The sequence below is a fragment of the Anthonomus grandis genome, chromosome 2, assembly GCF_022605725.1.
Source record: "Anthonomus grandis grandis chromosome 2, icAntGran1.3, whole genome shotgun sequence".
In the NCBI taxonomy this organism is placed as follows: domain Eukaryota; kingdom Metazoa; phylum Arthropoda; class Insecta; order Coleoptera; family Curculionidae; genus Anthonomus; species Anthonomus grandis.
The window spans coordinates 1,080,678-2,112,308 of NC_065547.1; the positions used below are offsets into that span (position 1 = coordinate 1,080,678).

Here is a 1,031,631-nt window from a genome sequence, read left to right on the forward strand (position 1 = left end):
TTGTTCTTAGTACGATTGCTGGCAATAGCAGCACATTCCTTATATCATTTCGTTAAAATAAATGTTCGTTTATATCAAATCGTTGAAGAAGTTAGAAATTTGATTTATTCTTAAGAACTGGTAACACTCAAATAATTGAGTATATAAGGTCATTATACTTACCTTACCGAGGTTATTGGAAAAAGAACTGCAGCTAATAATAAATATAATTTAAATCATGACGACGTGTCATTATTGTTCTTAGTAAAGTTGCTGTTAATAAATAAAATTACATTCCAATTCGTTGAACTGGCAACACCGAAGCACGTTGTACGGTTCAGCTCATTGGGCGCGCCAAAATGACGTCAATCAAACCAACGCTGCCAATAACGTCGACTTTCATTTTAATTTCATGCAAGTTTCTTGTTATTTTCTGATTTTAATTATTTACGATTTATGAATTTCATTACCACGTTAACCTTTACTTAAACTAACTTAAGAAAACACAATATTTATGCCGAAATATTTGAAATTCGTAAAACCTTTCTGAACAATCTGGCATCGTTGCTCAATATTGTCAACTGCCAACAGTCTGACTATGACAGACATTTGCATTTCGCCAGCCATCACTGGTAGAAACACAGTTTGCTAAACCATTTTAACGCGTTCCAAGCATTCGTACGTAAATAATTTCAACAAATAAAAACGGGAAAATCAAAGGATCCCGCGCACGAAACAACCCCGCGAGGCGACTGTTCTTTTATTATTGTTTAAACAAAAGAAAATCGCCGTCGTTACGTCACGCTGGCTGACAACAAGGCCATTTTGATTTCGTGCACCCTTTTTACCCGACGTTCGGTTTCTGTTTTAAAATAAGCGGAACCGTCTCCGGGCAAAAAAAAAAAAAAACGTGAGAATTTTTGTGACCGGAACCGAAGAAAAAAGTGTCAAAATTCCGGTGCCGACGAGAAACAGGGATACCGTCCACGGTACCGGCGACATGAGCAAAAGGAAAAACAGGGGAGGATCTGTTAAGTGAGTCTCGCTTTTGTTTTTATTCAATTGTTTTCGTATTTACAAAACAAAACAAACATTTTTGGCAAGTGGCCTTTGAAAACAGCAGAACGCGCGTCTTATTTTTACCAGGGCCCACCTTGATTTTCAAGGTTCATTCTCAGTTCAGTCAGTGTTTTATAGGAAATGCAGTTGTTGCATCTGACTTTTCTTGTCTTTGTTTTTTAATTTTTAAATGTTTGCGCTTATTAGTTTATGATAATTACTTTTGGGTATCCCGGTGTTAAAGATACGCTGCCGTTTATTTGTTTTGATATAATTTAAACTAAATCAAGAGATACCTTCTAAAATAAATAGTTTTACAAGGGTGACTAACTATTTAGTGGGAGGAGTCACTCCTGTTGTCCACCCTGTCAGCTGATACTTCACAGACTGTTGTTCTTATGGGTGTAAACAAGTGACATGCCCTTGAGAAGTTCATTTGTTAACTTTATTATTTACTCTTTTTTATTTGGCTAGTGAGTATTTACAATAAAATTTCCTTACCTCTTAACTAGCATCAAACCACTTTATCAATTAAATTACTTTTTATTAGTGTAAAATGAAATATTTTAATTGTTAAAATTTGTAATTTAGGAAATTCATAATCTAATTTTCAAAAATTAACAATGCAAAAACTCTCCAATATGTCAGTTTTCAACAAGGGTTGTTTGCAATGTTGCCAAATCTGGCAAAAGTTTGTAACTGTAAGTAAATTTATTTCCACACTAAAAACCAGTTAAATTTAATGTTGTTTGTTGTATTAATTAAAAAATAAAAAGGGTAAAACTAAAAAACATTACCTTATGAAAATGTATAGTATTGCATTCATACACACTGAGCAAACATTTACGAATAAAAAAGGATAACAATACACCACCAAAACTTGAAGTAGTGATGTGGAAACACCAGCTGATTCCTTGATAACAATCCCTTTATGATTGTAAATAAGTGACATAACAACATTGAGAAGCTTATTTCCAAACTTCATTATTTTTGTTTTCAGCTTGTTTATTGGATATTTAGCATAGAGTTCTATTACTTATGTTTCTATTGATTTCCTGTTAATATAAAATGGAATATTTCAATTATTTATATTTACTTGGCTTAGGCAGGAGAGGCAGAAAACAATTTAGAAAGTAAGTCTTACTTTATCAATGTGATGTTTTTTCCTATACAAACCTTATTTTGACTTAATAAAATGAGGTTATGTACCTTTTCCAATTAATTTAAGGTTATGAGGGTTGCGAAGTGGATCTGAGGTTATGTTGCCACTCCAAACAGAACATAATTATAATTTTTTTTTTATTTTTTAGGGCCCAAAGGCAGAGGTCTCTTGTAGGAGATCTCTTAACAGAAGGGGTTTATGGCAATCCGGCCTTTATGCATGCGGCCACTTTACAAGTAGGCAATATTGCAAGGATTATCACTGCTTCTGGACAAGTATGGGAAGGTAAAACACACACACATTACTATAACATTCAAATCAAAACATTGGATAAGCCTAGATTGTTAGTAGCAAACCAATATGGTTTTATAGAAAACTGTAGCACTGAAGATGCATTAATAACAGTGGTGTAGCTACCGGGCAGCAGGGGCAGAAGCTGCTGCCCAGCGCCAGGAAGCACACGGCGCCAGCCGCGTCCTATTTCTTGAATATAACAACAAACAAATAATAATTTAATAATAATAACTTTACAATATCAATATCTATGAAAAAAACCATACCCAACATAAACTTAATACGCCAAAATAAGGGAATACGGAACGAAAACTTCCGCCGCCAGCCGTAGCCCAAAACAAAGACAGCATGAATAGTTTTCTAAGGCGCGCCTAATATTGGCGATCGCAAAAAAGGGGGTAGTGGAGCAGGGCCGTATCTGGACCAAAATTTTGGGGGGGGGTTAGGCCAGTGACATTTGAGATATTAGGGATAAAAAAAACTTTTATTTATAAATAGGTTTTACTAAAAGAAGATACCAGTTTAAACTAAAAAACACATATAACAATGTTAAAATTTTAAAAATAGTAATTATAATAACAACTGAATATTTCTTTGCTTTTCCCTCGCAAAACGATTTAAGACCTCTGCAGTATCAATTATTAAAACATTAAAACTGCTTTTCTGTTGCTTTGTGAGATCAAAACTGGAGTTTGGCTGCGTTATATGGAACCCGCTCTATCAGAATCATGTTGGTCTCCTTGAATCTGTTCAGCGTAGATTTGCTAAGTTTTTGGCCTTCAGGCAGGATGGCATATATCCGGTAAGAGGGTTTGATCATCGGCAACTATTGGAACGCTTCAATCTACATCCATTACAACTCAGAAGAATGATCTTCTCTGTAAAATTCCTGCATGGGTTACTGAATGGATTCATTGATAGTCCTGTACTTCTTTCCGGTGTACGTTTCATGGTGCCTAGGCTTAATGCTAGACATCCCCTAACGTTCTTTCTGCCAAGGCCTCATACTAACATCCTGTTGAAATCGCCACTATATACAATATGCGCTATATTTAATCGGATCTGTCACATGTGCGATATAAATTTCTCTCCGGTTCATGTGATTGTCGATATCTTGGTGGATCATTACTCTTGGGATTAAGACCCATGTGTTTAAGTTATAGTTAGTAGGTATATTGCAGTTAATTTAATTTAATTTAATTTTGTTGAATATGTGATTATCTTGTTAAACTTTTATAATTGGGTTTTTATATCATATTAATAGTTATTTGTTCTAATTCTTTGGATAACTTTTGAGAATGTGACTTTACTTTACTCTTTTTCTTTTCTTTTCATTCTTTTAGGTTTGTTTGTGTGTGTTTTTTTTTTTTACTATATTTTTCATTGTTTTGCAACTGTTTCCTGTTATTGGGCAAGTTGCCTGTTGGAAATAAAGGCTTATTATTATTATTATTATTATAATATTTCTATGCACGCTTAAAAGGGCAAGTCCTGTTAGCCGCTCCTGACCCAATTCACTCGGCTCCCAATTCACTCGCGTGTTATCCTGGCTGGAGATTTTAATATTAATTATTCGGAGGTTTCCTTACCGCAAAGAATTTCTCTTGATGGAATCTTCAAATCATTTGCACTCACCATGCATGTTAATGCACCCACTCGTATTTCGTCCTCTTCATCGACCACTATTGATTATTTCTGCAGTAATCTGGACGGTGTTACCTGTTCAGTGCACTCAGTGGGTATATCGGACCACGAGGGGGTGTATGTCCAATTCCCTGGTGACTTTAAAGACTTTAAAAACAAATCTGGCCGCCGCATTGGGAGAGTGTTTAGCGGGAACAATTTGAATTTATTTTCTCAATCCATTTCGTCTGTTAACTGGAATGCAATCCGGGCTGCTCCACAACCATTTTCTTCCTTTTATTATACATTACGTGATAAAATAAATATCTGCTTTCCCTTGGTTAGACTTAAATCCAAGAGACGAAAACCATGGATCACCGCGGGATTAAAAACATCTGCCCAAAATTTGCGATGCTTAGCAAAACTTCGCAAATCTATTGACAATCAATTCATCAGGTCTTATTTTCAGGATTATCGGAAAATTTATAGGCATCTGATAAAAGTCAGAAAGGAACTGTATTACAATGAGCGCTTAGATTCGTCCGGTAACAGACAGAAGGAAAGTTGGTTAATCATTAACGAATGTAGGCAGTCTTCTCGTCGGCGGTTGGTTGAATCGGACTTGGGGCCCGATAATTTCAATGACTATTTTTCTAATATTGCTGAGAAGTTACTGGAAGCAGTTCCCAGTGACGGCGATCCATTGCAGTATCTTAATCGGAATGCTATCAACCAATCATTTTTTTTCCACCCTGTAGATGCCACCGAGGTCCTTGAAACAATTCAGTGCTTGAAGAATCATAGGTCTTCGGGTTCCGATGGTATCTCTTCACGTCTGCTGTTACTTCTGCCTGCGAGCGCTTTGGGTGCTTTGGTTTGAGCAGTCAATCAGTCATTTCTTCAGGGCGAGTTCCCATCCTGTTTAAAGGAAGCTATGATTGTCCCTCTTCATAAGGGTGGTAGCTTGGACCGACCCTCTAACTTCCGTCCCATATCAATTTTGTCTACCCTCTCCAAGGTTCTTGAGCGGCTTGCAAAAAAGAGAATTGTCTCTTTTTTGACCAAATACAATGTGCTGTCCCCTAATCAGTATGGATTTCAGTCATCTAGGGGCTCGCAGGATGCCATTTTCAGATTCTTGGAGAATGTGTATCTATCTATGAACTCCAAGGAGGCTGCAGCAGCGGTGTTCTGTGATCTGTCCAAGGCCTTTGATTGTGTGGATCATGGAATACTGCTGTCAAAGCTTGATTTTTATGGATTTAGGGGAGTGGCTTTGGGGTGGTTGAAGTCATACCTGTCTGGCCGCACACAGAGGGTGGTTGCATCTGGATTTTCGTCAGGGATAGCACATCTTAAATGTGGTGTACCTCAAGGGTCAGTGTTGGGTCCTATTTTGTTTTTATTATACGTTAATGACTTAAGCTCTCTATCACTGCATGGACTAATGGTTCAGTTTGCCGATGATACTACAATTCTGTGGCATAACAAAGATCAAAAAGTAGTCAGATCTCTCATAGTAGAGGACCTTCACAAAATTAAAGAGTGGTGCATCTGCAATCAGCTTGTATTCAATGTTGATAAGACTTTTGTTCTGGGCTTTAAGTGTAATGTAGAGGGTTTTTTGTTTGATGAGCAGAGCCCACTACATGGTGGGAATTATTGTCGATTTCTCGGCCTCTTCATTGATGAGAGTTTAAGGTTTGACAACCACGTTTTGGGCCTCGCTGCTAAACTTTCTTCTGGTTGTTTTGCAGTCAGGGTTGCCAGGCATGAGCTGGGGGGGTTGTTTGCTCGTTCAGTTTATTTCGCCTTAATAGACTCTCATATCCGTTATGGGTTGCCATTTTGGGGATTGTGCTCCAAGGGACTCCTTAACATGATTTTTACTATTCAGAAAAAAGCATTAAGGTATCTGTGTGGTGTTGGTCTGAGAGTCTCTTGTAAACCTCTTTTTGTAGCTGAAAGAATTTTAACAGTTTTCTCACTCTTTATATTGGAAACTGCAACACTTATACATAAGTCCGTAAGTCCACCATCCTGTACCAGTCATAATACTCGTCAAGTGGGCAACTTATCTCTTCCAATCCCCACCTCCTCACTTACGAGAAATTCTCTTATATTTATTAGTCGTAAAATATTTAATCATGTTCCTTTTTCGATTAGGACTGTTACAGACCTTAAAAAGTTTAGGAGAGAACTAAAAAAATTAATCTTACCAAAAGCTTACTACAGCATTGAAGAGTATTTTAACGATTCATTTTAATATTTAAAATTATTTGGTTTTGTCTTGTTTATATAAAATATGCTTCTATGTACAATCAAAATCGATTCTGTATTCTGTTTTTGTCCTGTATAACCAAATAAATACTTGTATTATAAATTCTAGGATTAGGAAGCTTTTAGCATAAGTTTGTAAACTTGGCAAATAAAGTATATTTTGACATTTGACATTTGACATTTGATACAGGTAACGTAGCCAGAATTTGCAACAGAGTATGAATATTGGGAAACAAAGATGGATTACATGCTGATAATGCATCAAGAGCATTTTTTGGCCTTTCTGCTTGAGGCAGCTTAATCCATTTTTGTTTCCACAACTGTAGTTCTGCAGATAACGTATCTAGGTCCAAAAATTCCTCATATGGTAACAAGTCTTCCATTTTTACTATGTGTGCTTCGCACATATTTGGTACTAGACAATATAACAATGAAAGTGATTTTTTGTGATTTGCAAATCTTGCAGATTTTCATCAGTTCTTCTATAAATTGATCAAAAAAAGGAATTGCAACTGTGATTCGAAAATAGTCCTCTGCAGTAGCTATCATGGCATTAGAACGACTCTGCTGTCGTGAAACTATTCTAGGTATTTTTATGCATTCTTCATCATCTATAGACTTTATAATAGCTTCAGATTTTTTACAAATATTTTTGAATTCTTGATCTATACTCAGTCTCATATTCCTGACCTGACTAATAACAGTATTCACATGCTCAACAGCGCTAAATAGATCAAAATCCACAGTCTGGAGAATTCTGCATAACGGTAGAGTAAAAACAAATAAAGTGGACGCTGTTAACATACTGATAATAAACTCACTGGTCATAATAGCTTGAAGGAACTGCAAAGCTTTTGAAGAAGTTTCGATGTCTCTTACTTGTTTTAGTTCTTCTAATGTTTCAATAATGGGTTTAAAAACTTTAGTAAACCTAATTAGTCCATCATGATTTTCCACCCACCGAGTTTCACACATGGATGTTAACTTACTCCATTTACTATTTGGAACATGTTCTTTAATTCTATTTTTTAATATCTCAGTGCGCATAGCTGATATTTTTATAAAATTTGCAATAGATTTTATTGTTCCAATACAATTTCTGATACTCTGAACCTTACAGGAATGGGCAAGAGCTAAATTTAAAGAATGAGCACTACAGTGCACATATATTGCTGCTGGATATTTTTCTCTAATTATAGCCTGGACACCTTTAAAACTTTAAAAAGTAAATTTAAAAAAAAAAGAGTTATAGTTACCAGTCGTTTCAATTTTATTTTACGTTATAAGATTTTCGGGGGGGGTTTGAACCCCCAAATTTGAGATTCAAGTTTAAAGAGTTTGGTGGTGAACTTTTTGGCGGCATTTTTCCTTAAGGTAAGTAGTGTAATTTAGTGCTTTAAACTAAGAGGAGTGCTTAATCAGCTTTAATAAGCCTGTCATAATTTTTTTTTCTGTATTTTCGGCTTCCTTGCATGGGCATAATACAGAGCTTTTAGTAGTTTTGATTTAGTCAAAATTTATACAATTAAAATGTTCTGTAACTTGAACAGGCAGCGGCCGTGGCAGTCATCAAGTATCTATATTATACGGCCGCCTTGACTTTGGAAGTTAATAAGGTGCTATTTACAACAATGCATTAGAGTCAAATTGATGTTTTTTTTTTTTTATTACAACAGTACAAGACTGACTTTGATAGCATTCTAAATTCTAATATAGTCAGTTATTATTGTAGGATTATACTTTAGAAAATCAAAAAATTTAATATTAAGGTCAGGGGCTTACTAAGGGATATTTTTTATGCTTGTGCTGCCTTGGAGTGTCTTGGACCAACTTATTTATTTTTTTTTTCAGAAACTGATAATGAGTAAACAGAAGCCCAGTAGGGGCAGGGAGTATCACAAACGACGACTAGAACAAGAAGCGAAGAATTCGAAACTCCCCAAAATTAGTCATTATTTTAAACCTGCGCCAGTGCTTGTTGAAAAAATTTCTTCATTACTGGTATCAACGTCTGAACAACTTCAATCTTCCAGTAATTCCTCAATTGCTCCAGTTTCTGCAGAGTTCTTGGCGCCTAGCGTATCTGGCGTATACCATACATTATCAAATAACAAACAAAGTGGTGAATCTCAAACAAATTACCCATTCTTGTTTTGCCTTGCCTTCATTTGGCTTTACATCAACCTCTACCAATGTTCCACAAGAAAATAACAGAGCACAACTTTACTTAGAACTTCTAGAAACTATTTCCGAAGACAGTAGTGTAAATAATGTGTTAAAAACTGTTTTGGGAAAAAATATTCTACCGATATTGCATATTTATTTATTTATTTATTTATTCATAATACGGGAAAACCCCATTAACTGTAAATTTTACAAAGCAATAATATTTACATAAACAACTTTCATAATCTAAACCTACTTAAAAAATTAATACTAAAGTAAAAAACACCTATACTACATATACTAGAAACAACCTTAATAATTTATATGCAAGAATGTAAATACAAAACTTTATGCACAATTATGAAGTAAGTGACCTCTTTAGATGCATTAAGGAACTTATGTTAAACACATCAATATTCGAATTGTTTAACAAATTCATATACCTATCCATAGGATTGTTAATTCCATAGGATGTTCTGTGGATTGGAATGTTAAAGGTTACATTATGGCGCAACCCGTGATGAGGAACATTAAATCGTATGCGACCCAACAGATCAGGGCAATCAATAAGCCTATTAACGATCTTATATATAAAACTAGCACCAGAAATATTACGGCGTTGCGACAGTGTCGGAATAGATAATTGACTTTCAATATAAGAATAGTCATGGTTCTCAATGACAGTTAAAGTTCTATGAGCACAATATCTCAGGAATTTATGTTGAACTCTTTCTAAAGCATCAATATGAATCTGGTGGTATGGAGACCAAACTACAGAGCAGTACTCCAATATAGTTCTTACTAGGGAGCAATAAACCCTTCTTGTTGAAGAGACTGAGAAATATGAACAGTTTCTCATAACAAACCCTAGCAATTTTGATGCTTTTATAGAAATTGAATTAATATGATCAATAAATGTGAGTTTCTCATCAAAAATAATTCCTAAATCCCTAATAGATGCAACATAATTCAGTGGCTCATTATTAATGAAGTAGTTGGATTGAAACCGGTTGATCCTGCGAGTGAAACTAATAACACAACATTTCCTAGCATTTAAATGAAGATTGTTTTGTTCACACCAATTATTTAGGCGATCCATATCTGCTTGTAGTAAATCTTGATCCACAATACTACCAACCACCCTCCAAAATTTTAAGTCGTCTGCAAACATCAAACACTGACTATACAGGAAACAGTTAACTATATCATTAATAAATAAATTAAATAATAAGGGTGATGTATGCCCTCCCTGAGGGAGACCTGATGTTACGCTGATAGGATCAGAAAAATGTCCACCTACCCTGACCCTTTGAATACGGCCAGTTAAAGAATTCTTAATCCAACTCACAAAATCAACATGAAACCCTACGGAGATCAGTTTTGACAGAAGAATTTGATGATCAATACGATCAAACGCCTTACTAAAATCGGTGTATATAGAATCAATTTGTTTATGATCCTCTAATTTACTCATAAGATCAGATTGGTAACAGATCAAGTTAGTGGCAGTAGACTTATTCTTGCAAAACCCATGCTGTGAATCTGATATTAAGCCTTTGCATAACCAAGAAAGTTGATTAGCTATGAGGCTATCAAAAAGTTTAGGTATTGAAGATTGAATGCAAATACTTCTATAATTATCTATGACATCCCGACGGCCAGCTTTAAACAACGGCACAATAAAACTTTCCCTCCAGGCAATTGGAAATGTGGATGTTTGTAAGGAAGCATTAAATAACAAAGATAAAGGAATGGCAAGAGTACATACACACTTCCTCAAGAGAAAATTCGGAATCCCATCTGGGCCTGCAGTAATCTTGTTAGGGAGAGAGCTAATACCTTCAAATATATCATATGTTAAGATCTTAGTAATGTTTAAATTTAAACCATTAGCGGGAGCATTTTGCAGCTGATTATTATCAATACCAGGAGAATAAACAGTTTGGAAAAATTCTTTAAACATGTTTGCAATATCCAAACCACTGGACGCTTGCTTGTCACCATAAAAGAGCGTATTGGGAAGGGTATAATTGGACCTCTTATCATTGATATACTTCCAAAATGATTTAGGGTCATTCTGTAAGCCAGAATCTATCCCTTCAATATATTGTCGGAAGCACAAATCAGACATACGTTTGCATTCAGACCTAAGGCGAGAAAATTTTATATACTTTTCGTCTGTATTATCTCTCATATATAATGAATGAGCACTCCTTTTGTTCCTAGTTAACTTTCTAAGTTCAGGGGAGAACCACTTAGGAAATGAGGAAGTTCTATATTTCTTTAAAGGAATAAAATATGCAATCCCCATAGAGAGATATTCATAAAAAACGCTGATTGATAAGTTAAGATCACTATGAGATAAACACTCGTTCCAATTAATTGAGGAGAGAAAGATATTAAGCTCATTGTAGTTACCGCTTCGGAAATCATAAAAAAATTCTTCATAAGCTAGATTTGAAGAAATTGAGTTATTTGCTGTTGAAATATCCAAATGACACTCATATCCAATATGATGAAAATTAGCTTCGAAAAGAGGGTCAGAAGCTTTAAGAACATTTAAATCCTTAACATTAGAAAAAACCAAATCTAAAAATACATTTCTATCATTAGGAATCAAGTTACATTGATAAAATTTTAAATAACCAAATCTTTGTGCAACATCTAAAGCTGGGTCACCTCTTGGGCATTGAACCAGGAGACCATGCTCATCATTGCCCCATGCAGCCCTTGGTAGGTTGTAATCTCCAAACAGATATACATTTAGGTTGGCATATTGAGTAGTAACACACTCCATGGTTTGACAATGGCAGATATAAGTATCCCGAGGTGATTGTGGAGGTATATAAACACCACCAATAATGAACTTAGTCCCATTACACTGGCATAGAATCAGAATTTGCTCAATACGGTTCTCTTGAATAGAAATGCACTGTGATTGTATACTATCACTGACAAATATCAGAATACCACCTCCACTCAACTTACTGCTAGTTCGACAGCTTCTGTCACATCTGAAGACCCTGAAACCCTTGCACGTCAGTTCAGCATCTACAATACTGTCATTCAAATTGCTCTCCACCAATATAATTATATCATAAGAACAGGACATAATACTACTGAGTAATGGTTGAATCTTCGTACGAAGACCTCCAACATTTTGGTAAAACACAGTTAATGGGGTTCAAGCAAGTTTTTTTGTTTGGACTCTACAACCACTGGAACACCTCTACGATACTGAATAATCAGGTTTTCCTCACCAGCAGATTTTCTATCTAATAAAGACTTCTTAGATTCCTTATATGCATCCTGTTCCATCTTAGTCTGGTCATTAGACAGTTTGTATGGCATCCCACGAAGCTTACCCTTACATTTAAGGGCCGTCTTAACAGTAGTAGCAGTGCATATCAGTTTAACCGGTCTAGTGCGATTAGAAACTTTACCTACCCTAAGTACACGACTTATGGTTGCAACTTCTTGCTGCAGACCTAGCTTCTGGAATACCTCTTGAACCAGATTTTTGTCGTGTAATATACGATCGTTCAAATTAGTCGATGTAGATTCTGGAACATTGTAAATCATAAGATTATTTGCTCTTTCCAAACGCTGTTGGACCTCATAACAAACTGAATTGGGAATGTCCTGGGATTTACTATTCTCCAAAGTAACAATCTTATTTTTAAGATAGTTTATTTCTTCTTCCATCTGAGCAAATTTACGGACAAATATAGGAACACTTTTAAAAGCATCACGGCATGTGTCACAAAAATACATAAGCAGTCTTTTCTGCAACACAACAGCTCGAATTTCAGAAGAAGACAAACCAGAGCATTTTTCTACTAGGTGGATTCTAGTTCTACAGCTGTCGCATGCAATAAATAGTTTTTCATCATCACCCAAAGCCAAAGAGCAGGCTCCACACTTTTTATTTCCAGACATCTCTAAGTTCCTTTCCCAGCAGTTGGAGATTCGATATTACTTCCAATTTGACTGGACTATAGTCTGCTGCCTCCCGATTTCGCGTCCGATCGCCGAGGTCCGAGCCACAAATTCCAATGTATTGTTACTTTTTATCTATTGTTGTGTATACAATAGAGGCTATTGTTCAAAGTAAATCACTGTTTATTCAATAATTAAAGGTTCTACAAGGTGTCCTGATGAACTACTAGGTTGCTAACATCACTCATATATACTATAACAAAAATAGATTATATTGGTTAATTTAAACTTAGCAAAAAGTGGCATTAAATGTGGACACAAAAAGATGCTGTTAATACTTTCACATTCTCTCCAATGTTCATATTATTATTCAAAAATCTATGGCATAGGTCAGCCCCCAAGTTTCATTAAAAAATGTATTATTAAATACGGATCTTGTAAACCAACTGAATCTTTTCCTTGAAATGACGGGGGTAGGTGTTTTTCGGCAACTTATTATTTCTCGAAATCAAAAAGTGGGCTGGAAGTGCCTAGGCAGTGGTTGTGCTATTCCTTGGAACAAAACGTTTGTTACTGTGAACCTTGTCGGTTATTTGGTGATAGATCAAAACCATATTTCAAAATTAACTGGGTACAAGGAATATCCAATTGGGGCATGTTATCCAGAAAAATTAATAAGCATGAAAATGCCAATTTTCATATCGAATCATGTATTATTTATGATGCCTGGAAGGCAAATAAATGTATAGATTCTCAGATGGAAGACATTCTCCGAAAGAGAGCCAATTTTTGGAGGCAAGTTTTACGTCGAATTATAGATGTCACATTAACTCTGGCAATACGCAATCTCCCATTTAGAGAACACCGGGTTTCAAAACATGAAGTTGAAGGGACTCTAGTAGGTGGAAATTTTTTATCAATTATAAATTTACTAGCAAGATACGACCCAATTCTACAACAATTACTAGAGAAACCAAGTGGATCAATTAGATATTTAAGTCCTACGGTACAGAATGAGTTTATCAATCTAGTGGCGAGACAACTAGAAACTGAGTTATTTATTGAAAGAAAGAAAATGTGCTATATTACGTAAGACAACAAAATCTTCTGTACAAGCATCCTAAAAACTAAAAAATTCCAAATTCACTTTAAATTTCAAACAAACATAACATCTAAAACACTTTACCATAAAATTTACACACATTACCAAAATTAATCATAACAAAACAGATTGAGAAAAAAAAAGCATCTTTTTGATAAATTTCATTAAAAAATAAGTAAAGCTGTCAATAAAACAGAATTTAGAAGAAGTAAATTAAATTATTTAACAGGAAACAAAACTAAAACACTAAAATGATGTCAGAGCACAGGTTAAAAGGTATCATTAAAAAAATCGTCAAGGCTATAATATGCCCTGGATAATAAAAGTGATTTTAATTCCTTTTTGAATCTCTTCTAAAATTTGTCCGATACATAGAGGAACATGGTTGTAAATTTTTTTGCTAAGGTATGTAGGGTTTTCTATGTTGTCTAGGGTTTGTTGATGGTAATGAAAAGTCCGGTGCGGGATTTTCAAAGTATTTAATAAAATAATTAAGAAAACTATTGCACAAAAGAGTTTGGAGTAGACTTTAACTGTTAACTGATATGGTAAATCGCGTTCACATCCCTATGTCGAGCGGCTTTAAAACACTTATAATAACTCGTCTCACGTCTTATAATAGAAAAGGAAAAGGATGCAGCCACGTCTTACTGATCCTGACCTTAACCCGTCTTTTATACGTCTTTCCGTCTTAATGTTAGGGACTCGCCCTACGTCTTTTAAGATTTTCCCGAAAACGCGTCTATTTCGGAACCTTCAAGAAGACTGTCCACCGATGTCCCCTTTCGTCATCGCCGATGTCACCGTTAAAGTAAAAACTGCCACCTAATCATAACACATCGATAAGGAGCGTTCACGGAGCCTGAATGAGATCATTGTTTATTGAAATGGAATTCGAAAGAAAAATAATATTATACGTATAAATTAAATAACTACGAACCTAAAACTAATTCATCCTACAGGTATATAAGTGAGTTCTTGGTGAGGGAGGATGTAGGGATTGGTAAGGGAAAATCGTTAACCTGGCGAGTCATATGACCAGTGTTAGAGGAAGGTTTAGGACATTTATGAATAAGAGTAGCTGTTTCTAAGATAAAAAGAGTTAGGATTTTTTGAGATATAAAGAGAGGTTTACAAGAATCTCTTAACCCAGCGGAACATAGGTATCTAACTGCCTTTTTTTGAATCACAAAAATTATGTTTAATAATCCCTTGTTGCTTAAACCCCAAAAAGGCAAGCCATAACGAAGGTGGGACTCAATAAGAGAAAAGTACACTGAACGTGCAACTACCCCTCCCAGCTCATGCCCCGCCATTCTTACTGCAAAGCATCCAGAGGATAATTTTGTTGCAAGATTTAGGATATGATCTTCGAAGCGAAGGCGGTGTATGGTAGTGGACGGTGATGGTAATACCAAGGAACTTACAGCTTTCTTTGTTTTGCAAGGGGGAGTTTTCACTAAACATAAGGCCCTGAACGTCACACTTAAATCCCATAATAAAGGTTTTGCCCACATTAAATACAAGCCTGTTTGCAGCACACCACTCCGATAAAATCTTAAGATCCTTAAAAACCTGGGCTCTAACATTATCAGAATCTCTATGATTCCATAAAATGGTGGTATCATCAGCAAACTGAACCACTTTGCCCTGCAGTTTTAATGAACCCAAATCATTTACATAGAGCAAAAATAATAGTGGTCCTAACGCTGAACCCTGAGGGACTCCAGTTTTAAGGGATCTGAAATCGGATAAACATCCAGATACTGCAACTCTTTGGGTACGATTAGACAGATAGGATTCCAGCCATTGCAATGCCACACCTCTAAAGCCATAATTATTGAGCTTAGACAGCAGTATTCCATGATCTACACAATCAAATGCCTTGGATAAATCGCAAAACACTGCCGCCGCGGACTCTCCAGAATTTAAGGACACATAGACACTTTCCAAAAAGCCGAAAACAGCGTCATGAGTCCCTTTTCCCGTTTGAAATCCAAACTGATTTGCAGATAAAATGCAATTATGTTGCAAAAAAGATAAAATTCTGATTTTTGCAAGTTTTTCAACTATCTTGGAGAGGGTAGATAATATAGAAATTGGACGGAAATTACAAGGCTCACTCACATCTCCACCCTTATAAAGAGGGATAACCACTGCTTCCTTCAAACATGCTGGAAAGATGCCATTATGAAAGGAATTGTTTATGGCAGAAGCTAAGGCATTCAATGCTGAGTCAGGCAAAAGGAGTAGTAATTTTGATGATATTCCATCAGCTCCAGCTGATTTATGGTTTTTTAAGCTTTTAATTGCATCTCTAACATCAGTAAGGCTAACAGGATAAAAGAAAAAAGAATTTTGAACTGACACTTGTTGAATATAATGCAAAGGATCAATATTAGTATTCACATCCTTGAGCAATAAATGAGGAATATTACAGTAATAATCATTTAAACTATTTGGTCTTACTTCTGGTTCTGAAACTTTCTTGTGAGAATGCCTGAAGTCATTTATAATTGACCAACATTCTCTCTGCCTATTTGAGGACATATTCAAGCGGTCACTATAATATTTAACCTTAGCTGCTTTTATCGTCTTTCTATATCGACTATGATATTTCTGATGATAAAGAATAATGTTTGCATTAGTTGCAAACTTGCACAGCTTAGCCAAAAAACGGAGGTTTTTAGCTGAAGTTCTGAGGCCTGCTGTGACCCATGGTTTTCTATTTTTCATTTTAAGCCTCTTTTTAGGAAAACACTGATTGATCTTGTCACATAGCACATGAAATAACAAAGTAAACGGGTCAGGAGCCATTTCAACTGCATTCCAATTAACCAAAGCTGCAGTAGAAGAAAAAGCATTAAAATTTGCTCTGCTGAAAATTCTTCCTATATAATGAGATGAAGGAAATACAGTGTTGCATGGAATCCTAGCGAGAATGGCTTCATGGTCAGAAATACCAGATGAGAGTACGCTACATGACACATCATTTAAATTTGTACACAAATAATCAATAGTAGTTGCAGATGAGGATGTTATACGTGTGGGTGAAAGAACATGCATCTTCAAGTCATAAGATTCCAATATACTTAAAAGGGATGTATGATATGATGGCAAGCTTACATCAGTGAAGTTAATATTAAAGTCACCAGCCAATATAACTATGGAGTGTAGAGACAATTGGGATAATAGAGAATCAAGTTTGTCCAGGAACATACCAATATCTCCTGTGGGTGGTCTATAAACACAAAGAACATATAAATTTAATCGCTTACAAAAACAAAGGGAGAATTCAAAAACCTTCTCCAACAGAAAGCTATCATACTTATTAATTTTACAGAAAAAAGCTTCTGAAGCTATTGAAATCAGAGATGCTCCTTTTTTTCAATTATTCTGGACACAACACAAGACATTACCAAAATTGACCAACTTAGTCTAATATTTCGCATTCTTAAAATTATCAAGGACGAAAACAGACAAATGCCAAAAGATATTCAGATTAAGGAGATTTTTACAGAATTTTTTGCTGTTAATGATCATACTGCCACAGGATTATTACAGTTTGTGAACGATGTGTTTACGAAGAAAAATATCGAGATTTCCAAATGTCGTGGTCAGGGGATGATGGCGCTAGTGTCATGAGTGGATGCTACAATGGTTTGCAAGCGAAAATTATTGATATGGAAAAAAATGCTCACTATGTGCATTGCGCAGCTCATAATTTAAATTGGTTTAATGGTTATCAATGATGCTGTTAACGGAGTATCCGAAGTTTCTAATTTCTTCGATCATGTGGGTGCTTTGTATGTATTTTTTTTGAAGCAGTGTTAAAAGGTGGGACTTGTTAAAACTCCTGTTAGAAGCATCACCTTAAAAAAACTAGCTCTTCTCGTTGGGCTGCGAGGTACGATGCTTTGGTTGCCTTAAGGGCTAATTACAAATAAGTTTTACATGCTTTGACAGATATAATTTTAAGAGGTAAACCGAGTGAAAGAAGCGAAGCAGCAGGTCTAAAAAAATATATCGAAAAATTTGATTTTATTTTACTTATTGTGCTATTTTCGAAAATATTGCAAAGTCTAAATATTGCCTCACAATACTTACAATCCACAGATTGTGATATAATGGAGGCTACAGCTTATTTAAAAAGTGCCTATACAGAAATGATAAACTGTAGAGAAAATTTTGATGAACTTAAAAGTGAAGCAATAATTTTAGCAGATAGCTGGGGCGTAAACAGTGAGTTTTTAGAAAAACGAGCAAAACAAGTTAAAAAGTATTTTGATGAACTTCTGAGTGATATGGGTTTTCCGATGTCGAAAAGAAGTTTAAAAATTTCAGTATATAATGCTACTCTAGATATTGTAATCAACCAGTTAAAAAATCGATTATCAGGTTTTCACAATGTTTCTTCGAAATTTAACTTTCTATTCCCAAAATGTCTTATTGAGTTAAGTGATGATGAACTTAGGAAAATGGCGGTATTGTTATTTGAACAATATAATGATGATTTACAATATGAAATTGGGGTCGAAACACTAAACTTTAGGTCTACTTTTCGAACTGAAATTGTTAAATGTAGTAATGTGAAAGATGTCGCCAAACTTTTGATATGTGATCATCATACTGCCACGGCTAGTTTTAAAAATTTATATGCAGCGTTTTTATTATTTTTAACAATTCCAGTGACTACTGCTTCTGCAGAGAGATCTTTTTCGAAATTAAAAATAAAGTACTATGTCGCAATCGAGACTTAGTAAGTGGGCTCTTTTGAGCATCGAAAATGAAAGAGCTCAAGGTTTGAATCTTGAGTGTTTAATAGATCTCTTTGCAGAAAGCAAATGTCGAAAAAAAGAGTTTTCATAATGGGTAGACGGCAGAAAGGTTTATCTTAATATAATATTTTGTTAAAAAAATTATCGAGTTTTTATTTTTTTGCCCCCCTCTCCCTCTTCAGAAATGGCATGAGCGCGACTGGGCTCTGATGCCCGGCGCCACTAAACGAAGCTACGCCACTGATTAATAACTCTGTCTAGTAAAATAATTAATAGCTTTAATTCAAGGAAGAAATGCATAGTTATTTTTCTCAACTTTGCCAAGGACTTTGACACTGTGTCACAACTCACATCATGTATTGATAGAAAGTCTTGAAATCTTCTTAAAAGTCTTGTCTAGAGAATCCCTTTCAAAGAGTTAACATAAGAGGTGCACCAGAGATTTTCAGGAGATTGCTTCTATTAAGCTTCTTTACTATGCACTAGTTCGTCCTCACCTAGAGTATGGTTCATGTATTTGGTCACCTCATTAGGTATCAATCGCATTCAGATGATTGATCAACCTGTTCAATCACAAATTTTTAAGATACATTGCATTCAAAAGAAATTTTCCCCTTTCCACCGAACCATTTATGGAAATCATTGCTTTGTTACCAGGGCAGTCAAACTTGCTAACCAGTAATAACAGTTGGATTGTTTTATTAATAAAAGTAGTTTTTTTCCCTTGTAAACTGTTTTATATTTTTGTAAATTGGGCAATTGCTTGTTGAAATAAATAAAGAAATAAATAAATGAAGCCCTGAGTCAATCAGGTCCAGTGATGTATGGGGTGCCACAGTATCGGGTTCAGTGCTTTTTGTGTTGAATACTGATTGATTTGTTGTTTTCATTGCTTTTTGTGAGAACACATGGACTGAAACTTACAAAAGGGCAGAAATTATTATATAAGCCTTGGTTTGGTGTTAGCCTACTTTCCTTGAATACAGGAAAATCTCACTTTATTTGCTTTTCAATGACTGAAGCTACATCACCTGAAATTGTAACAATTAAAATACATAAATATATGTACATGTAATAAACATTATAATTGTTATTGTAATGATATTAAGGTTGCTAGTAGGAGTATTTTTTGATAAGCATATGAAGTGAGAAACTCATGTTGATTATATTGATTGCAAATTAAAAAAGCTGCTGTACAAATTTAACCTTTTAAGAAAAAAAATAGATGAACATAGGATCATTAATATATATAAAGTTCTGGTTGAATCAGTATTTAATTATGGAGTATGTGTTTGGAGATCAGGATATTCAACCATATAAGCTCCATTAGAAATAACTTAAAAAGAAACACACAGAAAATTGTTATTGCATTTATTTGCAAAAGTTCTTAAGGAAGTGAATCTATTAAAATTAGGACGATTGGCATTTGTTAGGGAGAAAGCTATGTATTTGGTTTTGTCAACACTTAATGTAAGTTTGAAAGAGTCTAGCCAATTATTGATTAATCTTAAACCTAAAGATGTTTTTTCATGCACCTCTTCCACTTACAGTTTCACCCACAAAACTGGCCACAGTATCGTCAGCTTAAGAAACCACCATACCTTTTTCAAGTAAGATATCTATTAAAGATATTTAATTATAGATGCCCTAAGAACGGTACCCTGTGGTATTCCTATCAGCATCTCTGAGGGATCACTATACTTAGATATCATTAATTTTAGTCATCTGTTTTCGGTCCGCCAGATAACTCTTAAAAACTTCTAACACAACCCCGCTAGAGCCTTCGCTAGATCAAGAAATGTTGCAAGGCACTTTTTACCTTTATCGAGAGGTGTTCTTTTAGGATTTTTCAAAAATATTGGCAAAATTTATAATCAATAGTCCTCATTAACATAAAACAACTTCTCAGGTGTGTTTAAAACCTACTCGCAAGGCTTCGATGTGGTCCTAGAAGTGGCGGCACGTATCGAAAACCCGGACGGGCCGGACTCACGACTGCTCACCGAAACCCACACCGATCGACTCATTTTTAAGGCCTGCGACATACTGAGTATGACTTTTAAGAATGTGGACCTCGATTATCCGGTTAAAGACACGTTCCAGACTGACACGGCGATTTCGGCACGGCATAACGGCAATAAAAGTATGGAGGAGAAGGAGCTGGAACCGTGGGACGGGGGCCAAATTAACGGGAACGATGTCAGTTTGGACTTGGAGGCGTCGAACGGTTGGGATGTCCAGGATATGTTTAGAAAGAACGAACAGGAATATGGGGTAAGTATTTTTATATTATGGGAGCTTACTTATATTTATTTATAAGAAAGGGTAAAATCATATTACACTTTAATACAATTTATATTCTGTTGTGATGGACTAAAGAGCTTGTTTTTAATTTAAATTACTAAAGGCTATTTCTTAGGTCACTTCTACCTTCGATCACTCTCTGAGGGGCTACACTGTTCCATTGCAAGCGAATGATTCGGCTGACTACAGAGAAGCTCAGGCTAAAGCGGAGCAGATTGCCAATGAAATCGGTTAGATTTTATTAACATTTAAAATTTACATAAAAACGTTATTGTTTATTGTAGAGAATCAACCGGCATACAAAGCTCGATTAGAATTAGAAAATGGAGACGAGGAGGCCGCATTTGCTGCCGTCTCTAGGCCCGCGCAAGATTCTGCTAACGGTAAGGAATTATTGTTGGGTGTAACTTGAAAACTGCTTGGGATATTTCCATAATGTTTTCATGTCATTAAAGGGGGGACCTCTGGGGATGGATTTAAGGGTAAAAACGTGGTGTTGGGTTGGAAATTTGGGCAATTATTTTTAGAGCTTTTTTTAATTTTCACGTTTTTCTATTACAAGAATATTTTGTCGATTTCAAGAGTACTTGGAAAACTGTGATTATTTTCATTTACAATCGCATGATTGGAAGACTTTGCTTTACTTTTTTCATTTGTTGCATCTGCTATAACGTTATAATTTTTTTTAATATTATTTTTATTGCTTTCTATTTGATCTTTATAAAAATTAAATTTCTGTTTCTTAATTAAATTGTTTAGTTTATTTCGATAAACTTTATAAATAGTGTTTTGTTCTTCAGTAAATTTTTTTTAAGTATATCTCTTATGTTTTATTGAAGTAATCAAACCGGTTGTAATCCATTCCTTAATTTTTTGGTGTTTTGAGTATTTCATAGGGCATCTTACGGTGACATTTTGCAAGGACTTTTTTAAAATATACAAAAAGGAGTTTGTGGCTTGTTCAGGATCCTCTGTACCTAAGACTTCTGACCAATCCTGAGCTAACAAACTCTGTTTTAAGAGATCATAATTTATATGATTGTAATAGTCTATTTGTATTAGTGCTTGCCTCGAGATTAACATTCAGCATAATTGGGTAGTGGTCTGTTATATGAGTATTCAAGATAAATGATTTAAATTTTAAATTATTTGTTTTAATTTTTTGTCCGACAAATAAATGGTCAATAGATGTGGCTGTTTCATGAGTTACTCTTGTTGGAGAATTTATGTGGGGTAAAAAGCAGTTTTGGGCCGACTCCCCTTTCTATTTAAGATTTTAGGGGTGTATGTCAACCTGTCCAAGGGGTTGCGGATAAGGGTGGGATAATATGCTTGTTTTGTTCCTCTTTCGTTTTATAGAAACTCTTTTGGGCGTTTTTTTATTCCAGTTTTTCGTTCCTAATATATGGCCATTTCAAGTTTTTAAATTGTCACCCTGTATGTGATACTTTATTATATTTTATTGAGAAAGGAAACTTGCTTTTTAGTTAAAATCACTATTTAATAGTTTGTGTCGATCTACTGTGTATCGCAATTAGGTGGTTCGCCCTTGTATATTTTTTATTTTTTTGTTTCCTGTTTTGTGACAATGGTTCGAAAATTGCTTTAAATGATACCACTAACAATACTTTTCTGTTTATTTTGGTAGAAAATAACATTTGAAGAACAACATTCTTGCGTGCTCTTGATATCTATATTCTTACAAAATTAATACCCACATCATGCTTTTTTTAAATATTTGACTTTTAATCTAGGTAAAAAAATAAAAACTATAAGTTGGTATACAATGTTATTTTTGACTGTTCACAATTTTTTTTTCATACCTACCTACCTACTTGCTTGACTCCATTGCTATACCTTCTTCTTATTTTAATATCCAATTCAAATAGATACTTTGAATAAGAGTTTTTGTGGTAAATTTTTTCATTTGGTATAATTGTAAAATGTGATGATAATAAAAATAAAGACCAATAACACATAAATCAAACAAAACAAGACATTTATTACAAAATATACAAAGTTGGCTACATATAAAAAAAAAATTATGCGATCGTATATTCTTTTAGGGAAATATTTCAACATGCATATTTCTATTTTTGCGAGGATCTACAAGCTCAGGTAAATAACATATCGAGTAGAATATAGTTAATTTCTTTTTCATGTTTTCGCAGAATACATCGTTTTTTAAAATAATTTCCTTCTTAATGCCCAAAGGTGTCCAAACTGCAAAGCAGCAGTAGGATCTCCCAGTTACCAACAATTGGCCTTGTATTTGGTAAAACCATTTGTGGTTTTTATTAATTTCTCCGTTTTTCTTCCAAAATGATATTTTTCTTTGCATTATCGCATCTTCAGGAGTGAGATTTTTAGCACTAAAGGGGCATTTGATTTCAACAATCTCCTTCTTCCCAATAAGGCCATCGGGAGTCGCTGCCAAGAATGAAATATTTTCGCTTACAAATAAGCCACATGGTAATACCTTATCATCAATTAATGTTTCTAAAACATTGATTGCCCGTTTTTCATTTTGTTTGCCCCACTCAATGCTAGCAGAATGAATTGTTTTTGGGTACAAAGTTGTTCCACGAGCTTTTTTGTATCGCTGTTGCTTCTGGCACTAAATTTAGAGCAAATTGCATAGTAATTTGATGCCGTAAGACGCTTTCTTCGCTCTAAGTGCCACAAATCAGATTGGCTCTGTTTCTTTGTGAGCTCTTCAAATAATTTGATTTCTTCTGCATTTTTTTTAATACTAGCTAGAAAATCTTCTTTTTCTTTTTGGAACTCCTCAGGTGTTAGATCAGGCTTTTGACATTGATCACCGTAACTGCTATCAAGTCCAGACTTCTCTTTGGTTTGGAATAATCTTTTCCGTTTAATATATTTTTTCTTTAATTCCCTGTTTTTAACTAAGCCAATCGGGCTTTTATGATTAAGGAATTTTTTAATCGTGTATATAGGCTTTTTAGTATTATGAGAAATTACAGAAGCTAAACAGCGAGCCTGATGTGATCCTCGTTGGCAATAACTAATGCGTTTTCCGTCAATAAATTTTGCAATGATTGAGTTAAATTGCTCCGATACATTATTGTCAACATCTTGTATTAAACTCACGCTATTTTTTGAAAGATAGCTGACAAAGCTATATAATTTGTCATATAGGTCTGAAGCAACAAAAAATTATAAATATTTATAAGGCAGTCATAAACCGTAATTCTTTACACTTTGGGCTTTTAGAACCTACCTGTCATTTTTAAGTCTGATAATATGCTACCACTGGGTTTATATTGCTCATGACAGAAATATCCCAATTCTGCACAAAGTTTGTGTTCTCCAAAAACGTGGCTAATAGAATTGTCTAAGTCTTGTTTTAACAAGTTTATTTTTTCTAACATCGGAACACCCTCATTTTTTCTATGTTCGATAGTTTTTGTAATTGCATATCGTAATCTTAGCTGTTCTTTCTATAAAAAAAACAACGTTATAAATCTACAAATATGTTTTTCTTTACCAGAAACATAAGTATTTTTCCTAAAATAATTTTTCTACGAATAGTAAGTACTTACGCTTATTTGCTTCCGAAGAACTAATGGCCCAGCATTGACGTCTTTACCTAAATCCCGAATTTTCCGGGAGTAATTTCGTAGAAGTTGATTTCTGCACTCAGCATGACATTTTTATATGGATGAGCATCTAACATTTTTTTCAGAGAATTGCAGTCTCCGTCAGCTATTAATTTATGGTAGATTAATCCATGTTGCTCTAAACTATGGAGAAATCCTTCTTTTAAAATATCGCCTTCCATGCTCGTTGAAGAACCTTCAAAGTTTTTAAAGCATTTATGCCTTTTAGGCATCTGATTGTGTCCTTGATTTTTTGAGAGTTGGCAAATTGTACAATATTGGTTTTTTATGCCAATAAAAAGGACCTGAAAATTACATTTTTGATTTCGCGAAAAACTATAAACCGCTAATTCAATTTTTAAAAAATACTAGTGCAAACACAGGAACACTTCAGTTTTTCAGTATGTAACCACCAAAATAAAATGCAAAAAATGATCGCAACGAAACCACACAGCTACATCCCGGAACTATCACGCACTAAAAAAAAAACCCAAAATGCATATATAATAGCAATATTAGGTAGTAATGCAGGTATATAAAATGAAATTACATCGGATCCCGGCGTAAGAGGATCACTGAAATTTTATTAACCGTTCTAAAATAGACATTTATTACTACCGCGTCTCTCACCGCTGCCCCTCAGCTGTGTGGCTAGAAGATAGGTAGCGGAGCCTTAAGAAATACATGTTTTGAGGAATATATTAAAGTGACTCGATTTTTTTTTTGTGCAATAGGCAAATACATTCCTCCCGCTAAACGAATGGGCCAAAACAATGGAAAACTGGTACGAAACACACCCCCGCCCTCTGGCAGCTCTAGCAGTCAAAACTCACCCTCCCCCAAAGATACACGGCCACCGGTACAATATCCACCGCCGATGAACAACAATCAACATCCGGTACACCAGAACAGTATTCACACAGTTCCAAGTGAGTTTAATTGCATTTTTTCTCTTATTAATATAATCACACATTTTAAGTTTTCATTATTAGAAAACGATTAGAAACCCTTTAAGCTCAAACTAAATGTATTTTTATGATCAGACGCGCATGCACCTCCTGTACAACCCCAACAGCCCTCGCCCCAACTGCAACAGCCTCAATTGGTGGGACCGCCTCTGCCCCACATGCACAACTCCCCGATGCCGCCCCAAGTGGCGCCGCCCCCGCAAATTCAAAACATGCCGCCGCCACAGCAGCCGCCCCACAATATGCCGCCGCATAATCAACCCATGGTAAGTGTTAAGTTTATCATTTTACAGGGTAACTTGACAACTACTGGAAATATTTTTTTTTTTATGTTATTAAAAGGGAATTACTGAGGATGGGTTTGAGATTTGGGTAGTTAGAGCTGATTGGGTTGGGTAATTCGTATGTTTTTGCTGTTATTTTATTAATTTTTTATTTATCTATTATATTTACTTTTTATAATATATATCAACTCACTATTAAGGGTACAGTAGATGGTCTACTAGAATCTTATGCAGATGATACTGCCCTTGTGATTTCCGGAGAGTCTTGGGACATTGTGAAAGATAAATCTGTAAATAATTTGACTATAAAAAAAATTGGCTTCAAACGTTTAAATTATTATTAAACTTAGCTAAAACAACATGCATAGCCTTTTCACCTACTAAGGCGAATAGACCACATTATAGTTCTATTTTAGTAGATAATCACTGTGTTAAAGAAACTTCATGTACAAAATACCTTGGAGTTGTAATTGATGAGTTTGTGAAATGACAACCGCATATTGACTGTCTTTCCAACAAAATTCGAAAACTAATTCATAACTTTTACTTATCGAGGGAATTTTTAAATACTAAGACTTTAATAATGTTGTATAAAGCATTTATGGAATCAATTATAAGATATGGTATATTCTGTGTGGAGAGGACTTTATAATAACTGCCTGTACAAATTAAATATAATACAGAAATATATTTTAAAAATTATTTTTAAAAAAAGGATAGATTGTACCCTACGCATTTACTATTTAATAAAGATATTTTTAACATTCGATCAATTTACACTCTCACAATCTGTTCTTATATACATATTCGACCTAATTTAAAGTCTTTTGTTAATCATGATTATGATACAAGAACTAGGTGCAATAGGCAAATTAAACTACCACTAAGTATTAATAATCTTAATCTAAGATACATAAATTACTTTGGACTTAAACTGTATAACTTGTTAAAAATTTAAGTTGTTGTGTGAGAGTGTAATCTTTGAAAGCGCTCACCAATTTGAAAAGTTTTTCGTGTGAGCATTTGAACACAGATAGTGTCATGGTTGGTTGTATTTTGAATTTTTTAATATATATGTATGTATGCATAATTTTTTAATTATGCTTCTCTCTAACTTGCTTAGTTTCTCAATCTTTCTTATCTTTGTGATAATATTTATAATAGAAAATATTATTAGTTTATATCTAAAAGTAAATAACATGATTTGATACCGCACATACAGATGTTTCATATCTAGCTGATGTATCAATTGTATCAATATTAAATAAAAACTATAATATGTGATATATGTTAACTAGTCTATAGTAACTTTATATGTAATTAGTGTTATATGATGTTTGTAAAGTATTCAATAAACAATATGATAGTCAAAACAGAAATTATACAAATGAACACATTTCAACAAAAAAAGAATGTAATATAATTTATTTGCACCTCAGTACACAGTACCTGTATGTGCTGAGAATGAATACAATAAAAGCAAACAATATCAAGTCAAATTAAATAAAAAATTGCTTTAGTTTATAAAGGGCTTATTATGTTCTAATTTACAAAACTGTTTATAAAAGAAAAATTCAAGAAAATAAAAAATTACCCTAATGATCAAATAAAACAGATTTATTTATTTATGACAAACATTTACGTTATTTCATATTATAAGGTTCATATTGCTCAAGAATTATAAATTTAACAAAATTAGTTAAAACATGCACCTAGATGGATAAACTAAGACTATGAAACATAGAATATATAAAAAAAAACAAAGTAATAATACTTATAATAATAATAACAATAATGCCGCCGGTGTAAACTAATAATTCGTAATAAATAGGATTACTAGCAGCATGTAACAAGTCCAATTAGCAAGTTAAATATGAACTTAATATTTAAATACATTTTTAAAAAGAAAGAAGTTGGTAACTGAAGCTGTAGCTAACCAATTCATTTAAAAGACCCAAATTTATTTAAATTTAAGAATATATACTTCGTACACCTCTTACTAAACTTTTCCACATTCTGAACTTGTCATATGAGGATAGTCCGGGGAATCTGTACTTTTTAACAAAAAAATTGCAACCCGCAAACGAACGACTGGATGTGGTAAAGGGGTTCATAAGAAACATAAAAAAAATAAATTCGTATCTGGGGTAGTTGCGGGGTGGTTTTGCGGGGGTGAAAACTGAAAAAAACAGCTGCAGCATTTTTCTATCGCTATTTCCGGCAAAAGTTGACGCTCAAATTAAGAGTGCTTAATGGCAAAGTTGTAGATAATATAAAAATCTATAATTTTTGTAGAGGGCACTTTTGAACATAACCTCAAAATGTTCAAGATAAATGCAAAAATTGCGAAAATTTTTTTTTTCGTTTTTTATTTTTCATTTATCCAAAAATTATGCAATTTTCATAAAACTTGGTATAAATATACTCTTTAGTATCCTAAATAATCTCTATTTTTTTCAGTACTATACAATAACAATTTTTCAAGAAATTCAAGTTTTTCAAAAAAATTACTTTTTTTTAAACGAAATTTGTCCTTCAGAGAATTGTCCTAGGAGGTTCATATGGGGCTTATTTTTTTTGTTTTTATTTCTACTGTTTAATAAAATAAAGAAAGGTTATACTTCCCATTTAAAAATAAGCCAAAAAATGCAAAAAAAACGCAATATGGTTTGGACTGGTTCTTTTAGTGGTTTTTAAATAAAATAAATACAAGCTGCAGTAATAGGTCCTAAATAAAAAATATGGAGAAAGATTTTTTGGGAGATTCAGTAGCTGTGGAAGAAGCCAATCAAGGGAGCAGAATAAGGGAAAAAGCCCCCTATAAGAGGAAAACATGAAAGGTAAGATATAAGGTTTAAAAGTTTTAAAATAAAAAAAAAATAGTTTTTTTTAACATTATTTATTTTATTTTGGATACGAAGGTCCAGATCCAGACCTAAAGAAATTTAAGCGTCCTTGCTCACATGATAATAAAACATATCGATGCCAAAATGTTAAAATATCAGATATTAAAAATGTAAGAAGCCAGCTGTATAGCGTATCAAACAAAAGTGTTCAAGATATAAAACTAAAGATGTAAACATGTCATATGATAAGGTACTGTCACAGATTACCTAAACCAGATGCGAAAGCTTGCGTCGGCACCTTTCAAGTTCGTAACCCAAGCGGCGTACAAAGGCGCGGCTCCAGCCAAAGCGAGGCCTTTACCGGTAGCGGATGATTTCCAGCATTGGTCATAGACTTTCTTTATTTTTTAACACGCATTTTTTTTTGCACCAGTTGTTCAGTTTCAAAAAAAAATATCTATTAATAAATATTTATTTTATTATAAATGGTTAAGAATTCGAATTTTTTTATTGGTTTTCTCCGATTTTTTTAAAGATTTCAAATCTCTGTTAGCGTACTTTAAAGCATAAAATATCCTAAGTCTTATAAATAACTTCACAATATATAATCGAGGGAAATTATTACAGGGATGATTAAATTTTATTAAACTCATAACGTTTAAATATTTATGAGAAATGCCAGGTTTAGTAGATATTTGATCAAACATAATTTTTTTTTCTAATTCATAAATAAAACATACAAATTTCTCGCTAGGTGTTTTCAAACTACCAAAAATATTAGTTTCGGTGTTGCAATATGCCTTTAGTTTAGTTAATAAATTTGAAGCATCAAGGTTTCCGGATTCTTCTGAAAAACTGACACAAATGGGACATTTATGAATATTTAAAGCTTTTTTAATCAAGTAACTACAGACATATTAAAAAGCATTTTGTGTGGTTAAACTGTGTTCTCTATAATCACAATCAGAAACAGTTATTGCCTTACATATTTGAGATGACTGCGTAGGCATCACTTCTCTTAAATTTTCATCTGAAACGTTTTTTAGCTCAGCTAGAAGCACGCCTAAATCGTCCTCACAGTTCGTATATTCAGAGTGTAAAAAATTCTGACAAAATATTTTTTTATGGGCTCTTTGAAATTGAATTGGGGTTGGATTTACGCAATTCCCTCCTTGTTGCCTTATATTTCCGAAATAATTTTCAAGACAGTCTTGATTTATTTTTCTGGTTTTTAGGTAGCTAAATCCGCAATTTGAAAGGCGCTGCCATAAAACTTTCAATCCATAGATAGATATCATCCAACACGAACGAAATTTACACTTTTTTGTCAAATTTTTTCCCTTATTATTGCATATTTCAAGGTTTTTCAAAAATAGCCACATGTGATTAAAAAATTTAACTTGATAATCAAGACCCTGATATGCATTTTTAAATTTATTCGGGTGGGACGTATCTGTAGAATTAAACAAATCAAACAAAGTATTAAATTTATCTATAATTTGAATTGTAGGTAAAGCATCTACAGGAAGTGCTCCTAATGTCATATATGTATTCATTCCACTCGCAACACTATGACTTAAAACTTGAGTGGACAGTTTTACCTTCATCTTTTTAAAGTTATTGGGATATATGTGGGATTTAGTAAGTTTCGGAGCACACCTATACACTTGCTGGCTATCTTTTTCATAAAATTATTCGACAAACTTCCAAGACGTTACTTTGTTGTCAAAATGAAAATTATTTTCGGCTAAATTATTTTTAGTCGCCTTTAATAAATGTGAAGGGTCAAAAATGTAAACTAATTTCAAATCGCCCAATTGAAATTCAGGATTTTCTTCGTTAACCTTTAGCATTCTAGAAAGCTGTATAAAATTAGAGCCCATATCAGTTACTAAGCCTTGGATAAATAATCCAGCATCTGATAATTTTTTAACGCATTCAGTTAATATTTTTAAAATATCTGAAGCTGTAAGTTGGGAGTTTACAAAAAAATAAGCCAGTGGTTGCTTCCAGTTATGAAAAAGTCCGCGAACCATAATAGCAGCAACATTTTGTGCTATAATATTATTATTGTCATTTTTTCCAATATTCTCCCAGCCTACAATTTTATCTTTTGCTAAATTAAAATAAAGATAGGACATTAAAGATGTTTCATCAATGCATATGGTACAATACTTATCAAGTTCAGACATAGTTTTAACTTTAATAGCAAGAGAATTGAATGTTTGTTCGTTTAGTCCTGGTTTTGAAACAATACTTTGTGTCATTTTTTCCAGAGTACGTTTAGTAGGTAAATTTAATATTTTTGCGAGAAATCTATATGCTTTTGGCCCCAAGAAATACAAAACTAAAGCAAACTGTTTATAACTATCTGGATATCGTTTAGCTTTACCTACTTTATGCTGTAATTTAGCTTGAACTTTTATTATTTCAGATAAAGTTTTATTTAAAAAGCTGTCACATAATTTAATAAAACTATCGAGTTTCGGTTTAATCGCTTTAGCCTGCTCAAATTGCTTTTTTTGTTTTAAAATATTTCTTTTTAAACCTCTGACTTGGTATCGCAACTTCAGCTTTCTTGGGCTATTGGCAGTCAATGCAGATGAAATTTGTGTTCCTATGCTTGGTGATTTTATGCTTGTAATGTAATTGATGGGCGTATCTTTAGTGCCTGTCACATCTAAAAAATTATTAACTCTAATACTATTTTTATAAATATTTAGATAATGCCTATGCTAATACCTGTGTTTACATATGCCTTTGAAAAATCACTTTGAACAAATTTATAATTGGTCGTTTGGTCAATCATATCTTTATTTGATTTAAGGTTATCCACATCTAGATAATAACAAAGAAAAAAATAAATATTATTAAAAAAGTTTTAAAAATATTTATTTTCTAAAGCACATTTTAAAAAAAATGTCCTTTTAAAAACAAATTTTTATTTGTGTGAAAGTGAAAAAATAAAATAAATATTACAAAACTTGATAAGGCAGGGTAAACCGAGGGGCAAACAGAATAAAAACAAATACTTGACATTTTGCTGAAGAGAAATGTGACTTATTGTTTGCTTTTATTATATACATATGTTAGCGACCTGTAACTCTAAAGAGTTTTTATTTTTTGCATTGTACTAACTATTTTTTTTTTTTTATTAATATTTCTCATATACTTTTAGTGTAATTGATAAACAACAAACCAAAAGCCCCTTTTAATTAGGAATATTTCTAATTAGGAATATTGCTGACAATGCGGTTCTTATATATTTTTGAACCATAGTGAAAAATATTTAAATTTAAGCTTCATATAACAGCACAAGAATTAAGTCTTAAACATAGCAAAATTGCAATTTTCTTCGGCCAATTTCCAATGAGACAGTAAAGAAAGAATTAGGTAACTAAATCGTGTTAAACTAAAAAATAAAAATATATGTTTGATTAAGATTAATAACACAATCAGCTCTTTTTTTAAATTAGCAAAAAAAAAACATAAATTAATAAAAACACATTAAAATGTTATATTTTATTGTTATTGTTAGTTAACCTACCTGATAAAATCAAAATCTTTCGTGGAGGTTCTTCGCTTTCGTATTCCAGATTAACATTAATTTCAGTTTCATTTATTTCCGTCGATGTAAGTACACAAATATGATTACAAACAAATGTAGGTATAGCGTTTGGAAATAACTTTTTCCCTCCAGTTGAGATATATTTTTCCGCAAAATGCTTTCTACATATTCTGTAATTTTTAAAGTTTTCTTTTTGCAGCAGGTCTTCTCTTTTAGCTGCACGAAGCCAAGCTTCACGTCTAAACAAACGGTGCGTATTATTTTAAAACTAAATAAATTAAATACGTTTACCTTAAAGGATCACTTGGAAGACCAAAAAAGGTTACTTCTGTGTTCACAGAAGAACAGCATCTACTTATGCACTTATAACTCATTATAGTTAAAAAAATATATTTGCGCTCGCACTATGCCACTTTTCAGCGTCACGGGTACCGAAGCAAGCGTGAAACTAAAATAATCGGCTCCCATACTATTCGATCCGACGTTGAGCGGACGAAAATAGGACGAAAATGGGGAACGCAGATCATGCCGCCAGGCTTACATTCGCATCTGGTTTAGGTAATCTGTGGTACTGTAAGGTAGGACGTCTGCTAAAGATAATCCTCGACAAAGAACAAGGGCTGCAAACTTCTTTTTAAAAATTAAAAGAACAGATCAGCAGAGGCAGTTAAAGTCTGCAGGACCTTTTTCATGGCAGCAACAGTTGTTAACAACTACAGATTGTTTACAGTATGTAAGATTATTGACTTAGGGGACTGTCCTAAAGAGCGAAAAGGAGGTGGCCATATTTAAACAAAAAGGTTGGACAAAAGGGCGCATTCATTGGTAAATTGCGTGGCACTGAAAGTCATTATAATCGAGAAAAAATCTCAAAGGGTTTATTTACCTGCCCATCTAAGCATTAAAAAGTTACAACGTATGTATAATGAACACGCTGAAAGTGAGTACCAAGTTGGCTACCACATGTTTAGAAAGGTTTTTCTAACAAAATTTAATATTGGATTTTCGTCCCCGGCTTATGATACCTGTTCCCAATGCACGCGTCTAAAGTATTTAATTGAGTCTGAAAAAGACCAAAGAGGGAAAACCAAGTATATGACTGAATATCAAGTTCATAAAAGATGAGCGAAAGCCTTTTACGAACTTGGTAAGCAAGAGCGAGAAAATTTTCTGACTTTCTGCTTTGACCTGCAGCAGGTTCAACTCTTACCACGCACGCAAATTTCCGATGCATTTTATTCGCACCAAATAAGCCTCTATTCTTTTTGCTGTGTTGGTAGTAAACTCTAAAAACCCAACGTTTTATATTTGGACTGAAGATCAGACTGGCAGGAGTGCTACAGAAGTGTCATCTGCTTTGTTTGATTACCTAAAATCTTTGGAACTGGATAATATAACCCAGATTAAATTGTTCTGCAATGGATATGGTTTGCTGTTAGTTAACGCAATGCCATAATGTTTCTGTTTGTATTAGTAGTAAAAATAACACTTGTGTTCATTTTTTCTAATAAAGTTGAGCAAAATCAAATAAATCCATTTTTGTTTTTATTTAATACTAATTTTTTTTTAAATTTATATTCTAGCAAATGCTTTATCATGATTTATCTAATAGTGCTTGCTAGTAAGAAATTTTTTTAAAATACTACTTTTCTCGTTACAGAAAAATACTATTTTTCCAAAAATCATTTTTGGTGGATTTATTTGGTTTTGCTCTAAGCCTCCTCATATGTCATTTGGAAGAATATTACAGAACTTTGGAGCTAATAATCTTATAAATCTATGCTCTAAATTCTTACGAATGTTTGGTATTTTTAAATGTCTGTTAATATTATTTCTTGTGTAATGTTGGTGATTTATATATGTTTTAAAGTGGTTTGATTTGTGTGCACAGATACACGTAGATAATATGTATATGGATCGGACATTAAAAATATCCAGAAGTTGAGTCGAGTATCTTTTTTGTTTATAACTCTCAGAATATAATTCTGTACAATGTTGAGTTGTTTCAAAGAATTATTATGTATATTGATGTGTGTAAAACTAAAATTAAACCACTTTTCCAATGTGACACATGCAGAAAAGGAATATGTAAGAATTGTGGGAATTTGTCAGCATCGGAAGTGAAGGTCCTAGAACTAAAAGGTGAGAGAATTTTAAGATTTGATTGCACTGAATGTCAAAGATTTAAACCTCACAAACTTCTTCAAGGAACAATAGAGGATAAAAATAAAATAATAGAAAGCAAAGAAGAAATAATTGCCCTACTACAACAAAAAATAGAAAATCTTGAATCCAGTAAAAGTGAAGCTCATGTATTAAATTCCTTACAATACAGTGATATCCTTAAAAAGCCATTAAATCATCAAAAACAAACAAATATTCCTAGCCTTATTATTAGGCCAAAAAAACACCAGAACATTGAAAAAATAAAGGAAGACTTGAGAAAGAAGATAAATCCTGCCGAATTAAAGATTAGTGTAAATAGTATAAAAAGTACAAAAAACGGCTATATTCTAATTAAATGCCAGGGAAAAAATGATATAGATATACTTAAAAAGGAAGCAGAAGAAAAATTGAATGGCTACAACATAGAGGTGACAAAACTAAGAAATCCCCGCTTCAAGATAATTGACTATAAAATAAATGATAAAGACGATTTAAATAGTGAATTTGTAGAGGCCAGAATCCGGGAACAAAATCATTTTATTGAAGCAATGGACCACCTAGAAATAACTTTCTTTAAACTCAATAAAAAAAAATATTCTTATACTATCTACGGAAATTGTTCAGCCAAATTATTTCATAAGTTAATTGCAGTAAAGAAACTATATATGGGATGGCAGCGTTACCCAGTATTTGAAGATATAAGTGTACCCAGATGTTTTAAATGCCAAGGATTTTTTCACAAAAATACGGAATGTCCGAATGAGGTCTTTTGTGAGTATTGTTCGGAGAAACACGCAGTTAAGGAGTGCCCAAAAAACCAAAAAAAATGCATCAATTGTATTCATGCAAACGCAAAGTTTAATTTGGAGCACAATATAAATCATGCTGCAAACGACAAAACTTGTCCGTCTTTTGAACATCAAATCACGCTTTTGAAAAACAAAATTGACTATGATGGAAGTTATGGCAAATAATAGGCAAGAGGTAGAAGTGCTACAAGAACTGGACGTTTTAGATAATGCGGATCAACAAAGTACGGACTGTGATTATGTAAGCAAAAAAATTAACATAGGGTCCAAACTCTTAAATATCATTCATTTTAACATAAGAAGTTTAAAAAAAAACTTTGATCAAATGATAGTTTTTCTACAAACATATAATTTAATATCCTGCGACATTATTGTTTTGGGTGAAACATGGCAATTGGTTGGTAATGAATTTAATATAGAGGGCTTTAAAATGTATTATAATGGGGGAGACTGTAACCAGAATAATGGGGTGGTTGTTTATATAAAAAATAATTTAAACATAAACAAAGTAGAAAATATAAAACTAATTAGGTCGGGAATTACTTTGATTAGGATAACTTTAGCTATAACTGATATACAATATGGCATAACGTGTATATATAGACCTCCCTCGACGGTAGTATCGTCTTTTCTCGATGACCTGGAAAATTATTTATTACGTGAATGTAATCAGCAAACAGAAATACTTCTGGGAGATATAAACATAAATACTCTATCTGAAAATTCAGCTGATACAAATAACTACCTAGCTCTCTTGATGTCTTACGGATTCTACTCCCTTATAACTGGTCCTACACGGGTCACATTAACATCAAGGACCTGTATTGACCACATTTTCCTTAAAAAAAAATTTTTGGAAAACAAAAATAAACATCTTTCTTTTATTTTGGAAACTGACGTTACCGATCACTATCCTGTGTTGCTTAATTTTGCTAGAGACGAGGTTCGGGCAGGTAATGTTTCCAATAATATAAAAATTAAAACTATAAAAATATTAAACAATGAGAAGGCAAAAGATTTACTTATAAAACAAAATTGGGAAAACACTATCTTAAATATTAATGATGTCGAAATTGCAACCAAAATTTTTTATAATGTTGTCGAACATATTATACAAAGCTGTGAAGAGACAAAAATATTAAAACAAAAAATAATTAAAAAAATAAAACCTTGGATAACTGCTGCTATTATATGTTCAATAAAAAATAGGGACAAAATGAAAAGAAAATTGAATAAAAATTATAGTTTGGAAAAAGAACAACAATATAAAACATACAGAAACTCATTGGGTAAAATAATAAATAAATGTAAAAATGACTATTACAAAACAAAAATTGAGGAATCTAAGAATAATATGAGCAAAATGTATAAGGCTATAAATGAGGTTACAAATCAAATTACTACTAAAGGAAATGACATAATAAAAATAAAAAATAATAACAAAGAATTTTCAAATAACAAAGACATGGCAAACTTTTGTAATCAGTATTTTATAAACGTAGGAGTAAATATGCAAAACCAAATAAAAAAACCAAAAAAACAATTCAAAATTAATCATAACAGTGTATCTTCAATGTTTCTAAAACCAACTAATAGGAATGAAATAATTAAACATATTTTTTCGTTAAAAAACAATTCAGCGCCTGGGATAGATACTATTAGCTCAAAATTTATAAAAAAATTTCATATTTACCTTATTGAACCATTGGTTCACATTATCAACCTAATATTTAAAACAGGAACAGTACCTACTCAATTTAAAGTATCAATAATCACTCCAATATATAAATCAGGTGATAAATGTGAAATAGGTAACTATCGTCCTATAAGTGTGATCAATAATTTTTCCAAGCTCTTCGAGAAATGTTTGAAAGATAGACTTATTGACTATTTACAAAAAAATAACATATTAACACAAAATCAGTTTGGTTTCATTGGGGGGCTCAGCGCATCCGATGCTGTCTGCGAATTAACAAAGCGAGTGAATCAGGCTTTTGATGGTGATAGAAAGTGTTTGGCAGTGTTTCTGGACCTAGCAAAGGTCTTTGACACTGTACCGCATGAGCTTTTGCTAGATACTTTAAGATCTTATGGTATTAGAGGTCCAGTGTCAAGGGTCTTTGAAAGTTACTTGGGGGACAGAAAACAGTCTTTAAAAATAAATAATGAGATTAGTGAACCATCTTATGTAAAAATTGGAATTCCACAAGGAACAGTTATTGGACCTATACTCTTTATAACTTATATTAACGCTCTTACCAATCTTAAAATTCATGACGGGTCACTGATATCATATGCAGATGACACGGTTGCGGTGTTTCACGGAATTTCTTGGGGAGACACAAAGAAAACTGCAGAACTTGGTCTAGCAACAGTCAAGAACTGGCTGGATTCTTTTAAATTAAGTCTCAATAGTCAAAAAACAAACTATATTGCATTTTCTATAACAGCTGCTAATCGCCCCAGCTTTCAACAAATTAAACTTGAATTAATTGATATCAAGGAAGTTTCATTTACTAAATATCTGGGTATCATTGTGGATAAACATTTAAAATGGGACCAACACATTCTAAAATTAACACAAAACATCCGTAAACTTATTTATCGATTTCATATTTTGAGAAATATCTTAAATGAAAAACTACTAATTTTAATTTATAAATCCTTGGTTGAGTCCTTGTTAAGGTATGGGGTGATTGTCTGGGGAGGTCTATACAAGAATTGTTTAAAACAACTTAATGTAGTACAAAACTTTATTTTAAAAGTTATATACAAAAAACAAAAAAGATTTCCTACACAACAATTATATTCTGAAGAAATTTTTAATATACGCTCAATTTACATATTGTCAACATGCATTTATACACATAAATCAGAAAAAATCAAGAATTATGTTAGTCATTCCTACACAACCCGAAATAATATAAACAGACACCTAAAAATACCAAACATAAAAAAAACTATAGGGCAACGATTTTTAGGATACTTGTCCCCGAAATTTTATAACATCTTACCAAACAGCTTAAAAAATATAAATAATATTAAAAACTTTAGTAAGGTCTGTAGAAAATTTATTTATTCAAATATAGATAAATTTAATTTTTTTAAATAGTTTTGGGAAGGGAAATTTTATTGGAGAATTTTTGTTTAGTTGTAGATTATGGTTAGTTATATTTTATATTATTACTAAAATTTTGTGATTTCTCAGCATACACAAACAGATGTTACAACATCTAGGTGTATGTTAAAAACAATGACTGTTAACTATTATTATTGAATATAATTAAGTTAAAAATTGTTATAATATAACCAAAATGATTAATAAATTTGAATTTGAATTTGAATTTGAATTATTATATATGCCTCCCCAGGTGATCACTCCGTATCTTAGAAGAGATTCAACCAACGATCGCTAAACCAACAAGAGTAATTTGCTGTTTAAGATATTCCTTAGAATATAAAAGCGGAAAATACGTTTGCGTATATTACTAGTCAGTTTTAGGATATGTTGATCCCATTTTAGGTGAGATAGAACTAAAATTTGAAAATAGAATCAAATATATGTACAGATATACATATAAACAAAAACATAAATATACTATATGATCAACAATACAGCTGGATTGAATTGACAAAAAGCATAAAAGTAAAATTGATATAAATAAAACAACAGATAAGTAACAAAAAACAGCTAATTCAACGCATAAATACAAGGTATAAATTTATCCCAAATTAGACGAAATTGACTTCACGAGTGATATGCCTTGTCCAAGGGTAGTTTTTTAACTTACGTATTGAAGTACATACCACTCTCTAAGTTTTTGACTTCCAGAGATAAATGGTGAAATAGTACATAATACTACATATTCAATAATATGTGTGCTTAAAAAAACGCTTATAAGTTATCTACTTCTAAAATTATTAATTAAGTACAATTTTATGTATTGGCCCGAGGTAGCTGACTAGTTTTTTGTACACAAGTAGACAAGGTATGCTTACATTTATATTGAAAAACTTCTAGAAATTGAACACATATTGTTTTGATTTCTTTTTGAATTTACCTCTAGGCTCTCTATGTTCCTAATATCCTAATATAAAACATTATAGAGTTTAGGTCTCAAATAATTAACAAAATATTGTTCAATAGTATTTTTACAAGAAGTGTTAGTTGGCTTTCTCTACCTCTTGTAGGATATTTATGTGATTTTATATTGCAATTATATTTACTATTAAAATGCACATAATTACAAACATGTAATATCTTTAATGTTCTAAAGTTGCATATTATATTTTTTTAAACAATTTTTTACTTTGCTTAAGATTGTTTATATTGATAATTCATTTATTGGAAGAAAGAGTGTTGCTTAAAGAATAATTCCATATACAATATATATATATATATTTCATATAAAATCTTTTTGTATCTCAAAAACTTACTGGGTTATCGATAATTATTATTTTATATTAAAAGTTTTATTGTTCAACAAATCCTAATAATAAGACAATTATTAAAATATCGACAGATGATACATTAAAAAATCGAGGAAAAACAGCGAACCAGGTCTCATTTAACGCAATAATACGGTATTGGGAGTAAGAAGCCTTAGAGAAAAAATAAAAATCTCAAGTCTAGGTCTCAAAATATATTTTGAGTCGCTTGGAGTTTTTACTTTTTCTCTACTTACGTAGGTCTCTTTCAGATAATGAACGAGTTCTTTCAATCAGTAAGAAGCCTTTATTAGCAGTGAGTGCAAGTTGGTTGAAAATCCTCTAACATTTTGGATATACATTTGCATATTGATCAGAAGGATTCTTCTAGTTTTCTAACACACTTTTAGGGAAAAAAGAAAAAGGGTCGTTAGTAAATGTTTAATTAATTATTAACAGCAACACGTGCCTTTACCGAACAATCCGGCGCCGCCGCGACCCAACTCGCACACGCCGCCCCACCAGTACCAACAGGGTCCGCCCCCGCCCCAAATTCGACCGCAGGGAGTGATGCCGCACACGGGGGTGCCGCCCCCCGCGCACGTCAAGCCGCCCCAAATGAACGGCGACCTTAAGTCGGGTCCGCAACAACGTCAACAGCGTCACCAACAGCAACAGCAGCAGCAGCAGTACCAGCAGCAGCAACAGATGCAAGAGCGGGTGGTGGTGGTACAGCAGCAAGGACCGCCTCCGGGACATCCCCAAGGGCCGCCGCCCCCACATCAACAGCAAATGCCGCAACAGTATCAAGACGTTAAACCGCAAGTGAGTGAAAAAACTTCATAACAATAAATTCAAATTTTTTGCTTTGAGGTTTATTTACCACACTTTTAACGTATTGTCTTGTTTTAGGAAGTTCCTCAGACACACCAAGCGCCGCCCCAGCAACAGCAGCAACAACAACAGCCGCCTCCACAGTCTCGACCGCCTCCGCCCCACCATCCCCATCAACCGCCCCAACAGCAGCAGCAGCAACAAGTTTCCCTCTCGCCCCAGAGCCAAGAGGCGCTCAAGGAGCTCCACGCGTTTTCGCACGAGTTTAAATTGGCGCCGCCTCCACCTCATCCGATGGGCGGCGGGACGGAGTCGCCTCAATTGGCGCCGCCCCATATGCCGCCTCCTTCGCAACAGGGCGGCCAGACACTTAGTTCCACCCTATCGCCGAATAGTAGTTGTAGCCTTAGTACGCTGAGTGGGTAAGTGAACCAAATTATAATTATTATTATTGCAAAACTGGTAAACAGAAGTTGATTTTCTTCGTCAATTTTTCAGAAGTGTAACGGACCAAAGTCAATCGTCCGGCTCCCAAAAGCAACCGAGCCCCGCGCAGAGTCCCCCGGGTAGCGATAGTGAAAAATTGCAAAGTACGATCGCCAAATCCAAGTTGAACCCCAACGCCAAGGAGTTCGTCTTGAATCCCACGGCTAAACCCTTCCAACCCAGGTAAGAAAATTCGAGTAACGAAAATTCACAAAACGTTTTTAAATCAAGACTTAACAATAAGGTTCAAAAATTAGTTTTTCCAGATCCCCGAGCACCCCATCGGCCAGCAGACCGCACACCCCCCAAACTCCTTCCCACAGTCCGTACATTACGACGGTGAGTGGCCCAGGGGGACCCCCGATGCCCGTGATGATGCCGATGCATTATATGACCATTAGTCCTCAGTATCAGCCGCCACCGCCGCAAACGAATAGAATAAGAAAAAGTAAGAAAAATTTCCTTTGTTTGACTTAAATTGTTCAGGAATTCAATTATTTTGTCATATTTTAGTACCGATGGGCCAAATAAGGACGGACATGGCGTCCCAGATGCAACACGCGGCCGCGGTGACAGGTCAGCCGCTCCTCGCGCCCGCCCCTTTACCGCAATTCATTTATAATCCGGGGGCGGCGGCTGCGGCCGCCCACTCGATGAATCAAGCGGCGGCCGCGGCCGCTTATCAGCCGTCGGTGGCGGCGATGCACGCCGCCACCCTCAGGATGTACGACGCGGCGGCGGCGCAAGCTGCTGCCGCCGCCCAGGCACCCACGCAGGTAAGAAAAATCTTTTACTTTCGATTCGTCACAGTCTAAACGTCTCAGAATGTCAAAACAATTTTCTTTTCAGTTTTTTATTTTCTTTTTTTTTTCTTCTTAAAACCATCATAAATTTATCGAAGAGAACTCTTACTGCCCCGGAAGAAAAAGTATTGAGGCGAGCACTAAACTTTGCAATATCCTCCAAACCCCAGCTTCTGGATGTAATTTCTTCAATCGAGTCTGTTCAGCTACCCCGCGCGGTCGCTGATAAACTAAGATATGAGATTAGAAGCACTCTGGACCAGCTGAACAGGCTAAAAATTATTAAAAATATTGGCAGAGAGGAAGAGAGAGCGCTGAAAGATCTGAGGAAGAATAAAACCATTAAAATTCTACCAGCGGATAAGGGAACTGCGACAGTTTTAATAGACGTGAATACCTACGAGCCCAAAATCGAAGAGGTTCTACAGTAAGGAAAATACAGGTCGTTATCAAAAGATCTAACGGCGACCATTGAAGGAAGAGTGTCCAGAACACTAAAGAACTATTCCTTTTTCTTAACGGACGCCGTACGTACAAGACTTACCCCAGATCACAGTAAGCCTTCACGTCTTTATGGACTACCGAAAGTTCACAAGGAATTGATGCCATTGCGACCCATTACTAGCCCAAGGGATTCAGCAACGCCAGAACTTTCTAGGTTCCTTTTAGAAATACTCAAACCACTCTAAGGGAATACTGATTCATACGTTAAGAACTCCAGTCATTTTGTTGATCTACTTCGACCTATCAACATCGGACCAGAGGATAGAATGGTTAGCTTTGATGTGTAAAGTCTTTACACCAATGTCCCGATTAAAGATTCCCTGAAGACTGAGGATAAACTGAGCAATGACACGTCACTTCCGTCTCGAACCAAGCTTCCGCTCGGAGGAGTTATGGAACTTTTGGGAGGTCTGCCTACGTAATTCCTATTTTCAAGTAAAAGATAGGTTTTACGCTCAGGATGAGGGTCTGCCTATGGGATCATCGCTGTCTCCGGTGGTAGCCAACATATATAGGGAATGGTTTGAGGAACAGGCAATCAGCACCTCACGACTAAAGCTACATACGTTGATGATACATTTATCATCTGGGATAAAGGTGAAGACATACTTCAGGGCTTCTTACACCACCTGAACAACATGGTGCCAAGTATCAAATTCACCATGGAGACGGAGAAAAATTCGACGCTGCCATTCTTAGATGTTCTTGTCAAGAATACAAATGGCATTATAAGAACGTCTGTGTATCGAAAACCCACACATACTGGACAATACCTACACTATGATTCCAATCACTCTGGTTCGACTAAAGTTGGAATCATCAGGTCTCTGTACAACCGAGCTGTAACCATCTGCAATAACGACGCAGACTTTAAGGCGGACGTAGCACTTCTTACTAAAGATCTGCAGCAGAATGGCTATCCCAAATAACTTATCCAGAGGTCGATGGCGAAGGAAACTAGAACCAAGCAAGAGGATGAATCAACTGGGCTTCTCGCAATCCCCTATATAAAAGGTACATCCGAGAAAATCCGACGAATTGCTAAGAAGTTTAATCTAAAAACCGCCTTTAGATCTGGCAATACAATAAGAAGTTCCGTTTCCAAAACAAAGCCAGAATCTACAGCAGACACCAAAAACTGCTTCTACCAGATCCCTTGCGAGTGTGGGGACTCATATGTTGGCAAGACCTTTGGCAGATAGGACCAAGGAACATCGCAAATAAACGACAACCGGAGAAGTAGCCAAATCAGGCATTGCTGAACATGCTTGGACAAACGGCCATAACATTCACTGGTCTGAAACAAAAATCTTAAGGAAGGAATCACACTGGCGAAGAAGGAAATTTCTGGAAGCTGCCTACATAACGCAAAACCAGTGTGGATGTGACCCAATATATGGAGACCTCTTCTAGCAGACGCTCTCTTCTATATAAGCCTGCAGAATAGAAAATTGCTTTAGTTTACACTTGATAACGGTCGGAGATACTTACCGACCGAAACGTTGTGTTGTACGAAAGCAAAGACAGTGTCAGTCTGTTGACGGTCGACTACCTGTTTCTACCAAAAACATTCATAAGGGTCTTTCTGGATACTTGCACAAAATTTTCTTCTTGATCTGCCAGTGTATAGGATATTGAAGTTTGCCTTTTGCTATCTGCGGCACTTTCATAATAGATGGCGACGTTTTTTTATTTGTACTAAATTTATTAGGCCCATGAGATACGTCCCTTGTGTTTTCTAGTTTTCAGCATAAAATGTCTCAAAAAGTTGAAGTTCTCATTCGTAAGTTATTTATTTGCACTCGAAATAACACTTGCACGACACCTGAAATAGATACGCAAATATTAGGTGCAGATCAACAATTTTTTTTATATTTAAGTTAAGAAGTACGAAGTATTGCCTCTTATTCTCGTAGAAAAGATAACTGCTATTTGATTTCTAATAATGTTAGCTGCTACGGCTTCAAAAAATTGCTGCTATTTTTGTAGCAACTAAAATTGCATACGGGAGCGGCTATTGACGCGAGTGTCACGTTAGCTGGGAAATGGAATAACAATAGCACGACACGACGGGGGATCGGAATTGGTCCTACTCGGAATTTCTCCTACGTTTACGAATCCGGCCGAACGGTTAAAAACAGTGTAGTCAGAACTCTAAAATATTCTTAGCAATGTGACCGAAATTCAGTATTCAGTTCAGGGAGGGGGATATTGTGTGAAATTGAATGTGATACCAACCATACAATAACTACAACGAATAAGGCCGTTCAACCTAGAACTTATTGTTGTTGTTGTGTGTGTGTGTGTGTTGCAAAGATGGAAGTATTTGGTAATCAAAGATTTATTGATCAAGAATTTATTAATGAAGCCAGAAGGTATGAAACTTCTAATAAAATTTAAATTTAAAATTAAATCAGTTTTATACTTATACAAATTATTATAAAATAGACAATATATGAGGAAAACCGATGTTTTATGACCAATATGCTCTATTTTTTTTTTAAATATACGAAACCTGATCCAACCTTGGGCCAACCTAACTCGCCCTAACTTTGTGTTATCAAATGATGGACATCAATTTAAGCATTATCAAAATTAATTGGCTACACAACGCCCTAGTGACTTGGGTTGGCCCAAGGTTGGGTCAGGTTTTAAATATTTTAAGGAAATAGAGAATATTGATCATAAAACTTCGATTTACCTCATATATTGCCTATTTTACTTGGATCGTTACGTTATTGCCCGACCATTATCGTTAATGTACGAATTTTCATCATTGACCGTAACATATACACTATACAGAATACTCCATATTTCCATATAACTTAATAATACAGTTGCCGCCCGCGTGCGCCATCTAGCTATTAACAGCTGCGACACAGACAATCCATCGCATCGGTCGCTATTTAGCCGCCGAAATACATAAATACGACGTTGTCAAATATAAATGCCTCCTATCCTTGCTTCTATATCGAAATACAAACCCAGGATTTTCGAGGAAAAGCCGAACTCAGATTTTATCCTACGTTCCGGTCGTCCGTAGGACAAAATCTGAGTAGGACTAATTCCGCCATCTCGACACGACTGCGGCTGGCGGGACTGGCCGACTGCGACGCGAAGTGCGATTCGATGAGTGTAACAGAAACGGGAAACGGAGTATTCGGGATTCGGACATTGAAAATGTATTATGATTATGAAAGAAGCGGATAGAGATGGGTTATGGCGTGACTGATAATACGGAAATATTTTTATATTTTGTTTCCGTGTAATATTTTTATTGTCATCCATTAAATTTAATATTAAATAAAACCACTAATTGGAAAAAAATATTTAATTTCAAAAAACAAAATTACATTCTTAATAAAAAGCTGTTTCGAAAAAATCATATATTCTATGGAATAGAAATGACTTGTTCATTATTAATTTATAAATATTTTTTAAAGAAAAACTTGCAACTTAGCTATTCAACAAGAGTATATAAAACTGTAACATATAGTAAGTATAACAGTCAGGGAAAAGCGTTAAAAGGAGTGAAAAATAGAAAAAAAATCTAAAAAAGTCTGAAATAATAAACGTAATAAAAACTCAAGTAACTTTTGGTTAACAATTAAAAACATAATTTTTTTTACTTTCTCTAATTTAATGCGACTTCTCCGCTCCGAAATAATAAGACCAGTCTTTGAAAACATGCGTTCACATGCAACTGAAGTTGAAACTGTTCCAAACTTGCATCGTACGACATGGCTTAAATTTGGAAAAACCGCACCATTGTTAGCCCACCACTCCTCCAAGTAGCGGTTTACCTCAACTATAGCGCGTGCCTGCGGCTTTGATTGACTTTAGGATGAGATGACACCGACTTATTAAACTGCTTCCAAAGGTCAAATAGTTGCTTTTCTGACGTCGCATTACCGGCACCAACCTCTAAACCTGCTTCTCCAGTCGTTTCGCACTTTGCTCTTATATTTTGAGCTACTAAACCAGTAACATATTCCTTCGCCTTATCTGAAACGACAGGATTACTAAAACCAATATTCTTAAACCTTGGATCCAGAAATGTTGACACAATTAGGGTCTTACTGGACTCTTAATCTCCAAGCCGCGATGTTATGTTTTGTATAAGATTTTTTATAAAATTTTGGCTCACTTCGGTAGTAAACTGATCGCTATTCAACATCTCAATACAAACATTTTTCAACCCATTTGTCATGTTTATAACTTAAGATAATATGACGTATTTTTCCCCAGACATTAACTCAGTTACATCAAAAAATGGTTTTAATATAGTTACTAATTCCTTCATCAATGTCCACTCTGTGGGAATGACTGGCAGAGAAACTGAATCCATTAATGCTAGAGTTGTTCTTATTGCTTCTTCTAACTCCACAAATCTTTCTAGCATTATATATGTGGAGTTCCATCTTGTTGCTACGTCCTTTTTGAGCTTTTTTGGTTCTTTGCCTTGTTGTCGTTGAACATTATCGAATTTATGTTTGGCGTTTGCACTTTGCTTAAAATGTGTCACAATTTTACTGATTTTGCTTAAGGTCCCTTCCTGAATTAACTTTAGAGCATCGGCTACTATTAAATTTAAGGTATGTGCATAGCAACCAAAATGTCTCCATTTTAAGTCCACAATAATCGCTTTCTTTATATTTGCAGCGTTATTTGAAATGCACAGCAAGATGGATTTTTCAGGTATATTCCAAGAAGAAACAACATTTAAAAGTTGTGCCCTCCCTCATACCCAACGCAATCCAAAAGAACAGATTTGACATTAAAGTCAGGATCTATAAAATGTCCTGTAACTGCCATTACACTATCTGTATTTCGAGATGTCCAGCAGTCTGTTGTAATTGTAATAGATGTGACTTCTCTTAAAACATCCGAAGCTTTGTTCTGCACTTTTTCAAATCGTCCTGGAAGAAGAGCATTACTTAAAGTTTTTCTAGTAGGCAATTTATACCTAGGGTTTAGAGCTGAAATAAAAGCTTTAAAACCGGAATCTTCAACCACGGAAAATGGCTGAAAATCTTTTATAACAAGATTCAATAGAAGCTCGTCCAATTTTTTTTGTTGGGACATTGTAATTCTCTTATGAGTATATTCAGGCATTAACTGTTGCTGCATCTTTTTAGGTTCAGATCGAGCAGAGGGAATTATATTTTATGAACTTCCTTTACAAGTCGATGGCGAGGTCGATGGCAATATACTTGTATTAGAACTACAGGGTTCACTAACAGTAGAAGTAGCACCGTTTTGGGTATGCTGTTCAGTATTTGCTTCTCTAGTGTTCTGAACATGTTCAAATTGATGCAGTCTTACAGAAGGATGTTTTCTGCTAAGATGTGCTTTAAGGTTTGTTACAGACGTTTTATATGAAAAAGCTGACTTACATATATTACACTTGGCTTTGCTTTTATCTTCATCTGAGACTGAGAAGAAGTTCCAAATATCTGATTTCTTATTCATGTTGTTAGTTGAATAAAAGAACCTAAATAAATAACAACTTCAAAAAATATTCAATGCAATTTACCTTTTTAAATTCTAAACTTCGAACAAGCAAACACAGCACACTAACTTTGAATTAATATTTTGAAATATTTCACACCTTTCTATTGTCTTTTATCTTACTATGATACTACGTTATATATGCTACTTTTTCCACAATAACTAACACATAGGACTGGATGTGGCCAATCGCCCACCAAAAAAGGCAAATAACCCGCATTCCCATTGGTTTATCGACGGTGAATCCCTGGTGCCCGCCAATCGTTTAATATAAAGACAGAAAAACAATAACAAATCGAGAATAAAGCCCTGTCTGTGAATCCCAGGCGTTCGCGCCTGCTACCAATCACAGTATTTTGTTTCATACCTCTCCTTAAAGAGTTTCAGGACTTCTAGGGATCACTACCACCTGCTGTTCTAACAATTTTGTTGTATTATTTGCGGTGAAATTTCTTATTTCGATAATTAACATTTGAGTGTTTGAGGTTTGAGTTGTAATTTATTAAAAAAAAGACAACGAGCACCTACACTAAAAGTTTCAACAAAATATTGCTTAAAACAAAAAAACACCGAATGACAAAAATTTTCAAATTGAAAATTCAAAATTTAGCTAATAAATTAAAAAAAAAGCAAATATTCTTTATAAAGTTATTTGTCATTGTCTTCAACGCTACTCGCTACTTATAAAGTAACACTGTAGCAACTGCTATTTAAATAGCAGCTTTAATTAACTGCTATTTTTGTGTAGCAGTAGCAAAAGCAACTGCTATTCAAAAATAGCTGGGTCGACACATCTCTATTCTATAAACCTTCCTTTAGTCTTTTCTTGCCCATCTTTCATGTTTAAACTGCAATTTATTGCCCGATAAACGTTTAAATGCAAACAAGCACACTTACACTTTCAACCTGACTCTGGCACCTTTCAAAATAATAACTTTCAGGACGTAGTGCTTTAGCTCTATCTAGTTTTACTGTGCCAAAGCTTACGAAACAAAATTACACTTATAACCTTTGTGGGTACATTAGCAATAGCAGTTGAAACCTTTTTAAGCAAATACCGACAAAACTTAGATTTTAGCACTTAGTGCCTTTAGTACTTCAACTCTTCAATTTATTATATCTCTTTGTTTTCTTGTGTTAAAATTGAGTAATATCTGGCAACATAGAATACTAAGCATGTTTATCGACAAAATATCTCCTTTGCCCCCCGTGAAGATGTTGTGCTCAATCCAACGCAGCCAATGTTTATTCTGGTGTACTTAATGTTCTAAGGTACGAATAAATACTAGGTTATCAATACTTTTCTACTAGGATACCTACCCATTCTTTAAATCAATTTATCTTACAAAAACCTATATTTAACTGTCCGTTTTATGAACAGAAATTTCCTTGTTATTTTATTGCTTAAAAGTGAATAAAAAAGTGTGCACTTTATTTTAATTCGAATGAATTTGTCAGATGTCGTTCCTGCCCCCGCAACCGAGCGGCACCCCATCCCCGGCGCAGGCCCAGTACAATCCGGCCGCCGTTCAGCAACAACAAGGCCCCCCGCAAGGATACCAAGTGCAGGTAATAATCTATTAACATTTATTTATTTATTTCTATTTTATTTCATTTAATTGTTTATAATAGGCGATGCCACCTCAGCAAGCCCCCTCCCAGATCCCGATGTTCTGTATCCCTACGCAGCCGCACATGTTGCCAAATGTACCTTATTTGCAGCAGGCGCCGCCCCCGGGCCCACCCCACCAACACGTACAGGTAAATTAACAATGAAGGAATTTTTTAATAGGAGTTTTTAGGTCTGAAGGCGTCCAAAGGGCGAAACTCTCCTTGATGAGACCATTACTTTGTGTTCTTACCTTTGTTTTGTTTTCGTTTGGTCTCTTAGAGAAAAATGGATGATACGTTTGTGTTTGAAAATGCTAGTCAAGCTAAATTCATCCGCTATTACCAGAAGAACCTTATCGCAAGAAGAAATTTGTTGCTTAAAATATGGTTTCTTCAACAGTGCTTATTTTATCGATTAACACCGAAACTTGCCAACATACGAAACAATTCCTTGGAGGTTTTAAACATTTCAGATTTTATTTTACACAGTGCATCCCAAGAGTTATGTGTAAATTCGTTTAAAATTCAGGGGTGTGTCCGAAAAAAAAACGCTCTGACCCGTCGATTTTATTTCAAGTTGCGCATCTTTGTACGTGATGTTTGTATATACAGGGTTGCTCAAAAATAAATTACGACCGTCAACTTAATTTTTTCAAATGAAAGCACCGTCTTTTTATTTCATTTTTGAATTTCGCGTGGAATTCTACGTATGTTTCATGCATCATGTCCTATACCTAAAGTCAACAGTTATCGAAAAAAAGACGATTCATGTAACAAATAAAAAAAGAACAAAAATTAAGTTAAATGTTCAAAATGGTTGCCATTCATCACTTGACAATATCCAAGGCGATCAATAAAGTCTCGTTGCACATTTTCAATCATTTCCGGAGCTATGGCGCGAGATTATTTGGCCTATTAACAAATACCTTCGACTTGAGCAAAGCAATCCCCACAAAAAAAAGTCCATTGGTGTTGGGTCAGACGACCTAGCAGGCCATTCGATGGGTCCTCTCCTTCCTATTCACCGTTTGGGAAAGGTTTCATCCAAAAATGTACGCACAGTGGCAGCATAGTGTGGATCTTGCTGGAAAATTCTTCTTCGGCAGGATAGTCTGGGTCCAATGGATTTGGAAATAAAGCTAGTAATGCTGGAACTAATTCAAATTGGAGAAAATCGAGATACACTTGCCCGTTAAAGTCTGTTCAAAGAAAAAGGGACCTATTACTCTTCCGCGCACTATTCCACACCACACATTTAGTTTTTGAGGGTACTGGGTGTAATAACTTACCTCCATCATCCAATGCGGTTTTTCTGTTGCCCAGTATCAACAATTTTGTCTGTTCACACTACCATTCAAACAGAACGTGGCTTCATCGGAAAAAATAATATTTGTTACTAAATTATTATTTAGATTTCACATGTTTTGAAGGCGTTCACAAAACTCATTTCGCCTATCGAAATCGCCATCAAATAACTCTTGCACAGGAATAACTTTGTAGGGGTGATGTTTGTGCTTTTTAATTATTCGATGAACTAGAGATTTCGCCATGTGTAAATTTGCCTCAACCTGCGACAGAGGAGTGCATGGATTTTATTCCAAACAAAGCAAAACGTCAAGTTGTTCATTTTCATCTCGAGCAGGACGACCTGATTTTGACATATCGGAGGACGATCAGGATGGATTTCATTGAATAATTGAGCAGCTCTTTGAGTACGTGTTCTACCACCAAACCCAACCATGCACAGAATTTCTATTTTTTGTAGTTCCGTTAACTTTACCATTGTGAAAACCGCAACTTTGCTCGTACACTTCACACTTGACAATATCTGTTTGGCGTACAACTGTCATGCAGTTTCTATGAAAATACACGGTCACCAGCAAACAATAAAAAAATACTAAAGAATGGAATTTTGCTCTGTATAAAAATTCTCAGAGATAAGGTGACTCGAAAGGTGAACTTCAATAATAATGTTTGGTCGTCTTTTTTTCGATAACTGTTGACTTTAGGTATAGGACATGATGCATGAAACATACGTGGAATTCCACGCGAAATGCAAAAAAAGGTACTTTCATTTGAAAAAATGAAGTTGATGGTCGTAATTTATTTTTGAGCAACCCTGTATATACAAACTTCACTTAGAAAAATGCGCAACTTGAAATCAAATCGACGGGTCCGAGCGTTTTTTTTTCGAACACACTTCTGAATTTTAAATAAATTTAGACATAACTTTTGGGATGCACTGTATATCACTCCAGTTTTGTTCCAAAAATCTGAGGCAGTTAGATATATTTATTCATGTTATAACTAATAAATCTATAAAAAGGGAATGTTAGTAACTTGTGTTGTGTTGACATAATAATATTTAATTTAAGTCAGTGTGGCAACATCCAAATTTATTACTTCTAAAACCCGCCACTACGTGGCGCTCGAATCATGAAATGCTAAAAAATTGATGTCACTTGTCATCCCCCTCTCTCGAGCGAGAAATGGTTTGTAAAGAAGTGCCTTGTTTATCGCTAAATATAAGTTTGGTTTTTAGCCTAAATAAGGTGTTTTAGTAGCAAAAAAGTGTTAACAACAAATAGCTGAAGCTTAGGAAACTCTCCTAACAGGGGAGATAGAACATTTCTTGTATTCGGCTGTACGTCAGATTTGACAAAGCCTTATAACAAATTGTTTGCTGGTGGCTGGTGTCTGGTTTCAGCTGAACCGAAAATTTGGTAATTTTGCATTTACATTTAATTGAATAATTCAAGATTCGCTTATTAAAATTTTTTGAAACTTTTTTTGAAACTGCGCGAGGATTTGCCAGATTGGTCTCTTCAAAAAGTTATCTTACATTTTTTCTATAAAATATACAGGGAAGCCAATAATTGACCTCCTTAAGATTTACATGGGATTTCCTATGTTCCGCTCGGCGACGCACCACGCACATACATAATGCATAGGAAGGTTGTTTGGTGAGAACTAGATTACTGCAACATAATTGTTTTACATCGTTTTTTACTTTTGAAATACACAACGTGATTCAAAATATACTTTTTGGGATTATAGTTTTTTCCGTTTATTTAACTTATTGTTTTTATTTTGAGCTAAGATTATATAAATAGCATAGGTTGTAGTTAGATCATCGTCCCTATGCATATTTGTAAACTTCTGAACAAACCATGAACAACGCATAATTATTACACGAACTACAACGAACTCGACGAATCTCGCATAACAAATCGTGAATTGCGCATCGTCTGTACCGAGTTTAAGACTTAGTATTCGATGCAAATTTCGTAGTTTAGACGAATTCTTTAGCTTATTTTTGCTATTTAGATTATAGATACGACTTTTAAAATCATAAAACAAAGAGATCCTTGTTCATATTTTGATCACTTACGACCTGTTGTAGTTAATAATTGGTTATATATTTGGTCTCAGTCTAGTAATTTTTGTTTACATGACCTGCCGCACAAAAGAGGCCATAATTCTGAGAATTGGCCAGGCATCGGCATGAGTGATATCTAAAAATAAAGGGCGTTTCAATGTCTCTATTTTTTCTATAAGTTTACACAGAAGCTTGGAATTGATCGTATTTTTATTATTACACATTAGACAAAACAAAATAAACTTTGAAACTCCGATACTAATTGTAACTTGCGCTCTATTACCGTTTAAATATGAAATGTTGGTATTTCTTGAGAAAAATGCAAAAATTGCCATAAAAAATTTATAAACAAATTTCGTCCTACACATACTTAGCTTAAAATGTTTGAAATTAAGTCAGCTATCACCCCCTTAAAGGATAGCATCTAGCTTCCGGACATCCTCTATATAATATTAATTTTGTCATTGATTTCCAAAAGGGAGTCAAAAACAATTAAAACAAAGATCAAGTCTGACTTCTAAAACAAAAAAAAAAAAAGAATTCAAAAACAAATATACAATTGGAAAATATTATATACTACCACTGTTGCCCGCAGAAAACTAAGCAAAACGTGCAAAAAGAAATACATACATACTTATTATAAACCTTAATCAAAGCATCACATAAGACGTAACCAAACACCATGCTACTAATGCAGTAATTTTACCTTTTTTTTTAAAAGAGCCCTCCGATAAAGCTTTTTGATCTGTAGGAATGTCATTATAAAGCTGATAAAAGTTATAAGAGAAAGATCGCTGAAAAAAAACTGGTCTTGTGAGGTGGTGGAAATTCTTTAAATCTTAAATTTAAGTTATGAACGTCTGTTCGGTATTTAATCTTCTCTAGCAAGTAAGAAGGACACTTATTAAGTATAATTTTTTGAAATAAAACCAAAGAATGTAATTTACGTCTCTTTGCCATACTTAACCAGTTACAGTCTTTTAGTTTAAGAGAGACCGGCTCATACTGTGTAATTCCATAGATGTACCTTAAACAAGATTTTTGTACCCGTTGAATCTTTTGTATTTCAGTGAAATCTAGACAAGATGAGTAAACCACAACACAAAAGTTAAAATGGCTAAAAACTAAAGTGTCAGTCAGCTTAATTTTTAAAGATTGCGATAGTGAATGCCTGTGAGGATAAAGTAACTTCAGCGCGGTATATGCCTTTTGTCTACAGGTTTTAATATGTAATTTAAAGCGCAACTCGACATCCAGATAAACCCTAAACTTTCTTACATGATAAAGAATCATCACCTATGCTTATGGTTATAAAAGATTCAACACTCTCCTTGTTTCTACCAAAAATCATAAGTCAATCACGACTTTTATGTGTTCTCTATGTTTGAATAATGATTCAGTCCACCATGGGCGTTTTTTTCGTTTATTTAACTTTTTTTTTATTTTGCGCTATGATTTTGCTGCTATTTATGTATAGCACAAGCTGGAGTCAGATCATCGTCCCTCTCCATATTTGCGAACCGCTGAACGAACCATCAACCAACAATGCACATTTTGTATGCTCTGTTCGTCAATTATTACACAAACTCGACGAATTAGCATCGCGCATAACGAGCCTCATACGATGCGCAAATTAACGAATCGCGAACTGCGCATCATCTGTAGCGAGCCTTAGACTTAGTATTCGATGCAAATTTGGTAGTTTCGACGAATTCTTAAGGGTATTTTTGCTATTTATGCTATAGATACAAATTTTAAAATCTCTAAATTCATATTTTAGACACTTATTAGTATTGACCGAATGCAAGGCGTATCTTTACCGATACGTTACTTTTGCTTTATCTTATTTTTTTATTACGGTTTGAAAATTTATTATAATTGTTCTTTTAAATTTCAGTTACTAGTTCACCAGCAACATCCCTCCCAGGGCGGAAACCCCCACGGAGGTCCCAACCCTTAACGCTGAGCAGGGGCCGGACTGTTGAATCAGCCGCCGTCGCTGTTGGATCGGGTTCCCTTTTTTAATAGAGAAATTTAATTTAATTTTTACATTTACGATTATGATTAATGTTATTGCGCGCGGTAACGCGGGAGGAACCTCCTCTTTCGTCCTCTCCTTTACCAACGACCATATTCTCCCCCTTCTCCTCATCGTAGTAGGCCCGATGTCGTTCTTTGTTTACCATGTACAGTCGCGGATAGAGTTAGACAAAGATTGAGCGTAAATATAGAAGACTGATGATCAAAGTAATTGTTGAACGATGTGAAATAGTGGGCGGGCGGCGGGCCCTTTACAGATCAGTGGAAATAACGGTGTGATTGTTATTATTGTTGCGTGTGCTACATTATGGTTTTTTTATTATAAGGATTCTCTTATAGGGTCTGAAGTGGTCACGTTATGTTGTGGGAGGAGCTAGAAGGACTATGCGCCATGTTAGAAGGCGTGGCATTGTTTTGTTTTTTTTTTACTAGGTGCAATAGATACATAATTCGTCAACCTAATATTACAAGGTTGTATGTAACAATTATGATAATTTAGGAAAAATCGATTTAAAAAAATGGTCTTACCTAAAACGCAAACGATTAAGTACTTTTCTTTTTTTATTAAACAAGAAAATTAAATGGACAGTAAAAATAATTTATTTTGATATAAAATTCCAAAAAAACAACATTTTCTTCAAAAAATAATTTATTGAAAAATAACAGGATTCCGTTATATTAAAAATAAATTTTCTTTTTTCTAAATGTAACATAGAATTTTGTAACACAAAACTAGTATTTAATTTAACATACACAGCAAAGCATATGACTTTTATTTTCGGCTAAAAATACTTTCATAGTATTGCCTGTCCATCTCGGGAATCCATTTATACATAGACTTTATTGCCTCCACTTTACTTGATGCAAGGGGAATAGCTTTATCGCATCTTTTTAATTCCAGTGGAATAACTAGTTGTTCTGTTTCAGCTGTAACATGCCCCTTTCTCAATTTTCTTTGATGTAAATTTAGAGATTTAAATTTTTCTGTGAGGTTAAAGGTATCTTTATACTTGAGTTCGAAAAACGATCTAGAAAACTGCAAAGAAACTACTTTTGAAAATGGCACAGCATTGTAGTTGAGTTGGCTTGAAAAAGACTGAAAGTCTATAAAATCTTCTTGTTTCATTTGGATAATTGTTTATGGATTATGGAGATTTACTTTTAAAAGGTATCGTAAAAGAGATAAAGGAGAATAGTATTCTACCTTATTTAATGACCTTTCGATTGAACTGTGGATTGCATCTACTTCTCGGATACAAGCATGACCAGGAATAGAAAATATCATTGTGATTTTTGATAGGTTGTTGTGTTTTTGAATTAGGTGACTAAGGTCATAACTCATGAGACTATTTCTATTTTGCGGAACGCAGCTGTCGCTCCACAAAATAATTTTTGTAAATTCTGGATTGTCCTGCATAACTTTATCAAGTATTTTGTAAACCGCACTTGCAATGTCATTTCCCTTTCTTCCATGTAAAGCTTCGCTCCACACAGCACAGTATACTTTATGGAGAGGTGTCCAGTCATATTGTAAACATTTAGTTTACTTTTATAAAAAAAGTTTTTATGTCAGCTTTTGGGCATGTTAAAACGTTTTCTAGATCAAAGCAGAGTTCTCTTTTTTCTTGAATTATCAGGCTTTTTTCCTTTCCTTCTCGGCCAAGGACTATCAACTTTAGTAGTGTTTAAAATATAGTTCTTTTTTTCAACAGCTGAAAGCAGATAATAATTTTTTAAAATCTCCTTTCGTTGTTCATCGCTTATTATTCGAGAGCATTTTTGTAAACAATCTTTTTTGTTTTTAATCTCCTTGGCGAGAACGACCTTTTTTCGCAGAAGAAATATATTCAAGGCCCCGATCAAATTTAGTTTTTCTTATATTGCATGCCCATTCGAATGTAATTTTTTGTCTTTTGCGTGTTAACTTTTTGTTTATCTCATTTATCAAATTATCTTCTTTAGAATCCGTAGTATCATGTGAGGTTGCTGCGTTATGAGAATTATAATATTCTGTTTCAGGGTCTTTTTGTTTTAAGGTGTTTAGCGTTAACGTAGTGGAACAACCGGGAACATTTCTAAAACAAGAATTTAAAACTGTTGGAAATAATTTAAAATTTGCTAATATCTTGTAAAAAAATCGTTTTAAAAAACCAAATAAAACAATAACAATTTTTTACCTATTAAAATTTATTTGCAGCTGAACAGAAGACGGATGAGAAGATTTTTCAATCTCAAATTTGCTGTTTACTTTAAATTGCATTGCAGAATTAGAAGCCTTATACGAGCTAGTAGAGCAGCCAGGATTCTTTCTAAAACAAAACATAAATCTACATTATTGCGTTTTCCTTGACTATACAGAAAATTTAAAATGGTTAAAGTAATATACATATAACATAACAATAAGTTAAGAACCAAAAAGTAATATGATAACTTATATACCTAGTTAAATGGCTTTCTAAGTCTGACTCTTCACATTCCCTTTCACTGCTACTGGATCGGGTTGGAATGTTAATATAACGACCACGAATTTTAATTCTAAAATCAATAAAAAGTGAAAAAGTAAAAAATTAAAAATTCAAAAACGTAAGCTTACATAGCTAAAATAAAAATTTCAAAAATCTTACCTGCATTCTTTTTTCTTTTTTGATTTTTCAGGAAATGTACATTCCTTGTCTTGGTCAGAATCATAACCGTAGCCATCACTAATATCAGTCTCATTTAATGCCATATTTTTAAATAAACTTCTCAACAAATACTTGCTCTGCTCCGATAAACGTTTTAAAATGAATTATAAAAGCAACATTTGCAGGGTTCTATGTTAGTACATAGAACCCTGTAATATTTATTATTTTATTAAACATTTATATTCTAAGGTTCTATGTTTAACTTACAACTATGATATATCCATTTGTCATAATTTTAGGTATACACCTTTGGTTTTTCTTATATTACCAGAGTTCTATGTGAGCTTTAAATTTATTTCCAAAATTATAGTGTAGGGCTCACCACATGGAACTTTGTGATATTACAAACCAAATTTCCCTGGAAATGTTACATACAACCTTGTAATATTAGGGTGACGAATTGTTGTTTTCATTTTAAATTTATCGGCAGTCAAGAAAGTTAATATTTGTCAATAAGTGGAAGTTTTTTTCGCTTTTCCCCGGTATGTGATTCTTAGCGGCTCCTAGTACTTTGTAGGAGGAGCCTAATAATTTGACAGAACGGTCACGTGATCTATGGTTTCGTTTTGATTGGTGCATTGCTTCAGTAAGAAAAAAGAATTTAGTGATTAAACTTTACCCTTGTATATCACTCTTATTATATGGGAGCAGCCAAGAGGTATCACGTGACATGTCAACCAAATGGAAGGCGTGGCTTTGTTTCTTCACAGTTTTGATATTTGCTCTCATTTTTTCTAGAAGTTTAATTTTAGCTTCATTAAGCAATCGGGTGATTCCGTGTTTCTCGTTATTAACTTCAACTGCCTGAAAGGAAAACACTATTTTTTAATATACAGGGTGGTCCAGTTTAAACGTCATTAATTTTAATTAAGTGATACAGAATTTAAAAAGAAATAGACTTTCATTATGAAAATTTTCATAGAAATGTTTAACAGTCGCACTGGGACCCTAACAGTGTATCCGGAGAATATGGAAGGAGGGGGGTTAGGTACTAACCCCAGGTTTCCTTGAAACCGGAACAGGGGGGTTAGCGACTGACCCCAGATTTTTGTGTGTGTAGGTGCTTTTTTTTAAATAATAAAATCAATGATCTTATTGAAAAAAAAAACATTTTATTTTTTTAAAGACTTTAATAAAAAATAAGTGCAAAAAAACTAATTATTATTACAGATTGTGCAATGTCTAGTTGTTTTAATTTGTTCGCTGGCCGTATGCCTAGGGCAAATATACTTTTCGCAATTAGAACATGCCTTCATATATTTTCTTGATCAGCCGATCTTGGACAAATAAAACATCTTCCTTTTTTGGGAATCTTCTGCACAGCGGACCGAGTAGCTGGTCCATTTGCCTATCGACGAACTAAACCTCTTGTTGTGTGCTGGTCCTGTTGACATTCCAAACCAAAAATTTTCAAAGAAGCTATATATTTATTTTGGAGTCCCTTATACTTTGAACGATTTCTCATGTTGATTTGACACAACTCCTTGCCTAAGCATTTTAGAGATATTTTTCTCCCAGATTTTTGTTTTGGATTCTGTCTTGCCCAGTTCTCGTTAGCTTTTATGAAAAGAATATAGGAGTTATAGGCAACTATATCGATCAGATTGAAAAAAACAGCCGTCGGCCATCTTCTTGTGCCACACACACACATGCTACAACTATATGCCCTTACATATTTATCAAGCGTATCGACGCCGGCTTTTGTGGAATTATAGTACAGAATAATTTTTGGCTTGTCATTTTTCACTTGCATATTATGATGTTGTGTAGAAAGAACAGTGACGACCTTCTTCTTTTTGGGTACATAACTTACAAGTGTTTCACGGTCCCGAAAAGCAAAGCGAATAGTGCCGGGAGTTGCATACTTCAACGATTGTGGTCTTAGTTCTGGTAGAACATCTTTTCTATTACTCATTATTGTTCCCACGACTGTAAGATTTTGTTTTAACAAAGCATTTGCTGTTGGCACTGACGTAAATTTTCTGTCCATTGTGATATTGCGACCACTATTCTGCAATTTTGCTAATTCTACAAGACGTTTTACGACTTCTGGACCACTATTGTATTCTTTGGGCTGATTGATTACTTTTCCAGCATATGGTTCTGCAGCAAAACATTAGTAGTTTTATGAGTCACAGAGCACATTAGCTTCGATCCCATATTTACCAGGTTTTGTCGGAATATATAAACGGAATTTGCATCTGCCATGGAATGTTATAAGCTCCTCGTCTATTACAACTGACTCTGAAGTCTGGAAATTTGCCTGTGACACGCTCCCATATATCGCTTGCTGCAGCAAAGTTGTCGTATTCTTTACGAACATCTCGAGTAGTTTTATCATTAAACCTTATACATTTTTGGAGTAGTTGGAAACGGTAGCGTGGTAGCCCTATAAATTGGCAAATTCTCTTCATTGAATAAGTCGATAAGCGGATCTTTGTTTTGCTTGTAAGCACCTGCTGTTATCAAGAAGCCGATGTAGCCTAATATTTCTTCTCTTTCAAAACTCCTAAATTTTTGTATGAAAGAAGATTGTGGAGTGCTTTCTTTTACAAGGGCGAGTTTCTGGTTCGTATATTGCGAAATAAATTCGATGGTGTCGTCATCGAAAAAAAGTCGAATCGCTTCAAGTGGCGTTTTACTCCATTTTTGAGACCTGGCGCTTCTTTCATAACATTAGCAGCAATTTGCCTTCGTCGGGCAATAGGATCAGATTTCCATGTAAGACCTGATGCAGAAATCATGTCAGAATTAATTTGATTTATTACAGATTTAGGCCGTGGACGACGTCTTGCTGTAGAATCTGGAAAAAAACAATCAAAACTACTAATAAACCATTTTGAAGATAGAAGTACCATTATTTTTTTCCGTACCACTACTTTCCTCATCTGATTCCTCATCCATAATTTCTTCAGAAGATTCATGCTGCTCTGATTGAATATTTAAAGCTAATATATGTTACTTACTAGATAATCAGTTATTTTCCGTTTCTTGACAAAAGCGATTGTGCTGTTCACCTTGATCGTCATCGGATTCTTCATCTGAACTTTGCAAATCTGGATCTATGTAATCCCTCACATCATCTTCATCCTCAGCATAAAGAGCTTCTTCCAATTCGCGATCGGTCAAATATCTTCATATCAAAATGAAACAGTTAGAAACTATAAAAAAACTGTATCAGCACTGAACTACACAACAACTGTAACGATACTACTGGTAAAAAGTCGCCAAACGCGGACACATCAGTATTTTTACAAAGGCGTAGGCATTTGGAAAAATACCGATAGGATATTTTCCAAATGCCTGGATTGAAATTAAAAACAGCTAAGGAATGCTACAAAAAAATAGGGGGAGTCAGGCACTGACCCTTTTTTTTACAAATCCAAGCCTAATTTTCTTTTTTTTTTCAAAATTTTTGTAGCTGGCGTTTCTGTACAATTAAACTAAGATATTTTAAAAAACAGTGCCTTAAATCGAAATTTTGCAAGAACAACTTTTTTTCCAAATTAAATGGAAAATCTAACAGTTGACTTCTTATAAAAAAATTATTTTATCGCCTCGCAGATTTTAGGCAAAAAAGGACCCATTACCCATTCCCTCCGTATGTTAAGCCACTGGCATTTTTTTTTTAATTGGCTTCATCAGTAATTGACAATTCACTACAATAACCTGCATGTTAAATTTAATTAAAATTGAGCTGGTAGTTTAAAACAAATAATTGAGGAGTTTGCTGCAAGATGGATGCAGCTTCATTTTTGGATATTATTGGGAAATTAAAAAAAAAACATTTATTTTTTTAATCTTTTGTTTATAACAAACAAACAAAATTTTAATAAAATAAAGAGATGTTTGGGCGATATTTAAGGCCATTTTTAATATTATATTATTTTAATAAATACATAAAAAACATTATAGAAAAATGGAGCTGCATCTTTCTTGCAACAAATGCGTAAAAAATACAGATTTTGTCAGGAAAAAAAACACGAATAATTAACAAAAATACTTTTTATTGTCTAAAAAACCAAAATAATGTATTTTAATATGTCATTCCATGGAGATAATACAAATTAAAAAGCTTATTATTGTCAAAGAACGGAGATTTTTATGAATAAATCCCGGAATAAATATAAAAAAATGAGAACCTTATTCATGTTCTTAAAAAGGACAAACAAACCAAACTAGTGTGATATATTATAAGTACAACATTATACTAAAAATAGTAAATGACATTAACGCAAAGGAAAATAAGCAGTAAAACCTACTTAGTTCGTACGCTGCTCATGTATGTTACTGATCTGCCTGGTCGTCATCCTCTGTTCCAGATACGTTATCAAGTTCTTGGGTCGCTGCCAGTGTTTCACTTGTGAGCTGGTTGTAAAATACCATTTGGTCTAATGAAACAAATCGTGTAGCCAACTGCAATACATCCGTATACTTCGCTTTTTTTAAAGGTATTGGTTGATCATAGACTGGTATACCTAGGTCCAGTTTAATATCGTTTTGAATATCCCTCAATATTTGAAATTTAATAAATATTGGGAGACCAGTAGAAACACTTACTCTTATACAGTGTGTCCCACTTAAGGATTAGCCACCCCTCTAAAATTTTTGTTTCTAGACCAATTTTCAAAAACTTTTTTTTGTTGTATAGATGGTCAAAAATGGCACTTATGAGCCAAGTTCGACATTTAGAGAAAGCAGGTCATGGCCTACTGTATTCAAGTTTGAAATGCGAAAAATCGAGAAGTAGTATTAGCGATATTTATTTTTGAAAAATGGTACTGGATTATTGTTCAGGACCACTTAGAACATAAGTGTACCAAATTTGGTTATGATAGTATACAGGGTGTTGAAATAAATTGGAGTCAAATTTTTAAAAGGCGCAATAACATTCTTAATCAAATACGAATATTTTTTAAATTTTTGGCTAATTGGCATGCGTCTTGAGAACACAAAGGTTGGAAATATCCTTCAATAAACAATCGATCATATTACCATACTATTTTGGGCTTCACAATAATACAACTTCATTTATAAATTTTTTAGTTTTATTTCATTGTTAGGTTGCAATTCACACTTCACTAGTTACTTAATAATGTAATGTAGGCTAAGCAGCAAAAACTGAAAATAATTACCTCAAGGAATTACCTAACACCAAAGATAATAATACTACTAGTATCTTATCTTTGCTAACACTCAAATTTAAAAATTAATGCCACAAAACTAAATATTAGTTTCTTCAATATGTCCTCCATTAATTCTTATACATTTTCCTATGCGTCTTCTGTCGTTTACTACCACCTCTTTTAAATGTACCCTGCTTATTTTATTACACTCTTGTCTAATGCGCTCACAAAGATCATGTAGAGTTTGCGGTCTTGATTTGTACACTTTGTTTTTAAGGGTTCCCCAAAGAAAAAAATCTAAGGGAAAAAGGTCGGGGGAACGTGCTGGCCACTGAATTAATGGACTGTTTCGTATTATCCATCGATTCGGATAATTCTGATTTAGCCAATTCCGCACTACCACTGCATTGTGGATAGGCGCACCGTCAAATTGTATGTGTAAGTTTTTTGTTTCGGCTAACGGCAAATCATCGATTACGTCACTAAAATCACCTTCCAGGAATCGAAGAACATTAAGTCCATTTAGATTTTCATTAAAGAAAAACGGCCCGATTATACGTTCGTTCAAGATACACCCCATACGTTAATTTTCTGTGAATACTGCCTTTTACATTGTATCACCCAATGGGGATTTACGTTACTCCACATTCTAATATTTTGAGATAACACAATGCCGTTTGTAGTAAATGTTGCCTCATCGGTGTATAAAATATTTTTCAACAATGTAGGGTTAGTCAAATACTCGCCTTGTAACCACAAACGATATTTCATCCTGCGTTCTTCATCCCCGTGTTCCAAAGTGTGAAGGAATATAGGCTTGAAAGGCTTCTTGTTATTTTTCTTTAAAAACCTCCATATGCAATTTTTGGAAATATTTAAGTTGGCACTAGCAACTCTAATGCTAGATTGCGGATTAGCATTAAAGTATTCAAGAATTATTTGGTTATTATTATTTGCTCGATTACGATGTAAATGAGGACGTACTCCGGCTACTGAACCAGACTGAACAAACCCGTAGTTTATTCTGGCTATTGTTAAATGGTGGATGTTTTTACCAGGATGTCTCCTGTTAAATTTCGCCGCAGCTTCACGAAATGTTCTAACTCCATCGCCAACTAGCCGCACTACTTCAACTCTTTCGTTTAAATTATAATCACCCATAATTGTTCGCAGTCAAAATGAACTAAATGCATGAAAACTTCGACAAACTGTCAGGAACATTTTCTTTCATAGCATACTTGGGTAAAATTCCCAAAAAATAATTTTTAACCAGACACAATCATACCTTTGGAATTTAACAAACAAACTCATAAAAAAACAAACAAATTGAGCCCAAGATAGTATGATAATATGATCGATTGTTGTTGAAGTATATTTCCAACCTTTGTGTTCTCAAGACACATGCCAATTAGCCAAAAATTTAAAAAATATTCGTATTTGATTAAGAATGTTATTGCGTCTTTTAAAAATTTGACTCCAATTTATTTCAACACCCTATATACTATCATAACCAAATTTGGTACACTTATGTTTTAAGTGGTCCTGAACAATAATCCAGTACCATTTTTCAAAAATAAATATCGCTAATACTACTTCTCGATTTTTCGCACTTCAAACTTGAATACAGTAGGCCATGACCTGCTTTCTCTAAATGTCGAACTTGGCCCATAAGTGCCATTTTTGACCATCTATACAACAAAAAAAAGTTTTTGAAAATTGGTCTAGAAACAAAAATTTTAGAGGGGTGGCTAACCCTTAAGTGGGACACACTGTATAGTTTAAATGTTCCTTACTATACTCAAATATTCGGTATTTCGAAATTTGGAATCTTTGCCGGTTAGCACTTAAGATTACTTTTTTGAAGTGGCCGTTAAAATGAGTGCTAAAGTTGAGAATCGTGTTTTGTCTCACTAAAACGGAAATAAACTGCTTCGATCCTTGCTGGATATAATCAACGTACTGTTGGGGATTAAAAACGTAGTCCTTCTTTCTTAAAAATTTTTCAATGACACCAAAGCACCGGTCACACGGTAGGAAGCTATGACCCGGCTCAGGAAAGCGATGAACAACTTTTTGAATAGACGATGTGCGTACAAGTAAATACAAAAACTGCACCATTATTGACTTTTTGTTTTGCGCTGCCGCATTATCCGAAAATAGGTACAAAACCTTGACGTTTTGAGGAATTATATAGGTAATGTAATGATATAAAAGTGACACTACTTCATTAGGCGATTTTCGAGCCGTAGTTTCATCTATATAGATAAAAGTGCGCTTTGTTAGTCTTACCAGAATGGATGCAAAAGTTATATGTCCACAACTGGCGTTTGTAGAAAGCCTCACCAACAGGAACTTTTGGGAGAGGAAGATTTTGCTGGTGGTCAAAAGTCAAAACTTCCACTTCATCGCTATTTTTACACAAGCCAGTCTTTTCTTTTAAATTCTTAAAAAAACATATCTGCCTTAATTTTGTGACTCTCCTTATCCATTTTCAACTCCTTTCTTTCATTTTCGTCAAGGGTTACATCTTTAAGTTTGCTATGCAACATATCATTTCTTACGTGTCCGAGCGAGGCGCACCAAAACTATAGTTAAAGTTTTCTTTAAAAAATCGATAATAAAAGTCATACGTGACTTGAGGTTTGTATTCAGAGTTGCTCGCACTTTCCGGCTCATAAAGTTCATGCATTTTTTTGACACTTAAGTCCGGAGACAAATAAAATCGTCGAGACTTATTCCTACTATAGTGGGACTCTTCGTGGAAAGCTTTTAATATGTGTGGTTAAATTTTGCAAGATATCCTCTGATTTTCGATTAGGTCTAGTTTTATGCTTTCCCTTGTCACAAAGCAATGATGCAATATTCCTGGCACGAAAAGTTTGCGCAATATGGTCTACTCGTTTCCTTGATATACCGTGAATCGAGCCAAAAGCATGTCTACAAACTCGTTTGTTTGGATTGTTGTCCCAACTTTATAAAATACTTATGAGAACAAGTACGATCTTGTCTTTGATTGTTCTTTTTACGAACTCTTTGAATAGATGTCGTTTGAATCAGACCACCTAAATAAGTATTTTACAAATTTCTGTCACCGATTTTGTTAAATTTTCTAAAATGGTCTTCCTTGTTTCTTCATCTAAACTCCTGGACAAAATTATCGCACCACTAATTCATATCACCACTAATCACATATCAGTTAAAACAGTTATAATATCTTTTCTCGTATAAAAAGCAGAACTGGACAAAAACTATGTTTATGCTTTATCATGGAACATGCTGCTCGTGAGGAGTGAGAATACATCCGCAGGAAAGTTTTCATAATTTGATACGAGGAATGCTGCGAAGACTTCAAGCGGTCATTGCAGCTAGAGGTGGCAATACACGTTATTAAGAATTCATTATGGGTCTATTGTTTTATTTTTGTATCAAAATTGAAGTTAGTGAAAATCGATGCTAATTAGTTACTTAAATCTCGTTTTGTTAAATAGAATATAATTGTTTTTGTTAATTAATAATGCATAGTTAACAATGCTTATAAGTTTGCTTATTTTTTTATCTTTATTAAAAAAAAATCTCTAAAAATCAAGTGGTGCGATAATTTTGTCCAGGAATTCATATTCTGAAAACACCTATACCTACAGTTGCAGTTAGTACCAGTTGATCTCGGCCCTTTCTCTACGCCTTTCCAATCAGTATATATTTTTCCTTCTGAAATCGCCTTTTTTTTAACGTTTCTTTTCCACGCAGCAGGGTTGGCACTTTTTCTGTTCATCACAGGTATTGTGGGCTCCTCTTCGGATACATCATGAGAACCACCTTGAAGTTCCGTAGTCTTAACGGTTTGTTTGTTCAAAGAAGTACGTTTTTTCTTTGGATATTTCTTGGCAAGTGAAGTCAGTGGGGCGATTCTGTAAGAAAAATAGGGAAGGCGTTAAATTTGTTATATCAAGTTTATATTTTTTTACTTTTTAAAATACACAAAACTGCAGCCGAATTTAATAGCAAAATTTACAGTATTTACACATAAGAAAGTACCAGGATTAGAAAAATCGTTCGTAATAACTATTTACCTTACAGAATTCCCCCCCAGGACCTCATCAAGGGCTTCATCAGAACTTGATGGCACAATAGGCCGTTTTTGTAAAACAACCAGTTTTTTTCTTCCACTTCGTTTTCTGGATGAAGGCCCAGCCACTTCAGGATCAGAAGTTTCGTCTAAACTTGTAGGCTCATATGCTGAGCCACTAGGAGCAAATGGATCTGACTCAGATTCACTCATTTTTAAAAAGCACGAATGAGCCACGAAACTGCAGGTCAAAACGAGTCAACAGAGCTAGAAGCAGATTAAACTACGCAGAGCCCAAAACACGTGTTTTTTTATCGCGCGAAAGCGTACCGTACTCACAAAATGCAAATGATACACTGGATGAGATTTTTCACATTGCGAGTCGCGACGCAGCGAAGCCGACGACTCGCGTCTATATCCCAACACTATTGCGGAGAATGCGCTTGTCAGGCAAAATATAATATCGCATTTAAATTTGGAAGATGGGAAAACCATGTATCGTTCTAAGAGCATTTTGTATTTTTTTTGAGTAGGACATATTTTTTCTGCTCGTAAAAATAGTACAAAAAATAGTACAAAATTTTATTTGTAACTCTTTTTTATTTTGTTTTAAATTATTGTATTTAGGAAATACACAAAAATAATGTTATTCTTTTCGTTTAATATAAAAAAATATCGTGTAATATCACTTCACTATCAATTAATTATCACAAACAAAGTTTACTAAAGTAACTCAACTTTTCTCTTTCTTTTCCTTTTTAGGGATTTCAAAGATGTAGTTACTGGTAATGGCTGTCTACGATTTTGTAATTCAGATTTCTTGTTATGAGGGTAGTACTCACTAGAAACTAGAGGGCTTATTGTAGTTGTTTTCATTGCACTAATAGCAGAAATTATAGTTTTGATGTTTTTCTTTGCATAAGTAATTTCTTCTAAATTATTGCTATTTGATATCAAGCTTGTCAGAATGCTTAGTTCTTCCAGAGTTGACTTTTTTTCTAACTGAACGGTATCTCTAGTGTTTTGATTAAGTTGGCAGGATATAAGCTGATGTTCATCATCAATATTATTTTCATCAATATATAATAAAGAATCTTCATCATTCATGGAGAAAATATTTGCTCGTGGAGTAGGAGGGTACCTTGTACAAACCATATGTATATGTTTACACATGTTATACTGTATAGCATAATCGTGGCAAGTACATGAATATGTATGAAGGCAGCATTTACATTCATTGCAATTAAAATTGCATTGGCATACTTCATGAGTATCTTTAATGCATTCAACAGTATAGTATTCTAAACCTGGAGTACTATTCGTGTTCTTAGATGAAGCAACAAGCCATTTCTGTTTAGGAATATCTTCAAAAATTTGAACAGTGTGCGTAAATTGCTCGGCAATTTTATGACGTTTTCTTAACTCACTAAGTTTATAGGGAACCCTGTTTCTTGATATTGTCACCAATCTTCTTAAAAATTTCATACGAAGGCATTCTAAAATGTTATTAATGCTGACATCCAGTCTTCTCTGACATTTTCCTGCCATTTGAGGATTATGTTTCAACTCCTGGTGCCATTTTTCCAGACACATGTTAGTGTTCTTTTTAAATCCTTTCCGGAAACAATGGGCCCATTGTTCAGGTCTTTTTGCATAGTAAGTGGCAAAGTACAGTCCATATTTTTTTGTATCCTCATCACTAGTTATACTTTTTATCAGATTAGTCATCATTTTCTGGAAAGTTAACTCATCAAGTTCATTAATTAATAATTTTATATTTTTCTTAACTTCTTTGCGTTTTTCAACCGAATTTATTTTAGAGAGATTATCATTAAGATTTCTTTTTACATGCCAGTCACATAAAACTTTGTTAGGTGAATGTTCATAAACTTTCACAAAGGCATTATAAAATATATTACAATCGTCCGACATAAAAATTCTGGGCTTAAGTTCTGGAAATTTTTCTTTTAGACAAGAAAAAAAAATCTTATTACTTCTGTCTGGGTAATTGACCATAAAAAAGCTACTAGAAACCCTTCGTAGTCTTCATCGACTACCATAAGTGTTGTAAGCTGTATTTTGTACGGGATTGGTCCCATGAGTTGAATCAATCATTAAAATGTTATGCCCATATTTTGCAAGCATTTCTGTTTGAGCTGCATTCATAAAAATTAAAAGAAAATTATTTTTTCCTATGGTACTATGTTCTACACCATAAGGTTTATACAATAATATAAAATTATCCAAGTTAGACATCTTTTTCAATTTTTCAATTAAAATAGTTACACTTTTAGTGTCGTCTTCATCAAAAATCATGTCTGAATTTATTTTAAAGGATTTACTTACATTATGTAAGTCATGTTTTGTTGTATAGCTAATTCTGGCTGAAGGGTTAAAATTTTTACTCAAATCATTCAAAATTTTGTAATGGGGAATTCCTTGAAACATTTTTCCTGCTAATTGTTCACGTTCAAACTGTGTCATTCGCAGCCTTCCTACTTCCAGCTTATGTCCTATGTGGGTGGATATATACTTGACCATAATGTTCCCTTAAAAAATAATGACAAAATTAGGAAACATGCCAATTTCAGTAGAAATGTTTCTACTATTCCTATAAAAGTAATCTTAAAAATATAGTACCTACCTTTGTAATTTATATTTGTTGTTATCCTTGCTGGACAAATAGACCCAATTTTATTTGAACCCTTAACTTTTGGTTGCCGCTCTCTTTTTGTATTTTTGACATTTTCTGTGTAGTTTCCAGATCGGTGACAAATATATTTTATTATTTTTGATTTGTCATTGAGACTTCTGGAATTTAAAAGAACATATGATGACTGATTATTTGTCTCTATATCAAGCTTCCACTCCTTAAACTCATCAAATGAATTAAATTCCAGGTTTTCTTGCTTCAATGGTAAGTCATGCACATTGGAAAAATGCTGATCCAGTTCAGTCATTAAAGAAAACAAAGTGCTGCATAAAGGGCATTTTAAGGTCTTTAAAGTGGATGGTTTCACGAAATCTTTGTGTTTCCTTTTCATGTGAACGTTAATATTTGATTTTGTACTACATTTCGTCCCACACTCCGTGCAAACATACACAATTTTTCTACAAAAAATGGGAATTAATATTCTTACAATCTCAATAATGATAATAACTTACTGGGCATTAACCTGCTCCTCCATTTTTTGAAATGAAACACAAGAACACAATTGTGATATAAAACAAATAACAAGTGATAATCACATAATAACTTTGCCAGATTTGCCTTTGCAAAATAACAAATAAACCACACTCCGCATCAGTCCACACAACAACAGCTGATGGGATGGAAAGAATGTGACATTTAACATTGAACGACCAGAGGCATGCGCAATGTCTCGCATTAGTGTTGGGATATAGACGCGAGTAAGCCGACGGACTATGCGCAATCCCAACGAGCATTTACGATCGCTTGGTGCAAAAAATTACACGCACCCATATTGCACCAAACGAATAAGGATGCAAATACAAAAATTCGTGTAACTTATTAGCCTATTTATTATCGGATCTGCATCATTTTTACACCATTGGATTCGCTATATTTTTTACATATAGCGTATGTTTTAACATTAATTGACCAAAAATTGGAGCTGTACCCATCTTACAGCAAGGTCCTCAATTATTCTTAATTTTAACACCCTGTATCTTTGTTACTAAACATTTCTGAGAAAAATTTTGTGATGAAAGTCTATTTCTTTTTAAATTCTCATTCACGTATTTAAATTAATGACGTTTTAACTGGACCACCCTGTAGATGAGAACTAATTGAAAATCCTATAGTTCTTAGTGCCCTCCCTCAGGTATTGGCGGCCATCTTTGATTGAATTGTAGTAGCAGAAACGTCACGTGACGTTTTTTTTTATACGAGGAATATTTAAAAAATTCTTTATACATGTTAGTTTAATTAAATCCCAAACTACTACTGCCCGGGAGAAACTATGTATATTTCCATATTTGGATGTTGTGGGAGGAGCCTATTTTTTTAAGGCATAAAGGGCGTGGCTCTTGTTTCTTTATTACCAGGGCCATTCGAAATATTTTTATTATTTCCACATCGGACCAGAAATGGGTCTGCTTATACTGACTTAACGTGATTTTATCCGCGACTGTATTACGGTTTCTTAAATATCATTCGTAATGGTATTACATTATATCATATATATTTATATATATATATATAGTTTTTTTAAATTGGATGGATAGGATAAAAAATCAAAATAACTACTCATTTTAGGTGACTATGTTAATATTTTTCCTGATCCAGCAAATTATCGAAGTAATCAATTTTTTATTGCTATTGTGGTAGTACCTGTCTCATTCTAACCCTCCCGTTTCCTTTCCCTCTCCCTCCACCCTTCTCCAGTAATGTTATAGTACATATTTATTTATCGCATAAATTTCATAATTTTATTTAAAACGATATTGTCTCAATTAATTGTATATTAGTCACATACATCGAGGTCCACAAGTTAGGTCTACTTTCTGTACATACTTAAATTCTTATGTTTTTTTTTTGTTTTAATTTATTATCGAAAACAAATGAATTTAAGTCATATTAACAGCATGAAAACGGTCGGTTACTAATGTTTATGTGTGTTTTTTGGGATACCGGTGACAATTGTAACAAAATAACCATTTGATTTTTTTGTACGTCATGTTTGTTCAAGTAAAGTAATAATATTTTAGAAGCATATATATACTTTGCACTAAAAAATCAATATGAACACACATGGGTGTTAAATGTAACAGTTATTAAAAGTACTAATTAACACGTTGAAGGACACTAACACATTTTAGAAGTTGTCAATTTTAGCAATTAGTTTAAATTTTGACGCTGATTGACGTTCTGTCACAATATTAAGAATTTACCAGAGGCGATAATGACACAACGCTGATCAGCGTTGTGTCACATCATAATTCCACATAATAATGTGACTGTGTCACAACGCTGATCAGCGTTATTTGTTTTTCTTTTTAAATGAAAGTCAACACTTAAGAGAAATTTCTTTATTTGAAAAGATACATGGGTATGGCTTAAGAAAGACTAATTTATACTAATTAGCATTTTTTTTTTCATGCCACTCCTCGAAACAGTCTGGACATAATGGTGGCTTGTCTCCTTACGTATTTTCTTGCGTGTGCATAACCTGCATTTCAAAAAAACAGATTTTTTGTTTGATTTTGCGGTAGGCTCACCGGGATTTTTTTCTGGCCAGTGGCCATTTGAACTTAGTCCAGGCTGTTGTGCATAGAAAAAACTTCAGAGAAATTTTTCTCTGAGCGTCGATTGTCATGTTTTTGACTACGTATTAAATCTTTTGCTTCAATATCCCTAGGCAATTGAATTAAACATTTTATTAATTTATCTCTATATTGAAGATATCGGAATGTTCTGGAGTTGCCTTTGCAGAATTTACGAGTAAGATAATGCGCATTCCACGCCGTTACATCAATTAAATGAAAAAGAGCCTTTTTGTACCATCGCATGGTTTTTCTGGGGGTGGAGTAGGTCGATGTCATTTGATCGCAGCGGTCAATGCCGGACATATGATCATTGTACGTGGCTATTTCTTTAGGTTTCATTTGCTCTTTTCCATATCGATTTTCTACGCAGACCATCTGAGGATGGTTTCGGGTAGTAATCACCAACATGTCACGCTTATCCCGCCATTTAGACACAGAAACTTGTTTCCTCCTAACCCAAAAATGTTGGCCCTTTTTTAGTTTTCTTTTAATTAAAGTTTTTGGGTTACTTTTCCTGTTTGAACGTAAAGTGCCATTGGTGTGCGTCTTGAAACTTAGCAATTTTTCGGACAACGCTATTGTAATAGTTATCCATAAACAGCTCATGACCTTTCATTAAATAAGGTTTCATAAGTCTTAGCACTAGAGCTTCAGTCTTAGTGTTGTCTGACTCGTCATCTTCGTTTACTGGACCACTGTATAATTCCATATTTAGGAGGTAGCCGTCCTAGATGTAGATGTTGTTAGTTCAAAAAATTTAGGGGAAACTGGCCTAAAATGACATACCCTAAACAAAAGCTTCCACAAAACTTAGGAATATTTATTGATGACCATTCATTTCAAGTTCAGTGAGTTCGTTAGTTTATGCCAGTTCCCATGGAAGACAACAAAGCTTTAATTTTTTTCACTTTAAAATATTGATGCCAAATTTTAAAAAAAATGTGCAGTATGTCATTTTAGGCTTATACTTGGGCAAAATGACATACACCTTTTTATAGATAATGTTGCAAATAAAAAAGGTAGAAATAACGAAAAAACAAATGTCTATTCAGTTACAAAGTTCGCAAGTAAAAAACTTAGTGCGACGGAAGACCCCTGCGCATTCTGCGTGACGCCACTTTTTACATTTTTGACACCGCAGCCAAAGCTCGCCTGATTTGGACTGGGAATAAAGGCTGTTGCAATAGATACACGCAGCATCTTCATCATCGTCTTCGACCTCAGCAAATGGATCTTGATTTTTTTCTTCATCATCGGTCCACAATTTGACTTTAACCTGGTTACGTTTTGCACGTCGCTCCAAGACTAAACGTTTCTCTTCTTCTTTCGCCTTGAGTTCTTCCATGTTAGGTGTAGATGTTAGCACAACCGTTCCCTGTCTTTTCCGATTTGTTCGTTTAAAAGATGCTGATACCTTGGGTATTGGAATGATGCTTTCCACGGAAACCCGGCTACTGTCTAATATATTATCTTCTTCTTCATTTGGAGTTATATGGGATGGTCCAGGTCTGCCTGTCGGCTTGTGATGGTGGAGGGGATGTGTTTGGATGAGGTCCTTGGTGGTCTCGTGTTTGTAATTCCGGATCATTTTGTTCAGGGATGGCGGTTGTTAATGATGCAGCGAACATCCAGTCGGGAAAAACATTGGCGTTAAACGGATGGATTCCGGTTTTTTTAAACCCACTAACGGCATTTTCCATAGTTGCACTGCGTTCATAGGCTTCAGAAAATAGCTTTCCTACTTGAAAAGGAGATACAGTGCGACCTGGATTATTCTTGAGCCACTTTGTAATCGCTTGGTTATAATAAGCAGATAGAGGACCAAAAAATGACACATCCAGGGGTTGTAATCGGTGTGTGCAATGCGGAGGAAAGCAAATCATTAGGACACCATTTTCTTTAGCCAACGTAATAACTTCCAATTGTTTGTGGCTAATGTGACCATCAAGCAGTAAAAGGGTTTTCTTATTTTGAGATGAATGTGTAAACTTTATAAAATGTTTCAGCCGCTTACAAAACAGGTCACCTGTCATCCAGCCCGATTCTTGAAACAAGCCCAATGTCCCAGCTGGTGCGTCATCAATTAACTCTGGCTTCCATTTTTTTCGAGAAAAAACCAGAGCCGGTGGCACAAAATTACATATTGGATTCATAGCACAAACTACAGAAGTGTGTGCCCCCCGCTCTGTACTTGTAATGGCACCAACCTGCTTTCTTCCCTTTGTGGCCATAATTTTTTGCGGACGTTGAACCGTAGAAAGCGCAGACTCGTCAACATTGTAGATACGGTCAAAGGTTATGTTATGTTCCGCTACTGTATGTTCCAATAAATTGAAAAAAATTTCAACTTGCGGCTTATTGAAACCCTGCGCACGAGCCGCTGAAGTGGCTTCCGGTGTTCTGAGTGAAATGTTAGGATTGCGCCCCCTAAAGCCCACAAGCCAATCCCAGGCAGCGTTTTTCTTAATCCTGTTAAATCTGTGGGGTAACTTCTTCCTTTCAGCTAATTCAAATGCCAATTGCCTGACCTCTGTTGTGTTCAGGCCAAACATGCATGTTTCCAATTTCTTAATATGTTGCACTATCTCGCGTTCAAGTTCTGCAGAAAATGTAGGTCCATAACGACCCAAACCTTTTTGAGAACCTTTTATTCTTTTATTTTTATCCTGTGCCCTTCGTCTAAGGGTTGCTTGCGGTACACCATATCTTTTAGACGCCGCCAACCAGCCTAGATCACCGTTTTGGACTGCTTTAATAGCTTCGCTCATGCTTGCCTCACCCCAATTTTGACGCGTCGATTTACGCGTATACTTTCCAACCGTATTATGTGAAATCATAAAGACATAGGTATAGGTTTCAGCCTAATGCCTATGTCGTTTTACACCAACACTGTGTATGTCATTTTACCCAAAGAATAAGTGTGTTAGAAATGACCCAAATACTTATTAAAAACACAAAAAAAACGGGGTTAAATCACATCAAAATAAAGAAAAAAGTCTATTTTTTACCTGGACTAACCGTACTTAGGCTTATTGTACCTATGCATTTATACCTATGCTTTTTGCAAGTGATATCGAGAAATTAGGAAACCACAGAACAATGTTTTCAGGTTCGGAAAAAGTTTTTTTCGGTATTTCTTAAAAACACGTGTATTCTGCTCCGCAGAGTAGACTCGACTGAGGTCACAGCTGCAAACCAATTACATTTTGTCATTTACGACAGCGTTGCCACTTCTCAAATTAGAGAAGTGGCCGATATGCCATTTTACCCTAGTATGTCATTTTAGGCCAGTTTCCCCTAAGTCCATATCGAGACTTCTTATTCTTTATTCAAACTCTGAATTTTAATCTTCCACGAAAACTCAATTACGATTCATCAATTGAAAGTTCCTTGGAAGGGCTATAAACACTCTGAAATTGCTGAATTAGCATGTCTATTAGGGGCTGGATTTTATCCTTGCCTTTAGAATTCACTCGAGAACAACATAAAACCCTTAAGATTAGCTCAAACCTTCTGGATGACATTATATATGAAAATATGGGATGAAAATACAATGTATCCGAATAAGAAAAATAGCGTCGCATGTTCTTGGTAGAAACTTGTCCTTGTAATAGGCATAGACCCAAAAACATCTTTATTTCTTGGTTGCTTACCGGGCGAAAACTTGCATGTCTGCTATAGCGTGTTTTAGGTCTATTAGTATTTGTTAATGATATACCGTAGTTGTTTGTACAGTCAACAAGGTAGTTTAATATACTTGAAGTAAACAGTCATTCAAACACTTCCATAACTGTTGAGTGTGGTCCAATATTTATTTTTAAAACGTTGCTGCCCTCATCAAAGTTAAAATCAGAAATTGGAGCGATCATAGGTTCCCAGGGATCTATATCCGAGACTAATGGTGAAGAAGGTCTTGGCGTGTGTGATGGAGAATCCTCTGATGAAACAACTTCGTCATCTAATACAGGTACTGTGTTTTTTTGCTTGTACGTGACTGTCTTTCTATATTTGGAGCACTCGAAGACAGTTCATCACTTTCATCAGATTCGGAAGATGGTTCATAATTTTTGTCAGTGGATACAACGTTTTTTAAGTTTTATTCATTTTCAGACATTGCTTTTAATTTAAGTGAAGCAATTTCAAAAATAGCTTTAACGGGTGCACAGTTACACTGAAAGATGTGTAAGCTGTTGTAAAACTGTAATGTTTTCCCAAAAAGTTCAAATTGGCTGATTTTCAAAAATGCTTGTAGTTTCAAAAGTTTTTGAGGTAAAAAAGCGGTTAATACCTTAAAAGGTGCACCGTGGAACGTTTTACCTTTGAGTGAAATTCTTATGACATAACCTCAAATATTTTCCAAGATATCTTAAAAAATGTAAAATTGGACAAAAAAAAATGATGATTACGAAAATCACCTTAGCAAAACGAAGTTTTCAGTTACAAAGATAACAACGTTTTGTAAGTTTCATTCACCTTCAGACATTGCTTTTAATTTAAGTGAAGGAATTTCAAAAATGGCTTTAACGGGTTCACAGTTACACTGAAAGATGTGTAAGTTGTTATAAAATTTTAATGTTTTCTCAAAAAGTACAAATTGGGTAATTTTCTAAAATGCTTGTAATTTCAAAAGTTTTTAAGGTACACAGACCGTTTATATCTCAAAATGTACATCGGAGAACGTTTTTCCTTTGAGTGAAATCTTATGCAATAACCTCAAATATTTTCCATCTTAAAAAATGTAAAATTTGACAAAAAACATTGGTGATTACGAAAATCACTTTAGCAAAGCGAATTTTTCAGTTACAAAATCACCCTAGATCACAACGTTTTGTAAGTTTCATTCATCCTCAGGCATTGCTTTTGACTTAAATGAAAGAATTTGAAGAATATCTTTAACGGGAGCAGAGATACACTGAAAAATGTGTAACCAATTGTCAAATTTTACTGTTTTCTCAAAAAGTTCAAATTGCCTGATTTTCAAAAATGCTTGTAATTTTAAAAGTTTTTGAGGTACAAAAGCGGTCAATACCTTAAAGTGTGCATCGTGGAACGTTTTACCTTTGAGTGAAATCCTTATGACATAACCTCAAATATTTTCCAAAATATCTTAAAAAATTTAAAATTGGACAAAAAATGGTGGTTACGAATATAACCGAAGCCGAGCAATTTTTCAGTTATAAAATTACGCCGTATGACAATGTTTGTTTTTTCACTGTTTTCTCAAAAAATTCAAATTGGCTGATTTTTAAAAATGCTTGTACATATACAACGTTTTGTATGTTTGTTTCATCTTCAGACATTGCTTTTAATTTAAGTTAAGGAATTTCAAAAATAGCTTTAACGGGTGTACAGTTACACTGAAAGATGTGTAAGTTGTTGTAAAATTTTAATGTTTTCTCAAAAAGTTCAAATTGGCTGATTTTCAAAAATGCTTGTAGTTTCCAAAGTTTTTGAGGTAGAAAAGCGGTTAATACCTTAAAATGTGAACCGTAAAACGTTTTACCTTTAAGTGAAATCTTATTCAATAACCTCAAGTATTTTCGAAGATATCTTAAAAAATGGAAAATTGGACAAAAAAAATTGATGATTACGAAAATCACCTTAGCAAAAAGAATTTTTCAGTTACAAAATCACCCTAGATAACAACGTTTTGTAAGTTTCATTCATCTTCAGACATTGCTTTTAATTTAAGTGAAGGAATTTCAAAAATAGCTTTAACGGGTGCACAGTTACACTGAAAAATGTGTAAGCAATTGTAAAATTTGACTGTTTTCTCAAAAAGTTCAAATTAGCTAATTTTCTAAAATGCCTGTAGTTTCAAAAGTTTTTGAGATACAAAAGCGGTTAATATCTCAAAATGTGCATCCTGGAACGTTTTACCTGTGAGTGAATTCTTATAACCTCAAATATTTTTGAAGATAATCTAATAAATGTAAAATTTTACAAAAAAAATTGATGGGTGCGAAAGTCACTTTAGCAAAGCGAATTAACATCTTAAACACTATGCATGTACGTGTATCCTTTATTGGATCCTTAATCTCTTTTTTTTGTTTAAAAAACCGCTACTTAGAGCATATTGACATATATTCATTGATAACCCTGTTAGCTGTTTCCTCGTAAACCGATTATGGCAGTATGCTCTACATTTGTTTTTCTCGGTCTAGATTTCATTTTGCCAAACCAAATTAGGAATATTTAATAAAATTTGTATAAACTGAACAGTTCATCTAGGCTCGCCTTATGTTACAATTGACGTGGGTCTCTCTCTACAATAGAAAATGGAAATCGAGCAGTTTATGTTTGACTTGTGGGCCGCCCTGTACGATCCCTTCGTTCCAAATTTATCTCGCTAATTGTTAAGTTATACCCTTTTTATTTTTAAATAGTTATATTTTTGTTATTGCATTTTTTTTTGTTGTATATTTGAATTGTCACGGTCATTTTCCGGGTTATTATAGAAATTTTTCATTTTTTCTTGATGTAGGTATGTTGTGTTTCTTTTTTTTTTTTGTTAATTTTCCCGCAATGATTATTTTATTCGAGAAAATTAAAGAAAAAAAGAAGAAAAAAGGTATTTTCAATTATTAAATTAGTACCACATATTGTGGTAACCATTTGTACGCTGTTTGTAATGAAAAGCGTAAAAATAGTGAAATTTTTGTGCAACAGCTTAATTAGCTGCCAAAAATCGGTGTTTTTTGAGTTGAATTGTTGCTTGCATTAAGTTATATCAAGAATGTTTTTCTCGAATCACCCCCATAGGTAAGCTTCTTGGGGGTGTTACTTTTCCCTGTTATGAATACCAAAGAGAAACTATTTCATTAAGAATTTGCACAAACAATTGAATTTAAATTAGTACTGCCTATTAGTTGGTACGTGGCTGATTATAAGAAAACTTGGCAACAAGGCACGATAAAAACTGAACGTAACGTTGCCAACAGTTTATTTATTTATTATTCATCTAACGCTAATGCAACCGACAATTCAATAAAAAGAAAAAAATTTAATGCGAAATTATTTAAATCGATATGCGCTCGCGCAAAATCCATCGTTGCGCCCGCGCGTTCACGTGAAAGGTGCCTTAGTTATACGGGGTGATTTCCAAAAGTTATAATCAGCGCAATAAAATCCGTATATGAGCACCCCGTATACCTTATGATAATTATGTAACTGATTATTATTGTTAAATATTGTCTTTTTTTTGTGTTTTTTCAAATTGTTGTTCTGGCACCAGTAAATTGTTAAAAAAAAAATGTTTATTCAAATTTTGTAATTTTTGAGTTTGAAGAGTAAAAAAAGAGAATCATTGGTTTTTTTTTGTTACAAATAAAGTGGTCATTGATATTTTATTTGTACGACTTGTAGTTTTATTTAAACGTTAATCAATATTATTCAATACACATACTTGGGATGAAGTGTAGATTACCAAGCAAAATGCAAGTCATTTATGCTGGTTGTTTCAGAACTATGGGATCAAACTTCTAGGGGTTGGTCAGTGCAACAGTAGAATCCATTTGAGTATAGGAACCCATGTCCGGAAATATGTCACTACGGCCCTAAGACACGTTTAAATTTAGAAAAAATATTAATTACCTAAATAGGATCTGATGCATTTATTTTTATCTTTTGTATATGGGTCATTCTCATTTAACTTTGATATTTGATGTCTTCAAGACTTTTTTCTTCAGGTTTTGTTTGTTAGTGTCGATTAGATGTTTTAAAATAAAAACTAAACACGGATTAATCACATGTTTAGGAAATAATATATCTTGATTTTATCAATGTAATTTTATTTCATTTTAAAGTCACAAAATGTCAAGGTTCGTCACGGTCTCTTTCTTAGTTGCTTTCATACTATCATGATTTTTCGTTAAGGAATTGTTTTTTACTTAGGCTTTACTTAGATAACTAAAAAATATTGATTTAATTTTTAACTTTTCGCCTATAGGAAACACGTCTTTGCTTTTCGTATTTATTAAATTCTTTCAAAGTATTGTCTCTAAAAAATATGTCAGGTTCGTCACTACTATTAAGAAAGCGTAAAATTCTTATATGGACCAATTTACTATTTCCAGTTAACCACCTGCTTGCTAAATGAAACCATAGTGTCGCTACGCAGTGTAAAGAAAGTGTTTTTTTAGTTAAATACTGTGTTTAAAAAAGTGTTTTCTTGTGACTTTAAGGTGAGTATGTTTATTGCTTGTCAGTTACGTCACGCAAATAACTTTAAATTTCTTTATATTTTCTTAAAACTAATTATTGTATTTTGTTAACCAAAGCAAACTAAAAGTTAGGTTATGTTTACAATGAAATACCGGTCGCCGGTCATAGTCAAATAGTCTTATTTTTAATAAAATGTCAGGTTCGTCACGGTCAGCTGCGTTACTATTCTTTCGTAACGCAGCTGACAAGTTCGTGACGAACCTGACGTTAAAAGTAGTAAAGTAGACATTATTTTCAGCAATGCCGTTAACACCGGCTGAACGTGCAAGGCGTTATAGAGAAAAACTGAAAGAAAACCCCGAAAAAAGACAAGAATATTTGGAAAAAAGCCGAAAGAGGGCAAAGAAGTCCAAAAAGTCTATAGAAGAACTTTCCGATAGGGAGCAGCGTTACCAAAGAAAAAAATGGAGATTGTACCAACAGAAAAGTCGGCAGATAAAAAAACATGAACGTGAACAGGACCAATTTCTTCAGCAAAATACTCCACCGGGAAGTCCGATACCCCTGCCCGATCATATTCCTATGGAAGATGTTGGAATAGTAAATGAACCTCCAAGAAATCAATCTTACTTAGAGGCTAACAGGTCTTCCGGAAGAAAGAGACTTCGCAAGGACAGAACTGCTGCATACAGGAAAATCAAGCGTTTGGAAAAGGACTTGGAAAAAACAAAGCAGTCTTTACGGAAGTATAAGAAACGTTGCCAGCGATACCAGAAAAAGAATGTTGTGGCAGGGAGTCAGAAAAGTGAAACTGCTAGTCCTTACAGTAAAGCCATCCAAGATACCAAAGGATATAATGTTCCTGAAACTGTAAAAAAAACTCTAGTTTTTCATAATGCACTAGTTGCACAAATAAAAGACAATTACTCAAAAACAAACAACGAAAAAGAAAAGCAAATTATTTCTAGAGCCACTAGTGGAACCATTGTCAAAAAATATAAATTTTTAACAAGAACTAAAAAGGTACTCCAATGTCATTCTTCAACTACAATGTCAAAAGGGAAAGGAAGATGTCGACTAACTTTACATCCACTTCATAAAAAAATACGAGACTTTTTTAATAGAGATGACATAACTACGTTAACACCGGGAAAAAAACAAACAGTAACACGAGGCAAGATCAAATATCAGAAAAGATTGCTAAAGGAAACCCTTAAAAATCTTTATGAAAAGTTTTGCAAAGAGTTTCCTTGTAGTAAAATTAGTTTTGCGACATTTTGCAGGCATAGACCTTGTTGGGTTGTGAAACCAAAACTTTCCGATAGAGATTCTTGCTTGTGCAAAAAACATTCCAATATACAGCATAAACTGGATACTTTAGTAAAAGAAAAAATATGCACAGAACGCAACATCGAAAACGTATGTAAGCTGGTTACGTGTGATGTAAAATCAAAAGATTGCATGAAAAATATCTGCCCAAAATGCCAAGATCAGGCCGCTATAATCCTCGCGGATATTAAAGATCCAAATAAATTAGTTAATTGGAACTTTTGGAAACTTGAAAAAGAGGAAAGGAGCAAATCAGGCAAAACATTTTTTGTTAATAAAACAAAGCTTATCCGTGAATCTGGAATGCTAAAGAACCTATGCACAAATTTTAATGCAGAACTAAAAACAATGTTCTGTTGGCATGTCTTTAAAAAAAATCATCAAGCCAGTCAAAGGCAAAAATGTATTTCTGAACTAACTTATGAAGAGGCTGCTGTACATATAGATTTTTCTGAAAATTACTCATGCAAAATGAGTTCAGAAATACAGGCAATGCATTTCGGTTCCTCACACAACCAGGCCAGTCTCCATACCGTTGTAGTTTACTATGACAATAAACCTCCTGAAAGTATATGTACCATTTCTTCCTGTACTCGGCATGACCCTCCTGCTATTTGGGCCCACTTACGTCCTGTTTTAGAAGAACTAAAACAAAATGGTGTGCAAACTGTTAACTTCTTTAGTGATGGCCCAACATCACAATACGGCAACAAGGACAATTTTTTTTATTTGAATACAGATTTTAGAGATTATGGATTTTCAAATACTTCATGGAACTTTTCAGAGGCTTCGCATGGTAAGGGTGCTCCAGATGGTGTTGGGGCTGCAGTCAAAAGAGTAGCTGATGGACTTGTCTGTAAAGGGAATGACATTCCAGATGCAGAAGCGTTATTTAGGATTCTTCAAGGAAAAGTAAATGTGAAACTTTATTGGATCGATTTAGAAGATGTCATTAACTTTGATTCCAAAAAAGAAATAAATAATCGTTACAAAATGACTAAAGGCATTATGAAAGTAGGTCAAATTATTTTGAAAGATTCTGAGTCCGATTTATATGGACGCGAATTATCGTGTTTTTGCAAGAAATTGCCTACAACATGTGATTGTCATTCATTGCAACGGATGTATTATCAAGACTGTGAAACTGTAGATTCAGACGATAACCCAGAAGATACCACTCCTCAACAACAGCTTCAACAACAACAATTTTTACCTGTGACCTTTGAAAATGTAAAAATTGATCAATGGCTGCTTGTTAAATATAACAATGTGATATATCCGGGCGTTGTTACTGATACAAATAACGATGAATCCTGTGAAGTTAAAGTTCTGCATTCTGTAGGAGTCAATAAATACATTTGGCCAATCAAGGAAGACAAGATCTGGTATAAATTTGAAGATATAGTGGGTTCTATTGAAGCACCTACTAATGCAACTAAACGAATTTTACAGTTTAAAACGCCGTTTTGGCTTGAAAATGGGGAAGGCATCAACTAATTTAACCTAAGTATTTTATTATTTGTTATGAGTTACTTAAAATTTAGAGTTTATTTTGTTATGTTTGGTTAAATTTAGAATTTACATTTTTGGTTAAACGTTTTTGTAATTGGAGCCATTTAATAAAAAAAAAACAATTATTATTTAAATGTGTTTGTTTTCTATCAATTTTTAGCATCATTGTCAGGTTTGTTACATCAGTGTCAGGTTCGTCACTATTTAGAAAAACACATAAAATATGGTATTGCAAACACATAAAATATGGCTTTACAAATTTCCGACTCAGTAAATTTAAAATTTAAAGAAATCATTGCCGACACCCAAAATTATTCCTTTAGAGAAAAACGTGGTTTTCGATTAAAAAAAATCATTACTGGTCACCTAGATGCCTCTGATGGTGAATACTTCAATAGTTGCATCGAAAAAATTGCCCGTGACGAAACGCAAATTGAATCCCTGATGAAAAATCAAATATCGGTTACTACTTCTGTAATTAAGAACTTCAATTCAACAATACAAAAGTTGCAGATCGACAATATAACAAAAATTCTAAAACCATCAAAGATTCTATCGCGAATCTTACTGATACTACGAGTTATTATGCTGCGAAAATAGGAGTTCTTGACACCTGTGAATCTCTTATGGAGAGCTATGCCTTTATTGAAGACTCCTTAAATGATACTCTAAATGCCATCACCTTTGCACGACTAAAAATTCTACATAGTTCTATTATCATACCAATTGATTTGATCAGCTCTCTTAAACAAATCTCTCAAGCAATAAATAAAAACAATCTACCCTTACCAGTCTATTCATCTAATATTGCTCAATATCTCACCATAATTGAATTAGAAGCATATCAATCTGACACGAAACCAGTTTTCATTCTTAAAATTCCTCTTGTAGAACCAGAAACTTATACCTTATATCATGTTTACCCTATACCTATATCAGATAATAGAACTGGATTTCATCACATCATTTCAACAACACAGAAATATATTGCGCGAGATGATGATTCGATGCTTTACGTATCTTTGCAAAATTTGAAACACTGTAAAAGCTTAGGACGAAGCCAGAAAATCTGCCTGGACACACTACCTCATCCAATCGATAGAGATGCAATTTGTGAAGCACAACTCTTAAAGCAGAACGCCCAACTACTACCACAAACCTGCCAAGTTAACGTTCTCCTAGCCAAAGGTTATAACGTCCAAAATATAGACCAAAACTTATGGTTGATTTCACTGTCTGATCCACTACCCATCACCATTAAATGTATAGGATCGCTAATCTAAATAGTAACCTGCAACTTCAACCCTCTTGTACAGCCCTCATTGGTAGCACCAGAGTTCAAGCAAAATATATTGTTGAAACCTATCAAAATATCAGCTATAAAAATCAGCCCGTACTTATTCCCTACAAATGTTGTGAGCATTTACCAACTAAAGAATATATCCCAGATCTTCAACCTTTAAAACTAAATAAGATCGATACAGACGATCTCAATATTGCTCAACACAAACTGGATCAATACTCTGAAAATTTGGAACAAATGATACAACAACCTTCAATAAATCAACACATCTCCTGGTTGTTATTTCAACATATAACATATATATACAGGGTGTCAATTTGAAAACTTCCCACCCCTATTATCTCGAAACGGGTTAGGTTTTTATAAAATCGCTAGGACACGTCGATTTTATTATCGAGGGGGAACAATTTTTATGCAGAAATCACTTTGCCTCTTTCAACCCCCTACCCCCCAGAACCTCCCTCTCAAAAATCTTAAATGGCAATAGGGGTTGAGTGATACCTCATTTGAAAGAACTTTTTATTCTCTACATTTTGGCACCTTATTTTTTAAATTTGAGTGCTGCGTTGCCAAGTTAGGGTTATTTAAACATTGTTAAATTACTTATTATTAAACATTATTCCTGTAAGTGTTTTAAATACGTTGAAGCTATGATTTCTATTGGAACGTGTTTGACCATAAAGCGAACCGGTGCATTTCTCACTGAAAGTGTTTATCAATCCGACAAATTCTTTTGGTCATGAAAGATAAACATTTAATTTTTTTTCTTTTTTGTTTATTTTCGTTTGCAATGGAATTCGTCTCAATACAGTTCGATGATATGATCCGAAATTTAAAATAGTATTTAGTGAACTTTCCTACCAGTCAATGTCACTAGGTATTTAAATCAGTTAAAATTTATTTCGATAATTTGTGTGTTATTGTTAGTTACTATGGTATACACGCTTAGGCAAAGAATTGAAATGATTTATTTATGGCGAGCAAGGAAGATGCGCAAGAAGAACGGCAGAAGTTTTTAATAATAGAAATCCTAATTGTAATGTAAGTCACAGATACATTTTGGACGTAGTAGCTAAATTTAATGAAACGGGTTCAGTTGGAAACAAAAAAAGGGCAAGTCGGCGTGTTTTAAACGAAGATGCTCAAGTAGAGATTTTGGGAACATTCGTTGCAGAACCCACCAATTCTCTCCGTACAGTAGCACGTCTAACTGGAATGTCACATGAAACTGTACGACGAGCATTACAGTTACATAAATATCATCCGTACAAGATGCAAATTTTACAGGAACTTCATGAGGACGATTTTGATAGGAGAATAGAGTTTTGCGAAATTATGTCCAACTTAATAAACACTCGTGCAATTGTGGTAAGCAACATTTGCTTCAGTGATGAATGTACCTTTTTCCTAAACGGCCATGTCAATAGACAGAATTGTCGATACTGGAGTGAGGACAATCCCCACATTTTCAGAGAGGGTGCTACACAGCGGCCACAAAAAATTAATGTTTGGGCCGGTATTCTTGGAAATGCTGTTATAGGACCGTTGTTTATTGAAGAAAACTTAACTGGAGAGCTCTACTTACACCTACTTGAAGATGTAATTGATCCTTTGATAACAACTGAACTGGAAAATCAAGTTGGTAACATTTTGCAAGAAAACGAACTACACTTTCAGCAAGATGGAGCTACGCCGCATTATTTTCGGCCAGTGCGGGAGTGGTTGAATAACAGATTTCCTAACCAATGGATTGGTAGAAGGGGACCGATAGAATGGTCTGCTAGGTCACCAGACTTAACGCCGTTAGATTTTTTTTTATGGGGGCACATAAAATCGGTTGTTTACAAAACTCATCCTGATGATATCGAAGATTTAAAAAGAAGAATTACAGAGGCAAGTAGGGCTATTCCAGAAGAGGTATTTCAGAATGTTCGGGAAGAATTTGATAATAGACTTTATTTTTGTTTAAAGAACAATGGAGAACACTTTGAACACCTCTTAAAGTAGATGTGTTAATAAAATAAATTTTAGGCGTGCTTTTGTAAAGACCATAATTGTAACGGCTATGCAAATGTTTAGTAAAAATAATATTAACCTAAATAACATGTTTCAATGCAAATCATAGCTTTAACGTAATTAAAACACAGGAATAATGTTTAATAATAAGTAATTTAACAATGTTTAAATAACCCTAACTTGGCAACGCAGCACTCAAATTTAAAAAATAAGGTGCCAAAATGTAGAGAATAAAAAGTTCTTTCAAATGAGGTATCACTCAACCCCTATTGCCATTTAAGATTTTTGAGAGGGAGGTTCTGGGGGGTAGGGGGTTGAAAGAGGCAAAGTGATTTCTGCATAAAAATTGTTCCCCCTCGATAATAAAATCGACGTGTCCTAGCGATTTTATAAAAACCTAACCCGTTTCGAGATAATAGGGGTGGGAAGTTTTCAAATTGACACCCTGTATATAAATTATTAGCAAACATAAAGTAACTATATTGATGGTTGTTGGCATGACTGAATCAAGGGGACCGAGGTGCCCCGGTGAGTAAACATAACCTTTATTAGATGGGTCAGTACAGTATATCGTAAATATTTTTGTTTCATGGTACTCTCAATCTCTTGCTGTATACATGGTGGAGCTCGCTGAATGAATTGCATTGTCAATACTCACGTAAGTTTAATTTTAAAATACCCAAATTTTACAATTATTTGTCCGCATTTAATTATAACTAAAAAATATAAACAACTGACTTGCAGCCAAAAAATATTTATTGTAAATTAGTAATCTACTTTGTAGTAGAAGAATAAGGGCTTGCTTAAAGTAAAAATCGAGTATACTAGTTTAAAAAACTATATATTCAAAGGAGCTGATTTGGTTTTGTAAGAGAGCAAAATTACTTTTTATTATCAGTACTTTACCGAATATGCTAATTGACCTGCTTTGCTATTTTTCTATTCTAGTTTAGTGAAGACACTTTATAATACCACAGTTGAGTGATATTAGTAAAGTGACCTCTTACTGTCATAGTAAACATCACTCTTAATTAGTGCCTATTTTTAGCACCCCACTGACTTATTAGTTATTTGGCCTTCTCGCTAATTTTGGTTTGAATATCCAAACATCTGTGGTTTGGATAATAGAGACGATCGGCACGTATGGGGCGCATGTCTTCGCGCCCATAAAGCGCTCTTTGTCTGCTCCTCTGCATTTTTCTGTAAAGTAAAAATCAAGGTAATTTTTTAAACGTTTAGGGTTATAATAGTCCTATGGTTGGCACTTTTGGTGTGACACTCAAATTACGAGACAGTTTTACCATTAATCAAAACTCTTATTTTTCTCTCGATACGTGCTTCGCTAACGAAGTTAGCATCTTCGGGAGAAAATTAAAACTGTTTTAATCTTCTCCGTTAATGGTCCGTTAAAACTGTCTCGTAATTTTTTTACGGTTATAGTTCACTCAAAGATATACCGTTGATCTTTTAACTGCAAGAAAACCGTAATTATCTTTAGGGCCGAGCCGTGCCGGGGTGCGTATTGGCATTCTATACTATTATTCAGATCGGCCTTACTTTGAATCATGGTAGACTATGTCTACGTGATATACCACAATTTTAAAGCCCATTCTATACTTCGATTCAGAGCGTAAGTAATATTTAGTATTCTGAAATGCAGTATATAATAGGTTTTATTTTAAAAGCAGTTTTGTAGTTCAATATATACTACGTCTCAGAAAAAAAAACAAGAACAGAGCGCGTATTCTGTATTCTCCTAGGAAGGAAATTTCTTTCTATGCAATACAAATTTATATGGCATAAAAAGATATTTATTTCTTTCCTATGACGATAGAGAATACGCTCTGTTTTCCTAAATAGTTTTAGGGGTCATGTTTTATTGTCCATAATATTGCCATCTTGAATAAAGTAAGAAAACAGTATTATTTATTTTAAAACTATTACATAAAACATGAATTAAAATTATTCTTCTTCTGTTAAAAAATGTTTATTAAATTTATTTGTAAATATGTTTATTCATATTTACAAATGACATTAAGTGAAATAACATAAATATTAATTTATGAAACTATTAAGTAACTAAAATGTAACTTTTTTCCATTCATTATTCTTCAGAGAAATCTGAAAAAAAAAATTATTCGATCAAATGTAAACAAAACAATTTTATACAAAAATTTTCAATTTTGAAACTTTTAATAAAATATACATTTTCGTACTTATAAGAAAACCTAAACTATGTTATCTATGTATTTACCTTAAAATGATATTTTTAGATATCAATAGTGTTTTCTGCCTTAAAAAAGAATAACAACACGGCAAAAAAATTAATAGCTATCAAAACTAGTTACAAAGGAAAATTAAAATGTAAGGCATTTTAATAGAAATATTAACATATACTGCTGTAACTTAGTTTTCTAAAGAAAATATATAAAAATAATGACAAAAAAATTAATGTAAATTTTATTTTCTTTCGTGACATTTTGCATTTGGTTGATTCTTAAAAATATTTTCTTCTAATTTATGTTTCCTTTTAATGGTCTTTTTTAGTTCCTTGTTGAAAGGTCTATTTCCGATAGTCCGATTGAATACGCTTTTTTCCAGATACGAATCCCTGTCTTATTCGTCTTCTACTAATGGAAGTAGGTTACACGCCTATATATTTTAAAGAACGTCACTTTCTTAAATTGCAGAAAAATGTCGCCAGTTGTGTCGGTGTGGTAATTGTATTTAACTCAGCATTTCCTTTGATAATGCAGTTTGTTAACTCCATTATTAAGACCTGAAGAGTGTTTTTTACCAGCTTTTGAATCATTTCATTCTTTGTCTAGAACATTAGATTCATATATTTTTTCAGTTGCTGCAATGCTCTGCTGCGTTGCACTGTGACATGGTACATTACTTAAATGGCTTTCAGAATGATCACCTAAATTCATATTTTCAAAAAAAACGTTTGAAACACTGTGTCCAAGAGCTAGCTTTGCTAACATTTTTTTGTCAGTTGCAGTAAGTAAAGGAGCATTTAAAAGAAAAAGTCCAAATTTTTGTTGCACAGCACAAAAATGCTTACAAAACTTTATCTACAGTGTAAATAAGTGTGTTATCATTACTGCTTACTCATTATTTTTTTTCACAGTAGAGCTTTTCAGTTTTATCGCAAAATTTACTATACAGAATTTCATTTTTCGATGATCGACTACTAGCAAATAACAGCAAACGTCTCTTATGATAAGATTCAAAGACGTTAACAAAAAAAAACAAACCACCGAGAAGGGACAAAGCCGTGACCGATTTTTCTTGCGCATGTGCGAGCTTATTTGGTATACCTGTCTTATTGCCGGTCCCCTGCCAGCCGTCGGTTAGTCCGGTAATATTCGACGCCTATAATTATAATATAATTATAATTATTATAGTTCAGTCTAGTCAAGTGTTGCCTGAATTATGCTCTTTATTTTATTAAAAACTTTTATAATATGCCTTATACTTGTGCTTTTCGCGGATGTCATTCAAAGACAGGGTGTGGTGTTTCTTTCTTTGCTTTTCCGCAGGAAGAAGATCGGTAAGTTCAACTTTTCTTTTAATTGTTTCCACTCAAAATAAGTTGTTTCTTTTTTTGTTTTTCGCAATTACAGTAATTCATTATTTATTTTTTATTAAATTCGTAATTACAACAATTAGAGGATTTATCTATGCAGTAATTAAAAAAAAAAAATTAGCTTTTGAATTAAACATGTAATTTTATGACTTTCAGTGCCAAGTTATGGCTGGCAGCTTGCTATAGAACAGACTTGTTTTCGATACCTAGAGAACAACTAACCAGGAACTATAAGCTCTGTGAGTACCATTTTGATGAGAAGTTTTATAGTGCAGGGCCCTCAAGAAAGCGTTTGTTACCTAACGCGTTACCAACATTATTTCCTAATCCCACAAAAAGGACTTGTGAAGGTGAACAGCTTGAGGATGGACGGCCAAAAAAAGTCTCAAAGGAAAAGGACGAAGAAGGATAAAAATTCTATCCTGTTAGCTTTTGATGGGTTAACTTAACTATAATTTTTACCTACTAACTAATATTAATTTTATGCTTGAAACCCTATTTTGCACGTAAAAATATATTCTGTATCTATTATATTTCTTCTTTTTAGATATTTTAATACAGCCTGCAATAATGAAACCAGCAACGTTGGCCCAGCAAAGTATTGCCGAAAAAAATTCTCCTTAAGACAGAACTAAGACACCTGAAAAACACCCATTATTGGATATTTTTTCTGGTAAGACTCTCTTCTTTCAGTTTAGTAGGTTGGAATAAGATTTCAGTAAGAATGGATTATTCTTCAGAAAACCCTAATTAGTTTTATACCATTTTATAACAAGGCCCAGACAAGGTCTTGTTATAAAATGGTTATACAAAACTTGTCTGGGACAGGTACCAGGATTAGGATTAGGTACCAAAATGTCTGGACCCCATATAATACCCTTTGGGGTATGGGTAAAATAATACCCTTTGTCTTTGTTTCCATTTCTATGAAAACCAACCTCAAAATCACTTATTTATAATTTATTTAAAGTTTGAAAACCAAATACATAGGTAGTTTTACCTGAGCAGAATTTCCAAATTTATTTTAGTTTACCATATAGTCTAGCAGTTTTACTTTCTAATTTTATTCATATTAAAGATGTAAAGTTTTAAAATGTTAAAGCATTTTTTTATTATTTGCAGGCCCAAGCACTTCACAATATTCAGTGTGCGAGCCCCTCGGCAGCTCCTATCTATCGAAATAGATAAACCGTCCGAGAATTCTCCACCAGGCCTTCTTTCTCCGTCAGCTTCTACTCAGACTTCTCCTCAGCTGAGTAGTAGCACTCCCCGAAAGCGAAAACTTCGACTGCAAATTAAAAAAATGAGAAAGTTTGGTTTAACTGTTAAAGCACGCCAAAAAGAAGATCCTGATGTAAGAGATTTTAACAGGTTATGTGACAAATTTCTAAGTAAACCTTTGGCATGTGTTATTAAAACTCATGTGGCACTAAAGGGCAAGAGACGCAAATCTCATAGATATTCTATGAAATTAAAACAATTTGCCTTAATATTGCATTTTTTAAGCCCCAAGGCATATAAATTCATAGGTAGTTTGCTTACTCTACCAACAAAAAGAAGTTTGCATAGAATTACAGAAAATATTTCTTGCCAGCCTGGTATTAATAATGCAGTTTTATATAAAGCTCTTCAAATCAAACTTAACACCCTGCTTGAGCAAGATAAGCATCGCATTTTGTGCATTGATGAAATATCTTTAAAGGCTAATATTGCTTTTAACGTTACACAAGATAAAATTGTGGGATTTGCAGATCTTGGTGAACATACCGAAGAACCATTTATTTGTAAAAATGCGTTAGTTATTATGGCTAGAGGATTATATTCTTCCTGGAAGTAGCCTTTAGCGTATTTTTTAGTAGGTTCACAATTAAAAGCCTCCAAATTAAAAACCATTATGGAGGAGCTTATTCCTAAATTACTGGAAATTGGACTTAAAATAGAAGGTATTGCTAGTGATATGGGGTCAAATTTTATTGAACTTTCTAAATTGTTAGGTGTGACACATGAAAACCCAGAATTTCAATTCGGGGACCAAAACTTGTTTTATATTTTTGATCCATGTCATCTAGTCAAAGTAACAAGAAATAATCTATTTAATCATTCATTTCACTTTGACGAAAAAAAAACATCATGGACTTTCATAAATGATTTCTATCGTGCAGATTTATCTGCACAACAGTTTTATAGATGTGCCCCAAAGTTGACAGATTCCCATATATGTCCCTCAGCATTTGAAAAAATGAAAGTAGGTCTCGCTAGCCAAGTTCTTAGCCATACTGTGGCAAGTGGGATGAATACTTATGTAACTGTAGGTGCACTCCCTGCCGATGCATTTGGAACCATAGAGGTAATTGAGAAATTCAATAACCTCTTTGATTTATTAAACTCAATATGCTTGGGAGATCCCTGTAAATTTAAAAATGTTTATGATGGATCACCATACCAAATAGAATTTTTCCATGAGATGTTATTTTTTTTAAACAAATTAAAAATTTTTAACTCTAGCAATAGAGATATTACAAATTCTGTGAAATTTCGTAATTGCTGGATGGTTACAATCAGAAGCACGATAAAAATATGGGAAAAATTATCAACATTGGGTTACAAGTATCTCAAGACTAGGAGGTTAAATACAGATTGTATCGAAAATTTCTTTGGTGCTGTAAGGCAGCAAAGTGGGAATAATCCAACACCACTGCAATTCCAAAGAGCGTTTAAAAAGCTGTTCTGTCAGAATTACTTACATTCGGAAAGAATGAATTGTAAAAATGATTTGGATAGTATATTGATGAACGTCAAATCCAACAATATACCCGAAATTTTCAATGAAAAAAAATCTGAAGTTGCAAAAGGTATTGCACTTCAAAACTATAGTTATAGGATAGACCACATTCCCACAGAAAATGCCTTTCGGTATGTTTGTGGCTATATTATGAAAAGAGCACTTGAAGTTCATATTAACTGTGATACCTGCACCAATTTCGGCAAAATGTGTGATGAAATGGATATAAATGGATTATTTCTTCATTTTAAGGCTTATAATTCCAGTATATGTAACTTTGGTGGCTTACAATCTCCTCCAGAAGAGTTTATTTCATATATATTTAAATTAGAGGAAATATTCAATTGTAATTTTGAGAAAATGTGCATAAACCAGGGAATATCTAACAATTTATTTAACATCTTTCAGCTTCAGCTTCTCGGTGGTTTGTTTTTCTCTGACGAAAGTCAATTAATGCACATATATGTTAAATGTCTTGCATCTTTGCAAAACGATATCTTTAAATATACGAATTGACGCTTCTACAAAGTTATTTGTATTATTTCCCCTAGTGATTAATGATGCCCGAAAACATAAACATCACTCTTCTCTTCGTTGCCGAAGAGCACTAATGTGATTTTTTAAATATGGGTACTTTAAAACAATATCATTTTTCATCAGATCGTTTAAAGATTCTTCTGCTTCTTCTAAAGTTGATGCATACATTATGGCACGAAATAAAATCATTACAGTCTTCCTATTTTCTTTGGGTATTTCATTGTGGCTATCCCACAACCAACGCCAAAAAGCTTGGCAAACATGAAAGATACAAAGAAGAAGCTTTGGCTTTACATTTTCCGATGAAAACACAGATGTCAGCGCATTTCTTTCTGATGCTCTATCATCGGTCATGAATATACTAGGACAGCCAGAATTACCAAAACCTTCATTACCTAATGTTTTTTTAAGCAAGTTAAAGGCTAATGTATAATTTGCTTCCGTCTGAGCTGTATGTAATACACAAGCTAATGGCAAGGCTCCAATTTTGGAAGCGCACTAGAGTCCACAAACACAATTTCTTTAGAAAAATCTTCCTTATGAGTACGCATCATGATTGGTGTGAGTATAATTACAATCAAAGGATTCTCTTTAACCGCTATTATGTTCTGTCCTTTTTTATGGTAAAATTCAGCCTCTTCTTTTAGGACCCTCACCACTGAAGATTCATCTTGGCCTCCAAAATTTAAATTTCTAAAACAAGGAGAAAGTTCTACGTAAAATCGGTAAAATTTAAAGATATTTTCAAGGCAAGGCGATGTAGATATACAAAAAATAACTTACCTCCACTTTTCATACAAATGTTTTACTTGCCGTTCCGTGGGATTTAATTTTGCATTGGCTAATACTAAGGGTAATTTAGTGTGAATGTACATAGGTAAAGTAAATTAACATAACACTTACCGTAACACATCCATTAGAGCCTCGTATCACATACCGATCGTTTTTTATAGTGTTTTTGTTGATAATTTTTATTAAAAAACGAACGGTGGCATTACATTTCTTGTCTCTAACTCTAGTGTCTTCCCTTTTTCTGGTTTTAGCTTTATTAAAACCGCTGTGCTGGCATTTGAAAATTTTTCGATATACGTATCTCTTTGCTGATGGGTATGTATAACGCACAATCCAGTTAGTACTTGTTTTATTACTAAATATAGCTAACCATTTGCCACAACAAATACTATTGTCTTCAACACAACATCTGCTTTTTTAAATCGAATTTTAGCTTTAAAACCATCATTTGTGAGCTCAAGATATTCGATTATAGAATCGTCCTCACTACACATTTCCACTAATATATTTTTATAATCCATTCTAAATTTAAAAAAAAACGAAAGATAAACTCCCGATAAATCTTGTTTGATCACGAAAAAAAACAAAACAATAACAAATAATATACCCCAACTTTTATCCCACATGCATCACCGAATCTGAGTCGCGGTATAAATCGGCTACGTGAGGCGCAGCAATTGACATCCATTGCGTACTGTATTTCAGTATTTCAGCGCGCTAACGTAATAGCGAAGCTCTGAATTGTAGTACAGGATGGCCTATGAAATTAGATAAAGCATATGGCCATAGTCTACCACGATCCAATGTAGTGCCGATCTGAATAATGGTATAGAATGCCAATACGCTGCCGGGGTGCAAGGGGTGCGTGGCACCCGGGCGGAGCTCGCTTGGGGCGGCAAAATTTACCCTTACCCGAAAATATAAATATCAAAAAAATCAAAACGCCAAGGAAGCAAGTGCAAAAAAAAAAACTAATCAAATAGTTGCTATTAAGAAGATAGCGCGGTCTTTCCCTGTGATGTATAATATATGTACATTAGTATAATAAAAACACTCGTACCAAAATTGTACGTGGCTGGCGCTGAGCGATGCTATTACATGCCCGATATTTTCGGGGATTTTCCGAAATTATTTGGGAATCTATACGTGTTTTCTGTGTTTTGTTTCATGTTCATGGCAAGTTGCCTCTTAGTGTGATATTTTTCAAAATTTACTTTCTATTATACATTATTCATCGCATTTACGTCCTTCCATGATAGCACTGGTAGATGTTCGCAGAAAAATAAAATTTAACTAAAGTGCGATTGTGCAGAACATAATGTTAAACAAAACAAATAAAACATAAAGAACAAATTAAAGTTTATTCTAATAGCAAAAATATGTAATACACTATTTCTAAAAAATACTGCAAGAACGAACTTATTAATACCTAACCTAAATGAGACAGAAACAGCTGGAAAAACAGATACAGCTTATGATCCTAACCAATATGTTTCCTACACCTTTTGTACCCTTTCAATTATTGATTTTGCAAAATTTTCCGGATTTTGGGTTAATGGTAAATTATAAAATTGATTAAATGTAGTAGACTTCTCCGTCCAACCCGCTGTTGTACGAATAAGGTCAATATTTAAACCCGAACAGAATGCGGCAGAGGTACTTGCATGACGAGTACTATGACTTTTAAATATATCTGTATTTATACCACCTTTGCCTAAAATTAACTTTACCCATCTACTAATAGTCTGTGTAGTGGCAGGATGATAAGGTTTCTTATAAGTTAAAATTAATGGCTTAAAATTACTGCGATAAGATGATGTCCGTTGTAAATAATGTAATAACGTAGCTGCTAAGAACAGGGTTTGGATCCCATGTCATGGAATACCTAGGAGATGCGGGATTCCTATTATATAGGCCTTTAAAAAATCTTTTTAAAAGTTTTTCATCCTCCGTAGGAAACGAGAAAATTAACGACAGACCCGACCGGTACGAATTTAAAGAAGAATATGAGAGTTTGGAATTAAAACTCTCTGATAAAAATTCTAATATCATATTAAAATTGTATAAATAGGGGTCTTGGCTTTTTTTTAGGCAAAATTGCCACCATTTCTTATAACAAAGTGAATATTGCTTCAAAGTGTTTTCTGTGATGGATGAAATCGTTATAGATATGGATTCCTGAGGTATTCCTTTTAAATTCATAAAACTGCTGGGAATTTCCCGGCCACCAGGGAAAGCGTTTCGTATAGAGGATGGTGTTCCCTGGAAGGAGAAAGAATAAGGTTTTTATCTGGATAAAAAAACTATTGGATCTTCTACTAATAAATTTAAGAATATTAGGTACCATGTTTGCGTTGGCCAATTAGGTACTACTAAAATGCCTGTGGCCTTATCTTCTTGAATTTTTTGTAAAACTTTATCAACTAGTAAAAAAGGAGGAAAGGCGTAAAATTTTAAGCCTCTCCAATTTACTGTGCTAACTACCTGGGTCTGGACCCCAAGAAATAAATTTTTTGCATTTTGTATTTAACGTGGATGCAAATAGATCAATATCTGGAGAGCCAAATTTATTGATAATTTTCAAAAATGCCTTAGTGCTTAATTCATATTCGGTATTTATTGTCTTTTTCCTCGATAAAAGGTCAGGGGGCTTCGTATTAAAATAGGATGCAAAGATAAAAATATTTTTTGCTTCACACCAGTCCCATATTTATCTAGTTATTTTATTAAGACTAGAGTATCTTACACTACCCATTTTGTTGATACACGTTATGGCTGTTACATTATCAATTTTGAGTAAAATATTACCGTTTGATTGATATTTGGCAAAACATTTTAGGGCATAAAAAGCTGCACAAAGTTCTCTCCAATTAATATGGTGAAAACGTTCATCGTCTCCCCAAAAACCACTAGCTTCCTGATTACCACAAAATGCCCCCCAACCTGTATTAGAAGCATCTGAAAAAATTTTGAAATGAAATTCTCTCTGTATTATTGATTTTCCTGTATGATTTATATTATTTAACCACCAATTTATTTCTTTATTTACTATTTTTGGAATTTTAATTATTTTATTAAAATTATTATTGTTTAGTTTTAGAGCTTTTAATTTGACTATTTCTAGTGGTTTTACATGAAGCCAGGCATATTTTAGGGTAGGTGATGAAGAAACTGTAATTATTCCTATAGTATTGTGTAATTTTCCAACTACAGAAGAAAAACTTCTTATTTTACAACATGACCTGTTCCTAAATCTGAGAAGCAAGTTACTAATAATAATACTTTTTCGCCTAGGTAGAGATAAAGTCATATTACAACTATGAAAAATAAAACCCAAATACTCTATTTTTTGGGATGGGATTAATACACTTTTTTCTTGGTTAATGATAAACCCTAACCTTGTTAATAGATTTTTAACTAAATCAACTGACTTACAGCATTCATTAAAACTGTTGCCAATTATTAGTACATCATCTAAATATATTATAATTTTACAACCCCTTTGTCTTAAATGTTTTGCTACAGGTTTAAGAAGTTTGGTGAAAATTCGTGGTGCGATGTTAAGACCAAACCGTAAACAATTAAATTCATAAATCTGATTTTGAAATACAAATCTTAAATATTTTTTGTATTCTTTATGGATAGGAATTAAAAAATATGCGTCCAATTGCCAAATAACATTTTGGTGATATTAATTTAATGGCCTTTCGGTAATCCTCCATTTTAAAGTGTTGGTTATCAATGAATAAATTTAACCTTTTTAAATTTAAAATAAATCTAAAATCGCCATTTAGCCTTTTTATTAAAAAAATAGGATGACAAAAACTGATTTTTGTTAAATTGGCACTTGGATATTGCTCCTTTTGCCTCCAGCTTTTGAATTTCTGCTAAACAGTTTTTTGAATTTAATTCAGTAATTGCAGTTACATTTTTACTTTGAATTTCGTGTTTGTGACCCAATATCTTCAATATTGCGGAGGGTTGTTGGGTGGGGTCAGAAATAAAACAGAAACCTGTTTACCTAAATGTCGACGTTTCGACTTATATTAAGTCATCCTCAGGACACTGAAATGGATTCAAGTAATTACAGAGATAAAACAAAGTAATTTCAAGTACATAAAAAACACTATTAAAATAAATGTTCTTTAAGTTACAAAAATTAAAACAACAAAAAACAAAAACCACGACACAGTTAAAATTACATTCAGGTACAATCCGTTAAAAAAAATTTTTTTATAAAAAAAAACAGTATAAAATTAATTTTTTTTTTCTTTTTTTTTTTTATATACATTACACCTCTTACCTAAGTCTAGGTTTCTTAAGTTATAATTAAAATAGGAGCGTAGAGTTATTTTTAACATGGGTTAAATTGTAGGTGTTACTGTGGGCAAACTAGAATCAACAATAAGCCAAGAAACAAATGTTTTTATTCTTCCGAGCGTTTATTTATTTAATTTTTATGATTCAATCTTATGTTGATAAGTTAAGAATTAGTAGATAAGGAAGATGTATGTATCTATACGTTCAAAACCAGAAACTTAATTTGTTAATACACTGTGTGATCTAAATTTGGGACATACACTCTTTGACAAAAATAAATTTTATGTTTTAGTTTTATCTTTTTGGTAGTAAATTAATTAAATTATAGTAACTTGCATTTAGATCATCGGTGTCTTGTTTTTTATTTATGCTTTCTTTATACTTTTTTATATTAATCATTTCTAGTAAAATTCTTTTTTTATAATTTGATTCTCTGCCAATGATCCGAGTGCTGTTAAAATCAAATTGGTGTTGTTGATTGAAGGAGTGTTCTGCTAGAGCAGTCTTCCCTGCTGATGCTGCGTAGTTCGTTGGTTTTACGCTTCTTTCGTGTTCGCTAATTCTGGTTTTTAAGTACCTGCCCGTTTGACCCACATACAGACCTTGACAATCAGAACAGGGTATTTTATAAACCACGCCACTTTGTAACTCATTTGGTGTTTTATCTTTTAGTTTTGAGAAGTATTTGTTGATGGTATTTTCATTTTTGAACGCTATTCTGACTTCATCATCAGAAACAACTCCTGATAGCCTTTCAGACAAACCTTTGACATAAGGAATTTTTGCAAATTTATGGTTTTGGTTTTCTTTGACTTTTATAGGTGTAGGGTTGTTGTTTAGGATTTTGTTTAATATTTTATGAGGAAAATTGTTTTTTAGTAAAATATCTTTAATTTTGTTAACATTTTTTAATGAAAACTGGAGTGAGATAAGGCTATTGCGCGGGATTTTAGGTTGCTAATTATGTTTAATTTTTGTTTAAATGAGTGATTTGATTGGTAGTTAAGAAATCTCTCAGAGAAAGTGGGTTTGTGATACCAATCAGTGATCATTGTATTATCTTCTGTTCTGATTAATAGAATGTCTAGAAATGGAAGTTTGTTATTTGTTTCACACTCTATAGTGAACTGTAATTTAGGGTGGAAACTGTTAGATGTACTTTTTATATTTTCTATTTCAGTTTTTGGAATACACGTGGCAATGTCGTCAACGAATCTTTTAAAAAATGGTAACCTAAATTTTATTTTCCCCATACAATATTTCTGTAATTCTGACATAATCAGATCAGAACATATAGGTGATAGACAGTTACCCATTCCAAGACCATAGATTTGTTTGTAATATATATTATTGAAAGTAAAATAACTATTTTCGAATACAAACTCTAAAAGACTTAAAAATTCATCTAAAGGGATGTTACAGTGGTCTCTGATAAGGTGCCATTTATTTTGGACTATATTTTTAATTAAATCAGTTGGTATGTTGGTAAATAAAGATATTACATCTAATGATATTAGAATAAAGTTATTTGGAATTTTAAAATTTTGCAATTGCGTGACTACTTCAAAGGAGTCTTTTGTGTAGAATTGATCTTTTTCAAATGCTAAGTTAAGTAAATTTGCTAAATATTTACTGAGATTATATATTGGAGAACCTACAAAACTTACAATTGGTCTTAGAGGAGTATTTTCTTAGAGTGTATTTTTTTATTTTATTATTTTAAAAACCAGAATTAGCGAACACGAAAGAAGCGTAAAACCAACGAACTACGCAGCATCTGGGAAGACTGCTCTAGCAGAACACTCCTTCAATCAACAACACCAATTTGATTTTAACAGCACTCGGATCATTGGCAGAGAATCAAATTATAAAAAAGAATTTTACTAGAAATGATTAATATAAAAAAGTATAAAGAAAGCATAAATAAAAAACAAGACACCGATGATCTAAATGCAAGTTACTATAATTTAATTAATTTACTACCAAAAAGATAAAACTAAAACATAAAATTTATTTTTGTCAAAGAGTGTATGTCCCAAATTTAGATCACACAGTGTATTAACAAATTAAGTTTCTGGTTTTGAACGTATAGATACATACATCTTCCTTATCTACTAATTCTTAACTTATCAACATAACATTGAATCATAAAAATTAAATAAATAAACGCTCGGAAGAATAAAAACATTTGTTTCTTGGCTTATTGTTGATTCTAGTTTGCCCACAGTAACACCTACAATTTAACCCATGTTAAAAATAACTCTACGCTCCTATTTTAATTATAACTTAAGAAACCTAGACTTAGGTAAGAGGTGTAATGTATATAAAAAAAAAAAAAAAAGAAAAAAAAAATTAATTTTATACTGTTTTTTTTTTATAAAAAAAATTTTTTTAACGGATTGTACCTGAATGTAATTTTAACTGTGTCGTGGTTTTTGTTTTTTGTTGTTTTAATTTTTGTAACTTAAAGAACATTTATTTTAATAGTGTTTTTTATGTACTTGAAATTACTTTGTTTTATCTCTGTAATTACTTGAATCCATTTCAGTGTCCTGAGGATGACTTAATATAAGTCGAAACGTCGACATTTAGGTGAACAGGTTTCTGTTTTATTTCTGATCCCACCCAACAACCCTCCGCAATTTTTACTTTGTTTTGGTAAGGATTTAAAAGAAAATTTTAAGCCCCTAATCCATTGTAAAATCCTTGAATTTTCGGGTATAATATTTCGCCAATTATCTTGAAAATGTTTTAATCTACCGACAATAGACAAATAATCATTATTCACCTCTACTTCATATTCGTTCTGTACTGCGTCTGATAGGGATTGTAGCGTTTCTCCCTGTATTTCTGCCTGTGGTGGGTTGTCTCCTTCCTCTTTGTCTGATTCTGCCTTAAATTGATCCTTTCCCCCCCCCTTTTTGTTCTGTGTTTCTGGAAAAAGCGCCTGGAGTTTAAATTATTTTGATCAGTTGAAGTTGATGGTCCTGGTTTTGGCTGAACAGTCCTCTTTAACTCCTGTCCGACTTTTTTTATTTCTTGGCAAGACTTAACTTGCTTAAGAAAATCGGCTCCAAATAGATATCCATCGATTGGAGTGTGAAGTGCCGCTGCTCTAGACTCTTCATTTAAATGAGGATTAATTTCGAATCTTCTTTTTAATGAAACTGCATGATGAGAACTAGTTATTAGTTGAGCAGTATCTACTAATTTTTCTAATAAGTCAATATCTAGAACAATATCTTTTGTGGGTTCTGCAAGCTTTTTTGATATTGTTGTCCCTAATGCTGTTAATGCTGCTCCTAGTTGGTTTTGTACGTTTGAGAAGAAATAATCATTTTTTAGGGCCTGTAAAGGAAGTATGGATTTGATTTCTTCATTGATAGTGGGTGATGCTGCGGTCTTACAATTTGATGGTATTGGATATTTTTGAATTAATTCTTTTCTACTATCTTGATTTATGCCCTGACTAAGGTAAGTGGACCCCTTACAGCTAATTCTTCATGGCCGTTTTTTAAATAGACGGGTGACCCCCTAATATTGAAAATATTTCTTGATTGTTAGAAGAATCTTGTGTACTTTCCGGGTGTGGATCAATTTTTGACGAGGTTTCTTCTAGATCGGAACTATAATGTGAACCCGATTCTATAAAAAACAAAAAGGGGACTAATATTGCTAAGAATAGTTTGACAATATATTACTGGTTACCAAACATATTTGCTAGTATAATCTGGGCAGTAATTTTGCAGGTGGCTAAATAAGTCTAATTGACTAGCACCAAAAAAAAATAAATATATAGAATTACTAATAGTATAATGCAGACAATAATCTGCGGGTGACGAAATAAGTCCAATTGACTAGCACCCAAAGATAAAAAATATTTTATCTTTCCCAGTTTATTATCCAAATAAAATAAGAACGTTCGAGATTCTAAATGCCCCTATTGTATGAAATTTTCTACCTGCTTCTAAGATAAGCCAAGAAAAGTAAACAAACATAGATCGCATTAAGGCTGATTGGTAGGTAAAAATAAAGTTTTAATTTTTAAATTTAACTTATAAGAAAATTATTATAAACAATTACATCAATTACGTATCTCTAGAATAATTTCGTGTACTTGCAATCAATAAATACCTAATTTATTACCTGAATAATCGTCTTCCGACGATGACGAGGAAGTTGAATCATATTTCTTCATTCGTTTTTCTAACCGATTAACTGTTGGCCCCAGATCGGCTATTGTTTGTTTTATGTGGTTCAACTCACGTAATAAAGATTTTTTGTTTGTTTTCGGCATCGTAGGTACCTTAAATAGTCTATAAGTGACACGGAACTCACAAAAACATGAACTAACAGAGAACCGACGAGGCATAGGAGTGCAGGAGGGTTGCGCGTTCTTTTAAACTCTGTGCGTGGTAGCCATAAAATGGAACCTACCAGTGCTAACATGGAAGGACTACAATGCTCGAATAATTAAGATTGATCATCCTTACACAGGTAAGTCGACCAATCTTATAATTATATTATTACAATTATCAGTGTATTGTGAATGGTAAGTTCATTCCAAATAGCTTATTATTACCTACATATATTATACAGTACCAGGTGTTTCAAATTCGAGCCACATCATTGGGATTTCGGAAACGGTAAGAGATACAGGGTCGGTTAAATTGGAACAAAGTTGCGTATTCTTATGCTTAACAAAATGCCGTTTTAAAATTTAAAAAATTCCGACTACGTACGAAGTTATTCGGAAAATACCGAAATTTTGGAAAATCGTTTTTATTTTTTTGTGAGGTTATTTGAAAACATATTTTAAAATAATTGACACTTTATTATTGTCACTTTTTCTCCTCTACCAGATAGCGTTGTCAAATTTAAAATCCGACGTTTCGTCTTTTGGCAACCATCATCAACTTTATTTTTTTAAATACGGCCCTGGAATTTTTTTTACTCATTTTAATTCCCCTTTTTATTCTTAGAGAAATGACATATCACATAGTTTAATTTTCCAATATTTTGATGTCAAAAATTTACTTTTATTAAAAAAAAGTTAATACTGTCCTGTTGTTTGAAATAAAAATTGTCTTGATGTTGTTTTTCAATCAATAACATGGTAAAAATATTGCTAATATGTTATATTATATTATATTTTCACAAATTTTTCTGCAGGCCTGATGTCTAAGTCTCCGGCTGAATAACTTGAAAATTCTTATTAGCAAAGATGGCTTTGAATCAGAAAAAAATGGACGACCATCTGTCATTAATTGTTTATATCTGTTTGACATTTGGCTTTTTCGATATTTTGTGAAATCAAAAATGGTATTCTCCAGTAGCGAACAACGTGATATGGTCCAAATTTACTATTCTTTGAATAGAAATTCGCAACGCTCCTGCCAACAATATCTGGAGCAATATCCAGAGCGCCCCCAACCTAATTATACGTATTTCGGAGCTTTGGACAGGAACCTTAGCCTCTATGGAAGTTTCACTAAACCTCGAAATATGTATGGGACTCGAGTGCATCCTGAAACCGAGCAGGCGATTATTAATGCTGTTTTACAACGATATACTTTCACAATAACTTTTTATCAGATAGCTTTCGTTAAAGGTTACCCAAAATCCGCAAGGTTCAACCAGACAATTTTCCCGTGAATTGAATATGCCAAGTACCCGTATCCACAGAGTATTGAGAAAAAATCGCTATCGCCCCTATAAACTTCATATCAGTCAAGAACTTAGGCATGGAGATACCGATAGAAGGCTTCAGTTTTGCAATTGGTTAAACGAAAAACTGCAAGATGATGAAGACTTTTTAAACAAAATAATTTGGACAGATGAATATAACTTTTCGACCAACGGGCTATTTAATCGGAATAATGAACATTTTTATTCAGTCGAAAATCCGAGACAAAACCGCGAAGGGGCAGGGGCATAATTCTTTCAATGTTTGGGTGGGTCTTTACAGGAATCGAATTTTGGGACCTATTATATACGACGGTAATTTAACTGCTGAGCGCTATTTAGATTTAATTCTGCCAAATATATTCGATGTTCTTGAAAATGAACCTCTTGATATTATCCGCGATTTGTGGTGGCAGCAGGATGGTGCACCACCCTATAATGGAAGGAATGTCACACGATTTTTAAATCATAATTTTCCTAATCAGTGGAAATCAAGGGGTGGTGCGCTGGCCAGCTAGAAGTCCCGATCTTTCCCCGTTGGATTATTTTCTTTGGGGCTATTTAAAGAACAGACTATTTAAGAACACCCCAAATGATATAAACATTTTACGTGCAAATTTATTGACAGAATTAAGGGGTATACGAGCCAGGACTATCCAGCGGGTAGTATCTGGAAATTTACGTAGAAGGATACAGAAATGTATTGAGGTGCAGGGTCAACTATTTGAATATTTACTTTAAACTTAAAATATTGCATTTTTTCGCATTAAGTTCTATTATTTTTAGTTTGTGTTGTTCAACATACAAATTAGTAATAAATTATAGTTGTTACTATTGTTATTGTTAAAATTTAGTATAATATATCAAATTGATACTATTTTTACCATGTTAATAATTAAAAAATTTCGTCAAAAACATTGATTTATTCAATAAATGATAGTGTTAAGATAAATTATTACTTTTTATTTCAAACAACAGGACAGTATTAACTTTTTTTTAATAAAAGTAAATTTTTGACATCAAAATATTGGAAAATTAAACTATGTGATATGTCATTTCTCTAAGAATAAAAAGGGGAATTAAAATGAGTAAAAAAAATTCCAGGGCCGTATTTAAAAAAATAAAGTTGATGATGGTTGCCAAAAGACGAAACGTCGGATTTTAAATTTGACGACGCCATCTGGTAATAATCAAATAACCTCACAAAAAAATAAAAACGATTTTCCAAAATTTCGGTATTTTCCGAATAACTTCGTACGTAGTCGGAATTTTTTAAATTTTAAAACGGCATTTTGTTAAGCATAAGAATACGCAACTTTGCCCCAATTTAACCGATCCTGTATCTCTTACCGTTTCCGAAATCCCAATGATGTGGCTCGAATTTAAAACACCCGGTACAGGGGGACGTTTAATTATGCATTTACTGAAGTTGTGTCAATCACCTCCTCACCTCCAGCTAACCTCACTTTAATATATCAAATGGGAACCCCCATCGTGTGATACATCATAGTAAGCAGCGTAAAATTCTCTATTCAACGGTACCAAAAAAAAATGAAATCGGTAAATGTGTAAGCAAATAGTTGGCGAAAATGTCTAGAAATAATGAATATTTTATTTACGCCAAACTTTGGTATGTCAAATGGCTACCCCATGGTGTGATACATTATTTTAAAGGGCATTCATTATGCTATCAATGGTTGTAAAAAAAAATAAAATTGATTGACCAAGAAGCAATTAAAGTCTAAATCGGTAGGGTAGAAAAACAAATTTAATTAGTTTAACATCACTTGACTATTAAAGATTTTGAGGGTGGTTCCAAGTTCCAACCCCCGCCCAGAAAGTGATGCTAAGGGATTAAAACCATTAAAAAAAATTGTGGGCCTAAAATCAAAAATCGACGGACGCGAGCGTCTGTGAGTCTTTGAGTGAACTATCGTTATAGTCGTTATACATTGATTTAAAATTTTCGTTTTTTTTAAATGATTTACTCACATAAACACGAAACGGTTTATATCCTCGGAACTGGCACACGATCTCGCATAAACCTTATGCCAGGACAGTTGCTTCGGGAAACATACGATACAGGCCCCAGTAGGTGGATTCGCGATTCGTCCGATCCTGTCCAGCCGCCAAATCTGAAGAGCGCGACGACGGGGTCTGCGTCTCATTCTGCTCAGTAGGACCAACCACTCTCTCGGTCTACGGGACACGCCCAGTGTAAACACTCGCACTCTCCTTCTCCTATGCCTATGCTAAAGTATTTCTCACTTTTTCTATTTTTCCACGATCACTATTTTATTCTTACATACACGAGCGAATGATTGATAATACGGCCTAATCATCCATGATTCGTAGATAAAGTACTGTTGGGGCCGGTAACTTTCACATCGATTCCAGAACAGCTCTTCCCATATCGTCAGACGCCTATCATGCTCCAGACATCTGAAATTTATCATATAAAAAATAATAATAGTAATGTGACCAAAATAGCATCATAGCGGCTTAGGCCCATCGAGAGGAAGAGGTGTTAATGCCTAAATGAGGATGGGTTCCAGGTTTATTAGACAGTTTTCAAAGATGCATATGTTTCAACGCTTAACGTAAACGTTATCTTAGCCGCTGTTTGACAGCTCTCCAAAAAGTGTTTTAGAAACAGGTGTTTCCCGCTGATCTAACGATAGCAAAAAGCTTTATTTCCAAGAAATTCGTTTCCTTTGTGATTATTAATCCTTAAATTTTCTAACCTCATTTTTATTTAATATTAAGCCAACTATAGATATCTTATCAATATTTGGTTTACAGTATCATATTTAATTAGGTAGCGTTATTTAAAAAGTGAAAAGTACCTAAATGATTAAGGATTTTGCAGCTCTAGAGTTAGACTATATTCTATTTTGTTGGATCAACATCAACATGGATCATCATCTTCCTCATTAAACCTGATCTTACTTCTCTTGAAATTTGTCAAGACACTGAAATTTAGATTTGGGTTAGTCATAGTCATTGTTATGCAAAATTAAAAAAAAAAAAAACAAAATTCTTTTTACTGTTTCAGACAAAAGGACACTAAATAAGCTTGAATTACTTAATGCGCATACACTTTGTTTCATTTAACTATTAGCTTGTCCAAGCGTTAGCCTGGCAAGGATCAAGCTATCGCTTAGATGGGATGTTTTAATATTGCGGTTATTTGTTTACATGTATATTCTGTGGCGCTCTATTGTGTACATGGATGTTGCTCTAAAAACTTCATTATTCTTTTGGATGAAGTTTGAACAAAACCCACTTGTAATTTTTGAATAGTAGTATTTGTTCGTTTATACAATCTGTTTTCAAATTTTTTTATTTGTCAGCTGTCAACCGAAAGAAGAAAAAAAAAGGAAGATGTTCATAAACAAAACACTTATCCCCACAAAAAATATAAATCTAGGGAGCTCTAGAGAAAAAATGTAGGTTGCTAGAATGGACTTAGTTAGGCCTAAGTCTCACTGTCACACTCTCTGCACTTTCAAATACAGATACGAAAAACTTACCTACCTCCGCACCCGGGACTTTTAATTTGAATAATATCACCCGGACAAATATTATTGTCGGACTCCATTGCCGTCGTGGTTCTTGTGGTCGTTGTCGATGTTGTCGTTGTTGTTGTTGTCGGTGTCGTTGTCGGCCAAGTCCAAGGTGGCTGAGTAGGCCACGGTGGGTAAGTTGTCCATGATGGCTGACTTGGCCATGTTGGGTAAGGACTCCATGATGGCTGACTTGGCCATGTTGGGTAAGGACTCCATGATGGCTGACTTGGCCATGTTGGGTAAGGACTCCAAGATGGCTGACTTGGCCATGTTGGGTAAGGACTCCAAGATGGCTGACTTGGCCACGGTGGGTAAGGTGTCCACGGTGGGTGAGTTGGCCATGTAAAGGGTGTGGTGGTGGTCCTCCTAGTGGTAGTCGTAGTAGGGCTGGGCGTAGTTGTGGTAGTCGTCGTAGTACTGGGCGTGGTTGTGGTAGTCGTTGTTGGACTGGGCGTGGTTGTGGTAGTCGTCGTAGTACTGGGCGTGGTTGTGGTAGTCGTCGGGCTGGGCGTGGTTGTGGTAGTCGTCGTAGTACTGGGCGTGGTTGTGGTAGTCGTAGTAGGGCTGGGCGTAGTTGTGGTAGTCGTCGTAGTACTGGGCGTGGTTGTGGTAGTCGTTGGGCTGGGCGTGGTTGTGGTAGTCGTCGTAGTACTGGGCGTGGTTGTGGTAGTCGTTGTTGGACTGGGCGTGGTTGTGGTAGTCGTCGTAGTACTGGGCGTGGTTGTGGTAGTTGTTGTCGGACTGGGCGTGGTTGTGGTAGTCGTCGTAGTACTGGGCGTGGTTGTGGTAGTCGTAGTAGGGCTGGTCGTAGTTGTGGTAGTCGTCGTAGTACTGGGCGTGGTTGTGGTAGTCGTTGTCGGGCTGGGCGTAGTTGTGGTAGTCGTCGTAGTACTGGGCGTGGTTGTGGTAGTCGTTGTCGGGCTGGGCGTGGTTGTGGTAGTCGTCGTAGGACTGGGCGTGGTCGTCGTGGTACTTGGTGTGGTAGAAGGCGTAGAAGACATACTAGAGGATGTAGAAGACATACCAGAAGGCGTACCAGAAGGCGTAGAAGACATACCAGAGGGTGTAGAAGACATACCAGAAGGCGTAGAAGGCGTACCAGAAGGTGTAGAAGACATACCAGAAGTCGTAGAAGACGTTGGTGTTGAAATAGATGTGTACGCCTTTGTTGTTGGCGTTACAGATTCTTTATCCGATGATGAACTTTGTTGTGAAGTAGATGTTTGTTGAGGTTTTGAGGATGTCGTTTGACCTGATTGAGATGACGAGGACGCTTTTTGAGTTGGTCGTGTTGATGATTGAGGAGGTAAAGAGGGTGTTGATTTAGTTCGCGTGGTTGATGGTCTTATTGTTGTGGTTTGTGAGGTCGATGGTTCTGCTAGTGTGGTTCCGCCTATGCCTGGACCTCCTCCGCCTAACGAATTATTAAGTTAATCCGAAATAAATCAAAAATTTTATAAATTACTGACCAGGTGGATCCCATGGATTTCCGGCCCCGTCGTCCTCAATATGTTCCATTGGCTGATACCTTCTTCTTGGGCTGCAGTCAAAAAACAAAAAAAAAGTTTCTTAAATACGTTTAAAATTCATGATTTCCTTATTACCCCCATGCGTTTATTCCTGCGGCCAAAATGGCGCCTCCCAGCATCGTAGCGCAGACCAGAGCCGTTTTTACGTAAATTGCCATCTGATTTTGGCCCGTGGAGCTCCTAAAATTAGGAATTTAAAGTATCCAATGCGTGTGGAAATAACCACCAGTTACCTCGCAGACATTTTCACTCAAGCGGGCTGTAAATTATTTAAAAAATAAAATCTTTGTATATATAATATATGGACATTTTCGATTATAAAATTGTATAAATTGTGACATACTTCAAAAGTGCCTTGACAATTACAGATATACTAATGCGATCATTAAAAAAGTTATGTTAATTGGTGTGTTTTATTTTTTAATAATAATGTATTTATTTAGCTTGAGCTACAAAAGGTAATACATATTTAAAAATTTAAATCAATAAAAATAAAAAAGTGCAATTAAATTGAGAAAAAAGTGTGTGCTTGTACAAAATTGCATACATATACAAAAAACACAAAACGTAAACTAAAGTAAAATAAAGTAAAGTAAAGTTTATTCATGCTTATGAAAAAAAATTTTTTTCTTACAATCGTTACAAGTAGATAAATACATATTAAAAAATTATTTCACTTACAAATTATTAAAGTTTTACATTGCAAATTAAATATTAAAAAAATAACATCCAAGATACAATTTCACAAATACTAAATAAAATAATCACAATTTACAAACAGTTAAAATTTTGGAGACCCCAATATCAACTTCAATTTCCTAAAACCTATTTTTGTTTCATTTTCACCAATTTTCACAGTTGAGCTTGTAGATACGCATCAAAGCTATAGAAGGCTCTATCAGCAAGTAATTTTTTTACTGAGGCAGCAAAAAGTTTTTCATTTAGAGTTTTAATATTATTAGGAAGTTTATTAAAAAAGCTTGGGGCATAATAAGTAGTTGAGATACGAGATTTATTGAGTCTTAGAAAGTGCATTTCGAGGAAATCTACTTGTCGAGTGCTGTGAGTATGAATTTGTGATCTCTGGGTATATTTATGTAAATTATTATTTGTATATATTAGACATTCAAAGATATACCGTGATGGAAGTGTAAGAATTTTAAGTTTTTTGAAAGAGTCTCTCACATCGTCCCTGAAACCCAGACCCTCGACAACCCTCAGAGCTCTTCTCTGCAGTTTAAAGATTCTCCTAGCTTGAGGTGCATGACCCCAAGCCAAGAGACCATAATTGCAGGTGGACTGTATTAGCGCATGGTAAACCATTAACAAAACATCCTTATTTACTGTGCCTTTTAAGCGTTTTAAAAGAAATATTTGTTTTGCCAATTTATTTGCAATGAACTCCACATGCTTATTAAATATCATAGTAGGATCTAAGTGAACACCCAAGAATCTCACCCTATCCGAACTCTCAAAATTGGTACCCTCTGTATTTCTCAAAGAGAATAGGACTTCCTCCGTTTTGTTGACATTTAGGCTAAGTCTATTTGCATTAAACCACTTGCTCAAATCTGACTTCACCTCCACCAGCATCAGCTCCAGTTCTTGCAAACTAGTACTCCTGCAAAGAGCAGTAGTGCCGCCAGCAAACAACAGCAGTCTAGACTCAATTGACCTGTCGATATCATTGACATAAATAATAAAGAGGAGTGGCCCCAAAATAGAACCCTGTGGCACACCATGAGTTATTTTGTATTCTTCTGATAAAACTCCACCCCAACAGGTTTTCTGTACACGTCCAACAAGATAAATTTCAAGAAGTGATAAACTGGGCGGGATCAGACCATAAAGTTTAAGCTTGCTCAGAAGGATCCTATGGGATATGCAGTCGAAGGCCTTTGAAAGGTCACAGAAAATTGCCCCAACATGGGACCCCATTTCAAAGCCCTCAACCACATACTCCAGAAGATCCAGTATAGCCTTAACAGTCGATTGTATTTTCCTAAACCCATACTGAAAGTTTTTGATGATTTCATTTTGTTCAAAATAGATATAGAGTTGATTTTTTAAAAGTAGCTCAAAAACCTTCGATATTATTGGAATCAAAGATACTGGACGGTAACTATTTAAATCATCTCTATTCCCTTTTTTAAAAATTGGTATGATCTTTTGAATTTTAAAGCCACTTGGGTAGATGCCTTCCCTTATACATAAATTTAAAAACTTTAAAAAAGGATAAGTTATATGTATAATTTTGACGACCTGTATATTTAAAGATGTTATTAATTAATTATTTATCTTATGCTTTATATTCAATTTATTATGCTTTGTAATCACTTTAAGTTTATATATTCTCATGTAACCTATTGTTTAGTAACTCTTTGCTCGTATGTCTTGTAAGTCGGTCACACCCTGTCATAATAAAAGTTTTTTTAAAACACCTTCGTGTTGGAAACTTATTTAACTGGCGCAGTCGGTAGGATCGGGGCAGTTTTGGCAATAAAAATTCACGTCATCGAGACGATTATTGCTTCAGAACGTGAGTTTCAACTCTTCAGCACCGAGACGAACTCCTGGCAGCTGTGGTTGGCAAGCAAGCAGCAGAGTGTTCACCCGATAGGAAGAAGACCCAAAAAGTACCAAACGGTAAGTGCCCAATTCCTATCAACCCTTTTCATTTTCTCCGTTTGAGCAGGTGAAAAGTTCTGTTAATTTCTCCGATTGAGCAATTAATAGTTTAGTATTAAGTTTTATTTTATTTTAATTGATGTTATAAATTGGAAAAGATATATTTCAAATCGATATTGAATTGCACATTTTATTTGGCATATTTTAATTTTGACAATTTTAATTTGAATTTTAGATTTAAGATATAATAGTTAAAGAAAACAATTCTAGTCAAAATAATATTTTATGAATACTAATATTTAAGATATTGATAGTTTAATCAATACATTTTCACAAACATTAAGATTAAATCAAGAAACTATAAGTGAAAGTATTGAAACATCAAATCAATTCACAATGCCTGAAACAAATGCTTCAAGTAATGTTAATTATACTTTATTAAAAATGTATGTAGACAATATTCTACCATACAACGGAAATCCAAATACCTTAAATAGCTTTATTTCCGCCGCTGATTTCTTATTTGCAACTTATGGAAATGAAAATGACGTAGTATTAAAAAATTATTTGATACGCACAATCCGCATGAAATTAATTGAAAGAGCTCAAATTCTAGTAGGTTGTAGGTTAGAACTAGTAACATGGCTTCAAATTAAAAACGCTTTATTTGACTGTTTTGGCGACAAAAGAAACTTAGAGTGTTTAGAACAGGATCTTTTTATGGCAACCCCTTATAAAAATTAACCCTCCTTACAATTTGGAAAACGTTTACAAGTTTTAAGAAGTTTACTAGCACAAAAAATCAATGGTTACCCATCTACTCAAATGGATGAAGGTACCAAATTAATTCATTTAAGACAATATGATAACGTATGCTTAAGAACCTTTATACGAGGACTACCAAATCCCTTACAAAGTATAATTCGACTCAAAAGTCCAGATTGTATAGAAAATGCTATGACAATGATTGTAGAAGAAGAAAATTTCCAATGTACCCAACATTTAATTAGACATACACTTATTCATAACAAACAGCAACCCCAACAAAAACCAAATTCATCAATCATACTAGACAACAGCACCGACCCAATAATAAGCTATAAGGCTTAAATCCTGCCAATGCCTCAAGTGGCGACACCCCAGTACTCTTAGTGACAGTACAATTAATCGCACACTGAATCGGCTTCACATGCTCGTCCCAACGATCTTTTGGATGTCCCGCTGCCGTTACAGCGAGGGCATTAAGTATGGTCCGATCGTACCGTTCACACTGACCGTTTCACCGCGGAGTGGCTACTGCGTTTAACCGTTGATTGAATATTTGGTATAAACGTTATCAAATATTCAATCAACGGTTTAACGTATGCTTCGCACCGTAATTGTCACAAAATAATTTAAATGTGCGCGAAATAAAAGCAGTAGCCCGATCCGGTTGTATCATGAACGTTATCAAGCAAATAAAAAAGGCAAATAAGCAAAATAAAACATAAGAATCGTTGGTCTGTCAACGTATGGGCAGGCATTGTTGATGATTATTTAATTGGGCAATACCTTCTACCGGAACGGTTAACAGGACCTATTTATCTGCGTTTCTTGGAGAAAGTTCTCCCAGAACTCCTTAAAAATGTTCCACTAAACGTTAGACAGCAAATGTGGTTTCAGCATGATGGAACGCCGGCTCACTTTGCTGTACAAGTACGCGAGTATTTGGCTCAGCGGTTTGGGCACCGTTGGATTGCCAGAGGTGGAGCAGTTTCTTGGCCTCCTAGGTCACCCGATTTAACGTCGCTCGATTTTGTCTTGTGGGGACATGTAAAGTCTTTAGTCTATGAAACTCCAGTAGAATCAGAGCTAGACTTAACTGGACGAATAACAGCAGCATTTCAAATCATTCAAAACGAGGATCAAATTTTTTGTGTAGTCCGCCGAAATCATGTGCGGCGTTTAAATCGGTGTATTGAGGTTGGAGGAAGACATTTTGAACAATTGTGATGGTATCATATACAAAAGGTAAACATAAATGCATCAGATCCTATTTAGGTAATTTATATTTTTCCAAAATTTAAACGCGTCTTAGGGCCGTAGTGGCGTAGTGACACATTTCCGAAAGTGGGTTCCTATACTCAAATGGATTCTTCTGTTGCACTGAACAACCCCTAGAAGTTTGATCCCACAGTTCTGAAACACCCTGTATATTATCTAAAGTTATCACTTTATGTAAATGTAAAATGTCTTTGAAGTGAACGCAGAGAATATTTAACAGATCAAACTTCACAGGTAAATTCGTTTGATCTATTAATTATACAATGCATCCGTTAACTTCCGACATGTATGTATATCCTACTAGCCCGATTTCGGTAGGGTGAAACGCATGGAATTCCAACTGCGTGATGCCTTACTTATTAAACGTAAACCACTTTTAATAATTTTTTAATTTTAATCGTCTTAGGCCTAATTTTCATGTTGCCATTTATTGTTATCGAAGATTTTATAAAAATCTATTTTTGGAACAGCAATGATTAATTGTTCTCGGTTAATTTATTTATTTATGTTTTACTCTGTAGTAATTTTAAATTTTAGTTTTTTTTTTTAAACTGGATAAGTTAAGAAATAAAGATTAGCTTTAGCTTATCTTCAGTTCTGTTCAGGCATATAGGTACTGTATTTTGCAGGGTTTGTTAAATAAAGACGATTTATTATTATTATTTTTTTTTTGAGTTGAATAGTTGAATTTTAGTTGCTTAGCTTTGTTAATAGTACTGATAAAAATAAGTTAATTGCATATAAGTTAACTGCATATATAATTATTGACACTTTCAGTCCTGAGGTAATATTTAGAATATTTAGAAAAAGAAAAATAGGTTCCTAAAAGGCATTTAGTGTTCTACAAAAAGGGCCTCTTAAGATTTTTACATAAACTCGCCCTTTTAAAAGTTATTAAAAATATAAGTAATGGTTAATATTTAACCGCTAAGTCCTAATAAATAAAGAAAAACCTAATCACTTTTCGATAAACTTTAAAAAATCCCAATATTTAGGTAATTTTTCTTTTGGAAGGACAATTGTTATGAAAATCGATAGGCGCGCGATTCCAACATGAAGATTCCGCAGGATTCCAGTGGAGGGGACAGCGATGGTCCATTCAAACATTTTAAATTTCTCAATGTACGAAGGTAAGCAGGGGACAATTTTTTTTTAATCTTGTAATACACGTTTTACTATATGCAGTCATTTATTTAGCATATAATTCTCTCGTCATTAGTGCGTGGTTTAATTTACTGTTTATTTAAAAGAAAAACAATCTTTTTTTTATCATAATAATTATTTTTGTTTATTTGAGTAAAGCAGCGCTTCAGTTGGTAAGATATAATAATAAATATTGCTCCTTGCTAAATAATCTACATAATAATTATATATATAATTTTGTATAATTATAAATAGTGATAACGTTAGCTTAAGCTTAATGATCTTACAGTGTTTTTTCGCTTAATTGTTCATTTTGTCACAAAAGCCATATGTACAAAAATGCCTTATAAATAATTTATTTTTATTTACAGTGGGTGCAATAAAAATGAAGGTAAGTTTGCACATATAAATTATTAATACACTATTTAAGTTTTTTTTTCGATTGTTCTTTCTAAAGTACTAATGCCAATCTTTGGAAAAACCTTTTGCCTAAATTGAGAGTAAGTATTATAAAAAAAATTATGGTAAATTAATCGAAGCATTTAAATATTCATAAAAAGTACATTTGCGTCTTTTTAAACACTTTAAAAGGCTTTTTGAAATGCCATCTTTATTTCAAACGAATGAAAAGGGACGGGGGTTTATTTCAACATTTTTGAATAATGTCTATTAATATTTCATCTTAAATAAACAAAATAAATTATTTATTCGCTTATTGTATTTATTATGACATTTTTAAATTTATTTATATCAGACCATTAAATTAATATTTTTAAAAGTAGGACGTAGAACTAACAAAAAATAAGTTTTTTTTTGTTAGTATATCCTAAACTAAAAAAAAATTATAAAGAATTCTCACTTAAGAGCAACACATCATATATTATTATCGTTAAATATATATTTAGTCAATGAGTTTTTAGTAAATTTTTGGTTTTCGTATATTTATCAACCGTATATCGTCAAGGTATATTTATTAAAATGTAGAATATAGGTCATTCTTGTCAAAACCAAAACATTTTACTTTTTTTTTCATAATACATACATGTATCTTTTTTACATATATTTTTATAGTATTAGATAGAGTAATATGTCGTTTAATAATTTTGATATGTTTACCAGCTTCCAAATAACAATTTCATACAAAAACAGAAAATTTTAATTTTTGGACTTAACGGAGTGGAGGTTCGATGTAACGGAGTAGGGAATTAAGGTAACGGAGGAAACTGTGAAAGAAAATACACCATTTCTTATGTATGTTATAAATATATTAAAACAAAACAAACTTTATTTTTCATGAACACAAGATTCAGTTCCTAAAGAAAATGTTAAGAACAAAAATTTTAAAAAATTAATGGAAATTAAGCCCTCTATAACTTATAAATAAAAATTATCAAAACCTTTTATAATATCAAAAGAGTAAGTATCTTTAAATTCATTAATATTCCACTTAGTTAAAACTTTCATAATGTCATTTTTATCGATTGTAGAAATGTCAGGTTTATCAGGAAATTCAAAAAGATTATTACCGACTTTTTTCATAAACGAGACTGTGTATTCGTTATCTTGATCCACTGAAATTATTTTACCTACATAATGCCCAATTATTTTTTTTCCACAAAGTTTCACCACAACAAAAGAGTCTTGCCTAATGAGTTCTACAAGCATTTTATTTGTGTAATACTGGTGTAGAGGAATATCTTCATCGCTTGAACCATCATAGTCTTCTTTTGCTGCAGGAACTTCCTCATCAGAAGATGGGTAGTTGTCTTCATATCTTAGCCGATCTCTGCCTGTTGCAGTAGTACCTAACAATAAATAATATGACTCAATTTTATCATGATTATCATGTCCTAACCATCGCTAAATGAAAGCAGAATTTGACCAAGATTGTAGTGTGAGCAGGTTTCGTCTGGGCTACATATCAAACAGGACAGGAATCTCACAGAGATGACGTTTGGAGATGATTGACACTAACATATTTCGTGACATTTCAATGTTCCTTTAAGTGTAGGAAGAGTTATAGGCAGAAGAGTTTAGATTTTCAATATAGCATTATTGTCCAGTCTCACAACTTTTACTTTTGAAGATCCATTAAAAACCTCTACCATTGCCGCGAAATTTGAAATATCTTGCCCTTGCAGGGTTGCCACCTTTTCTGTTTAGAAAATCGGGACAGAACTGACACAGTCAAAAATTCCAAATATTATAAAATTGATTTAAAAAAAACTACTCTTAAATTTGTTATCTACATTTTATTATATTTGCCTAAAAGTAAAAACTAAATAATATTATTTATTAGAAGTAGGATCCAAAAAGAAACTTAACCTGACTACATTCTAATACACTTGACTATTTATTTAACTACAACTACATCTAAAAAGAAAAATTAATATTTCTAGTTTACTTAAATTTAAGAAAGGTACTAGGTACACTATATACTAATTCTAACTAAATAGAAATGCTAAAAACTAAAGTTATAATTTTATTTATTTTTAAAAGAATACTTTTTATTTGATTTTGCTGCCAAAATAAGAGATTGATCATTTTTAATCTTCTCTACGAATTCCGCACCACTTAAATTGAAGTAATATGAAATTTGAAGTTCGCTTTTAATTAAATCCACTGAACATCTATTCCTTGTTTTTGTCCACTTTAACGACATAGGTTTTAGGTTCTTGATATTTTGCATAGCATAGGATCCAAAAAATTCTTCTTCTAAACGGTTCTCTAAACTTTTCTTGAAATTCAACATAATTTCAAATAAATGTGTAGATGTAGTAGATTCATTTTGTAAAATTAGCGAGACTTTCTCAAAAACGGGAAATAAATTGGCACAAAAATGTAAGTAAATTACTGTTTTGGAGTGTAAATAAGCGTCACTTCTTTCTTCATATTTCTCAATTTCGAGAAGTTTTTTAATAGGTAAGGGATATTCATTACCCAATGAAATAAAATAGGATAATATTGCCGGGTATTTTTTAAGAAGTCGCTGAATAGCAGGCCCTGAAGATAACCATTCTAAATCTAGAAACTCAACAAATTCCTTTAAATTTTCCCTTCTGGAAGCACTAGAACTAAAGTGGTTATAAATTTTTAACAAAGCCGTTTTTTCTCTTTGATTTGGTTGGTTTACCTTTAAAATCACGGTCATAGTCAACCAACAATCCACTAACCACCTAACCGGTTTTTGGTTTTGGTCAAAAGTTCAAAAACGTCGGTTAACAGAAATTTGATTATTCGGTATTTGATTTACTCGAAAACCGATTTGCTTTATATTCGGTTTTAATTAACCAAAACCGTGGTTAACCGAAAACCGATTAATCGAATATCCGATTTTCGGTTTTGACGAAAACCGCGGTTAACTGAAAACCGGTTAATCGGTTAACCGAAAAATCGATTTCGGTTGCCAGCACTAGTTATAAGTGTGTGTGTTTCATTAAAGCATTTTAACAGGTAAGATAAAACCATTTTATTCAGTAGTTATATTTTTGTAGTTTTTTTTTTGGTTCATAAAAGATTTCTAGCATTTTAAAAATATTCTATTCTGAAAATAGTATTAGATAGGATGTGGTTCTTTTATTCTAATTAGATTTAAAATGAAAGATATCTGTATTCATTATTTTTATTAATAATATCTATGTTTTTTTCATTTACAGATATTTGGCGTCGGAAGACAGTTACAAAAGTATAGCCTACAGCTACAGATTGGGCGATCGCACGGTTTCCAATATCGTTCTTGATCTATCAACAGCTATTTGGGAAAATATGCAACCCGTATATTTACCACAGCCCACTACTGAAATGTGGCAAAAAATATCTTTGGACTTTGAAGACAAATGGCACTACCCGCGTTGCGTAGGTGGCGTTGACGGTAAACATATAGTTATAAAGAAACCGTCAAAAACGGGATCCTCATATTATAACTATAAACATCATTTTTCCATTGTCTTAATGGCGAGTGTTGATGCTATAAGTTTACAACAATAGATATTGGAGCAATGGGAAGATTTAGCGATGGAAATATTTTTTCTTGTAGTCCATTAGGAAAAAAATAGCAAACAAAACTTTGAATCTACCAGAACCCAGTGAACTACCAACAGTTGAAGAACTTTTGCCTTACGTTTTCGTAGGGGATGAGGCATTTCCTTTAACACAAAATTTTATGAGACCCTATCCAAGAAGAAACGTGCTTGGTAATTACAACACTAAAGTATTTAATTACAGATTGTCACGAGCGCGCCAGTGTGCAGAATGTGCTTTTGGAATTCTAGCTTCGCGATTTCGTATTTTCAAAAAAGCATTTGAAATAAAAGTGGACAGTGTCGTCAGTATCGTGAAAGCAGCTTGTATATTACACAACTATTTGACAAAAGAAAAGGTAAATATTTTGGACGAACAACTAAAAGAAATGCCTACATCTCAGTTACTTCCCTTACGACTAACAAATAGTAGAAGTTCATTGAATGCTTTTGCGGTGAGAAAAAAGTTTCCAGCGTATTTCAACACGGATGGTAATGTACCCTGGCAAGAGCAAAGTGTTCGAAGTGAAAAATTTTAAATTCATAATAAAAAATATTGCATCATCCAACAAATTTTCGATAGCAATGTTTTCAGTTTGTATGTATACCGTAAAATGTTTTTAATTTAAAAATAAAACATCATAAACTATCCTAAATTGTTTTTATCTGTATATTTGTATTATGTACTTACCGGTTTTTAATTTAACATGTTTAGCAATCGTGTTCCAGATGTCATCTTTTAGTTTGGATTTCATATATGAGGGATCATTTGTATCATTTAGAACAGGAAATTTTCTGACAGCCTCAATAAGTTCTTCCTGCATTGTTTTGCAATTATTTTGCACACTCGCTCACGAAATCTGTGTCTCGAACACTGGGCGACACACGTTTTGTTTGGCACATTTGTGGCTTAAGCTGTGCTGCGTCCTAATATGCGGGCGTGCAATGCTAACTACATGATACAAAAACGTGGCGTGTGCTAGGTAAAAATTAAGTTGTAAGTAACTTGTAATGACTGTAATGTTATTGCTGCGAATGTGTACCTGTATCTCAATAAATAAATATCTATTCTTAGGTGGTCGGTACACACCATAGATCGTAAGGTTTTGTTGTGTTATTCACGACATAATTAATAAACTCATTAATTATGTAGATCCGTGTCCTCTTCTCTAGTATCGCCTGTCATGCACAGATATACAGTGTGGCCCAAATTGGGTGTACATGTATGAGTATCTTGGAAACTATAAGAGATAGAAAATTGGTTAAATGGGGAAAGTTATAGGGTTATCCCTAAATTATACTAAATTATAGACCTATCATTTAGTTACCAATTTAGTGCCGCTTTCAGAACGATTTTATCTTTTTCCGATTTTGAAAAACTTGGAAAAAATCAAAAAGTTGTATTTTTTGAAAAGGGCTGTATTTTTTATTTTAACGTATTTTTAAAATCTAAAAAAACATTATTATGATTTTTTAAACGAACCTTCTAAAAGGCAAAACATAACATAAAAAAATTAATTACTGTTGCAACGCCGCACAGAAATTTTAAAAACGTTATACCAAAGTAAAGTACACTTTTTGCCTTACATTTTAGTACCATAATATAGGGCGTACTATTTAAAAAAATCATATTTTATAGTAACTTTTTTGTGACACACCCAGTATACATAAAAATATTTTTAGTTCGTGGGTTTTATGTCAACCCTACAACTTTGCTGTAGAACTTTTTGCTCTATCTCCTATCGTTAAGGCGCTATCTTAGCCGTACACCTTGTTGGCACACCCTATATTAAATTACTATAATACCTGTATTTTTTTACTGTTTGTAAGAAGTGCCCTTCCTTGACAATCAAAAAACGTATTTATTTTACTCAATACAGTTATTTATAAATATTCAAGAATACCTATTTATCGTTACACAACCATATATATAGATATATTTGTCTAGTAAATAAAACTTCCCTTGACATTCTATTAAAAAATCAAACAATGAATATTTCGTATTTGATTCTCGATGGGTCAAATATAAAAACGATCATGACCCAGTTTTAAGACGATCCGCCCATATGAGAATTTTGGCATGTGCCGCATTATTTTACTTTAAAACACGCAACAGAGAGGTTAAAAACCATTATTTACGAATTTCAATATTTTTAAACCATAAATTAGCAGAGTTGAACTTTAATTATAAATACCAAAAGAGGCAAAGTTTAAGGTTGTACAATAACGATCGGATCAAGGTGGTTCAGCCCATATCAAACTCGTTTCTTTTTAATACAACACGCAATCTACTTAGTCAGGTTTAACTTAATGATTGCGTAATTAAAAGTGTAAACGCCTCCTAATTATAACATTTGACAGGCCCTTTGTCACCTTTTTTTAGGGGATCCACCTATGCCACATCTTAGCATACGTATCAGCAGCTTTAGGTAGCACTGTACTAATATCGGACAGTAGCATGTCAAGAATGATCGAGCTGACAACGCAGCAACCCTATTGCCACGTTCACACAGACAGGTGAATAATGCACAACAAGAATAATATAAAAAAGTGGAATAATTAATTAATTTTTAAAAGAGGAACTATTCGTACGATGTTGTTGGCATCGGATGCGGCCAGGGTGCGTCAAATGTCAGACGACGCCATAGAAAAGTTGGAGGAGGTGTGCGCTGACAAGGTGAAGCTGATTCAGCAACAAGGGGGGTTCATCTATCCCGGTACTAAATGGTGTGGACCAGGTAATAAGGGAACAATACGTCTATTTTTTGTCCCTTGTAGTTTTTTTGCATATTTAATATTAACGGAGATATTTGCGAAAAACTGTTTACGACATGGCTCTTTGAGCTGGATTTTTATCTTTAAATGCAAATACCTTTGCAATGAACGGAGATAGCTATATCGTGTTTCGGTTTTTTTTTAATCAGTTTAAAATTCCTTTTTCATATATTTGTGAATTTTTCAAATATGTTGGACTTTTGTTAAAAAAAGTGAAAAATAATAAAAACTCTGCATATAAATCATAAAAAATCAAATATTTTTTTTATATATTTAATGTTAATGAAGATATTTGCAAAAATTGTTTAGGACATGGTTCTTCAAGCCGGATTTCATGTCTAAATGCAAATATATTTGCAATGGAAAAAAATCGCTCCATCGTATTTGAGTTCATTATATCAATCTACAAATATTTTTCAACATTTTTACGGATTTTTAAAATATTTTTTGTCCTATGTAATTTTTTTGTAAATTTAATTTTAACCGAGATATTTGCGAAAAACTATATACATGGCCCCTTGAGCCGGACATTTTTTGCCTTTTTGCACTGTTTGCAACATAGTCCTTCCAGCCGGATTTCTTGTCTTTAAATGCAAATATCTTTGCAATAAAAAGAGCTAACCACATCGAGTTTGGGCGAACCATAGCGAATTTGTCATTTTTTTTTAATTTTTATAAGAAAAAGTGGAAAATAATAAAAAAATTCTTTATATTCGTATAAATTATAAAAAAATAAATATTTTTTTATCCTTTGTAATTTTTTTGTATATTTAATATTCACGGGGATTTTTGCGAAAAACTGTTTATGACAAGGTTCTTCGAGCCGGATTTTTTGTCTTTACATGCAAATATCTAATAGAATGAAAAGGCATGGCTATATACAGATCGTGTTTTCGTTCGTTACTAATAGCGTTGATTGAATATTTGGGAAGATACGCAACCTTATGGGCTAAAGCGTGACCGCAAATATGCGTGAAAAATAGATGGCGATTCTCTCCAGTATGCGCGAAAATAATTTCGTCCGTCGCTTCTCGTTAGTAATCGGCCGATCATCCCAGAGTCGTGTGGGAGAGTTTTTGCACAGGTTCGTGTTTGCCGTATTACAATTTGGTAGTTGTTAAAAATTTTTCTTGCATATCATAATCACAAATAGATAGATATATGTAAATGTGTTTAGTTTGTGAGACAATGGCTCCTTTAGGCAAAATTAATCAGTGTGCGTATCGTGGGTGCAATAATGTAAGAAAATGTAAAAACAATGTTCTCAGTTTTTTCAAATTTCCGATTTTAAAACCAGTGTTGCTTAACCAGTGGAGAGAAAATATAGGCAATGCGGAAACATATGTTATGGATGAAAATTTATTTAAAAACAATGTGGTTTGCGAGAAACATTTTGATAAAATATATATTGCAGTAAGTAATAAGCGAAAGAGACTTTTAAAATCAGCTGTACCAATTTCATGGAAAGGTATTATTTTTGGTATTTTACTGTTTCCTTCCACATTAGTGTTATAAATTTACTCTAAATTATAGAACCGGCCTCTAGAAACACAATTTCTTTGCCTGATACCTCATGTAACGCTCAAAGCCTTGAGAGTTTAGATGCAAAAGTTTCATCAATAAATTGGGAAAATGGTAAGTAAAGAATATTATAATATTACTTAAACTTGACACTTTACTTTTGATAGGCAGATTTTTTTAACTGTTGTATTAAAAGTACATGAGTGGGTATATTTTTAATGCTCATTCTCGAGCTCGCATTACTGAAAATATTCCTATTTGCCCTTTTGCATATTTTCAAACCCTTTTACAAGTTGGTGACAAACCTTACCTATTACGACAATAAGTATTATAATATTATTATAACTATAATTATTATTATATATTACTTACATATAGACAGGATAATTCTTTTAATGCACAAATGTAAATGAACGATAGATCTCATCATTTTAGGATAAAAAGTTTTTTTGTTTTTTAGCAAAATTTGGAAATGCCTATTTATTTTAAGAAAGCTTCGCTTTTCAAAAAAAGTTCTACAGCAAACAAATATTTTAAATTTAACAGGCCATTTAATTTGCTAACTAGAAGATGTTAAAGACGTATCACAAACATTTTTGGGCGGGATAAAGAAGCTTTTTATAGGATATTACTTTTTATTTATAGGGTCTATATTTATATCTATAGGTATATCTATAGGTATATATTTATTTATGTAAGATTTATGTTCATTAATTCTTATTGGTAATGGTCTACAGGTTTCACCTATGTAAAATTTACCACAAGTACAAAGAATTTTATATATTAGATTTTTATTAAGTTCATTTTAATTGAAAGGTTAAGTTTTTCTTAATAAATATCGTAATGTGTTTTGTGATTTAAAAATAATTCTTATGTTAAATTTTTTAGCAATGCTTTTTATCTTATAAGAAAAACCTGGAATAAATAGTAAAATAAGATTTGTCGTAAAAATTGGTTGATTCAATTTTATACGTGCATTATCAAACTCTAATTAAACTAACAAACTAAAATAATTATTTTGTATTAAGATATCTTTAATAAAATATTTTTCAGTTGTTAAATATTGATTATTACAAGTAATATATTTTTAATGGTATTTTATAAATTGATTTTTGCTATAAGTGACGTAATACCCAATAAAATAAGTAACTTATAACAGATCTAAGTAATAAAATACAGTGAAAACTACTTTTGGGTGATTACTTTTCAATTTTCTGTTAGATACTTTAGCCTTTGACGGTGTTTCGAAAATCGTAATATTATTATATATATTTATAATAATCCTAATATTTAATAAACAAAAAATTGAATGCACTGGTCAATTTTGAGCACTTGTACTTAAATGTCTCTAAATTTACCAGATAGTATAATACAAGTCTTTAGAAAGTTTTTCTTTGTAGATACAATTGATACAAATGTATTGCCTGGCACGCATATTCAAGTTGATATTTGGCAGCACAATCCAGTATTATTTTTAAATTATGTGTTAGTAATATGTCGATTAATGTGCCTATTTTATATCATAGAAGTACCATGTCAACAAGTAGGTACCGTTTATTTCAACGTATTTATGAATAAAGTATGTTTTGAATTTATTGAAATTCGAAATTGTATTTAAAAGAGAGAGATATATAATATTTAATAGGGATGATTCCAACTACTCACTAGAAATTACCTCGTTGAAAAAGTAATTAAAAGGGTTATTCAAAACTGCAAGTGCCCAACATGGCGTCGACAAGAAGAAACAAAGTTGATTATGACTCTCTAAAGAAGGAACGTCGGATTTAAAAGTTAAAGATGTTAACTTGTAAATGAGAGAAAGTGTTTACAACAATGTATAAATGATTTTATTTTATATTTTCAAATAACGCCAGAAAAAAATAACAAACCATTTTGCCAAATTTCACCTTTTTCCTGAATATTAGGAAGTATTTGGCATTTTTCCAATTTTTAGATTGCATTTATTCAATCATTGCGTTTATATTGCGCAACTTTCGCCTAATTAAACCATTTACTGCTCATCCCTATTTTGGACATCCTGTATAATCGCGATGAGACCCTTCATACTGTTAAACAAAATATTTGTTTTTTTTTCTTATTAACTTTTTCTAGTTTTAAGAATTAGTAATTAAGTGTTTGCCTGTATTGCAAATTAAAATGTGGTCTATTTTCTATATTTTATAGTGTTGTTACACCCTTATTCAAAACCTTTTAAATTTTGCGATTTTATTTTTATATTAATTTCAGTTAAAGGTATCTATTTTTCAATATTTTTATCCAAAAAAAGTGTACTTCACAGATCTCACTACCCTACACAGTTTTTGAGATATTGGCTGGTTTCACAAACCCGTATTGTCAAAAATCAAATTACGGGCTACTTTGTGCAAAAAATTATTGACTCTAAAAAACTATAGTACCGTATATAGATATTAAATCTTTAATTATTTAATTTACTCTTTCTTTATATTTACGTGGAACCTACCTATATCATCATCTTTATTTAATGTTTTTGTTAATTTTCTAATTAATAAATAAAAGCCTGTTGCATTTTTGTTTTGTTTTTATTTATTTATTTTTGTCTCAAAAAAGGATTTTGGTAAGTAATTTATTATTTGTTAATAAAATTTAAGTTGTAAGAGATAGCACCTTCCAATACATTACTTGACCACCACATTTATCTAGTTATTTATGCGAGATCACAGCGCATTTAAATATCGGCAATAACAAAATAAATAAAAGCGCTGTTATCATCATCGCCCTTGTCTTAAAAAAATAACAAAACGGCCGGGCGGCCAAAGATTCCCGCGTCGTTAAACTGCAAATGGTCAATATAGCGCCGACAAAGAAAAACAAAGTTGATGATGGCTCTTTAAAGACAGAACGTCGTATTTTAAATTTAAAGGTGTCATCGTATAGGCGAGAAAAAGTGGTCACAATAATTTATTCATTTAATAAATACTTTTGTCATATATTTTGAAATAACGCCAGAAAAAAAATAAAATGATTTTGCCAAATTTGAATTTTTTGCAAAATTTAGGAAGTATTTAGATTTTATTATAAAAGGACACTATATTGCTCAACTTTCCTCTAATTATACCACCTCTATTGACGTCCTGTATAACCGTGATGCGGGGTCTTTAAACGAAATGTTTTTTTTTTCTTACTAGGTATCTTTTTATTGTTTTAAGTATAGTTGTAACAACTGGTAATTGAGAATTTTCCTGTGTCGCTTAAAACTTAAAATGTGGTCTATTTTCTATTTCTATTAACATCCTCACTCACAACCCCTTACTTTACAGATCTCACTACGCTGCACAATTTTTCAGATATTGAATCACATGACAAAATGGGTTACATTTTACAAAAAATTATTGATCAAGAAGTTATATTACCATCGGTATTAAGTCTTATGAATTATTTCAATTATTCTTTATAATATTTACGTGAAACCTACTTATATCTTAAAATTTGTTCCACATATTTTTTGTATATTAGTTTTTAGTTAATTAAGTGCAACGGGCTTTTTATTTAAAAACTTGACCCTCTTGAACACAAAATGGAGGAAACATAATGCTTGTTGGAATTATAACTTGTATTAAACTTTGTTGGTAATTTTGTAAAAATAGCTTTTTATATATATTTTTGTATTAATTTTTGTCTCAAAAACATTTTGGTAAGTAATTATTTGTTTAAAAAATTTAACTTTTAAGAAATTTCAATATGCCTCCACCCTTAAGTATATCACTTATCACTTGACCACCACATAAATGACACCGTGTTGTATGTTCAAAAAAAAAAAATAAAAACATAGTTGGCAGCATCATCCCATATCTTAAAAAAATATCCAACAAGGCCGCGTAACCGGAGATTCCAGCGTCGTTGAAAACCTGACTCAAAGAAGCCAAAAGCCAATCCACGCAGCTAAAATAAATCGTTCCTAGATTTGACGCTTCGCGGCAGCACCACACGGTGCACGAAACTGAACGGCAATCCGATAGTCGACCGGGTACACTTTTTAACACAGGATTGCGTATCTTCCCAAATATTCAATCAACGCTAATAGGAAACCGCAAAAACGCGAAATTTTGCAACGTCGCGCGTGTACGAGTGCCTGCGACAGAGCACCAGTAGTCAGACAGAGCGGCAGAATATGAATATGCGGCCGGGGCGCATATTCATATTCTGCCAACGCTAAGCTCGTTCGGCTTGATTCGTTGCATTGGTTGTTCAAGCGTAGGCAAAATATGTACACGGAAATGAAACGTTGGCACATTATAAAATAACAAAATTCAGTAGATTTGTTCGCTTGCTTGTGTTAAATTGTATCCTCATCCATTCAGTTTATAGCTTGCATTCAGGTCATTCAGGGTATTATAAAATTAATATAATGTCTGACAAAAGGCCAGTTAATTATAATTATTTTGGCGTGAATCCCAACGAGTTCAGAATAGATATAAGTACAGTCGAAGAGGTTGAAGTAAGTGTGTTTATTATGTTTAATTTTTGTTCTAACCTATAAATTACTCATTTCGCGCGTTTTTGATTTTCAATTTAACCTATCAGTTAATCACTTGGCGCGCTTGAGCTGGGGTGTTACCTATAGTAGTTCCACTGTCTAAATATATTCTAATAATATAATAATAATTAGAATATCTTTAGACTATTAGACGGTGGTAGTTCTATAGTAAGTTTCTGCATATTATATCACAGTATTCACATTGAGACCGTCTAATTGGCGGATCCATTTATTCAGTATCATTTTACTAAATTCATCATTTTTTTTTGGTTACTTTCCGCTTGTTTCAGTTAATATATACCTATCAGTTTTTCTATATCTAGTTGTGCTATTTCCAAGCTATTTTCCTTTACAAATTGCCAATGCTTTAATAAATAATATTTATTAGTTTAGTTTTTATGATGCTTATTTTTTTTATAAATAAAATTATCTGATAATTATAAAAGAAACCCAGAAATTTTTGACTTAAATATTCATTACTATTTTATTAAATAAAAACTGCAAAGGTTATAGGAAAATATAAAAAATTACACTGTAGCTTACACAGGGTAATTTTTAGAATTATTAGATTATAGATTATCATTTTGTTACTAAAAATTCAACAAAATAATAAATATATTTTTGAATCATAAACGTCATACTGTTCTGATGTTAGGGGTTTAGATATAAATCTATTAGCATTTTGGAATGGAAGTTGACAACAATTTTTTGTTTTTTTTTATGCAAAGAAAATATACACTGCACCGCAAAATTAACCGGACACCCAAATTTTTTCCATAAGACATAATACAATCATGACCTAGTTTAAGTACCCATAACTCGTTTAAAAATCAAGCTATTGAATCGATCAATGACTGACTATAATTTCATGATCTCTGTGATCCTTTGACGACGACAGTATTTTCTACACGGCGATTAAATTTTTTGGAGCAAGCGAGTCCATAAGAATTCAACTACGAAAGATGTGACAAAACTTTTAAGCATTCTGTAGAAAATACTGTCATTAAAGTTATAGCCAGCAATTTTTTTTTCAATAATTTTCTTTTTCAAACGACTCAATAACTTAATTATTAAAGGAGTTATGAGTACTTAAACTAGGTCATGTTTGTATTGTATCTTCTGGAAAAATGTTGAGTGTCCTGTTATTTTTGCGGTGCAGTGTAGTAGGTGATATTTCTTTACAGGAATGGGTGACCAAATTTATTGAGGTAACTGTAAAAACACCAGTTGTAAAATCGAGAAAAAATATTTTAAGAAAATACTACCATTGTCACTTCAATGTAAAACAATCTCGCTCCACGAAGAAGTCTCGCGTAATATCAACTGTCCTGCGAAAATGAAAGTAGTTCTTGAAAAGCCTAGACCACAAAATTCAGAGGATATCAAATTTTGGCCATGTATCATTACTTAACTTTGATCACAACCACACTATAAGTAGCGGAAAAGCTCTTCTAAAAAGGCCAGTCGGACAAGCCACCAAAGAAGAGATTTTACAATTATTTGAAAAGGGGCATTCAGCAGCATCTGCGTACCACACATTCATCGCTATCAAAATGGAAGAACTAGGCGATGAATATGAACGTTATGTTTTAGATAGATACGTTTGTCCAACTAAATCAGATTTTTCAAATTTGTGGGCTATGCATTTCAAAGACAATTATGGTGAACGTACTGGGGAAGGAATGATAGATACATTAGAGCCCAATTTAGATAATAATAAGTCAACCATGTCTAAAATAGTAATATCTGGGAATCACTATGCCGTTTGTTTATGTACACCTATTATGCAAAGAGCTGCATATAATCTTATTCAGTCGTCCGAAATATTATTCGTGGATGCAACTGGCAACTGTGACGTGCAAAATCATATGGTTTATTTTTTTGCAACTGTATCTCCGGCAGGAGGTATTCCAGTAGGGTGTGTTATTTCTAGTTCGCAGAAAGAGGACTTATTTGATTTAGCAGTTTCCACCTTAATAGAAATTATGCCCATGAAAATTTTTCCAAATGTAATACTGACTGACAATGATCTAACTGAGAGACGTGCTAAAGAAGCATTGGCCTGAATTAAAAGCAGTTTGGAAATGGTTAGGAGCAGCAAATAATCATATTCAGAAGACAGATAGGCAGTTTATATATAAAATGTTCAAAAATATTTTGAAATCTAAAAGTGAAGAAGACGTTGAATTAAATAAAAAAATAATGTTTGAGCAATGTAAATATCCACAATTCTTAAATTTTATTAACAAATATTATTTGGCAGATAACAAAATCAAAAGCTGGTGTTTAAATTATAGGCAGAAATTTATAACTCGTGGATCAGATACCAACAATTATGTGGAAGTTATGTTCAGAATTTTTAAAGACATCCCACTGGACAGAACTAAGGCATTTACTTTAAACCAGTTAACTGATTTTGTTATTGTCAATTTTGAGTCTCATTACAAACAAAAACTATTGGATATTGTTTTAAATAGGGAAAGAAAAACTACCTTACGTCGTTATTATCCAGATGAGAAAAATGTTTCTTAGATAAAATAGAACAGCTTTCTAGTAGCGAATACCACGTCAAAAGTAGTTCAGATTCATCAGAAACCTACTTTGTTGATATGGTATCTGGTATTTGTTCTTGTCCGCAAGGATGCTCAGGAAAACTGTGTAAGCACCAATCGGCTATAATAAAACAATTTCATATAGTGGATGTTGCAAATACTTTGACACTTGCTACTAGAAAACAAATATATGAAATTGCAACTGGCACAAAACCGTTGGCAGAAACATTTGCCCCGTTAAAATTATCTGATATTGAACAAACTAGTACTCATAAACCCTAAACATTAGAAGAAATTGACAGTGAAAACATAGTAGAAAACTCCAGAATTCAAATAAATACACCATCAAATGAAGATCTCGAACATCTTAGACAAAAGTAAGAAATATTCAGCAATCGAATAATGCATCATTTAGAAGACGATCCGACTGGTTTTTATCCTGCTCTTAATGCATTTTTGAGTAATGCTGAAACGCATGCCCATAGTTCCACAGCTCTAATGTCTGGAGTCTACACTTCATTTAAATATAAAGGTGCCCTTCCGAAACGTAAAACACATATTTTACATAAGGGTAAAAAAATTTCAGTCCAACCAACATCCGTGTCCCGAAGGAAATCCGCAATGACCGGACGTAGAAACTTAACAGCAGGAAGAAAAGTAGAAACTTTGGGTAAAAAAAAATAAAGCCCCTCATGCTCTTCAGAAATGTGTTGCGAGCAATATCGGTTTAGGTGGAAATAAATTTAAAAAATAAAGCATTTTATGGTTCTGTTATTTTTTTTTAATTAAAATATGAGCTAAAATATCGCAGTACAAATTCCTATACTACAATGTCTTGCCTTGTCTACATAGTCTGTATTATTTAGTTCAACTTATGTAAGGCTTAAAATATGTTTATGTAGAAAACTAAAGATCTAAGTTTATATTTTTTATAGATATGTAACTCAATCTTTTTAGCGTATATTAGGTGTATTATAAAATATATTCCTGCGCAAAACTTGAAGTTTTATATAAAACACAGTTTATAAAAAACTTTAAAACGTACCTAGTATGCATAAAGTAAGTAACAAATTCGTTATTGAATAATCCAAAAATATTCCATATTTGCCTTATAAGTTACACTGTATTATATATTTTAATGCTAAAAGATGCGTAATTAAAAATTATTATATACGTATTCGTGGAAGTTTCCGAAATATTTTTGAATTACGAGATAATACATTTTTGTTCGTTATGTAAAATGCCAACGTGCTGGTTCCGCGTGTATTTATTGCCTACGCTAAAACGAATCAAGCCGAACGAGCTTAGCGTTGGCAAAATATGAATATGCGCCCCGGCCGGACCGAGGACGGGATTAGTAAGTAAACATCTGACTTTCGTGGGAGCTGCGTTGTTTGGCGACAAAATGTCCCAAAATATTACGCGAAAATCCAGGCATTTTTAAGACATGCAATATACCGCAGTTTGCGTCCTCTGCGAGGTATAGCAAATCCGTGAACGGATTTCAATTTCTCGTTCCAAAAAACCTCCTCACACCAAATTTTAATTTAATATCTTATGAAACACTCGACTTATTAAAAAAAAACGATTTTATGTTTCTCATTTTGACGCCCTGTATATTGAATACCGAGTGCCCAATCAGAAAATGGCATAACGAAAGTCGCATTATTTTGGTCTACCCTATATGTGGCCGGCGGATTGGCCTCTTTTTTCCGGACACCATTTAGAAGTCAAGAATCAGCAAAAATTAGACATTTACAATGTTATACAGAATTTGTTAAATCATTGAAGAAAATTACAAACAGCAATCGACCAAGGTTACTGCTCTGCGGTACTCCAGACATCGCTGTGTATTACGTGGAGAATTCTTTCTCTATTTTAACTTGTTATCTAGATAGGATCTTATAAATTTAATCCCTAATTTTTTTTTAAAATATTCAACACGCCAAAAAGCTTTTTACAACATGGTTCTTTAAGCCCGACTCTTTACCCTAAAACGCAAATATCTTTGGCATTAAAAAAGACAATCCTAACGTGTTTAAACTCATTTTAATCAGCATAAAATTCCCTATTAGTTCTTCTTGCGAAATCAAAAATTATTCTTATTTGAAGGCGATAGGGCAGCAAACTACTCCGACTTAGGTTACCACAAGAAGGAAGATATGTGCTGCAGGGACCACGACAACTGTCCCAAGTACCTTATGAAGGGAGAGTGCAGGGAAGGCATTTGCAATAATTCCCCATACACCAGGTAAATCTTGAACCATATGGAGGGAAAAGTATTTTTTTTTTCTAAATTTCCATCTAGATCACATTGCGACTGTGACGCGTCTTTCCGGAAATGTTTACAAACAGTGAACAGTGAAACCGCCAACACCATCGGTGCGATTTTCTTCAACATTATCCAAGTGATTTGCTTTAAGGAGCGGAGCCCCTGCTCCGAATGGCAAAAGTAAGATGATCCTCAAAGAAGGCGAAAATTAATTTTTTTTTTATTTCGCTTTTTTTTTTTTGGTTTTTAGTTCAACCGATCCGGTAGATTACGAAATTCGCGAGAACCTAAAATCGTTTTTTAACCAAGAGAGTGAAAATTGTAGCTTAGAATGGGCCAAGTCTGACCGGTACAAGCCGTCGGCTCTCACAAGCCAGTTCACATTCTCACCGATCAAGAAGATAAAAATGAATTTTTTAAAACAACTTTTAGCGAAATTCGGGGTTTTTGTTGAATACACTTAAGTTGCTTTTTTTGTTTGTTTTATTTTCCCGCAGTTATTAGAGACGTATTTCCTACCATTCTTGAGCAGTATATTTTTGTTGTTATTTAGAAATGGCTATAGCAAAGCAGAATCGGACGAAATATGCCATAGATGGAGTTTCCGGCCGTCAGAAAAGTATTTCCCATTGATGCCAGTTACAACTAACTAACGGTTACAGTTGCACTGTTTCATAGAGATGAAAACAGTCCAGAGGCACCTCAACGTCCATAAAACCAAGAAGAAGTTCACCAAGGGTAGCGCGGGCAGGCTGTAGTCGAGGTATGAGGAAACCGATTGCGATATATTTTTTTTCAGTTTAATTTAAAAGTGAAAAATGTGTATGACTGCAATCATCTATAGCTCTCCAAATAATGGACACTTAAACTGGAAAATATTTTGGAGCCACTATATTATGATTTTAAAACCGTTTGGTTGGTAAAGAATAATACCGAAGGCATTCACATTTCATGTTAAAAAGTCATATCAAACTCTATATGTTTCAATTATACATATTATTATTTTCAACTATACCATCTAATTTTCCTGCATTATTTGTTGAAATATACAGGTTGTCTCTAAAGGGTCTGTACAAAATCCTGGGACATATTCCTGAAGTTAAAATAATCCGATTTAAAGCAACTTACCTTAGTCCAAAGTTGCTTCGTTTTTTAGTTATAGAGTGTTAAATTGTTTTTGAGTAAATTAATATTGAGGTTTTCACTCAAAGTTTACCCAATGCCTAATGAACAATTTCATATATCAAGAATTCTTGTAGCCCAACAACTTTCTTAGTTAGACTCAAATTGACGAGGGATCGATCTAAAAGAGTCTAAAGTTGCAATATATAAGAAAAACTCGCAGTATCTAACACTTTTGAGTACTATTCAATTTTCACTTGTAAATTTCAATAATTTTTTTAGTATTAAGATATATCCATACACTCTATGACACATCATAAATATGGACTTAATGTATAAAACTTTATTTTAAGTAAAAAAATGAATAACATGTCCTGCCAAGTCTAAAATCAATTTCTTTAACAAAAATCTTACTTTAATGCAAGATAATTAAAAAACTATGAAGTTTTTACTCAAAGTATACGCAATTTACAACGAACAATTTCATAATGAAGAATTTTGCGACTAAAGAACTTCTAGAATTCAGCTCAGATTTATTAGGGATGTCCTAGGAGGACCAAAATAGGAATATAAGGATAATTGTGATTGTTACCCAAAAACCTCTTGATGAATTTGTATGTTTATTTTAAGGGAATGTAAAGCGATTTCTTGAAATACATTTTGTCTATAAAAAGTGCCTTTAAGTGAAAATTTTATTATACCAAAGCAGTTTTGATTAGGCCAAGTCTAACTTCAATCCATGATAATTAAAAAATTATCCTAGGCACTCTTATGGGGATGTAAAATGACGGTCATTCATTGGTCATTTTTGTAATTTTTGTCATTTATGGTCATTTATATTTTCTGATTTTCAATATCAAACTAAGTACTTATTATAGCAATAAAAACACACATTTCAAACAAAAAAATATAATACAACGTAAAATAAAACATTAAATTCTCATAATAAAAAATATTTATAAATAAAACAAAGTTGTATTATTAAAAAATAACATAAATATGAAAATTCAAACTAAATGCTTATAAAGGTAGGTAATAAAAGTAATAAAACTGGATTTAACTAAAATTCGTAATTTTCTTCATCTTCTTCAGTCTCATAATTATAGATATCACTGAAGCTAATATCAAGTTCATTTTGAGATTTGGAAAGTATACCTTCCAACTCTTCAATAAGACTAATGCTTTCGTCAGTGGTACTACCTTCTTGGTCACTGGTACAGCTTACATATTCATTTCCGTTATTAAGTAAGGTTTTAGAGGTGGAGGTAGAGGGTAATGGTGATTTTGACGGTCCAGACGGTTCCTCATCAAAATCGGAAATAGTTTCTAGAATAATACTGTTTTTTCTATATTTCTTAAAATAAAAATAATACCTAAACGACTTTGTTCTATCCTAGAATACACATGTCTGACATGTCTCTCCTTGTCAACTAATCCTAATCCGAAACTTATATCTTTGCTCGGTTTAACGCTTTTATGAGGAAATAGTTTTAGATTGTGATGTATATAAGTTAGCATACCAGCTCTTTTTGTTGTTAGATGATTCCTAGTTTTAGAATGTATAAATCCATAAGAACTGAAAGTTCTCTCAGTAGCTGCTGAAGTAGCTGGCATGCCAAGTACAGCTTCTGCCACATGTCGAAGTGGCATTTCAGTACAAATACCTTTCCAGTATATCAAAGGTAAAATGTTAACATTTTTTTCACAATTCTGCACAAATTTTAATCCCCAAAAACCTTCGCTGCTCCTATAGGCGGCTAAATTTTCAAGTACTTTGCTATCATCAACATAATCTAAGTACATGGCAGAATGGATGGAGTTAACCCACCTACAATTTCCTTTTGTGATAGTTGCTTTCCTAAAAAACAAAAAAAAATTATTAACTTATAATTTAATTATAAGTATAAAAGTATACTTAACTACATATTAAAGTTAAATTACGTTAAGTTTATTCAATTTTTAGGTATTGAGTTTTGTTTAAGTATCAAAAAAAATTACCTTTATATCGAGGATCCAAAATGTTTGCAGTAAAGTGTATTTCTCTAAGGCACATCTGTTGCCTTTCAAGTAGACTTTTTTTTCCTCCAGCTTCAATAAGGGCGAGGTAGACAATTGGTTTTTAAAAACAATAGCAATTTCATAAAATGCAACAGCTACTTCACTAATGTTGCACTTGTCTAACTCCAAACGTAAAATCCATTTCTTTATTGGTTGTAATAAAGTTAAAAAATGTTCGATTTTCGTCCAGAATATATCATCAAGAATATCATGTTTATTCCTTTTTTCAAGCAACGTCTGATACTCTTTTGTGATTGCCATTGCTTGAAGAGTGCTTTTGCTTTTTTGTAGGCTCTCAAAACTTGTAACTGTGGAAACCCATCTTGTTGCTACTGGAAGTTTAAGGGTGCAGGATTCACCTTTTTGCTTTTCCTTTGAAATTCTTTTAAATGCATAAGTTAAAACCGATTTATTTTTTATTGCCTTTATTATGGACTTCGAGGCATTAAGAAGAGTTTCTGTGGTCTTTAATTTCATTATATCAGTAACCAATAAATTAAGTGTATGTGCTGCGCAACCGTAAAATGAAATTGGTTTGTCTGGATATCTACTTTGTAGCAAATCCTGCAAATCCCAAGATTTCTTCATAATAGCGGCATTGTCTGAGCAAAAGCCGATTATTTTGTTAATTCCCACCTTATTGTATACCATTTCTATTTGATCTGCCATGTACTTACCTGTATGTCTACCTTCTTCAGTAGACAATAATTTGTAAAAAACAGGTTGGGATGTAGTTATAACGAAATTAATTATGCTCTCATTCCTTATGTTTGTCCATGCATCGCATTGAATGCCCAGGACTTTAGCATTTGTTAAATTATCTGTCACTTCGATTTCAACTTGATTAAATACAGCATTTAAAAGCGAATTTGATAAAACAAAAAGTGAAGGCAACGTCAAGAACGGTCTGATTTTTTTAAAAAGGTTATCCAATATATATTTTCTGTTATATTTAAGGGCAGACCTGTAGCATAAATTGCCTTTGCTAGCATCAACCAAATTTCATCTAGATCGTCGGGTTTATTGTTGTCAATAAAGCTGCTTAGAGTGCTTAGGGTACTAATTGAGCTACATTGACTACGACTACTCTTTCTCTGGACTTCCAGCCACCGACACATCCAGTTTTCTCTTGTTTGATTTTTCTGACTCATTCAGCTTTAGTTCACTTTTTAACATTGTCAGGGCACATTTCACATGTAACAAGATGTAAGCCCATTCTAGTTGCATGGTGTGCAACCTGTTTTTACAAAATTTACACTCGTAACATTTCAATTTCTGTCCTGGCTTATTTAGAGTAATAAAGTATTTATATACAATACGTTTAGTTCTACCCATTTTCTTGATGTTTAAAAAACAAAACACAACAAAAAATAAATAGGCACAGGAAAAAACTTTGAAAATATAAAATAGCTCTTATTGTAAAGGTACTAATGCCGCCGAACAACTGAATTGACGCGCCGATCGCGAGAAGAAGCAAGCAAGCCAGCCAAGCCAATGTAATAAGCAGGTTGCAGCTTGTCTTAAGCAGTAAACATTGAAAATCAGCTGATATTTTTGTGACAGTAATTTATTTTTTATGACTGTCATTTTTTTTAATGACGGTCGTTTATTTTTTATGACCGTCATTTATTTTTGCGACAGTAAGATTTTAATTGATAAAAAATAAATGACGATGGTGTCATAAAAATAAATGACGTGACCGTCATTTTCAATATGACCGTGACGTGACCGTGTCAGCAAAATTTGCTCACATCCCTAATAATATAGCCTAATCGAAAAATGCTACTTTACAAAATGATTTTAAAAAATCACAACAAATGTATCTAAAAACTGATGGCAAAATCGTGAGAATCTGATAAAAAATAAAAAATTTATAAAACATCAAACTTGGCCAATATTTCAGGGTGGCGGAATTTTGTGCCGGCGAGTATATAATATACACTTCTGATTGTTACTCAAAAATCTCTTGATCAGTTTTTGTATAATATTTTGAAATCATGTAGAGGGATTCGCTGGTATGAATTGTATCTATAAAATGTGCCTTTAAGTATAAAATTTCGTCATTAAATTGTGTCAAAACGATGGAGTTAGTATATGAAACATTATTTTAAATAAAATAATTATTATATCTAATATGAATTTCTTTGACAAAAAAATGTCACTTTAATGCAAGATAATTTAAAAACTTACTAAGGCTTTGATATGAGGTTTTTATTCAAAGTTAGGGCAATTATTAATGTAAAATTTCATATATGGAGAATATTTGTATTTACAGAACCTTTTACGTTAGGCTCATATTTACTTAAGATGGATGTGTAGAAGGATTTTATTATTATTCCTTTGGACTCTTAAGGACACTTCTTTTATTTCCAAATTTATTTTTGTAAACAATGTAAAAAAAAATCGTACCAGACTCCTAGAACTAGGATAAAATACAGTAAAACAAATAATTAATTTCCATATAATATATATACATTTTTTTTTTCATTTTAGGACCCACAAATCCAGTACAAGTCAACCTAGTTGTGATATATCTAGTGCAAAGACGCATAGAGGATAGACTAGAAAATACATACAGTAGCATATTTTTCCTTAAAATGTATAAACAAATACATCGATTAAATAAAATTAAATTTCATTATTTTTCTCGCCTCATTACGACCCTGTATGTCAACAAATCGGTTTTGACAGACGAAGCATGAGTTAAACATCAATTGACTGACAAGCGACATTACAATCAGGGTCGTACTACGAAAATTTTTTATTAAAAATTTGTGTTTGTTTCTTAAATAAAACATAAATTCAATCGATCGATCCTAATGTACGATGAAAACCATAACAGTTCATCTATAAAGCTACTTACAGCTTGTGAAAGCTAACAAAGACAATTAAAATTAAATTTCATATTTTCCTAATCTAATACTGTAAATTCTAACATCGGTGATTCCTCAACCTGGTTAGATGTAGTTCCACTTTCCTCAGGGATAAAGTCATTGTTTTCTAAAACTTTAATTTCCATTGGAATATAGGGATTTTCTTCTTCTTCTTCTTCTTCTGGGGGGTCATCTGGATCTGAAGGTAAAGGCTCCTCTGTTTGGTTGGTCAGTATAATATTCGGATGGTATCTGAAAGACATTTTTTAAATTATAACGAAAATCTTGCTAACAGTACTGAATAGAACCAAAACTTTACGATTTTCAAGGGTCAAACAACTTTTAGCCATCGTAATGAAAAAATTATTCCGGGCACTTTTTTGAGGTTTTCACTCAAAGTTTACACAATTCCTAATGAACAATTTCATATATGAAGAATTATTGTAGCTCAAAAGAGAGTTAGACACAGATTTACTAGCAATAGGCTTAAGGAAGTCCAAGATTAGAATTTAAGAAAAACTCACCATATTTAGCACTTATGAGTAGTATTCAAAAACCACTCGATGGATTTTGATAATTTTTTTAATAAAGTGTATGGACTTGATGCATAAAACATTATTTTAATTAATTCTTAAAGAACAATTAAATATATGACGAAATTTTGTGAATAAAGAACTTTAGAAAGTCTCAGATTTACTAGGACCAAAACAAGAATATGAGGATACCTGTGACTGTTATTCAAAAACCCTTTTAAGGGATTTTATAATTTTAAGAGATTGTAAAAACACTCCTCAGGATAAACTTGATACACGAAATATATTTTTAAACGCAAAATTCAATAAACCTTGAACCATTCCTCAACTTGCACTCACGATTCCTCTTAAAATCCGCATTTGCAAGAATTCTATTCTATTTACTGTACCTTCTCATGTGAGTGAACAAATGTGCCAACGTGACATAAGACTTTTGACATACGTGACACACGTGTGGGTTATGGCCTTGAGGCTTGTCATTTTCATGTTGTTTCATGTGTTGGGTTAAAGAGTAGGCCTGTCTACATGCGTACGTACATTGGGAACATTGAAACGGTTTGTCACCTGAAAAAGAAACGTCATTTGTTAGTACGAAATGTATGGCGTAGAGGATGGTTTAGTAATTAGTGGGACAAACTTGCAGGGGTTGTAGAGGGCCTCAAAAATAAGAAAGTTTGTGCAATAAACCCTTATCCGAAAATCATTAGATTTTGAGGTACAGGGTGATAAAATTTTAAGAAAAAATCTTATTTTTTAAATTAATAATGGTAAAAGTTCACTTTCTGGTACCGAATTCCACTTTAAAAGCAAATAATTTTTTTTCCTTGTAATAAATACCGTAAATATTATCAAACAGATAAAACCCCTCCAAGTTTGTCCCACTAATTATGAAACATTCCTGTACGTATGTCACTTATTATAACCAAAAAGTGTCTGACCTGTATGGATTTGCTCGTGTACTTTCATCGTGTATTGATTTTTGAAACTCTTCCCGCAAAAACTGCATTCGAATGGTCTGTCGTCCGAATGTCTCTTGGAATGTTCTACCAGGTGGCTTTTTTGCTTGAAGGTTTGACTGCAGGTTTCACATTTGTACGGTTTTTCACCTAAAAACGTAATTCCTGGTAATAGAAGCAAAAATTGCATTTCTGCGGTTATTTAGCGAAATAATCCAGGCATTTATATTAATGTTGCGGTTGAAAAAACATAATTATAGAATAACGTTTGTAATGTAACAAATGAAATTTCTAGGAATATTGACCAGTCAAAAGTGTCTTGTTTGGCCCTATTAGACTATAGGGATTTTAAGGGAAACGATTTTAGGATTATTAGACTATAGGGATTTTTTAAAGGAAATATTGGTGCTTGTTGTATAAACCAGTTGTTATTACACAAGGTGTGCCTCAGGGTAGTATTCTGGGGCCATCATTATTTTCATGACTACATCGGACCTTTTAATTCTATAATTTCTATATTATTCTCTATAATTTCTCCACTTTACATGTTAATTAATGGTGCACCTTGAAGGTTAATGTTTGATAAGAACTTTGAAGCTCATGACAAGTTGAAATTGTCAGTAGCTTATTTTTCAATTACAGAGTTTATATACTTTTAAATATATTTTTTACCGACAGGGTCTAAGCTTATGCTAATTAACTCACTTATTCTGCCACAATCGGACTATAGTAGTGTACTTTTATAAAAGGTAAAAAACACGAAATCTACGGCATCACAAATACATTTAATAAAATAACGAAGGTTACATGTTTCGCTCGACTAGAGCATCATCAGACCTAAACAATAATTAAAATTATGTAACGCGAAAAAAGGAGAATTCAACAAAAACTTACCATAACATACACAACATAAAAGACCAATTGAATCGTTTATTGTTGAAAGGGGTTAAGCGCCATTTTCTACTGTTTTGAGTTATTGTGAAAATCCTTCTCTCTTTCTATATTCGCGACATTTGGTGTTGAAAAGAGGCATGGATATACTTGATGCTTCGAAATTGTATTTAGTGTAGAAAGGAGGTAAGCGACGTCGCTTGCCCCCTTTCAACAACTTACAAAGTAAACGTCACGTGGCTTAAAGATCCTTGCTCCGTAATCGAGGCTCCCATTTGCATTGTTTACTTTGTCGTGATAGGACCTGTTGTTGTTTTTAAGACTTAAAAATGGCAGAGCATTCGAATAGTGAACAAACCGAAGTTAAAAAAAGAAAGAGAGGTGTGTGAGACATGACGACGAATATACCCGAAATGTTATAAAGCAGAGCAGAATAAAAGGTATTTCATGTGTTAGTTACAGAGGAAAAAGAGTCCCGGAAAAGGACATTGGATTGGGATGCAAGTAGGTTAATTTTGCTATATTAGATTAACTTCCTATCTGCATCGTTGTGTTTTTCTAGATGCCCCTTAAAATGTTTTACTAAATTAAATGAGGACGACAGAAGTGAAATATTCAACAAATTTTATAGATTAAAGACAAAAGATGAGCAGGATATATATCTATAAGGACTTATAGAAAAACGCAGTGTTAGTAGAAAACCAAAAAATATTACTGAAAATGAAGTAATGAAAAAATCATGTACCTATTTCAATTTTGTTCTTGTTGGTAACACTAGAATACGGGTTTATCAAAAAGCATTTCTCAACTTAAATGGTACGCATAAAAATGTTGTTGTCAAACAATCAAACACCACGTGACAAAAGGGGCCACAATGTGAAGGTTCATGCAATTCCCGAAGAAAGCAATATTTTAATAAGACAACATGTTGAGTCATTCCCTCTTAAACGGACACATTATTCTGGTAAACTTATTATGTATCAACTTTTTAAAGAAAAACACCCAGATTCCTCTATAAAGTATGATTATTACTTGAAATATTTTAAGGAATACTTTAACTACCGTTTTGGTCGACCTCAGGTAGATAGATACGTGTTGCCAGTGTGAGGAACTTGGAGTTAAGATTAAAAGTCCTTCACTTGGTGATGCGGCCAAACGGACTGCTACTGCTGAGCTAATTATCCACAAACGAAGAGCCAAAAAATTTTACACATATCTTAAGGAAGCCGAAACTCGTAGCAAAACTAATGAAAGTGTGTTAGCCTTATCGTTTCGTCGAAATTCCCGTACAAGATCTGTTTTACCTTACACAATTGACTGTAAACGTGTTTAATATTGACAAATTTAAAACCGGTGAAAGTTTCTTTTACATAAATATACCACGAAGGCAAAGGCAGTGGCGAAGCGTACGAGTAGACAAGGTAGACACTGTCTACCCAAAATTATCCAGTTATTTGTCATTAATTTATCACGTAATTATTTCATGTAATTGTTGAATTAAAATTTAAAAAAATAACACAGAACGTAGTCGCTATCCTTACTATTATTATATAGTATCTAAACATGATTAATCCGAAGGCGCGCCCCGCCTGCCGCACCGATTAAGATAAAAATACAGGGCTGACACCCAATAATTGTATACGAGCCCCAGGAAGACACATTGATATTTGTCTTCCGAAATTTGGAGCATATCGAACCAAATACGCATCAAGCAGGCTACAGAGGTCCGGCCGCATTCAGCCTATTACGTATGCAAAATTTACTCGCGGGGAAGACATTCGAGCTTTTGTCTATCGAAGTCGACCAGCTATTTTATTATGCTGTTGAGGGTTATTGTTTATGGACACGCTTGATCTGGTCGGCCGCAATACATCTTCAGTTTTGTCTGCATTTGGTGGGGGCGCGTGCTATAGTAATTTAATAATTAGTATTTTTATTTTTGGGTGTATAGAAAAGGTTTTTTTAGTGTTTATTTATGAACGACTGTTCGATATTGGCAATTGTATTTTAGTTGTGTTTTTTTGTAAGTAGTATTTATTTTTATCTATCTTTTTATGCTAGTAGTAATTATTTATTTCTTTTTTATATCACTACATAATTTTCCTCTTTGAGTTAATATTTCATACACTTTCATTTTGTATTTCATTAAAGTGAATAATATTGAATACACATTTTTTTCTAATTAACGATTTTTATTGTTTGTCTACCCGAAAAAAAAGTTCACGCTTCGCCACTGGGCAAAGGCAGTAAAGGTCCAAACGAGGTATGTTCTTTTTTGCTGCATTACATAAAAAACTATGTTCCAGATAGTGTGGAGGAACTGCTTTTATTTTGTGACAATTGCCCTGGGCAAAATAAAAACAATACAGTCATCAGAATGTATATGACATTGGTAGAAGCAAGATTTAAAAAAGTAGAACAGATCTATCCGATAGAGATTTTGGCACTTTAAAAAAACTTTTGAAGCGCTTCGACAGAACTTTTTTATTTATTTATTTATTTACGGAATCCATTTACAAAAGTGTTACATAACATACCCATACAAACATATATATTCAGATACAAAACTATCTATAAATCAATGAAAGGTGTAGATGAGTTAATTAATTAAAGTAATTAAAATCAGCCCCTATGAATAGTATATTGTATACCTAGTAGGAAAAGCTTAACATTCCCGGGCGATCGTAAAAATTGCCAGTCGAGGCGCAAGCCGAGACTGGCAATACGGAGTCCATGAAGCGGTTGTATGCATAGTTATACTTATTTCTAGATTTTATTGGTAACAATTCCAATGATGCAGCATTCACTGCCTCCGTGAGTTCTGGGAGGGTTTCAGAAATGGAACAGTCATTATCACTCATCATTTTACACGTTACTTTGGCTTTTTAAAACGTTAAAAAATCAACACTTTGGAAAGACGCCACAAATAAACTTTTCACTCGTCAAGTTTGACAATTTAAAATTATGTACTTCCTTTCCGTAGTTACAAAACAATGTTTCATGGCTTCTTTTATTTAAGGGAAAAATAATAATGTTGATTTAAAATTTTTAACATGATTAGTAATAATTTACCGTAATTTTAATGATTCCCGATTTTCGGAAAAATAGTATGTAGACCTCGTAGGAAAAGCCACATTCCCGGGCTCCGTATTGCCAGTCTCGGCTTGCGCCTCGACTGGCATTTTTACGATCGCCCGGGAATGTTAAGCTTTTCCTACGTACGAATAAAAATGTAACTTCTTTCTCGGAAAATGTTGTAATGGCATACTTCTTGGAACTTGGTTCCAAGATGAATTCTTCAACTTTATGGGCCAATTATTCAATGCTGAAGGCAACCCTTGCAATTAGAGATGATGTGGATATATCTGAATATTCAAAACTTCGGGCATTCCTGAAACAACAAGCACATGCCTATAAGCCAAAAAAATCCAAGATTTTAACTAAAGAAGAAATAAACAAATTTATTCAGGAAGCTCCAGACAAGGAATATTTAATGATTAAGGTAACTTACAAAACTTCAAATTATATTTGGATTCTTTACATGCTTATTTATTGTTGTAGGTAGCTGTAATATTTGGAATTTCCGGAGCTTGCAGAATGGACGAGCTGGTTAAAATGACTGTACAAGATATACAAGACCTACTATCTAAACTTTTAGTTACCATACCGGATTCAAAAACCAATACATCAAGATCATTTATAGTAATAGTTATTGTCATACAAATAAAATTATTAGTTTGGAAAATATTCAACAAAATAATGCTATTAGTTCCCAAGTTCTTCCAGTTTTCAATACTTGTACTAATTGTCAAATAACAGTAAATATAACAAATAATAAGTAATAATTTTAAAATATAATATTAACCTTGTTTGTGCTGAAAGTTTTAAAAATAAAATTGTTTAGGAAAAAGCCTGCCGCATTTATGTTCTAAAGTTTACTGTATGGAAATAACATTTCCTTACAGTACAGAAATGAATATTTCCTTACTGTTATTTTCGGTTGCCAGACAACAATCAAGTTGGAGGAAATATTGACTTTTTCTTTCAAATATGTTGTCAAAAATGTTATTATTTCTTATCGATTTTCGGAAAATAATATTCTTTAACTGCCTCTTAAAAGATGTAATCCTAGAGTCAAAAAAGCTTATCTGTCCTGACAGACCATTAGCACTTTGAGCCATTCGTGTATTTGGCTCATTAATACCATAATTGGTATGGTGGAATGGGACTGAAAATATTTCTGATTGTCTATTCAATCTGAAAGGCACCCTAAGTTTAAAAAGAGACAATAACTCGGGACAATCTATAGTAGCATTTGAAACCTTATGCATAAAACATAAGTCGAGTAATGTTCTTCGTGACTCTAATGTGGGTAAGTTCAGGTTATCCCTGACCCACTGATAGTAATACTCCTGTCTCCTGTAACCACATCTAAAAGTAGCCACCCTTAAAAATTTATTTTGAGTTTTTTCAATCTGCTCAATGTAGCAGTTATATGACGGGGACGACACAATTGAGCCATACTCCAAGATGGGCCTAACAAGAGAGCAATAAAGTAATCTAAAAGTAAACAAAGACAAATCAGTTGTAGTCTGTTGGATAAAACCCAGCATTTTCATTGCCCTACCAGTCACCTGATTAATGTGACTTTTAAAAGACAACCTGGAGTCAATAAATATTCCTCAAGTCAGAAACCTCTGTTTTGACACCAATTGCTTTTATTATGTTATGTTATGTGTAATTATGTCAAGTGCGAGTAGGAAATTCAGTGTAATGGAAATAGATAACAATGACATTTTGACAATGACCGGTGGATCAAATTTTATAAAAAGAACGTTGTTTCTTTAGAGACAAGCACAAGAGGCATACCACGAAACGAAAAACAAAATTTTTTAGTTTCACTCTTTCATCACTTTAAGCATGATGCCTCTAAACCTAGATATGTTAGTGCTTCCCCCTTTATTAACAGCCCTTTTAGTGTTAGTACTTTTCACCTGAAAATGCCAAATGCTGGGATCGTAACATGGCCGTCAAATAAGGCATATCCAAGCAAGATTCCAGTTAAAGAAACCAAGATAAACCATATCAAGCTGGTTTTAAAATATTTTCTAGAAAACCATAAACCATTTAATAACGAGATTGTTAACTGGCCAACTAAAAGATAAACATAATTAGGTTATACCTTTCCATTTGTCTTGAGTTTTTTCTCAATAAACATAATTTCTTAAAAAAAGTTTAATTTTTCTATAAGTTGTTGAAGGGGCTAAGTGACATGTACAACAATAAAAATTATTTAAAAACAAAAAGAAAAAATTACCTTGTTTTACACTAATATATCTACTTATCAATATTTGATTAGTTTTACTCAAAAAAAAAATCAAAAATAATCAGTATTGCTTAGAATAGTTTATTCCATTTTTCTCAAACTTTATAAAATGTAACTTGCCTCCTTTCAACAATAAACGATTCAATTAGTTTATTATCTGTGATTAGTAAAATTTTGGAAAGGGTAATTTACAATAAATTGTTTGAGTATGTAAATGAGAATGGGTTATTGTCTAGCAATCAGTCTGGATTTCGCCCAGGACATGGAACAGCCACAATATTACTTCACGTCACTGATCTTATAATCAAGGGTCTGGATAGCGGAATGGCTACTACTATTTTAATATTGCTTGATTTTTCTAGAGCATTTGACTGCGTAGCGTAGACCACGATTTACGAATTTCTAAACTTAAGTTTTTTTGGATTGGGAGATTGTTCTTCTCTTTCATTCTCTGAAAACTATCTAAGTAATAAAAAGCAATTTGTTAGAATTAATGCTGGTGTAAATTAGATTTGACGGTGAGAGAAGTTATGTCTGGGGTGCCACAGGGCTCCATTCTAGGGCCACTTTTATTTTTGCTGTTTACCTTTGATTTAAGCAAAGTTTGTCGAATTTTTCCAAAATCAAAGTTATGCCGATGATACACAGCTTATTTATACTTTTGATCTATTGGAAAATAATAAAATTGAAGCAAATGTAAACTCGGACCTTAGAAAAATCACCGTAAACAGCAAGAAACACAAATTATTTTTAAATGCAGGGAAGACTAAAGTTTTACTTTTCTCCTGTACGCGACATTCCGAGTTTTTAAAAGAATACCTTAACTTTGAAATGAATGGCGACGTGTTGAAGTTCACTGAGCCTTCCAGAGATAAAACTGCTGCAATAAAATTGATTTTGGGTGAATAAAATTGTTTGTACCTCCTATACACACAAGAAGGCCAGTTCAATTTTATCTTGAGAAAACCCGTACCAACTTGAGCATGGTTTAACACACTAAATAGAGAGAATAACATGGACCTTTTTAATGGCTCTACAATTGCTTTAAAAAAAAAAGTAATGCAAGCATTATCTTTTGCAGCATAAATTATTGGTTCTCAATTGATTACAGTTAAGTCATAGATTTGATCAGTAATAGGTGGGCTGGAGATGCTTTGGGTCAGTTTTTTTTCTATTGTACTACTCATAATTGCTTTTGGGTGGGTTTACTCATGTTATATGCATAGTTTGTTAGTTGAGTTGTATTTTTTGTTACCATATTACTCAATATTGTCTTTTGTATTGGGATTTTCCTGTTGGACAATAAAATTAAGATTAAATTAAAATTAAATTATGATAAAATCATAAGTTTAAAAAATACCACTCACCTGTATGCTCCCTCATATGCAACCGTAACTGAGCAGCCCTACAGAAAGTCTTTCGGCATATCGTACATTCAATTTTCTTTCCAGTATGAATAATTAAATGAGTTTTCAAGGTACTACTTTGAGCAAAACTCTGAAATAAACCACTCTAACACACTCCTCAATTTAACACTAAATAAAACTTAATTTACCTTATCACAAAATGTACATTTATGAGGCTTTTCCCCTGTATGTGTCCTCTCGTGCATTAAATAATGAGCTCTCACTTTAAATCTTTTATCACAGAAGCCACATTGGTACGGGGCCTCACCTGTATGGGACCGAATGTGTACCACAAGTTTATGGTTGGCACTACAAGAATTTCTTAGTAAAAATTGAATTTATCGTTAACAAGGTTATTACGTAAACTGTTTTCCACAATGAGGGCACAAATACTTTACTTTGACTGAGCACTTTTCAGGCTCGGTAACTGATTTTTTAACTGTTTTCTCTGGTGCCCTTTGAACCCTATGATGGAGAAGCTGATGCCTCTTTAGTTGCCTTAAAAAGTTGTAACTGCTTCCACAAATAGAGCATTGAAAAAAGCGACTTGCTAGAAGTTCACTTTTTGATTTAGGTACAGTTACTTTCAAATATTTGTACATACCTGTATGATAACTCATGTGCTCAACAAATTTGCCCATGTTCCTCCTGTTTTTACCACAAAGTGGGCATTTTAAATCGTCACTATGAACCTCTTCATGGTGCTGGTTCAGATCTGGGAAAGTCTCATTGCAAATTGAACACCACATGTGTTTTATTTCACTGCAAACATCAGGTCAACTTAGAACTACATTAAGCATCCACATTTACCTGTGAACCCGTCCAATATGGACTGATAAATTCCTATTTTCTGCCCCAGTAAACTTACATATCTTACAAGTCACATGTTTATAGTACTTTTTTTTAACTGCATCTACAATGTTTCTAATTTCCTCGGGGCTATACTGCTTTAACCGCAACCTCTGTTGGTACTTTACTCCCAAATCATCTGTCACAGAAAATATTATATATTGTATTTGTGTACTGTATCATCTTACCTTTAGAGTCTTGGCAATCAAGGTTTAAAGGGTCATCATCACACTCATTAGACATCTCAATTTGTCTAGAGTCTAAACCAGTTCCTAATGTTTGGAACTTACAAAGATGACAAAGGGAAGCACTGTGATTCAAATGGACATCTTTAAAGGTTTTAAATGTTGTGTTACAAGATGAACATTGTTGTTCTATTAAATCACTATAATAAGGACCTTAATAAGGAGTGTCTTAATAAATATACTATATACCATACCTTTTATCCACAATATGATCTTTAACCTCATCTTCAAACGGCAATAAATCTGAATCTTTCTACAAAAGACCCCTTGAGGGTGTAAGCTAATTATTTATCTAAATTTTTTTACTTACCAAGCTCACCCAATTCTGTATATAATCATTCGATTGGATACACTGTTCCTTAAAATTATAGCTAATGTTAATATATTCCTCACAAGTACTGCATAAGTACATTGGGGTCTTTTCCGCTAATGTTATCTATAAAGGAGATATGTTCAAATGACTTTATTGAATAATTTTCGGTTGCTTACTTCAACATTTAATAAGAACATTAGCCTTTGCAGTATTGAATTCATTTGCTCCAAGTTAAGAGGGAGGAACTTCATGTCGTCCTTTTTCCGAAGGCATGTCCTACAGAGAGGAGTTAAGTCCTCAGTGGTATCATTTAAGCCCTAAAAATATGTTCAAAGGTTTTCTTAAACTCAAAGAAAATAGATATTTATTTATATTTTTAAAACTATAATCGATTTACCTTAAAACTTCGTTCCGTAGTGGCAGTTTTACTCATTTTTTAAATACTTTATAGGTATTTTACAAATCAAGGGATATACAAATTAGAGGATTTAAGTAAATAAACAAACACAAATGTCAAGGAGCTAAGATGACAGTGACAGATGGCTTTGACAGTATTGACACTTGACAGGTATGGGACTGCCAGTTTTCAACTGTCAAGTTATATATGTCTCACAACTTCAACTTCAAACAAATTAAACATTATTGTTATTAATCGTCATTATGTACAATAATGATTCAGTTAATCAACGAAGTTAAGAAAGTTTGTCCCAAAATTTGAAAAATGGCTACAAATTATTGGAAAATTTATGCCAACGAAATCTGTCAACCATGGCAACGTCGCCAAAATTTGAATAAATATTGGTAAATAATAAGTATTTCGAGTAAAAAAAAAGTTCTAATTCATAATTATGGTTAATCATTAGCAGCCCCACCTGTTAACAAAACCCAATTATTTAATTTAAACAATAAAAAAACAACATTAATTATTGATTTTTCGATGTTGTGACGTTTACCGTCCGCATACGTCACAACCTTGCGTCATGGAGTGTGCGCTGTTGCCTTCCTCTCGCCAGTGTAACAGAGTGATTCACTGACAATTTAGTTCTCAATTAAATTTCATATGTTAAATAGTTAAAAATCTGTCTAAAACATGTTAATTAAAGAATAGTAAGTAGATTTTAGTAATAAATAGTTGTCATTGATTTACTCGGTCGCCGAAGTGGGATTTCAGTGAAGAAACTGGGGGTGGTCGATACAGGGCCGAGTTTAACCTGGAGGGTTGAGGTGTCAAAAAAATACCAATTTTCCTTTAAGAGGCTTATTGGGGCGTGATTTTGTTCAGTTACTGGTCCTTTTTCAGTATAATGCATAAGTTTTAAGCCAGAAAAGTCGAGTTTTTTACGGTCTTAAGTGGTTATTTCCATCAGTTTTGTGAGGACCTTGAAATTTTATGTTAACCACTTTTAATATGCACTTCATCAATTTTTGCTAATATACGTGTTTTTTTCTCAATTACAGCCGAGTTACTCTGCCACTCACTGTAGAAGAGGTAAGTTTGCTTAAAATTAGTACTACTTTTCTTATTCAGATACTAATTCTATTGATTTTTGTTCTTAAGTAATACAAGTACTTTTTGAGGGTTAGAGGTGCTTAATGCAAGTTCAAAAACTTTTAAAAAGAATTAATGAATGGAAAAGTTCAAATTTTGATCATTTATAAGTCTCTAAATTTATTTCTTTAATATCCATGGACTCACCATCTGAGTCTGAAAAATTGCAAATTATTCTTAGATCTTTGTTCTAGAAATCCCTCCCATTCATACAAATAATATAATAATAATAAAAATCCTCTTTATGTGTACATTTTGCTACACATACACCTACCAAAGCAATGGCAGGGTTTAACTTATATTTACTCTTCCACCGAACTATTGCTTGTACCCAATACTCAATAATTTATTCATGTTATCACATACAGTTTACATATGTCAAAAAAGATAAAATAATATTAATTAAAAAGAAACTACTTAAAAGGGTTCATTAAAACAATTACAAACAATATTTTTCACATAAGATACATACAAAAACAAAAGGACTAAAAATAAAAGAAACAAAAAGAATGCATAGAATACATGAAATAAATAGAATGCATTGTTTATTAGATAATGCTTCATCCTTTGCTTTAATTGGTGAAACCCTAGTCATATTTGGTAATACATTGAAGAACTTAATAGCCCAGTACCCTGGACCATCCTGACACCTCCCCAGATGCCAACAGGCAGGTACCAAATAGATGCTAACATAAATATTTCTGCAATCATCCCTGTAACCTAAACCAGATATCACTCTTACCGCCCTTCTCTGCAAGCCAAAAACCCTGCTTACCTCTGCTGCATGGCCCCAGGCAAGAATTACATATGAAAGATGGGAATGAAAAATGGCAAAGTATGCTGTTCTTAACATATCAGCAGAGATACAATTGCAGGCCCCTGTTGAGTTTCCTCGCAAGACCATCAATATTTATTTATTTATTTAGCAGTTTATTTCCAACAGGCAAAGCCCAGTTACAGGAAAATCTACAATTAATGTTTTGAAAGTGTAAACAAGTATTAAATTACTATAAATTAAATAACAAAAAGAAAGAAAAATAGGAAAACTTAAATTACTATAGTAACCTATGGTCGAATACAACCCCTAGATCTTTAATAGAAGTACTTCTACAGAGGATTTGATTGTCTATATTGTAATTAAACAAAACAGGATCTCAAGCTATTAAGACATAACTGATTTCGACTGCACCACCCCCTAATTAGGTCCAAGTTACTCTGTAAGAACAAGCAGTCCAAGATACTATTGATACACCAGAATATTTTCAGATCATCAGCATAAGCTAGTCTAAGGCAGGAAATCAATTCAATTCAATTCAATTCAATATATTCAACTTCAATATAAAATATTACAATTCTAAGAATATAAAGCACCTAGATACCAGAGTATCTGTATGTGCTATGGTAGAAACAATTTAAAAATTCTAATATATCAATGTTGTTACCCTTAGCAGGCTAGCCGTTATATAAATTAGTTCACAATATTTAACATTTTAAATAAGTTTACCCAAAACTACATAACAAAAATCAAAACCAGACAATAAAAATGAGAAAAAGAGAAAAAAAAAAAAGATTCATATACTATATACACATATACATTTTAACTACAAAGGTATTATGTAGTATTTTACAGAATTTTCTAGTCTTTGGTACCTAAAACCTATAATATTTGAAACAAAATAAATAATTGAATAAATGTCCATACTGAGATTTTTTTCTTTTTCCCTTATGTATTTATGTTGTGATTGCTATCGAGTAAGAAAATAAAAAGTTTGGTGAAAAGCAGAATATTGATACAAGCACTTATGATCAATCAACAAAATTTTCTTTTGTTTCGTAATATATAACTTAGGGCATGCTCATTAAACTTTTTGTAGTATTTCTGTTGTTTGACATTTTCTGGGAGAAGGTTATAAAATTTTGGAGCTAAAAATACTGCCGAATGTTGACCAAAATCTCGAATCATATAAGGTAGTACAATTTGTTGGTGTTTATTAGCTCGGCTTTGGTGTCTATGGTTTATTATACTTTGTTTACCATAGAATTTATGAACATAAGAGCAACAGGTTGTTATAAAAAGAGTTTTAAAATCTTGTATTTCAGAATTATATAATTGCTTTGTTGAAAATAACCTAGGTCTCTTTAACATTATCTTTACTATTGAGTTTTGTATTGTTTTAAGATTTTTTAGACTGTTTTCATATGCCCCACCCCAAATCAATATCCCATACCTTAATAGGGGTTCCACGAGAGCTTTATAGATCAACACAATCAGTTTTCTGCACAAAATTTCCCTTAGTAAATAAAATTTATGTAAGAGTGCCTTTATCTTTTTTGTTAAATAATCAATGTGTATATCCTATTTTAGATGTTTGTCTATATGGACTCCCAAATATTTTATAGAGTTTACCTGTGCAATTGGTTCATTAATATTGTTTACAATAATATTTTGAAAGTTTGGTCTATTTAAACTGTTTATGGAAAATGCTATATATTTAGATTTTTTTGGATTTAGTGACAATTTAAAGGTGTCGAAAAAATTTTTGATTAATGATAGACCTTCTTGAAACTTAACTTTTGCCTCTTGCCATGTGTCTCCAATAAATATAATTCCTGTATCATCTGCATAGGATATTACTTTGCCAGGAGTTTTTATATCATTCACTGCATTTATATAAACATTGAAAAGTAGGGGTCCTAGTACAGTGCCCTGCGGTATTCCAATTTTAATGATATCAGGATCGCTAAGGTTACTTTTTATCTTGATGTATTGCATTCTGTTTGATAGATAACTCTGTAAAAGTTGTAATACTTTGCCTCTGATACCATATTTTTCTAATGTTTGTAATAATATTTGGTGTGACACTGTATCGAATGCTTTTGTTAGGTCGAGAAACACCGCAAGGCACTTTTTATTTTTGTCCATACTTTTAGTTATATCACTAACAAGCTCATATATAGCATCTATTGTACTGACTCCTCGAGTAAAACCAAATTGATTTTTTGATAGTACATTATTTTGGTCAAAATAACATAACAGTCTATTCTAAAGCATTTTTCGAAGACTTTTCCCAGGTTAGAGATGACACTTATTGGTCTATAATTATCCATCAATTCCTTACTTCCGGACTTAAAAACTGGACTCACCACAGATACTTTAAAATGACTTGGCACTACACCAGTTTTAAAAATTTAGTTTATAATATGTACAAGTGGTGGTAAAATGTGGATATGGAGCAGTTTTAAGATTTTTGCAGAAATTCCATCTTACCAGGTGAGCCATTATTTTTTAAAGAATTTATATATTTAATTATCTCATTCTGAGTAACAGGTTTCAAATACATGGAGTTTGGGAATGTCCTGTTTATTGTGAAGGGGTGAGGGGGAGTATTAATGCTTTTTGATAGGTTTAAACCAACATTCATGAAATGCTTGTTAAAATGATTAGCGATCTCTATAGGATTTATTATTTGATCACCATTTTGCAACCTAATCATTTTTATTTCCCCCTTACCCTCATTTCCATTTTCATTTACAGCCTCATTTATAAAATTGTATATTTTTTTTATGCTATTACTATTTTCCTGAATTTTATTTTTGTAGTAATCATTTTTTGTATTTTTGATCAGATTATTCAGTTTATTTCTGCACTGTTTATATTCAAAGATTTTTTCTGGTGTAGGATTTTTCCTTAATTTTTGTTTTAATTTGTCTCTATTTTTTATTAAAGTAATTATACCTTGCGATATCCAAGGTTTAATTTTTTTAACTCTTGTGTTTAACACTCTTTCATAGTATGACTGATTTATTATTTCAGATATATTTTTTACCAAAAGATTCAAGGCTAAGTTAGGGTCGTTTTGTGTAGATATTTCATTCCAGTTTCTGTTTTTGGCCAATTCGATTAATTTTTGATAATTTATGTTTCTAATTGTTATGTCATTTATTTTAGAGTTTTCTGGTTTATTTTTATTTGAAACAATATTTATTAATATAGGCAAGTGATCTGTTATATCGTGATTTACTATATATGGATTAAATTTAAGTATATTTTCTTTAATTTTAGTTTTGAGAAATACATGATCTATACAAGTTTGTGAATCAGGTAACAAAGTATACAAGGTATACAAGTTTGTGAATCTAGTAACATCCTCATATAATGAAAAAAAGCCATGGCTATTTAAAAGTGATACATATTGATTGACCATATTGTCACCATCATTTAAAATATTCAAGTTTATGTCCCCTAAAAATAAGGCTACATCACATTTTTTTTTATTTTCAAGGTAATGGCTTAAATCAGTTAAAAAGTTGAGTGTATTAGAATTTGGGGAGCGATAGCAAACCTCCAAGCTAACACATAAATTTTCCAAGATAAAAGTTAAGTTAGTAATACTAATTCTATTTGTAATCTGCTTCCCTGTGCATATTATAGGGTTTAAGGATTTTTTGGTGTATATCAATAAACCATCAAAAACGTTAAAATCTGCATTATCATAATAACAATCAAATTCAGGTATTTGGCACATGGAAGCGGATGTAAGGTTATGACATTCAGTTAGCAACAATATATCACAATGTTTTGCATTATAGGATTCAAGAAACACAATAAGCTTAAGATTCTATAAGATCATTAATATAAAAGATAAAAAGAAGGGGGCCGAGATTGGATCCCTGTGGGACTCCAGAAGTTGAAACAAAGGTATTAGATCTGCAACCTTCCACCTCAACAAACTGTAGATGGTCAATAAGGTATGACGAAAGCAACGAAATTAGCCTTTCTGAGAAGTTGAATTGCTTGTTCAATTTTTCCAGCAGAATGCTATGATTTATCTGATCGAAAGCCTTACTGAAATCGGTATACACCACATCAACCTGACTTTTTCTATCGAGGGCTGAAGAAATAAAATGAGTCACATTACAGAGGTTAGTGATGCACGACCTTTTAGGAATAAAACCGTGCTGATCTATAGAAAGTAGTGACTGAACTTAGGGAAGAATTCTGTTATAAACAGTAGTTTCAAAAGTTTTGGAAAAATTGCAAAGTTGTCGATTCTGTTTATATCGTCTTTTTTGTGAATTGGTATTACTTTAGCACAGACGCCTGGAAATTTGCCAGTTTTCAAAATAAGTTTAAAAATATGACATAAAGGCTGACAAAGGACAAACATGCAGTCCTTAGCCACAAAACTTGGAACACCATCCGGACCGACTAGTCCATAGACTAGCAGCAATAATTTCCTCAGTGGTAATTGATGGAAGAATGTCAATGAGGTCTGAGGAATTAGAAGGAGGATAGGTTTCTGCAAGGTTGATTGGATCTTTATAGGCATTCTGAAAAAGTTTGGCAAAAGCTGGCACAATATTTTCTGTTCCTTGAAAAGAATTATCATTGGCATCGCACATGATAGACGGAAGTGAAGAGTGAACTTTCTTAGCTTTAACAAAAGACCAAAACGATGAGGGATCAGTGACAATGTTCTCCTCGGCTTGGGTCTCAAATGAGTTATAGGCCTCACGGGCTTGAGATTTTACTGTCTGACGAAGCCTGTTGTATCTGGAAAAATTAAATTCAGTTGGAGATGATCGATAATCACGATATGCTTTTTCCTTCTTAAAGATATTAGAAATAATTTGTTTTGAAAACCATACTGGAAATCGCCGTCGTCTTCGTTGTTTTAAAGGTGCTGAAGCAGCAAAAGCTGAATCAAGTCTTTTGTAAAGTTCCTTGCAAGCGCTGTCAACGTCAGAAGACTGCAAGACAGACAACCAGTCTGCATCAAGCAACAAATTATACATGAGTGAAAAGTTTGCTTTTCTGAAGTTGAACTGCTGTAGATTATTTGAACTTATAGAAGGATTATATTTATGAGGGGAAGCCGACTTAAAAGAAATTGTCAAAGCAGGATGATGCAAATCTTCGTCAATAAGCGGTGATATACTTTTGATGACACTGACGTCGAAATTTGAAAAAACCAAGTCAAAAAGCCTACTATTAATATTTGGAATATTGTTAAACTGCTTAAGACCAAGGATCTCGCATAGGTTGGTCAAAAGCTTGCACTTGGCACTGCTAGCTTCGGTTGTCTGATAAGACGGAACATTAAAATCTCCAACAATCATAACGCGTTTCGTGTGGACCAGATCCAGTGACATAATTGTTTCACACAAGGTCTCAAAGTCTCTCTCGGTTGTGCAAGGAGGGACATAGATTACAAATAAATAAAATACAAAATAACCATAAGTGAGCTTACAACCTAAAATATCTATAAATGGTGTGGAGTTAAAGATGTCTTCCAAGTTAACCCTCTCTAGGTGGATGTTGTGAGAAGCTGCGACCAAGCGGCCACTCTATCCAGCTGTCTGTCAGATCTGAGCACTCTAAATGTTTCTGGACACAATTCAGAGTCGAGAATATCTGGTTGAAGCCACGTTTCGGTGAAGGCAATGATGTCAAAGTCGCACACGGAGATCCCTGTATAAAGCTTATCAGTCTTGGTCCGGAGGCCACGTACATTTTGATAACAAAGACGTAGGTGGTGTGAAGTACTGGAAGGATTTAGTTTTTTGTGGCGATGACAGGCCTGTCATTGTCAAACTTGATGTACAGATTTGTTTCTCCATTGGATCGCCGATGCTCAAGTACGTCCTTGACCTTTTGCAGATCACTCCTCTGACCAGGAGTGAGGTCAGCCTCAACATAAACCGCCTTAGCAGAGTTAAACCTCCTTCGGTTCTTTAGTACATTGGTTACATCAGAATTATTTGATAGAACTATCTTGAGACATTTACGACCTTTACTATTTGGTCTGCCCAACTTAATCACTTCTGAGACATGCACTTGCTTGCCAGTAACTGAGTTTAGAAGATTAGATATTTGGGTAATTTCTGAAGTGTGTGGTAAGATTTCCATATTAAACAGCATGATATTATTCATTCTCCTCTGTCGATCCGCGACCTCTTGCATTAAATCATTGCTGTCTTTGACCTGGGATTGAGAAGTACTAGGTGGTATATTATTGACTTGCTGTTGGTTATTGTGCAGATCACTCACTTTAGCAATAACCTCACTAAATTGGGTGGTCATGTTGGCTTCTAATGAGCTAAGTTTTCCCTCCAAAGATACAATACCTCAATACGCCTCTGAAGAACCGGATGAGCTTTAAACCCTCAAGGCAGAGTGTACAAAAATATTTTAAACTACGTTTATTCTTCAATTCTATGACTCTGATCCCCGATCTAGTCAGATCTGAACATTCCTAATGAAATTGTTGCCTACAGCCATCACAGTCGACAAACATGCATTTATCTGTAAATGCTTTTTCACATTTGCAACACTTCGCCATATTTCTAGAAGCTCTATGGTGTGCAAACAGATTATGTTGGTTAGTTTGTTATCCTGTGTTAAAATATGCTTACCTCATTGGAGCTTTGGGTCCACATTGACTCCCAGAAAACTCACCTCTGATGCATTTTCTACATTTGACAGATCTCTCATAGAGAATGTAACCCGATGTGTCTTATCACTATCTAAAATCAGTCTGTTTGTACAAAACCAATCTTAGCCCTCGCCTGTACTGCCATAGATCCAAGTAGTGATTCCTTATTCAAATTCAAATTCAAATAGTTTATTGTCCAACAGGAAAATTCCCAATTACAAGACAATCGAAATAATTAAAATTAAAACAGTACAAGTTATAAGCACCTTAAAAAAGTAGTACAAAAAAAAATAATATAAGATCCAATATAGAGTGATAACAAAATTTAAAACAATAGTATAATTGTAAGAATATAAGACACACTAACCAAATGATAACAATCACAGAAAAATAATCAGGTATCATTCAAATTAAGAGAGGAACACATCCTTTTTTTAGAAACATATTCATCTGATTATACCATGTACAAGCACGGCACAGTGGAGCTTTGCTGGACAGATTTGTTAAGTTAAGAGAGGGATAAAATATATGGTGCCTCCTTGTATTGGCAGGAGGAACAAATAGAGGTAGCCTCTCTAAGTTTCAGAACAATCAATTTTACTATTTTATTTATTTTATTTTATTTTTATTTTAATTACACCACTCCACAGAAAAAATTTCAATTATTGAGTGGGGGAAAAAAATACAATATTATACAAATTACAATCCAAAACTAGAGAAAAAAAAAAGAATACATTATTAATAGCAATAGTTTCCTACAATATTATACAATACTTGAATAAAAAATAATTTTGTTTATGTTTACTATCTAGGAAAAGCGCACTCTTTTAATTTCGGACAAACTGCAGTTGAATATGTCACATTGATCCTGAACAGAATTAAAAGTGCCACATGCTCTACGCATTGGTGAATATTTACAAATATTCGTTCTAAGTCTAGATAGGTAAAATGTGTCAGAATTTCTAGATGATATGCGGGGCACATGAAGATTTACATGTGTAATAAGTCTGGCGAATCAATTATATTATTAAGAAGTTTAAATAAAAATTTCAGATCAGCAGATTTTTGCCTCTCCTCAAGACTACTAAAGGAGTACCTTTCTAGTAGGCGTTGATGTGAAAAACCAATTTCTGGGTACACTCTGTCACATTTATATGAAAGGAACTTTAAGAATTTACGCTGAACATTTTCTAGTTCATGTATATGATTCATATAAAATGGTGACCACACAGAAGAAGCATATTCCAGTATTGATCTCACATAAGAAAAATACAAAATTTTAAGACTAAAGATATTATTAAAGCTATGTGCGTTCCTAATGACAAAACCCAGCATTCTGTAGCTCCGATTAACAATGTCCTGAATGTGTGGCTGAAAGGAAAGAGTGCTGTCGAATCCTTGAACTCCGTTGATCTCGGGACAGTCTCACTGTCCATAGTATAGTAATACATAATCAGGTTTTTCTTCAAAGAGTAAGAAACAACTTTACACTTGGCAGCATTAAGAGGAAGATTGTTATTTTTGCACCATGCATTGAGGAGATTAATATTATTTTGCAATTCCATACAATCTATGATACTATTGATGCTATAATACAATTTTGTATCATCCACATATAACAAACTATTTACAGTGAGCTGTTCCGATATACTATTAATAAATGTGTTGAAGAAGAGCGGCCCCAATATGGAGCCCTGTGGAACTCCAGACGTTGCAACTATCTGAGCCGAACTACGGCCATAACATTCCACGTGCTGAAGACGACCCGTAAGATAAGAGCTAAAAAGTGTATTAGGTGAGAAGAAAAACCGTAGTTTTGGTCAAGATTATTTAGAAGAATACCATGATCCAGACGGTCAAAAGCCTTCGAAAAGTCTGTATAAATAACGTCAACCTGTGACCTGGCATTTATTGACTCAGATATATGTTCTGTAAGACAAACTAAGTTCGTGGTGGTAGATCTACCTTTCATAAATCCATGTTGACGATGATCTATAAGACCCCTTATTGAAGGAAATAAGGAATAACTGGAATACTGGAATTATCTTTGATGACTTCCAGAGGTTCGGGAAGCATTCTTGTTTTAGAGCCAGATTAAAGAGAACTGTTAACGGTTTAGCAAAAATACAAGCACAATCATATAAGAGAAAAGCTGGTATTTTATCAGGGCCAACTATTGATTTTGGCTTGATAGTCTTTAAGGCCAGTAAAACATCATTTTCAGTGAAATCAGACAAAATTATGGACTGTACATAAGGCTTTTGAGTTATATCAACATTATTTTGCGGCGATTCACCAATAGTGTAAGAACTCTGGAAGTAATCGGCAAATGCATTGGCAATACCCTGAGGGCTACTTAACAGCTCTCTTCTCTGATCAAACATAGATTGTGGTAACGAGCTATTTTCTTTTGAGTTCTGAATTAACATCCAAAAATTATGAGGTTTTAATTTTAACTCATCTTCAAGCCCTCTACAATATTGCTTATAAGACAGATCGATATCTCTTTTAATCTTAGAACGTAATTCTTTAAATCTGGCTAAATCTTGAAGATGACCAAAACGTTTAAATTTTTTCCACTTGTTATGTTTTTCTTTTAGGGATTTCATTATCTCTGCGGTAAACCATGGCGGATAGGTTCGTGTTCGTTTTACAGTTTTTGGAACAAGCTCATTAAGACAGGAATAAATTTTTTGATAAAATAGCTCCAGGGCATTATTGACATCCCCAGCGACTCCCAAATCACTCCAATCAATTCCGAGGAAGCTATCATATAAAACTCTAAGATCAGCTCTCTTAAAATTATAGAAAATATTTTGTACTTTACAAGTATTACATTTCTTGCTCTTGACGTCATTAATTCTTATGAGTAAAGATGGATAAACTGCTTTCTCCTCCACCAAAGAATCAGAGCAACCCTTTTTTTTTTGTATTATGCATTTGTTTATAGCAAGCTTAATTTTGGGTGTGTTGTTTGGAATCCGATTTACTCAATTTATAAAAATAGATTGGAATCTGTGCAGAACAAATTTTTAAAGTGTCTTTATTGTAGGGATAATTTAAATATTGTTACTAATGACTTAGGTGATATAAGAAAACATTTTGGTATACTTACTCTTGACAACAGAAGAAAAATTTCAGACCTTTTATTTTTGCATAAACTTTTGAATAATAGAGTGGATTGTCCATGTTTGATGCAGGGGTTGAGATTTAATATTCCATCACGGCAATTAAGACTTAGTGATCTTTTTAATTTACCTTTCAGAAATACTAACAGTTGTCATCTCCACTGTGCAGAATGATGAGATTATCAAATTTTTATAATAACATAGATCTCTTTTTTGAAACCCAAAAAAACCTGAGAGGTATATTGAAGAGAGAGCTACTATAATTCGTATCCCAGACTTTGTGTTTTTTGTGTAAGAATTAGTATTTAAAATTTAATAGTCCTTTTCCGGTTTCGCAATTGTTAAGGGTATTTAACTTTAGTGTCTGCAAGTTTATATTGTTTCTATATTTATAAGTGGATACTGTAGTGGGTTTACCTGTTTGTATCCTTAAGAAAATAAATAAATAAATAAATAAATAAATAAACCCTCCACTGTGCAAAGCTCAGAATCAGACGAGATGACAAGATCCAATATCCTACCTTGAGAATTCCTAATAGAATTAATTTGATGCCAGTCGAAAAATTCCAAGAGGTGAATAAACTGACTTAGTCTACTGGATGAGGCAGAATTAACTGAATAAGAAGTAAACTCGGGGATATTAAAGTCACCCAAAACAAGTACTCTTTGATTATATAAATAGGTTAAAGCAGATAAATATTCAAAAATATCTTCATATACCTGGGAGTTGGGTCCGGCGGTATATATAATAAAATAATAAACAAGACAGAAAACCCAAGAATCAACTTAGTTCCTACAATCTCGACCATATTAATAAGATTTTGAGGTAGCTTTAAATTTAAGTTAATGACCGAAAATGTTTGCTTTACCAGTGGCGGCTCCTTCTTAGGGTCAATTGGTCAATGACCCCCCTTAAATAATCTCATAAAAATCCCAATTTTATTATAAATATCTTTTATCTAAAACTTCATTGTGAATTATAAAATTCTCTAAGCAGTCTGCATTGGCAAAACAAATAAATATATTATTAACGTCGCGCCTCGCGCGCATCACAAGCCCGTGGCTGGGCCGTATTTTAAATTGTCCCTATACAGTTCTTATGGCTTATGGAGAAATGCATGTAAAATAGAACAAAGAAGGCAGATTAGCATTTCGTGGGCGGGAGTGAGAGTCACCTTTCAGTCCTATATCGCTAACGTAGTCGACGGCCCGACTGGATGAATGTTTTCAGTTTTGTTTTAAATAGTTACTGTTTGCCGCCCGCACGAAATAATTGCCTTAAAATCTGCTGGAACATTAAATTATGATGTTCCAGCAGATTTTAATTTAAATAATTATGACGGCTTGAGAAAAAGGAAAGTGGTCGACCAAAACCAAATATGAATTTAAAACAAACAACAAAGGATAGGGGTAAAGATATTCAAAAATATTTTAAAGAATCAATGTACAATTTGTGTGATTGGATTTGTGGCTGCAGTGTGAGAAATTTTTTTGCTACCCGTCTTTACTATTTTCGAATGACGCTGTATGGGCGAAAAATGGAGTAATTGACATTAAGCATTTAAAAGTGAAAATTACAAAGCTTGCTTCTTCCACTACTCATATAAATTCATCAATGAGTTACGCAAGTTTAGGACGTGTTAACACAGTCTAACAGTTGAAAACTATATACTTTGGTGTTAACATAAGACAGCAACTTGATAGTGTATATCGTAAATCTGTGCATGACTTTAATGAATCGGTTTCTAAAAATAGGTATATTTTAAACAAACTAATCGGCTGTGTAAAATTTTGTGGAGTTTTCGAAATTGCATTGCGCGGTCATGACGAAAGTATCAACTCCAATAATCCTGAAATTTTTCTGGGCCTTATCGATTTTGTTTCTGAACTGGATTTAATGTTTAAAGAACATATTGAAAGAAGTACAGTATTTAAAGGCACATCAAAAACAATTCAGAACGATATTTTCGAATCAATGTTAGCCATTGTACATACTCATATAATTAAGGAGATTGACCAGACAAATTTTGTGGCAATTCAAGTAGATGAGACCACAGACAGCTTCAATAAAACGCAGATGATTGTCATATTGCAATATGTATTAACTGATTGCACATGAAAGATTTTGGAAATTTGTTAACCCTCCAGATGCCACAGCACAACATTTAACTAATGTAATATTGGAAGAACTTCAATTATCAAAAATTAATCAAGCACCTGAAAAATTAATTAAACTGGTAGGAGTATAAACAAAAATTAAAGAAATATACCCAAATGCACACTTTATTGCTAGCACTGCTATGCCCATCAACTTATCCTGCAAAAAGCGGCGAGTCAACATAAGCCGATAAAAATATTTTTTGTAAATTTATACGCATTTTCGTCCTTTTTCGGCCGATCTCCAAAATGTACGATGGTTATGGGTAGAGTGGTTTCGATAACCTGTTTATACCCTTTTTCTTATATTTTTATTTAAAATATTTACTCTAATAAAAAGGCAAAGTTAATTTTCGGCAAACGATTTAAGCATTTAAAGTTATTTTTACCCTTAATAGGGTAAATATCTCGGTAAATATTATTGAGTTTTATCTAAGTCTGTATTTTTTATCCAAAATATAAATGACAAAAAGATCTTTCAAATACTTTAAAAAATCAATAGTTTGATTTGTTTTTTTCTATTAGAGTAAACTATAAGTTTTCAAACCAAAATGACCCCCCTGAAGATTGACCCACGAGCCGCCACTGTGCTTTACGACTAAAATAACACCGCCACCCCTCCTCTCTCTCATCTCTGCATAGTTACGATCACAGCGGTATGCCGAATATTCATTTGGAAATAGTTCTGACGAAAAAATGCCATCATTCAGCCAAGACTCCGATGTCGCAATAACAAATAATATATAAAAATATCTGACTAGAGAGAATAGTATTTTGCTTTAGTGACAAATAGTTGAATCTATTCAGCAGGTACTCCTGTTTCACACCTTTTACTGGATATACTCCATCCAACTTAAAAGAAAGTAACTTTAAGAATCTGCGCTGTACATACTCCAGTCTGTTAACATGAACATCATAGATGGGGAACCACAACATAGAGCCATACATTAATTTAGACTTTACTAATGAATTGTACAATACAGTCAAGCTGGATATATTCTTAAATTGAGAAGTGGACCTTACTATAAACCCGAGGTATTTTAAGGCTGAACTAGTGACCTGGGCTATATGCTGGTTGAATGTGAGCCTCTTATCTACTTCAATGCCCAAATCCTTCACTGAAGAACAGTCTAGCAACTGAGAACCACTCAATATATATGGGTATAAAATCTCTTCATGAAGAATGGAAATTGTCATTTTTTTACATTTGTCACAGTTTAGGGGTAGTTTATTTCTTTCACACCATTTAAAGACCCTATTCATCTCCTCTTGTAGCTTCAGGCAGTCCAGCATAGTACGAATGATACGAAACAACTTCAGATCATCAGCGAATAAAAGACAGAAACTCTCCATACAATCAACTAAATCATTAATAAATAGATCGAACAGCATTGGGGCGAGGTTACTGCCTTGGGGCGCACCACTCGAAGCCATGTAATACTCAGACCCGAAACCATTAAATTCAACATACTGAAGCTTGCCAGTCAAATATTAGATGAAGAACTCCACCAGACAAGGATGAAATCCAGCCAAAGCCAGCTTCCGTGCCAGCAAACCGTGATCTAGCCGATCAAAAGCCTTCGAGAAGTCTGTGTACAGCACATCCAACTGGCTTTTCTGATTTATAGCTAGATATGCTGTTTCCAAGAAACATGCCATATTAGTGACAGTAAATTTTTTTTGAAAGAAACCATGCTGCTTTTCTGTAATTATGTGCTTAATCTGAGGAGACAATTTATCATGCACACATATCTCAAAAGCCTTTGAAAATTAGAGAGAATTGACACCGGTCTGTACTTCTCTATTCTGCCATGGTCGCCACTCTTAAACATTGGACATATTTTAGCCTTTTTCCACTCTTCCGGAAATGTATTGGTCTTGAGTGATAAGTTGAATATTTGTAAAAGTGGTACAGCCAGGGCCGATGCACAGTCATGCAAAAGAAATGAAGGTATTTGGTCAGGACCCGCAGTTTCTTTGTTTTTTAACTTCTGTAAAGCTTTTCTTACATCTGCCTCAACAAAAGATTGGACCAAAATGTTGTCTGAACCATATGTATCAGATTCTTTGGGCTGAGCAATAGAGGACTCAACATAAACACTCCTGAAAAAATCAGAAAAAGCATTTACAATACTTTTAGGACTTACAACAGTGGTATCTTTATAGCTCATAGAACCTGGAATGCGAGAGTTGTTTCGTTTAAGGTGAATGAACCTCCAGAATTGCTTTGGATCACTCCGAATAGCTGACTCAGTCCTGGATATATACTCGTGATAAGCAAGATCCATTTTTGAATATCTTATATGAATTTGCAGCATAAGAATCAGTTGTATTATCAGCAAAGAGAGTGAATTTTGCAAGAGTTTTTCCTTCAGGAAGGTCTTTTATATATATATATTAAGAAAAGGATGGGCCCCAGAACTGTTTCTTGTGGTACTCCAATGCTCATTACCCTCCTTGCTGACGTCACACCCGCGCCACCTGAGATCTACATTGAAGATATGACTGGACGAGTTTCATACTATTATGATGGAATTTATAGTATTCAAGTTTTTGAAGAAGGATATCATGATCGACACAGTCAAAGGCCTTGCTCAGATCACACAGCGAGACTCAATTGTACTGAAAATTATGAAATGCCTCTAATATATCAAACACAAGATGTAGGATGCCCTGGACAGTAATCTATGCTCTCTAAACCCAAACTGGCACCGGGAGAAGACACTATTATTGGTCTCAAAAAACCCAACAATTTTAATGGCCATGCACTTCTACTATTTTAGATATTTTTAGGCAAGAGTGATATTGACCTGTAATTTTCTGGCAACCTTTTTAAAAATTGGTACCACAATTGCCACTTTGAGAACTTTAGGAAAAGTATTCTGTTTAAAACAAAGATTTATTAGCTTAGTCAAAGGAATTATTAAGCAGTTTTAATAGTCTTTAACATTTTAGTGTTTAACCCATATATATCACAGCTTGGTTTGTTTTTTAGGTTATTAATTACATCCCTTACTTCATTAAAAGTTACATCAGAAAATGGAGGTAATGCTCTCTCTGTTGTAAGATAATCAAGTGGATTATTTTTAAAATTTGGATATCTCGCACGATGCTCTGTGCTATGCTAGAGAAAAAATTATTAAAGTCATTTGGTGTAATTGATATATTTTTATGATTTAATGACTTTTCACTTTTACCTCGGTGCCTGTTTATTATTTGCCACATAGTTTTTGGTGGATTTTTACAGGAGCGGATAGGGTTATCATTGGATCTTATTTTAGCTTTTTTGATAGCTTCTTTATAGAGTTTGTTGTAATTATTACTAAGTTCTTGTTTAATTTCTACCTGTTTATATTGACGGATGAGTTCTTCCAAAAACTGCAAGTGGTCTCTTATCTCCTTAAGGTCTTCATTAAACCAGCTAATACCATATAAGAGTGGTTAGAATGAACAATGTAAGATTTTTCTGGAAATGCTGATTGATAAGCATTTTCAAGCAATGATATTAAATGTTGAAAGCTCCAATTGACATCAGTTTCTTCCCCAATAAAATCCCATGAAAATTTATCTACAATGTTATAAAATTTATTAAGCCCCTGTTTAAAATTTATTAGTCTAAATACCTTTTGAGACCTATCAAAACCACCAACAGTCATTGGGATCATACACTGTATTATTTGTGATCTATGATCAGATAAAATTATGCTAATAACACTCACACAATATACATCCACTCACTGTCTGTCATCTCGTGTTGGTTCAAAAATTGTTTGTTTAATACCAAAGCCTGTTAGCAAGTCACAGAGACGAATGGCTTCAGGTTGACTTGTATTAAAGCAAACATTAAAGTCGCCTGCAACGATTACTGGCTTACCTGTATCCAGAATACCTAAAAGCCCGTCAACAGACTCCAAGAAGATGTCATAACTTCCAGATGGGCGTCGATACAATGCTAAAATATTAATATTAAAATTCTTTAAAAAAATACCACAATATTCAAAACATTTTTCAGCAATAGGACTACTTAGACAATTTAAAATAGAAAACTCAAACACGGTTTTAACAAAAATACATGTATCACCAGCAATAGAGTGAGATCTAGTTGAATATGCTGCCAGTTTATATCCCTGGATATTTATCAAATCTATCTCATCTTTGGTTAACCAATGCTCTGTTAAGCATAGAACATCGATGTCTTTATCAGCGATGAATGACTCCAACTCATCCACTTTTTTCCTTAGGGACCTAACATTAACATGTAAAACCCTTAACTTGTTGGTTGTTGGGGATTTTTGAACACCCTCCCTCGACTCTGTAGGTTCAGAAAATAGTTTACAGATGCACCATCGGGCCAGGTTTCAGCACGCAGGTATTGATGTAGTTATGTCATCAGAAGGATGGGCCTCAGAACTGATCCTTGTGGCACTCCAATGCTCATAACCCTCCTTGCTGACATCACACCCGCGCCACCTGAGATCTACATTGAAGATATGACTGGACGAGTTTCATACTATTATGATGGAATTTATAGTATTCAAGTTTTTGAAGAAGGATGCCATCATGATCAACACAGTCAAAGGCCTTGCTCAGATCACAGCAAGACTTAATTGTACTGAAAATTATGAAATGCCTCTATTATATCAAACACAAGATGTAGGATGCCCTGGACAGTATTCCTATATGCTCTACTACTCCATTAGTTAGAATTTTACTATTAAACATCAATAAAACTGAGAAAAAATAATAATAATTGCAAAAACTATATGAATCAACAATAATTTAAAGACAATATATAGCCCACTCTATATTAGGATGAGAAGAGATAAAGGTCTTTTATTTTGGTGCATGGAATTATAACTTCTTTGAAAAAGGATGATCTATTATATATTGCAAAAAAAAATTCGTTTCTCTCTTAAATAAACTGCCATTGATATCCTAATAATCTTCATAATAAATATTAAAGTGTGTATTTGATAGTGCTACATTTACAATGCATGTACCAAATATTTAATACTTGGATCAAATGACTTCATGAGGACTATTTTTTCGGTGTAAATGACAGTGCACTAAAATTTGAAACCCGAATTTAATGCTTCTCAAACAGGGTAGATTAAATTAATTTTTGTTGGTGTAAACACCTATAGGACCTATTTTGAAGTTGAAAAAAAGACCTTAGTTAAAGTCTGACAATATCAAAGACTCACAGAGTTTTTTTGTCATTTTAAAGAAAAATCATATTCATGATGTTTCTAATCAGTCAGGTGAATAAGTTAACCTCAGTCAGGTAAGAAATTAGTTTAAAACTGAGGTCTTTATTAGTATGAGAAACACTTAACCTTTTAGACCTCAGAGATATTTTTGACCTCTTTATGCTAAATCTTACAGACAGGATGATACTTTATTGATGTCATAATTGCATCATAAAAATTTATAGACCTTGACAGTGTAATAAAATAAAATTAGCACTCATTGGCTGTATATATGTACCGTAGTTATATTATTAAAAATTGACATACAAGATCCATTTCCCTAAATACAGGTTTTTCGTCACGTCCAACCTTTGATATTTAATTGTACAACTGAAAGGTTGCATAGAAAAAAATATGTTGGCAAGCAATTTTCAGTAATTAAAAAGGTTCAATTATACTGATTATATAGAGTTTGCATTTCTGATAATGTACTTCCAATTTAATTTGGCAATTACTATTGATCACTTGTTTTTATAGTATGTACTTATTATGTAAAATTGTTATAGAAACTGAATGGTTTAGCGAAACTGGGAAATCTGTTTGCCTGCTTTACACATGAAAATCTGGGTCAAAGAGTCTATATGTGACCTCACTTCTTATAGGTGATATTGTTGTTGTCCCGTTTCTATTGGCACAAATACTCTTTAAATTTTAAGGAGTGAATTTGTTCCTGTAGCAATCAATAGGCATATTTCCTAAAATTGTAGCAGACAAAAGCGTTATTTTAAAACTAAACTAAAATACTCAGGTATTTATTGTTTCCGGGAACTATATGAAATCTATTTTAATCTCATGACAAATAATCTTAGATTAGTGAATAAAAGTAATAATTGCTTTTTGTATGTGTATGTTTTGATTATTTTATATTAGTTTCTATACCAAAATTCTTCAATTAATTACTTGTGAATTTTATGATTATTACTAATAAACACATACACCAAAGACTGTTATTTAAAATTCGTTAATATAAATAAATGTAAATTTAAATCTTGTGTGAACATACATTTTCTGTAAACAGTCATGAACTGACAGGGTATTTTTTTTTGTTTTGTTAACTTGAAACGTAGTGATACAATATTTGTTAAAAAATAGCACCTGATTGATCTTAGGTGTATCTTAAATGGGTTGATTGAGAATAGCAGCTTGCTAAACTTTGCCCCTTAAGATTACACACATTTTTCCTTAGTTGCCATTCTACTTGATATTTATAACTTAAAAGTTAATAAAAGTCGTTTTTTTATTTATTTGTATATGAAGCAAAACTAACAGATTATCTTTCAATCAATCAATAGTTTATTCATGTCAGTTACACATATCAAATAATAAGGACCAATAGTTAGTTCCTAAGAGTAAATTATAATAAAGATTACAATTTAAAATGTAAAATACACACGACTATCACATATCAAGTCTAATAGAAGAAAACAGATCCAAGACTATCGCAACAACTTAAAATTTTAATTAAAATATGCTTCATGGCAGTAGAAAGATTGACTACTATGAAACTTGTTTATTGAATTGAATTGACGAAACAGTGGGCTGCCAAGGCAGTTGCGCATATAGGTCTCCTGATGGATCCGTCATGCCCCACCGGGGGTTACCAGAGCCCAACGGTCTTAAGGGTGTCGCCCACTAGAGCGGAGCGTGCCGGAGCGCATTTTCTTGCCCATACGCATATAGAGCGCGCTAAACCGAAGCGACGCGGAGCGGCTAGCTGAGTTTCTTCAGTTTGTACAATGCTGTCCTCCGATGAAGAAGAGGTATTTATAATTTCTGCTTTGTGCGAAGAAGCAGAAAAAAAAACAAAAAAGGAAAAGAAAATGTTGGATACATAATATATGTAAAAAACGTAAGACTTAGGGTGAATTCTACACTTTATTTCCTGATCTAATAGAAGACGAAATTAAATTTCATCAGTATTTCTGAATGACGCATGGACAATTCATGAAACTATTAGGTTACCTAAAACCAGAAATAGAAAGACAAAATACGTCATTTCGTCAAGCTATAGGTCCAGAAGAAAGGTTAGCTGTATGCTTAAACTTTATTTAACAGATAGTTAAGGCAACCTTCTAAAATAACTTGTTGATTCTCATACAAAAAATATTACAAAAAAAGTACACCTCTAATATGCAAAAAAACTCAAAAAATACATTTTCTAAATTATAATAAAAAAATAAAATTAAAAGTTTTCCTAATTATTTTTATAAGTGTTCAGGCAACTAGTGTGAATCATCTAAATTATGTAAATTGGTAAGATCCTCGGAAAATTGTGGGGTCTGTGTCTGTTGACATGATTATGATGGTTGAGTGTAGGAATAGTATTGATGGTTTATGTCTGGTGATGTTTGAGGTATTGCCAATAGCACAGAATCTTGAAAGTTATTTGAATGCTGACGAGATGTTCGTGATAAAGATGAGAGTGGATATGGTGGATATTCAGCTCTATTTGATTGTACATGTTGTCTTTCAGATAAAGCTGCTAATTCAGCTTCATTGACAGCTTTAAAAACTTTCAATTTTTTTGTTAGCTTTCAACATTTCTGTATTTTTTTCTTAGGAGCTGATGAGGTCGATGTAGTCGATAGAGTGGGCGGTGGTGAACTAATATTGATTAAGAATCCTCTTCACTTGAATTTCCGGTTTCTTCCTCTGTTATTTGTATGTTTGAGGTTTAAGGTCTTTCAGTGATATGTGGAAGAAGGAAAGCCATCTGTTGTTCAAGCTTCCAGGGCCTAATTTTTTTTGCAGCATCCCCACTCTTTGTTTTACGAGCTTTAATGGCTTTGCGAAAATTGCCTCTTAGTTTTTTCCATTTATCTTTACATTTTGAAGCTGAAATATAAACATTTTCTTTTCAGATTCTTGGCTACAGGAGATTCATTTAGATCAATTGCATTTTCGTCTCGCTTAGGAGAAAGCACTGTTAGAGAAATTGTATATTCAACTTGTGGACTAAAGTCCAAATTATGTCGGCAAACATGTTATTATTGAAGCACCTGCCAATAGTGGTCCGTTATATTTTAACTACAAAAAGACGTTTAGTGTCGTTCTACTGGCATTAGTAGATGCCAATTATCGTTTTATATGTGTAGATGTAAGTGCCTATGAAAGAACAGTGATGGAGGAATATTTGCTTCTCCTAATATGGGAAAAGCACTGTTGCAGAACTCTTTTAATATACCTCCTGATAAAAGTCTTCCAGGAACCAATATTATTGTGCCTCACGTAATTGTAGGCGATTATTAAAAAATAGGCGAAATTAAAGACAATATATCAAAAAAAACTTTTAATTATCGCTTGAGCTGAGCCAGAAGGTTATCTGAAAATGTTTTTGGAATTTTGACACAAGTATTTAGGATTTATCAAAGGAGATTAAAAATGAGCCCCGAACATGTGGACAAAGTTATTTTAGCGACCTGTTGTTTACATAATTTTTTAAGGCCTTCTTTAATTTCATTGGAATCAGTTGACAATAACCTTAACAATGATAATCTTCAAAATTTACGACGAGTGGGAGGAAATGCAACGATGGAGGCCATGTCTGTTAAGGACATATTTGCAAATTATTTTTCTTTCCCCGAGGGTACAGTACCTTGGCAAAATGCAATGATAAACAGAGGAATAATGGATTAAGAACATACTGACAATAAAATGTGTATCTAGTTATAGTATAAGATCCGAAACTAAGATCGATCTTAATCAATATGTAGGATAGCCTTGACCTGATATCATTTGCCAACCCATCCTCGATTTATTTTTTCATAAAAAAATCTTTCATTACGTCGCTACGTATCGCACATTAGCCAGCGCGCGGCGTAGCACCGCAATCGGCAGCGTACGGCAGCGGAAAAATATACCCAACATAGAATTCCGGTCGCTTCGTTGCCCTGCCGATCGGTGCTCTTTCGGCAAGTGAGCGGACTCCCATTTAGAACAATGTATTATAAAAAGTACTTTCCGGCGCGCTGCCATACGCTCCGGCGCGCTCCGCTCTAGTGGGCGACACCCTTTAGAGAAACCGATAAGGCTCTCTGGTCTGAAGGACTTAAGTCGCTCGGTACACTGAAAGTGTTACCCAAGTATTTGAACCTGGCGCGCGTGAGTGCTGGACACTCCCCGACTACATAGTCAACCGTTTCATCCTCCTCACAGCACCATCGGCATTCCGAGTTGTCCGCAATACCGATACCACAATAGTATGGAGATGGCTTCTCAAGTGCCAGTGATCGGTTAAAAGACCTGTCACTACCCGAATTTCGCGTCTTTTTAGGCGTAGTAGATTTTTGGTGAGACAGGCAGAGGGCCCACCTATGTGCGCTTTGGCCTGTCTCATACCAGGGGACTCAGTCCATCTTCGATGGGTCCACTTGTCCAGCAGACCCTTCATTGATGCGACCGCAACGCATTTGGCGATACCAACTATGGGTTCCGGCCCCAACGGCACATTCGCGGATCCCAGTCTAGCAAGAGAGTCCGCTTCCTCATTACCTGCATGGCCTGCGTGGCCAGGTATCCAGACGAGCTGAACCCTGCATCCAACCTGTACCACTTTTTTCAGGACTTTTATGCACTCTAGTACATGCTTGGAGCTTACCTTTGCGGCCGTGATAGCCTTAATGGCAGCTCTGCTGTCCGAGCATATTGATACACAGATAAAAAGGATCTCTTAACATAAAGTAAAACGAATTTAAACCAAGGCCGCCATGTCTTTGGATATAGCCAAATGAATATTACCTTAGGAAAAACTTACCACATCCTTAGGTTTAGTCTACTACTATTTTAAACTGTTAAGTAAATATGTCCTAATTGTAAGAACAGCAAATTATTTAGTTATTTGGTCTAAGAGAAGAAAAAAAAATAATTTTCTCTCCCCAAGGTCATTATGTTTTTGGTACAAGAGTCTTAATCTTAACTTCAAAACGTGTGATCTTCTCATATGTACATAAATGTACTTGTCTGAAAGACATTTCTTTGACGGAAATAAATGAATGGCTTAAAATCTAAAAATTTAATGGATACAAGATCATTAAGTTCTTACGTCAAATATTAAATATCTTGTATTAAGAAATTATTTACTTGACCCAAAAATTATTATTTCGGTTTCGGAAGATAACTTTTCGAAATTTCGTAATATAACTCACCAAAAAATATAAAATTAAGTTAAGCCTGTCAGAAAACACTATAATATTAATTATAAAGGTACTTAGACAGCTTCACACAATTTTACATTTTTTTGTGGATTACGACTGTTCACAACCAAATACGTATATATGAGTATGTAATATCTTTATTGTATTTAAAGCCCCTTTATAATTATGTATTTTTTTATTAAAATGTATCTTATGTTTTCATTATTCATAAACTGTTTTTGATTTTACTTTTTATATTTTATTCACTTAAATAAGTTTTCGCATTCAATATTAAATATCGAAGCAAAATTTATAGCGCTTTTTACGAGATTTTTTCGAGGATATAAAAAAGAAAAGAAGATAAAATATTAATAACACACTTTTATTTTATATTATGGAAGTCATAAGTTTCACAAAATACATATACTAATATTATATCGTTAATATTTAACGTCAACGCAAAATTAAACTCTCTATTATGCTATGAGCATCAAAAAAAAATTTTTAAAAATCTGTAACACTTATTGCACTAGTCTTGTTTTTTTAAATTATTTTATGAAACCAGAAGGTAATAACTATTGTCTAGGCTTATGGTTTCTAAGTTATTTACATTTCCAAAACTCTAATACTTGTAGATAATATCTGCTAACCAGACTAACCACCTATGCATAAATTAATAGAATATCCTGAAAAAATTAACATGATGAATGACAATGAAACATTGAATTTATTCCTTACTATTACGATCACACTGTATATTATACATATATTTTTCGATATAAGAGAAAAAAAATTAAACGTATATTTTTATAAAAAAGGATTTTTTTTCACAGTTACATAAATGTTTGCACCAAGGATATTTATTTTGTCCTAAAATGGTATGATTCTTAGCTCGAAATAATTATCTTATTTAAAGTACATAACCTTTCCTTCAAGATTTTAATTTTAAAGTAAGAAAATTCTCTTCTGCTAAGATTATATTTTTTTCTTTTAGGAAAATTTATAGCGGTTTTCGCAGAGCGGTCCTGAACTTGTCCGGGATTCTTTTCCCGAGTCTTTTCCTGTTTTTTTATTGCTCTTAATATGTCCGCATTTTATCATCGGCCAATCGAAACTTAGGAAAACAATCCCGGACTAGTTCAGGACTGCCCTGTGAAAATAGCTATATAGCTATATTAGCTTCTAAAGAATATTTTAACGCAAACGTCCACCATTTTGTTTACGATACAATAATAATTTACACAAAAGCTTTTAAAAATCAATGCATGCTTATTTAGTTATTTATAAACTAATCTATAGGTATACCTATAAGAAAGTAAAAAATGCATTATAGCCCTACTGAGTATTTTAAACCTACACACGCATATATAGGTACCGGTATAATTTAAAAAAAGAAATAAAAACCACATATATTTATAATATAAATATACCTTCAAACACAGGCCACAAGTGTTCCAAAGCATTCCGCTTTAAAAAAAGAGAAAACTTCACTTACTTCAACTTCAAAATTCATGTTGTCCATGTTGAAAAAACCAAATTCACACACAAAACTGCGATTATACATCGTGTCGCGTTGACAATGCCGCGTCTAACTTGCTAATGATTGGAACGACCAAAGGACAAAGTTCGACAAATTCAACAAGTATCGATAAATTCACAATTTTATTCTTAAAGACAGTTGTCTAATAGCAAGGATTTAATTCGCTAAGATAATTAGAAAATAATGCGAAGAACGTGGATTCTCTTTTGACAAGATAACGTGAGTTTGAACTAAATGTATATCCTTAATTAAAGATAATTAACAGCCAAGTTAATATATTTTCTTGTAATAAGAAGTCATTTTTATCTGTGTACCGTTATTTTTTTGAACCTTCATCGCCCTGTATCTCAGAGACTAAGCAACTCCCGACATACGTTCATAGGAACTTTTTTTCATACAAGATCTAATCAAAAAAAAAATCTGCTCCATAACGTAAAGCTATAAATTACAAAGCAGTTAAAGTCAAGCGATCCGTTTTTTTAAAGGAGGTGGAGTCTCAACTTGATCCCGTTCCAGCCTTACCGAATACCGGTAAAATACCGCTTTAAGTATTATAGATTTATACTTAATACCATATTTTACCTATCTTTGATACTGTTTTTTTATAGTGTGTAACATTTAATTTTTTATTCCTTCAGTATTTTGTTAAACTGTTATTTTTTTAATTTCTCATTCAAATCTTACTATATGTCAATGCAGATATTAAGGCCCAAAAGAATATTTTTGATATTTATGTTTGGATATCATTATTTTAATATTTTCTTTTTATTTTTTTAGTGTTGTTTAATCGTTTGACTTGTTTTTTGTTCATTTAAATATATGGGCCTCATTATATGCACTTGCAGCCTTTAAGGTCCAGAAGACAAATTTTTTTAATTTTCGCGTCTCGACTTATAAGTATGATTATTTTGTGTTCAAACATTACCATTATGTTGTTTATGCCCTTTTCTATTTTTTATAATAATAAAAGTTTTGAAAAAGTAAATTTCTCTCGTAGATATTAATTATAATTTCTTAGGTGACCCTTATTACCCCCGGGTACCTTATATCCTCACCTAGGACAGAGAAAATATTATTAATATATACAGTAGTGGCCATAATTATAGCAACAAGTACATTTTTCCTTCAAATTATATGATGTGGTAGATTAGAAAAAAACTGGTATATATTATGATGTATTTTTTACAAAGCTTTTTATTTATGTTTATTTTTTTGTTACTTTATAAAAGAAATAAAAAATGGGAATTTTTTTTAGGAAACGGGTTGGACAAAATTATAGCAACACATTTTAGAAAAATCAATTTATTTATTCTCCAAAGTCAAAATAAGATTACAATACAATAATATTCTTCAGTATTTAGTATAGTACCCTTTAGCCCTTATAACAGCAATGCATCTTTTTGGCATGGATAAAATAAGTTTGTTTATAACATCATGATCGATTGACAACCAAGTATCCTGAAGAGCTTCGAAAAGTTCTCCAGCATTTTTGAAATTCCTGGTTCTACACCTGTTATTTCCCACACACATTCCCAAAGATTTTCTATTGGATTTAAATCCGGAGATTGGGAGGGCCACTTCATAACATTAATTGTTTCATCATGGAGAAACTCTTTTATTAGCCTTGAAGAATGTTTTGGATCAATGTCATGTTGAAATTGATATAACAGCGGCATATTTTTTTCAGAATAGGGTAACATAACATTCTTTAATATATCCTTGTACATAAATCGATCCATAATCCCTTCTATTCTGTGAAGAGTCCCATACCATACCCCGAAACAGCCCCACACTAAAACTGAACCACCACCATGCTTAACTGTAGAAGAAGTGTACCGAGGATTAAATCTTTTGCCTACAGGACGTCGAACGTATGCAGCACCATCACTTTTAAATAAATTGAATTTTGATTCATCGCTAAAAATAACTCTGCGCCACTGATCAATAGTCCAGCCCTGGTGTTCTCGAGCAAATTCAAGTCGGGCCTTCACGTTCTTCTTGGAAAGAAGAGGCTTTTTTGCTGGTCTGCGTCCAAACAACTTATTTTCAAATAGACGCCGCCTTATGGATCGTTCACTAAGATCGGAACACCCACTGCCATCCAAAAGCCCTTTAATTTTTGAAGAGGACAAAAATGGGTTTTGCCTGGAAATCCGAACAATCATTTTGTCACTTTTTTTTGAAGTTTTCCGGGGACGTCCCGAATTTTTTTTGGGTACTACCAGCCCTGTGTTATTGTATCTTAATGGATGACTGTTTGATGCCTGACTTATACTGATTAATTATAAGTTGCCTCACTTCAACAGACACGGTTTTACCACGACTCATAGTGTTATTTAAATAAGTTAATAACTACCAATAAATCACAATATAAATTGTTTCAATATTGCACTTCAACAGATTGAAAGAGCACTAAATTTCAAATGTTCCTATAATTATGACCAGGTGAAATATTTGCAATTACAAATATTTATTGTCAGCAAAAAAACAGGTAGGCTTTCTGTTATTTGAATGAGAAATTTTGTTTAAATATTAAGAGGCCATCCAAACCAGTGGCGTACTTTTACGATTAAAACATACATATAATAGTTATTATTAAATATTAGTAAAATTCAGATTTGTTGCTATAATTTTGGCCACTACTGTATGTTAAAAAGTAAAGTTGAAAGAACAGTACCCTATGGCATACCAAACTTGACCTTAAGCTTTTTACTTTCTTTATCAGAAATCTTGGTACTCTGAGTTCTTTCCAGATATGATTTAATAAAATTATTTGGTATTTCTCTCACTCCCATATGCTCCAAGCGCTCAGGTAGAATCTGGTGTGCCAGTGAGTCAAATGCCTACTTCCGTTACCTTGTAAAGTGAATTTTCTCTGAAAGTAAATTGATATTTATTTAATAGACAATATTTTTCTAAGTATTTTAAGAGATTACTTCTAAAACATTTTTTAATTATTTTACTTAAAGTGCTACTTAAGGCTATAAGTTTATAATTGTTTACATCTTTATTACCACCATGTTTGTGTAATGAGATTATTACTACATTCTTTAATGCTTTTGGAAAAACACCAGTATGGAAAGACGTGTTTACAATGTGTAAAAGAGGTTGCATTGAATGTTCATTAAACCTTTCGAATTGTTGAACTTATTTCATCTTCACCACCTTTAACTTCATTTTTTTAAAACTCAATATGTGATTTTTTAACTCTTTGTGCGTAACTGGAGTTAGCGTAAAGGAGTTTGTCGCTACTCTTTCCCCTCCCAACCAATTAGAGTTAGTATTAAGATTGTCTATTCTACTTGCCATCTTAGACCCAATAGTTATTTCATTATATTCGTTATTTCAGGAAGTAATGTGGTCATTGGTTATCTCCTTTGTTATATTCCATAACCTTTTTAGAGCTTTGTTGGGCCAAAGATTTATAAACGAATATTTAGCAGAATTTATAAGTTTTGAAAGTATTTTTCTATATACTCTTTATACTGATTGACGAAGAAAATGTTGTTATTATGTATAACAGATTCTTTTCTAAGTTTATCTCAGTTTCTTATTGATACCAACAAACCCCCAGTGATTCACGGCTTAATTCTCTTCCTTTTATTAGTTATATGTTTTGTCACTTTTGAGATCAACCCTTATAAAAAATTCAGTACACAAGTCACAATCATCAGCATTAAGGACATCATCCCATTTTGCTTATATGAAGTAAAACTACAACTAGAATAAGAATTTATTGTTTCAGTATCAAGTGGCACAGCTCTTCAGTGTAGCAGAGGCCTCAAAAGACAATACGGGAGGAGGAGAGGGTATTGAGGTGCTAAAAAATGAACCGTTCACCAACTACCCGCTGCTGGGGGGAAAGTACAACTCGGGCCAGTACACTTACAAAATTTACCATTTGGCCAGCAAGGTGCCAGCTTTTATTAGATTGCTGGCGCCCAAGGGCAGCTTGGAGATACACGAGGAGGCCTGGAATGCTTATCCTTACTGTAGAACTGTTATTACTGTAAGTCATTTTTGGATTTTCTCTTTTTTTTTAATTAAAATGGGTTTGGTAAAATGTTATTGATTTTTCAAAATTCTGGATCGAACAATTTTCGAAGGGGCAAAACGAAAATTGCTTAATTTGACTCATTTTTCAGAACCCAGGTTATATGAAAGAGAAATTTAGGTTAGTGATAGAGACGTTACACGCCCCAGACCGAGGAAATCGCGAAAACGTAAGTACGACTTAACACTCTTATTCATTTTGGGTTTTTTCTTTTGTTCTATGTGCGGTTGCATCGTCATCGGTGTCGGTTGGTTTTGTAAATAACAACGAATAGAATCCCGGGTATATGAAGGATAACTTCGTGATCTGCATCGAGAGTATGCATATTGCAGACACTGGGAAACAGGACAATGTAAGTCCAGTCGCAACAATTAGAAGCAAAACAGCACTTTTTATTGCTTGCCGGTCCATTTAGTAACACAGTAAAGCATGATAATTAATCATGTTTAGGTTGTATTTAAATGGTCCTGAAGTCCTTTAAACTGCTTCTTTGTCCTGTCTCGCACCCTCTCTCTCTTAATGCTTGTTTTGTTCATTTTTGTGCTTGCTGTTCTTAGGCTAAGAGTCTTTATAGTAGGAGAGCCAGCGACACATGACCCTACGTCATCGGGAATTGTGATATGAATAATAACAGTGCATAGTTTAAACACGGGCGAGTATGGAACACCCTTGTCGACTGGGCAAATCCTGTTCCAATTAATGTAATTAATTAATAAAAAATACGAAAATCTTGATTCGTAACGTATTTAGGAATGAAATAGATAAGTACATGACATTGAAGGGGACAGGTGGCACTTTAAAGAAATATGTGTGTGCCGAACCCCTGTTGACCGAACGGAAAGGGGTTGCTTGTAACTATTGTGATTACATCATCAAGAATTAATTGAAGTTTAGAATGTGCACATCACGACTAATTATGTGTGCCGTGGAAATTCGTATGCCAAATGCGATGTTGACCTATTTTTATCGGTCGACTTCAGCCCTATACCAAGATCATTGTAATTCAATCAACTCATTAAATTCACACTTTTGCGATTAATTGCAAAGTATTTCTGCCATTTAAATTGTATTTATATGGAAGCATGGAATGTTTGGATTTTTGTCAATTTGTTATATATTTATCTTTTCTTAAAACTCCGTTACGATCGCTTCTCATCTTCTCATTAAAAAACAATTATCCTCAATCCCCTATTATCATAAACTTGTTAAACTTTATTATCATAAAGTTGTTGTTGTGACATTTTTTACTATAACATTCTTAATATTCAAAATAGAAACATAAAACAAGTACTGTCATATAAAGTAAAACGCTGAGCACGTTTCCGATGCGTTCCACACTCACTAAAACGATTAATCTCCTAACAAAACCCCCCCAATTAAGACTATGTCGAATGAATAAAACGTCATGTCGGTTCCCAGGTCCACGAGCTTCCGGCAGACAAATTGAAAATGCGAGAAGTCGTCCAGATCGACATCGCGAACGATCCGGTCTCGCAAGCGGACTACAAACCGGACGAGGATCCCGCCAAGTTTAAGTCCGAAAAAACCGGAAGGGGACCGTTGGTCGGACCCGACTGGAAGGAAAAAGTCACTCCGGTCATGACCTGTTATAAGCTAGTCACTGTCGAGTTTAAGTGGTTCGGGTTACAGGTGAGAGTTCAGTTCGAATTAATTGTTTTTTTTCTAAAGACGTTTATTTTTTTTCTAGACTCGCGTAGAAAGTTTTATTCAAAAGTGTGAGAGGCGGCTATTTACAAATTTCCATAGGTGAGTGACCATTAATATTGTAGAAGAATCTTTTAGTTTTTTAGAGAGTTTATGTGATGACTGATATCTTTAAAATCAGGCAAATTGAAAGGGTTTTACACTATCATTATTACATATTATTCCGCAATCAGTCCCTCTGTTTAAAAGGAGTAATAGCAAATATGATTATCCTAGTTGGTATACCTCTCAAATTGTAAAAGACCTAAAGGAAAAATCTAGGCTACATAATAGATGAAAAAAAAACAAAATCTATTGTTGATCACAATGTCTTTAAAGCATTAAGGTCCACCATTAAATCAAATATTGATTTAGCTTAAAAAGCTTATATAGTCAATACTGAGAGAGACTGGAAAAAACTTTGGAAATTTATACAGGAAAGGCGAAGAACGTCTAGAATTCCTGGGTCAATGAGTTTTAACAATATCAGTTTAACTAACCCTGATGACACAGTCAATGCATTTGCCAACTTTTTTGGTAATGTTTTTAATCAATCTCTACCCTCCCCTAGTTTATTTAATGATGATGTCTTTTCTCAAAATATAACATTTTGAAAACTGAATCATGCAGATGTGCTAAATGCTCTTAAAAAACTTAAAAAAACAAAGAAACTTCTGGTTTTGATGGTGTGCCATCCTATCTGTTGCGTGATTGTGCCTCTGCAAGTATCTTTAACTTATCTCATTGTACAAGCACCTTCCCTAAAGATTGGGAAATTTGCCAAAATTTGTCCCATCTTTAAATCGGGAGAAAAAAATGTGGTGAAAAACTATCGTCCAATTTCCATACTATCAAACTTAAGGTCTTTGAAATTTGCCTGTATGATAGTTTCTTTCACCAAATAGAAGATTTAATATTACCAATCCAGCATGGTTTCTTTCAATCCAGATCTACAGTTACTAACCTAACATCATTTCTTCAGACTGCATATGAGGCTATAAATAATAAATGTCAACTAGACGTAATTTACATGGACTTCGCCAAAGCCCTTGATAAGATGGACCATGGACTTCTTACTCAGAAACTTATCAAGCTTGGTTTTCATTCTAATCTTGTACAATTTTTTGCTTCCTATCTGGCGGATAGACACCAGTTTGTAGAGTATAATGGGTTTAGGTTATATGTTTATAAACCATATAGTGGTGCTCCTCAGGGTAGCAATCTTGCTCCTTTTTTGTTTTCCATTTTTATCAATGACATATCTGTTAACATTTTAAGCAATAGTCATCTGTCTGCTGACGGCCTAAAGATATTTTGCATTGTAATTAATTGGGAGGACTGTTTGCTTCTCCAAAATGATATTAATTCAATCTACAACTGGTGCAAGATTAATATAGGCTTCCTCTCAATATTGAAAAGTGTAAAAAGATGTCCAATTCTTTGCTAAAAAATGAAATTAGCTTCGACTATACATTAAATGGTACAATTCTTTCTAACTGTGATTATGTTCGTGATTTGGGTGTCACTATTGACAAGAGGCTTTTGGCAACCATATCGATAACATCATAAAGTCATCTTTAAAATCTCTTGGTTTTATTATAAGAGCTACATCAGACTTGACTAGTATATCAAGCAAAATCATCTTATTTAATTCCCTAATAAAATCGCGATTACTTTATGCGGCTCCACTCTGGTTTCCAAACTATACTGTTCACATTGTTAGACTTGAATTTGTTCAACGTAAATTTCTGAAACATATCACTTTTAAAACTGATGGAATTTATCCGGAACAAGGATACGATCAGCACTTGTTACTCAGCAGATTCAATATGAGGGGGTCAGAAGCCAAGGGGTCCAAGTAACAAATAAAGAGTTTTGAGAATGTTTGATTTAAAGTTTTAGGTCATTAAAAAATATTCGGTGATATTTTATATTTCTGTTCTTATTAAATATTGTAATTTTAATGTTTCAAATTTTAGACATCATTTTTTGGTTTATGTTAGGCTTTTTTGCGAGTTAAAACTCATAGGCCAGTCACTTAAACCCCTTTGCCTTAAAAATAAAATACATAACAATTTACCAAAATAAAGAAATGTTTATTCTAATGGAGAAATTAACATGAACTCAATATAAAGAAAAAGATATTAATCATCATCGGATTCAAAATTTCTGTGCTAAAGTGTCTGTATCCTCTTCTTGGGTGACATTAATTTGTTGTTGTCTTAAGTCTGTAAGCCTTGAGGTTTTTCCTTCATATAACAGATTTGTAAAGACCTTGTAAAATGTATGATGGACAGGCGGAACAAAAGGTAGTAGCTGCAAGAGATTCTGATACTTGGCCAGTTTGATTTTTGGTGGTGTAACATGCAAATCTGGTAATGCTACAGTGGTTGGCTGATTTTTGATGGGGTAGTATTTTTTTGTTTTAGGTCCATCATATTAAATGCAATTTCTTGGTTGTAGACTTCTTTATAAAACATCTTGTAAGGTTCGGCTTTTTCAAAATGCAACCATTGCATCTTGCTAAGGCCTACAATGTTAGGTTTCATGTAGCTATCCATTGGAGATATTGACTTAAAGTCCTGAGACTGCATTTTAACCACAATAAATTTGCGACTAACGCCTCCCACAAAATGGATCCAATCATAAGGAGTAAATATGTTTGTAAGCTTCCTTTTTGATTTTTCTATAAGGGCAAAATCCTTGTGGCACTCCATGAACGAATGGCCCCAGACAAGAAATTGATGATCTACGCTTTTGATGTGGGTACAATATAGGTCGAGAATTTCACTATATTTTTATTTTGTCCGCCGCAGTTGTCACTGAAAGCGTCTATATGGGTAATAGTTGGTGGCAGACATTCGATATATTTGATTAGACATGATAAAACCTCCTGAGACCCTTTCGCTGCCATTCCCTCATGCCACATATACAGTAGTGGCAGAAAGTAGAGCAACTTCTTTATTTTAAACACATCTATTTTATTTAGTAAGAAAATACAATTATATTGGAAATATAATACTAATAAGATCTAAGCATTATAAATCTATCAACAACTTAACTTAATATTCTTTGTTTATATTTTTTATGTACAAAAATTAATTCTGGGGCGGAAAAAAGTAGAGCAACTTTTTGAGAATTGATGTTTTTCTTTTAGTAAAAACTGAAATACAATTACAATTTTAGTATTTTTAAAAATATCCATCATTTTTGATAACTTCCTCACAACGGTGGCGCATAGATTGCAGTAGATTGCCTAGAAATTATTACTGGGTCCATATTAATCCAAGATTCGTGTAATGCATTGAACAATTCGTCCTTATTTTTGTAAGTTTTCCCCCTTATTTTCCTATCCAAAATTTCCCATAGGTTCTCGATGGGGTTTAAATCTGGTGATTGACTTGGCCAGTCCATTACTTGAATATATTGCTGTCTAAACCAAGCCTTTACATATTTGGAAGAATGCTTTGGATCATTGTCCTGCTGAAAAATGTGCCTAAGGGGCATTTTCTCGTCTGCATATGGAACCATTTCATTTTCCAGAATATCTTTGTACATAAATCTATCCATTATCCCATCAACTTTATGAAGTGGCCCCATTCCGAAACCGGAAAAGCAGCCTCACACCATAACTGATCCACCACCATGTTTTACTGTTGGACAAGTGTATCTGGGATTTAACCTTTGGTTTGCAGGACGTCGAACATATGCTATTCCATCACTTTGAAACAAATTAAACTTTGATTCGTCGCTGAATATTATCTTTTTCCAGTCATTAATTGTCCAGTGCAAATGAGATCGAGCAAAAAGAAGACGGGATCGTCTGTTTTTTGCAGATAATAAGGGCTTTTTTGCTGGACGTCTTGCAAATAATTTGGTCTCGCATAATCTACTTCTTATTGTCCTTGAAGATACCTGAACGCCTAATTCTTCTGATAAACGCTGCTTTATTTTACTTGAACCCAAAAATGGATCACTCTGAGATATTTTCAAAATTTGTTTATCTTGATATTTATCGGTTTTTCTTGGTCTTCCTGTTTTTTTTCTAGGTAAAACATGTCCATGCTTCACATAACGTGAAATTATTCACGATACTATAGATTTATTCAAACTAAACCTTCTTGCAATATTGATTCGTTTTTCACCATTTTTGTGACAGTCTATAATTCGTGTTTTTAAATCAACGGATAAAGGCCGTCCTCCAGGCATTGTAAACTAACTTTGCTTTTAATGCAACCGGTAAACAGCTGCAATTAAACTAATATTATTCGATTTGTAAGTTCTAAGAAAAAATGTTGCTCTACTTTTTGCCAGGTACACAAATTCTTATCAGTTTAAAAATAAACAGAAATATTTAGAAGGTCAATTCTTATCTGATTTAAGACTACCTACTTGACCAAAAGTATTGTGGATAAATATCACTGTTATTCCTTTGTTAGTTGTCAAGAAATTTTATTTTTTTAAAAGTTGCTCTACTTTCTGCCACTACTGTACATGTTGCCAGTACCAGTAGCTAGATCGTGTATTCCAAGGTTGTATGTCCAAAGTTGACGTAAATAGTACACTTTGCTGCATGTAACAAATGGAGTGGGTAGAGTTTTTTGCAGGTCAAAACATATGGCACGACGAATTTGGGGGGATTCTTTAGCTAAGGTAGTGGCCCGATTCTTTAAGGATTTAACAGAAGACACACTAAATGAATCTCGTGGTCGTGGAGTAAGGCTTTCTTTTCTTCAAGACTTGGATCTAGGGCATCCATTTTGATTTTTAAAATATCGCAGGTTGAGCAAGTGTCGGTGTAAGGCCGGTGAAAACTAAGGTTGAACTGAGTGTTAAAAATATCACGGTATTTGATGATTTTTACAGGATCTGTTCGTCGTTGTGAACAAAAGTCTTTATATAAACTGTACATTTTTGAAATATTTAATTCTGGAGATAGATATTTACGGTTTGGGTTATCCTTTCTTGTATAATGGCTAATAAACTTAGGAAAGGAATTTATATGTTCTCTCAGTAAATTGATAGTGTCCTCGCTTAGTTTATTTCCAGGAGTATGACGATCTCTTTGATCTGTATGGACGATTCCTGTTTCTTTATGTTTAGTGACAGCGTTATAGAACCTCTTCTGAGAAATATCCAATGTACACAAAAAAAACTGCTTACAAACGCGATAATTTTTCAACGTTATGATTGTGCTGACGTTTTTTTGAGAAAATGTAAGTCGATTGGGTCGTTTAGGAATATGCTTAGAAACACATGAAATAATAAATGAAGTTTGGAAGTCCCAACCATTTTGTTTGTTTTTCCGTTTTTTGTTGTTTCTTTCCGAGATCCCAGAAATCTGAAAATATAGACATACGCACTTCTTCGGTAAAATGTTCATTACATTTGTAACTACAAATGTGATTGCACGGTTTAACTGATTTTGCTTTATGAACTTCACCCCGCCGTCCAACGTATCTTTGGCCAGAGTTACGCTTTAGTTTTGCTTCGGATCGCTTCCACTGTGCTATTTTTCGTGTTCATTTCTTGGATGTACTTGCTTGTGGTTTTCTTTCTGCTATGCTAAGCTCTGAATCTGAAGAAAACCAAACTATTTTGATTTGGGACGTAGTCCATATCAACATCGGATTATTACTAAACGGATCTAAAACTTAAAAAAAAATAACGTCAAGGAAAACATATTTCAACAAAAGCACTTTGAGAAGTTACCATTTTGGTCTTCATCAGAAGTAACCATTTTGATTAAAAAAAAACTTCAAAACAACTTAAAAACTGTAAAAACTTAACCTCTTTCACTTCGCGCGTAGCTACTAAATTACTGATGCTTGAGTGGCAAAGGGGTTCAAGCGCACTTAGTTCCCTATGCCAATTAACAATACGCGGACGACTGAATCTGCTGATTTTCTCAACAATTCATAGAGAGCAGCAGTAGTATTGAAACGCAATTACTTACTAGTAGTTCTCTTTGCCATTATATAAAATAATGTTTTACCATTCAGTTTTTACACTTAGATCGATTTCTGAAAAAATGTCACTTGGACCCCTTGGCTTCTTTCTGACCCCCCTCATATGCTTTCCCTTCATCAGGAAACCATTTGTGCAGGTTTGTTTTTTCTTTTCAAATTGTGTAATGGCCGTATTAACTGCCGGGAATTGCTAGCAGCTCTACACTTTGTTGTGCCTTACATTAATACTAGAAGACAACACATTTTTACTTACACATATATAGCAAAGAAAGAGCCTTTATACAGAGCAAGTTCTTGGTTTAACTTGGTCCATTTCAGTCAGGATGTCGATCTCTTTAATATGTCTTATTATGTCTTAGTTATAATTTTATATATGATTATTATAATTTTTTATGATATATGAATTGTTATTACTTATATTTTGATAGATTGTCTTAGTGATTAGGATTAGGTTCCTATTCGACAATAAATATATTTTAATTTGAATTACACTTGTAAAAATTCGGATATTTTAAAATTAAACTTACGTGAGTATTGACAATGCAATTCATTCAGCGAGCTCCACCAAGTATACAGCAAGAGATTGAGAGTAGGGGAGAGGTAGGAACACTGAGAAGCAAAACTTTTAATATTAATAACTTTTTTATTCAACGCTATTTTAAGCTCATATTTTATCTTTACATTTGGCATATAAATAGGAACTGAAAAACGATATTGTTTTTTGACGAAAACTAAAGGTAACATCTCAAAAAAATTAAAACTAAAAAATACCAGATGTCTCACTGTACCTATCCACCTATCAAGTTGGAACACTGAGACGCAACACTTATTATTATTTTAGGTTAAGACTGTCAAAGTTTATCTCAAATTTCAGACTTTTGGCGCTTGGTTAACTCATGCGTTAAAGGAGCTGGCAAAATCATAAGAACCTGTTTCCACATTTAATGCTTTTCCTTAAAAACGATATTTCAAAATCATTTTCTTTTATTTGAGATAGGACTTTGCCCACATAGGATGTTTTTTGCTTAGAGTTAAATTCAACAAGCACATATTCCCCGATATTAGGACAGCGATCAAGATATTCGAAAGTAATTAGGGGCTCGGGATCTTCACCAATATAATCTTCTCCTCCACTAGAATCCTGTAATTCCATTTCATTTTCATCTTGTTCGTCAGAATCACTATCTAATACGCGCTTTTTTACTTGGTGGCCATTTGAAAACGAAACAGAGCCTATTTTGGGTCCCTCAGAACATTTGCGAAAAAATCCTCGGACCCGTCAATTTTTGATTCAAGGTGGAACCATTTTTTTGCTAGTTTCGCCCCCCTGAGGGCAAAGCCCTAGCGGGGGTGACAAGGGCCCCCAAAATTTTAAATGGAACGGTGGGTCGAGTGATACCTTATTTTGATTATTGTTGAGACTGTTATTATAGCAACATTTTAAAGTATAATAGTGGTTGTCAATTACTGTTGTCAGATCATAGTGTGTCAAACAAATAGCTCTTTAAAGTTAGTTAGTTACAACATTGAGTGTGATAATAGTTTATTCACTTGCTGAAAGAGTTGAAATAATTTCTCTTTTCTTTGCGAACAATGAAAATGCTAATAGAACTGCCCAGCTCTTTAACACACTACAACACCCTAATCGACAAGTCCATCGCAAGTACATTTTGGAATTGGTTCAAAAATTTAGGGAAACTGGGTCTGTGGCTAATAAAAAGCGCGAAATGGATAATCCAGTGGTGAATGAAGCTTCAGAAGTAGCTATTTTAGGTCATATTGTGCAAGATCCTACACTGAGCACAAGGAAGTTATCAACCGTGTCTGGTATTAAGAGAAGCAGCAGTCAGAAGATATTAAAAAAAAAACAAGTTTCATCCGTACAAAATGCATCTCGTACAAGAACTAAACGAAGACGATTTTGATAGGCGAGTACAATTTTGTGAAACTATATCTGAACAAGCCGCCAATGATCCACACTTTCTATTTAATGTATGTTTTTCTGACGAATGCTCCATTTTCCTAAACGGTACTGTGAATCGTCACAACTGTCGCTATTGGGCTGATTCAAATCCCAGAATATTTTGTGAGGTGCATACACAACATCCTGAAAAATTAAATGTTTGGGCTGGCATTTTTGGTAAACGTATATCGTAGGCCCCTTTTTTTACCTGGCAATTTAACAGGAGAGATGTACCTGGAGTTATTAGAAAATACAATTCATCCAGCATTAGTGGAGATACTAGAAAATAACAACGAGTACTTGGAAAATCGTCTAGTATTCAGCAAGATGGGGCGCCACCCCACTATGCTGCAAAGGTTCGTCAATATTTGGACCAAACTTTTCCAGGGCAATAGATTGGAAGAAGACGAGCTATTTAATGGCCTTCTCGTTCCCCGAACTTAAGCCCATTAGATTTTTTTTATGGGGCCATTTAAAAACTAAAATTTATGCTAGTCAGCCAACATCGCTAGACCATTTGCGACAAAGAATAATAATTGATGAATGTCCTCAAATCACCCCAGAAATTTTGCAAAATGTACGGGAAAGGTTTGAACAAAACCTGTATTATTGTATGGAAGTCGAAGGCCAACATTTTGAACATTTACTTGATTGATTTTATCTTTAAGACCTTTATTTAAAATTATACTTTTTAACATTTTTTTGTAACTTTTATTAGCCCCTGTATCGACTAGGCAAATAGTAACGATTTAAAACTTAAGGGTTATAATCCACATAAAAATACCTTCAAAATAAGGTAACACTCGACCCCCCCCGTTTTATTTAAAATTTTGGGGGCCCTTGTTACCCCCGCTAGGGCTTTGCCCTCAGGGGGGCGAAACTAACAAAAAAAATGGTTCCCCCTTGAATCAAAAATTGACGGGTCCGAGGATTTTTTCGCAAATGTTCTGAGGGACCCAAAATAGGCTCTGTTTCGTTTTCAAATGGCCACCCTGTATATTGGGGAAGACAAATTGCCAAACTACCAATATGCCCTTATTTACCATGTTTAGCTTAGAGAATGGTAAATAAGTATTAATGTAAGGATTGACATTTCGTAATTTTGTTAAATAAAAATTGTTAATTATTATTATGATCAAGATACATTTAATTTAAACAAACTGTTTATTCCAGACAAGTATTTTGTTGGATGGACCGCTGGTACGGACTGACGATGGACGACATCCGACGAATCGAAGATAAAACGAAAGAAGAACTGGAGGCCCTAAGGAAGACGGGGGAGGCACGCGGCATGAAGGCAGAGTCCGATTAATTTAATTTAAAATAGCCAAAAACTAAATAAAATAAAAAATAATTATACGAAAACCGTGAAAAAAAGAACACCCGAGAGAGGATCTTATAATAGAAACGTTTAATCAGTTTAAACAAATTTACCAAGAAAAATTAGTTTTTAGGGGTGGGGGCGCGGCTCGCGCTTCATCTTATTATTTTTTAAGGATACACTTATTTTTTATATGTTTATTTGGAGACTTTTTATTCTTCGCGATATAAAACAAACAACAAAAAAAAAGGGTTTTATGCATTTATATTTAAGATTATTTACTGTTTGTCCGAAATTAATATTTTTTTTTTATTTATCGATATAATTGTTATACGGTGTGAAGATTTACTACTTTTAATTCTAAGTTACCAAGAATGTCGTTTTTCCAGGATATGAACGTCAAAGCGGAATTATTCGGTCCAGAACTTAAATAATGAGAGAAAAGGGCGGAAATCGTGTCGAAACGTTCAAATTTTCGTTGCCATCCCTGTTCTGTTAAGAAACCATTTTTCTTTCTTTTTTTTTATTGTAAAACTTATATTTTAAATAATAAATTGTTTGTTTTTTTAGTAGATTTTTTGGTTTTCTTTGGGTTCTGATCCTTACCCTTTTAGTTCTTTTTATAATTGTTTATTTATTTTTCTTTTTTTTTATCGCATGTTTGTATTTTTAACTCATTACATCGTTATTTCTCATAAGAAATATTACTCTGTAGTCGTCCGATTTTGCTCTAATTTTCTCTAGGCGCTAATAAAACCATATTCTAAACGGAAAAAATATTTTGTCCTAAGAAAGTTATTACAATCCGTCAAAGTTAACTAGGGCCTTTTTCCTTCAAAAAAAAATATTACTCTATACTTAGTTGTCTAATTTTGCTCGAATTTCCCCTAGACGTTAAAAAAAACCTAATCTACACAGGAAAAAATAGTTTGTCCCAATAGTTGTCCAGTTTTGCTCAAATTTCTCCTAGAAGTTAAAAAAAAACAATCTACATTAAAAAAATAGTATGTCCAAATGGTTTTAATAAAAAAGCCTTTACAGCTCGTCAAAGTTAACAAAGTCATTTTTTTCGTAAATGTACTAAAAAAATTACTCCTTTATACCTGTTTGTCCGATTTTACTCTAATTTTCACAAGAAGTAAATAGAACCTTATTCTACACGAAAAAACAGTTCTGTCCTAATAGTTCAAACAGGAGAATTCTTACAGGTCGGCCAAGTTCAGCTGGGTCTTTTTTCTTCAAAACTGTACTACTTTGTACCTAGTTGTCCGATTTTGCTCGAATTTTCTCCAGACGCTCAAAAAACCCTAATCTACACAGGAAAGAATAGTTTGTCCCAATAATTTTGATACAAAAGCCCTTACAACTCGTCAAAGTTAACAAAGCCACTTTTTACCTAAATTTAATTTAAAAAAATACTACTCTATACCTGGTTGTCCGATCTTGCTCCAATTTTCAACGAACATTAACAAACCATCATGTTACACGGATTTTTGTTTTCATCCCAATACAGTAATCCCTCGTCAACCGCGGTTAGCGAGGGATTTTCTAAAAACAGAAGAATATAAAATATAAGTGTGGAAATACGTAATTAAGACACCTCATGTACATATCTATATTAAAAGTAGATACATAATGATTTTGTTATAAACGTATACAACTTATTTTCGAAAATAATGTAAAATTGTTGGCTGCCTCATTGTTTTTGTGAGTTACGGATGCAGTAGCCCATTCAAACCATTTGAAAACTTTAGGCTTCTTTCTAGTGAAGGGTCTTCATCATAAACTAAATCTTGCAACTGTTGTGCGGTTGATAAAATTTTTTGTAAACTACTTAACGTTAGGGATATAAGGGATATAATTTCAAGCAGTTCTGATTGCGATAGTTCACTGTCGTTAGAAACTATAACCTTCTTGAACATGACTTGATTGCAACTCGTCCAAACCATCGCCATGAATTTGGTGCAAGATTCTTACAATCTCTTCAATTTCGGTTGCTTTGTCAGGAATTGTTGATGTGTCTGCCACAACCTCTAGCCACAGCTTTCTCCGACAGACATTCAATGTTGATGAACGTGACTCATCCACTGCTTCTTTGATAAATATTACGCAATGGGCGATATTAAAAGCTTTCCAACTTTCAGTGACTGTGAGACCAGGATTTTGTTCCATGCTATTTTATACATAACTGAAAGTTCGCTTAACATAATATCATTTAAACGCTGCTATTATTCCCTGATCCAATGGTTGTATCAATGATGTAGTGTTAGGAGGCAGCAAACGAACTTCTATGTTTCGATCAGCAAACTTTAAGGATTCAGGATGGCCGGGAGCATTATCAACAAGAAGCAAAGCTTTGAATGGCAACGATTTTGAGGTTAAATATTGCCTAACACTGGGTACGAAGCAGTTCAGAAACCAATCTGTAAATAATGTTGCAGTAACCCAACCTTTTTGATTCGCTCTCCAAAACACCGGCAGATCTTTTTTGTTTTTATTTTTTAGAGCACGTGGGATAAGAGATTGGTTACCTGAAGCATTAGAGCAAAACAGAAGAGTAAGCCTATCCTTAGCAACTTTAAATCCTGGTGCGGATCTTTCAGTTTGAGACACAAATGTTCGAGCAGGCATCCTCTTCCAAAATAAACCTGTCTCATCGGCATTAAATACCTGATCTGGATGATATCCCTTGCTTTCAATTAGTTTTTTGAATTCCATCGGATATCGATTAGCTGCCTCGTGATCTGCAGAAGCCGACTCTCATGTAATTTTTACGTTGTGCAGCGAAAATCGCTTTTTAAAATTTTCAAACCAACCCTTACTGGCTTGGAAGCTTACCGTTTCCTCATTAGACTTTAGGTTCTCGAAAAGACGCTTAGGTTTTTCTTGAATAATTTGGGTGCTAAGTGGTAAAGTCCAGTGCAACAATATATTAGAATGGTCACCCGTCAAAACACCAGCATTCCACCTGCCAAACAATGTCATCCACCTTCTATTTACATTGTTTGAGAAGTAAAATGCTGGTGTTGAATGGCTAGTGCAGTTGACGGGTGACTATTCTAATATATCGTTGCACTGGACTTTACTCTTCTTGTAGTTTGATCCTCGATCCAAATTCCGAGCGCCCTTTCCATCTTTTCCATCGTTAGAGGTCGCGAGAAACATTTTACTTTGTTGCTGGTATTAGTACCGCGCGAAACACTGGCCCGAATAGATTGCTAACTCTTTTTTATTGTTCTTACAGTTGATTCATTCACTTTAAATTTTTTTGCAGCACTCGCATACGTTTCACCTGCAGCAAGACAGTCTAACAATTGAATTTTTGTGTTAAGAGTCATTACATTTCGCTTTCTTTTAACAAAATCGTGGCCTGTGGACGCCATTATATTATAACTAAATAATTAACTCAACAAAAGGACAATCACACTAATCACCAACTTAATTTGCTAATGAATGTAACTTAAATGCGTAAAGCTTGGAGCGACTATAGCGATAATCGCAGAGCGATAGTAGCGCGACGATCATCGCGGAACACTGCTTAAGTATGTTTCGTGTAGTTCCGTTTTCCTTCGGGAGACAATCGCTGCAGCCGCTGGCGTTTATCGTGGGCGTCTGGTCCTAGAGCAGATATAATCGCCAGTCGCGAACGATTATTGAAAGTGTATACGTGCTCTCGCAATAATGTTGCAGCCAAAACTCAATTTTACTGCCGAAGAAGACGACAAATTAATTGAAGCAGTATCAGCACATCCAGCTGTTTATGATTTAAGCACGTCCTCTACAAAGATCAACGTGCCAAAGATAATATATGGATAGTGATCGCAGGAGAGGTGGGAAGATCAGGTATGATATAATATACAAAATGTTTTCTTGAAATATATTATTTTAAAATGTCATTGAACAAACCTAACCCAAAAAAATAGATTTTTTAAATCTGAACAACACAACAACTACATACTGTACATTAATTATATAGAATATTTCAAAAGGCCAGAAACGCTGAAATATCTCGCGTACGTTCAGATTAAACTAAATATATATAGATTTAGCGAAAAACCTTTTGACAAAAATAATTAATAACTACCTACTTGTAATTGCCGATATCACTATTGAATTCAGAAAGTTTCGTTCAAGTTATGTCTAGTTCGGACTGAATTATACGCGAGATATTTGGATACACTGTATTAAGTTAGTATTAATCTGTTCTGTAAACTGCGACATCTTGCCAACTGACGTTTCCCTCATTCAAGAAGTATGAGGCATATGTGTTTCTTATCGTAAATCCTTCTACATTAGCATAACCACCAGTTCTTGCCAAACGTATGAGATTGTTTGTAGGTAGGTCCTGTGTTAGGTCGAATTCGTAGTTGGCACGTCCTGTTTTCGACAGATAACCTTGCCTCAACATATTGTGCAGACAACAACATACGATAATCAGATCATCAATGCGTTCAGGGTTTAAATTGATGGGAGTATAAAATATACGAAAAACTTGAGCAAGAATAGCAATTGCGTTTTCTGACGTTCGGCGGGCTCGGCATATTTTATAATTAAACACAGATTTGCTATTATCACCAACTGCATCTTTCCGTCGACATGGTTTCATCATGTTTGGATGTATCCTGAACGCCTCATCTCCGACGAATACATGCGGTAACACAAGGTCAGAGTTTGGGAGCTGCCTTGGAGGTGGTAGTAAGGTACCAGCATAAAACTTACGGCCCAAATACCCAGATTTTTCAAAAATACCGCTATCTCCCTCTTTACCGAATGATCCAACATCAATGTATATAAATTGACAGTTTGCGTCTACGACAGCTAAAGTACGATAGAGAAGAATCCCTTGAAATTGTAATACAAAAATGCTGATTTATCAAGGCACCTGATTCGTATGTGTTTGCCATCAATAGCTCCAACACAGTTTGGGAAATTCCATCTCTCATAGTATTCCTTGGCTCTATTTTCCAAATCTTTTGTAGAAGGACGCGGTAGGAATATTGGTGCAAGCTCCTGCTTGAGTATAGATAGGGTTTCTTTCACTATACAACTGATTTCGCTCACTGATATCCGGAATTGAAATTGTAACGAGTGATAAGACTCACCAGTTGCCTGAAACCTGCAAAAGAAAAATATTAGGTTTTGTTTAAATAAAGTTTTGAAAATTTATGAAAATGGTTGTTTAAATCAAGGGTAAAGGATTGGTGGAGCCTCTAGTTAGTAGAGGCTGGAACACACTGTATTTAATCATTATTCGTTTACAGTGGGCGACTGCAAAAAGAGGTCAAAAAACATAAAGAACACATTCGAAAGAAAGAACCGATCACTGGTTCTAAAGCACTTCCGTTCAAGAAAGTGAAAACATGGGCCTTGCAAGAAAAGCTGTCATTCTTTCGCACATTAGAAGATGAGCGTGACTAAGTAAATAGCAATAAAATCAATCGCATCAAACGATTTTTATAATTTCAGTTTTTTCAAGTACATATTTAGTATTGAAATATCAATAAAATTGATACTCATTGATACATTTCTCCAACATAGTTGAACAAGTTGAATGGGCCGATGAAATAAACAGTGAACCTGAAAACGAAGTTGTCCCTGAGCAACAAACACTGGAAGTGTTTGTTGCTCTCCTCACGTCTCAGCCACAAGTCACTTCATGTGCTGGAAGTACACATTGCAAAAGAAGGCAACGTAAGTAGTCACCCGAAAAAAATAAAAAAATGAGAAAAAATTTGTCTCTACTATGGAGAAAAGGGCAAAGGAAAGAGATATCATCATGAAGGAGTTATTGAAGGAAGAACAAGATGACATTAGTCTCTTTTTTCAAAGCATCGCTAAAATGGTACAGAAATTTCCACCACATTTACAACAGCGTGCTAAGGTTGAGACTCTACAATTCCCATATAGAAACGGATATGTGGTCATCACGTCCAGAGAGAACACAACTTAACATGATTGCTTTTCCATCATCTTTGAGTAGTGCATACTCGGATATTACCAGACCTCCGTCTTCAAGCAACCAAAAGGAGTTACACCGTGTAGTAGCTTTATCTGAACCTTCACCAGAACTGCATTCTCAACACTGTACTGATATCCAGGGTATTTTTGGATCGGCTTCAACCAATGGTGATCCAATTATATATTCATATTTTACAAAATAGGGTTTTTTATGTAGTGTCTTATTTTTAATAAAAATATATAAAAAAAATCTATATTTATTTCCAATAACGAAAAGCTAAATTGAAATAATATGTTTGTTATTGCAAATACTTGATCCTTAAAACTACGCCTACGTAGGTATATACCTACCTTAAAGTTTAAGCGAGTTAAGAGCGAGTTTCTCTTCTGCTTTAATTGGGTAAAGATTGCAGTTCGTAGACAACTTCTTAATATCCTTTGAATTAAACTTAACACAAAATCAAGCTGAACTTTAGAAAGTCTGAAAAATTCTGCAAACTTTTTGTCGTCAGCACACAAATGATTTGTAATCAATACTTGAAGTATCCTTTATTCATTCTTGATTTGAAGATGAGATATTTAGGAAGTCTTGGTAAATTTAACATTTCTAACATGTCTTCATCGTCAATTTCTTCCAGCAAAAGATATTTCAACATCAATTTTTTATTTTTTTCTTTTTGTTACACGCATCGAGAGACTCACTATGTCTATAACAGCTTACTGACATGATTAGAAATTTTAGCCACAGGTTGTTCCTAGAACATGCCGACAGAATACTTGCTGTAAGCAAAACGCTCCGGCTGGCGATCATTGCTAGCAAATATCGTCGCGCTATTATCGCACTGCGAATATCGCAATAGTCGCTCCAAGCAAATCGTACCTTAACTAATCACACGCCACCTCGCGCCGTGGCTGTGCGTTCCGCGAAAAAGGCATCAAAACAAATAATCGAAAATTAGAATAGGAGGTTACGCGCGTAAGATCGCGACGAAAACGCACAGCGCTGTTAATTTGTTTGAAAATTTAGAGAAGCCGATTTCGCAAGACAAAACCGCGGTTGATGAGGGATTACTGTACTCTATACCTGGTTGTCTGAGTTTGCTCCAATTTTCAACAAATATTAAAAAACCATCATTTTATACGCTATTTTTTTATCCTAATAGTTTGAACAGAAAACTTATTACAGACCGTCAAAGCTAACAGATGCCTTTTTTCTTCAAAAAATTATTACTTAATACCTAGTTGTTCGATTTTGCTCCAATTTCCACTAGACATTAAGAAAATCCTAATCTACACAAAAAAAAAATATTTTGTCTCAATAGCTTTAATAGAGAACCCTTTATAACTCGTCAAAATTAACAAAGCCTTTTTTTTGGTACATTTACTAAAAAAAAAATTACTTCTCTATTTCTAGTTGTCCAATTTTACTCCAATTTCCGTAAAAAATTAAAGGAACGCTATTTTACCTGAAAAAATATTCTATCCGAACACTTCAAACAGAAGAATTATTACAGGCCCTCAAAGTTAAGAAAGGCATTTTTTTTTGAAAAATTTATTACGTCATACCTAGTTGTCCGATTTTACTGTAATTTCCCCTGGATATTAAAAAACACCTATTCTACATAGGAAAAAATAGTTTGTCCAAATAGTTTTACTAGGAAAAGCTTTACAGCTCGTCAAAGTTAACAAAGCCATTTTTTTCCTAAATTTTCAATAAACATTCCATCATTTTACCCGTAAAATATTTTTTTATGCGAATAGTTCAAACACAAAACTTATTACGGGCCGTAAAAGTTACCAGGGACATTTTTCCTTGAAATATTTACTACCCTATACCTAATCGTCCGATTTTGCTCTAATTTTGCTTATATGTTAAAAAACAAAAATTCTGTCCAAATAACTCAAGTAGAAAATATGTTATAATCAAAATAACCTTGACCGAAATCCTGGAATAAAACCACTTATTTTACACAATTTTCCTTGATGTAACAAGTTTTAAATAAATCTTATTTAAATAATGTGTAGATATTCCTGTTTCTCAATGTTAAATTAAATTTAGAGTGTCAAAGTATGTGGTGGAAGGCCTCAAAGCAATTACTTACTTCTAGTGTGTTAAAAAAAAATTGTGGTATTTCAGTAGCTACGATGTAAAAATGAACCTGATGTACACAAAATGTTAATAAACAGTAAATAGAATAGGACAATGTTAGATTTGTGTGTTTTTTTTTAAATTTATTTATTGAATAAACAGAAAAACGTAAACAAGGTAAAAGGAATTAAGTCTCTAAGTTGTTATATAAAGAATAAAATTTTAACACTATATAAAATATTAAACGTAAATATACAGGTTTTTTTTTAAATAAAAATATTGACCTGAAATCGGTGTAAGAATTGACCGGTTTAAGGCAACACCACCGAAATAAAGTGTATTTCGGTTTTATTTCGGTAGTGTTGTTTAAGGTCGGTTTTGAACTGTTACAAGATTTTTGACAAATATTTTCTTAAAGAACTATGGATGCAATCATCAAATGCATATTTCAAGCTTTTACGTTATTTTCTTCTTGTTATTTAAGATATAGGGATGAAGGAATGATTGTGATGGAAAGGACTGATATATTTTATGTGAGAATGAAAAAATGTCACAATATATCAAAAATTGAGTTAGCGTCGCCATCTACTAGAGAAACGTCTATATTTTATGATAAACACATATCCTGTAGAAGATCACAACATAGTCCGTTAGTAGCCGCGTTTAAAATACCAGATACAAGGGAAAAACAAGAAATGTCCACTGGCAAAATGATAACAACAAGGAATGTGCACAGATCGCTACGATGCAGATTACTGGTTCTAATTTTAGTTATGTTTTGCTTTCTAAGGGTAAACAAATGAATATTTTTCGTGCATACTTTTGCAGTTTACAGCGTTAAGGTTATGTTTTAATGTACGAAATATACAAGTAAAAAGTGCATCATGGAAGAAAATGAAAATAGTGAGCACCAGGAACAGCAGCAACACAGTGAAAAGTTTAAGAAAAGAAAGATACATGGACGGATTACGAATGTAAACAAGAAAATAAAGGTAAGCAGTCATGAACTAGGCAATGACTGTAAGTGTAAAAGACTGAGATATTTCGAGAAAACCAGTAGTGAAGAAAGGCAGACACTTTTGAAGAACTTTAATCTATTAGCAGCAAACAATGAACAAAATTTACATTTATGTGGTTTGATAAGAAGTAAATCTATTAAAAAAAGTCGTCCTCGAAAAGATGAAAATGTAGTTCTATTACATGATAATTCATATACATATGTTACATCATGCGAAATTCCAAGGAAATAATAAGCTCACCTCAGCAGGGTTGAATATACGTTGTTTTAATATTATTATTGTTTTGACTATCACGCCGCCCAACTTGGGTGACGCAATTTGTTACTTTGCTTTAGATGGCATTTTGTATTTTCAGTTAGATTCGCTCGTACCGCCAAACTGTACACTTACAAATAAAATTTGTTCCTTCGAAAAATCAAGTTGTTTAATTCTTGTAAATTAAAACAGTTAACAACAATTTTACTCATATAGTGTCAAAGTAGTAAGAGAAAATGCAATTTTAGAGAAGTCGACAAGGCATTTTTGGCAATAAATGGGATTACAAAAACCAAATTAGAATATTTGCAAAAATCCCTGAAAACATCGGGTAAGGCCCTTGTTGATTTGAGAGGTAAGCATTTAAGTCGACTTAGAAAAATTTCTGACCAGACGAATGAAAATGTGGTTACCCATATTAAATCATTTCAGGGAAACAAAAGCCATTATGGCCTCAAAAAATCAGATCGTCTTTATTTAAGTGAAGATCTTAGTATTGCAAAAATGTATAAACTATATCAAATCAAATTTCCTAATCATCCTGTTTCATACGAGTTCTATAGAAATGTTTTTAATACAAAATTCAACATATCGTTCGGGTATCCTCGTAAAGACACCTGTAGTGTTTGTGATCAATATACTGCAACAAAAAAAGATTTAACATTAAAACTTGAAAATAATAAGAATATGCCAACTTTTACATCAGTTCTTGCCGAGATACAGAAATCTTTGCTAACACTGGAGAATGAAAAGAAGCTCCACAAAATAAAGGCCAAAGTATTTTACGACCGAAAAAAATCTTCAAGAATCAGGTGCCAGAAAGATAAAGATCGTTAAGCTATCTGTCCCGATTTCCAAAAGAATGTACCTGTTTCATACATTACAACGAATTATGTTTACTACGAGAGACAGGTATCTGTGTTTTCTGAGTCTTTCAAAATAACTTTTCCAATTAGGGGGCACTCTTATTTAGAGTGCGACCGAAACATGGCCCTTCTGAACCAAAAACACCCTGCTGAGCTGCCGAGCCACTGGGTCGAAGAAATAGGAAGATCCAGAGTTAAGCCAGTACGATTTCATGTCGAAAACCTGGAAGAGGGCCACGATATAATAAGAAACTGGGATTTTTTTTTGTGAAGCTGAATTATAAGAAAAATTGTGCGTTCGCAATACGCCCTGTGAGGGAAATGGAAGTCACAATTAGGCACCCCCGACTTGTTTTACATAGATATTCCTATAATGGATGTTGAGAACAAAGCTCAGTACTACCACCTATACAGACAAGAATTTATCCTGTATTGCGAAATGATGAATTTTTATATCCTGACTGAAAGTATGAAGGTAAGTTTTTTTTTTTAATATAAAACTTTTACTCATAGAATACGATTTTCAGGTCTAACCCAATAAGCGAGGAAAGATTTGCAAGCTCTGAAAGTGTTCTGTTCTCAAGAAGCTCAAAACTATTATGATAAGTTACCTCATGCCGCTAAAAACAAAAAGAAAGAGCAGCAATAAAACTACGGAGGTAAGATATTTCCTTTGATTAGTTTATTGCTATTACTCATAGAATATTATCTACTTTTAGGTCTTAAATCAATATGGAACAAATCAATATGGAACAAATACTATAACTATGATAGATGAAGCCTCGAAATATTGAACATTACCCCTTTTTACTTTGGAAATTGATTTTTTTTTGGACATTCCTCATTTTTGCTATGGAGAATTGCAAGTTTTTTAGTTTTTTGTATTGAAATGTGTTTTGAAATACAATGCCTTTGAATACGTGTAGCAGACAGTTAAGTAGATAATATTTGACATATTTCAACCATTTCATTTTTAAGTCAAAGAATCTTAGAGGTTCCAAACTTTAAAATCGATATATCTCAGTATTTTTATTTTGTGACATTCCCTCTTTTTCCCCTGTGGTCTTTATTTATAAGGTTTGATAGAACCGCAAGAAATGGCGGAGTTGGTATATAAAATATAATAAAATTATAGATTCTTTACAAACGGGTTGTGTTGAACCCGTATGGGTAATGTTATACATAAATGGCCTCACTTTTTTTTTCAGTATATAGAGGGAGATATTTTAGACGAATTTCATAAAAATATTGTTTTTTATAGATAAAAAACAAAATCATGTACTTAGAAGTATCTCTTTGTTTTCGGACTCATCACAGCGTTGTGTGTATAACCCAATATGACACTCACACCTTACTGTGATAAATCCGAAGGTCATACGTGACATTTAAATTAAACCTAAAGGAGAATAATAAGTACGGAGAAGACATATTGTAAACCTCACTTAATCGAACCTTCTCTATACACTACCTATCAAATTTTATAAGAAAAATGAAAATTGAAAATTACTGGATTTAGAAAATAGAAGTGTTTGCCTAAAAACATTCAACTTGCAACAAATAATACCTGTCATACTTGAATAATTAAATAAAATATACAACCGATGTACCGGGTGTTTCAAATTCGAGCCACATCATTGGGATTTCGGAAACGGTAAGAGATATCTACAGGGTTGGTTAAATTGGGGCAAAGTTGGGAAATCAAGGGGTAGTGCGCTGGCCAGCTAGAAGTCCCGATCTTTCCCCGTTGGATTATTTTCTTTGGGGCTATTTAAAGAACAGACTATTTAAGAACACCCCAAATGATGTTTAACATTTTACGTGCAAATTTATTGACAGAATTAAGGGGTATACGAGCCAGGACTATCCAGCGGGCAGTGTCTGGAAATTTACGTAGAAGGATACAGAAATGTATTGAGGTGCAGGGTCAACTATTTGAATATTTACTTTAAACTTAAAATATTGCATTTTTTCGCATTAAGTTCTATTATTTTTAGTTTGTGTTGTTCAACATACAAATTAGTAATAAATTATAGTTGTTACTATTGTTATTGTTAAAATTTAGTATAATATATCAAATTTATACTATTTTTACCATGTTAATAATTAAAAAATTTCGTCAAAAACATTGATTTATTCAATAAATGATAGTGTTAAGATAAATTATTACTTTTTATTTCAAACAACAGGACAGTATTAAATTTTTTTTTTAATAAAAGTAAATTTTTGACATCAAAATATTGGAAAATTAAACTATGTGATATGTCATTTCTCTAAGAATAAAAAGGGGAATTAAAATGAGTAAAAAAAATTCCAGGGCCGTATTTAACACGTTCACTGCCAATGACTCAACATATAAGTCACGGCGGTACCCCTCCTATGGCCAGTGGCTCAACTGTTGAGTCATGTGCATGGCTTTAGTATATGAGTTTAGTATTGTTTCGGCTTCCGCAGGGGATACGTCTCGTTTCACCGGTCGCAAGTGTACTTATAAACACGTGTTTTTTCGAAATCGGTTTTTGTTGGTGATAAGTAGTTTTCCTGACATGGATGAAGAAAATCCAGGTCCTTCTCGGCCTAAACGGAGGCATACAGATTTCAAAATGATGAGACCCCTGACATTATCTGAACAAGAAGAACTTTTGTATTTATCAGAAAGTGAGGAGGACCCGTTCGTCGACAGTGGCAGTGAATACGAGCCTACTGATCATGAGAGTTCAAGCGACGAAGACGAATTGCCCGATGTTGCCGCTTTAGAGGATGCAAGCCTTACCGACATTGAGAATAATGAGACGATTAGTGTTCAAAACAGTAACAGTGATATTCCGACCTGGACTGATGTGCCTAATCAAAATGACTTTTTATTTTCGGGTGTGCCTGGACTTAGAGTAAATTTAACCTCGGACAACCCCATCGATTTTTTTCAATTGTTTATCACAGACGATTTTCTGGAACATATTGCTACCGAAACTAACAACTATGCCGAACAACTCTTTTTAAGTAAAGAAACAAAAGAGAAATCAAGAATCACTGAATGGAAGCCGTTGACAGTGCCAACACTGAAAACTTTTTTGGGTCTGTGGCTTCACATGGGCAATATTCAGCTAAACCGTTTGCAGGACTACTGGAAGACCGATGAATTGTATAATCTGTCTTGTTTCAGAAATAACATGAGTCGAAATCGATTTCTAGTCATTCTAAGATGTTTACATTTTTCTAAAAATCCCGAAAGAGGTGACCCAGATTATGGTGACCGTTTGTGCAGGATAAGATGGCTTCAAAATTTCTTCAATGACAGAATTGACAAGATCTATTACCCAAACAAGGAGCTATCACTAGATGAGTCCTTGGTGCTATGGAGAGGAAGACTGGTTTTTTGCCAGTATATTAAAAATAAAAAGCACAAGTTTGGGGTAAAACTGTATATTTTGTCAGAACCTGATGGGCCTGTGTTAAAAGCTAGGATATATACTGGAGACGAAAAAGATATGAAGGGAGAATTAGGGCATGCAGCAAACGTTGTTTTAAGTTTGACAAAGAATTATCTTGATAAGGGCCATTTCTTATACATGGATAATTACTATAACTCGATTGCACTATGTAAAGAGCTAATTTTAAAAAAAAACCTATGCTACTGGAACCTTAAGGCTGAACAGGAAAGGAAATCCTCCCGAAGTGAGTTCTAAAAAACTTAAAAAAGGTGAATCTATTACAAAGTACTCTAAAGGCATTGCAGTGGGTAAATGGCGTGACAAAAGGGAGGTTTTATTTATATCTACAGAGTTTAGTGGGGAACTGATCAAGCAACCAAATAGACGAAACGAGGAAAAAGAAAAGCCAAATGCTATCATTAATTATAATAAAAACATGTCAGGAATCGACAGGCAAGATCAGATGCTTGCTTATTATGCCAGCGAAAGAAAAACCATCAGATGGTATAAGAAGCTTGCTATTCATCTGATATCAATGATGCTGCTTAATAGTTATCACCTTTATAACAAATATTCTACTCAGCAAAAGTTAAGCTACTATGATTATAGGCATAATATTATAAAGAATTTGTTGTCTGAAGTCAAAGAAAAACCACCTAAGCCTCCTAAAGTCAAACAAAACCAGCCTAGTCATTTGCCTGAAAAATGTGAAATGGATAATAAAGGTCGTCAAATGAGAAAGAGATGCAGGGTTTGTTATACACAGAAAATGCGCAAGAACACGCCATTTTTCTGCCCGGTTTGTCCAGATAAGCCAGGTCTTTGCCTCGGAAATTGCTTTCGAATCTACCACGATGAAAAATAGGTCTTTTTTTCATTTGTTCTTTAAAAAATGTTAATTTTGTTATTATTTTTTGTGATTTACTCCTAAGAAAAATTAATTATTTATGTTTTTTTTCGCTACGTTATATGTTTGCAAAGTTTTAGTGATAAGAATTACACGTGCAATACATAATATAAAATATACCTGTTAAAAGTTCTTTGTTTTTTATTTTAATTCTGACTTGAAAATTTGACTCAAATGTTGAGTCACCGGCATATTCTAGGAGAAATATACCTCAGGGGCCGGTGACTCAGCTATTGAGTCAAAGTAGATTTAGGCCCAAAAAGCAAAAAAAACACAATATTAATCATACAAAGTATTAAAAATCCTATTTTCGAACTACTTTTTGCAAATAGTCCCGACGGCTTCTGAACAAGGGCACAAAATACTTATAGGCAGTCAACGTGTTAAAAAAATAAAGTTGATGATGGTTGCCAAAAGACGAAACGTCGGATTTTAAATTTGACGACGCCATCTGGTAGAGGAGAAAAAGTGACAATAATAAAGTGTCAATTATTTTAAAATATGTTTTCAAATAACCTCACAAAAAAATAAAAACGATTTTCCAAAATTTCGGTATTTTCCGAATAACTTCGTACGTAGTCGGAATTTTTTAAATTTTAAAACGGCATTTTGTTAAGCATAAGAATACGCAACTTTGCTCCAATTTAACCGACCCTTATCTCTTACCGTTTCCGAAATCCCAATGATGTGGCTCGAATTTGAAACACCCTGTACACAGTGAATGTTCACTATGTATATCACTGTTCCTGAACATATAAAAGATCTCTATTTCAGAGAAGTTTTTCTCATAATATTTGCAAACTATGTAACAATGTTTTAATTTAAAAAAATCATTAAAAGTACTAAAACTATTGGAATATATATACAAAAATCAATCCTTTATTCTTTGTTCTATTCATATAGCTGAACTTGCTTTATTTACTGTGAACTCGCCGGACACATAAATTACTTCTTAATGTGACATCAACCAAACTATAAAAAGGCTTACTAGGTCTTAGGGCATTTAAGTAAGTTTGTTTATTTTATCCGTTATTGAATATGAAATACTTTTATAGAGTTAGTCGGTTAAGATATATAGCGCGGGTACCTTCCGAGTGTTTCTCTCTTGATAAATTAAAAGTTCTTGAAAAACTAAATAAAACAGTATTTTTTATTTATCCCATATTACCAATAAAACCCTTAAGAAGGTAAATGTTTCGTGAATTTAACAAATAAAGATGCCAGTGGGTAGCTGATTTACAATTGGTAAGTATTTTCGTTTTTTTTTTCTAAATCAGATTTTTCTATGCATTATATTTAAAATATTAAATATAATTGTTTTACTATAGAATTACTTTTGTTTTTGTTTGTTTCCTTATATTTCAAATTTATTACTCATGTGGTTTAATATTATGAGTATAGATTTATGTTTAATTGTATAGGGGTTTAACACGTTGACTACAATACGTATCACCGGTGACTCGTACGAATGAGTTGCCCTTGTACCACACCAAAAAGTTACTATTAAAGACCAAGCCCAATAAGTTAATGGTACAGTCTTTGCCTAAAAGATGTCGCTGGATTTGCAGAGATTTATGCGTTCCGTATCGATTTTTGGGTGTTTTCTCGGTGGATCACCGGTGACTCGCGTGGTACATAAGTGAACCTTTATTTATTTTATGGAAATCAATTTTGTTTGTTTTTGCTTGTTATTTTATTTTTTTGGGTTGTAAGTGTAAAAAGTGATAAAACATGGATGCAAAGGAGGAAAAAAAACTTTTGCAATGGTACGAAGAGTTAGAATCTGAAGGTAAAGGGTTTAAATGATAGAAGCATAATTTAAGGTTATGTTTATGTAATTTTTAGAACAAAGTTGTGGAAATAAGGACAATAATAACGTTGAGGATTTAACTGATGATGATATTGAACGTGAGCAAGGTGAACAAGAACTTAAAGGTACCTAGGTACCTAGTAAATTTACAAAAAAAATAACAATATTTTTTATCATTCCAGATCAAATTCCTAGTACATCTCGAAATATTAGAGTTATACAACCTAATGAGAAGAATCAGTCTAAAAATAGCAGTTCGTACGTGTTCTCAGATAGTGAAGAGCATGAGCCCTTTCCGCCCTCTGAGTCGGAATATGAACCGACCTCTGAATCAGACACAGACTCTGAAATAGACGAACCTGAACTAGAGAGAAACGATAATAGATAATATTTAACCGACCAACCCGAGTACAATCTTATCCTGGAATCAAGTAGATGGAACGTCTTTAAAAAAATGTCTTTTACCAATGCAGAAAAAATAAATGTACCACCTAACTTACGACCCATTGATGTGTTTAGACTAATTGTAGATGCAGACATTATAGAGTTAATGTTATTGGAAACAAATAAATATACAAAAAATTTTAGACTATTGGTCGCGAAAATTTATTTATAGACATTGTTTTGTGCGTCATATTATGTCAAGAAACAGGTTTCAAGATATTTTACGATTTATTCATTTTTCCGATAATGAAACAGCAAATAAAGAAGATCGCCTCCACAAAATTAAACCTCTTATAGATCAATTATAGTACAATATTATAGTAATATATATAGTACAATAATTATTAGGGTTGAGCAAAATTTCACTACCTGTGAATCATTCACTGTGAATAAAAAATCACATTCACGACTTGATGACAACTTAAAAATAAACTGTGAAATGTCAAAATGTGAATGAGAAAGGCGCGTTCACATTGAGACAAACCAATACGCGTCAAAATTAACCGAAAGAAGTAAGAACCTATTCCACATTCAATCGTATTCGTCCGCGCCCGATCTCGCATCAGCGATTGGCCGTCGTTAAACAGACTATCCGATTCCCATCGTCTATCCGTCTCTCTCGTTTGTGGGGAGAAACGAGAGAGACGGATGGGCGATAGATTTATGTCAATTGGAGACATCGTTTTGATCGTAGCTTATAGCAGGAATTTTGGCGGGAATAGATGTTAACTTATGATTCGATTGATATTGATAGCCATTTAGTGCCTATGTATCTGTGTATATTTTAAATTCTTACATTAATATATTTTAATCGGTTTCATTATCTGTATCTTTCTTATTAACAGTTTGATAGTAAGTACAAAGTGAATAGCAAAATTGTGAACGAGGCGTTTTCACATAAATAATAAATTATTTGTGGTAACTAGCTACCCAAGTAGGTAAGCTTGATTCTTTGACCAAATGGATTTTTTCTTATTAATAATTCAGTTTTAGCTTGTGAGAGACTGAATATTAGTTTTATAATTGAAATATGCCGTTACCTGCGAAACGAAGAAAAATAAGTTATTTATGGAACTTTTTTACTCAATTGGACGAAAGTTATGCAAAATGTAATTTGTGTAGTGCAAAATTATCCTACAAGACTAGTACATCAAATTTGAAAAAACACATGGAAATCAAGCATCCCACAGTCTCCTTAGGTTTTACAAACGAAGAGTGTTCATCGGACTTAGAAAATAAGGTAGGAAAATTATGTCATATTTTTTGTGCAATTTTCCACTTTTATTCTAGGTTTTTGGAGGTGCTGATCCTACTTATATTAATTTAAATTTATTCTTTATAAGGTAGAGAATATTTCAGAAATGGACGCTCATAAATGTCTTTGATGCGTTTTATTTATTATCATTTTCGTTTATACGTGATGTTATTTATCACTGTTTAAATTTTTTTTAGAACTCCCAATTGTCGCAGTTGACTACTGGTGAAAGTGTTGCAGTATCAAGTACTTCCAAAGCTGCAAGAAATCCAAAAAGCACAGATGAAAGCAGTGATCAACCAGATGTTCCTAGTTCTTTAAAGCCATTGCATTCTAATTCGGGCCGTATTATAGGACCTCGTCAAACTGCTATCTCTGCATACATTCCTAAAAGAGTAACACCAAAATGCAAACAAAATATAGATGATAAGCTGTTGGCTCTTTTTACAGAGAGTTTTCAACCATTTAGAATTGTAGAGGAACCTGCCTTCCGTGAATTTGTAGCAGCTTTAAATCCGTCTTATGAATTACCATCAAGACACACAATATCAAGAACACTCATACCTGCAATGTACGAAAAATGTTTAAACGAAACTCGTCTTCTTTTGAGAAGTTCTAAGAAACTGTGTGTTACTACAGACTGTTGGACGTCGATAAATATGGAGAGTTTTATGGCTATCACAGTGCATTTTCTGAACGAGAATTTTGTACCAATCTCGCTTCTTTTAGAGTGCTCAAATTTATCAGTTCAACATACTTCCATAAATCTTGCTGCTGAATTAAAAAGGGTGCTTAAAGAATGGAACGTAGAAAATAAAATTCTGATGGTCGTTTCTGATAATGCAGCCAATATTAAAGGTGCAATTCAGAACGAATTAGGTTGGAAACATTTTGGTTGTTTTGCCCATACCCTAAACCTTGTCGTGAATGATGGCTTAAAAGAAGAAAAAATAACTGAAATAATTACCAAGGTAAAGGGTATCGTAGGGCATTTTAAAAGGAGTCATACGGCTACATCTAAATTACTAGCATATCAGAAATCGCAGGGAAGTGGAAATCCATTAAAATTATTACAGGACGTGTCCACGCGGTGGAATTCCACATTTTTTATGTTGGAAAGATTTTTATTACTAGAAGAGGCAGTAAAAACCACAATGGCTCTAACTAACATGGATGCGGCTAATCATTTAACAACACATGAATGGGATATTTTGCGGCAACTTTGTCAAATTTTAAAACCGTTTGAAAAAGTGACGCGAACAGTGTCTAGTGAAAAATATTTAACCGCATCACTTGTCATTCCACTTACCAATGGATTAATTTCAATTTATAATAATTTTGCAAAGCAACAGTTTCTAGAATGTATAAAAAATATTGTAAAAAAAAATTAGTAAATCACTTGATGAGAGGTTTGGAAAGTTAGAAAACAGCAATACTCTATCTATAGCGTTATTTCTTGATCCACGGTTTAAACAAATTGCCTTTAAGGATAAAAATAATGCAGAGATTGCAAGAAAAAATGTTATAAGCCTAGTTGCAGAAAAGTTTTCAGTTCAACAATGCATCGACAAAGATAAAGAAATAAACGGGATATCTAAAATACCTTCTGATCCTATGGATAGCGATGACGAAATATGGGCCGAATTTGACGAAATTGCTGCAAAAGACCAACCAATAATAGGTACATCCACTAGCAAAGCAATCGTTGAAATTCAGAGATTTTTAGACTATGAAAGACCACAGAGAAAAGAGGATCCATTAAAATGGTGGAGAGAAAATAAGCACATGTTTCCCCATGTTGCTTTAGTTGCCCAAGAACGCCTTAGTGCCATTGCGACTTCCGTGCCCTGTGAAAGGCTTTTTTCAAAAGCTGGACTATTTGTGTCGGAGAGACGAAGTCGACTTAGTACCAGAAAAACTCAAATTTTACTTTTTTTGAATAGTAATACCAAATTTTTAGGATAATTACTATATATTTTATAAAAAGTTTCTAATGCTATTAATATATTTTTATTATATAAAAGGAGAAGTTATTTTAGGTTTGTTATAATTTAAAGGTCTATATTTTGTTTTAGATTTATTAATTACTTTACGTAGCGATCTAGTGAATATAGTACAAAATATGGTCAAAAACTAAGAATGCAAAAAAAAACTAAGAGATGCAAAATAAATTATTTTTATTGTACATATATCATATTTTATATTGTTATGCTTATTTAGTTTTTTTTTACTGGATTTTAATTATTATAGAATATTTTAATTTATCCATTTCTGAGAAAGGTCGAATATTAAAATATGTTTGTTTTTATGATTATTTTAAACTTTTAAGACAATTATTTCTTATTAGGACATAGTGATATAAGTTTTAAAAATGTCTATGAAAATATATATTTTTTCAAATATGACAATGAATCATTGTCGTCATTGTCAATGATATTGTCTCCAATTTTTATTTACTTTTATCCCCCTTAATATTTGTATCTGGGTATAAACAATCACGATACAGTAAACACAGAATAGTAATGGTTTTCTTATTATTATGCGACTTCACTGTCATGATCACTACGCGATAAGCAATCTCGCTAACCGGCACTCAATCGTGAATTCACGTTCACAGGTTATATTCCCAGTGAATAGAAAATCGCGTTAACAGTTATACCTGTGAATTCAAATTCACGAATTAGCTCAAGCCTAATAATTATAGTAGCAATTAAAAGTACCCGGGGAAGTATCAAGTGATGAATCAATGGTGCCTTTCAGAGGCCGATTGTTGTTTAGGCAGTATATTCCAGGAAAGGCATCAAAATATGGAGTTAAAATATTTAAGTTGTGTGATAAGAGTGGATATACATATGAAGCAGAGATTTATAAAGGAAAAAGTGATACAGCGACAGCAGGACGCAGTAGCAATAGAATTGTATTAAATTTAATGAGAGATTACCTTGATACCGGCCGAACACTAGTAACTGATAACTAATACTATAATAACCTCGAGTTGACAAACATTTTACTGGACAGAAAAATTCACAATATTAGAACACTACGGAAATACGCCATAGGAGTACCTAAAGACATTTTAGATGAGAAAAAAATGAAAAAAGAACAAATTAAAGGAAAAGAAAATAATGGAAAAGCTGTTGGTAATTGGAAGGATAAAAGATCAGATAGATTTATAACTACAAGACATACACTCAATATAATAAACACAAATAAAAAAAATCGCAAGGGCGAAAATATTAACAAGCCAGAGGCCATTGTGTTTTATAACAAATTTAAAATGGGCATTGATTTATCTGATCAGATAGCCTCTTACTTCTCAGTACTTCGTCGGTCTATAAGATGGTACCACAAAGTGGCATTTGAATTCTTATTTGGAACATCGGTTGTTAATGCCCTTATTTTGTATCAAATTTCGAATAAAAATAAAATTGAAATTTCCGAATTTAGAGAGGTTTTAGTGACGGGATTAATCGGAGATAGGATTGATAATGAAAAAAGGCCAAAAAAACTAACCACTTTTTAAAAGAAGTAACAAACAAAACGAAGGATAATAGGAAAAAAAGAAAAAGATGCATAGGATGCTACGAGAAGGAATATAATCTTTCCAAACAGTCAAAATTAGCGTGTAAAAAAACGAAACTAGTGTCTACATTTTGTAATGAGTGTCCAAATACCCCTGACCTTTGCTTAAGTTGCTATCAGGAAAAACATTAAGCGATGCTTACTACTAGTGTTTTTACAACATATTTTGTCGTTTACAAAGTGTTGCTTGTAATAAAATATAAAAAAATGTTTCCTTTTTATTTGCATAACTTTGCTAATGTGGATCACCGTTGATAACCACTTAAAAATTGGTTAACTCGGTTCATTTATAGCCCGTTACTTAGGCAAAATGTCTTGCTTTTAAATCCCAATCATTTTAAAGCGCCCTGAAGCATCAACCTGCAGAATATTACCGGTGATACATACGGTACATAAGAGAAGACTTTCAAAATACCCCCTTGGTAGCCAACGTGTTAACTTTGAACAATTTGTAATTGATTCATTTATTTATTTAGATTATTTTATTGATTACGTTGTATAAGATAGGCGGTTTTATTATTATTACATATAAATGTTTCTTAGTAGAATTAAAAAAAAAAGAAACTGAGTTATATATTACTACTATACTAGTATATATATATAGGTGAAACAAATTGTAAAAAATGTAATATTTAAAAATTGTACTGAAAAGGCCTCATGCTTGTACGAAAATTTTCAATTATTCGAGATGCGATTTTGTACAATTTTATGATGGGATACTTGAAGTACAAACTAGTAAAAGAGATTTATCCCATTTGATAAATTGAAAACCTTATACCAAACAATTCCTGCCTTTATGGCATTTTTTATACGGAAATTAAAACTATTAAGAGAATTCGGAACAAAAATTAAGTTCTATATAACTTTTAGAGTAAAAAGCATCAAAAATGAATAAAATATCAACGAGTATGATAGCTAATTTTTGTATTTTACTTAAGACATTTTTGGTGATACCTGACCAGACCCTAAGGCTTTTGTTAGTAAAATTTAAAAATAAATTCTCGACCATTTAAGTAAGGTACATTTAGAGAACTTTGAATTTTTAAAATTGCACTAATACCATAATAAATCCATAGTTTTTTTTTCAAGAAAATCTTTGTCAAAAAGGCACACTACATGAATGCCACTTAACTATATACAATATTGTACCTATACGACCACATTATGCACATTTCCCATATGGATATTGAGCAATTGGATGCTGCTGAACGCTCTGGTACACAATTGGCAAGAGTTCAACTTGAGTCCGGTTTTGCCCTCGTGCATTTTCATGTGCTGCTGCAGTCGGTACTTCTTGTGGCATTCGTAGAAGCATATCGAACATTTGAAGTCTTTTTCTAATTGAGGAAAATTGTGAATGGAAAGTTGAACGGTTAAAAAACTGGGTGGGTCTTACCTCCGTGCAGTTTCATGTGGTGTTTTAGTAGTTCTTTCTTTTTGAAGGCCTTGTCGCATTTCATGCAGGCGTAAGGTCGTTCCTCGCTGTGCATGGTTAAGTGACAAGTTAGATGGCTTTTTTGGGCGAACGATTTGCCGCAGTCTGTACATAGGAAAGGTCGTTCGCCTGAAAAAAAATACAATTGGTACATCGGTTCTTTCATTGGTACAAAGGTTCTCCAATTAAATTAATTGGACACCTGTTTAAGCAATTTTCAAAAAAACAACCAAAAAATGAAAAAAAACAAATTCCTAAATTTTTGTCCTAAAAAATCTGAAAAAGCTCATAAAACATAAACTAGACAAGACAGACCTTTGAAAACCTGTACACAGATTCTTTATTTAATTTGGTTGGACAACTATTTCGGCGTTTTTCGAAAAAACAACCAAAAAATAAACTTTTTTAACAAATTTTTAAAAAGGTCTTTAGAAATCACATGAAATTTAAAAGCATGAAAAGTATAACATTTTAAACTAAAAGCAACAATTAGTGCAAACTCACCTCTGTGCTTCTGCATATGCAACTTCAACTCGGATTTCCTGCAAAATCTCTTTTGACATAGTTCGCACACCTCCGTCTTTCCCGTATGCTGTTTCATATGGATCCTCAAGGTGGCGCCGCTGACGAAACCCTATTAAAAACAACACCTTAACACAACTTACAATAATGATATTAATAATAATAATAATAATAATAAAATGCTTTATTCAGCAAATATTACAATAATGCATACTCTTCCTTTAAAAGCTGCTTGCGAACCTCAGGGGATACTTCAAATATTAGATTCGTGCTATTACCCTGCTTTACTTTAGTAACAAATTTTATATAAGAGACAAGATTTATGCTATCATTTAATGACGTGAGATCATGAGATGGTCTCCAATCCCTCCAATCGTACATCCCGTATTAACATCCTAGGATTATACCTTTAAGCCTCACTGTTAGAAATATGTACATTGTAATCCAGTTTTATACAAAGGATTCCATCTATGTCTAGGTTTGTTAAGCTTGAGTTCAGCAATGTTGTGGGTAGAGATTTAGAGCAGTATGACTAAAAGAGGGCACTAGTTGTGTTGAATTTTGTTTTATTTAATATACACATGTTTGCTGTTAGGTTATGTGTCTGTCTGTCAATCTGTCTGTCAGTCGTCCGGTTTTAAAATAATGAGCTGTAATTTGTCGTTTTCTTTGTCTTAATAAACTTTATTTTATCAAGCCGAGATATATGGTTTATTACTAGATTCCCACAGGTTATGGGCCCAGATTCCCAATGAGTTTAAGTGCGTGAAATCGGTGTAAAGGGATAAAAATAGTTTTTTTTTGAAAAGAAAAACGACGGTAAACGTTTAGACCGGTTAAGACTTCTAGTGCTGTGTTAAATTGAAAAACCTACAAAAATGGCAGAAAATTCATGTTTATCTATGGGTTTTGATAAACTAGCTGGTAGGGACAATGTTAATGACTGGAAGTTTGGGATGAAAATGGCACTTGTGCATTCCAAACTATGAGTCTGCATAAAGGGCTATCCAGAAGGTGATACAACGTCATCTGATGCCAAGGTAAGAGCAGATCAAAAGGCTCTAGCTAAAATATGCTTAATGGTACAACCTTGTGCTTATCCGCATGTTCGTAATGCAAGTACAGCCAATGAAGCTTGGCAGAATTTGTTAAGTGCTTATGAGAATAAAGGTTTGTCAAGGCGGCTTAGTTTAATCAGGCAATTAGTAAGAATTAAGCTTGAAGATTTCAAGACTATGGAGCAATATGTAAATGCAGCCATGTCATTAGCTCAAAAATTAACAGATATGCAGCATCCAGTGGATGATGAGTTTTTGGGTGTGATTTTGTTTAGCGGGCTTACTTTGGAATATGACCCCATGGTGATGGCCATAGAGAATTCAGTAGAAAAGATAACCAGTGATTTTATTAAAACCAAACTGCTTCAAGATGACAAATATAATAAAAATGATCATGAAGTAGCCTTATTGTCGAAGAGAAAGTCCTTCAAAAAGAGCAATAAGCAGGGTGTAAAGTGTTATGCATGTGGTTCATTTGGACACTATAAAAATCAATGTCCGAGGCCTTCAAACTTTGAAGAAAATAAAAAGTTTGATAAGGGCAAGTCTTATAAAGACAGAAAGGAGGTTGTCAAGCTGGATAAAGCACTGCAGGTTGCAGTTGAGGATGAAAGTATGCAGCATACTCAAAAGTGGTATATTGATTCAGGAGCGACTACTCATATGACTTTTCAAAGGGATTATCTGACGGATTTTCAAAGTCATGTGGAGGCAAAAATTGTTGTAGCCAACAATCAAAAAATATTTGGCAGTGGGATTGGCAAAACCCAGGTATGTACCAGATCTGGCTTAAAAACAATTTCTGAGGTGGTTTATGTTCCTGAGTTAAGTGCAAATTTACTCTCAGTTAGTAAAATGGTTGGAAAGGGTCACACTGTTGTTTTTCAAGATGAAAAATGTTCGATTTTTGACTGTGTCGATTTCTATGTGAAAGGAGAGGTTGTTGCCACCGCTACCATAAAGAATGGACTATATGAACTTGATGTGGAGGAACAAAGCCTTTTCACTACTGTAGCAGGACCAAATTCAGAGGAATTATGGCATATGAGGCTAGGACATCTTAATAGAGTTAGCATGCAGCTGTTGAAAAATGGATGGGCCGATGGCATTACATATATTAATGGAAAAGGCGAACAATGTCAGGAGTGTTTGTTGGGCAAGCAAACAAGACAACCATTTAGTAAGGCAGGAGGTAAGAGAGCTAATAGTATTTTAGAGTTGATACACACAGATTTGTGTGGACCTATGCCAGTTACTTCCTGGAGTGGTGCAAGATATATTTTTGTGCTAGTTGATGATTACACAAGAAAAATATTTGTATACTTCTTAAAGTCTAAAACTGATGTATTGCAATATTTTAAAGAATTTCAGGCTTATGTTGAAAATCAAACAGACATGAGCATTAAAAAGGTGCGCAGTGACAATGGCACAGAATATTTAAATGAAGGTTTTAAGAAACTATTTAAACAAAAAGGTATTGAACATCAGACAACGGTTAGATATACACCTCAACAAAATGGTGTTGCCGAGAGAACAAACAGGACAATTGTGGAGAAGGCTAGATGTCTACTACAAGGTGCAAATTTAGATCAAAGAATGTGGGCTGAAGCTGTCAATACTACTGTCTATTTGAAAAATAGATCACCTCACAAGGCAGTCAAGGATTGTGTACCAGAAGAAAAATGGTCAGGAAAAAGGATTGACATTAAACATCTTAGAGTTTTTGGCCGTATTGCACAGGCACACATTCCTGATCAGTTAAGAAAAAAAGTTTGATCCCAAGAGTAAAGAATATTTATTTGTGGGTTACGATGAACATACAAAAGCCTATAGATTGTATGATATGGAAAAACCAGGTCAAATAATCAAATCGAGGGATGTTGTTTTCTTGGAAAATAAATTTAAACTCAAGAAAAACAATAATACTCAGGCAGGTGTTCAAGTAGATGGGAACATAGATATTTTTGAACATGAGATAGAATATGATCAAGTTGAACAACCCATTGAGCCGAATCAAAATGAAGAAGAAGGCACACATATAAGTGACAGTGAGTCAGACGATACTATAGATGGTTTGATGCCATTGAGAAAATCATTAAGAACCAGGAAGGAAAAGACTTTTCCAGATCATGTGTTGTACTTAGTTTCCGAGGCCATATGTGAAGAACCGTCCACAGTGTCAGAAGCCTTGAGTGGTAACAATGCAGATAAATGGAGGAGGAATATAGTTCTTTGCAGGACAATAAAGTGTGGACATTAGTGAATAAACCTGATGATCAAAAAGTTGTCCAGTGTAAATGGGTTTTCCAGTTGAAGTGTGGGGCAAATGGTGAAAAGAGATACAAGGCTAGACTTGTAGCTCGGGGTTTCACACAACAATATGGGGTGGACTATACAGAAACTTTCTCACCTGTTGTTAGAAACTCTACTTTAAGAATGTTGTTTGCCATAGCTGTAAGTATGGATTTAAAAATTGATCATATAGATATAATAACAGCATTTCTCAATAGTGATTTAAAAGAGAGAATTTTTATGACCCAACCAGAAGGTTTTAATAATGATAATAGAGTCTGTTTATTAAACAAAGCCATATATGGACTTAAACAAGCTTCACGGATGTGGAACTTAGAAGTTGAAAAAGTTTAAACAAGTTTGGGTTATGAAAAGTCAAAATTTGAATCATGTGTCTATATTAAGAGATTTCAAAGTACAATTGTTATTGTAGCTCTGTGCGTTGACGATTTTTTACTGTTTTACAATGATGGTAATGAAATAATAAAACTAAAGGGTGTTTTATCAGATAACTTTAAACTTAAAGATTTAGGTCAAGTTAGAAAATGTTTAGGTTTGAACATTGAAAGAGATCAGAATAAGCAAGAGTTAAGATTGAATCAAAAGCATTATATTTTATATTTACTGGAAAAATTTGGTATGTTAGAGGCTAAACCAATTTCAACTCCTATAGAACCTAGATTAAAATTAGAAAAAGGTAATTGTTGTGATGAAAATATTCCTTATAGGTATTTGATAGGATCTTTAATGTTTTTGGCAGTCAACTCAAGACCGGATATAGCTTTCTCAGTAAGCTACTTGAGCCAGTTTAACACTTGTTATTCTGATACTCATTTTGATCTAGAGTTTAAAGGGTTCTGTGATGCTGATTGGGGAAATAATTTGATTGATGGAAAATCATATACTGGCTATCTATTTTTATTATCCGAGGGGGCAATTTCATGGGAATCTAAAAAGCAAGCATCAGTAAGTTTATCAAGTACTGAAGCAGAATATGTTTCTATTTGCCAAGCCACTAAAGAAGCCATATTTTTGAAAGGTTTTCTAAATGAAATTTTAAAAATTGACAAACAATTTTATTATTTAATGATAGTCAAAGTGCGCAGAAATTAGTTTTAAATCCTGTATTTCATAATAGGACAAAACACATAAATGTAAAGTATCATTTTATAAGAGAGGCAGTAGAAAGGCGAGAAATATTTTTAAGATATATTTCAACTCATGATATGCCTGCTGATATTTTTACGAAGGGTTTGTCAGGGTCCAAGCATAAATATTTTGTAAACTGTTTGGGATGTTTTTAATTTTGGTATAGGTATATAACCATGTACTTAGGTTAAGTGTTTATGTATGTATTTCTTAAGTTCTAGTATACACTGAATTAAGTGGGGCTGTTAGAAATATGTACATTGTAATCCAGTTTTATACAAAGGATGCCATCTATGTCTAGGTTTGTTAAGCTTGAGTTCAGCAATGTTGTGGGTAGAGATTTAGAGCAGTATGACTAAAAGAGGGCACTAGTTGTGTTGAATTTTGTTTTATTTAATATACACATGTTTGCTGTTAGGTTATGTGTCTGTCTGTCAATCTGTCTGTCAGTCGTCCGGTTTTAAAATAATGAGCTGTAATTTGTCGTTTTCTTTGCCTTAATAAACTTTATTTTATCAAACCGAGATATATGGTTTATTACTAGATTCCCACACTCACTCACATAGTGGCATTAAGTGCCACTAAATTAGTTTAGCTAATACAAATTCCTATTCTCCAATCAACTATGCAGTTAAAAAGCTAAACTGTACATTTTTAAAATCTATTAGTTCAACTCACCTTTCCGCAAGTACTACAAATAAACGGTTTCTCCTTGGTGTGGACCCTTTCGTGGTTCAACATGTCCGCTTTACTAGAAAATCCCTTGTCGCAATACTGACATTTCACCAAGAAAATCCCCATATGGGCCTCGATATGCTTCTGAAGCTTATAAGCTGTTCTAAAAGTTAAATTTCCTTATTAAATTGTTGCTGAAGGTATAGTGAGCGGGGCTTACTTATAAGTCCTTTGGCAGAAATGGCATGTTAAACTTTCAACCCTTATGTCCGAGTTGCTAATTGGTTTTATGTCGCCATCGGTACACTCTTTGCTGCTGTAAAAGAAACAGTAGTAGTACCTAATCGTTTGTTTGAAAAAATACCATTAATATATTTATAAAATTGATAACATTTTATAAAATTTGATAACAAAAAAATGTAATATTTTAAAGTCTTCAATTAAACAAAATTCTAACCTATTTTATAAACAGAAAAATATATAATATTTATGATATTAAAACCTAAAATTTACTAAAACACCGTCGAATAAATATATATTTAACGACAATGCGTTGCTTGAGCTGTGATGTAAAAAGCATTAACATTTTTTAATAACAAACATTCAGGACAAATAAAGAATCTAAAAATCTTCCAGTTTAAGCAAAAACTTTAACCAACATTTTGTATTTTTAAACAGTTTAACTGTACATTTTGACTATCACTATTTTACTAGAAACCTTTAAACATGCTAATTTAAACAACACACCCTTTGCAATAAAGAAGACTACAAAAAAGTAGTCCATTTTTCTCAAAGAGACCTCTTGATAATAAAAATTCAGAGATTAGAGGGACACAAAGTCAATGGTCTCAAAAGATGTTTATTTTTAAAAAATGATTACACATGTTTCGCCCTAAGGCATCGTCAGGTCTAAAAGAAAATAGAAAGCAACCCTAGTACAAAAACAACAATGCATAGACACAAATTACAATATAGAGATTTGACTTACCGGTAAAGCTATAGGATTAACACCACAAACATTCAAGTTAAAACAAAAATAAATACATACAAAATAAAAATAATGTTGACGTTCACATTAATTTCGGTGTCAAAACTAATTAAATAAAAGTAAACAAAACAAGCAGAGTGAGGTTAAGTTGAATGGGAGAACGGAAAAAAAGGCAAAAAATAAAAAGTGAAATATGACTTGGTCGAGAAATGAACCAGCGACCATCGGGTTCGTAGGCAAGCGCTTAACTTACTTGCTATCCAGGTCGTGATAAATATTGTTGAAAATTAAATGCGGTTCGAAGGTAAAAACATCATTCACACAAGACAGTACAGGACTCCTTTTTGCCCTTGTGATCTCCATCTTCTCTAATAGGTCAAGCTTCTTTCCCTTGGGGCACTCATGAAGGATTTTTACATTTTCTGGGATGGAAGGAAACTGAAGGGACTACTTTTTTGAATTTGAGAATGCCAGTCAGGCTAAACTAGTCCAGCTCTGCAGAAGCAACCTCTTCACACGGAAAAATCTGCTGCTGAAAGTATGGTTCCTTCAACAATGCCTTTCGTTCAAGTTGACACCAAGATTTATCAATATCCGTTGCAAAACTTACAACAGATCATCCCAAACCGCTCTTAAGAGTGCCAGGACAATTTGGCTTAAAGAAGAAGTTAAGTGTAATTATAATAAGTTAAACACCTGCAATTCTAAACTTAAATACTTGTATTTTACCCTTACTTTAATGTTTTCTTTTATAGAATTTGTTCATCTAGATTCTAAGTTTAATTTTTTTTTATTTTCTCAGGCTTGGCAGAAAACTCACTAATTTAAAGCGGGAAAAAACTAAATACATGACCTACGAAGAAAAGCAACGCATAACAGGTAAATGTCATTTTAACTTTCATAAACGCTTTCTAAACCTCTCCGACGTTGTTTTTTCTAAAGAAGAAGAGGATGTGTTAAAACGAAATTTAAAATTTAATTTTTCTCATAACGCTAACATTCAGTGTAGGGAGACGTTAGCAGTAGAGGCCGAAAGCATCATTCAAAACACAGATATTTCTCTGAAAAATATTTTAAGATCAAAGTTAATTACTTTCCTCAATTCGAGCGTTCGTGACAAAAAACGGCCGAACTGTAATCAGAAAATCCTAAAAACAATTAAAGACAAAATCAGGGTTCACGACTTAATTGTCACGAAGGCAGATAAAGGTAATTGCTTGGTACTCATGAAGCGATGTCATTATATCGAAAAAGTTCTGCATTTTTTGAATTCAAATGAGTTTGTACCTATTCCTAGAGACCCAACAGACTCATTTTTTAATAAACTCAAAAATACTTTAGATAACACCGCACTCACTCTCGATTTCTTCCACACTAATAAGTATAAGTTATACCCCATGAACCCGAAAACACCTTTATTTTACGGTTTACCCAAGGTCCATAAGACTGGCTATCCCATTCGTCCTGTAGTTTGTTTTTTAGATTCACCTTGCTATTTACTATCCTCGTGGCTTAATAAAGTCTTAAGAGATATTACAGCATTTAATAACATTTACTCCACCAAAAATTCTATAGATTTTGCTGACACCCTTAAAAATACACCAACATCTGAAAAAACGATATTAATATCTTTAGATGTTAAAAACCTGTTTCCAAGTATACCTCCCAAGGATTGCGTTGATCTTGTTTTGAATTTGTTAAATAAAACCTCCTTACCTAAACTAATTATAGACAACTTAATCACTTTGTTATCGATTGTTCTCGACCAAAACTTTTTTAAATTTAACAATTTTTTCTTCAAACAGACCAATGGGTTGGCGATGGGCTCTTGTCTGTTCCCGTTTTTAAGTGAGATTTTTATGCATAACCTGGAGAGTAGGATAATGTGCAGTACCTTTGCCAAGGACATTGTTTTTTACAAACGGTATGTGGATGATGTCTGTTTGGCCTGGAGTGGCCAGGAGAGCCAACTCGGACTGGATAATTTTTTGTATTTTTTAAACTCTCTACATCCTAACATAACTTTTACCTTAGAAAAAGAAAAAGTAAGTAAAGTAAGTGAGTAAGCTTCCTTTTTTAGACCTTTTGCTGACTAGAGATAACAACAAAATCACCTTTGATATTTATAGAAAACCTTCCTCGACGGACAACATTATCCAGTTTGATTCTAATTCCCCGCATTCTCATAAATTTGCTGCATTCAACTCCTTTTTCTACCGGTTATTCAAAATACCATTATCAGCAAGCGCCTTTCAAAAAGAGTTAGCTACAATTAAACAGATTGCAGTAAATAATGGGTTTCCATTAAGTATAATTAATAGAATCTATTTCAAATTTTATAATAAATACAAGCTCTCCTATAATTTAATCCATAACACCAGCATTAAAAATTCTAGATTTCATTGCCTCACTTACTTTGGTAGTATCTCCTCCCGATTTGCTAAATTTTTTAAAAACTATAATTTACTGTAATTTGTGTCTATGCATTGTTGTTTTTGTACTAGGGTTGCTTTCTATATTCTTTTAGATCTGACGATGCCTTAGGGCGAAACACGTGTAATCATTTTTTAAAAATAAACATCTTTTGAGACCATTGACTTTATGTCCCTCTAATCTCTGAATTTTTAAAGAAGACTACAATAAAAAATAATAGGGTAATAGTCTATATAAGTTCTGATTTGCAGTATAATTACAATATTGTTGGCATTTTAAAGGTTTTGGAAGTTCTTGTACTGTATAAAAACAAACAAATTCTTATAACAATAATATACAAATTTCCACAATAAGCAGTGCCTACATTTAAGGCAGGTGGGCCCTAGGCCTTAAAACATATCGGGCCCCCCCTTTCTCCAACCTTTTTAAAAAAATTATAACCATAATTTTTTAGATAATATGATATTAGCAATAGTTATATAATTTTTAATTTTTAATAAATTAATAAAAAAAAACTATTATTATTACATAAACGGTTATTTGCACAGATCAAACTTTAGTCTGTGCAAATTTATTAAATTACTGAGCTATGTAGTAATGTAGTATGTGTTGCATATATTATTATGTACGTTATAATTACTTAATTAATAAATAATTCAACATTTTTTCAATTCAAAAATATACAGCAAAGGGACTGAATTTTTGTTATATGAGGTGACTAATTAAACCAATAATTAACATATTAAAAAAAAAAGAAGTTGTATTTTAACAAATTTCTATAAAAAGCTTAAGGAAAAAGAACATTCCATGAAGACGTTGTCTATTAAAAACAATAATATTTGTTTATGTTACGATATCGTTTTTGTTGATGTTTCAGTTTTAAGATCGGGGCGTTTGTTGTTGTGTTTAAAAAGAGTAGATGTAAGGATAATAACGTTACAAAAACACAGTTACTTCTTCTACAACAAAAACAATACTTTTATTACAAGTTTCGTAAACCGGCTAAATATCAATACTCTGCTTTCGAACAGTAGCTTTGTTTTGGTTCCTGTTAGAATCGTCCTAGAATTGTTTTGCACATGCGCAGATTGTTTTATGCGTTTTGGTTAAATTAGAATTGATTCCGAATTGAAAGTTTGGTGTTTTGGTTTTTTTTTGGACCGGTTCAGAATTGTTCTAGAACCGCCAAAAAATCCCTGCTCGAGAGTAGGGATCAATTCAGAATCAGGCAGTTCGCACATGCGCAAAAAATATATCCTTACAATTTTACCCGACTTCACCAAATTTGAGAAGAAGAAGAAGTAAATAAGTTATTTTTTATGCTTTGTTTATTGTTTTTCTTGTAGATAGATTTCACTTAACCTAAGAATTATCTATTGATTTTTTTTAAGTTTTAGTTTTTTAAAATAAAACGTTGAAATATGTATTCTCAAATGGATCAAGATAGTAAGTAATTTTAATTTCACAAGATTATAAACAGTAACTCTTTAACGGATTGTTTTTTTTTTCAATTTTAGTGATCCATCAAGAAATAATTAAATATTCTTCAATGCAAGGAAGTGAGTGTACTGAAGCAGATCAATTTTTAAATTCACGGCCGAAAACACTGGCATTAATTGAAATATATAGAAAATATAAGGCAAGACTAGGTTCCTTTGAAGTAAAGTCTATGAAACGCCTTTGGGAAATTGTTGCAAGAGAACTTTCCAACACATTTAAAGTGACCATAAGTGCTTCAAAATGTGAGAACCGATGGAAGACACTTGAAAGAAATTATAAAAAATAGTTACTGATAACAATAACAAAACTGGCAGGTCACGCAAAATTTTTGAATATGAAGAAGAGTTTGACCAGATCTATGGAAAAAAGAAGAACATTACTCCTACTATTTTACTTTCTAGTAGTTCTGAAATTCACTCAGAAATTCATGTAAATAAAGAAAATCAAGGAGGTGATTCTTTCAGCAGTCAGAGAAAGCAGCTTAGTATTATAACTCCAAGTAATACACCTCGTAGTACACCTTCGAATACCCCTAGCATGGAACAACCTGTTGAAATACCAGTATTGCAGATCCCGGAAAATATTTCAGCGACTGTATCTACTCCATCTGTAAAACAAGTGCGAAAACAATCGGTAAGACGCAGTACCTCTAGCTACAAAAAAAGAAATGACATTTTATTAGAAATGAAGAATGACCTAAAAAAATTTTACAATGAGAAGTCGGCTAGAGATGAACGAAGGTTACAGTTGGAAGCAGCAAAACATGAAGACAGGGTTCGTAGAACAAATATTCTGCAGTTATTGGTACAATCAACTAATACCCTGGCCTGGGAAGCAAGGCAAGACACTGAAGATACCCAGTAATAGGTGCCATAAAATAGGGTTCCTTTGCATATAGGGTAAAAAGCATAATTTCCATCATAACACCCTTTTCAAACAATAACAATCTTAAAATACCTACAGTAACTGTTGTCATCAAGAATAATATCAATATAGTGTAAATGAAGCAGTCATAAAATGTATTCTCTGAACCCTAGGTGCTTAGTAACCCCATTATATGAGACCTGCATTTGTTTTGAACCTAATAATATACATTTATGTTATTACCTCTATAATCTTAAGGCGGAACGCTTTGTGATTTAATTTAAAAAACTGTGATCCTTATGTAAGGCAAAAAGGCTGTTTAAAATTCTTAAGATTATTTTCCAGAATGAGTTTAAGTTTTTTTTTTAATTGTAAGGTAGCTATAATTGCCTCAATCAATAATTTGGTCACCTGTCAAAAACCATCAGCATTCCACATGTCAAACAATGCCTTAGACAATACTATGCACATGGAATTTAAATTTTTATGCAGGTGGGAAGCTAGTTTTTATACAGTTGACCATATCAATGCGGCAGCTATACTTATAAGAATCTATATTTTTTGTGAGAAATTTATTAGTTTTAAGTACACATTTGTATTATCCATAGTCTTAAGATTAGCAAAGTGTGTTTCCTTTTTTGTTAAAAATATTACTTAGGAAATGTAAATTTTTGTTAATTATTTCTTTTGCTTATTTCATAATACTTATATGTATGTATATATAATAGTGTGACCCATTTGTTTGTGAGACAACTCAAAAATACACTTATTGACAAAAATAAAAGGCATAATAAAGTATAAACAGTTTTTTATTTATTTTACTGATTAAATAATAGGGCAGCTACGTAATTCCTATAAGCATTGCCAGCCATGTTTTCCTCAATATTTTCTCCAACATATGGAGGTGGAATATTATCAGCTCCTTGAGGCTCTTCAATCAACTCCTGCTCTAGATTTAAAGTTAAGTTGTGCAAAACACAACAGGCTCTTATAAAATGACATATCAATGTCTCATCTCTAAGTTTTAGATGGTATAGCTGCCTAAATTTTTGTTTTAGAATTCCAAAGACATGTTCGATGACAATGCGACAATGGCTTAATTTGATATTAAATTTTTTTTCAATTTCACTCAAATTACCATTGTCCTTATATGGTGTCAAAACATTGCGTAGACAAGGATAGGCACTATCTGCTAGGATAACTTTTTCTCCACATCTTTCGGGTAAACTATGAAATAGTGGAGAATTATTAAACACCCTTGCATCGTGCACCGACCCAGGAAAGCCAATGAACACATCTCTAATTTTACGGCTTGAATCACAGACTACTTGAAACTGAAAAAAGGAAACATTTAAGTTAATTGTCAAATAAAACCTTGTTGTCGCCAAAAAGGAATGGGACAGTCAAAATAATTTTGGGTTTACTCAATCATCATTTTAACCCAAAATGACATTCTCAAAGTCAAAAAATACATGCACAAATTTTTGACTGTCATTTTAGGTTGAAATGATGGTCGAGTGGATGAAAAATAATTTTAACTGTCTAATGCCTTGTATAAATTCAACCATAAAACTTACCTGAATGGAATAAAACTTCTTTCTATTCAAATAGCTCTCTGGATCATTTTTAGGTTGGTCAATCCTAACATGTGACCCATCCATAGCCCCAAGCACACCAGGAAAACCCATTTCCAAAAATTGTTGTTCAATTACAACTTTTTCGTTCTCTGTTGGCCAGCATATTACCTCTTTCGACTTATTACTTAAGAAGTAAGTTACATTGTGTATTAAAACATGTAACGTACTTATAGCAATATTAAATCTGTCACTAACATCTCTAAATGAGGCAGCTTCATGACTTGCGTACCAAATAAAAATACATATTGATTTTTCAGCACCAATTCTTAAAAATCCGGTGTCTTTTTTAGGATAATATTCAGACTCCTGGAAGTCTCTAGCTAGCTCTATGACCACAAGTCTTGGAACTTTAAAATGCTCTAAGAATTCTTGTTCCGTATACATGGGCATTATGCTCTCGGCATAGTTTTCATTTTTCTGCCTATGTTGCAACACTTCTGGTATAACAACTTCCAAAACACCCTCTAAATCGTCAGAAGAAGCTGATGTATCGCTAGATGTTAAAAGCTCCTCCTAATAAGCTAAAATACATTGTGTAAAAAAAATCTTTGAAAAATTAACTAGGTACCTACTATTAATGCAGTTACATTCATTTTTATTCCAGTCCTAATGTTTAAAATAAATATAAAGGTCCAAAACCAAAGCAATTAGCAATATTCAAAATTTTAAAAAGTTGTGTTTAGTAAATAAACAATCACAATCAGCTGTTTACTGTCAGTGCGTCAAGCGTTCGGGTTCCATACCATGCAGAATTGAAACGGGAGCGATTCCGGATTTTACTTTACGGCGCAACGAGTTCTGCGCAGTTCTAGAATAATCCCAAAATCGGAACCAAAACAAAGCTAGTCAAACCAAAACTCAAACTAATTCCCGTCCCGTGTTTGCATTCCTCAGCAAAAAAAACCTTATCCGTTCGAATCGTTCTTTTCGTATCAACACATTAATATTTATTACCTGCCGTAAACGTTTTCTTTGAATGGTATAAGAATAAAACAAACCGAACGGATTCGTAAAATTAATATAACACCAAGCCCACTGGTCTTTAATATTTCTTACATAGATTAGAGTCTTACGAATTTAGCCATACGAATAAGTACCTTATATAATTTGATAATTATTTTATGTCATTATATTAGTTTGTTTTGAGAAGTATCGCGTTTTATTTTGCTTACATTATGAAGAAAAAAAGGACTTAATAAAGTTGACACTTACTCCTCAGTGAAGTTTTCCTCTTTTTTCACATCCGATTCCTCGTTTAACACTTGAACCTCCTCGTCTTCACTCTCTGACAAAGTTTTGGTAACTTCATGGACTTTCTCCACTTTGCCCGAGCACAAGTGGGAGTTGAGGAGTTCGGGAATTTCGAATCTTTTCTCGCAAACGTCGCAGATGTAACGGCCGTGCGTTTGAACGTGATCCTCCAGGCTAAAGGGTGAATTATTATTGATTGGCAAAATAATTGATATTATCGAAGGTGTATTTTTTTTAATACCTCTTTAGCAGCTTAAAGTTCTTTTTGCACACAGGACATTGGTATGGGGCCTGGGGGTTTTGAAGGTGTTTCAGTTTGTGATCTTCCAAGGCCTTTTCTGATATGTACCGTTTTTGGCATTGGTCGCATTGGTATTCTAAGCCTAACATTAAAAAACGATTGTAATAAATAGATTAAGGAAGGCAGATTATTGAAATGTTGCTCAAAAGTTGCTTAATTTAAGTTATTAGACTAGATGTATTAGCGTGTTCTAAAAAAATAAACAGATGGTTGAGCCATCAATTTATTTTCAAAAAATCTCAACAACACACTCATAACTCAAAAACCAAAAAAGACAGAGGCTTGAAAATTTGCACAAATATTCCTCTATTAAAATGATTAGACACCTATTTCAGCGTTTTTTGAAAAATATACAGGGAGTTGGGAAAAAAAATATTTTTTGAAATCATCAATTTTTTTTCAAAAAATCTCAACAACACACTCATAACTCAAAAACCAAAAAAGACAGAGGCTTGAAAATTTGCACAAATATTCCTCTATTAAAATGATTAGACACCTATTTCAGCGTTTTTTGAAAAATATACAGGGAGTTGGGAAAAAAAATATTTTTTGAAATCATCAATTTTTTTTCAAAAAATCTCAACAACACACTCATAACTCAAAAACCAAAAAAGACAGAGGCTTGAAAATTTGCACAAATATTCCTCTATTAAAATGATTAGACACCTATTTCAGCGTTTTTTGAAAAATATACAGGGAGTTGAGAAAAAAAATATTGTTTTGAAATCATCAATTTTTTTCAAAAAATCTCAACAACACGCTCATAACTCAAAAACCAAAAAAGACAGAGGCGTGAAAATTTGCACAAATATTCCTCTATTAAAATGATTAGACACCTATTTCAGCGTTTTTTGAAAAATATACAGGGAGTTGAGAAAAAAAATATTGTTTTGAAATCATCAATTTTTTTCAAAAAATCTCAACAACACGCTCATAACTCAAAAACCAAAAAAGACAGAGGCTTGAAAATTTGCACAAATATTCCTCTATTAAAATGATTAGACACCTATTTCAGCGTTTTTTGAAAAATATACAGGGAGTTGAGAAAAAAAATATTGTTTTGAAATCATCAATTTTTTTTCAAAAAATCTCAACAACACACTCATAACTCAAAAACCAAAAAAGACAGAGGCTTGAAAATTTGCACAAATATTCCTCTATTAAAATAATTAGACACCTATTTCAGCGTTTTTTGAAAAATATACAGGGAGTTGAGAAAAAAAATATTGTTTTGAAATCATCAATTTTTTTTCAAAAAATCTCAACAACACGCTCATAACTCAAAAACCAAAAAAGACAGAGGCTTGAAAATTTGCACAAATATTCCTCTTTTAAAATGATTAGACACCTATTTCAGCGTTTTTTGAAAAATATACAGGGAGTTGAGAAAAAAAATATTGTTTTGAAATCATCAATTTTTTTTCAAAAAATCTCAACAACACACTCATAACTCAAAAACCAAAAAAGACAGAGGCTTGAAAATTTGCACAAATATTCCTCTATTAAAATAATTAGACACCTATTTCAGCGTTTTTTGAAAAATATACAGGGAGTTGAGAAAAAAAATATTTTTTGAAATCATCAATTTTTTTTCAAAAAATCTCAACAACACACTCATAACTCAAAAACCAAGAAAGACAGAGGCTTGAAAATTTGCACAAATATTCCTCTATTAAAATAATTAGACACCTATTTCAGCGTTTTTTGAAAAATATACAGGGAGTTGAGAAAAAAAATATTTTTTGAAATCATCAATTTTTTTTCAAAAAATCTCAACAACACACTCATAACTCAAAAACCAAGAAAGACAGAGGCTTGAAAATTTGCACAAATATTCCTCTATTAAAATGATTAGACACCTATTTCAGCGTTTTTTGAAAAATATACATGGAGTTGAGAAAAAAAATATTTTTTGAAATCATCAATTTTTTTTCAAAAAATTTCAACAACACACTCATAACTCAAAAACCGAAAAAGACAGAGGCTTGAAAATTTGCACAATTATTCCTCTACTAAAATGATTAGACACCTATTTCAGCGTTTTTTGAAAAATATACAGGGAGTTGAGAAAAAAAAATTTTTTGAAATCATCCATTTTTCTTCAAAAAATCTCAACAACACACTCATAACTCAAAAACCGAAAAAGACAGAGGCTTGAAAATTTGCACAAATATTCCTCTATTAAAATAATTAGACACCTATTTCAGCGTTTTTTGAAAAATATACAGGGAGGCGAGAAAACAAATATTTTTTGAAATCATCAATTTTTTTTCAAAAAATCTCAACAACACGCTCATAACTCAAAAACCAAAAAAGATAGAGGCTTGAAAATTTGCACAAATATTCCTCTATTAAAATAATTGGACACCTATTTCAACGTTTTTTGAAAAATATACAGGGAGTTGAGAAAAAAAATATTTTTTGAAATCATCAATTTTTTTTCAAAAAATCTCAACAACACACTCATAACTCAAAAACCAAAAAAGACAGAGGCTTGAAAATTTGCACAAATATTCCTCTATTAAAATAATTAGACACCTATTTCAGCGTTTTTTGAAAAATATACAGGGAGTTGAGAAAAAAAATAATTTTCCCTCAAAAATCCTCGAGTCTCAAAAATCAAGAAAATTAAATTCCTTTACCTGCGTGGGCTTTTAAATGTTCCATATAATGACACCTAGTAATGCCCTTCTTACAAAACCTACACCATATCCTATTTGTATGAGTTTTCTTATGATTGTCCAGATCCTCGACAATACTATTACACCTAGAGCACCATGTTGATTTTGTTTCCCTAAAACAACAACAAAATACTACTTACTTACTTCCCAATAATCAATCAATCAATCAATCACCTATGCTTAAAAATCATATGACAGCTCAAATTCCGCACATTTAACCCCTTAAAGTCGCATAAGACACAATTTGAATTCACCCTGCATTCCTCTCGGTATTCGTTTATGGTCTTTTCAATCACTTCCAAAGGGATTCTCTTTAATTTTGGATTGAAGGTGTTGGTTTCCCTCTTCTTTTTCCTCTTTTTTGGTACAAACTTGATAAGGGGCTCATCATCAGAGTCAATTTCATCTTCATCGAACGGTTCAAAGTTTTTATCATCTTCATTGTCATTAAACTCATTGTCTTCTTCGAAATATTGTTCTGGAGGTTCTTGAGATGCTGCATCTTCTTCTTTAAGATTAAGCTAAAACATACTTAACTTTAAGTATGTTATAATGATCTTCAGGGGTTATTTTGTGAGTAACTTAAAAACAATGCTTACTTACCAAGTCAACCTCTTTCTCCTCTTTGGCCCTGAGTTCCTCAATGTAATTTATAGAGTTTTGCACCTGTTCAATGAACTTGGAGGCCTCCAGCAGCTTGGCCTCGCACGTCGAACACAAATACTTCGGAAGAGATTCATTTATTTCCAACTGAAAGTTTATTTATTAGTAAGAAAATAAACCGTGTAGACGTGTCCACTTTCTAACCTTAAAATTGAACGTTTTCTCGAATTCCTCAAGGATCCCTCGGGCTTCCGAGAGGGTTATTGTTAAATTGTCGGTCCCTAGACAGGCGAGGCACGAGTTTTCGACGTTTTCCATCGGATTTGTTAATGCATTATCCATTATTTAGGTATTTTTAAATAAATATAATAAACAGAGACACACTTATAACATTACATGTTTGTTGACATTTTTTTCTTGAATGACAGCTTTGACATTTGACGTTTAATTTGACAGCGTTGCCATATTGAACATCTTATTTCAAAAATGTATTTTTTAACTTTGGTAATATAAGGTAGGTAGGCGAAGACCTCCATAAAAATTCGGCGCTTTTTAGTTTATTTTAAAAATGTTATATAATACCTTCATTACAACGATTTTTAGATTTTTTTATATATTTAAGAAGCTTACCTTAAATCCATTAAATTAAAACAAAAAAATTGTTGCATGAGCCATTTTTTAACATAAAAAAAAGAAAATTTATGTGTTATATGGACCACGACTTTCCTATGCTTCCATTTACTTATGGACATATGTAAAAAGTAGGTATACTAGAGTATTATCGCCGACCAATCACTTTTATATTGATCTAAAATATTTTTACTCTAACTTTATGAAAGTTGCTTACCAAATTGAAATTGCCGCCTTTAATTTAGGAACGTTGACGTTTATAAATACCTGTCAAATTAATGACATTTGACACACAACTTATTCAGGAGAATCAAACTAATTACTACAGCGTTGCCAGATTGTGAAGATATTCTCTTATATATTATTTTATTACATAAAGGTGTCAGGTCAGTTTGTTTATTCTATTTAAAGTTTTATTTCCATATCGGTTTTTTTGTATGTAAGGACTTTATAGTAACTTGTGTCACCATCTTATTGCAGGCGAATGTTGGGTTAAATAAATACCAGTCCTTACACTCTTAAATTTTATATATCAAATGAGAGATCCTTAGGAATTAATTTAAAAAAATAATATTAAAACTTTCTAATTTAAAAAAAAAAATAATATAAACAGATGATACATATTAAAATACAAACATTGAATAATAGGAAAATTACTTACAACTTGTGAGTTTTTCAAGAGATTACAAGAAAAAACCGTAATTTATTCCTTGCATTACCTTGGATGGACTTTTGTGCAGTATGGCAACGCTGCCGTATAACTTCGTGCAAAATTGACATATGGGAGAGTTTTCGCATAGTAATATTTTAAAAATGACGTCATTTAGTGCGAAATTTTTAGATTTTTTAGAAAAAAATATGGTTGATCCAAATTTTTTTTTAAATGTTCTATAGACCTCACCTTTTCTACTGAGCAAACATTTTTTTGCAAAATCGTTGGGTCTTAAATTGTTTATACACCCCTTCTTTATTTTCCTAAATTTTGATGTATGTCAACTGTCAAAGTGACAGCTATCAAATGCACGTACGTCAAAATGTAGATAAACAAAAAAGTCCTAATTTGAAATATTTCTAAAAGTGAATATATCCCAAATTTGTACGTAATTTAGATCTAATAGGCTTCCAACAAGGCCCTAAATATACTTATGCAGCCCGCGATAACTTTTAAGGTTATACGGGTTGCCTATTATAAGAAGAAAACAACAAAATAAAACCCGACACGAGAGAAACGTCAAAACGGCTCTTCGTTTTAAATAAAAATGGCAGTCGATGGTAGAGTGAGTGTGTGATGCATCTGTGCTGACTATTTACGCGTTTTTTCCAATTTTTTGACTCATAAATATGCCCGTGTTGTGTGAACGGTGTTAAGTGACGATCCCTTCCTGCCAGGTAGGTCTTTGCATGCCTTTAAACCTTTCGTATCTCACGGTTAAACAGCAAACAGAGCCCTACTGTTTATGTTCTTTTAAAAAAAATCTTTATATCTTTAAAGAAGCTAATTGATCGAATTGCGGCCAACGTACCGAGAGTAAACAGGTCAACCGTTTATATTAGAATGTTACGCTTTTGATTAGTTTGATGAACAATAAGGTTTCAACCCTTATAAGTATCTTCTTCCATCTCCATACCCCTATTCCTATTATATGTCATTTATTCAGTTTAGTGTAATGCATCAACTGGGTACTTTTAAGTGAGTTTTCATTCTTTCAGTTCTTCTTGGCATGCTTTTTTAATGATAACAATTAGATGAGAAGCATATTATTTATTTATATCATAGGTAGGTAAGGGGTGTGAGTACTTCGACTTATAAAAAATTAACAAGCAAAGATTTAGAAGTGCCTACAGCCCTACACCAACAATTTTTGTTTTAATAGTAGCTTATATTGTAATATAATAAGACCTAGGTAAGTTGGTATACAGTATGGATTTCTAAGCCATAAATCATAAAAAGTAATTAATACCAATAGCAAACTGTGTAATTACAGAACCTTGTCGAACTGACCAAAAGGGCTTGAAAACCCTTTTTAGTGTTTACATAAGAGTGGTTTATTTATTAATTATTATTATATGTGATTAATTCCATTACAAAAAAGAATAATACAATCATTTAAAACCTAACTACAGTAATAAACTATTAAATTCTAACAGAAACGATAACCATTTAATTGTCATTAACACTGATTTGGGTCTGATAACTTAACTATAACCCATAAATGAATATAAAAGAAAGAGCAACGATCAAAAGCTAATATCACAAATATTAAAAATTAAAATACCTGGTCAAGAGAACATGATATTTGTCATTAACATCATCTGCAAATATTGGTAAATACATCAAACAGTGGAGCGACTAATTTATTTATTTACGGAATCCATTTACAAAAGTGTTACATAGCATACCCATACAAACATATATATTCAGATACAAAACTATCTATAAATCAATGAAAGGTGTAGATGAGTTAATTAATTAAAGCCCCTATGAAATAATATTCTTTAACTGCCCCTTAAAAGATGTTATCCTAGAGTCAAAAAAGTTTATCTGTCCTGACAGACCATTAGCACTTCGAGCCATTCGTGTAATTGGCTCATTAATGCCATAATTGGTATGGTGGAATGGAACTAAAAATATTTCTGATTGTCTATTCAATCTGGAAGGCACCCTAAGTTTAAATAGAGACAATAACTCGGGACAATCTATAGTAGCATTTAAAACCTTATGCATAAAACATAAGTTGAGTAATGTTCTTAGCACATTACATTTATATTAGCACACGACAATTTTCAAGTTTCCAAACTAAATCAATCAAAAAGAGGCAAAACAAAACAGGGCCTGAGTGAGAGCCCTGTGGCACCCCAGATGGCACCAAAATTTCAGAGGAACATGTACCTCCAAGATTAACAATCTGGGTTCTACCTCTGATGCATCCCGAGATCCACTGAAGAAGAGGCCCTACAATATCTAAAGCCCTAAACTTCTGCAAGAGTATCCCATGGTTAACCCTATCAAAAGCCTTGGAAAAATCTGTACATATTGAGTCAACCTGAAGTCCCTTCTCCAAGCTGCGGTAGAGGTAGTTGACAAATACAGCACCAAATTAGCATCAGTAGATCTGCCTTTTATAAATCCAAATTGGTCAGGATTAAATAAAGATTTAAAACTCCAGGCAATCCTATGACTGACCAGGCAGTCAAGCAGCTTTGGCAACTCAGATTGGTTACACACAGCCCAATAATTGGAAATTTCATTTCTACTACCAGATTTAAAAATGGGTTTTAGAAAACTTCTCTTCCAGAGAGTGGGATAAGAACCAGTACCTAGAGATTTGTTAAAAATGAACAGTATTAGTTTCATAAGAACACAAACACATTTCTTTAGGAAGAATGCCAGAATTCCATCTGGTCCAGAGCAGAGCTTATTCTTAGAGGAAGTAATAACCTCATAAACATCCTGCATTGACAGAGTTAAAGTGGTCAGACAAATTGATTTATCAAAATCAAAAGATGGTATGTCATTGACTTGCTCATCCGAATAGACAGATGAAAAGTATTCTGCAAACATATCCGCAGTATCCAAGATATTCATACTAATTCTCTTATTGTATGTCATTCTGGAGGGAAGACTAAAACCAGTTCTTTTATTTTGAATATATGACCAGATGTACCTTGGATTGCCAGCGAGATTCATTTCCACCTTATTAATGTATTGTTGATAGCACAACTCTCTTAAGTACTCACATTGTTGTCTCAACAATACAAATTCATCATAATTCGGCGGATTTCCTCCTCTCAGGATCAGTTGGTGCTTCAGAGAGATATAAACAGAGTGTTTTCCTGGTGTAAGTCGAATGAAATGTCATTGAATGTTAAGAAATGTGGGTTTATGAGGTTTACTCGTTTAAGGGTCTCCCCTCCTTGTCAATATGTTATTGATGGTATCCCCTTGAAGGAGCTTGACTCAGTCAAGGATTTGGGTGTCTTTCTGGACCCAAGTCTTACTTTCTCCCACCACTTCGAAAATACTGTAAATAGAGCTAATAAACTGCTTGGTTTTATCAAAAGATCTTGCAAAGACTTTACTAATGTGTCAGCATTGAAGACACTATATATTTGCCTGGTGAGATCTCTTCTCGAATTCTCCAATATTGTTTGGTCACCTCATTTTCTGATTCACATTGAGAGGCTTGAAAATATCCAGCACAAGTTTATCAGGTTTGCCAGTTATACTCTTATGAAGTCAGGCCTGGATCTTACCTGTTCAGAGACCATGTCCTACCTGAGCATAAACTCCTTATCAAGTAGAAGGCAGTTCTTTGATGTTTGCTTTGCGTTTAAGGTTCTGAATGGTATTGTTAGAAGTCCGGAATGTCTGTGCCTTTTCTCTTTGCATGTATCTTCTTACACAACATGAGGTCAGGCGCTTCTCCACATTCCCTTTTGGAGAACATCCTATCTACTAAACAGTCCTATAAATAGAATAGCTTCTACAGTGAATAGATTTGCAAAAGATCTTGATTTTTTCAGTACATCTTTAAATAAATTTAAGTCGTCAGCTAGGGCAACTATCTTGGGATAGTGCCCTACTCCCACTCTTTGGATTATGTTTAGTACAGTATTGTTTATTAGTATTATAGTTTTTACTTAAGACTACTGTTAATTATTAATAAGTACTTGAAATGTTATATACGTTGATGAATAAATAAATAAATAAATAAATAAATAAATAAATCATAATATTGCTGTTGACCACTAATTTTAAACTTTTTGTGAATTTGTTTCTTTCTTATGATCAAACTGCGAAGCTCTGAAGAAAACCAACATGGAAAAGAAGAACTTTTGTACCTCTTTAGAGGAATAAACCTTTCCTTTGAGGAGTAGATCACATTATAGAAAATTGAAACTATGACATCAATAAATGTCTCTCCCAAAAATAATTGATTCCAGTCTATCCCAGCAAGACAATCGTTAATTGCTATGTAATCTCCCTTACCAAAATCATAAAAATATTCCTCATATATCATATCATCAGAATTTTCTGCACAACAAAGGTCAAAACTAATTGCTGTATGGTGTAAGCTATTCTTAAAAATCTTGTCTATTGCACGTTCAACACTAATTAAATCTGAGCTACTAAATACAAGATCCAAGGCAACCCTGTTGGTATTTAGAACCCCATTTACCTGGAAAAAGTTATAGAAGTTAAAGCAGTTGGCCAGAGAAAGCACAGACTCTCTGTCATTCTCCAGACAACCACCAACCATCAAACCAAGATCAGCATTCTCCCATCTAGCATGTGGTAAATTGTAATCACCTGCAGACAAAGAAACTACTTGAATATCTACCATATACATATTCAACGGATTCACAATGGCTTAAATAGGCTTGAAGTGGAGATGAAGATGGTATATAAATGCAACCAACAACAAAGCTTTGATTGTCTATTGTAAAAGTGAAATAGATCTGATAAATATCCACATCAACAAGTGGGATACCAATTCTATGTGTACATAAACTCTTTTTAGCTGCAATCAATACACCACCTTCACGAGCCTTGGTAGTATTTGTACCCATTTGATGATCATATCTATATAAATCATAGTTTGATACACCAATTTCAGCATCTGAATATTCAGATGTTAACCAAGTCTCTGCAATCATAACAATATCATAGCAGCAGCAACTAAGTGCCTGCTGAAAATCTTTTATTTTAGTTCTTATATCATACCTGTATTAGCATAATACACGCAAACACCAGAACCAGAAGGGCCATTCATTTGATTTCGATGAAAATTTATCTTGCGTTTATTATTTAACCAAAATTTTCGCAAGATAACCCCTCTAGGCCAGTTATCTGGCCTTAAAAAATCATCCCTACAATCGCCGTTGATGCTTATCTTAAAAGAAATAGTCTTACCCTTAACTGGCAACAATTCTACTTTAAGATCCCTAATCTGAGGGCACCACTTTTTAATGTGCTCTTCAATAAAACCAGGGGTCACTTCCATTTTAACACGTCCCAGATAAAAATATTCCCTATTTACTGAACCTGCGAAATTTTCATCGCCTCGAAAGTCCGCTTCTCCTAAAACCAGATTCCGATTACGATTTGTATTTGTATGTTTTCGATTTTGTCCTAAAGTAAATCCCTGTTGCAGATGATCGCCCCCAACATCCGTTGTTCCAGAGTTCCCAGTCCCAGCTGATTCATTGTTTAAGTTTACCTGCCTGAGTGAGGTTTCTCCGCCGTTGCTCTTTTAGGAAACAAAGAAGAAGAGGAAGTTTTAGCGGCATCTACCTGTTTCACTCTACTTTGAACAGGTGATTCAAAGATATTTCTGCTGGTGGATTGCTGCGGAAACGGTAGCGGCGGTGTCACGTTGTCAGGAACTGCCTGGGTATTTAGGTTCAGTGTTGCCAGGTCTCATGATTTATCATGAGATCTCATGATTTTGACTTACATCTCATGATATCATGATTTTGTCGAAAAATCTCATGATTTAAAAAAAAAACAAAGATTTAAAATCGTAACTCAGAATATTAGTCGTAAAAATAAAAATAAAATAAAAATAACCTAAAACTACAACTAAATGTACACATATAAATATCATAAAGCCTTAAATAATATCCGCACAGCCCGATATAAACGGGAAATACTGACGAGTATGGGGATTCCCCGAGATTCTCGGATATTTCTACGGGCTATATTTTTCACGAAGTTTTATGCATTTGCTCGTGTATTTGGTATTGTAAAGCATTATTTGTGAGTTGAAAATAATTAAAAAATATCAGTGACAGTGATTCTAGTAGTTCTAGTAGTAGTACATCCAAGAGTATATCTCTTTCAGGACCTAGCAAGAAAAGAAAGGTTTATAAGCAAAATTTTAAAAAGGAATGGAAAAATATACCGGGTTTGCAATGGATCGAGAACAGCAGAAAGGGGACAGGCTTTGCCTGGTAGGTATTTATGATATTTTAAGTTAAGGTACTTTCTGTAAAAATAAGTGCAATTTGGATTTATTGAGTACAAAATCTAAATTCACTTATAATAATGTTAAATCGAGAATTAAATGATAATATGAGTTACTGAATCGTAACTAATTAAAATTTGCTTTAATGCGGATATATATAATTTAAGGCGAACAAAACTTTTATTTTAATGGAGGTAAACGTTTTTTTTTTTAAATTTAAGGTGCGATTACTGTAAATGTGATGTTAAGGTATCTGCAGGGAAAACCCAACTAGTAAAACATTCTGAGACTGAAAAGCATGTTAAAGCTTTGCAGAGAGCATCAATGGGCAAGCAAAGTCAAGTAAAAATAAGTCAAATGTTTGCAGAAAGTTCTAAAAAAATAAGCATTGAAGAAAAAGCGAAAGAAGGAATTATAGGAACTGCGGGGTTTCTTGCCGAACATAATCTCCCTATGAATTTGATGGAGCATTTCATCGATTATCTCAATGCTGTAGGCACTGATTCAGATATTGTCAAACAAATGAAATGTAAACGAACAAAGATGTCAAGAGTTTTACAAAAACTTACAGGCTTGTCTCAAGAATCTTGGCTACTTGGCCTAATGAGGGATAATAAATTTAGCATTATCATAGATGAGTCTACTGATAACTCGTGCACCAAACATTTATGTTTAGTTGTAAGAATGTGCATTAATTTTGACATTGAAGACAACTTTTTGGCGTTAATCCCAGTAGTAGAGACCACAGGGGCTGTACTTTATGAAATTTTAATCAACTTCCTTACCGAAAATGGTGTTCCATATAAGTCAAACTTTATTGGCTTTGCTTCAGATGGAGCGAGCAACATGGTTGGCGTTAATAATTCTGTGGTCAGTCGATTGCGAGAAAATATTCCAGGTATATTCATAATGATATGCATATGCCATAGCTTTTATTTGTGTGAATCATATGCATGCCACAAGTTGCCTGAGGAAGTGGAACAATTTGCGAGAGAAGTAAGCTATACGCTAATAAAATAAATGTATACTTAATTAAAAAATATAATTTTTTACAGGTATATAACTATTTTTCAAATAGTCCGAAGAGAGTGGAAGAATATAAGGAATTCCAGGAATTTGCAAATGTCTCAATATCGAAGATTTTACATCCTAGCCAGACACGTTGGTTATCTCTGGAATGCGTGGTTAAAAGGCTTCTTAATCAATATGAAGCTTTGAGGTTGTATTTCGTAGATCAGGCGTCTCTTAAAATCAGTCAAGCAAATATTATTTTAGAAAAACTAAACACGCCCGAAAATAAATTATACTTATCATTTTTATCGCATGTACTACCTATTTTTAATAGCTTAAACAAATTAATGCAAAGCGAATCGCCCAAAATTCACGTTATTTATAAAGAGGTTGCTAGAACAGTTAAAACAATTTTAGATTATTATATTAAGGACGAATATCTAAATGCCAACATTGAAAATATAGATTTTAAAGACCCTAGACTTTTTTTAAATTTAAATGACATGTACTTTTCTGCCCACATAAACTCTGCCGATCTGGAGAAAAACCGACTCGACATGGTAAAATTAAGATGTCTAGACTTTTATATTGAGAGTGTGGAGCAAATATTGTCAAGATTTCCACTTAAAAACTCTGTGTTTCAGAAATTAGAATTTCTAGATCCTGAGGTAGTTAAATCAAGAAAAATCAGGTCTATAAGTAATTTTTCTATGTTGTTTCAAAATTTAATTCCTGCTGATATGCAAGTTATTGACAATGAATGGTTGTTACTTAGAAATTATGAAATTAATTTTACCTGGAAAGGTATTTGCGATTTTTGGGGTAAAATTGCTAAGATTAAATGTGTGGAAAATACAGAATCCCGGTTTCCCAATTTAAGTAATTTTGTGTTTAATTTATTAACTTTGCCGCATTCCAGTGCTAACGTAGAGAGGGTGTTTAGTCAGATAAATTTAAACAAAACAAAACAGAGAAATCGGTTGAAAACTCCTATGATAGCTGCTATACTGCACACCAAAAGTTTAGTGGGCAGAGAAAACCGTATTTGTTCAAATTTTCCAATAGGAAAAGATTTGCTTAAAAAATTAAATAAACAAATTTATGATTCCGATGAGTCAGAATAAAATAACGGATATTTCGGATTTTTGTTTTTCAGTTATTTACTTTAAGATTAAGTACGTTTGTTTACTTTAACATATAATTTTATGTTTTTATTTAAATTTGTTAATAAAAGAGTAGATATTTTGGTACTTGTATCTTTATTTCATCAAAAAAATATTTTAATAAAAATAATGTATGTTTTTTTTTTTAATAAGGCTTAAAACGCCATCTCATGATTTTTTTTCCAAAACTCATGATTTTTGGTTACATTTTTCATGATTTCATTTTATTTCACCTGGCAACACTGTTTAGGTTGTCATTTTTATTCTGCAGCAAGAATCTTACTAGGTCCTTGTTACTATTGATGACATTCTTGGCCCAGTTTTCCAGCTTGTTCTGAAGGCGTTCTTCTATACCTTCCAGAGATTCATTTATAAGGCATTTAGAAGTATTAATCAAACTATTTGTTAACTGGAAACACCAGAATTACTAGGTTCTCTAGAATTCTCCAAATTGCCTTCAGAAGTAAACTTAGTAAAGTTATCTATGCAATCCTTGCATCATATCAAGACGGTTCTAGTTTTAGCGATTGCGCATCTAATCTCTTGTGATGATATTTTACTACAATCCCTACAAGAAACCTTTCCGCAAAGTTAAAACAGTGCCAACTTCCTTAGTAATAGCCATGGTTAACTGTATCGAAAGCCTTGGAGAAGTCAGTCAAATTTACATTGGGAATGACTGTATTATTTACTCTAGTCTCATCGCAAGCACTAAAATTATTTGGGCGATTTTGTTCATATACAGTGGAAAAAAGTGGAGCAAAACCCTCTGCAATTTCCTTACATCCCAAGAATTAATTTTCCTTGCAATTACCCTAATAACCACTTTTTGTCTTTTAAAAGTAAACAGTTAAAGCATCGGTAGAGTTTCACCATAACTGCATCATTGATCAAGCCACTGACTAAAAAAAAATCTAAAAATGCAGTACTTATTACTTATTATATTTATTTTACTTATATTTATATAAGTACTTTCATAAAAATGGCCAATCCTCCAGTATGTTTACTGTTTGAATCTTGTACAGCTCGGAATCATATATTGCACTAGTTATATGGCTTTCAGTTAAGCATACCACATGTTTCAATAATACAAATAACATAATATAATATATAAATCAATAACAGACTAAACTGTGTAGGATTTTATGTATATGCGTGGTCTCAGTAGTTCTGAACAACTTCTCTCGAGTCTTTTTGGTAAGTTGGTTAGTTACTAAACATGTTTCAATCATGATTTAAAAAAAACCTGAAAATATTAAAAAACATCAACTAAAATGTTACCCAAACAAGCAAAATCGTATGACACATGTAACGAGTGAGTGACTATACTACCCCCTCTGAAAACATTAACTACCCCCTTATAAAATCGCAGACAAAAGGGTGCGTGACGCGGATGACGAAAACGTGAGATATAATGTTGACATTGATGATTTTTTTATGCTAATAAGAAAGATGACAGGAACGATGGGAATTCTGATTGAATTATAAAGGGATAGATTAGGGTTGTTTTAGAGGGGCTAATAATAAAGGGATACAGAATGATCCCAGAAAGTAATTTACAGGTACAATTTTTTGACAATCCTGATGGTAGAGCCCCAAAAGACTAGACAACAATCCATTGCATTCTTTTATTTACCGATAAATAAGAGTTTAATCCGAAAATAGATGACAATTTAATGTACCGAAGAGAGATTCCTTTAAAGATATCGCGGCTACTTCTGATGGGTGCGTCCTTGCCAAGTTATTTCTTTAATTAAAATCGAAATGTCAGCAATACGTTTCTGTTCTTATTTTTAGGCCTATTATTACCGGGAAGCCGTTGAAGGATATTCGGTTTAATTAATAATACGTTTTTAATAACCCTTGTAGCAAACGTAACCACGCCCCCATAAAGGTCACGTGATTTTTCTCGGTTCAGTAAGCTCCGCCCATAAATTTATCCAAGATGGCCGCTAAAGGGGACCATCTTGAAATTTGGAGGGGTAGGGAGGGAAATCAAGGAAATTCTTCCAGGCAGTTGAATATTAATTATTTGGTTTGATTGTCTTAATATGGTATTTTTGAAGCCTGTTAGAATTAAACAATTGAATGTCATGCCCTTACAAAAATCTTTATATCTTGGAAACTTATGTAAGGATTTTATTAATTTTAGTTTCATATGAAAGCTGTTGAGTTTCTTTACCAGAATGGTTTTTACAAGTTTTCTTATAACTATAATAGTTATAGAGTTATTGAGTAGTTTTTCCATGGAGTGAAAAAATGTTGATGCTATCAAAGCCTTTACAAAAATCTAAATATCTTGGAAACTTATGTAAAGATTTTATTGATTTCAGTTTCATATGAAAGCCGATGAGTTTCTTTATTAAATACGTCCTTACAAGATTCTTTGTAAATACGACAGTTTTCGAGTTATTGAGTAGTTTTTCCATGGAGTGAAAAAATGTTGATGCTATCAAAGGCTTTACAAAAATCTAAATATCTTGGAAACGTATGTAAGGATTTTATTGATTTCAGTTTCATATGAAAGTCGATGAGTTTCTTTATTAAAAACGTCCTTACGAGATTCTTTGTAAATACGACAGTTTTCGAGTTATTGAGTAGTTTTTCCATGGAGTGAAAAAATGTTGATGCTATTGAAGCCTTTACAAAAATCTTTATATCTTGGAAACTTATGTAAGGATTTTATTGATTTTAGTTTCATATGAAAGTCGATGAGTTTCTTTATTAAAAACATCCTTACAAGATTCTTTGTAAATACGACAGTTTTCGAGTTATTGAGTAGTTTTTCCATGGAGTGAAAAAATGTTGATGCTATCAAAGGCTTTACAAAAATCTAAATATCTTGGAAACGTATGTAAGGATTTTATTGATTTCAGTTTCATATGAAAGTCGATGAGTTTCTTTATTAAAAACGTCCTTACGAGATTCTTTGTAAATACGACAGTTTTCGAGTTATTGAGTAGTTTTTCCATGGAGTGAAAAAATGTTGATGCTATCGAAGCCTTTACAAAAATCTAAATATCTTGGAAACTCATGTGAGGATTTTATTGATTTCAGTTTCATATGAAAGCCGATGAGTTTCTTTATTAAAAACGTCCCTACAAGATTCTTTGTAAATGCGACAGTTTTCGAGTTATTGAGTAGTTTTTCCATGGAGTGAAAAAATGTTGATGCTATCAAAGGCTTTACAAAAATCTAAATATCTTGGAAATTTATGTAAGGATTTTATTGATTTCAGTTTCATATGAAAGCCGATGAGTTTCTTTATTAAAAACGTCCCTACAACATTCTTTGTAAATACGACAGTTTTCGAGTTATTGAGTAGTTTTTCCATGGAGTGAAAAAATGTTGATGCTATCAAAGGCTTTACAAAAATCTAAATATCTTGGAAATTTATGTAAGGATTTTATTGATTTCAGTTTCATATGAAAGCCGATGAGTTTCTTTATTAAAAACGTCCCTACAAGATTCTTTGTAAATGCGACAGTTTTCGAGTTATTGAGTAGTTTTTCCATGGAGTGAAAAAATGTTGATGCTATCAAAGGCTTTACAAAAATCTAAATATCTTGGAAATTTATGTAAGGATTTTATTGATTTCAGTTTCATATGAAAGCCGATGAGTTTCTTTATTAAAAACGTCCCTACAAGATTCTTTGTAAATGCGACAGTTTTCGAGTTATTGAGTAGTTTTTCCATGGAGTGAAAAAATGTTGATGCTATCAAAGGCTTTACAAAAATCTAAATATCTTGGAAATTTATGTAAGGATTTTATTGATTTCAGTTTCATATGAAAGCCGATGAGTTTCTTTATTAAAAACGTCCCTACAAGATTCTTTGTAAATGCGACAGTTTTCGAGTTATTGAGTAGTTTTTCCATGGAGTGAAAAAATGTTGATGCTATCAAAGGCTTTACAAAAATCTAAATATCTTGGAAATTTATGTAAGGATTTTATTGATTTCAGTTTCATATGAAAGCCGATGAGTTTCTTTATTAAAAACGTCCCTACAACATTCTTTGTAAATACGACAGTTTTCGAGTTATTGAGTAGTTTTTCCATGGAGTGAAAAAATGTTGATGCTATCAAAGGCTTTACAAAAATCTAAATATCTTGGAAATTTATGTAAGGATTTTATTGATTTCAGTTTCATATGAAAGCCGATGAGTTTCTTTATTAAAAACGTCCCTACAACATTCTTTGTAAATACGACAGTTTTCGAGTTATTGAGTAGTTTTTCCATGGAGTGAAAAAATGTTGATGCTATCAAAGGCTTTACAAAAATCTAAATATCTTGGAAATTTATGTAAGGATTTTATTGATTTCAGTTTCATATGAAAGCCGATGAGTTTCTTTATTAAAAACGTCCCTACAAGATTCTTTGTAAATACGACAGTTTTCGAGTTATTGAGTAGTTTTTCCATGGAGTGAAAAAATGTTGATGCTATCAAAGCCTTTACAAAAATCTAAATATCTTGGAAACTCATGTGAGGATTTTATTGATTTCAGTTTCATATGAAAGCCGATGAGTTTCTTTATTAAAAACGTCCCTACAAGATTCTTTGTAAATACGACAGTTTTCGAGTTATTGAGTAGTTTTTCCATGGAGTGAAAAAATGTTGATGCTATCAAAGCCTTTACAAAAATCTAAATATCTTGGAAACTCATGTGAGGATTTTATTGATTTCAGTTTCATATGAAAGCCGATGAGTTTCTTTATTAAAAACGTCCCTACAAGATTCTTTGTAAATGCGACAGTTTTCGAGTTATTGAGTAGTTTTTCCATGGAGTGAAAAAATGTTGATGCTATCAAAGGCTTTACAAAAATCTAAATATCTTGGAAACTTATGTAAGGATTTTATTGATTTCAGTTTCATATGAAAGCCGATGAGTTTCTTTATTAAAAAGGTCCTTACAAGATTCTTTGTAAATACGACAGTGTTCGAGTTATTGAGTAGTTTTTCCATTTAGTGAAAAAATGTTGATGCTATTGAAGCCTTTACAAAAATCTATATATCTTGGAAACTTATGTAAGGATTTTATTGATTTTAGTTTCATATGAAAGTCGATGAGTTTCTTTATTAAAAACATCCTTACGGGATTCTTTGTAAATACGACAGTTTTCGAGTTATTGAGTAGTTTTTCCATTTAGTGAAAAATGTTGATGCTATCGAAGCCTTTACAAAAATCTATATATCGTGGAAACTTATGTAAGGATTTTATTGATTTCAGTTTCATATGAAAGCCGATGAGTTTCTCTATAAAAAACGTCCCTACAAGATTCTTTGTAAATACGACAGTTTTTGAGTAGTTTTTCCATGGAGTGAAAAAATGTTGATGCTATCAAAGGCTTTACAAAAATCTAAATATCTTGGAAACTTATGTAAGGATTTTATTGATTTCAGTTTCATATGAAAGTCGATGAGTTTCTTTATTAAAAACGTCCTTACAAGATTCTTTGTAAATACGACAGTTTTTGAGTTATTGAGTAGTTTCTTCATGAATTGAAAAAATGTTGACACTGTCAAAGGCTTTACTAAAATCTAAATATCTTGGAAACCCTTGTAAGGATTTTATTGATTTCAGTTTCATATGAAAACTGAAGAGTTTCTTTACCAAAAAGGTCCTTATAGGTTTCTTTGTAAATTTGACGGTTTTCGAGTTATTGAGTAGTTTCTCCATCAAAGGCCTTACAAAAATCTTAATATCTTGGAAACTTATGTAAGGATTTTATTGATTTCAGTTTCATATGAAAGCCGATGAGTTTCTTTATTAAAAACGTCCCTACAACATTCTTTGTAAATACGACAGTTTTCGAGTTATTGAGTAGTTTTTCCATGGAGTGAAAAAATGTTGATGCTATCAAAGGCTTTACAAAAATCTAAATATCTTGGAAATTTATGTAAGGATTTTATTGATTTCAGTTTCATATGAAAGCCGATGAGTTTCTTTATTAAAAACGTCCCTACAAGATTCTTTGTAAATGCGACAGTTTTCGAGTTATTGAGTAGTTTTTCCATGGAGTGAAAAAATGTTGATGCTATCAAAGGCTTTACAAAAATCTAAATATCTTGGAAATTTATGTAAGGATTTTATTGATTTCAGTTTCATATGAAAGCCGATGAGTTTCTTTATTAAAAACGTCCCTACAAGATTCTTTGTAAATACGACAGTTTTCGAGTTATTGAGTAGTTTTTCCATGGAGTGAAAAAATGTTGATGCTATCAAAGGCTTTACAAAAATCTAAATATCTTGGAAACTTATGTAAGGATTTTATTGATTTCAGTTTCATATGAAAGCCGATGAGTTTCTTTATTAAAAAGGTCCTTACAAGATTCTTTGTAAATACGACAGTTTTCGAGTTATTGAGTAGTTTTTCCATGTAGTGAAAAAATGTTGATGCTATCGAAGCCTTTACAAAAATCTATATATCGTGGAAACTTATGTAAGGATTTTATTGATTTCAGTTTCATATGAAAGCCGATGAGTTTCTCTATAAAAAACGTCCCTACAAGATTCTTTGTAAATACGACAGTTTTTGAGTAGTTTTTCCATGGAGTGAAAAAATGTTGATGCTATCAAAGGCTTTACAAAAATCTAAATATCTTGGAAACTTATGTAAGGATTTTATTGATTTCAGTTTCATATGAAAGTCGATGAGTTTCTTTATTAAAAACGTCCTTACAAGATTCTTTGTAAATACGACAGTTTTTGAGTTATTGAGTAGTTTCTTCATGAATTGAAAAAATGTTGACACTGTCAAAGGCTTTACTAAAATCTAAATATCTTGGAAACCCTTGTAAGGATTTTATTGATTTCAGTTTCATATGAAAACTGAAGAGTTTCTTTACCAAAAAGGTCCTTATAGGTTTCTTTGTAAATTTGACGGTTTTCGAGTTATTGAGTAGTTTCTCCATCAAAGGCCTTACAAAAATCTTAATATCTTGGAAACTTATGTAAGGATTTTATTGATTTCAGTTTCATATGAAAGCCGATGAGTTTCTTTATTAAAAACGTCCCTACAACATTCTTTGTAAATACGACAGTTTTCGAGTTATTGAGTAGTTTTTCCATGGAGTGAAAAAATGTTGATGCTATCAAAGGCTTTACAAAAATCTAAATATCTTGGAAATTTATGTAAGGATTTTATTGATTTCAGTTTCATATGAAAGCCGATGAGTTTCTTTATTAAAAAGGTCCTTACAAGATTCTTTGTAAATACGACAGTTTTCGAGTTATTGAGTAGTTTTTCCATGGAGTGAAAAAATGTTGATGCTATTGAAGCCTTTACAAAAATCTAAATATCTTGGAAACTTATGTAAGGATTTTATTAATTTTAGTTTCATATGAAAGCTGTTGAGTTTCTTTACCAGAATGGTTTTTACAAGTTTTCTTATAACTATAATAGTTATAGAGTTATTGAGTAGTTTTTCCATGGAGTGAAAAAATGTTGATGCTATCAAAGCCTTTACAAAAATCTAAATATCTTGGAAACTTATGTAAAGATTTTATTGATTTCAGTTTCATATGAAAGCCGATGAGTTTCTTTATTAAATACGTCCTTACAAGATTCTTTGTAAATACGACAGTTTTCGAGTTATTGAGTAGTTTTTCCATGGAGTGAAAAAATGTTGATGCTATTGAAGCCTTTACAAAAATCTTTATATCTTGGAAACTTATGTAAGGATTTTATTGATTTTAGTTTCATATGAAAGTCGATGAGTTTCTTTATTAAAAACATCCTTACAAGATTCTTTGTAAATACGACAGTTTTCGAGTTATTGAGTAGTTTTTCCATGGAGTGAAAAAATGTTGATGCTATCGAAGCCTTTACAAAAATAAAATATCTTGGAAACTTATGTAAGGATTTTATTGATTTCAGTTTCATATGAAAGCCGATGAGTTTCTTTATTAAAAACGTCGTTACAAGATTCTTTGTAAATACGACAGTTTTCGAGTTATTGAGTAGTTTTTCCATGGAGTGAAAAAATGTTGATGCCTTTACAAAAATCTAAATATCTTGGAAACTTATGTAAAGATTTTATTGATTTTAATTTCATATGAAAGCCGATGAGTTTCTTTATTAAAAACGTCCTTACAAGATTCTTTGTAAATACGACAGTTTTCGAGTTATTGAGTAGTTTTTCCATGGAGTGAAAAAATGTTGATGCCTTTACAAAAATCTAAATATCTTGGAAACTTATGTAAAGATTTTATTGATTTTAATTTCATATGAAAGCCGATGAGTTTCTTTATTAAAAACGTCCTTACAAGATTCTTTGTAAATACGACAGTTTTCGAGTTATTGAGTAGTTTTTCCATGGAGTGAAAAAATGTTGATGCTATCGAAGCCTTTACAAAAAATCTAAATATCTTGGAAACTTATGTAAGGATTTTATTGATTTCAGTTTCATATGAAAGCCGATGAGTTTCTTTATTAAAAACCTCCTTACAAGATTCTTTGTAAATACGACAGTTTTCGAGGTATTGAGTAGTTTTTCCATGGAGTGAAAAAATGTTGATGCTATCAAAGGCTTTACAAAAATCTAAATATCTTGGAAATTTATGTAAGGATTTTATTGATTTTAGTTTCATATGAAAGCCGATGAGCTTCTTTATTAAAAACCTCCTTACAAGATTCTTTGTAAATTTGACGGTTTTCGAGTTATTGAGTAGTTTCTCCATGAATCTAAATATCTTCGAAACCCATGTAAGGATTCTATTGATTTTAGGTTCATACGAAAGCTGAAGAGTTTCAATACAATTTAACATGACGATCCAAGATGGCCGCCTTCGTACGAGGGAATAATGAAAAATTTAAAAACGATATTATTAAAAGTCTTATTGCAAGCAAGCTGCGTAATAAATGTTAATTAATTTATGTACGTTGTGGGTTCAGCATTCGTTTATTATATTAAGGTGATATTTAAAATGCACAATCTGTCCTCTCATTTATCGGTGCAATATCACATGACGTAAGTCAACTGTCAAGATGGTTTCAGGGACAAACTTATTTTGTTTGTTACCACGGTAATCTGTCAATGTCATTTTTATCGGGCTCAACTGTGTGTAAGAAATTCTTGAATTTAAAACAAGTTCTATTCATAACCTCAAAATGATAAACCGCCAGAAAAAAACACTTGTTCTCCCTAAATAAAAATCCTAACGGGAGCACATACATGTGTAAGTAAGAATTCCGACTTAACAAAAAAAAAACAAAAGAAGGTTTAGGAATGGCATTCAAGGATCGCATCTAATTTTAATTTAAGTGTGCATATATATACACAGGATTGAATTATAATGTGGCACGCTTTCCTCGAACCTACGCGTTTCAATTTTTGATATTAACAAACGATTAAAGTGTGTTTACTTATAGACGAATCGAATCACGTAATAATTCGAATAATGGAATGGGGACAAAAAATTATTCAACAACAATAATTGGTACGTTTTGGATTGCCCTGGTAATAAACATTAAGTAGGCGACGCATTATATAGGCTCCTTCCATAATTCAAGACGGCTGCCTAAAGTGACGTATACCGGGGGGAAGTGAAAAGTTGGTTTAGAGGAAATATTATTGTGCCAGAGGATGGTGGTATCATCGGCAAACAATGTAAATTTTCCAGTTACCAGTTAGTTGTGGAAGATCGTTCACATAATTGAGAAAAAGTAAAGAACCAAGTACTGATCCTTGCGGAACACCTACATTTACATTGAGTTCCTTAGAGATACCACCATTAAATTTGACAGCCTGGACACGATTTGATAAGTAGGAATGGAACCACTCAAGGGCAGTTCCTCTGAAACCATAGAGCTCCAGTTTCATCAGCAGCATCCTGTGACTCAGGCAGTCAAATGCCATGGACAAGTCACAGAATACCGCTGCTGCAACTTCACCAACATTCAGTCGGTTGTACAGGTGCTCTAGAAAGCTACTTGTTTTTAGAATTAATTTAAGGGTGTTATTGTATTGTCTTTGGTACCACTGTTAGTTTTTTCAAAATCAAAGTAAACCCTTTGACATGGTACTCATTTTCAGATATTTTTTTTCAAGCAATTCGATGGTGCAATCAGAATTTGGAGAGCGCTAATTCTTATTGAATTTGTTTATTTCAAAAATTTAAAAAAATAAATAAAAATTCCAAAAGTTGAAAAATTAAACATTTTAAAAATTCAAAATGAAAAATTACAAAATTATTGAGAAGTCTTAAATTAAGAAGTCGAAAAGTTTATGAATTGCAAAGTCATAAGTTGAGAAAAATGAAAATCAAAAATTATAAATTTTAAAAAATCGAAAATTCTTAAACATTAGAAATTTTAGAAAATTATAAATTATGAAAAATTAAAATTTAAAAAGTTTAAAAATACGAAAATCCAAAAATTGATTTTGTTAATGGATAATTTTTTAAATTTTGAATTTTTGTTTTTTTTTAATTTTGAAGTTAATGAATGTTTGAATATCTAACTTTTTTTTAGTTTTTTGGAATTTTTAATTTTTGATTTTTTTAAATTTGGATAATTTAATTTTTCTTAATTTATGGTTTTTAAATTTAAAAATTTTGAAATTTAGCAACTCTTTAATTGCTTGATTTTGTGAAATGGATAATTTTTTAAATTTTTTAGATTTTGATTTTTTTAAAATTTTGATAATTATTTTAGGTTTAGAATAAAATGTTTATTTTTATTAGTTTATGATTTTTTAATTTTCGATTTTTACATTTTCTTAAATTAATAATTTTTGATTTTGGAAATTTTGAATTTCTTAATTTTAAGTGTCTTATTTTTGTTCAACTAAAAATTTTTTGAAATTTTAATTTTTCGTAATTAATATTTTTTGAATTTTTTTTATTTTTAATGTTTATAAATTATGGATGTTTTAAAATTTATAATTTTTTATTTTTAATTTTTCTCAACAAAAATTGATATAAATTAAGGAAAATAAAAAAATCAAACTATCAGAATATCAAAAAAAAACAGAAATTTACATTTAACAAAAACAAGAAATTGATGATTAAAAAAGTGATAAATTCCAAAATTTTTAAACTCAAAAACTATAAAATAAGAAAAGTATCATAATGTAAAATTTCAAAAAATTAAAAGTATCAAAAATTAAAAATTATTAACTTAACCAAATGAAAAGATTTAAACTAATAAAAATTAAAAATTCAAAAATTATAAAAAAGAAAAAATCATAAATTAAGAAAAATAAATACATCAATAATGTAAAAATGATAAATTTAAGAAAATTAAAAATTTAAAAATCATAAATTAAAAAAATAAAAATTCAAATATTAAAAGAACCGAAATTTAAAAAAAAAGGCGAAAACTAAAAAAATTCAAAAAACAATTTTAATAAAACTAAAAATTCGTAAGCTTAATAAAATAAAAAATTGAAAAATTTAAATCTTCAAAAATTTCCTAATTTTAAGTTTTTTATTTTTGTTCAACTAATAATTTTGTGAAATTTTCTATTTTTAATATTTATGAATTATCAATGTTTTAAAATTCATAATTTTTGATTTTTTATTTTCTTTAACAAAAATTGATAAACTCAATAATTATAAATTAAGAAATTAAAAAAATTAAAATATCAGAATATCAAACAAAATAGAAATTTAAAAACTGATAAATTTACATTTAACAAAATCAAGGAATTAATGATTAAAAAAGTGATGAATTCCAAAATTTTTAAACTCAAAAACTAAAAAATAAGAAAAGTATCATAATGTAAAATTTCAAAAAATTATAAAGTATCAAAAATTAAAAATTATTAACCTAACCAAATCAAAAGATTTAAACTAATAAAAATTAAAAATTATAAAAAAGAAAAAATCATAAATTAAGAAATATAAATACATCAATAATGTAAAAATTATTAATTAAGAAAATGTAAAAATTGATAAATTTTTATTTTTCCGAGTTCATGATATTTGAATTTAAAAATTTTGGAATTTATCAATTTTTTGATTTTCGATTTTTGGATTTTTTTAATGGATAATTTTTTAAACTTTGAAACTTTAATTTACGTTTTTAATTTTTGTTCAACGAATAATTTGTTAACATTTTAATTTTTAATTTTTCATAATTTATATTTTCATTAAATGTCTTTATTTTTCTTAACAAAAATTGATAAATTCAAAAATCATAAATTAAGAAAAATAAAAGATCAAAATATCAAAATATATATAAAAAAAAAAGAAATTCAAAAACATAAATTTACATTTAACAAAATCAAGAACTTGATAATTAAAAAAGTGATAAAATCCAAAATTTTTAAATTTAAAAACTATAAATTTAGAAAAATTAAAATATCTAATTTTAAAAAAATCAAAAGATAAAAAAGATAAAGAAATTCAAAATTCCAAAAAATTAATGGTTTCAAAGCTTAAGAATTATTAAATTAACAAAATCAAAAAAAATGAATATTAAAAAACTAAAGAAAATAAGATTTTCAAAAAATTAATAAGTTTCAAATTTTAAAAAATTATCCATTAACAAAATCAAAAAATCGAAAATCAAAAAATTGATAAATTCCAAAATTTTTAAATGCAGAAATCATAAACTATGAAAAATAAAAATTTATCGAATTTTATATTTTCTTAATTAATAATTTTTGAGTTTTGAAATTTTAAATTTCACATTTTTATATGTAAAATTGAAAAAATTTAAAAGTTTCAAAGATTAAAAATTATTAATTTAATCAAATGAAAAGATTTAAACTAATAAAAATTAAAAATTCAATAATCATAAAAATTTAAAAATCAAAAATTAAAAAAATTAAAAATTCAAATATTTAAAAATATAAAAAAGAATGATAAATTTACTTCTTATTGCCCTGAGGCTGGCCTAATATAAGCCGAAACGTCGGCAATATTAAAGTCTAAAACCTGAATTTAATTTGACCCCACATCTAACACACAGAAGCAAAAAAATAAAAAATCAAATATTATAAAACAAAATCAAGAAATTGATAATTAAAAAAGTGATGAATTCCAAAATTTTTAAATTCAAAAACTATAAAGTAGAAAAAATCAAAGCATCGAAATTTTAAAAAATCGAAAGAGAAAAATTTCAAAAAATTTAAAGTTTCGTAGTTTAAAAATTATTCCCTAATTTTACCAAATCAAAAGATTTAAACTAATAAAAATTCAAAAATTATAAAAAAGAAAAAATCATGCATTAAGAAAAATAAAAAAATCAATAATGTAAAAAATGATAAATTTAAGAAAATCTTTAAAATTTAAAAATAAAAATTCAAATATTTACATATTTAAAAAAGAATGATAAATTTACTTCTTATTGTCCTGAGGATGGCCTAATATAAGCCGAAACGTCGGCAATATTAAAGTCTAGAACCTGGGTTTAATTTGACCCCACAGCCAACATACACTGGTGGCCAAAAGTAGATTGACAACTACTTATTTTTCAAATTTGTTTATATCACGGTTTAGGAAATGATAAATTAGGTGGGACAGTACCTGATTAAAAAACAACGGAGCCTATTTGTAATGTTTAATTATATTTAAACTATTTATTCGAAATACCCATTTAAAAAAAAAAAAAATTAAAAAACTAAACAATTTTCAAGTGGCCAAAATTAAATTGACAAATTCAAAGGTTACTAAAATAAAAATAAGTATAGAAAATTTAAATGTTTTGCATAAGTGCGTTGCATAACCTCTATTTCTTCTCACTTCCACCAACTTTTTGGACATTGACCTAATTAAATTGTCAATATAGGACGTGTCAATTATCCAGCATGCCTTCAAAACTTCAAAAAGTTCTTGTTTATTTTTCAAATTTTTACATCGGATGTGACGATCACTGTAATCCCAAATGTTCTCGATCGGATTTAGGTCCGGTGACTGTGACGGCCATTTGATAACATTAATTTTTTCATGGGTCAACCTTGGATGCGTGTTTCGGATCGTTATCATGTTGAAAGTAGTGGTTGAGTGGCATAACTTCATCAGCGTAAGGTACCATAACATCCTGCAGAATGTCTTTATACATGAAACAATCCATCGTGCCTTCTATCAAGTATAGAAAGACACCCCCACATCATCACGGAACCGCCTCCATGCTTGACTGTGGACACGGTATATTTGGGATCATACCTTTGGTTCACAGGACACCTAACATATATTTTGCCATCCGAATTAATCAAATTGAACTTTGATTCATCACTAAAAATAACCTTTTTCCATTCGGAGACTGTCCAGTGACTATGTTCTCGAGCAAAGCTCAATCGCGCCCGTACGTTTTTTAAACTTAGCAGTGGTTTCTTTGCAGGGCGTCTTGTTTTTAAATCACTATATTAAAATCTTCTAATGGTACGACAACTAACTGAACCCACACCTTCTTCTTCCAAATGCAGCTTGATTTCTTTTGAAGTTGCGAATGGGTCAAGTTTTGCTTTTTTCAAAATTAATTTGTCAACACGACTAGTGGTCTTCTTTGGTCGGCCAGTTTTTTTTAGAGGAACAACACTTCCACGGAGATTAAAATTTTTTATTATTTGACTTACTGTTGCCCTCAAAAGAGAAAATTTTCGAGCAATATCCGCCTGTTTAACCCCTTTCCGATAATCGTCGATTATTCGCATCTTAATATCGATCGATAAAGTTACGTGGCATTGTGAATATTTTTCAAAACTATAATAGTAAGGAAAGTCAAATCAACAGAAACCAACGCATAAAACTCAGAGACTGAATAAATATGTTGTTTGTCAATCCAATTTTGGCCACCTAGTAGTCAAACAAAATTATTGGAATTTGATGAAAAAAATATTGAGAAAAAGTGCAAGCAATAAAAATCTATGGAATTTGTTTCTTCAAACTATGTTGTTTACATTCCTGAACACTAATAAGCTCAACCGGTTTTTCCTTTGCTTCAGATAAAATAAAAGCAAAAAAATCAAAAATTAAAAGAATCAAAATTAAGAGAAAAAAATCGTAAACTAAGAAAATTCAAAAAAATTATTTTAATAAAACTCGAAATTCGAAAGCTTGATCAAATAAAAAATTGAAAAACAAATATTCAAAAATTATAACCTTTAATAATTCAAAACTTAAAAAAATATGACTAGAAAAAAAAAATTAAATATTCCTAATTAAAAAAAAATAAAAAATTCAACAATAAAAAAGTAAAAATTCAATAAATAGTAATTAAACAAAATAAAAATTAAAAAAAAAAATAGAACAAAAAAAACATTCTTGTGTAGCTAATTATTCTTTCTATACAATATATTTAGTCTTAGACTAAATCCGTCCCCAGTAAAGACCGAGAATAATTATTTACGTACGCAGGATCGGCACATAACCCATAACTTTTTAATAAGTTCCGGTACATTTGGAAACCGGTTAAAAATAACGCGGTTTCCTGGTGCGAAGGTACTTAGCCTCACATCTTCAACACTTCCTACGAGAGCAGCTTTTACACTTTTATCTAATTATTATTAGGATCTCTCGACTACTTTATAAGGGCCTCAGGGCTTAAATTTTTTAATAAATACTTTTCTAGCAAGTTAAAAAGGCAGGAGTATATATTTTACAATTGAAGAGATTTTGTCCTGGAGAATTTAGTCACTTTTGCATTAAATGTTTAAGACTCTTGAAAAACGTATGGATATTATACTGGGTCTACCAATAGAAGTGATAGAAGTTTAGTGGGCCATGTACGCAAAATGGTATGTGTCAAAACACGGATCAAGCGTCAGCTGTGTTAAGACTGTTAAGTATACTTTGACATTTCATCATGAATCGTTTAAGTCAAGAGCAACGTATAGCTATCGTGAAAAGGTATTACGAAAATGCGCAATCGGCGGTTAGAGCCTGTTATCGTGCTCTTAGAGAAGATTTTGGCCATCGTGGACGGCCTTCTGAGCTTGCAATAAGGTGCACAATTAATAAGTTTGAACGGAAGTACACTCTTCTAGATAATAAGCCACCAACGCGAAAAAAAGTGCAAGGGACCGCTGAAAATATCGCCGCTGCAAGAGAAAGTGTTGACGCAAATAACAATGTGTCTGTTTTGCGCCGTTTTCAGCAATTAGGCATTTCACCAATATCTCAGTGGCGCATTTTGAAGAAAGACTTAGGCCTACATCCATATAAGATGGTTCTAACTCAAGAATGGAAGCCTGCTGACCATAGTTTGCGAAGAACGTTTACCGACTGGGCCCTGTTGCAGTTGGAACAAAATTCCGTTTTTGGGAAACAAATCATCTTTTCAGATGAAGCCCATTTTTGTCTTAGTGGCGTTGTCAATACGCAAAATTGCCGCTTCTGGTACAATCAATCAAGAACAATCCCCAGAAATTAGTACAGGTGCCATTACACCCGTTAAAAGTGATTGTGATGCAGGGGGGTGTACTGTGACGGTCAACGAAGAGCGCTACCGCGACATGATAACAAACTTTCTTTGGCCTGCAATTGATCGTGGAGACTTCGAACAGAATTGGTTTCAACAGGACGGAGCACACACCGCCCGAGCCACAATTAATTTATTAAGAGAGCGTTTTGAAGATCGAATAATTTCGCGACATGGCAATATCAACTGGCCACCATCAAGGTCCTGTGATCTTACTCCCCTGGACTTTTTTCTTTGGGGATATGTGAAGTCGAAGGTGTATTCTAACAATCCTCAAACCATCAATGAGTTGAAAGTTAACATAACTAGGGTTATTCGCGAAATTCAGGCCAACTTGTTAGAAAAAGTGATTGAAAATTTGGTTCATCGTCTAAACGTCTGTCGCCGTAGCCGAGGTGGACATCTTAATGATATTTTGTTTAAAACATAATGTTACATAATAAACTATAACATGAAACATCAATCATAGAAATTAACCAATTCGTTTTTATTTTTTAGCAATTTAAACTTATATCATTCTTATTGGTAGACCCTATATATTTAGCTCCCTTATTAGAGAACTGTTTTTACTCACTGAGTTACATCTGGGACATCGAAAAGTTGTCAGCTAGTCTAGGGTACCATTAGCAGTGAGTGTAATTAATATTATTGATCCGTTAATAATGGCTCTATTTGTATTTCTTGATTATACACCTTTCCCCCAATCATAAAACATTTGTCATTGTGCGATCGAACGTCTCAATAAAACAAAAAAACCCTTTTTTAATAATGCAATAAATCTTCGTATCGTGGATGTTAAAAATGTCTAGACGGACGTTGTAGACGGCTCGGCGACCTCACTGGGTCTCACTTGACCCAGATTTGGACCGGTGGTACTTAAGGCCACTTTTCGACCGGTACCATACAGTGCGGAAGTGACTGCGGGATCGAACTTTATGGCCATTTTATAAGGTTTCTCGGTTTTGAATGTCGTACGAAAAGGATTTAAATGTCCCTTGAAATCGAATTATTATTATTGAACTTTTCCACTTGATTTTCATTTGTCTATTACTGTTTGGAAATTTTGTTTTTCTGGCGGAATTGTTACGGTGTAAAAACCTTATGATTGTGTCATATTATTTACAAGGGCTGTTTGAAACGTTCAGTACGTACTTTTACAAAAGTAACATTTATTAAAATTATATACGATATAATTTTGATTACAGAATCGAAAAGTAGATCAAACTCACTAGAAAAAACCTGTAAGTTGCAGTCGGCAGTAAATTCTTCTTAATTTTTTGAATTAATAGTATTAATATAAGGCTATCTTAGCTTTCTATATCCCCAAGACTAATCCAAGATTTAATATAAAAATATAAAATCTTCATTTAAATTAAATACACATATCAACATGGAAAAGATTAATTTTTATGTATCCAATTGAATCAAATTGTTACTATAAATATTTATAATAAAATATCAGTAGTTCAGTTTAAATCGAAAGCGTCTTTAGAAATAAATATAAGATTGGGTTAGATTAAAGATTTTATCGAATTTGAAAATTTGAAATTTTGGTATCAAAATTACGACTTATTTATAATAAAATAAACAGTATTTTAAATATAAGCCTACAATTTGTATTTATAAGAATAATATACTCAAATTAAGTATTGCAATTTTGGGTCAATAATTACAAAAGCATAAGTATAGGGTTTGTTTTATATTTAATTATCCCTTTGAGGCCGGATTTATTTTTTTTTAACTTTTGGTGAAAATGTTTGTTTTGCTCAATTAATTAAAGATTATTTAATATTAAATCTTTTTTTTTTGCATATGAGTTAGTTACAATGAGGTGTGCTCACTGTAAGGACACTAGGCAGATAAACAAAAAAAAATTGGGAAAAACTAATTTTTTATTGCTAGAAAAATACACTGATTATAAAAAAATTATTTGGTATGATATTGATGGAAACAGTTTTTCTTATCTGAAAGGCACAGGGCAACATCACACCTAAAAAAATAACAATAATTAACTATGTTTATTTATTTATCAATGTAATATCAACAGCTACCTTGTACAATGCCATCTTGATTTGTAAGGTTCCGCCTTGGTACTACAAAAAGCACATCTTCCAGGCTTGCCATATAGAGGCGTGTGGGAACAAGAGTCGTACCGAATTTCGTATAGTACAGTACGTTTGAAATGATTCACCGTTGCTGATGGCCGACCCCTTTTCGGTAAACCTTGTTCAGCTCCCTCAAGTCCTAGGCCCACTGAAAGTCGAAAAAGTTTTAGCGAAAGTTGCGCGTTGGAATCCGTTCTTTTTTGATACAATATGAATGCATTTACTAAGGATAAATCTATGAAATAGAAAAAAATTCTATGCCACCACTTTTTCGACTTTCGGTCAACCACATAAAGAGTTTTTAGCATGTCCGTCTTATCCACGTATCCCATATGCGTATTATATTTCTTTACTAGTTCAGGAAAAGTAACATCTTCGGCGGAATCATCTTTTTTTTGCGGGAAACCCATTGATTTTTGCATGGATCCAGATAATTAGTTAAAAAATGGACTGTCCTATTATCCATCCATTTCAAAAATGTCAACCCATCAGTGCTAACTCTCCAATCGAATTCACCCCTTGTTAACTGCTTGTCATCTAGTAGATCTGTTGGTAGATTCTTTCGATCTTTTCTGACGGTACCGCAAGCGTAAATCAACTCAGTTTGTAGTTGTTTTTGCAGCTCGACCGAATTAAAATAATTGTCAAAATATATTTCGTACCCTTTTCCAACTAAGTCTCTCTTAAGGTCTCTAACAACTCTACCACCAAGAGACTTTTCGGTCATTTGACCTATTTTACCAGTGTAAATCTGAAATTGACATACGTATCCTGAATTTTCGGAACGAATCCAAACTTTATAGCCACGTTTTACTGGTTTCTTTGGCATATACTGTTTTAGGGAGCTTCATCCTTTGAATCGGATCATCGACTCATCAATAGCTTGATGTTGACTTTGTTTCAAAGCATTTTCATATATATCAGATAATACATCTAACAAATCCGTAATTTGTAAAGCTTATCAAAGTTTTGGTGATCACGGCCAGGCTGTACAGTGAGTTGTCGTTTAGGTGCAGGTTGGCTAACATCCATGAAAACCTGTCTCTCGACATTATTGAACTTATATGAATGGATCTCTCATTTCCAATCGTGAGGACCAGTAATCCTTGTAGCTGGGTAGCTTTTTTATGCCCATTATCAAATTTATTGCAATAAAACCCTTTATTTCCTTTACATTAGTAGGCGTAAATGCATGACTATTACCTCCGTTTTTTTGCAAGGCATATAAGTTAATTTGAAAAGCTATGTGGTCTAACAGATGCTCAGGGAATATATGCAAAAACATGTCGGTAGGGGTTTCTAGATCGGTGGAAATGTTTGGTCCTATTTCTTCTCCAAATTCTTTAAAATTTCGAACACAGTGTGAGTTGGAGTTAGTCCATATAGTTTTTTTCCGAATTTCCTGGGCTCGTATTAGTGACAAAGGTAGCTCATCCTCACTGCTCCATTCGGCTAAGTCAGCATCAGCGTCTTGGGACAAAGTATCATTCCCAAATATAATAGGAATATTTTCTATGTCAAACAAATCAATTGCTGGCGACGCTGCTGCCGTTGGGCCTACTATTTATGCGTCCCCTTCAATCTCATCTTCACTAACATCTCCTAACTCGCTAATGTTGTCACAAGGAATTTCTTCCAAATAATCATACAGGTCATTGGAGTTGAGATTGTTATAAAATTTATCTGTAAATAAAAATAAAATCCTATAAAAAAATACTCATGAAATTTTGAGAAAATTATTTGCCTAAGAGACTGGTGTCACCGCCCTGAGCACACCATATATTTTCTATAAAACTTATACCTTTTTCTCAAAATTGCGTTCTAGCGATAACATAAATATCATCCTAGATATTTTATTTCTAATATAAAAGCAAATCTTACCACCCATGGTCCCAAAAACTGCTCTAACAACCAAAAAACAGGGAAACTTGTTACCACAACAATACCACGTGCGAACATTAATATGCAAACTGTCCAAATAATACTCGACTCTTATTGGCGCTTAAATTTAGAGGAGCGACACGCATTCGCATACGTCATCAATGATATCTTCGCTGTAAGCACACCAGGACCGTCAGTAAAAATTAATTTGTAAGTGTCCTCACCGCAGGCACACTCTAATTATATAATAATATTGAAAAGGGGTTATATAATAATATTGAAATGAAAATATAAAATATTGATATTAATGATTTTAAAATGTTTAGCTTAATACGCTGACGTTTTTTAGAACTAAAATTTAATACGTTTAAAGAGAAGCTGTTATACTAATAACTGAGTACGTACTTTTTTTTTGAAAACTTGACCTATGTTTTTTCGTATTTACCTAATTAAAAAAAAAACGTTTTGTATGATCTAAACAACCTAATTTTTATTAAAATTAGAAATACGAAAAAAATTCGTTTACATTTTCCCAAATATTAAAAAATGCAATATTATATTTAGCTAATATTAATAAAAACAATTTTTTTAAGCTGTATAAAAAATTAATATATTAGTATATGGGTAATTCTTCAAATTGATGTCAATATTCTGTAACCGCGTTATAAAAGTAAAAGAAAAAGAAAAGTAAGTTCTAAACCAATATCGATATATCCTTTATAATAAATAGAAATGGAATATTTAAAAAAAAAGCAAAATTTTTTTTCTATTTAACAAAAAGAATTTTAAATAATTATAAAATCACCTCCATGGACTGTAACTAACCAATGCATCGACATAAAACTCATCAAATATTACCATTAAAAATTTGAAATTATTTGTTATTTGTATTTTTCTGGACGTTAAAGGGGATAATAATATATAAAAAAACAAATATCGATAAATAAAAAAAATATCATTTTGTATATTACCTAAAACATTCCTGTAACCAGCTCATAAATCAACTCCGTGGCCAACCCTAAAATTAAAAAAAAATACTAATAGATTGTCACGACGACAAGCAGTGTACCGAACTTTGAATCATTTTGTAAGAAATTCTTTTAGTTGTAGTGGGTGATGTGGATGTGTCAAGTATTTGTTTGAATTGTTTAAATTTCTTCAAAGTTTAATACCTAAGTAAGTATTTTTATTAATAATCAACTCCATTGCGTTTATAATAAACCAATCATATATAATAATATGCTTTTTTTTTTGCTTTAGTTAGAAACAATGTCATGACCATTATCCGCATGCTACTAAATGTGAGATTAAGTCATAACCAGTAACTTTATATTTTTGAATTTATTTGAAAATATCACCTCCATGGACATCCACTCCGTGGATTTCGAAGTCCACGGAGTTGACCGATGTCCATGGAGCTGATTTACTTGTGTATATATTTATCGGAATTTAAAAATGTATTAGAAATGCGAATATTTATATAAATATTTTTTACTAGGCCTGTTACAATGACTAAAAAAAGGAAATTGGTGATGAAAAAAGAAGAAAACAAAAAAGAGAAGCAAGGAGAGCAAAGGCGTAGGGATAAAATTAGTTAAATTAATTAAGTTCAAACTGCTCAAGTTTCGATGCACACTATTGTCTGGTATCGAAAAGTGTGTGAGGATATTAAAGCTGAAAGTTTTTGCAGCTTCTCAGAATGCCTTCGTCACGACCCCTCTGCTATAGTTGCTCATTTAGCACCACTGATAAAAACAATAAGAGAAATCATGCCATTTTTAAACAGGGTACATTTTTGGAGTGATGGGCCAAGTACCCAATATAAAAATAAAACCATGTTTTAGTTTATTGGAACTGAGTTGGCTAATTAACTTGGTGTCGGTGAAATATTTTGGAATTACTTCGAAAGCAGACACGGAAAAGGAGCAGTGGATGGGGTTGGTGGCTGTCTAAAAGAACTGCCGACCGATTCGTAGCTTATGGATATGATATTTCAAATTTTGAGCAACTAATCTTTCATCTAAAAGATGCTCGTCCTGGAATCCAAATCGAAAGCATTACGGAAAAAGATATTATTAAATGAGATGAATTATTACCCGATAATTTAGAACCATTTAAGGGTACGATGAGTGTACATCAGTTATACTGGAATGAAAGGGAGCCATATAATTTCGTCGACTTAGTTGCCCAAAGCTGCATTTTAGGTACATACTGCGCTCATTATGGATTAGGACATTTTCTCATAAAAACGCAGTTTTCATCTTTACCTTCTAAAGCGGTTAGTTACAATGACATTTATTCAGATTCCGAAGACGATCAGCCTTTATCTTCCTTCATGGAGATAAATCAGATAAAAGCTCCAAGCTTACCAAGTAACAATTCCTTTGTCCTGGTTGAATGGCCAAAATGCTCTAAAATTTATTACGTTGGGCAAATCATTGACACAGTAACTGACAAAATCTTTGATATAAAATTTATGAGAAGACTTCCTTCACTCAAAAATAAGTTCGTGTTTATTTGGCCAACACAAGAGGATACAGCCCCAGTATCTTTGGCAAGCCCTCAAGCTTTACGAAGGAAAAGATTTGTTTTTAAGGAAGATACTTTTCCGAATTACATAACAGTGAAATAAGAAGTATCTTTAATGTAAAAGGTAACTATAGATTTTAGGATTCCATAGATTATATTTTAATGACCCATTTTCAGGCTGCAATATTTCCTTCTAATTAAATACAAAGCATGAAACTGCAAACCTCATGGACATTAATGACTGGCCTTTGTAAAAGATACAAGGTATTTTTATTTAAAAAATAGAATGTTTTGTAAAATAAAGTAATATGAATTTTCTTGCTTTTAGGCTATTCCATATTACCTTTAACTGAAAGGATTATTTGATTTACTAAGATAGCCAAATTGAACTACATATATGTATATATATATATATATCCGACATATATTTATATACATATATATATCCATACACTGACAACATAGATTTTGGGATAGATATTGCAAGCCAGTCATACAATACAAAATAAATTATTTGTTTAAATGCTTAGTTATCCATTTGGTATATTTCTTAGAATATAATTTTATTAATATGTTAAACAAATTGGGTTTTTAATTATGTGAACAACTCCATGGTAAGTGTTATCAGCTCCATGGACAGTGTTTTTTTAATTTTTTTTATAAAGCTGGATTAGTTTTGTTAATATACAAATGAAATTCCAAATTTTTATTTCTTTTTTTTAAGTTTACGAAATTGTCCCTCTTTTTAAGAAAGACCCATATAATAATTATTATAAACATAAACATAACAGGTACAAAACTTATTATAATTAGTACAGTGGTGGCCAAAAGTATGGAAACTTTTTTAATTTGAATTTTTTTTTAAGAAACCAGGAACTATAATAAAGTTACTCATATTGTGATAGAGTATATATAATATATTACCTAACTTAACATATTAATATTTTCTTGGCCAAAAATTTGGAAACTGAAGAAAGTTATTTATATAAATTAAATCTAAATCAAAATCCGCTAATATTTTGTGGCATATCCCTCCGAATTTATTACTTCTCTACATCTTCTTGCACAGTCTTCACTGGAAATGGCAACCCACTCAGTTTGCAGTATTTCCCACAGTTGAGCCTTGTTTGAAATCGAATGGTTTCGAATCTTCCTGTCCAAATGATCCCATAAATTCTCTATGGGATTCATATTCAGAAAAAACGGTCCATTATTCCATCAATTTTAACCAGGGAGCCAACACCTGATCGGCAGAAACAACCCCACACCATTACGCTTCCACCACCATGTTTTACCGTAGGCATTTGTTATTTGTGGCTGTACCTTGTATCTTTTGGTCGCCGGACATAACGTTTCCCGTCACTCCCAAATAATTGAAACTTACTTTCGTCACTAAACAATAATACAGTATTCCAATTTTGGTGAGACCAGATAAGATGATCTCGTGCAAATTTCAAGCGATCCTTTTTATTTTTCTTTAATATTAGTGGTTTCTTTACAACAACTCTTCCAAAAAGCCCCACTTCATTTAGCCTTCTTCTCACCGTGCGAGCAGACACAGAATTTCCCATTTCACTCATTTCTCCAGAAATATCTATAGAAGTTTGCTTAGGGTCGTTCATCGATATTCAGGTATAGTTCAACTATTTTACTTTTTAAATCACTATAGATAGGTATTTAATTTACTATAAAAAAACAACAGGTAGAAAAAACGAAGACATCACAGGTCAATAATTCTTTTTACGAAACAAAGAGAAAATCAGAAAGATTTAATACACCTTTAGAGAAAAAGTAAATAAATAAAAATTAAAAATAAATTTAAACTATTAGTACGGAACTTTAATTGGTTAGTTGTATTTCATATTAAAAATAACTCTGAAATAACTTCAACAACTTTTTTGGAAAAGATTTTACGAAATAAATAATTATAATAATCATGAAAATAGTGAATATAGTAATAATGTAAATAAAATATAAAAACAAGGATGGTAAGAATTGTAGTATTCCACTTGATGCATCCAGTTTTTCTAAGAGTGGTACATTAATGTACGTACATAACGTTTATTGAAAAATATCATGCTGAGCCGTTATATATAGAAATTGGTTATATAAAAAAAATATAATATTTTATTAAGAAACCCAGTCTTGCTCACATTACAAAATAAAGATGAATTTGCCTATGTATATAAATAAAAACTAGAAACTTGTAAAAAACATTTATTTAGCACACCCTAAGAAAGAAAATTAACAGTAGACGTTAGTAACTGAAACAAAACATGACAAACATGTTGCTCCAAGCTACTTTTATCAATTTACTGGCTTAATAAAATAAATGTGTTATTGTATTTAAATATAATAATACGAATACTGAAATATATCTACAGTATATTTTCACAGGCCTTTAATATTCAGGGTGTTCCTTAAAGACGTGCTAATATTTAAGAGGATGATTGCTGAACCCATTTAAAAAAAAAAGTTCCTATGAACATAATATGTCCTAAATGTCTTAACTTTTTAGAAACAGGGTGTTAAAGTTTTAAAAAAAAATCAGTTTTTTATACCTTAAACAATATTGTAGACATTTTTATGAAATTTAGTACATAATATATTCTATGCATCAAGACGCAATTATTGATGTGAAAAAAAATATTTTCTTTGCCAGTGGTGTCCCTATAGGTCTTCTATTGAATATCTTTATTGAAAAAAATACTTTTTCTTAAAATAAAAGTTATTTTTAACATCCTCAATCACTATTAAGGAAATTTCAGCTCTTGATTTTTTTTCGTCCGACGTATGGTTTTCGCTTAAAAAAATAACAACAATTTTACTTCCCTAAAAAGCCACTTTATTTGTATTAAATAAAGACGCGTTACGCCACTTCCTTATTCCGATTAACTTTTTAAACGCCTTAAAAACATGAGTATTTATTAAATTATTTACATTTTTTAACTTTTCGTACTTCTTGTAATAAATCTGATCCCTTAATTTGCTTGCAAGCGACGAACAAACATTTTCACACCGCATCAGATTTTTATTTTCTAATTAATATTTTCTTGTACCTGTCTGGAAATTGTGTTGTTCTAGCATAGTTTACGGAATTACATATAGCAAAAAAAACGTCATGATTACATATGCCCACAGATGTTTTCTCCGTGATTTAGTGCACTTTTCTATATATTGTGATTTCTATCGTTCAGAATCGATGCGATTTTCTTGGCTTCAAGTTCGCCTAGTGCTTTATCGCACCATAAAAAGCGGTGAAAGTGATTTCTTTACACGTGAAAAGCGACATTCGTTTCGCCCAATCGGTCGCCTCATTTTTATAACATCGGTCTCTTAATATGTTTATGCTAATTTATGATTATTCCTGATGATGTTAATGAGGTCGTTGCCGTTTTGCATTCGAAGGTGTGTTGACATCGGATCTCTTGGGCTTATTTGCATCGAAGAAAGTGAGAATTTTTGCGTGTATCTTAGTACTGTAGGAGTTTTAAAAATTAAAATCAACTCATTTGCATGCATTTTTCCGAGTTAATCCAATGGTACCACTAAAATGGTTGTCCTTAAATTAAGAATTTTGTTTAAAAATTAATGTAAATCCATCGACGCAGTACTCGTTGTCAGCTTCTTCAAAAACTTTGTCTTAGGTGTCAGTATTTGTAAAATGCTTCTACTATATACGGGACAAGAGACCCTGATATTAAAAAAAATTGTTAATATAACTTATCAAATTAAAAAGCAAAAGTTATTCCTGTATGATATTCAATTAAGAATTATACAAGTTTTTTCATCACTCATAATACTAGAGAAGTGAAAAAGTGAAATTTCGACCCATAAATCGGGATAAATGTGCCTGATATCCGGAAATCATGGACGATCGCTATAAAATTTGATCTCTCATCTGTATTGGATCCAAATACGTCAGGAAATTAACATTTCCAGATGATCCAGAATGTTCCTGGAACGTGAAACGAGGTAGAAAGTGGAAAAGTGGACTTTTGACCCATAAATTGAGGTAAATGTGCTTTTGACATCCAGAAATCATGGACGATCACTATGAAATTGCATCTCCCATTGGTATCATTTATATTGCCTTTAATTATTTCAAATGGGGTCAATATTGTAATCTTATGAATGGAATTGTTGTATCCTAATAAAATTCATTTTATTATTAATTGTTCTGTAGTGAATTTATTTGTATATTTAATGCAACGATAATGTTCTATTAGTGTTGAATAAAAAAGTTCTACAGGAGAGTTTGAAATACTGTTGTTTACTACCAGAAATCTTTAAGGTATTTTTTTTTTAAATTCAGTGCCTTTATCACAGAATGTCAGTAAAGCAACATTTTCAGATGATTCAGAAAATTACTGGAACATGAAATGCGGTAGAAAGTGGACTTTTGACCCATATATCGGGGTAAATGTGTGTTCCGTCAAAGCGGAATGGTTACTTATTTATATATATATTTTTTTCTTTATTGGGTCTTGTGTTTAAATATAATTAACATGTGCTTTATTGGTTTTAAATTCTAATCTTATTCTAATTACTTTCGCGGCCTTTTATCGCGTCATAGTGAGACAGCCTTATTCTTTGACCGAGAAGAGTCACACGCATCACCAGGTAGTACTGCACCGAATTTTGATGCAGTCGGAAGAAGCGCATAAACCTTGAACAAAATAGGTTGCTCTCAATATACACACATATTTTATCGCGAGTGAATTCCATGTGCCTTTAAGCAAAATAACCCTCCGGAGGTGAACCTGTGGGACAAGCAGTTTGAAGTTGATAGAAAAGGAAGCGACAGCAAGGTAGGCCACCACTTTAATAGGGTTGTCTTAACCGTCGTAATATTTCATTCCACCTATAAAAATACAGTCCACTATTCTAATTTTACCCCCCATGACTTTTGACATCCAAAAATCATGGATGATCGCTATAAAATTTCATCTCCCGTTTGTATTGGATTCAAATACGTCAGGAAAGTAACATTTCCAAATGATCCAGAATGTTCCTGGAACGTAAAATGAGGTAGAAATTGAAAAAGTGGACTTTTGACCCATAAATCGGGATAAATGTGCCTCTGACATCCGGAACTCATTGACGATCGCTATAAAATTGCATCTCCCGTTTGTATTTGATTCAACTACGTTGGAGAAGTAACATTTCTAAACCATCCAGAATGTTCCCGAAACGTAAAACGAGGTAGAAACTCAAAAAGTGGACTTTTGACACCTAAATTTGGATAAATGTGCCTCTGATATCCAGAAATCATGGACGATCGCTATAAAATTGTATCTCTCGTTTGTATTTGATCCAACTACGTCGGAAAAGTAACATTTCCAAATGATCCAGAATGTTCCTGAGAGGTAAAACGAGGTAGAAAGTGAAAAAAGTGGACCTTTGACACCCAAATTGGGATAAATGTTCGTCTGACATCCGGAAATCATGGACGATCTCTATAAAATTGCATTTCTCGTCTGTAGTGGATCTAAATACGTCAGGAAATTAACATTTCCAGATACTCCAGAATGTTCCTGGAACGTGAAACGAGGTAGAAAGTGAAAAAGTGGACTTTTGACCCATAAATTCAGGTAAATGTGCTTTTGACATCCAAAAATCATGGACGATGGCTATGAAATTGCATGTTTCATCTATATTGAATTCAAATACGTTAGGAAATTAACATTTCCATATGATCCAGAGTGTTACTGGAACGTGAAACGAGGTAGAAAGTGAAAAAGGGGACTTTTGACCCATAAATTGAGATAAATGTGCCTCTGACATCCGGAAATCATGGACGATCGCTATAAAATTGCAACTCCCGTTTGTATTTGATCCAACTACGTTGGCAAAGTAACATTTCCAAACGATCCAGAATGTTCCTGGAACGTAAATCGAGGTAAAAAGTGAAAAAGTGGACTTTTGACACCCAAATTGGGATAAATGTACCTCTGACATCCAGAATTCATTGACCATTGCTATAAAATTGCATCTTTCGTTTGTATTTGATCTAACTACGTTAGAAAAGTATCATTTCCAAACGGTGCAGAATGTTCCTGGAATGTAAAACGAGGTAGAAAGTGAAAAAGTGGACTTTTGACCCATAAATAGGGATAAATGTGCCTCTGACATTCAGGCATAATGAACGATCGCTATAAAAGTCCATTTCTCGTCTTTACCGGATCTAAATACGTCAGGCAATTAACATTTCCAGATGATCCAGAATGTTCCTGGAACGTGAAACGAGGTAGAAAGTGCAAAAGTGGACTTTTGACCAATAAATTGAGGAAATGTGCTTCTGACATCCGGAAATCATGCACGATCGCTATAAAATTGCATCTCCCGTTTGTATTTGATCAGACTACGTTGGAAAAGTAACATTTCCAGATGATCGAGAATGTTCCTGGATCGTGAAACGAGGTAGAAAGTGAAAAAGTGGACTTTTGACCCATAAATTGAGATAAATGTGCCTCTGATATCCAGAAATCATGGACGATCTCTATAAAATTGCATCTCTCGTTTGTATTTGATCCAACTGCGTTGGAAAAGTAACATTTCCAAACGATCCAGAATGTTCCTGGAACGTGAAACGAGGTAGAAAGTAAAAAAGTGGACTTTTGACCCATAAATTGAGATAAATGTGCCTCTGACATCCGGAAATCATGGACGATCGCTATAAAATTGCATCTCTCGTTTGTATTTGATCCAACTACGTTGGAAAAGTAGCATTTCCAAACGATCCAAAATGTTCCTGAAACGTAAAACGAAGTAGAAGGTGAAAAAGTGGACTTTTGACCCATAAATTGAGGTAAATGTGCCTCTGACATCCGGAAATCATGGACGATCGCTATAAAATTACATCTCTTGTTTGTATTTGATCCAACTACGTTGGAAAAGTAACATTTCCAAACGATCCAGAATGTTCCTGGAACGTAAATCGAGGTAGAAAGTGAAAAAGTGGACTTTTGACCCATAAATTGAGATAAATGTGCCTCTGACATCCGGAAATCATGGACGGTCGCTATAAAATTGCATCTCTCGTTTGTATTTGATCCAACTACGTTGGAAAAGTAACATTTCCAAACGATCCAGAATGTTCCTGGAACGTGAAACGAGGTAGAAAGTGAAAAAGTGGACTTTTGACCCATAAATTGAGATAAATGTGCCTCTGACATCCGGAAATCATGGACGATCGCTATAAAATTACATCTCCCGTTTGTATTTGATCCAACTACGTTGGAAAAGTAACATTTCCAAACGATCCAGAATGTTCCTGGAACGTGAAACGAGGTAGAAAGTGAAAAAGTGGACTTTTGACCCATAAATTGAGATAAATGTGCCTCTGACATCCGGAAATCATGGACGATCGCTATAAAATTACATCTCTCGTTTGTATTTGATCCAACTACGTTGGAAAAGTAACATTTCCAAATGATCCAGAATGTTCCTGAAACGTAAAACGAGGTAGAAAGTGAACAAGTGGATTTTTGACTCATATATCGAGGTAAATGTGCTTTTGACATCTGGAAATCATGGACGATTACTATAAAATTGCATCTCCCGTTTGTATTGGATCCAAATACGTCAGGAAATTAACATTTCCATATGATCCAGAGTGTTACTGGAACGTGAAACGAGGTAGAAAGTGGAAAAGTGGACTTTTGACCCATAAATTGAGGTAAATGTGCCTCTGACATCCGGAAATCATGCACGATCGCTATAAAATTGCATCTCCCGTTTGTATTTGATCCGACTACGTTGGAAAAGTAACATTTCCAAACGATCCAGAATGTTCCTGGAACGTAAATCGAGGTAGAAAGTGAAAAAGTGGACTTTTGACCCACAAATTGAGGTAAATGTGCCTCTGACATCCAGAAATCATGGACGATCGCTATAAAATTGCAACTCTCGTTTGTATTTGATCCAACTACGTTGGAAAAGTAACATTTCTAAATGATCCAGAATGTTCCTGAAACATAAATCGACTTAGAAAGTGAAAAAGTGGATTTTTGACCCATAAATTCAGGTAAATGTGCCTCTGACATCCGGAAATCATGGACGATCGCTATAAAATTGCATCTCCCGTTTGTATTTGATCCGACTACGTTGGAAAAGTAACATTTCCAAACGATCCAGAATGTTTCTGGAACGTGAAACGAGGTAGAAAGTGGAAAAGCGGACTTTTGACCCATAAATTGAGGTAAATGTGCCTCTGACATCAGGAAGTCATGCACGATCGCTATAAAATTGCATCTCCCGTTTGTATTTGATCCGACTACGTTGGAAAAGTAACATTTCCAAACGATCCAGAATGTTCCTGGAACGTAAATCGAGGTAGAAAGTGAAAAAGTGGACTTTTGACCCACAAATTGAGGTAAATGTGCCTCTGACATCCAGAAATCATGGACGATCGCTATAAAATTGCAACTCTCGTTTGTATTTGATCCAACTACGTTGGAAAAGTAACATTTCCAAACGATCCAGAATGTTCCTGGAACGTAAATCGAGGTAGAAAGTGAAAAAGTGGACTTTTGACCCACAAATTGAGGTAAATGTGCCTCTGACATCCAGAAATCATGGACGATCGCTATAAAATTGCAACTCTCGTTTGTATTTGATCCAACTACGTTGGAAAAGTAACATTTCTAAATGATCCAGAATGTTCCTGAAACATAAATCGACGTAGAAAGTGAAAAAGTGGATTTTTGACCCATAAATTCAGGTAAATGTGCCTCTGACATCCGGAAATCATGGACGATCGCTATAAAATTGCAACTCTCGTTTGTATTTGATCCAACTACGTTGGAAAAGTAACATTTCTAAATGATCCAGAATGTTCCTGAAACATAAATCGACGTAGAAAGTGAAAAAGTGGATTTTTGACCCATAAATTCAGGTAAATGTGCCTCTGACATCCGGAAATCATGGACGATCGCTATAAAATTGCATCTCCCGTTTGTATTTGATCCGACTACGTTGGAAAAGTAACATTTCCAAACGATCCAGAATGTTCCTGGAACGTGAAACGAGGTAGAAAGTGCAAAAGTGGACTTTTGACCCATAAATTGAGGTAAACGTGCCTCTGACATCCAGAAATCATGGACGATCGCTATAAAATTGCAACTCTCGTTTGTATTTGATCCAACTACGTTGGAAAAGTAACATTTCTAAATGATCCAGAATGTTTCTGAAACATAAATCGACGTAGAAAGTGAAAAAGTGGACTTTTGACCCATAAATTGAGATAAATGTGCCTCTGACATCCGGAAATCATGGACGATCGCTATAAAATTGCATCTCCTGTTTGTATTTCATCCAACTACGTTGGAAAAGTAACATTTCCAAACGATCCAGAATGTTCCTGGAACGTAAATCGAGGTAGAAAGTGAAAAAGTGGACTTTTGACCCATAAATTGAGATAAATGTGCCTCTGACATCCGGAAATCATGGACGATCGCTATAAAATTGCATCTCCCGTTTGTATTTGATCCAACTACGTTGAAAAAGTAACATTTCCAGACGATCCAGAATGTTCCTGGAACGTGAAATGCGGTAGAAATTGGGGCAATAGTATAGCACCACCTAAAATAGATTTTCCTACTTATTAAACCGTTTTGAGTAAATCGTGTATAATCATCATAACTGGCAACTTTTTGTAAGAAATTATGACAACTGTCAGTCATCAAATGTCATTTATTTAAAAAAAAAGAATTCCTTAAAAATCTTATATAATCTCTAAAGATGAGAGAGACTGGTCAAAAAAAGGCAAATTTCACAAAATATATTAGACATAACTTAATGAAACAAACGAGAGAACGTTCCTCTATAATCATTGTTTGAGATGTAAATAGATTGCAGAAATACATTTTCAGTTACAGGAGTTTTTCCAGTGCCATGTCTAGTAGAATCATAAACCTCAAAAATATTACGATATGTCAGAAACTGCTTCAATTCAATGGTAAAAGCAGATTTTTGGTACCACTGATGGATTTCTTAATATATTTTTTTTAAATTAAAATAAATATATCGACATCGATACTAATTTTCCTCTCATTCTTACCAACTTATCCAATATGGTATCATGAGATCTTGCGTTGATGTCATCTATGGGCAACTATCAAGCAATTGAGGTAAATAAGAGCCATTTTTTTCTACCTTTTCTTAAAAAATTACAATAAATCCATCGAGATGTTACTCATTTTAAGCTATTTTTACCCAACGAATTAACCAAATTTAAATTTTTAATATTTCATATAAAATTCTTCCAATATTGTCGTGATCCAGATCATCGTTTTTGCGCTTCCCGTTATCCAGAAAAGAGGAGGAGAATTTCCTCTCCGATTTTCGGGATATTCAGTGGGAGCCCGGGCGTCGCGACGGTCTCGCTGTATTTCGACGCTTACGGACGGCGTCGATCGCTTTTCGACCGACGACGTCTGGATAACCTAATTTCGTGGCGGGGTGTGTTCTGGAAAGCGGCTGAATCTGGCGAGATGTATCGGAGTTTTCCAGACTGTCCTTTAACCATAAATATATAATTTTAAAGGGCTTTGATCGATGAATTTGGTTGAGGCCACTGTTATTGCTTTTTTAGGTATACAGCTCAAGCAACACATCATATATTATTATTGTTAAGGTCAACGATTTTTTAGTAAATTTTTGGTTTTGGGATATTTTACAACCTTAAATGGTCAAGGTATATTTATTAAACTGTATAATGTACATATATCATATACGATTCTTTTTATACAAGGAAGAAAATTTCGGCATTTAAAAAAATTGACACGGGATTTACATAATTAACTAGTTTTAAACTCGATTGATACACCTCAAATATTTTATGAAGTTCTTTTGAAAAATCACCGTTTCGGTCGTAATATCCAATCTAATAGCAATGTTTTGGTATTAAACATTCATTAATATATAAATAACTATATAAAATTTAAATAAACAAACTGTGTTATTAGATTAGATATTAACGAGAAAACCAGGTGCTATTCATGCATATTATTTAAAAAAACAATGATTTTTGAAAAGAATTTCTTACTGGTAAGTTGTGTGGGGTGGGTGGGGGGGGCAAGGGTTGAGTTAATGAAAAACGGTTTTTTTGCAGAATATAATTGGCTGAGAAAAAATGCTTTTTAAGAAAGTTATAGGTGATAAAAAATCCATAGTTTTTGTATTTATACTTTTCTCACATAACCTTAAGGTTTTCGAGTAAAACGTGAAAAAACTGAAAATAGTATAATAGCATTAGTTGTGCCATTTTTTATCAAAAAATAAAAACATTGAGAAAAAGTCTGTGGCGCATAATTTTTTTGTTAAAAATATTGGTTAGGGTGTCTTCCGGGACGCCACTGGACATAATAATTTTAATCTAATTGAGGCTAAATTAACCTCTTACTGCCCTCAATATCACTGTTAAATTTGAACAAGATCGACTAAAAGCTTATTAAGATATTTAGGAAAAACCGATTTTTAAAAAAGGTTTGACATGACCCGGTCTTTTGAAAATGAAGCATTTCTGGACCTATGTTTATGTGAATCTTTCATCTTGTAATTACTCATAGAATCACCTCCTGGAGTTTGGCCACGTACTTAAATAACACCCGGTATATAATTATATCAAATTTAAATAAACAAACTGTGTTATTAGATTAGATATTAACGACAAAACCAGGTTCTATTCATGGGTATTATTTTGGAAAACAATGATTTTTGAAAAGAATTTCTTACTGGTAAGTTGTATGGGGCGGGTGAGGGGTTAGGGTAGAGTTAATGAATAACGGTTTTTTTGCAGAATATAATTGGCTGAGAAAAAAATGCGTTTTAAGAAAATTTTAGAAAAAAAAATCTATATTTTTGTATCTACACTGCCCAGTAAAATTAACGCACCACAACATTATTTCAAATTATTTATGGAAATTTCCAAAAAAATGGAAACATTTATTTTTAATTTAAACTGCCATATTACAGACATTCGAAATTTATACAGGTGTTTATTTTACTCGAAGTATATGTTTGTTTTATTTTCATTTTGTTGGAATTCCAGAAAAAATTTGAATTAACATACCTTTTTTTTGCTTGCAAGTTTTATTGGTAAAATTTATCATTTGTGCTGAAAATTTACATTTTGTGAGGCACAGTGAAGTATAGTGTTTATTATGGAACGTCAATCAAAAAATTTGACAGCCGAAGAATGTGCCCAAGCAGTCATTTTACTGGAAGAGGGATGGAGCTTTCGAAGAATTGGTGTATCGCATACATCCGTTTCCCGTATGATTAAGCATTATATTTTTTTATAGGCTGGTTTGAAGTTTTCAAAGGATTTATTGAGAATATTCTTTTGACTTAAATAGTAATGAAATAAACTCTAAGTCACAGGACAGGTCTCAAATTTATGAAATTTAGGTCAAAGAATTACACGTGTTTCGCCCATACTATAGGCATTACAGTCAGCACTTAAGAAGACCTGGTCAAGGCAGACATCGCATAACTATACAAGTTCAAGACCGTTTCATAAGGCTCTCTGCTTTAAGACAAAGGTTTGTGACAGGAAGATTGCTACAGTCACAGCTACAGGAAGCAGATGGACTCAGAATTTCAACTAATTAGCTGAATCTTAACTGCTCGTACTGACTTGGTGGCTATTAAAAATACCACTTTGACAGCTGATAGGTACATAAGGCAGATCCTGCAAAAATATGTGATACTATTTTGCCCTTACATTGGTGAGAATTTTTTGATTCAGCAGGAAAATGTAGACCGCATGTTGCTCAGATTGTTTAAAATTATTTTAATGATGTTGGAATTGAAACTGTTGGTTGGACAGCAAATAGTTCTGATCTTAATCCAATTGAGAATGTTTGAAACATATGTAATCTACCGCCGTTTTCAAGAACTTCCTAACCTTTATATGGACTCACCGGCGATATTGTCTAAATATGGAATAATTAACGTACGTTTTAAATTTCATGTCAGTATGTCAATTGGTTCAGGACCTATGAGAAAAAAACGATAAATCAAATAATACTTTGACACCCTGTATTTCAGTTACTATTAAAGTAAGGATAAGGCAAGTTGACCTCAATCACAGTATTTTGACGTAAGGAATCTACTGTTGTTCTATGTCCCATTACTTTTAGGACACCCTGTATATAAAATTATATCAAATTTTAATAAACAGTGTTATTAGATTAAATATTGAATATATATTTTCTGTAAAAACATTGTTTTTCATCAGCAAAATCCTTACCCCCCCGCCCACCCCAAACATTGACCCAGTAAGAAATTCATGTGAAAAATCAAAGTTTTTCGTTTATAATTTCTAATCTAATAGCACTGTTTTTGTATTAAATATTTATTAATATACTTTTATATAATTATATTAAATTTAAATAAACAAGCTGTGTTATTAAAATAGATATTAATGACAGGACCAGCTGTTATTCATACAAATTATTTTGGAAAACAATGATTTTTGAAAACAATTTTTTACTGGTAAGTTGTGTGGGGTGGGTGGGGGGGTAAGGGTCGTATTAATGAAAACGGAATTTTTGCAGAATATTTTTAGCTAAGAAAAAAATGCTTTTTAAGAAAATTATAGGCGGTAAAAAAATATATAGTTTCTGTATCTATATTTTTCTCACATAACCTAAGAGTTTTCGAGTGAAACGTGAAAAAAACTAAAAAATTGGTAGTAGTGCCGTTTTTCATCGCAAATAAGTGGAAATTCGGTTTTTTAAGATAAGTCATTGAGTTTTAAAAAAAAATCTGTTTTTTTTTTGTTTTAGACAAGTTTTCATTATCTAGACTGAAAAGTACAATTTCTAAATTAAAACTATTGCCATATTTATCAACCGTATATGGTCAAGATATATTTATTAAACTATAGAATATACGTACATCATATACAATTCTGTTTACACATGGGAGAAAATTACGGCATTTAAAAAGGGGAAATTTTTAAATGAGCATCAAATATGGATATAAAACAAAATGCGGTAACTATTTTAACTAACATGGCAACTTTTATATTTCTGTATATCAAATAAATTTATCGGTGAACAAACTTAAGGCATCATTATATTTTTAATCTGCCAATAAAAGCAGGCACCAAAAAATACACAAAGCTTACAAAAACTCTAAATGAGCATCTAATTTTCAAATTCATTTCAACTAAAATATTATATAATCATCAATTTTTTTTCTTAAAAGTTTTTATTTTGCATTCTGCAACAGCTTTCGTTAATGAATTACAAAAAAATCCGGCAACGTGCGTTTATACTGGGGCGACAGTTAACTGCGTTTGGGATTCCCATATACGTTTATTGGTTATGGTGTATATAATATTTCAGTAGTATAAACAGTTGTTTTATGCACCGTTTTATTCGCTTTAAACATTAAATAATCATGGAACTCGATACTGTTTTACCCGAGAATAGTTCTGATGACAATATTCAAATGGAGAATAAAATAGAAATTCCTTCATATCGTTCGGACAGGGATTCGGAGATTGAAAAATTAGAAACAAAAAAAAAAGCGTGGCGATAGTAAGCAGTGGCTCTTTGTAAGAAAATTTGCATGTGAAGAAGCGGAGGAAGTTGTTCGTTCAGAAAATACTTCGTCTATTTTAATAACACATATGACTGAAGAAGAAAAGAAAAGATTTTTATTGCTGTCACAAAGTAAAACGTCATGGCCCTCAGTGTGCAGCACAAATTTATTTACTGTTTGAAGCTACATCAAATGCCGTTTTGCTCTATCGTGTAGAGGCTGCCCATAACCACGAGTCGATTGGAATTCGTTCTGATTACGGAATAAGTCAGGAAGTTAAGACAGAAATAAACAAATTCAAATTCAAATTCAAATTTATTAATCATTTTGGTTATATTATAACAATTTTTAACTTAATTATATTCAATAATAATAGTTAACAGTCATTGTTTTTAACATACACCTAGATGTTGTAACATCTGTTTGTGTATGCTGAGAAATCACAAAATTTTAGTAATAATATAAAATATAACTAACCATAATCTACAACTAAACAAAAATTCTCCAATAAAATTTCCCTTCCCAAAACTATTTAAAAAAATTAAATTTATCTATATTTGAATAAATAAACTTTCTACAGACCTTACTAAAGTTTTTAATATTATTTATATTTTTTAAGCTGTTTGGTAAGATGTTATAAAATTTCGGGGACAAGTATCCTAAAAATCGTTGCCCTATAGTTTTTTTTATGTTTGGTATTTTTAGGTGTCTGTTTATATTATTTCGGGTTGTGTAGGAATGACTAACATAATTCTTGATTTTTTCTGATTTATGTGTATAAATGCATGTTGACAATATGTAAATTGAGCGTATATTAAAAATTTCTTCAGAATATAATTGTTGTGTAGGAAATCTTTTTTGTTTTTTGTATATAACTTTTAAAATAAAGTTTTGTACTACATTAAGTTGTTTTAAACAATTCTTGTATAGACCTCCCCAGACAATCACCCCATACCTTAACAAGGACTCAACCAAGGATTTATAAATTAAAATTAGTAGTTTTTCATTTAAGATATTTCTCAAAATATGAAATCGATAAATAAGTTTACGGATGTTTTGTGTTAATTTTAGAATGTGTTGGTCCCATTTTAAATGTTTATCCACAATGATACCCAGATATTTAGTAAATGAAACTTCCTTGATATCAATTAATTCAAGTTTAATTTGTTGAAAGCTGGGGCGATTAGCAGCTGTTATAGAAAATGCAATATAGTTTGTTTTTTGACTATTGAGACTTAATTTAAAAGAATCCAGCCAGTTCTTGACTGTTGCTAGACCAAGTTCTGCAGTTTTTTTTGTGTCTCCCCAAGAAATTCCGTGAAACACCGCAACCGTGTCATCTGCATATGATATCAGTGACCCGTCATGAATTTTAAGATTGGTAAGAGCGTTAATATAAGTTATAAAGAGTATAGGTCCAATAACTGTTCCTTGTGGAATTCCAATTTTTATATAAGATGGTTCACTAGTCTCATTATTTATTTTTAAAGACTGTTTTCTGTCCCCCAAGTAACTTTCAAAGACCCTTGACACTGGACCTCTAATACCATAAGATCTTAAAGTATCTAGCAAAAGCTCATGCGGTACAGTGTCAAAGGCCCTTGCTAGGTCCAGAAACACTGCCAAACACTTTCTATCACCATCAAAAGCCTGATTCACTCGCTTTGTTAATTCGCAGACAGCATCGGATGCGCTGAGCCCCCCAATGAAACCAAACTGATTTTGTGTTAATATGTTATTTTTTTGTAAATAGTCAATAAGTCTATCTTTCAAACATTTCTCGAAGAACTAACTTGGAAAAATTATTGATCACACTTATAGGACGATAGTTACCTATTTCACATTTATCACCTGATTTATATATTGGAGTGATTATTGATACTTTAAATTGAGTAGGTACTGTTCCTGTTTTGAATATTAGGTTGATAATGTGAACCAATGGTTCAATAAGGTAAATATGAAATTTTTTTATAAATTTTGAGCTAATAGTATCTATCCCAGGCGCTGAATTGTTTTTTAACGAAAAAATATGTTTAATTATTTCATTCCTATTAGTTGGTTTTAGAAACATTGAAGATACACTGTTATGATTAACTTTGAATTGTTTTTTTGGTTTTTTTATTTGGTTTTGCATATTTACTCCTACGTTTATAAAATACTGATTACAAAAGTTTGCCATGTCTTTGTTATTTGAAAATTCTTTGTTATTATTTTTTATTTTTATTATGTCATTTCCTTTAGTAGTAATTTGATTTGTAACCTCATTTATAACCTTATACATTTTGCTCATATTATTCTTAGATTCCTCAATTTTTGTTTTGTAATAGTCATTTTTACATTTATTTATTATTTTACCCAATGAGTTTCTGTATGTTTTATATTGTTGTTCTTTTTCCAAACTATAATTTTTATTCAATTTTCTTTTCATTTTGTCCCTATTTTTTATTGAACATATAATAGCAGCAGTTATCCAAGGTTTTATTTTTTTATTTATTTTTTGTTTTAATATTTTTGTCTCTTCACAGCTTTGTATAATATGTTCGACAACATTATAAAAAATTTTGGTTGCAATTTCGACATCATTAATATTTAAGATAGTGTTTTCCCAATTTTGTTTTATAAGTAAATCTTTTGCCTTCTCATTGTTTAATATTTTTATAGTTTTAATTTTTATATTATTGGAAACATTACCTGCCCGAACCTCGTCTCTAGCAAAATTAAGCAACACAGGATAGTGATCGGTAACGTCAGTTTCCAAAATAAAAGAAAGATGTTTATTTTTGTTTTCCAAAAATTTTTTTTTAAGGAAAATGTGGTCAATACAGGTCCTTGATGTTAATGTGACCCGTGTAGGACCAGTTATAAGGGAGTAGAATCCGTAAGACATCAAGAGAGCTAGGTAGTTATTTGTATCAGCTGAATTTTCAGATAGAGTATTTATGTTTATATCTCCCAGAAGTATTTCTGTTTGCTGATTACATTCACGTAATAAATAATTTTCCAGGTCATCGAGAAAAGACGATACTACCGTCGAGGGAGGTCTATATATACACGTTATGCCATATTGTATATCAGTTATAGCTAAAGTTATCCTAATCAAAGTAATTCCCGACCTAATTAGTTTTATATTTTCTACTTTGTTTATGTTTAAATTATTTTTTATATAAACAACCACCCCATCATTCTGGTTACAGTCTCCCCCATTATAATACATTTTAAAGCCCTCTATATTAAATTCATTACCAACCAATTGCCATGTTTCACCCAAAACAATAATGTCGCAGGATATTAAATTATATGTTTGTAGAAAAACTATCATTTGATCAAAGTTTTTTTTTAAACTTCTTATGTTAAAATGAATGATATTTAAGAGTTTAGAACCTATGTTAATTTTTTTGCTTACATAATCACAGTCCGTACTTTGTTGATCCGCATTATCTAAAACGTCCTGTTCTTGTAGCACTTCTACCTCTTGCCTATTATTTGCCATAACTTCCATCATAGTCAATTTTGTTTTTCAAAAGCGTGATTTGATGTTCAAAAGACGGACAAGTTTTGTCGTTTGCGGCATGATTTATATTGTGCTCCAAATTAAACTTTGCGTTTGCATGAATACAATTGATGCATTTTTTTTGGTTTTTTGGGCACTCCTTAACTGCGTGTTTCTCCCAACAATACTCACAAACTATTTGATTTACATTTGAAGCCTAAAGCTATTTTAAAAAGTCTTAGTAAGATGGAGGGAGTAAAATTACCATCAATGAAACAATTGAACAATTATCTATCAAGTCGTAGACGTGTTAAATACGGTTCCTTAACTATAAGTCTAGGAGAACTGGAGCGATGGATATTAAATCATACAGCAGTTCCCGAGAACATACACCAAGTGGTTGTAATTTCTTATTATATATTCGAGGATGAACCAAAGTCCTTTTGCTTTGCATTGTCTACAAAACATTTACTGGGGTTAGCAGAACGAACGTCATGCAAATATTATCCATGCTGATGCGACATACAAGTTGATTTGGCAAGGGTTCCCGGTATTAGTTATAGAAACTACAGATAAACATAGAAAATTTCATCCGATATGTCTAGGAGTTTCGAGAAACGAGCGTCAGGAAGATTTTACCATGTTATATAATAGTTTAAAAGAACAGGTTTTGTTTGTATACGGACATTCTCTACAACCGTCGGTATTAGTTTGTGATGCCGCAAAGAGCATCCAAAATGATTTTACAGAAGTCTTTGGTCCTGAACCCATTGGGCACATGCAAAAACAAAAATGCAAACCAGGGTTGAACAAATTTGCTCAGAAAAAAACGCCCGAAAAAATATATATTACAAGACACTGATGCTTTACAGTCCGTTACTTCTCCTGAACATTTTACTAGCGCATCACAGCTTGTTATGAGGAAATGAAAAACCCAAACTAATTTTATTAAATATACATCAAAGGAGAGTGGTTAACTCAAAATCGCAATTGGTACCTAGGTGCTGCCCCAGGATCACCAGCCACAAACAACGCACTGGAATCGTTTAATAGAACCATAAAAAATAGCAATACATTACGCGAAAGATTTCCTTTGTCTCATTTTCTGGTTATTGCATCGGAGATGGTTAACGAATGGTCCTGCAAAACTACAGAGGGGTCCTTTTCAATTACTCCGCTTATTAAACTTCCTGATTGGACAAAAGCATATCAATGGGCAAAATTAGACAAAAAAATAATGGTGTTAGATGCCGACACGAAGAACGATGTCTATACAGGGTGTCATTGAAATGGTGTAAAAAAATTCGGGGGGTGATAGTACTCCTTAAAATTTAAAAAAAAGTTCCTATAACTATAGGGTGGAAAATGCATATTAAGGGAGTTAGGGGCACTGAAAGGGTAAATTTAAAAAACGGTTTTTTGAAATTGTAGGCTTAAAAAACGAGATAAAATTTCGAAAAAAAATCCTCTGCCATAAATTTTGACCCAAAATCAAATGGTGATACTGAAAAATAATTTGGAAAATCGGAAAGGGTAGTTTTTGCAAGGGTAGGGGGTTAATTCGTGAATAACTTTTTTTAGGTTATTTTTTTCGCAACGTGGGTTCATTTTTTAAAAACTACATACTTTTTCCTACAAAAAAGGTACTCTTGTTGCACATCGCCCAGAACGATGGTTTTCGAGAAAATTGAAGGCAAAAAGTTTGCTCTGATGGGCTGCTAACTGGTTAAACAACATAAACTTATGAAAGTTATGGGGTTTCAAAAGTAAACAAGTAGTTATTAAATAATTAATTGAAAAATCTAAATTTCATGATTTTTAAAACATCGTATTGCTTTAAAAAAACGAAATAAACCAATTACCAAAATTCCTTATTACTCAGTGCCGATTAATACTGAAGAGCAACTACGTCAACGCATTATCGACTGTTCCAATAACCCCAGGGATATTCCACAGGGTACGCAGATCATGGAGAAGAAGAGCAGATGTCTGCATTGAAATGAATGGTGGTCACTTTGAACATTTACTATGAATGAATTAAGAAATGCATTATTTTAATAAGGAATTTTGGTAATTGGTTTATTTCGTTTTTTAAAGCAATAAGATGTTTTAAAAATCATAAAATTTAGATTTTTCAATTAATTATTTAATAACTACGTGTTTACTTTTGAAACCCCATAACTTTCATAGGTTTATGTTGTTTAACCAGTTAGCAACCCATCAGAGCAAACTTTTTGCCTTCAATTTTCTCGAAAACCATCGTTCTGGGCGATGTGCAACAAGAGTACCTTTTTTGTAGGAAAAAGTATGTAGTTTTTAAAAAATGAACCCACGTTGCGAAAAAAATAACCTAAAAAAAGTTATTCACGAATTAACCCCCTACCCTTGCAAAAACTACCCTTTCCGATTTTCCAAATTATTTTTCAGTATCACCATTTGATTTTGGGTCAAAATTTATGGCAGAGGATTTTTTTTCGAAATTTTATCTCGTTTTTTAAGCCTACAATTTCAAAAAACCGTTTTTTAAATTTACCCTTTCAGTGCCCCTAACTCCCTTAATATGCATTTTCCGCCCTATAGTTATAGGAACTTTTTTTAAAATTTTTAGGAGTACTATCACCCCCCGAATTTTTTTACACCATTTCAATGACACCCTGTATAGTACCAGGAGGTCAAGTATTGGATGTTCAGGCTGAAATACCTTGGAAAACTTTTGATGAATTCAAAGAATTTTTTTTCCACTTGGAGAGTAACAATTCCCAAAGAAAAAGATGATTGGATGAATGGTAGCTGCAATTGTCCACAGTTTTTTAAGATGTATATGTGAAACATCTTCTGGGCCTAGCAATTAGATTAAAATATACAGTTCCGCCTGTAAAGGCAAAAAATATCCATATTGGACAAAAAAGAAAGCGTGGACGTCCAACAAAATCCAAACCTGCTTTGGTAATTCAGTGATGTTTTTAATTTATTGAAGTCTTATTAATAATTTATTTTATGTTCACTCTTTTTTGTTTTGTGGTTCAAATACTGTTTTAAAAATGGCATTTTTTGTTCTTTTTGTTTTATAAATAGAAGACAATAAAGTATATTTGTGATGCCTATTTTTGTTTTGTTTTATGCTCACTAGCTTTTGTCATATTATAAAGTATGAAGTTCAAACAGTTTTTAGAAGCTTTATTATTTAAATAGCTATCCAGATTAGTATAAAACAGTTGACAATATTAACTTTATTAGATGCAAAAGATTAGATGCTCAATAAGTATTTTTGTTGCTCCACCCAGTTTTTAAACGTGCTAAAAAGTATAAAAACTGATGTTCGATTAAATACTACCCTTTAAAAAACTTGACACAGGATTTATATATTTAGTTTTTAAAGTCGATTATTACACCTCAAATATTTGATGAAATTCTTCTGAAAAATCACTGTTTTTCGTCCATATTATCCAAACTAATAACGCTGTTTTTATATTAAATCTTTATGTATACAATTATATCAGACTTAAATAAACAGTGTTAATTAATTAAATATTGAACATATATTTTATGCAAAAACATTGTTTTTTTATCAACACAACCCTTACCCCCCCACCCACCCCAAACATTGACCCAGTAAGAAATTCATTAGAAAAATCAGCTTTTCGTCCATAATTTTCAATCTAATAGTTAACGTGTATAAAACAATAATTATACCAAATAAGATATAGAAATAAAAAAAACTCAAGAATACAAACTTGCTTAAAACTGAACAAGGATATAAAAAAATTAAGTATATTTTAGAAAAATGCAGTGGTGCACTTTTATTTATTAACCAAAAATTTACATCTAATGTAAACCAAAAATAAACATTTATTTAACTATCGTGTGTTGCTTGGGAGGTGTCCTATAATAAAAAAACACTCTCCCAACCAATTTCTAGTAATCAAGTCCATATATATATAAGATTATGGGGGGTGGTACCACGTAATTCGTGTCAACCAATAAAGACTCCTTAAGAAACGAACCAAAATCCCTTTTTCCAATAACATCGAAAGGAGATTTCCCTCGGGATTGAGCTACTTGGAAAACTCCGACTTTCCCGCTTAATAACTTCGCGCCACAGGCTGTTCGGGATAAACTTTGAAAGAATGTCGGAAGAACTGTCGTGATTTAGTGGGTGCCGGACCGTAGGAAAATGACTCTCAGCTGTTATGACATGTTCTGCGTGAATTTTTCTAAAGTAATTTTGAGAAATTTCTTAATTTTTAGTGTGTGTTTTTAATTTTTTTTATAGGTAAACCCGTTTGATTTTTGCATGCTAATAGCTTTGACCGGATTCACGTCTTTGGCCAGTTTAATTGCCATTTTTTTGCTCTCGTTGAATGAGGTTGGACCATCAGAAGACTATATAAAGTTGGGAAAGAAATATAGGAACCAATGGTGAAATAAGAGTTTTGGTACCACTGATGGCTTTTCTAAAAGCAAAATAAAACCATTGTTATATGGTACTTTTTTCCAATTAATTCCATAGTACAATCATAGTTTTGGTACCACTGATCGTTTTCCTAAAATCGTAAAAGTTAAGAGAAACAAATAATTTTTTTCGTCACCGTTCTTGTTTTTAGGTAAATTTTAACTACAACAACTCTAATGGTTAAATGAAATTTTTGGTACCGCTGATGGATTTTCCAAAATCAAAAGAACTTTTAAAAATGTGAATAACTTTATCAAGATAATGCTCATTTTTGCCTACTAATTCAATGGTACAATCACATTTTGGGTACCACTGATTTTTTTTTTTTTAATCGTCCAAATTCCTTAAATCAAAAAATTTGTTGACTTTGTTAAACTTGTAATTTTAGTTAAAATTACAAGTTTAACTGTCAACAACTCTAATGGTAAAATAAAATTTTTGGTACCGCTGATGAGATTTCCAAAATTTAAAAAAAAAAAAAAGGAAAATAAACCCATCGAGATGGTACTCATTTTCAACTATTTTTTTTCAACTAACTCGATGGTATAATCAGGAAAATTATTGGTACCACCATAAACTTTCCTAATACAATTGACAAAGAATTTTTAGATATACTTCTTTTGACATTCTGTCAACGCTTGACTGTCAACTGTTTTAATGGTAAAATAACATTTTTGGTACCGCTGATAGATTTTCTGTCAGAAGTCAAAATAACTTTTAAAAATGAGAATAAACTTATTAAGATGGTACTCAGTTTTACCTAATTTTTCCCTACTAATTCAATGGTAGAGTCAGATTTTTAGTACTACTGATTGTTGTTCTAAAATCGTCAATTTTTTTTTAATCAAAATATTTTTTGACATTGTTTATTTTTTTAGGTAAATTTTAACTAAACTTCTATTTTTAACTGTAAACTACTCTAATGATAAAATAAAATTTTTGGTACCACTGATGGGTTTTTCATAGTCGAATAAACTTTTTTAAAAATGAGAATAAACTCATCAAGATGATACTCATTTTTAACTAATTTTTTCCCATTAAATCAATAATGCAATCAGATTTTTGGTACCACTGAAGGTCCTCCTAAAATCGGCATAAAATCTTAAGAATGTAAATATTGTTTCTCGACATTATTGTTATTTTTAGATATATTTCAACTACAACTACAATTTTAATTGTCAACTGCTCTAATGATAAAATAACATTTTTGGTACCACTGATGGATTTTCCAAAGGCAAAAAACTTTTTTAAAAATGAAAATAAACTCATTAAGATGGTATTCATTTTCAACTAATTTTTTTCCACTAATTCAATGGTCCAATTAGATTTTTAGTACCACTGATGGTTTCCCTAAAATCGTCAAACTTTTAGATTAAAATGTTTTTTCTTAGCATTGTCTATATTTTTAAGTAAATTTGAACTGAAATTTCAATTTAAACTGTAAACTACTCTAATGGTAAAATAAAATTTTTGGTACCGCTGATGGATTTTCCAAAGTCAAAAAACTTTTTTAAAAATGAAAATAAACTCATCAAGATGGTACTTATTTTCAGCTAATTTTTTCCCACTAATTCAATGGTGCAATCAGATTTTTAGTACCACTGATGGTTTTCCTAAAATCGTCAAATTTTTTTAATTAAAATATTTTTTCTTAGCATTGTCTATATTTTTAGGTAAATGTGACCTAAAATTTCAATTTTAACTGTAAACTTCTCTAATGGTAAAATAAAATTTTTGGTACCACTGATGGATTTTCCGAAGTAAACTTAAAAATGAGAATAAACCCATCAAGATGGTACTCATTTTCAGTTAATTTTTTCGTACTTATTCAATGGTGCAATCAGATTTTTAGTACCACTGATAATTACAACTTTTTGTACCACTGATGTTTTTTTCTAAAATCAAAAAAAAAAATTCTTTAACTCTTTTTTCTAACTAATTCAATAGTAATCAGATCATTAACCTATTTCCTAAAATCGCAATTATCAGTATTTTGAAAATAAAAATACTCTTTTAATAATGAAAATAAACCCATCGACATGGTGCTCATTTTCAGCTAATTTTTTTCAACTAACTCAATGGTATAAACAGATTTTTGGTACCGCTGACGGTTTTCCCAAAATAGTCAAAAAAATCAAAAAAACTTTTCACGATGGAAATGTATATTGACCAGGTACATTGTTTTTGTACAATTTTGCATGTATTTATTTTGTTTGTATATTTATTTTTTATTTTGTGTGTTTTGTTCTTATATGTTTTTTTTTTATTAGCTTTGTCTACAAAATTTTGTAATTTTTTGACAGTAAAGCATGTGATTGATTGATTGAATAATCTCATTAAGATGGTACTTCAGTTTAAGATGTTTGGTACCACTGATTTTTTTTTTAATAGAAATAAATCGTTCGACTTGGTATACTCCTTTTCAACTAATTTTGCCCTACTACTTTTGAGGGAAAATAAGATTTTTAATACCAATAACCTATTTCTTAAAATTGCAATTATCAAAATTCAAAAAAATCAAGAAACTTCTTTAAAAATGGCTAATTTTTCCCCACTAATTCAATGGTGTAATTAGATTTTTGGTACCACTGACTGCTTTTCCAAAATTAATTTATTTTTGAATTGAAAATTAACTTATCAAGATGATACTTATTTTCAGCTAGATTTTTCCCACTTAAATAATGGTCCCATCAGATTTTTGGTACCACTGAGATGGTTTTCCTAAAATCGACAAATAAATTTTAAATCAAATTATTATTTTCTAAATTGTTCTTCTTTTTAGGTAAATTTTAACCTCAAGTACAATTTTAACTGTCAACCACTCTAATGGTAAAATAAAATTTTTGGTACCACTGATGGATTTTCCAAAATCAAAAGAACTTTTAATAATGTTAATAACTTTATCAACATGATGCTCATTTTTGCCTACTAATTCAATGGTACAATCACATTTTGGGTACCGCTGATTGAATTTTTAAAATCGTCAAGTTTTTTTAAATTAAAATATATTTGTTGACGTTGTTTATTTTTTTAGATAAATTTTAACTAAAATTACAAGTTTAACTGTCAACTACTCTAATGGAAAATGAAATTTTTGTTACCGCTGATGAATTTTCGAAAATTAAAAAAAATAATAACTACAATAATACAACTAACTCGATGGTAAAATCAAGAAAATTATTGGTACCACTGGTAATATTGACAAAAGAATTTTTAGATATACTTCTTTTGACATTCCGTCAACTCTTGACTGTCAACTGTTCTAATGGTAAAATAACATTTTTGGTACCACTGATAGATTTTCTGTCAGAAGTCAAAAAAACTTTTAAAAATGAGAATAAACTTATTAAGATGGTACTCAGTTTTACCTAATTTTTCCCTACTAATTCAATGGTAGAGTCAGATTTTTAGTACCACTGATGATTTTCCTAAAATTTTCAAAATATTTTAATTAAACTACTTTTTCTTAGCTTTGTCTATATTTTTAGGTAAATTTGAACCGAAATTACAATTTTAACTGTAAATTACTCTAATAGTAAAATAAAGTTTTTGGTACCACTGATGGAATTTCCGAAGTCAAACTTTTTTGAAAATGAGAATAAACTCATCAAGATGGTACTCATTTTTAGCTAATTTTTTCCCACTAAATCAATAGTACAATCAGATTTTTGGTACCACTGAAGGTTTTCCTAAAATCAACACAACATCTTAAGAATCAAAATATTGTTTCTCGACTCTATTGCTATTTTTAGATATATTTCAACTACCACTACAATTTTAATAATTGTCAACTGTTCTAATGATAAAATGACATTTTTGGTGCCTCTGATGGATTTTCCGAAGTCAAAAAACCTTAAAAATTAGATGAAACCCATCAAGATGGTACTCATTTTCTGTTAATTTTTTCCCACTAATTCAATGGTGCAATCAGATTTTTAGTACCACTGGTGGTTTTCCTAAAATCGTCTAAATTTTTTAACTAACTTATTTTTTCTATATATTTAAAATTACAATTTTAATTGTAAACTACTCCAATGGTAAAATACAATTTTTGGTACCACTGATGGAGAAAAAAACTTCAAAATGAGAATAAACCCATCGAGATGGTACTCATTTTCAGTAAATTTTTTCATACTAATTCAATAGTGCAATCAGATTTTTAGTACCACTGGTTGTTTATCTGAAATCGTCAAATTTTTTCAATTAAAATATTTTTTCTTAACATTGTCTATATTTTTAGGTAAATTTGAACTGAAATTACAATTTTAATTGTAAACTACTCTAATGGTAAAATAAAATTTTTGGTACCACTGATAGATTTTCCAAAGTCAAAAAAAACCTAAAAATGAGAATAAACTCATTAAGATGGTACTCATTTTCAGTTAATTTTTTCGTACTTATTCAATGGTGCAATCAGGTTTTTAGTACCACTGATTGTTTTCCTAAAATCGTTAAGAAAATTTTAATCAAAATATTTTTTTTTGACATTGTTTATATTTTTAGATAAGTTTTAACTACAACTACAATTTTAACTGTCAACTACTCTCTTAGGGTAAAATAAACTTTTGGGTACCACTGATGGATTTTCCAAAGTCAAAAAACTTTTTTAAAAATGAGAATAAACCCATCAAGATGGTACTCATTTTCATTTAATTTTTTTCCACTAATTCAATGGTGCAATCAGATTTTTAGTACCACTGATGATTTCCCTAAAATCGTCAAACTTTTTAATTAAAATATTTTTTCTTAGCATTGTCTATATTTTGAGGTAAATTTGAACTGAAACTACAATTTTAATTGTAAACTAGTCTAATGGTAAAATAAAATTTTTGGTACCACTGATAGAGATTTTCCAAAGTCAAAAAAACTTAAAAATGAGAATAAACCCATCAAGATGATACTCATTTTCAGTTAATTTTTCCTTACTAATTCAATGGTGAAATTACATTTTTAGTACCACTGATTGTTTTTCTAAAATCGTTAGAAAAAATTTAATGAAAATATTTTTTTTGACGTTGTTTATATTTTTAGATAAGTTTTAACTACAATTACAATTTTAACTGTCAACTACTGTCTTAGGTAAAATGAACTTTTTGGTACCACTGATGGATTTTCCAAAAAACTTTTTTTAAAGATGAGATCAAACTCATCAAGATGGTACTCATTTTCAGCTAATTTTTTCCCACTAATTCAATGGTGTAGTCAGATTTTTGGTACCACTGATGGTTTTTTAAAAGCGTCAAAAAATGTTAAGAATTAAAATATTTTTTCTCGATACTTTTCTTATTTTTAGATAAGATTTAACTACAATTACAATTTTAACTGTTAACAGCTTAAAGGATAAAATAAAATTTTTGGTGCCACTGATAGATTTTCCATAGTAAAAAAACTTCTAAAAATAAGAATAAACCTATCAAGATGGTACTCATTTTCAGTTAATTTTTCCTTACTAATTCAATGGTGAAATTACATTTTTAGTACCACTGATTGTTTTTCTAAAATTGCTAAAAAAAATTTAATTAAAATATTTTTTTTTGACATTGTTTATATTTTTAGATAAGTTTTAACTACAACTACAAGTTAAACTGTCAACTACTCTCTTAGGGTAAAATAAAATGTTTGGTACCACTGATGAATTTTCTAATGTCAAATAAACTTTTTTAAAAGTGAGAATAAACCCATCAAGATGGTACTCATTTTTAGTTAATTTTTTCGTACTAATTGAATGGTGCAATCAGATTTTTGGTACCACTGATGGTATTCTTAAAATCGTAAAAAAATGTTAAGAATTAAAATATTTTTTCTCGACACTGTTCTTATTTTTAAATAAGTTTTAACTAGAATTACAATTTTAACTCTTAATGGCTCTAATGATAAAATAAAATTTTGGTACCACTGATAAATTTTCCGTAGTAAAAAAACTTTTAAAAATAAACATAAACCCATCAAGATGGTACTCTTTTTCAGTTAATTTTTCCTTACTAATTCAATGGTGAAATTACATTTTTAGTACCACTGATTTTTAGTACCATCTGACTGTTTTTCTAAAATCGTTAAAAAAAATTTAATCAAAATATTTTTTTTTGACATTGTTTATATTTTTAGATAAGTTTTAACTACAACTACAAGTTAAACTGTCAACTACTCTCTTAGGGTAAAATAACATTTTTAGTACCACTGATGGATTTTCTCAAAGTTAAATAAACTTTTTTAAAAATGAAAATAAACTCATTAAGATTGTACTCATTTTCAGCTAATTTTTTCCCACTAATTCAATGGTGCAATCAGATTTTTAGTACCACTGATGGTTTTCCTAAAATCGTCAAATTTTTTTAAATAAAATATTTTTTTTTAGCATTGTCTATATTTTTAGGTAAATTTGAACTAAAATTCCAATTTTAACTGTAAACTACTCTTAATAGTGAAATAAAATTTTTAGTACCACTGATGGAATTTCCGAAGTCAAAAAAACTTAAAAATGAGAATAAAGCCATCAAGATGGTACTCATTTTCAGTTAATTTTTCCTTACTAATTCAATGGTGAAATTACATTTTTAGTACCACTGATTGTTTTTCTAAAATCGTTAAAAAAATTTTAATCAAAATATTTTTTTTTGACGTTGTTTATATTTTTAGATAAGTTTTAATTTCAACTACAATTTTAATTGTCAACTGTTCTAATTATAAAATGACATTTTTGGTGCCACTGATGATTTTCCAAAGTCAAAAAACGTTAAAATGAGAATAAACCCATCAAGATGGTATTCATTTTTAGTTAATTTTTCCTTACTAATTCAATGGTGAAATTACATTTTTAGTACCACTGATTGTTTTTCTAAAATCGTTAAAAAAATTTTAATCAAAATATTTTTTTTGACATTGTTTATATTTTTAGATAAGTTTTAACTACAATTATAATTTTAACTGTCAACTACTGTCTTAGGGTAAAATGAACTTTTTGGTACCACTGATGGATTTTCCAAAAAACTTTTTTAAAGATGAGATCAAACTCATCAAGATGGTACTCATTTTCAGCTAATTTTTTCCCACTAATTCAATGGTGTAGTCAGATTTTTAGTACCACTGATGGTTTTCCTAAAATCGTCAAAATATTTTAATTAAAATATTTTTTCTTAGCATTGTTAATATTTTAAAGTAAATTTGAACTAAAATTATAATTTCAATTGTAAACTACTCCAATGGTAAAATAACATTTTTGGTACTACTGATGGATTTTCCAAAGTCAAAAAAACTTAAAAATTAGAATAAACCCATCAAGATGGTACTCATTTTCAGTTAATTTTTTCTTACTAATTCAATGGTGAAATTACATTTTTAGTACCACTGATTGTTTTTCTAAAATCGTTAAAAAAATTTTAATCAAAATATTTTTTTTGACATTGTTTATATTTTTAGATAAGTTTTAACTACAATTATAATTTTAACTGTCAACTACTGTCTTAGGGTAAAATGAACTTTTTGGTACCACTGATGGATTTTCCAAAAAACTTTTTTAAAGATGAGATCAAACTCATCAAGATGGTACTCATTTTCAGCTAATTTTTTCCCACTAATTCAATGGTGTAGTCAGATTTTTAGTACCACTGATGGTTTTCCTAAAATCGTCAAAATATTTTAATTAAAATATTTTTTCTTAGCATTGTTAATATTTTAAAGTAAATTTGAACTAAAATTATAATTTCAATTGTAAACTACTCCAATGGTAAAATAACATTTTTGGTACTACTGATGGATTTTCCAAAGTCAAAAAAACTTAAAAATTAGAATAAACCCATCAAGATGGTACTCATTTTCAGTTAATTTTTTCTTACTAATTCAATGGTGAAATTACATTTTTAGTACCACTGATTGTTTTTCTAAAATCGTTAGAAAAAATTTAATGAAAATATTTTTTTTGACATTGTTTATATTTTTAGATAAGTTTTAACTACAATTACAATTTTAACTGTCAACTACTGTCTTAGGGTAAAATGAACTTTTTGGTACCACTGATGGATTTTCCAAAAAACTTTTTTAAAGATGAGATCAAACTCATCAAGATGGTACTCATTTTCAGCTAATTTTTTCTCACTAATTCAATGGTGTAGTCAGATTTTTGGAACAACTGATTGTTTTTCTAAAATCTTAAAAAAAAAAAAATTTATATTTTTAGATAAGTATAACTACCATTTTAACTGTCAACTATTCTCTTAGGGTAAAATAAACAAATAAACTTTTTGGTACCACTGATAGATTTTCCAAAGTCAAAAAATTTTTTCCCATTAGTTCAATGGTACAATCAGATTTTTGGTGCCACTGCTGGTTTTCTTAAAATCGTCAAAATTGTTAAAATCAAAATTCTTTTCACATTGTTTATAGTCTTAGATAAATTTTAATTAAAATTACAATTTTAACGGTCAACTACTCTAATGGTAAAATAAAATTTTTGGTACCACTGATAAATTTTCCATAGTAAAAATATTTCTAAAAATAAGAATAAACTCATCAAGATGGTACTCATTTTCAGCTAATTTTTTCCTACCAATTCATTGGTGCAATCAACTGTTTGATATAACTAACCCATTTGCCTCAATAAAAAAATCACCCATCGACATTATACTGATTTTAAGCTAACTTTTCCTTACCAATTCAATGGTACAATCAGATTTTCAGTACCATTACTTGGTACAAGCGTACACGTTTTTAAAGTTAATATAACTACGACCTCTAAAAGAGATAAACAGGTAGTATTTCTTGTCATAGCGAGATAAAATTGTACCGTGCACCGTGCCAACTTTTATCCAAATCGTTCTAAACGTTTCATTATTGTGGCGCGATTTAGATAAACATACGCTTTACTATTACATTCCTTAAGTATTTTTAATGATACCTGTGGGTCGCGTTAAGTGATTACAATTCGTATTTGTCATTACTATTCTGCTGATGTTGATAAGGAAAATATACGGGGTGATCAAGTTTTATTTGTTATACAACAACAACATTCGTTTGTTTAATGACTCATTTTATTGATATTTCTCATATAAACGTTTCAAAGGAAAACCGCCAACTTGATCGTAACGTAACGCAACAGAAAAAAAAAAAAACCACAAACCAGAATCGAGTTGCCTTAAATTAAAATGCGTAGCACGGAACATTCGTGCCATTCCACCATATTTACATTATGTATGTGTTATTTCCATATTTGCGAAATCCGTGTTGGGTTGCCCTTATATATGTATATGTTCCGTGAGCGTTGTCAGGGTCCCAAAAAAAACAGATTTTTAACCGTAAAAAAGAGATAGAACCTCAACAAATAATGGTCTTTATAGAAAAAACCTCGACGACAGAACAACAACTTCCGTTTCCCGCAAACGACAGTAAAACACCGCAGGAAAACGTAAAACCGCAACGACAGGAGCGAATTACGAACAAATCGATAGGACAAAACTGTCGCCAGAAGCGAGGAGCCTTTTCGGTCTCGTTTTCCATTTCTAACTTAATTAACCGACCCGACTCTCTTTTGTCTTCCGTTTGTACGACTCAATTAATTACCGTCATGAGGATGTTCATAAATAACCTCTTTGGGAATTACATTTTATTATCGCATTATAGTCTTTTGAAAGCATTTTTAGAAACACCCTGGTAGTTAATAGAAGATAGAAGTATAATATTTTCCTAATATATTTGGCTGCTTGTAAAATACATTTTAATATTATAATAGATCACAACATAAAAAAGAGTAAAATACAGCGTCAGCAAGGCGTACGGCTAAAATAGCGCCCAAAGTATACTAAGTGGTTAAAACGTGACATGGTTAAAAGGTTGACAAAAATCTATTAAATTAAAAATAATTAATAATAAAAACTACTCTTTTTGAATTACCCCGGTAGTTAATAAAAGGAAGCCACGCCTCTAATTAGGTGGGAAAAGTGTAGTGCCGTCAAAAGCAAGCTCCGCCCACGGATGACCGCTAACAACGATATACCGGGGCAAGTCAAAAAGTATGAAAACAAAAATTAAATATAAAAGATTAGACGAATAGTAAGTAGTACATAAAATGGCTTCTTTCCTGCTACGAGTTAAAACGGCATTGGCAACAAGGCAAAACGAATTTGAAATTATAATCGAGTCGTTATTATAACGGGGCTTCGGCAGCAACATGTTCGATGTGTCTGGCACTAGAAAAGTAAAAGTGTTTTAGTTTCAATTTAGGTTTAGGCATATTCGCTCGCGATCGGTGCCTGTTAAACAATAAAATAATAAAACGTGGCCGGACGACGACAGGTGGATTAACATTGTGTTTGTGTGTTGCCGTGTTTGGTTGGAAAAAGAGTTTATTTTGGTTTTTTTACATAAATTTTAAAACAATAAAGTTATCATAACAGTTACGAATCTTTTACAATAGTTCTTACTTAATTATGAAAAGAATAGTGCATTTAATGCAGTTCTGTCAGCCCATTATGCATGTCTTTAGTAAAATATTTAATTTTTTCTTTTAATATTATTATTATAAAGGAGTTTACGAAGAGCAAATTCAGGGCAAAAACGTCCTTTGAGGTTCAGGATTTGGGTAGTTAGGACAGTTTCAGTTGGGCTAGTTTTCCCCTTGTCTTGATGTTTTTTTTGTATCAAATAACTAGAATATTCACGAAACACGTGTCGAGAGTAAAATTAAGAGTAAAATATCTCGTAATTTGAGTGTCACACCAAAAGATTATAACCATAAGATTTCTTAAAAGTAGTTGAGTCAAAGACAGTACATTTCTTTCTGAATAATTTCATATACGGACGTCTCTTGTACCTCGAAAATTTGTCGAGGTAAGACCATATTAGTCAACCAAGGTCCTACCAGATTTGAAGTTTTCCAGTGCATATTGCGAAACTGAGCGGACATTGGACGTAACTTAAGATCCTTTATACATATTTTCATGATTATTTTGCAATATTTAGGGCAAAAATGTGATTCTAGGTTAAAGATTTGGATACTTAGGGCAGTCTGAAAAAATTCCACCTTTCGATGAAGACTCCTTGATGTTTTTTATATTAAATATTGAAATCTCCTTAAAATAGTAAATCTGACAAGCCTCTTTTCGCTACTGAAGATTTAGATTAGTGAAGGATGAAGATGAGTGTAAAGTGGAGGGGTTTCTTTAAGGTAGTTTGTGTTGATTATAGAAGACCCGTTGTTGGCAATTAATTTCAGATTGTACCGTTGTCTTAGTTAGAAAAAGTTAACTGAAAACGAGTACCATGTCTATTATAAATGTATTATAATGTCTGATTTAAAAATTAAATGAATTGAAAAAAAAAGAAGTACCAGGTCAATGGGTGGATGGGGGGGAAGGGCTTTTTGAATTTTATAAAAACTCAACAGTTTGCCGACGACACCACCATAATATAATCACCAAAAATCAATATAAACGCTTTTTCCAGTGATCAACTAATTAACGGCATATACAGAACGTTTATCGACGAGCAGTTCGCGTGACTCCGATGATATTAGACGCGTGGTAATTAACTTTGTGTGTAACACCCGGTGGTGATGATGAACGTTTATTAGTAGAAAGCAACGCGTACGACCGATTTTAGGAATGTTGGAAATCGTACTTCCGGGTAAAAATGGACCGCTAGGGGTGTTTACCAGTGGTGTCAGATATAAGGTAATGGTCGTATTGAAGATTTGATATCGCTATTTCATTTGTTGAAAGGGGTTTAATGTTTCTTTTAATCCATCGACTCTATGACCCTAACAACAGTTGGCCTAACAGAAGTACATAGTTCTTGCTAATTCTTTTATTGATATTGTACTTCACGATATAGCACATTTTTACTGTGTTCATTCTATAAATCCTATTTTTGCCATTCTAGCAGGAATTAGCGAAGACATTTGCTATAATGTTTTGAAGATCTTCAATGTAGAGTTTTTAATAAATATTTTAGAGATTACTACTATTAACCGATCATTTAATTTAAAATAATTTAACAATCAATATTTTAATAAAAACTGACTACCACAGAAGTTAATTGGAATTTTTCGGTCGTCACAACTTCTTGCGGTCTAGACCTTCATAATTTTAGAGATTAAATTAATCTAATATTAACAAAATTCTTATCAATCTCATAAATATTATTAAAACCTATAATTACATTTTGATATATTTAAACCTGGAAAGTAAAAACTCTCATTAATAACGAATCAAACAACCGTCAAACATATAAAAGTGACCCACACACACACACACAGAATTCAATTTGTTTACACAAGAGTTGCATATCATTTCATTCCTTACAAGTAGCCATAAAGAAACATAAACGTATCTAATAAAAATATACATGTAAGTGACATCGAACATATGTCGCAATAATAATTTGAAGAATAAGAAAAAAATTAAAAGCCATCTGGGTTGATGTAAATTATCTGTTTGGGAAACTCGTTTTTTTTTATGTCCGATGATGATGTTTGCAGTGTGGAATTTTCTTGAATAAAATGTGATCTGTCCAAGGGTATTAGTGTGCAATGAATAATTTAACCATAATGAGGCTGATATACTTAATAAGTTTCATTGGTTTTATGAGAATCATTTATATGGTATAGAAACGTTGATAACTCTGTTGAGTTATGAGGGAAAACTAGTACCATATCAATGGCTTTAATTTGAGTCGGTTTTTGGGAGAATCATTTATAGTACCAAAAATCTAATTTCACCACTAAGTTCTCTATCTAATTTCACAATTGTACAAACTTTGTACTATGTTTTTAATTTTAATTCTTTTATTTATTGTTGTTTTTATTCCCAATTTTTGTATTATTTGGTGAACGTATATGTTTTTTGTAATGTTCTGTATCTGATGATGGCTGTTTGCATATATAGCCGAAATGCATAATACATTTACCTAAGTGACCTACATGCATTTTTCTTGGAGATAAGATTTCCCCATTTTGTAATCTTTATATATATTATATCTCTTTGATCAGTAAAGTATGAGGTTTGAAAATTTAAACACAGATTCTTCTAAGGAATTCATTGGACACCTACTTCAGCATTTTTTTCAACAATGTTTTTAAAATAGAGATATCAGCCTTGAAAGTTGATAAAAATACTATTTTTAAAAAAGTTAAATTTTTAGGTACAAAATGCTCATATCTCTTCCACCAGTGAAGTTAAAGGTTTGAAAATTTAAACGCAGATTCTTCTTAGAAATTCATTGGACACCTATTTCAGCATTTTTTCCAAAAATATTTTTAAAATGGAGAAACCAGCCTTGGAAATTGATAAAGAAATCATTTAAAAAAAAATTAAATTTTTAGGCATAAAACGCTCATATCTCCTCAACCAGTGAAGTTAGAGGTTTGAAAATTTAAACACACATTCTTCTAAGAAATTTATTGGACACCTGTTTCAGCATTTTTCCCAAAAATATTTTTAAAATGAAGAAACCAGTTTTGGAAATTGATAAAGAAATCATTTAAAAAAAATTAAATTTTTAGGCATAAAACGCTCATATCTCCTCAACCAGTGAAGTTAGAGGTTTGAAAATTTAAACACACATTCTTCTAAGAAATTTATTGGACACCTGTTTCAGCATTTTTCCCAAAAATATTTTTAAAATGAAGAAACCAGTTTTGGAAATTGATAAAGAAATCATTTAAAAAAATATTAAATTTTTAGGCATAAAACGCTCATATCTCCTCAACCAGTGAAGTTAGAGGTTTGAAAATTTAAACACACATTCTTCTAAGAAATTCATTGGACACCTGTTTCAGCATTTTTTCCAAAAATATTTTTTAAATGGAGAAACCAGCCTTGGAAATTGATATAGAAATCATTTAAAAAAAAATTAAATTTTTAGGCATAAAACGCTCATATCTCCTCAACCAGTGAAGTTAGAGGTTTGAAAATTTAAACACACATTCTTCTAAGAAATTCATTGGACACCTGTTTCAGCATTTTTTTCTAAAATATTTTTAAAATGGAGAAACCAGCCTTGGAAATTGATAAAGAAATCATTTAAAAAAAATTAAATTTTTAGGCATAAAACGCTCATATCTCCTCAACCAGTGAAGTTAGAGGTTTGAAAATTTAAACACACATTCTTCTAAGAAATTCATTGGACACCTATTTCAGCATTTTTTCCAAAAATATTTTTAAAATGGAGAAACCAGCCTTGGAAATTGATAAAGAAATCATTTAAAAAAAAATTAAATTTTTAGGCATAAAACGCTCATATCTCCTCAACCAGTGAAGTTAGAGGTTTGAAAATTTAAACACACATTCCTCTAAGAAATTCATTGGACACCTGTTTCAGCATTTTTTCCAAAAATATTTTTAAAATGGAGAAACCAGTTTTGGAAATTGATAAAGAAATCATTTAAAAAAAATTAAATTTTTAGGCATAAAACGCTCATATCTCCTCAACCAGTGAAGTTAGAGGTTTGAAAATTTAAACACACATTCTTCTAAGAAATTTATTGGACACCTGTTTCAGCATTTTTCCCAAAAATATTTTTAAAATGGAGAAACCAGCCTTGGAAATTGATAAAGAAATCATTTTAAAAAAAATTAAATTTTTAGGCATAAAACGCTCATATCTCCTCAACCAGTGAAGTTAGAGGTTTGAAGATTTAAACACACATTCTTCTAAGAAATTCATTGGATACCTGTTTCAGCATTTTTTCCAAAAATATTTTTAAAATGGAGAAACCAGCCTTGGAAATTGATAAAGAAATCATTTAAAAAAAAAATTAAATTTTTAGGCATAAAACGCTCATATCTCCTCAACCAGTGAAGTTAGAGGTTTGAAAATTTAAACACACATTCTTCTAAGAAATTCATTGGACACCTGTTTCAGCATTTTTTCCAAAAATATTTTTAAAATGGAGAAACCAGCCTTGGAAATTGATAAAGAAATCATTTTAAAAAAAATTAAATTTTTAGACATAAAACGCTCATATCTCCTCAACCAGTGAAGTTAGAGGTTTGAAGATTTAAACACACATTCTTCTAAGAAATTCATTGGACACCTGTTTCAGCATTTTTTCCAAAAATATTTTTAAAATGGAGAAACCAGCCTTGGAACTTGATAAAGAAATTATTTTAGAAAAAAATTAAATTTTTAGGCATAAAACGCTCATATCTCCTCAACCAGTGAAGTTAGAGGTTTGAAAATTTAAACACACATTCCTCTAAGAAATTCATTGGACACCTGTTTCAGCATTTTTTCCAAAAATATTTTTAAAATGGAGAAACCAGCCTTGGAACTTGATAAAGAAATTATTTTAAAAAAAAATTAAATTTTTAGGCATAAAACGCTCATATCTCCTCAACCAGTGAAGTTAGAGGTTTGAAAATTTAAACACACATTCTTCTAAGAAATTCATTGGACACCTGTTTCAGCATTTTTTCCAAAAATATTTTTTAAATGGAGAAACCAGCCTTGGAAATTGATATAGAAATCATTTAAAAAAAAATTAAATTTTTAGGCATAAAACGCTCATATCTCCTCAACCAGTGAAGTTAGAGGTTTGAAGATTTAAACACACATTCTTCTAAGAAATTCATTGGACACCTGTTTCAGCATTTTTTCCAAAAATATTTTTAAAATGGAGAAACCAGCCTTGGAAATTGATAAAGAAATCATTTAAAAAAAATTAAATTTTTAGGCATAAAACGCTCATATCTCCTCAACCAGTGAAGTTAGAGGTTTGAAAATTTAAACACACATTCTTCTAAGAAATTCATTGGACACCTGTTTCAGCATTTTTTCCAAAAATATTTTTAAAATGGAGAAACCAGCCTTGGAAATTGATATAGAAATCATTTAAAAAAAAATTAAATTTTTAGGCATAAAACGCTCATATCTCCTCAGCCAGTGAAGTTAGAGGTTTGAAGATTTAAACACACATTCTTCTAAGAAATTCATTGGACACCTGTTTCAGCATTTTTTCCAAAAATATTTTTAAAATGGAGAAACCAGCCTTGGAAATTGATAAAGAAATCATTTAAAAAAAATTAAATTTTTAGGCATAAAACGCTCATATCTCCTCAACCAGTGAAGTTAGAGGTTTGAAAATTTAAACACACATTCTTCTAAGAAATTCATTGCACACCTGTTTCGGCATTTTTTCCAAAAATATTTTTAAAATGGTGAAACCAGTTTTGGAAATTGATAAAGAAATCATTTAAAAAAAAATTAAATTTTTAGGCATAAAACGCTCATATCTCCTCAACCAGTGAAGTTAGAGGTTTGAAAATTTAAACACACATTCCTCTAAGAAATTCATTGGACACCTGTTTCAGCATTTTTTCCAAAAATATTTTTAAAATAGAAAAACCAGCCTTGGAAATTGATAAAAAATCATTTAAAAAAAAAATAAATTTTTAGGCATAAAACGCGCATATCTTCTCAACCAGTGAAGTTAGAGGTTTGAAAATTTAAACACACATTCTTCTAAGAAATTCATTGGACACCTGTTTCAGCATTTTTTCCAAAAATATTTTTAAAATGGAGAAACCAGCCTTGGAAATTGATATAGAAATCATTTAAAAAAAAATTAAATTTTTAGGCATAAAACGCTCATATCTCCTCAGCCAGTGAAGTTAGAGGTTTGAAGATTTAAACACACATTCTTCTAAGAAATTCATTGGACACCTGTTTCAGCATTTTTTCCAAAAATATTTTTAAAATGGAGAAACCAGCCTTGGAAATTGATAAAGAAATCATTTTAAAAAAATTTAAATTTTTAGGCATAAAACTTTCATATCTCCTCAACCAGTGAAGTTAAAAGTTTGAAAATTTAAACACACATTCCTCTAAGAAATTCATTGGACACCTGTTTCAGCATTTTTTCCAAAAATATTTTTAAAATGGAGAAACCAGCCTTGGAAATTGATATAGAAATCATTTAAAAAAAAATTAAATTTTTAGGCATAAAACGCTCATATCTCCTCAACCAGTGAAGTTAGAGGTTTGAAGATTTAAACACACATTCTTCTAAGAAATTCATTGGACACCTGTTTCAGCATTTTTTCCAAAAATATTTTTAAAATGGAGAAACCAGCCTTGGAAATTGATAAAGAAATCATTTAAAAAAAATTAAATTTTTAGGCATAAAACGCTCATATCTCCTCAACCAGTGAAGTTAGAGGTTTGAAGATTTAAACACACATTCTTCTAAGAAATTCATTGGACACCTGTTTCAGCATTTTTTCCAAAAATATTTTTAAAATGGAGAAACCAGCCTTGGAAATTGATAAAGAAATCATTTTAAAAAAATTTAAATTTTTAGGCATAAAACTTTCATATCTCCTCAACCAGTGAAGTTAGAGGTTTGAAAATTTAAACACACATTCTTCTAAGAAATTCATTGGACACCTGTTTCAGCATTTTTTCCAAAAATATTTTTAAAATGGAGAAACCAGCCTTGGAAATTGATAAAGAAATCATTTTAAAAAAATTTAAATTTTTAGGCATAAAACTCCCATATCTCCTCAACCAGTGAAGTTAAAAGTTTGAAAATTTAAACACACATTCCTCTAAGAAATTCATTGGACACCTGTTTCAGCATTTTTTCCAAAAATATTTTTAAAATGGAGAAACCAGCCTTGGAAATTGATAAAGAAATCATTTTAAAAAAATTTAAATTTTTAGGCATAAAACTTTCATATCTCCTCAACCAGTGAAGTTAAAAGTTTGAAAATTTAAACACACATTCCTCTAAGAAATTCATTGGACACCTGTTTCAGCATTTTTTCCAAAAATATTTTTAAAATGGAGAAACCAGCCTTGGAAATTGATATAGAAATCATTTAAAAAAAAATTAAATTTTTAGGCATAAAACGCTCATATCTCCTCAACCAGTGAAGTTAGAGGTTTGAAGATTTAAACACACATTCTTCTAAGAAATTCATTGGACACCTGTTTCAGCATTTTTCCAAAAATATTTTTAAAATGGAGAAACCAGCCTTGGAAATTTATAAAGAAATCATTTAAAAAAAAAATTAAATATTTAGGCATAAAACGCTCATATCTCCTCAACCAGTGAAGTTAGAGGTTTGAAAATTTAAACATAGATTCTTCTCAGAAATTCATTGGACACCTGTTTCAGCATTTTTTCCAAAAATATTTTTAAAATGGAGAAACCAGCCTTGGAAATTGATAAAGAAATCATTTTAAAAAAAATTAAATTTTTAGGCATAAAACGCTCATATCTCCTCAACCAGTGAAGTTAGAGGTTTGAAGATTTAAACACACATTCTTCTAAGAAATTCATTGGACACCTGTTTCAGCATTTTTTCCAAAAATATTTTTAAAATGGAGAAACCAGCCTTGGAAATTGATAAAGAAATCATTTAAAAAAAAAATTAAATTTTTAGGCATAAAACGCTCATATCTCCTCAACCAGTGAAGTTAGAGGTTTGAAAATTTAAACACACATTCTTCTAAGAAATTCATTGCACACCTGTTTCGGCATTTTTTCCAAAAATATTTTTAAAATGGTGAAACCAGTTTTGGAAATTGATAAAGAAATCATTTAAAAAAAAATTAAATTTTTAGGCATAAAACGCTCATATCTCCTCAACCAGTGAAGTTAGAGGTTTGAAAATTTAAACACACATTCTTCTAAGAAATTCATTGGACACCTGTTTCAGCATTTTTTCCAAAAATATTTTTAAAATAGAAAAACCAGCCTTGGAAATTGATAAAAAATCATTTAAAAAAAAAATAAATTTTTAGGCATAAAACGCGCATATCTTCTCAACCAGTGAAGTTAGAGGTTTGAAAATTTAAACACACATTCTTCTAAGAAATTCATTGCACACCTGTTTCAGCATTTTTTCCAAAAATATTTTTAAAATGGAGAAACCAGCCTTGGAAATTGATAAAGAAATCATTTAAAAAAATATTTAATTTTTAGGCACAAAACGCTCATATCTTTGCAACTAGTGAAGTTAGAGGTTTGAATATTTAAACACAGATTCTCCTTAGAAAATCATTGGACCCCCTTTTCAGCATATTTTTCAACAATATGTCTCAAATGGAGAAATCAGCCATGGAAATAGCAAAAACGAGTTCCATGTCGATGGGATTATTTGACCACATTTACTTAATATCAAATTTTTTTCCTCTAATGATAAGACTAGGTTTTAACGATAAATCTTGTATGATATTGCAGCAGCAACTTTAGGAATTAAATGCCTAAAAAACCATGATGGCACCTTAAAATCGATTAAACACGATCGAAAAATTAAAACATAGAAAAAGCAAACCGATGTAGTCAGCAATGTGCGTTCCACTTTTCTCGATTCCATCCGCCATCATCATTCCGCGATTCGCTTCAAGGTTCATTAACTTCGTTTATTTTAAAACAAACAATAGAGAGTAGTTTTCGAGCCCCGATTGTTCATGCATGATGTGTACGTACACATGCATAAATTATGCTTTTTTGGGACATCTGATACGTTGCAATGAACGTACAAAGAATTATTACCATAAAGTGGCGGTTTTCATTTATTTCTCAGTTTTGCAGCGGTAAAAAATGTTGTTCGCGCTCCTTCTAACCTGATTTAGGTAAATTAAGTCAAGGCTAACAAAACGATACGCAATCGGTAACAATATTAATTTCTCATTTAAAGCTGTATCATCTGCAAATAGTACCGACATGGTTTCAAGTGTTTTGCACCTGTTGTCTATTATTTCGGTAAATGAATTCTTTCCGAGTAACGATAAAGGCATCATTTTATGAACTATTCAGGTTAGCGGGTGAGATTACGGTTAATCCTGATCTAATGGTACCACCGTGGTGTCAATTACGTCAGGCAGCAGTGCGTTTATACCAGGAGCCATCGTTGTGTTTTTTTTCTGATGCGATTATGACACGCAAGCATTTTTTGGGTAAGGCTCAAGTTAAAAATAATAAAAGAGAATATTATATTATCGAAAACAGAAAACGTTTACTTATTAAAAGAATTAAACTCGTCACACAATTATATTTTTAATATCTATTCTGTCTTACATTCTCTTTTCCGTTGCCAGTTAACATAAAGAAATCCCGATTTGATATTTTCTGTCATTCTAGCTGACAAAGCACTGACAGAGGAGAACGTACATATTTCTTAGTTTAGTGTAATGGTACATTTATGAAGAAGATAAAAAATAGAAAATCATTTGGAATATTATTGTCTTTATTAAGTTTTATAATAGGAAAAGGGCATTAAATAAAACAACTGTTTTGATACAAGCAACGAGTAAACTTTTAATTATCGAATATCTCGATACGACAGTATTTAAAAGACTGTAAGCATCAAAAACTGTTCATTAACACTTTTGCTGAAGAAAGATTATAATACCCTAATCAGCAGTTTCTTAGAAGGGAAAATAACGAAATGGAATTCAATACTCTTATATGTTCCTTTTTGTACAATAATATACTTTATTTATGCTGCCAATGAAATTTGGATACGTAGTGACAAAACCCTTTAAAGCGAACACCGGTCGTAGAGGCCTGTTAATTTACATCGCAATGTTATAGTCGAGATCAATTAAGTGATAGTGACTGGCGGTTTTTTTTTTGTGCATCGTCGAAACTTCAATTTTAAAATGTCGTTGTAAAAGTAAAATAAAATAGTTATTTATTTAAAAAATGTGTAAAATGTTCCTTTTTTATAAATGGGAAACAATGCCCATGAAGGCTGATTTTTCAATTTTAAAAATATTTTTGAAAATGCTGTGCAATGAATTTCTTAGAAGAATCTGTGTTTAAATTTTCAAACCTCTAACTTCACTGGTTAAGGAGATATAAGCATTTTGTGCCTAAATATTTAATTTTTTCTTAAATTAATTTTTATCAACTTTCAAGGCTGATTTCTCCATTTTAAAAATATTTTTGGAAAAAATGCTGAAACAGGTGTCCAATGAATTTCTTAGAAGAATGTGTGTTTAAATTTTCAAACCTCTAACTTCACTGGTTGAGGAGATATGAGCGTTTTATTCCTAAATATTTAATATTTTTTTAAATGATTTCTTTATCAATTTCCAAGGCTGGTTTCTCCATTTTAAAAATATTTTTCGAAAAAATGCTGAAACAGGTGTCCCATGAATTTCTTAGAAGAATGTGTGTTTAAATTTTCAAACCTCTAACTTCACTGGTTGGAGAGATATGAGCGGTTTAGTGCCTAAATATTTAATTTTTTCTTAAATTAATTTTTATCAACTTTCAAGGCTGATTTCTCCATTTTAAAAATATTTTTGGAAAAAATGCTGAAACAGGTGTCCCAATGAATTTCTCACGAGAATCTATATTTAAATTTTCAAACCTCAAACTTCACTAGTTGAGGAGATACGAGCATTTTGTGCCTAAAATTTTATTTTTTTTTTAATAATCTCTTTATCAATTGCCAAGGCAGGTTTTTCCATTTTAAATATATTTTTGGAAAAAATGCTGAAATAGGTGTCCAATGAATTTCTTAGAAGAATTAATGTTTACATTTTCAAACCTCTAACATCACTGGTTGCAGAGATATGAGCATTTTGTGTCTAAAAATCTAATTTTTTCTTAAATAATTTCTGTATCAATTTCCAATACTGGTTTCTCCATTTTTACACTATTTTTAGAAAAAATGCTGAAATAGGTGTCCAATGCATGTAAAATACGCTTTAAACTGTGGTTTATTACCTGTCAGAGTTGTTCTTACCCAATGGGTCTCTACAATGCAAATTCACTCAACAGTCATCCTTCTCATATTGTTAGACATAAACTCGAACATCACATAAAAATAATAAAAAAAAAAACAATATTTACTGTTCAGTCAACTTTTGGCAATAATAAAATATACTCACCGGGGAACTTCCGTTCCCTTGCATCATCTCAGTCAACATCAATTTACACAATGCCACATTTCAATATATACATAATATGTCAAACATGTTATCTGCCTTTATTTGACGACTAGCTAGTGTCACCTAGAATAGTAAGGGCTTCCCCAGACGCTCCACTGCCGCTAAACAGTAAGCATCTCAACGAATTAGACAAAGGATATATTTCTACTATAACCTTCTGTTTATTCGTGTCAATCGAGCCCCAGGTAAGGCCCTCAGTCTTACCAGACAGCACTCGAGGAATTGCGCATTCATTCCTAATTGAACAGAGGCTTTCACACCTACTTCTGCATGCATCTTCAAGATGCGCAATATAAAAACAGATCTGTACAAACTTACTAATAATTGCCAAATATCTACTAATATCTATTAAATTTAGCAGCCTGGTTTAACCAGTAAACACAACTCTTTTTCCAACACACCAACTTACACACATTTCTCTCAAACGTTGCTTTCTGACTGCCTCGTCAATTAATATTTTTGGGTGCCCTCTTGACTCAATGAATATTAGAGATCTTTAGCAATATACGTTATTTTAAATATATCAAGTTATTAAGTGATTATGGAATTAATTAAATTGAGATAGAATTATTATAGATCATTATAGATCATTATGCAAAGACTTAATATCAGATTCACAGCATGGGTTTTGCAAGAATAAGTCTACTGCCACTAACTTGATCTGTTACCAATCTGATCTTATGAGTAAATTAGAGGATCATAAACAAATTGATTCTATATACAACGATTTTAGTAAGGCGTTTGATCGTATTGATCATCAAATTCTTCTGTCAAAACTGATCTCCGTAGGGTTTCATGTTAATTTTGTGAGTTGGATTAAAAATTCTTTAACTGGCCGTATTCAAAGGGTCAGGGTAGGTGGACATCTTTCTGATCCTATCAGCGTAACATCAGGTCTCCCTCAGGGAGGGCATACATCACCCTTATTATTTTATTTATTTATTGATGATATAGTTAACTGTTTCCTGTATAGTCAGTGTTTGATGTTTGCAGACGACTTAAAATTTTGGAGGGTGGTTGGTAGTATTGTGGATCAAGAATTACTACAAGCAGATATGGATCGCTTAAATAATTGGTGTGAACAAAACAATCTTCATTTAAATGTTAAGAAATGTTGTGTTATTAGTTTCACTCGCAGGATCAACCGGTTTCAATCCAATTACTTCATTAATAATGAGCCACTGAATTATGTTGCATCTATTAGGGATTTAGGAGTTATTTTTGATTAGAAACTCACATTTATTGATCATATTAATTCAATTTCTGTAAAAGCATCAAAATTGCTAGGGTTTGTTATAGGAAACTGTTCATATTTCTCAGTCTCTTCAACAAGAAGGGTTTATTGCTCCCTAGTAAGAACTACATTGGAGTACTGCTCTGTAGTTTGGTCTCCATACATACTCCCTAATTAATCACAAATTTTCGTATACTATCCATTACCCCTTACCGCCCGTCAGACGGGTGTGCCTAATATTATTGTACAAGTCGATTTATTTCTGATAATTTAATAGATGCGTTATTATTTAAAATGCATTTATACATAAGATACCCGCCAAAGGGGTGTGAAGTGGTTATAAGGTTAAAATACCGCCAATCCTTAAAAGATAAAAAGACATTGTATTTTACCTCATGCACTAGGTTTGTACATAAAATTTTGGGTGCCAAAAAATAGCTGCTAATTTCACACCGGTAGGAGAATCTATGTTTAAATTTTCAAACCTCTAACTTCACTGGTTGCAAAAATATGAGCATTTTGTGCCTAAAAATTTCATTTTTTCTTACATAATTCCTTATCAATTTCCAAGGCTGGTTTCTCCATTTTTAAACCAATTTTCGAAAAAATGCTGAAATAGGTGTCCAATAAATTTCTTAGAAGAATCTACGTTTAAATTTTCAAACCTCTAACTTCACTGGTTGGAGAGATATGAGCATTTTGTGCCTTAAAATTTCATTTTTTTTTAAATAATTTTTTTATCAATTTCCAAGGCTGGTTTCTCCATTTTATAAATATTTTTGGAAAAATTGCTGAAATTAGTGTTGAAAAATCATACAAAATTTTTTCTACCACCAAAGAAAACATACAAAATAATCAAATATACCATATACTAAATACCAATACTTTTTACGCACTAGGGCGTAAGACGGAATTTGCAATTGCAGACACCCATTCATTGACATAGAGCAACTTTGCCAGGTATTAAACCACATTTTAACTCTGATTTTACAAATGTAGGATTAGACCGTGCTTTTAATAAAAGTCTTTTGGGATTCAAACTGAAATCTATTTTGAAACAAATTCTTTAATTATGAATGGTTGTAATATCGACCAAATCCCTTCGACCCGAACGAACTAATTAACTCAAAAACAATAATCTCCTGTTCCAATCATTATCTGGTTATTTATTATTCGTTTCGTTGGATCCCGTATTTACCATACTCAGCAGTCTGGTAGCTTTGGTGGTACTTCAGGGTCTCTGCAGCCTCGCTAACTCATGTTAAAGCCGAACACGGGTCGAACACAAAATTGTGTTTTCTGGCCAAATAACCTGTAAAAAAAGTTCTGAGTACCTGCTATAGGGCATAAAACTATTCAATTACCAACACTCGCTGACAGTTAGCTCATCTTAAGTTTATTTAACCGACGTTAACACCCGGTTTAAGTGCCCCCCGCAACTAATTTTAACCGGTCGTAACCTCTCCAATCAAAACAACTTTTATTATAAACAATTCTTTAATAATAATACTTTATGGGCCTGCCCGCGGTCCAGATTTATGCCCCACCAAGTCGTTTCGTAATTCCGAAATCCGCCTATTAATAAATTCTGCTAATTTTGTATTTTTTGAAGGTTAAACGTGATGAAATTAGTATGGGAAAAAGAAAATGTCGATGAGGCACACTCATGTGACCCCCAATTGACCGGAAAGATTGAATTTCTTTTTCAACAGGGTGTGCAAAAAAAAATTCTTATATAAGTGTTTTTGTTTTAGGTAAATTTTTAAATCATTTGAATTTCATTAATAAAATTACGGTAATAATTTTTTAGTTTTTTTGGACCTTCAGTACAAGAACGTTCATAAATTCGTCAAAAATTATTAAAATTTAGGCAAAGTTTCACTAAACCGTTAAGAAAACTTCATTTTTCATTAAAAAATATATTTCAATTTGATGGTACAACTGGAGAACTATTTACAAGCCGTCAAAGATGATAGTAATAATTTTTCAGGTCTTTTCGGACCTTCAGTACAAGAACCTTCATAACTTCATCAAAAATTGTTAAAATTTAGGCAAATTTTCACCAAACCGTTAAGAAAACTTCACTTTTCATTAAAAAATATATTTCAAGTTGATGGTACAACTGGAGAACTTTTTACAAGCCGTCAAAGATGATGGTAATAATTTTCCGGTTTTTTTGGACCTTCAGTACAAGAACCTTCATAACTTCGTCAATAATTGTTAAAATTTACTTAAAATTTGACCAAACCGTTGAGGAAACTTCACTTTTCATTAAAAAATATATTTCAAGTTGATGGTACAACTGGAGAACTTTTCACAACTGGTCAAAGATGATGGTAATTATTTTTCATTTTTTTTGGATCTTCACTACAAGAACGTTCATAACTTTATCAAAAATTGTTCAAATTTAAGCAAAGTTTCACTAAACCGTTAAGAAAACTTCACTTTTCATTAAAAAATATATTTCAAGTTGATGGTACAACTAGAGAACTTCTTACAAGTCGTCAAAAATGATAGTAATAATTTTTCAGGTCTTTTCGGACCTTCAGTACAAGAACCTTCATAACTTCGTCAAAAATTGTAAAAATTTACTTAAAATTTCACCAAACCGTTGAGGAAACTTCACTTTTTATTAAAAAATGTATTTCAAGTTGATGGTACAACTGGAGAACTTTTTACAACCGGTCAAAGATGATAGTAATAATTTTTCAGTTTTTTTGGACCTTCACTACTAGAACGTTCATAACTTTATCAAAAATTGTTCAAATTTAGGCAAAGTTTCACCAAACCGTTTAAGAAAACTTTACTTTTTATTAAAAAATATTTTTCAAGTTGATGGTACAACTGGAGAACTTTTCACAACCGGTCAAAGATGATGGTAATTATTTTTCAGTTTTTTTGGACCTTCACTACAAGAACCTTCATAACTTCGTCAAAAATTGTTAAAATTTAGGCAAATTTTCACCAAACCGTTAAGAAAGCTTCACTTTTCGTTAAAAAATATATTTCAAGTTGATGGTACAACTAGAGAACTTCTTACAAGTCGTCAAAGATGATAGTAAGAATTTTTCAGGTCTTTTCGGACCTTCAGTACAAGAACCTTCATAACTTCGTCAAAAATTGTAAAAATTTACTTAAAATTTCACCAAACCGTTGAGGAAACTTCACTTTTTATTAAAAAATGTATTTCAAGTTGATGGTACAACTGGAGAACTTTTTACAACCGGTCAAAGATGATAGTAATAATTTTTCAGTTTTTTTGGATCTTCACTACAAGAACGTTCATAACTTTATCAAAAATTGTTAAAATTTAGGAAAACTTTCACCAAACCGTTAAGAAAGCTTCACTTTTCATTAAAAAATGTATTTCAAGTTGATGGTACAACTGGAGAACTTTTAACAAGCCGTCAAAGATGATGGTAATAATTTTTCAGGTCTTTTCGGACCTTCAGTACAAGAACCTTCATAACTTCGTCAAAAATTGTTAAAATTTAGGAAAATTTTCACCAAACCATTAAGAAAGCTTCACTTTTCATTAAAAAATATATCTCAAGTTAATGGTACAACTGGAGAACTTTTTACAAGCCGTCAAAGATGATGGTAATAATTTTTCAGTGTTTTTGGACCTTCAGTACAAGAACGTTCATAACTTTATCAAAAATTGTTCAAATTTAGGCAAAGTTTCACCAAACCGTTAAGAAAACTTCACTTTTCATTAAAAAATATATTTCAAGCTGATGGTTTAATTGAATGCATTTAATTCTCTAAGAGAAAGAGAGATAGAGAGTAAGAAATTCCAACTCAACTACCTGGAAGAATTTTAAATTTTTTCATGGGTTTTAGTGCATTTGATCACATAACAAAGAGAGAAAAAGAGAAAAAATTAAGTTAACGTTCCTGGAACATTCTTTTTGTTTATTCCAGGCAGTTAAGTGCATTTAATCATCCGAGAAAGAGCTAGGCAGAGAATAAGAGAGTGCAACTTAATTGCCTGGAAGAATCTATTACCTAATTCCAGGCACTTGAGTACATTAGACTACTGTATCTCGGCTTAACATAGCTATCTCACAGAAGAGTATAAAACTAAAATACAATAATTAGTTTAAAATGTGTGTAATAATTTTCTTGATTTATTTAAAAAAACTCTAATATTAAAAATTGAAATATATTTCATATTACCTTAGACATCCTAAAATACCTGCTCACCATCTATCGATAGGACGTAGTCTTTTTAAGTTGTGGTAGGAATTTTATTATAAAAAGTCTTAATTACCAGCATTACAAAACACTACATTTGCTAAGGAAAATACAAAACGTTAATTTCTGTCTAAACTACACAAAATTTGGATAGGTAGTTCTTATGAAAGTTACCTTTATTTATCCCAAGAAACATAAAAATATAATATTTAAAATTCTGGTGTTAACGTCGATGCACCACTTTTTGAACACCCTATAGATTCTGAGAAAAAGTATAGGCCCCTAATAAAATGGCTACCCTATAAATACTAACAGTTAAATTTGCTTATTGAGTAATAAATAAAGTCATAATAATTAACACGGTGTGCTAAACGGTACCGCTAATAAATAAACTTTTACGTAGATTTATATATGTATGCCTAAAAAGAAAAGTTTCGCAATTTATTGCAGTCCGGTAAGAAATTTCCTTTCTATACGGTTTGCTAGTTTTATGCAAACTTCGGTCGGATTTTATTGCATTAACTATTCCGCCCGGTGAAAAAATAATGCGGTACCGTTTTAATAATTATTAGAATGCGCATTTCGGTGTAATAATAATTACAACATTTCATTTTTAACTGGAATATTTTTAGGTTGGTGACAACTTTGTTATTTTAAATGGGAGACCTTTATTAAATTTTTGCATTCTACACACACACGCCATAATATTCTGGTGGAACGTTGACAGTTGAAGGTGCACACAGAAAACGATTTCATAAAATGATTCAATGGGGTACTCTATTAGTATATTTATATACTCTATGTCTCTATTTTTCTCAATATCTGAATGACATTTGTGTTTAAATAAATGAATATCTTACTTTTAGTTGTGCACAATCCTTAAAATTATTTCAATCATAATGTAAAATACTCTTTAAAATATGGTTTATTACCTGTCAGAGTTGTTCTTAGCCAATGGGTCTCTACAATGCAAATTCACTCAACAGTCATCCTTCTCATATTGTTAGACATAAACTCGAACATCACATAAAAATAATAAAAAAACAATATTTACTGTTCTGTCAACTTTTGGCAATAATAAAACATACTCACCGGGGAACTTCCGTTCCCTTGTATCATCTCAGTCAACATCAATTTACAGTGTCTTTTAGTGTCACCTAGAATAGTAAGGGCTTCCCCAGACCTTCCACTGCCGCTAAACAGTAAGCATTTCAACGAATTAGACAAAGGATATATTTCTACTAAGGTCCCCAGTCTTACCAGACAGCACTCGAGGAATTGCGCATTCGTTCCTAATTGAACAGAGGCTTTCACACCTACTTGTGCGGGCATCTTTAAGATGCCCAAAATAAAAACAGATCTGTACAAACTCACTCATAATTGCCACATATCTACTCAAGATCAACTATTTCCCACATATTCACCACTATTAAATTTAGCAGCCTGATTTAACCAGTAGGTAAACACAACTCTTTCCAACACACCAACTTACACACATTTCTCTCAAACGTTGCTTTCTGACTGCCTGGCCAATTAATATTTTTGGGTGTCCTCTTGACTCAATTGAATATGGAATTAATTAAATTGAGATAGAATTATTATAGATCATTAAAAGAGTTTTGTTTTAAATGAGAATACATATATTAAAATATAAAATAAAAAAAAATATAATATAATAAAATGATAAAAATAAATTATGTTTTACAATAAGAATCATTGAAGTAAATTGTGATCTTATTTAAATTATGAAGAATGATTGAATTACGTTGATTTTGATTAATGTTTGATTAATGTTAAATGCAATGATCAACCGATTCATTAAAAATATGTATAATCTTGACTAGGTGAACATTAGGGGTACTTAAACTACATTAATATAAACTTTTTTAAAAATATATACATTTTTTTTTGTGACAAAAATTATTATTATTTATCTTATACAAGAGTCGTATTTAAACAATCTTAATCCACATTTGATTTAATTTTTAATTGTTTAAATACAAGTGTTTTAGTGACTGAATATTAATTCGAAGTCTATGGTATTTGGGCCTGTGTCTTCGAATTCATTCAAACATCGTCGTATGGAAACCAAGTCAAAAATCGCATAAAAATTTGCGATCCATATATTTACTTTCTGAAATACGGATCGTTAATTTTATTCGATTTTGACTCAGTTCCATAAGAACGAAATTTGAAAGGAGTCGAAAGTCCAAGCCAGAGATGAACAGGATTTTTTTTTTGAATAAATAAAATTAAAATATATTAGTTTATCTTTTTTATTATAGGTTCTAAACATAAATAGCAACTAAAAAAAATATCTCTGTAGGTGGATCATACAATAAAATACAGTATTGTGCAAAAAGATAGCAACATTGAACTTTCCTGTTATATATCTTTTAGTATCTATTTTATAAGTAAGGTTTATATATTATTTACAAGAATAGTTAGAGCCTGTTTATATTTTCATATTATCATATTTTTTGTATCATAATAAATAAAACACCAAATTGTTTTATGCAAATTTATTGTTCAAAAATATAGCAACAAAAAATAGTTTTGATTCTAAAAAAAATATAACCTAACTAAACTAAAATCAATTCAATATTTCGTGTAGTACTTCTCCTTTATAACATCTGCACATCGTCTTGGCATGGACTTAATTAATTTCATAATATAGTCATTGTTCACTTCTTTCCAAGCCTTTTCCACTATTTCAAAGAGAATATTTGTATTAGAGCATGTTAGGTGCCTGATTTTGGTGTCAATGTAATGCCATAAATTCTCTATAGGGTTTAGGTCTGGCGATTGAGATGGCCAGACCATTACATTTATTTTTTCATCGGATAGCCACCTCTTAACAAATTGAGAAGCATGTTTTGGATCGTTGACATGCTGAAATATGGCTGTTACTGGCATGACTTCATCCATATATGGCACTAAATGTTTTTGCAGAATGTCTTTGTACATGAAACGATCCATTTTGCCCACTATTCTTACTATGATGGGTCCCATACCACGAGCCGAGAAACATCCCTATACAAGAATATTTCCCCCTTTATGTTTAACTGTGGGGCAAATGTACTTTTTGTTTAATCTTTGTTCACTGGGGCGTCTGACATACATCACTCCATCAGTCCTGAATAAATTATATTTAGATTCATCACTAAATACGACTTTCTTCCAATCAGCTACAGACCAGTGGACATGAGATTAGGCAAAGTGAATAGGAGCCTTGACGTTCTTCTTTGAGAGTAACGGTTTTTTGGCGGGGCGACGAGCAGGTAAGTTGGCATCAAGTAATCTTCTCCTTACGGTACTGGAACTAAGGTTTACTCCTCCACCCTCTTTTAATTTTGCCAAAATTTGGGAAGAAGACAAAAAAAGGATTTTCTTTGGAAATTCGTAGCAGCTGCCTATCCATCCTCAAATTTGTTTTTCTGGGTCTACCAGGAATGGGCGCCGGTGCAGCTGTTCCAGTAAGGCGCAATTTTTTGCAAACTCTGGATACGATTGACCTGTGAAGCCGTAAGCTTCTTGCAATGTCACTCTGCCTAACACCATTTTCGTAATGCTCCACAATAATTTTTCTTACATCACCAGAGACGGTTTTTGAGCGACCCATATTAAGTTAATTCTGAGATTCAAAAATAACAACTTTACAGCAGGTAAATCGATATTTAACTGATAAAATAAATGCGAAACAAGAATGTTGCTATATTTATGCACATTGTCTAAATAAACAAACATGAAGTTCCTTACTCTGCATTGGCATTCTTATGATATCTCGGTATATTTATAAATAATACAGAGGCGTGTACTTAAAAGTAAAGAAATAATATGGAATAAATAATATTTTTGAAAACATCGCTTGTTGCTATTTTTATGCACAATACTGTACATAATAACCTAGTAGTAACTATCAAACATAACAAAATAATTTTTCTGAAAATAAAAGGAACAAAATGAGTAAAAGTAAATACTTATAAATTCGAACTATCCATTTACTCTGTTATCTCATTGGCAGTAAACTCAAAGAACATTTTCATTTTAATTTATACTAAAAATTTTTAATTTTTCATGGAAATTGTCTTGGTAGGACCTTTTTTTGTTCCCCATTAAAAATCATTTAATTAAAAAAAAAACTATGCAAATCGGCTCAAAATTGGCATATTTTTTCAGGAAATTTGTGAATTGTTGAATGAATTTATTCGTTGAAACACTATTAACTTTATCAACATTTTCATAGAGAAGGTTTTTTTTTCAAATTGAAAACTGTTGAATTTAAAATAAATTTCATCGAAGTCGGACCAAAATTGGCTTAATTATGGCCATTCTTTTAGGAAATTTCGCGAACCTAGAATTGGAACAAACAAATGTTGTCCATTCAAAAACTACTAATTTAATCAACATTTTCATAAGGACCTTTTTTTTGTTCCCAATTAAAAACCTTTCAATTTAAATCAAACTTCATGAAAATCGAGTCAAAATTGGCATATTTATGGCCATTTTTTTCGTATATTGGCCAACCTTGACTTGGAACAAATTCATTCAACAACTATTCATTTATATTTTTATTAATGTTTTCATTCAAAAACTATTACTCTGTTCACAATTTTGATAGGGACCTTCTTTGTTCTCCATTAAAAACCCTTTACTTTACAAATTTTATCGAGGTCGGCCCAAAATTGGCTCATTTATGGCTATTGTTTTGGAAAATTGGTCAACCTCGAGTTAATATTTTTTTTCAAAAACCATTCGTTTTATCAAAATATTTATAGAGACCTTTTTTGTTCTTCATTAAAAACCCTTTAATTTAAACCAAATTTTATTGAATTCGACCTAAAAATGGCACATTGATGGCCATTGTTTAGAAAAATTGGTCAACCTCGAGTGGGAACAAATTTATTTAAAAACTATTAATTTCCATAAAATGTTCATAGTGTCAGAAATATAGAAAAATAAAACCCAACTTTTTAAAAAAATTACTATTTTAATTACAATTTAAGATTTAAAAATAAAATGAACAAAAGCAAACAGTCATCGGGATCGACTTAAACTTTCAATAGTCAAAGCCAATCTGTCTTTTCCTTCAATGCCCGCGTGTATTTCCTTTTCCCAAATTATGCTGAAATCGATGTTCCCTTTCATAATATACCGTTGACCTGGACCACGATGACGATGGTACCAAGCCAGGCTATATGCACGTGATCCTTATTCGGCATATTTCTTACAATAGGGTCTTTAATTTAAACCAAATTTTATTGAAATCGACCCAAAAATGGCACATTTATGGCCATTGTTTAGAAAAATTGGTCAACCTCGACTTGGCACAGTTTTTTTTAAAAACTATTGATTTTATTGGAAATTAAAAAGTGTAACACTATATATATAGTTTGTCATTTAAAATACCAAAGTGACAGTAAATGTTAAATTTTTTTCAAAAAAGATAATTTTAAAAAATCCGTCTTTAAAGTGAAAGGGTATTTTCTCTATGTCAAATGGTTTTTGTTTCACGACATCAAAGTTGAAAAAAGTCGATTTTAACAGTCTGTAACTCAAAAACCATGGATTTTCACGTAGAAATCTAAATATTTAACAATATACATTATTTGCCATTTGAAATATCGAAGTGACAGTTAATGTCAATTTTTTTCATTTATTTAAAATTTTAAGAATGTGGCAACAAATAGGCTTTAAAAAGTGAAACCTGATTTTCTCTATGTCAAATAGTTTTTGCTCCACGACATCTCAAAGTTCAAAAAAGTTTGGTCAAAAACCATTGGTTCAAAGTATCCTATGTGACTCATCAAAATTCATGGATTCATTCACGTAGAATCTACAGATGCGATAATATATCTGAACCCATTCAAATTAACGAAATGTCAACTTGATAGAACTTAAACAATCTTACGGATTTATTAAAAATCCGTTAAGCTATGAGAATTTTTTTGGAAAGTCTTAATTGGTACAAAACCGTGTTCTCTCGCTCTGCTGTATATAAATTACCCGCGGAGACATCTGTGTTCCATTATGCAACGAGGTTCAAACGTTAGAGCGTAGGATCATTTACCTACTGATCCTCATAGCATATGCGTATGATGTCCATACTTCGTTCCTCGTTGTTAGTGATTTTCATCTTGTCAGCTTTATTTATCCGACAATAAGGAAGCTATGTCAGCTATTTCAGTTAAAAATAAACGGCTAAACGAGACAACACGGGTGGAGAGAGAGTTGCAAAATACGATCCGGATAAAACTATTATCGGTTTTTAATCCTTAGCATTTTACAGAGTTTTAATTGAGGCAACGCAAATTTGAGGGTTTCTGAATGGGGTGGTTTCAAGATTAAATGTCATTTGTGGCGGTGTAAACCCCGGTGAGTTTTATTCTATTTTATGAAAGACTAAATTTGAATTACGCACCACTCTTTTGACATCTCACTTTGGAAAAGAGGTTAAGTTGACCAAACAATTTATTATTGTTTTTGTTTTGTAAATTGTTACATGTATGCTGCCATTAGCATACATAAGTATTTATAAATGTGTGTAAAGAATGTCCAAATCGAGAACGCAGCATATGTCGCGTTATTGATATATTCCGCGCTCCCTGTTATTTAATCAATATAGTGCCGGTATCTCCTGAAATTCCCAAGGGATTTTAATAATTTTTTGTCCAGATATTAACAATGAATACCCAAATCGAATTATGGTGGTCCCAAACCTCCACAAACGAAAGTTTTTTTGTAAAAAATTATTAATTTGAATAAAACTTTTTTATGTAATGAATAATTAAACCGATTTCAGGTGGTTGCAAAACTCTACAAACGATTTTTTTTTTCGTAAATAATTTTTTTTTGTATACTAAGCCCTTTACTTAGTGTCTTTGAAAACGAAATACCAGTAGTAGTTATTTTTTAAATAAGCACACAGATAAATTTAAATCCGCTATACTTTTTTTTATTAAAAAAGCTGCAACCGTCAAAAGAATATACGTTTAATAAATTTACTATTAAGGTTTTACTCTACAGGTTGGGGAATCTGTATTACTTGCAATAAAATTTCACGAAATATTACGCGAAAGTTCAGGCCTATCTAAAAAAAATATTTTTTTGATGTAGGCTTTAGATACATCAGTACAATCCACGTAGAATCATAATTTTAAAATATTTATTAGGTTATATATTCCATAATGAAAATTAAAGCGTTATTCTAATAAAAATCAAATATAAACTCTGAAAAAAGTAAAAAAAAAACACTCTTAAACAATCAACTTAACAAAAATGATTTTTTTTAATTAAAGGCTGAGCAAACTTAAATAAACGATAAGTTAAATTATCGTAAAAGCCAATTCGTACTTCCAAAAATTTTTCGTGAAATGGAATTGGTACATTTAACAATTTTCTCTCGCAATTCCTATGAATTTGTTGGTCTATTAAATTTGTGTTTGTAAATGCTCTCCCCAAAAATAAAAGTAATTTAGGGATAGATCTGGTGATCTAGGAGGCCATTCATTATATCCAAAGCAAAGTATTCTTTAAACATTCTTTTACCATAGCTGCATTCTGAGCAGGACAGTCGTCTTGTTGAAAATAGACCGATCCCAAGTCTAGATCCGGGAGAATTTGAACTTGGTTTTGCAACAACTCATGAAATTTTTGGGCGTTTAAAGAACCAATAAAACAAGTACGAGCTTCGCTCGTACTTTGATCAGTTGGGACCAGTAGAAAAGCTTTTGGTCAGAGAAAACTAATTAAAAAAGGACCATTTATAAGAGATTGTTTAACAGGTGCTGCCCCGGCAACGCTGTGAGTTTAACCACTATTTGTTTTTACGGTTTTTGGGGTATCATGCTTCTGAGAACCATGATGTGATAAGAGCTCCGCTCTACTCCATCCATTCGGCCTTATTCCTTATTCCTTCAAAGGTTGGCAATCCAAGTGGCAAGCAACTCGTTAAACAGCTGCTCTGAAGATTTTGGATGAGCCATCTGTGTAGATCCTCGAGCAATGAGTTTTGTATTCTCACTATTCACCTTTCCCCTGAATTGTTCCCTTGAAAACCAACCGATGTATTTCATACTAATCTCCTCTTATTCTATTATACATTTCGAAGGCTTTAATGCATTTTTTAAGCAAAGAATTAAGAGTCAAATGCAGTCATACAGGAGGATGAAGGTTAGTGAAGACTTAGGTCTAGGTCACGCCTGATAAAGGTGTTTTTTTATGGCGATGAAAATAAGTATGCTAAAATGAATAATATGACTCCAGCACACACTTATGCATAATATATCAACCCTTTATAAAAATTCAATAATTTTACCTAAATAAAACATAAATTTTTAGCAAATCATGTATCATAAAAGCCTGCATTGGAATATGCCAAACTGGTTTTGCCATATGTCTTTTCTAATATCCTTTATTTTATATTGGCCTTTATATTAAGGCCAATATAATGAAATAAGCAAAAGATTATCAGAAAGGGAATAAGGATTGCAATAAACCATTAACGGATTGAATCGGAGCTACAGAATCCGAGATAATAATGAAACAGTGGGAAAAACAAAAGAAAACTGGTTTTTTCCCACCGTACCATTTTTTTTTCTAAAATGATTATTGGCAAATTTTAAAGTAAGTTCTAAACTAACAAACTTTGATACAAACCAATAATTATTTCATAAATAAACCCCAAATATCAAATTTCAATCCAATCGGACCCATAGGAAAAAAGTTTTGGTAGTCACGTGACCCTAAAACTCAATATTTTAAAAATTTGATACAAATGAATAATTATTTCATAAATAAACCCCAAATACCAAATTTCAATCCAATCGGACCCATAGGAAAAAAGTTTTGGTAGTCACGTGACCCTAAAACTCAATATTTCAAAAATTTGTAAAAAATTAATAATTATACCCTAAACCAAACCCAAATACCAAATTTAATTCAAATCGGGCAAATACAAAAAAAGTTTCAAAAAAAAAAAAATTACCACATAAAATAATAATACTCATTAAATTTCGATTAGATTTTTTTTTTATCATTAGGACCCACTGTGTTGTAATTTTTGTCTAGCAAAATGCCTTGTATAGATACTGTGTCGCATGAATATTATATTATATTACACGGAAATTGCTAAAACGTCAAACGTTGCCGAATTATCACGGCTAAAAGAACCCGATTTGGTAAAAGATATGCACATATTCGGATTCTCCAGAGTCTCTGGAATAATTCCGTACCAATTTCAGGAAGTTCTGAGCTATTTTAAGCATTTTATCAATGAAATTAGGAAGCAAGTCCGAGCCAATTCATCTATGTTGACGTCATGCTGTCAAAACGTAAAAGTCAGCCGTAAAAGTCGGCAATAAAATCGCGCGTAGACGTCAAAATCGACCATTTTCAGACGATGATTTCGGGTATAAAAAAAGGTTTTTACCTTATGATTTGTACATGGAAAAATAGTATAAAGCCTTAGGAACAGTTTAGCATCAATTCTGGACCGATTCCAATCGGTTTTAGTAGTTAAATTTCGATTATAAAAAGGGTCTTATTTTAGGTGGAAACGGGCGAAAATCGTCGGTTTCGTTGCCACGGAGACGCGCACTTGTTGGGTGCTAGACCACATTAGTTTTTATACCCTGATCATCGGGCCCGTAGGGGTACCAATATTCAGCTGACCGATTTTTTGGGACCTATCATGGAAAATTGAATTTTCTTGGAAAATGGTGATAGATGAAATAAAACGGATTTAGTGAATTATAGCCAGATAAATTCCGCGTGTTTGAGGGCAAAAATGGTTTTCGTAGGTGGCATAGCCATTGCGGTATTAGGCGTCAAAGTCAAAAAATAGTGTAGAGCAAAAACTGCTCTACGTAGATGATTGTAGAGTGTGTCGAAAAATTGGTTTTAAAAGGTTCTTTAAATGCTCCAATTGAATGAAACCTCTAAGTGCCGCCAATAAAAAGTTATTAATATTTGAAGAAAAAAAGCGTGAAAAAGGGTATTTTCAACTGAGCGCTGCTCACCCTGTATAAATGATAGCGTTAAACTTAATACTTTGTTTTATTCGGAAAGGATGTAGGTTTAATTAATTCAAATGATTTTTTTTAAATTTTGCACCATAAAAATTTTACACAGAAAAAACTAAAAAAAATAAATTTTTTTGGGTTTTTTTGATTTTTCTCCTAAAAAAAACATTTTTTCAAAAAAAGTCCTAAATAAAAATTGTAGCTCTCGATAAGGTGCACACATCTTCCGTGAGTCATTATTGCCGGAAAGATACCGTTAAACCGTCAGAAGGGCTAGAATATCACAAATGTCTGAAACTTTGAGCGTTAAAAAAAAATACTTCCCGTTTGCTGAGAATAACCAAAAACTATACAGATAAGGTCCTCATTAACTCTAATCGATCTGTTAAATTTCATAATATTCAAGAAACCCTTGCGACCTGTATCGAATTCCCTTGACCAAAATCGATGAAAAAAAATTTTTTGAGTTTGAAGGCGTTCTAGTCCTAAACAAAAAAACAGATAAAAATTTGAAAATAATCAAATTGAAGCCTCATATTTCTAGATTATAAAAAGGTAAACATCGTTTCTCTAACCCAAATACAACCAAAGTTATAAACACTTTTGTCCGACCGGTCCGAATTTTGTGCGAAAACTCCACTGCGGGAGAGCCCCATAATAAGAGCTACGTTCTTATAACCAGGGTTCAGAAAAAAATAGTAAAGCTTTAAGATTCAACAGTGCAGCATGTAGTACAGTCCAACTGTAAGCGGAAAACGACCAGGGAAGTCTTAAGAGTTACAGTTGTTGGGGGTAAAATTAGAATAGTGGACTGTATTTTTATAGGTGGAATGAAATATTACGACGGTTCAGACAACCCTATTAAAGTGGTGGCCTACCTTGCTGTCGCTTCTCTTTCTATCCAATTCAAACTGCTTGTCCCACAGGTTCACCTCCGGAGGGTTATTTTGCTTAAAGACGTGCCGGCACTTAATGTCTTTGGAATTCACTCGCGAAAAATATGTGTGTATATTGAGAGCAACCTATTTTGTTCAAGGTTTATGCGCTTCTCCTGACTGCATCAAAATTCGGTGCAGTACTACCTGGTGATGCGTGCGACTCTTCTCGGTCAAAGAATAAGGCTGTCTCACTATGACGCGATAAAAGGCCGCGAAAGTAATTAGAATAAGATTAGAATTTAAAACCAATAAAGCTCATGTTAATTATATTTAAACACAAGACCCAATAAAGAAAAAAAATATATATATAAATAAGTAACCATTCCGCTTTGACGGAACATACCGCCCACCTAAAATGTCCCACATTTTAAGTAAAAAAAAAGAGCAAAAATAAAAAAAAGCATGAATTCTAACGCGAAATATAAATTTTCCGCAGGAAAAACTAATTGTTCGGTAATGAACATAACTTCGAGACAGGACGGCGCAGTATCCCCTTATGCGTCTTTATCGCTACAACACGCGTAATGCCATCCCTGCCTGGAAAACATTCTATTACACGACCCAACAACCACGAAAGGGGTGGAGCATTATCCTCCTTTATTAATACCAACGAATCAATTTCAATGGCTTTACTTGTATCATACCACTTCGACCTCTGATTAAGGGTGTGTAAATATTCATTATGCCACCTCTTCCAAAAATCCTGGTGGATACGTTGAATAAGTTGCCAGCGCGAAAGACGACCCAATTTAATCTCTGTTAGGTCGGATTCAACGAAGGTATTTATAGGTTCTAAATTCAAAAAATGACTAGGGGTCAAAGGGTTTAAGTCATTAGGGTCGCTACTTAATGAACAGAGAGGTCGAGAGTTTAGGATTGCCTCTATTGAGGTCAAGACAGTATTAAACTCCTCATAGGTGAGGATGTGCGAACCAACTACGCGATGTAGATGGCCCTTTACGGCCTTAATTCCAGCTTCCCAAATTCCACCAAAATTTGGGGCTGAAGGGGGGTTGAAATGCCACACTATGCCTTCGTGGATCGATGCATTACGCATATTTTGCATCAACTCTTTTGACGCACCCACAAAATTCGTCCCACAATCGCTAAACATGTCTGTGACACGACCTCGGCGAGAAACAAAGCGCCTTAATGCGGCCAGAAAGGCATCGCTTGATAGCTCTGTAACCAGTTCCAGGTGAAGAGCCTTTGTGCACAAGCAGACAAAAAGGCAAATATAAGCCTTACAAGTTTTGCTGCCACGATGCTTGCCCATAGTGATTAAGTATGGCCCTCCAAAATCCACACCACTTTTGGTGAAACATTTTACTTGATTTACTCTGAAGGACGGTAAATCACCCATAAGAGGAATTTGTGATGAAGGGTTACACCTAAAGCAACGCATGCAGGAAGACAAAACCTTTTTAATAATTCTTCTTGAAGAAGGAATCCAAAAGCGTTGACTGAGTAGGAATTGGGTAGTTTGTAAACCAGGGTGCATATATTTAATGTGAGTTTGTTCAATGATGAGAGAGGTAATTCGATGATCACTGGGCAATAGACAGGGGTGTTTATGATTATAAGAAAGTGAAGCGTGTTTCAATCGTCCGCCCACCCTGAGGACACCATCCTTATCTAAAAAGGGAGATAGCTTCCGAATATATTTCGGTAATACTCTTAGATTAGGATTGGATTTCGAAAGTTCTGCCATTTCTTGAGCAAATGAAACTTTCTGAACTTCTCGGATTAAAAGTAAGAGAGCTCTATCCAATTCTGCCAATGTTACATGACCTTTATTGTTAAAGAGTTTTGGAGCTTTTACATATGCACAAAAGCGTAAAACATATGCAAAAACACGAATAATTTTGGATAAAGAGGAGAATCTTGAGATAAAATTATTCCATAAGTCAACCACTGGAGTTGAGGCTAATAATACAATCTTCCTTTTTTCAAGGTCCATATTATCGTCAGACGTGTAAGAAACGTTAACCCATTTAGTGAGACAGGATGTTAGAAAACCGGGTCCGGCCCACCATTTTTCGAGGTGAAGTAACTCGGAGGGAAGAAGACCTCTGGTTGCACAGTCAGCAGGATTATTTTCCGACCTAACATGAGCCCAGCAATCCGCAGATAATTTTTCCTGAATATACGATACGCGGTTACTTACAAAAGTAGTCCATTTATGGGGAGAAGACTTTATCCAGCTTAAAGCTACGGTGGAATCAGTCCATGCAAACAATGACGAAATATTTATAGAATCAGCAAGCGCTTCTTTAACTGATGACATTAAATCTGCCAATAAGACAGCCGAGCACAACTCTAGCCTTGGAATCGAGATTGTTTTAAGAGGAGCTACTCTACTCTTAGAACATAGCAAATACGTCTGAACGTTATCATCATAAGTAATTATGCGAAAATAGACCACAGCTGCATACGCCTTTTCCGAGCTATCGCAGAAGCCGTGCATCTCACACAATTTCATCTGGGGAGGGATAATCTTTCGAGGTAATAAAAGGCTCGATAGGGTAGAAATACCTTCTTTAAATAAAGACCAGTATTCTTTAATAGAGTTAGGAGCAGGTTGGTCCCAGTCTAGTCCAGATGACCATAATTGTTGAATAATTATTTTCAAAGAGACAGTAACAGGGGAAAGAAATCCTAAAGGGTCAAAAATACGAGCCAAATCAGATAAAATGTTTCTTTTTGTACATGGTTTTACTATAGATTCTATTTTAAAGACAAAAGAATCACTAAGAGGATTCCATTGCAAGCCTAAAATCTTGACTATGGAATCAGTCTCTTTATCAAAGGAAAGGGGGTTCAACTGTGTCAAAGAGGTGTCTAAATGAGATATTAATAAAGGCGTATTACTCGCCCATTTTCGCAATTCAAACCCACCAAGAGAAAGCAACGAAATTAGTTCTTGCTGAAGGGCAAGAGCTGATTCGATAGAATCAGTACCGCTAACTACGTCATCCACGAATATTTCATTCTCTAAGACTTCAGATGCCCTAGGAAATTTAAACTTATAATCCCTAGCAAGTTGAGTGAGAGTTCTAATAGCTTGGTATGGTGAAGAAGCTACACCGTAGGTTACGGTATTCAGTTGATAGTCTCTCACAGGATCAGACTTTGAAAACCTCCATAAAATTCTTTGAAAATTTCTACACGGTTGATCTATGAGAATTTGTCGAAACATCTGCTTAATATCAGCAGTGAATGCAACAGCATGGATGCGAAACTTTAACAGCAAGTGAAATATATCCTGTTGAAGCTTGGGGCCGACTAACAAAGTGTCATTGAGAGAAATATTATTTGCAGCCTTCGCGGAGGCGTCGAAAACAACACGAAGTTTTGTGGTTGAACTTTCCGGACGAAGAATACAGTGATGGGGTATATAATAAGAGTTTTTTATATCTATATTTGAGGGTAGGATTTCCATATGTCCAGTGTCAAGAAAATCCTGCATAAAAGCGCGATATTCATCATGGAGCTCGGGATTAGACTCCAGACGCCGCTCAAGAGAATAAAATCTGCGCAGAGCAATATCTCGAGTATTTTCAAAAACTGGCAGTTCCAAATTTTTGAAAGGAAGTTGAAGAACATATCTTCCTGAGGAATTTCGAGTATGTGTCCTCTGGAAAAATTCCTCTGCAGCAACCTCATCAGGAGAATGAGGACTGTAATTAGGGATCTGTTCCAGTTGCCAAAATCTTTTAACGATATCCATAAGTGTGAAGCCCACAGTAGCGCAAAGGCTATTAGGAATTGAGCGAGAAATAGATTCCTGGTGAGGCACACGACCCATAATTATCCACCCTAACTTAGTATTTAGAGCGACAGGCTTATCTATGGACTGCGATATCTGGCCTTGCTTCACAAGAAAACCAAAAACATCACCTCCAACCAACATGTCAATAGGACCCGAAACATTAAAACTTTCGTCTGCCAGCTCGAGATGAGAAAACTGAGTGAAGCAATCTGTGGGTAAATCTGAAGAGGGAAGGTTTTCGCATATTTTTGGAATTATGGCAAAATCTAGAGAAAATTTGGGGTTTGTAAAACCTTTAGGCGTGAAGGTGCATGTGACTTCATGAGAGACATTTGAGACAGTGTCACCTAAACCTTTAACAAACAGGGAAAGAGGTCGTTTGACTAGGCCCAAACGTTTACATAATTTGTTTGTAATAAAATTCACTTGACTTGCGCTGTCCAATAAGATTCGCGCATTGATAAATTGACCCTGGGAATCCAGAACCCGAATCTGTGCCGTGGCCAATAAAACAGAGCTTTCAGTATTTTTGTGTGGTTTGATATTGGTCAAGGCAACAGGTTGAGATCTGTACTCACAGTTTGTAGAAGATTCCTGCTCAACGGCAGGTGGCTGAGAAGCTTCAAAGGAGTCATGGTGCAAAAGGGTATGATGAGGCTTGGAGCATTTTTCGCAGCGGCGACGAGATGAGCAATTAAACGAGTTATGTTTTAAACCTAAGCAATTGGTGCACCATTTATTAGTTTTTGCAATTTTATATCTTTCGTGGGAATTTTTACTTAAGAATTCTGAACATTTATAAATTGAGTGATTATTTTTGTGGCAAAAGTAACATGACGCAGCACTAACAACAAAAGTTCTCTTTGGCATTGCTGTTTGTTTTATATATTTAGAAGTACTAGGCTTTACATCTTTAAAAGAGCTTGAGACGGTATCTAATGCGATACACTGCTTCTTAAGAAAGTCTAATAAAATTTCAAAATGCTTGTGTTTATTTTGAATTTCGTCTAGAGATTTACCACACTCAAGTTCGAACCTCGTGGCTGTGCTTGAATCAAGGCGATCAAATAGCATGTAAAATAAAACGAAATCCCATTGTGCGACAGGGTGACCCATATTTTCAATTGCAGTTAAGTGTTCAGTAAATGTATCTAAAAGAGTTTGAAGAGATTTTGCATCATGCTCATCAGAAAGCTTCACAGTCTTTTCAATCTCACGCCAGTGACTAACCGAAATTAATCGATTATTTTCATATCTACCCTTCAATGTATTATAAGCTATGTTATAATTATTATCAGTTAAAGGAGTACACTGAACAATGCTTAGTGGGGGTCCTTCTAAGGAATTTAAAAGATATGTAAATTTTTCTACATTGGAAAGACTTGAATTATTGTGAATAATAGAATCATAGAGGTCAATAAACGTCTTCCAATTTTTTATAGTGCCATTAAATTTTTTAAGTTCCAGCTTAGGTAATTTAACATGACTGGGGGTTGCCCTTTCTGCCCCTTGCTCAGTATTATCAAACAATTCAGCGCAAGTTGCTTGGATTGAATAAAAATTTTCATCAAAATGTTTTCGAATAGCCTGTTGATTCGCCAAATCATCATCATCACCCTGAGCGACAATATTTAAAATGGAGGCGTGATGATTATTGAATTCAGTAACAATCCCTTCAAGGTGTTTGACCCGAATTTTTAACTGTGTATGAAGGCGTACATTATTAATGGCATTATCAGCAACTACTTTGATTTCTTCTAAGCGGCTAACAGCACTATCGCGTTGAGCAATAAGGCCTCTTAGCTTTTTATCAGCCATATTAACGTGAGCGAAAGAAGAAAAATTAAATTTGGATTTAAATATTTTAATCCGAGATAAAGCAATGCTGAGCAAAAAACAAAGTTTTAGACAAAATGAGAAAGGGGTTTTATTATTTTTCTTATTTTGATTAAACAGTAAAAAATGCTTAATGAGGTGAAATTAACCAAGCTACTTATACCTATTGATATAGAGCTACAAACTCAGAGATTCAAAAAAAATGGATTTATTTTTGTATATTTATTTTATACGTTAAGCGTGAAGGGTATAGTTGATTAAATTAGTTATAAAATTGTTCACGCAAGAGCAGAGATATAGAGAGATCAAGAGATATTAAGAGCATTAAAGAGAAGGAGAAATGGATGAGACCATATAAATGAAATAGTTTTGATACACTAAATTGCAACAAATTTCTGAGAAGGTATAGCAAATAGAGAGAAACTGTCACAATATATAATCAAAACAATTGAGGGAGTTATGCGAGATATTATGAGTAATATTACAAATAATACCATATATAAGAAGAGAGAGGCAAATATCGCCTATGAGTATCACAAAGAGAGAAAGAGAGAGAGAGAAGATTTGGCAAACCAGGGGGCTTAATATTAATTACCAAATCTTTCACCGAAAAGTCATAAAATATTAATATAAATATAATAAAGGGTGATGTATAACTAACTATAAAGTAAGAGTACTATAAGAGGCAACAATGAAAACCAAATTATAAGTCCGCGCGAAGAGTATGAAAATGAATAAGTAAAGCCAACGAAACCGACTTGATTTCACTCTGTATAAAAATCGTGACACTAGCAATATAAAAGACGGACGATCGACAGCGGCGCTACAGCGGACGTCACCGTGCGTGGTGTACTTGACGCGCAACGCGACGCGAAACGTCGAGACGCTAGATGTGAGGAGAGAGACAGGTAGACGGTATGATCAGATTGACCCGAGAACGGAATTTCTATCTTTGACCAAAAAAAGTTCTAACATGAGGTTTACCGATAAGATAGCAGTTTGACCATGAGTTTTTTATGCATTAGTTATTTATTGACTACACGTTTTGGATGTAATTTTTAGCTAAATATATGCAATAAATCTTAAATCCAAATCCGGCTCGAAGGACCAAAAATGTTGGGGGTAAAATTAGAATAGTGGACTGTATTTTTATAGGTGGAATGAAATATTACGACGGTTCAGACAACCCTATTAAAGTGGTGGCCTACCTTGCTGTCGCTTCTCTTTCTATCCAATTCAAACTGCTTGTCCCACAGGTTCACCTCCGGAGGGTTATTTTGCTTAAAGACGTGCCGGCACTTAATGTCTTTGGAATTCACTCGCGAAAAATATGTGTGTATATTGAGAGCAACCTATTTTGTTCAAGGTTTATGCGCTTCTCCTGACTGCATCAAAATTCGGTGCAGTACTACCTGGTGATGCGTGCGACTCTTCTCGGTCAAAGAATAAGGCTGTCTCACTATGACGCGATAAAAGGCCGCGAAAGTAATTAGAATAAGATTAGAATTTAAAACCAATAAAGCTCATGTTAATTATATTTAAACACAAGACCCAATAAAGAAAAAAAATATATATATAAATAAGTAACCATTCCGCTTTGACGGAACAACAGTTGTTTATATTTTTTCACATCTAACAATTCAATAATTTTTTACGAAAAAAACTTTTCATTTGCAACCATCTAAAATCATTTTAGATATTTATTATCTATTATAGAAAAAAGTTTTAACCAAATCTTTACCAATACTTTGGTAATTTTGGCAGTTAGAGCCTTTTTCATTCCTTTCACATTTGACTTTTTATTAATTAATTATCACACCGAAACCTTAGTTTGAAGAGGTTTGGGACCACCATAATTCGATTTAGGTATTCATTGTTACTATCTAGACAAAAAATTATTAAAACCTCTTGAGAATTTCAGGAGATACGGGCATTATATTGGTTAAATAACAGCGAGCGCGGACTATAAATAGGTTGCTGATAACCGACATATGCTGCGTTCTCGATTTGGTTGTTGGATATCGATGTGATATTTAATTTTTTTGAAGAACTTCCTGCTCTATGGCAGAGAGTAACTTATGTGGTTTTAGTAATTCTATCCTGGATGATTTTGGCTGTACAAGAAGATACAAACATTGATTGTGGAAGCCAATATCCACCCAGAGGCAAGGCCAGATATTTCAGATCTAATATTAGAAAGTACCAGTGAAATACCAAGACCAACATAAGTTTCAGCCAGGAACTTCAGGGCAAGGGCAATTAAATTTAAAGAATATTCCAGGCACTTATTGCTGGAAGTCTTTCAAAAGCTGGAAAAAGTGTTTAAAGTGCCTAGGAGAGGTTTCAGAATAATTTAAAGGATATTCCAGGCACTTAAATCAAAAAAACTTTCAAATCCCTGCAAGATATTTATATATAATTCTATTTACAAAAGGGAGAACATTTCAGCATTTAAAAAAATTTACACGGGATTTATATATCTAGTTTTTCAACTCGATTACTACACCTCAAATATTTGATAAAGTTCTTTGAAAAATCACTGTTTTTCGTCCAATCTAATAACGCTGTTTTTATACTAAATACTTCTATATAAAATTATATCATAAATATATATTTTCTGCAAGAACATTGTTTTTAATAAACACAACCCTTACACCCCCCACCCACCCTAAACATTTCACTAGTAAGAAATTAATTTGAAAAATCACGGTTTTTTGTCCATATCCAATCTAAGATTACTGTTTTTGTATTAAATATTTATTAATACAAATATATATAATTATATAAATTTAAATAAACAAACTGTGTTATTAACGACGAAACCAGCTGTTATTCATGGGTATTATTTTGGAAAACAATGATTTTTGAAAACAATTTCTTACTGATAAATTGTGTGGGGTGGGTAAGGGGGTAAGTTAATGACAAAGCCGGAAAGATATTGATTATGCGAAGTTCATTAAAGCCACTGGGATTTGGTGTTTTCGGCAGGGCTTTTCCTACAGACATTTTCCATTAATCGAGAAAGTAGCCAATTTCTGTACAGCAATTTATGATATGGGTTAAATCAATGTAAGGATTGCAATTTTTCAGCATTAGTGGTGATACTTCATTTACTCCAGTAGCATTACGCTTTATATTGTTTAATATTCTATAAACTGTTGATGCGTCTGATACTTTAAAATTAAATTTTAAATTATTGTCGTAAAAATTATTTGAATAAAAGTTAATTTTGTTTGTGCAGTTCGATTGATTTTGTAAGTATGTGGCAAAATAGTTATTGATATCATTGGGATTTGACAAATTTTGAATTTTTTAAGACTGTCCAAGTTTTCTTTGAATTGCCACTTATCGAGTCCAATTATTTTTTCTTTTCTTTTTTTATTGCAGCTAGAGTAAATTTTTTTCACTTTTTGTATATTACTCAATCCAAATAGAGTTTTACCTTTTAAATTTTTGTCACGCCTCAACCCTTTGTTTTATAAAAATTTTTAAATTTTAATTTATCCATGGAGCTTTAGGCTTGGTTATAAGAGACACTTTTGAAGTAACTTTTTAGGTTTGACTCTTAAAGGAAATGAACTGAAGTTCTTTGAAACCACTTCAATATTTAAAGCTAGCTTAAACATTTGATTGTTTTTCGTTCGTTTAAATTTATATTATATTTATTTAATAATAAGACACAATAATAAGAAATCATTGGAATTTTCCAGACACTATGCTCTGAACCGAACGCAGTACCGCCCTCGGAGATGCAAATCTCGGAGGCGGCCGGGGGGGCGCCCCAGCCGGGGGCGGAGCCCTGTCGCTTCCCGAAACTGGAGGAATGCGCCCATTTCCACTACGAGAGGGTCCAGTTGCCCGGTACCATGCAGGTCGCCCTCCAGACGAGCATGGATCAATCGTTACACTCCCAACACAGTAAGTCTCTTGAGAAGGGATCTCTTCTACCAAAGTAATGTTACCAACGATACCTGACGGTTATTAAGAGTTTAATGTAATAGAGCAATAGTATTAGTAATTACTATTAGAGCACCATTTAAAAAGATTTTGATAAAAAATCACTTTTACCAGTAAATTTTTTGAGAAAAATATATGTATCGAATAATGTGTATAAATTTAAAAAATACAGCTTGTTTCTTAAAAATTGTAAGATCTTGCACGTGTAGTGAGAATTAAAACATATATTATGTTGTTAAGGAAACCGTCACAAAAGGTTGTCAGAAGAAAATATTATTATTTTCGAAGCTTTTTCTAAAAATGGTTAATTAATTCTGGACAATGATTAAGATTAGACTTAATATATTAAAAGCAATAACTCTTTCAACTACTTTCACACATTTCCTGTTTTCATTGTAGCACAATATGCGACTTATTATTGTGCTATTTACCACTCGACGAGTTTAGAATACTGGGCAGTGTGAATAAAAACTTAGCTTTTGCTTTTAGTATGAAGTATAAGCTTTAGCTTTTACTAGGTAGATTTAGCTTTTGCTAATAGCATTTGCTGAAATTGAAGTGAATAACCTTTTGCTTTTACTTACTAGCAAAAGCTAGATATTTTCAGTATTTACTTAAAGTTCTTATTTATTAAATCATTCAAAGAAAAATGTTTTTATTCTGATAAGGCCTATATTTATATTTTTGTGACTAATCAGTCGGCCGAGAAATTCTGTGGAACTACAGGAGCAGACCTGTCGATTTTTAACTGCCGATTTGCAAATCGACAAAGGCAAATATCGAGCACATTTTTATACATTTTTTAAACCAGTATCATTTCCGAGTGCTAAGTGTTTACGTTCAAAATATCGGTGTTCAGAATATGGGTCAATTATATACCTATATTCTCAATCAACCGTACAATTATTAAGGACCTTTTATCTCTTGTTGGGCTACTCTATAATAATGTTATATTTTTGTTTGTTTTAGCAAACGAAGACGAAGAAACCGAATGGTTCATGGTACAAGTGACGTCGGGAGAAGAATGCTGGTTGGTGCAACGAAACTTTGAAAATTTTAAAATGCTGGACGAGCAGGTGCACCAGTGCATTTTTGACAGGAAGATCTCCCAGTTGACTGACCTGTCAAAGATGTCCGCTAACGAGGAAGAACTCGAGGTACAGTTGGTTAGGTTTAAAGGAAGACAAAACGTTTTTTTAAAGCGTCTTCATGTTCTCGCCATTGATTTATTGTAAATTATTGCACGGGATGTATAAAAAGTTGATTCGATGAGTGATTGTTATCTGACTGGAATTTTATTGCCGTGCCAAGCGATGTCTTTCATAATTAAAAAAGTATATACGGGTTATCACAACTACCATGGGTGAGAAGGTTGTAAAGCAAAGAATTTTTAATTGTTCTCATAAATGATTCAGTTAACCCTTTGAGGACGGAATTAATTAAATTACGAAGAAAACAGTTACTACCAAAAAATCTTTATTTAAATGGGTATTTGAACATAAAATAGTATAAAAAAAATAAGTGTCTATTTTTGAAAAAAAATACACACTAAAAATAGACAATATGGTTTGTGGAAATCTTAAAAACAGTTTCTTACATCTTTCAGGTCAGGCATAATCCGACGTTACATGTTGAGCACTTCCATACGGTTCGATGTGGTTCCTTGCGGCTACTGCATTGGGCACTTCTAAGAGAAGTAGTGTGAATGGGCATATGAGCATTTTTATCGTATTTTACTTCTTGAGGTACAAGAGGTTTGAATTTATTTAGGGGTTTCTCTGCACTTTTCCGACCACATTTCACTTGTTCTGGATTTGAACCAACTAAGCCGCTCACTACAGAAAGCCGAAACTATTTCAAGGTCATAGTATTTGGCATTCTTTGTTTGAAGATGATGTAGGAATTAATGACTGTAGCATCCACAAAGTACCAAAAAATTTGGTGCCACCATTTTCGTGACTCCCTACCTATTTCATACAGTGACTTTAACATGTCAAACTTGTCGACGTACCCCATGTGCCGGTTATAATCGTTAACAAGTGAAGGGCATTCTACATCTTCTTTAGAGCCGTCTTTTTTTTCTGCTAGAAGCAGTTTCCCGGTTGGCAGGATCGTGAAAATTTGAAATAAAATGTACGCTTTTTCTATCCATCCACTTTAAGGCTACAATTCCTCCTGTAGATACCCGATAGTTCGATTCTCCTCTTTTCAAATGCTTATCGTCACGCAAGTCGTTTGGCATATTTTTTCTGGCGGTTCCACATGCATAAATGCCTTCCAACAGTAAACTGTTTTGCAGTTCAATCGAGTTAAAAAAATTATCAAAGTATAATTTATGCTTCTTACCAAGTAATTCTCTAGATAAGTCCTTTATAAGCCTGGCACCTAAGGATTTTTCAGTAAGATTTGAAACTTTACCCGTATAAATTTGAAATTGCGACATAAATCCTGTTTCGCCACTTCTTACCCACACCTTGTATCCCCTCTTGATCGGTTTTATCGGCATGTATTGTCGAATGCTGCTTCTTCCTTTGAATCGTATCATAGATTCGTCTATGGCTTGATACTCACTTGGCATAAATGAATTTTGATAAGAATTTGATAAGGAGTGGGCGAATTTTGTAAAGCTTGTCATAATTGTCATCTTGATTTTTCGGTTTAGTTGCGTTGTTATTCAAATGTAAGTTGCTCAACAACCAGCCAAAGCGATCCCTGGACATAACAGTATTTATATAATCATCTCTAAGTTCAATTCTGGACGACCAATAATCACGATAGCTGGATATAGGCTTTAATCCCATCAGAAGGTTCAGACCAAGGAACACTTTTATTTCAGCTGAAGTTGTTGGCAAAATGAACTACAATTGCCACCTTGTTTTTGAACGACATAAAGGTTAGTTTCGAATACAATTTTTTCGATTAGATCCAACGTAAACAAATGCAAAAAAATATCAGTAGGACTTTCTAGATCTTGTGGTATAACGGGTCCAGTATTTTCAGTAAATGGGTCAACCTGTGTACAAAATGTTGTCTGGTTTGTCCACTGTATTGTAGTGTTTCTAAGCTGTAATTGTAATTGCGCCAAAGGAACCTCATCTTCAGATTCCCATTCATAGTTCGGTATAACTACTACAGCTGCAGGTATATCTTGCTGTTCCTCGACATCTTCTAATATATCAACGTCCATTGCCATAATATCCAAAATGTCCTCACCGTCACAAATATCATCTTCGGTAACGGAAGAGACCTCTGATTCGTTATCAGATGGTATGCTACTGATTAAATTTTCAAGATCGCTATTTTATAATTCTTCCCACCTCCAAGTAATTTTGGACGGACCTGAAAAAAAAGAAATTAAAAACCGTCTGTGAAATAAATCACTAGTAATAAAAAATATCCATAGCAAATGTATATTTCAACTCCTATTAGATTTGGAAATCATCAAGAACCAACCGCGTGAGACTATTATAGTCGAAGTCTTTATTTCAAACCATTCGTAAATTTCCTGTAAACCAATAATCTTAAACTTTTCTGATACCTCTGAGATTTACTGATGCCTGGTGGTTAGACCGGGATACCACACATTTGTTTTACAAAAATAAAAGTAATGGGCATAACAAATTGATGATAACAAATTGAAGATAAAACAATTAATTTCTAACAAATAATTATTAAAAAAATATCTTTTTACCTTCCATTTTTTATCAAAACCACTTCAAAACGTGAAGCAAATGCACTTGTTTACGCCAGAACAAAACAATCCTTTCACACTAACCAAATATCGAAATAAAAACCGAATTTATTGCTATCTAGAGCATGCATGTAATATTTCCATATAATATACTACTTAGGCAACACAGTATGTATGCATTGTGGTTAGATCAAATGATCGCTAGACGTTTACGTACAAATTTTATAAATTGTGGTTAGCTCAACTAACCACTGGTACTGAAAGGTTTAAAGAATTTATTCTAAACGTACTAAGGGTTGAGTTTTATAATATCTCTTTCTCCAATAGTAAAGAAGTTATTAAAGATTTTGGAATTTCGCCAAACTGTAAAAACAGTCAAAATACAAATAGTCCTGAAAAAACAATTTTTTTCTCAAAAAAAAATTATTCTTGTAAAAAAATATTATAAGTGCGAAGTTTTATATATTCATTTTTGATTCATACCTCTATATTCAATATTAAGAAAGCTATTAGAAATTTTGGAATTTAGTCAAAATGTAAAAATATTAAGAATGCGAAATTTTGATCCTTTTAAAAAAAAGTCACTAATTTATCAAAAAAAAATTATTGTATAAAATGTCCTTACTATTGAATTTTTATATATTTGATTCACGTCTTTATCTTGAAGAGCAAAGAAGTTATCAGTAATTTTAAGTAAAAATAGGAAATAATCACTCGCAATTTATGTTTTCTTAAAAGTTATTGAATGAACAAAAAAAATATTCTTTTATAAAATGTCCTAAGTATTAGTATCATATAACCATTTTTAATCCTTGTTTCTATCTTCAAAAATAACAAAGTTATTAAGATGGTAATGAAATTATGTTTTTTGGGTAAAATTAGACACTTTAAGAGAGAAAAACACTATTTACAGGCAATCCAAACACTATTTAAGAAATGAAACGATGATATAGAAAAAGGTGGAAAAATCAAATTCTCATTTATATATCTTTATCACAATCTGAAAATTAAAACAGGATTGAAATGAATTGATGCTTTTTGGGTATGATTAGACACATTAAGAGAGAAAAACACTATTTCCAGGTGATCCAAACACTAGTTAGAAGATGAAACGATGAAATAGAAAAATCGAAATCTCATTCACATATCCCTATCTCAGTCTAAAGATTAGAAGAGGATGAGAATAAACTGATGTTTTTCGGGTTAATATATGGGGAAAGACCCCGTACCAAGTGTTGAATTTCATATAATAACCTTTGATTTATGTTTTTATTTTCTACAATTAAAAAGTTATTTTTATGAAAGATAGAAAATAAATATAGATTGCTCAAAAACTTTAAACTTTAAAAAACCTAAATTTTCTTAAGTATTGAGTTTTATATAATACTTTTTGATTCATGTATCTATGTTTAATGGTAAGAAAGTTTTTGTAATTCAATCAAAGTGAAAAAATCAAAAATTTACAGTTTCCTCATAAAACGTAAAAACGTTATCAACAATTCAATGCAAAAATAGCAAGAATCCAAAATTTAAATACTAATACATTTTATAGCTTATTTTTTCCGATATAGCCGGAAACATATAACCCATCTATACCGGGTGACACAGAAAAAAGGGAACACTTTTACTTTTTAACAACACTTTTTAATTTTCAAGATAAACAAATGAAATTTGATATATAAATAGAATAGTTAAAAAAAATAATTATATCAAATTATTGGGAAAAAGAAATCGCATTTCAAAAGTGGTTGTTCTCAATAATGTGTTATTTAAAAAAATTAAGTAACTGCCAAAATTAATGGTTTAGACATTTTAAATAGTCGTGTAAAAGATTTAAGTCATAAAATATAACGAAAACGATTTTTCCGTGATTACTTGATTAAAAATTAAAATTTTCAACGCATTCATGGCACCCTATTTTAAAATTTAAAAAATTGATTTTTTCTATAGAAGTATAGTAGTAGAATAAAAATCTATAAAAGAGTATAAAACAAAAAATGGAAAATACAGTATTATTGTTTTTAGAATATTATTTTTTATTGAAATACAGTAAAAGCTCTTTATTCGCGATTCCTTCATTCGCGGATTTAAAAAAATGCGACCCAATTCCTATATATTCGCGGCTAAAAATTTTTTTATTCGCGGATCGAATCAGTACGTCGGTGCATATACAGTAATGGCCAAAAGTAGATAGACAAATTTAAAAAATAACCAATACTCTTTTTATTTTCGAAGTATTTTGTTTAAATTACAAACTCAACCATCTACAATATTAGTATTTTGTAAAATACCCATTATTGTCTATTACAGCCTGACATCTACGTGGCATTGTTTCAATAAGATTGTCTATAAGTTTAAAACCAATATTTTTCCATTTCTGTTGCAACCGTTCGAATAATTCACCTTTATTTGAATAGTTTGTATCCTTAATATCACGATCTACAATTTTCCATAAATTTTCGATGGGATTAAGATCGGGTGACTGGGATGGCCATTTTAAAACTGGTATTTTTTCTCCTTCGAAAAATTGCTTCATAATTTGGGGGAATGCTTCGGGTCATTATCTTGCTGGAATTGGAATCTCAATGGTCAATTGTCTTCGTCATAGGGCAACATAATATCTCTGAGAATATCCCTGTACATTATGCCCTCTATGCGATGTAACGGGCCCATTCCATAACCTGAGAAGCAACCCCAAACCATCACTGATCCACCTCCATGCTTAACAAACTGTGGGTTTTGTGTACTTGGTGTTTAGACTATAATTTATTTAGTCGCCGCGCCAGCCGCATGATATAAATTTAATATTTTATTACAGGCGGCATATTAAGTTTTATAAACAGTCTTAACTTTATAAACAGAGTTATTAGATTTTAATTTCTTAAAACCGCTTATTCAATTTCCTTACTAAAGCCGACAAATAGTACAAAGATCCTCCTATAATCAAAAATGCAACGTTTCATTATGTAAGCATTTTACACAGCCACATTCTCCACTCCATCCATATTTTTTTTATTACATTCACCCTTTTAACTTCAGGCCAAACAGGTCACTAAACAGTTCATAACACAAGATTCGGTTATTTGTATATTCTATACAATTTTTAACAGAATTGTACAGTTAGTGCAGTGCTTTATTTCATTCTTTTAATTACAGTTATTTACCAAAAAATTGGTGTTTTATTAAAAAAAAAAAAAAATCACAACCCAGAATACCGTGTGTGGAAAAGCTTATACACAAAACACTTGGGATTCAAACGCTGGCCAGAAGGACGTCTAGCATATTGAATTCCATCGGAATTAAACAAATTAAACTTCGATTCGTCGCTCCAGCAAACACGTTTCCATTCATGCTTTGTTCAGTGTATATGCTGACGGGCAAATTCCAATCGGGCTAAGCGATTCTTTTTTGAAAGCAACGGTTTTTTGCTGGCCTACGTGCAAATAGATTCTCTTCTACCAACCTTCGTCTTACAGTCCTTGAGGATACATTACAAATCCCTAGAGCCTGTAATTCTATCTGAATTTGACGAGAAGTCATGAAAGAATTATTCTGGCTAATTTGTTTTAATTTGCGTACAGCTCTAATGTCCATTTATTTTGGTCGACCAGATTTATTTTTTGGCTCTAACGATCCTGTCCTTTCATATCTTTTGATAATTGCCCAAACAGCTTTTCTTTTAACATCAAATCTACGAGCAATATCAATTTGACGATCACCCGCGCGATTATTAATGATTAATAATGCATTGTCTTAAATCAAAAGAGAATCTAATTCCGCGTGGCATGTTGCACCTTGAGTTAAAGAGAAGCAATGCTACACTATTTTTATTTTATAAATATCTAGACAAAAAATAATTCCAAAATTGTTTTTGTCTATCTACTTTTGACCAGCTATATTTATATTATTGCTTTATCTGATAGCAAGCAAAATATTTAACTGAAATTTATGGGGATCTTTTTATAGACCGCCTTGCAAATAACAATAATTTAATATTTAGGGGACCTGTGGGTAAATCTTTAAGCAGTTATATGAAAATAATACTTTGTCTATCTACTTTTGGCCACTACTGTATATTGATAAAAAGGATTCAAATAGGTATTCAACAGAATATCCTTTGTAAACGCATCGTCAAATGGACTAATAAAAAAGTAAAATTTACCTTATCACAACTATACCCAAAGTATATTCTTAAATGATATCGCCGCCGTATTGGTTCCTTTGACACAGGCCGCTCTGACTGCAGAAAATAACGAAGAATCTGTGCAAATTCAAACTTTGACTGCAAACATGGCCGAAATTGCGAATAAAATAGGACGAGATGGGTTCGAACAGATAGAATCAAGTGACATTCAGACGTTGCTTGAATCGCAAGATGAAGATTTGACTGAAACAGACTTAGAGGAAATATTAAATTCGCAGCCTATTGAAGAAGAGGCTTCAACAAGCACTGGAAACGTGACATTAAATTCAAAAAATCTTATATACATCTATGGAACGAAGTCTTATTTTTAAGACGCAAATTGCTAATGCCACTGCTGAATATCCATATGAATTTAAGGAGCTTTTAAAAAATGCCAAGCAAGAAAAAATTACAAATTTCTTTAAGCCATTGCTGAAGCCTGAAGGTAATAATCATCAATATGGTCAAAAACTTCAATTAAATTAATTTTTTATATATGTATGTATGTACTTGTTTGTTATTTTGTCACCTAGGAACGTATCCCCTATAATCCCATATAAATTGCCATTCCATTCACGGTTTCTTTATTCGCGGCATATTTACGGAACGTATACACCGCGAACAAAGAGCTTTTACTGTACGTAAAAGTGAATGGAAAATAATAAAATATGTCAAAAGATGCTCTTATAACTATTCTATCGCCATACCAAATTTCAATTATTTATCTTGAAAAGTAAAAAAGTTATTAAGTGTTCCCTTTTGCCTGTGTCTTCCGGTATAGGTCCCTATATTAGATAAAAGTCAGTCTACTAAACAGTGCATTAAAACATCGTAGACAGTGCGTCTCTATATGTCGTCCGAAACGTTTTTGGCAGTGTCCCTATCTGGGTCACCATCAAACTGGGCCAATTCGACAGCAGCAGCAACAGCAGAGAGGGTTTCTGCAGCACAACATTAATTTTATTCCGGCCCAAAATGAAATATTTATGAGACTATAAAGAGACGAGCAGCAGCACTTAGACCCGAAAATAGAGTCTCGATGATCCTCGTTTCCCGGCGGGTCTCTTGCCATTTTCGGTTTACATGACGTGGATGTTATGGTGAGGCAAAAGGCTGGTCTTCTCCGGATCCCTTTTTTTTGTCGTATTACTATAAATGAAAGCTCTGTATTGCTAAAAACATTGTTTTATTGATTTGTATCATGAAAAGAATAAATCTTGCTGTTTCATGTTTATAGTCCAAGTCCAGTTTGAGGCTGACCTGAAATTGAGATAGTTATACAATCTCGAAAACTGTTCTTCCAAAGTGTATGATCTGATTCCTTCATATTTCGTGGATGCATAAGGGTGTCTCAAAATCCCTGTAATCGTTTATTAAGCAAACCATATAAACGTTAAATTATAAAACACTAATAACCGCCCAAAACCTAAATATAGGTCATCGTGATTTCGGAAATAGCCGTCGGGATTTTACCGTCATTAAACCGAAATTAATCACCCCCGGGGAGATAAATTATAGTTGAGCGACGTTTCAAATTACTCTGCTCGGGTTTCCCTTCGGTTTTGATTGAATCAACGGGGCGGAGGATCTGATGAAATATTTTCATTTTCAGGAAAAACTGGCCTACTACCTGGAACGTTTCAGCCAGATCGCCGATAATTCGGTGAATTGCGGTCCGGTGTTAAATTGGCTTCAAATGGACAACAAGGGCCATCGGTTACTTGTGCCGAGTGAGGAGAGCAGGAGTATTAATACACCGGCAGTCGCCGCTGCTTATAGTGTACGCAGATACGTCTCGCAGGTAAGCAATGCCCAAAAAATAAAATAAATCGATAGTTTGAATCGATTTAAGATCGAGCAAGTTCGTAATAAGATCGATCCAGAAGTAAATCGATAACAAAAGATCGATCTTATTAACAATCGATATTCATTTCATTCAATTAATAAAAATTAATTCTGAACCTCCTTGTTTACACTGTATATACAAGTATCCAAAATACGCAGAAAAAAAATTGTTGATTTTTTAATTTCTCTCAATTATTGTTCGCAACACTGTGCAGCCCCCTGATGATTAACCTTTAACGAATTTTAGGCTCGAGACGAACTCAACTTGGAGGTGGGCGACATGATTTCCGTAATCGATATGGCGAGTCCGGGGGAATCGATGTGGTGGCGGGGCAAACGGGGTTTCCAGGTGGGATTCTTCCCGCAACACTGCGTCCACATTATCGGCGATAAGGTGCCCAGGAACATGCCCTTGCCGCCCCCCGTAGTCGGGTAAGACACTCTTTTACACTTCTCTTTTTCTATCGCACTGGTAACAATCTCTCCTCCCTTATACTAATTAACAGTGACGACGCTTCTTCTTCTTCTTTTTCTGCTTCTGCTTCTCCTTCTGAAATACCGAAATTTTGATTTTAATTTTTAAAGGTCCTTAGCAATTAGTCCAGTGAAACCGGTCCTGCGTCGTCACGGCAAACTGATAACATTCTTCAGAAGTTTTATTCTTAACAGACCGTCGCGCAGGAGATTGAAACAGAGCGGAATTCTGAAGGAGCGGGTGTTCGGGTGCGATTTGGGGGAACATCTGCTCAATTCCGGGAAGGACGTGCCTACGGTGCTGAAGAGTTGCGCGGAATTTATTGAGGCCAATGGAATTGTCGATGGGATATACAGGTACGAATAGAGATTTTTGGTTCTATTGGTGTATAATGTTGTAGAGAATAATGAACTTTTCTGGATCTTGTGGTGTTTGTTTCAGGAAAATAGGCACGGTAGTTTTTCGGTTTTCGAAGTTTGAAGTGATTGCTTAATTTGACTTTCGAACCTAGTGATCGGACATCACTCCATAAAAGTTTTTATAATTTCGAGAATATTATTCAAATTAATGTGGACCTTTAGCAAGAATTCTAGCGAATGCCTTTCTGAATACCATGCTTTTTATTTGAAAGAAATAAACCCAGTAGTTTTTGAGATTTTGAACTTTGAACTAAGGGCTCACCTTGAGGTACGAGCCTGCTCATCGGACATCACTCGAGAAAAAAATTCATAATTCCTAAAATATTGTTTGAATTCATTTGAACCTTAAGTAAGTGTTTTAGGGAATACCCTCCTGATTATCATGCTTTTTATTTAAAAGAAATAAACCCAGTAGTTTTTGAGATTTTGAACTTTGAACTAAGGGCTCACCTTGAGGTACGAGCCTGCTCATCGGCCATCACTCGAGAAAAAAATTCATAATTCCGAAAATATTGTTCGAGTTCATTTGAACCTTAAGCGACTGTTTTAGGGAATACCCTCCTGAATATCATGCTGTTTATTTGAAAGAAATAAACCCATTAGTTTTTGAGATTTTGGACTTTGAAGTAAGGGCTCACCTTGATGTTCGAGTCTGCTCATTGGACATCACTCGATAAAAAAATTCATAATTCTGAAAATATTGTTCGAATTAATTTGGATCTTAAGCAAGTGCTTTAGGGAATACCCTCCTGATTATCACGCTTTTTATTTAAAAGAAATAAACCTAGTAGTTTTTGAGATGTTGGACTTTGAAGTAAGGGCTCACCTTGATGTTCGAGTCTGCTCATTGGACATCACTCGATAAAAAAATTCATAATTCCGAAAATGTTGTTCGAATTAATTTGGACCTTAAGCAAGTGTTTTAGGGAATACCCTTCTGAATATCATGCTTTTTATTTGAAAGAAATAAACCCAGTAGTTTTTGAGATTTTGGACTTTGAACTAAGGGCTCACATTGAGGTACGAGCCTGCTCATCGGACATCACTCGAGAAAAAAATTCATAATTCCGAAAATGTTGTTCGAATTAATTTGGACCTTAAGCAAGTGTTTTAGGGAATACCCTTCTGAATATCATGCTTTTTATTTGAAAGAAATAAAGCCAGTAGTTTTTGAGATTTTGGACTTTGAAGTAAGGGCTCACCTTGATGTTCGAGTCTGCTCATTGGACATCACTCGATAAAAAAATTCATAATTCCAAAAATGTTGTTCGAATTCATTTGAACCTTAAGTAAGTGTTTTAGGGAGTACCCTCCTGAATATCATGCTTTTTATTTGAGAGAAATATACTTAGTGGTTTTTGAGATTTTGGACTTTAAACTAAGGGCTCACCTTGATGTTCGAGCCTGCTTATCGGACATCACTCGATAAAAAAATTCATAATTCCAAAAATGTTGTTCGAATTCATTTGAACCTTAAGTAAGTGTTTTAGGGAATACCCTCCTGAATATCATGCTGTTTATTAGAAAGAAATAAACCCATTAGTTTTTGAGATTTTGGACTTTGAAGTAAGGGCTCACCTTGATGTTCGAGTCTGCTCATCGGACGTCACTCGATAAAAAAATTCATAATTCCTAAAATATTGTTTGAAATCATTTGAACCTTAAGTAAGTGTTTTAGGGAATACCCTCCTGAATTTCATGCTTTTTATTTAAAAGAAATAAACCCAGTAGTTTTTGAGATTTTGGACTTTGAAGTAAGGGCTCACCTTGATGTTCGGGTCTGCTCATTGGACATCACTCGGTAAAAAAATTTATAATTCCGAAAATATTCTTCAAATTAGTTTGAACCTTAAGCAAGTGTTTTAGGGAATACCCTCCTGAATTTCATGCTTTTTATTTAAAAGAAATAAACCCAGTAGTTTTTGAGATTTTGGACTTTGAAGTAAGGGCTCACCTTGATGTTCGAGCCTGCTCATCGGACATCACTCGATAAAAAAATTCATAATTCCGAAAATATTGTTCGAATTAATTTGGACCTTAAGCAAGTGTTTTAGGGAGTATCCTCCTGAATATCATGCTTTTTATTTGAGAGAAATATACTCAGTGGTTTTTGAGATTTTGGACTTTGAACTAAGGGCTCACCTTGATGTTCGAGCCTGCTCATCAGTTCTGATGTCAAAGTTCTGCACAAAAATGTCTCATAAGTTCAAAGTTTGTTGGCTCTTGATCCTTGACAGAGAAAAATGCCTCTAACTCCCAAGGTTTTTGAGGTAAACAAATCGTTCTTATATTAAATTATTGAGAAGGAAACGCTCTTTCTTTGCCCAAAATCCTCTTCATAATATTCCAATTATTTCCTAAGATAAAAATAATTAACATATCTAAGAAAATCATCAAAAAATATGGCCCTAACCGAAACTTTCTTAATTACCGAAATTTTTAACCTAGAAGTACGCTTTTATCCTTAAATTCATCCTCAAACATTTCTTTATATGGATATAAAATAAGTATAGAAATATTTTGGTAGATCCTAAGTTATGCACAAAAATGTCCCTTGCATGCAAAATTCGTTGGGTCTTGACTGAGAAAATTGCCTCAAAACATCAAAAGTTTTTGAGTTACAAAAACCTTTTTCATATGACTTTATTGACTAAGAATTGCCCTTTTTTTGACTGAAACCCTTTTAAGAATATTGCAATTATTTCCCAAAATATCCTTAAGAATATTGAAAAATTTCAGCAAAAAAAAAAACTCAGCTGACTACCGAAATCCTTAACCCAAAAGTACGTTTTTACCCTTAAATCCATCCTCAAGAATCTGTCTATATGAATGTAAAAGAAATACGAAAATATTTTGAGTGGCTTCTAAGTTATACACGAAAATATTCCATAAATTAAAAATTTGTTGGATCTTGACCCTTGACTGAGGAAATTGCCTCTAATTCCAAAAGTTTTTGGGGCATAAAAATCGTTTAAACATGAAATTATTGAGAAGGAACCGCCCTGTCTTTAACCAGTTACGAATATTCCATTTTTTTATATATCCTCAAGAGTAATGACAAATTTCTAAACAAACTATTAAAGAAAAAATCCCTTCACCAAAATTGCCCTAACTACTAAAATCTTTAACCCAGAATAATGTTTCTACCCTCAGATTCATCCTCAGGAAGTGCTCTATGTCAATGTGAAAAAATTTTGGAAATATATTTTGAGTAGCTCCTAAGTTATGTCCAAAAGTGTCAACTGTTAAATAAAAATCTTAATATTACACAATGAGTTCCAAAGGCCTCAAATTCGGTAGCTTTTGGACCTTGGCTTTAAGTAAGAATGTTTTTGAAGTGTAAAGAACGTTCTCATATAAAATTATTATTAGGCAAGAAATGCTCCTTCTTCGACTAAAACCCCTTTAGAAATATTCCAATTATTTCCGGAAACATTTTTAAGAATAATAAAAAAATTGTTAAGAAACGTAGCAAAAAAATTATGTATCCAAAACGGCCCTGACTACCCAAATCCTTAACCTTAAATTAATTTCGACCTTAAACAAGTGTTCTAAGGAATACCCTTCTGAATAACATACTTTTTATTTCAAGGAAATAGTAGCAGTGGTTTTTGAACTTGTCATTGGATATTATTCGATCAAAAAATTCATAATTCTGACAAAATTGTTCGAATTCATTTGGACCTTAAGCAAGTGTTTTAGGGAATACCCTTCTGAATATCATGCTTTTTATTTAAAAGAAATAAACCCAGTAGTTTTTGAGTCTGATGTTCGAGTCTGCTCATTGGACATCACTCGAGAAAAAAATTCATAATTCCGAAAATATTGTTCGAATTCATTTGAATCTTAAGCAAATGTTTTAGGGAATACCCTTCTGAATATCATGCTTTTTATTTGAAAGAAATAAAGCCAGTAGTTTTTGAGATTTTGGACTTTGAACTAAGGGCTCACCTTGATGTTCGAGCCTCATCATCGGACATCACTCGATAAAAAAAATCATAATTCCGAAAATATTGTTCGAATTCATTTGAACCTTGAGCAAGTGTTTTAGGGAATACCCTTCTGAATATCATGCTTTTTATTTGAAAGAAATAAACCCAGTAGTTTTTGAAATTTTGAAGTAAGGGCTCACCTTGAGATATGAGCCTGCTCATCGGCCATCACTCGAGAAAAAAATTCATAATTCCGAAAATATTGTTCGAATTCATTTGAACCATAAGCAAGTGTTTTAGGGAGTACCCTTCTGAATATCATGCTTTTTATTTGAGAGAAATATACTCAGTGGTTTTTGAGATTTTGGACTTTGAAGTAAGGGCTCACCTTGATGTTCGAGTCTGCTCATCGGATATCACTCGATAAAAAAATTCATAATTCCGAAAATATGGTTCGAATTAATTTGGACCCCAAGAAAGTGTTTTAGGGAATACCCTCCTGAATATCATGCTTTGTATTTGAAAGAAATTAACCCAGTAGTTTTTGAGATTTTGGACTTTGAACTAAGGGCTCACCTTGAGGTACGAGCCTGCTCATCGGACATCACTCGATAAAAAAATTCATAATTCCGAAAATGTTGTTCGAATTAATTTGGACCTTAAGCAAGTGTTTTAGGGAGTACCCTCCTGAATATCATGCTTTTTATTTGAGAGAAATATACTCAGTGGTTTTTAAGATTTTGGACTTTGAACTAAGGGCTCACCTTGATGTTCGAGCCTCATCATCGGACATCACTCGATAAAAAAAATCATAATTCCTAAAATATTGTTTGAATTCATTGAACCTTAAGTAAGTGTTTTAGGGAATACCCTCCTGATTATCATGCTTTTTATTTAAAAGAAATAAACCTAGTAGTTTTTGAGATGTTGGACTTTGAAGTAAGGGCTCACTTTGATGTTCGAGTCTGCTCATCGGACATCAGTCGAGAAAAAAATTCATAATTCCGAAAATATTGTTTAAATTAATTTGAACCTTAAGCAAGTGTTTTAGGGAATACCCTCCTGAATATCATGCTTTTTATTTGAAAGAAATAAACTCAGTAGTTTTTGAGATTTTGAACTTGTGAAGTGAATGTTCACCTTGGAGATCAAACTTATTCTTTAGGTACTACTCTATAAAAAAACCCATATGTCTAACCGCTATTAGTTTTAATTTTATTAAAATCTTAAATTGTACGTATTGTTTCGCATAGTATATAAAATACCTAAATTAATATCAATGAACCTTCCAGTCAGCATTATTGCATTATTACGCCTGACCTACATTTATTACTAAAACCAAGTCACCCATTGTAAATTAAAAGGGATGAATCGACTATTGCATTTACTATAAATACGCTAGGTGAAATGAATAAAATTAGCATTAACGACCACGTTATGTCTCATTTAACATCCAGCAAAACCACGCCATCAACAATAAGACAACCCGCAGTACTCGTCACCATGCTGCCAGTGACATACTAGCAACAAATCAATCAAGGTGCAAGACACCAGTATTAACATTGGTCCTTCGAGCAAAAAATCTAGCTAACCAGGGTGTATTGTTTGCCTGAACTGAGTAGGGTAACATCAAGAAATACATTCGAGAAGATAGCAGTGGATAACAGGAATCTATGGCCAGGAGAAAACTGAACAAGAATCAAAGACAGAACAAGCGTGAGGAAAAGCGGAAGCAATTGATTTGAATCTGTTCAGACTCCATAAACGTCCAACTACACAAATTTGGTGTACCAGTGACAATTGAACAATCATTTGAATTCACGAAGACCAACCAATTTCAACGGGAAGGTGCCGCCGTGACAGATAGTCCACGTACGGCGAACCCGCAGTTAGTGACACCGAAAACAAAACGGGAGTTCACAAAAAACCGAAGAATCAGCAGCATTCATAAGAAGACTAGAGGCCAGGTATAAAGAATTATTTGGCGAAGATTATTGTACTGATATCGAGCGGGAGTAAATTGTATGATCATTAGTTAACTGAGGATTACATATCTTTCTAGTTGTCCAGTTAACGCTGGCGAGGAAGATTAATACAATTTCTATGGTTATTTCTATGCCTGTTAACGCTGGCGGAACTAAACATTGAGTTGGTCCTATAAAACCATACACCACTAACCACAGTATCTTTTCAGCCTAGTTAACGCTGGCAAAAAAATATTGTATCGGAATCAAGTGAACATATTCAAGCCAGTTAACGCTAGCGGGTATAGTCACTGATTTCTGCTTAAATTGAACGCATTACAACTAGTGGCAAGCAATAAAGGCTCTCATCAAAACGATAATAGCCCAAATTTCGGTGGTATTAAGTACTGGAAATCGGCTGCAATATGACGACAGCGATTGAGGAGATGAACAAACTTGCCCTTGCTCAAGAAGAATTAGGAAAAAGCATTGTCAAGCAGCATCAGACTTCAAAAAAGATAGCGCATTAAGAAAGACCGCCAAAAACGTTACTGATCGATTAGAAAAGCTTGATGATATATGGCAAACAATCACAGCAAAATGCTTAGCTTTGAAAATACAACAATCCCGTATTTTACAACAAATTATAAAGATCAAATAAAAGTAAAATACGAAGCTTACAGAAAAATATTAACAGAATGGCAATTCGGTGAACCTGAAAAAGAACAGCTTCTTAGACTAAAGAAGCAGCATCATAAAATTGAATATTTTACAGAAACCATCGAGGCCATAAATGATGAAACGATGGGAGATATTACAGCACTCAGCTGTACACAAATGCAGGAAGACTTCAAGGGCAAATGGGAAGCTATCGAAGAGCTGAATGAGGAAATAATGAAGCACTACACACTGATCAATACTTCACCGAAAACTGGTTCCAAGAAAGTCGTAAAAAATATAACACAGCCATGGAAAAAATAAACAGGATCAGGTTAAACACACCTACCACGCTGATGGAACAGCCTATACCAGCCATCAGTAGGCAAAGGATACAATTACCATCCATATCCTTACCCATGTTCAATGGAGGATATGAGCAATGGACTTCATTTCATGATATGTTCTTGAGATTAGTTCATGAAAACGAAACAATCACAAACGTGGAAAAAATACAATTACTTAAGGCCCATCTTCGTGGAGAAGCTGCCAAAGTAGTTCAACATTTACCAATAACAGATGACAATTATGAAGCAGCATGGGAAATCTTGCAAAAAAGATACCAGAACAGAAGGCTTCTGCTATACACCCTCATTGACAAACTACTTAATCTACCACGCAGCACGGCAGAAAATGGAGAGATAATAAAACAGCTCCTTGACACTTTCAAAGAATGTCTGCGAGGCATTCAATATTTAAAAATAGATACCAAATCCTTGGGCCCTTTCATCATCCGTATAATACAACGAAAGTGGGACTCAGAAACCAATAGGATGTACGAGCAAAATCTTATAAATCCTCATGAAATTCAAGACTTTGAAGGGTTTATGGAATATCTGGAGAGAAGGTTCCAGTCGTTAGAAGCAATAACAAAGGAATCAAAAACCAAGAGCATCAGCAATCATGGGTGCACCTTCTGTAAAATGCAAAATCATGGCATATTCCAGTGCCATAAATTTAAGGCACTATCTCCAAATAAACGAAACAATGAAATTTACAGCCAAGGAATATGTGCTAATTGCTTAAGTCATAATCGCAGCAAAAAATACCAGAGTACTGCAACATGTACCATCTGTAAACGCAATCATCATACACTTCTGCATATGGACAGAGCTCCCACTAACGAAAGGAATATTAGCCAACGTAAAAATCAAATAAGAGGGTCAGGCAGAAGATACTGGGACAATAATGCCATACGTCAGAACACCAGCAGCCACTATGTAGATAATCAACAAGAAAATGTGCTGCTAGCAACGGCATTGGTTCAAGTTGCAACTCAAAACACCAACCAGATACTTCGAGTACTGATTGATCAAGGGTCACAATCGTCCATAGGCCTTCCACGCAAGAAAATTTCAGCACAAATATCAGGAGTAGGAGAAGGAGATCATCTAAAGTCAAAGTGGTGCATAGATGTCCCTATCAAACCACGATTTCCAAGTGACTTTGCATTCATAGTCAACATGTTAGTACTTCCCAAATTAATTCAATCAATTCCAAATCAACAAATTCAAGTTGAAAAGGAGTTGTTAAAGAATGATATTCTGGCTGATCCAACGTTTATGCGACCAGGTCCAATTGATGCCATACTTGGGGCCAAAGAATATGCATCTATAATGTTAGATGGTATTGAAAAATTCAACAATGGCCTATTGAAACAAAACACCGAACTAGGCTGCATGATCTCTGGCTCTGTACTCTTAAGCAGACGACGAATTCAAGTAATAAGCATGGTCGCTCAATGCGAAGAAGAAAAGCAATTGACAAGATTTTGGGAAATTGAAGAAGTGCCATCAAGAAGTCAGATGACAGATGATGACCAAGTTTGTGAAGAATTCTATGACAAGACGACTACTCGAGATAAAAATGGAAGTTATATAGTAAGAATTCCGTTCAAAAAGAATACGGAATGCTTAGGTCGGTCGAAACCCAGAGCAGGCGCCCGACTAATAAACTATAATATATCCAAAACAACTGTCCGAATTGGCTTGGTCCCTAAACAAAAATTGTACAGAATACCTTTCTGAATACCATACTTTATATTCCATAAATATATTTTAATTTGTTATTAAGTTTTTGTACTTTGAGTGTTCACCTAACTTTTTTTTAGGCTCTCTGGAGTTACGTCGAACATTCAAAAGCTGAGAAATGCCTTCGACGAGGACCGGGTGCCGGATTTACATACCGAGGACATTCTGAAGGATATCCATTCAGTTGCGTCGTTATTAAAAATGTATTTTCGGTAAGTAGGATTAAACCATAAATATTTTAACAATTAATCACGTAATAAAAGAAAACGTATAATAATCAGTCAGTTTATACAATAAACTACGCGGAGATTGTATGGATTATCTGGGGATTATGTTATTTTTTTAATAATTGAAGCTTTTGTATGAAGTAAACTGGAATGTGGATGATCTAATGAGCTTATCTTTATAATCGCTTATTTCATGGAAGTTTTACTACGGGTATATTGTGGGGCCGATTTAGCTTCTATTTGTTGCGATTTTGGTGTTTTAATTATACAGGGATTTTAAGAAACAATTTTGTTAGAATTCTACCCATTTTAGCGGCTTTTAAATAATATATAGAAAGTTCAAAAAGATCAATTTTTAATGTGAGGTTCTCGCTAAAGTATTCCTACTGTTCTAAACCCAAACATCAAAAAAACTTAATCAATCACAGATCCGATCCTTTTTCCAAACTACATTACGTGGCTCTCATAATTGTACAAAAGTTCCCATAAGAACCTCAGTACAATTTTTTCAATTACTGTATAAAACTAAATTGTATAATTTAAATCTACTGTAAATATTTTGGCCTAGGAATAAATTTAAAATTTCTCAATTCATATGGTCATGGTTATAGAGTATTTGTATAATTTACTTAAAAAAATTGTACTAAAATATACTTTTAAAAATGTGCAAAAATCTTGGCATGATTTTTTTAAATTTATAATTGACCAAACATTTGTTTTCAAATATTGATATTATATTTAAAAATAATATAAATATATTTGACTAGGCGTGCCTTAAAAAAGATTTGTATGTTTTACTTACGAAAATTGTTATTAATATGAGGGTACGCCTATATTCATATAATCATTCATTTTAGTACAATTTTGTGTAAAAAAAGAGTTACTTTGGAAAATGTACATAATTACCATTTTTGTTGTACATTTTCAATAAATACAAGAACAATTAGGAAGTTTTAAAATTGTACTATAAATATGTTTACTTAGGATTAAAGTTAAAGTTTCTCAGTTAATATTAGCATGCCTTAAAGAATATTTGTACGTTTTACTTAAGAAAATTGTACTGCATTTTTTTTTGTACATTTTCTGTAAATAAAATATCAAACGCATAATTTAAAACAATGAATCCTAGAATATATTTTCAAGTACCTTAGTGAGACACACATAAATATTTATGCGTTTTTATTTAAATTTGTTGAAAAATTGTACATAATTTCTATTTTTATGAAAAAAAAATAAGGTGATGAAACATTACACAACAGCTAATTTTAACTTTAAGCAAAAACATTTTTTAAAATTAAGGAAAATTAAATGTACAAAAAAAAGTAATAAACGTACGAATTGATTAAACATCAATTTTAATTAACTGTTTTTAAAATACCTCACAAAAGTTCTCTAAACCGCCTTTACTGTATATTTTAATTTAAAGTATTTTAATAAATTTGGTTACCCCTCAAGTGAATAATTTTTTGTACAGCTATGTTTCATATTATAGAATCTTTAAATGTTGCCATTTAAAAAATGTACTAAAAAAGCCCTAAAAGTGCACTTGTTTAAAAATTAGATCAGCAAATTTGATGAATTAGAAAAATATATTTTATTCGAAATTATTTAAAATATTGAAATTGTTCAAGATCAATTGTACTAAAAATTCTTTAAAAATAGTTAACATTTTGAGTTATTCAGGGTTTCAAAATTTACCATTTGTACTTTCGGCATGTAGGATTAAACCATAAATATTTTAACAATTAATCACGTAATTAATGAAAACGTATAATAGTCATTTTACGTAATACATTTTTTTATTAATAATTGACCAAACATTTAGTTCTAAATACTGTTCTAAATATGAGGCTACGTCGCTGGTTATATAATCATTCATTTTAGTACAATTTTGTATAAAACATAGCTAACATATTTATTATTTTAATCTGTACATATTTATTGTTTTTGTATAGTACAGATTTGGTATAGTATAGAAATAGTTGCTATTGCTGAACATTGGTTAAATACTGATGAGCCCATATATGTTGAAAATTACAACATCATAGCTAGATACAATAGAACAAACATAGCGCATGGAGGCACATTGATAATGTCCACTAATAGCGACCTTTCAGTAGTGACAAAGTTCGATAACTTATTATCTGAAAAATTGTTTGAATTTTCCATTGTTTATAATAATTCACATGATCTCTACATTGTTTGTCTATATAGAACACCCGACTCTGATATACAAAGTTTTAGCCAGAAACTACTAAGCTTGCTAGAATCCATGCCCTTAAAAAGCAAGCTAATTTTATGTGGCGACCTTAATATTGACTATTCCAGTGTATGTGCTGCCCAAGAATCACTCCAGTCTATATTCGAGTTAATGACCTTGATAATGCACATAGATTCACTCACCAGAATAACTAAAAATAGCTCCACCACCATCGATTATGTAGTATCATCCTTTGCTCTAGAACTCTTAAAGTGTACTGTTTTCAATTCGGGCTTTTCAGATTATGAAGCTATATATTAACCAGCTTCTCTTTGGATTCAAATAACAATAGCACTTTGCGTAAATTAGGCCGTGTTTATAACAAAAATAATTTTCAAAATTTTAAGAATCATTGTCTAACGGAAAACTGGAACTTTCTTTCAAATGACGATAATGAGTTCTCCAGATTCTTAAATTCGCTTATTTTTCCTCTAAGGCCAATTGAAACTAAAAAACAAAAGCCTTGGTCCTCCAAAGGTCTTCGTGTATCGGCAAAAAACATGCGCTCACTTTCCTACCTAAAAAAGTTCTCAGAATCTGTTGCTTTTCATAATTACGTCAAGCAGTATAGGAAAACTTATCTTAAAACAATTAAGGCTGCAAAAGAAATCTATTACAGTGGGAGGCTGGCAAAATCTGCCAATGTAGCTAAAGAAACATGGTCGATTGTTAACGAACTAAGAAATAAGTCTACCTAAACTAGCACTATCTTTACATCACTCGAGGACCTAACCAATTACTTTGTAAACGTGGTAAAAAATCTAATGGCCCCCATACCACCTTCTGATGATCCTCTGTCATATCTCTCTAATGAAAATTTGCACAATTTCTTTTTTACGCCAGTATCATTTACAGAACTTCAAAGTACAATCAACGAAATAAAAAACAAATCATCAGCTGGTACAGATGGGCTTACTCTTAAAATGTTTTCAAATATGCCTGATTGTACTCTAATCCCTTTAGTAGACCTAATCAACATGTCATTTCAAAATGGGGTCTTTCCAAACTGCCTTAAAACTGCAATAATTATTCCATTACATAAAAGAGGAGATAAAGATCAAGCCTCAAACTATCGTCCAATTGCATTTCTTCCAACCCTCTCAAAGATCATAGAACGCCTGGCAAAAAAAAGGTTTTTGTCATTTTGGTTTAAATATAATATCTTAACCCCTTATCAGTTTGGATTTCTGAGCAAAAAATGCACCAACGATGCTATGTTCTTCCTATTTAACAGCGTTTATTCAAATATCAACAAATATTACTTAACAGCAACAATTTTCTGTGACTTTTCAAAGGCTTTTGATTGCGTAAACCACATTATTTTAATTAAGAAATTACAGCACTATGGATCCAGAGGTATATCCCTTCAATGGTTTAAGTCATATTTGTGCAACAGAAGTCAACTTGTAAAGGTCGATACGTCAAGATCTTCTTGTAAACCAATTGAATGTAGGGTACCTCAAGGTTCCGTTTTGGGTCCTATGCTCTTTCTGCTGTTTATAAATGACCTGGCCAGCCTGAACATAAGCGAAAAAATCTGTCTTTTTGCTGATGATACTAGCTTCACTTGGAGCAATTCGAATGCAATGGCACTACATACAACAATTTCCAACGACTTGGTCTTCATTAAATCGTGGTGCGATTTCAATCTTTTATGCCTAAATCTCTTAAAAATTAAAGTCTTATCATATAAAACGACTATTCCTCCATTTATTCTAAACAATACCAGTTTGGAAGTTGTTGAGTCTGTCAAGCTCTTGGGTCTTGTTGTGGATGGCTCTTTGAAATGGGATTTGCACATAGATACGTTATCTAAAAAACTAAGCTCGGCGTGTTTTGCCATAAGATCAATCTCAAGAGAATTAGGCTTTTTCACGGCCAAAACAGTTTATTATGCTCTTTATGAGTCACATCGTCGTTACGCCCTTCCATTCTGGGGTACATGCTGCAAGACCCAATTTGAGCGTATATTTAAACTTCAAAAGAGAGCGCTTCGCTACTTATTAGGACTTGATAGTAGAGCTCACTGCCAAGTAAATTTTATAAAATATATGATCCTTACTCTTCCCTCGTTATTTATATTTGAATCTATCTGCCTTATCCGCAAACATATGTCGCAGATTCCAGAAAGGCCATCCCACAGCTATTCACTAAGGAACGTTGATCATAATCTTCATGTGCCAATTCTACGGTCGGAATTAGTAAAGAACTCTATACTTTATGCAGTAATAAAAATGCACAACCATCTGCTTTCCGTAATAAAATCGATGACTACTTTTAGTTGTTTTCGCAATGCCCTAAAACCTTTACTACTGCAAAAAGCCCTATATACAGTAGAATACTTTTTTAATATTTTCTTTTAAAGCACACACACTGGCGTTATTAGCTACTTATTATTTGCAAAATGTTTGCCTGCTTTTTATTGTATGTTTTTTTAGACTAAGATTTTTGACAATTTTATACATATAATTGTGTGTATGTTTGTATATAAACATTATTTTATTTATGTATTTCGACCAAATTGTACAATTTGATAATTTGTACAGTATTTTTGTTTTGTTATGTACCTATTTACTTTGTGAGTATTTTGTCTGAGTATTTTTTTTATGTTTATTTGTATTTTTTTTCCTTTAGCTTTGTCGATAAAATGTAAATTTTCTGACAATAAAGCTTTTTGATTTGATTTGATTTGTTGTACATTTTCAATAAATAATAGGACAAATGGAAAGTTTTAAAATTTAACTATAAGTATATTTGTATAGGATTCAACTTAAAGTTTCTCAGTTAATATGGGCATGCCTTAAAGATTATTTGTACGTTTTACTTAATAAAATTGAACATTTGCTTTTTCTAAATACATTTTCTGTAAATGAAGGATCAAACGAATAATTTAAAACAATAAATTCTATATATTTTAAGTACCTTAGTGACACACACACAATGCATTTTTATTGAAATTTGTTGAAGAATTGTACATATTTTCTATTTTTATAAAAAAAATAAAGTAGTTAAAAATGCTATTACAATTAATCTTGACTTTAAGCAAAAAACATTTTACTTAAATGTTCTTGAAGTAGATTACGAAAGTTTTCTAAAGGGCCTCTACTCAATAAATTTGGTTACCCCCCAGGTGAATAATTTTTTGTTGTTTTGTACAGTTATATTTCATATAAGACAATATTTTAATATTACCATTTAAAAAGTGTACTAAAATTGTAAATTTTTTGTTAATTTTTTTGAAAAACGCTGAAATAGGTCTTCAACCAAATTAGGTAAGAAATCTGTGTACCAATTTTAAAATGTCTGCCTGGTCTGGTTATTGATTTATGAGCTTTTTGAGATTTTCTAGAAAAAAATTAAAATTTAAAAAAAAATCAATATTTTTTGTTTGTTTTTCTAGAATGACGCTGAAATACGTGTCCAACCAAAAATATAAAATAATCTGCGTACCCATTTTACAAAAGACCTACCTAGTGTGGTTTTTGATTTAAGAGATTTCTTAGAAAAAACTTGGATTTTTAAAAAAAAAATGTTTTTTAAATTTTTTATTATTTTTTTTTTTGAAAAACGCTAAAGTAGGTGTCCAATTAAATTAGGTGAAAAATTTGTGTACCAATTTTGAAATATGTGCCTAGTCTATTTATTGATTTCTGAGTTTTCTAATTTTTTTAGGAAATAATTAAATTTTTCAAAAAAAAATTTTTTTTTATATTTTTGGTCATTTTTTGGATAAATGCTAAAATAATAAACTGCAGAATCTGTGTAGCAATTTTCAAGTGTCTGTCTAGTCTGGTTTTTAATTTATGAGACTTGGAAAAAAAAATTGAAATTTTCAGAAAATTATTTATACAAGTTTTTTTTTTGAAAAACACTAGATAGGTGCCTAATCAAATTAAGTCAAATCAAATTAAAAAATTAAAATAATCGGTGTACCAATTTTCAAATAGCTGTCTATTCTGGTTTTTAATATATGAGTGTGTATAAATGTTACTATTGTACAATATAAGTAAAGTATCCCAGCTACAGTTCTCTTGGACAATTCTATTTTTCAGTAAAAATTAAATAATATATATTTTTTTTCATTATTTAAAATGTTGAAATTGTGCAGGATCAATTGTACTAAAAATTCTTTAAAAATTGGTAACATTTTGAGTGGCAAAAGTTATTCAGGGTTTCTAAATGTACCATTTTTATAATCGGTAAGTAGGATTAAACCATAAATATTTTAACAATTAATCACGTAATAAAAGAAAATTTAGTAAAACTGGGGATTATAGGATTTTTTTAATAATTTGAAACTTTTGTATGAAATAAACTAGAATGTAAATGGTTTTATATGAGCTTATCTTTATAATCGTTTATTTCATGGAAGTTTTACTATCGGTGTAATATGATGCTCTTTTATTTGTTGCTATTTTGGTGTTTCATATTCGTTTGTAATTTTGTTTTATTTAGAACAAAGTCTTCTCTTCTGCCTTGTTTAGAGAGGTACCAGATGGTACCTTTGTTTTTTATCAATCGATCAACTACAACTTACTGCCTTTTTCAACAGAGGCCTTGGGACCAAGTTTCTAAGCTCTTATGTGGATTGTAACCTTATTTGGGAAAAATATTTTGATCATATCTTCAACAAGAAAACTAACTTTAAACCACTACTAATTACTTATACTATGCCCAATTTAACTGTATATTATGAAATTTGGCATTCTCTTTTAGGATAATAGTATAATGTGAGGTTTGCATATATGTGACATTCTTACTAAATCTTACATAAGTATCTTTTTCAAAATGAGCATAATACAATACACCCCTTCATAAACTAACTTTCTTTAAGCATATATTAAATGTTATATTATCAATACGACAAATTGAGACTGTTGTAGCTTCTAAATTCTGTTCAAAAGTTTCTTATCAAGGTAGAACCTAATACTGTTGCAGAGTTATAATCTTGTGAATTATTTAATGTATAAATTTTTGTAGTCTCCATTACCTTAAATTTAATTTTTAAACAGTTCGTGTTTAATTTTTGTTTAAAGTTCTTAGAACAAAAAAAAATATGATTCTGAATAAATATATTCCTCAATTAAATTCATTAGATACCCATTTTAGCGCGTTTTAAGTAATATATAGAAAGTTCAAAGAACATCAATTTTTATTGTAAATAAGGCCCTCACTACCGCTCCAAACCCAACAATAAAAAAAAGAGAGAAACATCGAAAAACTTTATTAGATCATTAATATAACAATCTTATTGCTTCATGCTTCCACCAATCACAGATCCAATAACTCTTCCGAACGACGTCACGTGCTGTCATAATTGTACAAAAGAACCTCAGTACAATTGTTTCAATTACTCTACATTTTAACGCAAATCTCCAGCTCCACACTGAACACCATGCCCTCCTCGCAGTACAACAAACTCCTCTTTCCGTTTTCAATTTTATAGTACGCGTTCACGTACTCCTCATGCGGAATATAAACGAACCTGCTGATGACGGTCGAGGTGTCATCAACGAATTCTTTCACTTTCCTAAATGTCGTGCTGCGTACACCCTCCAGTTCCGCCACTGTTTTTTCCTCGTCGCGGTCTAAACGACGCGCGGTACTACAGTCCACGTTATAAAACAAATCGCAATTTCCGATTCCGGGGTTGAAGAGCATTTTTTCCGGGCAGATTTTCGGTACGAGTGTCCCGTACACGCACCGGAAGTATTTCGAACAATCGGATTGGTCCGGGAGGTTTTGGTCCTCCATGGTGACGTCACAGAGGGCGTGGCGAGTGCTGGGAATCACCGGAGATGAAGCTAGAAACATATGATATAACCATTAAAAAATAGCACATTATTTAAAGGGTGGGTGATTAGTACAATTTGGTACGTAAGAATATGTTTTTGAAAATGTACTAAAATGTTATCCTATGGCTTAATGACGCGTCTCTAGTCATTTAAGGATTGTTTGTCGCACAATTTTAGTTGGCTAGTTCTCATTGTTTTGCAAATAAAACATTAAATGACTTGTTGTTAAAAAAGTACTATAAAAACTTACGTCACGCTTAAAAGAGTATTTTACTTTAAAAAATTGTTCTAAAATGTACTTACAAAATAATACAATTTTTTTTATAATCACCACACATTAACTTCTAAAAAAATTACTAAATTCAAGGGTACGCCTCTGGTTTTCTGTGATAGAAGAGCTTACTTTTATATACAGATGTACATAAAACAATTTTGTCGCACATTCTTTATACGCATTTGTTTTAATAAATAATTTGACCTACAAATAACTTTTACAAAATTGTACTAAGATCTGTTTTCAAACTGTACACGTTTGCAAATTTTGTATAAATAATTGATAAAGCGTCAAAAAATTGTAGTATGAGGGAACGTGTCTGGTTATGTAATCATTCATATTTGTGCAAAAGGTGGTTTCTTTTACAAATGTACATTTTTACCAATTTTAATCAATGATCAATGGCAAGTTTTAAATTTGTACTATAAATATTTTGGCCTAGGAATAAATGAAAGTTTCCTAATTTAAAAAAAAAAAATAGTTGTACATTTTGTGTAAGAAAACTGTACAAACTTAAAAATGTACATTTCTGTAATTTTTTGAAATGATTGACCGTTTCTATTTAAAAAATTATACTAAATATGAGCATACCTTCTCTGGCTATGTAATCATTCATTTTAGTACAATTTTATGACTAGTAGAGTAAATAATTACCATTTTCACATTTTTAATACTATAAAGATGTTGATCAAGAAATAAGTGTAAAGTTGATATGGCCATGCATGAAACTATAGTTGTACATTTTACTAAAGAAAATTGTACTAAATATGAGGGTACGCCTCTGTTTATAAAATCATTAATTTTAGTAGCAGAGACGTACTCTGCTCTGGCTATGTAATGATTATGTTTAGTACAATTTCGTTTAACAAAGAGCTGACTTTTGAAAATTACATATTTACCATATTTTTGTACATTTTTTATGAATAAAACGTCACGTAGTAAGTTTAAAAATTGCATTATAAATGTTTTAGCTTAAGAATGAAATAAACAGTTTCTTAGTTGGTATGGGTATGTTCTAAAGACTATTTGTACATTTTACTTAACAAAATTGTACTTAATATGAAGGTAGGTCTCTGTTTATAAAATCATTAATTTTAGTACAATTTTGTGTAAGAAAAATTTACACAATTACCATTTTTGTTGTACATTTTCAATAAATAAAATATTAAATGACGTTTTAAAATTTTACTATACATATTTTGCGGCCCTGGAATAAATTTTAACTTTAAAGTTTCTTAGTGAATATGGCCATGGTTATTAAGTATTTGTACAATTTATTCAAAAAATTGTACTTAAATCTGCTTCTAAAAATGTACATCCTTAGAACAATTTTTGTTATAATAATTCACCACACATTAACTTTTAAAAAAAATACTAAAGGGTACGTCTTTGGTTTTCTGTGATAGAAGAGCATACTTTTATATACACTTGTACATAATACCATTGTTTTTGCACATTCTTTATACGCATTTATTTTTATAAATGTTTTGACCTAGGAATAACTTTAAAAAAATTGTACTAAGATCTGTTTTCAAACTGTACACGTTTGCAAATTTTGTATAAATAATTGATCAAGCGCTCAAAAAATTGTACTATGAAGGAACGTGTCTGCGGTTATGTAATCATTCATATTTGTGCAAAATATGGTTGATTTTAAAAATGTACATTTTTACCAATTTTATTGTACATTTTCAATACATAAAAGATCAATGGCAAGTTTTAAATTTGTACTATAAACATCTTGGCCCAGGAATAAATTTAAGTTTCTTAGTTAATATGCTCAAAGAATAGTTGTACATTTTGCGTAAGAAAACTGTACTGGCTTAAAAATGTACATTTTTGCAGTATTTTTTTAATAGACCATTCATTTAAAAAAATTGTAAATATGAGGGTTGATAGTACGTCTCTGCTCTGGTTATGTTATGATTATTTTTAATACAATTTCGTTTAAAAAAGCTGACTTTTAAAAATTAGATAATTATCATTTTTTTGTAAATTTTTTATAAATAAAAGGTCACGTAGTAAGTTTAAAAATTGTACTATAAATGTTTTGGCTTAAGAATGAAATTTAAAGTTTCTTAGTTGGTATGGTCCTAAAGAATATTTGTACTTAACAACATTGTACTTAATATGAGGGTACGTACGTCTCCGTTTATAAAATCAATAATTTTAGTACAATTTTGTGTAAAAAAGAATTTACTTTCAAAATTTTACATAATTATCATTTTTTTTGTACATTTTCAATAAATAAAATATTAAATGGCATATTTTATACATATTTTGTGGCCTAGGAATAAATTTTACCTCTAAAGTTTCTCAAGAAATAAATGTAAAGTTGATATGGCCATGCATTAAAGAATAGTCGTACATTTTGCCAATGAAAATTGTACTGACTTTTAAAAATGAATATTTTTGCAATATTTTTAATAGATCATTAATTTAAAAAAAATGTACCAAATATGAGGGTTGATGGTACGTAGTGGTTATGTAAAAAAAGTAAAATTCGACTTAAAAATTACGTAATTATTTAGTTACATTTTTGTTGTACATTTTTTATAAATAAAACATCAAGTAGTGAGTTTAAAAATTGTACTATACATATTTTGGTCTAGGAATAAATTTTAAATTTCCTATTTAATATGGGCATGCCTTGAAGAATATTTGCACATTTTACTTAAGAAAATTGTACTACTATGTAATTATTAATTTTAGTAAAGTTTTGTGTGAAAAAGGAATAATATTACATGGGAAACTTTAATTGTATTATAAATATTTTGGCCTAGGAATAAATTTAAAGTTTCTTAGTTTTTTGGAAGATATGGCCATGGATTAAAGTATAGTTGTACATTTTACGCCAGGAAATTATACTGACTTAAAATTATACATTTTTGCAATATTTTTTTAATAGAACATTGATTTGAAAAAATTGTACTAAATATGAGGGTTTATAGTACATCTTTGGGTTTTTAGTACAATTTCGTTTAAAAAAGAGCTGCCTTCAAAATTTCATACATACCATTTTGTTGTACATTTTCAATATATGAAGTATTAAATGACTTTTAAAATTGTACATATTTTGACCTAGAAATAAATTTAAAGTTTCTTAGTTAATATGCTTAAAGATTTTTTTCGTATGAAAATTGCTGACTTGAAAATGTACATTCCTATAATTTTTTATTAATGATTTATGTTTAAAAATTGTACTAAATATGAGTATCTGCCACTAGTTATGTAATCATTAATTTTAGTACAATTTCATAAGTAGAGCTTATTTTCAAAAATGTTCAAAATTCACCATTTTTGTTGTACATTTTTAAAAAATAATTAAATGGTATGTTTTAAAATTGTACTATAAATATGTTGGTCTAGAAATAAATATAAAATTTCTCGGTTGATATGGCCATGTATTAAAGACTAATTGTACATTTTCCCCAAGAAAATTGTACTGACAACTGTACTTAATAGACTATTCATTTTAAATTATGGTACTAAATATGAGAGCTTATGTCAGGTACGTATTCATGGTACTCTGATTGTGTAATGATTATTTTTAGTACAACTTCTTTTAAAAAAGAGCTGACTTTTAGAAGTTACATATTTACCATTTTTGTTATACATTTTTTATAAATAAGTATGAATTTAAAGTTTCTTATTTAATATGGCCATGCCTTTAAGAATATTTGTACATTTTACCCAAGGAAATTATACTAAATATTAAGGTATATCTCTGGTTATGTATTGATTCATTCTAGAAAAACTTTGTGTAAAAAATTAATAATTAAATGGTAAAACTTAAGTGTACTATAAATATTTGGACCTAGGAATAAATTTAAAGTTTCTCAGTTAAGATGGCCATGGTTATAGAGTAATTGTACAATTTTTTTTTAAATATTTGACGAAACATTTACCTTTAAATAATGTACTAAATATAATAGTACATCTCTGCTTATGTAATAATTGTTATTTTTAGTACAATTTTGGGTAATAGAAGAGCTTTTAAAGATGTACATATTTACCATTTTTATTGTATTTTATTAGAGAATCTTTGAATATTTTACTTAAAAAAAATTATACTAAATTTTCAAAATATACATTTCTTTAAACGGTATATCTCTGGTTATATAACAGTCATTTTTAGTACAATTTTGTGTGAGCGAAGTTTTCCTTTTTAAGAATGTACATATTTTTAATTTTTATTAAAAAATCAATTAACAATTTTTAGACTTGTACTATAAATATTTTAGCCAGAAGTATATTTATAGTTTTGCACTTGATCAGCATGGATGCCTTAAAGAATAACTGTATATTTTACTTTAAGAAATTGTACTTACATATATCCATTTTTCTATGCACGTACATTTGTCCAATTTTTTTAATTAATAATTGGCCAAACATTTAGTTTTAAACATTTTACTAAATCGGAGGCTCTGGTTATGTAATAATTAATTTTAGTACAATTTTATGTATGAGAAGAGTTTACTTTTAAAAATGTGCATTTTTTATAAATAGCAATTTTTAAAATTGGGCTATAAATATTTTGGCCTAGGAGTAAATTTAAAGTTTCTTAGTTGATGCTTTAAGGAAAATTTCTACATTTTATTTAAAAAAATTGTACTAACAATTTACCCTTAATAATGTATCTATTTGCAATCTTTTTGTACATCTCCTGTAAATAAAAAATCAAAGGGCTAGATTTGAAAAACGTACAAAAACAACCCAAAGGATCCCAAGAATACATTTCGTACCTTAATGTCACACACAATATTTGTACATTTATTTAAAATTTCTTGTTATTAAATTGTACTAAAAATACAATCTATATTTTTAGTGTATTTCTTCTTAGAACTCTACTTTTAGAATTTTACATATTTTCTGTTTTTATTAAGAAAAAAATTAAAGTAATTAAAAATGGCATAAAAGTGGAATAAAATTGAACTAAAATTAAATGTATAAATGTAAATTTTTAACTACCAACAGACTTTTACTGTTAGTAGTTACTATATAAAAATGATTCTGAAAAAACCTTGAAGTGCACTTATTTATTTACTAAATTATTTATTTTCTTTATTTATTTATTTATTTACTTACCTACTATTGTACAATGTAAGTAAAGTATCACAGCCACAGTTCTCTTGGAGAATTCCATTTTTCTGTAAAAAAAAATAAATAATTTTTTGAAATCTATCAATCTGTTGAGGTATTGTACAAGTCACTTGTCAGTTGTATTAAAAATTCTTCGAAAATGTTGAGTCGTAGTGGCAAAAGTTACTCAATGACTCAAAATGTACGATTTGTACTAAATTTATTTAGAAACTCACCAGTATTTCGACCTAATGTAAAATTTGTTCAAAAATTCGGTGGTTTTACCAAAAAAAGTCCGTTTTAGTCTAAACTTGAGTCAGTTTTGCATAAAATGCAAAAATCTACTGCAAGACGACGACAAACGAACGACTTGGGGTCTCAGTTGGTGCTTATCTACTAAATTATCGAGTTTATGTATTATTACGTTCCGGCGTGGCTCTTTTTATCTTGATTTATTGTTTGTGTTTTTATACAGGGAGGACCTACAAAACTTGGATTTTTTGGCGGAAAATTTGGATCTTTCATATAAAACTAAAATCAATAAAATCTTTGAATGGGTTTTCAAGATATTAAGATTTATGCAAGCCTTTGACTGTATCAAGATTTTTTCAGTCCATTGCAAAAATACTCGATCACTTAAAAACTGTTGTATTTAAAAGGAGGTTTGTAAGGACCTTTTTGATAAAGAAACTCATTGACTTTCATGTGAAACTAAAATCAATAAAATCCTTGAATTCGATTTCAAGATATTTAGATTTTTGTCAAGCCTGTGACTGTATCAAGATTTTTTTTAGTTCCATGCAAAAATACTTAATAACTTAAAAACTGTTGTATTTAAAAGGAGGTTTGTAAGGACCTTTTTGATAAAGAAACTCATTGACTTTCATGTGAAACTAAAATCAATAAAATCCTTGCATGAGTTTTTAAGATATTTAGATTTTCGTCAAGCCTTTGACAGTATCAGGATCTTTTTCAGTCAGTAGCAAAAATACTCAATAACTTAAAAACTGTTGTATTTATAAGAAAACTTGTAAGGACCTTTTTGATAAGGAAACTCATTGACTTTCATTTGAAACTAAAATCAATAAAATCCTTGAATTCGTTTTCAAGATATTTAGATTTTTGTTATGCCTTTAACAGTATCAAGATTTTTTCAGTCCATTGCAAAAATACTCATTAACTTAAAAACTGTTGTATTTACAAGGAGCCTTGTAAGGACCTTTTTGATAAAGAAATTCATCGGCTTTCATGTAAAACTAAAATTAATGAAATCCTTGCATGAGTTTTCAAGATATTTAGATTTTTGTCAAGCCTTTGACTGTATCAAGATTTTTTTCAGTCCATTGCAAAAATACTCATTAACTTAAAAACTGTTGTATTTACAAGGAAATTTGTAAGGACCTTTTTGATAAAGAAACTCATCGGCTTTCATGTGAAACTAAAATCAATAAAATCCTTGCATGAGTTTTCAAGATATTTGGATTTTTGTCAAGCCTTTGACAGCATCAAGATTTATTGCAGTCCATTGAAAAATACTCAATAACATAAAAACTGTTGTATTTACAAGGAGACTTGTAAGGACCTTTTTGATAAAGAAACTCATTCACTTTCATATGAAACTAAAATCAATAAAATCCTTGCATGAGTTTTTAAGATATTTCGATTTTTGTCAGGCCTTTGACAGTATCACATTTTCATTACTGCCTGGGGTAATTGTGTTTTTCTGGCATAACAAACCCCAATTACGTTCGATTGACGTCATTTATAATACCTGAATTTTTGAACCCACCTGCATAATTATTTTACAAACAAACCGAGACATTGGCCCTCCCTCTCATTGTAATAAATTAAACACTGTCAAACATTGAAAAAACTTAATTAAACCGTCGAATCGTTTGCATAAGAATTTTCAAAATAAGCCCCAATTAAATTTTACCGTTTAAAACAATGAAAAATTGAAATAAGCACGTTTAGAAAGTGTGTCGCAAATGCGAATGATAACAAACGGGATTCGACGTGTGTTTTTTAGAGATTATTTTGAAGAAAAAAAATACGAGTTTAATAAACAACACTTACGACGGAGGATAATATTTATTTTATTATTGAAAGATTAAATTCTTAATTAAAAGATGATTGTCTAAGGACGTTAAAAGTATCATAATTAATTAACTATTAAGGTTCTTACTGTTTTCGTTAAATAAATGTCCTATATACAGGGTGATTTTCAACATATGCGCAAAAACTTGGGAAATGATAGCTGATGAGTAATAATGAGTAATAATGAAAAAAAAATTTAGTAAAATATTTTTAGTTTTGGAAATATCCATATTTTTTTAAATAAAAAACGTGTTTAATTTAAAAAATATTTCAAAGCGATAAATTAATTAGAACATTTTTTACAGGCTGTCAAAGTTGCTAGTAGAAATTTTCCCATTTATTTGGACCCTTAGTACAAAAAAATTCTAAACTCCCTTGAAAGTTGTTCAAATTTGCCCAAAGTTCCACTAAACTATTAAGAGAACTTCATTTTATGTCTAAAAAAATATTTCAAGTCGATACCTTAATTAGAACATTTTTTACAGGCTGTCAAAGTTGCTAGTAGAATTTTTCCAATTTTTTTGGACCCTTACTACAAAAAAATTCTATAACTCTCTTGAAACTTGTTCAAATGTGCTCAAAGTTCCACTAAACCATTAAGAAATCTTCAATTTATGTCTAAAAAAATATTTCAAGTCGATACCTTAATTAGAACATTTTTTACAGGCTGTCAAAGTTGCTAGTAAAAATTTTTCCCATTTTTTTGGACCCTTAGTACAAAAAAATTCTATAACTCTCTTGAAACTTGTTCAAATGTGCTCAAAGTTCCACTAAACCATTAAGAAATCTTCAATTTATGTCTAAAAAAATATTTCAAGTCGATACCTTAATTAGAACATTTTTTACAGGCTGTCAAAGTTGCTAGTAAAAATTTTTTCCTATTTCTTTGGAACCTTAGTGCAAAAAATTCTATAACTCCCTTGACACTTGTTCAAATTTGCTCAAAGTTCCACTAAACCATTAAGAAATCTTCATTTTATGTTTAAAAAAATATTTCAAGTCGATACCTTAATTAGAACATTTTTTACAGGCTGTCAAAGTTGCTAGTAAAAATTTTTCCCATTTTTTTGGACCCTTAGTACAAAAAAATTCTATAACTCCCTTGAAAGTTGTTCAAATTTGCTCAAAGTTCCACTAAACCATTAAGAAATCTTCATTTTATGTCTAAAAAAATATTTTAAATCGATACCTTAATTAGAACATTTTTTACAGGCTGTCAAAGTTGCTAGTAAAAATTTTTCCCATTTTTTTAGACCCTTAGTACAAAAAAATTCTATAACTCCCTTGAAAGTTCAAATTTGCTCAAAGTTCCACTAAACTATTAAGAGAATTTCATTTTATGTTTAAAAAAATATTTCAAAGCGATAAATTAATTAGAACATTTTTTACAGGCTGTCAAAGTTGCTAGTAGAAATTTTCCCATTTATTTGGACCCTTAGTACAAAAAAATTCTAAACTCCCTTGAAAGTTGTTCAAATTTGCCCAAAGTTCCACTAAACTATTAAGAGAACTTCAGTTTATGTTTAAAAAAATATTTCAAGTCGATGCCTTAATTAGAACATTTTTTACAGGCTGTCAAAGTTGCTAGTAAAAATTTTTTCCCATTTCTTTGGACCCTTAGTACAAAAAAATTCTATAATTCCCTTGAAACTTGTTCAAAATTGCTCAAAGTTCCACTAAACCATTAAGAGAACTTCATTTTATGTTTAAAAAAATATTTCAAAGCGATAAATTAATTAGAACATTTTTTACAGGCTGTCAAAGTTGCTAGTAAAAATTTTCCCATTTTTTTGGACCCTTACTACAAAAAAATTCTATAACTCCCTTGAAACTTGTTCAAATTTGCTCAAAGTTCCACTAAACCATTAAGAAATCTTCAATTTATGTCCAAAAAAATATTTGAAGTCGATGCCTTAATTAGAACATTTTTTACAGACTGTCAAAGTTGATAGTAAAAATTTTTCCCATTATTGTGGACCCTTAGTGCAAAAAAATTCTATAACTCCCTTGACACTTGTTCAAATTTGCTCAATGTTCCACTAAGCTATTAAGAGAACTTCATTTTATGTCTAAAAAAATATTTCAAGTCGATACCTTAATTAGAACATTTTTTACAGACTGTCAAAGTTGATAGTAAAAATTTTTCCCATTATTGTGGACCCTTAGTGCAAAAAAATTCTATAACTCCCTTGACACTTGTTCAAATTTGCTCAAAGTTCCACTAAACCATTAAGAGAACTTCATTTTATGTTTAAAAAAATATTTCAAGTCGATACCTTAAATAGAACATTTTTTACAGGCTGTCAAAGTTGCTAGTAGAAATTTGCCCATTTTTTTGGACCCTTAGTACAAAAAAATTCTATAACTCCCTTGACACTTGTTCAAATTTGCTCAAAGTTCCACTTAACCATTAAGAGAACTTCATTTTATGTTTAAAAAAATATTTCAAAGCGATAAATTAATTAGAACATTTTTTACAGGCTGTCAAAGTTGCTAGTAAAAATTTTCCCATTTTTTTGGACCCTTAGTGCAAAAAAATTCTATAACTCCCTTGACACCCTGTATGATTCAAGTTAATAAAAACTTTTTTTGAAAATTAAGATAAACGTGTCTTCATGATACTCTTTTTCAGCTCATTTCTTTTTCGTCAATTTAATAATGAAATCGGATTTTTAGTACCCATTAAGGGTTCTTCCAAAATCGAAAAAAAATTTTTAAAAATTTTTTATATAGTTTATCATTTTATTGGTACTCTTCTTTTTTTTATTTATATATGTATGTATTTTTTCTTGCATTTATATGTAACTAATTAAATCCTTTATCATTATTACTATTCTTATTGAAATCGCTATACCAGGTGTCTTAGGAAAGTGGTTCGCCCCTATAACCTTTTTCATTTTTAAGTTAAAAAAATGAAATTTCGTACGTGAGTGTAACACTCAAATTGGGATTGGCTGACGTATTCAGTTGTTTTCCGTCACTTCCGGTTTAACCGGAAATGACCCTAACTTCCTTGTTTTAAATAGGATCCCTCAATTTTCTTAATATATTTTGATAGAAAATTACATCTTCTGATACATTCATGTGTCAACTTTTGAGACATATTTTATACACAATTTTTTATATTTCAATCTAGAGTGCCATGAATAATTTAAAATTCTTAATTTTACATCAAGTAGTCCTAGAAAAATGTAGTTGACTGTCTTTTATTTTTCACAGTTTTCCTAGATGCGTAAAAATACACTTTTTAACTATGGTAATGAGCCACCCTAGTTCCATTTGAAAAAATGAGTTAGACACATCTAGGAAAGCTGTGAAAAACAAAAGAGAGTCAATTATATTTTTCTAGGACTACTCGATGTAAAATTAACGATTTTAAATTATTCATGGCACTCTAGATTGAAATTTAAAAAATTAAATAATTTAAAGGTTAGATGTCAAAAGTTGACATATGGGGTGTCATTTTTCTTAGATTGTAATTTCTTGTCAATGTATGTTAAAAAAGTTAAGGGGTCCCATTTAAAATAGGAAAGTTAGCATCATTTCCGGTTAAACCGGAAGTGACAGAAAACAACTGAATACGTCAGCCAATCCCAATTTGGACGCAACACCCACTTGTCAAATTTCATTTTTTTTTACTTAAAAATTAAAAAATTTATAGGGGCGAACCACTTTCCTAAGACACCCGGTACACCTATCGACATGATACAACCAGATTTTTACTACCACTAACCCTTCTGCGAAAAATCAAATGATTTTCTACATATTTCTCTTATAGAGAGTTGCCAAACCCTTTATGCACCTACCAGTTATACCAAAGCTTCGTAAACGCAGTACAAGGCTGCAGTACAGCCATCAGAAACTCGGAGACTGACCACGAAAGACTGCTTAAGATGAGGGAGGCCGTACAGAAACTGCCTCCTCCTCACTACCGGTAAAATCAATTTTATTAAAAAAACCGATCGAAATTTTAAATTAAATTTGTTTTTGTTTCTTTATATTTAGAACTTTAGATTATTTAATGCGTCATCTTGCCCGGGTGGCCAACCACAGTAGCAGCACCGGTATGACCACGAGGAATTTGGCCATAGTGTGGGCTCCCAACTTGTTGAGGTGTGAGGCCTTGGAGGTGGGAGGTGTGGCCGCATTACAAGGTGTCGGAGTTCAGGTAAGGAGTGATTCAATTTGCATAAGGCTTTGAAAAATTGCTAATTTTATTTAATGAAAGGAGTAATAATTGTTTGGTAGGCCAAGGTGTAACTTTTTTTGTTTAAATTTAGAAGAATTTGTCAAAATATTAGACCAATCAGTGTGAAAAACTTTTGAGAATTGTATAATGTGAAAAATATTGAGTTGTTGGTGTTGTGAGGATAAAATGGTAATTCTATCCATATAAAGCTCTTAGGGTACAAACATAGTGGAACGACGAGGCTAGAGGCACAGCGACGAGGTAAGCGACGCGGCTTTTATTTCATCGTGTATTGTAATGAAGCCAAACATAGTAAAGAGATCGACGCGGTACTAGGCGACGAGAAAAGCGACGGGGTGCGCGTCGAGATAAAATTTGCATTTATTGTCGCGTTGATTCGGGACGGTTTTGATTGGTTTTTGCATGTTTTGGTTTAGAAAAGGTTGTTTGTTGGTACAGCATATACGCAATGGCTGAGCAAGTAAACATAATAACCTGCGTGTTCAACAGGCGTGCATTATGGAATGCTTCTCATCCAGATCATAGAAACCGTTATGTATTAGATGAGCTTTGGTCACAAGTAGCTACAGAATGTGGAATAACAGGCAAGTAAATTTTAAGTACATACCTTTATTTTATATACAGAGTCACTCATATTGAATAGGGAAATTATTTAGGTAATCTTTAAATGTGTCACGAATAAAAATTGCTTGATTGGGAACCCGACCTCTTGCATTCCAATTGGGTCTTGTAAAATTATTATTTGCAGGACTTTCTGTGACCAATTTTAAATGCCTTTCGAAACCCTCTTTATCCATGATAATATTATGTAAAAGACAAATTGCCTTAATTGTAATGTCGGCGAGTTGTTCGTTTGTTTCTATGGCTTTCGATAATATTCTCCATTTTGCATATATTATACCAAATGAACATTCAATCGTCTTCCTAGCTCTAGATAATCGCTGGTTAAAGTACTGCCTTTCAGGATTCAGAGTTTGTCTACTATAGGGTTTAAGCAAGTTTTCTTGTAGTGGATATGCTTCATCGGCTATGAAAACAAATGGCATTCGAATTTGCGTATGTGGTAGAGACTGTTCAGTTGGTACATTTAATTGTTTCTTTGAAAGTAATTTAGAGAAAGCCGAACTTTGAAAAGTACCCCCATCGGATTGTCGTCCATATCCTCCCACCTCTATTACAGTAAAGCGATAATTTGCATCACAGACTGCTTAAAGATCAATCGAGAAGAATTTTTTATAATTAAAGAACATGCTTCCTGAATGACTGGGACATTTAATTTTTACGTGCTTGTCATCCAATGCACCTAAGCAATTGGGAAAATTCCAGATTTTCATGTAATCTTCACTGATTTTAATGAAATCATCCTGTGTTGGAACTGGCAAGTGTATTGGCTGTAATATATTCCATACCGCGTTAACAGTATCTTTAACAATTGATCCAACTGTTGTAGCTCCCATGCGAAAAGTGAATGATAGGCTTTTGAAAGATTCCCCTGTAGCACAATATCTGCAATAAAAAATAATAAAATTTTAGTTAGTGTCAGTGATTAGGCTGTGTTCTATTTTATTTTAACACTAATGCTAGAATGAACCACTTCTGAAACAAAAATCAATGTTAAAAATAGCTTATTCGTAACTGAAATCCATTTTTTTGCAGTGAAGGTGGCCCAAACTAAATGGAAAAATTTAAGAGATTATTTCCGAAGAGAACTGAAAAAACTTCCCATTCCACGGTCTGGTGATCCAGGGGACATTGAAATTAAATCCCACTGGCCCTATTTTAAAAGTTTGTTATTCTTAATGGATCAATTTAGGCCTCGACAAGCAACGGGAAATTTGGTAGATTCTTTGGATGAATCGCTTGCTACGGACGTGCAATCTGATGTGAATTCTGATGACGATAGAGTGGAGACGGAAACAATAGACGATGTACAAGATCCCGTGAATGTCGAGCCATTGACACCTGCTTCTGTTGCTTCCGAAAACACTGAGGATTCATCTACAGGCACGTCAAGTCATTTTGCTGAACCTCGAACAGTTTTAAAGGGCCGCCTCCGTAAAAGAAAAAATAATGTTGACGCTTTATTGGCCATCGAGGAACAGAAAATGGAGTTCATTAGAACAAAGAGGGCAAACATAAATGAAACCAAAGAAGATGATCTGAATGAAGACTCTTAAAAAATCATCTGTCATTTTTTAAGAGTCTACTACCACACGTGAGAAAAATTACGGATAACAACATTTTGCATTTTAGAAATGGCGTTCAAGATCTGGTTCAGAGATATGCTTATGGCTATACTAATCAAATGAATCAGAATCAAGGAATCGAACCTTTCGATTATCCGATCAATCAGAACGCCAACTCCTACTGAATCTTTCGTTTTATGTTTTTACCGAAAAGAATATTTCTACTTAGTTTATTTTTGTTCATTTTTTCCAGTGTTTAAGATGTTATGTTAATTGACCTGTTTAGTTGTAATACTTAATAAATATTATGTTTTTTGTACAAAAATATACATTCAACTTACCTTAAAGTAATAGCCAACCTCTCTTCCCGTCCAATGGGTTGTTTATTGTAGTTTGTCCAATTCATTTGTAGACATGGAGACACTTTTTCTAAAATATAGTTAAAAGTAGCAATATCCATTCTCAAGTACTCGAAAAATCGGTCTGGATGCTGCTTGAGTTAAAAAAATAGTGTATGATACTGCCCAAATCGTTTGCGCGATTTATTAATGGGATGTACAGAGCAAGTTCTGTTTAAACCTCCCATTACAATAAGTCCGCGAAGCGCGGCATTGTCAAATAAAATTTTATCTTCACTGTCGGAAAACATTGTTTTGACTAAATTGAATTTGAAGAGTCGCAATTAATCGCGACTTCTGTCTCCTTACTATGTGTATGTCTCCTGCCACGTCGCTTATATCGTCGCTTACCTCGTCGCTGTGCCTCTAGCCTCGTCGTTCCACTATGTTTGTACCCTTATTTAACTCTACAAAACCCCGTAATTGTGTGTATCAATAATCGTCTTGATAAATTCTGATTTTTTATATATGTGGTTTTTTAAAAAATTGAAAATAAATTCAAAATAATGATGAATACATCAATATGGTACTCATTTGCAGTTGAAGTTTCCGACAAATTCGGTGGTACACATATACAATGTATTCTCTAAATAGTGGATTACCTGGATATAGTGTTTATCTACCGTAATGTGTCTAATTATGCCTGAAAAACACATCAATTTATTCCTGAATTTTCATTAATATGTCCCCGGGATATATTAATGAAAATTCAAATTTTCCACCTATTTTTCCACCAAAATGACCAAAAAACTGACTCCATACTAGTAAAAAAAAATTATATTCTAAAATTTTACTGTTTTTCAGTTAACTAACTTTCTCTCATCTTTCATTCATTGATAAACCCAAAACTTTAATACCCCTAACCCCTTTTTTTCTAAACTAAAGTGTTTTTCCTACATAAAATATAATTGTTTTGTTAAAGAAAAAATAAGCTTTTAATTGTTAAAAGATTGCATTTATTCAATTACGTTAAAAGTTTTAATATCTTAATCCTATGACAAATTCTGTGACGCCAATGGTATACTATAGTAGTCCAAAATTTTAAATTTTTTATCAATTTCCATCTTTCTAACGCGTGCTTTAGGATTTCTTAGTTCCCCATAAAAGATTAAATATAAATTTGTTACGCTTTACGGTTCTCAGAACCGACAAAGTCTCTTATTTGTTCATCTAACGTATTTAATTCATTAATAAACATTCTAATGCGTTAGGCAAATAACAAGTTAAATTTATAGCAAAAATCGAACAATAGGGGTATTTTCTTAAAAAAATATTTTAGTTTAAGCACGAGCTACTTTAGAGGCTTTTTTTGTATGTTACATTATATCTAATAAATCAACATTTCGTGAAGATTTTGTATTAATTATACATATAAAATTTCATCAGTCATTTAAGGTAGCTCTTTCACATTTAACTCAAACAATTTCTGAGGAGGTATTTGAAATATATAATATCTTTATTTAGCAAAAGCTACATTCAATAAAAACATAAATGAAAAATAAAGTAAAAGTATAAGTTGGCTATAACTGTATCAGGACACTCCGGTTTGTCCATGGATGGTCTCGGTAATCCAGAAACCAGCATCCCGGTTCCAGAAATATCCTGTCAGAGGTAGACCATAAATTAAAACTAGACTTAACCTTAACATTATTTCCTTGCCCTACTTATTAAAAGCACAGTTAATAGTTGTTTGCCTTATAATAATAAAAATCATGTAGATTCAGGTTGATTGAGTCGGTTCGGTTGCAAGCAGCCGATGACACACATTTGGAACTTGGTTGACCTTGCTGACCAGACACATTGGTCCCCCCGTGTAACACTTAGAAATGCTTCGGTAGTTCCAAGAAGTTCAAGAGTTCTGTAACCAGTATCCCGGTTGGCCCAAAAATACCCAGTCACCAGATAAACTCACAATCAAGATGATGATTGGAGCGGAAACAATGCATACTATAGTTAACCTTAATAAACTACATAATTCAAATAACAAACACAATATTACTTATTCATGATAAATTTTTTCAAGAGCCCTCTGAATTGATTCAAAGTAATACAATTTTTGATGTTAGCAGGCAAGTTGTTAAATAGAATTAAACCTTTGTACAGAACTGAATTATGCATTTGGGTTGTGCTACATCTGTCGACCAGTATAAAGTCAGTTATACAAAATTCTTTGATATACAGACAACATATCTAGGACACCCAACATAGAGACAACAGGCGTGTAACGATTACAATTTAGAATCAGTCTTATAGCCCTATTTTGAATTCTTTCCAGTTGGTCAATTCTATACTGTGGCAAGTTAAACAATAATGTTGAACAGAACTGTAAATGAGGAAGATCAATGGCGTTGTAAAGTTTTAATTTGATGTACATTGACAAATTTTTTACAACTCTTGCGATAAATCCAACTTTTTTTGAAAATTGTCTCATTACATAATCTGCACGAGCATGGAAATTCAGATTGGCATCGAAAATTGTTCCCAAATATTTAATTCCTTTGGCATACAAAATACTTTCCCCATTCACAGAAATCTGTATATTGCTCAAGTCTATAGAACTTAATCTAGATCTCTTGCCAAATATACAAATCATGACCTGTTGCAGTTGATGAATGTCTTTACCCACTACATATAACATTGTATCGTCCGCAAACAACACCACATTACACCCCCGCACTACCTCCACCATATCGTTGACATACAATAAAAATAGCAAGGGGCCCAAGCCCGTTCCCTGCGGCACACTATGCTTTACATGAACACTTTTAGATGAACTATTTTTGTACATGACTCGCTGAACTCTACCACTTAGATAAGATTGAAGCCACTTCATTACATTATGTTTAAGGCCTAACCGTTGTAATTTCCTAATTAATATTTCTCTACTCACGGTTTCAAACGCTCTCTTAAAATCCAAAAACACAGCAAGTACTAGATTATCAGAGTCAAGGGCCCTGAGAAAATTATCAACTATATTAATAATGACAGACTCATATGAATGATTCTCACGGAATCCCGATTGGTTAGGTACAACTATTTTATTTATATTACAATGTTCGAGTAGCTGTTCCTTAACACATACTTCAAGGAGCTTCTCATAAATAGGTACCGTGTTAATTGGCCGAAATTCATTTCACAATTTAGTGTTTTGCACTTTTGGAACAGGAACAACAGTAGAAAGTTTCCAGGCTTGCGAAAAAACTCCAGTACTTAAGGATGTATTGATAATATCCAAAAGATGATCACCCACAACATAAGCAACATCGCAAAGAACCATAGGGTTACCACTCTCCCCACTACCAACGTTTTTTAGATTTTTAAGTATTTCCTTCATTTTAGTCATCGAAACTTTATTAAATTGTGTCAAGGTATTCTGGACTGAAGGTGGTTCAATGAAATATGTTTGACCATTTGCTGCTGGTGGAATATCTGCAAGAATAAGATTAATACTATTCACGAAATAATTATTAAATATATGTGCAATATCTTCCTTCTGTGTAATTATTTCATTTTTAAACTTTATTTCATTAGGCATGTTTTGGTTTTTTCCTGGCAAAAGCGTCTTCAGATTTTTCCAGAGTTCTTTTTGATTATTTTTATTTAGATCTATGGTATTAGCAAAAAATCTGTCCTTTTCTACTCTTATCTTGCTTACTATGGTATTTCTTATAGCCTTATAGTCGTTCCAAATGTTGTCGTTATTTTCTATGGCAGCCCTTTTATATAATCGATTCCTTTCCCTGCATTTGCTCCTTATATCTTGAGTTATCCATTTTTTATCGGCATTTTTCTGTTTTTGGATAATTTTAATCCTTGGGCACATACTGTCAAGAATTGTTCTAATATCTGTGACAAAAGTATTAGCTAGTAAGTCAACATCTGAACTATTTCTATTCCAATTGCATGTAAGCAGTTCTTCCTGAAGTTTATTGCATTTATAGGCTTTAAAAGACCTAGTATAACTTACTGTATCCATTGGCTGTTCCTTTGATTGATCTATATAAATTGATATAATAGAATGGTCACTAATTTTAGAAGTTTGATGGACTTTATGCGAAAGAGATTTGTCATTTGAAATTAAACAATCAATCAGACTTCTTTGGACTATTCTAGTTGGAGTCTTAATTATTTGACTAAACCCATTGGTATAAATGATACTCAATAATTTGTTACTATAAAAACTGTTTTTTAATAAATCAAAATTAAAATCCCCAAGGATAATGTTGGTGCCATTGAATCCACTAACTTGCTCTAAATATACCCCAAAAAACTCTATAAATTTGGCATCTTGTTTCTGAGGCGAATGGTACAATACAGTGCACAAATATTTACCTCCACCCATAGATAGCTCAAAAGACAACAACCAGACATAATCATCAATAGACAATACATACTCCACCTTATATCTAATATCGTTTCTAATAAGGGCCAAGACCCCATAGTCCAAGAGCTAGTGAACCCTCCGACTAACGGTCTTCCTGTAAGGCTAGAAATTTGTGGAGTGATGAGTCATAGTACACCAAGGACAACAACGACCTGGCAGGCATCAGCTCTGCACGCCATAAGCCCTTTTATTTTTTTAAATGTAAAATAAATAAGATAAAAAAACTTACTTCTGTAAGCTTCAAAATTTAATACAATTTAGTTTGTTTATTGATAATTATGGAAAAAAATTGACAGGCGATTTTAGTAAGCAAAAGTATCTACCAGGTTAGTTATCTAAATCTGAATCATTCTATATATTCTATAAATTACTATTAGGGAACTGATTAATGTGTGTCAATTATTAATACTGCATTGTAGGTTCTATATGTGTAGATGTCTTTCTGTTTAGTTGGCATTTTAGACAGCTCTTTACATACAAGAAAACATCTCGTGACATTCCTTTCCATCGGTACTCAGTTCTTAGCTTTTTAAGCAATTTTTTCTGACCATTGTGTCCTCCAAAGAGTGGATTATCGTGATACTTCTCTATCAATCTTGATTTTTCTTCTCTATTCTTAATAATTTGAGGATCCTTATATAAAGTAATACTTATATTTTTCAATATAGATTGACCAACTTCTTTTAATTGATTTATCGTACACTTTTTAAAAATTTGGTCATTTATATTTAATTTTAAATATTTTAGTTTATAGTCACTAGCCATTTTTTCAAGCTGAGATAGTATTTTCTCTAAAGAAATGCTATCGTTAGTGATCTGTATTTTTGTTTCAGCGCTGAAACCTTGTTACTCAGAAGTATCCTAAGATATTTGGGTCTAAAGTCAAACTTAATTATTGGAAATTTATAAATACTGAAATTGTCTAAGGCCTCATATATTTTTGGATCTCGTTGCTTTATCGTGATGTTTTCTTCTCTTACTCTCTCAGGTAAATTATTATCATGTTGTTGATTTCTTGTCATCGATTTTGTGACTGCCAAAATTTGTAAAGACTGATTTTGTATATTTTTTAGATCATTTATATATTCTTGATAGTGCGTCTGCGTCAACGTGGTTTTTACCCTTAATGTACTGAACCTCAAAATCGTATTCTTCAAGGTCCACTCGCATTCGTGTTAATTTTGATGAGGGGTTTTTCATTGAGAATAAGTATACAAGCGGCTTATGGTCTGATGCCAGCTTATGGCCATATAAATAAGGTCTAAAATGATTTATTGCAAAATAAATAGCCGTTAACTTTTGCTCAATTGTAGCTTTATTAGCTTCGCCTTTAGTAAATGATTTTGATGCATATGCTATGGGTAGCTCTTTACCATTAAATTCTTGTGCTAAAATAGCTCCACACGCTTCCTCAGATGCATCTGTTGTTACAATGAAATTCTTGCTAAAATCAGGATATTGCAAAATATGCGGATTAATTAAGGAATTTTTTAGTTTTTCAAATGAGTTTTGACAATCAGGAGTCCATTTAAATTCTGTATTTTTTCTGCTTAGCTTGTTAAGCGGTTTTGCAGTTTCTGCAAAATTACGAACAAACCTCCTGTAATAGTTACAAAATGTGACAAAACGTTTAGCTGAGTCGGCATTAGTTGGTATAGGATAGTTTTTAATCACATCGTATTTTGATTCATCTGGTAATACTCCTGAATCAGTTATCCTGGCAGGGTCGCCATGTAATGGTCCAATCACGTAAGGCTCAAAAGGTGTCAAAAGAAACAACCTCATGTTTTGGATACGTATATTGTACCTCCACTGACTATCACTAGGCAGCCTAGATACCCCCAATTGGTGTTACAAAAGAATATTGCTTACAATGCAGTATTAATAATTGACACACATTAATCAGTTACCTAATAGTAATTTATAGAATATATAGAGTGATTCAGATTTAGATAACTAACTTGCACTACAGACCTATTAGTCACCATGTGTACGGAATAAAAATTATTTAATTACTGGTCCAGAACAAGTTAGACCTGTTGATTTCATTAAAGAACTTCGCAATATACAATTCAAAGAAGCTTTTGTGGATTTTTTAATTACACACTGGAGCTCTATTGAAATGACAACATTCATCGGGAGTACCATAATAAATTTAAATTACAAAAAATGCCATACTTATAGTGTCCACAACAACTCTGTTATCTTCAATGTCAACGAAAATTTATCATGCCAACATCATGAGGAAGCCGATACAAAAATAATATACCATATATGCTAAATGGATGAAGATGTATCCGACGTGTTAATAAAAACGTGCGACACAGACATTTTAATACATATGCTCGGCAACATGGACCATCTCCGCAATAATCATTTAAAAATCTATATGGAATATGGCACCAACAATTTCAACAAATGGATAAATGTTTCTCAATTGTATGAAAAATTAGGACTCTTGGTATGCCAAAGCTTACCAGGATTTCATGCATTGACCGGTTGTGATTTTCAATTTTTGATCAGTATTAAAAGGCATTTGCAGCTTTAGGAAGTGTAGAAATAATAGAGAAGAAAGAAGATATTTTTCCAATACTTGAGAAATTTGTGTGTCAAATGTACGGATCAAAATGTCAAAGATTGGATAACGCACGTTTTGAGAAGTTCCTTGCCACATATGACACGAAAAATATCAACATATTTATGCAAAAAATAATAAAATAGTTATAAAAAATATAAAAAAGTTATGATTCGTCAAATCTACCTCCGTGCCATCGCGAACTGCAACAACAATTACTAAGAGCTTCATATATGTCCTTACCCCTGAAAATAATGGTTGGAACTTAATCGATGGTCACTACGATTTCAATTGGTTTGAGGGAGATACGGTTCCTGCGTCTGTATACGACATACTTTTACAAGACCCCACTAATGCTGATACTGCCGAAGCACAGTCAACTGAAACTGAAGATTACATTATGTTACATGATTATGTTACATGCATTAAGATTACATGATAGTGAAGAAGTGTCAGATGATGATGATAATTAATGTAAAAAATAATGTAGATTACAAAACAATTAATAAAAAATATTGCATCTATAATTTTTAATTTTATTTAATGACATTCACACTATATGCATTCACGTTACGCCTCTTACTCGCACGCTCTCAGCATCTTTCCCCTCGCCTGTCAAGGTCTTATGCTGTTCAGAACTGCCTGTCATTGTACACATTTATTTGAAAAGACTTACTCAAACACATACTTAAATTTCAACTTTACAGGAGAAAGTTTATTTCACCCCCTAAACTATGCACCTTTCAATTCACCTGGTAAATACTTTTGCTTACTAAAATCGCCTGTCAATTTTTTTCCATAATTATTAATAAACAAACTAAATTGTATTAAATTTTGACGCTTACAGAAGTAAGTTTTTTTATCTTATATATTTTACATTTTAAAAAATAAAAGGGCTAATGGCGTGCAGGGCTGATGCCTGCCAGGTCATTGTTGTTGGCCTTGGTGTACTATGACTCATCACTCCACAAATTTCTAGCCTTACAGGAAGGCCGTTAGTCGGAGGGTTCACTAGCTCTCCTAATACCACCTATTCTACTGTTGTTACTAGTGCATTGCTCCAAATTGTACCCATCAATAATCAACTCACATGGTTCAATAACTGGCGTTACGTGAGTCTCACTCAAAAGCAAGATCTTAGGCCTCCACTCATTTACTAGTAAAATAATGTTATCTTTGTTGTTTAGATAACCTTGGCAATTAAAATAAATAATGTTGGTGTTAAGTGCAATATTTACTTAATATATTTATTCCTTTGTAACTCTTTAATTCGCTTATAGGAATCACAACTAGTTACATCCTAAGAAACGTGATTGACGTTTAGCCTAAGAACATACTTTTCATTAGATACTACACGATTGATACACTTAACGCTACTTACATTACATTCTTTAACATCATGTGGTCCACTACACTTTGCACACACTTTATTTTCTTTACACTCTTTCAGTAAATGACCATACCGACAGCACTTAAAACACCTTCGGATACCATATTCGTTGAAGACAGGACAATGGTTCCAACCAATGTTCATCTTCTCTTTTTTAATAAACACTGCATACGTGGTAGCATCATCAACTTCTAAGATCATATTGAACTTTTTGCTTACGATTTTAGTTTTTCTCACAATTTGAATTTTTCAGTTTGGAGATTCTGGAACATTATTTTGACTCTTTATTTTGGCCAAAATTTCATTATCTGATATATTGTACTCGGACTCATTAATGCCTACCACCTTAATCCTGTGCTCTAAAAGTTTTGGTACCTCAACACTGTAGTTGTCACCCATGTTGTTCTGGATCTGCGATTGAATCGAAGTTAGCTCCTTCTCATTGCCACACTTAATAATAACGCCGCCACTTTTAGTTGCTTTACCTAGCGATAAACCGGCTCCAATAACAGTAGGATTGATTTTCATTCTCAAATCCTTCTTCACTTGCTTTACGTCTTTCTCCGGACACTTTTGCTTTACAACCAAAACTTTGCTGTCATTTTTGGTGCCTATTGCTGCAGCATATGACAACTTGGAGTTCACACTTGATGGAAATACAATATATTGTTCGAGTCTTGATCAATAAAATCCCCTTTTGGCAAAAAGTTTTTGCTTCAGTTTGTTTTTTTGGGGATATTTTTAACGGAAAAATTATGTTTTGCATCTTTTTTTCAACCTCCTGTATATTTTTTTAAGAATCCTTAAATAGGGTTCCAATGAAATAGTTCTTTTTTTTTAATATTTTTTATTTTTAATAGTTTAATAGGGAATCTGTGTATAATTTTTCAAATCTCTGTCATTTCATTGATCATTACCAACCAATTTTTTTTCCTATCTGTATATTTTTGGAACAAATTCTGAACTAGGTATCCAAAGAAATAATTCAAAGAATCTGTTTACACATTTTTAAGCCTCTATGTCATGCGGGTATTTTACATTTATACAGGTTGTCAATGTAAAACACCCGGTATCTTTAAATTTTCAATTCGTATTATTTAATTTTTTTTTTAATTAAATACGCTGTATAGTATTTTTAAAAAGAGCAAAAGAAGCTATTCATCGATATATATTTTATTCGAGTGATATAGTTTCAACTCTCTACAATACTATACACTCTTTGAACAAATTTTGCATCTTCTTTACCTATAGATTTTTTTTACTATTTCAGACACTTGAGTGCATTTAACCCTCTAAGAAATGGTGAAAGTTCACTTAAACTGCCGCCAAGAATTTTTAATCTTTTTAAAGACTTAAGTGAGAGAGAGAAAGAAAGAGTAATAACTCAGTTGTCTGGAAGAATCTATTATTTAATTCCAGGCACTTGAGGAGTGCATTAGATTACGTGACAGAGAGAGAAGAGTGTAATAAATTCCAACCCATTTGCCTGGGATTTTTTTTAACTATTTCAGGCAATTGAGTGTATTTAATTCTCTAAGAGAGAGTGTAAGAGACACCAACTTATCTGCCTAGAAGAATTTTAAATTTAATTTTTTTTGGACTCTTAGTCTTCAAAGGTTTATTACTTTGGCAAAAATCAGCTCAAATTTACTCAAAGTTTCACCAAAATTTTAAGAAAACCTAACTTTTAATTAAAAAAAATATTTTAAGTTGATGGTACAACTGGAGAACTCTTTACAAGCCGTCAAAGATGATGGTAATAATTTTTCAGTTTTTTTGGACCTTTAGTACAAGAACGTTCATAACTTCGTCAAAAATTCTTAAAATTTAGGCAAAGTTTCAGCAAACCGTTAAGAAAACTTCACTTCTTATTAAAAAAGATATTTTAATAATAATAATAATAATGTTTCTTTATTTAGCATCATGCTACAAAAAATTACAAAGAAAGAAAATTTTTAGAATATAACTAAAAATAAAAAGGAAAATTTAAATGGCATATAGTAAACTAACAAATAGGTATTATAGGTATAAGTATAAATTATATCAACAAATGACAACAGATAATTTAAAAAATATATATATAAAACTTAAAACTATCATAAATTTGAAACAATAAAATTTAAGACCTTAACTAAGATAAAAAAAAAAAAAAAAAAAAATATGTAAATATAAAAAATGTAAAACCTAATCTAGAGCCTAAAAAATTTAAAATTTAAAAATATAAAACCTTAAACTATATTAAAAGAGTAAAGATAAAATAATAAAACACAAAGCAATACAACCAAAATAAAACATTTATACCTTATACCTATACAATATAATATAATTTAATTTCTTGGGATGAAATATATATATCTTTTTAATGTTTTTCTAAATGTGACTAGGCTTTCACTGTTCTTTAAATGTATTGGCAATTCGTTAAAATATTTGAGGCCTTTATGGAGAATGGTATTTGTCATTCTGTCTGAAGTATGTCTCCCCATTAGTACAAAATCCCCTCGCTGTCTGGTAGCATAGTTATGCAAATCACTAAATATTGTGATTTTTTCGCAAATATATTCTGGTAGCAATTTATTTTTTAATTTAAAAACAAACATACATGTATTAAACAATATTTTTTGTTTTACTGCCAAAATATTTAGGACATTTAGCATATTATCCACCGGTGTATATCTATTACATTTTAGTATGACCATCATGGCTCTGTTTTGTATGATTTGAAGTCTATTGATCCTGTAATCCGGAACACCAAACAGGAGTGCAGAACAAAAATCTAAATGCGGCACAATAATACTATTATAGATTAATAATTTTGTTTGTATAGATAGGTTTTTGCCAATTCTCGATAAAAAATTAATTTTTTTTGACATTTTGCGTGTTATGCTGTCTATATGCGAATAAAAATTCAAATGTGGATCCAAAATAACACCCAGATATTTAATTTCTCTTTGGTAGGAAATTGTTTCATTATTAATTTTGATATTTATTGTATTTAAATTAACTTCATTTAATCTAATTTTATTTCCAAATAAACAAAATTTTGTTTTAGCCGCATTAATGCTCAAGTTATTATCACACAACCATCTATATATATTATTTAAATCAAAATTTAGATCGTCTTGCATTTTATTTACATCTTTGCCCACAACATATAGCATAGTGTCATCCGCAAATAATACTGAATTACTTCTACTCATTACCTTAACAATATCATTTATATACATAAGGAACAAAATTGGGCCCAACACAGTGCCTTGAGGAACACCATGAACAATTTCTTTTGCAAGAGACAAATTATTTTTAAACTTGACCACTTGCTTTCTGTTATGTAAATACGACTTAAACCAATTTAGAACCGTACCTCTTATACCCATTTTTTCCATTTTAAGAAGTAAAATATTTCGATTTACTGTCTCAAAGGCTCTTCTAAAATCCAAGAAAATTGCTAAAACAAAATTTCCCTTATCTATTTCTCTATTAAAATCATCACAGATGTTAACTATCACAGATTCGCAAGAATGTTGAGGTCGAAACCCTGACTGATTTTTTGTTAAAATTTTATTATTATCGCAGTAAGTTTGTAGTTGGGTTTTTACAGTTAGCTCTAGAAGTTTTTCGTAAACTGGTACAGTATTTATAGGCCTAAATTCACTTGCCTGCTTTGTGTTTGAAACCTTAGGAACCGGTAAGATAGTAGAGACCTTCCAATTTTCTGGGAATTCACCATTTTGAAGCGATGTATTAATTATGTCTAACACACGGTTGCCTACAATATTAAATACATCTACAAGAACCTTTTTTGAGATACCACTTTCCCCTCCTTTAACATTTTTCATATTTTTTAATAGACACCTAGTTTCACTCATAGTGGTATTTTCAAATTTATCCCATATAGTATACGTTGATATATTATCAACTGTATTTTCTAAAACTGAAAATTTGGGTAAAATATCTACAATTTGATCTACGCTATTAATAAAGTATTTATTAAATTTATCTGCTATGTCCAACTCCTCAGTAAATGTCTGGCCCTCAAATACAACCTCATTTGGTAATACGGAATTTTTACCCGGTAGAAGGCTTTTAAGATTTTTCCAAAGCTCTACAGAATTATTTTTATAGTCTTATAGTTGATGGTACAACTAAAAAACTTTTTACAAGCCGTCAAAGATGATGGTAATAATTTTTCAGGTTTTTTGGACCTTCAGTACAAGAACGTACATAACTTCATCAAAAATTGTTACAATTTAGGCCAAGTATCACCAAACCGTTAAGAAAACTTCACTTTTCATTAAAAAAATATATTTCAAGCTGATGGCTGTAATTGAGTGCATTTAATTCTCTATAAGAAAGAAAGAGAGAGAGAAAGAGGGTAAGAAACTCCAACTCAACTGCCTGGAAGAATTTTTAATTTTTTTATGGACTTAAGTGCATTTAACCATCTTATAGAGAGAAAAAGAGTTCAACTTAATTCATTTGCCTGGAAGAATCTTTCTTTTTTAATTTAGATAATTAAGTGCATTTGATCACATAACAAACACAGAAAATGAGAAAAAATTAAGTTAACGTTACTGGAACAATCTTTTTGTTTATTCCAGGCAGTTGAGTGCATTTATATGAGAAAGAGATAGACAGACAATAAGAGAGTACAACTTAATTGCCTGGAAGAATCTATTATTTATTTCCAGCCACTTGAGTACATTAGACTACTGTATCTCAGCTTAGCATAGCTATCACACAGAAAAGTATTAAACTAAAATACAATAATTAACTTAAAATGTGTGTAATAATTTTTTACACACATATATCATTCCAATAAAATATACATATATCGATAAGTAGCTTTTTTGACTTTTTAAAAAAATACTATATAAAATACAGGATATTCCATTTAAAAATATGTCTTATTACCTGAGACACCTTGAATAAATTTAAAATACCCGATCACCGTCGATCAATAGGAGGTAGTCTTCTTAAATCGTGGTAGGAATTTTATTAAAGAGTTTTAAATACCAACATTACAAAACATTGTATGCGGAGGTCATAAATTTGTTAAAAAAATACATAAAACCTTAATTTCTGTCACAAAATTCGGATAAGTAGTTCTTATGACAGTTATCTTTATTTCTCCCAAAGAACCTAAAAATATAAAAATATATGGAGTGTCCCATTTAAAATTCTAGTGCAGCACTTTTTGAACACTTTGTATTGATGAAACTCAAATAATTTAAAAATTCGGTTAAAACAAAAACACTTCTGTGAGAATTTATTTTTACACACACCCTGTAGATTCTGAGAAAAGGTATAGGCCCCTAATAAAAATAAACATAATAACAATATTATGTATAACGAATTTCTCGAGAAACGTTACGTTTAAAATAATAATATTACACTTAGTAAATTCAAGGAACTCACTAAATATAAAGCAAATATTTAATATTAACTTTTAAAAAAAAACTTACGCACTTTTAAAGAATTTTAATTTGCTTATTTCTTAAAACCTAATTCGGCCTTGATGATGCCTCCTAAAACGCCTAAAATGTCCCACTTTAACTAAGTCATTAGAAAACAAACAGTTTTCTCAAGATTTTTAAGATTAAAATTAAGGTAAATATTATAATTCTTTGAAATAAAAATTAATTATTAGGCTAAGACAAATATAATTAATTATATTATATAAATAGATTACCTATCTCATCATTAAATTGAAATGTAAAGGGAATACTACATTGAAAATTTAGTTTAGAAAATGATAGAAATGTTTAGTCAGTATTTTCTCCACAAATAAAATGCTAATCCTAATGTCAGAAGAGATGCATTTCAGCAAGTGTTCTTGCGATCATGAGACTTCAATATATTATTATGAAAATGTAAACGCATTAATTATTCTTCTAGTTTTTGTACTATTTTATTCGTATTTTGTAGTTAAAGTTGGTTAGTAGGCATTATTTAGGGCTCCACGTTTATTTTAATACTTTTTAACGTTTCTACGTTTATTTTAAGTCTATAATATCAAGTTTTTAAGTAGTTCATCTTGTTTCAGAACATTTTATTCACTCAATAAACGCGAGTTAGGTTACAGTTTTTAACATTGACAATAAAAGTGTGTTCCTGAATTTGGTTACAATATTGCATTGAAAAAAAAAATTGCAACATTTTTTTTTGATAGATATAAGTCTTCCTCCACTAAACTTTTCTCTTATGGATTTAAAACTTTTTCCTTAATAATTTAGTTTGTGTAAATTTTAGGCCGTAGTAACCGAATTCCTGATATGCTACGCGGATTTGATATTCTGCGACCATCTGCCCAGCGTGGACCAATCAGAACTGGCGGAGAAAGAGAACCTTTTGGCGAAAAAATGTCGACCCAACAGTTTGGCCATTTCCACCCCCACCAAATTGATCACGTTAGAAGAGGCGAGGTAAGAAAAATACACAATTCTTATTTATTTATTTATTTATTTATTTATTTGTTGAATATATAGGATACAATAGGCTATAAGCACCTAAAAGTGTTCACAAAATTATCTGAACTAACTCAAATTAGATTAGAAAATAGTTATTTATGTAACAAGTGTGTAAAATGATCTTTTTTTTATGCAAAATTTATCCCAGTTCTTTATTTATCCATTATTGTCTCATTTCTTTAATATCGTCGGTATCATTCTAAAAATATGTTTTTCTATTGAGGTTTATCCAATTACATATAAAAACACTCATTTTATAATAATTCCTCACTTATTTTAATCTGCGTCCATGATATAGGTCTTGGGAGAGCTAAAATCTCGACTTTTTGTCGGTTTTTCGAACATATGGTCACCTTATAGAGATACTACAGACTACAAGCCCAAAAAGGTGTCCACAAAATTATCTTAACTTAACTTAAATATGTGATAGTATTTTAATAATTATAATTAATATATATAAAGAATAAATGGTTAAGTACATAAATCAAAATAATTTGAATATTAAAGATTAGAAAATTAGCTATTTATGTAACAAATGTGTAAAATAATCCTTTTTTATGAATAGGAAATTTGACTCAGTTCTTGATTTATCCCTGTCTCTGTTTTTTAATATCCTCGGGATCATTCTAAAATTGTGTGTTTCTATTGCAGTTTGTCCATTTACGTATGAAAATCTTAATTTTATAATAATTTTTCGCTTATTTTTTAACTGGGTCCAAGATATAGGTCCTAGGAGAGCTAAAATCTCGACTTCTTGTCGGTTTTTCGGATATATCCTTGTCTCAGTTCTTTAATATCCTCGGTATCATTCTAAAATTATGTTTTTCTATTGCAGTTTATCCATTTACGTATGAAAATATTATCAAATCAAATATGCTTTATTGTCAAAACACACAAATATATAAATCAAAATACAAGTACTAAATAAATATATATACAAAACTGGGTACAAAAGACGTAAATGTACCTGGTCAAATTTCTTATGCTAAATGTAAAAAGTAAGAAAATAGGAAAGTAAATAAAAATAGTAACAAGAAAGAATCGCACCACGATTTAATATTGATAAGGTCTTTAGCAATAGTTGCATGAAGTGCCGCAACATCCGAATTGCTCCATGTAAAGCTAGTATCATCGGCAAAGAGACAGATTTTGCCGCTAATGTTAAGTTGGGCCATATCATTAATAAACAGCAGAAACAGAATTGGGCCCAGAACTGAACCTTGAGGTACCCCACATTCTATTAGTCTGCTAGAAGACAAGGTCGTATCAACCTTTACAAGCTGACTTATGTAGCTAAGATAGGACTTAAACCATTCGAGAGGCGTTCCTCTGAACCCATAGTACTGTAATTTGTTGATCAAGATAGTATAGTTTACACAATCAAAAGCCTTGGAGAAATCACATAAAATATGATGGGTCTATAAGGAAAGAACTTATTCGCAATACTTGACAAGGTCTTTACAAATCTAGAAAACTCACCATCGATATCATCAGAGATAAGACCCCAGTCAGCAGTTTAGCATAGATTCTTGAACTTCAAAAAAATTTTTTTACCAAAAATACGGCCTAATTTACGAACATTATTTTTGCTAAAGTGTCAATAGTAAATCTAGCCAATACAGCTTCATGGTCAGAAAAACCTGAATTGAGAACAGTACAATCAACGAAGTTCAGAGTAAAACATGACACGATATAGTCAATGGTGCTGGAACTATTTTTAGTTATTCTGGTTGGTGAATTTACATGCATTAAAAAACCTATTTAATCGAAAATAGACTGAAGAGATTCTTGAGCAACACACATACTGGAGAAGTCAATATTAAGGTCGCCACAGAAAATTAATTTACTTTTTAGAGGCATGGATTCTAGCAAGCTTAGAAGTTTTAGACAGAAAGTCTGTACATCAGCGTCAGGTGTTCTATAAACACAAACAATATAGAGGTCATATAACTTATAGTGAACGATGGAAAATTCAAAAACTTTTTCAGATAATGAATTATCAAACTTAGTCACTGGTGAAAAATCGGTGATTGTAGACATTATCATAGTACCTCCATGGGATAAATTACTTCTGTTAAATCTTGCTATTGTAGTGTAATTTTTAATAAAGACAGGTTCAACTGTGTTTAACCAATGTTCAGTTATAGCAACATATTCTGTACGATTTAGCTCTTCCAATAAAAGAAATAGATCATTAGTTTTGTGTCTTAAGGACTGAATATTAAGTAGAAATACACTAAGCTTGCTATTGTCCAATTTATGAGAGGGTGCTTGATCCTCTTTTCGCGTCACTATCTAAAAATTTTTATTTCTAGATGGGGAACCGCTAGAAAAATAGTTAGCACGACTTTCCTTAACTTTTTGAAGCAGTAAAAGTCTTTCAGATGAAAAAAAGGATCTAAAAGCAGAGAGGCCTTTTTCAATTTCATCCGAGCCAATACCATAGACGTCGTGGAAGCGGTTATAAAGACGTCGCAGGGAATCTAAGTCAGTAGGTAGTCCCTCAGATGCCAGCATTAATTTGACACGGGTGTTGGTGTGCCCTTTAAAACATACATTCGAGGGTTGGTCGTGGAGGTATGCCAGATAGAGCCTCATGGTTTTTAAGATAGATGGGTCTCTCAGTCTAGCCAGCAAGTAACGTCCCATTATCAGCATCCGAACTTTGGGACAGCCGCACTTTTATAATAATTCTTCCCTTATTTTAAACTGGGTACAGGATATAGGTCTTAGGAGGGCCGCAATCTTGACTTTTGGTTGTTTTTTCAGAAACATCCCTGTCTCACTTCTTTAATATCCTCAGTATCAATTTAAAATTGTGTTTTTCTATTGAATTATTTTTATTCATGAGACAATTCCCATGAATAAAAAGAGAGGTTCTACACACTCGTTACCTAAATAACTAATGCCAAATTATAAATGAAATTAAATTTCGCTTATGACAGCACAAATTATAACTATTTGTTATTCTAGATAATAGTGAGTTCTGGCCATAATTTGTTTACCTACATGGAATAAAAAATAATTCGCTTGATCTGATATTGACTTCAAACATGTTAAATTTAAAAAGTGACAAAATAGAATAAGTGTTCAACTGACAATTCATTACTTTATATAAAAACGAACTATCAGATATCAAACGTCTATGGAAAAGTGAAATTATGTTAAAATGCTCATAAACTGAATTGACATCTTGATATGAACCGAACAGGGTTTTAAAAAAACAAACAAACAGGTTTATTTTGACAGCAACAATACTGATAAATGACAACCGGTGTGACAAATATTAGCGGGTATACAATACAATTATGTATAGTAATCTCTTACAGGCTAATATCACTTATTACATAATATACAAACTTACCTAACCAATAACAAAAAGATAATTATACTGGCAATGCCTCTTTTTTTATAGATGCACTATGGTATTTAAAATACTGTATGTGCATCCTGTATAATTAGTTTTGACAACAATAATAAAGTTTAAAAAAATATACATATATTAAGAGAAATACTGAATATACATATATGATGGTATTATTCTTATTGGAAATTTCTATTTTATTTTCTGTTATCCACCTATTTGACTTGATCTAATTTCATTTGGCAACATATTATAGAGCTTAGCTCCTACATAGTATATGTGTTTCTGACATAGGGTATGTTTAGGATTTTGTAAGATTACAAGATTTTGTGCAGCCATTCCGGTATTTAGCGCATGATCAATTTGTTTCTTATAAAATGATGATATAAGCATTAACCTTATAGTTGCCTTAATATGAAGTTGTTCAAGTGAAAGCAGGTCGCTTTCCTTGAAGACAGACTTGGTATATTCTGTTTTTAAAAATCATAATTTTAATTATCCATTTCTGTGTTATTTTTAATGTAGATAAAACAGTGCTACCCGCACCTCCCAAGACAACCAAACCATAGCTTAAAATGATTCAATTAAGGCAAAATAAACTGATATTAATGTTTGCAATGATAAAATGTTTCTTAATTCATAAAATTTAAAAAGAAAACATAAAATTAGAAAGAAATCTTATAAACGCCATACCTAGGGTTCCCCTAGGTATTTTATGTTTTATGGGTTTTCTAAATATATATATTTTTTAATTCAGGAATAAACAGCATTTGACTAACAAAACGGAGGAGTGCAACTACATCGAAGTGGGAGGTGGACCTAGTAATTTGCCTAAGAAGTATCACACCATCATTGATTTACCACCAGGTAAGACTATATTAGTTAGTGGAGTATTTATTGAGAAATTTTTGGATTCTTTATAAAAATTTAAGAAGCTTGGCGGATCGCATAGTATACTTTGACGCAGTAGTTTTCTAGATTTAAACAGTTGAAAATGACTCACAATTCATCAAATAAATGACAGAAACTTGAAAATTTGTAAACAGGTTTTTTTGAATTATTCCATTTGACTCGTATTTCCGAATTTTTTTCAAAAATACAGGCGGGGAAAAATTTAATTTTTTAGAAGACAATTTTTTTTCCAAAAATTGAGAAATGTCACATAACTTCTCAATCAAACGACATAGAGACTTAACAGGGTATACATAGATTTTCCGAATTATTATGATGGATACCTATTTTAGGATTTTTTCTAAAAGTTTACAGTTAAGGAAAAATATACATTTTTTGGAAAAGAAATGTTTTTCCAAAAATTGAGAAATGATCTATAACTTACCAGCCAAATGACATAGTGACTTAAAAATTTATACACAGGTTCTTTGAATAATTCCATTGTACACCTATTTCAGGATTTTTTTTCAAAAGTCCTGAAATAGGTAATACAAACAGGGGAAAAAATAAATTTTTTGGAAAAAATATTATTTTTCAAAAATTGAGAAATGACACATAACTTCTCAACCAAATGACATATAGACTTCAAAATTTGTACACGGGTTTCTTAAATTATTTCATTTGATACACATTCCAGAATTTTTTCAAAAATGTAGGTACAAGTAACAAAAAAAAATTCCAAAAATTGAGAAATAGCCTGTAACTCTTCAACGAAATGACATGAGACTTGAACATTTGTTCATAGGTTCTTCAAATTATTTCATTCGTCACCTTATTCAGGATTTTTTCCAAAAATGTACAGACAGGAAGAAAAATAATTTTTGTGGAAAAGTTGTTTTTTTTTCAAAAATTGATAATTGGCCCATAATTCATCAACGAAATGACATAGAGACTTGAAAATTTGTTCATAGATTCCAAATTATTTCATGGGACCCCTATTTCAGGATTTTTCCTAAACATATACAGGAACTTACAAAAATTACAAATCATTAAAAAATCCCAAAACTGTTTTTAGGTGTACGAAAAAGGGGCCATACCAAAAGATCCCCACTGGGCTGGCGCATGTTCTTCTCAAGATCCTCTCGTAATGCTACGCAAGGTACTATCAGCAAAAGTAGGATCTCCACCCCCATTACCATCAACGTAAAACCTCAATTAATTTTCAAATTATTTAAAAAATAATCTCAAATGTATTTCTTACAGGATAAATCAGTAACCGAATCGGACCTGACAGACAAAAGAATTAAACTGAGAAGCGTAAAATCAGCGGAAAGTTTAACCTCCGGTCATTCGGAACCTGCTAGCACGGAAGACGTCCTGGGACCTTTACATTCTATGAATAAACCGCCCGGACATAACCGGTAAGTGATTTACCCTTTTTTTGACTAAATTTCGTTCTAAATAACTTAAGGATAAAAAGAGTAAAAAGGGGGTGTTTAAAATGATAATTAATTAATTGTATTATTGTAATTTTTATTATAGTTTATTTTACTAAAAAAATGGTCAATATATGTTTTTGTTATGCCAATGAATTGCTGCAACCCATATGAATTTTGTTTAGTTGGTATATTATGTGCTTCTCTAAACTACATATTTAGTATACCAATCTAAACTTAATCTATATGAACTCAAACTTACTCCTTTAACCACTTTTTTAAATGTTTTATTATTTGTATATAATACAATTTTGGCAGAATTTCTTAATTTTTTTCTATTTATTTTTTTTTCCAACATCTTTTGGGATTAAATTGAGTATTTTTTATGCAAAATATTCTATAAAACGCTTATTTAAATATATACTACTCTTGAGAATTTTTAAGTGCTCAATTATGTTTTTATGAGCAAAACAACAAACTTCCAAGAGATCTAGTCGAACCTTAAAAATATCTACATACATAAGTTTTTAAAATTTTGAACCATATTTAATGGTTTTAAAGAAGTCTGGAATACTACTATACTGGGTGGTCCAGAAAGTTGTTAATTTTATAAAATTAAATAAAAAAAAAACCCGTTGATCAATTGTAACAAATTTATTCTTAAAATTTACAGAAAACTTGGGAAATTTTTGTCTTAAAAATTACGTTGTCCAAATGTGCCCCATTTCTTTCCTGGCACCCCTCAAGCCGAGCCCTAAAATTTTCAATGACGCGTTGGCAAGTTTCTGGAGTTATCGCTTCAATTTCTTGCTGGATGTGATTGGCCTTAGATCATTCAGGGTGGTGGGTCGGTTGCTGTACACCTTAAGGTGTCCCCACAAAAAAAAATCGCAGGGAGTCAGGTCCGGGCTTCGGGCGGGCCACTGAATGTACCCTTTTCGAAAGATTAATTTATTGGGAAAAAGCGCCTGAACGACAGGCAAAGACAGGTTGGAGGTGTGGCAGGTGGCACCGTCCTGCTGAAACCAAGTGTTTCGATTGTATTCCTCAAATTCCTGAAGGGCGCTGCGAATTTACAGTAATTGCGTTGCCTCGAGCGTCTTCGAAAAAATAGGGACCGATTATTCCTGATCCCGACATTGCAGCCCAAACCGTGACCTTTGGGCTATGCAGGGGCCTTTGATGTTTTTGCTGCAGGTTTGTTGCACACCAGTAGCGACAATTTTGGGTGTTCACATGGCCATTTAGGTGAAAATGAGCCTCATCGAAGAAAAAAATGTTGTTGAATCGCTGAAATCGATTCATTCCTTCGTTGGCGAACAAAAGTCTTGCAGGAGGGTCATTTTCCTTTAATTCCTGCACTAATTGAATTTTGTAAGGATGCATGTTTAAATCTTTGTGAAGAATTCGCAGCACCGACAATCAGACATTTAATGCCACTGCGCGCTTGCGAGAAGACAAGGTCGGTTCTCGGCGTATAGACGCTCTCACCCGAGAAACCGTTTCGGGAACCACCCGTTACAACCATCTCATACCGTACGGAATCAAAGATTCAACTAGAGCTTTATAAACATTGGCCAGCAATTTTTGCCTTAAAATTTGGTTTAGAACGTAAAATTGACGTGAGAGTTTTCAAATATGTTTGGCTAGATTTAAAATGTGATGATTCCAGTTTAGATAGTCATTGATTGATTAAAGTTATTCATTTTCTAATATTACCCATTCCACTTTTGCACTTATTATTTTCTTACTCCTTATTGCGTCTTATTATATTCTCCCAACTTTCTCCAGAAAAAAATATTGCCCGTATGTGCCGATACGTGTCCCGTATCGTTATGTTCAAATTTTGGGGGCATAAAGTACGCTTCATTTTGAGTTGAAAAAAAAACGCAAAACTTGTAAGTCCCTTTTTATTTGTTTCAAAGTTACACGCCCATGAATGTTATTAGAAGATAATACTAAAGATTAATTTGGAAAGTAAATAAAAAACGATAGTATGAAAAAATAAGGTTAATTGATAATATTTTTAAATTGTCCACCTTCATGTTGAATGCAGGCTTTAGCCCATAAGCCAACAGATGACGTACAGTAGCGGCCAAATGTAGAGAAACTTTTAATTTTTTAAAAAATTAATTAATAGGTTAAATAAAAAGTTTTAATTTCATCACTAAATCATTGGGTACCTTAAGTTACTTATAATGATATAAAAATAAACACATTCTTTAACACATGACGAAAATACCAAAATATTTTTCATTTTTTTGCGGCCATAAGTAGAGAAACTTTTTTTCCGATCATTCCTAAACAAACAGTTTTTGAATAAAGAGAATAATATTTTAGTCGTGTGTTAGTATTAGTCGAGTAAGATGCCACGAGGTATTCATTTGTCAGTTCAGTTAAAAGAACTAATTATAAAAAAATATCAAGATGGATTGAAACAAAATCAAATTGCAATTGATTTAAAGCTTAATAAAAGTGTTATATCTAAACAAATCAAGATGTACAAAGAACGTGGAGGTTCTTTAATTAAACCTAAGACCGGAAGGCCGCGAAAGACTACTCCTTCAGATGATAAAGTAATAAGAAGATGTTCCCAAAAAAATCCTTTCTTTACTGCCGTGGATATTAAGAAAGGAAACCCTTCCATTTCACTATCCATCCGTTCCATAAGAAGACGCTTAGGCGAAGGAAACCTCCAAGCCAGACGACCGGCAAAGAAACCATTCATTTCCAAGAAAAATCGGCATGCTCGTTTAAAATTTGCTAGAGAACATTCCACTTGGACTTATAACCAATGGAAAAACATACTTTGGTCCGATGAAAGTAAATTTAATTTATTTGGGTCGGATGGAATAAAGTATGTAAGGCGTCCCCCACATCAAAGATTCAATCCTAAATACACTAGGCCAACCATAAAACATGGTGGAGGTAATGTCATGGTATGGGGTTCTTTTTCTGGGCATGGACTAGGTCCGCTAATAAAAGTTGAGGGTATTATGGACAGATATCAATATTTACAGATCCTCAAGAATCATATGATACCTTACGCCGAAGAAAACCTTCCACTAATTTGGAAATTTCAACAGGATAATGATCCTAAACATACAGCTAAAATTGTTAAAGATTTTTTTTCGGAGGAACAGCTCAACGTTTTAGCCTGGCCTCCACAAAGCCCCGACTTAAATCCCATTGAAAACCTATGGGAACAATTGGAGTTAGATGTTAGGCGTAAATATCCCGAAAAATTTAAAAACAAAGAAGAACTGTTTTGCGCATTATCGCAGGCCTGGCAGGAAATACCAGAAGAAAAAATTGTAAAATTGTTGGAGTCGATGCCCAGAAGATGTGCAGAAGTTATTAAAAACAAAGGTTTTGCTACCAAATATTAGGTTTATTTTAAGTATTTGTAATATTTTGCTTAAGTTTCTCTACTTTTGACCGCTTAAAAAATAAAAAAAAAAATTTTTGTGGGTTTATAAATAATTTTCTTATACACTAGTTATTTATTTTTTATGTTGTATTTGTGTTCCACCTAAAACAATAAAATATATTTTTAAAAAGTAATCTATCAATATTTTTTTAAAAATAATCAAAAGTTTCTCTACTTTTGGCCGCTACTGTAGTTATCCGTATTTGACCCTTGTTTTATCTTATTTGTTCAGCAGCTTGCTGGATATGGTCCAATAACTCTTCCCTTGTATTGGAAACTTGCGCATAGACATAAATCTTTCATGTATCCCCATAAATAAAAATCAAGGACCAATCCATCTTGGATAGTTGGCCGGAACCCAGTTTCGGACAGCAATGCCGAAATGCGGTGGAGCCCCATCCATTGGGAACCACATGTATAGACAAATATTCAGTAGGACATCCTCCAAAAGTCCTTGCAGTTCTTCCATAAGAAACTGAAGGTAACTGTCCGCATTTAATCATGCAGGAAGTAGAACACGACTAAAGCAGCTCAAACGTTAACAGAAAATTCATGTTGAAAATTACAAGGACGTACAGCTTTTGGATTTTCTGATTCCCACTTCATCTGTCTACAGGACTGTTCTGCATAAATAAAAAGGGTCTGTCTTAATAAATTGTATCGTGGTTGTATCAATAAAAAAAAAAACATAACCTGAGACCATTGACTTTGTGTCCCTCCAATCTCTGAATTTTCAATTAGAATAAACAGTGATTTTCCTCAATCAAACCTTGTAGCTTATGACAATGATACGGATGTAAGCCTTCACGTTTTAAAATTCACCTAACAGTCATTCGCGGACTTGTGTACAGATTCGACGTACACTGAGTTGGATCCCTTGCAACAGTATCTAAAGCCGAGTTTACATTGGTATAGTAAAAGGGTTAGTTACTTGTACCAGTAGCTTGTAAGACAACAACTAACCCAATGTCAACCTATCAGGCAAGTACTTGTGCAAGTAGCCAGGACAGGCAAGTGAATAGCCAGCCCATCTATTTACTTGCTTACTAGCCTTCCCCTTCCACCACATTTCGCACTAGCCATGCAAGTAGTTTAGTAACTAGTCGAGTGTAGACGGGTCTGGACGCGCTTTGGCAAGTGAAAAAGTGAGATCAGTGCGGTAGGTAATTTTCTTAATTTTTATTTGGTATTAAAGTGAAGTGGTCCGAGGGGGAAACCGTTAAATTTGTGGAACTTTATCGAGAATACGAGTGTCTCTGGAATGTTACCAAACTCAGTTACAGAAACAATCAAATGGGATCGGTAGCTTTGAAGAAATTATTGCGAGATATGGGTGTTGATGGATTCACCGTAGCCGATGCTAGGCAAAAAATAAAAAGTCTGAGAAATACTTACAGCCAAGAGTTGCAAAAAATAGAAAAATCTATTAAATCGGGAATGGGAGCTGATGATGTATACACCCCAACATTAAAATGCTTCCATATTATGCACGCATTTATGAAAGAGACAAAGAAAAAAGAGAAAAAAGAGAAAAAGAAAAAAGACCAACTTAAAGCAACATGGTAAGTTTACTTTCAAATTACAGATAAATTAATTAGTAATAATATTAACATAACTGAATTTTTTTCGAACAAATCTTTCATAATATTATTTAGTACGTAGAAATTCTGAGGTTAGATTTCGTGTTCTAATTTTCATTGTACCGCAGTGTAAGGGATGACCCATTTATCTTGGAGTATTAACTAATTTCATAAAAACGTAGCACTATTTTTTTAATGGGACATTCAGCCTATTAAATGTTTGGATTTTCTGACCAGTTCTACGTTTTTTTTTTTTAATTACGGTTTACTTTGGGACTTTAGGACTATTTTAAATTTCTATGTACAAAAAACTAAAAAAAAGAAGTGTATTCTAGCTCTTTTATTTGTTTATTTACATAATAGTGTTACCTAATGTAACTATTAAAATATAGGCCCTACAATTAGAAGTTATTTTGATTTCAACAAAATGCGTACTAAATAATAATAATAATTAACAGCGTAACTCATATTAGTAGATATAGGTATTTGTTTTTTGATAACACTAACAAAATTAGTAAATTCTTGCTTCTTGCCATGGTACTGCTCCTTCGTTGTTAACGTATCTTTTAAGGTAATCCCGGAAATCTCTAGCAAGCCGAGATGATTTGTAACCAGATGTTGGCTTTGCAAGATTTCTCAAATTTGACACCTCAGCTCTCCGTTTTCCTGGAATTATTTCTCCCGTGTCTACATTTTCTTCATCGAAACAGCCTGGTGTAAAATAAGTATTTGAATCTGTTTTACGTAGCCAATTATGTAAGGCACAACAAGCTTTTACTATTTTGTCAACAGTTGCTAATTTAGAGGCGATTTTTTTTCTCAAATACTCGAAATCTGCTAACCAGAATACCAAATGCTTTCTCAATGATACGCCTTGCGCGACTCAGGCGATAATTGAATTTTTTTTCTTTCGATAATGGCACAGAATTGAATGGTTTAGTTAAATACGTTTTTAGAGAGAAGGCATCGTCACCAACTAAACAAGTTCCTTCTGGAAGTATGCCTTTTTCTAGCTTCGTACATCGAGCAGTTTTGAAAAACCCTTCCATCGGATACAATACCATTACATCCAACATCGATATAGGAAAAACAGTAATTGTGATCTGCAATTGCCATGAGGACAATACTATTATGTCCTTTATAGTTGAAAAACTCAGTTCCACAGTTTGGAGGAGCTTGAATTAATATGTGCTTACCGTCGGTAGCCCCGCAGCACCTGGGAAAATTCCATCTTTCTTGGAAACCCCTCTCTATCTGTTTCCAAGCTTCTAAAGTAGAATGGATCTGAAAATAATAATCATTCTCAATAGACAGAAGAATAAGGTTTGATTATAATATTTTAATTTTCCCTTTTTTTTCTTTTCAGATCTCGCAGCCAATTAGACAAAGTGAAGAAAATACGAAAAACGAACTGGAATCGGAACCTGGTACTTCTAAAGAAACATCAAATGCAACTTCTCAAACTACTACAACATCTGTAGTTTCTGAAGTTCCAAACCTTAAAACACCTTCTTAGAAAGCAGTAGCACGCAGTTCCCTAGCGGGATCAAAAAGGCGATACCAGGATTTATCAACCGCAGTTTCAGAGCTTCGTGACATTAATTGTTCCTTACTGCAAACTGGTAAGAAGAAGATGAATTTGAGGCTTTTGGAAGATATATGGTCATCGCTTTAAAGAAGCTTCCGTTACACTTGGCCCTACAATGTTAAAATGAGCTGCAGACTACACTGACCCGATATAGGTGCATGAGTCTTACTCCATCACCCTTTACGTCACAAAATCTACCAAGTCCTACTGGATCTTCCCATTCTTCTGGTAAAACCTATTGGGGTTCAAACTATTCAACCCAACCACCGTTGCAGTCGCCGCAATCTCCTGGATACCAACTACCGTCGACGCCGGCACCGTCTTCTGAACATCGTTCACCTCTGTCATCTCCTGTACAGCAACCACCTTTATTATTTCCAACAAATAATAATTTGCAATTTGAAAATGTAACCTTTGAAAATATTAATTATTCCGTGTCGAATATTTAAAAAAAAAAGGTCGAAACGTCGTTCTGTATTCTTGATTTCATTTTACTCACGTAATAATGTGTTCATTAATTTCATATGTTTCTATGTTTAAATATATACATATATTTATAAGAAAAAAATTATCTTTAACTTACCTTTATATACTTATTCAGTGCATCATAAATTGCGTCGCAAACTTCTGGTACAAACTTCGATATTGACGTCTTTGGAACTCGAAAAAAAATCTTGAAGGGTTCTATAGCTATTTCCAGTTGCCAAAAAATTAAGGGTAACTTCTAATTTAACATGTGCTGGTAAAGCGTCTCTTAAAAGTGTATCGTTTCTTTGAATTCTAGGCAGAACCATATTCAGCAAGTCATTAAATTTACTCGGTGTCAACCGAAGACACAATCTATATTCTTCAGGATATTCCATACGAAGTTCTTTTAAAAGAAGAGCGGATGCACCTCTTGAACCTTTTCTATCTATCCACCTTCGAACCCATATCCTTTTCGGACGATATTCTTCTTCTTCAATCAAACTAATAGTTTCTTTAATTAATGCTCGATATTTTCAACATTATTCTTTTTAACGCGATTTTTAATTATTAATTTTGAAATGCCCAAAGCATGACGCCGGCAATGAACAGGAGTCATCTCATCTACTGCACGTTGGGAACTGGCTAGCGAATAATTACTTTTATGTGTAAACACTTACTAGCTTGTCCACTAGCGAATGTGAACTGTCTTGGATATACTTGTACAAGTAACTGGTATAACTAAGTATACCAATGTAAACTCGGTTTAATACTCGTTGATCTAAGTCTGCTGGCAAGTTTACTCCCCGATCAAAATAATAATCACGCAGTCCGCATTCCCGAAATTGTCTGTGTACTTCCAGAAATGTTCTGTAATAAGGAATGCGCCTATTTGGAAATTGACGAGCACTGCCGTTACAGTATAGCCTTGAGAAGAAAGTCGGTAGAGCATTTTGATACCGTCACTCACTAAGAAACCAGGAATAATTGTCTTATTTATCATAAAACAATTTCGTTGGTATTTATTGTGATCTCCGAAAAAAAAAATATTTGTTTTTATTTACTTTAGGAATTTATTTTTAGCATTACCCTCTTTAAACATTCATGGGCGAGTAACTTTGAAACAAATAAAAAGGGACCTACAAGTTTCGCGTTTTTTTTTTACTTAAACTGAAGCGTACTTTATGCTCCTAAAATTTGAACATAACGATACGGGACACCTTGTATAGACCAATTTACTATTATAATTCTGTCAGTGAGTTGATATATATAATATACAGTAAAAGTCCCCTAAGCTTATTTGTAATTTATCCTCAATTAAAAAAAAACTGTTTTTCAGTTATATAATTTTTTAACACTAAATCCCTAACCCATGTATCATAAGCCTTTGCAAAATCTAGGAATACTGTATCACATTTTTCCTTCCTCTCCAATTTATTTATATATTATGTTAATTATTTAGTAAGTTGATTGAAATCCAAGCTGGTTTTAAGGGACATCATTGTTTAAAATATAAGTTAATGTTGATCTGATAAGCAATGAACTAAGAGGGGTTGTAAGTTCGATATTTCATTTTGATTTTAAACTTTTCTTTTAATGTAGTAATATATGTATTTCGTATTGATGTATTTATTTAAAAGAACAAAATAAATAAATGAAAATATAATACTTGATCTAGGGAATTAACGGAAGGAAGCATATAAAATAAAGGTTATGAGTTCGATTCCTGCCGGGGCTACTAAATAACATTTTTCATTTGATTTTATTTATTAAATAGCCTCACATTTCAGTTCGATTTTAAACTCTTTTTACTGTTGGAATATACAGGATTCAGGACGCAATGAAAACACCAAGATTAATTTATTTAAGCTATTTATTTAAAGAACGAAATTAATCGATAAAATGTAATGATTATAAAACGGGCTCCGCGAGACAACTACTTTTTAAAGGCGATGCTTACAGACACAGAAACACAAACTGCCTAATAAACATTTTTAAGAAGGCCACTTGCCAGGAAACCGAATACAAGCTCAGCAGATTTATTAATAGTGATGTAAGTTCTTGAGACCAACAAAAAAAAAACTATAAACTAATATATCGACCTTTTTATATTGAAAAACAAAATCCTCCCTCAATATAAAAGGTCTCAAAATAAGCAAAGAACAATTCTATAAAAGAATACCTCTTAACATTAAGTACTATACTAAGAACACTTTAACATGGTTGCAGTTTCTACGTCTAAATGATCGGCTTCTAAATCTAATTCTACTGCCATAGCCAACAATAACCTCAAATTACTAAATCTAATGACAGGTGAAAAAGTTTCAAGGTAATCTAAGGCCTAGCTTTGTACTTAACAATTTCCCCATTTTCATTATGTTTGATTTTAAAAACCCATTTATTTTTAACAATGTTTTTATTGTGAGGTTTGTCAATCAATTCCCAAGCATTGTTAGCGTTAAAAGCATCTAATTCATTTGTAATGGCTTGTCGCCATTCAGAACTTCTGGTACTTGACAATGCTTCAGAAACAGTTGTTGGCTCTAGATCATTTGACAAAGTTATCATTGCAAAATCAACAATATCATCATTAGTAATACAATCACCATACCTTTCAGGCTGACGTCTTATTCTACACGGATATCTAGGTTCCTCGGCGTTTTCACAGATCACTGCTTGGGTTTCACTTTCACTCACTTCACTATTCACTTCGTCTGGTGATTCTGTACGCTCTGACGATGTCTCGAACTCATCAGTTGTACTGGTAGTACTGGAAGTATTACTCTCTACAGCTTCGTCAAGAGTCTCTGATGGTGTTATCACCCTTAAAGTCTCTTGTAAAGTATGAGCATCCAAGCTAGCACGATCTGGCATTGAGTCTTCTAAGAATACAACAAATCTGGCTATTTTTACATGATGGTTACTTGGATCCAAAAGACGGTATCCAACACTATTTTCACAATAACCCACGAAGATGTATTCCTTGCTCTTAGCATCTAGTTTCCTCCGTTTGACATCTGGTATGTGAACATAAGCTCTACACCCAAAGATCCTTAGGTGGCTTATATCAATCTTCTTGCCAGTCCATTTTTCTGCTGGCGTAGATCAAGGTAGTTTCTTTGTTGGAGAAAGATTCAACAAATATACCGCTGTATTGGCTGCCTCCGCCCACATTTGTTTTGGACTATTAGAATCCATCAGCATAGAACGAACTTTCTCAAGTATGAAGCGAATATAGCGTTCTGCCACGCCATTCTGTTGAGGACTCTATGGCACTGTCAATTCATGCTTAATCCCACGATCACGCAAGAATTTTTGTAATTTTTCGTTACAGTATTCACCGCCATTATCCGTCCTTAAATCTGTTATTTTTCGTACTACTTGATTTTCCACCATACAGCAAAACTTGAATTTTTCTGGAACCTCATCTTTTGTACTTAGAAAATAACAAAATATTTTTCTAGTGTTATCATCTATTAGGGTGAATATATATTTTTTACCACCAAAAGATTCAACTTCCATAGGTCCCACAAGATTTGAGTGGATAAGGTCCAGTTTATGTGGCACAACCTCTTTGTCCTTTTTATAGGGAAACGGTTTTCTTGCTTGTTTGCCCTTAAGACAACTTTCACAGTATTCCGGAACCTGTTTTTCGGAATAAGAAATACCTGCTGCCAATCAATTTTGTAGCAATTTCATGTTATAATGGTTGAGATGTCCCAATCTCCTATGCCACAGCATCTGTGAATTTGAGCCACTTGCGACGTTGACATAATGCGGAACAACATCCAGTTCCATCAACATTTGTCGCCGTAGCTACTGGCTCCTCACTCTCCTGGTCAACTATTTTGCATCCCTCGGAGTCAAAATAAACACAGTATCCCTTCGAAACCATAGAGTTGTTCACAGATAACAAATTTACAGAAAGTTCTGGAATATATTTAACTCCTTGTATGTTCATTTCTCTGCCATCTTGCTCTAGTTTCACGACACTTTTACCGGTACCACTGACACACAGTTTCGAGTCATTTACCACAATTATTTCCTGTCCTGAGTGCAAATCGGTAATGTCCTTTAGCAGACCACGATTCCCTGTCATGTGAGATGACGCGCCACTGTCCACGTACCATGACGAGCCATTCATATTAACACTCAGAGCAGCAGCAAATAAACTCTTCCCTCCTCGATGATCCTTATTTTTGGTAGGATTTGAGGATTGAGCCGGGTCCTTTTTATTTTGAGCAGGACATTGATTTTTATAATGTCCTTTCTGCTTACAGCTCCATGGGGGTTTCTTAAATTTCCTGGAAACTAAAGCACTGTCCCCGTTTAGTTGGCCATTTTGCCACTTTTTGTCCTGAAGTAATTTGGTCTTTACAAAGTCCGAGGTTATATCTACACCCGAATTTTCAAGGGCCATAACCATAGGCTCATACTCTTCAGTCAGTCCCTGCAACATTATAACTCCTAAGAATTCATCATCCAATGGTTCCCCAATGGAGATCAGTTGCTGGGAAAGAGCCATTACTTCATTTACGTAGCTCTCCATGGTGCTAAAGTTTTCTAGCCTTATGGAGCATAAACTTCGGAGCAGTCTAAGTCTTCGATGCAACCCTTTGTCTTCAAACGCCTTTTCAAGGGCACTCCATGCATCCTTAGCGTTTTCGGCTTGCATCACGTGCGGAAACGTCGACTTATCCAGAGAAAGAATTATTTTTGACAAGGCTTTCTCCTCACGTCGCGCTTTAGCCGCATTATCAGCATCCGCAGCCCATTCTCCAGTAACACAGTTCCAAAGTCTGTCTAACTTTAATAACGCACTCATTTGGAACTTCCACACCAAATAATTTTCACGCCCTTTCAGTTTATCAACTGCCGAACCGATTATTGTACTTTCGTTACTCGCCATTATATTTTTTAACGACGCAACGGCACGACTAAACAAACTTAAAAATAAACCAAATCAAGTGTTTTGCGCTCCTGGGCCCATAACCTGTTGGAATATACAGGATTCAGGACGCAATGAAAACACCAAGATTAATTTATTTAAGCTATTTATTTAAAGAACGAAATTAATCGATAAAATGTAATGATTATAAAACGGGCTTGGCGAGACAACTACTTTGGTATTTACTATCATTTTATTTAATAGTGAATCTTATTTATTGACCCATGGGAATTATTTAATTGAATTCCGAGGGTTTTTTGACAAATTATATTCAAATTCCAGGTCGGTGTCTCACGACTCGTACTTCGACACCCTCCAGTCGTCCCAAGCGAACTCGGAGGCCTCCCTCTTAGATTTGAGCGAGATCCATTTGAACTTTGACCTGGAGGAGTCGGAAATGAGGATCTTCTCGGAGGACGAGAGTCTCGTCAGTTCGCCCCGTCTACAAAAGGACGTAAGTATTAAAATCCCTCCGTGATTATAGACAGACGCTCTATACTTTCTTCTTATTGGTTTTTGATTGTTTAGAGCACCCAGTTTTTTTGACAATCACGAAGTTATTCATCGGTAAATGTGGTAAATGTCACTGTCATCTCGTTTTGTTTTTTTTTCTCATGCACCATGCATCCCTTTACTTGTTTATGTCCTGATTGAAATAGACGATAGGATTAGTGATGGCTCAGGAGCGTTTTTTACTCATTTTGTATAAATTGCTTGACATACACTACTGTCCATGTATAGAGCAGCTTTTGCAATACACAAATCAATAATTGGAAAATTTTGCCTATTAGAGTTTAAGACACTAGAAGATCTCTTGTGGGCATGCCAATATCTCGAGTTCTAGTAATTTTGAAATTATTGATTTTTTGACTACTCTAGAGGCTTTTTTCGTCTTAATTACTAGAATTCATTGACCAAATGTCCAGGAATTGATTTTTAATGAGATTTTTGTTCCAGGAGTGCCTGTAAGAAATAAAATAATTTGTCTTTTGTTGGAACACTAATATCTCGAGTTCTGGTGGTCCAAATTTTACAATTATTTATTTGTGGACGACCTTAAAAGCTTTTTTTGAAAAAAAAAACTAAAATCCGTTGACTAAAAGTCAAGAAATTTAAATGTTTATTCCAGGAGTGCCTGTGAGAAACAAGTAATTTTTTTTCTCAGTTATAACACAATAGACAAAACACCAAATGTTCAAACGAGGTCAAAGAATAATAGAAAATATTCGACAAATAAATCGATGTGGCCCTTTTAGAATTGTAAAAATATACGGGATTAAGAAATTCGTATTTGGGAAGTTTGTTTCTTTGGAAAGGTCATTTAAATTAGACTTTTCAAAAATGGAACTTTTGAGGTTTGTATCAGAATCAAAGTCTCTGTGTAAAAGAAATACAAAATATATGTTCTGAAGCCTCGACTATAATTATCAACAACTATGAGTAGCTGAATTATATTTCTTATTATCCTAAAATTCATAAAAGTATTTATTTAATTGTTTCCGAAGTAGTGCCAAAAACATGTAGAATTCTATTATACCAGAATTCTGGGAATATGAAGTAAAGGGAATGTAGTGTACTACACTTTTTACTTTTACATTCGCCACAGAATTAAATATAAAATCTACTTGCTGTACATATGAACTGCTTAAAAACGAGAAAAATATCAGCAAAGAATGTGGTCACAGAAAATTAAGAAAACCATTCCTTTTCATCTCGAATCTTATTTATTCCTTAATATTTTGGTATTAAATATGCTTATTTATTATTTTTTAAAAGTTGCACTATACGATGTGCATTCACGATAAAAAGAGCAAATTCATTTAAAGTTGGCTAAACATTTATGGCTTTGTTATAGCGATTTTTTGGATAATTTTTATTCTAGTTTTAGGGTTCTTTAGCATCTTGGTAGTACCAATAAGTACATAGTTTTACACGTTTCAGTAGGTACTGTTAGCTTAGACTTATAATAATTTTCCTAAAAAAAAACCCACCCTCTATTCATTATACTTTAGATGGTCCAACGTCGCATTCTAACCCGCACCCGCCCCGAAGAGTTCATTGGAGGCGGTAGTACCGCGGCCAACAGTGTAAACCCCTCGCCGAAGAAACAACCGCGGGTGGTACTTTCGCCCGAGGCCATGTCCAGGAAACGCACCAGACTGGAGGATCAACTGAGCGATATCCAGTACATCGATTGTAATACTCCGGAGAACGTGGTCAATACCACTGCGGTGGTGCACGCGATACCACCTAGTCCGGAGGACGGAGGACCTAAAAACAAAAGTCCCAGGTATAAAATTGTTGTTTGTTTAGGTAGGATAAAAATATTATTAATTCGCGATATTGTATTAATTTTTAGTATAGTGTAACAATAGATGTAAGAAGATGAAATATTCAGTACTGATAAGATTAAGTTTCGACAAAATGGTTTCTATGTTATGTGCGATGCTAATATATTTTATATTTTAAAAATGCAGCTATCCGTACAGATAACATCTAAAAATGATTTTTATGAAACTAAATTATATAACATAACATAATATCCAATCTACTTACGAATTTTAACTCATAAATATATACATAAAATAAATACATTAGTATTGGAATTTTTCACAACTACATTTGAAGGATTGAAATTTTTAAACTGGAGAAATCGTGTGGTAAATAAACCCTGAAAGTCACTAGTCAGATGGAATTCTTCCACGGACGAAACATTTTACCGTTTTTTAGGTTGAGGAGAAATTATTTTAGAAGAAGGATGGAAAATTTTATATTATAAGAACTTACAGAAAAATAAAGACTAATGATTATAATTAAAAGGTAAAATAATAAATGATATTAACGTTGGTGTTTAGGAAATATACAAAAGTATCCGATTAAGGAAGTAGAGATGTCGCAATTCATATATTCGCATGAAGGTAGATGATCGATTATAAATGTGCTTGTGACCCTTTTCTCTTAGGAACTCCGATATCCTCGACACAAAAAGACAATCGCTGAACCTCGAGTCTACGTCTGCAACGAACAGAATCCATCCGATCACCAAATCTTTTACGGATTTAGACTTAAACCGTCAGTTTCTTGTCGGGGCCTTGACTACACCCACGCCTACTTCACCGAGCTACAAGCAGCTGGGAGAATCCAGTGCCAACACAACGCCAGGGTGAGAATCTTCAATTCCAGTGTTCCAACCTATTATTTATTAAACCCATTTTTTTTTTGTAAAGGTATTCACCCTCAGAGCTGTCTTTTACGAGGAAAAACAGCGGCGAAGCCCCACCACAGAAACTGCACAGCCCTAATTACGAGAATATACTGACTACAATCAGTATAACTTATAAGTCGCCGCCCAGGAGTGTCTCTGTGTCGCCCATGAAAAGTCCCGTCTATGAAAACGTGATACTTAATCCGGAAAAAGTGAGTAAGAGAAAGAAGTTTTTTTTTTCAAACCAGCTTGGCCCAATTCATGACTTACCAGTTGCTTTTTTGCGTTCTTTTCTCTATAAAACTAACGTAAAAATAAGTAGAGTACTCTATGTTTTCTTAACATGAATGGTGCCTAATACAATCTGCGATGATGTTCAAGAATATACAGGGTGGTCCGGTTCAAACGTCATTAATTTTAATACGTGATAGAGAATTGACAAAAAAATAGACTTTCATTATAACATTTTTCTTAGAAATGTTTAATAACAAAGATGCAGGGTGTTAAAGTTAAGAATAATTAATTGTTTATTTATCAAAACTTTTAAACTACCAGCTCAATTTTAATTAAATTTCGCATGCAGATTACTGTAGTGAATTGTCAATTACCGATGAAGTAAATTAAAAAAAAATTGTCAATGGCGTAACATACGGGACTTGGTTCTTTTTTGTCTCAAATCTGCCAGGTAATAAAATATTTTTTTATAAGAAGTCCACTGTTAGGTTATGAGTGTTTAAATGTAAATAAATGGCTTTGATGTTGCAGTCTATTAGATTTAGCGGCTTGGCGCTGTACTCGAACATATTTAGGAGTCTAATGGTAAAATCCTATTTAATATTGTGGCGGCGTTGTATCGTATTAGATTTTGGGAGTACGGCGTTGTAACCAACTAGATTTTGAATTGACCAATAACAATCGAGGAAAACTTGCGGGCGTTGTACAATATTAGGTTTTGGAAATACGCGACCTGGCTAGGGCCTTTGATACTGTGCCACACCGCATCTTACTGGAACGCTTAGATGCTCAAGGTATAAGAGGAGTACTTACTATGAAATTTATTAAACTCATTTATCGAAAATCGTTACCAGCAAGTTAGGATAGGCGATGTTAACAGAAGCAAAATTTTAGTAAAGCTGTGGTATGCCACAAGGAAGGGTCCTTTGTCCAATATTATTTACTCCCTATATAGATAGTATATTTTCGATCATCACAAAAGTACAAGTTGTGTGTTACGCTGATAATAATGCTCTGATAGTCAGTTCTAGCGCATGGAATGGAGTATTTCCAAAAGCCGATCAAGTCCTTGAGAAGGTTAAAAAATGGCTAGATTGTATTTTAATATTGACAAGACTCATTTCATATGTTTACTCTATGAGAAAAGCAGGAACGCCTTATAACCTTGGTACTATTAAAATTTATGATGTGAAAAATGATTGTAATAATGTAAAACATTTTAATTGTGTGCGAATTAGTGCAGTGAACAAAATGACCTAAAATGCCGCATTTGAAACGTACTGTCTTGTTTGGGTTAATTTCTTGGTTACTAATAATAATAATAATAATAATAATAATAATAATAATAATAATAATAATTATTATTATTATTATTATTATTATTATTATTATTATTATTATTATTATTATTATTATTATTATTATTATTATTATTATTGTAATGAAATTCGGGAACACACTTTTATTGTCAACGTCAAAAACACTAACCTAACTCGCCTTGACTGTCGTTTAATTGTTTCCAAGGTAAAAACTGACTAAACAATTAAAAAACTGAACTGAATTGTCACGAAGCGCGTCCTTTTTAAAACCCGATGGAACAGTTTCGAAATATTTGGAATTATCTTCATTGTTTTTGCCGAAAGAGACCAACTGACAGTCAAAGCAAGCAAGTATACAAATTCTAGAAAATTAGAACTACAGGGATTTACAATAATATAACCTAAATAACCTAAATTGGGGCCAAAATGGGGCTCTCGAACAAGATGAATTACTTACAAACTAAACACTATAGATAAAAATAATAAACCAAACGTAAGTAGAACCCTAAAGAAACCCTACGAATCAACTTTAACTACAGAATACTAATAAAAATAGTACAAAAATTAGAAAAATAATTGACGTATTTATATTTTCATAATATTATTATGGTAATTCTGCAGTTTAGCGGCTTTTGTTAAAACTAACGAAAAATGGTCGGGTTTTTTGCAAAATGGGTGGATTTGGATACATATTTTTTACTAAGAGTGGCGGAAAGCCAAATTTTATCACGAAAAGGTTGTTATCGCGCACTAAATCACTCACTATGGGACATGAATAGAATAACGTCATTAACCCTGTATTGGATTAGTTTTGACAACAAATAGGTTACAACTAAGGTGAGGTTAGGTGTGGTGTTGCCAGTTCTGTCGTCTACTGCGTTTTGTCAGTCTGCAGCTTCAGCCTTGTCCCCAGTGTGGCTGACTCATGAGTGCCTTCTCTAAAGTGGCGAATTCACTCTATATTTTTTAGTCATGTGAAATGTAAGATATTATGCGTAAAATAAATTCACAAAAACTGTTTTTACCTTTTCTTGGTGGGTTGTCGACTCTGGGAGTATGTGTGCAGTGTTTTGGTTTGTTCCGTTTCTCTATCACCGCGAGGGGAACATGAGGCGCTGCGCACAGACCATAGATATACCCAACCCAACCCAACTCAATCCAACCCAACCCAGCTCAACGCAACCCAACCCAAACCAAACCAAACCAAACCAAGCCAAACCAACCTCACAACGGGGAGCTCACGCTCCTCGTTGGGAGGTTCATTAACACCCAACGGGGAGCTTATGCTCCCCGTTGGGTGTTGATGGAATGGGATGGGTTGGGTTGGGTTGAGTTGGGTTAGGTTGGTTCTTAAATTGCTCAAGCACCGCTCATCAAATTTTGCGTATTTTTACAATTTTTTTTAAATGGCCTAATTTTACCCAAAAAAATTAAAAGTGGCGGAATGATATGATATAATTCGCCGCAAATATTGAAATTTGATAGAACTTAAAAAAAATAAATTTTAAAAATGATGTACTCCTAAAAATAAATTTTCAATTTAAACAAATTTGTGTTTATTACATGTAATTGACATTTTAAGTGATATGTAATGAAACTAGTGTATAATGTTATGATTATACACTAGTTTCATTTAACATTTTTTATATGTTATGATAATGAATGACTAAAAAAATATAGAGTGAATTCTCCACTTTAGAGAAAGCCAGACTGGAGACAAGGCTTTAGCTGCAGAGTGACAAAACGCAACAAAACTGGCAACACCACACCTAACCTCAACCTATATATTTGTGTTCTGTGACCTCAACTCAGTTGTCACCTATTTGTTGACAAAACTTATGGTATACAAGGTTAATCTAATGATTAATCGCGTCCTATAGTGAGTGGTTTAGTGCGTGATAACACATTCTTCGTGATAAAATTTGGCTTTCCGCCACCCTTAGTGAAAAATATATATCGAAATCTACCTACTTTGCAAAAAACCCGACCATTTTTCGTTAGTTTTGACAAAAGCCGCTAAACTGCAGAATTACCATTATTATTATTATTAGTGGTAACGTAAGTTCCCCCCCTTTTGATTATGCACATAGAATAACAAACCCCGTATCTTGTACAGGTGGACATTCCTACGAGTACCGCAAGCCTCCCGATTCAAGAAGCGTCCCAGCCGGACCTCTGCGACGACCAAATCGACCTCAATTCCTACCTGACGGTGCAAAAATCGTCTTCGAGTAACGATCGGCCTAAAAGTTTGAGCGCCCTCGAAGAATACAGTTCGACTGACTCGACCTTGAAGGCGAACAGTAGCGGCGCCATCTGTAACACGTCCGAGCAGCTCAGTTTGACGATGAGTTTAACGGATCAGAGGACGGTCAGCTCCAATCAGAGTTCGGAATCGAACATTCCGTTTACGGCCAGTTATAGTTCAGCGCCGCCGTATAATTATATGGAGAATTCTGAGAGGTAGGATGCGGTTTTCGTTTTTTTTTTTTGGGTAGTTTTTATATTGCTCACCAAAAATTCACAAGGAAGATGATATATTAAGACCCATAGTAAGCTTTTTCAGCTCCCCAACTTATTAGTTAACAACGGTTTTTGCTAGTTTAATATTGATGGTGCCTTTGAGAGAGATCATCAATTACCACTAAATTATGTCTTAGTATAATAGGATGTTATTTCTTTATTTACTAATATTCCAACAGGCCTCGTTATTACAATTTTAACAAGAAGATGGGATCTCGTAAAAGACCGATGTATGTTATCATTGCAAGAAGTTATAGAGGTCTTCGGTATCACATACTCATTATTCTAATTTTAATGGTCAGTTTTACCGACAAATTTTTAAATAAAATTTAAAAATGGAAGAAATGCGTGGTGGTGCGAGGCCTCTGGCCACACACAAGGCGTTTTCAGTACAATTTATGAAATAGTACAAGGTTCCAATAATATTTGTACTATTTTCATATTATATAAACAATTATTATAAATACAACTTAGTAATTCCGAACGTTACCAAAACGATTAAAATTTCAAAAATGACACGCTCATACGTCAATTATTGCATTTATCTATGAATCGATGCCTTAAAACTCATTATCTTTGTATCCAGATTAATCCCAATGTACAATTCAAGCCATATTGATGACGTACAGTTCTTGGCCCTGGAATAGTCCCTTAGGGGCCAGACTTTCATTCAAAAATCGATCATAATCAATTTCAGACTGAGTCACACCGACTTAAGCCTGAGCGAAGTGGTCCAAAGTTCGACCGAAAACTTAACGAGCCGCACGTCAGTCAGCACCCCTCTGAGCCCATCGAAGAACAGCCCGAACGTCAGCCCCACCACCACAGACAGCAGGAATTTCAGCAACGAAAATCTTCCGCTCAACAAGGATCAGGAGCTGTGGAGCGTGCCTAGACCCAATAGTTTAAACTTAATTGATTTCAGTCCGCAGCAGGAAGCTCCCAATAGTCCCAGCAGGTGCGTAAAAGTACAACAAATAAAAAAGTACAAAAAAAAAAGAAACTGAGGGCGGTTTTAATCTGTTTTCAGGTCTTTGTCTCAGAACGACAAACGTAAATCGGACGAAACAGAATCGTACGACGAGAACGCCATCTACCAACAAGTCAAATATTTCCGGAGGTCCATACACGAAGTGAACGCCCTCCTAGAGTTGGAACTCGCGAAGAAATCATCCGAAACCAAACTAACCGCGATGGAGAACCTGAAAAGTGAGGAGGAGGAACAGCACTTTGACTCCCTGGAGCACTCCAGTAGCCACGCGTATGAGAACGTCGAACTCAAGAACGCGAGACACGATTCAACCACCAGCTGCGGCGTGAGTGAGAGTTTTAGTAAAAGTGAGGACGCTGAGGAACTTAAGCCCGACGAGGAAGAGGAGGAGCGAGTACACGTTAAGGACCTAAAAAGTCGTTTCGAGGAGGGCGTAAAACCCAAAGAACACGCGAACCAACCAAAGAGTAACTCCAGCAAAGACTCTTCTGCCACATCAAACTCGATTTCAAGTCTAAAAACCTCCTCGGACTCCTCAAAATCGCCCCAGCCGAAAATCGGTTCGGATTCCGCAAAATCCTCCTCCCCAATTTTAAATCCCGAAAAACCGGTCAGTCCTTCAATATTGAAAGCTCGCCGCGACGAACCTAAAGAGGACGGTGATAGCGATTCGAAGAAAGCGATAGAAGACTCCACCACTAACAGCGTTTCTAGTACAAATTCTATGAATAAATTGAAAGTGTTTTACGAGAAAGACGGTTTGCCGCCCTGTTTGAGGGCGCGAAATTTGAAATATCAGTTTAAAACGCGCTCGTTGGACGAGGAGGAGTTCGAAAAAGAGTGCGGATTGGCCAAGGGCGGACAGAGACGGCAGTCGTTTGACGAGAATATTGGGTAAGTTTTAGTATTTTAGGTAAGTTCGTATGTAAATATTTTTTGTACTTTAAAAGATTTTTGAGTTAAAGGCGATTTTGTCATTCAAGGTACTAAATCCACCAAATGTTAAAATTTTAAAACCAAATTTTTAAAACCAAAACAACCAAAAAGAATTACACCTAAAAAAGTCCAATTATTTTCAACAATTTCATATATTAACGTTTTTGTAGCTCAACATTTTTTTTAATTAAAGGCGATTTTACCATCCAAGGTCCAAGAGCCATCAAATTTTAAAACCAAAGTGTATTTTTATTATTTAACGAACATTTTTGGCCATAACTTGAGAACCACTGGAAACATTTCTACAATTTTTTCACGACAGAAAGTGGGATTCCTGAGGATAAATTTGATGATGTAAAAATGTCACTCTGAATTCAAGACTTGAATAGAAAGGGCAATTGAAGAGCGGAAATTAGAAAGGGCTTAAGTGCCAAAAAAGGTTTTGAGATAATAGAGAAAAACTAAATAACTTTTTTAAAGAGAACTTTTTTTAAGTAAAGCTTTATTAAGTATTATGCATTTAAACTGAAACGGAAGACCTACTTCTTAACAAAAATTTGCAAACTAAACTTCTTACTACAAAATAAAAATGCCATAACTGATTTTGAGTATATGAAATATTCATAAAATGCATTTTACCTCTTTTTTTGTTCTAAACCATTGTCTTCTGTCAATCTGAAGTAGCTGTTTATAAAAACGTGGGTGTTCTGGATTTTGAAGATAAGGAATCATGCTTCGAAGAGATACCTTTTTATTTTCAGATACCTTGCTTTCTGATGGCACCTTCATTATATTAGCCTGTCTGAGTCCAGCTAAAGTTTTCCCTTTCTTTAAAACATTAACTTGCATCCTTTCTTCAAAATCAGAAAATGAAGTTTTTATCTTAATAAGTGTAGGATTCGTAGCTTCGATCGTTATTACTGTGGCTTTACTAATATTTAACTTGGTAGTGTTAATATACTCATCCACCATTAAAAGGTGGAGCGTACCTTGCTGATTTTACTATGGCTTGGAGTTCTGAGGGTACAAATGCTTTAGATACTTTCTTCCGTTTTTCTACTAAAGCAAAATCTCTATCGCAGGGCATGAAACTATGGCCACTTACAAGAAATTTCTGTTCAATAGTGTGGAAAACACCATTGGCCACCAAAAAGATCAATGTAAACAATAAAATTCTATTCTTATTTTGGCCCCCGCAGTTATCACACCATATTACCAAATGCTCCTTAAGGGTCAATCCACGGTTTACAATGTATAAAAGACATGATGCAATTTCGTTGGCTCCACCAGAAGCTATTCCCTCGTATCCCCAATATGAACTCCTAAGTTGTAGCAGGACAGCTGCGAAAGGTAGAACATGTCGCTATGTGTCAATGATGAAACAAACATGACCTGCTGTAGATCCATGGATAAACAACACTTTGTGCTTTCGGGATCTTGAGAGTCAATCGTATCTTGCTTTAATATCTCTCTTGCCCTTTCGGCCTTTCGATGATGGATTTCCAGCTGATCTTTTGAAGATTGACTTGACTTAATGTTGACTTAATTTGACACTCTAGTTTGTCACACGTGCTACACGTATCAACTCGTGGTCTGTGGAAACTTAGGTTGGGAAAATCCTTGATGAAAACAGATTTATAAAATTTGTATGTGACTGGCGAATCTGGGTGTAATTCCGTAAAAGCTTTAAACAGTCTGTGGATATTTAAGTCAGGACTAAGGTATTCTTTTTCGGATTTGGCCTTTGAATAATGTCCAACTTCCCTTGGTATCATGTTTACATGATTTTTTACCAGAAGACGATCGGCTTCAGAAAATGTTGGAGTAGCATGTCTGGTACGTTTATCATTATAACAGGTCTCCGTACTTTTTTACGGTTAACACCGAATGTATTCTGACATGTTTTCTTACATACCCGTTCAAATTTTCCTTGGCCATTAGGAAGGGAGTAATATATTGTTGCTTGACGTCTGCTATTTTGCTCATCCTCATACGAACCATGTCGCCTTCTTTGAACATCACAAACACTTATAAGCCCCATTAGAAAAGTGCTTTGTGTTTTCATATTTTGTGCATGGTAATTTTCAAAAAGAGAACGTCTTCTTTCGTGGGTAACACCTTTGCAGCTGAACTTACATTTGCATGTAATCTTCAAAAAAATAAGAAAACAGTAGCTATTTTCGCGGAGATCATCCCGAACCGGTTCTGAACACTAAGGCCTACCCTACAAATACATTCACAAACCAACGTCAACACACATAGCATTTGCTTAGTGTAATTCCTGCCTTAGCGTTGAGAACCGGTTCGGAATAATCTCCGCGAAAATAGCTAATAAGTTTGTATTCCATACCTGTTGTTCTGGATAGTTTTTTTCAGGTACTATCTTCTTTTTATAAGTTTTGTATGACTTTTCACTTGTTTTTAAATGACTCTGTTCACTTCTAAATGAACCACTGCCTTTACTTCTCCTTTTTCTTTGGGTTTCTTCCATTATAATGTATTTCAAATCAAGAAATTATCACAGACAACGTACACGTGCAAATGTCTAGACGTAACTAAGGTAGTAAATATATGGGACCTTTCTAAGGAAAATGCTTGCGCACATAAAACTATCGACATTTACGAGGGACTCTTATAAAGGTAAAAATGTAATTTCGGCACTTAGAACCTTTCATAGGACATAAAGCATGGCACATAGAATGTTTCTATGTAAAAAAACTGAATTTCGGAAAAAAGGCATTTAGGCCCTTTCTAATTTCCACTCTTCAATATTGGTTATGGCACTTTTTTATAAAGTAGTTGGAATATTTAAAAAAAAATATACATAAAAAAGTCCTATTATTTTCGAACAATTTCTTATATAAACATTTTTTGTTCTTTAAAAACTTTTTGAGTTAAAAGCGATTTTGTCATTCAAGGTATTCTGGTACCACTGGATATCTTTTTATAATTTTTTCACGACAAAATAGTGGAATTTCTAAGGATGAATTTAAGTGTATAAACGTCACCCTGAATTTAAGATTTCACTAGAAAGGGCAATTTTGGTTATGCATTTTTTTTTGCTAATTTTTTAAACAATTTTCCATTTTTATTGAAAATATTTCTATAAAATAGTTGGAATATTTTAAAGAGAATTACACGTAAGGAAAGCCCAATTATTTTCGAACAATTTCATATATAAACGTTTTCTGTACCTCAAAAACTTTTTGAGTTAAATGCGATTTTATCATCCAAGGTCCAAGAGCCATCAAATTTGAAGATATTAAAACTAAATTGTAATTTTATGATTGTTATTTTTTAACGAACATTTTTGATCATTACTTTGGAACCACTGGAAATATTTTCATAATTTTTTCACGACAAAAGAGTGATATTCTTAAGGATGAATTTGAGTGTAAAAACGTTACTCTGAATTTAAGATAATTGCTCGTAAGAAGTAGCTTAGAAAAAAAATATAAAGTGATAAATAATAATATTATACAGTGTGTCCAAATAGTTTGGAAAAGTACCTTTTACAGGTAAATGAATTTACCTAATTAAAAAAACGCTCGGACACGTCAATTTTCAACCAAAAATTAAAAAGTTTTTAAAATATTTGATTTTCAATTGTTGATATTTCGAAAACAGTTTAAGATTGGTATAGGGTGTTATATATGGCATTTGTTTAGAATTTATCATAGAATCCCAAAAAGCATTAATAAATGGGGGTGTTCTATTTAAAATAACAAAGTTGGCAGCTGCCCAGTCTTCTTGACGCACCCTGTATATTTTTAAGAAATCTGAAAACATGCAAAAAATAAAAGAGAATTGACGTATCCGAGCGTTTTTGAACCAGATAAAGGATACCTGTAAAAGGTATTTTTCCAGACTTTTTGGACACAATGTATATATTTATTTAGCAAATGTGCTACATGCGGGAACAGAATATACAGTGTGAGTCTGTAACTTGGAATAAATTCAGTAGTTCATATACTTTTTTTTTCTCATAAATATCCTCGGACCCGTCTCTTAGTATTTTTAGTTATACTTATTTTGTTGAAAACAAAATTATACAGTGTGTCCCAGAGTTTATGTTATTGATCGTTTTTAGGATAATTAAAATATCTTTTTTTATTTAATATAAATTATAAAATGTGTTTTACTCAAAAAGTTTTCCCTCGTCCCTAAACACACGGGTTCTCCCGATCTACCTTTTTTGGATTTTTTCTTTAGGGATATTTTAAATCCAAAGTTTATGTATCCAAGCCCCCCAACATAACAATATAAACATATTGTAGAACATTAAACTGATGCTAAATGACAACTTTTGTCCTATCATTGAAATAAAACCCACTATTTTCGATTACGTTCGTGTTATATAGTTGGCATGTGCGTGAAAATTTAAATTAGCGTCGAATATAATACCTGAATATTTAATTTGTTGTTCGTGTTATATTGCAATATTGTTTATACATGTATTAATGCCTGATAGCTTACTTATTTTTCCAAACAAACAAAATTTAGACTTCGAAATATTTATGCATTAATAATTGCTACAAAACCATTTAAATATATGACAATATATAAGTGATTTTGACTTGAGGATTAAATTAAACTAAAAAAATCCATAATTAGGTATGTTACTATCTTTTTTTTAGATTGACAGTGACATGAACATTTAAAGGTATTTATATGAAGAAAAAATTCTTGATTAATTTTTTTCCCTAATCCTAAATTTTGAACGTCACTTTTGACTACCACTGGTGATCCATACTTCACATTCTAGAAGAGGTATAACTTGCCCAGCAGTTTTAATTAATGTTTAAATATTTTTCTTTATATTCCAAAAAAGTAAACCAAAATTTACTTTTTTGTAAACCAAGGGAGCCAAAGAGAATTATTAACTTTCCCTTTTTTTTAGTTATAAAACCAATTCTCTGCCAAAAACCCTAAACCAGCCAAAGTCTTTACCAACGGTGGACGATAGTCAATTGGAATCGTTACATTTGTCTCATAGTAGTGAGAAGATCAACCTTACTAGTAATAGCAACTTGAGTGAGGAGGAAAAGGAACAGCAAAAGCGTGAAAGAATAGAAAAGTATAAGGAAGAGAGGAGGAGGGTTTTAAGTGAGCGATACAGGTAAGGAGGATTTTCAAAAAATAGTTATATAGTAACTATATACAGTGAACTCCGGTTATAACGTACCCTCTATTGTGAATAAAATTAGTACTTTACAACCGGAGCACCGGTTGTAAAGTAAAGTTTCAAATTTAAATATTTTTCAAGTGTTCAATCTAAAACTTATTTGTAAGTGGGGTTTCGATGGCAGCTCGGGACACAGTCTATATAAGCAAAAATTTGAATCGGCATCTAATACAGATGAATATATGTTTTTAACAGCATTGGTTCCAATAAAATTAGTTGATAGCTGCAATAATGTAATCTGGTCTAACCCAAAAACAAATTCTACGTTTTACTGCAGACCCATCAAGTTCGCTTTTATAAAAGAAAATCCTGAAGTTGTTCGTCAAGAAGAAAATGCCATGGTTATGTCTGTAAACGAGTTGAAAGTTTATACTACTTCAATTGAAAATAAAGATTTAAGTATTTCCTACGAGATGATTTTGACTATGTTTGATGGAAGTATAGCAAATATTTTGTCCGAAACAAACTCATGTTCAAAATGCATCATTTGTGGAGCCACTCCCAAAGAAATGAACTCTGATACGGTTTTAGATAAATCTCCAGTAACCCAAAACTATCGTTTTGGCATATCAACTCTCCATTGCTGGATCAGGTTCTTTGAGTGTTTGTTGCATATTGCATACCGGTTGCCAATTAAAACTTGGCAAGTGAAAGGCGCAGAAAATAAAGCAATTACAGAAAACACAAAAAGGACCATCCAGGAGAATTTTAAGAGCAAAATGGGTCTTATAGTTGATAAGCCAAAGCCAGGATATGGCTCCACAAATGATGGCAATACTGCCAGGCGTTTTTTTCAAAATCCTGTTTTAAGCTCTCAAATAACCGGAATCGATAAAGAACTAATTGAAAAATTTCATTTAATTTTAAGAATTTTGGCGTCTGGTTGTAACATCGATATAACCAATTTTCGCATTTTGCTAAATGACACTCGTAGGTTATACTTACATTTATATAGCTGGTACTATATGCCAAGTTTGGTGCACAAAGTTCTTGTGCATGGCTGTGACATAATTGATTTTTTTGAATTGCCTATTGGGCAACTTGCGGAAGATGCTTTAGAAGCAAGGCACAAAGAATTCAGAAAAATCAGATTATGTAACAGCCGAAAAACTTCACGGGTAAATGCCAACACCGATATAATTTCAACTCTTTTACTGACCTCTGACCCAGAATTATCTTCTTATAGACAATCTACTAAAAAAAATTAAAATATTTTGTATGATAATAAAATAAAAGAGTATATAATTATTGAGAATTCTCAGAACACACTGGTAGAATCTGTTTTTGGCTTAGAGCTATCTAGTTCCTCAAGTAGTGATGATGATCAGTCTGACTAGATTTTTGACTTATTTTTCTGAACTTTTTGTCATTTATGAAAAATAGAGGTAATGTAATATTTAGTACACTGAAGACTTGTTTTTTTTTTCAATATTTTTAAGCAAATACTTTTGTTTAATTTGTAGTGTGTAATATTTAGCATATAATTATTGAAAGCTTGTTTTTTGAGCAAATACTTTTATTTTATTGTTTGTTATGAGACAAATATAAATTAATTCAGTTATTTTATTATTAATTGCTTTTCTAATTTGGGCGAGGAAAGTTGTGAGCAAACTCTTCTTGTTATATTTTTAACATTATTTTAGTAAAAAACTTCAAAAGAGTTAAAAAAAATAAAATACAAAGTTTACTTTTTATTTTAACAGCTTATTTTTAATTTTGTCCAATTACCCCTATACCACGCAACACTGTGCGGAGGTGCGCTATAAAAGATACCCATACAAATAAATATGTAAAGATTTATTTGTTTTAATTAAAGGACTAAATTAACAAAAAATACATTCTAAGTATTAAATACAGAAAAAGATATAATATTAATATGTAACATATAACATTGAAATAGGATACATATACATATGTAAACAAAATAGGTCTGTACTATTTATTAGCTACGATTTTTCAAAAAAGTAACGTGTTATTTTTGTTTGCTGATTTTTTTTACACAATTTGAAATTCTCGATGTGCTTCTCAACTTTTAACGAGGCTTGTAAAATTGTATCATCAGATCCGTAATCAGTATATTGTAAGAAATTCGTAACAGTTTTAATTGCACAAAGTGCTTCACAATAACTTGGAATGGGTTCGTTCACTGGTCCGTCACCATCGCCGCTTTCGTTATCGGAACTTAAATCATTCGTTGAACAGTTTGATTCTATAACTTCGGCAATTATGTCGCAATCCGTTAAGGTCTCCGTTGTTACCAGATTATCGTCGATGGTCGTAAAATTATCTAGTTCAGAAAGATATTTTTCTACAGTAGTTACGTCTTGGCAGTGATTTTGCAACCAATAACTTAGCGGAATATCCCAGTCATCATCATCATCAACACTTTTATATTTCTCGTACCACTGATTCAGAGGCAAGTCATCATCTGAATCAAACTCCTCGATCGATTTTACTAGACCAGCATGTCGAAAGCAGTTTTGAATCGTTTTTTGTGAAACCTCATTCCAAGATTTCGCAATTATTTTTATCGAGTTTAGAATTGTTAGATTGAACGTTTCCTCACTATTCAATGCTTGAATTAGGCGATACATAAAATATCTACGGTAATAGGTTTTCAGGCATTTTATTATGCCTTGATCCATTGGTTGTATGACAGAAGTGCAATTGGGAGGCAAACATTCTCATCTGATATTTGTCAGATCTACATTCTTTGGATGAGCTGCACGATTGTCCACTAGAAGCAATATTTTTCTTTTTTGACCTCTTAGTTTTTCATCCCACTCTTTCAAATAATTAATAAAAATGTCTGAAGTCATCCATGCGCGTCTATTCGATTTATAAATAACAGGCAGGTTTTTAATATTTTTCATCCACCTCGGTCCTTCGTATTTACCAATGAAAAGAAGTTTACATTATTCACTACCTGTCACATTTGCACAAACCCAAACGGTGTATCTTAGCTTTGATTGTTTGCCTCCCACTAGGGTTGCCAAGTTTTCCACAAGCCAAAGGAGGACTTTTCTGGAAAGAGGGGGGGGGGGGGGTGTGCATGCCTGCATGGAAGAACGAGAGGTTTTCGTAGGGCGGGAAGCATGATGTAATAAAATTTAATAAATGTATAATTTCATGCAAACATAAATTATATTTCTTATATTGCAATTTACAAACATAACGTAAATAAATTTTGTAACGAAAATAAATAAATTCTAACGAACAAATAATAAAAATGAACAACACAAAAAAAAAGGAAAATATTATATGCAAACTTAATCTAATAACGCAAAATGAATCAGTCTAAAAGAAGTGCCTATTGTGGCAATACAAATAAAAAACGAAACTTAAGAAAAACTTGACAGAAATTAAACAGATACTGATAAAACGACATACAATAATAATTATCAGCTCTTAGGGAAACAAAAATTTATATTTCTGCTCAGATTTTGCGGCAGATAATAAAGAATTATTTGATTTTATTTTTTTGTAAAAATCAACACACTTTTCGGGCTGATTAAAAAAAATTATAATTTCGCTTTTAATTAGCTCTTTTGAAGCTTTGTTTCTTTCATCTCGCCACTTCGTGTTCATAACAGAGAAAACCCTTTCGGGAAAAGCGGAACTAGCTGGCATGCTTAAAATATATGATATCACTCTAAAAATATTAATAATATTGGGAATTTCGATTGCATTAAAAATGTTTACATATTTGGCTACCGTATCACAATTTATAAAATTAGGATCTACTGTTTTCAGCCTATCAAAAACTTTTTCAAATACCTGGCACTCGTCAAATAATTTATCACAGTCTAATCCTATTATGTCCTGCAAACGCAACCGCGTAATAACATTAATAATGTCATCATAATTAAAGCATTTTTCACTTAGTGATATTTTGCTTAATAAATGTGAAGTTGAATTTTGGTCCAGTTCACATCTATCTTTACAATATTTTATGGCAATCTCTAGAAATGAAGCAAAATCTGCCTCAATACTTTTCTTTTCGCTTTCAGGTTTTTTTTTTAAAAGCTCCATAACCTTAAATCCAAAAAATTTCTTATTGACCCTATCAGATAATTTAGTTAAAAATGTCTCTATTATTTGAAAGATGTTTAAAACTGTTGTGTCATTTGATTCTAGTTTTAATACCGTGTCTTGAAAAATTTTTAGAATGTGGGATAAAAAGTTTAAATATATTAAAACCTTGTCTGGAATTTCATTATCAGTAGAGATTAACAAGGCTGATTTAACTACCTTTGGTAAATCTTCTGCCGATAGAAAATAAGATTTTAGAGCATCCCATAACAACACAACTCTATCAATAGCCGGTGCCATTGATAGCCATCGAGTTGTTACATGACGTAAAATTTCTTTAAATTCTGTATCAGTAAAATCGCAAAATTCACTGAATTTATCTCTTCTTTTTGCCGAGTTGGAAAAGTGAGCATAAATTTTTAGAATGATATTCTCCACATCTAGATTTAAATTTCCCAAAGATTTTTTTAAACTGTTATGGATTAAATGAGCATGACAGTTAGCTTTAAAAACATTCTTATTTTTGTCACATATTAATTTGTATAAAGAATTGTGTTTTCCATAGTTAGAATTTGTATTATCCGCGTTAAAGGCTGTAATATGGGTAAAATCTAAGTGTAGTTTTTTTAATGAGGTTTCTAGCATTTTAAACATACTCTCGCTACTTTCATCATTATTCTCAACAAAATCTAGAACTACGTTTTGAATACCGCTTTTATCAAAATATTGTATACAAATTGGAAAAAACTTTCTATTTTTTTTATTTGATGCGTCGGTCTGTATAGCAAAAAAAATATCTTGTGACTTTAAATTAGAAACAATATTTTTCAAAATAAAAGGTGCTAAAACATTTTGAACTATAGCAGTAGCTTTTGTTCTTCTACAAGATATTTTTTTTGCTATTTTAGAATCTGAAAACGTTTCTGAGTCTAGTTTTAAACCGCAGTCCAATGAATTGTATGACATGCTATGTTTCACACAATGATAAATATTGGCAACTTCTACAGCAATGACTGTTAATTCCTCATCAGTGTTTGATTTAACATAAAAATTTGTTATTGATTTGCTCGTTGAAGCAGCTTCACTCATTGAACGATGACTGGCAGTTTTTTCGTGGTTAGAAAGAGCTGTATATCCCTTATATTCTACACTAAAATGCGATCTACATATTACACAATATGCCTGAGTTGTTTTTTTATTTTCTTCTATATTAAAAGGATATTTTTTCACCCAGGAAAACTCTTTAAGCCAGGCGTCATTGAAATAGCTGGAAAGCTTCACTTTCTTACTTTTTGGAGTCGAAGTTAATGATTGATCCATAATTCAATATATAGGGCCTGTAGTAGCCCAAATTGCGATAAATCGCTCAATCTGGCCACACTGCTGATAGATATTATTAAAACAGAGACAAGACAACACTAAAATCTAAAATCACCAAAAAAATCAGCCGGACCTACACCGCCGCCGCCGTCTGTTACAAACATAGACGTATAACCAAGGACATATCCTTGTTGATACGTCTATGGTTATTGGTTACAAAATACCGCCGTCCGCCTTACGGTACCTACGCTACAAAAATAAAACAACTATACGGGCGAAGGGCGAGACATCTATCGACTGCTGTATGAAATGTTAGCGTAAGAAACTCTTAAATAAAAGAAAATAATAGCGATAAATATAGTAAAATAAAGATAGTCGCTAAATAGCCGCTAAATTGACTTAAAAATTAAAAGCAGGATTTAGTGTAAAAGCAGTTCAAAAGGAGGACATTTGGGTAGAAAAGGAGAAAGGAGAGCTCACAGCAAGAAAGGAGGACTGTCCTCCCGAAAGGAGGACACTTGGCAACCCTACCTCCCACACACTTTTCTCCTCTAAATTTCAGTGTACGGTCTGGAGTCATCTTGTAAAATAGTCCGGTCTCATCCCCATTAAAAATATCTTCACAGCTGTAATTTTGTGCCATACCTGGCCATTTCTCGGTTAACCAGTTCACCACAGCTTCCCTGCTAACATCTCCTGCTTCACCGGACACTTTGCCGACATTGATGTTGTGACGAACTTTAAAACGCTCGAGCCAACCCGTAGAGCACTTAAAATCTCCACCGTGTTATCCTTTAGATAAATCTTCCGCTTTTGCTTTTAAAGGTGGTCCACTTATAGGAATATTTTCGGTTCTTCTCACCTCAAACCATCGAATAAGAGCTTGATCCACATCTGGGCGTACGGGATTCATAATTTTCTTAATTTTTTGCGATTTATTTTCACTTGCTTGCTTGATTTTTTCACGATTGCTCCAAATTGTAGAAACTGTTGTTTTTGCCATATTTTTCCTTTTCGCAATTTCCGATTTGATTAAAACTCGCACTCGCACAATAACACGCAATGTCCAATCTAAAACTACCTTCTTCTTATTCATGGCATTGCAACCGGGCGTACCCTGGCGTGGGTGTTGCCCTTTTCGTGGCTTGCTGTCACATGTCAGCTAATGGACTTTAGGCAGGCATCTTTTTGTTTATGGCTCTGCTTCCTGAGCAAAGGGGGGATAGGGGGAGAGACAGGAATAACAATGGAGAGGGCGGGAGAGGTGTGTGTGTGGAAGGATTGGAGTGCGAAGGCCGGGTTACTGCCTTCGCAGCTGTTAAAGGGCAAGAGAGTAATACTTTTTATTTTATTTTATTTTATTTTATTTTATTTTATTATTATTTTATATTATTTTATATTAAATTATGATCTGTTAATTGTTATTACGATATGTTTATTTAGTTATCATTATTATTTATTAACGGCTTTAAATAAAATAAACCGAAAGATTCATACATCTGTGGTGTTTACGCTGAGAGAGCTCAATTCATCCGCGGCAAACTGTGCATTATGTTTTATGCGGTCCGATGGGTGTTCGGACCGTTAAGCGCGGTAGGTAAATTAGCGCGTCGATTATATCCGGGACTGAGGTGCTGGTGATGAGGGACGGAGTTTAGGACGGAAGATGAATGGGAGGAGCTTGTAGTGGGCATTGGTATGGAAAAAGATTCTCAAAAGATGCTTTGTCTGGTCTGGGTTTTATTAGGAAGTTCGTTATAGAACTTTCGCTATTGATTGTGAGTTTGTCTTTGAATTTCGTGTGGGTCTTTATTAAGTGTTGTTTTATCGTGTCTAAGTTTAGGTCTGCGTGTAGGTCGGCGGTTCTAATGAACCATGGGGCGTCAGTAATTATTCTTAATATTTTGTTTTGAAAAACTTGAAGCTTTTGTAAGTGGGTCTTGGGGCAGTTTATGAACAATGGGGCGGCATAAAGGAGTTTGGGTCTTATAATTTGGGTATAAAGGAGCAATTTGTTTTTAAGGGAGAAGGGGCTTTTTTTGTTTAATAGGGGATAAAGTTCGTTAAAGGAGCTGTTAACGATGGAAAGGGTTTTTGTTATATGGGGTTTTAGGGATATTTTGTGAATTATCTAAAACTACCGGTCATCTCATTTTGCATGTTCTATAAAAATTCTGAGTCGAGAACTGGAAATCCCCGGCGGCCTCGGTGCCAACGCGCGACGACAGAGAAACTTCTCAGTATCGATTAATGGGAATTTCCGACAGAGGTGGAAAATTACTCTGCTTACAACGTACCTTTGTACGTTTCAACCGGAAAATTACTGTCAATCGGGCAAAAATATTGAACGTTATAGCCGGAGTTAAAATTTTAGTTAGTACGTTATATCCAGTAAAATGACAAGACTATTTGGGCGGGTTCCGAATTAAGAGTACGTAATAACCGGAAGTACGTTACATCCCATTTACGTTATAGACGGAGTACACTGTAACTACTGTATATAACTAATGGTAGTAACTTTTTTGATTTTGAAAATATAGGTATGATTTAAAGACCATTTTGTATAATAAATCCTACTATAGGTTAGAGATTAGATAATTTGATGTTTTTAATATTTGGCAAAATCTTTGGTAACTCTTTTACTATTAACGATTGAGACATGAATTAAAAAGTATTTTATTAAGTTCAACATTTAAAACGTTTTATATAAGAACGCAATTTTTTGAGAAATAAACAGTTTTTGAGATAAATTGAAATTCTGACATTTTACCATTTTTTACCCTTTTTAATAATTTACAAAATCTTCGATAACTCTCTTGCTATTACAGATAGACACATGAATCAAAAAACATTTTAATTAACTTTTAGGACGTTTTATAACAGAATTTTTTTTTTTTAAATCACTGTTTTTTGCCATTCTTTTATACATTCAATAATTTTCAAAATGTTGGATAATTCATATGTTTTTAAAGTTAGAGACATAAATCAAAAAGTCCTTTATTAAATTCAACATTTAGAACATTTTATATAAGAACACAAAATGGAAATTTAAAATTTTTGCTATTTTTACACTTTCAATAATTTCCAAAATCTTGATAACTCTTTTGCTATTAAAGATAGAGACGTGAATCAAAAAGTATTTTATTAAGTGCAGCGTTCAGAACGTTTTATATAAGAAGACAATCGTTTGAGAAATTCGTGAATTTTGAAAAAAATTCAAATTTCAGATATTTGAATTTTTTTACACATTTTTTAATAATTTCCAAAATCTTGGATAATTCTTTTGGTATTAAAGATAGAGGCGTGAATCAAAAAGTATTTTATTAAGTGCAACATTTAGAACGTTTTATATAAGAACATTTTCTGAGACATCTATAGTTTTTGAATTTGAAAGAAAATTTGATAACTTCCGGCCTAACAAAGATAACCTTATGAAACAAAAACTACTCTATAATAAATTAACCAATGGATGTAATATTGCACCTATTAAGTGTTTCTTTAGAGAAATCACCATTTTTCAGATCGGAATCCTTCAAAGAAGACAAAGACGTGCTCTTGAGCAGACTGAAAATATACAAAGGCAAAGAGGACCAAACGGACAGTGATAAGTCGTTGGACCCTCACACTTCTTTACGGAGTAGCCGAAGAAAAAGTACAAAAAGTGAGAGCGAAAGTATGAATGAGATGAAAGTGAAAGAAGGTTCGAGTTCTAGTCCCCGCGGGGAAGATGTAAGTACTCCCGCCCATTTTTTCATGACATACATAAACATGAATTTTAAAAACAGAATAGCCCCGTTAAAATCACCACTCCTACGCCCGCTCGGAGTCTAAGTTCCTTACACGTCGCCTCCGGCCCTCACAGGGTGTCCAGGGCCGACCTGGATCCCCCGAAAATTAGTGAGGAACGTCCGAAAACTCCCAGTCTTAAAGTGAGGGCCGCCATATTCGAGCAGCAAACTCAGAAGGCCGTCCCGGTTACTGTGGAATACGGGAGGAACTTTAAGTCTTCCGATAAAGTACGGGGTGATGTGGATAAGTTGAACAATACAAGAAGTTCGGTGGAAAAGGAGAAAAGCGGTATCAAGGCTGTGGATAGGATTAGTAAGTTTTTTGTTCAGGAATTTTAAGTACATACTTGAATAAATAGTCGATTTTTTTTCAAATAGACTGGCTTAAATTAAATATTAATAATCTAAACTTCAAGTCACAGGTCTCAAATATATTTGAATATAAAGTCAACGTGTTTCGTCCGTACTAAGTATCATCACATCTTCTGTAAAAAAGAAGTAGGGATAATAATATTTACGAACATTTAATATTTAAACCTATTAACACAATGAAATATGGTTAGGTTTAGAGGCAAAAAATAAATTAAAGAATGTATGAAAAATGAAAAAAGGTTTGACAAATGTAGGAATCGAACTGCGTACCTTTAAGCGTTAAGCCTTTTGTTGAAGTCGCTTGGTGTCTTAAATGATCATTTTGCACGAGTAATTTTGTTGATGGGAGGGGATGAGGAATTTTATATAACGTTTCAAAGGTTATATAAAAGCTGTAGGCTGTTACTTTTTAACAGAGGATCTGATGATGCCTAGTACAGGCGAAACACGTTAAATTTATATTTCAATATATTTGAGACCTGTGACTTAAAGTTTAATTTATTACTATTTAAAGAATTGGGCATATTTGTTGTTAACTAGGAAAGTAATTGTTTAGGTGATATACCGGGTGACCTAAAGGATTTGGACTTTATCAGGCATAAAAGGAGAGACGACGATAATGTGAAAGAGGAGTGGAGGAGGCACACTTTTGATTCGAGAGAGAAGGACGGCGAGAGTGAGAGGTTGAGGAGAGTCAGTTTGGAAACTAGAAATAATAGTGCCAGGTAGACATTTTTAGATATGTGTTTTATATTTAAAAAAAAATATTTTCTCTACTTGTTTTGTAAAACAATTTCATCTTCATGAATCGCTCTTTATTGCTTTAAAAAAATTATGGAAATAGTATTATGTGAAAAAAATTCCGTTCTGGTATTTTATTATTGATACATTAAAGTGTAAATTGATTTTTTTATATAAAATAGCCCTAGGAATAACAATAAAATCAGGCAATTACAGATGTGATGAAACAAATTTTTCCAACAGTCTTTTAAATCGGTTCAAACTCTCACAGTCCTTAATATTAGCTAGTAATCTATTAACTTCAATTAATCCTCTGCAAAGAATAGAGTTCAACATTTAAAAATATCTTGTCGAACTTGCATTGTCTTATTTACTTTTGTAACACGACGTTTCGGTTGTATTATAATTTAGTTGGGTTATATTTTTTTTATATTTTTGTTATATATTAAGATGCATAACAGGAAAGTTCAATGTTGCTATCTTTTTGCACAATACTGTATATTTGATAGAAATTTTGTATTTTGTATTTTTGTAGTTTACAACTTATTATTATTTTTTGAGAAACATTCAATGAACATTTATATTATAAAACTTTCTATCTAGAATTTTGATTTTACTTTTTTTTTTCATTAAACCATTAATTTACTCAAACATTATCCAGAATATGGAATAGATGCACAGAACATTTTTCATAAAAAATGTTCTATTCTACAATTATGATTAATAAACTTTTTTTTCATTAAATCGGTATTTTTTGAGTTTTAATAATAATAATTTGTTTATTTAGCATATTTGACTTTTAAGTTCAAAAAAAGGTCGTGTTGCAATAAAATTTGACTTCAAAGTAAATTTTCTCAAAAATTATCAAAATTATATGAGAAAAAAAAACAAAAAATATTTTTGATTGAAAATTTCCTAATCCAGAATTTTGATTATTACATTTTTGTCCATTAAGTGATTAGTTTTTTTAATTATAGTCCAAAAAAGATCGATTTATAATAAAATTCGAAATTCAAGATCAATTTTCATAATAATGATCCAAAATATGACAAAAATTAAAAAGGACATCTTTGATAGAAAATTTTCTAATCTACATTTTTGATTATTAGACTTTTTTCCATTAAACCAGAAAGATGCAAAGAATATTTTAAATAGACATGTTTCTAATATAAAATTTTTAATATTACATTTTTTCATTAAAGCATTAGTTCTTGAGTTATAGCTCAAAAAAGGCCCCTGTGCGAGAAAATTTGAACTTCAAGGACAATTTTCTCGAAAATGATGCATAATATGAAAAAATGCGAATAGTGTTTTTGATAGATAATTTCCTAATCTACAATTTTGATTATGATTAATTTTTTCCATTAAACCAGTACTTTTTGAGTTATAGTTCAAAACAAAAAAGATCGATTTACAATAAAATTCGAACTTCAAGATCAATTTTCTTAAAAATTATTTAAAATATGAGAAAATTGCAAAGGACATTTTTGATAGAAAGTTTTCTAATTCACATTTCTGATTGTTAACCTTTTTTCCAATAAACCGGTAGTTTTTGAGTTATAGTTCAAAAAAGATCTCTCTAGTATAAAAAATGATCTTTAAAGTTAATTTTCTCAAAAATTATTGAAAATATGGAAAAGATGCAAAGAATATTTTTAATAGACATTTTTCTAATATAAAATTTTAAATATTACACTTTTTTTCATTGAAACACTAGGTTTTGAGTTATAGCTCAAAAAAATGCCCCTGTGCCATAAAATTTGAACTTCAAGGTCAATTTTCTCAAAAATTATCGTAAATATGAGAAAATGGTAAAGGACACTTTTGATAGAAAATTTTTTAATCTACATTTCTAATTATTAGGCTTTTTTCCATTAAACCAGTAGTTTTTGAGCTATATTTCAAAAAAGATACCTCTGCAATAAAATTTGACCTGTAGGGTTAATTTTCTCAAAAAATTATCAAAAATATGGGAAAGATACCAAGAATATTATTGATAGACATCTTTCCAATATTCAGTTTTGAATAATACACTTTTTTTTCATTAAACCATTAGTTTTTAAGTAATAGCTCAAAAAATGCCCTGTTACAATAAAATTTGAACTCTTAAGGTCAATTTTCTCAAAAATCATTTAAAATACGAGAAAAACGTAGAGAGTATTTTTGATAGAAAATTTTTCAATTACACGTCTTTTCATCAAATTTTTAAGTGATAACCGTATTGTAATACCTAGTATAACATTTATAACAGTTTTTAAATTATTTACGAGAAAAAATCTGATATGTTTTTATATTTCAGGAAAGAGAAGACTTCACCCACTTACTGCATAAAAGACATGAAAGCGATCTTCGAATCAAAATCCAAACAATAACAAAAACTCTGAATTATCATGATGTAAAAAAGAAACAAAATTAAGAAAGTTTGACCAAATTGACAAAACGTTTTTTTTTGTTTTTTAGGTTTTAGGGGCTTAACGATTGATATTTTTGTGTAAATAAGTTGCGACCGTGTGTGTTTTTAAATGTTTAGTAGTTTTTTTTTTGCACTCGTAAGGTGTCTGTTTTTTTGCCATTACGGCCTCAGTAAGACATTGTTATTTATTATTGTTTGATGATATATATTATAGTTTTTTTTTTAATTATTCCGACAGTTTTTTTCTATTGTATAGTCTTCTTATTCGGTTCACTATTTTAGCCATATAATTCTTTTTTAAACTTGGGTGATACAACGAGAACCAACACACAATAAAAAAAAGGTAGTTGAAGAAATTTCTTGTTGCATCACCCTGTATATTTTTTTAAACGTCGTAGCTAATTAAAAAGTGATATGCAAACTTTAAAAAATAAATAAATAAATATAATATACTAGAGCGACGAATTAGTATAGTGTGTTGACCGCTTTAAAAGAATTATTAGAAAAAAAAAGTATGTATTCGACTATAGACTAAAGTTAGGGCTTTGAACAGGTTTTGTAGCAAAAAAATAAAATAAATCAGTGACGTTTTCCTCACACTGTATGTTAAACCTCACTAATATTTAGGGACAATAATTTCTTTTTGTCATTTTTTAATTTTAAATTATTTATTATTATCATCGGACCTTGGTTGTAAATAGTGTAAAACTATTGTGCTTTCAAATGCGGAATATAGTTATGTTTAAATAAATTATATAATTTCAAATTGAATGGGTTTTACTAACCGTTACCCAAATCCTTTATTTTTTATTTACAGAGCGCGATAATTATTTTTTAACAATAAATGGGGTCAATTTGGGTTATAATTTGGCAAAAAAAAATTGTGGGAAGGGAGGTGTGAAAAACTATATAAATACCATTGAAATCAATCAGTAGCAAAGAGGTTTCTACTGAAAACAAGTTAATTATGTCTGTTTTATTAAGGGTTGTACTGATAATCGCCTTTTTGGTAAGTAAAATTCCACTGTCATACAGATTCATTATAATTTTTTAAATAATTTAGGGCATATTTGAATACCAAAATGGTCTGCAACAAGTAGCAGCCTCACCGCAAGGTAATCCCCAAAAAAAAGTTATTTTTGCATAATTAATATAAGCCAAAAATAAAGGGTTCTTGAATAAATTTAGAACGTACATTTTGAGATTATTACCATTTTTATATTTTACCTATCTATTATTGATTTATAATGCCTTAGAAACGGAATATGTTATGGTAGCAATAATACCTGCTATCACACCTAGGGCATTATAAGCGGGCATTATGATAATGCCCGGAAATTTTATTGCTTATCCAATTTTATTTCTCTCATAATAAAGAATAAACATCCATTTTATACAAAAAATAATGTTTCTTTAAATACTAAAAATTAAACTTTATTTCCAAAATAAAAATTACAATTTTGAAATGTCCCGGAAAATGTAGCTGATCCCACTATAGAATGGTCGGTGTTTTTTGTGATGGTAGAGGTGGCAGCACTAACGCTATTTTGTATAGTTTGTAAATTGTCCATTAAAGAATTTTCAATAGTCGATACGGAATTAACTGAATTGGCAATCATTTTGGCTACTTTATTTTTGGATGAAATACTTTCTTCTATATATCCTTCAGCTACTGAAGAGCTTTTCCATTTCCCATGTTGTTTTAGCATTTCAAACGAAGCACCTGCCTCAACAAGTAAAGTTGACGATGTGCGACGCAAACAGTGGCCGGTATAAGCTTTTGCATTATCCAATTTTAAAAATTTTGCGATCAATGTTGGGACGCTTCCTATGGTATTTTTTCCAACAGGTTGTACTGTACAGCGACTCTTTCTATAGGTAAGAAAGAATCTTCGCTCCTTTATTCCAGCTGGTCTTAATGCTGCGTACTTTTTTATTAAGTTTAAAGCGCCTAAATCTTCTTCAATGATAGTAAAACTTTTTGAAGTTGAAGTTTTAGTTTCTGGTACCTTTATAACCAAGACCGTTCCTCTATCTTCAATATCATCAATGGCCATTTTGACCAACTCATCTCGTCTTAAACCTCCAAAAACACCCATTACCAATATGACTTTGTGTACCAAGTAGATAATATCATCAGGAGCCTTCTTAATAAATTTTATTATTTGTTCTCCTTCCAAAACTTTAGACTTCTTCGGGACATATCCTTTCGACTTTAACTTTTAAAAAAGATATGAGACGATGGTATTGCGAGATGTCTATATTTTTATACTAATTTTTCCGTACTTTTGTATTTTTCCGATTAAAAATATTAAAATTTGTTAAACATATGTACCTATAAAAATAAAATCAATAACTTTCCAAAACCAGTTCCTAAAAATATGCCATTAGAACGGTTTCGGTTATTTGAACAATTGCGTTGGCATCTTTCCAAATACCAAATATGCCATACTCCTGATCATACTGTTGCCTTGATTTAATTGGCAAAAGAGTTTCGGTCGCTTATATGGCCTTTTCTCTTATATTTTGTGGAATTTCTTCCATTGTAAGCAAATATTTAAACAAAAAATGCCAACTGACTAACTGACAGAAACATCAAAGTCAAACTTAAATAATCACTGCAAGTCACTTAATAAATTTCTGTAGGTAGGTATGTACGTATACCTGTACAGGTAGACCTTATTTTTTAAATAATATTAAAATTATTTTTGTTCATAAAAATCAATTTTTAGGTAAAACATAAAGCATTGTATGCACCACGGGCATTGTTAGACTCTAATGCCCATCAGGCGGAAACCTAGCCCTCGGGCTACTATTTTCACCTTCCGGGCATTGTCGTCCTTACAATGCCCTTGATACATAAATAGTTATTACATTTTCAATAATTTCCCAACAGAGGGGATAACTCTTTTGATATTAAAGATAGAGACATGAATCAAAAAGTGGTTAATTAAGCGTGCAATTTAGAACATGTTATAAAAGAATAAAAATTTTTGAGAATCCAGTTTTTGAGAAAAATTCAAATTTCAAATTATAGCAATTTATATATTTTTAATGATTAAAAAAATCATGGATTTTTTGTTTGCTACTAACGTTAAAGACATAAATCAAAAAGTATTTCATTAAATGCAACATTTTTCTGAGAAATCAATAGTTTTTCATAAAAATTGACATTTTCAGATTTTTGCCATTTTTACAATTTCAATAAATTCTAAAATCTTGGATAACTTTTTTTCTATTATAGATAGAGACATGAGTCAAAAAGTAGTTCATTAACTGCAAAATTTGGAACATTTTATATAGGAATAAATTTTTTTCAGAAATCCATAGTTTTTGATAAAAATTGAAATTTCCGATTTCTGCCATTTTTACACTTTCAATAAATTCTAAAATCTTGGATAACTTTTTTGCTATTACAGATACAGACATGAATTAAAAGGTATTTTATTAAGTATAAAGTTTACAACATTTTATATAAGAATATAATTTTTTGAGAAATTTTGAGTTTTTGATAAAAATTGAACTTTCACATTTCTGACATTTATACACTTTCAATGATTTCCAAAACCTTGAATAACTCTTTTGCTATTGAAGTTAGGGATACGAATTAAAAAGTATTTTATTAAATGCAATATTCAGAACGCTTTATATAAGAACCCACTTTTTTAAAATACATAATAAAGTTTTTGAGAGTTGAAATTTTCAGATTTTTGCCATTTTGAAACTTTCAATAATTTCCAAAATCGTGGATAACCCTTTTGATATTAAAGATAGAGACATAAATCAAAAAGTGATTAATTAAGTTCAGAATTTAGAACATTTTATAAAAGAATACAAAATTTTGAGAAATCCATAGTTTTCGAGAAAAATTCAAATTTCAGATTATTGCAATTTATACATTCTCAATTATTTACAAAATCATGGATATTTTTTGTTATTAAAGGTAAAGCTTGAATCAAAAAATATTTCATTAAATGCAACATTTAGAATATTTTATACAGGGTCCTGCAACAGTGCGTCGGTCTTCCATAAAGCCTAAAAAAATAAGGTTAAAATTTTCTAACCCCTTAAAAAAATTTTGGGATCTGATAGCGCATATCTGGAAAATATTTTGAAGTATACAGGGTGCTTCAAAAAAGTGGGGCGATATAAGCAGCATTTTTTTAAATGGAATGCCATTCTTTTTAATTTATTTTTAAGACCGCCTTAGGCTACATAGTATAAGCGCTAAATATGGCTGCTTTGTCATGCGCAGTTTGACTGCAATAATTTTTTTTATAAAAAAAATCTAAAAATCATTACATCATTTAATTTCATATTGATACTAGAAATGTTAATTCAATGTCAATATTGGACTTAATTGGGATTCTAGAAGAATGGAGAATTACTTTGACTTAAATTGTTTCCTTCTATCATATACAGGGTATTCGTAGTTAGCAATCATATTTTACGAATTTCAAGGCTCTATTTCTCGCTTTTTTTAAATGGAACATCCTGTATATTTTTTATCCATTTAATGAAGATTTAATACATGAACATTATGTAAACATATTAGCTATCTTTAGTCGTTTTTAAAATATTCACGATAATAATTAAACAAGCATATTAAAAATATTTATCATTTTATCATTATTACATTAAGTGTTTAATATGTCCTCTGTTTTGTTAAAAACATAAATTAATACGTTCCTGAAAACTTCTTTCTACTTCATGTAGCATTTGTGAAGCTACTTGAGCAAACGCATCCCGTATTCTCTGCTCCATATCTACTGCCATTGTAGGTGGATTTCTACTATAAACACGTTCTTTTACAAAACCCCATAAAAAAAAATCTAATTTTGTTAGGTCAATTGATCTGGCTGGCCAATTAATAGGTCCATTCCTTCCAATCCATTTTTCTTCAAAGGTTACATTTAAATATTCAGTGACATTTCGAGAAAAATGTGGAGGAGCTTCGGTTTCGGAACCACATTCGGTTTCTAGTATATAATTAATGGAACATTTGCAAGTAATCGAAGCAGTTCATTTTGTAAAAATTGAGGGTACATTTCTCCATTGAGATGACCATTAAAAAAATAGGGACCGATAATGGTGCTTCCAATAATTCCACGCCACACATTTAATGACCACCTATGCTGGTAGTCGATCTGCCGCATAAAATGGGGATTTTCGGATGAATAATAATGAAAGTTACGTCTATTTATTGATCCGTTTTTATAAAAAGTTGCCTTATCCGTAATAGGACATTATTAAAAGACGTGGGGTCATTTTGTCATTTATTTCTGCTCCAAGTACAAAATTCAAGTAGGTTTTGTATATCCCTATCAAAAAGTGCTTGATGTGGACGTGGATGTGGTATGGATGAAAATGATTTCTTTTTAAAATTCGTTGCACTGATCTTTCACTTATTCCAACTGCTGCTCCGATATTTGACTGACTTAAGTGAGGATCTTCGGTTACCGTTAATAACACATCTAACTCTTACCCCTGATTAGTAACAGGCCTCATTCTATTTTGCTTGGGGTAACAAACACTCCCTGGCTCCACAAATTTTGCTAGTAACCTTCTAAAAGATTTTTCTTCTGGACATATTCTATCAGGATAGCGCCTTCGAGAGGCTTCTCGGATGTATATGGGGTGATATCGGGTGATATAGGAACATAATACCTCTTTAGACAGGGATTTTAATTTCCTTTTAGAATATGTTATAATATACAGGGTGTTTCATTTAAAAAAATGCACTTTTTACCATTTTTGTATCTAGCGGTAAAATCACTAATTTTGAGCAACCCTGTATAACGTACAACAAATTTTCATAGTGAAAAATAATGTACAATACCTCCATAAATTATGTTTATAATTTCAAGGTTCTGCGCATTCCAGTGCCGTAGTAATACAAATTTATTCGGATCTATGTTTTCGTCAAAAAATAAAGAAAATAATTAATTTCTCGAAAACCACTAGAGATAGGTACAGTTATGGTCATATAAATAACACACTTTTCTAAATTGCGATAAAAAATATTAAATACCATTTTCTATTTTTTTTATAATATATTTAGCTTAGATGTTGTATTTAATTAAAATTAAAAGAGTATTTTAAATATATAAGAAACATAACAAAAAAACTAAAGAAATGCTGGCCATTTAAATATCACACTTAAAAAATATTTACTTTCACCCAAACCAATTTAATATTTTGTTGGGTATCCTTTATTTTTTATAACTTCACTTAATCGCTTGGATATTGACTCCACCAATTTTGCACACACGCTTGCCGGAATACTGTTCCAAGCCTCTTGAAAGTTTTGCCATAGTTCATCCAGATTTGAGGGATTTAATACCTTAATTTTGGTTTTAACGTGATCCCACAAATTTTCCAGAGGGTTCAGGTCTGGGCTTTGTGGCGGCCATTTCAAAACATCTACCACATTTTTAGTAAACCATCGTTTTATTGATTTTGCAGAATGTTTTGGATCATTATCGTGCATGAACTTACATGTAATTGGCATAAAATGCTCCATGTATGGTTCCATAACATTCTGCAAAATATCCCTATACTTGTATTGGTCCATTATTCCCTCTATACGATGAATAGGTCCAACACCATGCCATGACATTGCTCCCCATATCATAATTGATCCTCCTCCATGCTTAACAGTTTTAATTGTGTACGTAGGGTTTAAGGCACGATTGGGAGGACGTCTAACATAGCATTTTCCATCATTTCCAAATCTATTAATCTTGGTTTCATCGCTCCATAATATGGTTTTCCAAAAATTAATGTCCTTATTTATATGTTGTTTAGCAAATGCCAATCTTTTTTTAATATTTCTTTTTGAAACAAGTGGTTTTTTCCCAGCTACACAACCTTTGAGATCTTTTTCACATAATCTTCTTCTTATTGTTCTTGCAGAAATATTGACGCTATATTGGTCTGCTATTTCACGTTTTATTTGGGCGGAACTTAAAAATGGATTACCCTTGCTTATTCTAATAATAATTTTATCCATGTTATACGTGGTTTTTCGAGGCCTTGTTAATCTTTTCTTGTTCATTGTGCTTTAAGTGGTCTCATAGAGAGCCAGAGCATTATAAACCATTTTCCTAGAGCAATTTAAATCTTTTGCTATAGCAGAAATAGAAAAGCCTTGATTTTTCTTTTCTATAATAAGAGCTCTCCTCTCTGGTCCACAATGTTTCTTTCTACCCACTAAAAACAAAACTACTCTTGACAATATTCAAAAATTTAAAAGTTAAAATAATACTTACTAATTAACACTCGATATATTTAATAAGAATGAAAGGTGTGCTATTTATGTGTCCAGCCTTAAAATGTTAATATTGGAATGAAATTCTGTATGTGCATATATTTTTAAAATAAACATAAAGTCTTGCATATTAGGAGGAGATTAACTGCTTAAATATTTTCTTATCAGTCAGGAATTTGTTTTTTGTAAGTAATATATGAAAAGGCTAAGTGTGCTATTTATGTGACCACAACTGTATAGGAACACCTTATATAGAACCAATCATAAAGTGATAGCGGATCGGAAAATAAAAAAAATATACAGGGTATTCCATTTAAAATAACAAAGTTGCTACTACTTTTTGGTATAAGCGGCAACGCTGCATCGCTAAAAATTTTTTTAAGTACAAAGCTTACAACAATTTATATAGGAATACAATTTTTTGAGAAAATCTCTAGTTTTTGAAAAAGATTCAAATTTTAGATTTTTAGCATTCATATAAATACAATAATTTCCAAAATCAAGTTCAAGACATTAATAAAAAAATGACTTATTAAGTGCACAACTTAAAACGGTATATATGAAAATGGAATTTTTTAAAATTTTTAAGAGGATGACCTTGGGGGGCAATGGGTGAAAGAGGGTGAAATAATTTTAGGTTAGAAAGTTGTTCCCCTTGACAAATTTTGACGTATTTCGGCGTTTTTTTTTAAACAGTAGTTTTCGATAAATTCGTGGTGGGAAGTTTTCAAATGAACACCCTGTATGTTGAAATACATAGAATTTGTATATAAAATATAGTCCCGAGACTAAATGATAAATAAATCCTTTATTTTTGGCCTCTAAGTCCAATAAACATAATCTAAGGTCACTTATTAGCTATGAGAGGTTGGGGTGGACCAGGAGGTCCAGGAGGTGGTGGCCCATGGGGACAAGGAGGCGGAGGAGGAGGAGGAGGAGGTCGAGGGCCGTTTCCAGGACCGTGGGGAGGTGGAAACGGGACAACCACTACAACCACAACCGCTTCCTCAGTTACTCCCAATATTACCGGAGGCTTTGGAAGGCCTCCTCCGTTTGGAGGACCTTTTGGAGGTTAACGGATTAAAGCAATATTACACGTTTTATATGTATGCATAAGTTTTTTCACCTTTTTTTTAAATAAAATATAATAATCGTTCAACAAGAAATAACGGGAGTTTTTTTTAAAAAAACAACGCGAACAAAATTGTTTGCCGAAATGATTTTAACTTGAAAAATATATTGTTTACATGAAAGTTTAATACATGAATAATTTTTTTTGTTTGACTGACTTTGCATGTATCATATGTCTATATATTTCTGTACCTATCTAGGGCAGTGTTACTCAAACTTTTTTCGTGACGGAACCCTTTTAAAAAACTAAATTTTTAACGGAACCCTAAATTCTAAACTAAAAGCAAAAGCAGTTATATGTGAATTATTTATTAATAATTATACAAAAAAAAAATACAGTAAGTAGTGAGTTAGTAAGCAAATGATAACACTAAGTTCATTTAATGCGAGGCATGTAATTGTTTTTTATTCCTCATCAATTGGGTAATTTCAGGCTTGATAGAAGAAAGTTGAATTCTCATGTCTGGGCATCCAGTCTATTGCGGTATTTTGTTCTTGTAGCTGTATATGTTGAAAATCCCGTTTCACGCAAATAGGTTGTTTTGAACGGCAGAAGAACATTCAAAGCTTCTGTGGCAAGTTGTGGATATTCATCAGGAACCCTGACCAAAAATCATTTGGTGAAATTGTTTTGAACAATGATTCCATGCTTCTGCAATTTAGATGAAAAAGGGCTTTGAATCCATTCTAAGAACTGTAAGTATAATTTAGTGGTGGAATCGTTTGGCATATCATTAATTTCTGTAGCACCAAGGGATGATGCTGTAGTGTTTTATTTTTCTATTCCTTATGTTTACTAACGCTCCATTGATATTTCATTGATTTCAATAATTACATTAATAATTTCAGTCAACTTCTTTTATTCATATTTCTTTAAGTTCACACTGTCGATGACACATTACTACTGTAACGCATCACGCTCCTGGCTTAATTATTCATGCTTTCTGTTGACGGTCCATCACTCTTCCGATTGGTCCAAGAGCAATTAAAAGTATAATATTATATTAATATATACTTTAATATTATAATATAATATTATTATTATATTATTTGATGAGGAACTAGTGCCAGGCTATTCTGTGATTGAATCTATTTGCTTTTCGACAGGTTTCAAAAACCGTTTCATGATATTAAATATTTTAATAAAAATGGTAATAAAAAAAAAACTTAAAAAGCCATACATAGGTAAATCTGTTATCTATCATATTAATTACTTACCTTTTACTTTACAAATTTTAAAATGCACAATCGAAGTATACCGGGTGGTGCGTCGCCGAGCTGAACATAGGAAATCCCATGTAAATTTTAATTTTGTTTTATCAATCTCACAACCATACATTCAAAGTAAGACACCTTAACATTACTGTTTTATCTAAACTGAATGCCACTTAATTATGGCTATTTTTTCGTCGATTGAATAATTCATACTTGTTTTCAAATATCGACTGTCACTGATTTATTGACACTTTTCCTCACGTCAATGACAATATTCATTTTACTGGTGCCCATTTGGTTTTACCTGAACCAAAAAATTTGCTAATTTTGCAATAACATTTAATTGAATAATTCAAGATTCGCTTATTAAAATTTTTTGAAACTTTGCACGAGGGTTTGCCAGATTAGCCTCTTCAAAAAGTTATCTTACATTTTTTCTGTAAAATGTACAGGGAAGCCAATAATTGACCCCCTTAAAATTTACATGGATTTTCCTATGTTCCGCTCGGCGACGCACCACCTATACAGGGTGATTGATGGTTGATGGTACCTTAGACGTTTACGGAGAACGGAAAATAGTTTTTTTTTGAAAATTTGGCAACATGGGTTTTAGCTGATGATCTAACGACTAAAAATATTTTTAACGATGCAGCGTTGCCGCTTATACCAAAAAGTAGTAGCAACTTTGTTATTTTAAATGGAATACCCTGAATATTTTTTTATTTTCCGATCCGCTATCACTTTATGATTGGTTTTGTATAAGATATTCCTATACCTGTCTTTAGTGGTTTTGGAGAAATTAATTATTTTCTTTATTTTTTGACCAAAACATAGCTCCAAATAAATTTGTATTACTATGGCACTGGAGCGCGCAGAACCTTGAAATTATAAACGTAATTTATGGAAGTATTGTACATTATTTTTCACTATGAAAATTTGTTCTACGTTATACAGGGTTGCTTAAAATTAGTGATTTTACCGCTAGATACAAAAATGGTAAAAAGTGAATTTTTTTAAATGGAACACCCTGTATATTATAACATATTCTAAAAGGAAATTAAAATCCCTGTCTAAAGAGGTATTATGTTCTTATATCGAAGTAGTTCGGTTTCGGAAATAAAAGCAATTTTCTGTAAAAATCGGAATATTTTGACATATTCGCTTTAGTTGGCCATGAAAGGTCATGATGAAACAATGCTATGCTATTGATGTTTGACAGTGACATTTAGTTGATTAATAGTAAATACGCTTGGGTGTTTTTTTAAAATAGTGACATAGAAATTCATTAAAATATAAAGAAATAGTTATTCAAATGAAGTTTTGATGAATCTATTTATTATTCATGGACAATGTGACAATAATCTAAGGCACCATCAACCATCAATCACCTGTATATCTAATTTTAATAGAATAAAAATGAAATGACGGAAACCAAAACATGCACACGAAAAATTCTGTGGTATAATATATATTATATATAAATCACGCGTAAATCTCAGATCCCACAATAGTTTAGGGGAATCACCGGAATAAAACCAGGTCAACCAATTGCAGTATATCAGTTCAGTTAACGTACACGCCTACATGGCTGGCACCTTGCAATAATTCTGCAGACAGTAGTAATGGTCAAATATACACGATAACGGTACAATACGCGAAGCCGCAAAATGTGGTATTAGTTCGGGATTGTAGTAATTATTGAAGATCTGGTAACTGAAAAATTGTTGAAAATATTGAAAGTTCGCTATTGAAAAATCGCCAGAAATTGCCATTTTACAAAAAGTTTTTCACCAGGTTCATGATAAAATCACCAGACCTGGCAACACTGCTTACAATCGTGCAAGTAACTTATGATGCGCACAAAAAGTGAAAGTAACTATAAGCGCGCAGCACACTTTGAGCGAGATCGTTGAGTCTCGGTGGTGTTCGGATGGGTTCTGGGGGAGTGGGGGGCGAAGGAGAGGGGAGTGAAAGGGTGTCTTTGTACTCTTGCTAGTTAGTTCAGTCTTGTCGGAACAGCCGAAGCGGATGGATCAAAGGGAGTAGTACACTAAGGGTCACTTTTTTGTGATAGTGATGGTGTGTGTACGTGTCATTTTTTTGTAATTGTGTGTGAAATCCACAGTGTGTTTGCAATTGCCCGGTAAGTTTGAAACAAATTAAATTTTTGGCCAATATATATTATAGTAACCGAGAGAAATGTGAAAATTGTTCTTTTGAATGTATCCCTTATAGTAAGGATTCTTTGATAAAATTATTCACGTTTAAAGAAGAATATAAGAACCAAACAATTATAGACGCAGTAATAATTTGAACGATTCTTTTATTCTATTCAATCAGAACCTTATTATGACTGTTCTTCTAATCGTACAGAAGAATCTCAAGAAGAAATCTTGAGTACTTGCTACTGATCTCTTTCCTACGATTGGATATTCAATTCAATCTTATTAATTCATTTATTTTTTAAAATTTTGAAATAAGAAGACAAATGTGAATTTATTCTCTAAATTCGCTTTTTTTAAACACTAAAAAAAAGACACTCCCTTTCAAAATTTCCTGTGAATTTATTCGCTAAATTCGCCTTTTTTAAACGCTAAAAAAACGACACTCTCTTTCAAAATTCACATTTTTAAAGGGTAAACATTAAAGACACTATTCCACATTTGCCTGTGAATTTATTCGCTAAATTCGCATTTTTTAAAAGCCAAAAAAACGACACTCTCTTTTAAAATTCACATTTTTAAAGGGTAAACATTAAAGACACCATTTCACATTTTTCTGTGAATTTATTCGCTAAATTCGCATTCTTTAAAAGCTAAATAAGCGACACTCTCTTTCAAAATTTTCTGTGAATTTATTCGTTAAATTCACATTTTTAAAAGGTAAACATTAAAGACACTATTTCACATTTTTCTGTGAATTTATTCGATAAATTCATATTTTTAAAGGGGAAAAATTAAATACACTTATTCACTATGAATTTATTCGCTAAATTCTCACTTTTAAAGGGTAAACATTAAAGACACTAATTCACATTTTTCCGTGAATTTATTCGCTAAATTCACATTTTTAAAAGGTAAACATTAAAGACACTATTTCACATTTTTCTGTGAATTTATTCGCTAAATTCACATTTTTAAAGGGCAAACATTAAAGACACTATTTCACATTTTTCTGTGAATTTATTCGCTAAATTCACATTTTTTAAAAGCTAAATAAGCGACACTCTCTTTCAAAATTTTCTGTGAATTTATTCGCTAAATTCACATTTTTAAAGGGTAAACATTAAAGACACTATTTCACATTTTTTCTGTGAATTTATTCGCTAAATTCGCATTCTTTAAAAGCTAAATAAGCGACACTCTCTTTCAAAATTTTCTGTGAATTTATTCGCTAGATTCGCATTCTTTAAAAGCTAAATAAACAACACTCTCTTTCAAAATTTTCTGTAAATTTATTCGATAAATTCATATTTTTAAAGAGGAAAAATTAAATACACTAATTTACTATGAATTTATTCGCTAAATTCATACTTTTAAAGGGTAAACATTAAAGACACTAATTCACATTTTTCCGTGAATTTATTCGCTAAATTCACATTTTTAAAGGGTAAACATTAAAGACACTATTTCACATTTTTTCTGTGAATTTATTCGCTAAATTCACATTTTTAAAGGGTAAACATTAAAGACACTATTTCACATTTTTCTGTGAATTTATTCGATAAATTCATATTTTTAAAGGGGAAAAATTAAATACACTAATTCACTCTGAATTTATTCGCTAAATTCACACTTTTAAAGGGTAAACATTAAAGACACTAATTCACATTTTTCCGTGAATTTATTCGCTAAATTCACATTTTTAAAAGGTAAACATTAAAGACACTATTTCACATTTTTCTGTGAATTTATTCGCTAAATTCACATTTTTAAAGGGCAAACATTAAAGACACTATTTCACATTTTTCTGTGAATTTATTCGATAAATTCATATTTTTAAAGGGGAAAAATTAAATACACTAATTCACTCTGAATTTATTCGCTAAATTCACATTTTTAAAGGGTAAACATTAAAGACACTATTTCACATTTTTCTGTGAATTTATTCGATAAATTCATATTTTTAAAGGGGAAAAATTAAATACACTAATTCACTCTGAATTTATTCGCTAAATTCACACTTTTAAAGGGTAAACATTAAAGACACTAATTCACATTTTTCCGTGAATTTATTCGCTAAATTCACATTTTTAAAAGGTAAACATTAAAGACACTATTTCACATTTTTCTGTGAATTTATTCGCTAAATTCACATTTTTAAAGGGCAAACATTAAAGACACTATTTCACATTTTTCTGTGAATTTATTCGATAAATTCATATTTTTAAAGGGGAAAAATTAAATACACTAATTCACTCTGAATTTATTCGCTAAATTCACACTTTTAAAGGGTAAACATTAAAGACACTAATTCACATTTTTCCGTGAATTTATTCGCTAAATTCACATTTTTAAAAGGTAAACATTAAAGACACTATTTCACATTTTTCTGTGAATTTATTCGCTAAATTCACATTTTTAAAGGGCAAACATTAAAGACACTATTTCACATTCTTCTGTGAATTTATTCGCTAAATTCACATTTTTAAAAGGTAAACATTAAAGACACTATTTCACATTTTTCTGTGAATTTATTCGCTAAATTCGCATTTTTTAAAAGCCAAAAAAAAACGACACTTTCTTTCAAAATTCATATTTTTAAAGGGTAAACATTAAAGACACTAATTCACTGTGAATTTATTCGCTAAATTCGCATTTATTAAACACTAAAAAAAAGACACTCTCTTTCAAAATTTCTAAATTCATTTTCAAAATTTCCACATTTTTCTGTGAATTTATTCGCTAAATTCGCATTTTTTAAACGCTAAAAAAAACGACTTTCTCTTTCAAAATTCACATTTTTAAAGGGTAAACATTAAATACACTATTTCCCATTTTTTTGTAAATTTATTTAATAAATTCGCATTTTTTAAACGCTAAAAAAACTACACTCTCTTTCAAAATTTCCTGTGAATTTATTCGCTAAATTCGCTTTTTTAAAGGGTAAACATTTAAGACACCTTTTCACATTTTTCTGTGAATTTATTCGCTAAATTCGCATTTTTTAAACACTAAAAAAAACGACACTCTCTTTTAAAATTCACTTTTTTAAAGGGTAAACATTAAAGACACTATTTCACATTTTTCTGTGAATTTATTCGCTAAATTCACATTTTTAAAAGGTAAACATTAAAGACACTATTTCACATTTTTCTGTGAATTTATTCGATAAATTCGCATTTTTAAAGGGCTAACATTAAAGACACTAATTCACTGTGAATTTATTCGCTAAATTCACATTTTTAAAGAGTAAACATTAAAGACACCATTTCACATTTTTCTGTGAATTTATTCGCTAAATTCACATTTTTAAAGGGCAAACATTAAAGACACTATTTCACATTCTTCTGTGAATTTATTCGCTAAATTCACATTTTTTAAAAGCCAAAAAAAAAACGACACTCTCTTTCAAAATTCACATTTTTAAAGGGTAAACATTAAAGACACTATTTCACATTTTTTCTGTGAATTTATTCGCTAAATTCGCATTCTTTAAAAGCTAAATAAACAACACTCTCTTTCAAAATTTTCTGTGAATTTATTCGGTAAATTCACATTTTTAAAAGGTAAACATTAAAGACACTATTTCACATTTTTCTGTGGATTTATTCGATAAATTCATATTTTTAAAGGGGAAAAATTAAATACACTAATTCACTATGAATTTATTCGCTAAATTCACATTTTTAAAGGGTAAACATTAAAGACACTATTTCAAATTTTTTCTGTGAATTTATTCGCTAAATTCGCATTTTTAAAAGGCTAACATTAAAGACACTAATTCACTGTGAATTTATTAGCTAAATTCGCATTTTTAAAGGGTAAACATTAAAGACACTAATTCATATTTTTCTGTGAATTTATTCGCTAAATTCGCATTTTTTAAACACTAAAAAAAGACACTCTATTTCAAAATTTCCTGTGAATTTATTCGATAAATTCGCATTTTTTAAAAGCCAAAAAAACCGACACTCTCGTTCAAAATTCACATTTTTAAAGGGTAAACATTAAAGACACTATTTCACATTTTTCTGTGAATTTATTCGATAAATTCGCAGTTTTTAAACACTAAAGAACAACGACACCCTCTTTCAAAATTTCCTGTGAATTTATTCGCTAAATTCACATTTTTAAGGGGTAAAGAATAAATAAATAATACAAGAGTAAATAAATAAAGTGTTAAGGCATGAACAGTTAATACACTCTCGTTCAAAATCATCACTCTTGCCTTTTCTTTTATGAGGTTGGGTCTTTTTTTATTAAGCAGATTTATGCGCTAAATCTGCACTTTTTAACGCGGGTATAAAAGTCACGCTCATTTTAAAATCTTGGGGTTTACTAGAGGAAATTTATGCGTTAAATTTCTCTCTCTTGGTTGAAGGTGGGTTTAGAAGGAGACTCTTAAAAGTAATATTCAATATAAATAAAATATTTTCAAAATATCCAATCGCAGGAAATCCGTAAAGATATTGTAAAGTATTAGTTTTATGCTTTGTTTTAAACTTTAGTTGTTTACTGATATGTAGAAAAAGGGCTTAAACCCTTAAAATATTGACAAAGCACGTAATCAGTGTGCTATTTTTTCCCTTGAAAAATTGACAAAGCATGTATCAGTGTGCTTCCTTGAATAAAATTGACAAAGCATGTATAAGTGTGCAATTTATTCCCTTGAAAAATTGACCAAGCATGTATCAGTGTGCTTCCCTGAATAAAATTGACAAAGCATGTATAAGTGTGCAATTTATTCCCTTGAAAAATTGACCAAGCATGTATCAGTGTGCTTCCTTGAATAAAATTGACAAAGCATGTATAAGTGTGCAATTTATTCCCTTGAAAAATTGACCAAGCATGTATCAGTGGGCTTCCTTGAATAAAATTGACAAAGCATGTATAAGTGTGCAATTTATTCCCTTGAAAAATTGACCAAGCATGTATCAGTGTGCTTCCTTGAATAAAATTGACAAAGCATGTATAAGTGTACAATTTATTCCCTTGAAAAATTGACCAAGCATGTATCAGTGTGCTTCCTTGAATAAAATTGACAAAGCATGTATAAGTGTGCAATTTATTCCCTTGAAAAATTGACAAAGCATGTATAAGTGTGCAATTTATTTCCTTGAAAAATTGACCAAGCATGTATCAGTGTGCTTCCTTGAATAAAATTGACAAAGCATGTATAAGTGTGCAATTTATTTCCTTGAAAAATTGACCAAGCATGTATCAGTGTGCAATTTTTTCCCTTGAAAAATTGACAAAGCATGTATAAGTGTGCAATTTATTTCCTTGAATAAAATTGACAAAGCATGTATAAGTGTGCAATTTTTTCCCTTGAAAAATTGACAAAGCATGTATAAGTGTGCAATTTATTCCCTTGAAAAATTGACCAAGCATGTATCAGTGTGCTTCCTTGAATAAAATTGACAAAGCATGTATAAGTGTGCAATTTATTCCCTTGAAAAATTGACAAAGCATGTATAAGTGTGCAATTTATTTCCTTGAAAAATTGACCAAGCATGTATCAGTGTGCAATTTATTCCCTTGAAAAATTGACAAAGCATGTATAAGTGTGCAATTTATTTCCTTGAAAAATTGACCAAGCATGTATCAGTGTGCTTCCTTGAATAAAATTGACAAAGCATGTATAAGTGTGCAATTTATTCCCTTGAAAAATTGACCAAGCATGTATCAGTGTGCTTCCTTGAATAAAATTGACAAAGCATGTATAAGTGTGCAATTTATTCCCTTGAAAAATTGACCAAGCATGTATCAGTGTGCTTCCTTGAATAAAATTGACAAAGCATGTATAAGTGTACAATTTATTCCCTTGAAAAATTGACCAAGCATGTATCAGTGTGCTTCCTTGAATAAAATTGACAAAGCATGTATAAGTGTGCAATTTTTTCCCTTGAAAAATTGACAAAGCATGTATAAGTGTGCAATTTATTCCCTTGAAAAATTGACCAAGCATGTATCAGTGTGCTTCCTTGAATAAAATTGACAAAGCATGTATAAGTGTGCAATTTATTCCCTTGAAAAATTGACAAAGCATGTATAAGTGTGCAATTTATTTCCTTGAAAATTGACCAAGCATGTATCAGTGTGCAATTTATTCCCTTGAAAAATTGACAAAGCATGTATAAGTGTGCAATTTATTTCCTTGAAAAATTGACCAAGCATGTATCAGTGTGCTTCCTTGAATAAAATTGACAAAGCATGTATAAGTGTGCAATTTATTCCCTTGAAAAATTGACCAAGCATGTATCAGTGTGCTTCCTTGAATAAAATTGACAAAGCATGTATAAGTGTGCAATTTATTCCCTTGAAAAATTGACCAAGCATGTATCAGTGTGCTTCCTTGAATAAAATTGACAAAGCATGTATAAGTGTACAATTTATTCCCTTGAAAAATTGACCAAGCATGTATCAGTGTGCTTCCTTGAATAAAATTGACAAAGCATGTATAAGTGTGCAATTTATTCCCTTGAAAAATTGACAAAGCATGTATAAGTGTGCAATTTTTTCCCTTGAAAAATTGACAAAGCATGTATAAGTGTGCAATTTATTCCCTTGAAAAATTGACCAAGCATGTATCAGTGTGCTTCCTTGAATAAAATTGACAAAGCATGTATAAGTGTGCAATTTATTCCCTTGAAAAATTGACCAAGCATGTATCAGTGTGCTTCCTTGAATAAAATTGACAAAGCATGTATAAGTGTGCAATTTATTCCCTTGAAAAATTGACAAAGCATGTATAAGTGTGCAATTTATTTCCTTGAAAAATTGACCAAGCATGTATCAGTGTGCTTCCTTGAATAAAATTGACAAAGCATGTATAAGTGTGCAATTTATTCCCTTGAAAAATTGACCAAGCATGTATCAGTGTGCTTCCTTGAATAAAATTGACAAAGCATGTATAAGTGTGCAATTTATTCCCTTGAAAAATTGACCAAGCATGTATCAGTGTGCTTCCTTGAATAAAATTGACAAAGCATGTATAAGTGTGCAATTTATTCCCTTGAAAAATTGACCAAGCATGTATCAGTGGGCTTCCTTGAATAAAATTGACAAAGCATGTATAAGTGTGCAATTTATTCCCTTGAAAAATTGACAAAGCATGTATAAGTGTGCAATTTATTCCCTTGAAAAATTGACCAAGCATGTATCAGTGTGCTTCCTTGAATAAAATTGACAAAGCATGTATAAGTGTGCAATTTATTCCCTTGAAAAATTGACCAAGCATGTATCAGTGTGCTTCCTTGAATAAAATTGACAAAGCATGTATAAGTGTGCAATTTATTCCCTTGAAAAATTGACAAAGCATGTATAAGTGTGCAATTTTTTCCCTTGAAAAATTGACAAAGCATGTATAAGTGTGCAATTTATTCCCTTGAAAAATTGACCAAGCATGTATCAGTGTGCTTCCTTGAATAAAATTGACAAAGCATGTATAAGTGTGCAATTTATTCCCTTGAAAAATTGACCAAGCATGTATCAGTGTGCTTCCTTGAATAAAATTGACAAAGCATGTATAAGTGTGCAATTTATTCCCTTGAAAAATTGACAAAGCATGTATAAGTGTGCAATTTATTTCCTTGAAAAATTGACCAAGCATGTATCAGTGTGCTTCCTTGAATAAAATTGACAAAGCATGTATAAGTGTGCAATTTATTCCCTTGAAAAATTGACAAAGCATGTATAAGTGTGCAATTTATTTCCTTGAAAAATTGACCAAGCATGTATCAGTGTGCTTCCTTGAATAAAATTGACAAAGCATGTATAAGTGTGCAATTTATTCCCTTGAAAAATTGACCAAGCATGTATCAGTGTGCTTCCTTGAATAAAATTGACAAAGCATGTATAAGTGTGCAATTTATTCCCTTGAAAAATTGACCAAGCATGTATCAGTGTGCTTCCTTGAATAAAATTGACAAAGCATGTATAAGTGTGCAATTTATTCCCTTGAAAAATTGACCAAGCATGTATCAGTGGGCTTCCTTGAATAAAATTGACAAAGCATGTATAAGTGTGCAATTTATTCCCTTGAAAAATTGACAAAGCATGTATAAGTGTGCAATTTATTCCCTTGAAAAATTGACCAAGCATGTATCAGTGTGCTTCCTTGAATAAAATTGACAAAGCATGTATAAGTGTGCAATTTATTCCCTTGAAAAATTGACAAAGCATGTATAAGTGTGCAATTTATTTCCTTGAAAAATTGACCAAGCATGTATCAGTGTGCTTCCTTGAATAAAATTGACAAAGCATGTATAAGTGTGCAATTTATTTCCTTGAAAAATTGACCAAGCATGTATCAGTGTGCAATTTTTTCCCTTGAAAAATTGACAAAGCATGTATAAGTGTGCAATTTATTTCCTTGAATAAAATTGACAAAGCATGTATAAGTGTGCAATTTTTTCCCTTGAAAAATTGACAAAGCATGTATAAGTGTGCAATTTATTCCCTTGAAAAATTGACCAAGCATGTATCAGTGTGCTTCCTTGAATAAAATTGACAAAGCATGTATAAGTGTGCAATTTATTCCCTTGAAAAATTGACAAAGCATGTATAAGTGTGCAATTTATTTCCTTGAAAAATTGACCAAGCATGTATCAGTGTGCAATTTATTCCCTTGAAAAATTGACAAAGCATGTATAAGTGTGCAATTTATTTCCTTGAAAAATTGACCAAGCATGTATCAGTGTGCTTCCTTGAATAAAATTGACAAAGCATGTATAAGTGTGCAATTTATTCCCTTGAAAAATTGACCAAGCATGTATCAGTGTGCTTCCTTGAATAAAATTGACAAAGCATGTATAAGTGTGCAATTTATTCCCTTGAAAAATTGACCAAGCATGTATCAGTGTGCTTCCTTGAATAAAATTGACAAAGCATGTATAAGTGTGCAATTTATTCCCTTGAAAAATTGACCAAGCATGTATCAGTGTGCTTCCTTGAATAAAATTGACAAAGCATGTATAAGTGTGCAATTTATTCCCTTGAAAAATTGACAAAGCATGTATAAGTGTGCAATTTTTTCCCTTGAAAAATTGACAAAGCATGTATAAGTGTGCAATTTATTCCCTTGAAAAATTGACCAAGCATGTATCAGTGTGCTTCCTTGAATAAAATTGACAAAGCATGTATAAGTGTGCAATTTATTCCCTTGAAAAATTGACCAAGCATGTATCAGTGTGCTTCCTTGAATAAAATTGACAAAGCATGTATAAGTGTGCAATTTATTCCCTTGAAAAATTGACAAAGCATGTATAAGTGTGCAATTTATTTCCTTGAAAAATTGACCAAGCATGTATCAGTGTGCTTCCTTGAATAAAATTGACAAAGCATGTATAAGTGTGCAATTTATTCCCTTGAAAAATTGACCAAGCATGTATCAGTGTGCTTCCTTGAATAAAATTGACAAAGCATGTATAAGTGTGCAATTTATTCCCTTGAAAAATTGACCAAGCATGTATCAGTGTGCTTCCTTGAATAAAATTGACAAAGCATGTATAAGTGTGCAATTTATTCCCTTGAAAAATTGACCAAGCATGTATCAGTGGGCTTCCTTGAATAAAATTGACAAAGCATGTATAAGTGTGCAATTTATTCCCTTGAAAAATTGACAAAGCATGTATAAGTGTGCAATTTATTCCCTTGAAAAATTGACCAAGCATGTATCAGTGTGCTTCCTTGAATAAAATTGACAAAGCATGTATAAGTGTGCAATTTATTCCCTTGAAAAATTGACCAAGCATGTATCAGTGTGCTTCCTTGAATAAAATTGACAAAGCATGTATAAGTGTGCAATTTATTCCCTTGAAAAATTGACAAAGCATGTATAAGTGTGCAATTTTTTCCCTTGAAAAATTGACAAAGCATGTATAAGTGTGCAATTTATTCCCTTGAAAAATTGACCAAGCATGTATCAGTGTGCTTCCTTGAATAAAATTGACAAAGCATGTATAAGTGTGCAATTTATTCCCTTGAAAAATTGACCAAGCATGTATCAGTGTGCTTCCTTGAATAAAATTGACAAAGCATGTATAAGTGTGCAATTTATTCCCTTGAAAAATTGACAAAGCATGTATAAGTGTGCAATTTATTTCCTTGAAAAATTGACCAAGCATGTATCAGTGTGCTTCCTTGAATAAAATTGACAAAGCATGTATAAGTGTGCAATTTATTCCCTTGAAAAATTGACCAAGCATGTATCAGTGTGCTTCCTTGAATAAAATTGACAAAGCATGTATAAGTGTGCAATTTATTCCCTTGAAAAATTGACCAAGCATGTATCAGTGTGCTTCCTTGAATAAAATTGACAAAGCATGTATAAGTGTGCAATTTATTCCCTTGAAAAATTGACCAAGCATGTATCAGTGGGCTTCCTTGAATAAAATTGACAAAGCATGTATAAGTGTGCAATTTATTCCCTTGAAAAATTGACAAAGCATGTATAAGTGTGCAATTTATTCCCTTGAAAAATTGACAAAGCATGTATCAGTGGGCTTCCTTGAATAAAATTGACAAAGCATGTATAAGTGTGCAATTTATTCCCTTGAAAAATTGACCAAGCATGTATCAGTGGGCTTCCTTGAATAAAATTGACAAAGCATGTATAAGTGTGCAATTTATTCCCTTGAAAAATTGACAAAGCATGTAACCAGTGTGCCTTTACCCTGAATTTTTGACTTAGAGGAATGGTTTTTAGTGGGTCGGGGCTGGAAAAAGCCTCAACCCCACACTATCCCGGGCCGGCCCGGGGTGTCTGTTTGCAGATTTTTTTAACCTCTCTAAAAAATAAAAAAAAAAAAAACGATGGTAAGTATGTTTTAGGCAATCCCAGACTAAAGAATCTGCATTGGAGGATAATGAACTTAAAAAAAAAATGATACCTGGCAAACTAGTTGGAGGCATTTAAAATTTACACACTTTTGCTTATTGCAAAAAATCAAAATACTGATTCTAAAATTGAAATCACACGAATAAACGATATCTGAATGTTCATTTTGAGCCAACTTAAGCCTTCATTTTTTAATGAATTTACTATAGGTAATTTCTTGTGATGCCTCGTCGATAAGATTTCTCAAAGCACTTCTATTATTATTTTTTATGTAATGAAATGTGACAGAAAAAAGGGAACATTTAATAACTATTTTACTCTTCAAGATAAACAAATGAAATTTGGTATATTGATGGAATTGTTCATGTTAATATTGATAATTATGTGAATATTTTGGAGGGATTATTAAATGAAGTTATTAAGCCCACCACTTTGGCTATTATATGTGGCGACTTTAATGTACATTTTGAAGATTCTCTTGTAAAAATTCCTTGAAAATTTTAAATGTTTTCTCGAGTTTTGGGTTGCATAAAACTGTTAACATTCTAAAAATTAAGGATTTTCTACTTACGTATAGTTCACCCGGCTTAACTACACTCTATTTGCCACTAGCCATCACGTTAATAATTATATATGCTATTAATTGAAATTTAAAGCCTTAAAGTAACAAAATTCTGTAACTTAGAAGGATTTACATCACTTCTTTAGGTCATAAACACAAATTTGCACAGGCAATTCAGGAATTTCAAATATGTAGATACCGATTAATTCATAAATAAAAAAGACTGTCAAATGTCACTTACGTCAACAAATATTATGTTATTATTTATTGGGATTGGCTACTGTACTAGTACGATTATCGTAATTTTCTGTCGTGTCTCAATAGAGGTAAATATTTATTTATATAATAATAATATTATATGCACACGGGGCGGTAGCCCATATATATGCGTCTGTACATACAAGCGTACGCCCCATGTGCATGTCAAGTCTCAATCTAATATCTTTGACATCCGGGAGGTAGCTCTGTTAATCATTATTATTTATACCTACTAAGAATTATATGTATATCTTAAATTATGTTTTTTTGCTAAATGTTTACTTATAATATATTTAATTACATAAAATATCAAATAAGTTAAATAAATAATACCTATTTTTTAACACCTGATAAATGTGTTTTGTTCATGTAATGTAAAATCTAACTATATTATGCCTTTGTTTCCATCCAACTAAAAAGTGTCCAAAAGTGACAAAACTAAAAAATACTACTGGGGACATACTGAAGCCACTCCCAATTTTGTTGATACGGTTGTTGTTTTATTTTTCGTGTATGTAAATTACAAAATTGCCCCAATATATATATATTTTAATTATAGCAAAATCAAGAAGTAAAAAACCTTGTGCAAGCTGGCAATAATTACGTATATAAGTATGTCGAAAAATCTTCATAATTTCCAAAGTTTTTTATTTCTTCCAATCGTCCTCACTTTTTTATCAATAATTTGACCACACTTAACATTCTACGTAAAAAATTTCAAAAATAAATCGGTTTTAGACGTCTTTTTAACTTTACCGGACCCTACAGGATTTGACTAAAATATTAAAATTTCATTTTTTTTTAATAGTTTAAATGATGCTCCTTGCTGCCCCAAGATCTTCAATTATCCCATCACTACTTTGAGGTTATATTTATTATTTTACTTGGCAACACCGCTCGTCCTGTCATATGCGACATTGACGTCTGCTGCCAAACATTTGACACCCGTCACTGTCAAATAGCTTTAATGAATGATATGGCGTGTTGCATCTTCTTTACGTTGTTTTAACTTTCTAGAAACGAGTAGTTTTTTTGTGATTGAATATCTTAAGTTTTTTTGTTTAAAATTTTCGTAAAATGGCCTCGAAAGACGAGAAAAAGGAGCCGAACCCGCCGAAAAGCAACGCGAAGCCTTACGGCCGCGTGTTGCTCACGTTGAAAAATCAACTTTTGCCCGAGGACAAGTTGACGATCACGCCGTCCCAAAATGACGGGCTCAGTTTAGACGCGGAAACGGATTTACGAATTTATGGCTGCGAGCTCATTCAGACGGCCGGGATTTTACTTAAATTACCTCAGGTAGGCACCAAATTAACGATTTTACACGACTCCACCCTTCCCAGAAATCACTGGGATTTCCACTTACTTCATTGTGTTTGGAAGGTCAACATCCTTTTGACACCATTTTCCTTTAAAATAAACCTTACACCCCATCTGATTTCCTTTAAAATTCATAAATTCTCATCTTGTTCTTTGGCCGCTCATTTTGTAGGTTGCAATGGCCACCGGACAAGTTTTGTTGCAAAGGTTCTATTATACGAAAAGTCTGGTACGGCACCCTGTGGAGCACACGGCCATGGCATGTGTGTGCCTAGCCTCAAAAATTGAGGAGGCCCCAAGGAGGGCGAGAGACATTATCAATGTGTTTACCCACATTCGACAAGTGAATTCTGGAGAGTGAGTATAATTTTTATAATACTACTTACTATATAACTTCTTTTTTGTCTCATAAACCATTTTTCTGAAGCATAACTTTTTAGTTTTATAGGAGCTTTTCAATAATTATTCTCTTCCAGGTAATTTTTTTGTTGTTTAATAAATGTGTGTGAAGCTAGCGTCCGATCGATATCCAGCAACCAAAATCTAGAATGTAGCATAATAACTCTCATGCATATAATGCAGTCTTGCTGTTATTTAATTAATTTAATGCCTGTATCTCCTGAAATTCTTAAGGGATTTTAATATTTTTTTGTCCAGATATTAACAATGAATATTTAAATTGAATTATGGTGGTCGCAAACCTTTACAGACTAAGGTTTTGTTGTGGAAATTTATTAAATAGTCAAATGTTAAGGAGGTGAAAAAGGCTTCCAAAGTTTCCAAAGGATTTGGATAAAACTTTTTTATATAATAGATAATAAATATTTAAACTGATTTTAGATGGTTGCAACCTTTACAAATGAAAGTTTTTTTTGTAAAAAATTATATTACTATTTTTTTTAACATCCTATTGTCCCAATATTTAATAAATACTAATTAAATTTTCTTATGTTTAATAATTCAACAACTTCTTACCAAAAAACTTTTGTTTGTAGAGGTTTGCAACCGTCTAAAATCGATTTAGATATTCATTATCTACTATAGAAAAATGTCTTATTCAAATCCTTTGGAAATTTCAGAAGTTAGAGCCTTTTACATCTTTTTAACATTTGACTTTTTAATTAATATTCACAATGAAATTTTAGTTTGAAGGGGTTTGGGACAGCTATAATTCAATTTAGGTATCTGAACAAAAAATAATTAAAATCCCTTTGGAATTTCAGGGGATACAGGCATCATCATTTTACCTAGCCAACTAACTCTAATGTTGTTAAATATTCAATCTCTCCGACATAAACTAGTGAACTTTCACTTTTTTTGCATGACTTAAACTATCCTAGTATTTTATTACTTACTGAGCACTTGCTTAAACCAGGTGAGCTTATTGATCTACCAAATTATGTTATTTTGTCTAGTTTTTGTCGGATTTTGTCTTCTCATGGTGGATGTATGATATTATTATGTAAAAACTTTTTAGAACACAACTCTTTTCAACAGGTAGATAAATTTAACCATCTCCTAAAGGAAATGACTTTTGAATTTACTGTAATTTACTCCAAATCCATAAACTTATATGTAATTTGTATTTAATAGATCTCCTCTAGGAGACTGCAGCGAATTCTTTTTAAAATTAGAGGCACTTTTATTTGAAATTCCATCGGCGGCTTACATAGTTTTTACAGGAGACTTTAATATCAACTTTAATGATAAAAATTCTGTCTTCACTCTGCGCCTCGATCATCTAATTGGGGCATTTAATATACATATGCATGTAATAATAATAATAATTTCTTTATTGCTTTCAAGATCTAATTAAAATAGACAATAGCAAAGTCACAAAACAAACAACATAGTAAAAACAAAAAGATAATAAGACAAGAAGTTCAGCATTATGCTTGTTTGAGTTTTTATCAGAATATTACAATTCCAAATGATAGGCTTGTTTATTTAGATCTAATTTTTTCAAGCAAGCAAACTCTTGCTGTAATGGAAGCAGTTGATTGTCTTTTTGAGGGGTCATTAAATCACAAAGGGTATAATTTTGAAATTGATTTTAGTTGTGAAACTCAGTCGAATTTAAACTATGTAGAGTTTTATTATGATTTTAAAATGGGTAATTATATTGGTATTAATAATTACTTATGTGGAATTAATTGGGACTTGGTTTTAAGCTCAGCAGACATTAATATAGCAGTCTCACATTTTTATCATATACTGGATATGGCTATAGCACTTTTTGTTCCCCTAAAGAGATACAAAACTTCAAAGTTTCCTAGTTGGTTTTCAGCTGAATTAAGATATTTAGTTAAGCAAAAGAAAATTGCACACAAATGCTACAGGGTCAGTCATAATGTGGCAGATTATATTACTTTTTCAAACATTAGGGCTAGATCTAAAACTTTGACTGATATTTGTTATGATAATTATATTTCAAACTTAGACCAACTACTCTACACTAACCCTAAAAGTTTTTGGTATAACATAAACAATAAAAGATCAATTAATAAACTTTCTAATTTAATGTATTATAATGATAATGAGTTCGTTGGCTGTGAACAGATAGCTGAAGGTTTTGCGCAGTTTTTTTCAACAGTCTATAGTCCTATTAATAATATAAACAATAATGGTGCTTTTATCAATCAGCAAGCAAAGTTAAATATGACCATTCCTAATCCCACCCTTTCCGTTGGGTTGATTTTTGATAAAATTACCAAGTTGCCACCCAAAGTTAGTTTAGGACCCGATGGCATTCCGAATTATTTTCTAATAAAGTGTGTATGTACTATTTCATACCCTCTTTTTATAATTTTTAAAAGATCTTTAGATTCTGCAATTTTTCCAACCTTGTGGAAACATAGTTTTGTAATGCCAATTTTTAAATCTGGCGACAATAGCAAAATAGAGAATTACAGAAGTGTTTGTATACAATCAGCCATTCCGAAGCTCCTGGACAGTCTTATCTATGATCAATTATATTTTTATTGTAAATAGTTGTTACTTAGCGAACAACATGGATTTATTTCTGGAAAGTCTGCTGTGACTAATTTGTTAGTGTTTCAGCAGAATCTGTTGAATGCCTTAGAGAGGGGATGTCAGATGGATGTAATCTACACCGACTTCTCCAAGGCGTTCGACAGAGGCAAAAAAATTGGATATTTTTGGATTTTCTAATCTTATGGTGAATTGGTTTGTAAATTCCCTGTCAGGGAGGACCCAGCAGGCACGAATAGGTAATGCGAGATCAAGCTATATTAATGTCACTTCAGGTGTTCCACAAGGTGGGCACTGTTCACCTTTGCTTCACTGTTCAGCTTTGCTGATATTGGTGCCTGTTTTGAGAACAGTGACTTCCTTTTATTTGCTGATGATTTGAAGTTTTTTAGAGAGATTTTATCAATACTTGATCAGATTTTGTTGCAAAGTGATTTGGATAGATTGAATGAGTGGTGTGTTAACAACAATTTGTTTTTGAATGTAAGCAAATGCAATTATATAAGTTTTCTCAAGCAAACTAAAAAGGTTGTCACTTCATATAACATTCAAGGAAGTACACTTCAATATTGCAGCATAGTTAAAAATCTTGGTATCTCGTTTTATGTTCATTTAAACTTTAATGCACACATAAACAATATTGTTCTCAAATCCTCTAAGAATCTGGGTTTTGTACTAAGGAACTGTAAAGAATTTTCTATAGAGACCTGTGAGAGGTTATACATGTCATTGGTTGTTTCATTGCTGGAATATGGCTCAGTGATATGGTCGCCCTTTTACATGAATAATTGCTTGTCCTTGGAAAGAGTTCAGAACAAATTTATTAGGTTTTGTCTCTATAAACTTCGAATAAGAATTCCGGATGATCATGTTTATGATATTGTTTTAGAAATGCTTGATATGAAGACATTGAGACAAAGACGGATATATGCAGATTTAATTTTTTTATATAAATTATTGAATGGTCAGATAATTTGTCCAGAACTTCTGATGACAATACAATTTAATATTCCATCTAGGAATTTAAGGCAGTATCATGTCTTTTCATTACCATTTCATAGCGCCAATTATGCATTACATGCTCCTATTGAAAGACCTCTAAGAATTGTCAATACTAGGGAGGTTGAAATTTTGGGCATTTCCTTATCTAGATTTAAGAGTCAAATAAGAGAATTTGTTTAATTTTTTTTTAGTGCAATACTGAATATTATACTTTAGTAGGGTATGTTTTTAGTATTTTTAGAATTCTGTTATATTGATTTAAGTTATAAAACTATTTTCGGTATTTTACATTTATAAGTAGGCTTTATTACTGCTTAATAGTTAGTATTTTACTGTTAAGTATGGTTAGGTTCAATTGATTTTGTATTTAATTTACTGTTGTAATGGGGTTGATCCCGTAAAATAAATAAATAAATAAAAATAAATAAATAAGAAGAATAAAAAGATAATGTTGGACATAATAATGGGTGCATTACCATAATATTAATCATAATACACATTTAAAATTGTAAATCGAAACTATAGATACACTTGCCCAACAGATACCTTGCAGTGTCTTTCCTAAACTTCATGATATTTTTCTCTTGCCTTAGGGCGAGAGGTAATCTATTATATGTTTTAATAGCAGCAAAGGCAGGAGATCTTTGAAAAAAGGCAGAGTGATGAGTTGGGACACTCAGTTCAGCTCTCGCCCTTGTCACAATAGACATACCCTCAGCATAATGATCCTCATTAGTTCGAAAAAGATGCAGGTGTTTCTTTGCAAAAATAGCTAACATAAGAATGTACAGAGCTGGAACAGTGAGTAGACCAAGCTTAGTAAAATAAGTCCTACAAGACGTTTGTGGTGTGAGTCTGAGCATGCATCTTATGATACGGCGTCAGTTGAAGATCACCAAAACATCACACTATAAGTGATTAGAGATTGGACCGATGCATAGTAAATTTGCTTCAGACAATTTAGGGAAAGCTCTTCTCGTAGACGCCTTATTAACGCGCAGAAACTATTTAGTTTTTTGCCAAGAGTGTCTATGTGTGGGAGCCATGTGAGACAGGAGTCAATTTGTATACCATAAGGAATTTTAAGGAAGCTACCTCTCGAAGAGACTTTTTTTTTCAAACTTTACTAGTAGGGAATTTTGAGGTAAAGTTTTGGAGAATGTAAGTAGCCCGGTTTTATCAGCATTTAGCTTCAGAGCATGATTGTCACACCACTCCTGCATCCTCTCTACCACCTGAGAAGCTCTGACAGATAGTTCTTCAATCAGATGTTCTGACAAGATTATGGAAGTGTCATCAGCATATTGGTTGATAAAACACCCTGAAAAACACTTACTGAGACCATTTACATATAATATGAATAGTACTGGGCCTAGAATTGAACCCTGAGGCACTCCCTGTATCACCAAGGATGATGCTGAGTAAACATATGTACCATTACCAGAGCTAAGGCAAGCTGTTTGTTCCCTCTGATCTAAGTAAGAGTCTATAAGTCTGGCACAGTTTCCCCTCAGTCCATAATTTTCAAGGATTGACAGCAGTAGACCATGGTTGATTGTGTCAAATGCTTTCGATAAATCGAAAAAGTGTCCAGCAACTTTTTCAACATTTCCAATTTTTTGTCAACATTTTCAATCACAAAGGATATAAGCTTGAAAACTGCCTACTGGAGTGAATGATTGGGCCTAAAACCAAACTGAATATCTGAAAGAATAGTTTGCCTTTTTAAAAAGTTCATAATACGGATATAAATGACTCGCTCAAAGATTTTTGATATTGAAGAAAGGAGAGATATTGGTCGATAGTTTTCTACATCCTGCTCATCACCCTTATTTTTAAAAATTGGAAGAACTTTCGCCTTTTTTAGTTTAAATGGAAAGATTCCCATGTACAGACAGGCATTTATTATATTATGTGAGCTAGAGGCACATTTATATGGTGACTAGCTTTTTTGAGTATGTTTATTGGTATTTTATCAAGACCGGCAGAGTATTTATTTGGCAAGGCCGATAGAATATGCTGAACTTCCTTTGAATCTGTGGGAAAGAGGAAAATAATGGGATGTGACTTTCTTTATAGGCAATTGACCAGAAAATGAAGGAGTGAGAGATGAAGCATTAAATTTCTTCAAAAATATGTTGGCTCATCTCATCCAAATTTTCAATAATTTCATTATTGCTAGAATTTAGGGTGACAGGTTTAGATGACTTTGACTTGTTTTCATTTAAAGAAGTTTTATAGTTAGAAATAAATTTTTTATATTCTTTTTTATATTGATTATAAGCTGCCTCACTATTTGTTTCCTTGTACCATACATACAGATCTTTAATATGACTAGAATAATTTTTAATTTCAGAGTTTACCCATTTTTTTATCAGGATCCTTTATTTATTTATTTTTTTTTCAAGTACTTTATTGTCGAAAATTTGGTACATGTACACGAATTTTATTGACAAAGCTTCAGAAAATAAATACAATCAAATCAGACTTTACAAAACAAATATAAAAAATTTGTACAACATATAAAATGCCTAAAAAAAAAAATGCAAGAGAAAAATGTTACAAACAAAATCCTTATAAAACAAAATATATGCATGTAGACAAAGGTAGCAGAGATAAAGGGATACATAAAGGTATGTTCAAAATTAAAATTAACGGATTAAAAGCTTAGCATCTACTACACAATATCCTCAGCCTTAAAATCCAAGTCTTCAATCGAATAAAAGGCTTTTAGAAGCAAATAATAAATCATTAAACCGCGATATATAAATGAATTTTTGATAGATGTAAAATGAGGAATAGGAAAGGGAATATTATTAATCTGTCTGGTAGGATAACTGTGATGTCGGATTGGAAAACTGTTCTTATTTTTGAATATTAAACATGCAGTTTCCAAAATAAATAATGATGGTAGGGTCAAAATACGGCTCTCTTTGAAAAGATTACCACAATGCATTCTAGAATGGGCCTTAAATAAACTTCTGACAGCCCTCTTTTGCAGCACAAAAACAGACTGAAACAGATAATTTGAACATGCACCCCAAAATGGAAGAGCATACCTTAAATGCGACTCAAAGAAAGCAAAGTACACATCACGAGCAACATCTCTCCCCAGTTCATGAACGGTTGCCCTAACAGAGAAGTAGCCAGAAGCAAGTTTTTTATTTAACTTTATTATATGGTCAAAAAACTTTAAATCTTTATCAATGACTAAACCAAGAAATGCAGAATTGTCTACCATGTCCAATGCGTTCTCACCAAAATCAAGACTCTCAGCTTGAAAATTGAAACCAATAATATGGGACTTTGACATATTTAAGCAAAGTTGATTGGAATCACACCGTTGCTTTAATTTCAGGAGATCGGCAGCAACATCTCTGACAAGCTGCTTGGGATCTTTATTCGACCATAAAACCGTTGTGTCGTCAGAAAACAATGTAAAATGTCCACATATGCTAAGAGTAATAAGATCATTAATGTATACAAGAAATAGAAGGGGAACAAGAACTGACGCCTGTGAAACACCACAATCCACAGACTCCCTACCAGAAAAGTCACCATTAAGGTACACAGACTGCTCGCGACCAGACAAATAGCACTCAAACCACTTCAGTGCAACACCCCTAACTCCATAAGCAGAAAGCTTCTGAAGCAGTATCCTATGACTCACACAATCAAAAGCTTTGGACAAGTCACAGAACACCGCCGCAGTCGCCTCTCTTCCATTAACACCCTGGAGAAGTTTGGACAAGAAATCAAACATAGCGTCAGAGGTGCTTTTCCCTGACAGAAAACCAAATTGTTCATCTCGAAGAACCCCTTCCCCCAGAAGAAACCTTAAAAGACGATCCTTCATAAGTCTTTCAATCAACTTAGATAAAGCAACCAATCTACAAATGCTGCTTGTTTTACAGAAGCGTGCTGTACGTTACATCTGTGGGGCTAAACCAAGAGATTCCTGTCGCCCATTATTTGTTAGGCTGCGCATGCACACTGTCTTCTCCATCTACATTCAGGAAGTGGCCTGCTTACTTTTTGCAAATCGCTTTAAATTTATAACTCCAAATCCAAGATACTTAACGCGTCAAGTGAACGATCTAAATCTTCCAATCCCCTCCTCCACATTAACTAAAAAATCTATTTTCTACGAGGGAATCAAAATTTTCAATCGTTTACCAGGTGGAATCAGGGAGGCAACGTGTATTGACACTTTTAAACGTAAATTGAAAATACTTTTGACCGAAAAATGTTACTATTCACTGGATGAATACCACGTCGACACATTCTAGTTTTCCCTAAGTGTAAGTTTACCGTATTTGATTTGTTTGTATGGTTAGAATTCTTTGCTGTCTTATACTTGAGGGGATAATTGTGGAATTTAATTTACTTTTTATGTATTTTTTTTCTGCTGTTCTTATATATTGTTTTCTGATGTCTGTTTTGGAACTCGAGTGTGTATGGAGTGTAGTGGTAGTAATTTAAGGTAGCTTTGTTTAGAACAATTTTTCTTTGTTAATAAAGCATGTCTTTTTCATATTGATTAAATAACAGCAAGTGCAGACTATAAATAGGTTGCTGGCAACCAGCATATGCTGGTTCTCGATTTTGGTTGCTGAATATCGATCGAACGCTAGCTTCACACACATGTTTAATAAAAAGAATTTGAGATTTATCAGTGCAGGGGTTAGATTTTTACAGTCTAAAAAGAGTGCCAAACAGTTTTGTGTTATTTAGGTCATACTGTGTCAATTTTTGCTGCTAAAAATTGACCCCCAATTTTATAACATCCTCAATACATATTGTTGGAATATCTGGTTCATAAATGAGCAAAATTTATATTATTTTAATATAAATTAATATTGAAATTTTAAAGTTGCACATGCTCTTTTATCAAGTTCAACATGTTCCTGATCAACTTTTTTCTAAAGAGTAAGTAAGAATTGATTTTTAAATTGCAAGGGAAATTGTGGCAGAAAAATTCCTTATCTGTGCTGGCCATTAGGGTAGACGTTCATATGTTTGGATTGATTATTGAAGGAAGACAGTTTAAAAAAATATATATAAAGGGTGTTTCACTTTTTTGTAGCAGGACTTTAACAGTATTTAGAAAAATTAATTTTAAGGTAGGTTTCTCATATAAATATTGATTGTCAAACTTTTTGTTTCTGAGAGACAGAGCGTCAAAGTTTCCCAAAAAAAAAATTTTTATTTTTTAATATCCGAACTATCAAAGATATTGAAATCAAAATTGGTATAAACAATTCTAGGATGAAGGGTCATAATCGTAAATAATGTCATGTTTCTACGTTGGCCAGTGGCGGAGATACGACTAATTAATAATGTTAATGTGACTAAAAAAGTAGCACGCCACTGGATTAAGTCGATTAAACGATCATTTCTAAATAGTGCATTTAATTGTAAACAAAAATGCCCTCTTGATATTTTTTCGTATCTGACTCCGTTTTCTCCTCAAATTGGGTTGTAAAAATCACTTAAGATTTGAAGATAAATTTATTTCAACCGTCTAATAAATCGCAACATATAACAATACCACAAATACTTATAACTTATTTATAACAAACAGATTACAAGAACACAACAAACAATTAACAAATTTAAAGAAGGTGTTCGAAATGTGAAAACAGGAGTCGCATACACTCTTTCTTTTAAAAATCCCCATACTGAAAAGTCTAAGGGGTTTAAGTCTGGGGATCGTGGAGGCCACGCTACCGGCCCTCCACAACCCATCCACCTTTCTGGATAATGGGTATCCAACCAGTTTCGCACAATTCTCCCATAATGCGCAGGACAACCGTCAAGCTGGAACCAACTCCGTCTCCTTAAATTTAAAGGAATATTTTACCACATATTCGCATGTTCCCGTTCTAAAAATTCCAAAAAGGCTGCAGCAAGTCGATTGTCATAAATACTAATCCAGACATTAACACTAAATTCATGCTGGAAGTTTCTTGGTCGAATTCCATGTGGATTTTCATGCGCCCAAATGTGCTGATTATGGAAACTGACCACTCCAGGCCGAGTGAAGCACGACTCATCGCTCCACAACACGTTATTTAAAAAACCTGGAGTATTATTAGCTGCATTAAGAATCCAACGACAAAATGCAGTTCTTTGTTCTTCATCTCCTGGTTGTAATCCCTGAACAGGTTGCAAATGATAAGGACGTCTATGATCCCGTCTTAACACTCGGTAAACACGGGAAGCTGAAATTCCTAAACCAGCGGAAACTCTTCTAATACTTGTTGTAGGGTCCCTGTTGAACTCACGCAAAATGTGTTGCCTATTTCTCTCTATTCGAAAATTTACATTATTTTCATTTCCTCGTACATTGCCTAAACCATTCTCAATAATTTGTCGATGGACTCTTACAAATACAGAAGGATGTGGATGCCTTCTAATCGGATATCTGCGCATATATTCCCGGGCTGCGTAATTCCAAAATATACTTAACTACAACGCTAGACGCCCTCCATTGGCTAGGCGAAAATATACTCACGCAGAAGATCCCCGTCGAAAGCATACACGCATATAACGCTAGTCTAGCTAACGCTAGTGAGAGCACAGATGTAAATAGCTCCGCACGTGCGTTAAATTTATTAATATATTAAATTTATTATATAAAATTTAATAAATATATTTTGTAATTAAATTTAAAAAATTAATAGAGTAGTCAGCGGGTATCGGACAAAATAAAACGCCAGTTTTATTAAAAATTCGCCGACGTTTCGTATGTTTTTAGTCTTTTTCAAGGCTGTTTTAAAAAATTCCTGACCCATATGTTAAAATATACATATATAAAAATCGATTTCATTTTACCGTACTGTTTAAATACTTTAAAAAACAAACCGAATATCAACAACACGAAAAACTAGCAATAATTTTTTTATTATACAGTAGAATCTCGATTATCCGGGCCAGCCGGGACCGAGCCTTCGCCGGATAATCGAAAACACGGATAATCCAAAGACTCATTTTTATTTTTTTAATACATAATTTATTTAAACAAATACATGTGCCATACGAAAAGAAACAACGTGATAAAACGTAATGCAACAAAAAAAAATGTTTTACCTATTTAGACATAATGTATTTGCTATGTATAAACGTATACATACATTATAAAAAATATTATGTAGGTTATACATATTATATTACATATTATATGCATATACATACATATGTACATATATAAAGAAAATCACTAATTTTTGTTTGTTTTTGGGCCTCGTAACTTCTATACCCTATAATTTCCTTCATTTTTCTAAGCTGAAGTACATGAATGTCATCAGTTACAGGCTGTTCTTCGAAATATTGAATAAGTATGTTTACTGCATCCCTTGCTTCTCGATGACTCGTCATAATGACGCAATCATTTTTATCAGAACTCTCATTCTCATCACTACTTTTGTCAGAACTTTCTGCAGAGCTCTTGTTATGTAGATAATCGTCATCTATGATCTGATACCCTGTTTCTTGGTGATCACATTCTATCCATTCTTGTATTTCTTTATTGTCTATTTCTTCTAAACCTTTGATTTGTGAGGCAATAGTTGCTATATTTCCGACGGACAGCTCACCTTCATTTAAGTGATTTTCATCTTCAGAACCGTCTTCATGTTCTAAAGTCGTTATTTTATAAAATGATTTTTTAATGTGATCCACTTTCACATCACTCCAAGCACGAGCTACAGCATAAATTGCTTCTTTCAAATTTAGACGTTTCCAAAATCCCACAATGTCATCTTCTCCCAACAGTTGCAGCATGAGGTCTTTTCTGTAAAGTCTCTTCATGGTCTCTATAACACCTTGGTCCATTGGCTGGGCAATAGATGTTACATTCGGAGGAAAATATGCTACGAATATAATAATAATAATAATAAACGTCTTTTATTTAACAAACAAATAGTTTACAGTTGTGATTATTATACATACATTTCTATAGAGATATGAGAGGCGAAGTCTAGCCATGTGGCTACTCTTACTTAACCTACCTAATCCCTTTGAAGTGAAAATAAAACAATATCATGCAACTTATTAGCGAATAGCTCTTTCAATGTACACACATATTGTAGAAAGAAAAGAAAAGTTACTTAAGGAATTATTATACACAACGACAAACTGTGCGATACAAAAGACCGTAATATAGCTTTATCCAGTAGCAGGTAGAGATTTTCTTTAAAAAGTAGATAGTTATATTTTGAAATAATTTCAAAGCCTAGTCCAGTTCAGCATACAATGCCAATACCTGTTTATAAATTCTTCAAATATATTATAAGGTTGGTTTATTACACAAGTCTGATACACTTTTCCTGGTTATTCTCCCATTTTTCTTAATTTACCGCTTTATTTTTTTATTAAGTATTGCCTCAACATGCTCATTTTAGGTGTCTTTTTGTCTTTAGTAAGAAAGAAAGAAAAAAATCCTTTCTTATTCATGGCGAATTTGTTGATTAAATAAAAACAAACGCATTTTGTATTTAAATTTGTTAATATTAAATATTTTAAAATTATCAGGTATGGAATTATATAAGGTGATTGCATTATATGAAAAGGATCTTTTATACATAGATGTTTTATGTAACGGGATGGAGAATTTGTTTTTGTTTCTAATATTTTGTCCATGCATGCTTGTCCTTGGCAGAAATTTATTTTTAAGAGTATTCGAGGTGTTAGTGGTATTGAGAAGCTTATGCACAAAATTTGAAAGATGTAGTTTTCTACGGCTTTCCATATTTAGCCAGTTAGATTCTACAATTTTATGAGTAATATGGTCATGCTTCCTAATTCCGTATATCAATCGACAGCATGCGTTCTGTACCCTTTGTATTTTTTGTTTATCGAGAGCAGTAAGACATGGACCGTATATAAAGTCACCATAGTTGAAATGTCAGAGTACTAATGTGTCGCATAAACTTTTTTTCAACGAGTAGTTAAGAATGTGCCGATTATTATATAATAATTTCAGCGCACAGAAGCTTTTTCTTGTTATATTCTGAACGTGTGCACTAAATCTGAGATCTTCGTCGATAGTTAAGCCAAGATTTTTTGCGCTGGATACAAATTTTAATGTAGTATCATTTATTTTTAATTTTAAGTTATTTTTAATAGAGTTTCTTTTGATTTTGCTGCCAATACATAATAGTTTAGTTTTGTCAGAATTTAAGTTTAGGTTATGTTCAGCAGATAATTCTTTAATTACCTGAAGATCAGCGTTTATTTTATCGACCATTTCTTGCGATTTGTTATAATCAAAAGAGACATAGATTTGTGTGTCATCCGCGTATGCTTGTGTTTTACAGTATTTAGGTGCGAGAAGTATATCAATAGTGTAAATAATAAATAGAAGGGGTGATAAAATAGCTCCTTGTGGCACACCCGACAGAACATCCAATGCATTCGACGTAATATTTGTAACATATACGTAGTGGAAGATTATTTTCTTTGAGATAAGCTCTAACTTGAGGTATAAATTTTTCGAAAAACCACTTTTTAAAAATTACTCGATCCATCCAAGCTGCCTTTTGATTATAATAATCCACAGGCAATCTTTTTATATTTTTAAAAGCTCTAGGATTCTTGGATTTTCCAATGACGGCTAACCTAAGCTTATGGGTTCCTGAGGCATTAGCACAGCATAAAACTGTTAAACGGTCTTTGCTTACTTTGAAACCTAAAAAAAAATACAACTTTGAGAAATATTTTATACGTAAAAAAATATGTATGTAACGCTAACCTGGTGCACTAGTTTCTGAAGCTACAACAAGTGTCCTTCTCGGCATTGCTTTCCAATAGAGTCCAGTTTCATCTCCGTTCTACACCTGCTCAGGTTTTAGGTCATGCTCTATTATGAGATTTTCCAAATCATAGCAAAATGCTACCATAGCTACATCATTAGCACTTAATTTCTCCCCTTGAACAGCTAATTCTCGTATTCCATGACGTTTTTTAAATCTGTAAAGCCAACCAGAAGATGCCGAGAAGTTGCCTTTAATTTTCAACTGCTTGTGAAACTTTTCAGCTTGCCTAGTACACATAGGTCCTGATATCGGAACCCCCACTGATCTTTTCTGCAAGAACCACTGGGTCATAGCATCATCAAGTTCTCGAAACGTAGACCCTTTTAGAGATTTCCTGTCAGAAATAGCTTTTGCACTATCCGCTTTTGCTACAAAGCTCTGTAACTGGGATTTTTTCTTCACAATGTCACGAACCGTTTGTTTTCCAATATTATATGTTTTAGCCAAAATAGCAACACTTATGTTATTTTCAGACTGTTTCAAAATTTCCATTTTTTGCTCAATAGTTAAAACATTGCGTTTACGCTTTTCATTAGCACCCGTACGCTGCATTTTGTGCGCCTGTTTACGTTTAACTAATAAGCGATGAGCCGGTCGCCGATCGCCAATACTCGCCAGTTGGCGAAAATAACAGGTAAAAACATAAACGAAGGATTCCCCGAAAGAAACTTGGGGATTCCCCGAGACGAGCGTTTGCACGGTTTCAGCATTCAGGCGGCGCCGGCGCCGTCAATCTCGAGCCGTCAGCCACGGATAATCCGCGCACGGATAATCGGGGTTCTACTGTATATATACAAAATTCCGTAAATGAAAAAGTAGTCTATGTCATCAAAATCGACGGCTAAGGCATAAAAACTTAACAGAGAGTGAGACAGAACGACAGAGTTACTTTCGCATTTATAATATAGTCAGGAATTAGAATTGGGCTGCTCAAGATTAGAATATTATTTTGAAATAAAAACATATTTAATAGATGTATTAACTATTAATAATTATGATAAAAACAAGAAACTTATTTAAGTGTTTGTTTAGATACAAGGACAATCTTATTATTTATAACTACAAAAATACTTATACAACTAAATAAAAAACATAAAACTAAAAACAGTTTCCAGTACCCTATTGAAATTACTATGGTGGCAAACGTAAAACTTCCGGTGAATTAACTTCTTCAAGTTAGGCCACGAATTCCTCACTATCCACTGAGTGTTTGTAGCAGTACAAAATTTTTGCATCCATTCAGTACAATGGCGACTGAAGTCCTTATTTTCCTCGTTAGCGAGTTTTAAACGCAACGCAGCTTCATAATTTTCGTTTCCATTATATTCTGTTATATTCACATTGCCTGCGTCACCGACTAGAGTTTGGAGTAATACTTTTAGGCTTTCCATGACCACTATCGCACTACACAAACGCGAAAAGTCGCTAACTACTAATTTTCCCATAACATTAGAGCAACCCAATATAGCGCCTCGTGCGGCGCGTTGTCACCTTATATGTTTTTAACGGAGGTGTTCTAGTAGAGTATGTTTTCACTAGTGGCGCCCTTGCAACAATGGCGCGTTGTAGCCGAGTATGTTTTAGGCGGAGGTGTTCTGCGTGAGTATATTTTCGTCTGGCCAATGGGGCGGCATGCTATGGTGTCCAGCGCTGTGGTTAAGTATATTCTGGAAATACGCTCCCGGGCTGCTTCTGCGCAGTTTCCATTTGCAACCCCATAAATAAAGTGGATATCCGCTAACTCTTGATTTGAAAACATTAATGGCATTTTGACACAAAAACGATAAGAAGAAATAAACAAATAACACTTTTTGAGAACGCAATTGCAATTTGACACGATAATACTAATATGACATTTACATTTTATGACACTGTTTTTATTTTATGGCACACTATTCAAATGATTAAAATAAATTAATATAAATAACATTTCACGTTCGGTTATTCGTCGATGTGAATTATCTATTGCAGAAAATGGTTCACATTTCGAACACCTTCTTTAAATGTAGAAGTGAAGTATAGCGGCTTAAGGACAGAAATCAAACCTCAAGATTTGAAATTAACCGACGTTTCGACGTTTATTTATGTCTTTTTCAAGGCTGAAAAAGATACAATTGGTACAAAATGGTGAAAGCAATAGTTATTAATGTAATAGTTAAGAAACCACCGAACAAAAACACAAATAAAACGGAGAACAAAGCATAAAAGTTAAAATTAAGATGACTTACCAAATTTACATTATAGTTAAAAAAGTTTATAAAGAACCGGTGACATCAACAGGCGGCAAAATCCGCGCATCTCGTTATTCTATCGATCGGGTCAGATGACTATGTCGAGGTCTGAAGACAGTGGAGGCGGCGCACTTGTTGAAATTATTAATATTTATTTGTACTAGAGCTTAAATAGCCCTAGATTTTTAGTAGGTGTAGCTAGCGATATTATAAGTGCGTTTGATTTAGTTGAAATACCAACTAAGAATGCATATATTTGAATTTAATTGCTCCGAGATTCGTTTAAAAAAATGTAGATAAATTAAAATTATATTTTTTAGCATTGTGATGTGCCCATAAAAAATCTAATAAAAAATAGTTTTACTTACAGGAGGATGCAGTTCGCTAATTATTTTTAAAACATGACTTCAAATAGGTTGCTGAAAATTATTCTTTATTCGCATTTTTTTTTTAAAGATTAGGTATTTTAAACAACTTGTGTAAAGAAACAAATTGGTATAAGCTTAAAGTTTTATTTCATTATTTTACATATTATATATTTTTATTGACTATCAGATAGTGTATTACAACCTAAATCTGATTCATCCGATGAAGACCATTCTATCTCTTCATCAGATGAGCCTGTATTTACTGTAAATTTTAAAGAATCCAATGCTTCATCAAAAAGGTGATGACTTTCGAAATATTGTTTTTCTATGTTGTCTATATGGTTGCAAATATTTATCCACTCATCATTCGAAATTTCCGCAAATTTCTGCCTTGTCAAAGTTTCGACATCCGCCAATTTAAAAGTGGAATTTCTGCTTGCCACCCAATTCTTAACAGTTGCCCAAATTTTTTCTATCGGATTAAGCTCTGGGTGGTATGGAGGCAAACGTAACACAATGTGTCCATGCTTTTCCATTAGGTCGTCCAACTTGGTTTTTACAGGATACTTTTTTTTTATTTTCAGACACTATTTCATATAACTCTGTCTTGGTGAGTTTTGCATCAAATGTAAAATTACGTTCCTTGAGCCAGTCAACTATTTCCTGCTTTTTACTTCCAGATGTAACATTCTTGACTACAGGCACATTGTGATAAGCTGCATTGTCTAATACTAGGACGGAATTAGGTAGTAAATTTGGAATTAACTGATTTTCGGCCCATTTCATGAAGTTGTGATGGTTCATATCATCATGATAGTCTCCGCTTTTTGACCCTAAAAAGAGAAGAATAAAAGATTTTAAAATAATCGTATAAAGTTGTCAGTGTGGTATTAATTATCAAAATATCAATATTGATAATGGTAAAAGGTTGACTAAATATTATAGGTGAAAATATGGATAGGGAACTGGGACTGAAAAGTATAAGTACCCGCTTATCCAATCAACGAACTAAGAGTATCTTTTCTGCATATTACATTTTAATATCATGTTTGGTATTACTTTATATAGAAATAACTAAAAAATTTTACCTGAGCGAAAAATCAGTAACCCATTATTTACGAAACCATTTCTTCCCCCAGCATGAAGAATTATCAGTCTCTGTCCTTTGGAAATGGGTTTTCTAATTCCATGTCTGCTATGTATGTAACTTTCATCAGTATATACAATATTACGGCCTTCCTCTTTATATTTTAAAATTTGCTTTAAATATTTGATCCTTTTCAATCGTATGTCGTAAGATTCCATAAGAGCTTTTCTGTTATCTTCCGTTTTGGTCCATCTATAAAAAAAACTTATATGTAATTAAAGGAACATATTAATGTATTAAACAAATTTCTCATGATATTTAAAAATAAAATTAGCAAAGACGTAAGTTAATAAAATAAAAAGCTTAATAAATTAAAGAAAGGATAGGTACTCTGCCAGGTACTCTCAAAATAAGAATATGTAAATAAATAAATCTCCATATGGTTATTTTATGTCAAACCCAAAAAAATACTTAACAGGTGCCACTTTTGTCTAAATAATAAAATATTCTGGTGTTATATTGCAATGTAGGGTAAGTAAATTACTTGGGTTTTACAACTGAAATACACTGTACTTACATTTTAGAGTAGGTCTTCTTTTTTCAAATATGTAGAAATCATACACTATTTGTTTTATATCTTTAATTTGGGTCAAAGTAATGTTACCAATCATTTGAGATTTTCTTAACCTTTTTTTCCTTGGACTGGTAAAGGAACAGGAAGGTATATTTTCTATATCTTCTGACTCTTGGACCACTCTTCTGTAAGTTGACTGGGATACTCCAGTGGCAGCTAACGTACGTTGTCTAAAATAATTATATACTATTATTGTAAGTTATCAATACAATAAAAATTAAAATTTGAAAACACCCTACAATAAAATATGAATTTATATTGTTCACTTACCTAACATTTTTCAAAGGAATAGTAATTCCTTGCTCTGCTTCTTTTTTCATAAAAGCTGCCACGTTAGAAATAATCTCTCTCTCTTGACTGTGAATTATTTGTCCTTGTTTACCTACTTTCTTAGGTGACATCTAAAAAAAAATTAGAAAGTAAAAAAATTAATATACACATGCACACTCTAGGCTGTACATATAGTATATTTTACATAATATAATTTTTAACAGTAATTAATTTTCATTTATTTTTTTAAATTATTAGATAATTGAATAATTTAAACCAATTTTACTTACCTTTTACAATAAAAATCGGATAGTCTAACTTAAAAAACTATAGTCTATTTCACTATTATACTTAAAAAAAAACACACAACAGATTTTAAATGCCTTATAACACGATTAACTGACTTCCCGTACGAGACGACATTGAGTAGGCCTTCAGGCTAGTCATAGGCTTTAAATCCCCGGCAGGTACAAAGAAACGAAGTACGGCGGCTGCTTTGTTCTTGCGGTCTCTTTAATAAGAAGCGAGAGAAAATATATTGCGGTCGTCTTTTCTCTCTGCCACCGGATTTTCTATCGATTTTGTGTTGAAAAATGGGTTTGTGCGCATATTGAGTAGCCGGTTCTTTATAAACTTTTCTACCTATAGAGGTTTACGTAACAATTAAAACCTAATAACATCTCCATCATACATACACCACAGATACGATTGTTATACATTAAAATATGCAGCACAACCATTAAGTAAAACCAAGAAAACACACAGTATACATAAAATAAAATTGGCTTATATCACAGATTGATTCACAGTGAATAAGTAGTACGTATAATAATTATAGTAAAAAAAAGCACCTTCTAAGTCAGTGTTTAGTAGTAACTGTACGCAGAATATATATATTTGTATATATATTATTGTTATAAAACAGGAATGATGCACATTCTTTTTATGTCTGTAAAATAGGTTTAATATTACCTGGGCTCGTTGAAAAGTTTAGTACTTTACAGTTTGGATTTATACAGCTTTAAAATGTGATTATATTGTGTACTTAGGCCCTGAGTATCGGTTCGGTGATTAACAGAATTATGCAGTTAGACCTTCTTTAAATTTGTTAATTTTTTGTTGTGTTCTTGTAATCTGTTGTTTGTTATAAATAAGTTATAAGTATTTGTGGTATTCTATGTTGCGATTTATTAGACGGTTGAAATAAATTTATCTTCAAATCTTAAGTGATTTTTACAACCCAATTTGAGGACAAAACGGAGTCAGATACAAAAAAATATCAAGAGGGCATTTTTGTTTACAATTAAATGCACTATTTAGAAATGATCGTTTAATCGACTTAATCCAGTGGCGTGCTACTTTTTTAGTCACATTAACATTATTAATTAGTCATATCTCCGCCACTGGCCAACGTAAAAACATGACATTATTTACGATTATGACCCTTCATCCTAGAATTGTTTATACCAATTTTGATTTCAATATCTTTGATAGTTCGGATATTAAAAAATAAAAACTTTTTTTTTTGGGAAACTTTGACGCCCTGTATCTCAGAAACAAAAAGTTTGACGATCAATATTTATATGAGAAATCTACCTTAAAATTAATTTTTCTAAATACTGTTAAAGTCCTGCTACAAAAAAGTAAAACACCCTGTATATTGAAAGCTCACCAACCTCCAATAATATTGAAGGACACTTAATGCCTTGTAAATTCTTGTTTGTCCAGAAGCTAGAATAATAAATTTAAACTGAATTTAGCTTGCCGGAGAATGAGCTACTTCTTTAAAAAAAAAAATCCTATTTATTTCCAAAAGTTCGGTATTGCTGCATTATGCTGACAAACAACGTTACTCAAATTCTATTGTTATTACAGAGGACTCCCCAAAAAATACTCGTGGGTGTGTCAAAAACATCCCGTCTCTCAACAAAATGCTGAAACTCCCTCTGAAGGAATCGGCTCTCTAATTAAATTAGAGCATGATCTGAGAAGTATGGGTGAGCATTCTCTATGTCAACAATGGTTCGACATTTTTTGGAATTTTTACAGAAAAATGGATTATAAAACTTTATAAGGTTTGTATTAATTTTACGAAAGAACTCTTTTTATATTTGATTGATTTTAGGTTATTGTACATAATATAAAAATGAACTTATTTTATAAATATGAAACTGCTAAAAGAGGGGAGGTTTACAGTTTGGAAAGGTTTGTGATGTGGGTTTTGGTAAGGACAAGGTAAGTTAGGTAGTAAGTTTTCTTTTATTAGAAGAATCGCGTGATCATTTATGTGGACCCAAGTTAAACTAATGTGAGAATTTTAATTAGGGAGTAGCAATACAAACCGGGATGTATCTGGGAAAAGGGTCACTAGCAAAAAGGTTATAGAAAGTGGGAAACTCCTTACTGCAAGTGCTTATTAGTCTTAAAATCTGCTTGGGAAATGATTCCATTAAAGATCTTATCTTTTTTAGTGAAATTTGATGATATTTCAGGCTTGATACAATTTTTTAGATGTTTTAAACCTTCTCAAGTCAATTGATGTTATTCGGCAAGCTATTGTTATTCTAGGTTCAAAAATTACATCAAATTAGACTAAGGCATGTCTGTGTATTGTAAAGTTGTAACTCCTGCATAAGGCAGCTTTTGTGCAGAAAACTTCAAATTTTATGCCAGTTTTACTCTCTCTCTCTCTTTCTGTTCAACATTTTTTTGGTTTAAATCCTTAATGCATTAAAAAGTAATAGAATTATATGTATAGTCATATCAAAATCAATCGGTTCCTTTGAGAAAGTTCATGGTTTAACCTGTCAAGTGCCTGGGAGAAGTCAGTGAGTGAACCTTCTCACCCTTCAGTATGTTCTGAAATTCTAAAGAATCTTCAGTGGTTCTATTTATGAAGAACTTGTACCGGTAGATCCAACATAATGTGCATTAATAGTGGTAAAGTTTAATGCTTTGAAGTCAATTTTTCAGGATTAATATTGTTGTGAAAATATTGAATTATTGGAGCAATGGCTTCTGCTTGATATGTTCAAGTGAGTTCTGAGACATAAATGTCAAATGATAAGTTCATGTTGGTCTATAGTCAATGTCTAACAGCAAGGAAGTTGTCAATAGTTTGACTTCGGGAAAGTAACTTAAATTGTAATTTTTCTTAATAATTTTAAATGTTCTAAAAAAAATTGTACTGAATTATGAATGTTCTTTATATAACACTTCTTGATCCACGTCCCTATTTTCAATAATAAGAAAGTTATCAATGTTTATTGTAGCATCGGCGAAAAACTGAAATTTTTATTTTTCTCAAAAACCATTCATAAAAATGTACCAAATATTATTTTTTTACATAATAGTTTTTTTATTTATGTCTCAATTTCTAATAGTAAGAAAGTTATTAATAAATTTGATATTCTCCAAAGCATAAAACCTCTAACTGAAGAAATGTTCAATTCTCTCAAAAACCATTGATTTTTGAAGAAATCACTTTTTGATCCACATCTCTTCCTTCAATATTAAGAAAGTTATTAAGAAATTTGAGAATTTATGAGACAAAAACTGAAAAAGTTTGAAATTTTAATTTTTTTTCAAAAATCCTTAGTTTTTCGAAAGGTGCTATTCTTTTAAAAAAATGTATCAAATATTGTTTTTTACCTACTATTTTTTAATTCATATGTTTGTTTTTAATAGTAAGAAACCTATGAATAAATTTGAGATTCTCCAAGGCATAAAGTCGTCTATATGAAACTGAAATTTTCAATTTTCTTAAAAACCATTAATGTTTCAAACAATGTTGTTCTTATTTAAAATTTACTAAATAATGTTTTTCATACATTACTTTTTGATCCACGTTTCTGCCTTTAATAGTCAGAAAGTTATCAATAAATTGGAAAATCTTTGGCGTACAAAATCTGGAAAAATCTGAAATTTGCTTTTTTTTTCTCAAAAACCATTGATTTTTCAAAAAGCGTTATTCTTATAAAAAATGTACTAAAAAACACTTTGTATCTAACACTTTTTGATCCATGTCTTTAAGTTTAATAGAAAGAAAGCGATTAATAAATTTAAGACTTTTCAAGGTATATAACTAACTGTACTGTAAAGAACTGAAATGTTTAATTTCCTTCAATTCAATTGACTTTTCAAAAAAAATATTTTGATCGAAATTGTCCTAAATAATATTCTTTACTTAATGATACTTGATCCATATCACTATCATTAATATTAAGAAAGTTATTAGTTAGTTTAAGTATCGAAAGCACAAAAAGTTCATTAATCTCAAAAACCATTGATTTTGTTCTTATAAAAATTGTACTAAATAATGTTCTTTACGTAACACTTTTTGATCCACATACAGTGCCGGCCAAAAGTGGAGAAACTTTTAATATTTTTATTTTTTTCTTATTAAAACTAATTCGAAGTAATTGTAAATAATGTTTATGGTTATATCTAGTAGCGACGAAAATAATTAGAAAAAAAATTGAAAACAAATAATTTATTACAAAATATGCAAACAAAATGTATTTTCTTTAAGGACAAAAATGGAGAAACCTTTTATTTTTATGACATAATTATGTTATAATACAAAATGTGGATAAAAGCAGACTAATACTTTGTGGCATAACCGTTATTCTTCACAACTTCATTACACCGTCTTGGCATAGATTCAAGAAGATTGTGTATAATATCTCCGGAAATTTTACTCTTCGACTTGGAATAATTCGTCTTTATTTCGGATTTTTTTGTCTAGGTGCTCCCACAAGTTCTCGATGGGATTTAAATCTGGACTTTGAGCGGGCCACTTCAGAACTTGAATTTGTTGAGAGGTTAGGAAATTTTTAACAATTTTAGAAGTGTGCTTGGGGTCGTTATCATGCTAGAATTTCCAAGTTAACGGCAAATTATCCTCGGCGTAGGGAAGCATATTATTCCTTAAGATGTTTAGATAATATTGGCTATTCATGATCCCATCTATTCTCAACGCCATGCCCGGAAAAACATCCCCACACCAACACATTACCGCCTCCATGTTTGATTGTGGGAATAGTGTACTTTGGGTTGAATTTTTCATTCTCGGGACGTCTAACCATCTCATACCATCTGACCCAAATAAATTGAACTTACTTTCATCTGACCAGAAAACGTTTTTCCATTGATTATAGGTCCAATGTAAGTGTTCTTTTAAACGAATTTGTCTATTTTTCGTTGAAATGAAAGTTGGCTTTTAAGTTGGCGTCACATAAACGTCTTCGAATAGATCAAATTGAAAGGGAAATGCTGGGATATGCCTTTTTTATATCTTCGGCGGAGAAAAATGGATTTCTTATAGAACATCGTCTAATTAGCTTGTCAGTTGCAGATGTTCTTTTTTTTGGGTCTACCTGGCTTAGAGATGCTGGCAGTAGTGCCTCTAGTTTGCCACAATTTGATTATGAAGATCAAGTTCTCTAGCGATTGTTACTTGTTTCACTCCCGCATTGTGCTTCTCGATTATAAGTTTTTTCATTTGTTCAGATAAATTTATACCTCGAGGCATTTTAATACTAAATAGGCCTCTTCGCAATCGAAAACGAACTGCTTCAAACGAGATCTATTTAATTTAAAATATTTAATACAAAAAGTTTCTCTATTTATGTCCTCAAGTAAAAAAAAAACATTGTTTACTATTTACATTCCTGTGATAAATATTAAAACTGTTTTGGTATGAATGTATGGCTTAGGCTAAGATAAACATTTTTAATACATGGTGTCACAAAAATTTTGAATAGATTATTAAATTAAAAGTTTCTCTACTTTTGGCCGGCACTGTTTCTATGAAGTATGAAGTGGATCAATGAGAAGCAAGTTATCAATAAATTGGAAAATTTCTTAGGCAGAAAAATTAAAAAAAAAACTGAAATTTAATTTTTTCACAAAAACCACTAATTTTTCAAAAAAAAAATTCCTAATAATGTTTTGTACCTAACAATTTTTGATTTACGTCTCAATCCTTAATAGTAAGAGAGTTATTAATTACTTAAGTAGAACTTTCCATTTTTTTTCAAAAACTATTGATTTAAAAAAAAATATTATTCCCATAGAAAATTTACCAAATATTGTTCGTTACTTAATGCTTTTTGATCCAAATTTCTATCTTTAATAATAAAACAGTTAAATAACAAAATAACAATAAATTTGAGATTTTTCTAGACATAATCAATGTACGAAGGTTTTATTAGTCAAAAAAATTGTTGACAAAGCAAGATTGGTATACAAGTGAACAGAAACCATTAAATAGGTACATTTAAAATCAAAATTCAAAATAATAATCTAAATATAAAGAATTGAAAAATACAAACTTTGAGATTGGATATAATTTAACAGTCACAATAAAATTAAATTTTAAAGTGCATCCTGTTAGAATTCCCTAGTCTATAATAAGCCCTACCCAATAGTAACATCTTAAGTTAATTTTGAAAAACTGGAATATTCATTTTTCTTGAAAACCCTTGAAAAGGAAATTACAAAAATTACTCAAAATCTTGACTCATATCTTAAATAGTAAAAAAATTAGAAATATTTGTAGTATTAGAAGCAAAATTGACGGAAATGTGAAATCCTAATTTTTCTTAGGGAACTTTCTCAGAAAATTTTATTCTCATGAAAAAGGTACCTAATATGGTAATTCACCTAATGCTACACGTATCTATATTAAATAGGAAGAAAGTTACCCTAAAATTTCTAGTTTTAATACAAATTCGTTTGCAGTTTCTTTCAGCAGATAATAGAAATTATCTCCAATAAGACATAATTAAAAAATCTACTTTACAAGTAGTTTTTGTTCCATTATTTCACTTAATACCTGCATAAAAAATTAAACCTAGACAAATATTAGACAAACAAAAAGTTTACGTAACGATATTTAAGAATCTAAATAAAGTATGATCTTTAAGACTGAGCTGCTTTTGCAGACTATGAATTTATTTTAAAGACATCCTTTATTTGTTTTACACAAGAATTTTAAAAGTCTATGTTCTTCTTCGAACATCTTATAGGTGAACAATCAGATGAAGTCTCATTAGTAGAGAACAGTCTATGCTTAAATTAATATTAATTATCATGACAAAAGAGACAGATATTAAGCACGAGTCTTCTAACTCTCGTTATTTTAACTAATCAGTTATATAAAACCCTTGGAAAATTTTTGAGGTGACTTTAAAAAAAAATACAAATACATCGAGTCTTTATCCAAAACGATACCAAAAACAAACTTTTCCACACAGTAACCGCCTTAATGTAAAAACTGATTCGAATCTAAATCTCCGAAAAGTGTCGAACCTGAGGAGACATCACATCACAATCAAAACGTTTGGATGGAAATTAGAGAACGTCAAAATATGATGTTCGCATCGAGTTTCCATCCAAGAGTGGCGATTTTTCCATTAAAAAAAAAAAAAAAAAACGGTTTCGCGCTACTAACACTTTTAAGACTTTTTTTAGGTGAGAACCGGTGAGAACATTGCACAAGCTGAGTTACATGGAGGTAAATTAGGATTAATAATAATACAGTTATGCTTCAGAATAATGTAATTACATATATTATTTTAATTTTTATAGAGAGAAAGCGAATTCATAACTGCTTTCTCATTACACACACACACACATACAGACACATATGTTTCGCAACAAAATTTTCTTGCTTTTTCTACAGTCCTATACATCCGGTGGTTTTGGACCAGAACTATATACACTTGAAAAATTTAGTTATCAAGGCGGAGCGGAGGGTGCTGAAGGAGCTTGGATTTTGTGTACACATTAAACATCCCCATAAGGTACATTAATAATGTTTTTTTTTTTCTAATAGTATTTAATGCATTGGTTCCATTTTATAGATTATCGTAATGTATCTTCAAGTACTCAATTTCCAAAACAACCAAAAACTCATGCAGTACTCCTGGAACTATATGAATGATTCCCTTAGGACTGACGTATTCGTAAGGTTAGTACCATAGACACGATATTATTTTATAAATTCCTTATTAATAGGTGCACTGAGAAAATTAATTGCTTGACTGAAATGCATATGACTTTGTTACTTTAATACCAAATTTTCTTGCTCTTAAGTTTTAAATATTACTTTAACAAAAATAATAATAATCCATTGATGCAAGAGTGTTTGTCTATTGTTACATGATTCATGCGTATAAAGTGCTCTTTCTACATAAGCCAATGTGTTTTTGAATTTGCATTTTCGTTCAAATCCTATCTTACTACACGGTGTCCAGGAATGGATTTCCCTTTTTGAAGGCTAACCAAATTTTTTTTTTCAGTTTTAAAAAGAATTTATTAAGGGTAGGACTACACACAATATATGCGGATTTCATGTTTTAAAAATTATATTGTCGAGGTGCCTTCCATTTCGGTCAAAACACTCTTGTAGTGCCGCCTTTATGTGGTCGAAAACTGCTAAACACATCTCGGGTGGTATTCCATTAATTTCTTCCCGTATTTTTTGTTTTAACTCTTGCAAGGTGGCAGGTCTATCAACATAAACTTTAATTTTGAGGAATCCCCACAAAAAAAAGTCCAGTGGGGTGAGGTCGGTAGACCTAGCCGGCCAGTTTAGATCTCCAAAACGGGAAATCACCTTTTCCGTAAATAATCCTCTAACGACTTCCATAGACGCTCGGGCTGTGTGTGCGGTAGCCCCGTCCTGTTGAAACCAGGTATCCTGATTGAAGCCATCAAAATCTTGTAGCTGAGGTGTCAAATAATCCCGAAGCATCGCACAATAACGAGCACTATTAACAGTAAGGGCTGCGCCGCGTCCGTTTTCAAAAGAATACGGACCGATAATTCCCGAGGACGACATAGCACACCACACAGTTACCTTTGGGCTATGTAGGGGCTTTTCGTGTTTTCGCCTTGGATTGTCTGGTGCCCAATAGCGACAGTTTTGCTTATTGACTGCGCCTGAAAGGTGAAAGTGCGCTTCGTCACTGAACAGGATATTGTTAACTCGATCGTTTACAAAAAAATGGTCTATCATGGTTTCAGCGAAAGAACGCCGGTTTATAAAGTCATTTGGGTTTAATTCTTGCACTATTTGAATTTTGTAGGGATGAAACTTCAAATCTCTCTTTAGTGTGTAGAGATGATTTGTGCATTTGCAAAGCTTGTGATGTTTTACGAACTGATCCACTAGGGTTTCGAATAATCGCAGCACGCACGGCCTCAACATTCTCAGGAGCAGTTGCAGTCCTTGGACGACCACGGGGTTTTGCATTTACAGCTGACGACGTTTCTCTAAACCTTCGCACCCAGGATTTCACCAAATTTTTGCTCGGAGCGTCCTCCACACGCCTAATATTGAAGTGAGCACAAAATCTTCGTGTTGCAACTATGTAAGAATCATTACTCTTGAAGTATGACTCAATAATGAACGCGCGATGCACACCTGACCAACGCTCCATTTTGACTAAATAATCCGCATCGATCCACTATCGAACGCCGCTAACGCGGCTCCGCTATATTACACGGTTGCCAACTTGTTCAAGTTTTAAAAGGGAAATCCATTCTTGGACACCTTGTATATGGGAGAGAGGATACTTGAATTGAGAAAATAAACTCTTGTCGCAACTTTCTTATATTTCACGGTGATTTTTGATGTAATTTATTTATTATCTTTTTTAACGGTATTAACCAATTTACAAAAGTAGAAACTTTTAGCATTTAAATAGCACAATTACAAAATAAAGGACTCAAGTAACTAAATATAACATCCAAAATTAAAGGACAATATCACTTCATATACATGGACAAAAAATTAGGTATTCGCCAAGGAATCCAAAGAAATCTTGTCAATGGCCAATATCATAAGCTCTAATAAAACATGAAAGCAAAATTTTCTTATAAAATGTAAATTATAAAAGTGACCTCGGTGTGTACAAATCTGTTTTAAAGAAAGGAAAGAGTTTTTCTAATTTCAATTTGGAACATATTCTGAAGTAATGCGTTGTTAAACCAGCAAAATTAAATGGTGTAGATTTATTAGTTTTTGGAGAGAAAGATAGAAAAAACGTTTATTTTCCAAAAAAAAAGTTACAGATTACAATATTCGACATAATTTAATTTAATAAAAGAAGCAAATACGAGTGAGTCTTGATTATAAGAAACGGTTCCACAGTATATGCGTTAGTTAAATGTACAGTTGAAAACATTAGGTCCAATACGTACAAATCAAAAGAACGTGTGGAGGTACAAACTCATCTTTCATTAATTTAATTAAAGAGTCCCAATCTGTTGCATATCTAGATATTAAGTGATAATAATTTAAAGCTTGACAGTCAAAAAGATCAGAAGCTGAGTTGAACAGTTCTGCCTTTGAAACACCCCTTGAAATAGATAGTTCTTCTACCCTCTGTAAAAATGCATTTAAGCTTAAACCTGACTTATTACCTGAAAATTTTAAATTCCATTTAAAAACTGGAACACTTTTGAAATAAGATGTAGATGGTTGCATATTGGTATTTATCGCAGTCATATTAACTTCATTTCGAGTAGGCGTAGAATTTTCATGAATAGAAGTTCGAGTTGAATCTAATAAAGTATTTACTTCAAAATTATTATCTAAGGGTGGATCAATGTTAGAGTCTGAAAGAAGTTTTATTTTATTTTCATACTCAGAAACTAATGTTGTAAGTTCAAGAAGTAAACAGGACCTTTTTGAAGCCACCTCTTTATCGGTGTCTGTAATCCTATTTATTCTGCCAGTTAAATGAGCAAATTTTGTTTCTACTTTCAAATGTTGTGTAGTTGTGCCAGGAAAAGATGAAATTGAATCTTTTAACTCAGTAAGTTTATTTGCACAAATCGGAATTTCGATATCAGGGTCAAGAGTTGCTGAGTTTTGAACTGAATTGCCTGATTTTTCTAATTGTAAAAGGGAACGCAAACATTTACGCAAGGAATCTGTGGTACCAGAAGGGTCAATACCTCTAACTTTATCTTCATATTCCAGCTCATCCTTTTGCAATCTTTCTATTGTAATCTTATACATGTTGTACTAAAAAAAATTGACAAAAATCAAAAACAAATATATATGTACTATATGAATAGATAGGTCAAAATTAATAGGTTACCAAAATCAACTCCTATATTTTCCTGTAAAAATTCACCAAAAATTAAATTGAAGATTTTTATCCTATTCCAAATCCAAATATCAATTGAACACCTGTCCTAAATTTCACCTTAACCTTCAAGAAAAAATGAAATCCAAAATATGAATATTAAAGTCCAATCCAATGAAAGAAGAACAAACATTTTTGGGTAACTATAGAGAAAAAAGAGTAAGTTGGGCGTCAGTGTTATCCTTTTTATTAGTTTACTCTAATATTTACTAGCTAATCTGAGAAAATTTGACATCTTAGGAGTAGTTTGAAAATAAATAATATAACCCAAATATATACTCGTAGTACTACGAAGCCGGCTGCGTCTTACCTCACAGGAGTCACTTGTCACATATATATGTACTCTTATCAGTAATATTCAATAATAAAATAGCATCGATTAAATAATGTCAATAAAATTTTAAATAAACTTTTGAGACAAAGTACAGTCGAACCTGGTGGGCCTTTGGATTATCGAAATAATATAAATATATCCAGCCTTTGAATAAGAAAAATAATTACATCCCCTAACCACGACAATTCGGCTTCACCCCGCTCAGATTGTAAAGTCATATATGTATGTATCTCAAATCAAAAGATAAAAGTTGTGATAATAAAAATAAAATAAGTGAATAAAAAAAAATGTTATGTTGTGTCACTTAGCTCCACACACAGCAGACTACTTCAGATTCGAGACTCTCCCAGACATCCAATTCCCAGTCGAAGAAAAACTGCAGGCTTCCAAGCTTCACCTCTTCCACTTCACAATACGCCAAGCTCTGGTAGTGGTCTAGGTTAGACGTTAGCTCACAGTTGTTTAAAATCTCCTCTAGATTAGAGCCAGTAGAGTACGTAACCCCAAAATAAAAGTACCATATGACATGAAGGTATCAGGTCCGGACAAAAAAAAATTCGTCCAAAATCCATGTTATGTAGCTTTGTTAATTAAATTGTCCCCTGCCAATGCCAATCAGGACCGCCATAAAGGCCAGTAAATTCAACAAAAAAAACAAATTATAGCAGCATTACGCCCAAAAAGTTGATTTACTATCACCACATTTAGTCAATTATATCCCCATATGGGTAAAATTCACACGAATTTCAAAAAGAACTAAAGCACTCTTCACTTCATGATGGCGGTCTGGAAAAAGGAACGACCGCAGAGGTCAAACCCGTATTTAAGCACTCACGCACAAAGTGTATTGCCAATCGAAAATAACTTAACTTTTTTTTATAAGTACCATAAAACCTTTTATAAAAAAATAAATAACTAAATTTATGGCCCAAGGAAGTTGGCAATGAAAATATGTGTCACTATGACACTCAATTTCGATTTTCCCTAGACCAGTAACTTCTTGCTATCTTCCAAGAAAACTAATATTTACATAAGATAAAAAGAGACAAAAATTAGATAGGTCAGTCCGAGTAAAATCAACCAGCATATCTGGTATGGTCAAGCCAAAATCAGTTATTGTACTATGGATAGTACAACATACACAATAATTGTACTTGCCCAATTAATCATTCGTCTTATAACGAATAAATAAAGTATGGAATAATCAATATGGGATATAATTTAAATTCTAAAATATTTCTTTAGTCCAGAACCGGGTTTTACAAGAGTATAAATAAAATTTCATTAACAACCAGTACAATATGAAGCTGAAATGTACAAAACTAAATGTGTCATAAAAAAAAATAATACTGTAATTTGAAATGGCTAGAGAACAGAACTATGGGTTACTTGGGAGGCTATTACAGAGAGGGCATTACTAGTATCAATCATTAATATTTGTAAAATGTCCATTTTGAAAATATAACTGTAATCAGTGCTTCTAATAAAGAGTATAAAATGCCAATTTTAACCTGTAATAACTTAAAAAATATGTTTAAGTTTTGTCTTTTTATTTGCACGAAATTTAAGCCCACCTAATAAATAATTACATTCAAAAATTCCATTTAGTAAGAAAGAAAGAAAGAAAATGTGCTATATTACGTAAGACAACAAAATCTTGTGTACAAGCATCCTAAAAACTAAAAAATTCCAAATTCACTTTAAATTTCAAACAAACATAACATCTAAAACACTTTACCATAAAATTTACACACATTACCAAAATTAATCATAACAAAACAGATTGAGAACAAAAAAGCATCTTTTTGATAAATTTGATTAAAAAATAAGTAAAGCTGTCAATAACGTTACTATAGAGGGGGGCAGAAAATTATTTTTATGCACTGTTTATATTCCACCTCATGCAGCAGTAAATAACTATCTAAACTTTTTGTCTAAACTAGAAAATATTATAAGCACTAATATTAATAGTTATTTTTTAATAATGGGTGACTTTAATCTACCTAATTTAATAATGGTCACAAAAACCGAATGTTAAGGATTTATTGCCTATCAACGCCACTGATCCTTGCAGCAAAGCATTTTCTGATGCTTTTTACTTTAATAATCTAAAGCAATTTAATCACGTCTTCAATGCTCGTGATAAAATTCTGGATCTTATTATTTCTAATTGTACAAAAGTTATTGTAAATAAAAGTATGGATCCATTTGTGCCTGAAGATAGCCATCACATGACTTTGGATATAAATGTTAATTTAATATCGGAGAAAAACATTATTAGTAATTCATATACCAAGTTAAAATTTAATAATGCCAATTACGACACTATCAATGAAATTATTATTTCTACTCATTGGGACAAATTATTTTTATCTAAAGATGTAAATATTAACATTGCATGTTTTTATACAGTTTTAGATAACATTGTTATTAACCACAGCCCTAGAATTAAGATCAATAAGGGACAATACCCTCTATGGTTTTCCAAACACACAATCAATCTAATTAAAAATAAACAAAAGGCACATAAAATGTGGAAACTGTACCGAAGACAATCTGATTGCGACAACTTTTCAAATTTACGTAAAACAGTAAAGATTGATATACGCAATGATTACAAAGATTATATTTATAAAACAGAAATAAACATTGTCAAAGACGTTAAATATTTCTGGTCATTTTTTCACAACAAAAAAAAACACTAAAAGCTTACCAATAAAAATGAAATTTAATGATCAGGAAGCTTCGAATTGTGTTGACATTAGTGAACTCTTTTCTAAGTATTTTAGTGGAGTATTTGAAGCTTCTGATACACCAACTTTAATTGAGCCTAGTCAATGTCAAGAATGTTTTGTAGTTAACAGTATTGATATAAATGACATTAAATCCGCACTTATATCTATGGATCCTAAAAAGGGACCTGGCCCAGACGGGTTTCCTTCATTTTTTTTGAAGTCTTGTCCTAGCTTGTGCAAGCCTTTGCATATTTTGTATAATCAATCTTTATCCAGCGGCATTTTTCCTAATATTTGGAAAACAGCTCAAATTGTGCCAGTATTTAAATCTGGAGAAAAAACTTATGTACGGAATTACAGGCCTATTTCCCTAATTAGTCACTTTGGTAAACTTTTTGAATCTTTACTGTTAAAACAATTACTCTTTAAGGTCAAAGAAGCTATTGATGTTAACCAACATGGCTTTTTCCAAAAAAGATCGGTAATAACCAACTTAATACCATTTATTCAGAGTATAAACGAAAGTATAGATAGTGGTCTGGAAACTTGTGCCGTGTACAACGACTTTTCCAAGGCTTTTGATAAGGAAGGTATACATCATCCTGAACTTTTCGTGAAGTTGGAGAATTTCGGTGTGCACGGGGCCCTGCTCAAACTCATTAAAAGTTATCTAACAAATCGCTCTCAGTACGTTGTCGTAAATGGAGTAAAGTCTTCTTGTACAACCGTAACTTCAGGAGTACTGCAAGATTCTCATTTGGGACCGATTTTGTTCTCGATTTTTTTAAATGACATTGGTCAATGTTTCTCTACCTGTAGATATCTTGCATATGCAGATGACCTAAAAATCAGATTTTCGTGCCCTGCAATCTGATCTTGCACATTTTGAAAGGTACTGTACCTTAAATAAATTATTTATTAATCCAGAAAAATGTCATTCTATACTTTTTAGCAGAAAACCATCTCAGACACAAAACAAATGTGATGTCTATCTCGGGGGCACTATCCTGAAGTATGTGGAGTTTATTAAGGATTTAGGTGTGACGTTGGATTCCAGACTGCTCTTTGACGTTCATATAGAAAACATTGTTCAGAAAGCTCTAAAAAATCTAGGTTTTATAACTCGAATTACAAAGGGTTTTAGTAATCAATCATCATTAATATTATTATATAATGCGTTCGTTAATCCTACTATAGAATATGCGACAGTGGCTTGAAATCCGATGTATCACAAATATATTGACCAAATTGAAAGAGTTCAACGAAAGTTTGTAAATATAGTAAATTTTCGCTTTAATAGACAGAGACATTTTTTTACTTACTATGATAACTTAAAATTTTATGGTATGAAGCCCTTAGAGAGTCGTAGAAACAATTTTGATTTAATATTGATTTATAAAATTATTAATAATTTAATAGACTGCCCTTTCTGTCTGGAAAATGTACATATCAACGTTAATCCTTATTTTGCGTAATAGATCGACCTTTAGCATCTCAAGATATTCTTCAAACTATTTGTCTAACTCTCCATTGTTTAGATGCGCCCGTAGTTTTAATAATTTTCAAGAAACTAATTTGAATGATGATATATTTTTGTCCAGTATGGCTTCATTTAAGCGATACTTAAAAAATTCTACCTAATTTCGTAAAGAACGATAAATATTGTCCTTTTTTTCCCTATTGTCATTATTCATATGTATATATGCTTCTTTATTGTTTATAAGAGATACTATTAAATAAGTTAGTTAGGTTTATATTGCTTGGTGTATTTGTTAGGTTTGGTGAAAACGTAATGTTTGGCAAATCGCTTACTTGTATTTAAATTCATAAGATACTTTGTGCTTTCCTGTTATTGGATTGCTTAGTCTATCTGTAGGAGAGCCTTGAACTTAAATAAATAAATAAATAAAACAGAATTTAGAGGAAGTAAATTAAATTATTTAATAGGAAGCAAAACTAAAACACTAAAATGATGTCGGAGCACAGGTTAAAGGTATCATTAAAAAAATCGTCAAAGCTATAATATGCCCTGGATAATATAAGTGATTTTAATTCCTTTTTGAATTTATTAACTTCTGAAATTTTTCTGATACATAGAGGAACATGGTAATGCAAAGGATCAATATTAGTATTCACATCCTTGAGCAATAAATGAGGAATATTACAGTAATAATCATTTAAACTATTTGTTCTTACTTCTGGTTCTGAAACTTTCTTGTGGGAATGCCTGAGGTCATTTATAATTGAACAACATTCTCTCTGCCTATTTGAGGACATATTCAAGAGGTCACTATAATATTTAACCTTTGCTGCTTTGATCGTCTTTCTGTATAGACTACGATATTTCTGATGATAAAGAATAATGTTTGCATAAGTTGTAAACTTGCACAACTTAGCCAAAAAACGGAGGTTTTTAGCTGAAGTTTTGAGGCCTGCTGTGACCCATGGTTTTCTATTTTTCATTTTAAGCCTCTTTTTAGGAAAACACTGATTGATCTTGTCACATAGCACATGAAATAACAAAGTAAACGGGTCAGGAGCCATTTCAACTGCATTCCAATTAACCAAAGCTGTAGTAGAAGAAAAAGCATTGAAATTTGCTCTGCTGAAAATTTCTCCTATATAATGAGATGTAGGAGTGTTGCATGGAATCCTAGCGAGAATGGCTTCATGGTCAGAAATACCAGATGAGAGTACTCTACATGACACATCATTTAAATTTGTACACAAATAATCAATAGTAGTTGCAAATGAGGATGTTATATGTGTGGGTGAAAGAACATGCATCTTTAAGTCATAAGATTCCAATATACTTAAAAGGGATGTATGATATGACAGCAAGCTTACATCAGTGTAGTTAATATTAAAGTCACCAGCCAATATAACTATGGAGTGTAGAGACAATTGGGATAATAGAGAATCAAGTTTGTCCAAGAACATACCAATATCTCCTGTGGGTGGTCTATAAACACAAAGAACATGTAAATTAAATCGCTTACAAAAACAAAGGGAGAATTCAGAAACCTCCAACAGAAAGCTATCATACTTATTAATTTTACAGAAAAAAGCTTCAATTGTTTGTTTAACTAAAATAGCTGTTCCTCCATGTATGGAGTGTTGCCGACAAAAAATTGATATAGGAATATAATCAGATATTAAGAAACATTCGTTAGGCTTTAACCAGTGCTCAGTTAGTAATACAAGTAGGAAAATCACATGAATCAAGTAAAAGATGAAGCTCGTCCATTTTTTTTTTTTAGAGACTGTATATTTAAAATAAAACTACTGAAACTTTTCGCATGCTTTTTTTCAATGTTATTTATAGAATGTGAGTGAGCTTCATCTTCTGTGTATTTATCTAAAAAAAGAATCCCTATCACAGTCAGTATCTAGAAGTCCAGGTTGATTACTTGGTTTTATTGTGGACACATGTTTTGATGAAATGCTACTTTTGAAATGTTTTAAAATATGGGTATACAGTAAGGATGCCAAATCTGATCCAAAGTTGCTGGCATGATTAGACTCTAAAATTCTATTTAGATTAATATTATTTGCGTGAAATATTCTATAGAGAGCCTTATTGCTATTATAAATTACATTATGGTTTGGATATTGCTGTGTAAATGTATAATTTTTTTTTAAATATCAAATGATGAGCAAATACCATTTAACATCTCATATCATTTTCTGTAAATTCCTTAACCATAGATGATGCAGTATAAATCAGTTTATTGTTTGTACTTCCTGGCTTCAGGAAACATTGGACTTTGTAGTTAGCTTTAAACTTCAGACGCAATTTCTTCAGGAACAATTCCACCCACAAAAAGAAGCTTAGGTCGATTATCAACGGGTGAATTTGGCCTACATGGTAACTGTGTTGGAGAATTTATATTAACAAAGTTAGATAAGTTTTGCTGTTCCTTTAATGCACAAATATCGGAATAGCAAGTATCTTTTTTCAACTTCCAACACCTTTATAAACTGGATCATATGCTTATTTATCTTAGTTAAATCATTAACTTCCATTTGTAACATATTTATTTGCGTCTTATAGGTTGTAGATTTATTTTCTAATGTTTTTATTGTTACAATTCAATTTTTATTTAAGGTATTTAACTCATTGATTTCTATATTGAAATTTATTTTTTCCTCTTCACATACTTTTAATAGTGACAGTAACTCACATTCTTTAGTTTTTAAATTTATTAATTCAATTTTAAGTTCATCATTAAGTTTGTGTAGATTATGTAGGGAGGAGGAAAACTTCTTTTCGGCCTCTGACACTTCATCTTCAAACATCAAACTGTTTCTTCTCATTCTTTCTATATGCCTATCCTTTTCTTTTAGTTCAATCAACAATTCATGAATCTTCTGCTCGTAAGACTTTTCATTGTCATTTTCATTAAAATGTATTTGACATTTTTCTGAGCATAAAATTTTGTAGCCTCCCATTTTATGGCATCAGAATTTCTATCCAAACAACTTGGGTGGAATTTAGACATACAAAAGATGCAGCAATAATTTGAAAACTCCTTTTTTTACAGCATTTGAAATTACGATTCATTTTAATAAATTAAGGAATATATAAATACGGTAGTAATTTAAAAATAAAACATAAATCCGCCTTTAGTTGCTTTAACTCGAGCGTGTCTATCGATAACCTAATATATCTTAAAATTTATTTACATGTTATATTAGTATGTCCATTAATTTTACGCACTTCAAAAATCTGGACTATCCTTTACTTTTTCAATGGCATTAGTATATAAATATAAATATGAGATCTATAACAGGGCACTAAACCAGATGGTATCATGAAAAATCACCACTAGTTCAAGCCTAAATTTCTATATGCGCTTTGTATGGATATTTCAATGTGGTACAAATAACAATTTACTAACCAAAATAATGCCAAAATCTTTTCCATAAATATATTACTTAAAATTGGCTAAAGAGAAGAACCCTTTGTGCTATACCAAAATTTTGTTGATAAGATTCATTATTATATTGGAAATAAATAGTTTTTACACAATAGGTTCTAAAATCGTACTAACACTTAGTGTTGTACGTTCTGCTAAATTATTATCATTCTCTAATTAATTTTTAACAATATTTAAAGTTTTATCAACGGGAAGATTAGTAAAAAGACTTACAACGTCAAAACTTAACCAATAGATCATGAGGGTTAAAAGAAATTGTAGAAAGTTTTTCTAAAAAGTGTTGAGAATTTTTAATGTAAAAATTAGAATTATTAGTGTATGAAGCTAAGATAGATATTTTATAAGAGGGTGAGTAGGTGAATTTATGCTACTAATTATATGTCTTAAAGGAACATTTATTTTATGTATTTTTGGTAAACCATAAAAATGTGGTGTTTTACTATTATGTGATATATAGTAAATCTATCAAAATCAGAAAATTGTTTTTGATGCTTTTTAAGTAAATTATAAATTTGTCTTTCAATTTTTTCGATATGATCGTTTGATAATTTAGAAAAATTCAACTTTATAGTAAAAATCAGTTAAAAAGAAACTGAAATCTCACACGCTCACAAATTGAAAAGAGGAAGAAAAGTAAAAAATAAAATAATTCACAATTTCTAAAGATTTTAGTTTGGCAAACATTATAATCACCCCAAAATATTACAGATACCAACCGGAAACAGTGGCGTGCGCCTGCATCTACCTCACGGCGAGAAAACTGAAACTACCCCTACCGAAAAACCCCCATTGGTTTACGTTCTTCGGCGCCACCGAGAAGGAAATTCGGGATATTTGCATTAGGATATTAAAATTGTATAGTAGACCAAAGGTGAGCGTTTACGAGAATTATTTAAAAATTGGGACTTTTGTACCAATTTAAGTACATTTTTAGCCGAACATAGACGACCTGGAAAAGCAAGTGGAGGATTTATGCGAAAAGTATAAAAACCAGAGGGCCAAAGCCAAAGGGATCAGCGGCAATAATTCGCCCAATAATAATTCCCAAGATCCCCAAAAGACTTCCGCTCATAACGCTTGGGGAGGATTTATTAGGTAAGACGTTTTTTGATGATGATGAGTGGATCAGTTGTACGCTGTGTTTGCTTAATAAATAAAAGTCACTAGTGGCATTCAGCGTATATAATAAATTAAAAATTGCTGCCTAGCGCTTTCGGCCGTAGGTCATCATCAGGGCTTAAGACACTATAAAAAGATACATTAAATTAGCACAGGAAGGATCATTTTAGAATTAGACTAAAATCGTTGAAATAAAAATCGTAATGAATCATAAAAATAAATACAGGGTCCGGCAAAATGATCTCCCACATTTTGATTTTTAATAAAAACGCCAATGTAAATGCTATTTAAATTTTATTTTTATTAACTATGCCATTTTGTTTTTATTAAGTTTTGAAAATTACAGTCCAAGTGTGGACCATTTCTTTCGACACACATTCGAAGCTGATTTCTGAAAGTTTCCATTACTCGAGCAGTAATTAGAGGCGATATTCCTGTAATTTCTTGGCGTATTGCTGCTTTCAATTCGTCAATGGTTCGGGGATGATGTCGAAAAACCTTCTCTTTCAGGTAGCCCCAAAGGAAAAAGTCCTTTGGGGCAAAATCGGGTGAACGCGCAGGCCACCCAACGTCTCCACGTAACGAGATTACGCGTCCTGCAAACATTTCCCTTAACAGGTCCATTGTCCTTCTTGCCGTATGAGCTGTAACCCCATCCTGTTGAAACTACACATCCGGATGTTCAAGTTCCCTAAGTTTTGCTTCCAAAAAATTACGTAGCATGTCGACATATCGATCAGCAGTTACGGTAACCGTTACCCCTCCTTCTTCAAAAAAATAGGGACTTCAAACACCAAAAGAACCAACAGCACACCAAACGGTAACACGTTGGCTGTGAAGTGGCCTTTCATGGAGCTGCTGCGGATTTTCTGGTGCCCAGTAGCGAAAATTCTGCTTGTTCACACAGCCAGACAAATGGAAATGAGCCTCGTCACTCGTTATTAAAAGCGCGTTTTGTGGGACGTTTTTCATTCTCGGCGATTTTCCCAGTTCGGTTTACTAAGTTCTTGCACGATCATCATTTTGTATGGGTGGAACTTCAGACCAGACAAACGCAAAGCAGAGGCATGTTTAACAGCTGAACGTCTAGGAGATCGTTCAACTGCTTCTCTTACAGCTGCAATGTTTTCAGGTGTCCAAATACTTCTGGGTCTACCAGTTGATTTTCTTTTTAAGGCTGAACCTGTAGCTCTAAAATTTAAAACCTACAACAGTATTGTTTTGCGATTATGTCTACCAAGCGCGAAGTGAGTACGAAAATTTCGTTCGTGTCGTAATGACAGATTCGTTGAAAAATGTTTCGATAACGAAGGCACGATGCTCGCCCGTCCAGTTTATGGCGACAACGGAAATGGCAAGGCGCGCGCAGCCAACCGACTACGCTAAGCTGGCTCCCTCTTTAGTGATTCGGGCTCAGTGGCGGCGCAAAATGTGGGAGATCATTTTGCCGGACCCTGTATAAAAAAGGACGAAAAAACATGAGACAAATATACGAATTAATACAATCCTAAGGTCAACTAACTTTTCAAAGTAACGACACTATTCTAGAAAAACGTTACACCACAAATTACCTATGGTTTCTTAAGTACTAAACAAGGTCAACCTCTACCTAATGGACGGTATTGAAGTAAAAGGAAAAAATTCTGTATGTAAATTCCGTGTTCAATATAAACTAACAGGCCGATGAGTTTGAGCATGAAAATGAGTTTTATAAACAAATATGGATCTGCATGGATTTTCAAACTCATTATGATTGGAATACGGAAAATCAAATGTAAAAGATGTTTTTTTTTGTCAAAATTCTCAATGACTTTTGTGGTTTTTTGAAGATAAAGCAATAAAATAAAAAAAGATTGTATTAGTTGGAACGTTCGGTACGTTTTATGTAAGAATAGAATTTTTTGAGAAAATTCATAATAACTATCTTACTATTGCATTTGTTTCAATGATATATTTTTATAATATATCTAAGTTGCAATAGGCAAGTCAATTTTTAATTTTCATTGCAATCTGTAGGTTTGTCTCATTATATAAATAGTAATATAATTTTTAAAAATACTGTTTTTTCTATAAATCTCATTTAAAAAGATCTTCTCTGTTTGTGGAATTCTGTACGAATATTTACTTTCTGATCAATGATTTAACAATAAAAAACTATCATTGAACAAAACTATCAATACAGGTTTCCATCTAGATACAGAACGTATTTACCAACTAGATTATAGTCATAATTAAACTTTTTGTTCCTCTTTTTTAATTTTTTTGATGTTACTAGACAAACATCATTTAGCTTCATTTTAGATAACCTTTGGCAACTTTTTCGTATTTATAAATGTTTGATAGGCACATTTACAGACATTCAAACACATTTAATCGGTCAAGTTCAAATGGTAAAAAAATGATGCTTATTAAAACAAATTTTGGACATTGTATCTGTTAATATTCAGGAAATATATATTTCCAACTACTAGCGAGCGCCGTGAATCAAAAACTGTTGTATAACTAAGGTAAGTGTGCCAAATATTGCCACCTTAACGCTTAGTTATAAGTAATTCTTAAACTGTTATTAATAGGTGAGTACAATTTTACGCACGGGTATAAAAATGCATTGTTTCCAACATTATTTTTTATTTAAATCCAAAAACTACATATAAATTAAATTAATGTAAGTTTTTAATGGGGTCGACAATGGCAATATTGGGATCACCAGACCTCCTATTATTGCCACCCCATGTCAATATTAGGAACTACAGAAAAAGTAACAAATTATTCTAAGACAACAAAAATTGATAACTTAAAAGATAAGTAAACTTTCTTATTGCGATCTTCAGTCATTATGGAACTACAGATTAAAGATAGAACAAACAGTTAAAAAAAATTAAGAACAGTAAGGACAAATAAACCTTTCTTTGTCATTTTTAGTTAGGCCTACACAGGCTTCATGAACATACGAGGGTCAAGTAAAAAGTAAGGTTCCCACATTTTTTTCAGGTGTAAGACATTTTTTATTGAAATTGCGAATTACACTATCTGAAAGCTTGGTCTCTTAGCTACTTTTCTACATAGTCGCCAAATTTTTCTACACATTTTTGCTGTCGAGAAATCCACTTTTGAAAACCTGCCTCTAAAACCTCCGCCGCCAACCCGTTGAGGTACGTGGTGACTGCATTCTGGAGCTCTTCGTCCGTAGCGAAGCGTTGTCCACCCAGGTGTTGCTTCAATTTCGGGAACAAGTGGAAATCGCTCGGTGCAAGATCAGGGCTATAGGCAGCTTGCTCCACGATTTCCCAGCCAAATTGTTCGATTAAGGCTTTGGTGTTGCGAGAGACGTGTGGGCGCGCATTGTCGTGATGGAGCCTAACGCCCTTCGTGAGTCTTCCTCTCCGGCGATTTTGGATGGCTCTTCTGAGTTTCTTTAGTGTCTTGCAGTATTTTGTTTTAGTAACTTCTTGGCGTTGAGAAAACGGATCACTGCCCGGATCTCGCACCTGGCGGTGACGGCGATTGCGGGCTCCATCTCGAACGGCTGTCAGGCCGGCACTGAGCGTCGTAGCGACTTCCCCGGCCGCTAGGAATGAACAGGGGGAACAGACGCACACGGCGGTGTTGCCGGATTTCGCCTAGCAACACGCGCGGCGGAGCTACAGCGTTGGGAACCTTACTTTTTACTTGCCCCTCGTATTTATAACAAACTATACACAAGCGCATATCTTCTTTCCGGCAGGTGTGCCCACAAAGAAAACAAAACCACGATTTTTTCGGTTCTTCTGATTTTTCCTTCGATTTCTTTTTGGTACCACTCTTTGCTTCTCTGACAACTTTGGTTGAATCCAATTTTGATTTTGGCGCGAAAAGATCTTTGGTAACTTGCTGGGCTTTACTGTTTAAAGCCGGCTTCCTTTTTACTGTAGGTACTTTGATTTCGGGGGTAATGAGCAATCCAATATCTTTAAACGAAGTATCTAAGCATTTAGAGTCGGGTGTTGAGTCCATATTCTGATTAGAGTTTATGGTTTCCTCTGTGATGGTATCATCTTTTTTATTTTGTGGCAGTTTAGTTAGTCTCTTTACATCTTTTTGTTTTTGTATTAGTTTATTTAATGGTATTTCATCGTCATCGCTGCTTTCATAGTTCCCAATAGCCCTGGTGTTAAGTTTCTTAGTCTGTGTAGTCTGTTTTTTGTTTCGACTAAACTTATCTTCTAAAACTTTTTTTTTCAAATTTTCCAAAGGTTCATTTTTATCGGATATATCGTCAAGTGAATCATCGTCAAGACTAAAATCCGATAGTGATTCGGTATCTGTGCTAGAAATGGGACTCTTCTTTCTTTTTTGAAGCGGTTTTTTTAGTAGTTGATATCCGCTTGTACTCGCGTTTGCGAACTGAACCGCAACAATTTTCTTTGGCACTTGATACCCGCTTGTACTTGCTTTGTTTTTGTCTGCAGACTCAATTGACCTGCAAGAACTTTCCACGACATCTGATACACCTTGAGAATTATTTACTACGTCGTTTTCTTCTCTGTGGGTGATCAAACTTGGTGCATAAGCCTCTTCAGGTATAGCCTCTGGTCTAAATGGATATATACCGGTGGCTTTAAAACCAGAAATAATGTTTGATGGAATCATCGCTTTGAACCAAACGGGAGTAAAAATTTCTCCAAACCTCATTTTCGTAATTGCTTTTCCAGGGTTTATCAATAAAAACTGCAAAACTTCTTGATCCCAAAACGTCTCAAAACTTTTAAATACAGACTTGTCCATGGGTTGCAACTCATGTGAAGTGTTGCTTGGAAGACAAAATAAAGTTATGCCCATGCGGTCTGCTGCATCAACTATAGAAATATCAAGGTGACTTTTAGCCCCATCGAATATTAGTAGTGTTGGGCCAGAATTTTTGAATGAGGAAAAATGAGTAAGCCATACAATAAAGGCTTCACGTGTCATGCTTCCTTTATTTGTGACAATTGCTTTTGAGCCAGGTGGCAAGTGATCAGACCATTCCGGTTTTAACCTTTGTCGTTTAAAAAGGACAAAAGGTGGTACTGATTGACCCAGTGCGTTTCCACAACCTACAATTGACACATTTTCCCCATGCTCGGGTGCGGTTAAATGTACGCGCTTTGCCCCTTTTCTGGCTAAAACAATTGGTTGCTTATGAATTGTCAATCTGCACCCTTTTTCGTCCATATTATAAATGTTACCTGGTTTGTCAAATAACTTTAGCTTTTTGATGGTTTCTCTTAGCTTATGAAAGTAGTCATCAACGATTGGCCTATTCATTTTTTGGGCTCGCGCCATATTCATTTATTGAGCTCTTCGTTTCGATACGTCCGGATGCCTAGTTAAGAATAACTTGAGCCATTTTCTACCAGCCCTATTCGAGATTTTAGAAAACGGATTTGAAATGTTCTTTGCTGTTGCATAAGAAAATACACTTTTCATTAAAATCTTGCTTGTTATAGGCATTCCTACCTCAGCTAGTCTGTGGATTGTTTGCACTTACTCATTTTCTTGTTCTGTAGATAATACTGGTGACCTTTATTATACTGGTGAGAATTTTGGGTTCTATGATAAAGGCCTAGTGTTGTACGAGGTATACTGTATTGCTTGGCAGCAGCTTTGATGGACATTCCATTCCCTATGGCTTGCAACGCTGAGCGTAGGTCTTCTTCTGACCACTGAGCTCTTTTTCTTGGCATTCTACAAAAAAGTTATATTTTGTTCCTAATATTGCCACTGACAATATTAGGAATACTTAGTGATGGCAATATTAGGAACAAATGACGTAAAGAAAAAAAAATACATAACCTAGAAACACATATAAAATAATTGAAGCAATTTATAATTCAAGAACCATTGGATGTACTTACATGTGCTTATTGAAAAAAATCCAGAAAATATTAGGTTAGATTGTATTACAATCAACGTAAAATGTGAACTTGTTTATAACGCGGAGAAGAAAAACAAATAGCGTGCTCTTACGTCTGACGAAAGACATAGACTAAACCTTTCGATGGCAAAACAAATGGCCGACAAATCAAACTAACTTTTGGTGCTGCCATCTAAATTTTAGTCTCGATACTGGCTGAGTAAGGAGGGGTGGCGATATTAGGAACAATGGCAATATTTGGCGCACGTACCTTAATAACTGTTGCCTACACTTTCTAATTGAATTATTCCTTGACAAATTAATAACGTTTGAAATTTTTCAGTCGTTCCGGTAGCCATATGCCTCCCCCGGTAAATGACAAACGATCACGCTCCAGATCGCAAACCCGATCCCCGGACAGGAGACACGCCAGTAAAAAGGCGAAAAAATACAGAGCAGACCGATCCAGAACCAGATCGCCCAAAAACCATAAGAAGAATCACAAAAGAAAAAGCTACTCTAGATCAAGGAGCGATTCTCCTAGAAAATCGAGAAAAACTCGGGATAGAAAGAGAAGTAGATCGTACAGTAACGATCGCGACAGTAAAAACGATCGTTACATCGACAGATACGACGATCGCAACGACAAGGACAAAAAATATAGCACTAAAGATAAATACAAAGAAGACAGAGATAGAGACGGTCGGCACGAAGACCGAAGGGACTCGAAGAAGTACGAGAGAGAGCGAGAGGAGAAAAACAAAGAGGATAAGTATGCTAGGGAGGACAAGTACTCGTCGAAGGATGACAGTAAGGAGAAATACGCGTCAAAAGAGGAAAAGCACAAAAAGTCGAAGCACCGAGAGAGATCGAAGAGCAGATCGAAAGATAAAAGGAGACGGAGTTAATTTTAAGAGAGGGCTACTTTTTTTTAGGTATCATATATTAAGATAAGATGTTTATAATATCGTGAGTTGTACATAGTCTTTGGAATTAAATTATATTTTGTCTTAAAGTTTTAGTATTTTGTTTTTTTTAATGCAAAATTAGTTATTAGGTTTGTTCTCGTGTATTTTTAACTATTCCAACAATATAAAATACAATTTCCATACGAATGTCAGAGATTATACACAAACAATCATTTAGCGGGTATGTTTATAGTAAGAAGATCGGCGTTGATTGGCTACATGAATTCTCTGACACTTGGTTTGAAATAAATCCGAAAACGTGAAGTCTGACGATTGGAAATTCGGGCAAGAATATCCAACTTCTGATTTGAAGTTTCTGTCCGAACGCATTTTACTCTATTGCGCATGTTTATTTGTCGAAAACTTGTTTCTTACTGCTGTAACAACAAACTTATTGAGGTTATGGTCGTGTTAAGGTGCATTCATAATCAATCCGCGGTCCAAGTGTAAATTCGGCATATTACGGCATCGTGCTTGTACGGTTTTCTACTGCTGATGTCCGTTTGTCGGTACTCAAAAGCAGAAAAAATGTTAAAAAACACCGGTGTTTACATTAAGGAGGATCTCACTAAATTACGGCTTACTTTATTAGACCGAGCAATAAACCTTTTTACAAACAAATTTGCGTGGGTGTCTAGTGGCAATGTTTATGTCAAAGCAAGTGATGGTTCGGTGCATCGTGTAGTCTCGGAAAGTGATTTAATCAACCTTAAAAGCAATGTTGGGACTGAATAACTTAAGAACAAGTCCGAAACATCAGGTACTTTTTTGGTAATATATGATTGGCTTACTAAACTCTTTTTGTTTAACTTTACGACAGACTAGTTTTTTTTTTCTTTTTGTTTTGGTGTAGGTGTAGCTATACTCCTTATATTTATTCTTTATTATTATTAAACTAACTTTTTATACTTAGGCATATACGTAGTTAGATAGTTTCTTGGCTAGTTTTTTTTTTTTTTTTTTTTTTTTTTTATAACCAGAGAACTTTAGCTTTTATTTTATACAGATATATCAATTTATTAGTGCATAACTGGTAAGTAACTAAATCTGCAACAACTAAGTATATATTATTCCTAAAAACTTATAACTAATCGCAATATTTTATGTCGTTAAAAATTGCACATATTAACTGTAGGTCCCTGCTGGCTCATTTTGAGGGTTTTAAGAATGATTATTGTAAAAAGGACTTTAGCCTGATTGCAGTCACCGAAAGTTGGCTTAGTCTTAATATTGATAGTAGTGCAATACAGATCAGTAATTATCAATTGATAAGAAATTATCGTCAACATCTTAGGGGTGGTGGTATTGTTGCCTATGTCCGGAATGGTTTATCATATGAAATTATTTTATCTGAAAGTCATGATTTTTTTGAAAGTTTATGGGTGAAAATTTTTATTAGTAAGGAGCCATACATTTTCGGCATAGTCTATAGGCCTCCAAGTTCAAATATTCAGAGTTTTTTTTTAACTTTAGAGGAAACACTAATTAACATTTTTTCAAACCATGTTGGCATTTTGAAATCTGGCATAATAAGCTCTACATTTTCTAACCATTTTGGCGTTTTTTGTGAATTTAATGTCACGGAGTCTATTGTACAACCGCACATTGTATCTTATAGATCCTTAAAAGATATAAACCTAAACAACTTTCAAGAGGATTTGGAGGCTATTCCATTTCATTTAAAATTTATTTTCATTTTAAACAATAACTTACTCAAATTGTTCGACAAGCATGCTCCTATTAAAACTATAGTTGTTCGAAAAAAAAAGATTCTCCGTGGCTGACAGATATTAAACTATTGCAAAAATTAAGAAATAAGGCATTAAAGGATTTTAAAACAACTAAACTGTCAGCTAAATGGAATTATTACAAACAGCTTAGAAACTATACAACAACAGCGATTAGAGTGGAAAAAAGGGCTTTTTATAGTGATAAATTTGAGAATTGTACATACAAGGACAAGTGGCGTGAACTAAGAAAAATATTGCCATCAAAGCAGAAGCAAATTACTAAATCTTTTGTAAATACCAACAATTTTAATTCATATTTTATAGATAGTACAAGAGTGACAAATATTGATAATTGTGATGAGTTAATTAATTTTTATGATCAGAATGCATTACCAACCTTAAATAAGTTTTCTTTTCATCCCACTGATTATAATACTATTTCTGCAACTATATTACGTATTAAGTCTAAAGCATTCGGGGTGGATAATCTTAATATTACGTTAATTCAACTATGCTGTCCTTTTATTATACCCTTTATTTTACATATTGTTAACGAGTGTATTAATAAAAACTACTTTCCCAAATGCTGGAAAGAAGCCTTTGTGTTGCCATTACCGAAAGTGCATAATCCAACAGATTTTAGTCAATTTAGGTCTATCAGTATTTTACCAACGTTTTCAAAAATTCTCGGGCGCATTCTAGACTCTCAAATTCGTTGTTTTCTTAATAATAATGATATTTTACCACCTAAGCAATCTGGATTTAGAACAAATTATAGTTGTACTTCGGCTATGGCGGACGTTATTGATGACGTAATTCGGGCTAGGGGTGATGGTAAGATTTCTGCTCTGGTGTTGTTGGATTATACTAAAGCTTTTGATTTCGTTAGCCACTCAATTTTAAAGTCTTTGTTTCATTATATTGGTTTATCTGATGCTGCTACTAATTTAATTGCCTCTTATTTAAATAATCGGATTCAACGTGTTAAAATAGATAACGAAATATCTGATCCTTTGGCAGTTGAAAGTGGTGTGCCTCAGGGTAGTATTTTAGGACCCTTGTTTTTTATCATTTACACGTCTAGATTTTATCTTCAATTAAAGCATTGTGCCCATCATTTTTACGCAGACGACACGCAGTTATATTATTCATTTTTACCAGGAGATTTTAAAATGGCTGAGTTTAAAATTAATCAGGATTTACAAGCTATTTGTGATGTTTCTTCAAAGCATTTATTAAAATTAAATCCTTCGAAGTCATCTATAATATTCATAGGTAATCGAACTAATGTAAATAATATTTTAAATCGTATAAACATTAAATTGGGGGACGAAAGAATTCCAGTTGTTGACAAATGTAAGAGTTTGGGCCTTATAGTAGATAATAATATTCGTTTCAAACATCACCTGTCTAATATTCTTAAAAAGGCATATCTTGCTTTGAAATTAATTTATTTGCATAGACACTATTTAAGTAAAGATATTAAGAAGCTTTTATGTGATTCATTGGTCCTTTCACAATGTAATTACTGTGATGTAGTGTATGGCTGGTGTCTTGATTATGAGGATAGGGGTAGACTGCAAAAGCTCCAAAACTCTTGCATTCGCAGGAGAAACCGCATTTCCCATAAACTTCACGAACTTGGATGGCTTAATATGCATAATCGAAGAATTGCTCATTCTTTAACATTTTTTTATAAAATTTTAATATATCGTAGTCCGCCCTATCTCTATCAAAAAATAACTTTTAGAAATGATGTACACCATTTAAATTTAAGAAGAAATACTATTATCATTCCGAGACATAAAACACAGTTATTTAAACGATCGTTTTCTTACAATTTTGCTTATCAAATTAATTCTTTAAATTTGGATCCGGACCGATTATCAATTTCTTGTAATACTTTTCGTAATAGGATGACTGTACATTTAATGAATCAGCAGGGTATATAATTTATGTTCTTCTTTTTTAACTTTTTGGATGGTTGTTTTCTTGAGTAATTTATTACAATTTTTGGTATTGGGATCATTTTATTTATTTATTTATTGTCTGCAAAAATTTTTCAATTTTTTGTTATTTAACAAAAAATTTAATCTGTTTTTTGGGTATTTACAATGTGCATTGTTTTGCTTGATGTTAAACTGTCAAATTTAGAATTTAGAACTCTTATATGTAGGTTTATTAGGTATATGATTAAAGAAAAAGCTGTATTTAATCAGTTATTAGTTAAGCGTTACTGTTAATGAGCCTTAATGAAATTACCATTTTTTTTAATGAAGTGTGGGGCCACAATGTTAAAGACCAGAATCTGCCATGGCAGAATTCTGAATTTGTAGGCCTTTTATTTGCGTAAATTTATTGCTAGATTTTGTAAACTTGTATTTTTTTTGTTTCTTCTATGCAAATAAAAAATATTTATTATTATTATTATTACTATTATTAAAAGCCGTTCACAATAGATTTATATATTTAGTTTGGCCATTCTGTAATTCTTCGATTTTTATTATTATTTCGTTCATGTTTTTTGGTCGGATTGTGTGCACTTGTATTTCTATTGTATTTTTAAGCAATGACAACTTTAAATTACGTGATTTATTATGGAGATTTAGCAGAGTGAATTTATTTATGAGTTTTTGCTCCAATGTGTTTCGAATTATAGGCCTATTTATTATAAAGGATATAAATCCCTTATGCAAAAGAAAAACTGTTGAAGGATTTTTGCATATTACAAGTCACTTTGTACTTAAAACATGATAATACTTACAAACTACATTTTAATATAATTTAAGTTCCTGAAGTAAAAGCTCGATTTAAATCCTTATGAGAAAAATATAGAAAGGAACTTGCAATAGAAAAAAAGCTTAAACGAAGTGGAGCATCAGCATGTATAAGGCCTACTTGGAATACCATCATTTTTTTAAATATATGTGTAAATGTAAGCAAGAAAGTGAGAGACCTACCCGCAGACACATTAGAATATGTACCAGGTCTAAGGAGAGATACTCAGGTCATCAATCCTCATCAAAAATTAAAGGGAAATAATTGCTGATATCCACCAAAATACCATTTCAGATAAAGAGCAGGTTACATTAGATAAAACTTATCTCTAAATATTACACCAACTTAATAATATAATCATTTCACCTGTATGTATAAGTAACACTGAAGGGATTGAGTACCTTTGGCATATTAATTGGCTTCTTTTTTTAACAGCAAAAGTGTCAAGGCAATATGCAACAAATATAATGATTCTCTCCTTTATCCATATTTTAATTTATTAGCTTCGAACTTATTTTGTCTCACTCACTATTTACGGAACATGACAACAGGATAATTCTCAAGATTAAATTAAAACAAACATAATTATAACATGTAAAGGCACCTTTACTTGTCCCCACTTTTCACAATTGACAATAAAAAGGATTTATCAACGTTAACAAATTAATTTGTAATTCCTGGACGTATTTAGGAAATGATTTTACTGCGGTAAAATTAAATTTTTAATAGTTGCTTAAAGGAGAAACCTTACAAAATGTTTGTTAGCAATTATGCTTTCCCTGCCCCACCACGATAACATTTGACAAATAGTTACATACGCAAATGTCACCTGTCAACTTCCATTGACACCTCGGTTTTGTAGGTTATATAACCTATAAATGATTGCATTTTTAATTTAATAAAAATAAGCATTTTGTTAGTGAAAATGATGAGGAAAACCTTAGAAAATATACATCAACAATTAATTACGCATTCCTTGTTCTTCGGTAATAACATTGGACGAATGATTAATTTGACAACATACAAAAATGACATCTGTCAAACTTGGTTTCCCAAAGCCATATTTTAGCGAGTAAGCGTCTTACTGGGTTGCCTTACAATGTCTTAAGCGTTACGTCATTATATGGTTGCGCTCGAATGACGTCATGTCTAACAGCTGTCAGTCTAAATATTAGTAAATATTAGCTATACCTTTCATCGGTATTGCATTCGCTTTGGAGACTGACCTAAACCATGAAAACACCCATTTGTCTAAGTTTTTAAAACGTTTTTAGTCTAAATACTAAACTAACTAAATCTGATCTCATACATTTTAAGGATCAGATCAAGAGGAAATACAATAAACAAAAAAGTTACTGGCTTAAACATAACCTCACTCATATTTTTTTTCACACAGAAATAAACCCAAACTAATCAAAAATCAATTTAAAAAAAATACCCGCAACCTCACCTTTACGTTCTTCACTGTATTTTTTTGCAAATCTATTCGCTCTTTTGATTATTTATTATTTTCTGCATTTTTATTTGGTTTGGATGTCTTAACTGTTAATATATATGAGACATTAATATAAAATAAATAAAACTAATACTAAGAAATATAATGCTTCTACTCTAAAAAAATATCGAAAAATTGATATAGATATTTATTGTTTATTATTGTTTGTATAGCTTCCCTTTGACTTTGACATATCGAGTTTATTAGCGGTCTTGAGAGACCGCTAACAAACGCTTAAAGCGCCTTATACGGTGACGTCATGACTTGATCGCTCGAATGAGATGTCTTAAAGACGCTTAAAACCGCTTACTCGCTAAAATATGGCTTAAGTTATATAACCTAAAAATATTTGTGTTTTTAATTCAGTGAAAGTAAACGTTTTATGAATGAAAATTATTACAAAAAGGGCTTAGATTATATTTTTTAATCGCCAAATACCCAATTCTTCAAAACATAACCCTTAAAACTGGCTTGCCCCCAACTCAAGTTTAAAACAGATGTGCGTCCTGTCATTACAGTTTGTTTACATTCGATGGTGAACCGTTTTCGTATTTTGATATTAATAACAAAGAGATGGCCGATCGTTTGACTCAGCTCCAAGACTGCATCAACCAGGTAACCACAGAAAAAACCGAAAATTCTAAAATATTATCGATTCGTGCTTGTAGCAAGCCGAACATTTTTGCAACAGCATAGGACTGCTGCAAAAGTATGCACCTCCAAGCAAATTTCCCAATTTTGATCGGAGTGGGTCACAGACTCCTCAGCAGCAAACTCAAGTAAGTTTTTAGTAAGGTCAGGGTCAATAGTAACGTAGAATTTAGTATAAATACAGATCCTAAGTGTTTCTTTAACCAGAAGAATAATTTAGATATAACTGCTCAAATTTTCTTATAATTAGTCTATCTGGAACTGAACATATTGCAAACAATAAAAGCAGTTTTTTTTTAGTTTTTTTAAACCATTATTAATTTTAATTCATTTATTGTACTTTAATCAATAAAACTTTATAAATTCAAATATTTTGATTATGATAAATTTTTTATTTACATCCCAAATTTTGTTCCGTAAAATAATTTTGAAATTTATGTTCTGGTTATTTTGTTGTAATTAATAAGAAGCCTTTGTAAACCGCAGTTATCATATTATGTCTTATATGAATATGATTAATTAGAATAACCTGCATTTATGAGATTCGAAAGGACTGTACCTCGAGAGAAAAGTATGTAATGACATTTACTGGTATTCAAGACCATATTATTAGCGGTGCACCAACCAGCAAGTCTATTTAAGTCAAGCTGAAGTTTGAGGCAATCATCCAAATTTGAAGCTCTACAGTAAACCCTAAGGTCATCCGTAAATTTTGGATAGTAGCTATTCATGAAACAACTTTCTTTGGGATCCTTGGGGAATAATAGATGGAGTCTGTACTTCATTTGATTGAAAATTGCACAGTTTACAACTATCTGCCTGTGGTTACATAAGTAGGGTACTGGTAAGGCTGTAGTTGCTTAGTTTGCTTAACAAAATTGCATGATTGATGTGGTTAAAAAGCTTTATTGAAGTCCGTATACACTGGATGTACATGACAACCCTCCTCAAAAGACTGGATAACAAACTCAGTAAAAGTGAGGACATTCAGCTCAGTAGACTGCGTTGACATAAAACCAAATTGTCTGTCATTAATTACAACACCAAGATGATGCAGCAAAATACCATAAACAATCCTCAAAAAAAGCTTCAGAATAAAACTAAGGATACTTATTGGTCTATAATTCCTTGAGTGCTGTCACCAGACTTTAAGATGGGCGTCATAAAGCTAGAGCAAAGCAAAAGTCAGGGAAAACACCTGTCTTTAAAGATAAATTGAATAATATAAACAAGATAATAAAGCTGCAATGCTTTAAGAATATAGAAGGTAACCCATTGCGGCCAGGACCCTTGCAAGCATCCAATGTACTCAGCTCAGAATAAATTTCAAATTAGTTGTAACTTCATTTACAGATACTGAATTGTTCCAGTTAGGTGGTGCATTGCTATACATTGTGAGTACTTATAAAAGCTCACCCATTTACAAAATGTGCAATCATTTTCATATTTATGCATGTGATAATTTGGATTAAGCCCTTTTAGTTTTATATAAATTTACCAAAGTTATTGATGATAAACTTTATGCTTCTATGCCTATATATTTTAAGTCACTCCTTATTGTTAGCATAATAAGATATTTTGGTGTTCTTTTTTTCTTTCTATTCTTTTTTCTGTAGTGTTAGGTTTAATTGTTTTTATTGCATTTGAATATGCATATTTTTCTTCATATATATTGTTGTCTGTAATTGGCCCTCATGCTGTTTATTCTTAATAAATAAATATGAGTATAAAAAGTAACTCCATCTATACAAGTTATCACAATACAAAACTTTAATTTTCGATATACCACAATCAAATAATATTAGTTGCTACTGGTATCGTAAGTATTATTTATTTATTTATTTAGCAGTTTATTTCCAACAGGCAAAGCCCAGTTAACGGGAAAATCTACAATTAATGTTTTGAAAGTGTAAACAAGTATTAAATTACTATAAATTAAATAACAAAAAGAAAGAAAAATAGGGAAAACTTAAATTACTATAGTAACATCATGTATATATCAAAATTAAAGGAGATGTAAATTAACATTAGAATGAACAAAGAAAGGGATTCATGGGACAAGGGAAAAAAGGAAGAGAAAAGGAATTATGGTAACTGTTGGTTTGTCAGAGACAAAACTAGAGCATGCAAATATGTCACAGGTTGATGATACTGAATTAAAAATTGTGCACATTTGATATACGGGATCCTGAAACCTAATGTTTGTTCTGGTGCGATCTAAAGCAAAAGTGATATTTGCTCTAGAAGGAAATCGTGGTACATGAAATAGAATATCGTTCAATCAGAGGAGGAGAATTTATTTGATTATTGACCAACTTCCATAAGAATGTTACAAAATTAATTGTTCTCCTCATGGCCAGAGATTGCAGATTAAATCTATTTAACATCAGATCATGATCATGTCCCCTAACAGGATATATTCCATCCTCACGAAACATAAGAAACTTTAAAACCCCTCTCTGATCACTCTCAATGTAGCCAACATGGCATTCATAGAAAGGACACCACACCAAGGAACCGTATTCCAGTCTTGATCTAACAAAGGAAAAGTACAATAGTTTGATTGAGTTTGAGTTGTTAAAGAGTCGGCTATTTCGAATGACAAAACCCAGAAGTTTCAACGAGGAGGTCACTGTCTGTTCAATATGTGGCACAAATGTGAGCCTATTGTCGAATACAACCCCTAGATCTTTAATAGAAGTACTTCTACAGAGGATTTGATTGTCTATATTGTAATTAAAAATGTAATTATAAAGAATTCCTAATAGCTTGTATATATGCTGATGATATTCAGATATATTTGTATTATAGTAATACTACTGCTGGTTCTAAAATTGTAGACGAAATCAATGATCACTTAATGATCATTTCTGAATGTGGAAAACATAATTCATTATTAATTTATCCATAAAAACTGCAATTCATCCTACAGATCACTAATCCTTTCAATTCCCAAGTATTTAGACACTGTGGAATATAATCAACTTAAGATACAAAAAATACAAATCAGTTGTGCTCGGTATGTCCCCCTGTGTGTTCCCCTTAGGAAACATATAAGTCAAGATGTTATAGAATTAAATAATTTCAACAAGTGTATATGAGGCATAAAAATAGTCAAAACTTATTAAGTTTTGTAAATATTTACACGAAGTTAATATCAACTATTTACTATCTGTAAACCATAAAACTCAGTAAATATCCAATAGCAGGCGGTTAAACCGATGAAGCTATTGCTTATTCAAATATTGTTGCTGTTCACTAGGCACTATTGTGGATGATCACTTCTGCACTATGTTTTAATTCCCTGTTCAGATGGTTCTTAAAAGCATTGACACTTGTGACAGTCACAGTTTGCTCTGATAAAGAGTTCCATGGATAAACCAAATTTTTTCATTGAAGCTTAGCGGTCCTCTCTTTGTCTAATTTCTTAGAGTGTTCATGAAGTCAAAGTCGAAATATACTTTATTTACTAAGTTTACAAACTTATGCTAAGAGCTTCCTAATCCTAGAATTTATAATACAAGTATTTATTTGGTTATACAGGACAAAAACAGAATACAGAATCGATTTTGATTGTACATATTAGAGCAGCTTAGAAGCATATTTTATATAAACAAAGAAAAAACCAAATAATTTTTAATATTAAAATGAATCGTTAAAAAACTCTTCAATGCTGTAGTAAGCTTTTGGTAGGATTAATTTCTTTAGTTCTCTCCTAAACTTTTTAAGGTCTGTAACAGTCCTAATCGAAAAAGGAACATGATTAAATATTTTACGACTAATAAATATAAAAGAGTTTCTCGTAAGTGAGGAGGTGGGGATTGGAAGAGATAAGTTGCCTACTTGACGAGTATTATGACTGGTGCAGGATGGTGGACTTACGGACTTATGTATGAGTATTGCAGTTTCCAATATAAAGAGTGAGAAAACTGTTAAAGATGCAAGTTTTAATTTCGCTGCAAAATGCTTCCAATTTCACAATTATTACAGTATTCACTCATGTTTAACCTCTGCAGCCTCTTTGGGTAAGATAAGTCTTATAGCTCTATTGGTTTTTTTGTAACTCTTCTTTGTACCTGCTCCGATATCTCAATATCCTTGATGTCATAAGGATTCCACACTGTAAATGCATACTCAAGTTTTAGTCTTATATAACTTTTATAGAGCTTCCTTATCATTTCAATTGAGCGGTCTCTAAATGCTTGTTTAATAAATGAATTGGCTTTTTTTGCAATTTTCATAATGTGACTGTGATTTTAAATTACCTGTAACTATTACTCCCTAAATCATTTTGCTTAGAAATAGCTATTAAGGTGTGTTATTTACCTTGTATTCTTCCTTTGGGTTGTTTGGTCCAGTACTGTGACATATCCTTGACCATGTTTTTACTTTCCGAAGATCTACTTTCAGCCGCTCTCATGATGTGTAAGAGGATTTGCATATATTTCATTACTATTACATTTATTTTATTTCTAGTTTATTATTTCGCAATTGTTAAAAAAATGCAGTGCGGATCTATTAACTATTGCTTTTTGTATGACATGAGCCAATAAAAGATCTATATTACATAATATATTTCATCGTTAGGAAGACTACGTCCAACTGTTCACCACACTGATTCCAAGATGTGCTAAAGACATCGACACCCTTATAGAGTCGTTGCCCAGTGAGGAAAACTCCATTGAACTACAGGTATCAAATTAAGAACCACTAATTATAACTTAATTGGATTAATTGGTTTTAGTTGTCCAGTTTGAGACAGTTGGAACAAGAAAACCAAGAAGCCGCAGACCGGTTGGATGCAGTAGTAAGATCGGGACAAGAATTATTGGAGAAAATCCAGGCGGCTCTCAGTGATATCGCTCAGGCCCAATTGGACATGCAGCATCTCAGTAAAGCGGCAGGGATGGGCGGGAAAGTGGAATGATTGAGGGGGATAAGGAGAGTGAGACATGCAAATGTTCAGTGGACAGTTGATGAAAGTTAGTGAGTGGCTATTAGAGTGTAGTTAAAGTTATCGTGTATTTTTTTGTTTTAAAGAATATTTTGGAATAGATTTGAATAAAAATGTTTTTTTTTTTTTTTTTAATTGTGTTATGGCTCACCGTAAAATGGGGTGAATAGAAAAAGTTTCGGCCCTTTCCTACTCTGTTGCTAACATGGAAGTCACCTTTTTGACAACAAAAAATAAGGAATCTACAGATCTCGACTTGTAAAGGGTGTCCCAATAGGAACGCACGTTTTGAATTGCGCAGCATTCTTTTTTTATCGCAGTGTCAAAAAAAAAATAAAAAGAATAATGTAAACAGTTTGCGATTAGTAGCCATGGAACGATATACGGTCAAACAACGAATTATTATTGTTAAAACACACTACAAATATGGAGAATGTTTTGCGGAAACAGTTCGTAAATTGCGGGGCATTTTTGGTCGACACGATGCACACAGGCGAAATTCGGGGAAAAGCCGGCCATAAATCGGAAATACCAACTTCCCAATTAAGGCCTATTCTGAGTATAATTCAATAATCTAGTTACCTGGGTATAATAAACAATTACCCTTTTGTTTTTCGTCTTGTCACTTGCAGAAATATTTTAGTTGAAAGTTGATGTTCGTGGAGACTATTTCATTGTGATTCAAAAGCGCCTGTAAAAAGTAGTAATTTAAATTTAGTTTTTATGCAAAGTGTGGGTGAAAATTTTGTAAAGCACCAATGGAGCCTATTGCTAGTGGTAATTAGAATATTAAAAATTATATTAATTAAAAATATTTCTTTACTTTTTTTTATTACTGATTTTTTGAAAAGTTAACAGTTATTTTTTTTTTTTAAATTTAAATTTCTGATCTTCTGCTAAACTAAAAGTATGATTTCTCGTAATTTCCCGAATTTAAATTACTTTTAAATTATTGCTTAATAAGTCCTTTGTAAGATGCAATCTTAAGTTGCTGCGATAATTTGCGATCTTGACGAAAAAATATTTTTAAAGATTTGTAGTCCGGGTCCAAATTCGTATAAAATGCTATTGTAGGTCCAAAACGCAAGAAATAATTTTCTGCTACTAACTTGAAGAATAAATTAATTTTTATAAAATAAAACATCATTTAATAGAAAATTTAATATAGAAATAAAAAAATTGCCATATGGGTTTAAAATTCAATATGGCAACCAATTTTAAATGGCAAAATCTTATGAAAAATAATTAGCAAAATTACTTATTATTTCAGGGACAGCAACAAAATCTGCTTGGTTTAAAAGAAGCCAACTTGTCAGTTGGTTAGGAATTTGTCAGTCCAAGACAAGAATGGGGCAGTGCCGTTATTTGGCAGAAAAAGTGACCTCTACCATGCGAGTTGAACGCTTGTCAGAAGAGTCTTCAAAAGTCATATATAAATCCATCGAGAAATATGACACAAAATGGTCATCAGCATCAAGAAATAAAACTGCATTTGAAAATAAAAATCGAGATTGGTTAAATATTGAGTTGTTTTGAAATGCAGGATACAACTCTATCGAGTAGAGGGAGGCCATTCACTGGATTTTAAGATTTAAGTGACCGATCAAAAAGAAGAAGAACTGAACAGATGCGAGCAGATCGAAGCCCTGAAGAACTAACATTTGCTGCTCAAATGAAGCTTAGGTCCGAAGGTAAACTGGATGAAGCAGATGTGTTAAAAAATGTTGCATTCTCATCACCAACCTGTGCATCAAAATATAAAAAATCTCTTGAAAAAGAATGTGAAATACCATTTTCAGCGGACGAAGCCTTATCGCTTTTTGTAGAGGCTAAATTGACAAAATTTCAATACAATCTTATAAGAAATTCGGCAAAAAGCCATAGGTCAACTCTTTATCCTAATTATGAGTCAATAACTGCCGCAAAAAAAAAGGTGCTACCCAGAAAAGCTAAACATTTCTGAGGATGTTGCTGAAGTGCCTCTTCAAAGTTTGCTGGATCATACATCTTTAAGGTTATTTGAGTCCCTAAAAGAAGTTTTAAATTCTTTAAACCAAGAAAAATATAATAATTTAAATTTAATTTGCAAATAGGGGTGTGACGGGAGTTCTGGGATGAGTCAATACAAACAGCAGTTTGCAGAGTCCAATATTTCAGATGCTAATATCTTTTTAACATCAATGGTACCAATTCAGCTCATTAACGGTGATCCGAAATCAAAAGATAAGTTTGTAATCTGGGAAAATCCCAGAACTTCCTCCACACGATTCTGTAGACCTCTTAAAGTCCAGTTTAGGCATGAAACAACAGAGTTATCAGTGAGAGAAAAGCAATATTTTGACCAACAAATTTCAGATTTGCAACCAACAAAGCTTGATATTCAAGGAAACAATGTATTTTTAAAACACATTTTATATTTTACAATGATAGATGGCAAATTGTGTAATGCTGTTACTGAAAATACTTCCACTCAGAGATGCTATTTGTGTGATCTAACATCCAAAGATTTTAACAATATCGATAAGGTTTTAAAACAGAAAATTGCTGACGAATCTAGATTTCAATTTGGTTTGTCATCTTTAGATGCTTGGATTCGTTTTTTTGAGTGTTTGCTGCATCTATCTTATAAGATGGAATTTTAGCAATGGCAAGCGCGAGGCCAGGAAAACAAAGAAAAACTTGCAAATGCCAAAAAACGAATCCAAGACTTATTTTTTAAAGAAATGGGACTATTGGTTGACCGACCAAAACCTGGTTTTGGAAGTACTAATGACGGCAACACTGCTCGCCGTTTTTTTGAGAATGCTGCTAAAGCTTCGGAAATTACAGGCATTAATCAAGATTTGATATTTAGATTCAGAGTAATTTTATTAACAATTTCTAGTGGTTTTCATATTAAAATCGATAGTTTTAAGGATTACTGTCATGATACGGCCAGAAAATTTGTAGAATTGTATCCGTGGGACAATATGCCAACTTCCGTGCATAAAATCTTTCTGATATAATATCATATTTTTTGGTTCCAATTGGGCAACTTGGCGAAGAAGCCCAGGAATCAAGAAATAAAGATATTAAAAGATTCAGAGAATTTCATGCACGGAAGTTTTCAAGAAAACAAAACATGGAAGATATATTTTGTAATCTCTTAATATCTTCTGATCCTTTAATCTCCAATATGAAAAAATCATCTGCTAAAAAGCTTAAACAGCCCTTTAGAAGTTTTGGCATTTTTTGATAAATCAACAATTTCTGCTGATGAAAGTGATAGTGAAAATATTGATTGATTTTAATTATTATTAAGATAGGTTAGGCTTTACTATTATTACAAAGTTATTGTTAAGTAAGCTCTGTATATACTTTACATACTTAAATATATTACTCTTAACATGTATTTTAATTGCTTATTTTTACACACAAAGCAAAGGTTACTTATAAAATTAAATAGCACAAAAACAAACAAATCACAACTTTATTTAGTAATTTATAATAAGAAATTTTATTAAACTCCGGTACTTATATTATCAAAAGTCTCAACATTTTGAATTTTATTACAAAAATTGTCCGTATTTTGAATTTTAAACTCTTAACTGAAAAATTGTTGAAATAATAACATTCTGAAATTTTTTTAAGGAAATGCGTACTTACGCAGCGCCTATGTAATGCAATAAATGAACCCAAGGGGGGCGGGGGGGGATTTAAAAAAATGTTTAAAATGAACGTGTTATCTTAGTTTTAACATTTTCTTATGATTAAATATGTTTGTGGTTCATATCAGCACTACTACTATTTATGGCCGGCTTTTCCCCGATTTTCGCCTGTGTGCGATGCACCAAATCACATGACCGTCCAAAGACTAATTGATAAATTTGAACAAAATGGTTCTGTCGTGGATGTAAAAACACCAGTGCGTCACCGTACTCGCCGTTCTGTTGAAAATATTGCCGCAGTGCGTGAAAGTGTTGGCGAGAATCCGGGAACATCTATCCGTCATCGTGCACAGCAGTTGCACATTTCGAAGAGCACTACCCACCGAATTCTAACAAAAGATCTTCATTAGCCAGTGGACCATGCGACGCCGATGCGCCGTACATGTTCTTCTTGGGTATTGCAAAAACAACAAATGGATGTCGATTTTTCGAAAAAAATTTTGTTTACCGATGAGGCACACTTTCACCTTAATGGCTTTGTTAATAAACAAAATTGCCGAATTTGGGGCGAAGAAAATCTTAGAGTCATTCATGAGAAGAAAATGCATCCATTAAGAGTCACTGTTTGGTGCGGACTTTGGACAGGTGAAAGAATTGGACCGTACTTCTTAGAGGACGAGGCTGAAAATGCAGTTACCCTAAACAGCGAACGCTATCGTAATATGCTTACTGAGTTTTTATGGCCTCAATTGGATGTTATGGATACGGGCGGTATGTGGTACCAACAGGATGGTGCGACATGTCACACTACATTCAATTGTTGCAAAGAAAGTTTCCCGGTCGTGTCATTTCACGGAATGGAGACCAGAACTGGCCCGCAAGATCATGCGATTTAACGCCTTGTGACTTTTTTCTTTGGGTTTTTTTAAAAAATCCCTCGTATACGCTAATAACTCACACAACAATTCCACAGTTGAAAAACGAAATTAGACGGATTATTAGCGAAATTGGGCCGCAATTATGTGAAAATGTAATTGAAAATTTCTCAAAACGAATAAGAGTCTGTCACGAAAGTCGAGGCTGCCATTTGCCAGATATTATTTTTCACGTTTAATTGCAGTATATTAGCTTTACATTAAAATATAAATAACACTCAGTTTAAAATAAATTATGACTTTTATTTACCAATTAAAACGTGCGCTCTTATTGGGACACCCTTTAAATCAAAAAGCGCATAATAGATTTTTTTTAAATAGAGGTTTTTCCACAAAAAAAACGCTATTTTTCTATTCACCCTTAATGTGGGGTGAATTTCTTAGAAATGTAACAAGTTTAAACATATTATTTAAATTAAACAACTTTGATGCAAATTAAATTTTAAAATGTCTCTTCTTGACGTAGATGCTTCTATCTCGTCATGAGCTGGGAAAACCTTTCCAACAACCTGGCTAAAATTAAAGGTGGAAACATCCGGAACTTCTGGAAATCCATAAATATATCCTGACGAGTGTTTGGTGGGGCGACTTCTTAAGAAAGTGGCTTCAATGTCATTTTCTGTAATATTAATGACTTGTCCGATTAAATATTTATTTCTTTGTCTTATATTTTGTTGGCTAACACACCAGAAGCCAAGTTCCTTTATCTATTAAATCAAGCGAAATAGGAGAAACTCATCGGAACAATTTACCCTCAAAGCAGACTGATGCTGATCAATTATTTGTATCCAACTTATTTTCGGACTTATCGGGGTGAAACTTGGTAGTGAAGTGTCCATTTCTGAGTCTGCATCTGAAGAATGATGAATGAATGAATTACCTAAGGGGCAAATTCATTTCCGGGTCTAAATCTTCATTTAAGGTTTCCATACGTCTTTCCAAATCATTATCCTCTTGATCGTCTTTATCCAACGTGCTTTCAAAATCTGCACTTGTAACGCTTTTGCCAGCAGGAACTTGAATTTTACGACGACACACTTTGACCATCGCCATATCTCATTGTTCTTAGAAGGTTTACCAAAGAGTTATTAAGTCCTTCTTCAATGTTCTAATTTTCATCATTTGTCTCGTCAAGATTTTGCTGCGGAAGGCGTCCGAAGACTTGATCCCTATCTGGTGGAAAAATTCCACACTTTCTAAACCCAGATTGTATGTTTTTTTTCAGCATTAGGCTCAATAGCCTTTGACAAGTCATTTAGCAAGAAAGGGAATCTGTCCTTTGGAACCGTGCAATGCTTTGAACCAGTCCCTATTTTCCATTTTTCAACGATCTGTCGCCAAGCTGTTTTAAGAGGCCGGAAAAATGCCACGTCCAGAGGCTAGAGTTAGCCGGGAGGAAGATAAATGAAATATTATTTTCTTCGCAAAGAGAATTAAGTACTCAAGATTGTTATCAAGTCAATGCGGCGTGACTCGATAACCATTTTGACATGTTCATCCCTCTACGAGACACAGAATAAAAAATTGGTTTGCAAAAAAATATGGAAAACTTGCACATAAGTTTGGGGAATATATACATCGGAAAAAAACTTTCAAATTTCTTTTAGTTTTCATAAATAAAATAATAAACAGAAAATTTCAAGTCACCCGCAATACGGGTGTCTTGAAAAATGGGATTTAAAGTCGTTTAAAATGAAAGTCACCCGCTCTAAAGGGTGTATCGAAACAAAATTAGTTAATTAAAACTAATTTCTTTGGTTGTGCCAATTATAAAACATTATTTTATATAAAAAATATAAACTAATTATAGCTTAAACACTATTCTAATTTAACATTGTTTTTAAAAAATAAATTTTAGTGTTCCTCTCCTTAACTCTTCATCGTTCCCCTACTGGTGACATTTTACTTTTTTATTTTTTTAAGCATACATTTTTATCTATGGTAGGAATTGTTAACTTAACCTAGCTTTTCTTTTGTTGTTAGTTGTAATGTGATCTGTGTAGGTCTAGGTACCGTAAACTGGGGTGACTTCGGCCTGCCGAGGTGACTATGGCCATTTTGGGAAAGATGTTTAGATTTGTTACAACATTAAAACAATTACTTACAAAAATTTTCTAGTACTTAATTTCAAAAGAAAACATTCTAAAAAATATACTAACCATGAAAAAAAAATTGTTACGTTTATACTTTTTTTCTGGCGGATGATGAAAGTTCAATGACCTTTTTGCCAATTTTTTTACCTCTAAAAACTTTGTCTCCAGAAGTCTTTCTTTTCTCTTTGGGGCCAAGTAAAAGGGTGAATAAGGATCGTTGGACACTTGTGACCTTAATTCAGTATGTTTTTTTCTTAAAAAAAGAATTACTTAGGTAATAGGGGGGTGCCATATTCACCCCTTAGATTTACAGACGTTTTGGGGTCAATATGGCCACCAGGCGACCTTGAAAATATTAGGAAATTATTACCGATGCGCTGCATTTAACGGGTTGCGATTAGTTTGTTACATAGAGAAATGAATATTAATACTTTTAATTACTCTATGGTTTGTTACTTGTTTGCGGGCTTGAAAGACCGTTAAGAGTTGTTTGTTTACATTCGCAGATCACGATTAAAATAAAAAAGTGTTTTTTTCAATTTTAACCATTAATTAGGATATTATTAAATGTATAGGGCTTCATATCCATTTAATTATCGGCATATATTGAACCATATTGATTAATTCAACATTTTGAGGCTAGGTTCATGTTTTTGATCAAATTTTTTTGTGTTTCGTTTTATAAAGACTTTAAAGATAACGGTGAATGTTATAATTTAATAGGCTATGCATAAAAGGTCTTTGGTGTTGACTAATAACAAATTTTTGTTTTTAGAAAATGCCAAGAACTTACAAAAGACCATTGGGCAGCCGGTCGTATCGAGATTATACTGATAACACTCTTCAGAAAGCGTTAGCCGAAATTACAAACAATTAAGACTATAAGCGTTGATTGAATATTTGGGTAATATTCAATATTAATATCCAATTTTAATATCCAAATATTCAATCAACGCTATAAGTCAACGAGAGGCATCAAAAAGGTATAAAATTTCTAGAAACACTCTTCAGCTAAATTTAAAATTAGGTTTAGCGAAAAAAAAGCATGGGGGGCAGACCGCTTTGTGTGCAGAAAAAGAGAAGGTAATAGTAGCCAATATTCTTAAGTTGTCCGAGTTTGGGTTTCCTGTTGATAAATTCGAGCTAAGAATGTTAGTGAAAAATTATTTGGATAGGAAAGGGGTGACACATTCGAAATTTAAAGAAAATTTGCCGGGTGCGGATTGGACCGAGCTATTTCTTAAAAGACACAAGGAATTGACTGTTAGGTTTGCCGCTAATATCAAAAATGTCAGAGCTGCAGTTTCTTTAGCAACACTTAATAATTATTTTAATCACTTAGAAAAGGAACTTGCAGATATTCCGCCACAAAATATTTTTAACTTTGACGAAAGTAACTTGGCCGATAACCCCGGGAAAAAGAAAGTTATCGCGAAGAAAGGGACAAAATACCCTGAGAGAATTATTCATTCTTCGAAAACATCCACATCAATAATGTTTTGTGGAAATGCGGCTGGGACTATTTTACCACCGTATGTGGTCTATCGTTCCACGAACCTATATGAGCCTTGGGTCCAAGGCGGACCACCAAATGCAAGATATAATCGAACAAAATCAGGGTGGTTCGATTCCTGCACGTTTGAAGACTGGTTCGAACATCTTTTACTTCCAGTTTTAAAAAAAGAAGAGGGCCCTAAAGTTGTTATAGGTGACAACTTATCATCCCACATAAATTCCCATGTGTTGGAATTATGTGAAGAAAATAATGTTAGATTTGTTTGCCTTCCTCCCAACACAACTCACTTAACTCAGCCGTTAGATGTGGCATATTTTCGACCAATGAAGTTAGCGTGGCGAAAAATTTTGGTGGAATATAAATATAAATATGGATGCGTTGTTAACAAATCCCATTTTCCAAGCCTCCTAAAACAGTTAATGGCCAATCTAAAGGAAACTGGCAAAGAGTCTTTAATATCTGGCTTTCGAAAATGCGGAATTTATCCATGTAATAGACAGCAAGTTATAGATAGACTCCCAAAAAAAGATGTGGACGCACTTAAGAACCAATCTTTGATAAGCGACTCTGTTTTAGATTTATTGGAAAAACAAAGATTTGGCAAAGGATCTGCTGAACCCAAATCAAAGAGAACGAAGATTAATATAACTCCTGATAAAAGCCTTCTGAACGTCCCAACACCTTTGGAGGATCCCACACCGTTGGAGCATCCAACACCTTTTGAGGATCCAACACCTTTTGAGGATCCAACACTTTTGGAGGATGACGAGGAAGATGATATAAGTGATGTTTCCGAAAATAACAATATTGCCGAGCTAGAAGAAATGCCAGGAACCAGTAGGGAAGGGACAGAAAAGTTGAAAGGTGTGAAATCTGCGAAGAGGCAAAAAAAACCACAAAAAGGTCTACGAATTTTAATGAAGAAAGTGATGTTTCTTCTGGAAGCTACACTTCTTTATCTGAAGCAGAAGGGGAAAATTGGGCACATCTAAGTAGTGATGATGAGGCAGTTGAAGTGGGACAGCTACCGGTTGAAAATTCATCCAATAAAATGTACCAACGTGGGGAATTTGTCATAGTAAAATATGATCAAAAATATTATCCAGGAAAAATAATTTCCACCAATAAAAATGAAGCACAAATTTCCACGATGATTGAGTCCGGGCCAAAAGGTTGGAAGTGGCCGAAAAACGAAGACGTTCTATGGTACCCCAACATAGAAATAATGGAGAAAATTAAAGAACTCGTTTCTACCACTTCAAGGGCAATTTTTGTGGTTCCCGAAATGATGAAGTACAAAAATTTTGTTTTCTTCAAATTATTTTTAGTTCCTATTTGTTTACCTACCTACCTATTTATTACCTAGAGTATTATATTTTTAAGTTCCTTTTTGTTACCAAATATTTAGTTTTAGAATGTTATTTTTTAGTTATTTCTTTAAATAGGTACATACAGTGGGTATTTGTAGGTTCTTACCTTGTTTTTATGAATAATCAAAAGGTTTATTAGTTTTGTTTTTGTTTTTTCAATAAAAAGCTATAAATATACGATTATTTTTATTTAAAGTAAAATAAAAAACACTAAAAACATTTTTTTTACACTTTTTGTGGCCATAGTCACCCATTTTACGCCTTCAAACAAGCCTATCCGTGTTTTTAAGCGGCCATAGACTCCCCAAAATGCGGGGTGAATATGGCCAATATGTTTTTATTTTTTTTTCATAGATGCGAATATATATATCATATTTGACTAATAGAAATTGAAAGTAGACATAGCCTTCAAGGTTTTCCAATATTTACCATGGTAATTAGACGTTACTGGCAAAAGTTACACTCATTTGAAGTTGACAAGTGGCTCATAGTAACCCCGGTTTACGGTAATGAGTTTTATCATAATTTATAAGCGTTCTTTTTGTGAAAAATATCTTAATATATTTTTTAGGCCTGATGATGCTCCTATGGGAGCGAAACACGTGTAGCTTTTAAAAAATTATATGGATTTGATGAGTCCGTGACTTTGTGTTCTTATCTTTGTTTTGTTTTTTTTTTAACCAGTATGTATTTTCCCAAAACAAAAAATTGCTAAAATCGTCCCTACAATGTCCAAATGTCGAATGTGAAAATACCTACTTTTCAGGAGAGCTAAAAAACATATTAAATTGTCATTTAAAAATTATCACATATGCTAACTTATTTTTTTTTATATTACTGCTATGCAGTTTTTCATTCTTTTTGTGATAGTGCTAACACTTATTACTTTTTTCCTTATTATAGGCTAAAAATCTATATTCGCCACTTTGCATCTTATTAAAAATGTGTACCAATTTACGGCTTTGTCAAAAATTTTACTTCAAACAATCGAATGTGAAATATTCGATTGTTTGTGTTATAAAAATTTAATTTTTTTGTTTTTAATAAAAGTCAAGTAAGGAAACAAAAATTGACATACAAATTATTTATTATAAGCACTAAACACATTAGAAAACAAAACCAAGAACAAAATAAAAATATGGTTAAGTGGAATTAAATGATGCCATAAATGGAATTAAAAAATAATCATTCTCACGGAAATTTAAACATGAATTTAAATTACAATTAGAAATATTTTTTAAATCTCTTCGGGCTCATCTTCATCTTCATTAGCATCTGGCTCTGGTAGACAGTCCCTTACTTCGCTTGATGTTGGTAGGGAGTAGTAGTATTGGTGGTAGGGTTTTGGGATAAAATTTTGAGTACATTGACAAAAGATCTCTTTTTTTACATCGGTTATGGGAAGTCTATTATTATTATAAGGAGTAGGAGGAGTTGTTTGATAATATCCTCTTTTTTTTGTAGCCACTAATTTCAAAAAGTTCTCGTTATAGTTTAGTTTCATTAAAATGTGTTTGTTTTCATTCTTTTTATATTGAAACCATACAGCATCAATGAAAGTAAATTTTTTTTCATTAACAAGATTTTGAAGATTTTTTGATATTTGCGATGTCTAACTAACAAATGTGTCATATTCGATAGTGTGTAGATTTACAAATATAACAAGTTTTATGTAATCTCGGTACAAAAAAACGAATGTGAATATTCGATACTTTGATTCTGTAAAATATAGAAATAATATATATTCGCTATTTCTAAAACGCGTTCTAAAGGAGCTACGGATTCAATAATTTGCCACAAGACGTATTACGTGTAGTATAACAGCAATGTATCGAATTTGAAAAATCCTTTTTTTCACATTCGATAGTTGGACATTGTAGGGACGAAATGATCCCCTGTGCATACATGCAATTAAAGTAATAAATCAAATTACTCTCACACTTGTGTGAGTTTCACATTACAGACTGGTATGTGATGTGAAAGAACAAGCTTCAGATATGGAAGTTGATTGAAGAGCCCTTCAAGCACCACGATCCCTTTGGGCCGTAATAGTGGTGGGGGTAAAGGGAAAAATGAAAAAAAAAAGGCGGAAAAAATCTCCTCGCGCTCGTCGATTGGGAGAATCCCAGAAAGTCGCGGATCCGAGTTGGCGGGTCTCGTTCGATTCATTCAGTCGTTGGCGAGTCAATCGGTCGCGGATTCTCTGCCCTCCAAGTCGCGGCGGCGCGTGCGACTTTCGCTGTTTTTTTTTTCGTTTTTTTTTCCAATTAAAAGTTTTACCGGCCGGCGAGTTTTTCAGTTTTCCCAATATCTGGAGTACGTGGTTTGAGGGGCAGAGGGACGTTTATCGTTGAACCTCCGAGTGTGTTGGTTTTGTGGCTTTACTTTTCTGGGTTTTTTGATAATATATTTGAGGTAGGATCCAATTTTGAAAATTTTATTTTATTATTAATATTATCTAAATTATTTCATTGTTATTCAAATATTGCCAGTAACATTGCGTTAGATTGTTAGAAGACAACGCTCTTATGCATTAGATTTTTCCAAGAAATTATAACTCTATGTATATGACCAATTGACTTCTGATTCTATGACTTATATTTTTATTAAGTTAATTAGTTTTTTATTTAAAAAAAAATTAAAAGTGCTTAATTATAAAAAAAATTAGTTGAATTATATGAATTATCTCTTGTAGGCGAATCATTAATAAATACAGTATAAAACGACATGAATGAATCAATTCGTTTTTTTCTAAAGAAATATGAATTTTTCAATGGAAATAATCCATGAAAAACTAGTTTTTTAAATTTAAAAATCAAAATTAAGTCGAATTTACATATAAATTTAGTATATTATAAATTCATAAATTTGATTTACAAAAATGTTATGACTAAGTTAAATTTTAAAAATACGTAAAGTTAGTCCAGTTTACTTTGACGTATTTTTTATTCAAAAACAAAGTTGACGAAGAATGATGAGAAATTTTTAAAAAGTAATGGAAAATTTAAATCAAGTCGAATTTTCATCGAAATAGGATGTTTTATAGACGAATCAATAAAAAAGACAATATTAAAAGGCATAAGTCAATTCCTCATTTTTATTAAGAAATATGAGTTTTTTCAAAGGAAATCCAGGAAAAAATATTTTTTTTATTTAAAAATTGAAATCTTGTCGAATCTTCTTTTAAATTTAGTATATAATAAATACATAAATTTAGTTTATAAAAACAATAAAATTAAGTAAAATTTAAATTATTCTCTCAAAAACCAAATAAAAAAACAATAAGTCAATTGGTCCAGTTTACTTAAAGTATTTTTACAAAAATCATACTAAATGTTTTTTAATACAAAAAAATTAAATGAAGTCGAATTTAGGTAAAGAAAAATATTTTATCAAAGAACTCTTTATAAAAAAATTAAGTCGAGTCCAATTTACGTGGAAATTGTATGTCTAATAAGTGCAGTAGAAAGGACCATACATCAATTCGTCATCTGTCTTAGAAAATATGAGTTTTTTCAAAAAAAAATCAGGAAAGATTATTTTCTTAAATAAAAATCGACATCAAGTCAAGTTATATTAATCTTAAGTCAATTGGTTACGAATTGGTAAATTTCAAAAAAACTTTAAGCCAATTGATTTGGATCATAAACAAAATTGATAATTCATAAATCAAGTCAAATTTGCATAAGAATTAGGTGTATTCGTATCGTGTATCGGTGAATTGTTCATAATTAATTTACAGAAGACTGTAAGTCAATTTTTTTATTTTTCCTAAGAAACTTTTTTCAGAGGAAATCCTAAAAAAAGATTTTTTTTAAAAAATTAATTTTTTATTTTTTTAAATGTATAAAAAATTTAAATCAAGTCAAATTTACGTGGAAATATTGTAGCATATAGACGAATTTTTATTAAATTCAATAAGAAAGGTCATAAATCGATGTTATTTTACTTAAGAAATATGATTTTTTTTTAAAGGACATACAGGAAAAATTAGTTTTGTAAGTTTAAAAATAGAAATCAAGTCGAATTTACATATAAATTTATATTGTATGCATATTATAAATTGATATATTTACTCTATAAAAATATTAAAATCAAGTCAAGTTATAATATGGAAAAACACACGTAAGGTTTGTCCAATTTACTTTGACGTATTTTTTTTCAAACACAAGCATGACAAATAATTATTATGAATTTACCTGATGTTATATCTTATAAACGCATCTCTAATAAATACAGTATAAAGGACTATACATAAATTTGTCATTTTTCTAAAGAAATATATTTTTTTTTAAAGAAAACTCAAAAAAAAATTTTTAAGTTTTAAAAATGAAACTGGATGGAAATTGCATATAAATTAAATATATAATAGATTCATAGATTTACATTATAAAAAAAATTAAATCAAGTCAAGTTTACATCATTCTCTTATACACTCATAAAAAGGCAAATAAGTCAGTTGGACCAGTTTATTTTAAGAATTAATAATAAGTGATTTTTAATTAAATAAAATAAATCAAATAAAGAAAACTGTAGGTCAATGGAACCAGTTGAATATTATGTGTGAAAAAAAATTAAAAATTTATAAACCAAGTCAAATTTACATGAAATATTATGAGTTAATTTAATTACAGAAGACTGTAAGTTATTTGCTCATTTTTCTTAAAAAATATTTTTTTTTCCCAGGAAAATCCTAAAAAATTAATAACCTATCTTTAAAAATGTATAAAAAATGTAAATCCAGTCCAATTAACGTGGTAATATCACGTCTTATAAACGAATCTTTAATAAACTCAATCTAAAAAGGCCATAAACTTATTCGTCATATTTCTTAGGAAATACGATTTGGTTTTCCTAAAGAAATATAGAAAACTATTAATTTGTTAAGTTGAAAAATTTAATTCAAGTCATATTATTATATGGAAAAAAAATACGTAATAAATATTAGTCCAGTTTACTTTGACGCACTTTTTTTCAAAGACAAGCATATCGAAGAATTATAGCGAATATTTAAAAAATTATGAAAAATTTAAATCGATTTATTCTAAGTTTAAAAATCTAAATCAACTTGAATTTACCTATGGACTTAGTATATTATAAATGTATAGACTTAGTTTATTAAAAAATTAAAACCAAGTCAATTTTTTATATGGAAAAAGATGCGTAAAGTTAGTCCAGTTTACTTTTACGCATTTTTTTTAATTCAAAATGAAGCTTGACAAAGAATTATGACGAATGTTTAAAAAGTCACGAATAATTTACATCAAGTCGAATTTACGTGGATATTATACGTTTTATAGACGAACCTGTAATAAACACAGTATAAAAGATCCATAAGTCAATACGTCATATTTCCTAGCAAAAATAATTTTTTTTACAAAGTATAGAAAAAATTAATTTCTTAATTTTAAAAATCGAAAATAAGTGGAGTTTACTTATTATTTTAGACAATTATAGATTCATAGATATAGTTTCAAAAAAAATTATTTTTAAAATGAATTTTTTAGAATCCTTAACTAATAATATAAAATCTATTATAATATAATAAAAAAGCTATTAAAATAAAAAAATAAGTCTAAAAATCTAAATCAAGTGGGATTTACAAGTAAGTTTAGTATATTATAAATAAGTTTATAAAACAATAAAATTGGGTAAAATTTAAATTATTAAGTCAATTGGTTCAGTTTATTTTAAGAATTTTTACAAAAAATCATAGTAAATGTTTTTTAATACAAAAAAATTAAATCAAGTCGAATTTAGGTACAGAAAAATATTTTATCGAAGAACTCTTTACAAAAAATTCAAATCAAGTTTAATTTATGTGGAAATTGTATATCTAATAAATGCAGTACAAAGGACCATAAATCAATTCGTCATGTTTCTTAGAAAATATGATTTTTCTCAAAACAAATTCAGAAAAGATTATATTAAGTAAAAATCGACATCAAGTCAAGTTATATTAATCTTAAGTCAATCGGTTACGAATTAGTAAATGATTTTTAATTTAAAAAAAACTTTAACTTCAGTTGTTTTTGATCATGAAAAATATTTAACAATTCATAAATCAAGTCAAATTTACATAAGAATTATAATATGTACTATCGATGAATTAATAATTAATTAATAAAAAAATAATTAATTTATAGAAGATTGTAAGTCAATTCTTCATTTTCATTAAAAAAAATTTTGCTTTTTTCCTAAAATCCTAAAAAAAATATTTTCCAAAAAAATTTATAAAAATTTAAATCAAGTCGAGTTACGTGGAAATATTTTTTTTTATAAACGATTTTCTATTAAATACAGTAAAAAAGGTCATAAGTCATTCGTTACTTTACTTAAGATATATAATTTTTTTTAAAGGAAATCCAGGAAAAATAAATTTTGTAAGTTTAAAAATCGAAATCAAGTCGAATTTACATATAAATTTAATATATTACAAATTGATAGATTTAGTCTATAAAAATAATTAAATTAAGTTAAATTATTAAATGGCAAAAAATATGTAAGATTAGTAACGGTAGAAGTACGTGGAAATATTATAAATACAATATAAAGGTCGTCGTAAATCAATTCATAATTTCTTTTAAGAAATAATTTTAAAAAATAAAAATCAAGTCGAATTTATATACATACTTAGTATTTTATAAGTTCGTAGAATTAGTTTTATTAATTATAAATTTTAAGGGAAAAAATACTTAAGGTTAGTCCAGTTCACTTTGACTATGTTTTATTCAGAAACAAGCTTGACGAAGAATTATGCCGAATATTTGAAAGGTCATGAAAAATTTAAATTAGGTCGAATTTACCTATAAATTTAATCGATTATAGACTCGTAGATTAAGTATCTAAATAAAATTAAATCAAGTCAATTTTACATCATTCTCTTATAAACTCATAAATAGGCAAATAAGTCAGTTGGACCAGTTTATTTTAAGTATTCATACAAGAAATCATAATAAGTAATTTTTAATTAAATAAAATAAATCAAATAAAGAAAACTGTAGGTCAATGGAACCAGTCGAATCTTATGTGTGAAAAAAAATTAAAAATTTATAAACCAAGTGAAATTTACATGAAATATTATGGGTTAATTTAATTACAGAAGACTGTATGTTATTTGCTTATTTTTCTTAAAAATGTAAATCCAGTCCAATTAACGTGGTAATATAATGTCTTATAAACGAATCTTTAATAAAGCCAATCTAAAAAGGCCATAAACTTATTCGTCATATTTCTTAGGAAATACGATTTGGTTTTCCTAAGGAAATATAGAAAACTATTAATTTGTTAAGTTGAAAAATTTAATTCAAGTCATATTATTATATGGAAAAAAAATACGTAATATTAGTCCAGTTTACTTTGACGCACTTTTTTTCAAAGACAAGCATATCGAAAAATTATAGCGAATATTTAAAAATTCATGAAAAATTTAAATCGATTCGTTATATTATTATGTTGTATTATATTGTATGCATATTATAAATTGATAGATTTTATCTATAAAAATATTAAAATCAAGTCAAGTTATAATATGGAAAAACACACGTTATTTTTTTTCATACATAAGCATGACAAATAATTATTATGAATTTTCCTGATGTTATATCTTATAAACGCATCTCTAATAAATACAGTATAAAGGACTATACATAAATTCGTCATTTTTCTAAACAAATATAATTTTTTTTTAAAAGAAAACTCAAAAAAAAACATTTTTTAAGTTTTAAAAATGAAACTGGGTCGAAATTGCATATAAATTTAGTAAGATAATAGATTCATAGATTTACATTATAAAAAAAATTAAATCAAGTCAAGTTTACATCATTCTCTTATAAACTCATAAAAAGGCAAATAAGTCAGTTGGACCAGTTTATTTTAAGAATTCATAATAAATAATTTTTAATTAAATAAAATAAATCAAATAAAGAAAACTGTAGGTCAATGGAACCAGTCGAATCTTTTGTGTGAAAAAAAATTAAAAATTTATAAACCAAGTCAAATTTACATGAAATATTATGGGTTAATTTAATTACAGAAGACTGTAAGTTATTTGCTTATTTTTCTTAAAAATGTAAATCCAGTCCAATTAACGTGGTAATATAATGTCTTATAAACGAATCTTTAATAAAGCCAATCTAAAAAGGCCATAAACTTATTCGTCATATTTCTTAGGAAATACGATTTGGTTTTCCTAAGGAAATATAGAAAACTATTAATTTGTTAAGTTGAAAAATTTAATTCAAGTCATATTATTATATGGAAAAAAAATACGTAATATTAGTCCAGTTTACTTTGACGCACTTTTTTTCAAAGACAAGCATATCGAAAAATTATAGCGAATATTTAAAAATTCATGAAAAATTTAAATCGATTCGTTCTAAGTTTAAAAATCTAAATCAACTTGAATTTACCTATAAACTTAGTATGTTATAAATGTATAGACTTAGTTTATCAAAAAATTAAAACCAAGTCAATTTTTTATGTGGAAAAAGATGCGTAAAGTTAGTCCAGTTTACTTTTACGCATTTTTTTTATTCAAAATGAAGCTTGACAAAGAATTATGACGAATGTTTAAAAAGTCACGAATAATTTACATCAAGTCGAATTTACGTGGATATTATACGTTTTATAGACGAACCTGTAATAAACACAGTATAAAAGATCAAGAATTAAATACAGTAAAAAAGGTCATAAATCATTCGTTACTTTATTTAAGGATATCCAGGAAAAATTAATTTTGTAAGTTTAAAAATCGAAATCAAGTCGAGTTTACGTATAAATTGATAGATTCGCTCTATCAAAGTATTAAAATTAAGTCAAATTATCGTATGGAAAAACACACGTAAGGTTAGTCTAATTTACTTTGACGTATTTTCTTTTCAAAGACAAGCGTGACAAATAATTATATTGTTCATTATTGAATTTAAGTGGGAATATTATATTTTATACACGTATCACTAATAAATACAGTATAAAGGAGTATACATGAATTCGTCATTTTTCTTAAGAAATATGTTTTTTTTTCTTAAAGAAAATCATTTCTTAAATTTCAAAAACTAAACCAAGTCGAATTTACATACAAATTTAGTATATAATAGATTCATAGACTTTAATTATAAAAAAATTAAAACCAAGTCTATTATCTTATAAACCAAATAAAAAAAATTGTAATTCAATCGAACCAGTGATGTGTGAGAAAAAAATGAACATTTATAAAATAAATCAAATTTATATAGAAAATTATCGGTTAATTTTTCATAATTTAATGACAGAAAGCTGTAAGTCAATTGTTCATTTTTCTTACGAAATATTTTTTTTTCAAAAAAATACTAAAAAATATTTTTTATAAAAAGTGAAGTCAAATTAACGTGGAAATATTATGTCTTGTAAACGAATCTTTAATAAATACAATCTAAAAGGCCATAAATCAATTCGTCATATTTCTTAGGAAATATGATTTTTTTTCTCTAAGGAAATATAGAAGAATATTTTTTCTTATGTTTAAAAATTTAAATAAAAAAAATATAGCTAATGTTTGAAAAGTGATGAAAATTTGAAATCAAGTCAAATTTACTTGGAAATATTATGTCTTATAGGCGAAACTTTAACAAATATACAACATAAACGGCTATAAATCAATTCGTCATTTTTTTTTCAATCCAAGAAAAATAATTTTTTTAAGTTTAAAAATCGAAATCAAGTCGAATTTACATATAAACTTAGTATATTTTAAATTAGTAGATTTGATTTGTAAAAAAATTAAAATTAAGTTAAATTATTATATGGAAAAAAATACGTAAGATTAGTCTTAAATCAAGTAGAATTTACGTGGAAATATTATATCTTATAAATACACTGTAAAGGTCATAAATCAACTCTCTTAAGAAATAAATTTGTAAAATCAAAATCAAGTCGAATTTACATACAAAATTAGTATTTTATAAATTCATAGAATTAGTTTTATTAATTATAAATTTTATAGAAAAAAATACTTAAGGTTAGTCTAGTTCACAGTTTTTATTGAAAAACAAGCCTGACGAAGAATTATGGCGAATATTGATATCATGAAAAATTTAAATTAAGTCAAAAAAAATATTTGATAGAAGAATCTTTAATAAATGAAATAAAAAAACTGATAGTCAATTGGTCCAGTTGATTTTAATCATGAAAAACATTCAATATCAAAAATTTCTTCATTTTTCTTCAGAAAATAATTTTTTGAACTTTTTAGTTATTCTTTTAAATAAAGATGCTTTAAAAAAAATAAATCAAGTCGAATTAAATAAAAAAAATATTCAAGGTAATTATAGTCAAGTCTATAGTCAATTTGCAAAAGAATTATGGCCAATGGTTGCATTCAGGAAAAATTTAAATCAATCGATTTTACATTAAAATATTGCTTATTTTTAATTATGTGAATAAATAAATTAATATATTATAAAAGGCCTTAAATGAATTCTTCACATTTGTTAATAAATATTATTTTTTTCCAAAGAAAGGTTCATTTTTAAGTTTAATAGTCAAAATCAATTCGAATTGAGGTAAAAAAAATATTTCGTTGGATAATTCTTTATAAATCATATGAAGAAAACTGTAAATCAATTGGACCTAATAATCGTGAAAAAAATTAGAATATTCATGAATCAGAAAAATGTACGTGGAAATTATGTGTATTATTGGCGAATTAAATTGTTTATAATTTATTAATAAAAGACTGTAAGTCAATTTTTAATTTTTCTGAAGAAATTCACCTTTTTTTCAGAGGAATCCTAAAAAATTTTTTTTTTTTAAATATGTATAAAAAATTTCAATCAAGTCAAATTTACATGGAAATATTACATCTTATAGACGAATTTTTATTAAATAAAAATAAAATAAAACAGGACATAAATCAATTCGTTACTTTAGTTAAGAAATATGATTTTTTTTAAAGGAAAATTTCATTTTGTAAGTTTAAAAATCGAAATCAAGTGGAGTATTACATATTATTATTACACATAAATTTAGTATTTAATAAATTGATAGATTTAATCTATAAAAATATTAAAATCAAGTCAAATTATTATATGGAAAAACACACGTAAGGTTAGTCCAATAGTGAGTGAGTCCAAGAGTAAGACAAGAGCGACAAATAATTATGTTGAATGTTTGAAAATTCATTAAAAAATTAAATCAAGTTGAATTTACGTGGAAATATATTTTATACGTACCACTAATAAATACAGTATAAAGGAGTATACATGAATTCGTCATTTTTCTTAGAAAATATGATTTTTTTAAAGAAAACTCGAAAAAAAACATTTCATAAATTTCAAAAAATAAACCAAGTCAACTTTACACTATTATCTTATAAACCACTTAGAAAAAACCATAAGTCAATTGGTCCAGTTTATTTTAAGAATAAGTGTATGAAATCATAGTAAATAATTTGCAATTAAAAAAAATAAATGAAGTCAAAAATCCTTAAAAGTATTTTCGAAAAAATTTAAATCAAGTCAAATTAACGTGGAAATATTATCTCTTGTAAACGAATCTTTAATAAATACAAACTAAAAGGCCATAAATCAATACGTCATATTCTTCGGAAATATGATTTTTTTTCTTAAAGGAAATATAGAAGAATATTCTTTTCTTATGTTTAAAAATTTTAATAAAAAAAATATAGCTAATGTTTGAAGAGTGATGAAAACTTTAAATTTAAGTCAAGTCAATCAAGTCAAATTTACTTTAGAAATATTATGTTTTATAGGCGAAACTTTAACAAATATACAACATAAACGGCTATAAATCAATTCGTAATTTTTTTTAAGAAATACGAATTTTTTTTTAAATTTAAAAATCGAAATCAAGTCGAATTTACATATAAATTTAATATATTACAAATTGATAGATTTAGTCTATAAAAATAATTAAATTAAGTTAAATTATTAAATGGAAAAAAAAATATGTAAGATTAGTAACGGTAGAAGTACGTGGAAGTATTATAAATACAATATAAAGGTCGTCGTAAATCAATTCATAATTTCTCTTAAGAAATAAGTTTAAAAATCCAAAATCAAGTTGAATTTACATACATACTTAGTATTTTATAAGTTCGTAGAATTAGTTTTATTAATTATAAATTTTAAGGGAAAAAATACTTAAGGTTAGTCCAGTTCACTTTGACTATATTTTATTCAGAAACAAACTTGACGAAGAATTAAAAAGTCATGAAAAATTTAAATTAAGTCGAATTTACCTATAAATTTAATTGATTATAGACTCATAGATTTAGTATCTAAAAAAAAATTAAATCAAGTCAATTTTACATTAATTTTTTATAAATTAATTCAATAAGAAATTCATTCAAAAAATCATAGTAAATGCTTTTTAATTAAAAAAAAATTGAATCAAGTCGAAATTAGTCAAAAAAAATATTTGATAAAAGAATCTTTAATAAATCAAATAAAAAGACTGACAGTCAATTGGTCCAGTTGATTTTATTCGTGAAAAAAATTCAAAATTAGAAATATCATCATTCTTCTTCAGAAATAATTTCTTGTCTTTAAAAATGCATAAAATTTGAATTTAGGTCCAATTTACACTGAATCTCTCATAAGTAGAGTATAAGGGATCGTAAATCAATTGCTTATCATCGTACTAAAATATTAGTTATTTTAGGAGTTCGAAAAAATTCCCTTTTAGCTTAAAAATAAAAATCAAGTCGAGTTGACCCGAGATCGCACTTCTTCAAACTATAATAAATAAAAGCGCGAGTCAATTACCCCTAGTTCATCAGCATAATTTAACTTAATGAAACATTAAAACCATGCTACGCCGCTGCTTTTTTTTTTGCAAAACCTTGATCCCAAAAAGTTTTATGGACCCCAATTAAAATTAGACGCTGTTGGTTAAATGCGAAATTTGCGTCTGGCCTACGCAAAAATCTCTCTAATATATATATAGAGACGGGTAATAAAAGTAGTACGTTTTTATTTAACAACCGTTTAACGCACCATATGCTTAAGCCAAATATAACCTTTAAGGTATGAATAATAAAAATGTATGGTTACATAACAGCGCATGCCTGCACAGTGCCAACTGTCATCAGTCAAATGAGAATTCTTGTATTACCGACCAAAGGCAACAATTGCATGTTGTCCTTTTTAACCCTGGAATGCTACTTGGGGTACATTTGTACCCCATCATTAATCATATCTCAAGTTAAATGGAAGTGGGCGGGGGAACGAACGCCGACGTCATATTAGTTTCAAGACGCGGCAAGTCAGTTCGCGTGCGACAATTGACTGATTGTTGCGACGTTGGCACACGGTTTTTTCTTTTCGAGATTTGTGATATTAGTAGTAGTGCACCCCAGTGTAGCAGTTTAGGCTAAATATACTTTGTGATTATTATTTAATAATGGCTGGGCAGAAAAATTTCTTCTTTTAACAAAGCCTGAAGATGTCGGAGAAATTCATTGCATTCTCTATGAATCTGATTCAGACACTTTTTCGGATTCACAGCGAGAAGGAAGATGCCGTTATACCTGATTTTAGAGAGGAACCAGAAGAGGATGAAATACGCGGCAATCAAATCAATCTTAATTCTTTTATTGCACCAGAACAGACTCAGGATACCTTTCCATCTAATACAGATTCGGAAGATGACAATATACCATTGGCAGAAATACAGGCGATCAACAGAGATATGGTGGAAATTTTACCAGTATCTACCAAATTAAGGGGTAAAAATGGGTTTATGTGGTCAGGTAAGAAAGGCGCAATTCATCGTACACCAAAACGAAATCTGGTTTTGCATTTACCTGGAAACAAAAACGAAGCAAAACATATTACATCGGGAACTGAAGCTTGGAAATTATGTTTCACTCAAGAAAATCTCGATAAAATTATCCAATATACTAATAACGAGATACAAGTTCAACGATTGAAATATTCAAATAAGAACGATGACCAAGATACTGATGCACCTGTTATTACGCCAGTAGGTAAGAGACCCTCTTGGACTAAGGATACAAACAGCATTGAACTCCAAGCACTTTTCGGGCTATTTTATTATGCCGGTGTTATGAAAATGGCCGGAGTTTTGACCAAAGAACTATTTGATAAAGACACAGGAATTCCAGTATTCCGTGCTACCATGCTCGAGGCACGTTTCAGGTTTTTGATAAACTGTCTTCGCTTTGATGATAAGCAGTCCAGAGCTGAAAGAAAAGAAACTCATAAGCTTGCAGCTTTTCGAGATCTATTTGAGAGGTCAATCGTTAAAATGAAAAACCTATATACTCCTTCAGAGTATATTACAATTGATGAACAATTGGTTGGTTTTAGAGGGCGATGTCCTTTTAAAATGTACATCCCTTCAAAGCTCAATAAATACGGAATCAAAATTGTGTTGTCCTGTGATGCCAAAACAGCTTTTGCACTTGATGCTGAAATTTATATAGGAAAGGGTTCCACATCAACTGATGTTCCTGTAGCTCAGTATTACTGTAATAAGCTAACCAGTTCTGTCCAAGGAACAAATAGGAACTTGACCATGGATAACTGGTTTACTTCTATTGAGACCGCGAAACATCTTTTGGAGAGGAAAATTACCATTGTTGGTACTGTGAGAAGAAATAAAAAAGAAATTCCTGAGTCGTTTTTGGAACTCAAAGAAAGGAATCAAAATTCTGCCATGTTTTGCTACAGTGGACATCTGACACTGTTATCATACTGTCCACCCAAGAGTGCTAAAAAAGCAGTAATTATGCTTTCGACAATGCACGAAAAAGGTGATGAGCCATTTACGACCAAGTTACCAGAAATTATTTAATTTTATAATTCTACAAAAGGAGGAGTGGATACTTTAGACCAGTTGTGCCACACTTATTCTACTGGTAGAAAAACACGTCGCTGGCCATTATGTCTGTTCTATAATTTGTTGGATATTCTGGGTTATAATTCAATGATTCTTTTGCGTGGCTCTGGTGAAGTGAATAAAGAAATTGTAAAGCACAGGAGAGAATACCTCAAGAAGCTTGCCCTTGACCTGGTCAGACCGCACATGATGAGCCGTTTGGAGGCTCCAACTTTGAGGCGCGAACTCCGTGAAACTATATGTAGGGTCCTCAAGATAACCACTTCAGAAGAAGTACCTACTAGGCTTACAACAACAGTGGGTAGGTGTGTGCTTTGTCCCAGAAGAGAGGATCGAAAATCGAGAGTAAACTGTGCTGTATGCAAAAAGTTCGTGTGTTTGCAACATCAAAAAAAAAAAAAATGCTCAGTGTGTGCCGCATGAACATTTTATTATGGATGTGCGTTACAAGTGTTCTTAGAGACTAGGACATTAATAAATTGTCTAAAATTGTCCTAAAGTTAATATGCAGGTGATTTCGATCAAGTTGAATTTACTTGCAAATAATATCGAACTTAGTCAAGTAGAGAAGATTGTAAATCATTTGCCCATAAAATTTCATAAATCGAGTGAAAACGATCACAAGTCAATCGACTTGATTTAAATTTATTTTAAACGAAACACTATGTATAATATTATATTATTAGATCTTACCTTATTTTCTTTGGTTAAACCATTTTTAAGATATAAACAGTTGAAAAATGAATTTTTAATACATCAACTATTAGTCTAGATTTAGTTACTGGATGTTTTTTTTGTGATTTCAAACAGGCCTTTGACCGTGTGATAAACTTCAACGGTATTTGTATCTTGGAAAGAGTTCATCCAAAGTGCAGCATGTATTTCAAGTTACGGTTAAATTTTTATAGAAATAAAAGCAAATTTCGTTATTTTAAATGGAACACCTTATATTTATAGATTCTAAGTAAAAATCCAAGAAATATGATGGGTCACATGCCATACTTTGGTTGATCCGTTTACAAGATATGAGCAATTAAAAATTATTTTTTTTTAACTTCAATAGTTTTTAATGAGTTACTTATTATATTAGGTATTACGTCACTTATAGCAAAAATCAATTTAGAAATTTTTATTTCACACGCTCAACAATTGAAAAGAAGAAGAAAATAGACTTATTCACGTATTTAAAAGAAATATGAACTTAAACCTGTAACGATACCGTTCGATATACTTAATTTAATTTAAGTTCAGTAAGTTTTAAATACAATAATTTACTTGAGGTATAATAGATTTTTTTATATACCTAGGAGCTGAGGTTCAATCTATTAATCTCTGAGCTCGTTTCTTCTTTTCAATATCCTACCTAACTTTGTTATGAATATTATAATTAAAAAATGATAAAAAACAACAAGAAGACCTACTTTTTTTAAAAATACCTAATTTGAACCAACGTTTCGGTAGTTATATCTACTACCGTTATCAAGGTAATTAAAGTAAAATTAAATTAAATTAAAAATAAAATATACTTATCTTTCAAATTTTCAGTAATGCAGTCTCATCAAAATTTCTTCCTAATTCGAAAATACTTTATATACTTTTTTATATGATTTGACGGTTTATTAATAGTTTGACAAACATATATCGCCACCATATTTTAGGTTTTTTATCAAATGTATTAATAATTTCAGATTCAAAATTTTCCATAAATATATTACTTAAAATTGGTGAAAGAGGAGAACCCATAGCCATACCAAAGTTTTGTTGATAAAATTCATTATTGTATTGAAAATAAGTAGTTTTTACACAATAGGTTAAAAGTTCTAAAATTGTATTAACGCTTAGTGTTGTACGTTCTGCCAAATTATTATCATTCTCTAATTTATTTTTAACAATATTTAAAGTTTTGTCAACAGGAACATTAGTAAAAAGACTTACAACATCAAAACTTACCAATAGATCATGAGGGTTAAAAGAAATTGTAGAAAGTTTTTCTAAAAAGTGTTGAGAATTTTTAATGTAAGAATCAGAATTATTAGTGTATGGAGTTAAGATATTTAAAAGATATTTTGCAAGAGGATGAGTAGGTGAATTTATGCTACTAACTATAGGTCTTAAAGGAACATTTATTTTATGTATTTTTGGTAAACCATAAAAATGTGGTGATTTACTATTATGTGGAGTTAATTTAAATCTATCAATATTAGAAAATTGGTTTTTATGCTTTTTAAGTAAATTATAAATTTGTCTTTCAATTTTTTCTGTAGGATCTTTAGATAATTTAGAATAATTGCCATCATTAATTATTAAATTTAATTTATTTTCATAAATGTTAATATTTAAAAGAACAGTAGCATTACCTTTATCGGCTGGAAGTATTTTAATATTATTATCGGTTTTAAGTGTCTTTAAAGCTTTTAATTCTAAAGAGTTTAGATTTTGTTTAATTTTAATTGGTTTTTCAATTTCTAAATATTTTCGAATTAGGAAGAAATTTTGATGAGACTGCATTACTGAAAATTTGAAATATAAGTATATTTTATTTTTAATTTAATTTAATTTTACTTTAATTACCTTGATAACGGTAGTAGATATAACTACCGAAACGTTGGTTCAAATTAGGTATTTTTAAAAAAAGTAGGTCTTCTTGTTGTTTTTTATCATTTTTTAATTATAATATTCATAACAAAGTTAGGTAGGATATTGAAAAGAAGAAACGAGCTCAGAGATTAATAGATTGAACCTCAGCTCCTAGGTATATAAAAAAATCTATTATACCTCAAGTAAATTATTGTATTTAAAACTTACTGAACTTAAATTAAATTAAGTATATCGAACGGTATCGTTACAGGTTTAAGTTCATATTTCTTTTAAATACGTGAATAAGTCTATTTTCTTCTTCTTTTCAATTGTTGAGCGTGTGAAATAAAAATTTCTAAATTGATTTTTGCTATAAATGACGTAATACCCAATATAATAAGTAACTCATTATGAATTCGTCACAACAATACAGATTTTATTCAATAGTTTTTGAGTAAATGCTACAGGCATTTTGTGCTTTTTTTTATAAATTTTCTTCCAAATTATTTTTATATAATTTTTTTTTAAATATCCTAAAATAGGTATTTAATTAAATTAATCAAATAATCCGTATACAAATTTTCATATTTCTATTTTTACCAATTTTTGAGTTACAAGTACAGTGAAATCTCCCATTAGCGGACGTTGACGGTACCAAGTTTATTGTCCGCTAATAGGAAGTGTCCGCTAATAAGAAAACCCAAATATGTAAATGTATGTACATAATTTTTATTGACTAACATATGTTTTATTATTAACATAATTTTTATTAACTAACATGTATTGATGAAAATTACAAGTATAAACAAACATAGGTACATTGCTACCTTAAATACCAGAAAAAGAAAACTGAAATTTAAAATCCTTAAAAAATTGTTGAAAATTTCAGATCTTATACCTTAAAAAAGTCAGATATTTTTGCCTGCTTCTTCTTTTTCATTTTTTCCTGAAAAAGGCAGGTTTGAAAATGCGATTCGATATTTTTAAGGTGTTCAAAAGCGACAAAATCATTTTTTTGTAAATTTTTTTAGATCATCAACACATTTTAATGCATCGGCATAAGAATTCACAGTACTCTAAGCTTCTTCCCTTTCTTCCTCTTCTTCCTTTTCTTCACTATCACTTTCCAGCAAAATTGTATTTTGTACCTCATCAGCAATAGTTTCTAGACCTCCTTCAAATGTTTCCTCCGTATGAAGTTCTTGGTCCAATATAATAAAGTCATTATCTAATGCCTTAGAAATTTGGCTAACTTCCTGACAGTTTTTCCAGAATTCCGCTAAAGTTGCCAAAGGTAAGTCATCTTCTGGATCGTAGTCTTCTGCTCGATCCTATCTCCTTGAGGTGACTTTTGGAAACCAGCTTTGACAAAACAATTTTGTATAGTGCATGGGGTAACCTTATTCCAGGCGTTCTTAATAAAATATAATGCCTCCAAAATGTTAATCGATTTTGATGAATCTGAAGCAGACGATACATCATCCATTTTTGATAGGATGTGCTTTAAAATCTGGCTTCTATAAAATAATAATTGAAAATTTTGTATTATACCTTGGTCCATGGGCTGACATACAGAAGTTGTGTTGGGAGGTAAAAAAAGTATTTTAATATTTTTAAGGTTAAGTTCTCTTGGGTGTGAACCGGCATTATAAAGAAAAAGTAAAATTTTTCGTTTTTGACAACCCATTCTTTTAGTCCCTCGCCCGACCTATTTGATATACACTCAAACCGCTCAGTCCTCCGTACGACCCATTAATCGAATTTCGACAATAATAGAATTTTATAACATTCTTAATGGTTTGCATATTGGTGATGGCCTTCAGTTGAATCAAATAGAGGTATCGAAGTTCCCGGTCCTGAATATCGATTTTTAATTAAAGTTTAATCAAGATATTGAGACTAGTTGTCTGGTTGTTATAGAGACAACAATATGTGAGATAGAAAATTCTATTGAGTGGAGATTTTCACCCTGACAAATGATTTTCCAAAAGTTGAGTAATTATTGATTTCTGACAACTGTGTATATTGTTACACAATACAGGGTGTCCATTTATAAACTGACGCATTTTAACTGCTTATAAGTCGAGAACGAAAAATGACAACAATGTGCGGTTTTCACAGAACTTCATCAATATTTTAAAAGTTTTTTTTGACAGTATTGCCAAGTTTCAAAATTTAACTGAAATAGGAGGGAAAAAAAATGATGATTTTCAAAGGCCGATTTCTCAAAAATTTTAAATGTAACACCCTGTACTTTTTAATTTCACATTAAAGCCTGTTAAATCCCCTTTCCGAAAATGTATAAATTGTCTTAATTTCATTATTTTTTTTTACAGAGCTAATTTTAGTAAATGACACCTTTTTGAAAATTTTCCTAGAATACATATTCGGTGATTGTCGATTGATGAACATTTTCTGATAATTGCCTATGTATCGCTTTAGCATGATCATAATTAAATAATTTGCGCTATTGCCATGTCTATAAAAAGTATTTATTCTATGTATTAAATTACAACTATTTATAACAATTTTAACAACAAACAATTGAAAAAATTAATTTTAATTTATAACTAATAAATTAGCTGCTGAATATGACCCCGATTTTGCTCGGAACACAAATGTAGACGGAGAAATAAGTTGCCGAAGGCGTTTTGTAGCATTCGCGGTGTATACTGAAAAAAATATCTGGATTCTGGCAAAGTAATGGGTTTCTTGGCTTTTTTTTTCTTATAGCAAAACCGCCGAGTTTAAACTAATAGTATTTTTCTTTCCTCAAGAGATCCAAAGTTTTTCAATCAAATCCCCGATTCATTTGCTATATTATTATTTACTGACAAAGCCGGTATTCTTGCCGCTAGCATGGGACTTTTAACAAGATCTTATGATTTTAAAATAAAATATCGATTTTTGTCATACGCGAATATGATTATCTTATTCCTTTGTATTATTGTGTTCCATCGTTTCGAGTTTCGGGGTTCAGTCTGTGTTCAGTTGGGGTTCGACGTGCGACATTACACAAAGTACCGTGTATAGTGCATACTGCCAGTAATCTACTAATTTAGTAATTTACTTTCTTTTGTGATATTAACTTTCAAAAATGGGTGACATTGACGGAAATAATTTTAAGTTGCTACTAGAAAAGTGGAACTTGGGCAACTTGTTGCAAAAATTTGCAGGTAAGTTTGTAATCTTAAATTTTTTCCCTCCATATTGTTATCCATATGCGCTATGCGCACCGGCATCATCAGAAACTCTTTTTTTCCAGTCCTTTAGCTTATAATAAGTTCGTTTAAGTTACGGGTAAAATTATTAGAAAATTAATGCTACATGTAATGCTAGCTCATGTAGCCTCCATTTTGCTGACGCCGTTTATGTAGAACAGTGAATATTTGTTGTCAAAATTATATGCTCTTGGCAGAAAGAAATTTTCTTTTCCAATTACTGAGTTTACTCTTTGTTTAAAGTAACAAAATACTTTTATAAGAGTATATGTTTTTTTTCGAAGAGAAAGATCTTTTGTGATAAAATTATATGCCTTTGACATTTTTATTTTACAATTGGATTCTACAGTGTTTTTCTTAAAAGTGTAAATTTTCTTAAAACAGAAAAACTAATTTTACATTCCTATCTTTACTTTTTAATAGGTACCTATCTTTTAAGATACATGCCAAATATATACAACTCCATATAGAGCTTTCTAAAATTATAAATAGGGCACTTTTCCTGTATCTTAAAAGCTATAGCTAACAAAAAGTATGGCATGCGATACATCAAAGTTCTTGGAATTTTGTAAAGAATTCAAAAGTACAATAACACATAGGGTGTTCTATTTAAAATAAGAAAGACGTTGTCAAGTTTACATAAAAGTAACAACACTGCATACTAGAAAAAATATATGTCTAAAGTTTGCATAGGGACCAAATTTAATTTTTTTAAATTAAAAATTAAAACAGATATAGAGGCAAATGATATTGTTGAGACCCGTAAGGTGATGGCCAGGAACTTCATCGATCGATTGTATGCAGAATACCATTAACAGCGAAAATTTTAAAAACTTGGCGAAGTTGTAAAGTTATTGGGGAACCTTTAACTTAAAAAGTAGTAGTAGTAGTAGTTAGTACTTAGTAGTTTGGGATTTTGTTGGTAATACAGAATTATTTATTCACAGTTTAATTTTAGATGAAAGTGTTGACATTGAGCTTATTAAGTATTTGTCAGTGGATCAAATAAATGTTTTTTCTGCAAATATTGGAGATCGCATAAGGCTGACAAGATTAGTGCAATCATTGCAGAATGAAAAGGGGGAAGAGGATGTTGTTTGCAATGTGAGTATAAATATTTAGGATATATACAATACATACATTTTCTAATGTTTATTTAACTTTTGGGTGTTACAACTTCATTTTATAATAAATAAAAATGCGCAACTTTGTCACAATTAAAACTTTTTGGTATCTCTTTGTATATACTTAGTTTACGAGACCCCAAAAGTGAACTAGCAATTTGCAAAACACCTTGCATACCTACTAAATATAATAAATAAGTCATATTTTTAAAATGGCCTTTAAAAAAATATCTATGATTTAAAATTCCCAAAAAAAAACTAATTAACAAAAATTATTTTTTATTTTTAGACAATTTAAAAAGATTTAGACCTTTAAAAAAACAAAAAATTACTAGTGATGTGGCACTGACTAAAGATGAATATATGCCCAATTTATCACCCCCGCCAATAGAAGAAGAAAGACACTGTCTAAAGACACTGTACTGACTCTTTAGTCTAGAAGTCTGGGAACGACTAGACTTTTGAGAGACACTGTATGTTTTTTATGTAGATATATTTTTAAAATGCTCTTTATAGTTTTAAGTTCAATATAATTATAATATAATATAAGAATCCCTAAAGACTGATGAATTTACAGGAATGTGCGTGTGTTAAGTTATTTTTCTTCGTTTGTTACATATTTCTTCTTTGTAAATATTTTTTATGTTTTATAAGAATTGATTTCGAGAAAGATTTTTGAAGCCAAACTTATATTAATTTGTAGGACTATATTACTACGTTGTTCCTATAATTATTTACTGTTGATTTTTTATTTTTTGTTTGAACCTTAATATTTTTTTTAGTATAATATTTCATACATTTGTTATGTTAAAACTTTGCTTAAACATAATTAAATAATGATTTATAAAAAAAAATTGTATTATTTTTTATGCCCATTTAAAAAGAAAATAACTATAAGTATGTGTAGATACATATATTATATACATAGGTAGGTATGTTTTTTATAAAATATCTTATAAAAAATATGTAGGCATGTATCTATAATATATTTTTAAAGATGCTATTTTATTGATTAATAACGTTTAATAAGGATCAATTATTATGCTTCAAAAATATATTACCTATCCCAAAAATAATGTATATAATAGTTAACGAATGTTTGCAAAAATTTAAACTTATAATTTTATTTCTACAAATTAACAGAAAAATTAAAACTGGAAGCTGGCCTATTTTTTTATGTTATTTGTAGAATAAAATTATAAAACTACTTTCTTGAAAAAATTTTATTACCAGCTATTATTACATCATGTTTTAAAGTACATAATATTTTTCGAGCAATAAGAATATAATAAATAATTAAATATTTTCTTAAGAGTAGATATAAATTATTATTGCTCCAAACATATAATAAAACATATTTTTGGAGCATAATTGATCCGTATTAATCAGAATTATTTAAAAAATTGACACCCTTAAAAATATATTATATTAGGGTGTCCGCAGAAAGAATATCGAAACGCGTCTATAACTTTTTTTAGGTTAATTTTTTTTTGGTTAAGGTAATTTTCGTAGTAGCTTTTGGCGTTGCACCTAATGGTGTCATGCGTTTTACCTTATTGATGACATTTAAGGTTATTTCAAGGCCATATTAAATTTTTTAAGTGGAAACCATATTTTTTATTATTTTTTTGAATTTGGCATAAAATTACAAGAATTTGGATGTACCATATGCCATACTTTTATTCAACTGTTTTTAAGATACAGGCAGTTGCCCTTTCAATGACTTGAAGAGGCTCTAGAGCGAATACTATTAATGATAGAGAAAAAACGGAGTTCACTTTGCTATCTTAACTTTTTAACACCCATCTTTTGAAATGCATGACACCTGTCAAAATCTTTGACAGATATTTTTGACGGGTGTCATATTTGACATGTATAATAAAAGATAGATATTAGAAAGTTAAGATAGGAAAGCGAAATTCGTTTTTCTCTATCTTTAATAGAATTGGCTCTGGAGCCTCTTAAAGTCATTAAAAGTGCAATTTTTAACTCCCTGTATCTTAAAAACACTTAAATAAAAGTATGGAATGTGAAACATTAAAATTCTTGTAATTTTATGCTAAATTAAAAAAATAATAAAAAAAATGTCTAATCTTAAATGTCATTGATAAGGTCAAACGCATGACACCAATAGATGCAATGCCAAAAGCTACTACTAAAATGACCATAAATTAAAAACAAATTAACCTAAAAAAAGTTATAGACGTGTCTCGATACTTTCTAGACACCCTGTATACCGATTTTTTATTTTAGCAATTATTGCCAAAATGCCATAGTATTAAAACAAGATTCTAGTGCTTTTGACTCAAAATATTAGAAGCCTTATATCAAACTCACAGTTACTGGGCGAAAAGAATGGGGCTTTTGAGATAAGATTCTTGAACGTTGGAACAAGTCTCTTGGAGTTTGTAAGAAATGCTCTCATACTTTTGCTAAAAGTATCGGGAACTTACTGCAAGATTCTAATTATTTTCGATAATATATTTAAGTTCTTATAAGAAGAAACGACTTCTATCGCATAAAATATTTAGGTTTTAAGACAAGTATTTAGAGATTTATACAAAAACCATATATTTTCATCACCAAACCAGAAGATCTTAAAAGAAATGATTTATATTTTATATTAAATTCATATGTATTTAGAGTAAAAGAAGTTTCTGAATTATATCAAGGAAAGTGCATCCTTGCCGCAAATCGGCCATTCATTTGGCATGTATCAAGTCCGCGCCGGCTTTGAGATAATGCCGTGCGCATTAATAGCAAAGTATCCTTTTTTTCAGTGATAATTTCGTTAAAAACGTTTACTATGTTGTTGCGCAGTTCATCCAAATTTCTTGGGGTTGGATTGTAGCAACGTCTTTTACATATCCCCATATACAAGAATCTGGAATGGTTAGATCGGGAAAATAAGGTGCCCACTCGATTGGACCTGCTCGCCCTATCGCATCTGTTTCCAAAAGTAATATCTAAGGAATCCTTTGCGACCCTGGAGAAGTGTGGTGGTGCACCGTCTTGCTGGAAGTAGACCGTGTCTAAAATTCCATCCTGCTGAAGTTGAGGATAAAAAAATTGTTTCCAACATATCGGTGTAATTGTTTCCATACACTGTTGCTTCTTGAAAAAAAATGGCCCATAAATTTTAAATTTCGATACTGCCCATCAAACATTCTTAGGAGAATCTCTTTCAAATTTGTTATACACTCGAGGATTTTCATTTTCCCAAATTCGGCAGTTATGCTTATTTACTCGACCACTGATGTGAAATGTTGCCTCATCAGACATTATTAAATTGGTATCCGGCTCATTTCTAAAAAGATCTAGTAGTGTTTTGCAGATTAAATATCATTTTTCAAGGGCACGATTTTCTATTTTTTGGAAAGTTTGAATTTTGTAGGCTTTAAACTTAATTATAAAAAAAAATAATGAATTTAAGACAATTTATACATTTTCGGAAAAGGGATTTAACAGGCTTTAATGTGAAATTAAACAGTACAGGGTGTTACATTTAAAATTTTTGAGAAATCGGTCTTTGAAAATCATCATTTTTTTTCCTCCTATTTCAGGTAAATTTTGAAACTCAGCAACACTGTCAAAAAAAACTTTAAAAATATTGATGAAGTTCTGTGAAAACCGCACATTGTTGTCATTTTTCGTTCTCGACTTATAAGCAGTTAAAATGTGTCAGTTTATAAATGGACATCCTGTATTAAATTCCTCAACGTATATCACGTGCACATTTTATCCGATATTAATAGTTGAAGTTCAACCAAAATTAAACGTTTATTAAGAGATCGTGTGTTGGGTGACTAGTCGTCAAACAAAGAGAAATCCTATTGCCATATATCTAAATATTGAAATGTAACATTGAGTTAATTGATGTAACTTGAGATACTGCAAGGGAATTGAGGTTTGAAACCGGTGAGTATATTTTAGTATTCCAAAAGTTGACAGTACTTTAATTGTTTGTATACAATGTTCGAGTTTTTGTTTGACTATAAGATGATGATTGTTGAGTAAATAACCATTTTTTAGTGAACCATATTTTAAATCTGATATTACAATAATAAATGGATGTGTTATAAATTGATTAAAAATGACCACAAGTCAATTGGAAATACGGAATTTTTGCCAGTTATCAACTGGACACAAGCCATGAACATTTCCCAATAAAGTCCACTATCTAGTTTGCCCACAATAACCCATGTTAAAAATAATTCTTTGCTCCTATTATAAATGTATTTTAATTATAACTTAAGAAACCTAGGACTTAGGTAAGCGGTGTAATGTATAAAAAATAAATTTTATATTTTTTTATAAATTTTTTTTAACGGATTGTACCTAAATGTAATTTTAATTGTGTCGTGGTTTTTGTTTTTTTTGTACACGTAGGGAAAATTTATTTTAATCATGTTTTTTATGTACCTGCTTAAAATTATTTTGTTTTATCTCTGTGATTACTTGAACAAGCAAATCATCAAAACATTATTAATTTCAGTGTCCTGAGGATGACTTAATATAAGTCGAAACGTCCACATTTAAGTAAACAGGTTTCTGTTTTATTTCTGACCTCATCCAACAACCCCTCAGCAATACTGAAAATATTGAGTCTATAGGAAACTAAAAAAAAAGACCACTATGACTGAATTATAAAATACGCAAACTATATACTAATAATCATTTATTATCAGTATGGCGAGGTGAAATCCAAATTCGGCGACTCGGATTAACTCGACACAAGGTTACGGTCATTGGGTTAATGAACTGTCGCCGTTCACAATGGCCTGACTTTGAATTTCGCTTAGAAAGGGAAATTATGCGATTTTTCTTTTCTAGGTCATTTTCTCGGAACAATTTTTTTTTCCCACGTAAGACATTAAACAAATGGCTCCGATTTAATTAAAACCACAGTTTTCTCTAAAAAAAAAAATTTTTATTACGGTTTTATAACAGTTGTATGCATAACTATTTAGTTTTGCTAATAGGTTTGTATGTTAGACCTAATTTTAACTGAACTCTTGATACTAATTGGTTAAAAAAATTCCAATGTTTATTTAGGGTTTGCGTGGCTTGATGACACTCTTCATGAAGATTTATTAACGTTTATATGGTGAAATTTGTTACTCCAAATATTGGTAATTTATTGTATTAGAGGAAAAGGTTTCACAGTTGTGTAACTGCTTAAGGAGTTTATATCATTCAATTTTTGCCAAGCTATAAGTATGACTTAAGACGTCTCAAATTTCACGTAGGAAACAATCAAATATAGTATTTGGTATAAAAAGTAAGATAATGAAAATAATTTAATGGTAGGCCATCGCACGTCACTGATAACCGCTATATTAATTTACCAAAATCATAAAAACGAAATGAAATAATAAATCGCTTCAGCCACTGAATCACATATTAAATAATCGTTAAGTAAGTAGCGATAAAAAAAAAGCAAACAAAAGTTCAAACGCGAGGCCTTGATCGGCCTTGCATGGATTTTCGCGATTCTCGCCAATTTTGCGTAATTTACGTCGGTTTGTTTGTTAAACCAATAGACGGTGTAGTATATAGGATATTTAAAAAAATTGTGTAGGATTGTTAATAAATTGAATATTGAATAATTTTATTATTTTAAATAAAAGACTATTAATGACCGTGTATAGAAAACGCAACGTAGTATTTTTCTAAAACTGCGGTAACCATGAGAACAGACAATGCTCTATCGGTCTAAAATACAGGGTGTCCCAGCGAAAACGAAACAGAGGTATTTTTGGTATGAAAAAAACATTTTTTTTACAAAAATCTCGAACACGTCGATTTTATTTTCGCGGGGGACAACTTTTCCCTACCAAGGCACCCTCATACCAGTAACTCTCTTCGAGGGGGTGGGATAACCCCTAAAATCTTAAATAGAAAGAGGGGTCGTGTGATACCTTATTTTAAAGGTCTTTTAATTCTGAATATAACTGCCAAATTTGAAGTGGCTAAAATTTTTTATCCGGATATGACAGCTTGTCAAAATTGTAGAAACAGCGAAAATGAAAAAGGTATTTTGAACTCTGTTTTGGATAATATTTTTAAAAGAATAAGGAAGTCCTAATTTCAAAGGAGTCACTTATTAATTAAGAGGCCACCCTAATACCTAGAACCCTTTACGAGGGGTTGAAAGCACCCCTTAAATCTTAAATAGAAAAAGGGGTCGTGTTATTCCTTATTTTGAAGGCCTTTTTACTCTGAATTTAAATGGTGACTTCTGAGTGACTGATGGATATCTTGTGGATATAAAAATAGCTAGAAATACAATCTTTACTGCCAGTAAAAGTGGAGAGATAAGAAATACCTACCCTTTTCCTTTTGTGTCTTTTAAATAAAACAAGTTTATTTAAATTACGTCAATTTATTAATGTTCAAATTGTGCCCCGCCTACTTCCATGCAGGAATACAGGTTTTGCTCAAAATGATGCCTGACGTTTTGTAGAACTTCAGGTGTTATCATCTGACACTCACTTATAATTCTCTGGCGTAAGTCTTCTAGGGTGTCTGGTTGGGTAGCGTAAACTTTTATTTTTAAATGCCCCCATAAAAAAAATCTAATGGGGTTAAATCGGGTGACCTAGCTGGCCATTCCATAAAAGGTCCTCTCCTTCCAATCCAACGATCAGGAAATATCTCATCAAGATATTGCCTCACACCAGCAGCATAATGTGGAGGCGGTCCGTCTTGTTGGAAAACGACTTGATCATCATCAGAATGATTTCCGCCTTCCATTATTTCTACTATTCTTGGATATACGGCATTTTTCAAGAGATTTCGGTAGATTTCTCCATTCAAATTTCCAGGCAGAAAAAACGGACCAACAATGGCCGCCCAAGATTCCCAAACATTTAACTTCTCAGGGAACTGGGTATGAACTTCACGAAACTGGCCCGGATTTGCATTTGACCAGTAGCGGCAGTTATGACGATTTACGTTGCCATTAAGAAAAAAGTACATTCATCTGAAAAGCAAATGTTGTAAATAAGACGCGGATTAACAGTTATCATATCACTAAGCGATTCACAAAATTGCACTCCTCTGTCTAAATCGTCCTCATTCAGTTTTTTCACCAGATGAATTTTGTAAGCATGGAATTTATTAGGCTTAAGTATCCTATGAACACTACTTTTGCTTACTCCTGTACTCGTCGCCAATTTTCTGACACTTATTCCTGGCTCGGCATGAAGTTGACCTAGGACAGTTATTTGCATTGCTTCATTGACAACAACAGCATTTTAAACCTCACGCTTTTTATTTAAGACACTGTCAGATTCCCTAAATTTAGCAACTATTTCTAGAACGTATTTTCTGTTGACTCGTTTTTCTGGATGAAGATCATTAAATTCTTGTACCGTTCTATTGGCACAATTGTTATGCCGAAAGAAAAACTCTATCATCTCAACCCTCTCTGCAGTAGAATAAACCATTGCTAACAGTGTTTCAACACGTAAAAGACTGGGTAATAATTTAAAACTATTTAAATAAATGCAGCTTTATGAAAAAAGTACCAATGATATTTAGCAAGTTAAATAAATTCTTCAGATACTTGTGTTTGCATTTTATTTGGTATTTTGTTTTTGTTTATGATATGCTGATAAGGTGTAATAACAATAATATTAACAATACTAATAAATTTTTAATCATATTTTAATGATCCAATAAAAAAAATTGTAAGAAAGGGTTTCAGGCATAAAGGTTTATTTAAAGTATTTTTTCCAGAATTTTATTTGGCTTTCATATCCAGAAGAAATCCATCAGTCACTCAGAAGTCACCATTTAAATTTAAAGTGAAAACGCTTTCAACATAAGGTATAACACGATCCCTCTTTCTGTTTAAGATTTAAGGGGTGCTTTCAACCCCTCGTAAAGGATTCCAGGTATTAGGTGGCCTCTTAATTTATAAGTGACCCCTTCGAAAATAGGATTTCCTTGTTCTTTTAAAAATATTATCCAAAAAAGAGTCCATAATACCTTTTTCATTTTCGCTGTTTCCGCAATTTTGACAAGCTGTTTTATCCAGAGAAATAATTTTAGCCACTTCAAATTTGGCAGTTATATTCAGAATTAAAAGACCTTTAAAATAAAGTATCATACGACCCCTCTTTCCATTTAGGATTTTACGGGTGATTCCACCCCCTCGAAGGGGGTTGCTGGTATGAGGGTGCCTTGGTAAGGAAAAGTTATCCCCCTCAAAAATAAAATCGACGTGTCCGAGATTTTTGAAAAATATATTTTTTTTCATACCGAAAATAGCTCTGTTTCGTTTTTGCTGGGACACCCTGTATGTTCAACACTGCAACGTATTAGAAATTATACCGGGTGGCGCATCGAAAACGAAACAGCCAATTACGGGCAGTCCATTAACTTTTTAAAAAAACGCTCGGACCCGTCGATTTTATTTTCGAGGGGGACACTTAATCACAAAATCACTTTCCCACCTACAACCCTCTAAGCGGGGGTGGCACTACCCCTAAAATCTTAAATGGGAAGGGGGGTCGAGTGATACCTCATTGGAAAGGTCTTTTAATTCTCTTTACAAGGATACTTGGTTTGACGCAATTTAGGTAAGTACTTTTTAAAATTTTCGCATTTAAACCTTAAAAGGTAATTTTCAATATTTTTACTTTATCATAGACTACTAAAGGTACTTTTAAGAAAAACAATGCGAGGCAGTAGGACAAAACCATCAAGTATTATTAAATTATGAGACAAAAAATGAGATAGCTCTATCATATTACAGAATATTTTGACTTTAAGTCTAGTCATTCAAAAAATTATTGCAAAAATAGATTTAAAAAGAATTTGCTTAAGTGTTAGCTTATAATAAATATTCAAAATGGCCACCTCCATTCTCCATACAATAAAAAAGATTTTGCTCAAAGCGTTGTCGCACGTTCTGCAATATTTCAGGCGTGATTTGAAGACACTCATTTACAATTCTGCCTTGTAAATCTTCTAACGAAGTGGGTTCAGTTATTGCACTGTTTCTCGCACAATGCCCAAATGTGGGTTCCAGGGATATGATTATTAGCCTTTATTAGGGCACGCAAAGAAGACGCAGCTTTATATCGTTAAACCCAGCTTTAGTATTGAAAGATAAATCAATATCATAATTGACAACTAATTTAATCTATAACCTCAATTCAAAAAAAAAAAATACAGTAATGCTCTAATACTTAATTTATAATTATGAAATTTAAAATTATGAGAAAGAAAATAAAGCAAAATTTAGCACCTAAAATTTTGATACCTTTAAATTCTTTTATACAAAATTTGAGCTCATGACATCAAAGTCAATTTTTTTCTATCTGTTCGGAAAATACGAGTTTTCTGTTAAAACAGTCGAAATCGCACCACCCTGTGAAAAAAATGATTGAAAAACATGATTTTAGAAAAAATTTTTTTTTTGAAAAAATCGATTTTTTTCTTAAAATTTCAGAAAATGCCCATATTGCAAAAATTGGTAAAAATAATCAATTAAAAATTTTTACACACAATCCTAAGGTAGTTTAACCGGATACCTAGCTCAGCGTTTTCTTTAAAATTAACAGAATTTTGAAAAAATGCATTAATTTAAGAATTCGGATTTTTTTAACGAAATACTATAAAAAAACAGACGAAATAAATTTTTGAAAATTTTTATACAGTATTGTGCATAAATATGGCAACAAGCGATGTTTTCAAAAATATTATTTGCTCCTTTATTTATTCCATATTATTTCTTTACATTTTAGAACACGCCTCTGTATTATTTATAAATATACCCAGATATCATAAGAATGCCAATGCAGAGTAAGGAACTTCATGTTTGTTTATTTAAAAAGCGTCTCTGGTGCTGTAAGAAAAATTATTGTGGAGCATTACGAAAATGGTGTTAGGCACAGTGACATTGCAAGAAGCTTACGGCTTCACAGGTCAATCGTATCCAGAGTTTGCTTAAAATTTCGCCTTACTGGAACAGCTGCACCGGCGCCCATTCCTGGTAGACCCAGAACAACAAATTTGAGGATGGATAGGCAGCTGCTACGAATTTCCAAAGAAAATCCTTTTTTGTCTTCTTCCCAAATTTTGGCAAAATTAAAAGAGGGTGGAGGAGTAAACCTCAGTTCCAGTACCGTAAGGAGAAGATTACTTGATGCCAACTTACCTGCTCGTCGCCCCGCCAAAAAACCGTTAAGGCCCCCTGTCACGCGCCAACATGTTTGCGCAAACTGGTTTGTACAAACTGTTTTGCGCAAACATGTTGGAGTCGATGTTTGCATTTTGACGCTCAAATATTTTAGTCCATTCGGTCCACGTCTTGTTAACCGTCGCGAAAAAATCTCCTGTGTTTATGGAATTAAAACAAAGAAAAAATGGATATTGATAAAGAGGAAGAACTACTGCTACTAGGACTTGCTATCTTGCAGAAGAAGAAAAGAAGACCAACTAAATCGTGGCTAGAAAAAAGACCTTTACTGGCTCATACTTCTTTAATACGAGAATCAAGAAATGAACTCGAAGATTTTCGTAACTATTTGCGAATGGATGAAGAAACTTATCTTCAATTGTTTAGTTACGCCAATCATTATAAAGAAAGATACTGTCATGAAACGTGCAATTACACCACATGAACGGCTAGCTGCTATATTGCGGTTTTTGGCTACCGAGAAATCCTACAAAGATCTTAAATTTTCCACGTGTATTTCGGCATGTCACCTAAGTCAAATTATTCCCGAAATCTGTGAGGCTATATACATTGCATTACGAGGTGAATATTTAAAGGTACGTAAATATCATTTACCAAATAAAATATATTTCTCTTATAATAATACAGGAAATGTCAAAAAACTATGTTCCTTTATCAAAAAGAAAAACGAACAAATAAAATTTTCTTAAAAAACACTTTCTCCAAGAAAAAAAGAACAACAAAAGTTAAACATCTTTAAAATGTTGAAAGTATATTGACACAGAGCTCTCACTCTTTTTTTGATTGCTGGGTTCATTCTGCAGTAGGGGTTCTTTTGTCAAGTGTTGTTGTTCTTGTTGAAACTGATCTTTTATGTTTGTTTGCTCTGGTGAATGGGGTAGACATGAAGTGAGATTGACTTCTTCCGGCATGTGTAGATATGCTTGTTTTTGCTGTAGTTGCGAATAAGTTGGCTGTAATGACACTGGCCATTGTTGTCCGTGAGGTGGTTGATTGTACGGTTGTGTATGGTGCTGAAGTGTCTGTGGTTGTAGGTATGGCTGAGTCTGATGCCGATAAGGCTCTATGTTTTGAAAATATGTTTGATTCTGTAACCGATTTGCAAGTTGATAAGTGGTTTAAAAAGCAGAGTTAGGAGTCAACTTTTCTAAGTGGGCCTCGTAAAAAATATCATTAATTAATTTTTTGGCATAAACCACTTGAAGTGGAACAAGTTCCTTTAACTTCACCGCCCATGTTTTGGCTATTAATGTAAATTTGTCTTCAACGGCGCCGTGGCTGTAAAACGTTTCCCAATTACATGTAATATATCATCGCATTTATCCAGCTGCCGTTTCATGGTTCTAGTTGTCTGAGTGGACGGGCGTGTGGATGTGGATGGTCCCAACGTCAAAGAGTGTGGTGTAGAGGGTGGAGAAATACTTGGCGACTCCCTTGGTGAGAATAATCCTGATTCACTAGTTTCTTTATCACGCTCAGCCGTAAATTGATGAAGTTCCTGAAAATCATACGAATATATCAATGTATATAATTACACTTTTTATAAAGAATTGTGAAACAGCCATCAGTAATGAGGTATTATTTTGGTTACAGTTTCCTTAAACTACGATGGAATAGAAGAGTATCGGTAGAGAGTTTGAGCAAAAATGGAATTTTCCACATTGCTTGGGCGCTGTTGACGGCAAGCATATACAAATTGTGGCACCACCTCGATCTGGATCATACTACTATAATTACAAAAAAACTTACAGCATTGTGCTAATGGCCATTATGAATGCAAACTGTGAATTTATTATGTGCGATGTTGGAACTAACGGTCGAGTATCTGATGGTGGTGTGCTAGACAATACAATATTTATGAAGAACTTAATGGAAAATAAATTACATTTGCCAGATGCAGAGTTCCATGGCAGGATAAAATGGTTTCTCCAACAATTCAAGGGATTTAGAAAAGTAGCTATATCTACTATTACATACCTACGTAATAAAAATGTACTTACTGATTCTTCATCTTCATCTTCAACATTGGTTTGCGTCTTTCGTGGCATTTCTTGATTTCGTGTAAAGTTAAGCAAATCAAAATACCACAAATGAGGAACGTACGCGTCTTCTTCACCAGCACCAGACCTCTCCGAATCAATAACTTTTTTTAATTCTCTCCTGTACGCGGTTTTTAAAGAGTTAATTTTTTTTACTACAGTTTCTTTGGTTGCTCCTACATCGAACTCCCGCATTTTTTCAATCATACTTTCATAAGCCTGTTGTTTCGCATTACGATCACTGTACTGCTTGGATTTTATGTTTCAGAGACACGGGAATGATCTGTACAACTCAATAAACTCACTTAAAAACTGTTTTTCATTCTTTGACATTGTAAAGCAGAACAAATAAAGTTTCACACACTATTAAATGTGAGCGTTAATTGACAGGCCGCAGATAACTGAGCACTACGTGCAAATAGTTGCTAGGTTCGGCATAGCACTCCGAAAACTCTGAACTAAAAAAGGTAGAAATATTCTATGCACACGAATTAAAAAAGAATAGATAGTCTTGACACAGCTGATTAACGTCAAAAATCAGGTTTATCTGTCCTCCATTCACTCCTGATAATGAGCAGGAGTGAAAATATGACAGATAAACCACATTTTAGATGTTAATCAGCTGTATCGAGACTATCTATTTTTCTCTCACTCGTGTGCATGGAATATTTCTACCCTTTTTTAGTTCAGAGTTTTCGGAGTGCAATCCCGAACCCACCAACGCGCAGGCACTGGGCTTAAAACATGCAGAAATCAGTTTGATTTGTCTTTTCACGCTCATACCAATGCACCAACCTCAAACAAAAATTCAAAACTCGACAGATTCGTTCAAACCCAACATTCTCGTATGTACAAACAAGACGTTTCCTCTTTAACGCACAAATTGTTTGCGCAAAACAGTTTGTACAAACCAGTGTGCGCAAACATGTTGGCGCGTGAAAGGGGGCCTTTACTCTCAAAGAAGAACGTCAAGGCTCGTTTTCACTTTGCCCAATCTCATGTCCACTGGTCTGTAGCTGATTGGAAGAAAGTCGTATTTAGTGATGAATCTAAATATAATTTATTCAGGACTGATGGAGTGATGTAGTCGCCAGACGTCAGACGCCACAGTGAACCAAAGATTAAACAAAAAGTACATTTGCCCCACAGTTAAACTTGTATGGGGATGTGTCTCGGCTCGTGGCATAGTGCCCATAGTAAGAATAGTGGGCAAAATGGATCGTTTCATATACAAAGACATTCTGCAAACACATTTAGTGCCATATATGGATGAAGTAGTCATGCCAGTAACAGCCATATTTCAGCATGACAACGATCCAAAACATGCTTCTCAATTTGTGAAGAGGTGGCTATCCGATAAAAAAATAATTGTAATGGTCTGGCTATCTCAATCGCCAGACCTAAACCCTATAGAAAATGTATGGCATTATATTGACACCAAAATCAGGCACATAACATGCTCTAATAAAAGTCAAAGTCAAAAAGTCAAAAATAGCTTTATTGTTACGTAACATCATCTGTTGTTAACAAAGCATTATATAAAATCTTAAAGATAGTTGACAACATAATCTTTTACAAAAATATAAAAATTTTAACAGTTCTTACATACATAGAATATAGAACACACCCAAAGAAAGGGTAGTAAGAATTCACATTACGCTGCGCAAAACTCTTCACTGTCAAAAAATTGTATTTAAAAACTCGTCTACAGAATAAAATGCTTTAGCAAGCAAGAGTTTCTTTATATTTTTCCTAAAACGTTTTTCACAATTTATTAGCCTTATATAAAGGGGTAGGTGGTTAAAAAGCCTTCTGCCCCCGTACACAAAAGAGGACTTAATCTGCTCACTTTTTGGGATAGGCAGAGGTAAAGAGAAGGTTGTTCGGAGATTGTAACCCGAGGAGGGGGGGCCGAGCTGATGGCGATATTTTTTGTGGATAAGACAAACAGTCTCTAAAATAAAAAGGCATGGCAATGTCAGGACAGAATGTTTTAAAAATAATGGCCTACAGGGGCTACGAAAGGGAGCTACACACATATAGCGTATGGCTCTTTTTTGCAAAATAAATAGAGAGCTGAACAAATACCGAGAGCACACACCACAAAACACAATACCGTATCTCAGATAAGACTCTATAAGAGCATGGTAGGCAATTTTGGCCACATCAAGTCCCAGAGAATGTGTTATTACTCTAATAGCATAACAGTTGGATGATAACTTCCCTAATAAAGAGGAGATATGATTTTCAAATTTTAATTGCTTATCAATCGTCAGGCCCAAAAATTTGCATGTTTCAGAAGGACTTATTGTTTCATTTTGCAAAGTGACAGTTCCAAGGTTACATTTAAAAGTTAAAATATTAGTTTTAGAAATATTAAAAGTTAATCTATTAGATTCACACCATGACTTTACAAGAATTAAATCTTCATCAACGATATTCCTTAATCTCTTGGTGTCAGTGTCATGCCAAAGTAATGTTGTATCATCCGCAAAGATAGTAAATTTACCCCTAATTGGAATTTGAGAGATATCATTGACATATAGCAGGAACAATATTGGTCCAAGAACAGAACCCTGGGGTACACCAGCTCCATATCCAGACGGGATGACATATCATTGTCAAAGAATACCCTTTGTGTTCTTCCAGATAGGTAAGAACGAAACCAGTCGAGAGCAACTCCTCTGAATCCATAGGTTTCTAGCTTCTGTAGCAGTATTCTGTGACTTACACAGTCAAACGCCTTAGATAAGTCACAGAACACCGCCGCCGCACTCTCCCCAGCGTTCAACCCCATGTACAGACTCTCCAAAAAATTAAAAATAGCATCAGATGTACCCAGTTTCGTCCGGAATCCAAATTGCTGATGGTTAAGAATTTTTCTTGAGGTACACTTTTTTTCACTTAGAAGAAAGGAACATAATACGGCCTCATGATCAGACAACCCGGCATTTACAATTCTACATGCAACCTGCGTTTCACAGAGAGTAGAGCAAACATAATCTAAAAGTGATGCTGAATTAGCAGTGATGCGAGTAGGTTGGTCAACATGCAAACTTAAATTAAAAGATTTCAGCACTCTATGTATCGACAAATGATTGTTAGAGTTATTGCAGTCTAAAAAATTTACATTAATGTCACCTGTCAATATTAGTGATGCATTTACCGATATTTGGCTTAAAATGTTATATAATTTATCAATAAAACTACTAAAATTACTAGAGGGTGACCTGTAAAGGCCTAAAATGTACAAATTTAATTCTTTAGAATAAACAATGCAAAATTTAAAAGTTTTTTCTTCCAGGAGATACTCAAACTTGGTTATATCAACAAAGTTATATCTTTCTAAAAACTTATTCTCTATTAATATCAAAGTTCCACCATGATTATACTGAGTACGGGAATAGATGGATGCAAGAGCATAACTTTCTATAAAAAAAGGTTCACCCTGTTTGAGCCAATGTTCAGTCAAAACAACAAAGACAGGGTTATCTTCATATGCTAAAAATAAAGAGAGTTCATCAGATTTATTTCTGACTGACTGAATATTTAAAAGGGCTAAATCAAAATGGACTCCGACTGAGTTTGGCCTAAAAAAGTTTTGTTGTGTTCCAGAGGTCCACTATTCCATGTTATTTTCATACAAGGTATAGTTTTTGATACTATTTTTAAGGCAGAGTGAGTGGTAGATATATATTATGATAAAATACCACAAAGTGATTTCGGTGATAGCCGATGTGATGGCCCTTCAAAAGCATTAGTGATAACTCTCACAGATAGGTTTTTATTTCTTATGAATGAATTGATGTATTTAAGAGTCTTAAAGTAGAAGCGACTGTGACTGAAATTATACGTAATACACAAGATAAGATTAGTACTCTTTCCTATAAACAATAGATTATTTAGACTAGACAGTGTGACCTGCGTAAAACTTAAGTTAAGACATACAACTACATTATCTTTACTATTATAATTAATGACATTGCCAAAAAGGTCCTTACTTAGTCTGTGAAAAGGGGCGCCAGTCATTACTTTTCCTGATATATCATAGCAAGCACCTGACAATTCCCTGAGAATATATGATAGACGTCTGGCACTAGAGTCTCCATAAATAAAAACTCTGGATTTCTTAGGTAAAGAGAGGCGTGTTTTATTTGTATAGGAGTAGCTATGTTTATATGAAGATGGTTCTTTCGTCTTGACAGAATTATTTGTTGGTTCCACCATATACATAGAGTTGGTATGTGGTTCAACGTCATCAGAGTCTTGGATTACCATTGGAGTCTTTGAGATTTTAAAAGACAGTAAATCATTTCTAAGGGAAGCTATTTCACAAGAGTAAGAGTGATTTTCAGCCTCAAGAAGTCTAATAGAAGTGATCATATTTCTGCTAAGAGCATGTGTTTCCTCCAATTAATACAAATATTCTCTTTGAAATAGTGGAGAAGGCTTGGAAAGAAGTGAACAATGACTATATTATGAAATTAATTGAGTCCATGCCAAAACTATGTGCAGATGTTATAAAGGAGAAGGGGTACTACACGAAATATTGAATTGATTTTAATTTAGTTGGGTTATATTTTTTTTAGAATCAAAACTATTTTTAGTTGCTATATTTTTGAATAATAAATTTGCATGAAATAATTTGGTGTTTTATTTATTATGATACAAAAAATATGAAAATACAAACAGGCTCTAACTATTCTTGTAAATAATATATAAACCTTACTTATAAAATAGATACTAAAAGATATATAACAGGAAAGTTCAATGTTGCTATCTTTGTGCACAATACTGTACATATTCCAAGAATAATTTGACTGGACTATTTTAACGTTTTTAAAAAAGCGTAAAGAATTTTGAGAAAAAATATTTTTTGGAAAGGTCGATTTTTTTTCTAAAAATTTCACAAAATACCTATAAATCAAAACAAAATTTTGAAATCTTTACACATATTCCTGGTATAATTTGACCAGATATTTTAGCGTTTCTTAAAAGATTAACAGGATTTCGAGAATTTTTTTTTTGGAAAATCGATTTTTTTTTAAATTTACAAAATGTCTATATTTCAAAAAACCAGTAGCAATAAAAATTTGAAAATTTTTACTGATATTTCTGGGATAATTTGACAGCATATTTAATTCAGCGTTTTTCAAAAAATCGACAATGTGTTGATAAAAAAAAACTGGAAATATTTGGAAAGGTTATTCTTTTTTTCTTTTAGAGAAAACAGAACAGTATATGATATACGCATATTCTTCAGTTTAATAAATATACCAGTAGTTTTAATTGAAAAATTGTATTTTTGAACCTACATAACACAAAGTTGTCTAGAACCAAAAAAAAACTGAAATTTTTTTAAAACATGAATAGCTTAAGGTTATGTGAGAAAATTATAAATACAAAAACTAAAAAACTTTAAAAAAAAATAAAATAAAAAAATTTTTTTTTAATAACCCTACCTAACGTAACTTCCTTATTTCAAATGAAACACCCTAAATATCATTAAATTTTTTAAATAAAAATCCAGGCAATACGATAGGTCACATGTTACACTTTGGATCAATTCTTTTAAAGACATAAGAAAATGTGATTTTTTAATTAATAAAGTGTAGTATTTTAATTGAAACGAGATTTTTTTTTAGAGAAACAAATTTCAGGTAATAGGCTTCGTCTCGTTAATTTTTCCCATAAAAAAAACATCGTAAATTAAGAAAAAAGAGTCGATAAAAATCAAAATGACAAAATCGGCGAAGATTACCACAAAATCCCTTAATCCAAAAAACTCTCGGTTATATTTTTAGAGAAAATCAATAGGAGGCTGCACGTATGCCAAAACCGACGCTGAATGTTTGCTATTTTGACGTTTTTTATTTAATCTTAATATTATACAGTATAATAATTTTTGCTCAAACGTTTGATTATAAAGTTTTTTTTAATAATATTCAAATCGGAATCTAATTTTAGCTTCATCTCATTAACATTCAATTTAAGTGGTTTATTTGGCATCCACTCTAACAGTCAAATATGCACATAATTCGATAACTTATTGCAAATTAACAATTTAAATGAAATTTTTTAACCTTGAAAATAATTTTTTTAAATCCCAAAAACAGTTTTTTTTCCTCTATAGTATGTAGGTCATACACGAATAAAACTTTTACCTAAATGTTAATATTGATTTATTATTATTAAATCACTGTTTAGATATCGAACAAAACACTTGCTAAATGTTTCAACAAATCCATCAGGTGATATTTAAAAATATTATGTCATAGAAATCAGGTTCACAAACCTGCGAGCCAAGCAATAAAAATGTGCGTTTGTCTATTCGATTTATCGGATTTTATGGAATAATTCATTCGAATACCGCACTCATATTCAATTTGTTTCATTAAGATATCTTGAATAGTTCTTGAGATAATCGAGTTTAAATGGCAAAAAGTCAGTAGAGCGTAAGGGACCTTAGGGTTAAGCACTGAGGTACAAGTCTGAATAACTTGGAAAATTTTAGTTGGAACCTTTTACACTTTAAACAATATTTTTAAAGAATTCAATTTTAATTCTCAAGCATTTTATTTGACTAAAATATCTTAAATCGTTTTCGAGATAATTAATTTTAAATGCCAAAAAGTCAATGCAGTATAAATTTTTTTTTATGTTAACCTCTTGGTTTATGCCTAGATAACTAGGAAAATATTAGTGGGAGAATACATATTTAGAGAACCACATTTCATTGAAATATTTTAAAAAATTAACAAGAAAATTAGTCAGTTGCCAATGAATTTATTTTCAAGATTAATTTAAAATTCGAATAGTCCTTAAAAAAATTATATAACAATAATTTACGAATCAGTGTTAGTGGCATTGTTTAAAAATGCTTTATCATCCGAATTGTTGTGAATCAGCTGAGTCGTATTTTGCTGTGCGATGATTTCGAGAACGCGACACACTCTATATAGCATAATAAACTTTTCGAGGAAAATGTCGAAATTAAGACCGGAAAATGACGATATATAGATATTTGCCATTTATGCGAACGTAACATTTATTTGTAGAAGTACGAAGAATATTCTCCTGAATATTATGCTTTTTGTTTAATGAGAATATTCCAACTAGTTTTTGATATATTGATTTTTGAAGTAAGTGGTCACCTTAATGATCAAAATGTATGCTTGGGTTCTATCATTTAAAAGTGTCGATAATTTTGTAACTATTTTTTTGACTAGTTCACATTATAAGAAACATTTTTAAAGAATATTCTACTGAATATTATCTTTTATGTTTTATAACAATATTCCAACTAGTTTTTTAGATATTAAATCTCTAAGTAAGTGGTCACTTTAGACTGTTGATCAAACATCAGTCTTAGGCACTATTATCTAAAAGTGTCAATAATATGGAAAGTATTTCTTAGGTTAATTTACAACATAAAGAACATTTACAAAGAATATTCTCCTAAGTATAACACTTTTTGTTTCATGGGAATATTCCAAGTAGTTTTTCAGATATTGAACTTAAAAGTGAGTGGTCGCCTTATTGAACAAATATCGTTTGTTCAATAAGGCTGGTAAGCTTCAATAATGGACACTTATCATCAAAAAGTGCCGATCATTCTGAAACTATTCTTTTTATTGGTTTACTTTGTGAAGAACATTTACAAAGAATGTCGTTCAGAATATAAATAAATAAATAAAAAGGCCTTTATTTTATACTCGGCGAAGGGCAGCATGCTGTTAACTTAACCGAGTACACATAAATATTACAATAATATTATTACTATCACAAAAACACATAATTATTAAGTAGATACTAATAGAAAATGTTAAAATATACAGAAGACAAAAAAAAAAATTAACTATAACTTACAAAGAAAAATACAAATTTTACAGCTTAACGACTACTTGACATCATAATACTATATATATGCATGACCGATTTAACAATACAAATACTTATTAAAAAAATTAAATAGAACAATAGAAATAAAATTTAAAAAAAAAACAATCCCAGAAAAAGTTGAAATAAAATCATCCAGTTGACTGTTTAATTCTAAGTTATTACTTTATATTATTGCTATTTTTCTCGATATTTATTGTTGGCTTTCAATCAATATCTTTTTTAGGTTGTTTTTAAAGGATTGGAAAGACTTATATAATAATAAATTATAGGAAATATAATAATAGGAAATATATTTATTTATTAGCTTTGAAGCACAGAAAGAAAATGATCTTTGAAAAATCGCAGTGCTATGTCGGGGGATATCAAATTTTAAAACCGTGCGTGTTGTTCGATTATGTCTGGTAGTTCCTGTTTTAAGTTTATTTCGTAAGTAGGAGGGACTATTGTTATTTAAAAGTTTGAATAGGAAACTGCAGTAATGAAGTTTTTCTCTATTTTGCACATTAAGCCACTTCAATTCTTTTAGCTTGCAAGTTACATGATCCCTTCCTCTCAACCCATAAACAAAGCGAATGCAAGAGTTCTGTATTTTTTGCAGTTTGTACCTACTAGAAGCATCAAGACATGGTCCATAAACAAAATTAGAGTAATTACAATGTGATAAAATTAGAGCTTCACAAAGCTGCCTTTTTAGTGTAATACTTAATAGATCCTTACTTTTATACAAATTTCTCAGGGACATATATGCTCTTTGAACTACTTTAGATACTTGTGTTTTAAACCTCAAATTTGTATCAAAAGTTACACCTAAGTTCTTGTGTTCTTTTAAATTCAGAATTTTTTCACTATCTATCACAAGATCATAGTTCATACGAGACCATGATGCCAAGGGGCCAATGTAAATTACAGCCGATTTTTTTGGGTTTAATTTTAAACCATTTTTTTTTGAATAATGGTGAATTGTATCTAAGCACTGACACAATGATTGCATAGATTCATCAGCGTTATTCTTAGTAAACTGTTTATAAATTTGTGTATCATCACAGTATTGAGCCATACGACAGTCGCGAATTTTATTTTTTAGGTCATTTATATAAAGTATAAACAGCAAAGGGCTCAGAATGGATCCCTGGGGAACACCTCTTTTTAAATCGGCTGGCTCAGAGAACGAGTCTTCCACTCTTGTTATCTGGGATCTATTTGTAAGATAATTACTGCAAAAACGCACAGCTTTCGGTAAGAATCCGTAATAGGAGAGCTTCGCTAAAAGTAAGTTATGATGTAGAGTATCGAATGCCTTGCTGAAATCTAACAGAACCAAAGCTGTCGTCTCACCCTTATCCCAAGTATCAATAATATCATCCAAGACTCCAAGAAGGGCTGAAGCAGTATTAAAGCCACGGCGAAACCCCGATTGCGTTTCCGAGAGCAAATTATTTTTCACGATATATTCAATCATCTGGTTGTATATGAGTTTCTCAAAAATCTTGGACAATACAGAAAGTAGGCTTATTGGTCGTAAGTCAGAAAGGCCATCCGGGTTAGAGACCTTAGGTAGCGGCAACACCATTGCCTTTTTCCACAAAAAGGGAAATTTACCTATCTCGATGCAAGTATTAAAAATATGAGTTAGCACCGGTATGACACGAGGACAGCACATCTTAACCATTTCTAATGATATTTTATCAATGCCACTGGCATTTGATTTTATTTGCGAAATAGCTTCATATACTCCTCCAGTATCCACCAGCTCCAGATCGAACCTTTGATCCGTGGCTCTTCTACCCAGTTATTCCCGAATGGCCTCCGCTGAAACTGGCGTGGATACCTGACGTACCGACTCAACAAAAAACTGGTTAATTGCTTCCGGATCTTTTAGGCTATCTGGTAGATTTGATGTAGAAGTGCCTTTTGTCTTACTATAGATATTAAGATTGGCCAAACCGTTCCAGAGGGCTTTTTTATTCTTGTCTCTATGCAGAAAATTTATATCTCCCCTTTTTTCGTTTCTGACTGCGGTTGTAAACATGTTACGCACATTTTTATAGGATTCCCAATCGCCAGGATGTTTGTTTTTTTTATATTTTGAAAGTAGAGAATTTCTGTATTTTTTCATTTCCTTTAGAGTATCTGTAAACCAAGGTGCTTTCGGCTTTGTTACCCTAACCGTGGTGAAAGGTGCATGCTTATTAAAAAGTTGTGTAAGAATATGTGTAAAACACTGGACCTTATCATCTATTTCCGCAAAACTAAACACCTTACCCCAATTTGCGGCGTTAAGATCAAGATCAAAAGCTGCCCTGTCGAAGCTCTTAAAATTTCTAAACGTAACAAACTTTGGGAAAATCTTTGGAGCATTAATTGCAAGAGTGCAATAAATAAGTTGATGGTCAGAGTGCTCATGCATATCTCTATGTTCAACATTACCTATTAGTAGATTTTCATTTGACAGAATTATGACATCAATTAAGCTAGCTTTTTCCCTTGAAAACCTAGTGGGATTCATTACTACTTGCTTAAAATTAAATGAGTCCAAGAGAAAATCAAATTGCTCATTAACAGATTTATATTCTAGAAGGTTAATGTTGAGATCACCCATTATTATTGTTTCATCTACCATGGGAAGAATGTTTGAAATCGAGGTGTCTAAATGCTCTAACGCCCTAAGGACATTAAACTGAGGCGGACGATAAAAAACCCCAAATCCTAATTTAAGTTTGTTTATTTGTAAAATAAACCATTGTTGCTCAAAAATTTCTACTTGTTCCACCAATTCCACCTTATGGACCCTTAAACTTGACCTCACGTAAACGCCAACTCCCCCACCTCTAGTTTTCCTGTCCAGTCGCAAAAAGTTATATCCTACTATTTCGATCTCTTTATCTAAAATATTTTCTGAAAGCCAACTTTCCGTTACTCCTAGTATATCTAGGTTTAGAGTAGAAAGGATTAACTTTACTTCAACAACACTAGGTAGCAAGGAACGTATATTAACGTGGCCTACCTTTAAATTTTTAGCCATTTAAAAATACAAAAATACACAAACCAAAACACTAAAGAAATAAGCAATTTAAAAAACAAATAAAATAAAAATATAAAAGGAATCCAAAAGTACAATAAATAAAATAATTAGCTAAAAAGTTCCTCTAACATAGCCTCATTTTTTATATGGATTGGCTTATCATTTTCATTTTTCCTTACCAAAGTTCTGCCATCACGATGCCATACATATCGATACCCCAGGCCTTTGAGCTGCTTTGCTTTCTTAATAAGTCTGTAGTTTTCTTTGCTCATCTTCTCATTGATAAAAATGGGTGTGTTCTTATTGCCAAGACCTACGGTACTTAGAGTAAGTTTTCCTTTTCTTCCTCTGGATTTTAAGATGCTATGTTTGGTTTCCTTATTTTTTAGGGAGATAATAGTCTTTACTCCTGCTTTGGTATCAATATTTTTAAATACTTCAACTTCTGATTCCGGAACCTCCAAAAAGTCAAAAAGAGTACCCCCTGTATTTTTCTTATCCTCATCGTCATTTATTAGGCCTGCAATGCAGATATTTCTATCTAGCTTCCTAGTTTCCTCGACGTTACGCACAGTTTTAAGTTTTTCAATTTCTTCCCTCAAAACTTGGTTGTCTTTGGAGAGATTATTCACCATATCTGCTAAAGCCTTACTCCTTAGTTTTTCTTCCTCATACTTTTCACTGAGAAAATCTATTGATTTCCTAACCTCCCGCATTTCATTTTGTAAGCCTTTTATCATCTCCTTAAGCTCCAGGTCTCCGACGCATCCAGATGGTTTGGACATAAGTAGCGATCTTCGCTGTTGTGTTTTACGTAAAGTATCGATTTCAACATCGTTCTCACATAATGGACATCGCCATGATGTTTTGTTTTCTATCATTAATTTTGCATCAGCTTCATCAACTCTTCCGCATTTAAGATGGTAAAGGCCTCTACAGTCTCCACATACTAATTTTAAATTCGATTTAGCTATGTTTTGATCGCATTTCTTACATACTTTGGGATTAACCATGATAAAATCCGCTTTTAAGCGCCTATGCAAAGTCTCTCGGTGTATGGACTCCTTTAACTGCGTTATCAAAACCGCGTGAGATGAATGCCGTGAAATGTGTGATAGCAGCGTTTTTTATGCAGCGTTTAGATGTAGACAAATAAGTTTAGTATTCAAAGATGAGCTACTTTTGTTGTTATTGGTAGACGCCACTAAAAAGCACCCGATTCCCGGCGGTGATCGTGTATGTTCGGAGAAAAATTCGGTCGTTTCACGTGAATGACAAGAATAACGACACGAATGTTCCAGCGTTTGTTAGTTGTTTACTTACGTAAAAAAGCTCCAACTAATTTGATCAATTATTGCGATTATACTGAATTTGTTTCTTATGTTTTTGTTTCTAATATTGACCATATTGTTGCTTATAGTGTTTTAAAATAATACCTGAAAAGCTGTATCAATTCCAATTCAGCGATTTTAGCTGTAAAGATGGACGGCCCTACTCAAAACTATCAGAATCAGGACCAAACTATCAACAAAAATTTGTGCCACTTATGCAGTAAAATGTTTTCTTCCATTTCAGCATTGAACAAACATATTAAAGTTATTCATAAGCAGCAGCTCCCAGATAACCCAAAGTCACACATTTCTTGTCCCTTATGCAAAGAGACTAAGAATTCTTGTGAGACTTATTAAAGACTTGAAGCTCATTTACAGGTTAAGTCATGATATCAAAATAGAGTCCTCAACTTTCCATTTTTCCAGCGAAGAAACATTTGAGGAATGGTTAAGAGAGCATAAAATAAGCACAAACTATGCACTTGTTCGCACAAGGAAAATTGAAGACAAGATTAAAAAAGTATATTGTTGCAATCGAAGTGATTTTAGAGGTAATTTGTAGCAATTTCAATTGTTCATTATGGTATGTGAGCAAAGGAAGGGAAGCGATTCTGTTTTAGGTGAACTCCTCGGGCAATGTTCTTTCAATAATATTGAAGCTAGCCATAGTCTAGAAATTGAAACATTTGTTAATGAAAAGACAACTAAAAATCAACAAGTAGCAGTACGATTGAACAAGCAATCAACAAGAGAAATTGAAAGTGTATCAAACTTTTTAAGATCTTTAAATGATGAAACTTATGATAAGTAAGTTATCTTTTTATAAAATTATATAAAATATATTAACATATACCTGTAAATGTCTAGGTGCATGAGACAACTGACATCAATGATGGAACAGATAAATAAGACAAATACAAGTAAACGAAAAATGGACAAACAAGTTTATTTTCCATCAAAGAAGAAGAAGGAGCAGTAAATAAAAATAATTAAATGTATATTTTTTCTATTTATCAGTATTTTTTTTTATATAATAGTAGGTATATTTTTATAGGTTTAACTTTATATGTATGTATATGTGTATTATAATTTTTTATGTAAGTTTTAGGCAAATATTTGAAGTAAATATTTTAAGTTTCTTGCAGTTTCTTCTTATGAGTATTAATCGAAACTGCGAATTGTAAATTAGTATTTTAGCATAAAATAATTAAGTTTCTTTTCAAATCAGTCATATACATGTCTTTGCAGCGTTTATAAAATAAAAATTGTTAATATATGATACATTTATATAACAGTATAACTAATTAAATCCGTTGTGTTTTCACTTACCAAAATTACCTCTCTCCCTAGGTATAACAGTTATTTAAAAAAATAGGTACTTATTTCAAAAAGATTAATAACATTTATATATTTAAGATTAAAATTAAAGTACGATACTACAATATTTTATAAATTATGTTTTCCATTTATTTATTTTTTCTAAATATACAATAACCTATTGTTTAAGTTGGGCTTTTCCTTTTGATATGTCCACATATAGAGAACTTAAAAAAATAATAGTTATTTGTATAACGAAAGGGAGCAAAGTGCATAATTTCCTTAAGTGGGTGAAGTTTGATCCAGCAAAAGCATCCACAGTGGGGAAATGACACTGCTCCTACAGTGCATAATTTTCTACTTTCATTCTTATTAATAAGCACAATTTAATGTAAACATTAATTTTATAAAAAATAATAAGCAAGATATAGTCAAATAAAAAAATTCAATTATGCAGGGAAATAAAATTAAAAATTTTCTTATAAGGTAGTAGAAAAATAAATTTTTCAAATAACACTTCCTCAAAAATAAACTATAGTAATTTTAAATAATATCCAAAATCAAATAAATCCATGTCCGCCCAAAGAAATTTTTCAAAATATTTATTAAAAAAAAATAATTCAATTTCCATTCCATTGGATCGTTCAACCAAACTGCATTTTTTTGATACTTATATTAGGGTATTATGTATAAGATTAATAATTCAATTTTCTTGTTTGCATCCTTTATTTATATTTATTTTATTTAAAGAATCAATAATTATTATTATTCCAGAAACGCTTTTTTTTATTTTAATTCAATTATTATTCCATTAATTATTATTTACATTAATTATTCTTATTGCCAGAAACCGTTGCTTCTAGCAGCAAACATTGCTCTTTTGTTGGTTGCCCGCCATTCACGTATTTAAATATCCGAATGGGACAGTCGGAGATAGCCGAATGATGACGGGAATTGGGTGCTTTTTAGTGGCGTCTGTTATTGGTGGGTAGAATAAGTTATTACGTACGTAATTATCTCCTCTAATCAGCTGCGCCAGCAAACACAATTTCTTCTAAGGTAAAACTATCAAAATTTTAATTTTTTTAGGGAGCAACATAAATGTATTGTTAATTACTTAAGGTGAACATACACCCCATATCATGTTAATTGTTTCATGAGAATACTCCCACTAGTTTTTGAGATATTGGATTTTGAAATGAGGGGTCACTTTGAAGATTAATCATCGTCCATGGACATTATCACTCAAAAGTTCCAATAATTCTTAAAATATTCATTGGACTAGTTTACGTCATAAATATTTACAAAGACTATTCTCTTGAAAATTATATTTTTTGTTTTCTCAGAATATTTTATCTAGTATTCCAGATATTGGAAGTTCCAATAATTCTGAAATTAATCTGTAATAATTGTTACTTGGGTGTGTTGTCTATTTCATTCGTGAATATTCCTAACCTCCTAAAACGGAACGTTTATGGCTGTTATGTGCTGTTATTGGAGGAAAAAAAACTGTACTTTTCAGGTCATAAAACATACGCGACCAATTAAAATTGACATTTCGGTAAATCAGGAGGCGTGGGATGGATCTCGACTACCGTGGGCGACAAAGGTAATAAAAAAAAATCGCCACCATTATTACCGACTACCATAAATCGCCGGTACTCGTGTAAAAAATTGACCATTTTTAGGTTGAATTTCCAAAAGTTCGCCGTTATCTCTGTAACCCCTTCCGGGCATCGTTGCAATATTTTCAAAATAATCATCGCTTATCACCAGTTAAGGGTCATAACTTAAACTAAAAATAATTCATATACGTTACTCAATTTTTTTAATGTTATATGACCTTTAAATAGTGCTAACATGCTACATATTAAATTATTTAATTATGAATGACGCTGTGAGTGAATGTTGGGGCTTCATTTTAGTGATAAAATAAAAGTCTTTCAGCGTCATGTTAAAGCAGATCGAAACAATGAATGAATGAATGAACGAAAGTCTGAAAATAAAATGGTTGTAACTGCAATTCTGCGATTGTAACAGTTACTTTTTAGGTGGGCGGAATCGGTGTAGGAGTGACTTTAATGTTTACACGAACATCTGAATTCGAATTATCACCTGAAAGTGGTCTCATAACGACACCTTCTTTTGCCATTTTAAGTCGTGAATAGTAAAAAGACAATTTGTCTTCGAGGCCCACAATATATTACCCTTATATGGAAACTCTTAATTTATTTAACACTGCTTTCCTATACACAGGTTCATAGTCTTAGCAAGGACATTCGAAGGACCATTAGTAAACACTAATAAAAGGTGACGTAGTCGTCGATGGGCGGCAAAAACTAACCCAGATTTTAGTCCATTAATCTTAGTCTCATTTAAAACGGCAGCGTTTTAAACGAACTAAATTAAGGCATAACCCGACCACGCGATTACGACAAGACACGACCATTAATTGGCCATTAGTCCGTCTGACGATGACTGGAGCGTTATTTAATACTCACTTTACATACGCGGATTGGTTTGTTTTTAAGACTATTGAAATTATATTAATAGATAAATAGATACAGAACTTTACAGATTAGATACAGGTGATGACAATAAATCCTTAATACCTTTAAAGGCGTTCGGTTTAAGGCTTCAAAGATCGTTCTTAATATTATAGCACTAAGCAAATAAAGTTTATTTCATTTTACATTTATTTTATTTATACTCTCCCTTGTGTACATTCAGTAGATCGGATGTTATCAACCAAAAACCTCGGACTTGACGTGATGAGGTCCAACTGGCTTCACGCAAAATTCAAATGGTCATAACTAGTAAACCAAAAATAATATTGAAAGAAATTAAAAATTTTTTTTGTCGAGCATTAATCACTATACAATTTTGATTATTAAACTCATCAAGACTGTATGTTAATTACCAAACAAAGAAGTTACAAGTGATTTTTCGAAGCTTTAAACTAATAAAGTATTTTTTATTAGCAAATAATTTAGATAATAACAGAATCAAAAAAAGACACTTATTTATTATAGAAATCTTATAAGATCCTAAATCTCCCGTTTCCAAACAAAATTCTGGAAAATTTATTTGTTACGTCAGGTCGGAGATGTTACATATATATTTTGAAAACACTGGAATAAGGAAATGCACTACATTCCCCACTAGTTTATTGTCATTGCGGTACAAAGTTTTAATTTATTATCTCAGGTTCAAAAAACCTATTTGTATATTTTAATCATCCCGATTCTGATGACGTGTTTATTGAAAATTAAATTTTTATTACGTGTGTGTGTGTTTTTTTTTTAATTGATCTACTACCACCACGTTGTCATAACCGTTAATAATAAATTAGGTGCAAATTACTTGCACTGTTAATACTTTAATTTGTTTGCAGATTTAATCGGAAGGAGTAAATCAGTAACTGCCAATCGTAAATCTACTTATAGTAAATAATGTTTCATTTGGACCAATTTGGGACCTATGGTTTAACGTGGAATACTTTGATTGTTAAACCCTTAAAGGAGGATTTGAGCTTTAGCTAGTGGTAAGTAAGTATAAGCGGTAAGAATTTTTGATTTTCCAAAGTAACAATCCCCCAAAATATATTATACGCAGCACTTTATATTTAAAGCGTATACAAGTCAGGCCCCAAAAATATGACCAGTAATAACAGTTTTCCCTAATGTTCCATTGTCTTTTTGAGACAAATGTAAATGTAATGTATATTACGGACCCCCTGTAGGTAATATTACGTTATTCAGTATGTTATTGTATTCAAGAGACAACGGTTATTACTCTTATACAGGGTGGTCCGAAACATTTTTAACAATTCTTCGAAAAGCAATCCCAAGCAATCATAAATTATTATCGTTAACTAAATATTTATTCAACGAGTTTTTAATAAATTTTTGGTTTTGGTGTGTATGTATATCAATCGTATATGGTCAAAGTATATTTATGAAACTTACGAATATATGTATATTATATACGATTCTGTTCAAAAAAAGAAAAAAATCTGCATTTAATAAAATTGATACGGGATTTACATATTTAGTTTTTAAACTCGATTACTACACCTCAGATATTTGATTAAATTCTTCTAAAAAATCACTGTTTTTCGTCCATATTATCCAATCTAATAACGCTACTTTTATACTAAATATTTATATAAAAAAAATATATAAAATTTAAATAAAGAGTGCTATTAAATTAAATATTGAATAAATATGTTCTGAAAAAATATTGTTTTTCATGAACACAACCCTTACCCTTAATATTATTTTTATTTTTTCATATTTCAGACAGTTTTTAATAAAATTGACATTGAAGTTAAGATGTTTCTCTGGCAAGGCCTATTATGAAAACTAACTACCACCTTCAAAAACAGGAAGGCCTATTATGACCCGTAACTCCACAACTATTATTTCAATGAAAAAACGAGTTATTATAGGTTAGAAAATTATTTATATGAAATTTTTTAGATTTTTCTCGTATTAAATGTGTGAGAAAATCGACTTCGATACGATATATCCCTTATACACGTCATTGGTAAAAATTAAATTTTTTCTTTGTACGTTAAAAAATGGCTCCCGAAGCATAAAACACATCTGCAAATTTAAAAAAAAACTACATATGAATTGGCAGTAAGATTATTTAAAAAAATCTCATTCCATTAAACGCATTTTATAAACGTCTTTATATAGTGTGCAATATAACATACTTAAACATTTAACTATTATGAAATATTAATAATTGTATATTATTAACATGTAATAAATCAACGAAAAATGTACATCTGGTGTAAACCAAAAATAAGCGTTTATTTAACTATCGTGTGTTGCCTGGGATATATTTAAATGGCAACGTTGTTTTTTAGTAGACTCCTCCTTGTTACGTCCATTAACCAATCAACCCGTCGCATACGTGCGTTACGGGTTGCTTACCTCTCACTGTCAGCGGTTTAAGTCGCTGTTGCAAAGTTTAACAATTGAAAATTATTTGTTTTTTCTTTAGTTTACGTTCAAAGTGGGTTTTCTCAGAAACTATGCGAAATATGGAAAAAATTTACAAAATTTTCCAACCTTTAACTTTGGTTTTTACACATTTTTTTATTAAACTTTTTCGTTTTTGAGTTATGGGTTAGAAAGCTGCACATGCAGCTTTGGATTAAAATTTTAACTTCGAAATCGATTTTGTCAAAAAAGTATTCAAAATATGAGAATAATATAAAAAATATTTTATATAAATAATTTTCATAACTCGGTTTTTCATCGAAGTAGTAGTTTTGGAGTTACGGGTCAAAATACGACTTGCCAGAGTAACATCTTAACTTCGATGTCAATTTTATTAAAAACTGTCCAAATATGAAAAAATTAAAATAATATTTTGTGTAGAGAATTTTCTGCTTTATAATTTTGATTATTACACTTTTTTCCCCTAAGTTAGTAGTTTTTGAGATATGCTAGACAATAGGTCTAAGGTAGATTAAAATTTTAACTTCAAAGTTTTATCGTTATAATGTTAAACGTCCTAGGTATGTTTTCTGTGAACCAAAGAATTATGTTTAATGTTTATCTGTTTATTTTTAAATTAAAACATCGTCTGCTACCAGACTTCAACTGTGATAAATTGACAATTTTTAGTGATGTTCACAATTATCTTACTCGCAACCAAACAGATTTCCTAGTTGACAGTTACTCAGTTGCTCAAGTCAATATTATATAGAACTTAACAGAATTCAATAGGTTATCGGCTAGTCTTAAATCCTGTGATAGTTTTAACGTGTTTAAAAGGCTCTTGAGAACATTTGTTTTAGATATTTAGTATTTGTCTTTTTTTATCTTTATTCTGTGTTATGAATTTTATATTTTATGTTATATCATTATACGATTTATTTTATAGGTTTAAATTATTTTATGTCATTTTAAGTTTTATTTATTATTTATTTACGTTTAGCTTAAGATTTTATTTGTATGATTTTATTTTTACATTGCATATGTTTGTTTTTCTTACCTTTTTTATATTCTCACTCATATGTAAATGCATAACCTTAAACATATTTATTTGCCAACAATACATGTCCCTTATACCAGCACTATTATTGTAATATTATCCTTATTTTTTGGTTTTGTTTTTTGGTTTTGCACAGCCAAAATCCCGGTCACACGGCAAAAACGAACGACCTCTTTGTGGAAAAAAATGATAAATTTTGTTAAATCTCTTGGTTGCCTGTAATGCTGAGAGGAAACGAACCATTGTTTGGTTTCGATTCTGCCCTGCACATCCATCGGAAAATAAATGCAGTTCAGTGATTTCAGGGGGTATATGTTTTATTATGTAATCATTAAGAAATGTACACTCTTCATTAGGTCCCTTTTGACCTTGACCTTCATGGTAAGTATAAAAATGGTCAGTATTATCCTTAAGGTTGTGTATTTGGAATGCGAATACTCAAAGCTGCCTAAAATAAAATATTTCCTGGACCGGAATATGCGGGAGTGGCATGTTTTGCATATAAACAAAGGCTAGTCCCATCACTTCTGGTCGTTCAGTACAAAGGGTTTGCACTTGAAATTTTGTTATAAAACTTTTTCGCCCGCCTTTTATGAACTATTAGTTCAGCTTACTCTCTTTGCGTTATCGTTAAGGTTAACATCTTTAAGCCTCGTTCCATGTCTTTCGCATTCCGAACATACATCAACCTGGGGTCTTTCGAACTTCAAATTGAAGTTTTCGTTGAAATACTTTAAATAGAATTCGTATTTAACTAAGTTTTCCAACTCTGGAGATTTTTCGACAAAAAGGCTATGCATGTTCTTTATAGTCAAAGATGCATGTAAATAACATACGGTTTTGGAGGAATAATTGTAATGAATAATTTGGTGAAACTTTGACCGGAAACGCCTGAATGTGCTCTTTAATTTGTTGAGCCCATTCATCGCATAATGTACGAGGTCTATTATTATGTATACCTCTAAGATCGTTTGGTGATTTACCTGCCAAAAGTAGAGTGTTCAGGCGCTGACCTTGCCAGTGCGATATGGCATGAAGACTTATAAATGCCTGTTTGCATACGGAAATTCTATATGAGCCTTTTAAGACAAAGTACGAAAAGTTTGATTTTCTTTCTTGTTTGTTTTCCGCACTACTCACGCGATTTCTCTCGATTTGTTTAGCTTCCATTAGTCCTTGTAAATAAGTATCTTGTTCATTTTTTGTCGTACGGCTGAGTAGATTAGTTAACACATTTTTTCTTTCTTTCTCAGTAAGCTGTTCTATGCATTTCTTTGTACAACTACAATATAAAACAGCTATTTTGATTTAAAACCAACTTGTTGCTAAAATTTACTAGCCTGACTTATCCCTGACTAGCAGTACTTCGGGTGTAAGCGCATTTATAAGTACATTGAGTGTACTTATTATGCGCTAAAAAAACTAACCAAATTCCTATACAAAAATATTTATTTGTTCAAAAAAATAAATAAATAAATAAATTAAGATAAAAAAAAAATTAAGTCCACTAGGTTATCAAACGATATACGTATAATGCGTTCTTCCGAATTGCTGCTAGTCAAAGTGTTAAACTTATTAACTTACCTACACGCAGGGTCTACAGTGTTTGCATTGACATGTTTACCCGTCTTAGAAACATATGACTGACCTTGCAAACGTGCTGTTTTTATTGCATTATATTTCCAACTATCAACATTCCTTTTCCTTTTTCTGCTGGCACTACTAGTTTCACTAACTTCTTCATTATCACTGGATGACATAATTTTACTTTAAATTGTTAATAAAACGCTGCTACTAAGCTATTTTTTATGATAAACATACACACAAAGTGAACGCTGTGCGTGCAAATAAGCAACTGGCCACTATTTTGTTGTTGAGATGAAAAACCGTACGACATGGACATGTACGGTTTTTCTTCTCACTAGCAGCCGTGCTATGTTAACGACTAAAGGTCGGGGCACACATATCCGTACCGAGACCGCACCGTGCCCGCAGCGTAGCTCGGCCGTGTCTCGGTGCGTTATCTCCCAAAATACACGTCTCCGACACACGGCCGCATCCCGCATCGCATTGGACGGTCACGAGGCACATCAAAGTATTCAGTTTGGATCGAAACTTAATTGGGTTGGTACATTAAATTTATTTCAAAGAAAAATGTTCTCGAAATTTGGTAATAGTGAATTAGCAACGCTAGCTATTGCATTGTATGAAGAGGAAGAAAACAAAGTCAGAAATAAAAAGAAAAACTTGAGAAGAAAATGGATACACGGTGCTTGGAAAGCAAGAACTACAGAAGAAGAATTCAGCGCACTATTTCCTCATCTAATGGTTGACGAGACAAAATTCTATCAGTACTTTAGAATGACACAATCCACGTTTTATAAGCTAGTGAAAAAATTGGAAAAAAAATTGATGAGGAAAGATACCTTTTGGAGGTTATCAATAACACCAAAAAAAAGGCTAGCGGTGTGTTTGAGGTAAGTTATTTACATTATAAAATAAAAGATAAAAGCCAAAAAGGTCAATCTTTCTAATATCAACTTTTAAATTTTAGTATTTAACATGTAAACTTTTTAATTTTGATTAATGTAAGAATTTTAAATTGTGTTTGTCGGTATATGGTGTTGTTTTGGTGTCGTGCCATTTCCGTACGTACTATTTGCGTACAAGAGTTTTTAAGGATCATTTAGTGCCATATCTGCGTACCATAAGCGGCGGTTCTCAAAGCAGAAAGTTTTAAAAATTATACATATTTAGTTCCATTTTCGTATAGCAGTTAATTAATATTTTGATAATCATATAAGTTGAAGCCTGCACCCAAAATAGCCGAGTTTTTATGCACTCTTAAAAGAAGTTTAAATGTGCATTATATAGTTTATTAGAGGCACTCATTTAGTAGAAGCAAACAGTATTTGCCTATTTCTTACTTAATTAAAAACTCTATGCAACGCAACGCAACGCAATATGAACTATTTCTGATGAACTATTTGATCATACAGTGATGGAAACTTCCTTATTTCCTCTATTAACTTTTCAATTTCCATTTTGAATACCTAAATTTTATTGCTCGTTCGAGACCGTACAACGGTGCGTCACCGTTGAAAATTAAACAAAACTATTCCCACTCGTCACGGATGCGGTGCGTGCTACATGCTCGGGCACGGTGCGCTGATGTTAAGACTTCGCCATATGATTACTATAGTGTTGTTGACAACAGAGACACGGCCGAGCTGCACTGCGGGCACGGTGCGTCCTCGGTACGGATATGTGTGCCCCGACCTTAAGTAGTATCTAGTACGGTTTTTAAGCTCAATCGATGAAAAGACAAATTTTAAACAAAATGGCTATCTTACTTACAAATGTCAAATTTTGGACTTGTACGGTTTTTGAACTCACCTATTCAATTTAATAAAACTATTAAATAAACTATAAATCTGATATTATTTTATATATAAATATTAAGTATAAAAGCAGCATTATTATATTGGATAATATGGACGAAAAACAGTAATTTTTCAGAAGAATTTTATCAAATATTAGATAGTAATCGAGTTTGAGAACTAGATATGTAAATCCCGTATTAATTTTTTTAAATGCCGAAATTTTCTTTCTTTTGTAAACAAAATCGTATATGATATACGTATATTCTACAGTTTAATAAATATTCCAAAACCAAAAATTTACTAATCTTAACTTAATAAGTATTGCTTGGGAGTCTACAATTTTGCTCATTACATTGTTTTGCGTTAACCTAATAGTTTTTGAGCTTTACTCCAAAACGTGTCTTTTTTTGACAATAAATTTCAACTTTAAAGCTAATTTTCTCATAAATTATTCAAAATACAAGAAAAACGCAAAGAATGTTTTTTATAGAAAATTTTCTAAACTATAATTTTTATCACTACAGTTTTTTCCGCTTAACTAGTACTTTTTAAGGAATGTCTTAAAAGTCTATAAAATCCAAAAAAAAAACACTTTTAATAGAGAATATCCTAGACTACAACTTTTTTGTATTCGCACGTTTTTTTTCCAATTAACCCAACCCAATAACAAATTTAACATTTTTTGTTCCAGATATTACCACTGCCAACCCCCTCTCCAGGGAGGAAACTTTTGACAAGTGACAATTAATTAATTCAGCAAAAGAAAGAAAAAATGACAAAGCGACGTTGTACTTCTGCGCTCGCCGTCAGTGCAATCGTGTTGTTGTGCGCGATCGTGGTGGTGGTGTGGGTCCAGTTTAGTCTCGGGGCGTTTGACAGGCGTCAACAGTTGACAAACGCGCCGTTTAACAACAATCAATCGACAAATAACGATCCGCTCAGCATCATCAAGGTGGAAAAAGCCGATAAAAAAGGTACAAATCAAGAATATTCCCACGTGTTGTCTCACGTAAGAAGATTAAAAACGAAATCTCACCAAGCAATAGCGCGTATATCTGCATTTTTTCGTAATTTAATTTACATACGGACTTAAGCAGTTTTTGACGTAAATAATTAATTATTATACAATTTTGTTGATATCGTTGCATTGAAACGAACGGGTATTGGCTTAAATCTTGACGTTAAATCAAAATAATATGACGGGTAAAAAGGTCAAGAAAACAGGGCGGCCTTTAGTATACATTGTTGGCATCGTGTAGTAACTTTCAAAAAATTGAGCCACCCTGTATTATGATTGAAATTAATTTGAAGTCAGTTCATTATAGAAAATTAATAAATAAACCTATTTTATACTCGGTATTTTTTTGATAAATGTTATATTAAAGAACAAATTACGAGACATTTTTACCACTAACCAAAACTCTTTATTTTTACTCTCGACACGTGTTTCGCTAACGATGTTAACATCTTCGGAATGGTTTAAAGTTTTAAATGGTGAAATTTCGTCTACTTAGTAAATTTTTTCTCTATAACTCACCCGGTATAAATATTTTCAAAAAAGTTTTAAATATTTCCTACATAAAATTAAAAAATAAACATCTTTTAGTCCTAAATATTTTTAATAAAATAAATATTTAAGGAGTTATCGTTCTTAACCTCACTATTTTTGTTTTACTTATATCTTGTCTAATATTACTTATTTTGAAAAATTTCAAATTATTAAAAAAAAATTTTTTTTAATTTTTTTGTAATAAGTGATAAAATTTTTGCCATTTCATTTATACATAGCGAGACTTTTCTTAAATAGTCCATTTTTTCCTAACAACTCACTCTGTATCAATATTTTTCAGGAAATTCGATAATTTCCTATATAAAATTAAAAAATAAAAATCTCTTATTTTTAAATATTTGTTTACTCACTTTTTTTGTTTGTCGTATTATTTAACAATGTTTATTAAAATGCGGACAGAAAATCCTAAGCTGCGGACACCGCAATACAGTCGTATCAATATGCTCGGACAGCAGAGCTGCCATTAAGGCTATCACGGCCGCAAAGGTAAACTCCAAGCTTGTACTAGAGTGCATAAAAGTCCTGAAAAAAGCGGTGCAGGTGGCAGGATACCTGGCCATGCAGGTAATGAGGAAGCGGACTCTAGGGATGTCCGAAAAAGAAAATAAATCGATATTTTGAATCGATTCAAGATCGTTCCAGAAATAAATCGGCAACAAAAGATCGATCTCCTTAAAAATCGATATTTGATTCTGATAATTGTTTATGTGCACTTTTTTTTTAATAAAAATACACGTATGATTATATAAAGTATATTAACCAAAACAAACAAAAAAAAAAAGAAAATACAAATACAAAAAACATATAATATATAGTCATAACAAAAATAAACGTTATATTCCTAAAAACTATGATAATAATAGGTTATAGGATTAACACAGTAATAAAATATGCAAAAAAAAATCACAAAGTCAATCGTTAATCTAATTTAGAGTCTTACCAGTAGGAACTATCTGAGGAATGAAGAAAGAGCAGTTGAGATAAATGTGTTTCACTTAACCTATTCCTAGTCTGAGTTAGAATATTTCCTGCTTGGGAAAAAACCCTTTCTGATGGGACCAAAGACCCAACAATGGATATATATTTTTTTCCAAGACTAGCTAATTCACTCGAATTATGATTTAATCAAATGGTAATTGGATTATTTTCCAATGGTATTGTTGGAAGGTTTAAATATGCTTTAAGGTCAACTGACATTTCATTTTGATTAGTTACTAAACAACTTTTTTCGGAAGTGACCAATTTTTTGTGATAAGACCATATACTATCAGAGTTTTCATTATTGGCTGGGACAGTAACTTGCTTTTGAGAATCCACCCCTTGTTGAGAGCTATTTTGGGTATTATATTTTAATAATTTATCTACTAAATTTATTGCTCTTGCACAAGCATTTGGATTACCAAAGTGGATTTTCTTAAACCTTGGATCTAAAAGGGTGGATAGACTTAAAATGCTGTTTTCTTCAATAGCACCAAAACGTTTCGAAAGCTCTGCTAGCACAGTTTGTTTCAAATTTTCAGTCTCTGGAGTTAAGAGGTCTAAATTTAAAATATTATTTTTTAAACAGTTTACAATTGAGATAATTTTGCTGCATGTTAAATATTTTTCTTCGCTAATTTCTTTGGATACCTGTTCAATAGGCTTTAAAATAAAAAGAAGTTCTCTACATACTTGTATTTCTGCAGCTGAACATATAGATGGAGATTTTGGATTTTTTAATAATATTGGTGTTAGAAATTCAGTGAGTTTTAAAAATCTCTCAATCATATAGAAGGTGGAATTCCACCTGGTTGGAACCGACTGAATAAGTTTTAATTTTTTTTCAAAGTTTTGCGCTGCTCTTAGTTGATCTGCAGCGGATACACTTTGTTTAAAATAAGTAACTATAGACTTTATTTTGTCAATAATTTGTTTTATAGCAGGATCTTCTGTAATTTTTGTTGCAACTAAATTTACTGTATGTGCAAAGCAGGGTAAGTGTTTATTTTTACCAAAAGTATCAGTAACACATTTGGTAATATTCGCCCCATTATCAGTGATAATAGCACTTACTTTTGACAAGTCAATTTCCCACTCTAGACAAACAGATTGCAAACATTCGCTTAAATATTGTGCAGTATGATTAGAACTAAGTTCTTTTACACATACCAATAGACTTACTATTTTCTTTATCTAAATAATGAACAGTGACTCCCAAGAAGCTAGTTGTTGACATAGTCTCGGTCCAAACATCGCATGTCATACATAGAAATTCCACATTTCACATTTTAAGTTCATTTTTAATGATATTGGACAAAGCAGTGTACTTCTCTTCAAGCAGATTTGCAATTTTGTGTCTCCCAGGCAATTTATAAAGTGGAGCAACAATTCGCATTAAATGCCTAAATCCTTCCTTTTTTGTTGTGTCCAAGGGTAAATTATCTTTGGCTATCATGAAAAGAAGTGAGTTGGTGATTTTGGTGGATTTTGCCCCTCCTTCTAAAAAAAAAATTTGCCTCAATAATAAGTTTTTCAAACATGCAATAAAAAGCCAATAAATTAAAATCATTTTTGAATTTTAAAGAATTTTTATCTTTATGTTTGTATGTAAAGGTTGGTATACAAGATTGAAAAATATAAATATCTCAAAATATTGTTGATTGTTGGATGATTATACATAATAGGGTGTCCCAGAATATGTAGACAATATCTCTGAGACTTACTTATATAAGCTTAATAATTAAATTTATTTGGGTGAGTTACTTGCAAATGATTCTAATTTGGATATACTTTCAGATATCAGGGATTGCTTTTTAGACAATTGCTTTGGTTTTACTTTTGATAGAGATCTCATACCCATATCACTATTATGGCTAATACTACAGAAGCTAGATGTAGATGCAATAGACTCAGTCTCAGAGAACTCTATTGGTAGTGTCAAGGACATCGAAGTGGAACAGCTTGCTATAGATTCTTCTGCTACTCCGTCATCAAATCTCTAGAAATAAAAATAAGTATTTATTTTAAAAATTAAAAACCATTTTATGATTTGTATACACAAAGTTTAAATAAAAGATTAAGAATACATGGTACATACTTTGCGCTTCAGATTAATGCCATCCTCTTGATTAGGTTCTTTATTTTCTATTTCCAAATCCGAAAATGTACCTTCCTTGGGACCATCATCAGGAACTTCTAAAGTAGAATGGGCAAAATGCTCTGACTTTTCCATACTTTGATAAGCCTTATTGTGCTTCCTTTTTAGGTGGTTTTTTAAATTTGTAGTATTTTCGGACGTTTTTACTACCATTAAACACAATCGGCATTTACTTGAGTTCATCTCATTGTTATCCTTATCCTTAACAAAAAAATTCCACACTTCACTCTTACACCCCATAAACCGAGACATACTTATGATGCTTACTGCTTACTTTACTAAATACTTTATTAAAAACTTATTACTTTTACTTTGAGACTGACACTCTGAGAAAACTAAATTAATATATAATACGAGGATACGCCTATATTACTAATTATTATATACTAGTTTTGGGGAATCCCAGCAGAAAGAAACTGTAAATAACCTGATAGCATGGCCAACAAAAGTCGAGACAGGATTGCCTTTCCTCGTTGGTTTAGCCCAATCAGAATCAGAAGCCCAAATAATCAATAATCAAATATTAGTAGTTTAAAACACTCCATTTTACTACTCGATAATAGATGGCGCTTCCAATTCCTTTAAAATTGAAAGCGCCATCTATCGGTGGATAGTAAGATTAAAACTAAATTATGCACGGTTAGTTCGCGCTTCCTCTCCTTTATTTTTCCTATGACTGTGTTTCTGTTATTTTTACTAATAAACTTGTAAGATAATTTAGGATTCGATCTTCGATTTTTTGAGAAAATTGAAAGACTAGATCGATTCTCGAAAAGATCGCCTGAAAAAAAATCGATCGATTTTAATCGATTTTTTAGGGGAATAGATCGATTTTTGAATAAAATCGATTTGGATCGTACATGCCTAGCGGACTCTCTTGCCAGACTGGGACCGCGAGTGTGCCGATAGCGCCGGAACCCATAGTTGGTATAGTCCATATGAACTCAATCCGAACAGCAGAAAAACTAAAACTCGGGTCATTAGCGGTATCTTCTTTGTAAAGCATAGGCGTGTCACAGAACTATTGTAAAAAATATTTTAAAGGTGTATTTGTACGTTATACTCACCAATTGTAGTGATTTTTAACTGTTATATGAGTAAATTAGGCAATCTTTTGGTGCCTTTAAACATTGCCATGTTGTGCAAAAAATCGAAAAATGTTACATGTTTTAAGTCACAACAAAATAAAGCTCAAAATGAATGAAAAAACGTACAAACATTGCGTTGCGTGTTTTATTTTGCATTGTATAGTAAAAGTCAAATGCATCCCAGCTGTCGTTGTGACTATCAATTGAATTTTTAATTTTTGTGTAAAATTGATAGTTGTAGATGTCTTTAAATATTTTGTTTACAAAATATATGATATAGATAAATTATTTGGCATAAATGGCAATTTTTTAATTTTTTTTTATCAAAATCATGTTTATCATTCATTTTGGTAGAAAAAAATAAAAGACCTTTTAAATAACATAATATATATATTACTTTATTGTCAAAAAATTGTACAATTTATAGACAAAGCCAAGTATAAATAAAACAATACAAAACTTACAAAAGTACCATAAAAAATACACTTAAACAGAAAACAAGTACAGCGACCAACACACTCTTAAGACACCTGATTCTAAACCAGAAATAAAACGCCACTGGCACCAGGCCCATGTAAAATTTATCGTATAGGCCCGTCCACAATTTCAAACCCCAAGCGCCGGTAGTAATCTTTTATCTTCGTCTTTTACACGTCATTGCTGGGGACTTAGCCTACCTCTCTCTGACAAACGAGAAATTTGTTGAACGGGTCGGGGTTTAGGAATTTCCAGCGATCAGATGTCTTTAAATATACGAGGACCGCTCATTATATATTTTGCTATTTGTTTCAATGCGTGAATTTAGTATATTGACCGTACCCCAATTTGTAAGGTGTTCGAATTAAAATCATCTACACTATATCGCCAAATGCTGGTTGCGGTCGCGTCAAGGAAGGGTCTGCTGGACAAGTGGACCCACCGAAGATTGACTGAGTCCCCTGGTATGAGACAGGCTAAAGCGCACATAGGTGGGCTCTCTGCCTGTCTCACCAAAAATCTACTACGCCTAAAAAGACGCGAAATTCAGTTAGTGACAGGTCTTTTAACCGGTCACTGGCACTTAAAGCCGCGTATTCATTAACGAACTTGTAACTGCAACACTTACTGTATCAAAGAAACTACTATAACCACGTTCTTTGCTCTCGCGACCCTCTGGATCTGCATTGTTCGCCGTGAGCTCAAGCCACCATGTCGCAACCAGAAATGATAGCCAGTGCTGCTTTTATTTTAATAGATGCATTAATTGAAAACGAAAAACTCCTCGGCGATGGTGGTCTCATGCACTGTATAAAGAGAGAAGTGGATCTCCATTATTTGCAGCTTTGAAGATGCAACAAATTAGCGGACACTACAAAAATTTTACCCGCATGAGTCATTATTTTAGTTATGTGTCCCCCAATGACCCTAAAACGCAACAAAAGTTTCTAATGAACCGTTTTTCTACAATCAAGATAGGAAGTTTTTAAATTAACAAAAGTAAAAAAATTACCTTGTTCAGTTCAACAACTTTTTTTTCTTTGGCTTTTTCTCTTCTCCACGACGCTAATATCGTAATTATTTTTTTCTTGCAGATATCTGCAGTTGTGCCTATTACGGAACCAATTTCAGCCCAAGCATCTTCTTTCAAATGCCTTTTATAATAATCCTTATGTTTTTGAGTATTCTCTCCTGTGCTTTACAATTTCTTTATTCACTTCACCAGAGCTACGCAAAAGAATCATTGAATTATATCCCAGAATATCCAACAAATTATAGAACAGACATAATGGCCAGCGACGTGTTTTTCTACCAGTAGAATAAGTGTGGCACAACTGGTCTAAAGTATCCACTCTTCCTTTTGTAGAATTATAAAATTAAATAATTTCTGGTAACTTGGTCGTAAATGGCTCATCACCTTTTTCGTGCATTGTCGAAAGCATAATTACTGCTTTTTTAGCACTCTTGGGGATCAAAAACACAGGCATCTTTTTATAATTTTCAATTAAGGCCAAAACGTTTTCTTCATCCCACGTAATCATATCGCTACCTTCCAAGAGACCGTCACAACTCGAAAATTGCTATTTTTCAGTAGAGGCGTTTAAAAATATCCAATATTTATTTCATAGGGCTACGCTGCTTTTTGAAAAATATGTTTAAATTTTTTGGTATTATTAAAGACCCTTGTGGAGAATATTTTTTGATGATAATTTTTTTAGTCTGTGTCATCAAACAAAAAAGAGAGTTAAATGTGACAGTCTTTGCTGAAAAAAAATGACGTTTTTTTATTTCAATTTGAGTTAATAAAAGTATTAAGCTGAATTCATGTAAACGAAACTTGTTTATTATCTACTATAGTGTATTCCAACGCGTTCAAAACCGTCACCGAACGATTACGGTCATGCGCAGTAATTAAAATCCGTCGAATTTCAATTACTGCGCATGAGCGTGATCGTTTGATGACGGTTTTCTAACGCGTTGGATTGGAACAAACCTTATGGAAAATAAACCTAAATCAAATTTTTGGTAACATATTTTAAAAAATTATAATATTGAACTTTTATAATACTAGATTACACTTACACCAGAACAAACGTATTAAAGAAAAAGAAGCTTTTTTTCTAATAGTTTTAAAACGTATTAAGAAAAACTTAACTCTTAAACCTAGTTATTTTCTTCTTAACTCTCAAGTAAAAACATCTAACAAAACAGTCAAAATCTATAATCTACTTAAATAAATTGTGGTAGAAACCATGATAAAAGTCGGGTATTATTTTTTTCTCTAGTAACTGCATAATTCCCTTTTTTTTGGTTTCAAGAATTTCATTTTTATCTTCCTCCTTTAGCTGCTTCTACACATAATTCTGCTACCACGACCTGTTCTTCTGGGTTGGGTTGGGTTGGGTTGGTATCTTTGCTACTTCATTTTCTGTTTCAATTAAGCAATTTTGAATTTCCCAGGATGGTTGCTCTATGTTATGAACTTGTAATTTTTTTTTGGCAAGCTTCAATATCATAGAAGTTCTTCGGGACATCTTAGAACTACAAAATAGATAATGAAAAATTTATTAAAATTAATTAGGACTGAAAGTGTGAAAAAAAAAGCCAAAAAAAGTAAAAAGCAACAGACAACTTTTGGCAAATTTTATTTAACTTGTTTTATAAATAAAACTGTTATACTTACGCCTTAATATTTAATACAAACAAAAACGAATTTTTATTCAAGAAAGAACGTCATAACTCAAGATGAGACGTGTTCAGGTCTTTAAAAGTACAGAAATTTTCATAATAAAACTTCCTAAATAAACAATGTTCAACACAAAGTAAAAAAATTATTTATTTTTACAAGGAAGAGCGCACTAATTCTAAATATGACGTTTTTTTTCCGAAAAAAACTATATTTTATTTACCACATTTTCCATAAAAAATGCACCAACATAAAATGTGACGATATTTCTCGAAAAATATATAAAAAAAGAACTTACCTTTTCACAGAAAATCGACCTAAACTTATATAGGACGGTCTTTCCCACAAATATTTTAAAAAACACTTGTCACTTTTATGTTGTGACGCTCTTAACTGAACAAACACAGGTGATGACTGCAACTGACCAGGCACAACTGAATTGATACGCTCTTGCGTGTTAAAACAGGAAAGGTTCTCACTTAGTACACTGACCACATGCGCCGCCAAGCGGCTATTCGTCGAAATTAGCTTGATGCGATATTTTTTGTAATAGAAGCAACTTCTGCTGAATCGATTTTCGTGGAAAACCGAAAAATCGATTTTTCGGACTTGTGACGGTCTTTCTGGAAGGTAGCGATATGTTTTTGGTTGCAGCGTTGCACGGCACACGCGAACCTCGCAAAACAACGTCCACGAACCAACTGAGAATTCCTTTGTGTTCGTCCATAGAGAAATGAATATTAAATATACTTTTTCATTCATACTTTTAATTACTCTATGTGTTCGTCCTAAAAACTGACAAAATTTGGCTCGCACAAGAGGCTCTGCGCGTGCCCGCGAACTCTGTTCGGTACACGTCCACATTACTGAATTTGTTTGCTGTAACAGTCGCAGGTACAGTTACAGTTCGTCAATGAGTACGCGGCTTAAGAAGCCATCTCCATACTATCGGTATTGCGGACAACCGGGAATGCCGATGGTGCTGTGAGGAGGATGAAACCGTTGACCATGTAGTCGGGGAGTGCTCAGCACTCACGCGCGCCAGGTTCAAATACTTGGGTAACACTTTCAGTGTACCGAGTGACTTCAAGTCATTTAGACCAGAGAGCCTTATCGGTTTCTCTAAAGCCGTTGGGCTCTGGTAACCCCCGGTGGGGCATGACGGGTCCATTAGGAGACCCATATGCACAACTGCCTTGGCAGCCCACTGTTTCGACAATTCAATTCAACATTGTTTATTTTGTGTTTTATTTTTTTATTTCCTATAATAAATATAAAATATCTTTTTTATTAAGTTAATACAGGCCCGATTTTTTTTTAATTAGTTAGTTTTTCCTTTATGACTTATCTTGTAGGTATAACCATTTTCAAATAAAATTTTAGTTTAAAATTTCCACGTAAAATTAAGAAAATAAAAATCGCAAACATCAAGTTTTTTGATAAAATGAACGTTTAAGGAGGTATCGTTCCTAACCTCACTTTTTGGTTTTTGTCATATCGTGTTAAATATATTGTTTATATTTATTTTATAACATTCAAAAGTTTAATTTTTTTTTTATTTTTTCATAATAAGTGATAAATGTTTATACAGAGCAAGTATTTCTATAATAATTAGTGCATTTTTTCCCTATAGCTTATCCTGTATAAAATTTTTTTAAAATCTTTTCAACGATGTCCACATAAAATTAAAAAATAAACATCTTTTATTCTTTATTATTTTTTGATAAAATGAATATTTAAAGCGTTATCGTTCTTAACCTAACTTTTTTTGTTTTGCTTATATCTCGTTTAATATTGCTTATTTTGGAAAATTTCAAAATATAAAAAAATTTTGTTTTTGTATTTCCTATAATATGTATTAAACATTTTTATTATAGGAACGAGATTTTTCATTATTAGTTAATCTTTTGCCTATTAAAAAATTACAAAATTAAAAAATAAGATTTTTTTATTCTTAGTTATTCTTTGATCAAATAAATATTTGTAAAGTTATCGTCTTTAACCTCACTTTTTTGTTTTGTTTATATCTAGTTTGTTTTTGATTTTTTTAAACGATTGGATTAACAAAAAAAAATTTATTTTTATTTAACATAAAAAATGTTGTTGTTATATTATACAGAATGAGATTTTGTATTTTTAGTTAATTTTTGCTAATAATTAGAAATGTATAATTATTTTAAAAGAAATTATATTTCCCATATAAAATTAAAAAAAATAAATTTTGTTTCTTGATAAAATAAATATTTAAGAAGTTGTTGTCCTTAACCTCACTTTTTTTTTGTTTTTCGTATATCTTGTTTAATATTGCTTATTTTGGAAATTTGCAAAAAGTAAGAAACTTTAATTTTTTTTATAATAAGTGATAAAGACTTTTATCGTTGTGTTTATATTAATTAAATTGTTGAATTAATTGTAATTAAACAAACATTAAAAAGGTTTTATTTTTAGATTTCCTATAATAGGTATTAAACATTTTTGTCATTAAGTTTATACAGAACGAGATTTTTTGTCCATTTTTTGACTATTATTAATGAAACTTAATATATTTCTAGTATAAAATTTTAAAAAAATCTTTTTTTATTCTTGGTTATTTTTTAATAAAATGAATAATTATGAAGTTATAGTATTTAGACTATTTTAAAATTTGTTAGTCTTATACTCGTACAGAGTAAAATTTGGATTTTTCGTTCATTTTTGTTAATAATTCACTCTGTATAATTATTTTCAAAGAAATTTAACCCTTAAAAGCATGAATTTTTTCTTTTAAGTTAATTTATGTGTAATAATGTTCTTAAGGATCATAGAGGCCAGGAACATTAATTAAAAAAATTTAAGGAAAAATATATTATTTTTATTTTGAAAAAACTGATTGTTGCCAAATGGCTACATTAAGACTTAAGTGCTAAATTTATTCATTATGAAATTTTTTGAAACAATTGTTGTTTTTATTTAGGCATAAAGCGACACCATATTTTTCACATTTTGTGCGGGTAAACCTTTACAATTAGGGTACTTGCATCTCATTTTTAGATTTTCAATGACGGGCCAATGAGCAACTTGATCTGTGCGTACTTCTTTTGGAGGCACATGTTGTGTTGCTCCTCGACTGCGCTTCGCCGCTATTTCATTTTCGACACTACTGCTTGGCCTTCCACGCATATTGGGTGCACCCTTTCCCACATTGCATTAACATTTTGCAATCTCGACTCTGTTATATTCTCCAATTACATATGGGCAGTCTACTTCAATTATTTTCTTCTCTTTTCTGTCATATCTGTTGACTTTTGTTAAGGGTTCTTTCCCTGCAAAGGAAGAGATCAGAGCCACATACTTATTGTCTTTCCATATTACGTTGGAAACATCAATGGTTGAAACATATTTCTCACTAGTACCCCGAGGGGACTTTTTTAGAGCGGTTTCCGTAGAAAGTTTGCAGTCCGTTACCCTATTGTGCTTAACTGTATCCCATGAATAAATACCTTCCTTGGCAAGATATACTATAAGCGGAATGCTGGTGAAAACATCTTGTCGAACTTGTATTGTCTTATTTATTTAATGAAACACGACGTTTCGGTTGGTAAGTATCTCCAACCGTTATCAAGTGTAAACTGACAAAAAATCTGAAATAAATAAGACAATGCAAGTTCGACAAGATGTTTTCACTGTATCATTGTCTACCACCTTCAAAAACGGAATGCTGGTGTAGTAGTTGTCATGGTATAAGCGAAAGTTTTGTTGTCGTGGTATAATTCTTGATAATCTGACCTAATATTACCAGTAGAACCCAGATCAGGTTCGTTATTCTGCCTTTGTAAGTTATCCTGACATGTGTAGATTTGAAATCTAAATGCATAGCCTGAGATCCCTGCCAATACGAATATGAGGCTTCATATAATGCCTTACTTTGGTAGAGCACATTTGCTCATCAATATTAAGATGCTGCTCTAGTGATACAGAGGAAAATTTTTCATTCAAATAATCACATAAAGGTCTTATTTTGTGAAGTCGGTCATGACCAGGTTGATCTCTAGGTACAAAGCTTTGATTGTCATTGAAATGAACGTATTGGCGAATCTGTTCAAATTTATTTACACTCATGACATTTCTCACTTGTGGAAATTCTAAATAATCACTCTTGAATGAACGGGAACTAGGCATATGGACTAAGGACATATATACTAGTATTTCTACATACTGCCGGATGTCGACATAAATAAAATAAATAAATAAATATGCCTTTTATTTTTAAAATTACATAAACATGGCTGAGAAAAAAAAACATTATTAAAAAGCTGAAAAAAAAAACATTATTAAAAAAAAAGTAGCATAAACCACTGGCGCAGTCTAGCTTTAAAGAGCTACTTTACTGAACCAGAAGCTATACTTTACCATCAGTAAATAAATTAGGTAGTTAAAAAAAAAATTATCTTAGGCAAATTAATTAGTAAATTACAATAAATTATTAATTAAATATTACAATTAGAAGAAACTAGAAGAAACTTGCATAACAAACATTAAATTTGCCAGAAAAATTGCACAAATAACAAAAGCCACTAAAAAAAATCTCCATTAGTTTGCAAATTAAATAGATGTTCCTTGAATTTTATTTTAAAAGATTGAATTGATAAATTAATTAGGTTTGTTGGTACTTTATTAAAAATATTTGCTGCATTATAAGAATATGACCTCTGAAACATGGCACTATGATGAAGTGGAACCGTAATTCTTTTAGAAAACCTTATATTTAAACCATGAACAGGGTCCCGAAAAATTAGTCTTTCTTTAAGGGAGACAGGGGAAGATGTGTCATTCATTATTTTCAATAAAAACACTGCAAAATGTAATATCCTGCGCATATCCATTTTAAGCCATCTAATATCTCTATATAAATAAGATACATGGTCAAATTTTCGAAGTCCATAAACAAATCGAACGCAAGCATTTTGGACCCTTTGAATTCTTACCCGACTTTCCAAATCTAGACAAAACCCATAAACTACGTCAGCATAATTAAAATGAGACAGTACAAGGGATTCACATAATTGTTTTCTTAACTTTACATTTAACATATGGCGGTTATTATACAATGTTTTCAGGGACATATGATTGAAAATTGACATCTTTGAAACATCTTTGAAAATTTTTTTTAAGGTATTCCTTAAATCTTAATTGTTCATCCAAAATAACCCCCAAGTTTTTACCGTTGTTTACAAATTCCAATCTTGTATTATCGAAATTAATATTTATATTAGATTTTAAAAACTCTCTTTGATTTTTGTTACCAAATATCATAAGCTGGGACTTATTAGGATTTAATTTTAAATTGTGATTTTTTGAGTTTAAGCCTAGTGCTTGCAGGTCTTCATTTATGAGTGATTCGGCCTCTTTATAGTCGCTGTAATCAAAACAATAATAAATTTGCGTATCATCAGCAAATGCCTGAAGCTTACAATATTTAAGCGATTTTAAAACATCCGAGGTATACATTATAAAAAGCAAAGGACCCAAAATAGAACCCTGCGGTACTCCACAACTAATACTTACTTGTTCAGACTTTCTGTTATCGGAAAAAATCGTTTGATATCTATTAGACAAATAGGATTTTAAAAGCAAATAGGAGTTATTATTAAAACCGTAATACTTAGCGCACAACAAATTATGGTTAATGGTGTCAAACGCCTTAGAATAATCCAACAGCACTAAAACGGTATGCATGTTTTTATCACAAGCTCTAAATAAGTCATCAGTTACATTACAAAGTGCTACCGAAGTGTTAAAATGTTTCCTAAACCCACATTGTGAATTTGGTATTATTTCATTAGATAAGCAATAGTTATATATCTGATTATAAAGAATTCTTTCAAAAATTTTCGAAACGGCAGGCAAAATACTTATAATGTGAATGTCATTAAGAGTTGTAGGAGTAGACATTTTAGGCAAAGGTTTTCCCATTGAAGTTTTCCATTGATCAGGAAAGTAACTTATCTCTATGCAACAATTTATAATGTGGGTTAAGTACAAGTCAACAAAGGGGCTACAATACTTAAGCATTAATGAAGAAATTTCATCGGTACCTATCGCAATTGTTTTTATATTATTTAAAATTTTGTTAACCTCATCCGGACTCGTTAAATGGAAACTAAACATATTCGCATCTCTATAAAAGTTATTATTATAATAAGACGTTTTTTCCTCACAGCCTGGATTGACTTGCGCAGTTAAGTCAAAAAAATTACTTATCTCATTGGGATCAGAGAGAAACGACGGAATTAGACCATCCTTATTCTTACAAATATTAAAACTTTTTAGTGCATTCCACAGCTGACTCGGTTCTTTTTTATTTAAAAAAGTGAATCGATATACTTCCTCTTCTCTCTCCGAACCCGAGACAAAGTAAAATTTCTTAAACCTTTGTAAGTATTCCAATCTTCCAATAGTTTTGACTGTTTGAATATACGCAAGGCATCGTCCCTTTGTCTCATAAAGATTTTTAGGTTTTCTGTGAGCCATGGTGCTTTAGGCTTAGTAATGCGAGATTCTCGGACAGGCGCATGCCTATCGAAAAGGGTTAAAATAAAATTATTAAACATAGATATCTTCATATTAATGTCATTTTCGTAAAAAATATTATCCCACGGCAAATTGTGCATGTCTGCATTGAAATTGTATACATTAAAATTTTTAAAACAACGGTACCTAACAATTTTTTGACTGCAATTTATTTTTGCTAAATTTAATTCACAATATATAATTTTATGGTCGGATACGGCATCAGCCGATAACACACCCTTATTAGAAACCAACAGCACATTAGAAACAAATATGACATCTAAAAGAGTACTTACATTTGCCGTTACTCGTGTGGGCTCTTCATTTACTTGATGTAGGTTGTAGTTTTCAAAAAGTGTAGGAAGTGGATTTTGAAGACTCAATAAATTAATATTAAAGTCCCCTAAACAAAAAGTTTCTTCTACAGCAGGATAAAGACATGAAAATATATTATCAAAGTCAGCGGTTAATGCACTAAAATTTAGCGTTGGTGGCTTGTAAAAAACACAAAAGCCATAATACTTATTTCCCAACCTAATCTTAAAAACAAGGTATTCAAGTTTAGGATTAATATTAAAATCAAAAGTCAATATATCAACTTGATATGTACATTTAACAAAAGCAGCCACACCTCCCCCCCTGCCGACCCTATCTTTTCTAAACATTTGGTAACCCGGAATCTTAAATGCGTCAGAATCATCCCCCTCAGACAGGCAAGTTTCAGACAACAAAAATATCTCAAAATTATTTGCTTCTATCATATCACGTAATTCAGCAAAACCCGTAAAGATAGATCTTACGTTTAAGTGGCCAACTTTGAATTTACTAGTAGTCATCATCCAGTAACCAATTTGATTCTTATTAACAATAATATATGTATGTATAATTATAGGAAAAATGCGGAAAGATTTAATGTTATGCAAGCTCGAAAATATATCAGTGTTTCCCTATACAGGTATATATAGATAATAAATAGCTTAGCCTAAAAACAAAACAATAGAAAACAAAATAGAAAAAACAGCGCTTCCACACAATGCCCCGGGATTATTTTGTAAAAAATAATAATTATTCATATAGAACCAAAACCAAGCAAAAAAATTAAGCAAAAATCGTAATAACTTCATGCAATTAAATAAATTAAACAACAAAAAAAAAACTTTTACTGGTTTTTTATTAGGGGGTGGGTCTTGCTGCTTGGAGCAACATGGCAAGTTGAAATCAATATCGTTTGAATCATTTTCTATAGTAATCTCTTCTTCGCTGTCGCTTATAATAGACTCTTCAATAAAATCTTCCTGAGGGTTGTAGGTTCTATCCTCCAAGCTTTTCGAGTCGCTCTCAACTTCATCGTCACTTTCCAGACCTGTAAAGTTTCCCCAATAATCATGAAAGGCTTGCTCTGATAGAAACGTCGTTGATCACTCATCCTGTAACAAAAAAAAATTATGTCAATATCTATACCCAAAATGCATACTGTTGCCGAAACGCAACAAAGCGTGATGTCAGATTTAGTTCCTAAATGCATAATGTAGACAAAAAGCGACATAAGAAAATCGAACTACGCACTTATTGCAATAAAATACATACCTTACTCTTTATAAAACACAATTTTTGAACAGTGAAGCTCTTATTTTTCTCAAGTAAACGACACACTAAATTTTATTTACTAAGCGTCCTGCTGAATACGTCAAACAGCTGATTATATTCCGCTACAAGTTAGTTACCTAAACTCGTTCGTTATTGGGAAAAATATGTCCTATATGTTGCCAAAAGTCAACGGGATGCATTTAAGGGTTAATATATTTAATATAAAAAAATTAAAAATAAAAATCTTTTATTCTTGTTTAATTTTTGATAAAATGAATATTTAAGATGTTATTGTTCTTAACGTCACTTTTTTTGTTTTTCGTATATCTTGTTTAATATTGCTTATTTTGGAAAATTGCAAAAAAGAAAAAATATTAATTTTTTAATTTTTTTATATTAAGTGCTAGTGATTGTTGTCACTGGGGTTATATAGAGCGAGATTTTCCATATAAAGTGTATTTTTTTTTGTATAACTTTTTTTGAATCCTGTATAAAAAATTTTAAACGATTTCCACATATAATTAAAAAATAAACATGTTTTATTCTTAGTTATTGTTGGATAAAATGAATATTTATAAAGTTATCGCCTTTTACCTCACTTTACACAGTATTAAATATTTTTGTCATTAAGTTTATACAGAACAAGATTTTTCATAATTAGTCCATTTTTTGACTATTATTAATGAAACTCAATATATTTCCTATATAAAATTAAAAAATAAACTTTTTTTATTCTTGGGTTTTTTTTGCTAAAATGAATATTTATGAAGTTATCGTCTTTAACCTCACTTTTTTCTTTTGTTTATATCTCGTTTATTATTGGTTATTTTGAAAAATTGCAAAAACTAAAAAAGTCTTATTTTTTAATTTCCTATAACAAATAAAAAACATTTTCTTATTAGACTTATACAAAGCGAGATTTTTCCTAATAACTCATTTTCCCAAAAAAAATTTAAACATTTCTTATACAGAATTAAAAAATAAACATATTTTCTTTTTGGAAATTTTTTGCTAAAATGAATATTTATAAAGTTATCGTCCTTAACCTCACTCTGTGTTTCTTTTATATCTCACTAAATATCGCTTATTTTAAAAAGATGCAAAAAATTAAATAATTTTTATTTCTTAATTTCCTATAATAAAATTTAAACATTTTCTTATTAGAATTTTATAAAGCGCAATTTTTCCTAGTAACTCATTTCCTTAAAAAAAATCACATATTTTTTATATAGAAATAAAAAAACCAATATATTTTATTCTGGGCAATTTTTCGAAAAATATTATATTAAACGACTTATCGTCTTTAACCTCACTTTTTTATTCTCTTAATATCTCGTTTAATATCGCTTATTTCAAAAAATTACAAAAGCAATAATTTCTTAATCTTTTAATTCCCTACCGATTAAAATAATTAGAAACAGCATATGTGGCCTTGCAAAACATGAAATTGTGCACTTCCCTTATTTACATTTCAAAAAATACATAAAATGGAAATAGAAACTCGTTTACGGATTTCAGCTATTGAGTCATCAAGTTTCCCGCGGACCGCTTCTAAATATATCGGGATTATATAGTTTGCCACAATGTTACTTATTTCAATTATATTTTATCTACAAAAATGTTCGTTTTCTTAATTAGGTTTATAGTTAGGTTTATGGTTTATCTGGCGACGGATCTATTAAAGTATGACATAATTTAGTCTAGTAAGACTTTTATAATTAATTAATAAATCTAAGACACTATTAATTAATTCTTAAAAGTTTTCCAAAAGCATCAGTTTGCTCGGGCAATTCAATTATGTTGCCCGCGCCTCTTGCTACTTTTATAAATCAGTTTATTATTAACGTCGTTATTTTAATGAAAAATAATTTTATTTTTCAAAAAAAAAAAAGATGATGACGCCATAAAAAGAAACAAGGCCGCGACACCATATAATTTCATGATGAAGCATCATCATAGGTATCGCATTAAGTATTTAAATGGTTTTATTGTCTGAAAACGCCCTTTATGGTCATGAACCATTAAGTGTTTTTTTTTGAGTGCTAATATTTTAATATTGTTATGGTAATAAGATTGATATACCACCAGTAATGAACATTTGATGAGTTTCTTATACATTCAGAAGAGATTAAAAGCATGTCACTCATGACTTTAACTGCCTGGAAGGAATTTTGATTTTACACATTTCAGACTGTACGAACGTCTTTTTTAAATCTCTTGCTTATTTTGATCCGAAAACTGAGCTGCATTATGAATCTACCTCTGATTTTTTTATTATTCAACCTCAAACGCAATGGGAGAGACTTCAGGTGACGCCTGACTTAAAAGATGCCTTGCCATTTAAAGAAGACTTCTTATGAAATTACTTCAGTAAAAAGCCTGAAAAAACTGGTCATTAGTGAGAAGATGCGTTGACCCTTGCAGAAGTTTACAGATCTTGGAAATTGATTTATTGGACTGACAGTTTTCTGCAAAGAGCAGGATTGAACGCAAATATTTGATAGTGAAGAAATAGTCCATACTTGCAGTGGACTCGTAGATTAAGGTGAAATAAAAGTCATGAAGGAAGACTGAAGGATTTTTATTTTATAAATATTTGAGTTTTTAGGAGCAAGTGTCTCAACCGTCAGGGTGACCACTTGCTTTAAACTGTGATATTCTGAAGACATTTGAGTTTGATTTGTGTATGCTATGCTTTTTTATGCAAGTTAGATGATGGGTTCTAATGCAGTTGTTCCGCTTAATACCTGCCATACATTTAAAATATTGTTGACAAATATCATCTCATATTCGTCTTTAATAAGATAATATTTTTCATAAAACTTTTCTTGACCATCAGAATGATTATTAGATATTTCTTGAAATTATAATTTTCTTTAGTGGTGATTGTTGAGTACCAGTAATGGCAGTTTCAATATTGTTCTTTTGAATACTTGTTTGTACACTCTTCTTTCTTATGTTTTTTGTTTAACCCAGATACCCCTACCGTTCGTTATAACAATCACCTAATAGTTCGCTGCAGATTTGAAACTCTGTCACTCCGCGTTAGATGACGTTGGGTTATTCGTTGTTAAAAACGCGTGTTTTAGCGAAATTTTGTTTTCTAACCTCTTAAAGGGAGAGTTCTGTATGCGAGAAAGTGTTTGGAATAACAGGTGCTTAGTTTCTTGTAAACAATGGATAATTATAGGTAAATATACTGATAAGCTATTCATATTATTTTTCCATCTTGTGAATAAGTAATTTTGGAAAACATCAATCTTTATACTTGTAAACAAATAAGTTAAAAATTTTCATCTCACCGGCAAAAATATAACCTCTAATACCGATGTCCGTTTTAACGGACAGTAGGAAAATCCGGTATTATTCGATTTTTTTCCTTATATTTGCAGTTATTGGAAGCGGCCCTTGAAACTTCATGAACTCATGGCAGAAATTGAAAAGCTTGTTAACGCACATTAATATAACACTGATGAAGATTCCGACTACGAAAATGAAGTGGATATAAACAATCTCCCTGGAAGTCAGCTGACTGAAGTGGAGGTAATATTTGAAAACAAGGGATCTAACCAAACTACAGTTGAGAGTGATTTTGATAGCGACGATGACCTACCTTTGTCTACCTTTCTTACGAAAAAACGACCAAAATAATCGACCTCAAAACCCAATTACTCTTGGAAAAAAGGTGACATCAACCAAGATTTTCCAGAATGGATAAACGCAAGTGGTCCAAAAATTCTTTATCTCCTTTAGAACTATTTTTTCAGTTTATAGATGACGAAATTATTGACTTGGTTGTAAAATATTCCAATTTGTATGCTATTCAGCATAATCGCCAAGGTTTTCACATTTTATTTCACTGGAATGTGAAATAAAATGTTTCGTTGGTGCATTACTGCTCTCTGGATACAATTCATTTCCTCGACGGTCAATGTATTGGGAAAATAACAGTGACGCAGGAAATAAGTTAGTCTATTCGGCGATTTCTCGAGATCGCTTTAGTTTTATAATGCAGAATTTGTACCTGAATGATAACAACAATCTTGAAAATACCGATAAGTTTTCGAAACTGAGGCCTTTGTTTTCTACTTTGAATGAGAAATTTCAGTCATTTGCACCCCTTGAAGAGTGCCATAGCGTGGACGAGTCGATGGTACCCTATTACGGCGATCATGGATCAACACAGTTCATCCGAGGAGTCCATTCGTTGGGGTTATAAGGTATGGGTGGGAACAACTAAAAAGGAGTACATTGAATGGTTTGAGCTGTATCAAGGGTCCACGGCTATTATTTCTGAAAAATATCGTCCTCTTGGTTTAGGAGCTAGTGTTGTACTTCAGTTTGCTGATATTATTCAGTCTCAATGTGAAACAGCTCCTTTCCATATCTTTTGTGACAATTTTTTTACGTCTGTTGGCTGAGCTGACCTCCAGGGGGCTCAAATGTACAGGAACTCTGCGAGAAAACAAACTATCAGATTGCCCTCTTAAAAAATTCAGTATGTTCAAGACAAAACCCCGTGGTAGTTTTGACTATCTTTTAGAGGAGAACCAAAATAATATTGTATGTAAATGGAATGACAATAGTGTTGTTACAATCGCCTCAAATGTAACATCTCCTGTTCCGACACAGCAAGTCAAACGCTTCTCTCAGAAAGAAAAGAAAATGATACATGTTGAGCAGCTATGTTTGATCAAAAAATACAACAAAAACATAGGCGGTGTTGATAGGGCTGGCCAAAATATAGGCCTTTACCGCGTAGGAATCAGAGGAAAAAAGTGGTATTTTTGCTTGTTTTCACATGCTTTGGATATGGCAGAACAAAACGGATGGCAACTTCATAAACATTCTGGCAGGAAAATGGACCATTTGCAGTTTAGGAGGTGTATTGCTGCGGGATTATTAGAAACATATAAGAAAGAAACAAAAGGGGGGCCATCTAAACCAGGCAAATACCTGCATTATGAGTCCAGATATGATCGGATGGATAATCTTGTGAATTATCAGGAAAAGCAAACCCGCTGCGCATTTTGCCACAAACAAGCAGCATTCAGATGCCAGAAGTGTGATGTTGCAGTTCATTCAAAAATGTTTTTTTAAAGTTACCATACTAAAAACTAATCTATTATTATTGGTTAAAAAAAAACTCGTTTCTAAATAAAGTTTTATAAGTTTATAAGAATAATTGATTTTAGTACCCTATATTGCTACCGTATGTTTAAACCGACGGCTTTTACAGAAAAAAAATTTTACTAGAAAAATATGTTTATTTCAGCCCAATAAGTAGATTTGCAAAAGTATATAACAGAAAACAAACGTTAAGAGTTTCAGGGGTATCTGGGTTAAGTGAATCTTTTTCTTTGGTAATTTTCTCTAGTTCTTTTCCCTTACTTCTATATTCTTTTTCCATAAGTTTTTCCTGTGTATTGATATTTTTTATAGTTCTCTATCGCTTGTCAGTCAGCTTAATCTATTTCTTAAGTTCTTTATCATCGTAAAATTTTTTTCTAGGACGTTGAGGATAATATAAAAGATACCTTTTCGTTGGGGCTTATTGGGGTAGTATACATTCTGACCTATAGTACTTTTGTCTGATTAATTCATGTTTTCGGTAAAATCTTTAACTAAATCATTAGGAATATCTAAGGCAAAAAACAATTTATCACTTTCTTTGAAACTATCCATGACGAATTCAATGGCGTCATCTGGTAAAAAAATTTCGTAACTTTTTTAAAGGTTATTTCTCAAAACATCTTGGTTGGGTTTGTCTATTAAATTTTTTTCAGACTGATCTATCATGATTCCATGCTAAACACCATCTTGTTCTATAATAATAGGCAAAGTTTGAATATCCATTTCAAACCAACCAAGTATCATTAAATATTTATTTACTCAACGATTTAGTAAATTTTTGGTTTTGGCATATTTGTCAACCGTATATGGTCAAGGTATATTATATACGGATTAAAAAAAAAATTACATATCTAGTTTTTAAACTCTATTCCTACACCTCATATATTTGATGAAATTCTTCTGAATGATCACTGCTTTCCGTCCATATTATCCAATCTAATAACGCTGTTTTTATACTAAATATTTATATTTAAAATTATATCAAATTTAAATAAACAGTATTATTAAATTAAATATTTAATAAATATTTTCTGCAAAAACATTGCTTTTCATCAACACAACCCTTATCCCCCCACCCACCCCAAATATTTGTCCAGTAAGACATTCTTTTGAAAAATCACCGTTTTTTGATTGTAATGTACAATCTAATAGCACTGTTTTTATAATAAATATTTATTAATATACATATATATATGTGTTATTAGATTGGATATTAACGATGAAACCAGCTGTTATTTATGCTCATTATTTAGGAAAACGATGATTTTTGAAAATAATTTCTTACTGGTAATTTGTGTGGGGTGGGTGGGGGGGTAGGGTTAGAATTAATAAAAAACGGTTTTTTTTGGCTTAATTAAAATTAATAAATCACTCTAATAGCATTGCAGCGTATTTACTACTGAAGCCATTCTATTAAGGAAGTACTTAATATTTTTTTAAATACAAATCCTATAATTTCATCATATTGTCAGACTCCATGTCTCTACTGTAACCAATTGAAAATAGATACACATGATCAAATAAAGTAAATTGTATAATATGGGAAATTAATTAGACCTGTAACTTTTCAAAATAAGAATGTAACACTTATATAAGTCGAGGCTTACATGGGATTAAAGGGTAACGAAATCGTAGATACGCTAGCCATAAATGGAGTAAATCCAGGAGAATATTTATTATCATTAACAGACTCTATTTGTGTTAGTGACATTACTATACAGGGATGGTACCTTAGACGTTTACGGAGAACGGAAAATATGTTTTTTTTAAAATTTGGCAACATGGGTTTTAGCTGATGATCTAACGATTAAAAATATTTTTAGCGATGCAGCGTTGCCGCTTATACCAAAAAGTAGTAGCAACTTTGTTATTTTAAATGGAATACCCTGTATATTTTTTTATTTTCCGATCCGCTATCACTTTATGATTGGTTCTGTATAAGGTGTTCCTATACCTATCTTTAGTGATTTTCGAGAAATTAATTATTTTCTTTATTTTTTGACGAAAACATAGATCCAAATAAATTTGTATTACTACGGCACTGGAACGCGCAAAACCTTGAAATTATAAAAGTAATTTATGGAAGTATTGTACATTATTTTTCACTATGAAAATTTGTTCTACGTTATACAGGGTTGCTCACAATTAGTGATTTTACCGCTAGATACAAAAATGGTAAAAAGTGCATTTTTTTAAATAGAACACCCTGTATATTATAACATATTCTAAAAGGAAATTAAAATCCTTGTCTAAAGAGGTATTATATTCCTATATCGAAGTAGTTCGGTTTCGGAAATAAAAGCAATTTTCTGTAAAAATCGGAATATTTTGACATATTTGCTTTAGTTGGCCATAAAAGGTCATGATGAAACAATGCTATGTTATTGATGTTTGACAGTGACATTTAGTTGATTAATAGTAAATACGCTTGGGTGTTTTTTTAAAATAGTGACCTAAAAATTCATTAAAATGGAAAGAAATAGTTATTCAAATGAAGTTTTGATGAATCTATTTATTATTCATGGACAATGTGACAAAATTGTAGCAAGAACATGCAGAAAGTTCAATGAAATGTACCCGAATTTACAAAAAATGGATTAAAGAAAATTTGTGCGAATACAAAATAACTTTATACAAATTGGTTCACAATTTAAAAATGATACAAGATTATAAGTAATTTACAATAAATTTTCAAAATGATTGCCATTGACTTCTAAGCAATTCAAAATCCTGCGTTGTACAGCATGTGTTGTCGCTGCTTGTATTTCAGAAGGATCTAGTTGACCAAATGCAATTGATAACTCGTTGACGTAGTTCCTGTTTACTGTTTACCGGTGTCTTGTATACCATTTGCTTCAAATTACCCCAAAAGTAAAAATCAAGTGGTGTAAGATCAGGTGATCTCGCAGGCCAGTCCCATGGTCCCAAACGTCTAAACCAGCGGTCATCGAATTTCTCAAATAACTCACGTGTCACCTCCTCAGTGCAATGAGCAGGTGCCCCATCCAATTGGAACCAGCAAGTGCGATAATCTTCAAGCGTTAAATTTTCCAGAAAATCTTCTACTACTGAGCGCAAAATCTGAATGTATTTATGGGAGGTTAATGACCCGTCGTAAATAAAAAAAGCTATTTGATTGTCTTTTAGTAAACAAAAAACATTAAAACTAAATTTTTCTTGAAACCCCATTTCCTTAACCGCGTGTGGATTTTCGATTTTTTTTTTTATCTGGAGCGCTGGAAGATTATTTGGATAATGTTAACTTGGAGAGACGGCAACAAATCTATTTCAACAGGATGGAGCACCTCCCCATCAACTAAATGATGTAAGAATATTACTTAATAGACTGTTTGACGATAAATGGATTGCGACACGTGGGCCGATTCGTTGGCCACCTCGGTCACCAGACCTAACCCCTCTAGATTTTTATTCTGCGGTTACATAAAAAATGAAGTGTATAAAAAAAAAAACAGAACCGTTGATGAACTTCAAACACATATTAGGCAAATAATTGGATCAATCTTAAAAGCTACAAGACGTGTGCTTAAGTGTGCTCAGAAATGTACTGAACAAGATGGCGATGTTTTTGCTCATTTATTGTAAATTAGTAGTTTTACTTGATGTTATTTATTTCAAAGCCAACTTGCATAAATTTGACAACATTATTAATATCGCTATAACTTTGTTATTTTTAGGTTTAGGCTATTAGTATAAATAAACTTTTTTATTAAGAAAATTATTATCTTTTGATTTATGTAAAAATATACAGGGAATTCCATTTAACAAAAGTACATTTTTCACATTTTCTCGAAAACGCGATGTTCAATTTTTTTTCTGTTTTCACCATTTTAATCAACAGAAAAAATCCTACTAGTTTGCTAATTTAACCGACCCTGTATCTTTAAATATTAACAAAGATACCAATAGTGCCGACTTAATCGGAGGCACCCTGTATAACCCTTATTACGACTAACTTTAAATAACTTAAAATTGTTTAAAAGTAAGAATACTTTTAAATAATTTTATGCTATGCAAAAAACAAAACTTGCTTTGCAATTTCCTGGTCATTTAATTTATGTACGTTTTATTGCTTCGCGGGTTTCCATTTTATTGGGTTTACCACTTATGGGGAATTTTATGATTTCTTTATTATCAATTGAAACGATAATGTTAATTTATTGAAATTTATTCTTAAATCGGTTGTAATGATTTAATTGCGGTTTTTATAGAAGCGGCAAATAAAATGAAAAAGCAAAGTAAATTTCAATTGAAAGATATTCACTGAAACTAGAAAATTCGTGTAATCATTTTTCTATTTTAGTTTTTTTTGGCAGAACCGCGATTTTATTTCTAAATTATGTGGGTGACGATCGTATTTTTAGCCACAGAGAATTTATAAATGATTTTATTTAATAATGCAGTTTTAATGGTACGATAAAAAAGCAGGTATTTGAGGTTAAGTAAGATTAGAACGGATCAGAAGTAAAATAAGCCGTGTGACTTTTAAAAACGACCTTTTATTAATATTAAAAAAAAACAGACATCTATAATTGGGTCCAGAAAATGAAACATTACCAAATAGTACAATAGCTTGACCTTTAAAATAAAATATGTCCTTTTGAGACACCCAGACTAATAAATTTATATAAAGTAGCTATAGTATCGCATTACGTAAGATCATCAAACGAATATGACAGACTCGTTTTCCGATCCATTAGCCGTGTTAATAGGTTGTGCGTCAAATTACACAGTTCGTAAACGTTCATGCTGGATTCATGTGTATCAATATCAAGGTGTTGCCCTGGGTCTGGCCTTATATCGAGGTTAATTTTTATCAAAAAGTTGAATAATGAGATGTCTTCATTCATGTATTTTTAAGGAACCAGCTCAGAGTTCTACTGCTATACAATGGTCACAGATGCTACAGTATGTACAGAGTGTCCCAAATTTGAGGGTGACCATTGGGATCTCGGAAACCGTAAGAGTTACAGGATCGGTTAAATGGAGGCAAAGTTGCGCAATTTGGAGCTTAATAATATGACTCCGGATACTTCCGGAGATCCAAAAAAACCAACATTTGTCAAAATCGTTTTTACCTTCTACCGACCTTATTTAAAGAGAAATCGGAAAACTAAAAACTTTTAGTTTTTAGTTTTTAGAAAAGTTTAGTTTTTTATTGCCACTTTTTGTGCTCTACAACATAACGCAAAAAAAATATAATCCGACGTTTCGTTTCTTTTTTCGTTCATTATCAACTTCAGGATTTTCTCATTTTTAAATTCATTTGCCTTTAGAATGAGGTATCGCACTTGAATGTCCGATTACTCCTTCCAGTACTTCCCATAAAAACTCCATGAGTGCAAGAAAGAAAGATATATCAATGGGATTTCCATATAATTTAATTTTATATAAACTGAAGCTATAACATACTCTGTATTTGATTAGTTTTAAGGCAATTAAAAATACTTTTTAAAAATGATAAGATCCAATATGGCGCCCATAAGTAAAAAAAGGTTGATGATGATCGAAAAAAAAATGAAACGTCGAATTAATTTTTTTTTGCGTCATGTTGTGGCAATAAAAAACTGTTTTTAGTTTTCCGGTGTGTCTTTAAATAAAGGCGGTAGAAGGTAAAAACGATTTTGACAATTTTCGATTTTTTTCGGATAAGTCCGGATAAGTATTCGGAATTTTAAAATTTTTTAAACGTCATTTTATTAAACTTCGAATTGCGCAACTTTGCCTTTATTTAACCGACCCTGTAACTCTTACGGTTTCCGAGATTCCAATGGTCACCCTCGAATTTGGGACACCCTGTATAGGAACCATAAAAATGTAGTTTGAGATAGAACATTGATGGTCGGATGTTCCCGGTTTCCAAAATACAGGGTGTGGAAAATTTTCAAATAAGTCGTTTTATTTCCTCTGTATTAAAACACTTTAAGCGATTTTAATGAATTTTTTAAATTTTAAATGATGGTGATGAAGCAACTTTTTGAAGAATTTTAGGTAAATTAACTTGTCCAGGGACGGACTTGCAGCACATGTACGTTAAATTTTTTATAAAAAAATTTGTTTGTTTAAAAAAAAACACGATCCTTGCTTTTTTGTGCTCCTACCCGTGTTCGCTAAAATTGATTCTAAAGAATTGCAGCTCACAAAGCCTTTGCTTATTTTATTTCATTTGTCTCCTAAAAATAGGTATTTTTCCTGATTTTTGGTAAGCAACCTTTGTTATGCCTATTTTAAAGTATGGTGACAATAATCAGGTAAATAAATATAAACCAATAAGTATCATTAGTTCTACCTCTAGGCTTTTTGAGAATTTTTTGGTGCATTATCTTAATATTGTAATTATTAACAGACATTTTGGTTTTATATCAAGGCGGTTTTCTGAACTGAATGTTCTCACTTTTGCTGATCTTTCGAAGAGGATTGTCACGTACATGCTTAGTGTATACAGACTTCAGAAAAGCTTTTGCAATTTTGTTAAGCACATTAAGCAAGTACGGCCTTACAGTTTCCCCATATACATATATGGCTGAAAAGCTATTTAACTAACCGTAGTCAGATTATTAGACTGTGCGATTTTGAATCAAATCAAATACGGGCTCCATCTGGTATTCCACAAGGATCCCACTTGGAGCCGTTAGTTTTTAAAAACTTCATTAATGACTCAATCATATGATTTTGCCTGCTTGGTGCACCGCTAATATTATGATTTTAAATACCAGTAAATGTCATTCCATATTTTTCACTTGTGGTACAGGTCAGCTCAATCATATGTACCTGATTAATAACACTCCTCTGGAAGTGTTATCTAACAAGGGCTATAAAAATGCTGGGTTTTATAAAGAGATGCACCAAAGGTTTCCAGGATATTTCTTTTATTACGCTTCTTTACTGTGCAGTATTTCGTCCTTACTTGGAGTATGGTTCATGTCTTTCGTCGCCTTATTATAACAATCACATTCAGCTGATTAAACAGGTTTAGTACAACTTTTTAAGATACATTGCTTCCAAAAGGAATATTTCATTTCTCATTATTATCTACCACGAGTTTGAGTCTGAACTTAATATCCGTACTCTTCAAACTCGTCGTAAACATCGTTACCTGTCAGTCTTCTATGACATCTCCATTCTGGACTATCCTGTTTAGATATACTCGGTAAAATTAATCTGCATGTTCCTTATAGGCAGACCCGTTAGACACCCTCATTCCATATTTTATTTCGACAAACAAGTTATGAAAATAATTCGTTTGTTACCATGGCGGGCAAACTTGCTAACCAGTAGTTAGATCAGCTGGATTGTTTACCAATAGAGCTGAATTCATAAGACTGTTAAAAGCCAATGTTCTGTGAATTTATTACAGCGATGTAAAAGTAATGCTTCTATTTGATATGGTTATGATTTTTGTGTTATGTGTAATGTAGGTTAGGTTTTTCTTCTCTTATAAAATGTTTTATATTGTTGTAAATTGGGCGATTGCCTGTTGGGAGAGACATAAAATAACTTGAATAATTAGAACGAAAAATGAAATTCAAAAACCAACTTTTATTGACAACGTCAACAATTGTAACTTAACTCGCGTTGACTGCCCTTTACAAGTTAAAAAACTGACTAGACAATTAAAACTGAATAAAATATCTCTTTTGAGGCTTCATGGAAGAATCTAGAAATGTTCAGAATTTTCTTCATTGTTTTTTCCGAAAGAGACCAATTATTTCAAGAAAATACTGACAGTCAAAGCAAGCTAGTATACAAATTCTACAAAATCTCAAATACAGGGATTTAAAATAATATAACCTAAATAACATAAATTGGAGCCAAAATGAGACTCTCAAACAGGATGAACTACTTAAAAACTAAACATTATGGATACAAATATTAAACTAAACGTAAATGGAACCCCAGATAAACCTTACTAATCAATTTTTAACTACAAATTTGAATAAAATAGCACCAAAGTTAGTAGAACAATTTACGTATTTATTTACGTCGTTTCATAAAAGTTAAACGTCCAGTATGGTATATTGTACACTATTTAAAGACGTTCATGAAATGCGTTTAATGGAATTAGATTTTTTCTTAAATAACTTTACTAACAATGCAGATATATTTTTTTTAATTTGCATCATGGGACATTTCTCGAGGTACAAAGAAGAAAATTAATTTCTATCAATGGCGTTCATAAGGAATTTCTCGTAAATATTATTTAATAAAAAAAAACAATTTTATTTCCTAAATCCTTGTTTAGTTTTGAGCAAATTTATAATATTGAGACTTTTTAATTTGTAAATCTTATTTGGTATAATAAAATTACTGTTTCATACACGTTAATACATTTCCTTTTTTTATAGATTTATTTGTGTATGGTATTTTTTTATTACACTATTAGATACATAGTGGCGTATATGTGATATCGAGGTCATTTTATTACATATTTGAGGTGTAGTGTAGTGAGGCCGAAATTTTCTCCCTTGTGTAAACAGACCCGTATATAATATACGTATTTTCTACAGTTTAATAAATATACCTTAACCTTATATAGTTGATAAATATACCAATAGTTTTAATTAAAAAACTGTATTTTTGAAAAAAATAAAAGCCTGTCTGGAACCATAAAAAAACTAAAATCTTTTCAAAACTTAATGAGTTATCTTAGAAAAATTGAATTTCTATTTAACTGCGATAAAAAAATGGCATAACTACTGCAATTTTTTAACATTTTCAAAAACTTTAAAAGGTTATGTGAGAAAAATATAGATACAAAAATTATAGAGTTTTTGATCACCTATAAGTTAAAGCATTTTTTCGTAGGCAATTATTTTCAGCGAAAAAACCGTCTTTCATGATCTCTACCCTTGTCCCCCCACCCACCCCACACAACTTACCAGTAAGAAATTGTTTTCAAAAATCATTATTTTCCGAAATAATACACATCAATAAAAGCTAATTTTGCCATTAATATCTAATGTAATAACACAGTTTGTTTATTTAAATTTAATATAATTATATATATGTATAATAATAAATATTTAATACAAAAAACAATGTTATTAGTTTGGATAATACGGAAGAAAAACGGTGATTTTTCAAAAGAATTTTTTACTGGGCAAATGGTGGGGGGATAAGGGTTGTGCCGACGAAAAACAATGTTTTTGTAGAAAATATATATTCAATATTTAAATTAATAACACTGTTTATTTAAATTTGATGTATAAATACTTTGTATAAAAACAGCCTTATTAGATCAGATAATATGGATGAAAAACAGTGATTTTTTAGAAGAATTTTATCACATATTTGAGGTGTAGTAATTGAGTTTAAAATTAGATATATAAATTCCACGTCAATTTTTTGAATTGCCGAAATTTTTTCCCTTTTGTAAACAGAATTATTGTATATGATATACGTATATTTTACAGTTTAATAAATATACCTTGATAAATATACTAAAAATAAAAAGTAAATAAATATGTATTTAACGATAATAATATATGCTGTGTTGCTTGGTGGGCTATAAATGTAAAAGTAATGAACACAATGCAAAATGGGTTTTACTTTCTTTTTAGTTTATCAAAATCAATTTATTGACTTAGATCAGTTTTTAGCTTTTAAGTACTGTAATGGGTTTGCTTACTATGATAGGATGAAGTGTGAAGAAAGAATTTATATTCAATTATTTTAATATCAGGTTCATAGGCACTGGTTTTGATATCTTCTCTGAATTTATTTTGACAGAGGATTATTCAGTTGCTGGCTTGAGTAAAACCCGGTTATCTGAAAGTACTTATGACAGTTCAATTCATATATCTGACTAAAATATTTTACGTTGTGATAGACAGATCACAGGCGCAAGTTTTCATTTTTTATAAAAAAGGCTCTCAAATTTACATTATTTAAAACTCGTCTATCTAAAGAACTTGAATTAATCTATTACTAGTATATAGTAATTTAGTAATATATACTTTTTCTTTAATAAAAAACGGACCTGTATAATAGTATTTTAGTTGCGCTCCTTTTTGTTGAAAGCAAAGTAATACAGTGTATCCCAAAAGTAAGATATGACGTCATCGACGATTTTTTTATTTAGCAACCCCATTTTTTTATTTGCAACTCCCATCTGTCAAATTTCGATCTCTCACGTCATAATCTTGTAACATTATGATTGTCAAATATGGCGCACAATTTAAATCTTCCGTTTTTATTGAGACACCCTTAAGATTAGATAGGGCTTAAATCCGGAATTCTTGCTGGCCTATTTACAAGTTAAATATTGTAAAGCTTAAACTAAAACTTAAAGGGCGAATTCTAGCGTGTTTAGTCACTAAACTGCTACTCTTAAATTAACCCTTAAATTATACACGCATTTATTAAATGTCTATAAGAAAAAATAAATAAATACTAATACGTCCTTCTATATATCTAATTATTACTACAATCTACTAAAAGTTAAACAATTAATTTTATAATGTGCAATGTAAAACTGTAATTTTAGACCAACTGTAAAAAAAACTAACTCTACATTTTGATGAAACAACAACACATTCTTTATATTTTTTTGGAAAATTGATATAGAATTAGAGATGTGAAAATTATTATATAATAACATAGGTATGAACGAAAAACTTCTCTGAAATAATGCAGTAGTATGTTGAGGCATAATTAACTTGTTTCTAACTCTCAAAGAGCAATATTAATTTAGATCTTAAATATAAAGGCAAGTATGTATTTTATAAATAAACATTAAAATAAGACACTTAAACAAATTCTCGACATTCAGCCAATTCAACTGTTGTATCTTTGATGAAAAGTGGTCAAATTTCTTGAGTCCATAAATAAATCGACGGCAGCTATTTTGCATCCTTTGAAGCCTCATTTTTTCAACCTGACAAGACATGAGTAAAAGAGAGTTAAACCGTAAGTGAATTTTAATAAAACATATGTTTCACATAATTTTTTACGCACTTTAAAGTTCGAAATATGTTTGTTTACGGATAACACTTTTAAACTTACGTATGTCCTTTTACTCAGTGTTGAATTGAGTCTATTACTATTTAAACTTCTACTATACTGACAAATGTTGAATAAGTCACTGTTTATTTCAGTTTCTGCATCATTATAATGTTTAGGATTAAAGGTGTAAAAAACATTAGTGCGTCATCGGTATAAGACTATATTTGAGGGTATCTAGTTGTTTTATTCATATCAAAGGTGTATAATAGAAATAACAGAGGTCCGAAAATGATATAGCGAATAACCAATATCTGACCAAACTATTGCCTCAAATTTCTTAAAATTTCACATAGAAGTCAACAATATAGAGCCTTCCATTTGAAATAAGAAAGTTAACATATACTTTTGGTCTAACCATAACAGCTACTAACATTTTTACAATACAAGAAATTAAAAGAAAATCTCACATTATAAACTGCACTTCAACAACATGAAATAAAGAATATAATGGCTTTGAGGAGCGTTGGTAACTGACGGTTACGTAGTTAAGTCAGTCATGACCCGACAAAATATTCCGACAAATACCCATATTTACGTGACGCGAAGCTCAAGAATAAATACTACCATCCAATAATACCGCGACGTTGATAATAAGGACCCAGGAAATAACGGTACCTTAAAGCCTATTAAGAAAAATTTAACTACGTGGTGTCTAATAATCGCAATCGCTACATACATAGTAACATTATATCCGAACAGGCGATTTCTGACAGGCCAATAAATCATCAAAATTACATCTTTAACGGTCGTCGAACAGTTTTCCCTTCCGATAGTGTTTTATAAAAGAGAGATTAGGTTTATAAGAGAAACCAATAAAACCTTTTTGTTTCTTTTCTTTGAATTTGGGTGGTCCTATGGTAAATATGCTATATTTATATTACTTTGAAACTGACATTTATTTTATATAAAAATATATATACAGGTTAATCTTAAGATTCATGCCTACTGAGCTAAGGGAATGTTTTTCTTAAAAATTAAGGAAATGGCATAAAAACAAAAATAGATGGCCTTTGTAAGGAAGGATGTGAGGAAGATTAGTTGGCCTCCACTGGTTTGATGGTCTGCAGCAGCATTTGGAGTTGCTGCTGCATTGAAGCAAGGAATGCTTGGAGTATGGCATTTGAGTCTGCACCCGGTTGAGGAAGGGCGGCAGCTGTTGCTGGAAGCTAGAGTGTGGGGGGAGCGACAAGACGGCTGTTGTCCTGGGTGGCCTAGGTGAATGGGCGATCCCGTCTGGCCGCTTTGGCCTTCAGGATTTCTTTGGGGTTTCTGGGGCATCCCAGGTAGTTTGCTGTGTGCGGTCCTCCGCAGTTTGCGCATGTGGCTGGCTGGTCTCTTGGTTTTGTACAGTCAGCAGTTGCGTGGGGTTGGCCACACTTCACGCATTTGAAGGCTGCTGTACACCTGGCCTGGGCGTGCCCGTAGAGCTGGCACCTGTGGCACTGAATCCTTCTGGATTTGTTTCTCTGGGCTTCCACCCTGATTTTGATGCCTCTCAGCTCCGTGATTGAGAAGATAGATTTCTCCTCTCTCGGGAGCTGGACGAGGACTAGTGGCGTGGGTTGTCTGTGCCTGTTGTAGTACCGGGCTGCGGAGTGTGGGTGGAATCCCAGTTTCTTTAAGTCCTCCAGGATGCTCTCGGCTGGCCCAGTGCTCGAGCGATCCTCGGACGACGATGTATTGTATAGTCTCCTGTCCTCTGGTAAGGGAAAGGAATGAAACTGCACTTGTTTTTCATCAAGATGGCTCTGGGTTTTCCTGTAGTCCTCTATTGACTGTGGATGGATTTTTATCTAGGACTATGGTTTGGAGGGCAGCAGATACCTCCTCGTACCTCTGCTTCTCCCGTATGACAATTGGAGGGATCTTTGCCTTCGTTGGTGGTGGAGCGGGCTCAGTTTTAGGCTCAGGAGGAGTGTTCCTGAACCCAGTTCTTGAAGTGGAAGGAGCCTGGGTGGGTTGCTTCGTGGGCATGGAAGTGGTTGTTCCCTGGGACATGGTGGGAGTCTTCCTTGGGACCGTCTCCGGGTCCGAGGTCTTTCTCCTTTTCCTCCTGCTGACGACAGGTTGGAACCCGTCGTCTTCGTCTTGTACGCCTGCTGGAGTCCGCTCTTAGTTCGGCCTCGTCTTGGGGTGTTTCCTCATCCTCATCCGTGTTGCAGAATTCCGAGAATCCATCCACATCATCCTCCAACAGGAAGGAAGAGTTATCTTCAGGTTCTTGAGCCATGGATAACTCGATCGTCGGACAGAATGACGGCGAGGTCGGTCGTACTGGTACACTCGGTACAGCGAAACTGGTTCAGAGAACACTTAGACGTTAAGTGCAGGTGATCTGCACTCAACGGAGGACGAACTGTGTGAGCCTTATGGCGTCTACTGTGATAATGAGCTATATTTATAGGCCGACATATATAAAGATGGATATACTATAACTATTTGTTGCTGTTGTTTTAATTGTATATGAATACATTGGCCAGTCCTAGGTTTCATACGGGTGTACTTGTTTCTTATGCAGATGATGCTGCCCTAATATTCTCGGCAAGATCATGGAATGACGTCAAGCAAAGTGTAATAGATGGATTTTTTCAGAGTTGGTTAAACTCATTTAAATTACTATTTAATTTAAACAAAACAAACTATATTGCGAGCAGATGTTACACATACTCGATATTTAGGTATAATAACTAACAGACACCTTAAATGGGATCAATAGATTCTAAAATTAACATCAACACTTAAAAAATTATTATCTATTGAGAAAAATGTTTAATAAGCATCTAACATCTTGCCTTGAGTAGCCAAATTTACCTCTACTGCTAGTATAAAAGTAATTTAAGATTTTTAGTTCAAATTGCCTAGATTATTACGTTTTTAGATTCTACGTAAAACGTTAAGAAATTTGAGGCGTTACATGCTATACATTGATCAAACAATTTTCGAGATACAAGAATATGAAACTTTCAAAAAAAAAAAATACCGAACCAAGAACAAAAGATGCACGTTTTCCTTTCGAGATAAGCCAAAATATACAACCGCGCCCGTCTTATGCCAACCACACATTCTTATCTTTCGTCGAAGGCGATAAATTGTCCGAAAACAATGTGCCCACGTGCCTTATTACAACCACTTTAAGCATATAACAAAAATAATTTAAAAAAAAAATAAAAACAAAAAACGTTCTCTTAAGAGAACAAAGACCTTGGGTCGTGCGTTAATGTGGCTTTAAAAAAATTAAATTAAAAAAAATGATTACGGTACTTACGCATACAATGCAACGAATGAGCTTTTTAAGAGCTTTTGATTGGGTTTGACGAGTGAACAATACGGGGTTTGTTTAAATTTTAAGTTTTGTAAGTGGTCTTTTTTGTGCTCGTTGACAAGCGTTTCGGTTCCTTAAATAAATATTAAAATACATCGTTAATATGTTGATGGACAGTTGGGATGATTGAGGTGACGTGAGCGTTTTAAAATACAGCTCAATTTTGTTGCTTTAGATAAGACACCCTGTGTATGATTGGATTTTTCGTTAAATTTGATGGGTCACATCACTTAATTTGGGCCGACAGTTATCGAAATATAAATCATTGAAAATCGCCTTAGTTATTTTTTTTTTTAATAGGGACATGGATATGGAACTACTCATTTGGTGATCGTTTGTTAAATATTTTGATGACTTTCAGTTGCTTATACCTCAAAAACTGACTGAGCAAAGTATATCGTGTTGTATAATTTGAGGGTAAATTCCTTGGAATTTCAGACAGAATTTAAAAATATACGATTAAGGGAATATTTAGAGCTAGATGATGCAGAAGCATCGAAAACAGCACAGAGTTTAGTAGAAACACTATTTTCCTTGATCACTCAATGATGCGGCAGGATATATTTATTTTCTTTATGTTTATTTTGAAGATCAAGAGAGACAAATTTAGCATGATTCAGTACAATGTATTCGTTAATAAACTTGGAATAATCGATTTTTAATAGGCGTCTTTCTAGATTAAGAAATCTTCTCTTTGCCGTGGAAAAAGAATCCTCCAACTTGAGGTATTCAAATGGGGCCTTAAAGGGTAGATTAACTTGATAACTGACGTTCTCTAGTACCTTGGTTGTATCCATAAAAAAATCTTCAGCTAATTGTTCTTCGGAAGTTCAAAAATTTATGTTGTGAGGAATGTCTTCTACAAGGTGTCCTGTTGAACTGATGGGTTAGGTCTTCCTATAGGCTATTGAAATATCGATGGTGTGTTTCCATATGTAGCTATCTACAAAATCCTTTATATTTAGGAAACACAAAATAAAGTTTACTAGGCTGTATCAAATCAAATCTATAAAAAAAAACACATTTTAATAAAACTCATCTTTTTATTTATATATTTTTTATGTAAATAAAATTGCAAAAAAATTCTTATAATGACTCAGATTTTCAAAAAACATAAATAATAACTAATTTAAACAGGAAAAATGCAGATAGCCATATTTGGCACATAATACTTTCTCAAAGTTGTAGTGATGCGAAAAGCTATAAACTTAAAGAACTAATTCTAAACATAATAATAAAAGATAAAAATAATTATTAATAACATTATTGTAAGAAAAAGTCTTCGCCCTCAGGGTCATTTACATCTGGAACCACCGTTTCATCCTAATCAATGGTTTCGTCACTACTTCGCAAACTTGTAAAAAAGAGCCGGTAGTCATCTGGGACACTTTCAGAATTGCAAATTTCTTTTAAATGTTTCAGTTTTAATGCTGAAATTTTCCTCTTTTCCTCGTGTAAGGGTTTGAGACATTTTTCCATGGAAGCAATTGTCACTCGTCTTCCTCTGTGTGGAACAATCATTATACTGCGAAAATCTTCATCAAAATCTGTTTTAATTTTCATTGTAAAAGGGAATGCCTTTTCATACCTAGTCCACTTAATATGACGCCAATTAACCACATTACCATCTTGATCCTTGTTTCGGTTGATCATAATTAGCTTTGCCAGGGTTTTCCAGTCAACAAAAGCTATGTTTTTTTTTTGAAAAACTTCGTACTTTTTTTTTCATTTCGAGTAATGGTTACCCATTCATGCGGCAATTAAACTGGGACATTTTTGGATGCAATTTCAATTCTTGCATGCATTGAATCGCATTCCATTTGGCTGTGTCCTGAAACCAGGAATTTTTGATCAATGACCTCTATCGGTAAAACTTGTACGTCATAAATAAACATAGCGACAACAAATTGATTTTTATTTTGGCCTCCACATGTGTCACTAAAGAGCCTTACATTTTGAATAAATGTAGAAAGACTTTTGAGGTGGTGGAATAAACAAGATGTTATTTCGCATGGGCTACGTGAACCTTCTACTTCAGACCACATGTAGCATTTTCCAGAATTATCTCCACAGTTAAAAATAATAAAATTGTATGTGGCTAACGGCGTCTTGTGAAAAAGAATGGGGTTAGTAGGATCTGTTGGCACATAAAATACTTGTTGCAAATCAAAGTTGGCGGAATGTATTTCTTTAGGATTTTCCTTTGCTGCATCCTTATCCAAATTTTTTTCCTGTCTGGCTCTTTCTTTATTTTTAATGTAATCTTCAAAGTTTTGCAGCAAATTTTCTTTGATTTCCGTGTTAGCAGATTCATACGCTGTACATGTTGGACATTGATCCTTTCGAGGCTTATGGAATGATAGATTAAAATTAGAATTAAAAATATGGCGATAGAATGACTCCTTTAAACATTCCATATTTTCTTTGGCACAATCTTCTCGGTATAATCTGTGCATCTGCTTTAGGTTCAATTTTGGATCCAAGTACATTTTTTTTGAGTCTTTTCTGCAGTAATGAGAAGAGACTGTAGAAAATTTCTGAATATGTTGTTTTAAAAAATTTACTGCATCTTCTGATATTTTAGAGGTACCATAACCGCCTCTCTTATCTTTTTCTGTGGTGTTACTATTTGGGACACGTTTTTTAATGACAAAATTCAGAAATCCCTTTTTAACACCAAGGGTATTAAGTGGCATTGTTCTACATACATTTATTTTAGAATCCTTAATGCACAGATGAAATTTCATAGATTTGGATCTTCTTAAGTTGTTAGTGCCAGTTGTTCTTCTTTTACAATCGATAACCTCTACCAAATTATTTAGGAAATCTCGTTGCCTATCAACATTTGCAAGATCCCAAAATGATGTAAAAATATTTATCCTTTCTTCCTGGTTAATACGACTTTTGCATTTAATACTAAATTGAAAAAAAAATATGATCTACGTTTAAAGAAGTGTCAATCTTATTCCTACTTGCAAGAATTGTTGCATGGTTCACCTACGAACCTGCCTGGAACGTGATTTCCTTTTTGAGTTTATATATGGAAGCCCCGAATTCTTATTGTCTCTGCGAACATTTTTTTTCCAAAAAGTGGGACATCTTTTATTTTTATTTTTTGGTTCAACTGACGTATCTTTTGGTATTTGATTAGTATTTCTAAGTACTACGTGATTGTCTAAGCCACCATCATCTAAAAAAATTATAATTAACACCAAGAGTCATTACTGTTTTTATTAACTTACCTGATTGGTCACTGGGAAGATAGTCTGCATCTTTAATGGAGTCATCTGAACCAAAAGGTTCTTCGTCAAGTTCTGCTAAAAAATCATAAATAAGAATAATAATAAAATAAAAGAATTAGTGAAGAATAAAAAAAATTAAAGAATAATATTACTATTATTTATATAGATAATTCTCATATTATTTATTACTGCTTTTATTTACCGTTAACTGATTGGCTTGTGGATTCGGGTTCTTCAGCAGAGACTGTATTTGAATCAGAGTGGGCCGAACAAAATGGTGCCTGATTAAGATTTTCTAAAAAGAAATTTTTATAATTAACACTCTAAAAAACTATATCTTTTAATTTCTTAGGAAAAGGTAGTTGTACTGTTGTACCTACGTATTTTAAAAATAATATTATTATGTTAATAATAATTGATATTGACAAACAAAGCTCTAAAATCGCTTTAGCACCATCACACACACTCATAAAATAGATAGATATAGATTCACGATTGATTTTTACGCAAAAACCATCCACAGTTTTTTTTTACACGTTTTATATTGCTATAAATTATTAATGTAATACTAAATAAATTACAGAAACAGCCATAGGTAGGTACTTCTGAGAATAACTTTGAATACGAACTTAAGCTATCCTAAAAGTTAATGAATTGTAATTGCAGAATTGGCAAACATAAATAAATACGGCCTTTTTTTATTTATTCACAACACATCATCGTTGAATTTGTAATAAAAAATGGAATCAGATACAGGGTGTACTTTCTTTTCGCGCCATATAAAAAAATAAAGTTGATGATGGTTTCTCGAAAACGAAACGTCGGATATAAAATTTAAAAGCGCCATCACGTACTACATCAAAAGTGTCAATGAGAAAGTGTCAATAGTTTTTTGATATCTTTTAAAATAAAGCCAGGAGAAAATAAAATCGATATTGGCAAATTTCCGTTTTTTCCAAATATCTCAGCAGGCCATGGAAATTTTTGAAGTTTCTCAACGGCATGTAAATACGCTTCAAAGTGCACAACTTTTTCCTAATTTAACCGAAGCTGTATCTCCAACAGGTACCGAGATCCCCATGCTTAGCATTCTTATCTTGGACATTTGAAGAGTAAATAGACACTTTTCAAATTGCTAATTTTGGCGCCAAATTTAAATTTATCGATAAAATATCTATTTTTTTTGCTCTTATACTGTAAGAGAATCAATTAATGTTTTATCGTGACCATCAGTTTAAAAATTTCCCTGTTTCATTCTAATTTCACCATGGTGAAAAACTATGCGGGTGTCTTATCTCATAAAAAAGTTATTGTAAATATACAATAAATTGTAAAGTTGTCAATAAAAGTGTTCCTGAATTTCGTTACAATACTTTATTCAGAACCCCATTTATAAAAAATAAATCGAACCGAATAAATCGAAAAAAAGTTGGATACTCCTAAAGCCTTGACTCTCGTCTTGGCTCGGGTCATTGTCACTGGGTCACTAGGAGCTAAATCGGGAATTCGCGCCGTCGAGACTTGACGACTTCTGCTCTCCGTTTATCTTATACAAATATTTATTTATTCACACTGACATACCAAGAAACTGAGAGAATTTAATAGGAGGGTCTTTATATCTTCTTGACTTTTTTATAGGTGAGTTAACATTGTTACCTTTAATAAAAAAAAATAAATGGCCGTGACAAATTTAACTGTCACACGCCCGATTAGCGCTCAGTGTGGCTTAAGTTAAGAAAGACTCGTTTTTAATATGACATATGACCCAATTAAGTACATCTGGTATTACAAGTTGTACTAATTAATTTTAAAGCAGTTTTTTTCTTTAATTTTTTTTTGCTCAAGTAAGTACTGCGATATTTATGAACCGCCGCACCGGATGAAAACGTTATTCTCATGCGAGTCTATCGAGCTTTAAATGGAAGTTATTCAATTACAAAAAACTGTTGACATATTGGTATAATTTAAAAAAAAATGTAATATAACAACATGTAATTAATCACTCATATGTATATTTGGTTTTTTTTCTGCGGCCCGTTTGATTTTAATTAGAGAAAAGTTTTGAAAAAATGCCTTAAAGGTCTTGTTTGTTATATTAATCATTAGCACGCAAATGTTACCTGTTAAGTAAATTTATTGCAAAACTATGCGAGAAAATTGCGTAATTTCGCATATAAAGTGGCGCAACCTGACATTTCCTTTTATTTTGTTTTGTAAATAAATCGTAATTTATCATAAAAATTTATTTCATATGTTGTTGCATCTGCAGCGTTAAAACAAGCAATTTTTAGTATTTCTTGTATGCGAAAAACTATTTGGCCAAAGTAGGGTAAACTGTCCAACAGTGAACCATTTTTATTTTTTACTCATTTTTTAAAGAGAATAGAGAAGGTACAAATTTGCAAACTTCAGTTTATATTAGTTATTTTAATGATGTATTAAATACAGGCACCATTTAACAAAAAATATTATAGAGTTAATCTTTATAATTTTTTTTTTAAAACCTGTTTTGTGGTTTACTGTGTACCACCTTGTGGGTACAATGAACCATCTACACTGTTCACAGTGAACCAAAAACAAAAAAAAAAACGAATGAAGTATGATTATGTATTTTTCAATAATTACAACCAGTTTTAAAGTTTTAAATTCTAAAAATAAGTTAACAAAAATAAGAACTTCTTTTAAAAAACTAAGAACAAAAAAACAAAACAAAAAAAACTTAACTTTTACAAAAAAATAGGAATTTTAACGAACATCTAATAAACCTAAATTAACATTAAATTTAAAATAGGAATTTTGCCTTGAGGTACTTCCATTGATATGAGGCTTTCGTAAAATAGTTTTTATGTCCGCTAGATCTATATCTGCCATATCTGTAACAAGAGGCATGTAAAACATATTTCCTATAACTTTTTTACGCAAGAACGTTACAGAAAAACTATTTTTATTTTCTTTTAAAATTTTCCCCACATAATAAATAATATTTTTCTTTAATTGAAATTCTACAAGCACAAAGTCATCAGGAAGTGGGGCTCTCTCAAAAACAAACTTAATACCTGGCAACGCTTCATCTTCTTATGTCTCATTATCACTGTCTAAAACCAACGATGTGTCTGAGCTTGACGACGAACTTTCCATTAGGACTCCCTTTATCTTCTTCGGAACTATTCGTCTTTTACCTTGTTGCTCCAATTCCAAGAGGTCCTTTTCAGGAGTGTCAGTTGCAATTAGACTCCTTCCCGCTTTGCGTCTTTTCCTTGTATTTTTTCTGGCGGCTGCACGGAGTGGTGGTCGAAATTCTTTGGGAGATATAAAAATATTTTCGTTGTTTTGTTGATACGAAGTGGATAGAATAGGAGACTCGATATTTAGGTTTTTCTCGATACCATCTGGTTGATTGGATATAGGAGCTTTTTCTTTTGACATGTCACGTTGTGAAGAGTTTGTGTTTTCTTCAATATCATCTCTGTCATCTGGGTTTCCATTTTCCACCTCTCAAAATATATAGGTTTTGATCCCCAGGGTCAGGTCTATCGGTGACGAAGTTAAGCATTAAGTCAACTTCTGAAAAAATGTTACGATCAAACGGGAATATGCCTGTTTTCCGAAATGCATTTGTAATTGTAGATGGTGTCATAGCTTTCTGATAAGCTATTCCAATAAAAGATGCTTATTATTTGGAGGGATCAGTACACCCTGACTCCCTGCCACATTTATTTACAGTAATTTTATAAAAAGAAAAATTATGTACGAACAAAAAAATATATATATTATTACACTGTATCTATCTTAAATTAACGCACGCCTAGTTGTTCATAACACACCTGTGGGCGCTGTTGTTTCAAAAAAAAGTTGGTTCTATTTTCCGAATTATAATAAACTTGCTTAACTAACCTTAAAACTATTGTGATAAATCCTGCTCTTGATTTTATATTTTTTGTCTTAGTTTTAAATGAAATATTTTTGTCCTTTTAGTCCTAAATACCTACGTCTCTCAACAATTGCATAATACTTGTTATTACATATTATATACAAGTATAAAAACTAACTATCCTACATTAGAAAACAGTGGCAAAATCTTGGTAATGGTTATGAACATACTTATTGCATTCCTTGCTAAATTTTGATTTATTTTTTAATTTTTTTAATATGCAAGGCAGAAGATTATAGGTTTTTGGTGCTAAGTATACAAAGAATTTTAAATTTATATTTTTTAAACTGCTAGGAATGTATAAATCACCTCTAGCCCTTGATCTTGTATTATGGATATGATTTATATGGTTTCTTATGTGAGTTTTAAAATTAATATATGTACATATTGTTGTAAAGTATAATGTCCTTATATTAGTTGCTTGTTCTGTAAAAAGTTGATTTGTTAAAAATAGTCTTCAAGATATATTTATGGACAATAGTTAATTTATATAAAGCATTGTTATATAATCCTCCCCATACTAAAATACCATATCTTAAAATTGACTCAGTGAGTGATTTATAAATTATAATAAGTTCCTTAATATTTAGAAACGTTCTAAGTATATAAAATTTATAAATCAATTTTTTTAGTTTATTTGCCAGATAAACTGCATGTACATGCCATTTAAGATTCTGATCCACATATATCCCGAGATACTTAGTATGAGCTGTTTCCTTGATCTGATTATATCTATCAATAGAAAACTGAGAAAAATTGGGTCTATTTGCTGCAGTTAATTCTGCTGCAGCTAATTCATAAATAGTAACGGGAATCCCAGGATTTCTCAGCATCCAAGAATCAATAGAGGCATTATAATGTTCTTTAAACGGATTCATTATACCAACATCTAATGGTTGGGTTTTCTGCGTTGTATGGGGTGGAAGGGTTAAAATATTAACACCGTTTTCCTTTGCAATATCAATAGCTCTGATTGTCAGGTGCGATTCGTGGTTGTCCATAATCAATATGGATGGATTCTCTTTTGAAGATGAGCTATGCTTGACAAAATGAAGCATCACCTCGCTAAAGAGATCTGAATTCATCCAGCCACTGGACGTTGCCAAGCCCAAAGAGCCTGGTGGAGCTCCATTAAGCATATGCAGTTTAAAATGCACTCTGGGAAATATTAAAGCTGACGGTAGACTTTGCCCACTTGCACTTACGATACAACATGTAGTAACTAATGTTCCCTTTTCTCCACTGGTTACTTTGGACAAGCATCTTATACCCTTGGGTGCCAAGACTCTTTGAGGTTTTTGCACGGTAGTAGTGGAAGTTTCGTCCAAATTAAAGATTCGCGTCCCATCGGCAAACCGTGGATCTCTTTGCAAAATATTATAAAGATTATCAAGAAATTTTCCCACATTTGATCGGTTAAAAGAGGTTGCTCTGTCTAGACTACAACGCTCTGGGCATCTTAGCGTCAAGGTTGGATGACTTTGGCGAAAAGAACGCAGCCATTCTATTCCAGCTAACTCCTGTTTTGATCATGAAGCAGGCATTTTTATATTATTTTTTTTTGCCATTTGGTAAGCAATCCTACGACAATCTTTATTTGTTACGCCGTAAAAAGTATAAGCACATTCATATATGTATTCCACTAACGACTTTTCTTGCTCCACTGTAAATACTTTGTTAACCTCATAGTTTGGAGTAAGTCGAACATCGTCTCCTAGCTGTTGCTGCTTCATGAAGTATCTCCGAAGTGTTGGATAGGGAATAGATTTCCTTCTAGAGGCTTCTCGTAGGCTAATTCCCATATTCTTGAGAGCAAGAGCGTCAGCAATTTGTGCCTCAGTGTGCTTTCCGATTTTACGTGCTCGTTTTTTGCGAGCCATGATGCTAAAAGCCAATTTTTTTATAAATATCATTTTATAGATAATACGGTCCACAGTGAACCGATTTACTGTGTAAATTTGCTACTATCCAATAAAAAAATTAATAACAAAATAGCAATAATGAAAAACAAAAGAATTATTATTTATAAGTTGGCTAAAAAGAATCAACAATAGATGACACTATTAAACATTTCAAAATATTTGAGCAAACACCCCAAAAACATTGGGTAAATGAACAAACGAAATTTAGTTTGCTTACCTGAAAACACACAATTGCACGTGGCGCGTTTAAAATAATACTGATCGACGAGAATCGACTAGCATACGTTAGAGATGCGTTAAGCGGTCCCCACCACACACACTAACGACCGTTGGTAAATGTAGTTGCGCCAAATTTGAAAATGGTTCTCTGTGTACTGTGGTTCACTGTTGGAGAGTTTACCCTATATCAAGTGAGTCCTCTAATGTTTTAGAATTAGAACATATAAGGTGCTCCATTAAAATTAGCAAAGTTAGCACTCCTGTAATAGCCCAACCTCAAAATTTTTACTAGGACATCTTATATTTTATTACTATATTTAAATTCTTAGGAATCTGATGTATCGCATGCTAAATAGACTTAATAAAAGTCCAGTTTTGGCTCCTTAAGTTTAAAAATTAAAAAAAAAAAGAAAGATTTTAAACTGTTCATATCTTAAAAAACCATTTGAGCATATCCAAGAGACACACGATGGTTAAATAAACATTTATTTTTGGTTTACATCAAATGTACATTTTTGGTTTAACTTCGACAATAAATATCGGATCAAATGTCCGCGTCATATACGTTGAGGAATTTAATATTATGTTTAACAAGATTTATTTACGTTTAACAAGAAGGTTTATTATATGTTGTATAAGTTAGAAATTGTTTTCCAAAATAATACGCATTAATAACAGCTGTTTTTATCGTTAATATCCAATCTAATAACACTGTTTATTTAAATTTGATATAATTATATAACTGTTAATAAATATTTAATACAAAAACAGTGCTATTAGATTCGATATTATAGACGAAAAACGGTGATTTTTCAAAAAAAAAATCCTGGGCAATTTTTTGGGGTGGGTGGGGGGTTAAGGGTTGTTTTGATGAAAAACAATGTTTTTGCAGAAAATATATATTTAATTTAATAAGACTTCTTCTTCTTCTTCTCTAGCCTGTATCTATCCACTCCTGAAATTAGGCCTCTTCCAGTGCTTTCCATGTTTGTCTATCTAGGGCAGTTTGGAGCCAGTTTCTCCCTGCTATTCGTTGGTTGTCGTCCCGCTACCGCGTTGGTGGTCTTCCCGCATTTCTTTTTGTGGCTCTTGGGCGCCATTGCATGATTTTGTTAGTCCATCAAGATGAGTCTTGCCTTGCAACGTGACCTGTCCATCTCCATTTTAGTTCGGCTACTCTTCTCATAACATCCGTTACCTTTGTCCTTCTTCGAATCTCATCGTTTCTAATGTGGTCTCTTAAGCTAGTTCCCAGCATGGCGCGCTCCATGGTTCTCTGGGTTGTTCTGAGTCTTTCTGCGCTCCTCTTTGTCAGTGTCATCGTCTCGAGTCCATAGGTTGTAACGGGTAATATGCAAGCCTCGTAGACTTTCCGCTTAAGATTAATTGGTTTTCCCAGTCTGACAGCGTGGCCCAGGTATATGTATTCCTCGACGTTTTCGAGAGCGTGGCCTTCTATAGTTATTACTGTTTGTCGATTCATCTTGAGTCCGATTTGTTTTGATGTTTCTTGCAGTTCTTCCAACATATCTTTTAGCTCGTTGATGTCATCACTAATGACAACAATATCATCAGCAAATCGAAGGTGACTTAGTCGAGCTCCATCTACGTTGATACCTTTATTTCCCCATGGCAGCTTTTTAAACGAGCTTTCCAGTGCCATCGTGAAGAGCTTAGGGGATATGGTATCTCCTTGGCGGACCCCCTTTTCTATCTTGATCTTATTTGTTAATGCTTCTTCGTTGATGGTCACTTGTAGTGTTGCGTTGTCGTAGATGTGTTTTATAAGTTTGGAGTATCTTGTCTCAATTCTTGCCTCGTCCATTGCGTTCAGGATAGCCCAGGTCTTGACAGAATCGAACGCCTTGTCGTAATCGACGAACGCCATGTGTGGAGTTATGTTCTACTCGGAGCATTTCTCTATTAGAGTACGGACGGTTCGTAGATGGTCATTTCATTTGTACTAAATTACTTCCTGAATCCTGCTTGCTCGACTGGTTGATAGAAGTCAAGTTTATTTGTCAGCTGGTTGGTCAAAACTTTTGTGAGAAGCTTGTACATGTGTGAAAGAAGACTGATCGGTCGATAGTTTGCAATATTGCTGTTGTCCCCTTTTTTGAAGATTAAAACAACCTCGGCATTTTGCCAAGATTCCGGTATTTTCTTTTCGCTAATACATTTGTTTAAAAGGAGACAAAGGACATGCTCAAGCGCTGCTCCTTTCATTTTTAGCATCTCAGCGGTAACGCGGTCTTCTCCAGGTGCTTTCCTATTTTTCATTTGTTTCAGGGCCTTTCTTAGTTCGCTTCTGCTTACTTCTGGTATATCTTCGGATCCAACGATCCGAATTTCTTGCCAGGCGATGTTTGGTTTAGGCAGGGTTGATGTATACAAGTCCTTGTAGAAGTCTTGAATGACATTTATTACACCTTGTCTATCTGTAACCGTTTCCCCATTTTTATTTTTTATTTTAAAAAGTGTTTTACTTCCTTCAGACATATTTGACCTGAGTACTTTCATGTTTGAGTTTTTTTCAATAGCTCTTTCTATTAGCTGATTATTATGAGATCTTAGGTCTTTTCGACATTCTTTGTTTATTGTTTTACATACAGTCTCTGGCAGTTCTTTTCCTTTGGTCTATTAGCTTCAGTGTGTTTGGGCTTAGTTTGGATGGTTTTTTTACTTTGTACTTACATCAAATTTTCTTTGTTGCTACCTGGATACTGCTCGTTATGGTTGTTGATAGCTCGTCCAGTTCCAATTTCTTCAAGTAGTTGTGCAGTTTGGCTTTTAGAATAGTTTGGTATTCGTCTACCTTTGACATCAATGTTTCAGTGGTTGGATAGTTTCCTTTTTGAACCATCTTTTTCCTTTCAACTTTAGTGTTGATTATTAATCTTGTTCGGACCAATCGGTGGTCGCTGCCTGTATCGAAAGAGTTTAAGACAGACACATCTTGGCATATGTCTCGTCTGTTGGAAATTATATAGTCTATTTCGTTTTTTATTTGTCTGTCCGGGCTTCTCCAAGTCCACTTTCTCTGGGGGGGTTTTTTTGTAAAAGGTGTTTAAACAGTGTAGATTTTGATGTTGGAGGTATTCTAGTAGCATTTCTTCTCTGTCGTTTCGGTTTCCTATACTATATGATCCTATATTTGGTGGATCGTCTTCGTTTTTCCGGCCGATTTTCGCGTTAAAATCTCCTATAATGATTTGAAACTTGGCGTTTTCCGAACTTTGAGCTGTCTCGATGTCTTCATAAAATTGCTCGACTTCTTGGTCTGGAGAGGAGCTTGTAGGGGCGTATACTTGGATTACTTGCATGGAGCATCTTTTATTGATCTTTAATATAATGTATATTACTCTGTTTGAAGCAGCCTCCGTTTTAGTGACTAGGTGTTTTAGTTTTTTGTTTATCATGATCGCCACTCCACCAATATGTGAGTTTGTGTCAGCGTTCTTCTGATATAATAGGTGTCCAGACGTAAGGGTGGTCACACTCACTCCTTGACGTCTAGTTTCACTTAGGCCAATTATATCCCATTTTATATGCTCTAGTTCGTTTTCCAGGATCTCAAGGTATTCCTTTGATCTCATAGTGCGGGTGTTATACGTAGCAATTTTGATTTTGATCTTTGAAGCGGGGTTGATGGTTGGGTTTATTGAGTTTTTGCCTCCCGCAGAATCCATGAGGCGGCCTGGCCTGACTTATCAGTGTGAGTCATACACAATTAAAGAAAAGAAAAATAAAACAAAATTAAAAAAAAAAATAAATAAATAGAATAGAATATCAATATATACAGATTAATACAATTTAAAAATTGTAAGTAGTCAAAAATATTATTATAAAATATACAATTTAATGTATACAATGTATATTATATATCTATCTTATTTACTGCAAAAGGAATTATAAGTAACTAGGGTTTTTTTTAAATGGGTTTCATCTACTTGAAAGCCTTTGAGAGTAACTTTAACAACTTGAAAAAAACCATTAGATATTTGGAAAACTGTAATTCTTTGATAAGAAAGGGAAAGTAATTAAAGAACAACGTTTATTACCTTAACTGCCTGGAAAAAGTCGCTAATTATGTATTTATTTGCAGTTTACAGATTATATTACACTAGTATCTAATCCTATTACAAAGTGAAATCCAAAGTCTGTGAAGTCTAAATTATGTTACCGAACTATTAACTATTGCAATGTTTCTAGTCTATAAGTCTATCTTCTCTTCTAAGTCTATTTTATCCTGTATTTTATTATAGCGATTACAAATGTTAAAAATAGCCCAAGCGACACAGCATATATTATTATCGTTAAATATATGTTTATTCAACGATTTTTTAGTAAATTTTTGGTCTAGGCATATTTATCAACTATATATGGTCAGAGCAAATTTATTAAACTGTAGAATATACGTATATCATATACGATTCTATTTACACAAGGGAGAAAAATTTTTGTGCATTTAAAAATTGTCAAGCGATTTACATAGCTAGTCTTTACACTCGATCACAACAACTGAAATATGTAATAAAATGACATCTATATCACTGAGTAGGATACGGTATACTTTTCATACATGTATATATCTTATAGTAAAATAAATAATGAAATATTATACACAAAGAAATTAAGGAAAAAATTGGAAATACATTAACGTGTATTAAACAATAATTATACCAAATAAGATATACTAATAAAAAAAGCTCAAGAATACAAATTTGCTCAAAACTAAACAATGATTTAAAAAATAAAATTTATTTTAAAAAATGCAGTGGTGTACTTTTTTTATGAAATAAATTTTATGATAAATTGTTTATGGACGATTTTTTTTTCATTGTACGTCGAAAAATTGCCCTAATGCACATCTACAAATTTAAAAAAATCTACATTGGAGGTAAAGTTATTTAAAAAAAAATATCATTCCATTAAACGCATTTTATAAGCGTCTTTAAGTAGTATACAATATACCATACTGGACGTTTAACTTTTATGAAATAATAATTGTATATTATTAACGTGTAATAAAACTTCTTTCTTTTTCCTTGTTAAACGTGAATAACATGAACATAATATTAAATTTCTTAACGTATATCACGCAGACATTTTATCCAACTTTTATGGTTGAAGTTCAACCAAAAATATATATTATTTATCGTGTATTACTTGGACCATTATTCTATTTTCCATTGTAAGTGATATATGATAAATGCAGGTTTCTGATCTAGGTCTTGTGATGTAATTAAACCCATTTTTGTATAGTAAGTTTTTGTATTCTTCCGTTATATGGTTAATGTCAAGCGAGTCGATATTAGTAGTCCCTATTAAGTATGCTGATATTTCTCAAGCTGAGATTATTTTATTTTTTTTCTAGCGAATAAATAAACGCCTGAAAGAAGTTATAAGTGACTGAACTTATTTCACTGCTTGGAAGAGTATCTTTAATTGCCTAAAAAAGACCATTAGGTGCCTGAAAACCCGCAATTTTTTGACTCTTAAAGTTTCAACTGTCCGGTTTATCGCTCCTAAATTAGAAATAACTTTCCCATTCATCTGAATAAGCAACAGTTCAATACCCCAAACCCGAAACCGTGTTCGGGCGTTTAAATATCAATTATTATCACCCATCATCGCTTAAAAAAAAAAAAATCCATTAATATCTCAATTAGCCGTCGAAATTTCGATACATAAGGGCGGACCATCGGCCAATTACACATTTATTTTACGATTCTTTTCGGTCGTTCGGCATTAATTAATTCCACTTGTCATTGGCGATAAATATTTTTTAAACATCGTCGGTCAATAAATTAATTGAAAATTCTGACTCATCGGACGATCTCGGTTAATTTGTTCCCTCGCTGACCAATTTAATTCGGGATTTATTATTTGTTTTACAATTATTGACGTATAAATTTGCTTTTACGAGCTCGCGAGCACATTTCTAGGTACCCCCATATATTTAACTAGGAACTCCTATATATTTTTTTAGATCTAAGCCCTCATTAAATAAAGAGAAATAAATAAGGAGTCCCTCCTCTGTATTGTTTTATTTGTTTTTTAAAGTTGAATTAGTAGGAAAAAAGAATATTTCGTTTCGGATCCCAGTTTTTCATTTTTATTCAAATAGATCTTTTACGAAAACTTACACTTTTCAACCATTTCCCGATCTTCAAAGGAAACACACATTTTTAATCATAATCTTATAAAAATCTTTGATTTTTTTGATACTAAATAAGCAGGATTTTTTTTAATTTGCCCAAATTTTTTTATATTTTTTTTTTCAAATAGGTTCTTATGTAAATTTGTCGTTTTTAGCTAATAATATCTAGGATTTTATTCAATGGTGTAATAAATTTCTAGGTACCATCAATGCTTTCCTCAAAATCCCTTAAAAATCAAAATACATAAATCCGTCAACATGATACTCATTTTTAGCTGTTTTTGTTGGTAATCTCCCAAAATCAAAAATAAACTACATACTAATAATGGTTCTTACAGAATTAAAAAAAAAACTTTTTAAAAATGAAAATAAGTCCATCAACAAGGTACTCATTTTCAACTGTATTTGTCCAGAAAATTTAATTGGTTTTTCTCGAAAATGGTAATTCGTAGAGTTATTGACCAAGAGGTACTTTTTTACGTAAAAAGCTTCAAATGTTTAAAATTTAAAGAAAAAAAAACAAAAACTTTGCAAACAATTTTTTTTAAGTATTTTTTTATGCTCACCCCCTAAATGATACGCACCTGACTAAGTAATGAAAATTATGAAATGACAACTAAATTCAGCATATCAAAGTTGGGAGAATACCAAAATTTAAAATTTTTATATTTACCCGTTTCGAAAATAAGTGGAAAAAACCCTCTTTAAGTGCCCCCTTTAAAAGGGGCGTAGCTCCCATGGGGGGCGTTTGCCGATATATGTTTATAGGAAAAAGTGAGGTTATTTTTGACCAAAGAATACAGGGTTCGCGTTTCGTCCACTAATTTTGGGACACCCTGTATAAGTAGAAAAAAGAATTTTTTAATTCAGGCAAAGTTTCCATTTCATTGAATTCCGATAAGATTTGTAATTTATTTCAAAAACCTCAAATCTGATATCAAGGCTGGTAAAACTGGCTCTAGCTCAGAAAGTAATAAACCAAAAAAATTGTTCATATATTAAAATATTCGTTGAAAAACGTTTTTTTTTTAAGTAAAAACTACATTTCAGCACTCAATATATATCTACTTAAAAAACCTAGAAAACTTTATTATTACCTGGAGACTAAAACTGCTCTAGGTTATCCAATTTTGAACTTAAAATCAAGTTTTTTATTTATCTACCAAGTGTCTTCTATTACAATTAAAAAATTACAAAAAAACATTTTAAAAGTTAAAAAAAAATAAAAATGCCCATTTAGGCCGTAGGCTCTTATGAAAACCCAATGTCTCTGCCGCATAAAAATTAACATAATTCCCTTGTATAAATTATTCGTCATGGACAATCCCATTTGTTTTAATCGCGGCGAATTTCACTGCCAGAAGTAAAAAAATAAAAATAAATAATAAAAAACAATGACGCAAATAAAAGCGGAAAATAATAGAGTGATAATAATCGCGCTACCAAAAACCGAAATGGCCCGGAGTTATATAGGGATTAAGGCTCGTTAACTTTCCTTAAGAAAAAAACGCATTAAAAAGTGAAATCGACGGTTGTTACGTTAAACTCGTTAAAAATCGATCGGGGCTGATGATGGTTAATGGAGAAAAAAAGGTGCGAACGAATTTTCGCTTATGGTGAGCGAATTTTTGTCACGTAATTGATTGTTGATTGTGAAAAATCAATTTAAGTGATTTAGTATTTAACAAATGACAATATGGTACTCTTTTTCAACTAATTTTTTCTCACTAAGATAGTGGTGAAATTAGATTTTTAGTGCCATCAATGGTTTGCTCAAAAATCACGTTTTCTTTAAGACTATTGTAAAAGTAAATAAAAACCATTAATGAGTATCTAAAGAGAAAACAATGACCTGCTGAACCACTTAGAGATAGTCTAGACAATCTTTTTTTCAGTACAATGGGTTCACTCTTAGTTTCGTTGTTCAAATATGGAAGAGCAGAAAAGGTTCGGTCTACTAAAGATTAACATCAAAGAAAGTGGTTTAAATTTTATTGACTGCTGGTCTATGGGAGGTCAAAATATTAATTTCTATGTCCTTGCACTAAAACCGCCATTAATATTTTACATTTATTTACATAACAACTCTAAATGAAAATGAACCGCACTTGTCAAAACATTTGAACGTTTTATGCACAATTACTACATTACTACAACTGAACTGGTATTTTTTGAAAATGGGTCGTAAAATTTTATAAATAGAACACTTTAAGTGTGTTGTCATTAAATACAATGTATGTGAATAAATCTATAGGATTTTATAGTAAAGCGGATGTTGAGTATTGAGTACTGTTCTGTGGAGAATATTTGATTTTTTTGAATATCAATGGTTTGCTTGAGAATAATTATAAAATTTTCTAAGTGCTAGTAAAGATCTAATCCTTCATACAAATCTTGAACTTAACCTGACAGACCTGAAACCTCTAATGTAATTTAATACGGTTGCCTTAACGAACCGACATATGTTGCAACATTTACACTTACTATACGGTCCCGATATCATTACCGCCATTGCCATTGCCAAGCTTGTTGTAACGCACATTAAAATCGCACTTTACTCGTATTTATGCGGAATGTTTATAGTATTTGACGCGATCCGTGAAACATCATGGGCGACTAAGCGGAACCTCATATCATTTAACATCGTTACCAGATATCGGTAGAAGTAGTACCATATGGATCGATTTATTGCAATTTTTTTCAGATTTTGAGGAAATTATTAATGATATCAAAAATATGAATTCAATCCTTTTTTTTCAAATTCAATTTATTTAATAATGTAAATGCACAAAGTAGTACTTACATAAGTCACAATACAAAAGGTACAATACAAAATCTTTCTATACTATTCAAAATTGTGTTGTTTAAGGTAAAAGTATATAAAAGGTAATAATTGTAATGCAAAAATTCTTCAAATGAATAAAAGGATTCCTGAACTAGAACTTCTTTAATTTTACTTTTAAACTCAAAACGATGCGGTTCCTGCGTCTTTAAAAATATTCTATTGAAAAGCTGAATACCCCAATATTCTGGACCACTTTGACACCTCACCAAACGTTGATTAGTGGGAACTAATTTATGTTTGAATCTGCATGAATCGCATAATAGTAATAGTAAGTTTTCAAGTACATACAGAGAAGGGATAGTTAGTATACCAAAAGTTCTGAAAGCTTCCCTACAACAGTCTCTATAGTTTAGACCTGCCAAGATCCTGATAGCTTTCCTCTGTATTTTAAATATTCGAATTGCTTGGGGTGCCCAGGATAATATGGCATAAGATAAGATAAGTAAAATCTGTATTGTTGTGACGAATACATAATCAGCTACTTATTATATTGGGTATTACGTCACTTATAGCAAAAATCAATTTAGACATTTTTTTTTATCTCACGCGTTCAAAAATTGAAAAGAAAAAGAAAATAGACTTATTCACGTATTTAAAAGAAATATGAACTCAAATCTGTAATGATACCGTTCGATATACTTAATTTCTAAATTGATTTTTGCTATAAGTGACGTAATACCCAATATAATAAGTAACTCATAAGACAAGATAAGATGAAAAAGTCCAAAGTATGCTCTTCTTAAAGTGGATTTGGAAGCACAGCTCGATAAGGAACGTAGATCATATCAAGCAGATGTCAGCCTCGCAGCCATGTCCTGGACATGTATGTCCCACCGCAAAACCATGAATGCATAGGAATTTTACGTCCATGTTTCTTAGTGAAAATATAATTCTATTAATCTTGCCCGCATTAAGAATGAGTTTGTTTAAACAAAACCACTTCTCGAGATTATTCTGAACTCTGGTAGCTTCAGACAAAGTATTTTTTAGGGATTCTGTTGACACGGACACAGTGGTGTCATCAAAATGTGAACAAAGTGAACGCCGCACTATAGACTCGATAAAGGGTAAATCAATTATATATCTTAAGAAGAGGATATTTTGTTTTCTGATGAATCTTCTTTTGCATTAAATGGCAAGCACAATCCTTCCATTGTTCGTTATTATAGAAGTTTTTAGTTTCGTACCCAGTATCCTCAGAAATTGAATGTTTGGGCAGGTATTTTGGGCGACAATTTTATAGGGCCATTTTTTATTAATGGCACTTTAAACGCCCAAAAGTACATTGAGTTGGTGCAAAATCAATTTCTTCCTGCCATTCAAATCCTACCTGATGTAGACCTGGGATCGGTTTATTTTCAACAAGATGGCTGTCCTGCTGATAACTCGGCTAGGGTAAAAGAATTTTTAACAAATACTTTTCCTAACCGCCTTGTTACCGGCCTTCTCGAAAAGCTCCCACGAATGTCAGATGTGTACTAATCCCATTCTTGGGCCGGCCGGGGCGGTGCTCTGTCGCATGCACTCGCCTCTATGCGGTTTCCTATAAGTAACGAACGAAAATACGATCTGTATACCAACGTCACCTCCACTAGTGTTGAACCTGGAAAATATACTTGCTAATGTAATTTCATCAATTTTCAAGTGTTTGTCAGCTAGAAATGCTTTCATAAGGTCTACCTTGTTTTTAAGTGACTGGGCATTAAGATTAATTAACCAATAATCCATAACAATCTTTAAGTAATATCACTAATATCTAACTAAATACTTAATTTTACCCAGCATTGGGTTACAAAATAATTACCTATAAGTTATCATGTTTAGGAACTTAAGTTTTAGTCTATTTTTAAATTGTCACATATTTGTCGCAAAGAAATTTAGGTTAAAATCATTACAATGCAAATTAACAGGTACCACCCATCATTCTTACCAAAGGGGAGTTCTGGTAATAAATCGTTCTACAGTATAAAATACAAAGGAGATCACGATTTCAAAGTCTACGCGCGGATACATTACAAAACAAAATTTTAAAAAGAATATTTGGATACTTTGACAATTTGATGTTAACTTTAAATAATGCCAAAATATCACACACTCCAAACAACATATGATAGTTAAACAAATGTTTATTTTTGGTTGAACTTCAATAATGAATATCGGATAAATGGTACGCGTGATATAGGTTGAATAATTTAATATTATGTATATGGTATTCACGTTTAAGAAGAAGGTTTATTACATGTTTATAATATACAATAAAGTATAGCATATTATTTGCTATTTGAAGACTTTTCGTTCAACCTCGTTTTTGAGTCCAAAAATAGACCCGTATCAAATTTTTTTCACGAAAAATTGATTTTTTTTATATCGAATTAACTATACCAGCGGCTTGCTTGCATCACCTACATAACAAAAACACCGGGCTTTAACCGGATTTGAGCAGAACTAACGGAATGAGAGCACTTTGAAAAATCGGAAAAAAGAAACCTGATTTTTGAGCCAAAACATAGGCTCTAAAAATCGATATCTCGGTTAATATAAAAGCAACGATCTTGCGAATAGTCTTGTTGGATTTAAAATGATAAAAATAAGACAAAACCGTTGTAATTTTACCGATAGTGCCCATAGAAGTCGAGATATCGACTTTCAAAGTTAAGAATTTTTCATTTTTTGGTATCGTAATATTTTTTCGAAATTGAACTAACTATACCAGCGGCCGGCTCTTATCACCTACATTACGAAAACATCGGGTTTTAACCGGATTTGAACAGAACTAAAAGAATGAGAGCATTTTGAAAAATCCGAAAAAATTAATTTTCGACCTGATTTTTGAGCTCAAAAATTGGCTCTAAAATTGCGATATTTTATCATATATAAGAGCTATGACCTTGTGGATAAAAAACACCAGGCTATAACGGGATTTAGGCAGAACCAAGGGAATGAGAGCACTTTGAAAATTTACAAGTTGATAAATATAAAACGAATAAATAAATTGAAAACGAGATAAAACCACTTATAGGTAAAATGTCACAATTACGCTTAAAAGCTCATTTCAACGGAACGATCGTAATATTCAAATGAGCGCCTATCGGTCGCTCACATATTTAATTGATTTCCCAAGTAAGTTGTTAATGATTCTATTTTAATACTCGCCGCTTTTCTATTTGTTTATTCTACTGATCTACACTTGAGTGGTTTTAGATTGCATTTATAAGTGCTCTTCACGGTACAAGGACCTTAACAACAAACTTTGAAGTTTCAAGGGGCACATCTCATATCTTAAAAAAATACCTTATCTACTAGATGACCCAATATTTTCTACAAAAGTTTGTTTACCGCTTTAAAAAGTCTTAAATTCAATAAAAACTTGCATGCAAATGTGTGGTCTCATTACGGACTTATAATGCAACACATTATCTCGACGTTTATCATTTAAAAGCACAAAATTCTCACTAATCACCGTGTTTCGTTAATTTTTTTTTGAAAATCTGTGTGGTCCAGTAAAAATCGGTGTGTATAATTTCGCGAAATGATTACGATACTGTTGATCATATAATGGATCCATTAAGGTGTAACTGTACGTTTTATTTGATTTTAATATAGAATTTAATACCGCCTTATTTCCTGTATCGTAAATTGTTACGGTTTACAGATAAAATGTTGTTTTATCTCTTTTGAAGAACGGTACTACGGGTCTTTATAGAATTTTAAGAATAAACATTAGAAATACGGGCGGAAAGTGGAAGTTACACAAAAGTTCTAATAAGGAGTTCAAATAATCGGCCTTTCAATTCGTATAGAAAGTTTTTTCGGATTTTTGTTTAGGTTAGAGCTAATTATATGAGCATATTGACATATGAGTGACGCTTGGTTATTTCGTTTTTCATATGTAAATGTTCGGTTCTATACACAGAAAAAAGTGGCCCCCTTCAACCAAGAACTTTGTTGAACTTGATAGATATTCTTTTCTAACCAGTGTAATTTACTTGAACTAGAATCATTGAGCTTGCAAAAAGAAAATCGTTGATCTTGTCATTAGTCGACCATTCTCTTCATCTATTTAAAGCTTTATGAAAGATCGAGTTTCTTAAGAATAGTCTCTAAATATAAGTATTTCCAGAGAAGAGCATTAGAATTAAATACAAGGTCTGGCCGCTTGCATAAAAAATCAGTCGAAAATTTAAAAGTCCTCGGGTCTTGAAGTAAGACCTTTGTTTCTCAACAAACTTAATTCATAGCGGACCAATGAGATCCATCATTAGCGCGTGGGGTGCTTCCACCTGATCCTCCGCCGGACGGTGTCGCCATCAGCCATTAGTTTAATTTAGTATCAGTGGTTAGTATGTGAATATTGTGAATTTGAAATTGTTATTTTGAAATTGAATAATGTGTGCTGAATGTGAATTTGCTCAAATTAAAAATATAATATTAACTGAAAATAAGCAAATATTTCTTATACTAGAAAAACTAAATACTGTGGGGTTTTCTCATCATGTACAAGCTTGGGAGGTTAGTAAAATTATAGGGGACCACCTTTTTATCAAACACTTAGACTCCTTTAAAGATAAAAATATTTATAATACTCATAGTTTCGCGAACGGTGGCATTTTCATTTCCACGATTAAGTAAAAGGTATGGCTGTTTTTTATTTATTACACAGAAAATATGTTTTTTTAAGTAGGTACTGCAGCGTCCTAAAATGTTTATTTAATAGGTATTAGAATAAATCCTCTTTTAATTAAGAACTCTATAATTTTCAAAAAAGAACAAAAAATTATAATAAAAATTAATGTACCTGAATGTATTTACTTAACAATCTGACGTACCTAAAATCATGACTGATCTTTCTCAATATATATTAATGTTATGTTAATTTTAAATAGGAACTCCCACGGGAGATTCGATTGAGCGATTGTAGCAAAATAATGCGTTGGAAAATTTCTAAACATTTTGGTATCCACAGTTTTTCTATAATTTCGGTTAAATTCATCAATCAATCAATAATTCAATTCCCGATATAGGAGATTCTATTATACGAATTTAGAGTTTGTTTTGTAGATAAGAATTTATTACTTGTTTTGTATTTATTTAGAATTATATTCTAATTTACTTATTTTAAAACCTTTAAATGGTGTTGCTTTATAATGATTTGGATATGTGCATACAGGGTGTATCACGGCCGATGGTAGGTTAGGCGTTTTCGTATATGTAGACCGTAAAATAGATTTTTTTTTGAAAATTAGCAAATTGGGTTATAGCTTGCAGTCTAACGATTAAAAATATTTTTTTTCGGTGCAGCGTTGCCGCTTACACTAAAAAGTACCATTGGCTTTGTTATTTCAAATAAAACACCCTATTTATTACTTTATTTTAAGATTCTAAACAAAATCCCAAAAAAAATGAGGTATAGAAACTCTTCAACGAAAATATAACATACATATTTTCGTTAAAGGGTTTCTTAATTCGAAACAGTTTAAAAACGCCACTTTTCCGACTTTGAGTAGTTACATGGCTGAAATGTTTACAACATTTCTATCAACTATTTCTATTAACTTTTTAACATCTATTTTATGATATAATTAAAATCTATACATTTTTAGTAACTGTCAAATTTAAAAAAAATTACAGGTAACGGGTTTAAAGTTTTTGTAAAATAATAGGCCTAGAGAATATAATTTTGTTGTATTTTGCAAAATAATAGATCTTAAAAAGTTAAGGTAGAAATGTGAAAATTATTTTATTATTATGGTAAATAGTACTTACTCTACAACCTTTCAAAGTCGAAAAACTGTAGTTTTTCGATTGTCGTCAATCAATTGTTCAAATGAGAAACCTTAAATTTCTTAAAATTATGTATAGAATCTTTAAATAAAAAAAAATAAAAATAATATATAAAATAATAAACCATTATTTAAAATAACAAAGTTAATGGTATTTTTAGTAAATCGGCAACGTTGCATTGCCTAAAAGAATATTTTTAATTGTTAGATCACTACCTTTAATTCATGATGCCAAATTTTCTAAAAAAATCTAATTTTTGTTCTTCGCAAACGTCTAATCTACCATCAACAGTAATACACCCTGTATAATATTAATACTTAATGTTTCTTATGTTATATGTCAATTGTGTATTAATAAGTGCAACATTATATTTACTGTTTATTGAGGCTGTGGACATGAGAAGCAAAGTAAAATTATTATATTGTTTATTAAGTTTTTGTTTCGTTTGAAATATCATTAAATAAATTACGTGTTCAATAAAACAATTTACCTATTTTATTTATGAATTTATTTAACAATAAATATCTAATATGCTGTGTTCTCTAGAGGTAATGGATAAATTTAATATTAATTAAATGAAACTCCTTGCTCATTTTGTTTTTTTTGTTGAAAGTTTTTCTATTGACTTTTTCATACAAAGAGGTCAAAGAAGAGGTATTTCAGAACCACCTTATTTTTTTTAATATTGTGTATGTTGCTATCTTTTTGGATTTTACACAAAATTATCTTTAGGAATTTGCAATCCAAAAATGTAACACATGCATGGTGTTTTATTAACAAAAAATAATTTCATTCTGAAATAGCTATCTTCGGAGCACCCTGTATACAAAATTTAAGTGAGAACTTTAAACTAAAACAAAATCGACGGGTGTAAGAATTTTAAAATAAAAGCTTTTTTCAATGGAATATACTCATGAGCTAAAATAATTACGCTCTTGAACCAAAAACCTTATTTAACTCAAGTAAGATCACAAGTGCGTCGCCCAATTCCACATGAACTTGATACAAGAAAATTAACCAGACTGCTTGAGAACCTCCTGGCTTTAGGCCAAAAGAACTATTCTTACCCCAAGAAAAAAAGTTCTTGGGTGAAGAGACAATATAAATCAGTTTAAGAATCTTTTATCTTGACGTAAAAGTATCGGTTCTTTAGATAAATGAAGAACAGGAATTTAGGCCTTGCTACTAGTACGTTGGTCTTAATTTAAGAATTTGCCAGTCAATTTTTTAAGAGAATATTTTCATATAAAGGTATTATTTCTTTCATCTAAGGTAATCTTAAGTTCCTTTGTGAAGAAAATATCGACATTTTTTTAAGAGAATATTCACTTGGACCTATCCAAAGCCGCGAAGTTCTTAATAGAAGTTCATATTCAATTCAAATAAACTATCTATTTTTTCAGTGTAGAGTTATATGAACAAAAAAATAATTTAAATTCAGCTCAAGTTTTAGCTCAGATTCAGAATAAGTTGACTTTAGTCAACATTGATTGTTTTAAAAAAAATAAATTAAAGCCTTGGATAACTTTGGGATTAATAAAATCAATCAAGTATAGAGATTCTTTAAAAAGAAATTTTTTAAAACAACAAAGACCCTGTGCTTCTGAATCAATATAAAAATTATCGAAATACATTGAATAGGCTAATTAAGGAAACTAAAGCTAACTACATCAAAACGAAACCAAAATATATCCAAAGAAAATGTGGAAAGTTATACAGGAGGAATTTCGCTGCGACGAAAGTAATAAATTGTTTACGAAAGTTGCAGATATTTTAAAATATTTTTTTATATTTTAAATCAATTTTCATTTCAGCGCTTTTATTTAACTAAAAGACAAATTAGTACCCTCAACTGTCGGCCATTTTATGAAAAATCTCTTTTAAAACATAAACAACAAGCCAGAGATTACATAAGTGGAATTCCGACCTTACATCTCGGATTTTATCTGCAATTTATCTCCCGTGAACGCGACACGTCACTAATTTGTTTTAAGAGATTGAAGCCATAAGTAAACATTCGACTAATAAGAGTCAAGGATATTTCAAAACTCTTTTATTAATAATAATTATTGAAAAATGGTAAAAGATATTGAGGACATCTATTTTAAATTGTTGCGTTAAGGTACACACAATGAACAAAACAATGTTTATTTAAAATATTTTCCCGACGTAATGTTACAAACCGCATGTTATCAAAAGTGACAGACAGGGTGACTGGAGGTATATGAGACCTAGGTCAAGGATTTATTTATGAATTTTTTGAGGTCGTCAAAAGATGTCGTATGACGTAACGAGGTTAATGAGTGACAATTATGATTTTCCCAGTTAAATAATCAAAGAGCATTATGACAAATGACAGCGAAAGGTAAAATAAATGTTGATTGATTGAATGAAGAAGAAAAAGTAACCCTTAGATAAAATTATGGTAAAAACTCACTTAAACCCTGAGAAACCAGCATTGACTTTAAGCGACACTTAAAAGCATTTATTGAATTAAATGGTTTTATACGGTCTGGCACTATATTGCACATTTTTATTCCTATGATGTTTGGAGATTTATATTTTATTTGGAAATTATGTAGAGCTACGTGAAAATTGTTATTGTTTCTGGTTTTAACAGAGTAAATGTCTCCATTTGTCATAAAAGAATCCCCTTTTTTATAAACATGTAAGTAACAATCAAAAACGTATAATCCTGTTAATGTTAAGGCATTTTAATTTTATATATTTACACCACTCCAGGGAAAAAATCCAATTATTGAGTGGTATAAAAAATGTAACCTTGCTGCACAAACTACTTAAAAAAAAAAAATCAAAATTAATAGTTAATTACATTAATACTGGAAAAAAATTAATTCTTTTGTTACTACGTAAGAAAATGCACTTTTTGAATTTATTAGTTGGAAACAATCAACTGAAAATGAAGTCGATGGATTTATTTAATAGATTTTTGAAAAAGTTTTGAAAGGTAAAAGCTATTCTACAGGGTGTTTCAGAACTATGGGATCAAACTTCTAGGGGTTGTTCAGTGCAACAGCGTCTTAGGGCCGTAGTGGCGTAGGGACGCATTTCCGGACATGGGTTCCTATACTCAAATGGATTCTTCTGTTGCACTGAAGAACCTCCAGAAGTTTGATCCCATAGTTCTGAAACACCTTGTATAAACAAATTAAAAAAATTTTAAGAAGGACGCATATAATGAATAATAGAAGAGAACGTATGTTTGAAAGGAATGAATTCTAAAGTAGGCAACTAGAAGATAAATTATGCTAAAGAACCAAGGCTTTGAAGTAAAAGACGATAAATAGACATATATTTCCAACAGGTAAGTCTACAAAAATAAATAAATTTTAATAAATTTCATAAAAGAATAACAAAAAAACCAAAGAGGAAAAAGAAACAAAGGATATTTTAACAAAATTACTTAATTAATCATAACCCTAACCTAAACTATAAAATAAGTAAACAATAGAAGACAAAAACAGATCAATTAACCTCGCTAATTATTTCTTTCAAAGAATTATAGAAAATATCACATTGTATACGATAAGTATTAAACAAATAATTAATTGGCGCTCTAGTTAGCATGTTAGTTTTAGGACGTTGACAATAAAAAGTTAAGGAACATCTTGCGTTTAACCTGGGAATTATGCATCTAATTTGATTTAGTAACTCGATACAATCAATTTTACTATTTAAGAGTTTTTATAAAGAGGTAATTCCTAATCTATGCCTTTTAGTTTGCAAGGATGCCATTTCAAACCTATCTAAAAAAAAATAATTGTCTAATCCTTTTTCAGGATAAACACCATCCTCTTTGAAAGCTAAATATTTCAAAAATTTGCGCTGCACAGACTTAAGCTTTATAATATCAACCCGGTAAATTGGATGCCAAATGAGACGACCATACTCCAATTTGGATCTAACAAAACTAAATTTTTAGTGCGTTAGGTATTGAAAATTCTTGCTATTACGAATAATAAGTCCCAAAGATTTAAAAGCAACTGAAACGACATTATTTAGATGAGTTTTAGAAGTCAAAGCTACGATTAAAAGTAATCCCTAAGTCCCTAATCTCACTACATCTTGATGAAATATTATTATCAATTGCGTAATCAAATATTATTGGGTTCTGTTTTCAAGAATAGGTTAAAATGTAGCATTTAGATTTATTTACTTACAATTTGTTTGTTTTACACCATATATTAATTTTATTTATTTGATCTTGCAAATCACTACAATCGTGTATAGTGATAATATTAAGAAAAAGTTTAAGGTTGTCTGCAAACTTGACTCTCGGACACTTAATAAGCTTAGTAAGGTCATCAATAAATATCAGAAAAAAGGGGATCTAAATTAGATCCCTGTGGGACACCTGAGGAAACCTCGTAACTATGAGCACGGAAACCCTCAAGATCTATAAAAAGTGTCTACTATAAAAACCGCCAAACTTTAAGAGGTGATTAAACAAGTCATTGGCAACAAAAAAGTCCTATAATATTTTTTCGAAAAGTTGTTAGTTCTTCTGGTATTTAACATTTTTTGATTTTTATTAAATTTCTTTGTTTTTTTTTCTCATATAAGCAAGAATATCTCCGTTATTCTTACCACCACATAAAATGTAGATATACCGTCTGAAAAAGAATAAAATTTGCTATAAGATGGGTGTATTTAAGTTTTTGAGTAATTTTTTATAGCGGGCGTTATCAGAAGTTAAATATAACATTTGGGAAATGTGCAAAATTAGTTGTATCTTCTTCGTTGTCGTTTTTCTAAAATTTGATAAATAGAGATATTTTTTTAGCAAAAACTACTGCATTTAATATGCTTTCCAATGATATACATATTTTTGTGATAGCTATTTGTTTTCACAGCAATATCATGGGCAAAAGAAAGAAAACCACAAAAATTGAAAATTTTCAAATTTTATATTTCTTAATCACCAATGCGGTGAGTACTTGTAGATCTATATTCCCTAACACAACAACTCCACAAATTTCCATTAGAGAAGCCGTAAACAAATAACATATTAAAAAGGCAGGTTTTTCTTCTTTTGTAAATGTCAAATGAATCCGCAAAAGAAAGAAATTCACAGAGCATAGCTACTTACAATTTGACAAGAACTGTCATTAAGTTTTCACTTCGACATACAGTAGTTAAATAAGTAAATTGATTTAAACGTGCTTAAAAAAATAATGCCTAGTTTCACAAACATTGAATATCGGGACATCTTATTTATTTACGGTGTCGCAAATAGAAACTCGCTGGAAGGAGCCAGAGAGTATGCCCTTCATTTTCCTAAGAGACGGTAACCACATAGAAGTACATTTGCAGAAGTGTTCAGACGCTGTGGGGAAACTGGTTCCTTTCGAGGTTTGCGGATTAGAGAAGGTGGTCAAAATGGTCACCGCTGGAGACAAGAACCTGCGATTATGAGAGCTGTTACAGAAGATTGATCTAGAAGTACTCGCCGCATTCGTGCAGCATTAAAGATTCACCATTCCACTGCACAAACAGTTCTTAAAAAAAATAATTTGCATCCGTTTCATTTGAAAAAAGTCCAGGATTTATTGCCAGTGAATGGTGAGGTGAGGCTTCAATTCTATAGGTGGTACTTGACTAAGTTGCAAGAGTGGGGAACAGATCAAATATTTTGGACAGATGAAGCAACATTTACAAGAGCCGGAGTAATGAATTTAAGAAATAACCATATAATTATGGCATACAGAAAACCGTCATGCGACTCTTGTTTCACATTTTCAGCATAATGAGATAAAGGTCAACGTATGGATAGGATTAATGAGAGGTCGCCGTTTCTGGCTTGTAATATTTCCTGATCGGCTCAATTCCAATGAGTTTTTAAATTTATTAAATAATGACTTTGTTGACTTTCTGGAAGAAATCCCCTTAGCCGCTAGACAGGAACTTTGGTTTCAAATGGACGGATGCCCAGCATATAATGGCATTATTGTGCAAAATTCCTTGAATCAATGCTTTGGGGATAAAGGGATCGGAAGATACGGTGCGGTAAGATGGCCGCCCAGAAGCCCTGAATATGATTCGAAACATACAGATAATGGATTGTTAAGATTAAAAAAGTTGATATTTAGGTCTCCTATTATAATAATATGATCGGCTATAGGGCAAATATAGGATAATACACTATCGAAATCAGTTATTAATTTATTTATGTTAATATTGGGCGGCTTGTAAAAAGCGCCCGCAAATTTCCATTTTTAAATTTAAAAAATAAATACTCCAGATGAGAATTTATTTGAGCATCGATTTCCAAAACCGTCATAGAAAGTGTGTTTTTTATGTATGCGCATATTCCGCCTCTCCGAGAAATTGTTCTGTCGACCCTTACAAATGTGTAGTCTGCAATTTTCAAAATATTACTGAAGATGTCATTCCTAAGCCATGTCATAAGTTTATTATGTGCATAGAATAATATTGAGGGGGTATACAACATATTTGTTTATAAACAGAGCCTCTCCCTACCACAATTTGATTACAAACACATACAAAACACCTCAAAAAAATCACATGCTTTTTAAAGGTTCCTTGTATAACTTCGTATCCCTCCACAACCTTGTATAATATAAAAAATTTAATGTATACACCTTGATATACACTATCTTAATATAAAATAATTTCCTCGGACTTTGTGTATATAACAATCGGAATAAATAAAGAAAAAAAAATTATATAAATCTCAAAATATACAATATAACGTGAATTACATAAATACAATATGTAGATGCGATGAATTAAATATGGAAGTCAATTAATTAATTAATAAAAATAATAAAAATTGGGTGCGTTAAATATATTTTAATTTATTTATAAAGGATTGCACCGTGAAACAATATTCGTGATATTTCACTATATCAGGCATATTTTTTCCCAGAAAAACAAAAAAACGCAATATTAAAAATTAAAAATAAGTCTTATAGGTTCTAAACAAACAGGTAGCTCTGCTGCTTCGTTAATATACTGGTCCCAAAACGATGGATAATTCTATTGGAAATAAATGATACATTAATTATCTAATATGGAGTTAAAGAGGTGATATGACTTACACTTTCCAAGACCGAACTCCTTGGCGTCATCCTCGGTAATGTCTCCGTACTCCCACATGTTCAAATGACCCTTTTTCGCTTCGTCTTGGGCCGCTCTATAATCTTCCAACTGAAAGTGAAACAAATATGGAATTTAAAAAGTCAAAATATCACGTTATTGTTGTAACATGTAAAAAATTGAAGTAAATAAAACACATGCACAGTCTCTCTCTCAGTTCATAAATGAGTTGTTATGCCCTTCAAGTTTTAATTAAAGATAAGATGTTCATCCCTAGATTTTCTGAGAGCAAAAATTGCGAAAAAGCCCTTTAGGTCAACGTGTTAAAGAAAGTTTATTGTTAGAATATTAAAAAAGAGTAAGTTTTACCAATGCTTTCTAAAACAGATTTTGAAAGTATTTGGTAGGTACTAATATTAACTTTTAGTATTAATAATATTGGCTTTGGTACTAATTTGACTCTAGGTTAATCAATAAATTAAGCTGTAAGTTTAAAAAAAAAAAACGTTACACAACATAAAATTATTAACATGACCCAGTTTTCGAACAATGGCAACTACTCGACTGAACATGCTGTCTGTCCGATTTTTCGCATTAATTTTTGTACTTTCAGATTTGAATAGAGTATATACTTTAGTATCTAAAAATTTATAAAATCAATAAAAAATCCATAAATCAAAACGTTCATAACTTAAATATCTTCTTGGCTACTTAGTGAATCTGAATATCAACGTGAATATTCTATTTATCGTTTTTTTTCAGTAAAACGAAAATTTCAGCAAAATGCTTCAGGAACTTGATAATTGTGACAAGTCCTTAACTTCACTTTTCAAAATGTAATTTTTCGATTTAATCAATGTCTATTAAATTCGGAAAATGACAAGTATTCTCTGAGCAAGGTCATCAATTAGACAGGCTTTTACAGAGCTGTACAGTACAGCCAAATGCCGAACATTTGATTATCCAATTTAATCATGATCAATCACGCTTCGATCTACAAATTTTAGGAGTTTTTAAGAGTAAGTATAACAAAACCCCTTTTTATATTTAAAAAGTTAAACGTTGTAGCGGGGGGGTCCTACGTACTTGCCGTATGTCCACCCTCTAACCTTTGACGTCGCAGGATATCCGCCAATATGATTATGTGTGTGCTCTAAGATCCTGGAAAAACTAATTTACGCCCAAGTGACTACTTATCTAAAGCACTACTCTCTCCTTAGTTCTAATCAATCAGGCTTTCGTAAAGGATATAGTACAACATCTATTTTATTGCGCGTCCTAGACGACATACAGATCGTGTTTTCGTTCGTTACTTATAGGAAACCGCATAGAGGCGAAATTTTGCAACGTCGCGCGTGTACGATCGTGCTTGCGACAACTAGAAGCTCGGGAGCCACAATGCACTTTTGCTGTTTTGCTTGCGCACGCTTGAAGAAGAACAGGCTGATTTTATATAGTTTATTCTGTGTGTCTGCCGAGGAGAATTTTATTTATTTAATAATGTATTAAATTACTTTCCTTAGAAAATCATTTTGAATGTTATTAGCAAAGTGCGCGTAACTTATTTTTGGCCAATCTATTAGACAGAAGGAAAACGGTTATTTTTTTTATTATAGATAACATGTAAAACGTTTTCAAAATAAAAATTTGCTAAAATGAAATAAGTTTCATTTTAATATAGAGATGAATTTAATTATCAAATATAGCTAATATCACCGCGCGATGTATGTATCTGATAAGATAGCCCCAGTTTAGATTGATTAATATATAATAGATACTTAAATAGATTAATTTATTGGTTATATTTTATTTAGGTTTCAACAATTTTAAGGCAATTTTATTTATTTCTTATTTATTTTTTATCTATTAATTTTGTTTTGCTTTTTTTGGTTTTATACAGTCTTCTTTGTGGTTCAATATTTTTATTTCGAGTGGCGTGTGTGCGGGTTCTTCGCTGAATACTTTTATAAAGAAAAATGGTACGCCACTGGTTTTTCTTCTATTAAAAAATATTTTTAAATTCTTCGTTTTATTTGCAACATTTTTGATCCCTTGGACTTTTGGACCGTTAGATGCACGGTTTTCGCACAAAAAATTAAAAAACATTTTTCTACTTTGACTGATCGCTATAATTTAATGTAAATTTATTTATATATTTTTTTGTTTAGGACCTATGTTTATAGGATTTTTTTTTCTTATTTTTGTCCAAAGAACACGTTCCTGAATTTTGTCGCAATATCTAAAAAACACCCTGTATACCAGACTAGTGATGTAAAATAATCAAATAACTACAAAGTAATCATTGCTAGTGAAGAATTTAAAAACTCTCCCGATTTATGAAACGTAATGTTAATTTGTGTTACTTCTTTACATCAGTAAAATAACTCAGAATGTATAGGTAAAAATAAAATAAACTTTAGTAAATTTGAACGATGAACCGCCTCGCCTGAAACTGACTTCCAAGTAACATTAAATAGAAATAAAATTAACGAAACATTTCTACTTACCAGGATAAAATTTTTTTACATGAGCTCGCAAATTAGAACTTTTGGAATAATGTTTATTGCAAACATTGCAAAATGTTTTAGTCTCCATTCTAAACACGTTATTCGACTTTAATACTTTAATCTTTGTATCACTTGCAAAAACGAATAATTAATATACATAAACGAAACGTAAAAAATTAACATTAAACAACCGCAATACACAAAAGACAAACTGAGGTTAGGTTCGTGTACGTACTACGTATGCGCAAGCAAAAGAGCAAAAGTGCATTGTGGCTCCTGAGCTTCTTGTCTTGCGACAGAGCACCGCCCCGCCCGGCCCGAGAACGGGATTAGTAAACATCTGACTTTCGTGGGAGCTGCGTCGTTTGGCGACAAAATGTCCCAAAATATTACACGAAAATCCAGGCATTTTTAAAATATTTATTCTAATGCGGGTTTTACAGACATGACAATGTGTAAAACCCGCATAGAATTGTAATCTTCAAATGTTTAATATGCTGTGTTTTGCATAATGAAAATTAAAGCGTTATTCTAATAAAAAATAAAATCTCAACTCTGATAAAAATATACTCAGAAATCAGAAAACTCTAATAAACAAACATATCACTTTTTAAATAAAAGACTCAAATAAACCGCCTTCTTTCGCTAAACAAGAGCTTAACCTATCGTAAAAGCTATTTCGCACCTCCAAAAGAGTTTCAGGTAAAATGGAATTGGCACCTTCGACAATTTTATTTCGCAACTCCTCTAAATTTGTTGGCCTACTAAATTCATGCTTGTAAATGGTCTGCTTAAGGTAACCCCACAGATAAAAGTCATTTGGAGACAAATCTGGAGATCTAGGAGGTCATTTAATATCGCCAGTCCCACTAATAAGGCGGTTAGGAAAAGTATTTGTTAAAAATTCTTTTACCCTAGCCGCGTGATGAGCAGGACAGCCATCTTGCTGAAAATAAACCGATCCCAGGTCTACATCAGGTAGGATTTGAATGGCAGGAAGAACTTGGTTTTGCAGAAACTCAAGGTACTTTTGGGCGTTTAAAGTGCCATCAATAAAAAATGGCCCTATAACATTGTCGCCCAAAATACCTGCCCAAACATTCAATTTCTGAGGATACTGGTTACAAAACTGAAAACTTCTGTGCTCGTTTTCCTGAGACCAATAACGAACAATGGAAGGATTATGTTTGCCATGTAATGGAAAAGAAGATTCATCAGAAAACAAAATATTTTTTAAAAAAATATTCGTTTTCATTTGCCTTTTCCATCATGATTTCATAAAATTCCATTCTTCGCCACTGGTCTTCAGGAAATATTTCCTGAGTTTTTGAATACGTCAAGTTCAATCAATTCAAAAATATGTCAAGTTAATCAAGTTCTAGGGTACTGCAAACCATTTCTTCCCGCCGTTCTATATCCTGGACCACTTCAACAGGTGATTCTTAACGTTTTGTGTGGCATTTTTTACAATTTTGAAGACAAAAAGATGTCTCAAAATTTGTAACCACATTTAAAACCGTTTTTGCACAAGGAATCGGTCTATTCTCAAATGTCACTGAAAACAAATCTCTACATTGTACTGCCGAATTGCCTCCATAAAACAATTTCATTAGTTGAACTCTTTCGGAAGGGGTATAAACAGCTATAGTGAAAAAAATACGAAAATAACACTTAAAAATTATTAATACAACGTGCAGTAACACAGCAAAGTGAGGTCTGCTGACTCCCGGTTCAAAAAATAAAAACGAAAAATTCCGCCGCCTGCAAGCCGCAACCAAGCGGTGTTGCTATTATTTTGGGTAAAACGTAGCTCACGATAACACGATCTGTATATGAAGCAGCTGATAAGAGTAATACTACAGCACTGGTTCTGCTTGATTATAGCAAGGCTTTTGACACGATAGATCACAAGCTTCTGTGCGTTAAGTTAAGTTCTTCGGGATTTTCTCTTTCGTCTATTCGTTTTTTTGAGAGCTACCTATTAGGTAGAACTCAGTCAGTGCGTTTTGGGGATGGGGAATCATCTTTGAGGCCTTTGACTAAAGGCGTGCCACAGCGATCGATTTTGGGACCCTTGCTGTTTGTTATTTATACGTGTGACATGGATTCTATTGTCAATAATTGTATAATTCTACGATACGCGGATGACACCCAAATATATACCGCAGTTTTTCTAAAGAAAATGCGGACGAAGCTGTTCTTCGATTGAATGAGTGTTTAGAGTCAGTAGCTGAATATTCTAAAAATATCCGGTTGCGACTGAATCCGTCAAAGTCGGTCGTAATATACATTGGTCCTGATCATGAGTGGGAAACGAATAATTTGGCTATTCATGTATTTCAAACTCCAATCCCGATCGTGAGAGAATGTAAGAATCTCGGCATTATAATCGATTCTAAGTTACGATTTCTCAGCCAATTGGCAAGGGTCCTTCAAAGGTCGTATATGTCATTGCGGAATCTGTACAAAAGTAAATATATACTCGAACTGCCGTTGAGAAAGGTTTTGTGCGAAACATTGGTGCTCTCTTATACTGCTTATTGTAACTTTGTGTATGGCCCAGCCCTGGATGTAACATCAAAAAAAAGATTACAACGCTTGCAGAAGTCATGTATACGTTTTATTTACAATTTAAGGGCCCGTGATCACCTCAGATACAAGTTACCTGCACTGAAGTGGTTAAATATGCAGGATCGAGAGACGGTACACTTCGCATGCTTTCTTCATAGAATCATCTCTAGCGGAGCGCCTGAGTATCTTAGAGATCGTTTAAAATTTAGATTCTCCACTCATGATCGTATCACACGTCAAAATAGCCTTTTAAATATACTAAAGCATCGCACAGCCATATTTCGACGTAGCTTTTCGTTTCTTGCTTCAAAAGTATATAATAGTTTGTTGCATAATAAACTTCAAAATTGCAGTTTGTCAGGTTTTAAGAAAAACATAAAAGGGTTTATGCTGTGTAAATATACACACAACCGCAATGTCTAGGGATATTTTGAATAAATTTGTATATATATTTTTTAATATGATCTTTTTTTTTAAATTTATTTGCAAGTTTAAGAGTAGTTTATAAGGTAATAAAAAAACCCAAAAAATTTTAAATAATTTATATTTTTTCTAAAAAAATGCAAAAAAATTAAAGTTGTTGAGAAACTAGGTTTTACAAAAATTTAATTCTTAATTTTAAATTAACAAAAAATAAACAAAAACAATATTCAATAACTTGTATGACCTCCACGACTGTTCATAACTGCTTGACATCGTCTGGGCATGCTTAGAATTAAATGATCAATATCATCTTGGGGTATCTCATTCCAGGCTTCTTGAAGTGTCAGAAACAAAGTTCTTCTATTGTCTCTTGGTCTTTCCATACGAAGAACTCTTCTTTGAAGCATATCCCACATGTGTTCAATGGGGTTTAGGTCCGGGGATTGAGGTGGCCATGGTAAGACATCGATATTATTCATTTCTAGAAACTCTCTAGCAACCCTTGAAGTGTGTGGTCTGGCATTGTCGTGCATGTAAACAAAGGTTTGACCAATTGCTGCTGCATACGGAATAACAACAGGTGCCAGTATCTGATCCACGTATAATCTGCCAGTTAAAAAGTTTTCTAATAAAATGAGGTCTGTTCTTCCTCCAATACTAATGCCTCCCCAAACCATGATGGTTCCGCCACGAAAAGAATGCACTTCCTGGACATTGCACAGGCGGTTTGCGTTTCCAGGCTCTCTCCACATGCGAACTCTTCTTGAGTCGGGGTAAATTCCAAACCGAGACTCATCAGTGAACAGCACATTTGCCCAACTTTCATTTTGCCACAACAAATGTTCTTCCGCCCACAAAAGTCGTACTCCTCGATTACCCCAGGACAACGGTTGCACCCTTAAAGGCCGACGACTACGTAGGTTGTTTTCATGCAAACGTCGGCGTACAGTATCGGCTGAAACCTCAACGTTATGCACTTGCTGTAGCATGATTTGCAATTCTGGTGCTGTTACAGTGGGGCGTCTTCGAGCATTTAAGTGTAAAAAGCGGTTCTGTAGAGGGGTTGTAATACGTAAGCGACCTCTATGCCTTTCCGCCACATCGCCTTCTTCTCGATACCGTGCATATAAGCGTGAAATTACGCTTTGAGTAGTGCCCATGTTCACTGCAACCTGTGCTTGCGTCATACCACCATCTAAAAGGCCCACCGCTCGTATCATTTCTTCTCTCGTTAAATGTCTGCGCTGCATGGTTAGCAAGAACTATACTGAGCTCTATGAACAAACTTTTTTCCAAAAAAACGCAAACACTTTTTTTTGGTAAAAGAATTCAAGACAATAAATAACGATATGTGTATTTGTTTATTTATTTGAGATAAATAAATTAAGTAGAAAAATGTACAGTGTGGTTTAAGCAGTCTAAAATAAGGATAAAGTCTAGATATTTTTATATTTATAGCAAGTAAATAAAATTTTAACAAATTAAAAAAAAAATTAAGAAAATTCTAAATTATCCCTAGACATTGCGGTTGTGTGTAGTTCTATACCAGGGTTGTGAACTTTTAAATATATTTTGATTAAATTTTATGCAAGGCTGTTTATACCATGTAATTTATTATATTTTGTATTGTTGATTTCTGTGTGCTCGGTTAAGCAAACTGCTTTGGCTGCCCTTCGCCGAGTTTAATAAAAAGTCGTTTATTATTATTATAATTATTATTATGTCTCCGTAAGGAAAATAACATCGTATTCCTTTGTGTTTAATAGTGTTGCAAGTTCATTAAAACTGGGTACCAAAGATCTAATATTTAGATGTGCAAGCTTCATTTATGCTAAACCCTATATTATATAATATAGGGTTTAGCATAATTTTAGCTATTTTAATATAATCTATTAGCAGAAATACCCTTAATACAATTTGTATGTAATATTATTTAACTCTGGCAAGACAAAACAAAGACATGATGGTTAGTATTAAGTAAGCAGACTAAAAAACTCCCGAAAAAAACTAATTCTAAGTTTTTAAACCGTAAATACCACACTAAAAGCGCTCGAAGAAGCTTTAGTTGTACCTAGATAAAAGTAAATGGCTCAGCAATAGAATTACGTTATATTTTGTAAGTCATCAATGGTTGAAATTTTAACTTTTTTATTGTTTAGAAAAATAAAAACGTTACCTTTATAGGTCCATGATTGATTCATAAAACTTTCCACGCACTTTTATATACAGGTCATATTGACCACTTAACAGAAACTCACATATAACAAAGTTTATTGAACGTTATTGAACTTCTTTATAGAGTATCTTATCATATTTTATGAAAAAAAAATTATTCCTTATATTTTATTAAAGAGGAATAGTGTGTTTTTCACCATTTCTACATAAGCATTTGACATCATTGCATCAGAGATGTTGCAAGCAGTCAAGCTGCCCATAGTTCCACGGTAATCTTAATTCTAGCCTTTCAATGTTCTATGCATAATATGGTAATTAGAAGTAATATTTTGAACTAGTTTGAATCTTATTTGTGTAATAGAGTTCAACGTATAAAATATATTACAATTGAATCTATTAAAAAAAGAGGGAAATCCATTTTATCCTCTTAAGCTTCGGCCTCATTTCTCGCACCTTATCCCACAAACAAGATTTAAACGTTCGGCAAACATCTGGCAGGATTTGTTTTGACAATGCCGATATGTTTGTGGGTTTAATAAAAAAAAAACCCGATAAGCGCTTGTGCCAATATCTTGTTTGATGGACGAACGTCTTTTGCACCAACAAGAAACGTAAAAACGGAAATTTAACAGTGGGCGTGTGCGTGTGTATAAAAACATTTAATTCAAATAAACGCGACAGAAATAATGAAAACTTAAAGTGTCTTTTCCGGCATTAGAGGTAAACATTTAGCAGGAGTGGCTCCATTTAAAATTGTAATAAACGTGTCGAAAAAGGCGTTACATAGTTAGACTCGCACTTCCTTGTTTATATTTAGCAAGTAGCAAACACATGTTTAATATTGACACGTTTTTACCATACTTTTCTTAGTTTAACTAGTACTGAACCAATTTGTACTGCCCTAAGACCTTATTTGAACATCTAACAGCTGTCAATATATTGAAAAAATTCCTGTCAATATTTCTAATTGTCTAGACTTCCCTCCTAATAATTAAATCGCAATTTTCTCGACGTAATCTCTCAGTGGAACATCTGCCCTATTATCGACCCAGATTTCTCTTTCGCAACAGGATGGATGCATCCTGCGTTCTTTAAATCCTGAACTAAATTAGCCTCAAGTGGCTTTTGGGCTTAAAGATTCTTCACACGGCAGATAAGGAAAGCAATAAAAAAAGGTTAAGCCTACGTGCGTTCAGAATCTTGTATGTAACGTGTAAATGACGAGCGGTTTGTTATTCCTCTTATCAATCGTCGACGCGGTTTTTTTTCTTTGCGATTTCAATCGAGAAATGAGAGCGAAATTGTTTATCGACACGAGGAATCGAGGTCTTCAATTTTTTCTTTTTTTGATTTGTTGCTTTTCGGGGCAACGAAAACCGACGGTTTGAGGTGTTTAAAGGGTCCCAGGTTAACATGAGGAAAATCTGATATATATATATCAAAAGATAGCCCTTTAATACGATAGGTTTTTAAGAAAAACGTTAAAACTTTAAAAGTTACTAGTTATTTTTTTGCTTATATTTAATTTACTTTATGTAGTTTGCTTACACTAGTTAAAAATGATTTTTTAGCTTTATAATAAGGTATCACACTCACTAAAAATGTAATTTTAGAGTTTATCTGCAATCTGCTTGGCAGGTGCCTCTATTGTCACCGATAATTAAAACATGCTGACAGATTACTGGGATTTCAAGCCACTTTGCAAACCTTGGAGTAGGGAGAACTTTTTCTTCGGATTTTTACTAATTGTCTTAGAGTGAGCATACGTTAAAATACAAATATGCCTAGCCAATTAGAGCGCTTCGGCATCCGCGAGGGCGTGGTATGCGAACCGCCAAATTCAAAATAGGAAATTTTCAATGTATGCAGAGTTTTTCTATTCATATTTATATTTAATTAGGTTTTTATGATGCGTATATATTTTAGATGAAGAAAAGTACAATATGCATTAAAAACATTTAATAAGAAGATATTTTAGCTATTATTAGTAAATGGATTATTGTTTTTTTTTTAAATATTTACGGCGTGTGATAAATTATTATTTTTAAAATATTTTATAAACTTACCAAATTTGGTTTTTATAGCAAATTATCTCTTTTATTGACGAAATTTGTTAATCAAAATGTTTTAACAATATACAGTGAACATTTTAAAGTTCGCATTTTTACATACCTCTATGTCATTATGTCATAATTCTAATATGCACCTTAGTAATATAATAATTGTCAATAGTTATTTGGAAGTATATTATTTTAATTATTTTAAATTGTCCACTACCACTATACATATTCTATACAATAAATATGACTAAAAAGTCAAAATATAAGAACAGAAAACAAAAAAAAACGTAAAAATTATATTTTAATTTTGTTTATTTCAAATAATAAAAATCTATAAATTTATTTGTTATTTAAATATAATAATTTATATTATTTTTAATATCAACAACCTCAAAATTAAATGCAAAGAGGCTAAATGTATATTAATCTGGTATATAGTATGTAGACTCGCACTTCTTTAGCTTATTTGTCATCTCTGCTAGTCATGTATATACAGCCCAAACCAAACCATTCAAACTTCCATTCAATTGTTTTTATTTTAGTAACATGAAAAAAAAATTACTACTCTGTATACATTTTGATTAATAAATATATACTCACAGAGGATCTTCCTCCTCGTTCCATGTCAATTTCAAGTTAATCCAATTAGCTTTTCTGCACCCTAAAAAATATTAAAAACATAGCAAACAAAATGTAATAGAAAATGATTAGTTGAATATTAACATACAAAATAAGCTAACATTTTAGTCTTAAAATAAAAGATATAAAAATAGTTATACAGAAACCAACACCTATGACGTCTTAAAATTTGTTTTTACAATTTGAAACCTACACCCAATTAAGCTTTACAAAAACTATACCTAGTTATGTATATAACGTCTTACATAAAATTTGTATTTACAATTTGAAACCTGCACCAAAGCCTTACAAAAAATATACTTAGTTATATTATACTGATTATAACACAAAATACCATATAAAATACCACATCCTATTTTTGTTAACTTTACAGCAATACAAACATAAAAAATAGCTACAATTCAAATATTATCTAGCCATTAAATACACAAAGAAATCTAGCTTATTTTTTATTTGGATAGTACATTTGTTTTTCAATTTTTCTTTTCTTTTCAATGCCCTGAGAATTTTCTTCCTCCACCTCTTTATTTTTAAATTTGTTGATTATAGCCATAAATCTAGAAAATGCATTTTTATCTAAACTTCTACCATAGCTACAAATTTCTTGCATCCTCCTGATAATTAATTTGGCTAGTTGTGGGTTGATCAACAAACAAAACATTATCCTCTTCCTCTTCACTCACAGTTGGGGAACCTACAACAAACTCGCTCCTCTGCTCAAAAATGGCTACAGCATGTATATGTTTACAAAGTACTGTTTTGACAGAATTTTCTGGACACTCACATCTATATTTATGAAAACATATTTTACAGATGTGATGTTACAGTTTGTCAATATTATACTTCCTTATCAAATATGCAAGGTCTCCTCTTGTTAGTAGGTTTAGTCTTTGTTGTTGTTCTGAATTTTCCTAGAATCTTGAATTATCCTTTCGTTTGTCACTCCTGCAGTCAATTGCCCAACTACAATATTTTCTTCAGCCTTGGACAACCGTTTTGTTCTTAACTCGTCTGCATGTCCTACATGAGTTTCCACAAATTTCACAGCAACTGATCCTATAGGTATTAAAATTATGAATGAATGTAACTACCTATATAAAAAATAATAAAAGATTACTACCGCTTGTTAAAACTTTTACTAAAATCCTTGAGGGACATGTTCTTGGAATGCGAATGCTTCCCCCAGACTTCTCACTTTGCACGCGCTATTAAATCCTAAAAGTAAACACAACAAAACAGATTTATGTATGTTTGATAATCATAACTAAGACTTTGTACAACCACTGATATCGCTCCTGTTGCAATTGTAAAATATGTGTTCTTCCCCATTCTTAAACTTGTTTTGGATCTGACAAGCATAATCTACTTCCCTATTACCTTGTGCCCTCCAAGATGTGAATTCTTCAAAATTCCTAAAATTTAAAATTGATTCTTTGACAGTTATATGTTGAATATCAAGCAAATGTTTGTTTAAACAGTTAAAATATGAAAATGTCTGGATATCATTAGTACACATTGGACTTAAAATGTGTTTTATTTGTTCCTTCCCAACAAATTCAGGGTGAAACTTTTTCCAAGCCTCTGTGCCTGTTTCTGGTAGATGTGCTTGAAAATTCCTTATCACAAACTTTACAGATTGCATTTTGTTGACTGCAAAATAAATAATTATTCAAATTAGAACTAAAAAAATTATATGTATCTTACCTTAGTGATGCCATAATTGTCTGACAGACAGCAACAGATAAGTGCAAATATTGGTTTAAGTGGAAGGAAATTATGCACTAAGAAACACTGGCAAGTTTATTGAAAGGTAATGAAACTCAAACACTAAATTGTTTATTTTTGAGCTCAAAACCAGCACAGATATGGATTGTATAGATAATGGAGTAAACGCTCAACACTATACACTATGAATTTTCACTCAAATAGTCGCAAAGTTGATATAATTGTTGATAATTAAATCAATTATTAGGAAGCAAGCAAAGCAAATAAAATCTGCAATATAGGTTAAGTTAAACAAAACCAATCCCTTGATTTTCAATTTCCTTAGCTAATCGGCAACGAAATATGACGTACGAACTTTCACGAAAGGATCAGCAGTGCTGCTCCACTCTCAATTTCTCTGATTGGCTGGGCATATTTGTATTTTAACGTATGCTCTTAGAGTGGCATCAATTTTTGTTCAAGTTTCCCTAAAGGTCTTGGAATTGGGACATTTTTCTTGGTTGAATTCTATTATGTGTGTTTGAGTGGAGGAAATTTTCATTAAATTCTTTTAAGTCTTTTGGAATAGGCAGAATTTGTTCTTGGATTTCTTCTAGGCGTCTTGAGATGTAGGATTATTTCTTTTAAGTGTTTTGGAACAGGGAAAATTTTTCTTAGACTTTCTTAAATATCTTGAACCGTAAGGCAATTTTTTTTTTGGAATGTCTTAGAGTGGAATGAATTTCTCTTCAATTTCCCCTAAGGGTGTTGGAATAGGGAAATTTTTCCTGGTTTTCTTGTATCTTGAACTGGGAAAGATTTTTCTTGGATTTCTATTATGTCTTGGAGTGGAGGAAATTTTCATTGAATTTATCTTAAGTCTTTTGGAATAAAGAGAATTTTTCTTAGACTTTTTTAAATATTTTAAAGTTGGAATTTTTTTTTTAGATTTCCTTTAAATATCTTAAAGTGAGAGGAATTTTTAATTGGATATATTTTAGGCATTTTGGAGTAGGAAGAATTTTTCTTTAATTTTTCCTAAGAGTGTTGAAATAGAAAATATTTTTTTGGTTTTCTTGTAAGTATCATAATTAACTTATTAGAAACAAAATTAAATATTCTCCGTAAAACTAGGATAGATAAAAGTTTAATTTAATAATGGAAATGGACTCCCTAACATATAACCATTTTATTGAAAGGGAAAGAATGAATATTGGGTGGAACCGTTGTGTCGTTTTTAATGACTATAATATTAAACGGTGGTAAGTGTTGCCGTTATGGACACATGGCAAAAGAGTGTAAAGGCAGTAAAACATGTGCAAAATGTAGTGATGATCATGACGTTAAGGAGTGTAATGGAAATGTTGTTAAATGTGTTAATTGTGTTATGTCTAATCAAAGATATTACCTTAATTTGGATGTTGGTCATACTGTATGGAAGTTGAACAAGTGTGAATCGTACAAAAATATTGAAGACTAACAAAGGAACAGGTACAACATATAGCAATTAGATAAAACTATTGTATTTAATGCAAACATGGTTTATTTTAACTGTCGAGGGTACATTAACAACAAGGATCACATTAATCTTTTAATTAACGAATGTAAACCAAAGATCAAATTTTTTAAGCGAGACTCACGTAACTCCCGATATTGAGTCATGTGAGCTGGTCATAGTTGGGTATAAATTAGAGAAATGTACAAGTAATAACAGTAGAACAGGAGGGGTCTTAGCATTAATTAGGCGTGATATTAAATATAGAATTAGAAAAGTAGTATGTGTTGAAAGTTTTATGTCTGGTTACTGTCTTTTGAAATGTCTGTGTCTCGTGATAAGTATTTCTGTTTTATAGCATCCACCTAACAAAGATAATGTTAAATTTGTGGAGTTTTTTGATCAATACTTAGATGAAGTTAGTGACTTTAATGGAACAAATGTAATTGTTGGTGACTTCAATTTTAATCTGCTTAAAAATACTTTCTACGGCAACAAAATTAACGACATAATATTTAGAAATGGATTTTCACAGATAGTCAAAACTCCAACTATAACCGTTTCTGCTAGCCAAACTTTAATTGATTTTATAATTACCAATGACAAGCACTTATCTCATAGTGTACATATAACACCCAAAATTCCATTTTATCAATTCTCCCGAATGAAAAAAAGATCAAAATATAGAACTTGTATCATATCAAAGATCATTTAAGAACTATAATTCTGTAAAATTACAAGAACTTCTTGCATTCGAGTGGAATAACAGTATCTCTGATTTAAAAGAACATTGGCTAATTCGTTTGTGAATGACATAAATATTATTTTAGATAACCGAGGAGATAAGAGAACTTATGCGTGAAAGATATAATTTATATAAGAGAGCGATAATTGATAAAAGTGAAAATACTTGGAATCCAATATAAGGCTAAAAGAAATTTTACAGTTAACAAAATCAGAGTAGAGAAGGAAAATTATTTTTTTGAATGTATAGACTCTAATAAAAAGAACCCGAAGAAACTATGGAAGAATTTGAAAACACTGTTGCCGAGTAAAAGTAGCACACTACCGGAGCAAATTAATTTTAATTTAGGAATACTCCAAGATGAAGAAGTTATATCCCACAGATTTAATAAATATTTTGTAGAGAGTGTGGAGGATATTATAAATAATATACCACAAAGCGGAAACAGATTAAATAATGTTGTATGTCCCCCCGTGTTTAACATTTTTTTCTGTCAGAAGTCAAACCTGTCTCTATGTTAAAAATGAAAAATACTCTAAAAAACTTAAAAAATATTGGTGGTGGTGAATCTGGTATATCAAAACATGTGCTCTGTGATGTCTCTCTTGTGGTTGGTAATAGATTGTTTTCCCAGATGATTGGAAACTGTCATTCCATTCCACTGTTATTCCTGTTCCCAAAGTACAAAACACAAATTTGCATAATGAATTTAGACCCATTAACACGGTACCTGTCTATGAAAAGCTCCTTGCGAATTGGCACAACTTGTTGAGTTTTGTGATAAAGGCAAAATAATTGTTCCTGGACAGTCGGGATTTCGTGAGCATCATTCTTGTGAATCCGTTGTCGTTAATATTTGTGATGATTTTCTCAAAGCTATCGACTGTAATAATCTTGTTTTAGCGGTATTTTTAGATTTTAAGAGAGCCTTCGAAACGATAGATAGACAAATTTTAATTACTAAACTACAGCAATTAGGAATTAGGGATAATGCTTTGAGTTGGTGTAAGTTGTATGTGTCCAACAGAGTCCAACGTGCCATGTTTAAAAATAGTATATCTCAATGTGTTTCTGTTAATTATGGTGTGCCTCAAGGAACTGTCTTAGGACCATTGTTATTTCTACTGTACATTAAAGATATGGTAAAAGTTTTTGAAAAGTGTAGGGTGATATTATTTGCAGATGATACAATGGTGTATATTATAGGCAAAAACTTACAGCAAATGCAAATCGACCTAAATAATGAATTGAATAGTTTATTAATCTGGCTTTGCACTAACAAATTGTGTTTAAATACAGCTAAATCGAAGTTTTGCATATTTGGCAAAAAATCACGACTTAATCAAATAGACATGGATAGTGTGAGCAACACTGTAAATGAGGATAGCATTCTTTATGAGAGTGAAATTGAGTATTTGGGTACTATTCTAGATGCCTATTTAAATTTTTGTGCACATGCATACTACATCATGCGAAAATTCTCCAAAAAAGTTGGATTTATCAGCAGAGTGCGAAGAAACCTCTCCATGAGCACAAAGTTGCTTTTGTTTAATAGCATTGCACTGAATCATTTGCAGTATTGCTCCACGTTGTTGTTTAATCTGCCACAAAATAAAATACACCAGTTGAAAGTAATACAGAATAGAGCTATGAGACACACCAATTAAATGTATGTTAAGTGTCTTAAATATGATGTCTGTGACTGAACGTATAAAGTTTAATGTCTATTTGTTTATATTTAAATTGAAACATCGTTTGTTACCCAGCTATATATGTGATAAGTTAAAATCGTTTGAGGATGTACACACATACAATACTAGACATCGTCAAGATTTCGCCATCCTAGTGGATAGGTGTAACACTGTTCAGTTACTTAATTCGATTTTATTTAGAGGCTCAATTGAATTTAATAAATTGCCTGGGATAATTAAGACCTGTGATAATGTAAACCAGTTTAGGAGGCTATTGAGAAAACATCTTTTAAATAGGGATAGCTAAGAGTATTTCTAATTTTTTTTGTGTTGTACATTATATTCTTTTTATGATTTTAGTTATAAGTTTTATTATACCATTTGTTTGTGTTTTATTTATACCAATAATTGTTGTGTACGTTTTCTTTTATTACGCTGATCACCAAGGGCGTCGCCAGCCGGTAAGCTAGGGAGGGGCAGCATGAAAGAACTAAAGACAAAAAACAAAAATTTTAATTAAAAAAAAACCGAACAAAATATTTACATGAAAATCAATTGAAACATAATCTTCTAGGGTTCTTTGCAAATTCGTTAGTCACTTTGTTAACAAAATCGTCCAAGTTTTTAAAAATGTGTTGCCTGTGTACACTCATCATAGCGAGGCCATTGAGTCGAGTTTCAGACATGGTGCTCCTCAACCAGGTTTTGATTCTCCTAACGCTACTAAATGACCTTTCAACTGTACAAGTCGTACAAGGTAATGCAACAAGGATCTGTAAAGCCTTCTTAATTTCAGGAAAGAAATCATCAGTTTCCTTGAGGATGTCCACAACACTCATTTTGACTGATTCTGGTTTTTCCTCCCATATTTTTTTCCAAAGCTCTATCTCATTTTGGATATTTGTAACACCGTAAAAATTTTTAAATTCCTCGCAAGCTTCTTCAAGTTCTTCCAAAGAAATGTTTTTCATTTGCGCAAGATGTAGTTTTGACAAAGTAAATGATGGTCTATTTTCTTCAGAAAACCTTATTTTTAGGGAATTTATAATTGAGTCCAAATAAGGAATTGTTATGGACCTGCGGCAAAAATTCTGAGGGGCTTTTTGATGGGTGGTTGCTACGGTGTTGTTGTCTTTCAGCAGTACGCGGTATTGATTTCATATCCAATCCAATTTTTTCCGCAATAACAGAAGCATCTTTGAAAATTTCTTCTGTTATTTTTTCGGGATTCTCACGGTGGTTTTTGATCAGTTTTAAAATACAACTAATATGCTGTGATGCCTGAACTGCATCCAAGGAGAGTGATTGGAGCACGTTTACTGTTGGTTCTAAAAGAGCGGAATATTTGGCTATCAATCCAAGGCTAAAAATAAACGAAACTTTGGAAGCTGCAGCATGGAGCTGATATGCATGTTTCCTTGTCGCAATATTGCCATCTCGAGACAGGGTTTCTAGTGCCTCCATTATATCACAAAAGTTCTCTTTAAAAACTCTGATGCTCTTGTATTTCTCGCTCCACCTTGTTTCGCACAGCTTGGGAATATTGGGTATTAATTTTCTTCTTAGAACCGATTCACGAAAAATGTAATGATATCTTTGATGGCCTCAACTGTATTTCCGATCTTCGGCAGAGCATTCAGATCATTGATTACCAGGTTGAGTTTATGTGATGAGCAATGAAAAAATAGTGCTTTCTTGTATTTTTTACGCAAAATAGCCTGAACGCCACCTTCTTTTCCAGACATAGTGGGACAACCATCGAATCCCAAACAAACGCATTTATCTGGATCGAGATCTTCTTTCGTCAGGAATTCGTTTATTGCCGTGGCAATCGATTTAGCGTCCAAGGCTGTAAGCTCAGCAAATCCGAGGAATACTTCTTCAATGTTGCTGGTTTCCTCATCAAAATATCTTATGCCAACTGAGAGCTGTTCCTTTCCAGAGATATTCGCTGTTTCGTCTGCTAAAATGCTATATGCTTGCGATATCTTATAATTTTCCTGTTTTTTTCAAGACTTTCCTGAGAGTATTTGTTAATTTGCACATCTACTGGCACATTATCAAGAAAAGATTTAGCTGCTTCCAATGCCGTCTTATGAAAGTGAGTATCTGCGTGTTTTCTGCAGTATTTATGAACATCTTTGAACTTACTAAACGGCCTTATAATGAACGAACCTAAAACACCTCTAACGAAGCTCAGATTGGGTGGAAATAGTGTACAGACTTTACAGAAGGCTCCTTTTTGTTAGCGGGAGTATGCTAACCATGGTGAGTACATTTCCAACCAGGAATGATTGAATTTTCTTTTCAGATACTGAGCGTCTTTGGCAAAGTCGTACGTTTTCCGTAGTATCCGTAGGTTCTTGGCTCAAAGTGAGCGTAATCGTTTCAATTCGCTTTTCACTTGCGAGCGCTTCGAGCCTTCGAAATGTAAATATGTATAGGTATAGTAAAGCCTTATCTTAGATTGAAGTTACCTAATAGCCTAATTATTAAGTTACGAAATATACGTTTTCAAAAGTAAAGTTTCAATTAGCCGGATGACTGGTTTAGCGTTAACCTCTAGACCTCTAGACCTCTAGCGTTAACCTCTAGACCTCAAGCGTTAGCTACAGGGGGGGGCAGCTGCCCCTCTCTGGCGACGCCCTGGCTGATCACCACTTTATTATACCTAATGTAGCCCTGAATGTAATGAACTTTTATTGGTTTATTATTATTATTGTAGTTTATTTTCTTTGTAGACTTTAGTACTGCTTTATATTATAATTATAATTATTGCAATGTATGTAGCTATTATGCTAAATAAACTTCTTTATTATTATTATATAAAAGTGTGTGCTTGTACAAGATGGCATACATATACATAAAACACCAAAAGTCTCACATACAGAAAATTTATAAATAAAATTTAAGCCTAAATAAAATAGCAAAAAAAAAACAAAATACGAGTTAAAATAAAAATAAAATAAATACACATACATACTACAACTACATAAATAAAGGTAAAAAGAATGATAAAACAAAATATGTACAAATAAAACTTACAGAAAAAGTATAAATAAAACACACATCATATTCTTTGCTAATTGATCTAAGTGCCGGTATGCAGGTCGATATTCTTGGTTGGTTTGTCGTTAGATTCGATTGTTATTGTCTGTGTATTTATATGGTAAAGTAATTGCAATGAACTCTATTGCGTTTGGCGATAATACAAATACGAAATCAAAAAGAAAACAGAGTGAAGCTAGATTGAGTGGAAAATCTTATGTTACACAAAAATCAAAGCTGCAAAAACCTGGAAAAGCCGTTCCCAAAAATGAGGTTAGTACGAGATTTTTAACGATATTTCGCTTGAAATTTTAGACCGCTCCATAGTTACATTACCCTGAGATTTTTTAAATTTCAGATCACCTGTAAATGTAAATTTAGCCTTGAACTCAACGAGCAAGGCAGCTATCTCATGGGATTATTGCAAGTTTTACCAGTCCAACGTCGCCGCCATGGTACCTACGATGATCATAGTTACCATAGAATTTTTCTTAGGGTTCTCTTTAATATCTCAAAGTGGGAAAAATTTAACTTGGATTTCTTTTAAATTAAATTAAGAATTTTTTCATTGTACCACGTCTCACTTTGTTTTTGTTCAATTATGGTTTATTATTATGTAGCGATTTAATCTTTTCAAATTGTGATGGGTCAGACACATGATGAATGTTAAGAATTACAGGGCAGTGATCAGTTATTTTTTGTTTTATAATTAATGATTCTAAGTTACTTAATGAAGACTTTGCTCGAACAAATATGTGATCAATACATGATCCACCATCGGGACGTGTAACATCATTTATGGCTGAAATAAATCCATACTCACTCAAAACGTTAATATACTCATCAGTGTGTTTATTAGTTATATATATTTATATTTCCAGTCCACGCGCAGTAATAACAAATAGTTCTAGATTTGTGTTAAATTATAAACATTAGATATTAAAACGTTCAAATGCAAGTTGAAATCCGATTTATTAACTAAGATATATTATAGCCTTGATACTTTTTAAAAAGAGCTTTTCAAAATTTGTAATGCCTTTTATTTCTGTTCTATTATTATTAAATTTACTTCCTTCAACTTCTATTTTTAGTGTAGAAATATGTATTGGTTCTTCTATGAATTCATAGTCATTTAGTTGTTAGGATGCTTGTGCGCAATATTTTATTTTACCTAATATAGCAATTTATAATTTTATTATATCCAATATTTTTGCCTCTCTATTAACATCTTTCTTGTCGTTATAAATATGATATAAAAAGATGCAAATATCGGCGAAATGTTTAATAGATCCGTCGTCTGTACAAAAATAGCGTCTCGCCTTTAAATTATCATAACTGAAATTGTTTTGCATTCGTGCATCCGAGGACGCCATATTAAAATAGCGAATGCGAATTAAATAAATGATTGCTCGGCAGTGCATAATACATAAAAATAAATATTGTCGCTTTTCTGTATTTGTCAGTCTGGAAATTTATTTGAAATAAATTCGAATTGGCCGGCTGGATGTAGGAACACTTATTTTCATACTTTGGAAGTTTGAATTTTAATTTGATCGGGGAATTTGTTAATAATTGTCCAATTGTTAAAAAAAGTAATTTTTAAATTGTTGTTAATGAGCACACACATTTTCAGGAGTGTTAATGGCACATAGTAAATTATAACTCCTGGTTTCTTCTAATTGGAGTTGGTAGAGAGAGTTCTTATACCGTTCAGATTCATGCACAGATACATTTTGATAATTGGATCAATTGTCTGGTAGTGCGGTGCGGTACAAATTTCTTATAATATTTTGTACTATTTCTCACTCAGTTTTATATTAAAAATTGTACTAGTTCAGAGGTCTCGCTTTACTAAGAATTTCAAGTGTTTCAATTTTAATGCAGAATTGCATTAATGGCCAGTATAAGATTTTCTTTTTTATAACAAAGAATTTTTGCTTACATGCCTTCTCTCAAAACTTCTGATCGTGGTCTCCTAAGTTTTATGAAATAATTGCGACTAAGGTAGTGAATAGTACCTAGAAGTTGTATCACAGTATAGTACAAGCAACAAACAAGCTAGTAAAATACAACGAGAGGTTAGACGGTAAAATACAACAGCTAACTGCAATTTGATGTAGTTTCCTAAATTGGGCAAATATATATAGAATATAGTTTGTTAATGAAACCAAAAATGCTCTGTACCATTAAGCATTTTTACACTTTTTTCTACTTCAAAAAATGTCGTCGAGTAATATTGACACACATGTCAAAAAAAGAATAGTTCATCAGTAATAAAGTTTATTTAAATTATGGGTACAAACATATATTATTTAATCATCTGGAAAATAAAAATACAAGATTTCAAGTATCACATATTTCATACAATAAAACTTCATAATAATAGACATGTTTTGTTTGTACCCCAAAGACTGTAATAAATAAATAATTAGTTTGAAAATAGTAATGTTTTCTCAGCTTCTAAATAGAACAAAGAGTATGAAAAACCCAAAACTCTATTTAAATTTGCACATATCACCTACAAATGAATATGATAATAACTGCAAATGGAAAATCAATAGTACCAAATTTAAATATTTTCTATATACTGTAAAAATCAACAATAGTTAATATAAAAATATAAAATTCTTATACAGGTCATATTTGTTGGCGCTATAGTCTGCTTTGATTCGGGTTTAAAAAATTGAAGATGTAAAAGGCTGGCAAGTAAAAATTAAAAAAAAAAGACACTATACATAGGAATATGTAATGCTCAACTAGTTGCTTAAGGACATTACATTTTTTGCTGTATTTGTATAGTTGTGTTATATATGGTCAAAGATTCAAACTAAGTTAAAGATATCATTTAGTGAAAATGTAATATTTATCAAATACCTCAGATAAAGTTTTAGCATAATAATATTACATGAATGCCGTGATTCACACTATATTATATGACATTAAAATTTAACTTTTGAATTTTTTCGGAGGAATTTTTGGAGGATTTAAGAATGTCATGTGCCTTACAGAAAATAAAACTTTTAAATTGAAGTTCATACAGAGTCCAAAACTTATAAACAGCTTATAATGTATTACATCAATTATAAAAATTAATTTACTTGAAGAATATGTCATCAGCATTTTCTGTAAACAAATAATGCTGTTTTGGTATGTCATTTGCATGCACATTTTTTATAACAATCTGTGCAATTATTGAGATTTACTTTTTTAAAAATATAACCTACCACATAAGTTGTAGCATAGTTACTTTCCGACAAAATTTTATCCACATTAAAAGTCATGCTTAATTCATCAATTGTTGACTGTTGATTTATATCAATGTCTAGGATATTTACCGATTCATTAGAAGAATACTGTTGTCTGGATGAACTGGTTGCCTTATTTAACCAAAAAGATTTTCAATAAGATCTGGATTAAGATTTTTTAGATTTAAATATTTAAGGCTCATTTCCTGTAAATTTAAAGCATAACTGTTCTTATGGTAATTTGCTAACTCTGTACAAACTTAAATCGATTACTTGATCTTTCTTCCCCATCAGTTATATTCCATTTTTTAATTTTGGCAACATGTCAGATCATAATAATCAATGAGGTGAATTAACCCATAATGCACAGCCATTACTATTAATGAACTACCAGCTGCTAAGGGAATCAAATAAATTATCCATCAATTGACAAAACTCAGCAATGTGAATTGCTTCAGATATTAAATAAACTGATGAACCAAAGGTTTCAATGAAAGCTGTTATTAAGTGGCTTAGTTGATGGGCTGCAACACTAACCTTCGTTGCTAATAATGTAACTTCGTTGCTTCATGTACCTACTCCATGCAACTTTTCTTTGATAAATTCAATTTTGTTTTTTATTAGACCATTTCTAGTGTTCTTAAGCAAATGTGGTAGATCAAAGATAGTAGAAATAGATTGACTATTAACAAGTACGAGCGAAACTCGTACTTTGATCAGTTGGGACCAGTAGAAATTTTCCTTAATTTTGATCAGTAGAACTTTTTTAAATACAATTCAAGTCGAAATAACCATGGAAAATTGTTGAGCAGTTGCTCCGACAATGCTACTCACCGCGTTATATTTCTTACAAGCTTTGAGTCTACGGTTTTTGGGGTATCATGCTTCACAGAACCATGATGTGATAAGAGCTCTTATAATTATTTCCTAAGTAAACTCTAAATACCAAATTTGAATAAAATCGGACCCATAGGAAAAAAGTTCTGATTGTCACGTGACTATAAAACACAATATTTTAAAACTTTGTTAAAAATCAATAATTATTTCCTAAATCGACCCCAGATACCAAATATCAATCAAATCGGACCCATAGGAAAAAAGTTTTGGTTGTCACGTAACCCTAAAAGTCAATATTTTCAAAAAGTTAATAATTATACCCTAAACCAAACCCAAATACCAAATTTCATTCAAATCGGGCAAATACCAAAAAAGTTAAAAAAAAAATTACCACATAAAATAATAATACCCATTAATTTATCATTAGGACCCACTGTGTTGTAATTTTTGTCTAGCAAAATGCCTTGTATAGACACTGTGTCGCACGAATATTATAATAATACACGGAAAATGCTAAAACGTCAAAACGTTGCCGAATTATCACGGCTAAAAGAACCCGATTTGGTAAAAGAAATGCACATATTTGGATTCTCCAGAGTCTCTTGAATAATTCCATACCAATTTCAGGAAGTTCTGAGCTATTTTAAGCATTTTATCAATGAAATTAGGAAGCAAGTCCGAGCCGATTCATTCACGTTGTCAAAACCGCCGTAAAAGTCGCCATTAAAATCGCGCGTAGACGTCAAAATCAACCTTTTTCAGACGATGATTTCGGGTATAAAAAAAGGTTTTTACCTTATGATTTGTATATGGAAAAATAGTATAAAGCCTTAGGAACAGTTTAACATCAATTCGGGACCGATTCCAATCGGTTTTAGTAGTTAAATTTCGATTATAAACAGGGTCTTATTTTAGGTGGAAACGGGCGAAAATCGCCGGTTTCGCTGCCATGGAGACGCGCACTTGTTGGGTGCTAGACCACATTAGTTTTTATACCCTGATCATCGGGCCCGGTGGGGTACCAATATTCAGCTGACCCATATTTTGAGACCTTTCATGGAAACTTGCATTTTCTTGGAAAATGGTGACATTTGAAACAAAACGGTATTTAGTGGACTATAGCCAGATAAATTCCGCATGTTTGAGGGCAAAAATGGTGTTCGTAGGTGGCATAGCCATTGCGGTATAAGGCGTCAAAGTCAAAAAATAGTGTAGAGCAAAAACTACTCTACGTAGATGATTGTAGAGTGTATCGAAAAATTGGTTTTAAAAGGTTCTTTAAATGCTCCAATTGAATGAAACCTCTTGAAGTGCCGCCACTAAAAAGTTATTAATATTTGAAGAAAAAAAGCGTAAAAAAGGGTATTTTCAAATGAACACTGCTCACCCTGTATAAACGATAGCCTTAAACTGAATACACCGTTTTATTCGGAAAGGATGCAGGTTTAATTAATCCAAATGACATTTTTTTAAATTTTGCACCATAAAAATTTTACAGAGAAAAAAATTAAAAAAATCATTTTTTTGGGTTTTTTTGATTTTTCTCCTAAAAAAAAACATTTTTTCAAAAAAAGTCCTAAATAAAAATTGTAGCTCTTAATGAGGCGCACACATCTTCTGTGAGTTACTATTTCCGGAAAGATACCGTTAAACCGTCAGAGGGGCTAGAATATCACAAATGTTTGAAACTTTGAGCGTTAAAAAAAAATACTTCCCGTATGCTGAGAATAACCAAAAAACTATACCGCACTGTCTCACGTAAACTCTAATCGATCTGTAGAGATTCATAATATTCAAAGAACCGTTGCGATCTGTATCGAATCAAGACTGGAAAAATTGGACAAAAATTTTTTTTTGACTTTAAAAGCATCCTAGTCCTAAACAAAAAAAAACAAATGAAAATTTGTAAATAATCATGTTGTAGCCTTATATTTCTTGATTATAAAGAGTTAAACTTTTTTTCTCTAACCTAAATACAACCAAAGTTATAAGCACTTTTGTCCGGCGGGTCCGAATTTTGTGCGAAAACTCCCCTGCGGGAGAGCCCCTCCATTAGAGCTTCGCTCAACAAAGTAATAATATGGAGTTGTCTTGTGGTCAATGTATTCCATAGTTAAGTCTTTTATAGCAGCTATATTAGTACTATCTTGATCACAAGTCTTTAATGCAGTTAATTATTAGGTTTTTTTAGGAACTGTATATTATGTAAAAAATAGGATACTGGCATTTTATATGGTTTTTTAAGACCTCATTAATACAAGTGCCTGAGTTGCTTGGTTGGAGTTTTTACCTAGAGAACTTAAGTCTTCGAAACCCAGAAATTCTTTGACTAGATTTTTCATATAAAAAGTTCATAACATCAAGACACAACAACGATGTAGTTCCATAATTGGGTTGATTTATCCACAATTGAAAGGTATATTAGAGAGTATAGCTTGAAGAATTCTTGGAGAAAATATTTGAAAAAAGTGCCTTAAATTCGTGTAAAGCCGTAAATTGCATTAGAGTTTTGAGAGGACAAAAAACCTTGTTTCATTGACCAGCTGCGACCAGAAAGTGGACGATTTACTTTTAGAAATTAAGAGTTAATGGATTCTTCAGTTACTTTATTAAGATTCTCTTCTATAAACTGAAAACTTCCATCATTATAGAGAGATTTTAAAGAAGCAACATGTGCTCTTTCATTTTTTATAAGTAACCTCAATTTAGATAATTTACTCATGGTGTTTTTATGGATAATATACATAATTTCCTGCCTGCTGCAACAAGAGTTCCATGTTGGTATTGATGGTGAACAATTTAACTGGACATTGATAGTTGAAGTTAGATTAGATTAGATTAACAAAAAAATTAATGTTAAAAGTCGCTTTTCTCGGAAACCGTTAATTCTACGATAGTGCAACAAGAGCACCTTTTTAAAAGATATTTTGATGCTCATTACTACTTTGACATCTAAGTTTATAAAAATATTAAAACAAAAACGTTCCAAGTCATTTTGCTAAAGTGAAGGACTGCTTAAGCCTTTTGTCATTGACGATTAGCGTCAAATTAATAGGGTGAATACAAAGAAACACTAGTAACGTGCATGCAAAATCTGGCAAAAAAAAAAGTTATTAAAAAAATATTATTTTTAACATCTCGTATCTTCCTTAATTTTGAAGTTTGTTGCATTAATTTTTCATGTAGAATCGCCCATCGAAATGCTGTAAAAAAATCGGTAATTTTTTTAATAAATAAACATTTCTTTTGGGTTCACAAATTGTAGTCTTAATAATCTTGATAAATCGAGAAATAATTTTTCAATAGTGATCGGTTTGGTTGAATATGATGTAATTTTTTTTTACTTTTAATCTATTTAATCTTGTGGCTTGATAGTCTAGGCGAATTGTACTTTTTAGGGAAAAAATTGTTATCCGGAAACTAACGACGGAAAAAGGTTTGGGGGGGTATCAGGAACGAGAAAAAAATTCATGCAGGAGCAGGTTAAGGGAAGTAAAGTTTTGGGGAGGTGAAAAGGGGTGAAAAATTGTACCTTTTCGATTTGCGGCGAAAGTTGACGTCAAAGAAAAAAATGTATAATGGAAAAGTTGTAGATAATAAAAAAATCTACAACTTTTATAGAGGCCACTTTGTGACATAACCTCAAAATTTCCAAGAAAATCGTGAAAAATTGCTGTTTTTTAATTTTTTGTTTTTTTATTTTTCATTTTCGGACAAACACACTGATTTTGATCAAACTTGGCAAAAAGATGCTTTCATGTGTCCTTAAAAAGCACAAATTTTTTCAGACCGAAATATTGAAAATTTTCCGAGATATTAAGTTTAAAAAAAAAATTACGTTTTTTTCAATTAAAATTTGTCCTTCAAAAAATCATCGTAGAAGGTTCATCCAGGTCTCATTTTGTTTGTTTTTTTTTATCTATTTTCAGATAAAATAAAAAAAATAGACTTGCCATTTAAAAATGTGCTCAAAAATGCAAAAAACTAAAAAATACAATACAAATTTACAATAATTGTTAAGAATTTGTCTTCCATTGTCCATTAAATTCTACGGGAAAAAATACAAAAAAACATATATTTTGTTATTTGATCGTAAAGTTAATTTCTTGATAATATTACTATAAACATTCGATTGCATTGATATACTTAATATTCCGGCTACTAAGGGGGGTGGGATCTCATTGATTTTACTATTTTTACGATTAAATTTCACATTACTTAATATTTTACAATGTGCTGAGTCTATTTTCGAAGGTTACTGTGCCCAAATTCGCTTTCTTCGTGGCCGTATGACTAAATTTTTGGCAAAATAGACAGTTTTTCCTAATTTTCCAAAAAAAATTAATACATTATCGGCTTACCAACTTATAATAATGCATTTTAATATTTTTAAAATTGAAATATTCAATCACAGTATTTGATCGGATGGTATAGCAGAAAAAATACACAATAAATTTTATGAAAAAAAGAAATGTTTGAAATTATTTATTATTAAATGTATTACAATCAATGTGTTTTATTAAAGTAAATAATTAAAATTATCATTTTCTTATCTAAAATATTTTTTTATTGACTTTATTTATAAAAATCTATTAAGCTAATCTCGGTCTTTTCACTTAATTCATCGCTGCATCGTTATCCTGTAATTGATCGTTTGATTCTATTTCTTCTTGATCATCATTAAAATCTTCTCCATCGCTAAATTGCTCAGACTCTACATTTTCTTGATCCAAGAAAATACTTGGTTGCTCGAATGCATACACAGTGTCTTCAGAATCACTAACATCATCTTCAATTACTTGTACGTTGGAGCATTTTCCTGTGTGTTCACATTGTGTGCACAATACGGTGCATTTCAAACCGTGGTTACGACATCCACAACGGTTGCTTGAACAATTTGTTTTGCAGCTACAATATATTTTTTTTAATAGCTCTTCAGGTATTAGTGAGATGTCTGTAAAACGAGGCACGAGCATTTTATTACACATTTGTTATTCACAGCTACTTCTTTCCAGCCCCATTTCGTCGCATTTCATTTAATTTCCAAGCCACTTTTGAAGCTGATAATACGATCTGTATGAGTGTTGTGTAGGTGCTCCAACAGTTGGTGGTAATTTTTCTAATTGAAAGGTTGTCTTTGCAGTCAATACTTTGTATCGCTGAAATTTTAAATCGTCTAGAGATGATGTGGTATCCTTAGCGTTATAAACTGATGCAATTAAAGCGCAACCATTTCGAGCAATAGTTCTTTAATCTGTATTGGGCTCGTAAAAAGGTTTTATTAAATCTGATAAGTTTCGAGTATTTATAAGCAAATCGACCGTGGTTTTTTTACCTTTACCTGCAAAACCAGATATGGTATCGCATCCAGTGAAGCAATGTAAAAAAGCGACAATAGACTGATAACATTCAAAGTTAAAACTGTTTAAAGAGTAAATACTGTCGCTTACATTGCCTCCTCCTGCTTTAAGGAAAAAAATCGGTGCATTTGCCGAATTGAATTGATTCAACAAAACTAAAAGGTCGATATCTTGGCCAACTACAACAACAGTTTTTTTATATTCGTCAACTCCTGTTGCGGAGTTTTTAATTTTGTGGCTCATAGCCATCAGCGATCTATACTGCTGTCTTTATAATCATAGCATCTGCGTCTTCTTCTGCTTGTTGAACTGTATAGCCTTCAAACTTCAATGCTGTAGATAACTGCTTTATCAATTCAATTTTATTTTTATCGTTTGACAAAAATTTATCTTGAGCAATTGTTATTTTTGTGTGAGATTCAAGACGAAAAGAAGGAAAGTTTGAAGAACTTTTTCGTCTTAAACGTTCCATTGCTTTTGTCGAAACTGCGGTGAAATGTTCTTCACCTGCCTCATCGTCTATGTACCCATCAAATACGAAGCAGCTGTTTTCGGCATAATGATTTCTTACAAAAGCCAGGTATTTGTTGATAATAACTTCAACCGTATCATTTTTTACCCAAACAACTTTACGGATGAAGTAGCCACCATCGATAATATGTATTACATTTTCGGTACTAGGGAAAACTTCAATAGTCGTGAAGTAATCAAACAGTTGCGATTTAACATTTTTCCTGAAACCGTTTTCGATAAAAAGTGATAGCGGGAACGGAGTCAGTTCAAACTTCAGATAGTTTTTCATGTCAGCTGTGCTACTTATGTTAACGCATAACCGTTGAAATAATAATAATGGATTTATCGCAACCGTTTCATCACTTACTTTTATTGATGATTGAACACTTTTCAGTGATAAGACTCTGTTTTTTCTTGTAAATTTGACACTTTCAAAATCCTTATCTATTATCGATTTGATTGACTTCATACCCATTTCGTATGATTTGTGGCAGTTGATAGAATCATTTCCAACAATTCCAGAAAATATAGACATAATATTTGTCGACTCTGGAAATGGATTATATCTCTTGAAAAATTCTAATAATTTATCAAGATCTATAGCATCTCTCTTGATCCTACTGTCTGTCGAATCAACATGTTGTTCAGAAGTTAAATAAAAAACGTTGCAAAAGTTTTCCATTTCGTTGCAAACTTCAATCAGAATTATCATAGTTAAAACAAATTTTGTTATAACACTTTCGCCCATTCCTCGCCCATGCGTAAGCCCACCCTGCGTCTTCATTGATCGCATTAAAAATTGTTCAATTATCATATCAGTCCAAACTCCACACCAAAACTTGTGCGAGCGTCTAATTGTAAAATATCCCATTGAAGTGAATAAATCAAATTGATATTCATCCATATCATCTTCTAATGATAGCATATCTTGCAAATACAAATGTGCAGATTTAGCGTAATTGAAATGTCCACTTGCATGGAAATATGAGATCATTCGTCATATACCCCATCCCCGTACTGTATGTATGTACTGAATAAAATATTCCGGATTAATACTATGAAGTTCAGGATCGTTTATAATTGACGCTTCAAAGCGTAAAGTTTCATCATACGTAGCAGATAATCCGAGATATGATAGAGATTGCAGTAAATCTTTTGATGCGTATTTTTTGTGCATCATCGCAGATAATCCGATTAATACTGGCGATAAAAACGACCTCGGCCTTGCTGACATAAGTATAACATGTCCAATGGTAGCTATTCTTTTATTCTATTTAACATCATTGATTTTTTTTTTGTTTTTATGTGATTTTACGCAAATTTGAAGAATATTTACTAACAATTCAGGTATATTTTCAAATAGATTATTTTCATCAAAATTTGGCAGTATATAATTATCTGTATCGTAAACCTTCGCATGAATATCTTCTAAAATAAGTTCACCAGCCATTTGTATGATTCTTTTTTTTTCTTCTTTAGGATCTTTGCTTTGATTTTCATACCATTCTTTCCAAGTTGATTTACTAACTTTATGTGTAAAAAGTATAATAATATCATTGCTTGCATTTACAAACTGTATTTGATTTTTATAAAATTCATTTAATTTAGACTTGATCGTCTTCTTTAATCTCGTTTAACGAAAATTGGGATTCGTTTTCGTTACTGTCAATATACTTAATTGCGTGTTGTATAAAATCGATCGTACTTTGTCATGCAGGGCGTCCTATTTTATTAGATATTCTGGGTATATATAATTTAGACATACATGTCGAATGACATGTCGTCTTAGTAGCCGGAGTATTAAGTATATCAATGCAATCGAATGTTTATAGTAATATTATCAAGAAATTAACTTTACGATCAAATAACAAAATATATGTTTTCTTGTATTTTTTCCCGTAGAATTCAATGGCGTAATCAGATTTTTTGTTTTTTAAAAAATTTAAATAAATTCTTAACAATTATTGTAAAAATTTAATAGTTTTTTGCATTTTTGAGTACATTTTTAAATGGCAAGTCTATTTTTTTTTAATTTTATCTGAAAGTAGATAACAAAGCAAACAAAATGGGACCTAGATGAACCTCCTACGATGATTTTTTGAAGGACAAATTTTAATAGAAAAAAACGTCATTTTTTTTTTTAAACTTAATATCTCGGAAAATTTTCAATATTTCGATCTGAAAAAATGTGTGGTTTTTAAGGACACATAAAAGTATCTTTCTGCTAAGTTTGATCAAAATCAGTGTGTTTGTCTGAAAATGAAAAATAAAAAACAAAAAAATTAAAAAACAGCAATTTTTCGCAATTTTCTTGGAAATTATAAGGTTGTGTCACAAAGTGGCCTCTATAAAAGTTGTAGATTTTTTTATTATCCACAACTTTTCCATTATATATTTTTTTCTTTGACGTCAACTGTCGCCGCAAATCGAAACGGTACAATTTTTCACCCCTTTTTACCCCCCAAAACTTTACTTTCCTTAACCTGCTCCTGCATGAATTTTTTTCTCGTTCCTGATACCCCCCCAAACCTTTTTCCGTCGTTAGTTTCCGGATAACAATTTTTTCCTTTTTTGCTTAAAATTGGTACAATTCGCCTGGACTATGAGGTGGGTTGCTCTTTCCACTCTTCCCTTTTGTTCGTTGATTCTTTGTGACTATTTTTTAATAATAGAATTATACATTAACATGTTTGCTTTCTAAGTGTTTACTATTTTTTTTTCTTTAATTTAGATGCTTTAACCGAGTGCACGCAACACACAGTGATGCTTGTGTGTGTGTTATCGATTAAATAATCGCACTGCAGTTCGCATTACCTATATTCTAATTATCTTTGTGTTGCTGATATTTCCTAAATTCATATGTATGTAATTTTTATTATGAGTAATAAAATATTTTTTAATTTGAATTTGAATTAAAACTTAAGATTTTTGAAAATATTAAAAAATCCTCTGCACTTCAAATCATTCGACACCTATTTTTCGGAATTATATACAAAGAGTTTAAAAACCACCACGCCCATAGTAAAACTACAAACCCATAATAACTCCTACCAACAACACAACAAGTTGACAACCAATAAATAATTCAATAACAATTACCTATCAACAACGATTCCCATAGAAACAAATGAACATTAGAACAAAATAATTACGGGGGAGAACACCGGGGCAGGTTCAGTTTTCTTAATTCGAAATGACGAGCCGTCAAGGCCAAAGATCCGGAACAGAACGTGCATGGACATCTTTATTAAGACAATGGGAATGCAACAATAAGCACTTATAGTAGTAATTTCATGTTTTTTTTTCCTTTTAAATTATTATTATTATTATTATGTCAGGCTACCACGCTATTGTTTATAAACTAATTCAATAATCTGTTATGCAATTAGGTTTTTTTTTTTCGTTCAAAGTGACCTTATGCCCTACCCAGGCTAATGGTTGATTCATAGGAAAAAATTAGAAGGGAGTTTTTTCATGATGGTTTTACACACGAAAGTTCATAATTATGTACTTTATGAACCCGAACTAATTACGGTATAATTATGTGGTTTTCACGTATAACAATATTTTTCCAAGGACTTTTTAATATAATCACTGCCACCGTCAAAAAATGGTGGATGGAAAAGGAACATGATATTTTCAAAGTTTTCTGGAAAATCATCCAATTTAAGCGGATTTTTCTGGGAAATTTTTATGGTAACCAACACGTTTCTATTAATGGCACACGTGCCTCGAAATTTCCCCGGGGTCATCCGTAATATGTTCGTTTATAAATTATGAAAATAATCAAAATTTAAAATTACGATTTTCAAAACGAAAATTCTATGAGTGATATTACTGTCTCGTTTCATATTATCATTCTGTTTGATGCGAAAATTAAAAAAAAAATAAAAAAAATGCTTTGGTATAATTTTTTTTTTGGATTTGAACAAGGTATCCCAGCGTTTAATTCCCATTACGTACATCACAAAAATACCAAATTGTAACGTGATTCGACCAGAACTAATGGAATTTTTTGATCTCGTTTTTGTGCCCTAAAATGCGAGATCTTAGGGAATAAAAGAGCTATAGATGCATACCTTTGCAAATGGTCTTTTTGCATTCACAAGGCCGAAACTGAGACAAAACCATTGGAACTTTCCCAATAGTGCAAATAAGAGTCGAGATATCGACTACCAAAGTTTGGGATTTTTGATTTATCGGCTGGAAGGTACCCGATAAATACCGAAAAATTGATTTTCTTGGATTTTGAACTAACTATACCAGCAAATTACTTCTATAAGCTATATCACAAAAATAGCGCGTTACAACTAAGGGAATGAGAGCACTTTGGATATTCGGAAAAAATGCATTTTTTGGCCTGGTTTTTGAGCCCGAAAATGAGCTCTAAAAATACGAGATCTCGGCTAATATGAGAGCTATTACTTTGCAGATGGTGTCGTTGGATTCAGAAGGACGAAATTAAGTCAAAATCGTTGGAATTTTCTCGATAGTACTCATAGAAGCAAAGATATCGATCTCCAAAGTTTGGGACTTTTCGGTTTTCGGGTACAATCTCCCATATCGATTTTTTCCATCGAAAGTAAATTTTTTTTCAAGTCAAAGTAACTACACCAGCGGCTTGTTCCCATCAGATACTTCACGAAATTATCGGGTTTTAACGGGATGAAAAATAATAATTTCATTGATAGTGTCGTAGTTGACATTAATAAATTTTAACTTTGTATATGAATTAATAACAATGTTTTTCTCCGATATTAAATTAACATTTATTTCCAAAGATATGTGATGACCATCTTTAGGCACAAATGGATTTATATATTTATTTACAATAATTTTTGTAGAATTAGACCAAAAGGTTGTTCACTCATGAGAAAAATGTACATGTATTGCGGAAATCATAAGGATTGTTGGCGATTTCCTTGATTTCCATAGAAATCACAAGAATTTCTGGTGATTGCCTAAAATATTTTGTGATTTCTGGTGATTACTGCTGATTCTCCTTTATTTGATATTCACATGGATTTTGTTAATTAAGTGCTAAAAAAGTACCGTTTCATAACATGTTGTTCTATATAACTGTTTTACACTGATGCAACCGAGGATGCACATTGCCATGTGTTTTAAAACAAAAAGTTATTTTGTTTTGACTCAAATTATTGTTGAAATCACCGTTATGTACGTCATCATCGTTTTGTATGTTGGAAATTGTCGGAAAAGTCGAAAATGGTGGGGCAGACGGAATAAAATGAGACTAAGTTTAAAAAATATATGTTCGTAACTTGTTATACAGTGCTTTTCTTTGAAGTCCCCCCCCCATTTATTTTTTGAACGGGTCAAAAAAAATTTTTGAAACTTGGCATAAGTAAATTGGTCTATAGATACTATTTTTCACTGTAAACTAGGTAGTTGTAAATTCCAAGATGGCGGCTGGGCGACATCTTGAGAAAAAATTTTAAATAGAAAGGGGGGTCGTGTGGTACCTCATTTTAAAGGTCTCAATGAGTACTTTATAACCCTGAAATATTAGACCCATATCTTAACTCGTTTCAAAATGGCGGCCTAATAAAAAAGTATTTTTTTTATTTTAACGTTTTACATTTTTATGATTTTTGAATAGGTAAAAATCAGTGTACGAAAATAAATGCGTCACTATTTTATTTTGACATAAAAACGACAGTTCTAAATGTCAAAATAACACATAAGCGCCATCTTAAATAAATGCATTAAATATAAATCTTGTGTTACCTCATTTAAAAGGTTTTATTGAGTACTTTTAATATTTATTACATGGACTCGGTGGACTCCGTTTTGACCTGTCTAAAAGTAACAGCCAAAAAAATACACTGTTGCGATTTTATTAATGTTTTTAATAATAATATACAAATAATTTATAATTTTTGAATTTTGGATTTAAAGATTAACTTTTTGGTTTCTAAAGACTTACTGAACCGCCCTCGTATGTCACATTTCACGTTAAAGGTTATTGAACATTATTAAAGTTAATTATTAAATGAGATTTGGGTTTAATATTTCAGGGTTATAAAGTACTCATTGAGACCTTTAAAATTAGGTACCACACGACCCCCCCTTTCTATTTAAAATTTTTTCTCAAGATGTCGCCCAGCCGCCATCTTGGAATTTACAACTACCTAGTTTAAAGTGAAAAATAGTATCTATAGACCAATTTACTTATGCCAAGTTTAAAAATTTTTTTTTGATTCGTTCAAAAAATAAATGGGGGGGGGGGACTTCAAAGAAAAGCACTGTATAAATAACTATTTTCATTTCCCTACAATTATAAATTATTCACTTCAATTATCCCTGGTCTTCTACTCAATAATTTTAAAAATATTGATGCTTTTGAAAAAAAAAACTGGAAATAGTTAAAGCTTTTGTGGTATTATAAATGAAAATTTCCTCGAATCTTCAAAAAATCAGTAAGTTCCATTTATTTATTCAAACACCAAGTAGATAATTACATGTAAAGTTAAATAAAGACAGAAGTACATAGACATAAATGAAATTCCTAAAATACATAGTAACAATCATAAATCTCTTAAACCTTATACCTAAGAAAAGAGAAAAAAAAAATATATTAAAACACACTAACCACCAAACCACATCAAATATATATATAAAAAAAGGAAGAAACTTTCATCATTTCTAATGCAGTAAAAACTTAATTTCTTTTAGAGCAACATTTAAAATATCTACATCTATCTCACTTAGAACTTGATTACTCACAGACATCATACGATTAAAAGAAGGTTCATTTTTAGAACTAGCATAAAATATTTTTCAACGTCAACAAAGTCCTCGTCAGCCATAAAATTGGAGACTTTACCAACGTTTAGATGTTTAACGTACTTTGGAGGTATCTCACATCAGCTGGCTAAGTTCGTTAAGCCCCTCGACGTATTTGTTGCTTTTAAAACTTCAAATTCGTTCAAACCAGTAGGTGAACAAGACCCTCTATGTAAATCTGGGGTTTATAGCTTACAATTTGCCAATTGTCCCGCTATTTATGTAGGTCAGTCAGGCATGAGAATTCCCAATTAGCAATTTTTCGACGCGACAACATTGCAAATTGCAACGCAACGTTGCATTGTTACGTTGTCTTAACCGTGGAGACAACCCCGTTTGAAAAAGATTTTTCTAGTTGTCTCAACGTTACGCAGTGACTACCCGTTAACTTTCTAAACGTTTTTAGAGTTACTGATTTTTGGACGGATGGACGTCATAACGACAGAAAAATTATTTATTTTTTTTAACAATAAACTAATAGATAACTCCAGTAGGCAGCTACTCCAAAAATACAACCTTTTTAATCTTTTGACCAGTCTTTATTAATATTTATTTTGTACGTAGTTTAATATAGTGAATTTTAGTAGTTTTTTCCAAACTGACTGAAAAATACCAATTGCCTGCCAATTGAACGATCATATAGTGTTTTCTCATAAGTCTCTAAAGGCAATAGTAATTTTACAAATTAAAAAATCGGGGCATCATAATAATTATAAAAATTTGATTTTTTTTTTTCAATTTGTTTGATAGATCCCAAATTGACCTTAAAAAAGAAAGCTGCTTAATAAAAAACTCCCTCTCCGGAAGTATTCACGGGCCAATAAATCACTCAAAAAAAAAACTGATTTTGTTTTTAGTGACTAGGTCAAAAAACCATCACTCGCGTAAAAATAAAAACGCTAACAGATGTTTTATTTTCAAGCCAATGATCTCATATGTACGTTTCGTTTATTCGGATTGATTTGTCATCGTACCCCGATATTTTCCTTCAATTGTTTCGATTCTATTCTGGCAACGATTTCACACGCTAAACATCCTTCTAGTGTGAAAACACTGCGTGTAATTAATTACACATTCATATAGGAATTAATTAACGTTTGTTTTTTAATAGTTAATTAATCATTTATGTAGCGCCAGCGGAGGAGGAAAACGTGCAAGTATTACCATAATTTCATGGAAACTGAAATAAGCACAATAGGAATAGGAAAAAAATTATTGCCCACAGACCTAAATTTAAAAAAAAATAAAATTTTAATAACCTGTCACGGCCCGTTATATTCAAATAATAAATCTTCACTTCAACCGAGACAATGAATGAATTTCGTTGATCGCATATCTTCGGTGCCCACTGACCCACTTGAAGAGCAGTTAAAAAAACTGATAATCGCCTAATTAAAGGTATTGACGTAGCTAACGAAGAGAACGTTCGCTATGAACTGACGAGAGTTATAGACATGGAATTTGTTAAGAGTGCGGATTGTTGCTGCTTATTCGAGCGCACGTAGGGAACGAATAAAATAACTAGTGGAGTATATTTGCCTTTTTTCGATCTTATAGCGCAACCCATCTTAAATTTAAGAGCCTTTTATGATTCTAGTAAAGTGATTCTCAAAGAGACCTAGATTCAATCATCTAAAGGGAACTACACAAAGTCTCGGTCTCAAGAATATTTATTAATTCTAACAGTAGATTACACGTGTTTCGCTCATATTATACAATAACAACCTTAAAGTTAGATAACATTGGTTACTTAAAAATCGACTACAAACAGTACATGCTTTACAATCCCATTATACACACATCAAATAAAATAATTTGTTAGAAATGTGATACGCCACAAGTTTATAAAAAATAAATTAAAATTGATAAAATACAAAAATAAAAAATTATTGTCCTAAGCGAGATTCGAAGCAATGTGAACTACTCCTTGGGGATATTTCTAATAGAAGTGGAGTATTTCAGGCAATATTGTTAAACATGAGTCTGTTCAACATTGGGCGTTTCTTGGCTTTAGTGATTTCTAATTTTTCCAGAAGGTCCATTTTTCTGCTCTTTTGGCATTCACGAACGATTGATACATTATCAGGAACAGCAAAATTGTGGCCCGAGGACAATAATTGTGTAGCAAAGTCCGACTTAGTCTCAATAGTATCATTGTCTTGTCTCTAAACTTATTCACCAGACTCAAATGTTCTTGTGTTCTAATGGAATCCCAAGTTTAAATTTTACATATTTAATGTTTAAAATACGAGGTTTACTTTTTGTAAATGGTTAACGACCAATAAAAAAAATTACTTTTTTTTGTTTCGAAATCCGCTATAAATTCAGGGCGCGCATGCTATTTAGGGCTAAAATAGCATCTTTTCACAGTAAACTATGTTCCGTTTATAAATTAAGTTCTTTTAAATCTTTCAAAACGGGTATTTTACCCGTATAAACAACGATTATGGGGTCTCAAAGAATCGTGTTCTGAAAATTTAAATATTCAAGAGAGATTATATGAAAATTAAAAAAAAAATAAAAAACTACATCAAGAAAATAAAAATTAAAAAATGTAAAGAATCAAGATGTTATAACGTCAAAAAATTAAAACAGTAATGAAAAATCAGAAATAATAATATTATTTATTTAGCATATGTGGCAAAAATTAAAAATTTCCCCAAAAAATTAATAAAAATAAAAATACATATAATATTAATAATAATGTTCATAAGCCTAACTCAACAACATATTTAGTCAGTAAGAATACTATACAGGGTGTCCCAAAATTAGTGGACGAAACGCGAACCCTGTATTTTCTGGTCAAAAATAACCTCACTTTTTCCTATAAACATATATCGGGAAACAGAAGATGGTTTTTTATTATTTCTTATAAGGAAGTCACTTATTTTCGAAACGGGTAAATATAAAAATTTTAAATTTTGGTATTCTCCCAATTTTGATATGCTGAATTTAGTTGTCATTTTATAATTTTCATTATTTAGTCAGGTGCGTATCATTTAGGGAGTGAGCCTAAAAAAATACTTAAAAAAAATTGTTTGCAAAGTTTTTGTTTTTTTTTCTTTAAATTTTAAAAATTTGAAGCTTTTTACGTAAAAAAGTACCTCTTGGTCAATAACTCTACGAGTTACCATTTTCGAGAGAAACGCATTTAAAAATAACGCTGCATAGTATTATTTTCACTACCAATTTTTATGAAAACTTAGTAGCAGGCTTTGGAAAAAATTGACACACTGCATAATGACATTAACATTTGTTGTAACTGATTAGTTGTCATTTTGCATTCAAATTGTTAATATCTTTTTACTATGGAAGACTTTTCGACCCCTGAAAAAGTAGATATTCATTTTATCTATGGGTTTTGCAATGGAAACGCACATGCCACTGCACGAAAGTATCGGCGGAGGTTTCCTGCAAGAAGGCTTCCACATTGGAAATTTTTTGTTAGAATTCATAGAAATTTACTTGAATATGGATCCTTCAAACGTGCTCAAGGGCAAGGAAGGAACCAATTGCAAATGATGGTTATGGGGAAGTACTGAATTTAATTGAAGAAAACCCTCAAATATCATTGAGAACCTTAGAAGAGATTACCAATATCCCAAAGTCAAATGTAAGGAAAATTAAATATGATTAATAAATAATTAAGTACCTAATTTGTTATCCAAAAAATTAAATTTAAAGTACTTATAACTGAAAATTGAGATTGGTATAAATAGTGTTGTTATTAATTATTATCGTCGGATCGCATTAAATTCATTTCAAAATACTCTAATTACTATTATTATTATTATTATTATTTACTTTATTTACTTGGATAAGTCTTATCACAAACATCAAACACCTCAAAACAAATCCTTTTGACGACTAACTGGAATGTTTAGTGGCTTACTAAGGTTTAGGCTTATTTCCTATGCAATTTAAAATATTTAAAAATAATTTCAGATTAGAAGAATGACTAAGATGTTAGGATACCATCCTTTCCATTATAAAAGAGTTCAGGAGTTAGAAGAAGAAGATTTTCCAGCTCGAGTAGACTTTTGTCATTGGATTTTAAATCACCCAAATCTTCGTCAAAAAATTTTGTGGTCAGATGAGGCAATCTTTCTAGGAGCAAGGGCTTTAACAGCTGTAATACTCATTTTTGGAGCATCGAGAATCCGAGAGTAGTTCGAAGAACTAACTTTCAGCATAGATTTTCCTTTAACGTATAGGCGGGTTTGATAGGAGATAAATTGATAAGCCCAATTATTTTGACACACAGTTTAACTCGTCGTCATTATTTAAATTTTCTTCAAAACAATCTCAGAGATTTACTGGACGATGTTCCCATAGAAACTCGGCTGGAAATGATTTTTCAGCACGATGGGGCACCAGCTCACTACAGCCGACAGGTGACAAACTGGCTGGACAATAATTTTACAGGCAGATGGATAGGTCGAGGTGGTCCAATAAACTGGCCCGCACGATCCCCCGACCTTAATCCTCTGGATTATTATCTTTGGGGTAATATGTGCAATATTATTCATGCCACCGAAATTGATACTCCAGAAGAGCTTCAGAGGCGAATTCTCGCAGCTGCAGGCCAAATAAGAGAAAACCGATTGGAAATTCTTAGTTCGACCCAAAACATTCATAAAAGATCCAGGTTATGCATTCAGGAAAACGGAAACTTGTTTGAACATTTGCCTCAAATAAATTAGTATTTTTATCTATTTGCAATTTTATTTGTCAATTTACTTTTGAAGCGTGCTATTGAGTTTTAATAAAAATTGTTATTAATAATACTATATGCAGCGTTATTTTTAAATGCGTTTTTCTCGAAAATGGTAATTCCTAGCGTTATTGACCAAGAGGTACTTTTTTACGTAAAAAGCTTTAAATTTTTAAAATTTGAAGAAAAAAAAAACAAAATCTTTGCAAACAATTTTTATTTAAGTATTTTTTTAGGCTCACCCCCTAAATGATACGCACCTGACTAAATAATGAAATTATGAAATGACAGCTAAATTCAGCATATCAAAATTGGGAGAATACCAAAATTTAAAATTTTTATATTTACCCGTTTCGAAAATAAGTGGAAAAAACCATCTTCAGGTGCCCCCTTTAAAAGGGGCGTAGCTCTCTTGGGGGGCGTTTGCCGATATATGTTTATAGGAAAAAGTGAGGTTATTTTTGACCAAAGAATACAGGGTTCGCGTTTCGTCCACTAATTTTGGGACACCCTGTATAAGTAATAAATATATCAAATGCGAACATTAAAAAAATTAAAATATTCAAATTCAAAAATCAATTAAAAATTCAAAAAAAGAAAATTTTGGATTTAAGCTGATAATTCGAAATTTTAAGAAAATAATTAAAATAATAAAAAAGTAGGTTCAAAATAAAAGAATAACTTATTTAATATTTCAAAAAATAAAAATTGGTTCCTACAAATTACAATAACATTGTAAAAAATATAAATTTACAATTATCAAAACGCAAAACCTTAAAATATAAAGAATTAAAAAACAACAAAATAAATAGTATAAAATATTAAATCATAAATTAAAAAAAAAAAATTAAAAATTAAAAATTACATTATCAGAAAAATTAAAAATGTACAAAAGCCAGGCACTCGAAAATTCAAAGTCACAAATTCAATAGCTTAAAAATTCATAAGTTCAAAAATTCCATAATTTAAATGTTTAAAATTTAAAAATTGTCAATTAAAAAATCATAAATTAAAAAAAAAAGTTAAAAAACTAAACATTTAAAAAAATTAAAGATTACATATCAGAATTAAAAATTTGGAAAGGCCAAGCACTCGAAAATTCAAAAACTCACAAATTCTCAAAAATTGTCAATTGAAAAATCCAAAAATCACAAATTAAAAAAAAAAGTTGAAAAACCCAACATTTCAAAAAAATTAGAGATTACTTTATCAGAAAAATTAAAAATTCGCAAAAAAAACAGCACTCGAAAATTCAAAAATTCAAAAATTTAAAAATTTAAAAAATCAAAAATTAAAAATTTAAAAATTCAAAAATTTAAAAATTCAAAAATTCAAAAATCCAAAAATTCAAATTTGAAAAAAAAATTTTAATTTACGGTTACAAATTTGAAAATTGCCAAATGAAAAATCCAAGAATTATAAATTAGAGAAAAAAGTTAAAAAATTAAAATGGACAGTATCAAAAAAACTAAAAATATACAAAAGCCAGGCACTCGAAAATTCAAAAAGTCACAAATTTAATAGCTTAAAAATTCAAAAATTCAAAAATTTAAATGTTTAAAAGTTTAAAAATTGTCAATTGAAAAATCATAAATTGAAAAAAAAAAGTTAAATTTAAATTTAAGAACTCACAAATTCAATAGTTTAAAAATTTAAGAATTCATAAGTTCAAAAATTTAAAAGTTCAAAAATTCAAAATATAAAAGTTTAAATATTTAAAAGCTCAAAAACTCAAATTTCAAAAAAAAATTAAAAATTCAAGTTTAAAAATTTGAAAATTGTCAATTTAAAAATCCTATTGTCCATTTAAAAAAATTAAAAATTATTACAGTCTCAAAAAAATTACAAATTTACAAAAACCAACCACTCGAAAATTCAAAAATCCAAAAATTCAAAAATTTTAAATTTATTAAGTACAAAAAATAACAAATTCAAAAAAGTTTAAAAATTGAAAAAATCAAAAAATTCAAATATTTAAAAATTTAGAGATTTAAGAATTCATATATTTAAAATTTAAAAAAATTAAAGATTACAATATTGAAAAATTGAAGATTAAAATATCAAATAATAAAAATTTCAAAGGTTCAACAATATGCAAATTAAAAAAATGTAAAATCAAAATTTATTAAAATTCAAAAACTAATTTCTCAATTAATCAAAAAAATTAAAAAATTGACCAAAAAAAAAGTAGAAAAAAAAAATTCCAAAATTTATTAGGTGAAAAATCATGCATTAGAAAAAATTAAATTATAAAAATTCAAACTCTAAAAAGTTAAAAAAAGATAAGAATGTTAAAAATAAATGAAATTATTATCCCAAAAATTTAAAAAAATACTAGATCAGAATATCAAAAACATAAAAATTCAATTATTCAAAGATTTCCAAATAAAAAATCAAAATTTTAAAATAGAAAAAAAAAATTATAAAATCTATATATCGAATTAGGTGTCCCAAAGTAAAAATTGCATAATTAAATGCTGATTAAGACACCGTTTGAAAAATAAAAAAATCCAATTATTCCGGAGAAATTTGAAGAAAACCCAAAAATTGAAAAACTGTTTTTTTTAATTTCTTTCCGTTTTTATTTGAGGCTTTAGAGTAAAATAGATAAAAATTCTTTCATGGCTCAAGACGGTGTGTTTAAATTGATGTTAGGACTTTTCTTCTATTAACAACCATCAACTTGTTTTTTCATATGAACAACATATAATATATGTCGTTTTATCAATTTCAAATAATTTTGTACGCGGTCAGTTCAAACCAAAAAAGCTCAATGAATATTCGTTTTTTTTTTGTAAAACAATCGGAACAATGGTCATCCTCAAATTTGAGATGATACATAATAAATTGTAGCAAACATAAAATTTATGACATTTTTCAAAATGCCTTTAAGAAGCACAATAAAAAACAGATTTTCAACTATTAAAAACGAATAAAATAAATCTCCAGGACTTAACTGAACATATATCAAACAAAAACGATGAGTTAGCAGCATACCCCGCAGACATTCTAATGAGATATTATCTGCATCTCTGAACCCTTATTAAAAAATTGGCCAGAGATGAATAATTTGACATTTAGAATGCAAATAACCTGCAGGATTTTGATTATTCACTTCCCACTGGGCGGAGATTTGATTTATCGAACCCCCCTAAAACGTAATTTGGGTCGATCCTATACCGCACAATCCTCGAGTCCGATTTATCGCTTACTGAACGTTTTATTCCGGGTTTATCTTACTTACATGCAACTAAATAAATCTTATTGGCTTGCGAAACAACTGATTTATTTACTTTAAATGCTTGTTTGATAAAGTCAATAAGTTGTTGGAATTCCGCATTTAATAGGATTGGCACGCGTTTAGGGAATTTGCGTATTACGCTATTGCGCTAATTATTTATCAACTTTTTGGAATAATTTATAAAGTCCCGAATATCATTAAAGGTGGGTTGGTTTGGTTATGTACAGTTATAGTAGTTAACCTGACACAAAAAAAAAACTAAAATCTATCAAGATGTTGAGGTAGTCTTAAAAACATTTCCAGTTAATACTCTATAAAATCACTAAAAAATTTTAACATTCTTTAGCGTAAGTATATTGCTTTTACCAACTGAAAATTTAAACTTGGCTAAGTAAATGTTGCTTATATATTGTCTTAAATGTCAAAAATGGTGGGTCATACAGTTTGCGAAAAATATCAGTGTTGGCTAACTTAGGTAACAAATAGGAAAAAGGAACGTTGGAAAAGTTCTGTTCTTTGCCTAGGATAATTAAATAAATTATTAAAGCGTTTAATTTATATTATTAAGTTAAAAAACCTAAACAAATTTAACTCAACCCAATCAACCAAGTTCCCAATATATTGGACTAATATGCTCTCTTACATCTTTTTTTTTATGGTAAACACAAGCAGAAGAGGAAAGTCCTATGTCACTCTTGGAGTGGTGCTTGCGCGAAGATATTTGTGGGCATTTATCTTGAATCGCTGCAGGTTGTATGCGTCGGGAAATATGTGAGGTGGAAGCCCGTTCCAAAAAGAAGATGTTCTCCAGATGAATGAGTCCCGATACAGCGACGTCCTTGAAGTAGGCAGGTGGACTCGATGTTGATGAGCCGCAACTGCTAGACGCGTCCTTTTTGCCGGAACAGCCCTGGGTGGAATTAGCAGTGGCGAAGCCTACGAGTAGTCAAGGTAGACACTGTCTACCCAAAATTATCCAGTTATTTCTCATTAATTTATTACGTAATTATTTCATGAAATTGTTGAATTCAAATAACACAGAATGTAGTCGCTCTCCTTACTATTATTATTAGTATCTAAACGGCTATAATATCTATCTATCTATAATATCTAAGGTGCGCCCCGCCTGACGCACCAATTAAAATAAAAATGCAGGGCTGACACCCAATTAATGTATACGAGCCCCAGGAAGACACATTGATATTTGTCTTCCGAAATTTGGAGCATCTAATCGAACCATATACGCATCAAGCAGGTGACAGAGGTCCAGCCGCATCAGTATTCAACCTATTGCGTATGCAAAATTTACTCGCGGGAAAGACATTTGAGTTTTTGTCTATCGAAGTCGACCATCTATTTTATTATGCTCTTGAGGGTTATTGTTTATAGACATGCTTGATCTGGTCGGCCGCAATACATCTTCAGTTTTGTTTTTTGACGAATCTGCATTTGGCATTTGGTGCGGCGCGTGCTATTGTAATTTAATAATTAGTATTTTTATTTTTGGGTGTATAGAAAATATTTTTTTAGTGGATATTTTAGGGGTTATTTATGAATGACTGTTTGATATTGGCAATTGTTTTTTATAAGTTAAGTTATTTATAAGTTATGGTTATACCTATGTTGTGTTTTTTTTGTAAGTAGTATTTATTTTTATCTATCTATCTTTTTATGCTAGTAGTAATAATTTTTTTCTTTTTTATATCACTACATATTTTTCTCTTTGAGTTAATATTTCACGCGTTTTCATTCTCTATTTCATTAAAGTGAATAATATTAAATACACATTTTTTTCTAATTAACAATTTTTATTGTTTGTCTACCCGAAAGAAAAGTTAACGCTTCGCCACTGGGAATTAGGCCTGCCAGCTCAGAGGAGCACTTACCGTGATAACAACGGTAGAATAAACAGAGATCAGCCACCTTTCTCCTGTGCTCCAGACTCTTTGTCAGTTCTGGCTTCTCGATAAGACGAATAGCTAGCTCTCTTCTGTATAGAATCTAGCAGCTTTAAACTATGCTTGGGTGCAGAGCTCCAGACATGCGAGCAATACTCGAGGGAAGGGCGTATTTGAGCCTTATAAAGAGTCAGCAGTCTGTTCTGGTGTATACAGTTTTTTCGTTTTGAAAAGCACTTCGAGTTTTTTGGAAGCTGCCCTGGCCATCTCGGTAACGAGGTCATGCCAGGACACACTGTTGGTGACTTCGACTCCTAGAAGATGTAAAGATGATTTCATTAGCAATGTTTTCCCTGCCATAACCAGCTCCGGGTCACCAAGGTTAGTCTTCATCCTAAATACTGCAGCCTGCGTTTTTTTAGCGTTAAAATTGACCAGATTGTTACCGCCCCACTCCAATCTTGTATTTTTTGAAGCCGGTATTTCAAATTTGTATTAAGAAATGGCCAGTAAACTGTGTCACCATAATTATAGTGTGATAAAAAAAGCGACTCCGTTGACTTTATTTTCAGGTTTGTGTTAATAATTTCCCTACTCTACTTGTACAAATTTTTCAATGCATAGAAAGATTTTTGGATCTTCTTCACAACCTGACTTTTTAAACTTTAGGCTGTCATTAACAATAATACGTAATTTTTTGTATTTTTATAGATAACAGGAAAGCAATGGCGGCATAAAAACATTGAAAACAACTGTTTTACAACGTGTGAAATAATTCAAATAGTAAAAATAGAATTATAGAACGTAAGAATGTTAGAGGAAGTAAGAGCATTCTACATTCGTGCTTACTCGTATCTATTTTATTTAAGCGCTTGTAATTTATAACCAGTAGCAAATTTTGGTACTTACCTAGGAACCTTTTTTGTTGTACATTTTACAGGCAACATTTTTTAATAAACATGTTTTTAATACGACTAATACTTTTCGTGTTACTCGCATTTAAATAATTAAATTTTTTACAACTTTTTGTAAAAATCAATCAAAATCGTGTTCAGCATTGCAAAAAAACATAAAAGAAGCTTTTTTACAATCCCGATAAATGTTGTATCTTTTACTCACAGCGAACATTTTTATATGACGAGGAAAATTTACCCAGTGACCTAAAAGAATTATTATATACTAAGATGTTAAATTATTTATAAAAAAGTCAGACCGTTATATCAAAAAAACAAATGACTCTTTTTGAAAAATCGACCCAATTTTTTTTTTTTGAAAATATTTAGGTTCCAACTGGAACACAATGGCAAATAAAAATTAATTATGACGTTTTTATTGCTCGTCTCTTCGCACCTTCCTTTTACTCTCTCGAGTAATGTTTACGTATTGGGTCAAGAAATTTAAACAATTCGGTAGTTTCCCAATATTATTCTGACTGCTGGATTTATGGGCGGCTTTAAATGAAGAATATTTGCTTTGGGTAATGTCGATTGATGTTATTGCTCAACCATTTCAAGCATGTACAAATACATTTCAAGCTACTAAAGTAATAATTTGAAATTTTACAACGACATGAATCGGGAGGGAATGATGTAATTATTTCTATACTGCGACGTTTCGACCAAGAATTTTATTGGGGTGCACAACAATTTAAAGTTTGCTCAAAAAAAAAAATGCGACCACGATCATATAATTACGAAAAAAGTTTAAAGACAGGAGCCATTTCTTGAGGAAAAATTCACTATCTACAGCAAGGAAGCTTTTGCTATGTCCCGATTCATTGTATTTAAAATCCTTGACAAAAACTGGTATTGGCAGGATTTTTTTTTAACATATAATCGTTTGTAAAACCTAATGCAACACAGGAGCAAGTGCTAGAAAATCTTAGTGGCTTAACCAAGGACTTGTCAGCAACAGACTTTGTGATAGTGGGAAGCGGTACAAATGATTTGACTAATGGTAAATATCCCAAAATGGGACTTATTAATAAAAAAATAAAAGAATGTTTACAGAGAAATATTATTATTTTTATCGGCAACAGGAGAACATAACATTGATAAAATTGATCTTAAAAGAAATCTCTCTAAATTATAATCAAAGACTTTGTGACTTTTTAAATACTGTAAATAGATATACAGAAAATTGTGTACTGTTTGCTATAACATTTGCGATAGTTTAGGTAAAAAGTTAAAAAATTATGTTGTCTCTCGTTTGTTGTCTAATTTAGTAAATCAGGAACCCTCAAGCCATAAAATAAACAAAACCATAATTCACGTAAAAACAACAAATCACTTGCAGGAAGGATCTGATTTTGTAAATGTATTGAATGATGATAGTGTGTTTTTAACTACAGATGTTCGAAAAGACATTGAAATTTCCCCTATTAAAAATAATTTTTAAGAAATAAGAAAATTGAACGAAACAACAATAGAAAAAAATAATTATTTTCATCCTTTTGAACAAAAGTACCCCCTAACTAGATATTCTTCGATACATCTTAATATCCAGTCTATAAGAAAAAAAATGGATGAACTTCTGATATTCTTGGAAGGGTTTAAACATCCAGGTTTTGTTTTATTATGTGAACACTGGATAAAACCTGATAAACTTTTAATTTAGAGAATTGTGTTGTTATTGATAAGTACTGTCGTTCAAATATGTTGGGTCATTAATTTTTTTGCATTCTGAATTGGTTAAGGAAATTAGTTTTGTAAGAGTAAGTAAGTTTGATTATTTAGCTGATGACAATATATTTGAATTGTCAATTATATACAGGGTGTGCCAACAAGGTGTACGGCTAAGATAGCGCCTTAACTATACGAGGTAAAGCAAAAAGTTCTACAGCAAAGTTGTAGGGTTGATAAAAACCTACGAACTAAAAATATTTTCATGTATACTGGGTGTGTCACAAAAAAGTTACTATAAAATATGATTTTTTTTAAATGGTACGCCCTGTATAGTATGGTACTAAAATGTGAGGCAAAAAGAGTACTTTACTTTGGTATAACGTTTTTAAAATTTCCTTACGGCGTTGCAACGTAATTAATATTTTTATGTTATTTTTTGTCTATTAGAGGGTTCGTTTAAAAAATCATAATTAACTTAAAAATTATTCTGCATCTATGAAACTTGTACCACAGTTAGTATAGGGTACCTCCTCTAGGCCGACTATGATAATTTTTAATTTTTTTATATAGGGTGTTTTTAAAGAACTTTCAAACTTGCTGAAATTAAATAGGCAATATCTCAAGTTTTTTAAACGGAACATCCTGTATATTTTTATCTATTTAGGTTTGTCCCTCAAATACCTTCATTTTTTATTTAATATGTCCTATAGCTAAACCAAGTACTTTTTGAGATATTTTAACTTTTCTGTAAAATACTATGCATAAAACAAGAATTCTTTAAGTTTTGATCAAGATTGCAATTAGAATTATTACTTTTCCTATAATTATTATTTTTATTATTATTATTACATACTTGAAAAGTTAATCAACACAATTATTCACCACAAACTGCTAAAAAAACAGCAAAATTAAATTACATATACTAGGTACGTACTTACGTATTTTTGCATAAATAAATGTACATCGTTACACTAATTTTAAATTTTAAATATCAATTTTAATTATTATAAATTGTGTTCAATATGACCTCCTAAATTTTGTACGCAAGCGTTTACCCCTTTTGAGAATGAGTCATTATAACCTTTTCCAACTTAATTGGCGTGACTGTTTAAAAAATATATAAAGGAGACAGTGTAAAATATCTATGGAAAAAACTTAGGTTTGAAACGATTGAAGAAAAGATTTAATACATTGCTCTAATGTATTAATGGTGGAATTTTCGAAAATATTTCATACAATTAAATAAATTGTTAAAATAAAAAAACAGCTTTTTTTTTATCCTGTTTTTCCCAGGCGTACTAGAATTTATTATTACACAGATTTATGACGAAATTCTCTAAAATGTATTTTAAATTTTTAAACAATTTGTTTTTTTTTATACAAATATATTGATTATTTTTAAATTTTTATGAATATAAATACAAAACATTGTAATAAAAAACTCCAGTTCTTATGTTAATTTGATATACAAACCTAAAATAAGTAACCTACACTATATTTAAATTTATAAAACAATATATAGTATTATTATACACAATTTGTAATAAAATTTAATAGTTGAAATGAAAGAAAATAAAATATATTGTTAAAACAAACTACACTAACGTGTGTATTTAAAATGCACAAATTGTGCTTTTTTACTGAACAATTATATTAAATAAATATAAAATATTGTCGAATTTAAGTACACAAATAGTGTACTATACATACAATAAAATAAATCAAATTGATACACAATTTGTGGATTATAGAACCACAGTTGTTTAAACACAATAGCATAGAGAAATTCTACACAAATTGATTCTGTACCATTTCCAGAATCAAATTGTTTGTAAAATCTATACAATTTTTATTCACCTATTTTTAAGAGTGCAGAATTTAATTTTTCATATTTTCACTTGTGGTAGGAGTTGTTTGATAGACTTTTTCCTTCACATATCCCCACAAAAAAAAATCCAGTTTGGTCAAATCGAGGGACCTTGCGGGCCCATCCATCGGTCATCAAGATGCTCATTTAAAACATTTCTAACAGCATGGCTATAATGAGCTGGAGCGCCGTCATGCTGAAACTAAATCCTATCTCGAACATAGTCAGGCAACGTTTGTAGAAGGACATTAAAATCGTTTTGTAAAAAGTTTAAATACATTTCACCTGTAAGTGAATGTCCATCAAAAAAGTGCGGTCCAATAACGTTATGTCCTATTATTCCTGCCCAAACATTAAGCGACCATCTATATTGATGATGAATTTCTCGGGTGAAGAATGGATTGCTGGTGTCGTAATAATGAAAATTATGTTTATTAACACTACCATTATTATGGAATGTAGCTTCATCCGAAAAAAGCACAAAATTAAAAAATTCAGGCTGACGAATCTTATTTTGCGCCCACTGACAGAAAGCCATTCTTCTTTCATAATCCTGTGGTAGTAATTCCTGCAACAATTGAATATGGTAAGGATGGAACTTTTCGCTTCGAAGCATGCGAGATATTGATGTTGCACTAAAGGGTAATTCTTTAGCAAGCTGCCTAACGCTTTTATGAGGATCTTCAACGACACTTAAAGCTACTGTCATACTGTTTTCCTCATTTGTAACTGGCTTCACCCGTTCATGTTTTTCATAAATTACACTTCCTGTTCTCTCAAATCTTTCTTTTAGTTTTTCAAACACTTGTGCTTGGGGCATGTCTCCTTTCAGGATAAAGTTGCGCATAAATTCTAGAGGCCAAAAGGCTATTTCTTTCAGCAGCTCCAAAGGCATATATCATATCAACAAATTCCTCAGGAGGAAAATTCATATTGATTACAAAATGAACAAAAAAATTAAAAATCGATTAACTAATTCACTGATAATTTCTAAAATGGTTTTTGAAAAAAAAAACATTAATCTTGTCTACTGCTTTTATAAAACTAATAATCTGACAATTATTATTTGACGTTTAAACCAATGTATCTAAAACTTAAAGAATACCCGTTTTATGCATAGTATTTTATAGAAAAGTTAAAATATCTCAAAAAGTACTTGGTTTAGCTATAGGACATATTAAATAAAAAATTAAGGTATTTGAGGAACAAACTTGATTAGATAAAAATATACAGAGTGTTCCATTTGAAAAATTTGAGATATTGTGTATTTAATTTCAGTAAGTTTGAAAGTTCTTTAAAAACACCGTATATTAAAAAATTACAAATTATCACAGTCAGCCTAGAGGAGGTACCCTATACTAACTGTGGTACAAGTTTCATAGATGCAGAATAATTTTTAAGTTAATTATGATTTTTTAAACGAACCCTCTAAAAGACAAAAAATTACATAAAAAAATTAATTACGTTGCAACGCCGTAAGGAAATTTTAAAAACGTTATACCAAAGTAAAGTACTCTTTTTGCCTCACTTTTTAGTATCATACTATACAGGGCGTACCATTTAAAAAAAATCATATTTTATAGTAACTTTTTTGTGACACACCCAGTATACATGAAAATATTTTTAGTTCGTAGGTTTTTGTCAACCCTACAACTTTGCTGTAGAACTTTTTGCTCTACCTCGTATAGTTAAGGCGCTATCTTAGCCTTGTTGGCACACCCTGTATAGTAGCTTTATTGATCTGTATGTTATATGTTTATATAGAGCTCCTGCTTCCGCTGTAGGTGACTTTTTATATAAATTAGAAGTGTTATTGTCTGGTTTAAATGTTTTTTCGAAAGTAATTTTGTGCGGAGATTTTAATATTAACTGGTCAAATCTGTCTAATAATTTTACAAACCAATTGACTTAACTTTTAAGGTCTTATAGTTTAAATGTTGTAGTTAATAATCTAAGTAGAATAACTTCTAAATCTACCACTCAAATTAACTATGTGTGCACCAACATAGATGCAAATGATTTTAATTGTTATGTTATAAATTCAAAGCTCTCTGACCATGAGGCTATTGCATGTGATTTTCGCATAGGTCACAAGAGTCAAATGAGAAGAAAGAGAAGAGGCAGAATTTATAGCAAAAAAAAACTATAGTAGCTTCTTGCAACTGGGTAGATCAGAGGATTGGCAGCGCGTTTTGTCGACTGCAAGCCCTTTAGAGTCATTTCACGTAATTATTTGTGAAAATTTTAATAAATGTTTTCCGATAAAAACCTTAAAAACGAAAACAAAAAAAAATTGGATTACCAAGGGTCTTAAGGTGTCTGCTAGAAATCTTAGATCACTGCACTATATTCGGAAATTTTATATAAATAACATTGCTTTTATTAACTATTTTAACAAATATAGAGCACTGTACAGACTAACAATTAAGACTGCAAAGCAAAAATACTTTAAAAGTCGCTTAGGTAATTCAAATAAAATTCAGGGGGAGGCTTGGAAGATTTATTATATATATTTGTTAATGATATACATATTATCTACAGTTTAATAGATATACCTTGATCATATACGGTTATTAAATATAACAAACCAATGTACTAAAAAATCGTTTAATTAACCTATATTTAACGATATTAATGTATGGTGTGTTGCTTCGGCCATTATTAAAATCCTCGTTGGCACCTACAAATAAATTTCTCTTCATTAGCTTATAAAGCATAATTGAAGAAAATTGAATTTTATTATGTCACACACCAACATGAAATTCGTTTTGCGAATTTCAGTATATACCTATAGTCGGCTCGTTTTACCCTAACACATAACGGATTATCTCATCTCGGGGTATAAGTGGACCGATTAAACAATGAATTCCTTATCGCCGTATTATTCACTATTTATATTGAGTACCGGTTTGGACGACTGTTGCAAGCGGTTTAAAAACATTTTTTGGTTCTTATTGTAAAATTGGCTATTATTTTAAAGGGTACTATTTTTTTTTTTTTTAAAGGAAATGCTTTAAAAAAAAAATATTATTATTTATTAGTGTAACCTTATATTTGTTATGATTTAATAAGGTAAAAAAGACGTAGAATTGGGATAAAAAAAAGGATTATAAATTCTCGGAAATAAACAAAACCCAAATATAGTGCCGAAAAAATAGGTTAAGAGGATTATGTACCTGAAAGCTGATAATTTGCCTGACTGGACAAATAAATACTTTGGTCTATACTTACCTTCTGGTATTTTGATGTGATACCATCAGACTATTAATCAAATTTACTTTGTGATTTTTTGGAAAGAATCTTTACATCATAAAGGAAGAAGAAACAGAAGGAGAAAATCTATAAATCACACAGAAATAATTATAACTGAAAACTATTCAAGTAGTGAATAATTTAATTATTCCGAGACTGACATATCTTCAACATCAGACTAAACTTCCTTTAATATTAAATATGTTTAATGTTTATATTTCTGCTCCTATGTTTATATTTCTTAACGGTTTTTTTAAATATAATAATTTTTTTATCCTATTTATAGGTCTTTTTTTATTATTCTAGTAGAAAAAAATATTATTACTTACACCCCTAGAAATCTATACTAATACTCATCAAATTTAGATTGAAATTAGATTTACATCACTTCTTTAGGTCATAAACACAAATTTCCACACGCAAATCAGGAATATCAAATGAGAGAATGGGATAATAGTTAGAAAATGGGTTTGTGCTGTGCTATGTTTGTGCCTATAATTCCTATGTCTTATTCCTATTCCTAATCCCTCTAATGAATTTAAAGATATTTACTGTTTTGACTATAAGTTAATGTACATTAAACCTCATCGTTATTATTTACCTATTAATAATTAAATATCTTAAATTATGTTTTTTTTTTTAATTTATTTTTATTATATATTAAATTACAAAAAATATCAAATAATTTAAATAAATAATACCTATTTTTAACACCTGTTCATGTAAATCTAGCTATATTATGCCTTTATTATCTAAAATTGAGTCCACAACCAACCCATCTATACTCTGTTTCAGAAATGTATAGAGTAATAAACTGGCGAATTGTGTGAAACTGGTGGTCGTTCATAGGCGTAGGTACTTATCATATTTATTATAAGTACCTACTATTACTATAGGTACTTTTAATTTAATTTTCATGGATTAAATGCCTTTATTTCTAAAGAGATAAAATACTTTTAATCCTTTTGTATAGGTACCTTTTAACGCGTTGTAGCATGCGAAAAGGGGGACAGGTAAAAATCATAAGGTAACATATAATATTAAGTCTCATAAAAAAAAGTCCCAGTTGCACCCCTTTGGCGAATCGTTTTCAATGTTTATCAGTAGATAACAATGGGCAAAACTCATAAATTGACCCAAAACCGGGTGGCACTTTAAGAAAGAAAGAATTTTACATTGAAACTAATACCTAACTAAGGTAGTGGCATAAAATATTGGTGGATCACCCGGTACCACTTTTGCATACCTAATGAGGTTTTATTGCACTATACATTTCTGAAATAGAGTATAACTAAAAAGTGTTCCAGACAAAACCAAAAAATACTACTGGGGACATGCTGAAGCCACTGCCATTTGTGTCAATAAGGTTGTTGTTTTATTTTTCTTGTGTGTAAATTACAAAATATGTAATTAAAAGGGGTGTAAAGCGATAAAAAAATGCTATAAATTTACAATAATAGCTTCCAAAATTGCCCCAATATATATATTTTTTAATTATCGCAAAGTCAAGAGCTAAAAAACATTGTGCAAGCCGGAAATAAATTAAGTATTTAACGTATGTAGAAAAACCTTCATAATTTCCACAGTTTTATATTTTTTCCAATCATCCTCACTTTTTTATCAATATTTTGACCACACTTAACTTTCTATGTAAAAAAAATCGGTTTTTAGACGTCCCTTTAACTTTACCGGGCCCTAAATTGTTTATAACTTTTTGTTGCCTGCTCTGAATAAAACATAATTATCAAAATCGTATTAAGTATTGCAACACTCTACGTGTAAATTTAATTAAATATGATTTTTTTTCACACAAATAGACCTAAAATGAAGCTTAATTCTATATAAAATTGACGCAAAAAAGGGGGCAAATCTTTGTATTAGTATATCGCACGTAACTCCAGTTATGTGCAATACATTGACTTATTTAAGGCGTTTGACACGATCCAGAATGAAAAAAAAAACGCTGAAACAAATGGGAGTGAAAAAAGCACGTTTCGCAACGGATACGAATTTTTGTAACAGCGGGCACGTTTTCTCGTATCGAGTGGATTTTTTTCTGTGGTCCTTGGCAAGGCCATTGAACGTTGAAATGACGAATGTCCGCGACCACATTTCGTAATTTGACCATTCGTAGTCGGAAGATTCAGAACCAGCGCCGATGACGATCAATTTATATATGTAATTATTATCGGTTTCTATTGTAGGAAGCGGATTTTTACGTTGTGAATTTTTATATTAAACTTGAGACTGTGATTGCTACTACCTTAAATCGATTAGATCATTAAGCCCCATTGTGCAAGGTCTAACGTTTTTAAGAAATGATAAAGGGAACAGGCTTGGCTTGAAAATGATTCTAAATGAAACTTACTAATTTAATAAAAAACAGTATTTTATTAGAAAATGAAAATGCGTACAAAAAATACACAAGTTTATGTAATATTATTTTAATAATATTACTTATTTTCTTCTCCAAGGTAGGGCAAAACTAGTGAAACGAGAATATTTATTTATAAAAATATAAGAGTAAATAAAATTAATAATAAAATAGGATCAAAATATCAAACGCAAAATACAATTAATTCTTATAAATTCAAACACTGTCTAATAACTTATTCTATCTTACTCTAAATTTAACTTTAATTTAGTGTCACTGTTATTATTTAAACTTACTGTTAAGGGCTGAACATTGGTATTTATAGATGTGTCAGCATGTTTTACCTTTAAAATATGTTGTATGGAGTTTTTTCAACTATCGGTTGTAATATCATTTACCACGCTTTTTATTAATTCCACTACAGATGCATTTAATGTTAGAAAAGTATTATTTCTTCGAATATTCGATGTCATATAAGTTCAATGGGATTAAAAACAGGATAATATTATGGAGGTAGACGCAACACTGTATGTAAATATACATATATGGTACGCTCAATAGTCGAATTCGGGCATTGCCCGAAAAATATACGCAATTCTAGTTTTGAGCAAGAAATATTTCCCAAACCCGAAAAAAATATTTATACGACTATTGAGCATTTTAAAATAAACAAAACTAGTTTTGCGCAATATGAAATAAACAGAACTAGTTCTGTATATTTCTGTGTTATCAGCACTAGTTTTGCTTATTTTGCAGCCTCCCAAACCCAGCTAAAAAGTCGGGTTATGTTTATGTCGTTGTTTTGAATTTATTTCGTTTGTGCTCGTGAAATTATAAAAATCACAATTATTTTAAGTACGATATTTAACCATTGACCTCTATAAAAATGCAAGCTGAATTCGAGTCACAATTAGTTCGGTTATTGGAGGCTTCAGGTACTCAAAAACATAATCTTATGGGGAAAGATAAACAGTACAGAAGAAGAACAGTAAAGCGTTTTGATATAATAAGTATAAGTGGCGTAGAAAAGTTAATTAAAAAACGCAAAGAAGATTCTGATGCCATACTATATTTTGTTTCCACGGATGAAGTGTTTCCTATCGTTCACCAAGCACATATTTCTACGGGTCATAAACGGTATAGAGGTATGTCTCGGAAAAACACTAAATATTTACTAAATTTAATGTTAATATTGTACAATGCAAGTACCGCCCCATTGGCTAGACAAGCCGGTAAAAACAGCTACATATTACAAGATCCTATTGGCTGGTTTAGTTTACAAATTAGTTTGCGTTAGTTCAAGTTGGTTTGATCTGGTTTGTTTTGATTTAGCGTGTCGAATAATCAAAAAAACTAACTTAAACTAATCAAAACCAACCTGGACTAACACAAACTAATTTGTAAACTAAATCCTGAAATATGTAGCTGTTTTTAGCGGCTTGTCTAGCCAATGGGACGGCACGCTATGGTGCGTCCGGGCGGTACTTAAGTTGTACAATATTAAATTAATTTAGTAAATATGCCTCCCGCTACCGGTATCCAAACAAATGCCAGGATAACGACAAGAATTAACAATAACTTATAAGGTTAGTTAAAATTATTAGCAACCAATAAACTAATATTTAAGTTATTTGTTGCCTATAACGTCTTATTACCGGGATTTATTCGGATACCGGTACCGGCACGTTAGATCTCAATGTAAATTTTTTTTATAACGCATGCACTTTGTTTTAGCATTGAAAGAAGAGTTCAAGAAAAAATACGCAAACATTACTAGACAAAACTATTAACATATACCTAAAACTGTGTGAAGTATGTCAACTGAAAAAAACGGCACCTAGAAAGGGAATCGTTGCTAAGCCTATTTTAAGTGAACTAATGAATTCTCGGTGCCAAGTTGATCTTATTAATATGCAGACCGACCCAGATGGAGACTACAAATTCATCTTGAACCATCAAGACCGTTTGACTTAGTTTTGTGTTCTACGCCCAATGAAAAGTAAAACTGCTAAAGAAACTGCCAGAAACCTAATAGACATTTTTTGTTTATTTGGTGCTCCGTCAATACTTCATTCTGATAATCGCCGTGAATTTTCCAATCAGTTTATTAATAATTTAAAATGCCAGTGGCCACATTTGAAAATCGTTCATGGAAAACCGCGCCACTCACAGAGTGAAGGTTCTGTGGAACGGTGTAACAGAGATGTGCGAGATGCTCTTATATGTCGGATGTCTGATAAAAATACAAAACACTGGATCGATAAACAGTGTTTCGTCCAGTCAAAAAAAAATAGAAGCTACCACAGTGCAATTATAAGCGATCCCCATATGTTTGGTTGCGCTCAGAGAAATGGTTTAAAGGATACTGACTTGCCCCAAGATTTAGTTGCTTCTTTGGAAACTGAAGATTATCTCGAAAAACTGTTAAATGAAAGCAACGAACTTCTAAATAATAGCCATTGAAAACAAGAGAAACGAAAATGAACTTATTGCACTGTTTCTCGCACAATGCCTAAATGTGGGTTCCAGGGTTATGATTATTAGCCTTTATTAGGGCACGCAAAGAAAACGCAGCTTTATATCGTTAAACCCAGCTTTAGTATTGAAAGATAAATCAATGTCATAATTGACAACTAATTTAATCTATAACCTCAATTCAAAAAAAAATAAATACAAGGACAGTAATGTTCTAATACTTAAGTTATAATTATGAAATTTAAAATTATAAGAGAGAAAATAAAGTAAAATTTAGCACTTAATACTTATTCAATTGTACATCTTATTATCAGATGCATATACCTCGCATATACGTATATACTCAGTTCCCAATTTCAAATCAAATCAGTGATGGTGGTTATATAAACAATTTTGCTAAATTGAATTTAAAATCTGTGATCATTTCTACATATTAATTCAAAAAAAATAATCTATAAATTGCGACGAACCGATAAATCAATACCTGGAGAAACCAAGCCAAAAAGAAAAAGGGGCTACCTGAAATTCTGAGTCTCTCCGACTGGTAGCAGGGCCCACCTGATCTGAATGGGGCTCCTTTGTTGGCAGCTATACGTTTGGGTCAAAAGAAGCAGCAGCAGATCGACCAGTTAGGATGCTTCCAGAATGTCTAGCAGGTAGTGGAAGGCAATCGGTATTAGGTGTAGCCGATTGGAAGGAATGCAGGTTCCGGAGGTGATGATCCAAGCGACTTGATGTGGTAACACGTCGAGTAGCAAGTGAGGTGGAAGCAGTAACAATAAAAATGCAGCAAAAGCAGAAGCAGAGGATAAGCAGAAGGTACAGGAAGGCCTAAAAATGGGGACCACACATGAGGTTCGACATGGCTGTCAATTTTATGGCATTTTTGTGTGGGGAAGTAAGTTAAATTTTATAAAATTGCTCTCTGAAAAGTTGGATGCATTGATGTTCTTTTGAGTTAAACCGAAAAGCATGCAAATAAGAAATTAATTAGATGAAAAAAATAGGAAAATGACTTAGGCATGTAACATGTGCTAACTTACCGAAGATGGAATGTGGCCTTTTCTGGGGTTTATTTAACACAACAAAAACAAGGAGCCCTATAAACTCTTAGGCCTACTTAGAAAATCAGCAATTAAGCTATCCTAGCACATACTAGTAACTACAAAAAAATTAGGCTAAGATAGGGTCTACCTTTTCACATCCGCATTAAGCGAAACTATCTGTCATACTCTAGAACCAGATAAAGAATGAATCTATTAAAAATAGGATTGTCAGTTCCCTCCAAATTTTAAGGAATGCATTTATCTGTCAAGTACCTAGGTGTTGACATGCTGGGTTTAACTACTGGGTACTATCTGGTACCAACATTGGTTTAAGTAATTTGCAACTATGGAGCAATCTATAACTTGAGGCCATGGTTTAGCAACAATAATTTACAAAAAAAAACTGACAGACCAGATTGACATTAACATTCTTATCACTATTGATCCTTATGATTTGAACAAAATAAACAAATAGTTAATATGTGCTCAGTATTCATTAAAATCTAAAATAGGCCAAATTGACCTGCAAGGTAAAATCAATGCAAAATCAATGGCAGTTCTTAATTCTATTCAATCAACAAAACAATGAAACAATATCCCATATTATTATTTACTTTCCTCATCCAATAATGGTTTTCCTTGCGTTTCAGATCGGGTATGTTAGGAGGGACCATCTTAACGGTATATCATATCTGTGTAGTATGTATATTTATGTATGATTTTTAAATAAATTATTTTATGAAACTATGGTTGAGATTTACTTTATCTTGGTAAAAAAAAAATTATTAAATCAATTAATATATCTGTTGGAGATTAAACCTGTAACAAACTTTCGTTATGTACTGTGTGTCAAAAGCCTAATATCATCGTGGAAAAGTGCAAAGGAAAAAATCATGCTGCCTGCAGCATTTTAAAAGTTAACAACGAATTGGAATCAGAGTTTCAATGTTTTCTTTGTCAACGTTCCTGCGATATAATTACAAATCGTGAAAACGCTAAAAGAGGTTTGGAAGTACAAGCCAATTTAATGCTCGCACAATCAAATAAAACATTTAAACTAGCCTCAGTCCTTGTACGCATACCAGACGTGGATCGTGGCAGATTAGCACCACGAAATGTAATGGCAGTTGTTCAATCAATTGATGATGGGTTTGATAAATTAGCAACAAAGTCTGGAATTTTACAAAAACATTTTTGTAGAAACGAGTTTCAGTTGGCTGATAATAATATTTTTATAGAGAACAACAATTTTGGCGACAAGAACGACAAAGAAATATCACTTAGAACAGCATCATCGAATTTATCAGGGTCTAAACAAAGATTTATTTCATGTATGTGCATAAGATAAATGTAAATAAGATTTGTCAACAGTCATATTACAAATTAAAATCATTATATGAATTTAAGGATATTTTGCCGGCTAGTACAAGAAAAATTCTTACAGAGAGTTTAGTACTTAGTGTTGCTGGATACTTAAACATTGTATATGGTCCTTTTTTAATTGAACAAAATAAATATAAAATCCAGAAAACTTAAAATTCCTGTGTAAGATTTTCTAGAAATTTTTCGCGGAGGATTCATGTGAGTGAGCATGTGAAAAAAACATTTATTTCCAACAGGTTTGTTACACAATAACAATAAACCAAAGAATAAAAAAAGAGAAAGAAAAACCATAAAAATATGTCTAAAAATTAAAAATAAAAATGCGTTAAGCATTCTATGTACTTAAACAAACTATCTATATACATACAAGAAACAATCTGCATCACCTATTTACTTTATACTTTCTATAATGGACCTTAAACTGTCAAAAATGTAAAGTAAGTAAAGCATCTTTATAGTCTTGATATGGTACAAAGAAGATTTTTGGGTATAAGCTGCACTACCACATAAATAGCTTAATTTTCATGAACCAGAATATCTATCAGAATTCCTTATTCAAAGAGCAGATACACATAATGCAAATATTCGCTATAAAAGCACACTGGCAATCCCTCAGCATAAGACTGAATTTCTAAAAAATTCTGTCATATATAATTCTGACCAAAGGAAGAGAAAGTATACTCTAAGTCAAAGTCTAACAAATCAAGCGTCTATTTAAAAGGTTACGCGTTTCGCCGCATTAGGGCACCATCAGACCTAAATAAAATTATCAAAATCAAATATTAAGTAAGGAAATGTTAATTAACAGAAAAGACATACCTCATCTAATTACAAAAACCATACACTTACTCTCACTAAAATCAATAAAAATATAGTATGTCTACAACATCGTGTACCGCTATTGACTAAAATGTGAACTTTAAAACGCCAAATATCACCGAAATTCAGTACGTTTTATACATATTATCTTATAAAAAACCAAAATAAATATAACTATGAAATAACAAAATTAAAAAAGGTTTTTTAAAAATTAAATAGGGATCGAACCAGAGATTATTGGATCCGAAGTATAGACCTTGTCGCCAAAGCGAGTACTCACATAATATGAGAAGTGATAAAACGATGTTAAAAGATTAAAATTTATTGGAGATTATTGAAAATGAGAAATTGAAGAAATCATTGACACAATTTAATATTGGGCTTCTCTTAGCTCTTGTAATCTCCAGCTTTTCGAGATGTAGTTTTTCACTCATGCAATAAATACAGTTACATCATCCGACACCGAAAAGTTGTGACCAGTCGATAAAAGATGATTTGCAAAGACTGACTTTGTTTCTTTAATATCGGTGTTTTTACAATTGTTGAAAAGACTTATATGTTCTTTCACCCTAGTGGAAATCCTTTTACCAGACTGACCAACATACACAGCGGAACACTCACCACAATTCAAAGAGTACACCACAGATTTTTGAAATTTACTCCGTTTTATCTCTTGTGTCTATCAAGTGCTTTTTCAAAATGTTTGCAGTTTTAAAAGCTATTGAAAGATTAAGATTATTTTTTAAAAAATTTGCAAGTTGAAGAGATATTGAACCTGAATTTGTTAAGACTTAAAGAATTTGAGTGTAAAATGTGGTAGGAGAATTTATATTTATTCATTAATTCAAAAAAAATGTTTATTTATGGTAGAAAGTGGAAAACCGTTATTAACTGCATGCTGATTTGTTATGTTAAATTCTTTATAAAAAGATTCCTTGGATAGGTGAACATTCTATAGACGGAGAGCTGGCTACGTAGGTTGACTAGTCACTCGGTAAACGTAAAATTTTGTTACATACAGACTCGGTTGTTACTGACATAGCAAGGGACAGACCGTCAGAACTCGCCCTGGATGGAATAAATGAGGGTAGGGGGTTGAACGTGTAATTTTTTTATGAAAATTTTTTGATTAGGTACAACGCTGAAAATTTGCACTAGTATAGGAAACGATATTAGAAAATAGGGAAAATTGTTAGAAATCTACACGGAAGATAAAGGGTCGTCAGAAGTCGGTAATGTTGCAAAAATGTTCGCAACAATTTTGTCACTATGTACACTTCTAACATTTTGCATACTTATTTTATAATTCAAATTGAAATTACCTGCAGGTCGTTAGGAGTCTAGGTGGAAGAATAACGGAGATATTATTAATAATATGAGCGTCCGCGCTCCACTCTCATCTTCATATTATCTCGTATTTTACTTTTTTTGTCATCAGGTTCACTTCTGACAATTTGAGAACATAATTTACAATATTTGAACATACTATTACTCAACTGTCAGAAGTTAATTCGGAAGACATTGCTAATTATTAATAAATTAATTATTCAAAAAATTATTAATTTTATTTCATTAGAGATTTTAAATATTTATTGAATATTCATATTATATGATATTTGAATATACGGTTTTTTATTATAACATAACAATTCTTTTATTTATACGACTATTACAACATATATATCTAACACTAACCGCATACTTATACTAATGAATCAAGAATATTGATACTAATTAGTCTATATTTTTGCAAATACTAATATTGATCGAAAATAAAATTTCTGATCTGTCTGATCCATATTCCTCCATATCATCATCAAATTAAAAGTTATCATCGCTGATATATGTGGTTTCGTCATCGTCAGCTGAAAGTACAAATCAGTAATTTAGTTGAATTTATAAGTTGACAAAAGTAAATTCAAAATTACCTTCCGACTGTTCACTGTCAGTGAGAATATCTTTGACTGATGGTGGCAATTGTGGTCCTTCAAACCAATTGAACTCCAAATAATTGGATCCATCCAAAGTCGCGTTTGTCCATTTGTTGGAGATAAAATGTGCCCTCTCCATATGTTGACGTGACGTAATTCAACATAGGAACGTGGGAAGCAAGAAGCATCGAAATTTTTTAATTTTTTGTTTTTGAAAGGGCTCATTTATATTTTTTATCGTATAGTTTCGGTGAAATAATTCATATCGGAGTTGATTAACTTTCTCGCATGATTTACCGTACAATTCAGTTCAATCAGAATAATTATTCACGATGCTTGTTAGCATATCTAGATAAATTATTAACTGTTGAAGAAACTCATCCACAACTCGCTGAAGAGTTCAAAAAAGGAATGTTCGGAATAAAAAGGACAGATCATAATTTCCAAGAAAGATAAACTTTTGTTGTGCTCCTTCTCCAAGGTAAATGAAATTCTATCATGTAAAATTTAAGAAGGTAGACAATTGATCGTCATTGCCTCCCCAAATAATACAAACGTCATCCGCATATCGTTTATATGATATTATAATATGTTCGGCGAAAGAACTGTTCATAATTTTGCACTCCAAGTTGTTCATAAAAACTTCACTTAAGAAAGAGGAAAGGCATGATCTCATGACTAAGCCAGCCTTCTGTGTATATATTTTGCCAATGAATTTTAAAAAGTTTTGATCTAAAACAATTTTTAGTAGACATATTAAGTCTGAAGAAAAATTAACATGGGTAGCTTAGAATTTGCTAGTAAAGATTCCATTAGTTCAATGCAGTCAATAGGTGGTATACTGGGAAAAAGATTTTTCACATTTAACGAAATTAATACTGACTGCATTGTCTGGTATATTTATGCCTTTTAAAAAGACATAAATTAATTAACATTCTGCAAATGATCTTCAAATATTTTTCTTAGTATGATGATGTTATCTAAGATGAACCAAGCATGATTCCCATGTGATTTCACGTAACACGGTTATATTAAGTCTTTCAAAGATGGCTGGAGCATTACAAAGTCCAAAGAGCATGAATGTAAGCTGCCGATACGGTATTTTTCTTATTTTCTGGATGCATTCTTACCTCGCAGTATCAACTCTATAGCTGTTAATCGAGCGTTGAAAATCATTGTGAACCTGATAGAATGTCCAGGATGTCATCAATTCATGGTAGGGGATAGCTGTCTTTCTTGGTAATATCTGGACACAAAATCTGGTACCGCCGTCCATTCCCTTCAACTACAACAAGAGATATTCAAGGGCTCTGAGATGGTTTTATTGCTCCTTGTGTCTTTTTTTTCTTGAAGCATTAAGGGAACCTCGTCTTGTTTAGCCATCGGAATTCTTCGAGGTGCTTGCTTTATCGGAGCATTAACTTCACTATTAATTCGGGATTGCACCAAATCAGTACTCTCAGGTCATTATTGTGCAAGGAAAACACATCTTGATTTTCTTTTAAAGGACGTCGCAATTTACTACTCTGGTCCATAGTCAAATTGATGGAAGATTCTTCAAAAAGGTTTTGTAAATAAACGGGAAAAGGTCTGCTTGAATGTCGAATTTTATTAGGATTTTTCACGACTCCCGCTTCTTGAGAACATACACCATGTTTGCTCCGTGTTTCAGGTGTTGATGTATGTTTCAAGTTTACCGTTCAAAGCAAAACAGTAGATTACTTCTGGGTGGATAATGTCTTTGCTGGAAAAATTCCTTGACGATATACTTTTTTTTCCATAAGCTCAATCAAAACAGTTTCTCCAGATGTGGCTTTAATCACCTCCTCTGAGTTAGCTGGTATGGTAATATCCTGAGGTAATTTAACTTTATACCTTAGTCAAGCATTTCCAATAGCTTCATGTAGATAGTGCATAAGAACCTTTTCAGTTTTCGTCATCCAAATACATAGCAAATTTGATTGAATTCTTAGTGGAAAAACAACTTTTGAAGCCTGTTAACTCTCTTAACTCCCCATTCAATTACGAAGAAAGTTTATAGCAAGGAGAATCCACAAAAGATACCACCGGTCTACTTGGCTGCTTTTCTTTATGAACTTTAAGTAGCCCGTAAAGAAGAGAAGTTCATAGGATAAAGATATAATAGTTTCTAATATAAAAAAAACTCAAAAGCTAAAAACACGTTTCATTTTTCTAAAAAATGAAGTTGTGGGATTCTTAGTCAAAGGTTGAAATTCATCGGTATCAAGAAAACCCGCAACCTTATTCACATAATCTGTGCGTTTCATAACAATTAAGCAAGATCCTTTATCGGCCTTAGTGACAATCAAGTCTTGTTGTTCAATTTTAGTTTTTAAGGATCTTAATAAGTGCTTACCATTATAATTAAAAGTTTTGTTTTTGTCCAATTTAGAATTTAAGAGAGAAATAATATTTGCTCTAAGGATATTTTTGCTGGTAATATCTATAGTTTGTAGGATATTTTCAACTACTAAAAATTAGAGAAACGCTAGCCATCGAGGCTGAAAGGTAAACTTTTCTGTTGTCAAGTTTACACGTATTTTCAAAAGAGGAAATTTGCAGCTATATATTAATACATATCATAACGTTAATTTAACTTATTGATATTAGATTAAAAATAAAAAGTAGAGATAGATTTATGTTATTCTAAGCGTAAAAATAACATGCTCAAACCAAAAAAAAAATTATTATTAACATTCTTATTCCTAAGACCGCTTCTAAAAGGCAACACCGCAGGCAAAAGCTAATGTCATTTTGCGAAACATCATCTTGACAAACGGTTTTGTGTTTACATTCGGCATTTGTGAAATTTCTATTTTTATCTTTAGTTTTTGGTTAAAAAAGGAAAAAGGTTGAGTCATTTCAGTGTTTTTGTGAACTGTTGCATTAGTAAAAATAGGTTATGTCTGAACCTTGTGTTTACAAAAATTTTGCCCCATTATTTTTGGGAGTTTTTTAATCAAACTTTGACTAAAAAAGTATGTAATCAGTAATATTTTGTATCCTGCTTCAGCACAAGTACTAGCGTACAGGATCTATAAGTATTTTTGGAGTTTTGTGAAAGTGTGGTTAGGAAGGCGAAAACATGGTCAATTTATGCAACACTTGCAATGAATCCATACCAGACGGATCTAAAATAGTGGTTTGTGACAGCTGCCACATAGTTATGCACAACACGGAAGGGTGCACTGGGTTAAATGCATCAGAGCTAAGGGCTGTTGTCATTCAGAAACGAACTATGATGTATTTCTGTAAACCATGCAGAGAAGCATTTAAAAGCACCCCAGCCCTTTTAAGACAAGTGGGAGAGCTAAAGAAAGAAATTGAAGTTATAAAAAGGGAGCTGGAATCAGTAAAAAATCAGAAGTGTAAGCATGAATCTGCTGAGTTGGTTACCGAGCAGTTATTCAACGAGATGCAGGAAAGATCAACTAGATCTAGAAATTTACTAATTTATGGTGCAAATGAGTCTAATCGAACCGATTTAACTGATAGAATCGAAGATGACAAGAAAGCGTACAAGATGTCTTTAAGCTGATGAAGGTAGATCGAGGACTCGATAAAGTTGAAAAAGTTCTTAGAATTGGCACTAAAAAGACAAGCTCATGCAGGCCATTAAAAGTGGTCTGTACTGAACAGGCTTTTGTTAAAGAGGTATTAAAAGTTAAGAAAAAATTGTCGGGGACTAAGTACAGCATTAATCTAGATCAGGCGATGATGCAAAGAGACCAGTTTAGGAAGGTAAAAACTGAGCTGCAAGAGAGGAATGCCGAAGAAAATAATAGTTACATCATTAGGTACATTAATGCTGCATAAATGTACATTAATGCTTAGTTGCTGTTATTACAGTATATTATGTGCTGTATATTGTGCTGATAGAAATGTGCAGATTACATCAAAGAGTAGAGGTGGTGGAGTGCTAATACTGGTAAAAAATCACATACAAGCTTTAATCATTAAAAAGACAGAATCTCACTTTGAACAGCTGTTTTTGTTATGTAAATGTTCAGGATCAAGTTTTGTAGTTGGCGGTGTATATATTCCCCCAGGGTCCTCTGATGATATCTATAGTGATCACTGCATCACAATTGAAGAAATCTGTTCTATGTATCCTAGCACTAAGTTTTACATGATGGGTGACTTCAATTTGCCAGGGGTATATTGGTCAAATGCTCATAATGGAGTCCAAGTAGACTGTCCAACAAATTCACCAGTCGTGTTTCTAGCACAAATATATGGTTTTTTTAATATGTACCAAATGATTGATATGCCAAATAGCAGGGGTGTGTTCCTGGAACTTCTGTTTACCAACGATAGCGCCATGAAATGTTTTAAGTCTCCAGATCCACTTTTTTGTGACTCAATTCATCATATTTCTTATACCTGTAATTTTAGAGTAGACAACAATGTAATGTTGGATTCACTTAAAGTTGAGGAATTTTATTTTGATTTTAAAAATGGGAACTATCAGGGTTTAATAGATTATTTTTTTTCTATAAATTGGGATACTATTTTTAATGATAGCGATATTAACATTATGGTGTCAGAGTTCTATAACATTTTAAATTTTGGTATACAATGTTTTGTGCCTCAAAAAAAATATAAGACATCTATCTTTCCTCCATATTTTTCTACCGAATTAAGAAGTTTGGTTTTTCTCAAAAAAAGTAAGCATAAAAAATACCAACTATCCCATGATGAAAGAGATTATCATGAATTTACCGTTCTGAGAGCTCAGTGTAAAAGGTTAAGTCAAGAGTGCTACAGAAATTATCTTGCTACTTTGAATGAGAACTTGACTAGTAATCCGAAAAATTTTTGGAAGTTCGTTAATAAGAAAAGAGCATCTAACATTGTACCAAGGGAAATGTTTTTAGATAATAGTGTTGTAACTGATGGTCAGCAGATTGTTGATTTATTCGCTACTCACTTTTCTGCAGTCTATTCAAATGCAAACACAACCCCAACTGAAAAGTCTTTTAGCCAAATTAATATTGACTGTCCTGTCATAAGTTTGGCTGAGGTGTTTGATAAGCTGGGGGCTTTGCCTAATAAGTTAATGATTGGTCCAGATGGAATCCCTTTAAAAAACTGCCGATATGCACTATCACAGCCACTATGTAAACTTTTTAACTTGTCTCTTATTTCTGGAACATTTCCAGACATATGGAAAGAAGGTTATATTTCTCCTATTTTTAAATCAGGGTCGAAGGATGATGTCAAAAATTATCGTAGTGTGTCCATCGTGTCATCCATCCCCAAAATTTTTAACAGCCTTATGTTTGCCCATTTAAATTGGCAATGTAGAGAAATTATTGTTGAGGAACAGCATGGTTTTAGAGGTGGTCGGTCCACTCTTACAAATTTACTCATATACCACACCAAGTTGTCAGATGCCTTGGAGAGGGGTATCAAATTGATGCTGTATATATAGACTTCTCCAAGGCATTTGACAAGGTAAATCATTTGTTATTAATTGAAAAATTGAGAAATATAGGTTTTTCTGATAGATTGCTAAAATGGTTGCTTAGCTTTCTTAGTGATAGAAAGCAAGTGATTAAACTTGGTAATTTTATATCTAGGGTGATTGAAGTTTGTTCTGGAGTGCCACAAGGCGGACACTGCTCTCCTTTACTATTTAGTTTGTTTGTTAGTGACCTTAGGGATGTCTTGGAGTATTGTGAATTTTTAATGTTTGCTGATGACCTCAAACTTTTCTTGGTTATTATGAATGAACTTGATATCAGCCTCTTACAGAAAGATCTTGATGGCCTTTCTCTGTGGTGCCAAAATAATTTGTTGTATTTGAATATTAATAAATGCTTCCAAATTTCATTTCATAGGAAAAAAAGTAGGATACCATCATTTTACACAATTAACGGCCAGAAACTTCAATTAAAGGATGTTGCTAAGGATTTAGGAATACTGTTTGACACGAAATTAAACTTCTGCAATCATATAGACCAAATAGTAGTAAAAGCTAATAGAATGTTGGGTTTTACGCTTAGAAATTGTGAGGGGTTATCATTGCAAGCTGTCAAATCTGTATATGTGGGATTGGTACGATCACAGCTTGAGTATGGCTCAATTATCTGGACTCCCCAGTATAATGTCTATTACTGGAGAGTGTGCAAAACAAATTTTTAAGATATTATAACTACATGTTCAATTTGGATCTTATTGCTAATCATGATTATTCCCAAATATTGAATTATGTTAAAGTTTTGTCTTTGGATAAAAGAAGAACAATCTTTGACATCTGTTTTATCTATAGGTTGTTGAATGGTATTATATCCTGTCCGGAATTACTTTCCCAAGTTAAATTTTCTATTCCTCAGAGAACACTTAGACAAAATAATTTATTTCATATTGGGTTCCATAGAACCAATTATGGTAAAAACTCTTTTTTGGTGAGATCTCTAGATTTTTTGGATCGGGAGGAGAGGCTAGATGTTTTTGGCAATTCATATGGGTCTTTTAAGGGTAGTTTAATAAAAATTTTGAATACTTAGTATTGTTCAATTAATATTTTTAATTAATATGTTGTTTGATGGGTAAACCAAGTGAGAATTTATGTTCCTAATCTATTAGTTAATACAAAGATATTTTTTTTTGTTTATTTACTTTAGAGTCTTTTTTTTTAGTTAAGTACTTTAACTCTTAATAGTTTAAGTAAGGATTATTAAAAAAAAAAAAAAAACTTGTGTCGTTTGTGCCTCACCATGGAAAAAAGGCAATTTAAGCCAATTTTTTCACAAGTAAATACTGATATTGTCATAGCATCATATCAAAGCACAACTGTCGTCATAAACGTAGAATAATACAAACTTACTAGGAAATCTATAATAAATTATAAAATGTTTAATTTCTATAAAAATGCTTTTTTTTTCACTCTAATGAAGTACGTTAAAAAACACATAAGGAGTTCATAAACGCTAATATTGTTAATCATTTAAAGCATAATCTATTAATAATAAATATTTATCATGTAAATATTTTTTGACGACGTCACTGGTAAAGATTACTCGTGTCGGTGGAATCAACAATGCGATCAAGCGGCGTTGCAATATTGTTGCCTTTTTCTCTAATATACGTTATCTACATTCAATTAATTTTAAATGTTGACTTCCTTATAAAGTATCTCATCATATTTTATTTTTAAAAAATGCTTCGTATTTTATTGAAGAGGAATAATATTGTTTTGCAACTGTCAAAATAAGTGACAAATTTTTATGATATTATAAAGCGTATTTTTTGGCCATTTCTACATAAGAATTTGGCATCATTGCATCAGAGATGTTGCAAGCAAACAACCAACCCACACTGAATGAGGTTATGGCTTCTCAAGCAGGTGTGAGAGCTGAAGAAAAAGATAAATATTGCAAAAATTGCAAGAAAAAAGTCACTACATCAGTGGATTGTGAGGCTTGTGGGTCCAGTTACCACCCCAGTTGTGGGCATAAAGCAAAATTAATTAATAGTTTAAATAAAATTGAAAATTGTAAAGTGTGTACTAAAAGTGGGGTTAGAAGTGAAGAAAAGACTGGAATGGATAAAACTGAGGTTGTAAATCTGGTGAGAGCCTCAAAAAAACTATGCAGCAGGAAATGCATGAAATCAAAAAATTAATGCAATTTATATCAGACTCATTTGATGGGTACAAAGTTCAACTTGAAGAAGTCCTGTGTGATATGAAAAAGCTTAAAGATGAAAATGACGAATTAAAAAAGCGTGTGGATGATGTGGAATCAAAGCTTAATGCCCAGGAGCAGATAGAAAAAAGAAAAAACTTAGTCGTTGTGGGTATACAAAAACAAGGGGTTGATGATGACACCACTATGAGGAAGGTAGTGAAAAGTATGAACGTTGGGGCTGATCAGGATATATTAGATGCTTACAGAGTGGGAAAAAAGGTGGATGGTCCGATTGTCCTGAAACTTGGGAGCGAAGAATGTAAACATAAAATTCTAAAGTTTGTCAGGGAAAAAAGGGCATAAAAACAAATGAATATGGACTGGATGGTAGAAACAACATATACTTTAATGAGGACTTAACTCACTATAACCAGACATTGTTTAAAAAGGCACGAGAATACAGAAAAAATCATAATCTCAAAAGTTCATACTGTGTAAATGGAAAAATATACCTGAGATACAATGAGACTGATCCACCGGTAAGAATTAAACGTCTTGAAGACCTAAAATAGTAAGATCTTGAAGATTAAAACAAACAATAAACATTTAATACTCTTATGTTTAAAGAACTACAAAATAATAGCTTAAATATATTGTATATAAATATACGTAGCTTAAGAAACAAAATGGACGATATAAAGGAAATTTTAAAGCAACAAACCTATATAAACATTCACATATTGGTTTTAACAGAAACATGGATCTTTCAAAATGAGACACAATTTTATAATATTGAAAACTATTCTTCCGTACACAATTGTAGGAATACCCGAGGAGGGGGCACAAGTATTTATTTAAAAAACAATATAGACTATACAGTAAAAGATACATCCTTTGTAAACTTGGAAGAGTGCAATTTTTTGTCAATAACCTTGACTAAACTTGAATGTACTATATGGAGTATATACAGACCACCGAGCAGCAATGCACAAAAATTTATTAGTGAACTGGACAATATCATGGAAAATGAAAAAAATCCTTGCTTAATTATAGGTGACATAAACATAAACTTATTAATAGATTCTCACATAGTAAATGAATATAAAAATGTAACATCAATCAACGCCTTTGAAATAAAAAATAAGCTAACTATTGACAATGCTACTCGAACAACACAAACAAGTAAAACAATACTAGATCATATCATAGCAAATAAGAACCTACAGTGCAAAATAAAACTAGATGATCATATGGTTTCTGATCATAAAATAATAAAAATAACTCTTAATAGAAAGGTGGAAAAATACAAGAAAGAAAGAATTATTAAATATAAATTAGATGAAGAAAGGTGGATTCAAATGGTGCAAGAAAAACTACATGGAAAAAATAATGGTGTACAATCCTTCCAAGAATTGGCTGAGATTATTATTAACTCTAAAAACCAATGTTCTAATAAATATACACTAAAGATTAGATCTGCTAATGATTGGATTACTCCAGAGTTTATAAGAAAATTAAAAATACGGGATGAACTATATATTCGCTGGAAGAGGATCCCAAATGAGTTTACAGAAAGAGAATTTAAGAGCATGAAAAATACAGTAAATAATATGCGAAAGAATTTGCAACAAAAGTATGCTGAGATGAGATTTAAGGCAGTGAGTGGAGATTCTAAGAAGACATGGAGAGTGATTAATGAACTTTATAAGAAAAAGAAAAACAACAATACTAAAATAAAGCAAATTGAGATAGATGGACAAAAAATTACAAACGAAAAACAAATTGTACAGGAGTTTAATCACCATTTTACATCTATAGGAAAAAAACTTGCTCTTAAAATGGAAAAAACTCAAACTACAACATTTATAGAGGAGGAAACAATAAATACCATTTTCTTAGAACCTACAGACAAAAATGAAATAGTAAATACAATTTCTGAATTGAAACAAAACAGCTCTCCAGGCCTGGACAAAGTTACCACCAAAGACTTAGAAAAATTAACCCATGTAATAGGAGATATTGTAGTGACAATGGTTAATGGAATATTAGAGACAGGAATTTTTCCAGAAGACTTAAAAACAGCAAATATAATACCAGTGCACAAGAATGGAAAATGCGAGGATCTAAACAACTATAGGCCTATTTCGCTACTGAGTACATTCACCAAACTAATAGAAAAAATAATTAAGAAACTTATGACTAGGTTTATAGAACAGAATTTTCAATTCGATGACCAACAATATGGATTTCAAACAAAGAGTAACACCTTGGGAGCTGTCTCGGACCTATTAGAGTATGTGTCAAATGAAATTGATCAACAAAAATATGTTGTAGCTGTCTTTGTCGACCTGCAAAAAGCCTTCGACACTGTTGATATTGAATTGCTGCTAAGTAAAACTAGTAAAATGGGATTTCGAGGCATATGTGGGAGCTTACTAAGGACATATTTAGTAGGTAGGAGACACTACACAACAGTAAACGACCAAAACAGTAAGGCAGAGACTTTAAATGTGGGGGTAGCGCAGGGGTCAGTGCTTGGACCGTTGCTTTACCTATTGTATGTGCATAGCCTAAAATATGCTGGTCTTATGGCTAAGTATTTTATGTTTGCTGATGACACAGTTCTAGTGTTCTCAGCCAAAGACATTAAAACCCTTGAAAAGGAAATAAATGACTCTTTAGATATATACTATAAGTGGCTGTGTTATAATAGGCTTAGTATAAATGCTACCAAAACTGTCTACATGATTGTAAGTAATAAAAATAAAACAAAATGTGATATTAGTGTACATGTAAGCAGTAATAAACTTAAAGAAGTGACAGACTACAAATATTTAAGTTTAAATATAAATAATAAACTTTCATGGAATAATCATATACAAAAAATTAGTGACAAAATATCTCCTATGCTTGGTGCTTTGAGAAGGTGCTCTCACATGTCAAATATTAAAACAAAAAAATTACTCTACAACAGCTTTATTGAACCACATTTGAGGTACCTTATAGTATGTTGGGGAAATGTTCCAAATTATTTATTAAATAAAATACAACGAGTGCAAAATAAAGCAATTAAATTAGTTTATTCTTTAGATTATTACACACCAAGTGATATAATTTATAAAAATACTGGTATTTTAAACATTAATCAATTAAGAACCTATGAACAAATTAAATTTATAAAATGTATACAGTTAAATAATATTAAGACTAGTTTAAAGGGAAAATTATTACAAATTAAAGACTGTCAAAAGTATCAGCTAAGAAATAAAAACATGTTGAGAAATGCATTGGTGCGAACAAAAAAATGTCAGGACTCTCCATTACATCCATTACATGTCTTCAATAAAATTCCAGAAACTATTGTGAATCTAAAAAGCTACAAAAATATGTGTAAAAGACTAAAACAATACCTTAAGGTAAACTAAATAAATATATTAAATATGTAAGGCTGTAAGCCATAATCACTATATTAATCAAGTAATATTGTACTAAATTTATTTAGAATTATGTTCTTAATTTTGTTGTATTTTTTTCTTTTTTTTGTTAAGTTTTAGGCCCTGGTGCCAGTTTGTAAACTGTTTTTGGGTCATAAATAAAAATATTAAAAAAAAAAAAAAACAAACTGCCCATAGTTCCAGGGCAATGCTTTACTATGTTCTTTTATTGTTTATTGTGAAGGTTATTAAAACACGCCTAGCGATACTTCACACCTTTGTTTGCATATACAATATATGTTATTTATTTTATTATCATTCTATTATGTTATTTTAAAATAATGAAAATTTAATAAATCTCGAATAAATTAAAGTAGCTCGAAATTATTATAGCTCGAAAAACATTTGTTAAGAGTATTGCCTGTGACCCATCAAATTTCAATAAGTTTCACGTAGAATCCAAATACCTAATAACATGCAGAGAGTCAAATTAAAAGAAAAAAAAATTATAAAACTGAATTTATTTTATGATAAACACTAAATTCTAGCAAATCAAAACAATAAACGTGCTTGCACTGGGTTTTCCCTGTAAAATGCATTTTCGCAAAACCAAAAGTTGGACCCGACCCAAAATGTAATAAGAAACCAGAGCGTGGCAAAAAAAATCGTTGTGTTGACCGCTAGAGATAAAAAAAAACATAGGGGTTCGTATTAAAATATATCATAGTCTATATCAGGTAGTTTTAACGCCGTGCCGCATAATTCCTTATAAAAATGCAAATTAACAATATCCCTCTCTTGACATGTCATTAAAATTTATCTTACACCCGACGGTCCGTCTGACATGTTTATACCAGACATATTAAATCTTTTTGTAAGTGTGTGCTGTTTTTTTTATTATTTGGGCAAAACTGAAGTCCGTAAAAAATATATTATGACATTTTCAAACAAGGACAATCGACGATGGGACGACAAAAATGTAAATTTATTAATTTCTGTTGCAACAATACAGGTGTTATGTAACGTCTTAGCGCCCATTCGGTGATATTTAACGTTTTAATCCTCCATCGTAGGCGTCGCTAAATTAATTTTAATGCCTACCCGAAGAAAATTAGAATCCACTAAAGTGTCCATTAATAAATTACTATTGGGAGGGGCTTAATAATGAATTATTGAACAGAATTTCAATATAACCAAATATTGGTTTGAACCACCAAAAGTCTAGCCTTCTTTAGTGAGCATCTAAACAATTTCACACCCATGCAATAAATTAGTATTAAAAAAAAAAAAACCATGAGAGATTCCGTGTGTACTCATCAAACACAAAACGCCCTCGGCAAGGTTGTTTGCAGATTTTGCATAATCCGAATTGCCTGCCACTGGTGGCCATCACGTCATTTCACTTTATTCACTCGATTTCGACGCGAATACCGGCTCACCACATTCGCAATTTGCATACTATTTCGTCTGGTATCTGAAATGTGTCAGATGGCAGGAATACCACCGATGTCAGGTGTCCACTTTCATTTAATAGGGCCACATTGATAAAGGGGTTTAGTGGGTAGGTATAAAAGTCCTTTTTTTTCGTTATTCATAAACTGGCTGTTTCATGTGAAACACCTTATAAATTATTATATTTTTGAAATCAGTGCGATTTCTAGATCCAGAATTTAAAAGTATACAGGGCATCTTCTCTAAAATGACAACTTTTTAGTCAAACTTTCGAAGTCAAAGCCAAATATGTTTAGTGATGGTAATTATTTTAGGACATAAGGGATTTTTTTATAGATCTTATTGACTTATAAGCAGATGTGGTGAAAAAATATTTTCTAGATATATCGATGGATTTTTGACAAAACATCGTGAGCGACTTTCCTCGAATTTTACAAGAAATGTTTTTTTCTTCTATTTTTTAATATAATTTTTTTTTCTGAACTCCTAATTTAGATAACTTTAAAAATTAATTTTTCGTAACATTTTACAATTTTTCGTTCGGTAACATCATTACCGTCCGTTTACGCAATACTTATCAGCAAATTATTATCAGTTTATTTACCCTATTTGCTCTGGTAATCCATTCCTATACTTACTTTTGCTGTATTTGAGTACAAGATGTAAATACTGTCAATTTTAAGGCCACTTTTTCTTAAATTAGAAGTATTTTAACATTTTGCAGTGTCTTTGTATCAAAAATTCGTGTTTAATATTAAAAAGTTTGTTTTACCTTTTTTTTCTATTATAAAAGTTGTTTTTTTTATTTAGATGACCCATTCAAGAGGCTACCGCATAGCCATGAAGGCTTTAAAAGATGTCGATCATAAAGATCAAAATAATCCTACAAATCATGCAGAATCAGAGAATAATTTGCAAAATGAATATGCTCTTTTAAGTCCAGTACAATGCAGTAATAGCATTGAAGCAGAAGGTCTAGATCCTAGCAGTATGGGTTTTGAACAAGATCAGACAAATACATCTTTTTTTGATATTGAGAATATTCCGATAATAATGGTGGATGATTTTTCTGCAGCAGTTGACATCGCAACGGATAACGACATAAGAAACTACGTTCCACTTAATCCTGTAAATTTAAATGATCTGGGGGAAACTGCTAATAATGCTTCTTTTATTCGTAATATTGAAAAACCAATCATGCCAAATAAATTAGTAGACTATTCATCCAGTTCAGAATCAGAAAACGATGAAAATAAAACTCCTAAAAAAATAGACGCGACTCTGACGAATAGATTCCGATATAAGATTTTCTGATTCAGAAATGTCAGATCGCAGACATGATATCACCCCAGACATTGTAGAAAGCGCAGGCATAAAGAAAATCAAAAAGATATAAAAAAAATAGTAAAACAAACAGAAAGAGCATTAGGGGCTGGAAAAATGGTCCAAGAAAATCCTTGCAAAAATAAAAGGTGTCAAAATGGATGTGCAGCAAAACTAACGGAACAAGAGCGACATGAGATATTCGAATATTATTGGGGTTTAGACAGTCGTTCCAAACAAAGGGTTTGGCTTCTATCATGCATAAAAGAACGGGAAGTAAAAAGAAGACGAGTAAATGACGGTAACCTTAGTAGAAGAAATAAAACCTTCATTTACACAATAAAATGGAACGAAAAGGAAATTTGAGGAAACCCTTTGTATCTCACACATGAATTTACGCTACACTAAGGAAAATGCAGTAACTGGAATATTTCCCAAAGTCGATCAAAGAGGCAGACACAACCCACCTCATAAAACTTCAATTGAAGACAAAAATGAAGTTCATGACTTTATTAAAAAGTTACCCGCAGTTGCATCACATTATTGCAGATCAAGCACAACTAAGAAATACTTACCCAAGAATTGAACTAGGAATTGTAATTAAGAATTAAGAACCGAACTAAGAATTGTATCTTATTTATATCGGCTTTTCGCAAAAGAGCAATTACAGTCTCGCAAAGTAAAACTAAGAGTATTCAGGAAAATTTTCAATAATGACTTTGATATTGGGTTTCACCTTCCCAAAAAGGATAAATGTGTTCTTTGCAAATCTAGAAAAGACAAAGACGATAAATTTAGTGAAGCAGATGAAGTGAAGTACCAATTTTATATGAAGATGAGTGCAAACAAAACTTTTTAGCAGACCAACAGATCGCAAAAGAGGATGATAGTTTTCTGTGTGCAAGTTTCGACCTTTAAAAAGTTTAAAAAGTATGCCAATATTAAGCGTTAAAGTTAAAAAAAGGTGTAGAGCAAAAAGTGCTTTACGTAGAGGGTTGTAGCCTATGTCAAAAAATAAGTTTTAAAAAGTTCTTAAAATACTGAAACTTTATTGAAAAGACTGTCATAGACAAATGTTCGGCAAATCCGAGAAGATTATTGTTAAATTAATGTACATATTATATATAATATTTTGTTTTGTGTCAATTGACCTAAGGTAAGGTGGGGTAAGTGCGACCAAGAATTTTAATAGTGCCTCTTTACATCTTCATATTTTTTTTAAATATATACATTGCCGAATTAATTTTTGTTTGCGTACTTGTTCAGGAGTTTCCTATAAAGATATAGTATTAAAAATATAAAGACTTTTACAAATTTTGAAAATATAATAATATATATTTTTAGTTGTAGGTGAATGCTCTTTCCCAACCGGAGGGGGAAAGTGCTATCCGATTTTGATATATCTTTAATATAAAATGCGTACCATCAGAAAAAAGGAAGCAATATTTTTAAATTTAAGCATATTTTTTATTTAAACCAAAGGAATGTAACAAATAAGTGGAAATTTGAGAAAAAGTACAAAAAAAACCAAATCCATATCGCAATTTACTTAAGTAAAAACGTAAAATGGAGAAAAAGTGTAAAGCCCCCATCTGACCACCGGTCTATTTAAACTTTCCAAAACTTCATACTTATACAGCACTGATTTGTCTTCTACGTCTGGGAAAATAACAGTATTTTTAGGATATTTTGGCCCTACAGCAGCTTTCATAAATGAACAATCATACATTTTAAATGGCTCAATTATTTCGGTCACTAAGCCAACGTATATTTTCTCACAACTTCGAGATTTGAACGCCACTTTTATGTATGTGCCTACAGATAGATCTTTAGGCTGAAATATTTACTGGAAATTGATAATGATCGCAAAAACGTAAAAACAATTGCACTATATTACGATAGCTGCACTGGTTAAAATAAAAATAAGGCCATGCTTATAATGCTGCATACATTTTTAAAAAAAGCCGCTAACATCCGTCATATTAAAATAACCTTCCTTTTACCTGAACATACTTATATGCCAGTAGATACAGTCCATGCCACAATAGAAAGATTTCCTCGCGGGAGAGTTATCTGGGCACCCTCAGAATGGCCAACCATAATTGCAAATTCGAGAAATCACCCTGAACCTTTTAAAGTTATAAGCATGAAACATTCTGATTTTCTGTCATGGAAATCAGTGAAAATTATTTACAAAGTAACAGTAAGACCCCTCGTCCACGGAGCAACTGGTTTCTGCCTGTTTTAATACTTTCGTCACTTGCCAGTTTCTTGTGCGTCCCTGCGTATTGATTCAAATTGCATCTCGTACACGGACGTACCAGCAAAGTATATAGATTTCAACAAGTAGAATCACTTCTTTGATCGCCTCAAAATGCCCCTTTTTTTTATAAGCGGTCGTAAATCACTTGTAAACTACGCCGGCACCCCTCGCATGACAGGATACAAGTCCGTCCACAAAGTTCACATTAGAAATGCGTTTACGGGGGGCAATAAGGAAAGTATTAAGTTTAATAATATTATTGGGTAAAATCAAGGTTTTTTTATTTTAAAATATTTTGATGAGTTTTGACGCTTATTCATTATGACACATTAAATAAACAACAACTAGGTAATATATTTATGTATGCATCCAGTCGCCATTTTTTAATAGAGGTTGTTTCTGCAACAATTTTTGAGATCGTGCAATCCCCTCTTGCAAAATTTAGGCCAAGTGTCACAAATGTTTTTAACTGAGATTTAAATTTTCTTGACAAAAAGTGGTGCGATAATTTTGTTCAGGAGTTGAGTTTGATGACCTAAAAATTTTAACTAATCTATGTACCGCTCTGTTTTTTTTTTAAGAAATCATAAAAATTTTACATTAGACAGTATTATAATAGAGCTGTATGTTAATTTTTTTCAACTCCTTACACAACATCTCTCATATATTGTATAGAGTTATTAAGATCGGCACTCAGAGACTGTCAAAGAAATTAATGTCGCTACGGATAAGTCGACGATAACGCATCTTAAAACAAGGTGGGACCCGAATGTGCGTAATCGAAAGACATTATTCGCATAAAAAATGACAAAAATTAACATAAAATTAAAAAGAAAAAGAGAAGGAGGAAAAAAAATGACAACGCAATCTCGCGTGCTTCCAATAATAACCCGATGGTGCGTAGGCAGCGCGATACAAGTAGTACTGGTGGTACAGGTAGTGGCCGGTTTTATGGCCACATTCGAGTAGATTTAAATTTACGACTCAGTACGGATTGAAAACGCGACAAAAATGCCATTTATGCCCCGTTCCCGGTCTGTAAAAATCTGGATCGGAATGGAAAAATTCCCCGGTGAATTATAATGTTGCCGCTATACGCTATGCCGTCTGGATGTTTTTTTTTCTTAATATGTCTGGTCGTTATAGCCCAAGCGGCACAGAAAATCTATAATACCACTAAATAAAATTATTTTATGTTAAGCATAATAATAGGCAAGAAAAAAATAGGAAATGCATTCATGTGTATGAAACAATAAATATACCAAATAAGATAAACAAATGAAAAAAATTCAAGAATACAAATTTGTTCAAAACTAAACAAGGACTTAAAAAATAAAATTTATTTTAGAAAAATCCACTGGTTTACTCTTTTTTATTAAATTAAGACCAAAACTAATCTCCTGTTTTTTAGGTGTAATCTGGTATATCCTATCGTCCAAAATATGTCCGATATGTGTAGCTCTGAAGCAAAATTTCTGGGTGTTTTATTGACGAAAAACTTAAAAGTTTTAAATCTCATACTAAATTCACTAAAGAAAAAAACGATCTTCGACATTAATTAATAAGGACAGTCTATTTCACGTTGGTTAAATCACTTTGTAAAAATGCAATTTGCTTTTGGGGATTTTGTAACCAGTATTTAATGGATTCTCTCTTTGTTTTCCACAAGACAATTATTAGATCTGTGAAACGAGACACCATAATCATTTTAAACCAGGAAAAAATCATAATTTTATGCAGTCTATTTATTAAAAAAACTGAACCTCTGATCTATAAATATCAACAAATTAAAAGGAATTTAAAGTAGAAACTTTAAAAATATTGAAATTTATTCCAGGCATTTGAGGTCAATCCATGCTATTTACAGATATTTGAAGTCATTCCTTTAAGATAAGTAAACTTTTTTTAAAGGATGTTACTTGAAGTCATTCCTTTTACTAGTTCTTGGACTTACCAGTCTATGACAGCATAAGAGTATCTTACTATTATCAGTACCAAGGATTTCATCACTGTTCAGTAAGTCACTTAACGAAGAATTGTGATAGTCAAGCAAGAAGTGCATTGATGCCAATGAAAAACAAAAATTGCAATTGAATACCAAGCATGCAGCTTTAGACTCAAATTCTAATTGGAACAAATCAGAAATAAAACATTCCTGAATCCATCTTACCTAGTAAAAGGATAAATTGTTTACGAGAGCATAAAGATATGTAATCCTTTACCAATGGTCTTAAAAATTGTGCTTTTCTTGAACAATTTTATAAAAGGGTTCTAGTGTTTGCTTTTTAAATACTACTGTGATAATTTTTAATTTATATTCAGAAGAAGTTTTTCCAAATTTATTTTAATCCTACGTCATCATGTGTTGGTACTTCTATTCTTTTATGGCAGTAGTTTTTGACAACTTATTATTATTTGAGCTATTTTAAATCTTATTATTGCTTTGTCAAGGAGACTTGCATTGAGATGCTAAAACACATCAATTTCAATTGAACGTCCTTGGTAACTCTCTCGGTAATATTTCAGTTCTGAAAGCCTCCTGTAGAGAGGGTTTTTATGTTCCATTAGCGTAATAACTAATTCTCCATAAAAACCCAATAAACCGGAGATTTAAAGCAAAAACGCGATCCCACTGACCCTGAATGTGAAATGAAAAGTGGCGTACAAATCGATATTTATTTTCGACCAAATGTTTCGTCTAGCTTAAACGAAGTGTATTGTAATAAACCTGGAATGTTGCCAAGGAGTTTAGTTTTAAACTAAATGAAAAAGAAACTCAATTTTTAATTTTAAAGACGTTTTATTGTTTCAGAATTTATTGAAAAGACGCATCTGGAAGGAACCGTTCAAGACGCGATTTACGTTAAACCGCTCAAATTACATCTGGATGGACATCGAAGTAAGCATTAAACGTTTTAACTTTGTTATTTTATATAGATTTTTATGATAATTTTGGTTTTTACATAAAATTACAGGAGAAGACTTTTGACATATTTTAATTAAATAGTTGGAGATATACACAAAAATCGATTGTTCAATTGTACAGGGTGGTCCGGTTTCGATGACGGAAAATTAAATGGCCGACGGAGAACGAAAAAATAATAAGTTTGCTATTATAAATAATATTCGAAAAATGATTCGTTAAAAAATTACAGGGTGTCAAAATTCTAATTAAAAAAATATTTTTTTTTTTTTCTAAACCACTTTAGATATTTTAATGAAATTTGGCACGTTTAGACAGTTAATCAAGACGCATCTTTTCGTGCAAAAATTATTAATTTTATTTATCAGTGGCGTGTGTGCGGGCCGATCTTTATACAATTTTAATTAATTTAATTAAAAATTTAATTAAAAAAATGATGCGCCACTGATTTTTTTTTAATTTATTTTTTTATGAAATCCTTGTTTAATTTAAAATAAAAAACATCTCTTTACTTTTTGTCGTACGATACACCGTTTGCGAGTAAAAATGCTCATTTATAAAAAAACATAACAAGTTAACACATTTAATTCGTTTAAAAATAATAACAAAATAAAAACAATTAATAATTAAAGAAGTTGTTCAAAATGCAGCCCACCGACCTCAATACATGTTCTACACCGAGTTATTAAGGAGTTTATTGCAGCCAATACCACAAAATCTTGATTTTGCATGTCATTACATGCTTCCTGAATTCTTAAGATTAATTCCTCTCTGTTAAATACGGGATTAGCGTAAACTTTATCCTTAATGTTTCCCCAAACGTAAAAATCTAGTGGATTAAGATCCGGTGACCTGGGTGGCCAGGGTATTGGTCCAATACCATTTTGATCATTAATATCATTCCTCCCTAGCCGGCCAATCCACCTTCGAGGGTAATTTTATTAAGCCAGTTTCTTACACCTATTCCAAAATGTGGGAGTGCTCCATCCAGTTGTATCCAACTTTCATGTCTCAAATTAATGGGTAAATCCTCAGTGTAGTCCGGCAGACTATTATTTAAAAACTCCAGAAATAGTTGTGAGTTTAGCCTTGGAGGTATAACGCCCAACCAAACATTAACGGAAAATTCATTTTGAAATGATCTTGGCCGAATTGCATGAGGATTCTGTTGTGCCCAAACATGAATGTTATGAAAATTTATCACTCCGTGTCTTGTAAAATAAGACTTATCCGTCCAATCTTGTGTAAAAAGTCGGGATTTTCTTCTGTTGAGTTTAAAAGCCACTGACAAAATCTTACTCTCTTTTCAGCATCACCAGGGTGTAAACCCGGAACAGGCTGTAGGTGATATGCATGCCTGTGGTCAGCGTGTAAGGTTCGCAATATTTGAGATTTAGGAATTTGTAGTTGTTGAGCTGCCTTGCGAGAGCTCAGCCTTGGATTATTATCAAAAGTGCGCAGTACACGATTTTCATTATTATTTCTCTGGTTTCGGTATTGTTTATTATTACCACGTAGACCAAAGTTCCTAAAATTTTGATGTGTTCTAATGAACACGCGAGCATCTGGAATTCTTCTATTTGGATACCGTCCATCCAAAACCGTTCCATCACAAAATCCATAACAAAAATGAATATCAGCGTATTCATTACTTGAAAAACACATTTTTCACAATACTTTTAACAACACTGTTAACAATAGCAAAATTAATAAGTTAACCAACGCAATAATTTGACTTACTTAAATAATTAACTGTCATAATAAAATACAAACAATCCGTCTTTTGTTTTATGCATTCATTGCCTTCTTGCCGGCATTATTATATTCATTATTTATTTGAATTTCGGAATCCAGATTCTTGTGTCTTTTTTAGAACCCAACAGAATAATTTAGTCTTTAATTAAATTTATTTTCATATTTTTTGTTTAATAAAAAAAAATCAGCATTTATAAAAATGTATTTTTTTACTCGCAAACAGTGTGTCGTACGACAAAAAGTAAAGACATGTTTTTTATTTTAAATTAAACAAGGATTTCATAAAAAAAAGAAATTAAAAAAAAACAGTGGCGCCTCATTTTTTTAATTAAAATTAATTAAAATTGTATGAAGGTCGGCCCGCACACACGCCACGGGTGAATAAAATTAATGATTTTTGCACAAAAAGATGCGTCTTGATTAACTGTCTAAACGTGCCAAATTTCATTAAAATATCTAAAGTGGTTTAAGAAAAATAAAAAAAATTGATTTTTTTAATTAGAATTTTGACACCCTGTAATTTTTTAACGAATCATTTTTCGAATATTATTTATAATAGCAAACTTACTATTTTTTCGTTCTCCGTCGGCCATTTAATTTTCCGCTATCGAAACCAGACCACCCTGTATAAATCTCAAAAAATTGCATGCTAATTTTCAAATTACTTAGAATTTTACACAGAATCCAACAATGCAATAATAAACAAGGTTGCCACCAAAAATATTAATCATTGAGCCACCCTGTATAGTAAAATTTACTTAACATGATTTATATATAAAATTGTTTCTTAGAAAACGCGTTTTCTTTTACTGAAAACCCCATTTGAAGTTAACAAAGTTATCGTTGAAAAAGTCCATAAGGAAAAGTGACACTGAAACCAAAATTACTTTAGTTCAGTCAGCTTTCAACCTATAACAGTATATAACAGTGACTCATCGTTAGCATTAGGGCCATCGAGACGGTTGCGCGGTGAGAGACGTAGCTAGCAGCGGCGTAGACATTTTTAAAGAGTGATTTTAGTATATTATATAAATTATTATTTATTTAAGCACATAATAATTTTATTATGATTTCAATATTATTGTCTCGTTTAAAATAAATAAAAATATTTAGTGTAATTTATAATAAAATTATAAATAATAATTAATTTATAATAGGTATAATGAAATTATAAATGTATGTAGTTCAATATACAGGGTGTCCCAGCGAAAACGAAACAGAGGTATTTTTGGTATGAAAAAAAAATTTTTTTACAAAAATCTCGAACACGTCGATTTTATTTTCGAGGGGGACAACTTTTCCTTACCAAGGCACCCTCATACCAGTAACCCTCTTCGAGGGGGTGGGATCACCCCTAAAATCTTAAATAGAAAGAGGGGTCGTGTGATACCTTATTTTAAAGGTCTTTTAATCCTGAATATAACTGCCAAATTTGAAGTGGCTAAAATTTTTTATTCGGATATGACAGCTTGTCAAAATTGTAGAAACAGCGAAAATGAAAAAGGTATTTTGAACCTTTTGAAGTCCTAATTTCAAAGGGGTCACTTATTAATTAAGAGGCCACCCTAATACCTGGAACCCTTTACGAGGGGTTGAAAGCACCCCTTAAATCTTAAATAGAAAAAGTGGTCGTGTCATTCCTTATTTTGAAGGCCTTTTTACTCTGAATTTAAATGGTGACTTCTGAGTGACTGATGGATATCTTGTGGATATAAAAATAGCAAGAAATACAATCTTTACTGCCAGTAAAAGTGGAGGGATAAGAAATACCTACCCTTTTCCTTTTGTGTCTTTTAAATAAAACAAGTTTATTTAAATTACGTCAATTTATTAAATGTTCAAATTGTGCCCCGCCTACTTCCATGCAGGAATACAGCTCAAAACGATGCCTGATGTTTTGTAGAAATTCAGGTGTTATCATCTGACACTCATTTATAATTCTCTGGCGTAAGTCTTCTAGGGTGTCTGGTTGGGTAGCGTAAACTTTTGTTTTTAAATGCCCCCATAAAAAAATCTAATGGGATTAAATCGGGTGACCTAGCTGGCCATTCCATAAAAGGTCCTCTCCTTCCAATGCAACGATCAGGAAATATCTCATCAAGATATTGCCTCACACCAGCAGCATAATGTGGAGGCGCTCCGTCTTGTTGGAAAACGACTTGATCATCATCAGAATGATTTCCGCCTTCCATTATTTCTACTATTCTTGAATATACGGCATTTTCCAAGAGATCTCGGTACATTTCTCTATTCAAATTTCCGGCAGCACCAACAATGGAGCCGCCCAAGATTCCCGCCCGAACATTTAACTTCTCAGGGAACTGGGTATGAACTTCACGAAACTGGCCCGGATTTGCATTTGACCAGTAGCGGCAGTTATGACGATTTACGTTGCCATTAAGAAAAAAAGTACATTCATCTGAAAAGCAAATGTTGTAAATAAGACGCGGATTAACAGTTATCATATCACTAAGCGATTCACAAAATTGCACTCGTCTGTCAAAATCGTCCTCATTCAGTTCTTGCACCAGATGAATTTTGTAAGCATGGAATTTATTATGCTTAAGTATCCTATGAACACTACTTTTGCTTACTCCTGTACTCGTCGCCAATTTTCTGACACTTATTCCTGGCTCGGCATGAAGTTGACTTAGGACAGTTATTTGCATTGCTTCATTGACAACAACAGCATTTTGAACTTCACGCTTTTTATTTAAGACACTGCCAGATTCCCTAAATTTAGCAACTATTTCTAGAACGTATTTTCTGTTGACTCGTTTTTCTGGATGAAGGTCATTAAATTCTTGTACCATTCTATTGGCACAATTGTTATGCCGAAAGAAAAACTCTATCATCTCAACTGCAGCATCTCTCTGCAGTAGAATAAACCATTGCTAACAGTGTTTCAACACGTAAAAGACTGGGTAATAATTTTAAACTATTTAAATAAATGCTGCTTTATGAAAAAAGTACCAATGATATTTAGCAAGCTAAATAAATTCTTCAGATACTTGTGTTTGCATTTTATTTGGTATTTTGCTTTTATTTATGATATGCTGATAAGGTGTAATAACAATAATATTACCAATACTAATATATTTTTTATCATGTTTTAATGAAAAAAATTGTAAGAAAGGGTTTTAGGCATAAATGTTTATTTAAAGCATTTTTTCCAGAATTTTATTTGGCTTTCATATCCAGAAGAAATCCATCAGTCACTCAGAAGTCACCATTTAAATTTAAAGTGAAAACGCTTTCAACATAAGATATAACACGATCCCTCTTTCTGTTTAAGATTTAAGGGGTGCTTTCAACCCCTCGTAAAGGATTTCAGGTATTAAGTGGCCTCTTAATTAATAAATGACCCCTTCGAAAATAGGATTTCCTTGTTCTTTTAAAAATATTATCCAAAAAAGAGTCCATAATACCTTTTTCATTTTCGCTGTTTGCGCAATTTTGACAAGCTGTTTTACCCAGAGAAATAATTTTAGCCACTTCAAATTTGGCAGTTATATTCAGAATTAAAAGACCTTTAAAATAAGGTATCATACGACCCCTCTTTCCATTTAGGATTTTAGGGGTGATTCCACCCCCTCGAAGGGGATTGCTGGTATGAGGGTGCCTTGGTAAGGAAAAGTTGTCCCCCTCAAAAATAAAATCGACGTGTCCGAGATTTTTGAAAAAAATTTTTTTTTCATACCGAAAATAGCTCTGTTTCGTTTTCGCTGGGACACCCTGTATGAAGGAAACTTTGTTGCAATAAACAAGTTTTAAATAATAAATATTGTACCTCTATAATGGTTAAAACCTATTAATATTGTACCTCTATAATGGTTTCATCAGAAGAACTTGAAGAAGAATCATAGCTATCACTATTTCCAGAGCCAGGAGTGATAATAAGTGGTTCCACAACAACTTCAATGTGATTATCCAAATCCCACATTTTTTGCTCCTCTTTCACCACATGTTCGATGCAATTTTGCCAGTTGGTGGGTGTTACATTACCGATAGCTTCATTTAATAACACATTAAGGTCATTTAATTTAAACGTTGTATTCTTGCTGGCCACTTCGCCTTTTATTTGTGCCCATATAAGTTCTATCGGGTTAAGTTCACAATGATACGGCGGTAACTGCAATATTGCAACCCCACTGTTTCGCGCCATTTCATCAACTACATATTTAATATATTGTGCTTTGTGGACACGAACAATATCAAGCAATTGTGCCTTAAGCATGTCTTCGTCAAATTTTATATCGCCTTTTAATTTTAACCAATCTTTTATATCATTTTTTCGCCAAGCAGTCGTGGGTATTTTTTCCACTCGCCGACTATGATAAGGTGCATTGTCTATCACTATAACTGAACCGGGCTGCATACACTTCAACACGGACGAAAACCATTTTTCAAAAACCTCAGCGTTCATGTCTTCATGATAGTCTCCTGATTTTCTGGATTCAAAAATATTCAGACCTCCTTCTAAAAATCCAGAGTCACTACCGTCTAATTATATGGGTAATAATTAGACGACGACCTTTTCCAGAAGGCGATTTCAAACCCGTCTTGCCATACTTTTCCACGGGTGTGTCCTTCATTAAGCCATGTTTCATCGGTATAATAAATTTTTCTTCCTTCGCGCCGATGTTTACGAATTTCATCTAAATATTTCCTTCGCCACAAAACAATCTCTTTTTTGTCAATCGAAAAACTTTTCCGGTTCCTTTTTAAATAACGAAAATTTAAGTCGCGTAATGTTCGCTTTAAAACACCAACGGAAATTTTAGGTAAATAATAATTGTCACTATCAAGTTCGGCCTTAATTTTCTTAATAGTTGGAATCTCATTTCTAAAAAAAAATCCGTGCACTTTTCGCCTAATGATATATTTTATGTCCTCATCTAGATCAATTTTTTTCCTGCCCCTTTTTTCTACTTTTTTTTTTGTTTTCATTAACTTTAAGAGACCTGAAAACTGTTCTGGAACTAACTTTTGTCAAATCTCCGCATAATTCTGCCGCGTCCTCAACCGACAAATTTTGGGATTTTTAGCACGAACACTTTCATATACAGTTTTAACTAGTTGATATTCCGCAGAAGTAAAATAATGTCTTTTTGCTTTTTTGGCAGGCGGCGGGACAACTTGTCGAAGGTTCTTCGTTTTCCATATTTAACAAAAACACCACAATAAACAATAAACCCGCAAACACGCCCATGGGATGTATCAAATCAACGCATAACAAGGAAAGCATGTGTCTGCGTTTATAGGCGTTGCCATTCTGTTAAAAGTAATGACTGTTTATCTCGCTGCCCCAGTTACCGCGAAACAAGAGAGAAAAGGACAAGTAATATACTTGGCACCACTGCGCACTTTATGCGAGCAAGGCGGGACTATGACAATAACCACTGAGTTCACACAATTGGAGTAGAAATATTATTTTAAGCCACTCTAGTTGTGTTGCTTGTTGGTTTTTTTTGACGTCACTGACTATTATAAACGACTTCGACTATAGAATCAAGTTTTTTGCATAAAATTGGTCTACAGGGTATCTCCTATAAAATTGTGAAAGAATTATAAAAGTTCGGAGTTATAGTAGAAAACGTCCATGAATAATTCAAAAACTCACAGTTTCAAGTGCAATCTAAAAACCTCAAATCCGATGAGTACGGGTTCTTGGAAGGAAAAAATGACTCTGGTTTAGAAAGTATTAGACTCAGAAAAATGGTTTGTATATAAAATGAGTCCTCAGAAAACAGGCTTTTCTTCAGTGAAAACCCTATTAGAGTATCTCAAAAAGTAATCAAGTTATCTTTGAAAAAGTTTAGAAGGAAAAGGTACACTGAAACCAAAATTGTTTTAGTTAAATCTACAGGGCGTTTCAGAACCATGGGATCAAACTTCTGGGCGTGGTTCAGTGCAACAGAAGAATCCATTTGAGTATAGGAACCCATGTCGTGTTGTTGCCATGTTGAGTATAGGGCCCTAAGACGCGTTTAAATTTATAAAAAACGTTAGTTACCTAAATAGGATCTGCTGCGTTTATTTTTACCTTTTGTACATGATACCATAACAACAATTGTTTAAAATCAACGCTTATCAATGTCATGTTAAAAAATTTTATAGCTTACAATTTTTAAACATTTATTGCTAATGGAAAACTTTACCAATCAAGAATTGGCGGATATGCATTTGGCATACGGAACACCAAACTGCAATGCACGAGCAGCATCGCGGTTGTATCATGAACATTATCCCAAACGACAGCATCCTGGATACAAAAAGGTTATTGCGGTTCAATAGCGGCTCGCTGAGACAGGCATGTTTAAGACCAAGATGCACGATACTGCTGCTCGAACCATAAAGCCGGGCGTCCACCGAAAGCGGTGCTGTGCTGTGCTGGGTGGAGCGGCGTTGAGCGGTGCTGGGTTGCCAATGCATTCTTATGAAGTACCGTCCACTAAAGCTGGGGCGCTGTGCGGCGAGACAAGCTATGTCGTGCGGGGCCGCATGACTTCGCTTTGTGTTCGATTGACGCTGTGCGGAGACGGGCAAACTCGTTTTGTTTTTTTTTTATTAATTACGATAAAAATGGAACAATTCATTGAAACTGTGAGATTAAATCCTTGCCTATGGAAAGTAGATGAAAAGAACTATAAAAGTCAAGACGCACGTGATATTGTCTGGGAAGAAGTCTCAAAAAAGTGCAATATAACAGACGGTAAGTTTAAATAAATAAAATTAAAATCACACAAATTCACACAGAATTAAAAATTAAAAACAAAATTAAACACAAAATTAAAAAATCACACAGATTGGTCCGAAAAAGTTAAGATAGAAAAATGAACTTTATTTCACTCCATCTTTTAACAGAATTAGCTCTAGAGTCCCATAAAGTCGTAAAAGTCACTATATTATTTATTTGGCATCCTGTATTTTAAAAACAGTTGGATAAAGATAAAAGTGTGATACATTAAAGTTTTTAGAATCTAGTGTGAAATGTGAAATCCAAAAAAGTAACAATATTAGGCTGTTTCATTCAAAATAAGCGAGTAGGGGTGTAGTTTACAGTAGTGTGGTTACGTAAAACACCCTGTATACCTATATTATTTATCTATATTCCATACTTACCTAAAGTAAATGGTTACTAAGGTATAGGGTGTTAAATTTTAATATTTATTTTTATTTATTCTTTATTTTAACTCGAAAAGAACCATTTATTCAAGAAATTTGGTACAGGATACTTAAAATAAATACAAAACGTACGACAATTTGTTTTATTACTCCTGGTTATTTACATAATTTTATCTTGCCACGGAATCCTTCCTGTGTCAGAGTTAAAGTAGTTACAAAAGTTCTGCCTTATGGCAAAAGATTCAGCTGTTGCTCTTACACCTCTATGTGCTAATGGCAACCACTGATTTTCAGGCAAACTTTTTCCTAATTGTTCTTCATTTATATTAGGCGATCTACCTTCCCTAGTGCCTAAATAATTATGTAGAACACAGGTCGCTTTAATTATGCTATCTATACTCTCCAATTTGCATTCCAATGGACGTTTATAGATTCGAAATCTTGCTGCCAATATACCGAAAGTATTTTCTATAACTCGTCTAGCTCTGCTCAAGCGATAATTAAAAACACGATTTTCTTTATTTAAAGATCGTCTTGGAAATGGTCTCATTAGATTTACCATGAGCGGAAATGCCTCATCTCCGACTAATACGAAGGGAAAATTATATTCATTATAATTTTCCATGAGACTAGGTTCAGGAAAATTAAACGAATTTGTTTTTAACCTTCGCCCAATAGGACTATCAGCAAATATTCCCCCGTCACTAAATCTGCCTGATGACCCAATGTCGACTGCAATCAGTTGATAATTGGCACTTGCTATGGCCATCAATACTACAGAAAAAGTTTTCTTGTAGTTAAAAAACGATGAACCTGAATTCGGTGGGGCTTTTATAACCACATGCTTGCCGTCTATAGCACCGACACATTTTGGAAACTGCCATCGTTCTCTAAATTCCAATTCATAGGCTTTCCAAGACTCTTGGTCGGGCATTTTCATGAATGTCGGTTGCAACTGGGACCAAAGGGATGAACAAACTTCATTAACTATCTTTGAGACAGTTCTTTCTCCTAAACGGAAACTATATCCAATTGTTTTGTAGGAATCGCCCGTCGCTAGAAATCTAAAAAAAAAAGTTTTTTTTTTTAATTTTATTAATATTTAAATTAGTTTTTTTTTTTAGGAAAAGAGGCTAAACGGGTATGGAAAAAGTTAAGGGATTCTTTCAGGGACGCTTTAAAAAGGCAAAATGAATGTAAAAGTGGGGACGCAGCACCTGCGGTAAAACGGTTGTGGGTATACCAAAAACAAATGGAATTTTTGATTCCATATATGACCAACCGAAAAAGATGTTCCAACGTAGCTGACACGCAATCATCAAACGAAAATACAATGGAAACATGGCCACATGAAGAAATACAAACTCAAAACGAACAATCACACAGTGACTTTGAACACACGGTAGTGACTGACGAAGAAACTCAAATAAGTAGTAGAGAAACCCAAGAGAAAAATCCTGAGTTTATAGAGCCTGTTAAGAAGAAAAAAAGTCAATGGCAAGAAAACGTTGTATCGATAATGAAACAACAAGCTGAAAAAAGGGAGGCTAGGGCTGCTGAGCGAGACGCTCAAAGAAAAGAATTTGAACAAAAATTGCGGTCGAATGATCCTCTTAAGGAATTTTTCAACAGTATGTATTTAACAACAGCTGCTATGCCTCCACATTTACAAGTTTCCATTAAGCGAAAAATATTTGATGCTGTTACTGAGGCGGAACTGAGTAATTTTACGAGCCACGCCAGCAGCAGCACTGGTACTCACGGTTCCCAACATTACTTTCACACACTACAGCCACCCCAACATTCGAACTCAATTTATAATAATCATAATCATCATCATCATACTTCTACTCCGCTACCGTCACCACAATCAACATCCAACCAGTCATCAAGCGACGAAACTGCAGGAAGCTACTTTGGAAATTGGAATTTAGATAATCCATAATTATTATATTAATATTACTATTAGCTATTATAGCAGAAATATTAATTATTTATTTAATACCTATTAGATTATTTTTTTATGATGGAATAAATTTGTGTCAGGAAAAACTAAAAATATTACTTTTAAATAATCAAAAAAATAACTTACCTTAAACATACACCCAAACGCTCCTCTGTTGTGACACTTTCTCGGTAGTTCGTATTAAGCTTTATAATTTCAAATCTTATTAATTCATGAATTTCCACAAACTGAGCTCTAGAAAGCCTAAAGTAATTTTTAAACTGCTCATCACTTAACACTGGAATTAATTTATGAAATTCGCCAAATTGTTTTCGCTCTACTAAATGATTTGATATCCAAAATCTGTGTTTTCTTTTATCCGCCATAAGCATACAACTTAATAAATTATTTGTATGCTCATCTTCGGAATCATCCTCTTCTGAACTTAAATCAAAAAGATTCTTTTCAATTTCTATATTATTAAACATAATTAAAAGATTAATAATTTATAAGATCATATTATGCTTGCTAACGCACGACAAACTTTTGGTGGACTGTCCAACTACAGCTTTGCCCAGCACAGCACAGCATAGCCCAACGCAGCACAGCACAGCACCGCTTTCGGTGGACGCCCGGCTTAAGAACGGTCGAATTTGAAGCAGAGGTGCTTCAGCGAGTTGCCGATGAACCATCAAATAGCACACGTGACGTCGCTAAAAATATGAATACGAGTAACGCTTCTGTCTGGCAGGTACTACACGAGCAACAACTCCATCCTTACCACTTCCAGAAAGTTCAAGGTATGACTGCAGCCGATTATCATCCTAGAGTTCAATTTTGTCGATGGCTTCTGAATCACATCATTGCACAACCAAATTTTTTACGATATGTTTTGTGGACCGATGAAGCCTCTTTCACAATAGACTGTATTTTTAATAGTAGGAATAGCCATGTTTGGGACGAAGAAAATACTTTTGCAATTTTTCCAAGAAATCATCAGCATCGTTGGTTTGTCAAGGTATGGGCAGACATTGTTGATGATTATTTAATTGGGCCATACCTTTTACCGGAACGGTTAACAGAACCTATTTATTTGCATTTCTTGGAGGAAATTCTTCCAGAACTCCTTGAAAATGTTGCACTAAACGTTAGACAGCAAATGTGGTTTCAGCATGATGGATCGCCGGCTCACTTTGCTGTACAAGTACGCGAGTATTTGGCTCAGCGGTTTGGGCATCGTTGGATTGCCAGAGGTGGAGCAGTTTCTTGGCCTCCTAGGTCACCCGATTTTTCTTCTTGTGAGGACATGTAAAGTCTTTAGTCTACGAAACTCCAGTAGAATCAGAGCTAGACTTAATTGGATGAATAACAGCAGCATTTGAAATCATTCAAAACGAGGATCAAATTTTTAGTGTAGTCCGCCGAAATCATGTGCGGCGTTTAAATCGGTGTACTGAGGTTGGAGGAAGACATTTTGAACAATTGTTGTGATTGTATCATATACAAAAGGTAAAAATAAATGCATCAGATCCTATTTAGGTAATTAATATTTTTTCTAAATTTAAACGCGTCTTAGGGCCGTAGTGACACATTTCCGGACATGGGTTCCTATACTCAAATGGATTCTACTGTTGCACTGAACAACCCCTAGAAGTTTGATCCTATAGTTTTGAAACGCCCTGTATATTTAACTTAAAAACAAGTGTTTTACATAGACTTAATCTACAAAGTATTTTCTATAATATTCTGAAAGAATTATATAAATATCTTAAATAGGTTTGGAGTTATAAAGAAAAATGTCCAAGAAAATTTCGAATGTGTTCCCAAATCTCAAATCGGGTGGGCACGGGGTCTTGAAGAGCAAAACTGGCTCTAGCTCAAAAAGTATTTAACTCAGAAAAATGGTTCTTATATGGAATGAATCCTCAGAAAACACGTATTCTTTCACTGAAAACCCCATTTGAACACTTCAAAAAATTATCAAGTTATCATCGAAAATGTTTAGTAGGGATTTAGTTTCTTTTACAACCATTGATAGTATAATGAATGCCCCTTAAAATAATGTATCACACCATGAGGTAGCTATTTGATATACCAAAGTTTGGCGTAAATAAAATATTCATTATTTCTAGACATTTTCGCTAACTATTTGCTTACACATTCACCGATTTCATTTTTTTGGTACCGTTGAATAGAGAATTTTACGCTGCTTACTATGATGTATCACACGATGGGGGTTCCCATTTGACATATTAAAGTGAGGTTAGCTGGAGGTGAGGAGGTGATTGACAGAACTTCAGTAAATGCATAATTAAACGTCCCCCAGTATATCTAATTTGACGTGTTATTTTTAAGTTATTAAGGGTGGATCGTTTTGAAATGAAAGCACTGTATAATGTGTTTCTTGGGATGTATCTTCAATTGGTGGTACCTCAGAATCTATTTTACCAAAGTATGGCATATGACTCCTTAAATTGCTCAAAATTTCACGTAGATTCCAGAAATGCCTTAACGTACCACTTGTCTTCAAATCACTTCATTATTTTGAGAAATATTCAAACAAATTAAACGTTATAAATAGTTTCTTTTTTAACTTTACGTAACCGAGTAATTGAGAGCCTTGAGACTACCTCAATATAGACGATTTGTTTTTTTCGGTTTTATTACTCGATAATCGGTTCGCTTGAAATCGCATAGACCGTTACCAGATGTGCCGAAATCGAGAAAAAACCTCTTGAAAAAATAAAGAAACCGTTTATCGGACCGTGCGAGATTAGTATATAAAAAAATCAAATAACGTTACGTGCTGGTTTTATAAACAGAGACGTTCGAATGTATTTTTAAATCGGGAAAACTGGTTGTTTAATCGTTTTTGCTTTCGCAATTAGTCAAACGAACCTCTAGTTTGTTACTTTGCGATGGAACTTCGTTATTTCAAATGGGACCTCTTATATATTATTACATTTTTTGATTCTGCATAAAATTCTAAGAAGTTTGATGGGTCACATGCGATAGCTTAATCCAACAGTTTACGAGATATTAACAATTGAAAATTGCCCTTTTTTTTGACAAATGAAACTAAAATATTGATTTTTCTTTTAAAATCTTTAATATTATGTAAAAATTAAAATGTCAAGATGGACAAGTGAAAACAAGTTCTTTCATTTTTCATTTCAGAAGTGTTTGGTATTTTGATAATCGGAATTAAACTCTTTATCTTTTGCAAGTGCCGAAACACACCCTTTTGATGTTCGGCATACACCCTTTAAAAATTTTCAAAATTTTTCTTAAGACTAACTCAATATCTCGATAGAGCTTCTTTTCCTAATAAAAATGACTCCAAACGCAAATCTTTCAAACCGTCACAGAGATATTAAATTTATTATTTTCTTCTAAGAATTACTGCGCTATGGCTTTGGGAAGCTATTAAGTCTCTTATAATTTTGCATCCTTTAAAGCGTCCTCTAGCAGTATCAAAAAGAATTTTTCAGATATCTTTGAAAATGGGCGAGTTATGAAACTTCAAAAAATTAATGACCCGGCTCCTTCGTCAATTCTAAACTTTAAACCGCTATAACTTCTGAACCGTTTAAACGATTTTGAAAATTCTTTCAGTATTTTTTTAAGTAAATTAATTGCAATTTATTTTTATTTGTTTTTTTTATTCATTTGCTACTTTTAAACAATGTATCTTTTGCACTCCTCAAAGCGACCTCTATTAGCAGCAAAAACATTTTTTTAGATATCTTCAAAAAAAAAGAGTTATAAGACTTGAACGAACTGCTAACTTTTAACTAACTTTTTCGAACCGCTTAACTGATTTCGAAATTTTTTTTCAGCATCATTTTAACGAAATTGATTGTGATTTATGTTCCCTTCTCTACTTTTAACCAATATGTCTCCTATTAACAACCTTTTTCGCTATTGTATCGCTATCACTAGGAGGGGAGTGTGTGGGAATTGTCGCCACTCTCTTTCCGTTTTGTATTTCTCCCTGCTTGACATTGTTGGCTGTTGACAGTTAAACAAGGAAAAGAACAAGAGACACACGATAATTTTTACTTTGCCGATCTTGGCTGTTTTAATGTGGAAATAAAAGTGCTAATTAGGTTTCCCGGTGTATTAATTGATACAACGTGGAGACAACCCTTTGGACCCCACATTCCTTTCCTTAAAGCGTCCTCTATCAGTAACAAAAAGAGTTTTTTAGGTACCTTTAAAATTACGCAAGTTATGAGATTTCGAAAAATTAATTACCCGGCTCCTTCGCCAGTTTTAATCTTTAAACCGCAATAACTTTTGAACCGCTTAACCGACTTCGAAAACTTTTTCAGCATTTCTTTAAATAAATTAACTTTGATTATGTTTTTTGAGCAGCTTTTTAAGCAAATTAACTATGACCAATTTTTTATGTTTTTCGGCACCATCACCATTTTTAGACAATATATCTTCTATTACCCATTTTTGCATTCTTTTAAAAGTCATTAATCAGCAGCAAAAAAAAAATTTGGGATATCTTCAAAAATAAGCGAGTTATAAGACTTCAAAAAATAAATTAACCAGCTCCTTCGCCAATTCTTAACTTTAAGCCGCTATAACTTCCGAACCACTTAACTGATTTGGAAAAATTTTTCTACAATGTATCCGATTAATTATTTTGCATTTCTCAAAGCGACCTCTATCAGCAGCAAAAACAATTTCTCAGGTATCGTCAAAAATAGGTGAGATATAAGGCGTCAAAAAAGACATTATCCGGCTCCTTCGTCAGTTCTAAGTTTTAAAATCTTTGGAACCACTTAACCGATTTCGAAAATTCTTTTAGCATTTTTTTAAGTAATTAACTGCCATTTATTTTTGTTTTTTTTTTATCCTTCCATACTTTTAAACAATGGGATCTCCTGGGTCCACTATCAACAACAAAAATAATTTCTCAGACATCTCTAGTTAAGTGAGTTATGAATGTACTTTAAAAAATAAATTACCCGGCTCCTTCGCCAATTATAAACTTCGAACGTCAATAACTTTCGAACCTCTTAAGGAATTTCGATTTATTTTTCAACACCCTTTTTAGCAAATTAACTATGATTGAGTTGAGTTTCTTGTATTCTCTTAAGGGTCTTTTATCAGCGGAAAAAAAATTGTTCAGATATCTTTCAAAATAAGCGAGTTATGAGGGTTTAAAAAATAAATTACCCAGACCTTTCGCCAATTCTAAATTTTAAACCGCTATAACTTCCGAATCGCTTAAGTGATTTCGAAAATTTTTTCAGGATCTTTTTAAGCGAATTGATTATAATTGATTTTCATATGTTTTCAATTCAATTTTTAAATTTAATTTCGTTTGACTCCTTCGCCACATTTATGCAACATGTCTCCTATTAACCATTTTGCATTCCCTACGATGTTCTTTACCAGCAGCAAAAAGAATTATTTAGCAATTTTCAAAAATAAGCAAGTTATGAGACTTCAAAAAACTCCTTCGCCAATTCTAAAGTGAACTTTTTAAGCAAATTAACCATGACTCATTTTTTATGTTTTTCGGTACCATCACCACTTTTAAACAATATACCGTAAACCGGGGTTACTTTGTCACCTTTTGAACACATTTTTACTTGTAACTCCGGTATCCTTGGGAATTTGGGTGGCCAAAAATTATGAGTATACCGACGAAATCATCCTCTACAACTACGACTATGCTAATTTTTTTTATAAAAAGCGATTTAGCTAAAAAAAAATATATTGATGGTGACAAAGTAACCCCGTGGTTGGGGCTACTTTGTCACAAAGTTTTATTAACGTTTAAAACACCTTAAACGACGTTATACTGACAAAGAAACCCCAGATATGGGGCTAAAATATATTGGCGTGTGTCATATAGCTAGGTACCTAAGTACCTAATTTTTTTTTAACATCCAAATGGTGAAAAACACGAAAAATAAACAACTTGCTTATACAAAAGTTGAAAAGTATTTATTTCTAGTAAACAAACCAGAAAACAAAACAAGAAAATAGAAAACAAACTTATACATACATTTTGGTATCGGTAGGTAGTAGGCAATTAATGCCTAAATAAACAGGAACTTTGATACACAACCTTAATGCTGTAGTAAACATACGAAAATATTCAACTTAATATAAACTCAACAAAACAAAAAGTGAAAACTTCACTGAGGTTAATCAATACGGCACTAAACGTTAAGGCACTAGACTTTAGTTAGGCACATATTCGTCTGTATGATAGGGATCTTCATCCGAACTTCTGATCTTCACATCTATCACAAATGAAATAGGGATCCCTACTATCATTATTACAGATGCCACAGATCCATTTTTGGCATTTGCAGCATTTTATTTATTCAACTCGATATTTGTAGTTATCCCACAAACACTTACAGATGCCACATTTGTTTGAATCATCTATTTTTCGTGTAGATTTTCTTAATGGGAGATTTTTTTCTTTACCCTTAACACCCAACTTTGATTTATTTGTTGCGCTCTTCGAATTTCGATGGTTCTGCATCATCATCGACAATATTCATGGCGCTCTCGCCTACTTCTGAGGAGGTGATGGACGAAACATTTTGCCCTGGTTCTATTTTTTTTCCTTGTTTTCTTTTCTTCTCGGGATTTTGAACTCCCCTATGTTCTTTTAACAACTCAACTAAACTTTCGTCTAATGTTCTCCCAATTTCTTTTTCCTAAACAGCAGTATCGGCAAGTTTTCGTAGAACCGCTTGCGCATTACATGGATATAAGCCGGTGGTGCGAAATCCTAATATTAAATTTCGCGACACTGTGTCACTAATGGCCACCCAAAATCTGTTCAGTAAAATGGGAAATTGTTCTTTTGGAATTGAGCCCAGATATCGACTTTCTCTTCGCCAGCTTTCGAGAATATCACGCCATCTCTTCTTCATTAGTCCGAATACCGCCACATCTAATGGTTGCATTAGATGTGTGGCATTGGGAGGACACGGGCTCATATATATATCATGTTCTTGTGCTGCCTGTATGACACTTGGAGCAAAATGGCTGGCCAAGTTGTCTCCTACGAGGATCACTGTTTTTCCAGGTTCTCTTGTTCTTAGGACATGCGGAAGTAAGATTTCCTTAAACCATATCTCGAATAAGTTGGCGTCAAACCAGCCACTTAGACTATTTTTGTAAACTGTTCCTGGTGGGCCGCCTTTACACCAGTTTTCATAAATATTATTGGCTTTATATACCACCATGGGCGGCAACAAGACTCCACTGGCGCTACCGCAGACCATTATGCTAATGGCTGTCCTGGAATGATTTTAGACACGTTCGACCCTTTTCGAGTTTCGTGGAACAATGACTTTTCTAGCACCGGGGTCATCAGTGACGTTTGTTTCGTCATAGTTATATATATGATCCCCACGAGAGTCTAATAATGCAGGTGTAATATTTGCAAAAAACTTCAAAACATCATCTTGGTCCACTGAGGATCGGGATCTTTTGATATTCGAGGCTATTCGAACAGATAAATTGTTTCGTTTGATGAAAGCACTAACCATATCATCCCCAGGGGTGTTGTCTTTTAATACAGGTATAACAATACCCTTTTTGTCAAGGTATTTTTTATTAACAGCCTTTGTTAGTGGAAATCCCCATTCTGCCACGACTCCCAAGGATCTTGATATTAACCCTTCTTCTTCCTTACTGAGGACTGTCGGATGTCCAACAGACTTTGAGTGCCTTCCAAGGCATTTATAGACTAGAGTTATGCGTGGGATCCTATAGGTTTGGGCCGCTAGTTTTTTGCTCATGCCCACTTCGAACGGCCTCCACTGATTTTTCTAAATTTTCTTCGCTATAGTTGGTATATGGCCGGCTGCCAGGGGTTTTTTCGTCCTCATGGTTTAATTAGTTACTTGGATCTGTAACAAGAGAACTATCATTATAAAGATTACAAATAGGGGAAGTCTTTATCTCCAAGAAAAATGCATGTAGGACACTTAGGTAAATGTATTATGCATTTCGGCTGTGTAAACAGCCATCATCAGATACAGAACATTACAAAAAACATATACGTTCACCAAATAAACCAAAAAATTACCCGTTATCGGGAAAAAAACAACAATAAAAAAAAAATAATAATAAAGAAAAAAATCCCGATAACGGGTAATTTTTTGGTTTATTTGGTGAACGTATATGTTTTTTGTAATGTTCTGTATCTGATGATGGCTGTTTACACAGCCGAAATGCATAATACATTTACCTAAGTGTCCTACATGCATTTTTTTTGGAGATAAAGACTTCCCCTATTTGTAATCTTTATATACGCATTCTCCTACAAAATATGGACTTCTATTCAACAACTATCATTATGTTTTAAATTGCACATTTTTCCCTTCATAAAAAAAACAATGGCGCGCTACTGGACGTGACAAAGTTACCCCGGGGTGACAAAGTAACCCCGGTTTACGGTATTTCTTATTAGCCATTTTTGCATTCTTTTAAAAGTCTTTTATCAGCAGCAAAAAAATTTTTTGGGATATCTTCAAAAATAAGCGAGTTATCCGATTTCAAAAAACAAATTACCCAGCTTCTTCGCCAATTCTAAACTTTAAACTGCTATAACTTCCGAACCTCTTACCTGATTTTAAAAATTCTTTCGTCATTTTTTTAAGTAAATTAACTGTAATTTACTTTTGTATTTTTTCGATCCTTCGATACTTTTAAACAATGTATTTCGTAGGTCCACTATCAGCAGATATCTCTGAATTTCTGAATTCATATATCTTTAGAATTAAGTGAGTTATGTAACTTTAAAAAATAAATTACCCGGGTTCTTCGCCAATTATAAACTTTGAACGGCTATAACTTTCGAACCTCCTAAACAATTTCGATTTATTTCTCAGCAAATTAACTATGATTCATTTATTATGTTTTTCAGCACCTTTGCTACTTTCAAACAATATATCTCCTATAACCATTCTTATATTCCCTTATGTGTCTTTTATCAGAGGAAAAAGGAATTTTTCAGATATCATTAAAAATAAGCGAGTTATGAAAGTTCAAAAAATAAATTACCCAGATCCTTCGCCAATCAAAAACTTCAAACCGTTATAACTTCCGAACCGAGTTTGAAAATTTTTTCACGATCTTTTTAAGCGAATTTATTATGATTTATTTTCAATAAAATTTCAAATTTAATTTTATTTGACTCCTTCGTCACCTTTAAACAGCATGTCTCCTATTAACCATTTTGCATTCCCTACAGTGTTCTTTATCAGCAGCAAAAATAATTATTCAGCAATTTTTAAAAATAAGCAAGTTATGAGACTTCAAAAATTAAATTACCCGGCTCCTTCGCCAATTCAAAACTTTAAAACGCTATAACTTCCGAACCGCTGCACCTATTTTGGTAATTTTTTCACAAAAAGAATTTCTTAAATATCTTTAGAATTACGCAAGTTATGAGATTTTGAAAAATTAATTACTTGGCTCTTTCGCCAATTCTAATCTTTAAACCGCAATAACTATTGAACCGCGGAACTGATTTCGAAAACTTTTTCAGCTTTCTTTTAAATAAATTAGCTGTAATTATGTTTTAATTAACGAGCAAATTAACAATTTAATAAGCAAATTAACGAACACTAATTTTTTATGTTTTTCGGTACCATCACCACTTTTAAACAATATATCTCTAGAAAAAAATACTGTTGTGTTTCCAATTATTTGTTAGTATTTGGGTGTTTTTTCATTGTTTTAAATATATTTATAATAGTTTCAATTCCATGTTATCCAAACAATTTAACCCTTAAATTCAAGATAATTACAGCTACGCAATTAAATTTTAAATACTTTATATCTCTATTTAATGATATATTGTGTCCCTCCAATACTGATATAAGCATTAATTTAATGAAAGCATTTATGTAATTTTAATATATATCATGCTTTTCATTGAAAAAAATATACTATTTATTTGATAATTAAAATCATTTGCTACAAACACATTATTCAGTAATTAATTTAAAATAAATTTATTTTCTTTAAAACACAGCTATTACTGTCACAATACACCATGTTATTAATGCAATGTCTAAATTGTTCACAGAATTACCCAGTAGTATTGGGCCAAAGACATCTTATATTAACTTCAATGATCCTTATCATTAACTCAACTACTTTGTACTCCCGTAGATTGGTATATAATTTGGATCTACCAAGTAGCGTAAATCTGTGCGGCGTGCCTGTGTGGAGGTGTCCTGTCGCTTTGTCACTTGTCATTTTGGCTTGTTTGTTTCAAAAAGCAGCATTATCGTCCCCGCGCCTGCACGTTAATTTGTGTTCGTGCTAATTTAAATTGTGTGTTGTAGATCCATAATATTAATAATTATAGTGCGATGGACGAGTTTTTAAAAAAAAAAACATGATTTAGAGGAGCTTATACCTATCTTTGATGGTAAGTACCTACCTCTGTATGTAATACATAATGTCAGACATGGTTGCAGTTTTCACGTTTTTTTAATAAAATTTGCTTGTAGATGCCTGTCTAAGACAGGATTTGAGGATCGTGTTCTTCTCAGCAAAATACATTTGAATCTACTGACTATTTAAAGTATCAATTTGATAGTCCTTTTGATATCACTTATTATAATATGAATTGCTTCGAAGTTAAGTGGTTTGAATAAAATGGTATTAAGTACAGCATAAAAGATGTATTTTACCATAGTGAAAAAAAAGTATACGTTATAATAAAAAGTATATTAAGTTACCCACACTGATACAAATATAAGTTATGCAATATGTGAAATACTTACTATGACAGGCATAAGTTCACACTTCCGAGCTCATATAGTAAAGTAAACAAATAAATATATTTGTTTAAATCTAAATAATGTTAGTTCTTTTCCTACTGTCATTCGTTATTTAAATAGCTTAAATCTTGTAGCACTTCCAACTTTTCAGATATGAGAATAAATATAGGTACCTACTGTTAGATATAAGATATTTATACCAAAGTTCCAAAACAAAAAACTATAAATATTTATTTACAATTAATTGGATCACAATGGATTTTCCGGTCTCGTAGTTACATCTTTAGTATATACTTAAGGTCACTTGCAAGTAGTTTTAGTTTAGTTTTAATCTCCTCCCGAAGATGCTAACATCGTTAGCGAAACACGTGTCGAAAGTAAAATAAAGAGTTTTGGTTAGTGGTAAAACTGTTTTGTGATTTAGAACGTGTATGTACATATACATATAATAGAAGAATGTCGAGAAACCTTGAAACAATAATGATTGCACTGGTCACCTCATTTTGGTTTTTGCAAGAAAACTTCCTTATACAGGGTGAGTTTTTTAAAGTGTTACAATGCGATATGTCAAAAACGGCTGCAAATTTTTTTTTGACATTTTGGTGACTTTTCAAATATACCGGGGGGCACTTTTTGTGATATTTTTGACATTTGTCCCTTCACCCCCCTAAGAGGGAGGGAGGGTCACTTCCTTATTTTAAATGGAATGACATGTTTTTTATTCTTAAATACGAATCTACATAAAATATGAAGTCTGTTTACAAAAAATTTTTTAAAATGCTCTGCTGGTTACGGAATTATGATCAAAAATGTTTTGATTAAATTTAGAAATAATTCGAATATCTTACTACAATAAAAACAAATTATTTCCTACTTTTTAACTATTTATCGTCTATGTATTATGCCTAAGGAGCTGTTCGAAGTGGCCGCCTTTGACTTCCAAACACTTTCTTGACATGAGTTTCGTACCCGCTGTAACATTGCTGGTGTCACTAATGAACAAGCAAAACGAATCCTGTTCTTCATGTCCTCTGGAGTTGTAGGTGCACTAGCCATTACTTTGTCTTTTATAAATCCCCATAAAAAAAAGTCAAGGGGGGTCAAATCTGGCGAACGAGCAGGCCAGTTGACAGGACCACCTCGACCAATCCACCTGTTTTTAAAAATCTCATTTAAATAAGTACGGGCCTGTATGGCATAATGGGGTGGAGCTCCGGCCTGCTGAAATCATACGTTAGGATTTAAATTTTGGTTTAGTAGACGAGGTAACTGATTTCTTAAAAAATCTGTGTAGACCTGTCCATTTAAATGACCTTGGAAAAAATGCGGACCAATAACTTTATCCTCGAAAATACCACACCATACGTTCACAGACCAGGGATGTTGATTTGGTAAAGTTCTCATCCAGTGGGGATTATTTGCTGCCCAGTAATGCATGTTGTGCCTGTTTACATTTTAGAAAAACAAACAACCAAAACTTGAATATGTTCTAATTTAAATAAGTTAAATCTTACCTGCCCGCAATTATTAAAAGAAGCCTCATCAGAAAGGTAAAGGGACAAATGTCAAAAATATCACAAAAAGTGCCCCCCGGTATACTTGAAATGTCACCAAAATGTCAAAAAAAAATTTGCAGCCGTTTTTGACATATCGCATTGTAACACTTTAAAAAACTCACCCTGTATATTATATAAATGAATAAATTTATTTGGTTTTGTATATTTTCAGTTCCTGTTTTATTTCTAGTCTGTTTCCTGTTCCTGTTTTCCTAGTGGTCTTAGAAATTAAGGAAAATGTTTTTTATTTTTTTGACTTTTGGAACAAAAGTTTATGTTTAAATTGTCTATAAAATTTGAAACTGAATTCACAGGTTTCTTTTTTTGACAAATAAATTATTATGTTAACTATTTGATTTTTTTTAATTCCCATTTCAGCTTTGCGATGTTTCTATTTAATTTTAAAGTGTACATAATAGTGTATAATCAGTAATATTATGCTTTATTACAAATAGATATAAAACATGACGTTTCGTCTCTGTTTCTTTTCTTTCTTTCTTTTTTTGTATAACTTATATGTAATAGGCCCTAAAAAAATTTTTGACCTTTTTTAGCTGTCAAATTGAGAAAGTCTTGTTTTTTTTTGTCATGTTTTATATTTATTTGTAATAAAGCATAACTGATTATAGGTTGTACTTTTGGAAACTTTGTGGAACTTTTTTTGGATTTCTTTCTCACTAACTCAAATACCTACAGAGTGATTATGAGCCTATATGTATAAACTTGAAAAGTTATTGCTGATAACAAAAATAATGACTAATAATGAAGAAAAAATGACGGTAAAATATTTTTAGATTCTAAAATAATTTGGGTTTTTACGAAAATTTGTATGAACTTTATGAGGTGGAATTTTATTTATAAAGAATGTTTTTTTTCAGCGATGGAATCAATTGATTACAACTTTGACATAATCAAAATGGTTTAAATGTTAAAGGTTTCCATCGATAAATCCATGACTGAATAAAAAAATCGCCCTTTATAAACAAAATTCCACCTAATAAAGTTGATAATTTTTTGTGAACAAAAAACAAATTATTTCAAAATCTAAAAATATTTAACTAACATATTTTTTAATTTTGAGTTATTTGTCATCAGCAATAATTTCCCAAGTTAATGCGTATAAATTAAAAATCACCCTGTATTTAGTATAGGATTACACCAATTAATAAAATATTTCGGATAAAAAATCAATTGTAATTAATTTGAATCCAGATACCTATAATGTCAATTATAAGTTTTAATATCCTCAATTTTAATGAGCAATTTTTGCAAAATTACTAATTATTCTGACAATTAATGTATTAAATTCTTCCAATTGTAGTTAAGATTGGGGCAATTATGAATCTGACAAAATTCAAATACATACTATAATTCATTATTTTATAATGCACTACACTGGTGATCTATGAAACAACATGAGGCATCAAAACAATTCAACATGCGATCCTAATAAAAGAACCATAAAGTTAAGGCAAAAAAAAGTATTTTCAAATCAATTATAAAGTACCCGTTTAATTCAATGAAACCTTGTAATTAAATCTTTCATTAAAATCCGATAACATCTTGTCATTGAATCCAAGATATGATATAATTAGTTACCAAATTTAGACTTGTAGTTGGATAAAACTCTACTGTAATTGAGGAATACTGAATGTAAGAAGTCATTGAATCAAAGCACAAGTCTTTGACAAAACGACAGATTTTTTTGTGTTACCCATTTTTGCATTTTTTTAAAAGTCTTTTATTAGCAGCAAAAAAAAATTTTGGGATATCTTCAAAAATAATTGAGTTATAGAATTTCAAAAAACAAATTACCCAGCTCCTTCGCCATTTCTAAACTTTAAACTGCTATAACTTCCGAACCTCTTACCTGATTTTGAAAATGCTTTCGGCATTTTTTTAAGTAAATTAACTGTCATTTATTTTTGTATGTTATATATATCTTAAAAAAATAAATTACCCAGATCCTTCGCTAATCTTTAAACCGCTATAACTTTCGAACCGCTTAACCGATTCCAAAAATTTTTTCAGCATCTTTTTAAGCGGAATAACTATAATTTATTTTTATTTCCTAAGTTGTCCTTTATTAATACCAAAACGAATTTTTCAAATATCTCTAAAAATAAGCTTTGAATAATTTGATGGGTCACACCGTAGCCGATCGAGAGTTCTAGCCGTGACACTGGTTTCGTGGCGTCAAAATTGAAGCCGAGATTTGGTGGCGCACGCCGTACAGTGGAACGACTAAGTGGAGATACCGCGGGACCTAATATTTTGCATTTTACAAGATAATATATTTTTTTTATTATTACGTATTTTTAGGTATATGATAAATTTTTTAAATATTTTTTATTGTTTACTTTATTGGAAAAATATACATAAGCGGTGTTTCAAATTCGTCTACCCTCAAAATACGAAAATGGATAATTTACCCGAAAGTTGCACATTATTTACTTGTAAAAGAATATGCCATATAAAAAAATATAAATATTATATTTTATGTGGTTTTGAAGATTATTGACAAAAAAAACAAATTTTCAAAAACTTATTCTTGACACTTTTGTGGGTTATCTTGGTTGCTATGGGAAAGTTTTTGCATTGCTGTATTACTTTTTCGTAAAAATGTTAATGCCGAAAACAAAATTAGGTAGGTACCTACGCCAAATTTTTGTTGCTTATTTAAAAAATCGAAAATTTGAATGATTCCGAAAATAATCAAAAAAAACCAAAAAAAAAAAATTTAAATCCATTTTAATTTTTTCTGAGCTTAAACAGGAATGCAGCAAGAGGTAGGCATTATTCTAAATAAAATTAAGATTGTAAAATGTAAGTTAAAAATAAAATTGTTAATTTACCCACCTAATTTAAATACCGAATTTTTATTCTTTTTAAAACTCAAAGCGAGTATCAAAATAGTTTGGTAGTTTAAAATTTTAAATGCATAATCTTACTATAAACTACAATAATAACTGCAGTAAAATATTATTTCGAATCAACGCAAAATATGTGCCCCAGCGCGGAATTTTTGCCATCGCGATGCGGTCGTCACCTCGCATGATTTCGGCTTCTGTTGTGAGGTATCGATGGAAGCGGGGATAAGTGTCCAGGCTAGAACTATCGATCGGCTACGGTCACACCCCATACTAATCCAACCTCTTCTAAAATATGTAAACATTTTAAGAATCCTCAAATACGGTTTCATAGAATTAAATGTATTTTTCCAGATAAATCGGCAAAACCCCATACAGGCCATTTCAGACATCACTCGTATGAAGATTGGGACCACGCCCCGACCTATGAAATCGACGCTTTCGGTAAAAAACTGATATTGGAACTGGTGGCCGATAGTTCCTTTATAGTACCGAATCTACATGTAAGACACTTACTAATTATATCCTCTTAATTTATTTCTATTAATTCAACTAATGTTTCCCAGATCGTTACTCATGGCCAGAATGTGTCGCAACGGTACCCGCACGACCAAAAAATCTCCGGGTGCTTTTACAAAGGAAAAATCCAGAACGATCCCGACTCTGACGTCACGATCAGCTTGTGTCACGGAATGGTAAGTGAAACGTTGAATATTTAAAACAAAAAAAAATTTATTGCGTGATAATGAAAGTTTGGCGATATAAAAATGCAGCCTTGCACATTTCGGCGCGGGAACAATAGGTAGCGGTTGTTTTGTCTGACCCTATATCTCTTTAATAGTTTTTTAAAAACTGTTATTTCGACATTGAAGTCTGGAGGTTTCTGTATATTTTGCATAATATTAATATTCAGTTTGGTGTGGGTTTAAAAATAATCGATGTATGTGGTTGTAATTCCATAAGGCATTTGATGGGACTCCACAGGGAGTACCATCTCTCTAGATGAATAATTGGATTATTAATCTAGAAATAATCCAATATACAGATATTGGATTATTTCTAGATTCTCGTGCAATTTTAAGAAATTTGAGAGGACAGTTTTCGAGTTACAGGCAATCGCGAATTAACATCTGTTAAATATTTCATTATTTTTTTTCTTATATTCGTTAATTTATATATAAATACAAAGAAACTAGGATATAGATATTTTGTTCATATTTAAAGGGTCGTCGTCAGAGAGTGTGTGTGTGGGGTCGGAGTATTCTGAATATCAATCTGTTGCCTGGGGAGTACCTCAGGGGTCGGTATTGGGACCAATACTTTTTCTCCTATATATTAATGACCTCATCCGACTTAATATCCAGGGAAAATTCAGGCTCTTTGCTGACGACACCACCATTCTCTGGCATGGGTATGATACCGACTCTTTGAGAATAGCCATGTTGGCTGATCTTCAACTTATATATGAGTGGTTCAGGGCAAATTTACTATCATTAAATCCAGAGGAGACCAAACTAATTTGTTTTACAAATAACCGTAGTCTTGATAATATTCTTATTGCTAACTGCCCTGTCCCGCCGTATTCTAATAATAAGTTTTTGGGTCTGGTGATTGACAAGGAACTTAAGTTTGAGGACCATATACGGAGTCTCAGCAATAGGATTTCTGCGGGTTGTTTTGCTGTTAAGGTGGCCTGTCGGGAGCTTGGCATGGGGATTGGGAGAGCCGTGTACTTTTCCCTGATTGAGTCCCATCTCAGGTATGGTGTCTGCTTTTGGGGTAGTGCAAGCAACTATCTTCTACAGATGATGTTTGTTCTACAGAAACGCGCTGTGCGTTATATATGCGGGATATCACCTAGGGAATCATGCCGACCATATTTTATCAGGGAGGGCATTCTTACAATCTACTGCCTATACATATAGGAGGTGGCATGCCTTATTTTCTCCCATCAATACAGGTTTGTCCTACAGAATCCACGATATGTCACCCGCCAGCGGAATAATTTGCGGCTTCCCATTCCAACATCTGCCTTGGTAAAGAGATCAATTTTTTATGAAGGTATAAAAATCTTTAACCACCTACCAGAGGACATTAGAGATATAAGTCGAAACGTCGACATTTAGGTAAACAGGTTTCTGTTTTATTTCTGACCCCACCCAATAACCCTCCGCAATATAGTAATTATTGTTCTCTTGGAAATTGAATTGCATTTCCAGGCACTTGTAGTCATTATTTTAAGAAACATTTTGCAATGATAATTATTTATAGCCTTATATGCAGTCTGAAGAAATGATGTTAGGTTAGGTACTTAAGTGAGGTAAAATTGAATCTTCATTACTTGGTGAAAGAAGCTATCATGTAGGCAAATCTCAAAGACTTTAGAAAAGTTTGATACTATGGAAATTTGACAATAGTTTCCACCGCATATCGTGTTATCTATCTTTCTTCGACACATTCAAGTTTCAATTAGCTATTACCAAAAAAACTAAACGGCTATTTGATCAACTATTCAAGCAGTAAATGACATGGTTTATTCATCTCCTTTTAGTACATGGGTTACAGCCGAAACCTGTCTCTGTTCAACACGGCTTTCCTCGCAATTACCTTAAACAAAACCTAAACCCTATATATTAATTAAAAGTAATTTTGTCGCTCCATAAAGCAATAATATTCCCTTGAATATGAACTAAGAGTAAAAAATGTCGACGAGAAAAAAAACCGCTAACAGTTAATAGACGTGGGGTTCCGCCCACCACGATATCGCTGTCGGCACCTTTTGTGTTAAAATCAATTTAGATGGTGATCGTCGATTAATCAAAATAATCCGAATAATCGATCAGACCGATCGATAAGACGATATTGTGACGTCGGGACGACCAGTTTTGATCGTTGTCGGATCATCGGATTCGACTTGATGAAGCGAACCACGCACTCGGTTATTTTAAAGATTTCTTTTCTAATTTTCAACTAAATAAAATAAAAGTTTATTCGGGATGAGTCACTACTTATGGTTAGCTGAGTAGTTGGCGCCATGTTTATTTTTCCACTTTTTTTTCTTACGTAACGAGATTTTCGGATTTTTTTAAAATATTTATCCGCGTACGCACGCTTTCACCTTATAATCGACGATTGATTTTTTGATTGAGTTTCTTTTTGTGGAAAATAGAATGGTTTCCATGCGAAATGTTTAGGCTGCCTACTGATTTATTACGGTGTAGAGATAAATATTAAAAAGAAAATTAGTGCGAGTTTTTTTTTTTTGAAATTATAAATCACTTTTGTCAATTTAAGGTCTGTTTGCATAATTAGTCAAATAGCGATCAGAAGGGATTTTTTTAGTGAACATTCTGCTTAGAACGGTTTAGTTTCATAGGCTCGTTGTTTCAAATGAGACACCCTTTGTGAAATTCTAAATTCTAAGAATTTTATAAATACTATACAGGACGTTCAAATTGAAATAAGTTCAGGCGAAATTTTAAGCCCGAAGTAAATTTTACTCGCAACTCAACTATATCCAAGTGGATCCTTAAAAATCGAGATCAATTAGATTCGAGAAAATAGGGAAAAACTCTTAAGAGGTTTTTTCCAATTTTAATAATTTATTATGTTTAAGCAATTTGTTTCTCCAACCAACATTTAAATGGTATTCTTTATGACTTGCTCTATTTTGAAGAAAATTTTAGTACTAAAAAAAAATTTCCATATTTCCAATAGTTTTTGAGAAAATCAGGAAAAATTGTTAAGAAGTTTTTCCCAATTGAAGAGATTGAAAGAAATAAATATATAAGTATATTTATTCCTTTAATATATTATATGCTTAGAAAATTGATGTATTTTATGCATCAGGAGGCATTTTTCCATGTACGAAGAAAAAAAAATTATATTTATCAATGGCGTATATAAAAAATAATGTTTAATAAATATTATTTAGTATTATTGTTTTATATCCCTGTTTAGTTTTGACGAAATTTGTATTCTTGAATTTTTTTTTATTTGTATATCTTATTTGGGATAATTATTGTTTCATATATTTTAATGCATTTTCTATTTTATTTTAGATTTCTTTATATATGATATTCCATTATTACACTATAACATCTTATGCTACACAATGGCATATAGGTAAGGTGGGGGTCAATTTATCACATATTTAAGGTGTAGTGTTCGAGTTTAAAGACTAGATATGTAAAACCAATTTTTAAAGTTCCGAAATTTTTTCTCCTTTGTAAACAGAATCATATATGGTATAATTCTATAGTATAATAAATATACTTATGTATATTAATAAATATTAATACAAAAACAGTGCTATTAGATTGGATATTATGAACGAAAAACGGTAATCTTTAAAAAGAATTTTTTAATGGGCAAATGTTTGGGGTGGGTGGGGGGACAAGGATTGTCTTGATAAAAAACAATGTTTTTGCATAAAATATATATATTCAATATTTAATTTAAGAACACTGTTTATTTAAATTTGATATAATTTTATATACAGGGTGTTTGGCGGAGGGTTTGTCAAAATGGTGGGCATATAGATACGCTCAGATAGAAGATATTTTCTTAATAAACTTATGTTCTAAAAGTCTCGGGTTTTTTTATATCATTAATTTGGTGTTATTTTCAGGATTTTCAAAAAATTATGCCTTTTGACGTCTTTAAATTTTTTTAGCATATTTTTCACGTTTTTTTTACATTTGTATTTAGTCTGTAATGTATCCTGAATCTAAAAAAATCAATATCAAGTACAAATAATGCCGAAATAATTCGTTGTGAGCTCAAAAAGCTAATACAAGTAGCAAAAAAAGTTATGAAAGGTAAATTTAAGTTAACGCAAAAAAAAATCTAAAATCTATCAAGATGTTCAGGTAGTTTTAAAAACATCTCCAGTTAATACTCTTTTTAATGATATACGATGTGTAACACAAAGCCGACTAACTTGCCCCAATTCATGACTTTAAAGGAAAATAAAGTAAAAAAAAAAATTTTTTTCAAATTTTATGTATTTATTTCAAAATTGCAAATTTTGTTGAATCTGCGCTCCCCTGGGTCTTATGCATGCCCTACATCGCCGTCGCATTTCTACTGTCGTAAGGCGAAGTCGCATCTCTTCTCTGACGGTTAGAAAAGCGGCATTGATTCTTTGAATTAAGTGGTCTAGATTGTCAATTTCCACCTCGTACACGAGTTCTTTCGCACGTCCCCATACGTAAAAATCGAGAGTGGTTAAATCAGCGGACCGTAGAGGCCATGCGATGGGACCTGCTCTTCCGATCCACGAATTGGGAAAAGTATTGACCAGAAATTCTCTAACAGGTGCAGGACACCCGTCATTCTGGAAGACAATTGGCCCGTCTTCATTAAATCTGGGTATATCAGCCAATAAGAGATAATAATTTTGTAAAAAATGTAAGTAATTGTCCCCATTGCGGTTTCTTGGCAAGTAGTGTGGACCGATGAGGTGTCTCCCAATCACATCTGCCCAAACATTAACACTGAATTTTATTTGGAAAGACTTGGCTCTGGTCAAATGCGGATTTACGTTTTTGTTTTCCCAATAATGTAAATTATGTTGGTTAAATATCCCCGCACGTGTAAATGTTGATTCATCTGTCCATAAGATGCTTTATAAAAAGTGTCCATTATCAACGTCTGCGTGAAGCAAAAAGCGGCAAAATTGTACCCGTCGCTCATAGTCGGCTTGTAGAAGACCTAGAATAGAGTATCACGATGCCAGTAAAAATTGCGGAATTAAGTTGTTGATGTAGTATGAAATTACCTTGCACTGGGGTGTAATGGCAAGGATGCCTTCCTTCTGCCTTGACAACTGACTATGCTTTGCATGGTCAGGTGGGATCCTCATCGAATGCGCGAATTACGTTTTCATCTACAGCAACATCATACTGCCGATTGATCCACGGTTCTTGAAAATTTAGATTGCCTGTTTCCCTTAATCGACGAAAAGTATTAGCAAAAGTGTTGTGGTGGGGCACACGCCTATTGGGGTATTGGGCTCCTCATAAATTCTTTGTGCTTCTCGCGTATTACCATTGGCTCTTCCATAAGCAAAGACAATATCGGCGTATTCTTCGGTAGTGTATGCAGCCATTGTGGCGATAATGATACGAAAATAAGGAAAACAATATAAAAACTCAATTAACAGCAACAATAACAACAGTATTAACAATAACAATAACAATTACAGAAACGATAGAATACTAAATTAACGACTTGGGTACGTAAGAAAGCTAAAAAGTTACACCACGACAAATGGCAATGTCAAATGACAACAATATGTAGCACATATTGTTGTTATCACAACAACAATCCCATAGCATGTTCCACGATCTCGTCATTTGACCATTCAAAGAATCGATGCCGCTTTTCAAACTATCAGAAAAGAGATGCGGCTTCGTCTTACGACAGTGGAAATGCGACGGCGACGTAGGGCATGTATTAGAGCCAGGGGAGCGCAGTTTTAATAAAATTTGTAATTTTGAAATAAATACATAAAATTAAAAAAATATTTTTTTTTCTTTATTTTCCTTTAAAGTCATGAATTGTGGCAAGTTAGTCGGCTTTGTGTTACACATCGTACACTGGTAAAACGCACATTGTAAATTTACATAACATTACGTTGGCAATTTTGTTACCACAATATATTTTGTAAAATTACATTCCATATGTAAATATTAAATGGGTACACAATAAAAAATGTAATTTTTTCATGCGATTATACACTAACCATTATGCAGAAATTTACAGAGTAGATTATGTACGTTTCTAAAGTAAACTTACGATATAAATTACGTAATAAATTTATGTAAATTTACGTAGTTTTCCAGGTAAAATTAAATAGTAAATGTATTTTTTTGGAAATTTTTCGTTAAGTAATATTAAATTACATACGAATTATAATAATATGACAATATAAATAAAATACTGTAAAATATTTAACAAAATAAGTGTATTTCTAAAAGGCATATTCACATAACATTAGACATATCAAAAAGTTTTCAAAGGTCACTTTTTAACTATGTATACTTCAAAAACTGTTATAATATAAAATTTAAATAATAGATACGAGGTGGTCTTTTCTTAATGCGGAGTTCTGTTTGGAGATATGTATATACAAATGAAACAAATAACTTATGTAAGAATATAAAAAAGCACATTTTAAAATTATTGTCATACATATGAGGATTTTCAAAAAGTATTGAAAATGAAAATATATTTTTTCTAATATATCACCGACTTGAAATATATATAGAGTACTAAAAATTAGATGACTTGTAAATTATATATTTTTATTTGCACAGTTTTCTCGAAACAATTCTCTGATCTAAGAAACGATCTGGTAAATATCCTGATGGCTTAACTTATTAACATATAATAAGAAACAACATGTATATATATTCTTAATCATAAGAAATAGGAACTAATAATGCAAATCCTAAAAATGCTAAATTTTCTGACCTAATACTAAATATTTATTCTATAATGAAGAAAAATAATACATCATACGAAGATGTTACTATTTAGTTATAGAAAAATTTTTAAATTTGTTCATAAAATTAAAAACTTTCCTCTTTGTGGGGTTAATTTTTTTAGATTTTGATTCGGAATCTGGATGAATTTTTAAAAACATTCTTTCAATTCCAACAACGTTGTTATTTCTTTTGGATACTGCAAATTATAAATAAAGTAAATAGCCATGCACACTTTAAAAAAGAATCTTCAAAGGTCTCATATGTGTCGAGATTCAGCGATTCCTTTTCGCAGTATACAAAATACGTGGATGGAAGCTCTGCATTTGAATCTAAAAAAGATTTATGCACATTAAAACAAAACAAAACAATAAAAAATGCTTACCATTAATTTCAATAATGCAGGGTAACTTGTCTAAATCAGAAAAACCTTCTATCATTGTGTTAAGGGTTTTGTTACATAAAAAATATTTGGATTGCAATCTAAGACAGATATACGATAATATTTTTAATCCTAATTCCTTCAGTTCATCCTTGTTAGACAATTATTAGAATTTTCAATTAAATTATTTTTTTTGTAGTAACTATATTTTCTTGTTCCAATTCAATGTTTAGCTCATTTAAAGATAAAGCAGTGTTCTCAATAACTTTACCAGAATGAAGCTGATAATGTTTTCTACATGCATGGGATCTCATGCTATTAATGTTTTTAAATTCAAAATCATAATTACAAATATGTCTTAAAGGACAATAAATTGTTAATCCATTTTTTATATGTTTATATCCATGCATGAAAATTTCTTTTATATTTGTAGTGAAATAGTTGCAAGATTTTAAAGGACAACATATAACTTCTTGCATTTTATTAACTATTTGATTTTGATTTAAAGGATGTTGTCTGTAAATATGCTCCTTAAAGCCAATATATGTTTTAAATATCATATTGCATCCATGATGCACACAATAAAATACAACACCAGTCCAGTTACGGTGTAAGTACTGGTACAGTTCGTACTTTCTGTGCAACACTTAAATGCACAAATTTTGCATTGCATCATTATAAGAAAGAATATTTTACTTACTGCAGGTTTACCTGTCACACTCGTTACTACGCTTCAATGTATATTATGGCACCATACGACACACTAAACTAAAGAAAAATGGGAGAATAAATAATGCCAGTTGATGGATGAAAGACTGAACGAGAAATAAAGTAAAACAATATGGCGAAGTTGGCAAGTTTATCATGGGGCGCTAGTAGTTTTGTTGTTAGTGATTTCACACCATCTGTACTGTAATTTTACATATAAAATTATGTAAAATGTAATTACATAATATACCATGTAAAAATATAAGTACATAATATATGTTGTGATTTTCATTGCAGTATTTGTTGTGTAAATTATTTTTTCACATTGTTTATCTAGGAAAACTTCACTTTACATTGTAGATTTTATGTGTAAATAAAAAAATACAGAATATCACCTGTAAATTCTAATGACGTTGAAATTTTACCCAATACAATGTAACGTAACTCAAAACGAATTATTTCGGTATTATTTGTACTTGATATTGATTTTTTTAGATTCAGGATACATTACAGACTAAATACAAATGTTAAAAAAATTTGAAAAATATGCTGAAAAAATTTAAAGATGTCAAAAGGCATAATTTTTTTGAAAATCCTGAAAATAACACAAAATCAATGATATAAAAAAACCCGAGACTTTTAGAACACAAGTTTATTAAGAAAATATCTTCTATCTGAGCCTATCTACATATATGCCCACCAAGTTTGGCTAACCCTCCGCCAAACACCCTGTATAAATATTTAGTATAAAAATTTCATCAAATATTTGAGATGTAATAATCGAGTTTAAAAACTAGATATGTAAATCCCTTGTCAATTTTGTTAAATGCCGAAATTTTCTGCCTTTTGTAAACAGAATCGTAAATCATATACGTATATTCTACAGTTTAATAAATATACCTTGACCATATACTGTTGATAAATATACCAAAACCAAAAATGTACTAAAATCGTTGAATAAATATTTATTTAACGATAATAATTTATGATGTATTGGTTGGGATTAACTAGAAAAAAAAATGTAAGAAAAAGTGACTTTTATTGTCTGAAAGTATCACAAATTACATAAATTGCATATAAATGAAATCAAAAAATGAGCGTAACTCCCCCAAAATTTAATTTAAAATCTGGAAATTAAATTAAAGGTTGCTCAAAAACAATGAGTAGAATAATTTTTTATCTTAATTGCCTAACATTAGAAAAAAAGTTCAATTTTCTATAAAATTTTTCATAAAATAATAAGTTTTACTCCCAAAAATCTTACTATGGCTTGCTTACAAAATTCACGAAAATTGACTTTTGAAAAATGAATTGCACACAAGTACCTCAACTGCCTGGAAGAAAACTAAAATTTCACTTGAAATTAATTTGAACAAATTTTCAGAAAATTAAAATAATAATTGCTTAAATACAGGAAGTTAAATATTTTTTGCACTCACTAAACAACCTAAATAAAACCTGAAAAACTTAAAAAAAAAAGAGTTTTTTAACCATCATTTTTTCTAAAAATTTAGTTTTTCTACAACTTACCTATTATTTATGGAGTTTTTCTTTCGTAGTTAGGTAAACTATGCCAGAAAAACTGAATTATTCAGACGTTACCGACAGTCATTTAAAAATGAAATTATTATTAATATTATATTTATTTATTTACTTAAAAAACTACTTTATAGCTAATATCTCAATTACACACACTTAAGTTAACAATAACCAAACAATGTCTGTTAATAAAAGTAGATACATTCTTCACAACCTATCTACATTACCTGATAAAGGATTATAATTAACATATATTACATGATATAGGTGAAACCTTCAAAGCATTCATATGGGGAGTTTATTTAACTGTTTTACCATAAAATTTAATTTTTGATGTAAACAGGGGCAGCTCAACGTATTCTTAATTGCATTATGTAAAAATATTAATTAATAGAATAGAATATTAATTAAAAGGACATTTTCTCTATGCTTCTTAAGTGATGTGAATTTAAACCTTTCCAAGAGTTCGCCATGTGGACGACCCTGAGGAGGATATACTCCATACTGTTAAAACTTACTTATTTTATTTTTTTTGTATCTTTTATATCTAGTATGATAAAATAACATTCTTACTACGTGTTTAGGAAAATATGCCAAAAAAAAAATTGTGATTCCAAACCAAATATAAAGCTTCTCCGTATCTCTTTTGAAAATAAATATATTTAAAAAAAAAAAGTTGTTGCAAATACTAAAGGAGTTGTGATTTGATATTTTTGAATGACTTTTTATGTTGGAGTTTGTAACACTAGATGCCATAGGTATATTTATGTTGGTAGACTTAAATATATCTAAAGCATCATTCAAGCAATGCTTAAGAAGATGGTGGAGTTAATTGTCAGGGAGAAAAATTTGATGAAATTCAAATAGTTTTTAAAGTTATTATGCAAATATGAAAAACCTTTTTGACTAATAAAACATGCAAGTAAAATCATTCTTGCTATGAATGTTAGTCTAGATGATATCGACTAATCCAGAAATGAAAGGTTCAATGGTCATATGTATGTTTTGGCGTGTACGCACCCCGAGGGCACCCCATAAATTGCAACTCGACTCTTCCTATATAAGTTATCTGTTCTTCGAGACGATGGTCCGAAAATCCTGCTCCGCCCGCGGGCACGAACAAATTTAGTCGGTAAAATATTGTTTTCATGCCCGGTAGATATGAATCAACAAGGAAGGGCCTTAGCTCCTTTGGCCCTCCAAGCCCCTCCCTGATGCCGGCACGAATCAATGAAACATTTCTGGTGATGGTTAACGGTCGGTTTATACAAGGTGTTGCAAAATTCGGTGCTAATATTTTAAAGCGTCTTACTTTTTCTTTCTTATAAACATGTATTCTAAAATGCCTGCCCTCAAAGTTAGAGCCCGTACAAATTGTTTGAAGAAAATCCATCATTTGGAACCTTAGAGAATTGAATGCCTATAGAATAAGCCTAGCTGCAAACCATAGGCGGGGTTGTTTTTCATTCAGTATATAATTTTTTTAATCCGCTACATATTTTTTTAATATGTTGTATTTTGTAACATGTAAAAAATGAACTGTTTCAAAGTTTCATTTATTTGCGGACTAATATTATATACTTGAGAGTAATCAACAAATTTTTTCAAAATAAAAAAACAGATTCCTGACACAAAAGTTATTGAAAAAAAAAGCAACTTGGCAACGTAGAATATCTTTATGTTTACAATGCACGTATTCAATGTTGCCACTAGCTGTTGTTTTTCTTATTATTCTTTATATCTGTGAAGCTAGCGCCCGATCGATATTCAGCAACCAGAGATCTAGAACGTAGCATATGTCGTTTGCCAGCAACTTATTTACAGTCCGCGCCCGCTGTTAATTAGTCCATATAATGCCCGTATCTCCTGAAATGCGCGAGGAATTTTAATATTTTTTTTGCAGATATTAACAATCAATAACTAAATCGATTTATAGTGGTTATAAACCTCTACAAACTAAAGTTTTTTTGTGAAAATTACTTAAAAAATCGAAAGTTAAAGAAATGAAAAAGGCTCCCAAAGGATTTGAAATAATCTTTTTTCTACAATAAGTATCTAAACGCATTTGAGATGGTTGCAAACCTCGACAAACAAAAGTTTTTTGGTAAAAAATTATTGAATTAATATTGTACACTAACGGCTATAAGGAAAAGTTTTATCCATATCATTTGGCAGTTATAGCCGTTTATAACATAACAACGCAATAATTTTTAATAAAAAAACTTTCGTTTGTAGAGGTTTGCAACCATCTCAAATGCGCTTAGATATTTATTATAGAAAAAAGATTAAATCAAATCCTTTGGTAACCTTTTTCATTTCTTTAACATTTGCCTTTTTAAGTAACTTCCACAAAAAAACTTTAGTTTGTAGAGATTTATACCCACTAAATGACCACTGCCTAGTGGCCGTCATTTTTATAGTCACTGTGTCCTTTTAATGTTGGTCACTCTGATCACAGTAATGCCAACAAAAAATATATTAAATGAAGTTGACGTTTGACGTGTGATCTGTCACGAACTAGATTTATTTTTTCATTGACATTGTTTTTAAAGCATTATTCTAAATTAAAACTAGGTGAGGACTACTTTCCTTCATAAGAAAAATCTCAGATCTAACGCAACTATCTTAAATTCTTAACTAAATATAAATTTCTATTAGCAAACATAACCTTCCAAAAAGTTGAATTGTTTTGTTTTTTCCCTACATTTGGTACAACTGAAATTTGTCAGAGTGACATTAACACGAGGCGTTATATTCCGAGATGTATTCCAACGGACTGTCAACGAAAATTGGGATCAGGACATGCGCTAAATGTTCGTGCGTAAATTCAAAATAATAATTTTGTAATTTACGAATTTCAAATCAAGCTCGTACATACTATGTACTAAAAAATTCAAATAAAAGTATATAAATTCGTAGTTTGTACTTTAATTTTTATTTGTCCAATATCTATAATATCATATTATTTGTATAACACATAGAACATAGTAATTGCACCAGTAATCGCTGAAAAATAAATAACAAAAACAGTCATAACTTGCCTATTCTTCAAAAATATCAAAATTCAAAAATATATAACTAGTTACCACTAACCAAAACATAACAAAAAATATAGGTTGTTTACATGTAGCTGTGATCAAAAGTAGAGTTAGTTAAAATAAATGGTAATTTTTTGCCTTTTAAAAAGGCAGAAATGTCATCTATTTCTTCTTTATTTGGGTTTTTGATAGCTTCTTTTGCCTTTTTTTATTTTTTATTGTAGAATCGTTTTTGTGGAACAACATTTTGAGAAGCAGATAACTCTTTTATATCCCTAAAAGTTTCTATAGTACTTTGTTTTGAAGTGGGCAATTGAAGTAAATTTTTAGCAGTCTGTATGTTACTGATAACTTGTTGAAAAATATTATCATGGTCAGAATCAAAATGATAACTGTGATCTAATGTTTGTAAATGCGATATTTCTTTTAAAACTCTATCTTTTTGATCACATCTATCAATTGTTTCACCATTAGTTGCTTTAAGAGAGCTTAAGCACTGGTCTCCTCTCCACCGCATTTATCACATCTACACCCTCATCCAGTAATGAATAGGAATGTATAGTAATGCACAGTATTGATAAAATAATTTGGACATGTACAACTATATTGGTGAACATATATATCACAAAATTAACAAATTATACTGCAACATTTTTTTAATAAGGGTATTTGTTTTACAATATATTCATTGAGGTTGTTACTCACAGCCCAAATACCAGGAGTCTGTACAACTACATCAAAACTAGAAGAAACTGCCATTCTATGGGATTTAAAAATTTCATGGCTCTTGCAAGTGCTTTTCCCTTTTGTATGTTTTATTAGCCGATCTACAGTTTTATCTTTTAAATATTTAAGAGTTGCATGCAACCCTTTATCCAACCTTTTGACACATTTACCGTTTAGATAAAAATATTTAATAACTTTATGCAAGCTCTCTAGTCGCATATTAGTATTAATTCCACATTCTTGACGAAAATAATACGCCCATTTTTGATAGTTATTAGAGTAATTCTTTTCAAAATATTCTCCAAAAATTTTAGTATGAGCATTTTCACGCATATTATTAATGACAACCCGTAAATGTTCACAAAATGTATTTATACTATCAAAATCGGTAGTTTTTTGTAAATATTTTAAAGTTTTATAAACCCAAACCTCATCTTCTTTATTTGAAATTTTACTTAAATTTGTACGCCAGGCACGGTCCACATACCATGAACAATATAGTTGAAACCTAGATAAACTTGAACCCAGCCATTATAAAATGTCTCTGTTATATCTGACATAAATGTATTTGATTTAATTGTACCAACTTTTTGTTAAATTTTGCTAAAGAATATGTTATTAATAAAGGTGTCTTTTTTATTACTAAACATAAAGGCAATAAGAATTCCCTCATTAAACTCATCCACTATCATAAGGGTTGTTAATTCAAAATCGTAGTTGTTAAGACCATGCGTGCTATCTATTGCTATAATATTTTCACCAAATTGCTTAAGAAGTGATGCTTGCAAATCATTAATAATTATTAAGCAAAAGTCTGAATCTACAAAATCCTTTAAAGCCTTCTCCTGGGGTTTATAAAATAACACAGGATTATTTTCTAAAGACCTACACTCCTTCACCCAGATTTCTATACTAATAGCGTCATTCTTATGCTTTACCCCTTCCTTATTGTGAATGTTATACCTTCTTTTAATATTGTCAATGTCTTGCCTTGTTAGTAGATCAACCCTCTTTGTTTCACCACCTATTTTATTTCTTGTATCATCTAGGATCCTGAAAATTTAATTTTTTGAGTAACACTTATGGTTAATTTAAAGTTTAATAATATTGGAGGCCGCAATAACATGAAATATAAACTGATTTCTCATGCTATACCAGACCAATGTTCAAGACAAATTATTTTTAGTTTTAGTTTTAAATATAACAAATTCCGAGACAAATTCTTGTATAAAATAAATACAGATGTTTTCTGTATTTATTTTTTTAATTACCTTACCGTTAAGACTCCTTCTACTAATTTTACTGCAATTTGCTTTTTATCCAAACTACTTATTTTTAAATGTTCAATGGCTGTAGAATGACCATAATGTGTTATAATTCGGTGAACCTGAAATTTTCCATTGCTTATTTTTAATGTTATTTTACTAATGCAATTATATTCCAACTTTGACAACCCTTGTGATTTAATATTTCGTTTTCTCTTTGTTACATCATTTATACTTTTTGATGTTCCTAAAATAAACAATATCACATTAAACCAGGAACTTAGGGAACTAAAATATATTACGACTTCTATTGCACAAAAAATATTGTAATTCACAAGAAGGAGTTTTTTCCTTTCCAGCAAGAACAACATAATTACCCAGCTCTCTTTGATTCACAGCTTCCATGATTAAAATTCTGAAACATACATAATTATAATACTACAATAGCTTGAATTGCTGGTAAATAAAACCTTTTTGACAAAAACTACTTATTATTTTAATTCTTTATCTTTTTAGTTACATGTTTGTATTGACATTGAAGAAATATCTTATTACTTAAAAGAAACCTTTGATTTATTATAGTTCATACGTTCTAATGACTCAAACTCCAATTTTTCTTCTTCGATTTTCTGATCGTGTTCCTTTTGTAAATGATTGCACAATTGCACATTCCTTGGGTAAGAACACTTACACATTAAACATTTAAATTTAAAAACATTTTCATCGTAAGAATGTTCTTGTATTTGCTTGCCATGGTTTTGGCGACAATGTTTATTTAAGTTAAACTTTGTGCTATATGACTTATCACAAAGTTTGCATACTACCGGCATTTTTAACACGACAAATACAAAAAAGTTCAACAGGAAACGAATTAACCTCATTTATAACCTTTATAAGACACCATTGACACTTTTGACGGAATACATTTCGGAATTTAACGCCTCGTGACATTAACATCGAAAGGACAGAATCACGCAAAATGGCAATAGTAGACTTTTCATTAAATTGGCAGTCCAGGTATATTTAATTTATTAAGTTCGTGATTACAGGTGTGTAGTGAAAAATTAAATTTTTTTATTAAGACTTCTTAGTATGACAATTGGCATGACTGAAAAGTGACAAGTGACAACTCACTTTAGTCAGTGACAAGAATGGCAAGTGATATTTATTTATTTATTTTTATTTATTTATTTATTCATCAACGTATATAACATTTCAAGTACTTATTAATAATTAACAGTAGTCTTAAGTAAAAACTATAATACTAATAAACAAACTTGTGCTAAACCTAATCCAAAGAGTGGGAGTAGGGCACTATCCCAAGATAGTTGCCCTAGCTGACGACTTAAATTTATTTAAAGATGTACTGAAAAAATCAAGATCTTTTGCAAATCTATTCATTGTAGAAGCTATTCTATTTATAGGACTGTTTAGTAGATAGGATGTTCTGCAAAAGGGAATGTGGAGAAGCGCCTGACCTCGTGTTGTGTAAGAAGATACATGCAAAGAGAAAAGGCACAGACATTCCGGACTTCTAACAATAGCATTCAGAACCTTAAACGCAAAGCAAACATCAAAGAACTGCCTTCTACTTGATAAGGAGTTTATGCTCAGGTAGGACATGGTCTCTGAACAGGTAAGATCCAGGCCTGACTTCATAAGAGTATATCTGGCAAACCTGATAAACTTGTGCTGGATATTTTCAAGCCTCTCAATGTGAATCAGAAAATGAGGTGACCAAACAATATTGGAGAATTCGAGAAGAGATCTCACCAGGCAAATATATAGTGTCTTCAATGCTGACACATTAGTAAAGTCTTTGCAAGATCTTTTGATAAAACCAAGCAGTTTATTAGCTCTATTTACAGTATTTTCGAAGTGGTGGGAGAAAGTAAGACTCGGGTCCAGAAAGACACCCAAATCCTTGACTGAGTCAAGCTCCTTCAAGGGGATACCATCAATAACATATTAACAAGGAGGGGAGACCCTTAAACGAATAAACCTCATAAACCCACATTTCTTAACATTCAATGACATTTCATTCGACTTGCACCAGGAAAACACTCTGTCTATATATCTCTGAAGCACCATCTGATCCTGAGAGGAGGAAATCCGCCGAAAAATTTTCAAATCATCAGCGAAGAGCAAAAACTCAGACTCCAGTAGGGAGCCGAGGTGATTGATAAAGAGACTGAATAACAATGGTCCCAAATGGGAGCCCTGAGGGACCCCTGAAGTTGTCAAAAATGGGTTGGACAAAAAACCACCAATTTTAACACGCTGCTCTCTATCCATCAGATAAGACTTGATCCAAAATAAAAGAGAACCGCTGATGCCGAGATCTGAAATATGAGAGATAAGAATATTATGGTTGACCCTATCGAAGGCTTTACTAAAGTCCGTGTATATCGCATGTGTTTCATTACCGTCGGCAAAAGATTTGAAGATATAGTTGCTAAAAACAAACAAGTTTGTATCCACAGAACGACCTCTGGTGAATCCATGCTGTTGATCTCCAATTATTTCCTGAAATGTGCCAGATAGAACCACCTCTACACAGTGCTCGCACAGCTTAGGAATTGCAGAGAGGATACTAATGGGACGATAGTTAGTTATGTCACTCTTATTCCCAGATTTATAAATAGGACATACATGAGATAGCTTCCAGTTCTCTGGAAAAGTTCCAGAAGTTAGGGACAAATTGAAAATATGAAAAAGTGGAAGGAAAAGGGAATGGCTGCATTCTTTCAAAAGCCTGTTTGGAATTCCATCGGGACCCGCTCCCTTTCTGCTGTCCAGTTTAGCTAATGCTGTTTACTGAAAGTATAGATAGGAGACGTAGAAGTCAGTTGATATTAATCATTAGTGGTAAGTTTTTTTATAATATTGATAATAATAAATTCTAAATGACTGCTTAAAACGTCTAGGATAATGCTAAATGTTTCTGGCATACTCTGAAGCTTTTTTACTGTAATGTGTATGTTTTCGAAATTGTTTTTTTTTTTCGTTATGTAAATTAACCCGAACAAATCGCCTCGTAGTAATGTAGGCAGGCAATTAACAGTTGGAAACGGATCGAAACAAGATATAAACCCGACTAAAGAGACAGATACAAAACGCATGCAACCACCCGAAAATAATTCCGCATTCTTACATGCGACTTGGAACCAGTCTCGTCATTTTTTTCGCTTTTTTTCACTCGATCGAGCCAAGAATTTTATTTTACGGCGGTTATCCCATTAATTTTCTCTATTTTATATAAAATTCCGCGGGAATGTGACTTGAATGTGCTTTTATTTTAATGGTAATTTAAGGCGGATTTTCAATGCACTTGTTATTTTTCCTGGGCTAATTTTTATACGTTATTTTATTGGAGTTTTCGAGGTGGTTGCAGTGACTACGTAACCCATCAGTTATTATTAATAGATTATATATAGTTTTGATGCCATTTTATGTGTCTCTCGACTCACTTTCTCTAATTGGTTCAGATTGTATCTTGGACCATTTCAAGTCATTTTCAAATTTTTTCAGGCACTTAAGCTCGGAACGTTTTTTGTATTTCTTTCATTTGAATAAAATGATTTCTCATTTATTTCTCACACACTTTAAGTCATTTTATTTTGGTTCCTTTAGAGGTTTTAAAGAAATTTTCTACTTTTTTCAGACTGAAATGAGATTAATTAGTCGTTTTTTTGGAGGAATTAAGCTCATTTTTTGATTTCGTTTATATGCAATTTAGGTAATTTGTGATATTGTTCAGGCAATAGAAGTCACTTTTTCCTACATTTTTATTTTTTTCTAGTTAATCCCAAGCAACCCATCATATATTATTATCGTTTAATATTTATTCAACGTTTTTTAAGTAAATTTTTGATTTTGGTACATTTAACCAACCTTATATGGTCAAAGTATATTTATTAAAGTGTAGAAATACTGTTTTTGTATTAAATATTTATTAAAATGCATATATAAAATTATATCAAATTTAAATAAACAAACTGTGTTATCCCTTACAGTACCGAGATAAAAAAAATTGAGTTTGGGTAAAGGTACGGAAAATTATTTTAAAAAATATTCGAAAGGGTTAAGGGAGGGATTTAGGGAGTACACAATTGTGTGTATAGGGAGCCAACATTAGAAAAGCACAATTGTGAAACAAAATTTATTACTTTGTATGGAATAAAATATTGGTTAAACAAAGAAAAATATTACATGTTAGGCAACGCATTCTGGACCGACTTTTGCACCCTTCTAACCTACATTTAACTGGGTTCTTCATTTCTTCATTCTTTGGCCAGTGTTCCAAACGATCAAAGCGTTTGTCTGCACAGGGCAAACTGGAAGGAATTCTTCTCTTTTTTATTTCATTTCCTTCAACGCTAGTCTCTTTCTCTATATTTTCTTGGCATTCTGTTTCCTCCAATACATGCTTTTTAATACCGGCAATCAGATATTCCCCAAGATTAAGTCTAAATTCCAAAAGATCTATAATATCTTTGATTCGAAGGTTTTGACTATAGCAATCCTTTCGATACTCCATCCAGCAGCTGTTTATTACGAGGGTTGTCTTTTAAGTTTTGCATATGCAGATGGAATAAAACAAAAAAATAACTTTTAACGTTAACTGCTTCCTCTGGCGTCTGAAACCTCTGACCACGCAGTTCATTCTTGATTTTTGGAAAAGTATAGAAATCGTTGGGACTTAGATCGGGACTGTACGGAGGATGATCCAATAATTCGACGTTTTGATAAGTTAAAAATTCAATAGTTTTCCGGGCTGTGTGCGAACTTGCATTGTCTTGGTGGAGGATGATTCGTCGTTGTGGGTTCGCTTTTCGAAGCTCAGCGATGACTTTCGGCAAACAAATGGTAATGTACCAATCGGCAGTAACAGTTCGTTGATTCTCCAGAGGAATTGTTGCAACATGACCTGCTTTTGAGACAAATGTTGCAACCATCTTTTTGGATACACTTCGAGAACGAATGACTTTTGTTGTCTTTTCTTCATCTTGAAATACCCATACAGACGACTGACGTTTATTTTCAGGTTCATATGAGTAAATCCATGATTCATCACCACTGACAATGCTGTACACATTTTTAGAGTTTCCTGCCTCAAAGCGGTCTAGAGTTGTTTGACACCACATCACCCTAGCTTCTTTCTGTTCTTCAGTTAACAGATGCGGTATCCAGCGGGAAAAATTTCTTACCCGTAATTCTTCATGCAAAATTTTTTGAATTGAGGTCTTTGAAATCGCCAATGAAGCCTCAATCTCACGATATGTCACATGTCGATCTTCCGTGATAAGCATACGCACAGCATCGATGTTTTCTTGGGTGACAGCCGTTTTTGGTGCACCTGACCTTGGACCGTCGCTAAGACTAACCCGTCCACGCTTGAATTCTGCATACCAACGAGAAACTGTCGACTGATGTGGTGCTTCATTACCGAAAACAGAAATCAACTCAGCACAGCATTCTTGTTGAGATAACTGCCTTCGAAAATTGTAAAAAATGATGGCCCGAAAATGTTCTCTGTTTAATTCCATGGTATGCGCAATTTGCTACCTTTAAAAATTCACTGTAGCTGTAAAACTATATGTATCGCACTGACGTTTTGAATTTAAGAAAAGTAAAGTTTGAGGTTAAGTTTGACTAATGACATTTGATTAGTGACGCCCTCTATGTTTCTATATGCAAAACTTAAAAGACATCCCTCGTATTGCTAAAGCAGGCCGCACACCAACGATACAATTGTTGCGTCACAAATGCTTTTCCACAAATGTATCGGACAGTATTTAATTTAAATCCACACACCTAAGATGCATTTACTACCAAACTGCATTTGAAGCCACACCGCATTTGTGTTTACTCCCCGGATAATCAACCTGTCCGATATTTGCTGCGGCGTGTCATGTCACGTTTTGAAATAAAAATGAAGAACGATATTACACAAACCATTTTATTTATTCAGGAAGTAGAGAAGTCTTATATGACCACACTTTGCAGGTAACATTCTATAGTAAGCTTGAAATTCATCATCATGATTTAATAATTGCTTTAATACTTCAAAATTTTCCTTTTTGGAACAAACATTATTATAGAGATGAACCCAGTAACGACGTTTCCTTCGGTTTTGACTTAATAATTGCCACATCATGAAATCATCGTCATCAGAAGACGACGATATGGCTACAAATGCGGAAGAGAATTAAGCCCTGATGTGCGTGCTTGTACCGCATTTGTGGCAAATGTACAAAATGTTGAACGAAATTATGTCGAAAGACAATTGTGGCGCCACCTTTGTAACTTAGGTGTGCGGCCGGCTTAAGTCGAACAAATGTAGGATGGCTTTAAGAGTACATATCCGGATTCGAAAGAAAGATCGATAGTATTCCATCATTTGGTCGCAAACATCTACACCACCGGCATGCCGCTATGCCTGAACGTTTTTTTTTCTGTTTTATTCCATCTTTGCACCTCAGTTTCCGGTTGTCTTCCAAAAGCTGTGGATATCATTAAAACAGATTTATTATCTTTTCACTTTGTAATGCAAAGTTTATTATCGGTTCTAACAACTTCTTCTGAATCTCCCCTATTCATTAAACTGTCTTTTATAAAATCAAACCCTTTCACTCTGTTGGACATAATTGTAGCAGTTGCATCTATATTCAAACTCGTCAATTTGTTCATCAAAGCAATAATTGAAAGAAAGAGAGTAAATGTGCTATATTACGTAAGAATAATCTTGTGTACAAGCATCCTACAAGCTAAAAAAACAAAACACAAATACAATTTCAAAAATTGACAAAACAATGAACAAAATTAAACACAAGAAGACAAAACTTTTTGAACATACTTAAATTAAAGATAACTAAATAAAACAATCAATTACTAAATAAAGGTAAACTTGTTGACAAAACTAGAGAAGAAAAAAGGAAAAAAAGAAAACTTTCCAACATGTCCAAGGTTAAAACCTATCATTAAAAAAGTCATCCAGGTTATAATATGCCTTAGCCAATAAAAGCGACTTTAATTCTCTTTTAAATTTCTTAACATCCGATATATGTCTAACACATAGAGGAACATGATTGTAAATTTTTTTACTTATGTAAATTAATGAGTTTTTGATAAGGGAAGACGTAGGAATAGGTATAGGAACATCATTTACACGACGAGTCAAATGGCCAGTGTCAGAGGGTAGTTTGGGAATTTTGTGAATAAGAGCAGCTGTTTCTAAGATAAAGAGTGAAAAAAGAGTTAGGATTTTTTCAAAAATGAAGAGGGGCTTGCAAGAATCTCTTAACTTAGCAGAACACAGGTATCTAACTGCTTTTTTTTTGAATAACAAAGATAATGTTAAGTAGCCCCTTATTGGTTAAACCCCAAAAAGGTAAGCCATACCGAATATGAGATTCAATAAGTGAAAAGTACACTGAACGTGCAACCACCCCTCCCAGCTCTTGTTTTGCCATTCTTACTGCGAAACATCCAGAAGATAATTTCCCAGCTAAATGTAAAATATGATCTTCAAACCGAAGGCGACCATCAATGGTAATTCCTAGGAACTTGTTGAAAAGTATAATACAGGTAACTATTTTGAGGTAATGTTTCTGCTAGACGCAATATTATTGAGGGTCCCAAGGGTCCAATCCCTATCTTTTAGTGAGGTAGTATTGCCCTGGTAGATTTCAAAATCCAATACCAGTCCGTCGGATGTCGTAAGAACTAAATTCTTCAGTCCCACTGGTCTTGGTTTATTTTTAACAAATTGTCGAACTTGACATCTTCCCAAAAAAGAAATCATTTGTTCGTCAATAAAAAAAGCTGTCTTTTCTTTTCTTTCAATGGCTTTACATCTATTGCGAACCAAATCAATTACCGGCTGTATTCTCCACAATCTATTCTTTTTTTGTTCCTCTTCTGATACGCTAAGATTGTCAACGACATGTAAATTTACACGTATCATGTAAAACCTTTGTCGGGTCATGGCCCCAACAATTAATGGGAACTTATATTTTCCATTCCAATACATATGTATCCTTGGAAGATGAATACAACCCATCAAAGCATTCATTCCGAAAAATTTCTTTATTTCTTGAGAGGTAAACTTGTTTTCTTTTGCATTTTGTTGCAAGAAATACTGGGAGGTGAAATTTGCGGCTGACTCAAAAAAATCATCATCCAAATATTTAGCAAAATATTCGTTTATAGTTTTTACGATGGATGGAGTATAGTCCTCTTTTACAGGAAAAACCTTGCTTCTAAAGTTTGCATGCTTCCACTGGAGAGTCTGGAAATGTATGAGGGGTAAATCATCTTGTGAATCTGAAGAGCTATCAGCTTTATTTGGTGCTACAATTGGAATTTTTTCGTGAACTTCAAACTCATCTTCTTCATCCTCGGACTCTAAATCCGACCCAACTTCGTCTAGAAGTTGAAACAATGCCTCCTCGTCATCCCTTAGATGGTCCAAATCAATAATTTCCTTACTTCTTTCTGTAACAAAGAATTAATTGTATCCAACTTAATTAAAACCAAATCACGTTAACTCCCGTGGTTCACAATTATTGTGATATATATAACAAAACCATTCTTGGAATCAACAATTTTAAAAGATATTTTCAATCTCTAAAAACAATACACTTAATTGAAGTTTATTATACCTATTTAATATTAGGCACTTCTTTTTTCCCCTAAATTCTATAAATAAATAATAACTTACCTGCACGTTAGCCATTGTTGAAAATAATCTGAAGCAGAGAATACACTCCCGGCAAAATAAACGATTTGCGCGTGCACACCTATAAAATGCACTATTCACAATCATGTCGCAAGGTTCTCCACCCAGATTAAACATTTTTTGATCCTTATAACACTAGTAAATAAGGAAGTCACAATTTGTGACATCGGGTAGCGTAAGGGATATTAGATTAAATATTAACGATGAAGCCAGCTGTTATTCATTCGTATTAGTTTGGAAAACAATGATTTTTGAAAACAATTTTTTATTGGTAAGTTGTGTGGGGTGGGTGGGGGATAAGGGTAGGGCTAGTAAAAAATGTTTTTTTTTTGCAGAAAATAATTGCATGAGAAAAAAATACCTTTTAAGAAAATTATTAGTGATTAAAAATGTATAGTTTTTGTAACTATACTTTTCTCACATAACCCTAAGGTTTTCGAGTAAAGCGTAAAAAACCCTATTTTATTTAAGTTAGGTTTATGGCTATAAAAATTGCAGTAGTTGTGCCATTTTTTTATCGCAAATAAGTGGAAATTTATTTTTTTTTGAAATAATAATAATAATAATAATAATAATAATAATGACTTTTATTTTCCCATATAATACAAAGATATAAACTTATTGCTAAGGTCTATTACGGCGCAGTCTAGCTTATAGCTACTCTACTGAACCCTATACCTTAAGCTAAAACTAACTACATAACAATTTACATAGGTACTATAATTTATATAAAAAAAAGCAAGTTATATGTAAATTCGTGAGTTTAGTATTTCATATCAATAAGTACTACACCCTAAACATTATTGCAATCAGATTAGCCACTATAAAACATCATAATATACTACATCAAATATTTAATGTAAGACCTAATTTTTCTTTTAAAAGATACTTCCGGCAAATGTTTCAAATTATTTGGAATCCTGTTGTAAAGCTTCGCTATATTATAAATAAAAGATCTCTCAAAGATAGACGTGGAGTGACGTGGTATGGTTATAGAGCCTTTGTCGCGAAGATCTAAGTTATGTATTTCAGTGCGAAACTTAATTTTTTTGTATAAATATTCTGGACATTTCCTTGCTATTATTTTATAAACTAAAACTATTGAGTGATAAATACGCCTCTCATCCATTCTAAGCCAGTTCAACTCTCTTAATTTAGCCGATACTCCCTGTTCCCTGCCCCGCAGACCCCCAATTAACCTTACGCAATGATTCTGTATTAGTTGGATACGGTATTTATCTCTTTCTAGCAAACATGGTCCATATACTACATCTGCAAAATTAAAATAAGAAAGCACTAAAGAGTCACAGAGCATCCTTTTCATTGCAGTTGTTAATAAGTGTCTTTGCTTAAATATAAGTTTTAAATTGATGAAGGCTTTCTTTATACACATATTAATGTGTTGAGTGAACCTTAAACTGCTATCTAAAATTAGGCCCAGATTCTTAGCAAAATCGGTGACAATAAGACTTTCGTCATTTAACGTTAATTTAATATTAGGTAATTGTGAATTTTGTGCCCTGTTTCTACCAAAAAGTAAGACTTGAGATTTAGAAGAAAATAAGTCGATAAGTTTTGAAAAAAAATCAAGTTTACAAAAAGGAGCAAATTTTGGCATTTACAAAAATTGACAAGGGTTTTACAAATTTAGTTTTTAAACTCGATCACACACAGATTCTATCACATCTTAAATATGTGATAGAATGACCCCGATATTACATATAGGCCACTATGTATTATACGATGTACTTTTCATACACGTATATATCATATTGTGTAATAATAGAATATCATATACGAAAAAATCTAGAAAAAAAATTCATTAAGACGTATAAAACCATAATTATACCAAATGAGACACAAATAAAAAAACTGAAAAATACAAATTTCCCTAAAACTAAACAGGGATATAAAAAAATATTTTAGAAAACTGCTGTGGTGTACTTTTTTTTATTAAATAATATTTACGATATATTCCTAAACCATTGGCAAAAATTAATTTTTTTCTTTGTACATCGAAAAATGTCCCCTGATGCATAACACACATCTGAAAATAAAAAGAAAGAACAGGCTTTTTAACGTCACTTTCGAAGTTAAAAAGCCTGTCTGATGTATATTTTATTTCATTTTTTTAATATTTTGAAAGACGTCTAAATACATATCCTGTCAAATTATCTAGAAATTATTTGTACAAAATTTAAAATTTGTATCCTGTTACATTTTGGAATTATGGACATTTTGTACAATTTTTAGAAGCAAAAATGCCAAAATTTTGTAAAAATTTACAAAAAGTTAAAATAGGTATCTTATTAAATTGATCAGAGAGTTTTTGTATAAAATTTCAAACTTTTTAAGTTATTTTAAGGTGTTAGAGGTCATTTTGAACATTTTCCACTCAGTTTATTTTTCCCTACACAATTTTTCAAGTTATCATTACGCCCTAATAAAATTTAAAAAAAAATAATCAAGAAGTGTACAAAAATCCAACAAACCATTAAAAACATTAACAGAAATAATAATAATTATTATGACGATGTCGATATGGGAGTCAAAAGTTTATCGAAATGAATATCAATCAATGTCCCATTTCCATCAATTTTATAGCCAGTTTAAAAACCGATTTATCGTTCTCCCTTATTAAAAACGAAAAAAACTGCACACATACAATTAAACAAACAAGTGTAAATAAAAATGTTTATTTACAATATTGCTGCGGTTAATAAAACTAACCGAATAAGATTTATACGATGTTTTTCTCACTGGCAATCGCGTATTTGTTTTGTAAATATGCTCGTTTAGGATGCATAAATTATACGACAAGTAGTTAAAGCCTCTCTATCAGCTTTTACATTCGTTTTTTTTATAAAATTGAGGTGTGACTTCCAGTCCAACTAAGCATTATGAATTAGGGCATTATAGGATGCTTTTTAGAATAAAATTATCCAATAATTTCCTCAAAATGGAGTCAAGATGGACCCATTTTGAATCTTAGTAAGGCGAAAGAAAAAATTAATGTGGATAATTTATTTTTCTAACGACCCTGATGTTGTTTAAGCCCACGTAAATCCGCCATTTAAAGGAGCTTAAAGCGAGTTTTAATAATTTTCTCGAAATGGGTATGCACGCGATCAAGACAATTTATCATCATTAGTCGTTTATCTAATTTTTGTTTTTGTTTTTTTTTTGAAAACCCATTCAGGGTCTCTCGTCTGCCTTCTGCGAGATTATTCGGTCAAGATGAATCGTTCTATGGGTGGAAATTAATTGGATGTTTGATCGACCAACGTAATTTCGTATAGTATAGTGCACTCAAAGATATACCGTTGATCTTTTGAACGCCATAAAACCCTAATTATCTATATATATGAGTTTTGTCTAAATTAAAACTTGTGATGTTAGGTCTGTAAGTATTATATCCAGCCGCGTACCGACGTCGGCACGGGCCTGTGTTCAAAATTTTCGCCGGGCCCCTATTTCTGATAGGAAAACGCCGAAAATAAAATAAATATTTTTTTTTTGTATGACATTTATTTATATTACTACATTAAAACACGTTAACGTATGTCTTAGTACCTATCTACACCTATTCTATCTAATCTAAAAGAAGCATTTAATAATAAAAAAAATCCATCTAAAACGTTTTTTTTTCTTGCTTTGGAATTTGCAAAAGTTGAGATAATATTATCAATATTGAGCTCTCGAGATATCCCATTTTCAATAGAAATAATTGCCAAAGCAGACAACCTTTCTTGGCCCATTACACTTCTTAAGTAATTTTTAATAATTTTCAATTTTGAAAACGATCTTTCTGAAGAAGCTACTGAAACAGGAATTGTAAGAAAAATATTGCATGCGGTTACAATTTCGCTAAAACTGCGGCAAGATGAAAAATTTTAAATCAAAATAAATTCGAGTAGTTCTAAAATCGTATTGTCATTTATTTTTCCCTGAAAGCATTTTCTAAAAGATTGGGAAGCAATTGAATCGGATAGATCGTCTGGATATTTAATATAAAGCCTTTCGCCCATTTCATATAATGTCTTATCCGAAATGGATGAATAACGTATAGTTTTTGGTAAAATTACCCTATAAGTGTCGTAAATTTCGTTCAATGCGCCACTCCTGCTTTTTATTTGAGCAATAACTATGTCGATTGTTTTATAAAAAACATTAATTTTAAACCTTGGGGCGATTTATTCTTTTTTGCACGAACTAAGTAGAACTATCCCATTATCCTGCTAATTCAATAGCTTCCTGCATTAATAAGTGAAAATTATTCCTCATTTCTTTCATATTTGCATATAAAGTATTAAATAATGTGACAGATTGATCAATATTTTGGTCTTTATTTTGTAAGAGCCTAGAAACGGTATCTACTTGTTTTAAGGCATTTGTTTCAATTATAATTAAAAGAACTGTTTTAAAATTCTCTAAGTGACTTTTTAAAGATGTTGCTTCGGTAATTTCCGCTGTATTTTGAGAAGTAAGTATTATTTTAGAAAGTGTCTTTAATACATCAGTGTACCTAAAACGAAGAGCTTCCAAAGCATCATGCCTGGACTACCACCGAGTAGGTGCTAATTTTTTTAAAGTTATTTTATTTTGCTTCACACTTTGCAATAGCGCCCATCGTTTGATGCTGTGACCAAAAAACACATATAAATTTTGAACCATGTCAAAAAAGTTTCTTACTTCCGCAATATCTTTAACTGAATCATTAAGAATTAAATTTAAATTATGTGCTGTGCAATGCACATATGGAGCATGTGGTGCTAATTTAAAAATTTCCGCTTTTACACCTTTATACACACCGCTCATATTAGCAGCTCCGTCATAACCCTGCCCACGAAGCTTTTTTATAGAAAGATCATGGTTGTTTAGAATTTCCAAAATGGTTTGGCAAAGGCCCGCACCAGTTTGGTCCGTTACTGGAATAAACCCTAAAAAAGATTCGTGGATTTTAATTTGCGCCGGTGTGTTTTCTACATAATCTGTTATGACATATCTAATTATTATACTTAACTGATCAACTTTTGCAATATCCCGGGTGGTATAACTATAACTGAAAAAGATGGAGCTTCTTTAATTCTCTTTAAAATTTCTTGTTTAACCGAATTCCTTAATATTTGCATAATTTCGTTCTGAATTTTTGGGCTTAAATACGTAACAGTTTTTTTTTCCTTGTGTTCCAATAAATTTTGTAATACGGGATCATACTTTGATTCTTTGAATTTTTGCTTTCATTATGTCCTCTAAAAGGCATGTTGCAAGAAGCTAGTGTTAGGGTCACGTCAATGACGCGCCTTAAGATTTTTCTCCATATAGAAATTTCCTGGCGCATATTTTCATCTAATTCTTGGTCAATACTCTGAAAGTATTTTCGTGTTTGATTTTTTTTAAGTCCGGCTCTAGCCAACCCAACAGCACGACGCTTCATGGCACTCCCACTCTCAATACGTATGCCGGCCTAACGTTAGTAACATGCACCGATCTCACTTTTTTTCACTCAAATTAATTTATTTTTATCATTTTATATTTTAAATAAAATTTAAAGTGTGCAGTAAAATTTTTTATCATCTGCACGAAAAAACTAACAAGATACTGAGATTGCCCGTGTCTTTTGAACACTTTAGACCCCTGGTCGGTACGCCGCTGATTATATCTACCTTTAGGTCCGTCATTACTTACTAGGATCTAGTATAAATAAGAGGAAATTGACTGAGCGTGACAATTTCAGTTCTAATTCATTTTTTTATGAGTTAAGTCAAATGGTTATTGTTGAAAGCAAGTTTGTGGAATTATAGCACAAAAATGTAGCGACCATGGGCGGGTTCTTAAGTAATTAGTTTAAAGTTATGGATTATATAAAGTACATACCAAAGCTTTTTTCGCACAGGTCAACAATTTTTTTTAAACCTCTTACTCTACTGTAAAATGCAAACTAAACATCCAGAATTCATAATTAATTTAGTACAGTAGGAACCAACGGTATATCTTTGAGTCAACTATACAGGGTGAGTTTTTTAAAGTGTTACAATGCGATATGTCAAAAATGGCAAAAACAGGTGGATTGGTCGAGGTGGTCCTGTCAACTGGTCTGCTCGTTCGCCAGATTTGACCCCCTTTGACTTTTTTTTATGGGGATTTATAAAAGACAAAGTAATGGCTAGTGCACCTACAACTCCAGAGGACATGAAGAACAGGATTCGTTTTGCTTGTTCATTAGTGACACCAGCAATGTTACAGCGGGTACGAAACTCATGTCAAGAAAGGATAAGAAAGTGTTTGGAAGTCGAAGGCGGCCACTTGGAACAGCTCCTTAGGCATAATACATAGACGATAAATAGTTAAAAAGTAGGAAATAATTTGTTTTTATTGTAGTAGAATATTCGAATTATTTTTAAATTTAATCAAAACATTTTTGATCATAATTCCGTAACCAGCAGAGCAATTTTAAAATTTTTTTGTAAACAGACTTCATATTTTATGTAGATTCGTATTTAAGAATAAAAAACACATCATTCCATTTAAAATAAGGAAGTGACCCTCCCCCCCTCTTAGGGGGTGAAGGGACAAATGTCAAAAATATCACAAAAAGTGCCCCCCCCGGTATACTTGAAATGTCACCAAAATGTCAAAAAAAAATTTGCAGCCGTTTTTGATATATCGCATTGTAACACTTTAAAAAACTCACCCTATATTATAAAACCCCATTGATCAATTAACTAGCGGTGTTTTTTAAAGGAGTTAGAAAAAGTTCGCAGGTAATACGTGTAATTTTTGAGTAAATTAGAATTGATTTAAACAAAAATGCAATTTTTCTTTAAATTAGAAACGACGATATTGACGGGCATCTGGTCCCAAAAAAAAAACGAGTTCACGCGGTTTAAACCTAGATAATAAACTCCCGGACCAGATGGCGATTTTTTTTCTCGTTTACGAGAAGACCTTGATTTTCGAATCGCGAATTTTTTTTTTATAGGCCAGTTGCCCACCGCCTATTTTTAGTTCGAGGTGATGACGATGATGATGCCAGAGGATTTCGCTTATGGAGATAATGAACTTCGTGGGGTCACGACGGTTACGGTTTTTAGTTTGCAATTATCGGATTTTAAATTCGTTAATAGTTACTTGCTCCAATGGAGAGGGACTTTATTTCACTATTTTTTTATAGAGACAAAATTGTCTTCCGATAGTTTTACTTGTACTTTTCGAGGTAATTATACGAAAAGTCTTTTTCTATTAAAACTAGAAAGAAATATAACTTTTGTACGGTGCATCTAACGGAAACCCATCTGAACGTATAATTTTCTTAAATGAAAAATTCCGTATATATTTTCATCTGTAAATGCAATAGTTTTTAAGGTATTTACAAAAATTGTGGGCATCGCAGGATTCCAAAGTTTGCTGAATTTGATTGAAATTCAGCTGCATTGTTGTTTTGTCTTATAGGGAAATGAGTACAAAATTCATTGCTTTAAGACTATATTTATTTTATTTTTAAAATGACTTTTATTGTAACTTATACACTTTTGTCAAGAACTGGAAAGCATTAAATTTTAAGAATCGATAAATGTTCACATTATACAGGGTGAAATACGAAGTATAAACATTTCATTTGAATAGGCTATTTTATATATTGCGAAACTGCTATTAAAAATATTTATAGTGGTATCAAAAGTACAAAAATAAAAATTAAATATATATGTAAACATTATACAGGATGAAATACAAAGTGTAAATATATAATTTTAATATGCTATCTTATTTATTGTGAAACCAGTGTAAAATATTTTTAAATGGATCAAACACACAAAAGTTAAAATTGTATTTGTGTGTAAACATTATACAATTGTATATTTATTTTTTTTATTGTATATTTATTTTTGAATTATGCATGTTTTGAGTAAGGTAAAAGTTATGTAGAATTTGATGGGATAGATTTGTGTACTGACTTTGGTCATTTATATTCTTTTCCTCTCAATAGTTTAGTTCTACATAATTTAGGGTTGGAATAATTATTATACGGCGTTGACACTTATAAAAAAATATTTTATTACCTCGCAGATTTGAGACAAAAAAGGACCAAGTCTTTCCATATGTTACGCCACTGGCAATTTTGACCTCATCAGTAATTGACAATTTACTACAACAATCTGTAAGCATTGAGCTGGTAGTTTAAAAGTTATTATAAATAAACAAATAATTATTCTTAACTTTAACACCCTGTATCTTTGTTATTAAACATTTCTGAGAAAAATTTTATAATGAAAGTCTATTTCTTTTTTAATCACGTATTAAAATTAATGACGTTTGAACTGCACCACCCTGTATAGACATTTTCTATAAGTACACACAAGTATTATTGTTCAGTTAGTTACTTAAGTGTATTTTTGTATGCTCTTACTATTTAATATAAAATTTCTGAAATAAATTAGAACTATTTTCGAAACATTTACAACCAACAAAAAAAAAAACAAGAGACGTTGTCACACCCTTATTAAACGAATTCATTCTTCTGAAACGGTCCATATTTGGAGCCGTCATCAGCTCGACCACCTGATCGATCAAAAGGAGAAAAAAAATAAATCCGTCATTCGTTCAGCAACTTTCTTCGATTCACCATAAAACAATTTTAATCATTTTGTTACAGACCGGTTACATAAGATCATCGACGGACAACTACTACATCGAACCAGCCGAAAATTTAACAAACAACCTTTCGGAAACCCTGTTGCATCGCATTAAGAAATTACCACATGCCACTACCACTACCAGCAACACGGAACACCATGAAAGTAATGACGTATTTGATTATTTTGATGGGACTAATGGTAACGATCAAGATGGTAAGTAAACTTTGAAAGTAATTAACTGGGTCAATAGGCCCAACAAAGTTGTTTTTTTTTATAAATAAGTGATTAACAGTAAATTAAAATTAAGCGTAATTTGCAAGCATATACAATACGTTCTCTATAATGCATTTATGCCCAAGGGAATAACTTTTTTACGGGTTTCCTAATGAGTTACGAAAGTTTTACATGTGCGAGAAGCCGTTTCGTAAGTGTTACAACTCATCTACATGTATGATTAGGTGTTGGGAAATATTTGTAAATTGGATATTATTAATAGTTAAGTTGTTTCGGTCGTAAATATGGAGAGAGTGTATGAAAAGCTAATTAACTACTTAGAGTCAAGGATTTTCTTTAAGAAGATTGTTTTTTTTTTGGAGCATTTCTAAATTTTTGGGATGAAACCAATCATAAAAAGGTGATCTATATGGGCCTTTTTTTCAGCTATTTTTTTCCAAGTAAGTCAGTGGTGAAATCAGAATTTTGATACCACTAATCCCCGAGCAACACACCATATTATTGTTTGATATGATTCATGTCAAAAAACTGCAAAAAAGTTGGGTCTAATTATAGTTAATAAATTAAGATTTAAAGAACAGGTCACTTAAAATAGCCTATTCAATTCTAAAATTGCTTTATCCATATACATTATTTAAATCAAACAACAAAAGAAACATAATGCGAATCCTTAGTCTTATCTCACTTTAACTTTTGTGATTCAATTTATGGCCCATACCTTGATAATGAAACAAAACTTCAAGTTGATCAAAACTCCTGTCTGAGATTTATTTTTGGTGTACGAAGACAAAACAGCATTACTTGTAAGCTAAAAGTTAGATATTGTAACAAGTAGAGAGTCAACAGTTTACTTCGTGGCTTCAACAGCCCTTACTTAATTGTTAGGATGCTGAAAAATAGGCCATTTAATCCCGCATAACTATATTATTATTATTTCATTTACAGCAGTGTAAATTTTGAATTGTTAATTGTATTGAGAATTAATAAACATTATTATTATTATTAGTATTATTATAGATTTTTGCCTTGCGGCAATCACACTCCTGTTTTACGGGGAACATTCACTTATCCCAGATATCTAAGATATCAAAAGGATTAAGCTCTGAGGGGACCCTTTCCAGGTTGTCGGGCCCTGGATGGTGTTCGGTCTTCTGTACCCATGAACTTTCTGACGACCCATGCTGTCTAATAATAATAATAATAATGCTTATTATTATTATTATTATTATTATTATTTTTACTATTATTATTAATATTTTGAAAAAAGGTTTCTAGTTGAGAAAGTTTCACAAATATATCATTTATGATCATCAATATTCAATGATCCTGAATATTTCTCTATTTTACCTTTGCAGTTATAAAATAATCAGAAATAGTAGGTAAATTTTTAAAGTACCTAAGTGTTTATTGGGAAAAACTGTGTTGGCCTAAGCATTCCTTGTTCAGTGATCCAAGTTTTAGTTGGTAAACTATAGTACTGCAGCTCCAGTGCTATTTTTTTATTATCTCTTGCCAAAATGGTTCTTTCGTCGACAGATCTACGTGAAATTAAGTCAGTTGTTGCTGCTGTTTTTACTGAAAAATTCCTCTCTGATATAGCAGAAAAAGTTCTCACAATAGTTGAACAACGTTTTGATGATAGATTGAAAACTCAAAGGCCGAAATTGAGAAAATTAGAGATGGTCTGATAAAGTTACAAAATGAAAATGCCACTCTTTGACAATTAATCTGCTTTTAATCTTGCAATTAATCTTAATCTGCTCAATAAAGTATTGGATTTATTTAACACTAAACTTAAATTAAAAATTGGACACAATGACCTGAAAAAATGCCACAGAATTGCTTCTAAAATTCCTAGCGACTCACCGCCGGCAGTTATGGTGCAATTCTCGTCGGAGGCCGCTCGTATAGCCGTGCTTAAAAATCGAAAATATCTAAAAAATACGGGTGTGCAAATTAAGGAGGACCTAACTAAATCTCGGTTAATGCTATTCAAAAGTGCTTCTAGTTCATTTTCACATAAAAATACATGGATTTTGAATGGTAATGTGTATGTTAGAGCGGAAAATGGTACAGTGCACCGCATTAACTCAGAGATGGATATTCATTCAATTAAAAATTGACGTGATTAACAGGTACATTTAAAAATTAAAATTGGTCATTTGGTTTACTGTACTTTTATATAAGTATATGGCTACATATATTATTTCTAATTTCATGCGTGTTTACGCTTTTTGTTTATAACGATAAAATGGTAGAATTTGTATTTTTTTTCGTTTTGTTTTTATAATTGTTTCTTTGGTAAAAACTTGTCTTAGGTATTAAAAATGGGAATGAGAGCGACTCATTCATCATTCATCTGTGGTTCTTAACCTCTAACCATTTACTTTTTTTATGTTAAATAATTTTTATTTGTATATTATTTTTATATATTAATATTTTATTTTTTATTAATTTTTCTCTTTTTGGTATAAAAAGGTATATTATAGTGTCTGTTATAGTGAGGTGTTATATATTTTATAGGTAAATGAGAATTGCACATTTAAACGTAAGATCATTGCATACAAGGTTCAATGAATTTAGATTCCTAGTAGAACATCAAAATGTAGACATTATCTTTTTATCTGAAACATGGCTCTCCAATACCGATGACTCATTGTTGTTTCAAATTCCGGGATACCAATTTTTTAAGAAGAATCGTCAGGGTAGAGGCGGGGGCGTGGCGGCTTATGTAAGAGACAGGTATAAAGTTAATATTGTTTCATTTTACTATAATATTAATGCTCATTTGGAACTTCTTTTCTTAAAAATAAAAATCACAAATAAAAATTATGCTTTTGGTGGTTTTTATAAGCCCCCTACTCTTAACTTTAATAGCCTAATTTCTAATTTTGATAATATATTTTCTTTTATATACCCGTGTGTTAACGAAGTTTTCTGTTTAGGAGATTTTAATATTAATCTTTTAAATTTTAATTAGCCCCTTACATCATTATTTGAAAATTATAATCTCACTCAAATAATTGAAGACCCAACCAGAGTCTCAGCTACTTGCAGCACTCTTCTTGATGCAATATTTGTGTCTAATGTGTCTCTGATACATAATAAAGGGGTCATTTGCGCAGACAACGTCTCAGATCACAACTTGGTTTTCTGTGAACTAAATTTAAACAGGGTACCCATAGTTCCTAAACTAAATGAGTACAGGTGCTTTAAAAATTTTAATAACCAACTTTTTTTGCAGGATTTATATTTCCTACCATGGGATAGCATTTTATATCAAAATAATATCGATAGTAAGCTAGTAATTTTTAATAATTTAATTCAAACACTTTTTAATAAATATGCTCCTTTTAAAAAGCAAGAATTACTAAACCTAAAGCTCCTTGGCTAACATCTGAGGTACTTCTTTTCCAAAAACAACGCAATGAGGCATTAAGGAAATTCAAGGCAACAAGGGATATACAAGATTGGGAGAATTATAAATTTCTGAGAAATCATACTCTGGCTACAATTAGAAGAGAAAAAAAAGAAGCACCTTAATCTGTTGAGTAACGAAAAAAATAAACGTCAGCTTTGGTCGTCATTAAAAAAGTTTAACATTTGTAGAAATAAAAATAATACCAATATTCCGGAACACCTGTCTGATCCAAATCAAATTAACATCTTTTTTTCTCAATTTTTTCAAAATTCTGCGAATTTTGATGAACAAGTTCAGTGTTATAATAATGGTGTATTTGATAATAGCCTGCATTTCACACTTAATCTTGCAACCGTTGAAGATGTAAGCAGAATTTTAAATAGTATTAAGTCTAATGCGACTGGTGTGGATCAGATTTCACCAAAAATATTAAGGCATTGTAGCCCCTTTATTGATAAGTACATATGCCACATAATAAATTGTTGTATAGAAGCTCACTATTTCCCCGATCAATGGAAAATTTCGATTGGTAAACCCTTATCAAAAGTTGCTAGCCCAGAAAATTGTAACGACTTGCGCGTTATAAGTATACTTCCAGTACTTTCAAAAATATTTGAAAAGGTACTTTACCATCAGATGGTTTGTTATTTTTTTGATGACATTATTCCGGCTACGCAATGTGGCTTTAGGGAGAACTTTGGTACCTCTGTAGCTCTACTAAACGTACTGGATGATATAATGGACGCTATTGATAAGCAACAGATTGCTGTTCTGGTGCTTTTAGATTTCTCTAAAGCGATACAATAAATCATGCCCTTTTACTAGCTAAGCTTAAATATTATGGCTTTTCAATGGAGTCTATACAGTTAATTGAGTCTTATTTGAATAATAGATTTCAGACAATATTTACAAATAATTCTTATTCTAATCAAGCTCACATTTTGTCTGGAGTGCCCCCAAACCTCTGCTTTTCCTTGTATATAGAGCAGACATTCTTAAGTCCTTAAAAGTTTGTAAGGTGCAAGCGTTTGCTGATGATACGCAGATATATACAACTTTCAAACCTGATAATCTTAAAGAAGCGGAGATTGGTATAAACAATGACTTAAATATAATAAATCGTTTATCTAAAAAAAATAATTTAAAATTAAATTCCTCAAAGTCTTGTTTTATGGTTTTTGGAAATACAAATAAAATTACAAATATTAAAAGTGTAATAAATGTTCATGTGGAGGGCTCTAAGCTTTCGGTTGTTGAAACTGCCAAAAATTTAGATTTATTTAAATAAGTTGAGATTCAGGGAGCATGTTAAAAAAATTGTTCAAAAATCGTTTGCAGCTTTAAAACTCTTATATAGTAATAGAGATATTCTTAATCTAAGTCTTAAATGCAGCCTATGTGAGGCCATGGTGCTCTCTAATTTTAACTACTGTGATTATGTTTATGGTTTTTGCTTAGATAATGATTGTAAAATGCACATACAAAAAATTCAGAATGCCTGTATCAGATTGGTTTATGGCTTACGTAAGTATGATCATATTTCGCAATATTATAAAACAATTAACTGGCTTAAAATGGACAATCGTAGAATTCTTAATTTTTCCACTTTTTCGATAAAAATCATTAGCAGCCCAAAGGCACCTGCGACTATAAGGAATAGATTGTTGTTTAGAGCAAATGTACACGGGGTAAATGTTAGAGCTAGAAATAAGTTAACCATGCCGGTCCATAGGAGTGCTATGTTTCAGCGATCGTTTTCTTACAATGCTGTTCAGTGCTACAATAAAATACCTGCAGAAATTGTTGACCTTCGTGCAGATAAATTTAGGAGGAAATATAAAATTGTTCTTATGACTATTCAAAACAATTCTCTTACTATTTAATATGTATCAAATTTGCTGTTTTTTATAGAAGAAGAAAACTTTTTTTGTGTTATATTATAATTGGGAATATTTCTTTACATATAACATGTTGTTATAATGTTACTTCAAATACACCCTGATCTGGTTCAGTGGAGTAGCTATATAAAGCTAGACTGCGCCAGGTTCAGGTACTTTGTTTTTTTTTTTTTTGTATCAAGTTTGTAATGAATTTGAATAATAGAAGACATTTATTATTATTATTATTATTATTATTATTATTAAAACATATTTAAGTCTTAATAGAGACGAAAATTTATCAAATAGAAACAAATTTTGATATTTTACTTGCATTAATGACCGTGTTTCTTTATGCAATTTTGGTAAATATTTGGTTTTGGTGTGTCAACCGTATATATGGTCAGGATATATTTATTAAGCTGTAGAATATACGTATATCATATACGATTTTGTTGACACAAGGGAGAAAACTTCGGCATTTAAAAAAATTGACACGAGATTTACATATCTAGTTTTCAAACTTAATTACTACGCCTCGAATATTTAATGAATTTTTTTTTAAAAATCACTGTTTTTCGTCCATATTGTCCAATCTAATAACGCTGTTTTTATACTACATATTTATATATAAAATTATATCAAATTTAAATAAACAGAATTAATAAAATAAATATTGAATATATATTTTCTGGAAAAACATTGTTTTTCATCAACACAACCCTTACCCCCCCACCCACCCCAAACATTTACCCAGTAAGAAATTCTTTTGAAAAATCACCGTTTTTTGTCCATAATATACAATATAACTGTTTTAATATTAAATATTTACTATTATACATTTATGTATATAATTATATCAAATTTAAATAAAAAAACTGTATTATTAGATTAGATATTAATAACGAAACCAGCAGTTATTCATGGCGTATTATTTTTGAAAATTAATGATTTTTTAACACATTTTCTTACTGGTAACTTGTGTAGGGTGGGTGGGGGGTTAAGAGTAAGTTTATTGAAAGTCGGTTTTTCGGCAGCAAATAATTGCCTGAGAAAGAAATGCTTTTTAAATAAATTATACCTGATAAAAAAATCTATAATTTTGTATCTATACTTTTCTCACATTACCTTAAGGTTTTCGAGTAAAATGTGAAAAACCCCTATTATATTTCTCAAAAATAAAGCGTACCACTATCGAAATTTAATTTTTTTTTTAGGAAAAATCATCAAGTTTTGAAAAATATTCAATTTTTTTTTAGTTGTAAACAATTTTTCATTATTGACTAGTAAAAATACATTAACGTATATGAAACACAATATTATAACGTATAATATATTATATCCCGATAATAATAATTGCATACTATGAACCTGTAATTAAATGATCAATTGACTTACCTTAAGGATAATAATTGATCTATATTATATGAGTATTGTCGTTCGAAGAATTACAATAACTACTTGTAGTCGCAATTTTTTCTTAGCTCGGTCATCACGAATAATTTAAACGACAAATTGGTAGCATGACTTCCGCAGAACGAGGCTCACTAATTACAGTAGTATTTTGTATGAGTGCAGGAGGCAATTTTGTTTTACCCTTAGTTATATTCCCCAGAAAAAACTTAAGCCCGCAGCTTACAAAGGGGGCTCCACCTGGGACAAAGTTCGAATGTCATCCATCAGGGTGGATACAAAATAACATTTTTACAAAATGGTCTGAATATTTTGTAGCGATAGTAAAGCCTACACCTGAATGTACAGTTATGCTCTTATTAGACGGTCATAACTCGTATACTCGCAATATTGATGTCATTAATATGGCCAGAGAAAATAATGTTACGATTGTGTGCTTACCGCCACATTCAACACATAAACTTCAGCCCCTTGACAAATCTTTTATGGGACCATTCAAAGCTCATTACAGTGAGGAGATAAGAACGTGGGTACGACAAAATGCCAGACCAGTAACTGCATTTGATGTGATGGAAATTTTCGGCAAGGCTTAATTAAGAGTTCAGCGTGGTGAGATTGCTGTTAATGGTTTTAAAGCCACCGGAATTTTTGCATTAATCTAAATGTCTTTCGTGAATCTGACTTTCTTGCCTCCGAAACTATCGAAAAAGATGAAGTTGATGCTGTTGTTCCTCTTCCAATACCTCAAGATACTGAAAACCCGACGCCACCAACAAATATTGTAACTCCTGAGATGGTCTCGCCTGTCCCAATGATTTGTAAAAAAACCAGCAACCAAGGACGAAAAGCAGGGAAAGCTGCCGTAATAACTGCGTCACCTTACAAAACAGAATTGGAATCATCCGCAAAAGCATCTGTTTCAACTACATCAAAACTTCGAGTTAAAAAACAAATTGGGCAAAGTAAAACAAGCTTGACTGATTCCGATACTCCCAGCACGTCAACAGCCATCTCATCAAGAAGTCAAGCTAAGCGTAAGACAAAAAATTTGGGATACACTTCAGAAAAATCAAGTAGTTCTTCTGAAGAAGACTTTGTGGCAGATGATGACTCAGATGATTCATTATGTACTGGCGAAAATGGTGAAAAGTTTTTGGAAAGCAAAAAATCTGAGAAACAGTGGATACAGTGCAAATCCTGCAACTCATAGTGTCATTTGCAATGTACCTCATATGTATCTGGCATTTATATTTGCGACTTCTGCCAATAGATTTAGTATTTAGTTTAGTTTTCTAAGTATTCCATATTTGTGACCCTATTTTTAAAAAAGGGAAATATTAATATTTTAGATTTTTTATTACGATTTTTAAAACGTTAAAGTTATAATAGCTTAATATAACATGTTTTTTAATTACTTTTAATATTTTTTTGTTAAAAAAATAAAAAAGTTCTTATAATTTTGCAGTTTTAAAAATAAATTCCATATTTGTCGCCCTTACTCTATATCTAGGCTTTATTTTAAAATTGTTTTTAGGTTAAAAATTTTGTTTAATTAAGAACTTAAACTTTTTAAAAATTTTTCTTGTTATCAAATTTTGTATTAATAATATTTTTCCAAATAACCGATTACTAAGATTTCCGTTGACAATTGTTTTAGTACAAATGTACCAATGGTGAAAAACTAGTTCGAATCTCCCACGTATCGATGCAGTAATTTCTAAGAAGATTCAAAGACAAGAAAAAAAGATTCTGCTCGTTGCCATTGTGCATTGAATAGACCGTGAAATAGATGGAGGATGGCGGAATGCTTTGAATAGAGTCGGTACTTTTCTTTTTTTATTTAGTGAGTACGATAATGATAGGAGAAGTAGACAATATTATTGCACAGGCACCAAAAGGTTTTTAGTTTTTATCAAGTTGTTGTTGTTGTAGCCAGAACAGGTTTGAAGGGAGTTCTCACATTAAATAAAGGCTCTTTTGAGTAAGGTATTAATAATTAGAGCAGTCTTTTGATAGCATTAGACAAAACAAAATCCAGGGACATGGCAATCTTTTTCAACTGATTTAATTGTATATACAATCAGATTTCTAATAAAATCAGTGGTGCAGTTTCGTTGAAGTGTTGTTAACCAGTGGTGGAAACGTTTTTCTCCCGAGTTGTCGCCGTGCAGTCTACGAACGGTACGAGCGAATCGCGTCGTTCCTGCTTAAGTCAAGGTACTCGAGAATCGACCAGAAACCGCAAATGGACACGCGGAGAGAGCGTTAATCCGATTAGGATCGGTTATCGGTTGATGAACGAGCGATTTTTGGTGCTCGTGCACGTGGATGTTCGTTATAATTATTATTATTAGTGGGTTTTCTCTGAATATAGATCTTAAATAAACAGGTATAGTTGCCAAAAGTATAGGAGCGTGTACTTTTGGTTCGTGGGGATCAGTTTAAAACATTAAGGTTTTGTCAGTGAAGGAATTCTTACAAACAATTTTAATTAGGTATCAAATGTAGTTCAGTTCCAATTATCAGGTCTGGTTAGGCGAAGAGCCTAGGAAGACAATAGGAACAGTTCTTGGGGTATCAGCCTATTTATATAGACGCGTTCCCAAGAAACACATCATATATTATTATCGTTAAATATATATTGATTCGACGATTTTTTAGTAAATTTTTAGTTTTGGTATATTTATCAACCGTATATGGTCAAGGTATATTTATTATAACATAAAATATACGTATATCATATAAGATTCTGTTTACAAAAGGAGAGATAAATTTGGCATTTAAAAAATTGACACGGAATTTACATATCTAGTTTTTAAACTCAATTACTACATCTTAAATATTTGATGAAATTCTTCTGCAAAATCACTGTTTTTAGTCCATATTATCTAATATAATAACACTGTTTTTATACTAAATATTTATAAATAAAATTGCATCAAATTTAAATAATCAGTGTTAATAAATTAAATATTGAAAATAATTTTTTTGCAAAAACATTGTTTTTCATCAACACAACCCTTACCCCCCCACCCAACCCAAACATTTTTTCAGTAAGAAATTCTTTTGAAAAATCATCGTTTTTTGTCCAGAATATTTAATCTAATAGCACTGTTTTTGTATTAAATATTTATTGATATAGATATATTTAATTATATCATATTTAAATAAACAAACCGTATTGTTAGATTAAATATTAACGACGAAACCAGCTGTTATTCATGTGTTTTATTTTGGAAATTAATGATTTTTGAAAACAATTCCTTACTGGTAAGTTGTGTGGGGTGGGTGGGGGGGTAAATGTAGTGTTAATTAAAAAAAAATTTTTGCAGAAAAAAAATTGCCTAAGAGAAAAATGCTTTTTACGAAAATTATCTGTTATAAAAACATCGATAGTTTTTGTATTTCCTCACATAACCTTAAGGTTTTCGAGTAAAACGTGAAAAAACCCTATTTTATATCTCAAAAGCAAGGCGTATCGCTATCAAATGCAGTAGTTGTGCCATTTGCTATCGCAAATACGTGAAAATTCAATTTTTTTAAGATAAACCATTACGTTTAAAAAAAAAAAAATATTATTTTTTTGTTCTAGAAAACTTGTCTAAAAATTATCTAGTAATATTTATAATATAAAATTATCTAATAATTATTACTAAAACTATCTATGTCTTGAAAAATTATCTAGTTTCAAAAATACAGTTTTTGAATTAAAGCAATTGGTATATTTATCAATCGTTTACGGTATATCTATTACACTGTATAATATATATACAGGGTGTCAATTTGAAAACTTCCCACCCCTATTATCTCGAAACGGGTTAGGTTTTTATAAAATCGCTAGGACACGTCGATTTTATTATCGAGGGAGAACAATTTTTATGCAGAAATCACTTCGCCTCTTTCAACCCCCTACCCCCCAGAACCTCCCTCTCAAAAATCTTAAATAGCAATAGGGGTTGAGTGATACCTCATTTAAAAGAACTTTTTATTCTCTACATTTTGGCACCTTATTTTTTAAATTTGAGTGCTGCGTTGCCAAGTTAGGGTTATTTAAACATTGTTAAATTACTTATTATTAAACATTATTCCTGTAAGTGTTTTAATTACGTTAAAGCTATGATTTGCATTGAAACATGTTATTTAGGTTAATATTATTTTTACTAAACATTTGCATAGCCTTTACAATTATGGTCTTTACAAAAAGCACGCCTAAAATTTATTTTATTAACACATCTACTTTAAGAGGTGTTCTCCATTGTTCTCCAAACAAAAATAAAGTCTATTCTCAAATTCTTCCCGAACATTCTGAAATACCTCTTCTGGAATAGCCCTACTTGCCTCTGTAATTCTTCTTTTTAAATCTTCGATATCATCAGGCTGAATGTTGTAAACAACCGATTTTATGTGCCCCCATAAAAAAAATCTAACGGCGTTAAGTCTGGTGACTTAGCAGGCCATTCTATCGGTCCCTTTCTACCAATCCATTGGTTAGGGAATCTGTTATTCAACCACTCCCACACTGGCCGAAAATAATGCGGCGTAGCTCCATCTTGCTGAAAGTGTAGTTCGTTTTCTTGCAAAATGTTACCAACTTGATTTTCCAGTTCAGTTGTTATCAAAGGATCAATTACATCTTCAAGTAGGAGTAAGTAGAGCTCTCCAGTTTGTTTGTTCAATAAACAACGGTCCTATAACAGCATTTCCAAGAATACCGGCCCAAACATTAATTTTTTGTGGCCGCTGTGTAGCACCCTCTCTGAAAATGTGGGGATTGTCCTCACTCCAGTATCGACAATTCTGTCTATTGACATGGCCGTTTAGGAAAAAGGTACATTCATCACTGAAGCAAATGTTGCTTACCACAATTGCACGAGTGTTTATTAAGTTGGACATAATTTCACAAAACTCTATTCTCCTATCAAAATCGTCCTCATGAAGTTCCTGTAAAGTTTGCACCTTGTACGGATGATATTTATGTAACTGTAATGCTCGTCCTACAGTTTCATGTGACATTCCAGTTAGACGTGCTACTGTACGGAGAGAATTGGTGGGTTCTGCAACGAATGTTCCCAAAATCTCTACTTGAACATCTTCGTTTAAAACACGCCGACTTGCCCTTTTTTTGTTTCCAACTGAACCCATTTCATTAAATTTAGCTACTACGTCCAAAATGTATCTGTGACTTACATTACAATTAGGATTTCTATTATTAAAAACTTCTGCCGTTCTTCTTGCGCATCTTCCTTGCTCGCCATAAATAAAAATCATTTCAATTCTTTGCCTAAGCGTGTATACCATAGTAACTAACAATAACACACAAATTATCGAAATAAATTTTAACTGATTTAAATACCTAGTGACATTGACTGGTAGGAAAGTTCACTAAATACTATTTTAAATTTCGGATCATATCATCGAACTGTATTGAGACGAATTCCATTGCAAACGAAAATAAACAAAAAAGAAAAAAAATTAAATGTTTATCTTTCATGACCAAAAGAATTTGTCGGATTGATAAACACTTTCAGTGAGAAATGCACCGGTTCGCTTTATGGTCAAACACGTTCCAATAGAAATCATAGCTTCAACGTATTTAAAACACTTACAGGAATAATGTTTAATAATAAGTAATTTAACAATGTTTAAATAACCCTAACTTGGCAACGCAGCACTCAAATTTAAAAAATAAGGTGCCAAAATGTAGAGAATAAAAAGTTCTTTCAAATGAGGTATCACTCAACCCCTATTGCCATTTAAGATTTTTGAGAGGGAGGTTCTAGGGGGTAGGGGGTTGAAAGAGGCGAAGTGATTTCTGCATAAAAATTGTTCCCCCTCCATATGAACAAAATTATGAACATTTTCCCATGGGAGAGTTCGTCCAACCAACCATTCCAACAAATTCTTCAAAAAAGCTTTGAAACTTTCTCGAACGATTTATGCATTTACAAAAAATAAATTACTCAAAAAAAAATCAAATTTTTACCCAAAAAAAGTCCAATTTTTAAAAAATGTCCATAAGTTTTTTATTTTAAGATTTACGACTAAATATTATTCCATATTATTTGTTTTATTTTTAATGAGGAATAATATGCTTGAAGAAAATATTCCACAATTCCAGTAGTTTTTGAGAAAATGAGCAAAAGAGATTTTTCCCAATTTTCTGGCAAATTATTTTGTTATTGCACCTATGCGCATTGACATTCTATAACAACCTTAATTCTAACATAATTTTCCAGAAAAAAAATAAAATCGGCCAAATAACCTTAAAGTTATCAAAAACAACCCCACCTAACAATTACATTAAATCCCGGTTACATTTTTTCTCACCATTAGGTGAGAAAAGTGTATTGTAATTTTTGTCTAGCGAAATGTCTAGGGTAAATTTTAAGACGTCAAAACTTTGCCCAATTACCACAGCTACAAGAACAGGATCTGTTAAAAGATCTGCTTATGTTCGGATTCTCCAGAATCTCTAGAATATTTCCATATAAATTTCTCAAAATTTTCAGCTATTTTAAGCACTTAATTAATGAAATTATTAAGTAAATCCAAGCCGTCATGATGACAAATCCGCCATTAAAATTGGGAAAATGATGATCGTAGACGTCAAAATCGACTATTTTCAGACGATCTTTTAGGGCATAAAAGAAGCGTTTTACCTTATAATACCTATATGTGGAAATAGTAGAAAGCCCTAAAAGAGATCCGTAATAGTAATTAAATTTAAATTATAAAAATGGACTTTTTGTTGCTTTGAGGAAAGTCAGCGAGCAGGGTGATTTTTAGCGATTGATACTTTTTTAAAACATTACTTTTAGGGTACTTGAATTAACGATAAAAAAATTGGGCTTTAATAAGTCGTAGTCCAATAAATGACGCCTTGCTGTGCTGCGCCGCCTGCTCAATTATTTTTGGTTTATCTATGACATACAGGGTGCATACAATTAATTTCCAAAGTGAAGAAACTCATAACTTAAATCTTCAGACTCTAGATGGCGTCACTAAACATTGCCTACTTTTTTTTTACTACTTATTAAAAGGAACAAAATGGATACTCTTCTGCTTACTTCAGAATGCAGCTTAAAATTCAAAGACCCGTTGCGACCTGTATCAATCAACCTGTATCGAAAAAAAAATCAGTTCTGTGGCATCCTTGCTTTGAAAAAAAAAGAAATGAAAATGGGTGAATAATCAAGTTGTAGCCTCATATTTCTAGATTATAAAAGACTATACATCAACTCTATTTTAAATAGAAGCAAAGTTATAACCACTTTTGTTCGACAGGTTCCGATTTTCAGCGAGAAATCTCAAAAGAGAGAGTGCTTCCATTAGAGCTTCGTTGTGATAACTATATAGAGGTTCGAAAGATAGGAAGATTTTCTTAAGCGAAAACAAACGAAAATCTAACAACAAAAAAGTTGATTAGTTATTTTCCTTACGATGAAGACGCTTCAAACACGATAATTTACGATCCGAAATTGCGATAACCGTCAATTTTTCCAGCAGGATCCCTTGAAAACCATATTTACCGGCAGATACAAATTACACGTTAGACGGTACCACCATAGGAAAATTGCCGGGCAAGCAAAATAGGTGGGATACGCCAGAATGCCTTCTATAATATCGAACTATTTCACCATTAAGACGTTAACGTACATTAATAAGTCGTAGTTTTTTAGTGCGCCACTCTGTATACAGATAGTGAAGACTGTATAGTGAAGACGTGAGTTAATACCAGTTGAAAAACGGCTGCTTAACGAACTGCGAACATGCCACCGGCAGGTTATTTGTAGCCGATTGTTTTTAATCAACCCATTCAATTGTTTATTTTTCTTCATTTTAGTGCGTGCATAGTAGAATAGAAAAATCGCACGTAGATACTCTAATTGTTATTTATTGACATTGCAAAGGAGGGCGTTTAATTGAGGCTCATCGTTTTATCTTTTGGCTGTAAGTCACAAAAGTTCTCTAAATGACTTGCTCCTATAACCTACCTAACACGAAAACACCGGGTTATAATGGGATTCGAGCAGAACTAACTGAATGAATGCACTTTGAAAATTCAGAAAAAGTCATTTTTCGACCTCGTTTTTGAGCCCAAAAATTGGCACTAAAAATGCGAGATCTCAGCTAATATGAGAGCTACGATCTTGCGGATGGTCTCGTTGGATTCAGAAGGACGAAACTAAGACAAAACCGTTAAAATTCTCGATAGTGCTCATAGAAGCCGAGATATCGACCTCCAACATTTTGGGATTTTTCGTTTTTCCGGTACACCCTCCCGTAATGAATTTTTTTACCAAAAATTGATTGTTTTTTTTTTAAATCGAACTAACTGTATCAGCGATTTATTTTCATCACCTATATCAACTCTCAAATGTGAAAAATACTAATATCTAAATTTATAAGCATGCCTATATAACGTTTATTTTTATTATTTTTTAACATAAATAAAACACAAAATCAAAATCAAAATCGATGCCGAACACAAGGTTCAGAAGACTATCTACTGATCATCAAACAGTAAATCTATGTTTTCTAAACACACTAACTGAAATACATAGTATGTAAAGAGTTTAAGTCGATATCAAAAAAATTAATTTGTCTAGCAATATTGTAGTAAAATGATCGTTTAAAGAATTCAGTTCGATGTCTGGGAATTTGAAGCGTTTTTCTTCGGAGATTCAAATGATTAACATGGCTGTGTTAATCATTAATAATCATAATCATAAAGTGGGCTACGGTTTTTTAAAATTTTATAATAAAAACACAATGAATGATCAATCTGCAGTTAGGCATATTCAGCCACTTTAGTCCAATCAGTTGATTTGATACATGATTTCGTTTGCAGATACCAAAACTAAGTCGAATGTTGTAATTTTTGTCATATAGTCCAAACATTACCCGTAGGCAATATTACAATAATTACGTTGAGATAAAACTAGCTAGTCACAAAGGAGTTTTTTTTATGTTTATATCCAGATATTGCCGATGAATATAAATAGACTTCAGCGCCATGTAAGCCTTTCTAAAAACTCCAGATACATGGTTTTTAAATCGAAGGTTCGAACTTTTACATTCATCAGCGATCTGGTTTTGGTCTTCATTTATTTTCATTTTAATCTGATTCCTAATATCATTGACAGTTGCCAATAAGAAGCATATTAGATTTCAGAGGGTTAATCTTGAGCATAGCAGGTCTATGCTAACATGAGAGCTGCGACCTTGCGGATGGTCTCGTTGGATTCGTATGGACGATTTACTTTATCTTTACTAGTTTCAAAATGGAGCATTCCTTATTGAAACTCACCTGCCTTGATTGACATGATATTGGCTTTCGCAAGTTAGTTTCTTTTTTGGCGACTTGTGTTCTTATTGTTTTTTAGCAAAGGTTCAAAGTCTCTTGGTGATATTCGTGTAAAATTTGTATACTCTCCACTGATCTACTGAAACTTTAAATCTTAAATAAGTTCTATGCCAGAACGTTTTTTATATAACTCAATACACCACCATCGGCAAGAATTTCGTTTTTTTTAGTAAACTTTCTGCGATTACTATGCAACCAAGGTTATTAACGGTGCAATTTCTTCGTTGTCGGACATAGTCCGGAAGTACCCTACACTATTACTCAAAATGTTAAAGTAAACTGAAGCTTGTTTGCATTTTCAACTAGAAATTTAATTATTACAATCAATAAAATCCATGGGCGTCGCGTGCGAGTTGCGTTCAATGTATACGAGGCTTAACAATTTTAGAAAATAGGTTTAAGCTTCTTTCTGACTAGGGCGAATTTCGCGCATTTTTGACAGAATGTATCAAATCCAGATTCGAAAATATTCGCGGCGGGAAATTTTAACTTTTTTGCGATGTTGATGTTTATCATGGGAAATATCATAATCTAGAATTGTTATTTGTTGATGTTTTGTGATGTGTTTTAACCGTTTGCATTTATAAAAAGATAATTTAGTGAGGAATGCTCATCTTTACTACAATTATAATTTTTTAACTCATATGTTTCATAAAAACCGTAGACTTGCCGCCTCCTGCAGTCTCATCCAAAGTCTGTACCTAAAAAAGTTGGCACAGGGAGCTAATTTTGACCATTTTCTTACAAATGTCACATAAATATATAAAACACCAGAAATTATTATTTACGGCCTATATGTTACTTGGGTATCACCATTTAGGTCTTCGTATTCCATTATTGATTATTGTTCCTGTACTTTGTTATTTACGTTAGTTTTTGCACAGAGGTCACACGACACAAAACAAATAGTTAAAATCTTTGAATAAAAAACAACCATTTCTTGTTTTCTATTTAGAGGTTGAAATAAATAAATCATAACTATAACAAAGAAAAAACTGACAATTAATGACAGCTGACAGAAGAAATTCGCAAAATAGTTGAAATCGTTGCGAACTTTTTTGCGAATATCCGCTTTTTCGCGTAGACGAATTTCTATTTGATGTGTATGGGAAAAAATATGCGAATGTACGAGATAAAAATTGCCTGTCAAAAATCTGCGAAATTCGCCCTGGTCAGAATGAAGCTTTAGGCTGTCATGGTTGTAGTATTTAGCTAGTCAACTGTATTAACTGGTCTATTGTAATAGTAATGACAAATGACATTGACATATCAAAAAATAGGGTTAGGTGATGAACAGATTTGGTACAATGCGGCATGCTTGGGAATAGAGTTTCTTTGTTTTGAAATAATTCAACAGTTCTTCTTTTTAAACATTTATTCCATATAACAAACAACCTCCAATTAACAAACGTTAAATAATCAACAACAAAACACCACAATGGTTTCATCTTTCAATGCCCCGCTGCCATCTATAAATACACCGTTAAACCAGGACTACTTTTCATTGTTTAACTACAGGAATCTGTAATTTAGTCGTAATTTGCAGGAAGAAATGACTTTGAATGGTGCTTATTTTTAAAAAATAAGGTATTATGAATAACAAACAGGAAATATATATATTAAGAAAAAGGTCTATAATTTGATAAATGAATTCACTTGAGAGGTTATATAAATAAATTGATATTTCAATTATTATATTTAGTAGGGGCTTAATAAAATTAAGGGTTTCTTAATAAAAGAGGCCTTTTTTGATGGTCATACTTCTACTATAACCATAAAATTTATAGTTTCACACTCTAAAGAGCCTGAAAACTTATTTGGGCTTTAACCTTGGATGAAAAACCAAGCAAAACAACTCAACCACAATATAATAACACTTTATAATAACTGCAAAATAAATAAATGTATTCATAAATGCACGGTATTTACAAAATTCCCCACTAGTTCGCTTTGTATTCACATATTACAAATTCATGAATTATTACATCAATAAATAAATAGTATATAAAATAAAATCCGTTGGTCCGTTGGCTGCCAATGTCAAACCTGTCACTTGTCAAGTTAAATAGCCGATCTTGTTTTCCATTCCTAAGAAATCTTAGCAAAGCAAACCATTGAGTTCGATTGAACTATACTATTTAAAAAACATTTGCTAACTTATAAAAATCACGTTTTTGCTCTAATCACTTTTGGCAAAAGTGATATAAAAAACCGTTTGATAATATCGCGGTTCATTTTGCTGTCTACAGAGGCCACCCTCTATGACATTTATGACAAATGACAGATAAGCGTTTGACGTTTTGCCAGGTAAGTGACAGCTGTCAGATTTTAGAACAAAAACAATAGCAAAAAATGTTTAAAACGTTTTAAATTAATAAATAAAAGTTCGATTGTATGCAAATGTACAATTTAAAAGGTAATAGTCGGTACGTACCGGCAGCTAATGGGCGATTTCAGATCGATCTAAAAGTCTAATTTGGCCTCCGCATCATGAAATGATAAACATACACACACATGAGGGAATTGCGATGGATCAACGGATTTATTATACCAGGTGTTGTGCCTTGGGCGGCGAGATAACTAGCAAGAACTAAGCTATTTTTTCGTAAATTCCATTGTATGTAGGTATTACCTATTAGTTAATATTTGTATACAAATAACTTATTTTTTATTAATGGAATCCATTTACATTGTAATTATAACAGTATACTAAATTACATACAAGTTTTGTGAAATACATCATATCCCATATCACTCAATTTAAATAAAAACCACTCAAAATCATTGTAAGGAAAGTAAATCATCTAACACAATCAGAAATTATTAACAAGACCATTATTGAAAGAACCATTGACAGAATTTGTTTTAGTTTTTGCTTAAAAGTAGTAAGTTTAGAATCGAACTGATTTATTTCCCCTTCATATGCTGAAATTATGAAATAATTTATTTTCAATTTTATTGATGGATACATTTTCTAGTTCAGCTAATTGAGGTACAGTTTTAATTAAAATTTCCAAAAAATTTAAAAACCATGGTACAATTATTAATTGCCTGGAATTTTAAAATAATTCTAATGTAAGCATTATTAGTTAGTTAATTAGTCAAGGTACAATTTTAGCATGAAATGTTCAATTATCTATGGCTCAACTGTCTGGAATTATGAAATAATTTAATTTAAACTTCAATAATAAATAAATTAATTAGTCAAAGCAGTTGAGTTTTAATTTTAATTAAACTGCCTGAAATGTGATAAAATTTGTGGCAGAACTTTCTACACTCTTAAAATAATTTAATTTAAACTTTATTAGTGGATAAATTTAATAGTCCAGGCAGTTAAGGAACAATTCGAATGTAAATATCTAAAATTCTAAAAATTTGATGTTCTATTGACTGGAAGTTTACAATAATTCTAATTTAAATATCATTAATGTATTGAATAATTAGTCAAGGTACTTGAGGTATAATTTTGGTTAAAATGCCTGAAATTTTTAATAATCTATGGCTCAACTGCCTGGAATTATAAAATAATTTAGTTTGAACTTCAATGATAAATATTAGTCGAGGCAGTTGAGGTTTAATTTTAATTATCCTGCGTAAAATATTATAAAATATAAAGCCTAACTTCCTAAATTTATAAAATAATTCAATTGAAACTTTAGTAATAAATACATTTATTAGTCCAGGGAGTTGAGGCATAATTCTGAATAAAATATCTAAAATGTAAGATTCAATTGCCTACAATTATTTTAAAATAATTTTAGTTTAAGTGTCATTAATAAGGTAAATAATTAGCCAAGGTTGTTGAGATATACCTAATTCTAGTTACAATGTCTGAAAAGTTTAATATTCCTTGCCTCAACTGCCTGGAATTATAAAATAATTTAATATGAACTTCAGTAATAAATTAATTAATTAGTTGAGGCACTTGAGGTTTAATTTTAATTAAGCTACATGAAATGTTATAAGACCCATTGTTAAATTTCCTAAAATTGCAATATAATTCAATTTAGGCTTTATTAATGAATAAATTTAATAGTCCAGGCAGTTAAGGAACAATTCAAATTAAAATATTTAAAATTCTAAAAAATTTGATGTTCAATTGACTGGAATTTTACAATAATTCTAATTTAAGTATCATTAATGTGTTGAATAATTAGTCAAGGTACTTGAGGTATAATTTTGGTTAAAATGCCTGAAATTTATAATAATCTATGGCTCAACTGCCTGGAATAGTAAAACTAAGTATTAAGTTAAAAATTAAAGCATTGAATAAGGGATTAAATTGTTTTTAATTATAATAATTATTTAATTATTATTTTATTTTTTTCTATTTAACAAGTTTAAGATAATCAATAGAAAAAAAGTAAATCATACCTGGTCCTATAATTCTCAAGCGAAATTAAATGCTCGTCAATCTAACTGAACCTTTAATTAAAGTGCTTGAAATGTTAAAGAAACCAAGTCCCAACTTCCTAATTTTATAAAATAATCTAATTGGAACATTATTAAATTAGTCCAGGCAGTATTGAGGCACAATTTTAATTAAAATATTCAAATAATCGAAGATATTGTATATTATTGAAAAAGGTATTTAAAAAGTTTTAGACTGTCTGATATTTCGAGAAGAAATTTTAAGTTTAAAAAGTGACAACAACTAATTTATTACTGCATTCTTTTTAACTCTAGTGTAGACCAATTTAAACTGTCCCTCATCTACTGATATCCACTTTTAAAAGTAGCAGTTTATTTTGGTCATGTTTGAAGCTAAAAACTGACCTATACTCCAAAATTGATCTAACATAGCAGAAATAAAATATTCCAAAATTAATATAGTCAATATAGTCAACACTTAATGAAACTAAGCTCCTTTATTAACCTACTCAATTGAAGATTCTTTTGTAGAAGAGCAGCTTCGTTGAAACACTTAATTCCCAAATATTAAAACACTGGCATTTGTATATATTCTACCTGCCTTCTTTTGGTTAAAATTTGGTTTTTATTATAATTTTGATTGAAACATTTATATTCTGCAATAGTATTAAATTCCATTTTACGTTTTTTTTTTCTTAATATTCTAGAGGGCCACATAATCGAAGATGACTTCAGAGAAGCCACCTCTCACATTAATCGCACAAAGCGGGACCTGAGACACTATGCCAGAAATGACATTTTCTATGACATAATTAACCGTAGGCAAATCACCGAGGAGGAGAGCAAAAGGAACACCAGACAAAGCGATTATGCTGCATATTCTGACGTCGGGAATGTGTATCACCTAAGGGCCTTGATTGTGGCCGATAGTACCATGCTGGAGTTTCACAGGACCCATCAGGAGTTGACCAAATACATTTTAACATTGATGTCTCATGTAAGTGTGACTCTGAACATTAAATTAACATTTACATTCAATTCCTAACATAAGATCACTTGTTTTTAACTTGCTTAAATTGCAAAGTAAGACAGCATTAATCATTCCTCTAAATTTAGATCTAAAATTAATGTAACATTAAATTTGATGCTACATTTTTTTTCAAAAATAGGCCATCAAATATAAAAACATTAACAAGTTTTGCTTCAGCTGTAAAATGTATATTTCACCTCACTATGAAAAAATTTAAGTATTATTTTAATTATGTTAGTATCTACTATTATAATACTTAAATGAATACTAAAAATGCACATACAGGGGCTTAGTTCCCAAGGTGCCTCCATTACCTATTATTAAAATAAGCTGTACTTAGCATAACATAATGTAATGTAAATATGACATTTGATTGGAATGTAATTGAAGTTAATGATTATTTTTGTTGTTAGGTGGCACTTTTGTATAAAGAGCCTTCCATTGGGAACGCTATCAATGTCGCTGTGGTGCATATCCGAATTTTGGAACGTCCCATTCCCGAATTTTATAATAAATCTTCCTTGAAGTATAAAGTTTCTAAGGGTAAGTAGTACGTATATTAATTGCCTTATCTGTTAATTATAAGTTAATTTATTTTTAAGAGCTTATAAGGGAATTTTGCGAATGGAAACAGAAGAATATTCAGGATAAGCATAATGTAGCTGTCCTTCTTACCAGGTAAGAAAATATTTAACTAATTGTTAAGATCAGACTTGTACTTTTTTATTTGTTTGTCCTTAGACACCCGATATGCGCCGATGATAAAACCTGTAACACCTTAGGAGTAGCTGAGGTGGCCTCTTTATGTCGTGATAGTGCATCAGCGGGCTGCGCTATAGTAAAGGATAAAGGATTGTTCACTTCTTATACTATTGCCCACGAGTTTGGACACACTTTAAGGTCAGTTTGAGTTTTTAAGTGAATTTATTTATTAAATATACTCCACAGAAACATCCAATGACAGTGCGTAACACATAGTACCATTTCTATTTTATATTTTTTATTAGAAATATAATTTCTATTTAGAAATATACAGGGTGTTCATTTGAAAACTTCCCACCACGGATTTATCGAAAACCACTGTTTAAAAAAAATCGCCGAAATACGTCAAAAGGTTTGTCAAGGGGAACAACTTTCTAACCTAAAATTGCTTCACCCCATTTCACCCTCTGCCCCCCAGGGTCATCCCCTTAAAAATTTTTAATGGCAAGGGGTATCGAGTAATAGCTTATTTAAAAGGTCTTTTATTTTGACGTTTGATTTTTTTTTAAATAGGTCGATTCGTTTTCGAGAAAATTGGAAGAATGTTTGTTTATCTAAATTTGTTCAGACTTGACTGACTTGTTCAGAGTTGACAGTTAGTTAAAGTTAGAAAATAATGGTCAAAACACACAATTTTCAATAAAAGTTGAGCAAAAATTTGATTTATTCTTAAAAATATGAACAGTTGTGTTGGAAGTTTTGTATTCAGGGTTACATTAAAAAAAAATGTTAAGAAATTCAAAAATTTGTAACCACACTACTAAAAAAATCAACAAGGGGTGTCATTTTTTTTTTTTTGGTTTTCTATGAATGTTTATAATTTTAAAAGTACTCAAGATAGAGATTTTTTGTTTAATATTTTTTGAATCTCTGAGCACCTGGTGTATTTCCTGTTTTCGGCTTATCATTGATTTTTGGGACACCCTCTATAACGTCAACCTGAGTAATAATAAATTCAACTACTAAAATATTACACTACTTAAATCTATCGTGCAGAGGCTTACAAATATTTTAAACTCATAAAAACTACGAAAAAGACGGAGTAAGTTTTAAAAACATGTGCCACAGATTAATTAGTTATATCGACGGTTAAAGTACGGTACCTCGTAAGTCGCATTTTTGTCAAAATTGAGATAATATAATATTCCGGTAAAGGACACTATCCGCCATCTAATGATAAATAGTTTAAGCTCATTCATTATTTATTTTATTTTTAAACGGCTAAAATCGATAACTCGTATTTGACTTCCATTAATTTTCAAAAGCGAGAACTCGTAAGTAGCGACATGCAAACTCAATATATTTGTAACGATACCTCGTAACTTCTGTTAGTCAGCCATAATAATTGTGCCATGGTGTTGAGGTTTCGTTGGTATTCCTGTGAACAATTTTGGTAAGTAAAAGCAGTATTTAATATTTAACACACAATTACTTTACAACTTTTTATTGGTTTTTTATACACCTTCATTAATGTTTTAGTTAAAAATAGATTTTTGTTTTAGCTATAACTGCTGTTAAATGACTTCAAGAATAAAAAAAATACTTGAACTAGCAGAGAAAAAATTTATAGAAAATCAGCATGAAGATCTTGAACCTGCACCAACTTCAAGTGCAAGTTTAGACGTGATCACTACATTTGATGACCTAAACAATATTTCAATCGACAATAATTTCTTAGATGAACACCCGAAAACATTGTTCAAATGATTAATGATGCCGACTTGGTATTTTGTAACGACTCCTTGGTTGAAAATGACATTGTCATTAATTTGTATGAACCAAATCAAGAGATTTCCGCAGAAACCATGATGGAGAATGACCCAACATTAAAATTTGTAAATATAATCGCGAGTGGGAACATGAACAACATGAACAACTCAATTCTCTCTTTAAACAATACAGAAAACGACGTATTGTTTCATGAGGAAGTACCTAACAAACAAAGTAAATACCAAAATAAAGAACTTATATTATCAGAAAATAGCATGACAAATGAAACCATTTTTGCAAATGACAATCCGATTAAAAATAAAATACTAACTGAAAACATACCTAATGACGAAAATACAGTAAACGAAGACCATGACGTATCTTCCAATTCAGACTTCGTTGTAAAAGTGATAACTCAGAAACAAGTAATGACAGTGGCCATATATTGCAAAATATTACAAATAAAAAAAAGAACTAGGAACAAGAAAACGAGAAGTGAACCAAAAGCTAAGACTTACTGGCAAGCAATATGTAGGATATAGAAAACCTGCAGGACAAAAAAACACTTTCCATGATATATCAAGAAGTGAGAGAGTTTTAGGATTACGTTGTAATTGTACGCAAAGAGTAACTAAGGAAGCACAGAAACGAAAATGCTTTTTAGTATCTGAGGAAAAACAAAAAGAAATTTTTAGTAAATTCTGGTCTGATATGTCATGGGATCAAAGAAAAGCTTTTGTATCACAATCTGTTTCTATTGTCCAACTCACTAGACCAAAAAAGACTGAAGATGCATCAAGACGCAAATCCACGTTGGAGTATTCTTTAACTTTGGGATACGAAAAGGTTCCAGTTTGCAAAACAATGTATTTGCGAACGACTGGTTTGAGAGAATGGTCTGTTAGAAAATGGTCTATGAAAAGTGAAAATGGCTTGACAGCTAGTGTTGAAGTTAATAGGAGTATCAAAAAAAATTCAATCAATTATCAGGAAGAAGACACAGTCTTTCTCAAAGAGTTTTTAAATTCCCTTCACAAACTTCCTTCTCACTACCGCAGAAAGGATACAAACCGCCTTTACTTGGAGCAACAGTTTCAATCTTTTGCACAATTACATCGAGCATATCAACAAAAATGTAAGGAAGTCAACAGGATCCCGCAATCAATTGTGTCATTACAACAAGCAGCTAAAGAGATGAACTTATCTATTTTCCGTCCGCGCAAGGATCAGTGTGATACGTGTTTTAGATTTAAGAATAATAACCTTTCAGAGGAAGAATACCAAGTTCACCTAACTAAAAAAGAAGAAGCCAGGAAATCTAAACAGGCTGACAAGGAATTAGCAAATTCAGGATTTTGCCATATTGTTACAATGAATGTTCAGGCTGTTAAATTAGCTCCATATTTAGCAGCTAGTGCTTTATACTATAGGACTAAGCTATGTAGTCACAATTTTACAATCTACAATTTAAATAATTGAGACGTTGCTTGCTACTGGTTTCACGAAACACAAGCGGATGGACAAGCAGCTACGTACGCTTTCCTGGTACATTTTTTAGAAACAAACTTTTTCCAAAACTCTAACAAAGATTCCATTGTTATTTACTCAGATGGATGTACAGCTCGGAACCGAAACTGTATTATGTCCAATGCCTTGCTTCATTTATCTGAAAAATACGAGGTCGTGATTGAACAAAAGTTTCTAGAAAAGGGTCACACTCAAATGGAGTGTGACTTAGTTCACGCTGCAATTAAGACCAACCTAAAGCACAAAGACATTTATTTACCTAGTGATTATCATTGTATTACCAAAGAATCGAGACCAAAAAATCCTTACCAAGTACAGAACATGAATTATGAGTTTTTTTTTAAATTATGGTTATCAACCATTATTAAAATATAAATCCATAAGACCCACCCTAAATAAGAAAGTTACTGACATCAGAGTTTTAAGTTACGAAAACGGACAAATTTTCTACAAAACTAATTATGGAGATGAGTTCCAAGCTATACCGGTAAGAACATCCAAAGTGGAATTAAGAAATGCGACATTTCCCCAACTGTTTGACTCACCATTGCCCATTTCAAAAAAAAAATGATTGGATCTTCAAGCAATAAAAGAAGTTATTCCCCAAGACTGCTGGGCATATTATGATCAATTGCCCCACAAAAAGGAAAATATAACATAGTAAAGTCTTGGCATTATAGCATTGGCTTTTCAATCTTTTCATTTTAGAATCTTTTTATGTTGAGTTTAAGTTTATCAGACCATGTCAACTTTGTTGTTATTTTTTGGTTTTTAATCATTAGTTTTTCTAAAATTTCGTCAATTTATAAAGTAGTTTACGTGTACCTATGTGTTCTATAAATATTTTTTCTTTGCAATATTTCAAGTTTTTATAAAATCGATTTTTGTATTTTGTTTATTTAAAATAAACGTCTTGTTCTGTATTATCGTTTTTAAATAACCATTACAGTACCTCGTAACTGACCAAAAAAAAAAATACGGGAGCTCGTAAAAAGCTCTAAAATTTAAAAGAAAAGGTTTTTGCCTATTCATTTTTCACAAAACAAAAAATAGAGCTTTTCTATTTATGAATATACTAAAAATATTAAGGTAGTATCTATCCTGAGTATTTAAAACAGTTTTTACTCTCTCCTGTAAAATTTCCCTTTTGCGACTTACGAGGTACCGTACTTTAGCCGTCGATATTTAATCTGTGCATGTGTGCTATATTCGTCTTAAGTACTGCTATACGAAGTATTTTATAGAGGGATGTAGCGAAAGAGTTTTCAAAATTTTGTAAATTGTTTTTTTTTTCAGTATGGTACATGATGACGATACAAAGTGTACAGTACATAACGCAAACGTCCAACATCCCAATCATATTATGACCAGGACTCCAACACAGGAATCAAAACCGTTTACCTGGTCTCGTTGTTCCAGGCAATTTGTTACCGATTTTGTATCGTAAGTAGATCTAATTTGTGCTACTTCTAGTATATAACCATTAAAGTCTGGTTTACTGTACCACTTTTACAATTTGTCCAGTTTGTTTTTATTGCATCGTTTATCTCTTTTTATTGCGAACTAATTGACGTAGTAAAATCTCGTTTTTATTGAGGACTTGTAATAAAAATACACACTGATTTTTTTGTCATTCGGGTTCAGACAAATTGCACAACAATCATACATTATTCTTCTTCATTGTCACATCATTTATATGAGAAAAAAACTAAGGTAAAAAGTAGGTGATCGAGATCCCTAAAAGGCGTTTTCATTGAAAGCGCACCTGACAATTCCTTTATCGCCTCCGCGGTAGGCGACAAAAGAAATCTCTTCTTAGTACTGTCGATTTCTTTAACTTTAATTGTTTTAATTTTTTATTTATTTAAGAACATTGCGAAATGTCGAGGCAGATTTTTAAGTTTGTTTTTCACCGAATCTATAGTCATATATGAAGTGTTCATTGTGGCCACTACATTTGGAATATGATCCAAAAAACCCATGATTGGTCGCACTGATGGTCTCTCCTAATGAGAGTATTCAAAATATGGCAGTAATAATTTCAGAAGTTTAAATGTGAATTTAAAAGTCTTGAATGAAAAAATCTTACGCGATCGATTTATTAGTGTGTAATGAATCCACGTAAGATTATGGAAAAAATGATTGTTGAAACCAGAATAGTTTGGACATGCAAAATTCAATGGTAAAATAAAAATTACTAGGTACAAATTTTACGTAAAATTTAAATATAATGTTTTAAAGTGTTGACAAAGTATAGCATGTAACACATCTAATTTTTTATATTTTTTAGGTTTTTTTACTATTTGAATTTTTTCCTAGTATTTAAAGTAATTTTCTTATAGTTTACGATCGTTTAAAGGTACTTTTATGTATATTTTTAAGTAATTTAATATTAATGCGTATTTTTTTAGTTATTTTCAAATTTTTTAAGTAATTTATTTATTCTTTCCAGGCATCTAAAGTAATTTTATTTTAGACTATTTCAGTAACTTGCAATTTGCAATTACTGTAAGAACATTCTTACATGTTTTAAACTCTTTTAGTAATTTACATTCGTTCAGGAATTAAAATATTTTATTAAGTTATTTCTAATATGTTCCTATGGCTTTCTCCGTAAATTTCAATATTTTTTTGACACTTTCAATTTTTTTTTTATTTGCTATTTGAGACCTAATATCACTTAAAAATTAAGCTTTTTCAGGAGGGTATAGGTTTAAAAAAAAAGTATGTATAACCTGAATTTTTTTGTCGTATAATTGGGAAATAATGTCACTATATTATTTATTAAGTTTTAGGGAGCTAAGGTTAAAATATCCCTTTTTAGGCGTTTATTTGGGAGAGACAAAAAGGGTTTAATAGTTTAAATAATAAGTTACTTATTTTATTGGGTATTATGTCACGCATTTAAAAGAAATATGAACTTAAATCTTTAACTATACCTTTCGTTATATTTAATTTAATATAAATTCAATAAGATTTAAGTATAATGATTTACTTGAGGTAATTATTAATTTTTAAAAAATCCAGGTATTTTAACTTCTTATTTTGTTTTTAAAGTAACATTTTTGTATGTTTTTTAGCTATTTAAAATAAATTAATTTAGCGTACGCTTTTTTCGAAATTTAAACTCTTCCAGAATAGTTACATTTGCTATTATTTATCAATCTTAATATTTTTTAGACATTTTATATTTCAATGTTTTTTTTTACATTTTCCAGATCTGGTAAAATAATTCTTATAAGTTTTAAACTTATTCAGTAATTTGCGTATGTATTTGCAATTATCCAGGTCTTACTTGTATGTTTTCTAGTGAGGAATTAAGGAACGCCTCACACTACTTACATGCAACGATGATCTTGTTCTCTTCGCTTAAAATCGATCCGATCTTGTTTGAGGCGATACATCGATAACTGCCTCCGTCCTCTAGTCTAGCCGATATTATTTTGTAAAAGGGGTCGGTGGAAAAATCCGTGATCGGTTCGCCGTCCTTTAAAGTGACCCTCACACGATTAGTATTACTGACAGTATTTCGAAATACTGACAATAGTACTGATCGTGTGAGGGCAAATACTGATGGACTTTATACTGATAATACTTTCAGTATACTGATAATACTCGGGGTCCTGAAAGTATTTAGGCGGAGCCAAAATACTGATGAAAATATTGATCGTCCGAGCGCAGTAAAGTAATTTAGTATTTCAAGTGAAGTCATCGAGGCATCATGGAAGCTTCTGAAGAAGATAAAACAAGAAAATCAATATTAAAGAGGTTTATTGCAGCTTATAAGTCAATGCCAGAGTTGTGGAATATCACATTGAGAGAGTATTTCGATCGAGACAAAAAAAGACGCGGATACGAAGCTTTGCTTCAAATTTATGTACGTTTAAAGGCACAAGCCACTATTGTGAAGATGTGAAAAAGCAAATTAATACACTACGTAGTAATTACAGGAAGGAATTGAAGAAAATTAAAGACTCTAAGCGCACTGGTAGTAGTGCTGAAAGTGTGTATGAACGAACTGGGCGTGGATATTTTATGAACTTTTTTAGTTTTTATCAGATGTTGAAATTTCGGAGAAAGGAAGAAGATCAATAAAACAAAATGAGGTAAGTAAATGGTGTTTTATTGGAACAGGAAAGTTACATTTTACATTTTTTAAACAAACCAAAATACCTATTTCGATTAAGTTAAATTTAATATTTTTCTTTGCCAATCCACTTGCCACTCTTTATTTAAGTAGTTCCTAAAGCGTTCCCTAACTTGCTTAGCGTTTTTTGATGCATTTCGATATGATCCTAAACGAAGCTCATTCAATGTATGTTCGGATCTGTCTGTGCCGATAACGACGTCCCCTGTTTCCTACATTTAATATGTTAATATAATAATTATTTGTATTTGCTGTTTTCATTAAAAAATTGTGTAGATAACAGCAGGCTAAACAACAACGGTGGCCTTTTCAGGTGATAAATTTATAGCTTTTTGAAATACACCAAATCGAGTAAGTAGTATGCCAAATGCGTTTTCAACTACTCGGCGAGCCCGTGACAATCAGTAATTAAAAATCCGCTTTGTCACTGATAAATCCTCTTGGCTAAATGGCTTCAATAAATATTCGCTCAGCGCAAAGGCATCATCCCCTATAAAAACGTAAGGACATTTTTCGTCGGTATTTGGCAGTTTTGAGGCATCAGGAATTTTCAACCGATTGTTTTGGAACATTTCCCAAAAATCGGTATTGTAAAGAACTCCTCCATCCGATACCCGTCCGTTAGTACCAACATCAACCATTATAAAATTATAATTAGCATCTACAATCACCATCAAAACAATGCTGTGGGTGCCCTTATAATTATAGTACCTTGACCCGAAATTCGCTGGTTTAATAATGTAAACGTGTTTTCCGTCTATTGCCCCAAGGCAGCTCCAAAATTGCCACTTTGCCCCAAAGTCCTTTGCTGTTTTCTCCCATTCGTCTCCGGTTAATGGTATCTAAAAAAACAAAGCATTTAATTCATTGATCTGTTTCCTATTGTTTCAGCGTTCTGAAGACATTCAACAAAAAGAAGGCACTGATAGAACTGAGAAAGCAACAAAAAAAAGCTACTGGAAACCAGGATAACCAAGATCGTCAGCAGCTATTATCCATGGCGCGTGAATATCTAACTAAAGACGATGAATATCCCATTGGAAAAATTTGGGAAGCAAAGTTGAAAAGTCTTATTGACCCACAACAACGAAGGTTGGCGGAGAAATACATAAATGATATTCTTTTAAAGCTCCGTCAAAATAAATTGTGACGAAGCAAATTTTGTTGATGTATATTCAGGAGCACCATCAGTTCAAAGTTTATCATCCGCCAGTTGCAACTATAGTTACACTTCAACGCCCATGTTCTCTCCACCAATGCCATTGGATGAAGTACACAACGTTAGTCAAAATCGACAATATTTACAGAGAAAAACAAACCACCGAGAAGCGACAAAACCCGCATTTACCGTTGATTTTCTGGGGTCCAATTTTGGTGACCTTGAGCGGGCTTAAATGACTGGCGCTACATATAAAGTAACGGAGAAAAATCGTTTTGGCAATTTAATAGTTCCGTACACGGAGAGAAATACGACAATTAATAGATTAAAATTTTTATTGGGAATTTGAAATCAAAACTATTACATTATTTTACTGTTGGTATAGTTAAGTTATAGGTATACCTAAACTATACCGGGTGATACAGGAAACAGGGAACACGCAACAACTTTTTTATTTTTCAAGATAAAACAATTGAATACGTCAAAATATGCCTTTATAACCATTCTATTGACATACCAAATTTCATTTGTTTATCTTGAAAAATAAAAAGTTATTGCGTGTTCCCTTTTTTCTGTGTCATAGTGCCAACTATAGTGCCGGTAGTAGCCGGTATAGTGCCAACTATAAAAATTACCATTTAGGATAAATAATGTAAAACAAAAAATCTTCTAAACAAACTTTTATTTTTTTCAGGGAATAATATTGGCTCATTGTATAATGAAACACAAAAATACATTGGCAATAATTGAATTAAACCTAGGTACATTTATACATTCCGCAAAATTTTTAGTTTTCGAACATTTTTATCTTTATTTGTTTTTAAGACCCTATTATTATATTTAATGGTGTAAAATATTTTCAACCTTATAAATAATTTTAAGATAAAGGTTTTTGGAAAATGTGCACAAGGGTGTTCATAATTAATAGTTTTCATTATGTTAAATAAATTGTTAGATATTCCCTGGTTTATGCACATTTTCTCAAAATTACAATTGAATATTTCCTCTAATTTAAATATATATGAAATAAACTCTTCTGGAGGAGATTGTAAGCCACCAAAGTTACATATACTGGAATTATAAGCCTTAAAATGAAGAAATAATCTATTTATATCCATTTCATCACACATTTTGCCGAAATTGGTGCAGGTATCACAGTTAATATGAACTTCAAGTGCTCTTTTCATAATATAGCCACAAACATACCGAAAGGCATTTTCTGTGGGAATATGGTCGGTCCTATAACTATAGTTTTGAAGTGCAATACCTTTTGCAACTTCAAATTTTTTTTCATTGAAAATTTCGGGTATATTGATGGATTTGACGTTCATCAATATACTATCCAAATCATTTTTACAATTCATTCTTTCCGAATGTAAGTAATTCTGACAGAACAGCTTTTTAAACGCTCTTTGGAATTGCAGTGGTGTTGGATTAACATTATTCCCACTTTGCTGCCTTACAGCACCAAAGAAGTTTTCGATACAATCTGTATTTAACCTCCTAGTCTTAAGATACTTGTAACCCAATGTTGATAACTTTTCCCATATTTTTATCGTGCTTCTGATTGTAACCATCCAGCAATTACGAAATTTCACAGAATTTGTGATATCTTTATTGCTAGAGTTACAAATTTTTAATTTGTTTAAAAAAAGTAACATCTCATGGAAAAATTCTATTTGGTATGGTGATCCATCATAAACATTTTTAAATTTACAAGGATCTCCCAAGGATATTGAGTTTAATAAATCAAAGAGGTTATTGAATTTCTCAATTACCTCTATGGTTCCAAATGCATCGGCAGGGAGTGCACCTACAGTTACATATGTATTCATCCTACTTGCCACAGTATGGCTAAGAACTTGGCTAGCGAGACCTACTTTCATTTTTTCAAATGCTGAGGGACATATATGGGAATCTGTCAACTTTGGGGCACATCTATAAAACTATTGTTTATCTGCACGATAGAAATCATTTATGAAAGTCCATGATGTTTTTTTTTCGTCAAAGTGAAATGAATGATTAAATAGATTATTTCTTGTTGCTTTGACTAGATGACATGGATCAAAAATATAAAACAAGTTTTGGTCTCCGAATTGAAATTCTGGGTTTTCATGTGTCACACCTAAAAATTTAGAAAGTTCAATAAAATTTGACCCCATATCACTAGCAATACCTTCTATTTTAAGTCCAATTTCCAGTAATTTAGGAATAAGCTCGCCCATAATAGTTTTTAATTTGGAGGCTTTTAATTGTGAACCTACTAAAAAATACGCTAAAGGCTGCTTCCAGGAAGAATATAATCCTCTAGCCATAATAACTAACGCATTTTTACAAATAAATGGTTCTTCGGTTTGTTCACCAAGATCTGCAAATCCCACAATTCTATCTTGTGTAACGTTAAAAGCAATATTAGCCTTTAAAGATATTTCATCAATGCACAAAATGCAATGCTTGTCTTGCTCAAGCAGGGTGTTAAGTTTGATTTGAAGAGCTTTATATAAAACTGCATTATTAATACCAGGCTGGCAAGAAATATTTTCTGTAATTCTATGCAAACTTCTTTTTGTTGGTAGAGTAAGCAAACTACCTATGAATTTATATGCCTTCGGGCTTAAAAAATGCAATGTTAAGGCAAATTGTTTTAATTCCATAGAAAATCTATGAGATTTGCGTCTCTTGCCCTTTAGTGCCACATGAGTTTTAATAACACATGCCAAAGGTTTACTTAGAAATTTGTCACATAACCTGTTAAAATCTCTTACATCAGGATCTTCTTTTTGGCGTGCTTTAGCAGTTACACCAAACTTTCTCATTTTTTTAATTTGCAGTCGAAGTTTTCGCTTTCGGGGAGTGTTACTACTCAGCTGAGAAGAAGTCTGAGTAGAAGCTGACGGAGAAAGAAGGCCTGGTGGAGAATTCTCGGACGGTTTATCTATTTCGATAGATAGGAGGTTGCCGAGGGGCTCGCACACTGAATATTGTGAAGTGCTTGGGCCTGCAAATAATAAAAAAATGCTTTAACATTTTAAAACTTTACATCTTTAATATGAATAAAATCAGAAAGTAAAACTGATAGACTATATGGTAAACTAAAATAAATTTGGAAATTCTGCTCAGGTAAAACTACCTATGTATTTGGTTTTCAAACTTTAAATAAATTATAAATAAGTGATTGTGAGGTTGGTTTTCATAGAAATGGAAACAAAGACAAAGGGTATTATTTTACCCATTTTATATGGGGTCCAGACATTTTGGTACCTAATCCTAATCCTGGTACCTGTCCCAGACAAGTCTTGTATAACCATTTTATAACAAGACCTTGTCTGGGCCTTGTTATAAAATGGTATAAAACTAATTAGGGTTTTCTGAAGAATAATCCATTCTTACTGAAATCTTATTCCAACCTACTAAACTGAAAGAAGAGAATCTTACCAGAAAAAATATCCAATAATGGGTGTTTTTCAGGCGTCTTAGTTCTGTCATAAGGAGAATTTTTTTCGGCAATACTTTGCTGGGCCAACGTTGCTGGTTTCATAATTGCAGGCTGTATTAAAATATCTAAAAAGAAGAAATATAATATATACAAAATATATTTTTATGTGCAAAATAGGGTTTCAAGCATAAAATTAATATTAGTTAGTAGGTAAAAATTATAGTTAAGTTAACCCATCAAAAGCTAACCTGATAGAATTTTTATGTCCTTTTCCTTTGAGACTTTTTTTGGCGGTCCTTCCTCAAGCTGTTCACCTTCACAAGTCCTTTTTGTGGGATTAGGAAATAATGTTGGTAACGCGTTAGGTAACAAACGCTTTCTTGAGGGCCCTGCACTATAAAACTTCTCATCAAAATAGTACTCACAGAGCTTATAGTTCCTGGTTAGTTGTTCTCTAGGTATCGAAAACAAGTCTGTTCTATAGCAAGCTGCCAGCCATAACTTGGTACTGAAAGTCATAAAATTACACGTTTAATTCAAAAGCTAAATTTATGTATTTTTTTTAAATTACTGCATAAATAAATACCTCATATTACTGTAATTACGAATTTAATGAAAAATTAATAATGAATTCCTGTAATTACGAAAAACAAAAAAAGAAACAACTTATTTTGAGTGGAAACAATTAAAAGAAAAGTTGAACTTACCGATCTTCTTCCTGCGGAAAAGCAAAGAAAGAAACACCACACCCTGTCTTTGAATGACATCCACGAAAAGCACAGGTATAAGGCATATTATAAAAGTTTTTAATAAAATAAAGAGCACAATGACAACACACACAAAAAATAAACACAGAGAAAAATTCAGACAACACTTGACTAGACTAAAGTAGGCGTCGAATATTACCGGACTAACCGACGGCTGGGAGGGGACCGGCAATAAGACAGGTATACCAAATAAGCTCGCACATGCGCAAGAAAAATCGGTCCCGGTTTTGTCCCTTCTCGGTGGTTTGTTTTTCTCTGATATTTAGAGCTTCAAAATGTATCCCGAAATCATTAACAAGCCCTTCAAACAGAACACGCACCACAATCACCAACAGACCTTCCTACTATACAGACATATTTAAGTTCATTTAAATAAATTGTAATAACTTGTAAAAAAACTTTGTTTTATGTAAAAATAATGTTTACTTACTTTGATGTAGTCTGCCAATAATTCAATTATGGCGTGGCAAACCTCCATCACAATTTCAATTATGGTTGTAGGAGAAATGATAGAGGAAAATTTTAGATCCTCAAACGATCTCCCAGTAGCTAAAATTCGTAGCGTCAACGCTAGGCTTTCGTTTGCTGATATTGCTTGCCTCATGTTTGTGTCCTGTTTGGTAATAAAAGGCATTAGGAGATTGAGAAGTTCATTGTACACATCACTACTCATTCGGAAATAGTGTCGATAATCATCTGGATCCGTGTTATTTATAAAATTTAACAAATTTAAATGAGTGTATTTTTGACGCTGACCTATCCATTGTTTCATCCAACGTCTCTTTTGCTTCTTGCGTTTAAAACTTGTACAGTTCAATATAATGGCAACACAAGCTTTTTGTTTATTGTCCATTTTTTCGAAGAAGAGGAATACGAGAAAGAACAATCATAACAAAACTAAATATTGTATAGGTTACTGATAGAAATATTGATAGTGTGAGGTGAATTTCAAAATATTGATGAAATACTGACAATATCAAGTACTGTTAGTATTACTGATCGTGTGAGGGCCGCTTTTAGCCATCGGAATTGTGGGGCTGGATTACCTGGATTTATCGATTTTTTTTTTGTTAAGAAAATACACCAAATTTGCTTTAAAATGTAAATAAATATATCGACATGGTACTCTTTAATGGGAAAGTTGATTTTAAGGGTTGATCCGAAAACACTGATTTTCTTAAAAATTAAAATAAAACAATCTCTTTTTGAGTACTTAACATATGCATGGCACTAGTCATGTGCCAAAGATGTCTAAATATGAACCAAAAATAAGTAGAGAAGTAAATATAGAGAAGTAGTTTGAGGATACCGACCATAGATGAAAGACCACTGGTTTTTTGAAAAAAAAAATTTTTTGAAACACTATTAATTTCTCACAAAAAAAAAGACATGCCATACAAAAATCCTTCAATTAAAAAAATTATATAATAGGAACATTTTTAAACGAAGTTCACATAAAAAAAGTCATATATCAAAAATTTCATATACAGGATCCCGCAACAGTGCGTCGGTCTTTCATAAAGCCTAAAAAAATAAGGTTAAAAATTTATAACCTCTTAAAAAAATGTTGGGACCTGATAGCGCATATCTGGAAAATATTTTGAAGTATACAGGGTGCTTCAAAAAAGCAGCATTTTTTTTAAATGGAATGCCATTCTTTTTATTTTATTTTTAAGACCGCCTTAGACTACCTAGTATACGCGCTAAATATGGCTGCGGGACATCGGGCTATATAAAAATCATTGCATAATGTACCATCAGTATTTTTTGAAAGTTGGATGGGACATATATGACCCAACAGTAATTTCAGGCTATTAATATACAAATTAAAGTCGACGCGAAAGGGTTAATACTGGTGAACTTTTCATTCATGGGTTGCGAATTTCCAGGTTTCTCTTTTTATTTATAGTAAATATTTCAATATAAACAAAGAGGGAGTAGTTAATATTGGTATGTCAGGCATTAAGTCAGTTCCACCTATTCTTTTATATTTTCCATGAATTTAATTTCACTTGCAAATAAAAAAATAATTTACGATTTTTTAAATTGACTATTTTAAGGGTATTTTATTTAATTTTATTAGATTTTCCGGGCATATTAAGACAATTTTTACACATATCATGCTCTTCATGATATCCGAATTTTTTCATTATTAACAAGTAATTTTAAACAGTTGTGAGAATATGGAAATTCATAACGATTAAATACCAAAATTATTACTTTAAAAAAAAAAAAAAACATTTTTTTTAATAAATATTAAAAAAAAAACAAATCTAAACATGGCTGAGCCAGTCTTCTTAGAAGTTCACGTAAAATTTAAATATGTTAAAATCGAAGTGTAAATTATGTAGATATTCAAAATCCAGACGGTTTGAATTTTTACATAAATTTGAATGAATTTTTCAAACTATACACTTAAAAATGAAACTTCAAATCCGATTACATTTTTTTAAATGATTAATTTTAAATTGCTATTTTATACCTATTGCTATATATGAAGAATATTTTTTGTATGTACCATTAGTTAATACAGAGCTAATTTTGCTAAATTTTACAGGTCCCCAACTAGTCAAGTTGATTTGTCATCTAAGTCCAATGACAAGCAATGCATTTTAAGTGTTTCCTTGCTGAGGCGAGATTTTATGTGAAAATCAAAATATTGGTTTTAATTACAGAATAAATAAATTGACAAAAAGGTAGCCAAATGTCTTTTCAAAGAAACTTGGCTGTTTTAGTAAATTTAAATAAAAATTGTACTTAAAAGAAAACGCAATTCCAAAATTTTATAAGCTAAGTAAAGTTGAACTGAAACTTGATCCAATGTAAAAAAGTGTTAAACATTTTCTTATTAAGCAATTAAAAATAAATAATAATGAAAAAAAATAAATTATGCTATTGATAGATTTCAGAATATTGTTAGACCGGGGACATAGACAACTTTAAAACCGTTTTGAGAAACGCAAATTCGCTCAAGGTTTGATTTGATAAATCCTTGCAATATTAATAGTGTACTGCCTAAAAACGCATTTATTTAACTAGTTACATACGTTACAGTTGTGCAATTAAATTTATAGAAAGCCCAGGGCTCGCTGTTTACTAGAACCGGCTTCCAGAGAGGAGATCCCGATTGATCCGGCAACGTTGCCTGGAACGTTCTTCGAACTGGATAAGCAATGCGAACTGGAAGGTGCTGGATATACCAGTTGTAAATTGGATTTGGATAAGGGCATTTATGTATGTAATGGATGCAGTATTTTATGGAAAATAATTGATTGATTTTAGGTGCCTTGCGTGTATTTATGGTGTGCTACCCCGAGTGGGGGATGCCAGACCCACCATTCGCCATGGGCAGAAGGTACCAAGTGTGGCCCATCCAGGTATTTAATAACGCTTTATGTCCATAATTTGGGATAAAAATTGTTTTTTTCTTTTGGTTAGTTGGTGCTATAAACGTCAATGTACTCCCATAGATAGCAGCTCTTTTATGCAAATCGATGGGGGCTGGGGAGCGTGGCAACCGTAAGTTTTAAATATTCGTAAAATTTACATTTAGAAGTGCCTTTTTTAACATCTATCTAATAATCTTCACATTATACTCATTACCATTAATCTTCTTGCATGCCTGTACTTTAAATAATTGATACACATGATGAACTGAAGTAAATTCTATAATATAAGATTTATTTTTAATTATTAAACTTATCAGAATAAAAATGTAATATTTATGTAGATGAAATTATATATAGAGTTAAGTGGTAACAAGGCAAAACACATTTTTCCAAAAATAAAATGTTTTCATTTACTTGTGTGATTTTTTAAAAATGCTAAAATAGGTGTAGAATCACTTTAATTGAAAAATACTTCCAGAAATTATCAAAAAAAGGTTTTTTGAAAAAAAAATATTTTTTTCATAAAAATTTTTTTTTCATCTACCTGTAAATTTTTCAAAAAGTGCTGATACAGATGTTTAATCATTTCACTTGAATTTATTCCTACAAATTTTCAATTCTTTAGATTTCTTGGTTTTTCAATTATTGACATGTTAAAAAAAATCGATTTTTTTACAAAAAATGTTTTTTTCATCTCTTTGTAACTTTTTTAAAAAAACGCTAAAATAGGTGTCTAATCATTTTAACTGGAGCATATTTCTACAAATTTTCAACTTTCTAACTGTCTTGGTTTTTGAGTTATGAGCATGTTGATGGGAAAAATTCGAGTTCTTCAAAAAAAAAATTTCTTTTCACCTCCTTGTAATTTTTTTAAAAAACTCTGAAATAGCTGTGTAATCATTTTAATTAAAGCATATTAGTACAAATTTTCAACTCTCTAACTCTGTTGGTTTTTAAGTGATAGACATGTTGATGGAAAAAATTTAAAAAATGCAATTTAAAAAAAAAAAAATTTACCTCCCTTAAAAAAAAAAATTTTTTTAAAAATCCTGAAATAGGCGTCTAATTATTTAAAATTGAAGCATATTTGTACTGTCAGAAATATAGAAAAATAAAACCCAACTTTAAAAAAAAAAACTATTTTAATTACAATTTAAGATTAAAAAATAAAATGAACAAAAGCAAACAAAATATAAAAGTCACCGGGATCGACTTAAACCTTCAATAGTCAAAGCCAATCTGTCTTTTCCTTCAATGCCCGCGTGTATTTCCTTTTCCCAAATTATGCTGAGATCGATATTCCCTTTCATAATATACCGTTGACCTGGACCAGGATGACGACGGTACCAAGCCAGGCACGTGATCCGAGACGTGATCCTTATTCGGCATATTTCTTACAGTACACATTTTCAACTCTCTTAACTTTCTTGGTTTTTTAGTTATGAGCATGTTGATAGAAAATGCTGACTGTATCTCGGAAACTATTCATCGCACAGCGCTGAAAAAAAAATTTCTTAAGAAAAGTGGCCAAAAAAAATGGCTGGAAAATATTTACAAGTTCCTAAGACAAGAGGGCGTAACTGATTACTGATTACTGAATTAGGTACCATTTTTTTTATTTATTTATTTATTTATTTTACGGGATCAACCCCATTACAACAGTAAATTAAATACAAAATCAATTGAACCTAACCATACTTAACAGTAAAATACTAACTATTAAGCAGTAATAAAGCCTACTTATAAATGTAAAATACCGAAAATAGTTTTATAACTTATATCAATATAACAGAATTCTAAAAATACTAAAAACATACCCTACTAAAGTATAATATTCAGTATTGCACTAAAAAAAAAAAAATTAAACAATTTCTCTTATTTGACTCTTAAATCTAGATAAGGAAATGCCCAAAATTTCAACCTCCCTAGTATTGACAATTCTTAGAGTTCTTTCAATAGGAGCATGTAATGCATAATTGGCGCTATGAAATGGTAATGAAAAGACATGATATTGCCTTAAATTCCTAAATGGAATATTAAATTGTATTGTCATCAGAAGTTCTGGACAAATTATCTGACCATTCAATAATTTATACAAAAAAATTAAATCTGCATATATCCGTCTTTGTCTCAATGTCTTCATATCAAGCATTTCTAAAACAATATCATAAACATGATCATCCGGAATTCTTATTCGAAGTTTAGCAATTATTCATGTAAAAGGGCGACCATATCACTGAGCCATATTCCAGCAATGAAACAACCAATGACATGTATAACCTTTTACAGGTCTCTATAGAAAATACTTTACAGTTCCTTAGTACAAAACCCAGATTCTTAGAGGATTTGAGAACAATATTGTTTATGTGTGCATTAAAGTTTAAATGAACATCAAACGAGATACCAAGATCTTTAACTATGCTGCAATATTGAAGTGTACTTCCTTGAATGTTATATGAAGTGACAACCTTTTTAGTTCGCTTGAGAAAACTTATATAATTGCATTTGCTTACATTCAAAAACAAATTGTTGTTAACACACCACTCATTCAATCTATCCAAATCACTTTGCAACAAAATCTGATCAAGTATTGATAAAATCTCTCTAAAAAACTTCAAATCATCAGCAAATAAAAGGAAGTCACTGTTCTCAAAACAGGCACCAATATCATTCACAAAAATATTAAAGAGCAAAGGTGAACAGTGCCCACCTTGTGGAACACCTGAAGTGACATTAATATAGCTTGATCTTGCATTACCTATTCGTTCCTGCTGGGTCCTCCCTGACAGGGAATTTACAAACCAATTCACCATAAGATTAGAAAATCCAAAAATATCCAACTTTTTTGCCAAAATACTATGGTCAACTCTGTCGAACGCCTTGGAGAAGTCGGTGTAGATTACATCCATCTGACATCCCCTCTCCAAGGCATTCAACAGATTCTGCTGAAACACTAACAAATTAGTCACAGCAGACTTTCCAGAAATAAATCCATGTTGTTCGCTAAGTAACAACTCTTTACAATAAAAATATAATTGATCATAGATAAGACTGTCCAGGAGCTTCGGAATGGCTGATTGTATACAAATACTTCTGTAATTCTCGATTTTGCTATTGTCGTCAGATTTAAAAATTGGCATTACAAAACTATGTTTCCACAAGGTTGGAAAAATTGCAAAATCTAAAGATCTTTTAAAAATTATAAAAAGAGGGTATGAAATAGTACATACACACTTTATTAGAAAATAATTTGGAATGCCATCGGGTCCTGAACTAACTTTGGGTGGCAACTTGGTAATTTTATCAAAAATCAACCCAACGGAAAGGGTGGGATTAGGAATGGTCATATTTAACTTTGCTTGCTGATTGATAAAAGCACCATTATTGTTTATATTATTAATAGGACTATAGACTGTTGAAAAAAACTGGGCAAAACCTTCAGCTATCTGTTCACAGCCAACGAAATCATTATCATTATAATACATTAAATTAGGAAGTTTATTAATTGATCTTTTATTGTTTATGTTATACCAAAAACTTTTAGGGTTAGTGTAGAGTAGTTGGTCTAAGTTTGAAATATAATTATCATAACAAATATCAGTCCAAATTTTACATCTAGCCCTAATGTTTGAAAAAGTAATATAATCTTCCACATTATGACTGACCCTGTAGCATTTGTGTGCAATTTTCTTTTGCCTAACTAAATATCTTAATTCAGCTGAAAACCAACTAGAAAACTTTGAAGTTTTGTATCTCTTTAGGGGAACAAAAAGTGCTATTGCCATATCCAGTATATGATAAAATGTGAGACTGCTATATTAATGTCTGCTGAGCTTAAAACCAAGTCCCAATTAATTCCACATAAGTAATTATTAATACCAATATAATCACCCATTTTAAAATCATAATAAAACTCTACATAGTTTAAATTCGACTGAGTTTCACAACTAAAATCAATTTCAAAATTATACCCTTTGTGATTTAATGACCCCTCAAAAAGACAATCAACTGCTTCCATTACAGCAAGAGTTTGCTTGCTTGAAAAAATTAGATCTAAATAAACAAGCCTATCATTTGGAATTGTAATATTCTGATAAAAACTCAAACAAGCATAATGCTGACCTAAAACTAGACCCGCCGAGTTTAAAGGACAAGTCACCACCACACCATTGTCGTCATTCCCCCAACTTGAATCAGGTACATTAAAATCACCAAAAATATAAAAATCACAGCTTGAATATTCTTGCCTGAGAATATCAACAGTATGGCAGTGACTTTCATATAAGTTAATTGCAGAATTTGGGGGAATATAAACTCCCCCAATTATAAAGCTAATACTACCAATTCTACATAATATATATAATTGTTCGACTGAATCATACACCAACGTAAGCTTCCTTGAATCAATAACATCCGTGATAGATATCAAAATTCCTCCTCCGCGACTTTTGCCGCTAGAAGAAGGTGAACGATCACATCTGACAGACTAAATGACTTTACAGACAGTTCAGCATCGGAGTAGTCATCAGAGAGCCAACTCTCAACAAATACCAAAATATCATAGTGCGAGCATAAAACAACTTTAATTAATTCATTAATTTTAGTTCTTAGGCCACCAACATTATAGCAAAATACTTGCAATGGGGCTAATTTACGTTTTTTCTATTGTTTCTAACATTGTTTGAGGTAGAATTTACTATGTATGGCACATTATTTCTATATTTAATTATTAAATTCTCCTCTCCTTCTTCTTTTCTTCTGTTTAGCTCTGCAACCACCTTCCTGATGCATTCTCTTTGCATCACTGTTAAGTCATTCTTTAATTTGTATGCATGTAAATTTGACTTCTTATTTCCCATTATTAGTATGTCCCGTGCAATCTTACAGTCAGAGAATACCACTTTAAGTGGTCTCGACTTGTTTCTTCTTTTCTCACCCAATCTAATCACCTTGAGAACTTTCTCGACTGCTGGTTCTTTATTAATTACCCCCAGCAGTTCAGTTATTTTCTGCTGGTCCTCCTGTATCCTATCTTGAGCTCTATCGGAGCTTGATTCTGGCAAGTTATAGATAATAATATTGTTAGCCCGAACAGTTCTATCATTGACTTCAGTTAAAAAGGTATCCATGTTAGAGTTATCTGAAGATGGATTTGACTGTTGGCTAGTTATCGATGTTTTCATTGCAGTAATTTCGGATTTTAAATCCTCAAAAGAGCTCTTGAATGCAGATTTTATGCTTTTGATATCATCACATATGGCCTTCATACCCTCCATAAAGCCTTTTAAGTCCTGCACTTGTTGCTCCAACGATGCCACTCTTGCCTCTACCTCGAACAGGCTTTTGAGTTTGGGAGCACAGTCTCTGCAAATGTATGGGATAGATCGACTAACAGCTGCAATAGCGCGAACTAGATCGCTAGATCCAATATTGGCACATTTCTTGCATTTTACTACTTTGCACCAGTCGCAGGGAAATCCAAAGACCTCCCCAGGGGTTTTTGGTGGATCTTTGAAAGTGCAAATCTGGTCACAATTAGAGCACCTCCCAGACATTTTTCGATAAATCGGCCGCAAGAATAAACCATAAAACCTTCGGCACGTTTTTTATAGGTTACGTAATATTTACCAAAAAAATATCCACAAACTCATACAACTAGCACTAAGGAGACAAACTATGTACTCCATACACGCAAAACTAGTTAATATTCTGGCTAATTACTCAAAAAAATCGAACTTTAATTGGACTAAAAATAAAAACAAACTTTGAGGTTAGGTCCTCCCCTCCCCCATTTTGAAAACATCAGAATAATCTTCATTAATTTTGCCTTAATTTGGCTTTAAGAATTTTCTTCATATCTCCAATGAGAAGGGTGGGGGAAGATCATAAATAATGCAACTTTTTAGTCGCCCTGTACTCAAATTCTTTATTAAAAGTAATTCAAGTGGGTACTCGTTTAAAAGGAAATTCAAAGGGCTTTCAAAATATGCACCTGTCAATGTCACTTTGTTTTCAGTGAAGTCGTCAAAGGGCGTTGTTTAACAGAGACCGCGTTTTTACAGATTTTCTCTGAAAAGTTAAATGCAATGATATGATTTTTTCACTGCGGTTTCGAAGACTTAAAACATACTAAGAAACCAGTGAAAACCGCGTTTCGATATCTCCATTTGTTTTCGAGTAGTTTTAAAATAACCTATTTTTCAAATTTTAAATATAAGTACCTATAATTCATTTAACAAAATAATTCAGAATTAGCAGGAATTGACAGATTAGATAAGTCGGAATAAGTTTGTCTCAGCGTTTTTACATATATTGAGTCGCATTAATATACAGGGTGATTCACGATAGATGGCCTATTAGACGTTCGAGGCGAATGGCAACGCCGATCAATCTGACTTGATAACAGTTTATTTCAAATGCAATCAGAACTCAACGGATGCCTCTAGAATAATATATATGCTATGCGGTAGTATCCAGAACAGAGACATTATACGAAAAGGACATTTGCAAGATTAGCTACTCGGTTAGCACAAAATGGCAGTATCCGTTTCCCTCTTATTCAATCTTCAAAATCCTTCTGACTAAACAATTATAACAAATAGCGCAAATTAATACTAAATATAAAATAAATAAAAATAAAACATATAACTAAATCAATTTCTTTCAAGATGTTCGAAGTGTCCACCATCGTTACTAATACAGTCGCGTACTTTTCGATAAGTAACGTGAACTGCAGCCTCCACTTCGGCAACTGATATGCTTGTTACCGCATTTCTGATCCTGGCTATCTATATATCTATCCTAGCTATGGTTTGGTAAACGATATCCACAAATAAAAATCTGGACAAGTCAGATCAGGAGATCGCGGAGGCCAAGGAAATATACTTCCTCGACCAATCCACCTATGAGGAAACCTTAAATTTAAAAAATGTCTCACATTTATCGCAAAATGCGCGGGACATCCATCGTGTTGTAAAAACATCCTTGCACGGGTTTGAATTGGGATGTCTTCAAGCAGTACAGGCAACTGATCTTGTAAAAAATCTAAATAGGTGTGTCCATTGAGGACCTCTTCAAAAATGTATGGACCAATAATTCTTCCCCCTATTTTCCCACACCAGTCATTAACAGACCACCGACCCTGATACTGCACTTCTCTCATCCAGTGGGGATTTGTGGGAGCCCAATAGTGTTAATAAGTTGCCTCGTCTGTCCATAGAATGTTTGAGACAAACTGGGGATCTTCTTCCATCATATTGCTAAACCAGTTACAATAATCAAAATCGGTTCCTGGTAATTCCTGATGCAGCACCATATGATATGGATGCAACCTAAAATAACATTCAAATTAGGTAAAAAATAAAAATAATATATATTTTTTAAAATTCGATTCTAGTAATAGTCAAATTTAATTATCAACTTTTTAACAAACCTGTGGTCTCTTAAAATGTTATGCGTATTGCTATTTCGTAATGCCCAAATCCAATGAAATTTGCCTTATTTAAATTTTCAACTCTCTAACTTTCTTGGTTTTTGAGTTATAAGCATGGAAAAAATGCAATTTAAAAAAAAGAAAATTTACCTCCTAGTATTTTTTTAAAAAAAAACCCTGAAATAAGTGTCAAATTATTTTAATTGAAGCATATTTGCAAACATTTTCAACTCTCTAACTATTTTAGTTTTTGAGTTATGGGTATATTGGTAAGATACCTAAAACTAAGTAATGGTGAGATAATGCTTTAAAAAAAAGGGAAATCTAAAAAAGTGTTCACTATTTTAATCACTTATCTTACTGCTTATCGTGATAAGAAAAGTATCATCTGATTGTATTTTGCGTTTGAGCATTCTGCTATTGATTTCTGCCCTCGAGCAAATTAGGCAAAACCAACATTTCATCCAAGCCAGAAGAGCCAAGTGCTCAATTTAAATAACTAATCTTCTTTGTAGTGCAAAAAATTAACTTTAAACCTATTTTTCCTATTAACGAAGTCTTTGGATAAAAGAGATATTGAAGGGATGTTTAAGGGAAATTGCTTAATAAAAGATCATTGGAAGCAAAATCCCCTTACCAATTAAGTCGTCTTCAAGTCGTCTAAATTTGGATATTTAATCAATAACTTCTTATGAACTGCATAACATCCCAGTCTTTGCAATTCCTTTAAACCATATAAATTCGTATTTTATTAAAGAACGACACAAACAAATATTTATTGGATAAAGGTGATCATACATTACGATCATAATATGTAAACAATTCTTCTATAGTTGGGGCCCTTGTAGCAGAACCTGCGGAGGAGGCATAAAAAAATCAGTAAGGTACTGCGACTCCCCAGTACCCGAAAACGGGGGAAACTACTGCATAGGAGACAGCGTCCAGTACATGTCCTGCAACACCGAAGACTGTGACGAAAACGAGCCCAGTTTTAGGTAAAATCTTTTTGCCATTTTATTTAATTGTTTCTCTCTAGCACTAACTGAATTATTGTTGTACATGCATGAAAATCAAAAACATTTCTTCAAAGTAAGTGATTTTAATGAATATAATGTTAGATGTAATGAAACTCTTAATCTGCCAAGGTTGTCAAGTTCAACTGCCTACTATATGGAAATAAATCAAATTTCAAACTATGATATCAACAAATTTAGTAACATGTTGAAAGTAACTTCTACTTAATCCACCTCTGTACTTTGTTTTTACTGTTTATTCGTACTTTTGAAATTATTATAGTATTAGAGTGACTCATCTTCTTTTGCCACTTTTTCTTATTCTATTATACATCTAATAACAAATTACCAAATAACAGTAAACATTTGACATAAACACATCCAAGAAAATTCATTTAAAAAAAAATCTCTTTGTTATTACGTCAATTTCAGAGCGGTCCAGTGTGCCGAATTCAACGGGGATCCCAGGGGATATCAGGGATTGGACAGGAGCGTACGCTGGATACCCGCCACACCGAATAAATGTAAAAATTTTAATTGATTAATTTATTTATTTATTCTTATAGAATGGAGTGTTTTTTTTAGCACTTTATTCGAAATCCTCTGAATCAGAAGATTATTGTAGGCTAATCTGCAAGGCGGAACAGGGAGGTCAGACGTACGATTTGCGAAATAAGGCGAAAGATGGCACCAAATGCGGACCGGATAATTTCGGTATTTGCGTTAACGGTGTGTGCAAACCTGGCGGATGTGATAACAAGTTGAATTCGAAAGCTGCGTTCGGTAAGTTGTTCAGTTGATTTTAGGGTGAACGTATTTATATTATATTGGGCACTCTATATATTAATGGATTTTACGTGAAATTTTAAGCAATTTGATAAGTCACACGGTATGGTTTTTTAATTTCTCTGTTCTTTAAATAACTAGCGTACTTATCTCATTTAAAAAAAATAAAAAAAAAAACATTGGCTCGTTTATTATTTTTTTTCTCCAAAACGGTTCACTTTATCGATAATGAACATGAGTACCTTTTTTTAGTCTAGGGTTCAAGGTATCCAAATTTATTTTTTTAGACTTTAACATATAGGGTGTAAAAATATACGCATTAAAGTGTACAACCTAGTCCGCCCCTGGTAAAGTAAACAAGGTAAATGTATTTTAAGGATGTCATTTTAAGAGGCCCCTAATAGTGTTCATCACCTAAAATTTTTATTAAATTCTACCGGGTAGTTTAAAAGTAATTTATGAAAAACCAATTTCCAGCAGCGTCCTTTAGGAGGCTGTATCTTCGTAAAGAAGGCCTGTAGGAATTTTTTTTATAGGAACGTTCGGTATTATTTTTCGATGTTCTACCTGGATCCGACAGATTTCCCACATGAACCGGGACGCATTTTCATATTTAACGTAGCGTATTGCAATCCGAACTTGCACGACGCGGCCTAATAAATCGCATCGCGTACTGCAATACCAAACGTGATTTAAGAATTTCTAGCAAAAAAATCGTTTCAGCACGTTCATTTAGTATTTGTTTACAAAAATGGATTTTGTGGAAAAAATTGGTGCTGAATATTTAAAAATCGATGATAAGCAACTAAGACTGAAATTTAGGATAGAAAGTGAAGTTGAGGCAGGTTTCTTCGAGTTCTTTCTCATAGTTTGCATAAAACATGGATATTTACCTACATAACCTCAAAAAAGGTTAGGTAGGTAATTTCGTGACTATGTCGTAGGCTCATTGTAATATCAGTCGTATTATATCATAATACGTGGCGTAATCTGAACACTTACTGTAATAAGCCAATTCTAATCAAACCTAGTCTAAGCCTTATAGCTTATAGTACCTTGTAAGAGGGGGTTTGGAGTGGTTTGGATTGATCTGTAGCCTTAATTCACCCTTACATGCCATTAACAACCCAATCCAAAGCAAAATAAAACAATTTTTTTAATATGCCTAGGCGTATTATAATACCAATGATATTACAAAATAAGCCTACGACCGCTATACAGGGTGTCCAGTAAATAGTAGTCCAAACGAAAACTGTAGATAGATTAGAGTATAACCTATCAGAATAACCCAACATAGGCTTAACGAAAGTGAATCGGTTCTCGAAATATTAGCGTTTTTTGTAAATTACTGACAAATAAAAATTATCATAACCTAATTTTTTGATAGATACATTTTTTTATAGGTTTATCATGTTTCCAAGTCTACATTAAATGCAAAAGTTTGTAAGCTTAAGTACGACGGATAGAGATCGGTATTCTTATTTTTTTATACAGGGATTTCACACTTCTATAAGAAACAATATTCTGCAGATTTTGCGAATTTTGTTCTTGGATAAATGGTTTACGAAGAAATTCTGGTATACATCCCATGAAAAATCCAACTAAAAATAAAATCAACCAAATAATTTAATTTTTTTTCTGGCTTTTTTTACCTTTCAAAAATTACCAAAAATGCGAATATCTCGAAAACCGTTGCACTTTTGTTAACCATATATGGGGTTATTCCGATGGGGTATTGTCTAATCTATCTGCAGTTTTCACTTGGACTACTATTTACAGGACAACCTGTATATTTTATACCTACTTACATATATCTAAGAGTGACTCCTTTTTTAAGTTTTATGCTTTCGTTGCCAGTCATACACGTAAGGATATACTTACAAGTGTTGTAAAATTTTTGCGCAAGTGACTAGACTTGTACAAGACTCCAGAAACTTTCAATTTTCGATTCCGAGACCTCAAATTTACGTTTGTGCAAATGTACTTAAACGTGTGTGGCGCGTGGCGTTCAACCTATTCGAAGTTAGTATAGTAATTTTTTCCCATCATAATTTTTAAGCGTCAATCTTATGGCATACATTTTTACCATAATAAATTAAATACTTTAAAAAGATTTCAATTTACTTTGTAAACTAAATAATTTAATTACTTCCATTAGGTGTTGTAAATGTTTGAAATTATCGTATATTTTATTATTCTTAGGTTGTGGAAAATTTGTTTTAATTTATTTCAGAAATGGGTTACCGAACTTATCGGGGTATCCAAGGTCATATGGTCAATAACCAGAACCATAAGAACACCACATGAAAAAGCCAAAAAGCATACTTTCAAACGATTATACCACTGTCACTTTAATACTAACTATCGCTCTTCGGCTGATCCTCAAAAGAAGAAATATGTTTCCAGAAATACATCTTGTCCTGCCAAATTGACAATTATTTTGGCTTACATACCCAAAAATAAAACAAGATCCAAATCCCCAGATGTTTTGGCAAAATATTGGCCCTGTATAATACAGTTTTCTAGAGAACATAATCACACTATTCTTAGCGCTGCTGCACTCATCCGACGTCGTATAGGTGAAAGCACTAAACAAGAAATATTGCAATATTTTGAAAGGGGCCACTCAGTGTCTTCTGCATACCACAGTTTTTGTTTAAAAAAAAATGGAGGAATGGGAAGATGAATACAATACGCTATCGTCCGATCGTTATTATTTTCCAAATAAAACAGACTTTTAAAATTTATGGGTAAGGCATTTTAAAGAGAATTACGGCGAGAGAACAGGTTCTGATATGTTTAAAAAATTAGAAGAAAATCTAACAAACAATAAAGTGTCATACAAAATATGTCACATCGACGATCATTATGCGATATCTTTATGCAATTCTATAATGAAACGGGCTGCAACTTTATTAATTCAAGCATCGGAAATTCTTTTTGTAGATGCAACAAGCAATTGTGATGTTCAAAATCACAAGATATATTTTTTCGCAACACAATCTGCTATTGGTGGCATTCCATTGGGGTGTATAATTTCAACAAGTCAAAAGGAGGAATTGTTTGACTTGGCAGTTAGGAACTTATTAGATGTTCATTTACAGAATGTCTCACAAAAAATTATTCTTACAGATGATGACATGACTGAGAGAAAGGTTCTTCAAAAGTACTGGCCCGAATCCAAAATGCTTCTCTGTACTTTTCACGTCTTAAAAGCCGTTTGAAAGTGGCTTAACATTGCGCGTAATAATATACCAAAAGACGAAAGACCATATCATTATAAGCTATTCAAAAATGTCCTATATGCTCAAACTAAGGAAGAACTTGACTTAAATATTGAAGCTTTGCAGTCCAAAAATAAATTCGAGAATTATAAGAAATATTTAGATCAAAAAATTAAGAACATACAGTCATGGGCTTTGTATTATAGAAAAAATCTTTTAACCAGAGGTTGCGATACAAACAATACTGTAGAAGTAATGTTTCGTTTATTTAGAACGAACAAAAGCATATAATCTATCCCAGCTAGCTGATTTTGTTACATCTGACTTCGAAAGTTACTACAAGCAAATAATTTTAGATGTATGTTTTAATAAAGTTACAAAAAATACTGTTAACCGACTGTGTCCAAATGAGAACGATGATTCGTTTAGCCAAATTAAGCATATTAAAGACATGGAGTTCTGTGGTCTTGATAGTAAAATGAAAGATAAATATTTTGTGGATTTAAGTATTGGTGTTTGTAGTTACCCTATAGGAACCTCCGGAAAAGTTTGCAAACATCAATCATGTTTTATTTTAAATAATGGGGAACTAAACAACATTTTTAACACTTTAACAAACAAAAATAGAACTTTATTTTTCAAAATCGCCACTGGATTGGAACCTTCAGAAGAACTTTTAATGCCATTAAAGGCAGTTATTGAAACAGTGAATCAAGGAAAGTCTATAATTCACCCTACAAAGGATTTATGTAACAATCAAGCATCCACTTCGAAAAACACTAACGATGAAGTTTTGGATTGTACCACCATTCGCGGAGCTTCCAATATTTCTAACGACATCTCAGCAACAGAAACCTTATGGGAAGATTTTATGAGAAATCTTAATGAGAAAGTGGTTACAGGATTAAGAGATGATCCGCTTGGGTTTTCACCAGCAATTCAGACTTATATAACGTCCTTCCAAAAAAACATAAATTCTAGTTCCAGTTTGATAAGTAGCCTTTATACCTTATTTAAATCAAATGATTCTGAATGTCGCACCACTAAACGAAGCTTTACAAAAACAATATGGAAAGGTAAAAAGATAGGAGTTCAGCCAACATCAATTGCAAGGCGAAAAACTCTCATAATTGGACGAACAAAAGTACAAGCAGGTCGACATACAACAAGCTTAGTTAAGAAAAAACAAAAAGCTTTGCATTCATTATCAGAATGCGTGGAAAAAAACATAAGTATGGGGGACAACAAATGTGAAAAATAATTTTTTGTGAATAAAAGGATTTTTTGAAAGTACGCACCTATGTTTAATAAATTAAAAGTTTACTACTAATTTTACATTTTATGAAAAACATTATTTTAAGGTTAAAAAGATTCTAAGTCTAAAAAAAATAATAATTGATTTCTATTTACAGTCTAGATCACATTTTAAATATTGACCCTTAATAGTTTTCTTAAATAGTAATAATAAACACGGTGTCGATTAAATAATAACATATTACATAATTTTTTTTTACCTATTATTTAATTTAAAAAACCTGACTGACCTTTTTATTTACAAAATATTCCGCGTGCGATATCGTTATTTATAAAATTTTATTCGGCTTAACTCGAATTGCGATACGCTACGTTAAATATAAAAATGCAACCGGGACACCCTGTATATGTAGCAAATTTGCTAAATAAACATATTAATATTATTTTTAATATTAAAAAAAATATAAAAAAAGTTAATAAACGCTGAAATAGGTGTCCAGTTAAATTATTTAGAAAATATGTGTACGATATGTCAAATCACTTACAACATCTCTATACAATAAGAACTAATGATGTGGCAATTTTTCTACCCTATGGATATTTTTTTTTGCCTCATAAATGCACGGCAACTTTTAGTATGGTGAGCGTGGTGGTGGGCAAATCATCCCTCCCTTTTTATACTTACTGATTTCATCTTTGGACGCCACTTAATTTAATTAAAGTTTATTTAAATTTTATAATTAAAGATGTTGTTTATAATTAAGTAAATCAAGAAACTTAATTTTGTTTTTTTTTTTTTAAAGCAATAGTCTGGACTGGTATCAACTTCGATTGAAACGGTTTATTTAAATTTTTTTTCAAAATTTATTTTGTACCCTAGATGTCAACTGAAACATTGCATTCCGTGCGGTCAATAAAATACTTACAACTATTTACAAATGGTGGTGTGATAGTGATAAAAAAAATGGATAAAAAAGATACTGAAAATAGTGATAGTAACACTCAAATATCACAAAGAGAACGTGTAGCTCTATGGGTTTATATTAAATTAAAATGGGAATATGACATTAATTATGTGCCGTTAAACCTGGGGAAAATTTATGAATTCTCTGCGCAGGATAAAAGGATTAAATAGACAGTATGCACAGGGCTACTTATAAATCAAAATATGTGTACCAACAAAAATAAATACCACAATCAATCAAAATAGAATAGGGAAGCATTATCCAGCGATTGACAGGCCTGAAGGCATGGCCTTAGGTGGATGAGGATGAAGGTCATCAGTCTGGAAGCAGCAAGGGTTGAAGGCAGGGCTCGGCGTTGAAAATGGCGTCAAGGCGTTGACTCGGCCTTGAGCGTGATGTATGACACCGTCAACTGTATGACAGCTATCAGCAAAGATTGAAGGCAGGGCTCGGCGTCGAAATTGGCGTCAGGCAGTATGGCAGCAATCACGTGGCTGGGGAAGGTAAAAGTAGACAAAATGACATAAGGACTAAGGACTAAGCAATAAGTAAGAAGGACCTCCCAAAAATATCAATCAAAGATATTTTGTGGCGTAGAATTATCAACCTTCGTTAAAGTTGATTGGGCAGCAACGCAGGACGAAGGAATCTCTAAATAAAAGAAGGAATACCTGATTTAAAGACACTTACAAAGGAACCACGTGCTACTTACGTGATGTCATGGGAAAAACTCAAAAATCACAAAATCAGATAAACCACGCCCGTCAGCAAAAGGAAAACTACATCGGTAGATGCAGTGCGAAAAATAAGTAAGTTTAAAATATTAACACATCCCGAAATGGAAAACTTTACTTGATTCGCCCTTTTTTCTAGGCAAAATTAGAACGACTTGTCAGATCTTCGGTCGCACGCCAAAAAGAAAGATGGATGGGCATCAAGATTCACCTTGGTGCTTGGTGACCTCCCACCACCGAACCATTGCCGTTGTTGCCAACGTACCTTTTACCAGGAAAAGGAATAGAGCTGCTAGGAAATCTACATAAATAATTATGTACGACTGAAGAACATAAACCAGGACCTATTAAAATCCTTCAACAATGATATGATTCTCAATCAATAATGATAATGATTTTAATTCATTTTGAATATTGAAAATAATAAGATCAGCCGCTTTTATGTTCCAGCACAATATGGCAACTCTGAACCTTAACCCGAAGATCGATATGCGCTGATTGTTTAAAGCAAGGTCAAGTTAGACTGGATTTTGTTTATGCATTTTTTGATAATAAAACACTTAAATACAAACGTAAACTGTGTTGTTGTAAGTATGTAAGTATGTAACACAATATAAAAAACAGGTTTAATGATGTCGAAATAAATCAAAAGTACGTCAAGAGTCCATTTAATTATTTAAAAGTCCCTTGAGCTTTTAGGCAACACACAGTACATACTTTGTTTAAATTACGGATACCTCCGAAAGCGATGTTGCCGAGATTAACATAAATAAATTAGAATAATTAATAAACAATATTCTTTCCAAATTAAAGTAAACTAAATAAAAAGAAAGTATGTAGTATTTTTTTAAGATGATGCTAAGGGAACAAAAAAAATGCTACAATGAATAGAAAACTAATCATTTTTATTAAATTCTTTGTTATTTTACATAGAATCCAAAAATATCCTCATACAGAGTGTCCCATTTAAAATAACCAAGTTACAGATTTATTTCTAATATATTCAATTTAGACGAATGCGGTGAGTGTGGAGGAGACAATAGCAGCTGTAGAGTGATGACCGGTACATACAATAGACGGGCGGAACAAGTGAGTTACAACCGGGTAATTAGGATCCCTAAGGGCAGCTTGAACCTGAACATAACCCAACACAGTTTCGGGCAAGACGAAAACTATTTGGGTAAGAAACTTTTTAAAATATACAAATTTGGAGTCTTATTATTATATTTGGTTATTTGTAGCCCTAAAGGATGGCGAAACTGGTCGTTACCTCCTAAACGGCCATCAAATGTTCCAAACGCAAGAGCTGGAAATCGAATTCGCGTCAGTTACAATCAAATATAGCGGGAGTGTCGCTCAACCGGAATGGATCGTCACAGAACGAAGGAAAAAACTGCGGAAAGATCTGATAATCGAAGTGTTTTCGATGAAGAGCTTATCGCCCCCGAATATCGCTTATCGTTACGTGATCGGCAACGATATCGCACCGAGGTAAGCAATTTGCATCGCGCAACGCACCGGCATGTGATTGAGCATCCGATTTAAGCATTTTCGATGTTTTGCTTTCGTGCTTCGGATTTGCCGAATAATGATTTATTTATGCTCCCTTATTGTTTAGGTTCTCGTCCCGTTATCAAAATGTCCACCGTGGCCCTGAAAAAAGGTATTTTTGTCGTCCGCTTTAGATGTTCTGTTTACCCTTGTAAAAACCCTTTAACATTTTTAATTATTTAATCAACATTCTATGCATACCTATATAATAATAAAGATTAAATGGGAGTTTTGTTTATGGTAGCAAAACAATGAATTCATTAGTGAACTGCTTGGAAAAAGTTAGTTATCTTCATCCTACCGGCTGCCCCAGTGTAATATTTTGGATTAAAGTTGGATCGAAGTCTTAATACTTATTTCGTGACCCGGCTATTTAAATAAAACTATTTTGTTCTGCTGATAATAATCTAATAAAACGGTATTCAGATCAGGTGTACGAATACTTCCAAATGCGTCGTGGTATATACAATCGGGAGAAAAATGATCTGGCCACCTTAATTTATTTTGTAAAAATTGAATTAAAACTTTTGCAATAAACGATTCTTGGATAATTATATTATAAACATATACACAGTTAGTTGTATGTCAAAACAAGTAACACAAGGTTTAATATTAATAACTACTTTAGAAAAAAAATATACAAATTCTGAAAAAGCAAAGGAGAAAATTTACTCGTCCACTTAAATGTATTTTTGAAAATTCAACAAATACATGTATATATATTTGTTGAATAATTTTTATTGAATAAAATTTGTTGAATATAAATATATAACAAATATTTGAAAATATAACAAATAACGGGTGGGATATCCTTTTGATTTTATAATTTCAACCTATTAGGCATCGATTCTACGAGTTTCTTGGTAAAATCTATCTCTTCAATATCGGACCACTCTTCTTGACATTTTGCTTTTGAAATATTCCTCCAATGAGTGATTGTTAATGAGGTTGTGTCCAGAAGTAATGGCTCTCAAGAAGTGCAGATTGATTCTGACATATTGAATAAGTACTTTTGTTCGGTTGCTGATATCCTCACAAAGGGTCTCTCTTCCACTTATGACTCTCTCAAATTTTTACCTACCACTAGTGGAAACTCATTTTACCTCAGCCCCACTACTCCCAGGGAGATTTTTTGCACTATAGGATCGATGAAAAAGAAAAGGGCATCTAGTGACGATGGTATTTCAGTGAATTTATTGGAAAAACTTCCTTTGAGTGCTATTTAGGCTCTTTCTGATGCTATTAATATTTCATTTCAGTCGGGCACATTTCCTCTTTGCCTAAAATTAGGAAACATTTTGCCTCTTTATAAGGGTGGTGATCGTTCTAGTCCATCCAACTATAGGCCGATTTCAATTTTGTCTACTTTATCTAAGTTAATTGAAAGACTTATGAAGGATCGTCTTTTAAGGTTTCTTCTGGGGGAAGGGGTTCTTCGAGATGAACAATTTGGTTTTCTATCAGGGAAAAGCACCTCTGACGCTATGTTTGATTTCTTGTCCAAACTTCTCCAGGGTGTTAATGGAAGAGAGGCGACTGCGGCGGTGTTCTGTGACTTGTCCAAGGATTTGATTGTGTGAGTCATAGGATACTGCTTCAGAAGCTTTCTGCCTATGGAGTTAGGGGTGTTGCACTGAAGTGGTTTGAGTGCTATTTGTCTGGTCGCGAGCAGTCTGTGTACCTTAATGGTGACTTTTCTGGTAGGGAGTCTGTGGATTGTGGTGTTCCACAGGGGTCAGTTCTTGGTCCCCTTCTATTTCTTGTGTACATTAATGACCTTATTACTCTTAGCATATGTGGACATTTTACATTGTTTGCTGATGACATAATGGTTTTATGGTCGAATAAAGATCCCAAGCAGCTTGTCAGAGATGTTGCAGCCGATCTCCTGAAATTAAAGCAATGGTGTGATTCCAATCAACTTTGCTTAAATATGTCAAAGTCCCATATTATTGGTTTCAATTTTCAAGCTGAGAGTCTTGATTTTGGTGAGAACGCATTGGACATGGTAGACAATTCTGCATTTCTTGGTTTAGTCATTGATAAAGATTTAAAGTTTTCTGACCATATAATAAAGTTAAATAAAAAACTTGCTTCTGGCTGCTTCTCTGTTAGGGCAACCGTTCATGAACTGGGGAGAGATGTTGCTCGTGATGTGTACTTTGCTTTGTTCGAGTCGCATTTAAGGTATGCTCTTCCATTTTGGGGTGCATGTTCAAATTATCTGTTTCAGTCTGTTTTTGTGCTGCAAAAGTTTATTTAAGGCCCATTTTAGAATGCATTGTGGTAATCTTTTCAAAGAGAGCCGTATTTTGACCCTACCATCATTATTTATTTTGGAAACTGCATGTTTAATATTCAAAAATAAGAACAGTTTTCCAATCCGACATCACAGTTATCCTACCAGACAGATTAATAATATTCCCCTTCCTATTCCCCATTTTACATCTATCAAAGATTCATTTATATATCGCGGTTTAATGATTTATAATCACATTAGCGTGGAATTAAGAAGTGTTCAGTCTTTGCGCCAGTTTCGTTGTAAACTGAAGTCATATTTGCTTCTAAAATCCTTTTATTCGATTGAAGACTTTTTTAAGGCTGAGGATGTTATGTAGTAGATGCTAAGCTTTTAATCTGTTAATTTTAATTTTGAACATACCTTTATGTGTCCCTTTGTCTCTGCTAGCTTTGTCTATATGCATATATTTTGTTTTATAAGGATTTTGTTTGCAACATTTTTCTCTTGCATTTTTTTTAGGCATTTTATATGTTGTATAAATTTTTTATATTTGTTTTGTAAAATCTGATTTGATTGCATTTATTTTCTGAAGCTTTGTCAATAAAATTCGTGTACATGTACCAAATTTTCGACAATAAAGTACTTGAAAAAAAAAAAAAAAACACGCATCGATATTGGGGCCTGGCGCGACAACTACGTCTTCGATTTCGCATTAGCGAAATTTGCGGAATCTTGCACTGGCTGCGTTCCAGTATTTTAATTTTATAATTGGTATTAAATATTAATATACAGATATTTTTTTGAACTGAAGTAAAATTTAAAAAATAAATTATTTTTTTTATTTTCAAGGTTTATTAGGTAGAGCCATGGCACTGTGGCTCTACCCCAAAAGCCGCCACTGACCACTTTTGACATATTTGACAAGCTATCCACACATACCTATCACCACAGTATAAACATTCGGTGTCGTCTTCGGCTGTATTCTCTAAAGCAACATTTGTTCGTTTAGTTTTATTTTTGACCTGTGTTTTCTTTCTAACCACTTTTTGCTTTTTTTTCTACTAGAAACTAGAAGTTTTTAGATCTTCAAGTTCTCTTTTATATGGCATTGACGTAAGGATGGCCGTATTGCCTCGACGGCAATTATTTTTTCTGGCTTTTATTTCTACAGTAGGAACAGGCATTATGTGAGCTGGAGTACAGTTTTCAAAGCTGGTACTTAAGTCACGGCAAACATTTTAGATAGAGGGAAGACCATCTTTATTTGCATTTGCTTGGGATTGAGGAACGTGCTCATCCTCCGTTACGCTTATGTTTGTTGTTTCTGCAGCAAGAAAATCGGCATCTGTAAAGTTCTCAGAGTTGAATGGCCATATGCCGCATTTCCGAAATCCGTTAATCGCTGTAGGCATAGTGGCAGCTTTTATGAAAGCTTTACCAAAAATTTCGCTAATTTGGAACATGCTAATAACTCTACCTGGATTAGATCTAAGCCATGCTGTTGCAGCTTGGTCATAATATACACTCAAAGGCTTCATAAAAGAAACATCCAGTGAGGTGGGAAGAAGATTATAATCACACCGTTTTCTCTAGCAACGTCTATAAGTTCGATGTTCTTTGTGTGCGTAGAGTGGTCGTCGAGTAAAAGTAGCACCGGGTTGTCTTTAGTTGCTCCACTGAATTGGACTAAGGCTTTGAACCATGAGACAAATATGCCTGTTGTCATCCATCCGCTGGCATTGCAATGAAAAGTTGTTCCTGGTGCCGAGTTATTCATTAATTGTTCCGTCATCCGTTTCCGAGGAAAGATTAGCATCGGGGGCATTATTCCCTGCTGCGCTAACACACTTCTCGACCGTAACTGTTTGTTTGTCCTCGTTCAGCTGAGGATAGCGACCCAACTTGCCTCCTACCCTTCTGTGAAATTATCTTTGACTTTGTTTTTGAAACTGAAGAGACTCCCGTTTCATCACAATTATAAATCCTATCTGGTCCTAGTTTATCTAAAACATCACCCAAAAGCTTATAAAATTTTGCGACGGAAATTAGTGGCGAGTTTGGCTGTTTCATTAAATCTATGTTTCTTGCCATTTTTGACGTCCAGTTGGTATGCTAAACTTCTCAGTTCCATTATGCTAAGTCCAAATAATCTTGCTTCCATTTCTTTCAAATACCCGACCAATTCATTTTCTTCCTTTTTAGTGAAAAAAGTTGTAATTGGCCCTAAAGGTAGATCCAATTTCATTTCACCTTTAGTTTTAATAGCATTGACAGTCTCTCCAACGTTGTTTGTGGCACAGAGTATTGCGACGCAGTTTTACGATAACCCATTTCTTTGGTGAAACTTTTTCAATCGCTTGTTTCATGCTTTCCTTGGACCACTCTCCTCTCTTTTTTTTTTTTTTTTTATAATTACGAACCATTCTGCTGCAAATAAAATAATATATTTAACTAATCAATTTTTCATGAAAAAATATATTGGGGGCAAGATGGGATACTTGGATGCCCCATCTTGCCTCAAATAGGGTATCCCATCTTGCCTCAAAGCACGTGTTTTTCAAAAGGTATTTTACTACCTTTTATAGGCGAATATAACCAACAATTTTTTTTGTGAAAAGATGCTTCTATACAGGTACACTGCAGTAGGAATAATAAGTTTCACTTTTTTGGCCCCGTTGCCAATTCCCATTTTTTCTGCACTTTGCTTTAAATTATTCTTTAATAATTATGTCTATATAAACAAACCGAATCAATTTTCCCCAGAAACTAAGGATCCTTGCCCCTAAACTCAATAATAACCTTTTTCATGAAACATTCTATTGCTTAAATTCTGTCTTCCATATTTTTTCTAATATTTATTCTTTAATATCGGATCATATTGCATATCAGTTCGAACCTCTAATACTCCAGCACTATTAGATTTGAAGCAAGATTAATAAAGGAAGCTTTATGGCTTTCACTTAGAAACTAATATATTAATACGCCTAATTTAAATCACAATATCTGAAGCCAACAACATGCAACACGCCATCCACATATTGATCCACTCTTGACGTCATTTAACCCAAACAAGCAAACCAAATTCAGCAGTACGCTTTTATAATATAATTATATAAAAACCTTAATCAATGCACTCTAAATTGTTGTTATTATTGTTTTATAAATTGCACCTTTAACTAACTAAGCATGTAAACTAACCAAATTTCTTCAGCGCACTCGACAGTGTGTCGGCATCGTATTCCAGATACAATTGGCGGCTCTATCAAACGAAATGGTCGGAGTGTTCGTCGATATGCGAGGGAAAACAGTATCGGACTCCGATCTGTATCGAGTTGAGTACCAACAAGGAGGTGCACGGGAGCTTTTGCGACGGTAGCGACATCGACACCGCTACGGAGAAGAGGAGTTGCAATAATCATTGCACTTTGACGTGGCATGTGGCTTCTAAGAGCGCTTGTTCGCCCCATTGTGGAAAAGGGTAAGTAAACGAGAGAGTTTGTTTTGTTTTTTGAGTGTTTTACTGAAAACGTAATTGACTCATTTTTATAGCCTAGTCAAAATAAATTTTGGATTTGCAATAATTCAGGGAAAGCTGAAAATTTATATATGTTAAAAATAGTATTACAAATAAAATGTCAAAAATCCTTATCGATCAAAGTGAAAAATATTGGTTTTTCGCGTTTATCTCGTAAACGGTAAATTTTATCATAAAAATAGGTTAGATAAAAATTGTAGATCAGAAAATTACCTACACAAAATGTCTCTACACTTTTTTTCGTGCGAGTCACCATTCTTGAAATATTGCGGTTCTAAAAGTTGAAAAAATCGTATTACACATAATATGCACACATTTCCGCACCACCTGTACTATACGAGGTACTGTGCTCAGCGCGTTTCTTTTAACGTGGTTTCCCCAGTAGGCGTAGTTCACAATCTATTGCAAGTAAGGAAGTTTCATAAAATAGCGTTTAATAGCGTTTTTTTTAGTTGTATTAATTTAAAAAAATGAATTATTGTTATGGATTATATCGTTTAAAAAATTATTGTATATATGTATAAAAATGTTATATATTATTATGAAAATGTAAATACGTTAGTTATTCTGCTAGTTTTTGTACAATTTTATTAGTATTCTGTAGTTAAAGTTGATTCGTAGGGTTTCTTTAGGGTTCTACTTACGTTTGGTTTATTATTTTTATCTGTAGTGTTTAGTTTTTAAGTAGTTCATCTTGTTCGAGAGCCCCAATTTAGGTTATTTAGGTTATATTATTGTAAATCCCTGTAGTTCTAATTTTCTAGAATTTGTATACTTGCTTACTTTGACTGTCAGTATTCTCCTAAAATTATTGGTCTCTTTGGGCAAAAACAATGAAGATAATATTTCGATCGATAATATTCGAAGATAATATATCGATATATACTAAATATTTCGGATAAAAAGGACGCGCTTCATGACAATTCATTCAGTTTTAATTGTTTATACAGTTTTCTTACCTTGGAAACAATTAAACGAGAGTCAAGACGAGTTAGGTTAGTGTTTTTGACGTTGACAATAAAAGTGTGTTCCCGAATTTCGTTACAATATGTTAAATATTTTTATTATAATGTAAAAATAATTTTATTCTAACTCATATTCTTCAAAAAAATCTTCATCTTAGCTTTCTTCTTCCTCTTCTTCTATTTCTATAGATTCTGATAAATATAAAGATTAATTAATTGTCTCTTTTATCTCATACGGATCCTCATCTGCTAAATTTTTGTCAGCATTGGAGCAAGATTGTCCTTGACAATGCGTACACACTGCTAAGCAACACAATCCTACTCTTTTACAGCCACAACTATTACTACAACCCTTTTTGCAATTACAGAAAATAGTGTTAAGGAGTTTTTTTGGATCAGGTGGAAGTACAGTTTGAATTGGCTGCAAACTATTATCTGTCAACCTCCAACCCCAATCTTGTGGGTCCAGTTTATTACCAAGCCAGGCTTGAACTTGGTAGTATACTCGATATAAGTGTTGACAAGCAGAAGCAGATGTCGGAGGAAGGCAAGATAACTCTACTCTTTTATTATTTTGTGTGTTTTTTACAAAACTTAAATATCGATACTTGTCTAAACAATCAATCTTTTTTGAAGCTCCGTACATGGCAAGAAGAAAATGGATTCCATTTGCAATCATGGCTTGTGGGGAATAATCATCTTTTTTAAACACTTCTGCGCAATCAATTAAATCGGTACGTTTTTCAAATAATTTAAAAACTTTTTATAGAGTGCAGATGTAGTCACAACCAGATATTGCATGCAAGAACAAAACATGAGATTGACATTTTGGGTACTTTGAAGTTAATCTTTGAGACGAATATATTTTTGTTTGTACTTGTTTTGAGTTTGAGCTTTTCCTGGTTTAAAAAAGTAAATAATTTGATCAATTGGTGTTTGTGCAGTCAATAGTATTAATAAATCGATGTCTTCGCCCACAATGACCGTTGTATTTATTCCATTGAATTTTTCTATTGCTGTATAGAAAAATTCATATATATATATAATCTATATATGAATTTTTCTATACAGCAATAGAAAAATTCATATATATATAATATATATAATCATATATATATTATAAAGATGTTTTTGTAGTTCGACGAAGTTGCTCTTCAGCTTTAATAGCTTATTTAGCAGCTTTTTTATGATCATTCCATCCATCGAATATAACGATCACATTATTACCAAAATGTCTGTGTACATATTGAACGTACTTTTCAAAAAGAACATTAAATGTTTCTTCTCGATCCCACACAACACGATGTAACAGATATTTTCCATCTATGAAATAGGTAGGGTTTGTTTTATCAATTTCAATATTGATACATTCAAAGCAATCATAAATTGCTGACTTCTGAGTTTTACGCATTCCAGCATCACCGAAAAGAGATACCGGGTAAGGGGATAATTCGTATTCGAAGAATTTTTCAAGCTCATCCTGAAATGCCTTGGTAGGTAACACTCATGCGTTGAAATAACAACACAGGACCTACCTAGGTACCTTTTCGTCATGTATTTTTATGGTACTACTCATAGTTAAAAGAGGAAGTACTTTGTCACTGCGTTTTAATTTAATATTATTAAATGTTTGATCAGTCATTTTAGTTATAGAAGCAACTAAATGAAAAACTTCATAAGCGTTATGGCAATTTATTATATCATCGACGACTCCGGTTCCAATGGACGTGACTTTGTCAACCTTAGGAAAAGGACATGTAATAGTAACCAGTCAACAAGTTTTTTAACGTCTTCAATATCTCTTTTCACTCGCGAATCACTTGCGTCAACATGCTGATCTGTTGTATTCATTCTGACATTAGCCAGATTTTCCAATCCTTCATATACAGCATTTAGTGCATGCATACTCAACACAAATTTACTCATGATACTATCTTGAGTGCTCTTTCCTCGAGAAAGACCTCCATCTGTCTTCATGCATCTCATCATTAATTGTTTAATCACCATATCTGTCGAAGTCCCACAATTCTGTATACAATACTACTGTATACCGTTCTTTGAAAAAAGCAGGTATACGACCGACGACTCTTCAACAATCAGGTAGACAGTTACTTATTGTATTGAATGTTTCATAAGATACACGGTGGAGTAAGGACGTATGTCAGTATTTTTGAAGAAAGAGCGTATATCAGTATTTAAATATCTCAAGAACGGTAACTCGCACGAAAAAAGTGTAGAAACATTTTTTGTAGATAATTTTATGATCTAGAATTTTTGTCTGACCTATTTTTATGATAAAACTTACCGTTTACGAGATAAATGCGAAAAACCAATATTTTTGACGTTTGACCTTGAATAAAATTTTTAGCACAAGGAGGATCGATGGGGATTTTTGCCATTTTATTTGTAATACTATTTTTAACATCTATGTAAATTTTCAGCTTTCCCTGAATTATTGTAAACTCTTTTTTTTTTTCTACTTATTTTGACTGGACTATTATTCTAGACGTCGCACAGTGGAACGGCTTAATATAAAATAAGAAACATACAGAATAAAATTAGGTTTATTTTTTTACCATTTGACTTGCATTAAAATTCACAGCAATCACCTATTATTATTATTATTATTATTATTATTATTATTATTATTATTATTATTATTGTATTGAAACTCTGGGGTATTGGTATCGTAATACAGCAAGTTTTTGCTTTAAGTGGAAGCTATTACGAATTTCGATATTTTTAAGCATGTCAATAAATAATAAAATATAAAAGAAAATTTTAATTAAATTTTATAAGCTTCTAACATTTACAAACCGCTTTGTTTATCATAAATATAATATTAACCGCAATAAACTACGTAAAAATTCTAAAAAAATACACGGGTCAAAGTCTTGGAAGCTAGAAAATTTAAAATTCGCCAGGATTCGCTCTATTATTAATATCAATACAATTGCTGTAGTGTAGTAATTACGAAAATGTTATATTTATTTGATACAAACCGCTATTAAGGATGCCATGAAATAAACAAAATCTCAGTATACAGTGTGGCCCAAATTGGGAGTACATGTATGGGTAACTTGGAGACTATAAGAGATAGAAAATTGGTTAAATGGGAAAAATTGTAGAGCATTTAGTTACTAATTTAGTGCCGCTTTTAGAACGATTTTATCTTTTTCCGATTTTGAAATATTTGGAAAAAATCAAAAAGTTGCATCAAAGACTGTATTTTTTTTATTTCAGCGTATTTTTAAAATCTGTAAAAACATTATTAGGACAACTTTTTAAGGACAACGCATACCTGAATTCAGTTTTTATTTTCGACGTATCGGTTCTGAGATTCCATCTTTAACTTCTTTTTTCCTTATGGCGGCCATTTTGGTTTTTTGCTAAATTAAAAAGATCTTTTTTTCCCTTATTCAAAAAATAATTTTATCATACTTAGAATTTAATTAAACCAATAGCAGTATCTGAAATATTTTCAATTTATTTTCCCATCAAGCCTATCTGGGGGCCGTATTTTCGAAACCATGCGAGAATCTTCGAATGCGAACAAAGTCGAGCGGCAAAATTCGCAGGCGAATTAAAAAGTGCATTTTTGAACAGCATTCAAAGTTTCATTTGCATACGAACATGAAATGTAGTGGCAACGTAGCAAAGTCGAGTGCAATTGGAAGCCGTGTCAAACGGGATAAAGACTTTAAAAATTTTTTAACCTAATCTAAAATTTAAATTTAAAAGCATCGGGGAATTTTTAGTTTCTTTTTCATGGTGTTTCTTGGGTTTTTCGAATTGACTTTTTTTTTAAGATGATGTTCATTCCAAGTGATGTTCATTTTCTTGGCTCCAATACCGGCAATTCTGAACATTTGGTTCATTGTTGAGGGTAAATGTACATTCGTCGGTAAAACAAATATTTCTTAAAAAAGTCCTATCATTATTTGCTCTTTCCATCATTACAAAACAAAATGTCATTCATCGTTCTTCATCTCCTTCCTGCAGCTCTTGATGTTTTTCGAATTTATACGAATAATATTTGTTTAATTATAAATTAAGTTTTTTTAAAGTGCGCAATACCGTTGTATGATGTTCATTTACCTCTTGCCCAAGAACCCTCGTACTAACCATTTTGTTTTCCTCCTCACTCAGTAGAATATTAAGATCTCTGTTCTTTCTTCTGCTCTATTTTCGATATGCTGAGTTGAACATTTACAATTATTTATTACGGTACCTTTGGACTCGAACTTATTGACAATACGTTTAATAGTTGTAATGGACCGAATGGGCTTGGTGGAATAAACTGAAAACATTTCAAATACTGTTCTAAAACTGTTTCCCTTATAATGCCACTTAATTATGGCTATTTTTTCGTCGATTCAATAATTTATACTTGTTTTCAAATATCGACTGTCACTGATTTATTGACACTTTTCCTCACGTCAGTGACAATATTCATTTTACCGAAAATTTGCTAATTTTGTAATTACATTTAATTGAATAATTCAAGATTCGCGTATTAAAATTTTTTGAAACTTTGCACAAGGGCTTGCCAGATTAGTCTCGTCAAAAAGTTATCTTAAACTTTTTTTTATAAAATGTACAGGGAAGCCAATAATTGACCCCCTTAAAATTTACATGGGTTTTCCTATGTTCCGCTTGGCGACGCACCACCCGGTGTATTATAAGCCTGGCAATAGCATGAGACCGATTGTCTCTACTATATGATCTCCAATTTACAATATTTCAAAGTTTTTAGTAAAGCAGTTTGAGACATTAAAATTGCCTTTTTTGTTAAAACAGTTAATTTCAAAAGTTCCAACCATAGGACTGTTAAGAAATGAGTAACAAACCTAAGTTATGTACACAAATATACCACTCTATATACAGGGTGTCAATTTGAGAATTTTCAATGCAAGTATCTCTGAAAATAAAAAAGTTTTTATAATGGGCTTGTGTCTTAAAAAAAAACCCTTTGCAATTAATTCGAACACTTTCAGATACCGCCAAGTCTACTATTCCTGCATGAAATTAAACAAGAAACAGCAATTCGACATGAATGAGGTGAACAGTCAACATTGTAACATTTTAACGAAACCAACTGGCACGGAACCCTGTTATACCCCATGCAACATTACCAGATGGGACTATTCCACATGGACTGAAGTAAGATGATGATTGATTTTATTTAATAGCTCTATTTGTTAAACTTTATCCTTGAAATTCTTTGATTCCAGTGCTCAAAAACCTGCGGAGGAGGAGTCCAAGTGCGTCAAGCGAAATGCGTGGACGAACACAACAGACCGATCGACGATTCCCACTGTAGCGGCAAAGAAAAAATCGTGGAGCAACGTTGCAACATTGAGATTTGCCCCGATTGGGTTATCGGAGAAACATCCGAGGTACCCCTATATATTTGCCATACTCTAAACCGTATATTTAAACACTTTTGTCCAATTTTAGTGTTCAGTTCCCTGCGGTGGGGGTCATCAAAACGTCTCGGTGTACTGCGCCCTGAAGGGACGAATCACGGAACCGTTTTACTGCGACCAAAGATCCAAACCATCCGGTACGCAGAACTGCAACGAACACGCCTGCGGTAGATGGGAGAAAACCGACACTTTCCATCCTTGTTCCGTTCAGTGTGGCAAAGGGGTGGAAAAGAGAAAGTAACACTTTTCAACGGGACTTTTATGATTTCATTTTACTTTAATTGAATGGTTTCAGGTATGTGTGCAAAAAGTTTGACACGGAAGACGTTATCGATGAGCAGTACTGCGATGGAATAAGGGTACCGCGTGAGGATACAAGGGCATGCTACAGAGAGTGTAATGTAAGTGTTAATATCTTTCATTTTATTCAGTCAAAAAAATTGTATAATTTTCCCTATTACTAGATCAAACGTACATAAAATTTTTCCTAAAATAACATTCAAAACGGAAAAACTAAGCCTAAAAATATATAAAGGTCAACTATCAAAGTGTGTCAACAAACAATTTAAAGGAATTAATTAACATTTGGATTTTCTTTTTTTTTAATTTGTATTGGTAGCTTAAACTACTAAAAAACAATGAATTTTGATCACATTCTTGAGTAACTTATAGCATCTATTATCACTATAGTTGGATCAATGGATCTTTGCGTTCACGTCACTAAACTATCATTCAACTCAACACAATTGTTTCTCATCCGCTCTCTTTCTAATTTAGACAAATGAAATGAGAAGGAGCACAGAACGTAAGTCTTCAAAATACTCGACCTACTGTCGGAGCGACAGTTATGAGTTAGACAAGGACAAACATCCGATCGCATATCTATGATAAACTTTCAACATCATTGGCTCCCCGTCGGGTTTTAAAATCGATTATTTCCTTCCGGGAGGGTGCCCATTTTCGCAAAAATGTATTAAATATAATACATTTTTTATATAGAAGTATACTGGTATAATATATGTTTTATGTTTAGATATTAAAAAAATAACTTGTTTTCTTCTAATGAACAAAGGAAACCACGGCTTCTAAATAAAACAAGTTTTAATTTAGAATTTGCTGTAATAGCACCTCATGTTTAGTACATTTTGTGGAAAATTCTTTGTACATCTTAGATCTTCGTCTGCAACCACAAGCAACCATGTTTGTTTATGTTCTCGACTTTGCTTTGCCTTGCCAAAGAGTTTTAGAGAAATTTGATTGGTTTTGTTTTCTTATTTTTTACTGTTCATCGTTGTGTTTTGTGTTTCGTTGAAGCTCTATTGAAATAGTTTTTTGCCAAAGCTTTTTCTGTTTTACAAACAGTTCTTTCATAAAGACACAAGTTCTTTCATTTTCATCTTTATGAAAATGTACTGGATATGTGGAAAAAATCATTAGAGAAATGTACACCAGAAGTATGGAACGCTAAGGTTTGCCACACTGAAAAAATAATCAAGGACTGGTATGATAGGGAAGTCATTATTGAAGAGATACCCCAAATTCTAATTAGTTTAAATAGTGAAACTAGCTCGGAAGATAGTGACAGTAATTATTCATAACTGAATTTTCTATCTTAAACTTATTGATATTTTTTTGTTCAATGAGAAAAAACTTGTTTTGGTGTAATAATATTTGGGTTACGGTATAATATACGGGTTGCTCCATTTCTTTTAGCATATTATCATAATAAGTATCTCTTATTGTAGAATGGACTTTTATTCAGTTAAAATAATACACAAATTAAAACTCAACTAATAAATCCATAATTTTAAAAATACATCAATTAATGCGTCTCGCCATAATCGAGTCACGTCATAATCTCTCTGTCAATCACTTATACCAACCTAACAAAACGTAATAACTGTCAACACATATGACGTTATATCTAAAGGCGCGAATTTTAATTTTAAAATTAAATACTACATTATTAACTAAATCTCTTGTTTCAAAAAAAAACAAATTTCAAAGAATCGCAGATTTCATCTCTGGCGAAAATCGCCGCCACGGAAATTGGGCATAAAAATCTATTATTTTTTTTTAGTTTAAAAATTAAATGCCGCCGCCACTGATGCTGGTTTGACAACTGATTGATTCATATAAACATCGACCTTGAACAGGTGATGACGTAAATGCAAAGATCCATTGATCCAACTATAAGTTGGCTTTATTACGTGTATTATAATAGTGTATCTTTGCATTGTATCAGATAGAAATCTTTGCTAATTTTTATGTTTTATAATTTTTCAAAAATCATAGAGAAATACATGAAACTTGAACTTAGAAATAAAAAATGTTTTTTTGCCAGAATTCCAACTTGCATTTAAACAAAATAAAAGTACAGAAGACACGGTCAATTATATTACAGAACAGATAGGATAAGTGTTTTGACTGTGACGAGAGGTGCATGGCGATATTTCTAGATCTCAGCAAAGCGTTCGACACTGACACTGCTAAAAAGTCTGGAAAATATTGGGATTCGAGGGATGCCTTACAACCTGTTTGAAAGTTACATTAACCAAAGAACACAGTGTCAATGTGTCAGTTTGCCTAGGTTGGTAGAATATGGTCTGCCACAGGTAACCGTTACTTAGATATGTTAATGAGTTGTTGCAGTTGTTACCTAATGTCGGCATAAAAAATTGTTTGTGCCATATATGCCCCAATATGCAGTTTGTGCAAAACTGTCATGGACATACAGTGTGGCCCAAATTGGGCGTACATGTATGGGTATCTTGGAAACTATAAGAGATAGAAAATTGGTTAAATAGGGAAAGTTGTAGGCCATTTAGTTACCAATTAAGTGCCGCTTTCAGAACGATTTTGAAATATTTGGAAAAAATCAAAAAGTTGCATTTTTGAAAAAGGGCTGTATTTTTTTTATTTCAACGTATTTTTAAAATCTGTAAAAACATTATTAGGACAACTTTTTAAGGACAACGCATACCTGAATTCAGTTTTTGTTTTCGACGTTTCGGTTCTGAGATTCCATCCTCAACTTCTTTTTTTCTTATGGCGGCCATTTTGTTTTTTTGCTAAATTAAAAAGATCTTTTTGTTCCCTTTAAAATGATGTATAACACTTAATGAAAATATTTTATGTTTACGTCAAAACATTAAATAGTTTATTTTTTGTGGAGTTGGCCACGAATGCGGAGGCCATGACTACGGAGGCAATTTGTCGTATAAACAATTATTATTGTTTAATTATTTAGCGTCATTTACTGACAATTCTGCAAAATATTATTTATTTGATTTAACTTTTTATCTTGTTCATTTCATGTTTCTTGTTCTTGTTAGTGTTAAATAGTTTTTTCGTATTTAGTTCTTTTCGTTTGTTTTTAGTGAGGTTTGTCTAAAATTGTAATTTCCAAAAATCACCATGCGATATATCAGTGAAGAAAAATTTGACATATGGGAATGTTATATTGAAAAAACTTGGACCACTGTGTCCCAATGTTTACAAAATATTTTTTCAATCGTATTTTAATAGAAACAAAGAGCATTTAATTTTTTATTAGATATAATATTTATAATTTATTAGCACAAAATATTAGTTATAAAATCAATTCTACATACCTGTAAAGACCTGTCAAATTTTCGTTTAAACTTGCACCTGTATTTTTTTTGACACGCACATGAACCGAATACATCGAATTATGGCAAGACGTCGCATTCGAGTCGCTATTAATCAAGCCACCGCGCTCCGTAAGTTCGTTGGACGTCTAACCTATAGATGACGGCACTAGAGTAAAGTAAATAAAATAATTATAAGGAAGTGACCACTGTTCCCCGGTGTCCAACGAGCCCCGGTCTCCCCTATATGGGAGGTGTCGACCTCCTGGATTCGATGCTAAGATACTATAGGATCAAACTCAGATCCAAGAAATGGTACACACGTATATTCTTTCATATTATTGATTAAATGACTGTCAATGCATGGATTCTTTGGAGAAGAGGTGGCAATGAGCATAGTTTAGCTCTGGCAGATTTCCAAATGGCAGTAGCAGAGTGTTTGTGCAAAGTTAATAAAACTGGTTCTACTAGAAAGCGGGGTCGTCCAAGTGGATCTATGGAAAATTTGCAAAACAAGAAAAGAAGGGGCCCAGCGACCGATTTTCCAATGCAAGATTTTTGAACAGATAGATATGATCATCTTGCATTATGGTGTAATGAAAGGCATAGATGCAAATATCCCTGTGGTGCAAAAAGCTTTACAAAATGCGAGAATATTAATGTTTTTTTTTTCTGTTTAAACAAAGATAGGAACTGACTGAAATAGTATATTGTATACCTAGTAGGAAAAGCTTAACATTCCCGGGCGATCGTAAAAATGCCAGTCGAGGCGCAAGCCGAGACTGGCAATACGGAGTCCGGGAATGTGGCTTTTCCTACGAGGTCTACATACTATTTTTCCGAAAATCGGGAATCATTAAAATTACGGTAAATTATTACTAATCATGTTAAAAATTTTAAATCAACATTATTATTTTTCCCTTAAATAAAAGAAATTGAAATTGAAACATGAAACATTGTTTTATAACTACGGAAACGAAGTACATAATTTTAAATTGTCAAACTTGACGAGTGAAAAGTTTATTTGTGGTGTCTTTCCAAAGTGTTGATTTTTTAACGTTTTAAAAAGCCAAAGTAACGTGTAAAATGATGAGTGATAATGACTGTTCCATTTCTGAAACCCTCCCAGAACTTACGGAGGCAGTGAATGCTGCATCATTGGAATTGTTACCAATAAAATCTAGAAATAAGTATAACTATGCATACAACCGCTTCATGGACTACCGTACGAATAAAAATGTAACTTCTTTCTCGGAAAATGTTGTAATGGCATACTTCTTGGAGCTTGGTTCCAAGATGAATTCTTCAACTTTATGGGCCAATTGTTCAATGCTGAAGGCAACCCTTGCAATTAGACATGATGTGGATATATCTGAATATTCAAAACTTCGGGCATTCCTGAAACAACAAGCACATGCCTATAAGCCAAAAAAATCCAAGATTTTAACTAAAGAAGAAATAAACAAATTTATTCAGGAAGCTCCAGATAAGGAATATTTAATGATTAAGGTAACTTACAAAACTTCAAATTATATTTGGATTCTTTACATGCTTATTTATTGTTCTAGGTAGCTGTAATATTTGGAATTTCCGGAGCTTGCAGAATGGACGAGCTGGTTAAAATGACTGTACAAGATATACAAGACCTACTATCTAAACTTTTAGTTACCATACCGGATTCAAAAACCAATACATCAAGATCATTTATAGTAATAGTTATTGTCATACAAATAAAATTATTAGTTTGGAAAATATTCTACAAAACAATGCTATTAGTTCCCAAGTTCTTCCAGTTTTCAATACTTGTACTAATTGTCAAATAACAGTAAATATAACAAATAATAAGTAATAATTTTAAAATATAATGGTAACCTTGTTTGTGCTGAAAGTTTTAAAAATAAAATTATTTAGGAAAAAGCCTGTTCGCATGTATGTTCTAAAGTTTACTGTATGGAAATAACATTTCCTTACAGTACAGAAATGAATATTTCCTTACTGTTATTTTCGGTTGCCAGGCAACAATCAAGTTGGAGGAAATATTGACTTTTTCTTTCAAATATGTTGTCAAAAATGTTATTATTTCTTATCGATTTTCGGAAAAGGTATTTTTTACAGTTTTTAAATGTCGTTTTAATGTATAATGTGCCATATATGAACCTCAAAAAAAAATGGAAACAAGAAAAAATGGAAAAAACTATCGGAGAAGTAAATTTTTAAATATTTTAACGCAATTTTGAGGTCAAGTTTGTACTAGTAGATTTTTTTAATAAAAAATAAAAAATTCATGCAGTAAGGGGTTAATGATTTATTATCTTCAAAGTTTTCCTTACACCAACTTTTTCCCGCTTCTGTTAAAAAAAGTGTAAAACCTGTGTATGAACAAGACTTGATCTACAGACTTGTTCGTCTGCATTCATAAAATATCCTAACAATCTTTTTCACAATCCCAAACTCTTTAATTCTATTTTTAAATCTATTATTTACATCAGCTTTCTAGCATTACAATAATTTAATTTTTTTGCATATTTGCTATTGGATCCATGAACTTCTTCCTCTAAACTAGTATAAACCGTTAAATAAATATTTAGAAAAAGGAATTGAGCTAATTATTATATTACTGTGTGTACAATGTTTTATCTTTATTATTAATTTCTCAAAGATACGGGAAACTGTGACATTTTAAAACCATCAGTTGATGAAGAACGGTCTCTTGTTTTTCAGAGACTAACGTACGTCGACGATAAGTACCCTTACAACCCGATTAACGAAAACAGCGTGTATGACAGATATGACAGATATAAGACGTTTCAATGGACCCCAAGCGATTGGACTGAGGTACTCCATCAAATAAATGTTTTTTTTTTTTAATAAATAAAACGATCGTTTTAGTGTTCGGAATTGTGCGGGGGTGGTACCAAAAAGCAACAATTCTTGTGCAGAAACGACTTAGGCGTGGAAAATGCGATGATGTGCGATCGCTACGATAAACCGCGCGACAATGTCGTGAGGTGTAACGAGGATGCGTGTCCCCAATGGAAAGTCGGAGAGTACAGTCCGCGTTGCGATTCGAATTGCGAGAGGCACAGACAAGTACGCTGTATGAATGACGAAGGTAAGAATGGCCTTTCCGAAAACTTTTATGACACGATTAAATTCCTCATATCATTCAGATACATTTGACGACAAACGCTGCGACCTCACCAAAAAACCGCAAACCTCAACCAAATGCAAACTGTCAGAGTGTCCGCACGCCAGCGGCATCTCAAAGTCCTACTTCGCGGCAACCAATCAGGAAAACCGATATAGATGGCGCGCCGGACCTTGGAACGAGGTAATTTTAAACTAAATTCTTCATTTCAATGATGTATTTTCTGCTAAACCACGATACACAATGTTCAAATATATTGCTCACATCACATTCTGACTACGGCTGTAGAAGACACTCGTAGTGCCTCACGCTCACTCACTCACGCTTTTTTTTTTCTTTCTTTGGCTGCATAGTGTTCGAGCACGTGTGGAAAAGGAACCAGAAAACGTGTTATCGAGTGTATCGATCAACTGAACGACATCACTGTGGTCGATACTTTGTGTCGCAACACCAAAAGAAAACCGAAAGATTCTAAGCCTTGTGAGAGGTACAAGTGCGATTATACGTGGATAGAGGGGCCCTATTCTAGGGTAAGTAAGCGGCTTGGTATTGGTTTGTTTGCTACACATTTGCTTGCTGCTAACTCTTGGTTATCATGAATGTTCTATAGTTATGCTAATTGCTTTTAGCTGTTTTTTTTCTTATTTAATGGTTCAATCATATTGTTAACGGTTCTCTCAACATTTCTACATTAAATCACAAAACAGTTTTATTACCTACTAACCAAAACCCTTTATTTTGTATTCGATACATGTTTCGCTAACGCTGGTAGCACCTTTGAGAGAAGTTTAATATTGTTCACTTGATTAAAAGTTCAGTTTTATTCTTTATCCATACTATCCATCCATGCTAATATCGTTAGCATCTACATGGAAACATTCCATGGTTCCATTATATACAATTTAAATGACAGAAATACTTTGCAATTAATCGCAAAAGTGTGAATTTAATGAGTTAAATGAATTGTAATGATCTTGCTATTGGGCTGAAGTCGACCGATAAAAACCGGTCAACATCGCATTTGGCACACGATAATTATTCTTGATGTGTACATTCTAAGATCCAATTAAAAAAAAAATGTCAAAATTCTTGATGATGTAAGAACAATTAATAGTTACAAGCAACCCCTTTGCGCTCGGTCAACAGGGGCTCGGCACAAGGGAGGGGGCGGCACACATATATTTCCTTAAAGTGCCACCTGTCGCCTTTCATGTCATGTACTTATTTATTTCATTCCTAAATACGTTACGAATCAAGATTTTCGTATTTTTCATTAATTAATTACACTAATTGGCACATGATTTGCCCGGTCGACAAGGGTGTTCCATACTCGACCGTGTCCAAGCTATGCATTGTTATTATTTATAACACAATACCCGATGACGTAGGGTCGAGTCACAGAATAAACGATCTCACAGAAGCGAAGGCTTGCGTCGGCTCCTTTGATATCCGTGAACCAGTTTTTTATAAGCCCAACTGACAGATGCACCCGGCGCAAATACACTAAGATATCTCGTAAAGTTGTAGTAAACGCATACACCGAACGAAGTGCTTTTATTTTTAAAATCAAAATGGTAATATTCATATAATACGGGAGCAAACTACAAAATTTAGTTCATAAAACATTTCAAATAGGATTTTTTTTGTTAAGGCTTATATTGGTCCTTGCTTTTTAGAATAATTTTAATAATTATTATTTTTATAAAAATTGTTATTTGACAGTTTTGATACACGATAGAGGTGTAGGTTAGTATACACTGAAAAAAATGGGGGGAAATATACCAAATAAATTTATTATTAATTACCAATTGTATTCTGTAGAAGCCCAAACTTTAGTAATTTTTTAAAGAATTTTGAACTTTACTTTGTAAAACATACAAAATACAAAATATCATTTGTAAAATTTATTTTGCATGTAATTTTTACAATATACAAAGTAATATTTTAGTTTACACGGTAAGAATACGTAAACAAAACGGGAAAATACATATATTTTGTAAAATTACATAATTCTTTACGTAAATTAACAGACGCCACCAAATACGCCATACCTATACTCAGCTAATTTAGGCTAATTCGGCGTTTGCCGTTTGCTTAGTCACACCACCGTCTATAGATTACAACTATAGTTGTAATCTATAGACGGTAGTCACACCTCGCACCAAAATTATTAAGGGAGCGTGGCTCAGGCTCCTATGGGATAAAGTATTGCGTATTAGTGCATTGGTTAAGTGAATTTTGTCTATCTTGTTTGAGTTTTTGTGATAATACAGGTAAGTAAATATTATAATCATATTTTTATGTAGTATTTGCTCGATTAAGATTAAATTCATTAATATTCAAAAGTATAATAAGCATTTGTATATACACCGAAATCTTAATGGATTATTCCGAGATAAGGAAATTTCCTAATAAAATTCCTACAATCAGGGAAACTAAAGAAGAATGGCCATTACTATTTTCATCACCATCTCTCTTTTGGCATTTTCAAGAATTAACAGGTGCTGATATTTACCTACTCAATGGAATAAATGAGAAAGCTGACAAAATCACAAAGTGCCCAAAGACTCCCCAAAGACACTGATTTAGAAGAAAATGTATCAATAGAACAGCAACTAATTAAAAATTTAATACAGCATTTCAAGGAAGATATTGAATTTTTGATATCTCAAACAGAGGCAAGTGACATTTTTTATAAATAAAAAAAAACTAAAAACTACACGACTCCAACCTTAATTACAACTGTAGTATTATTTTTTATTTTAAATATATTTTTTTTATTCCAGGGCCAAATAAATTTAAACGACAACGATGTTTATCCCGACAATTTGCCACTAACGCCTATAATTTTAAAGCAAGGTAAATAATTTATGCCTTAGAAGTATCAAACAATAACATATACTTATCTTATTATTTTAGAAAACAAAAATTGCTTTTATGTTTTGGTTGAATGTCAAATAATACAGGCATATGGCTACACCACTTTTCTGAAGGCCCTAAAAGTTCTTCTTGCGTTGTACTTTGTACTAATCTTGGTTTACCCGAAAAAACTAGAAACTACCCTCCAAATTGGAATTTCTCCAAAGATATTTTCTAAAACTTCACACCCCGATCAGGGAAGTAAAGCCAGGCAGGTATATCTAATAGCCGAAAGAAGGTATTTTCTCTAATGAATTCAATAAAAAATAAAAAAACATAATAAGTACCTATAATATATAATATATCTTTGTTATATTATTATGCATACTATGTATATTTTTTTATGTAGAAATACATTTTTTTGTTAACATGTTACATGCCATGTAATGTTATTTATTTTGTTTACGTATAAGTACCTACGACAATAATTTTATTGAAGAAGAAGGTACATATTTCCTATATTTTGTTTTATTATTATTAGAATAATAGGTTTTTGTGAGACAGTGTAATTTTAAAGTCGATTTTTTGAACTTTTAACAAAAGATTAAGATCAAAAAAAAGTTTATTCAATTTTTCGCATTTTTCAAATATTTAACTTAATGGCGCTGGGTATTAAAATGTGCAATTAAAAAGTAATCATTTTGTAAAATTAAAATTATTACTCGCAATGGAAAATCATCTTACTCGCCTGTTAAAAGGAAAAAATCAACTAAAGATTGCCTTTTTGTTGGTTGCTTATACCATGTCAAATTATATATATGTTTTTAAGCATAATATACCCTTATTTAACTATATAGGGCCCATATATAGTTAAATAAAAGAAGTAAAGCGCGCGTTTTCTGTTCGTACCCTTAGAAGTTGTAGCTGATGTCTTAAAACCTCAACACTCTATATTTAAAATTAAATCTATAGTTAGAACGCTATTCTGGTTAAGTGTTAATGTACCTTATATGTACCAGAATGTTAAATTATTGTTTTTCTTAATAAATACTTAATTATATAAAATTTAAAGATTTTGTTGTTTAATTTCATACGTACATATATGAAATTTATCATTTTTATTTTTTAGATCTGAATTTAAGTTTATTATATTTTTAAGTAATATTGAATTACCAAATTTAACAATCATATCCTGTTTGAATTATATAACATATATAATAGGATCTGATTGGTAAATTATGTAACTCTATATTACTTAAAAGTATAATAATTTAAATTCAGTATAAATCATTCAATTATAGATTTTAAAATTTTATTCATTTAAATATTAAATAATAAAATATATATTTTGTAATTTTTACCAATAAACAAATTAATTTCAAAGTATTTAAATGGACAATTTACTTGCCTAACAACTAATTATTCATAACATATTTTAAAATTTTAATAATTGTATTAATAAATAGTACAATATATATTTTGTAATTCTTACTAATAAAATTGGTAACATCGTTTTTTTCTTTAAATTATTATTCATTTTTACAGTATTTGAACGGAAAATTTACAAATTTTAATTGGTAAATTTACATTACATATTACTAATGATTATTACTTAAAATATTCTGTATTTTCATATTCACAATTATTTTGTAATTATATGGAATAAGGATTGGTCACAAAATTACCTAAACTAAATACTGAATTTTACGAATCCTTTTTATCAGTGTACTTTTAATTTGTTTTGGAATGGAATTTTTGTGTTAGTTGTTTTATGATAATGGTAAATAATATTTGCCTTTAGTAAGGCACTAACTGAGAAAAAGTCTGCTATTTGTGTGATGTTAATATGTTAATAATATACATATACATATGTACATAGGTAGGTAGTTTTAAATTAAATTTTAGCTGGAAGGCTTATACGCAGGTATGTTTTCTCGTATGTTTTAAACACAACACCAGTGGCGAAGCGTGAACTTTGTTTTCGGGTAGACAAATAATAAAAATCGTTAATTAGAAAAAAATGTGTATTCAATATTATTCACTTTAATGAAATAGGGATTGAAAGCGCATGAAATATTAGCTCAGAGAGAAAAATTATGCAGTGATATAAAAAAGAAAAAAATAATAATAGATAGCATAAAAATAAATACTACTTATAAAATACACAACTAAAATACAATTGCTAATATCGAACAGTCGTTCATAAATAACCACTAAAAAAATTTTTCTAAATTTCTATACACCCAAAAATAAAAATACTACTAATTATTAAATTATAATAGTACGCGCCCGCACCAAATGCTAAATGCAATTCATCAAAATTCAGTTTCATCAAAATTTTTCATTTCAGATTCATCAAAACAAAAGACAAAACTGAAGATCTATTGTAGCCGACCAGATCAAGCGTGTCCGTAAACAATAACCTTAAATAGCATAATAAAATAACTGGTCGACTTCGATAGACAAAAGCTCGAATGTCTTTCCCATATTTAATGTATTGTAAATTTCGCAGACGTAATAGGCTAAATTCTGATGCGGCCGGACCTCTGTCGCCTGCTTGATGCGTTTTTGGTTCGATTAGATGCTCCGAATTTCGGAAGACAAATATCAATGTGTCTTCCTGGGGCTCGTATATGTTAATTTATATTTGTTTTTGTACTTGTAATTTGGGAGCACTTGATTGGGTACACTTGAATAATGATTAATAACACATTATAATTATTTTATTACTTGCTTTATTCTCCATAAGTGCAAGTTATACAAACAACTCAACCTACAACTACTAAAACATCAGTTGTCTTTTGTCAATGTCTGACAAGCCATAAATAGGCAATTTCAAAGTATACTCTGGTTGTATACCTGACAGTATACATTAATTGAGTGTCCGCCCTGCATTTTTACTTTCATCGGTGCGGCAGGCGGGGCGGCGCCTTCGGATTAATCATGTTTAGATACTATATCATAATAGTAAGGAGAGTCCTGTTTTAATTTTTTTTTAATTTTAATTCAGCAGTTACTTGAAATAATTACGTGATAAATTAATGACAAATAACTGGATAATTTTGGGTAGACAGTGTCTACCTTGTCTACTCGTACGCTTCGCCACTGCACAACACATTTAAGAGTAGCTATCATCGGCTTTTATATATTTATATATAAAAAGATATATGTATGTATTATTATATACATATGTAGGTACCACACATACGTCCATATTTTATAAAGGTATTATACGTTGTATAGTCGCCGTCCATTATCATAGTCTGGAACAAAATATAAGATTTTTAAGGGTTTTACTACTACTATATTATGCACTTGCTTCGGTAAACCAGTCGATAAAAAGACAGATAATTGAAAGTTAAAGTCATTATTCTTTATCACATAAAAATACTGTATACCTAAATCAACCTTAATATTTTTTATCTATGTACAATGTTATGTACCTGCACGTATGTACACATACATAGATACATATGGTTTAGGTATATACATATATGTTTATTAAATTAAATAATGTTTATTCTGTATTTATTTGCATGGCACGACAAATTAATTAGGGAATATTCTGAACTTTTAAACAACCATAATAATAATGAATAATACATAAAAATGTAACTTTTCTATACCTACTTTCTTTTATTATTGTTATTGCTCACCTTCTAATATCCCTAGGAAACGAAAATAAACCTTTTCCAGCGACGCTTTTGGCAAAACAACCCCTATACGCACAAATAGTTGGCATTTTAGTGTTTTTTTTTTAGTTTTTAGCACAACACAATTGAAAGAAAAAACAAAGTCACAGAGTATAGAGTTAAACTCCAAAACAAGGTAATGTGTACCTACTTAACAAAAATAAAATAAAAAACAGCAAATTACAAAATATCGCAAATATACACACTAACGCTCGTACTAATACACTAATTATGACCCGATACCCCACGTGGGCGACGACAGTTGTACCCGTTAGAATGGGGGCAAATGGGAGGAGCCTGAACGAAAAAGCGGTACGGTAAAAAGGGCTAGCCTTCGCTTCTGTGAGATCGTTTATTCTGTGGTCGAATGTCGCTGGCTCTTAGACTATAAGTTTTGGCTCTCAAGAAGTAACCATTTTAAAAAGTTAAAATAATCTAAGGCGAACTTTGAAATGCAGCTGCCCAGAAATTTGTGTTTATAAAACTACAATAAATATGACTGCCGTCAATTTTGCACAAGTTTTTTCTAACTTTCAGTTAGCTCGCAGGGAAACATTTTAGTCGGTAACTAAACTACTAGATGCCACTAAAAGCAATAATTAATATACGGGAAAAAAACGATGGTTCTATTTAATCCGGCGTAACGTTAATTATTCGGGACCGCGATCGTGAATAAACCTTTCAATTTTGACCAATTATCAAGTTAGATTTTTATTACCATCAATGGTTACAGAACCCATCGATAGGCCACTCATTTTTAACTATTTTTTTTCAATTAATTGAATGCTGTTTTTTGAAGGTGGTAGCATTGTCTACCACATAACATGTACAGTGAAAACATCTTGTCGGACTTGCATTGTCTTATTTATTTAATGTAACACGACGTTTCGGTTGGTAAGTATCTCCAACCGTTATCAAGTGTAAACTGACAGCAAACTACTATTCTATAGGCTTATATACTAGATGTGTGCAGCAATAAGGAAGGGCAGGGGAGGGGAGGGAAAGTCATCCGTGAAAAGAGTTGGGAGGGGGGAGGACACGCGTCTCTCTAGATCCTACACTGTCCTGGGAGTAGAGGCTTCCATATGTTGGGTATATCGACGCTTGGCTGGCTGAAGATCCTCTGATTCTGTGAAATGAAAGCTGCCTCTACGAACTTCCTCTTCCGCCAGTGCTGTTCCTTGTGCAGAATCTTGGCTTCTGACCAATGGATATTGTGTCCATTATTCCACGCGTGCTCTGCTATTCCGGATTTGGAAACCTCTCCTCTTTGGGTCCAGCTGCGATGTTCCTTCGCTCTGATTTCTAGGGGGCGCTTCGTTTCACCTATGTATGAGTCACCGCACTCACATGGGATCCGGTAGACGCAATTTTTGGTATCCACCATGCCATCTGGTTTGGTCTTTGATACCACGCTTCTCATAGTGGTGCTAGATCTAAAGGCAGTTCTAATATTGTACTTGCTGGCAATGCGTCGGATTTGTTCCGATGTACCCCTAATGTAAGTTATGGGTAGAAGTCTGGTTGTCGTGGTGGCCTCGTTTCTGATTTGATTTGGACGCGTCCTTTGGATGGTCCTACTTATTAGCTTCTTTGGATATCCATTCTGTTGTAGGTCTTTGTAGATGGTATCCACTTCAGTCTTGAGATCCTCGTCGTTTCTACAGATGGTTCGAGCTCTATTGTAGAGGGATCTTATGATGCCTACTTTGGTGGTTGCAGGATGGTTGGACTCATAGTGCAGATACTGGCCCGTATGTGTTGGTTTTCTATAAACTGAAGTTCGTAGATTTCCGCCGACCTTTTGAACGAGGACATCTAGGAAAGGTAGAGCTGAGTCCTTTTCTATCTCCATCGTGAACTTGATTGTTGGTCTGAAACTGTTGAGGTGAAGCAGAAACTCCTGAAGTGCTTTTTCCTCTTTGTCCCAGATGATGAAGGTGTCGTCCACATATCGAAGCCAGAGCTTGGGTTTGCAACGGGAGGCATCTATTGCATGTTCCTCGAACCATTCCATGAAGATGTTTGCTATTACTGGGGAAAGAGATGAACCCATCGGAAGTCCTTCGTCTTGGGCGTAGAATCTATCCTTGACCTGAAAGTAAGAATTACGAAGACAGATCTCCAAAAGTTCCATCACCCCGTCCAGAGGCAGTGTGGTCCGAGTTGAGAAAGCTGCATCCTTGCTTAGTTTGTCTCGGATGATGTTAAGAGACTCTCCTATGGGTACATTGGTGTAGAGACTTTCGACATCAAAACTCACCAATCTGTCATTGGTCTCGACTTCGATCCCTCCAAGAAGGTCTACAAAGTGGGCAGAGTTTCGCACGAAAGACGCTGCATTTCCCTGGATCGGTCTAATGATCTCCAAAAGGAATTTCGAGAGTTCTGATGTCGGCGAATTTCTAGAGCTCGTGATGGGCCGCAGAGGCATTTGCTCCTTATGAATCTTGGGTAGTCCGTATAGGTGTGGAGGTTTGCTATAATGTGGTGTCAGCCTAAAGCGTACCGCATCCGACAATGTTGAGGAGTACTTTTTAAGTGCTCTGTAAATTCGACCTTCTATGGTTGTCGTCGGATCCTTAGATAGTAGCCTGTATTCGCCTTTGTTCAAAATTTTTTCAACCTTGTTTTCGTAGGTTTCCAGGTCCATAATCACAGTTGCATTGCCCTTATCTGCAGGAAGAATTTTGATGTTCTTTTCACTTCTGAGGTTCCTGAGAGCTGTTTCCTCTTCTTTGCTGATATTCTGCGAAGGTTTCTGTTTTTTAAGTGAGTCCAGAGCAACCCTTACCTCGTGTCGAAATTCATCGGCCTCAGGACGTGGTAGGTGGATTCTACTGAAGACACTATGTCTATAAAGAATGGTTTTGAGGATATGACGAAGTTTAGTCCTCTGTTTAACACCTTTTGTTCAGCATCGGTAAGGGTTCTTTTTGACACATTAATGATGGTGGCGGGGAGGTTAGAGGTTGGTGCTGGTTGAGTCCTGTTGGTTCGTCTGGATTTAAGGTTTTGGAGTTTTGAAAGGTGACCTGCTCTTAGCTTTTCTCTTAGTTTCTGGCTAGTGAAGTCTATTTTGTCAAAGATTGGTCGATAGTCTTCCTCCAATGTAACTTCTTTGATTTCTTCGAATCGCTGAATGCATTCGATTTCTATTTTTGCTTTCTTCCAACGGTGGTAGCTAAGTTGAGATCGCAGCAGCTCCATACTAGCACGTTCAAGAATACGTTCTGATCTTCTACCTGGTATAGCGGTTTTGAGACGTAGACCAGTAGGAATGACATTGGCGTCTCTTGTCTCTCGCAGGAAGCTGATGTGTTCCTCCTCCTTGGTCATCTTTATCTTGGTTTTCTCAAAGCCTCTAAATAAGTTGCTGATTCCGGGTCCGTACCGGTTATCCAATCTGTTTTTGAAGGTGGTAGACAACGGTACAGTGAAAACATCTTGTCGGACTTGCATTGTCTTATTTATTTAATGTAACACGACGTTTCGGTTGTTAAACGACGTTCGTTTTTTAATTGAATGCTATCATCAATTTTACAATCGATTCAATACCATTCCCATTTTTCTTTATAGTGTTCGCGTACTTGCGGCCAAGGAGTGATGACTCGGCACGTAACTTGTCACAAAGTCCACCCCGGAGGCGTAATCGATCGCAAACCCATAAACCGCGATCAACCCCACGTAAATCCCGCCAAATACTGCAGGAGCAGAAAACCGAAAATGGTGATGAACTGCATGATTAACCGGTGCGAGGACAAGTACATGTGGCTACCAGGGGAATGGACACCTGTAAGAACGAGTTGTTTTTTTTTTAAATATTAATATTGATGACTTTTTTTTCACATAGTGCACCCACGAATGTGGCAAAAAGGGCCGACAAGTCAGAGATGTAAATTGCATAAACGTGTTGACCAAACAGAGGGTCCAAAGGCATTTTTGTGCTAAAAACCTTAGACCTTACAAGAAACGGAAATGTAATCAGTGGAAATGTATGTATGCCTTTAATAATTTTAACGGTTCTCTAACCAAGATGTTCCAGGTTTAGAAAAAAATTGCAAAGAAATCCAGACAAAAATGCGCACGAGAGAAAACAAAGATTACCTCATTTCCATTAACGGTATGGCGGTCAAGGTGTACTGCTACAAAATGGACACCCCATACCCGCAAGAATACATCAGTTTGCACTCTGATCAGAGTAATTTTGCTGAAATATATGACAGAAGGTAAAAGACCCATACTTTATAACCGGCATTTACTTATACGATATAAATTTTTAGGTTACGAGATCTCAGTTCGTGTCCATACAACGGCCAAAGAAGAGATAATTGCGTATGTGACAACATCGGGCCGGAACATTCCGGAAGGACGATTTTCTGGAAAGTGCGACTGAATACTACGTCACTACAAATTTTAGGTACGTTCATTTTGCTTTATAAGTAAATTTTTATAAAACTTTTACTTTCAGGTGACGATTTTACTTTTTCGAAACAAATAAAGGGTCATCGCATTCCTTATGGGACCGCGGGAGATTGTTACAGTAGCCACGGGAGCTGCCCCCAGGGGCAATTTTCGATCGATTTGCGACATACGTCGTTCAAATTGTCTAGTGATATCAGATGGAAGAATACAGGGCAGTTTGCCTCCAAATCGATTACTAAACGAGTAAGTTCGTTTTAGTATTAATAGTTTTCTTTCTATTTTTTCTTAAACAAGTTTTTTCATCGTCATGGTGCTTGTTTTCAACTGATTTTGACCAACTAAGCGGATGATGATAAGAAAAAACTCGATTATGATAGTATTGCCTTTGGCGTCACTTTGATGTTTTTCTCATATTTTATTCCAGCTGTCTGTGAGTGTGAGAAGTGATTTTTTCAGTTTTCCAGGAATATGAAAACAATCATCAAACTTTCAGGAGATTGAAGGGATTTTTGATTTTATTACAGGCATCTTTGCGTTCATCAAGTTTTTTTGATTTTTTAATTCTAATTTATTCTATCTGAAAATTAATTTTTTGGAAGAAAAAGGACAAACTAAAAAACGATTTTTTATACTTTTTAATATGCTGTGTTTTGCATAATGAAAATTAAAGTGTTATTCTAATAAAAAATTAAATATCAACTCTGATTAAAATATAATAAAAAATCAGAAATAAAACTCTAATAAACAAACTTAACAACATATCATTTTTTAAATAAAAGGCTCAAATAAACCGCCTTCTTTCGCTAAACAAAAACTTAACCTATCGTAAAAGCTACAACTCCTCTAAATTTGTTGGCCTACTAAATTCATGCTTGTAAATGGTCTGCTTAAGGTAACCCCACAGATAAAAGTCATTTGGGGACAAATCTGGAGATCTAGGAGGCCATTTAATATTGCCAGTCCCACTAATAAGGCGGTTAGGAAAAGTATTTGTTAAAAATTCTTTTACCCTAGCCGCGTTATGAGTAGGACAGCCATCTTGCTGAAAATAAACCGATCCCAGATCTACAACAAGTAGGATTTGAATGGCAGGAAGAACTTGGTTTTGCAGCAACTCAAGGTACTTTTGGGCGTTTAAAGTGCCATCAATAAAAAATGGGCCTATAACATTGTCGGCCAAAATACCTGCCCAAACATTCAATTTCTGAGGATACTGGGTACGAAACTGAAAACTTCTGTGCCTGAGACCAATAACGAACAATGGAAGGATTGTGTTTGCCATGTAATGGAAAAGAAGATTCATCAGAAAACAAAATATTTTTTAAAAAATATTCGTTTTCATTTGCTTTTTCCATCATGGTTTCACAAAATTCCATTGTTTGCCACTGGTTTTCAGGAAGTATTTCCTTTGTATATTCAAGTTTTTGAATATTTGAAACATTTGTACCCATATTTTTTTCAGATACGAGCAGTTTTATTGCTCATTCCCAGTTCCTCTCTTTAAAGCCACAAACAGAAATATTCTAACTACTTTTGTTCCTGAAATACAGGGCGAAAATGAAAATGTTCACTTTTGGAGATGTTAGTATTTCTCAGGCCCTGTATAAGATAGAATAAAAATGAAAACTGCTTATAATAAATATTTTTACATAAAAGTCAGTGGCGTATTTAATTTTTTTCTGAATACATTGATGTATCACAACCTATTCTTTAGTAAATTTTAGCTTCAAAAATCAGAAAAATCCATATTTATTTTTGTTTTTAATAGTACGCCATGAATTCTTTGACACATGCATAAAAAAATGTTTTGTTTATTGCATTCATGGAAACTAAGTCACAAGCAGACTCAATACATATCAATAATGATGGCTGACGGTGAAAATATGGAATTCCAAAATTTTGAAAAGTATGATATTATAAAATGTTTAAACCTTTCTAACGAAAATGTCGAAGCAGCGCAGCAATTATATTTAAATAGGTAAAGCTCTAGCTTATTTTATTTTGTTACAAAATTCAAAAAATAAAAAAGATCTTATTAGGTTTCCAGAAAGACGTCAGCCATCTCGGGCTACGGTATTCCGGTTAAAATCTAATCTTTTAAATTATGGCTGCTATTCAAAACCTAGGCAACCCCATGTTGATAGAAATGAAGCTGGCGAAATTAATGTTTTAGCGTGTGTGGAAGCAAGACCCCAAATTTCCTGTAGAAAGATAGAGGAAGAGATAGGAGTTTCCAAAACAAAAGTGCAAAAAAATTTAAAAAAGCATTAATTTAAACCGTATAAGATAAATATTATTCAAGAATTGCATCCTGACGATCCGTTTAAACGACTGGAATTTTCTAATTGGTTTTTAACCAAAACTAATGAAGATCCGGATTTTGTAAAAAAGGTAATATGGTCTGACGAATCCCATATAAGCAGTAGTGGCATATTTAATAGGCAAAATACCAGACATTGGTATCAAGAAAACCAACATATTACTTTTGAACGACAGCAACAAGGCCGATTTGGTTTTAGTGTTTCCTGTTTTGTATTGGGCACTAAAATTGTATATACAATTTTTGAGGGTAGCTTAACTGCCCAACGATATAAATAAAATAATTTGCCAGAGTTGCTGGAGGACATACCTTTAGCCCAGCGACATCAAATATATTTCCAGCAAGATGGAGCGCCCGCTCATAATTCAAGGGTAGTTAGAGAATATTTAAGTGCCCATTTTGATAGACGTTGGATTGGCACACACGGGCCAATCAGATGGCCCCCGAGGTCACCGGACTTAAGTGTTTTGGACTTTTTTGTATGGTCGTACTTAAAAAATCAAATTTATGCAAATCGGCATAATAATATAAATGAACTCCGAGCGACAACTGAAGAAGCATTCATAAACTTACAAAGGCAACCCTTTATAATTCTAAATGCCTTAAGACGAATGCAGACTGTATGTGGTTTTTGTATAAGACAAAATGGACAGCAGTTTGAACAGTTTTATTAAATTTATATTTGTTGTTTTTTTTTTTGGTTTTTGTAATTAATTTTCTAATTTGATTCTTGTAATTACTAATTAGTTTTTAATGTTAAATCTGGTCCGATATATTTTTTTTGTTTTTAACATTTTTATGTTTATATTAATATTTTAAGTTAATGTTTAAAATATAGTTAAATAAACAGGTTTAAATCACATGGCGTTTTAAAAAAGTAATAATTAAATGCATGTGTGTAAGAATTCATGGCCTATTATTAAAAACAAAAATAAATATGGATTTTTCTGATTTTTGAAGCTAAAATTTACTAAAAAATAGGTTGTGATACATCAATGTATTCAGAAAAAAAAATGCAAAAATTTGACGTTAAAATATACAGGGTGTTCCATTTAAAAAATACCAAGTTTGTGCCCAATCTTAAAAACAGTGCATTAGAAAAAAAAATTAAATACGCCACTGACTTTTATGTAAAAATATCTATTATAAGCAGTTTTCATTTTTATTCTATCTTATACAGGGCTTGAGAAATAATAACATCTCCAAAAGTGAACATTTTCGTTTCCACCCTGTATTTCAGGAACAAAAGTAGTTAGAATATTTCTGTTTGTGGCTTTAAAAGTTTTACAAAAAAGTGATACAGGGTCGCGAAAACCGCAAAGCTCTATCTTAAAAAATGACAGAGATGCCCTGCAGTCTCATCCAAAATGGGACACAGTGTACTGCCGAATTGCCTCCATACAACCATTTAATTAGTTGAACTCTTTCGGAAGGGGTATAAACAGCCAGAGTGAAAAAAACACGAAAATAACGCTCAAAAATTATTAATGCAACATGCAGTAACACAGCAAAGTGAGGTCTGCTGACTCCCGGTTCAAAAAATAAAAACGAAAAATTCCGCCGCCTGCAAGCCGCAACCAAGCGATGTTGCCATTATTTTGGATAATACGTAGCTCACGATAACACGATCTGTATAATTCTATCCGTATGATTTGGAGCAATGTCGTGTTAAAATTTTATTTTGTATAAAACATCAGTCATTAGGTGCCTTTAAAATGTTGACAAATTTTTTTTTCACATGAGCTAAACTTTTTTTATTTTTTAATTGTTTATGCCTCCTTTTTGCACATTGTATTTATAGCATTTTTTCAGTCAGTTTCTTAGTTAATCGCTTTAAATTTGCAAAATAAGCATATTAACATTATTAAATATATTTTTATTTTTAGTCTGACGTGCAAATAGAGGGCAAATGCGGAGGTTACTGCGGCGAATGCGTGCCCGATCCCACTTACGGAGGCCTCAAAGTCGAAATCACTTAAGTCGCCATGGAAATCGAAAAAATTTGATTGAAAACCTAAATGAAGAAAATTGTTCCTAAGTACAGGCACAATGAACTTGAAAGAGAATCTTTGCATTTTTTAGGAAAAGAATTTGAAAAATCTTGTTTTATGACTGAATTAAGTGTAAGAGTACTGCCTATAAAATCATCCGTTCATCATGCATTCATTGTGTAATTTTAGTGTAAGCATCTTAGTTACCAAAATGCTTCTTTTCATAAGAATAATTTGACGAAACGACTTCAGACAAATCGAGCGATCATTTTTTGGTGTTTGTGTCGGTGTCCTATTTGCTATATTAGCAACACTATTTTCTTATTATTGTAATAAAATCCCAAGTATTATTATATAAGTGTTAAAAGTGCCTTTGTATATTCTATTCTGTGATTTTTATTTTTTTTTTTAATAGTTTGGGGACCTACTAACTATTAAATAATCTCCAGAAAAATGGTATTATATTGTTTAAAACAAAAAAAAAACAACTGCCAAGCAACAAATAGTTATTTTATGTACAAAAAACGTCTCATATTGAGATGGCTTTTTTATTAGGTTTAATATACAGGGTGTGTCCTACATTCTGGGGTCTTCCAACCATGACAGCTCGTCTCGTTTATAGATTTTTAAGGGTTTTTCGTTGCCATATTTATTAATTTTTATTTTCCTATTCTTCGATCACGTCTGTATAATCTCTTCTTTAATTAGAACTAATTAATGTATACTACGTACTAATTGAAAGTTGTACTGCCACTTGTGTAAATAATTGTCAGATATTTATTAAAATTAATTTAGGAAGCGACCGTTTAATTTGAATTTTTTTTTTGTTGTTCTTGAACGGTTTTTGAGTAGCTGCCAGTTTAGGGCGGCTTTTTTGCATTTTTTATTGTATTTGTAAAGACTGTTTAAACTAATAAGAGTGCTATAAATAAACCAAGTTTAAATGAATTTTGTCGAGTTTTATTTGTGGTTTTAAACTTTTTGTTCTGGCAGGTGTAATCGACTATTTGGGGCAATTAACGTTTCAGTATCGGTTTAGCAGTCGTACAGAGTAGACGTCTATACTCGTAGGAGGCGCCGGTGCTCCGTTTTGTTTTGTTTTGATTTAAGTGTTTCCAAAAAAACTAATTAAGTTCCTGCATCAGTAAATGTTTTTGTTTTATAATCAGTTCCTGTTTTGACTAAATTTATAATTATCTGGCTACCATTGACCTTAACTTGAAATAATTGAACATTAACCGTAGGACGTGCAATTGTGTGTTTTGTTGTACGTTTGTTTCCTGCTTTGGTTTTAAGTTCAAGTTACTGTTTACTTGCAGTTCCTGTTTTAATATTTATTTCAATTTAATAACATTGCCTTATAATCTAAAATGAACCGCAGTTTCAAATGTTGTCAGAAGAGGGATTTTCCAAATTATTGCTGCATCTCTTGTATTTCAATATTCCACCCAAGTTGTCTGGAAAGAAATTCTGATGCCATAAAACTGGGAGGCTATAGGATTTTATGCTCACAAAGATGTCAAGATGATTTTAATGAAAGAGATCAGGAAGGAAAAATTAATGAGCAAATGATTTATGATTTGTTGACAGAATTGAAAGAGAATGATAGACATATATAGAGAGAATGAGAAGAAACAGCATGGTTTTTGAAGATGAAGTGTCGGAGGCCGAAAGAAAGTTTTCCTCATCCCTGGAAAACCTGCATAAACGGAATGAAGAGCTTAAAGTTGAATTGGAAAACTTAAAAATCAAAGAAGCTGAATTGTTGGCATTACTGGAAGTGAGCGAAAGGGCAAGTCTTAAGTTCAATTCACAAATAAGCGAGTTAAATATCCTAAATAAAAATTTAATAGTAACGATAAAAACATTAGAAAATGAGTCTTCAACCTATAAGACTGAAATAAACTTGCTACAAAAAGACGTAAACGACTTAACTAATTTAAATAAGAAGATGTTAGACTCCGTAAAGGTGTTGGAGGTTGAAAAAGATACCTGTTATTCCGACATTTGTGCATTGAAGGAACAGTTACAGATATCCAAATCTTTTGTTATTAATTCTCCAACACAGCTACCAATTAGGCCAAATACACCTGACGATAGTCGACCTCGGCTTCTATTTGTTGGTGGAAATTGTAGCAGAGTGTTCCTAAAACATTTACGTTTAAAGTTTGAAGCTTACTACAAGGTCCAGTGTTTCCTGAAGCCGGGCAGTTCAAGCAGTGAGGTGATTAGGACAGCATCAAATTTAGTTAAGGACTTTACGAAAGAAGATTTTTTAATAGTAATGTTAAATGGAATTTGTTCTTCATCTGATGTTTTAAAAAACTTAATTCAAAATCATGTTTATGAAACAACAAACACTTTAGTGATGACAAGCCCTTATACTTATTTAAACCATAATGTAATCTATAATAGTAATAAGGCCCTTTATCGTGCTTTTCATGAGAATAATATTAATCTGTATGGGATTTTGGAGTCTAATCACGCCAGTAACTTTGGTTCAGACTTGGCATCATTATTACATGCACATATTTTCAAATATTTTAAAATTAATAGTTCATCGAATAAATTGTCTTTGAATCATCAAATTAATGAGTCTGAACTAGTTACTGATCGTGAATTGGATTCTTCTTTTTTATGGACATGTCCACGAAAGTTGAATCTCATTCATGTTCATATTCTACTAGTAAAATTGAAATTAGCTCTTCGAAAAACTTAAGTATCTTTATTCTTAATATACAATCCCTAAGAAACAAGATGGATGAGCTTCATCTTTTGCTGGACACATGTAATTTTCCTGATATTGTACTTCTGACTGAGCACTGGTTGAGGCCTAGTGAATGTTTTTTAATATCTGATTATCTTCCTATATCAAATTTTTGTCGTCAACAATCTATACATGGAGGAACCATGATCTTGGCTAGGCAAACAATTGAAACGATTTTTTGTAATATTGATAAGTATGATAATCTTCTGTTAAAGAATGCTTTTGAATTCTCTCTTTCTTTTTGTAAGCGTTTTAATTTATATATTCTTTGTGTTTATAGGCCACCTACAGGAGATATTGCTATGTTTCTGGACAAACTTGATTCTCTTTTATCCCAGTTGTCCCTACACTCTAAGGTTATATTGGCTGGTGACTTTAATATCAACTACACTGATGAAACCTTGCCACGTACTTCTCTTTTAAGTATTTTAAATTCTTACGACTTGAAAATGCACGTTCTTTCTCCCACACGGATAACTTCTTCATCTGCAACTACAATTGACTATTTCTGTACAAATTTTGATGACGTTTTATGCACAGTACTCCCATCTGGTATTTCCGACCATGAAGCTATTCTTGCTAAAATGCCATATAATACTGTATCATCTTCATCTCATTATATGGGAAGAATTTTCAGCAGGAGAAATTTCAATGCTTTTTCTGCTGCTACAGCTTCGGTAAATTGGAATGCACTTGAAACGGCTTCTGACCCACTTACTTTATTTTTTCAAGTTCTGTGTGATAAGATCAATCAGTGCTTTCCTAGAATGAGGCTTAAAACTAAGAAACGAAAACCATACAAGAGGCCTTAGAATTTCTGCTAAAAACCTCCGTTTTTTGACTAAATTGTGCAACTATACCACGAATGAAAATATCCTTGTATATCATCAGAAATACTGTAGTCTGTACAGAAAGACAATTAAAGCAGCAAAATCTAATTATTATAGGGATCGCTTAAATATGTCATCAAATAGGCAAAGAGAGTGTTGGTCGATTATTAATGATTTTAGACATTGCCATAGAAAAGTATCGGAACCGGAGTTAAGACCTGACATTTTAAACCACTATTATTGTGATATACCTAATATCTTGCTCAAGGGCATTCGTAGTAACATTGATCCCTTACACTATCTTCAACAAGTGTCGGTTGAGCATTCATTTTTCTTTCATCCTATCGAACTTACCGAAGTAAAAAATGGAATCAAACGCCTAAAAAACCATAAATCATCTGGAGCTGATGGGATATCTTCGAGGTTGTTACTCTTTTTGCCTGATTCAGCCTTAAATGCTTTAGCTTCTGCCATAAACAATTCTTTACATAATGGCATTTTTCCTTCATGTTTAAAAGAGGCAGTGGTATCTTCATAAGGGTGGAGATTTGGATCAGCCTTGTAATTTCCGTCCCATTTCTATTTTGTCTACCCTCTCTAAGATCAATCTTGCAAAATCTTGCAAAAAGCAGAATTTTGTCCTTTTTACATTATAATGGCATTTTGTCTGCAAATCAGTATGGATTTCAAGCCGGTAAAGGGACTCATGATGCTGTTTTTAGCTTTTTGGAGAGCGTCTATGTGTCCTTGAATTTTGGAGAGTCATTGGCGGCAGTGTTTTGTGATCTATCCAAGGCATTTGACTGTGTGGATCATGGAATACTGTTATCTAAGCTCGATAAATATGGTTTTAGAGGCGTAGCGTTGCGATGGCTTGAGTCCTATCTATCAAATCGTACTCAGAAGGTTACAGTGTCTGGGCGTTTGTCTGCTTCTAGATCCCTAAAATGCGGCGTTCCCCAGGGTTCAGTGTTGGGACCACTGCTATTTTTACTGTATGTGGATGACTTGAGTTCATTGAAACTGCAGGGCAAGGTGGTTCAGTTTGCTGATGATACCACCATACTATGGAGCCATAAAAATTCTGATTATATTAAGACTTGTATCCTTAAAGACCTTCAGATTTTATCAGGGTGGTGTGCTTCTAACAGGCTCGTGTTTAATGTAAGAAAGACGTCTATTATGGGGTTTAAGTGCGATGTTCAGGGTCTGATGTTTGACGAAAATTCCCTCTTGCAGAATAAAGAGTGCTACAAGTTCCTAGGAATTACCATTGATGGTCGCGTTCGGTTTGAAGATCATATTTTACATTTAGCTGGGAAATTATCTTCTGGATGTTTTGCAGTAAGAATAGCAAAACAAGAGCTGGGAGGGGTGGTTGCACGTTCAGTGTACTTTTCACTTATTGAATCTCATATTCGGTATGGCTTGCCTTTTTGGGGTTTAACCAATAAGGGGCTACTTAACATTATCTTTGTTATTCAAAAAAAAGCAGTTAGATACCTGTGTTCTGCTAAGTTAAGAGATTCTTGCAAACCCCTCTTCATTTCTGAAAAAATCCTAACTCTTTTTTCACTCTTTATCTTAGAAACAGCTGCTCTTATTCACAAAATTCCTAAACTACCCTCTGACACTGGCCATTTGACTCGTCGTGTAAATGATGTTCCCCTACCTATTCCTACGTCTTTCCTTACCAAAAACTCATTAATTTACATAAGTAAAAAAATTTACAATCATGTTCCTCTGTGTGTTAGACATATATCGGATGTTAAGAAATTTAAAAGAGAATTAAAGTCGCTTTTATTGGCTAAGGCATATTATAACCTGGATGACTTTTTTAATGATAGGTTTTAACCTTGGACATGTTGGAAAGTTTTCTTTTTTTCCTTTTTTCTTCTCTAGTTTTGTCAACAAGTTTACCTTTATTTAGTAATTGATTGTTTTATTTAGTTATCTTTAATTCAAGTATGTTCAAAAAGTTTTGTCTTCTTGTGTTTAATTTTGTTCATTGTCTTGTCAATTTTTGAAATTGTATTTGTGTTTTGTTTTTTTAGCTTGTAGGATGCTTGTACACAAGATTATTCTTACGTAATATAGCACATTTTCTTTCTTTCTTTCTTTCTAATCGCAGTGGTACTTTTTCTAGAAAGTTTATTGGTTAATTTAGATTTTTCAATGCTGATAATATATCATTGAAGTCAAAGTAAACCTTCTTTAACGTAATATAAAAAACCTTTTATATCGTAAATTTTCTTTAACTGCTCTAACATGCTTTACGTCAATTAAGTCATCCCCATCGTTTTTGGTGCATTATGATCATAATATTTTTTGCGATATTTTGAGAACCATATTGTTAATCTTCCATAACAAATATTTTCTCTAAGGCTAGATTATGGACCTAATTTCCAATAGTTTTAGACTAGGACATAGTACTCTTTTTCCTATAACTAACTACAAATGTAATAAATATTTTATTCCAGGGAGAAGTGCTGCCTATTTACTTTCCCAAATAGAGAGGGACATTGTGCCCATATGGATAGTACTAGTGGACTCTATTTTATTTATTTATTATCTCGAAGGACCACACGAATCAATTTATTTTATAAATTAAACAAACTTGTACAAAACAAAATATTTTTTTATGAATGGGAAATTTATGAATGAAAAAACGGGAACACGTATAACATCATCACAAAATTTTTTCTACCACGGAAGAAAACATTAAAAAAAATCGAAAATACCAATTTACTTTACGCACTAGTGCGAAAAAAAACCAACAAATTTGTTTTTGACAAATTACGCACTGGTGCGTAAAAAGACTTTTTACTGAATACAATAAGCTTTTACGTTTTATTGCGTTATATGTTGGCGATTCTATATCGTCGGTCTTATCACGTAAGGGCGTATCTCAGTTTTGCTCATTTTTCAGAAATGCGATTTTAAATAATTTTACGCTCTTTCATTGTGAATAACTCCAGTAATAATTATTATACCTTGTTGATTTTTGTATGTAGCAACTAACGCTATATAGCTTGAAGAATGTTGTAATAAAACAATGTTAAGTGATTTACAAATAGGGGAAAAAACATTTTAAGAGTTACGCCCCTACGTGAGACAGATTTGGCGAGACGAAACTGAGATACGCCCTTGGAGCAACACAAAAAGATTCATAATAACGTTATTTATTAAGCCCACTGGAAATGAAAAACTCACAAGGAAATAAAATTAAAAATGGAAATTCTGAAAACAACTAAAATATAACAATGTAATTCTCATAAAACTGGAAAATTTTTGGTTGAAAAGACGTGAAAACTAAGGTACTACAACCTACTAATAAAAAACTAATTATTAGTCATTAAGATGAGCCAGAGGTTTAAAGAAATCTTCTTTGTCTAATCACGAGATGAGATGATTTTTGTCTAATCACAGGAGTAACATCTAAACATAGAGAAACCAAGTACTGGTACTTGTCCTTACTAATATTGTTTGGGCCAGCATTCAGTCGTCTGAGCTCATACGTTCTAATATTATGCTGTTGGTTTCGTTTTAGTGACAAACTATCATAATTTTGTTGATTGTGGCTCATTTTAAAAAAGATCTGGTCTGGAGAATCTTTCTTAACTTTTACTTCCATAATATCTGTCCACTTAATCTGGTTTCCTAAATCGCTCTTCCTCACGGTCAAGATCCTTACATCTTTTGCTGTTTAAAATCGAGAAAGTCTTCTGTATTCAGAGATCTCACTTTGTATGGCTGTTTCTGTCTTGCCAGTGCAAAAATTGGGTGTAATTGAGACGGAACGTATACCACTGTGTGCAGAATCACCTTCATTCTGTCCGTGAAAGGATTCGAAGAATCTTAAAGATATTTCTTTCAAATTCTCTAAGTGAGCTACAGCATAGAGAAGCATTGCAGCCATGACAGTATTTTTATTTTGGCCTCGACATCCATCAGAAGAAAGGGATCCAGTTCTTGGGTCACCCCATTGTCATTGTGATACTGCAGGGTTTTATAAATTGCCGTCGATATTTCTGATGCCCCTCTTTTGCTTATGCATTCATGCCACGTCCGGCAGAAACAGTCTTTGCTGGCAATATCCTAAAACGTTAAATTGAAATTGGCCAGCCGCATTTTCGTTGCAGGTGGGTAAATATATCACCTGTTGAAGATCAAAACACCCACATAGCCAAGAGCTGTTTACTTTTGCTTCTTGTTTTTTGTTTTCCTTAATTTCCTTTACTTTATTTTTTTCTGAAACATGTTTTTGATACTTCTCTTTCAACTGCTCTATTTGCTGTTCTGTTCCAGTTTTGGCAATTGTGCACAACGAACAAAGATCTTTTTTAGGGGAAAAAACGGATACAAGTCAAATTTAAATAGACTTAAGTCTTAAGTTTTAAGTCACATCCAAAATCAAAATGATTTAAGTTTTAAGTCAAATCGAGTTCAACATTCAAATGATTTAAATCTTATGTCTTGACTTAAATCGTTTTCTTTTAAGTCAAGTCATTTTACTAAAGACTTAAGTCAAAATAGCATGATTTAAGTCAAATTTATGACTTAAGTCTTTAATTTTGATTTTAATCATTATGCGGTCAGTTAAGTCATAAAAGATTTAAATCAATCAATCAATATGATATGATTTAAGTCGATTTTTGACTTAAGTCTTAAATTTTGATTTAAATCATTATGCGGTACGAGTTAAGTCATTGATATATAATGTCAAAAAAAGGAATGATATAAATCAAAATTCTCAAGCGAATATAACAAAAATTATATTCAAGAATTTATATTTCGTACATTTTAATATTATTTTATTACTGGTACACTGGTACTTACTTACTGGCTAATATGTGGCAGAAATGCAACTAGAAGATCACTTTTATCTAACTTTATAAGTTCACAATGGGTGATCACAATTAAATTGGTCAACATTATAGGATAGGTATGGGCTGCACTAGTGAGTACTGTAGGCAAGTAACATTGACTTTTTTGACAAGTAACATATATGTAAGTAAAATGCACTTTTCAAGCTGGCTGAACCTGAAAGCAAGCTTTTTGTTTTAATGTTTCGTTACAATATTATTAAGTTATATTATAGATACCACTCGGCACCCTGAGGAAATAAAACCACTATATTAGAACTTTGAAAATGTTTATATTAAAGTTAAACACAGCTAAACCTAAGGAACATACATTCAAGTAGGAAAATAAAACAAGTACCTAAATTTACAGGGAACATTAAACCAACCTAAACAACTTTTTTTAAATATATACATAATACATACATTTTTCACTTGTCAGAAAGTATTTTTTTAAATTTGGACACTAAGCAATGTTTTTAATTAAGCTATGAAATGGACCATTCATGTCTAGTAAAAAGTGGCCCGTGGGTCTTCTTGACTTGGGAGCAGGGACCCTCCTGGGAAGAGAACCTAATCAGGGAAGAGAACCTACCCAAACGCAAAAGAACGAACCTCTCTCAAAAAGACTGTCTTTAGTGTCAAAAGGGACAGTTCTCCTGAACTATTAGCCATTTCGACCAATAGGATGTATTTATCTCTCCCGGGGACGCTCTCTGGTCCCAAATCAAAAATCGACCCCCTGTATGTCATGTGCGTATAATGTAGAAGAAAGTAGAATGCGTTATATTTTATTGGCTTTCAATAATACTAGGTTTTCAAAATTTAAATCAGAGAGTGCATGCCGCCTAGGAGAATTGATGAATGTTGCAAACGAAAACAATCTTTCGACGGGTGCCGAAGATGGCAAAACAGCGTTGAATTTAATAAAAGCTTCTGATTGTTGGGAAAACGCTACCAAAGTAGGTATTTTGATCGCCTTGCAATTTGTCGATAGCATATGCTAAAGGCTGAAGAATTTTAATGTACTATTCAATATATTCCAGATCAGATTCTTTAAGAACCTGTGATTTTAAATCTAATTTTTCAAACAAAACATTAAGTTTATCTTTTTCCTTTAAAATTTGGGCTAGTGCATCATAATAGGAATTCCATCTAGTGACCCCTGGATAGCTAAGGTAATGACCCAATGTTTATTTAACAATCTCTGCAGACTTTGGGCGGCCACACTTATTCCATAATAAGGAACACTTATTCATTATGGTCGTGTGCTTACTACGTAGAGAATGACTTTTGTTTATTGTTTTAATTATATCTGTTGTAGCTATTAAATTTATCGTATGGGTCACACAACGGAAATGATTGGGTAAAATGAAATGGCTGTTACTTTGATCATCATATTCAGAGGTAATTGATGTAGGCAATATCAATTCATCTTCATCTACATCGTTTAACTTTGAAGCCTGTGATATCATTTCTTCGTCATCGTCACACTCTTGCTCTTCGTTTGCAAGATAATATAATGGACTGTTTGCAAGATAATATCCCCGTGCAGATTTCTTTCGAATTCCTTGAAAGCTTTAATGAAGTTGGAACCATTATCAGTTACTGTTCCTATAATTTTTGTTTCAGACAAGCCAAAAAAATTGTTAATATCATCTAACATCTCTGCAATTTTGTCAAATGAGTGTGTTCCACTAAAGCGTCTGCATGCTAATGCGATTGATTTTCGTTGAAGTGTTTGGTTATCGATCCAATGACATGTCACTCCCAAAAAGCTTTTTTTCTTGGATGACCAGATATCAGCTGTGGTACATACAAATGGCACATCTTGTAGCAAAGATTTAACGTTACTAAAAAAGTTAGTACTTAGCGACGTTATTTTTTTTATAGCTGTTGTTCTGGACATAACTCTCAAATTAAATCTATCAAATATCTGAATAAAATTGGGATTGCTAAGGACTGAAACGGAGCTCATGGTATTAATAACAAATTTAAGAAGCCGCTGGTCGAATTCATCTTGCCTAATGGCACCTGCGTGAGCTATACTATATCTAATATCTAGCTGCCTGTTGCTCTTAAATGGCTTCTGAACCTGCTCAGACTCTGAGAGTTTATCATCCTTTTTATATTTTGATTTTAGATTTTGTTTTTTAACTCTTTTGTATTTAGTATAGTCATTAAACGCTGTGGCGTGCTTAACCTTTAAATGCCTTATAAAATTTGTTGTTACTGTTGTTTTTCCTTTAATGGATTTCGTGCCTTTACAAATTTGACATATTGCAGCAATATTAAAGTTATTACTTCAGCTAACAATTTTAAAAAATGTGCCATCAAATAATGCTGATTCATTTGATGTTTCTTCATTATCTTCATCTTCTTGGGGACAGCATGAACTAGAAGTTGATACGGAAGCTTCATCAATTTCCATTACAGATCTTGGGTCACTTGGTTTGATATAGTTTTTTATTTTATTTTGTGGCTTTACCAATGACTTTACGTTAAAATATTCCTCTATTTTGGTTTTAAAATTGTTCCTGGCCTCAGTAGCTGGGTCGTAGTTAGGATCTCTCTCATCTTCGCTTGGAGCGAAAGGATCTTCTAGAGTTTCTAGATCGTCACTCTCAGTATTTAAGAGCATTTCGTCATCCAACTCTAAGTCTTCCTTGGACATTCTGTAAATAAACACGAAAATCAGTATAACCTATTCTATAGTGACAGTGACTCTTCTATGCTATTTTTATTGAATCAATTTTATTATAACGTATTTACTTGATAAGTTTTTTATTCTTATGGGTTTATTTATCAACCGATTTAAAAAATTATTGTATCAAAATATTGGAAGTAGAAAGTGCATTTAAAAAGTATTTGTTCCCGATACCGTTCTATTTAATAAAATTGAGTTATTGTTAAACTTAAAAATACAGAGTTCGAAATTTTAAACAGGCGTGTGCCGTGTAAAACATTTAGGAAATTAAATACGATTAAAAGGGTCTGGTAAGGATTATGAACCCACAAATTTCGGGATTTTTCAAATTTTAATCGATAGTCTATGCTTTATAGAATACATTAAAAGTGACATTTCAGTGCGGTTCGCGGCATTTAAATTTGTGTTTTACATGTTTTTGCAGAAAAACGTATTTTTTGGTTTTAGTTCAATTTCAAAGTGTTCAGTTATCAATATCCACCCAGGAAATACAAAAAAAACGTAAGTTTTCTGATAATATCTACCTTCACAGTAATGGAATTTATAGGAGTTTTTAACTAAGTTTTTACTTCATTATTATAAAATAAAACTACCCGCCCTTTCATAGTTAAATAAGTTTAAAACCATCTAATCTTTAATAATTATGCCAAATAATACAAAAATACTGTAAATTGTGTGGGTTCATAATACTTACCTTAACCCTATTGTCTATTGAGTATCCCTCCCTCAAATTATAAAAAACAAACGGAAACATTATAATTATATTATTCCTTACCTGTTTGGATTAATAAACAAACACAATCCAAAAAGTTCACTTCACAAATCACAAAAAGTGTTTTTTTGCCCAGGGACACGTCTAATATATTACTAATCTGGCAGAAAACAATAGCACAACACAATACTGTCTGTCTGTCACGATACAATACGAGGTCTGTGATTCCCCCAACAAAAATGCCCAGTAGTACGCACACGCAAGATTATACGACTGCAACAAAATTGGAGTCGACTAGTCGGAAGTCGATTTTCGATTTCAGTTGACGGGCATGAGAGCGTTGGTCGTCGGCACACTCGGCACTGAAGTATGATTGATCTTCCGCTACGCGATGAATACTACTACTGACTTAAATATTTTCTTTAAAAACTTAAATCTTTTCCAAATAAATTAAATGGTTTACCTTGTTAAGTCTTTTATAAACTTAAATCTTTTTTTTTTAACTTAAATCATTTTTATATGACTTAAATCCTTTTTAGATGACTTAAATCGTTTCTCGGTGACTTAAATCATAACTTCTGATTTAAGTCTTTTATTACTGACTTAAGTTTTTTCTATTTTAGACAAAAGTATTTAAGTCACAAATAATTTAAAAAATGACTTAAATTTTAAGTCTTAAGTCAGCATTTTTGAAATGAATTAAAATAAAATGACTTAAGTCATTAAAATGATTTAAATAAAAAAAACGATTTAAGTTTTCTAGACCCTTGCAACTCTGATACTAATATGGCGCACAATAAACTCTCTTTGGCTATGTAAGTCGTCTAACTTATTGAACATTTGAGGAGCGATCAAGCAAAACCAGATAAATCCAATTTATAACATTCCGAGATATTTGCAAAAAACGTGCCAATGTGTCCGTGAACTTACCAAAATAAATTATGGTGTACGTGAAAGGTTTAATATTATAGATTTCGTATACCATATTTTGGACCTTATTAATTAATTAACAAAAGAATAATTGCTAATTAAAAAATGGATTTATCTGTTTTTGCTTGAGTTAAATATATATTGGATATTTTATAATGTAAAAGTGCTTGTTTTATTGTGGGTATGTAGTTATTCACATTTATTAAGCTAAATATAATGTATTTATTAATTTATTTATTTAAAAAAAAAACAAATTTTTTTATTACAAAAATGAAAGAATAATGAAAAATAGGGTTGTTAAGGTTTACGTTAATTAAAACACCTGAATCGTTTTTGACAGACAGAAAAAAAGTCACGTTGTTGTCAACGACGAACTAACGCCGTCAAATAAGCTCTCCACTTTCTTTACACATTAAGTGCATTTCTTAAATAAAGAAGTGTAAAAGTGTAAGACTTATTTAAATAAGTAATTTAATTACAGGTACGTTTTAAAAAAATCACCAGATATTAGGGATTTTAAGAAAGTTTTCACCAAATCACCAATTTGATTAAAAAATCACCAAATCTTGTGATTTTTCACCAGACCTGGCAACATTGAACTGCCGGTTCAAAAAATAAAAACGAAAAATTCCGCCGCCTGCAAGCCGCAACCAAGCGGTGTTGCCATTATTTTGGGTAATACGGATCTCACTATAGCACGATCTATATACGAAACATGTATCTACCTTACTTTATAACTAAAAATTAATTTTATTACCAAGCAATTTTAGGGAGAAGCATTATATTATTATAGGTTTTTTTTCTCAGCCAAAACTTAAGAACGAATAGATTTAATTATTCCCTTAATATAAACGCCGATTAAGACTTACACCGATTATGAATAGGTGAACAAAATATTATGGCAGAATCGGAATAAATTAGTATGTGTGTGTTCTTCTGATATATGCACACGCCTATTCCAATCTGTTTTTAAATTTCTTTATCTAGGTTCATTTTGAATCGGATCAACACATCTTAGTCATATCCAATATATTCGCTCCTTCTCATTGGAAATTTGAAATTTCGATTCTCATACCAACAGTTTATTTACACACATTTGTGGTGTCACATGAACTGACCTCCCAGAATACAAAGAATACTTTGATTAAAGCAAAGCTCTTCTTTCAAACACTTTTCAATATTTATTAGCAAATGGTTATAATAAAAACATTTAAACAAACTGTCGTTATATAATAATAATTAATCAATCCACTTCCAGCTTTTTAAACGTGCCCTCCATCCCGAAGAAATCGCCGGCATTTTTCGGTTTTCCTGGACGTCTTGCCTCGTTTACAGTTTGACTCTCTTCGTATGCGAAATATTCCGCGTTGTCGTTAATTTCTTTTTTGATTTTTTCTAAAAAAAAAAAATACCTTAACTTTAGTCAATTCGGTTAAATATTGTAGCTCTCGATAATAAAGACAAATATTGTAAGATATCAATGACTTGGATCAGACAAATAGAGCCTAAGTTATAGAAGTCTAAAAAAATATAGGGATCCATAGGGATCTGAAAATGAATAGGTGTTAAATAAAAAGTGAGATCTAGATACTCCCTGCATAAGAAAAACACATAAAAATGACCATCAAACTACAATCTTTCAGGAAGTTAGTTAAACACGTGTTTTAGGTGTAATTTAGAGATATAATGGTAAAATGGTCTAAGTACTTGTGTGTAAATTTGTTAAAAGAACAGCCTTTTTCCATTTAAAAAGTATATTTTCGATATAAATAAGATGCTTGAACTAATATAGGCTAGAGGTTAGCATTTTTAGAAAAAACCCTCTTTTATCAGGTACGTGCGCCAAATATTGCCATTGTTCCTAATATCGCCACCCCTCCTTACTCAGCCAGTATCGAGACTAAAATTTAGATGGCAGCACCAAAAGTTAGTTTGATTTGTCGGCCATTTGTTTTACCATCGAAAGGTTTAGTCTATGTCTTTCGTCAGACGTAGGAGCACGCTTTTTGTTTTTCTTCTCCGTGTTATAAACAAGTTCAAATTTTACGTTGATTGTAATACAATCTAACCTAATATTTTCCGGATTTTTTTCAATAAGCACATGTAAGTACATCCAATGGTTCTTGAATTATAAATTGCTTCAATTATTTTATATGTGTTTCTAGGTTATGTATTTTTTTTTTCTTTACGTCATTTGTTCCTAATATTGCCATCACTAAGTATTCCTAATATTGTCAGTGGCAATATTAGGAAGCTATGGCAATATTAGGAACAAAATATATTTTTTTTTGTAGAATGCCAAGAAAAAGAGCTCAGTGGTCAGAAGAAGACCTACGCTCAGCGTTGGAATAGCATAGGGAATGGAATGTCCATCAAAGCTACTGCCAAGAAATACAGTATACCTCGTACAACACTAGGCCTTCATCATAGAACCCAAAATTCTAAAAAAAGCTCGGAAGGTCACCAGTATTATCTATAGAACAAGAACAAGAAAATAAGTTAGTGCAAAGAATCCACAGACTAGCTGAGGTAGGAATGCCTATAACAACCAAGATTTTAATGAAAAGTGTATTTTCTTATGCAACAACAAAAAACATTTCAAATCCGTTTTCTAAAATCTCGAATAGGGCTGGTAGAAAATGGCTCAAGTTATTCTTAACTAGGCATCCGGACGTATCGAAACGAAGAGCTCAACAAATGAATATGGCGCGAGCCCAAATTCATGAATAAGCCAATCGTTGATGACTACATTCATAAGCTAAGAGAAACCATCGAAAAGCTAAAGTTATTTGACAAACCAGGTAACATTTATAATATGGACGAAAAAGGGTGCAGATTGACAATTCATAAGCAACCAATTGTTTTAGCCAGAAAAGGGGCAAAGCGCGTACATTTAACCGCACCCGAGCATGGGGAAAATGTGTCAATTGTAGGTTGTGGAAACGCACTGGGTCAATCAGTACCACCTTTTATGCTTTTTAAAGGACAAAGGTTAAAACCGGAATGGTCTGATCACTTGCCACCTGGCTCAAAAGCAATTGTCACAAATAAAGGAAGCATGACATGTGAAGCCTTTATTGTATGGCTTACTCATTTTTCCTCATTCAAAAATTTTGGCCCAACACTACTAATATTCGATGGGGCTAAAAGTCACCTTGATATTTCTATAGTTGATGCAGCAGACCGCATGGGCATAACTTTATTTTGTCTTCCAAGCAACACTTCACATGAGTTGCAACCCATGGACAAGTCTGTATTTAAAAGTTTTGAGACGTTTTGGGATCAAGAAGTTTTTCAGTTTTTAATGATAAACCCTGGAAAAGCAATTACGAAAATGAGGTTTGTAGAAATGTTTACTCCCGTTTGGTTCAAAGCGATGATTCCATCAAACATTAGTTCTGGTTTTAAAGCCATCGGTATATATCCATTTAGACCAGAGGCTATACCTGAAGAGGCTTATGCACCCAGTTTGATCACCCACAGAGAACAAAACGACGTCGTAAATAATTCTCAAGGTGTATCAGATGTCGTGGAAAGTTCTTGCAGGTCAATTGAGTCTGCAGACAAAAACAAAGCAAGTACAAGCGGGTATCAAGTGCCAAAGAAAACTGTTGCGGTTCAGTTCGCAAACGCGAGTACAAGCGGATATCAACTACTAAAAAAACCGCTTCAAAAAAGAAAGAAGAGTCCCGTTTCTAGCACAGATACCGAATCACTATCGGATTTGACGAAACTAAACTGCCACAAAATAAAAAAGATGATACCATCACAGAGGAAACCATAAACTCTAATCAGAATATGGACTCAACACCCGACTCTAAATGCTTAGATACTTCGTTTAAAGATATTGAATTGCTCATTACCCCCGAAATCAAAGTACCTACAGTAAAAAGGAAGCCGGCTTTAAACAGTAAAGCCCAGCAAGTTACCAAAGATCTTTTCGCGCCAAAACCAAAATTGGATTCAACCAAAGTTGTCAGAGAAGCAAAGAGTGGTTCCAAAAAGAAATCGAAGGAAAAATCAGAGGAGCCGAAAAAATCGTAGTTTTGTTTTCTTTGTAACACCTGCCGGGAAGAAGATATGCGCTTGTGCATAGCTTGTTATAAATAAGTTCATGAAGCCTGTGTAGGCCTAACTAAAAATGACAAAGAAAGGTTTATTTGTCCTTACTGTTCTTAATTTTTTTAACTGTTTGTTCTATCTTCGCAATAAGAAAGTTTACTTATCTTTTAAGTTATCAATTTTTGTTGTCTTAGAATAATTTGTTACTTTTTCTGTAGTTCCTAATATTGACATGGGGTGGCAATAATAGGAGGTCTGGTGATCCCAATATTGCCATTGTCGACTCCAATAAAAACTTACATTAATTTAGTTTCTATTTAGTTTTTGGATTTAAATAAAAAATAATGTTAGAAACAATGCATTTTTATACCCGTGCGTAAAATTGTACTCACCTATTAATAACAGTTTAAGAATTACTTATAACTAAGCGTTAAGGTGGCAATATTTGGCACACTTACCTTATTATAGAAGGTTTCTTCCAGAAGTATACATCCGAGTTCATTCATCTATAGAGACTAAATATTTCCATTAATTTAAGATAAAATTTGATATCCCTCGTTTTATGTAAAAAAAAAACGAGACCTTCATGCCTCAAGATTTTCATGGCTCAATTCATAAAAAAATAAGCAATCCATTTATTTTATCAGGTTTAAATCAGTTAGTAAGTGTATAAATTATTACAACTCTACAATAGCGGCTAAATATAAGTAAACTTTTATTTTATTTTTTTTTTAAATTGAGATGGATTAAAATGAAACGACTTTATTCGAGATGAGTTACTAGCACACATTGCAGTCAGGATGAGAGCATTTTAGCGTTGATTGAATATTGGGAAGATACGCAACTATATGGGCTAAATCGTGCCCGCAAAAGTGTCCAGCGGAGAGATGGCGCACTGCTTGAGAGTGCCTGAAAATAATTTTACCAGCCGTTTAGAATCTATCTTTTCTATCACATTATTAACCAAAGAGCGGCCCGAGTGTCTTGTCGAGGAGTTTTTGCGTGGTTAAATTTTTGTGTTAATACTATAGATTATTTTTTTTTTCGAATTTAAAGTTGAGACAATGGGAAATTTAAGTAAAGTAAGTGAGTGAACTTATCGCGGATGCAATGGTAAAAAAGAAATAAAAACAATGTAATAAGTTTTTTAAATTTCCAATTTTGAAACCAATGATACTTAATCAATCGTTAGAAAATATTGGAAATACTAAAACATACCTCATGGACGAAATGCTATTAAAAAATAGAGTTGTTTGTGAGAAACATTAAAAAAAATATATATATCGTTAATAGTAATAAAAGAAAAATACTTTTGATATCAGCTGTACCCGTTTCATAGAAAGGTAAGAAAACTTATATTTTTTTAATTAATGATATTTATGCCGGGTTTATATCGAAACGTATTCTTATTTTATATTTTTTAACTCATAAAATAAAGGTAATGTAACTAAATAAGCACGTTTATGCAAAATGTAGAAGCAATTTTTTTAATACTTTTTATGTTCAATTTGTCTGTTATTCAAAACACTAAAGAAGAAGTGATTTAGGCATTATTAGCTGTAAGCATTATAAATAAAGGTTACACTATGTATTAATTCAATTTGTATAAACCTGACATTAATCTTTGTTCCTTATACTTAAATATTATCATCTGTTAATTAAAATTTTAGAAGCAGCTGTTAATTTATTGCCTACTAACTTAAATAGCAGCCCTAACCGTTTTGAAATTCCGATTTGGAATTTGCCATCTGAAATTCGGTTATATAGTAAGTAATATTTATATTTATTTTTACTTAGCTTTTTATTTTGATTCTATATTATATTTTGAATCGATGACAAAATACCATAACTATAATTTAAACCACAAAACCTTAAAATTTTATATTAAAACCTAATTATATATTTTTCTTAATTTTTGGAGTGTGAAGAGGACGTTTAACGCACAATGCATCTTGTAATAAATCACTATTTTTAATGTGAAATTTATTTGAATAAACAGGAACCGTTATATAAAAGTGAAACTAGAGAATAGCCATATATTCTACCTATGTTATATAATATATAATATCTGTTTTTTTTCAGCACACGATATCAAGACTTATTTCGGAAAAAAAGCCCCAGTAGTCGACGATGATGCCAATGATAACAATGGCGATATATATTTATTCAATTATAGTCCCAAGTGCTTATGCACCGAATCCGTAATAAAAAGAAAATGTGAAATAAAAAGTCCAACAAGACAAGAAAGAGAAGTATTGAGTGAAATAACAACCCCGTCAACAACCACATCGTTTATTAAAAACAAGTTGCGTAAGATAAATTTAAAATTAGATATTTTAAAAAGACAACTTAGGGCTAAAAGGGTGCAAAATGTTCGACTTCGAAGAAAAAAATCATAGATAAAAGTCTTTTAGATAATATATTTAAAAATAAAAGTCCTAGTTTAAAAACGTTTATTCATATGCAGCTACCAATACGATAAAGCAACTTGTAAAACTCTTTCCATTTATTATAAATCTCCTAGCTGCTACAAATTTTTAAGGAATAATTTACTGTTTTCCCTCCCGTCAGTGCGCACCATTCAGTCATGTTGATCTCGAGAATGCACTAACAAAAAAATTATGTTTTTTACTTTTTATGAAAGTAAAAGCGATGAGTAAAACAGAACGCGTGCGTGCAGTGTTGTTTGATGAAATTGTATTAAAGGCTAAATTAGACTATAATAAATTTTAAAAAATGAGAGTAAAATATGCTGTTCAAATCCTTTCCCGTTCCGTTGCTGCAGCTGTAAGGGCAGCAGCCCAATTAAATGCTTTTGATAGTATTACTGCGCGATATACCGCAGATTTTTTAGAAAATATTAATAACATTTTCGATGCGTTGAATAGTAAAATTTTATTTGATGCAAATCCAAATAAGCATCCTCTATCGAATGAAAAACCTATTTCATTAAATAACATAAAACATGGACTGGACTATTTTAAGATGATCGAAGTGTTTGAAGAGGATGGAAAAAAGAAATAATATTTATTATTTAAATGGATTTATCTAGACACTGACATCGATGCTGGGTCTATGAAAGCATCTTGTAGAAACTTATGATTTTAAATATCTAACAACTGCTCATCTTAATCAAGATTCTCTAGAAAACTTTTTTTGGTTGCTGGCAGTAGGTGTAAATATAATCCAACAGGTACAACAATTTAGAGTTTCTTTACAGTCAATAATAATATAAGATTGCAAAAAGCATTCGATACTGGTAACTGTGAGGAGGACTTCATAAGAACTACTAGTCTTGGATGACTTGGGCCCAGATAATACAGTTTTTCCAAGTGAAAATTCATCTACAGACTTAAGTAAGGACAAATTGCAGTCATCAGATGCAGAGACTAAATTTTAGTCATGTCAGATAATTAAAAATGGCATATTAAGATGCATGAGAAAGGGACTAAAACTGGATCTACACATACATTAAAATCACATGATTACAACACTACGATTACGGTTTTAACCTTTTGACCTTGTCAGAGGCACAGCTTTTTATACGTATTGACGAAAACCCTCAATTTGTATCCCTGATGATGGACATGTTATATGTCTGAAACGTGTAGGATGAATAATTTTTAAATAAATTTAGTGGAGGATGACTGAAGCATTTTTAGTTACCCATTGACATATTAATTCCACTGCAAGTATGGACTACTTCTTCAACATCGATATTAAAGATGTTTCAAAAAAAATACACAGAAAAATTAGAATTTTATCAGACCTATAATTTGATTTTTTAAAATTAACTCACAAGGCTCTTTTGGAGTAACAAATTTTATTTTTATTATTTAAATTAAATACAGAATAAAAGGAAATATTATTACATTTCCTTTAAATCTCTATTTTTAATTGGCAATATAATTGCAACAAAGACGTTAAAATACTTTAACGTTTATGTTAAAAACTTTTTTAAATAACATTGATCTTTAAGTAATTAGAGTAAAATGTCTTCCTGATGTTATTATCTTTATGCGAATAAAAATATGCGTTGCTTTAAAATGCTATTGGTGTTTTAATTATAAAGTATAATTTTATTTTTCTATGTTAAACCAGAGTACATCTGTATAATAAATTTGATTGTTATAAGTATTTATATTTATTATATTAATACTATTACGTTTTTATTATAACTATAAATACATATCAGAATAGAACATCGCGAAAACTCCCCAGTTACAAAATATATTTCTGGTAAAGGGTAGAATATATTAAGATTATAAAAACGACGCCACCGATTTTAAAGCGAGTTACGGGTACCAACCCGCCACCTTATGCCGACCCTGCATACTTTATTTAGAAATAGCTTAGTTTGTATTGTCATCATTTTTAGAACGTATAAATATAATGTAATAGACAAGAGCAATAACAATTAATATAGTAATCGATGTAGTCATTATCTATCAATCAAGTTAGTTGTAAGTTAAGTTAGTCCCTGTTCTCAATAAATTTGTTTTTTAAAAAAGCAAATGCCGGTTGTTGTCCTTTAACTAGCGCGTTGCGTGGCGGCACCACAAGCCAGTGGGTGAGACGGAAGGGGACGGAAAAATAAGGTGGCACGATTCTAAGTATGGGGCTTGCGCATCTTCCTCTATTATCAATCAACGATTTTAGTCTGTAAACACCAGATCTGTGTGTGACGGGAATTTTATTATTAAAAGTCCTGAAACAAACACGCAACCGCTCATCGGAGTCCCTCGACAAACTCTTGGCAACCTGATGGGATATGTTTCCAAAATATGATAGGCTTCTGTACACGCCATCGGTTTTGTATATATGTGGCTTATTTAAATGTTTGTAAAGATGTTTAAAATAAAGAGAATTTATAATCTTGTCAGGATAACCATTGTTCCGAGCAATTTGAAAAATTATATTGAGTTCCTTTTTAAAATGTTTTTGAGAAAGAGGGATATTAAAAAAAAAAGGTAAACCAATTGACAATACCAAATCTTTTAATATTCTTTCATTTTAAACGATGACCGAACCCAGTATCATCATAGGCGTTAGTTATTATCATATATTTTTAAGGTCCAAATATAAATTATCATTAAAATTTTATTATTTTTTGATATTCCAATGATAATTACGCATGCCATTTTCAGTGTTTATCAGTAGATAATGATAGGGAAAATTCATAAATTATTAGTGGGACACCTTGCAAGGTTTTACTGTTCTATACATCGTGTAATATTATAACGTTTTTGTCAATCAACTAAACCTTTATCACCTTATCGCTATGATTAAGCACGTCAATGGCAACACTTGAAACCCCCTAATTACATAAATCTTCTTTAAGATAAACTGATAATCTTAAACATTTTATTGCCCTGAATGATAAAACACAACATTTTAGTAGTGAAACGTATCGAATGAAATGGAGCAACTTTTACCAAAAAACGCCATCTACCTGGACGAGGAAGTGAAAGCGGAATACCCCACCGTGGAAATTTCCTCTGAAGACCCCACCAGCTTAAACTTCAGACAGCACAAGAACTTACGCCCTCTATGTTTCCACTGTGGCAGTCACAATCTCAGCTACGGTCAAAAGTACTTTTGGCACCGCTGTGCTAGCTTCCGGCACTTCTTTTGCTACTACTGTTTCGATCACAGTCTGAAGAGGTTTAATCACACGTGCGTCGACGGAAAACCGATTTTGGACGAGTGTAAAACGATCGAGCATCTTTTGTGCGGTAAAATCAAGTTCGAGTGTAAATGGCCCAACTGTAAAAAAATCTTCGGCGGTTCAACTTTGAGGAGTCACGAGTTGAGTTGCGAGTTACAACCGGTGAGGGAGTGTCCGGTCTCTGAATGTTCTTGGACCGGTCGGCTTGATTTGATGGAAAAGGAGCATTTCAAGGAGCACCAGCAAGCGAAAATGATCTTGAGGAATGTGGTGCTGAAGGTGGAGAGCGATAGGGAGTATTATCTGTTGATACTGGATAAGTTTGTGAAGGTTACGTATGTTATTCAGGAGCTGGGAGAGGTTTTTGAGCATCAGATTAGTTTGGAGGTGTGTAAGGAGGAGCTGAGCTATGCTAAACCCGTCGGGTTAGTAACTGTTAATCATTTGTTGTTAAAGAAGATCGATGGTGGTGGTGCAGTGAAGAGTGTTAGGAAAAACGTTATTTTATTTGTGTATTTTGAGAATAAATAATTTTTGGGGTTTTTAGTTTTCCTGTTATAGCCTAGATGTTTGATTTCAATATGGTATACGTTTTCAGATGTAATGTGATTTGTGTGGCGACCTTAGAACATTGCAAGGCTAGAATTAGCATTGACGTGGAACTAAGGGCAGTTTGTTTGGTTAAAACATCTCTGATGCAATGATGCCAAAGGCTTATGTAGAAATTGCAAAAAAAAACACTTAATAGTATCAAAAAAAGTTGTCACTTATTTTGGCAGGAGCAAAACAATACTATTTCTCTTTAATAAAATATGAAGCATTTATTTTTCATAAAATATGATAAGATACTCTATAAAGAAGTCAACATTTAAAATTAAATGAATGCGGATAACGTCCCTATATTGGAGAAAAAGGCAACAACATCGCAACGTTGCTCGATCTCATTGTTGATTCCACTAACAAAAGTAATCTTTACCAGTGACGTCGTCAAAAAATATTTACATGATATTTTTTAATAATAAATTATGCTTTAAATTATAAACACTATTACCGTTTATAAAATTTGTATACGTTTTTTTGACGTACCTCATTAGAGTAAAGGTACTTATCTAATAAAAGGCATTTTTATGGAAATTGAATATTTTTTATCATTATTATAGATTTCTTAATAAGTTTTTATTATCCTACGTTTATGACGACGGTTGGCCCTTAATATGATGTTATGACAACCAAAAACTAAAGAAAAATACAGAACTTCAATGACATTTTGCTCAGTCAGATGACATCAGCTTTTGCCTGCGGTGTTGCCATTTCAATTTTTTCAGAGGCGGTTTTACTAAGAATTTTAATTTTTTTTTGCTTTGAAGATGTTATTTTTGCACTGAAGATAAGATGTATCGTCCCCCAAAACACGAAGCGACGTAACTTACATTTTTGGAAAATTTCAGTTACGCCAACCAATAATAATTTTATGTTGGCCTTCACCTCACGAAGTGTCTGAAGTATCTAAATTCTTAACCGTTATCGCGATACTACAACCATTAAATATAACGTATCTGCCATATTATATTTACCAGAAATCACGAACAGTCGTATGTAAGATTTATTTCAGATACGTCAGTTCGTGTTTTGCTGTAGTTTGAATCCTTGTGATTTGTTATGGCGTATCTGAAACAATGGGAATTTACGCAGCAACCTAACCTCAAAAACAATTCATTATTTATTTACAGATTGTATTTTTTAGTGAGCGGTGTATCAATATCTGTGTCTACCAACTATAATATTTTGTTGTAGTGTTAAAAAAGTTGAAATCAAGGTAAGAAATTAAATTTAAATGCGTAGTTTAATAGAAATTGGCATTTGATAGATCGTACGGTTTGGTTCATTTTTCGTACTTCATGAAACATGAAAAAGTGTAAGTTGCATGGTGCATTGGTGCAAAAAAGTATTAATTTTTAAACAATTATCATTAAAAAAGTGTTTTCTTTTTCCACGATTGTATAAAAATAATTTTTTAGTAAAAATAATTTATTGGCAGTTTTGTACCTCCTTAATAAGTGTTGCTTTCGATTTCAGAATAATGGATGTCCTTGTAAAGTGGAAGGACGGAACTACTAATGTTGTTTACTCCAATGAACTAAACGCAAAGGGACCGTTACATTATTGGAAGTTCCGTTAAAATGCTTTAACGGGGAAGATGGTATTTTGGTACTATAATGGATATTGAAGACGAAAACGACGTTAAATCCAATAGCTCTGACAATATTCCCCTCAGTGAAGTTCGTAGGAAGGTTAAGTTGGATCTCTTGTCTTCGAATAAAAGCAAACAGTATGAATGTGACGAAGATAACGTTCCTCTAAAGGAACTGACACCTACTAACAATAATGCATCAATTCAACCTTCAAAGACAGATCATCTGAATAATTATAGTAACAGTCAACCTATGGATGACTCAACACCGATACCGTCACCAGAATATGACTCGGATCAGGACCCACCTTTTGGAATTTGTGAAGTGAGAAGATGCAAAGCAGAAGTTTTCAGTGCATGCCACATTTGCAGCATTCTTTTGTGTTACGAACGTTTTTATAGAAGACTTGGATGACTGTTTACGTTTTGGTCATAAAACAGCTGAAATCGATGAAATTTACAAGATCTGGAACAAGGCGACGCCGATAAGTCAATAAGTGCAGCCCAGCCTGAAGATCTTTTAGTTGACGGGAATGAAAAGGAAAACCATGAAATGAAAATTAAAAAAATTAACAAACAGAAAGAAGCCAAAATATTGAAGGACGCTGGTGAAGAATACTTAAGCCCTTATAAGAAGGAAAACATTCCTGCTAAGGTTATAAAACCACGATGTCGATCCGAAAAGTGTTTAAAGAATGGCAAAAAAATGTCCATTAATAGACGAAGAAGAAAGAAAACGCCTGTTTGATAGTTATTACCTTTTGGCTAACCTTACAAGGCAACGTGATTTTTTTAATAAATCACGTTACGAAACAAAAAGTTAATCGAAAAACGGTGAACACCTCGACGAAGAGTCTCGACGAAGTTATACTTTAAAGTATTTTTTTACAATTGGTTATAATCGTTTACCTGTTTGTAAATTATTTTTTTTAAATACTCTGGGAATCTCTGAACGTTCAGTTCGAACAGCGCTTTGTACAAGGGCGGGTCAATAAGTCCGTGACTTTTTGAATTTCCCATCAACAAATTGAATTTCCTATCAAAAGAGAACTGTCAGTTGACGCCTGTCAAAATTTGAACAAGCTGCGTCATTTAGTTTGTGTTTGACAGCTGTTGATAGCAGACTACTGCTCGTTTTGAGAAGAAAATTGAAAAAAGTGAATTTCGTGTGCTCATTAAGCATTATTTTTTACGGAAAAAAACCATCACTCAAACCAAGGCTAAGCTTGATAAATATTATGGAGACTCTGCAGCATCCATTTCCATGGTAAAGAAGTGGTTTACTGAATTTCGATGTGGCCGTACAAGCACGGAAAATGCCGAACGTTCTGGACGCCCAGTCGAGGTCTCTACATCCAAAACAATCGAAAAAATTCACGATATGGCTTTAGCCGATCGGAGATTGAAAGTGAGAGAGATTGTGGAAGCCATAGGCATCTCACATGGTTCAGTAGTTTCAATTTTGAATGATCATTTGGGTATGAGAAAGCTTTCCGCAAGATGGGTGCCGCGTTTGCTCACAATCGACCACAAACGCAACCGTGTGACAATTTCCCAGGAGTGTTTGGCGTTATTCAACCGCAATATGGACGAATTTTTGCGTCGTTTCGTCTCCGTGGACGAAACGTGGATCCACTACAACACGCCGGAGACCAAACAGCAGTCAAAACAGTGGATTTCTCGGGGTGAATCGGCGCCCAAGAAGGCAAAGGTGGGTTTGTCAGCCAATAAAGTCTTGGCGACCGTTTTTTGGGATGCACACGGTATAATGCACCTTGACTATCTTCAAAAGGGGAAAACAATCAATGGAGAATATTATACCAACTTATTGGATAGATTCAATGAGGAACTGAAAGAAAAAAGACTACATTTGGCCAAAAAAAAGTTCTTTTCCACCAGGACAATGCACGGGTCCACACATGTGCAGTTTCCATGGCAAAAATCCATGAATTAGGTTACGCATTACTTCCTTATCCACCCTATTCTCCAGACTTAGCCCCCAGTGACTATGTCCTATTCCCAAACTTAAAGAAATGGCTCGGCGGAAAGAGATTTGACTCCAACGACGAAATCATCTCTCAAACAAATGCCTATTTTGATGACCTCGACAAATCATATTTTTCCGAAGGGACAAAAAAATTGGAGAAACGTTGGAGTAAGTGTATAGAAATCAAAAGAGACTATGTTGAAAAACAAAATAACTTTTTATATAAAAACCTGTCTTTTATCCAAAAAGTCACGGACTTATTGACCCGACCTCGTAAAACTAGTGAAGTAGGAATCGTAGAAAAAGAAAAAAGGGGCGGTCGCCAAAGATGTCCGAAAATTTTAAAGAGAGAAGAGGAAATGAGAAAAAAAATAAGTGTCCATATTGATAGATACCCGAAGATGGAATCACATTATTGCCGCGAAAAATCTTCGCGTTTGTACCTTCATCCAGACTTAACATTACAAAAGATGTACGACATGTTCATTGAAGATCTACAACTTCAAAATATCCAAAATCAACCCTCTATCATACATAATCAACCTTCAATCGTCTATACAACCCTCTATAGACATATAGAAATATTTTTAAATCAAAAAATCTCTCTTTTCATCATGCGAAGAAAGACCAATGTTCGTTGTGCGCATCATTTAGGGAAGGAAATGCAAAAGTACAAGAAGAGTTAAAACAAGTCTTTGAAAATCGCATTAAGGAAAAATCCAAGGTTAGAGCATTAAAGAAGTCTCAACTACTGACAAAACAACTCTATGTGGGGTATTCAACCTTCAGCAAGTTATCTACCCACCAATCAGCAAAGAGAGCGCTCTATTTTATAAGAGTAGATTATCCAACTTTAATTTTACTCTTTATAACTTAGCCAGTAAAGATTGCCATTGTTTCGTGTGGCACGAAGCAGCCGATAAAAGAGGATCATCAGAAATTGCCACTTGTATTTTTAAAGTTTTGAAGAAATACTGTAACCAAGGTAAAAGGAAAGTGTTCTTGTGTTCTGACGGTTGCTATGGCCAAAATAAAAATACAATTGTGGTTGCAATGCTTTTGTACGCTTTAAGTGTTTTTCCCCAGCTAATGGAGATATCGCTAAGATTTATTGTTACGAACCATGGGCAAAATGAAGGAGATTCGGCTCACAGCAGTATTTCTCATGTAATTGGGAAAGCGGGAGATGTTTTTGAACCAGCCCAGTTGCTACCAATTATTAATTTGGCAAGACGCCAACAGCATTATCTACTTCATAAATTATCTCATAATTTATCAGCTCATTATCTACTTCTACTTTTTATTTTTAATCCATAATCTAACATCAATAAGTTAAATTAACATTATTTTATGTGTTGATATATAGTTGAAAATTTCCTCTTTCGAAAATGTGTGTAAACCTGGCAACAGAGAATTGATGAATATGTTAGAAAATGCCTTTCTAAACTAAAATAACTAAAAACCATACAGTTCAAGTTCACCTAAACCCTAATCGACCCGATAAATTTAATAAAATTCAAAGAACCAAAAAATGTTAACTTCTAAGACCTCCTTTCCCCAAAAAAAAAATTTAAAGTTGTGAATTATCCAGTTGTAGCCCCATATTTCTAGATTATAAAAGGGTAAATATTGTATCTCTACCCTATAAATAAAGCGAAAATTATAAAGACTTTTGTCGGTACACTGCTTCCATTAGCGCTTCACTCTAATAACCAGTGCAAAAATGTATTTTTCCTTAGCAAATTGAAATCAATTATTGCCCAAATAAAATTACCATAACCCAAAAGACCGAAAGGGTTTTGTTTGATCGATACTCCCACGAAATTCCTCTTGTGATACTCAAAAAATTGGTAACACTTCCAAAAAAAATCACAAAAAAATGGGAATTACTGAGAGCAATGTCACAAGGGTCAAAAAGCAGGCGGGAGCTGCCATGCAGCCCATTTACAAGGTAAGAAATGGGTCACATTACCTCAATATTTTTGTATTACCATGTTTTAGAAACGATAAAAAACCATACGATTCAAAAATGTTTTGATACATGCTTCAGTAATATTCTAAGAACAATTCTTTCAAATGCTAGGAACGTGCCAAGACCCCCTAGGGCTAGCCCTGTATATACATTTCCCGTCTTAGTGCTATTTAGGCACGTTCATTACTAAGTTGCTAAACTATATTTTACCGAGTAAATAATACTGATTACCGTGTAAAATATTCATTGATTCACTTTGGCCTCCATAGTCTGCCGGTAGACACTCCTTAGGCACATGCTCGTAAAGTGTAGTAATAGAGTCTGCATGGATGTAGAGCTGAAAAATCAGCATTTTAATTCCACCTAAAGAATTTTTCTAAATATTACCATATCAATCAGCTCCTTTTTCATAAAAGGCTTCATCAAGGCCAGGATTTTATCCATAAAAGGCACCACGTTAATGTAATGGATACCTTTGAGTCTTATGGGCATTGCATCCTAAAAAGAAAAAATAAAACAGCACGAAATAATCATTGGTGTAAGTTTGAACCTCTGCAAGATATTCGAGCATCACGTCTAGGATATAGCATTAAATAACGGGAAAATGTGCAAAGGTCTTGTTCATAAAAAAATGTCGATTTTGTAATAAGAATAAACAAAATAATTTAGAATAGCAAGTCAAATCGATAAAGTGGTAATCATTTAACACTAAATGGCGTCATCACCACCATATCACATAAAAATTCATTTTTTTAAATAATTCTTCATATTCTCGAAAATCTTCTGATATGAGAGACCGGCTCATACACTCTAATCCCATAGATGTACCTTAAACAAGATTTTTGTACCCGTTGAATCTTTAGTACTTCAGTAAAATCTAGACAAGGTGAGTAAACTACATCACAAAAGTTAAAAAATGGCTCAAAACTAAAGTGTCCGTCGGCTTAATTTTTAAAGATTGCGATAATGAATGCCTGTGAAGATAAAGTAACTTCAGCGCGGTATATGCCTTTTGTAGACAGGTTTTAATATAGAATTTAAAGCGCATCTCGACATCCATATACAACCCTAAACTTTTTGTAACCTATTTTTTTCACCTATACTTATGGTTATAAAAGATTCAACACTCTCCTTGTTTCTACCAAAAATCATAGGTTTTGACTTAGATGGGTTAATAAGAAGATTATGACTATTTGAAAATGATAACAATGTATTTAGATCCTCGTTTATGACTTTCTCTGCATTAATATATTCAGATGGAAGAAAAGAAAAATTAAGTTGTGTATCATTAGCATATTGGTGTACCTTGCAGAATTTTAGGCAATTAGTGAGGTTATTAGTATAAATATTAAAGAGTAGAGACTCCAAAATTGAGCCTCGTGGAACACCACAACTCACCCTGCTATATTCTGATCTGCCATCTAATGTTTCAACAAACTGAAATCTATTTGAAAGATAATCCATTAAAAGTACAATTGCGTGCTCTGAAAACCCAACAAAATTTAGGATTGAAGAAAAGTATTCATGGTTTATAGTGTCAAATGCCTTAGAGAAGTCTTATAGAATTAAAGCTGTGCATTGGCTGTCATCTGCAGTCCTAATTATATCATCAGTTATGTTTAATAATGTTTTTTTCAAGAACTTTGGACATGCTTGTAAGGATACCTATCGGCCGCAAATTATCAAGTCCTAAAACTGCAGTTTTTTTGGGCAGAGGAATAATCCGGGAAACTTTCCAACATTCTGGAAAAACAGAATCTAATAAGCAGGAATTTATTACATTGGTCAGATATGACAATATCACTGGACAACCCAACTGCAGCATTTCAAGATTAATAAAGTCCGAACTGGTATCCATTGATTTTACTTCAACCAGATATTTTTTTACTTCCGATTAATTTGAATTCAGTTGTTAGTAGTTTTTTCAAGAGGGTGGATTCACATTAAAAAATGTAGTTTTTGTCCAAACAAATATAAATAAAAAAATAAATAAATAAAAGATTTTCATTGACATAAACTTTGGTGTATGTAAGTTTGTGCCAATTATTTAATTTTTATTTCCTGTTAGTTGACACCGCCGTATCTGAAATATTTTTCGAATTTTAAACCCGAATTATGTAAAATAAATAAATAAAGGGAGATCGTGGGGTTTTCATTTTAGCTTATTCCTCAATGACTTCAACTGCCTAGAAAACAAGCCAGATTTTTTATGAACAAAATGATCGTGAAGATACTAAAAAGCAGAGAAAAGGTACATTAACTGAATGCAAAATAGAAAGAAATTCTTCAAGGCAGTTGAAGCCATAGAGAAACGTTTTAATTGCCTAGGAGCCTGATTTTGCAAAGTTTCTTCTCATTGTTGAACAACTTGAAAATCGAGAGGAATACTGGGTATGTACCGTTTTCAACTGTCAGTACAGGATTGTACTGTGTTGATTTTACTGTAATTTGTCGTTCCGATTTTATACAGCGTGCTGTTTTGCTCCAAAAAAGGAACAGTTTTCAGCACTGTTTTCACAACCACAACATAACCTATAAAACCTAACCTATTAAACTTTCGAAAAAACATATTTCCTGTGAGAAAGTAAAATACACATGTACTTTTGTGCCTTTTACTTTCTGCAGTGCAATATGTGCACAATTACGAGTTTTCTAAAAAATTTAAAGGGCTAAAGAGCGCAAATTTGTGGTCTTAGGAAAAATTGTGTATACCTACATTACTCATGAAAAAAGTAAATTTCAGACACTCGTGTCAATTTCAAAAACATCACGACTTGAGTGAAAAATATCAATTTCTTCACTAGTAATGTAATCTACTATAATATTATCTTTTGAATTTGTACCTAGGTACATGAAATGCATTCTAAATTCCTCTTCGGAATATAGGTTTATCACGTTTTCCAAATAATTTGGAACGCGAATACGGGCCTGTCCTTAAGCCTGTAATTGGGCAATATAAAAGTCTTCTTGGTCCAGTTCATCTTTCTCATCATCAGTTAATAATAAAACGGATACGGTGTTTGCCACTATCATGGCTGCTACATTATTGGGGTTCATAGCCATAGCTTTTATTTTGAACAATTTATGTTTTGAACTTAATAATTAAAGGAAAATAATTCCCACAACGTAAACAAGAAGATTCAAGAAATCAACATCAACAACACTTCTGACAGTTTTGACATTCCCCCACTATTTTACTGTACCTACAGTAGCTTCTATCCCCAGTTAATCCAGTAAAGATAAATGACGTCATTGACGCATTTATGACGTCATTCAGTACTGAATCAGTAAACTGAAATAAATATCGGAACGACGTCCAGTAAATTCAGTACTGACAGTTGATAACGGTACATACCCAGAATCAACTGAATATTAAATTAAATAAATGATGGTCCTTACTTGTAAGTAATACAACAATTTCTTCATGACAACGATGCTGAGCTTCGTGAGATGGCCAAAAACGCACCCGTCCATATCAAAAACCAACACTAACCCTTTCTGGGGTCCTCCTTTGTGTAACGTTAACATTTCTGCCATATCGAAGTTCCTTATTTGATTGGGAAAGTTGTACCTGTCCGGGTTGCAATCGATTAATTTCATCCAGATCACCGTGTAGTTTTGGTGGGTCAGTTTCGGTAGTGGCGTTATGAGGCTGAAATTCGATCAATTTTATTAGAGGAAATTTTATGTCACTGGATTATACCGAATCTCTCTTTTTTTTAAATATCAAGCTATTTTTTTTTGGGAGACAGAATAAAGATTTTTGATTATCATCGGTCATTTGATTCCTTTGAGTAGGGTTGAGTAACATACCACCAAGTAATATTTCTGCTGGAACTCATGGACACTATGAAAAACCCGTAAGTTTCTCATGGTTTCAGAAACTTAAAAGTCTAAATATTTAACCCAAATTAAAACCAGAAAGGCTGGTTCTGAGGGAATACGTGTAAGTTTTTTATTATTTTGCTGTCCTTTTTTTATAAAATATATTTGTCATGTAATAATTAATTGTACAGTAAAATTTGTATTTCTTTCTCAATGGAAACGAACTGATATTGTGCCAATACGGAAAAATGAATATTGTAAAGGCCCTCGGTTGTCCCATTGCAAAACACAGTAACTGCATTAATACACAAATTGAAAAAAATTGATTTTTCTAAAATTTACAAGCCGCAAGTCATTATTAATATAATTATCAAAAAAATCTTATGGAATGTTAGAAAACCTGCATTTACAATTTTTGAACTATTTTTTATTCAATTAATCAGTCATGATAGTAGATCGGCAGTCCAATAACTAACTCTGTATAGATTTTAATAAAAAAATTAAACAAATTGTTTTATATCAAAACACAGTAAATGCCCTTGCTGTGTTTTGTTATATAATAAGATGTATTTAATTTTTTTTTACTGCACAGTAAGGGCTCTTACTGTGTTTTGACAAAATTTATTTAAAATATCAGTAGGTAAAAAATGGATACTTTAAGAAATAGAAAATACAATGCAAAACTACATTTTTATTATTCCGTAGAATAAAGGGGCAAACAAATAAATAAATTTTTAACACAAAAACAAAACATATTCGTACTAATAAGCTAACAAACGTCCATTGAAAGTTTGTTTGGTAAGTCAAAACGGAACAAAAATTATACCGAACAGGTACCATAAAAAAACCAGACTAAGAATAGCCATCTATGGCTTCCAATTGTTCATGATTGACCAAGTCCAAAGATGTTTCTGACTCTGGTAGGGTTTGCCAAAACACTTTTCTATTTTTGGGCATTAATGGCACTAAGTCTTTTAAAATAACACATTTTTTTTCACGTGAAATTCCTCGTATATTTAAAGCATTGGGCGTAAATGTACCAGGAAAATGTGTTTTTTTTGTAAAAAATCCAATTCTTTGTATTCGTCATTGAAATTCGGTTTTATATTTCATGCAATTACTTCCCCGTGTAAAGCAAACTTCTGCTAAATTTCCTAACAAAAACCCCTTTAAAGGATCATTTTTTTGTGGTACGTTTCTTATTTTGCCATAAGTGAAATTGATTTAATTCAAGTACTTCCAAATTTTTTCTAGAGTGTTTGACAAGTTCAGTTAATTTTTGAAAGTCGTAAATATTTCTGTTTCTTAGAATCTTTTGTTCTATATTTCTATGAACGCAATCGGCAGTCATGTGGGTATGTCCCTTCGTAAGATATCGTATAATGATCTCCTGTGGTCCGGAAGCACGATTAACCTCAGTAACCAGGGACGTATAAAGAATCCAATTTTTGTTCTGGGATGTACAGTTATCAGCCCAGAAAATAAAATGGGAGACATCTCTTTCTTTTTTTGTTATCTGAAATAAAGCGTCGACAATTGCCTTAGCCTTGTGTCCCCCTAAGGCTTCGTACCAAGTCACAGTAACTTTTGTTTTTAGAATTTTTATTTAAAGTGGCAAAAGTCAAGTTAGAGACCACAGGGCGGCTAGTGAAAATTGCACTTTTACTTTGCGGCATACTGGGCAAAATAATAACCTTTTGTAAGTCCATGGAGTAAATACGTTTCGTCGAACTTACTTTTTCTTCGGAGTCTTTTTTATAAAGAAGACTTGCCTTTTCAGCTTTAGCACGGTGAGAATCCAGCTGTTCCTGAATGCTATGATCTTCTTTATTTTCTAGCATATTCTTTAATATTTTGCAGTTCTCACAAATGTCTGATTTAGGCTGGCAAAGCGAAACATTCATCTGCTTTAAAACTTGTCTGTAAACCTCAATTTTACAGACTGACGGATGTTTTGAGTTAAAATCATCATACATTTTTTTATAAGTTTACTCTCTTGGTAAGTATCTAATATTAGGAGCCTTTTTTCTGCGATAGTGGCTAATGGAGGGTTTATACGACTCAACGTGGTCTTTGATTAAATCGTTATTCAAATGCTTTCGGCAGCCTCCTCTACGTTCTTTAATTTGATTACCACAAAAACCCTGTTTAATGGCCAGAACTAACTCGGTTTTAACTGAATCGTTTGTATATCCCAGAGTATTTAAAAATGTGCACCTGCATACGTCTAAATCTGTGGAATTTTCAAGTGGTAAAGAATAACTCCTTGATTCGCACCTCTTACATATTGCTGATTGTGTCCTCCGCTTAATAGAAACTAGTTTTATATGTTTGTATAGCCATTTTCGCCTATTTGTGTAATCTAGGTTCTAGTATTCCATCCATATTTTTTTTTCGGTGATCTTCTGCTAGTTGTTATTTGCACAGCCTACCACACTTGCCTTTATACGCTGATCTTATCGGATGGTTTTATTTACACCTTTGGATTTTTTCTTTTCTCTTTAGCCTTTTTTCAACTATTTTCTGCTACTTCTGCTCTGCCTTGCGATTAACTTCATTAACCATTTCGACAGTATTATTAACCTAAAAAAAAACTTTTGTTTATTGTTAATAATATAGGATGCCGCGACGTTTCGATTAGTAAGGATAACCGATAACGAGTATCAATTTTTAAGCTAACTAGTTAGTAAATTTTTAGTTTCCTTTAAAAATATAGGTTACAAATATACCTCTAAAGTAGCGTCATTGCTTTCTAAATATAGTGCCTAAACTATACAGGGTAAAAAAAAATATGTCGCGTGGTTATAAGGTTGACAAAAATCTATAAACTAAAAATAATTTTACGTATACAGGGTGTTTCAAAAAAAGTTTCAGAAGAATATGTAGTTTTTTTTAAATGGAACACCCTATATATTATTTTATTTTTAGATTCCACATGAAATTCTAAGAAATCTGATGTAACATAATGTTACATTTTAATTAAGTAGTTTTTGAATTAGAGGCAGTTGAAAAACGACTTTTTCCAACTTTAAGAGGTTATAATCTAAAAATAAAATAATATATAGCGTGTTCCATTTAAAAAAAACTACATTCTTCTAAAACTTTTTTTGAAACACCCTGTATACGTGAAATTATTTTTTGAGTTTGTAGATTTTTGTCAACCTTATAAATACGCGACATACAAATTTTTCCACCCTGCATAGTTTAGGCATTATTTTAGCCGTACGCCTTGCTGATGCACCGTGTATAATATTTTACCAGAAAAGCAGGCTCCTTAGTTTTAGCTGATTGTATATCCATGATATTACTTTGTTCTATATTCTCTTTGTTTTCTTCCTACAAAAATTATCATAATTGAATATATAGTAAGCAATATTTTTGTAAGAACAAAATATACATTACATTTAATAATTATTAAAATAAATATAAAAATCTTACTTTTTCATACGAGTTTGCAGCAACAGTTTCTTTATGTAAACGCAAAACATTTTCCTCCTTACAAATGGGCGTCTTTTTTGTTTTCATCCTTTTGTTGTTCTTTTTAATTTTAGTTTCATTATCGTCGCTAGATGATGGATCTGACATCGGATCGTAGCCTTTATCCTGGTCACTGTCATTTGTGTCTCGGGTCACTGTCACGGGACTTTCAACGCGATTGAATTTTAAAAGCGCAATATCCTGAGAAAATTCTTTTGAGAATATTCTTTTTAAGTTTTCATAGGTTTCCTCTTGGCTATTGCTTTCGGTATTCGACAAAAAGAATGTAGATGTTTCATAATTAACCCTTGGAAATAGCGGAAGCTCATTACAATTTTATAAAAAAAATTCGACGATAAAATTTAGAATATTAAATTTCATATAAATAGTTTAACGTACCTTTTTCACGCGAGCCTTTTTTCCAGCGAGCTGAAGAAACAATATTCTTTGTACGCGCGCTTACAGCACAGCATAAAGAAACGTTTCTTTATGCTGTGCTTACAGGCAACATTTTATCATCCTTCTTATCAACATCCTCCTTTGGCTACTTACTAGAGTCGAACTGAGTATTAAACGCGACACTCTTAAGTTACATGGTAAAGTTTATGGTGGGGGTAACATGTTCTGAGAAAATTATAACCAATTTTTCAAATCAAAACACAGTAACTGAAAAAACCATAATAAAACACAGTAACTACTTGGTAGTTACATGGTTTTGAAATGAGTTTTGTTAGTTACTGCGTTTTGTTATGAGAAAAAATTTCACCGACTGTCAGTTACTGTGTTTTGGGCATGCCAGATCCTCCTTATTTATTATCCGATTTTAGTTTTAAAAATACCAAAAGACACAGCAAAACACAGTAACTTCAAATCACTGAAAAAGGCGATTTTGGCTAAAATGTTAAGACAGCCGCCCTGTCGGAAAATTATATTGCAGGAATATTACATCTGCAATATTGCACATATATTACTAGTTCATTACAGTCATATTGCAGCAATGTTTTAATGTCCGCTTTTTTCATCGCATCCGCAACATTGCTGAACGTTATAGCAATATTTCATGGGGTATGTTACTGTAATATTGCATTAATGTATGTGCTGTATTGTAGTAATACTCACGTAATATTACTTATTACTTTAATTTATATTGCTGCTATATTGAATATTAATTTTATATTGAATTGTGAAGATAAAAATTTTGTAATTGGCAAAGAATTGGAAGTTTTACTTAGTTTATACTTGGCAGTCTTAAATCTTCTGATCTTGGTATCGACGTATGTAAAAAAACAAAAAGAAATACATTTATGGCCCTGCGAAAATGTACAATGTAAAATTTTAAAACTACCTTACAGTGATACAACTTACGTCACTTTTCCCATTCTTCACACAGTGAGCATGAATTACGTTGTATGAGTGCCAATTAGAATATTATCAATTAGTTTAGGAATAGAATTTGTAAATTGTGTAATATAAGTAATTGCGTTTTTTGTTGAATATATATGTATATTTACACACTTGGATAATAATAAATAATTATACTATCAATATATTTCGAATATTAATCTTATATTTCATTGAAACCCACCCAATAAACATTTGTTTGCAAAATTTAGCAAATACCTATGAAATTAATCAGCTATTTAATCAATCATTAAATATCTTACATAAGCAATATGGCTGCAATATTACACATCGAATTTCAGTGATATATATCGCATTTGTGACGGTTATTAAATATTGCAAAAGTATTGCAGGTGCAACATAGGTGCAAATAAAGTTAACAGTATAGACGCAATATTGCAGATGAAATATTAAAATATAAATTGAAATAAAATATTGCTGGAATTTTATATAAACAATATTACAGCAATAGTATGCTTGCAATACAGATGTAACATTACACTAACATTTCACTGATATATTGCATTTTTAACAATAATGAAATATTGCAACAATATTACAATTACTACATATGTGCATTATTAACTTTACAATGAATGTGCAATATTGCAGAAGTAACATATCAAAAGAATTATTGCTGCAATATTTCTGCACTATAATATGCCAACAGGGAGGTTTCAGTGACTTAAGGCCAATTTCCATTCTTCCAATATTGTCTAAAGTTTTTGGAGGAGCCCTAAAAAATCAAAAATTGAAGACTATATGAATTCTGAAAGGCTATCAGGTTTATAAGGTTTATAAGGCTGTTTTCAACATAACGGATGACATTTTCAGATCTATTAATATTGTAATTAATTGTATTTAAAATTATACTGTTCTGGTTCTATTTGATTATTCCAAGGCAAAGCTGTCAACAATTGGAGTTACTATTCAGTTAAAGTTGACGCTATTCTTTGTATCGATATCTTATGCAATTATATCCAGTATTTCACAGCCTTAACCAGAGTGGTTGTGGTGACAATCATTTCCAATATTCTTCAGGCTACTTAGGTATAGGAATGTGTTATATTAAATTAAAGGTATTTTAATTGTCTATTAGAATATAAAATAAAATACAGGGTATTCCATTTATCCAAGATGTTACCATATATTTTAGACCAATAGAGCATTGTCTGTTACCACGGTACCAAATTTTCTGAAAAATGTTACGTTACTTCCAACGTACCATCGGTAGCCAATCACCTTGTAGATAAGCTTTATATATTTATGTATACTTTACTTATATATTATATTTTTATATACTTAATACAGTGCTTTTCTTTAATGCCCCCTCCCCAACTTTATTTTTTTAACGGTTCAATTCAAAATATTAAAACTTAAGGTAATGCAATTGATGAATGAATACTATGTTTAAAAGCAAAATTGACAGATGAAAATTTCAAGATGGCTGCTGGGCGCCATCTTGAAAAATTTCTCGGGTTATTTGAAGCAAAAGGTGTACGAAACTGAATCTGCTTCAGTATTGGATTTACGACAGACAATAACGCATATTTGTAGAAATATCGATGTTAGTGTATTTTAAAATGTTCGATGTGAAATTTCGGACCGCTCAGTTCAAGGCAACCATTTTCAGTATCTTCTCAATTGAAGTCAATGTATTTATTCGATATATCAAGTTAAATGTTAATGTATTCAGGTAATTAATTAATATTTCACCATTTTGTAGTAGGTAAAGATATTAAATTTATATTCTATGGTTATAAAGTAGGCGCCCAGCAGCCATCTTGTGAAATTTTCACCTGTCAATTTTGTTTTAAAACATGGTATTCATTCATGAATTACATTACCTTAAGTTTCAATATTTTGAATTGATCCGTTCAAAAAATAAAGAGGGGTTTTACTTAAAAGGATCTAATGTACTTTTCACAGGATTAACTGCGACTACTAATTAGTATCTCGAGATGTAATTTAGTGTCATATATCACCCGAAAATCGATTTATAAAAATTTTATAATCGTAGTGTAGTATGTCCATGCAAAAAAATTTCAATATTTGAAGAGCAAATTATTAATAACTTAGCGCGTGTGCAACTTGACTATTATTATAACGGTACTCGGAATCGGATTTTTTTTCACATCTATGTTTATTAGATCACAAAGTCCAATGTGTTAGAATGAGGGGAATTTTCAAGACCGGACTAATAAAAAGCTATTGCCCATTAACTAAATTTACAAACAATATCGCAAGTTTTAACAATCCTTATTTGTTTCCACTTTGCAGCAATGACTACAGTGTAAAAGATAGATATTTTCCACTACAGCAAATTTAAATCACAAATTAAGAAGGCCCCAGTAAATTGCTCTCTGACTTATTATGATCCAAAAGAAATTAAAAATTACTTTTATCAATAGAAGTCTTTTTGGTAAACTAACTACTTATTTTTACTGTTTTTGGGGTAAAATGGTTCAGAAAACCATGATGATATAAGAGCTCCGCTCTAATTTAAGTATGCTTTAATTACGTACAGAATTTCAAAAATTTGTTAAAAATCAATAAGTATATCCTGAATAAACCCGAAATATTAATCAAATCCCCAGGAAGCGCAAGGTGTAGTTGAATCAACGTTGAATATCCGAAACTTATCGCTGTTGATTTACGTTGTAACAACAGTTAAATCAACGTTGACGAGACGGCACAATGTCATAATTGAGACAACGTATGTTTCTGTTTGTTGAATCAACGTTGTATTTTTTTGAATAGATATGTTATTGATGTCAGATAATCTAATTATACAGAATGTTTCAATTTTTACTTATCATCAGTCTGTTCTTTGTAAGTATAGTAAGGTTGTCAAATTTAAGCAAAATTTCTTCTACACTAGAGTTTGAGTATAGAAAATTGTGCAAGTAGGTAAATCAATTCTTATTTATATAGTGACTATATGAAGTCAATGGCGAAGTATCTGAATCCGTGCCATTATGTTTTGGGGTTCCACAAGGTTCAATTTTGGGGCCTCTTCTTTTTACCTTATATACTTCCCAAATGGCAAAATACATTGAATCTTGTAATGTACATTTTTATGCAGATGATACGCAGGTCTACAAATCTTTTAATCCGGGTCGTGTTCTCGAGTGCATAAATGAAATAAATAAAGATTTGGAGTCACTGCTCTTAATTTCTCATAAGCACTGCGTCACTCGTAACCCCTCCAAGTCTCAGGTGTTGCTCTTTGGCAGAACTCAATCACGACAGTTGCATAAGAATAGCATTCAACTAAATTTAAATAATAATAAACTTGCACTTGTTGACCACGCTAACAATCTAGGGCTGGTTCTGGACAGTGATTTGAGGTTTACTGAGCATGTCAGCATGTGTATTAAGAGAGCATTCCTAAATCTAAAGCTTATATTTAAACAAAGGCATCTATTGACAGAGTCATTAAAGAAAATGCTTTGTGACTCTTTAGTGCTTCCGCACGTCAATTATGCCGATGTAGTTTATGGCCTTTGTTTGCTGGAAAAGGATAAATATCGCATTCAGTTAATACAAAACCACTGTGTAAGACTAATTAGGGGTATACGGGGTAGAGAGCGGGGAGTGTCGGCTAAGTTGAGAGATGTGCATTGGCTTAGAATGGATGAAAGGCGCGTCTTCCATTCAGTTGTGTTATTTTATAAAATAATAGCAAGAAAGTGTCCCGACTACTTATACAGGAAAATAAAGTTTCGCTCAGAAATCCATAATCTAGATCTTCGCGATACGAGCTGTGTAACTATACCTCTTCACTCAAGTTCTATTTTTGAAAGGTTTTTAGTTACAATATAGCGAGACTTTATAATAGAGTTCCTCTGCACATAAAATCTCTCACACTAGTATCTTTCAAAAGGTTTATTAGATCTAATATTGATCAGTTATTCGTGTAGAAGACTTTATATGACAATAGTTATTTCTTTATGAAAGTGGTTGCTGTAATTGGGTTCATACTGTGAGTAAGGGCATTTAAATTTGGATGTACACATGAAATGTTGATTTTCCTATGTTTATTTATTAACTTATACATATTGCTGTTTTTTATTGATATTCTTCTGATAGGTGAATGCTTTTTGGGGTTATATGCTAATTATTATGACAGATCTGTGTTGTTATTTGTTATTTAGGTTTAGACCAATATCAAATAGTTCAGTAGAGTAGCTTCTAAGCTAGACTGCGCCGTATTATATCTTGTAGTATTAGCTCTTTACTGTATTTGTTATTGTCTATTTATAAAGCCATTATTATTAATTATGTTTTTAAAATATCATTTGCTATCACAACAGATTAGGTGTTTTTTTTTTAAATTGAAGTTTGCCTGTTCCATTTATTTAACGTTGTGCAAACCTCCGAAAAATGACGTTGATCATCCTGTTGCCTTTATATTGTCTATTCAACGTTGGTTTATGGTATAGCAACGTCTACGTTTGCAATTGACCCTTCTTCAACGTTGCTGCTTGGGTCGGACCCATGGGAAAAAAGTTAATTTTTGTCACGTAACCTTAAAACTTAATAGTTTAAATATTTGCAAGAAATTAATAATTATACCCAAAGTAAACCCTAAATACCAAATTTCATTCAAATCGGGCAAATAACAAAAGAGTTATTCGACTTAAAATAATAATACATTAAATCCCGATTAGATTTTTTTTATCATTAGGACCCACTGTATTACAATTTTTGTCTAGCAAAATGCCTTGTATAGACCACTGTGTCGCATTAATTATTATAATAATACACGGCAAATTCTAAAACGTCAAAACTTTGCCGAATTATCACGGCTAAAATAACACGATTTGATAAAAGATATGCATATGTTCGGATTGTTTAGAGTCTCCCGATTAATTCCATACCAGTTCCTGAAAGTTTTGAGTTATTTTAAGCATTTTATCAATGAAATTAGGAAGCAAGTCCGAGCCGATTCATCCACTTTGACGCCATGTTGTCGTCAAAAACTGGGCATAGACGTCAATATCGACCACTTTCATGCGATGTTTTAGGATATAAAAAAAGGTTTTTACCTGATGATTTGTACATGGAAAAATAGTAGAAAGCTTTAGGAACAGATTAACATCAATTCCGACCCGATTCCCGTCGGTTTTAGTAGTTAAATTTCTATTATAAAAAGAGTCTTTTTTCAGTGAAAATTTCCGTTTCCGTTGCCATGGAGACGCGGCCTTGAGAATAGCCAGTGTGCAGGTTGATTTTTAGCAAATTTATGCGCTTGCAAAAAAATTACTTTTAGGATACTTATAATAATAGTGGAAAAATGAGATTTTAGTATGTTGTACTAAAATGAATGGCGCATTAGCTCAAGCAATTACGATTGATCTGTCACATACAGGGTGCGCACAATTAATTTTCAAAGTCAAAAATTTTAAAAAAATTATAACTCAAAAACGGTTATACTTAAAAGTACGGTTGTTATTGGAGAACATTCTTCTTATTATAGACTACAAAACGTTCTTAAGCCATATTGCTTTAGTTGGCGCCACTAAAAAGTTTTGAAAAATGGAAAAAAAAGTGCAAAAAAGGGTTTTTTTCAAATAAGCATTGCTCACCCTGTGTAAATGTTAGCGTTAAACTTGATACACCATTTTATTCGGAAAGAATGCAGGTTAAATTAATTCAAATCAATTTTCTTTAAATTTTGCACCATAAAAATTTTAAACAGAAAATACTAAAAAAATTCAACTTTTTTTAAATTTTTCTTCTAAAAAACATTTCTTTAAAAAAAAACTCTTAATAAAATTTGTAGTTCAGTCATTATTTCCGCAAAGATAGCGGTAAACCGTCAGAGGAGCTAGAGTATCACACAATATGTCTGTAACTTTGAACGTTAAAAAAAAATACTTTCTCTATAGTGAGAATCATCAAGAAGTATACAAATAAGGTCCTCGTGAGCTCTAATCGACCTGTTAAATTTCATCATATTTAAAAAGCCGTTGCGAGCTATATCGAAATCCGTTGAAGAAAATCGAAGAAAAAAATTTTTTTGACTTTAAAAGAGTCCTAGTCTTAAACAAAAAAAAACAATTGAAAATTTGTAAATAATCAAGATATATATTTTTATGTTTTACCATGTTTCTAAATTATAAAAAGGTAAACATTCTTTCTCTATCCCTTATACAACCCATGTTATAAGCACTTTTGTCAGACGAGTCCGAATTTTCTGCGAAAACTCCTCTGCGGAAGAGCCTATCCAATAGAGCGTCGCTCTAATAACAAGTACGAGCTTCGCTCGTACTTTGATCAGTTGGGACCAGTAGAAAAGCTTTTGGTCAGAGGAAACTAATTAAAAAGATTGTTTAACAGGTGCTGCCCCGGCAACGCTCTGAGTTTGACGACCATTTGTTTTTACGGTTTTTGGGGTATCATGCTTCTAAGAATCATGATGTGATAAGAGCTCCGCTCTACTCTTTTCATTCGGCCGTCTTCCTTCAAAGATTGCCGATCCAAGTGACAAGCAACTCGTTAAACAGCTGCCCTGAAGATTTTGGATGAGCCATCTGTGTAGATCCTCCAGCAATGAGTTTTGTATTCTCACTATTCACCTTTCCCCTGAATTATTCCCTTGAAAACCAACCGATGTATTTCATACTAATCTCCTCTTATTCTATGTCCAATGCATTATACATTTCAAAGGCTTTAATGCATTTTTCAAGCAAAGAATTGAGAGTCAAATGCAGTCATACACGAGGATGAAGGTTGGTGAAGACTTAGGTCTAGGTCACGCCTGATAAAGGTGTTTTTTTTATGGCGATGAAAATAAGTATGCTGAAATGAATAATATGACTCTAGCACACACTTATGCATAATATATCAACCCTTTGTAAAAATTCAATAATTTTACCTAAATAAAACATAAATTTTTAGCAAATCATGTTTCATAAAAGCCTGCATTGGAATATGCCAAACTGGTTTTGTCATATGTCTTTTCTAATATCCTTTATTTTATATTGGCCTTTATATTAAGGCCAATATAATGAAATAAGCAAAAGATTATCAGAAACGGAATAAGGAATGCAATAAACCATTAACGGATTTAATCGGAGCTACAGAAGCCGAGATATTAATGAAACAGTGGAAAACACAAAAGAAAACTGGTTTTTTCCCACCGTACCATTTTTTTTTCCTAAAATGATTATTGGCAAATTTTAAAGTAAGTCCTAAACTAACAATTTCTAGTAAAAAAACCCAAGAAAAAAAAATTTTTTTTTTGATCGAAAATCGAAAGAAGTATAGCCATGAAAGATTGCGAAAAAATGGTTTTTATTTTTTTCTAAATTAACTGGAACTCTGGCAACTTTTTGTTTCAAATAAAAGTTCTCAGGAATATTACGAGGTATTCGCATGTTAAAATGAATCGGATCTAGCTATTATAGAATCGGAGAAAATTGAAAAAAAGTGTAAAACATAAATATTGAATTATCAAGAGCCCTATGGAAAAATTTCAATTTTTTATGTTTCTATCATATACAGCTTTAGAGTAGCTTTAAAAAAGATTATCACCGATTTAACTCTAAAATAAACGGAAAACCTATTTCTTTGAATTTTTCGATTTTGAAGCAAAATCAGGCACCAAAATGAGCATTTTTCAAAATATGCTCCGAATTCAAAAATTTTTTTTTCTGGTTAAAGACCATTCAGAAGCTAGTAAAAAAGCTTTATGACAAAATTTTGTACGATGTATGCGAGTGCCAGAATATAAAGAGAAATATTAGCTCCCATAAGTATTCATGTTTGGGGATAAGAAAACTGGGTTTTTTCGTGGATTTTTTTGATTTTTCAGTTTTATGCTTGAGAGCCAATAGTAATAAGATATAAAAAAGTGACAGAAGGAGAATAAGGAATAAAAGAAACCATAAACGAATTGAATCGAAGCTATAGGAGTTGAGATATAAGTAAAAATGTGGGAAAACCAAAAGAAAACTCGTTTTTTCACACTATATCACTTTTTTTTCTTAAAATGGCTGGTGACTAATTTTAATGTAAGCATTAAACTGACAATTTCTAGTAAAAAAAACCAAAGAAAAACATTTTGTTCGAAAATCGACAGGGACATCGACATTAAAAAAGTTTATGACCGATTTGACTCTAAAGCGAAATGAAAACCTATTTATTTTTCATTTTTCAATTCTCGAAGAAAATCCGTATCCAAATTGAAATTTTTTTCAAAATATGCTCCCTATTCAATTTTTGTATTGGTTCAAGATCATTCAAAAATAGTAAAAACGCTTATTGACAAAGTTTTCTACAATTTATGGCAGTGTCACAATAGCAAAGGAACAGATTAGATCGTATAATAGTCTGTGTATTGGGATTGGATAAAAGAATGTTCACGTCGACTGTTCAATTTTCCATTTTTAGTTTGAAAGGCAATTATATTAAAAGATGAAAATAATTGAACAGAAAAGAATAAGAAGCCATCAAGGAACTGAATAGAAGCTATAAAATCCGAGATATCAAAAAAAGTAAAAAAAAAACAAATGGAAGCACGTTTTTCACACAGCAACTGTTTTCACATTCTACTTAACAGCCCCTACTTGAAAGAATCCCATAAACTAAAATTATTACTACTACTAATTATTACTCTTATTTTCTTTACAAATAATTTCAAGCCATAACCTTAAGCCTTAATAACCCTGTTTCTCACGATTACAACTACGAGTATCATAAATAAATAAAAATAATATTATAATCATTATTTTTCCTATATACATATAAATCTAAGTACTTCAAATAACAACTCTCAATCAAATGAATAAAATAAGAAAAAAAACTTATAGTCACGTGACACTTTTTTTTTCTATTGGCCCTGTACCGAGCACATTACCCACGAGTTTCAAGCAGAACAACGGTAATTATGATAAATAATGGCTCATATCACATCTACCTATGTCTCAAACAAATTTGAAAAACTCATTGTGTCACTTATAATCTAAAAACTTATATCTAACACTCTAACCTATACATATATTATAGATATATGTATCTATTAATTATTTTAATGCGTGTATTAAATGCCTATTTATTTTATTAATTTTTATAAGTTTACTACTAAATAGGAAAGTATAGGCAAGTATAGGACATCTTTTGGAAATTTTTGGACAGAGTCACACGCTTTTCGTATCGGAAAGGAAAAGTTCCGATAGTCACGTGACCTTAAAATTCAATATTGCAAAAATTTGCTAAAAATTGATAATTGTATCCTATATAAACCCCAGATACCAAACATCAATCAAATCGGACCCATAGGAAAAACCTTTTGATAGTCACATGACCCTCAAACTCAATATTTTAAAAATTTGATACAAACCAATAATTATTTCATAAATAAACCCCAAATACCAAATTTCAATCAAATCGGACTCATGGGAAAAAAGTTTTGGTAGTCACGTGACCCTAAAACTCAATATTTTAAAAATTTGTTAATAATCAATAATTATTTCCTAAATAAACCCCAAATACCAAATTTCAATCAAATCGGACCCATGGGAAAAAAGTTTTGATAGTCACGTGACCCTAAAACTCAATGTTTTAAAAATTTGTAAAAAAATAATAATTATACTCTAAACCAAACCCAAATACCAAATTTCATTCAAATCGGGCAAATACCAAAAAAGTTTCAAAAAAAAAAAAATTACCATATAAAATAATAATACCCATTAAATCCCGATTAGATTTTTTTTTATCATTAGGACCCACTGTGTTGTAATTTTTGTCTAGCAAAATGCCTTGTATAGCCACTGTGTCGCATGAATATTATATTATATTACACGGAAAATGCTAAAACGTCAAACGTTGCCGAATTATCACGGCTAAAAGAACCCGATTTGGTAAAAGATATGCACATATTCGGATTCTCCAGAGTCTCTGGAATAATTCCGTACCAATTTCAGGAAGTTCTGAGCTATTTTAAGCATTTTATCAATGAAATTAGGAAGCAAGTCCGAGCCAATTCATCCATGTTGACGTCATGCTGTCAAAACGTAAAAGTCAGCCGTAAAAGTCGGCATTAAAATCGCGCGTAGACGTCAAAATCGACCATTTTCAGAGGATGATTTAGGGTATAAAAAAAGGTTTTTACCTTATGATTTGTACATGGAAAAATAGTTTAAAGCCTTAGGAACAGTTTAACATCAATTCTGGACCGATTCCAATCGGTTTTAGTAGTTAAATTTCGATTATAAAAAGGGTCTTTTTTTGGCGAAAATCGCCGTTTTCGTCGCCACGGAGACGCGGCCATAGGCGACTTCGAGATTTCATCAGTGTGCAGGGTGATTTTTAGCGATTTTTCGTGCTTGGGACTTTTTTGAAATAAAAATACTTTTAGGGTACTTGCAATAATAGCGAAAAAATGAAATTTTAGTATGTTATAGTAAAATGAATGGCGCATCCTCTCGATTGGTTTTGGTTTTTCTATCGCATACCGGGTGCGCACAATTAATTTCCAAAGTCAAAAAATGTTAAAAAATTCATAACTCAAAAACGGTTTTACTTAGAAGTACGGTTGAAATTGCAAAAGATTCTGCTTATCACACGGTACAAACCGCCCATAAGCCATTTGGCTCTAAGTGGTGCCACTAAAAAGTTATTAAGGCTGGAAAAAAAAAAGTGTGAAAAAGGGTATTTTCAACTGAGCGCTGCTCACCCTGTATAAATGATAGCGTTAAACTTAATACACCGTTTTATTCGGAAAGGATGCAGGTTCAATTAATCCAAATGAATTTTTTTTAAATTTTGCACAATAAAAATTTTACATAGAAAAAACTAAAAAAAATAAATTTTTTTGGGTTTTTTTGATTTTTTTCCCAAAAAAAAAGATTTTTTCAAAAAAAGTCCTTAATAAAAATTGTAGTTCTCAATGAGGCGCATACATTTTCTGTGAGTCATTATTTCCGGAAAGATACCTTTAAACCGTCAGAGGAGCTGGAATATCACACTTATCTGAAACTTTGAGCGTTAAAAAAAATACTTCCCGTGTGCTGAGAATAACCAAAAACTATACAGATAAGTAGCTCATGAACTCTAATCGATCCGTTAAATTTCATAACATTCAAAGAACCGTTGCGACCTGTATCGAATCTACAATGAAAAAATTGGACAAAAAAAAATTTTTGACTTTGAAGGCGTCCTAGTGCTAAACAAAAAAACAAATGAAAATTTGTAAATAATCAAATTAAAGCCTCATATTTCTAGATTATAAAAAGGTAAAAATCATTTCTCCACCCTAATTAGAAAAAAAGTTATAGACACTTTTATCCGACGAGTCCCGAGGTCGTGCGAAAACTCCCAAAAAGAAGCGGCCCTCTATAAGAGCTACGCTCTTATAACTAGATAGAGGCAATTAATTCAAATCGTTCCAAAGAGACAAAATGTAATAAAAAGCATGCATAAGAAAAATAATTCTGATGTTAATAATTATTATGCACAATGGAAGATGAAGAAACAATAAATTTATAAAGCTTTACAATTTTCTTTGTTCTTTTTTTATTACGCAGGAAATGGTTCAAAAATCCAAATAAACCGATCGATATAATTTTTCTCGACCCAAATCAACGGTAAACTCCGTTTCTCGATATCATCAAAATAATTAAACTTACGAGCAATTCAAAGCGGACTGAACGCTCGGATTCTTCGGATCTCTTCCTCCAAAAATATCGGGACACAACGTCTTCACCGTGAAATAATTATCTATGGTGGTCTTGGCCAGTTCGTTGCTATAGTAACAACTTTGCAAGAAAATAATCGTTTGCAACTCTAAAAAATTATTAACAAAAAAAAGGAATCGATTTAAAAAAAAAACGAATTTTTACCAGAAATTTCGGGCAAATGGGGCTGCTTGGAGGCCCAATCCTTTAAAGCTTCCACGTCCGGTTTCTTCAGTTCCGGATCGTTTTTGTAAATTTGAGCGATATCGGCGCACGGAATCGGCATTTTGGAATTGGCTATTGTGAGTCAGGTTGACTGCAAGACTGCGATCGTATTAAAACAATTGGTTACTCAACGGGGAATTAATGGACATAATAAAAATTTATTGCATATTTGAGATAAGTAATTACACATATGCGGTTCGAATTTGCGTGCGGAAAATTATTGATATTTTGTAACTCTGTTGCGGTGACGTTTTCCTCTGTTCGTGTATTTTTATTGGGACATAATGAGATTTTAAATACTGTTTTTATACCTCTCATGCACTGGGCGATTGAATTTATTAGGTAGAAAAGAGTTACATATTAACGAGCTTATATCGATTCTTGAGGAAACTCAATGAAAAATATTAGCTTGAAAAAATCAATTTAAATTTTGTCTATATCAGAAGTGGGATTAGAATAAATTTTCCTTCCATTTGGAATTTATTTACCCGAATATGATGTCAATTCTCCCACACTTAAATAATTAATTGATTTCACGAAAAACACCTATTACGAATAAATATAGAAAACCCATTAAATTTGACTATTAAAAAATAATTGTTATGCAAATTTTTCAGTCAAAGGTCCTATTTAATCTGAAATTAACCTAATTAATATAAAAGCAGCTAATTATGCTTGAAAATCATCATTATTAATTGAACTTCTCACCCATTTTGTTTATACATATTCTATGGTGATGTCTGCTAATATTTCTTTAATTTACCAAAATGATCCTGACCTTAGAAGAGCGGACGTGAAAGCCTTATTGGAATGGGCGTCAAAACAGCCTCATTTACCAAAAATTTCTGGTAAGTAATTACATATAGTTGGTAAGCTATTGAGCGTACTAAAAATCTGTTTATACTATTCGATTAGGTAGGAAATTTATTATTTTATTAATTATTCCTCAAATGTTTTAAATAGAAAAATACTTTCTTTTACGTATATTATATCTCCGGGCATGGATTTTTTTCACTGCAAATTTTTTTGTTCGATTTAATGATCCTTGATTAAACTATCAAACTGATGGCCAAAAATGAGTTAAAAAGCAACACCCTTTAAATTAATTTCAGAAAAGTTTTTTTTTGGCATTTTTTATAGAACTTCAGGTGATAAACTTCCTCCAGAGTTGCTACTATAGGAACGAACAAGCCAAGTGCGTCATCGACAACTATTTCACTATAAAAACGTTATGCCCTGAGATTTTTAGTGGAAGAAATCCGAATAGTCCAAGCGTACAAGCGGCTCTGAACTGTGCGTAAGTAATTAAATTATTGCTTAAAAAACGACTAATTTCGATTACAAATTTGTTAATTTAGCCTGATGGTTTTTTTACCAAAATTAACCCCGGAAAACTACCAAGTGTACTGGATGAAACTAATCGATTGTGATCCGAACCATTACAACTTCTCCAACCAGATAAGGTACTTTGACATGTTGGAAATGTTAACTTTACACAAGAATGGCCCTCAAGTAGGGGTGCAAATCTGTATTGATATGGAAGGGTACGTTTTCGGGCATTTAACCAGATTGAGCACAAGTATCATTAAGAAACTCCTGTTTTATTTGCAAGTAAGTTTAACCACAAAAAAAATTATTATTAATGGTACAAAGCGATCATTGCATTTTAACTATTGATATAGAAGAAGTGTCTGAAAATTGTACGATAAATTACTGTAGAAGGTGCTGGGAAAAGTATAATGCTAATCAGATTCAAGCTTCGCTATTGGACGTTTAATGGAATGACGAGGTCTCAGATGTCGACGTGATTGCCAATACATTTGTAGAACATGTAACGGGAATAATAAGTACAATATACCCTATAATAATATCGATAATGAAGCAACAGTGTAAACTTAGAGCATGGATAGCTTATGAAATAAGACAAATGATGCTCATTTTAGAAATGTTGAGGACTGGAATACATTATAATAAAAGATTGCGAAATGACATTGTTAATAGAATAAAGCATGAAAAAGATAAATATTTCATGCAAATAAGCAAAATTCAAGAGAGTTATGGAAATACTTAAAGATATTACTCCCAAAAAAAAGTGTATCTAGACCGAAGGAAATTATCTTTGAAACTAATAAATTTAATAATTATTTTGTGGAGAGCATTGAGAATATCATATCGGCAATAAATCGACCATCTGCTAATTTCACGTATCTCAATCTAATTAAAAGCATGGAGAATCACAGCTTTACACAGTTCACTAGGTTTAAAAACGTTTCAATAGTTGACCTAAGAAGAATAGTGAGTGGAATGAAAAATGTTGGTGGCGGTGAATCTGATATTTCAGCACGAGTTTTTAAAGATGCTTTTGCAGTGGTTGGAAACCGAATATTAGATATTATAAATACATATTACAAATACCAGGTACTAAACAGCACTCGAGCCTTAGACCGATCAATACTGTGCCAGTACCCACATAACAAACATACATTATACAGTGCTTTTCTTTGAAGTCCCCCCCCCCATTTATTTTTTGAACGGGTCAAAAAAAATTTTTGAAACTTGGCATAAGTAAATTGGTCTATAGATACTATTTTTTACTGTAAACTAGGTAGTTGTAAATTCAAAGATGGCGGCTGGGCGACATCTTGAGAAAAAATTTTAAATAGAAAGGGGGGTCGTGTGGTACCTCATTTTAAAGGTCTCAATGAGTACTTTATAACCCTGAAATATTAGACCCATATCTTACCTCGTTTCAAAATGGCGACCTAATAAAAAAGTATTTTTTTTTATTTTAACGTTTTACATTTTTATGATTTTTGAATAGGTAAAAATCAGTGTACGAAAATAAATGCGTCACTGTTTTATTTTGACATAAAAACGACAGTTCTAAATGTCAAAATAACACATAAGCGCCATCTTGAATAAATGCATTAAATAGAAATCTTGTGTTACCTCATTTAAAAGGTTTTATTGAGTACTTTTAATATTTATTACATGGACTCGGTGGACTCCGTTTTGACCTGTCTAAAAGTAACAGCCAAAAAAATACACTGTTGCGATTTTATTAACGTTTTTAATAATAATATACAAATAATTTATAATTTTTGAATTTTGGATTTAAAGATTAACTTTTTGGTTTCTAAAGACTTACTGAACCGCCCTCGTATGTCACGTTTCACGTTAAAGGTTATTGAACATTATTTAGACATTCCAAAAACCAAATAGCTATTAAAAAAACTCGAAAAAAAATTTTGGTTTTTGGAATGTCTAAATAATGTTCAATAACCTTTAACGTGAAACGTGACATACGAGGGCGGTTCAGTAAGTCTTTAGAAACCAAAAAGTTAATCTTTAAATCCAAAATTCAAAAATTATAAATTATTTGTATATTATTATTAAAAACGTTAATAAAATCGCAACAGTGTATTTTCTTGGCTGTTACTTTTAGACAGGTCAAAACGGAGTCCACCGAGTCCATGTAATAAATATTAAAAGTACTCAATAAAACCTTTTAAATGAGGTAACACAAGATTTCTATTTAATGCATTTATTTAAGATGGCGCTTATGTGTTATTTTGACATTTAGAACTGTCGTTTTTATGTCAAAATAAAATAGTGACGCATTTATTTTCGTACACTGATTTTTACCTATTCAAAAATCATAAAAATGTAAAACGTTAAAATAAAAAAAAATACTTTTTTATTAGGTCGCCATTTTGAAACGAGTTAAGATATGGGTCTAATATTTCAGGGTTATAAAGTACTCATTGAGACCTTTAAAATGAGGTACCACACGACCCCCCTTTCTATCACACGACCCCCCTTTCTATTTAAAATTTTTTCTCAAGATGTCGCCCAGCCGCCATCTTGGAATTTACAACTGCCTAGTTTACAGTGAAAAATAGTATCTATAGACCAATTTATTTATGCCAAGTTTCAAAAATTGTTTTTGACCCGTTCAAAAAATAAATGGGGGGGGGACTTCCAAGAAAAGCACTGTATGTAAATGCTCTAAATATATATAAAATCTTCTACGTTGTTTGGCTTCTCAATATAAATTTTACTTTTCAGGTACCCCCATAGAAAATAGTCGCAGGGATTTAGGTCTGGTGATCTGACCGGCCACTCTATTGGCCCTCTTCGTCCTATCCATCTTCCTGGGAACACTGTATCCAAGTAATTACGAACATTTCGAAAGAAATGTGGCGGTGTGCCGTCTTGCTGAAACCACAAATTATCTGTTGGGACAGCAGGGTCTTGTTCATCTGGGTATAGGGCAGCCAAAGCAGGGATAAAAACTTCTTGAAGAAAATTTAAATAGCGTTGTCCTGTTAAGTTTTCTTCGAAAAAGTATTATTCTATACTTTATTTTCCACGATACCAGCCCAAACATTAATAGATTTACGGTACTGTGTATGAGCCTCAGTTACCCAGTGTGGATTTGACACTGATCAGTACCGACAATTTTGCCGATTTACACCGTTTAAACAAAAAGTTGCTTCATCCGAAAACAAAACTCGTAACATAAACTGACGGTTATTATTGCAAATGTTTATTATTTGCTCGCAAAATTGGTTTTTTCGATCAGGATCGTCCTCATTTAATTCGTGTATTAGTCTAATTTTATAAGGGTGGTATTCATTTGCTTTTAACCCATTAGCGCCGGAATTATTTTTTTTATGCTACTTTTTTATGCTCTTTTAAGATTACTAAAAATACGTTCAGGAAGCTGTAAAAATTTAGTTTTGTAATTTTAGCTACTTACATTTTGAGATATTATCCGTTACCATATGGCAACGCTAGGACACTACCTAAAATTGAAACAATTTTTTATAATTAGAAAATATTAAAATTTAATTATAGAACGTTATACTAAGTAATATAAAATAAGTAAACAGGTTTAAGTTAACGGGAATCGTCTTCGTTTGTTTTGTGTTGTTTGTTGAACTAAATGGTCAAAACGATCAAACCGGAAATTATCCGAAACTCGCGAATCTGAAGATTCCAATGCAGAAGCTCGTCGCCCAGATCCTTTCGGCAAAACTTGAAATTTTTTCAAGTATACGGTCGCCACCTCTCTTTTACACTCTAACTGTGAAACCTTTTATTTTCGAGATCGATTGCATACTATCCAGGAGTTTTGAAGAGCAACATCGAAAATCCAGGTTAGCAAAGGCCAATACCATTTCTTACCTCGAATACCGATGCGATAGCAGCCAAGGTTCTGGTCCATCTGATCAGTTCCTCCCATGTGGGCATTATATTTGGCAATAACTTTTGGTCATGTAACCTTCTTTTGTTGTTGTAAGTACTTTTTAACTTGTCCAATTTCTTGAGCTCCATGCGAAGTAGACATCATAGTTACCACTGAATTATCCATCCATCTCATATACAAATGGCCATCGGTTTTCTCCATGGCTGTTTCGAAATATCCACGGTCTTTTTTGACAAACATTTTTTCATTCGTGAGGGGGCATTGTTTGGGCATTCGGTTTTCACGAATCGTTCCAGTTGCAGAATAACCACGAAATTGCAAATATGAGTAAAGCGCTGGGTTTGAAAACAAATTATCCATATAAAGTTCATATCCTTTTTTTCTGACGGCAATTCATCTAACATTACTACCAAAGACCTTGCAGCTTTGCCAAACAATAAATCGTAGTCCGCATTAGATTTGGGACTTTCACCTTGATAAACATCAAAATTTACCAAATAGCCGTCTGTAGTATTTAGGCTCCTAATTTTATACCCAAATCTAATGGGTTTTCCACGAATAAATTGCTTGCAGCTATGTCGCCCGAAATATCGAACCATACTCTCATCATAAGCCAAATTTTGTTCCGGAACGAAATTTTTTAAACAGTTTTTTTTTAAACATTTCTATGACAAGCCGAATCTTGTAGAACTTATCATTTTTGTCTAGTTTTGTATTATCAGAGCAATAAAGAAACCGAGTGATTTGTAAAAATCGATCACGGCGCATTGCTTGAGACACAGCTAAATTTTTAAGATCTTCGCCACTGCTCCAATATTGCCTTATAGATGGCAAATTATTATAGCCGCTTACAAATAATATTGCTATGAAGCAAACGAATTTCATCTGGTGTAATATTAGGGTCTGGACAGTTCAAAAATAATGCATACCTGCGAGTTTCCGCCACCAAATGTTTTATAAATTCATCATCTATAAACTCTTCGAAAATTTGAATTACGGATATTTGCTTAAATCTGGAATAATCTGGTGGCGGAAAATATTTTGGCGGTACAACTGCAGAGTCTGCTCCTTTTTCCCACTGAGGTATAAATGATTTAGACTGGTTTCGCCTATCTTTTAGCCAAGTTGTGTATTCTTGCACAAGAACCGGAGTAGGCACAGTATTTGTTTCCTGATCTGCTATATTTGCATCACATTCAACCTCATATTGGGTACCCAATCTCTCGTTATTGTATAATCTTATTTCGGCCGGGGCTCGCAACTGTCGAGCTGTCAAATTGTCAACTAGCCTACGAAAAAAAAATTATCAAAAAATAACAAATTCCGATAAAAAGTTGGCTTATTACCCGCCATCGTCCTCGTCAACTGAGTCCTCGTCTGTGTCTACATTGGGTTCTGGTGGGTGCTACGTGGGTTCCGCAAGTGAAAAGCCATATCTATAATTATTTGAAATCACTTAGTGCAAACGCCTAGTGTTGCCATATGGTAACATACAAGTTTACGCCCTTGTAACTCACTAACTTATCAATGGATTTTATTCCAAATTTGGCCAACGATAAGCCATAGTAGTCTGAGCATCACAGTGTAACAAAATATCCCCCACTATTACACATAAAAAATAAATTATACTTACTCGAATTGTATATCTTCACGATGTTTCAATAACTATCAAATTTAACCGCACTAAACACACACAGTTCGGCGTTTTTACGGAAACTAAGCGAACGCGTGGTTTTTGCACACTGTGATTGGTGATATGACACGCTCGCAACAAATTTACTAGCGCATGGCCAATGCCACGCACTTTGAGTAGTCACGTGTTTGCCGTAGTCATGTGGTAACGCTAGGCGTTAATGGGTTAAGATGAGTTTTATTGACGTTCCGGCTATATTATTATAGATTGAAATTTGTGAAGTTGCATTGTTTGGATTTTCTTCGACGGATGTTGTATTTATCTCTTGTTTTGTCTGAAACTGTTACGGTTTTAATGGTTTCAAAGGACTCTTAGATCTATTAGTTCTTAGGTAATATTCAATGGGTTTTATATGTAATGTTGGTTTCTTCTATATTTTTTGTATAGGATTTTAATAATTCTATTTTATAGTGGGTATCTTTTATTATTTGACGTGCTCCACAGTTGAATTGTGACTTGATTCCTTGACGGGGTAAGGGAGAGTTGGGTAATGATGCGCGGTGGGTAATCATCTTCTGAATTTACAGACTCTTTGTGACTTGCTTGATCGCCACCTGTTACAATACAAATATGTTAAAAAATTTATAAAATGGCATTCTTAAATGCTACATTACCTAACATTTGTAAAGGTGCATCCGTTGTTGTTGACCTAATAGATTCCGTTGCTGCCAGTATGATGTCACTTGAGTCCTTTTGTACTGAATTAGTGTTGTCAAAAGGTCCAATAATAACGTCGTCAATATTAATAGTTTCTAGCCAACTCGAAACCTTGTTATTTGAAATAGAGCAGGATGCCTCAATCTTAAGAAAATCTTGATTAACATTTTCTGCTGATAAATAATGGGATATAGGCTGTAATTCCTGCAACACGTAGTCTGAAGAGTTACTTCCCTGATCGACGGTATTTATAGCAATGGGTTCCAACGTAGCACTAAAAAATAACATTTTACTGTATTTCTATAAATATTTAAAGTTCAAAAAAACTAATTAACAAACTTACTATCATAATGGTTTTCTTAACAAAAATTAAGATTTTCCAAAAAAATATTTTTTTATTAAAATATAAGTACTAAATTAAATTAATTTACTTGAAAAAATCTAGCTAGACGTAAGAATTAGGATAACAAATCTTTTGGATTTATAAATTTACTTACAGATTGGCATCAATCGTATCCTTTTGTAAAGATAGGTCTTCATTTTTCCCTAAAGCCATAGATAATATATACCTCGTTCGGTCGTGAGCCATCTTTTAAGCTACTCCCACTACACTTAAAAGGCGACAACTTTTATTAAAACTATTACAAGATATCACAAAATAAGCGCCAAATTGAAATCAAATCTTAAGAATCCACCCGTTCCCAAACGTACTGCAAACGCGAATGAGCGAATTTGCCACGCGAGCCTTAGTAAAAACGCGGTAAATGCGTCATGCTCAATCAAAATTGCGGTACATGACACGCGCATGCACATACCGCTTTTTAATTGAGCATACTGCAGTTACCGCTTTTTGACTGAACATCTATTGCCGTTTTTCACATACGGCATATTAAAATTATTTTATTTTAGGAGTAAAAAACCATATACGGCTTTAAGACGTTGTAGGTAAATAAATAAACCTACAAGGAGCCCACATAAAGCAAAAAGTCGATTTTTGATTTTTTTTGCAGATACCGCTTTTTAATTGAGGACGGCAGAATAACAAAGGGGTAATTGTGCGCAGAAGTGCAGGATTCCCCTTCACGTAATTAAATGCTAAGAAGTAATAGTACTATTTAATGTTTTCAGATGCATTTAATGTTGCAAAAATGCATTTAATGTTTCAAGATTACACACGAAAGACTGATATCCTTTCTTATACGACGGAAACTCTGCAAAAAGCCCTAAATGCTATAAGGACCGACGGAAGAAAAATTAGGGAAGTAGAAAGATCCTTTAAAATACCAGAATCTACCCTTAGAAAAAAATTGTTGGAAAATGATCTTAAACTACCTCGATTGGGCCGTAAAACTGTATTCTCTAAAGAAATAGAGTGCGTGAATTAAAATATTATGTTCTGCTGCTTTCAAAATTGTTTTTTGGGTTGACACCTGATGGTCTAAGAAGGCTTGCATTTAGGTATGCAGAACAAAATAATATTATTTACAACTTTAATCGAGAAAAGGGACTAGCTGGCAAAGCATGGCTTTATGGATTTCTAAAAAGATTTTTCGATATAAAACTGCGACAGCCTGAGGGCACGAGTTTAAATCGGATTTTATCTTTTAATTAAGAATCTGTAGAACTATTTTATTCTAATCTTAAGATTCTTATGCAAAAGTTTAAATGTCAACCAAGCAGAATATTTAACATGGACGAAACAGGCATTACAACAGTTCAAGCTAAATGTCCGAAAGTTTATGGTGCTAGAGGAGTAAAAAAAGTGGGCTCTGCTCTATCTGCTGAAAGGGGAAGGACAATAACTGGAGTTTTTTGTATGAGCGCTGCAGGGAATTACATTCCCCCCCATGCTCATATATCCCCGAGTAAGAATGCCAACAACTTTGCAAAAAAATGGACCCTTAGATGCCTTGTCCAAATGTTCAAAGAATGGTTGGATTAACTCTGAGCTATTTGTTGAGTGGTTGTCTCATTTTGCAAAACATGCAAAGCCTACTGCATCTGATCCTGTCCTATTGGTTTTAGACAACTGAATAAATTTGAATCCTCCAAATAGGACTCCTTAGTACCCAAGTGTACTTTGGCCTCCTTGTAGACCTAGTAGTGGACTGTATATTTTTTAACCGTTACCAAACACCGTGAAATAAAACACTCCCGGTGAATTGTTTAACACAGTTTATTAACCCTTAAACTCGTATTAAACAATCACACTGCGAACAGAAACTTATGAAACTAGAAATTTAACAAAAAACATTTAGAATTAGCCACATGCAATTTTTATTAGAGCCCGAGTGCAATTACATGTTCTTACTATTTGTGAGTCAACAGACAGACTGACTATTTTTTAATAATACATCTTTTATTTTGGCGGTCTGCGGGCGGGGTGGCGCACGGATGAAGATGAGATACGGATCGGCAAGCTTCAAACGACGCGGCTTTTTTAATACGAACTACGCAGTGAGTAAACATGCCAACTTTGTTGATTCCAAGAACACTCAATTCAAAAAAATGAAATAGGTAAAATTAATTGGCGCTCTAACAACAACCATTCAAGCCATATTTCGATTTCGGCTTATAATTTTTGTAAAGGAAATAATATTAATATGGTTTCTCTTCCTCCCCACACCTCAGATCGTCTTGAGCCATTGGTTCTTACTTTTTTTAGTCCACTTAAAAATGCTGTCTATAGATAATACGATCTTCATTTATCTACTTCTGGACATCAAAAAATAACAGAATATGACGTATCTGAATTATTAAACAGAGCATTCATGAAAGTCGCCACCATGGAGAAAGCTGTCTCAGGGTTCCGCAATTCAGGAATTTATCCACTAAATCCAGACAGATTTAGTGAGGATGATTTTACCCCTTCTAGGCAAAACACAAATTGCACTGTTGTTAGCAGCGACGAAAATCACCCACCCTTATCCAGACCAGAAGCTAATGTTTCATTGCCAAATAGTTCTGAACCAGAAGAAAAGGATTCTTCGCCAGAGGCTAGACAAACATCTTTAATTGACTGAGGATTGTTACCTCAGCCAGGTACATCGAAAGAGAACTCTTTCCTTTCTATGGCTCCTATACCAACAAAAAAAGTTATTAAAGAGTTAAAAAAATGCTAAAAAAAAGCAATGTTCAAAAATCCTTACAAGCACTCCGGTTAGGGAAGAACTAGAAATCGCTGACGAAAAGAAGAGAGTAAGAGAAGAAAACTTAAAGAAAAAGGAAAAAGGAAAATCACTCCAAAAGAAAATGTTTTGAAGAAGAAACACAAGATACAAAAACACTTAAAGGAAAACAAAAAAGAAAGAGAGAGGCCACACCTGAGACATCCGATGATTCATTGGCAAATGAATTGTCTGAGATATGCGACGATGATGAGTTAGACGATATTGATGAATTTAACTTCATGCCGCCTTCTCCAAAAACTCCCTCAAAACCCAACGAGATATGTTAAATATTTGTGGAGAAGTTGGCAAAAATCGAGAACTATGGTACCGCTGTGTTATGTGTGCTTCTCGGAACCACGCAGCCGGCAGCATATTCATATTCTGCCAACGTAATACGACTTCGGCTGGATTCGTCCCGTGAGCCGTGAAGCGTTGGCAAATTATGAGCTTATTAGATTACTTTTCTTCCAGCTGTTAAATTTTTGCGTCCACTCATTGATGTTTTTCTTCTTGCAACAGAAGTTGGCTGCACAGCAATTTTCTTCCCTTTTCTGGATACGAATTGTCTATTTTTCGTATTTACACCCTGATATTTGAAAGCTGTGTAAAGCCCTGACATTAAAGAACCAGAACTTCTACCGTAAACCTGGGAATTATGCAGAAACGTTTTAATTGCTAGATAAAAATTAACTGGGTCATTATTCAAATGGTCCATTACCTTTTCACTAAATGATTTCCAATCTCTCTTGACGTCTTTCACATCCTCTTCGGATATATTGTTAACACTAATAATTGTTCCAGATTCCTGAAACAGATTTTTTTTGTCTTGTTGTATACCATCCATAATTTGTATGTCGGTAGTTTGAGGGGTACAGATGGGATTAATATCAACGTCATCAATTTTTTAAAACTTTTCCAAAATCAGTGGGGCAAATGTTTGCGCAGAAGGTTTCATATTGGTTGGAATTTCATACATAATTTTTTTAGTGGTAGTGGTCAACGTATTCACTACACCAACAACATGAAAAAATTTTATACCTGCAGACTGGTGTTTGCACAGTTTTCCAGTTGTTGCTTATAAACAAGTACAGATGCACGATAACATATCTACAAAATAGTGAACATCGGAATCTGAAGAGCTCTGAACAATATACTCTGTTGCATTTAAACATTTTATTTTATCCAAGGAAACATTTTTCTCGTCAGGGCATAAATGCCTTAATCTACTTTGAGGTTCTCTATTTAATTTGTTTGTAATACGTTTCAAAATTCGTAATGACAAAATCTGTTAGCTGTGTTAGATTAAAGGCTTTTGTTCTTTCTAATGGAATGTCCTTGAACAACCTGAACATAACCTCTACGTTATTATTAGTGTCTGAGCCTCGAGTCATTAGTGTTTGTCTATAATAGAATTTTCGTATCTATCATATCCTGATTCATTAAAGAAGCATTCTATGTTTAATTTCACCTGCTGCTCTGACGTTGAAGTCAATATGTCTTTAAAGTTGTACAGCCTTTGCCTATCATCTTTTTTGATCAGATTTTTCGATGCAGTCAACCATACTGCCTTTAACACGTGAAAAAAACAAAGCAGAAGCTCTGCCTGTGGCCAATGTTTTTTTAAAATACTTCTTTCATCATCGGTTAATATTATTTTTGGAGAAATTTTTCGAGGCATGATTGCCTTCAAATTCTTAACTGCTTCATCAAATAACTCTTGTTTCTGACTACTAGAGATGATACATTCAACTGAAATGCCTCCTGCTGGAGACTGCGTTGCAAAAAAGTAAATCTTGTGATTTTGCACGTCGCAGTTTCCTGATGCATCAACAAATAAAATTGCTGAGGCCTGTGTAAGGTACTGACCAGCTCGTTGCATTATTTTTGTGCAAAAACAGACCGCATAATGATCACCAATACGAATAATTTTAGAAAGGGTACTTTTATTTTTCATTAAGTTATTTTCTAAAGTTAGGAGCATGCCTTCTCCAGTTCGTTCTCCATAGTTTTTTTTAAATGTTCAGCCCATAAATTGGAAAAATCAGTTTTGGTCGGGAAAAAATTATTTTTTCGTAGTTGTCGTCTATTTCTTCCATCTCGATACTAGTGTATGTGTGATAGGCAGTTGCAGCAGTATGTCCTTTCTCAAAAAGTTCAAAAATATATTTTTTTGTTTCGTTGCCTATAGGTCTTTTCAACAAGGCTGCTCCACTTTCTATGGTGTGATTATGTTCTTCATAAAAATTTACAACGCAGGACCATGTACTTGCATTATCCATAGGCTTTTCTAATACAATTTTCATCTTGGCAGGACAGTCAATATTACGAGACTTCTTTGTTGTACGCGATTGTTTAACTTTGAAATGACAATGGTAATAGCGTCTAAATATGTTTTCTTTCTAGATTTTTTCAAAGGTGTTCTAACAGTCGTCGGCGTCGTAGCTCGCCAAGTAACTTTTGTTATTTCTCCCAATTCGGTTACCCAGTTCTGTAAGAAATTATATAAGTTGTAATACCTAATATAAATTTCTGAGTAGATAATCGTATAAAGTTATAAACTTAATCGTGTTTTAAGCATGATATATCTAATCCTTGAGATATAAGTACTGTTTTTTTTTTCATTTTCTAGAGAAACCAATTTTTTAAGATATTCTTTATTTAAAAATAAGCCTAATGACAATTTGGAAAATTAAAAAAAAAAAGGGAAAACAAAAAGTAAAAACTTATTGCAAAATTTGAACAATTGGCATAAAAAATTCACTAAAGACCAACAAATGAACATTCTACCTATAAGCAAGCGTGCGTTGTAGGCACTAATTGTAGTACTAGAGAAAAGGTGCCTGATTTCACACAGTTTTCTAATTTCGGAAAGTATATCGTATCTCTGATGCCATCTAAGTTGGGCTTCCGAAATCTCTGTGGAACTTTGTAGCGCTGGCGCTCTGCGATATACAGTAGGCTATCCATCTAAACATTTGCATCTCTTCTATAAGCCTATCTATGGTTTTATGGTTTGAGGATATGCATTTAGGTGGATTTTTTTCTCGAAAACAAAGCAAGACATTAAAAAAAATTAAAACCCAAAAAAATCTCTATTTTCACCAGCCTATAACATTAACCGCCAAATTCTAACTGAATAATATGTAAACAAACTATCGCATACTTCGGGCGGCATGGAATATAATCTGCCAACGTTAGTCCAATTTAATCATAAACGGTAGGCTCGAATATTTGCGACTTCAGCCTAGGGTCTATTACGTTAGAAGAAAATGAATATGCCAGCCGGCACGTCTGCTGATACTCCTGAAAATTACATCTGCGACTACTGTTTAAATTAAGGCTTTATACTGCTGTTTAAATATTAACTACTTTAAATGTTAATATTTAAAAATAAATAATTTTTTAAAACAGATATTTCCTGCGCACAATTACCTAACCCTTGCGCAGCATTGCCCATCGAGACCGGTAATTATGCGCAAATGGTTTTTTTTATTTTTGTTTAATTTTTTACTTGCGTATTAGATTTTTTTTAAATAACATTTTACATATATATACATTAATAAGTAATACATCTCATACTATTTTTAAAACTAATTTATATGTTATAGGCTCGCCACAAATACAATTTTTGCTTAACTGCGCACCATTCCCCAACTCTCCCTTACTTCTGGAAAACATTGATAGCCAAGGATACATTAATGTTATTATAATTTTCGCATACCTATACCACATTATGTCATAATTAAATATTACATTCTATTACATTATGCTAAATAAATGCATTATTATTATTATTAATTTACAACTATTTTAAGGAAGCAATGCCCATCAGATTAAAAGGGATCCATTTTATCAACCCATTCCCTTTTATAGACAAGCTGCTTGCTCTCATGAAACCTTTCATGAAAAAGGAACTTTTGGACATGGTAACATTAAAAAACCAAAAAAAAAAAAATTTAATAAAAAAAAAAACAATTTAAGCTTCACGTGCATAATTCGATCGAGACCTTCTTTGAACACGTGCCAATAGAGTGTTTGCCAAAGGAATATGGTGGGCAAATGGACCCTATAAAAGTACTACATGGTAAAATTATTTTTTTTTTTTATTAAATTTTTTTTAAAAAGTGTGTTTCAGACCAGGTGATTAAGGAAATGGATGAAAATGCCGACTTTTTTGCCCAGGAGGAGACTCAGAAGGTAAACGAGAGCCTACGACCCGGTAAACCCAAGAATATCGGAGATTTCTTTGGGATCGAGGGTACATTTAAAAAGTTGGAAGTGGATTAATTTATTTATAGTTTTTAGAAATTTAAAATTTGTTTAATGTTTATTGAAAAATCTGTAATGTCTATTAAAAAACAGCTCAAAAGAAGTAGAACCTTAAAGAACTTCTCTTTATTTTAAAAATTTATTAATTGTATCGAAAATCATATAGTACTATTGGATTAGTCAGGCAAAGTTAGCCGAGAAAGAGTACCATGTTATTTCTTTAAAATATTTTCCAGATTAGTCCATAACTCGATATATTCAAAATTTTTTGACTTCTTGAACGTAATATATTCTCTTGTCAATAAGAAACGAATAATTTTGATTCTTACAGGCACTCCTGGAATAAAAATTCAGTTTTTTAATTTTTAGTAAATAGAGTTTTTGCACAAAAAATATCCATAGTCCATAAATCAATGATTTCTAAATTTTGAGTACTAGAACTCAAGCTAAGTATTCATTTGACAATAAGAGACGAATTATTTTGTTCCTTACAGGCAGTCATAAAATAAAAATCTGCATTTTTTTGACTTTTATTGAACGTATTTTAGTCACTGCTTCAAAAAATATTGAAGTTGCCTTCAAAGTTGTCCATAAATCATTTAGGTACTTCCAAATTTTAACTACTAGAAACTAAGATATCTAATTGCCAATAAGAGACGAATTATTCCGCTTCTTACAGGTACTCCTGGAATAAAAATTCCAAGTCCTTGACTTAAAGTGAATGAATTTTAATAATTTCTTAAAAAAAGACTAAAAAAGTCTTTAAAAAAGTTCATAAGTTAATAATTTCCAAATTTTGACTACTAAAACACAAGATGATAACTTCTTAATAAGAGACTGCAATAAAAACTCCAATTTCTGGATTTTAAGCAAATGGCTTATAATAATTTTTTTAAACAAGGCTAAAATAGTCTTCAGATGAAGACTAAGATTATGGACTACATAAATCAGTAGTTTCTTAAATTTAACTACTAGAACCCAAGATATTCACTTGTAAATAAGAAACAATTAAGTTTGTTGCTTTCAGATACACTTGGAAAAAACGTTCTAAATTCTTGACCTTTATTGAATGGATCTTAGTCATTTTTTTAAAAATGGTTAAAATAGTTTTAAGAGTAGCCTATAAATCAATACCCTCAAAATTTTGACTACCAGCACCCAAGATATTAACTTGTCATTAAGGGACGTTGATGATATTTTAATTTCTTACAGACATCCTTGTGAAGGAAACATCCAATATTTTGACTCTCACTATAAGGATATTATCAATTTTTTTTTCTGGACAAACTGGAAAGTTTTTCGAAAAATTCTACCAATTAAATTTTGATTTTAAAAAATTTGAAGGTAGTATTAAATTTCTTATCAAAAACTACCGGAAAAAGAGCCCTGTGTCAAGAAATGTCTCCTAATTCTTACATTACGTCGAATTACTGAAATATAAATAAACTGACACCAAAGTGTCAGTCTGCAAAACATAAAAAATGTTGTATGCCTGGAAGACATGAAAAATTACTAAAGACGATAAACTGATTACCACTACATCCATAAATCATGCCAAAAAATTGGAGAAAAAATCCGGAAAACAGTCTACAGCTAAAGAACATTACATCGTAATGATATTAAATGATTAATAATTCATTCAAATCTCTAAAAGATACGAGGGAACATGTTTAATCTCTCAGTTTATAGTCGAGGCGTTTAAAGCAAACTAGTTTAAGGCATTATATTTTTATTGTTTTTTCTCTTTTACTCCTGGACTAAGATAACCTAGCCGAAGTCGATCCATTAACTTGCAATTGGTGCGAGTGAGATAGAGATAGCGATGCGCCAGCACCATATCTAGTTAGTTCATAGTCCAAGCATTTAGTGTACATTTTTTTTATAACATTATATTTTTATTGCTTTTTTTGTCTTCATAGTATTATGTTTTTTCTTTTGGTTTATAATTGAATTGAAATTTATTTAAAAAAAAAACACAAATTTTATTAGATTGCTTATGAAAAGCGCCCGGACTAAGATAAACTAGTCGACTCATTGACTTGCAATGGATGGGAGTGAGATAGAGATGCACCAGTGTCAACTCTCTCGTTTTATAGTCCAGGCATTGAATATACAATTTTTTATCGCATTATATTTTTATATTCTTTGTCTTTTTTTATCCACGGATTAAATAATGTTTTTCTCTTTCTGTGGTAATTTATTTGAAATTTAATAAAGAAACAAATTGATCAAATTATTTATGAAAAACGCCTGGACTAAGATAAACTAACCAAAATCGACCCATTAACTCGTAATTGGCGCAAGTGAGATAGAGGTGGCGACGCATCAATACCAACTCTGTCATTTTATAGTCCAGGCGTTCACTATAAATTTGTCTCTCGTATTATATTTTTATTGTTTTTTATCTACGTGTTTAAATTATGTTTTTCTCTTTTTTTTGAAATTTAATTAAAACAAATTGATCTGATTTATCTGTGAAGAACGCCTGGACTAAGCGAAACCATCCAAAGTCGGCCCCCTAACTTACAACGGATGTGAGCGAGATAGAGATAGCGTTGTACCAGTGCCATCCGTCTCATTTCATAGTCTAAGCGTTTAGTGTCGCATTATAATATTTTTGTTTTTTTTTCCTTTTTTTGTCCTCATACATAAAATATATTTTTCCTTGTTTTTCGTAATTTATTTAAAATTTAATATTAAAACAAATTGATCAAATTATTTATGAAAAACGCCTGGACTAAAATGAGCAATCAAAGTTGACTCATTAACTTACAATGGGTGCAAATGAGATAGAGATAACGATACACCAGTGCTAACTCTATCATTTTATAGTCCAGGCGTTTACTGTAAAATGTTGCAATATATTATATTTTAAATGTTTTTCTTTTTTACTCACATGTTTAAGTTATACTTTTTTAGAGTAACTTCTTTTAAAAAATAAAACTAAAAGTATAATTAAATTATTTATGAAAAACGCCTGGACTAAGATAAACTAGCCAAAGCCGACTCATTGACTTGCAATGGATGGGAGTGAGATAGAGCTGCACCAGTGTCAGCTTTCTCGCTTTATAGTCCAGGCGTTGAATATACATATTTTTTTATCGCATTATATGTTTATATTCTTTGTCTTTTTTTATCCAAGGGTTTAAATAATGTTTTTCCCCTTTTGTTGTAATTTATTTGAAATTTAATAAAGAAACAAATTAATCAAATTATTTATGAAAAACGCCTGACTAAGATAAATTAATTAAAAAAATTCATTCATTATTCTGTAAGAATCTTTAATAATATCTAATAAGGAGGAAATTAAACTCAAAGTCTCCCAAATGTAGCGTCTATTATTTAAATTACGCGTTACGTTATCTTAATAATGATATACGTTTACCATCTCACGTTTACCTGTAGTATGTAATCATAAGTGTATTTAATGTGTGTATTGTACTTAAAATAAGGTCTGATGATGCCGTAGGACGAAACGCATAATAGACGCTATATTTATCAACCCTTGATTTATTTTCCTCCTTGTTAGATAAAATAAACTGGTCAAAGTCGACCCATTAACTCGCAATTGGCGCAAGTGAGATAGAGGTGGCGACGCATCAATACCAACTATCTCACTTTATAGTTCAGGCGTTCAATATAAATTTTTCTCTCGTATTATATTTTTATTGATTTTTTCTCTTTTTTATCCACGTATTTATATTATTTTTTTCTCTTTCTTTTGAAATTTAAATTAAAAAAATTGATCTGATTGATCTGTGAAGAACGCCTGGACTAAGCGAAACCATCCAAAGTCGGCCCCCTAACTTACAACGGATGTGAGCGAGATAGAGATAGCGTTGTACCAGTGCCATCCATCTCATTTCATAGTCTATGCGTTTATTGCCGCATTATAATATTTATGGTTTTTTTCCTTTTATTGTCCTCATACATAAAATATATTTTTTCCTTGTTTTTCGTAATTTATTTAAAATTTAATAATAAAACAAATTGATCAAATTATTTATGAAAAACGCCTGGACTAAGATAACCCATTCAAAGTTGACTCATTAGCTTGAGATACGAGTGAGATAGAGATAACGATACACCAGTCCTAACTCTATCATTTTATAGCCCAGGCGTTTACTGTAAAATTTTGTATCATATTATATTTTGAATGTTTTTTCTTTTTTACTCACATGTTTAAATTATACTTTTTTTTAGAAGTTTATTTTAAAAAATAAAACAAAAAGTATAATCAAATTGTTTATGAAAAATGCCTGAACTAAGATCACCTAGACAAGGTCTTGCAATGGATGCAAGTGAGACAGGGATAGATTTGCACCAGTGCCAATTCGCTAATTTTATAGTACAGGCGTTCAATATACATTTTTTGATCGCATATCTTGCTTTTATTGTCCATCGCATAATCTTTTTTATCCACTTGTGCTTGAATTATGTTTGTTTCATTTTTTTTATAATTTTTTTAAAAGAATAATAAAAAAAAAATATTTATGAAAAACGCCTGGACTAAGTATGGGTGAGACAAAGATAGCGTTGTATCAGTGCAATCTGTCTTAATTCATAGTCTAGGCGTTTATTCTTGCATTATATTTTTATACTTTTTCTCTGTTTTTGTGCACATTTCTAAAATATGTTTTTCTTTTTTTTGTAATTTATTTAAAATTTAATAAACAAATTGATGAAATTGTTTATGAAAAACGCCTGGACTAAGATAACCCAGGCAAGGTCGACCCATTAACTTGCAATGCGTGCAAGTGAGATAGAGATAGGGATGCACCGGTGCCAGCTCTCTCATTTTGTAGTAGAGGCGTTCAATATAAATTTTTTGATAGCATAAATTTTTATTGTTTTTTTTTTCTATTTTTTGTCCACTTGCGCTTAAATTATGTTTTTTATTTTTTTTTTTATAATTTTTTTAAAAACATTATGAAAAAAATTATCAAATTATTTATGAAAAACGCTTGGACTTAAGATAAACTAGCCAAAGTCGACCCGTTTAATTGCAATGAATGTGAGTGAAACGGAGATAGCGTTGTACCAGTACTATCCCTCTCATTGTATAGTTTATGCGTTTATTGTCGCATTATAATTTTTATACTTTTTCTCTTTTTTGTGCACATTTGTAAAATATGTTTTTCTTTTTTTTTGTAATTTATTTAAAATTTAATTAAAAAAGAAATTGTTGAAATTATTTATAAAAAACGCCTGGGCTAAGATAACCCAAGTCAAGTCGACCCATTAACTTGCAATGCGTGCAAGTGAGATAGAGATAGCGATGCACCAGTGCAAGTCTGTTATTTTATAGTCCGGGCGTTTAATGGAAAATTTTTTATCGTATTATATGTTTAAATTTTTTTTTCTTTTTTTCCTCACATGTTTAAATTATACTTTTTCTTTTTTTAGTAGTTTCTCCTAAAAAAACTAGTTTAATCAAATTGTGTATGAAAAACGCCTGGATTAAGATAACTTAGTAACAGTCTTCCAATGGATGTGAGTGAGACGGAGATAGTGTTTTACCAGTGCTATCCCTCTCATTGCATAGTTTAGGCCTTTATTGTCGCATGACAATTTTTATATTTTTTTCTCTTTTTTTGTGTACATTTTTAAAATGTTTTTTTTTGTAATTTATTTAAAATTTAATTTAAAAAAATTGATAAAATTATTTATGAAAAACGCCTGGGCTAAGATAACCCAGGCCAAGTCGACCCATTAATTTGCAATGCGTGCGAGTGAGATAGAGATAGCGATGCACCAGTGCCAACTCTCTCAATTTATAACCTGGATCTTTGATGTTTAGATTATATTTTTTTGTTTTTTTTTTGTTATTTTCTTTAAAAAAATTATAAAAAAAACAAATTTGATTAGATTGTTTATGAAAAACGGCTGGAGTAATAAGACCTAGCTAAAGTCTTGCAATGGAAACAAGTGAGACAGATATAGCACTGCACCGGTGCCAAATCAGTAATTTTATAGTACAGATGTTTAATATAAATATCTTCATCGCATAATATTTTTATTTAATTTTTCTTTTTTTTTGTCCTCTTGTACTTAAATTATGTTTTTTCAATTATTTTATAAATTCTTAAAAAAATTATTATTATGAAAAACACCTGGACTAAGATGAGCTAGCCAAAGTCGATCCTGTATGCGAGTGACCTGGGTGCGAGTGAGACAGAGATTACGATGTACCAGTGCCATATCTCTCATTTCGTAGTCTAGGCGTTTATTGTCCCAATATAATTTGTATATTTTTTTTTTGTCTACATGCTTAAAATATATTTTTTTGTAATTTATTCAAAATTTAATAAAAAAACAAATTGATCAAATTATTTATTAAAAACGCCTGGACTAAGATAACCCATCCAAAGTTGAGTCATTAGCTTGAAGTGCGTGCGAGTGAGATAGAGATAACGATACACCAGAGCTAACTCTATCTTTTTATAGTCCAGGCGTTTACTGTAAAATTTTGCATCATATTTAATTTTTAATGTTTTTCTTTTTTACTCACATGTTTAAATTATACTTTTTCTTTTTTTAGTAGTTTTTCTTAAAAAAATTAAAAAAACTAGTTTAATATTTAAAATTTTTAAAAAAAAAAGCAAATTGATGAAATTATTTATGAAAAACGCCTGGGCTAAGATAACCCAGGCAAAGTCGACCCATTAATTTGCAACGCGTGCGAGTGAGATAAACATAGCGATACACCAGTGTCAACTTTGTCATTTTATAGTCTGGGCGTTTAATGTAAAATTTTGCATCATGAAAAATGAAAAACGCCTGGGCTTAAATAACCCAGGCAAAGTTAATTAATTTGCAATGCGTGCGAGTGAGATAGAGATAGCGATGCACGATATTTTTTCTTTTTTTAGTAAGTAGTTTCTTTTAAAAATAAAAAAAAAAACAAGTTTAATCGGATTGTTTAGGAAAAACGCCTGGACTAAGTGAGACAGAGTTGCATCGGTGCCAATTCACTAATTTTATAGTACAGGCGTTCAATATAAATTTTTTATCGGATATCTTCATTGTTTTTTCTCTTTTTGTATCCACTTGTGCTTAAATTATGTTTTTTCAATTTTTCTTATTTCTTTAGAAAAATATTTTCAGAAAATTATCAAATTATTTCTGAAAAATGCTTGGACTAAGTGTGAGTGAGACAGAGATAGTGTTGTACCAGTGCTATCCCCCTCATCGCATAGTGTAAGCGTTTACTGTCGCATTAAATTTTATGAAAAACGCCTGGACTAAAATAACCCAGCCAAACCCGATCCATTAATTTGCAATTGGTGCGAGTGAGACAGAGATAGTCTAGGCCTTTAATGTATTTTTTTTTCTTGTTTTCTGTCTCTTTTTTTATACATGGTTATAAATTATGTTTTTTTCCTTTTTTTCTTTAATTTACTTAAAATTTAATAAACAACTTTAATTTGATTGCTTATGAAAAATCCCTGTACTAAACTAAAATATATATTAAAATATTAAATAACTTAACCAAAGTCGACAAATTAACTTGCAATGGATGCGAGTGAGACAGCCATAGCCATGTACCAGTGCCATCTCTCTCATTTTATATGCAACTTGTTTATGAAAAATGACTGAGTTACACTAGTCAAAGTCGACCCATTAACTCGCAGTGGGTGCAACTGAGATACAAATAGTAATCCACCAGTGCCATCTTTCCTATTTTATAGTGCGGGCGTTAATGTACATTCCTTTTTTATTAAACTTATTATTTCTCCCTGGTAAGTTACTTATAGCGTAAAATGGTTGAAGGAGCTTATTTTGACAGAATCGTCACGTGACTATTTATTTATTAATCGATGATTGATCATATGACCTATTTTATTATATCTACTAGATTATAACTATAAGAAAGATGTTACGTAGTTAGGGGTTATTCAATAAATAATATCCTCGTTTTGTGTAAAGAAATTAGTAGCAGGAAAAGAGTAGCATGTCAATGGATTAATTTTAATTTTTAAGAAAGCTTGAATGAAATACAAAAAAAATTAACCATATTTTATTGCCTTTAATAAATTTTTAAATATCGTTACTCTTCTGCCACCTCCTCTTCCGGTTTATCGGCAACTTCTTCTACAGCCTCCACTTCCGATTCGTCTGCTTCCGCTACATCCTCTAAGGTTGTTGTTTGTTTCGTAGTGCTTCGCACTAAATTTTAATGAAAATAAATAACAATCAAACATTTACAAGAATTACTTACCGGAAAATATGGGGAAAAGCAGCGAAAAACATCCTGGTACTCCTGGTGATCTATTATGGATTAATAATGGGTCTGCATTGTTTGCAATTGCAGGTTCTGTAAAAGCCTTTAAAAAGAGTTCAATTATTTAAATATTCCCATTTTTATTACATTTGTCTTTTACCAAAATCAGGCTGACATAGTAAATGACCACAACTAGATATTTGCACTTCATTTTCATTGAAAAAAATGCATCACTGATCCCTCTTTATTGTGTTTTTTAACTCGGATATTGCATAGCAGACGAACATTTCCTACACACTTTTAGCATGCTATTATTAATATTCCTCAATTTTTAATATTTTATTTCCTTGTATGCAGTTGGATTTTTTTTAACATAATTTAAGTGCAGGAAAGGAACGTTTTTTGAAAACGATTATTCTGACACCTGCTATCTGTAGCATGTAATTTAAGAGAATTATGAGAGGTTCTTTAGATATTAGGTCCTGAGACAGTCATAAAAATGAAGCAAACAATGTGGTTTGTTCTTACGGTAAGTGTTTCCTATGATATTTAAAATGATGTCTTACTGATGAGGATTTTATAGGTGGTACTGGTTCTTTGTAATGGTGACCCAAGAAGGTGTGGAAGAAGGTTTCTGGTTTCACCAACAGATTCAGATGTTACAAGAATTTCTGTAGCTGAGAGACACACTAACAGACAGGGTGAAGGTATATTAATTTTTTTTTTTAATTTAGGGTAAATCCATCGGCATGTACTCTTTTTCAGGTACTTTTGTTTCATTGATTCTCATTGATTTTTAGAAAGAGGAGTGTTTTCTTAATATATAATATTTAGTTTCATTAAATTTGCTTTAAGAAGTTTTTTCAAAAAAATACTAGAGTAAATTTTGACTACTAGAACCCAAGTTATTATTTTGTTTTTTACAAGCATTCCTGCAATGAATATACCCATTTCTTGAATTTTAGTAAATGAATTTTAGTTATTTAAAAAAAACCAAAAATAATTTTCAGGGTAGTCCATAAATCAATATTTTCTAAATTTTCACTACTAGATTCAGATATATTTGCCTATCAAAAAAAAACGAATAATTTTTTTACAGGTACTCCTGGTATAAAAATTAAAATTCTTTTACTTTTAGTCAATAAATTTTAACGAAAAACAAAGAAAAACACGAAGTCACGGTCTCACAACATGTAATAAAACGGGCTACACGTGTTTTCCTCTAGTTAGAGCATCATCATCAGTGGCATTATTAGTCCAGTCAAAATAAGTAGAAAAAAAATGAAAGTTTACAATAATTCAGGGAAAGCTAAAAATTAACATAGATGTTAAAAATAGTATTACAAATAAAATGGCAAAAAACCTTAATCGATCCTCCTTGTGCTAAAAATTTTATTCAAGGTCAAACGTCAAAAATATTGGTTTTTCGCATTTATCTCGTAAACGGTAAATTTTCTCGTAAAAATAGGTCAGACAAAAATTGTAGATCATAAAATTATCCACAAAAAATGTTTCTACAGTTTTTTTCGTGCAAGTCACCATTTGAAATTGCAATTTTTAGTCCAGGAGTGCCTGTACCTGCCCATCTCCTATTGACAAGTTAATATCTTGAGTTCTATTAGTCAAAATTTAGAAATTATTGATTTATGGACTACTCTGAAGAATATTTTAGTTTTTTTTTTTGAGAAAATGACTGAAATCAGTTTATTAAAAGTCAAAAAATTGCAATTTTTATTCCAGGAGTACCTATAAGAAACAAAGTTATTCGTCTTTCATTGACAAGTGAATATCTTGAGTTCTAGTAGTCAAAATTCAGAAATTAATGATTTATGAACTAGTCTGAAGACTATTTTAGTCTTTTTTGAAAAAAATTTTAAAATTCATTCACAAAACGTTAAAAAAAGGAGTTTTTATTTTAGGAGTGCGTTTAATACTTAAATTAATTTGTCTCTAATTCACAAATAAATATCTATCTAAAAATTATTGATTTTTGAATAACCTTATGCCCTAAAGACTATTTTAGTTTTTTTTTTTTAAATTACTAACATCCATTTAATAAAAGTCGAGGAGCTTGTAAGAAACAAAATTATTCATCTATTATTGACAAGAAAACATCTTGAGTTCTAGTAGTCTACTCTGAAGAACAATTCAGTCTTTTTTGAAGGAATGACTAAGCTCGATTCATTAATAGTCAAGAAATTGGAATTTTTATTCCAGGAGTGTCTCTATTGGTAAGTGAATATGTTGGGTTCTAGTAATCAAAATTTAGGAATTATTCATTTATGGATTACTCTAAAAAACATTTTAGATTTTTTTGCAGAAACCACTATAACCATTTTACTAAAAGTGAAGAAATTGCAACTTTTATTCCACGAGTACTTGTAAGAAAAATTTCAAAGTTATTCGTCTCTCCTCTCATTGGCAAGTGAATATTTTGGGTTTTTGTAGCCAATAATTAAAAATTATTGATTAATGAACTAGTCTGAAGACTATTTTAATCTTTTTTTGAGAAAAAACAACTAAAATCCATTTACCAAAAGTCAAGGAATTGCAATTTTTTGTCTAGGAGTGTCTGTACGAAACAAAATTATTCATCTCCTTTTGACAAATTATTATCTCGAGTTCTAGTAGTCAAAATTTAGAAATTATTGATTTATGAACTACTCTAAAGAATATTTTGGTTTTTTTTTTGAGAAAACGACTGAAATCAGTTTAATAAAAGGTAAAAAATTGCAATTTATATTCCAGGAGTACCTGTAAGGAACAAAGTTATTTGTCTTTCATTGACAAGTAAATATCGTAAGTTCTAGTAATCAAAATTTAGAAATTAATAATTTATAAGCTAATCTGAAGACCATTTTAGTTTTTTGTGAAAAAAAAGACTAAAATTCATATACTAAAAGTTATGAAATTGCAATTTTTAGTTCAGGAGTGCCTGTAAGAAACAAACTTATTCATCTCCTATTGACAAATTATTATCTTGAGTTCTAGTAGTCAAAATTTAGAAATTATTGATTTATGAACTACTCTAAAGAATATTTTGGTTTTTTTTTTTGAGAAAACGACTGAAATCAGTTTATTAAAAGGTAAAAAATTGCAATTTATATTCCAGGAGTACCTGTAAGGAACAAAGTTATTTGTCTTTCATTGACAAGTAAATATCGTAAGTTCTAGTAATCAAAATTTAGAAATTAATAATTTATAAGCTAATCTGAAGACCATTTTAGTTTTTTGTGAAAAAAAGACTAAAATTCACATACTAAAAGTTATGAAATTGCAATTTTTAGTTCAGGAGTGCCTGTAAGAAACAAACTTATTCATCTCCTATTGACAAGTTAATATCTTGAGTTCTAGTAGTCAACATTTAGAAATGATTAATTTATGGACTACCCTAAAGAACATTTTAATCTTTTTTGAAGAAACGACTAAAATCCTTTTACGAAAAGTCAAGAAATTGCAATTTTCATTCCAGGACTACTTACTTATAAGAAACAAAGTTATTCGTCTCTCATTGACAAGTGAATATCTTGGGTTTTTTTAGTCAAAATTTAAAAATTATTGGTTTATGAACTAGTCTAAGGTCTATTTTAGTAATTTCTGAAAAATTGACTAATTTTCATGCTCTAAATATGAAGCATTTAACATATTTATTTCATGAGTGCCTGTAAGAAACTAAATTATTCATCTCTTATTAACAAGTAAATCTCTTAAATTCTAGTAATCAAAATTTAGAAATTTTGATTTATGGACTGCTCTGAAGAAGATGTTACTGGCAGAAATGATTAAGATCCCTTTACCAAAAGTCATGAAGTTGCAATTTTCATTCCCGGACTACTTATAAGAGGCAAAGTTATTCATCTCTCATTGACAAGTGAATATCTTGAGTTCTAGTAGTCAAAATTCAGAAATTAATAATTTATGGACATTTAATATTTTAGTCTTTTTTGAAAAAACTTTTAAAATTCATTCACAAAAAGTTTTTATCTTAGGAGTGCCTTTAAGAAATAAATTAGTTTGTTTCTTATTCACAAATAAATATCTATCTAAAAACTATTGATTTTTGAATTACTCTATAAGTAAAATCTGTATTGTTGTGACGAATTCATAATGAGTTACTTATTATATTGGGTATTACGTCACTTATAGCAAAAATCAATTTAGAATTTATTTTTTTTTATCTCACACGCTCAACAATTGAAAAGAAGAAGAAAATAGACTTATTCACGTATTTAAAAGAAATATGAACTTAAATCTGTAACGATACCGTTTGATATACTTAATTTAAGTTAAGTTCAATAAGTTTTAAATACAATAATTTACTTGAGGTATAATAGATTTTTTATATACCTAGGAGCTGAGGTTCAATCTATTAATCTCTGAGCTCGTTTCTTCTTTTCAATATCCTACATAACTTTGTTATGAATATTATAATTAAAAAATGATAAAAAAAAACAACAAGAAGACATACTTTTTTTAAAAATACCTAATTTGAACCAACGTTTCGGTAGTTATATCTACTACCGTTATCAAGGTAATTAAAGTAAAATTAAATTAAATTAAAAATAAAATATACTTATCTTTCAAATATTCAGTGATGCAGTCTCATCAAAATTTCTTCCTAATTCGAAAATACTTTGTATACTTTTTTATATGATTTGACGGTTTATTAATAGTTTGACAAACTATTTTGAAAGATAACAACAATTTCAAAGGTTACTTTTTTAAAAAATTAAAGGGGTGTGATCTTAATGTAAATTAATCATAGAAAATACATGAATATCAAATATTTTAAATCATTAATTAATTTTGAGAATACCCTGATCTACTTCTCTCTTTAGCAAAGGAATCCATGTATTATGAAAATCAACCGAACAAGTAGCTAAGCATTTATCTTCATTTAACATTATAAATGCCAGCGCCGTAGCAACAACATAACGGGCCTGGGTTCGAGACTATATCCGCGGGCCCCTAAAAAGATACTAACCTTCGTCTCTCCATAGATCGACGGCTTAAGGAAAGAAAAAATTAAAAGGCTATTACATGTTAACTAAAATTTTTTGAAATTAATATTAAGACAAAAATACTAATAACAATAGTTACGGAAAAATATTAAAAACATATGTGCATAATTATAAAAAACATTTACAAAAGGTTACAAATACAAAGTTAATATAGAAGAAATACAACCATTAAAAAGTTACTTTTCGAGATTTAGCAGTCGCAAATGATTTATTAATTTCCTTTAAATCTAGAGCGAGCAACTTTATTTTCAATGGACAGCATTGCCAAAGAAGATAATCGATTTTGATTCATCGAATTCCTTAAATATATTTGATTAATTTTAATTTTGAGAACGATCGTTCTGCCGATGCAACCGTTACAGGAATTGTCAGATATAGGAAGCATAATGTTATTATTTCAGTAAAGCTACTACTAGACGAATAATTGTCAACCAGGATAAATTTAAGCACATCTTTAACTGACCTAATATTTTTAAGTTCTTCAGAAAAACATGTTCGAAATGCTAATAATTGATTCGAAAGTATATCTGATATATCATCTTGATATATTTCACGAATATTTTCAGCCATTTGGTATATTACTGTGTCAGTAGAATTTAATAGAACTTCTGTATCCAAAATATTGAAGTTAGTAGATATTTGTAGTAAACTAACTGTTCTACATTGTAACTGACTAATAATAATGTCCAGCGTTTTATAAAAAACTTCAACTCTAAAGATATCTTCCGCAGTTTGAAAAACAAAGTCATTTGCAGATTCATCAAAAAAAACGTCTACGTTTAGAAATTCGTTTTTGGCCAAACTCTGGACTTATACCCCAATTAGTCGCCATGGCTTGAGCTTCTTCTTTTACATTTAGAAACTCATTTCGAAGATTATATGTCATTTGTAACGTTTTTTAGGAGTTTACTCGATTTTTGTATATCTTGCTGCTCATTTTGCAAGTTTTGATGCTGCGTCTATGCTATTTAAAATTCTAGATTGCAAAATAATTAGAAATACTGTTTCAAAGTTTAGCAATGTAGTTTTATATCCTTTAGAGTCGTCAATTTCAGTTTTATTATTTGATGTTAAAATAATTTTTGACAAGGCCATGCTCTTAAGGCTAAGTCAAGATACCTAAATCTTAAGGCTTTTATAGGATCATTTCGTGAAGACCAACGGGTTGCTGATAGTTTTTTAAGCTTTACATTCGACTCGCTCTTACATGACTCAAGCAACGCCCATCTTTTAATACTGCGGGCAAAAAAAACATACAAGCTTTGCACTAAATCAAAAAAATTTGTAATTTTTTCTACATTATTTACAGAATCGTTCAAGACTAAGATTAATAAGATTATGCTCAGCACAGTGTAAAAAAGGAGCATTTTTCGCCACTTTTAAAATTCTAGATTGAACCCCATTATAAATACCGCTCATATTTGCGGCACCATCGTAACCTTGACCACGCAATTTCTTTAAGTTGCTAATTTCATTAATTGCATTTATAATTTCATTGGTAAGATTTTCCGATGTCTGATTTTCAATTGGAATAAAACCCATAAATGACTCTTTAATAACAAGATCTACTAACTTCTTATTTTGATCATATTAAACAGAAACATATCGAAAAATAAGACTAAGCTGATCAATTTTAGATATATCCTGAGTAGTATCTATAATTATTGAAAAAAAAGGATTTAATATTTCATTTTGTATTTGCGGACTTAAATAAGTAGTTGACATTTTCGAATGATTCTCTAATAAATTTTTTAAAACTTGATCATAGAAAGTAACTTTATAATGGACAAAAACACTCCTGGATTGCTTGAATTTAAGTTTTCATTTGTACCTCGAAATGGCATATTTGTTGTCGCTAAAGTAAGAGTTACATCAATAATTCGCTCTAGTATTTGCCTCCATTTATTAATCTCCTGATGAAACAAATCTTCTTGGGCTTTGTCTATTGTTTTATTATTTTTTCATTTATCAAAAATAGCACAACAATTATTATGCTCATCATTTGCTTCGTGTCTCTTTATGATACGATTTAAGTGATTCCAGTCACTAAAACCATAAATCAATTGATCGGGTTTTTGTAAGTTACAGAATAACCAACATGGTTGACAGTAACATTTATTTAGTTTCAGTGAATAACATAGCCACCATATTTCTGTTTTAATGCCAGATTTAGATATTTCTGAATAATAAAATGAGGAAAAACTTCTATTGTTTGCATCTTTGGGAAATGATCCTCGTGGACGACAAGGTTCGTTATCAATAATAAATCTTTTCTCTTGGATTGATAAAGCTTCGCCAAAATTAGCTTTGTCCGTAGGAAAATTTACCTATAAATATTATTTTTTATTCCTAGTTTTAGCGTTAGAGCTAAATCTAGATTCTAGAATAAAGAGATGTGGAACGGAACAAATGGATATGGAACAGCGAACGAATAAAAAAATTTAATACAAATTACCAAAAAAAAAAATTATAATTTATTCGTGATCTAATTTTAATATAGGTTTTTTACAATCTAATCATAAAATGCGATTTTAATAAAAACAGAAATATTTTATGTAAAACCTACGGGACGTTAGTGTTACAGATCCATTTGTCAGACTATGCACCTACTTACATTAATATCTGGTTCATCAGAGATAAGTATCTCTGATTTGAATTCATCTTTATTAGTTGAGCATTTAGTTAGGTCGGAAATTTTGGTATTTGCCTTAAGTTCAATTTCAGGTTCAGGAATATTTTCACCTAAAAAAAAATTAAAATAAACGATTATGTTATGATTGTTATACCACATAACATTCATAATAGGCATAACCATTGATTTTAATTTCTTTTACCAAAATTCCTTCTTAGTTTTAATATTAAATTAATATGTATGTATGTACATAAATATGTAAAAAATGCGTAAAACAAAACAAAGTAAAATAACATACTTAATGTCAGGAAAGGCTAAGTCGTCAGATTAATTTATTGTAGAAACCCTATAATAGGTAGTTGTTTTGAGAAGCCCGTTTGATACTTTAAAAGTTATGGCTTACTCTAAGGAATGAATCGTTGTGCTGATGAGAGACTTTTGATAGTATGATACTTCAATAATTTTGTTTGTAAACTGTTCTAGCCAGGCGGCATTAGGTCAATAAAAGATAGAGAGTTTTTAAGAACACTTGTACTATTTGGCCGGCCTAATATAAATAATTATGTTTCGAGACCTAAGAAGTGAGATATTGAAAATTTGTAAAATACTTACCACTAAGAGATTGACTCACAATCGTAGACGTAAAGGGTGTAGCAATCTCACCAGTAACAAAATTAGTTAAAGAGGATCTGCTTGAATTAAAAAAATTGTAAATTTTTGGATGTTTTCGAGTTTTCTCTTCAAGCTCGGCTTTCTTTTTCCTTTTACTTGCACCAGATAAATGTTTATAATTGGAACTCATTTTATAGACTGTTAATAAGAGAAAAGATTTGCTTCGGCTGCGGATAGGCACATCGATGTAAGAATTTTACTGAGTTTTGGATTTTTATGTTTTTTATGTGGTTTGTTAGATTATATAAGTTCACAATATATTATTGAGTTTTAGTTTAAATTTACATCATTTGTTTATTTATTTATTATTATGTTTATTAGCTGGCTACGGGCCCTTGAGAGTGGCGGGCCTGGTTCCACCGAACCCGTGGAACCATTGTAGCTACGGCGCTGATAAATGCACTTTCCTTTAGCTTACGTAATTTTGAAATTGGTTCCTTTGCTAAAATTGAGGAAGCATTCCAGTCTATTCTGTGGTTATTGTCGAATGCATGTTGTGTAATTTTTGATTTTTGAAAATCATTGTTTTTTATGTAAGATTTATGTTCATTAATTCTTTTTGGTAACGGTCTAAAGGTTTCACCTATGTAAAATTTACCACAAATACAAGGAATTTTATAGATTACATTTTTATTAAATTCATTTTCATTGAAAGGTTTAGTTTTTGTTAATAAGTATCGTAATGTGTTTTGTGATTTAAAAATAGTTCTTATAAATTAAGAAAAGCCCCTCAGTATGGCACTCTTATCAGTTCATTTTTTGTCACTAATTGAATGGTTGATATTTTTGGTACCTTCACGCTTTCCCAAAAAATACAAAATTGATCATTTCCCTGCCAACTTAATAATAAAACCATATTTCTCAAATTCTCATTATCAGTTTTCCCAATATCCAGTATATTTATATCTATCTACATAATATGACGTTTTAGAGCAAAAATCTTTGACTGACACTTTGGAACACAAAATGCCAACTTTCAATACACTTATGCAGGAAAGAATCGAAATTTTACCACAAATCCCACCACGCCACGGTATAAGAGTGAAAACTTTGGAAAAACATGAAGTTGAAGGCCTTGACTAGTGGGTATTCCTGATACTGCCGCTGCACTGGACACGATAATAATAATATATTGGTTTAAAAGAATAAAATAAAATGTCATGAAATTAGGTATAATGGTTTTTCATTACTATCACGCCAAGTGCAATCATTATAACACCCATGTAAATACATACATGGGAAATGTTAAAAAGTAATTTTTAAACTTGTAAAAAGATTTATTGCAGGAAAAGACTTAATTATTTTAACCAGTCATGTGGCCCAAGTGCATCCTTACAATTATCATTTTTATTGCTAGTGTGGTAAGTAAATAGCGTTACTTTTCATAATTGAATTTGGAAAACGAATTATAGGTTATCGCTCAATCAAATTTCTTAAAAATGCTAAGCCCACCAAAGAAACTTGAATCAAACAATGAACCTGTAAATTGTTATGGGGGAGGATATGGGAGAAGAAGCCCTATCTACGTGATTTATGGTGACATACATTTAAAATAGTTATGTAAGAAAAAATTAATAAAAAAATATAATTATATTAGTTACAGCACCAACCACAGTATCAAGCACTACAGTTCAAGCCGGTAAATGATATTTGTTTTAGATTAAAAATGGATTAAATAAACCCCTATTAAGTGTTTAATGTTTTCTTTGTCACCACCTTTAGTCTAATGGTTTTTTGGCGATTAATTTTCTATGCGGAAAATGTCACTTAAATAGCTTTCGAGATATAAACAGTTCAAAATCGCGTCTCTTGAAAACTCATCAAATTGCTCGGATTTGTACGTAAAATGCAATAATTAATAATATATAAGGTATATTTAATTGAAAATCATTAAACTGTTATATACTTCCGTCCTGGAAAAAAATTAAAAGCAATCATTTATCATTACACTTCAAAAAAAAATATTTATAAGCACATTAACACTTTAAATTTAGAAATCAGGAAATAATTAATATGTGGTACAATAAGTTCAGGAAACCCTTTGTGTGAAACTATTTTATAATAATAATAAAAATTAACGTGCATTTTATATAAATTCTATGCAGTTCGCACTCAATGTTAGTAGAAGTTTGAAATCCTTGCATTTCAAAGTCTACTATCGTCCTAGAGCATTTTCAAAATGAGGTATTTTATCGTTTTTAGTGTCCTGATATTCGCCATTGTTTGGGTAAGAAAATATCTTTTATTTTATTTATTTTTTTTATTTATTTATTTTATTTTAATGTAGGTTTCGACCTATGGGGCACCCCAAAGTTCAGGAGGTTCCGGCCAGGGCCAACTCGGGGGACAGGGAAGTTTTGGATTTGGTCTAAGCGGTAGTGGTGAGCTTGTTATTCTTTTTTTTTTGATAAATTTATATTTTGAATTTTTTCTATCTAATATAAAAAAACTTAAATAAAAAACGTAGGTTTTCTATTAGTTAAGGCGTTCTCATATATACAGGGTGTTTCTTAACCTATACGCATAAACTTGGGAAATTATTGCTGACGGCAAATAATGACTAATAGTGAAAAAAAATTTAGTAAAATAGTTTTAGTTACGGAGATAAACGACTTATTAATTAAAATTAAAAAAAAAAACGTATATTCTCCAAAATAAATGTTTATTTAACTATTATAGTAACTGTTCGAAGTTATTTCCATGACTTTCAATACATAATTGAGCACGCCTAATCCAAGAGTTGCAGACAGCAGCTAATCCAGATTGTAGTCGAATTTCCTCGGTGGCAGCAAATATCTGATTTCTTAATTCTTGTTTATTGTCAACTTCGGTTACATACACCAGAGATTTTAGGTGGCCCCAAAAATAAAAGTCAAGCGGATTAAGGTCGGGTGATCGAGGAGGCCATCCAATTGGACCACCTCGGTCTATCCATCGTTCGGGGCACATTCGATCCAAATGCCGTCGCACTGGTCGCCCAAAATGTGGTGAAGCACCATCGTGAAGAAACCACAAATTGTGCCTAATGTGAAGAGGGACTTCTTCAAGGAGTACCGGCAAATTTTGTCGCAAGAATTGTAAATAAAGAGCACCAGTTAGACGATTATCCAAAATGAAAGGGCCAATAAGTATTCCGTTTACAATTCCAGCCCATACATTTACTGAAAATCGTTGTTGAAAGTTTGTTCGCCGAATGGCATGCAGATTTTCAACTGCCCAAAAATGCGTGTTCCGTGAATTGTGAATACCATTGCGTGTGAAAATTGCTTCATCCGTAGCTAAAATGTTCCTGGTAAAGTTTGGGTTTAACTGCTGCTGATGTAACAACCACTCGCAAAAGTTTACTTGAGGCGCATGATCCCTTGGAAGTAAAGCTTGTACCCTTTGGACGTGAAATGGATACAGTAATTCATGCCTTAAAATTCGCCAAACTGTGACTGGTAATAATCCAAATTGCGTTGCAATTGTTCTAGTGCTTATGTAAGGATGCTCTTCGATGATATCTAAAATCAAATTCTCCAGATTTAAAATGCGCCTTGGTCTAATGGCTCCACCATGTTGACCTGGCCTCGGCCGCAAATTTCCAGTTTCTCTACCCCGCTGAACCACACGCAAAAAAGCTTCACGCGACGGATGATACCTATGAGGAAACCTTTGTACATAAAGAATAACTGCAGCCACACTGTTTTGTCTTGATTCCCCGTATGCCAGTAACATGTCCAGTAGTTCCTCATTTGAAAAAAAAGCGGCATAATTTTAATAAAAAACGAAATACGACCACAACTGATAGCAAAGTAGGTACTACTAAACATAATAAACATCATCCGGACTTGTTTACTTCTTAATTTGAAAATAGAATTCCACTTGATAAAGTTCTTACATTTTTGTTAAAAAAAATAGAATTATCTCAGGAACTAAAAATACTTTACTTAAATTTTTTTTCACTATTAGTCATCATCACCCTGTATACAGGGTGTGTCAAATTCGACCCTCAAAATGGATATTTGGGAATCTATAAGAGATACGAAGATGATTACATTGGCGCAAAGTTAAGAGAATTTTTAAAAATAACAATATGCAATTCAAAAAATATTAAAAAATCCAAAGACGTGGAAAATGATTCCATAGTCTTGGAATAAAACGAAATTTTATTCCAAATGCTTCTAATATTATAAAAATACCAAAAAAATCTGGAAAATTTAAAAAATTTCGAAATTAATCCTATAAATTCTGACATTAATCCTAAAACATTTAAATTTAAAGAAAAATTATTTGAAACACTTGAAAGACATGATAATAGACCCAAAGTCCTGGAATAAAACAAGATTTAATCCGAATGCCTGGAATATCATTAAAATATAAAAAAAAAATTAAAAATTACTAAAACGTCCAAAAATGCTGGAATTAAAAATTGAAAACAAAAAATTATTTTAAAATGTTGAAAGATAAATTATCTAAAATACTTGCTAGACGTGGAAAATGACCCTAAGGTCTAGAAATAAAACTATATTTTAGTCCAAATGCCTGGAATATTGTAAAGATATTCGAAAAATCTGGAAAATTAAATAAAAATTTAAATGTCAAAATTTCTGGAAATGAAAATTGGAAACAAAAACTGATATTAAAACATTAAAATGATTTGGAATAAATCCTAAAATCCAGGAATAAAACAAGATTTGATTGCAAATTTCTGGAATATTATAAGAATGCTCGGAAAATCTGCAGAATTTTAAAATTTATTTCAAAAATTTTGACTTTAAATACTGAAAAGAAAAACTTATTTTAAAACGTTAAAATTGAAAGATAAATTATCTAAAATACTTGGAAGACGTGGAAAATGACCCTAAGGTCTAGAAATAAAATTATAATTTATTCCAAATGCCTGGAATATTGTAACGATGGACGAAAAATGTGAAAAATTAAAAAAAAAATTTAATGTCAAAATTTCTGGAATTAAAAATTGGGAACAAAAACTTATTTTAAAACATTAAAACAAAAATAAAAATGATTTGGAATACTTGAACGACATGGAAAATGACCCTAAAATCCAAGAATAAAACAAGATTTGATTCCAAATTTCTGGAATAATATAAGAACACTTGAAAAATCTGGAAAATTTTAAAATTTATTTCAAAAATTAAAAAGTTCTGACTTCAAATACTGAAAAGAAAAACTTAACTTAAAACATTAAAATTGAAAGATAAATTATCTAAAATACTTGGAAGACATGGAAAATGACCCTAACGTCTAGAAATTAAATTATAATTTATTCCAAATGCTTGAAATATTGTAAAGATGTTCGAAAAATTTGGAAAATTAAAAAATTAATTTTTAAATGTCAAAATTTCTGGAATTAAAAATTGGGAACAAAAACTTATTTTAAAACATTAAAATAAAAATAAAAATGATTTGGAATACTTGAACGACATGGAAAATGACCCTAAAATCCAAGAATAAAACAAGATTTGATTCCAAATTCCTGGAATATTATAAGAATGCTCGGAAAATCTGGAGAAATTTTAAATTTTTTCCAAAAATTAAAAAATTCCTAAAACATTAAAATCGAAAGATAAATTATCTAAAATACTTGGAAGACGTGGAAAATGACCCTAATGTCTGGAATATTGTAATGTCTGGAATATTGTAAGGATGTTCGAAAAATCTGGAAAATTAAAAAAAAAATTGATAATTTTACTCTATTTGACATTAAATTTGCAGAAAAAAAATGTAGATGAAAAAAAAGTTTGGTTCCTTTAGGGATCGAACCTGGGCTATGCGCTCCTCATTTCATTACAATTCAGTAGTTGTAGGGCAAGTACTTACTGCTAAAATGTCGTAATCTTCCAGAGCGGATGACCCGTGTTCAAACCCTCAAGAAACCACCACTTTTTTTTTTGTTTTTTATTTTAAAGTTATACGCATTTCAGTACAAAATAATATTGAAACTAATAAATTATTATTATTCGAGAAAATTACTAATGTTCCAGCTTCTGGATCGGCCAGCGCCTCAGGCTTCGGAGGTGCAGGCTCGTCAAAATCAAACTCCGACTCTAGCGGCGGCAGTAGCTTAGTCAAGAGAGACTTGGCGAACCACGCCCCTATTGCCCACCACCTCCACACCGCCTCCTGTTTCGGAGGTCGAGGAGGCGGTGGCGGCGGCGGACCTCCCCCACCACCACGTAAGTCAATTGTTTTGTTTTTGATATTTATTTGTTTTTTCTTTTTAATTTTTAGCAACCAACAGCACCTCTTCATCCGGCTAAATGGATTCTTGGATCAACTAGGGAATTATTGTTCTTATGTATTAATAAAATAATATGATTGAAATTTGAATGCTGAACAATGTTTATTTATTTATCATATTTATTCCTAAGTAGAATAACGGGTTTCTACGTTGGTGGTCACTTTCTCGCCATTCGGTAGATATTGCACTGATGTTTGCCTCTCGACGTCCTAAAAACAATTAATTTAATAGCATCTAACTTATCAGTTGCTGAACAGGGTTGTCAAGTGTATCAATGAAATTTAGTGTGGCAACTTTGATACAGTGCACTTTAAATGACTGCAATTTGGTAACGCTGTAAACCTGGAAAACTAATGCATCCAACAGAACTAGAGTAGAATAGGGAGATTAAATCGGAAATGACTCAAAATCCAACTTGTTTCAAACTACAGAGGTATGCTTCAACAGATAACCCTTCGAGATCCAACAGATTATTAAGCAGATGCAAAAGTATATGAAGTTACAGAAATCATACCAACCTACTGAATATAATATAAAAAGAATAACATCAATTAACAATCATTGTAACAAAAACACATCAATTAAGAAGACTAACAAATATAATAGCAATCAAGGGTCAAATTGCAGAAACTGCGGTAATGGCTGACATGGCAGAGGAAAACAAAAAAAGTTTGGTAATCAAAACAATATGTAATGCACAGAAAGGAAAACAGTTTGGTTCAACTTATTTACTAACCTCATTCAAAATCATGTTGATCACGAGTAATTTTGCTGAACAACATTATCCAAAACTAATAGAAGTCATACGAAAACTGACCAATTACATAGCCAATAGCCAACAGCAACCTTCACCAATTCTTATAGTTCCAAAACATAACAATCCAAAGGAATTAAGAATCTGTGTTGACATGAGAAATACAAATAAGGCCATCATATCAGAGGGTCATGTAACTTCAATAATAGAAGAATTTATAACGTAACTGAATAGATCTACAATCTTCAGCAAGACTGATTTTAAGGAAGGTTACCACCAACCAACTGGTGTTATCAGAGGAGTGAAGGTACATATATAAAGGATTTTGTTTTGGAATTAACTCAGCTGCTGAAATATTTCAGAACACAATCAGCAAAATATACAAGGAGTCATTAAAATCAGTGATTTTCACCAAAAATAAAAAAGAGAAAGGCAGCACAGTACAAAGTAACAACTTGACTATAAATAAATCCAAATGTATTTATCGTGTACCAAAAATTAAATTCCTTGGTTGATTCATCTTTTCCAGCGGCCTAAGAATGCAGGAGAGGTGAGATCAATTTTTAGAATGATTGGATATGTAGGGAAATGCATTTCTAAACTCTTTAAAGTTACATATACAAATTTGTGATTTTCTAGTACAACTATTCAACCCAAAGTTCAAAGAAGTTGCAGTCATTTCAAAAAGGAAACACTAGCCTGGACTTGGTCTATACAGCATTTTCACCACCGTATATATGGATCAAAATTATTTATTTTACACAACTGCATTAGGTAAAGTTTAAGAAATCTGCAAAACAGCTCTAATTGCAAGGGTTCTTGCCTTCTACTTAAAATCCAGTCATATAACTTCAAGAGATAACATTGTATCAATTTGTGTACCAAAAACTCCCTACCAAGAGCTATAACACTTCAACAATCTCAAGAAGGGCATCAGGAAAGACCAAACACAAATAAGGTACTGTTGGGTAATAAGGCCGGGTTAAGAAAAATATTTTTGTTATAACCAAATAAAAAATATTTTTATTACAAAGTAAGATACAAAAGATAAATCAACATGTATTCTTTTAAAAAACATAACTAAAAAATGAAAACAAGAATTTTTAAACATTCATAATGAAAAAAAATAAAAACAACTATTTTGGCCTTATTACCAGCATAGGCAGGTAATATGGCCACGGAGTAAAATTTGTAGCAGGTAATAAGGCCGATTTTTAAAATTTCCTCAGGGCATGCATTCAGGGCAAATAAATGCTTCTTTATCTTCAACTGTTAGTCCAACACATTCTTCGTGAACCCAAGTACCACAAGATGAACATGCTCTCATATCGGCTACAAAGTCAAGCAGGCAAACAGAACACATCCATACAGCTGAAAGGCTCGTAGTTGGCGTATTGGCGGACTTCCTCTTCACAACAGAACCCTTTTTTGAGATATTGGTAACCTTTTTACCAGAACTACGATCCTTAAATATGTGCCTTTTGACCTCTTGAGCACGATAATTCAAAGCCTTTCTTCGATTGGAGGTTTTTATTGGTGCCATATCAGGTGTAACTAAAACTTCAGAGAAAGAGTTTTGATGTGAAGTTTCTCCGTTTTCAGCTAAATCTTCTGACTGAGTTGATTGAGATTGAGACTGATCTGCAGGGCTGGTACTGGAATGTACTGTTGAATTATCCTTAGTTGTCTTAAATAATATTGCTAATGGAATATCATCTTCCGAATCCCAAAGTTCTTCCCTTACTATGGCACTTTCCTCACTATTTTCAGCTGCAATATTTTGACCACGATGAGTTGGAAGACTTGGGGCGAATGCATGTTCAGGAATGGCGTTTCTACTGAACGGGTAGATACCAGTTGATCTAAAACCATTGCAGATGTTATTAATAGTCATGCGCTTTCCCCAGACTGGCGTGAATACATCAGAAAATCTCTCTTTACTCAACCTTCTATCAGGATGTTGACTCCAATATTCAAGAAGCTGTTGATCCCAGTGGGATTCAAAAGACCGGAAAACGGATTTGTCCATTGGCTGGAGCTCGTGAGTCGTATTACTGGGTAGGCATAAAAGCTCAATTCCTAAAGTTTCTGCCTTTTCAGCAATGGACTCATCTAGGTGACTTGACGCTCCATCAAAAATTAAAATTGTTGGAGGGGAAGACATAAATTGTGAGAAGTGCTCCAGCCATTTGATAAATATCTCAGTCGTCATGCTGCCCTTTGCGGTCATGTGTACAGCTGAGCCTGCTGGTAAACCATCAGAATAGCAAGGTTTTCCACGTTGCCCTTTGAATAAAATCATAGGTGGTATGACATGGCCTAGGGCATTTGCACAAGCGACTACTGTGACGTTTTCCGCATGTTCAGGCGCCACTAAGTGCACTCTTTTGGCACCTTTTTGGGCTAGTCCTAGCTGCTGGTGATGAAGGGTTAATCTGCAACCCTTCTCATCCATGTTGTAAATTTTTTCGGGGCTATGTTTTAATCCGGTTCTACACAGCAGAGCATCCAATTTATCAAAATAATCATTTACAATAAAATGATTCAATTTCTGAGCTCGGGCAGGATTTAATTGCTGTGCTTTGCGTTGAGCTATTTGTGGATGACGTCTTAGAAAGGCACGGTACCATTCTTTACCCGCCAATTTTTTTTCCCGGTTAAATTTATGTTTAACGCTCATTTTCTCACAATAATTGAAAACACTTCGGCGTAAAACTTTCGAAGTTAACGGAAAGCCTCTGCTAGAAAATCTCAATATTTTCCTTTCTAAGTCCGTTTCCTGTTCCATATTTAATACTGGTTTTGCTCCCAATGACCTGTTTGAGGAACCGGATTTAAGGTGATTCCTCAAGGTACGACGCGGAATCCCAGATTGCTGTTCCACCCATTCTTGAGACCGACCACTCCTTAATAGCTGAAGGGCCTCTTCCATCATTTCTTCGGTCCAATTTGCTCGTATTCCTCGATTTTTTTCCCCATAACTGAAAAATAAAAAAGTATTTTCTACTGCGTATGTAGGAGACAGATAATATGGCCGGAACATTATAGCTACAGCTATAATACTTACCTAAGCTAGAAAACTGCTCCGCGCTGTAACTGTTGCTGACACATTGGTATAAAAAACTATTTTCTAAGACTTCCGCAGGAATCCTACATGGAAAAACAACTTTTAGACCATCTTGTAATAGGCCTTATTACCTGGCTAGAAACTTAAAGGTAACCATTTCGGCAGGCAATAAGGCCGGGAGCTCATTGCATTGAGATAAGGTGGGAAATTTCTTTAAGTAAAAAATATATAAGTAATGGGATTATTTTTTTAAGACTTTTGCCAGCGTAAACAATTAAGATAAATTTACAAAAAATTACGCATTATTTTGTAGCCGGCTTTATTATCTGTAAACAAATTTAATGGTAAGGCAGGTAATAAGGCCGCGGCCTTGTTACAAGTCTGGCATCCATTTTCTTTTTGAGGTTAGATGTAACAAAAAAAGAGTAAATAAAACGAAACAACTATGTTAAGTTAATCTATATACCAACACAATTTGGAAAATATAATGCAAACAATACTCTAATCAAACTACCAAAAAATGTTACTCACCTTTTGCAGGTATTTTTTACAACACGGGCACGAAAACACTTCCAAATTTTTAAACACGTGCATGTAGGTAAATGGAGGAATGTATACTAGCTCGCAAAGCGCCAACTGTTTTGTGTTAGATCTGTCTACACCTAGATGGTGCCACTAGGACCACAGAATATTAAGGTATCCGTTGGGATAACTTTGGCTTTATTACCTGCCCGGCCTTATTACCCAACAGTACCTTATAAATGAAGCAATTTCAATAAATAAAAATCAGAAATATTTATGTCAAACTGAAACATGAACTTATTTACAGTGATGGAGTTCTACTACTAGGGACCATAGAATTGCTTAATCAACATCATTTCAGGTGTGAAACAACTGCTAAGAAAAAAAGTATATGGTTCCCAAATCTAAATGTTTTGACTGAAACATATATAAAATTGTGATATTAGGATCTGTATGGATCCTAGGAATTGAAATAAGTATGTCAGACGTGAAATATTTGAAATCAGAGGTTTATATATGAAATATTAGAAGGTATTCTAGAGCAAGTAGCCTACTTTAACGATATTTTAGTATATGGAAAAACTATTGCATAATAAACACTTAGAAATTATCCTGCAGAAAATTAAAAATAGTGGTTGAACATTTAGTTAAGATAAATCTCAGTTTAGTGTCAATAAGACTAAGACAAGGGTGTATCACCAGATGAAAGCAAGACTTTAGCAATCAGGGTTATGAATCCTCTCAAATGCAAGGAGGACCTTCAGCGTTTTCTCGGAATGATAACCTACCTATCGAAATTTATGCCAATTTTGTTAAGCGAAACAAATACTTTAAGGCACAACTCAGTAAAATAAATGAATGGCAGTAGTCACGAATTAAACAAATTTGTTTTAATCATCTTAAAGAAGTAGTATCGGAAGCTAGTAGATCAGTAGATGCAGGTCCATATGGTCTTGGTGCCTTTATTAGTCAGAACAATCAAACCTATTGAGTTTGCCAGTGTCTCCTTAACTCCTACTCAACAAACGTATAACCACATAGAAAAGGAACTGTTAGCAGTCATTTTTGGATGTGAGCGTTTTAACTTTTACTTATATGGGCAAAAGAGTTTGATCATTAAAACGAACCATAGACATTGGCCTACTTAAAAAACCTCTATATGAAAAGAATACAAAGGCTTGTATTAAAACTATTAAAATTCCGTTTTACTCTTGAATTTGTACCTGGTAAACAAATGCAAGTTGTAGATACTCTTAGTCATAATCCTACAAGAGAAACTGTTGTGACAAATTACCTACACACAAATCTCCATGTTTTTTCCATTACTGCTATTGGGGAAGATAACAAAAAAAGACTTGTAGAAGGTATAAAGTTAGATGAAACTCTTCAAAAAATTACGTGCTTTGTACTAAATGACTGGCCTAAACATAAAAGCTCAGCACACAATAGTGTTCAAAAATTCTGGGGTATTAGGAATTAGATCTTTCTTCATAATGAAGTTCTTTTAACACAAGTTAGTCTTAAACGATAACACAATACCAAAGCAATATTTACCTGCTCCTTGTGATGTTTTAATGGAAAGAATACTTAGATCAACATTGCCTGTACATGAAAATATGTTAAAGCCAAAAATTTCCCTAGATGGTGTGAAGGAAAAGATAAAGTGAAGTCAAAATCAACAAAAGATATTTACCATGCTTTAGGTTCTACAAAAATGTCTGTTCTACAACCAAATAAGCCCGTTTCGGTCTATGATAAATTACGTCAGTGGAAGTCAGGAATAGTCAGCAACATCCCCGGGGAGGTCCGGGGTAGAATAACCCTCCGGTACGCTCTGCCTGTCGTAAAAGGCGACTAAAAGAGCAACCCCTTTGGTGGTAGATGTTGTCCACTTGCATCGCCCGGTTCAATACCACCACATAGGCGGCGTGAAGTGGTTCCATGGAACTCACGTTTCGCCGCCATGTCGATGTGTCCGGTTTCTAAAAGGGGAAATGGAGAAGAAAAATAAATGCATGATGGCGCCCTTACAACCAAAACTTTCCGGAGGTAAACTCGCCTTCTATTAAGATCTCCGGGCGGAGGCTGGTCGGGGGGGGGGTCCATCAGGCGGATCTAAAAGCCTAAAAATCAATTTCTGCAACATCAGAGGCCTAAACACCAATATTAATGCAGTACACCAACATCTGCAATCAAGTAAGCCTCACATTCTGGCATTGGCAGCAGAAACAAAGGTGAAACCTTCAACAACAAATGTTCACCTCATTTATCCTGGATACGATCTACACACCCGATTTCGACTAAACTTTGGATTGGCAGTATTTGTCAAGAACGATTTGAGTTGCCAGCGGGAGGAAGCGCTTGAACCTGCGGACTTCGACGTCATGTGGTTTAAAATAATAGCCAGTGGTGCCACCAAATTTATCTGCTGTATCTACAGACCACCAAGCGACACCCAATATAGACGGCTCTTTTTGAACCTGGTTGATTGCATTAACCATCTGCAAATTGACTATCCAAGCGCAGAAATTATCGCCATGGGTGATTTTAACGTTCACAATATCAACTGGCTGCGCTTCTGCAACAAGAACGACGATGAAGGACGAGAAGCTGAGCTATTTGCCACCATATTCGGGCTTACGCAGTTGGTGGAGGAACCTACCAGAATCCCCGATCGAGACGGCGAGTTCGCGAGTCTCCTAGATCTGGTCTTGGCTTCAGACCCTGACTCGTACACTGTATCAGTACATGCCCCCCTAGGAACATCGGACCACAAATTGATAACAGTCTCTTGCCAGTTGAAGGTTAAAACGCAGGATCCTCCGATGCCGCGGAAGGTATGGCACTATAAATCAGCAGAGTGGAACCATCTTCGGGAATTTTATCGCTCATTACCTTGGAAAGAGGTCTGCTTTAGAACCAATAACATCTCAGAATGTGCAAACCAAATTACAGAGACGATCTTGTTAGGAATGGAAGCTTATATCCCTTTTTCTACTAAATGCGGATCAAACAACAAGCAATGGTTCAACGTGAATTGCAAAAAGGCAGTAAACACTAAAAACGCAGCATATCGCAAATGGCGTCAACATCCTTCCATCGAAAATCGAAGGAACTTTTTAGCCTCCAGAAATAGCTACAAGCGAATTATTGATGAATGCAAAGAGAGTCACAACAACAGGATCAAAAACAAACTGCTAAACTGCCCAAATGAAACAAGATCTTTCTGGTCGGTATCGAAAGCGGTTAGTCAAGGATTTGTTAAGTCGGCCTTGCCACCCCTAACAGCAGATGATGGTTCTATCGCGGTAACAGCAAGGGAAAAAGCCAACTTACTGGGTAAACTCTTCGCGTCCAATTCTACTCTGCACTCGCAAGGCAAAACACCGCCATATTTGCCAAGGGTGAATTCATCGATGGGAGAAATTTCTGCCCTCCAATTACCGCCCGATTGCACTAGTTCCAGTAATATCGAAGATTATGGAGAAAGCAGTCAACCAACAACTGTTAAGATATCTGGAATCATCTGGACTAATCAGCGATCATCAATACGGCTTCCGAAAGCTTTCCACCGGCGATCTTCTGGCTTACGTCACACACTTGTGGACGGAGGCCATGGAGAAGCACGACAAGTCCCGCTCAGTCGCTCTTGACATTTCCAAGGCATTTGACAGAGTGTGGCATGAGGGACTACTAACCAAGCTCTCCTCAATCGGCATACAAAACTCATTATTGAATTGAATCAAAAGTTTTCTTGAACAACGAACAATCCAAGTAGCCGTCGATAGATACCTCTCCGACAAATTTAACATTAACGCTGGAGTCCCTCAAGGATGCATTCTATCCCCCACCCTTTTATTGATATATATCAACGAACCACTGTCAATCCAATCTACAGCTTTGCGGACGATAGCACACTTATTTCCACATTTAAGGCCGCCAAACCAACGACAGCCGCTTCTCAGAATCTTAGGCAGCAACAAGTAGCTTCAATCAACAACGATATTAAAGCAATCTTGAAGTGGGGCGGTAACAATCTGGTCAATTTTAACGCTAAAAAACGCAGGCTGCAGTATTTATAATGAAGACTAACTTTGGTGGAAAACATTGCCAATGAAATCATCTTTACATCTTCTATGAGTCGAGGTCACCAACAGTGTGTCCTGGCATGACCACGTTGCCGAGGTCGCCAGGGCGGCCAACCAAAAAACTCGGAGTCCTTTTCAAAACGAAAAAACTGTATACACCAGAACAGCTGCTGACTCTTTATAAAGCCCAAATACGCCCTTCCCTCGAGTATTGCTCGCATGTCTGGAGCTCTGCATCCAAGCATAGTTTAAACCTGCTGGATTCTATACAGAAGAGAGCTATTCGTCTTATCGACAAACCAGAACTGTCAAAGAGTCTGAATAGTCTGGAGCACAGGAGAAAGGTGGCTGATCTCTGTTTATTCTACCGTTATTATCACGGTAAGTGCTTCTCTGATCTGGCAGGCCTGATTCCACCCAGGGCTGTTCCGGCAAGAAGGACGCGTCTAGCAGTTACGGCTCATCAACATCAAGTCCACCTGCCTACCCCAAGGACGTCGCTGTATCGGGACTCATTCATCTGGAGAACATCTTCTTTGTGGAACGGGCCTCCACTTTACATATTTCCCGACGCATACAACCTACAGCGATTCAAGATAAACGCCCACAAATAAAATAACGTCCAAATTACTATAACGTTCAGATAGCAGATGCGCAGTACCGCATGAATCGACATCAACTTAAGCCAATAAAAAATTCGTTTCCAAATAATATAATAATGCAGGATTTTGGTGTACAGACAGATAATGACAGTGGCTCACTTAATATATTCCTCAAACACAAAACGACGTTCAACAGACTGGAAAAACTGACTATACAAGTGAAGTGATTACTAGAAGTGCTAGGATAAGCAAGCCTCCTCAAAATTCTTATATGTATAAATTTAAAATTTATGCTTTCATTTTATGTAGTCTTACTTTTCTTATTTTTATAAAGAGAGGCGGTTCATATATATTAGCCGGCGATGTGTGATGTAGGAGTTATATTTAATGCGTCATAACACTAGTATGTAAAATACCGTGCTCGATATTATGTTGTAATATTTAGGATATTTTATAAGAAATGGTTCACTCTAAAGTTCTTCGTTTAACTTACTTTATGAACAGTACATGACTATTTCCCAGAGAAATTTACCCCCTGGACATTTCCCAGGTGGTAGAACACTTATTAACAAGTAGACGCTTCGCGTCTACTTTAGTCCGTGGGGACCAGTAGAAATTTTAAAAATTTTTGTCAGTACTACAAAAAAAAAATCTCCAAAATTATCCAAGGAGTGCCCTAAACACGCAGTGGGGAAGAGACCTGCCGTATCCTTATAAGGCTCTGAGTTCAAACCTTAGCCTCGGCATGGTGCTCTACCCAACTTTTTCTTTTTTTAGTACTTGGAAAACATTAACATCTATAATAAATCCAAAAATCTCATCCATTATTCTGTAAGAGACCAACATACAAAATTGACGAAACACAAAGTCACGGTCTCACAACATGTAATTAAACGGGCTACACGTGTTTCGCTCTAGTTAGAGCATCATCAGGCCTTTAGAAGCCATCCACACACTTATGCTGTAACTGATGATGCTCTAACTAGAGCGAAACACGTGTAGCCCGTTTAATTACATGTTGTGAGACCGTGACTTTGTGTTTTTCTTTGTTTTTCGTCAATCTATAGTAAATACAGAGAGAAAAGGAAAGGTCTTATTATATATTATAATCAAAAATAAATTTCATTGAAATATTACTAACTTATTTCTGGGTATCATGCTTCAGAGAACCATGATGTGTTACAATACGCTCCGCTCTTTAATTTTAGTTTAGTAGAAAATATTCTCAAAACCTACATATATCAAAATTATGTCAGGGTTCTAAAATGAATCGGTAATAAAATCGTAAACCAGATCAACATTGGAAATAATTTAAAAAATTTGCTTTGGTCCGATTGAAAAAAGTACTATACTACCAAATAGTTACATCTATTCTGTAGCAATAAAAGTTATAAAATTCTGTCTATTATTAATTTTAATATTATAAAGTGTATCGTTTAACTCTTAGCCATTATTTATAATTTAATTGTTAATTATGCCTAAAAAAACGAATTAACAACTTTGGTATTGTTTGGATGGTAAACAGCTTAATTCCTTTATGTAAAGCCACCTTAACATGTTTTTGCATAATTCTGACTCACGTTGGTTGCTATCGGGCTTAAGCCATAAAAATCGAAGAAAAAAAGAAGAAGACGAAGAGACTTTCACTTGTCATTTCAATGTCACTTTCCGGCCCACAAGCATAAACGCCACCGGCAACGGAAGTTCCCAAAATCCAAACAAATGTTGGAAGATATTTTTAAGTCTCCGCATCTTTCTTACTTTCCTATATGAAAATAAAATGTAAGTATCACAGTTACACACATACAAGTTTTTTTTTTTAATTCAGTTTCATAATTACCAATTTTTAGTGAATAATCCTGAAATTTATGAAAATACATACATTTTAAGGTTATGTCATAATGTTTTGATTGTTATATTTGATTTTGTTTTTGTTATTTTAGTGGACTACACCAACAAAGGTTATGTGTTTTGCACCAGATTGAAAGCATCACAGCGAAAAACGGACCTGTCATATCTTTAAATTTTCAAAAGAGCCCCTGGAAAAAGAAAAATGAATATCTTTGCCAAGGAATAGGTACTAAGGTATTTTTACTAAATCTTTCATTTTTTTTAATACCTAAATGAGGTAATTTATAAATTTTGTTCCTTGTAGGCAAATGGATAAAAAACCTTCAGTCCATGCATTGGTATGTAATTGTTGACAAAAATACAATGAATGGCCTCACTACTTTTCCACATGCAAAGAGGTTAACCAAGGAGAAATTAAAGAAATTGTCAAAAACCTAGGTAAGTATATACTTCCAACTTATTTTTATTTATTTCAAAGCTTGAATTTTTTCAAGGTAAATACAGAATTGCTTAGTACAAACATATCTATACCCAGTACAAGTTCGTCCACTTCTTTGAAGCATGGTACTTCAAACAGAAACACTGTCAACAATTTTGTAGAAGGTGAGCCGGTGTCAAATTCCAGTAAGGGACATGATTTCAATTTTGCACCAACAGCAGAGCTAAAATTCATTTTGCCGCAAAAAACTGGAGGATGTGAAAGAAAAAAGTGCAGAAGTTAAAATTAAGTTTTTCATATGAGCACATAAAAAATAATCATGACAAAGTTCAGTTGTATACAGGTTTGACATGTAATAAATATTTTTGTAATCTTATTAAGTTAATTAGTTTTATATATTATTTAAATAATAATTGTATACTTCACATAGAATATGCAGAAATTATATGTACATATATAAATTTTTTTATTAAGATAAGGACAACATGTATTAAAGCATAACACATAATATAAACACACACGTAATATCTTCATTAAAAATTATGATTGTATGTTATGTAGCATTAGAGCCTAAAAACATTAAGGAGAATAAAGGTCGTTATTGGCAAATGACAATATTATTTTCTCTATTTCCTACATTTTTGGTGAAGGGAATAGGCTCTGCCCTAAAAAGCCAGGTTAAACCAAGAGCAAAAAAGTTTAGGTCTCATGAGTGTAAGTAAAGTAAACCTTTCTATTAAAAAGGCCATCCAAGATAAAAAAAAATATACTAAAAATATTAATGTTAATTCTTTAGCGACATCTAGGGTGGATATGCTGAATCAACTCATCAATTAATTCACTGTCGTACTGATGAAAGTTATGGCGTATTCACCAAAGTATGCAGATAATCGCTGAATTCAAAATAATTTTATTTGCGTTTTCAAATTATGCTTAAAATTCAAAACTTCTTTTTTTACCTTAAAGACCATGCAAAACTAGAAAAGTTTATTAAGTAAATTTTCCACGATTTATACGTGCCACAAGATAAAGGGAAAAGAGGGTCCCATTTATTAGGGTATTGGGATAAGACAACTAGGTTTTTATGTCGATTTTTTTTATTTTCCATTTTTATTTTGAAAAGCAATTGTAATAAAATATAAAAAGAATTAACAGGAAAAGAATCGGTAATAAAAGAAACTATTAACGAATTGAATCGAAGCTATAGAAGCCGAGATATTAGTAAAAATGTGGGAAAAACAAAAGAAAACTGGTTTTTTCCCACGGTACAATTTTTTTTTTTTTAAATGATTATTGACAAATTTTAAAGTAAGCCCTAAACTAACAATTTCCAGTAAAAAAACTCAATAAAAAAAAAATTTTTTTTTTGGTCGAAAATCGAAAGGGGTATACCCACGAAAAATTTCGAAAAAATGATTTTTATTTTTTTCTGAATTAACTGTGAGTCTGAGAACTTTTTGTTTCAAACAAAAGTTCTCGGGAATATTACGAGGTATCCGTATGTCAAAACGAATCGGTTCTAGCTATTATAGAATCGGAGAAAATTGCAAAAAACTGTAAAACATAAATATCGAATTATCAAGAGTCCTATGGAAAAATATCAATTTTTTATTTTTCTATCCTGCACTACTTCAGAGTACCTTTAAAAAAGGTTATTACCAATTTGACTCTAAAATGAACAGAAACCCTATTTCTTTGCAATTTTCGATTTTCGAACAAAATCCGGGGTCAAAATGACCATTTTTTCAAAATATGCTCTGAATTTAAAATTTCTTTTTTCTGGTTAAAGACCATTCAAAAACTAGTAAAAAAGCTTCATGACAAATTTTTCCACGATCCATACGAGTGCCACAATATAAATAGAAAGATTAGGTCCCATAAGAATTCATGTTTGGGGATAAGAAAACCGGGTTTTTTCGTGGATTTTTTTGATTTTTCAGTTTTATTTTTGAGAGCCAATAGTAATAAAGTATTAAAAGAATTGACAGGAGAAGAATAAGAAATAAAAGAAACCATAAACGAATTGAATCGAAGCTATAGAAGCCGAGATATAAGTAAAAATGTGGGAAAAACAAAAGAAAACTTCCTTTTTCCCACCGTACAATTTTTTTTTCCTAAAATGATTAATGGCAAATTTTAAAGTAAACCGTAAACTAACAATTTCCAGTAAAAAAACTCAATAAAAAAAAAATTTTTTTTTTGGTCGAAAATCGAAAGGGGTATACCCACGAAAAATTTCGAAAAAATGATTTTTATTTTTTTCTGAATTAACTGTGAGTCTGAGAACTTTTTGTTTCAAACAAAAGTTCTCGGGAATATTACGAGATATCCGTATGTCAAAACTAATCGGTTCTAGCTATCATAGAATCGGAGAAAATTGAAAAAAACTGTAAAACATAAATATCGAATTATCAAGAGCCCTATGGCAAAATTTTAATTTTTTATTTTCCTATCCTGTACTACTTTAGAGTACCTTTAAAAAAGATTATTACCGATTTGACTCTAAAATGAACGGAAAACCTATTTCTTTGCATTTTTCGATTTTCGAACAAAATCCGGGTCAAAATGACCATTTTTTCAAAACATGCTCCGAATTCAAAATTTCTTTTTTCTGGTTAAAGACCATTCAAAAACTAGTAAAAAAGCTTTATGACAAATTTTTCCACGATTCATACGAGTGTCACAATCTAAAGAGGAAAATCAGGTCCCATAAGAAGCAATGTATTAGGATAGGAAAAAGTGGTTTGTTTCTTGTTTTTTTTTTTTTTAATTTTTATTTTAAAAGGCAATTATAATAAAATAAAAAAAATTTAAAGAAAAAAAAACGAATAAAAAAATTTATCAACTTATTGAATTGAAGCTATGAAAGCCGTGTCCTCAATAATATAGTAAAAAAAATATAAAAATACACCTTTTTTTGACACCGCATCAATGTCTTTTTTTTCTAAATTGATAAACTATTAATATAAATTTATTACCAATTTAGCAACCCCCACTAAAAGAACCCTAACTAAAATAAAACTATTATTACTATTATTTTTTTTCCAGATATTTATACCTTGTCCTAACCTTTATGCTGCTATTACTATTATTATAAATATTATCTTTCTTGTCAATGTCCTTAAACCTTAAAACACCCTTTATAATATGATTAATATAATTATAAGTAATATTTTCCTTATAAATGCCTTAAAACCTTAAAACCCCCCCGTATAATTCTATTTATATACTATTATTATCCTCATAAATGTTCCGTAATATCAATACCCTCTGTATATTTCAAATATATATTTCTTAATATTTATATTCATTTTATTTATCCTAGTAATTTATCAAGAAACCGCGTAAAATTGTCCCCATAATACTAATAATATTCATTAATAAAATAACTCATGACGTCACGAGACGAACACGACGCGTTTATAATTGTTGCCAGACATCCTCCATCCTTCTCTCAAACCGCTTTTCCTACTCTAACTCGTAGCGCAAACGGGGCCGAATTTGCCGCCACAATACCCCGAAAACCCCGCGCTTACGTCATCTGGCCATGTGCGACTCGATAATGACGTCGTCCGTATGCCTTTACATTGGGTCAATTTGGTGCTGGACCGCCACCGTTATTGTACCATGAGCTGGCTCCCTGTGTCTCGAGGGTATGACTGGTTGATTGGAACGGCTTATTTTTGGGGGTTTTTCTTAAATAACAGCGCATTGCGGAACAACGGTAACATTTGAAGAAAAACGGTTTTTAGTGGATTATAGCCAGATAGTGTCCGGTGATTTCAGAAAAAAAATGGTTTCCGTAGGTGTCATAGGTATGCCGGTATAAAGCGTCAAAGTTAAAAAAAGGTGTAGAGCAAAAACTGCTCTACGTAGAAGACTGTAGACTATGTCGAAAAATAGGATTTAAAAAGTTCTTAAAATGCTGAAAGTTTGAAATTTCTAGGTGCCGCCAATAAAGAGTTATTAAGAAAAGTAGAAAAAAACGGTCAAAAAAAGGCTCAAAAAGGGGTTTATATTTGTTAACACAGCTCACCCCGTATAATACGTAGCACCATGAATAATACCTCTATTTAATCCTAAAGGATTAAGCTTTCAAACGGTGTAAACAAAAAAAATTAAAAAAATTTTTTAGAAGTAGAAAAAAATTTATTTCTCGAAAAATTCACTTTTTTTTTTTTCGAAAAAAAAAATTTTAAGTTTGAGCTCGTTTATCTCGGAAGGAGTTTCTTTTGGAAAAAAATAGTTAAGATAAAAAAGAAAGCTACATTTACGTAGAAAAGGGCTGTTTTATTCGCATTATCGGGAACATTACCGTTTAGGCCCCACGGCCGTTTAAGTCCGCGAGGTACCGCGCAAAAAGTTCAAAATTCATTCACAGAAAAATCCGACTTCTAAAGGGTTTATCTTAAAAAGCGCCCTTTAGGAGCTGCTTTATATAAAGGCCTTTAACGTCAATGAGTTTCAGAAAAATCGGCCCGGTCAGTTTTCCACAACGACTTAATCAAATTTTTTTTGTCAAAAAACCGTTTTTTGCCATGCCCACCCCTTCGGGGTGGGCGTGGCGAAAAAATTTTTTCACCGTTATATACTCTCATCCTTCCTACATATAACGGTAAAAACCGGAAAAAAAAATTCGCGATAGAACCAAAGTTATTAGCGTTTATGTGACGCAGGGTCCGAAAATCCCTCAATTTAGCTGGATGCGTTCTTACAATACGCGAAGCGTATTGTAACAAGGCATTTCTAAGAAAGGGAATACCAGCATGCAGCATTCATCCAGATGATGATTCATCCAAATTATGGAATCCCTTTCATCATCTACAGTAAAGCAGTATGAAATGGCCCTTAAGGCTTGATGGGAATTATGTTTGAAAAAACAATTACCAGTGTTTGAGATGGAAGTAAGGAACGTAATTGAATTCCTTTAATCGATTTTAGATTCCAAAAGCATTTCCTTCGGATCGTTTAACTCATATAGAACTGCTATTTATCTGATGACAGTATACAAACTAAAGGAATCTTAAAGGGAATCTCACGTATTCGTCCCCAAAGGAGAAAGTATAATTTCACTTGGAACCCAGAGCTACTTTCAAATTTCCTAGAGAATCTAGGGGAAAATTAAAACATAACATTGCACTAGTTGCTGCCCAAAGACTACAAACTTTTCATTTAACTACAGAAAAAGTTCAAGACTATATCGGACGATATCAAGACTACGGCTGTGGGAAGAGCACAGCTTGTTATTTTGCCTTATTTCAATCACAAACCTAATATATGCGTCGCATCAACCTTATGTTCTTATATTTAAAGAACTGTCAATTAGCTTAATACAAGAAAACTGTACCTTTCCGATTAAAATACTTTAAAGGAGGCAGGAATAAAAAATAAGGTATTTTCTTCCTATACTCCATAAAATATGCGATAGGAATGGAGTTTTATTAAACGCAATAAGGAAAACTGTCGGCTGCAGTCAGTCTTCTCAGACATTTGCTGGGTACTACCAGTGTTCTTTAGAAGCAACAAATCGTCCACGATTTTGTTCTTTCAATTTTAGATTCATAATCCTCTTTAAACAAATGTTTTTAAGATTCATGATCTGTATTTTGTATTTTGATTTAGATGTAGACTATCCTTATCTCTTTGGCTGTACCTCTTCTTATGGAAGAATAGGTAATATCAATGTTAGAATACTAACTTTTGATTTTAAGTTTCTACTTATTTTTTGTTTTGGTTTAATAAAGTCAAAAACGAAACATCTTCTTAAAGTTGCATTTTTTATGTAATTTTTTAATCTGCTACACAGTACTCTAATTAAGTGATCTCGAAAACAAAGCGCCTCATATAATCACGATCGAACTTCACAGGTAAGTTCGTTTGATCGAATAAACATAAAAGATAATGTTGCAATAAAGCAACACCCGCAACGTTGGATATTCTAGATGCTCCCCCCGTTGACATGACAACCAATGACAAGTGACATATTTGACATTGACAGCGTTTTGGAATTTGGCCTCTATTCAAAGTTCAAACTCTACAAACAAAGAGTGTCCGTTGGGGATATTCCTGGTAAATACAAACTTTACACATATCCTGTCTTCTTTACCTTTAATTAAAACTGCTCGTTTTTAGATAATTCTATGGCCGATACCCTTGCCGACCCTAACATTATGGATAACGGCTACTTGGACCCGATTTTGCATTCCAAAGATCTTCCAAATCCATCCCAAATATTCAACCCCATAGGGTCGATATTCTCCTCTGGATCTGGCGAATATAAAGCGAACCTACCTACACCGATGGAATCCCAGATAAGAAAACTAAAGCTTTCCTTGGAACCTTATAGGGAACTGATGCTACATGCCAACAAAGTAGTTTTATGGGAGAAACAGTGGCACTCCACTGGCATCTTGGCAGCTACAAGTGTCATTTTCACAATTATATGGCTGCAAAATCCAAATATGCTCTCCATGGTAGCTTTTATGGGCCTGCTAATAACTATTGCCGATTGCTTCATGCCCACAGTATTATCTTCCATTTACACCGTCGAGATGTGGAACGGTGAGAAACAGAAAGAATATGAAGAGATATGCACTAGCATTATCCTCTATAAAACCAAGGCGGAACTCTTGATGTCCTCTTATTGGAGAATGAGGGTCACCAATCCAAAACTCTACTTTGGTTTGACCATTTCAATGTTGGTTTTATTAACTTTCGTCGGAGGTACCATTGATAATCTTTTGTTGACTTATGCAGTGGTGACATTTGGCATAATGCTTCCCGGAATGATACACCATGGAATGCTTAACAAGTTCACAGAAGCCTGTTCAAAATTGTTTAATAGCTTAGTGGAAAATGCCAAAGCAAAGGTGGGGCCCAAGAAATTGCAATAGTTTATTATAATAAATTTATTTTGTATGTTTAATCTTGTGTTATATGTGAATAAATACAGTTTTATCCTTGGTAAAGTAGGAATTTTAAATGTAAGACTGGTTGTAAATTGATTAGGGGTTTCATGTGATCATATTTGCAGTTTATTTGTACCTGATTTGTGTACTGAGATTTAGATTTAATAAAACTAGTAATTATAAAGGTGGTTTTATTTTGACTAACCTGGGTTTGTCCTCGGGAAGGTGCTATTGGTAGACCATAATAAGTTTTTTGCGGAAAGTATTGGCTTTGGACTTGTACAACCTAAAAATTATAAGTTTTTATGCAATAATTATTTAAACACATGTAAACTTACCATAAAGGCTAGCAATAACCCAATGCTTATCACTGAAGATTGCATCTTGTTTCACTTTTCCAGATTTAATGATGTAAAACAGCATATTTCCTGTGTGGAAAAAACACTCTTGCATGTGTGATCATCATATTATTTTATAATTAATATAAAATCTATGTTGCATACGAGAATTCAATTTTAATAATAATGATGTTTTTTAACATGCAAAGTTTGCTATATAAATAGTCATGTTAAATGATATGGTTAAACAATTATAAATATGTTTTATTTCAGTGCTAAAAAAATATATTGAAATTGTTCTTTTTATTAGCATAAGGCCTAAGATTTAAAAATTGAAACAAAAAGTACTTGATACACAAAAAATGCCTGTATTAAGTGTAAAAATAAAAAAGATATACTTAACAAGATACAAGAAATAAAAATCAAGCTGTGATTCCCCAACGCATAGACTAACTTTAATTCGAAGAAATTTTAAAATATGCAGTGAAACTTCTCTAACTCGAATCTTCAAGGGACAGACTAAAAAATTCGACTTACAGAAAAAAACGCCTAATTAAGGGGTTATCGTTTATTAGTACCAAAAAAAGTATTTTCTTCGTATAAAACTAAAATTTTGTATGTTGTATGTGTTACATAATATGTAAGCATATCAATATGTTCATAATTTTTTTTTAAAGAAGTCAGTTATTTTTTTGTGTGAAATTGGTCCATTTTTCCTTATCTATAAAATCTTCTAATAAATTTAAAGAATTGTGTATTTTATATGGAATATTTTCTCTGGATAAAATAAAACATCTTGTCTTTTCAATAGCAGAAATCGTCTCGTCAATTGTAGGTGTCGGAACAGTCTCACCTTCGCTTTGGCCATCATCTTTATTTTCTTCAGGGTCTGAAACAATGCAAAACAATTCTTACAATCTAAAAAGGCATAGTCTAGACTAGCCTACTTTTTTTATTTGGAACAAGATTTTCTATTACGCTTTCTAGGATCTCTTCATCAGTTGGAAAACCTGTTGTTTGTACATTATCATCAATCGTCACATAGTCTTCAAATGAAACATCACTCATGTTTATAGCCCTTCTGTATGAGGTCCACAGGGTTTTTAATTCAGATAATGGAACAAGGTCATCCTCGTCCCAGTTATCAGCATCTTGTTGAACTTTATCTTTAACAAATCCTGCTTTTCTAAAGCAATTAGCAATGGTTTGTTCCTTTACGTCCAGAGTCCACGTTTTATTAAGATCTTGAATTGCGTCAAGTAACGTAACAGTTGTAGGAGTTGCCACTTCTATATGGGCTAAAACTTTCATAACAATCCGCGAAAATATTCAAGTTTAATATTTTTTAACTTAGATTCAACAGACTTGGGATGTGCAGGACAATTATCAACGAATAGTAAAACTTTTCTTCTTTGGGCTGCAAATTTCTTATCAAGCTTTAATAGCCATTTTTCATAAATCTCACTTGTCATCCATGCTTTTTTATTAAACTCATAGTCCACTGCAAATGATTTAATGCCCTTAAAACAACGTGGATTCTTTGACTTACCAATGATTAGCAACCTAAGCTTTTCAGTCCCACTCATATTACTTCCAACCATAACTGTAATTCGTTCCTTGCTGTTTTTGCCACCATGGCATTTTTGTCCTTTAAATGCTAGTGTTTTGTTGGGTAAACATTTAAAGAAAACTCCTGTTTCATCAGCATTAAAAATGTCATCCTTATCATATTGACCGATCAGAGTGGGCAATACATTCTTTTGCCATGCTTCACAAGACGCCAAATCTGCAGAAGCACTTTCACCACATAAACACATTTGAACGATGTTATCCCTAGTTTTAAACTTATCTAACCATCCTATGCTAGCTGCAAAATCGTCCCGCCCTAAAGCAGTTGCAAACTCCTTAGCTTTTTCTCTTATAAGAGTTTCAAATAGAGGGAGATTTTTATTTCGTGCCGTAATAACCCACTTAAGCATTGCTTCATCAATATCTTCATTCACACAAGGTGTAAGCCTTCTCCTCTTACAGTTTGAAGCGTAATCATCTTTTTTTTCTAAAAGTCTATCCTTGTTTTTTAGGATCGTTGACAGAGTATTGGGTGGTATCCCAAACTGTTTGGCAATATCCTTCTTTTTCTTTTCACCTTTTTCCACTTCAGCAATTAATTTCAATTTCTCACATAATGGTAAGCACTTTAAATTTCTCTTAGCCATAATTATTTTTAATAAAAACAAATTGTCTTAATTCGCATACGCACCAAAAAACTGTAACCACAAAACCGCCACGTGGCGATGAGAGCCTTTTTCCGTTTGAACTAATAAAAAGAAAAATGATGCAATAGCAAATCCATGTAACAAATAGATTTTTTCCTAGAAAAATGTCTGTACTTCCCCGCAAAATTCAAGTTAGCCATCGGCAATGCGTTAAACGTTATTTCGACTTATAGAAAAATTCGAGATAGAGAAATTCGACTTATAGAGATAAAATATTATATAAACTTGATGATACCTTTTTTGGTAGTATAAAATATTCGAATTAGGGAATATTTCGAGATAAAGAAGTTCGAATTAGAGGAGTTTTACTGTAATTTATCAAACTTTTTAATTGCCTGCCAGATGAAATAAAAAGTCTGCCCTATAATAAATTTAAATTTACAATAAAAAAAATCTTGCTTCATATTCCATATAACATATAGGAATTCTCGGGGTACATGGCCTGCCAACTAGCTTGGTGAAGCTACAACCACCCTCTATAGATTACAATTGTAATCTAATTGTGACAACTAATTGTATTTATTCCTACTTTATACTACTTATTTATGTGTTAGTATATTGGCGTTTTATATTAGAACAAATGTTAAAAAATATATAATTTATCAATATATACAGTTTTTATATTCAGATTTATTGCTTAGCATTTTATTACTGGTGTTACATGTTTGATAACTATCTTATTAACAAAGTTGTCTTTCTTCCATTAGCTTGACGATGCTTAAACTTAGATTGTATCGTATAGGTTCTACTGTATAATTGTAGTTGTATTTTTTGCAAATAAAGGTTCATTCATTAATGAATTAATTACTATTTGGTGAATGAGCCCCAGGCCTTCTTCATAAGTTTATGTGTGCAAAAAAATCTATATAGACTAAGAAAGATGTCCCATTTATGAAATGCTTTAATTGGCAATAGTTAGGTATATCATAAAAATAGTGAGTGGACATATACAGGGTGTCCCAAAAGTCGACGATCAAACTTAAAGGGGAGAAGGGGGAGGTCATTTTGAATTAAAATAACTATATATGTTGTTATCCAATTGTTGACAGTTAAAAAGTTATTTAATGTTTTGTACTTTTTATTAAAATTGAATGCTGGCAACAATAAAAAAGTTATGCAAAATAAACGGATTATTCTACTGATTTGTTTTTAGTCATGTTTAATTCTTAGGAGTGTCCTTTTAATTTTAAAATATTTTCAAAAACTCTGTTCTCTTCTACTCAAGAAAAATATGATCTTAAAAACAAGTTTTGTTTTAAAAAAATATGAATAATTTTTTTTAACTGATGCTGAAATTAACCTTTAAAAAACTGATCCGTCCTTAGAAAATCTTGACAAATTAATGTACAACTCGTCCATATCGAAATGGCCTTTGAGATGCGGGAAGAAAGAGTGAGAGAGTCAGTGTGCGATGAAGACAGAAAATGAGCTGTAGTTTCATAACATAATTAAAGACTTGAATACAGATTTGTCTTACCCAATTTCTAATGGAAAATACTTTATTTGTACCATTGGCACATTTTTTCAAAAATACAAGAAATTGTAATAATATTTTTTTTATTTAATTATTAATAAGGTATTAACTACATTAAATGTTCAAAATGTCTGCCGCCTACCCTTACACATAATCTACATCGTCAAATAAAATTTCTTTTTAACCGTTGGAATCCCCGCTGGTTGTTATTGATCACTCTGATCGCTTCTTCTATTTTTTTGACGCAATTAGTGCGACTTTCTGTAGCGTAAACTAATTCTTTAAAATAACCCCACAAAAAGAAGTCCAATGGGTTAAGATCGGGGGACCGCGGTGGCCAGCGGATAGTCCCACCCCTTCCAATCCAACGATTTGGAAACTGTTGGTTGATATTATAAACTCTCACTACTCGAGCGTAGTGTGGAGGAGCTCCATCATGCTGCAGCCACATGTTTCGACGTGTTTCTAAGGATACGTCTTCTAGTAAGCCATTTAAATGATTTAGTAAAAAATTGAGGTAGCTTTCGCCATTGAGTCGTCTTGGTAATTCAAAAGGGCCAATTAACTTACCCTCAAATATTCCAGCCTACATGTTTATTCCAAATTGATGTTGGAAACGGGAAGCGCGCACAATTCTAGGGTTAATATATTATAAAAAAAACAGAAAAACTGAGGGTCGGTTCTGTTGCGACGTAACATATCCCTGCAAAATCGTACTCTTGTGGCGTAGTCTCCGGGTAACAATGCATGCACCCGTTGCACATGATATGGATGTAAAGGCGCCTACAGACGGACGAACATACCTTGAGATATGTATGCGCGTAGAAGTATGCGCGTACATATACGTTTTGTCGAAGTTCCCTACACACGTAAAGATAATTTACTATTAAGTTTGTTTTTAATCATGGGGACCGTCAGTAATCATGATATAAATTTGTGGCGTGTGTGTGCATAATAAAGAAAAAACAAAAACAATTAGTGTATAAATGAAAGCCAAGAAGTAAATGGGTGAAGAAATGGTTGTTACAGCGTGATCGATTTTTACATATATAAAGCTACTAGAAGAACTTCGTTTAGAACCGGATGATTATCGAAATTATTTCTGCATGTATGGAGATAGCTACGTATTACTTTTAAAATTAGTAACACCACTAATCCAGAAACAAGACGCGTGCATGAGGTCTGCCATATCACCACATGAAAGACTATCAATTACACTTCGATACCTAGCTACTGGCAGAAATTATGAAGATTTAAAATTTTCCAGTATTATTTCCCCTCAATCGCTAAGTAAAATAATTCCGGAGACCTGCAGTGCTATTTATCAAGTATTAAAGGATGAGTATATAAAGGTATTTACTAACTATTGAAGAAAATAATACCTTAATCTTTATTAATAAACTCATAAACATAAGTATCTACAGTTAACATATTAATTTCAGAGAAATGTCAATATGGTAGGGGAGCCAGCTACCTATTGAGGTTAGTTATTTCCTCCTGATAATTTGCAAAACGCTTTATGGGGGTGCATCGTGAAACCTCGTGTGCGTCAGCTGGCGCGCAGGTTGTGCAGCCAGACATGACATGTTTGGGTGGCTTTTCCTGTTGATCCCACCACTAGTGCGCCAGCTGACATACACAAGGCTTAAGACCCCCGATAAAGCGTTCTCCAAGTCATCAGCCGGCAGGAAATTGAACACCCAAACCTGTTACTGGCTCCCGTACCAATAGAATATATTCCAAGCCAAAACTGTCTTATTAATTACTTATATAGGTTCAAGTATCATGGCTTAAAGTTAGTTACAAAGCTGACAAGGCTATCCGTTTCGCACACTTCGTTGTCAAACTGTTATAGATCGTTATTCTTAGAAGAACGTGTCTGAAGTGACTGAACAGTAGATATCTGTTTTATTGGTTGCATATCTTGAGGTTGTGGTGTTTGAAATGAATAGGTATTAAATAAATTTTGTGACACATTTTGCTGGGGTGGAGCAATCTGCGATAGATAAGTATAACTCTGAGGATAATAATAAGTACTAGTGGAGGTACTTGTGTTTAAGTTAACATTGGAATTATTTTCTGCTGAATCAAGAAGCGAAACAATTTTTGTTACTTTGGTAACATGACCCATTTCTGCTTCAAACAATAGGTCATTAATCAACTTTTCTGTATATAATTTAGTCTCTCTTCAGGAAGAGTTCTCAATTTCGCTGCAACATTATTTCCGAAAATCGTGCATTGATCCTCATTATTATGACTTAGCCTTTCAGTAACAAGAGCAAGAACTTCGTCTATCTGAGCATCTGTTTTAGCTTTACGTTTCTTGATAGAAGAAGGTCTAGGTGGAATTAATGACTTATTTCCATCTGTACGGGACCTACTACGAGTACTACTTGCTGTGGAATTCAAGAGGCTCTGTACCGAACTACTAAATTCTTCAGTATCACGTTCCGGTCCGTGAGTTCCATAACTAGTACCTGGTAGGGAATCCAATGGACTTTGTAATGAATTACTAAATCCTTCACTTTCTGGTTCTGATACGATTCCAATTTTCTGAAATAAAAACGTAATAAATTGCTTGAACTGCATTTTATTCTTGATGCGTAAGGCCGTTTAGTCTACACACAGAGAGATATGTACGCGCAACTCGTACGCGTGTGCAAAAATTCAAATAGGAACTGAATACATCTTCGACGGATTTTTTAGAGAGATTTTGTCTACACACCGGCGGATGTGTACGTGCGTACTTGTGCGCGTGTACATATCTCAAGGTATATTCGTCCGTCTGTAGGCGCGTTAACAAAGATCTTCTCAAAATACGATGCACCCATGAAGATGATAATCCCAAACGCCTTGCTATACGACGAATACTAATGGTCGGATTTTCTGCTACCATATTTATTCATAAGCATTTGGTATCATTGCATCAGAGATGTTGCAAGTAAGAAACTGCCTATAGTTCCACCGCAATGCTAATTCTAGCCTTTTAATGACCTAAGATTGCCTCTCATTTGCTTTTGAATCTGCTCCTGAATATTAGATAAATCCTTTTCATTTCTATATTTTAAGTCCAAAATAAAAATGCCAGATCTCGGCTAATAGAAGAGCTACGACTTTGCGGATAGTCTCATTCGAATCAGAAGGGTGAAACTAAGACAAAACGTTGGAATTTTCCAGATAGTGTCCACAGAAGTCGAGATGTTGACCTGCCAAATTTGGAATTTTTAATTTTTCAGGTTCCTCCCTCAATATCGAAAATTGTCACCGAATTTTTTCCGATTTTGAACTAACTATACCAGCGATTTATTTCCATTATCCACATCACGAAAACATCATTATATTGGGTTATATCGAGCAAAACTAAAGGAATGAGAGCCTTTTGAAATTCAAATAAATAAAATTAAAATGTCGCGTGACTGCTTTCTGCTAATAACAATTATTTTTAAATTGTTAATGGTCTTGTAGTGTTATTTTGAACATGACTTGCATGACTGTACCAATAATAATAATTACAAGGATAAAAATCGCTATAAATTCAGAAAAAAGAGCATGGCTAATTTATTATAGAAAAATGAAAAGTTTGCTTGTTGTCTTTGTTTTGGTTGCCGTTTTGGTAAGCATTTAGTTCTTTTTTCGATATTTTGAGAGTATGCTTGATGGTGGTAAAAAGCTAAATTTTCAGAAAAAAATTAGCTGAACGAGTATACTCTGTCGATGGGTTAAGTAGCAACTTTAACAGCAACTGTATATATTTCAAAAGCAAAAAATGCTGGATACAAGCCAATATCTTGATTATTTGTTGAGCGATTCTTTTCATTTTTAATAGGGGGCTGTACGGCTATAAGGCGCACATTTTGCCCATAGTATACCTTATAGACGTTGTACGTTTCAATGGGGTTTGATATTTTTCGATGCAAGTGTAAACTACCTTTAGGACACTATTTATTTGAAATCTGTTATATTATATTGACACCTCTTTGCCCAAGATACTTTAATTTTAAATTTGATAAATATTGGTACAGGTTGTGTCATTAAAATAAGACATTTTTATTTTGATTATTATTTTTTAGGTTTGGTCATTTTGAAAATTTACAAAATATATGGATTGATCGCAATCATCTTTTTGTAGCATGGCCTCCTAGATCTCCAGACCTCACACCTCTGGATTTCTTAGTGTAGACTGCTATCAACAATAAAGCTTAAAAAACCCGTCCAATAACATTTGAAGAGTTATAAGCTCGGATAAGACAGTAAACAAATTTCTCGACAAGAATTACGAAAAGTTTGGTTAAGAAACAGGAAAACCTATGAAAAATTCATTAGAAATTATAGTGGTTTAATCGAAAATGGTGACTTTTTCCAGTGGCGTCATATGTATGTACTTAAAAAATATTAATAACAATGTCTTATTTTAATGACACCTATATCAATATTTATCAAAATTAGAATTTAAGTATCTTGGGTAAGGAGGATTCAATATAATTTAATAGATTTAAAATAAATAGTGTCTTAGAGGTAGAACTCTCAAATCTGAAAATATCAAACTCCCATTAACATGTACCTCTATGAGGTATCGCATTTCTATTTTGGGCAAAATGTGCGCCTAATAGCAATACAGCTTCCTATTAAAAATGAAAAAAAAATGCTTAAATAATAATGAAGTTATTGGCTTGTATCCCTCTGAAGTGGGATACACTGTAGAATCTCTCATTAGAAATAGCAAAGTTACCATCCATAATGAAACTGCAATTAACCTAGTAGAAGTATTTTCTAATTAAAACTCTTCTAGGATATTTTTATGAAACAAAAATTATACAAGTTAGCTTCAAAAGTATTCTATATTAATAATATTTAGGCTTTAGGCTAGTCTTAAGTAGATAGTTTAGAAATATCAGTCATTTAATACAGTGATAACCAAAAATCATGTTAAAATTTATGAATAAGCACTTATTTTACGCCTGAAACAAAAAGTATAATATTCGGCAAAGTGTTTTATATCAATATTATTTAAGTTTTAAGCAAGTGTTTTAGTGCAGGTGGAAATTTTGAAATATTATATCTTATACAGGGTGTCTCAAAAATCAACGCCGCAACAGCCAACAGGCCGCAAACAGGCAATAGACCAAGTGCTCAAGGATTCAAAAAAATCTATCTTGAGTACTTTTAAAATTGACAGGGGGTGTCAAGTTTTTTCGGTTTTCTATGAATGCTTATAATTTTAAAAGTATTCAAGATAGATTTTTTTTAAATCCCTGAGCACCTGGTCTATTGCCTGTTTGCGGCTTGTCGGTGATTTTTCGGATACCCTGTATATACAGAAATCTCCAAAAATCTCTTCTGTATCTATATAGGTGAGCCAAAAGGTGGCCCTCGCTCAAATCCCGGGTATGCCAGGCGGGGGCGGCATGGGCCAAATGGGCGGCATGGGAGGCCTGGGAGCTCAAGGAGGATTCGGAATCGGATTCAATGCGGGAGCGAGTGCGGGGGCGGGAGGCGGCGCCGGCGGCGGCGCAGGAGCCGGGGGCGGTGCAAGTCGAAAAAAATGATTCTCTCACTCGGTCGAATTGAATAAATAAAATATATTTGGACAGTTTTTAAGTTTGTTTTTTTTTTCGTATATTGATTTTACAGGAATTCCAGGTAATTTTCAATATTTCAATTTTCCTGTGCTTTCCTTTTGTTTTATCAATTTTTATTCGTATACAAGATGTTGCAGAATCTATTGCTGTAAGAAGATTTTAAAACATTCTTGGGACTCAAACCACACAACAGTTTTACCAATCAACTAACACACCATATATTATCCCCTTTAAATATATGTTAAATTAACGATTTTTTAGTAAATTTTTGATTTTTGGTGTATTTAGCAACCGTATATAGTCAAGATAAATTTATTAAACTGTTAGAAGATACATAATATATCGTCACCTGTCTGCCAACCCCACGGATTCGATTTTTTTGAATTTTTCGCGGGAGCCATTTAAAGATTAATAGGAAATTTATATTTTCATTTATATTGGTTTTCATTGGAAAATTTTGTTAAAAGCTTAGTATATCAATATAAAGTCCAGTGCAACGATATATTAGAATGGTCACCCGTCAAAACACCAGCATTCCACCTGCCAAACAATGTCATCCACCTTCTATTTACATTGTTTGAGATGTAAAATGCTGGTGTTTTGACGGGTGACTATTCTAATATATCGTTGCACTGGACTTTATAATTTTAACTTCTAATGCTTAAAATATAAATTTTTATCAAAAACATTTTTTTATGTTAAAAAGCACATTTATGATTTTGGCAGATTTAATATTTTATAAAAAAACCAATCCGTGATATGAAAAAATACTTTATTTTTTGCTTATACAAAAATATAATAAAAAAAAACTAAGCTCTTTTTACTCATAGTCAGATTCCTCATTAAAGTTGGGTTCCAGTAATACCGATCTCTCATTTTATTATCAATTTTTAAACTTCTATAAAAGGGATGATAAATAGCCGGAATGGTTCCGTTTTTGCACATTTTTTCTGCATATTTTAACCTTGTAATTGGCAGATCACCTTGGTAAGCTTTTTCTAGCAGTAGTTCTTTTTTTGGATAATATCCCTTGCGTCTTTTATCAGCTTTCTCCAAGAAAAAAGACTCTTTGAAGCTGGTTTTATAGAAAATCTTTTGACGCTCTTTTTTCTCGTAATGAAGTCATCAGCAAATACTTCGCCAAGGACTTTTTAACTTGGTTTTTAAAAGGGAATAAGACTTAAAATCAAGAAAATCCTCAAACATAAAGTTTATTACATTAAAGGGCCTTGGATTTATTCGTGTGTCTCGTAGGAGCTGTGCCCAACCTTCAGGCACATAAACAGATACCAATTTTGATTTTTTTTCAATTTTAGAATGGATTGAATCGCATTCCATCTTATTTATGATCTAGCGTTTGAAGGGTTTGATGTTTTAATACATGTAAACATAAATATGAACATAACATGTAAAAATAAATAGCGTTAAGTCGCGAATGTTGAAAATCGATAGGACCGAAAATGACAAAATCGATAAAGCATATTTCAGCAGATTAAAATAATTTTAATTTTGAATTATTTGGTATGGAAAACGAGAAATCGAGAAAATTTCACATTCATGGTTTTGGCAGACAGGTGACGATTTTGTTTACAAAAACGAGCAAATTTCAAAAATCGGAATGGTAAAAACGATGCCCCAATTAAAAAAACTCAAGAATATGAATTTGCTGAAATTTTATTCTGCAAATTAAAAAAAAACAAATATTTACATTGGTAGTAGAGTTTTTAAAAAAAAACTTTGTTTTTAGATTTTTAACGTCCTGTAGATCCGAGAGTAAGACGTTTAGAATATTTAAAAAGATTTTGAAAAGAGTTTTGGATTAAAAATAATTAGTAGAAATAGATATATGTTATGCTAAGCGCAAAAACAACATCTTTAAAGCAAAAAAAAAAATAGCATTCTTATTCCTAAAACCGCTTCTAAAAAATTTGAAATGGCAACACCGCAAGCAAAAAACTGATGACATATTACGAAATGTCATCTGTCAAAAAGGTAATAAAAGGTTTTTGTGAACTGCCACGATGATAGAAACTGGTGACCTTTGTGCTCCATTATGGTATGAAAAAGGCGATTCAAGCCGATATTTTCACATGTAAATACCGATACTGTCATAACATCATCAAGGGAGAACCATCATCATAAACGTAGAAAAAGGGATCATAGAAATAAATCTTAATAAAAAATTAATACTAATCTAATCTATAATATTTAATTTGCATAACAATGTTTTTTATTAGATAGACACCTTTACTCTAATGAAGTACATTAAAAAAATGTATAAAGAGTTCAATAACGTTAATTATTGTTAATAATTTAAAACATAAATATTTATCATGTAAATATTTTTTGACGACGTCACTGGTAAAGATTCCGTGTGTCGGTGTAATTAACAATGCGATCAAGCGGCGTTGCAATGTTGTTGCCTTTTTCTCTAATATAGGGACGTTATCTGTATTCATTTAATTTTGAATATTGACTTTTTTATAGAGTAATATTGTTTTATACCTGTCAAAATAAGCGATTAATTTTTATGATATTATGGAGTGTTTTTTTGCCATTTTTAGATAAGCTTTTGACAACATTGCATCAGAGATGTTGCAAGCAAACAAACTGCCCATAGTTCCATGGCAATGCTAATTTTAGCCTTTCAGTGTTCTAAGAATAACATATACTTAATATTAAACTCCTCAATGTATATCACCTGGACATTTTATCCAATTTTTATCGTTGAAGTTCAGTCAAACATGTACACCTGGTGTAAACCAAAAATAATTCGTTGGCTGCTTGGGCACTAACCAAAACTTATTATTTTATTTTCAACCGGAATGTTTTTGCCAAGCAAATATGACTAGGTTTAGAGATCAAACATTTATATTGCAAACGTAGTACTTTTGAATTAGAAGTACACACACATTTAAAAAAAAACTTATTTTTAGACAAACTGATTTACCAATTTTATCAAGCATGGTTTCCTCTACTAAACACAAAATTTAAAAAATTGGCGGGTTTGAAAGGTAACAACGAAATTTGAATAACTAAAAGAAAAACTAATGAATGTAGTTGAAAATTCGTGCTTTGGCTATGGCTAACATTCATTTCTTGGTACATACTCGTATATATATAGACATTGACAAAACATACTCTTTGTTTGTTTTCATGACATATGTACGTTTGTGGACTTTTCTCATTATAAGCAAATTACATTAATGGGTCACGAGCAGGAGCGAACCTGAATACACTAAAATCTGTTGTGTCCGCTCCTGTTTCCTCGAGAATTTATTTCTTTTTCTTGGGTGTCAGGATACCTTGCCCTGAAGAAGCCAATAATCAGAAACACGCGTTAGCAAGCACCATCCTTATTTTCTTCGGCTCTTTACTTTTTTACCTACCTGGACTTTACATTTTATAAATTTAAAAACGACAACTATTTTTTTTATTATTATAATGAATTGTAAACTTAAACCAGCAAAATGCCTTTTAAAAAAGTTTTATTTAAGAAATAAGCTTAAAACTAGTACATTCCGTTGGGGGTGTATGATTATAATTAATTTTTACAATTATGTGAAAACCTCCTAAAAAAGAATAAAATAAAATACGCTGATATTGTTTATGCTGCAAAATGGATGCTATAATAGGGATGGGTTTATGCACATAACTCCCGACAATTGAGAAAAAAAATGAATGAGACATTTGTAAGCATTACAACTACTCGTTCTTAGGATTTTATTCAGTTGAAATTAAATATATTAAGGCATGGAAAAAACATCATGGTAGAAATTCTTTGAGCTATGGTAACAACTACAAGTTTGTTAGAATTGCCCTAAATATACCAGCAATAATTAATTTTATTCCAGGCAGTTGAAAAAGAAACAAAAGGAAAAGAAGAACGATATTTGTAGCGGAACGACCTCCTATAGTTTATTCTATTAGAATATCGGGCGTCTTAAACATTTTCTTTATTTGTGGAAATGTATGACATTCTTTAAACCTTACATTTCTGCTCGGAGTATTCTTATGATTATTACTTCGTTTGTCACCATTTAATAAAGAAGTGTGGCGCCTTTGACTCCATGATTCCGTTAAAAGGTTTTAATCCGGGCCAGTGCTTTTATTATTAAAAGGTAAGGTTACAACTGTCCTGTTTCTTGGCTAGTAATTTATATTATCTATTTTATTATTAAAAGGTGTTAAAACTAAGTTCGTAACTGAGGTTAATAAACTGAGATTTCCCGACATTAGTGGTTTCTTTGACCTACGAACCCCCGGGGACTAAAAATCCCATTACATATTTTAACTACTTGAATTGTCCAATTAGAAAGCTCTTCTAGTTTTTGCTTCAACCGCCTGAAAGTAATTAACCAGTAACTTATTTAAAAATAGTTGTTGACAGAAAACTGTAAATAAATTTTTTTTGTTACGTCCAGGCAGTTGAGAGAAGAAATTGAAAAAGTTTAAATAGATTTCAACTTTGCCAGAAAGGCAGTTGAAACATCTAACTTCATTTTCGATTGTCTAAATTGCCCGAATCATTAAAATAAATTAATTAGTTTTATTCCAGGCTGCTGAAAATTCCCTAGAAGTAATAAATAACTAAATTAATAAAGAAAATGAAGATGATTTTTTAAAAGTGAACTGATTTTTTAAAAATTTTAACTGATCATTTCCAGGCAGTTAAAAGAACAAACCAGACATAATTTAGGAGACATACAAGGAATATTTTCACTTATCTCCCCTTGATAAATTATTGCCCAACTTCACTTTTTGAGAATTTTTCTAACTCTCAAATAACAGATAATTTTCATTTATAGTCTCTATCACTTTTACATTTATTAGTGGTCCGAAAACATTAAAAAAAAAATTCCTCTGAATTAACTCTGTACTAAATTAGTCGTTTTCTATTTGAATAAAGTTTTTTTAAAAAACAAGTTTCGTGGCATCACTATATAATTGATAAAGTCCAGGTAGGTAAAAAAGTAAAGAACCGAAGAAAACAAGGATGGTGCTTGCTAACGTGTGTTTCTGATTATTTGCTTCTTCAGGGCAAGGTATCCTTGATTGAATTCACAAGGAATATATAAATTTCCGGATATTTTTCCAAATAATCGTTTTTGTTAAATATTTTTCCATTTCAAAGAAGGGAGGTTCAAGTAAAATGCCAAAAAAAAACAATTTGTGATTTTTTCGGGGTTATAACACGTAGATTACTAATTTTGAATCTATTGACTATTAGTCGTAATAGATAACCTTGTTAAATCTAATACTGGAACAAGGATTTTTAAAATTTAACGGACGATTCTTCAGACAGTTTGCCGGATTGGTTATGAGGTTTTATTACTTCGCTGTACGACATTCTACTATTATACATGAAAATGTGAAAGTCAAAGTATTACATGAATGTCCTAAAGGTAACAAAATTTGACGTTCCAGAAAAATTGGAAATAACAAAAGCCAAAAATTTCCTGTCCTCAACTTTTTTTAAATTTTGTTCGTACAACCTTCTATTCCTTTTTGTTTCTTACAATAGATCTGATGTTGCCTAATAAGGATAAAATACGTGTAGTCCAGTCCATTGACCTTATATTTCAATATATTTGAGACCTCTGCCTTGGCAGTTGAATTTATTACTATCTTAAAATGCTATGATTAATTAATAATAAATATTAAATAATGAGCTTTCTTATAAGTGATAGGGTGCAATTTGAGCCATTTCATGGCCTCCTCGCTTACCAGATTTAACGCCTTGCGATTTTTTTCCGGAAAGCTATTTGAAAGAGTCGGTGTATTATCATGGAACAGTAAATATTCAGGAAGAACATCAAGAGCGCATTGAAAATTGTTGTGATTTATTTTGTGAATACCAGGAAGCTTGTAAACACAATGTATACTTACTTTAATTCTGTTCCTTAAACAGTCAATAAGAGCTTTTATAAAGTATTCGAAATTAGACCTTGTCACCCTCAGGACGTTATTAAAATTACTAGCAAATTTAATGTCTTTTGGCAATGGATCCATGCTAAATAACATTCATTGCTAAATCCTTTAAAACAGTTGTCTTCTATGTTTGAGAACATTTTAAATCCTACAACTGCCACAAAGTAAAATGTACACTCATTTGGCTTAGATTTGATTTGTTACATAGTCCGGATGTCTGTACTATTTTATAACAAGTTATAAAACGTAGCTGTACGTTGTATAACTTTGTTATATAACATGTTTTGTTACGCAGTCTGGACCGGGCTGTATGTATGTACATTGTTAGCGAAACACTTTTGTGAAATAAAATAAAATAAAATAAAGAGTTTCGGTTTGTGGTAAAACTGTTTTTTTAACTTGAGCGTCACACCAAAGGTTCCAATTACAGGACGGTTTATAAAAACTAAAATCACTAAAAACCGATGCAAGTTTATTAATGAAAAAAACCTCAAAAAATTATCCATCTCTCTTCTCGATATTATTCTCGGCGCTCTCCTTCTTTTCGGGTTTCAGCTCTTCCACTTCGTCAGTATCGTTGGCGGAAGCACTGCAGACCATCCTGCAGGTCAACTTTTCACCCTCCTCGTTATAAACGTTATCAAAAGGGTTGAAATGGTGTGGTGGTGGCGGTGGGGGTGGAGATCTCAACTGGTACGGTCCTGGACGAAATTGACTTAATCCAGCATGCTGGAATGGGTAAGAGAAAGGGGATTCGCCGCTGAATGGGGCAGGGGGGTACTGACCAAACTGGGCATGGCAAAGCACCTAAAAAATTATCAAATTTTTAAATCACTACACGATTTTTCTTTTGTGTGTCACTCACCAAAAGTGCTGAAACGATCACAAGCGCTTTGATAGTCATTTTCTAACCTGACGCTTCAAGAACTCGTAATGAAATATCCGTTTTTATACTAAACAAGCCATTTTTTATGTTAAATTATAATAATAATTATTATTATTATTATTATGATGATGGCACGAAGTATAAAGAAGCGCAATTATTTCGCAATAAATAATGTACTACGACGATCTTTCATCTGTTAAACGAGGCGCACTTCATTGTAAAAAAATGTTTCCGCAATTTTTTAAAATACAATTATTTGTGGATGCTAAAGTATCACGTTTTTATTGTAATCGTAATGCAATTAAATTGATTAATGGATGATTTGATCAATGTAAAGCTGAGGATGTTGTTTAATTGAAAATTGTGGTATTTGACGGATTTATTTTTTTTAAGAAAGCCTCATGTGATGTTGGACTTTGCGTTTGAATTAGCTGAAAATGAATAACAAGTTCACGAACTCATTTTGTTTTTTAAGGTTTGTTTTTGATTTTTGAATGAACCGTTAGTGGTATTAAAAATTTGATTTTACCATTGAATTAATTGGGGAAAATTAGTTGAAAAACAGTACCATGTCGATTGGTTTTTAATTTTTTTTTAAATTCTCAAGCCAACCGTAAGTGATATCGAAATTCTGATTTTATCATTGAATTAACTGGAAAAAATTAGCTCAAAAAGAGTAACATGTCAATAGGGCTATATTGATCGAAAAAAGTTTTTTGATTTTTGAGAGAACAAAAGATTATTAGAATGATTACAGTAGAAGACGAAATATTTTAATTTTTATTAAAGGAATGCCTGGCCTACTTATACTACACAAACTTATATTTTCTTGATTATTTATTGATAGCTACAGTCAGCTTTAAAAATTCATAACTAGATCAATGGTTATTCCATTTAGAGTTGAAAATTACAAGGTAAATAAGTTAATATATCAGCTATGAATCGTGAAAGTTTCATTTGTATAGGTCTCATCAATCTAAAGTATTTTAAAATTATTATAGAGAGGGTATACTTGGATTTATGTGATTATTAAAAGTTACTTTCAATTTAAAAAGTCATTTAGAAAATTTTACAGTACCCGAGCATGACACGATAGTAAAATAAACGTTTATTTTTGCTTTACACCAGATGTAAATTTTTGGTTGAACTTTAACTATAAATATATATTAAAATGTCTGCATGATATACGTTGAGGAATTTAATATTATGTTTGTGTTTTATTCACGTTTAACAAGAAGGATTATTACATGTTAATAATATACAATTATTATTGCATAAAAGTTAAACGTTTATATACAAACGTTTATAAGTATACTATTTAAAGACGTTTGTGAAATGCGTTTAATAGAATGATTTTTTTTATTTTGTAGATGTGTTTTATGTATCAAAGAGTATTTTTTGACGTACAAAGAAAATAATTTTTACCAATGCGATTTTACGCCAAATAATGGCGCCCAACGAGAAATACTACGGTGTCTGCACTGTCTGGTTTTCATTTCTTAAATAAAGAATTCAGTCCGGAGTTGACCACAAGTGATTATAATATTTTTCTTATCAGGTCGAGTTATCTTTAAAACGTTTTAAAAGATATTAACATTTAGAACTTTGCTGCATTCTTAGCAGTACCATATATTATAAGTTATGACTTGCTATTTACAGCCAACTACTATATAGAGTGAGAACAACATAATTTTTTGAAGATTATAGAACATTTGGTGACTTGATTTTTAAGTTAAAAAAAAAAAAGAGAACCTCCTAAAATTCCTGTTAGTACTGAGTACCCACGCACAGTGACAGCCCATTATGGAGACGAGGGGGTGAAATATTTTCAATATATAAGTGCCTCTCATTTTTAATTATACAGGGTGACACAGTGTGACAGATTTGTTGACTTCTTAGTCTTAGTTGACTTAACACTAATCTCTATTTAATTAAGTTAAATTTCTGTGGATTTAGAGTTTTGTGGCAGAACTTTGGTAGTTTTAGAAAAAAATATCTTATTGAATTAGAGTGGTATTTTTTCGTATTAAGTACACCTACTTAATCATTTTATTGTCTAGCTGAATTCTTACCAGAAGTATTTAGTAAATTTCTTGGAAACTTTTAGTAGGGATTATTGTGGTTTAGCCGAGTGTCTATTTCAGGCCATGATAAAAGAATCTGGGATAGAGGAACGAAGCACTATATATATATATATATATTGTATATTTTATTTCTGAACTGAGTAATAAATATAGATGGAATTTTTACAATTGTACTAGAATTCGGAAATGGTATATTACTGACAATTCTTGTGACAAACTTTCCCGACCTTTAGGATATTTTTGGAGTCTGTTTTGGTTTATTTTAATTTGAAATGGAACGACTTGGTCCTGTTAAGGCTGCCCATTTGTTGGAGCATGAAGTTGACTATGAGTTAGATGTTCGAAATTGTTTTGTACAGAGACCAGCTAAAGAAAAAAGAACTATATTATCTAGATTATTAGCAAAAGAAAAAGAGAAACAGAGAGCTGGTTCACTTATTGTTCCTGGAGCCCATAAATACAATGTAGAAAATGAAAGGTCTGGCATAGATAAAACCTTATCATCTTTAAAAGAACTTAGGGTCAATTGGGGTAATTGTGGACGATATTTAATGTTTTGACTTGCTTAACGATTTTTGGGGACATCACGCATTATTTTATACATGTAAATTAGTAGTCACATAGCTTATAGTATCTTCTTTGATAATTACTAGTGGTTTTCTGTAATTACAAGTCACATTAAGATAAAAAAAATATATTCAACATGCTTGTCCGTTTACATTTGCCCCTACTCTTTAGGGGTAATTGTAAACAAGGATCTCTTGACACATTTACTCTACCAGAAAAAAACCTGGGGCAAATATAAATGAACTGTATAAAGTCGCTGTGTAGCAAAATATTTTTTGATATAAGTCGTGTTTACATTTACCCCAAAATAATGTGAACTTAAAGGTTTTGCTTGCAATATAAATGAAAAATCGAGATAAAAGTAAATATTTTCCAACAGTTCTGTTTATTTTAACTAAAACTAAACTATTTTTGAGAACGCTAATAAAAGAAATTTATTCTAAGTATGTAATTATAATAATATTATAGGTATAAAAAATTAGTTTTGCTCATAAACAGGAACTATTGCTGGAAAGTTGTATAGTATTCTCTCTCCCTTCATTTGAATGCCAGGATCGGGAAGCACACCAATCATTTGATTCAAGGTTATATAACTGACAATCAGTTTCAACAATGTTGAAAAGCATTTTTGATGTATCCCAGGATTTAAGACCAGTCACTTTGATTTCCATTAATTTTTCATCCACAGCTTCAATTAAACACACATATTTAAAAAGACTAGTCTTTCTCTTTCCGCCTTTGAACTGCACAAGAATACATTTCCCTGTGGACAAGTCTGAATTCTCGACTGTTTTAAGCTCTATATCTTGTTTTTCCGGTTCCGCCCAATCTATTTCATCATCAGTATCACCTAGACTTATTTCTTCATCAGAACTTTCCGACTCTGCAACTGGTTCACTTTTTTTTCAATTTCGGCTCTAACTTTTTGTTGTCCGTTTTCGGATTAGCCTTTTTTTTCCTTTATTTTTCTTCTTCTCTTCTGCTTCTCTTAGTCTTTCCAATAGACTTGCTTGGTTGTTAATACCTCTCCATATCTTTGTTGCCTTAATCTCGGCATGACTTGTTTTTTCTCTTCAACAATATCTTCACGGCGGCTGAGTGGCAAAAAAATGTTGGTAATTTCTGTCGATTTACTGATAGACGATGACGTCGATGGTTGTGGACTATGGGTAAATGCCACTAATAATTTTTAATAGTCAGTTGACGATGTAGAAGGCTGCTGTCGGCCTTCAGCTGATGACACTGAATGATGTTGACTACAACATGATGAAGTTGAAGGTATTTGATCGTCGACCGTGGGTAGAAGTGGGTTTGGTTCAGAAATTGCAACAACAGTTGATTTAAAGGATACTGGTTGGATAATAATAGCATCGGATGTTACAGATTTTGGAGCTTTGAGGGCAGCTTCGTATTTGGCCAAGTCTTATGGTGTACGAGGACGGGTCAATAAGTCCGTGACTTTTTGAATTTCCCGCCCTTTAATGGAAATGTCAACTCTGCTCCTGTCAACAGAGAACTGTCAGTTGACGCCTGTCAAAATTTGAACGAGCTGCGTCATTTAGTTTGTGTTTGACATCTGTTGATAGCAGACTACCACTCGTTTTAAGAAGAAAATGGAAAAAAGTGAATTTCGTGTGCTCATTAAGCATTATTTTTTACGGAAACAAAACCATCACTCAAACCAAGGCTAAGCTTGATAAATAATATAGGGACTCTGCACCATCCATTTCCATGGTAAAGAAGTGGTTTACTGAATTTCGATGTGGCCGTACAAGCACGGAAGATGCCGAATGTTCTGGACGCCCGGTCGAGGTCTCTACATCCAAAACAATCGAAAAATTCACGGTATGGTTTTAGCCGATCGGAGATTGAAAGTGAGAGAGATTGTGGAAGCCATAGGCATCTCACATGGTTCAGTAGTTTCATTTTTGAAAGAATCATTTGGGTATGACAAAGCTTTCCGCAAAATGGGTGCCGCGTTTGCTCACAATCGACCACAAACGCAACCGTGTGACAATTTCCCAGGAGTGTTTGGCGTTATTCAACCGCAATATGGAAGAATTTTTGCGTGGTTTCGTCACCGTGGACAGAACGTGGATCCACCACAACACGCCGGAGACCAAACAGCAGTCAAAACAGTGGATTTCTCGGGGTGAATCGACGCCCAAGAAGGCAAAGGTGGGTTTGTCAGCCAATAAAGTCATGACGACCGTTTTTTGGAATGCACGCGGTATAATCCACATTGACTATCTTTAAAAGGGGAAAACAATCAATGGAAAATATTATACCAACTTATTGGATAGATTCAATGAGACCACATTTGGCCAAAAAAAAGTTCTTTTCCACCAGGACAATGCAAGGGTCTACATGTGCAGTTTCCATGGCAACAATCCATGAATTAGGTTACGAATTACTTCCTCATCCGCCCTATTCTTCAGATTTAGCCCCCAGTGACTATTTCCTATTCCCAAACTTAAAGAAATGGCTCGGCGGAAAGAGATTTGACTCCAACGACGAAATTATCTTTCAAACAAATGCCTATTTTGATGACCTCGACAAATCATATTTTTCCGAAGGGATAAAAAAATTGGAGAAACGTTGGACTAAGTGTATAGAACTGAAAGGAGACTATGTTGAAAAATAAAATAACTTTTTATATAAAAACCTGTCTTTTATCCAAAAAGTCACGGACTTATTGACCCGCCCTCGTAAATTCATTTTGTGGGAATTTGTTTCGATCAACTGGGTATACGCCAGTATTTTTAAATCCAGATATTGCTAGAAACCGTAGACTCTTGCCAAGTAATTCGGTAAATTTTTCCTTAGTTAGCCGTCCACACCCTCGTCCCATTCGTCCTTACCAAACTTCACCAATTGTTTATTCCAGTTCACCCTTAAGGGGCCGAAGACACACTGGTCCAAAGGCTGAAGCTTATCCGTAAGATGGCTTGGAAACTTTATCAAAATCCTATTGTTGTGCATTGCCTCTTCAATAATTCTGACGCTCATATGACTGCTGTGACCATCATACAACAGTAGAGCTGCTTGATCTAGAAGGTTTTGGGAAGTTCTTAAATCTTTAATGTAAGGTATAAACCCTGTCGTAAACCACTGGAAAAATTGCGGCTCCTCCATCCATCCATTAGTGGAGGCCACATATATAGAGTTCCTGGATAGGTGCTTTTGGAAGTCCAACGAGTCTGAGCTCCAGCTCCCTTGAATTGATATCCGGCACAGGGCCTTTACTTTCTCTCCAATTGCCCTAATACAATAGGGATCATTATTAAAACCTGACTCGTCAGCATTAAAAATAAAGCTTCCTTTATCATCTAAATTATTTTCATCAATGATTCTTTTCAGGTCATGAAAAAAATGGTAGACGATCTTAGGTTTTCTAGCATCCTTCCGCAGTTTTTGCAAATGTTCCGGTTTCTTAAGATCCGGTTCAGGATGTCTTCTCATGAATGAGTAGTACCAGTCTTCTCCCGGTACTCCATTTTTAAATGGTATTATTAAACCTTTTGCATTAACATACTCTCCAACCAGTTGTCTAAGTTCTGCTTTGTCACATGGTAGACCCATCGCAGTACGTGCCAATAAACATTTCACTATTTCATTTTCGATATCTGAGGATAAAACTTGGGAACGTCCACCCTTTGTCACATTTAATGGAGTCTTTCTTCCTCCTATCCTTTGGTAAATAACTGATCTGGGAACACCATAGAACGTTTCTGCTTGACGATACGTTTATTTTTATTTTGGACATCTGCAACGGCATTCGCAACATCTTTAGTTGTATAAGAAGGTGCTTCTTTTTTCCTTACATAAGTACGAGGCAACTTTACACTGCAACAAGACAAAGAAATTACTCATTTTACATAAATTATCGGCGAGACACTAATTTTATTATGTTTACAATTAACCCAAAAGTGTGTATACATTTCCCCCAAGAACAAATTTATTAGGGGGAAATGTAAACACTGAATTATTTTAGTGATTATAAAATTTGTCGACAGACATTTAGGCGTAAAATAGACACAATAGTATAACAAACAATGTCCAAATGAAATATCTAACTTACCTGATGATTTGCATTCGAAAACTTCAGTGCCGAAATTCAACATAAAACCACCAAACACATCAAATTGCATCAGCCAACTAATGCAAGAGCACAAACAGGAGTAAAATTTCGAGGGAAACCGAGTTCGCCCGACGTCGGCACGACTCGAATAGTGAGCTTCGCGCCAAATTTGAAATCTAAATGTTGTCGTGTTTTTTATTTTAGATGTGTCTACAATTACCCCAGTTTACATTTACCCCAATTGACCCTATATCTGATTTTGAGGGAACTAGTAAAGATGCACTTTTTAGTAGAATAAGGTCAAGATTAAATCATGTCTCAGGAAGAGTCTTACATTTTCCTGATCATCCTGATCCTACATCTTCAAAAACCGCTGATGAAATTGTTACTTTTCGCAAAGAAGTTTTCACAACCTGTCTACAGTTAGAAGCTGAGTTGCTCGAAAAAGCAGAGAAAAGTGATTCAGCAAGACCATCTTCTCCATTTTCTTTGTCAGTACCGGCCGTTCATGTTGCCCCTCCTATTGTTTCTTGTAGCGCTCAGAAAATAAATATATCTGAGTGGGGTCTTAAATTTAATGGAGATGCCCGAGGTTTATATGCTTTCTTGGAACGTATCAACTTACTAGCTCAATCTCGAGATGTCTCTGAGGAAGAGTTGTTTAAGTCAGCAGTTGAACTTTTTAGTGGTGATGCTTTTGCATGGTTTAAATGTATTAAGGGTACGGTTAACAGTTGGTCTTCTCTGGTGGAAAGGTTGAAAAAAGATTTTTTACCGTTGGATGCAGATGAGGATATTTGGTGTCAAATTAAGAGTCGAAAGCAAAAGAAAAATTAATCAGTGTATGTTTTCATTGCGCATTTAGATACTTTGTTTTGTAGATTGTCTAGACCTCCTGCTGAGGTGTCAAAAGTTAAATATATTCGACAAAATTTTATTTCAGAGTTTTCTAGCCACCTAGGGTTGTCAGATATACATACTGTAGATGAATTAATTGTTCTATGTAGGAAATTAGAAGAAAATTTGAATCTTAGAAATAAGCCTAGTGCCAGTCAGAATATTTCAGTGTTATCTAATAGTGCTAATATTAATTTTAATAAATTTGATTCTCATGATGGCAACCATCCTAACTTCCATAAAAGAAATACAAATTTTAATAATAAATCAAAATTCAATTCTTATCACAAAAATCATAAAAGGAACGTTGCAAATAATTCAAATGATGCTAAACAAGATATTATTTGTTGGAATTGTGATCAGCCTAATCATAATTTTAGTGATTGTAGAACTAAGAGAAAAATTTTCTGTTACAAATGTGGAAATAAGAACTTTAAGTTTTCTTCTTGTCCTAATTGTTTCAAAAAAAACGAATAAGGAATGTGGTACAGAATGGCCGGTCCACTAACCTTAATCAAAGGGTCATAGTATCTAAAAATAAATTTTTTAATAAAGCTAACTGGGAAGTTTGGTTGAAACGTGTTTCAAATTTTTATAAATTGGATCAAAAACAAATATCTCCTTTATTTATTAGTAAGAGTTCAGACAATCGCCCGTATATTTCTCTGAAACTTTACGATCAGGACATTGTTGTTTTGTTTGATTCAGGGGCAACTTCAAGTATTGTGGGTTCTGAAGGTTTGGACATTTTAAAACAATTTAATTTGAAAATTAGCTCTTCTCCACATAGAAGCGTTTGTACAGCTGACGGTAAACCTCAGTCAGTTAAGGGAGTTATCGATTTACCTATCGTGGTTGGTTCCACGTGTCATATTATTAGAGCACTCGTAGTTCCTTCCTTAACACAAGCTTTTATCATGGGAGTTGATTTCGCCAAACAATTCAGGGTTATGGTCAATTTTAGAGACAATTCGTGGTGTGTTCAGAGCGACTATTCTGACTCAGAGTTAGTGGTTAAGCAAACCAAATGCAGTTTCGTGTCTGATTTCCTTTGTTCATTAGATGGACTTAGTCCGGAGCAACGTTTTAGGGCTAATAGAGTCATAGGGTCATTTAATTTAATTAGTAGTAAGGATAAACTTGGTCTTACCGATAAACTGTCTATGTCTATAGACACTGGCAACGCAAAACCATTCAAGAAAAAGCCATATCCATTATCCCCTTATATGTCTGAAATTTTAAATCGTGAGGTTGACGATATGCTCAAATTGGGTGTTATTGAACTTTCAAATAGCCCATGGTGTTCTCCTGTTCTTCTAGTAAAAAAATCTAATGGGGAATATCGCTTTTGTTTTGACGGTCGCACTCTGAATGAGGTAACTCAAACTGACAATTATCCACTCCCGAATATCGATAGAATTTTGAGTATGCTAAGAGGTGCTAAGTATATTTCATCAATTGATTTAAGGAAAGCTTTTTGGCAAATTCCACTAGATCCAGAGTCTAGACCAAAAACTGCTTTTAGTATCATTGGTAAGGGTTTATTCAGTTTCGAGTTATGCCGTTTGGTTTGTGTAATGCAGCACAAACTCAACAACGCTTAGTGGATGCTATCTTTGGTCCTAAGTATGAGCCAAAAGTCTTTAGTTATTTGGATGATGTACTGATCCTGAGTAGTAGTTTTGAGGAACATTTGAATTTGTTGGAGGAGGTAAAGGGTAAACTTCAAGACGCTGGTCTTACTATAAATTTGGATAAATCCCAGTTTTTTAAATCTTCACTTAAGTTCCTTGGTTTTATCGTGGGTTCGAATTCATTAAAGACCAGGGGATCACCCACCCACTACCCTGCTCACCTGACGAATAGCTGCCGTGCTTATGTGTAGTTAATAATCTACTTAGGAAGAAAAATTGGCTACATATAAATAACATCGCAATTTTATAAAAAAAAGTACTCCACTGCATTTTTCTAAAATAAATTTTATTTTTTAAATCCTTGTTTAGTTTTGAGCAAATTTGTATTCTTAAGTTTTTTTATTTGTATATCTTATTGGGTTGTTTCATACACGTTAATGCATTTCCTATCTTTTTCTAGATTTCTTTGTGTATGATATTTCATTATTATACTATAAGATATACAGGGTGTTTTTTATATATTGCGACAAAATTCAGGAACGTATTCTTTGGACAAAAATTCGCAAAAAAGTTCCGATAAACATAGGTCCTAAACCTTTTAGATTTTGAACTACAGGGTGGTAAAGTTTTAACAAAAAAATTATTTTTTTTTCGACAACTTAAATACCCCTGTAGATATTTGTCCAAAGATTGGTATACGGGGTCTGTGTATCCAGAGCCATTTACCAACATACTTTAACATTTTTATGTTCTCCAGTGGCGTGTGTGCGGGTTTTCCGCTGAATACTTTTATAAAGAAAAATAATACGCGACTGGTTTTTCTTGTATTAAAAAATATTTTTAAATTCCCCGTTTTATTTGCAACATTTTTCTACTTTGACTGATCGGTAAAATTTATTTTTTCTATGATCATTATAAAAAGTAAGTTTTTTTTTTAAATTTTATTTAAAATTTCATTGTAGTCCATTATTATATGTCACTTTATTTAACATGTTAAAAAAAGTGACATATGAGTAACGTGTTAATATTTCACACTTATTAATTACCTGTCCTGGTAATCCATAAATAAAGTGCATGTCGGTCATTTCATGGTTAGTAAAATTATTCATGATAGAATAATGAATCACTGCTAATTGACAGCTGAATTTTACTTATAGCAATTCCATCACTGTCAGCTGGTCTCCAAAGCAGGTAGGTACAAAGGAGGTACTTGAATGTACTTGCCAATTATTTGTCATAAGAAGCAATGTATTTGTTGTATTTCAAAAATCTGATAATAAAAATCGTAGAAGTTGAATGTTTATTATCATATTAAACAAGACACAAGAGACCACAAAGTCGTGCATTGGAGGGTGGACATTTTGCTCATTTACTTTAAGGTCGAAATTGTTTATCGAATTAATTGGTTTTTATTTCATGTTGTCGTCCATAGATAATTTTTAGAATGAGTTAAAGATACTTAAATTTTTTTTTTCGAAATCAAAGCCAGATATGAAGATAATATAAGATACGAAAAAGTTGTATTTTTAGTTGCTTAAATACAAAAATAAATAAAAAGCTGCAAAACAATTAATTATTGGCCTTGTTTTTTTCTCAATAATAAGCATGTGGTGCCCACTGACACACCACTGGACCTAATAATTTCAATCTAGTTAGAGGTAAATAAGCGTCTTATAACTTCAAATAACTGCACCAAATCGGTTTAAGGATAGTTATAGTATTTTTTTGAACCTTCATCGCCCTGTATCTCAGAAACAAAGCAACTCCCGACATACGTTCATAGGAACTTTTTTTCATAAAACGACCTAACGATTCACCCTGTATAGTTTCGTATCGTACTAGGAAACACCCTGTATATTAATTTATTTTCAATTAAAAAAAATTGACAATCTTTTAAACTAGTACCTACAGCTCATTAAAATCATTATTCAATTTAACTTCAGTAAATTTCAGTAAATTCAAATTATTATAAAGTCATTACATTTTCACACCAAATAGACAAATTCTAAAGCTATTAATTAACACCATAATTTACAATGAAATAGCAGTACATTCATGATTCACATCCTTTTTTTTTAATAAAGCGAAAAAATATATAAAAACTCGTGCAGCAAAATAAAACATCAGTACGCAAACCCAACATCTAAAAAAGCTCAATTTTTAATCATGTCTCTTCTGGGGAACCTAATTGTACTGTTTCTAGTACTATTCCTAGTAAGTCTTCTTTGCATACTAACATCCATTAATTTTATATATTTTTTTAATAATTTTTAGCAAAACACTCTCTTTACCACTGGAACATTTATAACATCCCAGCAACCATCACAAGGTAATGACCTGACAAAAAAAAATCCATTCATAAGTAGCTTATAGAGAATTTAATTATTGTAATTTTTTATTCTATAATTTTTTCTGTAGATATACGGTTTAGCCTAAAAATCAAATTTAAAGTTTCTGCTATTTTTTATACCAATGTACCAATTATCTCAAAAATTGAAAAAAAAAACATATAATAATTTTATAATGAGGACCCACACGTTGGGCGCCAAGAAATTTGCTATCTGTTTCTTTTAAAGTCATTAGGCTATTATAAAATGTTATTAAAAAAAACAATTAGATAAAAATTAATTATTTTCATGGGTCAAACCATTGACAAATTTATGCCCCAGCTCAGTTGTAAAAGACCTCTACACCCTCCTCGAGTCTTGAACACCACTCATTTAAAAACTAACATAAGCCATTCCTTAAAGCTATTTAGATGGCCATAAAAACTTATCAAAACATAGGAAATATTTAAAGAAATACTAAGAGTGAGATGTAGAGTCAATAAAGCCACTTTATAATACTCACAAACATAAAAAAACCATAATTTTCAAGGCCTAAGCCGAGCAGTGAAACGTTCTTGGGGTCCAGGCGGACGCCCTTGGGGTCCTCCCGGAGGAGGTCCAGGAGGTCCCTGGGGTCCGGGAGGCCCTGGAGGTCCTGGTGGTGGAGGCCCCTGGGGACAGCAGCAGGGAGGTGACGGGCCGTCGGGAGGTGGAAATTCCTGGGGACAAGGTGGTGGAGGATCTTCGGGAGGCGGTAACTCGTGGGGGCAACAAGGGGGAGGAGGAGGTGGAGGACAATCGGGCGGTCCCATGAACAGTACGACCACTACGACCACCACCACCGCGGCCTCGGTTACTCCCAATATGACCCAGGCGGGAGGTTTTGGGGGCCCACCACCACCGCCATTTATTGGAGGGTCAAACACCGGATAAAAGATCATTTTATTTGGAGCAGAAGCGCTTTTTTTTGTACTTTTTTATATAAATAAATTATGATTGTATTTGAGACGATTGGCTCGTTCGTGGGATATCCTAGGAATGTGAGTTGCAAAAGCTTGGAATAGCCGACATTCCATGTTTTTATATTCAATATTTTCTTAATTTAAATAAAATATCAATTTACTTATAAGTTCAGATAGACATGTGATAAAAATCTGATAAAATGCAATTTTTATCCACTTTTTGATCTTTAAAACCATCTGAGATCCATGAATCATTGACGATCGCTATAAAATGATGCTTATCGTCTCTATTGCTTTTAACTACTTAAAAAAAGTGAGATTGAAAAATGATTCAAGGCGTACCTAGACCATGAAATGCGGTAGAAATCGATAGAATACACTTTTTATCCACTTTTTGACCCTTTAAACCCATTTGAGACACAAGAATCATTGACGACTACTACGAAATAATGCTTAACGTCTCAGGTGGGTTTAACTACTTCAGAAAAGTGAAATTTCAAAATAATTCAAGGCGTACCTAGACCATGAAATGTGGTAGAAATCGATAAAATACACTTTTTATCCACTTTTTGACCTTTAGATCCATCTGAGACTCAAGAATCATTGACGATCGCTATAAAATGATGCTTATCTTCTCTATTGGTTTTAACTACTTGAGAAAAGTGAAGTTTCAGAATTATGCAAAGCGTACCTAGACGATGAAATGCGGTAGAAATCGATAAAATACACTTTTTACCCACTTTTTGACTTTTAAACTTATATGAGACTTAAGAATCATTGACTATCGCTATAAAATTATGCTGATCATCTCTAGTGGGTTTAACTAGTTCAGAAAAGTGAGTTTCAAAATAATTCAAGACGTGCCTGGACCATGAAATGCGGTAGAGTCCAAAAAAAACTTTTTACCTTCTTTTTGAGCTTTAAACCCATCAATCTTCTTTTCGCATTATTATATACCTATTGTTAGTACGATTTTTTGTTTATTTGCCAATATTGTAGAAGAGCTCTGAATCTTACGAATTAAGAACATTCTTGTCAATTGAGTTATATATAACAAATAAATACAAAAAACTCATGTAGATCCTTCATATTTGGTTGGTAATGTGGAACAATTTAATTTAGCATTATTTTAAGGTTATTTACCCCTTTTAGCAAAATTTGTTCGATTCCCTACAGTATCAAAAAACTGGCATGGTAAAAGATATTATTATTAAGAGTAAATGTAATAAAAGTTTGGTAAATTCCTTGTCCAGCATGAGCCATTGATGTCTGAGATCCTCCAGCATATAAAAAAAATATTGAATTTACAGTAGGGGAGAATGTTCCACAATCAGACAAAGCATGTAATTTCGAAATTCCCGCCGCAAATTTGACGTTTTTCGTTCGGATAGTGCGGTTATACACGCCGATGTGGTAAACAAAGTTTGAACGCTGTTCTCTTGGTTTTGTGCATTTTGTAATAAAAAATCATTTTTCAAGGTAAGTTTTTTCTATCGTTGATATGATATTATATGCTCTAATTTTTCTTCTGAAACTAGTATTACAAAAACAACCTTTACATCAGATTTTGAGCTATTTTGTCGACATTTTATAAGCAAGTTTACTTTTGTAGGTTATTAGGTCACAGTTAAATTTAATTTTGTATTGTAGGTTGTGTTCCACCTTCAGACAGCATGTTTGTTCCACAATCAGACAGTGTCTGATTGTGGAACACAACGCTTGTTTGGAGTGTTGTTGAAAAAGTTTGAAATTGTTTTTGTAAAAATTTAATTTATATTTCAGGAAAAATGGCTCGAGGACGTCAGCGAAAAAGCGATAAAGGACAATTTGCTGAACAATCCATGAGAGCTGCTGTTAGAGCAGTCACCGAAGAGAAGAACGGTTTATGAATATGTAAAAAGGCAAAACTAGAATGCCACCAAAGAGATTAAAATGGCTCCAAATTATTCTTGTAGAAATTTTTTTTCTGAAAATCAAGAAAAAGCCCTAGCCGATTACGTATTAACTTGCTCAAAACTGTGTTACGGTCATTAATATCAGAAAACTGGCTTATGAAATGGCAACTATTAACAAACAAGGAAGCTGGACGCGAATGGTTCCTTGGATTTATGTCCAGACATGCCGAATTAAGTCTTCGCCAGCCGGAAGGATGTAGCCTCTCCAGAGCGACATCATTCAACAAACACAATGTTGGACTTTTTTTCAAAAATTTGAAAAAAGTGTTTCAGAACCATGGAAATTCTTACAGCGGTACAAGAATTTATAATTTAGATGAAACTGCCACCACAACCGTCCAAAAACCGAAAAATATTGTTGCTCAGAGAGGGATCAAGCAGGTCTCTTCCTGCACGAGCGCCGAACGAGGTTTACTGGTCACCACTTGTTGTATTATATCAGCATCCGGGAATACAATACCACCAGTCATGATTTATCTACGAAAAAAGTTTAATCCAGGAATAACTTATGGAGCACCGCATGGTACTTTGGAATTGGTTTTCGATTCTGGATGGATGACTGGTGAATTGTTTCCAACTTCATTAAACATACGTCCAGCACAAAAGAAAACCCTTCTCTCCTAATTTTTGACAATCACGAGAGTCATCTAACGATAGAAGGAATAAATCTAGCCAAGGAAAATGGAGTGATCATTTTGACCTTACCGTCACATACTTCCAACAAGCTGCAACCATTAGATGTCTTGGTGTTTTTTTCGTTTAAATCATTCTACAATACTGCCTTACAAATATGGCTTTTAGAGCACCCTGGGATATTTTTTTCTATTTTTGATATCGCTGGCTGTGTTGCTTATGCATTAGAAAAATCGATGACTCCCGCTAATATAAAATCCGTATTTCGAAAAACTGGGATTTATCCCTTCGATAAATTCATATTTACAGATGACGACTTTGCAATTAGCTCAATAGGAATGTGGATCAAAACAATGAAGAAGCTCAACGACTTATGGATCCAAATCAACCATCAACATCAAAATGCATTGAAGAAAATATAATGTCAGACTCCTTAGTTTCAGTATCAGTTAGTTTAAACACAACACCTACACAAAATCACAAAGAAACTTTTGTAAATCCACAACAATTTAAAGGATACCCAAAAGCTGAAGAACGAAAAAATCAGAGAAAGAAGAGAGAAAAAGCTAAAAGCATTATCGCCACGGACACTTCAGAAAAGATCGCCCTAGAAGCTAAACAAATGGAGCGAGAAAGAAAAAAAGTGTTAAGAAGAATAAGGTCGAAGTGAAAAGAAAAGTAATCGATGAAGACTCAACAGACGTAGAAAATGCAGACGCGGCGATGCTTGTAACCGAAAGTTCCGATGATGATATTAATTTTTTTGTAGGAGAAATCGATCCACCAACACTTCTAGATAAGCTTAATAAAGAGCCAGAAGTTCGCGATTTTATTTTGATAGAATTTATGGACAAAAAGAAAAGAATTCATTACATAGCTGAAGTGTTCTATAAAAAGGATAAGGAATGCGAGGTCAAATTTTTGAGAAAATCCGTTAAGTATAATAACAGCTTCATTTACCCCGAAATAAGACGTCTCATTGGTATGTTTGGAAAACATTAAGATGGTGTTACCAAAACCAGCACATGTGAGAACAACAAAGCGGCAACAATCTTATTTGAAGTTTGAAGTACATTTTTTAACTTTAAAAGTTCGTTAAAACATTATTACCTTTTGTCTTATTGTGGAACATGCGTGTCTGGATGTGGAACATGTGTGTTCCACTAACAGACAACTGTCCTTCCTTTGTTAAACAATTTTTTTTAAAATTAGTTTTCGGTTTATGATGTTTGTTCTACCATAAAAACTTATGTTTAGCCTTACTTTATTTTAGTGATAATCATATTTTGGTTGGTTCAATAAACAAGGTCAATACTTAGCAAAATCTATTTTGTGTCTGATTGTGGAACACTCTTCCCTATAGCTAATTTATATTGATCTTTTATTTTACAGTGAAATTCCCGAAATAAATAAAATGATTCCAAATTACTGGAAGACAAAACAATTATTTTGAATGCATGAAATGAAATAAGAAATGACGTCAAATGTCTGAAAATGATATTCGATGTTCAAGTGTCAAATGTTTGGGACATATAAATGACTTACAAGTTTACATAAAATGAGTGGAAAAAATACAAAATGATATCCCATGATACAGCTGCAACTTGTGATATTTAAGACGCCTAAAACATTAGAAAATTTATATAAAATGCATGGAATAACATGAATAACTACTTTAAAATCCTGATAAGAAAAATGCCTAAGAAAGTTGAAAATTTTAAATTCATTTTTACATTCCCACGTCCTATGATACCTATTAAGTAGCTACTTCTCTTCCAGAGCCAGGAAAAGACAATCAAAATCAGAAGATAAAGGTCGAAATAAAAATCTTGGTTTAATGTGTAGCTGTTTACTTGTTTATGTATATATTTAGTTATCTGTTACTTTTTTAATTTTTTTTCTTGATTTTGGAGAAAAATTGTTAGTAGTACCAAAATTCTGATGATATAATTAAATTGTCCATGATTAAATCAATAAATATTGTAGACAAAAACCATGTCGATATATTTCTGTTGATTTACAAAAAAGCTATTGAATTTTTGAGAGGTATAATACACCAGGGAACCCCACAAAAGGAATTCAACACTTTTGATTCATCTAAAATTTCACTATTTTATATTGTACACCTTCTATATAAATACATATTTCGACTCCAAAAAATATGACGGATCACATTGCATACTTTGAACATACTTTTTGATAAAAGATTCCCAAAAGTGCATATTTTTTTACTTTCAGAGGCTACAGAACAGTTTTTTTTTAACATAGAAGGACACAACTTCTATTTATATCAAAGGTCGGATTTTTTCTCCTATAACCTCCAAACAAGTGACGATGTTCAACTTATCGCGTCATTAATACTAACTGTTCAACCAAATTATCGCATGTGACCCATCAAAGTTCTAAAAATTTCACTGGATAAAGTTATTCAGCACCATCTTCTCCAGGAGGTTCGGTGGTGACCTCTTCAGCGGGAGCCTCAGAAGGTGGTGCTTCCGAAGCTTCTGTTGGTGCAGGTGTTTCCGCTGGTGCAGAAGTAGTTGATACTGGAGTAGGTGATGTTACAGTAGGTGGTTGAGTGGGGGTAACAACTAAATTAATAAAAAAAGAAATATTACATATTAGCATATGAGTATTCGTTTCTTGGTTTTTACCAGTAGTGGTCCTTCGAGGGGGAAACCTTGGATACCTGGGATACCATATCCATATACACTCCGGTAACCCTAACTCGTTTCGTCTTATTACTAATCCAGTTTCCTGTGTATAAGTTTAGTAAAAAGTATTTTTTTTTAATGTTTATTTAACTTACAATATTGTTGAACACAGCAAATAGGATGAGGGTAAACAAGCACAAGTTTCTCATATTTATTGACGAGGTGTCACACACTAAGTTTAACTGAAACTAAATTTGCATACAAAAATGTACTCAATTTGTTTCCAATTAAATGTGAAATCGAGATGCATATCGTTAGATTTTACGATGATGAGCCCATTTTAGCTCATTATGCGGCAAAAATGTCGTAATTTGCTTTTGTTATTGGGCTAATGAGTCCTTGGGAAATATGAATGAATAACCATTCAATTTAGTCATTTATGTTTCAATTAAGGGCAAACTGGATTCTATTCACAGTTCGCTTGCAAAGTTTACTATAATCGAAGATATTTTAGAGACAGTACCATGGGGATATCAGGTAAAGATAGGCCATTTATTGGTAAATAGTTTCGTATGTTATAATTTTTTTGGGTGAAATACTTCTTGAGTTAAAGGCGTTTTTCTACGCCTTTATTATTTTGATTGATTGTTTATAAATTTTCTATTGTTGTCATTTTGACAGCAGTAAAAAGCAAATCCTATGGATTATTGTGAATGTTATAATATGTAAAGAAGTTGGACGAAATTAACCTCAATGCACTCTTAAAGACAAAAAAACCAATCTCTGGTAAGCACTGTAATACACCCAGATAGGGTGTAATTAATATCCCAGATCCACTAAGAGCAAATCAGACCTCCCTTTGCCTGTGCACTCGTAAATGATAAACAATTATTAAATTTAAGAAAACATTCATGGAAGGGTAATAATTTGAGAAAAAAACCTTCGGATTCCAAACGGATCATGGAGATGGAATTTACATGAAAAAAAGTATTAATTATTTCTGGATAAAATAAAAGCAATTTGAGTGATTGATGATTGATTGATGAATTGTGACTAATAAATAAAAAACAATGGCAATAAAAAAAAACATGCTTTATTGTTATTAACAAAGAAAAATTGTTCTAAACAAAGCTACCTTAAATTACTACCACTAAACTTAACCACTACACCCCATACACACTCGAGTTCCAAAATAAACATCAGAAAACAATACATAGAAAGTAAATTAAATTCCATAATTATCACCTCAAGTATAAGACAGCAAAGAATTCTAACCATACAAACAAATCAAATAAAATTCAAATACTGTAAACTTACACTTAGGGAAAATTAGAATGTGTCGACGTAGTATTCATCCAGTGAATAGTAACATTTTTCGATCAAAAGTATTTTCAATTTACGTTTAAAAGGGTCAATACATGTTGCCTCCCTGATTCCACCTGGTAAACGATTGGAAATTTTGATTCCCTCGTAGAAAATAGATTTTTTAGTTAATGTGGAGGAGGGGATTGGAAGATATCGTTCACTTGACGCGTTAAGTATCTTGGATTTGGGGTTATACATTTAAAGCGATTTTGCAAAAAGTAAGCAGGCCACTTCCTGAATGTAGAGGGAGAAGACAGTGTGTATGCCGAGCCTAACAAATAATGGACGACAGGAATCTCTTTATTTAGCCCCACAGATGTAACGTACAGCACGCTTCTGTAAAACAAGCAGCATTTATAGAAGGTAGGCAGCTGCATTACCCCAGAAGCAAATGGCATACCTAAGGTGGGATTCAATTAATGAAAAATATACAGATCTTCCAAACTCCATGCCAAGCTCCAGGGTAGCCACTCTGACTGCAAAACAACCTGCAGACACCTTTTTGCAAGTACCGAGGATATGCTCTTCAAATCTGAGTTCTCTGTCAATGAATATACCCAAAAATTTTGTATCATCAAACTGCTGAACTACTGAATTAGAAAAAGGCACGTGGTCTAGAGCACACTTAAAACACAATAATTTGGTTTTATAAGGATTTATGATTTTATGACAGCAAGTTTGATTCAAACCAGAGATTTATTGCCTGAAGATCAGTTGCTAATGTAGTTCGCAGAGTATCTGTGTCTGGGCTGTGCCAAAGAAGTGTGGTATCATCGGCAAATAGAGTAAATTTCCCCCGTACATTAAGATTGCTAAGATCATTTGTATATAGGAGAAAAAGTATAGGCCCAAAACTGAACCCTGAGGAACTCCCAAGATGATAGGATGGTAATCAGAGTACTTAGATCCTACAAGCACTCGTTGTTGCCGATCTTGCAGATAGGAAGCAAACCAAGAAGATGAAACTCCTCGAAATCCATTATGATGAAGCTTCCGCAGCAGAATCCTGTGGCAGACACAATCAAAATCCTTCGACAAATCACAAAAAACTGCCGCCGCAACTCCATCATCATTTATCTGGGAGTAAAGCTCATGAAAAAAATTAAACATGGCATCATTGGTACTGGTATTTTCACGGAAGCCAAATTGAAGTCTGGTGAGGATGTTTTTGGACTTTAAAAAGGACATTATTCGATTTTTAACCAATTTTTCGATTACCTTTGATAGCGTAGACAAAAGAGAGATGGGACGAAAGTTGGAAGGATTATCAAGAGCTCCACCCTTGTGAATTGGGATAACTTTAGTTGATTTTAGGCAAGATGGAAATATCCCCTTGCTCCAAGAAAGGTTAATTGCGTCAACTAGTGCCTTTAGCGCCGTTTCTGAAAGGTTGAGAAAAATCTTAGCTGAAAGGTTGTCTTCTCCAGTTGAACTTTTATTTTTTTCAGTATACAGAATATCCTTGAGTTCGTTTAGGTTTGTAGGTATAAAGAAGAAGGAATTTGGAACATGAATGGCTGGCATAAAGGAAAGAGGATCCACAGAAAGGTTCAAATTTTGCTGAAGTTGTAGAGCAATATTAGAAAAAAAATTGTTAAAATCATTGGGAGAGACTTCAGAGCATTGTCTTGACTGCTTACTACAATTGTGACGAATGTCATTAATAATTTTCCAACTCCCCTTATATTTGTAAGATGAACCACTTAAACAGTTGAAGTAGTAAGTTTGCTTAGAGATACTTATCAGACGACGATACAAGGCTCGGTAAGAATTGAAATAGTTATGAAAAACTGGAGAGTCAGTGAACTTTCTTATTGTGTGAAGAGATCTCTGATTTCTTGAAGATACTTTCAAACCCCTCGTGAACCAAGATTTTATAGGTTTGGATTTTGGTTTGATTTTAATCATTGGGAAGGAAGCATCAAAGAGCTTAACAATTTTTGTGTGAAAGGAAGATAAATCGAAAATAGAATTCCAGGACTCAAGAGCTAAAGTTGACGAAACTTATTAATACCAAAAATTCGACCATATCGCTGTGCAGACACACTACATTCCTTTTGTATATTTGCTATTTTACATAGTATAAACATGTGAATGTTTATAAACATGTTTCCATGACTCCACGGAGTCATGGAAAATTAGAACAAATATAGTCAATAGTTGAGCTTGTTGACTGTGTTATATGAGTAGAATCTTTTACCTGCATATGTATAATAAATGCCCCCATTAGATGATCGAGGCGCAGAGTAAAGACAGAATTTTTATCATTAAAGTTGATATTTAAGTCTTCTGTAAGAACTACGTAAGCCGCCGATGGAATTTCAAATAAAAGTGCCTCTAATTTTAAAAAGAATTCGCTGCAGTCTCCTAGAGGAGATCTATAAATACAAATTACATATAAGTTTATGAATTTGGAGTAAATTACAGTAAATTCAAAAGTAATTTCCTTTAGGAGATGGTTTAAATTTATCTACCTGTTGAAAAGAGTTGTGTTCTGAAAAGTTTTTACATAATAATATCATACATCCACCATGAGAAGACAAAATCCGACAAAAACTAGACAAAATAACATAATTTGGTAGATCAATAAGCTCACCCAGTTTAAGCCAGTGCTCAGTAAGTAATAAAATACTAGGATAGTTTAAGTCATGCAAAAAAAGTGAAAGTTCACTAGTTTTATGTTGCAGAAATTGAATATTTAACAACATTAGAGTTAGTTGGCTAGGTAAAACATTAGATTGAATGTGTTTTACATTTACATGATTGTTGCTAGCATTTACATTTACATTATTGTCTTTTTTTTTCTCATTATTTAAAGGGTGTACTCGAGGTTTTTTCAAAATTGTCTACATGAAATTTTGCTCTTTTTTCCAGGTACTTAAGAAATATAAATCTCTGCTATTACATTTTTAGAACCAAATATTTTATCTTTCTTCTTATAGTCTTATTTTCCCATTGCGAGACTTTCCTTTGGAATATCCTGAACAAAATGTTGGCATTCAATTTCCTTTTTCTATTCATTTATATTTTTTAAAAAAATTACCTATAATCGTATTTTACTTCCAGAATTTTGCAAAGTTTTCTCTTAGAATTATCAGAATAATATTCTATTAATAGGCATATAAATTTGTTCAAATTTTTGCTTGTGAGCATAATACTCTAACTTAATGTATTCAAATTTAAAATATTTTTTTTTGTATAATTTAATAAAATTTCTTTAATTTATCAGAGACTCAGATTAGTGGTTAGAAAATCACAAAGCAAATAAGATTTTGGTTTATACAGAAAGTTAACCTCCCATATTTAAAAATACCTGTATTTATTGCAAAAATGTTTAAATTGCAATTGTATATCAGTAATGAATATTTTGTTTTATAACATTAAGTAATTATTAAGAGCAAAATCCATATTAAAATGTGATCTTGATTATGTTAATCATGTTGGTACTTTGATGTTGCATTGTGAGGTTGTGCAGGTGTCTGGTTTCTTTTGGTTCGCTCGGCCAATGTTGATCTGAAAATCAGAATGAGACTTTATTATGTATGATGTCTGCAATGGTTGATTGAGCAAAATTTGGTGCTCTTTCTTTTCATATAGTCTTATTGTAAGTAAAGTGTAATGAATCTCAATTTCAATAGGATTGTAAACAAATTAACTGTAAAACAAAAAAGTTTTGTTGTGTCTGGTATATGTACATACTTCTAGTTCTACCTAATTGATTCAAAATTGTCTATATTTTCAGTGAGATTCCAATGTTGACAAATGGAGACGAACAATTTTGGTAGATTTGGGTAAATAGGACATTTTTCAGCTGAGAGTTAAAGACTCCAGCTGGTTTCACTTTGGGAAAATTTAAAAAGGAAACACCTTATCTATGTCTGATTTTTTTTGAGAGTTAATTTAAAGTTTTGCGTAGCATAGTTTTAAAAAAACAAACTAAAAAGTTTTTAAGGTTTCTGGCATTATTTGATGAAAGTCTCAAAAAATGTTCACATTCTAACTTAGGTAAGTTGCACATGCACATGGTCAACTCACTTTTGTAGTTTCTCTTCTAATACATTAAGAATTTGCATTTTTTTAATTTAAATTGAAAGTTTACCAAAGCTTCCAACTTTTTAAAGTAAAATTTTACTAATTATAATTTTATTTAGTTTTGTTTTTAGGCCTTTTTATCTACCTCCTTGTAACTACCATTTGGGCTTCCTCATCTATTTGTTCAATAATTGCATCATTCACTTTCCCATTCCATATACTTTTCACCAATGATATTGTGTAAATCGTGCTGGATTACTTTAACCCATGGTCTGAGCCCTATCGAACACCCTTGAGCTGCTTCTGGGTACTCTGATATCCATCACAGGGTCTAGTACTGGCTAATTACATTATTCAACCATCACTGAAGACACTGTCCTCCCTGAGGCACACGGCACACAGGTATCACAAATGATATAACCATTTTAGAAGCATAACACAAGAGCCATAAACATGATTTTCACAATTTAGTACTAATTTAAGTAATTTATGGCACATATATTTACTGTTTTTGAGGCAAATTGTTGATATATAATTTAGCTGTGAACTGAGTATATTTATAAATTGTAGGTATTTATTTAAGCATAAACCACCGGTTTCCATTCGTTTAACTTTTAGAACTGGGTTTAATTCTAATAAACTTGTAAATTTCATATAGTTATTAATGTTATTATTGCTCGTTTTTGACTTTCTTTATTTAGCTTTTGACATTGACACATTGAAGTTTGAACTTGATAATAAGAGGTTAGGGTTATTTGACAAATGTGACATTTTCCCTTGTCAATATACTAAAGCTGAGTTCACAGATTATTTTTAATGTTTCATTTTGCTGACCTAAATTAGTTGTGGTTTTCTTAACTAGTAATATTATCTGCATTAGGTTCGGAGCTACATTCAGGCCCATTAGGGCAAAATTTGGGGTGTCTTGCACGTAGGTACTAAAACAGGTAAGCGCCACCTGGTACATATTTTATTCATATTCGGTTCGGATATATACATTTTTTCTGTAAGAAATTAGTTTTTATTTTGTAATTAAGACGTCGTTCTTGAGGTATTTTTCCAGAGAATTAAAGCCCTGGACAAAACAACAAAAAAATCTAATTTTTTTATTGAAGCTATTTCCAGGTATCAATGCTCTCCAGGCAGATCACAAACTTAATAAATATACCTGGCCACGATACCGAAGTTGGTCACCCTGAACATTTTTAGTTTTGCCAACAAAAAATATATTAAATTTATTTTTTCCATTGATAATAACCGAATTTAGGCGGATAACCATAATTTATTGGTAATTACCACGGTTATCCTTGGTTTTTACACGCCAAACAACTACATTGACGTCACAACTTGTTTTCGTGTAAACGTTTTGGTTAACTCAGTATTTATTGATTATAAATAGTAAATATTAAACAAAAACAACTTTATTTTGTGTACTGCATTTTCATTTCTTACATAATATTCCTTTATAAATAATCATATTTCTTAATCTCTTGCATTTATTTATTGTGTTTGTAGTTCCTATAATTTCTAATTTCGTTTATTTGGACATAATTTAGGATTTATGTTTTGTTGTTTTAAAGGTATTTTTTGTTACATTAATTTGAATATCCATAATGACCAACTCTAATTGTAATGCTGATATTGCTAATCCAGGAGTAAGACTTAAGTGCTTACTGGCTGTCGATTTTTTTTAATGAAAAATTCGTATTGGTTTTAAAATATTTACGGCAGTCACTTTATTCCAAAACACAATAAATAATTCTTGTTTTGAAGGAGAAATATATTTTTTTGTAAGTTCTAAAGTGCCTTCGACAGAATTTCGGCTAATGAAGTACAACGTATATAAATTCAGATTTTCTTTTTATTATTTTTTTAAGAATGTTTTGGCATTTCAAATAACCATTTAACTAAAAATTAAAAACTACTAGGTAGATGGCAGATTGATGACGTCACTTTTTAAAAACCAACAGCCCAACAGCACCTAATCGGTAACTGTCGGAAATTGGTAAAAACCAATACGCTGTAGTTATTCGCCTAAAATCGGTTAAAGTGTTTTAAAAGCTTAAACTGAGTTAAGGACGGCATACACGATACTGTTTACCGGAAGGCAGGCCTTTCAGTTTACAATTCGGAAGGCTAAACCTGTACCCCCGGCTAAAGCATACACATTACTTTTTATCCAATGGCTTTGTTCAGTTTTTTAAAAACGTTCTTAGCGGGAACTAGACATGATTTCGGACAACGATCTTACGTTAATAGGGCTGGCAATTGCTTTGTTACCTAAAGAACATACAAAGAAAAACGCAAGCGTTCTAAATGGGCAAAACAGTGGTTAATAAATCGACACGTTACTTCCCACACTTATCTCATAAATGAATTACGACTGGAACCTGATGATTACATAAACTATCTTCGTATGGATGAAAATTCCTATACGGAATTGCTAGAACTTGTGACCCCATTAATTCAAAAGGAAGATACTTTGATGAGGTTAGCAATAAATCCTCATGAGCGATTAAGTACTACTTTGAGGTACTTAGCGACAGGGAGAAACTATGAAGACTTAAAATTCACAGCCCGTATCTCTGCTCAATGTCTGGGGAGAATGATTCCCGAAACGTGCCAGGCAATAATTGAGGTTCTTAAAAATAGATATTGTAAGGTAAGCTACGTTGTAATAATTTTTATTTTACATAATAAGTACATAATTTACTTTACAAAAAAAACTTACGTTATATAAAACTATTCTAATAACCACGTGTTGTGGGAGGTTGGCAAGTTGATGGTTGATTGTCATAATCTGTTGTCATTGTATTAAACTGTTGTGGATATGGTTGTAGAGATTGAACTGAAGTACTACTTGTTTGCGAGTCAGTTACAATTCTTGAGTGTGCGGTTAGTTGCTCGCACTTTGCATTGAATAAGGCGTCATTTATTATTTTTTGGCAATATATTGCCATCATTGGCGATAATGCATCTCACAGCTCTTGACCGACGTAGGTTGCATAATTCGAATATTTTTTTTGGTTTTGCAATTTTCACGCAACTAATTTTAGCACTGTCTGTTGTTGGTCTGGTTCATTTGGTTTTTGTTTTTTGCTAGATCTTATGGATGTACGTTTTCGAATAGATGAAAGTGATGATGTGTTTGGACTTAAAATATTTTCTGAAGATTCGTCATATTGGCCTCCTTCATCCTGTGACACGTTTTCGTCTCTTGCCAATTCATTTGCTGCTGGTAATTGTGCTTTTTCTTGTGCTTCTTCATAAAAAAATATATTACTTAAGTATTAACGTTTTCTTATAATAAAATAACAGTTTTTTATTTAAAGGGTCATTATGAAATCTTTCAATAAGTTTAAGCTGTTCTTTTTTATCGTTTATTTCCTTTGGGGGAGAAAATAGTACAATTTTTAATTTTTCTAATATTTCTTGCCCTTTATATTTAAAATTATTTACGGTGCACCTCGTAAAAATTTTATCACTTATACTTAGTCTCATATTTTTAAAATTGCAGTCATCAGCTATTTTTTCAAGCTTAGACAATAATTGCGCTAACGCAAAATCATCATTAATGACAGGCATATTAACATTTACATTTATTTTATTTCTGAAATAGACTAATATTTTTACATAATTGCGTTCGAGCTCGAATTTTAATAAGGGCATTTTTAATATATCATAATTATTTAATGTCTCGTAAATTTTAGGTTCTGTTATTGAATTTGGGATTTTAGTTGGATTTTTTGCTGCGTCACTAACTAGTTGTTTTGTTCGTGACCTAGTTAAAACAAAAATTTGTGAGCTTGTTTCTGTAATACTCTTTACATTTTCAAAGTCAATTCTTGACAACGCGTCAGCAGCAACATTTTCACTACCCTTAATATATTCTATCTCAAAGTCAAACTCCTCTAAATCTAAACGCATTCTGGTGAGTTTAGAAGAAGGATCTTTCATTGAGAACAAATAAACCAAGGGTCGATGATCCGATTTAACTAAAAATTTTTGTCCATATAAATAACAACGAAAATATTTAATTGCCCAATGGATTGCCGTTAATTCCTTTAAGATAGTTGGTTTGTGTGATTCTCCTTTAGTAAACGTAC

General features: G+C 32.3%; 28 protein-coding genes and 6 long non-coding RNA genes across 53 annotated transcripts; 19 read left to right on the forward strand and 15 right to left on the reverse strand.

Annotated features, from left to right (window-relative positions):
* The first annotated feature begins 605 nt into the window (after positions 1 to 605).
* On the forward strand, positions 606 to 79,066 carry LOC126733518 (ataxin-2 homolog). 4 transcript variants are annotated; one of them, XM_050436846.1, is made up of 16 exons: positions 1,293 to 1,511; positions 2,144 to 2,171; positions 2,349 to 2,485; positions 20,292 to 20,656; positions 20,802 to 20,916; positions 20,971 to 21,069; positions 25,044 to 25,238; positions 25,353 to 25,543; positions 39,838 to 40,203; positions 40,291 to 40,634; positions 40,711 to 40,881; positions 40,956 to 41,146; positions 41,212 to 41,474; positions 48,975 to 49,085; positions 49,149 to 49,277; positions 54,404 to 79,066. In XM_050436846.1, exons 3-16 carry the CDS (start codon positions 2,416 to 2,418, stop codon positions 54,464 to 54,466), a joined length of 2,673 nt encoding a protein of 890 aa, XP_050292803.1. In that variant the 5' UTR covers positions 1,293 to 1,511; positions 2,144 to 2,171; positions 2,349 to 2,415; the 3' UTR covers positions 54,467 to 79,066. The 4 variants fall into 4 exon arrangements, with proteins under 4 accessions (XP_050292801.1, XP_050292803.1, XP_050292800.1 ...); XM_050436844.1 differs by lacking the exons at positions 1,293 to 1,511; positions 2,144 to 2,171 and adding an exon at positions 606 to 1,014; XM_050436843.1 differs by lacking the exon at positions 1,293 to 1,511 and having other exon boundaries at positions 1,986 to 2,171; positions 40,965 to 41,146.
* Positions 68,469 to 69,466, reverse strand: LOC126733529 (uncharacterized). The gene is made up of 2 exons (XM_050436866.1): positions 69,067 to 69,466; positions 68,469 to 68,971 (listed from the first exon to the last, which is right to left on the reverse strand). Exons 1-2 carry the CDS (start codon positions 69,464 to 69,466, stop codon positions 68,469 to 68,471), a joined length of 903 nt encoding a protein of 300 aa, XP_050292823.1.
* Positions 79,067 to 86,856: 7,790 nt separating the features above from the next.
* LOC126733533 (uncharacterized) lies at positions 86,857 to 106,595 on the reverse strand. Its single transcript, XM_050436872.1, has 4 exons — positions 106,589 to 106,595; positions 106,052 to 106,184; positions 105,735 to 105,994; positions 86,857 to 87,234 (listed from the first exon to the last, which is right to left on the reverse strand). Exons 2-4 carry the CDS (start codon positions 106,082 to 106,084, stop codon positions 87,102 to 87,104), a joined length of 426 nt encoding a protein of 141 aa, XP_050292829.1. The 5' UTR covers positions 106,085 to 106,184; positions 106,589 to 106,595; the 3' UTR covers positions 86,857 to 87,101.
* Positions 95,091 to 101,663, reverse strand: LOC126733534 (uncharacterized). The gene is made up of 3 exons (XR_007659747.1): positions 101,465 to 101,663; positions 100,846 to 101,405; positions 95,091 to 95,999 (listed from the first exon to the last, which is right to left on the reverse strand). It is a non-coding gene; the product is annotated as an uncharacterized LOC126733534 (long non-coding RNA).
* A 941-nt stretch (positions 106,596 to 107,536) lies between the features above and the next one.
* Positions 107,537 to 108,921, reverse strand: LOC126749238 (sex-determining region Y protein-like). The gene is made up of 2 exons (XM_050458934.1): positions 108,916 to 108,921; positions 107,537 to 108,313 (listed from the first exon to the last, which is right to left on the reverse strand). Exons 1-2 carry the CDS (start codon positions 108,919 to 108,921, stop codon positions 107,678 to 107,680), a joined length of 642 nt encoding a protein of 213 aa, XP_050314891.1. The 3' UTR covers positions 107,537 to 107,677.
* A 5,695-nt stretch (positions 108,922 to 114,616) lies between these two features.
* LOC126733530 (phospholipase A2 phaiodactylipin-like) lies at positions 114,617 to 138,115 on the forward strand. 4 transcript variants are annotated; one of them, XM_050436870.1, is made up of 8 exons: positions 114,617 to 114,641; positions 115,026 to 115,045; positions 121,057 to 121,190; positions 121,251 to 121,411; positions 132,150 to 132,288; positions 132,346 to 132,489; positions 132,863 to 133,072; positions 137,983 to 138,115. In XM_050436870.1, exons 1-7 carry the CDS (start codon positions 114,632 to 114,634, stop codon positions 132,960 to 132,962), a joined length of 708 nt encoding a protein of 235 aa, XP_050292827.1. In that variant the 5' UTR covers positions 114,617 to 114,631; the 3' UTR covers positions 132,963 to 133,072; positions 137,983 to 138,115. The 4 variants fall into 4 exon arrangements, with proteins under 4 accessions (XP_050292827.1, XP_050292824.1, XP_050292826.1 ...); XM_050436867.1 differs by lacking the exons at positions 132,863 to 133,072; positions 137,983 to 138,115 and adding an exon at positions 132,560 to 132,782; XM_050436869.1 differs by lacking the exons at positions 114,617 to 114,641; positions 132,863 to 133,072; positions 137,983 to 138,115 and adding exons at positions 114,689 to 114,827; positions 132,560 to 132,782.
* On the reverse strand, positions 137,940 to 149,440 carry LOC126733520 (zinc finger protein 436-like). The gene is made up of 13 exons (XM_050436853.1): positions 149,279 to 149,440; positions 149,058 to 149,198; positions 148,879 to 149,004; positions 148,763 to 148,821; positions 148,512 to 148,708; positions 148,285 to 148,462; positions 148,079 to 148,236; positions 147,835 to 148,024; positions 147,624 to 147,783; positions 147,436 to 147,565; positions 139,834 to 140,001; positions 139,285 to 139,459; positions 137,940 to 138,614 (listed from the first exon to the last, which is right to left on the reverse strand). Exons 1-13 carry the CDS (start codon positions 149,312 to 149,314, stop codon positions 138,401 to 138,403), a joined length of 1,932 nt encoding a protein of 643 aa, XP_050292810.1. The 5' UTR covers positions 149,315 to 149,440; the 3' UTR covers positions 137,940 to 138,400.
* Positions 149,441 to 149,542: 102 nt separating this feature from the next.
* LOC126733527 (phosphatidylinositol transfer protein alpha isoform) lies at positions 149,543 to 190,657 on the forward strand. Of its 5 annotated transcripts, none has more exons than XM_050436861.1 (8): positions 149,543 to 149,682; positions 150,340 to 150,370; positions 178,818 to 179,081; positions 179,401 to 179,478; positions 180,546 to 180,776; positions 180,835 to 180,893; positions 189,936 to 190,059; positions 190,473 to 190,657. In XM_050436861.1, exons 1-8 carry the CDS (start codon positions 149,603 to 149,605, stop codon positions 190,515 to 190,517), a joined length of 912 nt encoding a protein of 303 aa, XP_050292818.1. In that variant the 5' UTR covers positions 149,543 to 149,602; the 3' UTR covers positions 190,518 to 190,657. The 5 variants fall into 5 exon arrangements, with proteins under 5 accessions (XP_050292818.1, XP_050292819.1, XP_050292821.1 ...); XM_050436862.1 differs by lacking the exon at positions 179,401 to 179,478 and adding an exon at positions 179,218 to 179,295 and having other exon boundaries at positions 149,546 to 149,682; XM_050436865.1 differs by lacking the exons at positions 149,543 to 149,682; positions 179,401 to 179,478 and adding exons at positions 149,877 to 149,988; positions 179,218 to 179,295.
* A 7,590-nt stretch (positions 190,658 to 198,247) lies between these two features.
* LOC126733521 (zinc finger protein 260-like) lies at positions 198,248 to 231,493 on the reverse strand. Its single transcript, XM_050436855.1, has 11 exons — positions 231,290 to 231,493; positions 231,086 to 231,232; positions 230,657 to 231,003; positions 230,444 to 230,595; positions 227,742 to 227,883; positions 227,462 to 227,674; positions 219,048 to 219,143; positions 218,831 to 218,990; positions 213,636 to 213,765; positions 213,093 to 213,260; positions 198,248 to 213,033 (listed from the first exon to the last, which is right to left on the reverse strand). Exons 1-11 carry the CDS (start codon positions 231,425 to 231,427, stop codon positions 212,846 to 212,848), a joined length of 1,881 nt encoding a protein of 626 aa, XP_050292812.1. The 5' UTR covers positions 231,428 to 231,493; the 3' UTR covers positions 198,248 to 212,845.
* Positions 231,494 to 232,766: 1,273 nt separating this feature from the next.
* LOC126750689 (uncharacterized) lies at positions 232,767 to 240,858 on the forward strand. Its single transcript, XM_050460385.1, has 3 exons — positions 232,767 to 233,104; positions 237,871 to 239,679; positions 239,739 to 240,858. The coding sequence occupies exons 2-3, from the start codon at positions 239,008 to 239,010 to the stop codon at positions 240,816 to 240,818; spliced, it is 1,752 nt and encodes a 583-aa protein (XP_050316342.1). The 5' UTR covers positions 232,767 to 233,104; positions 237,871 to 239,007; the 3' UTR covers positions 240,819 to 240,858.
* A 21,729-nt stretch (positions 240,859 to 262,587) lies between these two features.
* Positions 262,588 to 264,317, forward strand: LOC126750618 (uncharacterized). The gene is made up of 3 exons (XR_007665773.1): positions 262,588 to 263,864; positions 263,918 to 264,004; positions 264,069 to 264,317. It is a non-coding gene; the product is annotated as an uncharacterized LOC126750618 (long non-coding RNA).
* A 32,140-nt stretch (positions 264,318 to 296,457) lies between these two features.
* On the forward strand, positions 296,458 to 436,223 carry LOC126750300 (GTPase-activating protein CdGAPr). Of its 3 annotated transcripts, XM_050459870.1 has the most exons (26): positions 296,458 to 296,562; positions 297,676 to 297,902; positions 333,849 to 334,056; positions 335,065 to 335,252; positions 343,582 to 343,770; positions 344,062 to 344,246; positions 344,400 to 344,645; positions 353,432 to 353,563; positions 372,865 to 373,020; positions 373,092 to 373,254; positions 390,479 to 390,651; positions 394,818 to 394,927; positions 396,027 to 396,154; positions 396,215 to 396,372; positions 408,681 to 408,852; positions 410,411 to 410,688; positions 411,361 to 411,561; positions 411,626 to 411,815; positions 415,273 to 415,619; positions 416,377 to 416,637; positions 416,710 to 417,564; positions 422,507 to 422,725; positions 431,665 to 431,872; positions 431,929 to 432,244; positions 432,860 to 433,028; positions 435,344 to 436,223. In XM_050459870.1, the coding sequence occupies exons 2-26, from the start codon at positions 297,834 to 297,836 to the stop codon at positions 435,414 to 435,416; spliced, it is 5,394 nt and encodes a 1,797-aa protein (XP_050315827.1). In that variant the 5' UTR covers positions 296,458 to 296,562; positions 297,676 to 297,833; the 3' UTR covers positions 435,417 to 436,223. The 3 variants fall into 3 exon arrangements, with proteins under 3 accessions (XP_050315827.1, XP_050315828.1, XP_050315829.1); XM_050459871.1 differs by lacking the exon at positions 296,458 to 296,562 and having other exon boundaries at positions 297,696 to 297,902; positions 344,484 to 344,645; XM_050459872.1 differs by lacking the exons at positions 296,458 to 296,562; positions 297,676 to 297,902 and adding an exon at positions 319,810 to 319,945.
* On the forward strand, positions 299,687 to 303,665 carry LOC126750311 (uncharacterized). Its single transcript, XR_007665678.1, has 5 exons — positions 299,687 to 300,313; positions 301,764 to 301,943; positions 302,125 to 302,304; positions 302,847 to 303,388; positions 303,570 to 303,665. It is a non-coding gene; the product is annotated as an uncharacterized LOC126750311 (long non-coding RNA).
* On the reverse strand, positions 299,889 to 303,543 carry LOC126750312 (uncharacterized). 2 transcript variants are annotated; one of them, XR_007665679.1, is made up of 4 exons: positions 303,255 to 303,543; positions 302,171 to 302,350; positions 301,810 to 301,989; positions 299,889 to 299,998 (listed from the first exon to the last, which is right to left on the reverse strand). It is a non-coding gene; the product is annotated as an uncharacterized LOC126750312 (long non-coding RNA). The 2 variants fall into 2 exon arrangements; XR_007665680.1 differs by lacking the exon at positions 299,889 to 299,998 and adding an exon at positions 300,217 to 300,359.
* LOC126750305 (uncharacterized) lies at positions 361,048 to 580,708 on the reverse strand. The gene is made up of 4 exons (XM_050459882.1): positions 580,698 to 580,708; positions 367,226 to 367,345; positions 366,996 to 367,057; positions 361,048 to 361,642 (listed from the first exon to the last, which is right to left on the reverse strand). Exons 3-4 carry the CDS (start codon positions 367,051 to 367,053, stop codon positions 361,194 to 361,196), a joined length of 507 nt encoding a protein of 168 aa, XP_050315839.1. The 5' UTR covers positions 367,054 to 367,057; positions 367,226 to 367,345; positions 580,698 to 580,708; the 3' UTR covers positions 361,048 to 361,193.
* Positions 436,414 to 443,888, forward strand: LOC126750309 (protein FAM98B-like). The gene is made up of 3 exons (XM_050459885.1): positions 436,414 to 436,466; positions 436,521 to 436,572; positions 443,586 to 443,888. The coding sequence occupies exons 1-3, from the start codon at positions 436,425 to 436,427 to the stop codon at positions 443,801 to 443,803; spliced, it is 312 nt and encodes a 103-aa protein (XP_050315842.1). The 5' UTR covers positions 436,414 to 436,424; the 3' UTR covers positions 443,804 to 443,888.
* On the forward strand, positions 459,854 to 505,802 carry LOC126750303 (cyclin-L2). The gene is made up of 7 exons (XM_050459880.1): positions 459,854 to 460,194; positions 460,388 to 460,572; positions 486,304 to 486,424; positions 486,485 to 486,591; positions 498,499 to 498,661; positions 498,725 to 498,885; positions 505,125 to 505,802. Exons 1-7 carry the CDS (start codon positions 459,973 to 459,975, stop codon positions 505,687 to 505,689), a joined length of 1,524 nt encoding a protein of 507 aa, XP_050315837.1. The 5' UTR covers positions 459,854 to 459,972; the 3' UTR covers positions 505,690 to 505,802.
* Positions 512,084 to 517,479, forward strand: LOC126750308 (mediator of RNA polymerase II transcription subunit 21). The gene is made up of 4 exons (XM_050459884.1): positions 512,084 to 512,367; positions 512,421 to 512,531; positions 516,991 to 517,095; positions 517,148 to 517,479. Exons 1-4 carry the CDS (start codon positions 512,326 to 512,328, stop codon positions 517,328 to 517,330), a joined length of 441 nt encoding a protein of 146 aa, XP_050315841.1. The 5' UTR covers positions 512,084 to 512,325; the 3' UTR covers positions 517,331 to 517,479.
* LOC126750302 (A disintegrin and metalloproteinase with thrombospondin motifs 9-like) lies at positions 529,107 to 883,473 on the forward strand. Of its 6 annotated transcripts, XM_050459873.1 has the most exons (36): positions 529,107 to 529,333; positions 577,921 to 578,070; positions 584,613 to 584,895; positions 734,058 to 734,144; positions 760,567 to 760,715; positions 760,779 to 760,907; positions 792,757 to 792,952; positions 814,130 to 814,419; positions 814,866 to 814,995; positions 815,055 to 815,130; positions 815,194 to 815,352; positions 819,748 to 819,894; positions 831,035 to 831,194; positions 831,243 to 831,337; positions 831,399 to 831,479; positions 839,615 to 839,776; positions 840,227 to 840,318; positions 840,380 to 840,577; positions 847,770 to 847,937; positions 847,999 to 848,248; positions 848,376 to 848,420; positions 853,795 to 854,028; positions 860,048 to 860,213; positions 860,285 to 860,449; positions 860,511 to 860,716; positions 860,775 to 860,880; positions 866,812 to 866,925; positions 866,980 to 867,202; positions 867,261 to 867,421; positions 867,592 to 867,768; positions 877,369 to 877,584; positions 877,643 to 877,784; positions 877,835 to 878,018; positions 878,073 to 878,209; positions 878,261 to 878,457; positions 882,421 to 883,473. In XM_050459873.1, exons 3-36 carry the CDS (start codon positions 584,694 to 584,696, stop codon positions 882,511 to 882,513), a joined length of 5,337 nt encoding a protein of 1,778 aa, XP_050315830.1. In that variant the 5' UTR covers positions 529,107 to 529,333; positions 577,921 to 578,070; positions 584,613 to 584,693; the 3' UTR covers positions 882,514 to 883,473. The 6 variants fall into 6 exon arrangements, with proteins under 6 accessions (XP_050315830.1, XP_050315834.1, XP_050315831.1 ...); XM_050459877.1 differs by lacking the exon at positions 867,592 to 867,768; XM_050459874.1 differs by lacking the exon at positions 848,376 to 848,420 and having other exon boundaries at positions 853,762 to 854,028.
* Positions 559,500 to 561,416, reverse strand: LOC126750307 (uncharacterized). The gene is made up of 2 exons (XM_050459883.1): positions 560,916 to 561,416; positions 559,500 to 560,413 (listed from the first exon to the last, which is right to left on the reverse strand). Exons 1-2 carry the CDS (start codon positions 561,159 to 561,161, stop codon positions 560,162 to 560,164), a joined length of 498 nt encoding a protein of 165 aa, XP_050315840.1. The 5' UTR covers positions 561,162 to 561,416; the 3' UTR covers positions 559,500 to 560,161.
* LOC126750304 (uncharacterized) lies at positions 742,289 to 745,609 on the reverse strand. The gene is made up of 2 exons (XM_050459881.1): positions 745,144 to 745,609; positions 742,289 to 744,115 (listed from the first exon to the last, which is right to left on the reverse strand). Exons 1-2 carry the CDS (start codon positions 745,482 to 745,484, stop codon positions 743,212 to 743,214), a joined length of 1,245 nt encoding a protein of 414 aa, XP_050315838.1. The 5' UTR covers positions 745,485 to 745,609; the 3' UTR covers positions 742,289 to 743,211.
* LOC126750310 (uncharacterized) lies at positions 865,231 to 865,844 on the forward strand. The gene is made up of 2 exons (XR_007665677.1): positions 865,231 to 865,599; positions 865,659 to 865,844. It is a non-coding gene; the product is annotated as an uncharacterized LOC126750310 (long non-coding RNA).
* A 13,018-nt stretch (positions 883,474 to 896,491) lies between the features above and the next one.
* Positions 896,492 to 931,970, reverse strand: LOC126748209 (alpha-tocopherol transfer protein-like). Its single transcript, XM_050457286.1, has 6 exons — positions 931,766 to 931,970; positions 931,553 to 931,709; positions 914,613 to 914,865; positions 911,601 to 911,711; positions 911,445 to 911,550; positions 896,492 to 896,728 (listed from the first exon to the last, which is right to left on the reverse strand). Exons 1-6 carry the CDS (start codon positions 931,884 to 931,886, stop codon positions 896,577 to 896,579), a joined length of 900 nt encoding a protein of 299 aa, XP_050313243.1. The 5' UTR covers positions 931,887 to 931,970; the 3' UTR covers positions 896,492 to 896,576.
* Positions 904,665 to 905,623, forward strand: LOC126748223 (uncharacterized). Its single transcript, XM_050457311.1, has one exon. The coding sequence runs from the start codon at positions 904,815 to 904,817 to the stop codon at positions 905,592 to 905,594; it is 780 nt and encodes a 259-aa protein (XP_050313268.1). The 5' UTR covers positions 904,665 to 904,814; the 3' UTR covers positions 905,595 to 905,623.
* A 537-nt stretch (positions 931,971 to 932,507) lies between the features above and the next one.
* On the forward strand, positions 932,508 to 947,145 carry LOC126748215 (alpha-tocopherol transfer protein-like). The gene is made up of 6 exons (XM_050457300.1): positions 932,508 to 932,673; positions 932,966 to 933,122; positions 933,184 to 933,436; positions 946,373 to 946,483; positions 946,539 to 946,641; positions 946,693 to 947,145. The coding sequence occupies exons 1-6, from the start codon at positions 932,556 to 932,558 to the stop codon at positions 946,842 to 946,844; spliced, it is 894 nt and encodes a 297-aa protein (XP_050313257.1). The 5' UTR covers positions 932,508 to 932,555; the 3' UTR covers positions 946,845 to 947,145.
* LOC126748240 (uncharacterized) lies at positions 938,829 to 940,084 on the reverse strand. Its single transcript, XM_050457329.1, has 3 exons — positions 939,885 to 940,084; positions 939,345 to 939,661; positions 938,829 to 939,284 (listed from the first exon to the last, which is right to left on the reverse strand). The coding sequence occupies exons 1-3, from the start codon at positions 939,974 to 939,976 to the stop codon at positions 939,136 to 939,138; spliced, it is 558 nt and encodes a 185-aa protein (XP_050313286.1). The 5' UTR covers positions 939,977 to 940,084; the 3' UTR covers positions 938,829 to 939,135.
* A 7,687-nt stretch (positions 947,146 to 954,832) lies between the features above and the next one.
* LOC126748252 (uncharacterized) lies at positions 954,833 to 988,308 on the reverse strand. Its single transcript, XM_050457356.1, has 4 exons — positions 988,189 to 988,308; positions 988,056 to 988,136; positions 955,048 to 955,153; positions 954,833 to 954,995 (listed from the first exon to the last, which is right to left on the reverse strand). The coding sequence occupies exons 1-4, from the start codon at positions 988,231 to 988,233 to the stop codon at positions 954,877 to 954,879; spliced, it is 351 nt and encodes a 116-aa protein (XP_050313313.1). The 5' UTR covers positions 988,234 to 988,308; the 3' UTR covers positions 954,833 to 954,876.
* LOC126748246 (loricrin-like) lies at positions 965,419 to 969,708 on the forward strand. The gene is made up of 4 exons (XM_050457343.1): positions 965,419 to 965,602; positions 965,663 to 965,756; positions 969,363 to 969,554; positions 969,610 to 969,708. Exons 1-4 carry the CDS (start codon positions 965,555 to 965,557, stop codon positions 969,636 to 969,638), a joined length of 363 nt encoding a protein of 120 aa, XP_050313300.1. The 5' UTR covers positions 965,419 to 965,554; the 3' UTR covers positions 969,639 to 969,708.
* On the forward strand, positions 979,226 to 981,488 carry LOC126748275 (uncharacterized). Of its 2 annotated transcripts, none has more exons than XR_007664680.1 (4): positions 979,226 to 980,434; positions 980,596 to 980,737; positions 980,808 to 980,941; positions 980,998 to 981,488. It is a non-coding gene; the product is annotated as an uncharacterized LOC126748275 (long non-coding RNA). The 2 variants fall into 2 exon arrangements; XR_007664681.1 differs by having other exon boundaries at positions 980,596 to 980,729.
* On the forward strand, positions 986,927 to 988,034 carry LOC126748229 (ADP-ribosylation factor-like protein 6-interacting protein 1). The gene is made up of 2 exons (XM_050457322.1): positions 986,927 to 987,011; positions 987,075 to 988,034. Exon 2 carries the CDS (start codon positions 987,083 to 987,085, stop codon positions 987,833 to 987,835), a length of 753 nt encoding a protein of 250 aa, XP_050313279.1. The 5' UTR covers positions 986,927 to 987,011; positions 987,075 to 987,082; the 3' UTR covers positions 987,836 to 988,034.
* A 7,193-nt stretch (positions 988,309 to 995,501) lies between the features above and the next one.
* Positions 995,502 to 997,531, forward strand: LOC126748267 (uncharacterized). The gene is made up of 2 exons (XM_050457380.1): positions 995,502 to 995,551; positions 997,290 to 997,531. The coding sequence occupies exons 1-2, from the start codon at positions 995,510 to 995,512 to the stop codon at positions 997,482 to 997,484; spliced, it is 237 nt and encodes a 78-aa protein (XP_050313337.1). The 5' UTR covers positions 995,502 to 995,509; the 3' UTR covers positions 997,485 to 997,531.
* Positions 997,532 to 1,003,903: 6,372 nt separating this feature from the next.
* Positions 1,003,904 to 1,004,439, reverse strand: LOC126748258 (uncharacterized). The gene is made up of 2 exons (XM_050457367.1): positions 1,004,314 to 1,004,439; positions 1,003,904 to 1,004,255 (listed from the first exon to the last, which is right to left on the reverse strand). Exons 1-2 carry the CDS (start codon positions 1,004,350 to 1,004,352, stop codon positions 1,003,947 to 1,003,949), a joined length of 348 nt encoding a protein of 115 aa, XP_050313324.1. The 5' UTR covers positions 1,004,353 to 1,004,439; the 3' UTR covers positions 1,003,904 to 1,003,946.
* An 11,285-nt stretch (positions 1,004,440 to 1,015,724) lies between these two features.
* LOC126733593 (major prion protein-like) lies at positions 1,015,725 to 1,016,875 on the forward strand. Its single transcript, XM_050436943.1, has 3 exons — positions 1,015,725 to 1,015,811; positions 1,015,872 to 1,015,926; positions 1,016,475 to 1,016,875. Exons 1-3 carry the CDS (start codon positions 1,015,764 to 1,015,766, stop codon positions 1,016,855 to 1,016,857), a joined length of 486 nt encoding a protein of 161 aa, XP_050292900.1. The 5' UTR covers positions 1,015,725 to 1,015,763; the 3' UTR covers positions 1,016,858 to 1,016,875.
* A 4,703-nt stretch (positions 1,016,876 to 1,021,578) lies between these two features.
* On the reverse strand, positions 1,021,579 to 1,022,409 carry LOC126733566 (uncharacterized). The gene is made up of 3 exons (XM_050436906.1): positions 1,022,284 to 1,022,409; positions 1,022,129 to 1,022,231; positions 1,021,579 to 1,022,065 (listed from the first exon to the last, which is right to left on the reverse strand). Exons 1-3 carry the CDS (start codon positions 1,022,335 to 1,022,337, stop codon positions 1,021,899 to 1,021,901), a joined length of 324 nt encoding a protein of 107 aa, XP_050292863.1. The 5' UTR covers positions 1,022,338 to 1,022,409; the 3' UTR covers positions 1,021,579 to 1,021,898.
* Positions 1,022,410 to 1,031,631: the final 9,222 nt, after the last annotated feature.

Excerpts from the sequence above, each read along its gene's own strand:
- LOC126733529 (XM_050436866.1), bottom strand. The coding sequence starts at position 69,466 with ATGAAAAGGAAACACAAAGATTTCGTGAAACCATCCACTTTAAAGACC. Across the intron at positions 68,972-69,066 it reads AACAAATATAAATTACAAAG|GGAACATTATGGTCAAGTAT; the intron begins GTAGGTACTATA and ends TTATTTTTTAAG.
- LOC126733566 (XM_050436906.1), bottom strand. The coding sequence starts at position 1,022,337 with ATGAGAAACTTGTGCTTGTTTACCCTCATCCTATTTGCTGTGTTCAAC. Across the intron at positions 1,022,232-1,022,283 it reads TTGCTGTGTTCAACAATATT|GAAACTGGATTAGTAATAAG; the intron begins GTAAGTTAAATA and ends ACTTATACACAG. Across the intron at positions 1,022,066-1,022,128 it reads CCCTCGAAGGACCACTACTG|TTGTTACCCCCACTCAACCA; the intron begins GTAAAAACCAAG and ends TTATTAATTTAG.
- LOC126733527 (XM_050436861.1), top strand. The coding sequence starts at position 149,603 with ATGGCTACAAATTATTGGAAAATTTATGCCAACGAAATCTGTCAACCA. Across the intron at positions 179,082-179,400 it reads ACTGTAGAACTGTTATTACT|AATCCCGGGTATATGAAGGA; the intron begins GTAAGTCATTTT and ends AACAACGAATAG. Across the intron at positions 180,894-189,935 it reads CTATTTACAAATTTCCATAG|ACAAGTATTTTGTTGGATGG; the intron begins GTGAGTGACCAT and ends TGTTTATTCCAG.
- LOC126750303 (XM_050459880.1), top strand. The coding sequence starts at position 459,973 with ATGGCCTCGAAAGACGAGAAAAAGGAGCCGAACCCGCCGAAAAGCAAC. Across the intron at positions 486,425-486,484 it reads ACATTAAACATCCCCATAAG|ATTATCGTAATGTATCTTCA; the intron begins GTACATTAATAA and ends TCCATTTTATAG. Across the intron at positions 486,592-498,498 it reads AGGACTGACGTATTCGTAAG|ATACCAACCGGAAACAGTGG; the intron begins GTTAGTACCATA and ends AAAATATTACAG.
- LOC126748252 (XM_050457356.1), bottom strand. The coding sequence starts at position 988,233 with ATGCAATCTTCAGTGATAAGCATTGGGTTATTGCTAGCCTTTATG. Across the intron at positions 988,137-988,188 it reads GGTTATTGCTAGCCTTTATG|GTTGTACAAGTCCAAAGCCA; the intron begins GTAAGTTTACAT and ends TATAATTTTTAG. Across the intron at positions 954,996-955,047 it reads GCTTTTCCCCATATTTTCCG|TGCGAAGCACTACGAAACAA; the intron begins GTAAGTAATTCT and ends ATTAAAATTTAG.
- LOC126750309 (XM_050459885.1), top strand. The coding sequence starts at position 436,425 with ATGTCTGTTTTATTAAGGGTTGTACTGATAATCGCCTTTTTG. Across the intron at positions 436,467-436,520 it reads TACTGATAATCGCCTTTTTG|GGCATATTTGAATACCAAAA; the intron begins GTAAGTAAAATT and ends TAAATAATTTAG. Across the intron at positions 436,573-443,585 it reads AGTAGCAGCCTCACCGCAAG|CTATGAGAGGTTGGGGTGGA; the intron begins GTAATCCCCAAA and ends GTCACTTATTAG.
- LOC126748215 (XM_050457300.1), top strand. The coding sequence starts at position 932,556 with ATGGTGATGTCTGCTAATATTTCTTTAATTTACCAAAATGATCCTGAC. Across the intron at positions 932,674-932,965 it reads TCATTTACCAAAAATTTCTG|AACTTCAGGTGATAAACTTC; the intron begins GTAAGTAATTAC and ends CATTTTTTATAG. Across the intron at positions 946,642-946,692 it reads CCCTATAAAAGTACTACATG|ACCAGGTGATTAAGGAAATG; the intron begins GTAAAATTATTT and ends AGTGTGTTTCAG.
- LOC126748246 (XM_050457343.1), top strand. The coding sequence starts at position 965,555 with ATGAGGTATTTTATCGTTTTTAGTGTCCTGATATTCGCCATTGTTTGG. Across the intron at positions 965,603-965,662 it reads TGATATTCGCCATTGTTTGG|GTTTCGACCTATGGGGCACC; the intron begins GTAAGAAAATAT and ends ATTTTAATGTAG. Across the intron at positions 965,757-969,362 it reads ATTTGGTCTAAGCGGTAGTG|CTTCTGGATCGGCCAGCGCC; the intron begins GTGAGCTTGTTA and ends CTAATGTTCCAG.
- LOC126750300 (XM_050459870.1), top strand. The coding sequence starts at position 297,834 with ATGTTGGAAATCGTACTTCCGGGTAAAAATGGACCGCTAGGGGTGTTT. Across the intron at positions 415,620-416,376 it reads TATATGGAGAATTCTGAGAG|ACTGAGTCACACCGACTTAA; the intron begins GTAGGATGCGGT and ends AATCAATTTCAG. Across the intron at positions 432,245-432,859 it reads CAAGGCTGTGGATAGGATTA|GTGATATACCGGGTGACCTA; the intron begins GTAAGTTTTTTG and ends GTAATTGTTTAG.
- LOC126748229 (XM_050457322.1), top strand. The coding sequence starts at position 987,083 with ATGGCCGATACCCTTGCCGACCCTAACATTATGGATAACGGCTACTTG.
- LOC126733530 (XM_050436867.1), top strand. Across the intron at positions 115,046-121,056 it reads TGGGTGCAATAAAAATGAAG|GGGATCCACCTATGCCACAT; the intron begins GTAAGTTTGCAC and ends ACCTTTTTTTAG. Across the intron at positions 132,289-132,345 it reads AATAATTCCCCATACACCAG|ATCACATTGCGACTGTGACG; the intron begins GTAAATCTTGAA and ends ATTTCCATCTAG.
- LOC126750302 (XM_050459873.1), top strand. The coding sequence starts at position 584,694 with ATGACAAAGCGACGTTGTACTTCTGCGCTCGCCGTCAGTGCAATCGTG. Across the intron at positions 815,353-819,747 it reads GAGTTTGGACACACTTTAAG|TATGGTACATGATGACGATA; the intron begins GTCAGTTTGAGT and ends TTTTTTTTTCAG. Across the intron at positions 847,938-847,998 it reads GCAAGACGAAAACTATTTGG|CCCTAAAGGATGGCGAAACT; the intron begins GTAAGAAACTTT and ends GGTTATTTGTAG.
- LOC126750304 (XM_050459881.1), bottom strand. The coding sequence starts at position 745,484 with ATGTTTAATAATATAGAAATTGAAAAGAATCTTTTTGATTTAAGTTCA. Across the intron at positions 744,116-745,143 it reads CGTTTGGGTGTATGTTTAAG|ATTTCTAGCGACGGGCGATT; the intron begins GTAAGTTATTTT and ends TTTTTTTTTTAG.
- LOC126733521 (XM_050436855.1), bottom strand. The coding sequence starts at position 231,427 with ATGGATAATGCATTAACAAATCCGATGGAAAACGTCGAAAACTCGTGC. Across the intron at positions 231,004-231,085 it reads AGGAGAAAGAGGTTGACTTG|CTTAATCTTAAAGAAGAAGA; the intron begins GTAAGTAAGCAT and ends AGTATGTTTTAG. Across the intron at positions 219,144-227,461 it reads GAGGAAAACTTCACTGAGGA|CAGCAAAGAGTGTACCGATG; the intron begins GTAAGTGTCAAC and ends TTTCTTTTACAG.
- LOC126748267 (XM_050457380.1), top strand. The coding sequence starts at position 995,510 with ATGAAAAGTTTGCTTGTTGTCTTTGTTTTGGTTGCCGTTTTG. Across the intron at positions 995,552-997,289 it reads TTGTTTTGGTTGCCGTTTTG|GTGAGCCAAAAGGTGGCCCT; the intron begins GTAAGCATTTAG and ends GTATCTATATAG.
- LOC126748258 (XM_050457367.1), bottom strand. The coding sequence starts at position 1,004,352 with ATGACTATCAAAGCGCTTGTGATCGTTTCAGCACTTTTG. Across the intron at positions 1,004,256-1,004,313 it reads TGATCGTTTCAGCACTTTTG|GTGCTTTGCCATGCCCAGTT; the intron begins GTGAGTGACACA and ends ATAATTTTTTAG.
- LOC126748240 (XM_050457329.1), bottom strand. The coding sequence starts at position 939,976 with ATGGCTCACGACCGAACGAGGTATATATTATCTATGGCTTTAGGGAAA. Across the intron at positions 939,662-939,884 it reads GATACGATTGATGCCAATCT|TGCTACGTTGGAACCCATTG; the intron begins GTAAGTAAATTT and ends GTTATTTTTTAG. Across the intron at positions 939,285-939,344 it reads TGCACCTTTACAAATGTTAG|GTGGCGATCAAGCAAGTCAC; the intron begins GTAATGTAGCAT and ends GTATTGTAACAG.
- LOC126750689 (XM_050460385.1), top strand. The coding sequence starts at position 239,008 with ATGGGCAAGCAAAGTCAAGTAAAAATAAGTCAAATGTTTGCAGAAAGT. Across the intron at positions 239,680-239,738 it reads TGGAACAATTTGCGAGAGAA|GTATATAACTATTTTTCAAA; the intron begins GTAAGCTATACG and ends AATTTTTTACAG.
- LOC126733518 (XM_050436842.1), top strand. The coding sequence starts at position 2,107 with ATGGAATATTTCAATTATTTATATTTACTTGGCTTAGGCAGGAGAGGC. Across the intron at positions 41,147-41,211 it reads AACGAATAGAATAAGAAAAA|TACCGATGGGCCAAATAAGG; the intron begins GTAAGAAAAATT and ends GTCATATTTTAG. Across the intron at positions 49,086-49,148 it reads CGCAAGGATACCAAGTGCAG|GCGATGCCACCTCAGCAAGC; the intron begins GTAATAATCTAT and ends TGTTTATAATAG.
- LOC126750307 (XM_050459883.1), bottom strand. The coding sequence starts at position 561,161 with ATGATTGAAAAAATGCGGGAGTTCGATGTAGGAGCAACCAAAGAAACT. Across the intron at positions 560,414-560,915 it reads AAGATGAAGATGAAGAATCA|GAACTTCATCAATTTACGGC; the intron begins GTAAGTACATTT and ends TATGATTTTCAG.
- LOC126750305 (XM_050459882.1), bottom strand. The coding sequence starts at position 367,053 with ATGGAATTCTCCAAGAGAACTGTGGCTGTGATACTTTACTTACATTGT. Across the intron at positions 361,643-366,995 it reads CTTACATTGTACAATAGTAG|CTTCATCTCCGGTGATTCCC; the intron begins GTAAGTAAATAA and ends ATATGTTTCTAG.
- LOC126750308 (XM_050459884.1), top strand. The coding sequence starts at position 512,326 with ATGGCCGATCGTTTGACTCAGCTCCAAGACTGCATCAACCAG. Across the intron at positions 512,532-516,990 it reads CTCCTCAGCAGCAAACTCAA|GAAGACTACGTCCAACTGTT; the intron begins GTAAGTTTTTAG and ends TTTCATCGTTAG. Across the intron at positions 517,096-517,147 it reads AAAACTCCATTGAACTACAG|TTGTCCAGTTTGAGACAGTT; the intron begins GTATCAAATTAA and ends AATTGGTTTTAG.
- LOC126748223 (XM_050457311.1), top strand. The coding sequence starts at position 904,815 with ATGGAGCAACTTTTACCAAAAAACGCCATCTACCTGGACGAGGAAGTG.
- LOC126748209 (XM_050457286.1), bottom strand. The coding sequence starts at position 931,886 with ATGCCGATTCCGTGCGCCGATATCGCTCAAATTTACAAAAACGATCCG. Across the intron at positions 914,866-931,552 it reads CAGTCCGCTTTGAATTGCTC|CCTCATAACGCCACTACCGA; the intron begins GTAAGTTTAATT and ends ATCGAATTTCAG. Across the intron at positions 911,551-911,600 it reads AAAAGGAGCTGATTGATATG|CTCTACATCCATGCAGACTC; the intron begins GTAATATTTAGA and ends CTGATTTTTCAG.
- LOC126733520 (XM_050436853.1), bottom strand. The coding sequence starts at position 149,314 with ATGAGTAAAACTGCCACTACGGAACGAAGTTTTAAG. Across the intron at positions 149,005-149,057 it reads TGTTCTTATTAAATGTTGAA|ATAACATTAGCGGAAAAGAC; the intron begins GTAAGCAACCGA and ends TCTCCTTTATAG. Across the intron at positions 148,025-148,078 it reads GCACATGAGTTATCATACAG|CAAGTCGCTTTTTTCAATGC; the intron begins GTATGTACAAAT and ends GTGAACTTCTAG.
- LOC126733593 (XM_050436943.1), top strand. The coding sequence starts at position 1,015,764 with ATGTCTCTTCTGGGGAACCTAATTGTACTGTTTCTAGTACTATTCCTA. Across the intron at positions 1,015,812-1,015,871 it reads TGTTTCTAGTACTATTCCTA|CAAAACACTCTCTTTACCAC; the intron begins GTAAGTCTTCTT and ends AATAATTTTTAG. Across the intron at positions 1,015,927-1,016,474 it reads ATCCCAGCAACCATCACAAG|GCCTAAGCCGAGCAGTGAAA; the intron begins GTAATGACCTGA and ends ATAATTTTCAAG.
- LOC126733533 (XM_050436872.1), bottom strand. The coding sequence starts at position 106,084 with ATGATTAGGCCGTATTATCAATCATTCGCTCGT. Across the intron at positions 105,995-106,051 it reads ATTATCAATCATTCGCTCGT|CATAGGCATAGGAGAAGGAG; the intron begins GTATGTAAGAAT and ends GAAATACTTTAG. Across the intron at positions 87,235-105,734 it reads ATAAACCGTTTCGTGTTTAT|AAAAATGCAGAGGAGCAGAC; the intron begins GTGAGTAAATCA and ends TTTACTTTACAG.